The following is an 825,000-nucleotide window of genomic DNA, read 5'->3' as shown; positions in this document are numbered from 1 at the left end:
ATATTATACTATTGAGGTGAAAATCTGTGGGTTTAGTTCGCATTTTATTTATTTATTAATCAACTGATATATTATACTCTTGAGGTGAAAACCTTTGGGTTTAGTTCACATTTTATTTATTTATTCATCAACTTATCAACAAACTGTTGTTATATGACTTGCGAACAAACAGGGAATTAAATAACAATTACTGTTTTTACTTGGTCTTTATTCATTCACAATAATTCTGTTATTGTCAACAGAATAAAAGGATTATCAAAGTTATAGTTAAGTGTAGGTAAATGCGTACAATACAAAAACTAAGTTGAATGCATTTATTGTAACCATCACTCTTACAAAATAATTGTGGGTACAGTTAAGTGTTGAAATGGACATACAAAACAAACTAAAACTTTGGGTCACTGTTTCATCAAAGATTGTAATACAAAGTTAAACTTTCTTCTGATTTATTTTATTTTAAACTAAAGATTATTTTGACAAATGTGCTCCTAAATATAAACCATGAAATATATACCATTCACATAAAATAAATTACTAAACGTTACTTATCATATAAATTTACTTTTAAGCATTTATGCTTTTTATTGAAATTTGTATCATATGTTAATATGTTTTACGATGTTTAATGAAACAGACCTCAGATGCTAGTAAGTAGTACTTGGTAAAAGTTTACACAAATGTTTATCTACTAAATAATGTGTAAAAATCGTTGGCATCCATAAATTATCAAATGAATGAATAAAAAACGATTGATTTTCAACAATCTGAACAAAAGAGAATGAAAGTCCTTGTAAAACTATCACCACTTCCTACTACATTTTCTGAATCTCATTAGAATAATGGACCACGGAATAGTGTCAAGAGACAACACACAGTCCAGATTTGAAGAGCTGACCCAGCAAATGCAATTGGCAAAGGAGCATAAAAAATGTGATGCTCTTGAATTCGTCGAATTGCTCTTTCGTCATGAATCCTAACACGAGCTATTTCTTGGGTTTCCTCGACCTCCTCTTTCGTAAACTGATCACGTTTACTTAAAAAAATGGCGGTATGTTCAGTGTTGCAACCCGGGTTGAAACCTTATCACTCATCAAAAATCATTTTTCCGCCATAACTTGGTCTCCAGCTTCTAGCAGTGGTATAATTCCCGACTGTTTCTTTGTCGGAAATAGATCAAGCAAATAAAGAGGATACAAAGGTCACACTTCCCATAGGTGGGATTCCTATCAGTCCTTTAAAGGTATTCGTTCCTTTATAAAAAGAGTAAAACTCTGAGTTCAGTGACATGGATGAGTGTGTTTGGATTTTCATTTCGGTACAGTCAAATACAACTCTAGTTTTAGGGTACATGACTTTAACACATTCCGGCATGTGAATGTCAATTTGATCTCTTGGTGGCCAGATTGGTAGAGCACCAAGTTGACAGAACAACAAATCGGCCCAAGTGATGATTATCCTGCTCACTGTTGATTGAGACACACCAACACGAGCACCAAGATCATGCTGAAGTAATCATAACCGCAGTTTAACAAGGAACATACAAAACTGATCAACTAAAGGCATGGACTCCTTTCTTGATGTCATGTCTGTGTTAATCGAGGAGCCATGTCCACTGCGTTGCCTTTGAATCTGAGTCCATCTTGGCCTTTTTTTTTGGATAAAGGCTGCAGCAGATGGAAAACATGAATGAGAATTTGGTATGACATGAATCATGCATACAACTGGATAATTTTAAAGTCAGATGAGAACCGTTTCAATCCAAAAATCTCCACTGAAAGCTGACTTAATTTGTTCTTCAGAAACGCGATATGCTTCTCTGCCTTGGCCAACTTGCTTTGTTCCGACATTGGTTCAGGCTGGATTAAGTCATGAAACTCCAATGTAGGTGTCACAATTTCATCGGCTGATTGCAAGGAGTGAAAAGCATCTTGATCAGTTTCTCTGAAAATATACAAAAAATATAAACATTTCATTTTGACATTTTCATACAGGGTTTAAGCTCTTAAACATTATTTATTCAAGAGTAATGATTAAGAATAAATTAAAATAATGTCCACCAAGTCTTCGATTATAATATTATTTTTTATATAATTTGCGGATCAATATTACTCTGGGTTTGTCATTATTTGTTTTACCCTGATTCTGCTTTTTATGATTACTATATATTTGACAGAATAACGACCACTTTTCTTTCATTCCAAACAATGCGTATCCGAAAAAAAGCATTCGAAATTGTGTAACATAATTCAATTTTACATTAAACAAAGGTCCTTCATCCCGTTTGATCTTTATTAACAATTGTTTTTTTACGTTCTGTTCTGTTTTTTTACGATCTGGATCGTTTGGTATGCTATGAAAAGACAATGATTTGTCATATCTTGAGTCATTGTTGCAGAATGGAACACAACAGTGCTAAGCTGGTATTTTCCTTTGTTTGAGTTATGAGCCTCGTTTTGGAATCAATAAGGCCGACTCGTGATATACATCTATGGCTGTCAGACAGGCATTAACATGCAAATCTCAGTAAATTTCTCATTCACTTACTCTCTTAGAAATCATGCCATTAAGTGTCCTGTTAACTCTTTCAACTTGACCATTAGCCCGGGGGTTATACGTTGAAGTAGTAATTTTGCCTACAGAGTTGAACATACAAATGTAGACTATCATTTGATTGCAATTTTCTGTACAATTATCCGATCTTATCTGATATGGGAAGCTAAATCTAGGAATAATTTGATCTAGGAAAAGGTGTGCTACTATTTCTGCTTGCTTATTCTTGACTGGAAATGATTCTACCCATTTAGTTTTCTCGTCAACAAATGTGATAAGGTACCTATTTCCTGCTAAAGTTTCCTTATATGGCCTCGAAGTGTCCACAAATCAAGTTATACCGCTCGAATGAGATACTCTAGTTTCTTGAATTGGAATTATGTTATTGAATTTGGCTTGTTCCTTACAAGTAACGCATGAACGAATATACATGTATAAATCTGTGTACATACTAGGCCAAAAGTATTTTCTCCTGAACGTATCGTAGCACTTATCAATCCCCATGTGTGCCAAATTATTCTGATAGTGCTCAACTAAACTTGTTTGTAAACTGGAAGGGATAAAAAGTAGTAAAATTTGATCATCGTCTTTGTCACTAAGATAATATAATATCTGGTCAATAAGAATATACCTTGTAGAATTCCCTTCTCTCTCGCCCCTTTCCAGTTCTGCGATTCCTTTCTGGACCTGCAAGACTTCAGACTGTGCTTTCTTTATGTCGATTCTGTCATCGATGTACACTGGCGGCGTAATTTTCTGAGTTTCACCGTCTCCAATTACCTAAGAATCTTTACTTGGATCAATTAAATTTACATTTACAGCATTAACCTCAATTTTTTTGTCCTCGAAGTCCTTTAACTTGGTGTCCGGTTCGTTTGCAACATATGCATGTTTTCCAATATCAAAATGTTGAGGTAATTCTTACTCACTTACCTCGGGTATGTCCCATTATGTCTGCATCGTGATAACATGTCTGCAACCTTATTTTTACATTCAGAGATATATTTCATGTCTACGTTGTAGCCAGAACAGGCGAGTGCATATGAAAGTAACTTTTTATTTGTCAGATGTGCTGTCAATAGATACATTAACGGTCGGTGATCTACGAAACACGTGACAGATGCGTCTTGTACTTATATGTGTAACATGTCAAGAGAGTATTTTAGAGCAAACGCCTCCTTTTCTATAACTGAGTATATTTTGCATCGTAGCGCTTAATTTGTGTGATAAAAAGTGAATTGGTCATTCATTTGGTATTCCTGGAATAATGCTTTCTTCTTCGTTACATTCTTGGCATAAAACGGCCCCTATGCAATCATTTGATGCGTCCGTATAAAGTATGTAACCTTTCGTACGATCGGGAAAACCTAACAAAGGGAAGCTTGTCAAGCGTTCCTTTAACGTGTCAAATGCGCTTTGTCATTCAGGCGTTCAGTTAAAACGTGCATATTACTTTTTAAGAGCAATAAGTGGTGCCGCTATTTGAGAAACATTTGGTATTATTCGTCTATAAAATCCGCACATACCAACAAATGATCTGATGTCTTTAACTGATTGCGGTGGAGTAACAATTTGAATTGCTTTGACCTTCTCTGGGCCAGGTGTATACACATGTTTGTTTAATGTTAAGCCTAAATAAGTGGTCTCTTCTTCAAAAAAGCTACATTTCGAGAGTTTTTTTAGAGTATAAGTCTTAATCTATCAAATACAGTTTGAATGTGGGTCAGGTGACTATTGACGCCGATGCTAAACACGATCATATTGCAAAAGATTGACAGCCCCTCAAAACTGTGTCCATAAGTCTTTGAAATATTGATGATGATATTTTTGCCCCAAAAGGTGTTACGCAAAATTGACAAAGTCCTAGCCCTGCACAAGTAAAAGCTAATTTTTCGCGTGACTTCTCGTCAACAGGTATTTGCCAAAAAAACAACTGATTTCATATCTAGAATTGTGAAAAAAACTGCACCCTCCTAATAGTGGTAAGATTTCGTCTATACGAGGTAAAGGCCAGGCATCGTCTTTTATTATTTTATTTTATTGTCTAAAATCCACACAAAAACAAAGAATACCATCTGATTTCTTTACTAATACTACTGGAAACGACCACGGAGAATTTGATGGTTCAATAATTTCTGCTTCAAGCATTTTCTTAATTGTATTTCCTATTACTTCCTTATGTTTGATTGGTGTAGGGTAAGGCCTTAACCTAATAGGCTTATGATCGCCTGTATCTGATAGTCGCTTTAATAGTAGAAGTCGGAGTTAAATCGTTATCTGCCTGTGCAAACAAATCGGTATTCTTTTCCAATATCGGCTGAATTAAGTGCGTATATTTCGGATTGCAATTAAATTTAAACTGTTCATTATTTTCCTTAAACTGCCTATCGTTAGAAGATGTAACGGTGTTTACTTCAACGGATCTATCTAGTTTTCCAATAATATGATCTTTTTGTAACTTGATTGTTCGCCCTGAGTTGTTAACAACGTAAATCGGAATTTTATTGCTATTTATCACGGTCAACATCATATCCATTAATTGAAATCCTTGATCATTATCTATGCAGTCTGCCGTCGGTGTTAAACTATATTTTCCCTCTAGCATAGAGTTGTGGTTTTTATTAGTGTGAGCGTTAGCTCACACTAATGTTACAGACCATATTTTGCAAATCAGTATGTGCTAAGAAGCCTTAGGTACGGTATGAAAAGACAACCATTGCCTGTTGTAGCAGACGACAAATGTCATTCTTCGAGCGGAGTTGTCGTTCATGCCTCAACATACATAAGAATGTGATGAATCGCAGTGTAAGAGAGTGGACAAATGCTATGAACGTCTGCTAGGAAAGATAACCAGCACATTAGCCTATTTATAGTTCACCACTGGTACACTGCAGAGGGTTTATATGACTAATAATGTTTAACAGCTTGTAAGAGGAGATTAGCCAGTCTGGTGTTAATCATTGAAATCTGTACATATTGGCTGCTTTCATGGAAAACGGGGCTTAATGCTTGTCAAATAAGATTAGCATGTGCATACTGATTAGCCTGTGCTATGCGCACAAGCTAATCAAGGACGACATTTTACAACAGCGAACACCTACAGTGCCTTCAGCGCTTTGATTTGTGAGTGTTATTTGCAAATCAGTATGCCATAGCTACGCTAGGAACCGTAACCCGTGACTGCCTGTGTGGATAACTCCAGTAAAATTTAGCAGACTAAAGAATGCTAAAAGCGTCAACTCTAACCACCGCATCTGTCTGTTCTCACTAGTACAGTACAAAGTGTGTATTTAACAACTTGTAAGACAACGTTGGCCAGTCTAGTGTTTATCATTAAAATCTGTTCATATTGGCTGCTTTCAGGGAAAACGGGGCTTAATGCATGTCAAATAATATTAGCCTGTGCACACTGATTAGCTGTACCAATGATTTGAAAAATCCCCTCATGTTTTAAGACACACTCTTTATAAATTTGAATGCGTTGTGGTCATTTCAAACTTGCGATATAAAAAGCTATAATATTATTTTGAAAACTGAGTTGCGTCTAAGATTATACAACAGCGAACAAATTCAGTGCCTTCAGCGCTTTGATTATTCTTGCCGTTTGTGACAAGAGTTGTAAACGGCTGAACTGTTATTGACCTGCATGTACGAACTAACGACGCTATGTGTGTATAGCTTTCAATTGGAATCATTTCATTATTAATTCGAATTGTTTTTAACTCAAAATAAATTCGTGCGCTAAATCTGTTTTAAAAATCTCTTCCTATTATGCAGTTTCGATTAATTCTCTTTACAATAATGAAATCGTGTACAAGTTTCTGTTTTTCTATTGTAAATGAAAGTATTGATAAACCTAAAACTTTAAGACTGTCGCCGCTAACAGATTGAAGATTAAGTGAGTATTTACGCATATTTTTACGCGGAGAAATTAGTTTGAATATATTTTCATTTAAAATAGTTATATCATTACCTGTGTCAATTAATCCCCTAACTTTTACATTTCCTAATTTTATTAAGAACGAGGTATAATCTTCTGGTATGTTTAACTGTGTGACCCCTCATGTGTTCCCTTCGGTTAGCCTGCGTCGAAAGGACATTGCCTGTGTAAATGTCTCGATTTTAAGGTTTGCTTGTTAAAATGGTCGAATCACCTGTACTTGTCATTCGTTTTGGGCATTGCCTAATGAAATGGTTGGGTGAAAGACAATTGAAACATTTGTTATCATTAAACCGTAAGTCCCGCTGATAATTAACCGCCCTAACCGTCCTAACAATTCTTAGCGATGTGGTTTTTCTTACCACATTTAAAACATTTTCTAGATGGTCTCGTATGGTCAACTTCGATTGGCTGTGGATCATTATTAGAATTATTTAATTCATACCCATGACCTCTTCTCATGTTCACCCATTTTAAAATGCTCTGCTCTTTAAGAGCCATGCTGACTGATTCTGTTTAATTTACTGGATTGCTTCGTGTTAATTTAATTTTCACTGCATCATCGTTCAACCCATCGATAAATTGACCTATTAAAATGCGTTGCATGGGATCCCTCTCGTCGAGTTCACCTTCACATGCGTCCCTAGCTAACATTAATTATCGTTCTCCATAATGTGTGACATTTTCCCCTGCGCGCTGCTTAACATTCCTGTATAGTTTTAAAGCGTATTGCGGGTCTGTTATTTTCCCGTAACGCATTTTCAATTCAGCTTTTAAGTCATTATACCTAACGTCAGGGTTAGTAGTTAAGAAGCGTTTTAAGTATTCACAGACTGTTCTCGCAGCCGTCTAAAATACTATTTTAATTTTCCTGGCCTCATCGCAATTGTGAATTATAAAAAATATTTCTAATTCTATCGTCCAATCATGAAACTCCGACGATTTTCTCGAAATCGTGGTAACTGCGTTAAAGCGGTATTTGCATACAAAGCGTCTGGTAAATTAATTCAATTTTCCGCCAGTACGTGAAAAGGCCTTTGTTGTTATTCTGTGGCCATTTTTGCATTATTTTGTTAAAACCGTAACCTTATTGCTTAACCTAAAATGCTGGTGCTAAACAATTTAACCTTAAATGTGGGTATCTTAATTTAACCTAAAATTCGGGTACTAAGCAATTTGGCAACTAGGTCTAAGAACTGAGATATGAAAAAGGTTCTGACCGGACTCCGGCTTGCGTGAAAATGCCTACTTCAGCTGTGCTCTTTCGGTGAACGTCCTTGGTTTAAACATATTTATTTCTTATGGCAAGTAAATATATACAGATCTTACACAATATAAGCAGAAAAGGATTGAAACGAAAGAAGCAAGTTCTTATATAGTTTCTCTCCTTAGGATTCATATTTACACATGGAGGTGGCAGTGTTTAAAGACTACAAATTTCATGATATATGCCAGTAGTAACAAAACGGGATATAAACATTTTTAAAAAGTGAGGTAATCAATGTAGGATGAAGGATTTTGATTATGGGTCAAAGGCAAATAAATGCAACGTCGGTTCGGGATCGGATTGTTTTGAGAAACGCTTAGATTCGGTGATGTATTGTTGGACACAACGAAAGATAGTGGAGTTATCATCATCGTTTAAGGATGCATTGCCAAAGAGGAGCGTATCAAGGTCTACAGGACTAAGACATCGATCATTAACTGTGTACGTATTACGCTATAATATGAACATATGAAGAAGAAATGGAAGTAAGACTCCACAGCGACAGAGAGGAGAATCAATAATATTTTTTTGCGTCAAGGTGCTCATTAAGGGAACTGGATTTGGTCCTTAATCGCGTGCGAAAGACTTGAGAATGACGTTTACCTATGTAATAGTACGATGGTGTTATAACTTTATTTCTGTTAAGTTTAGATTTAAATGCATTCAACAATTCACTATTTTTAACATCATCTGGAAGATTATTCCATAATCGAGTAACTCCGGGTACGAATAAATTGTAGTAAAGGGTTGTTCTAGATTCGGAAGTACGTAAGTCATTAGCATTACGAAGATTATACCTAGCAACAGATCCAACATGTTTGGGTACAAGGTCGGTCAAATACTGTGGCGTAAGTGAATTTTGCATTTTGTAGAATAATGTTAATTTATGTTTGTCATGGCGGTCATGTAGCGGTTCCCAGTTAATTGCCTTACGCAGATGGTCAGTTAATGACACTAGTTTAGACGATCCACAAGCGATTCGCGCTGCTTCATTTTGAATTTTAACAATTTCTTTTTTTTTCCGCTTGGATGCAATGGTCCCATATCACATCTGAATATTCGATAAGAGGTCGAATAAACGATAGGTAAATTATTTCAAAAGATTTCCGATCAAGATTAAACCTTAGTTTTCGCATAATATTAATTTGATTCCATGCTTTTTCTGTTATGCATTTAATATGGATGTTCCATTTACAGTCTTTCGAGAGGAAAAGTGCATGGATTTGGATGTTGCTTTCTGGAGAATTTTAGGGATTCAGATAACAGGGGGGCCCTAATATGGAACCTTGGGGAACACCGGCTTCTAATGTTGCCCAGTTAGAGACGGCGCCTGGAAGTACTACGCGCTGACGTCTATTATGAAGATATTTGGTAAACCAGGATAGTAACTTTCCTCGATTTAGTTTATGGAAAAGACCTTTGTGCCAGACCTTATCAAAGGATTTACTGATATCAAAAAAGACAGCTTTCACCTCTAAACCATTGTCGAGGGCTTTACAAAACGTATCGTATATATATGTCAGCTGGTTAGTAGTTGAATCACCTGGCAAAAATCCAGACTGAAAAGGCGTAAGTAATTTGTTACTAATGAAGTGATTATATACGTGTTTGAAAACGATTTTTTCGAAAACCTTTTCCATTGTATTCAAAAGTGAAATTGGTCTATAGTTGCTAACTACTTTTGTGTCGCCTTTTTTGAAAACTGTACTAATGTTAGGTTCTTTCCAAAAACTCGGCATGATACATTTATTAAGTAAAACATTAAAGAAATGACAAAGAGGTGTGGACAGTTGATTTTGGCATTCTTTTAAAATTCGATTGTTTAATCCATCTGGCCCCGATGCTTTGTCCACGGGAAGTGACTTAAGAATGTCAAGAACATCAGTAGGTGTAATGTATGGAGACTGCAACGAGTTTGCTATCGGTAAATTAGTGAGTTCCGGCATGTCTTCATTAGCGATATCAATTTTGGACTGACTTTGAAAAAAAATGTTTAGGATATTTGCCTCTTCAAATTAATGGATTGTGGTAGTATTGTCAATGGAATTTAGGAGTGCTGTATTTAGGTTATAGCTAGGCTTATTAATAAATGACTTAAGTATTTTCCACCAGTCCTTATATGAATGGTTGTTTTGTTTGAGTTTATTGCTTAAACTTTCGTAATGCTGATCTTTCGCTTGCCTTAGCAATAAAATTGTCTTATTTCTAATATAACGAAATTTGGACCAATAATAATTTGAGCTTTTAGATTTCGCGTGATGATAGGCCCGTTTGCGTATTCTTATCATACGACGAATGTGCGTATTAAGCCATGGTGGGTCACGCGGTTTAATTTTTATAGACTTGTTTGGGATACAATATTTAGCATTAGAAACAATAGTATCGGTGATATTAACGCAATACGTGTTAACATCATCATTTGCAATAATATCCCAATCAAATGTAGAGAACCTTTCGCGAAGCAGGTCATAATTTCCATCTGCATATTTCCATATGTGACGCTCATATACCGTTGAATTTGGCTTATTATATTTAAATATACCACATATGGAACAATGATAACGGTTTAATTGGTCAAGAAAAGGATAACCAACACCTGATAAAGCCAAGCTATCATGATTACTTATTAATAATAGGTCAAGAATAGATGAAGACCGTACCGTAAAGTGCATAGGTTCGTCAATAAGTTGAGGGAGACCATATTCAGTACACCAATAATCAAGTTTTCGGGCTTGTGAGGGTTGATTGCTGTTTAGATTAAAGTCTCCGGTTATTATAATATCTGATATACCAGTTTCGATTGCAAATCCGATGGAGTCATCAATTAACTTAGTGTATGCTGTATCCGCGTTTGGCGGTCTATAAAATAACCAAAAAAGAACATTCCTTTTACTCTTTGAGTGTAGTTCAATCCCAATAGATTCTAATGCAGTAAGTTCGAGATCCAGTCTACGTTCGTAGTGTATAAAATCTTTTACATATAGCATTACCCCACCGTGGCTGTCCTGTGTTCGATCTTTACGTTCCGGTGTTTGGTAAGAGGGGATAAGAAGTTCGTCAGTTACGATTGAATTATTAAGCCAAGTCTCTGAAAAAGATAATAAATCAAAATACGAGAGCTCTGCTGTGAGAATATCCATCTTGTGTCGTATACTTTGTACATTATACTGAATAAACGAAAAGTTGTTTTGCAATGATAATATATCAGTAAAATTATTGGACTCCGTGGCAGAGGATTCAGAAGAAAAAGTTGATAACGGGTCCGGGTTTAATTCGATATCTCCAGAAAGCAACATTAATAGTGTCTGCCATGTGACTAGCATGACTATTAGAAATATATAAAATATTCTTTTTACGAAATAAGAATTGGCAATCAAGCGTTTTCCAACTATCATGCGCGTGTATGGTCGTTTTATGCACCGGGACAGTTGGGATTGACTTTTGATTATCTTAAGTGTCGATACAAGAGCAATTTCATTGTTGTAAAATGAGAGCAGAAAAAAAAACTGATTTAAAAATATGAAAACCAATCCGATCGCTTTGTATCTTGGTAAGATGTAATGGGTATCCATCTTTAAACAATTGAAAAATTAGGTACTGTACATTATATTTTCGAGTTATAATAGACCAGAAGACTGCAACGAATCCTTCATCCTTTACATAGTCAAAGAAAAGAAAAATGAATGTAAAAATAGAAATAGGGAACAATATCAAAATGTATGAATTCATTTTATGAGTAAAGGTCACTTCAATAATTTTTAAGTGCTTAAGACATTATAAATAATTGGTTATTTTGGTGATCGGTTTTCGTGGGTCTAAAACGAAGTAATGCATTCGACTGAAATAACAACCTATAATAAGTTACACATAAATTCTGACGCTCAGGAAAGTGATGTTCACAATTTAAGTTAGAACGTGAGAATTAGATTTGGCACGTTAAACTTGTAGTAGTGTGAAAGCAATTTACGAAGATGTTAACGTGTAAAAAAAGAGCGAGCTAGATATACTAACTCTGTAATGTGTAATACTGTCAAAAGTATTACTACCAAAACATAAAAAATAAAAATAAAATACATGTTAAGCATAAAGCTTAAACGTTAGATATATATGGGCATTTACATAATTAATACTTATTTAAGTACACAGTTGTTCAAGCAAACTAAAAAGCAGTAAAGTATAGCGAATTGGCTCAATCAATGTAAGTACATTGTGTACAATATACAATACGATTATATCTTATATCAAGTATTACGTTCACGTTTAGACTGCAAGCGTAAGAGAGAACGACTATCGATGTATAAGGATTCTGAAAATATAGTCAAAATACTACTGCACACATTAACAAATACATGTTAAGCATTAAGCTTAAACGTTAGACATATATGACATGCATATGATATATATATATATATATATATATATACATAATTAATACTTATTTAAGTACACAGCTGTTCACGTAAGAACGTGGGTATTAGATTTGACTTGTTAAGCTTGTTATTGTTTAAAAGAAATTACAGAAATGTTTACGTATAAAAAAGAGAGCTTGCTAGATATTAATTCAGAAATGGAGAATACTGTCAAAAGTATTATTATCAGAAATAAAAAAACATACATGATAAGCATTAAGCTTAAACGTTAGATATATATGAACATTTACACAAATAATACTTATTAAAGTCGACAGTTGTTCATGCGCACTAAAACAGAAAGGCATTAAAAATAGACTCAACCAATGTTAGTACATTGTTTACAATATGCAATATGATTGTGTCTTAAATATTGAGTATTAAGTACACGTTAAGACTGCACATTTAAGAGAGAACGACCATCGTTGATCAAGGATTTTGAAAATATGGTAAAAAATACTACTGCAAAATTAAAAAACAACAACATGTTAAGCATTAAGCTTAAGCGTTGGGTATGTATGAATATTTACATAATAAATACTTATATAAGTACACAAGGAAAGCATAACGAATTAACTCAGCCCAATGTAAGTACATTGTTTACAATATGCAAAATGATTATGTCTTAAATATTAAATATTTCTTTTAGACTGCATACTTTAGACGTTAGATTTATATGAATATTGTTATATTTAATATATATTTAAGTCCACAATTGTTCACGTGCACTAAAAACAGTAAAACATAACTTTTCGACTCGATCAAGTGTAAGTACATTGATTACAGTATGCAATATGATTATGTCTTAGATATTAAGAGTTACGTGCACGATTAGACTACACGTTATATTTAGATGGATATTTTCAACTTAATACCTATTTAGGTCCACAGTTTTTCACGTGCACTAACAGTAAAGCATAACAAATTGACTCCAATTACACGTATCCTACATAGGGGATATGTTGGGTCCGTCTACGGTGCCTTTTGTTATATCCCAAAGAAAGCAGCCCTTCAGAAATGAAATTGATGGTCCGCATTAGGATGATTTTAGGATAATGCGCTTTATTCGATAAACATATTGAATGGGTGCGCTTATCGTGCATATGACACAAGCATAGTTTGTTATATGTATAGTTATTATTATGTTATTGAGTAATTAGTAAATAGGAGTGCCAATTACTGAACAATGATCTATACTGAAGTTATCACCTCTTAAGACACACATGCTTGTGTTACTACAGTAAATCGGAATGTCAATTACTGTACAATTAACTATACGGTAGATATCACTAACAAAGACGCACATTATTGTGACGATCGCTCTGGTGTAAAATGTACCGTAGGGGACTGATAAGTAAATGAATAATAATTTGTACCATATACTAAATGGTTTTTGCAGCAAGGCTATAGTCGTTATTGGACTGTTAAGATAACTGTGAGACTAGTAATTAAGTTAAGTACAAAATGGACACAAAGTCTACTCAGATGTGTATTTAGGAACCACAGCTGGATTTACCGTTAAACAATACAGAGACAAAAATATGTACGAAATTAATTCACAATTACAAAGAGTATTAAACGTCTAAGCAATATAACATGACACATTACACATATACAGAGAAATAGTATTGGTTCATTTATTTTTTTATTTTTTTTTTGCGGAGGGGGGGGGGGATTAAATGAGAAAACGTTGTTTGTAAACCTAGTAATGATTAAATCGTGGGTATAATGTAGGATGAGATTAATTGCCTTTTACATGTATACACGGATTAGTAAGATAAAATTTCAGAGACAACATGATTTCCACGTTTAAACGAATCGATTAGGATCAGTTCACATCAACTTAGTTTATGTATACTGTTCAGCAAGAATAGTGTGGACAAGCGTTTTTATTTACTGCCATTTGTGACAGATGCGTATGACCGGTTGGCATTGGAACGGAGCTTGCAAATATGTTCAGCCGATTCAACTCGATGGATGACACGTTTAAGGTCTCGAACCAGGATGTTGCCGTCGTGGGTCCATGCGCTTTCCATAAGTTTATCGAGCACTAGTTTGCGAGCATCAAAAAACAATTCACTGCGAAGCTTTGTAAGCGACTCGTTCATAAATTTCCCTTTATAACGATCGGAATATTTGACTCGCGATCTCACACTGTAAAGTTTTTGCCGGGCTCTGTATGAAACAAACTTGACAATAATGTCCCTGGCCTTTTGACCGGAGTGTTTTGGCGGTCCTTCGCGGTGGCAGCGATCGACAGTTCGGCGCCAAGGTCTTTCGCCATCGTAACTATAATGTTATCTGTGTCCTCATCTCTGGCCTCCGGGATACCGGTCATGCGTTGGCAGTTGCGGCGACTGTATTGCTCCGCTCTGTCAGCTTCGCACATTACCCCAGCTAGCTGATTCTTGAGATGCGTATTTTCCTGTGTGAGGGATTCAATTATGTCATTGAGTGAGGCGTTAATTCCAGTTATGACCTGTGGTATGAAAGCCTGTACTACTGAACGTACCATGTCATCCAGATCAGATTTAAACAGTGCATGCATTTTTTTGGGAGATGCACTCCATGTCCGCCTCGATAGGTTGGATTTGGTTGATGATTTGACTATTCTGCATGATGTCAGAGTCAGAGATTTTATTTTTTTACTCTCTGTTTCAATGTCAATACAAGATGTGGATAGGTCACGCTTTTCAGGACGTTTTCCTTGTACAGGTGTTGAATGGTTATTCATGTCGGTACAAGAATATATCACAAGTAAAGAGCACGAGGTGTAACGACATGTAACGTTATATGCACTAACGGTAAGCGGATTGTAGCTGGATGTAGCTGAATAGCTAATAATCAGTTGACAACAATGACACACACTGACACCTTCTCGGAAACAGTCGAAAACTGGTTCATCGAAATTTAGGTCAACAAACAAGCAAATGGGCGAAAACAAATATGTGGATCTTTGCAGTACCTTAGCGTGATAGATGGTCAAATATATCCGTGTTCACATAGTCCTCGTCAAAACACCACCACATGTCACTAGCACTACTATTTACTCCTATAGCTTTTTCAGACCAATGAATCCCGAAGAGAGTCACATAATCGCTATTTTTCGACGAGCTATGAAAACACGTCAACACCCGCCATCACCGGAAGTTACTTTATGAACGTCCTTCTGGAGAGCTCCATCGATATTGCGTGACCTGTAATTATTAAACAATATTTAGATAATATAAAAACAATTATTTGTTTTACACGTAACAATTATTAATTTAATCTATATAATAATAAATACAGAAAAAAATAGTCTTCGCTGCTGTCTGCCGTCGTCGTGATTGTTTTCTACCGCTCCCGTCGCCACGTTCGTTGCTGATGCTGTTGTCGTTGCTGCTAAAAGAGTCTCGATGAATGTTTTTAAAATTGTGTCGATGTCGTCGCTGCTTCCCTAGCGTGTCGATGAAATAATGTTCTGTAAAAATTGAACGGTTGCTGTTTTTCGACGTAGCGTCTCACTTGTCGTTGGAATAATGTTTTGTCAAGTGATAAGTTACTGCTTTTCCGGCCCTTTTTCCGATGTCGTAGTTGCCTGCAAACTTTAAGTATCCTGGTCGTCACGGCTCCAAAAATAAATACACATGTGAGACTTCGTTGTTGTTTTATCCTTATTGTGTATTTAAAAGAGTTCTAGGTTCGTTTAAGTCGCGTTGTGTAATTTTTTGTTTTGACTTAAAGGTTCTAGATTCGTTTAATTACCCATAGGTTTGCGAAAAAAAGCAACAAATCCTTTTCTGTAATATATCAGTTTTTATTATTGGTTAAATGATCGTATAGTTATATTATTCAGTTTATTATTCTTATTAAAGAATTGAAACAAGATAGAAACAAGATACTCCAACACAATTATAGTCCGCCCAACAAGTAAATGTCCGTCTTGACGTCACTCCGCACACAAGCCCGTGGGACCAAATTGGGATATTAATCCAGTGTGATTCTCAAAAGAAATGTCTCTAACATGTGGCTCTCAGATTCATAAATACACCTTGTTTTATACGGATTGACCACCCTGGCAAAAACGTGATCAGCAGCCCACCTGTTTCAGTGAGTAAACAGCGCTATACATCACTTTGGCATAAAGTAATATAATACAATCAAGTGATGTGTTTGTGAAACACTATGTCCCCCCCCCCATATATTTTATCTTTGACCTGAAGAATGACCTTGACCTTTCACCACTCAAAATGTGCAGCTCCATGAGATACACATGCCAAATATCAAGTTGCTATCTTCAATATTGCAAAAGTTATGACCAAGGTTAATGTTTGGGGACAGACACACGCATACAATGACAGACACACACATACAATGACAGACAGACAGGCCAAAACAATATCTCCCCTCTTCTTTGAAGGGGTGGGGGGGGGGGGGCATAAAAATTGGTATATATTAATAATAAAGTTATCAATCGCTCTGTTGTCGTTGAATAAGTGAGTACATTTTGGGCTCCTAAACATGATCGCATATGCAGTTCGTGAACAATTAATGCCGGTCTTACCGCCAAATAAAGGTCGAATGAACGTCATTAATTGCCACAATATAGTTCACTTTGTCCCATTACCAGTAAATTAATGAATAAACAAAAAGTTTAACAGCTTCTGATCGCCCAATATCAGGGATTGTAAACGGGTTTCCAAAATGTCTATTAATAGCACTTACGCACAAAAAACCTAATAACGTCGGTATATAAATCCAAATGGCTATAAATGCCATATTCACTCATAGCTACAACGCTCTGCTCTAATAATAGTGTTATACTAAAGAGTTAATTGCAAGGGTTAATTATTAACTATTGATATCTGGCTAGTGTTACAAAACATGCGACTTATAAATGTGATTGAATTATTCTTTACTGCTTTAAATGTTCATGTGATGTAAGTTGCTCAGAGCGTTGAGTCTATTTACACGTTTTTGGTGATAACTTGATGACTTGGAAGTATTGTTGCATGTCTGACAACATTCAAGTGTTTCGGGTGATTGTTAGTAGCTACTGAATAAACGCTTTGTCACGTTAATAAATAAACGGATCTGTGCAACTTATTTGTGATAATGGATCAAACAGGCGTACAAGTTTTGACCAATGGCTTCGAACATTTGCCTCAAGAGGAACAAAATCTTCAGTTATATGATATGGTACGTTATATAGATCTAATACTCTGTTTGAGCTCTTACCTGGAAAACATTAATACATGTGTGTAAATTGTCACAGGCTAATCAGGGACGACCCTTTCCACTTAAACCAGATTTTCGCTAAAATAATTGCTTAAAACGAAAAGTACCATAAAACGGGGAGTGTCGCCATTGATAAGCCTGTGTTGCCTGCAAAGCCTAATATAGGGCGCCCTCGCACGAAGCCCGGTTTTCCAAGAGCGAGGCTCTTACAGGAATTTTTGTGTAAATATCCCTTTTTAACATTAAAGTACTCGAAATTTACTAGTTGTAAAACATAAATTGATTGTGACTTTATGTTCCTCAGCAGTTTGTTTCCGATAGTTTTAAGTAAAATGAATGGTTTGTGCAATCATGATGTATGCATTACCATAACTCGTCACCTTTATCCTCGATTAGTCAGTTCCAGCTGATCAAGAAAAAAGATATTCGACAGTTTACAATACATGAGACTCGCTCTGTGGAAACGAGACTTAAAGGAACCTTTTCACAGATTTTGGCAGATATTAAAGTTTGTCATTAAATGCTTTATATTGATAAATGTTAACATTGGATCTAAACAGCTCCAGTAAAAAAAAACAAGAAAAAATAAAGAAAGAAAAAAAAGTGACCCTTAACTGGGCTCGAACCACCTTAACCTGGAGTAATAGTTTATCGCTAAGATCACTCGGCCATCCGCACTCACACAATAAGATATGTATTTTATACTTTATAAGCAATCCTCGTACTGCTCGTAGTATCACAAATATAACGACAACTCTTCAAATTATTCAATCGTTTCGCGTTGCAACGCTTTATAATTTTCAGGTTTTTAAATCGTCAAAAGATGCATATAATGGATATTTTAAAGCATTGTCAATTTTCAGTATTACTGTTTCCTCATACCTGTGCGGACTTCACAGGCTAATCTGGTACAACTCTACGCACATGCACTGAGCCCGTTTTCCCAGAGCGAGACTCAGATGTTCCAATACCCCAATTCGTTCCTTATTCGAAGAGTTGTGTCACCAATAAGAGTGACAGTCCATATAGCGTTTGCAATATTTGCACACGCAGACAGAAACAATGAATGTACTCTGTGTTTGTTTAGATAAAATATACTTATTAATAAAAGATTTTTGAAAATCACGGTTGGTGTTACGCAGGTCATTTCGTATTTTTACATCAGTGCATTATGTCCAACTATTCAAAATCGGATTTTTTTCACTGGGACGATGACGAGTCAGATTTACACGAATGGTTATACATGTAGCAGTGATGATTCTGAGAATATTGAACCATGTAAGAAAGCAAAAGTGACAAAAGCAATCAAATCAGTGGGTGTTTACCAGTGTACTGAGTGCCCAAACACTTACAAGATACCCCTGCTAAAACGATAGTTGATATCTGTGGAGACCGCTAAACTACATTCTACCTTTTAAATGAATTCAGAACGTTTATTGATCATTTTAACAGGCTGGTGGAACTGCCTGATCGGGCTGAATTATGACACAAAGCAAAGGAACAACAAGAGGCGTTTGAATGGACTGGGTTTTTTTAATGCAAGAAGTGGGAGGCACATACCCAAGTTTATACCTAGAAAGCGATTGAATAAACACACGTGATGATAAAAGCTTATGGAAGGGTCTCATAGAGTAATATTCACACCAGGAGCATCCCTGTTCACACCTATCGCCAACCAATTTGACATTTGTTTGTACATATATTCAAATAAAAATGGCCAAAACTATCCGTTATTTTCAGTGCCAAAACATATTGGATCACTCATACAAACACAATCTTGCGAATTTACAACATCAAAGGTATAAAATGATAAACGCTGTAGGTGAATCCACCGTGAATAGATATGTTTGTTTACAAGGAAGTCTGGATAGCTGCCATACAGATGTTTGTTCAACCGGCACGTGCCAAATTTCATACAAACAAAGAAGAAAATCGCGATTTTCCTCCCTACGCATCTAAACTTCGGGCCGTGGGTTATACGGCAACAAACTATAACGTACACGAATTATTTCATAAATTTTAACTGACGCAAACATGTTCGCCAAACTGTTCCATTCATTACGTGATGATGAAAATAAAAACGCAGGAAATTGGTTACATTTCCGCTGCTGATTGCAAATGGAAGCGATGCCCGTATGTAAATTCCGGTCACTTGACTCAGTTTCGAATAGATATGTGCCGTACGGTCCCGTTTCTTATCCGTGTCATCTAGCTCCGTGATCTTAGCTAAAACCACTGACCCTTGGAGTTAAAGTCTCACGCTATAACTACTCAGCCATTCGCACGGATAAATTAATTGGTGAGGTATTTTAATCTTTATAAAAGCAATCCACGTAATGTTACAAGAAACATCCCTAACAGAAATCTCTAAATTATTCAATAGTTTCGCGTGTGTATGCTTAATAATTTTCAGTTTTTAAATTGTCAAAGATGTATACATGTATAATGGAAATTTAAGAGCATGGTAACTGTTCAATATTACTATTTCCTTGCAAACAACATAATTTAAAAAAAAATGCAAATCTGAAAAATAAAAATAATTTATTCAAACGTGAACAAGTCTTTTTATAAACTTCTTAAATAATCTAACCCAGGGCTTGTGCTTCATTTCTGTTACAACTTGGTAATCAAAGCGCTGAAGGCACTGAAATTTGTTCGCTATAGCATAATCTTAGACGCAACTCAGTTTTCAAAATTATGTTATAGCTGTTTATATCGCATGTTTGAAATGAACACAATCCTCTCAAACTTATAAAGAGTGTGTCTTAAAGCACAGGATGAGATGTGTGTGCACTGTTTATCTTCATATTTATGTTTTAGAGATAACTTAGACAAAATAACAACAATATGTCTTTTTTTCGCAATCGGTTGCTCCACTGGCAGCCATCTTTAGAATGTTGGTTGCATTGCTAAAGAATAAAAAGCCTAGAATCATATACATGTTGTATATATCCAATACAGACGCTGCGTATTTAGACTTACATTTAACTATTAATAATAATTTGATCGAAACTAGTTTATACGACAAACGGGACGATTTTAACTTTGAAATTGTGAATTTTCCATTCCTAGATGGCAACATCCCTAAAGGACCTTCCTATAGTATTTACATTTCGCAGTTGGTACGTTATGCCAGAGCATGTTCATGTATTAAAGATTTTAATGATCGTAATCTAATATTAACAAAAAAAATGCTAAAACAAGGCTTTTTGTATCATAACCTAAGAAGTAAATTTGCTAAATTTTACTCTAAGTATGGTGATTTAATTTCAAAATATAATGTTTCTTTAAAATGGCATTTAAATAATGGAATCTCCCATCCATCATTTTACGGAGATGTTTTGAAGCGTGTCCGCAAATTAAAATATGTTAAACCAAATGTTCTTATTAAACTTTTCGATTTAATTAACTTGTTTTTATCAAAAGGATACGATGCTTATGTACTTAAAAACACGTGTTTGATGGTTTTCGATTCACTATATCTTAAATTTGGAATCATAAGTGATATTATAGGCATTTTTCACTGTTAAACAAAATTGTGTCTTTGTGTCGTATGAACAAATCTGCATGAAAACTACATTTGGACTCAAATCGTACATCAAATCATTTCTGTCGTCAGTTGTCAAAACACCAATATACTGTTTTTTCCAATAATGTCGCTTTTATGGAATTACTATTTTTTATATATTTGATTCTTAATATTTAATCAACTAAACTTGTTTTATTAGTAGTACAATTTTGCAGTAGCCCCCCATTAATAGTTTTATTATTACTTTACAGTACTGCCCCTGGATTTTTTTCACGTCATTGTGTCTTCGCCTGTCAATTACGTCATAACTCTTTCTCTGTTCCTGGGTTTATGTATTTTTTGACGCCATACGATCAACTTTCCAGTTGTAAGCTACATGCATAGGTCATTGGGTTTATAACAGTTCAATTTTATTTAATTTTTTTCTATCTGATAGGCGTTTCTTTTTTTATTTAATTATTATTAATGTAATTTTTAGCAGTCACATACACAACCAAGCAATGTAATATGGAATGTTTATACCCATTATTGCTGCTTCTTCCTGTATTTGCGCGATGATTATCTGAAATATTAACTTAATGACGCTATATTCTTAAATATTTTACTATAAAGAAGGAATGTAGTTGACACTTGTTTGTAGTTTCATTTTATCGTTCGTCAAAAAGTTGTAACTCTGTTGCTCTGGTATCTTCAATACCATTGAGTAATTAAATTGTAATTAAATTGAATGCGTTTTAATTCCCTTTTATTATTGGTTGATTTGAGTTACAATGCTATGACGTTAAATTTTATTTACACTTAAATGTATTATGAATATTGCTGGGCCAAGTGTGAGGTTGAGCGCTCTATAACCGGTTTAAACCCCCAATGCTTTGCATTGACCGTTCCAAGGCGGTGACCCCAGCTTTATTCATATTTTGTGTTTATGTTGGTTTGTATTGTGCTGTATTGTGCTGTTTTGTACTGTTTGGGCAATCGGTCACTTGCCTTAAATAAAGGACCAACAAATTGTTTTAATGAGAATTCAATACTGCTCCAGCAGCTGGAGTTTTACTTCTTTATATTGTGTTATGTGTATCTAATACTTCATCTATTTTCTTTAAATTATTGAGCAACAAATTTGCCGACATGACAGACTGTTAATGCATCATGTCTTGTTGTGAGCCGGAATCGAATCATTTCCTAGGCATAATTGATCCACACTCGCCAATTTGTTTTCTATGTTTATTTGGATTGAGTTGTTCAAGCTTTGAAAAAGCTAGTTGCCCTGCTTTTTAGCCCAACTGTAACCAACTTTTGAAATTGTGTTTCCTGGGCTTAAATCTACTGGCCCCAGGCTAACAGGAAACCACTAAAACTCTAAGTTATTCATGATGTGAGATCTGACAGTGTATTGAACTCGTTCAATTTGCAAGTCTGAAGACATTAAAGGGACCTTTTCACGTTTTGGTAAATTGACAAAATTAAACGATTTAATAATTTGGAGAGTTCTGTTGTTGTCGCTATACTTTTTCATACTACGATGATTGCTTATACATATAAAGTATAAAAAAAACATCTATCATTGTATGATGAAAGATGGCCGAGTGGTCTAAACGATATACTTTTATTCCAGGGGTCAGTGGTTCGAGCTCAGTTGAGTGTAACTTTTTTGGTTTCTTCAATTTTCTTCTTGTTTTTTTTAATGGAGCTTTTAAGATCCAATGTTTACATTTATCAATATTAAGCATTTAATGACAAACTGTGAAAAGGTCCCTTTTAGATGTTTACTAAAAAATGCCACATGGTAACAATTTAGAACTCATTGGTTGTTTATTTGATTTAAAAGTGATTTTGTTTATTTGGCTTGTCAGAGAGGTAAATTTAAAGTTATTATCACTTTTAATTTAAAAAAACTCAAATCATTAATAAAAAAGATAATTTAAGCTTCATTTTGGGAAAATAGGGCTTAATGCAAATGCATCAATTGTCATCCCAGTACCAGAGACTCACTTAAAACGAAAAACACCATAAAAACAGAAAGTGTCGTCCTTGATTAGCTTGTGCGCATTGCACAGGCTAATCAGTGTGCACAGGCTAATCTTATTTGCCATGCATTAAGCCCCGTTTTCCATGAAAGCAGCAAATAAGTACAGATTTCAATGATAAACTGGTCAATGTCGTCGCACAAGCTGTTAAACACTAGACTGGCCAATGTCGTCGCACAATATGTTAAACACTATTGATTACATACACGCTGTCTGCAGTGTACCAGTGGTGAAGTACAAACAGGCAGATGCGGTGGTTATCGTTCCTAGCGTAGTTAAAAGCAGACTGACTTGCAAAACTCTCTCTACATTAGTTGCCCGCTATCGCGAACAACTAAAAACTACGGATTACATGTACTTATAGGGACCCTAATTCAGATTTTGGCATGTATTGAAGTTCGTCGTTACATGCTTTAAATTGATACATGCACACATCGCAACTAACGAGTTCCAGAAAAGCAAAATTAGAATTGAAGAAAGAAAATGTAATGAACCACTGATATTCGAGTTAAAAGTCTATCACTTAAACCACGTTTGTTTGACTGCGTAATGTTTGGTTATTTTGTTTGAGTTTTAATGAAAAGACGCGGATAGACATGTAATTTAGAATATATCAACAGTGTCAGATTACATTTTCATTGTGTTGTATCAACATGCGAAACTGATTTATCTGTATTACAAAATGCCATCAGTTGTGAATAAATTGAGGCACGTAAACATGGTCGTATTATATAAACGAGCAAAACGTATCCGATTCTTAAAGCCATTATTGTTTGTTCACGAAGGTATATAGTCGATCTATTTAAATCCTGAAATCGTCGAACAAAAGAAGTGATTCAACGCTTTTATAGTTCATGAAATAACATAATTATTTCGTACCTTATAAGCCGGAAGGGATAGTCACTATTTCACTATTTGTGCGCACGCGTTGCTTGCTTTGCATTTACTTAAGAATTTCCCTAATTCATATGATACTGATCATTTCGCTTACATTTCTAAATAATTATAATTTATATTAGTCTGCTCGTCATTTTAATGTATAATTTAGGGTTTTAATCAGCGTCGTTATAGGTTTTTTTTGACTGGGGTTTGATTTTTCTCTGATTGAGCTAAAGTCAATATCTGTGCACACGCATTGTTTGCATTGCAATCACTTAGGAATTTCCCTAATGCATATGATACTTACCATTTCGCTTATATTTCTAAATAATTAAATTAGTCTGCTCGTCATTTTAATGTGTAATTGAGGGATTTGATCAGCGTCGTAATAGATTGGTTTGATTGGGGTTTGTTTTTTCTCTGACTATCCGAAATAACGTGCTAGTAGACTGCCATCAATACCTTACTGTTTTAAATTGACAACCTTCGCACGTTAACGCATTCACGCACGCGCACACTCACGTAACATGTTTCTGCGTATTTTGTATCATTAGCATTCACAAAACGCTTATCAGACGCATCACGTGTCTTTGATATTGACAAAACAACTCAATTAGTACGCTGAATATCAACGTATGAGTCATGTTTATATGATATTGCATAGCATTCAAAGCGCATTTTACCAACGATCGATCCATTTGAAAACAACACATATCCACGTGACTGCAACTGGATGCCTCACAACTGGGCGCCTCATTTTTAATTGCTTAATACCTTTTGCTAGTTTAAAGCATGCAAATACTACTTTGATTGTCTGGAGAATGGTGATCTTTTAGAAAATCCTTATGTCAACATTAATTTTGCCTCAGGTGAAACAACGGATCCGTGATCAGTTCCAACCAAAGACTCTGTTCCAACAAACATGGTTAGAATCCATATCAAATATGCCTAAGTTATCTTACTACTGTAAATTTAAAAATACTGTTGAATATGAGGACTATTTATACTATTTATCACATGAAAACTAAAGAATATCCTTTACAAGACTACGTCTGAGCTCTCATTATCTAGAAATTGAAACGGGTAGATACAGAAATAAATATCGCAGTAATAGAGTGTGTAGATTATGTTCATTAAACACTATTGAATCTAAATACTATTTCTTGTTATGTTGTACTGCTTTTACTGACATTAGGACAACATACCAAGTAAGTACTTCCAGGCCGTCTATGAATATGTTTATTAATTGTCATCTAGGTCTAAACGAAAAATCAGAAGCGTTGCTTAATAGTGTCATAATACTATGATTTTACGTGATGCACTGCTTGCTGTGTGAACTCTGAATATACGTATTTGATATAAATATATATATATATTATAAAAATAGTCATATAATATGCGGGTTTATGTATGTATGACTGTGTGTATATATATTTGATACTTGTCTGTGTGTCTTGTTCATAATCGTTTTAATTTTTTTTAATGGCCCAAGGCAATGCTTTTGCCGTTTTTGCCAATAAACGAAACGAACTTTTAATTGCTTCCTCGCAGAAAAAGTACGCACTTTATCAAGCGACCGAATTGTGGACAGAACAACAACTTATTATTCCTGCTGCTCGTTTGTTTGACGCAATTCAAGCGCAAACGTGGAGCACTTTTCACAAGCACTTGATGCTCTTTTGTCTATTCCAGTTACAAAAGCTGAAAGGCGTGTGTGCTTTTTAATTGCCATCAGGAAGAACTTTCTAGGAATCTGCCAGAATTCTCAGAATGCCAAGGCACAAAAGTATTACGGATCTGATATTATGAAACATCTGAAGGGAGAAATAAGCAATGCACGAAACGAAAAAAAACCTGAAATTTAAAGCTAGGAGGTGCTTTGGTGTAAAACTTCAGGTTTCACTTTCTCGATGCCACTGGCAAATATTCTGTAATGTTCATGTTTTGTCAATAACTGTGTCAAAAGCTAAGATGTTTTAATTAGCCATGTTTGCTTTGTTGGGATTTGGTTCATTTCATGTTCTTGTATGATATCAATTTAAAAGGCCGGAAATGATGTTATGGAAAATGCTGAGCTTATTTTGTATTGTATTAACTGGAAATGTGTCATAATGAACTGTGACAGTGACACAATGTGGTTACTGTTACATATATAGTATGGTTATTGTTACATTATAACATTTTGTGAAATAATTAATAAAAGTCAGGGTATTAAATGAGTAACCATGAAAAGACGCTAACATTTGATTTTTTTTCTTACTTGCTTTTTGTCGTACCAAAAAAGATGTACTTCTTTTTTAAAGATAAAATAACGCTGGGTCTTACATTTTCTCGAAGAGTGTTTGTTATCTCAGCAGCAACCTTGAGGTAATGTGAACTAATACATAAATGGAAAGATGGTTTCGGTTGTATCGGTTTTAAAGTTAAAGCCAGTCAGGCAACACAACCATCATACGCGTTGATAACTTGTAAAAAAAGGCGAAGTGCCAATGCGCTTTACATCATGTTTTATCTTGACTCGTCTGTTCTTACAACTACATGTATTTACGGTATCGAATCATTAGTACAATGCCTTACTACATGTTATGTTACCCCAACTCGATTGATCCACATTAATTCCTTTAATTGACCAAATTCTCACGCTAGTTAATATACCGGAACTAACAATAACTGTAATAAATATCATTATGTTTTAGTTTACATCCCTGGATATAGAATATTTTATATTGTTTATCTATGTTTTAATGTTTTATTTAAAAAAAATACTGTTGTAATTGAAAGAGGAATGTATCGTGATTTGTTTATGCATGCAGTATTGCAACTATGACATTGCTTAAATGATTGCGTGCACTAAATCTATTATAAATAGTTGGTGAATAGAGAAACAAAATTAAATGAATTTAATTGTGTTTATAACATGAGGACTCTATTATAAATGTCACGTTTTGAAAGAAACGTTAAGTTTGTGACATGCTTGCCGTTCGCAAAATGCCTTTATTAAAATAAATGCATAATTTGCGCGTACATATATGTTAACGAAACCAGAAATGACACAAGCCCACGCCAATATCACACGACGATCTCGTTGCAAACACACTTCAAAAAGCAGACATCGAAAGAACACGTCACAAACACATTCCGCAATAATGCAGTTGCGCAAGGACACATGCACATATTCTAATGCAGACGTATGCACGCACACATGTTGCTCAAATACAATGGTACATACATAATGGGGCACATGCAGATACACTTACACACGACACAATATTCTACCAGCAGACGTGTATCATCCGCGTTGTCATATGTGCCGAGGCTGCAAGCGACAGAGTTTATTATATCTGTGTTATTAAGCTATAGTAAGATTGTTTCCAGCTGAAGTTGCCTTTTGTTTATATTTGTACGCTAGCAAGGGCGCATGCACGTACGACCACATGACTATCCGATCACACCTGCCCGTCAGCGCACGCACACGAAAACAAAATCCTTATATCCTAGTCCCTAGAGTAAACTCTGTTTTATATGGTGATTGTTATTGATCTTAACATTATGTATGTATACTTGCAGGAGGACAAAGTCTCACAAGGCAGCAAACAATATAAGAGGCGTTGTGTGAGTAATTATTTACTTTGGTCTTTCGAATCAGGTTACTAGTTTGGGAATTGAATGTGTGTTGTTATAAAATGCAATTGAAGTTCAAAACTATTTTTTACACGATTGTATCGATTGCCACGTATTAGTGCAAATATGGAGAGGTTTGTACCACCAAACTGGTCTCCGATCATAAACAAGGAGTTTTGCATATCAAAATGTTTGTTAGGTTCTGTAGATTGTGAAAATATTGATCATAAGGTTCAAAAGTGCTGGGGGCTGAGAAATCCAAGATGGCGTCCAAGATGGCCGCCAAAAAAGGACAGTCACTGATATAGCTATTTATATGAAAAAAATATTTCCTTTTCTTATTCTCCTTTCTAATTTGTGAAATAAATGATGCGTATACTTCCGACTTACTATTTAATATTTTTTTGGTTTGCAAAAAAGTTATAAGTTATATTTTTTTGACTAATTTGTTACTAAAATGAAGGGGTATGGTCAGTATTTATATTAATATCTGAAATAACAGTCACCGAAATTAAAGTATTTCCTCAAATGATACTTAAGACATTTGGGATTACACAAAAATTAAACTTCTCTATACATGTTTGGTAAGGTTATTATCCATTGTATAGTTTAACGAGTTTGGTTAATGTGAAATTTATCAATAGACCTTTGGTAAGTGTCTTATGTTTAATAAAACATTGTCTATATTCTCTTTTATCAGCATCAACACTTTCATACACAAAACAACAGCATTTAACTTTCACATTCATCTTAAATATTAAAATAACATTATTTTATTATTTTAAAAGCTTAATCAGTTATCTAACCCATAGCTGTTTTTCACAATTACTTTCCTTTGATATAAATATGTCATAAGTTTCCGTCTGCAGATTTTAAAGGTCATGTGTTTTTAAAGCCTTTTCTCTTTCTGTGTATCGATGTTTGGATGCAGAGCAACTATTTTGGTATGTATCATTCAATAATACAAGTGATTTATATTGTAATCATCACCTTTGTTGTATAATTTAGATTAAAACTCAAATTATTGTATTGATGTAAGTGCAATCCAATGCCATTTATGTTTAATGATGTCCCGGGGGTGGGGGGTAACTTCCTATATACGGGTATATAGGGGTGTGCCGATTTTATGGGGTGTGTTTTTCGACTAAAATTATAGATATGGGTATGGTTTTTAGCATCTAAGTATAGATATGGGTATTGAAATCAGAAATTTGCTTGTATATAAATGCATATAGATTTGAAAGTATCAGTATCAAAATGGGTATGATAAATGTCATTTTTGTATATAAATGGGAATCAAAAAGTAAATTTCAGTAGCGGGAAAGATATAATAGCAAATTCAATAAGTATACTGTATTGATATGAAAGAGATTAAAATTCTATTATGAAATGTGTCCACTTTATCAAATTCTAGTATTTAAATGGGTAAAGTTTTTCAAACTTCTTGTATTGAAATGGGTACACTTTCTCAATGGTATCGTGTACAAATGGGTATGCTTTTTCATAAATCTTGTATCAAAATGGATCTACTTTATCAGAGTTCCGGTATAAAAATGGGTCACATTTCGGAAGTCTCAGCGGGACACCCCTACCCTAAAAATTGGGAAGTTACCCCCCCCCCCCCCCGGGATGATGCATTAAACATGAGAACAAAAAAAGTCTTTAAAAGCAAAACAACTATTAATCAAGTCCCACATTGATTTTATTAGAAACTTGAGTAGAAGTCGGAAAGGCACTAGTTACCGGATACAATAATATGTCACTAAAATAGTCGTTATTCTTTTGAAGGTTCTGTTATATAGAAGCTGTTGATCGTTTTTAATAAAATATTTTCCTTACAGGCAATGACAAGGTGTGCATAAAGATATCATAAAGACTGCCATACATGTTTAACAACAAATGAAGAAACCAATGTGATGAGAGAAGTTTTGCTCACAGAATATATTATAATAGTGAGATATTACAATGACATCCACGCATATTAATGTACTGTTTGAATCGCTCTTTGTATAAGAACAGTTAGAATATACACATCAGAATCATTTAATAAAACAATAAAAAACAGGGACAAGCACAGTAATTATGTTAACAAAAGTATTTCTTGCTTAAAAATGTATTGCAATTAGGTTAGTTTTTCATCACTGTTATATATTAAATCATATTAATAATGTTTAATAAACAATCATATTAATGGTTTGTCTTTATTACTGGGCAATGTTGAAATGTATTAACTTTGTTTGTATAATTTATAAAATAAATATGTATTGGCAACATGTACAATTCAAGATAATTGCCATTTTAGAAAACGTATTGGTTGACGTGACGATGGAAAACCAGGCGAATATCGGTGCGACACCTTTGAAGACCAGATCAGCAAGGGGCAACTTTGACTGGAACACACAATGTTTTATTTGTGGGGAAACTGTAATCCGAATCGTGATAATTCATGAAGAGGTTATAGCCGAAGCTGGTCTTTAGTTGAAACTGTAGATTCAGTGGATCCGGCTAACTCTATCTATAACAAAGTGTTAGAAATTGCATTGCAAACGATTGATACAACTATAATCAATCGGTTGACCACAGTAGCAAACGGAAATCTGGTAGCGGTAAATGCACGGTATCACAGGAAAAAGGGTTGCCTTACAAAGTACTATAAACAAAATGTGTATGCCTATACTGGTTACACACCACCTTAAGTTGTGTCACATCTGCCAACCATGAATAAGAACTTATATGTTAGTTTAGCAGAGAAATTAAAAAACGAATTTGAGCACAAAATAATGGTACAAAACAAGGTATATTTTTGTCCACTTTAAGAGTCAGGTTCGTTCAATTAGCCCATGATGAAGGCTGCACAAGTGCACAATCTTACAAGAGTAGTTCGTTTAAGAAACTACTCAATTCAATCTGGCCTGAGATATCTTTCGTTCACCATCATGGTAAATCTGATCTTGTTTGTTTGTCACATAAGACCATCAGTGAAGCCATACGAGAAGCTAAGCAAATTGAACAAGAAATTCAAGACGACAATGACTGTTCTTATGAATTCATACCAGAAACAGAACCTGAAACAGATGAGTCAATCGTTCACAAAGCAGTAGGCATACTGCGTCGAACAATACAAGACAAGAGCTTAAAACTTGACAATGAATACTATTCTCCAGATGAAATAAGCCTATCTGCACAGAAATATTTGGTCGATCCACTACTGTATAGAGCAGTTTGTTGGTTTCTGATAAAAAGTGTTACAAGGAAGCATCTGAAAATGATAACAGGAAATGTTTGGCAATAGCGTGTGACATTTCAACCCTGGTGACCTCGAATCCATCACCAAAGCATCTTGGTCTCGGTGTTCATCTATATAATGAATTCAATAGCCGTCACCTGATAAAAGATATGCATGCTCTCGGCTATTCAATTTCCTATCCCGATCTTCGGTTGTTCCTAAGATCAGCTGCACAGCAAGCCATTTAAACACATAGAGTAACTGCATCTGGGGGCATCGTACAAGAAAACATTCTTCCGAAGGCTCAAGGTGGGACGCTTGTAGTTGCCGTCGCTGATAACTGGGACCACAACGAGAGAACAGTCGATGGGAAAAGGACAACGCATGCAATTACAAGCATACTTGTAACAAGCACTTCTGCAACCAAGACCACGATTCCACGCTTACCGAAAGCCATTAACAGAACGTTTAACATAAAGCAGTTACCAGGCGGTAGTCTTTGCAGTATCGTTCCATACAGAAAGCCCAGCAATAGGCCAACACCAGTTTTTGAACGTCCTGTAACAATAGACGAAATCAAACCTGAAGAGAGCATCTTTGTCAAGCTAGTAAGATAAAAGAAACTAATGTACTCATTTGGACTTGGTGCTGCATTTTGTGATGATTTATCTGAAGTTCACAACATACCAAACTGGAGTATATTTTCTTCCAAAACAATCGACAAGGGCAAACAGAACAGTGTATCAACAATAGCATACAACCCTATCGTTATGTCAAAGCCAACCGATTATAGTACGGTCTACACAACGCTTCTGCGAGCCAACGAAGTTGCGAACGCTCTAGGCCAGTCTCACATTACTGTGGTTTTTGATATTGGTCTTCTGTCTAAGGTCCTTGAAATCGTTTGGAGTCAGGACGACGATTTGAAAGGGGTCATTCCTATGGAAGGGGGCATGCATTTGCTAATGTCAGTTTTCGCTGAAATTGGGTTCCTGTACGGAGAAGCTGGTCTTCGACAGCTCCTGTCAGACTCTGGCCTATATGCTCCTGTTACTGCAACAAATATTCTCACAGGAAAAGACTTCGACAGAGGATTGATGGCGTTCAAGTTGATCGATGAAGCATTGCATAACCGACTTCTTAGAAACTTTGAAGCGTGGTGAGAAAGGAACATTACAGATATTCATTGTGAAGTGACAGAAATGCTGTCAACATTCAGAAGCATGAATGAAAATGAATATACAGATTCATCAATAAAACAATTCTGTGAAGTTATTTCAACGCACATAGTCCAACTGCTTGATGAATTCCGAGAGGAATGTCGCAAGATCTCACCAACTTTTCTTGTGTGGGATGAATATCTCACAAAGGTATCGACGCCCCTCAAATTACTTCATACTTCAACAAGATCTCCAAACTGGTCGGTGCATCAACATGCAAAGCTGCAACTTATGCCCTTGTTGTTTGCCTTGAATAGGACTTCATATGCACGGTTCAAATACTGCAAATGAATAGACTACCAAGGGAAGTTGAAAAAGCATTTTCGGAAGGCCTATTTACAGCCAAATTATCCGCCGGAATTTTCAACAGTGTTTGGTTAGATTATACCCTCGAAACAACACAAAACAAAGACCTCAAAGGATCAGGTGGAATAATTGGCCTTACCATGAGAGAAAATGCCCTTGCTCGTTGGTTCTTAGCACGTCCATTATCATCGCGGTACTCATCCGTTTTCCATGAAAGCATTGGTAGTGTGAGAGAGTTTGAGGAAAATAAGCACCACACTGATACCAGAAGTCAACGGGAACAGTTCAACAAAGCAGTTAATACATTGACAAACATCTTCGACACTAATTTCATCGACCCATTCGACGTTACGAAAGCTCCTGACAAACTTGTGAATTTTTCTACAGAAACCCACGCTACTGACGAAATGGAGATGTCGATGGTCAACTCTTTAAGTAAAGGTCAAGATATGTTTGAATCATTCGTAAGGGAGAGATTAGTTGAGAAGATTGATGGATCCGACCCAGCAGAAAAAAAGTTTCTTTAACCCATTGCGAAGGAGCAACATGAAGACAATGTCGAATCAAAACAAAACAAAAAAGCTACAGAGAAAAAATAAGAACTCATTAACGGATCAATAATGTTCCAACGGTTGTAAGCAATAAACACCTACAAAAAAAATTCCTCCGGATCGTGTTTATTCATTTGAAAACACCACCGTTCCACTCAGTATGTTTACTGATGAAGGTAAAATGATCAAAACCAAGAAGTCTGACTTCATGAAAAAGCTTGACGAATTATTGCCGGTGTCATCATTGATTGCAGAGGACGCTGACGTTGTGATATTTGATGGCATGGCGCTTGTACAAATATTGACAGTCAATAGTGAGCTAGCCACTTTTTGTGACATGGCATCTTGTTACCTATCGTACGTCTTGGGTAAGGCTCGATATATATCACACACAGTGAAGGCCATTCACATTATATTTGTCAAATATAATGCCGGCAGTCTTAAAGCAGAAAGCAGACACGAAAGAGGAGACACAAACAACAATGATACAAGTAATGTTCATGTTCGTGGTGAACTACGAGTTCCAAAAGATTGGAAGCTGTTCTTAAGAAGCGGTGCAAACAAAGAACGGCTTATTGAATACTATACTGGTTACTTGATAGAACACACTATCAATGAACTGAAAGGCAACGAAATTCTATATATAAACGGTGGTCGAAATGCAGCCTGTATTAAAGTTACAATAGATGGTTGTTTCGTTGTAACAGAACTCAAAACCAACCAGAAAGAAGATGACACCATGATGATCATGCATGCAAAGTACGAAGCAGATATGGGTACTACATCGTTGGTTATTCATTCTCCTGACACAGATGTACTTGTCCTGTTGCTCCACCATTACCAGGACATTGGTGCCCCATACATTTACATGTCAACTGGAAGAGTAACTGCCCACACTGAGTGTAGACGTTTTATACCAATTCACAATTTGAAAGAGAAAATCACCACGGAGCAGAGCAATATTCTCCTTGCCGTATACTGTATCACAAGGTGTGACACATAGTGGTTTTTATGGTAAGGGGAAACGAAAGGTGTTCAAGATGTTAATTGATAAAGCACACCAATATCAACCACTGCGTGATATGGGCGAGGAATTTGTGTTGACGGAGTAACAAAGGTCAACATGTACCAACTTTGTAATAAACCTGTATGGAGGCAAAAACAAACAGACTCTACATAAGTCAAGATGTACCAAGGCTAAGAGTTCTGTACATCCAAGACTCCTTCCACCGACTGAAGACAGTTTCACTCTACATCTACTTAGATGTGTGGTTCAGTTATGGATATGGCGACATGCAACCACCCCACAACACCACCGTCCTGTCTTGTCAGACTTTGGATATGAATGTGATGGAACTGAGGCAGGTCTTATGCCAAAGCTGATGAACCAGCCCGCTGCAGCACCAGAGTTGCTGAATGACTTAGTATGCGAGTGTTTGGTTTGTGATGAAACGTGTGTTTGTTCAGCAAATCATCAACCATGTACTGTAGCCTGTTGTTGCAGTGGTAACACACAGACAGATGATATTACATGTACACATATTTTAACATTTACATCCGAATTTATATTTAAAAAGTGACTACCAATATGTTCTACGCTGTTTTGTGCAAACATGCTTCTCATGTTTCGATAAAAATAATTTCATGTTTTCACTGTTTCAAATTGTGAGGTTGAGAAAGACATTATTTTATATTAATATATTATTCTAGAGTTAGGCAATGTTTGATGTTAAAGAGAATTATGTCACACAAATAGGATAGGAAAGCTTGTTTATATAATTGTATTTCCAGTGAAGACTTATCTCGTTTATAGTGTGAATATATTGTTGAGAATTTGTTTTTGTTTTTATCAGTATTAAAGGTATTTTTATAAGAATGTGTATATATAACTTTGTTAATGAATGTATAGTTTTACAAACTGTCTATGATGTAGTTTCATGTCATGATGATAATTTGATAAAACAACAATGGTTTATACACAATTCATCTTTATATTAAGCTACAAAATATGTAAACGTATGACTATGTTGTATACTTAACACAGTGTGAACTTAGTAATAATTGTATAACAAAGTATACCTATTTTCCATATGAATCAAATAAAATTGAATGGATGTTTATTAATGGGTTACAAACTGTTTCGTGTTTATACTAGTAATAAAATTATTTTTGTGTTTATATTGTATTGAATATATCTTTGGTTAACACTAAAACACACGTATGATAATTTGTCAGCAATCTTGACTACTCGTTTGGCTGCCATATTGAAATTGTAATCTTGTGCATATTTCAGATTGTTCAAATGTTCACACCATAATAATAAATATAACTTTATTTATAAAACATTGAGCAAACAAAACCCGGATATGATAAAGCGCTGCTAAGAACCTCAGGATATGGCTAACTGAAGTGCATATTCATTCGCCCCACCCACTGTATGGTGCTTCCAAAACAAATTAAACATATTGGAACATATTGTTTAAAGCTTTTGTGTTTATTTGTATTTAATTATTATATCTGACATTAAAAAGTAATGAAAACTTCATTTCACGTATTGAATTTGAACATATATGTTAAACAACTAACACACATTCACATATTTTTTTATTTTTAAATCTTAATTTTTATGAAAAAATACATATTCACTCTTAATTTACAACATATTTCCATGGAATCACAATGTGAATACTAAAACTAACATTTATGACAGTTTAAACAGATAAAAAACATGTACGAAAAAAGTCATTTTTTCATGTTTCTCTTTTTTTTTGCCGCCATCTTGGACGCCATCTTGGATTTCTCAGCCTCCCAGCACTTTTGAAAAAAAAAATCATTTCCCAATCTTCAGAACCTTACAGACATTTTGGTATGCGAAACTCTCTGTTTATGATCGGAGACCAGTTACCCCCCTAAATATGCGAGCTGTTTGAGACAGTTTGCTCTACTAACGGGTTGACATAAGGAACACTTAATCCGTATTATGGGAAGATCAACCGAATTGTTACCTAGTTTGATTGGCTTTCTTATATACAATATCATAATGGCAGAAAAAATAAATAAAAGTCTGTTCTTGAGATCAAAAGCACTTAATGAGAATTTGCACTGATATTATGTTATTTCCGGTGTAATTGATCTTACGTATCGATGTCTTTCCCGCACGTATGGTTTTAACTAAATAAAATGATGGTTTTAAGTTCCGACTTCTTGATTTGCTTCTTCTCTGACTGACCAATGAGCCTCGTTCTTAGAAAATTGGCTTAATGCATGTGCGTTTTTTTAATTCCGCTTCTACACAAAAAAATCCAGTTAAGGAGGAAAGTGTCGTCCCTGATTATCCTGTGCGGGTTGCACAGGCTAATCTGGAACGACAGTTTACGCAAATGCTTTAAGCCCAGATTTCACAGACCGAGACTCCAATCATTTATTTCAGTGTACACGTATCTCCAACCTCGTCAACGTGGCGTTGTTGATTTTCCTATGCGTCCCAAAAACTTTGGCAGGAGATATCAGTAAGAATTTATTAATTTTTCGGCGTAACTGTTTGACTGAAATTACTTTTTTTCCTATTTCTATATTTTGTTCAAAAGGAAAATTAAACTAATGGAAACGATGGAGTGTATGCTTACATTTATTGTTCATGTACGCATTTTTGGTGGGTGTGTGGTCCTCGCGGTCCAATGACCTAGCACTGTTTAAGCCGGGTTCTGACATATAAACGGACAGCAAAGCTTGATCCGAGACGACACCTTCCGCTTTAATTGGATTTTTGCTTTAAAACTTCTTTTAAACGAAAAATATCATAACATCAAAAAGTGTCGTCTTTGAATAGCCTATGCGGACTGCCCAGGATTATCTAGGACGACACTATGCGCACATTCGTAAATGTTTTTCGCTGTTTTTTTCCAGAACGCGGCTAATTCGTATTAGACTTTCGACAATGAACACTTTTTTTATTCTATGCTGTCCTGTGGCTTAAAGAGAAATATCAATGAATTAAAACTGATAATTCACTGTTTCAAACAGTGAAAAATAACAGTGAAAGTTGTCACTGTTTTACTGTGAAATGACGTCCTTTTTTTAACGAAATGACGTCATTATTTTAGCAAAATTCTTCAGTTTAACTCTTTAACAAAAATAAACGGTGACAAAAAGCATAAATTAAAAAGAAACTTGGTTGGATTCGGTGGAAAATTGATTTTAATTCACCAGTGATCATAGAAAATAATATTTTCACTAGTGAAATATAGTCTTAATGGTTATTTTATGTTACTGAATCTAGAACTCTTTCGTATTGGCAATGATCAATCGATCCTTGTAGACGTCATCAGTCAGGCTCATGTTCACATCGTGCAAATCTGTAAACCACCAAATGTTTGCGAGGTTTCATTTAACTTTTTAAACTTTATTTGTTAATATATTTGTTAAACCTCGTATTCCCTTTACCGATATCATCCTCATCCGATATCAGTCTGTTAACATAAGTAAGAAACCATGTATTCTCTATTTATCGAACCATTTTGTGTTGATAAGTGTTATAGATCGCAAATCAATAGTCAGTTAATTCAATAACGAAGCACTGACATATGACCCACGTCATGTTAAACGATGTCTTATGTTGCATGTCATTGCGAAATTAGGTTAGAAACTACGCTCTCCGCTTTCAAGTTACGCAAACTATCGTGAGCTCATTAGCCGAAAGGTTAGCTCTAGACCAGACTTTGCACGTATTGCATAAGACACATTTTTGTATAACGTGACTCATATAATCTTAAAAAACACTAAAGTAGATGCTGTTTGTAATATTTTATTGTTATTGTAAAACAATTCATATCAGTAAGTTGCCTCATTGTTGTAAAGCATTTAAATGTTCATGCATGTACAATTACGGGGTTAATAATTCTATTTTAGAATACAGCATCGACGTTAAAGGAAGTCCGTGTAAAGGAGTTAACTGCAGGAAGTGCAAATTGACTGTAAATGCCTCTGTTGGAGCATTAAAACATACTGAAGGTATGACAAACGATTTTCTGTTATAAATAATTTTGTTATAGAACATGGCGAACCTAAACATTTGTTATAAATATTTGCAAAATCGGCTCTATATTATTCCGATTGGACTAATAAACATGTCAATCGCAAAGTATATCATTTAGGATGAACATGGTAAACTTTAACTTGATATTGTGTACTGTAAACTTGTATTGTTATATTGTGTCCTGGATTTGAAAATTTTGAACAAACCAAAAAGTTATCATCCTACCAATGTCCGCGATGGATGCAATTAAAATATCATGTAAACACATTGTTGTGTCTAATAGATATCATTTTGGTAGAACCTAATACAACTTCCTTGTGCAATGTTCACTTGATGAACTTTGTCAAAAACATAAATAACTCACATCTATAAAATGATTGGTGGATCTAATTTAAAAATCAATTAAAGATGATAAGCAGCAAAAAAAAAGATATTGTTATATCTACCTTTTTTTATTTTACGTATTTTAGATGTTTTTTACGATAATAGATATATTTACTAAATTCATTATCGTTGTAAAGTCATCTAGATGGGTCAATTGGGTAAATCGGGTCAAACAATTGCTACAAAATGTATTTTAACTGATCCTGGTAGGGTAGATTGTCCTTTCTAACATGCCTTGCGATGTATACGAGAACGGTACAGTGATCATATTTAATTATTGCAGGTAATGATTGCCGACGCTATAAATTCCATACAGGTATGTTTGGCGTGATTATCTTTCGCTATGTAACATTAATGTGCTTCTTACGTTGTTTTGATTTAATAATCTTTGCGCTGAAATTATTGCACATAAATACAATAAATGATGCAATATAAAAGAAGGGTTAGCTCATGCATGAGGATTTAGATAAATTTAACAAAAAAATCTGTTTACCATTTTTATATCCGGGACAACATTTTACTCACAGTAAAAGCATCATTATTATCAGCATAATATAATGATTACAAATAATAATCAATATAGTTATCCTTATTATGATACATAAAATAACGGTGATAATAAGGTGTAAAATATGTTGTTTTGAATAAAATATTACTTAGTAGGTAATGTTGTTATTCTGTCATTACCATGCTTATATTTATGTTATTAGGTTATCACAACTGTACCGCTAATCCTAACTGGGGTTGCATCGGCAAGTGTATGAACTGCAGCGGCGCGTGTTGGAACTACAGCAGCATGGTTGAGAATCTGGGCAAACAATCGCCTTGCACAGAGGATATAGACACAATTAAGTGTAAGCCTCGCTGTTTGATTGCTGTTATGCAGTGTAAAGAGTTTCGTCGCTTTCGTTTCTTTAAATACGGATCTGCCGAAGATATCTACTAACGCTGAGATATTAGTACCTCAAACTACAGCCTATAGCCTCTTCCGGCGTTCCAAAGGCGATAGTTTTGAGTCGAATTCTGGGAAAATAGGACTTAATGCATGTGCTTAAAGTGTCGCAAAACAGTAGCCTGTTCAATCAGGGACATCACTTTCCACATAAACTGGATTTTGGCTTAGAGGGACTACTTTTAAACGAAAAATTCCTTAAAATCGGAAAGCGTCGTCCGACACAGGCTAATATGGGACGACACTTTACACACATTTCATGCACAATTCACGCACACTTCACGCACATTTTAAGCACATTCGTTAGGCACAGTTTTCCCTCAACGAGGCTCATTTTACAACTGGGATGCATTTTGTTCCTTTCCTTCAGGTTGCACGTTGCTGCATATGCGTCCGGAGAATCACTGTCGCAACCGCGGGAAATTATTTTGCGAAGATCATAGGCAAGAACCAAAATGCACGTGTCCGGTGGGATGGACCGGAGACACTTGTGAGACTCGAATGAATGAGACTGTAAGTTAAGGAAACCAGTCTGAATCTAGTGATGCTTGTGACAATACCATTTATGAGCATACCGATCTTAATGAATGTGCGTAAAATATTGTCCAAAATAGGCATTTGCAGTCCGCACAGGCTGATGAGGGTCAATACTTTCCGCGTTAACTTAATTTCGTTTAGAAGAACCCTTCTTTAAATGAAAAAAATGTCATAAAAGCGCAAAGTTTCGTCTCTGACTAGCCTGTGCGGACTACACAGGCTAATCTCTGACATAACTTTACGCACATGCATTAAGCCTGGTTTTCTCAAAGCGAGGCTTATTTTAATCGAGTGATTGAAAGCTTAGAACAACAAGTGTAATTATTGTCACTAGGTTTGTTTCGTAGATCTTGTTTGAATACAAAAATTGTCTTCTCTCTACTTATTGTCTGGGTATTGCCATACGTTCATGCCAGACAGTAACTTCATGCCAGACAGTAACATTTGATACGTTGATGTTAGTGTATGTTAGCCATTGCATGTAGGTTATTTTCGGGTAAATCGTCGGTTGTGCATACTATTTAAAACTATATATTTTTATATTGATATATATTTTTATGGTGACTGTTATTTTGTTAATCTGCATTTTCAAAATGGCGTGTCTATTATAAAATATATTGCTTAATTGACATTTAAAGGTCAACAGTACCTCATTTTATAAGGAAGACAAGCCCAAACCCAATTGACATTTACTACACAAAAAATAGAAACGGTTGTTTATGTTGCGCGGAAATGCGGGTTTCTTCAAATGAATGGTTTATCTTTTTTAAGAACACACACATTTGCTTTGGTACCATTGTATACTATGATCAGCTTTGCAATGAAAATGAAAATATGTCAAAACCATTGCTGTTCGTGTTATGAGAAGTGACATACCTCGTCTTTTGCCCCTCCCAGCGTTTAAGCATATATTAAGCTCTTTTTTTTTACTTTTCTTCAAACAGCATACGCGTGATGCGTGCATATAAACCAATAAACCTGTGTGTTTAAATTTGATCTGTGTAAATTGTAACATATATGTTTGACCTTTAAAGTGGTTCTGTGCGAATATGAGAAATTGATACAGAAACAGTCACATCTTTTTTGTTTTGGCAGATAGTTAAAACTAGTAACCATCCATTGTTAAGAAGACTAATATCCATCAGTCGATGAGGACACTCGTGAACTTTGCCATGGGCTGTCTTTTTTATTTCAAACACATTAACTATCCTTTATGTTTAATTGATAATCTAAATGCGAAAATGGTTATGTTGTTTTTTGCAGCCATCATAGCTCCATATCAACCTGCGTATCCGTCCACTTATGAGACCACAAAACATTGCGTGACTTCATAGCGGACAGCGTAGCTCCAGATCAACCTGCGTATCCGTCCACTTATGAGACCACAAAACCCTGCGTGACTTCATAGCGGACAGCGTAGCTCCAGATCAACCTGCGTATCCGTCCACTTTTGAGACCATAAAACCTTGCGTGACTTCATAGCGGACAGGGTAGCTCCAGATCAACCTGCGTATCCGTCCACTTATGAGACCATAAAACCTTGCGTGACTTCATTGAGGACAGGGAAGCTCCAGATCAACCTTCGTATCCGTCCACTTATGAGACCACAAAACCCTGCCTGACTTCATAGCGGACAGGGTAGCTCCTGATCAATCTGCCTATCCGTCCACTTATGAGACCATAAAACCTTGCGTGACTTCATAGCGGACAGCGTAGCTCCAGATCAACCTGCGTATCCGTCCACTTATGAGACCATAAAACCTTGCGTGACTTCATAGCGGACAGCGTAGCTCCAGATCAATCTGTGAATCCGTCCTCTTATGAGACCACAAAACCGTGCGTGACTTCATAGCGGACAGGGTAGCTCCAGATCAACCTGCGTATCCGTCCACTTATGAGACCACAAAACCTTGCGTGACTTCATCGCGGACAGGGTAGCTCCAGATCAACCTGCGTATCCGTCCACTTATGAGACCATAAAACCTTGCCTTACTTCATAGCGGACAGGGTTTCTCCAGATCAACCTACGTATCCGTCTACTTATGAGACCATAAAACCTTGCGTGACTTCATAGCGGACAGGTTAGCTCCAGATCAACCTGCGTATCCGTCCACTTATGAGACCACAAAACCCTGCCTAACTTCATAGCGGACAGGGTAGCTCCTGATCAACCTGCCTATCCGTCCACTTATGAGACCATAAAACCTTGCGTGACTTCATAGCGGACAGGGTAGCTCCAGATCAACCTGCGTATAGGTCCACTTATGAGACCACAAAACCTTGCGTGACTTCATAGCGGACAGGGTAGCTCCAGATCAACCTAGGTATCCGTCCACTTATGAGACCACAAAACCTTGCGTGACTTCATAGCGGACAGGGTAGCTCCTGATCAACCTGCCTATCCGTCCACTTATGAGACCATAAAACCTTGCGTGACTTCATAGCGGACAGGGTAGCTCCAGATCAACCTGTGTATCCGTCCACTTATCAGACCACAAAACGTGACTTCATAGCGGACATGGTAGCTCCAGATCAACCTACGTATCCGTCAACTTAAGAGACCACAAAACCCTGCGTGACTTCATAGCGGACAGCGTAGCTCCAGATCAACCTGCGTATCCGTCCACTTTTGAGACCATAAAACCTTGCGTGACTTCATAGCGGACAGGGTAGCTCCAGATCAACCTGCGTATCCGTCCACTTATGAGACCATAAAACCTTGCGTGACTTCATAGAGGACAGGGAAGCTCCAGATCAACCTTCGTATCCGTCCACTTATGAGACCACAAAAAAAACCTGCCTGACTTCATAGCGGACAGGGTAGCTCCTGATCAGCCTGCGTATCCGTCCACTTATGAGACCATAAAACCTTGCGTGACTTCATAGCGGACAGCGTAGCTCCAGATCAATCTGTGAATCCGTCCTCTTATGAGACCACAAAACCGTGCGTGACTTCATAGCGGACAGGGTAGCTCCAGATCAACCTGCGTATCCGTCCACTTATGAGACCACAAAACCTTGCGTGACTTCATCGCGGACAGGGTAGCTCCAGATCAACCTGCGTATCCGTCCACTTATGAGACCATAAAACCTTGCGTGACTTCATAGCGGACAGGGTTTCTCCAGATCAACCTACGTATCCGTCTACTTATGAGACCATAAAACCTTGCGTGACTTCATAGCGGACAGGTTAGCTCCAGATCAACCTGCGTATCCGTCCACTTATGAGACCACAAAACCCTGCCTAACTTCATAGCGGACAGGGTAGCTCCTGATCAACCTGCCTATCCGTCCACTTATGAGACCATAAAACCTTGCGTGACTTCATAGCGTACAGCGTAGCTCCAGATCAATCTGTGAATCCGTCCTCTTATGAGACCACAAAACCTTGCGTGACTTCATCGCGGACAGGGTAGCTCCAGATCAACCTGCGTATCCGTCCACTTATGAGACCATAAAACCTTGCGTGACTTCATAGCGGACAGGGTTTCTCCAGATCAACCTGCGTATCCGTCCACTTATGAGACCACAAAACCTTGCGTGACTTCATAGCGGACAAGGTTGCTCCAGATCAACCTGCGTATCCGTCCACTTATGAGACCATAAAACCTTGCGTGACTTCATAGAGGACAGGGAAGCTCCAGATCAACCTTCGTATCCGTCCACTTATGAGACCATAAAACCTTGCGTGACTTCATAGAGGACAGGGAAGCTCCAGATCAACCTGCGTATCCGTCCACTTATGAGACCATAAAACCTTGCGTGACTTCATAGAGGACAGGGTAGCTCCAGATCAACCTGCGTATCCGTCCACTTATGAGACCATAAAACCTTGCGTGACTTCATAGAGGACAGGGTCATGAACAGATTGTGCAATTGCGCGGGAAGGTCTGGATCTTCGCTGGCCGAATACGACATAACACCCATTTTCGCATGACGCTGGTCAATTGAATTAATGATACGTGACCAGGATGCGATTTTCAAATGCGATGATTTTAAGCTTTTGTAGAATAATTGTACCAATGTGTATACAAATATGTGGTTCAAAGCGTCTATACTCTTCGAAACCTTCAATATTACTACTTAATTAGATAATCTGCTGTTTTAGGTGACCTGTAAATGCTTCAAGACCGACATCACGTGGAACTCTTTTTGTGGCAAAAATGATATGTACAATTGTACCGACGACGACAGGCCGAAAAACTGGAAAAAGTGCCGACATAACATTGAGAGGGTGACGTTCAGTCGATGTGTTTGTAAAAAGTCTGAAGGTAATTTCTCGATTGGAAACCGCTTTACTTAAATATTTTAGGATGTGTTTGTAACTTTCTACATCATTAATTTACGTAAGTATGTATCAAGGTAGAGAGAGGGCTCAACACAAAACCGTCTGTATTTTCTAAAGATGTGTATGTTTTATATGTAAGATTTAAAGTTTACGTTGTATTTAATATATCCTTTTAGTACATCACTCTACGAAATTCTTACCGGAATGTTCGCAGGAGATTCTACAGCCATGGGTAACGTCTGCAACGTCTACAAATGGTAAACTGTTAATTCTTATAGTTTAACTCTCTTAAAATATTGAATTGAATATAACTGAACTGTATTTCCATACCTTTCACAAAAGGTTTATCACTATGCAGCATTTTAAAATCATTCAATGTGATACAAATCATTACGTTAGTTGTATTAAAGGAATATTATATCTTATCAACGTATTCATAACGTAAAGAAATTGCAATACATTCACATATTGCACTAAAGTGAACACATCTCCCTAAAAGTTGCTTAGTGAATCGCCGTCTACTATGTTAAATCAATTTTTAATTGCACTCTGACAAAATGGGGCCTTATGTGCGTGAAGTGTCTTCCCAGATTAGCCTGTGCAGTCCGCACATGCATTAAGCCCTCTTTATCAGACGGCGTCACAATTAAGTAAATATGTTGTCATTTTTACAGGAGCTGCAATGGTATAGATGACTACAGCCATCACATTCACCTTTCCATTAAAGGGGCCTTTTTACGTTTTGGTAAATTGACAAAAATTAAAAAAGTTGTTTCAGAGTCGCAAATTTTCGATTTAGGTATATTTGTGAGGAAACAGTAGTACTGAAAATTTTCCATGCTCTAATATAGCTATTATATGCATTTTTGACGATTTAAAAACCTGAAAATTGTAAAGCGTTGCAACACGAAACGATTGAATACATTGGAGAGTACTGTTGTTATATTTTGTGAAATTTCGAGGATGGATTATATATAGTATAAAAAAAACATCGATCATTGTGTAAGGAAGGTTGGTCGAGAGGTCTAAGTGGGAGATGTTTTATGCCAGGACGTCAGGGGTCAGTGGTTCGAGGCCTATTGATGGTTACTTTTTTTTCTTTTAAAAATTTTATTCTTGACTTTTTTCTTGATTTTTTAGAGCAAATGTTTACATTTTTCAATAGAAAGCACTTAATGACAAACTTCAAAACATGCTAAAATCTGTGAAAAGGCCACTTTAAAAAATTAATACTAATATACATTATAATGTTTCAAGCCAACCATTTAATCTTAAAACGGCATGATATCACAGAGGGCTGGAACGGTGTTGGGATAATATAATGTAGCGTGTTTAACCGAAAATGACTGAAATCAAAATTTATTATAATAATAGTCGCAAGGGTTCAAACTCAAAAATTTATATTGTCTGACAGCCATCAATCAGATTCCAGTTGCATTGCAGTAAAAAATACAATTCAACAACTTTAGCATGTACACGTAGCGAAAAATTGGCTCTATCGATAATCAATTAACACTTTTAGCACAATGCATTGTAAATCCTAATCTTAAGAACTTAACCCTTTGCATGCTGGGAAATTTGTCGTCTGCTAAAATGTCGTCTGCTGAATTTCTAAAATTAGCATTTTCTTCGATTTTTTTTTAAGAATACTATCAGAATAGCAAACAGTTTGGATCCAGATGAGACGCCACGTTCTGTGGCGTCTCATCTGGATCCAAATTGTTTGCAAAGGCCTTCACAACTCGGTTCCCGCACTGTAAGGGTTAAACACTCAAACATTGTCATTTTTGATAATTCGGTCGAGAAGTCGCAACACAGCGAACTCCAACCATCACACTATATTACCCAACACCGTAAGATTGTTAAAACAACTTGACAAAACGATGTCGCTCACCGCGTGAATTGAAAGCATTTAAGCGAACACGTTCTCCTTGTGATGTTGCGAAACGATATGAAGAAACATTGTGCTTTGCTCGACGTGATTATTTCAGCAGCATTTAAACATATCAAATTTCAATTGTGGCCAGCTTGTATGCTGCAGGCAGCATATACGATGGTCAAGTGGTCCATACTATAGTGACAGCGTTCTGCCTCTGGAGGAGCTGGTACTAGTGTTCGCATGGAATCCACGACACGCAACTGGCGTATATGGAAAACTCCATGTGCCATGTCATTGTTGTTGTAGACGGATTAAATAGTGTGTGCATATGTATGACCAGTTGCATGAACAGCTTAACCCTTTGCATGCTGGGTAATTTGTCGTCTGCTAAAATGTCGTCTGCTGAATTTCTAAAGTTAGCATTTTCTTCGATTTTTTTCAAAGAATACTATCAGATTAGCAAACAGTTTGGATCCTGATGAGACGCCACGTTCTGTGGCGTCTCATCTGGATCCAAACTGTTTGCAAAGGCCTTTAAAATTCAGCTCCAGCGCTTTAAGGGTTAAACGGACACTAAACAATGTTTATGTTCGGTGTTCGTGCGTTCATTTATAACTCGTGGTCAGTTATGTTCTGCCGTTGATGGGGTAAAATAGCTGTAGTCAACTAACGTAGCCTGTTACAATGAATATAGTCAACAAATAGATAAATTCCGATGACGTTCTGTTTGTGTTCATGTCAAAATTGATTTATGGTATTGAACGCGTTATGGCATTTATCGGTTAGCAATGCGGAAACATGATTTGCTGTAACATGACAAATATTCGTTGAAAATTCATTGAGCCTCGATATGAGGAAACTGTGCTAAATGCAAGTACCTAAAGTGTTTCCCAGATTAAGATCGGTTTGCCCGTAGAGTCTAGAATGGATCCGTTTTTTTGTAATATTTGATACGACTAAGGTTTTATTGCAAAGTGAGTTGTTATGGAAAGTCCAAATTGCTATAATACACTCCAACCCATTTTGCCATTTTGCAATTAAATTATTGCAAATCGGGTTTATTGCAAAACAGGTTGTTATAAAAAAAAAATGCACATTGCAATAAAACACTGCAACCCGTTTTGCAATAAAATTATGCACTTCTGGGTATTCTTCATTTAATGCATACATTCAGCCTTTTCTTATCATATTTACCTTAGAGACGACATTTGAAACTTCCTTTATACCGTTTCAATATGAAACAATTAGTATATGTATTGATTTTATTGCGAAACGGGTTGTTACACAAAATTCACATTGCAATAAGACATTTCAACCCGTTTTCCATAAATTAATATATTTTTGCGTTATATTAACTTTAGTACTAAATTGTTTGAAAACACATTCGACGGACACATTATGTGTTGTTTTATCGTATTAAATCTCAAAATTCACCACAATCCATGCTATTTAATTTTAAGTCTAAACTCACAGTTTTGTCTATTTTTTCTAATGGAAAACTGTCCCCATACGGCCCCATATTAAAACATTAAAAACACGGTTGTATATTATACTTGTAAGGTATTATTTATTCACTAGTGATATTGAATCACCCTGTCTAATGTTACAATTTGGATACTTCTTAACCTGCGAAAACATTTTTTCCGCAAATGCTTAACATGATTTCAGTTCCCATAGTAGTCCTGTCAGGCCCAGACACAATAATGGTGAAACCAAGCAATCAAGCGTTCTTGCATTGCGAGGTATACGGGAATCCCAAACCAAGCGTCTCATGGACCAAGAATGGTTCCCCTCTGCGATCGAGAAGCCGCTATAAGACATTCAGCAATGGCACACTTCTGGTACGCAGTGCCACTCCTGGGGACGCGGATAGTTACACGTGCCGCGCAGACAATGGGGTATCTTCTCCAGTTGAAAGAACAATTAAACTCTCACTTAGAGGTAATAATTGCAAGCTCAGTTACTGATGCATGTTGCAATGGTCTTTGATGAAAACATATTTTTCTTTTGGTGCGTGTGGTCATTTAAAATCGTTATTGTAATGTACACATACTATATAAGTAAATATAACCCCCTTTTTAAATGATTTTCCCCTGTCTCCATTATTATATATATTTTTTAAATACAAGCATATACAAATATTCTTTACCTTCCTACTAGTAATCACGCTTAATGTGTATGTTTTTATCAGAAATGCTGGTGGCAAGAATCGAGAATCTTAATGGAAAGGTGGTGGAGGGAGGTCAAATCCTCCTGACCTGCGTGGGCAAAGGTTACCCTGAGCCTGCCATCACCTGGGAGAAGGCTGGACGAGCCCTTGTTTCTGGTGGCAATGTGTTCATCAGCAGTAACGGTGGTTTGACAATACGAGATGCAACTTCAGGTGATACAGGAACATACACCTGCATCATCGCCAATACAGATGAGAAGATTGAGAAATCAACATCAGTACAAGTTGAACCAAAAGGTGAGTGAAACGTGGTAGTGTGTAGTATGTGTACTAAGGTGTGCACTGACTTTAGCTCACCTGAACACCTAGTGTATTTTTAACTTAATTAGTTACCACTCTAAAGGCTACAATTTTAATTGAATCTTGATGATGGAACTTTTCTACATCCATTTTATCCAAACCTCTAAATCAAATAGGACATTTTTCTGTTACTGAAAATAGTATGTATGCACGCAGTACTGGTCAACGAGAGTACCCATTAAAAGTGTGAGTGGTTTAAATATTATAAAATGACAACAAAATATTGTTGAAACCAGTTACAAATCCACACAAACAAACAAAACCATAATTAGATTGGTGAACCATTCTGCAAACAAATGTTTCTGCGGTGAGTCTTGATCTGTTTTCATTTATAAATGAGCCGGGCTCTGTGAAATACGGGTTTAATGCATGTGCGCAAAGTGTCGTCCCAGATTCGCCTAAGGAGTCAGCACAGGCTAATCAGGGAAGACACTTTCCCCTAAGCTTGATTTTTGCTAAGAAGAGACTTTCTTGAAACTTAATATATCATAAAAGCGGAAAGTGTCTGATTAGCCTGTGGGGACTGCACAGGTTAATGTGGGACAACTTTTTACACACATGCATTAAACCCGCCTGTCACAGAGCTTGGCTCATATGCTAAGTGTCCATTTCAATTATGCAAGATGGCAAATTAAGTTGCATGGTTTTATTTCAGTTAAATAGTGTGCAAGTCCCTTCAAGTAATGCCCGATGATAAATTTGCGATCTTTATCAATTTCCTATTTTGTGTCCCTTACATTAAAGCTTGACGACAAATTTGATTTCTTGATCCGTTACCTATGGTTTGTGTCCCTTTGTAGTTATGCCCCGTGACATATTTGATTTGTTAATCTGTTATATATGCTTTGTGCCCTTGATCCTTTCTTAATATACAGTTATGCCTGATGTGTTACCTATGTTTTGTGTCCTTGATCCGTTCTGTATGTACTGTTATGCCTGATGTGTTACCTATGTTTTGTGTCCTTGATCCGTTCTGTATGTACTGTTATGCCTGATGTGTTACCTATGTTTTGTGTATCTAGACAAATGTGAGGACAAGACCAGTCTAATTAAATGTCAAGAGATCGTCTCAGCTCGTCTCTGCGGCTACACCATGTACTACAATATCTGCTGCAACAGCTGTCGAAGATTCGTCAAAGGGGAATAGAGACAACATGTATTCTTATGAAACCAAAAACAAATGAAATATTGTTTATTCACAATTGTGTGAAGTTATATTTTTAAACTTGTATTACATAACTTTTGAATTTCTTGTAAATTACAATATGAAATCAGTTTGAGTGTGTTATCTAAGGGTTGCATCCAAGCATGTCTTTCGGTTTGAAACGCGATGCAAGTTTGGATGTTTGTACTATGCACTAGCAGTTATCGAAAACTGGTTTTGCGTAAAAAATGGGAACTTTGTGCTCAATACTCGACCCATGTGCTGAAATGTATGCTAAGTTTCATACATTATGTAATAACCTTTTATTAATTATTGTATTTAAAAACAAAAAAAGAAACGCTTGTGATGACCATTTTTTTAACAAGCCTGTTGCATAAACTATTAAGAAGGACGAGTATATGTTTTTACAGAATTGTTTGATAAAGCTGATGGTGTAAATTGGAAGTATTTTGCATTGTACTGTTTTATTGAAATATTCTTTTATTATTCAAGGTCAGTATGTTGTGGTTATATCTAGCCACTGGTGGAACTCCACACCTCATTTTGAGATTTTGCTGCGCTTGTTTTGTATAATACGCGATGTACGTCGGAATCATTAATGATTGCTCACATACAATTTGAATAAAAGGTTACCTTTTAAATATTTCTATTGGTATAAACACTATTGATTCATATGTTATCACTTTCTATTTGTGGTATTAAGAAATGATGTATTTTTTATAACACTGAAATCAAGCTACAAGTTTACTTTGTGCGTATGGTTGATTGCTTATTATCATAAATGTCAGTCGGTTTATTTATTCAATTATTAAGAATGTAAAACATATATTGAAACAACATAATACAATGCCGTAGTATATTCCATTACGTAAGAAGACCACTGACATAGGATTAATCAATATTGTTTCATGTATTAAAAGTGTTTTCTTAACTTGCCTGGTGCTAAAAGGAGAAATCTCCCAATTTATTAATATTCTTCAAAACAATTAAATGTATTGCTTAATGTTTTGATGGCATTGATGAAACTATAGGATTCCCAAAAGAATCAAACCTTTGATGTAATAATTATGTTTAGCATTATGTTAAGATTATGTTTATGAGATAAAAAATAATTGAAAATTTTAAGTTAATTGTCAAAGTGTTTTTTTCTCATATGTTCAAGTCATGAAACAAAGTTATGCTTTTGTGTTTCAATGTGTACTTATCTGTTTTTATGCATTTATTTGGTACTTATAGTATATGTATGTATAAGTAAGTAAGTAAGCAAGTAAATAGTTTATGATAGTGACATGTGCATTTCATATAATACAATCAATAATATATATTGATATATATATTAAGCATCCGGCCCATTGGACCTATAAGTCACCTCAGCTGTTAAGCTCATTCTACACGTAAAACATTTATATATATACCGTTCTATTCCATAACAAGTGATGTATGAATGGAAACGAGAAAACAGATATCATATATACAGCAAATATATACAGTTTCAAATGATCAAGATTATGTTGTCGATGTTAAATTATAACATGACCTACGCTCCAGGAGTGAAATAACGTAATGCTTAATTTTGTTTATAACACGGGTGTTATTACACTAGTTATATAACTGTAAAATGGCGTCATTTTTTGAAGAAATGACGTCAGTATTCCAGCGAATTCCTTCAGTTAAACTCTTTCACAATGTGATAAAACGGTGAAAAGAGCATAAAATAAAAAGAAAAATTGTTGGCCATGTTATAAATAGGATCTTAGATTCTTAGACAAGTCATCTAAATAAAGATAAAAACGAGGCTTGACGATTTAAATAAATTCAATACAAAACGACCACTCATGCAAGATCCTATATATATTACGGTATTTTACAAACGGCTTTTCATAGCAAAGCAGCATAAAACAATTGGATATACTGTAATGTCAACAAATAATGTTCTTGTATAAATAAAAGTGACAGCACTGACACAAATTCAAATTTACAGTGAATACATTACGGACTGCCTGTGCAAATATGCTTTAACAATGAACTATGCAGTCTTCCTGGGGTATAAATTCAATATATGACAAAACCTTTTATCTGGGTTAAGATGAATAAAGTCATGTTTTAAGAAGATATCACCAAACACGTCAGTCCTGATAATGTTTTATAAATCACATACAAGTAGAACATGTTTCTCATCCTCTACGGACGCTAGATCACAAAACCTACATGTTCGATTATCAACTGGTTCACCAACGTATCTTCCTGCCTCTATTCTCAATGGCAATATTCCCGTTCTAAACTGACATACTAAGTCTTTAGCTGGAAGGTCTTGTAGAAATTGGTATTATATTGTCACTGATATGTTTAATACAAATGGATTACAACAATACATAAATATCGAGTCGGCTTTACCGAAACATGCCTTATTTAATGGAATAATGAATGTTTTTATGTAAGACTGGTATCAATCTCTAAATAGTGTCACGGGTCCCTCCGGTCGAGGCAGAAATAAGTTGCGTACTTATCGCCTATTTAAGGACGATTTTAGTACGGAATCTTATTGTCAGCTTATAATGTCTCCGTATCAGCATGTTGCTAATCAGGTCATCTACGATCTGATCGGGGGGATACTCGATTTTCTAAACAATTTCTTAATTGCGTAATAGTGCTCGTATTTGAACTAAATATTTTAATTCAATTATTTTAACAATGTTTTAAAAATGGATTAGCAACAGCCTCTTAGGTTTATAATGTAATATAGAGGTGATGTGTACAGAATTGGAACTCTGGTAATTTTATACATGTATACATATGGGTTTTTATGATTAGAAATGCATAAGTCTCTGATATTTCTAATTTAGAAAGATTACATACAATTGTCTATTGTATATATATATATATATATATATATATATATATATATATATATATATATATATATATATATATATATATATATATATATATATATATATATATATATATATATATATATATATATATAATATATATATATATTTGAAATATTTTGACGTTGTAATATATTGTATTATGCCCTGATGAGCTATGCGAAACGCGTTGGCTAAATCAATATATATTTAAAATCCCAGACACGTGTTTTTACTTTTATTATATAATATTCACAATCTGGATTATTACATTTTACTTATATAACTATATAACTTATATAAATATATATATATAAATATGTGTACTGTTGTATTGTATATAATTGAGACTATAATAAAGAATAAATAAACAGTAATGAGCGTTCATGTTTTGAGAGGTTCATTGTCACGTAGTCTTCACACTTAAATTCCGTTTTGAATGTTGCGTATGTTCTCAGTTTGGGCATGTTTAACACGACGTGTGACCATTTGGCTATATAATGTTGGGTCATTAAAGATTTTGCTATATCCAGGTCGATACATGATTAAGCGTGAAACCGATCAATAATCCCTAACGTTGATAGTATCTGCTTAACGTCGCTTGACAAATTATTCACACATTTGGTATAATCAAAATTAAACACTTTTTTGGTGAGTCTATTGGCATCCATTTTAATAAGTCTATTCCAGAATCTGAGGACACAAACCCATCTTCCATACAAAGTCGGTGTCCAGCCAGAGTCTCCATAAAGCGCCAGTAGTGGGGTAAATCTATGCACGCCCATGAAATATCTTAATGCACGGTTGTTTACATTGTCAAGTGATTGATATGTCTTAGCGCCCCACACCGAGGCACTAATTGGTGTAATACATGCGGTGTATAATTTTTCATACGACCTGAACCGGAAGTGTTTAATGTTACGAACCTTGCTAATTAAGCTTCCAAGCGCCCGACCTGCACCCTTTGCCAACGCCTCGCAGTTCGGCCTGAAGTCGTTTTGTTCATCGAAAATTACTCCAAGGTATCGGTACTGCGCTACAGTTGTTCAATGTTCACCAACTCGGAATTCCTTATCTGTCCGTGATTTTCTTCCCCGCCGGAAGTGCACGGTTTTCGACTTGTTGGTGTTAATTATCACGCGCCAACGTTTGCACCAGTCGTGGAGGGTATTAAGCATTGTTTGTTACTTATCCTCGTTGTCTTATACTAGCACAATATTGTCCGCATACATAAGAATGGACACGTTTGCATCTCCCATTGAAATACCAAGGTCAATGTCATTGGTTTCTTTCACAAGGTAATTAGCAAAGATGGCAAACAAAGTCGGCGATAAACAACACCCCTATATATATATTATATAGTTTCAAATTGGGTAAAATGGTGGGTCTGGGTCAAACTGTAATTCTACCGCCGTATTGTTGGGTCTTTAGTCGATTGTCGGGTCCAAAGTCGATTATCGGGCGCTTGGACCCGACAGTTGAAGTCCACTTATAAAACGGCTGCTTAACATCCTCATCACTATTTTTAAATTCAAATTTGCATATGTAACTTTACTCGAATTGTCGGGCCTATATCTCTCATTAGCACACATTAGGTCAAACTCCTCGCAGCAATTACTTCCCTTGGGCATTCGCCAATCATTAATGTCTCTTTCTAGAATAAGGGAGGCCACTGCGTATGAGATTGACCAACCTCCGCGCAGTGATTTGACGGGAACCAGCATAGCAACGAACGACAACTCTGTAATAAAAATGGCCAATTTTCACGGTTAAACTTAAAGGTAGGTGGCGATAATCTTTATTAGGTTTATTTATATTTTTGGTTATTAAAATTATTCTGCAAATGACTGCATTTAAACTTAAACTGCATCCAATAATTAGGACACAGTTTCTGAAGTTTTGGGTGACAACGAAAAGATATTTCAAACATGTAAATCTGTGGCACGAATTTAGGTGACAAACTTGTTACCGCAAACAAACAAATGTAACCTATAATCTGACTTTAACGCAGATATAGTGACCTTCATGAAAGCAAGCATGATGGTAGCATTAGATCGTTTCCATGCGACACAATTTCATTATACATTTTAGGCTGACTGCAATGGTTAGACTGGGGTAATAAATTATAAAAGAACAGAATCTTTAACCACACAAGTTGGACTAGCCTTAGTGGTACAGTCAAGTTACTATTACCGGATCAGTAGCGTAATACAGTTGTTCTGGGGAAAAGCAATAAATGGTTTAAGACTTCTTTTACACCAGTTTGATAAGGTATCGGGACAATCGCTCCCACAAACAATCGCTCCTACGCTAAATTAGTTCTGGCTTCCATAACTTTAAAAGTCGCTTTTTATGATTTATGGACCAACCCCAGTAGGAAAGTCAACCAGGAATTCCGAAAAGTTGACAGTTAACAAAGACCGGTCCAAAACAGCTTGTAAAAGCAGTTATTGGTCCAAATCAGCTACTTGATTGGAAAGATTGACATTTTTCACATTTAACTGATATGATATTTCACAAAATACTATCTCAAACATTTAACATTTATCTTTTCTGCTCTAACATATCGAGAAAAACAGCGATGCGACACACATGATTGAAATGCGAATCTCCCGAGATTTCACGGTCATATGATGTTATTTCTATTTTTAGTAACATACCATGTGCTCAAGTGTTTACAAATTCAGAATTACATTTCCCGGTATTTTAAATTATTCTTGCTTGTTTTGTAAACAAATTGTAGTGTAAATACAAAATCAATGTACAAAATATTCAAAATTACCAAATTCACTTTGAAATCAGTGTTTAAATCCACCAGACGTAACTTGTTAATCACAAACAGAAAACGAAAGTAATGTTTACACTTCCAGCAAAAAATGTCAAGGTCGATCCGAAAGTATGACAAAGCGACAATGGCGTCAAAATTATGACTTTCAGGCTGATGAGAGTTATTTTCATCTATTGTAAGATGCATTTGAAACATTTGAACTTTAAAATATGCCCCGATGCAGTAATTAATATTCATTCACCAATATATGAAGAAATGTATCCAAGAAAATGGACTGTCTTTGATTTATAGCGTGACATAAATATGTCACGACTCTGGTTGACTTTCGATACAGGGTTGGCTTCAGCTAACGCTAAATTTTACAGGGCGGACATTCGCTCCTACGATGTTTTGACAGGGCGGACAGTAGCTCCTATATTATTTTGCCAACTCGGACAATCGCTCCTACATTATTTTGTCAACCCGGACAGTCGCTCCTACATTATTTTTTTTCCACGGCAAAACGTACTATATGCCGATCAAAGACTTACACCTATAATTAACCGACAATTCATTTTGCCAACTTGTTGACAGTTAGCCAATTCAAAGCATTACATTTCCTACATTACATTTATTGGAATAAGTGCCATTTTGCGAATGGGATAAACATAAAAACCGCAAATATGTTGTTCTTAATTTAATTTGTTTTTATGATATGACATTTATATGACATTTATAAACATATATAAACACAAAATACACAAACGAAAAAACATCCAAAAGAAAGGTCTGTAGTGTCTGTCAGTGGCTCACCGTCTTCTTTCTTACGCGTTTTACCACCGATTATATTTATATAATAGCAAAGAATTAAATTGTAATATATTGATAAAATGTTATCGGTATATCTTACAATAACACAAAATAGACCAGAAAAATTATACATTGAAGACGAAATTCATAAAATGCAACATGCAGGCAATTCGACTGTACAGACATTTTCGATTTACTGCATAACCATCATATGGTAGACTTAGACGTGTGCTTCTTTGAGTACGAGTGACCCTCTAAGCATAGCACAGACTGATCGCGTTTGTTTGTTAGAAGTTCCATGTTGGTAGTGAATTATTGGCGTAATATTGACATTACAATATATACATATTGTTTTCACAGATTGCTAAATTACATTTAAAGAATCGACCAACTGTAACATAGTTTCTTAATAAGTAAACTGATTAATTAAAATCACATTGATCGGCTCATGTTAAATTGGCTTTCTGTTAACAAGTTGGCAAATTTAATTGTCTGTTAATTATAGATGTTAGCCGGGTTGGCAAAATAATGTTGGAGCGACTGTCCGCCCTGTCAAAATATCATAGGAGTGACTGTCCGCCCTGTCAAAACATCGATGAAGGGATTGACGTGAAACACGATCACAATTTTATTCTCCGACTTAATTCTCGTGTTTGATAACGAAGAAATTTGTCGAAATTAATTGTCAATGGAAACAGTGTTTTTTCAAATAAAATATGTTAAAGTTCACCTGCCGCGGTTTTAAAAACCCGTAAAACACCTTTATTTATCGAATTTAGTGCATATCTAAACTATTTCGCACCTCACTTCATTTCAAATACGGTGTTATTAGCGAGAACGAATAGAACAAAGTCGCGATTTTTCACACATTCCGATGTTCTCGCCATTTTCATTCAAACCGGAAGTGACGTCACAGGCACTCAATAACGACTCAATTACGAGCCGGCATTATAAATGGCTTCGGATGTATTATATCTTGCAACTTTAGTTAAAAAATTGTTGAAAAATGGCAGATGATAGCGATTACGATGAGTTTTCCGTTCAACCGTATATGTATGAGCCAGAATTTAGTGACAGTCAATCAGATTTTTCTGATTCTGACTCGGGCAGCGAGGAAAATTTTACCGATGCCCAAGACGACCATCGTGTTGGGAATACGGATTGGTAAATATATAATTTTGTTACATGCAGGTGTCGGCAAAAAACAAAAAAATAATTATTATTTGATTGTTATTCTACAGTACAAGCTTGTTGAATATGACTAGGTTGTATGGTCTAATTATTATAAATTAGAACGGATACTTGAACCTGTTCTGATTAGGAAGGAATGTTTGTATTGCAATTCGACGTACATGTATTTCTTTTATTTTCAGGTGTGCATGTTCATGTTGCACACCATATCGTGTGCAGATTGAGTGCAAATGCTGCACAGAATACCCAGAGCTGATGGAAAGGATGGACGAGGCAGGGGTATAAGTGCATAACTGAGCATACTGGCTGCAAAGCTGTCTCCATCCAGATGTCATTGAAGTTTCGTTTTATGAGTTCCTTGATGTAAATGGTCCCATCGGTGATGAAGAACCAATACATGAGTAAGTTGTCATTAATTATTAAAAATGTTTATGAAACCAGGACAGATTGTTTGTAAAGAAAATACACTGTAGACATTAAATAACACAATGTTTTGTGTGAACTTGTCATTTGTATTTCATACTGTAAATATGTTTTGATACAAATAATAAAAATAACATAAAAAAGACAACAATTTTAATCAACATTAAAATACGCGTGTTTACAAGATGACTGGGTTATCTAATTGTAAAATGAAGTATCAATTTGCTACACAATGATTTTTGGTTACTTACAAATGCCAGTTCATTATTATTTTTCAACATTTGAAATAAAAATATAAATACAAGCTGTTTGATTTTTTCAAAAGTACACTACAATAACAACCTGCTACAACATGATGTGAAGTTGCTTACAAAATCTGATTTCTGACATATTTTCAGTAAAATATATATTATATAATATTATATTCAAGCTGAATAAGTTTGTTAAACTGTAAACTTAAGTAAGAATCTGCTACAGCATGGCTTGTGTAATTGTCAAGTTGAAAAGTACCTTTGTTTTACTAAACATACAAATATTTATCATAATGGTATCCTTATACATGTATAACTTCAGAGTATACAGATACATTGCATATAGAAGACTGGCTCGTTGGATTTGGCACCGTCTGAGCAAGAAGGACCGACGACCTCTTCCGTCATGCGCTGTGGCAGCCATTCGTCAGAGATTTCCGTCCCACTCATACATTGGATTTTGCTTCGTCAGGGATGGAAACTAACGTTTTACAGTTGGTTTCTTTAAAAGTAATAGATAACTATACAACAAAACGGGCAACCACTAATTTCCATCCCTCTTCGCTAATTAAATCGCGATGGTTCTGCACAGCCTCTGACTTTAGGATTCTGTTTGCAGATGAAGACAGGGGTGGCGGTGAAAACAGAATGTTGCCAGAGGCAGCCCTTGCATTGGCATCGCTCTTGTACTCCTCTTTAATCCTAAGCAGCTCTGCCATTAGTTCATCAACATAGTCTGAAAGTTATATTAAAATAAATTATAATTATTGATAAATTGTTCCTTCTTATTAGAAAATAATAAACAATGAATGTTTTTTGTATTGTTGTCTTCAACCATGTATTACAGAAATCTATTGCTTTAAGAAACCAAACATTTTGATAAAAGATTGCATGTAAACTCATGTATTTATTTTGATATTTTAGATAATTTCACTATCTGTTCAGAAAAAGAGACTTGTATCAAGATTATTCTAAAAACTCAACAAGTTCAACATGCAAATACATTTAATGTTGTTTTACATTCAGAATAATAACAAGATTTTAGAATCATAATTTCTAAATTTTGTTTCAACATATTGGACAAGTTCAGGTGATTTCTGTAAGCGGTAATGTATTTTTTTTATGTGCAAAAACAAAATTCTTCAACAAGATAATTCAATGTTGCTATCTGTGGTTATTAGTTATACAATAAAATTCATTATGAATACATTACCATAAGTGCAATTCTCTTTAACTGCTTTAACCACATGGTGTCCAGCCTTGTACTTAGGATAGGAGAGTCTGTATCTTTTTCCCCCCTGTCTGGTCTCAGCCTGCTTGCGGTTTGCATTTGCCACGGAATGCAAAGCAGCAAGATGTAGTCTGCAATTTAAAAGTAACATTATTTAAAAATTTGCAGCTCCGTAAGATACACGTGCATGCCAATTATCAAGTTGCTATCTTCAATATTGCTAAAGTTATGACCAATTTTAAAGTTTTCGGACGGACTAACAGACTGACAGACGGACGAACTGATGGACAGTTCAAAAACTATATGCAACCCTTTGGGAGCATAAAAAATAGAAAGTTTCCCCATGTATAGAAACAGAAAATAAAGAATAAAAACTATATCACAAGAATTGAGGATTTTTTTTTCAAGCCAATGTAAATATGTAACTCCTATCACATAAAAAACAGGCTGTTTGGAAATAATTAAACACACTTATTCATAATTGAAGTTTGGAGATTGTTAAACAAACTAATTATTAATTGACATTATTACGAACCTCAGATGTCTGTGATAACTGTGAATACACATTATCAAAATGTGATTCAGGATCACTGATCCGAACAGGCGACTGTTCAAAAGACATTTCTTCACAGACATCTGGCTCTTCCACACATGATGAATATGGGTCCTACAAATAATTGTCATGTTACTTTTTATAAATTCACACAGAATAATGACAGAATGACACAAATGTTTATATCACTTAATATAAGCCAAACTATGCTATTGAACTTTGAAATAATATGTGTCGCACTCTGAGAAACTGGGCATAATGCAGGTGCGTAAAGTGTTGTCTCAGATTGGCCTGTGCAGTCCGCACAGACTAATCAGGGACGACACTTTCCGCTGGAATGGTATTTTTTGTTTAAAGGAAGTCCCTTCTTACTGAAAATCTTGTTAAGACGGAAAGTGTTGTCCCTAATTAGCCTGTGCGGACTGCACAGGCTAATATGGGACGACACTTTACTCACAGGCATTATGCCTAGTTTTCTCAGAACGCGACAGATATATTGCAATCATTAGCCTTTTAGTGGTAGTGGGGATAGTCTGATCAGTTTCCTTTTCGGATTTTGAAATTGAAGGGTGCTAATTCTTAAAAGAGCTCTTCAGTGCACAAAGCCATATTATCTCATTTGCTTAATTTTAATATAAAAGCATGGGTTTCATTATAATTACTAAGTAAATATTTCTAATAACATGATTGTTAATTGAAAACACAATTTCTATTATAAATAAAACTAGTTTCAGTTTGAACATTTATATTAATTTATTGATAAATACAACTTCCTTTATAATCACATGATAAAATCCACACAAGAGCATGGTGTAGGGCATAGTGAGACCTTGGGTGGGACTTGGAACTGCACCCCTTGGTTAGCTAAGCTAGGGCACTGGTCTGATAGTAATACATTTTATGATTGTTTGTTGATTTAATTGGGCTAGGAATAATCTTTTATCTTGAAACCATACTGTGTTCTACCATAATCTTGTGATATATCCAAAGATAAGGCGCTATTCAACAACCAAATAGCCATAAACTCCATGACACTGATGGCAGTTCTGTATGGATTAATACACAACACTGGTAACTGGTGTCAATTTGACTGGTAACCATGGACATTCTTGAAACTTAAGAATCTAAGAAAGCAATCATGTGCTTTGTTATATTTAATTGAATCTAGAGAATATAATTTCAGAGAAATGCCAAGCTGTTCATTGTTTAAGAAATAATAAATTGTACAAATAATTACAGTCCATGCACAAAACCCTTCTCAATTTACATTTTTATCTGAATAATTCAATACAGCATGCTGAATGGTGTTAGTAAATACTATTAATATTTTTATTAATACTATTCTAATTTACTTTTACAATGTCTTTTTATCATCTGTGTAATAGACAGTACTTTTTTTTATTTTGTTCAATATATCAGTTTAAGAAAGTTTACATAATTATTGTTTTACCAGCACTTGGATTCTCTCATACTTTTTTATCTTATGGAAATGTAATTGAAATAAGCCCAATATTATTTTTATACTTTGAATATTTTTGGTGAGTTAGCTAGTCTTATTTATATATCAAATGGAATGTTTTTGTCAGTTTTAAAGCTGTTCCACTGATTAACCTATTTTTCCTTATTAATGAGAGAAGTCATAGTAAAAACACTCTTTTATTAATATTTCGCCCAAACGGGCTTTATCAAAGTTTACAAATACGAATTCACTACATAGTTATAACTGTTGTATACACCAATAAAGTAAATGTTTTACAACGTCAAATATGACAGGAAATGACGTCATGACGTCGTACTTTACCATGCGATATACAATTGCGCCAAAATACATAATATACATGACATTTCGTTGTATGGTTCTTATACTTGATCAGAAATTCATTCCTCATTGTAATTTTCCAAATTGAATTTGATAATAAAAAGTATTACAATAACATCATATTGTTATATCAATAATAATAACTATATTAATGATAACAATAATTACTATAATAATAATATAGATATTTACTGTACCAACCTAAAAATAATATTCACAAAATCAAAATTCCTATTTTGTAGTCAGCACTATTACTATAATATCTCAACACTAATTCTTATTGACTATATTTATCAACATTTAAACAAATTGAAATGATTAATAATTAATTATTTATAATAATTTTAATTCCAATCTTTTAAATGAAGTTAAATTCTAATGTATTGTGTTCATACATATGCACACATATATACGCATTCCTTCACACTTGTACATATTCACTCATATACTTGCACATATAATTACAGGTACACAAATAAACACCTACATGTGTACATACATACACATATACATATATATATACACACCCACACATATACTCATATATACACACATACATATCCACCCTCTCACATACTTACGCTCGCATGCACTATTGTTGGAGAATTATGCATTTTGAAAATAGTTATCGTTACTTAAACTGTCTACACGAATCTCGTATTGGCCTACACTATCGCCTATAATTCTGCCATACTAAATCGGAAGCTGCTTTTGTGTTAAGTCCATTTGGAACTTCTGTCTTTAACAATTGAATCCAGTTAAGTTCTTTTATCTTGCGGTAGTAATCCGAATTGTCTCTAATATTTTGTAAAACACATACTCCCATGTCTTCTACACTATGTTGTCCGGAGTTAAAATGCTCAGCAACAGGTTTGCTTCTGTGGTGCCTTGTATCTGCCTCATGCTCCTTTAATCGTTCTTTTAGTGAGCGTGATGTCTCCCCCACATAAACTATTTTGCCACACTGTATACAGTTTATTCCATAGATGACGTTACATGCTTCACAGGTCTGCCTTTTGCTAATGGTCACTCCACTCACCCCTCCACGGTTGTGCAACCCCCTTGTTAGCATGTCACACACTACACACTTTTTGGTGCATCTTTCTACTGGATTGACCTCCCTTGTCATAGTACGATTGGTTTTTTCATGCACTAATATATCTGCTATGTTCTTGTCTCGTCTGTATGCAACAATAGGCATTTCATTAAAAACTTCCTTCATTCTATTCGACTCGTGCAGTAGAGGTAGGTGCTTTTTCACAATATCGTGTATGCGTGGTAGTTTTTTCGAGTACGTAAGTACAAGTGGAACTCTTTTCATGTTTTTCTTCTTGATTTCACTTGGTTTCAAAAAAGTATCCCTATCCAGCTTGTCTGCTCGATCAAATTGCCTGTCAATGATCTTTCCGCTATAGCCACGTTTACGAAGATAGTGTTTTAATTTTTTCTTATGGACCTGATAATCTGTATCTTTAGAACAGATTCTTTTCAGTCTAATGGCTTGACTATATGGAATGGCTTCTTTTGTTTTACTTGGATGGCTTGATTTGTAGTTTAAATACATGTGCTTGTCTGAGGGTTTTGTGTATAAAGATGTTATTACTTTCCTATCTTCTATCTTCACGATAGTATCCAGAAATTCTATTTCTTTCCCACCAACTCTCATTTCTACTTGAATACTTTCATCAATCTGGTTTGCAAACATAAGGAACTCATTAAGCTTTTCCAGTCCATGTGTCCAAAATCCAAATCCATCGTCGATGTATCTTTTGTAAAAGATTGGTATGAACTCATTCTTCATTAGTTCTTCATCCCATTTACGCATATAGGCACATGCAAAATTCCTCCCCAACTTTGAGCCTATGGCAACTCCTTTTCTTTGTTTATACTCAGTTCCATTGAATGCTATAATATTGTTGTCAAGAACGGTGGTTATCATTTCTTCTATTGCTTTTGAAGGGATGGTTTTGTCTGTTCTAGTTTCAAGTGCTTCTCTACATGCCTCTAAGCCTTTTTGTTTAGGAATGGATGGATAAAGTTTGATAACATCAAAGCAGAAAAGCATTGTATTTTCTGGAATTTCATTGGGGATTTCTTGCAGTTTTGTCAGAAAATCTGTTGTATCTTTAATATAACTTGGTGTTGTTTCTACAAACTCATTGCAACTCTTTTTCTGCAACTTCTGCCATGTTTTCTGTGGCCGTCCTAATGCCATTCACTATTGTCCGGTATGGATTGTTATTTTTATGGATTTTTGGATTTCCTTTTAACTTTGCTTCTTGGGGGTGTTTTGGTATTAAGTAATCTTTCAGTTCCTGGTCAATAAGGCCGTCTCTATATAATTTATTTGCTACCTTTTTAACCGCCCTGCTTGCTTCATGTTTACACTTTCCGTTGTTTTTTTCATAAGAATCACATTCATTCATTTCCTTCTCCAGATTTTTGATATAGTCCTCGGTATTAACGACCACAACTCCTGATCCTTTGTCTGCGGGTCGAATGATTATACTTGAATCATTCAGCAAGCTTTGTAAGGCCTTTGATTCTTTGTCACTTATATTTGACTGAACTCTGTCTTTAAGTCCATATAGTATCTCTCGTTTTACCGCGTCAATATATGTATCAAGACTTTTTTATCTCCAAGGTGTTGGTGTAAATCTACTTTTTTTCTTCATCCATGGTTTGATATTATCTTTCTCCTGATCATTTTGTTTATCATGGAAATACTCTTTAAGACGCATGCGTCTTTCCCACTCACAGAGATCGCTTTGCAGTTTTGTGATGTCATATTTGTTAGTTGTAGGTATGAATTTTAAACCTTTTGATAGAATTTCTTTTTCATTAAATGTTAAATCCCTGGAAGATAAGTTTATGATTGTTGAAAACTGATCCTTTGTTACCAAGTCTCTGTCTGTATCTTTGTGTGGATTGTCTTTGTTTATAACCTTCTTTTTGTCCTTAAAACATGCATGTTCCACTTCAGATGGTTTCGGAATTCGTACCATTTCATCATGCGATACTGTTTTGACATGGGGCTTTTCGGGAAGTTGTTCCATATCGAACCAGTCAAACTGAGACGTATCTTCAATTCGGTCATGTGATACTTTTTGCTTACTTTTCACTCTTAATGAATCAAAATGTCCATGTTCCATTTTCAAGAAAAAATATCGCTTTATTTTTGTACTTTTTGTAACCGGTTCGAAATTCAGAATTTGAGTTACACCGTTCGTTACGTTGTAGATCTGTACAACAGCTGAATATACCGTAGCCGCTGCATAAATTTCTGCTTCTGTAGCCCATGAAGACATTCTGCCATCTTTATGACTCTGATTTGTTATATGGGACGACACTTTTTACAGATGTATTGCTTTAGACATTTATGGATCTGTGGAGAAACATGCATGTATACGAGATAAGATAGTTCACCATATGCACAAAAACACCAATCTGTATTCAGTATATATAGATGAGGACATCAACATTCATATAACAAATCAGAGTCATAAAGATGGCAGAATGTCTTCATGGGCTACAGAAGCAGAAATTTATGCAGCGGCTACGGTATATTCAGCTGTTGTACAGATCTACAACGTAACGAACGGTGTAACTCAATTTCTGAATTTCGAACCGGTTACAAAAAGTACAAAAATAAAGCGATATTTTTTCTTGAAAATGGAACATGGACATTTTGATTCATTAAGAGTGAAAAGTAAGCAAAAAGTATCACATGACCGAATTGAAGATACGTCTCAGTTTGACTGGTTCGATATGGAACAACTTCCCGAAAAGCCCCATGTCAAAACAGTATCGCATGATGAAATGGTACGAATTCCGAAACCATCTGAAGTGGAACATGCATGTTTTAAGGACAAAAAGAAGGTTATAAACAAAGACAATCCACACAAAGATACAGACAGAGACTTGGTAACAAAGGATCAGTTTTCAACAATCATAAACTTATCTTCCAGGGATTTAACATTTAATGAAAAAGAAATTCTATCAAAAGGTTTAAAATTCATACCTACAACTAACAAATATGACATCACAAAACTGCAAAGCGATCTCTGTGAGTGGGAAAGACGCATGCGTCTTAAAGAGTATTTCCATGATAAACAAAATGATCAGGAGAAAGATAATATCAAACCATGGATGAAGAAAAAAAGTAGATTTACACCAACACCTGGGAGAGAAAAAAGTCTTGATACATATATTGACGCGGTAAAACGAGAGATACTATATGGACTTAAAGACAGAGTTCAGTCAAATATAAGTGACAAAGAATCAAAGGCCTTACAAAGCTTGCTGAATGATTCAAGTATAATCATTCGACCCGCAGACAAAGGATCAGGAGTTGTGGTCGTTAATACCGAGGACTAAATCAAAAATCTGGAGAAGGAAATGAATGAATGTGATTCTTATGAAAACAACAACGGAAAGTGTAAACATGAAGCAAGCAGGGCGGTTAAAAAGGTAGCAAATAAATTATATAGAGACGGCCTTATTGACCAGGAACTGAAAGATTACTTAATACCAAAACACCCCCAAGAAGCAAAGTTAAAAGGAAATCCAAAAATCCATAAAAATAACAATCCATACCGGACAATAGTGAATGGCATTAGGACGGCCACAGAAAACATGGCAGAAGTTGCAGAGAAAGAGTTGAATGAGTTTGTAGAAACAACACCAAGTTATATTAAAGATACAACAGATTTTCTGACAAAACTGCAAGAAATCCCCAATGAAATTCCAGAAAATACAATGCTTTTCTGCTTTGATGTTATCAAACTTTATCCATCCATTCCTAAACAAAAAGGCTTAGAGGCATGTAGAGAAGCACTTGAAACTAGAACAGACAAAACCATCCCTTCAAAAGCAATAGAAGAAATGATAACCACCGTTCTTGACAACAATATTATAACATTCAATGGAACTGAGTATAAACAAAGAAAAGGAGTTGCCATAGGCTCAAAGTTGGGGAGGAATTTTGCATGTGCCTATATGCGTAAATGGGATGAAGAACTAATGAAGAATGAGTTCATACCAATCTTTTACAAAAGATACATCGACGATGGATTTGGATTTTGGACACATGGACTGGAAAAGCTTAATGAGTTCCTTATGTTTGCAAACCAGATTGATGAAAGTATTCAAGTAGAAATGAGAGTTGGTGGGAAAGAAATAGAATTTCTGGATACTATCGTGAAGATAGAAGATAGGAAAGTAATAACATCTTTATACACAAAACCCTCAGACAAGCACATGTATTTAAACTACAAATCAAGCCATCCAAGAAAAACAAAAGAAGCCATTCCATATAGTCAAACCATTAGACTGAAAAGAATCTGTTCTAAAGATACAGATTATCAGGTCCATAAGAAAAAATTAAAACACTATCTTCGTAAACGTGGCTATAGCGGAAAGATCATTGACAGGCAATTTGATCGAGCAGACAAGCTGGATAGGGATACTCTTTTGAAACCAAGTGAAGACAAGAAGAAAAACATGAAAAGAGTTCCACTTGTACTTACGTACTCGAAAAAACTACCACGCATACACGATATTGTGAAAAAGCACCTACCTCTACTGCACGAGTCGAATAGAATGAAGGAAGTTTTTAATGAAATGCCTATTGTTGCATACAGACGAGACAAGAACATAGCAGATATATTAGTGCATGAAAAAACCAATCGTACTATGACAAGGGAGGTCAATCCAGTAGAAAGATGCACCAAAAAGTGTGTAGTGTGTGACATGCTAACAAGGGGGTTGCACAACCGTGGAGGGGTGAGTGGAGTGACCATTAGCAAAAGGCAGACCTGTGAAGCATGTAACGTCATCTATGGAATAAACTGTATACAGTGTGGCAAAATAGTTTATGTGGGGGAGACATCACGCTCACTAAAAGAACGATTAAAGGAGCATGAGGCAGATACAAGGCACCACAGAAGCAAACCTGTTGCTGAGCATTTTAACTCCGGACAACATAGTGTAGAAGACATGGGAGTATGTGTTTTACAAAATATTAGAGACAATTCGGATTACTACCGCAAGATAAAAGAACTTAACTGGATTCAATTGTTAAAGACAGAAGTTCCAAATGGACTTAACACAAAAGCAGCTTCCGATTTAGTATGGCAGAATTATAGGCGATAGTGTAGGCCAATACGAGATTCGTGTAGACAGTTTAAGTAACGATAACTATTTTCAAAATGCATAATTCTCCAACAATAGTGCATGCGAGCGTAAGTATGTGAGAGGGTGGATATGTATGTGTGTATATATGAGTATATGTGTGGGTGTGTATATATATATGTATATGTGTATGTATGTACACATGTAGGTGTTTATTTGTGTACCTGTAATTATATGTGCAAGTATATGAGTGAATATGTACAAGTGTGAAGGAATGCGTATATATGTGTGCATATGTATGAACACAATACATTAGAATTTAACTTCATTTAAAAGATTGGAATTAAAATTATTATAAATAATTAATTATTAATCATTTCAATTTGTTTAAATGTTGATAAATATAGTCAATAAGAATTAGTGTTGAGATATTATAGTAATAGTGCTGACTACAAAATAGGAATTTTGATTTTGTGAATATTATTTTTAGGTTGGTACAGTAAATATCTATATTATTATTATAGTAATTATTGTTATCATTAATATAGTTATTATTATTGATATAACAATATGATGTTATTGTAATACTTTTTATTATCAAATTCAATTTGGAAAATTACAATGAGGAATGAATTTCTGATCAAGTATAAGAACCATACAACGAAATGTCATGTATATTATGTATTTTGGCGCAATTGTATATCGCATGGTAAAGTACGACGTCATGACGTCATTTCCTGTCATATTTGACGTTGTAAAACATTTACTTTATTGGTGTATACAACAGTTATAACTATGTAGTGAATTCGTATTTGTAAACTTTGATAAAGCCCGTTTGGGCGAAATATTAATAAAAGAGTGTTTTTACTATGAAATATGTATATCTTTATCCCTACTGGATATAAAACTGAGTATTGACATTACACTCCTAAAAGATTTATGAGTATGAAGAACTACATAACATCGCACCAGAGTAAATTGCTACGTTACAAATCACATGCGGATTTCTTAAATAAGTGCCTCACGGAAGGAATAGTGCCAAATGGATTTAAATTACAATGGGAACCACAAATAGATATGGATCTGGAAACTCGAGAAAAATGTGCCAAAGTCAAGAAGGATGCGTCATTGCGGTTGATTACACTTACTGAAAAGGCTATTACAAGTAAGATAATAGAATTACAAAGCAACAATGTTGATATTCATAATGAAAACTCAAATCATTTACAAAGGAGTCTATATGAACGGAAACAAAACAAATTGCAAAAGGCACGTATGCTTAATTTTGACATCAGAGACATTAATAACTCATTAGATGATTTCATTGTGAAAAATGTAGCAGGAGATGGGAATTGTTTTTACAGATGTATTGCTTTAGACATTTATGGATCTGTGGAGAAACATGCATGTATACGAGATAAGATAGTTCACCATATGCACAACAACACCAATCTGTATTCAGTATATATAGATGAGGACATCAACATTCATATAACAAATCAGAGTCATAAAGATGGCAGAATGTCTTCATGGGCTACAGAAGCAGAAATTTATGCAGCGGCTACGGTATATTCAGCTGTTGTACAGATCTACAACGTAACGAACGGTGTAACTCAAATTCTGAATTTCGAACCGGTTACAAAAAGTACAAAAATAAAGCGATATTTTTTCTTGAAAATGGAACATGGACATTTTGATTCATTAAGAGTGAAAAGTAAGCAAAAAGTATCACATGACCGAATTGAAGATACGTCTCAGTTTGACTGGTTCGATATGGAACAACTTCCCGAAAAGCCCCATGTCAAAACAGTATCGCATGATGAAATGGTACGAATTCCGAAACCATCTGAAGTGGAACATGCATGTTTTAAGGACAAAAAGAAGGTTATAAACAAAGACAATCCACACAAAGATACAGACAGAGACTTGGTAACAAAGGATCAGTTTTCAACAATCATAAACTTATCTTCCAGGGATTTAACATTTAATGAAAAAGAAATTCTATCAAAAGGTTTAAAATTCATACCTACAACTAACAAATATGACATCACAAAACTGCAAAGCGATCTCTGTGAGTGGGAAAGACGCATGCGTCTTAAAGAGTATTTCCATGATAAACAAAATGATCAGGAGAAAGATAATATCAAACCATGGATGAAGAAAAAAAGTAGATTTACACCAACACCTTGGAGATAAAAAAGTCTTGATACATATATTGACGCGGTAAAACGAGAGATACTATATGGACTTAAAGACAGAGTTCAGTCAAATATAAGTGACAAAGAATCAAAGGCCTTACAAAGCTTGCTGAATGATTCAAGTATAATCATTCGACCCGCAGACAAAGGATCAGGAGTTGTGGTCGTTAATACCGAGGACTATATCAAAAATCTGGAGAAGGAAATGAATGAATGTGATTCTTATGAAAAAAACAACGGAAAGTGTAAACATGAAGCAAGCAGGGCGGTTAAAAAGGTAGCAAATAAATTATATAGAGACGGCCTTATTGACCAGGAACTGAAAGATTACTTAATACCAAAACACCCCCAAGAAGCAAAGTTAAAAGGAAATCCAAAAATCCATAAAAATAACAATCCATACCGGACAATAGTGAATGGCATTAGGACGGCCACAGAAAACATGGCAGAAGTTGCAGAAAAAGAGTTGAATGAGTTTGTAGAAACAACACCAAGTTATATTAAAGATACAACAGATTTTCTGACAAAACTGCAAGAAATCCCCAATGAAATTCCAGAAAATACAATGCTTTTCTGCTTTGATGTTATCAAACTTTATCCATCCATTCCTAAACAAAAAGGCTTAGAGGCATGTAGAGAAGCACTTGAAACTAGAACAGACAAAACCATCCCTTCAAAAGCAATAGAAGAAATGATAACCACCGTTCTTGACAACAATATTATAGCATTCAATGGAACTGAGTATAAACAAAGAAAAGGAGTTGCCATAGGCTCAAAGTTGGGGAGGAATTTTGCATGTGCCTATATGCGTAAATGGGATGAAGAACTAATGAAGAATGAGTTCATACCAATCTTTTACAAAAGATACATCGACGATGGATTTGGATTTTGGACACATGGACTGGAAAAGCTTAATGAGTTCCTTATGTTTGCAAACCAGATTGATGAAAGTATTCAAGTAGAAATGAGAGTTGGTGGGAAAGAAATAGAATTTCTGGATACTATCGTGAAGATAGAAGATAGGAAAGTAATAACATCTTTATACACAAAACCCTCAGACAAGCACATGTATTTAAACTACAAATCAAGCCATCCAAGTAAAACAAAAGAAGCCATTCCATATAGTCAAGCCATTAGACTGAAAAGAATCTGTTCTAAAGATACAGATTATCAGGTCCATAAGAAAAAATTAAAACACTATCTTCGTAAACGTGGCTATAGCGGAAAGATCATTGACAGGCAATTTGATCGAGCAGACAAGCTGGATAGGGATACTTTTTTGAAACCAAGTGAAGACAAGAAGAAAAACATGAAAAGAGTTCCACTTGTACTTACGTACTCGAAAAAACTACCACGCATACACGATATTGTGAAAAAGCACCTACCTCTACTGCACGAGTAGAATAGAATGAAGGAAGTTTTTAATGAAATGCCTATTGTTGCATACAGACGAGACAAGAACATAGCAGATATATTAGTGCATGAAAAAACCAATCGTACTATGACAAGGGAGGTCAATCCAGTAGAAAGATGCACCAAAAAGTGTGTAGTGTGTGACATGCTAACAAGGGGGTTGCACAACCGTGGAGGGGTGAGTGGAGTGACCATTAGCAAAAGGCAGACCTGTGAAGCATGTAACGTCATCTATGGAATAAACTGTATACAGTGTGGCAAAATAGTTTATGTGGGGGAGACATCACGCTCACTAAAAGAACGATTAAAGGAGCATGAGGCAGATACAAGGCACCACAGAAGCAAACCTGTTGCTGAGCATTTTAACTCCGGACAACATAGTGTAGAAGACATGGGAGTATGTGTTTTACAAAATATTAGAGACAATTCGGATTACTACCGCAAGATAAAAGAACTTAACTGGATTCAATTGTTAAAGACAGAAGTTCCAAATGGACTTAACACAAAAGCAGCTTCCGATTTAGTATGGCAGAATTATAGGCGATAGTGTAGGCCAATACGAGATTCGTGTAGACAGTTTAAGTAACGATAACTATTTTCAAAATGCATAATTCTCCAACAATAGTGCATGCGAGCGTAAGTATGTGAGAGGGTGGATATGTATGTGTGTATATATGAGTATATGTGTGGGTGTGTATATATATATGTATATGTGTATGTATGTACACATGTAGGTGTTTATTTGTGTACCTGTAATTATATGTGCAAGTATATGAGTGAATATGTACAAGTGTGAAGGAATGCGTATATATGTGTGCATATGTATGAACACAATACATTAGAATTTAACTTCATTTAAAAGATTGGAATTAAAATTATTATAAATAATTAATTATTAATCATTTCAATTTGTTTAAATGTTGATAAATATAGTCAATAAGAATTAGTGTTGAGATATTATAGTAATAGTGCTGACTACAAAATAGGAATTTTGATTTTGTGAATATTATTTTTAGGTTGGTACAGTAAATATCTATATTATTATTATAGTAATTATTGTTATCATTAATATAGTTATTATTATTGATATAACAATATGATGTTATTGTAATACTTTTTATTATCAAATTCAATTTGGAAAATTACAATGAGGAATGAATTTCTGATCAAGTATAAGAACCATACAACGAAATGTCATGTATATTATGTATTTTGGCGCAATTGTATATCGCATGGTAAAGTACGACGTCATGACGTCATTTCCTGTCATATTTGACGTTGTAAAACATTTACTTTATTGGTGTATACAACAGTTATAACTATGTAGTGAATTCGTATTTGTAAACTTTGATAAAGCCCGTTTGGGCGAAATATTAATAAAAGAGTGTTTTTACTATGAAATATGTATATCTTTATCCCTACTGGATATAAAACTGAGTATTGACATTACACTCCTAAAAGATTTATGAGTATGAAGAACTACATAACATCGCACCAGAGTAAATTGCTACGTTACAAATCACATGCGGATTTCTTAAATAAGTGCCTCACGGAAGGAATAGTGCCAAATGGATTTAAATTACAATGGGAACCACAAATAGATATGGATCTGGAAACTCGAGAAAAATGTGCCAAAGTCAAGAAGGATGCGTCATTGCGGTTGATTACACTTACTGAAAAGGCTATTACAAGTAAGATAATAGAATTACAAAGCAACAATGTTGATATTCATAATGAAAACTCAAATCATTTACAAAGGAGTCTATATGAACGGAAACAAAACAAATTGCAAAAGGCACGTATGCTTCATTTTGACATCAGAGACATTAATAACTCATTAGATGATTTCATTGTGAAAAATGTAGCAGGAGATGGGAATTGTTTTTACAGATGTATTGCTTTAGACATTTATGGATCTGTGGAGAAACATGCATGTATACGAGATAAGATAGTTCACCATATGCACAACAACACCAATCTGTATTCAGTATATATAGATGAGGACATCAACATTCATATAACAAATCAGAGTCATAAAGATGGCAGAATGTCTTCATGGGCTACAGAAGCAGAAATTTATGCAGCGGCTACGGTATATTCAGCTGTTGTACAGATCTACAACGTAACGAACGGTGTAACTCAAATTCTGAATTTCGAACCGGTTACAAAAAGTACAAAAATAAAGCGATATTTTTTCTTGAAAATGGAACATGAACATTTTGATTCATTAATAGTGAAAAGTAAGCAAAAAGTATCACATGACCGAATTGAAGATACGTCTCAGTTTGACTGGTTCGATATGGAACAACTTCCCGAAAAGCCCCATGTCAAAACAGTATCGCATGATGAAATGGTACGAATTCCGAAACCATCTGAAGTGGAACATGCATGTTTTAAGGACAAAAAGAAGGTTATAAACAAAGACAATCCACACAAAGATACAGACAAAGACTTGGTAACAAAGGATCAGTTTTCAACAATCATAAACTTATCTTCCAGGGATTTAACATTTAATGAAAAAGAAATTCTATCAAAAGGTTTAAAATTCATACCTACAACTAACAAATATGACATCACAAAACTGCAAAGCGATCTCTGTGAGTGGGAAAGACGCATGCGTCTTAAAGAGTATTTCCATAATAAACAAAATGATCAGGAGAAAGATAATATCAAACCATGGATGAAGAAAAAAAGTAGATTTACACCAACACCTGGGAGAGAAAAAAGTCTTGATACATATATTGACGCGGTAAAACGAGAGATACTATATGGACTTAAAGACAGAGTTCAGTCAAATATAAGTGACAAAGAATCAAAGGCCTTACAAAGCTTGCTGAATGATTCAAGTATAATCATTCGACCCGCAGACAAAGGATCAGGAGTTGTGGTCGTTAATACCGAGGACTATATCAAAAATCTGGAGAAGGAAATGAATGAATGTGATTCTTATGAAAAAAACAACGGAAAGTGTAAACATGAAGCAAGCAGGGCGGTTAAAAAGGTAGCAAGTAAATTATATAGAGACGGCCTTATTGACCAGGAACTGAAAGATTACTTAATACCAAAACACCCCCAAGAAGCAAAGTTAAAAGGAAATCCAAAAATCCATAAAAATAACAATCCATACCGGACAATAGTGAATGGCATTAGGACGGCCACAGAAAACATGGCAGAAGTTGCAGAGAAAGAGTTGAATGAGTTTGTAGAAACAACACCAAGTTATATTAAAGATACAACAGATTTTCTGACAAAACTGCAAGAAATCCCCAATGAAATTCCAGAAAATACAATGCTTTTCTGCTTTGATGTTATCAAACTTTATCCATCCATTCCTAAACAAAAAGGCTTAGAGGCATGTAGAGAAGCACTTGAAACTAGAACAGACAAAACCATCCCTTCAAAAGCAATAGAAGAAATGATAACCACCGTTCTTGACAACAATATTATAACATTCAATGGAACTGAGTATAAACAAAGAAAAGGAGTTGCCATAGGCTCAAAGTTGGGGAGGAATTTTGCATGTGCCTATATGCGTAAATGGGATGAAGAACTAATGAAGAATGAGTTCATACCAATCTTTTACAAAAGATACATCGACGATGGATTTGGATTTTGGACACATGGACTGGAAAAGCTTAATGAGTTCCTTATGTTTGCAAACCAGATTGATGAAAGTATTCAAGTAGAAATGAGAGTTGGTGGGAAAGAAATAGAATTTCTGGATACTATCGTGAAGATAGAAGATAGGAAAGTAATAACATCTTTATACACAAAACCCTCAGACAAGCACATGTATTTAAACTACAAATCAAGCCATCCAAGAAAAACAAAAGAAGCCATTCCATATAGTCAAGCCATTAGACTGAAAAGAATCTGTTCTAAAGATACAGATTATCAGGTCCATAAGAAAAAATTAAAACACTATCTTCGTAAACGTGGCTATAGCGGAAAGATCATTGACAGGCAATTTGATCGAGCAGACAAGCTGGATAGGGATACTCTTTTGAAACCAAGTGAAGACAAGAAGAAAAACATGAAAAGAGTTCCACTTGTACTTACGTACTCGAAAAAACTACCACGCATACACGATATTGTGAAAAAGCACCTACCTCTACTGCACGAGTCGAATAGAATGAAGGAATTTTTTAATGAAATGCCTATTGTTGCATACAGACGAGACAAGAACATAGCAGATATATTAGTGCATGAAAAAACCAATCGTACTATGACAAGGGAGGTCAATCCAGTAGAAAGATGCACCAAAAAGTGTGTAGTGTGTGACATGCTAACAAGGGGGTTGCACAACCGTGGAGGGGTGAGTGGAGTGACCATTAGCAAAAGGCAGACCTGTGAAGCATGTAACGTCATCTATGGAATAAACTGTATACAGTGTGGCAAAATAGTTTATGTGGGGGAGACATCACGCTCACTAAAAGAACGATTAAAGGAGCATGAGGCAGATACAAGGCACCACAGAAGCAAACCTGTTGCTGAGCATTTTAACTCCGGACAACATAGTGTAGAAGACATGGGAGTATGTGTTTTACAAAATATTAGAGACAATTCGGATTACTACCGCAAGATAAAAGAACTTAACTGGATTCAATTGTTAAAGACAGAAGTTCCAAATGGACTTAACACAAAAGCAGCTTCCGATTTAGTATGGCAGAATTATAGGCGATAGTGTAGGCCAATACGAGATTCGTGTAGACAGTTTAAGTAACGATAACTATTTTCAAAATGCATAATTCTCCAACAATAGTGCATGCGAGCGTAAGTATGTGAGAGGGTGGATATGTATGTGTGTATATATGAGTATATGTGTGGGTGTGTATATATATATGTATATGTGTATGTATGTACACATGTAGGTGTTTATTTGTGTACCTGTAATTATATGTGCAAGTATATGAGTGAATATGTACAAGTGTGAAGGAATGCGTATATATGTGTGCATATGTATGAACACAATACATTAGAATTTAACTTCATTTAAAAGATTGGAATTAAAATTATTATAAATAATTAATTATTAATCATTTCAATTTGTTTAAATGTTGATAAATATAGTCAATAAGAATTAGTGTTAAGATATTATAGTAATAGTGCTGACTACAAAATAGGAATTTTGATTTTGTGAATATTATTTTTAGGTTGGTACAGTAAATATCTATATTATTATTATAGTAATTATTGTTATCATTAATATAGTTATTATTATTGATATAACAATATGATGTTATTGTAATACTTTTTATTATCAAATTCAATTTGGAAAATTACAATGAGGAATGAATTTCTGATCAAGTATAAGAACCATACAACGAAATGTCATGTATATTATGTATTTTGGCGCAATTGTATATCGCATGGTAAAGTACGACGTCATGACGTCATTTCCTGTCATATTTGACGTTGTAAAACATTTACTTTATTGGTGTATACAACAGTTATAACTATGTAGTGAATTCGTATTTGTAAACTTTGATAAAGCCCGTTTGGGCGAAATATTAATAAAAGAGTGTTTTTACTATGAAATATGTATATCTTTATCCCTACTGGATATAAAACTGAGTAATGAGAGAAGTGTTTTAATTAATTGTTTGTCACTAAGCCATTAATTCATACATGCATACAAAATATAAGAAATTTTAAAAAAATATATATTAAAAGGTAAAATAATTAGGCATATCCATACTGGGCATAAGGCTGTACATGATCGAACCCATGTGTGCCCCAGCATTCCTTATAAACTGACTAGACTTTAAAGTGTGGATGATATTGGAATTATCATATAAGCAGCATTTGCCAGCTACTTGGTACAGAAAGATTTCCATTTTTTTGCGGATGTGTTCTGAGTGGAAGGCTCATTATCCAGAAAAACCTAATCCATCCTGTATGTTGACCATCAACAGCTCTGACATTACTCAACAATATACAGGAAATGGCCTTGAGCTCAGGTCACCTAGCTGTGAAGGACACATATCAACCACTGCGCTCATAAGACCACCTTTATGTTATTGATAAAATATAATTTATTTAAATATAATGCATGGTTAATACTGTGAAGAAATACTTATAAGTTGTTTGCGGATTCAAATGTTTGACAAAACAATGTGTGAGAATACTATAGTCTATAGGTCAAACAATATTTCTACAGTACAGAACAGCTTCCTCTCCTTTGTATTAGCCTGACCAGTATTTGAAATAAACTTGCATCGGAGACTATTGTGCATTATTTTCTAACCAGATGTCAACGCATTTTTTAATACAAATGTCTTGAAATCATTTGTAATAATATGCTGACTAATCAGACTAAAATTATTTAGCACTGTGAATATCAAAATAAACAAGCATAGATAAGTCATTAGAAACATAATTACCGGTTTCTGGTTCCTTTTAGAATAGGCGCCATACTTCGCTCGGTTGTGCTTCCCTGGTCCAAGGTCGTTGGGATTTAGTGGAGCTTTCTTTGAAGCTTTGTATGCCTCTGTTTCCGGAAATATCGTTGGAATTGCACCAGCTTTGAGCTTGAGCTTTAACTCCATTCCAACACTAGCCATAACACTTGGAGGATAAAAAAAACAACTGTCGTCAAAATGGTTCAAGCACAATCTAGATGCCTTACTCGGTTTGAAATCAACCAGTCTCCCATCGATTACTCTCCTGGAATTGACTGCCTTTATCCATTTCTTACAAGTAACATCATCCTTCGGGAAACGGAAAAAAACCTTCTTTCCCTTTTCCTCACGTTCTTTGCACCCGAAAGCAACACACCGAACCATATCGAATAACGATTGTCATGCAAAAAATGCAGAAAAGCACACGATTTCAATAAAACTTGTGTAAAAGAATTGTATTATGCTCACGTGATAGATCTATTGAATATCAAATTTGACATTAACCGCGAAGTGTTCACGCTTCGATTCGTAACAACAATGGACGTGTTTCCGAGTCATGCGCGTTGAGTGCCTGTGACGTCACAACCAAAATAGGTCGCGGAAATACCCGGGCGGTTTACGGAAAACAAAAACATCGTTTTTTAGTATCGTAATATTTTTTGCCATAGCTTTTGATGATTCCACTCGTTTTAGAATATACATATTTATAAAAATGCATTTTTCGTTATAAAATCGACAGTTCACCTTTAAGAGTACCTTTACAGTGAGCGAGCAGATTGAGAGAGAAAGCAGAAGTGTCGTGTTTTTTGTTTTGTAGTTTTTTATTCTATGAGAGCCGTAATGTTCGTTTATATAGTATGTCAGTCCATTATAATGACATGAGAATTCATTAAAATGTTACTCAGTGATAATTCTAACCACACAAATATTGTTTTAAAACGGCAACCTATTTTCGCGCATTGTGGGACGATCGTCGTTTAATTAAAACGCGTTAGTTATAAGTGTTACTATTACTGTTAACTTCTGTGTCTACTTGAATCATTTAAAATAATTGATTGTTAATTGATTTGTTATGACAGATTAATATATAAGTTGAAAAGTTTACTTTTTTTAACTAAACATCTTCATGTAAGTCATGTTTTTATTTAAAAAATAAGCCAGAACTTCTAAAATGGATATTAAAACACGATTAATGATTTAAGAACTTATCACACAACACCAACATCGGCATTGGAATAGATTGTATTGTTATTTTTTTTTTTTTGGTAATAATTAGCGTAAATGATCGAATTATATTAAATGTTATCGATCTGATCATCACATAATAGTTCGTGTTTGTTGTTTTATTATATTTTTATCAGTTTTAAGGTTATTAATAGAAGCAAAGTTAATATGCATTATTTTAAGAGTAATACAAACTCAGTAGGTCTTGATTTCCATTATACCTGTTATTAGAATTTGACGAGTGATATATTATCTTAATGACGGTATCTACACATGTGCAGACATATGGTGACATCAATTAGCGCTTTTAATCCACACTTGGAGATCAAAAGATAAGTTAGCGGAATTGAATGTATACCATTTCCAACGCGGAAATGTGGTCTTGACAAGTGCGAGTGTAAGCTTCAATGTTTAGAATTACCGAAATCCCCCTTAAAGAACATTAATTTATTTCAGAACGTTTAATGACATATAAGCATTATTAAGTGTGAATTATTTCACGTGTATATGAACAACAATATGGAATGGTACCCACGTATTCTATAGGTCTTTGGTTTAACGTACCGAAATACCCGTTATAGATAGCTAATATTTTTTTAAACTAATAATTTCTGCATTTCCATTATACCTTCATGACACAATCCCCTTTAACCAGTGTTATAGGGGATTAAAAAGTCCATAAAAATCACCAGCAATATCGCGTAATCTGTAGGCAAAGAAGCCACTTTGATATTTCCTAACCGCTTATGCCTCACAGATAATCCGGTCACCGGCCGATGTGTCCGATCTACAGGCATCGGGAAGACTGGACACGTCGGAGCCGTCCGCCGTCCGATGATTGACAAAGTTTAAAACCTCAGTCACAAATAGACATCGATCACCGTCCGATCAGCGGCCGACGTTTTTTTCCGCTCATCGTGCTGGCGCCGGCCGATGATCGCACGCACATCGGGTCATTTTGTAGCACCGGGCGGCGTCCAGAATAATTGTTTATATCATAGTTTGTTTTACCCGACATCGGGCCCGGGAAGGAATCGAGTTGAGATCGAAAAAAGGTCGGACGATCAACGAACGGTTATCGCCCGGCGTGCGCCTGACATCGGATTCATTGTACGTGCATCATCACGAGCATCGTCCGGCGTCTGTCGGGCATCGTGAGGAGGCCCTCTGGCAATCAAGCGGTCGCCGGCCGATGTATATGCCTCTGGGAAATACCTTTACTTTTGCCGATACACGTTCAATGAATCCGATGTCGGGCAATACCCGTGCGTTGATCGTCCGATCTTGTTTCGATCTCAACTCGATTCCTACCCGGGCCCGACGTCGGGTAAAATTTTTAGTGAGACTTAAAATTAATCCGGACGCCGCCCGATGCTACAAATTGGGCCGGTTTCCGTGATATCATCGGCCGGTCGCCAGCCCGATTAGCGGAAAAATACGTCGGCCGCTGATCGGACGGTGATCGTTGTCTATCTGTGACTTAGGCATTAGCCACGTGATTAAGTGTCCAGGCGAGATGTCAATTGGATTTACATTCATGAATGATGTCATTTATTGCTAAATTGTTTAGTACATTAAAATTAACGGGACGTGTTACACCGTCATTTTGGTTTGATTTTTCATTTAGAAAACGCGCTGAAAACAAACGCATAAACGTGTGATTAGATCCAAAGCAGTATCAGTTAAATCTACGTACACATGCAGTTTGAATATACGCGTACATGTACTGGATATCGAAATCAGGATATATGAAGAACATCATTTTTAAAAAGATATTTCTTGCTATCATTACCGTCGTTTCATTAAAAATATAGTCTAATATTAAAATCTATTTAATGATTTAATAACTCGAGTACTTTGAATACACTAATACGAAATGATAAACTTTACTTTATACACTATGTAAGAGTCTTTATGGTATAAGATCAAGTAAATTAAATCATGTTTCTGCGGCAATTGCAACTGACTTCAATAAAATTATAGCGCGCTCGTTAAAAGGCAGACGATAAAACGCCGACCGTATAGATAATGTCGTGTATATATAGGTAGAAAAATTTAATTTGTATTTTCACTTTTTATAAAATGGCACGTTTGCCAGATCTTAACTTTATCTTCTTTAACGACATAATCATTATGTTTTGCGTTTAAAACATATGGGCGTTATTTTGTTACCAAATGTTCATAAATGAATCAATAGTCTGTTAATTTGCAAATCAATGATTAAATTTGTGTTGTGTAACAAATAATACACGCTAAACAAACACATTTGTTGCTAATATTAAAGTGAGCTAATATTTCCTTGGCACAGTGTGATTTCTATGCGTTTTATTAAATTGAATTAAATCATTAAATATTGATCAGTTGCCCTAAACTTGTAAATCTTATATTTCATAAACAATATAAGCATATTTTATCGATCTTGATAGTTTTGAGGAAAAACATTGAAAGCTGTTTACAAGTACGCGTTTAATAATGCTTCTTTTTTGTAGAAAAGAAGTATTAAATTTAGAAAAAAATCTGAAAATATGAGTGTCTCTCTCTCTGTCTTTATTTAAAATGGCACGTTTCTCAAATCTTATTTTATTGAATATAGCTTCTTTAAAGAAATATTCGCGTTTACAACATCTGGGCCTTGTTTAATAAGCGAACATTCAAAAATGAACCATTAATGTGTTCATTTGCAAATAAATAATTATATAAATTGCATTGTTACAAATAATAAATAGTACACGATAAATCAACACAATTATTTGCTAAAGTTCAAAGTTTAACATGAATGAGAGATATTTTGTCTTGCTAATTTCACGGCGCGGCGTTATTTGTTTGCTTTTCACTAAATGTAGTTAAGTCATTAATTATATAGAAGATATTTGATGGATTTGGTGGAATATCGATTTTAGTTCACGAGTGATCATAATATATAATTTTTTATATGATCACGAGTAAATTAAAATCGATATATCACCGAATCCAACAAATGTTATGTTTATTTTATGCTTACAATTGATTATTTTGGTATTTTCCCCCAAAATATATTTCCGGTAAAACAATTAAAATTATCAATTATTTTCACTGTTAATTGTACGGTTTTAAACGGTGAATTATCAGTTTTAATTCACTGATATTTTTCAATAAACCACCAGAAAGCATAAAACAACATTGATCAGTTCCCTTACACTTGTAGATCGGATTATATTACCAATATTAGCATATATTTTCGATCTTACCGATAGTTTTGAAAAAAAAAGATATTTAAACGGGTATTATTGCATAAACTCTATCTATAATGCCCTCTGGCGGGGTGCAGAAACTTGGCAAAAGGAGGGCTTGAACGGGAGAAATCGTGTATTAACAAGGCGATTCACGTGCCGTTCAAGCCCTGTTATGTGTTTTTCATATCCATAATCTTGTCCACGCGCAGTTACTTCCCTTCTCCAGCCTTCGACGACTTTCCAACCATAAATGGGGAACTGAATAAGCACCAGTTTCCTCATGCATGCAGGGATAATGACTATTTCAATCCACTTTTCAAATTATACCATATGCACTCTCTTGACAAGAGCTTTATTTTATTGGAAACGTCAATGAAGTTAAGGTTATTTACTTAACACTTTCAAAAGACTATGCTGTAAATGTAAGTGTTAATGTACCTTCAACGTTCCTGCTGTAAATTCCAAAACAATTCCTCATTTCTTACTTTGCGCGGCTGCATTTCAACTTTGCATTAATCCACTGTTTAAACACATTTTAAATCGAAAACTGCCTATCCGAAGGTAAAGCCTCGTCATTTCGGATGATGACCGAGTGAGGCATATGTAAAACACAACACTGAACTGTATTGAAATAATCGAATTATTTTGTCGATGTCGAATGAACAAAACATATTTTTGTCAATGTTATTTTAATTTATTTTGGTGTGTGTGATTTGTTTATGCAATAATAGCGAAAATACACATTTTCTCGGACATGATCATCTGCGGGCGCTCTCAAATCCGATCATGCCCTCGAAAACGTGTATTATCCCTATACAAGTTTACAAGTCCGTGCGTAATATTATACGGGTGCAATGATTCGTTGTTTTTGTCTGAGACCTCTATGCTTGTGTGGAAATGAGGTATATATTTTAAAATAGAAAATGTATTTCTTAGTGTTTATATAGATTTTTTCACGACGCTGTGTGATTTCTTTGCCTCAATAGTATTAATTTATTAAATACTAAATATTACAAATACTGCGATAATTGATGGCAATTAATAAACTAAAGTGTCTTTTTCCAGTACATCTGTTTTTATTGATTAACCCTGATAATGGTCGCTGCACTGTGACCACAGCAGGGTGTCAATAAACAGAGATATAATATAATACTTGTGACGTATCACAACTTTGTTGGGGGATTTTCGAACTGGGAAAATTCTCAAAGAGGAAACCGTTGGGCCCTTTTCGGTAATGTACTTATACGTGAATACATCCCCCAACAAAGTTGTGATACGTCTAAATTTAGAGGATAACTGCGATGCAAACAATGTTCTCGAACAAAACTTTTGGCCGCGCTTTGTGAAATGTGTCCCGTGGAAATCTAGAACTGAGCTCAAACGCTCACGCATGTGTACGGAAAACGACCCGGTTTGTAATACTAGACACTTCGACGAAGAAGATGCACAACGGATCAACGTCGAGGAAGACCGTTGTTTTGGCACGAATATAGCAACGGGGACACGTTTTCCATGAACAGATATGAACCGCTATCTACAGACATCGATTAACTCAATCATGGGAATCAATATAATGACGTGGAATGCTACTGGTATAATGTCCAGCTCCTCATACCTGTGTAACCTACTCCGCACACGTAAAATAGACATATGCGGAATTAATATCAGAGCATTGGCTTTCTGAATCTAATGTGCATTTTTTTTGACTCACTCTCAAACAATTATAGATGTCATGTGGTTTGTGACAGTAGCTTAGCAATAGGAAATCAGCGAAGAATGGGCAAGGGTGGTGTAGCGATCATGTGGCAAAATAAATGTGATTATTGTATCACACCTGTAGATATTGATGATGATCACATTGCAGGTATCCAGATGCAAATTTCTGCAAACGATTATATGTTTCAGGTCTATTTACCCTGCTCCAACCACTCTATAGATATTTTTGCTGACTATATCTGGAGATTATGCGATATATATAACAAGTACGCTGATAACGGTACTGTAGTATTTATGGGTGATTTCAATGCGGACATAAGTATATCAGCTAATAATCCCCGCACTCGGCTTTTGCGTAGGTTATTAATTGACTGTAATATGCTAGCGGTTAACACTTTGCCCGAGTGTCGCGGATCAAACTGCACCTTTGTCTCCTACGACAGTACTTGTAGAACTACAATAGACTATATTTGTTTGCCTGTTGAAACTGCTGACCTTGTGCTATTTTCCGAAATTATTGACGATGATTGTCTTAATGTTTCTCGTCATAGGCCTGTATTATTATGCTTTAATGTCTACTGGTTCTCGAGTTTGAGCGTACCGGAAGTGTGTCCACAAAAGATATACATTAACTGGAAAAGGGTAGCCAGAGAAGATGCCGAGCATTACCAGTCACTACTGTCATCCAGCCGTGTAATACAACGCCTGTGCTCGGACACACTCGACAGGCAGGAAATTGATCGGGCATATATTGACTTAACAAATACTCTTTACTCAGATGCAAATGAATCCTTGCCCCAAAAACGTTTCAAGTCATTTCTAAAACCGTTTTGGTGCCCGGCTCTGACTGAAGCGCAAAACAATTCTCGGCTTGCTCGAGACCAGTGGTGTCGCGCCGGACAGCCCCGAGACCGGAAATGCTTTGAATACACCAGCTACAAAGCGGCAAAGCGTAATTTTAGACGCCTCCATAGGGTGTGTGCAAACCGATTCATGGCGGACATGGACCAACAAATTGATACAGCGGCTGAGGTGGACCAAACTAAGTTCTGGAAGATGGTCAACTCAAGACGGAAAACGTCGGGGTCAAAAGTGAATGAAGGAATAATATTCCAAGGAACCGTTGTTCGTGACCTCGATGAGCAACTACAAAGATGGGGAAACTACTTTGAGAATTTGTATAAGCCATCAGCATCACGCGACTTTGACGAACAATTTTTGTTGAAAACGTCTACCGAAGTGGAACGTACCCTTCTCTCCACGACCACAGACCCCAACGCATCTGTGTTCCCTGAAATGATTGAAAATATCATCAATACACTACCGAGAGGAAAATCATCTGGCGAGGACAATATCGTTTATGAACATTTCATTTTCTCACGGACAGTTGTAGCCCCTGCACTAGCTAACCTTTTCACGTACATGCTAAGACTAGGTTATATCCCGAACTGTATGAAACGTGGTGTGATAATAACTATCCATAAAGGGGGTAGAAAAAGAAAGGATGACCCAAATAATTACCGTGCAATTACTCTTCTCTCGGCGGTTTTAAAATTGTATGAATCAGTTATTTTGTTGCGTTGTAAAGATACTATTTCCGAGACTTTAAGCATGCAACAAGGTGGCTTCCAAGAACAACTCGGCTCTATAATGACGTCATTCGTGTTACGAGAATGCATTCAGTTTTCACGCGAGCATTCATCCAAGATGTATGTCTGCTTCCTGGACGGGAAGCAGGCATTCGGCAACGTGTGGCATGCAGGGCTTCTGTACAAATTGTTGAAATGCAACATTGACCCCACAAGCCTCATTGCGATTAAAGAACTCTATATGAACGCCAAAAGCTATGTTCTTACCCATGGAAGACGTTCCCATGAGTTCCCGGTTTTGCAAGGTACCCGCCAGGGGAGTAAAAGCTCACCGCTCCTGTACCTAGTGTTCATCAATGGGCTTATCAAACAACTGGAGGATAGCGGGCTGGGTATGTGTATCTACAACATGAACATCTGTTCGCCGACCGTAGCAGACGATATGGTTTTAATATCGTACTCAAAAACGGGACTTGATAAAATGATGGATATATGCTACAAATACTCGAGAGTATGGCGCTATGAATATAACGCAAGTAAATGTGCCGTCATCGTTTTTAATGAGCGTACAAACACAGGAAACTCACGCGTGTTTAGAACTGGAAGTGAAACAGTTAAAGAATCCGAAAGTTATTCACATTTGGGGATAACTGCCGACGCGTGGCTTTCGTCGCAAATGCTTATAGCAGACGCCTGCAACAAGCTTCGAGGTACATACCTGAGCATATGCAGCAGCGGCTTTAATCCATCATCACTCAGTCCAATCACCTTAAGAACAATTTATCAATCCGTGGTTGTTCCGAAAGCATTATACGGCTGTGAACTGTGGACTGTTATCGGTGCCAGCGATATGTTACGCCTTGAGCGCTCTCATCGGTTTTGTATTAAATCTATGCAGCAATTTCATTCCTTAACGAATACGGACTTTGCATTAGCATCAATTAATGTAAACTCGATTGAGAATATCATTGACAGGAAAAAGCTAGTGTTTTTTGGTCAATTATGTCGTTTACCAAACCAATACCTTGCCAAACAAGTGTTCATTAACAGACTTGTACGATACCTGAATAACGACAAACAAACTAAAGGCTTCGTTCAGGAAATCTACAGACTGCTGTATAAATACCAACTGCAATCTTGTTTAGACGGGTATTTACAATCAGGTTTGTTCCCGTCTAAGCAAGCGTGGAAACAGATGCTCCAACGATCGGTATTCGCTCCGGAACATCACAGACAGTTGGAAAGTATCCGGGACGTGTGTCCCACATTGAACCTTGATGATGTTCTACACGTAGATAAGCCCTCGTCCCTCTGGAAAATATCCCGGATTTCGCCTAAGCTATCGCCCTTAATAGCCACCCTGATGGCACAACTGGGAGGATTCCTCTTTAGATCGTACCCAACAGTGTGCTCATTGTGTGGGAAACACACGGAAAACAAACTACTTCATTCAGTGTGTTTTTGTTCGAGAAGGGAACTGTTACGTGAATCACTTTGGGATGCTGTCATTTACCCACGGGGTTTCAGTGTTTTATAAAATTAATACGAAAGACACCATTAGAACAAATCGTAACGTTGTTTCAAATGACGCTATCAACTACAGATGACAATCGCCTGAATAATCAATTAGCAATCCTATTGCTGAGACTAGTTTGTTAGTTTGTGAGTGTCTAATTATAAAATCGTCTCTCTATTGTTGTTGATATGCATGTACATATATTAATATACACATATTATTATCTATTGTATACATTAATGATGTAAATACTTGTTGTTAATGTGTTAAGCTCTCCATGAATGGAGGAAATAAAGAATCTATCTATCTATCTATCTATCTATCTATCTATCTATCTCTGTAAAGGCCTACTTTACTTCATTTTCGGACCCAACGCGTGTGCTATACCCATGTTTATTGACACCCTGCTGTGGTCACAGTGCTGCCTGTAGCGCCGTTAAATGTCGCATCGACGTTATATGTCGCAGGCTACGAGATTTGTCGCAATGTTGACGATAAATGTCGCAAGGAACGATAAATGTCGCAAATCCTACTGACGATATATGTCGCAACTTTAACGATAAATGTCGCAAAAACTTTCAACTGCCGATATATGTCGCAACATTAAAGATAAATGTCGCACACCTTTGTAAGTCATGTTAAAAACGAAAACTTGAAGTAAAATGACTAAAACTTTAAGGTAAGATTTAGATTACCCGACGAGGTTCTTTGAGCCGACTTCCACTAGGATGGTCAGTTTTTAGTTAGTATTGTCCGAAATGGTCAATTGTGGTCAGTATTTTCCATAATTGTCAGTTGCGGTCAGTATTGTCCGAAATGGTCAGTTGTGGTCAATATTGACCCAATCAATTCTTATAATTCTTGGCTCGAGTAGCCAGTTGTTGATTTCCCTGTGCTAAATGGACTGCTGTTATCAAGATTGGCCAAATGTTGTAAGATATAATAAAACTGTAACATTATTACAGCAACACAAATTACGATAACATTGTATTGAATATTGTATGTCATCACCGCCAGCGCTCAGGTTATCACCGCCAGCGTTAAGGTCATCACCGCCAGCGCTCAGGTCATCACCGCCATCGCTCAGGTCATCACCGCCGACGTTCAGGTCATCATCGCTCGTAGGTGGATCAGTTTCCCACGTTACTTGTGCTGATGTGTCTACAATTCTTTCTAATACATGTCTATTATAACCAAGGGCAACGTAATGCTCCCCGGCGCCCTCTGGGTAATGTCCAAGTATTATTAGAGGGTAACGGCTTGACAGACATGAACTCCCATCCGGACTTATCAATAGAGTGGCACTATTCCTGGTCGACACTATTAAAATCTTCATATTATACAGCTGCGGCATCGCTTGCAATGTTATTTGGTCACCGTATTCATATTCTGTAGACATCCGCGACAAATAATTTCGTGGTTGCTCAAGTATTGAGTTCCACCAGTCCACAAATCCTATTACCAAGTACGGGTGTTTGCCTCAAAAAAGTTTCTACGTCGTGTCTAAGCGTTTTTTCCGACCTATGTATTCCATTCTGGCGTAGGTGATATGAAACAGCACCAAACTGACGGTTTCCGTTCCCAATAGGATCCATTACGACGGGCAATCTGAATTCCGATCTCAAGTTTTCAAGCAGAGACGATTTTGTTGTAGCTATGCAATACTGTTTTCGATGTAACCGTTTCTTGTTGGATGCACCAGTTGATGTACACGTATATTGTGCGAGGTTGCTTACGTGGTACCATTTTTCTTCCGAACGGGTAGATTGTCCTGCTCGAGGAGATTCGGGGACACGATATTTAATTTTTTGCATGTTTGTTTTCATAGATCGCTTCTGTATCACCCCATCTACTGCCCATATTCTCCTATTTAATAAACCTTTTTTCTTATAGCGTAACAGCACTGAGTCTCCAATATTATAAATCGGTGTTTTGTTTGCCTTCTCTTGAGCTCTGTCGTTTCGCCTATTACACTGTAGTGTTGCGACTTTTGCGGCATCTCTTAGTTTGTTTATTAGCAGTGTGCGATTTAGCTTTGAATTGTCATTATAAGGATCCCTTCCATTGTAAACTTCATGCGGTGACTTCCATGCTAGACATTTTTTTGGGTCATTGTTAAGTATACGTTGATACTTTGGTAGCTGTTTTGCCCAGTTTATACCAAAGCTATTCGCATGCGTCAAATCGTATGCAATCTTTTGCTTCAATGTTTTTATGCATCTTTTCAACTTTACCCTGACTTTGAGGACGATAAGGGCGACTTTTGATATTCTTTATATTGAGAACTTTCAACAACCGTTTTACTTCCCCATCGATTTCACGTCCTCTATCATGCTGAATTATTTTTGGTTTACCAAATTCTGCAAATATGCGACTCAAATGTTTAGTGATTTCATCGGCTGATTTGCTAGGTATAGCTCGTAACCGCACAAACCGACTAAATATTTCCATTACGCTTAGAATGAATTTACACTTTTCTTTATTGTATATAACTGCATGTCTCTGCATATCGACGAGTATATCGTGCACAGAACTGCTGCACACATGCTTTAGAGAGGCATTGTTCGAAAACTTTGCATTTCCCTTCTGATAATCCGGCAGTTAAGAAATAACTTGCTTTATCTTTGCCTCTGAAACTCCAGTATATCTTCGTTTTCACACCAATGCCTTTACTTTTATGGTAATTATGAGTTATAACTTTGCTGCATTTTGATTCACACAAAAGTTCTTTTCCCTTATAGTACAGTCGATTATTTTCAATCGAATAAAACTCTTTGTTTCTGTGAAATCTTCGCAGTGTAGATCGTTCTAAGGGTGTCCTTTCTGCAACCGGTACATGATAGGTCCCTTCCGAAACCGCTTCGAACATGATCCTATACTCTGTATCGGACATTAGCCCGCACGTCCTCCAGCCCTTTGCTAGCGCCATCATAATCTGCAACAGCAAACATATCAACCTGAAATAAAGCATTACTATTATGTTAGTTAACAGCAATAAACTAAAACTCTGTTAACGGTTCTATTATCTTATTGCTATAACTAATAATTATGTTTTATCAACGTTAAACTGTTGTAATATTTTTAGAATACTTTTTTTCGAAAAATCGCACAATACGGGAGTTTGAATCTTTATTATAAGACCTTGATCAACAAGCAATAGAGCTCACTGTTTACCAAACTTGACATAAAAGTACACTGCTGACATTATTCCAATTAAAACGTTATGGTTACGACGTCATTTCCCCTTACCTGCACCGGCCAATTATATGAGACCTTAATTGTGCGTTCCCTGATTCCATAGCAAGCGAAACGTATTTTCCCCATGCGATCGCACATGTAATAAGCATTTGGTAATACGATGGATGGACAAAGTGTCAAGTAAATTCGTCAAGTACTTTGATAATGATTGAAACACTCTAGATGCTTTGGGGCTGACCCTCGTACCCCCTTATCTCAACATTTTACAGTATTGTTTAAATTAATGTATCGCGAGACACGCGCACTGAGTTAAAGGGCGAATACTCTTATGATTTTGTCAGAGCAGAAGTCAAAATCTGCCTCCGGGGTGAATACTATCGATTGTTTCCATTGGCTTATTTAATACAGAGCGCGTGATAACGAATTGCGACGGCACGTGGGCCAATCTCCACGCAGAGTTGTCGTTCCTTGCTCTCACATACAACTCTGCGAAAGGCTCAGCCCTCCATTTTGTCTATAAAATAGATAAAACCGAACAAACGCATCCAACGTATATTTGATTGGATATTTAAGATCGCATGCATTACATTAAGAAATATGACTTTTAAATGTACGATAAATCGTGCAAAAACTTGCGAGTTTTAATGCAACTCTTTGGAACTAATTTATTGCCCATTTACGCAGATGGAATCATTCCACGCACTTCACAAATGTAAACAATTGAACATATTTTTTTTGAGTGACGTTAGGAATTGCTTCGACGTGTGTATGTATGTTGGTTTCTTAACATAAAAAAAAAACATATCAATTTTATAATAATGAATTAAGACTGATAAAAGATATCATGGTATGAGACGGTTTTCTTTAATGCAGTGAATGCAATGTAACCGTCGTGCAAGAGATTGTTTAGTATTCTGTAACCTCAATGATGAACGCTTGGAATGATCATAAATTAGCGAATGAAAAAACTCGAAGTATTCAAGCCGGTGGCAGCATTATACTTCTGCTCCGACAAATTCATTTAGAGTAGTTGCCCTTTAACGCTCGCGATACGTTAATTGGCGACGTCGACGGCTTTTGATTTGACGTCATAGATTTTGCAAAATTTCCGCTAGAAAACTGAATAATTACAATATATGCATTCATTAATTAAAATATATTTCGCCATAGAAAAGTAATATTTCACCGTGGAGAAGGCAAGCGATGCAAAGACGTTCCTTTTCTGAATTTAAGATTTCTAATTTTTGCATATAAATTTTATTAAAGTATGTTTAATCCAAATAGGAAATAGATAATAAAATCGGTCCTGGTCTCGATGCTTTAAAGAAAATACTAGTTGCGACAATAATACGTTTTTCTTATACATATACTTTTCATGTTAAATGCATTTTATAATAATAGTTAAACCATTTAGTAAATAAACAGTATTTATGTACCAATTTGAATATTTCGATAAAAGACTATTGGCAAAGTCTTTATGATACAAGAAAATGAACAACCAATAATATTGCGACCGTGTTCTACGTTTTGAAGGAATTTAATGTTCGCCTCCGACAACAACAAGTAATTGTAAGCGTCATGTTTTTTCATAATCGCCATTAAAAATTAAAATATCTTTTTTAACATTAAAAAAAGTCAAAATGCACCAACAAATTTCATGCAAATCACATTTACTTTATGTATATGACTTTGCAAAGCTTTTTATGAAATCAAGTTATATAAAGGTATGTTATAGTTACCATGGTTTAATCACACGAGCAATCGTGGTATATTCATGCCCAACTAAAATCAAACATAAACAATAATTACCTAAAAATCAGCATCGCTGTCTTCATGGTTCTTTCTCTAGTAAGCGTGCCAAAATGAAATCCCAGATAATTCAACTGTTGGATAAGAATACTTCATCCAATTAAATTTTATAATCGCGAATCGTGTTTGCATCTTGTAGAAACATGTCTAAACTAAATGTCAACCAGATGGACGATCTCATTTTGCTGCCATTTATTTAAGTTAATTGATTTGTCTGTTAAAATGATTGTTAGCAATAAGACTTTCGTACTGTGGCTGTCATCTGAACATCTGTAAATTTGTGATATCATTTTTGTGACATCAAAGCAGGTGCGGATCCAGGGTTTTCGAATACGGGGAGGGGCGTAGGTCAAGTTTTACACAGGGCCGGTACTTTAATGAAAAATTGTTAACCCTAAAACGTTTGCTAGTAGTTTGTGCTATCTAATTCCATCGCCGAAGGCATTTTTTTTTTGTTAAGCAACCTTTGGCATTCGATTTTAAGGCCCAAATATGCACATTTTAATTTTAAAAAATCTTGGCTGATTTGAGGGGGGGGGGGGGGCACGCCGCTTTCGCCCTTCTTGAACCGCCCTTGCAAAGATCCGAAAACGTTCAGCGGAGCACAAAAACGAAATATTTGTTTGACAACTATGAAGATTTGAATATAATCTGGTGAAATTAACAAATTCAATAAATGCCATAAATATATTCCGATTTCTATGAAGAATTGTCATTTGTATCTTATTTTTGTTAATGACAACAGTAATGTATGTGTCGTTAAAGAGACTTTTGTCATCTACTGAACTTATCTTATCGCCGTACAAAAATATTGAATTGACACAGACCTTAGTGCAAGCCTTTTTTCATATTTAGGTTGGAAAATCGTACAGCTTGTTCAGTTTACTGGTAATTACGACCGACACGGAGTCCTTGTCATTTGAGACTGATTACTGACATTGGGTGTAAAGCCGTTCACACAGTAAAGTTAGCTGTAATCGGCGATCTTCACCGCAGCTGACATTTATGGACAATACTGACCACAACTGACCAATTCGGACAATACTTACTAAAAACTGAGCATTCTGGTGGAAATCGACTTAAAGAACCCCGTCGGGTAATTTAGATATAACCTTTAAGTTTTAGTCATTTTTACTTCACCATTTCATTTTTAACATGACTTACAAAGGTGTGCGACATTTGTCGTTAATGTTGCGACATATATCGGCAGTTGAAATTTTTGCGACATTTATCGTTAAAGTTGCGACATATATCGTAAGTAGGATTTGCGACATATATCGGTCCTTGCGACATTTATCGTCAACGTTGCGACAAATCTCGTAGCCTGCGACATATAACGGCGATGCGACATTTAACGGCGCTACACTGCCACCAATATCAGGGGTGATCATTAAAAACAGATGCACTTAATAAATTAATAGTTTTGCTGTAATTTACGGAAGAGGATGGTGACCATACATTAATTTATATATAATATATGTATACCAACAATAAATGCATTTGTAAAATATGCAACTCAATCTTCGGGAATTGTTTATACATCAATATTCTGATTTAACTCTTCGTTTTCCTTCTTTGGCCATATTGTGTTTATTTTCCAAAGTTCTCTATATGGTCTGCGTTCTCGCATACGATATATTCATAGAAGAAAAACTCAGACGCAAAGAAATCACAGCGTCGTGAAATAAGCACGAAAATAATAACTCATATCAACTGTAGCAAATAGTTTTGTCTGTTTTACATGTATTATTTGTTAAACAACGAAAATAATTATTTATTTGCCATTTATTTGCAAACTAACATACTTATGATTCATTCATAAATATTTGCTAATTAAATAAGGTTCATATGTTTTAAACGCAAAATAAAGTATATTTTGTAAATAATACATATTTAAGATTTGACAAACGTGCAATTTTTATATAAACACTAAGAAATACACGCCATTTCCACACAAACACGAATCAATACACCCCTATAAGATTAGAACAGAATTGTAAACGTGTACCCGTTTTAAATAAAAAAAATCAAAACTCTCGATAGGATCGATTATACATGCTAATATTGTTACTAAAATATAAGATTTACACATGTGCGGCAACTGATTAATGTTAAATTAATGATTTAAATGCATCTAATGAAACGCAAAGAATAACACCGCGCCGTGAAATTAGCAAGCGAAATAATAACTCACATTAAGCAAATATTTTTTGCTTGTTTAACGTGTTTTAGTTGTAACACAGCAAATAAAATTATGTATTTGCAAATGAACAGACAAACGATTCACTTATGAATATTCACTTATTAAATTTAGCCCAGTTGTTGTAAATGCAACATAATGAATATTTCGTTAAAGCGTATATATTTAAGATTCCACAAACGTGCCATTTTATATTAAAAATGTTCTGAATTAGTTAAAGAACGCTATGCCGTACTATAGTTCACGCCAGGAAACCTTCCCGGACGGTTTCCTAAACTGTATCGGACGGTTTTTTATCCACTAAATAAATCACCCGGTACGGTTTACAGGCGCACGAGCGGTTCAAAATTATGTTACTGTCCAATACATTTTAGTTAACCGTCCCGTTACTAAAATCATCGTAATACAACATGTTTACAAGGTCAGCCTTTTAAAAAATATATAGAAAGATACAGGTTATCTATACTATACGAGTGATGATGATGATGATGATGATGATGATGATGATGATGATGATGATGATGATGATGATGATGATGATGATGATGATGATGATGATGATGATGATGATGATGATGAGATGATGATGATGATGAGGAGGAGGAGGAGGAGGAGGAGGAGGAGGAGGAGGAGGAGGAGGAGGAGGAGGAGGAGGAGGAGGAGGAGGAGGATGAGGATGAGGATGATGATGATGTCAAACATTTTTGTTATTTGATTTGATTAGTATCAGAAATATGCAAAAAATTGTCTGTTGTTCCTTCTATATTATAAAATGTATTTATTTAGGCGAAGAAAGTGATAAAAAAACACACACACGACTGCATGCATTTTTCAAGGTTCAAGGTTCAATATACAAGTGAAAGCATCATTATTCTTGCTCAATTACTAGACAAACATCCGCCACATGTTGGGAACTTGGGGGGCACTTTGGGTCACTTATGTTTATGACACCCGTTTGGGTTACTTTTAAAGGTTAACCAATGATAATCAAACGGTGTTAATTTGTTTTTACAAGTAGTAATTCACCTAAATATTGTTTGTGTATATTCATGTTTGACACATTGATTTCATAACTTCAAATGCTTTATAAGCAAATAGAAAAACAATCTTATGTTGTTTTTTTAAATCAATTTTTTATAAATAATACAATTGAGTTAAATGTATTGAAGATTTAAATGATTGTGGAAATTACAGTAATTTTCAACATAATTTGTATAGATCAGCGTTATGCCAACCACCTTTTGCCAACCAGTGGGCGGAGTCTGTCTGCAAAAAGCATGTGCTTTTGATTTTTATTTTCATATTCTTTTTTTAACCGTAAAAGGTACCTTCTCAATAAAAAAAAACTTTTTGCAATTTCAAACTGAATTATACGATATTCGCTCTTAATTTTCGTTTTTTACAAGAAACTTTCTTGTACATAAAGTAAAACAACAACATTTATTAGCATATAAGCATATGAACATTGATTTTGCTAAAACAGATAAACACATGTAACGCACAAACTAAAATACATGAATATAAGGACATGTCAATATCGAGTTGAAACAGTTATAATAGGGATTCTTCGCAGGAAACGGACTCGGGAATGGCTCAATAAGCCCCAGGCTTTCTATGCAATCAAGCTAAAAAATATCGATTGCAATTAATATAAATATTCGTTGTATAAAAACTATCCTGATTTAACAACTTGTACACAATCATGAATACAAATAAATCTATTAAGCTGTTTATTGTCTACTGTAATGTTTTACAACCTGTTATCATTTGCGCTTCTAGGGTCGTTAAGCACCGCGACGTATATTCACCCTAACTCTTCGTGAAAAACGCGTTCCTCGATATGACATATACCGACTCGGCAGTAATCATGTGTATTTGACGAGATTTGACAAACCGCTACGCCCCCAAATACGGCGACCCAATCAAAATATTGAAGTTCTTATGTTTTCGAATAATAGATTTAATAATAGATTTAAAGTTTTTTGGCTCTCTAAAGATTTATATAGGTTATATAAATACACTTTTACGAAATATTTAGGGCACTTAGGAGAAGGTTTCACAGAACTGTCATGTCAGTTTAAACCTAGTTATTCGATTGAATCGAAAGCCCAAGGATAATTTAAACGCTCTCAAGTCCGTTTACTGGATAGAACCAATACTTGGTGTCCATGAGGGAGATCTAAAGAACGCTCCCAAAGTAGGGATCAAACCCGTGACCTCCTGGTCGCTAGGCGGACACCATAGCCATTATGCAACGGCGACTGGCAGGTAGAAGCTACTGCTACGAAAAGTGTTCATATGCTGCAACAAAATTAAGGTTGTGCATTGCAAGCCAAGCATGCACCAACACTACATGTCCTGCTTTCAAAGAAATACATCTACATGTCGATCGGCGACCATTGCAGCACTCTTAACGTCCGACCTGAGCTCGACTGGCTTATCTACTGCACATAACCGTTCGTTGACCCAATGAGGACTTTTATAAAATAAGAACTCATGCGACGACCAAATTAATTAAGCGAACAATTATACACACGCAACTCAAGCACACGCGCACGCAGACACACACACGCACACACATAACACCACATAAAATCTTTAATTAAGAACGAAATATATGGAAAATGCAGTCGTTATTCAAAATTCGTCCCATCTTTCGTGCGCCTTGTAAGTACTTACATAGGAGTGCTTAGACTCACACCGGATCCACGCACAATATAGCCTCGCGCGGAGAGGCCTCATAAACGTTAACATACACACAGCCGTCGCACGAAACCCAAGTTTAAATCCGCCAAGATCCGCACGCAAACCCGACTGCCCAACCATCAACATAAATAACATCGAGAAACAATTCTTTATCGCTAATTGAATTGGTTAATAATACCATTCAAAGTCATTTTGCTTAACCCACGTATGCCTAGCGTCTTCAAAAAAGGCATTGACAAACAGCGTAGACCCAGATGAGACGCCGCGAGATGCGGCGTCTCATCAGGGTCTGCGCTGTTTGCGTCAAGGAATTTCTGTAAGAAATATTCAAAATATAGAAATAAATATAGTAGACACCCCTAATTCTGGACATAAATTGATCCAACTTAGCAGGATGGAAGAGTCCACTAGGCATAAATGGGTTAAGGATGTTAGAGAGCGGACTACCCTAATAAGTCAACTTTCAAGTGCTGCATGTTAGCGATTTATTTCAAATTTGACCTTGACCTCAAGTATCCCGAAGATTGTCGATGTATGAAGATCGTTAACAGGTATCTCGCCGAATCAAACGGTCGCGATGTGGGCGAAGTTTCGTTCAGATTACCTTATCTAACAAATGATTCATAAGCCAGATAAAAGCAAATATCCAGCGGATCTCTTTTGCTTTGGAAAACTCCAGTTAACATATCATGAAAGCGTCGTAAATGAATTGATTTTAAATTATGAGATTCAAATTTGAGCCCAAGTTAAGAATCCGTTTAATAAATGATGAGTAACGAAAAGAAAGTAATATATGATGATTAATCAATAATCAACTTATTTGACAATGCAAATGTACACAACAGTGGGCATATTTTCGCAAATAACAGTTTTTATTTTGTGGCAAGATATTAAAAATGATGCTGATGTCTTAAGAACACAACATGTTTTTAAATTAAAAAAAAATAGTGAATGGGATCATAAATTAATCCCCTTATAAAGTTTCTGGAGTTTCACAATTCCCATGTTAATATTCGTTTAAAACATGGCAGTATATACACATATTTTAGCACACGTACATATTGAACAGCATTTATAACAGAGGATGTCAACGTATCTATTATCTTACTAATTTACTATTTAATAAAGTCCTTAATTTATGTATTTATTTGTTCATGAAATAAAAAAATGGCCGCTGATGAAGACCGTGAGGTCGAAAGCTTCGGCATAAAATAAATACAGCGTTTTTTGTTTATTGAACACAAACGGAGGAATATATATATATATATATATATATATATATATATATATATATATATATATATTCCTCCGTTTGTGTTCAATTGCACGAGGCATAGTTTCGATTATTATGTTATCGATTTGTCACACTGCAGACGATATTTATTAGAGGAATCACAGTCAGGTATCTGCCAATAACTCACGTAGGGGGTTAGTAAACGTTCTTTTGATATCAAGCATCGATCGTTGCTGGTCTCGATATGTTATCATATCCATTTTGTACAACACTAGGTAACAATGCGATTTGTCTGCTACGCTATAACGGACACGTTTCGAATATTCACTTTCAAACACGAGAGTTTTGTAGTCAACTCATGTATTTAGAAAATGGCAAAACAGACAATGGGATGTAAAAACAATCATATAGTGAATAATTATGTTTAGAAACATTCTTTTATTTTTAAAGTCGACTTTTATCACAATTATTATGTATTCACAAACGATAAACACTCAATTATTTGCATAAGGATAATTGTGGCTTTTATGACGGACGAAGACATGTGATGGAATAGCTTTAAAAAAACAACAGCACATATGTACACATTTAAGAAGAATTCGTTCATTGGGTGTAATATTTGATGAATCACGAATATTGACAAATAGCACAATAAGTTATTAAAGAATAAACTATTGCGTATATAAATATCCGGATTTTTTATTTGTTATATTTTCATGTTTCAACAACGAACCGAATTCGGTCTGTATGCCGCGACATAAGGCAACGTTGAAGTTGTAACCATTTATCAATTAAACATCGTCGAAAGATCAATGATTTAGACTGGATTATCTATGAGTGAAGATGAAACATGGCATTTGAAAACGTAGTGAAACCAGTTAAAGAGGTATTTGTATATAATGTACTATATAGTACATATTTTATTGAATTGTATACATTTTACTGTTATTTGGAGATATTCTAGAATAACATTAGATTTGTCTGTATTGTATAGTATTAACTTTATGGCATATATATTTTTTAACGTCTAATTTTGTACGGATTTTACTATATTTTAAAGCTAATGTGTATCTAACAAATTAAAATCTAAAAGAAAGATTATACTATATTGTGTGTACTTTACTGTATTGTTTATTTGTGATTTGCATATATGTAATATGTATTTTATTTAATTGAAGCACTATTTTATTACTTACGAATATAGTTGATTGTTAAAAAAGCACATTTTATATTCAATTTGTATGAATTACTATAAGCATGATTAAGGCTTTTACGACCTGGTCGCGTTTCAAAATAGGACATGAATACTAAAATTAATATTAAATAATATTGTTTGGGCGAGGGTAGCAAAAACGCACATTGATTGGCATATACTATACTTATAAACAATGAACTGTGGAAACAGAAAAAAGCGATAATAAAGAGTTAGATCGTTTCTTATAAAGTCCAGTTATAAATACACACTTGATTAGTTTATATGTTCCAATAGAGAAACATACGCGTATAATATTTTCTCTTATACACGGTCATTGAAAGAAAGAATTAATGAAGAAAAAAACTTGCATTCTGTCAGAAGTACGCAGTTTTTTTGGGGGGTTTCGACACCAACGGGAGTCCGGTAGTCCGAGACTCGTGGAAATTAGACACGGACTCCTTGTTTTTGTGTCAAGGGAGTCCGTCGGACTCCTTAAAAATTATGTGTGAATTATAAAAAAATCCCTTCGTTTATTTATTCGTTTCGCAAAATCAGAATGTCTTCACAAAGAAAATGTTACCCAGAATAATCATTGTCGATCACTGTTTATACAAACTTTCAATTTCAACTGTTTATTGCCACATTTCAATTGTAATAATTTACTAATCAACCTCTGCATACCGCAGAAGGACGTTTTTAATACCAAGTCATGACCTGACACTTCAACCACTGTTTGAGAGCTGTACGAGTTCTTCTTAAGAAGGAAGATAATAGACAGCTGATCTATTGTTACTGAGAAGTGTTCAATCAAAACTAAGTGATGTCGGAAGCATATAGAAAACAAGAACAATACCATCATTTGCACTATGCACTTGAATAATTTTTTTTCCTATGAAAACCCCTTTCTGGTCAACAAGTTTGTTGTCAGAAGATGCATTTTGTATACTTATTATTGTATTATTATGAGGAAAATACTTTGTTTATTTTAGAGTGTATGTAAGCTAAAAAAAGCAACAGAAATTCCATTTAAGAGTTTTAATCAAACGACTTGGAACGCAAATGACCCCAGTCTATTAACAGATCCTTCAATAAGAACCATGTTCACAGTGCTCTGTCATAGCTTACACATATGTACCTAGCAAGAGTTCGTATTAAATCAAATGAGAACAACTTGCTTACAGTGAGCTTTTGTGATTACATTTGCCGATTGTTAATCATCGTTCATGCATTGTCCATTGTCAAAATGTACATTGTTAACACTCTAGAGAATATATTTATTTCAAATAATCACAAAACATTGTAAGAAATCGGTCTAAATGACAATTGGGTTAATTACAAAACTGCGTTCAAAAACTAGGTTGCTTTGTCAAATTGAATAAAAAAGTTTCTGAGCTTTTTAGAAGTAACATGTTTACCCAATCCTCACGAAACTTGATCAGAACGCTTTCTCTAATGGTATATCTGCTGAGTTTGAAAACGGTTAACATCTACTGAAAAATATGAGTGCAAGTGGGCTAAGACATTTTCCTTATGTGGGTGTTATGAAATTCTAAACAATCTAGAAATCAATATGTCTTGTTCTGAGAAAACTGGGCTTAATTCATGTGCGTAAAGTGTCGTCCCAGATAAGCCTGTGCAGTCCGCACAGGCTAATCAGGGACGACACTTTCCGCTTTTATGGTATTTTTAGTTTCAAGGAAGTCCCTCCTTACCGAAAATCAAGTTTAGGCGGAAAGTGTCGTCCCTGATTAGCCTGTGCGGACTGCACAGGCTAATCTGGGACGACACTTTACGCACATGTATTATGCCCAGTTTTCTCAGAACAAGACACAAATGTTTTGCCAAATCATAATGAAACTATCACAACAATATTTCAACTGAATTGGTCATTGCTTAAGTCCCTTCCAAAAGAGGACTTAAGGTGAAAGTAGTTTAGGAAGGGATTATATAGTAGATCTTGTTGATCGTTAGGCTCGTCCGAAGTTTTACACAGTTTTTAAAAATAATCCCCTGGGTTGAAAAGTGACCCCTCCCTGAGGGTTTCTTGCTTTATATGTTTGGAGCAAACACTTTAAAAATGTCTCCTCTTAAACCGCATGGCCAAGAGGTTTGGTTTTGGCATGTATCATTTTATTCTGGTCCTCTACAAAGTTTTTTTTAATACCGTCTCTTGGGTTTAAACTGGCCACGCCTATTGATGAAGAAATGTATGAAGACTTACATATTTTAAAAAAGTTTTCTCTCAAAACGTTAGGGCATGGAATTAGTTTTTGTTTAACATCGTACTCTGGTCCTGTAACAAGTATGTTAAAATAATCCCTCTTGGGTTATAATTGACCCCGCCCTATGCGTTACTTGTTTAGTTACATATAATTAGTGAAAACTTTGAAAGTCTTCTTCTCAGAAACAGCAGTGCCAAGAGGCTTGTTATTTCGCATGTTTAGTTTTATAGTAGTACTCTGTTACAGTTGTTCAAATCATGCCCCTTAGGTAAAAACTTGCCGCAGCCCGAGACTGGAATTTTTGACGAAGGCTTGTGTAGTTAATATCGATAACTTCAAAACTCTTCTTCTTTGAAACCGCAAAGATCAGGATTTTTATATTAGGTGTGTAACTTTAAATAGTCTTCCTCTTTTCTTCTAATAATGTGTCTGGGGTCTAAACTAACAACACGGAAGTCTGTTGGACGATTTGAATTATAAGAAAATCACGATTCGCGAGATCAGAATGTCTACACTTTTGAACATCCGAAAAATATGTCACTCATCATTCTGCTTTAACATTTTACAAAATTTATTTTTTAATTTGGTTTCTTGTCGCAGTGCTTGCGCGTAGTGATAGTGGAAACTCTCGAACTCAGATTTGGACAAGATAACACGACTATTTGAAATAATAAGACTATGTTTTGACAAGTCAACACCACATTTGGACAAGATAACTCGACGGTTTGACATAACAGGACTGTATTTTGACAAGTCAGCATCAAATTTAGACAGGATAATATGACGGTTTGACATAATAGGACTGCTTGACATAATAAGACTGTATTTTGACAAGTCAATACCACATATTCACAAAACATCACGCCGGTTTGACATATTAAGAAACATTCTAAAGAAGACAGAAAGAAATGTAACAACGTAAAACAGCTATGACGTTCCATATTTTACGGTCCAAATGCACTGAAGATGGGAACGACTGTGAATCAGTTGTGAGTAAATAACCCCATGCCAATTGCAATCGATAATGTCAGGGGCTTTGTTGCATTTTGTTAGCTTTGTTTTTGTAATGTTAAAAAGTAGGGGGGGGGGGGATGTATAAAGCAATTGACTGTAACGACCAATCCCGAAGATGAACAAGCAAGCATATATATAAATGCATTATACAAAATATTTTTTTTAACTTACAATAATTAACTTAAATATTAATGGCATTTGTTACATAATTTTGCAATCTAAAATAACAATTGACAACAAATATTGAATAGAAGTCACTTAGAACATAGATCTGAAACCAAACATGAAAGACGATTTATCAATTTATGGTTAATATGTGTTATTACCCCCCCCCCCCCAAAAAAAAAATACGTTATATAAAAAGTGTCATAATTTTTGGACTACATGAAAATGATCGGACTCCTTAATTTCAGAAGAAGGGAGTCCAAAGAACTCCTTACTCAGAATAGTTAGTGTTGAACACTGCTTGTTTGTTGTTGTTTTTTAAAAAAGAGAAAAAATATCTCATCGAGTCCCTGTAAGAACTTAATTGACGTTGGATCGTAAATGAACACTATTTTAACATATTAAAGACCTGCAACATTCAATACCTTAAAATATGGTATGTCTTTCGAAAAAAGAAAACTTTTGCGCGTTGTGGATATAATTATCTAACACTATCTGATTTCCAGATTTCCGCCTCGTTATTTTCTTCTCTTTTTTAAAATTGTTTTTCCTATTAATTGTTATTGATTTCAATATCCCTTTAAATTATGTTTAACTAGAAATGACGCGGCAGAGGCCGACGCGTATCCCCACGCCGCATGTTTGACCCAGGGGGCGCCCCAGGGTTGATAATGGGGCCATGCATAGTTGAGATTGACCGTATTTGTCATAAGATATGTTCAGTATCAATTTGAAGTAAATCGGCGTAGAAATGAAGAATTTATAGTAAAAGGCAATTTTGGGTAGGCGTGGTCTATGTGGGCGAGGGCGCCCCAGGGTTGGTAATGGCGCCATGCATAGCTGAGATTGACCGTATTGTCATAAGAGATGTTCTGTATCAATTTGAAGTAAATCGATGTAGAAATGAAGAAGTTATAGAAATGGCAATTTTTGGTGTGCTAGGTCTATGTGGGCGGGGGCGCCCCAGGGTTGGTAATGGGGCCATACATAGTTGAGATTGACCGTATTGTCATAAGAGATGTTCAGTATCAATTTGAAGTAAATCGGTGTATAAATGAAGAAGTTATAGTAAAAGGCAATTTTAGATGGGCGTGGTCTATGTGTGCGGGGCGCCCCAGGGTTGGAAATGGGGCCATGCATAGTTGAGATTGACCGTATTGTAATAAGAGGTGTTCAATATCAATTTGAAGTAAAATAACATAAAAAATGAGTGAAAATCTCTGACCTGGCCCCACCCCAGCCCCCATAACTTTTGAACCAGGGGTCAGATCAAAATTCCAAATAGTGCAGGGTCGCACATATGCTCATAGCTACCATGTGTGTAAGTTTCAAGGTTTTAGTGCTTATAGTGTAGGAGGAGAGAGTGGCCAGGACGGACCAACGGATGGACAGACGGACGGCGGAGATAATCACAAAATCCCCACGCTTTTTCAAAAGCGTTGGGATAATTATCAGTTTTACAATTGCATTCAGTACACTATATCTTTGTAACCTTGAAAATGATGCATTTTAGTCAACACAGCCATATTTTCTGTCTTACAGAATGGTGAGTGCTCTACTTCCGCCGGGCATGACGTATCGCTGGCGCCAAAAAGGGACAGAGAATGTCGGGATATTCTGTTTCTGATACTATTTGCAGCATTTATGGGAGGCATGGTAATGCAATTGACCAAATCACTAAACATAGTAGTTAAATCTTTATTAAATAGAAAGAAGCACAATCATGATCATGGTAATTATGTTGTAACTGATGGTTGTGATGGTGATGATGACGATGATAAGATAATATCCGGATGATAATGGTGATGATGATAATGATCATGAGATGCTGTTACTGCTGCTGCTTCTGCTGCTGCTGATGACGATGGCGATGACGACGATGATGATGATGATGATGATGATGATGATGATGATGATGATGATGTTGATGATGATGATGATGATGATGATGATGATGATGATGATGATGATGATGAGATGATGATGATGATGATGATGATGATGATGATGATGATGATGATGATGATGATGATGATGATGATGATGATGAAATCATTATCATCAAAATCATCAGCAGCATCATCATCAACAACAATAACAACAACATGATAACCACATTATATTAACTATAAAGGGCTATGTGACCCATCGCGCCGTTACCATGGGAAACCCACGTCGCCTAATTTACGGCATGGACAGTTGGGGTAACATATGTAACCAGGACAACAGGGTCATCAAGGACGTAAACCTATCAAGAACCGGCCTTGACCTCACAGGAAAACAGTCAGTATAGATTTTAATTTATGCGACTTGCTCAGAGAAAACGGGGCTTGATGTATGTGCGTTTACAAAGTTTCGTCCCAGATCAGCCTGTACAGTCCGCATAGGCTTATCAGGGACGACACTTTCCGCATAAACTGATATTTTTGTTCGAAAAGACTTCATGTGAACAAAAAATACATTTATTGCGGACAGTGGCGTCCCTTAACGGTCTGTTGGAACTGCACACGCTAGTCTTGGAAGAAACTTTACGTACATGCATAAAGGTCAGTAATCTCATTAATTTGAATGTAAGTCCCACACAAGACCGCTTTTTCCACAGCGTGGCTCAAATATATTATATGTTTGCATGAACAACCGAATGTTTATTGGTAGATTTTAAAATATGCCCAACGGACAAAGACAACAATCAGAATATGCTGTATTTGCAGATGAGTTTGCCTTTTCCAACCGTTAGATTTCTCACAGCAGTACTGAGTAGTCTCCCTTACGTTAAAGCAACCCATCGTAACTTACCTCATAGTTTAAACTTTTAAAGGGGCTTGTTCGCAATTCAGTAAAATGACGATTTCAAAAATAATTGTCAAAGATTCAAAGAATAAGTTATGAGTCATCTTTAAACAAGCGAAATAAAAATCCTGACTAAAAAGGCTTTACATACTGGTTTATAAACAAATGAACATCATTCGAAATCTGTAAAATAGAAAAGCGTTGGTAAACGCTTTTCCTCAATATTTTAGAAAATAGGTCGTGTAAATATACCGGTTATGTTCCTCTGTTGCACACGCAAGACCGCGGGGCGCAGTGGTAGCGCACTTGCCTTTTGCCTCCAGATGTCTCGGGTTAGAATCCCGGATAAGGCGATATTTGCCTCATTCAACTTTTTAATGCAATTATAGTAAGTTAAAACTATTCAAAACAATACATATTTGAAGGTAAAGAATTGTAATTATTTTCTTGTAAAAAAATGAGCAAAAGAAAATAAATTTGCCGGACCCGTTTTTTTACTTTACGGTTTATATTGTTGTTGTTTTTTGCTGAGGTTAATTTGGATGGTAGCAGACGTTTAAACTCTGTGTATGTATTATATAAAAAAAAATATATATATATACAGAATCGATTTATTTTCCGGACGCACGTTCATTAATTTTGATTTAAAAAATATAATATCATAGATAGTATGACTAGTTTACGTCCTTTTGCGTCTTTCCGACTAAAGTTTTCTGCATGGCGGGATGAAGATATTTGTTTTAGGTTCTAAAATCGTTCAAGTAGCACCATTACCTTCCTTAAGAATGGTTTTAATGAAGTTGTTTCCAGGTTAAGAAACCGTTTTCTCTTGTTAAAGTTAATTTATGTGCGCATCGTTTATAAGGATTTTTATTTTGATGTTTATTTCTTTTTAGCAACATTGAAATTAACATTTGTGTATTGCTTATTTGAAAAGGTTATTGATGAAAGCAATATGTGTGATCATAATATGACAAAAATGACATTCAAGTGGGCCGTGCTCTGTAAAAAGGGGGTTAAATGCATGTGCGTAAAGTGCCGTCCCAGATTAGCCTGTACAGTTCGCACAGCCTGATCAGGGACGACACTTTCCGCCTAAACTTAATATTTGCTAAGAAGAGACTTTCTTTAAACGAAATATATCATAAATGCGGAAAGTGTCGTCCCTGATTTGCCTGTGTGGACTGCACAGGCTAATCTGGGACGACACTTTACCAACATGCATTAAAGATCCTTTTCACAAAGCACGTCCCAAATGAAGTTCTTGCATTTTTAACTGTTATCATAAGAAACACTTATATGATGTTTGGCACAGACGATGGAAATATTATTCAATGCATGTCCAAGTAACATATTTTTAATGACCAAATATCTGCATGTTATATTATAATTTCAGGTACTTATACTACTTCAATGACAACGTTTTTACGTCGGTGATTGACACCGCAAGAGGTGCCATTGGTTCCATCAAAATCTGCGTCTCCAAATGTCCCAATGAGATAACGTCAGTGACGTCACTGAAGGCGTTTTCTGCGACGTCGAAGTCACAACTATGCGTCTATGGCGTCAATACTTCAGATTATTTTGACGGCAAAGTTGACGGTTTGTCCGACTGTCCACACTTACCGATTCAAGATCAGTAAGAAAGCGCGTTCTTATTTCATAATTTCATAACCTATGGAAAGTTTATCCGACTGGCTCGAAAAAGAAAATATAGGGTTCGCATCATCTTATTTTCATTGTTTAAGCTTTGCTTGATACACGCTCGACAGTGCTTTGCTTGATACACGCCTGACAGTGCTTTGCTTGATACACGCTCGACAGTGCTTTGCTTGATACACGCTCGACAGTGCTTTGCTTGATACACGCTCGAAAGTGCTTTGCTTGATACATGCTCGACAGTGCTTGGCTTGATACACGCTCGACAGTGCTTTGCTTTTGATACACGCTCGACAGTGCTTTGCTTGATACACGCTCGACAGTGCCTTACTTGATACACGCTCGACAGTGCTTTGCTTGATACACGCTCGACAGTGCTTTGCTTGATACACGCTAGACAGTGCTTTGCTTGATACACGCTCGACAGTGCTTTGCTTGATACACGCTCGACAGTGCTTTGCTTGATACACGCTCGACCGTGCTTTGCTTGATACACGCTCGACAGTGCTTGATACACGCTCGACAGTGCTTTGCTTGATACACGCTTGACAGTGCTTTGCTTGATACACGCTCGACAGTGCTTTGCTTGATACACGCTCGACAGTCTATTAGTCTTGTTTAAGCTTTGCTTGATACACGCTAGACAGTCTATTAGTCTAAGCTTTGCTTGATACACGCTCGACAGTCTATTAGTCTAAGCTTTGCTTGATACACGCTCGACAGTCTATAAGTCTTTGCTTGATACACGCTCGACAGTCTATTAGTCTAAGCTTTGCTTGATACACACTCGACAGTCTATTAGTCTTGTTTAAGCTTTGCTTGATACATGCTCGACAGTCTATTAGTCTTTACCTTCTTCTTTCAGAGTACTAGTTGCTTATCAAAATCACTAGCTCGAAGATCTTTACCTAGCCCGATGTTTATAGTTTCATTTTAATCGGTATCCTGTATTGTGTTGGTATGTAAATGTAATATATCTATATTGGTTATTTGCTGCGACAAATAATACTAGGTAGACTTGGATGTTATTTATCAAATGTTTATACATGGCTTACAAATTATAAATCCGATTACTTCATGATAATTTGCTGAAAAAAAAAATCCCACAACAACAATAGCTCTATCGGGATGGTGTCTCACAATTTGCCTCATTAAAAGCACTAGTCCCGGTCTTCAAGCTGGTGAGTTAGCGCGAACACTGTTATGTTTAAAAAATAAAAACATACGTACATGTTTAAACGTAGCTATAATTGTTTTTAAATTATGTTGTTGTTGTTGTTGTATTATAGTGAGCCTTTTCTGTTCCGCTGCGTCCCGAAAGTGATAGCTAAGAAGATCGACCACGTGTTCGACGCCGTGAAGAGTCTCCTAGATGTCATAGAAGACGGCATGATAGAGGTGCGTGCTGCCCACATTGCCAGTGTCTTATTAAATATCGTACGAAAAATTTAAGTTACGATAAGAATTTTGAAAAATCATAATCACTCAGCGCCAGCCTAAATTATGCGTTAATTTCGATAAATCTATAAATTTTCTTTCACGTTGTCTGTTACCCTTTTGTCAGGAAAAAATATATTTGTTTTTAGCTACAATATCGGTTTTTATATATATTTGTCGTCAGATCTTTGAGTACAGTGACGAATAGAGCTTTGTCCTAAGAAAACAGGGTTTGTTGCATGTGTTTTAATTGTCCTCCCAGATTAGCCTGTGCATTCCGCACATGCTTATCAGGGACGGTATTTTCCTCCTTAACTAGACTTTCGTTAAGCAGAGACATCCTAAAATCTAAAACTTTTATAAAAGCGGAAAGTGTCGTCCCTGATTAGCCTGTGCGGACTGCATATGCTTATCTAGAATGAGACATTACGCAGATGTATTCAGCCCTGTTTTTTTCTGAGCGATTCTAGATATATACAAAATGTATTCATTTTCCAATGCGCTTGTTTTGGTAATTGCCTCCGTAGCGAAAAGGGTTTTTGGCACAAGGGTGCATTGTTCATTTTGACTATGAATAAGACGTCGTTCTTGGACCAAAATTACATTCTTCTGTGCACATTAGAAAAAGAAAACAATCATAAGATAATTTTCCATTTTCACGTGTAAAATGTGAGCTATTGTGTTAGCGTACTAAATTAATTAAAAATAAACTGATCGTAAATTGGTCTGTGCCATCATTCACAAGTCAGCTTTGCTGTGTTACAGAAAGGGACCAACGACATCCAGAATTCTTGGTTTGAAATGTCGCTGCTCTGCGGACTAGCAGTTGGTATGCATTGGTGCCTCGCTCTGTGAAAACAGGGTTTGTTGCATTTGCGTAAACTGTCGTCAATTTTGCCTGGGCGGTCCGCGCAGGCTAATCATGGACGACACTTTCCGCTTTAAAGTTGTTTTTTTTTCATCACTTTTGACGCGAATTTCACAAACATGTGACGAATATTTTCTTTATTTATTCAATAGACACAGGGACAGTTCGCATAAATTATATAATCGAATATATGCATGAAAAACTAGCGAGATGTACGATACTAAATCTTGTATACTTTATAAACAGTGTATGCAATAAACTTGAAAAGGTATTTAAATAATTGATTGACGACAGATTAAAGATACAATCATGATGCACGTTAAGAGTGTTTTAGCTTTTCATAAAAGGCAATTAAAATGGGTTGTTTTTAAGCCTCTTGTAAGCAATTTACGCCTAACATCTTGCTAATAACACTTATTATTCTTTTAAAATAGTTTTGACCACAGATATACACAGCGACTTTCAATTTGATGCACTTTATGCTATGTGACTTCCGTATTTTATTTTTAATTTATTTTGCTCGTTAAAAGTGATTAAAAATGTCTTTGATCGGGTTTGTTTTGTAGCCGTTGCGTTGGTGTTGACGCTGCTCCTGCAGTTTATGGCGTCTATTATCATCTGGCTGATGGTTGTCGTCATGGTGATGGGCGGACTGGCGGCCACGGCCATGTGCTGGTAAGATAGGGACTTAACCCTTCCTCGGACAGATGCAACGTAAAACTGGCCATATGCAACCGGCATTAAACCAGAACAGCATGCGAAATACTCGCAGTCTGTCCAGGATTTATGCTGTTAGCTGCTCATCAGAATAGTATGGTTTGAAATGAAGGCTTTACAACTTACATCTTTTCAGAAAATCTATATTTTAATTTTGATTTTAGGGACAATAAAAGGGCCTGAAAGCGTATCTGAGTGGTAAAGGAATAGAGGCATAGTTTCAGGAAAATCTTATCACACCAGATCGTCTGCCACTCAGTGTTTTGGTTCAACACAAAATGTCTAATCACTTTATTACTATCTGCTGCCTTTTGCCTCAGCTGACTCGTGCCAACTTTGGTCTGCTGCAGTTTATTGTTTATCATCTACTAAGGATGGGGGTTCAAGTAACGAAGGATTTAGTTAGGACTTGACATTTGACCACTAGATTCTTGCTAACCAAGCGTTGGGCTGCTTTATAATGGGTTTACATTTCAGTGCCAAAAACGCATCCAACTCATATTATTGTTTTGCCGTTCTTTGCTTTTTATTGTCCTCTTCGTCATCATCGGAAGAATTCTCTTCGTTTACGTATATCAAAATCTATCGAGGGACAACTAAATCGATCTATAAAGATATTACTATTAAGCAAATAATTGTCTATAATTAACAAATGTTTTTTTCTAATTGAGATTAATGAAAATTATTGCGGTACAAACTGTTTCTAACCTAAATACATATCACCACTGAGGTAAACACGAAACGCAATAAGCATGTTATTAAATAGCACCATAAATGTCTATTCGAATCGTCTTTGACTATTTTATTAAGATTTAGTTTTAAAAGCACCTTTTCTCGTTTTGGTTAATTGACAAAATAAAAACAACAACATTGTTTTAGATTCGCAAAGTTTGCTGATATAAAGTATAAAATACATCATTCATTGTATGAGCACGGATGGCCGAATGGTCTAAGCGTTAGACATTTACTACATGGGTCAGTTGTTCGAGCCAAGTTGAGGGTTGCCTTTTTTTCTTTCTCTTTTTTTAATGGAGCCTTTTAGATCCAATGTGTACATTTATCAATATAAAGCATTTAATGACAAACTTTAATACATGCGCAAATCTGTGAAAAAGTCCCTTTAAGTATGCGCGTTTTCAGGTACCACTACCACAGCGCCAAAGTAGCACGGCATTTAACGGATCCCGTGGATCGAACCCCGGAGATCGATCGACGTGAGAGAGACTGGTTGATAGCTTCATGTGCAGTAACAGGAATAACGGTTAGTACTATGCCTGCTGTTTCATAATATATCACTTCAATATTGCAAAGATTGGAAGACGCGGGGGTTAATCAGCCCACGACCTTAACACTTAAGTACCCACCAGTATGTCCTATATAGATTAATGGAATGGCAAGGGTCTGTAGTTGTCGTCAAAAGTTTAGTTTTTCACCTTGATTGTTTATAACTTGTGTCAGTCAACCCTCAACGGTCATTTGAACTTCAACTTGATTGATTTAACCCATTTATGCCCAGTGGACTCTCCCATCCTTCTAAGTTGGATCAATTTATTTCCAAAATTAGGGATGTCTAGTATATTTATTTCTATATTTAGAATATTTCTAACAGAAATTTTTTTAAGCAAACAGCGCAGACCCAGATGAGACGCCGCATTATGCGGCGTCTCATCTGGGTCTACGCTGTTTGCAATGTCCTTTTTTCAGGACGCTAGGCATTAATGGGTTAAGAAGAACATTGATCAATGTATCAATACAGCAATTGTATATAAAACATCAATGTTTTTTGGAGTTCGACACACTGGGAAAAAATGCGACGCTTCTGCGTTTAGTTTTCAATAATTGACTTATGGCATGTAAGCGATCAGTTTTTTTGGTAAAACCAAAATGCATAGGCAGTGCTTTTTTTCATATGCGAAGCATCTGGAACGTCAATATTTAACTGTCATTAAATGTATAATGCTTGTTTTCAGGTTTTAGTTATACTCGTCCTGTTGGCCGTTCGTAAACATATTAAGCTCGTAAGTATTACAGCTGCACACTTTTCTTTGTCCTTTGGCTTCCGTACTTCGATATTTGTATTTCGAGCACATACATCGCTTCATATATGATCCACATTACGGTATGATACTTTTAAACTGTCATATGTCAATAGGAGATTAATAACACTTGTCATTTGTCTTGACTGGTTTACGTTGTCAGGTGGTGGAGCTCTTCCGACAGGCTGGTAAAGCCACACGATGTATGCCCAGTCTGCTGGTATTCCCATTCATCGTGAGTATCATTGCCTTCAGACAACACATGAGTCGTGCTCTGGGAAACTGGGCTTAAAGGGACCGTCAACCTCGAATGACGAGATTTTTTTCTTCTAAAATAGCTTTTTTTACAATTATTATTTTATATTGATTAAACTATCACGACTGGTATATTACATTACTTGAAAAATGTTTATATTTTCAGTATATTTTGTAATAAAATTTCGCGATGTGAAATCGAAAGTAGATTGATCACTTTAGATATAAAAATATACAATTCACTAGTATCACTACGCATGCACAATTTGCATTTCTGGGTTTACCACGTGACGATGAAGATCAATCTACTTGCGTTATTTATACTTAACTGGTAGTTACTTGGTACACATACCCAGTACAATTTAATTACCGAAAATATAAAATTTTATGAAAACGTATCTTTTTTTAAGTAATATATTTAACAAAAAATATTTTTTCGTCATTTTCGGTTGACGGTCCCTTTAATGCATATGCGGAAAGTATCGTCCCAGTAAGAGGCTAATCAGGGACGACGACACTTTCCGCATAAGCTGAATTTTTGCCAAGAAAATACTTTCTCTAAAAGAAAAATAGCATATTAGCGGAAGTGTTGTTCGTTATAAACCTGTGCGGACTGTACATGCTAATATAAGGCGACACTTTACGCAAAAGAATGAAGCCCCATTTTCCTACAGCAAGGCTCATTGATTTACATGTCACTTCAATCGATCGTGCTTATCTTTGGCGTCGGACATTTCAAACGATCGTGAGTACCTTTGGCTTCAGACGACCATTGGGCTTAACATGTCATTTCAATTAATATTTGCTATCCATGCCAGTTCAATCGATCGTGAGTATGATTGGCTTCAGAAAAACATTTTGCTTTGTTATTTTAATTGATTGTGTTATAGGCTTCAGCCATACACTGACTTTGCATTTCAATTCAATCCACAGTTAGTACAATTGGCTTCTGATAAACATTCTTTTTGACTAGTCATTTCAATCGATCGTGAATATCTTTTGCCTCAAACTAAAAGTTTGCTTTACATCGTGAATATCTTTGGCGTAATAAAAATATTTTGCTATCCATGCCAGTTCAATCGATCGATAGTATCATGTGCTTCAGAAAAAAAGCTTTACCAGTCATTTCATTTGAGCGTGATTATAATTATATTTAGACTAACATTTTGCCGTACATGTCATTTCAAACGTTCGTCAGAATCATGGGCTTCAGAAATGCATTTTGCTTGACACGTCATTTCAAACGTTTGTCAGTACCATAAGCTACACAAAAACTTTTTGCTTTACAAGTCATTTCAAACGTTTGTCAGTATCATAAACTTCAGACGAACATTTTGCTTTACACGTCAATTCAAACGTTTGTCAGTATCATAAACTTCAGACAAACATTTTGCTTTACACGTCAATTCAAACGTTTGTCAGTATCATAAACTTCAGACAAACATTTTGCTTTACACGTCAATTCAAACGTTTGTCAGTATCATAAACTTCAGACAATCATTTTGCTTAGGGGTCCCGCGACTTTTAAGGGACCAAAACGTTTTTTCCCCATATAAATGTGTTTTTCTAATGTAGTGTAATAAATAAAATGTCGCATTGACAATGCGGTTTTATGATGAAATTTTATATTTATAACAATTGTCACATATAATGTCTCGCCAGCCTTGGCACTAGTACGCTAATTTAAACGAGTGACATCGTCTGGACACTGGCGTTCTTGTAGACTGTGTGCCTCACGGTGCTTCTCCGGCACTGAACATGCTGCCTGTGCACAAAATGAATCAATCATGCGTACCATTTGTGTTCTGTCATTCAGAATTGTTAAGTACAGATCTCTGGTTCACAATTCTTTATCGAAGACATGTTGTTTTAAGAGTTACAAATCTTATAGAGATTTGCTTAACCAGAAAGTCGAAGCTGCTGTTTAATCGACATTTTACGTATGCATTTTGGGGTTTCATGTTAATTCTGGTGTATTATTTTTCAGACTTTGATATTCCTTGGAATCTTTTTTGGAGGATTGGTTTACATTTTTCTATGTATTGAAACATCCGGTGAGTTATCAATGATTATTCTGTTCTTACACCCATGCCGATTTCAATAATTTTCTACCGTCAATAATAAGTTGGGAATCAATTAATTATATGCAATTATTGACATTATTATAATGCGTTCTGACATGCATGGCGCTAATGAGTTAACAGTAAGGAATATTACCGCGCATGAATTAATGTTTGTCTTGCGTATGCATACTTCCCGCTCTAATATAGATTACCATTTTTACATGAAATATTATAAAAATATAGAAAAAAGCATGAGATGTTATATTTACCCGATGTTAGGTACACCAACCGTTGAGAACACTACCGGATTTGTTGACATGAAAGCAGACGAAATTCTTAAGGTGATTACATGGTATTCAAACTTAAAAAATTGTCAAGTTATTTATATTTGTTAAAAATTGACATATGATTTCACATTGAATATTTTTTAGTTTTTTTTTCTCAAGTTTGTGAAGTTTTTTTATTTGCTATTGCAAAAGTCACCGTGTTTACAGTATTTCTTGTATTTAATAACCCCACAACGGTTAATAAGTGGTTCTATGGTGTAAATGTCACCTGCGTTTCAAATTATTGATAATTATTCCTGAAAAAAAACGTGAAATAAACAGTATTACTTTGTGTAAATTTTCTCTTTGATCGATTTTCGCGTAACTCAAAATGCATGTTTTACAACACATGTACATATTCATCTTACAACACATGTACATATTCATCGTAATGTTTTAGGTTTTAAAGTGGTACCACATCTTCGGAATCGTCTGGGTGACTCAGTTCATAATTGCTTGTCATAATTTAACCATAGCCGGAGCTGTTTCAATCTGGTATTTTACGAGGTAAGACACGACAAACAGACAGACATATATTATTCAGACGTATACTCGAGGGCATTGCTCTGTGATAAAGGGGTTAAATTGGATGTGGTGAAAGTGTCGTCCCAGATAGGCTAATTAAGGACGACACATTCCGCTTTTATGACATTTTCTTTGTTTAACGAAAGTCTCTTCTTAGCAAAAATCCAGTTTAGGCGGAAAGTCTCTTCCCTGATGAGCCTGTGCGGACTGAACAAGCTAATCTGGAACGACACTTTACGCACATGCATTAACACCCCTTTTCACATAGCACGGCCCAAATGTACATCTTCAAAATGCTTAAATACACGAATTATTCTCTGTTACGTAACTAGGCATAACAAGATTAAATTATATAATATATAATAGCCATTACAGATCACAAATACAAATAAATAAAATCGATGGTAAACACACGTAGGTTCTATCAAGGCGGTACTGACGTTTATTGAACATACTATTAAGAATTGTTTTTCTGTTAACAAAAGCTTCTTTGATAAGTGTACACACATTATAAATTATTTTTTGTCACACGAAACTAGAAACTTAATGCATTTATATACAGATGGTCAGGACATGTATGATTGATTTACAACACTAATTTGACGTCTAAGAATACTGTATTTATTAATTCCTGAAATCTAACATATGATTGCATTTCTTAGGCATGGCTTCTTTTTATGGTATAATGATTGCAAATACATGTTTTAAAAAATCTGGAGGGGATGTAACCCTCCGGGATGCTTGACGACCCTGTAATTAGGTCGAAAGGTCAATGAGTGCATTTAGCTTTGAAAATTGAGGTAACTTTGCCAAAATGTGAAATATCAGATACTTTGACTGATTTTACTCCTGAACTGACTTATATTTGATACTTGAAGGGTTATCTCATTTTTTAACTGATTTTGGCTTTAATAAGAAGGCCACAGGTCTGCAAGTGCACTTTTATAACCCGTATGGAAGATAAATGGCAGTGTATGTTGAAACCAACCAAAGATCCATGTAGTGTATATTTGTAAGTAACTTTTCAATGTGAGATGAATACTTTGATGATGAAAAGAGTATTTCTCTGCTGTATCTTAAGTGAATTTTCCCAACTATGTAAATAACATCACCTAACTTAAAAGAAAACAATGTTTTGTTTTTAGACTTTTAATACTTATTGCGTTTTATAATATTACAATTTTTTATAATAAGAACCAAAATGATTTCTGCATTATCATATCGATACAATTACGAGACTATAAAAATGATATAAGTATAGTTATAAGTAAACATTTATGATCTACGTTACATTATATTATGCTAAATACTATTTTATATAAAGGATTTCAGCTAAAATAGTATACTCTAATGAAGTTCTTAATACTGTACGTTCTATAATGTCATATTCATCAAGATAAGTTATTTTTACTTCACCAAAGTAGTACTAATTGTAAAAGATATGAATATGAATAATGTAAAACATAAGTTATTTTACCAAAAACAGTGATCTATTTAGTAATATATTTCAAAATCTTGAAGTACCTTTTATAATATAAAACAAATGTTCACCTGACTTCAATGCACTATTATGAGTTACTGTATCATCATGCTGAAGATAATGTCGGTCTTGTGTGATAATTTATTTAACATACACGCACGTTACATAAATTCACAGTCTTGTTCCAAAACACGAATTACTATGGCAGTATATGTATCTCCTTATCTTTTATCGTTTACAATAAATATCTAGGGTTTAAACAGCCATTCGCTTCACATGCGCATTCAAACAAGCATCCTTGGTCAGATCGATAGCACTTACATCGTTCTGTACTCAACTTAGTTTGACAGCCACATGATACTTACTGGACACATGCTGCAGTGACCATTGGTCTCCTCATTCATACCGATTTCAATGAATTTTCTTCAAGTTTCCATGCGCCAGTATCAAGAGGATCATCAGGCTGAAAATCGTTATATGTGGCATTTAGCCTTATCTTTGCCTGATACTTTGCCCTTTTAATGTGAAGTGCAAGCGCATCATTTGTAGGGAGTAACAAATCCAAACTCTTCCTTGCTTTCAAAAATAACCGATACCTTCATGTGTCAATGTTTGGTGGGTGGTCGTGACAGCAGCCATACAGCACACATAGAAATTTAGAAACTGCTAGAGCATCACCATCTCTACCAACACTCTCCAACGTATCAGGTTGTGCTATAAACTTCACCCTGGCGGTTTTCTTACTTATTCCATTTAGAGCAGACGTGGTGTCGCATCCTGTAAATGCGTGAACTCCAAAATGTTCCTTCTGGCTGTACCTTTTGACTGTTTGCATAAGATTCAACAGTCTGCTCTTTCAGCCTTTTCTTTGCTAATAGAGTAGCAAATGAGACCCTTAACATGGGGCCAGTGTAGTTCATGAAAGCCAACACCAAGTTTTATATATCAAATGAATGTCTAAGTCTGAATTTTATTGTAATTGGTATTATTTTTTCCATAAGTGTTGGAAATGCCATGGAAACAAAATGGTGTCAAGGATGGCCGCCAAAACCAAAAACATACCTGAAGTTGAATAGTTGGCCATATTAAGCATTTGTTCATGACAATTTCTATATTTTATTCCATAAAACATATCATTATAAATTAAAATAGACGTTTTCAGTGAAAACAGTAGTACAATGCTTGTAATACATATTTGGTAACCATTTATTTGAAATAAAATGAATAAAAAACACTCATGTAGGTGCTGTTTTAATGAGATCTTTATAAATGATAACATATATTGATAAAAACACAGTTTAAATTATGATTGGTTCATAATTATGATTATGATTGGTTCAATTATTTATTATTATAATTCATTGAGTAAAGTTTTACCTCGACTTTAACAGTTTGATAAATATTCTGTGATATCATTAGTTGCAACGTCCTTAGATGCTATTGAGAAAAGTCTGTTCTCCTCTTCATGCACTCAGATTATGTCATATGAACCAAAGAGCTGCATCATTTTCTTGATGCACTCTTCCTCGGAAGAAACTCTCGAACGAGTTCAATCTGCTCTATTCTTGAATATTCTTATATATTCGTCATCATCATTTCAATTGAACAATGTCATGGTACTATTGGAAACCTCAGATCTTACTGACCACGTAAAACAAACCCTATCTCTTGCCTGGTCCTGTCTTGTTATTCCAATAATAACCCCTGTCGTTTTACACATTCTGTTTATCCACTCAGTAGCTTGGTCGACAGGTACTCCGTTGAATGCTTTTCCTTCAGCCTGACTACAAAGTGACCTTCAATAAACTCTTTGAACACTTCAGATGCTGCATATTCTAAGGCTTTTATGTCTGCTAGACATACAGAACCCAAACGGGCATAGGTTGTGTGGTCGCATACCATTAGCCACGGTAGCATCTCAGAAAAGGCTTCAGTATGCAACAGCCAATCGCCTATTCTTTGGGCTTTAATGAACTTTATAAGGATGTCAACCAAATGTAGGTAGGAATTCAAGATAGGAAAGCTCTTCACTTCACTTTTCTCTTTGTCGAATTTATCTAGTAATTTACCAGGGATTAGATCAGCAGTTTAAACAGGGTGAAGAATTTACACTTAATAACAATGTAATAAGATACTGAAATACACAAATGAGTCTCGTTTATATTTTTAAAATACTTTTTGAACATAATATTATATTCTGTTGATTTTCAATGCCAGTTGTCATGTTTATTTTGGCATAAAAGTGCACTAAATGACCTTTTGACCTATATAAGTGAACACTAGAATAGATAAAATTTTAATTAGATCCAAGCAGTTCTATTTTCAGACAATATTACTGCCTTAAACTTTTCAATTTTTGTAAAACATCACAATGAGATGTATTTCAACTCCTAAACAACTGAAAACTGTACCCATTGACCTTTGACCCAATCAAAAGGATGTCAAGCACCTGAGAAGGTGACATCCCCTCTACATTTTTAGCAGACGGTATGTAGATACCAAAAAACATAAAAAGAAGCCATGTTTAAAAAATGCCAACCAACTTCTTTTTCAGGCACATTTCTCAGATGTTTAGGTTAACTATACATCAAATTAAGTCGATATGACATACACATGCAAATTCGAATTAAATTTCTAAGAAACGTTCCATATTTTATAATGGTTTCATATTTTAGGAATAAAGACCAACTCGGTTTTCCAGTCTTGCGATCTATAGGAAACATCATACGGTATGTTATTCTTTTATCAGTCTTTATTATAACAATATGACCACTATGGCACAAGATCTCACGTCTGAGAAATGTTTTAAATATGGACTGAGAGAAGACATGTTTTAAACAGAACAAAACAAAATGGATTAGTTACGACTTAAGCATATACAGCTTTTCGTCAAAATAATAATATAGAGGATATTTGTTGGATTCGGTGGATTATCGATTTTAATTCACGAGTGATCATAGAAAAATATATTTTCTATGATCACGCGTGAATTGAAATCGATATTCCACCGAATCAAACAAACTTTCATTTTATTTTACGCTTTTGTCACAGTTAATATAGTAACATTGTTAAGGAGTTTAACTAAAAAATTTAGCTGGGATAATGACGATATTTCACAATAAACAGTGAAAGTTATCGATAATTTTCACTGATAATTTTCACTGTTTCAAACAATGAAAATATCAGTCTTACCTCACTGATATTTGTCTATAAACCACTGGATAGCATGAAATAAAAAGCAATAATACATACACATGCGTAAAAATAACAACAATTTTGTTTATGCATTTTACTAATGTAAGAGAAGGCTTTTTACTATTTCTTTCAAATAAAGTGAAGTGCATGTTCAAAATCCGTGATTGATTAAGAAAACCAAGTATGCAGTTTAAAGATATTTTGCTAACAAAGCCAATATGTATCATGCCACCCTGAATGCGACTTGTTTTTGCAATCGGAAACTGATTTGACCAACTCTTGTAGAGAACAATTATATAAAGATGGTAACACAAATATAACACTTCTGAGCCTTGCGGTTTCAGAGAATAAAGTATGTAAATGTTTTTTCTATAAAGTCTCCTACTGTATCGATCGAATCATGTATACACTTAAAAAGTTTTATGTATTTTGCTTCCAGGTATCATATTGGATCGCTAGCGTTCGGATCGTTGGTCATCACCTTTGTGGTTGTATTACGAATGGTGCTTTCGTTCATTGAAAATAGGTACTACGTTGAGCCCCCACCCCCTCCCCAGATAGTATTAGTAACACTTTTCCTTGAATTGGCGTGAGTTATGGAATGGGAAATTATCACCAGCAACTCGATAAAGATAACTAAACTTGAGAAAATATGAGACGTTTAAATATCTACCAAACTCTGAAAACTGCAATTATCAGGCTTGAAATGATTCTCTGATTTCTGATATTTATTAAACTTAAGATTTCATTAATTTCATGTCAACACATTATGTTTACCAAGCATCCAAATCTTAACTGAATCCCGCTTGGGCTATAAAAAGGAGGATTGATGAATGTGCGTAAAGATTCTTCCAAATTAGCCTGTCAGTCCGCACATGCCAATCAGGGAAGACACTCCGCTTTATAGTATTTTTCGTTTAAATGAAGTCTCTTGTTATCATATATACAGTTTACGCGGACAGTGTTGTCCCTGATAAGCCTGTGTGGAGTGCACAGGCTTATATAAGATTTTACTTTACGCACATGCATTAAGCCCCTTTATATCAGCACAGTTCAATTATTGTATTGAGCATTTATTTAACAGGTTACGATCGAAGACGCATCCGATCGCCCTGTTCCTGCTGAAGTGTCTGAAATGCTGTCTGTGGTGCTTTGAACAGTTTTTGAAATTCTTGAGTAACAACGCCTACATAGAAATAGGTAAAAACTTTCAGAGAGAGCTGCTGGTAGACTTTCAGAGAGAGTTGCTGGTAGACTTTCAGAGAGAGCTGCTGGTAGACTTTCAGAGAGAGCTGCTGGTAGACTTTCAGAGAGAGCTGCTGGTAGACTTTCAGAGAGAGCTGCTGGTAGACTTTCAGAGAGAGCTGCTGGAAGACTCTCAGAGAGAGCTGCTGGTAGACTTTCAGAGAGAGCTGCTGGTAGACTTTCAGAGAGAGCTGATGGTAGACTTTCAGAGAGAGCTGCTGGTAGACTTTATAAGACTATTAGCATCTGTCTAGATAAACTGGGCTAAATGCATGTTCGTTGAATGTCGTCCCATTTTAGTCTGTGCAGTCCGCGCTGGCTAACTACAGACGACACTTTCCGCTTCCAAAGAATTTTTTGTTAAAATGATGTCTCTTCTTAACGAAAATCTTAACGAAATTAGGCGGAAAGGGTCGTCCCGGCATTTGCCTGTGTGGACTGCACAGGCTTATCTGGGACGACACGTGACGCACATGCATATGCTTAATAGCCATGTTGTCCCAGAACGAGGCTAGGTGTAAATTATTTTGATAGAATTTGAAAAGTACAAATGACTTAACGTTTAAACAGTAAAAGGTCAGGTACGTACATCACTGGACATATATTAATACACCTCTCATACATATTTGAATACTGAAGCATAGTCACACACGATTTCCAACAGACTTGTCCTAAATTTTCATAAGTAGTATGCATTCGTATCTAAAACTTCAAAACAACTGAAACTTCAGCTATACCGGCAAGAGAGACACGAACCCATAGCACGTGGCCCATCATTTATGACAAGGGACCAATGACAAAACAGTCCGACACACGCCAAGGCAGTAGGTTCCAAAAAAAAACACTCATAACTAACGTGCACAAAAGCTGTTAAATGCCTATATAGAGAGCATTCATGTATAATGTATTTAATACTGAACTGCAGCTAATGTGTTTCGTTTCAGCCATCCACGGCTACGGTTTTTGCAAAGCGGCCCGTCAAGCGTTTCACGTGATTGTTGACAACGTTCTTCGAGTCGCCGCCATTAACTCCGTCGGGGTTTTTGTACTTTTTCTCGGCAAACTGGCAACAGTTGCCATTGTAACTGTTGCTGGTATTGAGTTTATATCGGTAAGTCTTTCTTACGCTTGCCGTTTTTTATTATTAAATTAACTTCGATTTACCGATGCATATGTGTCAATAAATAATGCCGTTGAATTCTGATGCGAAGGAATTTAACCACGAACGCGTTAGCCTTTGTGAGTAATTTCCACGCATGCGCACGACATAAACAGGGTTCATGATTAACGGGGTTTTCATGGGTTTACACACGGGCTGGACAGAATGTAAACACACCGTTACGAACTTTACTTGTACAAATAGCTTAAGTCATTGAAATACATTTGCAAAAATCTTTAGTGCATACAAGACAGTTTGTATTGCAGTTTTGCCGATATACTAAAAATGAAGAATAAATCCTGTAAAACGTCTGAAATCGGTGCCAAAATTTCACGTTGCGTGCTGCATGAGCGTGTAGAGGAATGTTGCACAATTATAAAATAAAGCAATTCTTATGTAAATCACATTCCCATAAGCAGGATAAAAACTGCCTTTAATACACAAGTTGAAATTCTTAAGAAAAAATAGTTTTAGAAAGTAATAGGAAAAAGCACCACTCACCTGCGTGTTTACATCAATTAAAGCTCAATTGTGAACCCCACGAAGTCACGTGCTCCTGAACCCGATACAGTTCTTTAGAGACCAATAAATAGAGATAATGCGAAATTATTTCACTTCTTACATGACTTAATTCATAGTTGTTCACTAATTAGGGACGCCACTTTCCGCTTTTATGATATTTTTCGTTTCAAGAAAGTCTCCTCTTAGTAAAAATCTTAGTAAATTGCACAGGCTAATCTGGAACGACCCTTTACGCACATGCATTAGGTAATTTTGTATTCCTTCGTTACAAATGTACTCTGGTCATTTCCAACTATTCTACTAAGGCAAAACATTTAAAAAAAGTGCCAATACATGTCAGATTAATGTATGTATGAATATTTTCACAGAACCTCAGTATGCAAATAGACAATTTTACTTACAGGTGCGGAAGAACATCAACTTTGTTTGGCTCCCTGTATTATTAACGGCGATATTCGCGTACTTCATCGCGAGCTGCTTCATGTCTGTATATGAGGTGAGGACCGTGAAATCTCACACCGTTCAATCGACTAACGCAACGTCTGTGGTTCGCTGTGTTTGTAATCAAAATATCTGATAGTTCTATCGAATATGGTCATGGAGTAATGTCCACATCTCATCATGACATTTTCCATTGCCTCAGCCGATGGCATGAGCATAATTTTATTTTCGTAGCCGTCGGCATGACCATCTAATAAGTAGCCACGGCCGATGTATTGAGCCGTTTTTCTAACCTCACTCGAATTAAAACGTTGATAAAAATGTTGTGTGTTCATGTGGGATGCTGTAATTTGGAATAACCAAAGACAAATTATTAAAGATTTCAATAAAATGTTGTTCATATTTATTTTTGGTCTAAATCCTGTGTAATTAGAGTTTGACTGAGAGAGTGGTGAATTTTGTTTGATTTGTGACCACATTCTCACGGATTTCTTTAAAAGTAAGCAGCTAGGAAGGTAGGGATTACGTTCACAACGTCCTTCTTACATAGGCTCTCAAAGAACACACTCAAACCTGCTCAATTCAATACGTAAAATATAAAGAATAGGGAGATACACTCCGCTTCTAACCGACATGTATCTAATAGCTCAGCCGATGGATGTACCACAGACGTTGCGTTAGTCGATTGAAGGGTGTGAATATTATGAAATATCGGACGACAGATTTAAATACGATGTATTTGTTAGCTCACGTCTTGTGAGCTATATTTTCTTGAAAGACCATTGGAAGGAAATGAACGAGCCTCGCTTTGGAAAAACGGGGTTTAACGCATGTGCGTAAAGTGTCATCCCAGATAAGCCTGTGCAGACTAATATGGGACGACACTTTACGCCTAAACTGGATTTTCTCTAAGAAGAGCCTACCTTTAAACGAAAAAATCAATTAAAGCGGAAAGTGTCGTTTATGATTAACTTTTGCGGACTGCATTCAGTCCCGTTTTCTTAGAGCGTAGCTCAAATGTAATTACAGAAATGCACTTGAGATAAAGGTAAGTTAGGTAATAAGATTATTATGTTGAACGGGTGTAATGGGATGCGGTCCCTGATATTCTTTAATCATATCAAACAATGATGCATATATGCATTGTTAGCGCTAAAATTTGAAGTGATTTTGAATAAGAGGATGTGGAAATAACCATAGGCGCTCGATGTCAATGTTTATATTTTTATTTATTTTTTTTATTATTATTATTTTGTTTTTAGTTACCGGTAGTTTATTATAATGCAAACACATACTAAATCAATAAAAATCTTCCGACAAAACGTCTGCTTAAAAAAGGTTCGACTATGCACATAGAAATTGACAAGGTAAATCACTCGCCATTTTCTGAAGCAACGGAAGTGCATCATTATGCATAATTAAATCGCTGTCACCCCGCTCGCTTATTGAAATCCGCGCGCAGGCCGGGAACCTCGATCTTTAAATATCAATAACAGTCAACAAACACTACGGGCGTCAGATTTGAATTTTGAATCGGTGATTTTTTTTTTGGAAACCACCATGGCAGACCAAATCCAGTTAAACAATGGGTAAGGAATGATTCATGTGTATGCAATTTACAACATATTTTGTTGATTACCCCATTAAGTGAGTGAAACAATAGTTACGGGAATTTATCACATCGTCTGTGGAGGTCTCTTAAGGCTATAGGCATACACGCATGTACATGACTGTTATTGATATTTAAAGATCGAGGTCCCCGGCCTGCGCGCGGATTTCAATAAGCGAGCGGGATGACAGCGATTTAATTATGCATACTGATGCACTTCCGTTGCTTCAGAAAATGGCGAGTGATTTACCTTGTCAATTTTTATGTACACAGTCAAACTTTTTTTAAGCAGACGTTTTGTCGGAAGATTTTTATTGATTTAGTATGTGTTTGCATTATAATAAACTACGGGTAACTAAAAACAAAATAATAATAATAAAAAAATAAAAAATAAATATAAACATTGACATCGAGCGCCTATGGAAATAACCACAAAACCAAATACTAGTAACCAAAAAATCCCCTTAACGAAATCAATAAAAAGTATATCACGTCCAGAAAAAAATACGCCTCTCAACCACAGTGTGTAGAAAACTGTTAAGACCCGGTGTCTTTCAAGTTCGTTGTTATGTATGTTACAGAATTATCATATCACTAAAACACCACAATATGGACACCATTTCATGTTTCAGATGACGATTGACACCATTTTTATTTGTTTCTGTGAAGACTCGCTGATGAACGACGGAGACACGCGTCCGTACTTTATGAGCATTGGACTCCAGGTATAGCTCACAGGCATAAGACTGCCTTAGATATGCATACACAGCATTACCGTATACAGGGTGTAGGATCAACGGGGTTCACAGGGGTTTACACACGGGCTGAACGGAATGTAAACACACCGTTAAGAACGAAATGTTTTGCAAATATCTCAATTAATTGAATTGCATTTGCAAAATTCTTTAGCGCAAAAACGACAGCTGTTATTGCAGTTTGTGCCGATATCTTAAGATTTAAGAATAAATCATTGAATACGTCTGAAATTGGTGCCGAAATTTCATGTTGCGTGCAGCATAACCGTGTATATGTTGCGTTACACATCGAATTTTTGGCCAAGAACACGGTCTTATGAAATAAAATTATTCTGATGTATTTCTCCATAAGCAGCATAAAACTGTCGTTCATGCGCTAGTCGAAATTCTAAAAAAAAAAGTTATTTAAAAAGCACCACATACCGGTGTGTTTACATCCATGACCGTTCAAATGTGAAAACCGCAACGTCACGTGATCATGCACCTAGTATTTGACTGAACGACAACATTGTCTTAAAGCCTTTTCACGTTTTGGTAAATTGACAAAATAAAAAAAATGTTTCAGATTCGCAAATTTTCGTTTTAGTTATGAAATTTTCGAGGAAACATTAATACTGAACATTTACCATGCTCTAAAATAGCAATTGTATGCATCTTTTGACGATTTAAAACCTGAAAATTATAAAGCGTTGCAACGCGTAACGATTGAATAATTTGTAGAGGTCTATTGTTGTCGTTATATTTTGTGAAGCTACGATGATTGCTTATATATGGTATAAAATACATCTTTATTTGTATGAGCACGGATGGCCGAGTGGTCTTAATGGTAGACTTTTTACTCCAGGAATTCAGGGGTCTGTGGTTCGAGCCATGTTGAGGGTTACTTTTTTTCTTTTTCTTTTAAATTTTAGTCTTGATTTTTTACTTGAGCTTTTTAGATCCCATGGTTACATTTATCAATATAAAGCATTCAATGACAAACTTCAATACATGCCAAAATCTGTGAAAAGGCCCCTTTAAATGAGTCACATTGTCAATAATGAGCGTTAATATCACACATATTGGCAATATTGACCGTTAATATCACACATATTGGAAATATTGATCGTTAATGTCCCACATATTTGAACGAACAGACGTATCGTTGTCAGTCGAATATAGTTTTCTAGAAGCATTAACATACATGTATATTAAATCGTAAATCATATAAACCAAATATATTATCATATCCTAAATCTTTTTGGCATATACGATTCGGACCGGATTAAAATCGCGCCTGTAATTGAACACATTTGAACACAACCTTAACTTTTCAATACCATTATTTGTAGTTTGTCAACCTCAAAATATACTTATACTCGAAGATCGCCGTGGTGAAGTGGATATGGTGTCCGCCTAGCGATCGGGAGAAAAAAAAAACTTTTAAATATACTTAACTCTTTCAGCGCTGGAACCGAATTTTAAAGGCCTTTGCAAACAGTTTGGATCCAAATGAGACGCCACAGAACGTGGCGTCTTATCAGGATCCAAACTGTTTGCTATTCCGATAGTATTCTTTGAAAAAAAAATGAAGAAAATGCAAATTTTAGACATTTAGCAGACGACATTTTAGCAGACGACAAATTTCCCAGCATGCAAAGGGTTAACACAGAGATCTACACGTGTCAAAGAATACACCGTCCACTGCAAGATTACATACAATGTAAAATTAAACTTATTGAGGTATTAGTGCATTAGCGGTTGTCCCAAAGGTCAGATTAAGGTAAACCTAACCATGTCCTTTATGCACAAGATTATCAGAAAACATGAGAGTGTCATTTTAAATCCGATTATTATTTTAGAAGCTTGTATTTTAAGCACAGAGGCTTAACGTTCGACCTGCACTGATTCAGAGGTTAAATGAAGTCTCATGATTTGAATGGTTGTAATTTATCGCTTAACCCTTAACCACTTAGATACGTATTTTGACGCAATCGTAGTCCATAGAAAGTTAAATTTAATCAAAGACTTGTCTTACAAGATTCAAGTTTTAAAGGCTTTTTTTAACCCTCAGATACTGATGAGCAGCAAACAGTATAAAACCGGAACAGTCTGCGAGTTACTCTCGGGCTTTTCTGGTTTTATGCTGTTTGCAAATAACTATTTTCGCTTTGGGAAATTAATTGAATGTTTGGTTAAAGTATCACGGACCTTCAAAAGTTATCCCGATCAAGTTGTATTTGTTAACATAAATTTATCTGCACTAATATAACACTCAAATTGAACATGATCCGGTGTAAATACTATTTTAATGGTTTGAAAATAAATCAATTTTAATCACTTTGCCCATCGAGTGTTTTTGTTATCAAACTTACAACGTGTATTAGTTAAGAGGCCTTGCATGTGCATGATTTGTGCTAGTTGTTTTGTTTTAATGTTATGGTCGTGTTGAAGTTTAAAGAGAATCATACACAGTAATATAAACCTCCTATATCCCCCTTCTACGGACCAAGTTCAATAAGTAATAAGCCAGGATTAATGTCTTAATCGGATTTAAGGCCAAACTAATACAATTTATTCGTTTAGTCTAAACACAGCATCCTTGATGAGCGCCGAATTTTGCTTTATGTAACAAATGTAACAAATACAACTATTACGGTATTTCTGGTCAATATGGTAATCACATCTTCCATCCGTCCGTCAAATAAAGAGTTAAATAACCATAAGTATGTCTTAATTATTTTGGAGTTCATGCCCATGTCATCTTTGGTGTGTGCAGAGGATAACTACATCTTACGTGCGTGCGTGTGTTCGCGCGCGCATTTGTGTTTATATGATATATCGTGATATAACATACTGAAAGAAAATCAATTAAGAAAAATAAAAGGATGTTTATGTATCGTTTCCTTTTTTTCAGAAATGCATTACGTCTAGACTGGAAACAAACAGACCAACACGTGTAGAAAAGATAAATATAAACGTTGAAAATGGCAAAAAGGAATAAGCAATGAAACCTTTCGGTGGCATAATTGGTTGACAAAGACTATAGTTTATAAGATAGGGACATGCTATAGCATTTTACGATAACTCTTTACGATAACTATAGTGGGGGACATATTGTTTTTGCCCTGTCTGTTGCTTTGTTTGTTTGTGTGTTTGTTTGTTTGTTTGCGTCAAACTGTAACATTTTGCCTTAAATATCCTTAAAGGAGCCGTCCAACAGATTTTGGCATGTATTGAAGCATGTTATTAAATGCTTTATATTGATAAATTTCAACATTTTACCTAAAAATATTAAGTAAAAAAAAACAAGAATACATTTTTTTTAAAGGAAAAAAAGTAACCCTCAACAGGGCTCGAACCGCTGACCTCTGGAGTCCTGGAGTAAAAAGTCTGCCGCCTGGACCGCTCGACCATCCATGCTCATACTTAGAGCGGATGTATTTTTTTCCTATACAAGCAATCCTCGTAGTTTACCAAAATATAACTACAACAACAGAGCTTTCCAAATTATTCAATCGTTTCGCGTCGCAAGACGCATTATAATTTTCAGGTTTTAAAATCGTCAAAAGATGCATATAATGGATATTTAAGAGCATGGTAAATGGCCAGTATTACCATTTCCTCAAAAATATCATAACAAAAACGAAAATTTGCGAATCTGAAACAATTTTTTTTTATTTTGTCATTTTACCAATCTGTTGGACGGCCCCTTTAAATGTGTGTCAATGACGTAAATCAATTTATTACGGCTTCTTTTATGTGTAACACGATACCATGAAATGTTGCATTCATTTAGGGTGTTGCGGCAGTTCATTTATCCGAGGATATATTTATAGCAACACCGATGATGCTATTATCACAACTCAATAGTTTTGTTATCAATATCATCAAAAATGACCGAGTTGGTTCAAAATATAATTGTCAATGGTTCGATCCCAGGTGGGGTCAACTTTTAAAATTACTTTTTTTACTTTCTTTTATTCCATTCTTGATTTATACTGGAGCTCTTAAGTCCTGTTGTTTACATTTATCAATTTAAAGCAATTAATCACAAACTTCAAAACATGCCGAAATCTGTGAAGTAGTTAGTACATGCAAGTTATTAATGATTAAGGTCGAGTTTGATACTGTATGGTATTATGTTTGTGATTAAATATTGTCGTTTACAAATGTCTTTTGGTTAGCTGCTGTGATCCCAGTTAAGATTGTAAACAATTTCTTATGTTTATGCATATTCCTAACAATCTATGTACCGTTTCTTGGGTTTTTCCTCTGTATTTTATGAAATTTGACGTTGACGGTAGGGATAGTTAAAACAAAAAATCTCTGTTAAAAGTGCGGTGACCCCCCTTTTTTGTTTGTGTTTTATGACGACCATACGTAGATGAACATATTTGAGCAGTTTCGCAGAATTCTATTAGACAGAAAAAAAAAATCCATTTATGTGGTTACAATAGTAAACAAATGACGTTTTTTTTGGGTGACATAAAAATTATAAAAAATAAATTTCTTAAAATTTAACTTGTGTACTCCATTTTATTGGTAGTGTGTGGTTTAATTAAATGGTATATGATGTATCTTAGCTGATATAATATCTACATGTTGACAATTGTATAGGTTATTAATTATTTTACGCATTTAGAGATTTTTCATTTTTATTAAAAAAGTACATGTTATATAATGGTGATTAAAATAAAAACAAGGCCGGTGACCCTATGCTTTTATTTCATTTTTCATATGGTATTTGTATATATATATCTTAAATATAAATTTTGGACAAAATCTATTAGATGGAAACAAAATCAGCAATACCCCTTAACGCATTCAGATGATGTTATCACGTGATAGTCAAGATGGCGACGTCCATGCCGAGACAGTTATTGTTCGCCGTTTTATACCCTTAGTAATACGACTGGTATATAACATTACTTGAAAAAATGTTGATATTATCAGTATATTCGGTAATAATATTTCGCGATGTGCAATCGAAAGTACATCGCGAAAATATGTGACAAAACGATATACACACTATAAATAACGCAAGTATATTGATCATTTTATAGATAAACTATATACGATTCAATACGTATGCACAATTTGCATTCGTGGGTTTACCGCGTGATGATTATGATCAATCTACTGGCGTTTAGTGGTAGTTAACTTGTACCGATACCTAGTAAAATTTATTACCAAATATACTGAAAATATGAAAACTTAACAACTTTTCTCAAGTAATGTAATTTAACAGTCGTGATATTTTAAGCAATACTATGATTACAGGTGCTACCTAATTTACGGGAAAAGCTTTTTAAGTTTATTGATAACCATGTATTTTTAATAAATATATAGACATTATTGTGTTCAAAATATTATAATTGTTTCAATAATAAAGTAATGCATAAAAATCAATATTTAAACAAGTAACATGCTTGAAGATCTAGCATCTTATAATTTTGTGTTTTCTACCCGCCGGAATTTAAAGCTGGTTCGGTGGCTGCGGTATAGTGGATAGGGCGTCTGCTTACTGGCTTAGTCACTTAGGGGTCTCTGTATTGATCCCTTAAGTGGGGGCATTCTTTAGATAACCCTAAAGACACTAAGTACTGGTCCTACCCAGGAAACAGTTTGTTTTATCAAACGTCTTAATTCAACACTGATTTAACATAATCAAAATCATGTGATGTGTCAAATCAATTTTAGTTGACAAATTTTACAGGATTTTTTTTTAATCCGATAAGTTTTAGACTGTCAGTTTACACACACTAAGTATTGAAAGCCATACCTGGAATTTCGTCCGTGTACTACGGACATCATCAGCAGAATGAATATCTATTGTTGGGAAACGTTAACACCGCTAATTGTCTTTTTCTTATTATCAATGTGTAATTATGTGTAACAGCATGACGGCATACTTGTTTTGCAATAAAAATATTTGATAAATACAGGTATCTTGCAGGGTTCTAATTTTCTTTCGCAAACTATTGTCGAATAGTTTAAATTTTGTCGCCACTAAAAAGCTAGCCATTTTGTAGCAATTCTTAAGTTACAGTCTAAAGTGCATACACTTAGTTTGTATCTCTGTAGTTACAATTTGAATGCAAATATTATAATGCGTAATGTTATATCATCCATATTTTTTTATTTCAACATTCAAATAACACAAACAATAAAACATAGATCATCAGTAATCATATGGGCTTATTTATGTCAGTCATATATATATTCAGTACATATATAAAAATGTATGTGGTATTGTGTGGAGATACAAAACACTTCACATCATTTATTTGTACATAAAATAATAGTTACACAATAAGAAATACTTAAACACTGTCATCAACCTACAGTAAAATAATATTTACGTATATTACAAAGTGATGTTATCTTTTGAAAAACTGTGGAATCAATGCAGTAACATTTTATTACCCTTTACAAAATTAACAATGCTGGTTTTGTACTAACGCATAAAACTTTTATCATGGAGCAACAAGTAACAACCAATTTATTAAATAGTAAATACACAATAGAAAGGAAATCATATTAATGGCATTATGCATTAACTAAACAAGCTTTTTGCTACTGTTTAGAATTACACTACTAGTATCTTACTAAAAATGATCGCAAAATGTACTTAGTGCTTTTTCATACTTGTGGTAAGTTTTGTATTACAAGTTTGACATATATTTGCAGACACTAGTCAATATACAGACTAAATTTGCATGGGAACCTTCATATTTCGTCAGCATAATTGCGTTCAAATTGTTCATTTAACAACCCTTTGACATAGTTCGCACATCTGATCTTATTATGCCATATCTGATTTTTGTTTATAGATAGACAGATACAGACTTTTGAAAGTTCTATAAATGTTTACACATGTTCCATCCAAGTAAACCAACAGAACCAATAAATAAGATCACCACAGATAATAACTGTGCATATAGCTTGGAAATTTTAATAGTTCAGGAATCCCTCCTTTGTTGATTTCAGGAAACCAAAACTGTCAGTTTGCTCGATAGAATGGCTTGTGTGATGCCCAGCTCTTGCCTTGGCATAACAGCTTCTAAAAACGGAAAACCAACAAATATCTTAAAATTTGATAAATGATACGAAAATCCAATGGTATTAGATTTTTGTGGTTTAAGGCCTAAACTTATTAAAGTGATATGAAACCTTTCGGGACATCAGTAAAGTGCGAGCAGACAAGGTGTAAATACGTTAAAAACTAAAGCTAAAAGACTAAAAAGTTAAATCGGAATATCTTAAAATTGTGTGAATAAATGTGTTTCTGATGAATAACAACGACAACTTACCAGAATATTGCTCATGATCACACGTAAAACTGCTTTCTGAGAGCGAATGGAAAATGCGTCACGTATTCTGACAAGTAAACAGTAGGGTGTCGTTATTGAAATACCGCGAGAATAGAGATGCCAACTATAATGTTGAAAACAAATAATTTTTGAACAAGCGTTTGTTATTTGTCAGGATAAAGATAACAATAAGATATCAAAAAGATCAAAGCAAATAAATTCGAAAGAAATCCGAGATTCGGGCAATATATTTAAGACGGGTTATGTTTACCCAGGTTGTGTTTGGTTAAGACTGTCACTATAGGTCACATAACCCCAAACCGGAACTCCTGTTTGAAGGGTTACATGCAGTCAACTTGATACTTAGCACACATTGTTCAGTGCATGCTGCCTAGGATTTCTAAAATAGATTGCAAATGGTACGTTTTGGTATCAATTTGAATGTATATTTGTAAGCAATAAGAAAAAGAGCCATTTTTGTGCTCTACTTTTTCTGTTGATGGTTCCCGGCTTTGAAAGTAGGTCATACTATTTGAGACCAAAATGGCCGCCTCCACATCTGTCAAAACTGGTATGCCTATTCTAAGGTAAATATTTTGAGTTACAACACATAGAATTTGATAACATGCATTGTTTTCAAAAGATTATGCATTTATCTTTCCAATGATGTCTGATGATATAGTGCTCAAACGCTTGGTCATGGTAAAAAATAAAAATTGATATCGAACTTCAACTATTTTATATGTAATATAGAAGGAAATTAATTGCGCCTGCGCAACCTTTAAGAACTGCCGACCAAGTTAGTCGTCTGCCAGAATTTCGACAATTGACCATCAAAAACTCTCTGTATTGCAAAACATAACTGCCAGATGTCATTTTGACCCAAATTAGGGCTGTTTGCAATTGGGCTCTTGCACTTGGGGTCATAAGGGGGTAAATACTGGAAAATCACACCGAAACATGTTCCGGAGACATATTCTAAAACTACTTAAACACTCGGTATTGTTTTTCGGTGAAATTTTGACATAAATTTGCATCAATCTCAATAGTAAACCTAATGCATGTCTTTATTTCATCTGTATTTATTAATATTGTTTACTTTTTGAGACTTTTACATTAAAAATGCCCGCCAATTTTGGACCGACACTGCTATCTGCCTTCGCCTTCAACCCCGTCAGGCAGATCTACTTAGAATAACATTACTTTGCCTTATTTTTCCTGTTTGGATGTCTTTCTGAGTTCAAGTAAAATCAAGTATTCAGCTGAAAACACAAACAATGATAGTAATATTATGCTTTCTTTCCTGGAAGAATGTTGTTGTGATAGACCAAGCGTGAAAAACACCAGAGAATCTGTTTTTAAGTGACCTCAATATTATGCGTAAACCTAAGTGTGCATTTGTAGGCGGTGTCGAAATGGGTCTATAGCTCTGCCTGAACTGTCGTCCAAGTCCGGCTGAAGTGACAGGCCATCAAAAACTGTACAGCATGACTGATTCGGAGACGGCCCTCAACACTCGCCCAATCGTGTCGAGAGGATCGGTGTCTTTGCTGGTTAGTACGCCGTTATTTTGAATTAAATATATTGTTAAATGATTTCTTTGATATCCTGGCACACTTTTGTCACCAAAAGTAGGAAAATTGGGTGTTGAACATTTACTGCAGCTCTGAAACCAAATTTTGTGGCGATAACTTTGCCAGTGTGCCCGACAAGGTAATGCCGGCGTGGTGACTTATCCATTTGCAGCAAATAAAGCAACACAGACTATTGAAAGCTTACTCTAATTGTATCTCACTTACATTTGTTGGCACCGTAATGGGTAAATGTGCACAAAAAACCTTTTTTGTTTTCTCAGATTACACGGAATTGAGCACCCGACCAGACTTACACTTTCCGGAGCCTGTCCGAGACGGAACTCGAGCCGAGGAATCATAGGTCCTTGTGTGACAAAAGACTTAAAGCTCATGTCTGACGATGACTTTTGTTGAGTCAGGAAGTCAAGTGTGTTGTTTTTTCCATGCAAGCAAGCCCTTTTGTTGGGTTAAATGACACCAGAAATGCTGCTTCAACATGGATTTTACCTAAAATGTGCAAACAAAAATTTAAAAAGTGTGTTCGAATCCTGTTCAAATCTGCTTTGATGCACAAATATTGCCATTGATGATTTTGTTTTCACTTATTAAGTCATATGTTACATCAGCTTTACCTATTACAATCGAGAGTGATGCGTTGTATGGAGTCTAAGTGCTGCATGTCAGATGTAACCAAGTTTTGCTTTTCTACCTTAATTCTTGACGCGAAACGCTGTTATGGCCCTATTCCACTACGAAAACAAGCCCACGATTCGCTACGACTTCTAACATTCATTGAATCGGGAAGACTCGTGAAAGTCTGCGATTCAGTTACGACAGTGGTACGATTGAGTTACGACGAATCGTGGGGTTCGGTTGAAGTCTTGCGAATAGGGTGGCGACTTCACTACGATGTGTAAGAATATATTGCGACTGTACTACGAACGATGCAGATCGGTCACGACTAAGCTAGGACCTCACCGAACGCACCCATAAATTCGGCGCCATTATCTACTGATATTGATTCTAACACGGCACGCGACTTGTTTTCTTTAGACAAAGAAGGAAATAAAGTGTGGGTATTCTGCAATAAATTATTGGCGGAGCTTAATGTTTCGAAAATAGTTCCGAATAAATAAAGACAATATTGCAGTATAATGCACGTGCTTAAATCCCGCTCTTAAAGGGATCTTTTCACGCTTTGGTAAATTGACAAAATTGAAAAAAGTTGTTTCAGATTCGCAAATTTTCGTTTTAGTTATGATATTTGTGAGGAAACAGTAATACTGAACATTTACCATGGTCTAATATAGCCATTATATGCATCTTTTGACGATTTTAAAACCTAAAAATTATAACGCGTTGCAACGCGAAACGATTGAATAATTTGGAGAGTTCTGTTTTTGTCGTTAAATTTTGTGAAACTACGAAGATTGCTTATATAAGGTATCAAATACTTCATGTATATGTACTCGGCGGAATAGCTCAGTAGGCTAAAGCGTTTTTACTTCAGGACTCTGGCAAGACTCCAGGGGTCACTGGTTCGAAACCTGGTCCGGGCAATGTTCTTTTCCTTTTTTTAATTTTATTCTTGATTTTTTACTGGAGCTTTTACGATCCAATGTTTACATTTATCGATATAAAGCATTTAATGAATAAGTTAAAAAATGCCAAAATCTGTGAAAAGGCCCCTTTAAAGAAATGTAAACAAATGTTGCACGTATATAAATGTAATGAAACAACAAATTGTATATTTGGTGATAAGTGGCATGACCACGCCTGCTAAGAATTTGTTTGTTAAGAAACGTAATTAAGAAAACATTTATAGGATGTCAGCTTTTCAGAAGAATTAACACATGTGACGTCATTTAGTTGCTATGAGTGTTATTCTCAATGAAAGTGACGTAATTTGCAAAATATTTATGAATGAAAACGACGTCAAATGTTTGTACAATTCAATGACGTCACTAAATAGTGAACTTTGTACTAAGAAGGGCGGTGTATTGAAAAATATAGTTCACGTCCAAAAGCTTGAAGCAAATCAATCAGAATCGTGTAAGAATAGAAATAATATTTTTCTATATTACAACTCAGAGATGTTGGTCCTTCTATATCTATATGACCGGTTTCAGTTTGTAAAATGCGATAGAGAAACCTAAGAGTATATGGACCGGTCACTATTTTTTGTATATGGACCGTTCGGGGTTACACACCACTAAATGTGCACTGTGTTGAAGCGTTTTATTGAACAGCATTGGCACTATTTCAGCTACAACAACAGTAAAAATCCAACAACTTAATTTAGAATAAACGACATGCTAACCTTAATGCCAACCTTAATCCATTGTTTATAACAATAAAGTCGAAACGATATTCACTTCCATTTTCTATTATTCCATCCCTTTATCGAAACTTATTTTAAATCACACTATTTTATTGTATTTGTATCGAAGTTTTCATTATGTATGATAAACACACAATCCGAAATATGTTTTGCATTCGTTCGATGCCTTAAACAAATAACTAACTGTTAAAAAACATGGGCCGTATTCACCAACAATTCTTTACTTGAGAATAAAGAATAAAGAAAATTCTTTATTCTTTACTTTTCTAAGAACGTTCTTAGGTCGATTCTTTATCGGTATTCACCAACGCTATTTTTAGCGTTCTTTACTAAGAATTATTTGTTATTGATGTAAGCGACCTTGGTACCCGGCATTTTCGTTAACGCATATAAAACTCGGAACCGTTTACGTGTCTTCTGTCACAACATACAAGATGGCGGACAACAACGCTAACGTTGCTACTAGTAGAAATCGTTGGTCCGAACAGGAGGAAACTGTAATAGCCCAGGAAATAATTAAAAACTATGATGTCCTGTTCGGCCCAATGACCGGTTGTGGCGCACTCAAAATTGGAGAGGTTCGAAGGAGAGGCTGGGAAGCCGTGGCAAATGTTCTAAACTGGTTTGTACTTTTGGTGTTATCAATTTTCCAAATTTTGGAAATTCTAGCAGAAGGAATATTTGTACAGTTAATTCATTATTTTGTTTTTTAATTATTGATTATAATAAAATTTTTAATTTGTGCAATGTTTAAAAACGAACAGAATGTTAAATAATATGTGACATAAATATAAAAAGCAGTAGATGATTTGAGCACAAAATATTTACCATAATATAAAGTTATAATGCTTCACTATGGTAAAAATATTGTGCTACCCGGTTTCAAATATTCCAAAATATTCAACTAAACCCATATTGTGTCATTTTTCATTAATGATGTATTTCTACTAATTCATTTGTTAATAATTCATCAACAAAATTGTTTGTGTCAAACACACATGAAATGTAGATTGCAATGTGGAAAAATGTTTTGAGGAATAAACAAATCATTTCTTAGACTCAATTTCTGATTTTAAAAAATGTACCTAATTGCATTCCATTTATTTCAGCCAATTTTCCACCTATAAGCGCGCAGGTTCAGAGGTGAAGAAAAAATACTATAACATGAAAGACAAAAGTAAGTGAAATTTAAGAGATGTACTCCTGTCTTATTTTTCTTGCTGCTTCTTATGTAATGAAGATAAAATGTTCCACATTTATTGTATTTCACATGAAAAGTGAAACATCATAGTTACTGTGTAAAAATTAGCTGAAATTTGTAATTGATTTTTTGTTATACATGTAGGTTCATGATTATATTGTAAGCCTATTATGTACATGTAATAATGTTGTTGAAAAATCAATAATTATATTATATATATTGAGGAATTTTATGAAATTTTAAACATTGTTATATTAATAACTATCTGGTACATTGCTATTATCACCGGTCCAGCATACTTAATGTACATACTGTGCAAATCAAGATACATGAAAATTGCTAAAAATAGCATTAAATCAAACATTGGTGTAACTTTTGCTCCTTTTTGCTCCTTATGTTTATTTTGGACTCTTAAATTACACAGTTTCTTCTCAATATAACTATAGCAAAGACAAAAAATGATGAGATGAGGAGGCCAGGCACTGGAGGAGGGCCCCGGGTGAAAGAGTTCACCATTCCGGAGGGGATTCTCCTTCAGCATTTTGGGGATTCCGCCTCTGTGGCAGGGGTCCCCAATGCAATTGACACTGATGGTTTGTACAGTTTATATAGAATATAATACCATTTGTCATTTTTTATTATTATAATATCATTTTTTTTTTGGCATTATGCTTTGGTATTCATTCTTCAATGAAGTTAATGTTTAACAAAGATACTATTAATTTATGACCAGAATGAAATACATATCATTTTTAAGTGCATTAGAAAAGTATGTTATTAAAGATTCATCATAACTCACCTTAGTCTGTTTGTTGGTATTGTTTTCAGTCCATGTTAAAAGTGATGTGTGATTGTTAATTATAAACTGTAAAATGTTTTAAAATTATATGTATGGCTTTATTTTCTTAGCTCCAGAGGGTGCTTCAATCAACATAATTGAACTGGGCAAGATGCCAATAGGTAAACAATTAATGTAGATTATGCTCTTCATCTTGGTTAATTACATGATGGTGAATGGAGAGAGCTTTTGTATTAAACATAGCATGTTAATAAATTTCTATCAATTCATTACTCACTTTGTAATATTGTTAAAATGGGGTGCCAAAGCTATGTGTAGTTGAGCAAAATATCTTTTATATGATAATATATACATTTTTTTAATATTGTTGTTAAATACTAGATCATTTTGCTTCGTTTATTACACAGATGGTAGCACTTGCATGACGTTCAAGATAGATGAAAGAGGTAAGTGACAGGGGCCTTATTTTTATGTTAAATTTTTGGTGAATGAAAAATAAATATGAAAAACTTATTAAAGTATGAACATTGCGTAAGTAAATTCATGACAAATAGGTAAATTGGTTGAAAAAGTCCATTTTAAATTAAACAAAAGTCACCAAGAATTTTAGCCTTTGAGTTAACTTAGTTTTATGATAAACTTTGTTAATAATACATGAAGGGGTGCATTACTTTTATTTTCATTATATTCATTAAAAACAAAAATTGTTTTATATTTGAAGGACTAGGAGCTCAGAAGACGTCAAGTGTATTCCAACGTGCAGTGGAAGATGAAGCTGGGCCATGCTCATCAGGGACCAGTGAGTATTATAAGAACATTATTTCACCAAATGCATACATATTCAATTCATCCCTATCATATGAAGCATTTAATATCACTGTGTTTTTTCCAAAAATAAAAAAATGAAACATTGAAATATAACTTTCCAATTGAATGCAACATCATTTATGTTATCCATGTAATTGTGTGGGGTCACAAGCTAGTTAGGTCGATTCCACACCAAAGTGCAGGTATGAAAGTGAGGTTTAATTTTTGCAAAATCTATTTCAATGCACTTTCAGGATTCCTATGATTGAATAATTGTTTTACAGAGACCAATACCAAATCAATGAAAATGGCCAACAAAAACCAGAGTAAAAGAGGTAAACAATTATTTATTATTCACATGTACATTTATATGTATTATAATATTCCATTTTTGCAAATCTTTCAATGCTAGCAACATATAGATAATTAACCTGTATATTATTCATGGAACTGAATCATGGAACACACACAAAAATGACAAATATTTATAAATGAGACATGGAACTGAAGCATGGAACACTACATACACATAAATTAGATTAACAACAATAACTAAACTTGTGTAAGTCAATGTTCAAGAAGCACTGCTTTTGATGCAGGTAATGAAATATGTAAATGTTATTATGTCAATATGACAAATGTGAACAAGCAATTACTTAATTTTAATTTAAACCTATTTATTTCAGCTCGATTGCTTCGAAAGCCTAAGGCTTATATAAACACTCTCGAGTCTGTTTCCTGGGACTAGAACCAGTACTTGGTGTCTATGGGGGAGATCTAAAGAAAGCTCCCACAGTTGGGATCTAACCCGTGACCTCCCGGTCGCTAGGCGGACACCATATCCATTACACCACGGCAACCTATAAAGCAATTAATTGATGTGCCATTTCTTCAAATGGTTTTCACTATACGTTTTATGAGATATGCATGAAATGGACATAATTAAGAAGGTTAAATCGATTTAGCAAATTTAACTTTTTTTTTATTCCATGATTTATGGTATTTTTTGCATTGATAACAAAAAACCTTATAAATTTTAATACAATGTTGTTATTTGTTTCAGCTAGGGCAAGTTTCAACAAATTGGCTGAGGACAACCTAATAGCAGAAAAGAAGAACATCCATCTGCAACAAGTAAATCTAAGATTGAAGAATCAATTGATACTGGCACAACTGAAAGTTGCCAGATTAACGGCACAAAAAATTGAAGAAGAAATTAAAATGTTAAAAGCAAGCAATGAATGTTAACCCTTTACCACTTAGTTACGCATTTTCACACATTTATAGTCCCTTAAAAAGTTATATTTAATTTAAGACCTTTATTACTAGATTCAAGTTGTTAAGGCTTCATATCCAAACCTTAGATACTGATGAGCAGCAAACAGCATAAAACCTGAACAGCCTGCGAGTTTCAGGCTGTTCTGGTTTTATGCTATTTGCCCATAGCCATTTTCACTTTGCTTCTAAGTGGGAAAGGGTTAAATCTACAATCTCAAATGATGCCATCCAAATTGTTATTATTGATATTTTTACACAAAGTTTTGAAGTTATTTTTGAGTAGATGGATGTTCTTCTTTTCATTATTTAACCCATTTATGCCTAGCGTCTAGAAAAAAGGCCTTGGCAAACAGCGTAGACTCAGATGGGACGCCACATCATGTGGCGTCTCATCTGGGTCTACGCTGTTTTCTTAATAGATTTTTTGTAAGAAATATTATAAATATAGAAATATATAGGCTCATATTCACAAACAGTTCTTATCCCCCGCCAGGGGCAGAGGGATATTGTTTAGGCGTTGTCCGTCCGGCCGGCTGTCCATCCGGCACTTTTGTGTCCGGAGCCATATCTTGGAAGTGCTTTGGCGGATTTCATTGAAACTCGGTATGAGTATATATATGGAAAAGAGGATGATGCTTGCCATTGAATGATAACTCAAGAACTCATACGCCTAGGATCATGAAACTTCATGGGTAGATTGATCATGACTTGCAGATCACCCCTATCGATTTTGAAGTCACTAGGTCAAAGGTCAATGTCACGGTGACCCGAAATAGTAAAATGGTTTTCGGATGATAACTCAAGAACGCATACGCCTAGGATCATGAAACTTCATAGGTAGATTGAACATGACTTGCAGATGACCCCTATTGATTTTGAGGTCAAAAGGTCAAGGTCACGGTGACCCGAAATAGTAAAATGATTTTCGCATGATAACTCAAGAACGCTTTTGCCTAGGATCATGACACTTCATAGGTAAATTGATAGTGACTCGCAGATGACCCCTATTGATTTTCAGGTCACTAGGTCAAAGTCACAGTGACAGAAATCGTATTCACACAATGGCTGCCACTACAATGGACAGCCCATATGGGGGGCATGCATGTTTTACAAACAGCCCTTGTTAATATAAATTTGTCATTTTACTTGAGAAGATGAATGTTATTCTTACTTAAATAGATGGATGTTATTCTTTTCATTATTTGTTTAAATTGTAAAAACCTGTTGACTAAGTGTTGTCTTACAATGTTACCAACATGGTATCCATATATGTCAACATTTTATACAGTAATATATGTCACTGCTGTTGCCAATATTCAAATAGCTTACTATCTATAAGTGTATTTGTTTGAATTATTGCTGGTATCAGCCATTCGTGTACCTTATTAGACAATTATGTTTGTAAACTACCATTTCTGTTGTTCTCTTGTTTAATTAAATATAACTATTTGCAGTAACAATAAATTGCTGTGGATATTTGTTAGTAAAAATATCTTGTTTGTACTGTAATTGCATTTTCTGTTAGTGATTATCTAGTACTACATATTTCACAGATTTTCTGGATGTTTTATTCATAATAAATTTCAGAATATCACAACTTAATTTAAGTTTTGTTATGATTTATCTCACAGACCGCTAGATTTATAACTAAAACATAGATAAGCATGCTTGTTTGCCGTAATTCTTGTAAGCTAATTATTTTATGGTAGACGTACCAAAGGATACTTTCATGAATATAAAAATACACATGCAAATTAATTTTTGTGTTTGAAAAGTCTTTTTGCTTAGCTCAAGGCAATATTGATAACAACAAGTGAGTGTCTGTAATATTATTACATTGATGTGTGTAATAATTTTAATAGTTTCAGACAAAAAACCTGGGTAGAACCAGTACTCATTATGAATGCATATTAATTGAATATAACAATAAATCAAGTAATTTTCCTGGGTATGGTTATTATAACCAGTAGTACCAATACTTACAAAGTATACATATTAATTTAACAACATATTTACAACATAATAAAGTCATGTTCCTGGGTAGAACCAGTACTTGACACAGAAATACATGAATTCAATGAGAACATAATCAAGTTTCCTGGGTAGGGTTAGTAGAACCGTACTTAGAAAGTATACATATTAATTTTACAACATAATAAAGTCACGTTCTTGGGTAGAATTAGAACTTGACACAGGAAAACATGTTACAGTTTAGAATTAGGCAATAAGAGGTTTCAATATTGCAAATTGCCGTTCTTAAACAGACAAATTCATAGCACAACAATTGAAAAGCTTAAATGAAAATTACCGAAAGAAAAGTACATTTACACACATTTCAAAAGTGTTGGAATAACATTGTTCATAAAATATTATAAACAAGCATAACAAGTTTGTAATAATGTGCATTACAATTTTGACATGAAAACCGCTCCATAGTAAAGACATACATGTTATTTTTAAAGTTAAATGTTATTCATCTTGTCTTATAACCAAAATTATTACATCATGTTGACTGAGAAAGTGTTTGTGTTAAACATAAAATGTTGATAAATAGTTGACTAGAACATTACATCAAGATAAAAAGTGCAGTGAAATGAAAGGGAGCTTACCCCTGAGTTAAAATTACAGAAACTGTAAGATGAACTACAGAGTTACCTCTCTTTAAAATAACAAAGTCTCCACTAAAATCTGGAAAACAGTGGAAACAGCTTTGTACAATCTTAAAAGTTATGAGACTAATTCACACATAGTACAGTACAGTTAAAGACTATTAAAAGTTAAACGCATCACACTTTTTAGAGAAGTTTAACTCATCACACTTTTTAGAGAAGTTTAACTCATCACACTTTTTAGAGAAGTTTAACTCATCACACTTTTTAGAGAAGTTTAACTCATCACACTTTTTAGAGAAGTTTAACTCATCACACTGTTTAGAGAAGTTTAACTCAGTACATTATTTTATTTAATTGAAAAATCTCTGAACTAGTTGTTGCCTTACAATGTTACCAACATGGTTTGCATTTATTTCAACATTTTCATGATAAACTTGTTCTTCAAAAACATCATCCAAATAATCCTCTTCAAGGATATCCCCATGTTCAATTCCAAAATTGTGCATAACTACACACGCAGTGATATAGGTCACTGCTGTCGCCAAGTCAGTCCTTTTCCCGTAATGGAGTATTGCGAATCTTCTTTTATAATACCAAAGGTCTGCTCCACAAGCACTCTTGTTTTGCACAGAGCAAGATTAAACTGCTCTTGATTCTGTGCTTCGGGGGTTCGGAAAGGAGTCATCAGGTAGGGTGTACATGGGTACCCAGAGTCTCCAAGAATGAAGCCATTATGAGCTCCTGTTCAGAAATAAAACATTCTTTTGTTAATAAAATTAGTCAACGTGTAAACGCTTAGCAATTTTGAGGTCAAAGGTAAATGACACAAGTGTTTATCCGTTTTAACCAGGTTTTCAGAAGGAAAAAAGTAGTTATCAGATTTCTGAATGTCGGCGGGCGGGCAGACTAAAGTATTTTAATTATTCATAAAACATATCATGTTAATTAAATCCTATTGTATTGTGTTAAATGTATTTAACCCTTTATGACACAAGTTGTATGTAATTTGCTTAGTCATAAGTTATGACTCATAACCATAGACATGTGTATCTGATATATAGCTACCTTGTTCGAACTGGTTCCGTAGATGACACTCTCTCCATATTCTCGCATCATGTGTGCTTCCTGGCCATTTAGCTGTTAAGCTCCTCACTTTTTTGCTGTGGTCACATACCATCTAAATATAAAATAATAATACATAATTTATTATACTATTAATTTTTAATTATACTGATATCATAGTGAATAATGTTAGTGCTATTGAAAATAGAATATTTAATATTAGTTATTGTCATACATCAGTGATAAAAAAAAACCATAATTATGAGTACTGAAAAACTTTGTTGTGACAAAAGCAAACAAGATAACATACTTGCACGTTCAAAGAATGGTAGCCTTTTCTATTTATGAAATCGGCTTCGTGGTTCTTTGGCCTTTGAATGCGAACATGAGTTCCATCAATCAGTCCGATTACATTTGGAAATCCTGAATAATCAATAAGATTATTATTTAACAATTATGTTCATTTATTTAGGACAGGTAAATGAAATTCAGCTGGCATGACTGAATCATTTCTTCAGCACAACATCTTAATTCCCGTAACATTGGAGTACCATTTGTAATAAAATCTGCAAAAAATGGTCTTATAGACATGGAGCGGAAATAAAATAGGTATTGAGGACCTACAGACTGATGGGAAGACTAACAGCGTTGTTAAAATCCCACACATCCTTTGAGGGGGGACTTTACAAAGACAGATACATATGCAGGTGTGGAGGATACCATGCTAAAACCAAGAGTGAATTGAGATTAAAAGAAGGGTACATAAATGTATAATTATTTAATCATAACACTGTTATATTCCATGGAGTGATATCAAAATGGCATTTACAGTAAAGAGTGAAGATATAATATTACAATAACTGCGAATTAGGAACATAATGAAACAAAGATTCAATTTGGACTAAACTCGGGTGACATCACCCTTATGTTTATATATGCTAGGCCTCTATCCCCTGTGAACTTGCCCTAGGCATAATTGCATAATGTACCAAGCTATACATAAAACTCTTAGAGAAACACACATAATAAATACTTATATTCTCATTTTGATCGATAACGCTTAACGGCAGATTAATAACCACAATGTCGTAATTATCAAAATGTCATTTTCAGTTAAGAATGAAGATATATAATATTACAATAACTGTGAATAAACGACATGAGAGAAGTATCCACTTTGGACTAAACTCCGGTGACATCGCCCTTCAATTAACGTATGCTTCACCTTTCTGTGAACTTGCATTTGGCATAATGCAGAATGTATCATACAAAACATGAAATGGATACAGTGATAAAAATTACTGAATAAAAATAGTGTATAAATCATTTGATTAAAAAAAATCACATAAAAAAATTGTTGGTCCTAACTGCGTATGTTGTTTATGCAATAACGACGACAATGCCCCCACAAAAATGAAGTGCAAGTGAATGATTTCCCTTGGATAAATGTTCTCAGTCAAGGTCATTTAGACAAACACAAATCTGGCACTCACCAGCAATGGACTGAAATCTGGATTTTAGAGTTTTGCACTCTTCCCTGTCAGGAAACCGTACGTAACGGCGAGCTAGTCGAGCTATTGCTCGTCCAACTCGTCGGCAGCATCTTGATACGGATGGCTGACTGACTCGAACAGTGTCTCCTACGACTAGTTGGAAGGATCCAGTCGCCATGGCACGAAGAAATATGCACAGCTGCTGGATCGGCAGGAGAGGAGAATTCCGCAGCGTTCCAAAGTCCAGAGAATCGGCGACCAAATTTAATAAGGTCAGTATAGTTGCCGGAATAAATCGGTATCTCCTATAAACCTCCATTTCCGACAAACCGTCTAGAGGATTTTCTCTGTCAAACAATCTTCTACGCGGGACATTTTCGACGTTTTCAAACAAGATATTGGCGTAACGCATAACGCGAACGGCCATCTTGGAAGCTTAAAGAATTATTCTAAGAATGCCCCGAAGCATTCTTAGAATTTTAAAGAAAATTCTTTATTCTTAAGAATTTTCTTTAACAAAATGAGTTCGTGAATAAGACTTAAGAATTTTTTCTTAGACTTAAGAATTTTCTTTATTTTCAAGTCTAAGAATTGCTAAAGAATTGTTGGTGAATACGGCCCCATGTCCGACATTTCCTTAACATCCAGAGAATTTAGCTCCAGCTGGAATTTTTTCGTCAGAGAAACTACGTCACACGATATACGTCATCGATTGCGCAGTTGCATGAAAATTAAAAGTACGGAAAGCCGATATAGCATTGTGAAAGGATAAAGGGACACTCTTCGGTGTAATATAAAAAATAGTAAACTCCACTTCGGTCCCAATGGCATTATAGTGACCAGCCAGGCATATGATGGCTTGTTGTCGAATAACCCACAGAAAGGAGTATAGATTCGTGTTATCAAAGCACTCGTGCTCCGCATTCGTGATTTAATTCCTACGCATCTATACTCCTAACTGTGGGTTATTCGACAACAAAACATGATGAAAAAATATTATTTCATTATCATTCTTTACAAAATCGTAACTGTTTCGTAACTAAATCGCGAGAATCTTAGCGTGCTCGCAACTCAATCGGGGTGAACTCTTGAGAGTCTTGACAAAGTCGTAAATGATTCGTAGACAGATCACGTGATCACCGATTCCCCGATTGAGTCACGAATTACCTAAGATTCCATTACGACGCCCAAGAACGCACTACGACACTGTTACGAGTCAACTTCGATTAAATTCAGTCTTGGAGGTCTTGGTCAAATTTTAAACACATTTAAAAACTGGCCGCGAGTTTTTGGGAGCTCACGACTCGCCCGCAACTAGCTACAAATGTGTTAGGACCTTCGCCGATTGAGTTACGAATGTCCCCGACCTCACACTATTTGAAATCGGGACAAATCGTGGGGAATCGGGTCGTAGTGTAATACCCCTATTACGCATGACGCTTTCAACGGTAACTTTTATGAATCAATTTGTGTGTCATTATACCGGAACTTTGTGATCTTTCTCAAAACAGATTATACCTGTGAGAAAAGTGCCTTTAATTCAAATTTGAAGGGGTTAGGTTCGTTTAAATGTAGTGAACCAGTCTATGGCTTTCCACTGAAGATGAGTATTCAGGGGAGATAATTGGGTAATCTTAATTCTGGGAAGGTCTATATGTAGCGGAGAAAAACAAAAATTCCAGAATATTTAGTGCGATTCGCTACACAATTATGAGTAATTTGCATCCTTTTTCCTGAGGTATGTTTTTACATGTGATTTAGCATATGTCAAAGTGTGTTTGATTTGTTCAAGGTCATAAATTGCATCGCGAAAATATATGTCGCGTGGCAAATTTGTTTGAGATGCATCCCTATATCTATTTTTATGTCTAAATTTCCATATGTATAAACAGTCATCGCCCGCTACGCGGGCTTTTGCCCTTACAAACTAATAATTGTAAAAAAATACGGTATTTTACAACTTTTCATTTCTTCGTCGTCGTGGTTGACGGTACCTTTAAATTCTTTTGGTAATTTTTTTTTAATAACGCTCCCTTTCCAGCCATATCAGTAAAATGTGATTAGCGTTTATTTCGTATTAAAATTCGCTTTATATCTCAACTTTACTCCCCGCAAATTTTTTAGTTGAGCTGTAATTAGGTCAATCGGCTAAGAAAGTTTGCAGCGACTAAGGTCGGGATATAGAGCGAATATTAATACGAAATAAACGCTAGTAACTATCTTGATGATATGACTAGAAAGTAAGCGGCATTTTAAAAATTAATACAAGTAATAAAGGGCGACCAATACTTGCCTCGGCATGGGCGTCGCCGTCTTGACTATCTCTTCTGATTTAGCAGACGCGTAAGAACGAAAGAAAATAGTTTTCAATATCTCAACACTTTCTGTTTAGAATACCGCTTCTAATGAAATCCGTCCAGAAGTATATTTTCGCCATAATATGTTAGTTATTAAATGTTGGCAGTATGTCTTTAATTAACTCATCCCTACAAAATTTAGTAACAAAAGTCTTTTTTTTCTCGCGCGCTCCTTTGTTTCAGGTTATATATGAGCCTCGTTTTAAAAAGCTCGGCTTATTGCATGTGCGTATTGTCGTCACAGATTAGCCTGTGCAGTCCGCACATGCTTTTTAATTAAGGCACTTTCCGCCTAAACTGGATTTTCGTTTAGAAAAGACTACCTTAAAACGAAACATTCCATAGAAACTGAGAGTGTCTTCACTTGAAAGCCTGTGCAACCTGCACCGGCTAATATGGACCGACACTTAACGCACATGCATAAAAACCTGTTTTCCCCGAACGAATCTCATATCGCCCATAGGGGCCAAATGTTTTGATCAGCTTATTTACACAGATCCTAAGTATATTTTAGTTTAAACCTATTTATTGTATTTTACCAAAATTCAATCGAATCCACTGGCTTCTATAGAAACGCTCGAACGTAGTTGGTCCAAATTTCATGATGTAAAAGGGAGCTTCCGGTGTGTGTCGCGCGCTTGTGAAATATGCACGTACATTTGTAACATTTAATTTTATAACGAATGTCGCTTTTGCTACGTATATCTTGTATTACCAAAAACGCGTAAATACTACGGTGAATAAAGTACATTTAATGTCATTCTCAACTGAAAAATACGGTGAAATAACAACGACATTACAATGAAAATTATGCGGATAAAAAACGATAATAACATAATGAGGAAAACCATTTTAATATCCTAACATCGTCAATCATATAACAATTTTCACTGTATCCTCTGTGTGTGTTTTCTTGAGTATTATTCCTTATATATTCCGTACACAGTTGCATTGCAGATCAAACTTTCATTTGAGAAAGAGAAGGACGCGTAGGTATCTGTCTTAGCGTCCCACTGGCAACGTGAACTACAAATTGCCGTCTGCTCCGACTTTTGACACAAGGTTATCACGCACACTATCTTATAGCGGTCATAGCCTAGCTTTTTAACCTGGTGCTTTATATCCTCGCTCATCGTTTTCGCCCAAAGAGCGCCTTTCTTAGGGTCGTACCTCGCACCGGTCAACTGCCTTTCAAGCGTCTCTTTGATCACGCGCTCAATGGGCGCATGCTTGAAGAGTCGCTTCGGCTCCATCCGGTAGGTTGGTTCCTTGTTTTGCAGATTTGTTTCTATCCGGTAGGTTGGTTCCCTAATCGACATGCGTTTCAGGTGCCTTCGCGTCAGTGTCATGCTCCCCGTGGCTATTGACTTCCGGAGCCTGCCGGGAAATGGCATCACTTCCGTCTCGTCGGTCTCTGACGTCGCCGCCGAAGTGGGCGGAAGTCCAGCAACTGAATCAAGGCGCTGTTTCAACATTGTTCGTTCGCTTGCGTCTCGCAGCTTTTTTTAAAACAAAGAAATACGATTTCAGTAAATAATTGTTTACATTCAGATTCCCGAACGATGTGTGCAACAACACTCGAGTCACTCATATATTATACACACGCGTTATTTATCATATTATAAACTACAGCAGTTACATTTGTACATAAGCATATAACTCGTTTTGTCCATGCAATAATATTTGTTCTTGGGTAAACTGTAATCAACTGAAGGTATTCTGGTTCAGACTAACTGTCATTAGCGACAAGAGTTTACCTCCAATATCCTTGAAGACCAAGGCTACAAGTAAGGCAATTATTAGTTTTCCACCAGTTCTAGCGTGTTGCCTAAAAGTAGCTTAATGTTGAAGTCGCTAATATCAAATCACCATACTTCATAATTATGGGCAAATAATCATTGGCGACAACAAATCGCTTAATCTTAACGAATCTGATGGATGTTTTTCAGATTTAATTTAAAAATATGCACATGACAGAGTGTATTTATATACCTTGAACTACCTTGATGTTGTAACGTTTGCTTCGCCCTATAAACGCATTACGTTAATACTAACTTTACCTCAAAATCATGGATAAAAGACTCGATTTTAATGCTTATTGATTCGGTTGTTGATTGTTTAATTGCTTACCTGAACTCTACCTGACGTTTGGTCTTTCTAATTCGTAATCCCGTTAGGCCACGCATAATGCGCATTCATATTGGTTTCCTGACCCTTAAGACACTTTTCTTGGCGACTTCAGCATCGATGCTACTTACACGAAGTTCTCTCTAACTATAATTGAGCCGTGTTTGGTGAAATTGGGTTAATGCATGTGCGTAAAGTGCCGTCCTATATTAGCCCTGTTTCGCACAGGCTAATCAGAGACGATGTTTTTCCGCCTAAACTGCATTTTGGCTAAGGAGAGACTTTCTTTGAACGAAACATATCATAAAAGCGGAAAGTGTCGTCTCTGATAAGCCTGTGCGGATTACACAGGCTTATCTGGAACCACACTTTACGCACGTGCATTAAACCCACTTTTCATAGAGAATGCCCAATGTTAGTTTCCCCAAAACTAAAAGGGTCCGTTAAAAGTGCCCATCTCCATGCAAACGCGGCTTTTTCCATAATGAACAAATCAACTCCAAACTGGTTTATGATAAAATAAAGAGTCTCTGTTAAAATGATATTAAAACGTATAAAATAAGAAACACTGTTATAAATTTATGTATTGAACATCATTCTACTTTTAACTGATTTATAAGTAGAGCACGTATAATTAACAATATTAAGTGAGCATATTTTACAAACGTCAACATAGAAAAAAACACAATTTGACCAATTACCAAAGAAATGAACGGCACTCGAAGCCTTAATAGTGCTACTTTACTTAAGGGAAAACAATACATAAAAGTTATTATCGTCATACTTAACAAAACCACCAAATACGTTCATGACTATGCCATCAAGGAGGTTACTGACCATGGCGCGGTCGTCACTACACGAAATACTATCACGTATTGTCTTAACCAAACGACAACAACAACATCAAACAAAGTGTTCCTTCATCTACACATGTCTTTCACATGTACTTAGGTGGCGAAGGTTGGCACGTGTGTCTTTGTTTTTATTGAACATCGAAGTCAAACTATATGAGCCTTGTTCTGAGAAAATTGGGCATAATGCATGTGCATAAAGGGTTGCCCCAGATTAGCCTGTGCGGACTGCACAGGCAAATCAGGGACGACACTTTCCGCTTTTATGACATTATTCGTGTAAATGAAGTCTCTTTTTAGCAAAAATCCAATTGTGGCGGAAAGTGTCGTCCCTGATTAGCCTGTGCGGACTGCACATGCTAATCTGGGACTACACTTTACGCACATCAATATGCGCAGTTTTCTCAAAACGCGATTCATATTAATTCGCTGTCACTGTTCCATTTTGTCCACGCATCAAGATGACACGGGGGCACATATCAACGCTATGCGAACTTACTTTTTTTTGCTATTTTATGCTTTTTTCGTTGCATTTCTGAATATTATTCGTTTTAGGGCTGTCGGATGATAAAACGCACAATTTGCATAAACGTCAAATGCAGATTGCAGCATTAACGTCAAAATATCAAATGAAAGTTTTACCCATTTAAGCCTAATGGACTCTCCCATCCTTCTAAATTTGATCAATTTATTTCCAAAATGAGGGATGTCTAGTAAATTTATTTCTATATAAGAATATTTTTTACAGAAATTTCTTTAAGCAAACAGCGCAGACCAAGATGCGACGCCGCATTACGCGCTCCTCATCTGGGTCAACGCTGTTTGCCGATGCATTTTTACTAGATGCTAGGCATAAATGGGATAAATCACTTGATTGCCAGTTTTCCACAAATGCATATTTAAAGTGATATTATGGGCATTTTCACTGTTGAATTGAGCTAAAAAGAATTAACAAGTCAAAAGAGTTAGTTAAAATGTGGTTACTGACCAATTATCTGCAACTCATCTTGCTACCAGTTGTTTATAAAAAATATATATTATATTCGATATTTAACATGACACACCTAGTCCTCTAAGCCTAAATGAACCGTAAAACAAAATAGTGTCGTATGAACGAATCTGCACTAAAACTTAATTAAGATTCACATCGTATACATCAAATCATTTCTGTCGTCAGTTGTCAAAACGAAAGTACGGTTGATATTCAAATGCACTATTCTTCTCTTTCCGGGATATCGTTTTAGTATGTTCATGCTGCATTAACAAATATTAGTGCATATGAAGTGAAAACACCAAAAATAAACAACGTTTGCGATAGACACATATAAACTTTTTTTTGTATTTGCATATTTATTTTAATTTTTTTATTCAATATAATACATACAATGTATACATGTATGTGATCATAAAACAAATTGATACCATGTAGCCACAATAATGTTCAAATGTTATACAAGATATGCTAATATATTCTTTAAAAAAAAGAAAATACAGACATACCCGTAGCAAGGGGGGTGTGTCGGACCGTATTTGGTACAAAAACGAATATGTACAAGTTTGTACCATATTCGGCCGAATATGGTACAACTGTCTAATTGTACCATATACGTATCTGCAGTTTTGGGGTAAAATGCCTGACCGAATATGGTACAAACTTGTACCATATTCGGATGAAAAATGTACCACATTCGTTCCGAATATGATACACACTCATCATCGTAATCATCATCATCATCATCATCGTTATCTCATCATCATCATCATCATCATCATCATCGTTATCTCATCATCATCATCATCATCATCATCATCATCATCATCATCATCACATCAATTATCAACACCCCAATGATCATCATCGTTGTTATCTTTACCAACACCACCATCATCATCACCATCAAAACCAACATCATCATATCCATTATCATGATCGTAATGGTGATCACAAAAGTTTTTTTTGTGATGATAATGACAGCGATGTTTTCGGTCGATAATGAGGATGTTGTGATGATGATGACGACGATGAGAATATCATCATCATCATCGGCCAATAAACATCGCCATCATCATCATCACAAATATTTTGTTATCATCATCATCATTATCATCATCGTCGGCCGATAAACATCGCCGTCATCATCATCTAAAAACTTATCATCATCATTATAACCATCATCATCGTCCGATAAACATTGCTGTCATCATCATCCCAAAACGTTTGTTATCATCATCATCATCATCATTATCATCATCATCATCATCATCACCACAATCATCAAACCCCAATCATCATAACCACTGTCATCATCATCACCACCACCATCATCATCACAATTTTTTTACCATCATCATCATCACAAATGTTTTGTCATCATCATCATCACATATTCATTTTACATTTTGTATTTTATAATTTGTTTCATTCAAGAGATTCAACAAACTTGTACTTTTTTCATTTATTGGTATACTGACAGGATTTTTCAAAGTAATATTGAAGAACATAGAACAGCATTTAAATTTTAATCCAACTGTAGCATTTTGACAAGACATAATATACATATATACATTCATTTTAGTAGCAGCCAAAATATCCCAAATGTGCTTCGTAAAAAGTTACCAGTAAATGAGCAAATGACAACACATTTCCGGTAGAAGAACATAATCATCAATCACAAAAATAACATAACAGGTTTCCAAACACCGATATACATGTATATTTCACCTGTAATGTCTGTACATGACATCTATGATATCATACCAACCGATTCCACTAACACGCAAACGCAGCCATGCGTTTGCCCATTTTGGCCCCTTGATGATTTCTTTTATTGCCGAAATAAGACCGCTGTTTCTGCCCGCTCTTGTTAATAGGAAACGAACGCTAACAGGATTTCTGTTACTAGTATCTAGTCCAATATCCGGCCGAATGTAAATTCTAGGTGTTTGCAAACTCATTGACCTTATTAAATCTCTAAAGGGTTTGCCGACCTTCGCCAACACAAACTGGATTGACGGGTTTGATTGTATGCAGAACTTAAAAATTTCAACTTGAATGTGAAGTGGTAACATCAGAAATGGAAAAGTCGTTCGCTTCTGTGCCCTCCTATTGTTTATCATATCTTGAAGCTCTTTCAGGGCTGAACACACAGAGACGTCACCGTTGTCGCCAGAGTCACCGTTGTCGCCGGAGTCACCGTTGTCGCCAGACGCAGCGTTGTCGCCGGAGTCACCGTTGTCGCCGGAGTCACCGTTGTCGCTGGAGTCACCGTTGTCGCCGGAGTCACCGTTGTCGCAAGAGTCACCGTTGTCGCCAGACGCAGCGTTGTCGCCAGATGCAGTGTTGTCGCCAGACGCAGCGTTGTCGCCGGAGTCACCGTTGTCGCCAGACGCAGCGTTGTCGCCGGAGTCACCGTTGTCGCCGGAGTCACCGTTGTCGCTGGAGTCACCGTTGTCGCCGGAGTCACCGTTGTCGCAAGAGTCACCGTTGTCGCCAGACGCAGCGTTGTCGCCAGATGCAGTGTTGTCGCCAGACGCAGCGGTGTCGCCGGAGTCACCGTTGTCGCCAGAGTCACCGTTGTCGCCAGACGCAGCGTTGTCGCCTGACGCAGCGTTGTCGCCAGACGCAGCGCTGTCGCCAGAGTCACCGTTGTCATACGACTGTTCTAAGCGTGATATTATGTCCTTGTACACGCGTTGATTGATACGGATACTAACGTAATGCATGCCAAATCCTTCTGGGAAATACCCCAATGCAATTGTTCCAACATCACCATCGAACTTTCCATCTGCTGACACAATTGATGAGTGTTCTAGTCCTCGGGTAGAAACTACCAGGCACTGCAAATTATATTCTCTCATAAGTGCAATGAGCGTGAGGTTGTCGCCGTATGTCCCATTCTTAGACATATTCTTAACGTATTCATCAAATGTTTCATCATAGACAAAAGTTTCATAGAAATATCTGTTTTCTACAATGTGATGGACTGCTTCCTTACGTAAAGCATCTACGTCTTTGTATATACCAATTTTACCAAGTTGATGCGATATAGCAGCAAATTGACAATTTCCATCCGGATTTGGGTCCATGGCAATATTCACCCCATCCAACAACTGCAGATTTTCATGGTGTGTTAACACATGATAGTACTTAGTTCTGTGATTTTGTTTCTCTGAGCGGTTCTGTTTTAATGAATGTTTTTTAATTTTTCGTTGTTTCTCTAACGCAACAGTTAGGCTAGTCATGTTTTCGACCCCAACCGATTTGCTTACGAATCCAAGTTCGGGTTTGTTCGGTACTTGAAATGACACGATATAAACACCATTTCGTTTTACTTTTTCTACCTTGCCTTCGATAACATATCTTTTGGTTGGCACCCTGGATTTTCGAAAGGGATAGCGAATTAATACTGTCTCTCCTACTTTGTACTTGCTTGGGGAAGTTGCGTTTTTCAACAGCGACCTGTAAGCCTTTTTATTTGCTCGCCGTATGGTTTTCTTTATTTCACGAGAACTATGACGTTCTTTGGTAAAAACATGACTTCTTCCGTAGTAGGCTTCAAAGGGCGTGAGACCCCCAAGAACTCGTTTGAAACTTGTGTTTATGGCATAGGCTAAATCTTGAAGCCCTTCGACCCAGTTAAATCCACGTTTACTTTTTGTTGCAAATAGAATCTTGGCCTTTATAACACTGTTTGACCTTTCACACTTGCCCTGTGATTGAGGATGATACGGCCTACTATTGATCATTTTGATGTTGTACTTGTTCAACAAAAGTTTCATACTAGGGCCTTTAAATTCCAGTCCGTTGTCACATTGGATGATGTCAGGGGCAAGGTTAACCATCAACACGTCCTCTAATGCCTTTGCAACTTCACGCGAACTCTTCGTTTTCAGGGGTTTTGGCATAACGTACCTAGAATAAACGTCCACGACTTGTAGAATATAACTGTATGTGGACCCCTTGTAGCTAACACTTTGATTTTTCATGTTAATTATGTCAATCTGCCATCTTTTGCCTGGTTCCTCTTCTGTAATTGTCTTTGGCTTTGGCTTGTTTGTAAATCTCGGATACTTCTCATGGTAATACTTGCTATTGTACAGTATTTCAAGGATAGCTTGTTCCGAGAACCCCGTGTAATTTACTTTCAGTTTGTTGTAAATAACCCTTGCTCCACATCCTTTGTTTTCCATGAACATCTTCTCAACAAATCTAGGAAGATCTTCTTTCACAAGGACTTGCTTTCCGCCACACAATAAAGAACCCCGGTCACCAAGCTCGAAGTCCTTACGTTTTCTAATCATGGCCAAACAATTATTCTCTTCAGGTGTCCGTTTCTTCACAGGGACATCGAACGATCCGTTTAAACATCTGACAATAATGTCGTACTTCGACCTGGGCAAGCACCCTAATTGCTTCCTTTTTCTCCTAATTGCTTCCTTCATCTGAAATAATATAATAAGTTATTATACATTTATACTTCATTAGTTAATAGAGCTTGTATTGAACACCGCGTGTCGAAAACGAATGTCTCACGACATGAGCTGAGCTAAAATCACTCGTCTGATAGCTCCGCTAAAATTTACAATCCGAACTTCCGGGCAATATGCGCAATGAAAGTAGCAAGTACTTCATGTAAAGTTTCATTGAAATCCAACCGAATTCAAATTCAGGGGAAAAATAGCGGGCAAACTTATGGCGGTCAACGGACAAACGGTCTGTAGAAACCAATGCTACGTGGATGGAAGGGATATAAAGAAGGGGCCCTGGGGGCCTAGGTCGCTCACCAGAAGTCACGACTAGGCAGGGTTCGAAGGTCAAAGACCTATAAACTCCATAAAATTTAAAATGTTCAAATCTACAGATTACAGGAGCTCGATCTGATTTTGGTGGAAAATACACTTTCGAAAAAATGACTGTAGCTTAAATATTTTAGCAGTTTAGGAGTTACGCACCCGGAAGGAATGCCACGGACAATTGGATAGACGGACGGACAACTGCAAATGCACTCTGAGGGGGGGGGGGTGGCATAAAACATAAAAATCAATGCATGTTAAAACATCAAGGCATATTAAGACAACTGAAAATTAAAATTATGTACAGTACTTACTGTCAAGAATTCTTTTGAAGTTTGAAGAAAGTTTGGATTTCAATTCTTTCTAGTCGAAAATCACAACTTTTCTTGCCGACCGCCAAGTCAAATATGGTTACTGACTTCTGAGTAAGACTCGTGTGCAAAATTCCCGCCTTTTTAAAGCGGCACGTTATCAAAGAAAAAATCGGAAACTTCAAAGCTTTGTCGGCTTCTCAGCAATATGACGTCGGAACGACAAATCAACTTTACAAAGTAATGTTTAGGAATACAGTCACACCTGTCTAAAGCAGCCAGTCAAACATCCTTATTTTTGGAGAGATATATTCATTTAAAAGAGCTCAAAATCTCTTAAATCGGATTTTGGTGAAAATACACTTTCGAAAAAAAAAGTTTTAAAAATTTGAAAATTGCTATTAATGATCTCCACGAAAGTATCTGGCCCGCCCGGGAATCGAACCCAGGCCGCCTGCGTGCCAATCTGACGCGCAACCGACTGAGCTAGCCGGCGAAACAGTTACACAACCAGCAAAATCCATGTAAAGTGTGGTTAGGTTAGCTGTTTCTGTTACTGCTAGTTACGACGACGACGACGACGACGACGACGACGACGATGATGATGATGATGATGATGATGATGATGATGATGATACTTTTGTCACTTCCAATATTAGGTTAATACAATGTATTTGAGTTTGAAAAAAAGTTTACACATCGGCAGACTATTTCATTTATTAAGAAATACATAATTTATGTACCATATACGTAGGCCATTTTCATTTTTATGAGTTTTTTTGGTATGTACCAAATACGTTTTGGCGAGCATAGAAAAACTTATTCCAACCGAATATGGTACAATGTTTGTACCATATTCGGTCGAAAATTGTACCATCTTCGGTCCGAGTATGGTACATTTGTACCATATTCGGCCGAATATGGTACAAATGTACCATATTCGTTTTTGTACCAAATACGGTCCGACAGGGGTGCGTTGGGTGCGTTCGCAACCAATCTTTTTGGACGAGTAAAACATTGTACTCTAAGTTGCACCCAGCTTTATTGGACGCAAAAACGGAAATTTATTTTTTCCAGGAACCCAGTGAGTCTTCGTATTTAAGCGTTAAAATAATGTTTTATTCAATATGCAAACGACAGGTCTCCATAAAATTAATTTTTCCAAGATAGGTGTGATTTTTATTTAAATGTTTTAACCATAGAATTCTTGAAATCATTAGAAGTTGTGAGAGCAAAATATGAGAAGATCTAAGAAGCCGGTCCGCGCAAAATGGAATTGGAATCTTTGTTACAAATAGATATTTGTTTTCTGTATAATGCAAAATTATTAACCTTGCACTCTAATCCGTATACACTCGATACTTATTCATACATATTTTATACTAAATGATTGTTTTGTAACTTTTGTAATCGTTATTAATGTCTGTTAAAGCTATAAATGTAATATATATCATAACAAAATTGTGAAGCCTACTTATTGTTGGTTGAAATCCAAGTCCAATAACCTTTTTGACAATTATCTAAAAGGGGTATTCAACTACGACCCGAATCCCCACGATTTGTCCCGATTTTTAATATTTTGAGATCGGGGACATTCTTAGCTCAATCGGCAAAGGTCCTAACTCATTCGTCACTAGTCGGCGACCGATTCCTGCAACTCGTGAGCTCCCGAAAAATCGTGGCCAGATTTTAAACGTGTTTAAAATTTCGCCAAGACCTCCAAGATTGAATTTAATCGCAGTTGACTCTTAACAGCGTCGTAGTGCGTTCTTGGGCGTCGTAATGGAATCGTAGGTAATTCGGGACTCACTCGGGAAGTCGGTGATCACGTGATCGAATCAGGTACGACTTTGTCAAGACTCTCACGAGTTCACCCCGAGTGAGTTGCGAGCCCGCTAAGATTCCCGCGATTTAGTTAAGAAACAGTGACGATTTTCGGAAAATGGGTGTGGCATATAAACAGAGCATCTCGGTTGTTTCAGTCATTCAGTTGTTAGGACTTTGTGTGAATAAAATGGCAAAAAAGACAAGGGGAGGGGGAAGAAATGAACACATACAATCAAAGAAGAAAACGCAGAAAGTCCTCCGAAAGGAGCAACACCGCCTTCTCAGGATTTTGAAGATCGAGATGTGGAACTCGATGTTTGAGATTCGGAGACCTGTGGTGCAACCGGTGAAGGCACGGTGACACTGACTGGAGATTCAGTGATCGATGCTTCTACTGATGAGTATCCGAATACTTCTTCGCGATCAAAGAGAGTGATTGAAGATTCGGATTCCGTTTTTGATGATGGTGCCGATAATGAACTGCAAGGTCCTTCACAACCCAACAACAAGAAGGTCAGGGTCGTAGCCAAGCTCACGGACGATGAACAAGTGAACGTGGCACTCTTCTTAGAAAGAAATGATTTTATCTACAACAAGAGGCGAAATGACCACACCTTTGTGTCGAAAAAGAATAAGGCGTGGGAAGAATTAGCTAAGGAAATGGAAGGGGATGTGAAGGTACTAACCACCTTTTTTGAGAGCATACGCACCCAGATTGGATAACTCAGGCGGAAGAAAAGTGGACATGCATCTGTTTTGATGACAGACCGCCAGCAGTGGATGTGGAGACGATTCCAGTTCCTTGTGCCTCACATCGGACAGGTCAACCGCCGCACAGTTCAGAGCTTCCGGAATGACTTTGCCACAAGCCAGTGAGAGGGTTCTCAGGACGATGATTCTCAGGCGGTGCCAGAGGGGCCTCAACTAAGTTCCGATGAGCCCCGATAAGTGTCAATGTCGAAAGAAGCCAAGGCGAAAGGGACCGAAATCCTGGACAAGGAACTTCAAAGCAGTAAAGTTCGTCAGGAAAAACTGTTGCAGTTATTGCAAACGCCTGCTGTGCCACAGGTTCCCCATCCCGAGAGATTAAAGTTCGCTGAATACCTTGGACATGCGTTTCAGAACCTCCCGATATTTATATACCGTGATGTTCAGAAGTCAATGTTCGAACTTATGTATAACGCTGAGAAACAGGCAGATATGGAATCAAGAATGTCTGTACCGGCACCATCTAACATTCCCCCGCAACAATATCAGCAGTGGCAACCAGATCCCTCGTAGTGGCCGTCTCAGCCTGTAGCTCCAGCTCGTTCGGTTTGGCACTCCCACGAACCAGCTTGGGTCGAAAAACAGTTCCCATGATACGCCTATTCTCCAAGTCAACAGGAACTGTCTCGTCAGATGTCTTTGCAGACCTTCACTTACGCCGGAATGGTGCCTTCTGTCGGTAGAAAGCAGCGCCAAAGATCTCTGGTGCCTCTGGGTCTCAGGAAGACGGTTCATTTAGCTTGTCTGCTTATATGATGAACAGTGATCCGACAGCAGATGACGTTCAGGCCACAGAGACGACTTCAAATGCTTCCGATTGACTTACACTGAGTTTCGTGTCAGACTGTACTCTTAAAGTTGTGTTGGAACTGTTATCTTTGACTGTTTGCTATGTTTGCTTTCATGTGTAAAGCTGATTGCTTCAAGTTATTTTTATGCTTGGTATAATAATTGAGAAAGATATTAACTAATTTAATATAAATCACCATAAACGTTCGATTGATTTGATTGGCAATTCTGTATTTTGTTCATATTTAATATAAAACAGAATAAAACGTTGTGCGTCATGCGGAAGTTGCCTTCACAATTCGTTAGAAATAAGAATATTTCCACATTAAGTAGGAAGGTAGGTAGGTAGGTAGGTAGGTACGTAGGTAGGTACGTAGGTCCATAGGTACGTAGGTAGGTAAGTAGGTAGGTAGGTAGGTACGTAGGTACGAAGCTAGGTACGTATGTTTGTAGGTAGGTACGCATGTACGTAGGTAGGTAGGTAGGTACGTACGCAGGTACGTAGATAGGTACGTAGATACGTATCTACGTAGGTACGCAGGTACATAGGTAGGTACGTAGGTATGTAGGTACGTAGGTACCTAGATAATGCGGGAGTGAAGGAGGGAGGCAGGCAGACAGAAAGGTAGGCGGGGCGGGCGGGAGGGAGGTGTAGGTACGTAGGTAAGTACGTACAGGTAGGTAGGCAGGCAGGCAGGCAAAATTGTATTTTTATACACACCACATTCTAATACGAAGCGACTATACCTCCATCTAGACAATCACATCGTCGATTTGGTACCAACAAATGCAAGACGAAGTACAGTGGTATCGACTGGTATTGACGAAATGGACACGATTAACACGCACGTAATAAGATCTAAACATTTATTGTTTGAAGCTTTTCCAGAGTTGAGACATTGTCAAATGCAGTTTGGGATATGCAAAAGATCAACAGTAAGAACACTCTATTTTTAACCATAGTGTGTCATGTTACCATCAAAATACAAGTATTATCATTTAGTTATCATTTACACCGGCAAGTCTCTCTTGCCACGGAACAGAACCTGCTTCGATGTTGAAATAGGCGTTAAGGTATTCCATCATCACTTTTCCTTCTCGATTGTCTTTGTTGCCCACGTGCGGCTGTGGTATCTCCTCCAACTCTAGACGTGTCCTCCAGGCACCAGAGATGATATTGTGGTTCTCATCCTCCCGGTCCGCGTCTGCAATGTCAATGGTAGGGAATCTGATTCTCAGAAAATTGTGAAGAACAACTCCTGTTTCAACAAGTAACTGCACCTTGTTCCATGGTACCCAGGAAGCACCTCCATCTGTTTGCCAGTATTCTAAAGCCATTCTCTACAACACGTCTGCCTCTGGACAATCTGTAGTTGGTCACCATCATGTCATTGTCCAGACCCCTCCGGCCATAAGGTTTCATTAGAAATGTCCTCAAGGGAAATGCATCGTCCCCAAGAATGAAATATGGTGTGTTGTTGTCATCATTTGGCAGGGGATCGCTGTCAGGGAAGTTGATGGTGCCGTCATCAATGCTCTCTTTCAGTTCTGATGCACCATAAAGTTATGCGTCGGATTGATGACCCTCTCCGCCAGTATCTATCCAAATAAATTTATAATTCGCATCCACTAGTGCCAAAAGCACAACAGAAAAGAAACCTTTGTAATTATAGAACACACTGCCCGATTTTGGCGGTTTCTTAATGGCAAAGAGTTTTCCATCCAATGCCCCAAGGGCATGGAGAACATTCCACCTTTCTTGAAACTGCTATGCAATGATCTTCCAGTCTTCCTTCGTCCTTGGAAGCGGCATGACCTCGCCTTTCAGCTCTTGTATTATTGCCTGACAAACGTCCTGCACACACCATACCACGGAAGAGTAGCCACATCTGCAATTGTACTGTAGAGTTTTATAACTATCTCCTGTTGCAAGATGTCTAATGGTCAACGCCAACCTGATTCCGGCCTCTAATGGTTTCCTAATATGTGTGGTCTTCCTCTGGATGTACGGAGTTATCCTGTTGAGTAGCTCATTAACTGGTCATAATGTCCATATTCTAGCCTTCTAGTCGGTGTAAGCCATGGTCTAACCCACCAACTAGGTGCCGCTCGCCTTCTGCTCCTTCATTTCGTTCCTCTTGCCATCAACACTTGGTGTTGATGTTCAAGCTCTAGTGCAAATACTACAGCTGCTCTTTGTCGAACTTCCATTTTTGATTTGGCGCCAAAAAAGGAACGGAGGCCTTCTTACACATGTACATGTACACAGAAGAATGTAGATCACACTGTAAAGAATGATCAATATCAATATATATTGGCGCCGAATTCATGGGTGCGTTCGGTGAGGTCCTAGCATAATCGTGACCGATCTGCATCGTTCGTAGTACAGTCGCAGTAGATTCTTACACATCGGAGTGAAGTCGCGACCCTATTCGCAAGACTTCAACCTAACTCCACGATTCGTCGTGACTCAATCGTAGCAGTGTCGTAACTGAATCGTAGACTGACACGAGTCTTCCTGATTTAAAAAATGTGATAAATCGCGGCGAAACGTGGGCTTGTTTTCGTAGTGGAATAGGGCCATAAATGGCTGGAAAAACAATTTGATTAACTTGAAAAAAAAAAAAATCTTATAAAAAAGAAAATATATTCTAGATGCTTATTAATGGAAATCAGCTTCCGACAATTACTAAAATCAAAGGAAATTCTTCGAGTATTGCCGAAGACTAATGAGTCACTGGTTAATAAATTTGCATGATACCACGATTTATAACAATAACACATCGTGTACAGCATTTTCGACGGACTGCGTTATCTTTTTGTTATATCCCCGTACAACCATTTTCGGATCCCCTAAAGGGGTTTTCCAGCAAAAAATATCAGCTATGCTCAAGTCATGATAATTTTTTTTTTGAAGAAGAAAACAAATCATTGTTACAAAGCAATGTACCTTTTTATTTCTAGCAATGTACCTTTTTATTTCTAGTTTACCAACACTTAATGGCATCTGTTCTGCTCCACATACAGAACTTTCCACACTGTTTTAATTATGTCAAACTTCACACTAAGAATGTCCTACTCTTAAACAGTTGTTTCATGAATTTAAAACGTTATAATAATATATCCGATTGACGTTAACGTTTAATTCATCAACTGTGACGGATCTGGAGCATATAATGGGCAAATAAGTATATCTTTATTTCTTCAACGTCTTGGTATACATTGTTAAGGACTTTGAGACCATAGGGCCAGTAGTTTGAGGTTATAGGGTCTTAATGAAGCCCAAAGTGCTCGTATGTTTCTGAAATTCGTTTAGAAAACGATAACTTATTTGTTAAAAATAGTTATAAAAAATAAATAAAGTAACCAGTTATACTATTTTGATTTCTTTTTTGTATTGATGCAATTTAGAGCAGACCCAGTTTTGTTAATCAGTGTTTATTGTACAATACACAATTAGCACGTTTTGCGCAATGCTAGGCCTTTGGTACTATCCATAGTAGCAGACAAATAATTGTTTTGAAAAAAAGTCAAATATTTCCATTTAATAATTTTATCAAGATTCCAATAAATAAGGATATTTTATACAGTTCTTATTGTTGATTTCACATTCTATAAATTTGTGTTGCATATGTAAACAAAGTGTGTGCGCGCATAGTAGTGTCGGGTTACACACCGTATAAAATGATTCCCATGACTGATCGAAAAAGGTGTTTATTGAAAAACGTGGTGTGGCATACATGTATGTTGTATCATATTCATGTCGATCATGCACTGAGTATGGTCAATGAAAGCGAAATTTCATATAAAAATGCTCTATAACTTAAGTCTCTAAATACAGTAAAAAAAGTGACCAGAATGCAGGAGTTTACGTTTCAACATCCCCTCCCGCACATACTCCCTTCGCCACTTCGTTGCTCAATAACAATCGTCAATGGCAAAAATTCGCACCCCCTTTTTAAAACCCTGGCTGCGGGCCTGAAAGAAAAGAAAAAAAGCAAAGACAGAAAAGAAAAGAAAAACAACAGAATAATTATGAATAAGGATGAGTTGTATGAAGTGGGTAGAAAGCATACTGGACTTGTTATGAAAAATTAATGTGTTTCCATTTTTGTTCAAATAAATAAAGTGTATCATTGTTTAGGAATTTTTTTTTTCAATTTGAATTTTCAGTTTTAAATATTTGATAAAACTGTTCATTGAAGGTGTTATTTTTCCGTATTTCATGCTGAATATGAAATATTTCATTAATATAATTATGTAATTCACAGCATTATTAACCTCTTGTATTTTGAAGGTATTTACACCTAAACTGATGTCGAAAAGAGCAAGTTTAACATTTAATTGCTGTTTCTCTAGAAAGGTTGTCAATTGATTCCATAGAGATTGAATATGTTAACACGCCCAGAAAAGGTGTTCTTTTGTTTCAATATGTTCACTACACATATCACATAGATTTGTATTGGATTGGTTGCACTTAAAAGGATATTTATTTTTAGATATGATTCTCTGGATGTATTTATATTGAAAATGTCTAAGTGTGCTATCAGTAGTTGATTTATATGGCATGACTAATATTTGTTTCCAATTTAATTCTTCTTCTTCAAGAAGGTTTTGCCATTTAGTTTGAGCTTTAGAGATTTCGGTAAGGTTTTTGCTTTGACGTGTGTAAAATATTTTGTTCGTGTTGTATTGTTTTGCAATTATGTTTTCTACGAAAGTTTTTTGAGTACATGGGGTGTGTTATTTGTATTGGTAACAGCTTTAATATGTATGGGCATACTTTCGATCAATGTGTAGTACATCAGGAAGTTACTTGTAGGTATTCCGAATATGTAGCATAAGTAATAAAAGAATAGAAGTCGTTTATTCTGTAGTCGTACAATTGATCTACATATTTTATGTTTCGTTGAAACCAATGTTTATAGAAAAATGTTTTATTGTTAGTTGTTATGTCTTTATTGTTCCATTTTACTGTTTATTGTGGTTTCTAAATTTTAAGTAACTTTACACCATGCCGATAGAACATTCGATAGAAAAATGTTTTTGGTTGAAATTTCATCTAAGATAGTATTGTTGATATAACATTCTAAGTGTAAGGAGTCACCATATGTTTTTAGAAATTTCTGGTAGAATAATTTCCATTTACTCGTATTGGTATTATCCAAATATCTTTTAACCCAACTGCATTTGGTTGCATTCAGGAATGAATCTATGTCTGTTAGTCTAATACCTTCTTATTATACTGATTGAATTAATTGAATTCGCTTAATTTTATCAGGTTTTCCGTCCCATATGAAATTAAATATTTCTGATTTTATATCGTCAATAATATCATTTGGTGGTTTTGGGGGAACTGTTAGTGTAAAAATTAATTTAGGGTGTGCAAACGTTTTCAACACCGTGTTTTTTCCTATAAGTGTAAGTTTACGCTGCTGCCATGATTTTAAACAATTTTTAAATTTTTGTAATTTTGCCAATATGTCTTTTAGAACTGTTTCATTTTCATTGTTTGTTAAGGTTATTCCTAACGTTGTTGCTTCATTTGATGTCCAGTTGAATTTCATTTCTTTTTTAAGATGAACATTACTTTGTGCATTTACTTTTGTTTAGTTTAAGAACCGATGCAATTCCAAAGAGGGTTAGCGATTCTATAAGATTATTGAATGAGACGCTGCTGTCCTTTAAAAAAAACTGTTAGTGTAAAAAAATTGTATCATCAGCAAATAGGGACTGTTTAATTTCTTCGTCAGGTCCTAGCGATATTCCTTTTATATGATTATTTAATTGGATATAGTGTGACAGATGCTGTTAATATTGGTATAGAATAGTTTAACCCGTTTAATTAGACTTTCACCGAAATTCATATTTTCTAAGCAAGAGAACATAAACGAATAGTCTAGTGAATCGAAAGCCTTTTTGAAGTCTTTAAAGAAAACGAGGCCAAAAAGGTTTGGTTGGTTGAAATAATTTATGCATTCTTGTATCAGACATACGTTTTCACCAATGTAACGTCCTTTAATGAAACCAGATTGAGATCTTGAAATGATTGATGGTAATATTTTTTAATTCTGTTGGATTTACTTTAAGTTGCAATTTTATAATCATTGTTTAGTGAACTTATCGGGCGCCAGTTTGATAAGGATTCTAAATTTTTTCCTGGTTTTGGAATGAGTGATATTATACCCTGTTTTTGTAGCGTAGTTAACTTTTCGTTGTTAAATGAATAGTTAAGTGAATTAATTATATATAATTTGATATCATTCCAGAATATTTTATAAAATTCGATAGTGATGCCATCAGATCCTGGACTTTTGTTATTTTGCATTTCTTTTAGTGCTAATCCACATTCATATTCATTAAGTAATCCGTCGCACAGTAGTTTTTCTTCTTGATTTAAAGCATGATGTGTATTTTTAAAAATGATGTTATTTTCAACATGTTTTCGTTTATAGAGGGTTTCGAAAAATAAACGTTGTTCTTCTAGTATTTGAGTCCTGTTTGTTATATCTTCGCCATTGATTACTAATTTGTGTACAGTTTTTTGTTTACTTCTACGTTTTTCGATGTTTGCGAAGTATTTTTTTCCACTGTGTGCAACATACTGTGCACGTGCTCGTAGTATTATGCCATTTTTTTATGTTATTTCATTTTCAATTGCTTTGGTATCGTTTGTGTTTGTTTCATGCAATTGTTTTTTCAAGTGTTTCAATGATTTTGATGGTTTCAGTTTTAGCACCATCACAGCACCCCAGTCTTATTACTATCAGGTCCTCCTACAGTTTTTTTAAGAACCACATAAAGTAGGCCACAGGCCTGACCCGTATCTTGCCAGTGGTATAGACCCTTTGGTGTGGATTTTAACCCCGCTCACTATCCAGCGTTTAAACTTCCGGGTTTACATTGAAACAGACTATTAATAGCTTATTACTATCTTAGTTAGAAGATGATTTTTCAAGCGGTTCCGTAGTGTAGTGGTTACACGCTCGCTTCACATGTGAGAGGCCCAAGGTTCGAGCCCCAGTAGAATCAAATTATTTTATTTGTGTTCTATGTTAACTTTTTGTTTTGATGTAGACATTTTAGTTTAAATAAATATGCTGTTTTATTGTTACCATTTTTTGTTTTTATTATGCCCATGAAATATATGTGTGAGAGGGTGTGGGGAGGGGGGTTCGTAAACACATTAAAACTTTTACGGTGTTTTCATATCAATGAACACTCAACCCCTATCGTAAATGAGCAACGTTAGAATAAGTTCAGAATTATCTCCCCTTGAATTTGAGAAAAATATAAAATTACGCTTACAAGATGAAGCAGAATTTTTAAAACCTACACAGTTCTGTTCCATTAATTAAAACTGCACACGGATGCCAGTAAAAAAAGAAAACAAATGAAAATAAAATGAACTATGAAATATTTGGGGGTTACAATACAAAATCATAGATAATGGTTATTTGGGGGTTATAACACAACACCATAGATAATGGTTATTTGGGGGTTATAACACAAAATCGTAGATAATGGTTATACCAGTATCTTTTTCTATTTTGTTAAAAATAATCGGCCAATGTATTAATATTTACAGTAGAAACGAAAATCGTTCCATTTAACTTCATTGAGTGCCTTTTACACTGAAATTCCCAACGTCCTTTGATGCTATGCATCAATACTTATCTTGTACAGTTTATCAAATTACTTATTTTGTTTGCATTTCATTTTATACGTACAATTTCATTGATTCACAAATCCATTATTTTCACTAATTGCACACTTTTCACATTTCAGATCGCACTGATTGCATATGTTTTTAGAAAAAACTAAGTTCTACATTTTGTTTTGCACTGTTTATACCGGAACCAATACATTTTCACACTGTACCGTAGCCACTTATTCTAACACTATTTTATTAAAGAAGAAAAGTCTCTGAATAATTTCTTAGTTCTAATTATTATTTTTCTTAAGTAGAGTACAATACAAAGTGATTCAAAACTATCAGTCTATCTGGGGTGCAGAATGAATGTCTTACAACAACCACACAGCATTTTATTCCCTGGTACGTAAACATAAAATTTAGATATTTCCTATCCCATTCTTGATTGGTTGACTGAATTTTTCCTTTGATCCACTAAACCCCACCCTTAAATAACTCGTGTTGATTGGATGGATGCTCATGCATCTATCACACGTCACAGCAGAAAAGTGCAAAACACAGTTATCACGTTTGATAAATATGTTCGTGATGAACATGTGCAGATAATAACCTTTTAGCACAGGGACCTAGTTTCATTAAGTTTTACAAGTTTTTACAAGTTTATTTGAACATTACATCCAGAAGGCCAAAAGCCCAAGTGGACGAATTAAGCGTACAGTGTTTACATAGTAAATAATCATGATTATACAAAGTAATAATACGTACAATTTCAACAATACATATATTAATAATATTTACATAAACTAGGTCTTAATATGAAATAATACTTCTTACTTAACCAAGTAACACAATTCATGCTTTGTACATGTTTGATAATTGTAGTACAATACACGTACATGTACGCTGTAATTCAACTCATTACAATCATTAAACTGCAATGCAAACATATTGTTGTATATATATATATATATCATTAGGCACGATAATGTTAGATAACTTTCAATGAAAAGATAATAATGACAATTGATCAAATACATTCAAAAACATTTTTTATAATAGATTTTACAGGTCCGTACATATGTATTATTAGCCCGTACTATAAATGATTTATATATGTAACAACATAATTTGTACAGCAACGTTTTATTTTCAGTTGTTAGTAATTCAATAAATTTGATTACGTTAGGTCGATTTCTGTAATACAAGAGGGCCATGATGGCCCTGAATCGCTCACCTGACTCATTAAGATCAGATGAAAACTATGACCTCTATTGTCTACACAATGTTTTTCTATGATTTGACCTAGTGACCTTGTTCCTGACTCTAGATGACCCAAATACAATCCCAATCCAGATTTCATCAAGATAAACATTCTGACCACAGTTCATAAATATTGGATGAAAACAGTGACCTCTATTGTCAACACAAGGTTTTTCTATTTATTTGACCTAGATTTTTACCCCAGATGACCCAAATACAATCCCACCCAGATTTCATCAAGAATTCTGACCAAATTTCATAAAGGTTGGATGAAAACTGTGATCTCTAATGTCTACACAAGGTTTTTCTATTATTTGACCTAGTGACCTAGTTTTTTACCCCCAGATGACCCAAATAAAATCCCAACCCAGATTTCATCAAGATAAACATTCTGACCAAATTTCATAAAGATTGGATGAAAACTGTGACCTCTATTGTCTACAGAAGGTTGTTCTATTATTTGACCTAGTGACCTTGTTTTTGACCCCAGATGACCCAAATAAAATCCCAAACCGGATTTCATCAAGATAAACATTTTGACCAAATTTCATCAAGATTGGATGCAAACTGTGACCTCTACTGTCTACACAAACAAATTGTTGACGGACGGACGCACGGACACACGCAGGCACGCACAACGGACGCCGGACATCACACGATCACATACGCTCACTGTGTCACTTCATGACAGGTGACCTAAAAATATGTGTCGGAGATAAACATGAACAGTTGTGGTTAAAATCCCATAGAAACAAGGGCTGTTTGTAAAACATGCATGCCCCCCTATATGGGCTATAAGTTGTAGTAGCAGCCATTGTGTGAATACGTTTTTTGTCACTGTGAATGGTGGTGGTGGTGGTGGTGGTGTAGTAGAAGTAGTAGTAGTAGTAGTAGTAGTAGTAGTAGTAGTAGTAGTAGTAGTAGTAGTAGTAGTAGTAGTAGTAATAGTAGTTGTAGTAGTAGTAGTAGTAGTAGTAGTAGTAGTAGTAGTAGTAGTAGTAGAAGTAGTAGTAGTAGTAGTAGTAGAAGTAGTAGTAGAAGTAGTAGTAGTAGTAGTAGTAGTAGTAGTAGTAGTGGTAGTAGTAGTAGTAGTAGTAGTAGTGGTAAAAGTAGTAGTAGTAGTGGCAGTAGTAGTAGAAGTAGTAATAGTAGACGTGGTGGTGGTGGTGGTGGTAGTAGTACTAGTAGTAGTAGTACTAGTAGTAGTAGTAGTAGTAGTAGTAGTAGTAGTAGTAGTAGTAGTAGTAGAAGTAGTAGTAGTAGTAGTAGTAGTAGTGGTAGTAGTAGTAGAAGTAGTAGTAGTAGTAGTAGTAGTAGAAGTAGTAGTAGTAGTAGTAGTAGTAGTAGTAGTAGTAGTAGTAGTAGTAGTAGTAGTAGTAGTAGCAGCAGTAACAGTAGCAGTAGCAGTAGCAGCATTACAAGACCAATACTTAAGAATGATCAAATGGGAAAAGGTAACATAGCACCAGCAGTAAATATGGGGCTCATTTACAGGTCAGATTTGGAATCTCTGCTGTAAAATGAGATTTTGAATGAATTAAAGGGAGGCAAATCTGTAATAAAAAGAACATGCATAAACCGTAGTTGTTTCCCTTGTTTGAACCATGCTAAATCCTTACAAGTTTGGAAAGAATTGGATGAAAAATTTGGACTTTATTGCATAAACACCATTTTCTCAATTCAAGGGGAGGTAATTCTGTACTGTATGGACCAATAATGCTCATTTTTTGTAGGGTTTGTGTCCTCATTGATATAAAGACACTGTGCAAATTTGGAAAGGATCGGACAAAAAATGTGGAAGATTTTTGAAAGTTTTCACAAAATAGGCAAAAACGAATAAACATGCAAAGTTCAACGAGCTCCTGCGGCCATGTTTTTTGACGAATCAAATTTCTTTGAACAACTTTTTCAGGGGAGCCCTCAAAGGTCATCCCTGTGAAATTTTTTGAAAATCTGATGAGCGGTTTCTGACAAGAAGATTTTTAAGGTTTTTACCATATATGGTCATGGCGGCCATCTTGGTTATGTGATCAAATTTTTTTTAACAATTCTTTTGTCCCATGATCTAGGGATGCTCCACATGAAATTTAGTTGAAATTGGCTCAATGGTTTAGTAGAAGAAGATGTTTACAAATTTGTATACGGACGGACGGACGGACGGACGGACGCCGGACGCTGAGTGATCACAATAGCTCACCTCGAGCTATCGCTCAGGTGAGCTAAAAATGGTATATACTGTGATCTAAATTCTGAATACATTATACACTCTAAAACAAAGTGAAATTCATCTTCTAATGTGTTACAAATATGACATATTCTTTCGCCTATAGGAACGAGAGATTTGGCCCATCTCCCACTTTCTACATGCAATCTATGTGAAGAGCACCTCAGTTTAGAAAAACAAATTCGAAATTGTTTAATTGTGCACAAATCTAGATAAGGCTGGAATTTAAAAATGGCAATGTTTTCATATAATTTCGCTCTGCTTGAGTTGTTCAGTCTCTTGTCACCGGCCTAGTCAGCCCTTCGTGGGTTTATTGACGAGCAACAAACTTGGTGGTTTCGTTGACTAGAGTCTATATTGTTTGCAGACTTTGATGATAATGTTATGCTCTGCTACAATGCACAAATCTTAATATAACGTGATAAACATAATAATATAAAACGGTAATAAAAGATCAGCCGTTAAACAATACAAACAATGCAAACGATGTGATATTCATTAATCATTTCAATACTAATAATACTAATAATACTAATACTTATAATAAAAAGAATAATAATAATAAGGAATATATAACTAATACTAGAGTTTACCTGCAGATATACATATGTATGTCTGCATTCAACGTCAGCACGAATAAAGGCGTCTGATCGTCAGTGTAAATCTGGTCTAGTGAAAGTGGCGGTAAGGATTAGATATCTCGTGCATAAACCGGTGTTAGTAGTATTTGTTAGTAAGGCTACACATAACCATTAATGACTGTATACTCACTATGAAGATAGACTATATAAACTACATATATGTGGTATCTTGACGATAACAGATTATTAAATTATTACCCTATGACATAATCCCCCCTATTTGTGAAATGTCGTCTCGACATTTAAAGGAGTTTAAATAAATCTTTTTAGGGATTTAATAGTGTTGGACTTGTAAAGATAAACAACAATGACAACACATACACGTTAAGTATGCCAATTTCATAATTTTATTTACAATGAAGTTATATATAAAACATATATTTAAGCATAATGAATCAACACCATTGATGTGTTACCTCTCTGTACATCGATCGTGTAACACATAAAACTTTAAAAAAATTTGATCATTCACACATGCAAGTTGATTTATGAATCAAATGTTAATTATGTGGAACACATCGATCACTGTCATTGCACATTAAAATAACACTAAAATCAGTCACTTCCGGTCCCTCACTCAACAAGTTCATTTCATGAACTAAAGAACTGTTTTGGTGGGCGACGGATTCGCGTTGATCGGCGCAATGCTGGTGTTGTGTCGGATCCTCCGTCGTCGTCGGCCAGGGAAACGTTCCGTCTCCTCTGTGGGATAACGTATTTCGGAGTAGTTCCGGTTGTTCTAGAATCTTTTTCCGGCAGATTTTCGTTCTGAATACCGAGAGGGAGTATGAGGTTTCGATGTAATCGACGGATTCGTGGCGCTCGTGGGTTATTTCTCTTGACGTTATAGACTGGGGTGTCAACATTGGGCTGACTAACCACAATATAAGGTTCATTTTCCCATCGATCGGCAATCTTCTGTTTCCCACGCAACGTGACATTTTGTACTAAAACTAAGTCGCCTGGGATTAGTTTTACTGCGCGTACCTTGAAATCATACTTCTGCTTGTTCATTTCGGCTGTTTTTGACGCCATTTCTTTGGCCTTCTGATATGAAGTTGTGAGACGTTTATGTAGCTTACGCGTATATTCATTTGCATATCTGGCATTAACATCTTCAAAATGGAGACCCAGAAGAGCGTCAATGGGGAGTCTTGGATGACGACCGAACATAAGATATTATGGCGAGTAGCCTGTACTGTCGTGTACTGTTGCGTTATACGCGTGTACCATCGGTCCCACATAATCTTTCCAATTACTCTTTTTGTCTTCTTCCAACGTCCCCAACATCTTCAACAGTGTCTGGTTAAACCGTTCAACCATACCATTTCCCATAGCATGGTATGGTGTGGTGCGTGACTGGTTTACTCCTCCAAGATGACACAGTTCCGAGATTAGGTTCGACATGAAATTCGCTCCCCTGTCGCTGTGAATGCGTTCCGGAAATCCGTAATGTACTACGAATTTTTCAAACAACACCCGCGCAGTTGTTTTTGCTGTTTGATTCGTAGTAGGGTATGCCTGTGCATATTTCGTGAAATGGTCCGTAATCACAAGAATGTGTTCAAATCCACCCTTTGAGCGTTCTAGACTGAGGTAGTCTAAACAGATCATTTCCATCGGAGCAGAAGTTGTTATATTTACTAGGGATGCTGATTGAGGAATTGCTTTACGCCTGATACATCTATCACAAGCTGCAACCTTGTCACGGATAAAGGTTTCCATTCCAGGCCAATAAAACCTCTGTTTAAACAGGGATGTTGTTTGGTCTCTACCCTGATGACCTAGATCGTCATGAAGTGCGCGAAACACTTCATCCCTTAGCGCTTCTGGTAGTATGAGCTGCTTGTACGACTGATTTCCGACCATGGCTTCTCGATACATTACCCCTTTATGCAGTTCCAGTTTGGTCCACTTTATGTTATACCTAGCAACAGCTGAACTAGTGCACGAGGCCCGCGAAACTGACGGCCTGGTGCCTTGCTGAATGCATTTTATAAGCTCAGAGATGACTGGATCAGTACGTTGAGCTTGATGCCAATCCTTGGAACTCAATACATATGATTGCATGACGTCATCTGGTATTGTGGTGGGACAGTCCACCTCTGACAAAGTTTCAGGGTTAACGGTACTGAAACAAAGCGGAGTATCTTCTACGCTTGCAGTCACACCAGAAGATAAGGCAGTGATGGTTTCATGGTCAACTGTAAGACGACTTAATCCGTCGGCATCGGCATTTTGACGTCCCGCTCGGTAGCGTGGAGTGAAATTGTAGTTTGCCAAGGCTGCCATCCACCTCTGTCCAGTGGCGTCCAATTTCGCTGTCGTCGTTACATTAGTTAGTGGATTGTTATCAGTCACAACCTCAAATGTAGCGCCATATAAATAGTCGTGAAATTTCTCCGTAACCAACCATTTCAATGCGAGAAATTCCAGTTTATGTGCTGGATAATTCTTTTCGGCCGGTTTAAGGGAACGACTAGCATATGCGACAACCCTGTCTTTTCCATCTTGATGTTGGTACAGTACGGCGCCTAAGCCCTGTGAAGAAGCGTCCGTGTGAAGAATAAAAGGAAGTTCATAATTTGCATAGGCGAGTACAGGCGGATTCACTAGCTGTTGTTTTAAGTTCGCAAAAGCTTTCTGCTGCTCCTCTCCCCACACGAATTTCGCCTTCTTAGCTGATGAAGCTTGTTTGCCGGTTTTGCTATTGGAATGGCCAATCAGCAGATCATTCAAACGTCTAGCGATGTTCGAAAACCCCTTTATAAATCGCCTATAATAGCCTACAAATCCGAGAAACTTCCTCACCTCTTTCACGTTAGTAGGTGTGGGCCAATTTCGGACGGCTTCTGTCTTTTCCGGGTCTGCACTTATACCATCTGCAGAAACAACATGACCGAGGTAAGTGGTTTTGGTCTTAAAGAATTCACATTTTGATGGCTTTATTTTCAAATTAAACGATGCTAACTTCGTAAACACTTGGTCCAGTCGTGAAATATGAGAATTTATATCATTTGAGAAAATAATGATGTCATCTAAGTATATCAAACAGTCTCTTAGATTCAAATCTCCCATGCATCGTTCCATTAGACGTTGAAAAGTGGCAGAGGCATTGCACAGTCCAAACGGAAGGCGGTTGCATTCATAAAAACCGAGACCACCGACCTGGAAAGCCGTCTTTTCTTTGTCCTCTTCCTCTAGTTCAACTTGCCAATAGCCAGCTTTTAGATCCAGTTTGGAGAAATATTTTGATCCAAAAAGTAAGTGTAATGTATCTTCAATCCTGGGTATGGCATAGCTATCCTTCTTGGTTCTCTCATTAAGCTTTCGAAAATCAATACAAAATCTGATTGAACCATCCTTCTTTCGAACTATGACACAGTTGGAGGACCATGGGCTATTTGATTCTCGTATCGCACCCAGATCAAGCATTTCTTTCCGATGTTCTCTGATCTCGTTATAAACGGCTGGTGGTATTCTCCTATATGGTTCTTTGAATGGTTCATTATTTGTAAGTTTGAGTGTATGTTTAATTTCAGACGTATGGCCAAGATCAAGTGGAGACTTCGGGAATATTGCGTTATGTTTTTCAAACAATTGGTATACACTGTTTTTCTGTTCTTCGGACAAATCCGTGTCTTTTATACTGGTTCTATTGAACTTGTTTTCGCTTTCATGTGCCTTTGTCTCCACAGAAGCTGATGCGTTTGTGACAGGTTCGAAAATGGGAGCCTCTCTCAGCACTGTAACTTCTTCGAGTTTACATAAAGTCTGCTTTACTCTAATTTTGATTGGTTTAGCAGTTACGTTACAAATCCGAACTGGTATTCTGAATGTTCTACCTGGATTTTCAATTTGTACAACCCTTGGACAAATAATAGCACTGTGGCTATGTATATCATCTACTGGTTCTGTCACCGCTGCCTTCACATTTCTTGGTTTTCTAAAGAACCCTGTTACTGTTCTACTCTCTCCGGGATGTAGAGTAATTGGTCTGGTAGCTGTCACTAGTCCAACTTCTGTGTCGATAGACATGAACCCTGCTTGCCAAGCATTATTCAATGTAGTGTTCTCAGCAACTGGTTTTAATTCTCGCAGAATGTTCTGTCCCAATAACACATGAGCTGTACCGTGGTATTCATCCACCGGTACGACAAGCAATATGGTAGACATAGCTTCTTTGGTAAACGCTGTTTCTATATTAGCAAATATGTAGCCCATATATGGAATTTCGCTGCCGTTTGCACTTTTCAACGGAATGTTGAATTCTTCCATAGAATTGATATCTGGTTTTGGAGACATTTTATTGTAAAACACTTCAGTTATGGTACTGACCTGTGATCCACTATCAATTAACGCTGTAGTTTCTTGTCCATTTATTCTAATTTCATCTAAGTTAGCATCTCCTATCATTTTCTGTAAAACATCTTCTATTGTGTATGGTTTGGGGTCGGGCTTAGTGCTGGTTCTTCTGCTCTCATCTAACCCCTCGATCAGAGCATCATCTAGTTTAAAGGAGTCTCAAATGTACCTTTCTGTTGTGTATATGTCTGAGTATTATCTCTCCTCGGTTCATATGAACGATTTCCGCGGTTAAATCTATCATTGCGTTGGTGGTATCCACCTCGACCTCTGAACATTGAGTTGTTTCGGTATCCCCTGTAGGACCGACCTCTATTGTCATATCTAAATGTATCTCTTCTCTCTGTGTCTATAGGTCTGTGTTGTTCTTCTGTCAACGAATTTAATTTCGCCTCCATCATCTTTATCTGTTCTTTAAGGTCATTCAAGAGTTTCTGATGAAAATTTATTTGTTGGGATGGTTCCTTAGAAACACTTATGTCCTGTTCCTCTCGTCTCATCTTCTTTCTCAATTCTTCAAATGGTATGTTCGATTCATAAAATATTCTCGTTGCATTCTTGAGTTCTTTGTTCCTGAGGTATTTCCAGAACCGTGTTCGTAGCATTTGCTCCCTTCTGTGCGTTTGTATTTCACCTCTATCTATAGCCTTCTGTACCAACTCTTCAAGGCGTATTCCCCATGCAGAAATGTCTTCCTCTTTCTCTTGTTTAGCTTTGTAATATTCTTCCATGATACATTCTCCGCTTTTGATATCACCATAATTACTTTCTAATGCCTCTAATATTTCTTCTGATGTGGCTGTAGGTTTCAATGTTGCCAATATCTGCCGGGGTTTTCCACCGATTGCATTTCTTATAGCTAGCCTCAGTATTTCTTTATGGTATATGTTGGAGCTAAGCATACTTTGAATTTCTATCTTCCATTCTGGAAAATTGCTTGGTTCTGTAAATTTCGGTATATTTGGTTTAATCATGAAAGCCTGTTTGCTTTCACTGATCTTACTGATCTGTGGTTTATTTCGCTCTTCACCATAAGCAAGTAATTCTTCAGCCAGTGAGCTCAGAACGCTCTGCTTTTCAAGTAAACTCTGTTCTAATTCATATTTCTCTTGTTTGAGTGTCCTCAATCTGTCTTTATTTTGCTTCCTTTGTTCTGCTTGTAGCTTTTCTTTTTGTTTTGTTTCTCTCAACTCTTCCTTTATCTGTATCTTTCTGACTGCTTCCCTCTCCTCGAGTTTCATTAACTCAATTTGCTTCTGCAAAGTTTCCATTTCCATTTTAAAGTCCATGTCCCTCTTGTTGCATTTGTGTATCAACTGGTAACCTTGTGTTCTATTTATCCCTCAATTTTAATTCTGTCCTCAGAATTTGCATGATGTTCTTCTTCAAGTTGAATTTCCTTTCTTCGCAACCACTGTAATCCTTTGTCTACAGTATCATTGCTTACGGTTGAGAACTGGTCAAAATATTTATAATGATTCTGGTCCTTAGGCATTGTCCTTTCACGGTCGACATATCCGTATTCATTGATTGATCTGTATATATGTCCTTTCGGTATATCTGCTGTTTTCTCCGAATTCCATTCTCTCGATATCCGAATCGATGTTAATATGCCCACATGCTCCTTTCAATTCATCGTCCTCATATTCTATATCAATCACGGTCTCCTTTAGTCTTTGACTCTCAATGTCTGAAATCCTACTTTGGGTCCTCAAAGGCTTATCTCTTAATTCTGTTCTCTGTTCTTCAACAACTCTATGTTGCTCATCCCTTTCTTGTCTTGCGTGTCTCCTTTTCTCTATCAGATCATTTCTTTGCCGTTGTAATTCTTGGAATTGCAACATTTCTATGTTTCTGTCCCTTTGTTTTATTTTGTCCAATCTGTTGTCATTTGTTCTCTCTTGTATCTCTCTTTCTTTCTGGGCAATATCTGCCTTAAGCTGCTCTCTCCGTCGTAGCCTTTGTTCTCTTTCAGTCAAGTGTACATCATCCATCTTTGTAATTTAATTTAATTCAATTAAGTCAATTAAATTTAATTGAATCTAACCCAATCCAATCTAATTCAATTCACTTCAACTTCACTTCAACTGCACTTCAACCTCACTTCAACTTCACTTCAACTTCACTTCAGCTTCACTTCAACTTCAATTATTTAATTTAATTCAATCTTATCTAATTTAATTTAACTTAAATCAATTTAATTTAGTTTAATTTAACTTAATTAAAATTAATTTTATTAAACTCAATTCAATTCAATTGGATTTAATTCAATTTGACGACCTAACACAATTTAATTCAATTTCGTTTTACGATTTGTTTTCCATTAATATCACATCATCTCATTCAGTGATTTAATTAAATAAATTAAAATTTATTCAATTTAGTTAACTAATCAAATTAAATTTCACTCAATTAAATTGTTTATTTAGTTAATTTCAGCCTAATAAAGTTTAATTTTGTTTTATTTAAATCAAGTTAATTTAAGTTAATTTAATTTAACTCATCTAATTAATTCAATGCAATTAAATTTAGTTTAAGTTTAATAATCCAATTATGTTATTTCATTGCAATTATAATTATTTATTAATTTTATTTCAAGTTATTTTCTTTGCAATTTTTATTGAATTAAAACAAATTATTTAATTTTTCTCTATATGGTTATAAATCTATATTATTTATTTTATTTTATATTTTTATATGCAAAATATTGTATTAACTTTCTCCTGTGTTAGGTTAATTTATTTAAACCTAATTTAATCTTCTTATTAAGCTTTATTACTGTCCGCTTTAAAGGAGTTAACAGTATTTATTTTCCCACATGCAGTGAAATTCCGTGTTAACCCGCAATGTCTGCACTACAACTTGTCAATGTTTTTCTAATCGCTAATTGCTGTATGCGATACACAGCGTCCGATTAACAACAGAACAGAACAGAACAGAACAGAATATTTTATTTTAGCTTAAGCACACAGCTCATCGCCATAAACATACATATGCAATAACAGCATGCGTGACAATTATATACAAAACATACATCCTTTTGAGGAAAGATCAATTTAAAAAGTAATGACATACAACATGTTTTAGTGAGAATGTCACATGGATGGGGTTAATACAAAGTGATCATGTAATGTTAACACGAAATTTAATAATTGTTACAAATATAACATTATTCTAAGCTTAATGTCTTTGTGGAAGATATATCATTTATACTACACATATAGCACATCTTCTCGTAACTTAAAGCATTTTAAACAAAAAATGGCAAGTTTTCTTAACACTATTTTGTTTGAACAATTAAGTAGTTCGATAAACTTGAACATACTAGGTCGTGATCTGTAATACTTTGGAATTAATGTATTCCTAATATCGGCATAATAAGGACATTTAATAACAAAGTGATATTCATCCTCGATATCATTAAGGTTGCATAAAACACATTTGCGTTGATCTCTGACAATTTTCTGGTGTCTACCCGTTTCAATTAATAATTTGTGAGACGACAAACGTAATTTAGCAATAATATTCCTATGTTTTTTATTTTCAACAATATCAAGATACGCAGATCTTTCGAATATTGGTTTCAATTCTTTATATAAAATCATTGAACTAGATGATGTGACACTTGTATTCCAGTTAGTGATATACTGGTCTCGTAATCTGGTTTTAAGTAGCGGTATTAATTGATTAGAGTTCACAGGTTCGGGGAATAGCCATACATCGTTAAAACCGGTTTGGTTTAGAATGTTCCGTACTTTCGATGACCAATTGTTTGTGTTATTTTTGCGTTCAATTTCTAATCTCTGTTATAATAAAATGTGTTTAAGAATACAATTAGCCTCTTTAACAGTATATAAAAAGTATTTCACGATCCTGACATATCTGTCTAAATACAAGGGGAATCGACCAACTTCGGCATATAGCGATAATGAGTTTGTTGACATCTTAACATTCAATATTCTTTTACAAAATTTACGATGGACGCGCTCAATGTTTTCCGCTTTCATAAATCCCCATACCTCACAGTTATAGTTTAAAATTGATGATACATATGCGTTAAGTAAATTTAACATGATATGTATAGGTACGTTCATGTCTTTTGTGAGAGTGAACAAAGAATGCATCGCTTTTAAAGCTTTGCCATACAATGTATTTGTTGCGGACGCAAAAGATCCACCGCTTGACATGACAATTCCAAGGTAATTAAAATTGTTAACAATTTCTATTTCTTGACCTTTATATGTCCATATTAATGTTTTACTAATTGTGCCACCTTTTCGGAATATTATGACCTTTGTTTTTTCAATGTTTACCGTTAAATTCCACTTATCGCAGTAGGTTTCTAAATTGTTTAATGATTCTTGAAGACCCTCCGGTGTTTCAGAAAATAAAGCCGCGTCGTCAGCGAATAATAATAGATATATCGATATTTGATCTAGTGTAATTCCGGCGTTTATTCCATTTTGCAAACCGAATTCGATGTCGTTAATAAAGAGGGAAAACAATATGGGCGAGGTTATCTCCCCCTGAAATAAGCCGACGTTACTATTAAATACGTCTGATAATTTACCCATGTGTTTAACCTGTAATTTCACTTCATCGTACATGGATCGAATAAGTGTTAATAGTTTACCGTCGATGCCCACATTAATCATCTTACTCCATAATTGGCCGCGATTGATGACGTCATATGCTTTCCGGTAGTCAATATAACAACAGTATAGCTTACCTTTATTCTGAAACTGTTTTTCTATAAGTGCATTAAGAATAAATATTGCATCGACCGTGCTACAGTTTGGTTTAAAGCCGAATTGTGCATCCGTTAGAATGTCATTCGTTTCTGCCCATTGTTTAAGCCGTTCATTTAATATGCTTGTAAACAATTTCGCAAAACAACTTATTAAAGTAATTCCCCGATAGTTATTTGGATCTGATATGTCCCCACGTTTATGAATTGGTATTATAATACCAGATGACCAGCTGCGCGGAAAACGCTTTTTATCAAGTATGTAGTTAAACAATATTTCTAACGGCCTGACGATTACATCGATTGTTTCAGTAAAATATTCATATATAATATTGTCATGCGCATGAGCTTTATTGTTTTTCAACCGTTTGGTTGCCCTTATAATTTCTTCTGTCGAAATAGGATTATCGAGTTCGGGGTAGGTTCTGTGTTTAACCTATTGTCAAATTCATGTAAAAAAGTATCGGAATCAAACGAGTTTATATTTAGGTCACCTTCGTCCGCTAATTTACTGAAATAATCTTGGAATTCGATTAACGGTATCGTATTTGAGTTTTGTGATGTAGTTTTACGTTTAAATAATTTCCAAAACAACCTTCGCGCATAATAATCAGCAGTGCGCAAACACTTTATTGTAAAATTTATTTGCAAATTTTACAATTCTTTACGCACATCGCACCCTGTTAACACTTGTATAGTATACACAGTATACTTTAACGGTTAAACGAAAATCCGCAATCTGTCACAATGTTTCCCGATAATTGCAACGTGAAATATGTTTAATAATCATTGAAACGGTATTAACTACCGAAATCAATGATTGCATGTGTTAAAGATGTATTCACAAGTAAATTGTTCTTGTCAACGAACAATTTTTTCAAATTTCAATCATTTTGATATGAATGAAAATTTCCCAAAATAAATATATCATCGAAATATATTTATCTTCAAAATACCACGTTTCTTTTGACTATTCAACAACTTTTGTACAGCTACCAAACCTGAACTACTGTATATACGGATTAGTGAACACAAGTTGATTGTGGGATGAGTAGTTAGTTTTCATGCAGGGGCACTTAATACCTTAATATTAGTGCAGTGACCTTGAAGGCTTTGCTTTGTTCAATTAAAAAAATATGTACAAAAATATATATTACAACATACTTGTATATACACAATGATACTTATATAAATTTTAGATAAATACCTTATTATGTACTAAACATGCACAATTTTATATTAAAAATGAATCAATAAAGTATGTAGCACATACAAGTGTCTTAATCACTCAATTTGCAACAATTATCAATGTCCGATCTTCTATCCAACGGCGAAATTACGGGATCCTCGGGACAAGAGCACTATAGCGTGGTAATCAAGTAAATGTTTATTGAGCTCATTTCATTTAAAGCATGCTATGTTTTCACAGTAATGAAACACACACCCGGGTAAATTATGTGTGTCCATGGACAGTTCTTTTATAATGGCCATGTAGAATACCTTTCCATAGGAGACTGTATTCTTTCTCCGTGCGTAGAAATCATCGACGTCTGGGAAGTCAAAACACGTTGGGCGCCATTGTCACCGGCCTAGTCAGCCCTTCGTGGGTTTATTGACAAGCAACAAACTTGGTGGTTTCGTTGACTAGAGTCTATATTGTTTGCAGACGACTTTGATGATAATGTTATGCTCTGCAACAATGCACAAATCTTAATATAACATGATAAACATAATAATATAAAACGGTAATAAAAGATCAGCCGTTAAACAATACAAACAATGCAAACGATGTGATATTCATTAATTGTATCATTTCAATACTAATAATACTAATACTTATAATAAAAAGAATAATAATAATAAGGAATATATAACTAATAATAGAGTTTACCTGCAGATATACATATGTATGCCTGCATTCAACGTCAGCACGAATAAAGTCGTCTGATCGTCAGTGTAAATCTGGTCTAGTGAAAGTGGCGGTAAGGATTAGATATCTCGTGCATAAACCGGTGTTAGTAGTATTGTTAGTAAGTCTACACATAACCATTAATGACTGTATACTCACTATGAAGATAGACTATATAAACTACATATATGTGGAATCTTGACGATAACAGATTATTAAATTATCACCCTATGACACTCTCATTCCAGTTTTGAATAAAATTATCATGTATTCTCTGTTTAACATTTGAGATGAACACCTTGTCTTTTCCAACATCCTGAAACAACCATGCCTCGTAAAATCCTAAGTTACCAAGCAAGTCTTTAAGTAGTGAACACCAGTTGATTTTATTAGGATGAACATTACAATCATTCACCAACATCAAGTAGACTTTTTTAGTAAACTTATTTTCTGATGTTCTAATTAACTTAATCCAGTTTTTAATAATATTAACATATCTAGCAGATTGACAATTAAGCATACTCGATCATATAAACAGATGTTCTCGATGGCCAAACCACATTGGTAATATGAAACCTGACACTTCTATAATCAATTATGCAAACCCCGATACACATTCAATCCGAACTTGTATCCGTTATATACCTTGGGAAATTGGAACAAATATATTCAATTATTTAAATTTCATCATATATCATATCTGAATTGGGACTTGTTATGTATTGGTTTGAAGTAATGTTGACCTACGAGCTAAATTGTTAATCAAGAACTAATAACAATTCTCTCTCTCTGTCTCTCTCTGTCTGTCTCTGTCTGCCTCTCTGTCTCTCTCTGTCTCTCTGTCTGTCTCTCTGTGTCTCTCTCTCTCTCTCTCTCTCTCTCTCTCTCTCTCTCTCTCTCTCTCTCTCTCTCTCTCTCTCTCTCTCTCTCTCTCTCTATATATATATATATATATATATATATATATTATATATATATATGTTACTAATAATATTCATTAAATTACATTACGATAAAGGATGTATTTCTAATTTCCCAAATTAGTTTATTTATAAAACAAAAACAACAACAACACAATAATGTTCAATGAGCTAAATTCTGTTTTTATTTATATATTATTATGTCCATTTATATATTACAATGTAAAATATTGTACATTACGTTACAACACATAAACTGTTAGATGCCCATAATATCACTATGAATTATATAGATCTAGTACAAGCCTCGATACAATTTTCGTAATAAATTCTTATGAGACTCTTTCTGTAACCAAGCAACTGTATTCCGATTGCATAGCAACTGCATTCAGAATGCATAGCAGCTTTATTTCGCTTGCATTAAAGTCAAATGCTGCTGTATATTTAAAGAATATAATTTGCGTCTCGTCAAACCCAATACATTTAAACAAAAAAACATAAACCCTACACAATCAACGAATATTTCGTAAAATATTTCGAAAAATAAAGTCAACACATAAAACAATCAATGTTCCTTATATCAATAGCCAAAATTTTCAACGCTAGATGTGGTCTTGTAACATAGAATTAACAATATACCAACTGCTCTTGTTTGTGTTTGGCAGGGCAATATATTCAACACATGTACATGTACCAAGTTAGTGTTCGTGTGTCGTGTGAATAGATATGGTTGCGGGAAATTGAAATGGAATATATTGTGCAACACAAAAATAATTAAAGCGCTGTAGGCACTGAAGGCCTGGGGCTAGGTTTAGTGTGACGTAAAATGCATTTATGATGTTTTGTCCGAATTTCTCCCTTTGTCCGAATTTATACGGATTGACCCTAGCGGTTGAGTGCAGAAGCTCAGAGACGGTAAGAAAATAAAATTGTGTGTATGTACTACAGTGTACATAGACGGTGGAGGACAACACGATACTGGTTGTGGGAACGATAACCTTTTGTTCAACTCTACAGATCTGGTAGAGGTTCGTCTACATAGGCGGTGAAGATATACAACAACAACAACATGGCCGCAAAAACTGTTATTGTTGGCGTCAAATAAATCACTTTCAATAGCCTAAAATAGCTTTCTATAACATAATTAACAGATCAAGAACACTCCTACTTCCTTTGTAATGTGTATACAAAAGAAAATCCGCTTAAGCCCATGTCTCACTTTTGCCGGTAGAGCCTCGTTCCATCCCGGTTTGCTAACGCCGGTCGACCGGCGAGGACCGGGATGATTCGTAGAATTTTTTTAACGAAGTCACACTATTTCCCGGTACCGCCCCTGTTGAAGCCGGTCAACAGCCCGGCAGAGTCTCGGTCAACCCGGACTGGCTACGGTTTATCCCGGTGAAGCCCCGGTTGTCGCCGGTAGTGTCCCGGTAAAAGCCGGCAGCGTCCCGGCATAACCCCGGTTGTCGCCGGTAGTGCCCCGGTGAAAGCCGGCAGAGCCCCGGTATACCGTAACACCGCCGGCACTAACCATGTCTATAACGTCATCAGACCCCGGGAGAGCTACAGTAACGCCCCGGTTTTACCCCGGTCGTCGCCGGTAATGCCCCGGTAGCGTTCCGGCAGAGCGCCTGTTTTCTTATATACCGTAGCTATACCGGGACTCGAACGGCATTTACCGTAGCCGTAGCTCTGCCGGAGTCTGTATGGGCCCCGGTGGAGATACGGTGCCGTCCCGGTTGTTCCCGGTGCCGTTCCAGTTGTTCCCGGTGCCGCGCCGGTCGTTGCCGGTCCTTCCCAGTGACTCCCTCATTCCGGAGGTATTAAACATTTTGACTTTCCCGGTGGAGCCCCGGTTTTCCCCGGTTCATCCCGGTTGTCCCCGGTTCATCCCGGTAGAGCTCCGGTTCATCCCGGTAGATCCCGGATCACGCAAAGGAGCTCCGCCCGCATCTTAGTGAGACTGGGCCTTTACCCTGATAAAGAACGGTGTTCCCTGTATCACTGTTTATCCGAATACTCTGAATGTCCGAAATATGTACACTTTAGAATGCCTAACCCATTTAAAGTGATATGGGCATTTTTCACTGTTGAATTGAGCTGAAAAGAATTTACAGGTCAAAAGAGTTAGTTTAAATGTGGTAAATGACCAATTATCTGCAACTCATCTTGCGTCCAGTTGTTTATAACAATACGATATTTTACGTGACTCACCCAGTCATCTAAGCCGAAATGATCCGTAAAACAAAATAGTGTCTTTGTGTCGTATGAACGAATCTGCACTAAAACTAGATAAAGATTCACATCGTTAATCAAATCATTTCTGTCGTCAGTTGTCAAAACAATAAGATGCCCATAATATCACTTAAACTTTAATAATCCTAATGTTCCTTGTTGTTATCTAGTTTAACAACCCTTATCAAATGTTTGTTAAATCCAGTTATGCTTTCTCCATTATTGGAACTCGATGTTTTTATCAACAAAGCTTTTTGGTACAGCGTATATGTTTCATCAATAAAAGTGATATTATGGGCATCTACAGCTTATAGGTGTCTATCGCAACAGTTGTTAATGTTTGGTGTTTTCACTTCATATACACTTATATTTGTTAATGCAGCTTCAACATACTAAAACAATATCCCGGAATAAGAAAAATAATGCATTTGAATATCAACCGTACTTTCGTTTGAAAACTAATTAAGTTTTAGTGCAGATTCGTTCATACGACACAAAGACACACTTTTGTTTTACGAGGACTGGATGAGTCACGTAAGAATATCGAATATAAAATATATTTTTATAAACAACTGGTAGCAAGATGAGTTGCATATAATTGGTCAGTAACCACATTTCAACTAACTCTTTAGACCTGTTTATTCTCTTCAGCTCAATTCAACAGTGAAAAATGCCCATAATATCACTTTAATGGTATTACATATAATATGATATATTTGTCTGTGAAATGTTGGAGTCAGGAAATTAGAATGTCCCTAAACCGATGCATATGTTCTTAAAGACAGGCATAGTTGTGGAAAAAAATATATGGTCTTTTAAGTTAATTATATCACATAGTCTTTTTTTTGCAAAAATATCTGATTCGAAAACATATTTCACTCGTTGAATAACGATATTGCAAGGAATCGAAAAAACGGCCCAGCGAATATATGAATCAATTATGACAAGGTCGTATATAACAATTAATTCTCCAATGATAAAAGTAATTGCACACAACTTAAAATTGTAATTTTTGTGTGATCTTATAGCAATCTTTAAACTCTAGATGTGCTTTGGTCATAGATTTAAAGAGATACAAAATACTCGTTTTTATTTTGTGTGTGGCACAATACATTCCATTTTAATTTCCCGGAACGATATCTATGCATACGACACACGAACACTTACTAGGTAAATGCACATGTGTTGAATATATTTTCCCGCAAAAAAAGAGCATTTTTGCATCTTGTTAAATGTTACCAGACCACTAGTTGCAATAATCCAACTCACAGCTAGTCCCGGCTGTACGTACGCATTCATAAAAGCTTAGAGCATTCAAGAAAAACTAACCAGACCACATCCAGCGTTGAAACTTTGGCTATTTTTATAAGGAACATTTATTTTATTTGTTAACTTTTTTTTCGAAATATTGTACAAAAAAGTCGTTGATTTTTTTAGGATTTATGGGCTTTTAAATTGTCCTTACTAAAATAAATGATAACGCAAGAAACAATCCGTAAGTATATTTCACGAAAAAAAATTAACATCCTACATTATTATAATAATGACCGTTGTTCCCGACCGATGTTCTACTATAGTCAGGATGCAGGATAACGTGACTTTGTTGGGTTCCCAATTAAATGTAAATGGAAGTAATCGCACCGTTTAGTTCTGCTTTTTTCCAAATAACTTTTTAAAACAAATTTTCTTAAGAATTTTAACTATTGCATAAAAGACAGATTTCAGCCTGCTTTTGGCAGCGTGAAATACACCAGAGTTACTTTATTTCATTAGAATGTGTTCTTGTTCAAAAATTTTATGTAAACTGCATGATTATGCTTCACGCAACGTGAACCTCTGTCACCGATTTCAGACGCATTCAATGATTTTTTCTTAAACTTTAAGATATCGCCACAAACTGCAAGAAAAACTGTCTTTTACGCACTAAAGATTTTTGCAAATGTATTTTAATAACTTGAGATATTTGCAAAAATTAAGTTCTCAACTGTGTCTTCACATTCTGTTTAGCCCGTGTGTAAATCCCTGAAAACCTCGTTGATTCTGCACCAAGTATATCGCAAACTTTATTTGGGCGAGTACACAGCGGACATGAACAATACTTTCGGAGTGTACTGGATCTATAGAGCGTCGGACCGTCTAAAACAAATTAAAATGGAAAAACGCGCGTCAATAATGTTAACATAAAAAGTTAATAAGGCCAAGATTGGGTGATGAATGTTATAAAAGCAAACTATGTTTTAAACTAACCGGCAGTCTTGTGCAACTTTTTTTTTATTGTAAACATTATATTCATAGACGTTTTGACCTTGAGCAAATCTTGGTACGTGGGTGCACATATTGTTTGACCAAGTTCTTAAATGTGTATTTTAGGTACATAAAATGTACATTTTGAATATTTACAATTAAATTTATTAATGTATTTACCATTTTGTAAACTTTAAGATGATATTTTATATGTACATACTTATCTGTAACTCTTGTACGCATAATCTGCAGTTATTAGTTTTGCTCAGTCGGAAGGAGCTTCGTAAGAATGACCATTGTCCGTTTTTTCTACACAAGTAGGATTCAGTTTACGTGTAGAAGACGATGCGGTCATGTTGTAAACGTTTTTATGATCTAAACATTCATTTTGCAGATCTACAGAAGAAATTTTTTCATTATTCATCACGTCCACATTCTCCGCTGACGCCATTCGAGACACGGTAAAAGATTGGTCCCGGTGTTCTATTTCAACATGAGAATAACCAAATGAGTCGCGTTAAGAGAAAACTTGTCTTAATGCATGTACGTAAAGTGTCGTTCCACATTAGCTTGTGCAGTCTGCACAGGCCAATCAGGGACGACACTTTCCGCGTTAACTCGATGTTCGTGAAGAAGAGACTTCCTTTAAAAGAAAAATAACATACAAGCGGAAAGTGTCGTGCCTGGTAAGCCTGTGCGGACTGCACAGGCTAATCTGGATGACACTTTACGCACATGCAATAAACCCCGTTTTCTCGGAACGCGTCTCAAATGTTAACTAGATGAGCCTCGCTTAGGGGAATCGGGTCTTAATGCATGTGTGAAAAGTGTCATCTCATATTATCCTTTGTGGACTGCGGATTAACTTAACTGCATGCAAATATTAATACGATATTACGCGCAACGGCTCAGGTACAACTTGAAAGAACCCCGAGTCTTAGTATACAACAATGCACTTAGACAAATTCGCTGAAAGGCACATGACAATACTCCGGGGTACTTTTTAGTATATTTTCCGTACCTCGGGTAATTTGATGTACATGTATACTTAAGAGTACCCGGGGTACATTTAAGTTGTACTTAAGCCGACAATTCCCAATCGAGCGTTAGTGTGTCACATTGGAATATATAAGTATTCCTGTCCAAAACTGACACACGTACATTATTGGTCTAGTTGTAAAACGTGGACGCATTATAACAACAGTCAAGTTTTCTATTTCAATTTAATGGAAGCTTTAAACAGAAACTATAAGACCCATGGGTATCTCTTTTATAAAGGACTGCACCTCGTTGTGCAACTGACATGTTTTCTGGTTGCTCTAAAAAAATGTACTTAACACATTGTACGTAATTGTGTATGTTAGCAGGGGTTCCACTGGCCCAAAAAAAGTTGTCGCCACTTTTTCGCGGCGTGAATACTGTCGGTTATTCCACCTTATTAATAAGAACAATCATTTCAAGAAACCTTACTACATTAATGTCATTGACTATATTATCACTTTAAAAAGTATGTTATTTCATAAAAAAAAACAATAAGTACCTTCATAAGTCATACCTTCATAAGTCTTAATAAGCTTTATTTGTATATAAATAACATTTTTTTCAACTTGATAAACAACACAGATAACCAAAATAATATAATAATGTTAACATCAATGTATTAAACAGTATGCTGCATAAATGTTTCGAAATTAATTATTTAAACATAAAATCACACCAATGTTCATGATTTGAAAGGGAATCAGAAAATAAAGCATCTCACTTCAAAGTGTTTAACAGTTATATTTGGTCATTTGGACATGATATAGTCATATATCAGCTTCTGTTGTTAACAAGTTTTCTGTTAGTGGTGGATGATTTCCAGGTTCAATTAAATGACTGTTGTTCACGCCTTTTTCCTGACAGAAAGGCCCAGATAATTGCCACCATCCATTCTAGTTACCTGAAATAAAATAAAACATATTTTTACAAACTATCAACATCAAACCAACACATAAATGTCCCTATCTTTAAATGTCCGAATTTAACATATCCGAAATATAGTACATCGAGTGAATGTTTTATATTTAATTCAGAAATTGTTGTTATCTTAATCAATTTATATCCTTCCCAGAACATTACAATAATGAATCTATTAAACAGAAATGCTCACAAATACCTGTTGAAAAAAGTTTTTATTTGTTGATGTGGAGAAATTAAATGCTTTTGTCAGCCCCATGGTTTTGATTTTAACAAAGAAATAGCGGCCCTAATAATCATTATAATTATTGATCGTCGTGACAGTTTGTCCCCGTGTTACTTAACTTATTGCTCAATATCATAAAGGAGCCGTTAATCCGATAATAACCCCCATAAAACTTGACAATAGCAGTAAAAACACCGTTTGTAACACTTACACGCTTCGGTGATTTCTAATGCACTCTGCACTGTAGGTCGCTTACATCGTCGTAAATCAATATTTACAACTGACAGACGCTGGCCGCTAATGCTCGGTCGCGTGCTTTCGACTCGCAGTACATTTTCGGATAGGATTTTACCGATTTTTTGAAATTCGCCACTTTTAAAAAATTGGAGCCACATTAAAAAATTTTGCGCCATTTGGCGCCAATGGCGATCGACAGCGGAACCCCTGGTTAGTGTATGACATATAGCTACATAATCATCAAGTCCATTGGTCAACCGAATGGTTCCAATGTTCGCAATGTATCTTATATGGTCAGTCCATTCCTGACGGCAGGCAAACGCGAGATGTTGGCGGACTACGCACTTCCGGCTGCCGTGCTGATCATGTAATTTTTTGGTTCATACGTTTTCAGGAACGTGAAATTAAGATAAATCTTTTATGACGATTGATTTAATGATGACTTTTCTTTTGATGATGATGTTGGTGGTGGTGATAATGATTATGATCATCATCATGGTAGTGGTGGGGATGATGATGATGTTGATGATGGTTATAATTATTATTATCATTATTATTATGGTGATGATGATGGTAGATACGTCTATGGTTCTTTTAATATCATTGCTGCTTCTGGTTGTCCTTTTCCTAATATCGATCATAACGATAACAAATTTACTAAATACAAAATTTCGTCTGGACTGCTACTCTTGCATCTGTATACAAAATGTCTCTGACAATAATCCACCTCCTCCTCTTTCAGTGCAGTCCTTCAATTACGACGTCACCACGCACCTGTTCCGCCCTGCGCCGCTAGGGTCGCTCCCCTGGCCGGCGGTTCTCGCAGCAGCTGGTCTCGGATTTAGTCTCTCTCTGCTCTTTTTCATGGACCAGAACATCTCCAGTGCTCTCGTTAATACGCCGTCAAACAAGTAAGATCGCAAACAAGGTATTTCCTTTCAGTATACTGTACAATGTATATAAATGGTCACCGTTGAAAGTACTCAAATATGAGCCTCGTTTAGTGAAAACTTGACTCTGATTTGCCTGATTCTGCAGTCCGTACAAGCTAATAAGGAAAACACTTTCCACATACACTGGATTTTTATATACAAGAATCGTCATCGAATACAAAATTCAATTAAAGCGCAAAGTGTCGCCCCTGATCTGGGATGACACTTAACGCACGTGCATTTAACCCAGTTTTCCCAGAACGAGAGTAATAAAGGTATTGTTCGTTGATTCATCGACATCAAATTTATTATGGTCAGAGAACGGTGTTCACGTCATCAGTATTATCAGTAGCATGATGTCATCAATATTATTAGTAGCATGACGTCATCAGTATTATCAGTAGCATGACGGCATTTGTATTATCAGTAGCATTACGTCATCAGTATTATGAATTATTCAGTGTTACCAGTAAAATGACGTCATCAGTATTATCAGTAGCATGACGCCATCAGTATAATCAGTAGCATGACGTTCTCAACATAATCGCAATTAACTGCAACCTCGAATACCCGTGGATGATTATCCTGATTTTTGTTCCATTATTAAAATCTCGATTTGAACCACTTTGTAAAAAAAAGGACTAAATGCATGCGCGTAAACTGTCGTCCCAGAATTTCCTATTCAGTACGCAAAGGCTAATCAGAGACGATAATATACGCTATGACGGAAGTTTTCCTTTCAATGAAGTCTAATCTTAACGAAAATTCAGTTTTGGCGGAACGTTCCACACCTGACCTGATTTTCCTTTGCGCAAATCTGGGACGACAGTTTACGCACATGCATTAAGTTCCTTCTTCCCTGAGCGCGACTCAAATACATAAACCGACCATCGTAATGACTTCTTTATTTCGCAGACTGAAGAAGGGCCCGGCTTACCACTGGGATTTGTTTTTGGTCGCCGTAATCAATGCAGTGCTATCCGTGTTCACGTAACCATGGGTACACGCGGCGCTCCCCCACTCGCCGCTGCACATGAAAGCGCTCGCCGACATTGATGACCGCATCGACCAAGGTCACGTATATCAGGTGTAAGTAACACTCTATGCCACTCTGAAAATATTTCATATAAACGTAAATTTGTCGGTTAATGTTCAATACGTGGAGTTTAGTCTCTTATTGAATTAGTTGTCTTATTTTGTCTCGAATGTATGACCCAGTGAACAGTGGTGGTATGTTAAACGTGTTTGCGCGAAGAAAAGATGAACAGTATAATGGTCACCCGTATGCTCGCGGTACTTAATGTTCAAATAAAAAATTAGGTTAAAAAATACTTACTTGATAAATAATGAACACATTTGCGAAGATAAACGACTTTTCCGTTGATATTCATCTACATATATATAATGTTTACATTTCTTGTAAAGCAGTTAAAGTGATATTATGGGAATCTAACAGTTTATAGTTGTTTATCGCAACCGTTGTTTATTTTTGGTGTTTTCACTTCATATACACTTATATTTGCTAATGCAGCATCAACATACTAAAACAATATCCCGGAAAGAGAAAAATAATGCATTTGAATATCAACCGTACTTTCGTTTCGACAACTGACGACAGAAATGATTCGATTTACGATGTGTATCTTAATTTAGTGTAAATGCAGATTCGTTCATACGACACAAAGACACTATTTTGTTTTACGGATCATTTCGACTTAGAGGACTCACCAGTCATGTAAAATAATGAATATATATTTATATTTTTTATGAACAACTGGTAGCAAGATGAGTTGCAGATAATTGGTCAGTAACCACATTTTAACTAACTCTTTTGACCTGTTAATTCTTTTCAGCTCAATTCAACAGTGAAAAATGCCCATAATATCACTTTAAAGCCCCATTAATACTACTCAAAATCAACGAACATTTTTACAATATCTCGTAAAATAAAGTTAACCAATTAAAATTCAGTGTTCTTTATGGCAATTGCCGTAATTACGTCGCCAGATGTTGTCTGGTAAAATAGATCTTTGTAGATACAAAATGCTCGTTTTTATTATTAGCTCGACTATTATATATGAAATATATATAGTGGAGCTATCCTACTCACCCCGGCGTCGGCGTTCCCGTTCCCGCTCCCGTGAGCTTTGGAATGTTAAAGTTTGCGTACCTACTCAAATATTTTCTTTTGACTTTTGACATATTGCTTTTATATTTTTCATACTTCTTTATCAATATGACCCCAACTTATAAACAAGAGCAGAAAACTGTATCAAGCATTTTGTAAGAATGATGGCCCTTTTTCACATAGAATATGCATATTATTGATAAATTTATGTTAAAGTCTGCGTACCACCTTAAAAATGTTATATGTCCCTTGACATATTGTTTTCATATTATGCATACTTCTTTACCAACATGACCCCAATCTATAAACAGGATCTGACACTGTAACAAGCATTTTGTTAGAATTATGGCCCTTTTTCCACTTAGAATATGCATATTATTGATAAATCTATGTTACAGTTTGCGTACCACCTCAAATATTTTCTATGTACCTTGTCATATTGCCTTTTTATTTTGCATACTTCATACTACAAGAGCAGACAACTGTATCAAGCATTTTGTTAGAATTATGTTCCCTTTTTATAATTAGAAAATCGAAAATTTTGTTAAGTTTTGTGTTAAGGTTCACTTTATTCCTAAAGTATCAAAGCTATTGCTTTCATACTTGCAACACTTACTAACTATTGTAAGGGGACTGTACAGGGCAAGTTGCATAACTCTGGTTTGCATTTTAATGGAATTATGGCCCTTTTTTGTCTTGGTAACTTTGAATATTTTGTTAAATTATGTGTTTAGATCCACTTTACGTCTAAAGTATCAACGCTATTGCTTTCAAACTTCAATTCAAATACTTTCTTACTATCATGAGGGTACTGTACCTGGAAAGTTAAATTTGACCTTGACCTTTGAATGACCTTGACTGTCAAGGTCAAATTACTAGTAATACATTTTAATTGAATTGCCATAACTTCTATATTTATTATCAGATTTGATTCATACTTTGACATAACAACACTTACCTGACATACCACAATGGGCTCTAGCTTTTTTAACTAACAATGGTTAAATGAAAAAAGCTCTTTATTACTATTGTAAAATTTAATTCATATTTCTGGACATTTACTAATCATCCCAGTCACCATTACTGTCATCAGATTCACAGCCAATTAGTTCAGCATCTAATAGTTTATCTGATCGTCCATCTACCTTGCACATTTTGCGTGACACTTCTAGATTGAAACGTAACTGAATTAAAACAAACTTTTACAACAACAAAAACTTTGCATTAACACAAAAAACACAAGCAATCAGGAACAAAAACTCACCATGTGATGAAAAGAACGTTAAAATATTTTACTGCTTTTTTACAGATTCAAATTTGCGCCTTTCATAGTTGTTGTTTTAATGCGTTAAGGGAGATAATCAAGCGACGTCTTTGCTTAATAGCAAAACGGAGCAAAATTACCGAAAGACACGCAAATTTCGAAAAGTCACTTGTGATTTACAACCGGCCAAAATCTGATTTCAAACGGTCGATTTGGCCGGCGGCCGGCTCTTATTGAGAACCCTGCTCTACCCGAACCGTCCCCCACCCTCCACCCCAGAATCCTATCCCTCCAAAAAAAAATGTTTTTCCTTTTTTATTTTTGAAAAATCATCTTATAAATGACCACACACCCATTGGCATTTGTATAAACTTTGTATTTTTAACAATGTTTCGTACCAAGTAGGGATAAAAGTATTGACACAAAAACATGTTTCTAAGATATTTCTTAAAAGGCCTTTTGACGTCAACAAACAAGTATGTTTGATTAACATAAAAATTTAGCTAGTCATTTCAAAAAAACGTTGAAAAAGCCTATTTATGCAAAATTTACCAGGAAAGAGTGAATACTTTTCTGTTTGAATTTCGTTATTGTGACGTCATAGTCATGACATCACAACTTTCACTGCGTTGCCCGAGTGCGGGAGACCAGGGGCCGTATCCACAAAGATCCTTAGGCATTTTCTTAGTTATTTACTTAAGTTCGAAAAATCACCTAAGGCAAGATTTTCCCTTAAATATTCTTCTTAAAAATTCCTTAGGAAAAAGATTAGGTAAGTTTTTGTCTCGTGCATTTTTTTCCCTCAGTGAAACATAATTCGCCTAAGGAGTGACTTAAGTTTGTTGTCAGGGACATCCCCGGGTTCCCTGTCATAAAAATAGCATCACGATGACGTCGTCATTATAACATACCACGAGATTTCTCGGCACACAAAAATGGCGGTTGTCTCTGTCTAAAGAGAATCGGTTGAATTTTATTACGTGTTTTAATTTCCGAAGCGTGCCACAAGGAGTTTTTATGGAAAACATAAAGGGAGTGACTTTTATTACATGCATACAATGCTTGTGAATTTAAGCAGCATTAAATGCCATGTTTTATTTGTGATTCCCACTGTCGGCGTTTGGGTTTTTTGTGGATCTTAAAATAGCACTGAAGCGATACCGGATGTTTATAGCAGACGGCGTTTTGTCAAAACTGTCAAAATGGAAGAAAAAAGAAAACGCAATCCCAACTTTTCGCTGCAAGATTCCTTGCTTCTTACCCAAATAATGGGAGAGACGCATTCCCGACTTCCATGATATGGACATGTCTTTCCACAAGGTTGATAAGGCTAGATTCAGCAATCGTACGTATCAAAATATTGGTATCAAGCTTTAGACACCAACCAGAGAATCATTTGCATAACACTCAGTCTTCAAAATTAGCTTTGAAAAGTTAATTGCCAGACTGGCCAGCTACTGAAGAATTCACTACATGCCTTTTAATATTTTTATGTTCAATAATAATGTTTTGACACGTATTCCTACAACACTTATTTAAGCTCTTGATTTGTTGGAAATTAAGTCAGTGTTTCAACACAGTATTAGGTATGAATAATAATCTCTGCAATTAAGAAGGATCAGTTTCCACTTGTAATTTTTTTTGTCATCTTAAACAATAACCATTTCATGATTATTCAACGTGAAATTTATTATTGGCCCAACAGTTTTTTTTATATGCTACGGGCATTTTTACATGTGTTAATTTTTATGACTGTGAAATGTCTGTGAGCAGAATGGTAATAATATGCGAATATAGCCATTGCATTATGACAAAAACTTTAAATGAACAATGCGATAAAAAGAACAAAAAATAAAAAATAAACGTTTGATTAAAATAAGTGCATATTATTGAATATTGATCTATTTAACATCATGAGTTGCTAAATGTTACAATGAGTAATATGAATAAAACCATTGTTAATAAATATATTTCATAAACTACATTAACTTGAGCATTATTCATTTTATGTACCTGTAAGTAAAAAAAGAATATATGTATGATATCAGGAATCAGCAAAGCAACAAAGAATGCACTGTGGGTGGCAGTTACTGAAAATTTCAATGCCAGAGCCCAGTTTAGAAGGGAGCAATCCATTTTGGAGAAAAAATGGGAAAATCTACAAAGGGATCACAGAAATCTGTACATGGATTTCCAAAGAGAAATTTCATTGACAGGTACCTTAGATATTAAACTAATTGTTTACCATTTCAAACATTTGTCGGAATGAACTTTGTTTTTGAATGTAAAAGGATAATTATGAAAATTGACATTTTTACATGTAACAGGAATAAATTGCAATTTACTCATGTAAGAAATAGTTTTAAGCTATTTTAATTGTTCAAATGCACATATAGACTGATGTAATTATTTTAATCTCAAAGACCTGTTAATAACATGAAATTATTTCGTTTCACCTGATAGAGGTTTTTTATGTCCCCAGCCACTATAGTGGGGGACGTATTGTTTTTGCCCTGTCTGTTGGTTGGTCTGTTTGTTGGTTTGCGCAAATTTTAACATTTGCAATAACTTTTGCAATATTGAAGATAGCAACTTGATATTTGGCATGCATATGTATCTCATGGAGCTGCACATTTTGAGTGGTGAAAGGTCAAGGTCATCCTTCAAGGTCAAAGGTAAAATATATAGCTTCAAAGCAGCGCAAAAGGGGACATAGTGTTTCTGGCAAACACATATCTTGTTTATATATATAAAAGAATGCATTAAGGAATAAAATAGGTGTTTGTTTCCATCAACATCGCCAAAAAAATAGGTAGGTAGGTCGCCATAACTTTTATAAATTTCATCTTTACATGTTATTTTACACTTTAAAAGGATTATTTCAATGACCAAAGTCTTCCAAATGTATAAACAACATTATTTCAACATAATTATGAGATGGAACAACCTTTATTTTGATAAAACAATGCATTTTTAAAAAATTAATAATAACAATGAATTTTTAATGTAAACTTTACTACAAATCGCAAAAAAAGTTGAGTCGGCAGGGGTTAGTAGAAACAGTGACCTTTTTTAGGCCTAATGTATAACTAAATATGCTGAAATGTATTAAACAGGGCGAGGTCCAATTGGCAGAACATTGTCTGTCCTCACAGAGGCAGTAATTGATGTTATTGGAAAGCAGAGTGCGGCAGTTGTTGGGGCAGCAGGAGCAGCATATGACTCAACATTGGCCTCACTTATGCTGTAAGATTCACAAACAAGTATAATTAAAAATATGTTACTTCCTTAACTTCATATACACAATATATGGATCAATATGGAATAGGAAAAAATGCTGAAGATACCGGAAAGCATTAAATAAAAAATTTAAATTCTGCAAATTAAATGCAGAACAAGCCATTGATATCCCCCTTTTAAACTGATATTGTCTGATTACTTGTTTTTCTTGTGTTTTTAATTTTTCAGTCCTCAACAGTTTGACCTATGTGACAGTGAAGAAAGGTGATTATTTCTTCTTCTGTTTGTGTAATATATATGTTTCAGATGTAATCATTATAAGGCATGACAATCCATACTCATTCGGGGTAGTGGGAACAAACAGCTTTTCTATTTTAGTCATGTTTACTTAAAACACATATTTCACATCCAATACATGCAAATCACATAAAAAACATGTTACAAACCTCCAATTAAATAGCTAAGCATAACCCAAACAGAAGTTGTTCCTTTATTTGCTATTAAATATTTGATTTACTTCCCATGTTAATTAAGTATGAATTAGTTACCAACAATTTAAAAGAAAAAAGAAACTAATGCTGCAAAATTTTCACGTCAGTGCATATTTTTCATATCAATACAAATTCCCATGGCATCTACCATTCAATGTATATTTAATTTGATTTTTGCTACAGATCATCAGTATCGGATGGTCCAATCTTCAATGTAATGGATCTTGTTCCAGTAAAACCTTCCCAAAGGTATGATATAATTGTATAATAAAAGAATGTAAAACATATTGTACAAAGCTGATCTGGTCAGTGTTTTAAAGAAGGTAAATGACATATAAACAGTTAATCAATGCATTAAAACTATCATTACAGTTTGCATCAGTGATACGTGTACATAATGGTATCAAAGCTCACTGTTTTTTTTTATTTTAAGTAATCTCATTATAAAATGAAACGTTTACACAGTTATTTTTACAATTTACAACATATTGTGTAACTATGGCATTTTGTGGCAAAATCTATGTACAGAACTTTTATTTTAGAGTCCAATCATGTTCAACAACAACCAGTACATTGCCAAGGTATTATTATAACATTAATAACAAATTTATGTTTTCAAGCTATAAGCAATGATCACTAGTTATTAAATTATTTATTAAATTATTATAATTATGTAACTTCTGTCACTTTCATTTGAATGCTGCTGCATTCTGATTGTATAATCTGTGCACATGACCGTTTTTTTTTCATTTTTAATTTGTTTTAAAGACATTAAACAATACACTTTACATGACACATTCCTGTCAGTAAATGTATGACAAAATATTGTAACTCAACCAGAAAATTCCATGACTTTGTGTAAACAAACAACGTTAATTGAAAATGAAAACTTTAAATTGAAATGTTCTGACATTTAAAGCATTGCATGAATAAGGTATACATGAAATTTTTTCAGCCCAAATCAAGCGCACTGTTGCTGTTGTAGTGACTCTGAAATGAGAGCCTTAAAGAAGAGAAAACTAGAGTTGCAGATAAAGTTTTATGAGAGACAACTTAAATTGTAAAATGACCTATTAGTTAGTGTTTCTTTGTTAGTTTTTCAATAATCTTTTTTGCAACAGTTTTTATATCATATCAGCTATGTCCCCCGGCCCCCAAACCAATAACATCAGCGATGGCCTCCGACCCCCAAACTGATATTATCAGCTATGTTTTCTGGCTCCAAAACCTATAACATCAGCTATGTTCCCTTGCCCTGAAACCTATAATATCAGCTATGTTCCCCAGCCACCAATCCTATATTAATCAGCTATGTCTCATTCAGCACACATTTTATATACTTGTTTTGTCTTTATCAGATGTAAATGAACACACATTTTTAAGACTTGTTTTGTGTTTATCAGATGTAAATGAACACACATTTTTAAGACTTGTTTTGTCTTTATTAGATGTAAATGAACACACATTTTTAAGACTTGTTTTGTCTTTATCAGATGTAAATGAACACACATTTTTAAGACTTGTTTTGTCTTTATCAGATGTAAATGAACACACATTTTTAAGACTTGTTTTGTCTTTATCAGATGTAAATGAACACACATTTTTAAGACTTGTTTTGTCTTTATTAGATGTAAATGAACACACATTTTTAAGACTTGTTTTGTCTATATCCCCCGTAATTTACAATCTAAAATACTGTTCGCATATAATATCACGGAAGCGAAGTCCATCTTCTGGACCAACATGAATCCCGTCATTGCGCACAGGATCTTCCGGCAGATCATCAACATCTGGCACACCATGCAGCTTGCAGATGTTGTGCAAAACTGCACATGCAATGATCACCCTGTCAATACACATTGTTTGTTGTTTTGCAATATATACCACTTTCACAGTAAAAAGATATTTTTATTGATACAATGTTGATTTTCTTGCAATATATAATGGTTTCATAGTAAAAATGTATTTTTATGTCCCCCCACCACTGTAGTGGGGGACATATTGTTTTTGCCGTGTCTGTTGGTTGGTCTGTTGGTCTGTCTGTTTGTGTCAACTTTAACATTTTGCAATAACTTTTCCTATATTGAAGATAGCAACTTCATATTTGGCATGCATGTATATCTCATGGAGCTGCACATTTTGAATGGTGAAAGGTCAAGGTCATCCTTCAAGGTCAAAGATCAAAAATACTAAGTCAAAGCGGTGTACAAGTGGACATAGCGTTTCTGACAAACATATTTCTTGTTATTTATAATGTTAACAGACAAAATCCTATTTAAAGGCATTCTTTGCAACAAACAATCATTTTAATTTGTATTAATTAAAATGTACATTAATTTTAATGTATATCTTTTTTGAAAACAATGCATAACTCAATATTTGATTAAATGATGAGATTTTACATTTATTACATCCAAGTTACCGACACTTTTATAAAATTTCATAATGGTGTCTGAAAAAAATATATTTACTTGCACGTTTTTTCTGGAGCAAGTCTAACTTCTCCATGCAGAATTCCCCATCTGCGTTTCAGCTGTCCTATGCCCCGTTCAACCTTGCTCCTTGTCAACTTGTGTGCCCTGTGTTTAAAAAAAGTTAAAATAACATTTTTTATGTTATCGCTTTATGATTCCATTATAAATACCAGATTTAAAAAAGGGCTGTTTGTCAAACATGCATGCCCCCCATATGGGCTCTCCGTTGTAGTGACAGCCATTGTGTGAATATGTTTTGTCACTGTGACCTTGACCTTTGACCTAGTGACTTGAAAATCAATAGGGGTCATCTGCGAGTCATGATCAATCTACCTATCAAGTTTCATGATCCTAGGCCTAAGCGTTCTTGAGTTATCATCCGGAAACCATTTTACCATTTTGGGTCACCGTGAACTTGACCTTTGACCTAGTGACCTCAAAATCAATAGGGGTCATCTGCGAGTCATGATCAATCTACCTATCAAGTTTCATGATCCTAGGCCTAAGCGTTCTTGAGTTATCATCCGGAAACCATTTTACTATTTTGGGTCACCGTGACCTTGACCTTTGACCTAGTGACCTCAAAATCAATAGGGGTCATCTGCGAGTCATGATCAATGTACCTATGAAGTTTCATGATCCTAGGCCCAAGCGTTCTTGAGTTATCATCCGGAAACCACCTGGTGGACGGACCGACCGACGGACCGACCGACAGACTGACATGTGCAAAGCAATATACCCCCTCTTCTTCGAAGGGGGGCTTAAAAATTGGTATGTTAAAAACATTATTTAAACATGCTTATGGCGATGAGCTGCATGTTTAAGTCAAAATAAAATATGATCTGTTCCATTTATCTTTTTACACTGACCTGTTATACGCTTCCTGAGCGTTATTAGCTGGTCTCACATAAGGCGTCAACAGCCAGCGTTTGCAGGGATACCCACTATCGCCCAGAAGAAAGTGGTCATTCTGTGGAAGCAGGTTTCTATCGAAAACTTGCCACAGCCCACTTCCTCTAAGGATCCTGCTATCGTGGGTACTTCCTGGCCATCTGGCGACAACGTCCATTATCATGTCATGAATGAGACAGAGTTTTGGAGGGACAAAATCAATTAAGGGGACAAAACTCATGAAAATCCAAACTTCAATTACTGTGAAACAGCTCTTAAAATTTTTGGACGGACACTGCCAAATAACATCCATCCATTTCAGATGGGTGTTAATAAGGTTGTTAATGACTTATAAGTATCGCACTTGACACAAGCAGCTATAATGTAGACAAGAGCACTGCAAAACGGGTGCCACGCTTGGGTGCAAAAAAACTTTTTTTTTGTTTTTTAAGAGGTCACAGAGACCTTGACCTTTGACCTTGTGACCCAAAATGAGTGTGGTGTGTAGAACTCATCGAGGTGCATCTACATATGAAGTTTCAAAGTTGTAGGTGGATTTTAGAGCCAATGTTAAGGTTTTAGCACGACGCCTAGGGTGGACGACGGACGCCGAGCTGGCTATGACAATAGCTCGGGTTTTCTCGGAAAACAGCCTTGCTAATAAAATCAACAATACTTCAATTAAATGACACTGTGTGCATTAAGAAAGTCAAACAATAAAAGGGTTAAAATCAACAATAATACAATTAAATGGCAGTGTGTGCAAAAAGAAAGTCAAACAATAAAAGAGTTTTATCACAAAGCACAATGTCTTTTCATATGGGGAATACACAATCTGTTAAAAACACAATGGTTTACAACATACGATTCACTTTGTGACATATTTTACAATTTTAAGAAACATTACCTGTGTGTTGATGGAATGGTAACCCATTCTGTTCACGTACATGGGTTCATCAATAGATGGTGCCTGGATCTGTACATGAGTCCCATCTATGACACCGATCACATTTGGGAATCTAATTAAAACAACATGCAGAAAATGCAGTTGTTAATAAATTGAACAAATACCTGTTGCAAGGGCACAATTTAACACAATTATATGATATTCCTATTATATAATAGGATTAATCAAGTATTTTCATTATCAGAAATTGGAACAACAAATATCTTATGAAGTGAAGTACCTAGCAATATGAAAAAATCCTTGTTTATTCCTGTTAAATGACTCAATGGTTGTTGGGAATCTAATGTGTCTCCTCACAACATTTTGGGAGCTCAGTTCATCAAGTGTTTGAGATACTGCTCTCGAAACACTTGATTGAGCTACAGAGTGCAGATCACCGGTGTTGAGCTGTATCACACCGGTAGCCAGGTACCTCAGTGTGATCAAGACCTTGTAGCCAGTAGAAAGGCTGTGGCTCCTGTCAGTATTGGGGGCTAAGGCAGCATCCAGCTGGGCAATTATATATGCCAATGTGGCATGGTTCACACGATACCTCTTGTACAGATCATCATTGGTCAACTGTGCAATGTCAATTCGCTCACGATACTCCCGAACTGCCATTTTGCTGCAAGCTGTATAACCAAAATGTTGAAAATATCACAATGTACTGTATGAATTGCTATATGGTAGAAAAGTAACTTACCATCAAATATATCCTGCCATTTATGGATTGATTTTCATTATCTTGCAAGGCAAAGTACATACAAATACTGGAACAGTGTTCGTCCCGATATAGTATAGATTAAGCCCAGCAAGATTTGTAACTTTTATTTCATACAGTATCATCTTGGTGACCGGATATTCCGAAACGACAATGTTGTTTTTTCATCTCCAAATTCAATACAATGGGGGGATTGGGCGTCTGTCATTTTGTAACATAACGTTAAAAATGGCAATTGAATTGATAATAGAAAACACAATCAGTTTTAATTACTGGTTACAAAAATAACCGATTTGGTTACAAAATGATCGATTAATGATTACGAAATAACTGAAAATGCTTAGCTACGAGTACGAAACGGCTATGCTACGAAATGACCGTAAACCCAATTCAACATTTCCGGATTTTCCTCGTTACTGACTCAAACAAACAAGTATGATTCTTTCATAAACACAAAAACACTTCACATCAACTGCTTTTAAATCAGTGTTTACATTTGTATAACAAAATAACAGCTTGAAACCAACGTGCGAAAACTTCCTCGATCAATTCCTTATTTTTTTACATACGGAAGTAAACATTGCAACTTCCTGTCTCGCTAACAAATATAAACGGGTAGAAACAATTACTATTTAAATCAACTGCACTATCGATAAATTTATCAAAAGAAATAAGATACACCCACCGATTGTGATGATTTTCTAACTTCTCTCCTTGAAAACAGGATTCCGCGTTAAAATGGACGCTACGTTAGTTTTTTCCTTAATATTTAAGGGTCCTCCGGAGGTTCCTTAAAAGTTAAGGCGAAAATGCCGACTTAAGGCAAAACATAAGGGCATTTTGTTTTGTGGATAATACTTGAGGAATATCTTAAAAATTAAGGGAAAATAGCGAAAATTAAGGGGAAAGTATGTAAACTTAGGCAAAAATCTCCCTCAGGATCTTTGTGGATACGGCCCCAGACTTACTGGCATCATCTCGCACGTGATGATCGGGCTTTCCTTGCTTCTTCTACCGTACCCGCTTTCCTACATATATTTGACAGTATATTCCTGTACGTGGCGCTCACTGCGTTGTACTGGAACCAGCTGTTCGACCGGATATTGTTATTCTTCACGGAGCAGGTATTTAAAAATAATGCTTTTATACATAGTAAGTTTATCGGTACTCTATGTGTGGACAGAAATTGTCGTTTGATCAACATAGCTTGATTTGATTTCTAATAAATAATGTTAAACGTACATGACCTTGCTTTAACTCCAACATTTTCTGAAGTACCGAGAATGAGAATGACACTATTTTTAACATATCCATTTGTTGTTTTTATGAAACGGTCAAGTAATCGGTTTGCGCATATGAAACCTCCAGAGAAAGTGCTACGCTTCTTGTCTCAGGTAGTGTCTAACCTCAAAATTTCTTTCCGCCTACCCACCGAATCACTACATCCGCCGATTACCCCAACGTCAGATCCACACTTTTACATTGCTTCAACTGCTACAGCTGCTCGTGCTTTGCGTGTTCGGGTTTTCGCCCATTCCCTATATGAAGATGGTGTTGCCAATCTTGATCATGGCCCTGATGCCAATCAGGTAATAGGTAACGGTTTGGTGACCGTGAGAGTGTGTGACCTTAGCAATAGAACAAAACAGTTCCAATCACATAACGCATTTCCTTCGCTAACAATAAGAACTAACAGAGGTCAAGGGAAACCAGAGGATGATTTGTATTAATATTATGATTGTCTGTGGGCCATAACTCCTCGCAGTGCTATCTCCCCATGCAGGTTTAAAGAAGAAAGTACATTCACAATTATAACCTTGCATATTTTTATGGATTTTTAGTGTGTAACTGTATTTTTTATTTCATCCAAATTATTGTTATTTTCGACGTCGGTGAACGTTTTTTATTAAAAAGGTTCATAGTCAAAATGTAAAGAAAAAAATACTTTTAAACATAAAATAACAATAATATTTGAATCAACAATGATCACGTGGTATGTTATTTCGGTATAGATACCATTTGATTATCTGGTTCGTTTAAATGTAAATACACATACCAATAAGGATCAATAAAATTTATAACAAACTAAAATAATCCACACATTGCTTTAAATACACGAACGTAATTCAGAAGTCATACTTTATAAAGCATTTTCAACTAAATTGCAAAAACAAATACTCATTTAAAATCGCTGAAATTATGTTATGTCAATGAAACTACTAGTGTTAATTTAAAATGTTTCTGCTCACAATATTGTTATACAAGTGAAATGTATATTTCTTTCAGGCGGAAGCTTATTCCTCGGTTTATCTCAGCGCGCCATCTAGCGGCACTTGATGGTCACTAATATTATACACGTCCAATGTGGATTAGTTTTTAACAAAGGTGTACAATGTTATGTCCATCCGTGTGTGTGTGTATTTCGAGGTTTATGAGGTTAATCCGCGCCTGAGGATGCATTATGTGTGAATCCGGAGTCTGTACCTGCTATTCTACCTAATTAACTTACAAGACTCACGAACATTCGGGCGATTTTTTCAATTATAGCCGCCAATTAAAACTTTTTAGTTGTTACTGAAAGATTTTCAATATTGGTGTGGTCTTTTGTGCGGTTGGGGAAGACAGTGTACCCCGGAAGAACCCCGCCTGTCCGGTATGATGACCACCAACCAATCACATGCTTCCGATAACTGTGACCGAAACACGGGTCGCCTATGTGAGAAGCGCGTGAACTAACCAATGCGCTAATCGGTCAGACGTTATGTATGTTAGAACTTGGTATCATAACGTATGTTAGAACTTGGTATCACCAATGTCCTACCATACATTTGTAATTATTATAGCCCATGCCTTCCAAACGCTGTGAGTTGTTGACAAATATGGCTAGCAAAATGATGGGAGTAATTGACACCTATTTCCTGACAATGTTGGTAGTTTTGTCCTACAAACGGTTTGGAGTTATTTTAACCTTCGCCAAACTCTCTGCGTTTTTGTAGCCTATTCATCACATTAACGTGTTATCAATTAGCTGCCTTCGAGCTTTGGTTCAGGTCACAATATACTAAATAATTTCCCTGTATAATTAAATCTAAAAGCGACAACTTTAAGCGAAAGTAAATGCATCATTTTGCACAAAGATACCCACATAACCATACCTATTCAGAAAGGTCATTCTAAGCTGAATCGCTTTAAGGAATACAAAATATATGTCATGTTCAACCCGAGAAAGAACTTGACACAAATCAAAAATCGTCTGTTTTTGCACATTAATTGTTTCGGCCATTTTCTTGTGGAATGTAACCTTTTTCAGAGCAAATTTGTACGTTAGTCTCTTACTTTATCATATGTCAGAGATTTAGTAGTGAACACCTATCCTTTCCCTTTCAATATCTCCAAAGATGAAGCCAGAACACCAGTCTAAAGTGTATAACATGGCTTGGAGTAAAATATGATGTGTTTTTTTTTAGAGAATACAGCTCCTGACTCGCTTATTTAGTATAATGTAACCTTAACACTGTTGTTCAAGGATGTCTTCCAATTAATTATAAACAATTAGGCATACAGTATAATATACTTATGTCCAGGTTATACTTTTTATATTTTTACGGCGCAGTATATAACAAGTATAAACGAGTTCGTCGTCTGTCACTCTATGCAAAAGAAAGCATTATTTTGTTGAGCTGCTCGCAGTCTGTTCAGGTTGTAAGCTGTTAGCTGCTCATCGGTATCTTAGGGTTGGAAATGAAGCCTTTAAAACTTGAAATTAGTAATAAAGGTATTTATTAAATTTAACTTTCTTTTGGACCTAATGCGTCAAAATACGTATCGAAGTGGTAAATGGTTAAAATATACATATTTATATCAAACAGTCATCTGTTGTTATTCGTTCCACTTGACCTTCCAATATTTTACCGTTGTGGACAAGCGTTCGTCCAATATATTCCACATCAAACGGTCCGTTTTTCAATCATTTCCAAGTCACTTTCACGCACTATATATATGTTGTATTTGGAGTCATATATTGCTGGCATATTCCAATTGGATTCGTCAAAACTGCGTGAGCTATATATATATGTACTCGTCCGAATATATCACCGTATTGTTCACAACGCTGTTAAAGGGATTTGTTCGCAGAGTGTCAAAATAACAGTTTTTCAACTTGTGTCACATAATCAAAACATCGTTTAAAAATGTATGTCAGTGAGCGAATTAATAGTCCGTGGAATTACACTGAAAATATAGCTTCTTGTATGAATAATCACAATTTGAATTTGAGAAATTTAAAAATCGTTACAAACGCGAACAAATTTTTGTATCTTCATTCAGTTTTGTTAAACTATCAAATGCGTTTTATAACAAACCCGATAGCGGCTTGTCGATGGTTTTTAATTTCTGATTTAAGAAAATAAGTTTGAGTACAAATGGTGACCCAATTTCTTTCTTTCTTTCTCTTCTTTCATTTTTGTGTTATTATAATGGAGCTCTACAGTTCCGATCATTAAATAAAACAATTAAAGACATTTACTGACAAACTTTAAAAAATGCCTTGATCTGTGAACAAGTCAATGGAGCTAACTTATTGATATTTTACGATAAAAGTGTGTGTTTTTATTTCTGGCAAGTAATATGGTATGCAGTAAAAACCTATTAAAAACAGATACCGCCACGTTAAGGACAAGATTTTAAAGGTACATTAGATTGCCATTGGCCCTTCGTGTCCAATATAGTTTAATTTACTTAACATATAAGAAACTTTTAAGAGTGCACGACTTAGTATTATATCTCATTCAGAGTAATTTATTTCGCAGTTTATATGCAGACGCGCGGTTATTATTTAATACAAGTTTCACGTCCGAAAAAGCTGTATTGTCGTTTTGGATATGTGCATTTCAGTTTTGGTTGCTTTACATAGTGTAATGCTTTCATCTTGTTATAAAAATTCTCTTTCGATTTACTCTACAATAACACATATATGCGCTATTGTGCTATTTGAATTGTATTTCATGTCTTAGTTTGTTACGCCGGCGTTGCTGTTTAAGTCATCTTTTCAGCTCAAATGACTTTTTATAACTCCAGCAGAACCGAATGAATACATTCGAATATTTCATTGTCTGATTCAAGAGAAATCTCCCAGAAGTTTGCCCGTATCACTGCGTCGGTTTACAGCGTAAAGTATGCAACACTGTTCAGTGTAAGAATTCCATACTACTCTCTGCATTTCATACGACTAAAAGACACTAATTTTGCCCGTTATAAGTACGCGTTAAAATCAATCTGGCAAAATGTTAGGGTCTATACTCGGTCACTTAATCGTCAGCAAATACATAATTGACCAGCGATATGCGTTGATAAAACAGTATTGCTTTAACGACGAGATAACAAACACTACCGAAATAGTATAGTGTCATGACAACAAGGTAATCGTTTAATTATCTAACCACAAATGTTTGCACAGAGGGGGTAATCACGTGACAATCAAAATGGCGATGTCCGTGACGAGACAGGTATTTTTTCGCCTTGTATTTTGTTGTTGTTTTTTAATGCTCTCACTTTCCAGCCATATCAGTAAGAAAGTGCTTAGCGTTTAATTCGTATTAAAATCCGTTTTATATCTCGGCTTTCCTCGTTACGAATGATTTAGCGGGAGCTGTAATTTTGTGATCCCGCTAAGAAATTTCGTACCAAGAAAAGTCGAGATGTAGAACGAATATAAACAGTAAATAAACACTTTCCTGTTAAAATGGCTGGAACGAAAGCGACATTTTTTTATAAAAAAGTAATAAAGGGTACAAAACGGCGAAAAATACCTGTCTCGGCATGTACGTCGCCATCTTGAATTCCTTCAAATTATCACGTGATTGCCACCTCTGGGTTGTCGTACTCGGTCAGTCCGTCTGGAAATCTTTCCTGAAAACCCGAATAGGCTGCCGAAATGTTCTACTTTGATATAAATAAACAGTTTGACGTCAATAATCTATCGTAAAGTATTTTGCTTAGATGTTCAATTTACAAGACGCGATGAGCGTTTTAAAAACCCGCGTCATGCGTAAACGGATCTTATGCCATATGCGACCAGCGCAGCTATAACCCAGCCTGAACATCTTGCAGTCTGGTAGGGCTATACATAATAAGACCATAAAGCATTGTGTGGTTTTATGGCGGACAGCTCTTGACCAGACCATAAAGCCATAAGATCCCCTTCGCATAACGCGTCTGTGAAAGTGTGATTTGAATGTTTCGAACAAAAACTTCGTTTCAATCAAATATTAACATACCACAAATTTTAATGGTAAAGAAACAAACACTTAATAAGCCTTGTGAAGACACATATGATCGTATCTCCTGTAGATTTTTCATTATCTTCGAACACTTTTTTTGTTTTAATATACGTGCTGTAAATAACACACATTTTATGCGGTGGATATGCGACTAACAAGGGTAAAAACAACAATAATAAAACATTGGTTTCAATAAATTTGTAAAAAAAAACGTACATTTTCTAATGCTATTTTTAAGTCAGGAACAACGCTGAATATCTTTGTTATAAAGATATTTCTTGTTTAATTTAATAAAATCCATGTATCCGATGTGCATCGATGTAATTTACCAGGCTTATTCGAGTCTTGTATTTTTAATTAATACATAAGCGAGTGTACACTTGTTGCTGATTGCTTCTTATCCAGTTTTGCTCAGTTGCCTTATCAGGTGAGCTATTATTTTAACCCATTTATGCCTAGTGGATTCTCCCATCCTTCTAAATTGGATCAATTTATATCCAAAATTAGGGATGTCGAGTATATTTATTTCTATATTTACAATATTTTTTATAGAAATTCCTTTAAGCAAACAGCGCAGACCCTGATGAGACGCCGCATCATGCGGCGTCTCATCTGGGTCTACGCTGTTTGCCAAGGCCTTTTTTCTAGACGCTAGGCATAAATGGGTTAAAGGGATGCAAATCTCATAAATGAGATATTAGCATCCGCGCAGATATATGACTTGTTTGAAGCCATAAACTTGCACATGATTATTGGCATTTTCAAATACTGCATTCATACATGTACACGTTTAACTGCCTACATGTTGTGTCGATGGTAAATTACAAGTGAGTGCTTCCCGAAATACTTTGCTTTTCCCCAAATGGTTGATCGAGATAGTGAATAAATGCGGATCTTCACGACCTGCGTCCGGTTCGATCTTTACTTGTTATTAAATCGCAACGAACGCAGTTTCAAAGCAATAACACCATATATGGATGTGTATGACCATTTATGGTTAAAAAATCGCAACCGGATCAGACCTATTGACATCCGGGAAATGACACACCACTACGTAGCTCGAGCGGACGTATATTATAATGAAATACCACTTTGCGGTTCGCTTTCGCGTAGGGACTCGTTTTTGATAGGTCGTGTTTACGTGCTCTGAAAGAAAAACAACTCAAAATGGATGATAGCGATGTTCAAGCTTTGGTAGTTGACAATGGTTCCGGTATGTGCAAGGCCGGGTTTGCCGGCGACGACGCTCCCCGTGCCGTCTTCCCCTCCATTGTTGGCAGGCCCCGTCATCAGGTTAGTTGATTTAATGTGGTATTGTAAATAACTTTAATTAAATAAATATAATTACTTAAATATCATTTGGAATTGAAAATCGGTCAGTCAACGTAAAAGGTTATATAGCGAAAAATATTGTGACTGAACGCAAGAGCATCACATTTAACATTTGATTCTGTCGCCATGTTTGCGGATTGACAAAGAATTAAGCTTGGCTAATTATAAATGTTGTTCGTTCAACAGGGTGTGATGGTCGGTATGGGGCAGAAAGACAGCTACGTGGGGGACGAGGCCCAGAGCAAGAGAGGTATCCTCACCCTCAAGTACCCCATCGAGCACGGTATCGTCACTAACTGGGACGATATGGAGAAGATCTGGCATCACACCTTCTACAATGAGCTCCGTGTGGCGCCGGAAGAACACCCAGTCCTATTGACCGAGGCTCCACTCAATCCCAAGGCAAACAGAGAAAAGATGACCCAGATCATGTTCGAGACCTTCAACTGCCCAGCTATGTACGTCGCTATACAGGCTGTGTTGTCCCTGTACGCCTCCGGTCGTACCACAGGTATTGTCATGGACTCTGGTGATGGTGTGTCCCATACTGTTCCCATTTATGAAGGTTACGCCCTACCTCACGCCATTCTGAGGTTGGATCTTGCCGGGAGAGATCTAACAGATTACATGATGAAAATCCTCACCGAGCGTGGCTATTCCTTTACTACAACTGCTGAGCGTGAAATCGTCAGAGACATCAAGGAGAAGCTCTGCTACGTTGCGCTCGACTTCGAACAGGAAATGCAAATTGCCTCGACATCAAGTTCTCTGGAGAAGAGCTACGAACTCCCTGACGGTCAGGTCATCACCATTGGCAACGAGCGTTTCCGTTGTCCAGAGGCCATGTTCCAGCCATCTTTCTTGGGCATGGAATCTGCCGGTATCCATGAAACCACGTACAACAGCATCATGAAGTGCGATGTCGACATCCGTAAGGACCTCTACGCTAATGTTGTTCTTTCGGGAGGTACCACGATGTTCTCTGGAATCGCCGACCGGATGCAGAAGGAAATCACCGCCCTGGCACCACCAACCATGAAGATCAAGATCATCGCTCCACCAGAGCGCAAATACTCTGTCTGGATCGGCGGCTCCATCCTGGCCTCCCTTTCCACATTCCAGCAGATGTGGATCAGCAAGCAGGAGTACGACGAAGCTGGTCCATCCATCGTCCACCGGAAGTGCTTCTAAATGCCAGCAATATACTGTGTGTATAACTGCACACCAGTTATAAGCAGCTAGGAAACTTACGAACTAAGAAAACACTTTGTTCAACATATACAATTTAAGTTTGTTTTGTAATGATGTTGCGTTGTTTTCTTACACAAACAACCTTGTTCCATGGTAGCCTGTTTGCATGTGTGTTATTGCTGTTTTCAACCCTACTCTTGCGACACGTTAAGACACGACGCCTTGCCGTTTAGTATTAACTGGCTGTCGATTTTTTATTGTTATCAAATTATACCTATGTTATTACTAATTCGTACTAATAAAAATTGTTAATGGGGTGTCTTTGTGACTTCGTGACGAGCCATTGGTAATGTCGGCTCCGGTACTACTAAAAAGAACCCGGATGCTCTTGAGTATACTACAATGTTCCAGGGGTACAAAAATATACTTAAAAAGTACCCCGGGATATAGCCGAGTACCTTTAAAGGTATTTTCCGTTGTTGGGGTACCTTTACGTTTTACCTGAACCGCCAAGGAACACTTGGGCCATAGTGACTCTGTTGATGCGACAATCTACTGATGTAGTTACGTTATGATCGATACTATTGAAGTGCTTGTCATAAATTTCCGGTACATAGTAAGCGCAAGTTAAGTTTTCTTAAAACTATTCGGAAAATAAGGATTTCCGTTAACGACATTTCCGTCAACAAGTGGCCATTTACCATGCGTTTAACAATACGCGTCCGAGTATGTCTTCCGAGACAACTCAACATTGTCAATATGAGCCTTGCTCTTGAAAAACGGGGTTCAATGCATGTACATGAAGTGTCATACCAGATTAGCTTGTGCAGTCCGCACAGACTAATCATTGACGACATTTTACGTTACGCCTAAACTGGATTTTCGTTAAAAAGACTCTCAAACGAAAATACACAAAGCGGAAGGCACTTTCATTAAACCCCATTTTCCAGAGCGAGGCCACGCCAGGTAAGCCAACTAATGAAACCCCAATAGGGATACGCTTAAAATCATAAGTCGTACTTCCGGAAATACATAAATTGACAGTAAAACTGTCAAAATGGAGCCAAGAGAGGTGAATCCTTGTTTAATTTGTCAAATATATGCTCTACTTGGAGACCTTTCTCTCCCAAAAAGCTATCGCAATGCTATTCGACCGCACACACATTAGTTATGGTAAATTTGAACTTAACATAGATTATTAAGATTTAGCCTTTGTAGTCTTCACATGCAAATCAGGGACGACACTTTCCCTCTTTTTGGAATGTATCGTTTAAAGGAAGATTCTTCTGATGAAAATCAGGATTAGGCGGAAAGTGCGGACTGAATACACTAATCTCCGGCGACACTTTACGCGCATGACTATGTGTGGGGATGTAGCTCAGTGGTATAGAGAGCGCTCGCTTTGCATGTGATCGGATCCGGGTCCATCCCCGGCATCTCCACTACATTTTTTACAGAACAGAACAGAACATACTTTTATTACACATAAACTTTACAGTTTCTAGTGTTAAACAAAAACAATAATACAAAATACATGAATATAGTAAGTGGATTTAGCAGAAATGTTATAAAATAGTTATGGATGAACTTTAACTTGAACAAAACTCGTTTTCAATCACATGTTAACAGTGTATATTGCTACATATGGGTGCTTTTTACTACTTTTATAAGCATTAAGGAAAAAATAATAATTGTAATCTGAAGGAGCATAGAATATAACAGTGCGCATCCAAAACAACTAAAATTTAAGTAGCAACGTCACAATTACAAATTAAAGTTGAATTTGTATAATACATCAGCATACTTTCGAAGGAGCACACATTATACATTCGAGTCACAATCACAAAATCAGGTATCGAAACAGTACCGGATAATACATATAATTAATATGAATGCAACATCTATATCATCATATACTAAAAACAATACATGTTCAAATACAGCATATCACATGATGTCTTATTGTATTCAATATGCATTTTAAACTATGAAACAATTACATTGTATAAATTATACATTATTATTGGTATAACGATTGCGAATCTTGAGTGCTTCTGAACTGAACTTTTTGATTTCGTCCTTCACCATCTTGAGTTCCTAGCTTTTAATGCACGGACAAACACTGCTGTTAAAATAAATTATAAAAATAGAATTAAATCTTTAGTTAAGATGAATCATTTAAAGGTTCCTCCCTTGAAACAGAAACAATAAACATTACATTGAAAAGCATTTTATTTTCATCAATATTTTAACCCAAAATGTGTGTTTTATTACAAAGCTGCTACGTGCTGTTACCTGACTAAAATACAATTGTAATTGCAAGGGTTTATCTATAGGTAATTATTCTATTAATCCTTTCCCACTTAGGAGCAAAGTGAAAATGGCATTGTGCAAACAGCATATGCTGTTTTCTTCTTATCAGTATCTAAGGGTAGAAAAACAGCCTTTAAAATTTAAATCAAGTAAGAAAGGCCTTTAATTAAAATTAACTTTCTAAGGGGCTTCAGATGTGTCAAATTAGGTATGTATGAGGTAAAGGGGTAAGCTGTTGCTAATCGTTTGTTCAGCATATCATCAGCGTCACTGAGCAAATGAATGCTCTACATGAAAATAATTGTATTGCAACTAATATGGACCTTAACTACCAAACAATAGGACTTCATTATTGAGATGTGCAAAAAAAAAACATAAACCCTTTAGGCAGCATGTACAATTAGTCTAAAAAAAGCAGTCTGAAATTAGCTTTAAATGTATGTATGCCACCCAAAGTTTGTTTTTTCGAATTGTTTTTTTCGCTATCACCGTAATTCTAACACACTTCTGCCAGTTACTGACAACTTCCCTACTTGATTCACAGGTTACTTACTGCAAACACGTCTGCTAGTTACTGACAACTTCCCTACTTGATTCACAGGTTACTTACTGCACACACTTCTCCATTTACAAACAACTTACCTACTTAATTCACACGTTACTTACTGCTCACACTTCTGACCGTAACTGACAACTTCCCTCCTTAATTCACAAGATACTTACTGCACACACTTCTGCCAGTTACTGACAACTAACCTACTGGATTCACAAGTTACTTACTGCACACACTTCTGCCTGTTACTGACAACTACCCTACTCGATTCACTACCCTACTTGATTCACAAGCTACTTACTGCGCACACATCTGCTATTTACTGACATCTACCCTACTGGATTCACCAGTTATTTACTGCACACACTTCTGCCAGTTACTGACAACTTCCCTACTTGATTCACAAGTTACTTTCTGCAAACACTTCTGCTAATTGCTGGCAACTTCTCTACTGAATTCTCCAGTTATTTACTGCGCACACTTCTGCCAGTTACTGACAACTACCCTACTTGATTCAAAAATTACTTACTGCACGCACTTCTGCCAGTTACTGACAAATTCCCTACTTGATTCACAAGCTACTGACTGCACACACTTCTGTCGGTTTCTGACAACCACCGTACTTGATTCACAAGCTACTTACTGCACACACCTCTGCAAGTTACTGACAACTACCCTTCTGATTCACAAGTTATTTACTAAACACACTTCTGCCAGTAACTGACAACTTTCCTACTTAATTCACAAGCTACTTACTGTACACACTTCTGCCGGTTACTAACAACGTCACTTATTTATTCACAAGCTACTTACTACAAACACTTCTGCCAGTTACTGACAACTACCTTCTTAATTCTCAAGTTTCTTACTGCACACACTTCTGCCAGTTACTGACAACTACCCTACTTGATGCACACGCTACTTACTGCACAAACTTCCGCCAATAACTGAAAACTTCCCTACTTGATTCACAAGCTACTTACTGCACACACTTCTGTCAGTTACTAACAACTTTCCTACTTGATTCACAAGATACTTACTACACACACGTTTGCCAGTAACTGACAACTACCCTACTCGATTCACAAGTTATTTACTGCACACACTTCTGCCAGTTACTGAGAACTTCCCTACTTGATTTACAAGTTACTAACTGCACACACTTCTGCTAGTTACTGACAACTACCCTACTTGGTTCACAAGTTATTAACTGCACACACTTCTCCATTTACTAACAACTACCGTACTCAATTCACAAGTTACTTACTGCTCACACTTCTGCCAGTAACTGACAACTTCCCTCCTTGATTCACAAGTTACTTACTGCACACACTTCTGTCAGTAACTGACAACTACCATACTCAATTCACAAGTCACTTACTGCACACACTTTTGCCAGTTATTGACAACTTCCCTCCTTGATTCACAAATTACTTACTGCAAGCACTTCTGCCAGTTTCTGACAACTACCTACTGGATTCACAAGTTGCTTACTGCACACACTTCTGCAAGTTACTGACAACTTCCCTAATTGATTGAAAAGTTACTTTCTGCCAACACTTTTGCCAGTTGCTGACAAAATCCCTACTGGATTCTCCAGTGTTTTACTCAACACACTTCTGCCAGGTACTGACAACTACCCTAATTGATATAAAAGTTACTAACTGAACACACTTCTGCCAGTTACTGACAACTTCTCTTCTTGATTCACAAGTTACTTTTTGCCAACACTTCTGCCAATTGCTGACAACTTCCCTACTGGATACTCCAGTTATTTACTGCACTGACTTCTGCCAGTTACTGACAACTACCCTACTTGATTCAAAAGTTACTTACTGCACACACTTCTGTCAGTTACTGACAACTTCCCTTCTTGATTCACAAGTTACTTACTGGATACACATCTGCCAGTTACTACCCTTCTTAATTTGCAAATATTTACTGCACACACTTCTGTCGGTATCTGTCAGTTACTGACAACTTCCCTTCTTGATTCACAAGCTACTTACTGGATACACATCTGCCAGTTACTACCCTTCTTAATTCGCAAATATTTTCTGCACACACTTCTATCGGTTTCTGACAACTACCCTACTTGATTCACAAGCTACTTACTGCACACACTTCTGCAAGTTAATGATAACTACCCTGTCTGATCCACAAGTTATTTACTACACACACTTCTGCCAGTAACTGACAACTATCCTACTTAATTCACAAGCTATTTACTGCACACACTTCTGCCAGTTACTGACAACGTCCCTTCTTGATTCACTAGCTACTAACTACACACACTTGTGCCAGTTACTGACAGCTAGTCATTCTATAGACCATAACCACCACTAAGGAACAAATTATCTCTATTCACTTACAATCTCTAGAACATAACCACCCCTAGGGAACTAAATATCTCTATTCACTTACAATATATTGACCATAACCACCCCTAAGGAACTTATTATCTATATTCACTTACAATCTCTAGAACATAACCACCCCTAGGGAACTAAATATCTCTATTCACTTACAATATATTGACCATAGCCACCCCTAAGGAACTAATTATCTCTATTCACTTACAATCTCTAGAACATAACCTACCCTAGGGAACTAAATATCTCTATTCACTTACAATATATTGACCATAACCACCCCTAAGGAACTTATTATCTCTATTCACTTACAATCTCTATACCAGAACTATCCTTATGAGCAAATGATCTCTATTCACTTTTAATCTCTAGACCATAACCGCTTTTTAAGGAACTAATTATCTCTTTTCATGGTATTTTGTGTTTTAAGGAAGAGTTTTCTAAACAACCCAGTTTTGCCAGCTCATGCATATCTTATGCGACACTCTAAGAAGTATGCATGTACTAACTAGTATGAGACGTGTCTCCTCCCCTTTCAGTTTGCGTATCTTGTGTTGGTCCGTCTCCACCTTGAGTTTCTCCCTTACAATGCGCAACTCCTCCCTAAGGCGCTCCTCTTCTGCTTTCTCCGTGTACTGAGGAAGAAAACATAAACATTGAATGAGGATTTGCTTTCAACAGCTGATTTGTGTGTAAACATTTTGTTTAGATTAAACCTATGAGCTTTTGTCTGGGAAAGCAGAGCTTAATGCATGTGCGTAAAGTATCATCCCTGATTGTGTGCAGTCAGCACAGGGTAATCAGGGACGAGTAAAGTATCATCCCTGATTGTGTGCAGTCCACACAGGGTAATCAGGATTATCATCCCTGATTGTGTGCAGTCCACACAGGGTAATCAGGATTATCATCCCTGATTGTGTGCAGTCCGCACAGGGTAATCAGGGAAGACACTTTCTGCTGTTATGGTATTTTAAAGTTAAAGGAGGTTGCTTCTTAATGAAAATCCATTGCATGCAAAATAAGATGGCTTTGTACTAACAAAGCATCTCGGGTGGCACCATATATATATTTCATGACCAAATCAAATAAACAAACAATAAAAAAATATCCAGATATAATTAAATCTTTAATTAAGATGAATCATTTAAAAGTTCCTCTCTTGAAACAGAAACAATAAACATTACATTGTAAAGCATTTTATTTTCATCAATATTTTAACCCAAAATGTGTGTTTTATTACAAAGCTGCTACGTGCTGTTACCTGACTAAAATACAATTGTAATTGCAAGGGCTTATCTTTAGGTAATTATTCTATTAATCCTTTCCCACTTAGAAGCAAAGTGAAAATGGCATTGTGCGAACAGCATATGCTGTTTTCTCCTTATCAGTATCTAAGGGTAGAAATACAGCCTGTCAAATTTAAATCTAGTAAGAAAGGCCTTTAATTAAAATTTACTTTCTAAGGGGCTTCAAATGTGTAAAAATAGGTATGTATAAGGTAAATGGGTAAGCTGTTGCTAATTGTTTGTACAGCATATCATCAGCGTCACTGAGCAAATGCAAATCTAATATGGACCTTAACTACCAAACAATAGGACTTCATTATTGAGATGTGCGAAAAAAACCAACATAAACCCTTTAGGCAGTATGTACAATTTTTCTAAAAAAGCAGTCTGAAATTAGCTTTAAATGTATGTATGCCACCCAAAGTTAGTTTTTTCGAATAGTTTTTTTCGCTATCACCGTAATTTATTGTAATGTACGGTTTTATATTTTGAAGTTCTATCACTACTTTGAATATAACCTCTTCACTCTCTATATAAGTATACATTCCTCATGTATTGAATATATATTGCTGAAACAAAAATGAAGTTTCCACCTTCTCACTTTTATTAACTATTTTCTATTGGAAATATAAGCGAGTTTAAATTGATGTTTGGCACAATGCTCAACAAAAAATGACCTCAATTGTCAAACAGAAACAACATAAAACATGGCAAATGCAATGCTTAGAAGAATAATAGATACAATTTGAAAATTTATATAAAAAGCTCTATCAGGGGAGACATAAAAAAAATCCGTTAGTGTTTTTTATTATTATTTTTCATTGTATTTCATTGCATTTCCCAATGGTAGTTAAGTTAATTATCTGGCATTCAGTTAACCATTTTACACTTTTGCTTGGATAAAGCTGCTTTACCAGTACTAACTACACACACTTCTGCCAGTTACTGGCAACTACCGTGCTCGATTCACAAGTTACTTACTGCACACACCTCTGCTAGTTACTGACAACTTTCCCTGCTTGATTCACAAGTTACTTACTGCACACACGTCTGCCAGTTACTGACAACTACCCTAGTCGATTCAAAAGTTATTTACTGCATACACGTCTGCTAGTTACTGACAACTACCCTACTTGATTCACAAGTTATTTACTGCACACACTTCTCCATTTACAAACAACTACCCTACTCAATTCACACGTTACTTACTGCTCACACTTCTGACCGTAACTGACAACTTCCCTTCTTGATTTACAAGTTATTTACTGCACACACTTCTGCCAGTTACTTAAAACTACCATACACAATTAACAAGTTACTTACTGCACACACTTCTGCAAGTTATTGACAACTTCTCTCCTTGTTTCACAAGTTACTTACTGCACAAACTTCTGCCAGTTACTGACAACTACCCAACTGGATTTACATGTTACTTAGTGCACACACTTGTGCCTGTTTCTGACAACTACCCTACTCGATTCACAAGTTACTTACTGCACACACTTCTGCCAGTTACTGACAACTACCCTATTTGATTCACAAGCTTCTTACTGCACACACTTCTGCTATTTACTGACATCTACCCTACTGGATTCACCAGTTATTTACTGCACAAACTGCTGCCAGTTACTGACAACCTCCCTACTTGATTCACATGTTACTTTCTACCAACACTTCTGCCAGTTGCTGACAACTTCTATACTGGATTTTCAGTTATTTACTGCGCACACTTCTGCCAGTTACTGACAAATACCCTACTTGATTCAAAAATTACTATCTGCACACACTTCTGCCAGTTACTGACAACTACCCTACTTGATTTACATGTTACTTAATGCACACACTGCTTCAAGTTACTGACAACTACCCTACTTGATTCACGCGTTATTTACTGCACACACTTCTGCCAGTTATTGACAACTACCCTACTTGATTCACATGTTACTAAATGCACACATTCTGCCCGTTACTGACAATTACCCTACTTGATTCACAATTACTTACTGCACACACTTCTGCCAGTAACTGACAACTACCCTACTTGATTCACAAGTTACTTACTGCACACACTTCTGCCAGTTACCGACAACAACCCTACGTGATATACAAGTTACTTACTGAATTCGAGTGTATGTGTATTATTTCTTGTCTGTCTACTTGCCCCAATCCTGAGAGGGTGGACAGGGTTTGTTGAATGGTTGTGTCTGGATTAAAGGTTATTGTCATCTCATTCTTTGTTGTCATGGCTTTTAAAAATGCTTCTGTCTTGAGTGACTGGTCACAGCATTTTCTGTACTTGATAAAAGTCAATACCTCACTTTTGTCTTTTCTGCGTAGCCAATCGTCTTTTAAGCATGTTATATTTTCAATAGACCTTGTGCAGTTTTCAATGTCAGTCTGAATAGATGTTTTCATGGTGGCCAGCAATGCATCCAATGCCTGCTTAGTATTCCTCTCAAGTTGATCCAAAGAATCATTAATTTTCTTTCGTAAAGCATTGATTTCTTCAAGAATTTTATTGTAAGATTTCTCAAGAGACTTCATATTTTCCTCAAAGTCATCTTTTTTTTGTATCAACTGCTGATGTTGTGTATCAACAGTTTCTGACAACTGCTTGAAGTCTCTTTTTTGATGAAGGTCTTTTATTTTGTCAACTATGAGCACAACATGACTGCATTTCCTGAATAAACAAATCAACGTTATATCATATTGGTGTTTTTCTAAGAATTTGTAATATGCTTAGGTATTTAATTTATGTTGAATGATATTATTTTGTCACATGAACTATCTTCTTTTCTTATTAGGCTATATTTTCAAACTGAAATACGTGAATCGACCTTCCAAAATAAATATTAAATATTTAAAATACTTATTAAGACCAGAAGGGCAAATATTACTTAATGTTTTATTTTCTACACGACCATTTTGTAGACAATTATTTTTGGTTTTGGTAGATTATTTATTTGAAAACACAAGTGGTCACCGAGATAAATATTTAAAATACTTTGAAGAAGAAGCAGGGGTATATTGACAGTCTGTTGGTAAGATGGTATTAAGGTTGGTTGGTCCACCAAAGACCCTTAGTTTCTGTGTGATACCTAATGAATGCTTTCACCTACAAACATGTTATGAAGGTCACTTGAGAGGAAAGTAAGACACATATGAATTTTAAGGTCAATATCACTGGGGCTTCTTACAATGAATGTGTATCCGCACAATATATTGAGAATGTTTTGATAAAGTGGTTACCTTGGTGAAAGGGATGAAGCCTGTTGATTTTCAGATAACAAGGTCCCTGGTCAAGGTCACCACAGTTTGGAACTGACAATTTATTTCAGCTCTATATTTTGAGAATACTCTGATATACCATCATGCGAATTGGTATTGTGGTTAAATCGGTGAAAAGGGAGACGCATTTTGATTTTGGTGTTACCAAGTGAAGGGTATACTTGTGAGGGAAGACAAAAGCTTTTTAGTTAGTGATTGGTCAAGGTCACTACCATAGCAGATGTTTATGATGCTTTTTTGATAGCTAAGTATAGGGAGCTTATTTGTTTTACAATTATATTTTTTATGATTTTGTCAATAAATGTACTTTAAAGTATATGCTTATATGACAATGTGCGGCTATAATTAAATTGTTACGCTTAACTATGGTGCATCATTTTGTGGCGAGGGACGCGGGCTTTTTAATCGCACTGGTTTTGTAAACTTTTTATTTGAATTCTAGGAAGATGGCACGTTACAAGTAGCATTTAAAATTAAATTTAAGAAGAAAAAAAACAGGTGAGCATACTTGGTCTCATAGGACCCTCTTGTGTTATTTGTTAAACATTGGAAGAAATATAAAGGTCGGTCAAAATGTGTTTAGACATGTGTAAAACAGATATAGATAAAGAGTGCATCTATACTTACTTATGATTGCGGACATGGCAGACTTGACATATCAACTGTCTGTGGTCCTCACAGAATATTGTCAGTTTTTCTTTCTTGTGCTCCTGACATTGCTCTTGTTCATCCACAGTAATCCGAGGCCATTTGCTGATTTGTTTCTTGCCCAAAATGGCATGCTTCTTGTAAAGCAAGTTATGATGCTCCACACATTTGTTACAGTACAATTTAGAACATTCCTCACAGTAAACATCAGCCTCAGTGTTTCTGTCATTTTCCTGACACGGGAAACAAGCAAAGTCAAAGAACAAGTCTGATCCTCTATTAATTGAACTCTCCAAATTTGACGCCATTTGTATCACTGTGAATAAGTTCTTTCGTTGTTACTACAAACATTGAAATTCAATCTAAGTAACCTGTGAGATCCGGTCTTGTGACTGTTAATCGAGTCTTCGTGTAGTTGTTTAAAGTTTAAATATCATATTACAAATATCAGTGGTTTAAATAGCAGACACGTTAAACTATTGGGAGTATGATACGGTTAACAAGTTAAAACTCTGTTTATGCTGTTTACTTTTTTAAGTCTGATAAATAATCAATTCATCTACAGAAATACCATATATAGTTTTGATTTATGGTAAGAGTTAAATTTCAGGGAGCTAAATAAATGTTTGTATGTAAAATGTAAATGCAGATTGCAAACAAACTTTAGTGCAATAATCAGACACACTGAAATTTAGGACTTTAAAAATAGTCAGAAACTTGTTCAACAATGTAAAAATTGAGTAAAATATACACACAATCTTAATTAAATGTGATCTGAAACTTTTAAGAGGGTAACGTCCAACGATAATAATCAAGCTATCAGCTCACCTAAGCACACAGTTCTCCTGCGTAGCTATTTTGATATTACTGTGGGGAGGTCACTAAAACGCATACGGAAAAATGCAGTTTTAATAGCGGGTCGTTTCTATAGTCAATTTACCATTAAGATTTGGGTTATGAAGCAATAATATGTCTGATCCATCATTAATGTGTACGAAATAATTGGCTGTAGTATGCCGATCATTTGCGCATCTTCTGTATTGCATCGTGGTTGATTTAGCTCAAAAAGTACACATACAGCCACACGCCACGCTGTTTAGTCACGTGATCATTATATTCGAAACACAGTACACAATATGGTATTGTCTGTAAATTTTGTGAAACCTGCAAACTGCTTTTATCTTAAAATGTGTGCGAACAAACTTTAAAATATTTTTCTTTGAATTGATGAATTTAGTATAATAAAATATAGTCTTTAAACGATTTGTGAACGTGTCATACAGCACAAGACCACGTCAAAGACGTAACAGCAAAATTTAATAAAATCATATAAGGCTAATTATAATGAACCTCTTAAAGCGTCGTTCGACGCGAATCGATATTTTGGGAAACTACGAGGATTGCTTATATAGCTAAAAAATACCTCCGCATTTGACGTGAGCGTATATGGTCGAGTGGTAAAGTCGGGAGACGTTTTACTCCAAGCCTCCATGACTCAAGGGGTCAGTGGTTCGAGCCCTGTGGAGGTTAACGTTTTTTCTTCTTTAAAAAAAATTGTATTCTTATTTTTTAAAGGAGATTTTTAGTTCAATTGTATAAATTTAACAATAGAAAACATTTAAAGCAGTTAATGACAAGCTTTAATGCATGCAAAAATCTGTTGGACGGGCCCGTTAAACTACAACGAGAGACATGTTTACTTTATGTAATAGTAAACACAAAAACACAATTAATTTGTCATACACAGCGCAGCTTTGCAGTTGTATGAATTAGAAAATAACGAAATCCAGTAAATATACGTTATGTTCTATGTAACCAACAGTTTCATAGCTTAAGATACTTTGCACCATTGCCATGACAGAATACACACATCTTTGCATCGATGCAAAAAATACCTCATTGATGATAAAGAGTTTTAAAGACAGAACAAGAAGTATACACACGTAATGATAATGAAACTTGAAGCATTTCTAACCGCTTTTAGCACATGTCTAATACGAAAGTTTAAATACGTTCAGTCCTGATTGTTTGAATAGACTTATAATATGTTTATAACTAAACAATGCGGATTTGACTTGGTAATTTCTTGAACATTACGAAATACTATGCTACAGTCTTCACAATCAAAATGTAAAGTGGGCCATACAATTGCAGAGCGGTGAGCTGATCAATGTTTTGACAACGACCTTCATCAACAAAGACCGTGCTGGCAAATACCTCAATGTTATTTCAATATATTCATTCAGAGGACAAAACTTGTATGTCAATACGCATTTGAAAATAAATTTTCCAATTCGTGCGACATCTATAACTGTCATTTATAATGCATGTTAAAACCAGATTGGAAGTCAGACAGAACTGTTATGTTTTATACTTTTGTCACTTCGTCAGACGACTATTGTTAATGGTTCAAATTTCAAGATATTGGACAACAGAATTGATCAGATTTGAACGCATCAAATTAAAATATCTGTAGTTATAAATCCATAAAGATATCCAATTTAGCCATTAACGTCATCATAAACATCGTTACATGAATGGGACTCCTTTATAGCATTTGAACGGATATGTTTACAAGGTCATAAATAACTGAATATTTAATAAAATAAGCATAATACAGTATTGCATGTAGAACATCTTCTAGCCGAATAATGATATTGACAATTTCAACATCGTTAAGTGGGTGTTTAAAAATTGAGCAACGTATTCATTTGCCAATAATAAATACATTGACTTTGGCAAATACCGCCGCGTTTATACACGATTAATGTTATATAGTAAGAACGCAAACAGGGGAGTAACTGACATTAACTGGCTTTTCATTCATTTCTCTGATACCTTCCTTCTGAAAATAATGACGTTAAATTGTTCGTGTTCTTTTTTAATTTGCTAATTATACACGTATACACGTATACTTTTTCTCGAACGTCTTGCGACATTGATCGCAGTAATATTTTAGTTTAAGTGCCCGAAAACATTTACGTCAATAGTATATACAGTACTGGTGGTTAAAGTTTCGATTGAATTTTATTGAACATCAAACATGTCTGGACATGCGTCTTTACCGGTAATGTACCACGTTATATGGGATTGTTTTTGTAGTTGTTAAAATTGACCAATTTATTAAAATAATCTGGTTTTAAACAACAACGTGTATTGAAAGCATCTGTACCCCGTAAATAATTCACCAAATCCTTGTAATTTTCAGCAATGAAAATGAAGTCGATTTGATTGAATTTTATTTCCTTCGTAAGATACACCTGGCTTTAATAAGAGTAGTTTTCAAATACAATGTTAAGTTTCAACAATAAAAGTACTAATAACAATTATTTATATGTATACCTTAACCAACACTTCCCTTTACTGAACAGACAATTAGTTGCATTATATTTATTTCGATCAAGGGGATTTTCCAAAAAGAAATAATCGAGTGTACACGACATCGAGTGTGCTTTTTTACTTCCGTCATTTTAATCATTTAAACAGCATTTATTACATTCATATATACCCTGCTTTAATTTCTATCTATCGACGAAAGTAGTTGCTATTTAAACGTGTACTGTTCTTGATAAATATTATCGAAAATCGATGTTGTTTTAAAATGATTTTTTTATTCAAAAGGCCTTAGAAATTCAATATTCCATACGGTATAAGATTTACGTATACGTATGGATTTCGATTGGTTTGATGGGTCGCTCGCGTGTTTCGTGGCAATATTTACACTGAATGAATAAACATCATGGTGTAAATAAAAGGACCAACTTGCCAGGTATTCTCTGTAGACAAATGTCACGGCAAAACGTCATTAATTGGGCGTAGCCATTATTGAAACGCACGGTATATATTTCTTTGTCACGACATTATAAACGTGAGTGAACTGGCTAAAAATCGTCTTCATAAAGGTACAATATGGATGACCCAAATACTATTATAACCTGTTAAATCGCCCTTCTGTTTTAAATACTCCTCGAACCAAGTGTTAACAGCAACGACCATTTTAAAGGGGAGCGGTTAACCAGACAACCCAAACATCGCCTCCATGTTTTGATAACGGGTCGTTTCAATACTTAAATTTCCATTAAGATTTGGGGACTGAAGCAATTATATCTCAGTGTTGGTATTCCAGAAGCGTCTTAAGTTATATTTTATTTTTATCCTTAATTTGGGAATTTTTCTTAAGTGTTTCATTTCATACTGCAATAGTTAGGCATCGAAAATTACACCGAAATAACATCATTATGTCAATATTATTTGAGGAATACAAACAAAAAACATGAATGATTTTATTTAGTAAAGAAATAACAAACATTGTAATTTTTAACTTAAGTGAAAATATTTAAGAAATAACTTAAGATGTTTCTAGAATACGACCCCTGATCCATCGTTAATGAGTACGAAATAAATGGCTGTTATAGGTCGATCCTTTGCACATCTTCCGTATTGCATCGGGATTGATTTGGCTAAAAAAGTACAAATGTAGTCTCAAACCACGTTCTTTAGCCAAGTGATCATCATATTCGAAACACAGTACACAATATGGAATTGTCGGTAAAATTTTGTTAAACCAGCAAACTGCTTTTATCTTAAAAAGTGTGCGAACAAACTTTTATATATTTTTCTTTGAATTGATGAATTTAATATAATAAAATATATTCTATAAACGATTTGTGAACGTGTGATACAGCACACGTCCACGTCAAAGAGGTTACAACGAAATTTCATAAATCATATAAGGCTCATTATAATTAACCTACTAAACTACAGCTAGCGATATGTTTACTTTATCTAATAGTAAACACCAAAACACAATTTTATTTGTCATACACAACGCAGCTTTGCAGTTGTATGAATTAGAAAATAACGAAATCCAGTAAATGTACTTTATGTTCTATGTAACCAACAGTTTCATTGCTTAAGATACTTTGCACCATTGCCATGACAGAATACACACATCTTTGCATCGATGCAAAAAAATACCTCATTGATGATGAAGAGTTTTAATGACAGAACAAGAAGTATACACACGTAATTATGATGAAACTTGAAGCATTTCTAACCGCTTTAAGCACATGTCTAATACGAAAGTTAAAATACGTTCAATCCTGGCATTGTTTGAATAGACTTAAAGCGATCTTTTCACGTTTTGGTAAATTGACAAAATTGGAAAAAGTTGTTTCAGATTCGCAAATTTTCGTTTTAGTTAGGATATTTGTGAGAAAACTGTAATACTGAACATTTACCATGGTCTAATATAGCCATTATAAGCATCTTTTGACGATTTAAAAACCTGAAAATTATAAAGCGTTGCAATGAGATACGATTGAATAATTTGGAGAGTTCTGTTGTTGTCGTTAAATTTGTGTGAAACTACGAAGATAGCGTATATAAAGTATAAAATACGTCTATCTTATATACTTGGCAGGATGGCCGAGCGGTCTATTTGGTTTTTACTCAAGTACTCCGGGGGTCACTGGTTCGAGCCCTGATCCGGGCTGCATTTTTTCCTTTTTTTAATTTAATTTTTGATATTTTACTTGAGCTTTTTAGATCCAGTGTTTACATTTATAAATATAAAGCATTTAATGACAAACTTCAAAACATGCCAAAATATGTGAAAAGGCCCCTTTAAAATATGTTTACAACTAAACAGTGCGGATTTGAGTTGGTATTACCTTGTACACTACGAAATACGATACTACAGTCTTCACAATCAAAATTTACAGTAGTCTATACATTTGCAGAGCGATGGGCTGATAACTGTTTGGACAACGACCTTCATCTACAAAGACCGCGCTGGCAAATACCTCTGTGTTAATTTAGAAGACACAACTTGTATGTCAATACGTATTTGAATATAACTTTTCCAATACGTGCGACATTTATAACTGTGATTTATAATGCATGTTAAAACCCGATTTGGAAGTCAAACAGGACTGTTATGTTTTATTCTTTCGTCACTTCGTCACACGACTATTGTTCATGGTTCAAATTTCTAGATATTGGACAACAAATGTAAGCACATTTAAACGCATCAACTTTATATATCTTTATTTATTAATCCATAAAAATATCCAATTGAGCCCTAAACGTCATCATAAACATCGGTACAAGAATGAGACTCCATTTTAGTATTACAACGGATATGTTTACATGGTCATAAATAACTACACATTTTATAAAATAAGCATGATACAGTATTATATTTCGAACATATAAAAATACTTCAACACTGATTAACACAAATAATAATAGTTATCTTTTGATCTTTATGGACGGTTACGTACTGGTAAAAACACATCTCGATAAAAAGTAGTAAGTGCTCGACGCCTTACAAAAAAGTAGTCTCGCGCACTTCCGCCTCTCTAATCTCGCGCCATACTTTGAGAGCTGGGTTTTGCGGGAAACATTTCCATGTTTTCCTGATTCAGGGCACAGAAGCCGCAGATAATTATCGTGAGGCAGTCGTTGGTTCGATCCCCTCGAATTCCCTTCATCTCTCGAATCTTCCCGCGAGATTTTGCCCAGAGGATCCAGTTATAGATCGGTACGAATGCGGCCAGCGCTGTTGGAATAGAAATTTACTTAATGTATTACTATGAAGGTTAAACTTAACAAAACCAACTCGATAGTTAAATGTATGACTTGGAGTATGAAAAAATGAAATACTATTTTTATATCTATAAGTCATACGATGTCAAGGGAAAAACGTTCACCGAACGACATTTCGACATAAAATATCGGGTAACGTAAATATTGCTCTGCTGAAGTAAAACCAGAAAAAATACTAATAAATGTTTTCAGATCTTGTAATGCATGAAGATTATTTTAGCAAGAATTGTAAAAACTGAATATTTCTGGTTGAAAAAAAAGAAAATGAATTATTAAAACATAAATGCCCATCTCATAAACAGACTATCGTGTACTCACCACCTACGACACAATGACACTCTCCCGAAGCCTCCACGTCCGTACGTTACGCATGGCACGATAAACGTTTGAAGGCATGTGTTGATGTTGTTGAAACATCCGCACAGGTGGTTGGACCATTCTTTACCGTCCTGTAAGATAACCCATTCATGTAGATATAAAGACAGATGTATTTCGACATAGAAAGAAATTCAAATACTTATAGATTTGAATAAAGCTATTTAAATGAGTTTGAATAAGTCTATGTAAATAATCATCATATACCAATTCTCACTAGAACACTCAACGTGTAAAAAATAAACAATATGCAATGATGGATAATGAGTCGGATATGGCGATGAGGCTGTTTTCGCTCATCTAAGCACAAAGTGCTCAATGTGAGCTATTGTGATCACCATACGTCCGGCGTCCGTGTTATCTGGACAATACCCATGCCATTTTAAAATCTTGATCACGTGCATCGAAATACTAGGTCATCAGGTCAACTAAAAGACATTGTTACCACTCAAAAGACCATATAATGACTCAATAAATATGACATGACTAAAACTTGATGAAACAGGGTAAGAATATTTATCTTGACAATATCTAGGCTAAGGCTGACTCTGGGTTATCTGCGTTTGAAAACTAGGTCATCATGTCAGAATTTTGCATGTTTTGCATTTTTATCTTGATATTGTCTAGGCTAAGTTTAAATTTGGGTAACGTGCGTCCAAATACTAGATCACCTGGTCAAATCTTTGCGAAAAACACAATATAGGAACCATGGTATGACTAATACTCTATGACTCAATTTGGATGACAATTTGCCATAATGTTTATCTTGACAATGTTTAGGCTGAGTTTGACTCTGGGTTATGAGAGGTAGAAAACAAGGTCACCAGGTCAAAAGTTGCATTTAATACCGACATGTACGTAACAAGGCCAAATCTAACACAAAACTTGTTCATCTTTAGAGGCAACATTTATGACTCAAACTCTGTGAAAATTGGTTATGGGTGTCAATCATGACAATATGAAGGCCATGTTTGAATCTGGGTCAAGTGTGGTCATCTCCTCGATTACAAGGTAAAGTATTCAACATTTGGTGTGCGTGAATTCATGCGAGCGCTTAAGGGCCATCCATGTCGTCATCTATGTTTTTCTTTTTGAGCAAATGTCCGAGTTGTTTCATCTAAAAGCATATTTGCGGTTAATAACTATTATACGTGAACAATACATAGTAAGACACAATCATTTTGTTATAGAAAACTCAACATTTGCTTCAAATGTATATTCTCATCTCCCATCTTTCATAGCGCATAGTTTCAACGCAATTAGAAGCACGTGTATCATATTCTATGGCGTACACAAAGGTCGCTTAAATTTATAATGATTCCTTTTTAAAACGAATAGGTTAAGCTACGCACAAGATGAAATCATTGTCCTTTCACGACCGGGATAAAGCTCTTTTCAATCCATTATATTAACTTAAATTGGAAAATAAGTGGGTGACAATAAATACTACCAATTAAATATTTAACTATACTGTTACTTCATCAATACCAATTTAATATTTTATTTTCAAATTCTGCAGGCCTTGACAATTGCTGAGTACGTTTTTCTACAGTCTTCAAAATCAATATTTACAGTGGACCATACACTCGCAGTGTGATCGATGAGCTAAAATGTTTTAACACGACCTTTAGCTACCTAATAGGCTTCTTAAATATAAAAAATCCCGCAAAACAGAACTCAAGTTAGAGAGATATACTATAGTTTCCAGCCATTGAAGGATCCATTTCATATATGTTTGTGGATATTGGCTATAAAACAGTTTGTAAAGATTGGCAAAGATTGGTTATACACATATTTTCATGTTTTGAACGCAGGTACCATGAATTCTTAATAACATAATATACAGATATATTTTTTATGTCCCCCAGTCTATACGGTGGGACATACTGTTTTATGCCCTGTCTGTTTGTTGGTTTGTTTGCGTCAAACTTTAACATTGACCATAACTTTTGCAATATTGAAGAAAGCAACTTGATATTTGGAATGCATGTGTATCTCATGGAGCTGAACATTTTGAGTGGTGAAAGGTCAAGGTCATCCTTCAAGGTCAAAGGTCAAATATATGGGGGGACATAGTGTTTCACAAACACATTGTGTTTAATTTAAAGTCGCCATGATTGCTCTTAACACTCTCAAGAACCTACAGGTAGTCAATTTGAGAAAATTGTTCCACTGCATCGCAGTCACTTAAAATAAGCATATAAATAACATGATGCCGTTTCAAATACGGCGTTTATCTCGTCAAATTAAAAATACACATGTTTGATGATTGGCCTCGAAAACTAAAATATTCATAAGCAAAGTAAATATTATCAGTGTCGCCAATATAATCGATATCAGTGTATTGGATTTCAGCAATTACTGCTATTGAAGTTCATCGTCAAACGTTGGAATGCAATTTACCTTTATTGATTCGTATTGACATTTTTTCAAGTTATGCTAATGTTTTGAGACATGTCAGGGCAAAACCAATAATTAAGTTTTGAATGAGAAAACGTTAACAAACGCACAGACATTGCGCATTATCCCAATTATAAATGCATGGATTGAATTCATGATAAATCCGTAGGTGTTATTATTATAGGCAAAAAACAAAAGAATCGAGGTATAGCAATAGAAGCACGTTTTTGAAGCTTAGTGTAAAATAAACCAACAAAAAACACCACTCACGCCTTAATGATATTTCTTTTTATAAAAGCAAAAAATATGTAAAGTACTTGTAAAGAGAGAAGAAAATTATTGCTAAGCTCAAAACCGATCATAAGTAAGAAAAGATTAATTAGCAGTTAAAAATATTCTTTCTTTATATACAATATGAACGTAAAGTGTTTAATTAAAGCAACTATATATGTGACACAAGTGCATGTTTCCCATGTATACATACATTCCTTATGTTGTTTAAACACTTGTTGTTATAACGCAAGTAGTCTCCGTTTTTTCTAAATCTTAATAGTGTAATGTATACGATTAAAATGAATAAATTGTATGTCATGTTGTCCACCTGGAAATATTTATGTTCGATTCAAGTATTATTTTTTATTTACTAAGCATGACAATATAAATTACACAATGCTGGTTACCGGTATGTACGTAGATAACGTTGAAAAAAAAGAAAATATTTTAACGGGTTTATGTTTAATGTCCGCGTGTAATATTTTACGGATGTAATGCTTCGTGTTTTTTGGGGGAAAAGACATTAACGATATAAAAAATATATATGTATTCTGTGTCTTATAAACAATGACACGTTTGTCAAATCTAAAAAATATCATATTACCTAAATTTTCATAAATGAGTCATATGTCTGATAATTTGCAAATAAATACTTATATTTTTGTCGTGTTTAAATAAACCACATTAAAGAAATATAAATATGTGCTAACATTAATATGAGTTATTATTTCCTTGCTAATTTCACGGCGCTGATTGACTGTTTTTCTTCTATTTACATATCGTATGCAAGAAAACGCATACCATATAGATAACGTTGAAAATGGCATACGATATGAACACAGAAGCAAACTGCAGACGGGATACTTGCTTCATAACATGGATTTAAATCATTAATGAAACATTGTATATATATTGATCTTACCGATGGCTAGAATATGCTAAATAATCCGTTTAATATATATATATATATATAATTTAATAGTTTAATATAATATGATTCCACTGTATTTAAGAAGTAACGCACAATTTCCATTCTCTAAGAAATAACACAAAACATCTAGCTTTATGATTGATATCCGGTCACACGTGTCATATGGCTTCAACAAGTGTCAAAATTTCTGGTCTCGAAAAGGCCCCAATCGCCCCTCCCCCCTCCGCTGCGCGAAACCATAGAAGAAAAGTAAAAATTTCAAAGTACAATGTGTTCCACTTTTGGTTGGTATAATACAATGTAGATACACGTCATGTCAGATTCATGGCTATGACACATCATGTAACAGAAAATGCTAAATGTGTTTGTTACTTTTATGGAGAATTTAATATTGTGCACATTTTTACCGATAGTTTGGAAAAAAAAATAAAACGAAAGAAATTTTAAAAGTCCGTTTAATGTTATATGGGTGTAATGCTTCGTTGTATATGTGGAAATGACGTATTAGATTTGCAAATAAATACTTATATTTGTGGTGTGTTACAATTAAAACACGCTTAACAATTTAAAATATTTGTTATTATTATTTTGAATTATTATTTCCTTTCTAATTTCAGTGCGCTGTTTGATTTATATGCGTCTGCGTTTTTCTTCTTTCGTCTGCAAGAAAACACTGACAATATATTTAACGTTGAAAAATGCATACGATATGAACAACATTCAGACGGGATACCGGTTTCATTACAACGATTAAAATCATTGATAAAAGGTTTATAATTTGACCTACGCTTGCTAATCATATATTTTATTAAATATTAGCATATAGTATCGATTCTTCCTTTTGTTTAGAAAAAAGAGAAATTGTAAAGTCCGCGTGTAATTTTATACGGGTGTAATGCTAAGTTGAATGTGTGGAAATGACGTATTAAATTAGCAAATAAATACTTATATTGTTGTTGTGCTACAAATAAAAGTCCTGAAACAAATATAAATATGTGCTACAAGTATAATTTTCTTGCTTATTTTACGGCGCTGATTGATTATTGTATTCGTCTGCGTTTTTCTTCTATTTACATATCGTATGCAAGAAAATGCATACCATTTAAAAAAGTCGAAAAGTTGAAAAAGCATGTACGATCTGAACAAAGAAGAAACTGCAGACGGGATACCGGTTTCATAACATGGATTTGAATCATTAATAAAATATTGATATATCTTTTTCCGGTCACCAATAAAACATTAAACAAACGTAGAATGCTTGTTGAGAAACGCGTACGAATAATTAAGTACTGTTTGTGTTATCTTCCCGAATGCGTTTACAAAATGAATCAATGCGACCGATGTCTTGCTTGGTATCATAGGTCGTGTATGAAAATACCATTGGATGTGCCAATGAATGATAGATTTTGTGCAGTATGTGCAAATTTGTTTAGAGCTACGTTACTGACGCCTCAGGTGACATATCGACCGCCTCCAATTAATATAACACCGACTACACAATGTTAGCACCTAACATACAACTGCATAGCGCATGAAAACAACTTAGTTAAATAAATCGCACGTTATACCGACTAAATCATTTTCACCATATACAATAATAACACCATTTATAAAACTACCACAACAGTCTAGCGCCAGCAAAACAAAGATATCAAAAATCGCGAAATATATCTACTTATTCAAAATATAAATGCAATACTATCACAGAGCATGATCTTGGTGACCTGTTGCCTTTGGTGTATGCACCGACTCTCCGACGTCCTGCACCATCTCTGCAGGCTAGTTTACATAACGTGTGAATAATAATTTAATATGTGTGCAATATGAATGTTAATACATGCCCCTACTAACCCACGTGTATATACATCCATTTGTCGCACATAATTAAATATCTAGAGTAAGGAGTACCAGCGGGGCGGATAGCGCGTACATGGTGATTCTTTATGCCGTCCGTGGGTTTTGGTCATGCTGGTCATAATGAAATGACCAACCTAAGAATATGCTACAGCGATACCGAAACTAGTGGGGTTACTGCACTAAGTTATAGTTTTGCACCGTGGATACGTACTTACATTAACTAACCTGTCTTCCGCGAGATACGTCGGGGCGTCACCTGTATCCCGCTCGAACCCCCACTAACACATCTCTTGGGGCGGAGAGCACATAATCAATATACATTATACCAACCAGTAAAACGCATTTTTTTATATATATTTTAATCGCATAGTATTCCTATAACCATTACATAATTACTGGTACATCCCTAAACATTACATAACAACTGAACATTTACAGCAAAAAAAATATGGGGCCAATACACTAAAACATCATCAGGTGAAATGCATACCACGTAATTCCTCATATCTTATTAACAGTAATTCCATAGTCGGCATCCAAGTATAAAAATTGTAAGGCTATCTCGGTATAATATAATAATTCATGACTCCTTTACCTCACGCCGGGTATGCGGATACATTGATAACAGATGGCACTTCGATACCAGATAACAACAAAAGCCACGCGCGAGAGGTGAGTTCTTCAGCTTTTTTACATTTATGCTCTGTTCATTTGGTTTTCAGGCACGTAACATTGTTTGGCCTATTAATGGAATAGTACTTCGTAATGCGGAGCAAGAAATTCGTGAAAAAAACAGTGGATTATAATAAAAAAAGATAAAATTCCATAGATAATCATCATGAAATCGATGATCAGTACGTATTTCAACAAAATAAAAATACTTGGAAAAAAATCAAGAACGTGCCAACTTATCGAAATAAAAGATCAATATGTCCATTTATGTTGCAACATGTTAAATTTTAGTTAACTAACGTATTTGAGGAAATTCAAATGTTTTAAGAGTCGGATGCCAAATTTTCATGGACACTTCTTCTACCGATCATCTCAAAGACAATGGCACTTCGATTCCAGATTACTTGTCACGTAATCGTTCATAGTTCATGGACGACACATAGTTACTAGCAATGTTCATTACTCTTAATTTACTGGTGTGTAGCCTATCATTCAATATTTCGTCATGCGCGTATTGCCATGATGACGAGATTTGCATTAACTACCATTTTCCCGTGTCGCGCATGGGACAAGTCCGTTCCTCTCTATTAATGTTAATTTCTCTGCATAATATGGGATAAAATATTCAACAATACCATATATCAGTTTCTAGTCCAATTTAATGTCCGGCAAAACTAATATTTTCAATTATACAAATACTTTGTGATTGCTACATGATTGTGTCTTTTTCCATCTGTTCACCTCTAGATCTAAATGCCAACTCCCCTATTTTCCTCTAACAATTGCCCCGTAAAACTCAATTATGAATCCCATTGGTCAGTGTTCTATGCGTGCTTGTTGCTGGTTGGCTAGATTACTACAGATACTGAATCAATGAAGCCCTAGGAACGGAATAAACAAACCACCCAAATATTTACAAGCTTTATCTGTATAAACACTTTTGATTGACCAATACAAACATACCCGGCCTAGTGTCAACTATACTATTCTTTAGTCTCTCCCTCATCGATAAGCTTATTTGTACATATGTGCACTTTGTGACTGTCATGTTTCAATAAAGTAATCCCAAAATATTCCACCTACAATTTCCTACCATAACGTGACATACTCGACACTTTTTACCAGATATAACGCGCTCTATTTCGTGGATCAGAAATGCCGAATTCGCTGTGGAATACCGTTAAAGTAAGCAGGCAATAAATAAAAATGTACGTACTGACGTTAATTAAAAACGAATTACCGAACATGTTCTTATCCCTTTGGAATATGATAATGATGTTGTATAAATGTGAAAGACACACGTGAAACTAATTTGATATGTCTGATGAGTACAGTCTACATGACCATAAATTTTCCAGTTTTCGAATCACCCAACAGCTGGATCTTCGCATAGAACACGAGCTTAAAAAATTGTATATTACATTTAAAATGTAACTCATCAGATATATCGAAGATGGTAATTAAAAATTGTTTAACCTCGTGTACTTTGTAATTTTAAATTACATTCTTTGTAGCGAAACGGCTGATCTAAAGCATGTATATTTATGTCCTAATGAAGGTACTAAGGCCATTTACTTATATACTAGATAGCGTGTCATGAAACATCACTCTGCTAAAACTGCACTTTAGAGCTAAATTTTAGCAGCGATGCAGGAGGCCGTTTTATCAACATATCTTAGCGTGATCTTACGTAAAATTTGTAGAATTTTGTCGTACGCTTATCGTTAGTACTGCGAACCGTTTTATCAAAGAAATTGCAGCTAAGATGTCGTAAGATTTGTGCTTAAAGCTACGACTGGGTAAGACCACTCTTAGCATTCGTAAACCTTCGTTAACATGGCGGCCGCACGCGCTTTAGACGTTGGTCAACCAAGAGAGTTGAGAATGTTTCGAGAAGGAAAGGATTTTGCGATCTCCGTGATGGTGAAATATTGATACTATTGGACGTATTGTAGTGCCAGTGACATCCGGTGCCACGCCCCCCCCCCTGCAGAGTGGTACCCGGCTTGCGTCGTTCATGTGACGGGACCATGCTGCATGATGTGGAGCCAATGGGATGGACGCAGATGCCTGATGGGATGACCATGCTCTCTTGCTACCCGGTCCGCGGACGTGTGCAGACGTGTTCCCTAAGGTAAGTATTGCCAGGAGGATACATGCCCTGATGTAAGTATTTCCAGGAGGATATATAAGTGTATTAGCCTGTGACGTAAGTATTAGCCTGTGACTTAGTGTCTTGCCCTGGAGGTTTAGCCTGTGCGTGGGGTAGGTATTCCCAGGAGGATCGGTGGTGTGCAGCCGACGACGACAGCAGACGAGTATTTCCCTCGAAGTGTGTACTGCCGAGGACGACGTCTGCCATCCTGACAAGGTTTACAGTCGATGCTCATTTGAGTGTATTAGATAAGTGTCGGTGTTATTAGTTGCTGAAATTGCAGGCAAAACCCTCTGAAGAGCTAACCGAAATAAACACCACAGTATTTATGTTTGATAACGTTAAATATATTCGTTTTATCATTATCTGCATTAAAATTAAACGTCCAAGGGAAATGAAATTTGTTATGTTGGGATAAATAATTCGTTAAATAGGTAAGTATTTAGTCATATTTGTTCAATTTTTATCAAAACAAATGTTTTATGGTTTCTTTTTAAGTAAAACAGTTCATTTGTCATTATATCTAGAATTTTAAATGTTGAATTATAATTCGGATATTGCAATATTTCGGACGTTGCTATACAAGTTAGTTATAGACGCAATTTACTGATATACCTTTTTCGCATAAAGTTTTGAAGTTTTCGTCTATCTTATAATTTAACTTTGTATAAAACACTTAACATGTCACATGGATTTGAATCTTATCTAGATCTCATTGTGTCGAGAGATCTCAGAGTTGTATTTACGAAATTACGTATATGTTCCCATAACTTGAGAATACACACTGGTAGATACGAAAAATTAGATAGACATTTACGTATTTGTCAAATCTGCTCTACCAATGAGATCGAGGACGAATTTCATTTGATGTTTAAATGTACAGCATATGCTCATTTAAGACCAATTTATTTAAAACATTATTATAGAAATAGACCTAGTATGTTTAAGTTGATACAACTGTTTAATACAAACAACAAATCAGAATTGTTTATGTTAAGTAAATATATATCTGAAGCTTTTAAAATTCGCAACGTAGCATTGACGGATTTATAACACTGGTCATTGTATACAAGACTCAAGACTATTTATTGAAAGAATACATTACAATATCAGCTAGTTATTTGATTATAAGCTATTTTCGTTCCAACAATACATATTTATTACCATATGAAATTAATCATTGTACCAAATAAGCATGAATATTGTTGTATATAAGTTCATCCTGTTAAATAGATTTGTTAAATAATGACCCATACTTCACTGTATAATCTTGTTGTATTAATTATTATATGTATGCATATATATATAACACAAAAAACTGTAAAGTTTACGTGAATAAAATATGTTCTGTTCTGTTCTGTTCTATAATGCACTGTATGGTGACTGCAATATCTGGCCCACCGATTGTAAGTAGTAAATTTTGCAAACCCAAAATTACCAATGTTCTGTCAAAAATGGATTTATGAATTTTACAGTCAATATACATATGAGCAGCTGAGCAACATCAATCTCACACTGCACGGTTAGATACATGGTAGCAAAGTTATATTCTGATCGAGTTGCCCTCTCCCAATGTTATTTTAATGACACTGAATCACACTGTACAATATCAGTCAAGAGTCAGAAGTGGCTTAACTAATAGTGTAACATCATAAAACATTTGAATAAAATAGATGTCCTAATCATTCAACAAATTTAATTGAATTGCATTTTCACATATTAAAGTGTAGTTTATTTGCAGGTTCATTGACATTGTGTCAAAATGGCCTATGTCAACACACATGACGCCTCTGTCTTTGACAGCTTTGGTTTGAACTTTGAAGGTATGACAATAAATAATGTGCATTTATGGACTATGACTAGTATTGTGAAAAAGTGAAATACTACTTAATGATTATGGAAATATTTTAGTTTTTACATCAATGCATTGCACATTACTTAAATATAATGTGTTAAATGCACATACGTAATTAAACATTTTAATTTCTTTTAACAAACAGAGAAGATTAAATTATATTAGTTTATATCTGTAAAATTAATTGTATCTACACATAAAGATGCAAATCAATGTTGAATCTATAATTGAAATTAATTTAAGATTGCGTTAAGCTTATTAGCATCCTATAGCTACCTTAATAAACCTTTTAACTGATGATTGTTCCAACTTAAACCTAGCTTTTTGAATTTTTCATTAGACCTTTCTTGGAAGAAAACCACCTGGGATACCTACTTGGCGACTCTGGCTATTCGTTAAAAAAATATGTATAAACGCCCTTGCTTAGGCCAACAACAGATGCAGTGGTGAGGTTCAACAATGCCCAGTCAAGTTGTTGGATTGTGGTTGAGAGGGCTTTTGGACTGCTGATAGTAGATTAAGGTATTTACATTTACAACATCTATGTTTATTTTGGTCATATTATAACAGTTAAAAACATTCAGTTATTTTAATCAACATATGGCACCATTTACCATATAATTAACCCACAAAATATATGGATTGACAAGTGCAATGCTTAATATGTTTCTCTTTAGAGCAACATTGAAATCATCACATCTACATCACAATCATAACAATTTAGTGAATGTAAAAAGAGGGAAGCCTTAAGCATTAAAATACACCGGAATGTCCACTCTTGTCTGTCCGTATATCAGTGGGTAGGTTTTACATAAATGAATGACCTAAAAAAGGAATTGTAACTGTAAAAGTAATGTGTAATTATTTTTTTTAAGTTTTGATAGTATTTACGTATGTTGTTTGTTCTGAAGACTCTTGTCTCTTTTAATGACTGATGGACTTGTTTGTGTATCTCTACCTGAAGTGGGGGCATCAGTGAGGAGACACATCTAGTAAAAAAACACATTTGAAACAGATTTTAAAGTTGCTTTTATATATGCACGTGCATATGTTGATAAATATGGATGCCGTAGATTATTGCAAATTTTGTTTCATTTATTTATTTATATACCCATATTAGTCTTAAATTCAATTAATAACTGAAGATATCAATTAAATAAAATGCATAATAAACATCATTGATAATAAATTTGATATTGTAATTTAATCTCAAAGGTAATATTTTTTGTTTTTCTCTATCGACAGGTGTCTACATAAAACTGAGGGCGTTTATTCTTGAGACTCGATGATTGCTGTCAAGCAGTGGATGCATGAATGCGCCTACACAACTTATGCATAGATCAGCAGGTACCACTGCCTGAACAACTTATTGAGGCACAGGAAGTTGATTATGTTGTGCACGGTGCCCCGCAATAGGATAAAATGCAGCACTTATAGACATGATTAACTTATTTATGTAGGTGTTGTGTCATGCTCACTTATGCATGAAGTGCTATAGGTCAGCCATTGTGGTCTGTCTATGCCCGGCTTCATGCATTATCCACATTTGATGCTATGTTGATGAAAGTTGGTCATAATGTTTTTGTTAATAATATCTAGGCTATCCTCAAGTGTGGTCAAAATCTTTGTAAGAGTGTTAATATTGACAAGTTCTATGTCATTATTTTTTGTTGATTTTTAGCTCGACTCTTATATATGAAATATATATAGTGGAGCTATCCTACTCACCCCGGCGTCTGCATTAGCGTTGGAATGTTAAAGTTTGCGTACCACCTCAAATATTTCCTATGTCCCTTGTTATATTGCTTTAATATTTTGCTTACTTCTTAACCAACATGACCCCAACCTATAAACAAGAGCGACAACTGTAGCAAGCATTTTATAAGAATTATTGCCCTTTTTTCACTTAGAATATGCATATTATTGATATATCTATGCTAAGTTTGCGTACCACCTTCAATATTTTCAATGTCCCTTGACATATTGCTTTCATATTTTGCATACTTCTTTACCAACATGACCCCAATCTATAAACAAGAGCAGACAACTGTAACAAGCATTTTTTAAGAATTATGTCCCTCTTTCCACTTAGAATATGCATATTATTGATAAATCTATGTTAAAGTTTGCGTACCACCTCAAATATTTATTATGTACCTTGTCATATTTCTTTTATATTTTGCATACTTCTTTACCAACATGACCCCAATCTGTTAACAAGAGCAGACAACTGTATCAAGGATTTTGTAAGAATTATGTTCCCTTTTTATACTTTGAATATTTTTTTTTGGAAGTTTTGTATTTAGGTTCACTTTATTCCTAAAGTCTTTATTCCTAAAGTATCAAAGCTATTGCTTTTATACTTGCAACAATTACTAACTATCATAAGGACAATCAAAGTTATTTGACTCTGACTGGCATTTTGACAGATTTATGGCTCCTTTTTATACTTAGATAATTTAAGATTTGGTTAAGTTTTGTGTTTTGGTCCATTTTCCCTGTAAAGTATCATAGCTATTGCTTTCAGACTTGGAAAACTTACCTTTAAACTTACCTGACATACCACAATGGACTCCACCCAAACCATCCCCAACGCCCCACCCCAGAATCCCCCCCCCCCCCCGAAATTTTATTTTTTTATTTTTTTTCTTGTTTTTATTTTTGAAAGATTAACTAATAAATGACCACACCCCCACATTATACCCCCCACCGCCAAACCCAAAAAGTTTTTTTCTTTGAAATATGGTAAAAAAACAAACACATATTTATTTATTTAATTTTTGAAGGTCGGTCCAACCATCCCACCCAAGCTATTGCTATCAAACTTGAAATAAAATCTTATTTCTTTGTTTTATGTCTTTACAAATGTTCAATAGATTGTGGAAAATATACCTGAACTCAGAATCGTCTATATTAAATGTACAACTTCTTTAAAACATTAGCGATCAATATGTTTCAATTATGTTCCTCTTCCACTTAGAATGTGACTGTATTACCTTGACCTAATTGAATATGAATAATATTCCCATAATGGCTTACGTTATACTTTCAAGCACTCGAATAGTCGAGCACGCTGTCCTCTGACAGCTCTTGTTTTTATTAACAACACAATTTTTACACTCAGTCATGCCTTGCTTATGATGATTACATGTTTCCTTTATATTGTAACAAAGTGAAAATAAATTTTATTTTTATTTTTGTAACATAACAATACATGTACATTATTTGTCCAACAACTTAACAGCAAACAACCAATGAAGTGGAACACTATTTGAAAATGAAATACATTTTATGTTAAAAAGAGTTTGTAATGCAAAGTGCAGCTAAATAATAGTAACATTCTAACAATAAGAGATTTATATACACTAACTTTTTATTTTTTATGCCCCCCTTCAAAGAAGAGGGGGTATATTGTTTTGCACATGTCGGTCCGTCCGTCCGTATGTCCGTCCACCAGATGGTTTCCGGATGATAACTCAAGAACGCTTAGGCCTAGGATCATGAAACTTCATAGGTACATTGATCATGACTCGCAGATGACCCCTATTGATTCTGAGGTCACTAGGTCAAGGTCACGGTGACCGGAAATAGTAAAATGGTTTCCGGATGATAACTCAAGAACTCTTATGCCTAGGATCATGAAACTTCATAGGTGCATTGAAAATGACTTGTAGATGACCCCTATTGATTTTCAGGTCACTAGGTCAAAGGTCAAGGTGACCCGAAATAGTAAAATGGTTTCCGGATGATAACTCAAGAACGCTTATGCCTAGGATCATGAAACTTCATAGGTACATTGATCATGACTCGCAGATGACCCCTATTTACTTTCAGGTCACTAGGTCAAAGGTCACGGTGACTTGACACAGTAAAATGGTTTCCGGATGATAACTCGAGAAAGCTTACGCCTAGGATCATGAAACTTCATAGGTACATTGATCATGACTCGCAGATAACCCCTATTGATTTTCAGGTCACTAGGTCAAGGTCACAGTGCCAAAAAACGTATTCACACAAGGCTGCCACTACAACTGACAGCCCATATGGGGGGCATGCATGTTTTACAAACAGCGCTTGTTTTTAACATGTTTAACATACATTTGTGTAAATATAAAAGGGATACAAATTAGCATTAGACCACGAGCCCTTGGCCAGTAAAATGTATTCTGAGGTCATTATTTCTAATATGTTGTAAAATTTATGTTAAGATAAAAATTATTTGCATAAAATCTATTTTTATACAATATTACAAATTCATGATCAAGCAACTTAATTATTTAATCTATATTTTTTATGGAACTTACATCTTTTTTGTCTTCACTGGCTTTTCTGAAAAAAAGAAAAGAATATCCAGTTGATTTGTACAATTGGTATTGTGAAATTTGATGAATATTTTTTAACCCATTTATGCCTAGTGGACTTTCCCATCCTTCTAAATTGGATCAATTTATTTCCACAATTAGGGGTGTCTAGTATATTTATTTCTATATTTAATATATTTATTACATAAATTCTTTTAAGCAAACAGCGCAGACCCTGATGAGACGCTGCATTATGCGGCATCTCATCTGGGTCTACGCTGTTTGACAAGGCCTTTTTTCTAGACACTAGGCAAAAATGGGTTAAATAACATATATTAATTAATACATCACCATAATAACTTTATGTATGTAAGTGTAATGTATGTAAATGACAAGACATTTTGATAGAATGCATTTATTAAAACTGTGAAATGTTTCTGTCACCAAGTAACTTTAAAAATAACGAGCTTTATGTCACATAATTAATTTATGATTATGATACACATTGTTTTATGTTTTTTGTAACATTGACACACCTACAAAAATAAATGTGCTAACTTTATACTGTGTACTTGATTAATTATCTTACCAATTCATGTTCAACTGATGTGATGGATGAGCTCTCATTATTCACACATGCTTGTTGCTGTGCGCCTGAAAAGGAAGTACATAGTGCTCAAATTCCAAAGATGAAGAAATAAGTGATGAATAGATACCAAATACATGAATATAAGTAATTATATATATATATATATATATATATATACATATACATACATGAACTGGACTGAAATGTGCCAAAACCACCATCTATCCCAACCAGTACCTCCGCTTGTAGAATGGCTACTATCTTCAATAGAAAACAGCAAACAAACAATAAACGACAACGATTATTCGGTGCAAATTCGATAGTTTAATAACATTAAGTTTTAATGTATAATTCAAAGTACAAATTTAACCTTTTGCTTCCAGACTGACTTTCATTTTTAAATCTTACATGTGACTGACATCATGAATTTTTCTATGATATTGTTAAGAGTAATGTAAGAGTCATGAGATTTAATTAGTTTATATACCTTAATGAATAATGTCCGTCCATTTCTTGATAGCTTTGTATATCTTGCGGCTACGCACGCCAATGAAGTTCACTCTGAAATTAAGAGATTGTTTTCAGATTCATGTTTACAGTTAAAAATTTATTCTAACGCTATTTACACTGGGTAATAAAGTAAATTTTATGCCGAAAAGAAATACACAGTACTCATCCTTATATACTCAGAATAGATAAATATATAAGGAAAGAAGTGGAAATTCATAAGATGAAAATATAACTTGAAAAGGGAGATACATTTACTGAACAAAAACTAAATTATGAAAATAAAATCTTTTCTTCAAATCTAAGGCATATGAATAATGTATTGATTAAAAAAACTCGAATGTACTAGAATATTCTTCTACTACAAAAATAAAACATTATGATATAAACACACACTAAAGATTTGTCAATTAAAAGGCTAACACTGACAGTGCCATACGCGCGAAAATATGATTTCGTTATAACAAGAAAATAAATGCATGAATGCATACAAATATGTTTATTCTTTGGTGTAAATTAACACTATGAATTTAAATAAAAAATCAGTATCAATTACGAGACAAATTGACAGACACAAACGCTAAAATATTTGAAGACATGAGTGGATATATTTACTACTATCATAAGTAAATCATCACTATCATTTGCTACTTGCCTCCGTCCGTTTGCTTTGTCGGCCTTCTTGCTTTTTTGACTTAAACGCGGGAAATCGTGTGATATAAGATGAAGTTTTTCGACTGGTTCGCGATATTCCAGATCGTACGCTTAGCTAAAATCTTAGCTGCTACTCGATACTTACGACAGCGTTCATAAAACGAGTATTAGCGGATCGTAAAGGAAATCGTAAGTGAAGGATTTAAGATAAGATCCGCTAAGATAAGATATGTTGATAAAACGGCTTTCAGGTCCGACATTCTATTGGAACTTTTTGGTTCAATGCCAGTAAATTAAACGAGAGCGCCGATGGCGTTGAACGTCTATTTGCAAGCTACAGGGAAGTTTCTGCTGAAGTAAATGTTAAAGAATTAGTTGTCTGACTGAAAATGTAAAAGGCTAACACAAAGATTTCACTTTAAATATATTTCTTCAGAAATAAACATTTGAATCTTATATTTAACATGTGTATGTCTTACGTTATGCATAGATTCCCAAATGTGTCGCGCTTGACAATGAAAATTGATTCGTACTTTAAAATGTTTTGTAAGAATAGCCATAATATACATAAATCCATTTCAGGTAGAAGATAATAATCGGTTATCAGAGTGCCCAATTTGTTGAAAGTCTCTGTTATCCGAAGTGCCCTATATCGGGAATCAAAGTATCCCCAACTTCATGAATACCACCTATTAAAACATGCTCTATCTTCGTTTATATTTCATTGAATACTATCAAAATTTCAGTATTTGAAGCACATTGATTACTCTTCATGTTGGAACATCAAACAATTTCTTGCAATATTTCTAAGTAGTTTTATTTTGTTGAAATGTTTACTATTCATCCAGTTTATGCTGTTTTCCGACTGAATTTTCTATTTTGGGGGGAAAAACCTACCAATCTTTCGTGATCTTTTTCTTAACAATAGAAAAAGATACACCATTCATAAACTCGACCATGTGCCTTGTCTAGAAAAGTGATCTTAATGATATAACTTAAAATAAAATCGATGAACTGACCTCTCGCGCGTGGCTTTTGTTGTTATCTGGTATCGAAGTGCCATCTGTTATCAACGTATCCGCATACCCAGCGTGTACCTTTCGACATTTAAATGACTAATTTGATGAGCCACAGATGATCTACCAGAGAACAGTCTCATTCGCCACGTGCACTGGTATATTGGGATCACAATTATATATTTGGCGAATACCCGGGTAGACGGTAAATGACCCTCTTTGGGTCAAAATCATTTGTTCTCCTGAAAGGTAACAAGGACAGGTCCACCCTATAGTTGCACTCTAAGAAGCGGCTGATGAACCCGAAAATAAACTGCAAAATACCAAGTTGTGTTACACCGAACAAACACGGAAACAATGGCTAAGATTTAAAAAAGCACGCACTAACTGTAGTGATTGTAAAGCAGATGCGGTCAGTGTGTGTGTTTTAAACTGTACAATAAGTGTAGCAAATTATGTTATCATGCTAGACAACGAACATTTAAATCGGTTATCAATTTCATAATTAATAAGGACACGTCGGGTATAGAACTTCATTCTCAGAAAAAATGTAAAATCGTGTAAAACAGCCAATAATGAACTCCCGCGAAAAAACGATCACAAGTTAATCCACTATGCAAACTTTATGAATTGAAACACACTTTCGTCAGATCCATTATATGTATTTGTACATAATAGGGATGTTCTAAGTTATGTCAAAATTGTTTCAGCACATTATAATAATTACATGTATCATGACATAAAAGTAATATTGAAGTTGTAATTCTGCGAAAATTTCTAGTTCTGTAAAGTTTTTTTGAATGTTGGGTTTTTCCTCAGTAACTAAGGCATACTATTATAGGAGAAATACAAGCTTGTTTAAATACTTTTATTTGTATGACTTTGGTACTCGCGCGTTTTTAATATGTTTTGCAGTCAGACCCATGTCTTGCTGGCGTGCCATTCCAGGGGTTTCTCGACATTTCGCCAAATAACAAGAATGCGGCAGCACGAAGAGAATACCCGAACTACGTGCTCATTATCTCATAAGACAATAACATGATTTTATCAATTGTGTTCACATATTTATATTCGAACTGTTATTGTTATTGTTGATTTTTGCTTCTTAACGATTGTTAGTTGCATATATTAAACTTTATGTTTGTTCCGACCGTATACTTTAATCAGAATAATGCTTAAATCCTATAAACTGTTGCTTGTTTTTTTTCCAGCTTATTATAAAGTAATCTTTATCGTCGATAATCAGCATTTGTTAACAAATTTTTTCCAAGTCACTATTTTAAATTTATACGGAAAATACGTTCGCTTCAGTGTAATTCTTCTAATCTTTGATTGTACTCGCGTTCGTATTGTTAACTGACAAATGGTCGATAAAGCGAAGTAAGAACCACAAAAGAAGACAGTATTTTTTTCAACTGCAAGTACGGTGCTATAGTTCCTCTTTCAGTTACAAGTAACAAATGGCGGCATTTTGCAGCAGCATGTTACTATAACACCGTGCTTGCAGTTGAAAAAAATACTCCCACATCGGTTAGCTTGTACACAAGCTGTTCAATATGTTTATTATACGGAATCCGGATAGGGCCAAGTTGAGTGTCGCGCGTCGACCTTCGAGGTCGACACACGACATTCAAGCGACATTCTCTCGACGCGCGACAAATCAGTCGACAGTCAATATTTGAGTGTCGCATATCGCGCTGGGTTTTAGAAAAAAAAATCGAAGAAAATCTTGACTGTCGACTGATTTGTCGCGCGTCGTATTGAGCGTCGCGAGAATGTCGTGTGTCGATCTCGACATTCTCGCGACATTCTCTCGACGCACGACAAATCAGTCGAAAATAAATATGATCTATTGCGAGAATGTCGCCTGTCGACCTAAAATCGATAGGTCGACACACGACATTCTCTCGACGCGCGACAAATCAGTCGACAGTCAAGATTGACTGTCGACTGATTTGTCGCGCGTCGATAGAATGTCGCTTCAATGTCGTGTGTCGACGGGTGTGGGAGTATTTTTTTCATCTGTAAGCAAGGTGTTATAGTCACTTTTTCAGCTTAAGTAAAAATAGCGGCCTCTAGTAGCAGCAATAACAGCAGCAGCAGCAGTAGCAGCGTAGTAGCAGCAGTTGCAGCAGTAGCAGTAGAAACAGTATTAGTGGTTGTTGTAGAAGTAGTAGAAGCTGCAGTAAAAGCAATAGCAGCAGCAGCAGTAGCAGCAGCAGTAGTAGTTGTAGTAGTATTAGCTGCAGTAGAAGCAGTAGCAGCATTAGAAGCAGCATCAGTATCAGCAGCAGGAGTAGCAGCAGCAGCAGAACCAGCAGTAGCAGTAGCAGCAGAAGCAGGAGTAGCAGTAGTTACAGTATTAGTAGTTGTAGTAGTAGTAGCTGCATTAGAAGCAGTAACAGCAGCATTAGTAGAAACAGTAGCATCAGTAGCAGAGAAGTAGCAGCAGCAGCAGAAGTATCAGTAGCAGCAGTAGCAGGAGTAGCATTAGTAGCAGTAGTAGCAAAAGTAGCAGCAGTAGTAGTAGTAGAAACAGTACTAGTAGTAGCAGTAGTAGTAGTAGTAGCAGTAGTAGTAGTAGCGGTAGTGGTAGTGAGACTGGTAATAGTGGTAGTGGGACTGGTGGTAGTGGTAGTAGTAGTTGTAGTAGTAGCAGGATCAGGAGTAGTACTAGTAGCAGTAGCAGTGTAGTAGCAGTTGCAGCACTACCAACAGTGGCAGTAGTTGTAGTAATAATAGTTGTAGCTGCAGTAGAAACAGCAGCAGTAGCGGCAGCAGAAGCAGCAGCAGCCAATTTCAACGTTCTCTTTTTTGACGTCATTTCCGTTTTCATGCAGCGAAAACAACAACAAAATAAACGCTGATACCGATGTTACGTTCATCATCCGGGTAAGTGTTTTCCCTGTCATTCTTGTTTAAACTTAACAATTAGCAAATCTTATACTATGTAAAAGTGCATGGAATAACAAATGCAAACATGTATTTATTTATAATCAATACTTGAAATTAACGCGCACAGCAGAATTTAAAAAAATTACAAACAGAAAAAGTGACGTAAATTGTGGGTTTCATAGCACCGTTTCTCCATTATATTTTATTAATAATTAAATTTCATTACTACTGCTACTGCTGCTACTACTGCTGCAGCTGCTGCTACTACTGCTATTACGCTGCTACTGCTGCTGCTGCTACTGTGGCTGCAGCTGTTGTTGCTGCTACTAGATGCCGCTATTTTTACTTAAGCTGAAAAAGTTACTATAACACCTTGCTTGCAGATGAAAAAATTGCTCCCATACCGGTCGACACACGACATTCTCTCGACGGGCGACAAATCAGTAGACAGTCAATTTTGACTGTCGACTGATTTGTCGCGTCGTATTGAGCGTCGAGAGAATGTCGTATGTCGACCTAGTGATTTTAGTTCGACAGGCGACATTCTTGCGATATATCATATTGACTGTCGACTGATTTGTCGTGCGTCGAGAGAATGTCGCGAGAATGTCGAGTGTCGCGCTCGAAGGTCGACACACGACATTCTCGCGACGCTCAATACGACGCGCGACAAATCAGTCGACAGTCAAGATTTTCTGCGATTTTTTTTCTAAAACCCAGCGCGATATGCGACACTCAAATATTGACTGTCGACTGATTTGTCGCGCGTCGAGAGAATGTCGCTTGAATGTCGTGTGTCGACCGGGAAGGTCGACACGCTACACTGAACATGGCCCTATCCTGATTCCGTATTATTATAATATACCTATTACATTTTTTTTCTGGTAAATTGCAGTATTTAAATAAATTATAAATTACAACGTCAAGTCAAAGAATGAGCGGGAGCGTTCACGTCATTGTTTGACTTTGTTTGACGATAGCTACAAATAATCTTACTTCACAGATGATGACCACCATCGCGCAGAGATTTGAATGGAACCAGCATAACTGGATCAAATCTCTGCCTTAATAACCAATTTACTTTATGTCAAACCGATCAATACATTTTTGATTATTTATTCATAAATAACGAATTATATTTCAAAGCGATTTACTAATCTTTGAACAAATACTTAAATCTGGTTAAATCAATGTTCACTAATCTGGTTGAAATATTATAAATATTAGTTTACATTTTAAAAACATAAATAAGGTCTATATAACACGCATAAAATCAAAATGCAGCTCATAAAAAATGCTTTCTTTTGCACAAAGACGACAAAGTATAACCTGGACATATTATATGCCTAATTGTTAATAATTATTCGGCAAACAACCTGTCACAACAGTATTTTTTCCAAAGCATGAAGGCATCTTATTGATAACGCGAAAATGTGATAAATGCGTTATAAAACGCAGAGAGATTGGCAAAGGTTGAAATAACTTCAAAGCTTTTGTAGGACAAAACTACCAAAGTTTGTCAGGAAATAGGTCTCAATTACTCCCTCCGCAATTTGGCTAGACATATTTGTAAACAACTCACTGCGTGTGGCTAGGCATGGGCTATAATAACGGCGTATGTATGACAGGACATTGGCGATACCAATTTTTAACCTACATAATGGCTGTCCGATTAGCGCATTGGTTGGTACACGCGCTTCTAATCTAGGCGACCAGGTTTCAATTTCCGTTCTAGGAAGCATGTGATTGCTTGGTGGGAATCTCACAGGACAGGTTGGTTTCTTCAGGGTACACTGCCCCCTCCCCACAACACACACTTACGCACAAGACCACACCAAAATTGAAAATCTTTCAGTAACAACTAAAAAGCTTTAATTGGCGGCTATAATACAAAAAATTCGTCCCAATGTACGTGAGTCTTGTAAGCAAATTAGGCAGGATAGTAGGTACAGACTCCGGGTCCTCACATAATGCAGTCTCGGGCGCGGATGGACATCATTAACCTCGAAATACACACACACGGATGGACATAAAATTGTACACCTTTGGACGTGTATAATATTAGTGACCATCAAGTGCCGCTAGATGGCGCGCTGAGATAAACCGAGGAATAAGCTTCCGCCTGAAAAAAAATAAATTTCACTTGTATAACAATATTGTGAGCAGAAACATTTTAATACTAGTAGTGTCATTGACATAACATTATAACAGAGATTAATATTTGTTTTTGCAATTTAGTTGAAAATGCTTGATAAAGAATGACTTCTGAATAACAGAACCGAACAGAATAGTTTATTTTTTACTTAAGCATGTGAAGCTCATCATCATTACATACATGTAAATAAATAACAGCATGCGTTGAAGTACACACAAAAACACAAATCATTTTAAAGAACAAATAATCTAAATAAACACGAAATAAACATATTTCGTGAACATATTTCGTGAGAATGGTACATGGATGGGTTTAATACCCATGGTCACACAATGTTATGCATATAGGTTTACAAATATAGCTATACTTACATAATTCTGATCTTATTTTTTGTAAAATGTATTTCTATTTAACACTACATATATATGACATTTTCTCGTATTTTAAAGCATTTTAAACTATACATGGCTAGCTTTCTTAATACAGTTTTGTTTGAACTATTAAATAACGTTCGTGTATTTAAAGCAATGTGTGGATTGTGTTTATTTGTGATAAATTTTATTGATCCTTATAGGTATGTGTATATATTTAAATCAACCAGAAGATAATCAAATGGTATCTATACCAAAATAACATACTACGTGATCATTGTTTATTCAAATATTATTGTTATTTTATGATTAAAAGTATTTTTACTTTAGATTTTGACTATGAACCTTTTAAGTAACAAATGTTCATCGACATCGAATACAACACGGATTTGGATGAAAAAAAGTTACACACTAAAAATCCAAAAAAATATGTAAAGTTGTAATTCTGAATGTATTTTTCATTTTTTAAACCCCCTGGGGGGGGGGGGGAACACTGCGAGGAGTTATGGCCCAATGACAATCATATGGGCTGTGTTCTATGAACAGGAGGCTAACTATTTGTGTGTTAAGTGTCATCCCAGATTAGCCTGTGCAGTACGCACAGGCTAATAAGGGACGATACTTTCCGCTTTAATGGTATTTTTCGTTTACATATCGTCTCTTCTTTGAAAAATACAGTTAAGGCGGAAAGTGTCGTCAATGATTAGCCTGTGCGGACTGCACAGGCGAATCTGGGACGACACTTTACGCACATGCATTAAACCCCTTTTTCACAGAACAAGGCTCATATATTATTACAAATTATCCTCTGGTTTTCCCTTGGCCACTGTTAGTACTTATTTTTGTGTGCAAAGGAAATGCATTATGTGATCGGAACAATTTCTTTCTATTGCTAAGGGCACGCAATCTAACGGTCACCCAAACGTTACCCATTACCTGATAGGCATCAGGACCATGATCAAGATTGGGAACACCATCTTCATGTAGGGAATGGGCGAAAACCCGAACACGCAAAGCACGAGCAGCTGTAGGAGTTGAAGCAAGGTGAAAGTGTGAATCTGACGTTGGGGTACTCGGCGGATATAGTGATTCGGTGGGTAGGCGGACTGAAAATTCGAGGTTAGACACTTCCTTAGACAAGGAGCGAGCACTTTCTGTTGAGGTTGCATATGCGCAAACCGATGACCTCACCGTTTGATAATGACAACAAATGGATATGTTAAAAATAGTGGCATTCTCATTATCGGTTCTTCAGAAAATGTTTAAGGTAAAGCAAGGGCATTTACTTTTAACATTTATATATTAGAAATCAAATCAAGCTCTTTTGATCAAACGACAATTTCTGTCCACACATAGGGTTCCGATAAACTTCCTATGTATAAAAGCATTACTTATAAATACCTGCTCCGTGAAGAATAACAATATCCGGTCGAACAGCTGGTTCCCGTACAACGCAGTGAGTGCGACGTACAAGAATAGACCGTCTAATATCGGAGCCGGTATGCAGGAAAGCGGGTAGGGTAGAAGAAGCATGGAGAGCCCGATCATCACGTGCGAGATGATGCCAGTAAGTCTGGTCTCCCGCACTCGGGCAACGCTGTGAAATATTTGATGTCATGATTATGACGTCACAATAACGAAATACAAACAGGAATGTTTTCACTCTTTCCTGGTTAATTTTGACTTAAAATAGACTTTGCAAAATTGTTTTTAATGACTACAATTTTATGTTACTCAACCATACACGTGTTTGTTGACGTCAAAAGCCTATTTAGAAATATCTTAAAAAAGAGTAAACATGTTTCTTTTTCAATCAACTTGTATCCCTTCTCGGTATGAAACTTTGTAAGAAATATATAGTTGATACAAATGTCATTCGGCTGTGTTTGGGTTGTTTTCGGTACTCATTTGTATAGTCGGCACCGTAATCTCGCGGCATCCCCCTACGTGTTGTTTTCCTGTCAGATTTGGTGACCCAATTTATTTCGCCGTTAGAAAAAAGTATGGTCAGTGATCATTAGCAAAATGTTGGTAAGTTGTGATTGTTATCCATCAGAAATACGTTTACCCACCAAATTACACAATATTCGTATTTAATTTTTCAGCATTTTTGCTTATTTTCAATTTGTTTACACATTGTCTGCTCGCACTTCTCGATCTCATTAATATGTTAATTTTACAAAGTCCGCCCATATAACTTAGGTAACACATCACTTTTAAAGATTATGCCTTAAACCACTTAATTTAATACTGTTGGATGAGCCTGAATGATCATAAGGGTTGGGTCTTAAAGAGAGACGATCAATTGATTTATTTGCAGAAAGTATGAAGTGGTTAGAAGCCATACGACATGGAAAACTTGAAGACAGCTTTACAAGCATCTCTGTCAGGAATGTCAGTTTATAGGGCAAGCATGTTGAATGGGGTTCCAAAATCCACACTCAAGGATAGAACCAGGGATAATGTCACTCTCGACTGTAAGTCAGGCCCTGTCCGTCTCTTCAATGATAAAGAAGAAAACCTGCTTGCTGACCATATGATACCCATGACCAAATTGGATAAGGCTACACAATAAGCAACATACAATATATGGCTGCTGATTATGCTCGATCACTTGGGAAATCGGTGAAAGCGAGGGAAGGTCTGAGTCAGAACTGGTTCTATGCCTTTTTGGGAAGATGGGAACAACTAAAAGTTGTGGCTCCACAAAAGCTTGGATTGGTCCGTGCCAAAGCGGCATCCATAGAAAACATAAGCAATTACTTTCAATAATTTGAAATAGTTCTGAATGAAAATAGTTTTATAAATGCACCTGAACGAATTTTTAATGTCGACGAGTCGGGCTTTTTTGTTTGTGCTAAACACAGTCGCACAAACTATCATATCTCCGAGTACAAAGAATGTTACTATCATTGGGAAAGCAAATGCCGTGGGAAACCATGCACCACCAATCTACATCTTTCCAGGAAAAAGGTGATCAGATGATCTTTTGGATGGTGCGGCACCGGCAGGGTCTTCCGGTGGCATGTCAGGGTCTTCCGGTGGCATGTCAGAGAGTAGTTTGATTAATATAGTTTTTTAGCGTTATCTGTCTGCGCATTTTTCAAAACATGTGAAGCTTGACAAAAATGGCCCTCCTACTCTTATATGCAGGCACACATCGCCATTGTCTTTAACCCTTACATAATGAGCAAAAAAGAATAGGGTTGTTTTGTTTGTTCTACCACCTGATTCAAGCCATTTGACACAGCCCCTTGACGTTGGTATTGTTGGACCACTTAAAAAATACTACTCTAATTAATACCACTCATATATGCATAGCAACCCAGGCGTCAGTATTACAAGATATGAAGTTGCCAAACGCACCTCTCGACCTTACGCAAATCATTTCCCACGGATAACTTTACAAATTAGCTTTTCGAAAATCGGGCATCTGTCCATTTGACAGGAAATTATTTCTGAAACACAGACTGCTCCCTCGGCTATTTACTTGGATGAAGAAAGAGAAGTCACAGATGTCACAGTCAACCAAGAAAGTTGAAACTTCAAATACAGAAATTACACCTACCGCTGCAAAAAGCTTCCTCGAAAACAGAACGATAACGCATGTTGTTCAGAGACATACAAAGCAATTCGCACCACCTTTTAAAGTTATTCGCAATCTTATGCCTGACAAAAACACTGACATTCTGAAAAGTCTGCAGGTCAAGCAACTCAAAGGCTATGGCCAATACACATAAATTGGTTTAACTGACTACCGTTTCCAATCGAACGTCACATAACCAAAGCCATCTACATCAACCTTTCATGAAGCAAGCCCAACGCAAAATATTTCATCACCTGAAGAATCCGTCTATGAGGATTGATGTTGCTCATGTAGACAAAGTTTTCCGCCACAACTCGTAGACTTTCCTGATGTGAAGTTAATCAAATTGGGACAATGCTCTGTTTGTAAACATCGGGTACATTTGACACACTGCACACGTGTTAAAAGTGCTCAGAATAGGAAGCCCCTTAAGGAGCATCCATTGTCCGGAGGATAAGCATTATTTTCTGCGATGCAGTTCAAACCATTGTTAACCTGTTCATGTTCATGTTAAACTCAAGTTAAATGTTAGTTACTCATAAAAGTTAAGCTTCTTAGCAGATATCATATGTTGATTGTGATTTAGTGAAATAAAGTGTGTTGACCTACTATCGCACAAACATGATTATGGCGTCTCGTACGCATCAGTGAACAGTATGGTGTATTAACTGCTTGACACGAAATGTAAACATTATATATATGAATACAATGTTGGTGAATACCAAAGGAAAAGTCGTTTATTTTCGAAACGGAGTTCATAATTTATCAAGTATTTGTTTGAACTTAACATTTTATTTGAACATTTAGTACCGCGAGCATACGGGTGACCATTATACTGTTCATCTTTTCTTCGCGTAAACATGTTTAACATACGACTGTTCACTTGGTCATACATTCGAGATAAAATAAGACAATTCATTCAATTAGACATTAAAATCCCCTTATTGAACATTAATCGACAATTTAAATTTACGTTAATATGAAATATTTTGAGAGTGCCATAATGTATCACTTACACCTGATATACGTGACCTTGGTCGATGTGGTCTTCAATGTCGGCGAGCGCTTTCACGTGCAGCGGCGAGTGGGGGAGCGCCGCGTGTACCCACGGTAACGTGAACACGGATAGCACGGCGTTGATTACGGCGACTAAAAACAAATCCCAGTGGTAAGCCGGGCCCTTCTTCAGTCTGTGAAATAAAGAAGTCATTACGATGGTCGGTTAATGTATTTGAGTCGCGCTCTGGGAAGAGGGGGCTTAATGCATGTGCGTAAATTGTCGTCCTAGATTTGCGCTTGCAGTCCGCAAAGGAAAATCAGGTCAGGTGTGAAACTTTCCGCCTAAACTGAATTTTCGTTTAGATTAGACTTCCTTGAAATGCAAACTTCCGTCAAAGCGTATACTATCGTCCCTGATTAGCCTATGCGTACTGAATAGGAAATTCTGGGACGACAGTTTACGCGCATGCATTTAGTCCATTATTTTTACAAAGTGGTCCAAATCGAGATTTTAATAATGAAACAAAAATCAGGATAATCATCCACGGGTATTCGCGGTTGCAGTTAATTGCGATTATGTTGAGAACGCCATGCTACTGATAATACTGATGACGTCATGCTACTGATAATACTGATGACGTCATTCTACTGATAATACGGATCACGTCATTCTACTGATAATACTAATGACGTCATATTACCGATGACGTCATGCTACTGATAATACTGATTACATCATGCTCCTGATAATACTGATAACGTCAAAACCGTTTTATGACAATAATACATAATAAAAAATTTGATGTCGATAAAGCAATGAAAAATACCCTTATAACACTCGTTGTGGGAAAACTGGGTTAAATGCACGTGCGAAAAGTGCCATTCCAGGTCAGGGACGACACTTTTGTGATTTAATGGAATTTTGTATGCGAAGAAGTCTCTTCTAGACAAAAATCCAGTGTATGCGGAAAGTGTTTTTTTGCTTGTACGGACTGCATAATCAGGCAAATCAGGGTCAAGTTTTCACTGAACGTTGCTTTTATTTGGGTACTTTTAACAGTCACCATTTGTATACATTGTACAGTATACTAAAAGAAAACACCCTGCTTGCGATCTTACTTGTTTGACGGCGTGTTAACAAGAGCGCTGGAGATGTTCTGGTCCATGAAAAAGAGTAGAGAGAGACTAAATCCGAGACCAGCCGCTGCGAGGACCGCCGGCCAGGGGAGCGACCCTAGCGGCGCAGGACGGAAAAGCTGTGTGGTGGCGTCGTACTTGAAGGACTGCACTGAAAGAGATCATCATCATTAGCATGATCATCATCATGATCAATATCATGATCATCATCATCATTAAAATCAATCCTAATAGAGATTTATCTTACATTTCACGTTCCTGAATACGTAGGAACCGAACAATGACATGATCAGCACGGCAGCCGGAAGTGCGTAGTCCGCCAACATCTCGCGCTTACCCGCCGTCAGGAATGGACTGAAATAACTCAACCATTCAGTTGACCAATGGACTTGGTGTGTATGAAGCTATAAGCCATACGCTTACATTCACAATTACATTTTATAGAGTTTATGTTTAAAGCTTCCAAAATACGAGTTGGTAATTAAGTTTTTTGAGAGGAGAATTGAGAAAGTGATTGTTCAACTAGACCAATAATGTGCGTAGGGTCGTACATGTGTCAGCTCTGACCTAGAAAGCTTATATGAGCCGTGTTCTGAAAAAACTGGGCATAATGCTTGTGCGTAAAGTGTCGCCCCAGATTAGCCTATGCGGTCCGCACAGGCTAATCAGGGACGACACTATCCGCTTTCATGACATTTTTCGTTTAAATGAAGTCTTTTTAGCAAAAATCCAATCCGGACTGCAAAGGCTAATCTCGGACGACACTTTACGCACATGCATTATGACCAGTTTTCCCAGAACGAAACTCATATATTCCAATGTGGCCCAGTAACGCTGGATTGGTAATTGTCGGTTCAGGTACAACTTAAAAGTTGTACTCTTAAGTATACTTCAAATTACCCGAGTTACGGAAAATATACTAAGACTTGGGGTACTTTTAGGTAGTTCCTCAGCCGCGGTAACTAATCGAGCCAACTTGCGTGCTGTAACTTAACCTACGTTTTCGTGAAGTTGAACAGGGTCAGCCCGATCCAGACGGTCCCCAGCATTAGCAGTAGGAACAACACACTGCGCTCTCTTTGGCAGGGAACAAAGGCAGTTTGATTCCCGAAAAATGTAACGTTCGACAAATTTGCGCTTGTGTCTGACCTAAGACATGCCGGGTTGAAGTAGTTGTCGTTAAAATCTAAAAAAAAGGTTTTGAAAATGAAATATTTAAATGAATAAAATAAAATAAATCGTACAAACACGTCACTTTTGTTTATTAAAATGTCTTCATCAGTAATACATCAATAGTAGTACACCGGTACGCTACACCTAACACCTAGCCCCGGCTAGATTGCACTTTACCGGTACGCAGTTGTTTACCACTGTCGACAAAGCGGGGGTTTGGGGCGGTAGCCCCCGATACTAAGGAAATATATAGGATAAAAAAGATTATTAGGTGTTGTGTTAGGTGTTAAGTATAAGGTGTTAGGGGTTAGGTGTTAGGTGTAGCGTACCGGTAAAGTGCAATTGCCCCAAAAATATATATAGGAAGTGACGTCAACGTCATACAATAACGTAATGTCGTTTGGCGGAAAAAATATATATAGTATATAATATTACATAATAGAAAGATGGATCAGTGATGATAAAACAGCCTATGAGTAATAATATAATTGATAAAAAAACATTTTTTAAAATAAATGAATAAAATAGAAATTCGCATTTTAAATTGTTTAGCGTTGTATCGTAAACATGTTTGCATCTTAAACTTGCGCGTTTATTAGCATGCAGTTAAGTTAACCCATAGTCCGCGAAGGAAAATCTGGGACGACTCTTTTCGCACGTGCACTAAACCCAATTCCCCAGGGCGAGGTTAATATATTTAACATTCGTTCGTGCCCATGTTGAAGCAGAACACTGTGACCAACCTTTTACCGTGTCTCGAATGGCGTCAGCGGAGAATGCGAACGTGATGAATAATGAAAAGATTTCTTCTGTAGATCTGCAAAATGAATGTTTAGATCATAAAAAACGTCTACAACATGACCGCATCGTCTTCTACAAGTTTACTGAATCCTACTTGTGTTGAATAATGGACAATGGCCATTCGTATGAAGTCCCATCAGAGTGAGCGCAATTATAACTGCATTATATGTGTATACATGTGTGCACATATTACGTTTCAGATAAGTATGCACATACGAAATATCATCTCAAAGTTGGCAAAATGGCAAATAAATTAATAAATTCAAATGAAAATATATTGTTTGCTTTTGTTACATTCATCACCCAATCATTTGTCTTCTGAGCTTTTTATATTTTCACGCTATTGACGCGCGTTTTTCCATTTTATTTTGTATTCTAACACTACTGTCACGTAATCGTTCATCATTCATGGTTGACACACAGTTACTAATAACGTTCATTTCTCTTAAATTACTAGTATGTAGCCTATCATTCGATTTCTCGTCATGCGCATATTGTCATGATGACGGGATTTGCATAAACTAACATTTTGCTGTATCGCGCATGGGACAAGTCCGTCCCTTTCTATTAATGTTAATTTCTCTGCATAATGTGGGATGAAATATTTAACATCACCATATATCAGTTTCTAGTCCAATTTAATGTCTAACATACTTAATATTTTCAGTTATACAAATACAGTCTGATAGCTACATGATCGTATCTTTCTCGATCAGTACGCCTCCAAGTCTAAACGCTGTCTAATCGTCGTTTCCACACCAAACATCTCGTTCTATCGAAATACACATAAACATAAAATAATAAAATTTCTATAATATATTTGATTGGTCGATTCTATGCGCGCTTATTGCTGGTTGGTTGAATTGCATCATGGGACTGGATAGATTAAATTGTTCAAGTATTTACATGCAGTGTGTTTCCCGGTGCACGCTTCGTATGATCAATGCAACTTTGTGTGCCCAAGGCAAACACACACCACCGCTCAAATCCTGTCAACAGCTTCGACCCCCTTTTGTTGTTAAACATACACCATATCTAAATATTTAAGCTCTCACTTTGTGACTGTCATGTATACTCGCCATTGATAAAATTTTCAATATTTCTTACATAAAGTAAACCCAAATATTTTACCTTATCTCCTATCATTATGTTACACTACATGCGACTTGTTTTCTATAGACAACGAAGAGTCACATCTAGCGTTGAAATTTTGGCTATTGCTATAAGGAACTTTGATATTTTTAATGATTTTTAAGATTTCAGTCTTAAAGACTGCATGATCATTGTCAACTGGGTCATGCGAGTTGTGTATCGTGTTATTTCTTAAAAGTTGATCCAGGATTTGTAAAAATGTTGCAAGACATATACATTTCCAGAAAGGAAATTCATTTCTGCATCTAGCGTTGAAATTGTGGCAATTGCTATAAGGAACACTGATTGTAAAGGTGTTAACTTTATTTTATGAAATACTTTACGAAATTTTCGTTGATTTTGAGCGTTATAGAGACTTTAAAGTGACATTATGCGCATCTAACAGTATATGATATGTTTATTGGTGTCTATCGCAACCGTTGTTTATTTTTGGTGTTTTCACTTCATATACACTTATATTTGTTCATGCAGCATCAACATACCAAAACAATATCCCGGAAAGAGAAAAATAATATCAACCGTACTTTCGTTTGACAAATGATCATGCATGTACGATGTTAATCCATTTTTTTCTAAAGTTTTAGTTCAGATTCGTTCACACGACACAATTTTGTTTTACGGATCATTTTAATTTCCTGCAAGTACTAGTATATCTATTCATACGACACACGAACACTAACTCCGATCGGCTTAGAGGACTGGGACAGACATGTAAAATATCGACTATAATATATATATTTTTTAAACAACTGGTAGCAAGATGATTTGCAGATAATTGGTCAGTTACCACATTTTAACAAACTCTTTTGACCTGTTAATTCTTTTCAGCTCAAATCAACAGTTGTTAGATGCGCATAATGTCACTTTAAACTAGAATTTAAAAAGGTTAAATTAGTAGAACCGTTACACGCGGAATATGATTTACGCACAATAAGGTTAAATAGTCGGAACGTTACACGCGGTATATGATTTAAACAAAATATTGTTTAATAGATGAATTGTAGCGTTGTACGAATTGTGACAGCGTATTGTGCGACACAAAAATATATATGATAATTGCAGAAACATACTAACCTGGTGGAAAACTTCATTAGATTGCTAAGATTAGTGACGGAGTAGACCACTAGAAAGAGTGCGTTCCATAAGCCGACACAGGCAAACATTGCATCGAAGTTCAGGCCAAAGTCTTGTGAAACGCTGTATATAACTGGAAAGCAGAAGACGCACTTATGCTCGTACACACATTAATGTCATACGTAAAAATGTGCAATGATTCGCTACAAACTCCACTTTTATCACACAAAAAATACACTCATAAGTTGTTAGAAACTACTTATATCATTGACGAATCAATTGTTACATACGACCGTGTCATAATTGATTTATAATTATATTGGTTGAGCCTCTATTTCGATTCATTTGCGAGATGGTTATTTAACAAGTGAAACATGTTTTCGAATGACATTTTCCCAAAACAAAGACTATGTGGTATATTTAACTTAAAAGGCTATATTTTTTCCCACAATTATGCCAGTCTTAAAGAACATAAATTATGCATCGGTTAAGGGCCATTCTAATTTCCTGACTCCGACATTACCCAGCCAAATATATCATATTATATGTTATACCATTAATTGATGAAACATACACGATGTTCCAAAAAGTTTTGTTGATAAATACATCGTGCTTACTTTTCGTGAAGAGTGCAAGAGGGGCCGTGGTAAGGAGTATAATAAGGGGCTGGCCACCTAGAAAGGCAAACACCACCCCACCGGCGCACTGCGAGAAGAGAATCTTCTTGACGCCTGCAATGAAACAAAGTTCAATTTTTGAGGCCTGCGATAATATACACACGTCCATTCTTGACGCCTGAAATAACACAAACTATTATTTTAACGTCTGCAATTATATAAACTTAAATTCGTGAACCCTGTAATAATTCAAATTCCAATTCTTTATATATAAATTATTGAAATTCAATGACTGAATCTTGCAAAAATAAAATATTTAATTCTTGACGTTAGCAAAAATATAAGCTTCAATTATTGACGTTTGCAATAATGCAAACTTCAATGTTGACGCTTGCAATAATGTGACCTTAAATTATTGATCCCTGCAATGATACAAACTTAAATTCTTAAAACCCTGCAATATTGCAAACTTAAATTCTTGAAGTCTGCAAAAATTGAAACGCAGTTCTTGAAGCATGCAATAATTAAAACTCTAATTCTTGACGCTTGCAATAATACAAAATTTAATTTTGACACCTGCACTAACACACAATTTAATTCTTACGCATGCAATAACACAACTTCAATTCATTATGCTTTCAATAATACAAATGTCAAGTCTTGACGCTTGAAATAACACAAACTTTAATTTTTGATGCTTGCAATAACGCCCGCAACAATACAAACTCTAATTCTTGGCGCTTTAAATAATACACATTTAATCATTGCCGACTGAAATAACACAAGTTTCAAATCTTGACGCCATGAATAATACAAACTTCTATTCCTTATGCAAGGAACTATACAAACTTAAATTCTTCACTCATGCAATAAAACAAACTTCAATTTTTGACACCTGCAACGATACATACACATTTATTTCAATTCTCGTCGTCTGTCACGATGCAAACTTATTAAAGCGGCCCATCCACACACACACACTATGATTGTCAATTTTATTTACTCAATAATATTGACAGAACATTTTTTTGCCCTCAAATGTACACAAATATTATCAATATTTTGTTCATTTGCACTTCGGTCATCATTCAAACAAGAAAGAAAATTGACAATGCGTCAATAAAGATATTTGAGATCTCTGATTTTCATCAATACATTAACGGTGTCTTCAATATCATCCATTCACTGTCAATTTTATTGTCAATCTTCATTATTGACAATAAAATTGACAATGATATTGTGTGTGGATGGGACGCTTTTAAATTATTGACGCCTTCAATAAATCAACATTCAATTCTTGGCGCCTTCAATATCACAAAGCTCAATTATTGACGCGCCGGCAACAATACAAACTTCAATTATTTACGTCTGCAATAATGCACACGTTAAGTGATTTTTTTTGAATACATTAAACATGTGTCAAGTATTCTCATTAAAATAAAATTAAAAATAAACACAACATTCCCCATCGACCAGTCACGCACAAAATGAATTTACTAAAATTTATTATTTGTCTACATATTATTATAAATATTATTTACAAAGTAAAATATGTCTACGGTAAATTAATATACATAGCAAACGTCATTTTTATTTGCGGGCGTTAGCTCACAAATAATGCAGACCGAATTTTGCAAATCAGTATGCCTTAGCTACGCTAGGAACCGTAACCCGTGACTGCCTGTGTGGATAACTCCAGTAAAATTTAGCAGACGACAGAATGCTAAAAGCGTCTGCTTTAACCACCGCATCTGCCTGTTCTCACTAGTACAGTACATAGTGTGTATTTAACAGCTTGTAAGACAACGTTGGCCAGTCTAGTGTTTATCATTGAAATCTGTACATATTGGCTGCTTCAGGGAAAATGGGGCTTAATGCATGTCAAATAAGATTAGCTTGTGCACAATGATTAGCTGAATCAATGATTTGAAAAAAGGACACACTCTTTATAAATTTGGATGGGATGTGGTCATTTCAAACTTGCGATATAATAAGCTATAACATAAATTTGAAAACTAAGTTGCGTGTAAGATTATACAACAGCGAACAAATTCAGTGCCTTCAGCGCTGTGATAAACATAATTAAAGCCGTGTAAAACATTTAAAATAACAAATATTTTGTTTTCAATAAAGTACATTACTTCAAGGCTTGTTTTTGGACAATATGTACATTTTTTCAAATATTTTGCAACGCTGTGCACCGCGGTATACAATGACTAAAATAATTTGAAAATTAATACCCATAATATACAAGTACTATTGAGAACATTCCATAAAAGTTCAATGTAAAGAGCCCATGTTACTTCCGCCACCATCTGTTAAGCTTACCACGACGTAAACATCGGTAGGGGGCGATAGCCGGACAAATGCATCCCTTTGTGTGTAGCATAGGCGGCAATATGTCACACCTAACCGACGTCACACCGGGCATTCGCTTACCCGATATCCGATTATTTTCAATTCCAAACAATGCCAGTATTATATGAGCCCGTTCTGGGAAAACTGGGCTTAATGCATGAGTGAAAATATTAATCAGGAAAGATACTTCCTGATAATATCGAATTTCACGTTTATAGGAAGTCTTTCTTCTAAAATACATCTTAAGCGGAAAATGTCTTCCCGAATAAGCCTGTGCATACTGTACAGGCTGATCTAGGACGACACTTTGCGCGCATGTATTACCCAGAACGTGGATGACATTGTCACATTTCATACACAGTTTCATATGCCCTACCAATAGACCCGTTTGTGTTATTGTCGTTCAGCATCCCAAAGGCGATATTTGGAAGCACACACGCAAAATACAGGAACAAAATAGTGGAAGTGACTTTTTGTGGTGTCCTGGGTCCGAGCACCCCATCCCGGAAGTCCGACCAATAGAACTGGAGGCGGCGCTTGAGATCCTGCACAATCCCGCGTCCAAAGAAGCATTTTGATTGCTGCAAAAAATGTATGCCACATGTATAATGTGGTCGTTCCGCTATATGCCATCATTTATATGGACCGTGCTCTGTGAAAAGGGGGTTTAATGCATGTGCGTAGAATGTCACCCCAGACTAGCCTGTGCAGTCCGCACAGACTTATCAGGGACGAAACTTTCCGCTTCTATGATATCTCTCGTTTAAAGAAAGTCTCTGCTTTACAAAAATCAAGTTTGGACGAAAAGTGTCGTCCCATATTAGCCTGTGCGGACTGCACATGCTAATATGGGGCGACACTTTACGCACATGCATTAAACCCCTTTTTCACAGAGCACGGCCTATATAAAAGAAATCAACAACTGAACACTCCTTATTCTTCGTGGAACATTATTTATAATTTGATCACTCGGGTTGACCGATATACGAATTTAACAACAACAACAACTACAACAACAAAAACATCGGTAACTGATCGACATCAAATTCTCTTTTTTCTCCAAAACAGTCATGTTTTGAAAAACTAAATTCCCAGCCGACGAATATGAATTTATTTACATTATTAGGAAAAAAGTATAACCAACACATAATTATAGGGATGGGGGGTGTAATGCGAAACTCAAAATGCATCTTTCGTTAGTAACATATAGCAAGTTGGTTCCTTAAGCGATTTTCTGGTATAATACGCGTTTAAATGTGAACTTCGCGGCCCAGATTAAAAGTATCAGTAGCTTGCCAGGTAACGTTTGGTGCGAGTAGGGACATATTTCTATGTCTACCAACAACATCTAGAGATTGGTGTTCAGATTAATAAGTTTGTACAATATTCTAGTAATCAGCTATCTATGAATACTTAATGAAACACTAACTAACACAAATATATCTTTCTTTCCACATTATTTAAACTGATATTGCAAAATATCATTTAGCGTTTCATAAACATACCTACGACTTTAGCTTGATAAAAAAGATTTATTTAACGCCCATCTTTTGTCTAAAATAATAAACTATTATGGAAAGCTATATTTATATCACCTCATGTTCACTTTCTTCAAACACACTGGGCGGAAGCTGCAATTGAGACTTCCGATTCTCGGGACGACCGTGGTCCTTTATGAGGTCTTGGGTTCGATTGCGAATCAAAGTCCGGAATTCTTCTTCAGTTTTCGCCTCGTGAAGCGCCAACCGAAATTCGACGTCGGATAAAATAGTGCAGAATGTAGATGCGGTTTCCACAGCGGTTTTTGTGCTTTTCTGTAGCATTAGAATAAAAACGGCCAACTTTTAAAGTGTTAAAACGGCTGATTTGTCTATGGAAGCATTTTACATTTACCTCCTTTTCGATCCTTCAAAAAGTGAAAATGATTTTTACGCATTTATAACTTTTTTAGAAAACATTTTTTTTGTTTCCCTAGTAATAAAGAAATTAATTGTAAATAAACCAACAAAATACAATATTCAACGTAATAATGTTTTGTATTACATCACATATGAAATTCTTATCTTCATTTTTGCCAGTGTACCTCTTGAATCCAATTGCTAAAAAATTACATCTCTTGTTAGCGTTACTCGTACCAGTATTTAAGTGAGTAGGTCTATTTAGAAATATCGATAAAATGAAAAAAATCGAATGGTGATCAGCTTCTCGTTCGTCATATGTACATGTACTAAAATTCAGAAACATGCATAGTCAGGGTGAAGGATCACGTGACTTTGTGGGGTTCCCAATTAAATGATAATGGATGTAAACACACCGGTAAGCGGTGCTTTTTCAAATTACCTTAAAAACTATTTTTCTTAAGAATTTCAACTAGTGCATAGTAGACAGTTTTTTAAGCTGCTTATGACAATGTAAAATACATAATAATTTTTTATTTAATACGCCTGTGTTCTTGTTAAAAAATCCTTGTGCATTGCACGGTTATGCTTCACGCAACGTGAAATATTGTCACCGATTTCAGACGTTTTCAAGGATTTATTCTTATACCGTAAGATATCGGCACAAACTACAAGAACGGTCTTTTAGCCTATATAACGCTCAAAATCAACAAAAATTTCGTAAAGTATTTCGTGAAATAAAGTTAACACCTAAACAGTCAGTGTTCCTCATAGTAAAGCCACAATTCTAACGCTAGATGTGGTATGATTACATAGATTTTTGTAGATAAAAAATGCTCGTTTTGTTTATTTGTTGCACAATTAATTCGATTTTAATTTCCCGCGAATATATCTATTTAAACGACACACGAACACCATGTTAGTGTTCATGTGTCGTGTGATTAGATATCGTTGCGGGAAATTAAAAAGGAATTAAAGTAACATTACTTCTTAAAATCAACGCACATTTCGTACAATTTTTCGTAAAATAAACTTCACCAATTAAAAATCAGTGTTCCTTATTTCAATTGCCGAAATTTCAACGCCAGATGTGGTCTGGTAAAATAGATGTTTCAGATACAAAATGCTCGTTTTTATTATTGTTTAGCATATTTAATTCCATTTTAATTTCCCGCAACGAATTCTATTCATACGACACATGAACACTAACATGGTGTTCGTGTGTCGCATGAATAAATATATTCGCGGGAAATGGAATTGTGTCACAAATAAATAGAAACGAGCATTTTGTATCTACACAAATCTATGTTATTATACCATATCTAGCGTTGAAATTGTGGCTATTTCTATAAGGAACACTGCTTGTTTAGGTGTAAACTTTATTTTAAGAAATACTTTACGAAAATTTCGTTGATTTTGAGCGTTATAGAGGCTTTAAATATGCAAATCGTTGATCTTTAGTAGTAATGTTACTAAGATTTTTGCAAATGTATTTCAATAATTTGAGATATTTGAAAAAACGTTCTAAACGGTACATTTTGTCTAGCCCGTGTGTAATTCCCTGAAAACCCCGTTAATTTTGCACCCTGATAGTATTGCGTATTACTTGTTCCAGTACAATCTGTATGCTATTTTTCGTTTACAGGAAGTCTCTTTTTAGCGGAATTCTAGTTTAGGCGGACTGCAAAGGCAAGTTAGCGACGACACTTTACGCACACTTTTATTGCGTATACACCTTTTTGACAACGCACCTCTTTAGTCGATGCTACCACTAGGATCACAATCTGCACGTCCTCGCACGTAACACCCAGGTAGGCTGGTCGCGGGAGGCGCCCTATGACCACGTGGCGGCGAGTGATACTCGGCAACTCACACCTGTCGATTTTTACCATCATCATCATCATCAGCAGCCGAAGCAGCAGCAATATCCTCATCACCACAATCATCATCATCATCATCATCATTATCATCTTCATCGCAAAAATCAACAAGATTTGCACTATCGTCTAAGCATATATAGCAATAAAATTTTAATAAAAATCATCATTACAATCACTTGCATTGAAATCATGAAATGTACAATGATAACTTTATCAACCTCATCATCATCCTAATCATCATCTTCCGCCTCCTCATCTACATCATTATCTTTACCACCACCTCCTACACCAACATCGAAAACAGAATCAAAACCGGATTGTTATAATTGTCATCATCACAGTCGTTGCACTATAAAATTTTCTTTTATACCACAAACAATCCTCGCACCGTTTTTTCATCGGTAATATCGTCATGATCATTCTTACCGGCAACCTCTGTTTTCTGTCTCACAAAACGTCTATTACTTACAGCGCACATAACCAGGTCTGATCGAACTCCAAGCCCGAGTCAACGTTGGTTACACCGTGTACAGTTTTGGCAAGGATTCCAACTGTGTGAAAAAACAAGGTTAATTCTTTGAGTTCGCTCATGTAACCATGCAGTTCAATAATATAAAACGAAACATTGCGATTATTTATGAATAAAGCATATAAAGCTCATCGTCAAATACATAAATGAAATAGGACAAACATAAATACGCAATCATGAATACGCATGTGTCAGAATAACTAATAAAGAAAATAGCATAGTTTAACCCAAGCAAAAGAAATAGCATAGTTTAACCCAAGCAAAAGAAATAGCATAGTTTAACCCAAGCAAAAGAAATAGCATAGTTTAACCCAAGCAAAAGAGTACGATTAAGCATCAACTTCCGGTCAACGATTTATGTAACGCTTATTTAATATCGTTAATTGTAAAAGTAAGTCTGACTTATCGATCTGTCCGATTAACTGTTCTGTTGTTTGATGCATTAACCTATTTGTGTAGTCTTATTTGCAACCTTAGTTGATCTCATTTAGCCATTATTTCGATACCCGACTTATGTCCATATAATGCATCCATCGCTTCTTCGATGTCTATGACGTCTTCTTCCAGACCATGTTTGACCTTTTCCAGCATTTCTCTTAGAATCTGGTAAAGGCTCGTGTGCGAGAGGTTCAGAATGACCAGCATCCGGTCGAGATAGTTCTCCACGTCCTTAAGCGCGCGGACGTCGGCGCCAAAATCCTTCAAGCGCAGTTTCTATGGTCATAAGATTATATTGCAATAAATTTGAGCCTGTGATAACTTGCCTTGATGCATGAGCGTAATGTGTGGTCATGGGTTAATCAAGGAACACACATTCCATTTGTATTTTATTTTCATTTAAAGGTACTCTCTTCTGATGTTTATGTGGAAAGTGTCGTCTCGATAAAGACTGCACAATTCTCTTTTAATGGAAGGAACGGTTCCTTTAGTACGAAAAGTTTAACACATTTATGCCTAGCGTCCAGAAAAAAGGCAATGGCAAACAGCGTAGACCCTGATGAGACGCCGACATTCCTAATTTTGGAAATAAATTGATCCAATTAAGAAGGATGGCAGAGTCCAATAGGCATAAATGGGTTTAACATAGCGTTATAATGTCGATGTTTAAACTTACGTCGTTAGGCGCGATGTGTTGCAAACTATCCGCTTATTGTCCCCTACCGGTTTTACCGGAGGGGACTTATGGTTTGCGCCCTGTGTGTCTGTCTGTTTGTCTGTGAATTTGTCTGTCACACTTTTCTGGATCCTGCGATAACTTTTAAAGTTCTTAATATTTTTTCATGAAACTTGAAACATGGATAGATGGCAATATGGACATTATGCACGTCATTTCATTTTGTTCCTACGTCAAAAATTCTGGTTGCTATGGCAACAAATAGACTAGAAATACTGCTGAAAATGGTGGTTTTCTGGATCCTGCTATAACTTTTAAAGTTCTTAATATTTTTTCATGAAACTTGCAACATGGATAGATGGCAATATGGACATTATGCACGTCATTTTATTTTGTTCCTACGTCAAAAATTGTGGTTGCTATGGCAACCAAAAAATAACAATCTGAAAATGGTGGAATTTCTGACAAATTTTGGAGCCGGTAGGGGACCATATTGCTTGACAATAGCCTTGTTGCTTTATTTACATTCCTTCTTATGCGAAGAATTGCTATTTGCTATGGTATGAAAATTATATAAGAAATGATCCTTTAGGGGTCTGTTGTCCGAGTTGCCGAGACATGCAGCACCGATCGCAATTTAACATGTTGAATTCAAGAGAATATATTTGCGAACTATGATGTCGTTTGAAATAAAATCTACCCATGACAAATTGACAGTTAAAAGAATGACAACATATTACAAATTTTAAACGAATAAGGGTAAACATTGACCCGCGTCATGCGAGAATGGATCTTATGTCATATGCGATAAGGGAATGTCCAGAACAGCATAGTCGCGGAGTGCGGTCAGGAGGTACACCTCTTCGATATGACGTCATGTAATGTTAATAAACAGACATGGTAATCTGACAAGACTGCGCGATTGCTAAAACGTACTTAACATGTTATTTCTTTCGTAACTCAATAATGTACTTAACTGAAGGACTTGTTTATCCTTATCTAGATAAATGGTATATTATTGAGAAAGTTCATTAAAATTGTTATTCAATTGATAAAGTAAACAGTCTACCTCGTATCTCGCATGAATAAATATGCCCTTTTCTCCATCTGCAACACAAAGATATATGTGTGCTACAACGTTTGTAAAAGGTGAATTTCCACTTGCTATGCAATGAAACAATTACACGAAATCCCAGATTGATCCAATCTCGTGCGCTCGATTTGCGAGACGATCCTTAATGTTTCTTTCAAAGCGGTAAAATAATCGAAAAATCTGAGCTCGTTTCTCTCAATTATCCAAATTTAGTGCATGTATGATGTGCAATATAGTTTTTGAAATTAGGTCGCACGATCTCAAACACAACAAGCGATGGTTTACATGACCAACATATAAGCCGCGTTCTGAGAAATCTGGGCACAATGCTTGTGCGTAAAGTGTCGTCCCAGATTAGCCTGTGCAGTCCGCACAGGCTAATCAGGGACGACACTTTCCGCCTAACTTTGATCTTTGCTAAGAAGAGACTTCATTTAAACGAAAAATGTCATAAAAGCGGAAAGTGTCGTCCCTGATAAGCCTGTGCGGACTGCACAGGCTAATCTGGGACGACACTTTACGCAGAAGCATTATGACCAGTTTTCTCAGAACGCAACTCATATTAATTCGTATAATCTTTTAAAAAACATAATTAAAAAACACAATTTACTAAGATGGTCATCTTATCTGATCTCTTTTTTGTTATATGGTCTCTTCTAATCTACTCAAAAGAAAGTAACTTATCATTGCATACCTTCTAGATCTTCCAAAGTCACCTCAGCATCGGGACTGTCGATCCGACCTCGTGCCAAAAGAGGAAAATTGCCGCCTTTGGTCTCCGCGTGCAAATCTCCTAGTTCCGGACTATCCATAATTGGTGGACACTAGAGTGGTTATCTTCGCTTTTGTGCGTCAGTTTGTCCTCACCGATTCCCTATACAGGTATGCACACGTTTGGAGTGAGACGAGACCTGTTTGTTGAGTGTTTGGTGCAGTGCTGGGGCTTAAAATGTAATAACGTAATGTAAACAGATGCAAATGTTACTTTTAAACATCAATATCATATGTTGATAATATTACTTGGCTTTACTTCTGCTCCTTGTAAAACCCTGGTTGTGATTTAAAAATAGGTCAACGTAACAATAAGGAAAACCTAAAAAAACAAATATCTTGTTGAGTTTCAACTGTAGAATAACAGTTAAGCAGGCATTTACATGAACCTATTTTTTAATATCTCATAAAGCATAAGCATTATCTCTGCATAAACATACACAAGTGTAAGCAAGAGCAGCTTCACCCCTAAAAACAGAAAACATATTCTGGACCGTGCTCTGTGAAAAGGGGGTTTAATTCATGTGCGCAAAGTGCCGTCCCAGATTAACATGTGAAGTCCGTTTTTATGATATTATTCATTTCAAGAAAGTCTCTTCTTGGAAAAATCAAGTTTTTGCGGAAAGTGTCGTCCCTGATTAGCCTGTACGGAATGGGACGATACTTTACGCACATGCATTAAACCCATTTTTCACCGAGCATGGCTCAAATACACCCATCTGCTCATTATTTATGCATGTACTTGCAAATCTCGTGTAAAAATAACGAGAATTTTTTGCTTGGCTTTACTTGAGCTAAAATAAACTGCATCTAGCTTTGCATTATACACATGAAACAGCATTTATTACCACGAGCTTTTCAACTTATCTTAACGTGTAATTATTAATAATTTAATCATAATTTAATCCTTATATGAAAGGAGACATGTAGAAATGCTTAATCTTATATTTTAGGTAGTTGATACCAGCATAAATTGGGTTACCGATATGTATTAATAAATGTGAACAATATCTTACTTGTGCAGCTCGTATTTACCCGCTCATATCTCGACACAATTTGACAGTTTACGTTGCCACTGTTTGCATTGGCAGATATGAAACATGACCTTATTTTCGCCTCGCACTTAATCATTGAAGCTGATACTATAAGGCCTTTGTAAACATTCAACTTAAATATTTAAAAGATTAGCCTTTGCAGTCCGCACAGACTTATCAGGGACGACACTTTCCGCCTAAACTGGATTTTTGCTAAGAAGAGACTTTGTGTAAATGATAAATACCACAAAAGCGGAAAGTATCGTCCTTGATTAGCCTGTGCGGACTGCACAGGCTAATATGGGACGACACTTAACGCACATGCATTAAACCCCTTTTTCATAGAGACAGGCCCATGTGTTTTCTTAAAGTAACATTACTGCTCAAAATCAAAAAAACATTTCATACAATTGTTCGTAAAATAAACTTAACCAATTAAAAATCAGTGTTCCTTATGGCAATTGCCGAAATTTCAACGCCAGATATGGACTGGTAAAATAGATGTTTGTAGATACAAAATGCTCGTTTTCATTATTGTTTTGCATATCTATTCATACGACACATGGACACTGAAATGGTAATCGTGTGTCATATGAATAGATATATTCGCGGGAATTCTTTGTGGCCACAAATAAATAAACACGAGCATTTGGTATCTACAAAAATCTATGTAATCATACCAAATCTAGCGTTGAAATTTTGGATATTGCTATAAGGAACACTGATTGTTAAGGTGTTAACTTTATTTAACGAAATACTTAACGAAATATTCGTTGATTTTGAGCGTTATAGAGACTTTAAAGTGATATCATGGACATTTTTCACTGTTGAATTGAGCTGAAAAGAAGTAACTGACCAATAATCTGCAACTCATCTTGCTAGCAGTTGTTCCTATAAAATATATATTATATATATATATATGATATTTTACATGACTGTACAGTCCTCTAAGCCGAGCGGAACTGTCTGTTAATTAGCATTGGAGTTAGTGTTCGTGTGTCGTATGAACGAATCTGACCTAAAACTAAATTTAGATTCACATCGTTCATCGAATAATTACTGTCGTCAGTTGTCAAAACGAAAGAACGGTTGTCTATCGCAACCGTTGTTTATTTTTTGTGTTTTCACTTCATATACACTTACATTTGTTAACACTAAAGCGATATATGCGACGGCATTACCGGAAACAACAACGACTTTGACAAGCGCCTTTCTAGTGTTGAACAAGAAATCAGCCGGCTGCATTGTGCGCGCGATGAAATAACGACAAAACATCAACACACAGAAGAACGTGTAACGGACGTGCAATGGCGCGGCATGCGCGAAAACCTCTTGTTCTGTGGAATACAAGAAGCAACAAACTACTCCACAGAAGGAGAAAACTGTGAACAGAAAATTCAAAACTTCATCAAAAAAGAACTTGCCATTAACTGCCCAATATCAATAGATCGGGCACACAGACTAGGAAGATTCAGGATAGACCACATCCGACCTCGACCAATAGTTGTTAAGTTCACCTATTATAAAGAGAAAGAAATGATTAAACAAGCAGGACATGAAAAACTCCCCAACTCGGATTACTAGGTCAAAGACCAATACCCAAAAGAAATTGAAGACAAGAGACGCCCTCTCTACCAAATCGCTGACGAACTCAGAAAAAACAAAGACAACAAAGTTGTTCTTGTCAGAGATAGACTCTTTGTAAACGGACAAGTATATTCACAACAGCAATCAGATAACGTTACAAGAGGCGACAAAAACACCAGGAAAAGCACAGGCAACCAAAATAGAAGCAACGGGAACCAAACAAGCAACAGTAGACAGCGAATGAATATCCAAGCAGTCGATGAAAGCCATTGGAGCAGGACATTCTACCGCCGACAAAGCAAACATAAACTTATAGAAAATACAGGCATTACAATCCACAATAAGTTCAATGAACTAAGCACACCCACTATCGGAGAGACCTCAACACGCTTCTCGAAACACGCGGGAAAGAAGAAGGCAACATCGCCACTCGATAGCGAGAACCAATTTGATTATGCATTGTGCACAGCCAGTGTTTTAAAGGATATAATAAATTTTGCAATCCTAGACTTTTGTAATCTGTACTCAGATGCTCACTCACCAATAAAACTTGAAATTAAAACAAAAACTTCTCATATAAGTCACTCCAATAACACGCAACATATAAACACCATACCAAAAACCAAACTATGGGACAACTCTTAAGCAGATACATTTAATGAAAACTTTGATATTACAACCGCAATCCAAATAGAAAACAAAATAGACCAGCTTATCGAGAACAACCAAATAGATCAAATTAACATAAATATTATCGTAAACGATATAACCCAACTATTCATTAAATGTTCACACGAATCGTTTGGCACAATAAAACATAAATACAAAAATAACCAGACTTATAAGCAAAACACACTTAAAAACCCTTGGTTCAACATCACGTGTCTTAATATAAGAAATAAATACCACTTTGCCAGAAAAATGTATAACAAACATAAAACACCCCATTTTAAAAGCAACCTCAGCAAAATCAGCAAAGAATACAAAAGCACACTGAAATCATCATTTAACAAATACAACACTTCAAAAATTTCAAAATTAAGAACATTAAAACATGAAAATCCCAAATTATATTGGAGAACAATAAATAACTCAACACAAAGCAAAAATAATCAAACAGAGGCAACATTGAATGATTTCTATAACTTCTTTCTAAAAAAATAATTCGGAAAACATAGATGACCAAGATACACCTGAGCAACAAATAAATCCCGAAAATGTATCTACACAACAAAACAACAATTATGAAATAAATGTACCGATTACTGTTGAAGAAATAATCAAAGCCATAAAACAGCTAAAAAACAACAAATCACCAGGGGCTGACAATATAGTAAACGAACATATAAAATCATCTATTACCACCATGTTGCCAATATAATGTTAAATCATTCAATGCAATATTTGATAATGGAATTATCCCAGAAACTGGACAATTGGCCAAATAAAACCTATCTATGAAAACAAAGGGAACCCCAATCTCCCAGAAAACTACAGACCAATCTCACTGTTAAGCTGCTTCGGCAAGTTCTTCACACGCATCCTTAGCAATAGATTAAACAAATTTTCAGAAAAGCATAATCTAATCAACGAATCCCAGGCAGGCTTCGCAAAAAACTATCTACTACAGATAACATATTCATACTCAAAACACTAATTGATGTAACACATGCAAACAAAAAGAAACTTTACTGTTGCTTTATCAACTTCAAACAAGCGTTCGACTCTGTCTGGAGACAAGGCCTCTGGCAGAAATGTTTTAAAATAATAACAAACATGTGTAATAATATAAAATCACAAGAAATAACAAGCCAAGGGCAAACTGCCTTCTTTGATTGTCTAGTCCGAGTACGACAGGGCGAAAACTTAAGCCCTTTCCTGTTTCATATATTTTTAATGATCTACACCAATACCTAAATTCACGCGGGATAAATGAACTCGATCACGAAATATCTGTTAACGGTCTACAAATATACCTAAAAATGTTTTTACTTCTCTATGCGGACGATACAGTGATATTCAGTGATGATCCCTCAGATCTACAAAACGCACTAAATAATTTTAAAACATACTGTGATAACTGGAAGCTTAACATTAATTTAAATAAGACCCAAGTAATGATCATTGGAAAAGGCAACACAAGGTGAAATATCACACATAGATTCAAAATTGGAAATGCAGATATTGAAACTATAAATGAATACAAATATCTGGGCATATATTTCACAAAAACCGGTTCATTTGTCAATACCAAAAAATATATTGCTGAACAAGCCACTAAGGCCATGTTTGCCCTACTCCGCAAGATAAAAGCACTATCATAACCATATGACCTGCAAATAGATCTCTTTGAACCCCCCCCCCCCCCCCCCATAAAACCAATAATCCTTTATGCCAATGAAATTTGGGGAATGGGAAATGCTGATCTTATCGAAAGAGTGCAGCTCCGCTTCCTCAAATATATATTTAGCCTAAAAAGCTCCACACCCTCATATATGATATATGGGGAAACTTGCATCACACCTATAAGACTAGATATGCAAAAGAAATCTATTGCATTCTGGACTCGCCTAATAGATAACACGGAATCATCCAAAACATTAAAACTTTCTTCCAAGATCTATCACTTACTCTTAGACCTACACTCGAAAACTTCATTAAATTCGCCTTCGATAGAAAACATAAAAACAATATTATGTAACCATGGTTACTCAGGAATCTGGTACAGCCAATCATTCATGAATGGCAAATGGCTTAACAAATCACTGACAATAAAACTGAAAGATATTTATATCCAGAGCTGGAAAGCAGATCTTGACAGAAATTCAGACACGAATACTTACAAAATTATCAAACAAACTTTCACGCAAGGTTCGTACCTTAAGGTATTATCTCAGATACTTACCCAAAACCTGATCGCCTTCTTCACTAGAAACCTACACTACCTATTGGAACTGGAAGATGGAAAAATATACAGGTACTTGAGAAAAAATGCCCATTCTGTGATGACATAGGTGATGAATTTCACTACTTATTCAAATGCCCAATATTTATAACAGAAAGAGAAAAATATCTAAATATAAAGTACTATACAAATCCAAATACAATCAAATTCTACTCGCTGGCATCAAGCGATAATTACAAATGCCTAAAAAATCTCAGCTTATTCTGCAATAAAATAACAAAATACTTTAGGCGTAGACGCTAGAATTACACGCATATGACACTCCTATGTTTTGTTTCGATTGACCTTATCGCGATGACGTCACAAAAAGGGCAGTCCCTTAGCGACGGTGAAAACAATGCCCTAGATACGGTCGATTTACTACGCTGATTGAGCACCTCTGCTGATATTTCGTCAATTGCATTCCTATTGGGAAGTCGATAGGTAATTAAATGTCCTGTAATTGGTGTTCATAATGTCTTTTGAATATTAGGAAGGGTTAGATTGCACTTCGAAAGCCCGATATGATCAGAAAATAAAACTAATTGGACTTAATGAATGTCCGTACAAATTGCAAGCTGGATGTTGGAAAAATGACCCGACCAAGTGGCCGATGATCGAGTACGGCGACATTCGTGATTAACTTTCTCACTGAGACACCGGGTAAATTCGTTTATTCTGTAATAATGGGAGTATTCTTGTAGATGTTGATGTAATGAGTATTGTCGTTCTTTTCAGGGTTCATTCATCTTCGAACATTATAATTATATTTCTACTACTAGTATGTCAATTTATCATGCTAATGTGAAGCTGTAAAATACGTAGGGACATCTGGTACATGACTTACTGAAAGCCTTAGTTGTGTTCTTTGTAATGAGTACGAGTGACAAATATTAAAATTAACACACATTTATCTGTATAAATATTTGTTTTTCAAACATTATTTACCCCCGTTGCTGTCAAACGTAATTTCTTTTTTATGATGTCGATCTTTTATTGTCGTAACATTAAATCTTAATACGGAATGACGTCTTTTTAATCAACTGATACACGCTAAATACGTTACTTGTTTTTTTACGTAATTTTTATAATTATTAAATACTTTAATAAATTAATCGGGCTAGTATGTTTACGGTGGAAATTTCTGATAATCTAATTTGGACATGACTTTATATTTGACCATATGTCACATATCTAATTTAAGCAACTGTTAAGTACATCGGCGTTAATTATTCATCCAAATGACTGCTTAATACTACCAGAAAGAGGAGACATGGTGGCATCTATCGTGTTAAATGACACTGTCTGGACCACCCAGTGTGGTTTATGACACCTTTTTGTCAGTTAAGTTTGGACAATATTTGATCAAAACGAGATAATCGGATTATGCAAAACAAAGGGGCAATTAAACACCAGAATACAAAAGCTTACACGATTTTAAGACTGATGCAAACAATCAAATGAAAAATATTGCATTTAATTTAATTAAATGTTTATTTAAGGTGTCAACGTGTTTTATAAAGCAACTGTATATTCAATTATTTCGGCATTAAAAATTTGGCTTAAATGACTGCTCAGTATGATAAGAGATGACATAGAGGTATCATAAATTGTGTTTAATGACCACATTTGGTTTATGCAGAGCCCCTAGTATAGGTCCCCAGCTGGCTTTATGACACCGTGTTTTCTTTGTCTGGACAGTATCCGATCATAACGAGATAATCGGTTTGTGATGAAGAAAGGGGAATTCAAATACCTAACATGCGGAAACAAAAAGTGTCGAAATTGGTGTGAATTAAATAAAAACAATAACATTTATCATGAGAATTTATTTAATACGTAACCAGGTAATAAGGTAACAAATATAGAGGTTCAAATCAGCTACTATATGTTGCATATATTTAAAATTTATTGGTTGTTTGTTTTCATCCTTATTTGTGTTCGGTCATTAAATTAAATTTATTATGAAAGAATTTCTATTTCTGGGTATTTTTATTCTAAAAAATGGTCGCGAAGATGTGCCTTAACTTAATAAAATTGCGAGCAGTGTTAAATATTTCAATGCAAATAAAATGGCGACAGCGCTTTTGTTTTCACCGTCGTCAAGGGGCATGTAACTCTAACTGACGCAAGTGCCCGGATGTTGCGATAAGGTCAATAGGGGATTTCAAATAAATATGCAAATGTGTAAAAACAAATTGAGGCTTTCCCCATGTGCAGTCTTACAGTATGCTTAGACAATACAGTGGGATACTTAACCCAATACTAAATAAATTTAAGGAAAAACAAAAGAAGAAAAATGTAACAAACCCAATCCCATCCAGCCTAAAACTCCAACCTCCTGTCAAAGTGTAAGATTCTGTTGATTTGACCAACCTTGCTATCCCCAGTCCAGAGTGATTACTTTTGCTGGGCTGGTGAATAGTAAAGTTTATCAGCAAATCTGATATCCTGAAAATTAAATAAAACTAATCTTTATTAAATGGAATAAAATCAAACCATCATACAGCATAATTGCAAATAACCCGACACTTGAAATTTGAAACTTGTAAGTTATGTATAAATCAATATGCACCCATGTAAATAATTATAAATTTGTTTATATGAAAAATTATGCTGTTGTTTTTTCTGGATTTATGTTAATGGGTACATATGCTCTTTCTACTCTATGTTAATGCAGAAATTATGCATTGAAACTGAAAAATTGGCATTATGTTCCTCTTTGCTTGATTATTGATTGTCTGGATATTCTTTGTTCATTGATCAGCCTTAAACAAAATAATAGCCATAATACCTTTCCCTGAATCACGAACTCATTAAGCAAAATCACTGTACTCAATCGTCAATTATGCCCTAAAGGTTACAAAATACGTGAATTAAATGATCAAATCCCCGATTTTTAAAACCGTTACACACGTGTACCGATACAACAACACGTACATAACGCACTCTGGATCAGCAGACGATTTATTTCATAAATCAATCTCTGGGTTAATAGTCGCCATCTTTCGAACTACTTTCAAAAGTACAACAACAACAATAACAGTAGAAGACAATTTTTATTGCGAAAAGTTTAAAAATTGAGTACATGTGTCACGGTTGTTGAGTGGAATAGTGTTATTTTCAACTGTGTACGAAGCATGTGAACTGGTAGTGGAATAACCGAATTGTTGGTGGAAATGGAATTTAGAAATATCTAATAATTCATCATTTTTCATGTCACGATCGTGTAGAATTATCATCAGCATCATTTCTGTGGAACATTGCAATATTCAATATACAAGTGTTTCATAGCTATGGTGCTTTTGACATCGTTCACTAACCATCGAGACTGAAATGATTCATGCACACAGGTAAAGTAAATAATTGAATTTGTGCAGAATGTTTATTTTTTACAAATTATTATTTAATTTAACCAATTTATTTTAGATAGATTGCACTGAAACTCAAAGTCTAAAGCTTAGTAAGACACCAAATCCAGTTTTCTGAGAAGAAACAATACTTGTTCAGAGTATAGCAGGCTAATGCGGCCTCTGGTTTATTTATTTGGCCTCGGCCTTTAACCTGGATCGCTTTGATTTCAGGTGTTTAGCCCTCATATCAACAAGGCTTTCTCGACCCTATATGTACTTATTCATATTGCTTAAAGATTTTGAGATCCCTCGCTCAGTGCCAGTGGGGATAAAACAGGGACCTTCTTATAGCTAGATGAATGCATCAAATATGCCAGCAACACTTTATAATCAATAACTTTATAATCGATGATTCTGTTCTTTTAACTACATTACTAATTTACCAAAACAATATGAAACACATTTTTATGCTCCCAAAGGAGGGCATATAGTGATCGCACTGTCCGTCTGTCTATCCATCACACTTTGCATTAAGGTTTCGAAAAAACGCTCATAACTTCTATGTCGCTTCAGATGTAACATTCATATTTGGTATGCATGTGTATATGGACAAGGCCTTCCCATACACACACAAATTTTGACCCCTTTGACCTTGAACTTAGGGTCGGCGTTTAGGTTTGGAAAAATGCTCATAACTAATATCAAAGCGTTTATCGGGGGCGTATGTCATCCTACGGAGACAGCTCTTGTTTTTGCTACTGTCCTCTGCACAAACCATGATATATCTGCATATATGCATCCAACCAAATCAGTAAAACTATTTGTCACTTAATTACAGTAAACTTATTGCATGTTAACTTTTCAACAATATATATATATATATATATATATATATATATATATATATATATATATAACAGATCTTGAAAAAAACACACATCAAACTTCAAATTGTTTTAGTAAATTATAGGCTTTAATTGGTATTGTGACATTGACAACACTCATGCATGCGACTATACAATTATACAACTATGGAACACATTATTTATGAGAAATTCCAATACATCAACATAACGTCTCAGATTTAAGGCAGATAATCTAGTGCTTTTTTGCTGCCATTTTTACTATTACACATTTTTTTATTTTATGTTATGATGCATTGATCTTGTTTCTAAATTAACCAAGCAATCATGTTAAACTTTTGAAGAAAGATGTTGTCTGATAAATATTGATAATTTGAAAATATAATCACTTCAACGTGAACAAAATTCAGTTGAATACTGTGACCAACGAAGATTTGCCAAAGAGCAATTCAGATCATGATTTAAATTAAATACAAGTAATATGAAAGTCTGCCTATTGGATCCCAGTTATGACTTATTTGTCAAATCTGCACATTAATTTGCCCTTGGCCATGTACAATTGGGGACTAAATACCATCAAGTCATGTAAAAAGGAGCAGGGTATAGCACGCTGCTATTGATCTCTTGAGCTTTCACATGAATTTTACGGGTAATTTTCATACAACAAATGATATTATATAGTGTAATGATAAAGCATTGTGAGCACAAATTATATCTCTTACTAGTGGTGCAAAAATCAATTAAGTGTCACATTTCAAAGAAAATTTATATAAAAAGGTATTATTAATTGTTAAAACGTTATAAAAGTTATTTCTATTCACTAAAGCATTTAATTACAAGAACAAGTGCATTTTATGTCCATTACAATACATGTAACAGTATTGGCATTGTATTTATCTGCATTTGATGTGCATTTAATACACTTAAAAATGCAGACCAGACACACTTCTAACAGAAACAAATGTATTTTTTTCTGCATTTTTCCAGCATTAATACTCTTCAAGTGTATTTTTTATCATCCCAAATACACTTTACCAGGAAAAAGGTATGTTAAAATACATTTTTAGTTTGTTTTAAGTATATTTTCAAATGCATTAAGACACTCTTTTGCAAAATATGTTGAACAAAAACTTAAAAATATTTAATATACTAAAGTGAAGTAATAATTAAAGCTTTGTATGAGCATCAAAAACAGTGTCAAATTCATACCAGTGCCTATTTAGTAGCAGTAGGCCTTATATGGTCTACTTGTGGTAGAAATAATTCATTTTGTATAATACAACATACATAAATTAAAAAATATAGCTGCCCATACAGTTCAATACAATGTTCAATTAACTACACTATGCAAAGTTGAAATATGACATCAAGCTTGGAATAATCTTTTCAATAATGTATAATATGCTGTTTTAATTTATAAGTGAAATAGACACTTGCATATAAAAACTGATTTTAAATCAAAACTAAATGTTTAATTTGATTTTTAGCTCCACTGGCCAAAGGTCCTGTGTCCATCGTGCGTCCGTGCATTAACTATTCCTTTAAACATCTTCTCCTAAACTACTGGTCCAATTCTGATGAAATTTCTTAGGAATGTTCCTGGGGTGATCCTCTTTCAAATTTGTTCAACTAATGCCCCTGGGATCAAATTTGACTCTGCCCCGGGGGTCACAAAATTGAACATTTGCTAATATAAGGCCTATTTTGTGAAAACTTTCAAAATCTCCCGTCCATAACCGTTGGGCCTAGGGCTATCAAATTTGGTATGTAGAGACATCTAATACTCCTCTACCAAATTTGTTCAAATTATGCCCCTGGGGTCAAGTTTGACCCTGCCCCGAGGGTCACAAAATTGAACATATGCTTATATAAGGCCTATTTTGTGAAAACTTCAAAAAATTTCTTGTCCATAACAATCCGGCCTAGGGCTATCAAATTTGGTATATAGTGACATCTAACAGTCCTCTACCAAATTTGTTCAAATTTTGCCATTTGGGTCAAATTTGATCCTGACCCGCATGTCACAAAATTGAACATTATATACGCTTATATCTTGCTCATTTTGTGAAAACTTTAAAAATATTCTTGTCCTTAACTCTAGGACCTAGGGCTACCACATTTTGTATGAAGTGAGATATAGTAGTCCTCTACAAAGTTTGCTCAAATTATGCCCCTGGGGTTAAATTTGACCCAGCCCAGAAGGTCACAAAAGTGTACATGTGCTTAAATAGGGCCTATATTTAAGTATTTGCACATGCAGAGAAATTTGTTTCAGCCTTTTTTTCAGCAGTGGAGCGATACAGGGTCATCATGGCCCTCCTGTTTAAATACTCAAAAAATGAAACCGTGTTCATGCTTGCATGAACACAGTTTATAAAAGCTGTCAGAATAATAAAATATGCAATTACTATAAATACAAATGCCAGGGAAAAGTGCTTTTTGTACTAAAAAATTCGAATGAATATTACAATAATACATTCTGAATACTTTGGTATGTAATTAACAGTTTTGTCTGAGGAAATCACTACATTTTATATATTTATTCAAATTCACATAAATCATATTTCAAAAACACATAATTACTTCAAATCCTTTCACACAATACTGAAAAAATGCACAGTTTCTGATTGTTATTGATTCTTTATTAATTTATACATGTACCATTTTTTAATCTTGATGCATCCTCAATTGTATTATGCACATCTTAATCTGTTTTAACAATTATAATATAAAGATTAAGGCTGACTCAGTAAAATAATAATCCATGATTTCTGCAGTACTTGCAGACAAACTAGGAATACTGCTGTGATATTATCTATCTATCTAATGGGATATTAATTTGGCTTCAATAGAAAAAAATCAAAGCATACACATGTATATAATGTGTATGTATATATATATATATATATATATATATATATATATATATATATATATATATATATATATATATATTAGTTAAACTTAAATTGATTGACCATCGATAAAAAGATATAATAATATATGTATATATATATATATATATATATATATATATATATACTTGTAAAACTAAAAATTAAATATGTATGTTTCTATTACATCATTTAGGACTTTTATTTTCAGACAAAGTAGAGTGAAACTTAAAACAGTATCCAATTGTAACAGTCAATTTTGGGAAAATCAACCTTAAAATTATTTTCTGTGTTGGTCAATGTCATAATTGGTATAAAATGTATATTGAACTGTAAGTTTTCTTTATTTTAAATGATAACATTTGCTTGGTCAGCCATAATTGTCACAATCAAGTGGTCTTTTTACACTGTAGTTTTCTCACTGACTATGGGTTTGTTCTGAGAATGAGCCACACAAAGTATCGTTGGGGAGATGAGTTGTCAATTTTACGTTTATCAGTCTTTCATAATCCAGTATACCTGTAAAAAGTGAATTTGTAACTAATAATCACACAATATACACAATTAAAATTGTATGCATTTCGATTTATTTAGTACTGCACATTAATCATTTTCCAAAAATATGTAGCAACATTATATTATATAATGCTGCAAAACTATAGTAATTTACTTATTAAAGGTCGCTGATGTGTAATGGATGTGGTGTCCACCTAATGATCTGGAGGTCACTGGTTTGATCCCCAGTGTGGGAGCATTCTTAAGAAATCTCCAGAGACACCCAAGTACTAGGCCCAGGAAACGAACTCAAGAGCATTTCACATACATGTATGTAGTTAGTACTTTAAATTTAATCGAACTAAAAATTGGATAAAAATTAAAATCTTAAACCCTTATTAATACATTTTATTTTGAATCAAGCAAATGTGGAAATTCATTATAAATAATGAGACAAATTTAAAAATTCTACTTTAAAGTAATCATGATAATTTAGATTATTTTCAGAATATTTAATGATGATAATGATACAATTATATATTACCTAAATGATAAAAATAAAACATGTAATGTTAATTTATGAAAATACCGTTTTAATTTTATCAATATCATGGTAATTACAACTAGATACAGGCAATTAGATCAGAAACGTGCATTAATTATATTAATGATCAACCCAGACATTTGCAGTGATTTATGGTCATTATTTTGATTAACGTTCTATACATGACCTGTCATAAAAGGTATTTTTTAGCCAGTACTACAATCAGCAATGATAGTCTGTATTGCATACATATTCCACCGTCTATTATCGATTCGCTTCCTCAAACTGAACAAATATTTAATGTTTACATCGCGAAACGTAATGCATCAAGTTTCACTTTCGGTTTGGTTGGTTTTGTAAACACCGTAATTTCATCTTAAAAATTGGATGATAGGGTGATTAAATAATAATGGAAAAGTAAATCACTTGGATAATAGGTCAAAATGCAACACAAATGAACGTTAATAGTGCTATTAATATCAAAGTTTCGGTAAAAAGTTTGGCGCTAGTTCAACGCGCATCGTATACAGCCTCATAACAATAGACTGACAACCTTTTGGGTAGTAAAGTAGTAATACAAGGCAATATGGCGACCGTTAGCCACGAGGCCTATCTTACGGAGGAATCCGAGATAGCCGATGTATCACGATTGGTACATAACGGTATCGCCTTATTGAGAGCAACGGTTAAAATACACTACAGTCGTAAATCAATGAAAAAATGTTACATTATACTATACAAACAAACACTCGGGTACCGGACCCCTCAGAAACCGAGTTAAAATAAATTAATTATGAAATCCTACAAGCAAACATCAATCATAAACTTGGTCCAATTGGCTCCTATAAATAACAAACTTTAACCGATATTTCACCCTGCATGTCTTATGTTCTCACACCCCCTATAGATGTAATTTATTGTTGTTTCCTGTAAGTGACGTGACTCTGTTATTATGTTGTATAAACTGTATTTGCTCATTCTATTCACATGTTGTGAAAATGTGCATATTGAATATAAACGAACGAAACGAAAAAAAATAAATTAATGCAGCATCAACATACTAGAACAATATCACGGAAAGAAAAAAAATGCATTTGAATATCAACCATACTGTACTTTCGTTTGAAAACTTATCATGCATGTACGATGTGAACCTAAATTTACTTTTATTGCAGATTCGTTCATACGACACAAATACACAATTTTGTTTTACGGATCATTTAGGCTTACAGGACTCACCAGTCACGTAAAATATCGAATATAAAAAATAGTTTTATAAACAACTGGTAGCAAGATGAGTTGCAGATAATTGGTCAGTAACCACATTTTAACTAGCTCTTTTGACCTGTTAATTCTTTTCAGCTCAATTCAACAGTGAATCAAAGTACTGACAGTACTGGTGTGACGATGCTTTTGAAGAGAATGGATATTAAAGCATCAATTTAAGTTGTTCTACATCATCACAATTGTGAATGTGGGTACGAAAAAAAAGTTTGGTACGAAAAAAAAATTGGGTACGAAAAAAAATGGGTACAAACAAAATTTGGGCACGAAAAAAATTTGGGAACGAAAAAAAAATGGGTACGAAAAAAAATGTGTACGAACAATTTTTGGTACGGAAAAAAAATTTGGGGTACGGGGACGTAGTTCCCCTGGGAAACTTGACCCACAATCGCACATTCTTGGCCCTTTTCGTCAAACATCGGATAAGTACCTCGAAGGCAATAGTATGAATACACATTTATGGCGTACCATTTGTGTCGAAAGTCAACAAGACCTAGTAGGTAAAAAGAGAAATGTACTTCGACGTACAAAATTGTTATTCGACGTTCAGTCTTTAATGACCCTTGAGTGTTAGCCAATCAGAAGACGCCTTACATCTGTTGCTTTTAGAGATATTTGACATTGGACATTATTATTATTTATACCAAATTATGCGACTATCGACCGCTAACTAATAGATATTGAGCGTATTTATTGAACATTATTATTATTATTTATACCAAAATTATGCGACTATCGACCGCTAACTCATAGATATTGTGCGTTTTTATTGACCTGGCGTGGCGGAATTAACCTTTGACTTATGCAAATAATGGTTAACACAAAATACAACCAAACCAGGGAGGTTATAATACATTTTAAATCCCGAATTGTTTCGTAACTGTTTGGTTACCGTTGGGAATTTCCTACACAGTAATGCGCGTGACCGTGATATTCCGCCTCGCATGGTCAATAAATACTCACAATATGCTTGATAATTTTATTTTTAAAAAAGGTAACCTTGAATCTTTATCAAATGGGTATATAATGTATTTCAATGCATTAAATACTCGAAACTTCTTTGTAATTTTTTTTTCATTTTTGATATTTTTATTTATTTTGTCCTCAATTAAAAAAGAGATTTTAAACATTTATTATGGATAAATCTGAAGGAAAATCGGCTCATGAGACAAGTGTTTTGAACGGCTGTTAAGAAAATGTGTACGTCGAAGTACAAACATGTACGTCGAAGTACAAATTGTATTTCGACGTACAAATTTATACAGCGAAGTGTATTTCATTTTGTACGTCGAAGTACAATTTTTGTACTTCAACATACATATTGTACGTCAAAGTACATTTCTCTTGTCACCTAGCAGACCTTGTTGACTTTCGACCCAAATGGTACGCCATACACATTTCGTAAGCGGTAATGCGGTCCTACCTATGCACGGCAAATGTAAGCGAAATATGTAAACAAAGTGGTAGCCTGTCATGCATGTTTGAATTAATGAAGAAAATCGTGTATTGATGTAAGTTTATTGAAGAAATGTACAGAAAATATGTTAAATAAGCAATAGCGATATTTTTCTAAGCCACATAATTGTTGATAGTTTGATATCACAAAATGAAAGTGAAAGTAGAACTGTCAACAATGACAACCTGTCAATGTGTTGTTTTTGCTGGCACGAGAGGGCGATTACACTCAATGTGTTCACACTTTTTACCATAAGCTTTGCCAATGAGCTTTATAGTATGGGTGGCTTTGTTATTATTTATTGCTATCATGTAACTGCATGATTGTTTATATGTTTACCATACACAAAGCATAAATAATGCTATAAATATACCGATTGAGCTTATAATAATCTTATAACTATACCAAGATCAATTAAGTACATAAACTTAATTGTTTAGTCCTGATTTCATGAAGACTTGAGATATTTTTGCACATAGATATGGGTTGATCCACAAATGAAAAGTATTTTTGATCTGTGTTCGGTGCAGGCTTTTTTCGAGGACTGTGAAAGTTAAATTTTCATGTGAAAAGGATGTCAATATTTTTCTGAAGTATTTCATTCAACAATTGAATAAAATGAACTGTTCTGCAAATAATTTGCCATTTTGATAGGTGTTTGTTAGGTGATCAAAAGGAGATGACCAGGGTGCCAGAGAAAAGGGATAAACATTTGAGATCTGGTCAGGGCTTCATATAAAAGTGGTTAAATGGTATACATTTTATATCTGGCCAGTGCTCAAAAGAAAATGTGTACATTTCAGAAATTTTACCATTTAAAAATGTTTAAATACCGCTTGACTAAGGCTCTTAATTCATCTAGCATGAACACTTGTACTATATCTTTTTAACACTAAAAATTAATATTTAATGTACAAATTTAATCTATCTACCAATGTGTACAGATACTACTTACCATATATTTGACTGTATTAAATGTAGGAACTAGCTAAACTATCCATTAGAAAAAAAGATCAGAAGGTGAAATATTAATTGCCTGAAGCTCTGACGCTGGAGCTTTGTTTATATATCTTAAAACACACTGATTAAAAAGTAAAACAGTACAATGATACAACAGAGAAAAAACATCCCCTCTAAACAACATGATACATAATTATGTATCATATTTTTGTATCTGGATCTGGATTGGTACACAGCAGGATCTTTAGGTATGCGCGCTGCGGGACAGAGATGGGAGTGACTAATATTTTGGATTTAATTTAATCACTGAAATTCATCACTGATGTGACAGTATGATCTCATTTGATATAGATGAACATGACTGTATCAAGCAACATAATTAAATAATTATCAGTATAAAGTACTGTCATGATTTCAGTATCATTTAAATGATTTCAGTCAAGTTTATCAATCATATACATTAATTTTGTAAATATTATCAATATGAGTAAACTAGATGCAAACGTATTTGAAATTATACTGTTTGATATACTGTATATAATGTAACTACACATCCAAGCTGTCCATCAAACCATTGTAACAGAGCCACCTGGTGTGCCAACGCACCAGCAGACAAGTCAAATGCCTTCTGACTTAGTGCATTTTACTATTTATAACATCTACATTAGTTACAGATACATGTTTACATGTGTATGTGTTTGAAAAAAGTATAATCTTTAATGACATCATCTGACCATGCATGTCTTAGATTTCAAAATCAAGGCCCTGGTCTGACACATTGGTAACATTAACGTTAAACTGTTCCCAATCTTCTGAAATAAATTTTTATTGAACTATGTAATGAATTCTAAATCGGGCACTGATTTTTCTTGTTTTAAAACAATAGATCAGTTGTGGCCTCTCGGTAATGACCCATTTTTGCTTACTTGTCACAACCTTAAAACTTTCGACACTTCTATAATAGCAAATCTGAATTAAGGTGATCTTCAATGGTACATTTAAACTTTAGCTCTGTCACAAGAGTGCTGGTAAAGTCAAGGCACATATTTAAATCTAGGCCATGTCAAACTCAAAGTGTCAAAGACAAATGAAAGATGCGTTCATTAATTATTGTTCCATTGTTTACTACTGCTGTGAGTTTTTATATAATATAACTGATGACCATCATGTGAGAGAAAATTCACATTATCGTAGTATATCAGGTTAAGCAGCCTTTTAGATAACAAAGTTGGCTAGTTTTCAATGTCGCTTCTGGGGATTAAACCCGCAGCACAACCTCCTGCAATCAAAGACGACAGAGCAACCAAACCAAACATTAAGTCAAATATTGCCGACTCGGTATTATTGAGTCATGAGAGATAATGGAAGATGCAACATCTCTCACGCCCCCTAGCATCGCCTTAAGCAGTATTCAATTATCAACACGAAAGTGCTTGAGTCATTGATCCCGAGGGACCAGAAAAAACACTTGATTAATGTTCAAAATAAACTCATTTGATTAATGGCAATACTATTATTTGAGCCAGGTCACAGGGAAAGGGCAGTCTAATCAGTATCCAATTAAACTATTTGTTATTGTCAGAAAACCGCTTTTAAGCAAACAGCTTTCAAGCGACTACAGGCTGATCTGGATCTAAACTGGCCACAATCGCCTTAATGTCTCGTTTACTGTGACACAGTTCATTTGACTTTAAGATGATATCAAATACTAAAATAGAAAGAAGAAATTATACAAACCAGTAATTTGAGTAAAGACTTTGTAATCAATGTTTTCAGGACAGCTTGGTGATCTGCAAATCCCATGTGATATGTTGATATCGGATATCATAGTCATTCAATAAGTCGCAAAATGCTCGAATACAATTTACAAAGCAAAATGTGACTTAAATTGATAATTAAAAATACCAGTTTTGCCGTGTCAAGCTGTCAATATCCAGAAAGTCCAGCATTCACATCGAATATATCCTTCAAATTCAATCTATTGTTGAAATTAGCGGAGATTTAGTTAATAAACAAGGGCTGTTTGTAAAACATGCATGCCCCCCCCATATGGGCTGTCAGTTGTAGTGGCAGCCATTGTGTAAATATGTTTTTTGTTACTGTGACTTTGACCTAGTGACCTAAAAATCAATAGGGGTCATCTGCCAGTCATGATCAATATACCTATGAAGTTTCATGATCCTAGGCCTATTTATTCTTGAGTTATCATCAGGAAACCATTTTACTGTTTCGAGTCACTGCGACCTTGACCTTTGACCTAGTGACCTGAAAATTAATAGGGGTCATCTGCCAGTCATGATCATTGAACCTATGAAGTTTCATGATCCTATTTGTAAGCATTCTTGAGTTATCATACCGAAACCATTTTACTATTTCGAGTCACTGTTACCTTGACCTTTGACCTAGTGACCTGAAAATCAATAGGGGTCATTTGCCAGTCATGATCAATGAACCTATGAAGTTTCATGATCCTAGGCGTAAGCATTCTTGAGTTATCATCAGGAAACCATTTTACTGTGTCGAGTCACTGTGACCTTGACCTTTGACCTGAAAATCAATAGGGGTCATCTGCCAGTCATGATTAATGTTCCTATGAAGTGTAATGATCCTAGGCGTAAGCATTCTTGAGTTATCATCCGAAAAACCATTTTCTCTCGATAGAAGAGATAGATCGCTCCCACAGGTTAGGTCCCCGATCGCAATCCAGTGCAAAGCCTAGGGTAATGATTGTCAAGTTTGTCTCTTACAGAGCCCGGCAAAAACTGTTCAATGTGAGATCTCGGGCTAAACACAGTAAATTATAAAAGGAATTTCATCAACGAGGCCCTAACGAAGCATCGCAGCGAGCTGTTCTTTGACGCACGTAAACTCGTTAGTGAAAAACTTGTAGAAAGTGCATGGACCCACGATGGAACTATTTTGGTGCGTGACCTTAAACGCGTGATCCATCGTGTAGAAACACCCGACCAGTTGGCCAAGATCCATTAGATCGTACGCATCGGTCTCAAGAGTGGAGTGTCCATGACAGTACATTGCCCACACTTTCTTTGCTGTACAATATACAGATGTTTACTTTTATGACTTGATCACACAGTTGAACGTGGTACTACTGTTTATACTCAATTTATAAAATTAACCCCTTCACATAAAATAACTGCCAGTCAGTGATGTTCAAGCGCAATCACGATCGAAAATTTATAATCCGCTTTGATAGTGACTCTGAATGGATTAAATGCAATTTATATGCCTCATTGCCTACAGTAAAATAAACATTATTGTTGTACTGTCATCCTTTTAAAACCGTTATATCTTTATGATAGTCAGAAATTTGATTACAAACAGTTTTATTCAATTCGTTTGGATACGCTAAATTAACGCTAAATTAAAATCATATGAGCATTCGAATATACCAATTCTTATAGATTGCACACCGTCCTTCAACGCTTTAACACAATACCTCATATTTCGTAACTTGTGTATTTATCCAAATTGATTTCACGATTAAAACCCGATTCGAACCGCTTGTAAGCATTTAATGTATTTCTGTCTTTCAGTTGTATTAATGACAAAGTGGCTCTTCACTGATACAATTATGCTAACCGTAGTATTCTCTTGTAGTTGTTTGTAGCTGTGTAACAAGTTGACTAGCGAATTCATATTACTTCGTTATAATGCATTTTGTCATGTAAGTTCACATCGGTGATTGAGTAAGTCTATCTTCCTCTTGATTATAGTGCTGTTGTTGTTGTTTCCTTAACTTGTATTACTGTATAATAGTGCTAGATGTCTAGACTTCTTGTTAAGTAAGATAACTAATTATATATAAATATATACACATCCTTTATGGAAATTTAAATCTACACATGTATAGCTTTATAAAAAATCATGTATATATGTATATATGCGTATTCATGCGTCTGTGGACGTGTGCGTACATTATCTGAGAACGGTGCGTATGTATGGTTATGGTTCTATATTATTAGCTCATTGACAAAATTATGCTTATTATAGTGCTCTCTTGTCTTAAAGGTGTATAACCGTTTGACTGGCTTGTTTTTTTCCTTTAAGTATTATTAGTTATGAATAACTGTTAATTAAATCAACCAATTATATACATAATATAAAAAACATGACAGTTTGAACGGTTTGTTTTTCCTTAAAGTATTATTAGTTTTAAATAACTGTTTATTAAATCAACCAATTATATACATACTTTAATATAATAAACAAAAGCATGAACAATTTCAAATAAATTAAACAAGCTTCATAAATGTGTATGCTTATGTGTTTGTAACTGAATTAAGGTTCAACTTGCTTATTAATACTCCATTCTGTACTTCTAGTTCACCGACATAATTATGATAATTATGGTGTTCTTTTGTATTGTAGGCTGTTCAATTGGCTTATGAATACCACACTCTGTACTACTAGTTCACCGACATAATTATGCTATTTATAGTGTTCATTTCTCTTGTAGGTGAACAACCGTTTAACCGTTTTTGTTGTTTTCTTGCTATTGTTGTTTAAAAAAAATACTATTAATTGCAAATAACTGCTTACTAAATTAACCAATTATATACATAATATATAATATAAAAAAACAAAAAAACATGAACAATTTCAAATAAATTAAAAATGTTATTACTTCGATATAATGCATTTAGTTATGTAAGTTCACATCTTTGATTGAGTGAGTCTATCTTCCTTTTGATTATAGTGCTGTTGTTGTTGTTAACTTAACCTGTATTACTGTATAATAGTGCTAGTTGTCTAGACTTCTTGTTAAGTAAGCTAACTAATTATATATAGATATATACCCATCCTTTATGGAAATTTAAATCTACACATGTATAGCTTGATAAAAATCATGTATATATGTATATATGCGTGTGCATGCGTCTGTGGGCGTGTGCGTACATTATCTGAGAACGGGTGCGTATGTATGGTTATGGTTCTATATTATTAGCTCATTGACAAAATTATGCTAACTAAGTATAGTGCTCTATTGTCATAAAGGTGTATAACCGTTTGACTGCCTTGTTTTTTTCCTTTAAGTATTATTAGTTATGAATAACTGTTTATTAAATCAACCAATTATATACATACTATATAATATAAAAAACATGACAGTTTGACCGGTTTGTTTTTTCCTCAAGTATTATTTGTTGTATATAACTGTTTATTAAATCAACCAATTATATACATACTTTAATATAATAAACAAAAGCATGAACAATTTCAAATAAATTTAACAAGCTTCATAAATGTGTATGCTTATGTGTTTGTAACTGAATTAAGGTTCAACTTGCTTATTAATACTCCATTCTGTACAACTAGTTCACCGACATTATTATGCTAATTATGGTGTTCTTTGTATTGTAGGCTGTTCAATTGGCTTATTAATACCACACTCTGTACTACTAGTTCACCGACATAATTATGCTATTTATAGTGTTCATTTCTATTGTAGGTTAACAACCGTTTAATCGTTTTTGTTGTTTTCTTGCTATTGTTGTTAAAAAAAATACTATTAATTGCAAATAACTGCTTACTAAATTAACAAATTATATACACAATAAATAATATATATAAAAAACACGAACAACTTCAAATAAATTAAGTTTTTCATAAACTGGTATGCTAATGTATCTGTTACTGAATTAATGTTTGATTGGCTTATTCATACTACATTGTTTTAACTGTAATACTGTTTGATTGGTTTACTAATACTACATTGCTTCAATGCACGTTGCAAGAAATCTAAATTCTGTATGCTTGAGTTATTATGTCTTGTGTCTCTATATATGATTCTGCTAATGCGTTTTGTATGTTTTGCTTTTGTAAATATGTGCTTTCACTGTTCCTCATAAGTGTTAAATACCTTTAAAGTATACTTATTATTTTTTTTATGTCCTCATCGAAGTAGAGCACTTTAAACCGTCCAACTAAGTAAGACACCTATATTTTTAGCTAACCAGCTCATTCACAAAAATGACCCCTTACCAACTCACTTACATCTTTATAACCTTTTTTATTTGCTTTTCTTTCTTAATCAGTTTTGTATCCAGTAGGGATAAATATAAATTTACACAGAACAAGTTCCACTTTTTTCTGATTTATTTCGCCTAAATAGGCTTTTTCAAAGTTTGTTTTAACAAATTAACTACATTTTCTTTCTATTTCTCAACACAAACAAGTATATAATGACGTCAAAAAACAAATAAACAGGAAATGACGTCATGACGTTAAAACGGCAGTGACGCTATTAAGCGCCAGAAACACATGCATGTAAAATTCACTGTAACAGTAATAATGATAATGAAAATATAAATATTCCTATACTGAGATAATTAATTATACACTAATTATTAAAACATAAATAATAATAATAATGACCAACAATAATAATAATACAAATAATAAATATAAATAATAAAAATGTGATCAATAATTGTATTAAAAATGTCATTAATATAGTATAATGACAAGTATCATTATTATAAAAACACATATATTTTACTATTTGCAAAAAAAATAACAAATGATTAAAGTAATTAAATTAATAAAAACGGAATTTATTTTAATAATAAATCAATTATCAAAATAATAATTATACTACTGCTTAAAATGATAATACATGTGTGTGTTATAATACTTATTATAATAACTATTTTATTAATAATAATTATAATAAAAATAATAATATACTAGTAATAATAACAGTATTACCAGAACGTCATTATCATTAAACTTATCATCATCATCATCATCATCATCATCATCATCATCATCATCATCATCAACACCATCATCATCATCATCACTATCATCATCATCGTAATCTAACTATATTATCACAAAAATTATAATTATTAAGACCCTAAAATAGCTATCATCATATTATTGACAATTGAATTATTTTTATTCAATAGATTTATTTTATAGATCTATAGTCAATGGAATTGGAACACCAACGGAATATATGGCAGAAAAGGAACTGAATGAATTTGTTGAAAGTACACCTAGTTACATCAGAGACACAACAGATTTTCTAAATAAGCTACAAGAAATTCCAAATACGATACCACAAGGAGCGCTACTATTTTGTTTTGATGTCGTCAAACTTTACCCGTCCATTCCTAGACAAAAAGGGTTCGAAGCTTTCAGAGAGGCATTGAATGCAAGAACAGATAAGACAATCCCGTCAAAAGCGGTGAAAGACATGATTACAACTGTAATTAACAACAATATTATAATGTTCAATGGTACGTAATATAAACAGATATAGGGTGTTGCCTTAGGATCAAAGCTAGGAAGAAATAATACATGCAGCTACATGCGTAAATGGGATGAACAGCTGATGGAATATGAATGTCTACCAATCTTTTATAAGAGGTTTATTGATGATGGGTTTGGGCTTTGGACTCATGGAAGGAATCAGCTTGATACATTCCTAGAACATGCCAATAAGATCGACGAAAGCATACAGGTAGAAATGAGAGTGAATGCAAAACAGAATTTTAGAATACAATTGTTGAACTCGAAGATGCAAAGTTGACTACTTCATTATATACAAAACCCACCGACAAACACATGTATCTGAATCAAAAGTCAAGCCATCCTACAAAAACGAAAGAATCCATTCCATACGACTCAAAAGAATATGCTCCAATGAAGGTGATTATCAACACCAGAAACTAAAACTCAGACACCATCTTAGAAAGCGTGGATATAGTGGTCAGTTACTTGATAGACAGTTTCAACGTGCTGATAAATTAAGCAGGGAAAATCTCTTAAACCAAGCAAAAATAATAAGGAAGACAACAAAAGAGTACCTCTTGTTTTGACATATTCAAGAAAACTACCGAATATCCACGGTATTGTACAAAAACACCTACCCTTGCTACATCAGTCGGAAAAGATGAAAGAGGTGTTCACTACAACACCGCTTATCGCATATAGAAGGGATAGAAATATCTCTGATGTTCTCGTCCATGAGAAAACAAATCGTGTTGTCAGTAGCGGGTTAAACCTAGATACATGATGTACAGGTAAATGTGCTGTTTGTGACATATTAGGAAGAGGTCTACACAATAATGGCGGCATAGAAGGAGTTTCCTTATCAAAAAGGCAAAGTTGTGAGACATGGAACATTATTTATGGCATTAACTGCCTCAAACGTCAAAGGATTGTTTATGTGGGTGAAACCAAGAGGTCATTAAAACAAAGACTGAAAGAACACGAAGCGGATGTCAGACTCCAAAGGGAAAAACCAGTTGCCGAACATTTCAACTCCCTCAAACATGGTATGGACGACATGGGTGTCAGCATACTCCAGTGTATTCGGGATGATTCGGGATCGTATCGAAAACTAAAAGAATTGTCATGGATCCAAAACTCAAAACAGAGGTTCCCAATGGACTGAATACGAAATCAACCTCCGAAATATTATGGCAACAATATAGACAGTGAAATTAAATGTCACATTGATGTATATATTGTTAAAATATTAAACTTTGTTGCCATTTTAATTTTGTATTCAGTAAACATGTTTGTATGAGATGACTTTAACGCTACTTACCTGTTTACTTTATTTGCTGAACTAAACATTATCCAATTCATCTGAGTGTCCACATCTTCATAATTATGTTGATAGTAACAACTCACAAATACATGTTTACCTCATGGGCATATTGTATAATGAATCATTTAGACAAAATGTACAGTGAATTGTGTTAAGTTTTCCAATAATTTTGTCGTTTCATGTTTTATATACTTGTTGTTTGAAAAAGATTCTTCCTGTGTATAAATATACAACACTACCGCTTAAGTTTTTCATAAAACTAATAATTTATATAAAAATAAATTCTCAGTGTTTATTGTTAAGCTCTGTATTTTACTCTTTTAAATCAAATTTTATTGTCAGAAGGTTAATTGTTGCAAACATGTGTTACAACATTTTGTCTTGAATGCTGGGACGTATTATATTATATATATTCTACTATATTTGTGTTTGTACTATTATAACTTGTGGAGAAAAAGTGAAAAGATCGTTCTCTATTATGAATTCGGTAGGTTTAACTGTCAAATATTGATTGTTTAAAGTAACATTACTACTCAAAATCAACGAAATTTTCGTGCATAATTTCGTACATTTTTTCGTAAAATATACTTAACCAATTAAAAACCAGTGTTCCTAATAGCAATTGCCGAAATTTCAACGCCATATGTGGTCTGGTAAAATAGATGCATGTAGATACAAAATGCTCGTTTTTATTTTTGTTTTGCATATTTAATTCCATTTTAATTTACCGCAACGACATCTATTCATACGACACATGAACACTAACATGGTGTTCGTGTGTCGTATGAATAGATATATTCGCGGGAAATTAAAATGGAACTAATTGTGTCACAAATAAATTAAAACGAGCATTTTGTATCTACACAAATCTATGTAATCATACCACATCTAGCGTTGAAATTGTGGCTATTGCTATATGGAACACTGATTGTTGAGGTGTTCACTTTATTTTACGAAATACTTTACACAATATTCGTTGATTTTTAGCGTTATAGAGGCTTTAAGTAATTTTGATAGATTTTTATCGATTTCCAATATGGCGACTGTACTTGCCCGCTTTCTCCCGGTATCCATGTAGCGCGTTCCATAAATGGGTTATTTTTGGGACCGAGCGTTCTTTTTGTTGGTCATTATTTGAACGTTTTTTTAGGATGGGGCAAAACGTCTGTGGGAATATCGGATGCTGGAAATTGTCTGTTTGCGAGTTGGAGATCGAACCATATAAGGGTGCCACTTTTTGGGATGCCCTTTAACTAGTGTATGAGGCGGTCGGTTGTCTGGTAGACACTGGCCGAAGGGAGTGGATAGTGGAATGCGCACGCTAGGGGTTAGACTGGAATAGATCCTGTGGTTAATGTTGGTCAATAGTTAAATAGAAGTAGGGTCAAACACTAGACTGAGTGTTAGGATCCAGTAAGATGGTCTATGCTTTAAGGAAAGGTATTGAATGTATGCCAGGATATAGTCAACTTACACAGGAAGTATAGAGAAAGCGAAAGTGTGGTATATGCTGCAGGAATGGGTTTGGTCAAAAATTAAAAGCGTGTCCGAATTTGTTAAAATCTATAAGAGATTGTGTGGTTTTTGTTCGAGTAGGAACTTAAAGGTCAAATGATGTCATGCATTAAAACAACTAGGTCCGGTATGTAAGTATAAGATCATGTTTGGTGGTCACGGAACGTGGTGTAAGAGGATGGTAGACTGTCCTGGCGGGGTGAAGAGACGGGCTAAGCCTATAAAATTGGGAGGAATGTGGCTAACTTGACCGGAATGTCAATTGACCGTTCCAACCGTTTTGCTCCATTAACTCTGCGTCGCTACTGACGATGGAATCAAGTCCAAGCAACTAACTGAGGTAAGTTAATTATTGTGTTTATCCATAAGCACTATAATAATATTTTAATCTCCATTAAATAACACCTGCTGCACCCGATTGTATAAACAGTTTAACCATTGGTAACCACATAGCTGCGGTTAAAAGTCGGTAACTTTTTTGTAAATTGTCGGTAAGCGTTTATATAAAATTTGCTAAGTTATACCGGTCGGTTAAAATCCGGTTTAAACATACCCTTCTGCACCCGATTGTATAAACAGTTAAACCGGCGGTTAACCACATACCAGCGGTTAAAAGTCGGTAACATGTTGGTTACTGGTCGGTGAGCGTTTGTATAAAATTTGGTTAGTTATACCGATCGGTTAAAACCCAGTTAAAACATACCCTGCTTCCCTAGGTGGGTAAGTTCAAGTAACCGAGAGGTAACTTACACAAAATGGCCGCGACGCGCGACATTATCGACGCTGACCATCGACGACTTAGACAATTTCGACGTGTTAACAGATAATTGACAGATTTCGACGACGATGACCTACGGAGACGGTACAGATTTTCGACGGCAAGCATCGACAAACTAGAAGACACGATAGGACATAGACTACAACGACGTACCGGACGCAACCAACCCTTGACACCGCGGCAACAGATAATGATAGCTCTTAGGTTTTACGCATCGGGGAACTTCCTTCAATTGAAAAGGGATTCTTTTGGAGTAGATGTTGCCACGGTGTCAAGGGTTGTGACGGCAGTGACTAACGCTTTATTCGACCTTAAAGACAGGGCAATAAGATTTCCGACCTCGACGGACGAACTTAAGGAAGCGCAAAACGGTTTCTATGCTCTACGTGGTATGCCGTGTTTGATCGGGTGCATCGACGGCACCCATGTCAAAATCCTTTCTCCGGGTGGAGAATCTGAACACACATATGTGAACAGAAAACGGCAGCATAGCATAAATGTTCAAGCAACATGTGACCACAAAGGTACTGTAACTAGCTCATTCTTAATATTTAGGCATTCACTTGTCAAAAGACCGAATTGAATAAACAACTGCGCTGCATCAGTCGATTGAAAATCTTATCGAAAGTAATCATTATTGTATAAATTAGTATTTTCACCTCAAAAGTACACAAAAAACAATCGAAATAGTATCTTACATTTCATTATGCTATAAAATCCATAAATAATCCATTAAAAATCACTGACGATTTTGCATTCAGGGTCTCTATTAATTATTTAAGCATAGTTAAATACAGACCCTAATGCCATCCTATCACAGCTCCAAGAAATATTCAAATGTGTAAACTTATGAACATGATTAACTTTCCACTACGTCACACTCCCACGTCATGTGCATCACTGCTGTGAGTGGCCTTTGGGTGGTTGAGATGGTGAGGCACCTTGCAGGATAACTGCCTATCTGTAATTCACTCAGCTAGTTTAAGGTCGCCGTGGTGTAATGGATATGGTGTCCGCCTTGCGACCGGGAGGTCACGGGTTCGATCCCCACCGTGGGAGCGTTCTTTAGATCTCCCCAAAGACACCAAGTACTGGTTCTAGGCCCAGGAAACGGACTCGAGAGCGTTTATATAAGCCTAAGGCTTTCGACGCAATCGAGCTAAAATAAATAGGTTTAAACTCAGTTAGTTTTCTTCCAAAGTATCAAAAAAGTAAATTTTCTGTAGCTCGCATTTATTGTTTGACCATGACATGGTATTCAAATTGTTTTTTTTTCATATTTATATAATCAAAATGTAAAGTATATCACAATGTATTGAACCCCTAATTACATTTTTCAATTTAAAAAAAGCAATGAAAAAATGATTGGAATTAAGAATTTATTACATATATATGCATCAGTGGTGTCTTTCACACGTAGTTAAGTTTTAATTTTGTTTTATCAACATTCATTCAATATGGACACCATGCTTGATTATAATTTCAATTGCGAAAATTATACGTTAAGTAATTCTCTACAAACAACATAAACAAACAGTATTTTTAGGACGATTCACCAGCATTAACGCCGCCTGGCCCGGCTCTTGTCATGACGCTCATGTGTTCAGGGTGTCCGAGCTTTGTCGGCACATGGAAGCCAACCATCAAGGTAATTTTTAATGATGTCAATTTTAATCATCATTTATTTAAAAGCCGTGTCCGGCTACCTAATCTAATCGTCACAGCGCTTAACTTTTCATGATTCTAAATTTCTCATTAATATCTAAACAAAAACACGTTATTTCCTGCTTTATGTGTACTTAATGCTCTCAAAGCTACTATTTTGATATCCCTGCATAAACATGGTTTGTCATCCTAATTTGATAGAAATAACAGGATAGACGTAGACATTTGTATTGTAGCTGCTGTTTTATGGTTTTCAATTTAAATGCAGATTTTCAACGAGGTGTCCTACTCGGAGACTCGGGTTACCCGTGCAGACCTTTCCTTATGACACCATACGCAAATCCAGGTTAATTTATTATAAATCAAACATACTGATACTGTTGTACCGGTCTTGCTAATTATGCGAATCAATTATACATGTTTTGTAAGATAAATTATTGTTTTACGCAAGTAATTCTCTAAGAAAATCGTTTATGACGTATCGAAACTATTGAAATTATACGTCAATGTCTAAGGGGTTTATTTAGTGAATGTACGTGTACGTGTATATAAGTTTCAATAATATTAAATCATAACATGTCAATTGAATTTTTAAAATGAATTTGTAACAAATGCAAACAATTGTGCTACTTAAAATGCAGGCAATGAAGCGGAAGAAAAGTTCAATCGGTCCCACATGGGTACTCGAAACCTCATTGAAAGAGTGTTCGGTATGTGGAAGCGGAAGTTTCACATACTTCACTCAGAGGTAAGCATATGTTCAATCAAGTAAACAGTTGTTTGTATAAAACATTTCCTAGTCATTTATGAAATATCGGTACATAAATGCGCTCTATAAATCAAATTATATTTATTGTTTAAGCACACAAAATAATGACACATGTTTAATGTTAATTTTATGATTAGAATTCAACTGTGAATCTCTCAACACATTAACAATAATATGCATTCAACACATGTCAACTAACAGCATTACCGTTGCATGTAAGCATATTTGTATTTATTTAATGAGCAGATCAGAATGAAGCCCGAGAAATGTTCGAGGATCATTGTTGTTTGTGCCATATTGCACAACCTATCTCTTCTGTGGAAGGAGCCAGATGTACCCGATGCCGTTCTCGACGAGCAGCCACCGCCTGAACAGTTTCATGGACAGATGGACGGATGCGGCGTGAGAGCGCATATCACACGCACATACTTTATATGAGGTAAGTAGCTATGAGTTAGAACAAACATAAAAACAATCAGATTGTATGTATTTAAATAGTGTACAACATTTTAACCTTGGCAAATTTAACAACAACAAAACACGTCTTAGTCCCCCAAGCATCTAAGCCATCTTCTGCAGCATTACCTCTGCCAGACGAGAACACTGTGTCCAACAATCAAGTTGTGCCTCTTGCACCTCTATGCATTTTCGGTAATACCGCATCTGTAATTCTTTTAAAGTTGTTGGTCTGCAATAATATAATTACCTATGTTGTACATTGTGGTTTTGATATTATTTAGTCACAACGACCAACGGATACATAAACCGCACACAATACCGTATGTTGGGTTACAAGGTCAAAGGTCAATGCCACTGTGAAAATTCTGAAAAACTTTCATTAATTCAAAAATGCACCCGCAGCCGAGTGTTGGCACCCGTTATGCGGTGCCCGTGTTATTTATCATTTCTGCACCCAAAGATTTCTTCGCAATCAATTCAGAAGTCAGTAATACAGTATAGATACATAATCAAACGTATGATTCTGGATAGTTTTAAGTTACGTCCTATAAATATAATACCAATTATTAATAACGAATGAAGTCTATAAAAGAAATATACGTTTCTTTTGATATGTTTCCAGGTCGAAACTTCTTCCGCTCCGGTTCAGGTGCTGGAACGTCAACTCCGGACCCATAACCTGCATTGCAGTTTTCTGCAGCTGGAGCTTCGTCTGAAATTGTTTTGCAGATAATAAATAGGTGGCTTTATATGTAATGACTGCTGTGTGTTGCTCATGCAGTTACAAGCAGTTTACATTACATCATACTCTGGGAATGTTCATTTTATTCATTAACTTGAAACACAGTTAGCAATTTTAACATTGAATCATTACTTGTTAATTACAACAATTATTCCATTTGTGTTTGCTTGTAAATATGGCGATTATAATGATGCATATCTACCTGAAATCTTCACAACGGGAGTTTGTGGCAAACCTGTAAATTATAAATATGAACAAATATTTAATTAGTCATTGTAGTGTTTTGATACGTTATAACAGTATTTGTTGTCGTTGTAGTTGAAGATGGTCAAGTATAAGCAGGGGTGGCGAAATCAAATGTCCGAGTTGCCCGAGTCGTACATTTGCTTGTCTGGGCAACTGATTTTTTTAAATTAAGTTGTCCGTGGACAACAAGTTTTTTAAAAGTCGGGTCCAGGTATACAAAAAAATACATTGTATTAAAGCCGTAATTAAGTTTTACAAAACCGGATGGTGACATGCGATTACATTGTCAAAGTAAGATAATCAAAACACGGTCTACCTTGTTATTTAAGACGACTTTAATGGTAAAAATGGAACATTTAGTTTTTTTAACTTTTCAACAACGGAGCAGAAACCCGAAGCTTTGAGCAGTCCACCTCCGAAAAAAAACTAAGAAAGATTATGATAAAAAATATGATCTAAGTAAACGCACCAGCACTTTTCAAGAAACTTGGCTCACAGATTTTCAATGGTTACCAGTTGATGATAATCAAATTGCTACCAGTAGCGGCGCAGAGCCTCAGTTTGATGAGGTCGACATATTGGACTAGTTTAATTTGTTAAGATTACGATGTACTTATGTTCAACACATGTTTTAACACTAGCTTTGCAAGATTAAAAGTTTTAGAAAGTCTTTATATTGCTTAAAATATACTACTATAATGAATGTACTATTGAAATACAACTATAAACAAAACTAGCAAATCATACTCATTTTGGTATATTCCACATTGTTTTACATTAATCAATAAATGCGTTTATAATTTATATAAACATTAACGGACAAGTGTAGTTCAGCAACTGACAAGTTTAATTTCCTAAATGGTTGTCCGTGGACTAGTAAAGTTTTTTGAGATTTCGCCAACCCTGATAAGTAATAACATTAGTGGTAAAAATAGTGGTAGTAGAAGAAGTAGTTGTAGTTGTTGTAGTAGTTGTTGTAGTAGTTGTATTTGAAGTAGTAGTAGAAGTTGTAGTAGTAGTAGTAGTAGCCACTAGTAGTAGTAGTAGTAGTAGTAGTAGTAGTAGTAGTAGTAGTAGTAGTAGTAGAAATAGCAGTAACAGTAGAAGAAGTAATATAAGTAGTTGGAGTAGTCGTAACATAAGAAGTAGCAGTACTTAGAAGAATAGGCAACAGCAGGTGTAATATGCAGCAATATATATTTGTATTTTTATCATAAAGAGTGCTTTCATTTAATATTGCGTTAATGAACAGACAAATGAATATACATGTGTTGTTGTTGTTTTTATGATGTTTTAGATTACACAATAGCAATTGCAATACCTCCTTTATGGACAGCAGTAGCTGTTTTACTCGGAGTACCTGTAAGAAACGAGTGTTAATTAAAAGTTGTGAAATAAATAAATTAATTTCCCTGTGACGTACCCCAACCAGTTTTCTACACTTTTGGATTAGTCCATATCATATTGTGTAGGTGTTTTTTTTAATTCTGAATTCAAGTATGTCTATATAAACAAGACAACGACATCCATTTAAAACTTTCGTATAATCTTTTGATCATATTAAATAAAGACTTGTTAATAAGTATCGCTACGCTCATTCGAAAGATGAAAAAAACGTCTGTTTATAGTTTTTTGCTTATCCGTAATTACCCGTGTAATGTTATGAGACGTTCCAATGCTGATATTGTGCGACTTCACTTCAGTTATTGCTATGTGTGTACGGTCAGTGACATGTATCTACGGACGTTTTACAATTCATCAAATTATACACTCACGGATTTAAAGTGCATCGTAGATATGGTTAAGTGCATATTATAGAGATTAAGAGTAAATGTATTCGGCATAAAGTGGATTTAAAAAAAACTTTTACGTGGACATTAGTGATAAAAACTGAACAGCAATCGACAGCTCAAAATGTATTTCGGATATGAGGTACAAATCAGGAAATAGGAAATAAATGAAATTGCAAACGGATATTATGAATAGAAAAACAAACCTTCCCACAAAATGATCTGCACATGGCTGTCTTCTACTGCAACTGAAGTTGAAGTTGGAGCTGCAAGGGCATTAACCCATTGTGTTCATCTTATCAAAGCTTTTGTTTGTGTAGAAAATGTGTAAATGTATTTTTTCAAAATAACAAACATGTAATGCAGTATATGCACAACTGCGAAAGAATATATCTATTGGCAGAATAAGAGATGTCAAAATATCATAAAAGAAGCTAAATAAAGTCTTGTATTATCACAAAATGGGAACAGACATGTACAATTTAGTTAAGGAAACCAAAGTAAATGAAAACATTTCTGTAAACACTATGATAATGTGTTATTGTGGGATACATATCGACAAAGTCAGTCACATTTGTGCCAAACAAAAAAACTTATTATTACAAACAAAGAAAGTGAATGTACGGAAACAACATACCATTTTAAATATCAAAGACAATGTAAACATTAAAAAGCTAATTTTTACCAGAAATGCAGCTTTCACAATTTGAAGCCCCAGGTATTCCACTAAAGGAGGCTAGGCCAGACATCATGTCCACTATCCCCTGGCTTGTTTCAGACATTTCTGTAAGAGGTGGACCATCCCCTGTCTGGGTCAAGCTTTTTTTTTCATCGGTGAACTCACGTTTGGCCTTTTTCACCTTTAGTATACATTTATTTATATAAATTGTCATATTTCGTAATTTCATTATTATGTATGTTATGTTTATTTATATAGTTAATTTAGTTATTCAAGGGACAGTGCAGCAACAGGACACGTTTAAATAAACTTGCATCAATTTAAACAAATATTAAATTAATAATTTCATTATATTTTGTACAACATGACCATTTTTAACTGTATACAGTTCATTATCAATTATTCTAATAAATATATTGTTTTTAAATATGTTTTTTGGTGTTTTACAATTTGATCCATACACTTTTAATTATCCATAAATATTATAATAATCAAAAAAATATATCCATTAATGCATCGATAATCCTAAATAGAATATTAAACATAGTAAAAGCATTTGTCAAAACAATCAGGGGTGGAGAGGTAGAGGTCCCTGGTTCGAGCCATTGTTTCAGTTGTCCATTTTCACTGTTATTATAAATATTTGAAAATATTTAAAATATTAAATATTTGTTAATTAATCCATTTAATGACATAAGTTACTCATCTGTTAACAAGTCCCTTTAAGTTGCATTTTTGATTAGTATTTTAAGTAGGTTGATTGGATAATGAACAATGTTGTTAAATTTCATATAGACGAACAATACTATTTGGATATGTAGTTACATTTCATACCATGTTCGTCCACCTCTGTTTAATTTGATCAATCGTTCGCGGCCCATTGCCCACTGCATTAACGCGGTCCCTGATCTTCGCCCACACTTTATCCTGAATTGCCTTGGTGTTAGGATTACTTCCACCGCTGGCATGTTTAGCGGTGAGTCGCTTGAAATGAGTTTCCATGCACTCTTGCAGGACTTCGTTCTCTCGATAAGAAAACTGCCTCGACAGCTTAATTTTACCGGTACTATCGCTACAGTCACTGTCAGCCATTTTGTTTGTTTACGAAATCGCCGTCTGACACATCGCGCGGAAAATACGTCATTAGAAAATGCATCATGGGATTGTTTTCGGTAACTTTAACCAGCGGTTAAAGTCCACATTTTTCGGTTTGGTAACTTTGCGGTATATTGTGGATATACAATCAACTTGACGGTTACTAAACCTGAATAACCGCTAACTTACCAAGGTTTAAAAGTTACCGAGCGGTAACTTTAACCAGCGTTTATACAATTGGGTGCTGCTGTATGTGGATAAGTCAAGTAACTGACAGGTAACTTACATACAATGGCAAGTCAAGTAACCGACAGGTAACTTACACACAATGGCCGAGTCGCGCGACATTATTTAGACAGAACGGCCGATATAACAGACGCAAACCACCGACGACCCAAACAATTTCGACGAGTTGACAGACTGTGAGACAATCGACGGCTTTCGACGACGAATAATTACGGAGACGATACAGATTTCGACGACGATCATCGACAAACTAGTGGACTTGTTCGGACATAGGCTTCAACGACGTACGAGACGAAACACACCCTTGACACTGCGGCAACAAATAATAATAGCGCTTAGATTTTATTCTTTGGGGAACGTCCTTTAAGTAATCGGGGATACGTTTGGGGTAGATGTTGCCACGGCGTCAAGGATTGTTGCCACGGCGTCAAGGATTGTGGCGGCAGTTACTGACGTCTTATTTGAGCTTAGAGACCGGATTATACTATTTCCTACCTCGAAGGACGAACTAAAGGACGCCCGGGCAGTGTTTTTTTTCACGATATGCCATGCGTAATCGGTTATTTAGACGGAACGCATGTACAAATCCTTTCCCCGGGTGGTGAACAAGAACGCAGCTAAGTCAACAGAAAGCACCAACATACCATCAATGTCCAAGCAACATGCGATCATAAAGGTAATATAACTAGGTCATTACTAAATTTCAGCCATTCACTTGTCAAAAGATCAAATTGAATGAACAACTGCTTCAGTAGATTGAAAATCGTATCGAAAGTAATAAAAAAAAATTAAACAAAAGTACACAACACATTCGAAATAATATCTTAACTTAATTTATTCTCTTAAATCCATAAATAATCCATGTAACAAAATAGCTGACGATTTTGCATCCGGGGCCTGCAATAATGGTTAAAAAAAACACTAAATACAGACCCTGAAGCCATTCTATCAACACTACAAGCAATATTCAAATGTGTTTAGGCCTATGCACTTGATAAACTATAACTACGTCACACGTCATGTACTCGACATGACTGACACGGGTGGTTGAGATGGTGAGGCACCTTGCAGGGTGATTGCATTTCGTTTAGGCTCTATTGTAATTTGTAATGCACTCAACAGATTTTGTATACGTCTCAAAAAAGTAACTTTTCTGTAGATTAAATTGAGGTAGCTTTGATTGTATGACCATAACATGCTATTAATTACTTATATTATTAAATGTTATTTATATCACTAGGTATTAAATTACTTATGTTCACGTTGTCCAATTAAAGCGATGCCAATAATTAAAATACATAATTAATTATATATTATTGTTGTCTTTAAATATGTCGTTTTGTTTTATCAAAGTTCATTTAATAAGAACACGATGCTTGTTTATTATGAAAATTAAACGCTGTTTATTTTTCTACAAACAACATCAAGATAACGTATTTTTTAGGACGATTCACCAGCATTAACGCCGCCTGACCGGGCTCTTGCCATGACGCCCATGTGTGTCGGAGTTTTGTCGGCACATGAAAGGAAAACTATCAAGGTAGTTGTTAATGATGTATTTTTTGCTAATCACCAATTATGTAATAGCTGTGCCCGCTACCGATACTAATTATTACAGCGCTGAACTTTTCATGATTCGGAATTTCCCAAAAGACACTAATAATTGTGAACTTACATTCTTAAAATGCCAAAATAGAAGAGCTGTCTCTATTAGCGTTGTCATTAATTTTACATGCATGATAACGTTTACAACTTATCCAGATTACCAGCGAGTAGTATTGCTCGGTGACTCCGGGTATCCATGCAGTCCTTTCCTTATGACCCCATACTTAAATCCAGGTGAGTTAGATTGATAATGAATTTACCGTTACTACGGAGGGTGCTATAATACCACTATTATTTGCGTGGAAACCAAGCTGGCATTTGTTTTTCAAAATCACATACAATACCAAGCGTTATCAATTCAATTGAAGTTCTCAAGATGAGCTATCGTGATCTCCCTCCGTTCGGCGCCCGTAGACGTCCGATGTGCGTTTTGCGTGGTCAAATTTTAGCTGTTTATAACTCTATAGGCCACATGTTTTCACAAAGCTTTTGGAAACTTGGTCAGCATGGTTAAATTGGCAATACATGTATCGTTTTTCCGGAAAATATGTTAAAAGACCGCAATTGTAGTCTCCAGTCTATTTATTCCATACTATAAAGTAGTGATACGCCGACATTTACTTTATGTTAACAGAACGACAGTCCTGTTAAATATTTTTTTTTATCTTAAAACATGTAGTAACTGCCACAGAAGTAAGGTTCAACACGGCCAAAACAGGAACTCGCAACCTCATCGAACGGGTTGTGGAAAAGGAAGTTTCATGTACTGCATTCCGAGGTTTGCGACGTAGATCACTATTCATTGTTAATGTAGCTACTTACAGCCATTATCGGTTTTATTGTAATAATATATGTGCATTTTATAACATAATGTTTTTTTTTAAATATTGTTAAATTAAAGGAAACTACGTAACCTTCAAATCAGCCTAAAATACAGAAGCCCTAGTCGACATTGAAAACGAAGTAAAAATGTTTTATAGGAACATGTTATGTATTTAATTTTGTACAATCTCGCCTTGCTCTGGAAGGAGCCTGACGTAGACGACGTCTTTGTTGACGAACAGTCAGCAGCCGATAGCCGGTACCTTTTCTTCTAAGGCCAGTATAACCTGTGGTGTACCCCAAGGCTCAATCCTTGGACCCCTTCTTTTTCTAATTTACGTGAATGATATGTCAGCTGTGGTTAAAAATAAATTGTTATTATATGCTGATGATTCTGGAATCCTTGTTTCTGGTAAAAGTGTACTTGATGTTGAAAAGGCACTAACAGATGATATGAACTTGGTTAGCCAATGGTTGATCGACAATAAGTTGTCATTGCACTTAGGTAAAACTGAGTCAATTGTGTTTGGGTCCAAGCAAAAACTTAGGTCACAATCTAGCATTGATATATCTTGTAATGGTTCACCCATTGCTTCTACATCATCCGTAAAGTATCTTGGAATTACCCTTGACCCAAACCTTTCTTTCTGCTCAATGGCTGAGTCTCTTTTGAAAAAGGCAAATTCTAGGTTAAAATTCCTTTATCGTAAGACAGATTTCCTTACTTTGCATACGAAGAAACTTCATGTAATGGCACTGATTCAGTGTCATTATTATTATGCTTGTTCTGTTTGGTATAATAGTATAACTCAGTCTTTAAGAAATAAGTTACAAACCTGTCAAAATAAGTTAATTAGGTTTGTTTTTGACCTTGATTCTAGAGTTCATATTGACCAATCTCACTTTAAGTCCCTCAACTGGTTACCAGTTCACATGAGAGTAAATCAAATAATGTTATGTCATGTCTTCACAATAAGAAATGGCCTTTTTCCAGATTACTTGAGTGAACACTTTGTTTCCCAAGATTCTATGCATAATTACAGCACTAGGCTTAGTAAAAAGGGTGGGTATTGTTTACCCAAGGTCAAATGTCATGGGTCCAAATCCTTTTCTTTTAACAGCATTAAACTCTGGAACTCTTTACCTGAGTCACTCACAGAGGTCAAAAGGTTAGAAGGCTTTAAGGTTGCCATTAAGTCATTTAATGAATAATATTTAATTTTTTATATATGTGTATCTTTTCACTTTTAATAAGCAGATATTAACTTCGTCTTAGGTTTTTATTTTTAATAATTATTAGTTCATACTTCATAACATACATTTTAGCAATATATTTAATTTAGATAATTTATGATACCTCATATCATCAAATTACAACTGTCAAAATATCTATGTGTTGCAATAATTGATAACATTTTCAATTGATTTTAGTTTCCAGCTCCTGTCATATTTTCTGAGCACTACTGTGATAATTAGTTTGATCTCTTTTGAACGGTGATATATATTTTTTATTTCATTAAATAATTATTTTACTATGAACATAGTTATGTTTAAGGTCAACATAGTTATGTTTAAGGTCTGCCTCTTTTTGTCATGCCACCAATAATAAGGATCACAATGGAAATAAGGGCTTGCTCTTTTTTGTGTTATCCTTGGTTTGGTGAGCATGTCATAGTTTATTGTACATGATATAGTTTTTTATAATTGCTTATTATTTTATTCTATGTTATGTTGTGAACTGTGTATATGCTTCCTATGCCGAAATAAATCTATCTATCTATCTATATATCTATAAAACGGACAAATGAACGGACGAGGTGTTAGGGCGCACATTGCAAGCGCATACTTCTCTTAAATGACAATAAAAAGGTCGCCGTGGTGTAATGGATATGGTGTCCGCCTAGCGACCAGGAGGTCACGGGTTCGATCCCCACCGTGGGAGCGTTCTTTAGATCTCCCCCAAAGACACCTAGTACTGGTTCTAGGCCCTGGAAACGGACTCGAGAGCGTTTATATAAGCCTAAGGCTTTCGATGCAATCGAGCTAAAATAAATAGGTTTAAACTAAACTAAACTAATGACAATATATTTTTATTTAACCAACATAGAAGATATCTGTGTACTTATTTTTATCATTCCTAATAACTAAAGATGAAATTTAATAAATGTTGATTTGGATCTACATGTACACATCTCGACCGAATTTTCAGATAAACCTAAGAATAAATACTTGTACATGTAATAGTAGTAGTTTAATAATAGTGCTTAATAATGGAATACCCGTGTGGCACCTCCATAGTTCAACTGAACCGGAAATGCTTGTCTAATATTAGCCGCTGGTAAAATCGGTTACAGTTTAAAAATTTAAACATAACAACATATGTTAAAACTTGGGTAATGGGTTCTTATGCATCGTTTTTTATGCATGGCTTATTCTTATTATGAAAGAAAATAATTAAATATAATTAATAAATCAACAAAGAATAGCAAACATTTTATTACACAGCGGATAAATCAGAGGACAATACCCGTGTTCGAAATGGGACATTCCAAGAAGGTGTTTGTTTGCCATATACAATACACATTTCAAAGTTCATTATGTTGTCCCAATTAGCTTGAACAAGATAGCTAGACGGAATATGAGCTGCAATTGCAAGAGATGCTTAGAAGACCCGCTGACATCTGCATGCAAGGGATGGAACGTTCATGATCTGAAAACTCATACAAAACCGCCTACAGGTAGTTTCTATCCCTACCTGCCAGGGATAATCACTCAAAAGAGAAGTTAATTCATACACATTAATTGGCTTTGAAAACAATTTAATCATAATACCATCATGTACAATATATAAATTAATATTCACTGGCATTAGTGAACAAATCTTTTTTAAGTGAAAATTTCTTCATAGTTTTTACCTTCAACCGGGAATTTTCAAATATTGCAGAATCATGGGTGGAACCCGGCCACCGAGCAACAACATCCAGGAATCTGTTAAATTGCGAAAACAATAATAACGAGAGCTACATGTACCATGAATTTATATATTCAATGAACAAATGGTTTTCAAATGTTCATGCTAGAAGGCAAAATATAATTGTAATCAAGCAAAATCAGATATTACTGACCGTAAATTAACTGACATTGGTAATTACACAGTCAATATGATTGTGATTTTTCATGTTTAACACACCGAAATGAAACGAAGTGACATGTGTCAGAAAATGTCCGGTAACCATATTTATTTTATGCTTTCCAGTGATTTATAGAGAAATATCAGTGAAATAAAAGTGATATGACACTGTTTCAAACCACAGGTGGTTAGCGTGTGGCTATGATATTAATTAGTGAAAACATCATTTTGAATGATAAATAATCATATTATAACGAAAAAATAACTTTTCTGAAGAAAAAAAAATTCACTATCAAATATATATATAACAAGGTATGCAACTCAAAATCACCCCAAAACGGGGTGCATCGCTTTGAACAGCCATATCTTCATAAATTTTGCAGCGATTTTCACGATCTCGGTCTTATTACACGCAGAAATGAATTTCCTTTCTGGAAATGTATATGTCTTGCAATATTTTAACAAATGCTGGGTCAACTTTTAAGAAATAACACGATACACAACACGCATGACCCAGTTGACAGTGATCATGCTGTCTTTAAGACTGAAATCTTCACGGAGTAAAGGGCAACTTCCCTACAAAGTTCATGTAGTTCGATACCATAATTCAATAAAACGTATGAAAAAACATTATTACCGTTCTTGTCGTTACATTCTGCATCAAGACTAACTGTCCAGCGCCGTTTGAAACCTTTGTTTACATACATTTCAACTAACTGACATTTTAAACATACGAGTGATTTCATTGGTCCAATGCGGAGGTGTGTCTTTACAACTGGAGATTTCATTCATAAAGAATACATGATCACTGTCAACTGGGTCATGCGTGTTGTGTATCGTGTTATTTCTTAAAAGTTGACCCAGCATTTGTAAAAATATTGCAAGACATATACATTTCCAGAAAGGAAATTCATTTTTGCGTTGAATAAGACCGAGATCGTGAAAATCGCTGCACAATTGATGAAGATATGGCTGTTCAAAGCGATGCACCCCGTTTTGGGGTGATTTTGAGTTGCATACCTTGTTATATATATATTTGATAGTGAAATTTTTTTTCTTCAGAAAAGTTAATTTTTCGTTATAATATGATTATTTATCATTCAAAATGATGTTTTCACTAATTAATATCATAGCCACACGCTAACCACCTGTGTTTCAAACAGTGAAAAATAACAATGAAAAATATCGATACCGAGTACCGCTTTTATTTATATTTAGCAACTGAATATTATAAAATGGTATGAAGGCGGGGACATCTAATGCCTCTGAAATATTTAAGGGATATAAACTTGCATTGATTAAATAGTTATTTTAACTTGATAACCTTGTCAATTCATTTGAAATTAGGATTTTCAATGCCCTTGTCCATTTAAGAAAATGAAACCTTACAAAATATCTTACTTCAGGTCTGGTGAGGAGACCGCCTGACAATTAAGGGCATGAAACCCTTTTCTGCACACGTACACCTCTTCATTCTCTGTTGGTGCCACTATTGGTACCAAAGTGCCATCAATAGCACCCACAATATTCGGCAGTGAGCACTTTATGTAAAATTCGCGTTTCGTCTGCAGCAAACTCTGAGGCTGGGTGGGAAATCTGGAATCATGTAAAATGTTAAGACTTGTTTAATACAATTAAAATACATATTTAAAAATAAAAAGTAATAAAAATAAATTTTTGAAAATTAAAATTTATTCAATGCAATTATATAATTGTCTTTAATAACAATGTGGCAATATCAAGCATAAGTTTCCTGCAAAATTATATGGTGATCATAGAAAATTATATTCCTCCGAAACCAACTAATTTTTATTTTTATTTTATGCTTTTTGTCACCGTTTATATACATTGTTAAAGAGTTTAACTAAAGAATTTCGCTGGGATCATGACGTCATTTCGTAAAAATATGATGTCATTTCACTGTTAACATTGAAAATTATCGATAATTTTCACTGATAATTTTCATTGTTTGAAACAGTGAAATTATCAGTTTTAATTCACTGATATTTCTCTATAAACCACCAGACAGCATAAAATAAATTGTATTATAACATTGCTGAAAAATGACAAAGACAATTATTAACAGTGATGTCAGATGTGCTACCTTATACATTGAATTTAATGCCATTTTAGCAGTGATTTACCCCGTAGTAAAGGAGCTTTAGAAAAAAGTAATTAAAAGTAACATCGCGTAATATCCTCATCTAACTACCACATGCAATTATTACACTAATTTACAGTCTAGCTTACATGTAGCTCACTTAATACTTACTAAGTACAACTATTAACAATATTATTATAATATTATAGTATAAGATTTACATACAGAACATATACTATCAATTATTTTGAATTAAATTAACTGTAATCAACATAAAAACGAAGTTTGTCAGACTTCCAATGAGGTGCAAGATTTGACAAGCATTTTCACAATCTCACAGAAATTATCAAGGCACACTGTAATTTGTATTTATTTTCACATTCCTTGTCATCCATTGTCTGAAAGCGGCAAAATTCATGCCATACATATGTTGTCAAAGCGGCAAAATGCATGCCATACATATGTTGTCAGAGTTATAAAACGTATATAGGGCAATCAGACATAGATTGATGTACATGTTGTAGTTAATTAAACAATCAAACAAGTATAATGTAAATCACCAAATAGCAATTAAAGTCTATTTCTTACCTTATATTGTCAATATTTGCATTTATACTATTGACAACTCTGCCAATTACTCTGCACACTGTGCTTCTGCTTACACCATGGGTGTCTGCGACTTCACTATAAAAGGCCCCTTTTGCTAAGTATCTCAGACTCAACAGCAGCTGAAATTGTAAACAATATTGCCAAAGACACATCATAAAGACAATTAAAAAAACAACAACAAAAGAATGAGTCATCATGTAGAATTAGTAAGTACTGATAGAATGCACAGTGTCGAAACCAATATATGTGTTTCTGGGAAAAACATGTCAGGTTTTTTTTGGTACTGAACAGTTTTCGTCGACCAACAGTTTTATATACTTAAGTTATTTCAATTTGATGATTTTCGGTCGAAACTATAATATTCAATAACAACTAAAACCATTGCCAACTCTACACCGAAAGTTGTTACCGGATGTTCATACATGTACAACATACGAAATTTGGGTCAGGTTATTCACTACTATAAAAGGAAACAGATTGATTCATAAATTTCCGAGCAAAAACTTGCCTGTGTGTCAGGAGGTATGGAGTGTCCTCCCTGAGTCCCGCGGGATAAATCCTGCCCAACTATTTCAATCAATTCTTGGGCCGTAGCGCGGTCAACCCGATACCTTGACACAAAATCCATGTCTCGAACATTCACGAATTGAATGCGAGGACGGAATTGTCTTAAATTTCGCCGATTCCGTCGCTGTAAGCGTACATAAGCTTCAATTTCGGCCATTTTACTACCGTCTGCAACACCTCACTGGCAGTTGCAAACGCGCTATACAAATTTGCAACCAGCAGGTGCACGTTGCAACTGCAACTTTTTAATGAAACGGACACAAGGTTGCAAGTTGCAATTATTAGCAAATTTGCAACTGCAACTGCGCTGCAACCGTTAATGAAACGGCCCCCAGGATGTCAAAATCTAGCGCGTGTAGTTATTCCAAACTGACAATCCAAGAACTTAGACTATGCAACGATACTTTAAAAAGGCATACTTTCGCTTTCGTTGTGGCACGGAAAGCTTCTCACAGAAACAATTTGAAACTGTCAATGTCAACGTTCGCTTTATATGCATTTTTATAAGTGTCGTATATCAGCGCCACAGACCATTCCTTCAAGTGATAATATGGTCATGTTTTCACTGTTGAAATGAGCTGAAAAGAATCAAAATGTCAAAAGAGTAAGTTAAAATGTGGTTACTGACCAATTATCTGCAACTCATCTTGCTCCCAGTTGTTTATAAAAATATATTTAATATTCGATATTCTTACGTGACCCACCCAGTCATCTAAGCCGAAATGATCCGTAAAACAAAATTGTGTCTTTGTGTCGTATGAACGAATCTGCACTAAAACTAAATTTAGGTTCACATCGTACATGCATGATCAGTTGTCAAACGAAAGTACGGTTGATATTCAAATGCATTATTTTTCTCTTTCCGGGATATTGTTTTAGTATGGTGATGCTGCATTAACAAATATAAGTGTATATGAAGTGACACCAAAAATAAACAACGGTTGCGATAGACGCCTAAAAACTGTTAGATGCCCATAATATCACTTTCAGCTGCTCATGTACAAGACACAGCGATACAATATTGCGAGCCATAGTGACAAAACACGCGTGTGAAAATGTTGACCGAGTTGACAGTTAAATCGACACATTTAGCGAATCGAACAGAAATGATAACAAGTACGGACGGGAAAAGCTTTCTTGGTAGCGACAAGACACCAGATTCAATAACGCAGCGACGACCAAATATTTTGAAAATAAGTTTCATAGTGTTTGGATGGTGTTTTTTTTGAAATTCTTTTTGTACAGTTTTATGGAATATTAGTCTTTTACAAATCTTACGGTTGGTATTCATGAGTGTAAGCAACCAATTTACGGCCTACAGTGTTTTTTTTCAGTTTTGGGGGAAGGGGGTCGGGTCCCCTGAGAGGGTGAAAATTCGCGCGTAAAAGGGGAAAAGGGGTAAATTTCTATGCTTAGCTAGTAACAGTACAAAATCAAGTTTTAACACTATAATTCACCATCCAGAGGGAGAAAAACATAATCCAAACTCTTTTATTCATTTACATGGTATGTTCATGTTCAAAGTTCAACATTTCTGAGCTTTTCAGCGAATTTATCAATTATTCTGGTGACCTCCTCTTCACCAAGTCTCTCCGTGTGCAGACAAAGTCTGATCAGGGACTTCAGTATAGCTTCCCCAAGCCTGTTTCTCTGTGGCGTGCAAAGCAGGTTGAGCAAACTAAACAGTCTTTCAACACTCTCTTGACCGGACGTTTCTGGCGTTTCACTGCCGGCATTTGAAGAAGACTGACTTTTAAGTTGTACTTGTTTGAAAAGAATATCAATTTATTTTTAAGTTAAAACAGATTTGTCAATTTTTTTACGATAGCTTTTGTTTTTTGTGGGACATGTTGGAATACGTATGGTTTGCGGTAGATGTAGTAAAGCGAAAGTCTTGATAGTGAACAACGTACGGTTTGTGGTAAAGGCTAAAATAAAGTAAACACGCGGATGCAGTTCAGGAAAATTGTAGTAAATGAGACATTCATTAAAATGAATAACACTTCCGAGAGGGGAATTTTAAAAATATTTGGGGGAAAAGTATATACTGTAAAGATGGGGGAATGGGGCCGAATAACGCCGAATATTTCATCCAAAAAAAAACCCTGGCCTAGTATCACGAACATACTTAATTCGATATTTTGACTCAACTTTTGAGATTACGGTAAAAACCTTGCTCAAGTTGGTATTTACGAAACGTTTCTTAGTACTGAGTCGGACTGATCTTTGAGTTAGAGGAAAAAGATTAGTTTAAACCTATTTATTTTTAGCTCGATTGCATCAAAAGCCTTTGGCTTTTATAAACACTCTCGAGTCCTTTTCCTGGGCCTAGAACCAGTACTTGGTGTCTTTGGTGGAGATCTAAAGAACGCTCCTACGGTGGGGATCGAACCCGTGACCTCCCGGTCGCTAGGCGGACACCATATCCATTACACCACGGCGACCTTGTTCAACCTTTCTCAAGTTATAAAGCAGTACTCAACCATGGCCGCTTTCGTTGATCGCATTAATCGTTTAAGAAGGCGTCAGCTGATTTAACGCGTTTTTGCGGACCGAAGCAACCCGCTAGAAGTCTTATCGGGTGAAGAGGTCAGAGATAAGGAACATATTTCGCCCGGAAAAGATTTATTTATTCAATGACTTGGACACACCAACTCGTCGGTCATTGCCGGTGCCACCTTTGTTCTCAGTGTTGACAGCTCTCCAATTCTTCGCGTCGGGCTATCTCCTTTTGACAGCTACCCACGGCGTGTGTGGGGCGAGTCATCAATCGGGTGACAGATGCTGTGTTTTCCTTCTTCTGAAAACGACAAAGATGGACTAAAACGAGTTTTACAGCATCGCGGGTAATTTTCTTATTTTATTAAAGCGGGTATATACGATTTTGTATGTGTTTAATTGTAATATATTGATAAAATATGTTAGAATAACACAAAATAGGCAAGGAAAAATATACATTAAAGCGGAATTGCATAAAATGCAGCTAAGACATATTAGCGCCCGAGCCGATAGTGACGTACATATTTTCCTACAATAACCGAAGCATTCGTCTTTGTATTAGGATCGGAGATAGTGTTCGTGTGTCGTATGAATAGATATCGTTGCAGAATTTCAAATAAACCGTTAAACTAAGTTTAGATGCACATCGTACATGTATGGTATACATGCTGGCGAATTCGGCTGCACAGCAGTTTTCAATTTCAGAATTAAATATCTGGCTTATTTCGCATTTTTCGACACATGTTCTTTTTAACTTTTATTTTAATTTATATTAAAATATATATACAATAAGTTTTTTTACACAGTTTATATAAATTCATAAATATTCGACTAAATTGTATATACCCGCTTTAAGCTTTACCTCTGTTAAGTACCCTAATAGCGTAATTTAATCAGCCGTTAACTTCATGTTGCTTCATGTTGCTCAACAAGTTTTAACGCTAGCGTTAGTTAAGGCAGCGTTAAGACTTTAACGTCCATGTTAAATCCCACGATCCATTCCAAATTTCCACTACCTGTTCCTGTTATCCAATTCCAAAATGGCATCAACAGCAGACACATCTTCACCTGAATTAAAAAAAAGAAAAGAAACGTTAACTTCAACAGTTCAGAAATATTAAAACTGGAAGAGCTTGTAAAGGATGAGAACACTTTTCTAATACTAACAAATAAATTTTCCAACACTTTGAACAATAAAATGAAAAAAGATATGTGGGCAAAAATAGCAGAAGAGATCTCTGCTCAAGGAGTAGCATTAAGATCTGCAGAAGAATGCAGCAATACGTGGCAAAACTTGAAGCGAGAAAGTAAGGCTGCCGTCACGAGTGTAAAATTAGAAAGGCGTTAAACTGGCGGAGGGATCCTGACAGCTGTGGCCGATGACCAGAAAGTTCGCATTGCCGAACTGTATAAAGATTTGGCATCTTTTAATGGGATTCCTGGAGGAATGGACAGCGATGAAGCTGGTTTGTTTTTAAAATAATTAGTTTTTCATTTAAACCAACAAATAATAGCAAGTAATATTTCTGTAAACCATGAACTGTCAACAGCCGTCTGCTTTGATAAACAGCTATTTATAGTAACAGGGATTTTCCCAATTGTCATACATTATTTAATCCAATAATCATTCTATGTTTATCCACTTGACATCTCAAAATGCATAAGAAAATTAAGGAATCATAATCAAACAATAACACTCACCAATTCATATGGAATCATGTCCATAAGTATCCAATTTATCACATTAAACATTTCCGCCATTTATGGGTACAGTATTTTCTTAGTCTCTTCTGTTGTGGGCTATATAGGTTACACACAATACTGATGTTGTTTGTTTACAGATGGTCGTCACTTTCTCCAATAGCCAGTTGCGTCGGCTGAGGGATCCCCAAAATCAACAAAAATCAACGGAGCATTTAAGGTATATGAAATAATGTTTCTAAGATAAAATATTAGTAACACAAGTACAACTATCAATGGAGCAAAGTATATATATATTAAATTTATATATTTATATATAGAGCTACTACCTCCAAAACGTCTACTACAATAAATCAATATATATTTCTTCTACTATTAATTGTAATTTGTACCAATAAAAATACTATTAGTAGTTACAGTTAATTCTAGCATTTACTTATACTAATATAATTGACTACTACTAGTAGTTTTGACTAAACTCTTATAGTTAATGCTACTAAAAGAAGTAACTAATATAATGGCAAGTTACTGGAGTAGTCATCGTCGCTGCAACACCAACCACACCAATACTACTATCAATAATACTTTTTTTTATTTGTGATAATTATATTATGCTCTATATAATGATCAAATGCTGTTAAGAAAACTGTATTTAAAATATATGTTACTACATATACTTCATCATACAAGTTGATAGTGTTTATTGCATATATAATTGTTTTTACTTCAGTGAGTGTTGTAATAAAGAGCCTTTTAAGAAACAAAAGAAGTTTCCAACCAAGTCAGATGAACTATATTACTGGCAAATACAATATTTCAAGGGGGAGGTGGAAACACAGGAACGAGAGTTAAGAATGTGATAACAATGTGACTTTATGTATTCTATATTAGTATTCACATATCATACTTACATAAATAAAATAAATTCATCAACACTAATTATTTGTATAAACAAAGGTATTTATTTATGACAATTTATTGACTCAGATGTCAAATGACACAATAAGCAGAATACAAAGGTCAAAACTGGCAATAAATGATCTTGTCTGGACCATAATTATGTCATTCATTGTGAGATTTTAAAATGACTCTGTACATTAATTTTGTTCACAGTCATTGGACAGCGTTTCATGTGAAAGAATTCACATTCAACATCCATAATCCTAGAGGTTACGGTCAAGGTCACACATTGAAGTCAAAGGTCACAAATGTGATGAATTATTCATTATTTAGTCATTCCTTTACTATGAATCAAGTGATTCTGTAATAACTGTCCACAGATGTTTTCAGTTATCTAGCTGAAAGTCAAATTTAAGATCCATGTTGGTAGGGTCATGGTCAAAGTCACACACAATGGTCAGAATCACACATTTTGATAAAATAAATATGCCTTATTTGGTAAGGATTATACCATACCCCCCCTCCGCTTAAGGCGGAGGGATATAGAATTGGCGTTGTTTGTCAGTCACGTCTGTTACAATTTTGAAATAGGTGGGGGATATGAATTCTACTAATTTGCTTGTTGTAATTATTCCAAATATTATGATTGGATTTATAGTGTGTGTGCGTGCGTGCTGTGTGTGCGTGTGTCTGAGTGCGTTTGTACGTAAGTGTACACGCATGTATGTATTATTATTATTATCATTTTGTGTATTATTTTAAAAATTTAAGTGTTTAAAAATAAAAAGAAATGAAAGTTATTTAAATGCAATAACAAGAAAATATACAAATGCATAGTGTTATTGTTAGATGGCAAATGTACATACCGGTATTCACTGTATGATAATTTTGTTGAAAAGTGAATGTTAAACCCACTTTGTTTCATTAAAAAATACCTCAGAGTGGAGCTCAGCAAATCTACGCTTCAGTCTCCCAACGCTTCTTTCAATGATGGTTCGTGTCCGGGCGTGGGCTTGCTGGTATCTTTCCTTGGCCACGGAATCCGTCGCCAGGAAAGGACTCATCATGTACACTTTGCATTGGTAACTGTTGGATATGAAATTCATTTAAAATTGTAAATTGTATTAACATATTTAATGATCTGCTGTTTGTAAATAAAATTGGCAACTATGAGAGACGCTTTTTTATATTGGTACAAGTCGTGGGTCAGAGGCAGCCATCCGGTTAGCTCAGTATATATAGCGCCGTAGTATCAAGGTTTCGAGATCTACATGTTGACTATAATGAAGTCTTATGTTAGAAAAAACTGGACGTCTGCGTCTTAAGTTTTAAGACAGGAGGAGAAATTGTGCGAAAAATGCCTCAGTTGATACAGTAAGTGTCCCGCAGCCCAACACCGCACGAGATGCAATTTTATTTTAGCGATTACTTAATAATATTCAAGCCTCTTTTCCATTCACATTAATATAGAACACGTTGTATTTAGCTAAACAATTTTAACATACCCACTATCTCCTAAGAGCACACCATCAGCAAAGTTCTGATTTTCCCTCTCCAGTTTTGCACTGAGACCCGATGTCCTGAATATGTGGGTATCATTGCATGACCCTGGCAAACTGGAATTGACACTTGTAAATTTCCCTGTATAACAAAAAACACCCAATTTATGAATGTATACAAAATGTGTAAAAACTTATTATACATATATTTCAATATAAAGTAAAATAAAAGTTAAGAAGAGCATGTGTCGAAAAATGCGAAATAAGGCAGATATTTAATTCTGTAATAGAAAAAGGCTGTACAGTCAAATACGCCAGCATGTATATAATGCATGCACGATGTGAATCACAATTTAGTTTTAGTGCAGATTCGTTCAAACGACACACAGACACAATTTTGTTTTACGGATCTTTTTAACGAATATCTTCGTCAAAATCGGCTCGGGGCGCTAATTTGTCTTTGGTGCATTTTATGAAACTCGTCTTCAATGTATAATTGTTCTTGCCTTTTTTGTTTTTTGTAACATATGTTTTTCAATATATTACAATTTAACACATATACAAATCGTATAATCTCGCTATAAATTGTATTTATCGAATTATTGTGTCGATGTCAAATGAACAAGACATATTGTTTTCAATGTTATTTTAATTTATTTTGGTATGTGTGATTTGTTTATGCAATTATAGCGAATAAACATATTTTATCGGTTATGGTTATCTGCGGAAGCTCTAAAAATCCGTTCATTAATCATCCTATGATTGCGTCGCGGGAAACGTTACACAATTTTATACTGTTGCACTGAGGGTCCTAATGCAGAATAGTGACCAGCCATGCAGTCCCAAATACACGGTAATAGGGCGATTACCACAACTTATCCGTTCACCGTCGAAATTTTATACTTCTGACTCAAGCACCGTATCCTTCTGTCAAAACATGGCCGCAAACTTTTTGGCGAGTGCAGACATCAATGAAAAAAACGAGAAAAGAAGGTAAGTTGGTAATATAATGATATTCTAACGAACGAAGTATATATTTTACTTCTAATTGCCGTTTACCCCATCAAAATCGAGTCGCTATTAACTTCAAAATAGTGAAAACAGTTTGAGCATGTCGTGAAAGAAGTGACTTTCATGACGCGAAAAATCGTATTTTGCAGATTTTAAACCCTTTAAATGAATTTTTTTTTTGTTAAACGGTATTTTATGGTAGAAGAATCAATTTACAACACATAACGGCATGCTTTATTGAATATAACTGTGATTTTTACATTTACACGTGTTAGCAAGTATGCACCGCTCAACACTGACATTATAGAAATATGAACACCGCTCAACAATGTCCGTAAAAGCACCGCATCTTTATGATTTCGTTGCACCGCTTTATTCTGATCTTTTTTCTTTTAGAAGGAAAAGACGTTCAAATTTATTATTAAACAATCCGAAGACCAAGAAAAGGAGACTTTTTCCTCCCGGTGCTGCAGATGAGATCAGCGCATCTCCAGGCGACCGTAAACCGGCATGTACCAGTTCGACGTCTGTCATAGAGACACCAAATGATCAGTGCCGCTCAACCTTTCATGACAATCTTGAACATGCTCCTAAGAAACGGAAAACCAAAAAAGCAAGCTCATCAAGAAAGCAATTATTTGAAAATAGCAGTTTAGATAACATGACTGAAAAATTGACACAGCTATTTCCAGGTTTTCTTCAAAAATTACACTCGGCAAATTTATGCTATGACTTTTGTAACTTTATCAATTTGGTATGTAACAACACGTTTCCGCTGACAAATATTGCTCTGCTATTGTTTCTGGTAATGTCTCATCTATGGAGACATGCACTTACAAGCTTCTATAGACAGTCTCAAAATATTTTGTTTATAATTGTAACCCCTTTGTTTCAGATATAAGTAGTCGAGATCATCTTTGGTATATACCTTTGGTTTTGGCCACAAATACCAAATTCATATTTCAGTAAATTTAACCAATGCAACATCACTTTGTACACTCTAAACATAACTAAATTTATTATTTCCTTCGGTTAGTTTTACACCAACATTTTCTTATACTTTTCCATAATCGTAGCTGGACATCATCTTATGAATCTGAAATCAATAAATAATAATTATCAATAATGATTGTATTTTACCACAACAATATATGAATTGAAACATGAGACTTAAACATGTGCCCTCCACGTACTGGAAAGCAAGACAATCGATCCCTGTCAACCTTTTCGGTGCCAGCATGCCATCATTTTCAAGATCAATTCTGGGACATGTAACTTTGATAAATGGAAGAATATCGTAAAGAAATTCAGCTCGCGATGGCTCGTTCTAGCACATCATTTAAAACCATGTGCAGAAGTTAGCGGTGCCACGAATTTCAGTTACACGGAATATAAATACGGTGCTCATAATCAGTGTTGCGCGGTGGATCAATGTTTATGTACGTGATGCATATATATATATATATATATATATATAAATATATATATATATATATATATATATATATATATATATATATACACTGATTTAAGTCTGTCACATCAGCTCTGACACATCGACAATCATCTGATTATTACATTTCTCTCACAAGTACGAACGGTGTCGAGCGCGACACGACTTTTTGTAAACACTATTTCAAAGTCATGCTTAATATTTCACGACTGGTAAACTTTAAAATAGACGACATATTGGTTCAGAAAGTCGGTGGAGTGCTTTGCGAGTGGCAATCACTTTGCATTGTCTTATAATAAAATATTTTGTCACCCGGTTACCTGATATTGCTTCGTCCGCCATGTTTTTTTTCGTCAGAAACTGTGAAATGTAAATACCATAGGAAGGACCTTTAGGGATGTTGCCATCTAGGAACGGAATATTCACAATTTCAAAGTTAAAGTCGTCCCGTATGTCGTATAAACTAGTTTTAATAATATTATTATTAATAGTAAGATTTAGGTCTAAATACGCAGCGTCTGTATTGGATTGAGACGATCTATTTATGACTAGTTCGTTAGGGTAGATTATGTGAATATATTGTTCAAATAATGGATTATCTAAATTAAGTATGTCATCAATGTATCTACTAGTAAGGTTAAAACATTGAATCAAATCTACTTGTTTAGTTTTAGATAATTCTAACATCAATTCGCTTTTATAACAATATAAAAAGATCAGCTATAAGTGGGGCACAATTAGTACCCATAGGAACACCAATAATTTGTTTAAATATTTTACCATTAAATTCAACAAACAAGTTATCCAGAAGAAAAGTAAGTGCTGTACAAAAGTCAAGACCAGTCCAAATGATGTAATTATCTAATATCTGATTCGTAAAAAAAAAGCTGTTTTAGTGTTTAAAGCTAGATATGAACAATTCTCTCTAGCAAAAGTTTTTTTTATTTTTTTTATTCAATATCATACATACAATGTAAACATGTATATGATCATACAACATAGTGATTGCACAAAGCAATAAAGTTCAGGCATGTTATACAAGATATGCTATTATATATATTTTTTTAGAGAGAAAAGAAAAGAACAACAGAGGAATAGTTATGAAAAATGATGAGTTGTATAAAGTCGGAAGAAAGCATACTGGACTTGTGTGTTTTGTTGTATAATCACAATGATCTTGTCAGATTGAAATATAAAAATGAAAAAAAAATAAACAAAACTATTTTAGAGAGATAAACTAACTGTTGTGTTACGTATATTTCCTTTAATTACTTCCCATAAGGTGTTTGGGTTTGTATCTTTATTATTTTGAACTGTATTTAATATTTCCTGTTTTATTTGTGTTTGATATTGTGTATCTAATAAGATGCTGTTGTTAATTTTAAAGTAGCATGGGCCTCTTTCAGGTTGTATATTGTGCAGTTTAAGTTCAACTAGAGAGTGGTCAGTCATAAATCCTGGTTTTATGTTACACGTGTCAATAATGTTGCAAAGAGATTCAGATATTAAAAAATAGTCTAATCTACAAAATATTGTTGGTTTTGTGTTTGAGTGCCAGGTGAATTTGCTTTCGTTTGGGTATACTGTACGCCAGATATCTATCATATTGTAGTTTTCAATTATGTTATTTAAAATGTTTCTATTTTTAGTATGAGTATAAAGGTTTCCATTCTTTTTATCTAATAATGGGTTCAGGACAGTATTGAAATCACCACCGATTATAATATTTTTATCTTGGTTATTAATTATAAAGGATTGTAATGTTTCGTAAAATGTGGAATCGTCTATGTTAGGGCCGTAGACGTTGATTAATGTTATTTGTGTTTCGTGTATTTTGGTATCTATACTTGCTTGTCTGCCAATTATTATTTCCTCAAAGTTATCGACTGTGACCCCTATATTATTTTGTTATCAGAAAGGCAATGCCTTGTTTATTAGTATGTTCTCCACTGAGATAGATTTCTCCGTCCCATTCATCTTTTAAGGTTTGTGCTAAAGTAGGTGTGAAATGACATTCTTGTAAAAGGCATATACTATTTTTTTTTTCGTCTAACCATTTGAAAAGATTTTTATTCGTTTGTCTTTATTGTTTAATCCTTTAACATTTTAAGTACATAATTTAATCATTTAAGTAGGTGGAGGGTGATGTGAATGATAATTTGTATGTGCTTGTCCAGTAAGTTTTTATATTTTAAAATATGTCCAGTTGCTTTCTATAATAAGACATAAGGAGTTCATACAAACAAATAAAAATAGGAAACAAAAATAAGGGATACAAAAGAATGAATATTCCATATAAATGAATAAAAAAAAGAAATAATCACAAAAGTGAGAAAAAAAAACACAACAATAAACGACTTGTCAGCAATAAAGACAAAAAAGCGCACTTCCGTACACTGGAAATACGCAAATTAATTAAGATTGTGATCTGAGAGACAAAAATGTATATGTATAACACCGAAGATTGTTGTTTTAATTTAATACTAATAAAACAATAAAAACTATTACATTGTGAGTGAGGGGTCTTTCGGTGCGTGTGTTTTCGTGTTTGTGCTTGCGGGTGTGTGCGCGCGTTATGACACGCGTGAAATGCGCGTGTGTTGTGCATGTACGTGTAAAGGGGTGTGCGCTCGGGTTCGTGTGCACGTGAGTGTGTGTGTCTACGTGTGTGTGCGTGTGTGTGTATGAACGTGTGTGCTTGTAGTGTGTGTTTGTGTTCGGTGTGTGTGTGTATGTGTGTGTGTGTGTGTGTGTGTGTGTGTGTGTGTGTGTGTGTGCGTGTGCGTGTGCGTGTGTGTGTGTGTGTGTGCAAGTCATACATAAGTGAACAACGCAAAAGCTTAACAGTTACAAAATATACACATTTAACAACAAAAAGGGAACACATATTGACACGTAAAAGAAAACGTTCTAAGTACTCATGCATATTTTTTTTTATAAAGCATATACCCATCAAAATTACACCTTCAAGTTTCATAAGGAAAAACTACAATTCTTGAAATATACGGAAGATGTAATAACAGGCAAAGCCATCGATAGCATTTTAAGCATTATTGAGCATTTAAACCTAAAAACGAAAGCGAAATTAGTTTAAGCGCTCTATGCTTTTATATGCAAAAAAACTCTCCAAATAAAGAAGGGAAAAATAAAGCAAAAAGTTAGTTTCCAAGCATAATGGCATATAGTTACACTATTTTTTTAATCTAGTTGAAAATATCCCATTTAGAAAGAGTATTTGTTAAAAAAATGTGTTTGATACAATGTTAGTAGAGTTGAATATTTATAAATGTGTATGCGTGTGTATGCTTGTGTGTATGCGTATGTGTATGCGTGCGTATGCTTGTATGTATGCGTGTGTGTATGTGTGCGTGTGCTTGTGTGTGTAAGCGCGCTCATGCATGCGTGCGTGTGTATGTGTGCGCGCGCGTGTGTGTGCGTGCATGTATGCGTACGTGTGTGCGTGTTTGTGTTCGGTTTGTGTGTGTGCAAGCCATACATAATTGAAAAAAAGCAAAACAACAAACAGTTACAAAATATACACATTTAAACAGCAAAAAGGGGACAAAAGGGACGCGCAAAAGGAAACGTTTTAAAGACTCATGCATATTATTTCCTAACTCTTTAAAAAAACGTATACCCTTCAAAAGTACATGTTGTAAATATCCTATTTAGAAAGAATATTTGTTAACAAGAAATGTGTTAGATACAATGTTAGCAGAGTTGAATATTTATAAATGTGTATGCGTGTGTATGCGGGTGTGTGTGTGTGTGTGTGTGTGTGTGTGTGTGTGCGTGCGTGCGTGCGTGCGTGTGTGCGTGCGTGTGTGCGTTTTTCAATCAAAGAAACAAGTTTGGATTTTATTAAAGCGTGATGAAGCGTTGTATATAGTGTAGAAAAGTGTAGAAGTACTTACCTGTGACACCTTTTAATTTTTATTTTCAATTTTATCAATAACTTATAAGGGGTTTTTATTGACCAAAATAGGTTAATATTACTATTTTCATAAATTTTATTACCATATTTAGCTATATGATATCTAATAGCACTCAATGCAGATATAAGATACACTGATAATTGCTTGGTGGTACAAGACACTGAATTAGCGATAAAGCGACTTTTATATGGGGTTTTATGTAATTTAGGAAACCAGTTAAGTGATGGCAATTTCTTATCAGTAATATTGACCATTACATTTATTTTTTTGCATTCGGCAATATGGCCGGCAATTATTTCATTAGGTTGCTTATTGTAATCACAATATGATGTAGTTTGTCAAAGTTCTTGTGAAATAGTTTTAACATAAAACACTCGTCACTGCAACTACTTTAAGCTAGGTTGAAATATCGATTATATTAAAATACGACACAATTACACAAATTGGTAACAGTTTGTAAAACGATAATGGTGTCTAATTAATTTCCTTTAATCAATCATAAATCAAAAGTATTATTAAACAAACGAACAAAAAACTAATTAATATTAAAATATCAACCAAGTACTGATCATTAACACATTTATTCACTTTTTATCAAGAGGAAATGCCACCAAACGGACCGTCAATCTATAACCGCTGTAATCAGTTAAGTTTTAACGAAAAAGGTGTAATAAAATATAGGGGCGAATAAGCCTGGTCGATTTTGGGCCGAATAAGCTTGGGGCTGAATCAGCCTGAAATTTCGGACTGGGCCGAAAAAGCTTGGGGCCGAAACAGCCTGCTACCCACAAAACACTATACGTTCAGTAAATCTGTGTTTCAGAAGTTCATGGTTGCTCAATCCGCAATCTTTCGCCATCACATTGCAAAGTATTAAGCAGTCTACAACCGAAAATATCTGCTCTCGTTCTGTTTTTACAACTACTTGACGCCATTTTCACAGTTGTCGTCTGTTAAAATCCCAAGTAAAATGTTCTTTTTTTAGAAACGGGAATTCCTATTCGTGACGAAGGTGAATGGTTATAAAATGATATAATAATGAAATAAATATAGAATCACATTATTCCAAACATACCATTATGCAACCATCCGTTTTCTTTTCAGACTTGACACCTTTATTGCTTTCGATTGAATAGTGTTTAGACACGTAACATTCTAACTATATGAGATAGAATGATGGAAATTTTGTTTATGTTGAATCTGTGACAAATGAGAAAGGTTTGGGAATAACTTTTGATAATAAGCTCAATTTTGATCAATATATTTCTAATATCAGATGTAAAGCTCAAATAATTCTAGGATTGATACACCGAACATTCAAATATCTTGACAAGGACATGTTTAATCATTTATACAAATCACTTGTTTGACCCACATTGGAATATGGATCTAGTGTATGGTATCCACATTTGAAGAAAATTGAAGATATTCAACGAAGAGCTACCAAAATTGTGCCAAACTTGTTTCACCTTCCTTACACTAAGAGATTGAAGGAACTAGGTCTTGTCGCCTTGGAGTAGAGACGTGATAGAGCTGATGATCCAATTGTTCAAATCCATGCACAATATTAAGAGTCTGAAATGGGACAAACTTTTCTCTCTGTCACAAAATGATTTGCCTGGACATTCCTTGAAACTCCAAACACCAAAGTGCAAGAAGAACATCAAATTAAATTCATTCTCAATAAGAGCTATTTCATTTTGGAACAGTCTGAGTGAAGAAAAAAAAATCTTCAAATAATGTGAACCTTTTCAAAACCCGACTGAACAAGGAAAATTGGAACGTTTATAAATTTGTATCATCATGGTATGCGCACATTGAAATTATTTAGTTATATATCAATTGTGAGAAACCTACAAGAAGACCTTCATAAGACGGGCCAAGATAGCTTAAACTCTAAAATTATGGCCCTACGATCCAGGTATAACAATCGTTCCACATTCGCGCGAATATAATTCGATGCACATTATAACTGTTACTCTACTCTGAACGTTTGAGTGATTTCATTATTATCGGCGTTTACACAAAGCAGATAGAATTACGTCCTATATACAATTAAAATAATGTGTTTGAAGCCTTAAAACACATTACACGCGCGTATTTGAATAACACACATTGTTCATCGAAGATGCCATATTGTTTTGCTTCGCAGTAGTAAACGAGCATGCGCGCAACTGCAAAAAGCGCTTATATGTCTGTCGATAATACAATTTTTTTACGAACGAAAATAGTTTTATTTCCTAAGAACGTTGTTTATCAAAGAATGATCTTAGAAAAATTCTGAGATGAAAATCTTAAAAAAAACTTTGTAAGTGAAAAAAATTAAGAACTAGAGAATTCCATGTAAAATATCTAAGAAATGTTCAGAATACCGTCCCAGCTCAATTCAACTGTGAGAATGCCCATAATATCACTTTAACTTCATAGAATCATTAAAACAATCACAATAAATAAATAACTCCTTTTCAATAAATAAAATGCATTAATTTCATGTTTAACTATCCACATTGAAGAATTAATATAATACAAAGTGACAAATGGATAATATATTCAGTATATACAACATTTCGATAACAACAATACTTATGGTAGCTAATTGTGTTTTTAAGTAAACCATTGTTAAATACATGCTTCATCAAAATCAAATGTGAGTATTCACTGGCTTTGGCGGGAAAAGTGGTGGCCTTCGCATTTGTTGCCGGTAGGGATGATACACTCGACCACGTGAACTTTGATTACACCTAGCAGTAGACGGCTGGTAATGGCACCTTTCAGAGAATTTTGGCCTTCGAGCAATGACTGGTTCATTCTCCTTTCCATTTTGAGTGGGAGGAATAACCGTAGCTGGAACAACAGTATTTTTCTCTGCTTTTAACTCACGGAGTTCCTCAACTAATTGGCCCAGCGCTAAGCTAATTGTATGAACCGCTGATATCAGTTCAAGAATCTCAGACACGAGATCATTTATAAAGTGTCACAAGTTGACGAAGATAAAAAAGACGAAGATAATGACACGAAAGATACACTCCTAGGAGATTCTGTGGGACACAATCTATTATTAGAAGAATATTATGGTGAATCTGGCAAGTAAAAAGGTGATGAATCGCGTTCACACAACATCTCATGCAAAATATCAACAGTTGGAGTACTGTGAATGGAATTCGTCTTTGAACCCGACGATTCCATTGCACATTTCAAAATGTCCGAAAACTTGCAACGACGGTTCAAAATTAAAAATTAATCTTTTACAATGTCCAAGGAAGATGACACATATGGAGCGACGTTTTTAATTAATGAAGCGTTTTCATTGACGCTTTCATCATTTGCCAACATGGCATTTACAGTTGCTTCATGTTGAGCAAAGTAACATTTTGTAATATGTCGATACAAATCGACGTCAGAAGCACACATACATTGTCATATGGCATAATAAAATGGAACTTGGTAAAAAAAAAATGTCTTTTTGTAGAAATGGTCAAACACTTTGGATTTTTCGCCTTGATATTTCGAAAGGCAACGTTGGCATTCAAATATTCTGCCTCGAGTATTTATGTAAAACATTTTGAACATTACATTTCATTCATTAAATGTTAAGTTCCGGAATCTGGCAAGTTTATTTCTAGAGGCAGCACACAGTTGTTGGGCTTTTAATTTTTGCGATATGAATGACACATTCTATTAATGTGCTGAGGTCCATATACTATTTGGGGCTGCCTTGCTGGTCACTGTTTTGCAATTGGGCCTGAAGTGAGGTTTTCGTATATAATACCGAACATTTTTGTGCAGATAAATGTCAATATAAATAAAAATAAATAACACAATATAAATTCCTTCAATATTTATTAGTTACTAATAATAATATGTACCGGTGTAAAACAAGAATACACAGTGTACATTTATAAACTAATTGAGCAGTTAAAGCACATTACCTTGAGGTAATGACGAAACGTTGACACCGCATAGTTTGTCGCTTGTTTGGTTTTTAAAGAATCTTTATCGGAGACGATCAATTCTTTTTCTTCCTCTGTTAATCTCTATCGGAGACGACTAATTCTTTTTCTTCATCTGATAACTATGTTATTTTAAGCAAACATTGTTTTTTTTCAACCATAGCTGTAAAGAGGTCCGCGTAAGAAAATAGTACCAGGATATTGCAAAAAAACAATACGATAAACACAATTAAAATAATAATTCTTATTATTACTTCTGAAAAGAAAATTTTGCAAGGGGGAGCTCCGTTAACTGATATTTCAATGTCTTCAGTCTCATTCTCATCCCTCAAATTTCGTGCCAGTAAAACTATTCTACATGTGTAACTTTTATACGGTCGCCAAAAGCTGTACTATTTCGATTACTATCGGACTTTCCACTACATTGATCAGTACGATGTGCTGATGCATGCTTTAATTGTGCATAAGGATTTTCTATATAAACATGAGAGTATGTGGCAGGCATTGAGTAAGAGTGGCCATAAAAAGGAGACGCTTCGGACCTGGTCGAGTGTGTAGCGGTTTCGGAGACATTTTTTTCCGTTTTACTCAAATTACTGTTAATGTTTGTCTTATTTGAGTTTTCAGTGGATTGCGTGGAATTTTGATAATAAACGAGACGGTACAATACTTTGAAATGATCATTTTCCAGCAGCATAGACATTTTATTTGTATGCCCCCATTCGAAGAAGAGGGGTATATTGTTATGCACATGTCTGTCGGTCGGTCCGTCCACCAGATGGTTTCCGGATGATAAATCAAGAACGCTTAGGCCTAGGATCATGAAACTTCATAGGTACATTGATCATGACTGGAAGATGACCCCTATTGGTTTTCAGGTCACAAGGTCAAAGGTCAAGGTCACAGTGACTCGAAATAGTAAAATGGTTTCCGGATGATAACTCAAGAACGCTTAGGCCTAGGATCATGAAACTTCATATGTACATTGATCATAACTGGCAGATGACCCCTATTGATTTTCAGGTCACTAGGTCAAAGGTCAAGGTCACAGTGACTCGAAACATTAAAATGGTTTCCGAATGATAACTCAAGAATGCTTACAACTAGGATCATGAAACTTCATAGGTACATTGATCATGACTGGCAGATGATCCCTATTGGTTTTCAAGTCACTAGGTCAAAGTCACAGTTACTCGAAACAGTAAAATACTTTCCGGATGATAACTCAAGAATGCTTATGCCTGGGATCATGAAACTTCAAAGGAACATTGACCATGACTGGCAGATGAACCATATTGATTTTCAGGTCACTAGGTCAAAGGTCAAGGTCCCAGTGACTTGAAACAGTAAAATGGTTTCAGGATGATAACTCAAGAATGCTTACGCCTAGGATCATGAAACTTCATAGCTACATTGATAAGAACTGGCAGATGACCCCTATTGATTTTCAGGTCACTAGGTCAAAGGTCAAGGTTACAGTGACACGAAACAGTAAAATGGTTTCCGGACGATAACTCAATAATTCTTACGCCTAGGATCATAAAACTTCATAGGTACATTGATCATGACTGGCAAATGACCCCTATTAATTTTCAGGTCAAAGGTCAAGGTCACAGTGACTTGAAACAGTAAAATGGTTTCCTGATGATAAATCAAGAATAATTAGGCCTAGGATCCTGAAACTTCATAGGTACATTCACCATGATTAGCAGATGACCCCTATTGATTTTCAAGGCCAATAGGTCAAAGGTCAAGGTCACAGTGACAAAAACGTATTCACTCAATGGCTGCCACTACAACTGACAACCGATATGGGGGCATGCATGTTTTACCAACAGCCATTGTTTCATTTAAATTTGTTGGATATGTAACTAATGTGTGTGTTGGCCGTTTTGATTTCCGCCCTTTACATATACCATGATTTAACACTTTAGTAATAAAGAGGTTGTCTCAACCTCAGACGCATGTGCCCATCAGTTACCATCCAGCATAGCGGTTTTGTATATATCAAATGACATGGCATGGATGGTATGATCATGATACATTTATGCTTATTCTGCCAATAGTCCCAAGCATTGACAATTATTTTGAAGATCAGATTTCGAAACGTTTGAGACTTATCAAAATTTCTTGCCACTGCATGAACAAAACAGTTGCCATCTGTTGGTGCATCTTGTACGAAATAGAGCACATTGTCTAATCTTTCAAATTTAGGAAGTGATATTTTCTGTCAAATAAAATATTGTCTTTTTGTTGACTGTCAAACTATTTAAAAATTTCAACGATCGGATTTGTTAATTGAATGAAACGCAGATTGTATCAGATTAAACAGGCAGTTTAAGCTTCAATTGCAATGCAAAATTGTTGTTATCAAATAAAATTGATCTAATTTCTTTTACCTATGTCCGCCTAGCGACCGGGAAATCACGGGTTGGATCCCCACTGTGGGAGCGTTCTTTAGATCTTCCCCAAAGACACCAAGTACTGGTTTATCGGCCCAGGAAACGGACTCGAGAACGTTTCAAATAAGTAGTAAGAAATTTCTATGCAATCGAGATTAAATAAATAGGTTTAAACTAAACTAAATCTTAAAGAATTAAGAATGACACTACAATGTTGGTACTGACAGACAAACGACAGAATGACGTAACAGCCCGACATACATAGCCTCGATACAGTCCCCCCACAAGTTCATTTACTTTTTTTGAGTTTATAAAATAAATTGACATACTTCAGACCGTTGCATAAAACCCTGTCTGGACTTATTCTGCCTTGATGGTCGGCTACCTCCGTAAGGTGTCGTCTGTAGTTTTTAAATGGCCGACCACAATTGTCTTGTCGCTGCATCTGAAGCTGCTTAGACTTCAACTGAATGGCACCCGGCCACACGGTGCTTAAGGATGTGGCTCATTAGTCGCCCCTTCCGATCTTCTTTGCCGCAATGTTTGCATCGCAAGGACTTCCTTTTGTTTGTCTGCCTTTTAATCACCTGCCCCTTGAAAATATCAGTTTCACCTAACCATCAGCAGGTGTCATGTCAACTGTGTCAGTGTACTTTGAATTGCCTGTCACTCCCTGCTTGTAATAGCTCAACCGTCCTGTCAGTGAATTTCATGCAAAATTATATTCTGTGATATTCATTGTCTGTGACATTTGAATGGTATACACAATTCACTGTCCATGATATTAATCAACTGTGATATTAATAATTCACTGTGATATTCACTATATGTGATACTATTGTGATTTAAATAGCTCACTGTCTTATTTAAGTTTTAGAAAAATAAACAAGTTATTATTAAATTGCATACTATTTAAATATTTGTAAAACAATTTGATTCTACAAAACAATTGACACTGGCATACGTTTATGCTCTTTTTTTTCTTTGAGATTTTATTTTACTTTTAGCACACTATCTATCCACTTGGGTTTTTCCCGTCCACGATACCTCTTGAGTTTTTCATGGTGAACCAGTCTTACTTGGCCTTCTCCATTTAATTGAACAATGGAATGTATATTCGAACGTTTCTCCACTATGACAAATGACCCGTCATAGGTTTTTTCAAGCTTAGAATTTAATCCTACTTACCACCTCATCCGTGCTTGAAGCTCCTGCACATATTCATTATATTGGTTGGTGTTGTCTATTTAACCCGGTGTTGCCTTTGCATGTGTGGACACTATGTCTGTCGGCAACCTCACATCTCTTCCAAAAGCGATCAAATTTGGAGAAAGTTTGATACCCTAATGTTTGGACGACCTGTAAGCTCCGTCTAAAAATTGCAGATGTAGATCCCAATCGTCTTGTTCTTCGCAGAAGTAGGCTCTTATCATGGCAAGTACTGTGCTATTGAACCGCCGTTCTACATGACCATTACCTGATGGGTGTTGAGCACTTGTTGTTGTTTCCTTAATATGCAGCAGCTCACAGAGTTGCTTTAATAATGTACTCTCGAATGCTTTTCCTTGATCACTCTGGATGGAACAGGTTGTGCCCACAATTTTATTCACTATAAATGAGGCACAACTTCAGCTGTCTGACTCGACACCGGTACGATTTCAATATACTTTGAGAAAACATCAGGTAACACCAATATATACAAGTTACACCTGGGCGTTAATGGGAAAGGACCTATGAAATGTACAGCGAGTACATTGCATGGTGATCCTGCTTGAATTGTTCCTAAAGGGGCCTTTGGTTTCCTTTAAGGTCTCTTGTCTGCATCACAAATGTCTACATCGCTGCAGCAACAGTCACGCGGGGACTGACACCGATAAAGGGCATCACAGTGGGGTTGTTTGCTTCCTTTACGATACTCTATCTTGAAGTCGTAATCTCCTAGGATCTCTTTCCAGCGTGCAACTTTGCCATTGGTTCTTTAAAGCTCAAGACAGACGGCGAAATCCGATATCGTCGACTTTACTGGCTTGCGGTAAATGTTCGGTTGTTTTTTCGAAAGTTTGTAACCTCTTTGCAGTTTTTACAAATAAATGATTTCGCAGTTACCGGTTTTGGCGTGTCCGGATTCGTTGATAAGCACGTCGTTTAGGTCAACAATTGCGACTTTGAGACGATCAGCTTATAAAATATACATCGTAAAATACGCGAATCATTCGTAAATATTCGACTGTTACAAAAAAAAACAATCATGAGTTTCTTTGACAAACGGAAATATGTAAAGGGGCAATGCCAAACAAACAAAAACTCCGCCAGATAGATTCCATTCGGATAACTCAACCGCCCAAATTCCGAAATACGAACGGAAATGGTGTGAAGAGCGTCCATGGCTTTAATTAAACGCTGAAAATGAGACCATGACATGCACTATATGCATTGAGTACTGGGTAAACCAAACAAGAGGGCCATGATGGCCCTGTATCGCTCCGCTGTTTTATATGCGAAAAAAGCGTGCGATGCGCATGGGTTGAAATGTACTCAAACATGCAACTTTCTCTTCTATCCCTCGTCCCACTGGGCGCTTAAAGTTCAGGGGCGTAGCTGCTATTAGGCAAAGCAGACCCGGACCTACATTTTTTTTTAAACATGACACAAATAAAAAATGCTTTAACTTCGAAAAACGCATTAAAATATTAACTCTTAGGGGGTTAGGTGTTAGAAATCTGCATTTCATATTGAAATAATCCTCATACAATGGATTCTGGTCGTGTTCAAAGGACATATCGTCCAATTATCAACTCTACTGCTTTCTATGTGCATAAATTCTAGCTCGCTTCTTTTCACGTGACTTGCTGTTACAAGTTTACATAGATCTACATGTAGATCTACTTGTCTCCCTTTCAACACTACAGTAAGTTGTAAACGATTATCGTTGGATGTTTAAGAAACATTCCGAATGATGTTTATGACCGCGGAAATTTAAAATGGCGCACTTGCCCCCGTATCCCGATCCATTGACTGAATCCGGGTCGGTTCGGCCCCTTGATGCCGAACAAAATTGTTCGTTGTTGTCAGTGGCACGGGATGACTCGCATTTGTATAAATTTCCATCCAGGTAAGTTGTTTAATGACGTCATAATCTTCATCATCATGACGCAGTCAGAGCAGTCATTCTATAGTACTGACAATGTAGATTTGTCATCTTGCTATTTTGTCAATAAACATATATTATATATTTAGCTAAAATGAGTAGATTTATGTAGCTAGATCTAACTTCAATTGCCTTAAACCTCAGATGGCCAAATTTAATCGATATAATCTTCTAAACTATTCTATAAATAGATTTACCGCACTCTACTTATTTATGAACAATGTACATCTTTACACAAATGCCTTGATGGCTCAGTGGTATTAGGCGTTGGGCTATGTTTACTAATCTGACGGGCTCGGGTTCGAATCCCACAAGGGTCTATGTTTTCTTAATTTTTGTGTTGGGGTCGGGGGCGGCATGATTTCCAACGTATGCATATTTTTGCCCTTTTATTGTCATTTTGAGACAGTCTTCAACTTGGATAAACCTTTTTGTCATAAACCTGTGATAAATTCCTTTTAAACAAGATTTAAAAAAAATCACATAGGCCTACTCTAGATCTGACGATTCTTAGTTTTATCTTTAAATCGGCCAGAATATGTCTTTTTTCAGCGTATGAATAGTCCCTTTTTAGCGTTCCATGTATTATGAATACCGGATCGGACATCCGAACCACAATAAGCCAACCCCAAACTCCCCTCCCCGCCCACAGTGCTAACATTCCTTGTTTATTATGTTTTATAGACTGATTGGTGACAAGATAAAAATATTCAACGCTAATTGGCTAAAAGACTATCCGTGGTTGAAGTACTCAGTGTCTACGAATGCAGTAATATGTGCCCCGTGTCTCCTGTTCGACAATAAGAAGGCAAACGCTTTAGCTTCACTTCCGTTTCATGACTAGAAAAACTTGTCTACAGTCGTAAAGAGGCATCTCGGTGATAGCCATAATGCCAGTGTCGCCATGTCGGAGAATTTCGTGGACGTTATGGAAGGAACAAAATATTCAATCGTTTGTAAACTTTCTTATTCAGCTAAAGAGACTGTTGAAAGAAATAGGCACATATTAGGCCAAATAATCAAAGTAATTATTTTGTTGAGCAAGCAAAGTAAAGCCCTCAGAGATCACATAGAAGAGAAAAGTAATTTCATGGCTGTTCTGAATTTAAATGCAGAATCCGACCCTGTTCTGGATAACCACCTGAAACATGGCAAAGAAAATGCAAATTATACAAGTCCAGGCATCCAAAATTAATTGATTGGATTATGTGATTATATAATAACGTGCGTCAGAGAATCATTTCTCGTTGCAAAAATGATGAATATTTTGCAATAATGGCCGATGAATGCACCGACTGTTCAACAAAGGAACAACTATCAATATGCCTACGTTTTCTGGAACTAACAGAGGGAAAATATTACCTACATGAGGAATTCTTGGGATTTGTAACGTGCATTTCAATTAGAGGAGTGGTTCTTGCGAATATCATATTGCAACATCTGCAGGACTGTGGTCTTTACATTATGAAACTTCCAGGCCAATGCTATGATGGCGCAAGCAATATGTCCGGCAGGTACAATGGCGTACAAGCATTATTTCGAGAACGTGTTCCTCTTGCAACGTATGTTCATTGCAAGTCGCATTATCTAAACCTAGCTTTAGTCCATACATGTAAACTCCAGTGTGTACGGAAAATGATCCAAACATTTCAGGATATCGGATTTTCCTTCTCCTACTCCGCAAAACGATTAGAAGCGTTCACCTCCGAGCTGTAAGAAGATCAAGTGACACGTGAACAAATGGAAGTTCGTAAGAAGCTGAAGACGCTCTGTGAAACACGTTGGATGAGCCGGGCAGAAGAAATGACGACGTTCGTAAAGGCTTTCAGTGTTGTTGTCCATGCCCTTGAACATCTTTAGAATGATGGTGACGTGAAAGCTGGGGAACATGTACGGTCTATACTGAGATTCGAGTTCATCCTCACTCTTGTCACTTGTGACCACGTACTCAGCTCTCTCGTTGGACTGACAGCAATACTGCAAGAGGTTAGTTTCTAGCTAAAGTGTTCGAAATATTGTTTAGCATTCTCCTTTGAGGCCTACTCGACCCCGTCGTCGCGTTGTACAATATAAATCTTTTTGATATATTTGGTTTCAAACTTGAAATTCTTCTTCGTCGTCATAAACGTGATCACTTACAAAGCCCTGGTTACACAGTCAATCAGAGTTTCACTTTTATTATAATCTATGTAATTCTTTTCGTATCTAATGTAGAAATTCAAATATAAGTATTCGTTTACAGTGGAAATATACGTGTATAAACTAATTGAAATTAGTTTGATAGGAATTTATTGACTGATACAATTTCTACATTGATTGATTAGCATTCAATAAAAAGAATATATCATTGTTCCGCCATAAGACAACAATTTGATATTCAATTTCAGGTCGACATGGACTTGATAGAGGCTGTGCGAGAAGCTGAAGTTGTAACAATCATTCTTCGTGCTGAACGACAAGATGATGCGGTGTTTGATGCGCTCTTCGAAAAAGCTGTCAATATAGCGGGCGAATTCGATGTAAGTTTCCAAAATACTAAATGCTTATATTCTTCCACAGCAAGTGAAGGGGCGGCTGCTGATAGTAGTCTTCTGGAAACGTCACTATTTGATACACCCAAGGAACCTAAACAAAACAAAAAATCTTATAAAAAAAAGAAGACTGACAAAGTAACATCTGGCCAAAAAATTATGACAGAATTCGTGACAACCAAACACAATGAATCCCAACCAAGCCGTGCAGAACCATCATCTATTGAGAAGCGACTGGATGAAATAAGCACCAAACTTTCAAACGTTTAAAAAAAGGCGATATGGGCATAACAAGAAACATTATAAAAGAAACACTTGCATAACTCAAAGAGAAATTATTAGCATCAGTCTTGAAACAATTAGAAATAATAGAAAGCAATATGTTTGATCAAGCGAAAGAATTGGCGTCGCTCAAAGAGAAGATGAATGAGCAAAATAAGTAAATAGACATTCTCAAAAAATGCAACGAGTCCTCAAAACAAACCTACGAGGCCAGTATAAATGATCTTGAGCAGTACGGACGCCGAAACAGTGTCCGTATATCTGGCCTTCCAAATGACGCCGAAAATCAATCGTCCATTGAAGTAACTGATCAAACGGTAAAAATTATGATGAACCAACATTTATGCATTCATCTTGAATGCAGGGACATAGATGTTTCTCACAGGCTCGGCAAGTACACGCCGAATAAGAATCGACCAGTTATAGTCAAATGTTTGCGACGGCACACGAAAATTGACATCATGAAGAGAGCCAGAAATCTAAAGGGCAACGGAATATTCATTAATGAAGACTTAACGATAACAAACGCGGAGGTACTAGCAACTCTGTACCTAAAAGAGCCGGGCCGTGTCGAAAAGGCTTGGTCGTTTGAGGGCAAGCTGGTCGTGAGGTTTAGGGGCAGTGAGCGTAACGAACATGTACACTTTAATCAATACCAGGGCTGGCTGAGTAAACCGTGGCCAATCAAAGAAACCATATACGCTCAAAAAGTATCGTCTTCTGGTGCGAGCAGCCGACCAACAAAACACAAGTAAAAAGAACTACATAAAACTTAGACAACCTTGATGTGTTTTTCCTCATAAGTTGACAGCAATCTTATAAGCATTTAAGTACCATATCGTTGTGAAGTTCCAATTTATAAACGAATGCATACTCTCTATATTAGTGATAACTTACTCTTAAAATTTGATTATAAGAGTTATTTACGTAAAAAGTATTTCATTTTTACGATCACCTTTTTTTAAATATAGACTTCACACTGTATAAGTTATTTGATGACATGTGTGTCCTCATTATTTGTCCATGTACCTAACTCCCTGTGTAGTGTTTTAACCTACCCTTGCTTATACTTACGTACCTACCTGTGCTTATACTTACGTACATACCTTTGCTTATACTTACGTACCTACCTTTGCTTATACTTACGTACCTACCTTTGCTTATACTTACGTACCTAGCTTCCGGCTCATTTCTACTACTCTTTCCATTTACATAACACTCTGTGTGTTTTTTTTAACATACCTTTGCTTTTACCTACGAACCTACCTTTGCTCATACTTACGTACTTACTTTTGCTTATACTTACGTACCAGCCTCCGGCTCCTTCCTTCTACTTGCTCCACTCTTGCCTATATCCATACTAACCTGCCAGCGTATCTATATTCGAAACGCAGCTACTTAAAAATATACCTGGCATTGTACTAACTTCCCTTTTCAAATCACCTACCTACACAAATGTTTTTGCTGCGTACGTACGGTCAAATAACCCACCATCTTGTTTACTTACCTTGATACCAGACTGTCTTAACTCCGTTTTACCTATCATGTTTTCCTATGTTAACATATACACACGCTTTTTTGAACCTCTATTTTTATATGTTATACCTTATCTGTCTCTGTACTAACCGTCTCCACGGTATTTATATGTTTATACCATGCTGTTTGCATACATATAAATGTTGATACCACTTTGGCTACTGTCCAATATGCATGCATTTTAATACAAATATTGTGTGAATTAATTATTTTTGTAATCCTTGCCCTGCACAAAGTTCTTCGCTATTTACCTTGTATGCATATGGTTTTTATTACAAAATAATAGAGTATGTACAAATAATATTTTTTGTCTCGCTAAGGAAGTACTGATAAAAAATAAATATAAATAAATAAAAGAGCCTAAATCTCACCGATATAAATCTCGCACTGTTCTTATTGAATGAATCTAGTCATTTACCGTTACAAAGAGGACATTACTTCTGTATGCGATGGTAATCAACGGATACCTTTCTCGCGAATTATACTGCTATTGCCACATAAAAATCGTGCATCACGTGCACGAAAAAAACTGACTGTAAATAACGATAAATTTATGATATAAAGATCAAAATGCAAATGGAGTTCAAGGATGTCGGAAGAATGCTATAGAGCTGTACAAAACAATTGTTAGTCTGTACCATTTTTTCAGTCTCTCTTCATAATTTGTTTTTATACTGTGTATTGTCAAATGACATGTGCATGTCTTTTTGTATTGTCTTGATGTTTTTTTTTCATTCGAAGAACATGAGCATATATTCTTGTATTGTTTTTGATGAGTTTGTTTTTTGTCTCACATAACATATAGTTTATAGAGCATGAATAATGTTATTTTATATAGGCATTACATATTAATCTGGCACTAAGCTTAAGGTTCATGGGGGATAAAATTCATTAAAAATTCGCTTTGGTTTTTCTTCATGTAATGTGTTACAATATGGTCAAACTCTATATCATTTTAAAGCTAAAGACGGATAGAATAACATAAACACATTTTTGACATTCAATATTTGTGTGCTTTATTCATATTTTGGTTTAAAACCAATACTTTTTTACACTAATTTACAAAATCTCAATCTAAAGTTAGGAAGGATATGTACTACCTTAAGTTGAATAAATACAAAGCTATATATATATATATATATATACAAGGTCAAGTTAGCAACATTTCACAGAAAATTATTGTCATAAAACAACAAATGAGTTTTTATTCAACTGCCTTTTTTTGGATAAATATCCTAAACATAGTTCTAAAAATAACTAAAACGTAACTACTTTTTAAAAATCCAGGTATGGTGGATAATAAGAGTCACAATTCTATTTCAAAGGCTTAACAATTTTGTTATTTACCTCTCAACCAAATTGCAAATTTTAAACCATCTCAAATTGAAATAGATTGCAGACGACATATACAATTGTAAAGGAATATAAAGAAATTGGCAAAACGATTGATTTTATATTTCGATTCCTTGTACCCATTTGAAAGCGTGGCCATTGCTGTGATCCGTAGAAAAACGTGCAAAACAAATCGGTCGAAACCACGTGCAGTGGTGACAAAAACCGGGTATGTGTATACACATACCTGAGATAACACATACTTATTTTGACAGTTTGGTGGCAACTAGTAAAACAACTATTAACATTAATCAGCAAGAGATCGCACTAAATAACAGAAATGGCCACGTAGAGATATCATCACTTACCCTATTTCAAATATTTCCCAGCTGAAAATTGTCCCCCACACGTCTTTTTTAGTTAATTTGTATTGTTTTTCTGGAGCCGAAGCGATCTCACAGAATATCCATCCAACTTCCGTTGTTTTCACTTTCGTTATTAAAAACTCCGTTTAAAAGAATTATTTCTACTTTTAGATTGTTAAAGCGATGGATTATTATATATTATCAATATAATAGTATACCGCGATGAATTGAATGGAGTAACGTATCGATCTTTCCGTCAGTCTGTAAGCGTACTATTTTATGCGCAATAATAAAGTACATGTGATTCGACAACGATTGTAAACATCGGTGAAATGCTTCCTACATAGTTATTCTTTTGAGTGTTTATGAGGTCTGATCGTGCAGTTTGCAAACATCAACGGAAAGATTACAATCCAAATCATTTGTCATCGTCAACCGTTTGGAATGTCAATTAGGCGATGAGTGAGTTTTTAGCATGTTTCTTTCTATTTTATTAATTTAAAAATGGCTGCCCCCATGGTGATGAAATGACATGTGTTCGAGTTTTGATATTTCTAGATATGCAAACTTTTTTTACTATTTAAGCGTAACTTGCCCTCGTCAATGTCGATATTATTCACTAGTTAGATAATTTTCCACCGAAATACGTGGAATAAACATGATTCAGATTTTTGAAAATAATGTATATTTTAGTGTTAAAATCGCTTTGTATTTTGATTGATTTTGTGGATGTTAAGATACGTTGATGTACAAAATTGGTAGCAGTTTGAAGGAAAAACATCCATTAAAGCATATATGTATACATTATCAATGTGGCACTCTTCCTTTAGTCAAATTTGAGTTCAATGCTAGGGGTCCCATGTTTTTCAAAATGAAGCCTCTACATGAACCTTAACCAATGAACATATAATCAGTACCTTAACGCTCAAGACATTTGCGAATTATGAACAATTGTAATCATCATACCCTACTAAGTATTAGGTTATCGCCACAGAATTCTCGTGCAAAACGTGCAAAAATAAAATTGAATGCGAATAAAAGGTGTCATTTATGCGTTAAATGCTAATCTAGCTCACGGGTGCCAGGTCAATGGTACTGAGCATACATAACAGGTTTTCATGGTGCGTTGTGTTTGTTTGTTTTTTGTTCTTCTATTTCTCATATTGTTTAGGTTGTTATATTGTTCGAAATATATAACTGTCCTATACATGACAACGATTATATCTTGTTTCGTCTTTTTTTTTGGTGACATATTCTGTCTCACTGTACAGACCTTTTTCATTTACATTACAACGATTTTATTTTGTATCGTTTTTTTTGGGTGACCTATTCTGTCTCATGTACATTACAACGATTATATTCTGTATCGTTGTTTGGTGACCTATTCTGTCTCACTGTACATATATTTTCTTATACTTGTAAACTGTTATATTATTTTGCATTGAAAACTACAGTTTCTTTATTCCTATAGATCTATCATGTCTTACTTTATATTATTTATCCTTTATTGTTTTCTTCTCATTGTTGTGATTATTTCTTTTTATTTCTCCATCTCTATGGAATATTCATCTTTTTGTATCCATACTTTTGTTTCCTTTTTTTGTTTGTTTGTATGGATATTTTATGTCTTAAAATAGAAACCACCTCGACAATTTTTGAAATACGGATCAACTGGACAAGCGCAAACAAATTATCATTTACATCACCCTTCACCTCTTTCAAACGTTACAATATGTTCTTTAAATGCAAAAGGGCTCAAAAATAAAGACACACGCATACAAATCTTCAAATGGTTAGACGAAAAAAAAAAGTATGCCTATTACAAGAAAGTCACTTGACACACACTTTAGCACAAACCTTAAAAGATGAATGGGACGGGGACATCTACCTCAGTGGACAACATAATAATAAACAAGGCATTGCCTTTCTGATAAAAAGTAACAGGGATCACAGTTGATAACTTTAACGAAATAAATACATGTCATCAAACAAACACAAATGATACCACCGAAAGTGAAATTTCAACAATTCAAACAATCCTGGTCTAATATTCTTTGCAGACTTTGAAAAGGCATTTGATTCGCTTGATCATTCATTAATGTTCTCTTGCTTAGAAAATATGAACTTTGGTGAAAGTCTCATTCAATGGGTCAAACTTTTCTATACCGATATTAACAGTATAATCATTAACAATGGCTTCTTTTCAAACAGTTTTAACATCGAACGAGGGGTTCGACAAGGATGTCCACTCTCATCATCGCTATTTATTATTGGCATCGAGTATCTATCACATCCTATCCAGATAGGTCACTCTATTAGGTTATAGAAAGAATCGTAATTGTCGTTTAAAAAATAAGTTGCATCGTCAGCAAATAGGGACTGTTTGATTTGTCGTGGTGAAGAAATTGTTTATTGTACAAAGAAGATATTTGCCTGAGGAAACATAAAGTAACGAGGTTTTCAGGTTCATGAGGTGCCGAAAGGCAGTAGGAATGATAACAATGTAGACGTTGTTTGTTAAACAAAGTAAATGTTTGAGACAAAAAATTGAACTATAATTCATCAAGATGTTGCGATCCTGGCAACACTACTTGCATATGGTGTGAAGTTTAAAGAGATATCATGACAAGCAATTAGCTTGACCTAACTTTCCTTTACCTTTTCCATCTGACGTTCCAGTAGACCATAACTCCTTTTGAAGAGTTTGTTTTTGTTTTGATAACAGGACTTCCGGTTTCAAAAAGGAAAAATTACTCATGTTGAGCAATTTTTCCTTTTATCACAATGATTTCTACCCTACCCAGCCAATTTATAAATAGTCCTTTACAATATTATTTCTCGTCTGCAATCTCTTCAATTTGGGGCAGTCAAAAATGTGTCGTTTTGTAAAGGGTTAACATTTATGGATAGTTAACATGTTGGTCTACCTTTCACGCTCGACATGTATGCATTAATCTCTTATAATTTAAAAGTTATTTCAAGTGTGTTTTATTAAACTTTTAGTTTGAGAAGAAAAAAGTGTATTCATCCCATAATGAATAAATAGCAAAAACGCATAAACATGCAAAGTTCAACGACTTCCTGTGGCCATGTTTTTTGTCGAATCAATTTTTCTTGAACAACTTTTTAATGGGAGCCTTCAAGGGATAAATTGGGCCACAGGGGCATAATTTGAACAAATTTGGTAGAGAACTATTAAATGTCACTACATACCAAATTTGGTAGCCCTAGGCACAATGGTTACGGACAGAAAGATTGTTAAAGTTTTCACAAAAGAGGCTTTATATAAGCATATGGTCAGTTTTGTGACCCCCGCGGCAGGGTCATATTTGAGCCCAGGGGAATAATTTGAACAAATTTGGTAGAGGACTATTAGATATCACTACATACCAAATTTAGTAGCCCTAGGCTATATAATTATGAACAAGATTTTTTAAGTTTGCACAAAATAGGCCTTATTTAAACATATGTTCATTTTTGTGACCCCCCGGGCAGGGTCAAATTTGACCCCAGTGGCATAATTTGAAAAAAAAATGGTAGAGAACTTTAAGATTTTAATACATACCAAATTTGATAGAAATAAGCCCAATGGTTATGGACAAGTAGATTTTTAAAGTTTGCACTAAATATGCCCAATATATATTTACAGCATATGTTCAATTTTGTGACCCCTGGGGAACGGTCAAATTTGATCCCAGGGGCTTAATTTGAACAAACTTGGTAGAGAAATAAGAATTTCAACCAGTGCATTACAGACAGATTTTTACGCTGCTTACGGAAATGTGAAATACATCAGAATTACTGTATTGCATAAAAATGTGTTATTGTTAAAAAATGCTATGTGTACTGCATTCATTTATAAGGTAATGATTCACGCAACGTGAAATTTTTTCATCGATTTCAGACGTATTCAATTATTTATTCTTATACCTCAAGATATCGGCACACACTGCAAGAAAAACTGTCTTTTATGCACTAACAATGTTTGCAAATGAATTTCAATAACTTGACATATTTTCGAAAAGAAAGTTCGTAACGGTGTTATAACATTCTGTCCAGCCCGTGTGTAAACTCCGGAAAACCCCGTTGACCCTGCTACAGTAAAACGACATTGACAAATGCGAGCCAAGAATTCGGATTATTCGAAAACATAAATATTTAAAAATGTAAACTTAAAAGGTGATTTTGTCCTTGATTTGATGTTTTTATACATTGTGTGTTTAATTTCCTTGTGTTTACTTTCCAACATAGTTGAGTAGTTAAGTACAGCCTGAATGTTTTATGTCCGCTGATTTTCATTATGTCAGTGGGCGCCATTTCACTCTAAGTTTTGACACATGTGTTTTTCGGGTTGCATGGTTTGTCAGTAGTTTATTGTTGTCGAGGCCAGCTTCTTAACACATGGTTTTCATTATTTGTCCAAGTTTTTTCTTCCCGACTGGATTTCGTGTAAACCACTGGTCTTCTCCCGATGTAATGGCACATGTTCTAGGGACTATGTAGAAGGGATGTTCTGGCTCTGAAAATGTTGGTGGTCGGTGCTTTTTGAAGAGTTTGTACATCTCCACGGGGCACCTTTCTTTGTTGGTTCTTTCTTTCTTTGTGGTTGCAATATTAGTCAGTAATTTCAATTACAAAATATAAGTGAATATCATGGAAAAACATATAATTTATATTCATATGCATTTTTGATTAACATGTGCATTGTTATTATATTGTAAAGTAATTTCTGTAGTTCAATGAAGAACACTATTCTTGTTCATGATATTGAGATCCGAGTTCAATATAAAGAAGTGAAACTCCAGCTGAGTCTCGGCAGAAAAAATGCATTTGATAACTTTTAACAAATTGAGAACATGCCTTGTAGCCCTTGGCGGGATAATGATATCAGAATCATATCATCCGCAACGGTCGGTGCACAAATGTTCATACTTTACATACAGAACCCGTATCCACTATCCGTCAGTTATTTAATAAGGTCGTTGACGCAGTTCAGATACAGAAGTTTTGCTTTCCTGACTGGTTTTCTGTTTAATTTTTAAAGGCTTCCGAGATAAGACCTTTCAGTCTTTGATGGCATTCTGAACATCTTCCGGAAGAACAGTTACAACGCTGTTGGCTTCGAATGTCGACAATATTTCCAATAGTTATCAAATATAGGGTTAGTTCCAATTTGGACAGCGTGGTGTCGCAGGAGACTTCCCGCAGTCCGACAGTTGTAAACTTTACAAACCGTAGATCCGGACCCGTATTCACCAACCACCTAAGTATTGAGGATAAATTTCCTTAATTATCACACCTAAGGTAAGATTTATCCTAAAATACGTTAAATATAATTCTATAACTTGATTCGTCAAGCCAAACATATTACTATATTTAGAACATGACGTTGAAAAGTGCTCGCAAAATGGCGGAAGGTTATTAGCGGGTAAATGTGATGATAACAAAAATCTTAATATTACGTGTAGATGATGATTAATTCATATAAAAAGTGCATAATGTAAGAGACGCTTGCGGCATCTGTCGAAACAGCTGTCACAGACTATCTGTATCGATTTTATGCTGTTGTCGTCGATCTCTTAATCAACAACAAACATGTACACACATTTGGAAAAAAACACGGAAGCGAATGCAGACGATAGATAAAAAATGGCGAAACAACGAGCGCCCAACTTCACCTTGCAAGAGAATACCCTCCTCGCGCATTTGATGGGTGAAGAATATTTGAGCTTCGGTATGTCCAGGCATAAGCTGGACAGACATTGGTTTACCAGCCGTGTTTTTATTAAACATATAATGTTTTTCGTATATGCATAGCACGAACAAGTGTCGTGTGTGAATGCAATATTAATAACAATTGCTGTCTGAAAATTTCGCAAAAGGTAGGCAAATGCGATCAATTTTGTTTCCGTAAAGGTGCATTATCTGCAAGTTAACAACTAAATTGAGCACTTAAACTCAACGTACAAGCCAAAATGAATGTACAGTTGAATCAATATTTGAGTTGATTTTTGCTTTTGGTACCAAGCAATTAAAAAACCCTATCATTCCCAATTGGAAGAATTTTTTGCGCTAATGCTTCCCATTGAATTGGTATGGTTCAGGTACTTTTTCCAATTAGGAAAGAAAAATCACTGTATTGACATTTATATTTGTATTAACTGTTAAGACATTGATTTTATTGAATTTATGAAAGTTCATTTAGATGATCAATGCATTTAATACAATTGTTGTAATATCATTTAGTGCACAAAAACTAAATGTTTTGCTTGTAATGCGTTTCACAGAATAAAGTATATTACCTTGTATCTAATTTGATTGTTATGCCCCCGGATCGAATGATCGGGGGTATATTGTTTTTGGCCTGTCTGTCTGTCATTCTGGCGGTCTTTCATTCTGTCCCCAAACTTTAACCTTGGTCATAACTTTTGCAATATTGGAGATAGCAACTTGATATTTTGCATGCATGTGTATCTCACAGATCTTCACATTTTGAGTGGTGAAAGGTCCATATCATCCTTGGAGGTCAAAGGTAAAAAATATGGCTTCAAAGCGGCGCAGTGGGGGGCACTGTTATTCACAAACACGGCTCTTGTTTTTTTATTGTGTTGACACAATATGTTATTATGTATCCCATTTTAAAGGCAATGCTTAAATTAATTTAAAATAATCTTTTGATATTATTGATTTGGATAAGTATGTTATCAAAATGGATATAATATTAAAAAAAGATGAAACATATCCTCAAATTATATATTAAAATATCACATTAGAGTGTACATTAACATAACATTGAAATCAGAGAGAGTGACTTAGAGATAAAATGGGAGAACTTAACATCTACCCAAAGAGGGATCTACCAGGATCATCAGCGCATGCTGATATTGACTGGTATGAAACTTTAACTAGGGCTTTTTAAGCCCCCGGATCGAAAGATCGGGGGTATATTGTTTTTGGCATGTCTGTCCTTGCATGTGTCTATGTGTGTGTGTCCCAAAACGTTAACCACAACTTTAACCTTCTTCATAACTTTTGCAATATTGAACATGGCAACTTGATATTTGGCATGCATGTGTTTCTAATGGAGCTGCACATTTTGAGTGGTGAAAAGTCAAGGTCAAGGTCATCCTTCAAGGTCAAATATGTGTTCCAAAACTTTAACCTTCTTCATAACTTTTGCAATATTGAACCTGACAACTTGATATTTGGCATGCATGTGTATCTCATGGGGCTGCACATTTTGAATGGTGAAAGGTCAAGATCATCCTTCAAAGTCAAAGGTCAATAAAAAATTTCAAAACTTTAACCTTCTTCATAACTTTTGCAATATTGAACGTAGCAACTTGATATGTGGCATGCATGTGTTTCTCATGGAGATGCATATTTTGAGTGGTGAAAGGTTAAGGTCATCCTTGAAGGTCAAGGTCAATACAAAAATGCAAAACTTTTACCAAAATTTTAACCTTCTTCATAACTTTTGCAATATTGAACGTAGCAACTTGATAATTATTTGGCATGCATGTGTATCTCACGGAGCTGCACATTTTGAGTGGTGAAAGGTCAAGGTCATCCTTTAAGGTCAAAGATCCTTGTATTATTCTTTCCTTAAACTGTTCCCTTCAATAAACATTGGTCATAACTTTTTCAATATTGAATATAGCAACTTGATATTTGGAATGCATGTGTATCTCATGAAGCTGCGCATTTTGAGTGGTGAAAGGTCAAGATCATCGTCAAGGTCAAAAGTCAAAACTACAATCCAATGGAAGTGAAAAGCTTTAAAAGGGATATATCTTCTAAACCTGCCAAATGATTTTTTGGCCTTTTATTTCAAAGCGGCGCAATATGGGGCATTGTGTTTCTGACAAACACATCTCTTGTTTCTTTTACCTTGTACAATGTATCACCCTTTTTCATTTTACGATGTCTCACCTATTTTAATTTTTGTTAAATACATGAATCACCCAAAATGGAAAGGAGAGTATAAAAGGAACAACTTTGTTTTTTTGTTGTGGAAGTTGATGTATTTGTTAAATAATTTATATAAAACAACATTACAAGCATAACATGGAAACTATACAACATGCAAGGACCATATTAATTTGTCAGAATCTTTCAGCGATGTTCAAAGTAATATTATTCAACATAAACTTGTTTAATCAGAAAAAATCATAAACTGTATGCATTTATATAAATGATTAAACCTTAAAAAAACATTGAACACCGATTCACAAAGTCGAAGAATTAAATAAATTATATTGCTATGTTTACACTAGTTTGAAAATAACAACATTACCTGCGTGTTTATGGAATGGTATCCAATCTGGTTCACATAAGCCGGTTCATCCACATGTGGGGCTTGAATTTGGACATGTGTGTCATCGATTACCCCAATTACATTAGGGAATCTTGCAATGTTGTAAAAGTCCTTCTTTATTTGGCGTATTTCTCCAGGAGCGGTCGGTAGACTAATGAACTGTCTAACAATTTTAGGCTCAGTCAATGCTTCTGTAACCCCCGTGTTATAACCCGTGAAACTGTGGGTTGTGAACCCTCATGGACATCTCCATCATTTAGTTGAATGGTAGATGTAGCAAATTATCTTTGTTTGTCGGTGCAATTAAAGAAGTAAGTATATCGTTAGGAAAAATAAAATCCCATGTCTGTCCAAACGGTAGCGTTCAATCAGTTCTGAAATTTGTAGACTGTCAAGTATATCTACCCTATAAATAAAACGTCTGGCCATCCTGAAAAAGCAAATAAAAAAAATAGCAGAAAAATAGTTTGCACTTACTTCATAATTCCGAGTTGATACACACACTCGTACATTGCAAAATGGAAAGATAAACACAATCTGACATGCGATACAGTATAACCACAATGTCAAATATGTAAACACATCCCAGGCACAAGTACATAAAGCCTGCTAGTGTCATATATTTCCATTTCTTCAAATATAGAAAGATTGAACGATTTTATTTACATCATTTCCAGAAGGCCAATGACCCATGTGGACACATTTTAGTATAAACAATATAATATTTACAGTAATAAACATATGTACACAATTAATTCAAGCACATGAAATTATAATAATTACATAAGTAGTGTCAATAAGTATTTTACAGCAAGAAATACATATTGACCGTTATAATAATGTTTAAGAGGAGTACTCATACTTATCAATACATATTGCATTAATGTTATCGTCCAAGTACTCTACATAACAAAACCTAAAGAGAGTAAAACAAGAACTCACGCAAAATACTGAGTATACAGCCAAGGCACATAGTTGGCAGCATACATAGCTAGATGACAAACATGAAATACGTTTAATTTAAGAGGAGTTCTCATACTAATCAGTACATAATGCATTATTTGTAACACACATTGACTCGACAAACAAAACTAATAAGGCATCAACAACAACTCACAAAAACACTCATTATACATTCATATACAAAAACAGGACCAGCAGCAATTTACATATTTCAACTAGTTTTTGGGCAAAATACATCAAAAGGGCACATACATGTTCGCAACTAAAAATGCGGCATGGACAAAAGCAGTCAGTTTTCTTAATACAGATTCATTATCGGAAGACATCAATTCTATAAATTTTTGCATATTTGGTCGGTTTCTGTAATATGAAGGTATATATTTAACTCTTAAATCTGTATATAAGTTGCATTCAATCACAAAATGGTATTCGTCTTCTAGACGATTACAAACAATACATGACCTTTGCTCAACAGGTGTTGGGTTGGGCTTAGACCATCTGCCACTTTCTATTCTCAATCTATGAGAGGATACTCGTAACCTAGTAAGGTTGAATCTGTATTTTGTCATATTTCATAATTCTAAATAAGGTTGAAGTTGAAAGGATGCTATATTCCTATAAAAAAGAGCTCTACTCGAGTTAACCTATCGGCCGTTCCAATTTAGGATAAAATTATCTGTAAGTCGCTGTTTAATAGCTCCAAGAAATATAGTATCATGACCGACATCCTGAAAATACCAGGCATCGTAAAAACCAATTGTGCTTAGCAAATCACGTAGTAGGGAACACCAGCTTTTTTATTAGGGTATCTTTCGCAGTCACTCAACAATGTAAGGTAAACTTTTTTTTTGAATTTATTACTATAAGTATGTTATATTTTAACCCAATATTTTATAGTATTATAATATCTACTTGTTTGACAGTGAAGACGCCCAAGTTCGCCGTATATAAAATCGTTTTGAGTACTTGTTTTAACATCCAGAAGACTTTTACAGAATTGCATATGAATACGTTCTATAGCATCGCCCTTCACAAAACCCCAAACTTCACTGTCGTAATTAAGAATAGGTGATATAAGTTTATCAAACAAGTATAATCTGTGTTTCACAGTAATGTCAGTATATTTGTAAAGGTATTTGTTCATCGTAAAAATGGCCTTCAAGGATTGGCCAGCTAGTGTTCTTTGTGCGTCAAAGAACGAGCCACCAGTCGTGAATACGACACCAAGGTAATAAAACTTAGAAACAATCTCAATTGCAATATCATTGTAGTGGTACGAAATATTGTTTGGCAACCGTCCCCCTTTTCTGAATATCATGACTTTAGTTTTAACGACGTTCACTACTAACTTCCAGCGTTTACAATATTCATGAAACACATTTAGATTGTGTTGCAATTCCTCAGCGTTATTTGCAAAAATAATGATACCATCTGCATACAGCACAAGAAATAGTTTGAAATTATCTTCATCTATACCATTTATGCCACTTTCAGCGAACACTGATTCTAAATCATTTAAAAACATAGAAAACAGAAACGGCGATAAGCATTCTCCTTGTGGGACCCCTAGCATACATTCGAAATCTTCACTTAATTGATTACACTATTTAACTCTAGATTTAACAGACGAGTATATCGATTTTACAATATTAAAATTTTTGCCTCGTAACCCTAGTTAAATGAGATTGCTCCAAAGGTTTTCTCGGACTACATAATCAAATGCTTTACTAAAATCCACAAATACACAATAAAGCTGTTTTCCTTTAATAAGTAAGTGTGTCAGAAGACCATGCAGTACAAAAATATTATCAAGCGTTCTCATATTTTGTCTAAAACCCGCCTGTGCTTCAACGTATACATAATAATGTTCCGCCCAATGTGAGAGTCTAATGTTTAAAATGCGAGAAAACAGTTTTCCTAACGTACTCAATAATGTTATACTTCTATAGTTATTTTCGTCATTTATGCTACCCTTCTTATGCAGAAGAACAACAAAACCCTTAGACCATGAAGTTGGAAAATATATAATGCATACAAAGAAATGACGTTAAATGATACAAAAATCTAATTATTATTGTAATCATGTAATTCGCGTTAGATGACAACAATTTAACTTCCGGTATACTGTTTAAAAACCTGCCTTTGAAAGTCACTGGAATGCAAATCGGTCTGTGTTGAGAACGGCGGTACATTTCAAAGAAAAACATACCTTTGGGATGGAGTTTGGTCCAAAAATGACGAAAACCACTAAAACTCGTCTGCTACGACGCAATTTTTAAGGTGATTTCGTTGGGCTTAAGGGAGGTGTATGTGTCCCTTAATTTTTTGGGAAAAAACGGTCAACCTAAGAAATCATAGTATTCACTTTAAACATAAATGGCCGCTGTCTATGTGCACATCCACGTTTATTTAACTCCGTTGCCTTTCCTATAAAAATGCGACTGTATCTGCGACATAACGTGTGAAAACTGGCTAAATCCACTCAGTTTTCTCTGAATGCATATACAAAAATATGTACTACACAGTTCGTGTACATTGTAATTTTGGACATAGATGTTCCCTTTGGGTAGCAACCACCACATATTGTTAATTTTACAATAATAAATTGCAAATTATACATTTTCTTGGATTATTAATGAATACTAATCAGAAAATGTACACTTTGTACCCTATAAGTAAAAGACTAAATGTTTAAATAAAGAATAAAAAATTGCAAAATTCAGAGGAGGTAATAAATGGATATACATTTTTGAAAGAAAATCTAACCCCACATTAAAAAGTACTATATATTTGTTTATATTACAGAATTAAATATTGTTTAAAATTATTTTACATATATCAAACATTTCACACAAAGAAGGAAATCCGGTTGGCTGCAACAGTGCTGTATACGAGTTCTTTACATCTTACACCTTCTGGATTGCACGCTGTAATGAATTGAAATGCACATTTTTTATGATAATAATGCAAAATATTGTGTCTATTTTTGCAAAAGAATAACCTCATTAAGATAGATATTATATTAAAATATAATAATTTAAAGTGCATAATTGTGTTATGAGTATTTAATTAATTATACCTCCACATTGTAATTTCATGACATGAAAGTTCATGGATGTGACATTTTATGACAAACCTATTTTTCATATAAATGGTTATATATGTACAATAAATAGCACATGCTAATCAGGGAAGACACTTTCCGCTTTTATTGTATTTTTCGTTTAAGGATGTCTCTCCTTAGCAAAAATACAGATTTGGTAGAAAGTGTCGTGCGTGACGAGCCTGTGCGGACTCCACAGGCTAATCTGGGAGGACACTTTATGTACATGCATTAAAGCCCATTTTCCCATAGTGACGCTCATGTAAATTTATCGTTTAGAATGATTTCAATGTGTAGTTAATTCATAAATTGGGACTGTGAAGATACTTATCTAAATAATAATAATAAATAATAAAAATGAATAGCATTTACAATTTGCTTCCTTTAGCAATCTTCAATAGTTTTGCCATGTTAATGCACAAGGCAAAATTATACATTTTTCAAAATAAAAATCGAATGCGATGATTGTTTTGTTTAAAATCATCTAACATTCGAATTTATTCCTCTGTGTACAATGTGTACACAGTAGAAGATTCATATTGCGCAAATAATTTCACAACCTTTATACACTACATGTATCAACTATTATCTTCAAATCGCCAGCTTTATAATCTTCCTTTAAATTAAACGCATATATGGCACTGTCATTTTCATATTTAACATTATACCACTCATTGAAGCCTGGTACAACTGATATAACAATACCTCTATATTTTAAACCATCTGAAAAGAAATGTTCAATATGTTTATCAACCAACAAAGAGACATTTGTACTTAATTTCTCATGTGTTGGTTCAGCAAGCGTCTTGTATGTATCATTTTTGTGATACCGTTTTAATTCTGGCTTTAAAGCTGATCCGTTTGCCTTGCCATTTAACAAAAATCTTTCAAATGTTTTCATGGTGTTTTCACAAACATCAGCTATTCCTACCAAAAGATGTAATCCACATTTTTTTTATTCATATGCGAAACTTTAGCCCGTTCTTCTTCACACAAATCTGTCCATCCTGAAATAACTGTTGGTAAAATGTCATTTCTATAATTTTCCAACAATTTATTAAAGTTTTATTCTGTGGAAGCTCTGTCAGACATGGTATCTCTAATATTTGCAAGTAACTTATTACCAACATTGAACTCATTATTTTTTATTTTTTTTCATGACAGTAATTTGATATGTCATTTAGATTTTTTTTGAAAGTGTCAAGTGTGCTTTGGTCACTTTTATCTACCATTTCCCTAAACCTATAAGATAAGAATTGTCTTCATTAGCAGTTACGAGATATGTCTGTATACATTTACCAATTTGTTTTGTCTCATCTGTATAAAGTGTTGTTTCCATTTCATTTGTTAGCTTTGAATCAATGTGTTTATGAGCCAGGGCCATTTTATTGTCCACAATACGATTTACAGTTGATGGTGCTGGTACTCTAGATACACTTTTTTCCCACATAATAATGCTACAGTTCTTATATCTTCACCTACTTTTTCAAACGGCACTTTAAAGTCGGTCAAATTCATCACACACTCAACCGTTGCCATACTGTAAGTTTGAGAAATGGTGTCATATAGTTCAATTTTTGTAGAGTCACTCTGCAGAGACTTAATAACTGGCCTTTGCTTCTTTTAATTCTTTTTCATTGTTTTTAGCTTTCATTATAATTTCATTATTTGCACACAGCTGAACTTTCAAACGTTTTATTTAATTATCTTTCACTTTCAATTTCCATTCATAATGCTTTTCTATGACTTTCAACTCCTTTAATCTTGATTGTATCTCATTAGATTTAAATTTGTATTTTATTAATGAAGCTTTTAACAGCTTACTATTTCTTTTAATATGTTTGATTTCATGTTCATTGTCCTTTATTTTTTTCTCTGCATTTTCAAGCTTTGTATGCTTTACACTTAATTTTATATGTCCTTTCAAGTTTCCTTTTTATCTGTTTAGAGCTTTCTCTTACTTTAATGACAGCTTGTCTACGCTCATTTAATTAATCTCTGGTAGATTGTAACTGATTGAATGTTTCTTCTAATTTTAAATGTTCTGCACTGGCATTGTTTTCAATAAAAGAATTATCAACAATTGTATTTGTTGGAATCACAAAAATGTTACTTAAATATTCGCCTTTAGAAATACTACTCATTCGTTTAATCTTTAATGACTGAATTATTTTGCATATTTTACTTAAAGTTGCATTCTCATTTATTTGTTCTAATGATTGTCCTGATAATTGAGAAAGCCATTTACATACATTAATTTTAACAGTGACATTATTTTTTCAATGCAAAGTTATATAAATCTAAAGCTAGACCAATACACACATTTCCAGAATCTAATTTTATTAAAGGCACATTTGATATTAAGTCATCTGACCTGATGTTATTTTTCTCAAGGCAATTCATTTTTCAAAAACTGGTACTTGAATGAAAGTCTGTGTAGATTTTTCACACTTACAAGACTCAACAAGGTTATGGATGTAAAGATGTCCACTGTTCAATTGTATTGGCCCAGTTGAAGTGGTCTGTGTAGCAGCATCCACAATGGAAGTATTTTTTGAAATTTTTGTCTTGGGTTGATAAGCTTCAAGTGCTTCAGACCCTAATTGAAGGCTGCTACCAGTGCTTCTGTACCTAACTGGAGACTGTGAGATTCATTGATCACATATGTATAAAACTCCTCAAGGCTTATCTGAATTCCTGTGTCTTGTGATGAAAACGTTAAGCTTAAACTGTTTTCAAGATTTAAACCATCAGCATGACTTACATAGCTTGATGTAGACTGCAGGCATTCTGCAACTTTGCTGTTTTCTTCAATTGATGACTCTTCTTTGGAGTCCGATGTGGCCAGCGTAGCAGAGGAACAATCAATCTATATCAATATTTTTGTTAAATTGTTGATGTATTCCAATCATACTGTATATGAATATTGCTTTATTTATTTATATATTTATATAATATATAAAATTAGTGTGCTTTTCATAATAAACATGTATTGACTTTATAGAATTTAATGTAAACAAGGGCTGTTTGTAAAACATGCATGCCCCCCATATGGGCTGTCAGTTGTAGTGGCAGCCATTGTGTGAATATGTTTTTTGCACTGTGACCTTGATCTTTGACCTAGTGACCTGAAAATCAATAGGGGTCATCTGCCAGTCATGACCTATGTACCTATGAATTTTCATGATCCTAGGCCTAAGCGTTCTTGAGTTATCATTCGGAAACCATCTGTTGGACGGACGTACGGACGGACATGCGGAAAACAATTTTCCCCTAACTTCTTCGAAGGGGGCATAAAAAGCACCACGATGATCACCTATATGTTAAATACATATAAGTGTGTTGTGTGAGGCATAAACATGATTAAACCACAACGTCAGGCTGTTAATGGTTTAGTTTTTAGCCTCAGAATATATACTTATATGAATTTCACACTTAATGTTAAAATATGGGTGTCATTAGGAATGGTCGACACGGATATCCGCTCATTGGTTAAGCTTAGTGCCAGATTAATATCCAATGCCTATATAAAATAACATTATTCATGCTTTATAAACTATATGTTAAGTGAGACACAAAAAAAAACTCATCAAAAACAATACAAGAATATATGTTCATCGAATGGAAAAAAAACACTTCAAGACAATACAAAAATACATGCACATGTCATTTGACAATACACAGTATAGAAACAAATTATGAAGAGAGACTGAAAAAATGGTACAGACTAACAATTGTTTTGTACAGCTCTAAAGCATTCTTCCGACATCCTTGAACTCCATTTGCATTTTGATATTTTCATCATAAATGCTATCGTTATTCATAGTCAGTTTATTTTCGTGCACGTGATGCACGATTTTTATGTGGCAATAGCAGTATAATTCGCGAGAAAAGTATCCATTTATTACCATCGCATACAGAAGTAATGTCCTCGTTGTAACGGTAAATGACTAGATTCATTCAATAAGAACAGTGCGAGATTTATATCGGTGAGATTTAGGCTGTTTTATTTATTTGTATCAGTACTTCCTTAGCGAGACAAAAATATTATTTGTACATACTCTATTATTTTGTAATAAAAACCATATGCATACAAGGTTAATAGCGAAGAACTTAGTGCCTGGCAAGGATTTCAAAAGTAATTAATTCACACAATATTTGTATTAAAATGCATGCATATTGGACAGTAGCCAAAGTGGTATCAACATTTATATGTATGCAAACAGCATGGTATAAACATATAAATACCGTGGAGACGGTTAGTACAGAGAAAGATAAGGTATAAAATATAAAAATAGAGGTTCAAAAAAGCGTGTGCATATGTTACATAGGAAAACATGATAGGTAAAATGGAGTTAAGACAGTCTGGTATCAAGGTAAGTAAACAAGAAGGTGGGTTATTTGACCGTACGTACGCAGCAAAAACATTTGTGTAGGTAGGTGATTTGAAAAAGGCAGGTAAGTACACTGCCAGGTATATTTTTAAGTAGCTGCGTATCGAATATAGATACGCTGGCAGGTAATTATTCCTATAAGCAAGAGTGGAGCAAGTAGAAGGAAGGAGCCGGAGGCTGGTACGTAAGTATAAGCAAAAGTAAGTACGTAAGTATGGGCAAAGGTAGGTACGTAAGTATAAGCAAAGGTATGTTTAAAAAACACACCGGGTGTTATGTACATGGAAAGAGTAGTAGAAATGAGCCGGAAGCTAGGTACGTAAGTATAAGCAAAGTTAGGTACGTAAGTATAAGCAAAGGTAGGTACGTAAGTATAAGCAAAGGTAAGTACGTAAGTATAATCACAGGTAGGTATGTAAGTATAAGCAAGGGTAGGTTCAAAAACTACACAGGGAGTTAGGTACATGGACAAATAATGAGGACACAAATGTCATCAGATTACTTATACAGTGTGAAGTCTATATTAAAAAGGAGTGATCGTAAAAATGAAATATTTTTTACGTAAATAACTCTTATAATCAAATTTTTAGATTTAGTTATCACTAATATATAGAGTATGCATTCGTTTATAATTTGGAACTTCACAACGATATGGTACTTAAATGCTTATAAGATTGCTGTCACCTTATGAGGAAAAACACATCAAGGTTGTTTTATGTAGTTCTTTTTACTTGTGTTTTGGTGGTCGGCTGCTCGCACCAGAAGACGATACTTTTTGAGCGTATGTGGTTTCTTTGATTGGCCACAGTTTACTCAGCCAGCCCTGGTATTGATTAAAGTGTACATGTTCGTTACGCTTACTGCCCCTATACCTCACGAACAGCTTGCCCTTGAACGACCAAGCCTTTTTGACACGGCCCGGCTCTTTTAGGCGCAGAGATGCTAGTACCTCCGCGTTTGTTTGTGTTAAGTCTTCATTATTGAATGTTCCGGTGCCCTTTTGATTTCTGGCTCTCTTCATGATGTCAATTTTCGTTTGCCGTCGCACAAATTTGACTATAACTGGTCGATTCTTATTCGGCGTGTACTTGCCGAGCCTGTGAGAAACATCAATGTCTCTGCATTTAAGATGAATGCCTAAATGTTGGTTCATCATTCAGGGGTTTTTCAGCACTGTCTGCGCCTCCAGGAAACGGAGGCATTCCCAAAGCAAACGGACCCGTTCCCAATCGAATTTTGATTGCATTGTTCCCAATTCCAAATAATAAAATCTTCCAAAATCGTAAAAAGTAAACATAATTTATATCGAAAGAGTGACTTCCCTTCATTCGCGACGTAATAAAGCCTTTAGTGACACAGATTTTTTGGTGTATTTGCCGGATGCATTTACTCTCAGCGATGACGTTCGAACTGTTTCGCATTATACAAGAGTATATAGAGCCGCACAATACACATTCTATATCATATCTGTAGACGCTTATTTTCAATCATGGCTTCGCACAATAGTAAATATAACATTAAAAAAAACACAAAAAATAGACGCTAAAGGATGTTTAACGATATCATCGATGTTTTCGAAACGCTCAGAATCTTCCGAAATTACTGCCGCGAGTAACCCTGAACAGACAGACTCAGACGATACGCAACAAAATGTAACAGCAACAGAAGTAATGCCAGGACCGTCAATCACAAAAACGGCAACTGAATGCTCAGAGCCTTGTAAGAAAGTTGTAGTTCAATCGTCATTTAATACATTAATGTATGAAATGAAATACCCATGGCTCTATTTAAGCTCGGCCAAAAATGTCGCTGTAACTTGTGTTTGAGCAGTTTTTGTTTTGCATGTGTTTATATAAAGGAAATTATAAGCTCAGTTGAATTATCCGAAGGGATATTAAAAAATTATAACTCTCTGATTATACTCCTTTAATTGACGTTTCGGCATAATGCCTTTATCATGTACAACGTCATTTGACGTTTAAAAACATTTTTCTTTGTTATTTAAATTGTGCAGTCAAAAGACGTAAAAATGTAGTTAACATATAATTTCCAATGTTTTGATAAAGGCATTATGCCGAAACGTCAATTAAAGGAGTATAATCAGAGAGTTATAAAGGAAATTGTTAAACCACAGACTTATTTAAGCATGATTAATTCAATTTTTTTTCCCAAAATGAGTCGTTTCACGAAACAAAATTTCCCAAAATGGGCAATTTTGTCGATAAAAAATTCCCAATTTGGTCAGACTCCTTTTCCCAAAGTAGGCAGAAACAACCCTGTCATTTTTACCGTTTGATCAGTTACTTCAATGGACGATTGATTATCGGCGTCATTTGGAAGGCCAGATATACGGACACTGTTCCGGCGTACGTACTGCTCAAGATCATTTATACTGGCCTCGTAGGTTTGTTTTGAGGACTCGTTGCATTTTTTGAGAATTTCTATTTCCTTATTTTGCTCATTCATCTTCTCTTTGAGCGACGCTAATTCTTTCGCTTGATCAAACATATTGCTTTCTATTATTTCTAATTGTTTCACGACTGATGCTAATAATTTCTCTTTGAGTTCGTCAAGTGTTTCTTTTATAATATTTCCTATTATGTCCATATCGCCTTTTTTTAAAACGTTTGAAAGTTTGGTGCTTATTTCATCCAGTCGCTTCTCAATAGATGATGGTTCTGCACGGCTTGGTTGGGATTCATTGTGTTTGGTTGTCACGAATTCTGTCATAATTTTTCGGCCAGATGTTACTATGTCAGTCTTCTTTTTTTATAAGATTTTTTGTTTTGTTTAGGTTCCTTGGGTGTATTGAATAGTGACGTTTCCAGAAATCTACTGTCAGTAGCCGCCCCTTCACTTGCTGTGGAAGAATATAAGCATTTAGTATTTTGGAAACTTACATCGAATTCGCCCGCTATATTGACAGCTTTCTCGAAGAGCGCATCAAACACCGACCGCATCATCTTGTCGTTCAGCACGACGAATGCTTGTTACAACTCCAGCTTCTCGCACAGTCTCTATCAAGTCCATGTCGACCTGAAATCGAATATCAAATTGTTGTCTTATGGCGGAAAAATGATATTTTCTTTTTATAAATGCTAATCAATCAATATAGAAATTTAATCAGTCAATAAATTCCTATAAAACTAATTTCAATTAGTTTATACACGTATATTTTCACTGCATGTAAACGAATACTTATATATGCGAATTTCTACATTTGATGCGAAAAGAATTACATAAATTATAATAAAAGTGAAACTCTGATTGACTGTGTAACCAGGTCTTTGTAAGTAATCACGTTTATGACGACGAAGAAGAATTTCAAGTTTAAAACCAAATATATCAAAAAGATTTATATTGTACAACGCGACGACGGGGTCGAGTAGGCCTCAAAGGAGAAGGCAATATTTCGAACACTTGAGCTAGAAACTAACCTCTTGTAGTATTGCTGTCAGTCCAACGAGAGAGCTGAGTTCGTGGTCACAATTGACAAGAGTGAGGATGAACTCGAATCTCAGTATAGACCGTACATGTTCCCCAGCTTTCACGTCACCATCATTCTAAAGATGTTCGAGGGCATGGACAACAACACTAAAAGCCTTTACGAACGTCGTCAGTGCTCCTTCCAGGCTCATCCAACGTGTTTCACAGCGCGTCTTCAGTTTCTGACGACCTTCCATTTGTTCACGTGTCACTTGATCTTCTTACAGCTCGGAGGTGAATGCTTCTAATCGTTTTGAGGAGTAGGAGAAGGCAAATTCGATATCCTGAACGGTTTGCATCATGGTCCGTACACACTGGAGTTTACATATATTGACTAAAGCTAGGTTCATACAATGCGACTTGCAATGAACATACGTTGCAAGAGGAACACGTTCTCGAAATAATGCTTGTACGCCATTGTACCTACCGGACATATTGCTTGCGCCATCATTGCATTGGCCTGGAAGTTTCATAATGTCAAGACCACAGGCCTGCAGATGTTGCAATATGATATTCGCAAGAACCACTCCTCTAATTGAACTGCACGTTACAAATTCCAATAATTCCTCATGTAGGTCATATGTTCCCTCTTTTAGTTCCAGAAAACGTAGGTATATTGATAGTTGTTTCTTTGTTGAACAGTCGGTGCATTCATCGGCCATTATTGCAAAATATTCATCATTTTTGCAACGAGAAATGATTCTCTGACGTACGTTTTCATATAATCACATAATCCAATCAATTCATTTTGGATGCCTGGACTTGTATATTTTGCATTTTCTTTGCCATGTTTCAGGTGGTTATCCAGAACAGGGTCGGATTCGGCATTCAAATTCAGAACAGCCATGAAATTACTTTTCTCTTCTATGTGACCCCTGAGGGCTATACTTTGCTTGCTCAACAAAAGAATTACTTTGATTATTTGGCCTAATATGTGCCTATTTCTTTCAACAGTCTCTTTAGCTGAATAAGAAAGTTTACAAACGATTGAATCTTTTGTTCCTTCCATAACGTCCACGAAATTCTCCGACATGGCAACACTGGCATTATGGCTATCACCGAGATCCCTCTTTACGACTGTAGACAAGTTTTTCCAGTCATGAAACGGAAGTGAAGCTAAAGCATTTGCCTTCTTATTGTCGAACAGGAGACACGGGGCACATATTACTGCATCCTTAGACACTGAGTACTTCAACCACGGATAGTCTTTTAGCCAATTAGCGTTGAATCTTCTTATTTTGTCACCAATCAGTCTATAAAACATAATAAACAAGGAACGTTAGCACTGTGGGCGGGGAGGGGAGCATGGGGTTGGCTTATTGTGGTGGAACGCTAAAAAAGGACTATTTATACGCTGAAAAGAGACATATTCTGGCCAATGTAAAGATAAAACTAAGAATCGTCAGATCTAGAGTAGGCCTATGGGAATTTTTTTTTAAATCTTGTGTAATAGGAATTTATCACAGATTTATGACAAAAAGGTTTATCCAAGTTGAAGACTGTCTCAAAATGACAATAAAAGGGCAAAAATATGCATACGATGCCGCCCCCGCCCCCCCCCCCAACAAAAAAAATAAAAATATTTAGACCCTTATGGGATTCGAACCCGCGCACGTCAGATTAGTAAACATAGTCCAACGCCTAATACCACTGAGCCATTAAGGCATTTGTGTAAAGATGTACATTGTTCATAAATAAAGTAGAGTGCGCTAAATCTATTTAGAAAATTATATCGATTAAATTCGGCCATCTGAGGTTTAAGGCAATTGAAGTTAGATCTAGCTACATAAATCTACTTATTTTAGCTAAATATATAATATATGTTTATTGACAAAATAGCCAGATGACAAATCTACATTGTCAGTACTACTTAAAAATCCAACGATAATCGATTACAACTTACTGTAGTGTTGAAAGGGAGACAAGTAGATATAAATGTAGATCTATGTTAACTTGTAACAGCAAGTCACGTGAAAAGAAGCGAGCTAGAATTTATGCACATAGAAAGAAGTAGAGTTGATAATTGGACGATATGTCCTTTGAACACGACCAGAATCCATTGTATGAGGATTATTTCAATATGAAATGCAGATTTCTAACACCTCACCCCCTCAGAGTCAATATTTTAATGCGTTTTTCGAAGTTAAGGCATTTTTTATTTTTGTCATGTTAAAAAAAAAGTGTAGGCCCGGGCCTGCTGTGCCTAATAGCAGCTACGCCCCTGAACTTTAAGCGCCCAGTGGGACGAGGAAAAGAAAGAGAAAGTCACATGCTTGAGTACATTTCAACCCATGCGCATCGCACGCTTTTTTCGCATATAAAAACAGCGGAGATTTGCACAAAATGGACTGCGTTACCGGGATCAAATTGCTAATACATACTTTTAGATGATATAAGAAGTTACAGTTTTTTGGTAACAACTCTACAGCAGCAAATAATAACATAATGGTAACACCTTCAACAGCTTATTTTTTATGCTATATTCAAGGGGCCTATCGTCGGTATTTATCTTTATAGTTAAGTATTTAAATAGTTCATTTTTTTATGATTGTGAGGAACAATACTTGCTTGGTGAAATTATTAAGAAAAATATAGCTAAAGCCTAAAATATTGTTTCCAACATGGACCCATGGGTCCAAACTTAGAACTCACAAGCTTGGGTGAGTTTTTTCTACACCGAAGTAATGTTAAATGTCTATAATTGTCACTAAGCATGCGCATTTCTTAATACTTATGTACATTTTATCATAACTTAAATATTCAACTATTACGGTTTTCCAGCAAGTGCGAAAAGTGTCCGGGGAAAACCGGTTATAATTATTAAAATACATATCGATAATATTTGTCATTACCGACTCAGTGTTCTAAGAAATAAGTTTTTTATGTAACAATTTATTTCTGATTATGAAATGCTGTTGTGGCCATTGATATGCCCCTTTAAATATCAAAAAGTTCATAACAAAGTTAATAAATGAGCCACAAGTTCAACTTCATTCCTCATGCTTTAGCTGCTTCTTTAGAAGTTTTATTTGGAGGATTAATATTTCTACTTTGAGTTTTTGAACTCGAGTGTGGCAACCGCAACTGCAGCAGACAGTTTCTATTGTAGAATTACTGTAATAAAAATCATAACAAGTGACTGAGGGATTTCATAACATTTTAACCAGGAGAACAATTGCACAATGTTTTAAAATATTGGGGACAAAACTAAAATATCGATGGCAAAGTTATAGTGTCTAAGTGCATGATTAATGTTTTGGAATAGTTTGTTATGCATAATGTGTACAAGATAAGTACCGTGTGGCATCATTCGCAAAGGTAGCCGATGCACTACCAGTAACTGGCGAAGGACGATTAAAACTGTTTAGTGCTGCAGTCGTCAGATGGACTACAGAAGCTGTTTGCGTTCGTTGTGACGCCCCAGGACTGTGCTCGAACAATTAAAAAAATATTATAATTAACTGCTTTGTCAACATATTGCATATAAGCTTATGATGTTGAAAATAACTTTGATGTTGAAAATAACTTTGTCAATTTTACCAAACCGGAGAAGTTAAATTTTGTGCTCTCCAACACTGATTTATTCAATATTACTGCCAAAACCTGTTATTTAATTTTGAAATCTAGGAATAATTTGTTGTACAGATAACTATGTGTATATAGCTCTGTAAGGATATGTCAAGGCTGCATAATAAAACTTATCATTTAGTTAGCATTTACAATATAGATATATAGTACACTGTATTATAAAGTTCCGGGTTAATACTTCTATAATTGCATTCATAACATTTATTATTTCTTACATGATAATATATCATGTGCAGCAATGAAGTTTCCTATATTTTTAGATCAAAATCTATCGCTAAACTTGTTATAAAGGGAGATTAATCTACAGTGCTTGTTGACAGCAAACTGTATCAAGATCTGTGGAGTTAATCCCTTTGCAAAAAAAGTAGCTAATATTGTCAGGGTGATATCTAAGTATTTTTTACTTGAGTATTTTGGTCAATATTTATAATTCAGGTTATTGATTAGACATGATGAATATTACTGCACTGCAGTCTGCTTCTTGTCTTAAAAGAAATACATTTCTGCTTCTTGTCTTAAAAGAAATATATTTTATCACTGTCAATAATGTCAAGTTTCTTACAGTACCTGAACATATATTTTAACTTTAATACAGAAGGTCATTGCCAACCAGTCCACTTAGGATCTAATTCTAGCTGGTATTTGCTCTTTTAAAATATTTTTCAATATGCGCATTAGTGCCTTGATCTACAATATTCAGTCTTTTGTGAATGTGTATTATTTTATTGCAGTTGTTTAATCAAAGGATGGCAATGGCAATCTGGTTTTTATGATGTATCATTAATAAAATCAACACGTATGATAAGAATAGTTATTTGTTAATTTGTTACATATTTAAAAAACTGTCTATTGGTATAACAAATCTGTAAAGATTGGCCATGCATGTTTGTCATATTGTTTTGTATCTGTATATATTTTACATGTCATGGATAAGATAATACACGTGTAAAACATGTGAAGAAACAGGCCTTTTTTACCTTTTAGGGGGAAAAAGAACATAGGTGTATTACGGATTGTTTGTGTTAGTCAATTTGTATTGTATACTAGGATATGATAGAGACTGAAGAATCGTTTTGTTTACTACTTTTCTGCTATTTTTCTATAATTGGTGTTTTTTTTACAAATTGGAAAAATTGGTAATGGGTCAGATATTCTAACAAGCAGGAACTGTACGAAAAGGTCAGACAAAATGAAATTTTATAACTAACCCCCCCCCCCGCCCTTCATTTTTTTTTTTAAATTAAATTACCTATCGCCAAATGCATCCAGTTGAAGGAACCCGCTGTCAAATGTGTGTTCGCCAATTTCAACAATGTTGGATGAACCTCTGCCCACAACGTCCATGATTGCCTCTTTTACAGGCCCTAGGACAGTGTTGACAGCTCCCCCGTCTGCATTATAGTATTTCTTGTGTGTATAATGAGTGATTAATTGAGGGTTTTATGGCATATTTTATATATGTTTAATATTTTTGAACAAATATTTGATATGTTATCAATTACTCTAAAACAAAAAAATGTTGAATAATTAAATATAATGATGACTTGATAAAAAACTATTGAATTATTGCTCATAAGACAGATTTTTTATGTATACAATAAGGTCCAAACAGTTTTACTGTTAGCATTAGTTTGATACTTCCGATATATAATTGAATAAGGCTTTATTTTTGGCTCAGAAAGTAATTCATTTCATATCATAAACATGTCTTTTACAAGTCTAACTGACCATAATTACTGCATTGAGCATGCAAATATTGAAAATATCTCGAGTTCAACATCAGCAGCAAATTTACAGTAAACTCCAGAAAACGTACTTACGCCGAAGTAACCTTAAGCATTTTAAATACTGCTAATATCAATAATACACACAATAATATTTGTGTTTCACACGACAATTCCTATTATAATCCGATAGATCAAACTCCGGTTCACTTCAACACTACTTCCATACAAGAAGACCATTATTTAAATGTCACAAGTACTGAACTTTAAAACTGCATGCAACCATACATTACAAATAGCTGGAGATCAAAAGAAACGGGTTCAAATACAAAAATTTCAAAAAACCTACTTACGCTTAAGCAACTCGAGTGATTACATGTCATTTCAAAGCAAAAACTACGAAAATGGACAAATGTGTTTCACTTCACCAGTCAAATGCTAGTCAAACAGGAATTGTAAATAGCTGTGTAACAAATACCAGTAAGCAAGTTATAGTAACAAACGTGACTGGGAAAAACATGCATTTGAACCAAACACCCACACATATGAAAATAAATAAATCAACAGTTGCCAATGATGCAATATCTTTAAATAATAATCTCACTAAAAGATGGCCAAACAACAGAGATACTAGTGTCACATGTAATATTTCAAGCAAAAATATAAACCCCACACATTCTCCGGTTCAACTGTACAATTTAGATTCCTTGCAAATGCCAGCAAATTCATTGTTTATAGAAGGTAATGTTTTCAACAACTTTAATGTGCCGGGGGAGTGAAATTGTTTCTTTAGATGTCTTAGTTTAGCATTACATGGTAATACATCAATGAGCACTTATTATAGAAACATGATTTGCACACATGTACTTGAAAACTTGATTTCATGGCAGCAGTCAGCCATTTGTGGGCATGAATTAGTAAATCAATCAATGGAAGAATACCGCTTAAAAATGATTACAAGATGTGGTTGGGCAACGATAAGTGAAATTAAGGCAGCACGTGATATATTACCAATAAACATAGAAATATGGTTAAAATGCAGCATATGTAATTCTGAAACACGACAAACATCAGTTGTATACACAAGACATTAACTGACTCTTCTGCTGTGGAACAGTCACTTTACACTACTTTCAGAGAGGAAGAACACTTTAAACACATGCAACAACAGACAGTTGAATGAAAATACTATTTTCTCACATAATAAACCCTCACACACAAACACACAAACAAATCCTCCATCAACAATTACAATAGTGGACACAAATACAACACAACAGAACAAAACAATTAAAAAATCCAACAAAAGTGATTTAGCGTCAAAAGTTGTTACAAAGCAGTCAACCACTAAGGTAAACCAAAAATTAAAGAGCCCACAGAAAAACACAAATTCAACAAAAGTATTTAAACAAGCACATGAACAAATTTGCACAGATTTTATTAATCCTTATGAATTGGACAAATTTCATGTAGGAAATTGGGTATAAAATTTGTTCATCCTATTCAAAATGAAGATAAACTACAAAGAACAAGACGGATTAAAACAAAATGCCTATGCCTTGTCTGCAGCAGTAAAAAACCTGTCATTATATGTTAATGAAATACCACCTGCACCACCAATGTCTCTAAGTGTGCAGCATAATATTACAATGGATACCATACGTGCATTTGAGTTAAAGCAAATGCCTTACATGTTTAAGAATTGTACCACATGTAACGTATGTAGAATTGAAATGAAAATGTAGAGTAATACAATTTGTCATCGTTGTCACATGACAAATCTGACATTAAAATGTTCTCTAAAGAAAACAATATGAACCCTGGACATGTCCCTTCTGAGCGTTCGCATTTATCTTTAGTTGAACAGCAACTTATAAGCCGAATATCACCACTGATGTACATTCATATGCTTAAGCATGGGGGAATTGCGGCAAATGGCCATTGTGTTACATTTCCAAAAAATATTAGTGAACCATGTCAAATTTTACCGAAACTTCCAACAGATATTCAGATAATTTGTGTCCGTAAAACTTGAAATAAGGAAAAAACCAAGATTTTAAAGTTAGGCGTTATGTGGTTCAATCTGCACTTTATTGGCTAAAATCCAACAATGTTGCTTACTCCGATATAACGATAAGTCAACATAGGCTAAACCTTCTTCCTGAAAAGGGGAAAATTTATCTTTAAACAATCGAGAGTAATTTTGATACCATAACTGATCAAGTATCACCTGATGAAATTAATGGCGATTCTGTTTCAGCTGTTCAACTCCTAGACGAATCAGTGAATATCAGATATAAAATTGAATGTATCTTACAAGAAATTGCAGATTCTAAAAGTGAAGAAAAATGTTCAAGAAAAAAATCTATAACTATTCCATGGCCAACACGAGAGAATAGTACAGTTTCAGAGTTTACAACTCAATATTTTTTCACTCTTGCATTTCCATGTTTGTTTCCCAATTGTGTTGGTGACTTTCACATAAATCGGCCAAGAACTTGCTTTTCAATGAGTGAATGGGCAGAACATTTGATATGGTACACAGATGGTCGTTTTGCACAACATAAGTACTTCAAGTTCATAGTTCATAACATTATTTCACGTAAAAGAGCTCTAGAACAGAGCACACACATCATAAAACAACAGATCGGTGATGAGCACATGTCCATCACGGACCTTAAGCAAATAATTCAAAATGGTGATAGTTCTATTGCACAAAAAAATCTTGTACTTCGAGGTACTTCATAATACTGGTCCAGAAGAGCACAAGAATTAAGAGCACTTATTCAGTACCAAATTAATGCTGGCAAAGGCCTCCCTTCATTTTTCAGCACTGCTAGCTGTGCTGAATTTTACTTTGCACCAGTAAGGAGACTTCTAACTCAATACCATTTACAAACAACTGGTGAAAACGTTGATCTTAACGACAAAAACGTTCTATATTCTATTTTGCAAAATAACAGTCACATTGTCTCACATTACTTTAACCTTCGGACACAACAATACTTTGAAACTGTTATGAAAACTGCATTTAAGGTTGAGACTTTCTGGTACAGGTATGAGTTTGCAAAATCCAGAGGCATGATTCACTTTCATGGACTATGTAGGAGATCTGACAGAGAACCAAACAATCTTCCTCATGAGGCTTTAAAAAACGGTCTGGATGAAGATGTCTGTGCCAGTAAGCTCTCTGAGTGGGCAAAGCAACATTTTTCCATGACTACAATGCATCCTGCTGGTTCTGATTCCTCTAGTAATCCAAACAAGGATCTGTGGCCTCCTACCGAGGGAAATGCACCTGCACCACCTGAAGCAAAACATCCCCTTCATAAATTGTTCATGGACATAAGTCAGAATGAATGTTCTATACTAGAAGACCATTTACTTCTTATAAACAAAATTTACTTGCACCGTTGTTTATCGTACTGCCTCGTTTCAAAAAAGGGGATGAAACACAAAGTCTGTTAGCATATGAACTAACAGGTTTACCTTTGTTTCACTGCAGTCACCAGTTTCAGTTAGTAAGCATGTCTGGGTCCAGGGTACTTGAAAAAACTGGCAACACATGCACAAAAAGTACACCACTGGACAAATATTTGTCACGGCTTGAGAAAGAAAAATGCTCATGGTATGAATTTATATGCAACAAAGGCAAAGTTCCTGTGATAGCTGGTAACAATACAAAAGCAGTATGGCCATTCAGATTAGAATACTCAAGAACCATACTGCTTTTGTATTGGCCAGACTGGAGGAAGTTAGATGATATAACAGGAACAAACACTTGGACTGAAGTCATGAACAACTTTGTAGAGTCCGAAGCATGTCCAAACTTTATCAAAGCTGCTATTGACAGAGCGAAACGAAATCAGTCTGATGAGTTTGTTCCTGAACAAAAATGTGAGCCAGAACAAATCATAGTAGAACAGCCAGAAAGGGTGGAGAAATTAAGACCAAATAACGAATTTGTGTCAAATGATGATGAATATACTTTTGATGATGGTAGTCTAAACTATGATTGGGGACAATGTTCATAAAACTATCCAGATGGTTTAGGCATACACTTCTTGGAGTCTTAAAAAAATGAAGACTGGCCTAACAACAGTGAATATGAAAATGTAGATTTATCTAATATGAACTCAAAACAAAAATTTGCATTTAGTATTATTATGACAACACTTCAAAACTGTAAAAACAAGTTACCCTTTACACCTCTCCGACTAGTGGTCAGTGGAACTGCTTGCTCTGGCAAGTCGTTCCTCATTAAATGTCTTGTACAGGCAATTAGACACTTGTTCCATTCTCATGATTCTGTCCAAGTCCTTTGTCCCACAGGTAACAGTGCCAATCTTATTGGTGGACAAACAATACCCAGTTTTTTAAAAATACCTACAGGAAAACTGTTACTACGCGTGAGACTCATTTTGCTCCTCAATAAGGAAATATTGTGTTACCCTTTGTTTGAAAGTGGTGAGAGTGAGAGATTGTCGAATACTTAGCGGTATGTTGTTTCATATTTCCATACCAGAGTAAGAAAACGACAGTAAGTAAACGACTTTTTTAAAGCGAGATTATACGATTTTTAATATGTGTTAAATTATAATAAATTGATAAAATATGTAATATTAACACAAAATAGGTAAGAAAAAAGTATACATTGAAGACGAATTTCATAAAATGCAGCAAAGACAAAATAGCGCCCCGAGCCGATTGTGACGAAGATATTTCGTACATATTTTCCTATAATAACCGTCGCATTCGTCTTTTGAGTTAGTGTTCGTGTGCCGTATGAATTGAGAGCGTTGCAGGAATTTAAAATGAACCTTTAAACTAAATTTAGATTCACATCGTGCATGCATGATTTACATGATGGCGAATTCGACTGTACAGACATTTTCGATTTCAGAATTTAATACCTGGCTTATTTTGCATTTTTCGACACATGTTCTTCTTAACTTTTATTTTAATTTAGATCTATATTGAAATATAGAGGATTTTATGTTTTATAAGTTTTTTACACATTTTATATAAATTAATAAATATGTGACAAACACGTATAATATCGCTGTAAAAGTGTTTTATGCGTCAAATCATTGTTTGATATCGATCTTAAATGGTAAATAGTGTGTTTGGCCAGTTTTATTAGGTCGTCGATATATGTGGGCGTTTTATTATGAAGAGATTTGAAAATAATTATACTTGTGACATATTTACATCTGTTTTTAAAAGAAAGCCATTGATTGTTTTGTGATAAATCATAATCATTTATATTTTAATCATAACGTAATATTACTCTTAAAAACCTTTTTTGCAGTTTTGATATCTGTTGATGTCTCTAGTATTTGGATTTTGCCATGTGACACATCCATAATCAATAATTGGTGTTACGTACGCATTATTTAATATAATTGTCATCTCAGGTGTTAGAAACTATTGTACACGCATGGACAGTGATAATTTCGAAACAAGTTTTGAACAGGTTTAATCAACATCGGCCTTCCAATTTCAATGTTTATCAATATGGATACCTAGAAGTTTTTGGGTTTCAACAGGTTTTATTTTTTGAGTTATTTACAAACACATTTAGATCTTTTGAATGTTTAAGTTTTCGGCGCTATCCTAAAGTCATGTAAGTAGTTTTATCTGGGTTGATTGCAATATTATTTATCATACACCAATTTTGAGACCCTAGTAAGTCGTCTTGAAGCCTGCAATTTATTATCGTTATATTATTCCCTTTACAGTGGATTGCAATATCATCAGCATACATGTCATATTATGTTGTTAGTTTTAAGGATAGACAGGGCTTTTTTTCCTGACTTTGAGAAGCGGCCCTGGCTTCTCACTTTGTGGAAAAATGAGTCGCGAACATGTCAAAATTGTGAAAAATTGAGTCGCGAACTTCTTAAAATTGTGAAAAAACGAGTCGCAAACTGCTTAAAATTGTGAAATTCAAAGTTCAATGGATTAGTTTAGTTAAAGCATGTTAAACACTTGAATCATATCAAAATTTCATTTCTTTAAGTAATGCAATCAAGGCATATTTTCCTTCTATGAATACTGTATTTGATACCATAACAACACATATACATATATCTGATTTGCAAAACATGCATGTAACAAATGCAACTAAAATACCTGGTCCCAACACTTCTTTACCACAGGAAAAACATTTATAAACATAGAGCATTTCAAGGGCACATAACTCAGACATGTTCTGGACTTTACAGCTTTAAAACTCTGTTCATTTTACTCTTGAAAATGTCAATAATTCTCTCAATATCTGAAGAGGAAAATTCCTTCTTCGTGATATTTTTCATGTTCTGTGAGCCTGACCCTCGCCAGTGCATGATGATCTCCCTGGGAATTTGTCATTTGATCTGAAACATTAGGTTTACATTGAACAACGGTAATTTTGTAAGAAATGTAAACGAATTATTTTATTTTTCACATTTTTTTCACAAAGCATAAATAGACTATATACAAAGTTTGAATCATGAATATGCGTCATGAATATGCATTTAAATTAAAAATATACATATATATGAAGGGACCACATTATTACTTTAACCAAGATTTACAATCGTAAACAAATACGAATAACAAGTCACGGTCATCAATACTAGAGGACGTTTAGACTAGCTTCCAAGTTCCATCAATACATAGCCGCGGCAGATGCTTTCACTTTTATCAAATGACTTCTTATAATGTTATCAATGTGCATGTTTCAAAACTTACCCTTCTATAAAAAGCTTTTGTATCTTCACTGTTATCCCAAATTTCAATAAATCGGGATTATTTTGCGGTTTTTTAAGTTTTCTTCGTGTAGTAACGAGCGTTCCGCGTCGCCATTTTTTTATAGTGACGTTGCTAGGCAGAGCTTTTACTATTTACGCCGGTTTCACCGGTTACACAACACTTTAAAATCGATTAAAACAAGCAAACATCGGTAACGCGAGTCGACAATTTTTCGCGAATTCGGAATTACAAACGAGGTTTTGAAACCTTTATTTCTGTTCCGTTTTGACAGTTTTGAGCACGAAAAGTCCGTTTTTCACGATTTAAAACGGCCGTTTTTGTAAATATTCACGGACATGTCAGGTTTGTGAATTGGCCGTGTCAAAATTGTGAAATGTCCGTCCACGGCCAATCGCAAAGAAGGAAACAAAGCCATGGTAGATCATTCACGTTAAATAAAAATAACAAATGTCCTTAAATGAAGCCTTGCGGTACACCGGAACTTATCATGCAGGTGTCTGATGTTACTGTTTCTGCCCGAATTAGTTGCGAACGGTTTTGTTGATGTAACCTCCTGTCACGCGGGGTATTTCTAATAACTTGTACTCGTAACAAGCAAGTTACAATATACTTTATACCCTGATTACAATCAATATTCATATAGCTTAAGCCTTGTTTATAGGAAGTCAGTAAGAGAAGATGAAAGTGGAAATTTGGAATGGATTGTGGGATTTAACATGGACGTTAAAGTCTTAACGCTGCGTTAACTAACGCTAGCGTTAAAACTTGTTGAGTAACTTTAAGTTAACGGCTGATTAAATTACGCTGCGTAAGGGTACTTAACAGAGGTAAAGCTTAACGGTAATGTTATCTTAACGATGCTTTGAGCAACCGGGCCCAGCATTTTTCTAGAATTATGTATACATCTTTGTACTTAGAAATTACAGGTTATATATTATGTGCTCCAACAAGGGAGAGCATTATAATCGCTGACTTGTCTGTCCTTCCTTCTGTCATAATTTTATCTGTTTTGGCGTTGTCCATCCGTCCTTTTTATCTGAATGAGATTGTTTTGGCGTTGTTAATCCGTCTGTCACACTTTTTAAATTGACAGGGGATATCATTTCAACGAATTTGCTTGTTATTAATAGTATTTCATTATTAATAACAAATACATTATGGCATTTTTCAGATTAGAATGAAGCCTGCAAAGGTAACGAGGATAGTGTTGGCGTGCGCTGTACTTCACAACATAGGACGGATGTGGGGGGAACCGAACGCGGATATTCAAGACGGCCTTGACGAACAATCGGACGTACAGAACTTTGACGGACCAATGGACGGACGTGGTGTTAGAAAAAGATTGATTGATTAGTATTTTGTATTATGTTAAAGTGTTTCAATTATTCTGTTTTTTTTTGTTATTAGAAGTTCAATTTTAAAATATCACATGCATTTGCTATTCTTGTTTACATGTAAATGCCATTATTTCCTCTGTGTTAGTTAATTTTATAAAGAAATAGTGCAATTTATGTGCACTACAAGCTTTGAATTGTTTCTAAACATAAACAACTTTGTAAAGGAACATGAATTATTTATTTCAATTAAAATTGTGAAAATACATGAACATATGTAGTAAAATAAATAATATTGTATTAACCGTTGTTATTAACAAATCAATGGATCAAAGAAAAAGAGTTAACAATAAAATAACATTAACAAGAATAATGTTTTTAATGTTTTTCTAATTTGGCTATAAGTAAGTCTGCAAGCCGGGCCACTTCTGAAGCATTCTGCCCCGCCCTGTTCATCTCTGCCTGGCTTCCCAAGTGCCTCTAATTGGGCATCTTTGAGAGTCCTTAAAGAAAAATGTTCAAAAAGTATGTCCCAAAGAACAAGTAATTGATCTTGCATTTTAATGTACATTTTTTTTATGAAATTGAAGGTTAAACAAAAATACATAATGATATCAAGCATTAACATTTCATGAACTTGCCAATAAAAAAAAAATAATCCCACAAAAAGAATAGTCATGATTTATAAATAATTATAGTACTCAAGTTTACATATTCCAATGTATACCTCTTTCTGATTCTGTCACTGGACATTTCTGATGATGCTGATGGAACAGATGTTGCTAGAATTGAACAACAGATATTCGAATATATTCTAATGTTAAGTTATTTAACTGAATCAAGAGGAAAAAAGAAGAAAATGTGGTGGTGGTAGTGGTGGTAGTGGTGGTAGTTGTAGTAGAAGTAGTAAAAGTAGTAGTTTCATACGTATGAGTAGTAGCAGAAGAAGTAGTATTAGTACTTAGCACTAGAAGTAGCAGTGGTTGTAGAAATAGTAGCACTAGAAGTAGCAGTAGCATAGTACTTGTAGTGGTAGCACTCGTAATGTTAGTGGTACTGCTAGAAGTATTTGTAATAGTAGCATTTCATTTCATGATGTATACAATTCATTTCAATAAATAATATAGGCACTGTTAAAATTTACAAATAAAAAATAATATTTCGTACAAGTACCTTTATAGACTTTTAATAATTTTGATGAAAGAACTTACCGGTAGTTTTTTCCTTGGTTTTCGACGTATCTGGAAATTAAATTAAACAAATCTGTATCTATTATGAATAATAAAGGATATAGTTTCCCCTCATTGGCCCCCTACACATTGCACCAACACGGTGTCTTTTTTTAATCGCATATTAATAACACGGGTAAATTTTGCGAAGAAAAAACTACACATATTAATATGAATAGCATGGAAAATCAAAAACCGCATTTTCAAACATATGTGTGCATCAAACGTATAAGTGGCGAATATTTGTGCACCTTTGATAATTATAACCAAGGAAAAACTTTTTTATTTACACAAAGCACATGTCAAAAGCATAAAAATTGAGTTCACCCAAACATTTTTTGAAACAGTCGCTGTGTAAAGTCAACGTCATTCCGTCTGTGGATGTTGAACTGGACAGTCGCATTTCGGTGCTTAAACGTGAAAGGATGGAGTTTTAAGTGTATGTACTTACTGTCATCAACGATTTCCGCCACACCGAAGGGATCTGGGATGTCCATGGCGGTAATAATATCAATCATGGGCAGCCCCAGGAAACTCGGCGATGGAGGAGTAACCGGTGTAGCTGATTTTGTTTCTAAAATGATTGAAAGGATCTTATGTATCAATGACAATAATCAATGGATAATTAAAATCACAAGGTAAGAAACGAAATCGTTTAAATTATACGATTATTTTTCATATTGGTATTGATTATATTTGGGTATGTTAAACATATTGATTTATGAAGATGAAATATCGGGAATATGTTTCATGTATATTACTTTAATCTTAAAACAATATTGAACAAACCGATGACGGTATCTGCGTCGTCCACGATGCCGTGAAACGAGGCCGAGGTGGCGAAAAGACTCGCCACCGCCTGCGAGGTTTGTGACAGCTCTGGCAGTGGCGGTCCTCCCCCCGTAGCGGCAGCATGGTTTCGCTTTCTTGAAACCTCGGATTTCGCGTTTTTTGTCTAAGTAAATATAACACAGATGGATACATTTCATTTCGCCTATTAAAATTATTTTATATTCTTGCATTTATAGGTGAATTGTAGATCTATGAATTGCAAAAAAACAACAACGTGTTTTTACTACGGCAGTCGAGGGTTCGAGCAACTCTTGGGCAAAATATATATCCCTTAGTGCTTAATTTTGTCAGAAGTTAAATCTCTTTCACTCGTTTAATGGAAATTCGTCTTTTTTATGTAAATTTATAAAAAAATACATACTTATTTTATATTTACCATGTTTCTCCATTTTCTTTTACTTTTCGGAGAGTCCTGGGCCGTTGCCGCAAGCATTTACCCCCGTTAGAAGTTCACTCCAGATTTCTCTTACTCGTGCAACCATGCCCGGACCGCCCGAGCCATGGTTCGCTCTAAGCTTGTGAATGTTTGTTTTCATGAAATATGTAATCACGTCAACTTCTCTGTCGCTAAAAGCTTTAGTGAAGCGATGTAAAACGTACAACCTTTCCAATGTCAACCGTCATTAACTACTACAATTCAGAATTGGTGACGTAAGCAATGTACCAGGTTTAACAACTAGTGCTATAAGCTTTACACTGATTCTAATGTGTATTGTGATATTAATGAAATAAACATAGAAAATACAAATTTAATGTAACTCATTTATTTTGACATTACGTAACAGCTTAAACATTGAACTATGAAAAACATATTTGGTTTTGAACACCAACGGACATATAACAAAATACAGAAGCATAGAGTACACACCACTATTTGTTTATTTATGTACCAAGTAATGTACGCGATTTTGGTATAGTTGCATCACAATTATCAACAAACAACACATGATTGCTGATGCCACTGGCAATTTTTGTTCAAATCACAAAGCATGCATCGTGTGACATATTTAATCAGTATTTAAGACACTTCAGACGAAGACAACTTCGAAAATCTATTCACCATAGCGGCATGATATTTGGACAATCGCTGTATAGTTATTTTTATAAAATTAATGTCTTAAATAAATCATAGTTCTATAACATTTTGCATTGTGTTGTTTTAAAGTATTTTAATGAAAGAGCCTAAATAAGTATAATGTGATAAACCAAAACACATTGCTTAAAAGGAATTCATTTGCCAAGATTGTTGACTTGAAATATGCATGTCACATGTATTGAGCATTACCACAATTTAACCTATTAGTTTATATAACCTAATGTGCTACCCGACTATTGTCTAACCGTTATGTTGTATGTAATTTATTTTAAAAATATGCAGTGCTCTTAATTGAACATTTTTTATTCAAATTAATAGGTATTACTTTTATATCACATATTGTGTATCATAACATTTACAAAAAATGTAATGGAAACAGCAAACATAACATAATTTTATATTCAAAGAGTAAACAAATTTAGTCCTATGACTTTTGTGCAACTATGGGAACATAATTTACAGTAAAAAAACATGAAACACAAAAATTACAAGATGCATTGTCATTAACAATACATATCTGAGCTGTATCGAACATTACAGAAACATACCAAAATGTATTATCAAACAAGTGTATGTCGTAATTATGCGTCTCTTTCGTTAAATATTGTTATATGACTGAACTGAATTAAGTATATGTGTTAATACTTATACTGACAATATAACAAGTGTTTTCAACGATCATAAAAGTATCGAACATTACATTGGAAATACAATTTCTATGAAACACAATACTTTATTGTTTTCATTGTCTCATTGATTTAAATTCTTGCTTCAAACAATTTTGAGCATCGCTCAATATCACTGTCAGAAAACGTGAACAGTTTGGGCTTGTTTGTTTTCTGTGGAGAATTCACAGTACAAAGTACATTGGCATTTAAAACCCATATCCGATCTTCACGTTTTGGCCATTGATATGCGTTATTTTTCGTTTCCATAAACTTAATTTCTACTTCTCCTTCTATTGCATCGACTTTTACAATCTTTCCGACGTACCACTGGTTTTCATACACCGCAGCCACATACTCGCCAATGTTTGTTTCCGTGCCAATTAGGGGTTCCCGTTCCGGTTGACCCTCTTCAATCGAACCGATAGAAGCAGACGGTGTCGGCGCTTCTAAATCACCATCGGCAATGACACTTTCAGAAGCAATCTGTACTGATACTTCAATTTCATTTTGAATATCAGCATGAACTGTAACGGCAGCTGAAGGTGTCGGCTTTCTTGTTTGTTCTGTTCTCCAGTCGTCACATCGCACCCCTGAAAGACACCCAACACAGTAACAGCTTGTATCTCTTACGAATATTTTGGAGTTACCCTGGCCAACTACTGCATGTAGCTGCATGGTTACTTTTACTCGACGCAGGTTTGCAGCATCTTTTGCAATTACTATCGTTTTGTCCGATATTTCTTTGTCAGTCACAAACTTAAATTCAACGTTATGAAAGATTGACGTTTTTTTTTTGCCCAACTGTAAAAGCCAGAAGCATCCTGAATTATAACTTTTCCTGTTTTGATGGCATTGTCAGCAAGACGCTTGACAGTTCTCCCTAAACCGTCACATTGTCCCTTCCCATGACCCGCTTCGAAATAGTTCCAGACCGCCTGGCACCCGAAAATAGTATCGTAATTAGCAATCACGTCGAAGATTAGCTTGTTTCTATACTGGGATGTAGGGCTGTCAGTCCAAAAACGACACACTTCTATGTCCGGAATTATTTGCTTAACTTCCTTATGAATGGTATCCAGGATGGTGACAACAGTGTGGGCGTTGTGTGCTAATGTGTCTGATACTATGACAATACAAAACAAAAAACAATCAGTGATTTGATTCTGATTATTGTGAAATGAGAAATAATTATTATTCCAGCCCAAAAAGTACACACCATATACTTAACATTATTGATTTGGTAAACAATAATTCGAGAACTTAACAAATATCATGCGAAAACTATAAAATAATGGAACATTTTACATTTTATATCGTTTATATATGTGTATATCGAATTAGTGTGCAGAGTGAATGTTTTAAGATTTTTGGTACAAAAAAGGTGTGTTATTTTAAAGATTTGCACTAATCTAAATAGATTAAATTCAAATCAATTCAATAAACAATGACACATTCAATAGTGATACTTCTGGATACTTCTGGATAACACTTTACTCGGCTTAGCAAATCGACTAGGTTAAAATATGATTCTTTTCTGAAAATACACGGTAATATTTAACCCAACAATACAGTCACGTATAACCTTTTCCAGACGCGGCATGTCTACGGTACATAGTTTACGGTGACACTGTGTATATGATCAAAATGCACTAATTTAACGAAGTACCTGCGCAGGCGTGAAAATAATTACACCAAACATATACCACGATGGAGACACTATATTATATTATATTAGAGTAGAGTAGAGTACAGTAGAGCAGAGCAGAGCATAGTATATATAAAATTGTGCGTACAATTAATTTTGGTTTTTCGATTTTGATGGCCTATCTGACAGCATATTCACAGAAAAAAAGACGATAAAACCTACGTGATATGAAATCATACTCATTGTCTACTTTACGAAAATTATAATATAATAGATATACAATGTACCACAATTGTATCGTATCGTAACGAAGAGCTTTGATCTTGGTGATCGTGTTGATCGTTGAATTTAAATGACCGCATTGACATGTGTTCGTGTGTGGTTGCAAAACAGCGAGGACATAGAAAAAGCATATTTAAAAACCCATTTTTCTCAATTGGAACGCTCTTAACGGACCGATGTAATCGTAAACGGGTGACGCATGGACTTTTGTATCGGGAATAGATCACAAACGGGCGCAAAGCAATTTATCTTCACGGATTGACTGACATCGCATCGTGCCTAAGTCTAAACAATCAAATAAAGTCCACGATCAGTAATGTGTTGTTCGTAAAAGAAATTACGACAGTAGAAACATAGCACTTTAGAGAGACCACAATCTGGTTCATTTTATCAATCGTTGCGTCCTTGGCGGACAAAATATTTTGAAAAACAACAAAGCATAAAACAAGAAAACACAAAGTTCTTCAAAGGCGTGTTTCAATCTCAAATACACATTATCGACAGTAGTTCCAGTCAAGGACAATATTTCAGTCAGCACACTAGAGATCAAAATTGAGGATATTAATTTTTATTCAGGGATGTCAATTGTTTACAATCTGGAAAATAAAATCGTGAGTCTGAGAAAGTAGGTTCCTTACAGGGATGAAAGGGAGATCAGCCGCCCGAGCCGTGGCTAATTGTTTTATAGTAGTCTTCTAGTTGCTATTCCTGGTGAGTACATGCGGAATTTTATGCATGTGCATATGTCATTCTATAAAAAATTGACAATGTAATTAACAACGTCAAAAATAAATTAAATCGTCGAACCATATCGTATCGGACAATGAATGTCCGAAAACATATTGAGATACGTCTTTGCACAAACAATGAAATATGCATGTCGTTTGACTTCAGAAAATTAAAACCAGTCACCAGTAATCTAGCAAATGAGCAATATATATATATATATATATATATATATATATATATATATATATAATATGGTAAACATAGCGTTTACAATGCGATACTGCAGTGATTAAATGTGCTAATCGATCTTTTTACTTTTCAAGATGGCGGATATTTGCAATTTTTGAAAAGTAGCGAAGAGGTTTCGTCAGTTAATGTTCATGTCCGTGACGGCAGCTAATTTATCAGAAATCAATAATAAAAGACCGAGAAAATCGGTGTCAACATCATTTCTTCTCAAATGATCGCGCACTCGAACGAATTTGTCACTACGCCCCATTCCCCTTTAACATTTACATTGATCTCAAAATCGATCCTTGACGGCTCAAATACGATTTCCGGAATAATTTCGACTATTGACACCTCTTAATTATAAAAATGATCTTTCGAATAAAAAAAGACACGCTATATTGTAACCAAAGACTTACAGTTTAAAATAGTTAAACGTTGTCATTTTATAAAATAATTAAGTCTTATTCGTGATTTCAGCGACTGACATCGGGAGCGGCCGGTCGTAGACAAATACACTTTACCGCTACCGTGTACATGTATATATATACTGCGCTTGGCCGCTAAACAATGTGGATTGCATCAAATTAAATGTCAATTTTCGATTTTATTACAAAAATAAACACTGCTATTTTATAAATATGTCAAGCACGTACACGTAACAAAAAATTCGATATATCTTTATGTAATGTAGAAAAGTAAAGCGCTTTATATATAACAATGTTTTATAATGTCTCTCTGGTTGAGTAAAAAAAACTAAACAAAACCATGTAGAACATATAATATGTTTTCATAATTAAATTTTTTTTTAATGATGCACGTGATGTTTTATAATTGTTATAAGTTCACAAGTCATTGAACGAGTTAAGGGAGAGATGCGAATTAAATTACACATAATTAAAAACTGATACTTTACTGTCAGCTTGATTTATAAATTGTGTTCCATCGCGCCAATATATTCATTGTTCCATGAAATTGTGTATAAAAGCAAAACGATTGAAATTATGTCAGAAATCCTGCTTTTCACATGAAATGATCTTTAACACTTTATTTATTCCAATCAGGTAAATAACAAATATAGGGGAAGTCTATACTGTGTATTAGCAACCTGTTGTGGTGATCCCTATCTTATCCGCTCAATACACATCCACCTGGCTACTGTACAGAAAAAAATAGATTTACTTCCAAAATAACTGATTTCATTAATTGCTAACTTGTTGTCTACATTTTAAATTAACAACGATAATGGATAAACATCACCGTTGCACAATTATTAAGTTCACAGTAATCTGTACTTTAAATAGAGATAGACTAATTAAAGACGGTGCTAATAAAGAACAAAGCGTGAATGTGGATATTAAGAAATAAGATCCTTTTTTGCATGACACTGGCAGTATATCATTTTATCTTATATAAATAAGCCACATTTAAGACATGGATAAAATTAAAATAAGACACATTTGCATCTTTCATTTCTTGAAAAAAAATAAGCACGCAGTCACATATAAATAAGATACATTGAAGACACAGAAAAAAAAAAGACACATTTGCATCTTTCACTAAATTTTCTTAAAAAAACATGTGAAACTGAAGAAAAACATTTATTACTGACACATTATTCTGAAAGTCGACTGACAACTTAAGTTCAAAGAGGGATTTACAATTAAATAAGATCCATTTTCGCATGATGCTGGTTGTAGAGCAAGCAATACATATCTTACTGACACATTATTCTAAGTCGACAGGCAACATACATTCAAAGAGGGAACCACAATTAAATCAATTTTCGCATGATACTGGTTGTATAGCATTAGTTGCAATAATTTTGTAAAGTGCGCGTGCCACTGAACGTTGCGTTAAGCGAGAGTGTTGTCATTTTGTTAGTTTTATATTTTGGTATTATGTATGGTTATTGCTTGTTTTGAATTTGAAATAAACGTTTTCTGGCAAATAAGCATCGTCTTAATTTAAATACAAATAATGAACCTTTGACATACAAAATGTCCAATAACATACCGGCAATAACATTATATATATGTTAATTTCTTTGCATGTTTATACTATTCAATAACAATATATTGTATATATGTTTGGAATACTGAAACAGGAGGATTTTTTAATTGCTATATTATTATGCTTGGTTATTTGTTTTTATTTATTCATATTTTGTATTTTAGTGTTTGTTTGGTTTCAGAATTTCGTTCTTTGTTTTGTTTGGTTTATATCGGGAGAGGACCAGACCAAGCCAGATTTCCATCAATCTTCTTGTTGTAAGTATCAACTTTTATTTTTGTATTATTTCAGAAATCATGGATTTAAAAAAAAAAGAGTGATATAATTGAAAAACTGAAAGGGTTTGGATATCTTGAAACAGCTAAATATGTCAAAGAAACATGCAGCAGTTCCAGTTCATTGGAAACAATAATTAAAAACCTAGAACGATTGCACCAACAATTTAAACATCTAAATAAAAGTAAAACAAGAGTGAAAGGGAAAGACAATTTAGACAGATTTTTAACGAGCAAGTATGAATGCCCCCATAATAAATGTGGCAATGTAGCTTGTCATAAAGCTGGTGCTCCTTTTGTAAAATCAGACAGCATGAGTTTAGAAGAAAGTACATATGAAAATATTGCTAAAGATTTATCAGTGGAACTTAATATCAAAACAAAAGAACATGAACATCTGATTTCCAATTTTCAAAATACATTAACAGAAAAAGACATGCTTCATATGAAAGTAAGTAGACAAGAGCTTGTTTTGGGCAGTCAACGGAAACAGTTAAAGCGCACAGGTAATAGAGAGATGTATTGGCGTGAAAAGGTGAGAAAAATGCAGGGTCAAGGCAAACAGGATGAAACACAGATGAATACACTTATAGAGAAAGTGAATAACTTGAAGCGAATAAACAGTGACAACAAGACATTAATTGATTCATTGATGAATGAAAATAATGAGCTTAAGGAACGTTTAGAAGAAATAAAGGTATCGGAAAATGTTAACTTTTATGATAAAAGTAAAAATGCGTATGACTTAAACTTAGATTTATGTGTGCATAAGTTACTTGACCATCATGTAGCATACAGCAATATTAGCCCAGTTATCCAATGTGTCCTAAAGTTGATAAATAAAAAAACAGATAGATGACCAAGTCCCAGGACTATTGAGAACTGGTCCTTAGAAAGAGGTTTACTAGCAAAAAAGCACTTGTCCGTTCAAGCTGTTCAAAGTGAGAATACTACATTGTACAGTGATGAGGTAAGTCAGTTTGGATGTAAGTGGGGTGCATTTGCAACTAGTGATACTTCCGGAAATTATTTATTACTGGGATTGCGAGATATGGCAACTAAGTCTAGCCAAGACACGCTTAATACTTTTAAAGAAATATTGAGTGATATTGACGATGCTTGCGACAGTGAAAATTCACCTGGACACAAAATACTTTAAAACTTAAAAAATACCATGAGTGATCGCGCTGCCACTGAAAAAAAATTAACGAACTACTGTGTGAATATAGGAAAGAAATATTACATTCAATCTGATCAATATGCCAATTATTTAAAGCAAAAGTATTAAGTATGTACAAATAACATAATATGAAAGCAATCCAATTGGATTAAAATTCATGTTTAAAGATTCAGTTTATCAATTTACTGTTAACACTCAAATTAATTGTGTAATGTCCGGTAAATAAATAAAAAAGATATGCACATGTGCACTTAATTTGTTTTTACTGATTTCAGGTCTGTGGATTTCTCTCTTGGTCCTGACACAGACTGCCGGTCAATCTATTTGGTTCCTCGTCCGAGACACACGACTATCTACGTTTGATATTTGGCTAGTCCACTGTTCATGAAATAGCCATGTGTCAGTCCACTGTACATGTAATAGTCATGTGTTGGTCCAATTTTCATTAAATAGCTATTTTTGAAATTCCTATAAACAATTATTGTAATTAAATTTCAATATTTTATAATGTATCGTAACAGCGACATTTTCGAGTTTTATATGTTCTATGGAAAAGTCTGTGGTTTAAGTTATCTGCCATTGAAGATAGTGGTATTGAATCTTTAGATTGTTTCTTTTTTTATGCTCCCTTCTTCGAAGAATATCGAAAAGGTATATTGTTTTTGGCCTGTCTGTTATGGTATGTTTAATTGAATATTCATATATAATTTCAGCATTTGTCCCTTTGGTACAACATGGGCATTTGTTTCAATACCACCTCGTTCAATTTGAGCTTTCCTTTGCTTCCCAGAGTCATCGCCTGCTAATTACACAAATCTAAGCATTGAAACAAATGCTGAAATCTTGAACACTTCATAATTTGTGACCTGTCTAGTAATTGAAATACCATACTGTATATACCATATTGTATGTACATACGTTGCTAAACATGTTGCGTAAATCAAAAGAATGTATTCTCCAGAATTTTAACCTTAAAATCGTTATACTTGTATGTATTTCACATTATGGAAAATTGCTTTTCTTTATGACGTTCCATAGTATGTGTATGGTTTGCATAAGTGTTTCCAATCGGTATTTTTAAAAGTGCTGCGCGTTACGGCTTACAATTGTTAGACAACTAAAACTGTTTATAATCATATTACAATTGCAAGTTGGAGTTGGTATTGTAGACTACATTTTATGTGAATGAAGAGTTGTTGTTATTTGCAGTTTAAGAAACATGCATCAGTATGTATGTGTAATGTGCTTTTTAGTGGATATAATTTGCTCAATTCATTATAATAAATTGAAGTACATGAATGGCTTGATGATGTTTTCTTTTTCTTCCTTTATATTCATTCACATTATTGTTAATGTGTTTGTTTTTTTATCACATTAATTTGTTTTTACCAAACGGTGCTGTAATTTATTTCTTTTTAATAGATGTCCACCTATTTTTAAGACATATTTGCAATTCGGGAATGCTGGCAGACAAAAATTCATTTTTTTAAATTTCAAAGGGCCATAACTCGGTCAAAAATGTTCCGATTTTTGTTTTGTTTGCATATATGTATTTCTCATGAAAAGATCTTTCATGTGATATATGACATGATAAGCTTTGCTGAAAAAAAAATTTGGTGTGTAGTAGCTACTTAGCATTTTTACCAATTAGCCCAACACATTTTAGGAGCCTTGGCTACTGGACTCTTGTAAATTTATATCGCTGTTATTGTTTGAATCGGTTATTCAGGTGATGTTACAGCTTACCAGCAAAGGCTGATGGACTTACAAGAGCAGCAGCTCGAACTAAAGCGAATGAAAATAGAGGAAATGCAGAAGATGCGAAAGGTTGAAGAGCAGAAGTTGGCGGAATTGAAGAAGATCCATACTTCTGTGGATGCCATTTTGTCATGTGTTATGCTAAATCAGCATGAATGCCTGCTGGCCAGGAAGCTGCCACGATGCCCACGTGTTCAGAATGTCAAACATTGCCAGATATTTAGAAGCAAATCATCAAGGTACATTTATAAAAATTGTATCACCTATTATAATATTGAACATTATTTTTTTTATTTTCCAAGAGCTTCAGTGGTATGTTGATGTTGTGACTTTCATAGACTCCTTGTCTGTTATAATAAAGTAAAGATAGACTGTGATGTACTTAATCCTGAAATACATCATATCTTAAACTAATACTATTTTACTATATAATTTATAATCAAATAAATTATTTGATAAATAGGTATTTGTTTTGATATTTGTGATTTGCTATATATATATATATATATATAATGTTACTTGCAGATCCTGGACGTGGTTGGTTGTTAGGCGACAGCCGATATCCGTGTCGACCATTCCTAATGACACCCATATTGCATCCAAGTAAGATCAGTTGTGATTTTATAAATCATAATTTGTTAAAACCAGTTTATTAAAAAAAATCCTTTCTAATTTTGGTATAATTTGCAAAATAATCTAGGTAAAATGATTTTTATTATATCAGTAATATGATTTATTTATTAAATACTCATAAAATTATAACCTGTAATAATTATTAGATAATAAATTGCTAAATAAAATAAAAACTACATAAATACTAATATGCTGTTAAAAAAATAAGGTTAAATTAAAAAAAGAGTAATTATTATGAGCATGATATAATAATCATTATTGTCACCATTATCACAGGAAATGAAGCCGAGGTGCGGTATAACCAGGAACACACGAGCGCGAGAAATATTGAGAGGTGCATTGGGGTTTGGAAGCGAACCTTCCATATACTGCATGTGGATGTAAATTTAATATTTGATTAGATAATAATAAATTTAATAATTGAATGAATAGCATATGTGTTCAATACAAAAGCAGTAAACAAATCAAGATTCATTAATATTTTATCCAGGAAGATTTAAAAGCAACGTTAATGAAGGTTGATATTAAATAATTGGTACTTCATTTCATATTTAACATCCTTGTTTATACTAATATTCTCAATTTAATTTTCATGAATGCATACTTAAATCTTAATGCCAAGATTGCCAATATGAAAATAATTACTAACATATTATGTGAATAATGCAGTAAGAATTTTTGTTTTTAAATTAATTATTATAGTCCGCCATAGGTGAATGGATATTGTTTGGGTGTTGACCGTCCGTTCCTCCGTCCGTTAGGCACACTATTGCCGGAGCCATATCTTGGAAGAGCTTTGGGGGATTTCATTAAAACTTGGTATTAGTATATATGGATAAGGCACGCCTAATGGCATTGTACACCATCTGTTAATAACGGAGTTAAGGCTCTTTGTATCTTGAAAAAAAATGCTTTTTAATAGCAGCTTAGCTTTATCCCCATTAACACATGAGCCAGAGCCATGATACTACTTTATTATTTAGCAATTATTGTTCTAGGCATCAATTGATTCTGTGATAACCTTCCATAATTCTTCCCCCTCTTCTTCCTTGCTCAGGGTTTTCATTAGGATTCTTTGTAGCAGGCTTTTTAGTTATTTGAGGAGGCCAACCTGCTAGGGGGGTCCGGGGGCATGCCCCCCCCCCCCTTTGAAATAAAGGTGCCAAATCGTTGCTTCTGAGCGGTTTTTGGCACATATTTTACATGATTTTCCTCAGTTAAAATAGAGGATATAAATGTGAATTATTAAGTCCTCAGGTTACATCAACTCTCAGGGGTGTCAATTGTCCCAAATTTGAAATCCTGAAAATAAAATCTGGGTGCCGATAGGGCCCACTGCGGGTTCAGGGCACACCCTGGACAGCGGTCCAGAGGCCCCCGGAAGCACCTGCAATTTGGCTTCTTTGAAACAAAGAAATCGCTTCTCCTGAGCTTTAAGACACCTGTATTTTTAAGAGATTCAAAACAGAAAAAAAAATACTTTGGCTAGCAAATATCACAATCTATTTCTTTAAATTTTCATGTAGATGCGTGGGTCTGAGGTGGAATGTCCCCGTCGGGGGCGAAGGGCCCGGGCCCTAGCTTAATGTATAATTTATGTGCAGTACATAACATGTATTCTTTACAGTATTAATGAAAATCTGAATTAAAACAAACACTGGAAATTTTAACATTTTAATAAGTTGTAACTTCCAATAATGGCAATGACATTTCAAAATATATAACTAAAGCAATTTAAATGACTAGTCAACAAGTAGTTATTCATTGCAAATAAGAAGAAACAGTACAAACTGTAAACATCTTTAACATCTGTCAAACAATAACATTCAATATAATTAACCTCTACTTAACACTATCCCATTTTACCAAGAGAATGTGACTAGCAATTCAAATAATATTACCAAAGGAGTAAGTTACCTTAAGAAAAATAAAGTCTGATAAACATCACAATAATTAAAACAATTATACTGAAGCATTTTATGAGCAAATACCTAAACATTTATAAGTAATACTGTGTTAAGAGTACATAATGACTGTCTTTTTCTGAAATAATTGACTAATTAGTTTATAAAGATTGTGTGCCTGTTGACATGAGAATAATTGTTTTTATTTGATTAACTTAGGCATTTTTTTGGAAAAAAAATCGGGCATACGTTGCCCCAGCTGATGCAATCTTAGGATTTAAATATTTTGCTGAGGAAGCTTCTTGGGGCCATTTTTTTCAAATACAAATTTCGACGTAGCTTAACATTGCAGTGCCAATTCAATATATTTAGCATTTAAGGCAACCAAGTCCGACCTTAATCATGAAAAAATCAGGAGAGTTTGGGGCTCCAGAGTTTCATTTATCCTAATGAAAGACTCACCCTCCTGTAAAATGTGGTAACAAATAAATCCACTTACCGCTTTGAGGATCAAAACTCCGCGGAGAAACCAAACATCAACGAAATCTGTCGAAAATCGAATAAAAAACGAAATGTAAGTGTAGCAGGAAAGTGCATTTATCCGGAGGTGCCGGTAAATGATAAACGTTAACAAAACTGGAACAAGATAACTTCAACAGCGAACTATCGTTCTAACTCGAAACACAAACGAAAAAGTCGTTTATTTTTCTTCTTTTTTGACATATCCAATTGTTGACTTTGTCACAGTTTGTGACCTTGAATCAAAGTCGTACAGTCTCGTTACCCGCTCCGCGATTGGACAATTATATCGATACGACCAATGAGAAAGCAGTTAACATATATCGGTTAAGGTTGTTTACTTCCGTTTCAGACAGTTAGTATATTAACGAATACTAAATATCTCGTCATTGTCGTGAAAATTTGCAGATGTTTTTTTTTCTTTCCGAATTTGAGCCGGCCTGAATACCATTTGAGGCGGTCAAATCGGCCGCCGGCCGCCTCCTGATGAAAACCCTGATTACTTGCTGTGTGTCAGATTCATGTCTCGGGGTAAGGTCAAGGTTCATGTCTAGGGTTATGGTCAACCTCACAAAATATACTTCATGTAAGGTCATACCATTCTCATCAAGGGTCAAGGTTACACAAATGCTTCATGCAATGTTGTACGCTAAACTTCTAAAGTGACCAGCATTTTTCTAGAATTATGTATACATCTTTGTACTTAGAAATTACAGGTTATAGATTTTGTGCTCCAACAAGGGAGAGCATTATAGTCTCTGACTTGTCTGTTCTTCCTTCTGTCATAATTGTATCTGTTTTGGCGTTGTCCATCCGTCCTTTTTATCTGAATGAGATTGTTTTGGCGTTGTTCATCCGTCTGTCACACTTTTTAAATTGACAGGGGATATCATTTCAACGATTTTGCTTGTTATTATTAGTATTTAATTATTAATTACAAATACATTATGGCATTTTTAGATTAGAATGAAGCCTGCAAAGGTAACGAGGATAGTGTTGGCGTGCGCTGTACTTCACAACACGAGACAGATGTGGGGGAACCGAACCCGGATATTCAAGACGACCTTGACGAACAACCGGATGTACAGAACTTTGACGGACTAATGGACGGACGTGGTGTTAGAAATAAATTGATTGATCAGTATTTTGTATGATGTTAAAGTGTTTCAATTATGTTTTATTTTGTTATTATAAGTTCAATTTTAAAATATCACATGCATTTGCTATTCTTGTTTACATGTAAATGCCATTATTGCCTCTGTGTTAGTTAATTTTATAAAGAAATAGTGCAATTTATGTGCACTACAAGCTTTGAATTGTTTCTAAACAGTAACAACTTTGTAAAGGAAAATGAATTATTTATTGCAATTAACATTGTGAAAATACATGAACATATGTAGTAAAATAAATAATATTGTATTAACTGTTGTTGTTATTAACAAATCAATGGATGAAAGAAAAAGAGTTTACAATAAAATAACATTAACAAGAATAATGTTTTTAATGTTTTTCTAATTTGGCTATAAGTAAGTCTGCAAGCCGGGCCACTTTTCTGAAGCATTCTGCCCCCACCTTGCTCATCTCTGCCTGGCTTTCCAGTGCCTCTAATTGGGTATCTTTGAGAGTCCTTAAAGAAAAATGTTCAAAAAGTATGTCACAAAGAACAATGTTCAAAAAGTATGTCCCAGAGAAAAAGTCAGTGATCTTACATTTTAATGTATATTTTTTTATGAAATTGAAGGTAAAACAAAAATACATTATGATTTCAAGCATTAAAGCGGGTATATACGATTTTTTATATGTGTTTATTTGTAATATATTGATAAAATATGTTACAATTACACAAAATATACAAGAAAAATTATACATTAAAGCCGAATTTCATAAAATGCAGCAAAGACAAATTAGCGGCCCGAGCCGATTGTGACGAATATATTTTCCTACAATAACCGAAGCATTCGTCTTTGTATTAGGATTGGAGTTAGTGTTCGTGTGTCGTATGAATGGATATCGTTGCAGAAATTCAAATAAACCGTTAAACTAAGTTTAGATTCACATTGTACATGTATGATATACATGCTGGCAAATTCGGCTGTACAGCCGTTTTCAATTTGAGAATTGAATATCTGGCTTATTTCGCATTTTTCGACACATGTTCTTCTTAACTTTAATTTATATCGAAATATATATATAATTAGTTTTTTACACATTTTATATAAATTCATAAATATTTGACAAAATCGTATATACCCGCTTTAACATTTCATGAACTAGCCAATTAAAAATTAAAAAAAATAATCCCACAAAAAGAATAGTCATGATTTATCAAAAATTATAGTACTCAAGTTTACATATTCCAATGTATACCTCTTTCTGCTTCTGTCACTGGACAGTTATGATGATGCTGATGGAACAGATGTTGCTAGAATTGAACAACAAATATTCGAATATATTTTAATTTTAAGTTATTTAACTGAAAAAAAGAGGAAAAAAGAAGAAAATGTGGTGGTGGTAGTGGTGGTAGTTGTAGTAGAAGTAGTACAAGTAGTAGTTGCATAAGTATGAGTAGTATCAGTAGAGTAGTATTAGTACTTAGCACTAGAAGTAGCAATGGTAGTAGAAATAGTAGCACTAGAAGTAGCAGTAGCATAGTACTTGTAGTGGTAGTGGTAGCACTTGTAATGTTAGTGGTACTGCTAAAAGTATTTGTAATAGTAGCATTACATTTCATGATGTATACAATTCATTTCAATAAATGGGTGAATATTTGATTAGGTTCCATTTACTGTCCATATTCAACAATTATCTAAATGGTAGACATTAACAAAGATCAGTTTCATAATTCCAATGTTAAATAATATGTAAACAATATTAGATAAGAGTTCTTAGCAGATCACACGCTTAAAGCAGTTTTATGCTTTGTCGAAGCAACTAACCCCCATGTATTTTAGCAACGGTGTGTTGTCCGAATTATTAAAGGGTAATTTTTTTATTGTTTTATAAAAGAATGTCAAACAAAAATAACAAACCCAACCATATGGAGCTAAATATATTTAAACTTAACTTAATAACAGTTACATTTAGTAGCTTTATATGCAGAATATTTAAAAATGGTCAGTTATGGCTCTGTCCGTAAGTTTTCAAGTCGACACCGTTACGAAGAAAATTTCATCTACCGCACGGGAATGATACGGGGATACAAAAGTAAACATTTTTTCAACCTTTAACGTCATAATTAAGCAATGAAAAGAGCGCGAAAAATTTGAAAATCATCAAAAAGTAAGTAAAATATTGAACGTACTTTTATTCAGTGTCAACACCGTTCTTCCATTTTCTTTGCTATTTCCACTTCCTGTTCCTTTATGATTTTCAAATATTATGTATTCTTAGATGTCACAGAATACTGTGTGCGTAATGTGTTTTTGAGACAAGTAGCATGCTGTTTGTGGATGATCAAATGCCGGAATGTCATTACCGTTACAGTCCACACCGCTACGCTGAATGAGTAACAGTGATGACAACATCGAAACGGTGTGCACAAATATATACACACATTATGGTGTGAATAAACTTCGTTTTCATATCGCCGATTGTTTTTCAAACAACATCGCAAATTTTACATGGAATTTATCAGACAAAAATGGAGAATTAATATAATTGGAATAAGTTCTGTCAGAATTCCCGAATGTCATCACCGTTACGTTCCACATCGTTACGCTGAATGAGAAACGGTGTTGACAACATCGTAACGGTGTGGAGAAATTTATACAAACAATATGATGCGAATAAAGTTCGTATTCATATCGCCGATTGTCTTTCAAACAACATCACCAATTTTACACGGAATTTATCTGACATACTTTCTAGTTAAAAACACGATGCGAATAAACAAGAATATGAAAGTATAAGATAATCTGTCCACACCGTTACAAATGTGACGCCGCATAAAAAAGAAGACTTTTATATACATTAAGATTCAATAAAAACTGCAAACGTGTTTTAACATTATAAAGTCTTCAAAAAGGTGTCCAATGAAAGAAGAATTTAGTATATTAACATGTACCCAAACATTTTATAGAAATTCTTAAAGTTGTAAAACGTAATTAAAATGTGTATTTACACCGTTACGCACTTAGTGTTCTGATAAAGTCACTGACGATTTGGAATTGATGTAATAGGCACTCATGATCACTTTATACAATGAAACAACGCCAAAAAATCCATTTAAATTAAGTTGAAATAAAATAAAATTATCAAACAAGTATTTATGTCCGTTACGGGGTTCTCTTAACAGCTTTTGACGTGCGTCAAATAAGGCTTCATAATCGCGATCTGGGTCACATGAGGTCGTGCCCAGCTTAGGTTGACGTCCGTCTAACATGTACCTAACTGATAAACGGTCTGTTGACACAGCTGTACTAATTGTGTTTTTGAATAAAAAAAAATTATTAAAAATGCAACCTAATCAAATATGCACACAAATAATATAGGCACTGTTAAAATTTACAAATAAAAAATATACTTTCGTACATGTTCCTTTATAGACTTTTAATAATTTTGATGACATAACTTACCGGTAGTTTTTTCCTTGGTTTTTGGAAATTAAATTAAACAAATCTGTATCTATTATGAAAAATAAAGGCAATAGTTTCCCCTCATTGGTCCCCTACACATTGCACCAACACGGTGTCTTTTTGGAATCGCTCATCAATAACACGGGTAAATTTTGCGAAGAAAAAAACTACACATATTAATATGAATCGCATGGAACTTATCAAAACCGCATTTTCAAACATATGTGTGCATCAATCGTATAAGTGGCGAATATTGGTGCACCTTTGATATAATTATAACCAAGGAATTTTTTTATTTATTTAAACAAAGCACATGTCAAAAGCATAAAAATTGAGTTCACCCAAACAGTTTTGGACCAGTCGCTGTGTAAAGTCAACGTCATACAGTCTGTGGATGTTGAACTGGACAGTCGCATTTCGGTGATTAAACGTTAAAGGATGGAGTTTTAAGTGTATGTACTTACTGTCTTCAACGGTTTCCGCCACACCGAATGGATCTGGGATGTCCATGGCGGTAATAATATCAATCATGGGCAGCCCCAGGAAACTCGACGATGGAGGAGTAACCGCTACAACGATTTGGATTTAATTTAAATTAATGCGTGAATGTGTAACGAGTGTAACTGATTTTGTTTCTAAAATGATTGAAAGGATCTAATGTATCAATGACAATCATCGATGGATAATTAATAGCACGAGGTAAGAAACGAAATCGTTTAAAGGGGCCTTTTCACAGATTTTGGCATGGTTTGAAGTTTGTCATTAAATGCTTAATATTGATAAATGTAAACATTGGTTCTAAAAAGCTTCAGTAAAAAATCAATAATAAAATTTAAAAAAAGAAAAAACAGGTAACCCTCAGCAGGACTCGAACCACTGACCCCTGGTGTTCTGGAGTAAAAAGTCTGCGCATTAGACCTCTCGGCCATCCTTCCGTATACTATTATAAGTGTATTTTATGCTTCATATAACCGATCCTCGTAGTTTCACAAAATATGACGACAACAACAGAACTCTCCAAATTATAAATTCGTTTCGCGTTGCAACGCTTTATAATTTTCAGGTTTTTAAATCGTCAAAAGATGCATATAAAGGCTATTTTAGAGCATGGTAAATGTTCAGTATTACGGTTTCCTCACAAATATCATAACTAAAACGAAAATTTGCGAACATGAAACAACTTTTTTCAATTTTGTCAATTTACCAAAACGTGAAAAGGCCCCTTTAAAGTATCCGATTATTTTTCATACTGGTATTGATAATATTTTGGGTATGTTTAACATATTGATTTATGAAGATTAAATATCGGGAATATGTTTCATGTATATTACTTTAATCTTAAAACAACATTGAACAAACCGATGACGGCATCTGAAGGTTTAAACATCTTTTTGTGTTTGTTCGGAAATAGCACTGTAATTGAGTATTGACTGAACGTTTAAATTGTGTCATGTTTTTTTACATGATTTCGGTGGATGCGATATTGGAATCCCTTAATTTTTTAACGAAGTGTTTTCTAGCAGAATGATTACTTATATTTTTGGTTTTGTCAAAACCAGACTCGATTGTCATAGTTTTCAACATCTAGGCAAGTTTGTTTTCACAAAGATTTTGCCGCAAGTACCACTTATCAGAACTGTCAGTTAAGGGCACGGTTCTTGTTGCCAGGTAGAATGGGCTATCATCAGTTCTGAAGCCGGATGGCCTTTTACCACTATACTGTTTGTAAATGTAAATATGAAGAGTTTTTCTATCTCTTCGTCAGATAATGCTGCAGCCGCTCTAGGCTTGTTTCCTAAAAAAATCTTGTACACATAATTGAAACTGTTTAAGATTTATATTTTACCGGTAATAACACTAATATGAATCATTATCAGAAATTGATGCTTTCATCTTTTCAAAAATAGTACGTAAAAAACATTTAAAATCGAAATGAAATCACGATAAAACGTAGATAAATGTAATATGTTTTAATTCAATAATGCTGTATTCTTCACACATTTTATTCCATTTTTATTGTAAAAACAGTGATTAAATTTTCCTTTTCTTTGTTTTTTTAATAGATTGTTCTGCTTTGCTTTCAGGCAGTCACATGTTAGGGAAAATTCTGGAACACTGCTCCGAGTATGGGTTCTTTGCTCTTTGAAGTTTCCGCTCAATGCTACCCACTATGCTACGCAATGTGACAGGCTCGTATTCATCACCATCATTCTTGCAGATGACGAGCAGAAATTGGACAAGACATTCATTTAGATGGTCGACTGATAAATTGTGGATTGCCTTCGTTTTTTTCTTTTTTCGCAAGTAATTTTTGAAATCGATTGACATCTGCCAGTGTTTTCCGGATAGTGTTTTTGTTATCCTCGGCTTCAATGATTTTTTTACTTCTTCGGTTTGTTATTTTTACGGCGTGGTCTGATAAGATTTTCAATTACGTTAAATTAAATCAACATTTACTTTCGTGCTTTCATCAAGTGGCTCATTAAACACACTCGATTTTATTCCACACCGATTGGGAAATATTGACATAACAACTTCGTCGATTCAAAGTGATATTTTGGGCATTTTTCATTATTGTATTGAGCTGTCAAAGAATTAACAGGTCAAAAGAGTTAGTTAAAATGTGGTTACTGACCAATTATCTGCAACTAATCTTGCTACCAGTTGTTTATTAAAAATATATATTTTATATTCGATATTTTACATAACTCACCAAGTCCTCCAAGCCGAAATGATCCGTAAAACAAAAGTGTGTCTTTGTGTCGTATGAACGAATCTGCACTAAAACTAAATTTAGGTTCAAATCGTACATGCATGATCAGTTGTCAAACGAAAGTACGGTTTATATTCAAATGGATTATTTTTCCCTTTCCGTGATATTGTCATAGTATGTTGATGCTGCATTAGCAAATATAAGTATATGAAGTGAAAACACCAAAAATAAACAACGGTTGCGATGGACACCTATATACTAATAATTCCCATAATATCACTTTAAGTCACATTACTACTGAAAATCAACGAAAATTTCGTACAATATTACGTAAAAAAAGCTTAACAATTAAAAATCATTTTCCTTATTGCAAATGCCGAGATTTCAACGCCAGATGTGGTCTGGTAAAATAAATGTTTGTGCTCGTTTTTATTATTGTATTTAATTTCCTGCAACGATGTCTTTTCATACGTCACAAAAAAACATGGTATCGCGGTAAATAATCATGGAATTAATTGTGTCACTAATAAATAGAATAGCGCATTTCGTATCTAAATAAATCGATGTATTCATACCACATCTAGCGTTGAAATTGTGGCTATTGCTGTATGAAATACTGATGGGCATTTTATCACTGTCGAATTGAGCTGAAAAGAATTTACATGACAAAAGAGTAAGTTAAAATGTGGTGACTGACCAATTATCTGCAACTCATCTTGCTACCAGTTGTTTATACAAATATATTTTATATTCGATATCTTACGTGACCCACCCAGTCCTCTAAGCCGAAATGATCTGTAAAACAAAATTGTGTCGTATGAACGTATCTGTACTAAAACTAAATGTAGGTTCACATTGTACATGCATCATCAGTTGTCAAACGAAAGAACGGTTGATATTTAAATGCATTATTTTTCTCTTTCCGGGATATTGTTTTAGTATATGCTGCATTAACAAATATAAGTGTATATGAAGTGAAAACACCAATAATAAACAACGGTTGCGATAGACGCCTATAAACTGTTAGATGCCCATAATATCACTTTAAGGTGTTAACTTTATTTCACGAAATTGTGGTGTGGTGGAATAACCGAATTGTGTTGGGACCGTTCCGACCTCTGGCCAAGTAGGGCGTAAATAAAGCCGGGATCCAGTGTGCTATCCGGAATCATAACAGAAGAAGTCGCGTTTAATTGTTCTTGTTAACTTAATCTGTTTGTATCCTGTGATTTCACCATTCCTGATGTCATCCACATCTGCCGATGTGGATAGGTAATATTCATTTACTAATATGTCACAACAAATGGCGCTGCGAGCACCGAACTAATTGAATGTTTGACTTTAAAAAATTCAGAAATTTTGATTCGAAAAATTTCGAGTCGGCCTTCTTGAACATTTTCAAGAACACTTGTCTTTAATTGTTTTCATATTAAGGATGTTCGATCGTTTCCACTTTACGGTAATTAATTCTCTATATCGTGAAAATTAAAAACCTTTTTTTATATTTTCACGGTTTCAAAAGATTATGTTAGAATAAACGAGTGAAAATTCTAGTTTTACTGTTTTGATTATGCGCCTATAAATTTTCGGCATTTACATATTTTCGAGATTTACTTTGACGTCACTTCGTGATCGACTTCGATGAAACGCTTGCTTACGCTGTAGATGTTATTTTCTGTGCAAATACAAGCGTCTAATGATAACGAAACGATAATTTGTCAACAATGAGAATCAGATACTTGGCTTAATAATTTTCATTTAAAATGTCTAATTTGGATATAACTCGGAATACAAAACGAAACTTAAGAGTTTTTTTTTAAACGTTCCAAAGAACAATATGGATTTAAATAGAAATACTATTTCCACCGACAATCAAGATTTCCGAAATGACCACTGTTAATTTGACGATTTTTCTATCGGATCGTCGGTAAGCGTGACCACATGTGACAACAGAGATGCAAGTTGGACAATAAGTAGACGTGTCGTTGAAATCGACACATTAGCCGAATCGCTTTCAGCATGCAGTTCTTGCCAAGTGCCCAAGAATTTGCTTTACACAGTAGGAAGCAGGGATTTCGGACAGGCATGTGTACACAGTGTAGCAATCGTGGTGCAATAAATAATGTGGCTTCTGGACGGAAACATGACAGAGTTTATGACATGAACAGAAAGCTTGCATTGGGTAAAACTGTTTTTGTCTTTTTGGTACATTGGTGCATTATATCATGATTGATTGTCTAAATTACTGATACTTTTGAATACATTCAGATAGTTATCTCAAAGTACATGTAATTCCTGTGTAGTCTACATGCATACATTTTTTTATATTGTACTTGCTATATTTTTCCCCTATATTTTGTCTGATTAATCATTTACTGCCAGTAAACACAATTGCAGTAGAATGTGAATGGTTTATTGGTTGTCCTTAGTTAAACATGTATATTTTAAAGTGACATAAGTTTATTTACTTCCTGGAGCCCTATTTATTAATACCGGTAATAGAAAAGTAATTTTGCAAGTTTACAAAACATAAATATTCTCAATTCGTCAAATACGTATTGGTTTTGAAAATAAAGGGCTTAAATTAATTATTATTTGTGTGTATGTAGATCTCTAGGTCTTATAAAATTATGTAACTTTTGTAAATTATTGACATTATTTCATAATATTTTATTCCGCATAAGCATATTCTAGCATTATGGATTGTTAATTGTTCTGTCATTTACTGCAATCTTTTTCAGGTAAATCATAAACTGGGTGTTTCACCTGGGACTTTCACATCGAAACTGGCCCTTCCCCGTGACCTTCAGCACAAAAAAGAAAGGCTATAGCTATTGCTCGTGCAGAAAAACAGGGACGCATAAGACTCAAAAATGGAACGGTATTTTTCGTTATGGGCATTATATTTTTAAAACAGTATTCTTCATGTGTATGCCCCAAATTGGCGACTTAGTTTTCACACTGTCCGTGGGTCGGTCGGTCAGTCCGTCATACTGTTCGTGCCTGCTCTCTAATTCAAGTAGTTTTCATCCGATCTCTACCAAACTTGGTCAGAAGCTGTGTCTAGACCAAGTTTATTCATGGTTGTGCTAGCTGCGGTCGATAATATGACCGATATTGTTCGAAGTTGTACTTGATGCGGTCGGTTTGATGGCCGTTGGTTGTGCTAGCTGCGGTCGATTATATGGCCGATATTGTTCGAGGTTGTAGTAGATGCGGTCGGTTTGATGGCCGTTGGTTGTGCTAGCTGCGGTCGATTATATGGCCGATATTGTTCGAGGTTGTAGTAGATGCGGTCGGTTTGATGGCCGTTGGTTGTGCTAGCTGCGGTCGATTATATGGCCGATATTGTTCGAGGTGGTACTAGATGTGGTCGGTTGTGCGACTGATATTCCCTGAGGTTGTGGGATCAATTTTATGGCCGATCTTGTTCAAGGTTAAGCTAGATGCGGTGAGTAGTAGGGCCGTTACGGATCTAGGTTTGGCACGCATAGGGATCCTGTGTTTTTTTTTCGGTCATTAATATGATTAAGGAGTAAGGTCAAACCATGGAGCAGGTGACAGGATCCCTCCTTGTGGTCTGTGCTGTATGGGGAAGTGTGGACGGGTTAAATATGAGCCAAAATCTAGTAAAATGATTCTAGTTGGGTCTATGCGGTAATAAGTGGTCTGGTCAATCAATGTAATGCGTGCAGGGATTTTTTAGGAAGATAAATGGGAGTCTGACTGACCCATGCTTAATTATGAGAAACAGGTTAAAGAGGGCTAGGTCATGAACAAGTGTAATGGGTGGGCATGGGGTCACACAGCCTTTTCAATTAGAAAAGGGGGGCTATAAAATGGGGAGGAATGTGGTGGAATAACCGAATTGTGTTGGGACCGTTCCGACCTCTGGCCAAGTAGGGCGTAAATAAAGCCGGGATCCAGTGTGCGATCCGGAATCATAACAGAAGAAGTCGCGTTTAATTGTTCTTGTTAACTTAATCTGTTTGTATCCTGTGATTTCACCATTCCTGATGTCATCCACATCTGCCGATGTGGATAGGTAATATTCATTTACCACTATATCACAACAGTGGTGAATATTTATATTTTTTGTCGACTGTGTATTTTTCACAACATTGGAGAAACTTATTTATTTCCGAATAAGAAACAAGTCTTTTTAATAGTTTAGTTAGTTTATTATTTTTTAATATTCCGTTAACAAACTTTATACAATAACTTCACTGTTCTTCACTGGTTCTTAACTTGACCCAATCTGTACTCAGTAAGTCCTATATATAGTAACTCCGACGGCTCTGGCGGCTTTAGCGGCTCTGACGGCACATGTTATCCGTTAAACAGCACCGCCTTATCGACGGATATATTGTCCACATACATATATATAGCGGAGTTTACTCGCGTACTTCGCGACACTCCCGACCAAGGAGACACAAAAGACATCTTATAAATCAAAACAAGAATAACATCTAATTCCCAATTATTAATATATATCATTATCAACTGAATAACCTATGGCCACAATAAATGGTGATAATAATCTCATATCAAATAACAAGAAATGCCTATTCAAGAAATAATTAAATATTTACTTAATATTTAATGACTTAGTTATGTCTGTTATATTAATTCCACGTGTTCGCGTACTCCTCGAACATATTTAGCATGTGTGCAAATACAAATCTTGGATTTTTGCACTAAGGATCAAATCTATCAGTGTTGGTGAAGGAGGTTTTTTTTCAACATTTATTACTTGATTGTCTTGAAATGTAGTCTTAATTTTGAACGTAATGTTAATCTATTCCACAACAGTCTCCTCATTTCCGCTAAACTGCGATATGTCATTATCGCCTGTTGCTTCTTCTGGTTCAATCATGTAAAAAGGCACTAAATCAAAGCACGGTTCACATGATGTATGTGCTTCCGCCTGTTGATAGACCTCGTACAAGGTCGGCTCGTGAAACAAAAGACCCACTTATCTGCATGCCATGACGAAGATGGTGATGGCGACGCTAAAATGCCCTGTGGTTGCATATGCATGCATTATTTCTCACGCCTCGTTGTTTTAAATGAATAGGACGCGAGCTATCGATTAAGGGGCAAAAACTAAAAAATATTGTTTGAAAGTCTGCCGAAGATTTATTCGGGTTGACAAACGGACAGGAAATATTGCTTGGTTATCGACCGACTGTGAGTTAACGGCTGGACAGATTTTTTTTAAGTAAACTTTTTTTTAAAGGTTGTCCAACTGCCAATATGAGGATCAATGGATGCTTTGGATTAAAGCTATTTTTGAAAATTTTGCGGCCCGCGAAGACAGGTCTATGATAAATTTTCAGTTAATGACCTTGTTATGATTCCAATATCAGAGGGTGGGGATTTTTTTTTCATGGCTCTTTGTCAATTTGTTTTCTCATTAAACATGATTTTATATATTTATTTCAATATATTGGACTCCTAAAAAAAATTGTCTCCTGCGTACGTTACTTCCACCTGTGGCGTATATCAGTTCATGGTATTAAACATCCAGTAAGTGCTGCTTTGTATCAATTAAAGTCTCTTTAACGCTAAAATCAACGTAAATTTCGTAAAAATAAAGTTAACACCGACACAATCAGTGTTCCATATAGCAAGAGCCACAATTTCAACGCTGGATGTGGTATGATTACATAGATTTGTGTAGATACAAAATGCTCGTTTTTTTTATTTGTGACAATAAATTCAATTTTAATTTTTAATTTCGCGAATATATCAATTCATACGGCACACGAACACTAAAATGGTACCAATACAAAACAATAATAAAAACGAGCATTTTAAATCTACAAACATCTATTTTACCAAACCACATCTGGCGTTGAAATTTCGGCAATTGCCATCAGGAACAATGATTTTTTTTTAAATGTTTAGCTTTATTTAAGGAAAGATTGTACGAAAATTGTCGTTGATTTTGAGTAATGTTACTTTAATTGATTGTTCAGGTACATCAATCAATATGGATGCAGCTAATAAACCAAGCCATCAGTACTAAAATAGCAGTCAGTGAATGTAGCCGCCAAGTATTTGCTAGAAATCGGTTGTAAAGCGTCTTTTAACACAATGCACAAAGATTTGTCGAGAATGTATAAAAAAATCCCAGCATTTTATCAAAAGTAAACATCGGGTAAAGGGGAAGAAAAATCTTGATAAATTTCTAAATGACCTTAAAGCGGGTATATACGATTTTTTATATGTGTTTATTTGTAATATATTGATAAAATATGTTACAATTACACAAAATAGACAAGAAAAATTATACATTAAAGCCGAATTTCATAAAATGCAGCAAAGACAAATTAGCGGCCCAAGCCGATTGTGACGAACATATTTTCCTACAATAACCGAAGCATTCGTCTTTGTATTAGTATTGGAGTTAGTGTTCGTGTGTCGTATGAATTTATATCGTTGCAGAAATTCAAATAAACCGTTAAACTAAGTTTAGATTCACATTGTACATGTATGATATACATGCGGGCGAATTCGGCTGTACAGCCGTTTTCAATTTGAGAATTAAATATCTGGCTTATTTCGCATTTTTCGACACTTGTTCTTCTTAACCTTTATTTTAATTTATAATGAAATATATATATAATTAGTTTTTTACACATTTTATATAAATTCATAAATATTTGACAAAATCGTATATACCCGCTTTAACCAGTTCCCAGACACAACTACTGATATGATTGATGACTGTCCAACAACCATATCAATTTGCTTCTACCAGTGAAGCCGTAGTATACAAATCTGTCAGTGAAAAACTGGCATTAGAAGTGTCCATTTTGAAAGAAAAAAAATAACGAATTAAAAGATCTTGATGAAGTAATTTTTCAGAAAGATGTTCTTAATGAAAATATTTCCATAATTGATGCTAAGTTGGAAAGTAATAATGTGCTGGCGTGAAAAAACAAAAAAGCTAGGTGACAATAGAAATGTTGAAAATTTAAATCACGATTTAAAAGCTGAAGAGTGTAACCTTAAAGTGATATTATAGGCATTTTTCACTGTTGAATTGAGCTGAAAAGATTTAACAGGTCAAAAAGAGTTAGTTAAAATGTGGTTACTGACCAATTATCTGCAACTCATCTTGCTACCAGTTGTGTATTTTATATTCGATATCTTATCGTTTTGACATCTGACGAAATGATTTAATTTACGATGTTAAAGTAACATTACTATTCAAAATCAACGAAAATTTCGTACAATTGTTCGTAAAATAAACTTTACCAAATAGAAATCAGTGCTCCTTATGGCACTTGCCGAAATTCCAACGCCAGATGTGGTCTGGTAAAATAGATGCTTGTAGATACAAAATGCTCGTTTTCATTATTGTTTTGCATATCTATTCATACGACACATGAGCACTAACATGGTGTTCATGTGTCATATATAATTCGCGGGGAATTAAATGTGGCCACAAATAAATCAAAACGAGCATTTTGTATCTACAAAAATCTATGTAATCATACCTCATCTAGCGTTGAAATTGTGGCTATTGCTGATTGTAAAGGTGTAAACTGCTGATTGTAAAGGTGTAAACTTTATTTTTTTAAATTTACGAAATTTTCGTTGATTTTGAGCGTTCTAGAGACTTTAATCAAAATCTAGTTTTAGTGCAGATTCGTTCTTACGGCACAAGTACGTTATTTTGTTTTACGGATCATTTCGACTTACAGAACTGTATGAGTCATGTAATATATCGAATATAATATATAACTAATTCTTGACCTGTTAATTCTTTTCAGCTCAATTCAACAGTGCCGATAATAGTTTTATTTTTTTATTCAATATAAAACATACAATGTATATTATCATAAAACAAAGTGATACCATGTAGGAGCAATAATGTTATACACGATATGCTAATATACACTTGTTTGATCTTGTGGTTTCCTTTTGATTAAAAGAGGTTAATATGTATGGTTGTTTGTGATAGGTGTCTTTTAAGAAAGAAAAACAACAGAATAATACAGGGTCAGTTGTATAAAATGGGTAGAAAGCATACTGGACTTGTTATGAAAGTTTAATGTGTTTCCATTTGTGTTCTAACATATGAAGTGTATCATTGTTTAGAGCTATTTCTTTTTCAATTTGAATTTTCAGTTTAAAATAATTTATTAAACAGTTCATTGTTGGTATTTGTTTTCTGTATTTCATGCTGAATATAAAATATATCATTAATATAATTATGAAATTCACAGCGTTATTAACTTCTTGTATTTTGAAAATATTTACCCCTAAACTGATGTCATAGAGAGATAGTTTAACTTGAAATTGTTGTTTCTCTAGAACGGTTGTCAATTGATTCCGTAGAGATTGAATATGTTTACACTCCCAGAAAAGGTGTTCTATTGTTTCAATACGTTCACTACAAATATCACATAGATTTGTGTTGGATAGGTTGCACTTAAAAAGATATTTATTTGTAGCTATGATTCTCTGGATGTATTTGTAGTGTAGTGTGCTTTTCTCCGAGAAGGTTTTTCCATTTAGTTTGAGCTTTCGAGATTTCAGTAGGGTTTTTAATTTGAAGGGTGTAAAATATTTTGTTCATTCTGTTTTATTTGTAATTATGTTTTCTATGAATTTGTATTGAGTACGTGGTGTGTTATTTGTATTGGTAGCAGTTTTAATATGTATGGGTATACTTTTGATCAATGTGTTTGCGAAGTATGTTGTATTGTTTTCATTATGATCAATATGCTGTGCACGTGCTCGTAGTATTATTCCATTGAGATGTGTATGATAAATTCCTTCTAATACTTGTTTTTTAACGTTAGGACACTCTAAATTGATTTGTTGGTCTACGGATTTTAGTGAAAAAAAGTTGAAGAGGCGACGGAACAAAAATAAAAATTAATTTATTTTTTTTTGAAAACAGGAAAATTTTCGAGCGAGCGAAGAATAAAAAAAATAAATCACATTTCAATAAAAAAAATATTGCATTAACAAGAGATAAAGATTTAAACAGCTATAGTTTACATTTTACATTCAAATCAATTCTAAAAAAAATCTTTGTACAAACGAGCAATAATATATCTATGAGTTACATACTTTTCAAATAAAAATGCACTAAAATTAGGTTTCAGCACTTAAACTTTAAATGTAGAACACAAGTCTAAAGCTAGTGATTTCATTTTAAACATCTTCTAATCCAATTAGTAAAATAATGTTTTTATTTTTTATATTGAAAACTCTTCCATGAAGATTCTGCGCTGTTATATTAATTTGCAGCCGTTAAAGCTTCCGATATGATTTCATGTCGGAACGATGCTACAGCAAATTGACGTTAAACGATATGAGATCGATGTATATCGACCTCATATTTATAGGAGTAAGTTGTATATGACCTTTGACCACGAAATATAATCATATCATTGAAGTGAGGGACACGTCTACTTACTGCTGCTTATATTTGTTCGAAGTTTTCAATAGTTAAAGCTGTGAAAAGGTAAACCATGTGGCAAGCTGTGAAAAGGTATACCATGTTGCAATAGCACTTGAAGAGGGACAATCATCAAAATGATAATGACAGACAGTCGGACAAAGGCCATGCATATAATCCATTGTCGATACCTTATTTTAAAAGGGCCATATCGATGGCTAGTACGGTATTGTATTTTACACATCACTAAAACAAAAAGAAACACACAAACTTGAAATAGTCGAATTCATCAGCATGTAAATCATGCATGTACGATGTGAATCTAAACTTAGTTTGACGGTTCATTTTAAATTCCTGCAATGATATCTATTCATACGACACACGAACACTTACTAAAAAGACGAATGCTTCGGTTATTGTAGGACATTTTGTACGACATATCTTCGTCACAATCGGCTCGGGCGCTAATTTGTCTTGTCTGCAATTTATGAAATTCGTCTTCAATGTATAATTTTGATTTTGCAGAAAATGCTCTTTTTGCAACGCTAGATGTGGTGTGATGATGTAACAAGATACAAAATTTCTTTTGTCTTGAACAATATATTCAACACATATACCAATTTAGTGTTCGTGTGTCGTATGAATAGCTATCGTTGTGGGAAATTAAATTTGAATATATTGTGCCACAAAAAATAATAACGAGCATTTTGTATCTCGTTTAATCTTTTCTAGAGTTTCGAAATTCCGTTTTGACAAGAGTTCTCGTTCGTGCGGGACGGTATACCTACTTCCGTTGCCAATGAAAACAATGGGATGATACTACTGCTCCATCATTAAAGCGGGTATATACGATTTTGTCAAATATTTATGAATTAATATAAAATGTGTAAAAAACTAATTATATATATATTTCATTATAAATTAAAATAAAAGTTAAGAAGAACAAGTGTCGAAAAATGCGAAATAAGCCAGATATTTAATTCTCAAATTGAAAACGGCTGTACAGCCGAATTCGCCCGCATGTATACCATACATGTACAGTGTGAATCTAAACTTAGTTTAACGGTTTATTTGAATTTCTGCAACGATATAAATTCATACGACACACGAACACTAACTCCAATCCTAATACAAAGACGAATGCTTCGGTTATTGTAGGAAAATATGTTCGTCACAATCGGCTTGGGCCGCTAATTTGTCTTTGCTGCATTTTATGAAATTCGGCTTTAATGTATAATTTTTCTTGTCTATTTTGTGTAATTGTAACATATTTTATCAATATATTACAAATAAACACATATAAAAAATCGTATATACCCGCTTTAAATGTCCTCATTTCAGCGGTAGAGTCGACACATTTTCGAAAAAAAGGAACAGTACATAAATTGCCAAAGAACCGATGTACAAGAAAAGCTTTGATGATAGCAATTAGCCGAAAGAATTGGTTTCCAACGTCGTATACACGCGTCTGGTCCGACCACTTTCGAGACGGAATCGGTCCAAACCGTCTGGACTGTATTGGTAATTGACAGTTTATATGGAAATGATTTTGATAATTGTCAAACTTGTTTGCATATTTGATGCACCATTAGCACAAAATTTAACTAGTTTGTTTCTCACAGACTCGTCTACCACGGTGCCTAAACCTCGTGACTTTTTAAGATCTGTCTTAAGAGAAAAAAGCGTGACCCAGTTAACAGTTTATAGGTGTCTATCGAAACCGTTGTTTATTTTTTTATTTTTTTCACTGCATATACAATTTTATTTGTTAATGCAGCATCCACATACTAAAACAATATCCCGGGAAGAGAAAATAATGCATTTGAATATCAACCGTACTTTCGTTTGACAACTGATCATGCATGTAAGATGTGAACCTAAATTTAGTTTAAGTGCAGATTTGTTCATACGACACAAAGTCATAATTTTGTTTTACGGATCATTTCGGCTTAAAGGACTGGGTGCGTCATGTAAAATATCGAATATAAAATATATTTTTAAAAACAACTGGTAGCAAGATCAGTTGCAGATAATTGGTCAGTTACCACATTTTAACTAACTCTTTTGACATGATCATTTAACTAACTCTTTTGACATGTTCATTCTTTTCAGCTCAATTCAGCAGTGAAAAATGCTCATACTATCACTTTAACTTTGTAACTCCTTTTTAAATATTTCACCATTTTTAATGGAATAAAGTGGATAGCCCGCTCATTCGAAAGAGTTTTCTATAGGTATCTTTTTAAACAAATAAGTATGTTTTCAGAAAAGTGCAACCGCGCGTTTGTAATATGAAGTCCTCACACTGATCCGACATTTTTTTAAACGTTCAAGCGCACGGTTGCACTCCTCGAACGAGAGGACTTATGGTTTGCGCTCTGTCAGTTTGTCAGTCCGTCCCTTTTTTCTGGATCCTGCGATGACTTTAAAACGTCAACTTGCAACATGGATAGATGGCAATATGGAGATTGTGCACGTCATTTCGTTCTGTTGCTTCGTCAAGAATTCCGGTTGATATGGCAACAAATATATATATTTTTTTTAATCTGTCAAAGGTGGAGTTTCACCGGTAGGTGACCATATTGCTTGGCAATCTCTTTGTTTTATCATCTTCCTTTTTAATTGGTATTGGCGTTGCGCCCGAAAAATAACGCAAAAGAGACTACTGACAAGTTCTCCACCCAGTTATTACGGTTGCTAGACAACTATGTTAAAGCATCTGGCGAGATTGATCTACAACACTGTTCTCTAAGCGTTAATCAAAGAGTGCTCAAGCGAGCTCAATCTATACAGTTATGAATACGCGTTTAGTTTTTGCTATTTCGGACATGTTGCTTCGTTCGGAAACGCAAAAAGGCACTCAAATGATCGGGCTACCGGCGTAAAATTTTCACTCGACCGACGCAAAAATCACTCAACTAGGTCGAATGGGTTACGTCCAACACTGCACCCATTTTCCCCTGAATTTGGGTATAATCACCTTTTTCATCTAATATAATGCGCATTTGTAAAAATGGGGGCTAAAAAAATTTAATTATGTTTTGGGTAGGACAGGGTAATACCTTTTTTTTTCCACAAATTTTTCATTGCTCTTATCGCCCCTATATACTTTATAAAATGTATTGTCAGATTGTACATTTCACTCAATCATCAACGGAAAGAAAGGTTCCATTTTTAAATATATCACCTATACAGTGAATTCCAGCGTCAAACCGTGACTTAAAGAAAAAAAAACGTTTATTTCCTATCAATATATTTGGATTATAAAGAAAGTGGATGATGCAACATTTCTTCTGCTTTAACTTCTAATGTACTACAATAAAGTAGGAAGCTTGTTAACACATTTATCCAAAAGGGGTTTGACATTCTGTAAGATATATTCAAAGCAAAATGATAACTGCAATTAAAAAAATATTAGTATAAAAGTACATTTGAGTGATATATATCCTATTTCCTCTAAAGGATTCAATTTCTTGCAACCAGGAGCCGTATTCACCAATATCCGTATGTCTATTTGTGCGACTTCCGCTAAGTTTCAGACTCAGATATGTTAAAAAAAGTTAATTCACGAAACTAAAATCATCCCAGTTTTAGACTCCGACACATGAGCCTGAATCTAAAATTTTTAGGCTACTATTTGTAGATTTACGTACGTGTAGTCACGACCTAACGTTCTAAGCACGTAGCTAAACCAAAATGGCCGCTGTCCATAGACATCTACGTCGATGTCAAAATATTCGGCGCTTAGGAGTGGAGAGAGTATGTTAAGATCGCACAAATCCGCTTGAGATATACAGGGATCTAGAGCTTTACAACCGGTTTCGTTTTACAAGAGACATCCTCCAATTTATTTGTGGAATGTGTTTGGAAGTACAGCGACACACCAATCGAAGTTTGCCGGTCCCCATTGCACTATCGGTGTGCACCTACATGCTAGCGGGGACCTGCAGCTCACCGTGGCTGACTGTACCAGAGACCGTTTCAATAAAATTTTAGTATCGTAATGCTCCTATATCGTAACTCGGGTACATACGATCGATCTTACAATCCTCGTAAACCGTTTCAATAACACCCTCGTAAAAAACCTCATTACGAGCTCTCGCAATCAACGATGTCTTTACTTTCTTTATTGTTTCTTTGAGTTGAAATGCAAAATTGTCAACATCCAGTATTTTTTGCAACGAAAAGATGACAGACAGTTCGAAAGTTGCACATCGGGCCAAAAACTGGCCCGACGATGAGAAAGAGGTGTTTTCATAGAAATCAAACGCTACTACAACGAGCTGTCTGGCAGCTAAAGACAAAAACATCGTGTGTCATCAGATCGTCGAGAGGTAAGTTTCGTTATGTACTGAGTTGACTGTCAAATCGATGAATTGTTTAATAGTAGGTATGATACGGTCAGATCAGTCTGTTTTGCGTTAAAACGATAAATTAACGTGTAATTTAATATATTTATGCATATATATATCATTTCATCAGAGTTAACGCTGTTAAAAATAAGGACCGATATGAAGGTAAAATGTTTACAAGTAACAAATAGAATTGTGTTTTATCATCAGTGCTGCTTTGAAGAGGCATGTAATGCTATAACAATAAATTAATACAATCCAAGAATGCATTGTGATGTAATTGTGTGTGTGCGTTTTTTTACAATTTATAACACCAAAACAGTTACGTTTATCGGGTGGTCTTAGACCAGAGTAGGACTTGCACCAACACAAAAAGTTGCATGGATTCCTAAAATTATTATGGGAACATATTGAGCAGATATTTTTTTCTTTCAATGGTCATCAAAAATGTTTGTATTCATTTAGAAAAAATAAGTAAGCTACAATGTTTAGTACGAAGTGTAAAATTATGCTATAAGTAGACATGAACTTGATTAGGGACAAGGGTTTCTAAGTAAGTACCCATCACCCTGGTGATTTGGGTCACCCTACTGTATGTCCTATTACTCTAGGCAATGATTGTTTCTCTACCATACTAAAACTTTGTACTTTTAAGTTAGTTGGTATTATTACTTAATATACTTTATATTTATTACCTGCAGTAATTACAAAAGCAGACATACTGTTAGAGCGATTACTTGTGTGGCACCAAATGCAACAAATATCCTCTATTTATTATATGCTTTCCGGTGGTTTATAGGGAAAAATCAGTGAAATCAAATTGATAGTTCACAGTTTCAAACTGTGAAAAATAACAGTGTAACATATCGTTATTTTTCTGTGTTTTACTGTGATATGATATTTTGACGAAATCAAGTCATTATTCCTGTGAAATTCCCAAGTAAAACTATTTTACAATGTAAATAAACGGTGAAAAAAAGCATAGAAAAAAAAGAAAATTTGTTGGATTCGCTGGAATATCGATTTTAATTCACGAGCGATCATAGAAAATATTACTTTTACGAGTTGCGCACCCACGAGTGAAAATACATGTTTTCTATCATCACGAGTATCCAACAAATATCCTTCACTTATTCTAGCTAGCCTATTATTTTGCCGTTATTTATTGCACAAAAAGTATATACATGCTTTCATATTAAAAAATAAAATCTATTAGCCGGATTTTTTTTCGAAAAATAAATCCGGCTAATTACACAATTGAGCAAAGGTATATATTACAAAGTTGCTGTCTCTAAGTAAATTGACATACAGGTACATGTATTCAGCTACTGGTTAATTAACACCACATTAATAACTTATCATTGCAAAATAACTTCAAGTATTTATGCATGTTCTTCCTTCAGCAGGCAGCTGGATTGATGAGCCAGTGCTCATCCTTGATATGCTCATACAGAAAAGGAAGTTAGAGGTGACAGCAGCCCCAGATGATTAAACAAATTTGCTGAGAATCGCCAAAATTGACGATCCAATCCCTCTAGTCATAATAGGGAACAAAAAGGCTGCTGCTGCTGCAAAACAAGTCATCAAAGAAGGCTCCTGTGTTTTAATTGACTGGGCAAAATACGCTGACAAGTGGCCTCAGGTTGCCAAAGTCACCTGCAGAAGTTGAAAAACATTGGTACACGGGCGCAAAAAAAAAACAGCCTGGACTCCTGCAAGTAGGAGAATGCAAGGCTGCAAAGGGGGTAAGACTGAACCCTTTGTTGAAACTGTAACCACCAATGTCATCTCGTGCAGAGGTTAAAGTCTTATCCCTTCTGGGCACTTGCCCAAACATATAAAGGATCAGGTAGATATTTATTTTGATTAGAACATCAAAAAACGTAATCACACTTCTAATGCAAAACATAGAAACATTTTTTGAGGCAATTGGTCATTTGCCTAAAATAAGAGAAGCACCTGATGATATGGATTTCTGTTTTGATAATGATATTGTAAGGTTCATACTATACTTGTATGTCTTAACACAAAATCTGAGAAGTATAACATATGTGCCTACACTCCTTCGAATCTCGATATTCGAACAAATCAAATGTGTACACAAAATAAGTTTTAAATAAGTAATATTTTTTCAGAGTAATAACATTAGAAAAGCCAGGAAACAACTGACATTATTCATTTTGATGTTACACAAACCGAAAGTATAATCTTGAAGGCATTAAATAAAAACTATCTGCTTCTGACTACATACATATGTCAGTAACAGTAAGATTTCTTCAGATGTGACTTAATACAATCCCACACTCAGTTTAAATCCGATGACTTCATACTTTTGTTAACTTAATGCACATTTAAGCTGCATCTTAATCGAACCCAAGTATCTTTCATGTACGAACAAGACATGTAAACTATTGGGGAATACCCGTTATCATATGTAGAGTCCGTAGAACGACACAAAGACACAATTTCTGTACCAAGTAATTTAGTTTGTACCAGCGATAATTAATTACATCGAAGTAACAATATTTTATTAATAGCACTATATAAGGATCGTTTCTCATTTATTTAATATTTGATAAAGATTGGGAGAATCTAAAACTAAGGACATACCGACCATATGGTATTAACGTGCAGGAAAAAACGTTCACGAAAGGGCGCGAAAACGACGTTGACGCCGGAAATGCACGACGTCATAACCGTACATAATAAAACATCTTGACGTAAAAAATGGCCGCTGATGAAGACTGTGAGGTCGAAAGCTTCGGCATAAACAAAAAATACAGCGTTTTTGTTTAAATAATACAAGTCTTATAGAGACTTTGTTTATTATATGTATATGTATATACTTCAATACATAATACAATAAATATTTCTTCTTCTATTTATTTTTATGTGTACCAATAAAATTACTATAAGTACTTACTGCCAATTCTAGTATTTATTTATACTAATACAATTTACTACTAGTAGTAGTTTTGACTTTGCTACTAAAAGTAGTTATTTATATAATGGCTAGTTACTTAAGTAGTCGTTGCTGCCTTACCAACCACACTTCTACTACCATCAATAATACTATTATTATTTGTGATAATTATATTATGTACTATATAATGATCAAATGCTGTTAAGAATGCTATATTTAAAATTTATGTAACTACATATACTTCATCATACAATTTGCAAGTGTTAATTGTATGAATAATTGTTTAACTTCAGTGAGTGTTGTAATAAAGCGCCATAAAGAAACAAAAGAAGTCCTCAACAAAGTCAGAAGAACTTCAGTACTAGCAGATACAATATGTCAAGAGGAGGTGGAAAAACAAGAACGGGAGGTAAGAATGTTATAACAATGTGACATTATGTTTTCCATATTATTATTCAAATATCATACTTACAAATAAATGAATCAAAAATAATTATTTGTATATACAAATGTATGTATTTATGACAATTAATTGAAGAAGATATGAAATGACACGAGCAGCAAAATAAAACTTATTTAAAATGATATATACTTGTAACTAATTAAACACTTGAATTAAAAGATAATTTAAGAAAACAAACATAAATTATATTAAGTACAAACATGCTATAGCATTTGTTGTTTTTAAACATAAATACGATAATTAAAAAAAAATAAACATTAAAAAAATGTGTTCATATTATTAAGTAACCTTCTAAAGTTCTTTGCGCAAATAACAGTTCTGGAAATCTGTCATCAAAAAGTGTGATGTATGAATATTGTATTTATTTTGTTAAATATAAATTATATTCAGAATTCAGTGTTTCTATATCTCTATTGAAAATCACAAATTCTTACTCTTGTTAGTTTTGTACTTATCATCTACTTATATTACTGTACTGTTAAGGCATAAAAATCAAAATTATATATTCAGTTTCAGTTTTAAATACTTATTAAGAATCAATCTTTAAGTATTAAATATTATCATTCAGAAACAACTATTTGATATAAAAATACGGATGCTGCTGGCTGATGAAAAGATACGTGACCAGAAAGTTGTTGATGATTTAATCGATGGGGCATATTTCGAGGACTAATTGGTGCTTTCGCCAATGTATAAACTAAGGACAGATTGATTGTGTACAATAGGACTGCTGGAGCAACTTGAGTTTCACTTATTTATGACTGGTCTATAATTACTAGCTTGGTACTTTTCACCTATTAAAAAAATAGGAGCTACAAAAGCCATTGACCAGTCAGAAGGGACAGAACCAGAAATAAGTGATTTGTTAAAAAGAATTGTAAAAATAGGTGCAATTTCATTTGCACATTTCCGTAAGATTCTGGGTTTGATTTGGTCTGGCCCTGCGGCCTTGTAAGGATTCAGTTTGAGTAGGAGTTTCTTAACACCATTTACCGTAATATTAATTGATGGCATGTTTTTATACGGGCTATTACCAAGATCTGGATATGAGCTGTTTGGGTCATTAGTAAAAACAGAAGAAAATTGTTTATTTAAGACTTTAGCTTTTTCCTTGAGGTTAGATTTTAAGACCCCATCATCCCTCAAAGGTGCTACACCACAGGAGTCATTTTTTAAGCTTTTTATGAAACCCCAAAAACGTTTAGTTGTCCCATGTTTATGTTCTGTTTCATCGCATATTATGTTGTTCATGTAGTCCCAGTAAGAGTTACGAATTTTCTTTTGTATGGATGATCTGATCTTCTTAATTTTTGGAAGTAAAGTGCAATTTTTAGTGTTTTTATTTACCTTGTATTTAGTGCATTATATGTTGTTTGTTGTGAGAATAATCCAACATAACCAGGGGCGGCTCCAGGAGTTCTGGTAACTGAAAACTGAAATTCCTGCACTGTCAAAATCGTTGCAGCAATGTATATTGATGACGACATACTTAGGAATATGGTGGAGTGTTATTGCATGCATTTGACTTTCGAATAGGCTGTAAAATTCTAATATTCACTCATTTACTTGCATAAAAAGATTATTGTTATTATAACTTGCCAACTGTTTATTCATATTTATTTCTAAAACAATAGTTTGAAGGGAATCATTTGAGACGCTGACTGCGTAAGAATTACTAAAGTTTGTATGCGGTAGCATTTAATATTATATTGTTATACATGGATATGTAAAGCTATTTATTGTTTCAATTCATCAAGCTTATTTCCTTCTGTGATTAAGAAATGATATTTATGATGATTGTTGATTTGTTATAATTAAAATTGTATTATTGTTTACATTCAGCCGCATTACTTCCATATATGCTGCAGGATGCTGTTCGATTATGATTGGCTGCAGCAAAATCTATAGGGTATATAAGAAGGTTATCCGATCAGTTTTTGAAACAGTTGCTAACAACAAATAACTTTGTTCGTCAATTCAAAAAGCCTTCAAACAGTAAGAAACAAACATTATTACTTCATAGAAATAACTCTTTTTACACGAAATAAAGTATTGAACAGCATTTTTGTTACATGAACTACTAACTCAACTGGTATTGTAAGTAAAACGGCTGTTAGAGTATTTTATAGAATATAAGCACTATTTTATGATATCGACAATTTAAAGCATGGCAACTGTTCCGCCAAACGTAGTAAATTTATTAGTCAATATCTGAGCAGAATAAATAGAGCTATTATTGTATTATAGAATAGTTTATGCTTGTAAAAATAAAGAGGCACTATTTAAAATTGTAAACGGTCTCCGTCATGCTTAGAGTTTGTTGCTTGACTCAAAATCGAATCAGCATATTCTTTAGAATAATCGAATTGACTTTTTATTAACGAAGAATCACAATGTCTTAAAGCGAGACTATACGAGTTTTACATGTGTTAAATTGTTATATATTGATCAAAATATGTTACAATACCACAGAATAGGCACGAAAAATGATTCATTGAAGACGAATTTCATAAAATGCAGCAAAGACAAATTAGCGCCTCGCGCCTTGAGACGAAGATATTTTCCGACAATAACCGAAGCATTCGTCCTTTATTAGGATCGGAGTTAGTGTTCGTGTGTCGTATGAATAGATATCGTTGCAGGAATTTGAAATGAACCGTTAAATTTAATGTATTTTCACATCGTACATTCATGATATACATGCTGGCAAATTCGACTGTAGACATTTTCGATTTCAGAATTAAATATCTGGCGTATTTCGCATTTTTCGACACATGTTCTTCTTAACTGTTATTGTCCCCTACCGGTGAAACCGGAGGGGACTTATGGTTTGCCTGTCACAGTCTGTCTGTCTGTCAGTCAGTCCGTCACACCTTTCTGGATCCTGCGATAACTTTAAAGGTTCTTCATATTGTTTTCATGAAACTTGAAACATGGATAGATGGCAATATGAAGATTATGCACGTCATTTCATTTTGTTCCTGCGTCAAAAATTCTCGTTGCTATGGCAACAAATATATTTAATTTTTTTACTGACAATGATGGAGTTTCACCGGTAGGTTTATTTCTGCTTTGCATGTTTGCATGAAGTGGTTTTATGGCAATTCAATTGAAACATATTCTCGTTCATTGCTTATTGGATTTGAATCGTGTAGCTATTTTGTTAGTTGATATTTATATTGAAACGGTATGTGAATAATTCAGGGTCAACTACAACATTTGTGGCTCCTTAAAACCGCTTTAAACATCGAATTATTTGCATAGACCTCTTTGTTTGTGGTCCGATACTTATTTATATTTGAGTTTGTTGTCTATTTTTTATCATCCGATAATGTCTTTTACATGTGTTGTGTGTCATACTATTTTGACGAAAATTGAGTTTTAATTAACATTAAGGACCACAAACTGTTATCAGTTTTCCCTAATGCAGGTGCAGTTCGGGTTTAAAATAGTGTATATTAAATGAGGACTGTATCAACACATTTAACTTTGAGAGTTTTCTTTAATAAAGATAAAGTGTTTAGTTTGAGATTCCACGTAAATGGATTAAAATATTGCAACAAATATTCTGACCAAGTTTCGTACAGAGCGGGTGACACATGTTGCCTCTAGGAACGCAAATAAATTGTAATGGTTGCCGACAGACGACCCAAAATCAGTAATAACAGCAATAGTTTTTAACAAATTAAAAGACATGTGGCCACTTCGTCAAGATGTTTTTCTTGTTTTATTTTAGGAACATATCATTGTTTTCATACACAAAGTGATACACAAAATTGTTCAGGTAATTGTACTATTCACAGGTTTTGTGGAATGTAGAAAATAACCGTAACGAAAGGCGTCGTAAACCGCTATCTCGACAATTGGTCATCTTCAATAATATTATGTATATTGTAAGTAAGACACCTTATAAAATTACCACCACACACCAAATCAATACAAAATATCTCGACCAAAACTTAACTAATATTAATAAACGCCTTGTTACCCCACTGGCTAACGAAAAACTTCCCAATATGGTCTAAATTGAACATATGCAGGATTTATTATCCATTGTGATGTCGGTTCATTCCGTTTAAAAACCGTGTCTGATCAATATCATTTCCTTTTGATGATTACGGAAAATAGTATTATCAGATATAGATTAATTCGTTTTAAGTTGTTCAAAGCACAGAACTCCTGGTTTCGGTTTTTCCTCCAATAAGCATCCCAGGTTGCTTACCGGCCTGGCCACACAACTTGCGTGGTAATGGTTCATAAAATGATTTATTCTGCCATTTACATCTCTTACTCGGAGTAAAATATTGCAGCTGTCAGTAACTAGCATACGTACATACATGCAATTAGTACTACTTAGTAAACCAGTTATGCAGTTAACACAGAAAAAGTGTTAGTAGGTTAACTGACCGCCATGATATGATTGAAACCCAAAAAGTCATATTTAGGTTGTCTGTTAAACAGCTTATTTTACTGAATTAATATAAAGAAGTGAAACTCCAGCTGCTGGAGCAGTATTGAATTTTCATTAAAAACAATTAGTTGGTCCTTTATTTAAGGCATTAAGTCACATAATTTTGTAAATAATTATCTTTATGATTCTTCAGGGTGAGGAGCATACAACAAGCATGTCCACAGAGTCAGATGTCGAGGTGGTGGAGCTACCTGTCCAGGATGCAGTCGTTCTTCCAGGAAATCATGAGGCAGATGCTGATGATAACAACAACACTCAGAAGCTCTCTGGTGTAGAGAAACAAAAAAGCCTCGGAAAAAAAATCTGCACTGACAAAACTGTTTGGTGACATCTTTTCTGAGCGTTGTGCGAGTGTATCTGATTCCAATAAAGTTTCAACTGAACTAATTGGTTACCGTGCTGAACCAAGTGTCAGGTTGGACGAAAATCCACTTTCAACAAGAAAAAGTACCCACAATTAGCTCACATTGCCAATTAATATTTAGTTACGCAAGCAACTTCAGTTGCAAGTGAGCGCGTGTTCTCCACAGCTGGTGAACTTGCGGATCCTGCTTGAAAAGTGAAAATGTGAAAACTTTGACTTGACTTGTATTTGACTTGTATAGAATTGTTTACGTTGAAGTTTAGTTATAATTGTTAAAAAAAGTGTTTACTTTCCCCAGTTTTCTAGACTCTAGTCATGTTCCATGCTATCAAGACGTCTTAATTCAGTCTTGATATGGTGATATTAGATGTTGTTTACAGTTTGATACATGTTGTTAACATTTTTTTCAAAATTATTGTAACCAAACTTATGAAAAATTTGTTCTTAAGCAGACCATATTGTGCATTTTAGCCTTTTGATGTGGGTGCCTAATTTAAAGAAAATAATATGTTAACTTCGGTTATTACCTGTCGAAATAAGATAGACTTCAATTCACATGAATCTGATATTCTCTATCTGCTCTATTCATTTTTTTTGCCAATAGTATTTGAGGTTTTATCAAGCACAGTTTTTAATAAATTCATTTATTACTGTCAAGTATGTGGTAATTCTACAAAAATAATACTTTTTGTGTGCAGTAATTTAGTCTTATGTTACACCGGTTATTTTTTAATGTATCTGACATGTTCAACTTTAAAGAAAATAATGTTTTATTGTAGTTTACATGTTTTTTTATAAAGCTGTTTAATACCCGACCGAAATTACCCGTACATTGAAATTTTGACCCGCTGACCCGACCCGAAGACATTTTTAGACCCGTGGGAGCACTATCATTTAGACTCACATCGTACATCGAATCATTTCTGTCGTCAGTTGTCAAAACGAAAGAACGGTTAATATTCAAATGCATTATTTTTTATTTCCGGGATATTGTTTTAGTATGTTGCTTTTGCATTAACACATATTAGTGTATATGAAGTGAAAACACCAAAAATAAACAAGGGTTGCGATAGACACCAATACACATAGCATATACTGTTAGATGCCTATAATATCACTTTAATTCAACCATTTATGGTATGTCTCTTCTTTAATATCTTATTTTATGATATTGAATCAAAAAACTTTATTTAAATTTACCTCATTTTCGCGTCAACGACAGCCTGCTCATTAAAGGCATGGAATACTTTCCTGCACACATAGGCCTCTTCAGACTCAGCAGGTTTGAAAATGGGAACAAAGGTCCCGTCAACTGCTCCAACTCCATTCGGCAGCTGACATTTCCTGAAAAAATCCTGCTTGACATGCAGAACAGCTGGTCCTTGTGGAAATCTAGAAATATAAATTTATGATTTTAAAAAAACAACACATCTCAACCTGCGCTTTATGACACCCTCTTTATAAATTTGAATGGGGTGTGTTCATTTCAAACTTGCGATATAAAAAGCTGTGACATAATTTTGAAAACTGAGTTTCGTCTAAGATTATACAACAGGGAACACATTTAGCGCTTTGATAATATCCTGCAACGATGTCTATTCATAAGACACACGAACACTAACTTCGATGCTAATTAAACGACGAATGCTTCGGAAATCTACTGTTCACATGCTGACAACACGGTGCAAGGACAGACAATGATCATCAAAGGTTAACCATGCTTATGTTTTTCTCGACAGCAAAATCATCAACATGATAATTATTTAAATCTCATAACAAAAAACTATGTCTCAGTTGCTTAAAAAATAGTAAAATATAAGTATAATTTTGTAATGAAGGAAATAAATCATACTTCATTCGAGAATCGCAAACAGCTTGAACATTGAGGGCCTGAAACCCCTTTCTACAAATATATGCCTCTTTATTTTCGAAAGGGCCTAGAATTGGAACCAAAGTCCCATCAACAGCACCAAGAACGTATGGAATTCTACAACGCCTGTAGAAGTCTTGTTTCGAGAGTGCCATTGCGCAATTTTCAATCGGGAATCTAAAATGATTTAGCTGCTAAACATAAAGTGTGTTTCTTTTCAAAAGTGTGTGTGTATATATATATATATATATATATATATATATATTATATGTGTATTTATATTAAAGTGAATACATTACTTTTTCTTAAACTTCAATAATTTTAAGTTGTATGATTAGCTTACATGAATTGCAGGACATCCATTTTCTATTGATATAATAAGTTGCCTCAATGAAACAAACAAAAAAACAAAATTAACAAGGGTTGCGATATACACCTATAAACATAGCATATACTGTTAGATTCCAATAATATCACTTTAATTCAACCATTTATGGTATGTCTCTTCTTCAATATCTTAGTTTATGATAATGAATCATAATACTATATTTACATTTACTTCATGTTGGCATCAACGACAGCCTGCACATTAATGGCATGGAATCCTTTCCTGCACATAGGCCTCCTCAGACTCAGCAGGTTTTATAATGGGATTAAGGTCAACTGCTCCAACTACATTCGGCAGCTGACATTTCCTGAAAAATTCCTGCTTGACAAGCAGAACAGCTGGTCCTTGTGGAAATCTAAAAATATAAATTTTTAATGATTTGAAAAAAAACACATCTCAACCTGCGCTTAAAGATACACTCTTTATAAATTTGAATGGGATGTGTTCATTTCAAACTTGCGATACAAAAAGCTGTTACATAATTTTGAAAACAGGTGCGTCTAAGATTATACAACAGGGAACAACTTCAGTCTCTTCAGCGCTTTGATAATATCCTGCAACGATGTATATTCATATGACACACGAATACTAACTTCGATGCTAATTAAAAGACGAATGCTTCGGAAATCTACTACTACTCCTGAATTATTGTATGTCATTATGAAAATTTTAAATGATATCTCATGTTTCATTTACTGAGTAGAAATCACACAACACGGTCGCAATTACGATATATTTTATACGGGTAAGAAATGTGGAGTTTGCGAAATATACATAAATCAAAGTGACTTCCCTTTTTGTTAGGCAGTTGTGAACAAAGCTGACCGAAATCAGCAGTTTACACGAAAATTTGTACATACCTTTACCAAGGCGCCTTTTCTTGTATAAGATATGGATCTCTTCTGGAGTAAATGGATTATATCGTATGGCTTTGTTGCCCAGTCCCTTTTCTTTCGCGTTTTTGGCCTTGGCCCGCAGAACATTCCTGGAATGCTTGAATCGCTGATCAGACCTGATGTCTATGTCACTTAAGTATCTTGGGTATAATTATTTGAATACCCTTTAAAGTGCTTGGCTCAAGGTCTTTACTCGTTTATTTTCATTATTACACAAAACAAATACCCTTTAAAGTGCCTGGCTCAAGGTCGTTGTTCATTTGGCATTTTTTAGACTGAAAAAAGATCTTGCCATGCCCATATCAAAGGCTGCCGTCTCCATGTGTTCGAAATCTATAGGTTCGCCTTCGACCGTTAGCCGTTCGCGGAATTGTACATCAGATTGCGTTTTTCTTCTAGTGTTCTCTTTTTTTCTGGTTGCACCAAAGTCATATGTATCCTTATTAGTTATCTTCTGTCTCTCTATGTTCTCACTATTCTGTATTTTTGCGTCATATTCTATTTAACGATTTGCTAAAGATACTAGCGTTTTTTTCTGACGCCGCCATCTTTTTTAGAGATTAACTCGTCAGTCATCGTCGTTAACGTCGCGCTATCCGAGTCTTTTCCGATATCAAAAATCGCCCCGGCTAAGCGGGCCGATATAATTCAGATTGGCCCGCCATATTATATGGCGAACGGCCCGCTCGCGACGCCATTTTGTTACTATTTATAGTAAGGATATGTAATATTGAAAGAATAACACACGGCAGAGCTAGGCCGGACGTTTATAGTCGGCTCGCGTCCGACATAACGGCCCAATGGCCATAACGTGGCTAAGGCCGATTATATACGTCCTGCCCAACTTTGCCACGTGTTATCGTTTATATTACTTATACTATTGTGTGCCTTCCCTAACATTTATTACAGAACAAGCTTACTGTACTTGTATTTTCATTCAATTAGTTAAGCAATAAATGACGCATCTCATGGGACGTTATTCCTATGTTTCACACCAGTTTTAGCTAGACTCTCTGGATTTTAGGGATAACAATGCGGACGTGGATTGGTTTTATTTTAATAGTTCACTTTTTTTCAGAATCGGACGAATCTTAAACGTATTTTTTAGTTGTGTTTATCAAGCATAATTTGAAGCTTTGATAGAAATACAACTATTGTGAAACCATTTCATAACTTTAAAATTGCATAATGTACAATATCTGTTTTATTGTGTCTTACAGAATTACTTTTGATTTTTCTATGTTAAGTCTATATATTCATTTACGTTCAAAATGTATCCTTTGATCTTTTGAAATCATCTCTTCGCAACTCGTACAGTTCTTTGTCATGAGCAATCTTTTGCTCTAGCAGAACAATTTCCAGCAACATACGTTTTTTATCGAGACTGTACGGGTCTTCTTCCACAGCTTCCCTTGCTCTCTTAGACACTGAAATGTAATTTATACATTAAAAATCATAAGTACATTAGTAAAATATTATGTTATTTGTTTAAAACATTAACCATTCAATTTAGCATTGGGTACTCACACCTACATAAAGCACAGTTAAAATTTCTACAGCATATGAAAATAGAAAATAAAAGCATGTACATATACCATTATAAATGTGTCAGTGTAGAAATTAGACTAAAAAGAAGCTACATGTTTAAATAATGTATGGTTTTTTATATAATAGTTTTATGTGTGAACATTGACCAACAGTAATAATTTATGAGTATCTACAAATAATATAGTTTGTATCGCTAAAGAATAATACAATTATATTGGTGTGTACTATCACCAATATCTCTAATCTACAGCTATAGATAACTTAGTTTTATAGCTGATTGTCTATTTAGAAGAGTATATCATTTTTTGAGAAATAGAAACAAAATAAACACACAATTTATTTTTATATTACTTTTCAGTTACATTAAATTTAAGTAGTGTAATGCATACATTTATTACTATTACATAATTAACTAGTAGTTCGGATAAAAAATATATAATTAACCTTTGTTCTTTTCCTTCATTTTAGAGCTGCCCACATCAGTAGACAATGGTGCCTTTGACTGGACAACAGACGGTGTCGGGGAATCTGTATTAAAATTTCATTGTTGTGTTAGTTCAAATGCTATTATGTGCAGGCTTCCGGAAAAGTCCCAAATAATGCCTGTCAACGGGAAAGGCTGCTGGAGAAGTTAGCCTGTCCGGACAAAAATTCACCTGACCGAACAGCTTGAGTTTATAACTGAAGAATTAAGTAAAGTGTAACTCATATTTATCACAAAGAATGCGCAGCCTGTGTTTGAGTACACTTGATAAAGTAAAACAAAACACTTTCTAATCAGCCTCAAAACAAAACGACATAACACGATTGGTGTTGCATTCTTCATCGTGAAAGTCAAGACCATCATCAGAATCACAATCAGAGTCTTCGTCAAACAGTTTTGCAATGTCATTGTCCAGGGTAAAATGAGGCTGCTGCATGATTGGCTTTGCATTCTCAGGCACAGACTCGACAATACTTGGTCCTGATTCGATGACCACAGAAGCTGACGATGTGGATTGGGCATCTGTACATTTAAAACAATTCCGTGAACATAATCAATACATGTTATTATATATATATATATATATATATATATTTAGAGAGAGAGAGAGAGAGAGAAGAGAGAGAGAGAGAGCTACATATAAGCTTTTTGGGGTAATTAGGTAATACCTTTTAAAATAAGAATGAATTGGGTAAAGAAACACGTGATTGGCCCGCTCATATAAAAAATAATTGGGTATTTGTACCAAAACAAACAAGTAAATTGGGTAATTGCAATAAAACACGAATTAAGCTTCTCAAAACCGTACCTACATAAAAGTCACTGTTATGTATTTAATTGCAGTAAAGGCTGTTTCATCTTGCTACCAAAATCAACAATGGAATTTCTCAACCCACTCATCCACTCATCGAATGCCTTTCTACTTCTTTTTGTTCCAATATGGGCCAGTACTTTCGTTTTGGAAACACAACACACCCCACCATAGGGGGCTGGAACGGTGGTTGGATAGTCTAATATAGTGTATTTAGACCGAAAATACCCAAAACCAAAATTGAATATAATTATAACAACACGGGTTTCAACTAAATATTTTTATTTCTTGACAGTCATCAGAGTCCGGTTGCGTTGCCAAAAAAAGAATACAAATAAACCACTTTGGCATTTAGACGTAGCTAAGACATAGCTCTATCAATAAACAATAACATCTTTCAGCACAAGGCACTGAAGATCTTATTTTGGAGAGCTTAAACATATCTGATTGATGGCTGTCAGAAAATATTTTTTTTAGTTAAAACACTTGTAACTATTATTTTATTAAAAATTATTTTTGGCATTTTCGGTCTAAACACACTTTATTATACTATCACAACACCGTTCCAGCCCTCTGTGCACCCCATCAACAAGTTCATCTAAAATATTACCGCAGATGTCCACGGAACAACACATGGAGTTAATAATGTCATTAACTATGCCCTTTGCAATTGTTTTAGATTTAGATTTATTTACCACGACAAAGAAATCTATATGTTTTGTAATTTTTGCGGAACTTTTCGTCTGCCTTGAGACGCCATTATGTTTGACTCGCATGTGTTATCATCTAAACGATTGATAAATACGTTACCAGATAAAACAAGCGCTTGTCGATTAAGACTCGAGTCAAAACGGCCAAAACAAAACGGGATTTTTCATTACGCACAGAAGGCGGCTAGAATTGGGTATTGGCGATTTGTTTTGCGTACCGGTACGCACAGATTTCGAAAAATTGCGTATCCACCTATTTTTGATTGCGTATTTACGCAAATACGCAGCTTATCTGTAGCTCTGTAATATATATATATATATATATATATATATATATATATATATATATATATATATATATATATTTCACTCCAAATGCATTACAAGTTTCAATTTTAGAAATGATTTTGTTATACAGCTATGCATTTACTTAACCATATAGTATGTACAGAAATGAAATAACTTTTTAAGATATTTTCTCTCTGTATATGTCCTGTGGTTAAGTTAGTAATTTGTGACCCGGTCTGTATCAGCCTTTAAAGACTCATTCCCAGTAAACGTAGACTATCAGCATAAAAATGTTTGTTTTTTTTATCTCAATAAAATGTCATGGAAGTTACCTAATTTTGTCAAGTAAGGTGTTAATAACCAGCATTTGAAATTTTACCACTTACGTATTTATATTTTTTTTAATAGGGCACTTCATGTTGAGTACAGTTAATTAAATACGACTATGTATTCAATTAAGGGTGTAGAAGCAAATGCACGAAGTCAGGGGATGTATATGAAGTAACAGTCATACCAAATTGGTGTAAAACTTACAGTAAGACCTATAAGACATAGAATTAAATGGTATTGTCACCACAGGCGTACGATATATATATATGACGAACAAGTCAATACGACTGAAAGAAAACTATTTATTTATTTTTTTCAAATGCGGTCATTTCCGTTTTAAATAAAACAATGAACACACAATTTTTACAAGTGCAACACCTTAGCATTTTTATATAAACGTTATTGAGAAACATTGGCACGAAATTCAAATCGGTAACTACAGGATTACACAAGTTGGTTCATAAAATTCAGATGTCCCGTAAATGACATGTGTTCGTCCCGTTGGTTACAACAGTGTAAATGTGTGATTACTTGCTATCTATAACCACATCAGTATTAACATTTGCAATTAAACATCGTAAACCATATGTTACCATTTCGAAACAACAATTACGTATATATTTTTTTTCTTTAAAATATATTTATCGAAATTTATTTCTATATATGTTCCGCATGGCGATTAAACAAATTGGAAAAATATAAATCATTAATATTTCCTACCTGGAAATGTAATACAAAATGAAAGTTTTTAATGGAAAATGCTAATCAATATTAAAGTTTTGTAGACTTGGTAGACTGTCCTTCGTATGTTGTGATAGATCCTAAAAATACAAAAAGAAAGTTCTGTCCCGTAAGTTATCCCGCTTAATGTTCAATATACAACTTGCTGCAACGGAAGCACAGTCGCCAACATTAATTGAAAGCATCTGAAGAATGTCTTGCTCAAAGGTAAACATTCGCCCAGTTTTACTTGTTGGTATAGGGTTATGGATCAATCGAACGACATCACCTTTTTTCAACCATACTTTGTCTTCAACTATAGGCCATTTGTATTTTCCTTTGCTCTTGCCACTCTCACTCATGAAAGTAATGTTGACCGTATTGTCTTTATCGCAGACTTCAATTACCTTTCCAATATAACACATGTCATCATATTTTGCAACAACAAGTTTATTCACTTCGATATCAAAATCGTTTTGTCTGTTTTGGCCATCTATTTCTGCTGCCATATCAAACGGTGCCCTTTCGCTTGTCATGTCATTATGCTTTGAAGGTATATCCTCTTGACTTTTACTAGAGTTTACACTCACTTCAATGTTCTCATTAATTACTTCGTGTACTATTTGTACGCTGTCCACTGTTGCTGGCTTACACGACTGATTGGGCTTCTCATTAGAATCTGTCAAATTTATGCCTTTACCTGCTTGCCCTTTTAATTTAATTCTATTCTCTTCCCACGTACAAGGTTATTTTATATTGAATGACCCATCGAAGCAGTTACTACAAGCACACGAGGTATTTCTGACTGCTATTGTTCCATCGTTTGTCCCAACAACTGCATGAATTTTCATACATCCCTTTACTGGTTTTATTTTGCTGTTTCTTTCGTCGACGTTTATCTTAGTCAAGTTGTAATCTTCTTCTGTTACAAACTCGTAGCGAATACCTTGTTCATTCTGAGTTGCCCAGGCATAAAAATCGGAAGCATCTTGTATGAGAACTTTACCCTGTTTCACTGCATTGTCTGCATTTCGTTTTGTAGTGCTCGCCTGACGGAATCCCGCGCTTTGTCCTTCGGAGCGGATCTTCCAAGAACCTCTCAAATTCGTCTGTCAGCCCTATGAACGGCGTCGCATCCAGAATGGGCGTACTCGCTGACGAGCCGTGGCTCGTTTGCATCGGGTCATTTTGCGTAAGCACTTGCAACGGCTGAAAGGCAGACTTCAAGGGCGCGTTAGCCGGACTCGTCAGTACCGGATACGACAGCTGGTAGCCTTGAAGAGCCGGAACTATTGGGAAAGTAGTTGCACCACTATATGTCCACTGTCTCTGTTTGCCACATCTGGTCACCTCGGAAGCCCTTTAGCCTCTTAAATCGTGGCCCCCTGATCTTCAAACGGATCCTCCGTATCTGAGTCGTTTGAGCAGGGTATAAAGTTAACTTTCGTAACAATAATCGATTTTTCCGACTTCCGGAGAATTGCTCCGTAGTTGACACGGCCCAACTTTCTCTCCTCCGCAACGTGCCTCGTCACGTGCTGGGTGAGAGTCGCCCTATCTTGGCACCTAAATGCACAAAAATTACAGTGATACGTTACCCTGTCTAACGGAATGTGTTCCTTTATCACATGCCCTCTGATTCTACCCTTGTTACCCATCTTCTGGCAATGAGGGCACCGGTAAGGCTTGGCCTCTTTCGAATATTTACAGCTCTGAAAATAGAATGATAACGTTTAGTCCGAGATGCAATGCCTCTCGAAACAGCTTTGAAAACTCGTTAATTGTCTGCTCTTCGCGTAAAAACGTTGCTTTAGTTGGCAATCCATGACCTTGGGCTCTGAGCTAATACCAATGCTGTTCTCCGTTGCCTTCGGCACCATCAACTCAGCCCTTCGTCGGCATGTTCGACATGGTCCGCACTGCAGTGATTCAGTCATATCGACGTCCTTAGGTATCATCTAAGGTAAGATTTATCCTTAAATACTTGAAATATATAATCTATAACTTGATTTGTCAAGCCAAAAATATTATTATATTGAGAGCATGACGTTGAAAAGTGCTCGCAAAATGGCGGAAGGTTAGTAGCGGGTAAATGTGTTGATAAGAAAATTCTTAATATTACTTGAAGATGATGATTAATTCATATAAAAAGTACATAATGTAAGAGACGCTTCCGGCATCTGTCGAAACAGCTGTCACAGAATATCTGTATCGATTTTATGCTGTTGTCGTCGATCTCTTAATCAACAACATACATGTACACACATTTGGAAAAAGCACGGAAGTGAATGCAGACGATATATAAAAAATGGCGAAACAACGAGCGCCCAACTTCACCTTGCAAGAGAATACCCTCCTCGCTCATTTGATGGGTGAAGAATATTTGAGCTTCGGTATGTCCAGGCATAAACTGGACAGACATAGGTTTACCAGCCGTGTTTTAATTAAACATATATATATATATATATATATATATATATATATATATATATATATATATATATATATATATATATAATGTTTTTCGTATATGCATAAAACGAAAAAGTGATGTGTGTGAATGCAATATTAATTACAATTGCTGTCTGAAAATTTCCCAAAAGGAAGGCAAATTCTGTCAATTTTGTTCCGTAAAAGTGCATTATCTGCAAGTTAACAACAACATTGAGCACTTAAACTGAACATATCAAGCCAAAATGAATTTACAGTTGCATTAATATTTGAGTTGATTTTTGGTACCAAGCAATCCAAAAACCCTATCATTCCGAATTGGAAGAATTTTTCGCGCTTATGTTTCCTATTGAATTGGTATGGTTCAGGTCCTTTTCCAATTAGGGAAGAAAAATCACTGTATTGACATTTATATTTGTATTAACTATTAAGCCATTGATTTTATTCATTTTATGAAAGTTCATTGAGACGATCAATGCATTTAATACAATTGTTGTAATATTCTTTAGTGCACAGTAACTAAAAATAAAATGTTTTGCTTGTAATGCGTTTCACAGAATAAAGTATATTACCTTGTATCTAATTTGATTTTTATGCCCCCGGATCGAATGATCGGGGGTATATTGTTTTTGGCCTGTCTGTCCGTCATTTTGGCTGTCTGTAATTCTGTCCCAAAACTTTAACCTTGGTCATAACTTTTGCAATATTGAAGATAGCAACTTGATATTTGGCATGCATGTGTATCTCACAGAGCTGCACATTTTGAGTGGTGAAAGGTCCATATGATCCTTCGAAGTCAAAGGTAAAAAATATGGCTTCAAAGCGGCGCATTTGGGGGCATTGTTATTCACAAACACGGCTCTTGTTTTTTATTGTGTTGACACAATATGTTATTATGTATCCCATATAAAAGGGAATGCTTACATTAATTTAAAATAATTTTTTTGATATTATTGATTTGGATAAGCATGTAATCAAAATGGATATAATATTAAAAAAGGATGAAACATATCCCCAAATTATACATAAAAATCACATTAGAGTGTTCATTAACATGACATTGAAATCAGAGAAAGCCCACCACAATGTATATATGTTTAGTTCTGTGTTGTCTGTTATTCAGAAATGTCTAGCTCTGTGTAAAAAGAAATGTGGCTAAATGTGGAGACTGCATTTAATGCAAATAGCTCAGGTCCCAACAGAAAAGGGAGTGACTTGGAGATAAAATGGGAGAACTTAACATCTACCCAAAGTTGGATTTACCAGGATCATCAGCGCATGCTGATATTGACTGATATGAAACTTTAACTAGGGCTTTTTATGCCCCCGGATCGAAAGATCGGGGGTATATTGTTTTTGGCAGTTAACCAAAACTTTAACCTTCGTCATAACTTTTGCAATATTGAACATAGCAACTTGATATTTGGCATGCATGTGTATCTCATGAAGCTGCACATTTTGAGTAGTGAAAGGTCAATGTCATCCTTCAAGGTCAAAGGTCAATAAAAAAATTCAAAACTTTAACCAAAACTTTAACCTTCTTCATAACTTTTGCAATATTGAACGTAGCAACTTGATATGTGGCATGCATGTGTATATCATGGAGATGCATACTTTGAGTGGTGAAAGGTTAAGGTCATCCTTCAAGGTCAAAGGTCAATACAAAAATTCAAAACTTTAACCAAAGTTTCTTCATAACTTTTGCAATATTGAACGTAGCAACTTGATATTTGGCATGCATGTGTATCTCACGGAGCTGCACATTTTGAATGGTGAAAGGTCAAGGTCAAAGATCCTTGTATTATTCTTTCCTAAAACTTTACCCTTCGTTAAACATTGTTCATAACTTTTTCACTATTGAATATAGCAACTTGATATTTGGCATGCATGTGTATCTCATGAAGCTGCACATTTTGAGTGGTGAAAGGTCAAGGTCAAAGGCAAAAACTACAATCCAATGGCAGTAAAAAGCTTTAACAGGGAGATATCTTCTAAACTTGCCAAATGATTTTTTTGACATTTTATTTCAAAGCGGCGCAATATGGGACATTGTGTTTCTGACAAACACATCTCTTGTGTCTTTTACCTTGTGCAATGTCTCACCCTTTTTCATTGTACAATGTCTCACCTATTTTAATTTTTGTTAAATACATGAATCCCCCAAAATGGAAAGGCAAGTCCTGTCCTCAAGTATAAAAGAAACAACTTTGTTTATTGTTGTGGAAGTTGATGTATTTGTTAAATAATTTATATAAAACAACATTACAAGCATAACATGGAAACTATACAACATGCAAGGACCATATTAATTTGTCAGAATCTTTCAGCAATGTTCAAAGTAATATTATTCAACATAAACTTTTTTAATTATTTCACTATTAACGTCTATAAACATGATTTGTTAATGCAGTTTGTCAAAACAATATTTTTAATAAAACGGCAATGAATAATATATAGGCATTTCTTTGTGACCATAATTGCAAAAATCTAACTAGAACTGTTAAATTTTAACAATGGTGACAATGAACTTATTGTGTTGTTCATTTTTGTGCTTGTTATGTATGTTTGCATCTATTATAGTACAATTTTTATGTTTCACAGACAATTGTTTTCTTCCAATACACAAAGAATCACATTCTGTATTAAAAGTTCTCTCCTGATGGTGCACCTGTCAAAGTATGACTTTGTAGTGTTTAATTTTTGCTTTTTATTACGTTTCGTTGAGTACATATTATTGTATAATACTAAAAATATTACAGGCAGCCCTCACTTTAATTCGAAATGCACCATCCTCACTGAGGCTGTTATGAACGTGATAGGAACAGAGGGAGTGGACATAATGGGCATTGGACTCAGCAGCCTAGATTCGTTTATTTTGCAATTGACTGATATGCGGTAATTGGTTAAAAGTAACATTAAATGCATACAAAAAGTAGAACATTTACTCTTAAAATAAGTTCTTTCAGTGACGTATTGACATATTGTCAATTAAGCATACCATAATTGAATTGCTTAGATGTTAGCCTTAAAATAATGCTATATTTGTTAATACAGTATATAAATGATATTTGCTTAATATAATTGCAAGTGTTAATAACAAAATTAGTACTGTTGTCTTGTGTTTGAACAATAAATTTGTTTTATTCTTAAATTCATTAAAATAAACAAATTACGACAGTGACTCATTCATCATATATGCATAACCACATGTGATTTAATTACTTAATAAATTGAACAATTAAGACAACCAATACACTTCAATTTATAATTAAGAGTTTCTCTCATCTAAACATGTCAACAGGTAAAGTAATGAACGTGCATGTTTAACACAATATTTTGACAATTGATATACAAATCACAATTGAATACATAAACACTTACAATTTAACAACACATTTGAGTTATTGAAACAAATATGTTGAAAACAAACATATTGTCAATATACTTACAGCGATGATGTTCAGCAAGATGCTGAAAACAACATGACCACGTGTACCTCAAGGCAATCATACAAATACACAATTGATGATAGCTTGAACTTATAACACTATTTAAAACAAGGGCTGTTTGTAAAACATGCATGCCCCCCATATGGGCTCCCCGTTGTAGTGACAGCCATTGTGTGAATATGTTTTTATCAATGTGACCTTGACCTTTTACCTAGTGACCTGAAAATCAATAGGGGTCATCTGCGAGTCATGATCAATCTACCTATTAAGTTTCATGATCCTAGGAATAAGCGATGTTCAGTTATCATCCGGAAACCATTTTACTATTTCGGGTCACCTTGACCTTTGACCTAGTGACCTCAAAATCGATAGAGGTCATCTGCGAGTCATGACCAATGTACCTATGAAGTTTCATGATCCTAGGCATAAGCGTTCTTGAGTTATCATCCGGAAACCATTTTACTATTTCGGGTCACCATGACCTTGACCTTTGACCTCAAAATCAATAGGGATCATCTGCAAGTCATGATCAATTTACCTATTAATTTTTATGATCGTACCCATGAGCGTTCTTGAGTTATCATCCGGAAACCATTTAACTATTTCAGGTCACTGTGACCTTGACCTTTGACCTAGTGACCTGAAAATCAATAGGGGTCAAATGCGAGTCATGATCAATGTACCTATCAAGTTTCATGATCCTAGGCATAAGCGATCTTGAGTTATCATCCGGAAACCATTTTACTATTTCTGGTCACCGTGACCTTGTGACCTGAAAATCAATAGGGGTCATCTGCGAGTCATGATCACTGTACCTATGAAGTTTCATGATCCTAGGCATTAACGTTCTTGAGTTATTATCCGGAAACCGTTTTTCTATCTCGGGTCACTGTGACCTTGACCTTTAACCTAGTGACCTGAAAATCAATAGGGGTCATCTGCGAGTCATGGTCAATCTACCTATCAAGTTTCATGATCCTAGGCCTAAGCGTTCTTGAGTTATCATCCGGAAACCATTTTACTATTTCGGGTCACCTTGACCTTTGACCTAGTGACCTGAAAAGCATTAGGGGTCATCTGCGAGTCATGATCAATATACCTATCAAGTTTCATGATCCTAGGCCTAAGCGTTCTTGAGTTATCATCCGGAAACCATTTTTCTATTTCGGGTCACCTTGACCTTTGACCTCAAAATCAATAGGGGTCATCTGCGAGTCATGATCAATGTACCTTTGAAGTTTCATGATCCTAGGCCCAAGCGTTCTTGAGTCATCATCCGGAAACCACTTGGTGGACGGACCGACAGACCGACCGACCGACATGTGCAAAGCAATATACCCCGTCTTCTTCGAAGGGGGCATACAAATGAAATAATGCACAAATGATTTTGTACATGTTTAAAAGTGAAATTACATTTTAAATCGGTCTATAATTGATATTTAATTTTAGTGCTGCGATGTCAAAATCAGTTTCCTTTAATCAGAAAAGAAGGTGAGGAATGAATTATAAAAACATTATTATTGCAATTAACATACATGCAATTTCATACACAGAAATTGTATATATAAACATGCATATAATTTGAAAAAAAAAATCACTATCAGACGAATTTGGTAGATGTGTTGTTGTCTTTGCTGTTCTCTACAGGTATCGTTACTACTGAAATATACCTTAACCAAAATGAAGACTGCGTGTACAAGTAATAATCATCATCATCATGTTCACTATTCTATATTGGAAGAACACATGAACAACAAATAATAAGTTATATTTAAATGTCATTCGAAATTTATGCATTTCAGTATAGATAGAGAATATAAGAAAGAATAATGTTTAATTGGCTCCCAATTAATTATTGGAATTTTTATGGAATTTTAAATCAAATATGCATGTTTATTGTGCGTATTACAAAAGGTTATCAGAATAAATCATAAACTGTATGCATTTATATAAATGATTAAACCTTAAAAAAACTTTGGAAACCGATTCACAAAGTCGAATAACTAAATAAATTATATTGCTATGTTTACAATAGAAAATAACAACATTACCTGCGTGTTTATGGAATGGTGTCCAATCTGGTTCACATAAGCCGGTTCATCCACATGTGGGGCTTGAATTTGGACATGTGTGCCATCGATTACCCCAATTACATTTGGGAATCTTGCAATGTTGTAAAAGTCCTCCTTTTCTCGGCGGATTTCTCCAGGAGCAGTCGGTAGACATATGAACTGTCTAACAATTTCAGGCTCAGTCAATGCTTCTGTAACCCCCGTGTTATAACCCGTGAAACTGTGGGTTGTGAAACCTCGTGGACATCTCCATCATTTAGTTGAATGGTAGATGTAGCAAAATATCTTTGTTTGTCGGTGCAATTAAAGGAGTAAGTTTATCGTTAAGAAAAAAAAAATCCCATGTCTCTCCAAACGGACCGTTCAATCAGTTCTGAATTTTGTAGACTGTCAAGTATATCTACCCTATAAATAAAACGTCTGGCCATCATGAAAAAGCAAATAAAAAAATTAACAGAAAAATAGTTTGCACTTACTTCATAATTACGAGTTGATACACACATTCGTACATTGCAAGAGGGAAAGATAAACACAATCTGACATGCGATACAGTATAACCACAATGTCAAATATGTAAACACATCCCAGGCACAAGTACATAAAGCCTGCTAGTGTCATATCATTTCCATTTCTTCAAATATTTGATGCATACAAAGAAATGACGTTAAATGATACAAAAATCTAATTATTATTGTTATCATGAAATTCGCGTTAGATGACAACAATTTAACTTCCGGTATACTGTTTCAAAACCGGACTTTGAAAGTCACTGGAATGCATATCGGTCTGTGTTGAGAACGGCGGTACAATTCAAAGAAAAACATACCTTTGGGATGGAGTTTGGTCAAAAATGACGAAAACCACTGAAACTCGTCTACTACGACGCAATTTTTAAGGTGATTTCGTTGGACTTAAGGGAGGTGTATGTGTCCCTTAATTTTTTGGGGAAAAACGGTAAACCTAAAGCGTATTTCTAAGGTTAGGAGTTTAGTGAATATGACTTGAGGCATTTCCTCAAATTTAAAGTGATATTATTGGCATTTTTCACTGTTAAATTGAGCTGAAAAGAATGAACTCACATCGTACATCGAATCATTTCTGTCGTCAGTTGTCAAATCGAAAGTACGGTTGATATTCAAATGGAATATTTTTTCTCTTTCCGGGATATTGTTTTAGTATGTTGATGCCTCATTAACAAATATAAGTGTATATGGAGTGAAAACATAAAAAATAAACAACGGTTACGATCGACACCTATGTACTGTTAGATGCCCATAATATGACTTTAAGGGGAAAAAAACTAAGGCAAAATTAAAACCTTAGGTTATTTTTTTTTCCTTAGGTGGTTTTGAATACGGGCCCAGGTTAATTAGAATATATTGCGGGCGGTTTTAATTGAGTTACTTAAACTGGAATTTGCTAGCCTATTTTCTGAACGGATTTACGCGATTTGAAAAAAATGGCCTCGGCGGCGATCCAAACACCGGAATTCCGGTTTAACCCGGAAAACTTTCACCTTTTAAAATTAAATTGCAACTTGCAAAATTATATCCGTTATATTAAAAAAGTTTCAGTTGAGACGTGCACTGTTGATCGCTAATGTGCGTTTACAACTTTCTGCAGCCAATTGTATAAACAAGTTAACCACACGGTAACCGCAAGATCGCGGGCACCGCTGTGGTTACCACGTCTCGGCGGTTTGTATATAAACGACGTTGACATTAACCGCCATATTACCGCGGTGATTTCTAACCCACCTCTGCGAGCTGGGTTAGATGCTGGTTACCACATGGACTACTGACCAACATGGCGGTCGTACTTTATTTTAGACACAGACGAAGCGACGATTTCGAAGAATTGACTTAAAAACGAATTGACTTGATGACGACGAACTGCGCCGAAGGTATAGGTTTTCTGCCCAGAGCCTTGACAGACCTTCGACCTCTTGAACCCTATTTTACGACGATAGACGCGACGAAACAGGTCTCTGTCAACACTGCAGCAGTTACTTATAACTCTTCGATTCTTTGCTACTGGGAATTTTCTACGGGTTATCGGCGACACCTTCGGCGTTGACATAGCTACTGTTTCTCGGGTTATTACCGCTGTCGTTGACGCTATTTTAAGGACCGTTTCATTAAATTTTCAACCAGCGACGAAGACCGACGCCGAGCGACTTATGACTTCTTCCGGGTTCGGGGATTCCCTTCCGGCATTGGTTGTATAGACGGATCCCACATCCGTCTTCTATCACCCGGGCAGCCCGACGAAGCAGTGTACGTCAACAGGAAACACTATCAGTAATCACTCGATCAACGTACCGGCAACTTGTGGTAGAGACGGTAAGCCTATTTGTATTATTGATCTTCAGGAAAAACTGCATTAATTTTTAAATCCATGGAATCTTATCGCGTAGTTCATATTTCATTATTTTAATGATGTTCACAATGTAAGAATTTCGTCTTACTATATTAAACAATACATCATAAAACGTAATGATCGCATCATTTGTCAATAATAAATCATAGTATTCCCTTTAAACTAGGGATGCAAGAGGTTACAAAAATCAGTAACCGGTTAACCTTTTGCCGTAACCGGTTATTAACCGGTTAACCGAAACGCGTTATGTAGTTTCAATGTTAGAGTACATAAAAATGTCATTCTGCTCGAACCGCTCTATAGAAACGAAAGTAATTTCTAATTTGAGATCGCTTGCGTCATTGTTTTATTTTTGATTGGGCCGCTTATATTACGTTCGCGTTATATCGCTCACACAATGGTGTGTTTCTTTGTTAATTTTATTTCATTTTTTAAGCTCAAATTGACCTAATATAAACATCTTTTTTCCTTTCAGGTTGACGCAAAGAGGGTCATGTGTTTCAACGAATCCGCATCTCTCTTTATTGGATAATTGCATATTTTCAATTATTTTGTTATTTGCATTTCAGCGTCCGTGGTCGAATTATTATCGTTTAATGTTCATTTTATATTTAAAAATGTGGGTAAAATAAAGCACTCACATTCAGATTCTGAGTTAATTTTTTATTCACAGCTCCTAGTTCTGTCTGCAAAATAAATCAGTGATACACTACACACAGTGAAAATCAATCGGACAGGAGATCCCTGTCACGCTTCCCGGTTATGCGTGGGTTGAGTAGGATGTCAGTAACAACACGACGCTGCTTCACAACGCGTTGCAACATCATCTGCGACGAATTCCAGCGCGTCGGAACATCCTGAATTAGGTCATGGTCAAGAAGTTGCATGACAACTCGTCGCGATCGCAGCTCTGCTGTCATGGTTGTGAAATGCTGAAAGTGGCCGACGATCTTTTGTGCTCTCGACATCACGTCTGCTACTGACGGAATGTCCATGACCGGCTTCACGCACAACTGAAGGGTGTGCGCGAAACACGGGAGGTCCTGCCAGTCCGAACACAGCCGGCCGGCTAAGTCCATATTTCTGGCATTGTCGTGAACACATGCTACAACACGTCCCTTCAGACCAAACTCATCCACACAGTCCTTAAGGCGAATAGCAAGGTTTTCGCCGGTGTGTCGCTCTGGCATGGCGCGGGTCATTAGTATGCGCGACTCCATTGACGAGTCTTCTTTGATGTAGTGTACGGTTACTGTGAGGTATGCCTCTGTGGCATTGGATGTCCAGGAGTCAGTTGTGAGGGCGACTAACGTGCTTCCCTGAAGACTGGACAGCAGAGACTTCTTTGCGTCATCATACTGCTGGTCAATGCGCGCCCTGACGGTTGTTCTAGAAGGCACCTCGTACTGCGGATTCAGAAGTTGCATCAGATGACGAAAACTCTCGTGTTCCACGATTTTCATGGGCACGTATGCCTGGACCACGAAATTTGCAAGGGCCTGATTGATCGCCTCTCTCGACGAAGGACGGGGGCCAAAAACCTGGTGTAACGTCTGTTGCTTTGCCACATCCGGACTGGCCTTGTTGTTATCAACGGACGGATGCTTAAATTTTATATGATTTCGCAGATTTCAGGTGCCGCCATGCAGTTTAATTGTTGTATTGCATAACAGACAAGATGCAGTGCTCTTGTCTGCCAATTTTCTGAAAAGTTTCCATACCTCGGACGGTAATGGTGGCATCGTTGGTGACGTAAATTACAATAATGGTAATACTTTCTCAAAAACAAAAACGACGTTAACTCGACAAGATTTTAACTACGAATGCATTCCTGAAAAAAATGTTACTTATAAAACACGGTATTTTCGCGAGCAATCAGTGTTGGATATTGGTTAACAAAACATCAAAAAGCCGTGCATTGTCTAAACTGTTTTTTTATCGCGAGCTCGATAAACGTGTCAATTACGTCTTCGCTAATAGCCCCCACTCCCCGCAGTTCGCTAGTTAAATTTTCGAGTCAAACAAAACAATAGTGCAAATTATCAAAACTAACCCCTATTTGTTATCATAAAGGTATTGATTTATTGCTTTATTGCTGTGTTTGTTGACACGTTATTTATTACCGTCGACTGTGCGGAATGTTGTTTTAACTAGTCGCCAGCGCAATTTGGCAGTATGTCACGCGAAAAAAGTAAAAACGTACAAGTTATTCGATGAAAAAAAAAACACAATCAATTTTTTCCCAGGTTAACCTTTTGCCGAAAATGTAACCGGTTAACTGGTCGTTCGGTAGGTTAACCGGTTAACCGGTTAACCTCTTGCATCCCTACTTTAAACATAAATGACTGCTGTCCATGTGCACATCCACGTTTATTTAACTCCGTTTCCTTTCCTATAAAAATGCGACTGTATCTGCGACTTAACGTGTGAAAACTGGCTAAACCACTCAGTTTTCTCTGAATGCATATACAAAAATATGTACTACACAGTTCGTGTACATTGTAATTTTGGACATTGAGGTTCCCTATGGGGTACCTACTGAAAAAGCTTTTACTTACCCATATGTAAAATGTTAAAATATTGAAAGCTAGTTTGATAGTTTGATTGTTTATTATCAGTGGTGGTAGATATTGCAATATGTTTATATTGCAAATGAGTATTAACTAAGGCAATTTCTATTAAAGAATTGAATTATAATTCATTTATGATGTATGCAAAATATGATATTTAAATTTGGACACAAATCTTCATTGAACATTGTCATAACTTTTTATGTCTCTGAACATGACATAAAATTAAATTTTCCCAAGATAAGGTAATAACACATTTTATAAGTGTTATCTCTGAAAATTCTTAGCACATTATACATCTAATTTGTTTTATCTAATTTGTTAATGAGAAATATTACATAAGATTATTATTGGTCGCATACAAGTGCATGTAAAGCACTATAATCATTGAGTTGTGTATGTTTTTAGAACACAAATAATTAATTTTATATGTCTATGTTGATTTGTTTTCTAAAAGAATTCTAACAGTTAAGACTACTGCAAAGCTGCTTCGCATTTAAAACAACATTATTTTCTCTTATTTAACTCAAGATAAATCTCTAAAAATAGTTCATCTATTGTAATTCAGAACTGATTCAGTAATAGTAAGGACATCCATTAAATTTAACAATAGATTTTAATGTTAAAAAATCTTAAGTTACATATTTACAAATTGCAAATCAAATAAATTTTACATGTAATCATTATTCATTATTAAAATATTGTCAATTTTGTTATCTGTTAACAGAATCTATCACAGGACATTGTTATATTTAATCTACTTATAACGACTTAAGCTAAAATTAAAATTCACATTAAATTTTTAGCATAATTATACAAAATAACAACCCTGAGATTTCTATGTAAATTAATTATGATACACCGAATAAAATGTTTAGCTCATGTTTTAAATCCATTCTCTATAGGGAATTTTACAAGCATGAATGCCTGCTGGCAAGGAAACTGCCACGTATTCAGAATGTCAAACATTGCCAGACATTTAGAAGCAAATCATCAAGGTACATTTATGAAAATTGTATCATCTATTATAATATTGAACATTGTTATTTTCCAAGAGCTTCGTGGTATGTTGATGTTGTGACTTTCATAGACTTCTTGTCTGTTATAATAAAGTAAAGACAGACTGTGATGTACATAATCCTGAAATACATCATATCTTATAGTAATACTATTTTAGTATATAATTTATAATCAAATAAATTATTTAAATTATTTGATAAACAGATATTTGTTTTGATATTTGTGATTTGCTATATAGATACATATGTTACTTGCAGATCCTGGACGTGGTTGGTTGTTAGGCGACAGCGGATATCCGTGTCGACCATTCCTAATGACACCCATATTGCATCCAAGTAAGATCAGTTGTGATTTTAAAAATCATAATTTGTTGAAACCAGTTTATTTTTAAAAAATCCTTTCTAATTTTGGTATAATTTGCAAAATAATCTAGGTACAAATGATTTTTATTATATCAATAATATTATTTATTTATTAAATACTCATTAAGATATAACCTGTAATAATTATTAGATAATAAATTGCTAAATAAAATGAAAACTACATAAATACTAATATGCTGTTAAAAAAATAAGGCTAAATTAAAAAAGAGTAATTATTATGAGCATGATATAATAATCATTATTGTCAACATTATCACAGGAAATGAAGCCGAGGTGTGGTATAACCAGGCACACACGAGCACGAGAAATATTATTGAGGGGTGCTTTGGGGTTTGGAAGCGAACCCTTCATATACTGCATGTGGAGGTAAATTTAATATTTGATTAGATAATAATAATTTTTTTCGAATATTTGTTGTTCAATTCTAGCAACATCTGTTCCATCAGCATCATCAGAAATGTCCAGTGACAGAAGCAGAAAGAGGTATGCATTGGAATATGTAAACTTGAATACTATAATGTATATCAGACACAGGAGTAAGTTAAGCTCCTCATTGTATTATTTGTATTACATTTATTAACTCTGTATGTACATTAAAACGGAATTGTTTATGTATATATACACACAAATATACGTTTTTTTTATAATACACGTGTTTCATTTTTTTTAACAGTCGTGGTATGCATTGCCGACGGGGGCGCAGTGGGTGGAGTGGGCGAAGGCAGAGGGGATTCGTCCGAACCCTCAGGGAGTGTACATCGTAAGTCAATTGTCTGATTTAAATACTTGTATGATACTTCTTAAATGGTTTCAATATTGACAAAGCATTGTTGCTCAGACGACATGACGGCATATAGATTTTAATAACAATATATACAAAGGTAAATATTCATATATAGATAAAAAAAAATCATTAAATGATATTGAATATACACGTAATTTATTTTTCTTCAACAGTGGAGCGAGACCGAAGACGACGACGTGTTTATCGACGACGAACCCGCATTAAGGTTGTCGACCTCATCCGAGTCCTCTGGGTCAAGGTCATCCAGATCGTCCAGGGTGACACACGTGTCCTCTTCGTCCAGGTTGTCGTCCAGGTCGTCTTTACCCGCGTCCTCTTCGTCCAGGTCGTCTTCACCCGCGTCCTCCGCGTCCAGGTCGTCGAGATCCCCACCAGCCGCCTCCAGGTCGTCACCCGCGTCTCACCCTGATTCGAGGTCATTGTTCAGCTCAAGCTCAGTATCATCTTCGGTAAGCTCTGCCACGTCGGGCTCCTCGGACTATTTTCCCTTTGAATCTCAGTCATCGTCGGACTCTGAAGTGCCGCAGCCGGTCCCTTTGGTGGCTGTCCCTCAGTCATCGTCGGACTCTGAAGTGCCGCAGCCGGTCCCTTTGGTGGCTGTCCAACACGTAGGGAAAGAGTCACACATGCGGAGGAGCTCGCCAACATGGCCTATGCCGACGAAATTGTTGAGTCCGCCCTTTCGGGAAAAAAAATTGAGTTTTGAACAAGTGAGGGCAAAAGTCTGCAACATTGCCCGGGCGAGAGCAGCTCGCCTAGCGAACGCTCCGTAGTGTATTAGTGTATTTTTTGTTATGTGTTTTTTTATATGTTTCATTTTTCTTGTTTGATTATGTATAAGTATACCATGATATTATGATTTTGTTAACTTTTTTTCAATCTACATTGTTTATTAGTTTGCTTTTTATTTTCTGTTTAAGATTCTTTGTATTTTAATGTTTAAGTATACATTTGTTTCAAGTTTGTTTAAATTAATATGTATTAGTATACATTGTAAGTACTGGTTGTACCCAGGAAAATACTTGATTACTTGTTAATGTTTTTATTATATGCTTTTATGTCTTTGTTTTAATGAATATGTATTAGTATACATTGTAAGTACTGGTTCAACCCAGGAAAATGCTTGATTATTTGTTTCCTTTTTAAACATGATCATTGATTAGTACTGGTTATATTTACTACCAGGATTTTTGTCTGAAAATAAAATATGATTACATAGTTTTTAATAATATAACAGACAGTAACTTATTGTTGTATATTGCCTTGAGCTAAGCGAAAACACTTTTGAAACACAAACGTGCCTTGAGCTAAGCGAAAAAAATGTTCAAACACAAAAGTGCCTAGAGCTAAGCAAATATCTTTTATTATTAAGTAACAGCATTACAATGAGCGCATTTTGTTTCAGACAAAGCGAAAGCCTGTGCACAAGCCAAGGCAGTGCCCGATCTGCCTGTTAAAAGGCATTGGTACCGTGTTCAAGCGGCCGGGAGCTCATGTCAAAAAAATGCATGGCACAGCGGCAGAGGATGCTCGGACCATGATGTCCGAGCAGAGAGCCTTGGAAGGAAGAAACAGCCCAGGAGAACGACACTACTATAGATGTGGGCTGTGCCAGAAGTGCGTTATTGACCGGCAGCAGCCCCTGCGCCAAGAACATGCCATCAAGGATGTCAGGGCATATGAGTACGTCATGGGAATGAATAAGTTCACCAGGGTAAGTGTTACATTGTCTTGATGTGTATTTTGGTTAAACATTACAAACACTTTGATGCAATTATTTATAACACCGTATGGTAAAGGCCATAATAAACTGTTCAGACATGCATGCCATGTAACACATACCTACCAGGGCAATAAGCTGTTGTATACCTAATCAATGTAATGACATGTTATTATACTCTTTTCAGGTCAAGAAGCGGAATCACCTTGAAACTGCAGAGAAGATATTGAGAGCCGCCTCTGCCACCCCTGCCCCCACTGCCTCGGGTAGTTCAGGGTCAGCGCACACACCCAACGAGCGGACAGAGACGTCAACGGCATCCTCGGGCACCGCAATGCCGCCGACACAGTTTCCCGAGGGAAGTGACGAGGAAGACACGACCGGCCTCCCCTATCTAACCAGGGATTACTTCCTGAGACTGGCGCCTCGTGCCCGAGTAATGCAAGGCCGGCAAAACTGAAAGTAAAGACCATAAAAGATTTTATAGAAATATTTATATACTATGTATTTGTGATACTTACGAACTATATTCATGAGTTGTAACTAAGTTTGTAGAGAATCTAAAGCTGAAGCATAGAATATCTTTCAATAAAATTCCTTTCAGTTAGCATAGTTTCGCTCTACGTAGATCACTTAGGCAGCCGGATCGGCGGTGATGCCGGCAAGGCCAAGAGGCAGGAGACGGCCATGCAGATTAACCGATTCCTGGCCTTGGCAGGATACGTCGAGGGCCAGCCGATCGATTCAGTTCTGAGCTAGAAAGAACATATCAAGGTTCACGACGATTATTTCCTCAGCGCGGGCCACAGTCCTGGAACGCTAAGGTCGGCACTGCTAGCCATCCGCCCGTTCCTAAGATGGTTAAAGGATGCGGGCCACGCCTCGCATCATTTGGCAGACGCGGTAAGCTTTAACGTAGCATTTTATTGCATTATGAGTATGATGTATTTACATACGCTATGCATTATTTGCATGTACATTTAATAATATTTAAGGGGTCAATATTGTTGAGAGTGGAAACTCAAATATGACGACAGTGAAAACTCAAACAAGCATTATTAAATTTAACATGATCAAAATCACTTACCTTGTATTGACTTGAGTTGAAACTCTGTTGTTGAGTCTTTTATACTTACTTCTATGGGTTTGCAGTGGCTGAACCACAAGAATTATGTAGTCGTTTCTTAATAATCACGAAACAACATACTTAATGCATATGTTTGCCAGTTATATTTAGGTTTGCCTGTTGTATTTCCACTATCATATAACTTTAAGCTATGTAATGGATCTTTGTATCCATGCATTTTTTCTTGAACTATGTTACGCTCGATTCCAAACTCATGGACGATTTTGTTGTAAAATGTTAGTGTTTTTCAACACAATGTATACTTATCTACGTAACAGCGCAGTAGGGTTCATTTTAAATGCTTTGTGATGATGTAATTTGTTAATATTGTCTTAGCGTTCTTTCCAACATTTTCGTGGCAGCCATCTTGTTTTAACTGTCAGAATCGGCTTAGTAGCGAAAGTATGTTTTTCTCCCGAAAACGAGTTGAGGTTCGTCTTCAAAACGCTAAATTAACGTATCATGTGTAATTTGAACCCATTTATTATGTAAACATGTTGTTTTTTACGAGAAAATAATACATTGGCGTTTGAAATGCTATTGTAAACGACGCGCACCTAGCTGCCACATTAGTATCGATTTGCTTCGTCATGCCACAGGAGCTGTGGCGTTCCACAAAAATTGTGGCGCAACACAATGTGGTGCCACATTGGGGTGTGTGGCATGTGGCATGCCACAATGTGGCACCGTGACGAGTATAAATAGCCCGAGCGCGTTCATTCGGGACTCCCAACATTTCTAAAAGAGCCTGAACTCCATCTCGGTTTTTTTTTTAAACTAGAACTTCTAAATTAAAACTTAGCAAAAAGGTGCGCGTATTTCAAACTTATTATTTAATTAGTAACTTATAGATAGTAATATAAACAATATTAAGTAAATAATATATTATAATATACTTTAATGAATTGAATGTATTGGATCATAATTTTTGTAACGCACTTTGAGCCAGTTAGTATCTTTTCGATAATAGTACGTTTCGATAGGCTACACTTCACTAAACTGTGTAAACGTTTTATTATACTATTATCGCCATATCTTAACGAGTTTTCTTCAATAAAAATCTTAACTGTTTTCAAACTCTTTGTCGTCTTTATCCCTTTAAGTTGGAGTCATTAACAACAGCAATCGCTCACTCGCTCATAATTACACAAAAAAAAACAATTCACAATCACCAAAAAGTACTAACGGATGACGAAGGCCAGTCACCCCTATAGGCGAAGGCCAAGTCTGACAAAGACCAGTCACCCCTGAAGGCGAAGGTCAAGGCCGACTCGCAACAAAATATCGCAAAACTAGCAGCGGATTACGGTTTAGGGACACACAATAACATACATGGGGCTATGGTATGTTTTTTTTTCGACACATAACAGTTTATAGTTGTATTTATTGCTTTTTCAGGCCGAACGCATGATCCCGGGCTGTGATATAGCGACCAGAAATCAGGTACGAAAGCGCGAAGTAATGCTTTGCGTTGAGGAAGGCACCAATATCCCGCTCGACCCGGAACTGCCACAACATTTCTATGAAAGCCCGTGGGTACAGCAGACCATAAAGGAGTTTGAGGCGTGCCCCGCCGCGGCCTACAAAGACATCCGAGGACTACTGATAGCGATGATAAAAAAATACTCTATTATGTAAAGGCTATCGTAGACTATTTCATGTATCGACAAAGGTATGGACGCATAAGCATTTTTCATTGCAGATGAAGCATGTGCACAAGGCCGTCCCGTTCGGGAACAACATGAACATGTCCATCCGCCTGGAGGTCCACAAAACAGCACTGTCCGGCACGTTCGCATACCTCCACATGTCGAAGAAGGTATATGACATGCTGTTAGGATACTGCAAGGTGGTGATCAAGGACCAGAGAGACGGTGACCAGTACGTGTTTGGCGAAGGAGACCCCTACGCCAGGAACAATGCCGTCAACCGATGGCTGCAAAAGGCCTGGGCGAAGTAAGTTTCTGACTTATGTGCATCATTCGTCTGCCTCATTGTTTCTCATGCGCTTAAATATGATAACTAGGTTGTTTAAATGATTTACGTTTGCTTCATTTAATGCACTTATTTTTCAGTGCCGGAATGCAACAGATGTACCCCGGATTTATCATGAGCTTGACCAACAACAGCAAGCGTCTCACGGGACTTGTTTGAACCGAAGACCCCAGCAAGGCGGCACCGATGGCCGCCTACATGAAGAATAGGGAGTCAACTGCTGACCGATTATATGCGGTCCACGAGCAGCTGTAAGTTGTTGTAATCTTAGCTGACAATTGTGCTACAAATCACTTCAGATTCGCCAATGCTTAGCTTGTGATGTTCATTTTTGGTCAACTTCACACTTATTAAAAGGCGTTTTACATTTGTTTCTTTTCAGCAAACAGTCGGAGAAGATGTACCTCTTTGTGGACCAGGTTCAGTCCAAGAAAAACAGATCTCCAGCCTTCCCATCCGCCGCGGCTGCCCCCCTCGTGCCGGAATATTATTCGAATATATTTTAATTTTAAATTATTTAACTGAATAAAAGAGGAAAAAAGAAGAAAATGTGGTGGTGGTAGTGGTGGTAGTTAAAGTAGAAGTAGTAAAAGTAGAAGTTTCATAAGTATGAGTAGTAGCAGTAGAAGTAGTATTAGTACTTAGCACTAGAAGTAGCAGTGGTAGTAGAAAGCACTAGAAGTAGCAGTAGCATAGTACTTGTAGTGGTAGTAGTAGCACTTGTAATGTTAGTGGTACTGCTAGAAGTATTTGTCATTTCAATAAATAATATAGGCAATGTTAAAATTTACAAATGAAAAATATTATTTTGTACATGTTCCTTTATAGACTTTTAATAATTTTGATGAAAGAACTTACCTGTAGTTTTTTCCTTGCAACTTATTCCTACAATCGTGACGTCATTCACGCGCGCGATTGTCAGACGAACTAAAAATAACAAGGCGTCTCGCAGTTCAAATTGGGCTAAAGAGGAAACTGAAATTCTTGTCGACGGCTATGTTGAAAACAGAGAGGTGTTATTCGGAAAGTGTTCGTGCAAAATTACAAATGAAGAGAAAGAAAAAACGTTTGGTGCCATTTTAGAATCATAAGTATTGTTTTATGCGAGTTTGTTCAGTTGACAGCTGTCAACTGGTTTAGTTGACAGCTGTCAACTGGCCACTCGGTGATTCTGTATTTAAAGTTTGTTATTTGTTCAGGGGATGTGTGCAGCTTGGGTTGCATCGGGTACCGTAAATAGCAACTGATTGTACTTTTATCTAGTTTTGGATAATAAATGTTACCTTTTAAGTAATTACAAAAACTAAATCTAGAGTTTGTAATTGAAGGAATTCTTTTGAATGTGATCCACTTTTGTTTTTACGTTTGTACCGACAGTTAATATTTAATGAGCTATGTTTTAAAAACTGTAAATTTTACTCAGTTGATCGGAATAACTTGTCTGAGTAAAACATTGATATAATGGATTTATATGAGCTGTCATGAATTATTGTTTTGTTCATCTAATATTAATGCTGTGGGAGGCAATTGGAGGTCTATCCCTCCCCAATGGGTAATGCTTTTTTTTTTTTGCACAATGCCTTATTGTGAGGTGTTAGATGTTGTTTAAATACAAGAAAATATAATGATAATTGTAATGCGGATATAAAGTTCTGAATACAACATTTTACTTTGTTGGGGTACTGAACCTTGTGTACAGTATCAAATTCCCTTGAATACTGTGTGCCAAACACAAATGTACTTGTGTATCACTAAACAATTACCCAAGTTATGAACTATTGTTTTATTAAACATTACTATTCAACATATGCTCACATATATGATCCACACTGCATATTCTTCGAGATATGAATGAATACAGTCGACTTTCGGTCAAGACTATTAAATTCAACAATACTTGAATCCATCGCCATCTCTACACCGGAGGTTTTTACCGGATGTTCATACATGTACAACATACAAAAATTTGGGTCAGGTTATTCACTACTATAAAAGGAAACAGATTGATTAATAAATTTCCGAGTAAAAACCTGCCTGTGTGTCAGGATGTATGGAGTGTCCTCCCTGAGCCCTGCGTTATTTTGCATATTTTATTGGTATTGTAAGTAACAGAGGACTTTACAAAATGGTAAAACATTAAATCACATGCTAGTAATCATATACACACATTTCTGGTCAATAAATCCATCCAAATTGAATATGTTTACCGGATAATCATTTATGTATTTCCAGTTACTGTAACCTTGACCTTATTTGTTCTAAATGCTTTCACAAGCTTGCTATGCGTGTAATGTATAGTAACAAAAAAAGTTAATTATTAAACCTTTATTCAATCTAAAAGTTATTTAGAATGTGCGAAGTGTATATAAACACAAGGTTAAAATTTTCTCACATCTTTATAATTGTGTTATTACCTGAAAGGTAATTCTTTATGCTGTGATTGTCTGTTGTGCCAAACAGATACAACCAGTGCTTCTTTTGATTAAAGGTTTTGGTACACGTCACAAATAACGTACCTGTTAAACATATCATCATGTGAAGCTTTTACCTCGCAATGAGATAAAATGAGATGAAGAAAATACAAGTTGAACACGTACAAAAAATCCCAACACGTCAATTAAATGATGAAGAACTTTAAGTGATATTATAGGCATATAACGGTATATAGGTGTCTATCGCAACCATTGTTTATTTTTGGTGCTTTCACATCATATACACTTATATGTTGTATTAAGGCAGCATCAATATACTAAAACAATATCCCGGAAAGAGAAAAATAATCCATTTGAATATCGACCGTGCTTTCGTTTTGACAACTGACGACAGAAATGATTCGATGTACGATGCGAGTCTTAAAGCCACACACCTTGAATTGAAGTACATGTTAATCAATACATATAGATGCAATTTGAAAGTGTGCAAAATTGTCATTAAATATATAGCCTAGTAAGCAAGTAATTTATAAAAAATAAAATAAAACCGAAAGTAGGATTTCCATACATATACGTATATTTTGACAAACGCGAGTATTTTTAAGTTTAAGCGCAAAAAACACCAAATTTAAACTTGTAACCACCAGATATATTCTAATTGAAATAGATAAAATTAAATGTATAGCATAGAAAGGAAGTAATTTAATTTTTTTTCAAACGTTTCCGCATTTAAAACCGAAAGTAGGATTTCTAGACGTATACGTCCATTTCGACAAACGCGATTATTTTTAAGTTTTAAAGCGCAAAACAGACGGATTTCTACCTTGTAACCACCAGATATATTCTAATTGGCATAGATAAAATATGTTTCTTATTTATACTTAAATTTACTATGCCATGTATTGCATTTCAAGGTGTGTGCCTTTAATGTAGTTTTCATGCAGATTCGTTCATACGACACAAAGACACAATTTTGTTTTACGGATCATTTTGGCTTAGAGGACTGGGTGTAGTCATGTAAATTATTGAAAATAATATGTATTTTTATAGCAAGATGAGTTGTAGATAATTGGTCAGTTAGCACATTTTAACGAACTATTTTGACGTGTTAATTCTTTTCAGCGCAATTCAACAGTGAAAATGCCCATAATATCACTTTAATTAAAAACAAACACAGATCGCACTATTGTGGGATATAAACAAAGTCATTTATGTATTGGAAACAAAATATAAGTAATTTTGATTCTACAGAATTCGGATTGGAAAGAGACATCAATCCAAATAGTATTATTATTATATAATTATAAATTAATTTTATTTTTGTATTATTGCTACTCACCAGCCAACTTCAATGGACTCTTAAAATACTGAAAAATGTCTGCATTTCAATTATGATTAAAAGTAATTTTTACATTGCTACAAAAGAAACGAATTACTTTGAATATATATATTGTTTAAAGTTAAAAAAGAGAGGTCGTCCTGTTATCTGGCGGAAAAGAAAGTCAGATGAGGAGGTTTCCCACCCCAAAAAAAAAGAGTAAGTTATATGATTCATTTTTATCGTTGATATTAATATTAGATCACCATCATGCACTTTGCAACAGAATGGACTTTTTAAACTTTAAAAAAAACATTGCATAAAGATTAATTGTTTACTTACTAACCAGAGTGGATAATTTAAACTGCAATCAATATAAACTACTAGTATTCCTGATTTAAAATACTATGCAATATAATTTGTTAACAATGTCAAGAAGAATGAGCATGTAAATGTGCCTTTTTTAACATATGATGTTCATTACATATAGTAAAGACAACACTTATATCAATAGCAGACTTGTGCGCGTATATATGCTGCTCGGCAATGTGCTAAGTGGAATTATCAGAAGAAACTATCGAAAGCCAGAGTTGACTTCGTCACACTTGCACCTAATGGGAAAAGTCAATGGATATAAGAGTGGATGAGTACCCATACCAGGTACTGTTGATTACCATATTAAGTTTGTATTTATATGTGATGACATATTTTGAATAATATACATTTGCTGCAATAGGCAATTATCTTTCAATATGAAATACAGGATATTTCATAATTCCATTATTTCATTGTACAGTAATCTTTTCATAAATTGCCATTTGGTTAAAATTTTGAATGATTGGCTTTAAATGATTGTTGAAATAAAATCAGAAAAAAAAAATGCAATTGATATAATTACTGTCTATGTATTTACCTCTTAATCACAGAAAACAAACATTGGCTTCGCCACTTACAAGCAGCGTTCTTAAGTACTTACTTATTCTGTATGATAAATAATTCTTATGTTTTTTTATTTTCTGTATGATGTTTTTGAGCCTTTTATGGTTTGCATTTTCAGCTGCTGTTGAGTTCGAGGCACTTGGCTAAAGGCGCGTTCTATAGTGAAATTCCACCGACAACACATGATCAAAACCAATTGCCAAAAACAACATTCAGGAAAATCATTCATGTAATGACGGTTGAGAAGACCCGTTGATATCAGAAGCTGAGAAATATCCAACAACAATACAATCGGCAAGTAAATTATGCATTTTGAGGAAGAAGAAAACTCAGCAAGAAAATTATTTTCCAACGACCGAAGTTATGATAAAACGAAAACTGTAACTGTGTATCCCCGTACACATCTTAAATTTTGTTATATGTTCAGCCTTCAGAGGCTGGTAGCGGTATTGTTATTATTTTTTTTAAAAACATTGTTTAAAACATTTCTGGTACTTAGATTCTTCTACATTCTCTGTATTTATAATGTAATCTTGTAATAGTATGTCCATCAATTGAGATTTCTGCAGGTTATACCGAATTTTTACAGACCATTATATGACAAGCTGCCTTTTACACTTTTATGTATGTTGAATTGGCAATGCGGATAAATGTTAGTACAAGATTGGTGGTTTCGCCAAATTATAATACTATGAACAAATTGATAACAAAAAAACTAAAGTTGTGCTCTCCCCATTGAGAATTCCGATTGCACGCAGTATTCATTTGCCGTTTAATTACAGACAATTACTTTTTTTCTAAGCCTACAATCACAATTAGTATACTTCGAGCATCTTGTGTTGGAGATACTGTACAACAAGGTTCTAATTCGCATCGTAATCAAGCTCCGTGTAATCGGTATCCTACAATAAAAAAGTGCAACTCCAGGAAGTGTTAATGTTGCAAGTGTGTTGATAGGCCCTCTTTTATTCTTTCATCTGTTTATAACCGCAAATTTTCAGTAAACATTAAATCCGATGTCTAATGAAATTCTATGCATGTACTGTAGTGTATGTCATTACTTGAAATGTACCCCGTTGTGTTTATACGACAAACGAGACGAGATTAACGTTCAAATTGTGATTTTTCCGTTCCTAGATGGTAACATCCCTAAAAGTCCATCCTATGGTATTTACATTTCGCTTTTGGTACGTTACGCCAGAGCATGTTCATGTATTAAAGATTTTAATGATCGTAATCGTATATTAACTAAGAAATTGCTAAAACATTTTTTCGTATCATAACCTAAGAAGTAAATTCGCTAAATTTCACTCAAAGTATGGTGATTTTATTTCAAAATGTATTGTTCCTTTAAAATGGCATTAAACTAATGGAATATCCCACCCATCATTTTATGGAGAGGTTTTGAAGCGTGTTCGCAAATTAAAATATCTAAAAGAAAATGTTTATTTAAACTTTTCAATTTAATCGACTTATTGTTATCAAAAGGATATGATGTAAACGTACTTAAAAACACATGCTTGTTGGTTTTCGATTCACTATATCTTTCTTCTCTTAAAATTTGGAATTATTAATAGAATTACCATTTTATATGTTTGATTCATAAATATTCAATCACCAAAGCTGTTTTTATTGGTAATTCGATTTTACAGAATGCGTATGTTCATCAATTGTGATTTCTGCAAGTAATGCGAAATATTTAGAGAACATTTAATGACAAGCTGCCTTCTTCCCTTATATGTAACATGTAACGTCAATGTATATTAATGTAAGTGCAAGATTGGTGGTTTCGAGGACCACGAACGTGTGTAGAACAGGAATGCAATACTGCTGGCGGAACTCGGCAACTGGAGTTTCTCTTCTTTATATTTTATTACACAACAGTTCGATGATTGCTGCGTGGATGCAGTAACTTGTTTCCCCGTACATATCTTCAATGTTGTTATATTTCAGCCTTCAGAGGCTGGTAGCGGTATTGTTATTTTTATCATTTTTTAAACCTTGTTTACGACCTTTCCTGTACTTAGATGCTTGTACATTCTCTGTATGTATAATGCTTACTTGTATTGTAATGCGGGATATTAACGGACCATTACATGAAAAGCTGCCTATTACCGTTATATGTAAAATGTAACGACTATGTATATGAACGTGCAAGATTGGTGCTTTCGCCAATGTATTAAATATGGACAGATTGATTGTGTATACTATGATTGCAATACTGCTGGAGCAACTTGAGTTTCACTTATTTATATTGAATTCCACAAAAGTTCGACTTTTGTTGCTAGGATGATGTAACTTGTAATCTCGTACATACCTTCAATTTTGTTTTATTTTCAGCCTTCAAAGGCGGTAATGTTATTTTAATTATTTGTGGAAACCTTGTTTAAGACCTTTCTTGTACTTAGATTCTTGTACATGTTTTGTTTTTATTATGCTAACTTGTATTTTCATCAATTGTGGGTTATGCAAGTAATGCGGAAAATTTACAGACCATTAAATGACAAACTGCTTTTTACCCTTACATGTAAAATGTAACGGCTATGTATATCAATGTAACTGCATGATTGAGGGTTTCGCCAATGTATAAAATATGGACAGATTGTTTGTGTATAATAGGGTTGCAATACTGCTGGATAAAATGTGATATGCGTGTTGCTGGCCAATAGCATTTGCTTAATATGTTTGTTTTTTGTATGTTATAGTTTGTTTTGATATAACCGATTACGATGAAATTGCCACTACTTTCAGATTCTCTTTTTTAACTTAACTGGACAAATTTGTATTGGCCATTCACGGCGACGGAGTCTAAAGTTAGTTCATGACACTCACAGTGAAACCCGGTTCCGTAACAGACGAATTAAGGTCAATTTAATAGTAAAAAACGAATTCGCAAGGTCAATGCCTTTCACATATTAGCAAGGTCAATAAATCAGACGAAATAGCAAATTTGAAATAGGAAGCAGAGACGTAATCGCAATTTTTGACAAACATTTCATTATTCCTATCAGACTAGGTGATGCCAGTCGTTTATTCGATTGCTATTTGTCATTTCAATAATCTTTATGTCCTCTTCACAACGGCGCCATTTGCAAACAAATCAGCTCAGCGCATTTTAAGAAAACGATTTTAATTGGAAGATTGAGAAACGACAACCAACTATATCGCTCGTTTTTAAAATGAAAAATGTCCGCGGAATCGGTTGTAGCCCCTTTTCCCAACATTTTTTAAAACGAATTAACGCGAATCCCAGAAGTGACCTCCGGGACAACCCGATCCGCGGAAAAATCACACCCCTGTAAATTCACACCCAATACACCTGAAACAGAATTTCTGTTTCAGGTCTATTGGGTGTGAAACATGTGTGTTATGTATCAGAATTGCATCATAGTGTTGCAATTATATCAAACATATGCACATTAGTCGAGCATACACATGTGTTTACAATTATTGCTCATATTAAAGGACTTACAATTAAGTCACATAAATAACTTGATCCAAATATAAACGACTGTAAGCTAAATTGGCCATTAAAGAAGTTTTGCAATACGGCCCCTAGACAGAAATTTCAAGAATTTTAAAATAAGATTTGTAGGAAAACCTACACTTGGGCAGCCATGTTTTGTAAGGACCGCAATCGTATTTGCAATCAAATGATAAAACAATGATGTAATATTCTGAGCAAGTTTATGATGAATGGGAAAAACGTGTACCTTTTAAAGTGTTCGAATAGTGTTTAATTAAGCCATGATAAAATTACAAAATATGCTTCTAGAGACATGTAAGGTCAACTGTTCAGCTCTCATAATCATTTTTTAGGCTTCATCAGTCTCCAAACTCATGAGAACAAATGTTTCGATGAAGTGTCATGATATTTCATGATGCTTGCGAAAATATTGTGACAGCGAGTTTTTCACAAGTTTTCGTGACAACCATATAAAAAACTGACCTGGGCCCGTATTCGCCAACAATTGTTAGCAATACTTAGACTAGAGAATAAAGAATATTATTAGTCTGCGATAACATTCTTCCATTGACATTAGACGCATCCAAAAGTATATGCTATATTTATAGGTGTCTATCGCAACCGTTGTTTAATTTTGGTGTTTTCACTTCATATACACTAAAAAAATTTAATGCAGCATCAACATACTAAAACAATACCCCGGAAAGAGAAAACTAATGCATTTGAATATAAACCGTACTTTCGTTGGACAACTTACGACATTAATGATTCGTTTTCCGGGAACGATATATATTCATACGACACACGAACACAAACAGATCTATCCTTATTAAAATACAGTTCCGATCGGCTTAGAGGACTGGGACTGTCATGTAAAATATGCTCCGGATACTTTCTTACGGATTCAACGATGGCAGTTCGAGCAGTGCGTTATAATGATATATTGCATGAAAAAGTTGAAAATATACCTATGAAAAGATTGTTCGTTCGAGAAAAACCTTTAGACGGTTTATCCGAAATGGATTTTATACAAGTAGGAAACCATTTTTTCCGGCAATTTGTATAAATCAACCCGAATACTTTTCGAACATGGCAAAGATATAATAAGATACAATTTTACGACAAAGACTAATAAAAAATGGATACAAAAATGTTACTTAAATATATTGTGACGATCACAGAGTGTCAAATTATGCATATGTGTATGTTTTTGCAATTTTTACATACTACATCATATTCGCTATAAATCTAACATAAAATTATTAACTTTAAAACGAGGTAATTTATGTCTACATTATAAAGTTAATTAGTTTTATTTGCAAAACACATACGATATTTTTAATACAACATGCCGGTTAAATCGTTGCTTAATTAAAACAAATCCCCGAGCGAAAGTCTACCGTCTGTTTTCTCCCTTAACACTAGCCTGCAAAACTGTATGGTTAAAGGACCTGGTGTATACTTAACATATATTGAAGAAACGCCTAGCGTGAATCATAAACATGTTATTTAAATATATTTGCGTTAAAAAGTTTGACGTCATAGACATCGGATGTCAAGTAAAAGGCGGGAATGTATTGCGTCATGACCGGATCGATTTTTGTATTACGTCATGACCAGATTAATTTTTGTATTACGTCATGGTCCGGATTTATTTAATTCTGAATCATGCAATCGATCATCAAGTTTGCAAAAAAGTCTGTTTTAAATGCTGCTCCCGACATTACTCTCGTTTTTCTCATTATTAAATTGTACGTTTCTTAGAGATTATTTAATTTATTTATTTTTCATATAACAATTTAGGATGTTCTATTTATATAGCTGAATATAAAATCACACAACCAAGTTATGTTTAACCTTGTTAGAATCATTATTGCTGCTTCTGTCTGCAAACCAAGACGATGATCTAAATAGTTCAGTACTAGTATATATTTCATGTGGCTACAGCTGTTTAATTAAATATGGGATAGAGCTACGGTTGATAATTTGATTGTGCATCAGAAAGTTGCCATGCAATTTTTCTCTCTGCTTTGTATATTAACATTATGTAGTTTCATGGCAATTAAGGGGTGTTGCTGCAGTTTTGATTATTTTTTTCATCTAATAGATTTTGTCCAAAGTTTATATTTAAGATATATATATACAAATACTAAATGAAATAAAAACATTGGGTCACCGGCCTTGTTTTGATTTTATTCACCATTATATAACATGTACTTTTTTAATAAAACTGAACAATCTCTAATTCCGTAAAAATCATTAATAATCTATGAAATTGGCAAAATGTAGATATCATATAAGCTAAGATACATCATTTACCATATAATTAAACCACACACTACCAATAAAATGGAGTACACAAGTTAAATTTTAAGAAATTTATTTTTTATAATTTTATGTCACCCCAAAAAAACGTCAGTTTCTTACTTTTTAACCACATAAATGGAATTTAAAAAAAAATTGTCGAACAAAATTGTGCGAACTGCTCAAATATGTTCATCTACATAAAACACAACACTTCTTACCGAGATTTTTTGTTTTAACAATCCCTACAGTACCGTCTACGTAAAATTTCATAAAATACAGCAATTAGGCACAATCCAGTACCGGTACATAGATTGTTAGAAATATGCATAAACATTAGAAATTGGGATCACAACAGCTTATCAAAAGACATTAATAAAAAAACAATATTTAATCACAAACATAAGACCATACAGTATCAAACTCGACCTTAATCATTAATAGCTTACATGTACTTTTTCACAGATTTCGGCATGTTTTAAAGTTTGTGATTAAATGCTTTACATTGATAAATGTAAACAACATGACTAAAGAGCTCTAGTATAAAACAAGAAGTACATTAAAGCGAGACTTTACGATTTTGTCAAATATTTATTAATTTATATAAAATGTGTAAAAAAATATATATTAATATAAATTAAAGTAAACATTCAGAAGAATATGTGTCGAAAAATGCGAAATAAGCCAGATATTTAATTCTGAAATCGAAAAAGGCTGTACAGTCCGAGTCGAATTCGCCAGCATGTAAATCATGCTATACGATGTGAATCGAAATTTAGTTTAACGGTTCATTTTAAATTCCTGCAACGATATCTATTCATACGACACACGAACACTAACTAAAAAGGAATTATAGGAAAATATGTACGAAATGTCTTCGTTACAATCGGCTCGGGGCGCTAATTAGTCTTTGCTGCATTTTATGAAATTCGTCTTCAATGTATAATTTTTCTTGCCTATTTTGTGTTATTGTAACATATTTTATTAATATATTACGATTTTACACATACAAAAAATCGTATAATCTCACTTTAAATAAAATAAAAGTTAAAAAATACTTAACCCCACCTCGGATCGAACTACTCACAATTGTATTATAAACCAACTCGGTCATTTCTGATGATACTGATAACAAAAATATTGAGTTATGATAATAGCATGCCGCAACAACCCTTAACGTGATATTAGACGCATTTTTCAGTGTTGAATTGAGCTGAAAAGAATTCACATGTTAAAAGAGTTAGTTAGAATGTGGTTACTGACCTATTATCTGCAACTCGTCTTGCTTCCAGTTGTTTATTAAAAATATATTTTATATTCGATACTTTACATGAAACACAAACAGTCCACTAAGCCGAAATGATCCGTAAAACATAATTGTGTCTTCGTGTCGTACGAACGAATCTGCACTAAAACTTAATTTAGTTTCTGATCGTACATGCATGATCAGTTATCAAACGAAAGTACGGTTGAAATTCAAATGCATCATTTTTGTCTTTCCGGAATATTGTTTTAATATGTTGATGCTGCATTAACATATATAAGTGTATATGAGGTGAAAACACAAAAAGTAAACAACGGTTGCGATAGACACCTATTAACATAGCAGATGCGTCTAATATCACTTTAAATTGAAATATATTCTCATTCATTGCTATTGAATCGTGAACTTGAAGCTATTAGTTAGTTGATATTTAGATTGAAATGTTATGTAAATAATTCAGGGTCAGAATTCTGCTAAATATAAAAACGTCATAGCAAGAACAGCAGAAGACTGACAGAATCACCAATGACTTGTTCAATGAAAAAAAAACCTTTCACTGTGTAGATCTATCAACAATACACATATAATAATAATACATGAATTACCTGCCCAATTGCTATTTTCAATGAGAATAATACTTTAAAGCAATAAAACGAATACAGTTGAAAAGTTGACAGCAGATTATTTATCTCGTCAACAGTGACGTCCATGGTTCAAACAGAAATCTCAAACCTAATTTCAAGCACTTTTCAAGGACTTTTTAAGGCCAAATTTTCATTTTCAAGGCCGATTAACACAGTATATATCATTTACTTGCTTGAACACATTAAACTTATTTCACAATAACTCATACATGTTATTTATAGTCATTACATACAAATACACGTTATCCATCCTTAACTCAATGAGTCTCACATATGTATTTACTTTTTAAAGTTATTATAAACAAACACATTGTCTCTTTCTATGCTCACATCAAACAGACTAGTTCATTTTATTTAAACATAAGTCAGTTACTATTACATTTTGTATTTCACAGGGCTGTTGTTGTTTATGACTGTTTTAGATTCAACAGTTTTAACAATAGTACCTTCCTGTTTCACCAAAAAACACATTGCAGGAACCCTGTTTGCTTCTCAATTTCATGTTTTCTTTGTGGGTTTCCTCTTTATAGTGGCTTTTCAAAGCGCTTTCCCCCATTCCCCCGACACCAATGGTCTTCATATAGACCAAACATTGTGCTTTTCGAACGTCATTTGTTTTCTGTACCCAGGAATATTCATAAGTTTCGCGCAAAACATAACGATAAACGTCATTTTGACAACTTGTTTATGACCAGAAAATAGCGCCATGAATATTCATATTTAAAGAATGTTGACGTTTCGTATAAGTGGTAATTATTTAAGCATTTTTCTGCATTTCATCAGTGTTTATGACCAGAAAGTAGCGCCATGAATATTCAGTTAACCACTCTGCTTTGAAACGACACTACCCCATCGCTGCATTTTGACTCGCGAAAATAAATCACAACGGAGAACCTCTGACCTAGTACACATAATCTGTGACGTGTACACTTAACGTTTAATACCCAATAGTGTACGAAACTTATATTTCGTACTCAACTTTTTGCGCAAAGGAATTTATGATAAATTTTCGTAATATTTTCCTTAAGAACGATTAAAATTCATGGCAATGATAAAAGTAATTTTGAACAGAAATAAACATTTTCAAGGCTTTTTTACGTGAAATAAGCACTTTTCAAGCACTTTTTCAAGGCCAACCATAGTTCAAGGGCTTTTCAAGCCTAGGACTCGTTTTCAAGCACTTTTCAAGCCCTGTGCGAACCCTGACGTCATTCTCAGTAATAACGACACCTAGGGTTCAATAACACTAAGTTAACATGTGTACGATAACTTTACAAATATCTGGATTTAAACTCAAACATCATTGGAAACATAGGTTCAATATCAAACAGTAAATAAAAATTACCCCACCCACTAAGGTTTACATGTGTTACATTACCCTCTTCTTAAAGTTATTTGTGTCCTCACAAAACTATTAACTTCATAGAATCATTAAAACAATCACAATAAATAAATAACTCATTTTCAATAAATAAAATGCATTAATTTAATATATTCCTATCAACATTGAGCAATTATTACAATATAAAGTGACAAATGGATAATATATTCAGCATATTCAACATTTCGATAACAACAATACTTATGGTAGCTAATTGTGTTTTTCAGTAAACCAGCGTAAAATACATGCTTCATCAAAATCTAATGTGAGTATTCACTGGCTTTGGCGGGAATAGTTGTGGCCTCCTCATTTGTTGCCGGTAAGGACCTCGACCACGTGAACTTTGATTACAAGTTGCAGTAGACGGCTAGTAATGGCACCGTTCAGTAAATTTTGGCCTTCGAGCAATGACTGGTTCATTCTCATTTCCATTTTGGGCGGGAGGAACAACCGTTTTTATGCTCCCCCACAATTTATTTTTTTTTTTGGGGGGGGGGAGCATATTGTCGCCGCTATATGTCCGTCCGTCCGTGCACAATTTTTGTCCGGGCTATTTCTCAGCAATTAATGACCGGAATTCAATTAAACTTTATGGAAAGCATCATTACCAAGAGGAGATGTGCATATTATCAGCCGGTTCTGGTCGGATGATTTTTCACACAGTTAATGCCCTTTGAAATTTTCCATTAACTGTACATATAGTGCAATTCTTGTCCCCCCAACTACTGACTGGAATTCAATGAAGCTTTATGGGAAGCTACCTTGAGGAGATGCGCATGTTTTTTGTGGGTTCTGGTTAGATGATTTATTAAGAGAGTTATGGCTCTTTGATATTTTTAAGTTGCTAAACCATCCATCGTATTATTTTGTCCAAAGTTATGCCCCTCAAGACGTTTCCTTCTATCTGAATATATAGTGCAATATTGTGACAAAAAAAACACTTTGGGGAGCATCACCCGTCTCCGACGGTTTCTTGTTTTGCTCTGCTTTGAACTCGCACCCAGCGCTATGCCCATTGTATGAATCGCTGATTTCAGTTCAAGAATCTCAGACTTGAGATCATAAATACATAGTGTCACATGTTGATGAAGATGAAGAAGACGAAGATAATGACATGGAAGATACACTCCGTGGAGATTTTGTGGGACACAATCTATTATTAGAAGAAAAATGGTGACTCTGGCAAGTCAAATGGTGATAAATAGTGTTCACCCAACATCTCAGGCAAAATGTCAACAGTAGGAATACCGTGAATGGAATATGTCTTTAAACCCGACGATTCTATTGCACATTTTAAAATGTCCGAAGACTTGCAACGACCGTTACAATTAAACTTAAATCTTTTTTTGAAAGGCGTACAATGTCCAAGGAAGGTTGCACATATGGGGCGACGTTTTTGATAAATGAAGCTTTTTCATTGACGCTTTCATCAGTCTTCCAACATGGCATTTACAGTTGCTTCATTTGGAGCAAAGTTACGTTTTTTTAATATGTCGAATCAAATCGACTTCAGAAGCACACACAAATTTGCATATGACACAATACAATGGAACTTGGTCCAAAGCGACCTGTTTTTTGTAGAAATGATCAAACACTTTGGATTTTTCGCCTTGATTTTCGAAAGGCAAGGTTGGCATTCAAATATTCTGCCTCAAGTATTGATCAAAGACATTCTGAAAATTACATTTCATGCACTAAATGTCACGTTTTTGGAATCTGAAAAGTTTATTTCTAAAGGCAGCACATAATTGTTGGGCCTTTAACACGCCCAGTCAATTTTTGCTATGTGAAAGACCCATTATATTAATGTGCTGAGGTCCATATACTATTTGGGGCTACCTGGCTGGTCACTATTCTGCAATTGGGCCTGAAGTGATGTTTTCTATTTTTTATATTATACCGAACATTTTTGTGCAGATAAATGTAAATAAAAAAATTACACAATATAAATTCCATCAATATATATGAACATGGGCCTGAAGTGAGGTTTTCTATGTCTTATTTAATACCGAACATTTGTGTGCAGATACATGTCAATAGAAATAAAAAACATCATATAAAGTCCATCCATATTTATCAGTTACTATTAATAATATGTACCGGTGTAGAACAAGAATACACAATGTACATTTAAAAACAAATTGAACAGTTAAAGCACTTTACCTTGAGGTACTGACGAAACGCTGACACCGCATATTGTGTCGCTTGTTTGGATTTTAAAGAATCTTTATCGGAGACGATAAATTCTTTATCTTCCTCTGTTAATCTTTATCGGAGACGATAAATTCATTTTAGTCCCCTACCGGTTTCACCGGAGGGGACTTATGGTTTTCGCTCTGTTCGTCTGGCTGTCACACTTTTCTGGATCCTGCGATAACTTTAAAAGTTCTTAATATTTTATCATGAAACTTGAAACATGGATAGATGGCAATATAGACATTATGCACGTCATTTCATTTTGTTCCTACGTCAAACATTCTGGTTGCCATGGCAGCAAATATATATTAAAAAAATCTGACAATGGTGGAATTTCTTACAATGGTGGAGTCAGTAGGGGACATTTATTGCTTGGCAATCGTCTTGCTCTTCCTCTGTTAAATTTGTTATTTTAAGCAATCATTGTTTTACGACCTTAGCTGTAAAGAGGTCCGCGTACGAAAATAGTACCAGAATATTTCAAACAAAAATAATACGATAAACACAATTAAAATAATAATTCTTATTATTATTTCTGAAAAGCAAATGTTGCAAGAAGGAGCTCAGTTAACTTTTTTTTTCAGTGTCTTCAGTTTATAGTGATATTATGGGCATCTAACAGTTTATAGGTGTCTATCGCAACCGTTGTTTATTTTTTGGTGTTTTCACTTCATATACAATTATTTGTTAATGCAGCATCAACATACAAAAACAATATCCCGGAAAGAGAAAAATAATGCATTTGAATATCAACCGTACTTTCGTTTGACAACTGATCACGCATGTACAATGTGAACCTAAATTTAGTTTTAGTGCAGATTCGTTTATACGACACAAAAACACCTTTTTGTTTTACGGATCATTTCGGCTAACAGGACTGGGTGGGTCACGTAAAATATATAATATCAAATATATTTTTATAAACAACTGGTAGCAAGATGAGTTGCAGCTAATTGGTCACTAAGCACATTTTAACTTACTCGTTTGACCTGTTAATTCTTTTTAGCTCAATTCAATAGTGAAAAATGACCATAATATCACTTTAAATCTCATCTTTCAAATTTCGTGCTAGTAAAACTGTTCCCCATTTCGACAGATGTTTTTTATCACAGAGGATTCCATCCAGGGGCCTTCCCCTGTATGTTAAGTTACAAGTAAAATTATTATTATTATAAAAGGGTGCCTAATTATGTGAATAAAGGCGGTCACATTAGTAAGTCTTCGTAAATCAATGCTCACAAAGATAAATTAAAAGTTGTATTGTAATATCTTCGGAAGATATATATTTCTTAGTTCGAAAAGGGAAATAATTGATTTATTATTCTTTCAATGAACCAAACACCGGGTTATAAAGAAGGTGGGAGAAATGGCACCCAACCACAGGCAGCAGTGATGCAGTGCAACTCACAATGTAGGAAGAGGTGATTGAATCCACGATGAATGGCCACCCTGTTGTGAAGGGTATAACAGGGGGAGTGGATTACAATGGTTACCATTTATGACTTTAAATGTCTTTAATGAATACACGTACACCGTAATTATTTAAGTGGTTTCCGCCATTTTATGCTACAAACGCTGATTTTGTAACCATTGAGGTATTTTTAAGAAGAGTCTTTGTTTCTTTTTATGTAAAAGTATAAATATTTTCTTTATATAAATTTCCAAAGCCTTCAACAAGTAGATTCTATATATTTTATATATTACAATACCTGTATGTATGACTGTATTAAAATGACTTAGATTAGGCTAACATAATTTATCATGTAACAATATCTTTTGAGAATGTGTGATGTAGTCAGTAAAATATAACATATACACTGAAGTGGCTTATATTTATAGTGACGTTTTAAAACAAGTAATCCACTTGTTTGCAACAAAATGCATTAAACGCCACGCCCAAAGTAACAACGCAAATGAACATCAGTTTCAACTGATAACATACTTCCATTGATCATATAATTTGTTTCATCACATTTTAACATCTTGTCATGTCAATGGCAAACACAAGCATTGCGGATTACATATTTACATCTTTAAATAACCATGTACCTAACGAATACATGCATATCACATTAATTATATTGCATACTACACTTTTATTAAAGTGTGTGCATTGACTAATAACATACACAAACTGTGATAAAATGACGTTATAATTGTTTGTGTTATGTATTGCAAGTACTTGAAATCTAAATGAAAAAACAACACAACTTTCATGCAATAAAAACCATCTTGTTCAAATTATAAATTACGGTAATAAACAGCAAATAACATACTATGTTACAATAAATGATATCTAATAATAATCTTCATCAACAAATAATAACATCACACATTTTTCCATTTTCAATAAACTTAGAATTATAATATGTTACTGATCAAATCTGGGTACCCAAACAGGTTTGCCTAACCGAGGAAAATAAGAACCAATCCACATGTGCTTCTACTACAGGTAGTCACTTGAAACTTTCCAGATGTGACCAAGTGCTATAACTTTGAATTATCCTTCAAAATATACCCTTATTATGTAATCTCTCATTGCCCTCCCATCTATGTTATCATCATCGATTGCATTGATTGTTGTAAACATGCAATACATGATTTTCTTCTGGAATATCATTCAGTTCATTGTAAATTATTGCAATGTTGTGTAGCACATTGCATGAACATATGATTTTTATAGCCCTTTGCGGATGTGCTCTTATTTTCCTCAGTATGCCAAACCTTTTCTTTAAAATTCCAAATGTTTGTTCGATCATAACACGTGTTCTGCAAGGTGGACGATTAAATCGCTCATGAGCTGCATTTGCTGGTCTAAGGTATGGGGTCAAGAGATGCCGCGAGCAGCCGTACCCACTGTCACCGATTAAAAATCCAGCGTGTTGACCTGTACATTTTTATAATATAAAGTTCATTTATTTTATTGCACTGAATCCTAATTGGAAATTTAAATGTATTTAAAGATTAATATCACATTACAGTTAAAATTATTTCCACTTGTTTATCAGAGATTAAGTGTTGAATGTAATTTAATACATTGGTGCACATACAACCTTTACCTTTATTGTAACTATAAACTGTGTTCACTTGTATTTGTGAAATGTCAAACAACCTACCATTCTCAAACTGATTTTGAGTTCGCAGTTTCGCCAAATCCTGTCATCATGCGTCCGCCCTGGCCAACTTGCATTGAAGCTAGTTATTGTGTAGCTGGCATCACACACAGCCTGTAAACATGAAACGTGCATAGCATTGTTTGAACATGTTATATTAAACTAACAAAATAATACATATTTTTGTGTGTTTTTTTCTATGTTATTTGATATAATGCTGACGATTTGTTTCTTATTTTGTGAATGACAAACTGTTAAAATTAACATGTAATTGTTTCATAAATTATTTGTGTTAAGAATAAAGTTGTATCATAGAAAAGCGAATACATTTCGCATTGCACATAAATAATTGCTAAGCCATACCTGAACATTGATGGTGGGAACGCCCTTTCGCCCTATGTAGTCTTCTACGTGGTCAACTGGCTTCTTGATATGCACATGCGTGCAATCGATGCACCCCAAAGTACTTGGACAACCTGAAAGTTTATCATTTAAAATTGACCAATTATTTGAAAAACTTACAGTATTAATAAGTATATAGATATTGGTTTAAATGGGTTGTTATCGGTGTATTTGTGTGCATTATATTGAATGAAAGTTCTTCCTTATGTCAGAAGTTATGCAATATGCTGATGTGTCTCAACTTGATAATCAAATTTAATGTCATCATTTTACTATTGTTTGAAAATGCAATAATACGTGCATGTGAGAATAAAATATTAGTTCTGTTGTTGAGTGTTTTTATTAATTTACGAATAAAGTGCATTACAACCATGCACTTGCCATCAACAAATGCATATTCTACAGCATTTGTCGCAAAAATACATTTTGTATTGCAACTCAATTACAACATAGACAGACAGACGTACATATGCACATATGTATTCAGGTGTAGGGTAACTCGCCCTTGAGTCGGACGGGTTAATAGTTTATGGCGTTGCTCCTTCGCACTGCGTCAGAAGCCGGGACCCGGCTTTTTACACTTTATACATAGTTACTTTGGGATCCTATTTATATATACATTACTCGGTTTACGGCTTATTTGCGAAAATATTGTGTTATTTAATGATACTACCAATTTAGCCCTTAAGTCGGACATATTCGCCCTTTGAGACGAACACTTTTTCCCGTTGGCCTACCCATGTAAATTAAGTTTGAAAAAAACAACATTAGACCCCTGATTACGTCATATATTTATGCCCCCCTTCGAAGAAGAGGGGGTATATTGCTTTGCTCATGTCGGTCGGTCCGTCCACCAGGTGGTTGTCAGACGAGAACTCAAGAACGCTTGGGCCTAGGATCATGAAACTTCATAGGTACATTGATCATGACTCGCAGATGACCCCTATTGATTTTGAGGTCACTAGGTCAAAGGTAAAGGTCACGGTGACCAGAAATAGTAAAATGGTTTTTGAATGATAACTCAAGAACGCATACGCCTAGGATCATGAAACTTCATGGGTAGATTGATCATGACTTGCAGATGACCCCTATTGATTTTGAGGTCACTAGGTCAAAGGTCACGGTGACCCGAAATAGTAAAATGGTTTCCGGATGATAACTCAAGAACGCATACGCCTAGGATCATGAAACTTCATGGGTAGATTGATCATGACTCGCAGATGACCCCTATTGATTTTGAGGTCACTAGGTCAAAGGTCAAGGTCACGGTGACCCGAAATAGTAAAATGGTTTTCGGATGATAACTCAAGAACGCATACGCCTAGGATCATGAAACTTCATAGGTAGATTGATCATGACTTGCAGATTACCCCTATTGATTGTGAGGTCACAAGGTCAAGGTCACGGTGACCCGAAATAGTAAAATGATTTTCGGATGATAACTCAAGAACGCTTTTGCCTAGGATTATGACACTTCATAGGTACATTGATCGTGATCCGCAGATGACCCCTATTGATTTTCAGGTCACTAGGTCAACGGTCAAGGTCACAGTGACAAAAATCGTATTCACACAATGGCTGCCACTACAACGGACAGCCCATATGGGGGGCATGCATGTTTTACAAACAGCCCTTGTTAGTTGTTTTCTTGAAGATTATATGTTATGTATAATTAAATGAGCCACGTTCTGTGCTTAGTGTCTGCAGTTTAAGTGTAAGGAATGAAGAGCCTAACAAGTGACAACCTTAACGCATATATAAACAGTAAGCCAATTTTATTCAGAACCAGGCTCATATAGCCGTCTCTTTGTCCTTTAAAATGTGTTTAATTTGATCTTATTTAACATTTAGTTGGTATTCGTATGGCTTTTTTTCTTGCCGCTGCCTCTTCCTTGATTTTTGTCTTGTTCAATCTTTCAATTTGTTCGCTTTTCCATGTTTGCGGCTTTATTTACTTTTTCCTGTTGTTTACGTATTTTCTCATGGTATGCCTCTTCAGATGTTAAAGCATAGTATCCTCGTTTTGCGGATGATGAAATTGTTGCTTGTGGCTGCTCTTTGTATTTCCTTCATGTAGTGTACATGGAATCGCCTACAGGGTGTTCCCCTGATTCAAAATGTTTAAGGTATGATTTGAGCGTTGACGCCGGCAAGGCACTTTCAACAACTGAAAGCGGAGTTAAAACTAGTTCAGGAGATATTTCAACTTCTGGACGACTCGTGACTGTAAACGAAAGACGTTTTTGTAAAGCGCATTCAAATTAGGTTAAACATTTTTAAAGTAAGATTAAATCCAGCTTAATAATTAACAACGTAGTTGCGGAAGTTTTATAAATCAAAATGTTTTGATGAAATAATAATTTGTAAGTCTATTAAATAATTGTATATGCCTACCAACGTGTTCCTGAACAATTTGAAACCCCCCGTACTCATCCATGCTAATTTGGATCACCATTTCTCTTACGGAATCATTATTTGCTGCGTTAATCTGATTGCTCATTGGATCAGCAGCAACTGCTTCAGTGAACCCAATGCTCGTGATGTCGCAAACTTCATTTGATGTGGTTATGGGCGTCTGTTCTGCCTGCGCTTCTTCGGAAGGCAGGTAAGCAACGTCGGGAATCGACCCTACATTTAAAATAAATAAGTTAGAACATGCTTTTACATAAATACTCGACCGTCAAATTCCACAAAATATGTATTTAAAAAGCACTTGTATGAAGGCCTTAAGGCAATATCTTTCTTCATACACTCGCTTTATATTTAAATTTATCGATTTATAAATATATCATTAATTTTAAAAATGTACATTCTTGTCTGCTTACTTTCTACCTGGATTGTACGGGCAAATACCCGTCGCTTCAAAGCCGGACACGAGGTTTCCAGGTGTCATTGCCATGGCCCATACTGTTTGCAACAACCTAAAGAACTGTTGGTGTCCAACAGGCACACCTGTTTTGGCGGTGAACTCGTGCATCTCTTTGCTCCAGGAATTTCGAGCGACTTAAACACGGACCTTACAGAAAATACATTATTATGAAGTTCAATTTAGATTTAAATAAAAAAAAAAAAACATTAAAAAAACTGTTACAATATGGTGTCGGTAAGTGTGATATAGATGTATATTAAGACCTACTTTGATTAAAAAAGACTTTATCGTGTTATTTCTTAAAAGTTGACCCAGTATTTGTAAAAATATTGCAAGACATATACATTTCCAGAAAGGAAATTCATTTCTGCGTTGAATAAGACCAAGATCGTGAAAGTCGCTGCACAATTGATGAAGATATGGCTGTTCAAAGCGATGCACCCCGTTTTGGGGTGATTTTGAGTTGCATACCTTGTTATATATATATTTGATAGTGAATTTTTATTTTTCATAAAATTTAATTTTTCATTAAAATATGATTATTTATCATTCAAAATGATGTTTTCACTAATTAATATCATAGCCACACGCTAACCACCTGTGGTTTTTATTATTGTTTTGCATATCTATTCATACGACACATGAACACTAACATTGTGTTCGTATGTCGTATGAATATATATATTCGCGGAAAATTAAATGGAATTAATTGTGGCCACAAATAAATAAAAACGAGCATTTTGTATCTACAAAAAACTATGTAATCATACCACATCTAGCGTTGAAATTGTGGCAATTGCTATAAAGAACACTGATTGTAAAGGTGTTAACTTTATTTTATGAAATACTTTACGAAATTTTCGTTGATTTTGAGCGTTATAGAGACTTTAAGCAATTTACGATGTTAATTATAATTTATTCTTCTTGTTTAAATAACGTTTTTTTGTGCATTGATCTTAAATGGATGTTTAATTTGTTTATTCCAGGTAAGTTACATAAGTAATTTAACTAATTTGATATCGCGAAAAAATGCGTACCAAAAATACATGTATGACTTCATATATCGCTATTTGTATACATGTCCCGGAAAATCGGTCAATGTCCCGGAAAATTTAGCACAATGTCCCGGAATCGGTCTGAAAATTTATGGCATGTATGCTTGAACATGAATGATTATATTGTGAGCTTGCATAGAATGCAGTCAAATGATCGTATGTAAAGTTTTAAATCAATATCTTTACTCATAACAGATACGTTCACGTTTGAAAAATTCCTTATTGAAGATTGATACATTATGAGGAAACAATTAGGTACCTGAATGAGTGATTTGCGTACAAAAAAATGTGTAAGTAATTTTCAGGTCCTGTCTGTACTCTCAGACTGCATCACAATGGGTATTACTGGGTGCGTTGACAAATTCCTCACAATAGGTAAAATTTTAAATTGTTCGAATGATCAGGGGGTATATTGTTTTTTACCTGTCAGTCTGTGATTGACTCATTTTAAGTGTGTGTCTGTCCCAAAACGTTAACCTTGCTCATAAAATGAAAACTTTTGGGTCTATGTTCTTTAAACTTCACATGTGCGTGCATCTCATTGAGATCTACAATCAGACATGGTTTCAGGTCACTAGGTCAAAGTCACTGTTACCTTTACATTCAAAATTATTACCTTGTGTCTTAAATAGCTGCCATGCAGCTTCAAAGCGCAGTAGGGGGCATTGTGTTTCACAAACACAGCTCTTGTTTTTTTTTAATTCAACAGCAACATTCGAAAATAGTACAATGCTTTTTTTATAAATAAAATATATTGATCTAAATGTCTTACTTCTTTAATTTTAATTCATAAATCGATATTAAAATAATTACATAACAAGTGAAGGTTGTAGTTTTCTTCATTGATAAATCAATTGATATTAGTAAATACCTAACACAGCCTAATGCATCAATTTTTTCTTTGCAAACTTATATCAAAATGCTCATCAAAAGTTAAGAATTTTAGGAATTATTTATCAACTGAATGTAAGAAAACACAAAAATAAACACACTTTTCATTTAAAGTTTGTATTAGTCAACGATTATAATTCCAGCTATTGCAAATTATTGACACAAAGCTACCATAATAAAATAAAATACCACATAGGTGATTTAAGTAACAGCTTGTCCTGAAATGGGAAAATGATTTGCTGTTATTGTCTTGACTAACACTTTTAATTTCTCACAAACATACATACAACTAAAAATATACAAAAAAAATTGTTTACAAACATTGCGGGAACCAACTATGGAAAACATATAGCTATGTTTGAATTAACATTATGGAAAAATAATACATGATAGATACAAAACATTCATGTGGTATTATGTTAACACATTTTCAGCATTAAACAATGTCAATAATCTTTTAAGACACATTAACATTACAATAACATGCTGTGTAGTAGTGTCTATAATATTATCACTAGTTTTACAAACTCTCTCTCTCCCTCCCTCCCTCTCTCCCTCCCTCCCTCCCTCCCTCTCTCTCTCTGTCTCTCTCTCTCTCTCTCTCTCTCTCTCTCTCTCTCTCTCTCTCTCTCTCTCTCTCTGTCTCTCTCTCTCTCTCTATATATATATATATACATATATATATATATATATATATATATATATATAAAGAAGACTCACTGCCTTGAACAAGCTCATTAAAAGTTATTAATTTAAGAAAAAAAAATACTTTTGTTGTGTTATATTGTTTTATCTTCAAATAAAAAAACAATTCACATACAAAACACACCTGTTTTATGGTCATATGTGTGTTTGTACATGTTTTTTTGTTTCTTTAGATAAACCTGGAGGTTTCTTCGACGATTCAGACAGTGAATCCTGTTCACCAATCTCGGAAGGTTAGAATTTATGCATTATTATGGCACAAAAATACTTAAATAATGTATCGATCACTGATCAATCAATGTTAATATTGACAATGATCAATTTCTTCATAACAATCGCTGATCAATTAATGTTAATATTGACAAACAATGATGCATTTCTTCAATCTATTTGTTGTCTATTTAGATTATTTTAACTAAATTTATTGAAACTATTTTTTAAGCCTTCTATGAATGAATTGCATTTTGCTAAAACGTTGCTTTCTATGAATGAATTGCATTTTGCTAAAACATCGCTTAAAGATATATATATATATATATATAGTTATATTCCAAAATTTATGTATACATTTGTATAGCTTTTCGAAAACTAAATTGCTTTTTTATTTCCAGAAAAAAGCACAGACACCGTAATGAAAAGGGTCAACAAGAAAAGGAAATGTATGTATAATTTTTTATTAAAAAACCCAACAAGATATACTCATAACTTTATTGTCATGATGTTTGTTTATTAATAACTAAAATAACTTCCAATAATTTTCAACTTGCATACTTGAATCATAGTATATTAAATTGATATTTTGGAAAATAACAACATTACAGGTATTGCATATCATCAGATAATGTGCGGAAATGGCATTAGGAGTAATTTCATGATAATTTCAATACCAATGTGGCTGTGCTGGGGACGCACACATGATAATTGCCTTTGAAGTCCAGGGCTCTGCCAAATGGAGCTTTGCGATCATACATTTTAATAATGATGACAGTGTCTATGAATTATTACATACACATGTCCTTGCATGTGTAAAAATTGGCTATACAAATATTGTTTGTGCTCTCCGATGGTTTATAGAGAAATATTAGTGAATTAAAACTGATTATTTCACTCAGGCCTCGACACTAACGGTGGTCCGGGAATCCGAGGCCCCCAGATTTTGGCGAGGACCACCAGTTCTTTCAAGCTGGCTGGTCCTACGGGCACCCTAAATGTATAGAACCACTTTGTATTGATTGATCATTACAATCGGCGTAATTACCTTTTATTTCTTATAAGTTAATAAGACGACCGTCCGAAAAGGTAAGTAGTGCCAGTTATTATATGCGCGAAGTATTCCGATTACGCGAAGGCTAACAACTGCGTACCGGTAAAGTGCAATCTGGCCCGAGAAGGGAAGTAACTCGTGGTCGTTAACTAATCCGTTTTCGCGACACAACAACAAAAAAGAAACTTACTTTTAACTTTGATAATTTCAACAACAAAAAATGTGGAGATTCCTTGATGGTGTAAAGGAGCCGGCGCCCAAAAAGCAAAAAACTAATACGGAGATTTTGGAAACTCGTCGATGTTATGAGAAGGAGAAAAGGAATCGTAATTTTTAAGAAGACTGGAAAAAAATTTGGCCATGGTTATCACATGAGATAGAAAAAAATACAATGGTTTGCACGATCTGTCAAAAATACGACACTGAGGGGCCATTCGCAACAGAGGGTAGTGACAACTTTTAAAAAAACAGCGGTCATGAAACACGCGGAGTCCGAGGGGCATACAAAATGCTTTGCGTTTCGAGGCAGAAACTGCCCCTACAAATAGTACAGGTAGCAAAACCATTAGAATGCTCAATAAGGCGGCCATCAATAAACTGCGCATACTGTTTAAAAATGCCCATTATGTTGCCAAGTTAGGCAGGCCCTACACAGACTATGTACAATTGTGCAGGCTAGATAAAAGTAAAGATAATCATATTGAAGTTGGCAATACCTACTTAACGGACAAATATTGTCAGAAATTTATCAAATCTATAGCTGACACACATAGTTGACCAGGATGAATTCCTGAAGGAGTCACCGTTCATCGCCATCATAAGTGATGGGTCCACTGATACAGCATCAAATGAAGCCGAGATAGTTTTCGTACGGGCGGCTGCCAAGGGAGAGGTAATTATAATTATAATTCCTAATATTCTTAACTTTAGACACATATTGTCTCTACATTCTTTTATATGTAGATAAAATTAAAAGGGATAATATGTTCCCAGCACCTATCCTTCTGTTAATATCATACTTTAGTTTAATCCCATTAGTTTTAAATTTATTTTTCAATATAAATAAACATGTACTATAATTTTTATATAGATGATACAGTCACTGAGTCAGACAATATAATACAATGAACATATAATGAGCGGATTGGACAACAAGTAACAATAACAATTACACATCAAGTCATTTTATCATATAAAGTATAAAATATATTTTTTTTAAACACGTACCATTAAGCAGATATTTTACGCTTATCACAATCTAAGGTCATTATAAAAGTAAATATATTAAACCACTCAAAGTTTAAGCTATGTTGTAACCTGTTTTGAATGCTATTCTAGTGAAATGAAAGTTTCAACTTAAGTCACGTATCAGATGGTTTTATCATCTTTACTAACAGGTTACAACATACTTTATGGGTTTGCGAAATGTCCCGAAGGCAGACAGAGAAAATATAACAAATGCCATTGTGTTCATTACAGCCTGTATTTAACAGTGTGGGATATACCTGTCACGTGCCCTGTCACGTGCACGGACTACTTTTTACTTTACCACTGAATGATTTTTCATAATTAATAAAGTCGAGAAAACTTTTGCTTCAAAATTATACGACCTTCAACCTTTTAATCTAGTCATATGACATAATTTTTTGCCATCCGTATAATAAATCAGCTGATTGATGGCGTCATCAAATGACACTTATTGCGTCATTTTTCCCCAAAAAATGGACGATTTATTATAAACGCGACTTATTTCACATGTACATGTACTGTATATCGACATACGGTATTTGAATTGTCAATTAATCACATTTTCCTTATTTCGTGTAATGTGCATTGGTTTATAATCCATGCATATACTTTTGACATTTCAGAATGTACAACAAGCCATACAAATCGCACAATTCATAAATAATCTGCAATATTTGCTATCCGATTTAATTCACGTTAAGCATAGAACCGTGTTAAGTATAAGATGGTAAAAATAGCACCACACTGGAATTCGGAACGTCCCATTTTGTACACGGGTAAATCAACTGATTTATCTGTTGTGTAATGAAATGTTTTCCATTCTTTGTATATTTATATAATAAATTATTTTCTTGTACACAATAAGGGCATTTATCATAGACAATAACATTATGCAAGTTTAAACATAATTATGTTTGTATGCAGAAATCTGCAAATTCTTCCGAGTTTACCAACGGCTATTATTTGATAAACTGCTCCGGTTCATTTTAACAGCAGTAATGTTCATAGAGTACATGACGTAGCGTGTGACGAATAAGAAAGTTTAACGAATTCATTTGAAAATAGTGATAGGATGGCATAAGGGTCTTTATTTAACTATGCTAAAATAATTATTAAAGACCATAGATGCAAAATCGCCAATTATTGAGTTAAATTGATTATAAGATGGATTTTTAAGGATAATTCAAGGTAAGATCTATACTAGTTCGAACGCGTTTTGGTTTTTGTTTGTACTTTTGTCGTTCCCCGTTTTCGGGGAAATGATTTTAACACTGGTGCCATTGATGCATTGGATCACACACGGCATACCCATAACACTATATTAAAAAAACGTTCTGCGCGTCCTTTAATTCGTCGTCCGAAGTCGGAAAACGTATTGCCCTGCATATTAAGTCAAATTAAGTGTCAGTCGCTGCAATTGTCTGTTTACTCGTCGATAGTGTACATGTAGAATCTATGTTGACATCGACATCATTTTGTCATGAGCAATCGCCGCCATATTGGATTTTGATCATTTTCTTTCGAAAATAAAATGAATTATATTCAAGTAAAATCTTCTTTTCGCGGTAGTTATGTGTTACAATTCGCATGCTGCGTAAATTTGAATCGAGGCATATGGTGATATTTTTACTAGTTTTACAGTTTGTGTGTGAATTTTTTTAAAGACTATTTTGCGTACCAGAACAAATACATTTATATCACTACGCATGGTTACATTCGTTAGATTTTAAACGATTTTTAAGAATTAATTAAAATAATTGTTAGGCTAAGGTTATTAGATCTAGTTATGTTAAATGTCACGTTGAAAAAAAATCAAATGGGATAGATAGAACACTAGGATTAGCGTTGAATACAGAGAGGTTTATGTTGCTCGGCTCGAACACCGAAAGAGCTCGCCAAGGCTCGCGCTCCCGGCGTTCTAAGCCTCGCAACATAAACTTCTCTGTATTCAACGCTAACCTAGTATTCTCTATATATTACTCTTAAAAACCTGTTTTGCAGTTTTGATATTCTGTTGATGTCTCTTGTATTTGGATTTTGCCATGTGACACATCCATAATCAAAAATTGATGTTACGTACGCATTATTGAATATAACTATCATCTCAGGCGTTACAAAATGTTGTACACGCATGAACAGTGATAATTCCGAAACAAGTTTTGAACAGGTTTTATCAACATCGGCCTTCCAATTTCAATGTTTATCAATATGGATACCTAGAAGTTTTTGGGTTTCAACAGGTTTTATTTTTTTAGTTATTTACAAACACATTTAGATCTTCTGAATGTTTAAGTTTTCGGCGCGATCCTAAAGTCATGTAAGTAGTTTTATCTGGGTTGATGGCAATATTATTTATCATCATCAATTTTGAGACCCTAGTAAGGCGTCTTGAAGTCTGCAATTTATTATCGTTATATTATTCCCTTTACAGTGGATTGTTAAATCATCAGCATACATGCCATATTATGTTGTTAGTTTTAAGAGTAGATCATTCACGTTAAATAAAAATAACAAATGTCCTAAAATGGAGCCTTGCGGTACACCGGAACTTATCATGCAGGCGTCTGATGTTACTGTTTCCGCCTGAATTAGTTGCGAACGGTTTTGTTGATATGATTTTAAAATCTTCAAACACGAATCCGAAAAATGATATAGTTTCAACTTGTGTAGAATAATGGTGCTATGTTGGCGGAATATGCGTTGTGTTGAGAAATATAAGGAGCAAAATCCAGGTTCAACCTTTTATTTGCATCTCATTAAAAAACTAATCTAACGGGCGTGACGTCATGACGGCAAAGCGTGCATGAACGTAACGTTACAAATGGCGCGTTATATGCAACAACGTTACGAAATTCCATCAATTTCACGAAGGTATAATGGTGTACGTTGAGTTGAGATGCAAATCACGACTGTTTAGGTTCTATCCTTTAAGTCAACTGAGCGTCAACAACAATACACATATATATGACGTGAAATAATAATAATAACGTGCTAATTCGCGGCAATTGTTAACGTGATATTTTGGTCATTTTTCACTGTTGAATAGAGTTGAAAAGAATTTTAACAGGTCAAAAGAATTAGTTAATATGTGGTAACTGACCAATTATCAGTATCTACAACTCATCTTGCTACCAGTTGTTTATAAAAAATATATTTTATATTCGATATTTTACATGACTCACCCAGTCCTCCAAGCCGAAATGATCCGTAAAACGAAAGTGTGTCTTTGTGTCGTATGAACGAATCTGCACTAAAACTAATTTAGGTTCTCATTGTACATGCATGATCAGTTGTCAAACGAAAGTACGGTTGATATTCAAATGGATTATTTTTCTCTTTCCGGGATATTGTTTTAGTATGTTGATGCTGCATTAACAAATATAAGTATATGAAGTGAAAACACCAAAAATAAACAACGGATAATCAAGTTAAAAAGAGGACGTTAACTTAAAAATGGAAAATAATCAATATTTCGGTCATAAATAAAGTAAATTAAAAAAAAATAGTGTGGAAGAAAGTTTTAAAAATTCTCTACATTTACATGTTAAAACTATTTTCGTAAGTGATTGTTGACGGCAAAAAATGGACAACGAAGATTCAGTGGTCGCGCAAGATCAACCGGAAGTTCATGCAAAAATCAAATTATTTGACATTAAAGGGGCCTTTTCACAGTTTTTGGCATTTTTTAAACTTATTCATTAAATGCTTTATATTGATAAATGTAAACATTGGATCGTAAAAGCTCCAGTAAAAAATCAAGAAAAAAAATAAAAAAAGGAAAAGAACATTGCCCGGAGCAGGTTTCGAACCAGTGACCCCTGGAGTCCTGGCAGAGTCCTGGAGTAAAAACGCTTTAGCCTACTGAGCTATTCCGCCGAGTACACATTCGTGACGTATTTTATACCTTATATAAGCAATCTTCGTAGTTTCACAAAATTTAACGACAAAAACAGAACTCTCCAAATTATTCAATCGTTTCGCGTTGCAACGCTTTATAATTTTTAGGTTTTAAAATCGTCAAAAGATGCATATAATGGCTATATTAGAGCATGGTTAATGTTCAGTATTACTGTTTCCTCACAAATATCATAACTAAAACGAAAACTTACGAATCTGAAACAACTTTTTTCAATTTTGTCAATTTACCAAAGCGTGAAAAGATCCCTTTAATGAAGCTCGCCTGTTGCGAAAAAAACTAAAACTGGAAGAGAAAGAAAGGAAAATTAATAATTATGAACTTACGCCATTGACAATCAATTCTGGCGAGGGCGAACAATATGTGGAAGTGAGAAATTACAGTCTGAATGAAAATGTAAATATGAAGAAGAAATAAAGATCTACTGAAAAGGAACCGTGAGAAATTAAACAAACACACGGAGTAACAAAACTTGTACTAAACACAGGTACTTATGAACTGTTAAAATTTGCTAGCAAAAGTATGTAAACCAGCAAATGACAGAAAATCAAATAAAGTGGAGCTTAGTTATAAAGTCGCGGATGAGAAGAACCACTTGTACACGTTTAACATGTACCACACGACTTCATCATGCTTGATAAATGGTAGAAACGTGGCTCACTTCTTTGACACAGACCTTCCAAAAATTCTCCAAATAATGAAAACTGACATTCAGTCAAATAATAAATCAATAGGTGAATTAAATGAATACATGAAACAGCAAATACTATCATACTTGGAGCGTAGAAATCCCGAGCGCCCAACACCGAAAATGTCTGTAACGTATGGAGTTTCTAGAGTATTTGTGAACAGGACCCCCGAAAAGAGGAGAATGACTCCCAAGTAGTTGATAATGCCCCCTCCCCCCCGTGTAGAAGAGAATGCCCCACTAGTAGTAGAGCAGGACTCCCGAACAGTAGAGAATGCCTCCCGAGTAGTGCATAATGACTCCCAAATAGTGGAGAATGAATCAGTCCCAGTAATCGAGATAGCGACAGAAGCTGGGGATGATTTGACTGAAGATACAGAGACTGATTTAGAAGCAGAATGTGTGGCTAGTTTTGATATTAATTGTGCCACCCAAACAGACTCGGTAGGAAATAGCCATTCTAAAGGAAATGAAGATGATGAATGAACTGCTGTTACGATTTGACAATTTCCAACAGGAGACTAGATTGCAACTTTCACAGTTAAGAGATGAAATTGCAAGTGTTGAAATAAAAACAATCTCGTTAGCTAACCAGCAATCAACAGATAAAGTACAAACACTTAGTCAGAGTACGGATAAACTCAGTAAAGATATGAAACAAGCCAACGACGCACTTCACAGAAAATTACAATCAGTGCATGATACTATAAAGAAAATAACCCCATCGACAGCAAATACGGTGGAACGGTTGGTACAGAATGAACGCAGTTTACGCGAAAGAGCTATGACGGAAACACCTCAATCAGAAAAAAGTAATAATAATGGAAGCGGGCATGAAAGAAAAGAGAGAGAACAGTCTCCAACGGAACAAAAACTCGATGAAAATACTGATACTGTGGACACGACAGATATATTAGATAAAACTCTAATAATAGGTGACTCAATTCTAAGTGGAATTAACAGGCATGGGTTGAATAAAAATACACACATTAAAACTCTACCAGGGCGAAAAATTAAAGACATTCGTTTAACACTGGATTCATGTGACATGAAAAAATACAAAAATGTGATAATATATATTGGTGGGAATGACATGGCGGAAGGAAGAGACCCAAGAAAAGCATACCGTGAAATAAAGCAACTGCTAAATGAACTTAATGGACATAACTGCACTGTATACTTGTGCACAGTTGCCCCAAGACGAGATGCAGATGTAGTTCCACTGAATGATATAATTAAACAAAAATGCGAAGAAACAGATGTGCAATCTATTGAACTGTATACATCCTTTATTTATGGAAATGGTAACATGGCGCAACATTTTTATGACAGAGATGGGATACATCTGCACGCTAGAGGCTGCAGTACGCTAGTGGCTAACATAAACAAAGCCGTAAACATCATAAAACAGAAGACGAGCGGACTACAAGATCGACAAGCTAATCGTAGCGTAACCCCTCACTCTACTCAATCCGGAAGTAATGGTTACGTTAATTATGCTCCTGACCGATGCAGTTCGAGAAACGGCAATTCACGTGACTATCAGTTGCAAAACGGAAGTTACGCACCAGGACGAGACTCGAGAAATGGATATTCACGTGACGGAAGAGGCAGTTTTCGGACGCATACCGGCAGTTACGGCTACGGAGATCATTCACCAGGTCATGACTTGAGGAATGGCGACTCACGTGACGGGCGAGATGACTATCAGACGCAAACAGGAAGTAACGGTTTCCGAAATTACGCATCGAATAAAGGCTCAAGGAATGGCGATTCACGTGACGGTAGGGATGGCAAGAAGAATAATCTACATTCATATAAGAATAGTAGCAATTATGGGCAACAACAAAGACATTTTGAGTACTGTAATTACAATAATCACTACACTAGTGAATGCAGACGATTGAGTTCGGCTCAGTAGGAACGCGTAGACAGACACAAACATGTACTGATACACAACAAATTTTAAAGTACTTAACAAGGTTTGTGAAAATTGTAATTTTAAGATTTGTATATGTAATGAATCCAAAATAGTGCTTAAATATGGTGATATAGACCGTGTCTTTGATGCCAGTATTAAAGTTTCTGATTACTCAAAACAATGTAATATGTCATGCAATAATAATGATTTTTCATTCTCAAACCCTATTGCAAATGAAAGATTTAATTTTTGCGAGGATAAAGATGATTCAACAGGGTCTACCTTAAAATTTTCTAAAAAGGGACTTCATATCGTACGTTTAAATATCCAACACTTTTTGACAAAACTTGATAAAATTAAGTACGTTTTGTTGCATCAAAAATGTAATGTAGATGTTATTGGTTTTTGTGAAACATTTTTAAACGAAAATTTGTCTGATGTTAATTTAAATATTCCGAATTTTACATACATTCGTAAAGACAGAAGTAAAAAAAGGGTGGCGGAATCTTGCTTTATATAGATAACCATGTACCATTTAAACATAGACCAGACTTAGAGCCTGATGAGATTGAAGCTGTATGTATTGAGATATGCTTTAAAAACACAAAATCTTTTCTATTAAATTTTATCTATAGTCCACCTAATGAGACGCAGAAATGGATAGACAAATTTGATGCATTACTTGCTAAGTTTGAGGGTTTAAACTTTGAGTATCACATATTAGGTGATTTCAATTTTAAATACATTGCTGACAGCAAGTTTTATGTATGCAAAATGTGGTCAAAACTGTATTAAAGCATGGCCTCGTGCAACTGGTTAACACAAACCAGTCACAGATAAATCGTCTTCAGTAATTGATTATATATATACTAATCGAACAGACAGAGTAAGTACTACTTATGTCCCACAAATAACTATAAGCGATCACTATCCCGTATGCATGACAAGGAAAATTAATTTTAAAATCTCGAAACAAGGCAATCACTCTAATATTAGATACAGATGCTTTAAAAAGTTTGTAATATCTGATTTCCGATTTGATCTATCGATTTCGCAACTTGATTTAATTGAAACTGTTTACGATCCAAATATGTCCCTTCAATCTTTATATAGTATTGTGAATAGCGTTTTAAAAAAGCACGCCCCTTACAAGCAAAAGAGAATAAAAAGCACGCATATGCCAAAATGGATAAACCAAGAAGATATTAAAAGTCAGGGCTCAACATTTACGGTTGTCCGATTGCCCCTGGCAAGTAAAAGTTGGGTCCGGGCAAGTTATTTTATAATCTAGTTGTCCGCCCGGGCAAGTGCAAAAAAGAACAAAGAAAAACGTGTGTTTCTGTGGTTAAATAGTACAAATAATAACAAACGATTTGCCTAATGCACGAATTTACCTCGGCGATTGTTGTTTGCGGAAGTCCGAACTAACTAAGCATGTTGCGCTTGTATTTCCAAACTTATTTTTAGAAACACCGTAAATGGCTTGGGATTCCAAACATCGGCTTTCAAATGCTATTGTGTTTATCTTTTTCATTACTATTCAGTTACAAGTAATATCGTTGGTTTTTTCAGTAACGAAGAAAACGACTATAATTATAACTATATAAAAACAACAACAAATAGCTTTGGTATATACGTATTTCATATTTTGCGACATACATTCTCAACAATCTTGTACTTTACGTCAATTGACATTTTTGTTATGGTTCACATGTTCAATGTTGTTTACAGTACTGTTAGCAGACGAGAAATGTCTAGTTTATTTAGCTTCGGCTTTACAAGTAACTTTTAAGTCTGCAAAATCCAATGAAAAATGCACAGAAAAATCATCCGAAAGTGCCAAAAAGTGCGAATTGAAACGAAAACGCAACGTTTTACGATAATGGAAAAGTGAGTTTGAATGGCTGAGATATGATGAATCGTTAGGAACAATGTTTAATAATCAAATATTGGCACAAATCTATATTTAGACTTTAATTTGACTTTTATTACTGTTATAATTTTGTTTAATGTGCAAAAATAAAAAAGGTTTTGTGATGTATCATTTTGATCTTTATTAAAACATATGGGGTTTACAGTTAATGTGATATTTCATGTTTGGGCAAGTGGCTTTACGTTCAGGGCAAGTAGATTTTCTAAGTACTTGCCCGGCAGGGCAAGTTGGTTTTTAGGTTAATGTTGAGCCCTGTATTCGAAAGACATCTATCACATGAATTAAAAGAATTCTTTCGTGTAACAAATGTGTTAAATAAACATCAGTCAGGGTTAAGAGAATATCATTCTTGTCAAACAGCACTGATTCGACTCATTGATGCGTGACTAAAAGATATAGATAATGGTAATTGTATTGTTTCTGTTTTTATTGACATGAAAAAAGCTTTTGATTTAGTAGATCATGGAATTCTGTTGTACAAACTAAAACTCCATCACTTTTCAGATGGTACCTTGTCCTTTTTTCGGTCTTATCTTAGTCAACGACAACAATGCGTTAAACTAGGGACTAGTTTTTCTACCCCTCTAACTATTAAGAGTGATGTCCCTCAAGGATCTATTTTGGGCCCTCTCTTGTTTCTAATTTATATAAATGATATAGGGTTATTACTAAACAAATCAGACATAGACTTGTACGCTGATGACTCGACACTATATGCTACAGGGGCCAATCCTTCCGAAATTCAGACTAACTTACAAAATGATATTTATTCCATACAAAAATGGTGCACCCTCAATAACATGATGATAAACCCTAATAAATCAAAATGTATGCCTATTGGCTCAAAACAAAAAATTAAGAATATCGACCTTAATCTAAAAGTAGATAATAATGCTATTGAGAATGTCACTAGCCATAATATTTTAGGACTTTATATCGACAAACATCTGCAATGGAAAGTACACATTGATAAAACATGCTCTAAATTAAGCAGAAAAATATCTCTGCTAAAAATATATCAAATTATCTCACTTTTGATATGAAGAAATTATTTCATAATTCATATATTCATATTAACCAATTTCGATTATTGTTGTACGATCTGGGGCAACGCTAATAAAACCAATTTAACAAAAGTGAATGTTTTACAAAAACGCGCAGCGAAAGTAATTCTACAAAAGCCAAAAAGAACACCATCCAAAGATGTGTTTTTACAACTCAATTGGCTTTCGTTTAATAATAGATGTATATACCACACGTCAATCTTAATATATAAATGCGTCAACAATCAGACTCCAGAATATATAAATGATATTATAACTTTTTCTCAAAATCTCAATTATAACTTAAGATCTGCCACCCATAACGATATTGTTAATACCAAAGCAAAAACAGATTATAAGAAACGAGCTTTTTCATACCATAGCATGAATATCTGGAACAGTATACCAATTGGAATAATAATGTCATGCTCTATCTCTGCTTTTAAAAGGCAATATAAAGCACATTTTTTGATTATCAATGATATGTCATGTTATTTTCTAATCGATGCTATTTCATAAGTGTCTAAAAGACAAAATGTGTGTTATGTATAGGTGTACGAAAATATTGTTTGAATGTTTTACTTGTTATAGACCTATGTGTGTATGTTTTTTTAAGAAGGCCACGTTGTAAAAAAGTATTGCTTTATCTGCATAATATGTATAATGTGTCATTGTCTTAATGTGTAACCTTCTGTAAATAAAGCTTTTATTATTATTATTATTATAGACACATATATACTGATAGATGCCCATAATATCACTTTAAGTAACAATTCTACTGAAAATCAACGAAAATTTCGTACAATATTTCGTAAAATAAAGCTTAACTTATTGCAATTGCCAAAATTTCAACGCCAGATGTGGTCTGGTAAAATAGATGTTTGTGCTCGTTTTTATTATTGTTTTGCATATATAATTTCCCGCAACGATATCTATTCATACGTCACATGAACACTAACATGGTACCATGTTCGTGTGTCGTTTAAATAGATATATTCGCGGTAAATTATCATGGAATTAATTGTGTCACTAATAAATATAAAAGAGCATTTTGTATCTGAATAAATCTATGTATTCATACCACATCTAGCGCTGAAATTGTGGCTATTGCTGTATGAAATACTGATTGTTAAAGTGATATTATGGGCATTTTATCACTGTTGAATTGAGCTGAAAAGAATTAACATGTCAAAAGAGTAAGTTAAAATGTGGTTACTGACCAATTATCTGCAACTCATCTTGCTACCAGTTGTTTATAAAAATATATTATATTCGATATCGTACGTGACCCACCCAGTCCTGTAAGCCAAAATGTTCTGTAAAACAAAATTGTGTCTTTGTGTCGTATGAACGTATCTGTACTAAAACTAAATTTAGGTTCACATTGTACATGCATCATCAGTTGTCAAACGACAGAACGTTTGATATTCAAATGCATTATTTTTCTCTCTCCGGAATATTGTTTTAGTATATGCTGCATTAACAAAAAATAAGTGTATATGAAGTGAAAACACCAAAAATAAACAACGGTTGCGATAGACGCCTATAAACTGTTAGATGCCCATATTATCACTTTAAGGTGTTAACTTTATTTAACGAAAATGTGGTGAATATTTCTATTTTTTGTCGACTGTATATTTTTCACCACATTGGAGAAACTTATTTGTTTCCGAATAAGAAACAAGTCATTTTAATATTTTAGTTAGTTTAATATGTTTTAATATTCCGTTAACAGACTTAATACAATAACTTCACTGTTCTTCACTGGTTCTTAACTTGACCCAATCCGTACTCAGTAAGTCCTTTATATAGTAACTCCGACGGCTCTGGCGGCTCCGACGGTTTTAGCGGCTCTGGCGGCTCCGACGGCTCATATTATCCGTTAAACAGCACCGCCTTATCGACGGGATTATTGTTCATATATAATATATATATATATATATATATATAAATATATATATATAGCAGAGTTTTCTCGCGTACTGCGCGACACTCTTGACCAAGGAGACACAAAAGACATCTTATAAATCAAAATAAGACAACATCTAATTCCCAATTATTAATATATATCATTATCAACTGAATAACCTATGGCCACAATAAATGGTGATATTAATCTCATATCAAATGATCAAATAACAAGAAATGCCTATTCAAGAAATAATTAAATATTTACTAAATATTTAATTATTAAGTTATGTATGTTATATTAATTCCACTCGGTCGCGTACTCCTCGAACATATTTTGCATGTGTGCAAATACGTCTCTTGGATTTGTGCATTAAGGATCGAATATATCAGTGTAGATGAAAAAGGCTGTTTTTTCGACATTTATTACTTGATTGTCTTGAAATGTAGTCTTAATTTTGAACGTAACGTTAATCAATTCCACAACAGTCTCCTCATTTCCGCTAAACTGCGGTATGTCATTATCGCCTGTTGCTTCTTCTGGTTCAATCATGTTAAAAGGCACTAAATCAAGGCGAGGTCCACATGATGTATGATAGACCTCGTACAAGGTCGGCTCGTAAAACAAAAGACCAACATCTGCATGCCATGACGAAGATGGTGATGGCGACGCTGAAATGCACTGTACCTCACCAAGCGAGGCCGTGGACGATGTGCTACTCATGCCGACGACATGAGGCACGGGGGGTTCCCCAACGATAACACTGTCAAACCAATTACCAAAATCAATTTCATCATCTGCATGCAATGACGAAGACGGTGATGGCGACCCTGAAATTCCCTGTTCCTCACCAAGCGACGCCTTTGACGATGTGCTACTCATGCCGACGACATGCGGCCCGGGGGAGTCCCCAACGATAACACTGTCCATCCAATTACCAAAATCGATTTCGTCATCCGAAATATCCGAATATAAACAGCTCTCCGTGAGAGGAATGCGATGTTGAGTAACCTCTTCCTCCTCAACCGCAATGGTTACCTGATGACTTTCCTCTGGTGTGTGATGTCTCTCAACATGTTCCGTCTCGGCGTTGATGATAAGTTCTTTTACACTTTCATTTGCTAATTTCTTATCAAATCCATGTTTGTGAATTAAATGTTAAGTAACATAACTTCGTCGAATAAATTTCGATGTACATTTTTCAACAGAACGTTTAAAGTATAATAACTTGTCGCCATGCTTTTCTTTGATATGTCTAGAAAGATTCCTTTTACTTGAATAATGTTTGCCACATGTATCGCATTGAACATCGCCCATGATTTGCATTTATAAAGTGCGTGCAAACAGTATAAGAGAACGTTTTAAAACTGACCGAGACTATACCTCCACTTTGCACGAGAAAAACGAGCACGTGCTGACTATATCTCCGTTCGCCTTTTTATGTATAACTCCTTCAAGATTGTGTTGTTTTAAGGTTGCACGTGGAAACTCCGCCACAAATAATTATACAAATAAGATATGTACTTAAAGTAACATTACTGCTCAAAATCAACGAAAATTTCTTACAATTGTTCGTATAATAAACTTAACCAATTGGAAATCAATGCTCTTTGTGGCAATTGCCGAAATTTCAACGCCAGATGTGGTCTGATAAAATATATGCTTGTAGATACAAAATGCTCGTTTTATTATTGTTTTGCATATCTATTAATACGACACATGAACATTAACATGGTGTTCGGTGTCGTATAAATAGATAATTCGCGGGAAATTAAATGGAAAAAATTGTGGCCACAGATAAATAAAAAACAGCATTTTGTATCTACAAAAATCAATGTAATCATACCACATCTAGCGTTGAAATTGTGGCTATTGCTATAAGGAACACTGATTGTAAAGGTGTTAACTTTATTTTATGAAATACTTTACGAAATTTTCGTTGCTTTTGAGCGTTATAGAGACTTTAATTTCACCTAGTTTTTGTTTATCGGTTGCAGGGTATGAGTTCGATCCCTGTTCAGTCACTAATTTTTTTATCTCGTTTTTAACTCACATGTTGTAATCGTTTACCTTTAACCAGTGGCCTTTCATTTAAATGTATAATATAACAAAAATATATATTTATTGTTTTAAATGAATAAATTGACGCTCAAGTATTTTATTGCTTTCTTAGCTTTTCTGCCGCTTGTCGTTTTGGTCTAGAAAGCTGACTTGTCGATTTTACGTCGAGAGTCGGCTTTTCATGGTCGACATTTTGTGAGGTTTCGATTGGAAAAAGTAAATTCAGGGGCCGATTTATAACACGCCCGCTAGACAAACGCACCTTTGCTGACCGAATATGCCTATCACAACTTGTGTTTAGATCAATAATTTGACCAAGTCTCCAACATCCACGTGGCATTTCGTCTTAAACCAAAACAAAATTTCCTACCAAAACGGTATGTGGAGATTGTATTCGGTTCTGTTTTAGATGTGTCTGCCTTCGCTCCCTAAGGCTTAATAAATATTCATCGCGCCAAAGTAACCAAAACTTGTTCAACAATGTTTGGCCTTTCTTCCAGATGTCAAGCAATTTTTGCGAACTACTCCTTCTTGGTAAATATTCTTCATCGTCACCGTCCGAATAGGTATCAGGTATACCTTCTTTCTGATTGAGTGACAGAAAATGTGCCGTGGTTAGTGATATTGAAGAGTTTATGTCGTCTCCTACATAGACCTACATGGACGCGAGTTCACTACTGACTCTACTTCTTTAACGAGGGTTTGCATTTGAATTTCTGTAAGAAGATTTCGACCGACTGACTTTCTCAGAGACCGTTTAACAAGACCCACTAACCGTTCATAAAACCCTCCCATCCACGGGGTAAGCTCTACGATGAATTTCCAATTGATTCTTTTTCCGGAAGTATAGTTTTGAATTTCCTCATATTTGAGTATTTTACGCCAGTTTATATCAAACATGTCATTTGCCAGTTTAAACTGAGGTGCATTGTCACTAATGATTACATCGGGTTTCCCTTCTTGTTGATATAAAACGTCAAAACGCCATAAGAAAGTCTTTGGTAGACAATGTGTGAACCATTTCGAGATGTATCGCTCTGGTAACCATGCATGTAAACAAAGAGATCCAAATTTTGTTTGTTTCATCGGTCGTCTTTACATACAATGGGCCAAAGTAATCAAGCCCAACGTGTGAAAACGGAGTAGACTCCGGTACACGGAATTTCGGCAGCGGAGCTATTTCAGGCATTTTACAAGCACCGCCTTCACAAGGCAATTTCGTAGTACTTGTTTCACAATTGCACGCCCACTTGGTATCCAAAATCTATGTCGAAGATAACTCAACGTCTGTGATACTCCACTGTGAAAAATCCCTCTGTGCATTTTATCAATCATTAACCGTGTAAAATAACTTTGTTTTGGCAACAACATAGGCTGTCGCATAGCCTCATTTAATTCAGCATTGCACATTCTTCCTTTGCATCGCAAAAGTCCATCCTTGTCTATAATTAGCCCAAGTTGTTTTTGTATACTGTTGCTTTTATTTATTTTTATTGAGTCGATTGTGTCACCATAAATGCTCACGTTGAATGTATCGTATCCATGTGGTTTCCGCAACAGTTAATTCTTCGCTGTTCAGTGAAGCACTAGAGAATCTGTGTGCTCTTAATTGTTTTAGAAACCTAAGTGCAAAAGCAGTAACTCGTATAAGCCTAGAGACCGAAGAGTACTTCTCGATGTCGATTTCAAATGGTGGCTTTTGTACTGCATTCACCTGGTTTACATCGATTTCACCTGAATTTATAGCCGTCATCAAGCTTTCGCTGGTTGGTATGTGTTCGTTTTCATTGTTTGTTGTCCACTTTTTACTTGGCTTTTCCAACCATTTTGGTCCATGCCACCATATAGACTCTTGTTGTTTAACACTTGCTCCTCTGGTAGCTAAATCAGCGGGGTTTTCACTACTCGACACATTTAAATCCAACATGTTCAGCTTCCATGATCTCCTTGACTCGATTTCCAACGAAAACAGGAGATGTACATTTTGATTTTATCCACTTTAAAACGCATTGAGAGTCGCTCCACACTTAACTGTGTTGAATTGGTATGTGTAACTGTGTTTTCACAAATGTAGCACACCTAACAGCAATAACAACAGCCATTAATTCCAGTCTTGGTATTGTTGTTTGTTTAATTGGTGCGATTCTTGACTTTGCGAAAACCAAATCAGCCTTTGCATGATTTTCCATTTCTTGGTGCAGATAAATTGCTGTTGCATATGCTTTTGCCGATGCATCACAAAAACATGTTAGATTGTATGTTATATAACGTTCTGTTTTCATTGCAATACATCTTGGTAATAAAACATCCGTAATATCCGCCAGTGATACCTTAATGTGCAGCCACCTTTCAATCTCGTTTGCATCCAACTAATCGTCCCAATGTTGTCCTTTGCTCCATAATTCTTGTAGGAGCACCCTTGCCCTCAAAAGTACGGGAAACACAAAGCCTAGCGGATCAAACACTGAGGCTAAGTCTATAAGGATTGCTCATTTGCTTACCAAACTGTTCATAAGAGACGGTTCTTTCAATGACAAAGTGTCTTGATTCGTGTTCCAGTAATGACCCAGTACTCTGATTGTAGACATCGACGATTTGTCCTCACTTTGAATTATGTTATTCACAAAGATTGAATGTGTTGACCATTCCTTAAGGTTCATGCCTGCTTCTTTAAACATGACCTTTGCCTTGGTTTACATGTTAACAACTTCGCTCTCTGTATCTGCTCCGTGATTAGGTTGTCAACATATATGTTGTTCTTAAGTTTGTCTGCAAGATTTGTATTTTATGTTTCTAAATGGTGATCAATCGTGGTACCAAGGATGAAAGGACTAGATATTACACCAAAAGGTACGCGACAAAATCTGTACTCTTGTATGTTGTCATCGTTTGTGTTATTGTTTTCATAATCCTTCAGCCATATAAATCGAGTAGCATCTCTTTGATCCCTTTGCAATCCAACTTGATGAAAGGCTTTTTCAATGTCAGCAACAACTCCGACGTTTTAAGTACGAAATCGCAGTAAAATACCACAAACTTTGTGTAACAACACAGGTCCTCTTAGTAGACATTCATTCAAACATGTTTATTGATGCAACTAATATAATTTATAAGTTTATTGAAATCATGAGACAAATCCTTGTAATTCCTTCTATTTCTATATTTGCTGCAATTTTCACACGCCCCCGAAGGTCTTTGATAGGCGAAAAATAAACGAATTCATCTGCTTGGAGTAAATGTTTTAGTTAGAATGTGTTCATACATAACTGACATACAAATAAAGCACTAGGTTTAGTTCGTAGTATTTTTCATTTGTGAAATAACATATGGGGTAAGATTTTCATGCGAAAATAAAAACGGCAGATTTTATATAGCCTTTTTTTCAACTCCTTTTTCGTCGATTTTTATTGCTTTCTGTGTATATTGTAAGCTACCTTACATGTAAGATACAATTGCTCATCTCTATGCGCTCAATTGTAGTTTGAGTTTGAGTCCAGCAACAAACTCTTAGAAGGAAGACGGAGACCGTTTAACGTTTTACATAATGCATCTTTATTCAGACAAGCATTAAACATTATATAATACAATACTATCTCTAGACTGTTAGAGTTGACTTTAAAAGGATGGACGTTTGGTGAACAGTTGCTCTGCTTTAAGGTTGTCAATATCATAAATAGTATTGATATTTTATGAAATACTAAAAACGTTCGTTTTACTTAAATACCAGTAGTTAGTAGTTACTGTAACAAACAAATTCTGATTATTACTTCTAATTCGTGAAATGAAAATGTTTTATGAAGTATTACTGTTTGTTTCTTACTTTTTGGAAGGGTTTTCAATCGATCGAACAGTGCTGTTTGTTGTTAGCAACTGTTGCCAAAACTGTGCGGAGAACCTTTTTATATACCCTTCGGATGCTGCAGATTTGGCTGCAGTCAAAGATTCAGCTGCAGCCAATCACAATCCTGCAGCATCCTTCACCATGTATGGAAGTAATGCGGTTACATGTAAACAAGAATATACTTCTAATTATAATAAATCGACAATCATCATAAATATCACATCTTAATCAAAGAAGGCAATAAGTTTGATGATTTGAAACAATAGACACCTTTAATTATGCATGTATAACAATACAATATTAAATGCTGCAGCATGAAAACCTAAGAAATTCTTACGCATTCAGCGCCTCAAATAGTTCCCTGCAAACTATTATGTGTTAACAGTTAATATAAATGAAGAGTTTGCAAGTTATAATAAATATCATCTTTTTATACAAATAGAGGAGTGAATATTATAATTGTACAGCCTATTTTAAAGTCAAATGCATGCAATAACACTCCACCATATTCCTACGTATGACGTCATCCATATACATTGCTGCAACGATTTTGACAGTGCAGGAATTTCGAATATGTTGGATTATTCTCACAACAAACAACATATAATGGACTCAACACAAGGTAAATACAAATATATTAATATATTAGATCTTGGAGAACATTATCTTGCTAAATGCAGTGCACTGTATAGACAAAATGTGAACAACAAAAATAATGTGCACCGATATTTGGATTAGGAATGAATTCGGATGATATTAACATGTTATACATGAAATATACATTACATTTCCCCCACCGTAAAAGAATAAAATCCTCCTGAATTTTAAATTTTTACTACAATAACAAATTTAAAGGACAACAATAACAATAATGTTAATGAAATATGTTAACTTATGACAATACTTAACATTGAAAAAGGTTTACCACTGTACATGTAAAAAAAATATACTTAATTCTTCTTGTTTCTTCAGACGAAGTGGCACATCCTTCAGGCGGGCAAGGAGATCATCAAGAGAGGAGTCACGGGGAAGGGCATCAAAGGCGGACAGGACTGACATCTGGTGTAGTTGGATCTTCATCGAGGGCAATCAGTCGAACAAGATTGAAGTTTTGTTTCATTGTTGCTGCAAGGGCGTCGTTTTGAAGATCAAGGCTTCCAGGGTGTGCAAGAAAATTGTATCTAGCCTTCAAGAGAGATTTTGGAAGCGGCGTAGTGTGGGCATGGAGTGTCATTGCGACAAACTCGTAATAAAGCGTCTTCTGATCCGGAGCCCAGCAAGTCCATTCAGCAGGTGGCCAGGAGATAATTGGAGTTATCTGGATACTGTTGACAGAAACATCAGTCCATTCTCGGCGAGCTGGTGGAAGAAGTGGAAGTCGGCCTTCGAGAAGAAGCGAATGGGCCTTCGTCTTGAGGACTTCTTTGACCGAGGAATGGCGTGGTGTGGGGATGTAGACAGGAGGAATTCTGAAAGCTGATTTGTTCTTGGAGGACTGTGTTTGTGTTGGTACTTCTGCAGGCTCATAGTTTGGCGTTGATGATGTGTTTACATGAGAAACTGGTGTAGGTGAAACGGGGTTGTAGAATGGGGAGCTGGAGTTTGACGGTAATACTGCTGATGATCACTGGTCTCTAGGTCTTCGGTGCGTTGCGGGGAGGATATTGAGACTGGTGTGGGACTGCGTAGGTCATTGTAGTCAAAATCAAGTTGAGTTGGATGTTCATCAATGATCAAATGTTTTGGAACTGGCGTAGACTCCGGTGTTTAAACAGTATGCACGTCAGATGTTGATTTGGGAAAGAGGACATCAGTTGTAGGTGAAGTTGCTGCATCGGGTATGAAAGACAATGTGGAAACGGCAGCAGGAGTGACGGAAGGCAAAACGACTGGAACAAAGGCTTGAGTAGGGAGTGATGGACTTGAATATGAAGATGCTGTGGCGGCAAGATCAGGAGATTTTCTTGACGTGAAGGTGGGAAGATGGAGGACTACCACCGATTCAATCTTGTTGGGTTGAAGTCCAAGTAATGATGTAAAAGAAGTATGATGGGATGGATTTCCTAGTTCCCAACGGCCTGATGGAATAAATACTTCCTTAGGCAGTGCATTCATACGTCGTACCAAACGGCTTACCAGACGAGCATCAGTCAATGCGGAGAGTGGGACTTTGGCTTTGATGTAAGTAGTGTTGGAACAGCAAATGATGGTGCATCGAGTGCTATCCATAGTCACGGATTTCAGGATAAGCACTGGGTTTTTGATTGGTGGAGTTGACACGGATGATGTTGAAGAAGATGAAGTCAATGAATTCCAGCCTTCGATCCATCGGGTGATCCCAGGAACGCGTCCTGCAGCCCATTTAGTAACCAGTCGTCTGGCTTTAATGGCCTCTGGAAGCGAAGGATTTGGAGTGGGATTGGTCAGGAGATGAACTGTGGGATTTGTTGAGAAGTAGAAAGAGTTTTCTGAAGATAGCAGTCGTGGAAAAAACATTTGCTATGGTTACAGGACACAAAAATTAGTGCGAGCGGTATTTTTTGTTTCAATTTGGAAAAATAGGTGTGGCAAATCCGACGATCAACATATCAATTTGGAGTGGCCGTACTACTAAAGTATCAAGGCTAATGCTTTCAAACTTCAAATACTTTCTTTCAAATGTTCAATAGAAAATATACCTGAACTCAGAATCGTTTATAAAGTACAACTTCTTTAAAACATAAGCGATCAGTATGTTTCCATTATGGTCCTCTTCCACTTAGACTATGATATTTTACCTTGAACTTACTAAATATGAACAATTTCCCCACGATGGCTTACGTTATACTGTCAAGCACTCGAATAGTCGAGTGAGCCGTCTTCTGACAGCTCTTGTTAAGATTCAGATTAAAGGCTATATAATGCAGCCGAACATTTCAGTAATTTACATGTATGTTCAAGGAAAGCTTATCCACATGTTATAAACATTTATGGTATAGAAGTTGCCATGGTTAAATTGGGATCACAAGGGGGCCAAAAATAGCTTTGGTGAAACAATGAAAATTATCGTTTTAATTCACTGATATTTCTCTATAAAACAACAGAAAGTAAAAAATGTAAATCAACATAAATTGTTATTTTCAGATGCCTCCATGAATCAGCTGGTTGTCTACCATTCACCCCAGAAAAGTCTGCTGAAGTGGTCATGGCGTGCATGCGGCTGCACAATTTGTGTGCCACACGAAATGTTCCACTGCGAGAGGCCATAGAAATTGAGGCGGGTGATCATGACTTGCCAGTACAAAAAGCCGAAAAAAGAGATGGTCAAAACAGAAGGCGAGAATTAATAAGACTGTTTGAATAATTGCAAACTTGAATATATTAGAAATCATGTGTGTCATTGTGCAACAAATTTGATGACATTAAAAGCAACTGCTTACACAATTATTTGCTCAATTTTAAGCATATTTTCAAATAAACTCTAAATTAAAGTTTAAATTCATATTCTATTTTCCGCCATTCGTACTTGCATGCCATGTTCACCAGCTTCAACTTCATATTCTTTCCCCATTCAAACAAATTCAGGGAATTTACTGCTCTGTTAAAAGTTTGTTTTCGCTCAACATTTTAAGTTTGTTCAGTGTAACCAGTGATTCTAATTTATTGCTAGTGTCCAAGAGAATTGTATTTCTAGCCTTCTCCACCTCTAGCGTTTCTCTCTCAATAATGAGTAGTTCCATCTTGTATTATTCATCAGAACCTGTAAATAGTACACGTGTTTTGTTACTTGCAAATTAGTTAGCAATAATTTATTTTATATTTGTTACATATGGTTCACAGTATAACTATTTAATCTCGAAATAGTTGTGGTATGTCAGATTGTTTTATTGACATAAATGAATGCTGACATGTATTTTTTAATAAATTCATTTACATGTTACTAATTTATGTTATCTATGATTTCGAAATTGAATAATTAATTTTTATTTTTAAGTAAATGTACAAAACACTTGCTTTCATATTTCCTTTCGTGTCCCTGATTACCGGTAATGGGCTTTTCAACAGAACTATATCCAGTCGAGACTTCTACCGCTTCATTTTTGTCTTTGGTGCCTTGTAAAAAATATCGATACAGTATATGTCTTACTAGTTTAATTGATGAGAAAACCGCAATTGTTTTATATGAAGGTATGTTTTTGTTGATGTCCTTCATTTTTTTGTAATACAAATATACATATTGCAAAGTACATTTTATATTATATTTTAAGATTGAAATAATTGATTGTTTATGTAAACATTCAAACATTGTTCAGCATCCTCTGTTGCATCGTTTGAATTTGACTCTTCAAATGGCAAAGCTGGAAAAGTAAATGTATGTTAATCTCGCATAAAAAAGAAAAAAATGCAAATAAAAGGTATTTTTTCAAGTGAACGCATGCTATGTTATCATGTTAGTTTGTTCAAAACATATGTACTTGCAAACTAATACCATACATAAATGTAAACCATGAGTATAAACTGTGCTATATATCTATTATGTCCAAGTACTGCAATTTCAGTTACTTATTGTTTTAACTTGTACATACCATGATCTCGTAAATATTGAATAAGATACTGTTATGTGAATTGTAAATAAATGGCTTATGGCAGAAAAGTAATAACTTCATACCAATCGAGTTCATAAGAAATACGTCTCCGTGGTCATTCACACCAGACATCGAACAGCTTGGGATAACTGTCAGTGTCTGAATTTGAATTAAACGAAAGGTAGTCTATGAATATACATGATATAATCATATTATTCACGCTGAAACAATGTTCTTACTCTGCCAATACTTTCCTTGTTCACTACAGATCTCATTTTGAAAAACAATGGGCTGTTTTTATATTTAAATGCAATTTGCTATACTATGGTGTATCTTCTGACTTAAGTGTATATATAGTGTATATATTGATCAATACATAAAACAAATACATGCATATAGTATATTATTTTTTAAATAATTTGTACATATAACCTCTCATGAAAACAGTTTAATACTCATGCAACCAAATATGCATATGACTATTAACTTACTTTTGATTTTACCTTTTCTTCCCAAGAATTTAGTTTGGATGGTGCTGGTCCCCCACCAGTGGCACGTCTTTATTTTGCCATGTCTTGTATTTTTCTTTGTCAAACTCTACAACCCAATAGAACTTATTTAATAAGCTTCACAAAATTGATATATTTTGCTTTAAAAATATAATTTAGGGATTTCCGTTGTTCTGTTTCCCCTATGTATGCAGCGATTTTTTCCCTTCTTTATATAAAAATACAAATGTATCCGTAAAAGGTATTGTAATGCCGGTCCGTCTGATGGCCTCCAGACGGTGCCAACATCACAAATTATCCTACTGAGTAAAGTAAATAAAAGACTGCATAAATTAAATAACGTTTTTATTTACATAAAAATCATTTCTCAAGTTTCATATATGATGTCATTCATTATCTAATCCTAAAAGATAAATCTAGTCATCTAACTTCGTTATCCATTTCTTTCCACTATGAGTGCCAAAACGGAACTGAAGCCAAACGACAATTTGGCCCTATTTAAAATCGTAGTAAGGTTACGTCATACGCATGTTTCAATGAATGACGTCACATGACTAAGCAAATCTTCATCGAATCAATGAATGACGTCATATAATAATAAACATACAATATGGCGAAAAAGAGGAAATACCGCGAAATACTTTGGTGCTAAAATGTTATTTATGACAAAGGTAATCATTATAATATGATGAATTAATGAATAATATGCATATAACTTTTTTTTGTGTTTTTTTTGTGTTTTTTTTTTATTCAATATCATACATACAATGTAAACATGTATATGATCATACTGCATAGTGATTGTACAAAGCAATAAAGTTCAGACATGTTATACAAGATATGCTAATATATATTTTTTAGAGAGAAAAGAAAAGAACAACAGAGGAATAGTTATGAAAAAAAAGATGAATTGTATAAAGTCGGAAGAAAGCATACTGGACTTGTGTGTTTTGTTGTATATGCACAATGATCTTGTCAGATTGAAAAAAAAATATAAAAAAATAAACAAAATTTTTTTAGAGAGATAAACTAACATTAGAATGAAATGTATATAAGTGGACAAAAACATTATGATAGGGTGTTCAGTCACGTGACGTCAATAGTGAGACAAAAATAGTATTGAATCGAGAGCGAGTCGATGACGCGCGATTCAGTGCTTTTTCGGGAGGATACCCTTGCTAATAAGTGCTTTCCGCGGAGATTCCGTTTTTGATTGGTTGATATTATCCAATCAAAATATTCGTTACAAAATTATCTATATGATGGTGGTCGGCCGAATTTTCTGCGTTCTGCGGCTGCAGAGATGTAACATAAACAAAAACAATGTCGAGAATTTAGACTAGAAAACATGTAAATTTCTTTTTCGGCCAGGTATCATTAGAAAGGTAAACTTTTCAGGAATCGATTGCAATAGTTATTATTCCAATTGCGCTTGAAATGATCAGCGGAAGCATGGCGAAATGACACCACTGTATGAAAATTTTCCCACCCGGCGTAATGTCATGGCGGACGTATGTCGTCAGCGCTATTTCAGTATTGACAATGCAACTTTATTTTCGATTTAACTGGGCCGAATCGTAACGATTTTAAATACATTTAATGCGCATACAAGTTGTAAATATCATGTCCCAAAATTTATAACTTGCCTTATTTCGACGAATATTCTCGGATTAAAAAAAAAATCCATTATGTAGTTTGTTTACAAACTAATAAAGTAACTGTCAATTCTTCGAGACGAATAAAAAGGGTATGACAGATTATTGTCACCGTCAGATACTGTTCCGGATGTATGCCAGTGTGGATAAAGTGTTTTTTATTGTTGCTTGTGTGTTGATAATGTCGGTGCTACCTAATTTACTGGCAAAAAGCTTATTTTATAACCATGTAATGTAATAGAAATTTGGACATACTGAAAGTGAAAGTAGAGCTGACATGATTGCGGATAGTGTTTAAGTATAGCATAATATCAACAATCAATCTGTATTTTGACTTGCTTATATGCTGTATATTTTGCCATGCTTTCAATGTTCATTTTTCAAGAATAAAAATGTTTCTTTGCATTAATCTTTCCGTTTTTACACATGTTTCACGTCGTTTTTTCCACGTTGAATTCGGTTTGATTTTAAACTCGAGAGCTGCAAGAAGGATACACAGAATTCATACCCGGTAGGTTTGTGTTTGTTGTGTTTGTATTTTGTTCTGTTTTTTTACCTTAAATTGTTTAATAAATTAATAATCGTGAATGAAAATATTCTCATTTTTGCTGGGAAACATTTAACGTTTAAAATCTAATAAATTGATTCATGTATTATGCGGCCAGTTAACTCAGTTGGTTAGAGTGTCGTATTAATAATGCGGAGACGTGGGTTCGACCCCCACACTGGCCAATATTACTATTCTTCACGAATGTTACATAGCGAAAATCAGGATTTTTTCTTAATTTAAATCTAAAATGAAATTTGTTTTCACTCTTGTTACTTGTACCAACAATTATGTAAATACAATTTAAGAAAATCAAAAGATGCATTGTAGTAATTACAGTATCATCATAAAGACACTTGATTCTTTCCCCTAAAAAATAATGAAGTAACCGATTTTTTTGTTCTGTTTAATTTTAATTATCGCATGAAAGTTTTACAGATGAACATTTATCAATTTTAGATTAGCCATGGCAGAAGCACAACCATGCTTCGAGGAACCTCAAAATGATAAAAATTTGACGATACAAAAACTAATGCAGTTGAGAGCGAATTGTAAAAGCGATATGGAATGTTCAAATATTCTCATAGAAAAATATAACTTCAACGCAAATAATAGGGATAGCCTAAGGAGAAAAATTTCAAAATGCTGTGAAAAAGTTAAATTACTAAAGAAGAACAAAAGTAAAAAACTGAGTCTAGGTGACTACCTATCATCTGAATTTGTGTTGACTGATAAATCAGAATCCATTGCAGGGTCATTTGAAAATGAACGACAACAAGAATTAGCTAAAAAAATCTTAAACCAAACAAAAAGTGTTGTTGAAGAAAATAGGCAAATGAAAAGAAGCTATGCAGAGCTTGAGCTTGAACATGAAAATCTTGAACATAAAGTAGATGATCTTACAATCAAATTAAATCTGGCAATTTCAGCTTTAACAAAAGCAAGTGAAGACTATCAAATTAGAGTTAATGACAATGAAGAATCAAATAAAACAATTAAAGAAAGTGAGTTGAAGTTTCAAAATCAATCAGAGACTGTAAAAAAACTAAGTGAAAAATTAATAGAAACCCAGATAAAATTATCAAAGAGCAATTTACGAAATGTTAACAAAAAACTGAAAAGAAGGGATGAAACGGTAGATTTATTGAAAAGTAAAGTTTCTGAAATTCAATCAGAGAACAAAAAATTGAGATCTGATTTAAGTGAAAAAGAGGAGGCATTGCGTTTAGAAAATGAGACAAAATCTGAAATGAAGACTCAGAAACATCAACTGCAAAAGAGTATATCCAAATTAAGAAAACAAGTGGATCATTTGAAAGCTAGTGTAAAAGACATGAAGCAAGAACACGAAGAAAAGACTTGTAAATTTGAAAATGAAATTGATCAAAAATCTAAAGAAATAGAACAACTAAAAAATGTCTTTGATATTTTAGAGTCTGAATCAGTTCAAACTTTTTGTGAGGGCAAATATACTAATGAAGTTAGGGAATGTTGTATGTCTTTACTTACGGAATGTAATGTAAGCATGAACAAGCTGTCAGATATAATTAAAACTGTTTTGTTTACCTTTACAGGGAAAGTCCCTGAAAGACTTCCAAGTAAAGCGCTGTTAAGTTGGATGATGGCTGAAGCTAAAATGGTTGCATCGCGACAGGTAGCACAGGCCATGTTGGAGGAGTTCGATCCTTTATCAAAGTCGGGCAATGTTTTACATCAAGATGCAACCACCAAGTTTCATGACCATTATGAAGGTGCCCAAGTGATATTAAAAAATGGTAAGTCATTGACCATCGGCCTTAGACAAGTAGCTGGTGGGGATGGCTTGTCATATAGTAATGTTTTTCAAGAAATGGTTTCTGACTTGTCTGAGTCCCTTGGTAAAGGTACGGAAGAAAATAGGGCTAAATTGATTTGTTCTATAAAAAGTTTTATGAGCGATCAATGCGCCACAAATAATGTGTTCAACGAAAATATTGAAACTTTGAGGAACACCCTTATTCCGGCATTTGTGCAAAATTACGACAAATTATCTGAAGATGAAAAGAAATCAATATCTGAAATGGGCCATTTTTCATGCAGGTTGCATTTGTTGGCAAATTTTGGCACGGAAGCAGACAAAGCACTGTCTAGTTTTGAACACATTGTTTGTGATGGCAAAAATCCTCATTCATTCAATAGTAATGAAAGCGGGTCTATTCGTTTAGCACGCACCGCGGCTAAAGCCTTTACCAAGAGAGGGTCAGACAAGGCAGGTGTCCATAGTTATTTTGAAACCTACATGAAGGGAAAAGATGAACGTAATCAATTAGTGACGTTTCATGGTCATAGGATTAATGTTGTATTTCATGATTGTGCTGCCGTCTACCACCATAGCAAAGATATTGAATCATTTTTAAATGATTGGCCAGACAAAAATGGTCTTTTAAAATCAGTTCATTTTGATGTTAAGGAGCCTGCATACCTTGCTGGGTGCAGAGCTATGGGCATTCTTGACAAATTAGTAACAGGCCCTTTTTGGCGCATTCTCGAACAAACTGGGTCAATACTATCACTCAATGATGACCTATTACAACTAAAACTGACTTTGACAAATTGGGCCCAGGATGGTAAAATACCATTGTCAGGTGAATCTATGTTCGATGAAAATAATGTTCCTATTATAAAGGATGAAGTATATCATTCACTTTTTAAGGAAACAAATGATCCATCTCTTGATGCCCTGACTGTTCTAGCCTTAGAACTGCTGTGTGCTCAATTGCTCATTTTGCTTGAAAGGCAGGCCAAGACCCAACTACCTGAAGGAAAGTATCATAATCCAAATGAGGATCTAATTGAAATGGCTTCCAATGTCCCCAAAACAAATGCAATCTCTGAAAGAGATATGGCTGTCCTGGACAACTTACTTAGAGCCAAACCAGCATCATCAACTTTAACATTGGAAGCAATAGTTATGTGCACAAAAAACAAACCTTTTTCATGGCTTAGATCACTGGATGAACCAACCCGAAATGAAATTCTAAATGATGCAAGAGAAATGGCGGTATCAGTTAAGAAAACATTTCGCGAAAGAAAGGAAAAGCTCGAACAGGACATGAAATCAAAATTAAGGGCAAAACAATTGAAAGTTGAAGCTAAAGAAAATAAGGAAAAACATTCAAAAATCGAATTGAGTAGAGAGATTTCAAAATATGGAGGACCTTGGGGGTTAAAAGAGTTGGAAAATGCTCAAAACACATTGGAAAAAACTGAATTCAGAAAAGCAATTTTAATCCAAATAAAATTCCACAAGTCAGTTCTAAGGTCAAAAGGTCGAAAAGAATTATTTCAGGAGACATGTCAGAAACGTAAATATTCAGATGCAGAAATTGTAAATAATTTGAAAGAAATTTTAGAACAAAACGATATAAACAACATTGATACCGAAGAAATAAAGCCCGGTTTGTTTTACAAAGACCTAGATGAATCAAGATTGCAAATTAATGTAAAGAAGAACGAACTTACTGAAACACTGTTTAAAGCTAGAGAAAAAAGGAAACTTGATCAACAGAAAAAAACACTGCCAGAGTATATAGAAAATCCAAATAAACTAGTTGGGAAAAATATTCAACACAAATGTGTTGAAAATGGATCTGAAATGTGGTTCAATGCAAAAGTATTATCTGTGAAACAGGTGAACAAAGACACAATTAAAACAGAGTACAATGTCCAATATGAAGAGGACAAGGACAGTATCTGGTTCTTCCCTCTGTTGATAGATCTGAAAAAAGGGGACCTGATGATTATTTAGAACTATTGTGAAATGGCGAGGAGTACATGTTTCTATAGAATTTTACATCATTTCAAATGATGTAGAATTCTATAGAAACATGTACTTCCTGCATTACATATTGCATTCATTTTATTGATCCTTTGCCTTTTGTATGTACATGTCAAAATGATCCATGAAGCAATATATTATTACACTACATAGCCTGGCCTTTCAGAAAATTTAATCATTTATATAGTTTTGTTCAAATTCTAATTTTATGTATTATCCAGCGGCCATTTTGTTGATTTTTATGTTTCCTCATGTCAAAATGATCAAAGAAGTCACATCTTATTACTCTCCATAAGATGACCTTTACAAACATGTATACATTTATATAGGTATAAACTTCTTTGATCAAATTCAAATTTTATATACGAATAATGTGGCGGCGGCCATCTTGGCGGCCATTTTGTCCGCCATTTTGTTTCCAGATGTCAAAATGAGCGATTTAAGTATTTTTTCATAATCCTCCTAGCATGACGTTTCGAAAAATGTATACAGGTTTAGTTTAAAGTGCCTGGTTCTCATCCTAATTGTTGTGTCAGTATTATTTTGCGGCCATCTTGGCAGCCATTTTGGCGGCCATTTTGTTGTCACGTGCCAAAATTAACTTAAAAGTAATTTATTAAAATGCGAAATGTCACAACCTTTCCAAAAATGTATACATTTACATAGTTTTAAAACACTACCAGGTGCCTATTTTGAGAAATGAATTAAATTTATGACATTTTATTAAAAAATGGTGCCATGTACTATATATGCTTATATAAGAGAATTTGTCACACATTTTGTATAAACCCGCAGACTTTAAAGTTGCATATCTTTTGAACCGGTTATCCGATTTCAATGAAATAAAAAGTATTTTGATCTGTTATCCCTGTTGTTTCATTATCTAAAACAAAATATGTATTCCATTCGCTTTAAAAAAAGTGACTGAACACCCTAAAATTTATGAGAATTTAATCCGATTCCATTTTTGTTCAAAGATTTGTAATGTGTCATTACTGAGGGCTATTTCTTTCTCAATCTGGATTTTTAGTTTAAGACTATGGACAAAACAATTAAAATTTGGTACTTGTTTTTTGTACTTCATGTTTAAGATAAAATATTTCATCAATATAACCATAAAATTCACAATATTATTACAGTCTATTGATTTCAATGAGTTAATTCCGAAACTTACACTTAAGAAAGAAAGTTTAACGTTTAGTTGATGTTGTTCAAGAAAAGATATTAATTGATTCCAAATAGACTGTATGTGTTTGCACTCCCAAAAAAGATGTTCTATAGTTTCAATGTTTTCACTGCAGAAGTCACACAGATTTGAGTTAGATAATTTGCATTTAAAGAGATATTTATTTGTAGCTATAATTCTATGGATGTATTTATGTTGAAAATTTCTCAGTATGCTTTCAATGGTTGCTTTATATGGCATGGTAAATATGTGTTTCCAATTAAGTTCCTTTTCTCCAAAAAGGACTTGCCATTTATTTTGGATTTTGGAGTTTTCTGTAGGGTTTTTTATTTGTAGTGTGTAAAATATTTTATTTGTTTTGTTTTTTCTTCCAAGTATGTTTTCTACAAATGTTGTTTGAGTACATGGAGTATTATTTGTATTGATTTCAGATTTAATATGTATGGGTATGCTTTTGATTAGTGTGTAGTACTTCAGAAAATTATTTGAAGGTATTCCGTATATGTAGCATATATTATCAAAAAAGTAGAAATCCTTAATTCTGTAGTCAAATAATTGGTCGACATATTTAATGCTTCGTTCAAACCAGTCTTTATAGAAAAACGTCCTATCGTTTGAAGTTATGTCTTTATTGTTCCATAAAATTGTTTTACTGCTGGTTTGGGTTTCTAAGTTATGAGTGACATCACTCCACGCTGATAGAACATCAGACAGAAATATGTTTTCGTTTGCAATTTCATGTAAGATAGTATTGCTGATGTTACATTCAAAGAGTAAGGAGTCACCATATTTTTTTAGGATTTTCTGGTAGAATAATTTCCATTTACTCGTATTGGTATTATCTAGGTATCTTTTAACCCAGCTGCATTTGATTGCATTCAAGAATGAGTCAATGTTCGTTAATTGGATACCTCCATTTTCTACAGATTGAATTAACTGAGTTCTTTTTATTTTATCAGGCTTACCGTCCCATATGAAATTAAATATTGCTGATTTTATATCGTTAATAACATCATTTGGTGGATTTGGGAGAACTGTTAATACATATATTAATTTAGGGAGTGCAAACGTTTTCAATACTGTGTTTTTTCCGATTAGTGTAAGTTTACGATGATGCCATGATTTTAAGCAGTTTTTAAAATTCTGTAATTTAGGTAGTATGTTTTTAAGAACTGTGTCCTTTTCATTATTTGTGAAAGTAATTCCTAATGTTGCGGCTTCATCGGATGTCCAATTAAATTTCATTTCTTTTTTATATTGAACATTACTTTGTTTTAATTTACCTACTCGTAGCACAGTACATTTACTTTTGTTTAGTTTAAGACCCGATGTCATTCCGTAAAGGGTTAGCGCCTCTATTAGGTTATGGAAAGAATCGTAATTGTCGTTTAAAAAATAAGTGGCATCGTCAGCAAATAGGGATTGTTTGATTTCTTCGTCAGGTTCTAGTGATATGCCTTTTATGTGTTTATATGATTGGATGTGATGTGATAGATACTCGATGCAAATAATAAATAGCGATGATGAGAGTGGACATCCTTGTCGAACCCCTCGTTCGATGTTAAAACTGTTTGAAAAGAAGCCATTGTTAATGATTATACTGTTAATATCGGTATAGAATAGTTTGACCCATTGAATGAGACTTTCACCAAAGTTCATATTTTCTAAGCAAGAGAACATAAATGAATGATCAAGCGAATCGAATGCCTTTTCAAAGTCTGCAAAGAATATTAGACCAGGATTATTTGAATTGTTGAAATAGTTTATGCATTCTTGGATAAGACGAACGTTTTCACCAATGTAACGTCCTTTTATGAAACCAGATTGAGATTTTGAAATGATTGATGGTAAGATTTTTTTTATTCTGTTTGCTATACTTTTAGTTGCAATTTTATAATCATTGTTTAGTAAACTAATCGGGCGCCAGTTTGATAAGGATTCTAAGTTTTTTCCAGGTTTTGGAATAAGTGATATAATACCTTGTTTTTGTAGCGTAGTTAAGTTTTCGTTGTTAAATGAATAGTTTAGTGAATTAATTAGATGTGTTTTTATATCATTCCAGAATATTTTATAAAATTCGATTGTGATGCCATCAGATCCTGGGCTTTTGTTATTTTGCATTTCTTTTAGGGCTAATCCACATTCATATTCATTAAGCAATCCGTCGCACAGTTGTTTTTCCTCCTGGTTTAAAGCGTGATGTGTATTTTTAAAAAGGGTGTTATTTTCAACATTTTTTCGTTTATAGAGGGTTTCGAAAAATAAACGTTGTTCTTCTAGTATTTGAGTTCTGTTTGTTATATCTTTGCCATTGACTACTAATTTGTGTACAGTTTTTTGTTCACTTCTACGTTTTTCAATGTTTGCGAAATATTTTGTATTTTTTTCATTGTGTTCAACATGCTGTGCACGCGCTCTTAGTATTATTCCATTTAGATGTGTATGATAGATTCCATCTAATATTTGTTTTTTTATTGTTATTTCATTTTCAATGTCGGTGGTATCATTTGTGTTTGTTTGATGCAATTGTTTTTCAAGTGTTTCAATGTTTTTGATGGTTTCAGTTTCAAGTTTGTGTGTTTCTTTTTGTGTAAATGATGTGTATCTAATTGTTGTGTTACGTATATTTCCTTTAATTACTTCCCATAAGGTGTTTGGGTTTGCATCTTTATTATTTTGAACTGTATTTAATATTTCCTGTTTTTTTGTGTTTGATATTGTGTATCTAATAAGATGCTGTTATTAATTTTAAAGTATCCTGGGCCTCTTTCAGGTTGTATATTGTGCAGTTTAAGTTCAACTAGAGAGTGGTCAGTCATAAATCCTGGTTTTATGTTACACGTGTCGATAATGTTGCAAAGAGATTCAGGTATTAAAAAATAGTCTAATCTACAACATATTGTTGGTTTTGTGTTTGAGTGCCAGGTGAATTTGCTTTCGTTTGGATATATTGTACGCCAGATGTCTATCATATTGTAGTTTTCAATTATGTCATTTAAAATGTTTCTATTTTTAGTATGGGTATAAAGGTTTCCATTATTTTTATCTAATAATTGGTTCAGGACATTATTGAAATCACCACCGATTATAATAATATTTTTATCTTGGTTATTAATTATAAAGGATTGTAATGTTTCGTAAAATGTGGAATCGTCTATGTTAGGGCCGTAGACGTTGATTAATGTTATTTGTGTTTCGTGTATTTTTATATCTATACTTGCTTGTCTTCCAATTATTATTTCGTTAAAGTTATCGACTGTGATCCCTATATTATTTTTTATCAGAAAGACAATGCCATGTTTATTAGTATGTTGTCCACTGAGATAGATGTCTCCGTCCCATTCGTCCTTTAAGGTTTGTGCTAAAGTATGTGTCAAGTGACTTTCTTGTAATAGGCATATACTATAATTATTTTCGTCTAACCATTTGAAGATTTTAATTCGTTTATCTTTATTATTTAGCCCTTTTACATTCAAAGTACATAATTTAATCATTTAAAGAGGTGAAGGGAAATGTAAGTGATAATTTGTGTGTGCTTGTCCAGTTAGTTCTATTTCAAAACATGTCCAGTTGGTTTCTATTTTAAGATATATGCATATAACTTATCAATATATTAATATATTTATTATGGTAGTATGAAATTTAATAATTATAGAATAAACAATGATTTATTCATGACATTGACATTCGTACTCAGTGTACATCGTAACCGACTATTTAAAAGTAATAATAGGCTTTGACATAAGTCAAAGCATTGCCCCCTTCTATAGAAATTGGTCCCCAATTAGAAAAGTACTATTTGTATGGTAGTATGTAACCGAACCTTTTCTTTATTTTTCCATCTTAGAGTTAATAACTATACTTTCAGTTCCGTTTCCGGCATTTCCGTTTTACAAATTTAAAGAAAATGGCGACAGCATTTTAAGCTGCAACTTATCCATTAAAATCCGGCTTTTTGAAGATGTTTTTTTTTTATCAATCACCATCAACTACGAATAGTAAGTGAGCAATATATTATATGACTGCTTTTTGTATGCAATATAACCAATAATGGACACATTTCTTTGTTTGAAACAACCTTTATCATAAATTCATAATCAAACACAATCACACATATAGACTCATCATGCATTCACAATTATCTAATAAATTAAAAGGTAACTCATTTATAGCGTTTTCACTTATTTCTACAACGAATTTTTATTGGTATGCATTATATAGTTTGAAATAACGTATAGTGTAATGCATGTACTTTTTTGCTTTAGTATAACGGTTATTAAGTTAAGACAAATATTGTTAAGTACCCTTCCCACTAATATATGCTGAAAACAATTCATGGACAGAGAGATTAACTTAGTGTTAGGAATGAATGTATGTCAATATATAAATAAAAGGTTTGACCAGCAATTGTCTAGGGCTAATACCTTAAATAATCATTTAACTACCAATACAAAAAATCGTACTTGCGATACGTTCTTAAATATATAATATAGGTTAATATTTTTAATACAATGTTTTATATTTTAAAACGTTGGTGAGCAGCAAACTCGAATCAATCTGGAGTACTGATAATTATGGATTCATGTATGTGAGCAACAACATATGCTATACAATATTGAACATTAAAATAATATAAAAAGAATTAAGTACTACACATGAGGGCAGGATACATTACCCATAAAAAGTTTTAAAGCATCAAATTACATGCACTTGTTTATAGACATTCTTAATTTTGATATTCATTTTATTTAGTGTATGCTTAACTAAAATAATCAGCACAAAGCGATGTCAACTACTTACTAACATGAAAGCTTCATAATAAATTGCAGTAACAAAAATATATATGATGATATATAACATAAGGCAATTACTAAGGCAATACTCCCATAATGGCAAACTAGCACAAACTACACAAAATCTACACTAAAACATGAATATGGTAAACGAGTTGTAAACATGTGAAACTAATCCTGTAAGGCGAATGCTCAACATATATTTAAAAATGCAAATCATAAAAGTTCAGTCTATAACTATTTAAACTGCTAAATCGCTAAAATAAAAATTAAATTTGACATCAATTAGTTATGCAACATAATTATCTCCACATCAAATAACCAAGATCAGCAAACCGATAGCCAGGAGCAGAACCACATGCATGGGTTAATCAAAACAACAAAGCACTAGTAGTTAATGGATACTTTAACGACAAAACATTTAACAAAGAAACGGGGTTCATTGATGGTATGGTGTCACGTCTTTCTTTCTCAATGCAACAGCAGGTAACGATTCTGAAGTAAATAATTGTATATTTCTATCTTAAATTCATTTTCGCCCTCCCATATAACCGTTGAAACCAACTTTTTTGTAGAAAAAGAAGAACCTTTCAGACCAATAAAAGAATTTAAGCTCTTAAGACATTAAACTATGTTCAATACAACTGAGGCTTTTTCTGCAGTATGGACAAATACCTTTATACAGAAATTAGAAAAGTTTGCACACATAAAATTGTCATAATTATCTAATTTAACTGCTAAAATAAACACCCATACATTCAGTGATTTACATATGTCCATACATACACATTCGCTTAAAATTTGGATTTTAATTATACAAAAATAACTTGTTTCGCATGGATCACATATTTAATAAGGATAGTCTTTTAATGTGGACGCAAATCAATGTTAGCTTGATTAGCCACAAAGTGCAATGCATGGCTCAAAGCAAATGAAAATGTTTGACCCAACTCCTCTACTTCAATTTCCAAACCTCCGAGGCGAACCATAGATATAGCTGTTATCCGTGTTTCGTTTGAATTATTCATAAACACAAAATTTTCCAACAATCGCGTTAGACAAACCACAGACCCGCTGTCTCCTTCGACTGCAAACGTTTCATCTGACCCAGGTAAGCTTTCTATCAAAACATAGCAGCATTCAGGTGGTTGTGGGGGTCCAGGTAATGCTGGCGCTGGCAATTCCATATCCACAGACGCAATTATTCCAAATTTCAAATCTGAATCACCGCGGCCATATTTAACAAGAGTGCCAAACTGTCACAAGATACGCCCGTTTTAAGGCTTTGGACAACTTGATAACTTTACCATGACCCATATTTTAACTTGACCTTCATAATCATCTAGACACCACTTCTGACCAAAGTTGGTGAAGATTTGATGAAAACTACTAAAATTAGAAAGCGGACATCATGCTTAATGCTTGAAATGCACTAAGTGACCTCGTGACCTAGTTTTTAACCTGGCATGACCCATATTTGAACTTGACCTACATGTAGATATTGTCTAGACACAACTTCTGACCAAATTTGGTGAAGATCGGATGAAAACTATTTGAATTAGAGAGCGGAAACTGCTGTGGACACCGCCCACCTGCCCGCCCGCTGCCAAGGTGAAACTATAATACGTCCCGTTTTTTTAAAACGGGCGTATAAAAATTGATTTTAGGTTGATGACAATGATAAACAGTTGCCTTTCTATAGTACCCATGCACAGTGAAAAACTCATGTACCTGTGGAAATCATGATTAGATTGAAGGAAAAATGAAACTTACCAATAAACATGTTGTTAAAAATAACTCGTTTCAAAAATCGCGAAAAAAATAAACCCGATGAAAATATCGCAAAATAAAACTGGATAAAAATATTGCATAAAAATATTGCATGTGTTAATCGGTTGCATGTCTCCAATCAGACCTGACTGATATATTATCTATATACTACCTCTGACCAAGTTTGGTGAATTCAACTTGAACTAGAGCTTTGTCACTGAATGTGACTTATACCCCCATACCACTTTGACGCAGGATAAAAAGTTGTTTAAAAGTTTCGGATGAATACAATTTGAATTAGAGTCCGGACAAAGTGGCGCCGTTGAAAATGCACTAATTGACCCTATGACCTAGTTCTTGACCCGACATGACCCATATTCGAACTTGACCTAGATATCAACTAGATGCAACTACTGACCAAGTTTGGTAAAGATCGGATGAATACAATTTGAATAAGAGTCCGGACAAAGTGGCGCTGTTGAAAATGGACTAATTGACCCTATGACCTAGTTTTTTACCTGGCATGACCCATATTCGAACTTGGCCTAGATATCAACTAGATGCAACTACTGACCAAGTTTGGTGAAGATAAGATTTATACAATTTGAATTAGAGTCCGGACAAAGTAAAATGCACTAATTGACCCTTTGACCTAGTTTTTGACCCAGCATGACCCATATTCGGACTTGACCTAGATATCAACTAGATGCAACTACTGACCAAGTTTGGTGAAGATCGAATGAATACAATTTGAATTAGAGTCCGGACAAAGTGGCGCCGTTGAAAATGCACTAATTGACCCTATGACCTAGTTTTTGACCCGGCATGACCCATATTCGAACTTGGCCTATATATCAACTAGATGCAACTGCTGACCAAGTTTGGTGAAGATCGGATGAATACAATTTGAAATAGAGTCCGGACAAAGTGGCCCCTTTGAAAATGCACTTATTGACCCTATGACCTAGTTTTTGACCCGGCATGACCCATATTCGAACTTGGCCTAGATATCAACTAGATGCAACTGCTGACCAAGTTTGGTGAAGATCGGATGAATACAATTTGAATTAGAGTCCGGACAAAGTGATGCCTTCCGCCCGCCGCCCGCCCGCCGCCCGCCCGCCCGCCAAGGGGTTTCACATAATACGTCTTTTTTGACCCAGCATGACCCATATTCGGACTTGACCTAGATATCAACTAGATGCAACTACTGACCAAGTTTGGTGAAGATCGGATGAATACAATTTGAATTAGAGTCCGGACAAAGTGGCGCCGTTGAAAATGCACTAATTGACCCTATGACCTAGTTTTTGACCCGGCATGACCCATATTCGAACTTGGCCTATATATCAACTAGATGCAACTGCTGACCAAGTTTGGTGAAGATCGGATGAATACAATTTGAAATAGAGTCCGGACAAAGTGGCCCCTTTGAAAATGCACTTATTGACCCTATGACCTAGTTTTTGACCCGGCATGACCCATATTCGAACTTGGCCTAGATATCAACTAGATGCAACTGCTGACCAAGTTTGGTGAAGATCGGATGAATACAATTTGAATTAGATTCCGGACAAAGTGATGCCTTCCGCCCGCCGCCCGCCCGCCGCCCGCCCGCCCGCCAAGGGGTTTCACATAATACGTCCCGTATTTTATACGGGCGTATAAAAACGTTCATAAATACAATATTCGTTCCTTGTGCATTCCAGACCTCCCAACGTCTCTTTGACCCGTCCTCATCTCTCATAGCTATCTCGCACAAACTTTGAACATCATCATTGATTTTCAATGCTGCAAAGTCAATTATATATGAACGAACGGTCAGATCAGGAACACTTTTCGCAAACAAGTTCATATTGCCATCGCTTCCTCTGATATACACATTTTGCTCATCTTCTGAGTTATCGAGCAAATGAGCACATGTAAGACCGTATTTTCTGTCATGATGATCCTTCACAAACGCCCCGACTATGCCTTCGCTATGCGATTGAATGATATTGCCGTTTTCGTACTGAATGTTGGCAAAGGGGGTTGGACGTTTTGTCACTTTCTTTACGAACCACGGAAAGTTGCAAGCATTGCGGCGCATTACTTCATTTATTTCTGAGCGAACATTTTTCTCTTGTTCATCCTCACTATCTGGTTCCAGATATACTGTAAATTGGTTGAAGACTGTTCCAATGCAATAAACCCCTTTAGTCCTGAAAATAAACGAACAAAACTGAACGAGACAAAATCAGCAATCAAGGCTTAAGTCATATAATAGTATCTTTATTACTGTCAATGGTCTTGATGACACTAACGTTTGGAACACCAGTTAACTAAATCTGAAGCAACATTTATTTGTGTGATACGTCTGGATAGTCCATATATCCGCGTCTCATGGTAGATGATCCGATGACAGATGCGTTAGCAAGCGTTCCTTATCTAGCGTATAGGGAGCTGGTGAGAAACGGGTGAGTATGTAAGTTGTAATTGGATTTACCAGGTAACTATTTCCATTCGTATACGTTTGAACTTGAGGTATAGTGCACAATCGAGTGAAACTAAGGTCTGACATATGCTCGGGTCATAGAGTCAAACAGCAGTACCGGTACGTTGAAAGTGTAAACGCACACAAAAGGATTAAGTGTCTTTCAAAACCCCTAAAACATTTTTTAGCAAAACCGACAGTTCATCTATGTGCATACATGACCGTCATAGTTACCTTAAAATTTCTTGACGAACTGTTGGTGAAATGACCGGGCTCTCTTTTAGCTCATGTATCTTTTCTCCGAAACTTGACTGTTTCAAGTAGCTGTTTATCTCAAACGACATCTTCGTACAAATTGATGCCCTCCTGGCATATTCTTTTTCTAGGTTTTGACGAAGAGACAATATGTCTTTTATGACTGATCTCAATAAGTTGTTTATTTTCTGTTTAAGAACCTGTTTGAGATCCTGTTTGAGATCCTTGTGTATTTTCTGAGTGTGTTCCAATGTCTTAATTTCCTCTTCTATTCTCTTGATTTCTAAAAGTAAATCTATGCTAGAAGGTGTTATTTGTTTTGTGAATTCTTCTTCAAAATTTGCCTCAACAAGGAGAGCCTGCGTGACGTATGATGGTATGGAGAGTTTTTCATAAGTCGTAAAAAGAACAAGACATTTTATAATTCTTGCTAGACTCAACAAACCCTCGCGTCCAATGTTCTCTTTACTGCCGTGAGTGAAGCGTGCAGGCAAAGTTTCTTTTTCCATGGCACGTATGCCTGCCCCGATTCGGCCAATGGTTTTGTGTGTAGAATTGAATTTCTTATCATCAAAATTTGTAGTTTTCATATTGCCCCATTGTTCACTTTGAATAAACAATTTCAAGCATTCAGCCACCACTGAAAATGCTTCATACAACAGTTTCTCAAAATAATCTGAAATTGCAAGTGGAATTATGGTGGTGCCATCCACTTCGAATAACGCCGATGCTGACATATCCCACCTAGGTGGACGGCATTTCAGCCGTTTATCAACATCGTATTAAAGCTGTGAACGTTGTTCAGGTGAAGGGTTCTCGGACAGATTGAAGGCAACGAACAAAAAACATTCTTCAAAAGCGGGAATGCTGTTAAAAGCTTCAAGACTATCGTGCAGACTCTGCAATGTTTCAAAAGGATGCAATAAGGATAAATACCGTGTATGACAATAAATAAAGAAAATATGCTATTATCAAGTTCCTCTCCTGTTGGTGCAGCTGCAATTTTGCTTTGTGATTACCATATTAGGACAGTCTCTGGAATTCTCGATTCATAACCATTAGTCAAACGATAAAACAAAAAAATTAAACAGAAATTTATTTGAACTCTTGTAATTGATACGACTTCTTCAAATTGGTAATATATCTTCCAAAAACAAAAACGGACAATGTTTATGCATTCATTAATACTTACTGCATTACAAATTAACATTCGAACGTTATTTCAGTTTAACTGACGTTATTTAATACCTCAGTGAAGTGTGGTTCACGAACATATCCCCCTATATAACACAGGCAAACGCGCGTCTTGGAACCTTTCTTGTCACGACATTTATCTGTTGACTCCGGTAGCGAGGTTTGGTCGACAATAAAACGTTTTGTTGGGAGTACGGAGTTTGCAATTATTTGATCTTCAATGTCAGCTTCAAACAGATTGTATATTGCTTGAAGATGGTCTCGTATCTTCCATTGCACCGATCCTGAATAAATGGCATTGTTTATATGCTAATTGATACATGCACAGATTTAATTCACTTACTAATTGCTTGATGGTTTAGGTCACAGTAAGCATTCATCATACATTAAAGCTCACATAATATCATAATACAAAAAGTCATTTCACCATTTTAATGGATATACTTTGTATATATTTTGTCATACATATGTGCATTATCTATGCAATTATGATAGTAAATGAGTTGTTGCAAGTGAAAAACAGAAAACGAAGGCACACGTATGTTATATATCCCTCACATAACCAGAAAACACCAATCTCTAGTCATTTAAAAATAGTGTTTCCAAAATTCATGGCAGACTGGAAAGACAAACATTGAGCATAAACATTTTCTATGATGTATCCTAAATCGAAAACCGACAAATAGTTAAGTTTTACTGCACAAGGAGAATTTTAGAAGTTGCATAAACTTATGAAACATATAAAACGTATTTATAACTATCATAAACTGAATTATCAATAAAACGTAGTACATGTTTTGTAAACGAAAGCACTAAGGCCCGAGATAGTTCTTATTGCTCAGTTCATATTGCTCACCCAATCGTTGATATTTAGAATAACATAGTTTTCATATAGAATAATTCATTTGTCAAAACGTATGTCCAAGTATCTGAAATGATAGCTAGTTCATAATAAACTCGTATCGTAACAAACAAATGTTTATAGGGTACCTCCACAGATCAGGAAGAAAAAGCTCAAGGAATAGTCGAAATTTTAATACGATTTCTTTATATTTAAAACAGGGGAACTTTTCATATGGCGGATAAATGGACTTGTTCACATTTTTGTTAGTTGTTTTATGTCATTTAATGTATTTATTAAAAACACTGTAATATTTGGATGGGCTAAAATAATGATAGTAGAAAAAAACGTTGATTAAAAACGTTTGTCTTACGCGGAAAGCGAAACCTCTTTAAGTAATCCTCAGGGCGGAGTAAAATGTAACCCCATGGCGAATTATTGAAGCAAATTTTATAGAGGACCACCATACGATGTCACATACCAAATATTAAACACCGACAATAGCAGTTTTATAGAAGAAGATTTTTAGAAGTTATTTACTTTCTATTGTCTATATAAATCTTGGATACCTTGGGCATGGCCAGTTTGAATAACCAGGGGATTATTTGACCAAAATCATCAGCGGACTACAAGACGATGTTAAACGCCAATACAATCCCCTGACCCTTGTGGTTTGACGTTTTTGAAGTTCTCGTTTTTTAACCTAGTTTTAGCTATGGTGGCCAACATATGCAAAGGACTGGAATGAGTCGAACAACTTTGAAAGAGTCATCCAATGGTCATTCCATTCCTGTGAAGTTTCGTGAAATCCGCCAGGCGGTAAAGGAGGAGCAGTCGTTATAATATCAAGTAAGCTCACGCACGCAGGGGCAAATGTATGGACTGACGGAAGACGGACATGACGGTATCTTGAAAGCTCCCCATTAGCACTATGTGCCCAGGTAGGCTAAAACAGATGCATTTTTGCAAATAAGCACTCTGTCTCATATGGGAAGAATATGTTTTAGAAAACAAAAATATACATGAAACAGTGATCCTTACTTACCAGCTATTCTTTCAAATCGTGGTTGCAGGCTCAAAAATCGATTCCGGAAGAGCTGAACCCTGGGGTAAACACACCATGTTGGATACACAGTCCAAGTTTTAACTTCTGCCATTGTAGGCTCGTGTTAAAATGTATCAGAGAGGCGTCAGCATTTTCAAATGTTTCAATGGATATGCATAATTCTGAAATACATTTTTGGAGTAAAGAATATATTAAAATAAAAAATATACATTGTGAATGCATACATTATTGTGAAGTATGTGAGAAAATTTTAATAGTATTTACAACTGATTAATTTTAAGCTTAAATGAAGTTTAACGAAAAAAAACACAACAAATTCAGTCATTAATTAAATATGTATATATGTGAAGTTTGCATATTTATAATATAAACACCTTTTACGATTATTACCCTTTAAACAACATCAATTATGTAACATTTATTAATATGTATTTTGAGGAATATAAAGCACGTGCACTTATATTTCGTTCTGATGCAGATGTGTAATTTTTGCATACATCGTGTTCAAAATAGCATAATTATGGTAACAAGTGTGATATGTGTTAACAATATAAATTTATGTCAAGCAAACAAAATTTACTAAAGATGACCTAATTGCAATTTTAAGGTTCACTGCAGGTCCCTTTTTTAAATAAATACGCGAAGATATCGATATGTGAAATTCACTTTAAAGATCAAAATCAAACTCACCTTTTCTTGTTTAAGTAGTATCTGCTTTTTTATAAATATAACTGACGTAAACTAATAAAATATGATCAGCTACTTTTTATTTCGAGATGGAATTCCCAAATATTAAATATAGATATGCAATCGCAATCTCCACGCAGAGTTGTTTAATTGTACGATAAATCGTGCAAAAACTTGCGAGTTTTAATGCAACTCGTTAAAACTATTTTATTGCCCATTAACGCAGATGGAATCATTCCACGCACTTTACAAATGTAAACAATTGAACATAATGTTTATTGAGTGACGTTAGGAATTGCTTCGACGTGTGTATGTATGTTGGTTTCTTAACATCAAAAAAACATATCAATTTTATAATAATGAATTAAGACTGATATAAGATATCATGGTATGAGATGGTTTTCTTTAATGCAGTGAATGCAATGTAACCGTCGTGCAAGAGATTGTTTAGTATACTTTAACCTCAATGATGAACGCTTGGTATGATCATAACATGAATGAGACGCTTTCATAACAATAGTCCGTTCTGAGCCCAACACAGAGGTGAATGTAATGTGATCGTCGTGATGCAATCGTGATACATCGACTATCAACGGAACCTCCGTACGATAGATGCATGTAATAAATCGTCTGTTGATCCAGAGCGACGCTTCGATGTCAAGTGAAATATGAGCCTATTTACCAATTGTGTACATGGATTGCAGGTTGTCTACACTGGATTATGATAACGTTTCCATGTCTCAAGAATATAAATATCTCATAGTCAACGTTTACCTTACATTTCCGGAAGAAGACTTCGCACAGCTTAGGGGGCAGGGGATATATTTTTGACCAAATTTCGAGTTCCGAAAGGCCGCAAACAGTCAAATCCATTGCATCAAAACAGAAAGTGACACAAGAAAGCCTTTTTTTGTAAGTGTCATAGCATAGGCAATATACATTGAAAATACAACCAAAGACAAGGCTGGCTTCTTCACTTGTGAAACTATGACCCTTGATCTTTCCCCCCACCCACCTCATTTTTAATGAAAAATTGAGAAATTTGACCCATTTCATGGCATGCACAGAACATTCAAACAGAATGCAATCCTAGTTTTGGCTTCATTACTCATTAATTTCATCCCTGTGCTTTGTTTATTTGCCTAGAAAAGTGTCTCCCATACGTTTAGATTTTTCACAATTTACCTTCAAAGTTTTGTTCTGTTTCTGCAGCGTGAAATATTGACTTCCGACAAAAGTGAAAACCTCCTTTTTGAAGATTCAAAATTTCCTTGCTAGGGAGCTGTAGCTAGTTGTAATGTTTTTTTCCAAAATTTTGAGACATTCTTTCTACAACCTAACACAAGAAATACATCTTATAAATACCTAATTGATTTTTAAAGACCATAGATAACACCTACCCTAAAGATATGTAACTTTCATGGACCCCCCTTTCACTGATATATCCCCTGCCACCTTATGTATATACACTTATAGCATCTACTCCCGACCGAGTTGTACACCATTTAGATTTAACACGTATAGGGGTACGACTAAAGTGCGTATATGACTAATATCCGCGGATTTGACTTTACAGAGCGAATATGAACAGATAACGGCTTTTTTACGGTTTTCCTTCAAATGTTTTAAATGCAACTCGTTCTATGATAAAAATTACACTTAATACATGAATATTGTTACGATCGACTGAATTTTTAGCCGAGCTTTGATCTGGTTTCCCCGTAACTCTTAGTATTCGCATGGGAACCATCCTTGTTTTTAGTACTCAGTTCCAGTCCTTCATTGTTATAGAATGGTCGATATTTATTAAAGGCCCTATAAAATGGACATCTCCAATTATTATGCATATAAACTGGTCTAATTTTTACCGGATTTTAGTTACTTGTGCATAAAAAATGCTAATTACACAGCTTAGACGAAACGTTGACAAGAATTATGGAAGATATACCCATTTAATTGGAAGAAATGTTAACAACTTTGCAAATGTAGCCTCAAAGCGGTGACGTATGCTAAAAATAGCCGAAAGAAAATTTAAAAAACTTTTTACCAGCAGAAAGTAGCTTATTAGATCTATACAAAAGTTTTAACCATTTAGAAGAGACCTGCTTTGTGAGTGATACCGGAAAACGTTGAAAATCAACGATATATTTTTGGTGACCTGAGTCACTTTCACTTTCCCGAGTACACAGCGATGTAAATAAACTGATTGTTTGTAAACACAATTGACTTGGAGGACACTGTATTTGAGCTCAAAACCAGTTGTATTACAGTGGTGTACGGGTAAAGTATGTCAAATTATTTCACAGTATTGTACACAACCGTGTAACATAAATTTATTATATACTTAACTCTTTTTTTTTAATTATTCGCGGCATTGAGCAAGTTATTTTGAGCATATCCCTGACTCGTTTTAAACATCCAACGACAAGACCCGCGCCACTTCATTTTTGGGGAAACCATAATGTTCACACAATCTGCTCTACGTTCCGCTTCGTCCGAGATCGAGGGCAGAACATAGATTTTTAATAACAACCGGATATATATATATTCGTTTTGATCACAAAGCATTTCTTCCGGCCCATTCAGGGATATGCTCAAAATAACTTGCTCAATACCGCGAATAATTAAAAAAAAGAGTTAAGTATATAATAAATTTATGTTACACGGTTGTGTACAATACTGTGAAATAATTTGACATACTTTACCCGTACACCACTGTTATACTCGCATTGGCTTCGCACATACTCATAATGGGCTCGCCAAATACTTGTTCAAGTACTATACATCACCGTATTGTACACAACGTCATTATATAAGAGTATATTATCATATTCAATCAGTCACGTTTGGCTATGATTAATCAAAGAACTAATGTTCAATTACAATTTTCATTTGTGTATGTACAGAATATATCACGCAAAGTAAAACACTAATCATCTATTGATATACCGGATACGTGCTATTTTTAGCACAATAATGATTCAACGGTCAATCGGTTTATAAACTAATATTGCCTATAACAATATTAATACCATCACAGGAGCTCATAAATTTCAATTCACAGCAAGTTGTGATTGTTGAACGCTTTTATCACAAAAACACGCTCCGAATTTCTGCTTACTCAGACATTGGGCATGTCAAACGAACATTTGATTTTAACGATAGTAGCTTAAGTCCAGTCGCAAGCATGAAAGAAACACTCTGGGCTGAGGAATGTCCATCCACCGTCATTTCGCCAGCTTGGATCATCGACATGGCGAATAAATCTGATCGGTGTTCCTTCTTTATCACGCTTGTATTGTCAACAGGCTTCTCAAAACAAACTATAGATCCGCTGTCACCTCTGTCCGAAAAAGGCCCATTCCTTACATCAGAGGGAGACTCGATCATGATCAGGTAGCTATCTGGCGGTTGTAAAGCCCCTGGTAAGTCGGGCATAGGAAGCTCTAAATCGGCGCTTGCAATACATCCGCGAGTACATCCGGTTTTAGCTCCGTATTTAAAAACACGTTGGCCAGGAACAACGGTTTGCTTGCCTTCGCATACCCTCCACGCCATGTGCACGCCTTCTTCGTCTTTTATTTTTCGATTACAATTCGTATGTGCATCCTTTTCCACGTTTACTGCTGCGATGTCAACAAGAGGGAAAGACTGGTGTTCAGCGAAGGAAAATGTCATTTCGGGAGAACTTGTTGCAAAACGTCGAATTTGTTCTCCCTCGTTTATAAAAACTGCATGGTTAGGATAAGCACTGCCTACTACATGCGCACATGTCAACCCGAATAAATTCCCAAAATCATCTTTAACAAAACAACCAAGAGTTCCGAATCGGTATTTCTGAGGAGCATCTAGCATTTTTATACCACCGTCCATAGAACCACAGGCAGAGCCATCTGTGCAATCACCAATCTGCAAATCAGGCCAAGGCGAACAAATTGTCTTTCCATTTTCAACTGCCATCTGAGCAGTCAATTCAATTCTTACAACTTCAAGAGCATACGGAAAATGACATCCATGCTGCTTCATAATTTGTTTTATTTTTTGTTCCACAGTTTCATCGCCTACGTTGTCAGATTTTTGCCCCTTTTTATCATCCTCAACTTCCATAAACTCTATTGTATCCCCATTTCCTACTTTGTTTTCTGGTTTTAAATAAATTGTGAATTCATTGTAAACTGTTCCAATACAAAACACTCCATCAACACTGAAAAAAAGCGCATACATTAGTTCATCTGGAATCGGAAAGAAATAACAACCAATACTGATCTATTTAAATAACAAATTTAACATTGATTTTAAATTGTAAAAATGCATATGTTCTAATAAGATATGTAATTAAACTGAGTGGGTAATACCATATAATGCTGTAATTGTCTTTGTGAAGATTATTATAAAGAAAATTATATTTCAAATTAAAATTGAAAAGGTTCATAGTTTACCTCAACAGTTCTTTCCTCAATTGCGATGGTACAACGGGTGGTTTCCATATCCAGTTCATATCAGTGCCAAACGAGGTCTGTTCAAGGTAGGCGTTGACTTCAAATGACATCTTTTTCATAATAGCAACTGTTTTCTTAGTGGTTTCACATGCACGATCCAAGTCTTGAATAACACTGCTTATCCATGAACCCAAGGACAAACATGGACAGTCTGATTTATTGTGTTTAGATTGCGCAACCAGTAATATATTTCCGTTATCTTTAAAAATTAGTTCGGTGAATCGGATTTCGTATTCTAATTTTTCCAGAATAAGATTAGCGATTTTCGCTGGAATTGAGAACTTTTGCTCACAATACTTAAGAAAAACATTACATCTTAACATCCTGCTTAAACATGTCCCGTAAAAACTCGTGTCTGCAATGGACTTCTGTACTGTGTGTTTCTTCCCTACATCGTGAGCCTCTCCGGTATCCATTTTCTCAGCAATGGCTTCCAATTCCATTTCCGTTTCACCTGCATTCCCTTTATCAATAGTAGCAAACTCGCGAACATAGGCAAACATATCGCGGTGAAACTGCCCTGAGCGAACATACTCATCAACATTAAGATATTTTCCGTTTGAAAGATTCTGTTTAATACCAACTGACAACAAACACTGCCTTATCAGGCAAAATACGTCCGCTAATTGCTCTTCTATATAATCGGATACGGTTGTAGCCATTTCGAGTTGTTCCAACCCAAATATGACATCGCTCTCTTTTTTCGACTTGATGTAATTTTTGACAAAGTCTTGTTCCGACGTCGGTGGTTTATTTGTCAGGTCCACAATGCAAAACAGTGGCTTTTTGACATTGAAGTTGGAGTCGAGATAATTCAAAGTATGGTCCAATGTCTGAAAAAGTATAACAAATGCTTCTGTCTCCGTGCCTTTCAACAGTTTCAAGTTATGCCGTGAATGCATACACATATGAAAATGCATTTATGATCCATTGCCAATACAGGAAATTATTAACGAAAAAAAGTATCCCAAGTTAGTAAATTCGCGCAATTTGATGTTTAATCCAATTTCCCACTGCATAATTATCATTAGGAATCTATGTCAAAAGTGATACAAGTCAGCTGAGCCAAAAGTAATTCGTCCGTACCTGTATAAAATAAGCATCAAGAGTGTGTGCGTGTAAAAACACCCGTGACCCCACTGCATTGTGAGAGGGCTGTGGGTCTGCATTGATGTCGACAAAGGCGATTTTGTCCGGAAGGACAGCATTTCCGACGCAGACCATTTCCAAATCATTTGTAAACCAGTTGAAAGCATCATCAATTTCCGACATGAAATCAAAGTTGATGTTGAATGGAAGAGAACCTGATAATAAACACGTATGCATTTCTCAGCTGCTGTGACACATGTTTAATTGTTTCATTTTTAAAACCATGTACAAATTTATATAAAATAAAAGACTTGTATAATGTTGCATGCATCGCAAAACGTTTTAGTGAACAAAAATGCATGTTACGTTTAATGTGTTGGATTTTAAACACTCCAATATGTGTGATTGTGTATGAATTTTTACAATGAATGAACATAAATATTATGATGACATTTGTATAAACTGTATACGTAAAATCCATAAATTCTTACCAATCACTCGTTTGAATCGAGGATACAAATCCAAGAATCGTTTCCGGAAGTAGTGTACCCTTGGATACACCCTCCAGGACTCAAAGCTGGTTGTGCATTGGATAGTCATGGGTGAAAATCCAAGAACAACACACCTTCATGGACCACTAGTAATTTAAAGAAACAAAAAGCAAAATTATATACGTAGTCATATTGAAAATTCATTTATCAAAGCTTTTTGCATCGATGTTATGCACACATGTCCATGTGTTCCGAGTTCTGCTTATTTTGTATTACGTTTCACCAGTTTCAAGTAGGTGTGCTTATTTATGAAAGTCATACAACAATGATACCATTTCAACAAGAGGTCGCCTTCCCGGGTTTAAGGTATAAAGGCGTGTCGCAATAGTTCACTAACCTTTAATTTAACTTGCGGTAGAGGCTTTGTTTTAACCACACATGACCAATTTAAAATAAAGCCTTTATTTTATTAAAACTAGCATTCTTTATTAGTTTAAAGAAAGAAAGGTTAATGATATGACTTCACATATGACCGTTACAGATATGACCACAAGAAGCTTTTTTTCACAAAATATAACAGCTATTGGTCATTTAATTCACTTAGAGCTGTCAATACGCTTGGTAAAAGATGTTAATCATTTACAAAATGAAACGTGATAAAACAATATTGTACACAAACAGGTTAACTTCAGAAAAAAATCATGCATTCAAAAAAATGCATTTGCCCATATCATGATCGATAAATGTCTACACTGCACTTAAAAATGTTCAATACCAGGGTGCAGGATCACGTGACTGTGTTGGGTTCATATTCCAACGTTAATGAATGTAAGCACACCGGTAAGGTAGTTTAGTTTTTCTTCAAATAACTCTTTAAAACAGTTTTTCTTAAGAGTTTCAACTAGTGCACAAAAGACATTTTTGTTATGCTGTCTATGATGACATAAAAAAAACGTCAGAATTACTTTATTTAAAAGTCTGTGTTCTTCGGCAAAAATAAAGTACAGCATTCATGTACACGGTTATTGTCTCAACATTTTGTCACCAATTTCAGACGTATTCAATTATTTATTTTTTAATCTTAAGATATCGGCACAAACTGCAAGGAAAACTCTTTTATGCACTACATATTTTTGCAAAGTACTTCAAAAACTTGAGATATTTGCAAACACAAAAAAGTTCTTATCGTTGTGTTTACATTCTGTCAAGCCCGTGTGTAAACCGCTGAAAACCCCGTTGATCCTGCACGCTGAATACGGTACGGCCCAGACTTCATTCCCTTGTTTTCATTTTGAACAAGCTTCTTATATCAAACTCAGTTGCGTCACAGGCCTATGCCCTGCCATTGTCCGACACTACACTAATTTAAGGATTTTATACTCTTAATAAACATGTATTTATAGTTTGTTGATTAGATATATTTAAGGTTCATGTACAGTCTTCATTTTGAAAAATGTGGGACCCCTAGCATTGAACTCAAATTTGACTAAAGGAAGAGTGCCACATTGAAAATGTATACATATTTGCTTTAAAGGATGTTTTTCCTTCAAATTGCTACCAATTTTGTACATCAACGTATCATACCATCCACAAAATCAATCAAAATACAAAGCGATTTTAACACTAAAATATACATTATTTTCAAAAATCTGAATCATGTTTTTTTCCACGTATTTCGGCGGAAAATTATATAACTAGTGAATAATATCGACATTGACGAGGGCAAATTACGCTTAAATAGTAAAAACAAGTTTACATATCTAGAAATATCAAAACTCGAACACATGTCATCACCATGGGGGCAGCCATTTTTAAATTAATAAAATAGAAAGAAACATGCTAAAAACTCACTCATCGCCTAATTGACATTCCAAACGGTTGACGATGACAAATGCATTGGATTGTAATCTTTCCATTAATGTTTGCAAACTGCACGATCAGACCTCATAAACACTCAAGAGAATAACTATGTAAGAAGCATTTCACCAATGTTTACAATTGTTGTCGAATAACATGTATTATATTATTGCGCATAAAATAGTACGCTTACAGACTGACAGAAAGATCGATAAGTAACTCCGTTCAATTCATCACGGTATACTATTCTATTGATAATATATAATAATACATCGCTTTAACAATCTAAAAGTAGAAATAATTCTTTTAAACGTAGTTTTTAATAACGAAAGTGAAATACACATAAACTAAAAAAGACGTGTGGGGGACAATTTTCAGCAGAAATATTTGAAATAGGGTAAGCGATGATATCTCTACGTGGTCATTTCTGTTATTTAGTGCGATCTCTTGCTGATTAATGTTAATAGTTGTTTTACTAGTTGCCACCAAACTGTCAAAATAAGTATGTGTTTTCTCAGGTATGTGTATACACATACCCTGTTTTCTCACTACTGCACGTGGTTTCGACCGATTTGTTTTGCACGTTTTTCTACGGAGCACAGCGAGGGCCACGTTTTCAAAATGGGTAGAAGGAATCGAAATAGAAAATTAATCGGTTTGCCAATTTCTTTATATTCCTTTACAATTTTATATGTCGTCTGCAATCTATTTCAATTTGAGATGGTTTAAAATTTGCAATTTGGTTGAGAGGTAAATAACAAAATTGTTAAGCCTTTGAAATAGAATTGTGACACTTATAATCCACCATACCTGGATTTTTAAAAAGTAGTTACGTTTTAGTTATTTTTAGAACTTTGTTTAGGAAATTTATCCAAAAAAGGCAGTTGAATAAAAACTCATTTGTTGTTTTATGACAATAATTTTCTGTGAAATGTTGTTAACTTGACCTTGTATATGTATATAGCTTTGTATTTATTCAACTTAAGGTAGTGCATATCCTTCCTAACTTTAGATTGATATTTTGTAAATTAGTGTAAACATGTATTGGTTTTAAACCAAAATATGAATAAAGCACAAATATTGAATGTCAAAAATGTGTATGTTATTCTATCCGTCTTTAGCTTTAATATGATATAGTTTGACCATACTGTACCACATTGAATGAAGAAAAACCAAAGCGAAGTTTTTTATCCCCCCCCCCTTTTATCAGTAAAACATATTAATACAACGATACTTTATGTTTCTTAGTATTGTAATTTTAACAAAATGTTTACTTACAAATCTCTGGTTTTTGTTTTGGTAGGATTTTCCAATGCTAAAAATAGACACATTGTCGAGGTTAACTTCCACTTACAGTTTAGTGTCGGTACTAAAACTGGTTCCCGTTCTAAAAAAACGTATCGAACCTTCAACAGTATGTCTAAATGTCTAAATGGATGTGGTTGCATAATATCTTTGTAATGTTTTATAAAAATTGGCGAATTGAACTAAAATGCGAGGAAAGAAACACAGATTTATGAAAAATGTTTTTACATCAGCAATCTTCACTAACACTTAACATATAAAATAGTGAATGTCACGTTAACTTGTTGCTCGGAGTGCGTACCATAATACCGTAATTGTATTTTTCTTCTCGCGAAAATTATTCATATTTTGCCTTCAATGGCATTTGGGCCGACATCAACAATGTATATGTATGCAAAAATATAAACTTAATCGATAACGTTTAATATCAAGTATAAAACATGCGAAAATCAAAAAAGGCTCTGGGTAAGATTTATATATTTGAATAATTTTAACTTTTGATGTTTTAATTATGATGTTCTTTGGACAACAACTACAACAAAATGAACTATTAAATTAGCTGACATTTTTATAACCGTGAAAGATGTTGGTTATGTATATGACCGCAAATAGCAAAAAGATATTAAACTTTATGTCGTGTTTATCTGTTTAAAATGTAGCGGCTCACAATCAGAAACACATTTTAATAGTTACTTGTATGGAAGAAAAAAAAATATGTACAGAAACATTGTGTGTATTTTTATTTTACAAACATCATTAAGGTCATTAAACAAATATTCAAACAACAATGATGGTTTTCTGGGCAAAACAGACTGAGCCCCAGCTGTTTTAAAGTTGTCTGTCTGGTAGCTACAGTGGGATGCTTTCCATGGGACAAAACCGTCTATACGTGTCATTCAATAAGTAAATTTACCAATTTATATTTTAATTGTAAATATTAGCAAGTGGTTGACTTACTTCACCCCCCCCCCCCCCTCAAATAATGATTGAACAGTGAAAAGGGTGACGGGTTCGTCTTCCGGTCTACAGGTCATCATTAATTGACCCGCGCTCTGGGAAAACCGATATCAATGCATGGGCGTATGGTGTCGTCTCAGATTAGCGTGTGAAATCCGCACAGGCAGGGACAACAGTTTCCGCTTTTAGGGAATTTTTCTTGTAAAGAAAGTCTCTTCTTAATGAAATCTAGTCTGCATTGATCCCCGTTTTCGCACAGCGCGGCTTGTAATCTTAAAACTTACAGATACTCTGCACATGCGGAAGAAAGACTTGTATCCGCCTTCCACATATAACGTTGGACACATAGAAAAGCGGAACGGTTGCTCTGCATGAAACTTTATGCTTGATAACGATGAAACTTGCATATACCTTGAACATATGGATGAAACCTTGTATCCGCCCTGGAGCAGGTACATATCGGGGAAAAAAGAAGGGAAACGGTAATTGTGGAGCTCGCGGTCCTGCCCTCTCGAAAAATACGATACCTAGACAAGTAAAGTTAAGCTGTATTATAGTGACACTCCTCGCGAATGAGGACCAAACAGTTTTGTACTACTTTTATGACTCAACTTCAATGGAAAACATATGCCTTCACTATGAATATCCTATTTACTCAAGTCAGTTGTGAATTATGACACAGCTTTACTTGATGAGCATCTGTATTCACAATCTCTATCATGTTTGCCAGAAGCTTGACAACAACACAATCGGTAATTAAAAAGTAAATGATGAGTAGCCAAGCGACGGCATAAGTTCACAGAACAAGTCCGGTGCGGAGCTCGAACTTTCGACATATAGTTCCATTTGCGAATGCCCTAACCACCATTACACGAAACGGTACATTTATCATTTATCATAGTGTAGCCACATGAGGAGACAATCGACTATATAATATATGTAATTGTTAGCCTATAGAAAACGTACTTGCATGGGTTTAGAGCTTTGCTGCATATGGTATAGCAACTTTTTTTTGTTCACATTATACCAGAAGTAGTTATCATGAGTATCATAACTTTAATTAGTTACAGCGTATCCACATGTTCCTTGCGATGTGTTTTTTAATTGTATTTTTTAACTACTTGATGAATTTTATCAAACATGAAAACTTAAAACACGCGGAACTTTGGTACAGTTCTCATTTCAGACTAAAAAAATGGTTTCTTTAGCATCGCATACTCATATTTATATATGTGTAGATAGTTTGCAATGCGAATAAAACGCATGAAAAATCGAGTATTTGACGCAACAAAACACATTAGCAATTGATGAAGATGGTTCTTTTGTTCTATAAAAAAAACTTGCTAGCCGACAGAAAAGACGCTTATATTTTCGGACCCTTTTTTGACGAGACAGTGAAAGCGAAGAACGTGACGTTTGTCTTCCTTAATAGGTTTCCAAAAAGAGCAATGACGTCATCTTTTGTGAAGAGATTAACAGCCCAGCGGATGTAGCCGCCTTCAAACTGGTATGGGTAGCGTCGGTCAACAATCGTGACGTCATCAAATATAGCATTGTAGACTCCGTTGACGACATCGGGCATGACTTGCGGTGAAATCTCAATCGGGAACCCTCGGACAATTCCGCCATAACGGCGATCGTCTGTTGTGTAGCCCAATGTCCGAAGCGTTCAGATTGGTGAAATTTGTGACCCATTTTCAGCCATTTCCCGTGATTCGAGCGTTTCGACGGTTTTGTATATAAGCTTCTCCGAGTGGTGATCATATATGCTGGAAGGGGAAGAAGAATCGCGAATATCTTTCGCTTTCTTTACCGCCTGGATCGGTGAAGCGATCAAGTCAGCTTCTGCAGATCACTTGTCCGAAAACAAGCTTCTTTTGACGCCATCGGTTGATCGCTGTCTTGGCATACTCATGCACATAAATTTTATCTGACATATTGTGAGTGCGCATGCGTAAAGCATGTTTAGAAAAACAATAGATTATTACGAATCATGCGTTCCTAACATCTTCTTCTTTATCTTAAGGTTTAACTAACCGATTAGCACGGACATAAACATAGACAGTTTGGAAGTACATGTATTAGTATAAGTGCGTATAATTGGCCGTTATAGACATACAGTCGAACATTAAGGCAAAATGTGAACACTGGATTTTGTTACAAACATAAACATAGGATTCACTGGAAAAATTTGCCAATGAAGTTGCAAAACTGTTCAATGTTGTGTTATTGTTTGTCATGGATCTGACACAAATCCAAAGTGTACCATTATAAATTGGGTATATTTGTAAAAAATTAACACTGAAATCTGAACAAAAGTGGTTCGTTAGTATCTGAAGGCAATGTTTATAAATTTAAAGTTTAAAGTAGTGTTGTTGGTCCTTAGTGGCAAAACTTAAGGATTTTTGTAATCTTTATATCGACAGTTAATTATCAGGGATACATAAGCGCTCAAACGTGTCCATTAAGTGATATACAATTTCGTCAAGTTTTACGCACCAAGTATTATAGCATACAAAAGAATTTAGATAAAGTGAAGCATCTTGAAATATGTATATGTTTGCCAGAAAAAAATTGTAACAACAAACGATCTTTTAAGCAAAACAACTTTTATCAACACACGTTCTACATTCACACTCCGTGACCAGACGAATAGAAGGTGCGTGCACGCTTACATAATGCACACAAACTGTAATACGCAAAGTTAATTCAAATGTTTGTGTACATTAGTGGCAGAAGACAGACAAAGCAAACAGTTCCGAAATGCCTATCCACCTGAATGCGTTTGCAATTGATGTATTCAGTAGCTAGCATTTCAAGATTGAAATATTACCAAAAAAAATCATGCTTTTTATTTACAATACACTGTACTTCAAATGGAGTATCTTCATTATACAGGGCTATTAAAAAGTATAAATAATTTAACCGCAATAATCGTGATATATATGTTTTGTAAACTGTATTCACTTAATTCAGCTTAAGCAACATTTTTTAAAATCGTTCGATACACCTGGTTTATTAAATATAATGTTAAAGGTATTTTTTTCAAAAGTTGAGCTGTTGATCAATTCAAAGCAAATTGTGGTCCTGGGCCTGTATTAACAAATAATCCTTAGTCTTAAGTCCAAAATAAACACTATTCACTATTCTTAAAACTGTCCTTACAGTACATGAAACTTAAGTCTTCCATGGCAGTTAACAAGTCAAAAACATTATTCTTCGTTTAGAACAGCTTGTTAATGACACATTCATCAAATTGTTAGCCTTTTTATACTTAAACGCTTAAGTACGTTAACTAAGGTCTAAGTCGATTATGTATTCTTAAGTCTAAGGATGAATTGGTGAATACGGTCTAAGATAACCTAACATACGTATAAATTCACGGACCAACCAACGCCCACTGAACGAACGAACAGAGTCAGCCAGTCAAACAATCGATAAAATGTATACCGGTATACTATATAGTTAAGTGAACGAAAAACAATCTCTTTAAGCTAATTCATTTTACCTAAGGTACATTTTTTTATCCGAGATTCTGGCATTAGATTTTTTGTCTGGATTTTGATTTTTAATGTGCATTTATTTGCGTTCATGCACTCGATTTTTATTTATGCACTCAACTTCGTAATAACTTATATATATCTTGATCCATGGCTCTAACCAAAGGATATTATTGATTCAAATTATCGAGAAGTCCAATAATTCCTGAGACGTAAATGTATGGTCAACGAACCACATTAATTCGCATTCAATGATGAAAGTGAAACAATTGTGATCAATTATTTTTAAGTCACAGAAGTAATTGAGATATACCGTGAACCGATTACCGGTAGCTTTGCGACCACTTTCGCAAAGTATGTGCCTGTAACATTTATTTGTATACTTTTTTTCTTGGCATATAACATCATACATAGTTCCAATATTTGCCTGAAATATTCCGGTTAATCTCGGCCTTTTTATTCAATATGGGAAATGTGGTAAAACTATGATATACATAAGACAAAGGTATGTTTTAGAAAAAAAAATGCATAGCTAAAAAATCAAATTCAGTGGAACTGTAATATAAGCCTTTTTTCCAGTCTCTGTAAGAAAGCAGACCTCAAATCTAGTCCATATAAACGGACTCCATCACATAACCCGACGTGCAAAATATTGGTGTACTGCGACGAAGTCAATAAAAAGCAATTATTTCTTGCTTTAATGGTGCCATTTGGGTGAGTTTGTGGTTTAGACAGGTAAACTTCGATAAGTTCTTGCAGTTTCAGTGTTTCTTAACCCTTGCATTGTTGATTAAATTTTGCACCCATGGACAAGAGACAGCGCATTGCAACTCTCAGCAACCCTGTGGGTTGTAAAGCTGAGAGTTGAATTATTGCAACTAACCTCAAATCATATGCAAGCAATCTACATGTATCGATACGTCTGAAAACAATTGAGAAAATAACCGTACAAAAATTGCGCTTCTAACTTTATTTAAAGTTAACAAAGAGTCCCGATAAGCGGTTGTACGTGTAAATCATACAATTTATATTCAAACAACTATAAAAAAAGCGTTTGTTAATAATGTTATTAAAACATAAAATGTTAACTTACAAGTTTTTGTAACTTATGAATGAAAGCAAAACAAAGGCACATATACTATTAGACCAATTCAGCTCAGTTTTCACTAAAGAAGATAAAGATGGGGTGTTACCCAACCTTAACAAAGATGGGCTGTTACCCAACCTTAACAAAGATGGGGTGTTACCCAACCTTAACAAAGATGGGGTGTTACCCAACCTTAACAAGAAAACAAGATCAATACCCGCACTACACATAACAGAGGAAGGCGTAAAGAAATTACTTGCTGATTTGAACATTTCCAAAGCTAGAGGCCCAGACAGTATTCCAACCATTGTTCTCAAGAACTGTGCAGCTGAACTAGCCCCAGCCGTGCAATATATCTTCCAGAAATCACTGGACCAAGGAACGCTATCAAGTGACTGGCGGAATGCAAACATCGCCCCTGTCTTCAAGAAAGGAGATGTCCACCTGGCAGAGAATTATAGACCTGTATCTTTAACATCAATATCATGTACACTTCTCGAACACATAATCTGCAAACATATACTTAACCACCTAGAACAGAACAAAATACTTACTTCACTCAACCACGGCTTTAGATCTGGCTAATCCTGCGACCTTCTAACTAACTACGACAAGGGAAGCCAAATTGACATGGTCAATGTTGGTGCCACTACGGCAAGTTGAAGCGAATGTTATTGCCACTAGGGCAAGTTGAAGTAAAGAATAGTGTCGCGATGTTAAGGTGACGTAATTGTTAGTTCCACTTTGGCAATTTGGAACAAACACGTTTTCATTAAAGTATTGAACATTTAAAAAATCGCGACACAAAGTTTATGATCATATAAACATTATTAATTTATGCATTTCAAAACACAAGCAAACGTGAGTTTGAAAAGGTTTAAGTGAAGATTACTCTAAACATATTGTAAAATAAATCTATGTGTATTTACACATATTTTATGTCAATCAGACAATCATAATAAACGTTATCTGGATAGTTTGTTACCACATGCAGTAAGACAGATGTTTGATGGGTTTCTTGAGCGGGAACCAGTTTTAGAACCAACGCTTAACTGTAAGTGGTATGTAACGGTAAATGAAGACTATTTTTAGATCTGGAAATTCCGACCAAACAATCTGAATCTGAATCTGAATGGATAAGTTGCAGGGCCTTGTAAGGCGTAGGTCGCAACGGGAGAGAGACTAGTCCAACTGTGGATTAAGCAGCGCAGTCCTGAAACAGCTGACGGAAGCCGCGCACACAACAATGTCACTAAGTTTGTTCCAGACTAATACAGTTCTGGGAAAGAAGGAGTTTTTAAATTGCCCAGTTTTACACACAAAGGTTTTAAAGCACTTTGTATTATTTGTCACTTGGTTTTCTAGAATGTTTGTAGCTTGATAGTCATTAAATGGTTTAGGTTTAACGTTTCGTTTATTTCTTGCTGGTGTTAATATGTCATGACAAGGTAAGGCTGGCACCTTTCCCCCGACAACTTTGTACAGGAAGGTAAGTCGATTGGTCTTTCGTCTGTCCTGTAGGCTTTGAAGTTCCAGTGTTTTCAACATTGACGATACACAGCCTTCGTCCCGCGAGCGGCAATCCCCTGTGATGAATCTAGCTGCTTGTCTATGGATGCGCTCGATCTTGTCAATATGCTTGGCTAGATGTGGATCCCATACCACAGAGCTGTACTCAAGTGTTGATCTGACTAACGCTAAGTAAGCTGTTTTTCTACAGGTGATCGGGCAGTGTTTGAGGTTTCTACATATGAATCCTAGGGTACAGTTAGCTTTCTTGACTATTTTATTGATGTGGGTGTCCCAGTTTAAGTTGGGGGATATGGTGACGCCTAGGTATGGATTTTCTTCGACCTGTTGAAGGATGTGTTTATCTAATTCATAGAAGTGAGATGATCGGCTGTTAATGCTCAGAATGTAACATTTTTTTGGCATTGAAACGCATTCCTCATGAAGATGCCCAGATTTCCAACGCTTTCAGGTTGTCTTGAAGGGCTATGTGGTCTTGTATGGATCGTATGGGCCTGTACAAGAAGCAATCGTCTGCGAACAGTCGTACTTGTGACTTAACTGTGTCAGGAAGGTCATATATGTGGCACAAAAACAAAAGTGGGCCGAGGACGGTTCCTTGAGGTACTCCTGAGTCAACATGGGCGGTTGTGGATTTCTCTCCGTCTGGGACAACTTGCATGTTGCGATTGGTGAGGAAGTCTCTTAGCCATGTATTCTAACCTTTACTTCAACTTGCTACAGTGGCACAAACCATCACTTCAACTTGCCTAAGGGAACTAACCTTCACTTTAACTTGCCATGGTGGCACTAACCTTCACTTGAACTTGCAATAGCGGCAATAACCTGTACTGCAACTTGTCATAGCAGACCAACATTCACTTCAACTTGCAATAGCGGCAATAACATTCACTTTAACTTGCAATAGCGGCACTAACTTGTCATAGTAGCACTTACATTCACTTCAACTTGTCCTAGAGGCACTAACCTTCACTTCAACTTGCCCGAGTGGTACTAACATTCACTCTAACTTGCTATAGCGGCACCTACCGTTACTTGATATTGTCATAGTGGCACTTACATTCACTTCAACTTGCCATAGTGGCAGTAACCTTTACTTCAACTTGCCCAAGGGGTACTAACCTTTACTTCAAATTGTCATAGTGGTACCAACCTTAACTTCACATATCCATAGTAGTACAAACCTTTACTTCAACTTGATATATCGGCACTAACCTTTACTTCAACTTGTCATAGTGGCACTAACCTTCACTTGAATTTGCCGTAGTCGCACTTACCTTTACTTAACCTTGATATATCGGCATTAATCTTCACTTCAGCTTGCTGAAGCGGCACTAACCTTTACTTCAATTTGCCGTAGTGGCACTTACCTTTGCTTCACCTTGCTGTGGTGACACCAACCTTTACTTTAAATTGCCGTAGTAGCTTAGTTTTAACCCAACATGACCAAGTATACAATTCAGCCTATATGTTAATAAAACGTATATACTGCTCTAGTCTCAGGGCAATAAGGTCAATAATACGACTTATAATATGACCGTCGTGGATATGTCTACCAGAATCATTTTCCCACAAAAATCAAAGCGCCGTCGGTGTTGAAAGTCTATTGGCAAGATACAAAGAATTTTCTGCTGAAATAAATGTTAAAGGAACGGTTGACTGAATAAAATCTAAAAGGCTATAAAAAGAGTGTGTGTTTTTTAAGAATAAGTACAAATAAATGAAACAAGAAGTGATGAAATATTGCAAAATATCATATAACAATCGGAAAATCAGAAACACGTATCAAGGGCGCTTGGTATTTTGCGAGCAAGTTATTGCCAGATGTAAATGTTATTTCACATTGGCTGGATGTTTATTTATGCCCTTGTTTTAATTTGGAGAAAAATAGTTCCCTACAGATACGTCCGTTGTTTTTTACTGAAAAGACGAAGTAAATATTTTTCATAACTATTACAGACTCCTTTGAGATAGTTGTACTAGGTGGTATTAACGTTATCATTGCATTATTATTATTTACGAGACTGAACGACTTTTTCATTCGGAGCTAAGGTCAAAGTTATGCCTTTGTTTTTCTTGTTTTGTTTGTTACTTCTCATTAAACTGTTACGATCGTTTCATTTTCATTCAAGCAGAAAGGAACACTTCGTTGATGTTGATGTTTTGTTGTTGTTATATTAACCGACCACGTTTCTTACGCAAAATATTACATGCACGCTGTTTTTTGAGAACAGGTTCTGAAGTTTTTCCTCCATATTCAAAGCATTCAATTTCAAATAAAATGCAACATCATTTGCAGATTCATAGCAAAATACTTTAATTTGACCCAATCTCTTGCCGCTCCGAATCGCAAGGTACACAGTTTAACGATATTACAGCCCTAAAAAACTCGCCAGACTTCTGCAAGAAACAAGACAATTATTTATCCGTTAAAACACGTTAAAGTAACATACCCCATTTAAAATTACATTAACAAAGTATGGTATCACAACATCAAATACGACGAGATTCACATTGTTAAAAACACATTACTAAGTATGGAAACATTTTGCTATAATTTAAGAAACATATCGTACGGTTGCCTCATACCGACCGTCTCCAGGTATCGATCATTTAATTACACTAAGAACGAGGCTCTCGTGTCGACCTCACAGGCATGCGCTCCGAGTATTTTGCTTCACTAACATTACTCCCCTTGAAAAGAAATACAAACACAACCAATGTGATGAAAACAAATATATAATGATCCAAATGTATCCATATCTCATACATGTTATTGGTCCTCTTCATTAAATGTCCACATAAAATGCAAAGTGTAGCAGACGACCGTGCGGTTGGGTATTGGAACTATCGGCTTTGCGTGATAAAACACGCTGTAACTACACATTTTTGACATGGATTTAACGGGAATTTAATAAATCTTTGAAGGTAAATCGTTTATTGTTGCATTGTTTGCATTTATTCAGAATGTGTATAACTCGCTTCCTTAACCGTTCGATACGCGGTAACAGGAGGATATTTATTGGAATGATGGCATATATGAAACAAGTTATGGAACTACGAGAATTGAATCAAAATCTCGTTCCCATCCACGTTTTTATGGTAATTGTTCCCAGATTTTGGCATTTTTAGCTCATCTATTTTTTGAAAAAAATTATGAGCTATTGTCTTCACCTTGGCGTCGGCGTTGGCGTCCGGTTAAGTTTTGCGTTGAGGTCCACTTTTCTCAGAAAGTATCAATGCTATTGCATTCAAACTTGGTACACTTACTTTCTATCATGAGGGGACTGGGCAGGCAAAGTTAGATAACTCTGGCGTGCATTTTGACAGAATTATGTGCCCTTTTTATACTTAGAAAATTGAAAATTTTGGTTAAGTTTTGTGTTTAGGTCCATTTTATTCCTTAAGTATCAAAGCTATTGCTTTCATACTTGCAACACTTACTAACTATCATAAGGGGACTGTGCAGGCAAAGTTATGTAACTCTGACTGGCATTTTGACAGAATTATGTGCCCTTTTTATACTTAGAAAATTGAAAATTTGGTTAAGTTTTGTGTTTAGGTCCACTTTATTCCTACAGTATCATAGATATTGCTTTCATACTTGGAACACTCGCAAACTATCATAAGGGGACAGTAAAAGGACAAGTTGCATAACTCTGGTTGTCATATTTACGGAATTATGGCCCTTTTTGACTTAGTAACTTTGAATATATGGTTAAATTTTGTGTTTCGATCCACTTTACTTCTTAAGTATCAAGGCTATTGCTTTCAAACTTCAAATACTCTCATGCTATCATGAGGTTACTGTACCTGGCAAGTTGAATTTTACCTTGACCTTTGAATGACCTTGACTCTCAAGGTAAAATTATTAAATTTTGCTAAAATTGCCATAACTTCTTTATTTATGATTAGATTTGATTGATACTTTGACAAAATTACTCTTACCTGACACAACACAATAGACTCCACCCAAACCATCCCCCGTGCCCTCCCCCCCTCCCCCGAATCGCCCCCCCCCCCCTAAACATTTTTTTTAAGATCATCTCACAAATGAGCACCACACCCTCACACTATACCCCCCCCACACACACACCCCAACCCCCCCCCCCCCAAAAAAAAACAAAATAAGATAATTTTTTTGGAAACGGTTAAAAAACACAAATATTTATTTGTATTATTTTATGTTTGAAATACCGTCCAACAATCGCACCCAAGAATCAGCCCCCCCCCCCCCGATTTTTTTTTTCATTTTTTCCGCATTTTTGGAAGATAATGTAATAAATGTCCACACCCCCACACTATACACCCCTCTTCACTCCACCTCGCCCTCCTTTGTGATTTAAATTTAGAGTCCCTTCACCTTTAAAAAAAAATAGATGAGCGGTCTGCACCCGCAAGGCGGTGCTCTTGTTTTTCAAATGTCATAAACATGATATTTACAAATTTAATCGTATTAATAGTCTTGACTAATTTTATAGTAAGAAAGAACAGCTGATGTCGCCTGGATTAGAACCCGTGCCCTGTAAGACCGTAAGCGAACGCGCTACCACTGCGCGAAAAAACTTTAAAGAAAGGGCGCGAAACATAACACCTATAGTAAACGTCATCTATATCGTCTGCCAATATCCGGGCATTTTTCCGACCGCACAAACACGCACCTGACTGCGTGGCGTGTTTCTGATTTTCAAATCGCAATCCAAAGAAGAACTACATTTTTAAAGAGATTGTCAGTGTTGAATGCTTTTAGAAGATCTACGAGTCCCTGGGCTTGTTTGCTGCATAACAATAAAAAAATCGTATTATGCTGTAAGAGTCTACGGAATGCTCGTTCCAAAATCATTAATAAAACAATGCAGGCCAATGTCAATTGAACGTTGTCCAATATGAAGAAGTGAAACTCTAGAAGCTGCAAAACGTAAATCCTATTTTGCTGTTGAAACTTCCATATTAAAATTTAAAGGGATCTTTTCACGCTTTGGTAAATTGACAAAATTGAAAAAAGTTGTTTCAGATTCGCAAATTTTCGTGTTAGTTATGATATTTGTGAGGAAACAGTAATACTGAACATTGACCATGCTTTAATATAGCCATTATATGCATCTTTTGACGATTATAAAACCTAAAAATTTTAAAGCGTTGCAACGCGAAACGATTGAATAATTTGGAGAGTTCTGTTTTTGTCGTTAAATTTTGTATAACTACGAAGATTGCTTATATAAGGTATAAAATACGTGCAGTATGTGTACTCGGCGGAATAGCTCAGTAGGCTAAAGCGTTTTTACTTCAGGACTCTGGCAGGACTCCAGGGGTTACTGGTTCGAAACCTGCTCCGGGCAATGTTCTTTTCCTTTTTTTAATTGTATTCTTGATTTTTTACTGGAGCTTTTACGATCCAATGTTTACATTTATCAATATAAAGCATTTAATGAATAAGTTAAAAATGCCAAAATCTGTGAAAAGGCCCCTTTAAAACAACTAATATTGTGGAATGTGCATATATTTTGTGTGTTAATGGAAACTGTTGTAAAACACCAATACTTATGCCTATTTTCCAAACAATAACTGCCTGCTTTATGATTCGGCATGTTATTGTTTAATTAGACTGACAATCTTAAATAACTGAGTAAATTGACGGTCATGAACGTCTTGCCAATCTACATAGCACAGACACACTCGCGTTTTTAAACCCTTTGGTCACAGCTTTCTCCTGTTGTGATGTACGGTAAACAATAAACCCGTCTGTTGGTAATTCAATAATTGCAGTGCCTTGAACTTCAAAGTCAGCTGCAAACAAATTATAAATTGCCTCTAGATGATCTTGTATCCTTCACTGAACCAACCCTGGAGTAATAACCATGTCGTATATGTTAATTGTTTGGTGTAATTGCTTAAATGAACTTCTTTCTTGATAATTTTAAGTCCAAATAAGAAATTACCATACATTTATTCTTACTGAATAACACCATAAAAGAAAACATAAAGTATTAGAAGACATTAAAAAAAACTTACCCTAAATTGATTAATACATGTGACATATTGGTCTCAGCATAACAAACAATGCAGATAAAATAGTAAGCGATTTAGTAGATACTCCTTTAATTTACTATCCTGAAATACTTGTATCCCTTTTAAAGGAGCATCATTTAATGAATGGTACATCAATCTATGTACACTATATAATAGTTCATTTCACAGCGACATTTACAGATCTTTATAAAAGGGAAAGGTTTGGGTGAACAGTGCGGAACGGTATTTTCCAAAATCACAACCTAGTTATGCTTATAAATGGCAAATATCTGTTAGTACTGCATATGTTTTAAATTAGATGATTCACTGTTTGTCCATATTTATAGTACCTACATGGGAGAATTAGACTGTGACTTTAAAAAAAATAAAGAATACACATAAAATGACATGATTTTTTTCAAGTTAAAACTTTTGTGAAAAATTATTTGTTATTGCTATGTTGACCAATTTAGGTTGGTTATTTACACCTGTGTCAGAAATTGTTGATACTAGTCCATTACTTTTGTTGGAAATAAAATAACATAATTGACTAATAAAGAATATTTAAGGAAGGGGAGGCTTTATTTTACACTTTCAATAGATATTTTTGTTCGCAACAATAGAAACTGGCAGTCTATTCTTTTATTATTACATATTAGTATTTCTAGAAGCATACGATTAGTTTTGTTAAAAATGTGATACTGTAAATTTCGGCTAACCGTGGTACACATCTTGAGAGATTATATTATGAAAGCGAATCAGTAAATTTTAATTAACCACATTAATCACGAACAATTAAGTTTAGTCCTATTCAAATAACTTTACAGGCTGAAATTTTTATTTGTAACTATTAAACTTCTTAAAAAATACACATAGCCTTTAAAACCAGTACTTTATCGGTCACACCGCAAAAAAATAAACGCATTTACATAAAATGATATTCATTGGACTGCAATATAGCAATTAAGCCGTTTGAAACCAATTAATATGTGAAAATCATTAGTTTTACTTATTTATTTACGCTTGATTGCACCACCTGCCTTTAGCTTACTTGCATTGAGTAACTTGAGATCTTGGGAATATCCCAGAAAGGGGATCAAACCTAGGACCTATTGGTTACTTTGCGGACACCATATCCACTATGCAACCGTGATCTCTCAGTTCATCTTTGCCATTAATAAAATGTGTACTGCGTCATGATGTATGTATATCTTACGATCTTAACATATACGTGTAGGCAACTAATTGACAAGTATTCAAGAAGTACAAAAACAAGTGTGTTTTGTCTTAGCTCATTTACATATGAATGCATATTTCAAATCAATGTGCAGGATAAGAATAATAGTCGCAAGTTAACAATGCAACACAGCGTTTCAATAAAAAAATAATTAACTGAATGCAAAATAAATCACAAAACAACACATCACTTGATTGCTTCATTCAGTTCTAGGACGCGAGTGTCTGGGCATTTGAAACGCAGTTGAATTAAACTGTAACGTTTGTGTGTGTGTTTTGTATTTATTGTAATAATAAAATGTGAATACAAGTGTTAGAATATATGGCTCTAATGAAACCGATGAGAATGCAGTTTAAATTTCTTTAATGATGTAGAATGAACTTGAATAAGGACAATTTTATACATTAATTGTTTTGTGGACGGTTTGAGCACAGTGTCAGTAACCTTAACGAATGTTACATCACATGATATTCGTGCATTTTGTGTTTGCTTTTAAAAGAAAACTGACGTAAATTTAACAGGATAACAGTTTTTTTATGAATAAGTCGTTCCTTTGTTAGTAAATCTAACCCGGTATTTTTGCGGGTCGGCTATTCTAGCGGTATTTCATAAGCGTCCCTGGCTTTTGCTTACAAACACACCTGCGGGATCTACTCGTCAAAACATCCCTCGCTGCGACTATGCATAGATTCTTTTCTAGTAAATATTCGAAAACATCATTTGAGGCCAAAACCTGTTAAACATCTATACTGAAATGAAATTTCACGTTCAATTTCTTTACGTTTTGAGTTCGTCTGGTTGCAGATGCTTAGGTCAGACACTATAATATTATGAATTGTTGGGGTGTTAAACACCCTGTGGTCTTGGACGCCAGAAAAAAACAACAGTTGTGCATCGACCTTAAAGAAATTTACCTGATCAGCCAAGATCGTTGGTAATCACAACACCGAGATATATGTTGCTTCACTTCGCCAACAACAAGCACAAAGATACTCCAAAGTTCAAATAGTGGTTGAAAAACCTACGGCCACACCGAAACTTTATGCGAAACAGCAGTCAAAACAACCGTTGACATCTGGAATGTCAGCAAATGAAGTGCAGCCACTAACAATTGGTGATTCAATGTCAGAGTCAACACTTAGATGTGACACGGATAGAGATGACCTTTGCTGTATTTGCAAGAAAATCAGTCCGCCTAAGTTGATGAAGGAAGTTTAAGTTGTGTTTCTAAAACGAGGTGAATGTAGCGTATGTTCACGTAGGGTTTATCTTGGATACTGTACTAATGTTCTCATTATTAGGCGACATACCTTTTTCAGGTCTCCCCATCGCGCAGATGAATGAATGAAATTTGAACATGATACTCCGTGTGCATTCTGACAGTTAAAAGCATACAGTGCTTGGAAATATATGTGATATTTATTTAACATGTATCTTAAATTATCTTTTTAACGTTTATAAAAGCTATTTAATGTTGCTTTTTTAGAAATGTCCGATCTTGGTTTATTTGTGTTTGATCTTATATGAATGCTATCTAACCTAATTGCCGCGGAAATACCAAATAGGCGTTGTTTTGGTTGTTACGTCGGTTAAAATGGAAGGATTTCCGTTATAAAAAAGGTAGTTATGAAATAAGGTAAGGTCAAATATGATTGTCTATTAAAAAAATATCTGATATATAAACATGGTGTTTAGACGAAAATGATTCCTTTAGTACCGCGAGAATACCGGGTTTCAAACTAGATCGAAGAGTCTATCCACAAAGAATCACCTGAATAACTGTTTTAAAATGGTAAAGGAGTATGGTCATGAACAAATAAAAAAAGGTATGTCGTGTGCAGGTTTTCAACTCATCATGGAAGTAAAAAAACGTGACAAAAATATACATTATGATGTAAATAAATTCAAAAACTTTGGAGAGTAGGACAAGCGTCAGCGGAGTTTTGACGTGTATATACCAGTTAGCAAAACGTGTGTCAAACGAGCTTCGTTTTTATATTTTTAAAAAGAATGGCTTATAGACTAAAATTAACAATCTAAGAACAGTTTGTTTCAGTTTCTCAGAAAAACGTGTAAAGTTTATGTTTATTTACTGATACTATTTTTCGGCGGGACTATATTATACGACATATTTAAACTGACCCTAATCAATTTAAGAACACAATTAAGAAAAACGACGAGGACAGCATGAATACATGTGATTCCGTCTAAGCGATTAACAGGTGTTTTTAGAAACCTCGCAGTGCAATGGCATAATCCTTATAGTGGATCAGCATATGTTGCGTAGACCTAAAGTGATGGATTCGATTCGTCTTTTCTATTATATTTTTGTTTTTAGAAAACGTAATAATTTTTTTATGAAATATATTTAAATCGTAAATGTATTATTGTTTTACTTTATTATAATTCTTATCTAATATGCATGCGAAAGCAATACATGTTACACACTTACTGTTCCGCATTTTAATTCATTTATGATCACAGTGGTGCAACTCTGGCAAGTAGTATCGGTATACGAACATTCATCAAATGATGCAGAGTTGGTGTCTTCGTACACATACATCTGCCCAAAATATACACTCCGTTTACAAATAAATTTATATTGAACAGGAACACAATAATATATATTAAAAAACTCGAGCCGCGAACCAGACAACCATGTGATTTTGGCTTTGCATTTCTACCACAAGGCTATCGAGTTAATGAGTTATGACCGCAGTATACGAGCATATGTACAGGTCTCGCCAATCATCCGTTTCAATCATGATCAACAAACGAAATATTCACGAGAGCCAGGTTAAATCTGTCTTATAATAAAAGACACGACACACATATAATATGAAACAAACACATATGCATAAATGGAACTGGGTCACCGCCTTAAAAGGTCGATGGAAGAATCGGGGCCGGGGTAAAAACTTGTTTAAAGCAGCACCAATCCTCACACTAGGACCAGAACTATTCAGAAAATATTTAGGTGTAAATAAAAATTAACTATATAATATCACAATTCAAATCAAATATTAAGAACGTTAAAGACATTTCATGTTAATTACCATTTGACTACTGAATGGCTGGTTAAAACTAAAGCAAGAACCCGTAAAAAAGACGTCAAAACTGATAAATCGATGTACTAGTAATTGAAACAACATGACACTCGAACATGATTTTATTTTTTGCATAATGCCTGATTCTACACACACCTCATTTTTCCTCATTTTTTTGCAAACAATTATGTACCACAAGCATTTAAAATGAGGACATCCCTAGTAGAAAAACATATTCATAATGCAATACGAAGCTAACACAACTTTCTTAGACTATGGTGTGTATTACATGTTTACCTTACATTATATTGCAACGATCAATGGTGGCATGCAATGCCACGATTAGTGTCTGACTTATGTATGACACGTGCATATTAAGGATTCAATAATGCCAGTGCATGTTAACAATATGGAACACGTATATTATATGATTATATCATTATAACAATCAACAAGTACAACCTCCGCGCAAATATTCAACTGGTGCCGAGAATAGTTCGCATTTGTTTTCAATTATACTTTTATTGAGTGATAAAAAACAAACCATCTGTGGAATATTGAAGATTAAATTATTTGTAAGAATTATTTGCTAATTTCTGAATAGGTTAAATTAAAAGTAAGTTAATAGAAGAGCATAAAAAGCATATCACCTATGACTGACATGAACATCACTCCTATCATTTGAATTAACTTGGTATATAATTAAACTGCGTTTTCAGTCAATAGTAATTATTCAATGGCCTGAAAAACAGTATATATGTCTCAACATAAGTCAATAAGTGCATAGTCGAATGAATGTAACATTATAAGATAATAATCATACTAAAAACATAGCAATATACACATCTAGAAGCAACATTCAAAAACTAACATCAAGTATAACATAGTTTTTAATCAGGGCTTGTGTTAGTGAACCAGTTCTTGGGATAAAGGGTCATCTTACAGCAGCGTTTCAATATTTCCAGGGTACCAAAGTTCCTTTTTTTGCCACCAACGAATTGATCTTTCATATTTTCAGCATGAAAATTCACAAGGGTAATAAATGTGGTATTATGAGAGCAGGAGTTGCGATTCGTATGCGCTTCACTTGTCATCATTGAGATAAATCTACTTATAAAAAAAGTCAAGTTGATTTCTAATATAGTCCCTCACAGGCAGACTCTAAATGTAATAAATTAACAAAGGGTTATACCTCTAAAACATTGAAGCAAGAGTTATGGTTCTCTTGAATTAAATTTTAATAATTAAAAATGCTCGAGATAAAATGTAAGTATATAAAGAAACAAACGATATGATTTTATTGAATGTCTAAATTGAAAAAAGGGGCTCAACTTTTGTACTTTTTAACGTAGGATAAAACACTTCGTATAATTAGACACCAATGCCTGCAAGTTTGAATGTTGTTCGTCGAAAAGTGTAGGGGAACGCCTCCAAACATGTGTTGGCCTTCGGGGTGACACACACACAGACATCCAAGGCTATTCCTGTATACCATAGTTGACTACGAGCCGGGTAATAGAATTAATTCATTATCATATACACATGCAATTCATTTGATATCAGTTAAGTTGTGAGATCATTGCAAGAAGTCCCGTGAAAAAGACAATAAATGATGATGGGCAATGATTCAGCCATTAAAACGACCATTGAAGAGTTTGCAGAGATTTTTATAACAATAAAACATATTTGTCAAAAAGTTAAGTACATTTCAATGTCAACATACAAATTGTCTTAACATATTTAGTGCACACAGACAATGCTGTTATCTGAATAATTCTCAATTTAATTTAAAAAAAGCACATTATAGATATGAAAAATGTACAACCATTCAAATATGTACATATGTAACGATATAAGTAATTAAGTACACTGTCACAATCCACGTGTATAACTTACTACATATACAAAACATATCGGCCAAAAGGGCAAGCAGGTCAGCTATTCAAGTTTGTTTTATAAACAAGGTTGTATTTCTGAAAAATTTAATCGATCTTCATACCTCGAAAAATATTGAATATATTTACTGTCTTCACACTTAAAACGTATGGTTCTGCATTTATAAATTGTAAGTTGTGTAATGCTAAAACAAACGTAAAATTCATAATAAGCTAAAACAAACGTATGTGATCACAAATTGATATCATGTATACATAGATATACAATTATGTAAAAATAAACAAGTTATTTTCTGCAAAGATTTTAATTTAAATGTAATAAAAACTTCTCTCACTAATTGTTATTAAACACATGTTAGGCATTTCCTAAATATTGGATTAAAATGATATCAAACATTACACACAAGCTCACAAATGCATGTATGCATTTTGGTACATCGTTCAGCTGTACAATTCAGATTCTTGAATTCTTCTATGTAGGCCCAAATTGCACACCAGACTTATCCGTCAACAACCGCAATCCAGGCTTTAACTTAAATGATAATGTTTGGTCCGAACCTTGCCCTCCAATTCTCAATTTTAATTCACCACAGTGTATCATTGATATGGCGGTTGTGCGTGCTTCATCGCCATGGTTCAACAAACGCACATTATCTACCAAACGAGTTTTGCAAACAATTGAACCGCTATCACCCGGATATGCAAACGGTCCGGTATTCCCATCTGACCCAGGCAATTCATCTATCATTATCAGGTAGCTATCAAGGGCTGGCAGTTGTTCAGCGGCAGCAAGTAGGGCAGGTGGTGGTAACTCAATGTCCGCTGATACAATTATTCCACGAGTCAGTCGTGATCTTCCGCCATATTTGTAGACATTGTTATACAATATGTTGTTATCGCTTTCGTCCAAATCATGTTCATCCCAAATATTCCAAGGTCTATGTAATCCGCTCTCATCTTTCAAACGTGGTTCGTACTGTTGTTCAACATCAGGTTTTATTGCCAGTGCTGCAATGTCAATGAGGCTATATGGCGTTTCACCAAAACAGACTGTTAGATCCGGAGAACTGTTTGCAAACAATCTGAAGTCAACACCTCTTTCTCTGACGAAAACATCGAGGTCATTGTCTGGATGACTCACAACATGGGCGCAAGTTATCGCGTAGATATTGTCATCAGAACCCTTGACAAACGACCCGAGTGTACCATATCGAAAGTCTGCTGCGGATCCTGGTGACCTTATGACGTCTCCGTTTTCAAACTGTTGATTCGCCAGTGCAACAGGTGGTTTCATTACCTTCTCAATCGAATACTCGAAGTGAGAGTTATGCCTTTTCTTTATTGAATCTATTTCACTGTGAACATGTTCCTCACTCTCTTTGTCGGCTTCTTGGTGCAAATAAACAGTGAACTCGTTGTACACTGTTCCAATACAATACACGTCCTTAACACTGAAATAAAAGACAAAGCGTGACAAAGACAAAGCATGACACAAAAAAGATGAATCATCATCATCATCATCATCGTCGTCGTCGTCGCCGCCGTCGTCGTTAACCCCGTCGTCGTCACCATCATCATCATTCTTCTCCGTCTTATTATTATTAGTATTAGTATTAAAACATTTAATGATTGATTATTGACTGCATTGACTTCATTAAATAAGTATCTCGTAATCCTCAGATTGCAAAAATATTTGGGGGCTGATTAATTTAATTGCCCCAGCATCTGCGATGAATAAGCTCTAATACCATTTAGAGAAAATAAATTGGACCAGAAATATCTAAGCGTACCGTAATATTTCATTTCGTATATGTTGAGGTACCACTGGAGCCTTCAACTGCCAGTCAGTCTTCTTTTCAAAAGTGGATTCCTCAATGTAGTGTTCAACCTCAAACGACATTTTTTTGCAAATTGTTGATATTTTGGAATATTCGTTCTCCAGCTTTTGAACGAGAGGCCATACGTCTTGAATAATTGATTTCACTAAGTCTGAATATGTCTTTTTATCATTGTCACTGAATTTCAACTTCTTCAACTTTTTCGTAGTTTTCTTCATGTCTAACAGTCTACTTGTAGAAGAAGGTTTTATTTGTTGTGCGAATTCTTCTTCGAACTGAGCCCTGACAAGAATTTCTTGTAAAACGTCTGACGATATAGAGTGTTTTTCATAATACGGAAAAAGAACTAGGCGTTTTATCATCCTAGCCAGACTCAACAGACTGTCTGGTCGAATTTTCTTATCACTCCCTTCAGAGATGTTTAAAGACGAAGTCGTAGTTTCCATGGCACTTATGTAGGTCGCGATTGAGTCCATGATGCTGTCTGAACACGCATACCTCTCAAAATCTAAATGTGTTGTCTTTTTGTCCCACGTTGCACCTGGTCTGAACAATTTCAGACATCCGGCTATTTCTGGAAACACTTCAAGCAATAGTTTCTCAAAATAATCTGAAACGGCTATTGGAAGTACCGTGTGGTCTTTTTCGAACACCACTGATAATGACTTATCCCATCCTTGTGGACGCCATTTCAAGCGGTTATTCAGATCGTCTTGAAGTTGTGTACGTTCTTCCGTTAAAGGGTAATTGGCCAGATGCAAGGCAAAGAACACATGACAACCTTCAAAGGGGGGTTCTTTGTTTAATTCGTCTAGAATATCTGTCATACTCTTAAAAGTGGTAGATAAATAATATTAGAGAAACACAAATTTTATAGTAAGAATTCAGTTAAATGAATTAACTGTTATTAAGAGGGTTATTAAATTTATAAAGCGAAACGAACTTATTCAAATAAACATTATACTAACTGGACGCGTTTTCATTTACACTCAAGAATATGCGATTAACAGTTTAAGTACCGACAGATGCAAGCAATGTTTCACCAATTGATATAAAGAAGCATCAATGCGCACGTAAATTGCAACTTATTATGTTTGTATCGAAAAGCAAATTGCCATAAGCATTTTTCATATACCAACATGCAATTATCATTAAGCATTATGCAATTGTAGTTCAGCAACATGAATGGACAGACGGTCATTCCTTTCCGTATATTGACGGCAAGTAGTCAATAACATAACAGATTGTCACTGAACATTTGCAATTATCTTCATTTCAAGGTCAGCGTGAACCAAATTGTATATTGCTTGTAGATCACAAGTTTTGATCAACTTTACCGATCCTAAAATAAGATAATACTTAACACGTAGTTTGGGGTGCTTGAATAAAGCTAACTAATTAAGACAAAGAGAATGGATAAAAGAAGAGAAGAAAGGAGAAGAAGAACAACAACAAACAATAAATTAATACAGCAATACTGATTTTTGGCATAAGCGAAAGTTCCCATCCAACCTCAGCAAAAGGAATATTGTGACGTAATAACACATTATTGTTCGTGGATAACACACAGGAACAAAACAAAGTTTGTTTCTCTTTTCATCGTGATTTATTTCTATTGAATATTGTCTAATACAACGCTTGCTAATGTTCGTGAAATACAATCTAACAGCGCGGCAGCCCAATATGGCCGCCACGACACGAAAGCGTGACCGCTCTATTCGATTATCAAATCTAACCGCAGAATATTTTATTCTGACCAAACATCTACATTTTGTCTGCAGGTTAATTTGCACAAAATTCCCTTATAATTTTGATTGGTCATTAGTGTCCGTTTCTGCACGTGCTTGTTGTTAATTGGTTGAATTCTAAATGTACTGAATCACTGACACCCTGGGAACGGAGAAACAAAACTATTCAAGTATTTACACGCTTATCGAACATGGTGATATAAAGTTTTAATGTACAAATACTTTTAATGACCGACGCAAACAAAGCACCACCGCCCAAATCCCTATGTCAAAAGCGTCGACCACTCCATCAAATAAATGCCTTGTTAAACATACAGACTCTATATTTTTCTATTAAAATATACTACATGTATCTTTGATCTTTCAATTTGTTGACTTATTCTACTGTACACTGAGTGCAGGGATATGCCATGTTCACTTGCAGAGGCGTATCCAGAAAATTTTCAGAGGGGGGGCTCAACAGGGGAGTGTGCGGGAGGGGTGTCCCCTTCCGTCAACGATTTTTTTTGTGTAATGGCACCTTGAAATGATGCGATTTCCTGCTATCTAATCAGCATTTTGCATGATAACAGTGCATGTAAAACAAATAAGAACTTGAGTTCACACATCAAGTGTGACAGACACACGGACAGACAGACACACAGGGGTAAATCAAATGTCTCTCAAACCACTAAAGTGGTGGGAAACATTATCTTTATCCATAACTTTTTTAACAGAGTTAGATGGGTGGACCTCCTATTTAACCTTGTTTGATATCCTACTAGGTCAACTTAGGTACAACATTAAAATGTTTATGTCCATGTCCCTACGAATGGAAAGCAGGCACACAGCGGACAACCTGTCCTGACCCATTGATGATCTTAGTTTTGTCTTAACAAGTCCTTGGGCACTGATACTCCTTTCACACTCGCATGATGTAACAGGGAACACACATGATATGGACAAAACAGTGTAAATGATGGGATACAGCTGGGAATCACAATGTGCAACAGAGCCCTGAAGGGTAGTAGGTGGGTTGGGTACACCTTTCCACCTAGCCTGCCATATAAAGTGCAACTCAGCAGGGAGGGACTGAAGGGAAGGGAGATCATCAATGAACCATTCAAGGTCACTAGCACTGACAGGAAAGACGCACATTTGTTCAGGTATAAACTTCAATCCCATGGCTTCCTTAGTCTGCAAATCACTGAATCGGGTGTCCATTTCGTTCACAAAAGTGTTAACAAAGGGAGTCCTTAGGTTTCTGTGTAGTTTAATTCGGGTGTTGCGGCCTCGATGTTGTCACGCTTTAAGAAAATGATTTAGTTTCATATAGCAAAGTAATTCTTCATTTTTGAGTCTTTTTTAATTTTAAAAAGCATGGATGAACATCAAAGCAGTTAGCCCGATTTGTAAAAAATAAATAAAAAAAATAATTGCCATTCATTAAGTGTGCACTTGAAATTCACTGGCAATAACTTGTAACTCAAAAGGATTATCACTCTAAAGAGCTAATACCAATTAAATTCATCAAAGAAATTACCGAAAAAATAATTATGATTGTCCATTGCGTTCGTCTAAACTCTTTAATTGCTACAAATTGAAATATTGTTTTTCACAAGTCTCATGCGGCAGCAATTTGTAAACATTTATCTATAGCTAAATTTGTGGATGAATTTCATTAGTTGAATGTTTCTTCTTCGGCCAATCAAATAGCGCAGTTTATTACTTACAGTCAATGAAGCGTGCACTTAACTGTAGCTGACGAAGGTTAGATCGTCTGTACACATGCCTGGGGGGCTAATCACACAAGTCGACAGCTGTTTATGGCTTAATCAGGGACATATGACAGGAAATACACAAGTGGATTGAAACTGTAAGGGGCTCATTTTTATTACAAATCGTGTCTAGCCAGCCAACTGGGGGGGGGGCTTTAGCCCCCTAGCCCCCCACCTAAATACGCGTCTGACTTGCTATTGATAAACTTTCCCATATTTTGAACCAGTTTCTACATGCAAGAAATCAACCCAAATATTATGAACACTTATGATGACCAAATCCACCTACAAATTCCTATCATATTATTAAAGGGGCCTTTTCACAGATTTTGGCATTTTTTTAACTTATTCATAAAATGCTTTATATTGATAAATGTAAACATTGGATCGTAAAAGCTCCAGTAAAAAATTAAGAAATAAATTTAAAAAGGAAAAGAACATTGCCCGGAGCAGGTTTCGAACCAGTGACCCCTGGAGTCCTGCCAGAGTCCTGAAGTAAAAACGCTTTAGCCTACTGAGCTATTCCGCGAATACACATTCTTGGCGTATTTTATACATTATATACGCAATCTTCGTAGTTTCACAAATTTTAACGACAAAAACAGAACTCTCCAAAGTATTCAATCGTTTCGCGTTGCAACGCTTTATAATTTTTAGGTTTTAAAATCGTCAAAAGATGCATATAATGGCTATATTAGAGCATGGTTAATGTTCAGTATTACGGTTTCCTCACAAATATCATAACTAAAACGAAAACTTACGAATCTGAAACAACTTTTTTCAATTTTGTCAATTTACCAAAGCGTGAAAAGATCCCTTTAATGTCTATCTGTAATTAATTTCTATCATTTGTTATATTATATAACATAATGTTTATGTCACAAGAATAAACAATATGCATATGCTGTTACGTTACAATGTGTTAAAAATGTCCAAGTGAAACATTTTCATATTTGGTGCATTCCTGTTTTCATTTGATAATGTTCAAGTAGGCACAAACATCTGGATATGCCACAAAAGGCATAAGGTTAACGAGAATGCTTGTGTTTTTAATAAGTTAAATTTTGCAGCAGTTGTGTATTTTAGTTCAACGTGCTGCATGTTAACACAAATCGTTTTTCATCATAAATACAACGACTTGCCCTTAAATAGTGTATGATAAAACCCTGACAAGAAAATATATAAATGTGACGACTTTCCAACTTGAAGAAAAGTCGTAACTTACCAACTGTTCTTTCAAATCGTGGATACAGACACAGAAAGCGGTTCCGGAAGTGTTGAACCCAGGGGTACACACGCCATGATGGATACTCTGTCCGACTTAGAATTTGTGTCATTGTAGATACGGTGTGTATTTGGCATCAGAATATTGAAATCATCTAAGGATGTGCGAAGTTCTATAATAACAAGTTTGCTGAATAAAAAAATACATGTATCCATTCTTATAAAGCATTTATCTATGTTTGAAGATATGTTAAACACAGGTTGAAATACTTTATAACACTAACTGATTGGTTTTAGTTCTAAATTTACAAAATACAATAATGAAAATAAGTTTTAATTGTGTTGAAGTATACAGTTTATAGGTTCGGGAAATTGGCCGCTTTCCAGGTCATAACGTATGTTATGAACTATTTAAAGCGGGTATATATGATTTTTTTATATGGGTTTAATTGTAATATATTGATAAAATAGGTTACAATAACACAAAATAGGCAAGAAAAATTATACATTAAAGCCGAATTTCATAAAATGCAGCAAAGGCAAATTAGCGCCCCGAGCCGATAATTACGTACATATTTTCCTACAATAACCGAAGCATTCGTCTTTGTATTAGGATCGGAGATAGTGTTCGTGTGTCGTATGAATAGATGTCGTTGCAGGAATTCAAATAAACCGTTAAACTAAGTTTAGATGCACATCGTACATGTATGGTATACATGCTGGCGAATTCGGCTGTACAGCCGTTTTCAATTTCAGAATTAAATATCTGGCTTATTTCGCATTTTTCAACACATGTTCTTCTTAACTTTTATTTTAATTTATATTGAAATATATATATATAAAGTTTTTTGCACAGTTTATATAAATTCATAAATATTTGACAAAATCGTATATAGATCTACCCGCTTTAAATTTGATTAACAATAATCGCTATCAATTGTATTCGTTTACGTACAACCATATATCTATAACGTTCTTTTAAAGCAGGGTGAACTATATATATACGTGTACTGAGTTTACTTTGTAACATATTTATGTCAAGCTGACCGTATCGAGTTAAGATGACCCTGTTAAATTTCCATGTTTGCACCTCACATCCTAAATGAATTCATGTTTATTACACTGAGACGCGATTCCACATAAAATAACATTAATCAAATTTACCTTTACGAGTCCACACATAACTGCATTCCTTTTTGTATTTCCTTAAAGTTTAACCAGACGTATAAGTTTTCTGTAACTACTTTCCAATTCGAGTTGGATTGTCCAAAGTTAAAAATAAACGCTGAGATGGGTTCCCAATGACTCATGATTTGCTGGTTACCCAAAATAAATTACGAAATACTGTCAGTTTACTTCCCGTCGATTTACTTGAGATATGAATTCCAAATATTGAATATGAAACAAATTGAATATATCTCATATACATTAGTAAATGACCGCAGTATAGTACCAACTTTACCTGTGACGTGTGAACACCAATCAAAAGTGGAAACGTGAAACTGTAGACTACATTTATCGATATATCCTACTTGTGTACGGCATACCGTTAGTGCAATCGTGGTTACACATTAAAATCCAGAGGGCGACAATGCGATAGTGCGAAGTACATAATAATAATATTTGAGGATTAAATATCATTTTAAATACGATCGTTAAAATTAATTTTCACTTCTTGTAGGTTTTTAATAGGTTAATTCAAGATACAATAGACATACAGCCCATGGGTATACATGTTCAAAACATAATAATATATATAAAAGCATGAACATGTGATCAGTATTGAATTTCATAAGTTGTTAATTAAAGTATCAATACATGAAAATGGTCTAGGACAATTAGATTACAGCATTTAAAATCTATTAAACAATGTTATAATTATAACAACAACAAAAAATCTAGATAGCTAGAAGTCAAGTTTAAGTAATACATTATACACAATTAATCATAATAATAGTTATACAGGTTTCTTTGACTAAATGCTTTATGTACAACATAGCTAAGTTTCTGTTGGTACTTATAATATCAGTTTGCATTAATTTAATAAACTTTATCATGTTTGGTCTTTCCAGTAATATTTATTTATATACAATTTGTTCATATCCTGTGTCCCGTAATCGTTCATAGTTCATGGATGACACATAGTTACTAACAATGTTCATTACTCTTAAATTACCGGCGTGTAGCCTATCGAATATGACGAGATTTGCTTTAACTACCATTTTCTCGTGCCGCGCATGGGACAAGTCGGTCCCTTTCTATTATGTTGGTTTCTCTGCATAATATAGGATAAAATATTCAACAACACCATATATCAGTTTCTAGTCCAATTTAATGTCTAACATACTTAATATTTTTGGTTATACAAATACAGTCTGATAGCTACATGATCGTATCTTTCTCGATCCGTACGCCTCCAAGTCTAAACGCTAATTCTCTTGTTTCCCTCTAACATCTGCCCCGTGAAACTCAGTTTGGAATCCCATTGGTCAGTGTTCTATACGTGCTTGTTGCTGATTGGTTGAATTACAACCTAGGACTGGGTATGTACACGCTAATCAGCATTGTGATACAAATAAATAATGCAAATACAGCCTAAGGCTTGTGTCAACAGCATCGTTCCCCCTTTATTGTTAAACATACACCAGATCCAAATATTTAATCTTTTGACCGTCATGCATACTCGCCACTGATATACTTGTCAATATTTCGTACATAAAGAAAACCCAAATATTTCACCCAATTTCTCATCATTATTTGACACATCATATAAGGAACATTATAATAAAAATTATATTCATCCTCAAGAACATTGCAATGTTGACATTTTCTCTCTTGAAAAGGTATATTCAGGCTTATGCCATCTGCCTGATTCAATTGCTAATCTATGAGATGAAACTTTTAATCTACAAAGATCAAATCTAAACTTATTTATACTAATTTTTTTTAAGTAAGATTGAAATTCAAATCTACAAAACTGACTGTAACTAATTGCTCTTGAAGAATTATTAAGTTCACGCAACGAATGTGTCATTTAATCTAGACTTAACCAATGATAAAAACACTTTTCATCACGAGCACCTTGGTTTAGCCATGCATAAAGTACCCCTAAGCACTGCAACATATTACAAACAGATTTTGCCCAAGAATGTGTATTTGGTTATTTATTAAATTCGCACACATGTGGCTATAAATACACTTGACATACTTGTTATCTTCCAACTGAATATTTTTCAACCAATGCCGTATTAGATTAATGGCTCTTTTAGTATTCGAAGATGTTCTTCCAAGTTTCCCATATACAACATTATTATGTGTTTGAATTTTCACACCTAGTAGTTTTTTGCAAAAATTTAAGTGGACTCTTTCAATTCCCATTGACTCAGTTAAGGCCCATATTTCTGACCCATAATTTAAAGTTGGTAAAACAAGCTGATCAAACAACTCTAATTTGGTATGTATTGAAATTGTTGGGAAATTTACTAAACATGAATTAAGCTTAAAAAACAGCCTTTGAGGCAAAAGTATTTGCAAAATATCCTCCTGTAGTGAATTCAATTCCCAAATATGTACATGATTTATCAATTTCTAATGCTTGGTCTTTGTACAAAAATGATATACCGCTCCTAAATTGTTCCCACCCCTTTTTAAAAACCATAACCTTTGTTGTATTTGTGTTGACACATAATTTCCACCTATCACAATATTCCCTTACAAAGACAAACATTTAATTAGTTCTTCCTCTGTTTCTGCCATAATTACAATGTCATCTGCATATAACAACAAAAAATGTTCAGCATACCATTATCAATTCATTGAAAACCATTTAACATAAAGTGTTCTTTAAATAAATAGAAAATAGGAATGGTGATAATGAAAACCCATGTCTTACTCCTAAAAAAAAAACAGAAATAAAAACTTCATTACCTATTGTGTTACCTAATTTTATTCTTGATTTTTTATTTGTATACATAGATTTGATAGTATTATGCATTTTACCTCTAACGCCGAGCTTCAACAGTTTATACCAATTGATATCCCTCACCACATAATCAAACGCTTTGGTGAAATCAACAAATATGGCAAACAATCTGTTTTGTTCGCTTAATAAATAATTTATGACACCATGTTGCACACAAATGTTATCCACAGTTCCCATATTTTGCCTGAATCCTACCTGTGCCTCTAGCTATATACGCCGTACCATTTGGGCCAAATGTACAAATACGCCAACAGCTAAAAATAGATATCACCGCGGTGACAAAATTGTTACCACTGTGACAATTTTGTTACTGCGGTAACAATTTTGTCACCGCAGTATTATCTTTTTTGTCACTGCGGTAACAATTTTGTCACAGCAGTGACTAATTATGACTGTTGGTATATTTTTATACCTGCTGTTACATTTATTTCTTTGGGTCAGTTTTCAATCATTTTCCCCGTTACAAACCAAGATTTTTTCAAGAAAATAATTAGATATTTAACAATAGTTTAAAATAAAATCAATACGGATGAATAAGTATAGTTGATAAGTTTATTCATATGTTTTTTCAATAAGAAAATTACGGGTTTAATAGAGTCAGTTCGTACTTTGGCATATTTAACTGTCGTTATTTTGTTTTTCAATTATAACAGCACCTTACATGTTCAGAAGAGTTTTTATTAACAACGCCTTTTTGCAACTGAACTTTTCACAGCATTACATAACATAAATATGTTAATTAAAAATTACAGCACATATCAATATACTAAGTATTGATAGTGCATTCATGTTCATCAACTACAAACATTAAAATAAGCAGGGCTTGTTCTTTTAAGTGTACAGTTATGAAGTTCTTATTCCAATTGTAGGTTATGTAACTCATAAGCATTTGTTTGAAAAATTGAAACTTCCACGAATTCAGTTTCGGAAGTATTTTCGCAAACGTTCAACACCGAAACTTTAGGTTAATGCAGGTCCTGTTTTATCTAACCCATACTATAAAGGGCAGAACTAGAATCAATGTATAAAATATTTATGAATTTGTAGGAAAAAAAAATAAAAATAAAGTAAATCAGGCATCATGTTCAAATTGACTTTATTCTAACACAATACATAAATCTTGCAATAATACAAATATTACAAAATATATAAAAACGAACTTCATAATAATTAACATGATACTGTGATATTGCACAAGTGAATTTGAATGAACAAAAGCACATCATATGAATGACCAAAGTACATGATTACATTTGTATTATGCTCTCTTACGTCATAAAATGTACAAGACAGTACTCGATTTCCAAAGTTTAAATGCTTGGAAGCATTTATCACACATTAGATCATGGGGTTTTCGTTAATCACACAATTTATAAACATTTGCACATTTTAATGCAATAACCTGGGAAGTTAGTGAAAAGAATGAATTTGTGATATTACCCAGGATCATAAAATAAAGTAAGAATTAATAGCTAGAATTACAGTTTGTCAGATAAAAGTTAACAATTATATCACAATACATAATATCGCTTACGAATTAGCTCTTCACAAAAATATGAAAAACAAAACAGAACAAGCTGACACACCTACATAACTAATGTTAAACACTGCTATACTGATAAATACATGTATACGGGATACATATACAATTAGTAAATATCACCATCACATTGCTTAAAAGCACCAAAAACCCTCAAAATCAAAGAACATTTCGTAAAATATTTTGAAAAATAAAATTAACACATAAACAAGAGGGCCATGATGACCCTGTATCGCTCCACTGTTTTTTATGCGAAAAAAAGCGTGCAATGCGCATGGTTTGAAATGTACTCAAGCATGTGACTCTCTTTCTATCCCTCGTCCCACTGGGCGCTTAAAGTTGGAAGGGCGAGCATTTTTATATATAAATTTGGCCCCAGGGACATAATTTGAACAAACATGGTAGAAAACTATAAGATGTCACTACATACCAAATTTGGTAGTCATAGGCCCAATGGTTATGGATAGGAAGATTTTTAAAGTTTGCACAAAAGAGGCTTTATATCAGCATATGTTCAGTTTTGTGACCCCCGTTGCAGGGTCAAATTTGAGCCCAGGGGAATAATTTGAACAAATTTGGTAGAGGACTATTAGATGTCACTACATACCAAATTTAGTAGCCCTAGGCTCTATAATTATGAACAAGAAGATTTTTAAAGTTTGCACAAAATAGGCCTTATTTAAGCGTATGTTCATATTTGTGACCCCCGGGGCAGGGTCAAATTTGACCCCAAGGGCATAATTTGAAAAAACTTGGTAGAGAACTTTAAGATTTTAATACATACCAAATTTGGCAGAAATAGACCCAATGGTTATGGACATGAAGATTTTTAAAGTTTGCACAAAATAGGCCAAATATAAGAATATGTTCATTTTTGTGACCCTCTGGGCAGGGTCAAATTTGATCCCAGGGGCATAATTTGAACAAATTTGGTAGAGGACTATAAGATGTCACTACATACCAAATTTGGTAACCCTATGCCATACGGTTATGAACAAAAAGATTTTTAAAGTTTGCACAAAATAGGCCCAATATAAGCATATGTTCATTTTTGTGACCCCCGGGGCAGGGTCAAATTTGACCCCAGGGCATAATTTAAACAAATTTGGTAGAGGACCATTTGATGTCACTACATACCAAATTTGGTAGCCCTATGTCCTACGGTTATGGACTGAAAGATTTTTAAAGTTTGCACAAAATAGGCCTTATTTAAGCGTATGTTCATTTTTGTGACCCCCGGGGCAGGGTAAAATTTGACCCCAGGGGCATAATTTGAACAAACTAAGTAGAGAACTATTAGATGTCACTACATACCGAATTGGGTAGCCCTAGGCCCTACGGTTATGGACAAGCAGATTTGTAAAGTTTGCATATAAAAGGCTTTATATAATCATATGTTCATATTTGTGACCCCCGGGGCAGGGTCAAATTTGACCCCAGGGGCATAATTTGAACAAATTTGGTAGAGGACTATTATATATCACTACATACCAAATGTGGTAGCACTAGGCCCAATTGTTATGGACTGAAAGATTTTTCAAGTTTGCACAAAATAGGCTTTATGTAAGCATATGTTCAATTTATTGACCCCCGGGGCGGGGTCAAATTTGACCCCAGGGGCATAATTTGAACAAATTTGAAAGAGGTTCACCCCAGGAACATTTGTGAGAAGTTTTATCAGAATTGGACTTGTAGTTTAGGAGTAGAAGATGTTTTTAAAAAAAGTTAACGCACGGACGCACGACGGACACAGGACCATGACATAGCTAAAAATCAGTGTGCCTTATAGCAATAGCCGAAATTTCTACATTAGTTGTCAGGTAACATAGATTTACCGAGATACAAAATTCTCGTTTTTATTTTTTGTGACAATAACCATGTGAATGATATCCGATAATTAACAAGCAAACACATGCCAATCTCGCACTTGCTCGTAAATGTTCGGATATTGTCGCTTGAAATTCACATGGAATATATTGTTACACAAAAAATACAAAAGGAGCATTTTGTATCTTGTTGAATCTATGTTATTATACCACATTTAGCGTTAAAAGTTCATCTATTGCTATAGGGAACATTGAGTTGTATGTGTTAACTTTATTTTTCGAAATATTTTACGAAATATTCGTAGATTTTGATTGTTTATGGGCTTTTATGGGTTAACTTTAGGAAATACTTTACGAAAGATTCGTTGATTTTGAGAACTTATGTTGCTTTAAATATTATTTTCTTAACACGCATATTAATTATAATTGAAAATGCAACTTTCTGTATTACTCTTTGTTTCAATGAGATGAAACCATATTATGTATTCTACTAACAATACAAGTGTATGTCAGTTAACTGTAATTTTCCATATTTAACACGATTTGAAACAATGACAGAACACTTTTTGGATTAATTAATGGTTTTGTCCGATTAATGGAAACTAAGCAATCTTTTGGAATGCAGATATTCAATGATAATGTCCGAATTGGACCAATGTTTTTTCATTTGGGTGTTTCTTAACATAGCAACATACATTAACCACAGGTATTGGGCGCATGGCCAAGTCACTTTAACACTATCAATATGTCATAAAAAACATTTTTCATCATTTTGACAAAAAAAATCTGATATAATAAAAAAATTGTCAAAATGATGAAAAGTGTTGTTTTATGACATATTGATAGTGTTAAAGTGACTTGGCCACGCGCCCAATACCTGTGACATTAACGACCACATACAACTGGTTAAATGTACATTCAAACACAAATGTTTACCCTGTGACTACTTCGAGGGGTAGTACGTAAAACTAAACCTTGTAACAACCAGAAAATGTTGACTAGAAAAAATGGAGCACTCATTTGAGTATTAAATTCATATTTAAGCGAGATTATACGATTTTGTAAAATATTTATTAATTTATATAAAATGTGTAAAAAACTTATTAAACATGTGTTTCAATATAAATTAAAATAAAAGTCCAGAAGAACATGTGTCGAAAAAATGCGAAATAAGCCAGATATTTAATTCTGAAATCGAAAAAGGCTGTACAGTCGAATTCGCCAGCATGTAAATCATGCATGTACGATGTGAATCTAAATTTAGTTTTACGGTTCATTTTAAATTCCTGCAACGATATCTAATTATGTGACACACGAAGGCCTACTAAAAAGACGAATGCTTCGGTTATTGTAGGAAAATATGTACGAAATATGTTCGTCACAATCGGCTGGGGGCGCTAATTTGTCTTTGCTGCATTTAATGAAATTCGTCTTCAATGTATAATTTTTCTTGCCTATTTCGTGTTATTGCTCCATATTTTATCAATATATCACAATTTAACACGTATAAAAAATCGTATAATCTTGCTTTAAACAATAAACTACTGGTCTTTTTAATTGTATAACAACCTTGTCAAGAAACAAATCAATTAACAAATATGAACAACACTGAACATAATGACATCACTAACCAAAATACATAAACACTTTAATTAAAGAATTTGTATTGTTTTCTTAAAATTGTCGATCACGTTACCATTGCAAACGTGGAATAAAATGACCGTGGTTTTGTGCAAAACTGAAGATACAAAAATGAAAATGTATCTTAATGGTGGGTGAAAATTCAAGAGAATTGTGCAATAACAAATTGCAAATTACTGGAATGAACATGGAAACACTTGGACTGAGAAAACACAATTAAAATGGTTTACAGACAGAAAGACCAACCATGATTTAAACCAGCTTGTCATACGACATTTGTAAACCAACAAACATCTACATCCAGGATAAAGGGAACAATCGACGCAATGCGAACCATGAACATAAGCACAAGGCGCCGTGCATATGGGCAGTTTCCACTTATCAGACAATACAATATCAACGCATTTGAAGTCCCTAAGAAAGTTAAATTTAATTAAAGACCTTTCTTACCATAATTTCAACACTAGATGTGGTATGGTAACGTGGATTTATCGAGATACAAATTGCTCGTTTTTTGTGCGACACAATATATTTCCTTTTAATTTCCTGCAACTATATCTATTCGTGCGACACATGAACACTTACTTGGTACATGAACATGTGTATAATATATTGTCCCGCAAAAGAAGCGTTGACATTTTGGCTATTACTATAAAGAACATTGCTTTTTATGTGTTCTTTTTATTTTTTCGAAATATTGTACCAAATTTCCGTTGATTTTGAGGGTTAACATGTGTGTGCTTTTAAGACAAAAAACATAATAATTTATCAATAAAAAATGATGATATCAAAGTTTTTTCCTCAAAGAAAGTAATTTTTTGAACGACATTCGGCCCCAGGTTTCATATTCAGCAAATAGCTTCATTTAAGAAGACAAAAACAAAGCTGGACAGTATTTGTTTGTTTGTTGTAAAGTCTGAAAGACTTCACGTTATCCACTACCAAATTTAAAATAATAAGAATAGCAAGACAACAAGGGTCAAGGTTCAAAAAGTGTACAGTCTTGAGACAGAAATTCCCCCCCCCCCCCCCATTCCATACCAAAAACACAAAAGAAAATATCGAAAAAAGAGAACATTTTGATCCAAAGTTTCTATGTTGGTATGGTATTGAAGGCTCAAACACAAACTTAACAAAGATCTGTTTAGTTTAGTCAGTCAGGACTATTATTTTCTGGAGCTCCGCACTTGAAAGCCAGTATAAACTATAACTTAAGCCTTAGAAAATCTTAACAAAAATCTGAGAAAGACCATTTTTTTATCAAAAGTTGCACAAAGTCTCAAGCCAGGGATCGCAAGCCCAAAAGAATCTTAACTGAGATCTGAAGCAGTTTTGTCAGTCTCAGTGCTCTCTGCTTTCTCCAGTAAGATATCATCATCCTTGTCTTTATCATCCTCCCGCTCAGGTTTATCACAGGCCGTCACCGGGAAATCCTTACCCTGTATACTGTGTATGGTATCCTCCCAGGCTTTTAAACACTGCAAACAAAGTTTTCAAAAATACATGAACCTCGCTCAGGGAAAATGTGGCTTTGTTAATGTTTGTAAAGTATCGTCCCAAATTAGCTTGCTCAGTTAAAACATGCATTTCAGGGACACCACTTTCTGCATGGACTGGATTTTCATTTAGAAGAGACTTCCTATAAAAATTGTAGCCCATGAAAGCAGAAAGTGCCTTATCTGATTAGCCTATATCCCTTTGCATGCTGGGAAATTTATCTTCTGCTAAAATGTCGTCTGCTGAATTTCTAAAATTAGCATTTTCTTCAATTTTTTTCAAAGAATATTATCAGAATAGCAAACAGTTTGGATCCTGATGAGACGCCACGTTCTGTGGCGTCTCATCTGGATCCATACTGTTTGCAAAGGCCTTCAAAATTCGGTTCCAGCACTGAAAGATATATAGTATGCACATGTTTTTTTGGTACAACTCTTCACGCACATGCATTTAGCCCTGCTTTGAATAGCAAGACTCATTTTCATAATGACTTTATATTAAATATATCAGATGAATTCTTGATTTTACTTTTTTTTTTTAATATATAAAACTTTTAATTTACTTTTGATTATATAAGCTTTGTTATACAACAAAAGAGCATAATACATGTGCTTAGCCCTTTCAGTGCTGGAACCAAATTTTAAAGGCCTTTGCAAGCAGTTTGAATCCAGATGAGACGCCACAGAACGCTTTTACCGTTTCATAGTATCGGACATTTCTGTCTGCAGCCTCCATGAACAGTTCCTTCATGTCCCGGTGCTTGTTCTTTTGCCATCGCTCCATGTCGGCCCGCAGGTCCGTGTCACACACTGCAGACTTGTCGTTCAAAACCTCCATCTGGGTGGTTAGCTGAACACAGAGCAGGGAACAAGATTATACATCATGAGGCATCATTGACCCAGATTATTAAACAAAAAGCAGGGGCCCAGATAATAAAACAAAAAGCAGGGAGCCATATATAAAAAAAAAGCAGAGACCCAGATTATTAAACAACAAGAGATGTGTTTGTCAGAAACACAATGCCCCCTATTGCGCCACTTAGAAGCCATATATTTGACCTTTGACCTTGAAGGATGACCTTGACTTTGACCTTTCACCACTCAAAGTGTGCAACTCCATGAGATACACATGCATGCCAAATATCAAGTTGCTATCTTCAATAATGCAAAAGTTATTACAAAACTTTAACCTTAAAGTTTTTGGACACACACAATGAATGACAGACAGACAGGCCAAAAACAATATGCCCCCAATCTTTCGATCTTGGGGCATAAAAAGCAGGGAATCAGACTATTAAACAAAAAGCAGGGACCCAGAAAACTGAACAAAAAGATGGTAACAAGTTTATAAAACACAAAGCAGGTACCCAGATTATAAAACACAAAGCAGGGACCCACAGAGCAATGGTGGTAAGCTGAACACGAAGCAGGGACCCTGATGATAAAAAAGGCACAACCCAGTTTATTAAAACAAAAAGTAGAGTACCAGACTATTAAACAACAAGTCAGAACCCAAATTAAAACAATAGGGCCTAAAAAAAACAAAGTCGCTCACCTGAGATACAAAGGAACTGACCTGTTCTGTGCAGCCCAAGATATCATTAGAGCAAATCTTCTGACCAAGTGAACTATAAATGTAACGTTTAGAGTGCTAACAAGGTTTTCATACAGCCATATAAGGATAAATTCCCCGCCACCTGGCGGCCATGTTTTTCCACAGACCCAAACCATTTTTGAACTCATCTAAGATATCATTTAAACTAATGTTCTGAACAAGTTTCATGAAGATTGGGCAATCAATGGGACTTTCAGAGTGTTAACAAGTTTTTACTAAAGCCATATTATAAGGAAAAACACCCCGCCCCTTTTCGGCCATGTTTTTCAAACAACCAGAACCATTTTCTAACACATCCAAGATATAATTAAAACAAATGTTCTGAATAGTTTCATCAAGATTGGACAATAAATGTGATTTTTACAGTGTAAACAATGTTTTTCTATAGACATTTAAGGAAAAATGCCTGCCCCCTGGCGTCCATGTTTTTTAACCAACCAGTACCATTTTTTAACAAGTCCAAGATATCATTGGTTCAAGTTTCATAAAGATCTTACAATAAATGTGGCCTTTTGAGTGTTAACAAGGTTTTACTATAGCCATTTAAGTAAAAATGCCCCACCCACTGGCAGTCATGTTTTTTAACCAACCCCAACCATTTTCCAACTCATCCAAGATATTATGGGCACAAATCTTATGACCAAATTTCATGAAGAAAGGACAATAAATGAGGCCTCTAGAGTGTTAACAAGGCAAATGTTGACAATGCACAGCGCATGACGGACATACATGTAAGGCAATCACAAAAGCTCACTATGAGCACATTGTGCTCATGTTAGCTAAAAACAGGGACCCAGCTAATGAAACAAAAAGCCGGGAGCCAGATTATAAAACAAAAAACAGTGACCCAGATTATACAACAATCTTAAAAAAAATGATTCCAATAAAATGTAAGGAGTACTATATAATTCTTTTAATATTTGAATGTATTTGACCGTGTAATATATGTAGTTTTATTAAATGCTGCACACTTACAGTTTCTTTAGAACTGTTTTAAACATTAATAAAAGAAAGGACTTGCTTCTCACAGATAAAATAAGAGTGAATTTACATTAAATTTTATTTGCATCAAAAAGTAGAACAATTTCTGAAGATATAATAAAGGTGGAAAAACACTGAAAATATATGAGCCACGCTCTGATAAAACATTTGCTTTTAGTGTCGTCCCAGATAAGACTTTGCAGTCCTTAACCCTTTCAGTGCGGGAACCAAATTTTGAAGGCCTTTGCAAACAGTTTGGATCCAGATGAGACGCACAGAACGTGGCGTCTCATCAGGATCCAAACTGTTGGCTATTATGATAGTATTCTTTGAACAAAATCGAAGAAAATGCTAATTTTAGAAATTCAACAGACGACATTTTAGCAGAAGACAAATTTCCCAGCATTCAAAGGGTTAAACTGAATTTTTATCACGACACTTCCTTTAAACTGAAAATACCATCACAGCCGAAAGTGTCGTCCCTGATAAGCCTGTCCTGACTGCACAGGTTAATCTGAGACAACACTTTACGCACATGCACGAGGCCCTGTTTTCCCAAAACAAGGTTTATATGCCTGATAAAGAAATGTTACAATGTAGACTTTTGAATAACAACATAAAATAACTTACTTCTTTGACCTGTTGCTCAAGTTTATCTTGTTTATTTTGTTTCACTTCATCAGGGTCTTTACCAAGGAAAGCTCCTAGCGAATAGGTTTGGTCTGATATCTTCAGCTATGAACGTGAAATAGGGAGAATACACAAGAGATTCATAAATGGAGAGAAGACAATAGGTTTATATAAGTATGGTTTTTTTAACTATTTTTTAAGATTGAAGCTTTAGGCTATTTGAAATTCTATCTCTTGTGTGGGTGAAAACAGTACTAAGTGTCTTTAGTAGAGATCTAGAGTAAAGAATGTTCCCACAGCGGGGAACAAACAATTTGGTAGGTGAACATCATATCCACTATGCCTCGCAACCAGATATTTTGCTATTTTAATTAAATGCATTTAAGCACAAAACATGCACAATGCTTTCTTCATATAGCAGTTAATACATAATTATGTATCTCTGTTCAGAAAGATAATTGTCTAATGATTTTGTTACATTTGAAAATAATTGTCTAGATATCAGAAACTCTAAATTATAACAAGAGCTGTCAGAGGACAGCGCGCTCGACTATTCTAGTGCTTGACAGTGTAACAAGCCATCATGGGGAAATTGTTCATATTCAATAATTTATTAGACGATCTTTCAAAAATAAAAAAATAAATTTTGGAAGGGGGGGGGGTCGAGAGGGGGTATAATGTGGGGTGGGGTCATTTATTAGACGATCTTTCAAAAATAAAAAAAGGGGAAAAAAAAATTTGGGGTGGGGGGGGGGTAGGGGGGGGATTGAGAGGGGGGTATAATGTGGGGTGTGGTAATTTATTAGATGATGTTAAAAAAAACAAGATGTGTTTGTGAAACACAATGTCCCCCTATATGACGTTTGACCTTGACCTTGACCCTTCACCACTCAAAATGTGCAGCTCCATGAGATACACATGCATTTCAAATATAAAATTGCTAGCTTCAATATTGCAGAAGTGACATTACATGAGCAATTTTGACCCATATATTTGACCTTGAAGGATCACCTTGACCTTTCACCACTCAAAATGTGCAGCTCCATGAGATACACATGCATGCCAAATATCAAGTTGCTATCTTCAATATTGCAAAAGTATTCATAAAATAAGCGATTTAGGCCACATATATTTGACCTCTGACCTTGAAGGATAACCTTGACCTTGACCTTTCACCTCTCAAAATGTGCAGCTCCATGAGATACACATGCATGACAAATATCAAGTTGCTATCTTCAATATTGCAAAAGTACTCATAAAATGAGCGATTTTGTCCACATAATTTTGACCTCTGACCTAAAAGGATGACCTTGACCTTGACCTTTCAGCACTCAAAATGTGCAGCTCCATGAGATACACATGCATGCCAAATATCAAGTTGCTATCTTGAATATTGAACTACTGCAAAAGTGTACATTAAATGAGCGATTTTGACCCATATATTTGACATTTGACCTTGAAGGATGACCTTGACCTTAACCTTTCACCACTCAAAATGTGCAGCTCCATGAGATACATATGCATGCCAAATATCAAGTTGCTATCTTCAATATTGCAAAAGTTATTGCAAATGTTAAAGTTGGCGCAAACCAACCGACAAACCAACCAACCAACCAACAGACAGGGCAAAAACAATATGTCCCCCACTACTATAGTGGGGGACATAAAAAATCAGGGGGGGGGGGGGGTTGGGGGGGGGAGGTTGGGGGAGGGGAAGGGATTCTGGGTAGGGGCCTGGGGTATTGTTTGGGTGGAATCCATAGTGGTTTTCAGGTAAGTGTTGTTTTGTCAAAGTTATAATAAAATGTGATCATAAATAAAGAAGTTATGGCAATTTAAGCAAAATGTTCAATTATCTCAGTGTAAAAGGGGCCATAATTATGTCAAAATGCTTGATACAGTGGTCTGCTCTTGTTAACAGGTTGGGGTCATGTTGGTAAACAAGTATGCAACATATAAAAGCAATATGTCAAAGGATATAGGAATTATTTGGGGTAGTATGCAAACTTTAACATAGATTTATCAATAATATGCATATTCTAAGTATAAAAGGGGCAATAAGTATGACAAAATGCTTGATAGAGTTGTCTGCTTTTGTTTATAGGTTGGGGTGATGTTGGTAAACAAGTATGCAAAATATGAACGCAATATGTCAAGGGACAATGAAAATAAATGGGGTAGTACGCATACTTTAACATTTGCTGCATATTCTAAGTGGAAAAGAGGCCATAATTATGACAAATTGCTTGATAGAGTTGTCTGCTATTGTTTATAGTTTGGGGTCATGTTGGTAAACAAGTATGCAAAATATGAAAGCAATATGTCAAGGGACAAAGAAAATATTTGGGGTAGTACGAAAACTTTAACATTTGCAGGCTAACGCAGACGCTTACGCTGAGTGGGATAGCTCCACTATATATATATATATTTCATATATAATAGTCGAGCTAAAAATAATTAAAGTTTAATAAAAATGCTGATTTTAATGAACTTTCTATAAATAACAGACGAGCTAGAAATAGGTGCAATGTATATAAATTAACATTATAGCATGCACTATATAAAGGTTAAACAAATAAATTTAAATGTAATAAAATAAATGAAACAAACATCAACAGCCATGTGAAACCATTCCTCCAACAACAAGGGCTCAAGAAGTAAATTAAAAAATACAAAAAACAGTGACCACAGCTCTATTCTTCAATGTGTTTATGTTGTTTCGTTTTGTGCTGTTTCATACTGTTTTGGCAATTGGTCACTTGCCTTAAATAAAGGACCAACTACGGTAATTGTTTATAATGAGAATGCAATACTTCTCCAGCAGGTGGAGTTTCACTTATTTATATTAAGTTATCTGTTAAAAATAGTTTTTGCTTAAACATAAAAAATAATGTTTTACAATGTAAAAATAAGTTTAACCCTTTAAGCGCTGGAACCGAATTTTGAAGGCCTTTGCAAACAGTTTGGATCCAGATGAGACGCCACAGAATGTGGCGTCTCATCTGGATCCAAACTGTTTGCTATTCTGATAGTATTCTTTGAAAAAAAAACGAAGTAAATGCTAATTTTAGAAAGTCAGCAGACGACATTTTAGCAGAAGACAAATTACCCAGCATGCAAAGGGTTAAATCATTCAACATTCTGAATCGAAATATCTTGATGTTGTGCTTACTACAAAACAATGGATGAGCCCTCATCAACCCTTTCCCACATAAGAAGCAAAGTGAAAATGGCTTTTGAAACCAGCTTATAAAACCAGAACAGCCTGGGAGTAACTCGCAGTCTGTTCTGGTTTTATGCTGTTTGCTGCTCATCAGTATCTAAGATTTGGAGATCAACCTTTTAAAACTTTACCCTTGTAAGAAAGGTCTGAAATTAAATGTAACTTTCTAAGCGACTACACGTGTGTGAAAATAGGTATTCAAGTAGTAAAGGGTAAATAAGCAAAATTGACAAAAATGTGAAAAGCACATGAATAAAAATATTTTATGTAGGTAAGACCTGGCTACTTATAAATTGATTAAAACACACAAATGAGGTGGAACAAGAAAAAACAACAACATAACTTTAATACCTTTTCCCACTTAAACATGACCTATCTAAGACTAGGTAACTAATGAAATGAATAAAACACAAATGGGGTGTAACACGAAAAAAATGGCAGAACTTAACCATAACATTTCCTGCTTAAAAATATAATATCTAAGACTAGGTTGCTAATAAAATTAATATAACACACAAATGGGGTATTACAAGAGAAAAATGAAGGAACTTCACAATAACTTCTCCTGTTAAAAAAAAAACACGACCGAAACTACACAACAACTTCTCCCGCCTTGTCATTGGTTTCTGGCACACACATGGCCCTGATGCTTACGTTCACTACCTGGTCCCGTTCTTCCTTGCGTTTGTTCAGCTCGTCGAGAGTCTGTTCATACTGAGCCTGAATGGCGTCCCTTCTACGGAGGACTGTCTAAAATGAAAGGTTTCATTGTCAGCAGGGATTTCAATAGATTGAGAAAACCATGAGTCAAATGAACCTGTGCTTGATAATGTCAGGGGTCACATTACAGTGCTTTCCACAGGATTTTTTACATGTCTTGGCGCCATTAGTGGTGGGTTAGAGAAGGCAGCCCCTTCCGTACGTTTATAATTCTTCAAGAAAAACACAGCTATAAAGTAATTGGTAATCACACTTTTAAATTGTTTTAACCCTTTCACGCATAGATACACATAATCCCGACTCAATCGATTCCCCAATACATCTACCCTACTATATCAATTACTGCATACTTACTTCTTTTCCCGTTGCTTATCCGATAACCTGATAATCAAGTATAGTCCATTTTAAAGCTCATTCTGGTTAATATTCATGATAAAATTTGCATTGGGGTCAGAAAGACCATAGTTATTTGCTGTGTACATACTCGTGAAATTGTATGTACATTTTTCTTTTTACACATTTTCTTAAATATGTAAAAGCAAATTTACTCAATGTGTATTATATAGAACATTTATTCTTGTATTGATTTGGCTTTGCTGTAACATTTGCATAAGAACGATGCAAGGCAGATAATTTGCAGGAGTCCAAAGAAAGAAAATTGCAAAATGCTTGCATCAAAGAAGAATTCCTCTTTAATTGAAAACCATGTTCAATATTGGGAGACTATAGACAGCACCACAGGGATGATGAAAAGCAACACTCTGCAGTTATTTCAGATTAATCTTTCTTCTAACATTAACCCTTTCAGCGCTGGAACCGAATTTTAAAGGCCTTTGCAAACAGTTTGGATCCAGATGAGACGCCACAAAACGTGGCGTCTCATCAGGATCCAAACTGTTTGCTATTCTGATAGTATTCTTTGAAAAAAAATCGAAGAAAATGCTAATTTTAGAAATTCAGCAGACGACAAATTTCCCAGCATGCAAAGGGTTCCAATTGAGTACCTGATAGGCAAAGGGTTGTGCCAACCTACCTTAATGCACTCTGTATACAGGATGTACTCTCTCAAGGGCTGGTTGAAATGATCCTCTGTTGCATCAATCTGTCAACCAATCAGAAGATGGTACAATTATCAGACATCAGATAAGTTCCAATGAGCCGTGCTCTGAGAAAATGCATGACAGCCAAAAGGGGCATGATGTATGAAAATAGTGGATAATCTTTTCACGGGAAAATGTTTGAAAATAACGCAAACTCAATAACATAAAAAAAAATCACAATTCGGATAAAAACTATATACTACTGCAGCTATGTTGAAAGACAGATGATGTTGTTGGTTTAATGTCTCGTTACCTTCTAACCATATGACCAGCAGTTTGCTAAAATGGATCTTATGCCATATACGGCAACTGTAGCTCCAGACCAACAGTCTGCACATTCTCACAGTCTGGACTAGAGCTGATCTCACAGTCAGGACTAGAGCTGATCTCACAGTCAGGACTAGAGCTGATCTCACAGTCTGGACTAGAGCTGATCTCACAGTCTGGACTAGAGCTGATCTCACAGTCTGGACTAGAGCTGATCTCACAGTCAGGACTAGAGCTGATCTCACAGTCTGGACTAGAGCTGATCTCACAGTCAGGACTAGAGCTGATCTCACAGTCAGGACTAGAGCTGATCTCACCGTCAGGACTAGAGCTGATCTCACAGTCAGGACTAGAGCTGATCTCACAGTCAGGACTAGAGCTGATCTCACAGTCAGGACTAGAGCTGATCTCACAGTCAGGACTAGAGCTGATCTCACAGTCAGGACTAGAGCTGATCTCACAGTCAGGACTAGAGCTGATCTCACAGTCAGGACTAGAGCTGATCTCACAGTCAGGACTAGAGCTGATCTCACAGTTAGGACTAGAGCTGATCTCACAGTCTGGACTTGAGCTGATCTCACAGTCAGGACTAGAGCTGATCTCACAGTCAGGACTAGAGCTGATCTCACAGTCAGGACTAGAGCTGATCTCACAGTCAGGACTAGAGCTGATCTTACAGTCAGGACTAGAGCTGGTCTCACAGTCAGGACTAGAGCTTTGCTGTCCGTTATACTGCACATTCTCACAGTCTGGACTAGAGCTTTGCTGTCCGTTATAAAGTCATGCTAGATTTCTTGTGCACATTCTCACAGTCTGGACTAGAGCTTTGCTGTCCGTTTTATAGTCATGCAAATTTCTTGTGCACATTCTCACAGTCTGGACTAGAGCTTTGCTGTCTGTTATAAAGTCATGCAAGATTTCTTGTGCACATTCTTACAGTCTGGACTAGAGCTTTGCTGTCTGTTATAAAGTCATGCAAGATTTCTTGTGCACATTCTTACAGTCTGGACTAGAGCTTTGCTGTCTGTTATAAAGTCATGCAAGATTTCTTGGTCTCATTAGTGGACAGGGTAGCTCCTGACTAGACCGCGCAAATGCTCAGGCTCAGCTGGAGCTATGCTGGCCACATATGGCATAAGATCCATTTTCGTCTTTATGTGAAGGCTTACATAAACAAGAAATGTGTTTGTCAGAAACACTATGTCCCCTTCTGCGCCGCTTTGAATTTTTTATTAATTTTATTTATTTTTTTACCTTTGACCTTGAAGGATAACCTTGACCTTTCGCCACATAAAATGTGCGGCTCCGTGAGATACACATGCATGCCAAATATCAAGTTGCTATGTTCAATATTGCAAAAGAAATCATAAAATGAGCGATTTTGGCCACATATATTTGACCTATGACCTTGAAGGATGACCTTGACCCTGACCTTTCACCACTCAAAATGTGCAACTCCATGAGATACACATGCATACCAAATATCAAGTTGCTATCTTGAATATTGAAAAAGTTATTGCAAATGTTAAAGTTGGAGCAAACAGACCAACAGACAGACAGGGCAAAAACAATATGTCCCCCACTATAGTGGATGGGGGACATAAAAATCAAGAGGGCAATGGTGACCCTGATCTCTCAATTGAGTAGCATTAACGTCAAGCAAGGGCTGTTAATGTTTGTTTTTTTAAAGATAGGTTTTGTTGTTTCAGCAGATATATAAATATATGTGTCATAAGAAGTTGCATGTGTGTATATATTTTTTAAATAGAGATTTGTAACCCATTGCGAAAAAAAACTATATTTTTGGTTCTCATGTGACCCATTATCGCATTCAACCTTCTGACCCAGTTTCCTGAAAATCAGACAATAAATGTGGCCTCTAGAGTGTTAACATGGCAAATGTTGACAATGGACAAAGCACAATGCACAACCGACGACAAACAAAAGGTAATCTCAAAAGCTCACTGAGGGCAGGTTGTGCTCAAGTGAGATAATACCTTGTTCAATTTTTAAGGGTGAATGTAATCTTATGAGGAGATTAATTGGCAAGACAAGTTTGTGTTATCACATTCTTTTTGCACAAATTCACAAAGTTTTAATACGAAAATGCCCATATTTCTATAGCTTTCAGGCACACAAGCAAAGAAAATGATCAATCCATTTCATCAACACATTACCAGTTCTTTCAATGAAGCACTGGAAGTTTCAACAGCTTTGGTCATGGAATGCAATGAACTAACAAGCTGGTCTTCTGAGTTTGACCACAGCGTGTAGATTGGTCCCCATTCTAATAAATCTGTGTGGAAATCTGGAAACACCAAAAGCTTAGTCATAGTGGTAATCAACCCTTTACAAAGGGAGAAATCACAAGACAAACATGATGGTGATGCCCATTCAGTGACAGGTATTTTTCGCCATTTAATACCCATCATTTCTTTTACAAATGTTTAAAATGAAGCTCATTTTCCGCCCATATCAGCAAGTCATTTGAATTTATTTGGTATTTATATTCGCTCTATATCTCGACTTTACTCGCTATGAAATTTCAAAGCTGGATGACCAAATTACAGCTCCAACGCCATCTTTTTTGTCAAGTGATTACCCCCTCTGCTTTACCTCTCTAAAGCAAATGAAAATGGCTACATGCAACCAGCATAAAATCAGGACAGCCTGCAAATAGCAAAGTTCAGGTATTATGCCGTTTGCTGCTCATCAGTATCTCAGGATTGGAAATGTTGCCTTTAAAACTTTAATCTAGTGAGAAAAGTATTAAATTAAATTTGATTTGCTGAGAGAAAACGAACCCATCAAAGTGCATAACTAAGTGGTAAAGGGTTTACTTTGAGTTATTTTTTTTGTAAAAAATAGTAAATGGTTCAATTGCTTTCAGATCAGGCTTTTTCTAATGGAATGTTCTCACTTCTTTAAAGACCAAAAATGATCTGACATAAAACAGAAAAATAAATGTACATGCACTTCCAACCAGCATTATATGATTAACTTTTTTTCAGATTTTTAAGAAAAAAGATTGAAAACAAGAGGGCCATGAGGGCCTGAATCGCTCTACTGCTATAAACACTGTGCAAGTTTGGAAAGAATAAGATGGAAACTGTGTACAGTACTTAATCGCACAAACAAGGAGAATTTTCTCAAATTCAAGGGGAGATTATTGTGTACTCCGATACTGCTCATATTCAATAGGGTTCAAGTCCTCATTGATATAAAGATACTGTGCAAATTTGGAAATAATTGGATGAAAACTGTGGAATTAATTGCGTAAACAAGCGGGATTTCAAAATTTTCTCATATGCAAGGGGAAGTCATTCTGGACTTATTGCTTCGATATTGCTCTTTTTAAACAAGGGCTGTTTGTAAAACATGCCCCATATGGGCTGTCAGTTGTAGTGGCAGCATTGTGTGAATACGTTTATTGTCACTGTGACCTTGACCTTTGACCTAGTGACCTGCCAATCAATAGTGGTCATCTGCCAGTCATGATCAATGTACCTATAAAGTTTCATGATCATAGGCCTTAGTATTCTTGAGTTATCATCCGGAAACCATTTTACTGTTTTGAGTCACTGTGACCTTGACCTTTGACCTGAAAATTAATAGGGGTCATATGCCAGTCATGATCAATGTACCTATGAAGTTTCATGATCCTAGGCGTAAGCATTCTTGAGTTATCATCTGGAAACCATTTTGCTGTTTCTAGTTACTGTGACCTTTACCTTTGACTTAGTAACCTGAAAATCAATAGGGGTCATCTGCCAGTCATGATCAATGTAACTATGAAGTTTCATGATCCTAGGCCTATGCATTCTTGAGTTATCCTCCAGAAACCATTTTACTATTTCGAGTCACTGTGACCTTTACCTTTGACCCAGTGACCTGAAAATCAATAGGGTTCGAGTCCTCATTAATATGAAGACACTGAACAAGTTTGAAAAGAATCGGATGAAAACTGTGGACTTTATCGGATAAACAAGGAAAAGGAACTATTTTACTATTTCGAGTCACTGTGACCTTGACCATTGACCTAGTGACCCAAAAATCAATAGGGGTCATCAGCCAGTCATGATCAATGTAGCTATGAATTTTCATGATCCTAGGCCTAAGCATTCTTTAGTTAACATCTGGTAAACCATTTTACTATTTTGAGTCACTGTGACCTTGACCTTTGACCCAGTGACCTGAAAATCAATAGGGTTTGAGTCCTCATTAATATAAAGACACTGAACAAGTTTGAAAAGAATCGGATGAAAACTGTGGACTTTATCGGATAAACAAGAAAAAGTAACCATTTTACTATTTCGAGTCACTGAGACCTTTAACTTTGACCTAGTGACCTGAAAATCAATAGGGGTCATCAACCAGTCATGATCAATGTACCTATGTAGTTTCATGATCCTAGGCCTAAGCATTCTTGAGTTATCCGGAAACCATTTAACTATTTTGAGTCACTGTGACCTTGACCTTTGACCCAGTGACCTGAAAATCAATAGGGTTTGAGTCCTCATTATTATAAAGACACTGACCAAGTTTGAAAAGAATTGGATGAAAACTGTGGACTTTATCGGATAAACAAGAAAAGTCTAACGCACGCACATACACACACACACACACACACACACACACACAGACACCATGCCATCCCATAAGCTCTTCTGCCTTTGGCAGTAGAGCTAAAAACTAAGCCAATACATGATTAAGCAAGATTTGTATTTTGATATGCGTTTTACTCTCCGTGTTATCTTGAAACATTTGAAAATTTTACTGTTGACTCTTCTAGAGGGGGTAATCAAGTGACAAACAAGATGGCGACGTCCATGCCGATGCAAGTATTTTTCATCTTTTTATACCCGGTATTACTTGTATTAGTATTTTTTATTCTGCTCACTTTCCAGCCATATGAGGAAGAAAGTTACTGCCTTTTATTTCATAGTTATACTTGCTCTTTATCTTGACTTTACTCAGTGCGAAATTTCTTAGCGGGATGACCTAATTGGGGATCCACTAAGAAAATTTGCGGGCAGTAAAGTCGAGATATAAAGGGAATTTAAATACAAAATAAACCCTATTCACCTTTTTACTGATATGGCTGGAAAGTGAGCGTCATCTAACAAATAAACAGAAATAATAAAGGGTATAAAACGGCGAAAAATTACTGTCTCGGTATGGACGTGGCCATCTTGACTATCACGTGATTACCCCCTCTGTCTTCCATGTATGTTCTTTAAGGGACATAGCTGCATGATCTCCATTAATGCTTTATCAGTAATAATATTGTCAAGCACATAAAATTCTTGCCTATCATCTATTTATTCCATTTACATGTATCAATAATCACTTTTTGCGATTTTGAGGCAGAGCTCTATTTTATTACTAAATATGAATATGTCTAAAGAAATTATGTCAAACATATACAATTAAATCATAGTATCATATTCTTATGAACATCCGCTTGTTAATTGTTATTTTCTTGTGTCTGACATATGTTCCACTCTGACAGACTTTCACATTCTGTGCAACAGCAGACTTGCCAGCTCTTTTGTGGCCAAATTTACCGTTGACCTTGACCTTCAAAGTACGGAGATTGTTGTTGTATGTGAGGAGATTGTTGTTGTATGTGATTGCATGGTAGGGAGATTGTTGTTGTATGTGATTGCATGGTAGGGAGATTGTTGTTGTATGTGATTGCATGGTAGGGAGATTGTTGTTGTATGTGATTGCATGGTAGGGAGATTGTTGTTGTATGTGATTGCATGGTAGGGAGATTGTTGTTGTATGTGATTGTTGTTGTATGTGATTGTTGTTGTATGTGATTGTTGTTGTATGTGATTGTTGTTGTATGTGATTGTTGTTGTATGTGATTGTTGTTGTATGTGATTGTTGTTGTAAGTGATTGCATGCACAAATGGTTAAAATATGACTGTGACAGAAATTTTATGATTTTTTTTAAGCCCATATTTAACATCTGACCTCTGAGTATGACCTTGACCTTTGAGGTAGGGAGACAGGTGTTACAGAGACTTGTCCTCTCATGATAAGGGACATTTGCCTAAAGTTATTTCAAATTCCATCAACATATGGCAATGTTTTGGTTGAGATGGGATATTTCGCACAAATCTACTGAAGACCTACAATGCAACTGCTATATGCCACCCTCTTCAAAGGAGGGCAAAAAATATTTACCTGTTTGTTCTTTCACGATTCTCTGCGTAATTCGTTCAATGTTAGCCAGTTTCTCGCCAAATGCCAGTATGTAGTCCTGAATGGCGGCAAACTCAGGTTTTCTGTACTTGAGCATGTAAGAACTGCCCATGTTATATAGGGAATCACTAACACGACCTAGGAGGCCTGTAGACTGCTTCTTGTGCGACTGGAACTCCTGAATTTTGAAGAAACCAGCCTTATATTTTACAGATTTTTCAGTAAAAAAAACAGTCTATGTATTTAACTGATTTTTTTAACTGGACTATTTACCACTTATATACCCATTTTGACACATTTGTAGTTCTCTAGAAAGTTAAATTAATTTCAGGGCGTTTTTTAACATATACAAGTTTTAAAGGGTTCATACTTTAGCCTTTAGATACTGATGGGCATCAAACAGCATAAAACCTGAACAGCCTTAGAATTACTCACAGGCTAATCTGGTCTCATGCCGGTTGCACATAGCAATTTTCACTTTGCTTCCAAGCAGAATTTTTTTTAAACATGTTGAAAGGACAATAAGCAGGGGCCCACATTCCAAAGAACACTGAAAATTCAGTGAAAGCCCTGATATTGTCTCAGACAATTTATAAATCCTCTATACAAGAAATTTAAAAAGAGCAAAAATTATTCTTGACAAGTCTTAAGAATTTTATGGTGAACACAACGAAAGGGAAAGTTGGCATGTTTAAAGTAAAATTGACGAACATTAATATATTGCGTATATTGAATGTAAGTTTTGATCATAAAGATGATATCAATAACATTAGATATTTGACATATTACGGAAAAGCTATGTTGAAAAGTCATCAAAGTGGCATGTATGCACGATTGTTCCACCACCCTCGTCATCATTCCATCTTCGATAGAGTTTGTGATAAGTGTTTGGACCTGCGGAATACTGTGAACCTGTAGCTGGATATATGCTTCAACTCATGGACCCCCTCATTTTATGCACAAATGTGTTTACGGGTTTTAATTTTAGATTTTCGTATCTGTTGTGTGAATTACGATCATCCATTTTTCATGTTTATAACAGAGAGGCAGCCGAGAATGAACAGAGAGGCAGCATTTTTACAGAGAGGCCACCGATATGCATCTACACCGTGATGTTGTTTTTTTTTTTAAATATCTAGTATTCAAATTACCTCAACAAACATACACAGAAAAAATATTGCTACATGTATTTCCCAAATCCCCTCATTCCACATAGACCAGAATAAATAACACATTGACATTCTCAAAAGACGTAACTACAATTAATATAACTTCATAACAATAATTTTTACCCAAGCTTTGGCGGTGAGAAAAATATGGAAGTTTTTATCGAAAGACTGGACTGGATGGTCTGCCACCCTGTTGACAAATTTTTGGAGAGCTAAAGCCCGAATTCGCAGAAACTCTGGACTGAATCTGTCAAGACGTCTCAAGCTGTGCTTTTCTGGCATAGGCTGCAAGGAAAAAACATGATTTCAAAGTGACCGTAGGCGTTTTATAATTAAACATTACATTTAGCAATCATACCATTCATGGTATCCCAATTTATCCCAATTAATTCTAATCATGCAATTGCTACAAAATAACTGATTGAAGCGACTAACTTAAATCACTATGCTATCAAAGTAAACACATCCAATTTGCACTAGTTTAATTTAACAATTCATTCCTGAATTTGAAAATGACACCAGCTTCAGAGTTTTTGGCTACTGGTTTTCTGACCAAGATTAATAAGAGGGGAATAAAATTATCAAAACCATAAAACAGTTACAGAATCACCTTCCATCTTCTACATGAGTCCTTTCTGTAGAAAAAGTACCCTATGAGTTGACTAAATAAAATTACTAATTTGAAATTAACGTTCTGATACACTTATTGAATCTGTTTTCCCAGGATATGCTGTTCTATTAATATTTACTTTAATCAACACGAACGACAACTCTGCTAGGAGAATGTTATCAATGAAAATCAACGAGCAATCTCCTACGCAGTGGCGAATGCCAAGGGAAGTAACTGAAAAATCGAGTTATCTCAATCCGACTGGCTCGGTCTTTTACATAGGTCGCCATTGTGAAGATTTTTTTTACTGGTTATCAAACATTGGACGATGCTGTTCCAGCATCGTCAAAAAGTCTAATCAATATTGAGTGAAATGAGGCAAAAGTTGTTTAAGCTCCATATAACTTTATATAATATGTGACATAATCAAATTTTTGCTACATTTTAATTCAATTATTGTCCCCAACATGCCATTAACACATTTTATACTGCGTCTTTACCTATTAAAATACTGTGCTTTTATGTGTACATAAAATTAACAAGAAATGTGTTTGTCAGAAACACTATGTCCCTTTCTGCGCCTCTTTGACTTTCTTTTTTTTTTACCTTTGACCTTGAAGGATGACCTTGACCTTCCACCACTCAAAATGTGCAGCTCCATGAGATACACATGCATGCCAAATATGAAGTTGCTATCTTCAATATTGCAAAAGTAATGGCAAATGTTTAAGTTTGACCAAACTAACAGACCAACGTACAGAATACACTATAGTGGTGGGGGACATAAAAATTATTTAAAATGTGTGTGCGTAAAGTGTCCTCACCGACGCATCAGGGACAACACTTTCTGACTAAACTTGATTTTTGCTAAGAGTATTTCTTGAAACAAAAAATATCATATAACGGAAAGTGTGGTCCATGATTACGCTGTGCAGACTGCAGAGGTTTGTCTGAGACAACACTTTAAGCACACGCATTAAACCTCTTTTTCACAAAGCACAGCTCAAAATTAATGTTTGATACAGTTCCCAGTAAACTCCACTTTAATGAGGAAAAAAGAAAATTGCCTTTTAATAAAATCCTATTAACTGCAATTAATGTGATTCAATAACATTTGGATAGTAACAAAATGTTCATGAGACAAGGTTAAATATGGTGCATTTCAATAAATGATACTTTGTGCCAATTTTGTCTTTTGTGCACTCAAATAAATAATAATGTGTGCCATTGTCTTAACCCTTTGCATGCTGGGTAATTTGTCTTCTGCTAAAATGTCGTCTGCTGAATTTCTAAAATAAGCATTTTCTTCATTTTTTTTCAAAGAATACTATCAGAATAGCAAACAGTTTGGATCCTGATGAGACGCCACGTTCTGTGGCGTCTCATCTGGATCCAAACTGTTTGCAAAGGCCTTTAAAATTCAGCTCCAGCGCTTTAAGGGTTAACCATTAAAATATGGCCCATAATCCATTCCGATAATTACTAATCTGTGTCATTTTTTTTGTTAACCAATGAAATATGGTGCCTTCCGACAAATGATACACTCTTGCATTTTTTTCAAAATAATAATGAAATATGGCGCCTCCACATAATAATTATCTGAGACATTTTTTACTTCACCAATAACAAGAGCTTTCACCATAGGATGACTTATGCCCCCTATAAACGCTTGATAGAAGTTATGAGTTTTTTCGAAACCTAAACACAGATTTCGAAACCTAAACGCGGACCTTAAGTTCAAGGTCAAGGTCACAGGGGTCTTAATTTGTGAATGTATAGGCCTTGTCCGTATACACATGCATACCAAATATGAAGGTTATATCTCAAGGGACATAGAAGTTATGAGCATTTTTCAAAACCTAAACGCAGATTTCGAAACCTAAACGCTGACCCTAACTTCAAGGTCAAGGTCACAGGGGTCAAAATTTATGTGCGTATGGAAAGGCCTTGTCCATATACACATGCATACCAAATATGAAGGTTATATATCCAGGGACATAGAAGTTATGAGCATTTTTCGAAACCAAAACGCAGATTTCGAAACCTAAACGCGGACCCTAAGTTCAAGGTCAAGGTTACAGGGGTGAACATTTTTGTAGGTATGGAAAGGCCTCGTCCATATACACATGCATACTAAATATGAAGGTTAAATCTCAAGGGACATAGAAGTTATGAGCATTTTTCGAAAGTTAAACGCACATTTTGAAACCTAAACGCGGACCCTAAGTTTAAGGTCAAGGTCACAGGGGTGAAATTTTTGTGCGTATGGAAAGGCCTCGTTCTTATACACATGCACACCAAATATGAAGGTTATATCTCAAGGGACATAGAAGTTATGAGCATTTTTCGAAACTTAACAGATTTCGAAACCTAAACGCAGACCCTAAGTTCAAGGTCACAGGGGTGAAAATTGTTGTGCGTATGAAAAGGCCTCGTCTATATACACATGCATACCAAATATGAAGGTTATATCTCAAGGGACATAGAAGTTATTAGCATTTTTCGAAACCTAAACGCAAAGTGTGACATAAAGACAGACAGATGGACAGACAGACGGACGGTCCGATCACTATATGCCCCCTTTTCTTCGAAAGGGGGCATAAAAATATGCTTCACTCTCATAAATTATATTCTATGCTATTTTTATGTCCCCCACCACTAAAGTGGGGGACATATTGTTTTTGCCCTGTCTGTCTGTTGGTCTGTCTGTTGGTTTGTTTGCTCCAACTTTAACATTTTGCCATAACTTTTGCAATATTAAAGATAGCAACTTCATATTTGGCATGCAAGTGTATCTCATGGAGCTGCACATTTTAAGTGGTGTAAGGTCATCCTTCAAGGTCAAAAATCAAAAAAAATCAAAGCGGCACAGAAGTGGACAAACACATTTCTTGTTTTCCTAAAAAAATGATTTCCCTTATTAAAATATGGTGATTTGGGCTAAATAAAACTAAGGGTCAGTTTTCTACCACAAAATACTGTGTAATATGTTTTAAAAAAAACTCTGTGATTTTTCCCTTAACAAATGAGGGAACACAATAAACAATGGCATATGCAATTAAATAAAATTTGGGGGCCTTTTTTCCTTAACAAACGAGGAAGTTCTGCCACTGCACTTACTGGAACTACATGTGTTGGATAGGTCTCCTCAAGTTTCTGCCGCAGCCACAGGAAATCGTTGTACCTCCTGCGCACCTCGTATTCTGGACAAACAAACTCAGTCCTTGTGGTCTGCAAAGAGTATAGATCACATGAGCCATGCACTGAGAAAACTGGGCTTAATACATGTGCCTACAGCGCTGTCCCAGATGAGCCTGTATAGTCAGCACAGGCTAATCTGGGACTGCACTTTCCTCCTAAGCTGGATTTTTGCTAAGAAGAAACTAACTTTCAATCAAAATACCATTAAAACTGGAAGTGTCGTGACTCGTCCCTGATAAACCGGTTCAGGCTAATCTAGGACAATTTAAGAACATGCGTTAAGCCCAGTTTTTCCAGAATTGTCAAAGAATTTTTACAGAATTTACTTATAGCTAGAACTGGGTAGCCAGACATAATACCGCCACCATTATTTTGTATGGATAAACTTAAAGATAAATTTTTGTAAAGCTAGTTTGCATTATGATTTCGCGTACAGTATGAAACTATTATACAATATAATTTCTGCTGTATTTACAGCATGATTTCGGGTGTGCTGAAAGACATATTAAATGATTTTGCCTCCTCTGATTTAGTTGTGCTTATTATTAATGAATTATGGACCATTTCATAGCATAAAAAGAAAATTTTAACTAATTAACTTTTACATGTACATCTTCAAAAATGTTTCTTACTATCAGGAAATTAAATACTCGTGCATTATTACGATTTTGAAGCAATTAAATGATTTCCCAAACTGTAGACAACAGCCAGTGTGAAAAGCCTGTTAGAGGACTGCCCACTGACCTTGAGAGTGATTCTGAAGGTCACATATGAATCCATGGTGCCGCTGTGTTTTTCTGGGTCATCCACTGTGATGGACATGTCATGGGTCTCTGCATCATTGTCATCATAACCAGACAGGTTGACATTGAGACTGGAGCTCCTGGACATGCTCGCATCAGACTTGCAAGAGGCATCGAGGTCTAAGCTCTCCAGCTAGTGAAATACAAGAATGTAGGATTAGTGATGGAAAAAAGGACCCTTTTATTTTCAGATGCTCTCTCTTAATTCCTGTTTTCAGACTGTATAAATCAACAGAAATATCGACATGAATACACAGATAACACCCTTACCTGGAAGGTTGAACTTTGAAGGGGATAATGACATTCACCTTGGTTAGGTTGATTATCATTTATCCACATGGCTAATCTCTTAATTGGTCACGCTTTACACTGCGACCAGACTTTTTTGTACATTTAGATTACTCTGCCATTTACGTTATAAATGTATCAGTGATGCAGGCTGCGTAATGACCTACATGTTACTATTGTCAACGTAATTGAAGAATTATCTTGATTGACTTCGCCACGTTTTCATTTAAAATGTGTTTGTTCCAATCTGCTTTTATTGTGTCTTTTTTCTCTATTTTGTAGAAAAGGTGTGTGTGAAATTAATGAAAAACATTACCGTTAATAATTTGATGCCATGGCAATTCAATTCCAATACATGTATTTTTCATCATGTCCATTCATAAAACTGATTAAAACCTTTTTCTTACAACCCAGTGATATTATTTGCTGCTGCAAGTCCCTTTGTACGCATCTACAGTTTCACCACTAACTATACATGTAAGCCATGTAAAATCCGTATTTTAATAAGAGTGCGAAAGTGAGATGTCAAGTTCCACACGTGAAAAGCGTGCATGACAGTGTTGCAAAAGACCATGTGCTGTAACTTAATAAAGAGTTAAGACATGCAACTAAGTGCAACTTAATTGCCATCTGATGATGATAAATTTATGCCAATTCAGCCCATTTTATTTTAGATTGTTTAGAAATAAAAAATCATGGGGATTTCTCAAATAATGGGTATTAGCAATTGTATCATGTAAGTGAGTAAGTATGCTCATGGTAATTGATTTGGGGCCCGATTGATTTGTGATTTGGTAATTGTATCGTTTAGGCATAGGCATGGATAACCCATATTCGTGCATGAATTTGAAACAGTATCCGTCAGTTCATTATATATGCGTGGCTCTTCAAAACAGGTTGCCAATTTAAAAAAAACACGCAAATTCTGACAGTAAAATATGCATGACTACGAATCTTTCGATGTTTGCATCTTGGACAAACATGATAACCACACCTCCCCATCCGCATCATCGGTCTCTTCCCCCACGATATTCATTAAGGGATCCTTGAATTTCTGCTTCTCCCCTTTGTTCATTACTTTTCCGCGCCGTGGCTCCGTCTGTCCGTCTTCTTGCAAGTCATCCGACATTGCAATCGATATATTTTTTATACTGAATTGCGAAAATTTATTCAAACGGAAGTACATAAGATGTCAATAGTAATGGTTTCCTTAGTTTTATTGTCTATTTGGTAATGCTGTACGACAAGCCGGGCAAAAGCTTCAATTTAACCGCAAGGAGAAATCAATGACATCTCTTGAGGTTAAAAACCACTACTTATTTGTAGTTAATGGTTACAAACAGAGTATTACACTATACCACCGTAACAACTTAATAGCAGGTAATTAAAACCACATTTCGAAAACCGTGCTAATGTTCGCGAGACAAGTGCGTTTATTAGGAATGAGTGCTGCGGCACAATCTGGTCCGCAAACGATGTTGTCTCAGGCAGGAGTCAGTGCCAGATATGCTCGATTTATCATTGTCGAGTAAATTGTAGCAACCTTAAAAATACCCGTGGTACTTTTAAGAAGTATCCGAGCCGACAATAACCAATCGAGCGCCAGGTTTACATGATCTCTGAGCATGTCATAGAAATGGCACTTATACTTTTTGCGGAAGATGAATAACAAATGCTCTTTAACTTAGTATCAATCCAATAATTCAATCACTGGTACCATTTTACATCATTGACGCTGACTACATAGATAGCAACGATGAAGTGGATTAAAGAAAGTAGACTTTTACGACATCGCTTAAGCCAATATCCTCAGCATACTATTCGAGTGCTTGACAGATAACGTAAGCCATCATAGACAAATTGTTCATATTCAATAATTTATTAGACGATTTTTCAAAAATAAAGAAAAGGAAACAAAATAAAAATAAAATTGGGGGTGTAGGGGGGGGGGGTTAAGAGGGGGGTATATTGTCGGGTGTGGTCATTTATAAGACGATCTGTCAAAAATAAAAAAAAATGAAAAATAAAAATTGAGAGGGGGGATAGGGGAGGGGAGGTTGAGAGGGGGGTATAATGTGGGGTGTGGTCATTTATTAGATGATCTTTAAAAAATAAAAAAGGGAAAGGGAAAAAAAGTGAAAGGAAAAAAAAAAGTTTTTTTTCGGGGGGGGGGGGCAGGGATTCTGGGTTTGGGCGTGGGGTATTGTTTGGATGGAATCCATTGTGGTGTTCAGGTAAGTGTTGTTTTGTCAAAGTATTAATAAAATCTTATCATAAATAAAGAAGTTGTGGCAATGTAAGCAAAATGTTCAATTATCTAAGTACAAAAGGGGCAATAATTCTGTCAAAATGCTTGATACAGTTGTCTGCTCTTGTTAATAGGTTGGGGTCATGATGGTAAACAAGTATGCAAAATATGGAAGCAATATGTCAAGGGACACAGGAAATATTTGGGGTAGTACGCAAGCTATAACATTTGATATATTTTAAGTATAAAAGGGGCAATAATTCTGTCAAAATGCTTGATACAGTTGTCTGCTCTTGTTTATAGGTTGGGGTCATGTTGGTAAACTAGTTTGCAAAATATGAAAGCAATTATGTCAAGGGAAACAGAAAAACATATATAATAGTCGAGCTAAAAATGCTTCTGCCCAAAACAAAAACAGGCAACTAAAAAATTATTGTGTGACTCAAATAAATAAGAATACAAAAACTATATTCCATACCTACAGCTACACAGTTACACGAATAGCTTAATGGTGTGTCTATGTTTATTACATATTACTATTCGATGTGCTGTGCAGCGGGTTGTGATTTGAACGGCTGGTAATTGTTAAATATTCCGCTACCCCGTCACACTATTCCTGTATCCGCGTCTAGTGAGTCATTTCCGGTGAACACTCATGTTTATATCCTTAATTGTATAAAATTGGCTACATTATAGATATACACGGCATACTACTCTTGCCTTCATATAAACATTTTAGCTCGAATAGTATTTGACACTTTCCGCCTAAAATGGATTTTTGCTGAGAAGAGATTTTCTTTAAACGAAAAATATCATACAAGCGGAAAGTGTCATCCCTGATTTGCCTGTGCGGACTGGGATGACACTTTACGCACGTGCATTAAACCCCTTTTTCACAGAGCACGGCTCAAATGTATACTACTCAATGGTTATATACAGACCAGAGCATCAGAGCCGTAGCTTTCTGAAGGGTTTCCAGTCAACTCGTACCTAAGTCAACTCGTACCCTAGTCAACTCGTACCCGATTTGGTCAACTCGTACTTTAGTCAATTTTCAGATTGGTCAACTCGTACCTTTTTAATATTTGTTCTTTATGGAAACAAATTGTGATGAGTGTTTGCATGCATTAGATGTTTTTTTATGTTAATTGCAGGTACGAGTTGACCAAAAAAAGTTAATATAACTTTTATGTTTTTTTTACCAGGGTACGATATGACTTATTAAAGTAATAACCTAAGTATATATATATATATATATATATATATATATATATATATATATATATATATATATATATATATATATATATATATATATATATATATATATATATATATATATATATATATATATAATAAGAGAAAAAAACATGTAATACTTTTTTTGATTTTTATGGTTATTTTAATTGGCAAAAATATTGTGCATGCGTTTGGAACATACATTTTATTCACACAAAAACGTAACACGCCGATATTTGTCAAATGAATCAAGATATAACAGATGATACGATAATGCACAAAACAGTTGGTATTTGCGAATGGTTATGTTTACGCAAAAATATCCGTTATATATTCATGGAGCAATTTAATAACTAAATACATTTCGGAAAGCGGGTTAAAAGACGAACAATAATAAGTTCAACCAATTAGATGTCATAAATGGATTCATGTTATTAGAAGGCATCACAATTAATCGCAGAACACAATTGCTTCTTCCGATTTACCGCAAATACAGTGCCAACATGCCAGTGCTTGATATATGGCCATTAGAATCGCACGGGGGCTAATAAAATTCGACTGAGGTAACAGCGCTAATGAATTCTACCGCCATTTAAAAGCAATACACATCAAATAGCATTCTTTCCTTCTTTCCAAAATAATGCCTTGTTGTACAGTGCTTATTCAAACGATAAAACTAAATCATGAAGAAAAGAATTGTTATTGTTTTGCTTCTATTTCTAGTTAAAACAAAACAAAACAAAACATAAAAATACATATTTTAAATGCTTCTTTATAATGATGCTGAAAAATGTATGTTTAAACCCCCTCTTAAATTGAGAAAAAGTTTGGTTAAATATGTGAATGGAATTTACTATATATCAATAGTATGTTGAAATGTATTTTTTTTTTAATTCTTGATGGGAATCAATGTTTTGAACATGTTTGTTAAAATCGTATCACTTTAATTATGATTATGATGGTAAATATTATTGTAACGATTATGTACTTTTTGTCATCGCGATCAATATAATTATTATAGTTGATGTTGCTATTTTTACTATTATTATTTTTCAACTTCATATACTTTTCATTTACATGGTATGTAAAATGTGAATATGTTTTAATATGTTTGAAGGCCATATAAAAATAAGAAATGTGTTTGTCGTTATAAAGCAAACGATGAAATTTTAGAAACTATATCAGGAGAGCAATTTTGTTTATCCACTTTAGGTATAACAGAACATCGATTATAAACATACAGTAAACCATGCAATCATCAAAACGCGAATCACCGCCTTGAAACGGTCATTGCAAAGCATAAAGGGTTGTTACCGGATTAAGGGCTAACCGAACCTAATACTTAAAAAATTATACCATCGGACCACTAAGGACATACGAAGTGTGTTTTTTTTATATTTACATTTTTCATAAATATTAATTTATAAAATAAAGAATAATCTTGTTTAAACAAATGTTGTTGAAAAAATGTTGAAAATGGACTAACTTTTGAATGTTTTAACATATGATGAAACCAAAGACACGTATGCAACTTCATATTAAAAGGACACGAGTTTGCATAATTAGAGTTTAAACGCGAAGGAATCTTTTTTATGAAATCAGTAAACAGACAAACAGAGAGTCAGAGAGGAGGCCGAAAAGGACGTGATAATTGAAGTACATGTACATGTATACACTCGTCTACTTAATGGCGGGTGAATTATATATTGGGCTGATATTGGAATACATTAAATACAAACTTAAATATTAGGAAAATAATCATTTTTGTTTTCTGCCGTTAACACACCAGTGTACAACTGAAAAGTACACATTTTGTGAGTTTGTTGCCCTTTTATACTGCTTCCCTGGTGTTATCATTGAAATCTGTCCATATTGGCTGCTTTCAGGGAAAACGGGGCTTAATGCATGTCAAATAAGATTAGCCTGTTCACACTGATTAGCCTGTTCAATTCGCACAAGCTAATCAAGGACGACATTTCTGATTTTATAATGTTTTTCGTTTAAAGAGAGTCTCTGGTATTGGGATGACAATTAATGCATATGCATTAAGCCCTGTTTTCCCACAATGAATCTTAAATTGTATTTTTTATTAATGATTTTAACTGGACCAGTGCTTTAAGACACATTCTTTATAAATTTGAATGGGTTCTGTTCATTTAAAACTTACAATATAAAAAGCTACAACATAATTTTTTAAACTGAGTTGCGTCTAAACTTACAACAGAGAACACCTACAGTGCCTTCAGCACTTTGATTATTTTATGGTGTGACAATATATTCAATGTGAATTTTCGGTAACGATATCCGAACATAATGAGGCTTTTAATAATACATATACGCTTAAGATAAAACAAGTCGACGTACAAATAGACCTAATTAATTATGAAATTTCATACATATCGTGCTGAAGTAATCAAGTAAATCCGCCATTATATTACTTTGCTCGCTTAGAGAATGGACAGCCTTTTAACAGGCTGGTATAATTGAGATGCAAAACAGTCGCTTACTTGTTAGCAGTCTGAAAGTTTCGGAAATGATAAACGCTAGTAGTCGAAACATCGAGTGTAATTTTACTTGATTGTTCAGTATGCGCTTGATCATAGACCACGCACGCTTGATATTTCACTACGGGAGTACCAGTTTTCAGAAAACTGTCAACACTTACGCCAGTAGGATGAAAGGTCGATTTTGACTAGTTTCCTGGGTACTGAAGAGTCGTAGTTACGATTTATGTACTTATAGTACGCTTTTATGTATTGTTCCTAAAATGCGAGTCATATAGGTCCGATTGAAACTAGTATGGCATGAAGTAAACAACCAACATAGTATTGAGATTGAAAAAGGGCATTTATTACAAATGCCATTAAAGTGAGGGCATTTAAAACTGGATGCCCTAGAACAATGAATGTAATACAAACACAATAGTGAATAAAATATGTAGATTCATATAAAAACAAAACATATTGGTAAATGTAAACATACAAGTTATGTACAGAATGCCATAATGGGCGATAGAGAACCGCCACAAGGGTAAACAATGATTACCCACCGAAGGGTAACAATGATTTCCCAACGCCCATTGAATACGCTTATATGCATGAAGAAACGGGTTTTCGAAAGCAAAACCAAATTCAAATAATTGTTATTATTTGAATATTCGTTGCAATCCATAGGAACAATTAATCGCAAAAGTAATACTGTATTTAGTAAATATTTTTAGTGAATATGATCGAAGTTTGCAAAAAAGTATAAAACCAGTTGAGCTTAGCTTCGACCAAAAATTATGTGGCCGGGTAAGGTGAACACATAGCAAATATATAAGTGCATGTTACAACATTTGATGGCGCAGCTAAGATTAATATATTCATTTGTATTTCACTTTTCACGAAGGGTTTGAAGTCATATATTTCAATCTTCTTTACTTGATGGTATATAAAATGTATCGACCTACATTAATACATTTACGCGTTTAACTGCCTACATGTTGTGTCGATGGTAAATTACAAGTGAGTGGTTCCCGAAATACTTTGCTTTTCCCCAAATGGTCGATCGAGAAAATGAATAAATCCGGATCTTCTCGACAGGTGTCCGGTTCGATCTTTACGTGTTCTTAAATCGCATCGAACTCAGTTTCAAAACAATAACACCATATATGGATGTGTATGACCATTTATGGTAAAATATCGCAACCGGATCAGACTTATTGACATCCGGGAAATGACACACCACTACGTAGCTCAAACAAACGTATATTATAATGAAATACCCCTTTGCGGTTCGCATTCGCGTAGGGACTCGTTTTTGATAGGTCGTGTTTACGTGCTCTGAAAGAAAAACAACTCAAAATGGATGATAGCGATGTTCAAGCTTTGGTAGTTGACAATGGATCCGGTATGTGCAAGGCCGGGTTTGCCGGCGACGACGCGCCCCGTGCCGTCTTCCCCTCCATTGTCGGCAGGCCCCGTCATCAGGTTAGTTGATTTAAAGTGATATTGTAAATAATTTTAATTAAATGATTATTATTACTCAAATATCATTTGATATTGTTAATCGGTCAGTCAACGTAAAAGGTTATCTCTTTCAGTGCGGGAACCGAATTTTGAAGGCCTGTGAAAACAGTTTGGATCCAGATGAGACGCCACAGAACGTGGCGTCTCATCAGGATCCAAACTGTTTGCTATTCTGATAGTATTCTTTGAAAAAAATAGAAGAAAATGCTAATTTTAGAAATTTAGCCGACGACATTTTAGCAGACGACAAATTTCCCAGCATGCAAAGAGTTAAATAGCAAACAAATATTGTGACTGAACGGATGAGCATCGCAATTAACCCATCTATGCCCAGTGGACTCTCCCATCCTTCTAAATTGGATCAATTTATTTCCAAAATTAGGGATGTCTAGTATATTTATTTCTATATTTTGAATATTTCTTACAGAAATTTCTTTAAGCAAACAGCGCAGACCCTGATGAGACGCCGCATTATGCGGCGTCTCAGCTGTGTCTACGCTGTTTGCAATGTCCTTTTTTCAGGACACAAGGCATAAATGGGTTAACGTTTGATTCTGTCGCCATGTTTGCAGATTGACAACGAATTAAGCTTGGCTAATAATAAATGTCGTTCGTTCAACAGGGTGTGATGGTCGGTATGGGACAGAAGGACAGCTACGTGGGGGACGAGGCCCAGAGCAAGAGAGGTATCCTCACCCTCAAGTACCCCATCGAGCACGGTATCGTCACCAACTGGGACGATATGGAGAAGATCTGGCATCACACCTTCTACAATGAGCTCCGTGTGGCGCCGGAGGAACACCCAGTCCTGTTGACCGAGGCCCCACTCAATCCCAAGGCCAACAGAGAAAAGATGACCCAGATCATGTTCGAGACCTTCAACTGCCCAGCTATGTACGTCGCTATACAGGCTGTGTTGTCCCTGTACGCCTCCGGTCGTACCACAGGTATTGTCATGGACTCTGGTGATGGTGTGTCTCATACTGTTCCCATTTATGAAGGTTACGCCCTACCTCACGCCATTCTGAGGTTGGATCTTGCCGGGAGAGATCTAACAGATTACATGATGAAAATCCTCACCGAGCGTGGCTATTCCTTTACTACAACTGCTGAGCGTGAAATCGTCAGAGACATCAAGGAGAAGCTCTGCTACGTTGCGCTCGACTTCGATCAGGAAATGCAAATTGCCTCGACATCAAGTTCTCTGGAGAAGAGCTACGAACTCCCTGACGGTCAGGTCATCACCATTGGCAACGAGCGTTTCCGTTGTCCAGAGGCCATGTTCCAGCCATCTTTCTTAGGCATGGAATCTGCCGGTATCCATGAAACCACGTACAACAGCATCATGAAGTGCGACGTCGACATCCGTAAGGATCTCTACGCCAATACCGTTTTGTCTGGCGGCTCAACTATGTTCCCTGGCATTGCCGACCGGATGCAGAAGGAAATCACCGCCCTGGCACCACCAACCATGAAGATCAAGATCATCGCTCCACCAGAGCGAAAATACTCTGTCTGGATTGGTGGCTCCATCCTGGCCTCCCTGTCCACATTCCAGGCGATGTGGATCAGCAAGCAAGAGTACGACGAAGCTGGCCCATCCATTGTCCACCGGAAGTGCTTCTAAATGCCGCCAACACTGTGTTTAAAAATGCACGCTAGTTATACTGTGTAAACAGCGCGGAACCTACGCACTAATTATTAAGTGAACACTTAATTAAACATTAACAATTTAAGTTTGTTTTGTAATGATGTTGTGTTTTTTCATTACCGAGCAACCTTGTTTCATGGTAGCCTGTTTGAATATTTGTAATTGCGGTTTTCATCTGTAATATTGAGACGCGTTAGGACACGACGCCTTTGCCGTTTAGTATTATCTGGTTGCCTTTCATATTTTATATTGTTATCAAATTATACTTGTGTTATTACTTATTCGTACTAATAAAAAATGTTTTTAATTGGGTGTCTTTGTGACTTATTGACGATTGATTGGTAATGTCGGCCCCCGTACTACTAAAAAGAACCCGGGTGCTCTTGAGTATACTACAATGTTCCAGGGGTACAAACAGTATACTAAAAAGTACCCCGGGGTATAGCCGGGTACCTTTAAAGATAATTTCCGTTTACGGGGTACCGTTACGTTGTACCTGAACTGTGCCATCGTGACTCTGTTGATGCGGCTATTTACGGATGTATTTCTAGCTGAAATATGTTCGTTCTGCAATGTGTCCGAATAGCGAGAAAATACTGTTAAATCATTGTGTCAAAGTTTTATAATAAACATATTTATTGGTATATTAATAATCACTTGAAACCGATAGAATAAAATTAAGCGCCTTTAGAACATGTATATAGAAATAAAAATGGATGAATAGTTAAGGAATTAGCCTTTAGCCTTTTCATTGAAAAATCAAGGTTCGAATTCCCGTGATTTACGTTTTTTTTTCTTTCTTTTTCTTTTCTCTCGTTTTTGTGCACGAGATATTTCAACATCTTTCAAACTTTAACCTTAAATAGCATACTTCAAACAAACTAACAAACATCTATGTACATATACGTTATGATTGATACTATTGAAGTATTCGACATAAATTTCCTGTACTTAGTAAGCCCAAGTTAAGCTTTCTTATGAACATTCGGAAAACTAGGATTTCCGTTAACGACATTTCCGTCAACAAGTGGCCATTTGTCATGCGTTTAACAATACGCGTCCGAGTATGTCTTCCGAGACAACTCAACATTGTCAACATGAACCTTGCTCTTGAAAACGGGGTTCAATGCATGTGCTGGAAGTGTCATCCCAGATAAGCCTGTGCAGTCCGCACGGGTTTCAATGTATGTGCATGGAGTGTCATCCCAGATAAGCCTGTGCAGTCCAGGCTAATCAGGGATGACACTTTGCGCATAAACTGGATTTGCTTTAAAAAGATATTTAACAGAAAAATACACTAAGCGGAAAGCAATTGCATTAAGCTCCATTTTCCCAGAGCGAGGCCACGCCAGGTAAGCCAACTAAAGAATCCCCAATAGGGATACGCTTAAAATTATAAGTTGTACTTCCGGTAATACATACATTGACAGGAAAACTGTCTAAAATGAGCCTATAGACGTGAATACTTATTTAATTTTTCACATATTTGCTGTACTTGGAAACATTTTTTCCCTAAAAACTCAATACTATTCGACCGCACATACATAATTTATGGTAAATTTGAACTTAACATAGACTATTCTTAATTATCTGTCCCGTAATCGTTTTTCACGTGCTGACCTACATAGACAATATGGGTAGCATTTTACATTTTCATCGACATTCTTACTCGTAACAGTCGGATATTTTATCCAATTTGTCATATTTTAATATTCCACCTTTGCATCTACATCGCAATCTTCTCCTTTGTTGCAAATCGTTTTAGAACAGCCAAACAATTCATCAAAACCTAACCGCGATAAATAAATGGTATTGGGATACATACGTTGTATTCATAGTCAGCATATCTCTCGTTCGTGTGAATTAATTTAGGGGTCGAGTTATATTACAGTGCAGCAAGATATGACGGATATTAGGTCTACTAATATATTCTAGTACTATCAGTGATCACCATCATTATTACTGCTGGAATTATGTTTTGATGGTTTGCTATGTCATTCTTTGTTTTTAACACGGATTGACAAAAAATGAACTTCATCAGACGCACGGCTCCGGAGTAGGTAGTCCGAAAAAAGCCAGTTAATTTTTCTGAATGTAAATCAGTACAGCGATTTCTGGACGGATTCAAACGAATAATCTATATTAACCCATTTATACCTAGTGGACTCTCCCATTCTTCTAAATTGGATTAATTTGTTTTCAAAATTAGGAATGTCTAGTATATTTATTTCTATATTTAGAATATTTCTTACCGAAATTTATTTAAGCAAACAGCGCAGACCCTGATGAGACGCCACATCATGCGGCGTCTCATCTGGGTCTATGCTGTTTGCCAAGGCATTTTTTTATAGACGCTAGGCATAAGTGGGTTAATGTGCGGTCGAACATCATTGAGCTTTTAGTGAGCTTTCCAATTTGAGCATATATATCTTGAAAATCAAAACGACACACCTCTTTAGGCTCCACTTTGACAGTTTTCCTGTCAATTTATGTATCTCGGAAGTAAAAGTTTAAGCGCATACCTATTGGGGATTGATAAGTTAGTTTACCTTGCTTTCAGGCTCATACTTCATGGCACAAGTTTGCGACAAATCTGACAATATCAAGGGCATATATATAGCAAAGCAGTTGTCTCCCTTCAGGGTCTTGATACTATTTGAACCTCGGTCTGGGAAAGCTGGGCTTGATGCACGTGTGTGAAGTGTCATCCCAGATTTGTTATTATAATCATCACAGGTCAATCAGGAACGACACTTTCCCTTTTTTTTGACTTTTTCGTTTTAAGGAAGAACCTTCTTATGAAAGTCAGGATAATGCGGAGCGTGCGGACTGAATACACTAATCTGCCGTGACACTTTCCACACATGTATATGTGTGGGGATGTAGCTCAGTGGTAGAACGCGCGCTTTGCACGTGATAGGCCCCGGGCTCAATCCCCCGAATCGCTAGTACCTTTTTTACGTAATAGACCCACGACCTTTGTAAAACAGCCTGTATTGAGTGGTCTATATTGCTGTTCATGCATTTCACACAATCATACACGTTTTTCTTAATATGAAGATAGCACGTGTTAGAACATGTGAAGAACATTATCTGTTTCATTCATTTTATTCTTGTAAATGTGCGTCTTATCGAACTATTCTTAATTGTGAAGGAATTTAGTAGTTTGAACACGTTCAATCGATCATGCTTAGTAGAGAAGCAATCACAGTATATGTATAAGCATTCCTAGGTTCCGTGTTGAACCATTTATGGACCTTTATCTCTAATGATAACGTGCAAACGTGTGTATTATATTGATATGAGGACTTGTATTCTTGAACAGTTTCGTGTCTGTCATACAATAAAGAATTCGCGATGTTGAGATGTTCCAACGTTTATGTGACATCGATATGGGGATGTAGGTCAGTGGTAGAGCGCTCGCATCGCAAGTGAGATGCCCCGGGTTCAATCACCGGCAACACCAGTACTTTTCTTACCAGTTTCTGCCAAGATATACACACAAAGCCCTCTTCACCAAAATATAAAAATAATAAAATAAGTGCATAAATAAAGAAAGAAGTAAAAAATGCAAAAGTTAATACAGACGTGTAACAGTAGCAACACCGACAGGTGTACTGATTAAAACAATTTACGTACCCAGCCGTATCCACCAAAAATACAAACACAACTGTACATAATACATTAGTAAATAAAGGCGTGTACCAGTGGCAAGACCGGCAGAGATCTTAACTAAAATAAAACAACAAACGAACTGTGTCACGTTAATTACTATATTTATCATGCGGAGTTTTCTTGGTCAACACCCTCACGATCATTATCATACATACAGCCACAATAAACGCTATCGAGAACCACCTATTATAGAAGATTCTACGCAGATCTACGGCAACTCGTTGTGATGTACCGCATATAATTAAATATTGTTTATTTATAGACCATACATAACAATAATATTCCATATTAGTTCATTTGTAAGTTGCGTGGATTTGAAGGAATTGACCAATCAACTTTATTTTCTACGTCTTTATATAGACATTTTCTAACAACACCAACAACATGTATTCAACAGTGAAGCTTATGCTAGCTATAGCCTACATTATGTATGCATTATACAATATCTAAGTTATGGTAGAAGATCAGAGTTGGATGATAGTGTTATAAACTTGTTAAGATTGTAAGTTATGAAGGGAATAAATAATTGCATCTATTATTGCACACTAAATATCTACTAATTTACTTACAAGAGATACGGTTTGCAAAATTTGATGTACGGGAAAAACATAGTGATACTGATTTTTCAAAACGAAATTTATTTAAGGGAAATATTTAAATCATTGATTTAAAATACATTATTTATTTGGAACTTAATGTTAGATTGTATATACGCGTGGGCTTATAGCTCAGCGATGGAGCCGCAGATGTAGGTCAGCCCATACAGGCAGTAGTGAAGACACATCGGGACCTGTACTAAGACTCTCATTATTTCCACACCACACTATGTGGTAGAGCCGCAGATTTAGGTCCGCGCGTACATGAAGTAGTGAAGACGCATAGGATTCTGTACTTAGACTCTGACTTAGTGATAGAGTCGCATATGAAGGTCAACCCATACAGGCATTAGTGAAGACGCATAGGGTCCTGTACTTAGACTCTGACTTAGTGATAGAGTCGCATATGTATTTCCACCCATACAGGCAGTAGTGAAGACGCATAGGGTCCTGTACTTAGACTCTGACTTAGTGGTAGAGACGCATATGTAGGTCCACCCATACAGGCAGTAGTGAAGACGCATAGGGTCCTGTACTTAGACTCTGACTTAGTGGTAGAGACGCATTTGTAGGTCAGCCCATATAGGCAAAAGTGAAGACGCATCGGGTCCTGTACTTAGATTATGACTTCCACACTACACTATGTGGTAAAGTGCTCGCTTTGCACTTGAAAAGCCCCGGTTTCTCTTCCCGCCATCTCCAATATATCTATTTTACACAGATTTTAAACTTTATAGGACCAAGGCCCAACATTACTACATTTAATGTATTTCAGGTGAGGGTATGTGGGAATATATCTCAGTGGCAGAGCGCTCGCTTTGCATGTGATAGGCCCCGGGTTCAACTCCCGGCATCTCCAGTATCATTTTAGCAAAAATAGACCCACGAACGAAGTTACACAGTCTTCATGATGTGGTCTATATTGCTTGTCATATATTTCACACCATCATAAACGTTTGTCTCAATACGAAGATAGCACGTGTTCGAATATATGAATAATGTTACTCTTTTCATTCATTTACTTTTGTTAAATATGCGACTTATCGGAATACTCTTACTTTAAGAAGGTATCTAGTAGCTTGTACATCATCGATCGATAATGCTTAGTAAATAAGCAATCACAGTGTATGTAAGCAATCCTAGGTCCGTGTATAACAGTCGGGTATTAATGGACATTTATCTGTTATGATAGCGTGCAAACGTGTGTTTTATATTGATATGAAGAATTGTTTTCTTCAAAATTATCTTTTCTGTCAAACAATAAAAATTCTCAATTGTTAGATGTTTCAACGATTATGCGACACCACTGAGGGGATGTTGCTCAGTGGTAGAGCGCTCGCATCGCAAGTGAGAGGCCCCGGGTTCAATCCCCGGCATCTCCAGTACTTTTCTTACCAGTTTCTGCCAAAATATACACATCCAGCCACCTTCTCCAAAAAATAAAGGTAATACAATAAGTTCATCAATTAGAAAAAAAGTAAATAACACAAAAGTAAATATATACTTGTACCAGTAGCAACACCCACAGATGTACTAATTAAAACACTTTACTAACTTATGTCCTGTAATTTCATATTGCTAATACGGAGTTACATTGGTTAACCCTTTCACATTCATTATCAATACTAACGCCACAGTAAACGCTATCCATAACTTCAGGTATTTGTAGATTCAACGTAGATCAACGACAACTCATTATCATATATCTTAGATAATTCAATAATTGTATATTATTTCGTAGATCATATATAATGATGTTCCGTATGTGTTTATTTGTCAGTTGCGTGGATTTGATGGAATTGACCGGTCAATTTCTAAAATAGCTATATAAACATGTAACAATATTTGTAAATATGGGGATGTAGCTCAGTGGTAGAGCGCTCGCTTTGCATGTGATAGGCCCCGGGGTCAATCCCCGGCATCTCCAGTAGCTTTTTCACAGAAAAAGGTCCCCAGGTCATTTGACAAAATTCGATGGTCAGCAGCTTCACGTATATTTCACAAAACTATTTTCATGTTATACTTTTTTGAACTAATTGAAACTACTATTCGAAATTGTGTACAATATAAACAAATTGCCTGATTTGGTTAATCATTTTCGTAAAATATGCGTCGTTTCTCAATTGATTGACTCTGTCGAAATCTTCTACGTCTGAACCCTTTTTATGGACCATGCTTAGTAAAACGCAATCACAATGTATTTTAGAAAATCCTTAGTTCCGTGTTGAACAATGTATGCACCGGTATCGCCTAATTCCATATCGATAACATGCATATTATTTTAATATGGCATTGTTGTTGTTGTGCATGGTATACGGGTATTAACATTCTTATTAGATGGTCAGCTGCTTTGCTTGTATTCAACAAAACCATACGCATGTTATACTTGTTTTAAACTAATTATAACTAGTGTACGAAAATGTGTGCTATATGAACTAATTGCCAGATTTGTTTAATCACTTTTGTTAAATATGCGTCGTTTCTCAATTGATTGATTCTGTCGAAATCTACTACGTTTGAACTCTTTCTATGGACCATGCTTGGTAAAACGCAATCACAATATATGTTAGAAATCCTAGAATCCGTGTTGAACAATGTATGGACTGGTATTATATTGATATGAAGTCTTTTATTGTAAAAATATCGCTTCTAACATAGAATACAGATTTCGCGATGTTGACCTTTTCCATCGCTTCTACAACAACAAAATGGGGATGTAGCTCAGTGGTAGAGCGCTCGCATCGCAAGTGAGAGGCCCCGGGTTCAATCCCCGGCATCTCCAGTACTTTTTACCACCTTCTGCCACCATAAACGTACCCATACTTAGATAACTATAAATAATAAATTAATAAATGAGGACGTGTCCTAGTGGCAAGACATGCACAGGTACTAACTAAAACACAATACTGTAGCTCAGTGCTAGCATCGCAAGTGAGGGTTCAATCCACGGCATCGCCTGTACTTTTCTTACCATTTTCTGCCAATATAAACACACCCAGCCCCCTTCGCCAAAACATAAAGAAAGAAGTAAATGATACAAACATTAATATAGGCGTGTACCAGTAGCAACACCAACAGATGTACTAATTTAAACAATATACTAACTTATGTCCTGCAATTTCATATTGATACTTTGTAATTAAATTGGTTAACCCTTTCACATTCATTTTCAATACTAACACCACAATAAACGCTATCCACAGCTTCAGATTGTAGTAGATTCAACGTAGACCTACAACATCGCATTATGTATCTCATGGATCTCACATATTTGTTTAATTGTATATTTGTAGATCATAGATACTGATGTCCCATATGTGTTTATTTGTCAGTTGCGTGGATTAGATGGAATTGACCTGCCAATTGTATTTCTACAAACCTTATATTAACATGTAACAAGACAAAACATGTGGGGATGTAGCTCAGTGGTAGAGCGCACGCTTTGCATGTGATAGGCCCCGGGTTAAATCCCCGGCATCTCCAGTAGCTTTTTCACAGAAAAAGATTCCCGGGTCATTTAAACAACATTCTGTATAAGATGGTCAGCTGCTTTACGTATACTATTTCGTATTTTCAACAAAACCATACAAATGTGTTACTTTTTATGAACTAATTATTATTATATAAAAATATAAATATAATTATAATAACAAATAAATTAATAAAAGTGTTCGAAAATGTGGACAAAATGAACACATTGCCAGATTTGTTTAATCACTTTTGTTAAATATGCGTTGTTTCTCATTTGATAAATTCTGTCGAAATCTACAACGTTTGAACCCTTTCTAGAAATCCTAGAATCCGTGTTGAACAATGTATGGACTGGTATTATATTGATATGAAGTCTTTTATTGTAAAAATATCGCTTCCAATATAGAATACAGATTTCGCGATGTTGACATTTTCCATCGCTTCTACAACAACAAAATGGGGATGTAGCTCAGTGGTAGAGCGCTCGCATCGCAAGTGAGAGGCCCCGGGTTCAATCCCCGGCATCTCCAGTACTTTTTACCACCTTCTGCCACCATAAACGTACCCATACTTAGATAACTATAAATAATAAATTAATAAATGAGGACCTGAACTAGCGGCGAGACATGCACAGGTACTAACTAAAACACAATACTGTAGCTCAGTGCTAGCATCGCAAGTGAGGGTTCAATCCACGGCATCGCCTGTACTTTTCTTACCATTTTCTGACAATATATACACACCCAGCCCCCTTCGCCAAAACATAAAGAAAGAAGTAAATGAAACAAACATTAATATAGGCGTGTACCAGTAGCAACACTGACAGGTGTACTAATAAAAACAATATACTAACTTATGTCCTGCAATTTCATATTGATACTTTGTAATTAAATTGGTTAACCCTTTCACATTCATTTTCAACACTAACACCACAATAAACGCTATCCACAGCTTCAGAGTGTAGTAGATTCAACGTAGACCTACAACATCGCATTATGTATCTCATGGATCTCACATATTTGTTTAATTGTATATTTGTAGATTATAGATACTGATGTCCCATATGTGTTTATTTGTAAGTTGCGTGGATTAGATGGAATTGACCTGCCAATTGTATTTCTACAAACCTGATATTAACATGTAACAAGACAATACATGTGGGGATGTAGCTCAGTGGTAGAGCGCTCGCTTTGCATGTGATAGGCCCCGGGTTCAATCCCCGGCATCTCCAGTAGCTTTTTCACAGAAAAAGATTCCCGGGTCATTTAAACAACATTCTGTATTAGATGGTCAGCTGCTTTACGTATACTATTTCGTATATTCCACAAAACCATACAAATGTGTTACTTTTTATGAACTAATTATAATTATATAAAAATATAAATATAATTATAATAACAAATAAATTAATAAAAGTGTTCGAAAATGTGGACAAAATGAACACATTGCCAGATTTGTTTAATCACTTTTGTTAAATATGCGTTGTTTCTCATTTGATAAATTTTGTCGGAATCTACTACGTTTGAACCCTTTCTAGAAATCCTAGAATCCGTGTTGAACAATGTATGGACTGGTATTATATTGATATGAAGTCTTTTATTGTAAAAATATCGCTTCCAATATAGAATACAGATTTCGCGATGTTGACATTTTCCATCGCTTCTACAACAACAAAATGGGGATGTAGCTCAGTGGTAGAGCGCTCGCATCGCAAGTGAGAGGCCTCGGGTTCAATCCCCGGCATCTCCAGTACTTTTTACCACATTCTGCCACCATAAACGTACCCATACTTAGATAACTATAAATAATTAATTAATAAATGAGGACGTGAACTAGTGGCGAGACATGCACAGGTACTAACTAAAACACAATACTGTAGCTCAGTGCTAGCATCGCTAGTGAGGGTTCAATCCACGGCATCGCCTGTACTTTTCTTACCATTTTCTGCCAATATATACACACCCAGCCCCCTTCGCCAAAACATAAAGAAAGAAGTAAATGATACAAACATTAATATAGGCGTGTACCAGTAGCAACACTGACAGATGTACTAATTAAAACAATATACTAACTTATGTCCTGCAATTTCATATTGATACTTTGTAATTAAATTGGTTAACCCTTTCACATTCATTTTCAATACTAACACCACAATAAACGCTATCCACAGCTTCAGATTGTAGTAGATTCAACGTAGACCTACAACATCGCATTATGTATCTCATGGATCTCACATATTTGTTTAATTGTATATTTGTAGATCATAGATACTGATGTCCCATATGTGTTTATTTGTCAGTTGCGTGGATTAGATGGAATTGACCTGCCAATTGTATTTCTACAAAGCTTATATTAACATGTAACAATACAATACATGTGGGGATGTAGCTCAGTGGTAGAGCGCTCGCTTTGCATGTGATAGGCCCCGGGTTCAATCCCCGGCATCTCCAGTAGCTTTTTCACAGAAAAAGATTCCCAGGTCATTTAAACAACATTCTGTATTAGATTGTCAGCTGCTTTACGTATGCTATTTCGTATATTCCACAAAACCATACAAATGTGTTACTTTTTATGAACTAATTATAATTATATAAAAATATAATTATAATAAAAAATAAATTAATAAAAGTGTTCGAAAATGTGAACAAAATGAACACATTGCCAGATTTGTTTAATCACTTTTGTTAAATATGCGTTGTTTCTCATTTGATAAATTCTGTCGAAATCTACTACGTTTGAACCCTTTCTAGAAATCCTAGAATCCGTGTTGAACAATGTATGGACTGGTATTATATTGATATGAAGTCTTTTATTGTACAAATATCGCTTCTAACATAGAATACAGATTTCGCGATGTTGACATTTTCCATCGCTTCTACAACAACAAAATGGGGATGTAGCTCAGTGGTAGAGCGCTCGCATCGCAAGTGAGAGGCCCCGGGTTCAATCCCCGGCATCTCCAGTACTTTTTACCACATTCTGCCACCATAAACGTACCCATACTTAGATAACTATAAATAATAAATTAGTAAATGAGGACGTGAACTAGTGGCGAGACATGCACAGGTACTAACTAAAACACAATACTGAACAGTGACACGTTATTTCCATATTGATCATGCGGAATTACCTTTGGTTAACATCTTCACTTTCATTATCCTTACTACAACCACAATTAACGCTATCGAGAACCTAATATTATTATAGATTCTAGGTAGATCTAAGACAATTCTGTGATGTATCTCATATCATTTATAGATTGTTATTTATAGATCATACATAGCAATAATATTCCATATTAGTTCGTGTATAAGTTGAAGGAATTGACTAGTAAACTTTATCTCCTTGGACTTTATATGGACATGATGTTACAACAACAGCAACAACAACAACACCAAGAACATTAATTCAGCAGTAATGCTTATACAAGCTCATAGCAAACGTTATATATGCATTATACAATATATAAGTTATCGTTGAAGATAGGAGTTGGACGATAGTGTTGTGAACTGGTTAAAATGGTAAGTTATGAAGGAAATAAATAATTGCATCTTATATTGTAAATGCACTTCTAATTTCTACTAACTTACTAACAAGACACGCGATTTGAAGAATTTGCAGTACGGGGAGGAACAAATTGATACTGATTTTTCAAAACAAAATTTATTTAATTGAAATATTTAAATAATTGATTTTAAATACATTATATATTTGAAACTTATTGTGAGATTGCACATAAGCGCGGGCTTGTAGCTCAGCGATGGAGCCGCAGATGCAAGTCCGCGCAGACAGGCAGTAGTGAAGACACATCCGAACCTGTACTTAGACTCTGACTTCCAAGCCAAACAGGCAGTAGTAAAGACGTTTCGGAACCTTTACTAAGACTCTGACTTAGTGAAAGAGCCGCAGATGAAGGTCCGCCCATAAAGGCAGTAGTGAAGACGCATCGGGACCTGTACTTAGACGCTGACTTTCACATCATGCTCAGTGGTAGAGACGCAGATGTAGGTCCGCACATAAAAGCAGTACGAAAGACGCATCGGGACCTGTACTTAGACTCTCACTTAAGCCTATAGCCGCAGATACAGGTCCGCACATACAGGCAATAGTTGAGACGCATCGTGACCTGTACCAAGACTCTGACTTAGTGGTAGAGCCGTAGATGTAGGTCCGCACATACAAGCAGTAGTGAAGACGCATCGGGACCTAAACTTAAACTCTCACTTCCACACAACACTCAGTGGTAGAGCCGCAGATGTAGGTCCGCGCATACAGGCAGTAGTGAAGACGCTTCGGTACCTGTACTTAGACTCTGACTTCCACACCACACTTAGTGGTAGAGCCGCAAATGTAGGTCCGCGCATACAGGCAGTAGTGAAGACGCTTCGGTACCTGTACTTAGACTCTGACTTCCACACCACACTCAGTGGTAGAGCCGCAGATGCAGGTCCGCGCATACAGGCAGTAGTGAAGACAAATCGGGACCTGTACTTAGACTCTGACTTCAACACTACACTCAGTGGTAGAGCCGCAGATGCCGGTCCGCGCATACAGGCAGTAGTGAAGACAAATCGGGACCTGTACTTAGACTCTGACTTCAACACTACACTCAGTGGTAGAGCCGCAGATGCAGGTCCGCGCATACAGGCAGTAGTGAAGACGCTTCGGTACCTGTACTTAGACTCTGACTTCAACACCACACTTAGTGGTAGAGCCGCAGATGCAGGTCCACGCATACAGGCAGTAGTGAAGACACATCGGGACCTGTACTTAGACTCTGACTTCCACACCACACTTAGTGGTAGAGCCGCAGATGCAGGTCCGTGCGTACAGGCAGTAGTGAAGACACATCGGGACCTGTACTTAGACTCTGACTTCCACACCACACTTTTTGGTAGAGTCGCAGATGCAGGTCCGCGCATACAGGCAGTAGTGAAGACGCTTCGGTACCTGTACTTAGAATCTGACTTCCACACCACACTTAGTGGTAGAGTCGCAGATGCAGGTCCGCGCATACAGGCAGTAGTGAAGACACATCGGGACCTGTACTTAGACTCTGACTTCCACACCACACTTAGTGGTAGAGCCGCAGATGCAGGTCCGTGCGTACAGGCAGTAGTGAAGACAAATCGGGACCTGTACTTAGACTCTGTCTTCCACACCACACTTAGTGGTAGAGTCGCAGATGCAGGTCCGCGCATACAGGCAGTAGTGAAGACGCTTCGGTACCTGTACTTAGACTCTGACTTCCACACCACACTCAGTGGTAGAGCCGCAGATGTAGGTCCGTGCGTACAGGCAGTAGTGAAGACACATCGGGAAATGTACTAAGACTCTGACTTCCACACCACACTTAGTGGTAGAGTCGCAGATGCAGGTCCGCGCATACAGGCAGTAGTGAAGGACCTGTACTTACTCTCATTTGCACACCACACTTCGTGGTTTAGCGCTCGCTTTGCTTGTGAAAAGCCCAGGTTTCATTTCCCGGCATCTCCTAGATAATTATTTTACACCGTTTTCTAAAAACTTAATTGAACCAAAGCCGTAATACATTCTACATTCATTTGTCTATACGATAGGCCCCGGGTTCAATCCCCGGCATCACTAGTATCGTTTTAGCAAAATCAGATACACGAACGAAGTTAAACAGTCTCAATTATGTGGTCTATATGGCTTGTCATATATTTCACACCATCATAAACGTTTGGCTTAATATGAAGATAACACGTGTTTGAACATGTGAACGATATGAAGAACACTACCCGTTTCATTCATTCATTTTTGTTAAATATACGTCTTATCGGAATACTCCTAATTGTGAAGGTATCTAGTAGTTTGAACACATTCAATCGATCATGCTTAGTAGAGAAGCAATCAAATCGTATGTAAGCAATCCTAATTCCGCGTAGAACAATTTCTGGACCTTTATCTCTTATGATAACGTGTCAACATGTGTACTATATTGATATGAAGAGTTATATTTTTTTTAATTTTCGTTTATGTCATACAATAATGTATTCAATCCCCGGCATCTCCAGTACTTTTCTTACCAGGTTTCTGCCAAAATATGCACATCCAGCCACCTTCACCAAATATAAAATGATGAAATTAGTGCATGTACTGATTTAAACAATTTACTAACCTGTGACCTGTAATTTCATATTGCTAACTAAATGTGGAATTTAATTCATTGCCCTTTTACATTAATTATCAATACTAATGCCACGATAAACGCTATCCACAACTTCAGATATTAGTAGATTCAACGTAAATCTACGACAACTCATGATCATTTATCTCACATAATTCAATAATTGTATATTTGTAGATCACAGATATTGGTGTTCCGTATGTGTTTATTTGTCAGGTGTGTGGATTTGATGGAAAAGACCGGTCACTTGTATTTCTAAAATCCCTTGATAAACATGTAATAAAATACAGACGTGTAACTGAAGCAACACCGACAGGTTCGCTAATTATGACAATTAACTAACCCATGTCCTGTAATTTCATATTGCTAATCTGAAATTAAATTGGTTAACCTTTTCACATTCATTATCAATACTAACGCAATTATAAACGCTATCCAAAACTTAGATTGTAGTAGATTGAACGTGGATCTAAGACAACTGATTATCATGTTTCTCACATAATTGTATATGTGTAGTGTATCTCACAGGATTCTATAATTGTATATTTGTAGATCATACATAATGATGTTTCATATGTGTGTATTTGTCAGTTGCGTGGATTTGATGGAATTGACCGGTCAATTTCTAAAATATCTATATAAACATGTAACAAAATTTGTAAATATGGGGATGTAGCTCAGTGGTAGAGCGCTCGCTTTGCATGTGATAGGCCCCGGGTTCAATATCCGGCATCTCCATTTGCCTTTTCACAGAAAAAGATACACAGGACTGCAGGTCATTTAACAACATTCGACGGTCAGCTGCTTTACGTATATTCCACAAAACCTAAATGTGTACAATATGAACAAATTGTCAGATTTGTTAATTAACTTTTGTTAAATATGCGTCGTATCTCCATTGATTGATTTTGTCGATATCTACTAGGTGTGAACAATTGCTATCGACCATGCTTAGTAAAACGCAATCATGTTAGAAATCCTGGGTTCCGTGTTGAGCAATGTATGGTCCAATATCTTTAACCCATTTATGCCCAGTGGACTCTCCCATCCTTCTAAATTGGATCAATTTATTTCCAAAATTAGGGATGTCTGGTATATTTATCTCTATTTTTAGAATATTTCTTACTGAAATTCCTTTAAGCAAACAGCGCAGACCCAGATGAGACTCCACATTATGCGGCGTCTCATCTGGATCTACGCTGTTTGCAATGTCCTTTTTTCAGGACGCTAGGCGTAAATGGGTTAACTTGTAAAAATATCGCTTCTAACACATAATACAGATGTCGCGATTGTGAGATGTTCCAACGTTTCTACTACATCAATATGGGGATGTAGCTCAGTAGTAGAGCGCTCGCATCGCAAGTGAGAGGCCCCGGGTTCAATCACCGGCATCTCCAGTATCTTTTTACCACCTTCTGCCACCAGAAACGTACCCAGCAGCATCCAAAATATACATACATAACTATAAATAATAAATTTGTCAATGATGACATGCACCAGTGGAAACATGTACTAACTAAAACAAAATACTGACCTGTGTCCCGTTATATCCATATTGATCATGCGGAATTACCTTGGTTAACATCGTCACGATCACTATCCTAACTACAGCCACAATTAACGCTATCGAGAACCTTAATAGGATTCTACATAGATCTACGACACCTCGTTGTGATGTAGCTCATACAATTAATAATATTGTTTATGTATAAATCATACACAACCATAATATTCCATATAATTGTACGTACTGGTAAGATGCATTCATTTGAAGTATTTGACCAGTAAACTGTAATTCCTACGTGTTTATATTGTCGTATTTTATCGGCTATATATCAGTTGTAGAGCCGCAGATGCGGGTCGGCACGTACAGGCAGTAGTGAAGACGCATCGGGACCTGTACTTAGAGTCTCACTTCCACACCGCACTCAGTGGTACAGCCGCAGATGCAGGTCCGCCCATACAGGCAGTAGTGAAAACGGATCGCGACCTGTACTTAGACTCTGAATTCCACACCACACTATGTGGTAATGCGCTCGCTTTGCAGTTGAAAAGCCCCGGTTTCATTTCCCGGCATCTGCAATATATTTATTTTCCACCTTTTTAAAAACTTTATAGGACCGAGGCAATACATTATAAATTCATTGGTCTACACTGGATTTAATGCATTTCAGGTGATGGAACGTGGTGATGTAGCTCAGTGGTAGAGCGCTCGCTTTGCATGTGATAGGCCCCGGGTTCAATCCCCGGCATCTCCAGTAGCTTTTTCACACAAACAACAACATTCATTATCCAATTGTCAACTGCTTTTCATATATTCTACAAAACCATATTCATGTTATATTTTTATGCGCTAATTATAACTAGTGTTCCAAAATGTGTACTGTATGAACAAATTTCCAGATTTGTTAATTCACATTTGTTAATTATGTGTCGTACCTATAACTTCCGGTAATACATACATTGACAGGAAAACTGTCTAAAATGAGCCTATAGACGTGAATACTTATTTAATTGTTCACATATATGCTGTACTTGGAAACATTTTCTCCAAAAAAGCTCAGTACTATTCGACCGCACATACATAATTTATGGTAAATTTGAACGTAACATAGATTATTCTTAATTATCTGTCCCGTAATCGTTTTTCACGTGCTGACCTACATAGACAATATGGGTAGCATTTTACATTTTTATCGACATTCTTACTCGTAACAGTCGGATATTTTATCCAATTTGTCATATTTTAATATTCCACCTTTGCATCTACATCGCAATCGTCTCCTTTGTTGCAAATCGTTTTAGTCTTCATTGGTCTTTACTACATTTAATGTATTTCAGGTGAGGGTATGTGGGAATATATCTCAGTGGCAGAGCGCTCGCTTTGCATGTGATAGGCCCCGGGTTCAACTCCCGGCATCTCCAGTATCATTTTAGCAAAAATAGACCCACGAACGAAGTTACACAGTCTTCATGATGTGGTCTATATTGCTTGTCATATATTTCACACCATCATAAACGTTTGTCTCAATATGAAGATAGCACGTGTTCGAATATATGAATAATGTTACTCTTTTCATTCATTTACTTTTGTAAAATATGCGTCTTATCGGAATACTCTTACTTTAAGAAGGTATCTAGTAGCTTGTACATCATCGATCGATAATGCTTAGTAAATAAGCAATCACAGTGTATGTAAGCAATCCTAGGTCCGTGTATAACAGTCGGGTATTAATGGACATTTATCTGTTATGATAGCGCACAAACGTGTGTTTTATATTGATATGAAGAATTGTTTTCTTTAAAATTATCTTTTCTGTCAAACAATAAAAATTCTCAATTGTGAGATGTTTCAACGATTATGCGACACCACTGAGGGGATGTTGCTTAGTGGTAGAGCGCTCGCATCGCAAGTGAGAGGCCCCGGGTTCAATCCCCGGCATCTCTAGTACTTTTCTTACCAGTTTCTGCCAAAATATACACATCCAGCCACTTTCTCCAAAATATAAAAGTAATACAATAAGTTCATCAATTAGAAAAAAAAGTAAATAACACAAAAGTAAATATATACTTGTACCAGTAGCAACACCCACAGATGTACTAATTAAAACACTTTACTAACATATGTCCTGTAATTTCATATTGCTAATACGGAGTAACATTGGTTAACCCTTTCACATTCATTATCAATACTAACGCCACAGTAAACGCTATCCATAACTTCAGGTATTTGTAGATTCAACGTAGATCAACGACAACTCATTATCATATATCTTAGATAATTCAATAATTGTATATTATTTCGTAGATCATATGCTGTATAATGATATTCCGTATGTGTTTATTTGTCAGTTGCGTGGATTTGATGGAATTGACCGGTCAATTTCTAAAATAGCTACATAAACATGTAAAAATAAATGTTACTGTGGGGATGTAGCTCAGTGGTAGAGCGCTCGCTTTGCATGTGATAGGCCCCGGGTTCAATCCCCGGCATCTCCAGTTAGCTTTTTCACAGAAAAAGATCCCCAGGTCATTCAACAACATTCCATGGTCAGCAGCTTTACGTATATTTCACAAAACCATTTTCATGTAATACTTTTTTGAACTAATTATAACTACTTTTCAAAAATGTGTACAATATAAACAAATTGCTTGATTTGTTTAATCATTTTTGTTAAATATGCGTCGTTTCTCAATTGATTGACTCTGTCGAAATCTACTACGTTCAATCCCCGGCATCTCCAGTACTTTTTACCACCTTCTGCCACCATAAACGTTCCCATACTTACATAACTATTAATAACAAATTAATAAATAAGGACGTGTCCTAGTGGCAAGACATGCACAGGTACTTACTAAAATACAATACTGTAGCTCAGTGCTAGCATCGCAAGTGAGGGTTCAATCCACGGCATCGCCTGTACTTTTCTTACCATTTTCTGCCAATATATACATACCCTGCCCCCTTCGCCAAAACATAAAGAAAGAAGTAAATGATACAAACATTTATATAGGCGTGTACCAGTAGCAACACCGACAGATGTACTAATTAAAACAATATACGAACTTATGTCCTGCAATTTCATATTGATACTTTGTAATTAAATTGGTTAACCCTTTCACATTCATTTTCAATACTAACACCACAATTAACGCTATCCACAGCTTCAGACTGTAGAAGATTCAACGTAGACCTACAACATCGCATTATGTATCTCATGGATCTCACATATTTGTTTAATTGTATATTTGTAGATCATAGATACTGATGTTCCATATGTGTTTATTTGTCAGTTGCGTGGATTAGATGGAATTGACCTGCCAATTGTATTTCTACAAACCTTATATTAACATGTAACAAGACAATACATGTGGGGATGTAGCTCAGTGGTAGAGCGCTCGCTTTGCATGTGATAGGCCCCGGGTTCAATCCCCGGCATCTCCAGTAGCTTTTTCACAGAAAAAGATTCCCGGGTCATTTAAACAACATTCTGTATTAGATGGTCAGCTGCTTTACGTATACTATTTCGTATATTCCACAAAACAATCCAAATGTGTTACTTTTTATGAACTAATTATAATTATATAAAAATATAAATTTAATTATAATAACAAATAAATTAATAAAAGTGTTCGAAAATGTGGACAAAATGAACACATTGCCAGATTTGTTTAATCCCTTTTGTTAAATATGCGTTGTTTCTCATTTGATAAATTCTGTCGAAATCTACTACGTTTGAACCCTTTCTAGAAATCCTAGAATCCGTGTTGAACAATGTATGGACTGGTATTATATTGATATGAAGTCTTTTATTGTAAAAATATCGCTTCCAATATAGAATACAGATTTCGCGATGTTGACATTTTCCATCGCTTCTACAACAACAAATGGGGATGTAGCTCAGTGGTAGAGCGCTCGCATCGCAAGTGAGAGGCCCCGGGTTCAATCCCGGCATATCCAGTTCTTTTTACCACCTTCTACCACCATAAACGTACCCATACTTAGATAACTATAAATAATAAATTAATAAATGAGGACGTGAACTAGTGGCGAGACATGCAAAGGTACTAACTAAAACACAATACTGTAGCTCAGTGCTAGCATCGCAAGTGAGGGTTCAATCCACGGCATCGTCTGTATTTTTCTTACCATTTTCTGACAATATATACACACCCAGCCCCCTTCGCCAAAACATAAAGAAAGAAGTAAATGATACAAACATTAATATAGGCGTGTACCAGTAGCAACACTGACAGGTGTACTAATAAAAACAATATACTAACTTATGTCCTGCAATTTCATATTGATACTTTGTAATTAAATTGGTTAACCCTTTCACATTCATTTTAAATACTAACACCACAATAAACGCTATCCACAGCTTCAGATTGTAGTAGATTCAACGTAGACCTACAACATCGCATTATGAATCTCATGGATCTCACATATTTGTTTAATTGTATATTTGTAGATCATAGATACTGATGTCCCATATGTGTTTATTTGTCAGTTGCGTGGATTAGATGGAACTGACCTGCCAATTGTATTTCTACAAACCTGATATTAACATGTAACAAGACAATACATGTGGGGATGTAGCTCAGTGGTAGAGCGCTCGCATCGCAAGTGAGAGGCCCCGGGTTCAATCCCCGGCATCTCCAGTACTTTTTACCACCTTCTGCCACCATAAACGTACCCATACTTAGATAACTATAAATAATAAATTAGTTAATGAGGACGTGAACTAGTGGCGAGACATGCACAGGTACTAACTAAAACACAATACTGAACAGTGACACGTTATTTCCATATTGATCATGCGGAATTACCTTTGGTTAACATCTTCACTTTCATTATCCTTACTACAACCACAATTAACGCTATCGAGAACCTAATATTATTATAGATTCTAGTTAGATCTAAGACAATTCTGTGATGTATCTCATATCATTTATAGATTGTTATTTATAGATCATACATAGCAATAATATTCCATATTAGTTCGTGTATAAGTTGCGTCCATTTGAAGGAATTGACTAGTAAACTTTATCTCCTTGGACTTTATATGGACATGATGTTACAACAACAGCAACAACAACAACACCAAGAACATTAATTCAGCAGTAATGCTTATACAAGCTCATAGCAAACGTTATATATGCATTATACAATATATAAGTTATCGTTGAAGATAGGAGTTGGACGATAGTGTTGTGAACTGGTTAAAATGGTAAGTTATGAAGGAAATAAATAATTGCATCTTATATTGTAAATGCACTTCTAATTTCTACTAACTTACTAACAAGACACGCGATTTGAAGAATTTGCAGTACGGGGAGGAACAAATTGATACTGATTTTTCAAAACAAAATTTATTTAATTGAAATATTTAAATAATTGATTTTAAATACATTATATATTTGAAACGTATTGTGAGATTGCATATAAGCGTGGGCTTGAAGCTCAGCGATGGAGCCGCAGATGCAAGTCTTCGCATACAGGCAGTAGTGAAGACACATCCGAACCTGTACTTAGACTCTGACTTCCAAGCCAAACAGGCAGTAGTAAAGACGTTTCGAAACCTTTACTAAGACTCTGACTTAGTGGTAGAGCCGCAGATGAAGGTCCGCCCATAAAGGCAGTAGTGAAGACGCATCGGGACCTGTACTTAGACGCTGATTTTCACATCATGCTCAGTGGTAGAGACGCAGATGTAGGTCCGCACATAAAGGCAGTAGTAAAGACGCATCGGGACCTGTACTTAGACTCTCACTTAAGCCTATAGCCGCAGATACAGGTCCGCACATACAGGCAACAGTTGAGACGCATCGTGACCTGTACCAAGACTCTGACTTAGTGGTAGAGCCGTAGATGTAGGTCCGCACATACAAGCAGTAGTGAAGACGCATCGGGACCTAAACTTAAACTCTCACTTCCACACCACACTCAGTGGTAGAGCCGCAGATGTAGGTCCGCGCATACAGGCAGTAGTGAAGACGCGTCGGTACCTGTACTTAGACTCTGACTTCAACACTACACTCAGTGGTAGAGCCGCAGATGTAAGTCCGCGCATACAGGCAGTAGTGAAGACACATCGGGACCTGTACAGAGACTCTGACTTCCACACCACACTTTGTGGTAGAGTCGCAGATGTAGGTCTGCACATACAGGCAGTAGTGAAGACGCTTCGGTACCTGTACTTAGACTCTGACTTCCACAACACACTCAGTGGTAGAGCCGCAAATGTAGGTCCGTGCGTACAGGCAGTAGTGAAGACGCTTCGGTTCCTGTACTTAGACTCTGACTTCCACACCACACTCAGTGGTAGAGCCGCAGATGTAGGTCCGCGCATACAGGCAGTAGTGAAGACGCTTCGGTACCTGTACTTAGACTCTGACTTCCACACCACACTCAGTGGTAGAGTCGCAGATGCAGGTCCGCGCATACAGGCAGTAGTGAAGACACATCGCGACCTGTACTTAGACTCTGACTTCCACACCACACTCAGTGGTAGAGTCGCAGATGTAGGTCTGCACATACAGGCAGTAGTGAAGACGCTTCGGTACCTGTACTTAGACTCTGACTTCCACACCACACTCAGTGGTAGAGCCGCAAATGTAGGTCTGTGCGTACAGGCAGTAGTGAAGACGCTTCGGTACCTGTACTTAGACTCTGACTTCCACACCACACTTAGTGGTAGAGCCGCAGATGCAGGTCCGCGCGTAAAGGCAGTAGTGAAGACACATCGGGACCTGTACTTAGACTCTGACTTCCACACCACACTTATTGGTAGAGCCGCAGATGCAGGTCCGCGCGTACAGGCAGCAGTGAAGACCCATCGGGACCTTTACAGAGACTCTGACTTCCACACCACACTTAGTGGTAGAGTCGCAGATGCAGGTCCGCGCATACAGGCAGTAGTGAAGACACATCGGGACCTGTACTTAGACTCTGTCTTCCACACCACACTTAGTGGTAGAGTTGCAGATGCAGGTCCGCGCATGCAGGCAGTAGTGAAGACGCTTCGGGACCTGTACTTAGACTCTGACTTCAACACTACACTCAGTGATAGAGCCGCAGATGCAGGTCCGCGCATACAGGCAGTAGTGAAGACACATCGGGACCTGTACTTAGACTCTGACTTCTACACCACACTCAGTGGTAGAGCCGCAGATGCAGGTCCGTGCGTACAGGTAGTAGTGAAGACACATCGGGACCTGTACTTAGACTCTGACTTCCACACCACACTTAGCGGTAGAGCCGCAGATGCAGGTCCGTGCGTACAGGCAGTAGTGAAGACACATCGGGACCTTTACTTAGACTCTGACTTCCACACCACACACAGTGGTAGAGTCGCAGATGCAGGTCCGCGCATACAGGCAGTAGTGAAGACGCTTCGGTACCTGTACTTAGAATCTGACTTCCACACCACACTTAGTCGTAGAGTCGCAGATGCAGGTCCGCGCATACAGGCAGTAGTGAAGACACATCGGGACCTGTACTTAGACTCTGACTTCCACACCACACTTAGTGGTAGAGTCGCAGATGCAGGTCCGCGCATACAGGCAGTAGTGAAGACACATCGGGACCTGTACTTAGACTCTGACTTTCACACCACACTTAGTGGTAGAGTCGCAGATGCAGGTCCGCGCATACAGGCAGTAGTGAAGACACATCGGGACCTGTACTTAGACTCTGACTTCCACACCACACTTAGTGGTAGAGTCGCAGATGCAGGTCCGCGCATACAGGCAGTAGTGAAGGACCTGTACTTACTCTCATTTGCACACCACACTTTGTGGTTTAGCGCTCGCTTTGCTTGTGAAAAGCCCAGGTTTCATTTCCCGGCATCTCCTAGATAATTATTTTAGACCTTTTTCTAAAAACTTAATTGGACCAAAGCCGTAATACATTCTACATTCATTTGTCTATACGATAGGCACCGGGTTCAATCCCCGGCATCTCTAGTATCGTTTTAGCAAAATTAGATACAGTTTAACAGTTTATTCATACACTCAGCACATTACATATGTGATAAGAGGTACTAATAAGTGTATACAAACTACTGAATGACCAGGCTGTATAGGTCAATGTAGTGAATTATATATAATAATTACTATGCTAAGTATGCTAAAGCTATGGATAATTTTCTGACTCTGATAATTAGTATGGTTAAAAATAAGTTAAATTGCTATTATAAAAAAGGAAACAAGGGAGGAACAACTAATTAAGAATTGCCAGGTGGGTGATTATTATTGAATGATTTTAGAACTTTTTTTATATATTTACAAATACTAACAAGCTTGTCTATGTCTTTCTCACACATAATGCTCTTAAAAGTATGTATATTACAGGAGTTAAAATTTACAAATGATAATAGACTATTCCTATCTCTATCAAAATAAGTACACTTAAGCATATAATGATATTCGTCTCCAACATCATTCATGTTACAAAGATGACATTTTCTTTCATTTCTAAATAAACCAAGCCAACGACCCTTTTCAATTGGTAAATACACGAACAAAGTTAAACAGTCTCAATTATGTGGTCTATATGGCTTGTCATATATTTCACACCATCATAAACGTTTGGCTTAATATGGAGATAACACGTGTTTGAACATGTGAACGATATGAAGAACACTACCCGTTTCATTCATTCATTTTTGTTAAATATACGTCTTATCGGAATACTCCTAATTGTGAAGGAATTTAGTAGTTTGAACACATTCAATCGATCATGCTTAGTAGAGAAGCAATCAAATCGTATGTAAGCAAACCTAATTCCGCGTAGAACAATTTCTGGACCTTTATCTCTTATGATAACGTGTCAACATGTGTACTATATTGATATGAAGAGTTATATATTTTTTTAATTTTCGTTTATGTCATACAATAATGTATTCAATCCCCGGCATCTCCAGTACTTTTCTTACCAGGTTTCAGCCAAAATATGCACATCCAGCCACCTTCACCAAATATAAAATGATGAAATTAGTGCATGTACTGATTTAAACAATTTACTAACCTGTGACCTGTAATTTCATATTGCTAACTAAATGTGGAATTTAATTCATTGCCCTTTTACATTAATTATCAATACTAATGCCACGATAAACGCTATCCACAACTTCAGATATTAGTAGATTCAACGTAAATCTACGACAACTCATGATCATTTATCTCACATAATTCAATAATTGTATATTTGTAGATCACAGATATTGGTGTTCCGTATGTGTTTATTTGTCAGGTGTGTGGATTTGATGGAAAAGACCGGTCACTTGTATTTCTAAAATCCCTTGATAAACATGTAATAAAATACAGACGTGTAACTGTAGCAACACCGACAGGTTCGCTAATTATGACAATTAACTAACCCATGTCCTGTAATTTCATATTGCTAATCTGAAATTAAATTGGTTAACCTTTTCACATGCATTATCAATACTAACGCAATTATAAACGCTATCCAAAACTTAGATTGTAGTAGATTGAACGTGGATCTAAGACAACTGATTATCATGTTTCTCACATAATTGTATATGTGTAGTGTATCTCACAGGATTCTATAATTGTATATTTGTAGATCATACATAATGATGGTTCATATGTGTGTATTTGTCAGTTGCGTGGATTTGATGGAATTGACCGGTCAATTTCTAAAATATCTATATAAACATGTAACAAAATTTGTAAATATGGGGATGTAGCTCAGTGGTAGAGCGCTCGCTTTGCATGTGATAGGCCCCGGGTTCAATATCCGGCATCTCCATTTGCCTTTTCACAGAAAAAGATACACAGGACTGCAGGTCATTTAACAACATTCGACGGTCAGCTGCTTTACGTATATTCCACAAAAGCTTAATGTGTACAATATGAACAAATTGTCAGATTTGTTAATTAACTTTTGTTAAATATGCGTCGTATCTCCATTGATTGATTTTGTCGATATCTACTAGGTGTGAACCATTGCTATCGACCATGCTTAGTAAAACGCAATAATGTTAGAAATCCTGGGTTCCGTGTTGAGCAATGTATGGTCCAATATCTTTAACCCATTTATGCCCAGTGGACTCTCCCATCCTTCTAAATTGGATCAATTTATTTCCAAAATTAGGGATGTCTGGTATATTTATTTCTATTTTTAGAATATTTCTTACAGAAATTCCTTTAAGCAAACAGCGCAGACCCAGATGAGACGCCACATTGTGCGGCGTCTCATCTGGATCTACGCTGTTTGCAATGTCCTTTTTTCAGGACGCTAGGCGTAAATGGGTTAACTTGTAACAAGAAATATCTTTAAAAAAGATATACGGCGTAAATAGTTTAATGAATGAGATCAAGGATAGCGAATGTCTTTTTCTGTGCAGTTCTTAGCTGCATCACACGCAGTACGGGATGTTACGGGGAGTTTTCGCGGCTTATTTTACATTATAACATATTGCTGGTCATAAACCTATAGATACAAAACAGAAAACCAAAAGAAGAATGGAAGTGAAATTTAAACATATGAGTCAACCGGCCACACGAGAAGTATCCGTATTTATAGGCGCGTTCTTCGAACAAACCTGTTTTAGTGGTTTGTCGGGCATTGCTATTTGATTCGATTATTAACAGTATCAATTATCATCGTGCTAATGCTTAAAGTAATATTATGGGCATTTTGCACTGTTGAATTGAGCTGAAAAGAATTAACAGGTTAAAATAGTTAGTTAAAATGTGGTTACTGATTAATTATCTGCAACTCACCTTGCTACCAGTTGTTTATAAAAATATATTTTATATTCGATATTCTTACGTGACCCACCCAGTCCTGTAAGCTGAAATGATCCGTAAAACAATTTCGTGTCTTTGTGTCGTATGAACAAATCTGCACTAAAACTAAATTTAGGTTCAACTCGTAAACGCATGATCAGTTGTCAAACGAAAGTACGGTTGATATTCAAATGCATTATTTTTCTCTTTCTGGTATATTGTTTTAGTATGATGATGCTGCTTTTATTAATATAAGTGTATATGAAGTAGAAACATCAAAAATAATCAACGGTTGCGATAGACACCTATAAACTGTTACATGCTCATAATATCACTTTAGTACATTAGGCAATATGGACGAATAATTATTGTTAAATTTATCAACAATAATATTTATCATTGTATTGTTGAAAACACATTAAGAATCTATTATTTACATACCATAATTATATTGCTGAATATCTTCATTTAACATATTTCTGGTCTAAAGAAAATTCCAGGTCACCTAGTTCACGGATAGCGTCTGTATTATATAACGATTATTTTACTGGCCGCCAACTCCGGTGATGACCTGTATATAAACTCTGAATGTCCGCGAATTGACCCGATATACCTCGCGGGTTGAAATGCAATGCTTTAAAGTGAGGCCTCGCTTCCATTGCTATTTATACTTTTACATGTTAACATGTTGACAGGAATAAGGAAGTAAGTACTACATATGAGAACATAGCCTTTTAAGTATAAACGCTCTTGCGCTGGTAATACTCTGAAAATAAAAGGTGTACGCACAAACTGTATTGATGTCGAGAATTGAGTGTAAAACTGTTCTATCTATTAAGCCTTTTCATTCGAGATAAAATTGTTTCATACAGTAAAACAGTGTTACAAAGACGCGGATATGTTTCCAATGTTCTGGTGGTATACTCAAATCAGCCAATGGAATAAATGAAGTGTATTCATTCGTACCTAGCCGCGGGAAATTTTATTGGAATTTTATTGGACACTTACAAAGGTCAGGCTAAGGTGAAAAGCTGGCTTATGCAGCTTACGCCGAAAAATATCGCTTCTAACACATAATACAGATGTCGCGATTGTGAGATGTTCCAACGTTTCTACTACATCAATATGGGGATGTAGCTCAGTAGTAGAGCGCTCTCATCGCAAGTAAGAGGCCCCGGGTTCAATCACCGGCATCTCCAGTATCTTTTTACCACCTTCTGCCACCAGAAACGTACCCAGCCACATCCAAAAATACATACATAACTATAAATAATAAATTAGTCAATGGTGACATGCACCAGTGGAAACATGTACTAACTAAAACAAAATACTGACCTGTGTCCCGTTATATCCATATTGATCATGCGGAATTACCTTGGTTAACATCGTCACGATCACTATCCAAACTACAGCCACAATAAACGCTATCGAGAACCTTAATAGAATTCTACATAGATCTACGACACCTCGTTGTGATGTAGCTCATACAATTAATATATTGTTTATTTATAAATCATACACAACATTAATGTTTCATATTATTGTACGTACTGGTAAGATGCATTCATTTGAAGTATTTGACCAGTAAAGTGTAATTCCTACGTGTTTATATTGTCGTATTTTATCGGCTATATATCAGTGGTAGAGCCGCAGATGCGGGTCGGCACATACAGGCAGTAGTGAAGACGCATCGGGACCTGTACTTAGAGTCTCACTTCCACACCGCACTCAGTGGTACAGCCGCAGATGCAGGTCCGCCCATACAGGCAGTAGTGAAAATGGATCGCGACCTGTACTTAGACTCTGAATTCCACACCACACTATGTGGTAATGCGCTCGCTTTGCATTTGAAAAGCCCCGGTTTCATTTCCCGGCATCTGCAATATATTTATTTTACACCTTTTTCAAACCTTTATCGGACCGAGGCCGCAATACATTATAAATTCATTGGTCTATACTACATTTAATGCATTTTAGGTGCAGAATGTGGGGATGTAGCTCAGTGGTAGAGCGCTCGCTTTGCATGTGATAGGCCCCGGGTTCAATCCCTCGCATCTCCAGTAGCTTTTTCACACAAACAACAACATTCATTATCCAATGGTCAACTGCTTTTCATATATTCTACAAAACCATATTCATGTTATATTTGTATGAGCTAATTATAACTAGTGTTCCAAAATGTGTACTATATGAACAAATTGCCAGATTTGTTAATTCACATTTGTTAATTATGTGTCGTACCTCAATAGACTGATTCTGTCCAAATCTATTAGGTTTGAACCCTTTCTATGGACCTTGCTTAGTAAAACGCAATCACAATGTACATGTATGTTAGAAGCCTTAGTTCCGTGTTGAACAATCTATGCACCGGTAAAACCGTATCGCCTAATTTCATATGACTCATACTAGTAAAAATATCGTTTCTAACATAGAATACAGATGTCGCGATGTTGAGATTTTCCAACGTTTCTGCGACATCAATATGGGGATGTAGGAACTTATTTATATAGCACTTTTCTACCCAGTTTCAGCCAAAATATACACATCAAGCCATCTTTGCATGTACTAATTAAAACAATTTACTAATCTGTGTCGTGTAGATCTAATATTATATTGCTCATGTGGAATTTAATTGATTACCCTTTCACGTTCATTATCGATGCTAACGCTACAATAAACGCTATCCACAACTTCAGATATTAGTAGATTCAACGAAGATCTACGACAACTCATGATCACTTATCTCACATAATTTAATAATTGTATATGTGTAGATCATAGATAATGATATTCCGTATGTGTTTATTTTTCAGTCGCGTGGATTGATGGAAATGACCGGTCAATTGTATTTCTAAACTCGATATATAAACATGTAACAAAACTTGAACTATAGGGATGTAGCTCAGTGGTAGAGCGCTCGCTTTGCATGTGATAGGCTCGGGTTCAATCCCCGGAATCTCCAGTAGCTTTTTCACACACAAAAACACAACAACATTCTTTATCCAATGGTCAAATGCTTTACATATATTCTACAAAACCATACTCATGCTATACTTATTATGAGCTAATTATTACTAGTGTTCCAAAACGAGTACTATTTGAACAAACTACCATATGTATTTATTCACATTTGTTTAGGACGTAAGCGGCAGTTTTAATGCAAATTTTGCTCCACTTAGAATTTGATAGTTGTTGGTATTTAGGCAGAACCATCTGTTGTTGATAGAAGAATAAAATAAAAATCATGGGTCACCAGTGTTGTTCATTTTTTATTCGCACTTGAACAACAAGCATATTTCAGCACAATAACAATTCACCAATAAGGTAATAACATAAAAACTAGAGTAAATTAATGAGAAAAGTGTTGAAAACAACCTCTATATTCCTCACAAAATATGTAATACTGATTTAATTTGACTGCAAATTAATGTTTTTTTAACATGAATCCATTGATTCATGTTTTTTTTATCAATTTTTAAACATTAACAAAAACAACAGAATTTCACATTTGAAAATAAATAAAATGCATCAAAGTCAGTTTTATTTTAACATGACTTCCTCCACCTAGATTTTTTCCAAATTTACCTAAATGTTTAATGAGTAATGACTTAATACAAATATAAAAAGAAAACAATAGGTCACCAGGGTCGTTTGTTCACAAATGCAGTTTAACTGCATGTATTAAAATACAATTTAAAAACACAGTGAAAACCATGTACATGGTGCATGTCAAAACACATTACTAGTGCATGTATTGCTGTATGCCAATGAAAAAGTAGATTTAAATGTAAATGAAAACACAAATTATGTATAGCAATAAGAGTAAAAGAAGAATAAAACAGTAAATAACTGAAAACAAGATGTATACAATATATTAAAAAGGCCGTCCAACAGATTTAGGCATGTAGTGAAGCTTGTCATTAAATACTTAAAATGCTTTATATTGGTAAATTTAAACATTTGAACTAAAAATCTTAAGTAAAATGAACCACAAGAATACAATTAAAAAAAAAGGAAAACAAAGTTACCGTTAACAGGGCTCCAACCACTGACCCCTGGATTCCTGGAGTAAAAAGCCTCCCGCCTAGACCACTCGACCATCCATGCTCATGTATAGATCGTATGTATTTTTTCGGCGTAGCTGTATTAAGCCAGCTTTTCACCTTACCTGACCTTTGTAAGTGTCCAATAAAACTCAAATAAAATTTCCCGCGGCTAGGTACGAATGAATACACTTCATTTATTCCATTGGCTGATTTGAGTATACCACCAGAACATTGGAAACATATCCGCGTCTTTGTAACACTGTTTTACTGCATGAAACAATTTTATCTCTTATGAAAAGGCTTAATAGATAGAACAGTTTTACACTCAATTCTCGACATCAATACAGTTTGTGCGTGCTCCTTTTATTTTCAGAGAATTACCAGCGCAAAAGCGTTTATACTTAAAGGCTATGTTCTCATATTTAGTACTTACTTCCATATTCCTGTCAACATGTTAACATGTAAAAGTATAAAGAGAAGTGGAAGCGAGGCCTCACTTTAATGCATTGCATTTCAACCCGCGAGGTATCGGGTCAATTGACCAGTCGCCAACTCCGCCCACATTTTGTCGATCAGCCAATCAGATATCGATTTTTCACACACCCCTCAGCAACGCTTATCTGGCCGCCATTTTGTCCGACAAACAAAGCGTGTTGTACATATGGAATGGACGTTATTTTTAAGAGTTTGCACAGATTTTATATCAAATGCATGATCATTACTGTTCGATCATTATTCAAAATTGTAGGTGCTATACATACTTTATAAAAGGTTATTATTTTATCTTTATTTCTTGAACATATGAACGAGTAATGAGAAAACAAACACAATAAATAGTCTAACCACACCAGGTGTGTGTTCTATAAAACGTGTTATACCGTTTGATGCACAATATTCTCGGTCAGCTGCTGGAGCGTGCGCGTCGCGACCGAGGCGAGAGTCGCCCGCAGAAGATTTTCTCACCTGTACATATTTCCTTATAGAGGGGAACTTCTGCGGGTGGCTCTGCTAATCCAGCAGAGTCCGTCACCCTCGAGCCGGACGTCTTCTACACTGCTGGGATTGCTGTCTTCTCCAAGATGCAGCGGACTTGTCACCCGCTGTTTATCGTCGAGAGTTCGCCGGCCCGGACCTGCCAGAGGTCCCGTCTGAAGAGGGCCGGGGACGGCGGGACAGCAAGACCACCAGTGTGGGGGACATACGGGACGGACCTGGGTCTTGCGCTTGCGAGGAGGGAACCCAAGAACATCGAGGGGGTGGCTTTAAAGAGGGACCCCGGGGCGGCGGTACCTAGTGCGCTCAACGCGCTGGGGAAACCGTCTCGGGGATGAAGACGACGGCTGATGACAACAAGTGGGCCATAAAGGCGGAGCTGTGTGCTGCAGCGGTGCTGCGTTCAGACATGAATTTGTCTTTTGAGATTGTCTAACTACCAGTGCACATTAAGGTATCATTGGCCACCGTGCACTGGTCTATTTGGATCTAAATTATTTCTTTGGCGAATACCCGGGAAGCCGGGGTAAATTTGACCTACTTTGGCTCTAAATTAATCTTTCTCCCCTGAAAGGTCACAGGGGCAGGTCGGGCTACTATAACCTCGTGAAGAGGCCAGTAGGACCTGTAAATAAACTCTGAAATACACACAAGATGCACAATATTATTAAGCAGTTTGGGCAACATGATAATTGCCACACGTGCTTATTAATCTCAGCGTAATTGTCGATGATTAATAAATAACAGTATGTTGCGTGGATCTCAGAATGAAGGAACATTAAGGCATTGTTAGGTACTGTACACAAGAAAAGAAAACTATTTAATTACTTAAATGATTTCCAATTATATATTTATTTTCTGTGGATCATAAACAAGGGAAATCATTATAAATTGTTAACTTAAATATTGTTTTAACTAAAGTAAACAACAAAAAGGTGATTTCAACGCGGCTTAGCCAGCTTAAAGCGACTTCAAGTGTAAAATGAACGGCTTATGATACAACAACAACATTTCTAATACAACATATATTGGTACGGGGAGAAATGTAAAAATTGCAATTAACATATAAGGGCCATCTTGTTATAAATAAGCAAATGCATAATATGCTAAATGTATTCAATTCGAATGTTCGTGAACAGCACCGTAATACCAACATTTCATTTTTTGATAGTGAAATGTAACAGGTTCGCATTAGACATAAATGAATTAAAATGCATATTAGACTATCTGTTAATGAAACCATGAAATTAGGCCTGTATTAAATTATGGTTACAATAAAAATTTAATTTATATATAAATAAAAAAAATCGGTGTCTTTTTAAAAATAACACAATAAAACAAAGATCTAAACATTTTTAATAAACAAAAAACCCATCATGATATGGATATGTCATTTGCATTTAATAAAACTATTTTCAAAATTGTATATGAATAGCCACCGGGTTCACTGTCAGACGGTTGAATACAAGTTCAAAATCAATATGAAATAAATGCTCATTTTTACAACGGATTTTTCATCAACTCCCTATATAATATGTATAAGAAACGTTTCTGATAGTCAGTCTGCCGTTAACTCATTTATTTTGATTACGCCATTTCTCTCTAAAGTTTTTGTGATTGTATTAACGTTTTACAAAGCAGTTTAGTTTAGTGTGCGGCTTTAATAATTTATATTATAGAAAAGAGCATAATACATCATTACAAATATAGAAATTCCCTCACGTAATCCGTTATAATTGCGATCTGCTTGTCGGAGTTTTCTTATCACTAGACCACGTGACTATGTGGGCGGAGCGATCGATAATTTGGCGACTGGTCAATTCGCGGATAGTGTGTGAATGTCAGAGTTTATATACACGTCATCACCGGAGTTCGCGGCCAGTAAAATAATCGTTATATAATAAAGACGCTATCCGTGAACTAGGTGACCTGGAATTTTCTTTAGATCAGAAATATGTTAAATGAAGATATTCAGCAATATAATTATGGTATGTCAATAATAGATTCTTAATGGGTTTTCAGCAATACAATGATAAATATTATTTTTGATTAATTTAAAAATAATTATTCCACCATATTGACTAATGTATAAAGCATGAGCGCGATGATTCACGATACTGTTAATAATCGAATCAAATAGCAATGCCCGACAAACCACTAAAACAGGTTTGTTCAAAGAACGCGCCTATAAATACGGATACTTCGCGTGTGGCCGGTTGACTCATATGTTTTAATTTCACTTCCATTCTTCTTTTGGTTTTCTGTTTTGTATCTATAGGTTTTTGACCAGCAATATGTAATCATGTAAAATAAGCCGCGAAAAATCCGCGTAACATCCCGTATTGCGTGTGATGCAGCTAAGAACTGCACAGAAAAAGACATTCGCTATCCTTGATCTCATTCATTGAACTATCAACGCCGTATATCTTTTTTTAAAGATATTTCTTGTTAGCTATAAAAGCAATCCTCGTAGTTTCCCAAAATATCGTTTCGCGTCGATACGACGCTGTATCTGTTGGACGACCCCTTTAAAGGGTCATATCAAAGGTATTTAATTTTCATGGACAAAAACTGTCCATTTTTTTACCTTGCGTTCATTTTAAGCATGTTTTGTTGTTCTTTCGTTCTAACATTGTTCACATTCTTTTTTTTCAGAATATCCGAAATATATTGCACTTATTTCGCAACCGGTGTTTCAGTAAAAAAATATTTGCGTGAAACTAAACTGCCGCGTACGTCCTTAACTATGTGTCGTACCTCAATTGACTGATTCTGTCCAACTCTACTAGGTTTCAACCCTTTATATGGACCGCGCTTTGTAAACCCAATCACAATGTATATTAGAAATCCTTAGTTTCGTGTTGAACAATGTATGCACCGATATCGCCTTTTTTCATATTAATGATGTGCATATTATATTGATATGACGACTTTTACTTGCAAAAATATCGTTTCTTACATAGAATACAGATGTCGCGATGTTGAGATTTTACAACGTTTCTGCGACATCAATATGGGGATGTAGCTCAGTGGTAGAGCGCTCGCATCGCAAGTGAGAGGCCCCGGGTTCAATCCCCGGCACCTCCAATACTTTGTACCACTTTCTGCCACCATGTACCAAACCGCCTCCACAAAAATACATACATAACAAGGAATAATTACTAAGTTAATGAGGACGTTACCAGTGGCAATACCGATGCAGGTACTAAATAAAACAACATACTGAACAGTGTCCCGTTATTTCCATATTGATCATGCGGAATTACCTTGGTCAACATCTTCACTTTCATTATCCTTACTACAGCCACAATTAACGCTATCGAGAACCGTATATTATAATGGATTGTAAGTAGATGTACGGCAACTCGTTGTGATGTACTTCATAAAATTATAATATCGTTTATTTATAGATTATACATAATAGTAATATCCCATATTGGTTTGTTTGTTAGTTGCGTGCATTTGAAGGATTTGACCAGTAAACGTTATTTCCATCCACTTTCTAAGGATATGTTCTAACAAAAGCAACAACAACAACAACATTTATTCAGCAGTAAAGCGTATAAAGCTCATAGCAAACATTATATACGCATTATACACTTTATAATGGTAGAAGATAGCAGTTAGACGGTAGTGTTATGGACTGGTTAACATGGTAAGTTAGGATGGGAATAAATAATTGCATCTTATATTGCAACTGCACATCTTACTTACAAGACATACGATTTGAAGAATTTGCAGTAGGGGACGGAACATATTTACACTAATTTTTCAAAACGAAATTTATTAACGTGAAATAATTGATTTAAAGTACATTTTTGGAACTCCATTTTAGATTGTATCTACAAGTTTGGTTGTGGCTCAGCGGTAGAGCCGCAGATGTAGGTCCTCATATACAGGCAGTACTGAAGACGCATCGGGACTTGTACTTAGACTCTGACTTCCACACCACACTATGTGGTAGAGCCGCAGATGTAGGTCCTCATATACAGGCAGTAGTGAAGACGCATCGGGACCTGTACTTAGACTCTCACTTCCACACCACACTATGTGGTAGAGCCGCAGATGTAGGTCCTCATATACAGGCAGTAGTGAAGACGCATCGGGACTTGTACTTAGACTCTGACTTCCACACCACACTATGTGATAGAGCCGCAGATGTAGGTCCGCCCATACAGGCAGTAGTGAAGACGCATCGGGATTTGTACTTAGACTCTCACTTCCACACCACACTATGTGATAGAGCCGAAGATGTAGGTCCGCCCATACAGGCAGTAGTGAAGACGCATCGGGACTTGTACTAAGACTCTGACTTCCACACCACACTCTGTGGTAGAGCCGCAGATGTAGGTCCGCCCATACCGTCAGTAATGAAGACGCATAGGGATCTATACTTAGACTCCCACTTCAACACCACACTCTGTGGTAGAGCCGCAGATGTAGGTCCGCACGTACAGGCAGTAGTGAAGACGCATCGGGACTTGTACTTAGACTCACTTCCACACCACACTCTGTGATAGAGCCGCAGATGTCGGTCAGCCCATACAGGCAGTATTGAAGACGCATCGGGACTCGTACTTAGACTTACTTCCACACCACACTCTGTGGTAGAGCCGCAGATGTAGGTCCGTCCATACAGGCAGCAGTGAAGACGCATCGAGATTTGTACTTAGTCTCTGTCTTAGTGGTAGAGCCGCAAATGTAGGTTCGCACATACAGGCAGCGGTGAAGACGCTTCGGGACCTGTATTTCGACTCTGACTTCCACACCACACTCTGTGCTAGAGCCGCAGATGTAGGTCCGCACATACAGGCAGTAGTGAAGACGCTTCGGGACCTGCATTTAGACTCTGACTTCCACACCACACTCAGTGGTAGATTCGCAGATGGATGTCCGCACATACAGGCAGTAGTGAAGACGCATCGGGACCTGTACTTAGACTCTGACTTCCACACCACACTCTGTGGTAGAGCCGCAGATGGATGTCCGCACGTACAGGCAGTAGTGAAGACGCTTCGGGACCTGTACTTACACTCTCACTTCCGCATCACACTTTGTGGTAAAGCACTCGCTTTGCATGTGAAAAGCCCCGGTTTCATTTCCCGGCATCTCCGATGATATCTAGATATTTATTTTACACCTTTTTAAACTTCATAGGACCAAGGCCGCAAAACATTCTAAATGCATTGGTCTTTATTAGGTTTCATAGATTTCAGGTGAGGTTATGTGGGGATGTAGCTCAGTGGTAGAACGCTCGCTTTGCATGTGATAGGCCCGGGGTTTAATCCACTGCATCTCCAGTTCTTTTTTAAACAAAATAGACCCACGACCTTTGAAAAACAGCCTGCATTCAGTGGTCTATATTGCTTTTCATGGATTTCACACAATCATACACGTTTTTGTTAATATAAAGATTGCACGTGTTCAAACATATGAATAACATTACCCGTTTCATTCATGCACTTTTGTTTAAGATCTGTCTTATCGGAGTACTCCTAATTGTGAAGGAATCTAGTAGTTTTAACACCTTCGATCGATCATGCTTAGTAGAGAAGCAATCAAATCGTATGTAAGCAATCATAGGTTCCGTGTAGATCTACCGGGTATTATTGGACTTTTATCTCTTATAATAACGTGCAAACGTGTGTATTATATTGATATGAGGACTTGTATTCTTTAAAATTATCGTATCTGTCATACAAGAGAGAATTCTCAATTGTGAGATGTTCCAACGATTATGTGACACCACTAAGTGGATGTAGGTCAGTGGTAGAGCGCTCGCTTCGCAAGTGAGAGGCCCCGGGTTCAATCCCCTTTTCTTACCAGTTTCTGCCAGAATATGCACATCCAGCCATATTCATCAAATATAAAAATGATAAAATTAGTGCATGTACTTATTAAAACAATTTACTAACCTGTGACCTGTAATTTGATATTGCTAATGTGGAACTAAATTGATTTCCCTTTCACATTCATTATCAATACTAACGCTACAATAAACGCTATCCACAACTTTAAATATTAGTAGATTCAACATAGATCTCCGACAACTCATTATAATTGATCTGACATAATTCCATAATTGTATATTTGTAGATCATATATATTGATGTTCCATATGTGTTTATTTGTCAATCGCGTGGATTTAATGGAAATGACCGGTCAATTTCTAAAATCGTTATATTAACATGTATACAAAACATTTAAATATGGGGATGTAGCTCAGTGGTAGAGCGCTCGCTTTGCATGTGATAGGCCCCGGTTCAATCCCCGGCATCTCCAGTAGCTTTGTCCACAAAAAAGACCCCAAGCTAGTCGTTAAACAACATTCTTTTTCCAATCGTCAACTGCTTTACATATATATCATAAAACCATACTCGTGTTATACTTATTATGAGCTTATTATAACTAGTGTTCCAAAATGTGTACGAATTGCCAGATTTGTTAATTAATTTTTTGTTAAATATGTGTCGTACCTCAATTGACTGATTCAGTCCAAATCTATTAGGTTTGAATCCTTTCTATGGACCGTGCTTAGTAAAACCCAATCACAATGTATGCTAGAAATCCTTCTTTCTGTATTGAACAATGTATGAACCGATATCGCCTCATTTCATATTAATAATGTGCATATTATGTTGATATGACGACTTTTACTTGTAAAAATATCGGTTCTAACATAGAAGACAGATGTCGCGATGTTGAGATGTTCCAACGTTTATGTGACATCAATATGGGGATGTAGCTCAGTGGTAGAGCGCTCGCATCGCAAGTGAGAGGCCCCGGGTTCAATCCCCGGCATCTCCAGTACTTTTTACCACTTTCTGCCACCATACACCAAACCACCTCCACAAAAATACATACATAATAATACATAATTAATAAGTAAATGAGGACGTGTACCAGTGGCAATACCGATGCAGACTAAATAAAACAACGTACTGAACTGTGTCCCGTTATTTCTATATTGATCATGCGGAATCGCCTTGGTCAACATCTTCACTTTCATTATTCTTACTACAGCCACAATTAACGCTATCGAGATCCTAATATTATAATGGATTGTAAGTAGATGTACGGCAACACGTTGTGATGTACTTCATGAAATTATTATATCGTTTATCTATAGATTATACATAACAGTAATATCCCATATTGGTTTGTTTGTAAGTTACTTGCATTTGCAAGAATTGACCAGTAAACGTTATTTCCATCGACTTTCTAAGGATATGTTCTAACAAAAACAACATTTATTCAGCAGTATAGCGTTTAAAGCTCATAGCAAACATTATATACGCATAATACAATTTATAATGGTAGACGATAGAAGTTAGACGATAGATTTATGAACTGCTTCACATGGTAAGTTAGGAAGGAAATAAATAATTGCATCTTATATTGCAACTGCACATCTTACTTACAAGCATACGATTTGAAGAATGTGCAGAAGGGGGCGGAACATATTTATACTGAATTTTCAAAACGAAATTTATTAACGTGAAAAATTTAAATAATTGATTTAAAGTACTTTTTGGGGGGAACTCCGTTTGAGATTGTATCTACGAGTTTGGTTGCGGCTCAGTGGTACAGCCGCAGATGCAGGTCCGCCCATACAGGCAGTAGTGAAGACGCATCGGGACCTGTACTAAGACTCTGACTTAGTGATAGAGTCGCATATGTAGGTCCACCCATACAGGCAGTGGTGAGGACGCATAGGGACCTGTACTAAGACTCTAACTAAGTGGTAGAGTCGCAGATGTAGGTCCGCCCAAACAAGCAGTGGTGAGGACGCATCGAGACCTGTACTAAGACTTTCATTTCGAAACCACACTATGTGGTAGAGCCGCAGATGCAGGTCCGCAAATACAGGCAGTAGCGAAGACGCATCGGGACTTGTACTTAGACTCTCACTACCACACCACACTCTGTTGTAGAGCGCTCGATTTCCATGTGATAAGCCCCGTTTTCGATTCCCGGAATCTCAAAGATATATATTTTTCTTTTTTTTAACTAAATAGGACCAAGGCGATTATACAATTTTCTACATTAAATGATCTTTATTGCTTTTCACAGATTTCACGTGTTCGAACGGATGAACATATGCGGGGATGTAGCTCAGTGGTAGAGCGCTCGCTTTGCATGTGATAGGCCCGGGGTTCAATCCCCCGCATCTCCAGTACTTTTTAACCAAACAGGACCCTCGCTGTTATATTATAAGACAGTTATTATATTACATGCATGACATTTTACCCTTCTTTATACATTTTCCTCGTCTCATAAAGCCAAACTGTTAGCAATTCGTATATTTCCAATAATAACACGGCACCGACCTGTACGCATTTATATATTAAAATACCGACACAAAGAACAAAGAACTAGAAGCGATTTCAATCAATTCAATCTTACCTCTTTAAGTATACTGTTGGTGTCTTATTTAATTCGTGCAAAACGTGCAAAAATAAAAACGAATGCTTATAAAGCAAACAATCGAAATGTGTAAACGTGCTAATGCAGTTTATGAGTCTCAGGGTCAATATTGTCTGTCTATAAGTACGTCCAAGAGAACTTGACTTGGACACGAAGGAAATGATTTGTTTTATTTTATTGTCACGTCTTTATACGCATACTTTTTACCAACAACTGGAATTGTGTGGGCATATAGCTTAGTGTTTGATCGATCGCTTTGCTTTTAATCGGCCCCGGTTCAATCACCGGCATCTCCAATATAGCTTGTTTCTCATACACTAGGCCACATCTCTTTATATCAGTCGACATTTAAATAGTTATGTTGCTTTTAGAAATCGTTTTCCCAAAGATAGACTTACACCACTTGTACTGTAACTATTGGGGTGTCACGGCGTGCGAACTTGGATCCTATCTTATATCGTACAATATGCGAAGCAACTTCACAGTTAAAATAAAATAAGCATGGGAAATAAACTTGATTTTCTCTTACATAATTGGTGTGTGCACGCATAATTTAAAGGGTCATATCAGCTTGAAATATATATAATCATACACATGTACTAAAACAAACCCCTTAACCCCATTTTAAGCACATATTAATTAACCAATATACTCATAATTCATTTAAAGTGTGGCATGGTCTTGTGCCGTTGAAGGAAGCCGGAGTTCACAGAGAAAACCCAACATGTCCGGCATGATTGTTACCAACCAAGCTCACATGCGCCAGTGTCGAGTAATAAACCCGGGCCGCTTATATGATAAGCGCGTGTACTTCCCACTGCTCTTACTGGACAGCAAAAAACTGTCCATAACAAAAATTGTCTAAAGGACATCAATTTGAATCCGGACTCTTTTTTTATTTGTTTCATTACAAGCGTTAGAAATTTAAACAGTAAGCGACGTCCAATCTTCAGATTATGCGACCTTGCATGACCTAATTGTTATTGAAGAGCGCATGCTGGTGGACACTCAGTAATGCGCTCGCATGCACACGATGTTGCGTTGTTTAATGAAATATTGAATGAATCTTCTTGTAAATATAAAATTACTGAACACTTCTTTTAACCTAATTATTTCCAGAATATTTAAAATGTACGGTTTTCTCCGATCAGGAATCGATTAATATATGTCATAAGACAGCTGGCCGTAGCAAATGCACGAGAAGTATACTTTATATACGCCGTTGGATCTTTCCTCTGCACAATGTTTAACGGAATGTACAACATGCTCAATTAACGCATATATAGATCGCACAGACCAACAGTGATTTAATTCTTAAAATAAAAATAATTTCTTCACGTGAAAGGCTGATACAATGCGGTATGCACCAAAGTAACATAATGATCCCATAACTGCCTAAACAATTTTAATTGACCACTAATCACGTGACACCCCTTTCCAAGTGACTAATCAGCCGAAAACTACATTTACGAGTTATGTGCAAGAAAAACATGAATAAATAGTTCATTAATTGTATATGAGATAGATCTAATTTTTATAGTTATTTTTATAGTTTGTACCGTTGCCTACTGTCGTACATAGTAACCTTCAAACTAAACGCAGAGTTGTCTTTTCATGCTGTCACATACACTCTCTGCCATCACAAGTAAATTCTACATTCTAAGATTCGGTAGGAATTTTATTTGTTTGTTACGTAATACGTATTATTTTATGAAAACTAGTATCATTTTTATTTATATTTTGAAAATAGCGTATAAGTTTTTGTTCAACATAAAAAAATACTAAATAAAAATAAAATAAAAATAACAACGGTAAAATTATTGTACCAAGTGGTTGGTTATGAAGGCAGGGATTTGTTTAAGCTATCCTGGTTCCAGTCAAATCTCTGCACAGAGGTTGAGTAACCTTTTGCACAACCCTAATAGACCAGTTTGAGTGTAACCGGAAAAATGGGTGACATCATAAACACTGACATGTATAAATAGTGACCAGCACTTGATTGTGTAAAAATATATACATATATATGTAAAGCAACGAAATAAATCAACAAATACACTAAACTTATGCTGGTTAGTAGGTTATATATTGCATGAAATTATTTAGTTTTTCAATGTGTGCGCATTCGTTATAATAACAAAACACTTTGTCTCCTACAATGGCGAAAACTGATGGCACATGGATATAATATACACTTTGTTAATGATTTATTAATATACGGATGTAAAGTCATTCAAACTAAGTTTACTTAATTACTGAGTTAAAAGGAAATTACGAAACGTCGTTTATTGATGGATATTTCTAAGGCCACCGTGTTCACCTCACAAGGCAAATATTGTAAAATCATATATTTGGGCCTTGCTCTGTGAAAGGGGATTTAATGCATTTACGTAAAGTGTCGTCCCAGATTATGCTATGCAGTCCGCATAGGCTAATCTGGCACGAGACTTTCCGCCTTAAGTTTTTTTTTTGCTTAGAAGAGACTTTCTTTAAACGAAAAATATCATAAAAGCGGAAAGTGTCGTCCCTGATTAGCCTGTGCAGACTGCAGAGGCTAATCTGGGAAGGCACTTTACGCACATGCATTAAACCCCCTTTACACAGAGCACGACCAAAATTAATGTGTTTAACCTGATCTTTTCTCGATCGTTTTTATTTTAACGACAAACGATACCTATCAGAACCGAATTTATTTCAGATATAAAACATGACAATTAGTCATCTTTCTAAATGTAACGCAAGCCAGATTAGCGATTGATCTCATGGTCCGATTCACAATGTATCAGCAGACGATTTACGCCTATCTTACGGAGGAGACTTTTACATTCCTATTAAGATAATGTATCAGCCGTGTAGGGCCTATCGCCTCAATATTTGCCCACTATGTGAATCTCGTATCAACCGGGTACTCGAAGATAACACAATTCGTCAAGTACCTTCACAGATTGTTGTTTGGGAGTTCAATTGATTGAGCATGTTTTATGATATAATATCCGATGACGAGTCATCACCCTTATATAGAATTTTCGTATAGTTAAAATACTTTTTATGTAATACTTTTATCTGCACAGATTGTTGTTTTGGCGTCCAGTTGATTCAGAGTTTTGTTATGCTATAATATCCGATGACAAGTAAACACCCTTCTAAAGGTACTTGTTATAGTTAAAATACTTTTTTCTGTGCGCTTGTTTATAGACCAAAAGCCACCGATGAGTGGCTTATAGCCTTCGACTTAGACGACAAAAACTATATAAACAATGATAATGCACAACTTATTAAGATTTGAACTATCAATATGTTACAAATATTGTTGTAATTGAAATGGGGATCTACATTATACTTGACTGTTACAATTATTGTTAAAACACCCGCAAGCGATACTTTATTTAAAATCAATTTAACAAACTGACAAAAAAAGCTGCACAATTTATAAAAATCGATGAATTTAACCTAAAGACTTATTGACTTTTTGTGTTAAACTGTCGTACAAAACATTATTAAAATTCGAACGCAGTTTAGGTATGAACTCATATTTCATCATTTACTATAAATAAAGTATTTTCGGTACAGCTAAAATAATTCAAGTCCGGTCTTAACACATGTATATAGAGTACAAATGTTTGTCAAAGATAATCAAGTGATATAACACAATATACTCGAATGTGATAGATGGTTCGGCAAGTCCCAGACAGGTTCGGCTTTATTGTTGTTATCAAGAACAAGATTACAGCTACATGGCGATTGTAGTCCGAGTCATCCAGGAGCAACACATACTTTTGATATATCATTGCAACGTGATACCCATAAATGGCGAAAACCGCTTCAGTTAGTTACCATATATGGTATTGGTCTAATTTGTTATTGATAATGTTCGTGATAAGGAGAATATTATTTAACGATATGAAATCAAAGTGAAATTAGTAGGTGTCTCTCGCTCAGTGTTGAAGGAGTTCGTATAAGGTGCTTTACTAAATTCAATTAGTTCTCAACATGGCTGATGAAAGTGATGTTGCCGCATTGGTAGTTGACAATGGTTCCGGTATGTGCAAGGCCGGGTTCGCCGGCGACGACGCTCCCCGTGCCGTTTTCCCCTCCATAGTCGGCAGGCCCCGTCATCAGGTTCGAAAACAATTTTATTGTACACATTAAATTAAATAGTGTTGTTTATTTTATATAGTACGAAACTAAAATGAAACATTTAATTCCTTCCGACATGACAACATTATTTGAATATATTAATTTTCGAATTCTGTTCAGTTGCTTAATAAACGTTTTTGTCCTTAAATGCAAACGCAAGCAGTAACTTTCATGTTTTCTTCAAGACGTTTACCACAACATATAATGTATGTGGTTATGAGGCGTCAAAATGACTAAAATAATCGAACGTGAAAGAATCGAGAACTATATTTTAAAATATTCAATGAGACATATACTATGTATCTTTATTTTGTCGGAACTTTAATTGGACAGTCATTATTTATACCTCATTAAACACGTCAACTTATATATTTAGAAAGCCTACTCCATTATTATAATAACGAAATTATTTACTGACTATTGCTTTATTATCTTTAATTGAACAGCTATGATAACATGACTGATTATATATACAGTATTTTATATCTATACTGTCAATTAAAATGTTATTGATTTGTTAACCTATGTTCACACATTTACAACTAAAAATACATTTTTCAGGGAGTAATGGTGGGTATGGGTCAGAAGGACAGCTACGTGGGGGACGAGGCCCAAAGCAAGAGAGGTATCCTCACCCTCAAGTACCCCATCGAGCACGGTATCGTCACCAACTGGGACGATATGGAGAAGATCTGGCATCACACCTTCTACAATGAGCTCCGTGTGGCGCCAGAGGAACACCCAGTCCTGTTGACCGAGGCCCCACTCAATCCCAAGGCAAACAGAGAAAAGATGACCCAGATCATGTTCGAGACCTTCAACTGCCCAGCTATGTACGTTGCCATCCAGGCCGTATTGTCCCTCTACGCCTCTGGTCGTACAACCGGTATTGTGCTAGACTCTGGTGATGGTGTGTCCCACACAGTCCCCATTTACGAAGGTTACGCTCTTCCTCACGCCATCATGCGCATCGATCTTGCTGGAAGAGATCTTACAGACTATCTAATGAAGATCCTCACAGAACGTGGTTATTCCTTCACAACCACAGCAGAACGTGAAATCGTCAGAGACATCAAGGAGAAGCTTTGCTACGTTGCGTTGGACTTTGAACAGGAAATGGACACAGCGTCATCATCCAGTTCGCTGGAAAAGAGCTACGAACTCCCTGACGGCCAGGTCATCACCATTGGCAACGAGCGTTTCCGATGCCCAGAGGCACTCTTCCAGCCATCGTTCCTTGGTATGGAAAACGCTGGTATCCACGAGACAACCTACAACAGCATCATGAAGTGCGATGTCGACATCCGTAAGGACCTCTATGCCAACACCGTCCTGTCTGGCGGCACCACAATGTACCCAGGTATTGCCGACAGAATGCAGAAGGAAATTACTTCATTAGCCCCACCAACCATGAAAATCAAGGTCATTGCTCCACCAGAGCGCAAATACTCCGTCTGGATCGGTGGCTCCATCCTGGCCTCCCTGTCAACCTTCCAGCAGATGTGGATCAGCAAGCAGGAGTACGACGAGTCTGGACCTTCCATCGTCCACAGGAAGTGCTTCTAAACTTTACATAAACTCTTTGAACATTATGTCAAAAATAACTTATTGTACACATTATACAGTTACTAACCATCTCGATAAAGTCTCTTTTTGTGCAATATTTATTAATTTTGTGTTCATCGTTTTATGAAGAACGTTTGCATGAAGAAAAGATATGTATTCGTTCTGTTCTGGAAACATGTTTGGTTTGATTTGTTACTAAACAATATGTACTGACATTTTAATTACATAATCTTGGGTAAGTTTTTGTCAGTCTGTGATAGTTTGAATTATTTTGAAAGGGTGTTTTTAGGCATGTAGAAAAAAAAAGTTTGTAGTGAGAATTAACAAAAAGTGGAAAAAAATAAACGAAATGTTATTGCAATTTTTCGTTAAACTTACTTTTTTCGAAACGCAGATCTGTTTCAAAAACATACTAACAGTTTCAATTCATTATCTTTGAGGTCACCCAAATCATCACCCAAAACGCGCAATAACAATAACGTTTTGCTCGCTATATAGCGTGTCGATCACACGTTCTTAAAGCTTTCTTCTTTTTAATGGGTGAGGCCAATACATTCTTCACTGGTAGATCGCATAAAAGCATTTCTCAATGGGTATGATTTTTTAAAAATGTTTAATACCCAATACTCTGAAGGCTCGCTATCACGAAAGCCCGATATCCGAAGGTCCGTTATTCCGAGGGTCCGTTTTTCCGAAAATCTTGATTTTTCATTTTATTTGTAATACAACTATGTGTTCGTATGATAATCCCGTAATAATCGTTTGTTAAAGGCGATACCATAATATATGATTAAGAATAAAATCGAAACGGAGCATATGTATAAAAAAATAACCACCGAAGGGTATGCATCGCTAATGTTTAAAAGGTGTTTTTCACATTTAAGCCCATTTATGCCTGGTGGACTTTCCCATCCTTCAAGAAAACATCGCAGACCCTGATGAGTCTACGCTGTTTGCCAAGGCCTTTATCTAGCCGCTAGGCATAAATGGGTTAACAACTGTTATAGTAATAAGACGGTAAAAAAACGCTAACCGTTTTTTTTCCCACCATAGAAAGCTTTATTCAAATAATAGCAGTTTATACCGTGTTAGAGTTTGAAAGAATTTAAAATAAATCAGCTTTATTTGTGCCCATATTTAATTGGGTTTTCCCCAAATCCAAATCATCCATACATTAGTAGACTTCCTTCTTTGGAAATCACTAACACTGACAATGCGTTGTTATCAAACAGGAATGTTTACACTCCTAAGTCGGCCAATAACCATAAACTCAATCTTGCTTGCTATAAATCGATTGATGAGAAATGTTAACAAGTTAATATATAAAACGGCGTACATTGGTCTTTACATGTAATATTAAGGTATATGACATGTTTACGAATTTTTATTTGTTTAATAAATATTTTAATAATTTACTATGTTAAAGAAGCGTATTAATACGTTTTTATTCTTTTAAGTTTTCTGACACTTGGTTAATGAGTGCGAGTGTGTGTACTCGTTGTTGTTATCGCAAGTCTAGTAGTTAACAGAGAGCGTTAATGTACAGATAGCGCTGAATATAGTTGATATCGCCTCTTACCCTTGTATGGCTCATAAGGCATCAGATTTAAATATCAATTATTTATATTACATACGTTTGCAAGTACTGGTAAGTTTAGTTTATACGCATATGTAAGATGTTAACTAGCACAGCTTTCAATAAAAATATTTTAATACAATAATGAGATGGATTAATTATTTATCCGTCTCAATAACTGAACTATACTGTAAGATAATTGACATTCACTTTGACGAATTAACGCGGTATTTAATGTATTGTAGAATTTTGCAATCGACAGCCATTACATTGTTATAAATTGAAACGATTACACAAAATCCATGCTCTTAAATGTGTGTTTATATAAGGCTCTCTAAACACCATGTGTAGAACTGTACCCGTTGTTAATCGTGTCTGATATGAAAACCGTTTCTGAATAAATAAGTGACATAACCACACAATATTAGTGACATAACCACACAATATTAATGTCAGTGTACAAGTACAACCTAACTTGTTCTTAGATTTTCTCATTTTTTTAAGTGCAACTTAATTTTACTAATGCTTTGGAATATTAAAACATAAGTATACACTGTAATAGCTAAACATAAGTATACACTGTAATAGCTAAACATAAGTATACACTGTAATAGCTAAACATAAGTATACACTGTAATAGCTAAACATAAGTATACACTGTAATAGCAAAACATAAGTATACACTGTAATAGCTAAACATAAGTATACACTGTAATAGCTAAACATAAGTATACACTGTAATAGCTAAACATAAGTATACACTGTAATAGCTAAACATAAGTATACACTGTAATAGCTAAACATAAGTATACACTGTAATAGCTAAACATAAGTATACACTGTAATAGCTAAACATAAGTATACACTGTAATAGCTAAACATAAGTATACACTGTAATAGCTAAACATAAGTATACACTGTAATAGCTAAACATAAGTATACACTGTAATAGCTAAACATAAGTATACACTGTAATAGCTAAACATAAGTATACACTGTAATAGCTAAACATAAGTATACACTGTAATAGCTAAACATAAGTATACACTGTAATAGCTAAACATAAGTATACACTGTAATAGCTAAACATAAGTATACACTGTAATAGCTAAACATAAGTATACACTGTAATAGCTAAACATAAGTATACACTGTAATAGCTAAACATAAGTATACACTGTAATAGCTAAACATAAGTACACTGTAATAGCTAAACATAAGTATACACTGTAATAGCTAAACATAAGTATACACTGTAATAGCTAAACATAAGTATACACTGTAATAGCTAAACATAAGTATACACTGTAATAGCTAAACATAAGTATACACTGTAATAGCTAAACATAAGTATACACTGTAATAGCTATACATAAGTATACACTGTAATAGCTAAACACAAACATCGAAATGAATTGAAACCGGGATATTTCATATTAAATCGATTAAGCTACCACACATACGCTGCGGCAATTGAGGGTATTTTAATCGTTATAGAAGTACTGATGCATTCTGAAATGTATCGATAAAAGCAATATAAACGCTTCATTATATAATGACTTTGGAAACGCGTTCAAAGCCATCTTTTTGTATTGGGCATCTTCTGTAAGAAATATGTGGACATTACTTGCAAAATAAATGAAGGAAATTTAGCGACTTCTCATCTATCCCGACACTTTTCATACCGTAGTGAAACGAAAGGACCCCATGCTCTCATGTCATTGTTATCCATTGGTAGTGTTTCATTATGGGCATCATTATGTTAAACAGTCAACACGCATCAAAGAACCACGTTTTAAATGGTCGGAGACCTTTTATGAAATTAGTCAGGATGTGTTAAAGTTGCTGAGCCAATGCCATGAAAAATTTGACTAATAATGTGATTTCTAAAATGTTCACAATGTGTCACTTTAGCCATATAATGTAAATCGTCTTGTTCCCCAGCGGCCATGTTTTTCAGTGGACCAAAACCTTTTGCAGAACTAGTACAGATATCATAAGAACTATCAATCAAAGCAAGTTTCAAGAATTTTTTTGGCAAAATGTGAACCCTACAATGTTACTAAGTTTTCCTTTACTTGACATAGAAACCTCATTGTTCATCTGTAGACTTCGACAGTTTTTTTTCATGGCAACTGACACTGCATGGCAAGTAGGTCTGACAATTTACTTTCCATGTCGTTCAATCCGATTGACCTTCGTTTTTTAGAGCGATAACGCTTAACGCTTAGATGTAGTCATCGGAATAATGAAATTATTTCTTGTCAATAACAATTTGTTGCATTTTTTCATTTGAATAAAATGTCATGTGTTGACGTGATAAAAATAACGTTGTTTGCACTTTAAAACCACGAACAGCCTTTTATACATGCATGTACGTTGAATGCGGGTTTTAGATTTAGACAATAACATACGGCATACGTCCGGCCCAGCTTTGTCGTATGCTATTGTTTAAATTTCAAATCATCATGTTTTGCTCATACACTTAACATTGTAGATGCACTGTGGCTTGTTGAAGAGATCATATGTTTCCATTGTTGCTCGGTGATTTGTAAAATAGTTGTCGACAGTTTTGGCTGTTGAACATTTGGCACGGTTTGTTTCGAGCGAGCTTGGTCTCATGGAACTTAATCTGGACTCCCAGAGTTTCAAAAAGTCTTTGAGCCACCGACTGCTTAATGCCTTATTGTGGGGACGCTTTTGTAGTTGAAAGGCAAGGTCGCCTGCAACTTTTTTATCTTTGAGCTTGTGACGCCGTAGCTAAGCTGGGCAAATGTCTCAAGATATTCCACAATGCCGAGCTCTTCTTCTTTGGAAAAAAGAGTTTCCTCATTTTTTTTTAAATCGTCAGCCTGTACACGTCTGGCTACCATGTCCAGAAGGGGGACATATGGAACACCAAAAAGCACTGATGGCTTCCTAACATAAGTTCCTTTTCCGGTTACTTCTTCATAGTTTTGTAGGTTTGAACTGAAATTCAAAAGCATTGTTTGAGTCCAGATATATGAAGAATATCGTCGTTGTTCATTGAATTAAAGGATATACGACTATTTCGCTAAACAAGGACAATGTTTAAAATTGTAGATACCCAAAAGCAACCCAAAGCAACAGGTAACTTCCCAAATTTAAGGACAGGGGTGTCCCACTGAGACTAACGAAATGTGACCCATTTTAATACCGGACCTCAGATAAAGTAGACCCATTTGGATACAAGATTTTTGAAAAAGCAGACCCATTTATATACGATACCATTGATAAAGTGGACCCGTTTCAATACAATAATTTTGATAAACTGGACCCATTTCAATACTAGAATTTGATAAAGTGGACACATTTCATACTATAATTTTAATCTCTATTTTTTGATACCAATTTATATACAAGAATGAAATTTACTATAGCAATTTTGATACTAATACTTTCAAATCTATATGCATTTATATACAAGCAAATTTCTGATTTCAATACCCATATCTATACTTAGATGCTAAAAAACATACCCATATATATAATTTTAGACGAAAAGCACACCCCATATTTTTGGCACACCTCTATATACCCGTATATAGGAAGTTACCCCCCTCCCTCCCGGGAAAGCATACATCAACTTGTTAAAAAAACGCAATAAAAATATAACTAAAAAGTATGAGTTGTTATTCGTTCTTAATCAAGTGGTGGAAAACAGAGACAATGGCGCTGCAATAAAGAGCTTAAATTTAACAATAAACAACGTCTTAATTGGACGTCTATTATCTTAAAATGTAAGTTCTAATTTATGAATGCCCCCTTTTGAGCCCCAGGAAAACAAAGCGCTTATTAACGGAGACTTTTCTTACCTCCCCTGAATACTGCAGCGTCCCCGGCAATGTAGAAAAGAGTATTTTGATGGATGTTTTATTAATTTAATGGTGATTTAAAGAATATAAGCACGATAAATGCATGAAAAATAAGGTAATTGACATAATGTATGTTTTGTTATTCATAAATACCTGTTTAAACCGCATTTTTACGAGAGGTTGATGGAGATACGACTTCTGTTATGAGTTTTCGCAGGAAGGCTGGCGCGTGATGCGAGTGCTGGTATTCGAAAATACGTCATAAAAAACGGATCGAACTTAGGCACCTGATCAAAATTAGGCACACAGACGATAATAAATATTTTAATTTTTCCAATACATGCTACGTTTATTAGTATTATTTTCATTATATTTTTTATTGGTCTGTGGCTATGTTATATTGATCACTTTTAGCTCAAACTGAGCGTTAACACCATTTCGTTCAGTTGACGTCGCGCGATCAGGTTCTTTTCTGGTAAGGGAAATCGGCAAATATGATCATATTTATTTGCCGTTGGGTACGAGTAACGGAATGCTCGTTTCTTCAAGTCGTTACTGTTTATAGAAACAATATGTATTATTATTTTTCTCGTTCGGGCATTTGATGACGCTTTCTAATGGTTTTACAAGTTTTGGCATTGGATCATTTTTTGTAGAATACAGCGATAAAGTTTGGTACTTGATAAGTGCGTATATAAAGCTGTGATTTGAATACTTTCAGAAATTCAAAGCTGTATACCTCGATTTATATATCGATTGTATAAGTTATCGTCAAAAGTGACGCTTTTAATGAAACATATAATGGGCAGAAGAGATCTAAATATCATCTTTCCTTGTAATTAAATTGGCCATAAATCCTACGAATCGCTTACGCGCTAGAAATGTCATAAATATTGATCTACGTATATGCCCAGGTATTATCGGAAATCTTGCTCGTGCAGTATTGTGAAATTCTCACAGTTAATAGATCAATGATGTTTACGACCAGCGCGGAGATACAGACCAATTGGCTTAATTTGCTTTTGAAATACGCAATCTTTTTTATACTTGTTGCAAAATATATGCAAACGGAATATATAATACATGGTGTTTGTTTGTTTCTTCAAATGTGTGTACATCTCGACTTTCATGTGATACTACTGGAGTATAATGGTACTAAATTTTAGAAGTCGACTTGTATAGTGGATACATTCACTTCTTGAAGGTACCTTCTTTGCTTGTACCGTACTTACTCTAAGTTTTCGGACTCTTTATATGTTCGGACATCCTCTTTTTAGCCAAAATAATAACTTTTCGTTACTCTACATTTTCGGATATTTATTGTCCATAATAAATCGCTCCATAATTGCCGACAGCTAAATTTTAGATCTCTTTTTTATCAGAGTTCTGCCTGGTTTTCGCTTATCTTGTGACCATTAGATCATGGGGTCTTATTACCGGTTTAAGGACAAAAACCCATGTATAAAAACCCATATGAATGCCTGATGGCGATGGACCATTACATTTGCGTTAATGGGTAAATTACCATGTATACCGGTAATAAACAATGATCTCACCCAACAGCATTTGAAATGGTATCGTATATAGGAAGCAGTAAGTTTTTTTTTTAAATTCCCTTTCATGTAAGAGATTGCAAAGATTTGACTCTATTTCAAAGCAGAAACATAAGAGAACAACACAATACAGTTATTGCATTTTTTTAAATTTCAATACTATAATTAACAGAAAAACATAACATACCTGTCTCTAAAAATTTTGGGCATTTGTATTTTTGAATATTTTTTTCATATTTTTATTTTCGGACACGAACAAAATTAATTATGTTTAAATGTCTGAAAACTTAAGAGTAATTACGGTATATTGTAAGCAGCTTAACGTTGTAAATTATCTTTAGAAATCATTGGGATACCTATTTTAATTTCGGAGACATGTAATAAACTTTTATATAACTTTTATATAACCTGTATAGACCAGCGTGTGCCGTGTTTGATATCAAACTATTGACATTTCTCACCAATCGATTTATAGCAAGCAAGACTGAGTTTATGGTTATTGGCCGACTTAGGAGTGTAAACATTCCTGTTTGATAACAACGCATTGTCAGTGTTAATGATTTCCAAACAAGGAAGTCTTCTTAAGTACGGATGACATCATATTGATCGTGTTTTTGTTATCAACATTTTGGCCGTGTTCTATGAGAAAGGGGTTTAATGCATGTGCGTAAAGTGTCACAGATTAGCCTGTGCAGTCCGCACAGGCTAATTAGGGACGACACTTCGTCGCTTAATTGCTATAGTGCTCTATCTCCATTTTTTCAAAAATGAGTTTTTTATATCGCTGTGTTCGTGAGAATGAGATCTTTAATATGACTTAATCGGGTAAATACCTTACTGCACCATCTCCGGGACTTAGAGCAAAGTAGAATTCACACTCAGATTAGCCTATCAATTGCCAGAATTTACACCACGTGACCGAGTTTCATTTCAGAACTGTAATGATCCATCTCCATGACGTTCAATGAATAAATGTCCAGATCCGCCACAATTTTTGTCCGGGCTATTGCTCAGCAACTAATGACCGGAATTCAATGAAACTTTATGGGAAGCTTCACTACCAAGAGATGTGCATATTATCAGCGGGTTCTGGTCGGATGATTTTTCACAGAGTTATGGCCCTTTGAAATTTTATATAAAAAATTATTTCCCCCCCCCCCCCCCCCCCCATACTACTGTGCCCTCAAGACGTTTCCTTTCATCTGCATATATAGTGCAATATTGTGACAAAAAAAACTTAGGGGAGCATCACCCGTCTCCGACGGTTTCTTGTTTATTTATTTTTACCAGAATGCTCTCCATACATGAAATTGCAAATAACATTAACATATAATTTACTAAAGTTAATATTTAATTATATTCATATTCTCCGTTTGCTGATAAACATTCCGGTATATTTTTGTCCGCATACTTGCATAAATAAGTGAGAAAATAAAGGTTAAACCTTTACATGCGTGTTTCTCCAAAAAATTAAAATGGTAGTTAGAGCACTATAGCAATCAAGCGACGACTTTCCGCTTTTATGGTATTTTTTGTTTAAAGAAAGTCTCTACATAGAAAAAATCAAGTTCAGGCGGAAAGTGTCGTCATTGATTAGCCTGTGCGGACTGCACAGGCTTATCTGGAATCACACGTAACGCAGTCGCATTAAACTCCCTTTTCACAGTGCGCGGCTCATTGATTGTGCAAATCGATTGTTACAGTAATAGCCTCAATACGGGTAGAAATAAAGTGTTTATATTGCCATGAAAACGGGATACAGAACACAACTATTGCGAGCGCTTATATAATAAGGTTATAATGGAAACGTGATTTCAAGGCTAATCACAATTGTGCGATTTCAAGATCCATTTACAAAACCTCTGCATTTACTGCGCGATTCCTTTATAAATTTACTGCGCGATTCCATTATAGTTAAAGGTACTTGTTCACCGCTTGGTTACACCACGATTTTCAAAATAAAGGTCATATATTTTAAAAAAATACATGCATTATGTTAAACAAACCAAATAACTCTTTGGACTAAGAAAAAATATTTGAATTATTGAAATATTGTTTCATATATGGATGACTATCATTCGAAATCGGTAGAATAATCAAGCGTGTGTATATCATATCCTCGATAATTCTGAAAATACGTCGAGTATTATTATAACGGTTATGTTGTGTTTTGACCAGACACCACGTTTGGCTGTGTGGCGCAGTGGTAGAGCTTTTGCTTCCATAGGACCCGGGTTCGAATCCTGTGGATGGATATATGAGTCGCGTTCTGAGAAAACTGGGCTTAATGCTTCTGCGCAAAGTGTCGTCCCAAATTAGTCTATGCAGTCCGCACAGGCTAATCAGGGACGACACTTTCCGCCTAAATTGGAAATTGCTAAAGAGACTTCATTTAAACGCAAAATGTCATAAAAGCGGAAAGTGTCGTCCCTGATAAGCCTGTGCGGACTGCACAGACTAATCTGGGACGACACTTTGCGCACAAGCATTAAGCCCAGTTTTCTCAGAACGCGACTCATATATATATTATATTATATTTGGTTAAGGCTATAGAAATCGTTATGAATTTGTTAGTAAACATATTAAATGACATTTTTGAAAAATACCAAAATATATTAACAAATCCGTTTAAGTGCGATTTCATTACACGTTTACGAGCGATTCGATTGTACATTACATGCGCTATTCCATTATACATTCAATGCGCTATTCCATTATACATTCAATGCGCTATTCCATTATACATTCAATGCGCTATTCCATTATACATTCAATGCGCTATTCCATTATACATTCAATGCGCTATTCCATTATACATTCAATGCGCTATTCCATTATACATTCAATGCGCTATTCCATTATACATTCAATGCGCTATTCCATTATACATTCAATGCGCTATTCCATTATACATTCAATGCGCTATTCCATTATACATTCAATGCGCTATTCCATTATACATTCAATGCGCTATTCCATTATACATTCAATGCGCTATTCCATTATACATTCAATGCGCTATTCCATTATACATTCAATGCGCTATTCCATTATACATTCAATGCGCTATTCCATTATACATTCAATGCGCTATTCCGTTTTATATCTAATGCAAAATTGCATTATACACCTCTCCTTAAATGACTTGTACAAAAATCTATGTATCTGTTTGTTCTGATATTTTAATGCTACAGTGATTTGATTATCGGACCAACTTTTGCCAAATATGTATTTATGAGAAATTATAGCAGTGTGTCTATTTTTGTGATAAATGCTTTGCCCTGCCCTTTGTTGTATATTGAATTGGTCACTTTCCTTGAAGAAATAAAAAACTAACGTATTGTGGTAAAAGTACGAATCTCTACATAATATATATTGAGTCTGCTATTCCCATGTAAAGTTAAGTAATAAATGCAAAACACGAATACAACAATATCGCAATTATGGAAATTAATAAGAAGCAGTTCACGTTTGTCTAAAACATAAACTGAATTTTCATTTATTTTAAAAACTTCAAATGAAAGTAAACGTGTCAGTGTTTGATGCCAATTACTGTCTTTTGCATTGCAGGAAACATTTGTGGAAAAGACTGGATAAACAAAATGCGACGTAGATGTATATTACCTAACCGGTCAAGGACACGTGCTCAAACAAATAATTTATACGTGTAATACCAGCATAAGAAGAATTGTTTTCATAGAACGAGCTTTATTGAGTATATTCACGGAAATTTTTCATTGAATGTATACACGGATGCACTTTATTGAATACATGTATATACACGGATACACTTCATTGAATATATACAAGGATACAACAGACATACAGCCAAGGTTATTTGATTTTGAAAAATGTATTTCGTCGCACATATATGTGTGCGTTTACTGCGAGGGTGATTCGTTACTATAACTTCTAGAGGACACCGTCGAACATTAGCCCTCCATTAATGATGTGTAAGTTCTCACATTTCGACGTCGAGAATCGGTCCAAACTGAGTAAACTTTTGATAATTGTTTTCGTCATTTCAATATTCCTGCATGGAACTGCAATGGTTGGTTCGGCAACATGGATGCTGATAGTAAATGTAATAACTTCTTGCCGTTTTCTACGGCCTTATTATGCAGCCATTATATTATACTTGCTTGCAGGAATTGTTGCAGTTTTTAGTGTATGCGTAAGTTTCTTTTGCGTTTGCCTACTAGGTCATTCCTTCCTGAAAATATTTCTCGGTTGTCTTGCGACGTTGCTCATATTTGAAGTATCTAGTGCTATTTGTGCGACAACGTTTCGGAATAAATTATATAATGACTTACCAGCGACATTGACGAATATTTATGTTGATGCTTTAAAAGCTGAAACCAACTTCGGCAATCAACATGCCCTACCAGACGCGAACAAATGCTTGTTTAAATTACAGTCATCGAAAACATGTTGTGTTGAATTACAATCTGAATGGTGTCAGTTTAGTAATTACACACAATGTTCTAATGGAACCAAAAGTGATTCCTCGTCGTTATGTTATTGTCCTGACATATGCGCGTCTATGAACAAAAAAATTATGACTGGCCCGCCATGCTATAAGGTTATTTTGGAAACCTTCGACAAAGCTTATGACATCATCGTAGGAGTAACGATGACTTTTGCAGTTGTTCAGGTTGTTACATACGCTGTTCTAGCATCAATTGTACCAAAATTAAATGCGCACTCGGTTGTGGGCATATATAAATCAAAGCCGACAGCATGCGATGACAGTACAGGTCACATCTAATGTGTGTGTTTGGATATTTCATGCCGTCCATTTTTCGACTGACACATCACAACAGAATTAACAACGACAGAAATGACGGAGTACTCTCTTCAAAATTGAAACAATAAGTGTAGCTGTTTAAGATTTACATCTGGAACAGTTTTATTACCGTGACCAAATGTCATGTCTAGAAAATAAAAGTGTAGTGTTGAACTGTTTGAGACCTGTTTTCTGATTGGTTGTTTCTAGGTATCGGAACCAATCAAATTATTTTCGCGGGCAATATGTAGGTTATTTAAACTAGCTTAATAGGATTTTAAAAGCTGAGTTTGGCCCTTATGTAATTGTATGCATGATTTGTAGAATATTTTTTGTATAATGTTCCAGTTTCGAAAATAAATAATTAAAGATTTAAATATAAACATATATTAATATAACATATTTTCATGTATTTGGTTAATTCAATACCTATACTGTATATTTATTACTCTTTGTATATGTGCGTGCAAAGCTTACATTTAAAAGAAATTTGTTAACGTTGAAGATTGACGAAAATATTGCATTTTCGCTATTTAAGCCTAAACAGACATGACATGAACATCGACATCAATACAAAAAAGTACCATTTGTTGTTAAAACGAATATTGAATCCATTTCGGTGTCTAAATTGAGTTGTCTTTGTTGTATTCACCATGATACTTATAATGGACTAAATGTCACATGCTCTTCTATTTAAGATTTGAATATTTTAGTGTTTCCATTTTTCGCAATAGTTTTTCTCTATAACATATTTTTTAATAAACGTAATTTTTACGTAACAAAAACGAGTTTTCGGTCGTATGGTTGACAAACCAAAACGTATAATCCCAAATATTACCGGTGGATCATATCATACCTACAAAGTATGCTTAAGCTACATATATGAAGGTCATAAATACAATGCGTTTCGACAGAAGTTTGTTTTACCACACGCTTTTACAACACGCCTTTACCATACGCTTTTACCATACGCTTAAAAGCTAAACGGACATGCTAACAACGATTGTTAGATGAAAATAATTTAATAAGGTTGTTGTAAATAAGTTTTAAGCCCCGTTCCTCTATGAGCTGTACTGAAAAACATACTAGTAGCTTGCTTAAAGACAAAGCAATAAATAACAAAAAACGTTAAGAGAAGAGAGAACAATACAAGACAAAAGTTAATTTGTAAATGAAGGTAACCAGCCCAAAATACAGGATGCAACAATACAAGGCACAAACAACACGTTGAGATATGTCTAATAAATTGTGACCAGTATCTTTCTTCTCGCCTCGGAAATTTGCTGATTTCGGAAGTTTTGTAATCTATGTTCACCATCATATCATGTATATATATACAGTGCACTAAAAATATCTTTAATTACGAGTTCCCCAAAAACATTTATTAACGTCGACCAGTTTTTAAGGCTCGTTTAAGACTAAAACAAAAAAATAAATAAATTGACTCCAAAATAGAAAGGCATGAGAATAGATAAATATTTATCTGGTTTTAACCTAGATTTAACATGTTTGTAGGTATCCCATTTTGGAGATTGTCTTATAGCTTCCGGCAAGTTTTGTGTTTTACATTCAATAATGAGTTTTTCAACACATTTACATTTTCTATTTCCTGACTGAGCCAAACGAGCCAAAATCCATAGCTGTAGAAAATACTTTTAAAGTTATCATTCCGATACCATCTTTTCGTTTTAGCAATTTGTAGCTATTTCTATGATAACGATCTTCTGTAATACAACTTAATTTGCACAAATATATATATGCCTTTTTTACATGATGATCTATAGCTAGATGTAGTTTACCACATTTTCCCATTACAACACTGTCATTAAGTGGGTTATTTACACTCAAGAAATATTTGCAAGTTGAATTCAAACTTGTTCAAGAATATATAAAGCTTCTTAACAGTCTATTTATAATCTATAAGTCAGAAAAGGTTTGACTATAAAATCAAATAATTTAAAATACTCAATATATGAACAATATACAATAATTATCCGATAGGATTTAATAGCAAACATAGATGTTTTTTCCACAAACAAATTCTTTAGCTTTCTTCATTAAAAATGTTTGTGCAAAATCTAATATGTAATTATATTTAGACGAGACATTTATGTTATTATTATTACAAAGCAAAAGCTCGTATGATCGAAGCTTACCTCTGTTTTTAATACAATAATTTCGGACTTTTTGTGTTTAAGATCCATAAACACTCAAAATTAACGACTTCTTCATAAAATAAAGTAAACAAATAAAAGAAAATAGTGTTCCTTATAGCAATAACATAACAAATTCAACGTTAGATGTGGTTTGGTAACATTGCTTTAACCAGATACAAAATCCTTGTTTTGATTTTTTTTTCGGACAATATATTACATTTGAATTTCTCGCGACGATATCCGAACATTTATGAACGATCGCGACATTGGCTTCGGGCAGCGTCGGAAGCATGACGTAGTTATCATGAATAATGGTTATGTTATTAATCATCGAAGATCAAGCGAGGACACCCTGCTATAAGCGATTAAGGAAACAAAGAAAAGAAATCGTGCAAAAATGAAAGTGTATATGGGGCAATAAATCACTGAGTGGAACTGCGTCAAGGGAAGAATGGGGTTTTCCCATGAAGTTGTCCGCTATCTATTATAATAGAAGACCACCCGATCCTGTTTTATTAGCTACTACTAGTAGAAACTTATTAGACATTTAAGCCTACTACTACTACTAATAAAAGATGCCTTTCCTACCGCGGTAAAATTTATTAGCTACTGCCAACACTAATAAAAGATCACGGATGGCCTGAATTATTTCGACCAATCAATGAAAAGCACTCTTTACGGCATCAAAGATGGATGCATCCAGTTCTGTTGCAGTACCGACGGTAGGCTACGTTCTAAATTTCTATCTTATCATTACGATTAAGTGTTGGCGTATCTGCATGTTTATTAGTAGACTATTTAGCGACTGAAGACAATAACGATTGCTTTCACTGAAATATTGTTTCAAGGAATCTGATTGTGCTATATTTTGGATTTAAACTAAAGCGTTATTATTTTCGACTGACCTACTTTGGCTAGGTCGATCTACCTTTTACTCAAACCAAACTGAAATGAAAACTGCTGGTGTACCCTAGTGTGGTTAGCAACGGTTGTACTTTAAAGACCGGGATTTTTTTACCAGAGTATCGTATCGATATATTCATTTGTCAATGTTTCTCTTGTTTCATGTTTCGTCCTTTAGCCTTTCGTCCTTTGTTTTTTAAGAAAAGCATTTTAACAAATTTCATCGAACTTCTAATTTGCCAAATCTTAAGATATTTCTCCATACTCCACCCACTATTTTAATGTTTCGTTTTTACCTTCTCTACTGTAAACACAATAAAATCAAAATAAAGCATAAGCACAAACAAATTTAATCAAAGAAACTAGGCTATTAACAAATCACAAAAAATCCTACCATTTAAGTTATGCTGGGGCGAGTAGTTATATATGTGGGGCGAATCCTTATAAAATAAGGGGCGAGTTTATATGGGGCGAGTCGTTCCCTATCTGGCTACAGTAGGCTGCTTGACCCATTTACCGGTGGTCTTAATATTAATCGATTACAAAAGGTTATTGAAATTATATTGCAACTGCTTACCTGCACTTTATTTGTATATTATCAATCGACAATCATCGTCTATAATTCAAATATTGAAGAAAAATGCAATAAATGCATGTAAAACGGCTCCATTTACACGTCTGCAAAAGTGAAGTTGAAAGGTCACTTGTACGAGTAACCGGTGCATTTATAAAAATCGCCCTGGGAGCTTGATCTCTTGTAAACACTGTCTTTAAAGGGTAACTGTTTGTTTATACATGTTTAAAGTCGTTATTATGAACTAAAATTGTTTGCTTTTTACAACAAAATAATAAGTTTGTGTTATTCCTCTGAAGATATAGAAATTATTTGGCACTAATCTATTGTTAGAAAATGATAATTGAACAATTAATCAACTTAAAGTAAACTAATCCAACTAAAAATGTCCTAAAGCTGAACAACTGAAGTTGATAAACTTAGATTGTTGTTTCTGGATCACAATGCGGACAAAGAAAAGCAGACTCACGCCTTACAACTCTTATTTTTGTACAGTATTTGAGATGAGTCCAATGAGAGCATTTATCACACTGTGCCCATTGTGCAAACTCCACAACAAAAGCCAGGTTTACAGAAGGTGGCATTCTCTTGTCACAAATGCAGCAAAATTCCTCCTCCTCATCTTCATATGTAGATAAATCACTTATGCTGGGACTTATAGGTAAGGCGTTCTCTTTTGAACAACTTGAACGTGGCAACTGTTGATTGAAGAGGGATTTCTTTGATTTGACTTGTTTAGCTGCTATGATTTTTGCATTTTTAGCAGAAGATAGATTTCCTATTATGGCAGATGGTAAATTTTTTATTTTCTTTGAGGCGGCAGCTTTAACAGCCACTATCTTTTTACTTTCAAAGAACTGTTCAGCACTTGTTTCATTAGGACTTGTTCCAGTATTTCCAGTTTCTTGCATAGTTTTTTTCAATGGCTGCATAAATTACAGAGGGCATCACTTTCATTTCACTAATTTCTTTCCGACAAAGGGGGAAAATGCCTGTTTTTCTGAATGCGCTTATCAGATTGTTGGGGGAGAAAGCTTTTAGGTATGCTTTGGAAGATAATTCACCAACAATATATCGGTTTATGGTCCATCCAGGATGTTCTCTCATAAATGTTTGGCATTCATGATTGTAGCTTGACTTCATTGGTCCAAAGCAAGCTACATCTAAAGGCAGTGACACATGTGAAGTATGAGGTGGCAGAATGTAAAATACAATTCCATGTTCTTTTCCCCAATTTGTTAGTGATAATGAGACATGTGACTTGTGTCCATCAAAAATAACTAGGTGATTCTGGCCTTCAGCAGTGTTTACAAACTTGAGGAAATGGTTATCTTAATAATTTTGGAAAGTTATCGAATTAGACCAGCCAGTCTCGCTCATTTCTCCTCCTGCTCCAGGACATGTGTCCTTCAAAAGGTCATCACACCACCTCTTACCAGGAAATATGTAGTAAGGTGGGATGAAAGAGCCAGCTGCATTTCCACAACCTATTATGGTAACATTTTTACCTCTAGGAGAGGTGACTGCTTGTGGAGTATTCCCCTTTTGGCACAATACTCTGGGTGGAGAATGCTCCATCAATATACCGGACTCATCAATGTTCCACATCCTTTCTGGGTGATCCTTGAGTCCGTTTTCAGTATAAGTTTTTTCTAGTTCTGTGAAATGCTTGTCCATTGCTTCCATTGATGTGGCCTTTGCCCTTACCAACCCAAGGCGCTCTGGCTTAGCAAGATGGATAGTAGGCCACCTTTTTTTGAAGCCATCATACCATGACCCCTTGAAAGTTGGATCGTCTGCACTTTTCTTTCCTAGAATGACAGCAAACTCATTTGCCATATCCAACAAGCAAATTCGTAGAATTGATATCCCCCGCAACATATGCTTTGTTTGAGGATGGGTGCAAATCGGACGGATGAACATACTGACAGATGGACGGACGGAGGAGGCGGGGGATATATACTCATACCAAGTTTCAATGAAATCCGCCAAAGCACTTCCAAGATATGGCTCCGGACACAAAAGTGCCTATAGTAAAAAGCATTTTTTCAAGATACAAAGGGCCATAACTCTGTTTTTAACAGATGGTATACAATGCAATTTGGCGTGCATCATCCTCTTATGCATATATATACTCATAGCAAGTTTCAATGAAATCCGCCAAAGCAGTTCCAAGATATGGCTCCGGACACAAAAGTGCCTATAGTAAAAAGCATTTTTTCAAGATACAAAGGGTCGTAACTCTGTTTTTAACAGATGGTGTACAATGCCATTTGGCGTGCATCATCCTATTATGCATATATATACTCATACCAAGTTTCAATGAAATCCGCCAAAGCACTTCCAAGATATGGCTCCGGACACAAAAGTGCCTATAGTAAAAAAGCATTTTTTCAAGATACAAAGGGCCATAACTCTGTTTTTAACAGATGGTATACAATGCAATTTGGCGTGCATCAACCTCTTATGCATATATATACTCATAGCAAGTTTCAATGAAATCCGCCAAAGCACTTCCAAGATATGGCTCCGGACACAAAAGTGCCTATAGTTAAAAAGCATTTTTTCAAGATACGAAGGGTCATAATTCTGTTTTTAACAGATGGTGTACAATGCCATTTGGCGTGCATCATCCTCTTATGCATATATATACTCATTCCAAGTTTTAATGAAATCCACCAAAGCATTTCCAAGATATGGCTCCGGACACAAAAGTGCCTATAGTAAAAAGCATTTTTTCAAGATACAAAGGGCCATAACTCTGTTTTAAACAGATGGTGTATAATGACATTTGGCGTGCATCATCCTCTTATGCATATATATACTCATACGAAGTTTCAATGAAATCCGCCAAAGCAGTTCCAAGGTATGGCTCCGGACACAAAAGTGCCGGACGGACGGACAGCTGGACGGACTGACGGACCGACAACGCCAAAACAATATCCCTCCGCCTCTGGCGGGGGATAAAAAAGCCTGCCTCGAATACCCATACCCAATATTCAACATGTATGACAGATGGTTGACTAACAAGTTTTCTTCGTCTCTGCTGAAAATTGGTTTCGGTCCATGACTAGGGAGTTGGTCAACAGGTTGGATACCTAAATGCCTGTCTCTTAGGGTACTCTCGGGCAGGGTTGGCATATTGACCGGTCAATTGAGTATTGACCGGGCCGGCGGTCAATACCTGGTTAAAACCGGTCAATACTGGTCATTATTGGTCAATACTGGTCGATTGAAAATTGTAGAATTTAAACATCACAAAGGAAGACTTTAAGCTATTCTATATTAAATCAATCATTATTCTGTAATTGATAAACTTTTTTTGATTTTTTTATTGTAAAAAAATCTTTAAAGCTGTAAAAAAATTTCTTCTTTATCATTTATGGAAACGGCTTAGAATACATAAGGACTAAGGCAATATCTTTATCTCAGTGTATCACATCTGTTACTAAAGTATTATTACTATTGTAGTAACCATAGTATTTCACTGATCTATTGATAGATCTATTTGATAAGCAGATGGACATACAGAACTGTTGTGTTTTCTAGGGTCACAAATCTGGCCCCTAAGCCTTAATTGGTAATAAAATGCATGCAGTGTTATGTCTCTGATATTGACAATGAAGCAAATCTTCCCTTAGGCTATTTCATTTCACTCACACAAAAGGAGATAACTTGCCATTAATTTAATAGTTACTTCTAACTTGTCTCCTTTCTGTATTAAGAGGGGTTTTTTCCTTCCATATTTAAAGTTCAATTGGTCTTCAAATGAATAAGCAATCAAAGTTCTTGATTTTGCCAACAAATAATGTTTTCCAAATGTGGGTCTACTTTAGACTCTCCTTTTCAATTATTTTCTTTTAATAATTATTTCTTATGTTTTTTTTTTATTTTTATACTAATTGAAAATAAAACATTTTTTCACTATTTTGTTTTAAAAGTACAATGTACTTAAAGAAATCTGAGTAAAAATACATGACAGGTAAGGTTCGTGTCAAAATGGTGCCATTTAAAGCCCTTTTATCAGTTTTGGGTGCCCCAACCTGTATAGGTGAGAAGACTGTGGGGACTGTGAGGAACAACTAATACACAGTAATTTACAGGTTCTTGTTGAATCAAGCACAAAATTATGTGAACATTCATAATTCATTAGAATTGAAAACAAGAGGGCTTGAAAGGCCCAAAGTCGCTCATCTGAGATTACAAGATATTATTGGGACAAATCTCCTGACCAAGTTTCATGATGATCGGAAAATAAATGTGGCCTCTAGAGTGTTAACAAGGTTTTACTATAGCCATATAAGGAAAAATGCCCCGCCCCCTGGTGGCCATGTTTTTATACCAACCAGCATCATTTTCGAACTCATCCAAGATTTTATTTGGATGAATCTTCTGACCAAGTTTCATGAAGATCGGACGATAAATGTGGCCTCTAGAGAGTTAACAAGATTTTACTATAGCCATATATAGCCATAAGGAAAGATGCCCCGCCCCTTGGCATCCATGTTTTTCAAGCAAACGTTACCATTTTTGAACTCATCCAAGATATCATTGAAATTCAATCTTTTGACCAAATTTCATGAAGATTGGACAATAAATGTGGCCTCTAGAGTGTAAACAAGGCTTTACTATAGCCATATAAGGAAAAATGCCCCGCCCCCTGGTGGCCATGTTTTTCAACCAACCGGCATCATTTTAGAACTCGTACAAGATATTATTGAGATAAATCTTCTGACCAAGTTTCATAAAAGTCGGACAATAAATGTGGCCTCTAGAGAGTTAACAAGATTTTACTTTAGCCATATATAGCCATATAAGGAAAAATGCTCCACCGGCATCACTTTGGAACTCGTCCAAGATATCATTGGGATGAATCTTCTGACCAAGTTTCATGAAGATCGGACAATAAATGTGGTCTCTAGAGAGTTAACAAGATTTTACTATGGCCATATATAGCCATATAAGGAAAAATGCCCCGCCCCTTGGCAGCCATGTTTTTCTAGCAAACGTTACCATTTTCGAACTCATCCAAGATATCATTGAGACCAATCTCCTGACCAAATTTCATGAAGATTAGACAATAAATTCCGGCGTCTAGAGAGTGAACAAGATTTTACTATAGCCATATATAGCCATATAAGGAAAAATGCCCCGCCCCTTTGCAGCCATGTTTTTCAAGCAAACGTTACTATTTTCGAACTCATCCAAGATATCATTGAGACCAATCTTCTGACCAAATTTCATTAAGATTGGAAATAAATGTGGCCTCTACGGAGTGAACAAGGCAAATGTTGACGTCGCACAACGCACAACGGACAACGCACAACGGACAAAGGCGATCACAAAAGCTCTCTATGAGCACGTTGTGCTCAGGTGAGCTAAAAAGTTCAATCAACTAGAACAATCCAATTGACCAACTTAGACTAATTTGCAAAATTTTGAGAAATTGGCCTACAACTTGCATGAACAGGTATAAACTAGTGGGTATTAATAGCTTAAGACATTATTGACAACATGTCTGTTAAATTTATATTATCAATATTGTTTAATTAAGCATGGAATATTCATAAAAATTGGGGGTAAAGTTCAATCGACCAGTATTGACCAGTTATGACCACTTCGGGAGTATTGACCGGGGCGGTTTTAACCGGTAAAAACCGCCGGTTAAAACCGGGGGTGGTCGATTGGTGCCAACCCTGCTCTCGGGAACCCCAAACACCCTGGCAGCCTTGTAGATTGACATCCCACTTTCCATTACTTCTTTGTAGGCCAGCACAATCTGGTCAGGATCGTAATTGCGTCTCCTCTTCATTTGAACACTTGATGGAAACTAAAAAATAAATACAACAAGAGGTGTGTTTGTCAGAAACACAATGCCCCCTATTGCGCCACTTTGGATTGTATTTTTTGACTTTTGACCTTGAAAGATGACCTTGACCTTTCACCATTCAAAATGTGCAGCTTCATGAGATACACATGCATGCCAAATATCAAGTTGCTATGTTCAATGTTGCAAAAGTTATTGCAAAACTTTACTGTAAGGTTAAAGTTTGTGGGACGGACAGACAGACAGACAGACAGACACTGAGACAGACAGACAGACAGAGAGTCCAAAAACAATATGCCCCTGATCATTCGATCCGGGGGCATAACAATATAAAGAAATAGGAATTGTAAGACCTGAAATAATTTTGAAATAAACTTTCCATGGGACTAATTACACGGGGGACTTTTAGCTTGACACCTGTATCTACCAATCTCTTGCACGACGGTTACATTACATTCACCTCTGTGTTGGGCTCAGAACGGACTATTGTTATGAAAGCGTCTCATTCATGTCATAATCATTCCAAGCGTTCATCATTGAGGTTACAGTATACTAAACAATCTCTTGCACGACGGTTACATTGCATTCACTGCATTAAAGAAAACCATCTCATATCATGATATCTTATATCAGTCTTAATTCATTATTATAAATTTGATGTTAAGAAACCAACATGCATACACACGTCGAAGCAATTCCTAACGTCACTCAATAAAAATTATGTTCAATTGTTTACATTTGTGAAGTTCGTGGAATGATTCCATCTGCGTAAATGGGCAAGAAAATAGTTCCAAAGAGTTGCATTAAAACTCGCAAGTTTTTGCACGATTTATCGTGCATTTAAAAGTCATATTTCTTAATTTAATGCATGCGATCTTAAATATCCAATCAAATATACATTGAATGCGTTTGTTCGGTTTTTCCTGCAAAATGGCAAGCTGAGCATTTCGCAGAGTTGTATGTGAGAGCAAGGAACGACAACTCTGCGTGGAGAATGCTGTATCTACGGACGCCAGCAGACAGACTTCTGCATAGGATTTTTAGTTATTAAAAACTACATTCATGGATGTAAGTGTCATGGGTATGGATTTTTTGTTGCAAAAACAGGTACTGAATTAAAAAAATGTAAACTTACCTTGTAAAAGCTCATTCTTGATCAAAAAGTAGACTTTGACAGCTTGAGGGAAGTTTTGACAGCGCACTGACATACATTTCCGGTATGCAAATCAACTGACGTCATCGATATTCGGATATCACGGATTGCAACGGTTACTCGTTTACACCGGAAATAGGGTCAAACAGCTACTAGTTCTTTTTGAATGCTCTGAGCTTTTATGGGTGCATTATAACGGAGGGTCAATAGCTGTGAGTAACTATTTCACAACTGTGTTAATATTGTTTCTAAAATTTCACATTTTCGATTAAATGACCCGCAGCCTTTTCACAAAATGACCAGGCTTGGGCATCTTCACAAATTTTGGTGAAAAACCCATGCAGTCCCATAATACACTGATTTTTATATCCCCCGCCGACAGGGATATGTGAATCGCGACCATCCGTCCGTTCCAATTGTATCCGGAGCATGACTTCATCATTTATCAAGCCAGTTTTATTAAACTTGCTACAAATGTTCCCCATCATTAGATTATGTTTCACCCTAAATTACCAGGTCCCAGGCCACATCCAAGGTCAAGGTAACACTAATAGGTCCAATATCTATGCGGTCAAATGTTTCCATCCAGTTCATGTCCATAGCATAACTTCATTTATTAATATGTAGCCAATTCATTAAACTTGCTGCGAATGTTTCCCATTGTTAGCTGGTGTATCGCAGTAAACAACCAGACACTACCTCCAAGGTGAAGGTCACACTTAGGTAAAGCGTCTTTATATGGTACAATGTTTCCATCCTGTTCGTGTCCAGAACATGATGTTGTCATTTATTAGGTGAATTTCATTTAACTTGGCACAAACGTTCCGCACCATTATTCAATGTGTCTTGCTTAAAGGGTTTCCTGCCTCCAAGGTAAAGGTCACACTTATAGGTCAAATGTCCATAATGTTCTACACTGATTTATGTCTAGAGCATAATTTTGTAATGTTTAGCTTTTGTCCATCGTGCGTCGTCCGTCGTCAGCATTTTGCCTTGTGAACACTCAAGAGGACACATTTATTGTTTGATCTTCATGAAATTTGGTCAGAACATTTGTCCCATTGATACCTCGACTGAGTTCGAAACTGGGTCTTGCTGGGTCAAAAACTAGGTCACTAGGACAAAAAAAGAAATACCTTGTGAACACTGTAGAAGTCACATTTGATGCCCAATCATCATGTAACTTTGTCAAAATGTTTTACTAAATGATATGTTGGTTGAGTTCAAAAATGGTTCCGGTCCGTTTAAAAACATGGCCGCCAGGGGGCAGGGCAGTATTTCTTATAGGGCTATAGAGAAAACTTGTGAACACTTTAGAAGTCACAATTTTTGCCCGATCATCATGAAACTTGATCAAAACATTGTTTTCATTGATATCTCGGACGAGTTCGAAAATGGTCCAGATCGGTGAAAAAACATGGCCGCCAGGGGGCGGGGCAGTTTTCCTTATATGGCTATGTTAAAACCTTGTTAACACTCTAGAGGCCACATTTATTGTCCAATCTTCATGAAATTTGGTCAGAAGATTGGTCTGTATGATATCTTGGATGAGTTTGAAAATGGTTACGTTTGCTTGAAAAACATGGCTGCCAAAGGGCGGGGCATTTTTCCTTATATGGCTATATATGGCTTTAGTAAAACCTTGTTAACACTCTAGAAGCCACATTTATTGTCCAAACTTCATGAAATTTGGTCAGAAGATTGGTCGCAATGATATCTTGGATGCGTTTGAAAATGGTTACGTTGGCTTGAAAAACATGGTTGCCAAAGGGCGGGGCATTTTCCTTATATGGCTATATACATGTATGGCTATAGTAAAATCTTGTTAACACTCTAGAGGCCACATTTATTGTCCGATCTTCATGAAACTTGGTCAGAAGATTTATCCCAATAATATCTTGGACGAGTTCAAAAATGATGCCGATTGGTTATAAAACATGGCCGCAAGGGGGGCGGGGCATTTGTCCTTATTTGGCTATAGTAAAACCTTGTTAACACTCTAGAGGCCACATTACATTTCCGATCGTCATGAAACTTGGTCAGAAGATGTGTCCTAATGATTTCTTGGATGAGTTCGAAAATAGTTTGGGTTGCTTAAAAAATATGGCCACCAGAGGCGGGGCATTTTTCTTAATATGGCTATATATCATGCTTTAGTAAAACCTTGTAAACACGCGAGAGGCCACATTTATTGTCCGATCATCATGAAACTTGGTCAAATGATTTGTCCCAATGATATCTTGGATGAGTTCGAAAATGGTTCCAGTTGGTGGAAAAACATGGCCGCCAAGGGGGCGTGGCATTTTTATGTCCCCCACTATAGTAGTGGGGGACATATTGTTTTTGCCCTGCCTGTCTGTTGGTCTGTTGGTCTGTTGGTCTGTCTGTCTGTTTGCGCCAACTTTAACATTTTGCAATAACTTTTGCTATATTGAAGATAGCAACCTCATATTTGGCATGCATGTGAATCTCATGAAGCTGCACATTTTGAGTGGTGAAAGGTCAAGGTCAAGGTCATCCTTCAAGGTCAGAGGTCAAATATATGTGGCCAAAATCGCTCATTTTATGAATACTTTTGCAATATTGAAGATAGCAACTTGATATTTGGCATGCATGTGCATCTCATGGAGCTGCTCAATTTGAGTGGTGAAAGGTCAAAGTCAAGGTCATCCTTCAAGGTCAGAGGTCAAATATATGTGGCCCAAATCGCTTATTTTATGAATACTTTTGCAATATTGAAGATAGCAACTTGATATTTGGCATGCATGTGTATCTCATGGAGCTGCACATTTTGAGTGGTGAAAGGTCAAGGTCAAGGTCATCCTTCACAAGGTCAAGGTCATCCTACAATGTCAAAGGTCATCCTACAATGTCAAACATCATATAGGGGGACATTGTGTTTCACAAACACATCTTGTTTCTTATATAGCTATAGTTAAACATTGTTAACACTCTAGAAGCCATATTTATTGTACGATCATCATGAAACTTTGTCAGAAGTTTTGTCCCAATGATATTTTGAACAAGTTCGACAATGGTTCCAGTTACTTGAAAAACATGGCAACCAGTGGGCGGGTCATTTAACCTTATATGGACTTATAATTCTTCATAAAATTTTGTCAGTATATTTGTTTAAATGATATCTTGGATGTGTATGAAAATGGTTCTGGTCTGTTGAAAAACGTGGCTGCCAGGGTGTTCAATAGTCATGAAAGTTGGTAAGAACATTTTGTTCTAATGACATCTTGGGCTGCACAGAACAGGTCAGTTCCTTTGAATCTCAGGTGAGCGACTTTGGGCCTTTCAGGCCCTCTTGTTTAAGCAAATTTAATTAAACTTGGTACAAATTTTTCCCATCATTAGAGGATGTGTCGCGATATAAAGCCAGGTCCCTACCTCCAAGGTCAACGTCACATTATCATGTGTGTTTTTAACATTAAATATGAGTTTTAGATCCGATTCCAACACTTTTTATTATGACGTGCACTGAATTGTAATGACATGTATTGGGTTGTTTTGACCTGAATTAAATTATTCGATGCCAAGGCCCTGTTGGCGGGGAATATGTCTGCAACTGTGAAGTTCTTGTTTTATTTTCAAAACAACATGTGGCTCTCAAAAGGAAACATTTTAGCTGATAATCAGCAGAAAAGATATTAATAAGGTATAGATCAATATGAATTTAATTTATATTGTGAACCATCATATATTCGCATCCAAAAGCTGATTGAATAAAGCTTTTGTGATTATAAAAAAATAGGTATTTGGAATGAATTTAATGAAAACGTCTCAATGCTAGGGGAGAAATCTGTTTTAGGAAACTTGTATTTTGCTAGGGGAAACAGCCTGTGTTCGGCTGTACAAAATTGGGGGAAAATCCACTGATACAAAATTAAGAAACTCCCAAAACATTATCAGGAGATAACACCTTATTATCAACAAAAAATCCCTTATTTAAGGCAAATGACCATTTGCCTAACAGAAAAATAAAAAACAACATTAAAATATAAAACACAAAATATGACTAAGCTGGCAATGATTTTTTTTGCTTTTATTATACCCCCAAAAACGAAGTTTAGGGGGGTATATAGGAGTGAGCTTGTCGGTTGGTCGGTCTGTCTGTCTGTCGGTCGGTCCGAATTTAGTGTCCGCTCTCTAATTCAAGTTGTTTTCATCCGATTTTCACCAAACTTGGTCAGATGTTGTATCAAGATGATGTCTAGGTCAAGTTCGAATATGGGTCATGCCGGGTCAAAAACTAGGTCATGGGGTCACTTAGTGCGTTTTAAACATTGAGCGTGGAGTCAACTCTCTAATTCAAGTAGTTTTCATCCGAGCTTCACCAAACTTGGTCAGAATTTGTATCTAGATGATATTATGGCCATGTTCAAACATGGGCCATGCCAGATAAAAAAAACTAGGTCATGGGAATATCGGTGGTAATTTTTTTAGCAAAAAATCACAGTCTGGGAACACTGTCTGACCTTGGAAAGGTCAATATAAAGCACTGGGAGGTTAAACAGATTTGAGAGATCCCAACCTTGGTCCAGCAATATACATGTACTAATTAGATATAAGAAAAGACACAAAACAAGACAACATTGAAAACTCAATGTTTTTAGAAGCTTGGGTCACCGCCTTGGAACTGTCAAAGGATCATGTATACGCACTGCCGGTTTAAACCAGTTTAAACCGGTTTACAGGGATACCTTACCTCAGACTTGGTCCACAATTGACCATCGTACAAACATGTGTAAATAAACATTGACTTCATAGCATTCCTGTTCAAACAAGCAAATTCGTTGAATTCATATCCACCGCCAATCTGCTTAAGGATACAAAAGTGTTTTATTTGACACTACAAAAGCATTTTTTAAGATACAAAGGACCATAACTCCGTAATAAACAGTTGTTGTACAATGCCATTTAGCGTGTATCATCCTCTTATCCATATATATACTCATACCAAGTTTCAAGGAAATCTGCCAAAGCACTTCCAAGATATGGCTCCGGACACAAAAGTGACGGACGGTTGGAAAGACAAACGGACCGAAAGATGGAAGGATGGACGGACGGACAATGCAAAACAATATCCCTCCGCCTATAGCGGGGGATAATTAAACAGAAATACGAGAGAATAATAATTTTATTGATTTAATTACACAATGGTTTCATGTTAAGCACCAGAACTGCAACTATTTGAGAAATGATGATTTGAAGTAAATACGAGTATGTACATAATTTAAGGCCAAGCCCAAGGCAGAATAGTCGTCCAATTGTAAGGTTGTCCAACTAGAGCTGTGTTTGGTTCATTCACTTCTCAGTTATTGACACTGTTTGAGTACTCTCCCGGCTACAGGTAGTTAGGGTGTAGGTTACGATACAGCTTTTTTTTAGCTCACCTGAGCACAATGTGCTCATGGTGAGCTTTTGTGATCGCCTTTTGTCTGTAGTGCGTCGTCCGTTGTGCGGCGTCAGCATTTGCCTTGTTAACACTCTAGAGGCCACATTTATTGTCCAATCTTCATGACACTTGGTCAGAAGATTGGTCTCAATAATATCTTGGATGAGTTCGAAAATGGTTACATTTGCTTAAAAAACATGGCTGCCAAGGGGCGGGGCATTTTTCCTTATATGGCTATATATGGCTATAGTAAAATCTTGTTTACACTCTAGAGGCCACATTTTATAAAGTCAGAAGTCTGAACTTGGTCAGAAGATTCAGCCCGATAATATCTTAGAAGAATTACAAAAATGATGCCGGTTGGTTGAAAAACATAGCTGCCAGGGGGCGGGGCATTTTTCCTTATATGGCTATAGTAAAACCTTGATAACACTCTAGAGGCCACATTTATTTTCTGATCTTCATTAAACTTGGTCAGAAGATTTGTCCCAATTATATCTTGTTATTTCAGGTGAGCGACGTTGGGCCTTTCAGGCACTCTTGTTTAAAAACATTGCATGTTCTGTGCATTTCCAAAAAGGAAAACCATTTTGTCATTTAATAAGACCCAGTTCATTCACTGCACAATTTATGAAGTTATGACTTCTTAAAGGGGGTCTTAAAGGGGCAACATAAAAACAGCACCCTCCTATTTTGCTCTTGATCTTTCTTTACCTCAGATGTGGAAGGACCTCATAAACTATTTTGAAAGTTTGCGTTTCCTTAAACCTCACTCTATTGTTCACCATTTAAAAATTCAAGAAAACATAATAAACTTAAAACAATGTTTGCCCACATGTTGGTCTCGCCCCGCAACAGTCCATATTCTTTCTCTCATACTGCTACCAATGTTCTGCCAAGAGTGCATTTATGTATAATCATTTGATAGTTAACTATCTTAACACAAAATTTAAAACTCGTAATTATCTTCATGCAGGTAGGACTGCCTAAGCATTGATCAAACAATAGTGGAGGTGCATTTTGCGGCATACCCGGGGACTCTCAATTACTCCCATGGCAGGGCAGAACTCCCCCCCCCCTGGCCCCCAGTCAATGTCGACTTGTTCTTTTCTGCAATGAAGACTTGTAAGTATTCCATATTGTGAAAACTGGTTCATGGGTTTGTTTATGGAGTTAAAATTATTGTTTGTGAAATTGTGAAGTAGCCTGCAATCAGCCTCTGTTTTATAAGGTGAAAAAGCCCTTAATCTATGAACACTTTCAACACTCCTAAATCAACTGACCATATTTGTATCTTTAAAATGACCTACTTTTGGACTTTAATTAAGAATTATCAAATTCAGTCCGCACAGGTTTATCAGGGACGACACTTTCCACTTAAATTGGATTTTTGCTAAAAAGAGACTTCATTTAAACGAAAAATGTCATAAAAGCGGTAAGTTTGGTCCCTGATTAGCCTGTGCGGACTGCACAGGCTAATCTTGGACAACACATTACGCACATGCATTAAGCCCAGTTTTCTCAGAACACGACACATATATACACATACTTCAAGAACAATCCCTAGGGGCTATACTGAGACTATATATCAATGTCTTGATATGTATAAATATGATTAACAATGAAGACAGAGAAATATAATAAAGTTTGATGCTTTACATTTCAAATACCGGTAAAAAAACAATTGTATGATTATGTTTTGAATATTATTTAATTGTACTATATCTATACAAGCAGATTGTTGCTACGTGTAGTTGGACACGTAGATTGTTATAACTACTACTTTACCTTAAGTATTGCTGCTCATGCGAGTCAACGTTCCTGCATTACAGGTTTAGGGACGTCTTGGGATCTAAGTGCAGAATTTGAAGCAAATGTGACTTCAACCCTCTAGATCGATGAGAGAAACAACACTGAACTTAAATTTCGGATATAACCCTGAACAATTGTCATCAATCACATGACATGCTGCTCACCACCAGAGGATTTAAGTACTGCAGAATGTCTGATTTTCCTTAAACAATATTTTTTAATCGTCATTTACGCTGAACTGATGGTATTTAAGCTAACAATATACAATAATACCAAGAACGAAATATGATACAGGACACAATTATACAGTGTATTTAGAGCGGAAAGCACGCTTATCTACATCTAGTATTATGTTTATCATAAACTGCAATTATTAAACTAGTTTACATGGGTAAACCTTTATGAACAATCACATGTATATTGGCACTCGCTTCTTAGACGTAATTCAGTGTCAAATGGTATGCCTATTGTTAAACAACACAGTACAAGTTCAGTATTGTATCACCGTCTCGATCAGTGAAACCTAATACATATGGCAGGTTATACAATACCATGTATATATAATAGTGAAACACCCCCTTGCGGTTTACATTCTGCGTTGGAACTTATACTTGGTAGGTCGTGTTTGCGTTATCTGAAAGATCAAAACGACACAAAATGGATGATGGTATAGCTTGTTGTGTCGTGGACAATGGTTCCGGTATGTGCAAGGCCGGATTCGCCGGCGACAACGCTCCCCGTTCCGTCTTCCCCTCCGCTGTCGGCAGACCCCATCATCAGGTAATTTGATTTAATGTGATCTTGTAAATGTGTTTTTATTAAATGAATATTATTATATAAAGCTTTATCTCTATCCACTGCCAGTCGCGACCTCAGGTCGTTTCAGGGGGTTTCCCTGTTCTGTTGCCTCGATTGAGATTTACTAGTGGAATTTTACTACGAAATGTGTACATTTCCATTCATAAATGCTTGTCACGTGATCTGCAACGTCATTTCATCTAAAAATATTAGCCAATAAGTGGTTATATGCTGAACAAAATCCAACACAAAGAGAAGGAAAGTCAACAGTCAAAATGGCGAACCGTCGAATGAACCTTGATGATGTTCTCAATCTATTGTGGACAGAAAGCGATAGTGAGGACGAATTGTTGGATAATATTGATGAAGATGATGTTTTAAAAGATGTTTAAAAAAAATTATTGAGTGCTAGTGTTGTTAATGAAATTATTCTGGAACAATCTGTGCGTGACAAGGATTTTTTAATTGACACAGAAAATGGCTGGTCGAATGTTGACACTCCACCTGTTGTGATGGAATTTGATAGCCATGTAGGTTTGAATGCCGAAGATATCCCCAATGATATAACACCTTTGAGTATGTTCAATGTGTTGTTTGATGAAAGCATGTGGCAAAATATGGCGACACAAACAAATAAATATGCACAGTCAAGAATTCAAAGTGCACACAGTCTCAAGCCACACAGCAGACTGACCAGGTGGGTGGATACAACTGTTGATGAAATGAAAGTGTTCATGTCGCTCGTGCTTCTCATGGGAATTGTTAGGAAACCATCATTAGAAGATTATTGGACCACACAAGAAAACATTGAAACACCATTCTTTAACAAAACCATGTCAAAAAACAGGTTTCTTCTTATACTGTCAAATTTCCATGTTGTTGACAATGATAGTGATGACAAATCTGACAGACTTTATAAAATCCGACCCTTCCTCCAAATGATCATAGACAATTTTCAGAAGTATGCGCCAGAGCGAGATTTGAGCTTTGATGAGGGTACATGTCCATTCAAAGGAAGGGTTCAATTCAGGGTATATAATCCACAGAAACCAAATAAATTTGGAATGAAACTTTTCGAACTATGTGAGGCATCATCTGGGTATTGTGTCGGTATTGACATCTACCACGGAAATACGGACTGTGCTACATATGGCGAAACATTGGAGGATAAAACTGAAGATGGTCATGCCACTTCCCACTACATTGACATAACGCAAACGTCCAAAATCGTTCTTGGAATGATGGCACGCACGGGAACACTGACCAAAGGGCACCATGTGTACATGGACAATTATTATACGTCTCCGGAATTGTATGATGTGCTGTCATCATATGATACTTATGCATGTGTAACAGTGCGCATTCACAGAAAGGAAGTGCCTAAGGCTTTCGGCTCAGTGAAGCTAAAGCAGGACGAAACCATCTTCAGGCGACGTGAAAATCTCCTCGCATTGAAGTACCATGACAAGCGAGACGTTCACATGTTGTCAACAATACATGAGGCCAAGTCGGTGATGACAAATAAAGTTAATCGCAAGACAAATGAGCCCATCATGAAGCCATCTGCAATTGTGGACTACATACAAAAAATGGGAGGCGTTGATCTTTCAGATCAAATTGTTCAATACCATTATGTGCTCCGCAAATGTGTCAAGTGGTGGAAAAAATTGTACTTTCACCTCTGCAATATGCTTGTGGTCAACGCTTACATACTGCACATGAAGTACAGCCAGCAGCAAAAGAAGCGTTCCCACATGGACTTCCGAAATACATTGGTAACGGAACTGATCGAGTCTGCCCCAAACGCTCTGAAACCACAACGGAAGGGACGGAAGTCTGAACACTTGGCCCGACTGACCGAACGCCATTGTATTGGGCACTGCAAGCCCAAGCCAGGTGCGAAGGAACAGAAGGTCACCAGAGACTGTATTGTTTGCAATGAAAGTTCAAAAAATAGGGAAGGGTTCAAGAGAAAACAAACGGCATATGAATGCATTCAGTGTGAGAAGCCAATGTGTAATCCGGAGTGTTTCATGCGCTACCATACACTCAAATACTACAAGCCTGAAAGCAATCAAGAAAGCGACAGCGAATAAATTTATTATAATATGTACATACGTGATACTTCAAACTATAAAATCAAATAATCAAAATCAGTCAAATCATTGTGCACAATTTTGTAGAAAATTTCAAAACCACACTGGACATCCATGTCAAAAATTCTTTACTGCTGTTTAATTTCAGCTTAGACTCTTCTCGAAAGATCTTATTCAGTGTGTTTCTAAAACATAGAAAATATTTGCAGAACATAATTATTTTCAAAAATAAACTTATTGATATATTGTTGTTCATAATAAAACATGATTTTGTAAACAAACATCTTATTTTAGTACATTTTTACTACTTTACTGGTCAAAATTATACAAATTATGCCATGTTCTTTGAGTCATGTTAATCTTTAATGATAAATTATGTAAACATACGTTTGTACTTTGTAAATAAATTATACCAATGTGAAGCTTATTTATTTATCTGCAACTTTGCTTCTTAGTGTTATTAGATAAAATCTAAGGTTAATGCACAAAACCTGTTAAATCAATGCCACTGATACTATCTTGTTTACAGATGCCATATGGTAAAAGTTTAGTGGCAGTGGAGAGGCTAATAAGCCATTAGGTTTATGGCAGGATAAGGGTTAAATATATATCCGGCAACCCGTCCGTCAACATATAAGGTTATATAGCGAAATATATAGTGACTGACCGCACGATCATCGAATATAACATTTATTCTGTCTCAATGTTAGCAATTTTAAAACAAATTGAACTTGGCTATTAATAAATGTCATTCTTTGATCAGGGTGTGATGCGGGGTATTTGTCAACACAACAGCTATGTGGGGGACGAGGCCCGGAGATTGAGAGGTTTCCTCACCGTCAAGTACCCCATCGAGCACGGCATTGTCACCAACTGGGACGATATGGAGGAGATCTGGCATCACATCTTCTACAATGAGCTCCGTGTGGCGCCGGAAGACCACCCAGTCCTGTTGACCGAGGCTCCACTCAATCCAAAGGCCAACAGAGAAAAGATGACCCGGATCATGTTCGAGACCTTCAACTGCCCAGCTATATACGTCGCTGTGCAGGCTGTGTTGTCCCTGTTCGCCCTCAATCGTAACACCGGTATTGTCATGGACTCTGGTGATGGTGTGTCCCACACTGTACCCATTTATGAAGGTCACGCCCTACCTCACGCCATTCTAAGGTTGGATCTTGCCGGGAGAGATCTAACAGATTACTTGATAAATGTCCTCAGCGAGCGTGGCTATTACTTCAATTCAACGGCCGAGCGTGAAATCGTCAACGATATCAAGGAGAAGCTCTGCTACGTCGCGCTCGACTTCGAACAGGAAATGCGAACAGCAGCATCATCCAGCTCACTCGAGAAGAGCTACGAACTTCCTGACGGTCAGGTAATCACAATTGGCGACGAGCGTTTCCGTTGTCCAGAGGCCATGTTCCAGCCATCGTTCTTAGGCATGGAATCAGCCGGTATCCACGAAACCACATACAACAGCATCATGAAGTGCGACGTCGACATCCGTAAGGTCCTCTACGCAAACATTTTTATTTCGGGAGGTTCCACGATGTTTCCTGGAATTGCCGACCGGATGCTGAAGGAAATCACCTCCCTGGCACCGCCCACCATAAAGACCAAGATCATCGCTCCACCAGAGCGTAAAAACTCCGTCTGGTTCGGTGGCTCCGTCCTGGCCTCCATGTCCACATTTCAGGAGATGTGGATCAGCAAGCAGGAGTACGACGAAGCCGGCCCATCCATAGTCCACCGGAAGTGCTTCTAAATGCCGTGAATACACTGTGCTTAAACCTGCACACCATTTATAAACAACATAGAACTTACGCACTACTTATTAAGTAAACACTTTGTTAAACATATACAATTTAAGTTTGTTTTGTATTGATGTTGTGTTGTTCTTTCTTACACGAACCACCTATTTCCATGGTAGCCTGTATGCATGTGTGTTATTGCTGTTTTCAACCGTACTCTTACGACGCGTTAGGACGCGACACATTGTTGTTTGTATTTATTGGTTGCCTTGCAGACTTTTATTGTTATCAAATAATACTTGTTTTATTTCTTATTCATACTTTTAAAAATTGTTTCAATGAGATGTCTTTGTTAATTATTGACGATTATTGCATAAACTCTATCTATAATTCCCTCTGGTGGGGTGCAGAAACTTGACAAAATGAGGGCTTGAACGGAAAAAAATCGTGCAATAACAAGGCGATTCACGTGCCGTTCAAGCCCTGTTATGTTTTTCATATCCATAATCTGGTCCACACGCAGTTACTTCCCTTCTCCAGCCTTCGACGACGGCGTTCGACGACTTTCCAAGCATAAATGGGGTACTGAATAAGCACCAGTTTCCTCATGCATGCAGGGATAATGGCAATGACTATTTCAATCCACTTTTCAACTTATACCATCTGCACTTTCTTGACAACAGCTTTATTGTATTGGCAACGTCAATGAAGTTAAGGTTATTTACTCAACACTTTCAAAAGACTATGCTGTAAATTTAAGTGATTATGTACCTTTAACGATCCTGCTGTAAATTCCAAAATAATTCCTCATTTCTTAATTTGCGCGGCTACATTTCAACTTTGCATTAATCCGCTGTTTAAACACATTTTAAATCGTAAACTGCCTATCCGAAGGTTAAGCCTCGTCATTTCGGATGATGACCGAGTGAGGCATATGTAAAACACAACCTTGAACTGTATTGAAATAATCGAATTATTTTGTCGATGTCGAATGAACAAAACATTGTTCTCAATGATATTTTAATTTATTTTGGTATGTGTGATTTGTTTATGCAATAATAGAGAAAATACACATTTTTTCGGACATGATCATCTGCGGGCGCTCGTAAAATCCGTTCCTGCCATGCCCTCGAAAACGTGTATTATCCCTATATTGATTGGTAATGTCGGCTCCGGTACTACTAAAAAGAACCCGGGTGCTCTTGAGTATACTACAAAGTACCCGGGGTACAAAACATATCCTAAAAACTACCCCGGGTACCTTTAAAGGTATTTTCCGTAGCCGGGGTATCTTTAAGTTGTACCTGAACACGCCAAGGAACACTTGAGCCATAGTGACTCGGTTGACGGAGCAATCTACTGATGTAGTTCTAGCACACCTTAACGGAAATATGTTCGTTATTCAATGAGTCCGAAGAGCGAGAAAATACTATTAAAATATTGTAGTCAACGTTTCATTACATACATACTAATTGCTATATTCGTATATCAGCCAAAAATATTGCCATTTTCTTCAATGCCTATTTCAACGGGCGAATGATTTCTGAAATGGTAGGCAAGTGTGTTAATTTCAAAATGCGTATAGTGAGACCAATTGTTCATTGTTTTTTTACACTGAGTAAAAAGAAAAAGAGACGTCTACATTTGAAAATATTGCACGCTGTTGAATGCACAAGTTGCCTTCACATAATTGTCTTCCCGCCATTAGGCCAATCGGCTGTTAAATTGATTGCTTGATGCAAAACTATTTTTACTCTGAAATAATGCATAGCATAACTTGAAGCTGGTAATGAACATTGAACATGAATATTATAAACCATCTATAAAACGGAATAAAGTGATATTATGCGCATCTAACAGTATATGCTATGTTTATAGGTGTCTATCGCAACCGTTGTTTATTTTTGGTGTTTTCACTTAATATTCACTTATATTTGTTAATGCCTCATCAACATACTAAAACAATATCCCGGAAAGAGTAAAATAATGCATTTAAATATTAACCGTATTTTCGTTTTGAAAACTGAAGACAGCAATGATTCGATGTACAATGTCAATCTTAATTTAGTTTTTGTGCAGATTCGTTCATACGACACACGAACACTTACACCGATCCTAATAAAAAGACAGTTCCGCTCGGCTTAGAGGACTGTACAGTCATGTAAAATATCGAATATAATATTTTTATTTTTTTAAACAACTGGTAGCAAAATTAGTTGCAGATAATTGGTCAGTAAGCACATTTTAACTAACTCTTTTGACCTGTTAATTCTTTTCAGCTCAATTCAACAGTGAAAAATGCCCATAATATCACTTTAATAGGTCTACGTAACTGAAGCGTAATAAATCGATCACATCGATCGATATTTCATAATCAATATACTGCAACGACATGATGTATGGTATAGCTCGACCAAGCGTAATATTCACTTCACGCGTTTCAAATTATACGGGCAAAAGCCCTCTAAGCGGGCATTGACCGTTCATACATATGGAAATTTAGACATAAAATTACATAAGAATACCACATAGGGATGCGTATCAAAAAAATTTGCAACTCGACATATGTTTTCGCGATGCTATTTATGACCATGAACAAATCAAAAACACTTTGACATATGTTAAATCACATGTAAATACATACCTCAGGAAAAATCATATCAATGACATCATAATTGTGTAGCGAATCGCACTAAATATTCTCGCATTATTTGTTTTTCTTCGCAACCGTTCCAGAATTAAGTCATCAATCAATTATCTCCCCAGATTACTCATCTTCAGTGGGTATAAGCCGCAGACTGATTCACTACATATAGTGACAGTCTTTACCAAACACAATTTACGTGAACATAACCCGTCTTAAATATATTGCCGAATCTCAGATTTCTTTCGAATTTATTTGCCTTGATCTTTTCGATATCTTTTTGTTATTATTATCCTGACAAATCACAAACGCTTGTTATTAAAAGGGGCCTTTTCACGTTTTGGTAAATTGTCAAAATTAAAAACAAATTATTTCAGATTTGCAAATTTTCTTTGTAGTTTTGATATTTGTGAGGAAACAGTAATACTGAACATTAACCATGCCCTTAAATATCCATTATATGCATCTTTTAACGATTTAAAAACCTGAAAATTATATGTTTCCTATGTATTTTTTAAACTTAATCAAAATAAACAAGCAAATTGTATCATTAACAATAATATCTGGACCATTGCTCCAACGGATAATCGCTCCTACGCTAATATTTACAAGGCGGACGTTCGTTCCTACATTATTTTGACAAGGCGGACGTTCGCTCTAACATTATCTTGACATCCCGGACAGTCGCTCCTGCATTATTTTGTCAAACCGGACAGTCGCTCCTGCATTATTTTTAACAAACCGGCCAGTCGCTCATACAAAATTTTGAAAACTCGGGAACTATCTCTAAAGGCAATGATTATACATTTTCGAACTCGTCCATTACTTTATGTAATCTAAACGATTTAGAAGACGAATACCGTATCACGTTACACTTAAATGTTTGTTTTATTTAGAAAAAAGATTTTAATACATATAATATTACAAATAAATTGCTTTAGTTTTATAGGGGCGGTCAACCAGATTCCGGTTTATCACGAAAAAAGAAAAGTTCTTAAATACCGTATTTTTTACAATTATTAGTTTATATTGTTTAAAATACATTACTTGAATAACGTTGTTAAGTTTTCCTTTTTTCAGTATATTCGGTTATTAAATTTTACTGAGTATGTCTACCAGTAAATTTGGGGAGTTCTGATGTTGTCTTTATATTTTGTTAAACTACGAGGATTGCTTATATAAAGTATAAAATACAACGCTAATTGCATGATCATGGATGGCCGAGTGGTCTAAAAGGAAGAATTTTTACTCTTTTTACTCCAGGAATCCAGGGATCAGTGGTTCGAGCCCTGAATCAGTGGTTCAGGGTTACTTTTTTTCTTCTTTTTTCCATTTTATTCTTGATTTTTTACTGGAGATTTTAAGATCCAATGTTTAAATTTATCAATATAAAGCATTTAATGACGGTATTTTAGAACTTATCTTTTTTCGCCAATCTGGTTGACTTCAAACTTTTAAGTAATACAATTACAAAAATGGACTTATCTGGAATATTGATTCGTTACTTTGACATACTGTTTTAACTTAATTATTGTATCAATAACTTCATAGCAAATATTTTAAAACTAAAGTAATTGAATCCGGGCCATCATAGTCCGATCCATGTAGGCAACATTATAAAACATTTGGGGTTAAAAATGTTTGCATATTTTCAAAATAAGCTTTTTATTTCCGTTTAATCTACTGAGTATCAAGTTAAAATATTTACAAACACACTTTAAATTGAAAAATATATGTGGACAAGTCCCTTTTTTATAGATGACATTACTTACTTTAACAGAGCTCGCAATTCCGGAACGTTGCTTTCGTAATCAGCAAACGCAAAACCTCTATTTTCGAGAACGTATTTCTGAAAGAATGGCTGCTTTCTGGCGTTGAAATGCACATTTTCGAAAGCCATTTCCAAGACGCTTAACGTCCGCAACACTACGAATCGTTTCCCTAGCAAGTTAAAGTGGAACGTACGTCCGTAACGTTTTCCGATTGACGTCAACGTCTTGTGTAAGACGTTAAACGGCATGAGTTGTAGGAATATTCCCAAGAACGGGTAACCTTTTGGCCCGGGTCTAGTAGGACCTCGGGCACGTCTTGATAAACACAAGACGAACGATATGGGGATAATCACGCTAAGAGGTCCGAGAATCACAAACGTAAGGTATGAAGTCAACATGTTAGATAACTTAAATAAATCTTTACTCAGAAGATTTCTTGTCATAATTTGAGGTCGATCTTAGGATCACTTATGAGAAATCTTTTTTAAATAATGAGCACATTTTTTAAAAATTCAACTTTTATAATAACACCAAAAGAAGTCAGTAGATTGTAGCTGCCAATATTCACAGTTCCTTTATTTATTAAAAATTACATTATTGCCTCCTTGCAACACCAACTTTCTGATGCAGTTTGTCGTATTTCAATTATGATTATACGCGCTGCAAACTGTTCACTTAAAGATACGTTTACAAAACAAAGACGGATTTTATGAACGGATTTTGCAACGTTTTATCGCGTAATTTCCAGTGGATTGTTTAAGCACGTAATTTTACGTCAGTTTCTCAGAATTTTTTTTTTTTGCTACCTGACCATTTAGATGAAATAAATAACATTTAGATTATTTACAACGTGGCATAAGTCTATTTTATGCCTTGATAACATTCGCTCTACAGATTTATTTCAGTAGAATATGGACGGTTAAACATCCATTGTCATATAAACATCATAGGCACTTTTGGAATAATATCGATATTCAAGAGCATTAACATCACACGTAATTACTCAACTTCGTAGAAGTAATATTAAATGCAATTATGACAACATCAACTACAGACGTACGGAAGTTTATATAAAATCAGACACACTCTCGCTCACGTGTATACAATCGTGAGACACCTTTCTTGAACTGAAATAAAGGTAGCATAAACCAGCTTGTTTGAATAGCAGATGATACACTGTTACAAAAACATCACGTATACAATGTTCGAACAAAATGTAATCGTGTTAAAATCGCGTTTAAATGTCTAATTGGTTCCACAAAGGCTCAATAAATTAAGAGATTAAGTTGTTAGAAATTTGTTTATTGTGCATTTTTATGCCCCCAGATCGAATGATCGGGGGTACATTGTTTTAAGCCTGTCGGTCTGTCTGTCATTGTATGTGTGTGTCTGTCTGTCCCAAAACGTTAACCTTGCTCATAAAATGAAAACTATTGGGTTTGTGTTCTTCAAACTTCACATGTTCATGCATCTCATTGAGATCTACACTTAAACATGGTTTGCGGTCACTAGGTCAAAGGTCAAAGTCACGGTGACCTTAACATTCAAAATATAACCTGATTTTTTTTAATGTCTGCCGTGCGGCTTCAAAGCGCAGTATCCTGTGCATATCGTATGAAATCTTACGGTTGCGAATGATTGACATTATTAAGCTTTTTAGTTAAAAGAGGCTCACTAAGTTACGAGGTTCGGAGTTTAGACAAGCGCAGTAGGGGTCATTGTGTTTCACAAACACAGCTCTTGTTTTTATTTTAAATAAATGGTTTCATCCTGTGCATATCGTATGAAATCTTACGGTTGCGAATGATTGGCATTATTAAGCTTTGTTGTTAAAAGAGGCTCACTAAGTTACGAGGTTCGGAGTTTAGACAATAGTTAAGATTTGTACATTTATTGTAAACAATAACATATTAAACACTCGACAAATTCAAAGACGTTCAGTTCGCCTGAAAGGGTATCTCATATATTTACGTGATACTCGGCGATTGGCGCATTTCGCCTTGACGTTTTGGCATCTCAAATATACGTGAAAATTATGACTAGGCGCAGTTAGCTAAAATGCACGCGCATCTTATATATACAATTTCCGTAGTACTTGTCACAGGAGCATGTTTCAGTTCGCCGGGACGTAAGGATATGTCATATATTCATGGTACTCAGGGCTTAGCGCACCTCATATACACGTGGTATACACTCGGGGCTTGGTGACATTCGCCGTAACGCAAAGGTTCGAGCCCTGCTGCGTGCTACTTTTTTCCCTATTTTTAATTTTATTTTTGATGTTTTGCTGGAACTTTTTAGATCCAATGTTTACATTTATCAATATAAAGCATTTAATGACAAACTTCAAAACATGCCAAAATCTGTGAAATGACCCCTTTAAAAGCATTGTACCTTTTAGTCGGCTGTTGTTCAGTGTAAAATTGAGAGTTAATTGTTACATTCGAAACCATAGAGTAATATAATTCGTCTTCGCCGGTATTTGTCCGGTAATCGCACACAGATGCTTTGGAAGTCACAGGGGTAGACGATCGAACAAGCAAGTGAAATAAGCTGATATATGTATGGCCTTTTCTAGTCACATAGTGCGTTTTAACAAACTAAGTTATCAGCCAGGTTGCCATTTCCAACCTTTCAATAATGTATGAAACTGACATTGATTTAAAACCTTTTTTCGCACCTGCAACAGTCTTTTAACTGTAATGTAAAATAATTAATAAAGAAATCTTCCGTGAAACAAAATCACTCATTGTTTTTATTTTAAGCAGAATATGCTAATTGAAACATATATTATTTTACGATGGAATATCAAAAAAAATTACCACCACAATCACTTCTTTAACCTGTTTTAAAAAAGCAACGATCAGATTTATTCAAGCGCTATATTGTCTGTTTCGATGTATGATCAAGTAATCTTTTAAAGATGTGTATACACAAGTTTCAGTCGCACGTTTGAATAATTTTTTTTAATGTTCTTTCTTTGCGGTATATATCACATTTTTAAATATCCATTTTGCAACTCAGATAACTGTTCTTTCCAAAGAGACTTGCTTAAATAACATTTTGGCATAAATAAACTTTTTGCCACAATTTCAAAAAGGAAAAAAACACATAATAAGCGAGCAAACATCCAAAACTGCCCGATAATGATGTACCTAGAAAAAAATAAACATGTGATACTCGCTAATATATCTGTTTATTTTCGTAAAAATGTGCGTCTTTAATTTATGAATTAAATACGCATGATGTACAAATTGGCGGGCAACTAAAAACATCATAGATTTTAAAGCTACGCCAGTTGGATCCATACCACACCAGTTCCAATTAAACATTAACAAAAAAGTTGAGTTTAATACTATCTGCATGTATCTGCTATTTTGATCTCTTTATATCCATTAAATCTACAGAGTAAAGGCATTTGATAACAAACATTAAACATGCAAAATAATGCGGAACAATCCCTTTACTATGGCGGTTTTAACTTACTTAAACAGAGCTCGCAATTCCGGGACGTAGCTTTTGTAATCAGCAAACGCAAAGCCGCTGTTGTTGAGGATATACTTCTGGAGGAACGGTTGCTTTCGGTCGTCGAAATGCACATTTTCGAATGCCGTGTGAACGATGCTTGCCGTTCGCAACACTACGACTCGCTTTCCAAGTTGTTTAAACTGGAACGTACGTCCATAACGTTTTCCGATTGACGTCAACGTCTTGTGTAAGACGTTAAACGGATTGAGTTGTAAGAATATCCCTAAGAATGGGTAACCTTTCGGACCGGGTCTCTTACGATCTCGAGCACGTCGAGATGAAACGAAGACGAAATATACAATTATAATCACACAAAGAAGTCCGAAGATCGCGAACGTAAGGTATGAAGTCAACATGCTGCACATTTAAAATAAATCTTTTACTAAAAAGATTTCTTATCATCATATAAGGTCGATCTGTTGTGAAATTTACTTTCGTTGGAGAAATCTTTCTTTAATAAGGAAAGAATTATTAAATAGTTTTTAATACCGATTTTACTCTATTACTTAAATAAGTCGGTAGATTGTAGGTGTATATATTCATAGCTGATATATTTATTTAAATGTAAATTATTTAATTTATCCAATACTATTTAACATCAACCCTACGAGCCGCGTTCTGACAAAACAGGGCTTAATGCATGTGCGTAAAGTGTCGTTCCAGATTAGCCTGTGCAGTCCGCACAGGCTAATCAGGGGTGGCACTTTCCGCTTTTATGGTATTTTTCGTTTAAAGTGATATTATGGTCATTTTTCATTGCTGAATTGAGATGAAAAGAGTTAACAGGTCAAAAGAGTTAATTAAAATGTGGTGACTGACCAATTATCTGCAACTCATCTTGCTACCAGTTGTTTATAAAAATATACTTTATATTCGATATTTTATATGACTCACCCAGTCCTCTAAGCCGAAATGATCCGTAAAACAAAATTGTGTCTTTGTGTCGTATGAACGAATCTGCACTAAAACTAAATTTAGGTTCACTTCGTACATGCATGATTAGTTGTCAAACGAAAGTACGGTTGATATTCAAATGCATTATTATTCTCTTTCCTGGATATTTTTTTAGTATGTTGATGCTGCATTAACACATATAAGTGTATATAAAGTGAAAGCACCAAAAAAAAAACAAACGGTTGCGATAGACACCTATTAACTTTTAGATGCCAATAATATCACTTTAAATGAAGTCTCTTTTTCACGAAATCCAAATTAGGCTGAAAGTGTAGTCCCTGATTAGCCTGTGCGGACTGCACAGGCTAATCTGGGATGACACTTTACGCACATGCATTAAGCCCAGTTTTCTCAGAACGCGACTCCTATAATCCAATAGCCCGTATTAACCATTTGATTATACGCTATGTAAATATTCTGTGCACTTAAAGCTTTCACTAAAAACGATTGCTAGTCAACACGAAGAGTCGGAAATAAAATTAAACGTAAGTATAGAGCACTTATAACATCTTTGTAAAATTAATAATTATATAAAATAATAAGACGCTAACAAATCCCAAAAATGTGAATTGCAGAAAAAATAGAAAGATAATAATTTGCGTCTATAAAGCAAGCAATTCTAAGCATCAGTGGTTTATTTCATGCGCTCTCAGCTTCAAATCGCCGATTGTCAGACGATTAACAACTTGAAATAATTTTCCCGATATAATAAACTTCTCTTGTTACTGACTAACGCGCTTTTCATAGCTGTAACAAAAATAGACGGATTTGATGAAACGATTTCGCAACGTTTTACGTTATTTCCACTGGATTGTTCATCTACGTAATTGTAAGTCAGTGTCTCATGAAATGATTATTTTTGTTTAACTGCACGTTTCAGATGGAATTAACAAAAATATACACAACCGGACGCAAGTAATTTTAATTAAATTCACATAAAAGATTGATTTAAATAGACTAACGACATGCTTAATTATATAGCCATTATGATCACTCATTGAATAAAAGCGATATTCCGAAACCTAAACGTAAAATATCAGCTAATTACTTGCTAAATTAATTTTAAAGGCGATTGTTTAAACATCAGCAACATAAGTACCCAAGTCTATTTAATGTCCCGCATAATTTAACTCATGCGTGTATAGTCGTAAGACCATTATGTTAAACTAATATAAATACAGTACATACCAGATGTCATACTTGAATAATAAATAATTGTACAAAACATCACTTATGCAATTTTGAACCATGAATGGTTTTATGATGTCGAAATTGCATTTGAATGCTTAATTGGTTACAAAAGTGCCCATTAGATTAAGCGATTACGATTTTAAAAGGGTGTATTAAAGCATTTTCGAATATATATGTATTCATCATGCTTATAAAGTGTGAAATCTAACTGTTGCGAAAGGGTTAAAATTACAGTTAAATGCCTTGTGTTGGTCTATAAGTGTTCAATAGATATTGGATTTAGACGAAGGAAACCAGTTCAGATCTGTAAATTATTGCAAATTATAACATATTTAAACCCTGAAAATTACAGGTATGTTAATCGTGCGCTGACGCATGGTCACCTTATAAACACGTGGTGCATAAAGCTTGGCGCTGGTACACGGGGCTTGGTTCAGTTCGACCTGACGAAAGTGCACCTCATATATACGTGGTACTCAGGGCTTGATGCAGTTCTAAATGACGTAATATCACCACATATATACGTGGTACTCAGGGCTTGATGCAGATCGAACTGACGTAATATCACCTCATATATACGTGGTACTCAGGGCTTGATGCAGATCGAACTGACGTAAGGGCATCACATATATACGTGGTACTCAGGGCTTGGCGCAGTTCGACCTCACGTAAGGGCACCTCATATATACGTGGTACTATCACAACAGTGCTCGTTTACAAACGCACATTTGTTCTGCATCTTTGTGCTCATCGTTTTGTAATATAAATTGTGTAATGTATTAAAAACTTTTCTTATCGCACGCTGTACCATTATTATGCAGTGCAGCAGCTCTAAAACGGGGCTTAAATACTATAAAGTTTCCTTATTTTAAATTGAAACAAGGAATACGAGACAAAGATTAAGATCACTGTCTCTTATTTTACAGCTATCCGATTTTCCTAAAAGTTATAAACATAAAGAATTACTTTAAACCTAGTCCATTTCATTTGTTTCGGATTTCCCAGAGACTTATTCGGAATCATATTTTTGGGGCGAACATTTTCGGATATTTAATATGCAGAACTTGTTTGTGTTATTAAAGCTGATTTATTCAATATGGACGGGTCACATTTCAATTGTACATTTCATTTAACAAGAAACACTTAAAAGATGCTAAGATGAAGACAATAAACATAATAATAATAATAATAGCTGCAAACATGATACGGGTTCATGCGTAGATATAACTGATATAATAACATTCGGTCTTATGTAACTCATTTATGCCTAGTGGACTCTCCCATCCTTGTAAATTGGATCAATTTATTTCCAAAATTAGGGATGTCTAGTATATTTATTTCTTTATTTATAATATTTCTTACAGAAATTCCTTTAAGCAAACAGCGCAGACCCTGATGAGACGCCGCATCACGCGGCGTCTCAACTGGGTCTGCGCTGTTTGCCAAGGCTTTTTCCTGGACGCTATGCATATGCTTCGCGTCGTATGACAAATCACGACCTGAAATCTCCACGCTAGATATACTTGGGGTGATACGCTGAATGGTACGCCAAAAGGTAACATTTAGTTCATTAAGTTCAATTATCAGGTTATAAAGAGGGGCGTTACCAACTTATCCCTTCACCGATTGAACGTTCGAGCTTGCGTCGAACTTTTGAGTATGCAATACCAAACATATATTCTGACGTATACATGCTATTAACACATGCACATCTCCATGAATTCTCATCGATTTCCAATTGCTTTTATTTAACTTGTGTCTTCTACGCAACAATAAGCGCACCTGTTTTCATATACACACTAAGAAACATGAACATGTTAATGCTCAATGATGCATAGCGGAGGTGGTTAGCGTGTGGCTATAATATTGATAAGTAAACACATCTTTTAGAATAAAAATATTCAAATTATAACGAAAAATCAACTTTTCTGAAAAAGAAATTCACTATCGATATTAGTACTTAAAAAAATATAATAATAGTTGTTTTTTGTGGCATACCATATTCCATTTAATTTTCTCGCAACGATATCTATTCAAACGACATTCGAACACTTACTAGGTAAATGAACATATCTTGAGTATATTGTCCCGAAAATAAAGAAGATTGATTTTGTATGTGTTAGCTTTGTTTTATCGAAATACTGTACGAAATGTTCGTTGATTATTAGGGTAAACGGTCTTTTAATCAGCGTTTTGTCACAATTTCAAAAACGAGCGAAAGGACCAGCATAAGTAAGTTAGTAAAACTTATGTTTTATATTCCATTACATTTTATGACAAACATAAATTATTTATCATCTAACCATTTAGAATAAAAACAAACACATTTGTTTAGGTGTCATGACAAGCAGGGTATTTTATTTCTTGAAACACACGCACGGAGTGGGTGTTTGTATCTGACAGGGCTTTCTATGTGTTCAATGAGCAACAGATATCGACCCCAATGGCACCGCTCAGTTGAAGAGTCTCGAGACGTCAGTAAACGTTGCGACATCCTTCTCATATATTTAAGAACTGAAACGATACTAAATCCATTCTGTAGAACACGTTGTTATACGTATCATTAAACATGCTCATGCGTTACATGTGAATAATTGAATGTTATTAATACCCATCAGACGTCAAGCCTAAACTCAAAATCATACAGTTGCACAATTTAACTACACAATTCAAAATCACAAGCCCAACCAAGGACGCCACGGCCCTAACAACCGCCCGTCCGCCGCCGATGCCCAAAACGCACCGAGGACGCCCCCTATGCCCATCCACAACGCCTATTTGCGAAAAGTATATAAAGTTAAGCATCAGTTTTGATAAAAGCAGCTGCGATAATTACAAGATTTATTCATTACCATCAATTAAGAGAAGTGCACATGACTTCACGTACACCCCAAACAATAATTGGTGGTAACGAACGATTCAGGTGTAACCGCGAGCGGGATACGCAACCCTACTGCTCATTTTTCATTTTTCTTTTAATGGCAGGGGGACGTATGAGGACCCATGGCTCAAGACCGGTGTGTAGGCGCCTTCATCACCTCCTGAAACCTCTAATTTTAGAGAAATCAACAAATAATCAGCTGTTACTATATCGTGAACGTTAAGTATTCTTTTTAGAAAACTTTGTAAATCCCATGGTAAAATTTTCGGAACCAATGCCCCTTTCTATCTCAAGTCAGTCATCTATCTGCTCTCATAAAACTCACTGAAACACATAAAACATAATATTAACATCAACACACAAACAGAGCATAAATAAATAAAACGATTTAAATCAAGTCTTCGCTCTACCCTGCTTGCCTGTCGAATGACTAAACCTACAAATCTGTGCACGAGGAAATCTTGATTTCCGCACCATTGGACATGTATCACCTTCAAAAACCTGTATAACCAGTTTATTCATTCACACAACGATAATAAATACATATATTAAATACATTACATTTAAAAAACTATAAAACATTTAAAAAATGAAAACGATGGAGTAGTCTTTAATATTTCTGTTATTTTCGTTTAAATCTATGTCTATTATTAATCAAGTTAATACGCATTATTAAAAACATTGCGGGTTATCCCATATGTTTGAGCTTCAGCAATTTAATCCGAACCACCACAGTTCACTTCCCGGAGAAACATCACAACATTGTTTGGGTTAAAAGTATCAACCTTTCGCTATATTGCCCTCCTTATTTCGGCTAACTGTTAAAAGTTAAGACATTTAATTACAAACGGTAAAGATGCAAAACATGAGAACACGTCACTTTAATATCACTTTAAAAAAATATTTGTTTTAAACATTATAGTTGGCATCTCTATTCTTGCAGTATTCTCGCGGTATTTCAATAACGACACCCTACTGTTTATTTGTCAGACTTCGTGACGCATTTTCCATTCGCTCTCAGAAAGAAGTTTTACGTGTGATCATGAGCAATAATCTGGTAAGTTGTCGTTGTTATCCATCAGAAACACATTTATTGACAAAATTTAAAGATATTCCGATCTAACTTTTTAGTCTTTTAGCTTTATTTTTTTACGTATTTACACCTCGTCTGCTCGCACTATACCGATATCCCGAAAGGTTACATATCACTATAATAAGTTTAGGCCTAAAACCCGATACCGTTGGATTTTCGTACCACAATCTTACGTAAAAAACCTTCCAGATTCCAAATCAACAAAAAACAAGACATTTATAAATTGTCTGCATTATTGATCAAATTTTAAGATATTTGTTTGTTTTCCGTTTTTAGAAGCTGTTCTGCCAAGGCAAGAGCTGGGCATCACACAAGCCATTCTATCCAGCAAAACTGACAGTTTGGGTTTACAGAAATCAACAAAGGAGGGATTCCTGAACTATCACAATTTCCAAGCTATACACACAGTTATTATCTGTGGTGATCTTTATTCAGGGCTCCCCCTGGCCCAAACATTTATGTAGCCAACATTTTAGCCAAATGGATTTTTGTGTAGCCAAATTTGAGAAACTGTATCTGGCGAACTGCAGCGGGAGCCCTGTTTATTGGTTCTGTTGGTTTACTTGGATGGAACATGTGTGAACTTTTATAGAACTTTGAAAAGTCTATATCTGTCTATCTATAATCAAAAAATCAGCTATGGTATAATAAGATCAGATGTGCAAACAATGTCAAAGGGTTGTTAAATTAACAATTTGAAGGCAATTATGCTGAAAATATATGAAAGTTCCCATGCAAATTTAGTCTGTATATCAACAAGTGTCTGCCAATAAATGTCAAACTAGTAATACAAAACTTACCACAAGTATGTAAAAGCACTAAGTACATGTTGTGATCATTTTTAGTAAGATAGTGTAATTCTAAACTGTAGCAAATAGCTTGTTTAGTAAATGCATAATGCAATTAATATGATTTCATTTCTATTGTGTTATTAATAAATTGGTTGTTACTTGTTAATCCATGATAAATGTTTTATGGCTAGTACAAAACCAGCATTGTTAATTTTGTAAAAGGTAATAAAATAACACCACTTTGTAATTTAATTTACGTAAATATTCTTGCACTGTAGGTTGATGACAGTGTTTTAGTATTACTTATTTTGTAACTATTATTTTATGTGCAAATAAATGATGTGAAGTGTTTTGTATCTCCACACAATACCACATACCTTTTTATATGTGTACTGTGTTATGTGTTATTTGAATGTTTAAATAAAAAAATATGGATGATATAACATGATGCATTCTTATATTTGCATTCAAATTGTAACTATAGAGCTAAGTGTATGCAGTTTAGAATGTGATTTCAGAATTGCTACAAAATGGCTAGTTTTTTAGTGGCGACACAATTTAAACTATTCAACAATAGTTTGCGAAAGAATATTAGAAACCTGCAAGATACCTGTATTTATTAAATATTTTAATTGCGAAACAAGTATGTTGTTATGCTGTTACACATAATTATACATTGATAATAAATAAGAAGACAATTAGCGGTGTTAACGTTTCCCAACAGTAGAAATCATTCTTCTGATGAAGTCAGTGGTATACAGACGAAAGCTCCAGGTATGGCTTTCAATACGTAGTGTGTGTTATTTGACAGTCTAAAACTTATTGGATTAAAAAAATCCTGTCAAATGTGTCAATCAAAATTGATTTGACACATCACATGATTTTGATTATGTTAAATCAGTGTACTGTATGCTAAATGCAACTGCTTTAGCAAGCTGTCAAGTTGAATTGAGACATTTGATGAAACAAACTGTTTCCTGGGTAGGATGGATTAGGGACCATACGGCCCAGATTCTCGGACCATACGGCCCAGATTTCCGGACCATACAGCCCAGATTTTCGAAGCATACGTATACCGGTAGGACCAGTACTTAGTGTCTATATGACGTACCATGACGTCGAAAGTCTACAAGATCTACTAGGTAGAACGAGAAATGTACTTCGACGTACAATTTTCACCGCCCCTTGAGTGTTAGCCAATCAGAAGACACCTTACATCTGTTGCTTTTAGAGATATTTGACATTGAACATTATTATTATTATTATTATTTATACCAAATTATGCGACTATCGACCGCTTACTCATAGAAAAAATAATGGCCTAGTATCACGAACGTTCTCAGGTTTTAAACTCAACTCAGCAGATGAGATTTGAGTTTCCACTCAGCTGAGAATTGAGTATGACGGGGATCTCACCAACGAACTCAAAGCTCATCTCAGATGAGACCGACTCAACTTTCCGACTCAATTCAAATATTTATTATTTCTTAAAGATGTAAGCGACGTTCTTCAAAAGGAGATTGATTTATAACATTTTTACGGGAATTAGTGTCAGTTTTCTTTTCGTCTACGATAGTGAATGCCTTGGTGAGATATTTTTTTCTGAAAGCGAAAGGCTCTTTCTTTCTGAAAAAATAATAAACCAATACGATGAGCTGTACGGTCAACTAAACGGGCTCAAACGGCAATACGATGCGAGCTGAAACATGGAAATCTATGCTGACAAATTTGCGAAGGTAATGAGCTAGTGTGTGTGCAAATTATTTTTTCAAGTAAATCATTTAATGTGTTTAACATGTGATATACATCTAGAGATAACAATGTACGGAAACTACAAAATAGCCTGTTCAATTTTGTAATGAGCTATATGACTGAACGAGTCAGAAGTAAATAGGAAATGTGTGGTTTGTAGCCTATGTTTCTTTGGCGTTACATTTTAGTCATGTTCTAGTGAATGCTGGGTTTTGTAATGACTTGTGTTGTACACATTTAAATATCAAGATCACTTAACTCATTTTTTTTTCATCATTTTGATAGGTAACTTACATACTTCACTTGTTTTATTTTAGCAACTGGAAGCTTCAAGGCGACAGAACTGTTCAAGAAATTATAAAAATGTTTGGGAATACAAAAACAAGAGGTATACTTTTCTATAGTGAATAGTGAGTGCGCACAATGAAACAGTTTTTAATTAAATTATTAGCTCGGTTGTTTTCTGAGAAAACCCGAGGTATTGTCATAGCCAGCTCTTCGTGTCTTCCGCCGTCCGGCGTCCACCGTGCTAAAACCTTAACATATGCTCTTAAATCAAAGTGCTTCCACCAATAACTTTGAAACTTCATATGTACATTCAACTTGATGAGTTCTACACACCACACCCATTTTTGGGTCACTGGGTTAAAGGTCAAGACCACTGTGACCTCTAAATATATATATATATAAATCTAACAATCTTTTATTTATTTAATACTGCACCCGCAGCCGAGCTTTGGCACCCGTTATGTGGTGCTCTTGTTTTTAAAGCACTAGTCTGTTTAGGCTAGTTGCCTTGCAAAATTACTATCAATCGGCACGTTTAACAGGCACATGTCTTGTTAAACACATAAAGCACATTTAAAATGCTAGAAACTGTACAGAACTTTGGTTTTTTATGATAAAATAGCACTATGTTTATATATATGCTTAGTCTATGACTATTAATTAGTATGTCTGGTATATAAAATTGTGGGTTTTGTGGATATCTGTAATATGGGGATACATTATTGCTGCTTTGTTGTTTAAACATAAATAATCAATTATCCAGGGTGTAAACTTGTGTGTCTGTGTTTGTTTTAAATTCTTTTTCAGCATTTATATACTTAATGACGTTATTGGAATGTAGGGCATGAGAGTCACATGAACATGTTTGGTTTAATTTCGTAAGGCTAGTTAAATTTTATGATACAAAAACTTTTAGAACCAAAACCAGCTCATGAAGCATTGAAGTCTTATTGTCCCCTACCGGTTTCACCGGAGGGGACTTATGGTTTGCACTCCGTCTGTCAGTCTGTCTGTCTGTCAGTCCGTCACACTTTTCTGGATCCTGCGATAACTTTAAAAGTTCTTAATATTTTTTCATGAAACTTGCAACATGGATAGATGGCAATATGGACATCATGCACGTCATTTCATTTTGTTCTTACGTCAAAAATTGTGGTTGCTATGGCAACCAAAAAAAATAATCTGAAAATGGTTGAATTTCTGACAATGGTGGAGCCGGTAGGGGATCATATTGCTTGGCAATAGCCTTGTTATTAATGGTTTGTGTTATTTTCAACAACCACACATGCATGATACATGAAATATCTGTATGTTTTGTCTAATACATATCTTTTTGGAATAAATACAATTTAAACTGTTAAATTATTTACTTGCAGTGACATGTCAAGCATGAAGACGCAGCTTCACATAAACCCAGAACAAATGCTTAATGAGTCCAGAACCAGAAATGACATTCATCGGGACATAAACAAAAATTTGGACGAAGAACTCGTGCCCAACTCGTGTCTTTAAAAAAAAGAAATAATTCAACGTTCAATTATTTCCAGAAATCTTAATCTGTATTTACTGATATGACATGATGTGAATATTGTACTCTCTAAATATTATAAATAACTCTTAATAAATATGAATGTTCTGTATGTTTTATTCATTGAATACACATGCAATTGCAACTGTTATAAAACAAGAGATATGTTTGTCAGAAACACAATGCCCCCTTTTGCGCCACTTTGAAATAAAATGTCAATATATAATTTGGCAGGTTTAGAAATTATCTCCCTTTTAAAGCTTATTACTTCCCTTGGATTTTTTTTTTACTTTTGACCTTGAATATTTGACCTTTCACCGCTCAAAATGTGCAGCTTTATGATGTACATATGCATGCCAAATATCAAGCTGCTATTTTCAATATTCAAAAAGTTATGACCAAACTTTTACGACGGTTAAAGTTTCAGGAAAGAAAATACAATGATTTTTTACCTTTGACCTTGAAGGATGACCTTGACCGTGACTTTTTACCACTCAAAATGTGCAACTTCATGAGATACACATGTATGCCAAATATGAAGTTGCTATCTTCAATATTGCAAAAGTTATAAAACTTTAATCAAGGTTAAAGTTTTGGGACAGAATGACAGACAGGCCAAAAACAATATACCCCCGATCATTCGATCAGGGGGCATAAAAACAAGTAAATGTTATAATCATAAATATGTTTATAAAATTACTAAACAAATTGCACCGGTAACTAACAGTTTTAACATAAATAATAGTTTTTAGGTAACTAAAGACTTGATTCTTTAACAAAGCATCATATCAAGGATGTCCTTCAGTATGGCAAGCGGTTCGGCGCATAATCCCAAGAAACTAGGTTTCTTATGAGAACCTAGGTTCTCAGAATGAGAACCTAGGTTTTCAAATGAGAACCTAGGTTTTCATGAGAACCAAGGTTCTCATTTGAAAACCTAGGTTCTCATGAGAAACCTAGTTTCTTGCGGTTCAACGCATAATCCCAAGAAACAAGGTTTCTCATGAGAACCTAGGTTCTCAGAATGAGAACCTAGGTTCTCGCTTGAAGATTGCACATTGCTTCAAGAACCCAAGTTTTCAAATGAGAACCTAGGTTTGATTAACCAATCGCATTTTGTTATTTTGCTGAAATGACATTGCAACGTCAAATGATGTCACGAAATGTAAACAACATTCGGGATTTATCATTATGTTTGCGTAAATGTTTATTTAATTTGCTCATGTAAAAGCATGTGATAAAAAAATCTGACACTCGTCATTTCATAAAAGGCGAGCTTACTAACAAAATTCCTGGACGAGTTTAATAAAATATGGTATGATATGACAACTCGTGCCAGGTCCTATATATAACTATCACTTTACGACATTTTCAATCAGCTGCTGCCTCTTATTGACTGCTGCTCTCTTTACTAGTGCGTTATTTGTAACCGCAGGATCCATCATGTCCAAAACTTCTACCTCTATCAGCGGAATGAATAATTCCAAGCACAGGCTGTGCAGGCGCATGCAAATTTTTGCTGTTTCACAGCACTCATTTGACTTGGAAAGGCAGGCATCCACCAGTGCGATGCAGGCATCTAAAAAAAGTCTTTTTTTAACATAGCACCAGAAGTCTTAAAAATTGCCCTCCTGAAAAAATCAAAAAACAATTTTCTATATTTTAATTGACAAAATTGTGCTGTTTCCCGAAGTATCATAAATATGTAGTACTAGGCCATCTTGACACAGCATCAATGAACCATAAAGAAGAGTTAATGTGTTACTTAAGACAATTTTTCAAGATATAACTGATAGCTGCATTTGCTTAAGCATAAAAGAATAGAAGCTTGATTACACAGTGCTCATGGTGTCAGTTTGTGGTAGTTAATGTTATTTGTGCATGTACATACAATAAATTAATTATTATTTTTATGTAAAAGATGATAAGCATTACGCTTAGTTCAATCAGTTATGGTATTTCTCAGCTTTATTATCAAATTTTATTATAAGGTGATGAATCATAACACTGCATTTACATTTACCTCATGTTGGCATCAATGACAGCTGCCCAGTAATGTTAAAGGGATCTTTTCACGCTTTGGTAAATTGACAAAATTGAAAAAAGTTGTTTCAGATTCGTAAGTTTTCGTTTTAGTTATGATATTTGTGAGGAAACAGTAATACTGAACATTAACCATGCTCTAATATAGCCATTATATGCATCTTTTGACGATTTTAAAACCTAAAAATTATAAAGCGTTGCAACGCGAAACGATTGAATAATTTGGAGAGTTCTGTTTTTGTCGTTAAATTTTGTGAAACTACGAAGATTGCTTATATAAGGTATAAAATACGTCCAAAATGTGTACTCGGCGGAATAGCTCAGTAGGCTAAAGCGTTTTTACTTCAGGACTCTGGCAGGACTCCAGGGGTCACTGGTTCGAAACCTGCTCCGGGCAATGTTCTTTTCCTTTTTTAATCTTTTTTCTTGATTTTTTACTGGAGCTTTTACGATCCAATGTTTACATTTATCAATATAAAGCATTTAATGAATAAGTTAAAAAAAATGCCAAAATCTGTGAAAAGGCCCCTTTAATAAACCCTTTCCTGCACACATCAGCTTCTTCAGATTCAGCTGGTTTTATAATTAGATTTACAGTCCCGTCTACTGCTCCACCTATATTTGGCAGCCAACATTTCCAGAAAAATTCCAGCTTCAAAAGCAGAAAAGCTGGTTCTTGTGGAAATCTGAAAATATCAATACATTTTTAATCAACTGAGTATAACAATTGGAAATACAATAAATACATGTATAATATAATGGACATTAACCCAATTTTGTTTTTACAACAAAAGATTATTCTAAATATTAAAGCTCTAACACGGAAGTCTATTCTAAATCTTGTAGTATTAGCCTAGGTAAAGATCTAAATGAGGATCTATTCAAAATTGGTCATTGTCGACTCAGGTACTACTTACAATACATGTAACCAAGGTACATTTAAGTATACTTAAATGTACCCAGGGTACAGAAAATATACTGAAACAGTCCGCACAGGCTACTCAGTGACGACTTAACGCCTTAACTGGATTTAAGTTAAAAAGACTCGTAAACGCAAAATACGCAATGCGGAAAGCAGTTGCAATAAACCCCTTTTTCCCAGAGCAAAGCCACGCCAGGTAAACCAACTAATGAATCCTCAATAGGGATACGCTTAAAATCATAAGTTGTACTTCCGGAGATGAATAAATTGAAAGGAAAACTGTCAAAATGGAGACTTAGAAGGTGAGTCGTTTTGATTTTTCAAATAATATATATTAAATTTTCAATGAATAATGTTTGTGATGTCGGATAGCAGTGGGCTTTTTGGGAGAACAGGTTTCCAAGTAGAGCATATATGTTAAATATCAAAACGACTCACCTATTTAGGCTCTATTTTGTTAGTTTGCCTGTGATTGTATGAATCCCCGGAAGTAAAAGTTATGGTTTTAAGCGCATCCCTAGTGGGGATTCATAAGTTGGTTTACCTGGCTTGGAGGCTCATATTTCATGACACAGGTGTACGATAAATCTGACAATATCAAGGGCAAATATAAAGCAAAGCAGTTGTCTCCCTTCAGGGTCTTGATACTATTTGAACCTCGTGCTTGAAAAACCTGGACTTGATACACGTGCGCTAAGTGTTATCCCAGAGCCTTTAAAGTCCTCACAGGCTAATCAGGGACGACACTTTCTGTTTTTTTTGTAGTTTATCGTTTAAAGGAAGACTCTTCTTAAAAAAATCAGGTTAAGCCGGATAGTGCGGACTGAATACACAAATCTGGGGCGACACTTTACGCAAATGATTATGTGTGGGGATGTAGCTCAGTGGTAGAGCGCTCGCTTTGCATGTGATAGGCCCGGGGTTCAATCCCCGGCATCTCCAGTAGCTTTTTCAAAAATAGACCCACGACGTTTGTAAAACAGCCTGTATTGAGTGGTTTTTCATGCATTTCACACACTCATACACGTTTTTCTGATTATGAAGAGAACACGTGTTCGAACGTGTGAAAAACATTACCCGTGTCGTACATTTTCTTCTTGTTAATGTGCGTCTTATCGAAATACTTTCGATTGTCAAAGTATCTAGTAGTTTAAACACCTTCGATCGATCATGCTTTGTAGAAAAGCAATCACAGAGTATGTAAGCAATCATAGGTTATGTAAAGAACAAGTTATGGACCTTTATCGCTTATGATTACGTGTATACTAAATTGATCTGAAGACTTGTGTTCTTTAAAATTATCGTTTCTGTCATACAATACAGTTTTCTCGAGTGTGAGTTGTTCCAATGTTTATTTGACATCAGTATGGGGATGTTGCTCAGTGGTAGAGCGCTCGCATCGCAAGTGAGAGGCCCGGGTTCAATTCCCCGTATCTCCATTACTTTTCTTACCAGTTTCTGCCAAGATATACATACCCAGACCCCCTTCAACAAAATATATAAATAATAAAATAAGTGCATAAATAATGAAAGAAGTAAATAATACAAACGTTAATATAGATGTGTACCAGTAGCAACACCACCAGATGTACTAATTAAAACAATTTACTTACCCATGTCCTGTAATTAGCTCGGCTGTTTTTGGAGAAAATCCGAGGTACTGTCATAGCCTCCTCGTCGTTCGCCGTCCGGGCGTCGTGCTAAAACCTTTACATTGGCTCTAAAATTAAAGTGCTTCCACCTATAACTTTGAAACTTCATATGTACATGCACCTTGATGAGTTCTACATGCCACACCCATTTTTTGGTCACTAGGTCAAAGGTCAGTCAAGGTCACTGTGACCTCTAATATAAAACTTTAACTTTGCCTCTAACATCATAGTGCTTCCACCTACAACTTTGAAACTTCATATGTACATGCACCTTGATGACTTTTACATGCCGCCACACCCATTTTTGGGTCACTAGGTCAAAGGTCAATGTCACTGTGACCTCTAATATAAAACTTTCACTTTGCCTCTAACATCACAGTACTTCCACCTACAACTTTGAAACTATATATATGCATGCACATTGATGAGTTCTACACGCCACACCCATTTTTGGGTCACTAGGTCAAAGGTCAGGGTCACTGTGACCTCTTATATAAAACTTTACATTTGCCTCTAACATCATAGTGCTTCCACCTACAACTTTGAAACTTCAAATGTACATGCACCTTGATGACTTCTACACGACACACCCATTTTTGGGTCACTAGGTCAAAGGTCAAGGTAACTGTGACCTCTAAAAAAATTCTGACAAGCTTTTGCAGCCGAGCGTGGCATCCGTTATGCGGTGCTCTTGTTTTACATTTCTTATTAATACTAACGCCACGATATAACCTTCCCACAACTTCAACATGTACATTGTATAGTAGATATACGACAATTCATTATCGTGTTTTTCATATAATGTTTTTATTGTATATGTGTTTCTGATATATAATGATATATTATGATGTTTACGTGTTGATTTGTCAGTTGCGTGGATTTGACGGAATTGACCGGGCAATTTTATTGTTAAAATTGTTATATTAACATATATACAAAACATGTAAATATGGAGATGTAGCTCAGTGGTAGAGCGCTCGCTTTGCATGTGATAGGCCCCGGGTTCAACACCCGGCACAAAAGGTTAAAGGGTAAAGGTGCGGTTTATAGTCTGCTTCGATATGCAACTTCAGCCGACTTCGACATTAACCCCCCGATCACTGGAATTTAAGTCGTCCGTTTACATATGGCGCACAAGGCAGCCACGGCTCATTGACTTATTTTTCTCACAGGTACCCATTTAAACACCTGGGTGGAAAGGAGCAAGCGTGGGATTAAATTTTTGCTCAGAAAAATCCAGTGCCCTGGGTTGGATACGAACCAGGGACCTTCCGATCACTAGACCAGCATCCTACCACTAAACCACTGTCCCCATAATGATTATGTGTGGGCATCTCCAGTTGCTTTTGCACATAAAGATCCCCAGGTCGTTAATCAACATTATGTATTCGATTCATGTCAGCTGTGGCAGACCGGCACGGGTACTAAACCGTTAACGCTACTGAGGAACTTCTTTTGAGCTGTATCCAGCTGCCTTTGCGTATGACTTAATTCTACCGTCTGCTTGTATTTCAGCTTTGACATTGATTTTCTGCGCTTAGAGCCTGTATCTGTGGACGTTGACGCGACATTGTGGTTACCTGCAGAACTGGCGGGTGTTTGTAAACATTCAGCACTAATTTCTGTTGATCGCTTTCTTGAAATGTTATGACGTTGCTCCCATTTCTTTCTTTGTAACCGCTTTCCACGCTCGCTTAAGTGACCTATCAATTTCTACTTGAAAACAGCAAGATATAAAGTATAAGTATAAAGGTAAAGTAGAGAGGTGTATAGATCACGTAAGGATCAATAGTAGTGTAAAGGTCATGTAACGATCAATAGCTATGTAAAGGTCAAACATCGATCAATAGATATGTAAAAATCTTTCAAGAATCAATGGAGGTTTAAAGGTCATGTAAGGATCAATGGAGGTGTAAAGATCATGTAAAGATCAATTGAGGTGTAAAGATCATGTAAGGATCAATAGAAATGTAATGGTCATGTAACGATCAATAATCTAGGTGTAAAGGTCAAGCAACTATCAATAGAGGTGTAAATGTCTATAAACAGGCTAAGGTTATGTAAAAGGTTAAAATTATTTGCCTCGGGACCAACGAATCATTACCAATAACTGACTTTTGACAAACAGACTTGTCTAGATCTATACTTGATTATATTTCATGTATGTACATTTCAATGCATAAATTAATGTATCTCATAGTCATATTATCATATAGCTAATAGCAGCATATTGGTCACTGATCAGAGCCTCGAGATATGGCAAAATTATTTATGCAATCTTTATAAAACAGAGGAGATGTTGCAATATCCAAAAGTTCATTTTTGAAAAATAACTAAAACTTTCTTATCTCTTAATGAAATATTTAAGTGAGACCACTCATTTTCTTAGTTAGATCATTGTCCATGCATTGAACACGAAAATATATATGACTTATATGTGTAAGTCTTGTTATACATGTACACAAATAAAACCTTTTGCAGATAATTATAGTATGGAAATAACTCCCAATAAGGATATATATTGCAATAAAAGGTCACATTAGAAAGAAACACATACATCTTTCCCCGTACAATGCAATTTGGCTACCCCGCCAAATTAAAAATCAATTTTATATGTTATAGAACCACGTCGAAATAAAGTTTCTTTTTTAAAAGTACTGAAAATGCATGGTTTATCTTTGTATAAACCAACACTTTTGATTTCCATGATTTTATTACACAAATTTATTCTTAAAAATGCAGGAAAAGAAAACATACATTTTTTTGAAAATGACATGTAAATGTGGATAATAACAGTAACAAACATGTTGCTAGTTAAGCAGAATGGTGAAATACGATGCTTCCTGTCTTGTACAAATTGAAGTACTTGGTAATCCCATTCCAAAAACCCGATAAATATACGTAAGCAAGTTATATATGGTAAACATGTAAGATATGATATGCGGTATTTTCACAAACACGTGTATGAGGTCTAGTATATTTAATGTTTGTTTTTAGTCGGATACAGGTGTTCAGTAGCAGAGAAAGCGATTTGCTTTTTCATTAGTACATGATGACATATTAAATTATGTCACATTTTACATGTAGTATCTTATTGACACATCAATTGTCTAATAATTTAAATTCTGTACCATTTTTATACAGCCGATAGAAATAATGCAGGTTTGTGTGTATTTGTAAAAGTGGCAGTTCGGAGATTAATCGAGTTTACTGTTCCGTCATTAATGTCTAGTTTATTGGCACTGTAAAACGAAGGGAAGAGAAAAACTTATTTTTGTAATTCTATCTTAGACCGAACTAATAAAATTACTCATATCACTTGTTATCATGCTCATATATCGTTTTAATTAATTGTGTTATATATACTTGTTTTGTATGCGACGTGTTTGGTCAAAAATACTGACTTACTTTAAAAGGGCTTTAACGGCGCTGATGGATTGTTTGAATTTAGGGTATCCGTCACTGTGTAGCCTGCATAGAACATTGTTCAATCATGCAAAACACTGCACAATAAACAGAACAGAACAGAACAGAATATTTATTTTGACTTAAGCATAACAAGGTTATCGCCGTATACAAATGCATGTTAAATTTACAGACATGCGTGCTGAATATAAATAATTACAATGTTCAAATTGCATACATCAATTAATAAATCACTTATCACTGGAGAGTGAGAGTGTTCTAAATTACAAGTAATAATGTGACATGGAATACATATATAGGTATCAATACATGTGATACATCCATGGTTAACAAACAACATGCAACAAGCATACTCAATTGTTAGTATAAGTTATAGTTCTTCTTAACATATCATGTGATAATAAACAAATTGTTATCTCTTTTTTGAAACATGTTATACAATATATGGCTAATTTTCTAAGTGTCGTGTTCTTACTACTATTTAGGAGTTTAATAAATTTGAACATACTAGGTCGCTTGTAATAGAATTTTGGAATATATTTGATTCTTTCTTCTATGTATTGCGGACATATTAGTATGAAATAGTACTCATCTTCGATATCGTTACAGTTACACATGGGGCATATTCTTTCGTTCCTGTCAATATTATGATGTCTGCCTGTTTCAATGAACAAGTTATGGGATGAGAGACGCATTTTGGCAATAATCCTATTATGTTTTTTATTTTCAATTATATCTAAATACGGCGAACTTTCGAATGCAGGTTTTGATTCTTTATACATATTTAACGACGATGAAGAATCAATTTTAGTCCTCAATTCAGCTACATACTGATCTCGCAATCTTATTTTTAATAAAGGGATGAATTTGTCGATGTTTATAGATTCAGTGAATAACCATACATCTCCAAATCCTGAGTGGTTAAGTATATCGCGCACTTTTGATGACCAATTCACTGTATTATGTCTATTAGCAATTTCTGATCTTTGCATATTTATAACAGTGTGTAGAATACAGTTAATTTGCTTTGTTTGATATAGTTTTAGAAAATATTTGACAATTCTTAAATAACGTCCAATGATTAAAGGGAAACGACCAACTTCCGCATACAATGACAATGAATTAGTTGACATCTTTACACTTAATAATCTTTTACAAAATTTCCTGTGAACACGTTCAATATTATTGGCAGTTATAAACCCACATACTTCACAATTATAATTCAAAATTGACACAACATATGAATCGAATAACTTGAACATGATATTTATTAGGACTTCCATCTCTTTTGTTATAGAGAACAATCTATTCATTGCTCTTGTCGCTTTACCATACAAGGTGTTTGTAGCTGGTAAGTATGATGCGCCACTAGATAGGACGATACCTAAATAATTAAAGTTACTGACTATTTCAATTTCATTGCCTTTGAATGTCCATTTATAATTTTTGTTCGAGACACCACCCTTTCGAAAAACCATTATCTTTGTTTTAGCAACATTGACAGTTAAGTTCCACTTATTACAATATATTTCTAGGTTGACTAAAGATTCCTGTAAGCCTTCTTTGGTTTCGGAGAAAATAACTGCATCGTCCGCAAATAGGAGTAAATAAACCGATAATTGATCAAATTTTATACCAGCGTTTAATCCGTTTTGAAGACTGAATTCTATATCATTCACGAAAAGTGAGAACATGATCGGCGATGTTATTTCTCCTTGCAAAAGGCCAACGTTGCTACTAAATAAGTCAGAAAGGGAACTCATGTGTTTAACTTGGAGTTTCACCTCATTGTACGTCGAACGAATAATAGACATTAACTTGCCATCAACTCCTAATCGAATCATTTTATACCAGAGCTGACCCATATTTATGACGTCATATGCTTTCCGGTAATCGATGTAACAACAGAAGAGATTATTTTTATTCTGTAGCTGTTTCTCGATTAAAGCATTGAGAATAAAAATTGCGTCGACTGTGCTACAATTCGGTTTAAAACCAAATTGTGCATCCGTTATAATATCATATAATTCTGCCCAAGATTTTAGACGTTTATTTGTAATCCAGGTAAAGAGTTTAGCAAAGCAGCTTATCAGTGTGATGCCGCTGTAATTGTTAGGGTCGGAAACAACTCTGCGTTTATAAATTGGTAGAATCACTCCGAACGACCAGCTTTTTGGGAATATTTTAATATCTAAAATGTTATTAAATAATATTTCTAAAGGTCTGGCTATAAAATCGATTGTTTCTTTGAAATATTCGTAGATAATATAATAAAGTGTGTATGTTTGTTTTGACCTGTGACCTATTTTACTATGCTAATTATGCAATTCTAAGACTAACGAACACACAAGACCATGTGCAATAACAAAATGAATAATTCATGCGACAAATATTGTTTGACCAAAAAGTGGGGTATATTGCAATACTTAAATCTATGTACCCTATAAATTATGCATGAAATTGAAAAAATCATTTTTAAAAACACACTTGTCAAGTCTATTAAATTGTAATCATCACTATGTAATTGCAGTTTGATTACTTCATGGAAAGTATTGCTATTGTGATTTTTTTTAAATATTTAATTCATTCAGTAGAATATTGATTCATGAGTCTGACACTTTAATGTGAGTATACATATTTCCAAAATAATTAACTTCAGTAACTTAATAAACATGCATGCATATTCAAAATTGCTCCCAATGCTAATTGAATGCAATACGTTCATTATATCCAATTGAAACAGGATATGTTTGTCTTGTCTACAAAGACTTTTATCTTATTTACCATACCACATAATTATTGTGTTGAAATTTTGGTTATTGCTATAATGAATACTGATTTTTTATGCGTTAACTTCATTTTACGAAAAAAGTTTGCAAAATATTTGTTAATTTCGAGTTTTATTTTACTTTTTAAAAGTTTCCGCTTAAAAACTTGAGTTAGGATTTCAACTCATATTAATAATGGTGTATAATAATCGGGTTAAAAATAAAATGTAATAAACAGAAAAATGCTATATGTACATAGTCAACAAACTGACACAGGTATTGCTTGAACAGTGCTCAAATACTTTTCTAGCACAATATTAAATCTTTGAATTTTTCAAATTTCTTTCATCAGTTGCTGTATAATTGTCTGGCTAAAATAATATTAAGGGGTGTTGCGGAAGTTTATTTTACCGAGGGTATATTTATAGGAAGACCGATGATGCTGTTATTACAACTCAATATTTTTGTTATCAGTATCATCAAAATGACCGAGTTGGTTCAGAATACAATTGTCAGTGGTTCGATCCCAGGTGGGGTTAACTTTGTTTTTTAACTTTTTTTTCTTTCTTTCATTTTATTCTTATTTTAAACTGGAGCTCTTTAGTCCTGTTGTTTACATTTATCAATTTAAAGCATTTAATCACAAACTTCAAAACATGCCGAAATCTGTGAACAAGTACATGTAAGTTATTAATGATTAAGGTCAAATTTGATACTGTATGGTCTTATGTTTGTGATTAAATATTATTTTTTATTAATGCTTTTGGTAAGCTGTTGTGATCCAAGTTAAGATTGTAAAAAATTTCTAATGTTTATGCATATTTCTAACAATCTATGTACTGGTACTTTGGTTTTGCCTAATTGCTGTATTTGATGAAATTTGTCGTAGACGGTAGGGATTGTTAAAACAAAAAATCTCTGTTAAAAGTGCGGTGACCCCCTTTTTTATTTATGTTTTATGATGGCAATACGTAGATGAACTTATTTGAGCAGTGTTGCAGAATTCTATTAGACAGAAAAAAATTAAATTCTATTTATGTGGTTACAATAGTAAAAAATGAAGTTTTTTGGGGTGACATAAAAATTATAAAAAATAAATTTCTTAAAATTTATCTTGTGAACTCCATTGTATTGGTTGTTTGTGGTTTAATTAAACGGTATATGATGTATATTTGGCTTATATAATATCTACATGTTGCCAATTTCATAGGTTATTAATTACTTTTACGCAATTAGATATTTTTCAGTTTTATTGAAAAAGTACATGTTATATAATGGTGAATAAAATAAAAAAAAGACCGGTGACCCTATGTTTTTATTTCATTTTTCATATAGTATTTGTATATTCATCTTAAATATAAATTTTAGACAAAATCTATTAGATGGAAAAAATCAGCAAAACTGCAACAACACCCCTTAATTGAAATAAGTTGTGCAAACCAGGTGCTTCAAATAATATGGTAAGCGTTTTTTTTTTGTACTTTGAGGTCTGTTATTACAAAGTCCGTTATAAAAGCATATCGCATGACTAGGTTAAGTTATTCCAATTGTGTCTTATCATGTTACCGTTGCTTTAAGTATGTAATTTGATGAAGCACATTTCCTCCATTTTATACGATTTGCATTTTAATACCATATTCGTGTAAATTTGTTGTAATATCATTCAGTTTTGGTTGTTTATATATAATCAAGTTAATAGAGTAACTTTTTTTATTTTAATTTGAAAAAAAAAAATTACCCGCATATAGCATTTTTGTTTATACAGTGCTATTATCAATTTCAACAACACACTATTTGTATTATTCATTTAAAAACAAACCTGCCAATACAGACACATTTATCCTTCAACAACTGTGCGCTTTCAAGAATGACAATCACGAAATACCAATGTGACAATATACCTATAGATGGTCTTCTGTTTAATGAAATAAAAAACACACACTTTTGTTGGCATTATAATGTTACTGTTGAGACGTTTAAAGTATTGCCTAATATCTGATTTTCCTTAAACAATATTTTTTAAATCGTCATTTACGCTCAACTGGTGGTATTTAAGCTTACAAAATACAATTATACCAAGAACTAAATATGATACAGGACAAATTATATTACAGTGTATTTAGAGCGGAAAGCACGCTTATCTTCAGTTAGTATTATGTGTATTGCACATTGCAATTATTAAGCTAGTTTACATGGGTTAACCTTTATAAACAGTAGCAATGATATTGGCATAAGCTTGTAAGACGTAATCAGCGTGAAATGTTATGCCAATTAGTAAACAACATAGTACAAGTACACTGTCTCTTTCTGAGTAACCTTATACATATGGCAGGTTATACAAGACCATGTGCAATCAACAAAAAACAATAACTCATCCGACACTTTTTTGACAAACAAAGTGGGGGCATAATTGCAATAATTTAATTATATGTACCTTATGGAGTTGTATGACGATATATATAGTTTAAAAAAATAGAAACTGGATCACACACATTGGCATCCGGGAAATGACACACCACTACGTAGCTCGAGCGGACGTATATAGTAATAAAATACCCCTTAGCGGTGCGCTCTCTACGTTGGAACTCGTACTTGATAGGTCGCGTTTACGTGCTCTGAAAGAACAAAAAACAACACAAAATGGATGATAGTGATTTTCCACCTATAGTCTTGGACAATGGTTCCGGTATGTGCAAGGCAGGATTCGCCGGTGACGACGCTCCCCGTGCCGTCTTCCCCTCTATCGTCGGCAGACCGCGTCATCAGGTTAGTTGATTTAATGTGATCGTGTAAATGTGGGTTCAATTAAATGAATACCATTATTTGAATATCACATATAAACGGACATCCGTCAGTCAACATATAAGGTAATATGGCGAAAGATATTGTGACTGAATGTATTAGCATCGCAATTAAAATTTGATTCTGTCGCCATGTTAGCAATTTAAAACAATTGAACTTGCCTATTAGTAAATGTCATTCTTTCAACAGGGTGTGATGGTGGGTATGGGTCTGAAGGACTGCTACGTGGGGGATGAGGCCCAAAGCAAGAGAGGTATCCTCACCCTCAAGTACCCCATCGAGCACGGTATCGTCTCTAACTGGGACGATATGGAGAAGATCTGGCATCACACCTTCTACAATGAGCTCCGTGTGGCGCCGGAGGAGCACACAGTCCTGTTGACCGAGGCCCCGCTCAATCCCAAGGCAAACAGAGAAAAGATGACCCAGATCATGTTCGAGACCTTCAACTGCCCAGCTATGTACGTCGCTATACAGGCTGTGTTGTCCCTGTACGCCTCCGGTCGTACCACCGGTATTGTCACGGACTCTGGTGATGGTGTGTCCCACACTGTACCCATTTATGAAGGTTACGCCCTACTTCACGCCATTCTGAGGTTGGATCTTGCTGGGAGAGATCTTACAGATTACATGATGAAAATCCTCACCGAGCGTGGCTATTCTTTTACTACAACGGCCGAGCGTGAAATCGTCAGAGATATCAAGGAGAAGCTCTGCTATGTCGCGCTCGACTTCGAACAGGAAATGCGAACTGCAGCATCGTCCAGCTCACTCGAGAAGAGCTACGAACTTCCTGACGGTCAGGTAATCACAATTGGCAACGAGCGTTTCCGTTGTCCAGAGGCCATGTTCCAGCCATCTTTCTTAGGCATGGAATCTGCCGGTATCCACGAGACCACGTACCACAGTATCATGAAGTGCGACGTCGACATCCGTAAGGACCTCTACGCCAACATTGTTATTTCGGGAGGTTCCACGATGTTTCCCGGAATCGCCGACCGGATGCAGAAGGAAATCACCGCCCTGGCACCACCAACCATGAAGATCAAGATCATCGCTCCACCAGAGCGTAAATACTCTGTCTGGATTGGTGGCTCCATCCTGGCCTCCCTGTCCTCATTCCAGCAGATGTGGATCAGCAAGCAGGAGTACGACGAAGCTGGCCCATCCATCGTCCACCGGAAGTGCTTCTAAATGCCGTCAATACACTGTGTTAAAAACTGCACATATTTAAAACAGCACGGAACTTACGCACTACTTATTAAGTAAACACTTTGTTAAACATATACAATTTAAGTTTGTTTTGTAATGATGCTGGGTCTTTTTTTCTTACACGAACAGCCTTGTTCCATCTGAGCCTTTATTCATATTTGTTATCGCCGTTTTCAACCGTACTCTTGCGACTCGTTAGGGCAAGAAACATTTGCCGTTTAGTATTAACTGCTTACCTTGCAGATTGTTCATTGTTATCAAATAATGCTTGTGTTATTACTAATTCATACTAATAAAAATTGTTTTAATGGAGTGTCTTTATGACTAAGTGACGATCGATTGGTAATGTCGGCTCAGGAACTGTTAAACAGAACCCGGGTGCTCTGTAATATACAACAAAGTACCCGGGGTACAAAAATTATACTAAAATGTACCCGGAGTATATCCGGGTACCTTAAAAGGTATTTTCCGTAGCCGGGGTATCTTTAACTTGTACCTGAACACAACAAGGAACACTTGAGCCATAGTAACTCTGTTGTTGCGGCAATCTACTGATGTAGTTCTAGCACACCTTAACGGAAATATGTTCGTTATTCAATGAGTCCGAAAAGCGAGAAAATACTATTTGTAATCAAAGTTTCATTACATACATGTTAATTGCTATATTCCTATATCCACCAAAAATACTGCCATTTTCTGCAATGCCTATTGCAACGGGCGAATGATTTCTGAAAAAGTAGGTATGTGTGTTAATTACAAAATGTGTATAGGGATACCAATCGCTCAGTGTATTTTTAGAGTGCGTAAAAATAAAAGTATACATTTTAAAATAGTGCACGTTGTTGAATGCACCATTTGCTTTCCCATAAGTGTCCACCCGCCATTAGGTAAGTGGATATAACATGATAAACTATGTTTACTCTGAAATAATGCATAGCATAACTTTAAACTGGTACTGACAATTGACAATGCATATTATAAACCACCTTTAAACCGAATTAATAAGTTTCCGTAATGGAAGCGAGTTAAATCGATCAAAGCATTTCAAAATAAATATACTGCAATGACATCATTTACCACGTGAATCCCCTGCAAGGACAGAATCGAATATAAGTATCGGACATGATATATGGTAAAGCGTAATTTATCCCATTTTCAACCCGACATTGACGATATAACACCTTATGGAATATACTAACCTGTATTCAACACTGTGGGATATACCTGTCACGTGCACGGACTACTTTTTACTTTACCACTGAATGATTTTTCATAATTAATAAAGTCGAGAAAACTTTAGCTTCAAAATTATACGACCATCAACCTTTAAATCTAGTCATATGACATAATTGTTCGCCATCCGTATAATGAATCAGCTGATTGATGGCGTCATGAAATGACACTTATTGCGTCATTTTCCCAAAAACATTTGACGATTTATTATAAACGCGACTTATTTCACATGTACATGTACTGTATATCGACATACGGTATTTGAATTGTCAATTTATCACATTTTCCTTATTTCGTGTAATGTGTATTGTTTATAATCCATGCATATACTTTTGACATTTAAGAATGTACAACAAGCCATACAATTATCGCACAATCTGCAATATTTGCTATCTAATTTAATTCACGTTAAGCATAGAGCTGTGTAAAGTATAAGATGGTAAAAATAGCACCACACTGGAATTCGGAACGTCCCATTTTGTACACGGGTATTATCCACTGATTTATCTGTTGTGTAATGGAATGTTTTCCATTCTTTGTGTATTTATATATTAAATTATTTTCTTGTACAATAAGGGCATTTACCATAGACAAATAACATTGTGCAAGTTTAAACATAATTATGTTTGTATGCAGAAATCTGCAAATGCATCCGAGTTTACCAACGGCTATTATTTGATAAACTGCTCCGGCTCATTTTAACAGCAGTAATGTACAAAGAGTACATAACGTAGCGTGTGACGAAGAAGAAAGTTTATCGAGTTCATAAATTCATTTGAAAAAAGTGATAGGATGGCATAAGGGTCTTTATTTAACTATGCTAAAATAATTATTAAAGACCCTAGATGCAAAATCGCCAATTATTGAGTTAAATGGATTATTAGATGGGTTTTAAAGGATAATTAAAGGTAAGATACAAGTTCGAACGTGTTTTGGTTTTGGTTTGTACTTTTATCGTTCCCTGTTCTCGGGGAAATGATTTAACATGGGGGCCATTGATGCATTGGATCACACACGGCATACCCATAACATTATATAAAAAACACGTTCTGCGCGTCCTTAAATTCGTCGTCCGAAGTCGGAAAACGTATTGCCCTGCATATTAAGTCAAATAAAGTGTCAGTCGCTGCAATTGTCTGTTTACTATTCGATAGTGTAAATGTAGAATCTATGTTGACATCGACATCATTTTGTCAGGAGCAACCGCCGCCATATTGGATTTTGATCATTTTCTTTCGAAAATAAAATGAATTATAGTAAAGTAAAATCTTTTCGCGGTCGTAATGTGTTACAATTCGCATGCTGCGTAAAATTGAATCGAGGCATATGGTGATATTTTTACTTGTTTAACAGTTTGTGTGTGAACTTTTTAAAGACTATTTTGCGTACCAGAACAAATACATTTATATCACTACGCATGGTTACATTCGTTAGATTTTAAGCGATTTTTAAGAATGAATTAAAATAATTGTTAGGCTAAGGTTATTAGATCTAGTTATGTTAAATGTCACGTTGAAAAAAAATCAAATGGGATAAATAGAATACTAGGATTAGCAAGGCTCGCGCTTCCGGCGTTCTAAGCCTCGCAACATAAACTTCTCTGTATTCAACGCTAACCTAGTATTCTCTATATTCATTTCACGCGTTTCAAATTATAGCGTGAAATGTTTGTCTTACGCGTACTAACAAGTTTAGGTAGAAGTTTTAGCGATTCCTATAGTTAAGTTTTCTCAAGAGGAAATTGTGATAAAGTTTTAAGTTGTGTATAGTCATTCTTCCAAACGTTCTCACTTCGTAAACATCGATTCTGATATAAAAGAATTATTTGTATGTAGGTTTTTTTCATAAAAGAACAATTGTCTGTTAATGTTTAAACATACTAAAATGAACTTTAAAAAACCAAGATAAATACTTTATTGAATGAGGCCCAACATTCAGTTTGTGATCTGACACCTGACAAATGGGCACATGTTTCAAGCGTTCACCGTCTCTGTTTTTTTACCCGTTCGGTCAGTTCATATCAATAATTGTGAATTCATGTTTGCCATACATTTTATGTATTTAGCTTACGGTTGTCATTCTGTGGATTCTTGCAATATGTGTGCTGCACAACGCAAAAATAAAGCACTCATCTGGAATTGCTAGGACATTGTATACAGGTATTAAGCACAGACAATTTGGTATTTCTCGCCCAACATTGATCTTAAACTTACGAACTCGAATAGAAGGAATTTTACGCATTGAAGTTTTCTTGAATTTGCATTCGGTTTACTTCGTTTTATGACACTAAAGAAGTATTCTTAGCAAGGGAAGGTCAAAATGATCAAACTTTCCTGTACGGAAAAAAAAGAATTATTCAAAACAGTGATTTCATATATTAAGGTATTAAGGTCAGGGCCATGTTAATATCTTCGAGAAATACTTAAATTTAACCAGCGTTATGTTAATGTTTGCAACCTTTCCATGTTTTGTTTATAAACGAACACGATTGTGTTGATGTATACATGCATGGTGAACATATGCGGCGATTTTGTTAAAGTTTTGTGTAAATTTAAATGGTTAAACATATTCTTTGAAGTGTATATATATTAAATGTAAGGGAATATCATGTTTCAAAATTAGATAATGTTAAAAATAAGCTTCGAATTATGGCCGTTTTTTCCATTTAATGACCAGTTCACATATGCACGATTGACATTTTGTGTTACTTACTTAAAATGTAAATATATAGTATGTAAAAACAGGAGTAAGCAAAAGCTACACATATAAGCATTATAGTGAAGTATAGGGTATACATGTATATATAAATACAAATGGTTGAGTAGTTAAGGAATTAGCCGATAGCCTTTTGATTGAAAAGTCAATGTTCGAATACCGGGGATTCTTGTTTTTTTGTTGTTATTATCCATTCTCTTGTTATTGTGCATTTCAATTCGATGTTTAGATATTTCAAACTTTGAATTTAATAGCATACTTCAAACGGAATAATAAACACCTGTGAACATATGAACATTCTAAACCGTATATTTCTGATCTAAAAGTCAGATTAGGTTTGACCAATCCATAAAATTGAACAATTTAAAATACTCAGTATATGAACACTATACAACAATTATCTTATAGGATTTAATAGCAAACATAGATGTTTGGCAAACTCTTTTTTCTTTTCCTTAAAAAATGATTGTCTAAAAACTAATATGTATTTATATTTAGATGAGGCATTTGTGGTATTATTTTCACGAAGCAAAAGCTCGTACGATCGAAGCTTACCTCCGTTTTTGAATACAATAATTTTGGTCTTTTTCGTGTTTAAGATCCATGAACACTCAAAATTTACGATAACTTCGTTAAATAAAGTTAACAAATTGAAAAAAAAATCAGTATAGCAATAGCCAATATTTCAATGCTAGATTTGGTTTAGTAACATTACAAAACCCTTCTTTTATATTTTTGTGTGGGCCAATATATTCCATTTGAATTTCCCTCCACGATATCCGAACATTTTCCAGCGAACGCGAGATTGGCTTCTGCGGAATCGGAGGCATGTTGTAGTTCTCATGAAAATTGTTATGTTATTAATTAGTGAAGATCAGGAGAGGACGCCTTACTGTTAGCGATTTAGGAAGAAAAAGGTGTATGTGGAGCGATACATAGGTCAAGGAAGGAATGGGGTTTTCCCATGATTTTGAAGTTGTCCGTTATTTGTCATAACAGAGCGCGGACCTGATAGAAAGCACATGCAAGTGCGCTCCAAATTATGAAAATTAACATCAACGGAATGATTCCGATCCTGACTCGAGATCATCCGTAAAACGAACAATATGACACCGTGAAAGGATTTTAAGATGCTAAAAAGTTGCAGAATGTTTGTTTTTGTGACGTTTTAACGTTGTTTTTTTGGTGCAAATTTCAGAGAGAGTTCAATTGCGACTGACACTCAATAGCAGTTTCGGCTTAGTTGACGACGTCGTCGTCAAGACATTACACATCTGCTATACCAGCGTTGATACAAATACCCTTATGATCTGAATCTTAGGAAGGGGGAACAACTGGTGTATTCACAGGTTTAAGATAAATATGACGTTACCCATGTTGCAATTAAAGATTCATTTAACGTGATTATCACAAACTCGCATTCATAAAGTTAAATTTGACTTCAAAGCTTTTAAAGCTTGAAATAGTTTTCTTCTAACACTATTTTAAACATTGTTGTAAATAGTTGAACTTGAATAAGACCTCCAAAGGCTGTTTGAAAGTCTCTGTATAAAAGATAACATCTTTCGACGGGTCTACCTACATAATTTTTGTACCACTCTTCGAAGTAAAGACACACAGTCAATCAGGGAATACCCGGTATCCGTTTCGAAATCCAGATAAGAATTCTTAATTAAGCTCATTCATTCATACCTTTTGCATATTTGTTTCTAAACACATTAGCTAATATGTTTACATAACATTAACTAATTATATACCGATGTTGTAATCAGAAATGCTATTCCTGCATTTAAACTGCGTTTTATAATTAACATGTTTATTGGTTGCTAAGTTTTTATACTTTTTATTGAATTTTCATTTTCTTGGTCGAGATTCACTTATTGAATCGCACTAAATATATCTGAACATTCATAACGTTTTTGTTTATTGGTTGCTAAGTTTTTATACTTACTTATTGATTTATCATTTTCTTGGTCGAGATTCACTTATGGAATCGCACTAAATATATCTGAACATTCATTACGTTTTTATTTCAAATACTTGCGGAACAGTTTGTTAGTGTGTATCGTCCGATTGTATTGTTCTTATTTTACCTTCTTGTTTTTCATTCTAATTGATCGCAAATCTAAGTGCCATTGTCGGCATTTTATTTAGTTTTTCCCCTAAAAACTAATTTTGAACACACCTGGTAATGATCAGATTGGTCACGCCAATCAAAATACAATAATATGTTACATTTAAAAAAGTATTTGTATATAACATGTTAATGTTAGTATAACATTACACAAAGAAAAGAAATTGCAACAAAATGGCTGGAAATTAGGTTTTTTGTCACGAAAAAGAATTATAAAGTTGCTGCTCACATTAGGTTTCCTGGTCTTCTCCAGATGGTATCCATGTTATCCAAACATGGTCATTAAAAACGCAAATTTCTCCACAAGAAATAGTTTTCTGGAGAAACCTTGCCGAGAGTTTTTGGCAGACATGAGTAAGTTTGTATAAATCCTTTAATTATTGTAGTGGCTTGAAAATTAAAGCAGTTTTCTCCCCTAAATGCCTGAACATGGCCCATTTTGCCCGATCTTCTACATCAGAGAGCCACGTTTCGCTCATTTTTTAAGAAAATTTATAAGGCTTTGTTCTACATGAAGGCCAATACCTTTGTTATTAATGTAAATACACAGTTGTTTCAAATTCGACTTAGAATTGTTTTAATTTTTCCAATTTACTTACCCTATGTAAGTTCATGCTCAAATACACAACGCTGCTCAATTGGTATTACGCTGCTCACAAGGTATCGGGTTTCATGGGGTGCGAATGCTGCCATTGAACAATTTTTTCGGAATCTCGATGTTTCTCGTACACGTAGTTTCCTCCCTCATCATTTCGCCCCCCCCCCCCATCCAATGCCAACGTGAATTATTTTTTTTAATTACTTTGCTTTGACTTGTTATCGATTAACAAAATCTACCCATGTCAAGGACAATATCACAGTTGGAGGTCAAAAGGAAAAATATAGCCGATAGCCGGCATGTAGCATTAAAATGTCAATGTTGCATTTAAAAGGCCAAAGTTGAAAAATGGCAGAAGTGCAGATTCACTTTTTATCATGATTGTTTGAATTAAGATCACATACATGTTTTACTATAGTGTTCCCTGTGTCATTATATTATTTATAGATAAAGGCACATCAGGTAAAGTAAACCATGTTCCTGATACCATTTTTTCATTGCTTTTTAATATACAATCATAATCAAAGATGTATTTTGCACATTCATTTTGGTTGGCATACTCTTTGTATGTGTTTCAACATATGTCATGGATGAATCCGTGTCTATGACACCTCAACTGAATATAGTATTTAAAATCATACAAATATTTGGGATTGATATTTAAACAATAATAGACGTGTTACAAATAATGTATTTGCACTTATATTTTCGAAATAATTTTAATATGGGTACACCTTGGTACATGTATGAGAGAATTGCAAAGTATTGCGGGTCAAATCCCAAGAAAGCGTGGTACACTCAACTGTCATACAGGTGCAGTTGACTACAGTGCGCGTTTAAAACAATGTGTATTCAAATCCTATTTACATTACGCGCTTCAATAACAATTATGTCCAGGTGTCTTTGTTGACATGTAAATGTGGGTAATATCAGTAACAAACATGTTACTTGTCAAGCAGATTTGGTGAAAATACGATGCTTGCAGTGTAGTGTGAATTGAAGTAACGGGTAATCGCATTCCAAAAAGCCGATACACATACGTAAGCAAGTTATATACGGTGAGCATGTACAAGATATGATATGTGGTATTTTACCAAACTCTTTTATGAGGTATAGTATATTTCATATTTGTTTTTAGTCAAACTAATGTGTTAAGGAGCCAGGAAAGCGCCTTGCTTGTCATTTGAAACATGGTGACATATTAAATTATGTCGCATTTTATATATAATACCTAATTGGCTCATCAATTGTATAATTATATAATTACTGTACCATTTTATACAGCTGATAGGAATGACGCGTGTTGGTGTGTATTTGTGAAAAAAGTATTTCTGAAATTGATCATATTTACTGCTTAGTAATTAATATCTAGTCTGTTTGTAAGAAACACTGTCGGCAAGAATAGGAATCATACTTTTGGTATGCCGTTTGATACCGAACAAATGAATTACTCAAATTATTTAATATCATACTTAATATTTTAATTAATAATATTGTATATACTTTTTTTTGTATGCCAGGCGCTTGTTCCAAAAAACTGACTAACATCAAAAGGGCTTTAGTCTTGGCGCTGATGGATTGTTTGAATTTGGGGTATCCGTCTTAAGTTCTGTGTAGCCTGCATAGTAGATTGTTCAAACATCCAAAACACTGCAAAAGAAAAGTGGTATGCTTATATTGACGTGGGATCCGTTTTACAATGCTGCTTATGAATTATAAGACATACAGACACACACGATCATGTGCAATCAACAAAAACAATAATTAATCCGACACATATGTTTTGGCAAAAAATGTGGGGGCATATTTGCAATAAGTCAATTCTATGTACTCTATACATATATAAACTGCATATTACATGTGTTTTGTAGGATGTTGTCATTGTCTATCCAATAATTCGGTTCCATGTGGGTCTATTAAATAAAGCTTCCTTTAAGAAACGATTGTGACTTTTAATTGTGTTCATAGAATTATGAAGCTTGCATGCAGACATAACATGGGATTGGACGTAGGACCGATCAGGTAAATGTCTAGGTTACTGATATTGAAAAAGTTTTCACAAAGTAGCTTGAGTTAGAATTTCAATTTCGAATCGATCTTTTGTTATAAAATTTAATGTGTAGGTAGATATTAATAATTGTTTATAATAATCGGGTTTATAATTAAACGTTTTGTAAAGAAAATGGCTTTATGTCCATAGTCAACAAAGTGATACAGTTTATGCTTAAATGGTGCTCTAAGATTTGTCTTGCAAAATATTAAAGCTTTGATACCATTCTATCTATCTATCTATCTATCTATCTATCTATCTATCTATCTATCTATCTATCTATCTATCGAGCGAGCGAGCGAGCGAGCGAGCGAGCGAGCGAGCGAGCGAGCGAGCGAGCGAGCGAGCGAGCGAGCGAGCGAGCGAGCGAGCGAGGAGGAGCGAGCGAGCGAGCGAGCGAGGAGCGAGCGAGCAGCGAGGAGCGAGCGAGCGAGCGAGCGAGAGCGAGCAGCGAGCGAGCGAGCGAGCGAGCGAGCGAGCGAGCGAGCGAGCGAGCGAGCGAGCTATCTATCTATCTATCTATCTATCTATCTATCTATCTATCTATCTATCTATCTATCTATCTATCTATCTATCTATCTATCTATCTATCTATCTATCTATCTATCTATCTATCTATCTATCTATCTATCTATCTATCTATCTATCTATCTATCTATCTATCTATCTATCTATCTATCTATCTATCTATCTATCTATCTATCTATCTATCTATCTATCTATCTATCTATCTATCTATCTATCTATCTATCTATCTATCTATCTATCTATCTATCTATCTATCTATCTATCTATCTATCTATCTATCTATCTATCTATCTATCTATCTATCTATCTATCTATCTATCTATCTATCTATCTATCTATCTATCTATCTATCTATCTATCTATCTATCTATCTATCTATCTATCTATCTATCTATCTATCTATCTATCTATCTATCTATCTATCTATCTATCTATCTATCTATCTATCTATCTATCTATCTATCTATCTATCTATCTATCTATCTATCTATCTATCTATCTATCTATCTATCTATCTATCTATCTATCTATCTATCTATCTATCTATCTATCTATCTATCTATCTATCTATCTATCTATCTATCTATCTATCTATCTATCTATCTATCTATCTATCTATCTATCTATCTATCTATCTATCTATCTATCTACCTATATATTTATATGCATCTATTTATCTACCTATATCTATCCATCTATCAATCATTGATCTATCAATCTATCTATCTATCTACCTATTTATATATATCTATCTACCTCTATCTATTTATCTATGCACACCAGTTATAAACAGCACGGAACTTACGCACTACTTATTAAGTAAACATTTTATTTAGCATATACAATGTATGTTTGTTTTGTAATGATGTTGCGTTTTGTTCTTACACCAATCACCTTTTTCCATGGTAGCCTGTATGCATTTTTGTTATTGCTGTTTTCAACCGCACTCTTGCGACGCGTTATGACACGACACATTGTTGTTTGTATTTACTGGTTGCCTTGCAGATTTTTATTGTTATCAAATAATACTTATGTTATTACTTATTCATACTAATAAAAAATGTTTTAATGGGGTGTCTTTGTGACTTTGCATCGATCGATTTGTAATGTCGGCTCTGGAACTACTAAAAAGAACCCGGGTGATCTTAAGAATACTACAAAGTACCCGGGGTACAAAAATATACTAAACAGTACCCGGTTTGAAGGTATTTTCCGTAGCCGGGGTATCTTTAAGTTGTACCTGAACACGCCAAGGAACACTTGAGCCATAGTGACTCGGTTGACGTAGCAATTTAAAGAAGAAGTTCCAGCACACCTTAACGGAAATATGTTCGTTATTCAATGAATCCGAAAAGCGAGAAAATACTATTAAAACATTGTAGTCAAAGTTTCATTACATACACACTAATTGCTATATTCGTATATCAGCCAAAAATATTGCCATTTTCTTCAATGCCTATTTCAACGGGCGAATGATTTCTGAAATGGTAGGCATGTGTGTTAATTTCAAAAAGCGTATAGTGAGACCAATCGCTCATTGTATTGTTTAGAGGGCGTTCACATACAAAGAAACGTATACATTTGAAAGTATTTCGCGCTGTTGAATGCACTATTTGTCTTCATATTATTGTCCGCCCGTCATTAGGCCAATCGGCTGTAACATTGATTGCTTGTTTACTCTAATATAATGCATAGCACAACATTAAGCTGGTACTGGCCATTGGCCACGAATATTATAAACCATCTTTAAACAGAATTAATAAGTTTCCGTAGTTAAAGCGAGGTAAATCGATGAAAGCATTTCATAATAAATATACTGCACCAACAGAATCGAATATAAGTAAAGGACATGATAAATAATATTGCTCCACCAAGCGTAATATTCATTTCATGCGTTTCAAATTAAAGTGCGAAATGTTTGTCTTACGCGTAATAATACGCTTACAGTAGAAATATAAGCGATTCCCATTGGCAAGTTTTTGCACGAGGAAATTGTGATTAAGTGACCCATACTTCATTGTATAATCTTGTTGTATTAATTATTATATGTATGCATATATATATAACACAAAAAACTGTAAAGTTTACGTGAATAAAATATGTTCTGTTCTGTTCTGTTCTGATTAAATTATAGGTTGTGTATAGTCATTCTACCAGACGTTCTCACGTCGTAAACATCGATTTCGCTATAAAAGAATTATTCTGTATATATGTTTTTTTCATAAAAGAACAAGTGTTCGTTAATGTTTAAATATGCCAAAAATGTACGTTAAAGACCAGATTACAGTTCTACTTTATTGAATGAGGCCCAACATTCAGTTTGTGATCTGACACCTGACAAATGGGCACATGATTCAAGCGTTCACCGTCTCTGTTTTTTCCTGTTCGGTGAGTTCACATTAAGCATTGTATATGCCATACATTTTATGTATTAAGCTAACTCTTTTCACTCTGTTGGGTTCTTGCATAGGTGTTTTTGTTGCACTTCGCAATAATAAAGCACTCATCTGGCATTGCAAGGACATTGTGTACGGGTATTAAGCACAGACTATATGGTAAAGGTCGCCCATCATTGATCTTGAACTTACAAACTCGAATAGCAGAAATTTTACGCATTGATTTTTTCTTGAATTTTCATTCGGTTTAGTTCGTTTTATGAGACTATTGCGAGGGACGTTTAAAATGATTATAAGTACTGAGTCTCTTCGAAATGTAGCTGTTATATATTAATGCATAAAGGTCAGTGCTTGTCAGTGCTATGTTAACAGCTTCGACATATACTAAAATTTAACCAGCGTAATGTTAATGTTTGCAACCTTTCAATGTTTAGTTTATAAACGAACACGGTTGCGTTGATGTATACATGCATGGTGAATATGTTGCGATTTTGTTAAAGTTTTGTATAAATTTAAATGGTTAGACATACTCTTTGAAGTGTATATATATTCAATTTATGATCATGGTTCAAAGCTAGATAATGTTTCAAATAAGCTTCGAATTATGGCCGTTATGTTTTCCATTTAATGATCAGTTACTTAAAATGTAAACATATAGTTTGTAAAAACAGGAGTAAGCAAAAGCTACGCATATAAGCATTCGCATTATGTTTCGCGTTTTTTTTGGTTGATAATCAATTGAAACCGATATAATAAAATTGAGCGCCTTTAGAACTCAATATTGAATAATAGGGTATGCATGTACATAGAAATAAAAAATGGTTGAGTATTTAAGGAATTAGGCTTTAGCCTTTTGATTGAAAAGACAAGTTTCGAATACCGGTGATTAACGTTTTATTGTTATTTATTTATAATCTCGTTATTGTGCATGATATATTTCAATTCGATGTTTACATCTTTCAAACGTGGACATTTAATAGCATACTTCAAACATAATAACAACCATCTGTGAACATATAAAAAAGTCTTAACCCTTTAATTCTCATTTGGTCAAAATAGGTTTGACCATAAAATCGAACAATTTAAAACACTCAGTATATGAACAATATTTAAAAATTATCTGATAGGATTTAATAGCAAACAGAGATTTTCTGCTATCACATTTTCTTTAGCTTTCTTTAGCTTAATAAATATTTGTATAACAAATAATATGTTTTTTTATTTAGTTGAGACATTTGGTATTATTATCACAAAGCAAAAGCTCGTGTGATCGAATACAATAATTTCGGTTGTTTTTGTGTTAAAGATCCACTAACACTCAAAATTAACGATAACTTCGTAAAATAAAGTTAACAAATAAAAAAAACAGTGTTCCTTATAGCAATAGCCAACACTTCAATGTTAGATGTTGTTTTGTTACATTACACAATTTTTCGTTGTTATTTTTGTGCCTGCCAATATATTTCCTTGAAACTTGAAACTTGAGCATTTGATTGAACGCCTATTTCTACGTTTAAAACATATTCAATGGCGTTGTACAATCGAAATAAAAAAATCTAAACACAAATTAAAAACATACACAGGTACATCACGTATTATCTTAAAAATATGCAAAAAGTCACCGAACAAGTTTGTCTTAAGTTATTTTTTTGAAAGTGTTTATTGAAGTACATTGTCTTAAACTCAAAGGTAGGCTGTTCCATAATTTTGGACCTACAGTGCTGAAGCTTCTATCACTGAATGATCTTTTGTTGTTGAAAGGTTCATTGAAACAGCCTATTGATGATGCTGATGATCTAAGATTGCGTTTAGAAATCGGCGTGGATAGAAGTTCGGTCAAATAGGCAGGGGCATTACCAACTGAACAGTTAAACATGTATGTAAGAATTTTGAATTCGATTCTAGCTTTGATTGGCAGCCATGAAGTGATTGTTTTGAACTGTCACTTTTTCTACGACTCAAAACCAATTTTGCGCACATATTTTGAATACGCTGTAATTTTGCCAATTCACTCTGGGAGATGCCGTACAAAATAACGTTGCAATAGTCCAAATGGGAAATGACTTAAAAGGGAAATAGTGTTTCTGTGGCGTCTTGTGTTAAGCATTTACGAATGCTTTTTATTTTGTCATAATTCAACATTGCAGATCTACACTTTCTCTTAACGTGTTCCTTTAAGTTCAGGGTTTCGTCCAAGAATGCGCCCAAATATCTTATGCTACTTTGTCGTTTGATCTTGTCACCACATACATCAATGTCCTGAGTGTTACACTGATTTAATTGAGGGCGACTTCCAAACAGTATGTATTCAGTTTTTGAAGCGTTCATTTTGAGCTTGTTACTGTTCATCCATTTGTTTATTTCTTGTGCACATTCTTGGAGTTCGTTGATGACTTCAGTTTCTTCCGATAGAATCGGCTTGAAACGTTTGCTGGCAGTATGGTCGTCTGCGAAGCCATAGACAGAGATGGCAGGGGGTACTATGTCAAAAATTGTTCCTGCATAGGTGAGGTAGAGCCAAGGACCGAAACAACTTCCTTGTGGGACACTGCATTTCAACTCACGTTGCTTTGACATGCATCCTATGAATTTCCCGTCACAATATCCGAACATTTACCAGCGAACGCGAGATTGCGTCGGAAGCATGTCGAAGTTCTCATGAATAATTGTTATGTTATTAATAAGCGAAGATCAGGAGAGGACGGCCTTCTCTTAGCAATTAAAGAAGAAAAACAAATAAAATAGATCGTGCAAAAAAATGTATGTGGGGAAATACATAACTGAGTGGAACTGCGACAAGGAATGAATGAGGTTTTTCCATGATTTTGAAGTTGGACGTTATATATAATAACAAAGCGCGGATCTGATAGAAAGCACCTGCGCTACAAATTATGAAAATTAACGTTAACCGAATTAGTCAAATCCTGACTCCTGACTCGAGATCATCCGTAAAACGAAAAATAATGAAATCGTGAAATGATTAAGATGCTAAAAAGTTGCAGACTGTTTGTTTTTTTAACGTTTTAACACCAATGTTACGTGTTTTAGGATCTTCCTATTGTAATTAACCTTCATATGGCACGTTTTGTTGGTGGAAGGCTTTATCTGGCATAGTATTGAGGAGTGTTTATGGATCTTAGTAATAGTAATACCCATATTTTTTTTAATTTCAGAGAAAAAGTTCAGTTGCGACTGACACTAATAGCAGTATCGGCTTAGCTTACGACGTCGTCGGCAAGACATATTATACATCTGCAATCAGCGGCCATAAGAATAACATTATGACATGGATCTTAGGAACGGAGACAACTGGTTTATTCACAGGTTTAAGATAAATGTGATGGTAAGTCCCGTTGCACTGTGCCGATGTTGCAATTAAAGTTTAATGTAACGTTATTCAATCAGTGAATACCCGGTATCCGTTTCGAAATCCAGATTGGAATTCTTAATTCAGCTCATTGATGCATTCCATTTGCATAATATGTTATAAACAACATTGTATGAAATGTTTACATAACATAAACAACCTATATATCGATGTTGTCATCAGAATGGTAATTATCGCATTTAAACTGCGTTTTATAATTTACCTTTTTATTGGTTTTTATACTTACTTATTTTTTATCAACTTCTTGGTTGAGATTCACTTATGCAATCTCACTAAATATATCTGAACATTCAGCGTGAGTTTTTATGTCAAATACTTGCAGAACAGTTTGTTAGTGTGTATCGTCCTATTGTAGTTTTCTATTTTTACCATTTTTCATTCTAATTGTTCGCAAATATAAGTGCCACTGTCAGCATTTTTCAAATTTAGTTTTTTCCTCTATAAACAATTTTGAACATACCTGAAAATGATCAGATTGGTCACGCAAATCAACATAAAACTATGTTACATTTGAAAACAAGTATGTGGATATAACATGAGTTAGTCAAAAACACTGACATCGTTGTTTGTACAGTATGTCTCCTTTCCTAGCTCATCGTCTGAAATAAGCATACTTAAAATATGCATTTCATGAGTAATATTCTGTAGGCGATAGAACGTATCCGAGTAATAGTCAACTTCCAATTATTTATATGTTTGTCGAACGACCGCGAAGGCTGTAATTGACATAAATTTTCGAAATCTCGATGTTTCTCGCACACATAATTACTTCCCTTATTAAATCATCCCCCCCACCCCCACCTTCATATCTTAACGTGAATTTTTTTGTTAAATTACTTTTTCATCGATTACGTAACACATTATCAACACATGTCAAGGGTAATATCACAGTTAAAGGTCAAATGGTTAAATATAGCCACGAGTCGGCATGTAGCATTAACAAGTCAATTTGGCATTTAAAAGGCCAAAGTTGAAATTTGGCAAAATTGCAGATTCACTATTTATCATGAATGTTTGAATTAAGATGACATACATGATTGCTAAAGTGTCCACTGTGTTCATATTATATGTTAGGTAAAGATACAATGGCATCATGTAAAATTAAACGATGTGTCTGATACAGTTTGGTCATTCCTTTCAAATATATAAACATAATCAAAATATGTTAATGCACTTTCGGTTTTGTTGGCATACTCTGTGTGTGTGTCCCAACATCTGTCATGGATGCATCGGTGTCAATGATACGTATATTGTATATAATATTTAAAACCATACGACATATTGTTTAAACTAGAATGGGGAATTTTATTGATCTTTATTAGTTAAACAATAAAAACACTAATAGACCTGTAAAAACAAATAATGTATTTGCAGTTATATTTTCGAAATAATTTTAATTTGAGAATACCTTGGTATACACACTCAACAGTCATACAGGTGCAGTCGACAGCATTGAGCGTTTTAAAAAATTTGTAAGCACATCCTATTCAGATTACGTGCATCAATAGCAGCCATGTCCAGATGTCTTTGTTGATATGTAAATTTGGGTAATATCAGTGACAAACATTATGCTTGTTAAGAAGAATTGGTAAATACGATGCTTCCTTAGTATAAATTAAAGTACCTGGTAATCCAAGTCCAAAAAGTCGATAAGCATACTTAAGCAAGTTGTATATGGTTAACTTGTAAAATGTATGAGAGGCAGTTTTTTCCCAAACACTTTTATGAGGGATAGTATATTTCATGTTTGTGTTTAGTCGAACACAGGTGTAAAGTAGCCAAGAAAGCGCCTTGTTTGTCCTTTAGTACAGGATGACATATGAAATTATGTCACATTTTACATGTAGTATCGTATTGGCACATCACTTGTCTAATAATCTACTTTTCATTTTGTTGTGTTATATATACTTGTTTTTTATGCGAGGTGCTTGGTCCAAATACTGACTTAGTTTAAAAGGTCTTTAATGGCGCTGATGGATTGTTTGAATTTGGGGTATCTTCTGTGTAGCCTGCATAGCGGTTGTTAAGTCATCCAAAACACTGTACAAGAAAGCTAGTATGTTTATAATCACCTAGGACCCGTTTTACTATGCAATTTTTAGACTTACGGACCCACAAGACTATGTGCAATCAACAAAAAGAATAATTCATGGGACACATATTTTTTTGCAAAAATAAGTGCGGCATAATTGCAATAAATTAATTGTATTTATTCTATAAACTATGCATCAAAATTAAAAAAAAATGAAATTTTAAAAACACACTTAAAAAAATCTAGTCAACTTAATTGTAATCACTATGTAATCGATTACCTTATGTAAAGTTTTGCTATCGTGAAAATCATATATTATATTTAATTAATTTAGTAGAATATATAATTGTTTCTGACACTGAAATGTGCGTAAACATAGTTCCAAAAATAGTTATATTCATAAATATAATTAACATGCACGCATATTCGAAATTGCCCCAAATGTCCATTGAATGCAATACGTTCCTTATATCCAATTGAAACAGGAGCTGTTTGCCCTTTCTACAAAGCCTTTTATCATACATATCACTACATTCTGTACATTGTATGTGCTTTGTAGACTGTTGCCAATGTCTATCAAATAACTCGCTTTTATGTGGGTTTATAAAAGTAAGATTCTTTGAATAAATGGTTGTGATTTTAAACTAATTGTGTTCGTAGGTACATGTAGCTTACATGCAAACATTACATGTGATTGCACTTAGAGCCATTCTTTACTTAGGATCAATCATGTCAATGTCAAGGTTACTGATATTCAAACAGTTTCCCACTTATTCACTTAAGTTAGAATTTCAAATTTATAATTTAATTAAATGTAATGTACAGAAAATTGCTATATGTGGATAGTCAACAAACTGACACAGGTATTGCTTGAACGATGCTAACTTTTTTTTTCTAGCAAAATCTTAAAGCTTTGATTTGATTTTTCAAAGTGTTTTTCGTCACTTGCTGTATATTTGTTTGGTGAAAATAATATTAACTGGATTAAGTTGTGCAAACATCCTGGGGCGACAAATAACGTGGTACGCGGTTTTTGTACTTTATTAAAGCATATCAAATGACTAGGTTTGATTATTCCAATTCTGCCTTCAACATTTTAACAATCCTTTTAGACTGTAATTTGATGAAGCACATTTCCTCCATTTTGTATGATTTGCATTTTGATGACATGTTCGTGTATTTTTGCTGTTACGTCATTCAGTTTTGTAGTACAACTTGTTGAAAATGGGCGAACATGTTTTATATGATTTGTTTAACAATCCAATGCAGTTTATTGTAGTCAGTCTTTTGTTTTAATTGTTTACATACTGTCTTATTTAATATAATATTGTTGTTAAATACTGAAAACGTATTTGGTTGTTTTTATTTACATTTAGTGAATAGAGTAATTGTTTGTCAAATGATTTTACTTTTTATTTATTTCCCGCAGATAACATATTGGTTTTTACAGTGAAAATGTATATTTAAACAAAAAACTGTTTGTATTATTCATATAAAAAAAACAATCTGCCAATACAGATTTTTTTCTACAACAACTGTGCGCTTAAGAGAATGACAGTAACGAATTACTCACGTTACCATATACCTATAGATGATCATTTGTTTAATTAATTATTAACAAATAACTTTTATTGTCAGTATAGTGTTACTGTCGAGACGTTTTTCAGTATAGAGTTAAATATGATTTTCCTTTACAATTCATTGATTTGTTGAATACTTTCAATACGCTTAACTGGGGGATATTTAAGCTAGCAAAATACAATAATACCAAGAACGAAAAATAAAACGGGGCAAATTTATATACAGTGTATTAAGAGCGAAATGCACACTTATCTCATGTTGCTATGCATTAAATATTCGACAGGTTTTCAAATCAAAATGAACAGCTGTTCACCAGGTCTTCGTCGGGTATCCAAATGAAAATTAGTTTATGCCGCCAACTTGAGCCGGGCTGTCAAACATCATAATTCATAGCTAAGCACTAGGTGTTCGAAACATTTCAAATTACAATGAAGAGCTGTTAACCACAAGTGTTCACCAGGTGTTCAAATAAAAAATGGTAAATACAGCCGTATTGAGAAGTGTTTTCAAGTAGCGTAACGCATAGCTGGGCACTGGGTGTTTGATAAAGTATTCAAATAAGACAATGGTGATTACCGCAGTATTGAGCAGTGCTTTCAAGTAGCATAATGCATAGCTGTGCACTGGGTGTTCGATAGGGTTTCAAATTACATTGAACAGCTCTTAACCAGATATTCGCCAGGTATTCGAATGATACAATGTTGTTTGCGGCCGTAAAAAAACAGGACTTTCAAGCATCACAATGCATAGCTATACACTAAGTGTTCGATACGTTCTCAAATAACAATGAAGAGCTGTTCACCAGGTTTTCGCCAGGTATTCAAATAAGAAAATGGTGATAACCGCCGTTTTGAGCAGTGCTTTTAAGTAGCGTAATGCATAGCTGTGCACCTGATGTTTGACAGGGTTTAAAATTAAAATGAAGAGCTCTGTTACAATCCGTTGTGCAATAAACCTGTTTTGCAATAAATTTATTGCAAAACGGGTTGGAGTGTCTTATTGCAATTTGATTTTTTACAACAACCCGTTTTGCAATAAACCCGTTTTGCAATAAAATCATCGCACATTTATTTGCAATAATTTTATTGCAAAACGGGTTGGAGTGTCCTATTGCAATGTGAAAATTGTATAGGAACCCGTTTTGCAATAAACCCTTTTTACAATAAAATCTTCACTATTGTATTATTTAATTCAAATGGATTGGAAGAGAGTTTCAAGTGTTGTATTTAAATAAAAGTGTTTTAAAAAATAGGCAAAACTGTGAGTTTAGACTTGCAATTAAAATGCATGGAAAATGCATGGAAGGTGGTGAATTTCGAGATTTAATACGATAAAAAACAAAGAATGCGTATCGAAAGTGATTTCAAACAATTTAGTACTAAAGTTAAGATAACGCAAAAATGCAATAATTTATGGAAAAACGTGTTGAAATGTCTTATTGTTCTGTAAATTTTGTGTAACAATATACTAATTGTTTCATATTGATTTGAAACGGTATAAAGGAAGTTTCAAATGTCGTCTCTAAGGTAAATATGATAAAGCAAGGCTGAATGTATATATGAAGTGATGTTCATCAATATGGGAATTAAGTGAAGAATACCCAGAATTGCATAATTTTATTGCAAAACGGGTTGCAGTGTTTTGTCGCAATGTGCATTTTTTTAATAACAACCCGTTTTGCACTAAACTCGTTTGCAATAAACTCATTACACATAAACTTATTTATTCAAATTGAATTGAAACGCTGAAAAGAAATATTCAAATGTCGTATTTAGGGAGTTTGTTTATAATAAGACAGAGGTGAAAGATTCGACCAAAAATTAACAGACATTGATAGTTACAAATTTCATGAGTAAATGTGATAAACAAACACAGAATGTTTATAAACAATGATCTTAACACTTTCATTATTAAGCGAATTAAATCCAGAAATCCAATAATGTTATTGCAAAACGGGTTGCAGTGTCTTATTGCCATGTTAAAAAAGAAATAACAGCCCGTTTCGCAATAAACTCGTTTTGCACTTATTCATCACACATGTACTAATTGATACCAATTGATTGGAAACTTTTCGAAGAAAGTCTCAAATGTTGTTTATAAGGATTTTTTTTTCAAAATAAGACAGAGGTGTAAGATTCGACCAACAAATAAAAGGCAGTTAAAGTGATCAATTTTATGAGTATATGTGATACAACAACACAGAATTGGTATAGAAAGTGATTTCAACCAATGTAATACTTAAAGGGGCCGTCCAACAGATTGGTTAATTTACAAAATTAAAAAAAGTTGTTTCAGAATCGCAAATTTTCGTTTTTGTTATGATATTTTTGAGGAAAAATTAATACTGAACTTTTACCATGCTCTTAAATATCCAGTATATGCATATTTTGACGATTTGAAAACCTGAAAATTATAAAGCGTCGTGCGACGCGAAACGATTATATAATTTGGAAAGTTCTGTTGTTGTAGCTATACTTTGGGAAATTACGAGGATTGCTTATATAGGTAAAACATACATCCGCACTAAGCATGAGCATGGGTAGTCGAGTGGTTTAGGCGGGAGACATTTTACTCCAGGACCCCAGGGGTCAGTGGTTCTAGCCCTGTCGAGGATTACTTTTTTCCTTTTTTTTAAAATTGTATTCTTGTTTTTTTTATTGAAGATATTGAGGTCAAATGTTTAATTTTATCAATATAAAGCATTTAATGACATGCTTCAATACATGCCAAAATTTGTTGGACAGCCCCTTTAATTGAAGAAAAAACAGAAATGCAATTATTTTATTGCAAAACGGGTTAGAGTGTCTTATTGCAATTTGATATTTTTATAATATATTGATAATAAATCCGTTTTGCAAGAAAATAATTACACATGTATACATTTATTCAAATGGATTGGAAACGTTAAAAAAAGGAAATTTGAAATCTCGAATTGAAATAATAGTATTTCCAAATATAGACAAAACAATTTATTTCTACTAAAAAATAAAAAGCATCGAAGGCGACGCATTTCGAGATTTGATACGATAAAATAACACATAATGTTTATAGAAATTGATATCAACCAATTTGGAACTTAAGTAAAGATTGTGTGTAACAAACCGTTTCGCAATAAAATCATCACATATGTACTAATTGTTTCAAATTGATTTGAAACGGTATAAAGGAAGTTTCAAATGTCGTCTACAAAGAAAATATGATAAAACAACAAATGATGTATATATGAAGTGATTTTAACCAATTTGGAAATTAAGTTAAGAAAACCCAGAAGTTCAAAATTTTATTGCAAAACGGGATACAGTGTTTTATCGCAATGTGCATTTTTTAACAACCCGTTTTGCACTAATCTTATTTTGCAATAAGCTTATTACAAATGTACTGGTTGATTCGAATTGATTTGAAACGCCGAAAAGAAAGATTCAAATGTCGTATTTAGGGAGTTTGTATACATATAATAAGACAGAGGTGTAAGATTCGACCAAAAATTAGCAGACATTTAAAGTGACCAACTTCATGAGTAAATGTGATAAACAAACACAGAATGTATTTCTAAAGTGATCTTAACAATTTCATATTTAAGCGAATTAAACCCATAAATGAAATAATTTAGTGAAAAACGGGATGCAGTGTCTTATTGCAATGTAAAATAATTAACAACCCGTTTTGCAATAACGCATCACACATGTACTAAATGATTCCAATAGATGGGACAATTTGAAAAGAAATACTCAAATGTCGTTTATAAGGATTTTTTTTTCAAACAAAGACAGAGGTGTAAGATTCGACCTACAAATTAAAGACATAGAAAGTGATATATTGCATGCGTGAATGTTGTACAACATCACATTAATGGTATAGAAAGTGATTTCAACCAATTTAATACTTAATTGAAGAAGACCCAAAAATGCAATAATTTAATTGCAAAACGGGTTGGAGTTTCTTATTGCAATTCGAAATGTGTATAACAAACCGTTTTGAAATAAACACGTTTGCAATAAAATCATCACAAATGTATTATTTAATTCAAATGGATTGGACACATTAAAGGGGCCTTTTCACGTTTTGGTAAATTGACAAAATTGAAAAAAAATGTTTCAGATTCGCAAATTTTCGTTGTAGTTATGATATTTGTGTGGAAATAGTAATACTGAACATTAATCAATTATATTTACTGTTTTCGTTAGATTATTTTAATATAGTATTATTTCTAGTTTAATAAATTAAACATCGGAATATGTTTTTGTTATGAATTCTTTCACAGAGTGGATATACCGTCGATATGCCCTTTTAAACTGCGAACTATGTATACTTCTGTGTTTATTAAAAAACAACCGATTAGTAAGGTGTCCTGTTTCAAGCAAAAGTAATAATCGTTCTGTATTGATAATTATACAATAGTAGTATTATATACTTCAATAAAATCTGGTTGAAGATGTAAAGGACGTTATGCAAGTTATTGGTAATGCAATGGGCAACACACCTAACCCACCATAGCAGTATCTCAAGCGGACATTTTATGAAAACATATTATCATCAAGCAAATTCCTCAGATAAACATCACTCGTTTATTATTTATTGTGCACAAGATTGAAATTTACTTAGAACTGTCAATCAGACGAAAACTCACGTGCACACCCTTGGACTATTAATTAAAGGCCTATATCTCTAAAATGTCCGAGACATGCTAGAAAAAAAAACTAGAATACAAATCACAGAAGAACGGTACTAAACATTTATCGTAATGTTAATGAAATTCCTTACAACAGCTTCATACATAGATAATTACTCATATTCAATCAATTAAGGGGCCATAACTCTAGAGTTGACCCCCTACGCAAGTTGGAAGCCTACTATGGTAAACATGTAGTTAAAATTTGATGAAACGTAAACAAAATACTGAGAAAATCTTGGGATGGGCATATTCCTCAATTTCAATCAAATAAGCGGCCATAACTCTGGAATTGCCTAGCCGGACCCGTCGACACTTCTTCTTGAACTACTGCTGTAAGATAATACACCTTCATAAGTTACATGAAAATAAAGGCGATACTGAAAACTGGTTCGGACAATATTCCATAATTAAAACAATTATTGGGGCATAACTCTGGAGTTACAAAGTCGATCCCGACATAATTTACGCGTTCACATCCTACAACATGTATCTTGTATACATGTGTTGGCTGTTTATTGGTTCAATTAAGTACTTTGTGGACGGGCTCACAAGCGGCATGTAGTTTGTGAATAGAAATTAACATTAATAGTAAGAACTTATACGATTTACATGAGGTATCCTAATTGTCCGGAATCCGATTATTTATATGGTCGGCCTTACTTGAAACTCTCGTTTACGTCTTTAATATTGTTATATTTTCAGCCTTCAGAGTCTGGTATCGGTATTGTAAATTTTTATTAAGAATATAATACTGCCGGAGCATCTGGAGTTTCACTTCTTTATATTGTCTGCGTTGTTTGTAACGTTAGTTATCACTGTGCGATGTAATCGCTTTCATAATACCTGCTATTGAACTGTCTGATGCAATATATAAGTGACTTTAAGCATTATCTACAATAATATGCGTGGTAAACATTGTCACATGGGTCCGCGCCGTTAAAAAATGTCAAATGTTAAACATCATTTGAAGTAGAGTAGCCAATTTGTCTTTATTTTCAATTTTACCCTGTGTGAAAAACCATGTGAAAAGCAAATCAGTATTCGAAGTTTGTGTCGATGATTATTTGTTCATTTTGTAGTGTATGAGTTATTTTGTAGTGTCTTCGCGGCGAACTGTCGTGTCGGTTGTATCATGTCGGGCGGGCGGGCGGGCGGGCGGGCGGGTAGGGGGTCTTATTGGGGCAAGTTTGCGACCAGTATTTGAAATTCTGACACCTATTGTAAGCATGTGACACTGGGGAGATATATGGTATACAAATATACTAAATAAACGAAGCATTAAACCCGTCTTACATTACTATTGGCCGTTCAAAATGTAACCCATTTTAAATTCATCATTTTAATAAAACAATATCTAAGGATACGATTAATAATATGTGGTATTAGTGTTCAATACCAAATACGATTAACAGGTTTTTGACAACTTATCAATGTTTAAACACTATTTAACATCTATTTTATGAAACCCGTATACGGTGTGCAATTGTCTATTCTATTTAAATCGCATGCGCTTTGCTTCTTTATCTTTAGCATATGCGATTCTCCTATCTGTTTAAGTCCGCGCCCTAAAACCACAAACAACCCGTATTGAGCCGGTGTGTACAGAATAGCCATACATTTGTAACTCAAGGAAAATCTCCGTAAAATTCATATTATCATAATTCAATACTTCATCGGACCGTAACGTCACGCAAAGTCGAACGAACAAGTAAGTATTATTATTTATTAGGACTTTAATTGTAGTATGAAATGTGTGTTTAGAAATGCTTTATGCTTTGCTGAAATAGGAATTTTAATATAAGTAGTTACACTTCCATGTGCGTTATATTACATTTGAACATGTTTACGGTTAGATATAAACTTTGACTTATAAAAATAAAAAATGAATGCATGCAATGTTATATAATAATAGCATTACTTAAGGGGTGCTGTTCCGTTTTTTGATAAATTGTATTCCAATAATATATATTTCTTACAATTCGTCTATATATAATTATAATTCACGGGCCTCACCTTTTGTGATATACAATTCGGGCATATTATTTTCTAAAACGATAGCCGTTTATAGACATATTAAAGTATGTAATCTATAAGCGGTTTACCTTTTGTATTGGGTGGTACACTTATAATGTGTGCAATATATAAATCAGACGACCACTTGTTTTAGCTAGTCCTTAACCACGGGCCACAATTTAAATAGTGTTAGTAGAGAATAAGTATACGGTGTTTTATAGGCTTGTTCACTGATGTTCGTTGTTGTTTTTTAAATATCAGTAAAACATTATACGTAAAACACTGTTTGGAAGAGTTTTAGATAATTATAATACAAAGGGAAACGAGAAAATAAAAACAATGCCTGTCCTGTCGATCGAACCCGGTGCCTACGCAAAACTAATTGACGATGCTGTTTCAGCATCGTCTAAGGTATGATACCATCAAAATATTCTTCACAATGGCGACCTATGTAAAAGACCGAGCCAGTCCGATTGAGATAACTCAGTTTTTCTAATCGAAATACCTCGACCTCGTTGATTTTTATTGATAACATTCTCCTAGCAGAGTTGTCGTTCGTGTTTCAACATTCAACAATGGCCGCCCCCATGAGAGTCTCGTGTCAAAACTTTCTTACAGCATAAATTGGCTTGTTTCGCTATTTAGAAGCTGTCATTTATGATATATGAATAATTTATTCACTAAATCTCCGCTAATGACAACAATGGATGGAATTCAAATGATATATTCGATGTGAATGAATAACTTTCTACAACAATGGCTTCGCCCATGAGAGACTTGATAACACTCGTGTCAAAACTTTCTTACAGCTTAAATCGGCTTGTTTCGCTATTTAGTAATGCAACAATAAATGGAATTCGAAGGATATATTCGATGTGAATGAAGCACTTTCTGGATCTCGACAGCTTGACAAGGCAAAACTGGCATACTGATGATATACTGGTATTTTTAGTTATCAATTTAAGTCACATTTTGCTTTATTGACCAGTTGAATGTTATTGTTTACATTCGGGATTTTCCGCGCATGCGCACTGACTGGTTGGCAAAAAAAACTGGTAACAGTAACGTAAAACATGTATAAATGTCTTTTGTTTAGTCAATACAACGATACAAAAATCCGAAATAAACATTAAAACTCTTAAATAATAGCGCAAAAATATAATATTTAGTACAAATTAATGTTTATTCATAAATATAATTTCCTCTGTATAAAAATACGAATTAGTTATTAACATCAGAGTAAACGTGGTCGGAAGACTAAAAACTGGCAGTCCCACAAAACAAAACAATAAATATTCTTTCGTATTCATTGTGTAAGATTTTGATAAATTATATTTCAAAGATAATAACACATACATTAATTTGATTATAATTATAAGTGGTGTAGATATTGTTAGTGTTCATAAGCGAACGAAAGTGTAAGAGGTGCATTTAATCAATTATAAAACGAAGCCCTAAAAGCGGAATACATTACAATTTCTAAACAATGTAGTAATTTTATTTTCCATTGAATGAATTATCGTTTCGTTTCCATCGAATGACAATATCATAAAGTTAAGCATACATATGAAACACAAGAACTGCATATTATGCAAATTGAACTGTCTTTGCGTGCACTCTCTTTACTGGTGATAAGGAGTGATAACAATCTAGCATTTTATGATAAATAAATCTATATATTAATTTATTTTACGCAAGTATTTTTTACCCTTTTGTTGTTTGCTTGTTTTCATGATGTCGTTTCGTTTTTTCAAAAAGCGTGGGGATAACAACCTTAAATCTTAACATTGAATACATGTAAATAGAAACATAATAAATGAGCGTTATCGCACTATCCATGGATTTTAAAGTGTTTTTTTTTCCTTTTCAACTTACTGAACATTGTTATCCCCACGCTTTTTTAAAAGCGGGGGGATATTGTGGTTATCTCCGCCGTCTGTCCGGTTGTCCGTCTGTCTGTCCGTCCGTCCTGGCCACTATCTCCTCCTACACTATGAGCACTAGAACCTTGAAACTTACACACATGGTAGCTATGAGCATATGAGCGACCCTGCACTATTTGGAATATTGATCTGACCCCTGGGTAAAAAATATGGGGGTTGGGGTGGGGCCGGGTCAGAGATTTTTACTCATTTTTTAGGTTATTTTACTATAATTTCTTCATTTCTACACCGATTGTCTTCAAATTGATACTTAACCTCTCTTATGACAATACGGTCAATCTCAACTATGCATGGCCCCATTTCCAACCCTGGGACGCCCCGCCCACATAGGCCACGCCCACCCAAAATTGCATTTTACTATAATTTCTTCATTTCTACAACGATTCACTTCAAATTGATACCGAACTTCTCTTATGACAATATGGTCAATTTCAGCTATGCATGGCCCCATTACCAACCCTGGGGCGCCCCACCCACATAGGCCACGCCCACCTAAAATTGCCTTTTAATATAATTTCTTCATTTCTACACCGATTCACTTCAAATTGATACTGAACCTCTCTTAGGACAATATGGTCAATCTCAACTATGCATGGCCCCATTACCAACCCTGTGGCGCCCCTGGGTCAAACATGCGGCGTGGGGATACGCGTCGGCCTCTGCCGCGCCATTTCTAGTTCAAGTTGTTCTTTATCTGATTTTTTTGACGTTCTTACATAAATCATGTCACATTAACAGAAACATTACTTACTGCATGTGTTGTCATTATTGTGAGTGTCCATGTATTTATATAATGAACACAATTATTAACAAATTGGATTTGGGTATATAATGTGTAAAGATAAAGGCGTTTAAATGCTAGCCCATTGTTTTCTGATATTTGTAAGTGCACTTGAACACAATTTATGATGTGCCCTATACAAGAGTGTCTTTGCAACTGGAAGTGTAGTACAGTTACATGATAGAGGGCAACAAACAGTGCACATAAGCCTGATATTTGTAAGTGCACTCAGACCAGGACTAAATTTATAATGTGAACTAAACAAGTGTTTCTTTGCAACTTGAAGTGCAGTAAAGTCACAAGCTGAAGGGCAACAAACAGTGCATGTGAGCCTTTTTCTGGAAAAACAGGGCTTAATGCATGTGCAAAAAGTGCCATCCCAGATATGCCTGCACATTTTGCACAAGCTAATCAGGGATAAGTTACTTTTTGCATAAACTGGACCCCATCCCACTCCATCCATCATGAAACCAGAAAAGCCTGGGAGCAACTCGAAGGCTGTTCAGGTTTTATGCCGTTTGCTGCTCATCAGTAACCTTTCTAAACTTGAATCTTAGAAGTATTAAAAAGGTCTTTAATTTAAATTGCTTTTTTCTATGGGACTATAAACGCATACAAGTGTGCTTCTGAGAAGAAAAGGGTTAACCTACTCACACTTTCTCCAGATTATGCTGGTTTACCACTGCAATGAGTGCACACACTTGTCACAATCACTGACAAGTGACATGGGAATCATTCTGGAAGGGGAAGAATGGCTGTACAAGTAATTTGTTGCTGCCAGTCAAGTTTATTAATAGTAAAAAAAATTGTTATCAACAAAATATTTGCTGTAATTTGTTACAATAGGGCCAAATTATGATCCTGAAATCCCTGGAGGACGCACTAAAGTTTTGTTCATATTTTTTCCAAGTGGAGTTCAATTCCATATCTAAATTTTAGGTCACAATATAGCCCATGAATGCAAATGAAATCACTACATAGTCAAATTTTTCGACCGCTTATTTACCTTGTTAAAATTGATGTGTCTCGTATTACAGCGGGCAAGCTTTTGAGTTTAAGTTGATTTGTCAACCAATTATTCGGTTTAATGGAAGTAAATATTTGAGTATGATTTTTCACATGAAATTTAATTACTTGGACAATGGAGAAAACGCTGCCACCACTTGACACCATAAATTTCGTGCCACCAGGTACTAGTCAAGTGTTTGCACCCGTTTCATCAGCGTTTTTCGCGCCTCACCTTAAACTGCAAAAAAAACTTAACTAAATATGACAACCAGTAAATGAGAGACACGCCATTTGCTTCAAGCTTGTTTCGTTTTTGTTGTTGTTTTTTGGTCTGTTTCTTATTTGTAATGTTGTTTTGGAAAAAAGAGGGCAATCATATTGCTTTATAAGGTCTCAATTTCATTCTTTTTCAAATTCATGAAAAGTATTGAATAAGTTAATGAGAGGTTTATGACCTTTGCATGAATCAACATGTAACTAGTAAGCTCTGGTCTACTTGAATGAACGATTAGTAAGGATTCCTGAGCTAACACTACATTAAGGAACAACCAATTCATGAACAGTTCAAGAACAGTTATTAACTAGTTCTTAAACAATTCATGAACACTGTGTTAATCACCAGTTCAAACTCATGTTCACCAACATTGAACTGTCTGCATACATGTAGTTGTCATTAAATTCGGTTTATGACTTGTATGTTAACTTAAAGTCCAAACTTTCATAGGTACTGTTGCAAATGCCCCATAGATTTCTACATCTACAAAATAAATGCAGCAAACCAAATATTGTTAGCTACATTAAACTTTCACTCAAAGCGCAACTCAATACCTTACTAGAACAAGCTTAACTGATGAACAAAATGATTGTAACATTTCGATTTCCCCCACAAAATAGCTGATATATTTCTTATTTTAAGAGATCTCCAAATTATAAGGAGAATTATTTTTCCATACCATAATGATTTCAATTCAACTAAGCTCTTAAATTTTTATGTCAAAATTTGATCTTTGGTTGACCAAACACCATAATTCAATTACGGACAACAAAACTATTTGCTAAATAAACTCAATCAAGAGACAAATGGACTGAACCCTTCACTTTTTGAGAGCACTAATTCAAGTAATGGATTTATAAGTGAAAAGTTTAGATATCTCCCAAGCGAAAGTGTTAAATTTATCTTTGAAATTATGTAGGAATTCACCAGGTCATAAATCAGCCGTTTGACAACACAACAAAACACTGATGTCAGAGCTAGATTTAAGTACACATACATTTTGGATTGTTTTTAACATTCAATTATTGAACACTTATTAATCAATATTTAATTCTTATCTTTCAAAATATATGGGCCGTGCTCTGTGAAAAGGGGATTTAATGCATGTGCGTAAAGTGTCGTCCCAGATTAGCCCGTGCAGTTCGCACAGGCTAATCAGGGACGACACTTTCTTCAGAAACTGGATTTTTGCTAAAAAGAGACTTTCTGTAAACGAAAATTATCATAAAAGCGGAAAGTGTTGTCCCTGATAAGACTGTGTGGACTGCACAGGCTAATCTGGGACGGCACTTTATGCACATGCATTAAACCCCTTTTTCACAGAGCATGACCTATAATGAAACAAGAGGGCCAAGATGGCCCTAGTTCGCTCACCTGAGAGGAGTCGGTTCATTCAATCTTTACCGAACGTCAAAATTGACCTAGATATTGTTCAGACAAACATCCTGGTCAAGTTTCATTATTATTGAACCAAAACTCTGCAATATGGAGTGTTTTTGTTTTTGTAAGAATTGACCTGGTGACCTATATTTTGAGTTGACCGCCCTTACCAAACATCAAACTTTGCTTACAAAAATAAATATTATGACCAATATTCATAAAATCTGAAACAAAATTGTGACCTTTAGAGTGTTTACAAGGATTTTGTATAATATAATGAAAATTTGGACAATCTAAGGGCAATAATTATGGCATTAATTATGTGATATATATAAAACGAATCTTTTCACCAAGTTTCATGATGATTGGGCAAAAATGTGACTTCTAGAGTGTTCACAAGCTTTTTTTACTATGCATAATAATATAAGAAAATGCCCCCCCCCCAGCAGCCATGTTATTCAACTGACCGGAACCATTTTTTAACTCAACTCTCATATCAAGTAAACAAATATTCTGACCAAATTTCATGAAAATTGGGCCAAAAATGTAACTTCTAGAGTGTACACATGTTTTCACAATATACATATAGAGAAAAATGCCCCGCCCACTGGCGGCCATGTTTTTTCACCGATCTAGACCATTTTCGAACTCGTCCGAGATATCAATAAAACCAATGTTTTGACAAACTTTCATGATGATTGGGCAAAAAATGTGACTTCTAGAGTGTTTACAAGGTTTCTCTATAGCCAAATAAGGAAAACTGCCCCTCCCCCCGGCAGCCATCTTATTCAAATGACTGGAACCATTTTCGAACTAAACTCTCATATCAAAGAAACAAATGTTCTGACCAAATTTCATGAAAATTGGGCCAAAAATGTGACTTCAAGAGTGTTCACATGTTTTCACCATATACATATAGAGAAAAATGCCCCACCCACTGGCGGCCATGTTTTTTCACCGATCTAGACCATTTTCGAACTCTTCCAAGAAATCAATAAAACCAATGTTTTGACCAATTTTCATGATGATTGGGCAAAAATTGTGACTTCTAGAGTGTTGACAAGGTTTCTCTATAGCCAAATAAGGAAAACTGCCCCCCCCCCCGGCAGCCATGTTATTCAACTGACCGGAACCATTTTCGAACTCAACTCTCATATCAAGGAAACAAATGTTCTGACCAAATTTCATGAAAATTGGGCACAAATGTGACTTCAAGAGTGTTCACATGTTTTCACCATATACATATAGAGAAAAATGCCCCACCCACTGGCGGCCATGTTTTTTCACCGATCTGGACCATTTTCGAACTCTTCCAAGAAATCAATAAAACCAATGTTTTGACCAATTTTCATGATGATTGGGCAAAAATTGTGACTTCTAGAGTGTTTACAAGGTTTCTCAATAGCCAAATTAGGAAAACTGCCGCGCCCACTGGCGGCCATATTTTTCAACGGACCGGAACCACTTTTGAACTCAACCAACATATCATTAAGACAAACATTTTGACAAAGTTGCATGAAGATTGGGCATGAAATGTGACTTCTACAGTGTTTAGAAGTTTTTTCTTTTTTTTTTGACCTAGTGACGTAGTTTTTGACCCGGCACGACCCAGTTTCGAACTCGACCGAGATTTCATTGGGACGAAGCTTCTGACCAAGTTTCATGAAGATCGGACAATAAATGTGGTCTCTATAGTGAAAACGAACAAATGTGGACGGACGGACGGATGGACAGACAGACGACGGACAAAGACCTGTCACAAAAGCTCACCTGAGCAATCAGGTGAGCTAAAAATTGTGTAACACTTTAAAACACTACTAATTTCTGTACTGATACTAGGTCACATATGCATTTCTGTTTAAAGAAAGAATAAAAATCTACTCAAATAGCAAATATAACTGTGAAGATTAATCAAGCAATTTACATTTTCTATGAAGAAAGACTGAAACTTGAACTTAACATTATATGTTCAAACCTTTAATCTATATCTAGAATTAAAAACACACATAATATAATTCAATTTAAGAAAGAATATTTTATTTTCCACTCTGTTATTTCGCAAGCATTAATAATTTAAAACAAACTCTAAAACACATAAACCCCCACTATTTATCCTGATATTTATTTTAATATTATTAAAAAGGTGAGGTTTTTTTTAATTAACACCTAATTAATACCTCTACTGCAATAGAAATCGGGTAACAACAAAACTTGTAAAAGTAAAGTGTGCAATATTAATGTTTCAACAATTTTGTTTACCATAGAACTAATGGGAATCGAATCTTTCAATTTCCTCTTGTCAAAACTGGATCCTCAAAGACAAATATTTGTTTTTTATTTTCACCAGAAATAAAGTGAAATCAACAATCTTTTATATTTTATACCCTAACCCAAAGAGCTCTATTTTTGAAACTACAACATTAAAAAAGCTTTATATAGTATTCAATATAATTTTCCCATTCTCCCATGCTTCAGATATTTACAATTTATAATCGATGAAATTAATAAATTTGATGTATGAATTTTAAATCAAGTTAATCGGCCTAAAGAATCGACATAAAGTCTATCATTTTCATTTAAATATGTAGCAATTTCTCACAATGTCTTTTTTAATTTAGTAGTTATACGGAGCGTTTAATGATATCAAATGTTTCGAGGACCATAAACCAGATCATATCACACCATTTTAATATTGTATAGACCCTTAAATCGTAATATCCAAAGCTTAGAATGGAAACCTGAACCCCAAACCTGAATGTGCAGTTTACATCGGTGAAACAGATTATGCAAATGTGACTCATAGGACGTTCACGTGACAACTTCATGAAATCCACAGGTTCTGCCACTTAATTAGAAGTCTGCCCATTATATAACTTAGTTTTGTCAAACAGAACAAACACTATTGGCCTGAATATGCACTAATTTGTTGACCGAACATCTTTGCAGGTCAATTAAGCTTGATTTTGTTTAACAAACATGTCATTCATAAATCAAGACACTATTTTTCTAAATGTATAAATAAATTATATTGTTTTATTTTTATGAGTTTTAAGTCAGTCAAGCAGTCATATGGTTGTGTAAAAAAGCGAATATGCAGCACACGTTTTGGTTTCACATAGTGCATTAGTAACAAGTTTAATCTTTATTTAAATATCTTACTTTGTCCAACTGCAATACATTATCATGTTCTAAGCTAAATATTGTTCAAACATGTTGTTTTCAGTGTGAAAACAGTACATCAAGTTTTAGAGAGAAAAAAAACAACAACAAAAAAAGCATTCACGATTCTTTTCATGTAAGAAACAACCATGAAACTTCAAGGAATGATCTTCATTTTTGCACTTCCACGGAAATGCAGCCAGCCGCTACCAAGATTATATAATTCAAAAAGCTTATGCAACAAGATAACAAGAAGCTCTGGTTCTTGTCACAAAATGACAGAGAGTCCGGGCGTTTCAAATCGCAACATGGTTTTTACTGTGTTTAAAAATATATCAGTGTATGCTGCAAAGTTTATAAACACTTTTATCTAGATTCTATGAGTGATAAGATCAAAACTATATACAACAGCACTACTTAATGTTTGGGAGACATACTGCATGAAAACATTGAAATATTTTATTACAAAATCATAAAACAAACGCAGATTTAAATGTTTAACAAATATTCCTTTAGAAACAAGTCTAGTGGTTTAATGTGTAACTGCCAGAATGAAGTGTTTGCATAAAAAAATGACATTTTCCTCAAAAACAAACTTTTGCATTTTTGAAAGAATAAAAACAGCAAAAAATAGGTAGCAGTACGTAAATTTGTAACAAAAATGAAAGAGGCCCCTTTGGATATGAAGAAATGATAACACGCATCAGCCTTCATTTAGAATTTTCTCCGTTGTCAATAAAGGCATTGCTGATCAAGAATACGGTTGATTGTGAACCGATTAGGAAATTTAGTTGTCCGATTAACAACTAAGCTATGTGCGTTTACTATTAATGGTCCACACAGGATATTTATAAGCCTGCTGCTAATAACTTGTCCCGCGGTTTCAGAGCAATAAATTTTAACTGTCTAGTTCAAGATATGGTTTCATAGATTAATAAACCTTTAACATAATATTCATTTAGACCTTACGATAACATTTGTTGTATTAATAACCCACTGAAAAATGTCATAGAGGCACTTACACACATGCATTAAACCCCCTTTTCACAGAAAATGGCTCATTTAATTGTACTTAATGATGGGGAAAGTATTGGACATCATGCATGATCAATGTTACAATCCCATGATGTCATTACTGCATTTTTATTACAGCACATTGCTGTGCGTTTACATCGTTGACTTCCTGCATATCTGGACACTTTATATTAAGAAAAGCTGTAAGATCACCAAAGATTACAGATTTTAGCAACAGGGTAGAAACATGGGGTAGAAATACAAAAAATGCCTGTTTGAGATTAAAATAAGATATGCTAGAGTCATCAAAGCAACACACAGAAATGTCACATAGCCGTGTAGAAAGCTGTTGTAATTTATATTCAGCGATTTTATTGCTTCACTGAGAAAAGTACCAGTACAGTACCAATTGGGAAATATTAGTGAGAAAACTCCTATAAAATTGCACAACCCAAATCAATCATATTCATTAACATGCATTTTGACTTCAATGTTAAGTTTAAGTGCTCTTTTTATTTGTTCACTTGCAGATAATGCGCTTTCTGAACATAATTGACGAAATAGGCTTTCCTTTTTGGAATTTGTCAGACCACAATTTGGAATAAAAATTGTAGTTTTTCCTCAATTGTGAGATTGCCTTTTACGGGAACTTCAGAAAGAAGGGAAAAAACGCTGATATTGTATTTCAGAAATCTATTTTTTGCAAGGAACTTCTTGTGTTTACACCATCAATAATGTCATTAACAAGGTCATTCTCTGTGATGTACTGTCAAGATATAGCATTTAAAATAATCCCTGCTCTGTAAAAACGGGGCTTCATGCATGGGAGAAGTGTAGTCCCAGAGTACCCTGTGCAGTCTGCACAGGCTAATTATGCAGGGAAAACACTTTCCGCCTCAACTAGATTTTTTTAGAAACTTTTTTTAAAGCAAAAAATTCCATAAAAGCAAAAAAAGCCAGCACAGACTGCACAGGCTTATCTTGGGCAACACTTCAAGCACACTAATACCCAGTATTACAGCGTTATTTAATCCCAGTATTCAGTTGGTTACAATTTTTAACCCATTTATGCTTAGAAAAAAGGCCTTGGCAAACAGCGTAGACCCAGATGAGACGCCGCATGATGAGGCGTATCATCAGGGTCTGCGCTGTTTGCTTAAAGGAATTTCTTGAAGAAATATTTAAAATATAGACATAAATATACTAGACATTCCTAATTTTGGAAATAAATTGATCCAATTTATAAGGATAGGTGAGTCCACTAGGCATAAAAGGGTTATTAGCTCAAAGAACACTGAAGGTTCTGTGTGTCATCATTGGATACCAGGTGTGCTGCATAAACCTTGTCCCTGAGAAGTACAACTTGGAAAACAGACTTTAGAATGGAGTCTCAGCGCATAAGCGCATATAAGGACAGGTTATCCAAAAGACAACAAAACGACATGTGTCCAAATGTGCAGGATGAAATAAGAGGGCTGTAGTTATAAATCATGCACAGTTTGAAGAGCATTTACAGCATAACGTTTCCTGCGTACACCAAAGCGGCACTGTTCAACAAAATGTCAAAAACACATCCAAAAGAAATCATCCAGTTTAATATGCCACTTATTAAATGCGCCAAAAGATAACAAATGACAGTCTGAGACATGTCATACCAGCCGCTTTGATGCATACCCCGGTCTAGGTACACAGCATTTTGAATTATGACTCAATAAATAATCCCCATACCTTCTGATAAGGCATGTGCTACAAACAAAATAAAGTGCGTTTGTTAAGAAAATACAATTTGGTTATGGATTATTAACTTTTATTAAATGACATCTTCAGGTCAGAAAGACTGAACATTTCCACCAGCAAAAAGTATAATAATAAGCCTAGTATTGCATTGTATAAGTTAATTTACCTTTCCTTATAACCAGCTTGTTTTGTTGGTCATCTGATTTCAAACCTTTTTGCTGCCTTATTCAATTAAGTAAAATCACGAGGGAATAATTAAAGAACCTTAATAATTTTATGTCAAATTATAATTACTTTAAAACTTGAATCCAGTAAGACATGTCTTTTATTAGATTTAACTTTCTAAGGGACCACAAATGCGTCAAAATATGTATCTAAGTGCTTAAGGGTGCATTTTTATGGGTCTGCAATGCAATGCCCTATGGAAACTGTTGTAACCATGAAGTATTTGTTTCTCCACAGTAAACATCCTAGTCATAAATACATAAAATAACACAACTTAAGCCTACTACAAAAACAACCTATCTTGTTATAGAATATAAAGCAAGTAGCATTGTTTTGCTGTTGCCTCAATCTGTACGCTTAACTCTCACACTATATATTATCCCATTCAAATTACTTGACAGCTGATATAGCATGTCGACTAAACAAACATGGACAAGTAATTTCACTTACTGAAATCAAACATGGTACAATGCCGAATATTTGTACTTCAAGAGATCCCAATTTTCGCCTTCATAAAGTATGGGTGTTGAATTTGAGGGTGGCTCTGGGAAACTGGGGCTTAATGCATGTGTGTAAAGTGTAGTCCCACTCACTCAGATTGGCCTGTGCTCATGAGGAACAACACTTTCTGCTGCTTTTATGGAATTTTTCGTTTAACCTTTCCCTCTCAGAAACAATGGCTTAATAATGTGCAATGCGAATAACTCGCAGTCTGTTCAAGTTTTATGTCGTTTGTTGCTCATCAGTATCTAAGGGTTGGAAATATAACCTTTTAACATGAATTTAGTAAGAAAGGTCTTTAATTAAATCTAACTTTCTATGGGACTGCAAATGCCTCAAAATACTTATATAAGTGGTAAAGGGTTAAATAAAGTCTATCCATATTGAAAGAGAGTTAAGGAGGAATTGTTGCCCCTTTGCGGACTGCACAGGCTGACTCAATGACAATTTTTTCAAGCACATGCATTAAAACCTGTTTTTCATGAGCGAGGCTCATGAATCAGCAAGAGCAGCCGTTGGCCATCAATATTGAGGAACAAATTATTTCTAATTATATCCAGGCCTATAATTTGGACATTACAATTTAGCTACATTCAACATGTAATATAAACAATTTAACATGATTACAATTCGTGTCTGATTCAGGGAAATAAAAAGCATACCTGAAGGCATTACCGGTATGTCATTCCAATAGACACTTTTTTGCTTGTAATAACTGTTTGATGATGTATTTAAATAGACATTTTACATTATATAATACTGCAGGGCAAATGGATTGTCAGGCTGTCTTGACCTGCTTGGTGAGCGGATTTGGAAAACTTGAACTTCAAAGCCTAATGATCTAAAGGTGACCTTTAACTTTTATGTATGGCAGTTGTGGTAACTTATATTAAAAGAAGCACAACTAATAATCAAGATACAGTCTAGATTTTAAGCTCATTCAGACAAACTCACACACATACACTCCATTATTGTGACTGCTACATCAAGCTTTATGCATTTGCCAACTCAACAAAAATCGTGCTATTATAGAGATACGTAAAGATGGTGTGTTTTTTTTCGTAGTTTCTTGCTCAAAGCAGTAACCTAGAAATACTTTATCCTTATTCTTAGCTTTTCTACAAATCACTAGTGTACTTTTTACCAAGCTCTGTTTCCATTTTTATGGCCTCATTCTTCAGCTTTTAAGATGGCATGTGGAAAAACATTTAGTAATGTTCAACTTAAGGAAAGCATATGCCCCTTGGAGAATGATAAAACTTGAAATGGAGTAAAGAACTTTTCTTCCATAAATATGTATGTGTGCAGTGCACCATTTGCTACAGAATTATTTTGAAACTTTGCTTGAACAATCATTGTTTACTGGAAAATAAACAACTGATTCAGATGTGTGGCCATTCAACAGCCCAATCATTAATAAATCTACGCCTGAGAGAATGGTTTTAATGCCTATACAAAAGGACTCCAACTCGGCCCATACACTATGATAAATGTTATCAAGACCTTTGAACTATTGATTTGAAAATCATTAGCGGTCATCCTTTTCAATAATAACCAGCATATTAACTCATGCAAACTCATTATACCAATTATAATTATCCTAGGTTATAGCATTCTCAATATTTATTGTTTCATGCATAAACAAAGTTACTGTTGCAAGCCCCTGAGGTCTTGAAAGCAACTGTGACCTTTACCTTTGACCTGTTGGCATGAAAATCAGTTTCTTCCTTTCCTACAAAGTAACCATCATAGTAATTTGCAGGTGAATGTTGGTAAAAGCATTGTCTAGCAATCACACCAAAACAAATGGTCTACCATCATCAGGGTGCAGGATCACGTGACTTTTTGGGGTTCCACCTTTTAACTTTAACGGATTTAAACGACGGTAAGTGGTACTTCATTTCAAATAACTTTTTAAAACAAGTTTTTTAAGAATATCAACTAGTGCATACAAGACAGATTTTTATGCTGCTTATGGCAATGTTAAAATACATCAGAATTACTTTATTTAAAAAGGATGTGTTCTTGTTCAAAAATTCAATTTTCACTGCATTTATGTGACACGCAACGTGACATTTTGTCACCGATTTCAGACGTATTCAAGGATTTATTCTTATAACTTAAGATATCGGCACAAACTGCAAGAAAACCTGTCTTTAAGTTCTTAAATGGAGTGATTACATTCTGTCAAGCCCGTGTGTATAAACCCCTGAAAACCCCGTTGATTCGCCCCCTGATCATATTGACCTACCCACTGACAGATCTACTGACCGATTGACGGACTCGTGCAAAGCACAGCAATTTTTTTCCTTATTTATAAATTACCAGAAAACCGCACTTTCCCAATAAGAAAAAAAAAACTACACATTTTCCAACTGCTGCCAAAAATAATCCATTTGAAGGCTTCCATATATATATATATAAATATTTATCAATAAAATGCAACATTTAGTTAGTTTCCATATATGCAGCTTTATTACTTTAACCTCAGTAAATATAATGTTGACAACTTGACAACACTAAGTTATTTTTGTTATTTATTATTTTAAGTATTTGGGAGCAAAAAATCAAGTACACCAATTTCCCAATATGAAGATTTCAAGAAGCTAATGTTCCCAATTATAGAGTTTTTTCGCGCACATTTTTTCCAATTGGGCTGGTACCGCTCTTTTCCCCATTTGGGAAAAAAATCGCTGAAGCAGCATTATATGTAACCCTCCCTTCTCCAAATCGGGGGGGGGGTATATAAAAAAATTCATGCTTTAACCACACAATAAATATTTTACATGTAAATCATTTAAAAATTTACTAATGACATATGAATAAGTAGGCATTTCCAAATGAAGAAGTAGTACACTTCCTCTGTACAATCTAAAATTATAACATTCTGTTTGTGTTAAAATACAGTTGTATTCCAATTTTCTTCTTGTTACATAAATATTAAAATAAGAAAGGTTTTGACTTAAATCCTCTAATACTTGCCATAACAAAACATTTAAATGCTAATTTATTAGAACAGTCTATAGCTACTTCATTTTTAAGCAAGTATTTAGATTGCAACGTCAACAGCTCAACATTACGCAATCTGAAACCAACATATGACAATGAACGAGGTATGCTATATAAAATTAATTAACAATCTACATGTATATACAGCACTTTATAATAATAAATGTTGTTCACTTCAATCAAATTTGTAACCAACAAGTTGACTGAGAATCCACATGTTTACTCATCTTTGTTGCAGAACCAGAATGCGTGTCTTTGTGTCGAAAGAACAAAACTGCACAGAGTTATATGTTTCTTAAAAATGTTAATTTATCGTTTTTATGAAGGAGTAAAATTCTGCTGTACATGAAAACACTATTGCAATTAACTTAAACTCTACCTTTGTTTATTTTCTGATAATGCTTTATCTAAACTAAGCTTTTTATGTCCCCCACCACTATAGTGGGGGACATATTGTTTTGCCCTGTCTGTTGGTTGGTCTGTTGGTTGGTTTGCGCCAACTTTAACATTTGCAATAACTTTTGCAATATTGAAGATAGCAACTTGATATTTGGCATGCATATGTATCTCACGGAGCTGCACATTTGGAGTGGTGAAATGTCAAGGTCAAGGCCATCCTTCAAGGTCAAAGGTCAACAAAAAAAGTTCAAAGCGGTGCAGAACGGGACATAGTGTTTCCGATAAACACATTTCTTGTTGTATGTGCTTTCAAGAATGCCATTACAATGTACATGCATTTACCTGAAATCTTGAGAAATTAAAAGGGCTCAATGATGACATTTGTATTAAAGGGAGATTATACAATTTTGTCAAATATTTATTAATTTATATAAAATGTGTAAAAAACTTATTATACATATTTTTCAATATGAATTAAAATAAAAGTTAACAAGAACATGTGTCGAAAAATGCGAAATAAGCCAGATATTTAATCTGAAACCGAAAATGTATATACAGTCGAATTCGCCAGCAGCAACACTAACTCCGATCCTAATAAAAAGACGAATGCTTCGGTTATTGTAGGAAAATATGTACGAATCGTCTTTACTGCATTTTTATGAAATTCGTCTTCAATGTATAATTTCTCTTGCCTTTTTTTGTTATTGTTATATATTTTTATCAATATATTACAATTTGACACATATAAACATTGTATAATCTACCTTTAAGACAAGGAAAACAAATTTTGCCGTTGTTGTTGGGTTGTGCACCTCATACTTCTTAATTCAAAGGACAATAACCCATCATCTTTGCAATTCTATACTTCTAAATTCAAAGAATAATAACCATCATCTTTGCAATTCTAATGTCTAAGTGTGTTGATGTATTTTGTTTATAAGAACTTTAACCACCACCACCACAATAACATCAATCATTAATTAACTATAAAGGTTACAAAGCCTTGAATGACCCAATATTACCCGATAGCTCCACCCATTCTTACGTTTAATTCAACAACGTCATCTCATGTGTAAGCGAACTCAATGTTGATTGGCCAGCTACCATGTGAGCTTCAATAAGGTCAACCGATGTCTCATATTCTGGAGCAGACCGTGTTTCGTTTATTGTTCAAATTGCGAACACTTTCATTGAAAGAAAGACAACAAGAGCTGTCAGAGGACAGCGCGCTCGACTATTCGAGTGCTTGACACTATAACGTAAGCCATCATGGAGAGGGGGTATAATGTGGGTGTGTGGTCATTTAATCGATGATCTTTAAAATAAAGAAAACAAAGATTCTTTTTTTTTTTTTTTTTTTGGGGGGGGGGGGGAAGGGGCGGGGGATTCTGGGGTGGGGCGTGGAGGATAGTTTGGGTGGAGTCCATTGTGGTATGTCAGGTAAGTGTTGTTTTGTCAAAGTGTGTTTTGTCAAAGTATGAATCAAATCTGATGTTTAATGAAAGAAGTTATGGCAATTTAAGCAAAATTTATTAATTTGACCTTGAGAGTCAATGTCATTCAAAGGTCAAGGTCAAATTCAACTTGCAAGGTACAGTAACATCATGATTATAAGTATTTGATGTTGGAAAGCAATAGCCTTGATACTTTAGAAGTAAAGTGGATCTAAACACAAAATTAACAAAATATTCAAAGTTACAAAGACAAAAAAATGCCATAATTTCTACAAAATGCTTGATACAGTTGTCTGCTCTTGTTTATGGGTTTAGGTCATGTTGGTAAAGAAGTATGCAAAATATAAAAGCAATATGTCAAGGGACATTGAAAATATTAGAGGTGGTACGCAAAATTTAACATAGAGTTAATAATATGCATATTCTAAGTGGAAAAAGGGCCATAATTCTTACACAATGCTTAATACAGTTGTCTGCTCTTGTTTATAGGTTGGGGTCATGTTGTTAAGAAGTATGCAAAATATGAAAGCAATATATCAAGGGACATATTTGGAGACTAGTACACAAACTTTAACATTTGCACGCTCACGCTCACGATCACGCTAACGCCGGGGTGAGTAGGATAGCTCCACTATATATATATTTCATAAATAATAGTCGAGCTAAAAATATGGAAAACCAGTCCGGATTAAAATGGCGGATGTTCTCAATGAAATTTTAACATTTTCGCAAATCAGATTTTTCTTGAGCCAAATTCTCAATATTTTCGCAAATGGCTCAAATGGCGAAGGACAGCACGAGCCATGATTTTAAATTTTATAAAGTATCAACTACTATTACTTATTAACATTTCTTGCAATATCACTGAACTGGGCATGAACAAACTGATAAGTTTTCTCTTAACAATTTGTACAATATACCGGTACATAAAAAATCCAAGTATTAAAATACTGTTAGTTTTGTTTGCTGAACTGAAATCAATTTTGGAATAACTGAAAGGTAAATGCAATAACATGTACAACACAAGAAATGGCGCGGCAGAGGCCGACGCGTATCCCCACGCCGCATGTTTGACCCAGGGGCGCCCCATGGTTGGTAATGGGTCCATGCATAGTTGAGATTGACCGTATTGTCATAAGAAAAGTTCAGTATTGTTGAGAGTGGAAACTCAAATATGACGACAGTGAAAACTCAAACAAGCATTATTGGGTTTAACATGATCAAAATCACTTACCTTGTATTGACTTGAGTTGACACTCTGTTGTTGAGTCTTTTATACTTACTTCTTTTGGTTTGCACTGGCTGAACCACAAGAATTATGTAGTCGTTTCTAAATAATCACGAAACAACATACGTAATGCATATGTTTTCCAGTTATATTTAGGTTTGCCTGTTGTATTTCCACTATCATATAACTTTAAGCTATGTAATGGATTAGTCCAAATTTTTGACGCTCTTAAATATTAAGCGACTTTTTATATGGGTAATATTTGGAGCGTACACAGGGGGAAAGACCAAATTAATGGTGGGAATTTTTCGTTCTTTGTCTATATTGTTGCGCAAGGATTTTGTGCGCAACATTCAAGCCCCGATATAAGACACTTAATATCAACGGATTGCAATAATATTTACATACCTGTGTAGATAATTCATTTCTCGATAATGTTCCGTAAAAATTATGTAATGACACTTTGAATTTTGCACGCCTGAGCAATTTAAATCCAACCACTATTCAATTTTTCAATATTTCTCGATTCGCTCGCTGTGTAGATATAAATCGATAACACGACCTCGATGTAAAGCATCTGGTTTAAAGTGGAAGAAGAAACAGCGAAAAATACAGTTTGCGTTCGTCTGTTGTGGTGCAGCGCGTTACATAGTAAACCGATGTTATACTTTTCTGGATTAGTTTAGCATTGTTTTTTTTCTAAATTGACAATTAAAAAGTTCTGAAATAAATTACATCTTTTATTTTTATACTGTACATAAATAATATTGATACAGATCGTACAGTATACCGTCCTATTTAACGTAGAATGGAAGTACATCAAACAACACAGACAGAGGTGCGAAAAAGACATGCATAAACACTTGCTAAAACTTAGAACAGTGAATAGAAACTGCACCATATCTGTTTTGAACATATGCTTATTAAATCGACAAAGATTAGCATACAAGATCTAGTTAGGTAAAAGTCGGTGTTAAAAGCTCATGTTAAATGAAATTACGCGTACACGTTACACCGCAATGCCTTATTCTGATTGGTTCATATTTAAATCAGTTTCATGACATGGCTACAGGTCAGTGATTGTTTTGCGATTTAAGCAGAAGTTTAACTGAAGAATTTATGCCTTTCTTACTTCGAATCGACGATATTTGATGTAAAAATGGACTTCTGAATTAAAACTGAATGAGTTGGTAATGTTATTTTGCAATTTTACGCAACTTGATGAAAATTTAAACTTTATGGTTTCCACCACAAAAAAGGTCCGTCAACGATGAGACGTTCCAAAGAATTTAGCCCATATAAAAAGTATCTCTAAATTCTTTGCGCGTCTTATAAATGAGACTATGTAATGGATCTTCGTATCCATGCATTTTTTCTTGAACTATGTTACGCTCGATTCCAAACTCATGGACGATTTTGTTGTAAAATGTTAGTGTTTTTCAACACAATGTATATTTATCTACATAACAGCGCAGTAGGGTTCATTTTAAATACTTTGTGATGATGTAATTTGTTAATATTGTCTTAGAGTTCTTTCCAACATTTTCGTGGCAGCCATCTTGTTTTAACCGTCAGTATCGGCTAAGTAGCGAAAGTATGTTTTTCTCCCGAAAACGAGTTGAGGTTCGTCTTCAAAACGATCAATTAACTCATCATGTGTAATTTGAACCCATTTGTTTGTAAACATGTTGTTTTTACGATAAAATAATACATTGGCCTTTGAAATGCTATTGTAAACGACGCGCACCTAGCTGCCACATTAGTATCGTTTTGCTTCGTCATGCCACAGGAGCTGTGGCGTTCCACAAAAATTGTGGCGCGACACAATGTGGTGCCACATTGTGGTGTGTGGCATGTGGCATGCCACAATGTGGCACCGTGACGAGTATAAATAGCCACAGCGCGTTCATTTGGGACTCCAACATTTCTAAAAGAGCCTGAACTCCATCTCGGTTTTTTTAAAACTAGACTTCAGTCTAAATTAAAACTTAGCAAAAAGGTGCGCGTATTTCAAACTTATTTTTTAATTAGTAACTTATAGAAAGTAATATAAACAATATTAAGTAAATAATATATTATAATATACTTTAATGAATTGAATATATTTGATCATAATTTTTGTAACGCACTTTGAGCCAGTTAGTCTCTTTTCGATAATAGTACGTTTTGATAGGCTACACTTCACTAAACTGTGTAAACGTTTAATTATACTATTATCGCCATATCGTAACGAGTTTTCTTCAATAAAAATCTTAACTGTTTTCAAACACGTTGTCGTCTTTAATCCTTTAAGTTGGAGTCATTAACAACAGCAATCACTCACTCGCTCATAATTACACAAAAAACAATTCACAATCACCAAAAAGTACTAACGGATGACGTAGGCCAGTCATCCCTGAAGGCGAAGGCGAAGCCTGACAAAGACCAGTCACCCCTGACGGCGAAGGTCAAGGCCGACTCGCAACAGTATCAATTAGAAGTGAATCGGTGTAGAAATGAAGAAATTATAGTAAAAGAAAATTTTCGGTGGGTGTGGCCTATTATGGGCGGGGCGCCCCAGGGTTGGTAAAGGTGCCATACATAGTTGAGATTGACCGCATTGTCATAAGAGATGTTCAGTATCAATTTGAAGTAAATCGGTGTAGAAATAAAGAAATTATAGTACAAGGCAATTTTGGGTGGGCGTGGCCTATGTGGGCGGGGCGCCACAGGGTTGGTAATGGGGCCATGCATAGATGAGATTAACTGTATTGTCATTAGAGAGGTTCAGTATCAATTTGAAGTGAATCGGTGTACAAATGAAGAAATTTTAGTAAAAGGCAATTTTGGGTGGGCGTGGTCTATGTGGGTGTGGCCTACTATGGGCGGGGCGCCCCAGGGTTGGTTATGGGGCCATACATAGTTGAGATTGATCGTATTGTCATAAGAGAAGTTCAGTATCAATTAGAAGTGAATCGGTGTAGAAATGAAGAAATAATAGTAAAAGACAATTTTGGGTGGGTGTGGCCTATTATGGGCGGGGCGCCCCAGGGTTGGTAATGGGGCCTTACATAGTTGAGATTGACCGTATTGTCGTAAGAGATGTTCAGTATCAATTTGAAGTAAATCGGTGCAGAAAGGAAGAAATTGTTGTAAAATGCAATTTTGGGTGGGCGTGGCCTATGTGGGCGGTGCGCCCCCGGGTTGGTTATGGCGCCATGCATAGTTGAGATTGACCGTATTGTCATAAATAAGGTTCAGTATCAATTTGAAGTGAATCGGTGTAGAAATGAAGAAATTATAGTAAAAGGCAATTTTGGGTGGGCGTGGCCTATGTGGGCGGGGCGCCCCAGGGTTGGTAATGGGGCCATGCATAGTTGAGATTAACTGTATTGTCATAAGAGAGGTTCAGTATGAATTTGAAGTGAATCGGTGTAGAAATGAAGAAATTATAGTAAAAGGCAATTTTGGGTGGGTGTGGCCTATGTGGGCGTGGCGCCCCAGGGTTGGTAATGGGGCCATGCATAGCTGAGATTGACCGTATTGTCATAAGAGAGGTTCAGTATCAATTTAAAGTGAATCGGTGTAGAAATGAAGAAAATATAGTAAATGGCAATTTTGGGTTGGCGTGGCCTATGTGGGCGGGATGCCCTAGGGTGGGTAATGGGGCCATGCATGGCTGAGATTGACCGTATTGTCATAAGAGAGGTTCAGTAACAATTTGAAGTGAATCGGTGTAGAAATGAACACATTATAGTAAATGGCAATTTTGGGTGGGCGTGGCCTATGTGGGCGGGATGCCCCAGGGTTGGTAATGGGGCCATGCATAGTTGAGATTGATCTTATTGTCATAAGAGAGGCAATAAGAAGTGAATCGGTGCAGAAATGAAGAAGTTAATGTAAAATAACATTAAAAATAGTGAAAATCTCTGACCCGGCCCCGCCCCGACCCCTATAACTTTTGACCCAGGGGTCAGATAAAAATTCCGTCACTATCACCGTCGCGCATATGCTCATAGCTACCATGTATGTAAGTTTCAAGGTTCTAGTGTTCTCCGAAAAACGTTGGGATAACAACACAACTCTCCAAATTATTCAATCGTTTCGCGTTGCAACGCTTTATAATTTTTAAATCGTTAAAAGATGCATATAATGGCTATATTAGACCATGGTAAATGTTCAGTAATACTGTTTCCTCACAAATAACATAACTCAAACGAAAATTTGCGAATCCGATACAACTTTTTTCAATTTTGTCAATTAACTAAAACGTGAAAAGATCCCTTTAAAGTTAAATGAACTGTATCACAGTAAAAGAGACATTAAGGCGATTGTGGCCAGTAACGATCCAGATCAACCTGCAGTTGCTTGAAAGCTGTTTGCTTAAGAGCGGTTTTCTTACAATGACAAATAGTTTACCTGGCTAATTAAATTCAGAAGCCTGGTAACAGTTTAACGTTAATGTTACCAATGTGTCAAACCAGGGCCTGGATTTTGAAATCTAGGACATGCATGGTCAGAAGATGTCATTTAAGATTATACATTTTTTCAAACACATACAAGTATCTGTAGCTGATGTAGATGTTATAAATAGTAAAATGCACTAAGTCAGAAGGCATTTGATAATTGATGTAAAATGCTTGCAGGAATAATATTTTAAGTTTAAGAAGGCATTTTCTTTTTGTTTTAAAGGATTTCTTTGAAAATTATATGTTTTATGAATTTTTTCGCAACAAGGGGAAACGCATTTAAAAAATATGTAATTAATTTTCTGACAAAATACTGGTACCATGAGTAGCATGAAACAATAATTTTTTTAAACATATGTAATTGATGAAGAATGATTGCAAAAATAATATCTAGGGTCCAATAAAGCATTTTTAGCTCGACTTTTATATATGAAATATATATAGTAGAGCTATCCTACTCACCCCGGCGTCGGCGTCTGCGTATGCGTGCAAATGTTAAAGTTTTCGTACTACCCCAAATATTTTCTTTGTCCCTTGACATATTGCTTTCATATTTTGCATACTTGTTAACCAACATGACCCCAACCTATAAACAAGAGCAGACAACTCTATCAAGCATTTTGTCATAATTATGGCCCCTTTCCACTAAGAATATGCAGCAAATGTTAAAGTTTTCGTACTACCCCATTTATTTTCATTGTCCATTGACATATTGCTTTTATATTTTGCATACTTGTTTACCAACATCACCCCAACCTATAAACAAGAGCAGACAACTATATCAAGCATTTTGTCATAATTATTGCCCCTTTTATACTTAGACTATGCATATTATTGATAAATCTATGTTAAAGTTTTCGTACTACCCCAAATATTTCATATATCCTTTGACATATTGCTTTTATATGTTGCATACTTGTTAACCAATATGACCCCAACCTATGAACAAGAGCAGACCACTGTATCAAGCATTTTGACATAAGTATGGCCCCTTTTACACTTAGAAAATTGAACATTTTGCTTAAATTGCCACAACTTCTTTATTTATGATCAGATTTTATTATTACTTTGACAAAACAACACTTACCTGAATACCACAATGGATTCCACCCAAACAATACCCCACGCCCCTACCAGAATCCCTCCCCCCAAACCTCACCCCCCAATTTTTTTTTTATATATCATCTAATAAATTACCCCACCCCACATTATACCCCCTCTCATCCCCACCCCCCCCTATCCCCCACCCCCTCAATTTATTTTTAACATCATCTAATAAATTACCCCACCCCACATTATACCCCCCTCTCACCCCCTACCCCCTCTACCCCCCCCCATTTTTTTTTCTCTTTTTTTTTGAAAGATCGTCTAATTAATTATTGAATATGAACAATTTCCCCATGATGGCTTACGTTATACTGTCAAGCACTCTAATAGTCCGAGCGCGCTGTCCTCTGACAGCTCTTGTTTATTTTAATAGGTTACTCTGAAAATTCAATTCACAATTTTAATCAGAAAATTCATATATAATGATGTTTACTTTTATTTTCAAGAAGCATAATGCCTCTTTTTATTTGTATTCAGCCACAAGTTCTTGCCGGCCACTTAAGGGTTATATGTTGCCTTTCTTTTACTAAATGAAAAATAATTCTACACTTTTAGACATTTCATAAAATATTTTATGTCGTTACAACACCCAAAGGCTAATAAATTTAGATATCAAGTACTTCCATACTAACAGGACTATTCTATGCGGGCAACCTAGCAACCTTGATTTGTTCATAACTTTCTATCAATCTGTTATATGTGTTATGAATCATTTGTTCGGAGAAAATTTAATGTTTGTTATAACTTTTAAATAATTCAATGTTCAAAGTGATATTGTTATTGACCGATAAACCAACATACTGATTAAAAGGGAATATTTTATTAATTATTTGCATTTTATCTTACATGAGTAATATTTGCCTAAATGTTTTTCAAACTATAGAGAAATCTATGTACAACGACGTTTATTAAAAAAAAACATTTATGAAATGGAAATTTAAAGATAAAAATAAATTATGTAAGTTTTATCAGATAATTTTGTAATAATTTCCAATATAATTTAGTGACTGAACATGTGGATGAATGAATATATTGGATGGAACGAACACTTGACTACACTTGAATTATGATTTTTTTTTCAATATTTTATGCAATTTAGTCTAGCCTTAATGCGTATTTATAAGCATTTATAGACAGTTCCCTCCCGAAAATCAAGGAATTATTACTTGTTATTCATTTGTGTAATGGTATACAATAATTTTGTGGTAGAATATTTGAGAAAAACATTAGAAACGAAACTTGTCAGTGATGAAATTTTCCATACGGTTACGGAAATTACCGATCGTTGGTTTCCGAAAAACAATTGTCGCGGTTTCCAAAAATATGATGGTTGTGCCGAAAAATTTTGGTGTTAATGAACATTACTGGTTTATATTTTAATTATTTAGATTCTCATTTGATTAATAGGTGATTTCTAGGCTGATAAACTTGAAATATGCAAGCTATTGTTTCGTTTTGAATATGTCTGTCGATACATCTGTACAATCGGTAATTTTCGTAATCACTCGTTAAATTGTAGCAGACACAAGTTTAAATAAAAATTCTTATGTTTTTCACAAATATTCTACCTCTTTCTTGCTAAAAACTAATACATGAATGATTTAAAAGTAATATTGCATCGTTTTCAGCCAGGAACATTGTCTATGACCGCAGAAAAAAAATTTTTATTTACGCTATTTGCTTTCTAAATAGCTTGCATGCGGCATGGCATTGCATGTTCCGCAAGATAAATATCTCGACATTATTCATTGGATGATTTCGGACTGTTTCATCCAATCAGAAAATAGCTTTTAAACGTAATTTAGACCCATGTTAGGAGAGATAATTAAATACCACTTGTTATACACTGCCAAATTGTGACATAACGAGTTGCCTCCCTTGTTTGTTCATGCTACTGTATTATTATGCCCCCCTTCGAAGAAGAGGGGGTATATTGTTTTGCACATGTCGGTCCGTATGTCCGTCCACCAGATGGTTTCCGGATGATAACTCAAGAATGCTTAGGTCTAGGATCATGAAACTTTATAGGTACATTGATCATGACTCGCAGATGACCCCTATTGATTTTGAGATCACTAGGCCAAAGGTCAAGGTCACAGTGACCCGAAATAGTAAAATGGTTTCCGGATGATAACTCAAGAACGCTTATGCCTAGGATCATGAAACTTCATAAGTACATTGATCATGACTCGCAGATGACCCCTATTGATGTTCAGGTCACTAGGTCAAAGGTCAAGGTCACAGTGACTTGACACAGTAATATGGTTTCCGGATGATAACACAAGAAAGCTTACGCCTAGGATCATGAAACTTCATAGGTACATTGATCATGACTCGCAGATGAACCCTATTGATTTTCAGGTCACTAGGTCAAAGGTAAAGGTCACAGTGCCAAAAAACGTATTCACACAATGGCTGCCACTACAACTGACAGCCCATATGAGGGGCATGCATGTTTTACAAACAGCCCTTGTTTCAAAAATGTTTTTATGTAGTAAACTTATATCGATATTTACAAAATTGATGCATATGAATGATAGACTTTACTGAAATCATTTAAATGATACTGAAGTCATGAAAGTGAATAAATACTGATAATTATTCAATATATTTTGCTTGATAAAATCATGTACATCTATATCAAATGAGATCATACTGTAACTTCAGTGATAAATTTCAGTGAATTAAATTAAATCCAAAATATAAGTAACTCCTATATCTCTCCCGCAGCGCGCACACATAAACATCCTGCTGTGAATCTATCCAGATCCAGATAAAAAAATATGATACATAATTATGTATCATATTGTTAAGAGGAGATGATTTTACCTCTGTTGTATCAATGTATTGTTTAACTTCTTTAATCAGTGTGTTTAAAGATATATAAATATAGCTCCAGGGTCAGTGCTTCAGGCAATGAATAGTTCATATCCTGATTTCTTTTTCTAATGGATATTTTAACTTGTTCCTACATTCAATACATTCAAATATATGTTAAGTAGTATCTATACACATTGGAAGATTAAATTTGTACATCAAATATTATTTTTAGTGTTAAAAAGATATAGTTCAAATATTCATACTAGATTAATTTAGAACCTTAGTCTTGTCACGGAGATCTAGAGTCCGTGGTCATGTGGTAATTAAACATTTTTAAATATAACCACTTTTATATGGAGTCCTGACCAGATCTCAAATGCATATCCCTTTTCTCTGTCACCCTGGTCATCTCCTATCAAAATGGCAAATTATATGCAGAACAGCAGCCAATTGAATAAATATCGATAACTCTTATCCAGCGGATAACTTTTGGTTATCTTCAATTTTAGGATATCTTTTTTGGTTAGCGATTGTATAAAGAATAGTTATCCAAAACGGTTCACGTTCCGGTTAAGTTTTGGATAAGATTTAGCCAAGATATTTGACGTCGGTTCTCTTTATCCAAATGAAGAACGCGCTGACAAAATGGCTGACATTGACATACCGAACGCTAGACGACCAAGACAATTTCGACGAATTGACAGATTTACGGAAACTGACGACCCTGAAGAAATACGACGACGATTTAGATTTACACCTGACAGCATCGACCGCATAGAACGACTGATCGGACAAAGACTTGAGAGACCAACTGGACGGAATCAACCCTTGACACCGAGGCAGCAAATATTGATAACACTGAGATTTTTTGCTTCCGGAATTTTTTTGCAATTAATAGGGGATACTATTGGGGTGGACATTGCCACGGTTTCAAGGGTAGTGCCCAGAGTAACTGACGAACTGTGTGACCTGAAATACCAAACAATTAAATTCCCGACGACGGACAGACATAAATCAATTATTATTTTTAGATATCACGTGACGAGTCGAATCTCAAAACGAGGTGGAACGTGACAACTTTCTTTTCCTATGTTATGCGAATGGTGGAGAATATCGAGCAGTTGACTTTATGTTTCACATTCGGGACGGTTATAACATTATTACAGTATGTGTTAAGTCAATAAATTGATAAATACTTCTTAAATAAACATTATAACAACCATAATAATAATTCAACTACATACTATCTAGTACAAGCAGAAAATATTTTTAAATTTTATCTCATCTTTATACAAATACGTATAACCCATTAACACATCAGAGTAAAGGTGGTCTGAAGACCTAACATCGATAATTGCTCAAAACAAAGATATATATATATAAGCCGCATAATAAAAAGTATTATATGATTATAATTCTCAAACGTATGGGTGTGTTGGTGTGCGCTATTTTTCATGAACTGTCGAACTTGTAAGCGGTGAATCAACCATAAAACAAAGCACTATAAACGTGAAGTACTTGACACTATTTAAATTGTATGTTAATTTTCTTTTACATTAAATAAAATTTATTTAACAGTGTATGACAATATTGAAGAATCATTATATACAAGTGAAGCACACGGACGTGGTGGAAATTGAACTGTCCAAATATGTATACTGTCAGATAACAGAGTGAGACTAGCGGCTGCTCGATTGATGTTACGTAATATTGATCTCGTTTTCGTTGCGCTAATACTAATTCAGTATTGGCCAAACTGTAAACGATGAAAAGAGACAATATGGTATACCACTTAATTTAAGTAATGGTGATATCAATCTCATGAAACATGTGCACGAACACAACCGTGTATGAACAAAGAAAACAATGGCAATTAGTAATGTATGCTTTGAGAATATGATCAGGTTCGTGTTGTTTCATAAATATCCTTTGGAAATGCAGCGCGGCAAATTTTTATTTATTAGTGCATACATTATTAGATAAACACATGTCCATTTATGAATTGTTTGATGTATGTTTATCATGATATGTTTTTAGCTTATTATTTGTTTACCAACACAATACACAGATGGTATATACCATTATGTTTTTTTCGCAAAGTGTTTCATATTCGAGGCGTACAATATCAGATCGGTGTCAGACGACAATATTATATATTCGTAGCATTCAATAAAAACATCACCTGTTTCAAGTAATTGTTTCCAATGATGAGCAGACACGCATGTGCTACAATGCTCTTATGTTACATAGGACATTTTTAGATTTCTATATGATATATCATATAACTGTTATGCAACATATGTGTATAGATTATTGGGATGTCGCATTATATCAAATATCACCAACAAATTGTCTATATATGATTGAATGTTTGTATTGTATTGTATGTAATTGAGACTAAAATAAAGAATAAATCTTCATGTCTTACTCTTCACTACGATGGTTATTCACAAAAAGCCTCTTCGATTCCTTTCTTAGGCACACCATCATAATTATAAGTTTAATAAAGAACAACATATCAACTTCTTATGCGGTCCCAATTGTTTTATTCCGTTCAGTTTTGTATCACTTATTCTAGTAAATGTACATAAGGAACGAATGTAATGGTAATTTTTACAAAATCTTATACATCTAATATAGCAACAATTAAGTATTTGACTTTTAATAACTCTAAGAAATGACAATGCAATACCACTACCACGAGAAGACACGATGGTATCATAAATTATGTGGAAATGACCAGACATCCGCAACATTTGGTTTATGACCCCTTGTTGTTATTTAGTATGTGTCGGCACAGTATCTGATTATAACGAGATAATGGGTTTGTGCTGAACACAGGGACAATTAAACAACAGATATACGAATAAACAAGATTATTGATAGATCTTTGATTAAACACCGCGATAAAAAGGCTCAAACTAACAGTGTCAAAATTTGTGCAAACATGTGAATAAAAACAAGTACTTTAATCAAGAAAATGTTTACAATGTATTGACACCTAAAATGGGAAGTAGATATTTACTGACGATGTCATCTTGTGTTGACAATATCGTAACGTCAAAAGTGTGATGGTTTGAAATTAGATGCGGCATTGCGTGGTATAATAAACGGCATCACGTTCCGCCCCGTTCTGGAATTCTGCGAGTCACGTGACTTCGCGCTCTTATCGATTTTGGCTTATTGTGAAAAGGGTCTATTATGACATTTTTCTGATAAAACTTAAGTTAGTAATGCTTATTTAAAAAACATACAACATAGATGTTGTATTTTGGTTAAAAACATGTGAATTTTAGATTTTGTTAGAGAAAAAACAATACTTTTGAAAATATTCACTTTTAAACAGTGTTTTTGTGTTTATTAGTCTATATGATATATTTTTCAATGATTATATCAAAATTACTTCAAAAGATTTATGTTTTCCTATAAAAATGTTGACTAAACAGATTGATAGGAAAGATACAGACAAATTAGTGGTTGCTAGGGTGTTCGTTGTAAATTATTTTGCCATACTTTTGTTGGAAAGATATAAAATGTCTAAATAAATATCTCACTTGTGGTGAAATTATTTTCATTCAGTAGAAAAAGTCAATTTCACTCTTAAGTGGATGAATATACAGTAAAAGAGGCTACAAAGAATTATTTTCTTGCTACATTTTAATAATAAGATGTATCATACTATTTGAATGATTTACTGCACCGGAACATCTATAGTTAAATAGCATACATTATATTCTATGTAATCATATTTCAGGTGTATTCACCAGCATAAATGCCACATGGCCTGGACGTACTCATGATGCTCATGTTTTCAGAACCTCAGTACTGTCTGATTATTTGGAAGCCCATCATCATGGTAAGCGCATATTCTAAAATGGATTTTTTTTTGTAATGCGATTTCATTTATTGTTGTGCATGTTCCTGTTTCTCATTTATAAATGTATACTTATAAAAGGTTATTCGCCGTGGCGTAATGGATATGGTGTCCGCCTAGCGAACTGGATGTCATGGGTTCGAACCCCACTGGGAACGTTCCTTTGATCTTCCCCAAAGACACCAAGTACTGGTTATAGTCCCAGGAAACGGACTCGAGAGCGTTTATATAAGCCTACAGCTTTCGATGCAATCGAGCTAAAATAAATAGGTTTAAACTAAAGGTTATTGTAACAAAATGGATGTGAAAATAAATTATATACATTTAGAAGAGGATCATTCTGTAATTGTTGTTTAATTGTTCTGTTCAAAGGTTTGGAGGATGGAATTGTGTTGGGGGACAGTGCCTACCCATGCAGAAAGTTTCTCATGACACCTTACCTGCATCCTGGTGAGTGCTTCTCTGTTGAACACCTTATCCATTTACCGGTCTTTACAAAATACATTGTACTGAATCTTTTCTTATAACACATGTCTAAGTTCATTTTGATGTTATATGTTTGAAATTAATATTGTAACTATAGCATATTTACACCAGGATCCCCACAGCAACAGATGTTCAATGACGCACATGCAAAGACAAGAAATGTTATCGAAAGAGCATTCGGTGTACTGAAGCGGAGGTTTCATGTCCTTCATGGAGAGGTATTTATTAAGTATAAATGTGTTAATAAGCACTATAACATTTATGTTTAATATTATGAAATATCTAAAAATATGCACTAAATTAACTTATTTTAATTTAAAAATGTTTAATAATGTTCTTTAAACATTTAGGTACGAATGAAGCCGGGCAAGGTAACAAAAATAATTCTGGAATGTGTAGTATTGCACAATCTCGCTAAGGCATGGGGTGAGAGGGAGGCATTACCAGAGGAAGAAGACCCTCAACCTCCACCACTTGTCCAGCTTGAGGGTAACCCTGACGGGCAGGCTGTCAGGGATGCAATAACTGCAAACTATTTCAGGTTTGAAAATAATTCATTCAATGCAAAGAATACATTAAACAAATATTATGACTATGTGCAATAAATTTGTTAAAAATATTTTACTAAACAAGTAAAAGGCTGTTTAAATCTAGCTTTACAATGAACAATAGCATTACATTAATAAGCAATGGACAATAATTATAATATTAATAATAATATTGAATATTAAAAAACCAATTATAACATAAATAAATAATAATATTTATAACAATATTAATAACAAAAATAATGAGTAATAACACTAATCATCAATAAATAACATTAATTGCAGATGAAGACGGACGGACATTGCAAGGCACCATGGGTGACTTGATCTATGTATGGCGTAATAGTATTCAGAATGATGTACGGCCATAGACAAAACAAGTCTTAAAAATGTGTGTTCATTTACATCTGATAAAGACAAAACAAGTCTATAAAATGTGTGTTCATTTACATCTGATAAAGACAAAACAAGTCTTAAAAATGTGTGTTCATATATATATAGTTTAATAAGTTTGATTATTTTCCCTGTGCATAATTATAGAGATCCATTATGTTTACATTTAACTGGCAACTAGGTCAGCCATCAGCTGATTGAACAGATGTATTTAAATATAGGTCAGGAATTTTCTCACGCACCTTGTAAACACTGTCTACTACTGAGTGTCTACTCTGGTGGAGAGTGTACTGCAGTAATTTAAATTTGCTGGTATAGGCAAAGGTGTAAATTAGTAAGAATAACTTACTTTATTTACATTTTTGTGTTTACTGTGAGATGATTTCATGGTCATCCATATAATTTTAAATAATTACTAAATGTTAAGTCACTTGTTTGTAAAACCTTGCAAGAGTTAGATGTTGTAGTTGGCTATTTTTAATTGCCACTTTCTACACTAAGTCTTGGTCACTGACCAGCATTCACATATATTAAAAACTTGGAACTTTGAATTCATATTATAAATCGATAGGGAATTAAATTGCTGTATAATGAACTCAATAAAACATTTATTGAGTTTATTAGAGAAGTTTGGCATCTGTTTGGGGAAATTTTGGTCAGATTATAGGGAAAAAAGTTACTTTTTGCCGTTAAGAAACAACCTTTTTTTAACTTTTTGCATTTGGGAAACAGTCTGTAAGAGGCTGTAATTTTGGGCAAACAAAATCACTGATTTCAAAATGTTAAATTTTGTTTTGTATAAATGTGTAAGTACATTATTACTATTGTTAAAGCCATGTTTTGATGCATGTACACCTATAAATAAATAATACTTGATTTATTGAGTGATAAATTGTTATGTAATGTCATTTGTGTGTTTTTCTTAATGCTCCATATTAATTGCTTATCATTGTTGGATGCAAGTGGACATTAATGACAAGCTATCTAGCTTTCCTTGACATGTTGCTATTACAAAGTCATGTATTTAAAAATAGTAAACGTAACAATATAACTTTCCATTTACTGTTTTATCATCTTCGAATGGACGAATATCGTCAGCAAAGTTGAGGTAGTCTAATTTGTAAATACATGAACATCATTGAAATATATAAAAAAAAAGATTTATAAATATATTTAAATATTATAAAAAGTAACAATATTATGTTTACCCCTTAAGTAGCCTCATTTGCCTTGGCAAACTGACCTTTATACACAATAAACTTTATACACAATGGTTGAATAAAGTACTTCAGAAAGAAATTGACATCCTTTTCACATGGAAACACTTTGACAGTCATGGAAAAAGAGCCTGCACAAAACAGATCAAAAATACTTTTTATTTGTGGATCATCCCATATCTTGAAACTCTATGTGCATAAATATCTCAAGTCTTCATGAAATCAGGACAAAAAAATGTTTTTTAAGTCCTAAATTGACCTGGCTATAGTAATCAGATTATTATAAGCTCAATAAGTCTATTTATATCATATGCTTTGTGTATTGTAAACATACACACAATATTGCAGGTACATGATAGCAATAAATAATAACAAAGCCATCAATACTATAAAGGTCAATGGCAAAGCCTGTGAGAAAAATTTGAACACGTTGAGTGTAATCGCACACCGTGCTCATGGTGAGCTTTTGTGATCGCTTTATGGCCGTCGTGAGCCGTCAACATTTGCCTTGTTAACTCTGTGGATGCCACGTTTATATTCCAGTCTTCATAAAATTTGGCCAGAATATAAGTCTCAATGATATCTTGGATCAGTTCGAAAATGGTTACAATTGATTCAAAATAGAGCTGTAACGATTCGGTTCGATGAATCGAAAAACCGGTTCAACGCCGCCGATTCGATTTCGATACCAATACGGCAAATTTCGATTCGATTAACTGCAATCCCGATTGATCCGCATTTTAAACCTTACTTTCCAAAACCGTCGTCTTAACGCTCTTGTCATTTGTAATACGTATTGTGATTGGTCAATAGCCAATATGGATCCAATGAATGAATGAATGAATAACATGCTGAGCATTACAGCATCCGGTAAAATGGCTTCTTCAACCATACCGAAAGACGCAATGTCAAAATTAAAATTAAAAGTATTTCGAACATTTCGGGTTTTCGTTTTTTTTTTACTAAACTGTGTGCATTCTGTTAAGAAGTCAACTGGATGTTGTTTATATACTTACATTTTTGTTTGTTGTTGTTTTCTGTTAAATGCATGTGCATTTTATATTATTTAAGAATAAATCAACAGGATGTTGTGTTCAATAAATGTGTTTCTCATAAAACAATGTTGACCCCTATTGATGTTCAGTTTGTCAAAAACTAGGTCAAATGGTCAAATTAAAGAAAACTTCCTTTACCTTTCTACAGGTCACATTATCTTCCTGATTTTCACGAAAATTGCTTACAATGTCCATCTTAATCAAATCAAAAGCTGAATTTGCAAGTTGGTCATGTGCAGGCTAAAGCTAGGTTACAACTTAGTCAAATCATACACAAGTTTTTGACACTATAGAAGGCGTTTTGGGTGAGCGATACAAGGCCATCTTGTTTTAGAACAGCCTGTAGTAAGAAAGGGAAGGTATTGTATTAGTTTCAAAAGTAACATTGTATTGTTATTGGAAGTTACTTAGAAATAACATGATGTCATAGTTTTGGTTATTTTGCTCACTTGTTATGATGTGACAAGGTGAGCTTTTGTTATCACTCTTTGTCTGTTGTATTTATGCCCCCGTTAGGGTGGCATATAGCAGTTGAACTGTCCGTCAGTCAGTATGTCAGTATGTGTGTATGTGTGTATGTCAGTCTGTCCGTCAGTCCGAAAAAAAACTTTAACATTGGCCATAACTTTTTCACTATTGAAGATAGCAACTTGATATTTGGCATGCATGTGTTTCTCAATGAGTTGAACATTTTGAGTGGTGAAAGGTGAAGGTCAAGGTAAAATGTCAAATATATGGCGTCTGTCCGTCCGAAAACATTGGCCATAACTTTTTGAATATTGAAGGTAGCAACTTCATATTTGGCATGCATGTGTATCTCATGAAGCTGCACATTTTGAGTGGTACAAGTTCAAGGTCAAGGTCATCCTTCAAGGTCAAAGGTCAAAAAAAATATATAAAAAATCAAAGCCGCGTTCTCATGAAGCTGCACATTTTGAGTGGTGGAAGTTCAAGGTCAATGTCATCCTTCAAGGTCAAGGTCATCCTTCAAGGTCAAAGGTAAAAAAAATAAAAATTTCAAAGCGGAGTTCTCATGAAGCTGCACATTTTGAGTGGTGGAAGTTCAAGGCCAAGGTCATCCTTCAAGGGTAAGGTCATCCTTCAAGGTCAAAGGTAAAAAAAAATTGGCGTTATCATGAAGCTGCACGTTTTGAGTGGTGGAAGTTCACGGTCAAGGTCATCCTTCAAGGTCAAGGTCATTCTTCAAGGTCAAAGGTAAAAAATAATAATTCAAAGCGGCTTTCTCATGAAGCTGCACATTTTGAGTGGTGGAAGTTCAAGGTCAAGGTCATCCTAAGGTCAAAGGTAAAAAAATAATAATTTCAAAGCGGCGCAATAGGGGGCATTGTGTTTCTGACGAAAACATCTCCTATTGTTTATCCAAAGTTTATTGTGAACACATAAGATATCATTTTGCAATGTTTAAATTTGGGTGTGACCTCTTTGACAGTTTCTTATGAAACGTAGTCACCTCTATGCAATTTTGGGTTTCATATTCTGTCAAAAATTAGGGCACTAGGTCAAATATAAGAAAAGGTCTGTTAAGACTTTAGTGGACACATTCTCTCTCTCTTATCCACTTCTAAATTGGTAAGAACATTATTTTAAATAATTTCAAAGTCAAGCTTGAAAGTAGCATATTCAAAATTTAGGTCACAAGGTCTAGTCTCAGTGATTAACAGGTCAAGTTCCAAAGTGGGTCATGTGCTTCCATGCATTTGATCAATAACTAAAATTATTAAAATCTATGTTAACACTTACATTTTATACCTGATCTTCATGGCAGTTGATCAGAATGTTCAAATAAATAAAAGTAGGAACTCGGTAACAAGGCTCATCTAGATCGGATAGACGCAAATAGTTTGTTCATACTCACAATGCCATATTTTTTTCTAGATCTTAATGAAAAATTACTTAACCTCACTAGGAAACAATCATTTTCAGGTGAGCCACATTGTGCTGTTAAAGCTATAAATGTATAGTATAGATTGTTACAAAACCTTGTTTATCAATAAAAATTAATGAAAAAAAATGGATTTCTAAAAGTTGTAGTCTTGGATGATATATTCTCCACCTGATAATCTACGACAATCTTTTGAGAAGAAAAACAAAATTTGACTATTATTATACCCCAACATACTGTGATTGGGGGCTAGCACAGGAATTCTCAATTATGTTCCTCAAAAACAAATATGGGTTAGCATATTGTTGCCGTCTTATCCATTGGTTGTCTGGACCATTACTCCCAAAAGAATTGTAAGTTCAAATATGAGACTTTTAGGTAAATAAATCTCATTGAAGGGGAGTGCAGTGTCCAAGAACGAAAACTATTGCACCACAACCATAAAATATTGACCTGCGGATAAATGACAAGCAATAAAATTGTTTACACAAATTACACAATTGCAGTGATGTAGATTAACTTAAATGGATGCTTATTTATTTTATGCTTTCCGGTGATTTATACAGAAATATCAGTGAAATAAAATGGTATTTCACTGTTTTAAACAGTGAAAAATAACAGTGAAAATATCGATATTTTTCGCTGTTTTTCTGGGAAAAATCGATATTACACCGAATCCAACAAATATCCTCTATATATCCATCCTTTCCAAAAGCATCGTCACACCAGTACGTTCAGTACTTTGATTTTCTTTTGCTGCCATTACACCAGGCAGTCTTTCAACATGTGCAGTTTACATAAAACCCGATGTCGGTCATACACAGTTTAGCTTAATTATCGATGAAAAGCGTTGCAAACACTTGATATATTTTAAAATTTCGTTTGACGATTGTAAATAAACGAATATGCTCTTGCTTGTTCGACTACATTATATACATAGTTCTTTTGATCTGATGAGTTTCTTTAAATTGTAATTGTGCAACGACTTGTCCTTCTATTAATCAAAGCCCATTAAGCACCACATAAGCTCTGTTTTTCTGAAGCTGCAACAAACATTCACAAAGCTTTTACATTAAGAACGATATGTAGTTCATACTTGTATTTGTTTGATTTATTTGCGCCTTCGGAAGATACATTTATGATGCGCTGTTTATCCTCCGATTAAGAAATTGCATTTTAGTTAAATTTTCACGCACAGTTTTTGATCTCGAAACGCTCTTTTCTGTATGCTAATTGCCGAATAATAGCTTATTTAATTTAATGCGAGTATATACGATCTCTTTTAACAAATTAAACATTAATTATAAGAAAACATAATACATGTTCAGAAGAATAAGAGTTGTTTTACATTGTAAATAATTTTCTAGTATACAGTCGAACATGTATTCATGTGCACGCTGTTGGAAAATCCCAAATTGATGGCGCATTTTACCTCAGACGACAAATAACACAATTATTTGTTCAATAAAACATGCGAGAAAACGTGTCGTTAACTTGGGCAAATCTTATCCGATTTAAATTACGTTGAAGTATTTACCATTTGATCAATGATAGAGATATATGAAACTTCATTATATGTTGTTACATTCCTCGCCTAATGTCATAAAGGCATTGGTTAACGATTGATAAAGTAAGATCCGGATAAGTATACTCGTATTTACAATTTTTAAATCATGTTTAATGGTGTGTTATTGTTTGTATGTGTCTGATTATGTGTTAATTCTCGAAAAAAAAACCAGTGATGTTATGATTGACGAATGTAAAGACATGCCTCTAAGATTAATTATGAATGGCAGTAGATCATCAAACCGCGAATGGAGAGGAAACGTCCCTGTCGTTAACGCTGAAAGGGGCGTGTCTCGTTTCGCCCAGACAGAGGTAAATATAATATAATTTTTACGTCTCAGTTGACTTTCGTATGTGGGTATAACGAAAATAACAATAGCAGTTCATTATAATAGACAGTAATTGACTAACTGATTGACTGACTCACTGACTGGATCGATCATCATCATCATCATCATCATCATCATATCATCATCATCATCATCATCATCATCATCATCATCATCATCATCATCATCATCATCATCATCATTATCATTATCATCATCATCATGATCATCATCATCATCATCATCATCATGATCATCATCATCATCATCACCATCATCATCATCAACATCGTCGTTGTCGTCGTCGTCGTCGTCGTCGTCGTCGTGGTCTTCGTCGTCATCGTCATCATCATCAACAGCAGCATCATTATCATAATCATCATCTTCATCAAAATCATCATCATCAACATAATCATCAGCAGCAGCATCGTTATCATCATCAGCTGCAGCATCGTAATCATTATCATTATTATCACAATCAATAAGACACGTGTGTTTAACCAAAAAAGAATAACCCATGGATGCATGCTGTGTTTGTTTATGGGAAAATAGCCTCATATTGTGTAAAAAAATAGTAAATATACACAGTATTTAACTGGTGGGAGACGTTTTTTATTTCTGACTGTACATTGGTAAGATCATTTTATGACACACATTTTTCTAAGTATCACCTCAAAAATATGTTTGCTTAACCATTTCAGTTGTGGATGAAAAACACATTAATTTGATACATAGTTTACAATATACAACCATTCACATTATTTATAAATGGAATTTTTCGAATAAATAACGAACAATGCAATAAATCAATGGTTTCAGTAAACACGTGCAGTATTGAGACACTTTTGGAACACTCTAAAAACCTTAAAAATATTTCCCTAAGACAATAGCAACTTCAATAAACCAGGCCTCAAAGCTCTCACACTAAGAACAAGCAGGCCACGGTGCAAATAAACATAATATATTAAGCAATATTTACAGAAACGTATTTAAAGAGGTTAGTTAAACGTGTTGCCCCGTTTTGATGTTTACATATTCGACTTCAATATAAAGTATTGCCTCTTTAAGTACTTTTAAATGGTAGAGAACATACATATTAAATCTTTCAGTACGAAAGAGCAGTTTTATGACTGAGTCCTGGAATATCCTGCTCGCGACACTTCAGAAGTTGACAAATTATGCAAAAACTCGTTGTATTTAAGGAGGAGTTGAAATCGGCCCATTGGTGCAAAATGTAACTATAAGTCTTCTTATTTCATTGTCACATGGTACCTTTTTGCACCAAGGGGGCGAAATTCAAAGCTTCATACGACTATATAATATATAATGCACACTGGAACACTTAACCATAATTTATCAACTATACTGAGCCTCACGGGACGTCCCCGTTTAATTCATATCAACTTTCTTACGAGATTTCAAGGTGATACATACGAACGGCGATATATACGAACGAAGAGGTATGTATTTTTATAAATATTGCTCTTATGTTTTTTTGGCGGAAATATGTGTTATAATATAATAAATTATATCAGCAAGTAAGTGACAGAATGTACGTTTTAGTTGTAAATATCGTCAATAGATTTGGAATCAAACATGTAAATCCCCGTTAAATCTATCTATATCTATAACCTGACGCTCTTGATTTTAGAAGTAAAAATGTTTCACGGAGATAATACAACGATTTGTATTGGTATATTAACTAATAATTATACATGTACCATTACTTTACTTCACTGTAACATCAGAGGCCAGCACATGTTTGTACCAGCTGTTCTCGTACAGTCGTATCCGGTACTCTAGCGCGTCCGGTACTATTGCACACTTTGCTGATTGTAACATCTGATTTTGAAGGCAATACGTCTTATTTACTCAAACTATCAAACGCTTTTTTAATTACACTTAATCGCGATACTTACAAAAATGCAAATAAGCTTTCTAAAACATTTAATTTACCGATTGTTTAACTAAGATCGACGAATTACTCGTATTTTTTACTACAATTTCTTAATGTTTATTTCTAAATGTTTTCACTCGTGTGAAGATTAAGTTAAAACATACATGTTTGAATAAATAGCGTTAAAGTATGTATTCACAACTTGCGCTAAAACAGTGATCGTCAACGTAATAAGTTGACTATGTTTACCAAGTGTCTAAGTTTATTTATGTGACAATGTTCGGCTCAGCACTATTTTTATCTTGCATATTGAGGTGTCCCAATTATATAAAATCGCAATAAGTAATGCCATAAACTTACAGTGGGTGATTTCGATCCGATGTATATCAGTCTATAACGTTTTGAGAGCGAAAATTTACCGGACAACATCGTATATTATTAGCTGTATTTTAACCACACATCCTTAACAAACATTCACATCAATGGCTCTGATGGCGATAACGATCCGTTGGAATAATATGTTGGTTGAAAGCGCATACAAAACAAATTACATAACGATCATTTTCGTACATCTTTGAGTTCTATGTTTTTACTTAATAACTGGACATGCACAACCTTTTAAAACAGGACGAAATAGTTAAATAGTTTAAAACAGGTCAAGTTTTATCTTCAAGTTGTTTTCTTATTTATGCGACTAATATTTTTAAAGAATATCGGTTGAATGGATTTAAAATATCGGAATTCCATTTGTTAATTGGAACTCATTCAATAAATAATAAATATTATTATAGTAACTGAATTTGGAAGTTTGAAAGTTGCGGTTCTATCAATGATTTCACCAAGCTCCGTCTTACTTCTCATTCTATAAAAGTTTGTATTCTTTTTAAATATATAATTAATGAAAATGAAATCAATTAAAAAATACCTAAATATCTCTGCGTTCTAAAACACAAATGTTAAAAATAACTAACATTCTAGCGGGCACTATTACGTGCGCGCGCATCTTTACAGGGCACTATTCAAAATAGCGCCCGCTGACTATGCGCGCGCATCTTAACAGGGCACTATTCAAAATTACGGACCTATGAAGTTTATATACGCAAGAAGAAACAAAATGATGTGAGGTATAATAAACATAGAGTATATAACTTTTTTCCATTGTTTATCAGTTCATCAACAACCATTGATTGTAATAGCCTTACATACAGAAGATAGGATTGATTATTCATAGATACATACATGATGGAATCTGGAAATAATTAAATCTGGCAAAATGGTTAAAATTGGGAGCCTTTAAATATTAATGTATACATAGTTTTGTTTCAAGAAAATATAGTATTATGCGTTGTGTTCAGTATGTTATGAATTTGGTTTTTCTTCTGGTTTAAAATATATTAATAAATCGCATGAAGAAATGAAAAGCTAGTTATAAATTTCTGATTTATAAATTGAATTACGCAGCGAAACATTGCTACAACAATGTAAAGTGAACAAGTTATTAAAATACATTTGTAAACGTTTAGTTGAACCCTGTAAAAATAACGTTCAGTATTTAAAAACGACAAATTATTAATAATCTCTTGTAACTTCATCATGAATCAAAAGTAAAAGAGCATTAAGACAGCTAAAATCTAAATAGGGGAGCTTTGCTCTGGGAAAACAGGGCTTAATGTATTTGTGTTACTTGTTTTGAATTTCCAGATTACTTGTGCAGTCCGCACTTATCACGAGGACACTGTCCGTTTGTATTCTATTTTTCGCTTTAAGGAATCCCTTCTCAGCGAAAATCTAGTTAAGACGAAAAGTGTCTCCCCTGATAAGCTTGTGCGAACTACACAGCCAGCCTAATCTGGGACAACACTATGTACATGCATTAAACCTCCTTTTCAGAGAGCGAGGCTTAATTTTTTATTAAATGTTTGATTTACTCTTCTCAATTCAAATCTTATTCAGAAACACTCAATAAAACATGTTTATTTGATAACATTTGCAGGAAAATCAGAAGTGCTTAAAGAAAAATATTAATGAAATGTACTTGAAACTCCACGCTTAACTTAACGGCACTGTAGAGGAGTATATAAATATAATTGCAGTTTGCGATGGTTAATACATACTTTATTATGTTTTACAGAAAAAAAACACATCCAATATTGCATATAGGGTAATATTGTGGAACAAGTTTGAATATGCATTGCTAAAAGAAAAGTTAATTTTCTGTTAACATTTTTTACATGCGTGTTTGGTCAATTGGTAAGTCAATTGACGTGTAATGTGTTTATTGCAAAACGCATTTATTCCAAAACGGGTTTATTGCAAATAGGGTAGTAATTAAAAATATCAAATTGCAATAAGACACTGCAACCCGTTTTCAAAGTTTCCATTGAATTGGCATCAATAAGTGAATGTGTGATGAGTTTATTGTAAAACGGGTTGTTGAATGAACATCACAATAAAACACTGCAACCCGTTTTGCAATAAAATTACATTATGTATTAAATATATGTTTTTTTTTCAAGTAACTCCCCAATTGGTTAAAAGTCCTTTATATGTGTATACTATGATGTAATATCATATTTACCTTATAGACAACATTCGAATCTTCTTTTATACCGTTTCAAATTAATTTGAAACAATAAGTAATTATGTGATGATTTTATTTCAAAACGGACTATTACACAAAGATCATATTGCAACAAGAAACTTCAACACGTTTTTTTCAATAAATTATTGCATTTTGGTACTTAGGTACTAAACTGGTTGAAATCACTTTCTATTTACATTCTGTGCTGTTTTGTCGAATTAAATCTCGAAATTTTTCACCTTCAATGCTTCTTAATTTTTAGTCGGAACTCAAAGTTTTCTCTTCATTAGTAAATTGCACAATTTGTTTTTAATATTTCCAATCCAATGGAATTAATTAATATTTGTGTGATGATTTTATTGCGAAATAAATTTATTAGACAGTTGCCAAATTGCATAAGACACTCCAACTCATTTTGCAATAAAATTATTAAAAAACGGATTGTTATAAAAGTATCAAATTGCAATAAAACACCCCAACCCGTTTTGAAATATAAAAATTGTATTTCTGGGTTTTCATCACTTTCGCATCAAATTGGTTGAAATCACTTTCTATACAATTATTTCTTGCTGTATCACATTTACTCGTTAAATTTATCACTTTCAATGTCTTTTATGTTTTGGTCAAATCTTACACCTCTTTTTTATTTTGAAAAAAATAACTTTTAAACGACATTTGAGACTTTCTTTTCAAAGTTTCCAATCACTTTGAATCAATTAGTACATTGGTGATGAGTTATTCCAAACAAGTTTATTGCAAAACGGTTTGTTTAAAAAAATACATTGCAATAAGACACTGCAACCCGTTTTGCAATAAAATTATAGCATTTCCGGGTTTTCTTCAGTAGTTCCTAAAGTGGTGATAATCAGTTTATATAAACATTCTGTGTTGTTTTATCAAATTTTTCTTGTAGACGTCATTTCAAACTTCCTTTATACCGTTTCAAATTTTAATGTTTCAAATAAATTTGAAACAATTAGTGTATATGTGATGGTTTTATTGCGAAACGGTTGTTACACAACATTCACATTCAATAAGACACTTTAACAAGTTTATCAATACATTATTGCATTTCTTCGTTATATCAAATTAAGTACTAAATTGGTGGAATCACTTTTAATATATATTCTGTGTTGTTTAATCGTATTCAGTCTCGTAATTTCAACACCTTCCATGCCTTTAAATTTGTAGTCAAAACTCACAGTTTTGTCTATTTTGTGATAAAATATTATTTAAATACGACATATGAAACTTTATTTTAATGTTTCCGATCCTTTTGAATTTATTCAAACGTGTGTAATGATTTTATTGCAAAACGGGTTTTTGCAAACCGGGTTATTATAAAAATATCAAATTGCAATAAGACACCGCAACCCGTTTTGCAATAAAATTAGTGCACTTCTTGGTTTTTCACTTCAGCACGAACTTGGTTGAAATCACTTTCCATACACTTGTTGTAATGTTTGATCATATTTATCATGAAATCGATCACTTTCAATGTCGTTTTTATTGTCTGCACTTATACTTAACATGTGTTATTTTGCAAAGAAGATCCATAAATATGACAGTTTTTTTAGACTTATATTTATATTTTCACAGTTTTCTATCAATGTGAATCATTTAGAATATGTGTGATGCGTTTATTGCAAAACGGGTTTATTCCAAAACGGGTTAATATAAAAAATACAAATTGCAATAATATACTCTAACCCGTTTTGCATTAAAATTATTGCAAAACGGGGTTTTTGAAAAACGGGTTGTTAGAAAAATTCAAATTGCAATAAGACACTCCAACCCGTTTTGCAATAAATTTATTGCAAAACGGGTTGTTATTGTTTTTTACATTGCAATAAAACACTGCATCCCGTTTTGCAATAAAATTATTTCATGCCTGGGTTTAATTCGCTTAAATATGAAATTGTTAAGATCACTTTATAATTACATTCTGTGTTTGTTTATCACATTTACTCATGAACTTGGTCACTTTCAATATCTGTTCATTTTTGGTCGAATCTTACACCTCTGTCTTATTATATGTATACAAACTCCCTAAATACGACATTTGAATCTTTCTTTTCGGCGTTTCAATTTAATTCGAATCAATAAGTACATGTGTAATAAGATTATTGCAAAACGGGTAGTTAAAAAATGCACAGTGCAATACAACACTGTAGCCCGTTTTGCAATAAAATTTTGTGCTTCTGGGTTTTCTTAACTTAATTTCCAAAATTGTGAAAATCACTTAATTTTTACATTTTTTGTTGTTTTATCATATTTTCCTTGAAGACGACGTTTGAAACTTCCTTTATACCGTTTCAAATCAATTTGAAACAATTAGTATATATGTGACGATTTTATTGCGAAACGGTTTGTTGCACACAAACTTTACTTAAGTTCCAAATTGGTCGATATCATTTTCTATTTACATTATGTGTTGTTTTATCGTATTAAATCTCGAAATGCATCGCCTTCAATGCTTTTTAATTTTGAGTTGAAATTAACAGTTTTGTCTACATTTGGAAATTCTATTATTTCAATACGAGACTTAACATTTCCTTTTTTATGTTTCCAATCCATTTGAATTAACTAATACATGTGTAATTATTGTATTGCAAAACGGGTTTATTGCAAAGCGGGTTGTTATAAAAATGTCAAATTGCAATAAGACACTCTAACCCGTTTTGCAATAACATTATTGCATTACGAGGTTTTCCTCAATTAAATATTACAATGGTTGAAATCACTTTCTATAAAAAATCTGTGTTGTTGTATCACATTTACTCAGGAAATTGGTGAACATCACTTCATATATACATTCAGCCTTGTTTTATCATGTTTACCTTAGAGACGACATTTGAAACTCCCTCTATACCGTTTCAAATCAATATAAAACAATTAGTATATATGTGATGACATTTTTGCTAAACGGGTTGTTACACACAAAAAAATTCCATAAATTATTGCATTTTTGCGTTATCTTACCTTTAGCACTGAATTGTTCGAAATCACTTTCGATACACACTCTATGTTGTTTTATCGTATTAAACCTCGAAAATCACCACCTTCCATGCATAATGCATTATAAAGCATAGCTATGCACCAGGTGTTCGATACGTTTTGAATTTACAATCAAGAGCTGTTAACGAGTTGTTCACCATGTATTCATTGATAAAATGATGATTACCGCCGTATTGAGCAGTGCTTTCAAGTAGCGTAACGCATAGCTGTGCACTGGGTATTCGATAGGGTTTTAAAAATAAAATAAAGAGCTCTTCACCAGGTGTTCGCGTTTTACATCTGCCGGCGTTCTGGCAGTGCACTTGTGCGTTTTGTTTAAATAAGATAATTCAGACATCGCAGGGTATCAAGGTTATTGCGCGGTCACACAGTCTAGATATTGTCCTTGAAATCGCATTTGTTTTAGCTAAATAAGAACTATCTTTAAAAGTAAGTATTGAATCGTGACTCGGTGTATGCAATAATTGTCATTCACAGAATGCAAGTAAATTAAGATATATGCATGGCTATTGAAACCAATATACGTAATACATTTGAAAACATGCGCACATAATACTGTAAGTTCTAATTACACGTTCATGCATCGAACAAACCAATATATTCATTTACAGTAGGATTTATTAAGGTATTGAGGGTTTTGTAATCATTTACAATCCAAATATTGTTTTCGCCTTTAACGCATGGTGATATACAACCCACGCGACATACCAACCCGCGCAATTAAGATGCGAAAACGTAATCATTTGACGATCTTATTTAATTGTACGGTTTGGCGACATTTAATTAAATCGAAAAGTCTAATTCATTTTGACAATATTTGTGATCAAGTCATCATGGCAAATATATTATAGAAACATGATCTTCACAACTTACATGTATACTCAATAATTATCAGGGACTTATTGTTCATTTTGTGTATCTGTCACAAAGGATTTTATTATAGTAAGTATAACCTAAACTGGACCCCATTGGAAATAAGCTTTCGGGCTTTCATGGGCAATCCTAGGTTTTTACACTTTATTATCCAAGCCATTTCATTTTACATATTAAGTTTCCCAAAGTTGTGAACTTGTTTCTATACTATATCTAATTACCAGTCTATGCTGAAAGTCTGGGATAGTAAATAAATGTGACATACATGTATAACTGTGATATTTAAGTAATATATTAAATACCATTTGAGTAACATTAAATCATATTTTAAGTGTGAGGTAGTGATCTGTTCACTTCAAATATAATTTGAGGTGATACGCTTTCTTAAGACTTTTTTTATTTTGTCGCACTTTTGTGTTCCTTTTCATTGTCAAATCTTATTTCATATTATTTTATGGCAGTTTTTAAACCATAGGTTATGATCAGCAGCAATCTCACAAATACTTTTAAGTAATAATTGCTATGTAGATTTGATGATAACTTGTATATAACGTGTTTAAAACCTGAATAAAAATCAATCAATCAATCAAGGTACTGTATAAAATGCCCATTCATAAAGTGTGGTTTGTTTATTCAAATTATATATAATATTTAAGTGTTGTATTGTGCAAAACGTCTTATTTAATTAACTAAAGATCTTAAGTGAAATATTTTACCATTTCACAATCAATAACGATTTGGAGTCAAAACTGGAAGTAGCAATGCAACAGGTATTCAAAAGTAAGGCGGAGTAATAGTATCTAGGAGAAATTTGACGACGAATGGTCTCCAACCAGACTGTTAATGAGTCAGTGAAAGTATATTATTAACTGCTTGTCACTTTAAATACTGTCTGAGAGTCGTAAAATATCCAGAGACTATGCTCTGGAACAAGCCTGACTGACTGGTTTATTATGGATAATCACGGGTGCTTGCGAGGTACTAAGATAAGGCGAAGAACTAGCAAAACTGTATGTAAGCCTTTGGAAATCAGAAGGCTAAATAAAGATAACCAGACTCTATGGGAAGCTTAAGGATTCGATCCGGAAACGCAATACGAATAAAAGTTGTGTGGGTTGGACTACGGACAGGTGAGACTGTATGTGAGTCGTAAAAATTCACTAGGCTGCGACCACGCACAAGCCAAAATGGTGTTTTGGAATCTTTTGGTGTACCTAGGCTACGACTTTTCACTACTATCCAGTCTGTTTTGGAAGTCTATGGGATTAAACAGGCTACGAATATTTATTAGCCGGGCTGTCTTAGAGCCTTTGTGTTTTAATAGGCTACGTCCAGAAGCTAGCCAAATCGTACAGGGTATTTCAGAGCAACCAGTATATGCATAAGACCTACCAAATATGTATTTAAATCTTTGGGAAGCACAATACTTATTCCAAGAGCTAGCCATACTGTCTTATAGTCATACGGATTCGACACGAACTGGAAATACGCAGACTTTCTGACTACGACTATGGATACATGACTGTCTGGGATTATTTTTGAGATTGCTACAAATATGTACTAGCAAGAGATTCGCAGTCATTAGACTGCGACCATGGGCGAGCTTGTGTATTTAGAAGTAAGAATGCTACGATCAGGCACATGTTATACTCTCTGGGATTGTTTTGGAGTTACAAGGTTTCGAAACATGTATAGGTTATCATTCAACATACTGTAGTTCACAATTCATAGTGTAAAAATTAATTAAGAATAACATAATTGGGACTTCAAATGAAGATACATGTGGTTTTTATGCCACAATTTATTTTCTCTTAAATGCAAATGTTAATGCATGTGTTTCTAGTCTTATTACGAAACTAGACTCATCTTCAATCGACTTTGACATTTTTCCCCCCGATCACTGTGATATAAGTCGACCGTTTATATTCGGCGCAGTATGCAGACACAGCACATTGGCTTTTTGTCCCTCACAGGTACCCTTTTATACTCCGGGGATGGAGAAGAGTAAGCGTGAAACTAATATTTTGCTCGGGAAAATTCCGTGGTCTGAGCGGGATTTGGACAAGTGACCTCCCGGTTCCTAGACCAGCATCCTATCACTAGACCACTGTCCCACTAAACACATTTGGCGCACATGACTGAGTTTCGACGAAATTTGTTTTGAGTTATAAATTATGCACACTTGTTTTTAGGCTTTCGTGGTATAAGTAACTTAGGCTGTTGTTCTCGGTGTGACAAATAAATATTGAAGTGTAAATTGTTTAGAGGTAGGATAAAACTAGAGCTGAAACAGACGTGACGAATACCCCCACCGCCGCATTGACACAGAATATTTTGCATGTTGTGTTCACAAAAAACAGCGGACACCATGCACAATGTTTAAAACGCACTAAGTGACCCCGTGACCTAGTTTTTGATCTGCCATGAAACATGTTCGAACCTGGCCTAGACATCATCTAGATACAACTTCTGACCAAGTTTGGTGAAGATCGGATAAAAACTACGTCAATTATTGAGCTTACACTTAATACGGACCGACCGACAGACCGACCGACCGGCAGACCGACCGACAGACTGACCGACAGGCAAGTGTTCACTCCTATATACCCCCCTCCCTAAACTTCGTTTGTGGGGGTATAAATAGTCATCTCAAACGAGGTATGTTTGCAGCCCTAAACCTTCGACTAAAAATGCTTTGGTGAGCATTCAATTAAGATTAGGAATTCGTCACTTCATTGAACTCTATGTGAAATTATTATTTCACATTTAAATCAAAATAAATAAATTTAATAAATTTAATCGCTTAAATGTATAATCTATTTTCACTTATATCAATCAGCATACAATTTAACTGGAAAAAACAAACACACTTAAACAATCAGTTATTTCATATACATCTGCATTTTCCTCATATATTACAAAATCATGTTTGAATTAAAGAGATTTGTTCACAGTTTAGCAAATGACACATTTCATAACAAAATACCACTGGTTTAAAAAAAGATTACTTTAAATGTTAATTTGTATCCATTTAGCCCATACTACAAATTTAGTGATAATTCAATAAAGACATATGTATTTGCAAAATGTTATCTTTTTTTAGCTCGACTGACAATCTTCACACGGCGAAATAATCGTGGATCTTTTTCAATACCCTCCCCGGAATTCAATTCTCTGAAATTTCACAATACAAACAAAAAATGCGCAACATACGTCACAAACACGAGCACAAGACTTTTGTTGCTTTGTGTTTTCTTAAGTATTTCAGGAATGAAAAACTATGGAAAACTAATAATTGCATTAAATAAAATACAAAATGGGCATATAATGCAATACGATAATACTTATTAAATATTAAAGCGATGAATGTGAAGCCTCAACAATGTCATCAGTTTTGTTTTTTTAAATATTGACTTCTAAGTTTTTAGCAGTTAATACTTTTTAAATGTATCTGAGTTTCGACTTATCAGAAAAGAGCACACAGCGCACAGTAAAAAGATATTGGTATCAAATAAATTGAAACGTTTATTAAATTATTAACACTTATATCAATGAGCTGGCCCAGTATTAGTCATTAAATTGTGTTTAAATCTGCTAATGACATGAGCCGATGTGAAGGCTCTACTGTCAAGAAATGAATTACAATACTAAAAGAAGATGAAATGACCCAGTTCCATCATTTTGTGAGCTAAAGTAATAGTTGGAAAAATTGCTAATAACTTAAGCCAACCAATCACAGCCAGTTTCTAAATCATGCCCATTCAAAAAAATACTGTTTGCTCCATAACACCAATCTAATTTTCCACAGGTTAACTTAGAGCAAAAAGCTAAACAACGACAAGAAAAAATATTTTAAGAAAACTCATTAGTCCAAGGCCCGTAACTTCGTCAAAAATCAATGCACCAGAACGAAACTCAAACTTTATCTGTTAGTCATGTTGGTAGACTCACACACCAAAAACATTTCAATATCTGCATCCGATTAGGAAAAAGTCAGAAAAACTTTTATTCCAGAGAAAATATATTAAGTACAATCGTTGTAACTTTGCTTAAAATCAATGGACCGGAACGAAACTTTAACTTGATCTGTAAATCATACAGGTAGACTCTCACACCAAAATGAAGGTCGCTATCTTAAAACATTTAGGAAAAATGGCCGGAAAAGTGTCATTCTAGAAAAAAAATAAGCCCAAATCCCGTTACTTCGCCAAAATTCAACCGACCGGATTAAAAAACAATTTGATCTGAAAGTCATGCATGTAGACACGCATACCAAAAAATCAGGTAAATATCTGAAAGCCTGTGGGAAAAACAAACTCCGGAAACGGAATACAGGACGGAAGGACGGACAGACGGACTGAAAGACTAACGGACTTACGGACTTTCCGACTGCTCTATGCCATCCTACCAGGTAAATAAAAAAAAACTATAAAATATTAAATGTGTACTAATTTCGCAACAAATGTTAAATGATCAGGAACGTTATTTAATAAATATGGTGTAATATCGTTTGTGCGAGTATTTTCAATGATTTCTTATTTTGTGGTAATAACGGTTAAGAGCGGCTTTAAATGTTGAACATGAGTCAGTTTCATATTTTGTAACGATAATTATCAGTAATTGAATGTGGTAAATCACTTAGCTTTACGGAATGTTATGTGTTTTCGGTAAAGGTGGGTTGGTGACGAGAGAAAATTTAATTATATGTTTGATTATGTTTTTATACAGTTCAACAGTTTTTAATCTCAATGCGTCATGCATGTCAATAAATTTAAGATACCATCTTAAAATGTCATGTTTATAAAAAAAAATACTAATCACTTTTGTACAACTCTTATTTTAAAGCTACTAGAAAGGGTCCATGATTGGTTAAATGAATTAATTTTGAAATGTAGCGTTCTTTTTCAGTGTATGTTTTAATTTTGATGATTTCAAATAAACCAAGTTGTGGGGTAGAAAAGGCAGACGAATATTTTGGAAATTCGTTTTGCAAATGTGAAAATTAAAAAAAAAAATATTGCTTTGTTAACAGCACAGTTAACAGTTTTAGCAAATCTCTTGTCTGTAAATGCAAATGCCCGTATGACCTGATATGTGTCCGCACTGTATAAGGAAAATGTTTGAATAACTTGACACCGATGATTAACATGTGGAGACAACTTGTCACACAAATTACCCATCTCACTAGCTCTTAAGGTTAAGGTCGTGATAAAGGTCAAAGCAAATGTAAAAACTACACATTCCCACTATTGGACGACCGTGCAAACGGACTTGTTTGTATGTATGCTTCTGTTCTGAGCGTGGGAGAGTAAATTACTGTGTGTGAATGAGCTGGTAAAACGAATGAGAGTAAATTACTGTGTGTGAATGAGCTCAGCTGGTAAAACGAATGAGAGTAAATTACTGTGTGTGAATGAGCTCAGCTGGTAAAACGAATGAGAGTAAATTACTGTGTGTGAATGAGCTGGTAAAACGAATGAGAGTAAATTACTGTGTGTGAATGAGCTCAGCTGGTAAAACGAATGAGAGTAAATTACTGTGTGTGAATGAGCTCAGCTGGTAAAACGAATGAGAGTAAATTACTGTGTGTGAATGAGCTGGTAAAACGAATGAGAGTAAATTACTGTGTGTGAATGAGCTGGTAAAACGAATGAGAGTAAATTACTGTGTGTGAATGAGCTGGTAAAACGAATGAGAGTAAATTACTGTGTGTGAATGAGCTCAGCTGGTAAAACGAATGAGAGTAAATTACTGTGTGTGAATGAGCTCAGCTGGTAAAACGAATGAGAGTAAATTACTGTGTGTGAATGAGCTGGTAAAACGAATGAGAGTAAATTACTGTGTGTGAATGAGCTGGTAAAACGAATGAGAGTAAATTACTGTGTGTGAATGAGCTGGTAAAACGAATGAGAGTAAATTACTGTGTGTGAATGAGCTCAGCTGGGAAAACGAATGAGAGTAAATTACTGTGTGTGAATGAGCTGGTAAAACGAATGAGAGTAAATTACTGTGTGTGAATGAGCTCAGCTGGGAAAACGAATGAGAGTAAATTACTGTGTGTGAATGAGCTCAGCTGGTAAAACGAATGAGAGTAAATTACTGTGTGTGAATGAGCTCAGCTGGTAAAACGAATGAGAGTAAATTACTGTGTGTGAATGAGCTCAGCTGGTAAAACGAATGAGAGTAAATTACTGTGTGTGAATGAGCTGGTAAAACGAATGAGAGTAAATTACTGTGTGTGAATGAGCTCAGCTGGGAAAACGAATGAGAGTAAATTACTGTGTGTGAATGAGCTGGTAAAACGAATGAGAGTAAATTACTGTGTGTGAATGAGCTCAGCTGGTAAAACGAATGAGAGTAAATTACTGTGTGTGAATGAGCTCAGCTGGTAAAACGAATGAGAGTAAATTACTGTGTGTGAATGAGCTCAGCTGGTAAAACGAATGAGAGTAAATTACTGTGTGTGAATGAGCTCAGCTGGGAAAACGAATGAGAGTAAATTACTGTGTGTGAATGAGCTCAGCTGGTAAAACGAATGAGAGTAAATTACTGTGTGTGAATGAGCTCAGCTGGTAAAACGAATGAGAGTAAATTACTGTGTGTGAATGAGCTCAGCTGGGAAAACGAATGAGAGTAAATTACTGTGTGTGAATGAGCTGGTAAAACGAATGAGAGTAAATTACTGTGTGTGAATGAGCTGGTAAAACGAATGAGAGTAAATTACTGTGTGTGAATGAGCTCAGCTGGTAAAACGAATGAGAGTAAATTACTGTGTGTGAATGAGCTGGTAAAACGAATGAGAGTAAATTACTGTGTGTGAATGAGCTGGTAAAACGAATGAGAGTAAATTACTGTGTGTGAATGAGCTGGTAAAACGAATGAGAGTAAATTACTGTGTGTGAATGAGCTGGTAAAACGAATGAGAGTAAATTACTGTGTGTGAATGAGCTGGTAAAACGAATGAGAGTAAATTACTGTGTGTGAATGAGCTGGTAAAACGAATGAGCTATCGTATTTGATTGTGAATGTTTGTGTACAGGCTATTTGACTTGGTTGTGGAATTTGTATTTTCAAAAGCTGGAAAAAGTCTTTAGATATAAATTGGGTTTAGGTGAACGTTGTCTTGTTCTGTTGATTGAGTTTTAATAACCAAGTCTATCACGACTTACATAAAAATGTTATCTTTGAACCAAGATACAAGATACAGGATATAAGAATCTTTATTTTACGTGGGATATGAATAACAGTAAACATTATCTCATTAGCTATTTCCCGACAAACAAATGTATATAGTATAACAAGTATAAATGAGCTACAAAGATTAAGCATATATTATAAGCATTTAAAGTATAAAGACATAGTTAAAGCACATAACACACACATTAATTGCAAATGTACATTAAAAGCAGACAGTTTTGCATGTAACAAACACATACATATAAAACAAAGTTTAAGATACCTAAAACAATATTAAAGTTATCTTGCATTTTTCAATATAAACGCATATATTATACACATTTAAACTCTTAAGACAAAGCATAGAATACCTATTATAAATTTAAGATATTTAAGCAAGTAAATTTCATGTTTAAAAGCATATTTAAGTTTATGAATAACAACTACGTAGTACATATATACATGTTTAAAACATTTTAAAACACACAAGAAACGAAACATTTAAGCATATAGATATGACTGATTTAAAACATAAGGAACGTAAGACGAACAGTGCAATAAAAAACAACAAGGCAGGCATTTGCATACATACATGTTAAAAGCATATTAAAGCATATGCATAACAACTACATAGCACATATATACATGTTTAGAACATTTTAAAGCACACAAGAAACGAAACATTTAAGCATAAAGATATGACTTATTTAAAGCATAATAAGGAACATAAGACAATTGTGCAAAACACAAACAAACAACAAAGCGGCATTGGCAGTGAGCTGAGCACTAGGTTCTTACTGACGTTGGAATGTCTAAATCTGTCCAAAAAGGTGAACACGTTCAATTTTACAAAAAGGTGAACACGCCCAATTTTACAACATATTTGCTTTTCTAGTACTTGCTGGTACTAAAACAAAGCATAAGTGTCCTAGTGCCCGCTACTACTCAACGAAAAAAATATAAGCAGGCGGCACCAAAGAAAAAGCTAACAAACAATATATAAAAGGGAAAGAGTAACCAAGGAGAACAAGCAAAACAAGGGGTTAGGCCAGCACTTTTTATTATTTGTTTTACGGGAGCGCCCGACCCTATTTTTCGACAAATACAAATACAAATAAAAGTCACTTTCGTTTTTTTTATTTACATTTCACCCGCCGACCTGGTATTTTATCCAAAACTAGAAAAAAATGCGCAGATTGCCGAAAGTGTTGTTCAAATTTTGTTTATAATACGGGTTGTTTCGTTGTGCCAAGTCGACTTGTAAAGCGTCAGCGATTTTCATTGGCTATTGCAGCCAATACCACACGCTATTAGCCAATCGGTGAGTATTTAACAAATGATTTTCATATTGCATTTCCGAAATTGCGGACATTAACAACAACGAGACAAATGTAGCATATTTTAAAATCAAATTAATTAAAAACAGAGCAGAAACAATTTCAATCAGAAAAGTTAATCTTCAGTTCACCATTGTTGACATCATTCCCATATTATGTTATACGAAATTAAAAGTAATTAGAGTTTTTGCAGATGATGCAGAGTTGTAACCATCGATAACTTTCGATGTGTTAAAGTAGGTTTAATAAATATGCGTATTTATTAAAATGTAAATCCTGTAATATTTTTATAGATAAAAATCAACATCCCGAAAATGTCCAAGAAGTACTACTTTACGTTTCTTAATAATGAACATGAGGACTGAACCACAGGTATTTGCATCAATAATCCCATTCCCCACCCACCCATATATATTCTTTATTTAGAAAAAAAGTATGCAACACAGCTTCTGAAGAAAATAACAATGGGTCCGGAAGTTCGTATGTCCCTCAAAGTCACAAGAAAGTTTTAATTATTTTTCTTGACACAGTAGAAAATAACATGCTTATTATTCTTCATTAACGTAAAACAAAACATTTTTTCCATATATTAAACTGTATAACTAGTTATATATCAACATTTTAACCATTTGTTCGGTACCTTTTGACCATTTTTGGCTATATTGAGACCAAACAAAGTACCTGTTAATGGGGCTCGATTGGTCATTGTCGGCTCAGGTACTAATTACATGTACCCCGGTTACTCTTAAGTATACTTACATGTACCCCGGGTATGGTAAATATACTTAATCGTACCCGGTCGATATAAGACTGAATTCGAGTTGTATTCCCGCCTAAAGTCCGATGTCGTGAAACACGCTACCGATTATCTTAAACAAACTTCTATTTAAAAAACAACAACAGCATCATGCTTTTTAAGTACTAGTTTCGATAATATAGAGACCATTTTACAGAAAATTGTCATAAATGTGAATATAATTTATTATAAAAATATAGCCGACAATGACCGATTTAGCGTTTAAATTCCCGGTACGGTACAGTATATTTACCGTACCCGATGTACTGTTGTATCTTATATTGAGTTCCTTGTAAGTAATTGTGTTTTTATTGTTTTGTTAATTTAGGACATAGTGAAAATTAATATGTATGTTGTTTAAGCCATCATTACATTGATAGTTTTCTTGCTCATGGATATGAATGGATATGAACATTATATATTGTGTGTTCACTTTACATAACTCTCGGTTTCTTAAATGAAATATTCACATTTTTTGTACTAGAACTTTCACTACACAAAATTTGGATCAAGATCAAGTCAAGCGCAGTCTGATCAGCATCCTGATCAGACAGCTCTTTTGGAGCCAAAATGGTCGCAATCGCCCTATGGTCCATTTTCCTGTTACGTGGCTAATTTTTTTCTCATGATTGATACAAATTACATGTATCATGATATAAAGCAAGTCTGTTGTATATTAAGGAGTATTTTTTAGTGTGCATATTCCACCCATGAATGAAAGTTACAAAGTTGGTTGTTAAGGCTATTAAACAATGTAAAAAGTGTTCAAGTCTTTTTTATTTAAGTCAAATGCATGCTATATTTGTTATAAACATACATATGATATACACTCAACAAAAGTTTAATGATCACTATAATACACTACACACCTGGCTTGTTTAATAGTTTCTATTAAAGCAATATAGTGCAATACATGCGAAAGGTGCTTTTACCTATATATATATATATAAATATGTTTACTATTATTATAAAAAGCTTCTACAACAGTGTAATGAGATATATGAAACACTTAAAGATTAATGCAAGTATACATAAGGTTAAATTGGTTGAATTTAACATTTTCAAAAAAAATATATAATCGGTTTGGAAAGTTTTATTTTTATTTTTTTGGTCGACTGCTCACTTTTCATGCTTTTATTTTAATTTTTATTTATCCCCCCCCCCGATTCAATGTTTTTGAAAAAATTCCCGTAAAACAAATAATAGAAAAGTGCTGGCCTTAACTGAACAAAATATATAAGTGAATATATATATATATAAGCAGGACAACAAGAACAAGCAAAAACGTGAGAAGCAGATTACTCACACATGGCGCATTTGCATTTTGGGCCTGTCGGACGAAATCGTTATATTTGTCGACTGTGCGTAAATCCTTTGGGAGGCTGTTCCACACCCGGACAGCTTCAAAACGAACGGAATTTTTGCCATACCTTGTTGTCCTTACTTGTGGTGTCTCTAGGATGTTTGAATACCTGAAATTTTAAGTAGAGGATTTAACTTTAACCAAGAATTGTAGATAGTCTGGGGAAAGATTGTGGATACATTTAGATGTTTCTGAGGCAATGAGGCGTAACCTGTTTAAGTGAAGAGTAGTAAGGTTAACCTTTTTAGTAGTGTATCATAAGTGGATTCATAATCATTAAAAACAATTCTAAGGGCTCTGAACTGCATCTTTTCTAGTTTCTCTGTGTTGGATTTACTATAAAAATGCCAGATAAGGGGACAATAGTTAAAGTTCGACCGGATAAATGATTTAAAGATGACTAACAGAGTGCTTACATTTAGGAATTTGCTTAGTTTTTGTATCATGGAGATCAAAGTTTAGCTGGTAATCAAGTTCCACACCTAAGAGTTTTACTTCTTGTTCACATAAACTTTCATTTTGACCTATAGTAAATGATTTTACTTCTTTATTAGTCTTATTACCTACACATATTGCCTGGAACTTATCGGGGTTCGCTTGCATTTGGTTAATATTGAACCAGTTTATCAGGGATTTACTCTCTGATTCAATAGTTTCCATAAAAGTATTTAAGTTTTTTGTGACTGAAGGAGAGGGTATTGTCATCTGCATAGTTATACAGGGTTGACTTATCTATAAAATAAAAAAATATCATTTATAAAGATGTTGACGACCAGGGGACCAAGTATAGAGCCTTGGGGCACTCCCTTAATAATTTCCTGCCATTCACTTGTACAATTGTTTATTTTAACCCTTAGAGACCTGTTTGAAAGATAATTTAGCATTAGTTGACGTGCATGCTCAGTTAACCCATAGGCCTTAAGTTTAAGTACAATAAGATTGTGAGGTAGACAATCGAACGCTTTATACATGTCCATTAAAACAGCACCTACATGCTTGTTTTCATCTAGGGCCTATTTGCAATCTTCTACTAGTTTCAATAAAGTTGACTGACAACCATAAGTTGACCTGAATGCTGATAGATAAGGGTGGAAAACATTATTATTAAAGCGTTCAGTGAGTTGGTTGTTAATGATTCTTTCATATGTCTTTGACATTGTGGGCAGGATACTGACTGGTCTGTAATTACTCTCAATGAATGTATCTTCTTTCTTGTAGATTGGGGTAACTTGTGCTTGATTTAGTTTAGCGAGAAATTGACCTTTATCTATAATAGTGTTTGCTAGATTTGTGGTTGGGATTTTAAGGCTATTTTGACCTGCTATGATAATTTAAGGAGGGATTGCGTCAACACCCATGGCCTTTTTAGGATTTAGATATTTTATACATTTACTAACACACTTTTCAGTAACCTTTTTAAAGTCGAAAGTCTCGGCCTTAAATTGAACTGTGTATTTCGTAAATGCTAGGGTGTTCATAATTTACTTGCACTTTGTTTTTTTATACCTATATTCTAAGCAATGTTGATGTAAAATGTGTTTAAATGTTCTGCTACCTGGTGTTGATCAGAAATCAGTGTATGGTGTTCAGTGATTTTAAGGATAATTTGACTGTCTGATTTCTGTGTTGACTTTTAAGATAAGAAGAGTTTTATGGTGAACCAGAAGTCTTTGGATTTGGGCCCCCCCCCCATAACATCTTTCATTGAAATAGACTGAGATTGACTCTCGTTTTGACCTGGTTTTATGATTTCTAAGTTAAATGTACTGTAACCAATTTTCACTTGACTTATGTTTCTGATACTTATTTTTGGCTTTCCGAGTCTTGTATATAATCGTTCAATATTGGGAGTTCATGTATGGCGAGGGGTGTTTCTTGGGGACCTTTGCTTTAACCCAATAACCTGTTTAAGCATGTGTTCATGCGTCCAGTAAATATCATCTATATCATCAAAGATGTGGGCAATATGAAATGAGACATTTGAAAGGTCTTCATTAGATTTGGTTTCATCAAAAAATTTATAACTTCTGAACTTAACCCTTATTTTTGATACTGCCTGATATTATTCTCATAAGGATGTTGCAATAAAATTATCAAAGTCACTTAGACCACCATTAAAATTTACTTTGTTACAGAATCAAATTTGGCATTAGTTAAAAAACGTCTATAAGGGTGGGTCTTGATTGTTCATCATACAAGTGGGGCCTTTTACCAGATTTTCCAAATTAAAATTATTACAGATGTTTAAAAGAGTTTTACATTTGTCTTTGTTCAACAAGTCAACGATTAAATCTCCAATACATAACAGGTGGTCGAACGAAATAGACATTTTATCAAGACATGTTGTTCAAAAACTGAGTTTTGCATAGATGGTGGTTTGGAAAGACCTCATATTCCCCACTTTCTTTTGTTCATTGATAGTTCAAATCACATGCACTCAAGGTCATTGCTTTCTAAGTCTTTCCGCCGTTTAAATGGTAAATCAGATCTAACGAAAAACATAAGCCCTCCCCCGCGGGCTTTTCTATCTCTACGTTCCATTTTGTAGCCGTCTACTGCGAAAAGATTAAACTTAAAACTCTCATCTATTTTTGTTTCAGACACTATTAATAAATCTGTAAGACTGTCATCCAAAATTTGTTTTAAGTAATCAAATTCGTATCTTTCACTTTTTATGATTAAGTGACTAAAAATTGATCTTTTTTTTTCATTTCTTAATTTCCTTAATTCACCGAAGATATCATATTTGTCATTTTCTGATGATTCCATTATAAACGAATTTTCAGTAGTGTTACATTGCTGGTCTTCTGTAGATAGTGTTTCAGGTTCTATCAACCAGTCTTCTCCCGGGTCAGATTCTGGAATGTAACTATCATTTAGGTCTTTGTAATGTTCACATGTAGGATCTGCTTCTGGATTGAAGTCATTATTTAATATGATAATTTCATTAGACGAATTTGTTTTTTCTGAATTTAATAGGACTATTGGTGTTCTATTGCTGGTTTCGTCGTAGACAGTTTTGGTGGAAAGACAGCCCGGGCAATACCATGGGTCATCGGACTGTCCTAGTTTGAGGTATTCTTCCGGTGTGATTTTTAGGCACTGAGATCTAATATGGGACCATACGTCACAAGAGTCACATTGAAGGGCTTTTTGGTCATGGCCACATGTTTTTCATATATTCCACACGGGAATTAATTGGGCCAGGATTCTTTTCTACATCTCCACAAATCAGGAGAAAGCACTGAAAAAGTATTTTCGTGGTTCGTGTAGAGTATGTTTTGGTTCGATGTGTATATTTTGCATGGAAGTATAAAATATACCTGGTGTCCACGCTAAAACTATCTTCGATGCACACAGAGAAAGGGTTTGTCGGTAGAAAATGATCAGCAATTGTGTGATGAAGTTTTTAACAATGATTAAATGCAGCATCTTCTGGTTCGATGGTGCTTACATGCACAAAGTCTGTATGAAGTACAGTAACTACAAACACTATTGTTCTTATGATGTAAGCGGCCATTGTTTTCATCCGTCAATGTCATGTAGGCACATCCAATATATACTAAAGCGCCTGGTGAACCTGATCAGCGAGAAATTTTCCCAAAAATTGTCAGTTCGGGGTCTCAAACGTTAACTTTTGCTTGGCAAATGTTCAATCCGGTATAAAAGATGATAACAGTGGATAAGATCGTTCAACCTAACGTTTTGCTTTCGGATTAAGTTGTCACTTTGTAAAACTGTACCACACTTACCATAAACAATTCTGGCTTAAACTTCCACGATTGTTAATCCGATTATTACCTATAACACTATTTCACTTACAATAGATTGTGTAACGGAAGCACGTCTAGTGAAGCATGGACATACATATTTCGCATACTAATATCGTTAAAAACATTAATCTGAAAGGTTACACAACACCTACACAGTCGCAAAATACAAAAATAATTACAATCACAAAAGTTACAAAACCAAGGTTGTATAAACATTATATACGTTGTTATATATATATGTGTGTTAAATAACGTAAGCTTTCTCAATAGGAATATACATTTCTCATCTTAAAAAATATTATTATTGTTTTAACACTGATTCAGGCACCTAGATTTTATAAACATTTGTCTGTATTTACTCATCTTTTGAGTGTTTTCATATTTTCATATTTATAACATATATCTTTAAAATGTATTCTTTCGAAAATTTACATTTAAATATATCAATATATAATTCCATGTCATTACGCTATTATTTACATTTTTCTCCAAAAGAATCAAATCTCTGGGCTGAGACAGATAGGGGTTAGTTTTTTTCCTCCCATTCCTTAAAACGTGTTTTATAATAAAACAAAATGTTGCTGTATCTTTAATTTACCACAGGTATGTACAGATACCTAACATGAAGTAGCATTCCTCACCATAAACCAGTTATATATTTCTTTGTAATTTGTATATGTGTCATGATGTGCATATTTCCCTTTTTCCTGAATAAAGCAACTATGTACAATGAAATAATATTGTGGTAGCAAAGTTAACAATTGTGATGCTTGAACGTCCGGCTTTATACGGCCCGCAAACAACATTTCATTATTCGAATACCTGGCGAAGATCTGGTGAAGAGCTCTTAATTTTAATTAAAAACCCTGTAGAATTTGATTACCTGGCGAACACCTAGTGAAGATCTCTTTTAATTAAAAACCCTATCGAACACCAAGTGCACAGCTATGCGTTACGCTACTTGAAAGCATGCTCAATACGGCGGAAATCACCATTTTCTTATTTGAGTACCTGGCGAACACCTGGTGAACAGCTCTTCATTGCAATTTTAAAACGTATCGAACACCTAGTGCATAGCTATGCAGTGTGATGCTTGAAAGTCCGGTTTTATACTTCCGCAAACAACATTTCATTATTCGAATACCTGGCGAAGATCTTTTGAAGAACTTTTCATTTCAATTTTAAACCATGTCGAACACCCACAGTACAGCTATGTGTTAAGCTACTTTAAAGCACTGCTTAGTATGGTGGTAATCATCATTTTCTTATTTGAATACCAGGCTAAGACCTGGTGAAGAGCTGTTCCTTTTTATTTCAAACCCTGCCGAACACAGTGCACATATGCATTAAGCTACTTAAAAGCACTGCTCAATACGGCGGTAATCACAATTTTCTTATTTGAATACTTGGCGAACACTTGGTGAAGAGCTCTTCATTTTAATTTTAAACCTTGTCGAACACCCAGTGCACAGCTATGCATTAGGCTACTTAAAAAAATGCTACACACGGCGGTAATCATCATTTTCTTATTTGAATACCTGGCGAACACCTTGTGAACAGCTCTTCATTTTAATTTGAAAAAGGTATCGAACACGTAGTGTATAGCTATGCATTGGGATGCTTGAAAGTCCGGTTTTTACTGCTCAGTACGGCGGAAATCACCATTTTCTTAGTTGAATACCTAACGAAGATCTGGCGAATAGCTTTTCATTGTAATTTGAAACCATATCGAACACTTAGTGCACAGCTTTACATTATGATGTTTGACAGCCCGGCTAAAGTTTGCGGCATACACATTTTAATACCTAACGAAGACCTGGTGAACAGCTGTTCATTTTGATTTGAAAACCTTTCTAATACCCAATGCATAGCTATTCGTAATGTTATGAAACGCTAGTGAAGAACTGGAGCATTGCTGTGTTTTGCTTTTTAACATCTGACGAACACCCAATGTATAGCTATGCATTTCTCTTGTAAACAGCTGATGAAGAGCTAACATCTAACAGCCAACTTCGCATTCCTCGTCTATATGATTTTTACAAAACTGTTTATTTTGTAACATGTAAATTCTATTTGCTAGGTCAATGTTTCTTTTTTATACACGGGACTATAAGTATGTATCAACAAACAACTAGTATATTACAAATCCAGGCTTACTTATGCTTTGAATTCACAAAGCTATCCGTCATTTTTGTTATTTCTTTTGATATATTAAAAATTTTAGGTTTGTTAAGATAAATTGTAAAACAAAAAAACTAACAAGTATGTTTAATATCAATTTTCTCTATATTTATGCAAAATTTTAAATTAAAATTGACCAATATTATGGGCATATTATATTAAAACCACAACTTTCAATTATTCTAACAAGGTTTTTGTATGATTAAAATTCAGTATTGAATCTCTTTCTTTGCGGAATACAAATGATGATTATTATGGTGGCAAATTATGTACGCGACACTATTGTTCAATATCTATTAGCGTACAACATTTATAAATACGTTATGTAACCTATATATAAACAAGAGCGCCGCAAAGCGGGTGCCAACACTCGGCTGTGGATGAAGTTTTGAATAAATGAAAGATTGTTAGAAGAATATTAGAGGTCACAGTGACCTTGACCTTTGACCTAGTGACCCAATAATTTGCGTGGCGTGTAGAACTCATTAAGCACAGCTACATACATTGTATGAAGTTTCAATGTTATAGATGGAAGCACTTTGATTTTAGAGCCAATGTTAAGGTTTTAGCACGACGCGACGGCAGACGCCGGGCGGCGGACGACGAGTGGCTATGACCATACCTTGAGTTTTCTCCGAAAACAGCCGAGCTGAAATGAAACAGGCGATTCTAAACATGCGATTATATTATGCATTATTTTATTGCTGTATTGGCACCGTTATATGACAATCGGGTGCAAAGAACAAAGTCAATTCTACAACAGAGGAAATGGTCAGATATCTCAACAATTAAAGTTTGTATTCTGACCTTATATAGAGAGAGGAGGTTGGAAGACTCAAACCTATAGATGGAGTTAATATGCAGATGCTAGAGGAAATGCTTAACGCGATCAAATATAGTAATACACACACAAGTGTCTTTATTTACTTTTTTTATAAGTTAACAATCTTACAATTGCTCTCTTAACACAAAACAATGTTAGCATATGGGGCAGTTTCGTAATGATATCAAGTGAAATGTAGTAAAATTACGAGTTATGTATTGATATCCTTCTCCTTATCTTACCTGTTGAGTTGACCATTTGCACGTATTTATTTATATTGTTGCTTGTAGCAGCACTTGCTCATTTAGAAGCATTGTCTGTGAAAGATGGACTATCCAGACACGTGGTACTCCTGTTTGCTGATCCACATCTACCGGGAGGTGGACAAGGGAGGCGAGGATTGAGCCGCCAATCCGGGCAGAGTACTTCCGCTCTATATTTAACTGGTGTAATTCGTGATTTTGATATCATTCTAGGTATCAAGATAAATAAAATAGTTATACATATTAATATAATATGCATAATTATATAAGTAGTATTATACGTGTTTCTGTTTGAAATCATTTGTTAAATACTGATGGAAATCATTTGTCACGCTGACCATATATTTGTTGTAAACTGTTGGAAATCGTTTAATACGCTGACCAAATATTTGTTGTAATCTGATTGAAATCATTTGTTGGAAATCATTTGGCACGCTAACTAAATATTTGCTGTATACTGTTGGAAATCATTTGTCACGCTGACCAAATATTTACTGTATGCTGATAGAAATCATTTGTTACGATGACCATATATTTGTTGTATGCTGTAGAAAATCACTTGTCACCTTGACAAAATATTTGTTGTATACCGTTGGAAATCATTTGTTATGCTGACCAAATCTTTGTTGTATACTGTTGGAAATCATTTGTCACGCTGACCAAATATGTGTTGTATACTGTTGTAAATCATTTGTTACGCTGACCAAATATATGTTGTATACTGTTGGACATCATTTGTTACGCTGACTAAATATTTGTTGTATACTATTGGAAATCATTTGTTACGCTGACCAAATTTTTGTTGTTTACTATTGGAAATCTATTTGCAATTCTTTTGTGATCATGACAGCCCTTTTCGGTAAATTTGAAAATTAATAGTTGTACACGTTATTTAACGTCAACGCATTAATATTATTTTTTGGTTGAAGAGTGTAAATGACACGCACAAACGTTATATAACCAATTTTACATACTGGAAATAAAACAGATCATGCAATGAAATACAAAATATAAATGATATTTTATAACGTGAGTATTTCGTTGATTAAATATAAATGGCCATTTAAGTAACCAACGTTGAACTATAGAATGAAATCTTTCAAGCTCGATGACATGTCCAAATCCTTCTGGAAATACATTTGTAATCATGTAATATAAACAATAGCAAACATATGGCCCTACCAACAACCCACATTTGTAAATAAACGTTGGATTATTTTAATATCAAGGAAACATCATGATTCTGAAGTTGTCGTTGAGAAGACAATAACGTCCCAAACAAAAGCAACGTACTTTAAAAAAAGACGTACATTTTCATCCGAAAATATTCCTGTGGCTCAGGTACAAAGTGCACTAAAATTCTAAGAGCATAGTAATGTGCACAGAGCAAAGTAACATTCAAAGAGGAAATCATGGACGTGCATTAGATGATCTACATATCTACAGTCTATTGTGATTTAAACACTATCGTAATGACCAATACATACACTATATTGATGGTATCGAACATGTAATCATCAACATGAAAATAGAACCATGACTTCTTCGAGACAATCTAAAGTAATGTACGTCGCAGTCTATTAATGACATGATTTTCAAAATTATAATGACCAGGTTATTATTTTTATTTCTTTAAAGTTAATTAAAGAAACGTTAACAGATGTACAAACAAGAATCCGCACGCACGGACGGAATAAACATGAATCATACACTCATGTTGTTTTTATACATACACACAGGCTTTACAAATAAATTTCGACGAATTTAGGTGTTCATTTACGCTTTCGTGTAACAGTTACACTATAATTACACAGAATAACTTATTATGGATACTTCTGCTTAAAATAAAAATAAAAAATAAACATACATGGAATATGATTTTGAAGGATCATGCACTTGTAATCAATTAAACGTTTACGTCCCTGCAACTTCACAAACGATTGATGCGCCTTATTAACACTTAACAGAAAATGCAAAAAATAAAATATGATACGTGAAAATACCATGCGTGTTCATTTCATTTTGCCTCAATAATGCATATTAATCGTGATATTTCAAGACGTTTTATTATTATTATTATTGAAACTAGGCTACATAAACATAACCCAATCCAATACAAATGTGTGTAGCAATAATTAGTGGCGACATATTTGGTTCACAAGAACGTTCCCTTTTCTTGTGATATCTTAACAAATGAATTAGCAGACAGAAATTTTGTACCGTCATCTGTGCCCTTTAAATCTTTTGTGTCGGAGTCTTCTTTAATGTATAGGTAGGCAAACATATCGACGGTTGATCGAAATTATATTTGGTAACAGCCACATGAAATAGATTGGTGTGTGTGTTTGAAGTATGTTATCGTAGATATATGTGATATTACTTAAGAGAAATAACGAAAACAAAAATATGTGAGTCTTGTTAAAAGATGTACATTTCCCAATCAACATTGTTTTAATCAATCGGAACATTATTGAGTGTTATCCGAGCATACGGTTCGGTTTCAAGTAACTGTCTGTTTGTGCTTGTATTGGATGTCAGACTTCTTTGAATAAGAAGATATTGTTAGCCGATAGCATTTTCCTTATAGTACTGAACTATTTAAATCGACATTATATATATACAATTGTCGTTGTGCAAGGAGTACCAGCGCACGTATTACTTCATACTCGATGGCAGCAATTGTGATTTACAATGGCCCCAGTATGTGCAAGGCTGGGTTCGCTGGTGATGATGCTCCAAGAGACGTCTTTCCGTCACTTGTAGGCAGGCCGAAACACAAACTCGTGGTGAGTAGAAAACTAAACATTTTCAATGAGATTTAAAAATTAACGTTTTGACTAGTTCAATCGGAGTCGTTTTTATATTATTAGTTGTTTTTCATTTTCCACACGCCTGGTGTATGAAAAGAACGCGTCACAAAATATGAACTTATATCATTTAATCATATTGCCGCTTAATACAATTATATATGTATACCCTAACTGCAGTTACGATTGTTTTGATTTCGTTTCATAGAAATTTAAATATGTTTAAGTTTCATTGAAATATAGACACTAAAATATGCAATGCCATTTCAACGTCTGGCATCAAAACACAATGTTTAAAATATAATATCAAATTAATTTTCGTTATCTTAAAACGTTAACCGGAAATGGTAATTAACATGTTTGGTAAAGTTTTGTTGTTTTATTTGACTGAACACCAGCTGATCGATAAACAGTAACACTATTTTATACTTCTGTATAGGGCAAAAAAAAATATTTACAGACCAGACATACACTCATTTGAACAGTTATAAGTATTTGCCTTTATCCTCGTAAATATAGCACATGCAGCTTGTGAAGATTCTTTAACTCATACATCAATCTAAAAATCTTAACACTTGTGATTAACGCATAACAAATACATTCTTTGAAGTATCATGTCCGAAAGTTTTAATCAGGTGCACACTTTAAGGTATATTTAAAAAGAAAGATCAGTTTCGTTACCAATTAAACCGGCCTCATCTTACTTAACATTTAACTGAAGTAAGTATGTGTCATGTTAGTTTATGCGTGGAATGCCTAGGAATCGCTTACCATGTATTTACCTGCAATAACTTATGAATACTAAATACAGTTAACATTCGATTATACATGACATAATAATTATTTGTAAAAACAAAGCGTTTCGGCAAAAGTACACACACACACATGTTTTCTAAGAAAAAGTGTTGTTTAGTAGCAATTGCACTCGACCAAATATCATTTAACTTGACTACGATTAAAAACAATTCTGTAGAGAAAGGTACAGTCATGTATAAATTCAATTGCTCGTATTGTCTTGTTCGTTGCAAAGTGAAATGCAAGACACAGGTAGATATTTATTTACTAAATATTACAATGCGAAATAAGTTTTATTGACTTTTGTAGAATTTTGGAATGATGGGTACAACTGACAGCTATGTGGGTGAGGAAGCCCAGAGCACGAGAGGTGTGCTCAAACTAAATCACCCCATCGAGCATGGTATCATCACCAACTGGGACGATATGGAGAAGATCTGGCATCACACCTTCTACAATAAGCTCCGTGTGGCGCCGGAGGACCACCCTGTTCTTATGACAGAGTCCCCATTGGTATCCGAGCAAAATAAAACAAATAAAGAAAAGATGGTCAAGATAATGTTTGAAAAATTCAAGACACCAGCTTGTTACGTAGCCAATGAGGCTGTATTGTCCCTTTTTAACTCCAAACGTACAACTGGTTGTGTCTCGGTGGTGGGTGACAGTGTATCGCACGCTGTTCCCATTTATGAAGGTCACGCCCTTCCACACTGCACTTTAAGCATTGATCTGGCCGGGAGAAATCTTACCGATTATTTAATCAGACTACTCTCAGAGCGTGGTTATTTATTCACCACTGCCGCCGAGCGTGAAATTGTAAACGACATCAAGGAGAAACTATGTTTTGTTGCCCTCGACTTCAAACAAGAATTAAAAACCTCTGAATCATCAAGCTCGCTGGAAAAGAGCTATGAACTTCCTGACGGTCGGGTTATCAAAATTGGCAACGAGCGTTTCCGTTGTACAGAGGCCATGTTCCAGCCATCTTTATTAAGCATGAAATCCGCCGGTATCCACGAGATCACCTACAACAGCATCATGAAGTGCGACGTCGACATCCATAAGGATTTGCTCGCTAACACCGTATTGTCTGGTGGATCAACTATGTTTCCTGGCATGATTGACAGGATGCAGAAAGAAATCAACGCCATAGCACAAACCACTATGAAGATCAAAATAATTGCTCCACCAGAACGGCATCATTCTGCTTGGCTCGGCGGCTCAATTTTGGCCTCCCTGTCTACCTTTCAGGGGATGTGGATCAGGAAACAGGAGTATGACGAGGTTGGGCCTCGTATAGTTCATTTGAAGTGTTTCTAAAACGAACATGTCTTTATTTGAGTACAAATATAACTGACTTCAGTGTTGATGAATTGAACGTAATTTGAACTGTGGATATGTGATATGAATGAAGTGCTTTGAAAATGGACTATTTATTTCAGTGTCCCTGAGATAATCACTGAATAGGCTATTGTTTAGCATGTTATGTTTTAAAATTTATTCATGCAAGCGAGCTATTTTCATTTTATTCTTTTTGAGATTTTCACTTAAAAATAAAGTCTTTTAGTCTTTATATGGTTAGCAAATAGGTAAGAGTCTGTCTGTCTCTAAGTCTATGTATGGTCAGCACATAGGTTAGAGTCTTCCTGTGTCCTATCTATAAGTCAATATTTGGTCAGCACGTAGGATAGAGCCTATCAGTATCCTGTCTCTAAGTCTATATTTGGTCAGCACGTAGGTAAGAGTCTGCCTGTACCCTGTCTCTAGATCTATATATGGTCTGCACATAGGTTAGAGTCTGCCTGTATCCTGTCTATAGATCTTTTTATGGTCAGCACATAGGTTAGAGTCTGCTGTATCCTGTCTTATTGTCTACATATGGTCAGCACTAGATTAGAGTCTGCCTGTATCCTGTCTCTAAGTCTATATATGGTCAGCATGTAGGTTAGAGTCTACCTGTACCCTGTCTCTAAGTATATATATGGTCAGCACGTAGGTTAGAGTCTGTCTGTATCCTGTCTCTAAGTCTATATTTAGTCAGCACGTAGGTTAGAGTGTGCCTGTATCCCATCTTTATGTATATATATGGTCAGCACGTAGGTTAGAGTCTGCCTGTATCCTGTCTCTTAGTCTATATATGGTCAGCTCTTAGGTTAAAGTCGGCCTGCATCCTGTCTCTAGATCTATATATGGGTTGCACTTAAGTAAGAGTCTGCCTGTATCATGTCTCTAAGTCTTTATACGGTCAGCACGTAGGTTAGAGTCTATCTGTATCCCGTATCTAAGTCTATAAATAGTCAGCACGTAGGTTAGAGTCTTCCTGTATCCGGCCTCTAAGTCTATATATGATCAGCACGTAAGTTAGAGTCATCCTGAATCTTGTCTCTAAGTCTGTATATGGCCAGCACATAGGTTAGAGTCTGCCTGTATCCAGTGTCTAGATCTATATATGGTCAGCACGTAGGTTAGAGTCTTCCTGTATCCTGTCTCTAACTCTATATATGGTCAGCACATAGGTTAGAGTCTGCCTGTTTCCTCTTTCTAAGTATATATTTGGTCAGCACGTAGGATAGAGTCTTCCTGTATCCTGTCTTTAAGTCTATATATGGTCAGCACGTAGGTTATAGTCTACCTGTATCTGTCTCTAGATCTAAATATAGCCGCACGTAGGTGAGAGTCTGCCTGTATCATGTCTTTATGTCTATATATGGTCAGCACATATGTTAGAGAATGCCTGTAACCTGTCTCTAACTCTATATACGGTCAGCACTTAGATAAGGGTTTGCTTGTCCTTACTATATGTCCATATATAGTCAGCTCATAGTTTACGTCTGTCTGTCTTCTCTATCTTAATGTCAATATATCGAGGGCTGAACGGAAAACTGTCGTATCTCCTTATTTATTGAATATGAGTTAGAACAGTCTTCCGTTCACCCCTCGATATGGTCAGAGTTTTCTCTTTCTATGTTCGTATATGGTCAGCGCATTTGGTTATTGTTTGCTTGTCTAATCCCTCTATGCCAAATTGCCAATATAAAGTCAGCACATAGGTTAGAGTATGCCTGTCTCATCTCAATATGCCTATATATGGTATGCAAATATGCTATTGTCTGCCTGTCTCCTCTCTGTTGGTCATATATGTTCAGCACATAGGTTATAGTCTGCATGTCAACTACTTCTATGTCCAAATATGTTCAGCAAATAGGTAAGAGTCTGCATTTTTTCTGTGTTTATGTCCATATTTTTTCATCACGTAGATTATGGTCTTCCTGTCTACTCTCTGTATATACGTATACAGTCAGAACAAAGGTCATACACTTAGATTTCCCCTCTCTATCCCACGGTATGGTACGCACAAAGGTTAGCGTCTGCCTGTCTTCTTTATGCCCATGCATGTTCAATATACAAGTTTGAGTCTGTCTGTCTCCCATCTTTTTGTACATAGAAGGTCAGCATATAGGTTAGAGTATGTCTGTCTCCTCTATTGCATAGAAGGTCAGCATATAGGTAAGAGAATGTCTGTCTCCTCTCTCTATGTCCAGATGTGGTCAGCTTATAGGATATAGTATGCCTGTCTTCTCTATCTTTGTCCATATATGGGCAGCACATTGGTTAGAGTCAGCCTGTCTCCATTGTATGTCCATATATGTTCAGCACGTAGAATGGGATCTGCATGTCGCCTCTCTCTATGTCCATTTATGGTCACATAAGGTAAAATATTCTTGACTACCCTCTATATGCCCATATATGGTCAGAACATGGCTAACAGTCTGGATATCTAATCTCTAAATGCAAATAAATGATCCGCATACAAAAGTTATTTTTAAGATGTCCTAGTTTCTGACGTTTTTCCTTTTTGTAATAATTACTTTTTATTGTACCTTGGCAAACGGCCATCAACTATAAATAACACTATAATCCATGTTTTTATGTTTAGATCATGTTAACGTACATTAGTTTCACGCATATAATGTGCCATTTTTTAAATGCAAAACGAGATTGATAACTGATAATTAATGATAAAAAATCGTTATTAGAGTAATTGCCTATTGTGTTTATAATACTTTCAAAATATAGAACCAAAAAATAACGCTTTACGTTAAATCCTCTTATAAATATAATAATACAATACTTCACTGGAAACCAATCTGTATAAGGACAACTGTACGAGTTAACCATAATGTATGTGGGGAATGGTGTTTGCACGTTAAGGTGTCTTGATTACATTGACAATTTTGTTGTTGAGATACATAATAATTAAACAACAAAAATAAATTATAAATATAAATTATAAATACATTCATTTGAGACGTTTAACAAGCCACAAGAATTATTATGTAACAAATAAAAAAAAATAATTAAAAGCATGTATATACAGTCAGACTCAACTATTGTCCAGACACCCGATACAACAATCACACGATCGAACGCTGCTTCAGTTATTGGTAATGTTTTATCCTCGATTAAATTCCCTTATACCCGTTGAATGATTTTTTCAAGTGTTAAAGGCATAAAAACGATATGCCAGAGGCATAAGTAAGTCAAGTATGTTCAATGTGAAGGTCGTTCTTCAACATCTTAGGTTTGAGCATCTATTCTAATGATGATTCGAGTGTGTAATATCCTTTGAGTAATTGTCATAAAACTTGTCACAAATTTTAAGTTAGTTGCGAAAGTGTACAGAAGGAATGAGAAAGTCGCCATCGCTCAAGACCATACATCAAGGAAACAGTTACAACCTCTATTTTCGTGAGCGTTCCATATATATTTTAACCATACAAAAGTTTGCATGAAGCATCCCTTAATGTTTAAATTCATATAGACGGTGTTCATACGGCATTTGTCAATAACGCTGACATGAGATAAATATTATGCTTGAATGTAAAATATGGGAGCCTTTATTGGCGTGTCCGCTCATTAGCTTTAATATCTTTGGAAATGTTTTCATAAAACATGAATAACATGTTAAGGGCGTTGATGCGATGTTGAGAAGGCAATAGTAGTCAAAAGTGAATTACACACATCAATAGTAAAATAGTTTAGCGGGGTTTTTTTGGTATATGATTAGTATCTCCTTTACCATATGAAGGATTTTTATGAAAAAGTTAATTTTATACAAAAGGATGATCCGAAGTCAGAATTTAATCGTTGATGGATAACTAATATAAAGGTAAACGGTATTTTTATACATGCATTTGGTAAAACAGTCTTTAAAAGAAGGATTGGACATATAACCATTTATTTTTTAAACCCATTGCACACTACGTGATGTTTGTTAGTGTATATATTTTGGTTATTTTATATGATATTGCAGTCTTTACTTTTCATTGTATGAACAGGTTCTTGTCATTAAACTATATATAAAATAGTCAATGAATAAGAACATAATCCAAAATATGCATAAAATAAGAACAAGTAACAAGTTATCACTTTGATTTTTACAACTTGTTGGATATTCATGAAAGTTTAAGAAAACTTCTTTTCAAACAACAATCAAAACAGTTTTCGAGAAAGTATATTGCTGCTCTCAGTGATTTTCTGGTATAATCATATACATGAACTCAATTAAATAAAAATGAATGAGTATGACAAATGATGCCTGATCAAAATAGATCGTGTGGTAATACCTGCACACATCAGCAAAAGGCAAAATACCGCAATGCTATTTTTTAATTTATGGATTTGAAAGAGAACGTAGAAAGAACTACTTCGACTAGCATGGTTTTCCTTGATAGTTACAATAGATTTTGTAACAAACATAGTAACCAAAAGCCAAGAACGCAAACTGATACGCGACGGACCAGCAGACTATCAAAAGCTTTTCGAGACTGATTAATTTATTGCAATCAATATTGGTATTAATGCATTGGTATTCAAATTGTTTTGACCGACTAACCTACAATATATATATGTACATGTAATATATCGACACTTCAGAGTTACAACTGAAGAACATATAAACTTAATAAACGTGCATAACATCAGCAACAACAGCATTAACAGCTTGGTAATAATAATAATAATAATAATAATTATAATCATAATAGTGATAATATAACTGTCTAAATGTATTATGAATTTATTGACCACGCTTTCATAAAGCCATAGCACTAAGTGGACACAAGTCCTTCATTTATGCCCCGTTGTTTTCATCTACCAGGTGAGTTGAAGTGTGTTTATATATAAATTGAACAATTGTCAAACATTATATTGTGACATGTGTGTTAATTTAAAGTGGCATTCTAATAATTTCGTATCTCATAATATTACATGTTTGGTTCTGTTTGTAAAATGGTTCTGGATAAGTCTTTCCGTCATCGTACTATATTGGTCGACGTGTATAAATGGATATTAAACATAAATGGACTTTGTATACCATGTGCCCACCCCACCCCACCACCACCTCCTCAAACCCAGACCCACTACAGTTATAAAAGAAATTGAAAAATCATCATTTTCTGAAAGCCGCGTTTTGACTCTGTTTTTGCACGTTGGTTTCAAATTTGGAGATGTTTATGTAATCGATTACGTAATTGTATTGTAAGGCACCATCTAACTATACAAGACGTCCCCATAAAGCTTCAGCAATCGGTCGAGTAAATAATGTGAAAATAAATTCATTTGAATGACAAGAAGTGTTCGGAAAATGAACAAATGAACAAATAAGATTATTCAGTTTACGTTTGACCTAAAGGTACATATGTTCACTTAACAAAACAATCAAAGCCATTTATCATTCCAATATCAAATATTTGGATTTACACTCAACATATTAGTAAATGCTAAACAATATGATACATATATGGCCGATGCAGAACCGTGAGTTTGTTAGGCATCGAAAAATGATAAAACATAATATATAATAATTCAACATATAATCACATGAACGCTGTAATAATAGCATAAATACTTATCATAATACTAAAACCAAAATTATTTAAATTTCAATTGTGGCCGACTTGATCAATAACCTTACAGAACAGCTGAAAGCAATACATACATATAAAACAATAAAAGATATGACAAATCATGTACAATGACATTGCAAAACATTGATCACATCAAGTACATGTACCTTACCGATTTAGGGAATCGACCACCTCTTTCACTCACTCAAAAACTCATCTACATTTGCGGCTGCTGCAAATTAATATACATGCAAATATTTTTAACTGCCATTTAGTATAACTTGACTTATAATAAAGGTAAGATAAACGTACCATTTAGTCACTATTTCTTCAATCGCGAAATGTGATTTGACATCGAAAAACGTTAAATCATTCCAGAAATACAAATCAATATCAATGCAGTTCACTTCACCAACATCAATCCACAAAGACTATACGTTAAGACCAATGCAACTAATATAAAGCAAATGTCAAATGATGGAATACAGTCTTCCAACTTTCAAACTTTTCTGACCATCTGAACATGTCACGTGACTCGACGAAAGTTTTATAAAAATTAGCGAAAGATTACAGATCTCAGTTAAAAATCCTTAAAATAGCGACGTAGCAACAGTTGTCTAAGAAATCATGTCAACTGATAAGCGATATATTGCATTAGTCTGCAGTCCCAAAATAGATGTTCTATAGTTTCGATATTTTAAACGCTGATGTTAAAGTCCCCGATATGGTCATAGAAATAAATAAATAAATAAATAAATAAATAAATAAATAAATAAATAAATTCATTAATAAATTAATACATTTGATTCTTTTCGCTAATTTCTTACTTAAACAAACAAAGGGGAAGGGTAAGTTTTTATGTTAATATCTATTTTGGTAAAAATTACTTTTACCAAAATAAAAGAAATATTTTTTCACAATATGTTACTTAAGACACTTTGGATTAAAACACTTGTCTATACAACTTTGGTTCAGATATTAGAAACTTCAACATTGTATTGAGTTGGGTTAAAGTGAAGTAAATAAATTGACCAATGGTAAGTTGCGTAGAATTTCATAAAACATTCTTCTTAATTCTTTTTTATCGGTACTGTTCTACCAAATTACAACACTTTGATATAAATATGCCATCACCGTCCGATTGCAGACTTTAAAGGTCTAGTATTTTTACAGGCTGTACACATCTGTTTATCGATGTTCAGATACAGAGCAAATATGTTCGTGTATATCGTTCAATTACACAACTGAGATGTATTGTCATTACATCTACCTTTGTTTTATAACTTAGATTAAAATATAAATTTATCCATTGAATTAAGCTAAGTGCAAATTCCATTTATGGTTGATGAGGTATAAAACATGAGGATAACGGTAAGGCAGATGATTGTCTTTAAACAAACATATCTTTAAAAGCAACATGTATTTTAGTTGATAAAAAATAACAAAAAAGCAAACTATTCATCAAGTTTTTCATCGATATTATGCGAAAACTTGAGAAGTATTCGGAAATGTCTTTGTTACTTGATACAATCCTCGGAAGTGGCTGAGAAAGAAAGTTGAAGATCGTTTTTATACAATATTTTTTCCTTACAGATAATGATGATGTGTTTAAGATTAAATAAACTGATGTACTCATTTCGACGTAGCGCTACCATGTGTGATGATGTCTTTACAGATTATTTATGTTCTATCCAACGCTTCTTCGAGCCAAAGAAGTGGGGAAAACTCTTTGGCATTCTCACATTCCTGTGGTATTTGAGATGGAACGTCTGTTGAAGGCCATTGGAATTGTTTTATGGTCAGGACGACAATGTGAAAGGTGTAATTCCTGCGGAAGGAGGCATGTAATTGTTAATGTCGATGTTCGCTGGAATTGGGTATCTGTACTTGGTCTCTGACAGCTCCTGTCAGACTCTGATGTGTATGCTTCTTCTATTCTCAAAGGAAAATATTTCGACAGAGGATTAATTGCGTTCAATCAGATCGATGAAGCGTCGTGTTATCGACCTCTCAGGAACTTTGAAGCATGATGTGAGAGGTACAATAAGGATATTAATTGCGACGTGACAGAAATGATGTCAACGTTCCGCAGCACTGAACTGGAAACGAATATACAGAATCATCAACTTTAAATGTCCGTGGAGTCGTTCAGACGTGTAAACTTTGCTTCAGGAACCCATGCTACAGGTGACGTGAAGTCGATGGTCAAGTCTGTAACTTAAGGTCAATATATGTTTGAATCGTTCGTTAGTGAAATATTAGTAGAGAAGATTAATGGATCCGACAAGACAGACACAAATTTCTTTAGCTCAAAAAGAGATCAAGATGTAGAATGAAAGCTAAACAAAGCTACAGAGGAAAACGAAAAAGTCATACATGGTCAATAATGTTTCAAAGGTTGTAAGCAATTAAGGCCTCCAAAAAAGTTCCTTCTGATTATGTATTTTATTGAACACGAGTTTGTTAACTGACTAAGGAAACATGATCACAGCAAAAAATCTAGACTTCATGATTAATCTGGAAGAGTTGTTGTTAGTACATCATTGACGACATACGACATTGATGTTATGATAGTTGATGGCATGGCGCGTGAGCAAATATGGACAGTTAACATTGAGCTAGATACTTTAAGTGGCATGGCATCTCGGTACCGTTCGTATGTCCTTGGTAAGGCTCGTGATATATCACGTACAGTGAAGGCCATTCACATTGTAAATGACACATATAATGCTTACAGTCGAAAAGCAGAAACCAGACACGAAAGCTGAGACAAAAACAATTACGATACCAGTAATTTACACTTGCGTGATGCACTGCGAGTTCCACTAGATTTTAAGCTGTCTTATATAGCGGTGCAAACAAAAAAGTAGAATATTACACTGGTTACTTGATGAAACACGCTTACAATGCACTGAAATTCAACGAAACTCTAAATCAATCGTGGCAGAAATGCAAAATGTTCTCAAGTTTAAATACATGGTTGTATCGTTGTTGAAGAGCTGAAAACATACATAGAAAAGCTGATACCATGATGACAATGCATGACCATGTATTGCAAAGCATGAAGCAGAAAGGATTTCTACATCGTTAGTTATTCATTGTATTTACACGCATGTACTGGTCATGTTGTATCACCAAGGCCAGGATATAATTGCCCCATTCATTTACATGTCAACTGAAAGAGTAACGGTCCATACTGATTAAAGACGCTGTAAACCAATTCACAAGGTATCATAAATGCGACACAACTAACGGTTTTAAGGAAAGAGAAACGAAATTCCACCGACTGCAGACAGTTTCACTCTTCATCTTCTAAGATGTGCTGTTCAGTTATGGATTTGGGGATATGCAACTACGCCTCAACACCATCGTCCTTCCTTGTCAGACTTTGAATATGAATATGACGAAACTGAAGCAGATCTAAGGCCAAAGTTCATGAGCTGCAGCATCATAAACGCTGATTTGATGCTACGGTTGATGATATTGCATAATTATTCTGATATATCTGAAATAACAAAGTGGACTAACCTGGAAAATACTATTGTTTTGGGGTTTGAATGCCATGCAAACTTGCTGTTTGATGAGTTGAATGTACGGCACATATCTAACAGGTTAAACTTTGTTATTATACGTGTCAAGTTGGTTATTGGCCAATCAATTCTGAAAGGAAATACACTTGCAATCAAACCAACCCTGAAAAATCGTCTTCTCTGTTCATTGCATACACAGGTTTGTTTAAAGCGTTGTATATGCGATTTTTTCTACCCCAAATAAATTATGAGTACTTTTATGTTAAACTCTAAAATTAAGTGGTGGTAAATTGAATTTACATGAAGACCGACTTCCAGGCATTTTGTTAACCATTTACTGCTTAGAAACGCATTTCGGCCTGTTGTAGTACCTTCCGAAAATCAAAATATATTAAAGATCTTTCTGTAAAGATTAAAGTTTTAAAGCCTTTGTTTCAAACCATTAGATATTATAGAGAAGAAAATAGAATAAAACCTGAACAGACTATAAGTTCAAAAAAAATATATTTTTCTACCACATACATGGACACTCGCTTTTTTAATCAATACGAAAATTATAGTTTAGCCTCTCTCTGGAAAAACGGGACTCGACGCATGTGCGAAAAGTGTTTTCACAGATTATTCTTTGCTGTCCGCACTGGCTAATCAGGGATAACAATTTCCGCTTTTATGGATTTTGTGTTTGAAAGGAACTCTATTCTCAACGAAAATCCATTCAATGCCTAAAAGATTTTTGCTGATGAGCCCGTGCGGCATTCACAGGCTAATCTGGGAAGACACTATTCTCACATGCATTATGCCCCGTTTTCCCAGACACAGCTTATTTTAAACATGCTGGTATTCAGATGAGACTGGTCTAGACCTCAATGATGAAATAATACATACAAAAGCCTTATATATTTTTTATAGAATGTCTGCAGGTATATAAAAAATATATTATATAATGGTTGCTATGATAACTTCTAACAGTTGCAGTAACCACGGTGATCTTGACCCGTGCACAACAGATCGTCTCTGTCCTTGTAAACACGGAAATCAGCAACATACAATGTTCAAAAACATACGGAAGGCCTGTTCCTTGATAATGAAACACCTTCCGAATACTCTGACGATCAGAATATCACGGGTAAATGCATATATAACATTTATAATAACCGAACTAGCAGCGTTCTTACGTTTACGCAAACGGCATTAGCTCAGAACAAGAGTATTCAATGCAATGCCTCATACGGTCATTCGCCTGTTTCTTCAGACAAACTTAAACTGAACATGTTGGGTATGTTTTAGCGATTCTTTCCTTCTTTATAAAGTGCATGTGAAAAGTACTTTCCAAATTGAGGAAAAATTACAGAATTCTCTACGGCTGTCTGAAAAAAAATCCTAAAGGGAATGAAAATTTTGTTAATTTCATTCCCAAAGTGCATTATCTGCAAGATACAAAATATGCACTGAAACTGATCATTTCAAGCTAAAATGCACGTAAATGAATATTTGATTTAGTTTTTGCAATTAATGCCAAGCATTTAAATAACCATAATTCCAAATCCAAAGTATTTCACGACGCAAATTTTCCAAATTTCAGGGTTTTCGCGCAAATAATTCCCAAATGGTACGGTTCAGGTACTTTTCCCAATTGGGCAAAAAATCGCTGGTTTTGTTATTCAGAAATGATAACATTGTTGTTTTCTTCAAATCAAAATCTTCGCAGAATAGCGAACATAAACTATCAAATGTCTATATTCATAAAAGGTCCTACTGGAAAAATCAAAGGGAAATACATATTTAATTAATATGGATAGGGCTGGTTCATGTAATTTTTTTTTGTTCAAGTAAAGAAAAGTTAACATTGCAGACATAAAAAGTACTTCAATGTTTTCTAGTAATAAAACATTATCGTATTCGTTCAACTTGTGCTGTTTTTCAGTTCCGCTAGAAATTGTAATAATTTAAATTGCTGTCATATTCATTCTATTTGATTTCATTATTTTCTATCAGTTCCCCAAGAAAGGCCTCCTACATGAAATACACATGGTCATTCAAGGCACCAACGTCTACATGACGCGCACTGCTACGAGCAATCTCTTACCCGCATATATCTTGAACCCGAATCTTCAGGGCCCAACCTCAACTTTGTTTGTATCAAACGTGTCTCCACTACAGAGCGGAAAGTATGAATGCACCGCAGAAAACATCATTGCCACCAATACAAATACAGGGGTTATTATTGGGCAAAATGTGTCAAGCTTCCAGTTGGAAGTTCTAGGTAAATGTTCACTTAAATACATCACATATATAGAATAAATATTTTTGTAATAGTAAATCATAATGAAAATAAATGTATTGTTTAATGCAATTAATTATATTTTAAGTATTAATAACCGCTCCCCCAAAAATACTTGTAACGCATCTTTTTATTGTTTTAAGGAACAGGAACATTTTGTTCAGGATTATAATTGAAATGGTGATACGTCATGGCGACAATTTTGACTTCTTTGGTGACCTAATGACTAAATACCAGTTAAAGTTGAAATATTAAACATATTCATTGTGTTAATTCTAATTGAAACTAATTTATTGTGTTAAATATCTTTAAGCAAACTTATCAATCTTTCAAATGCTAAAAAACTTTTTTACACCTTTTTAATGGGCCAAACAATGATGAATTTTAAATTTATTATAAATAATGACTTAAACTATTGGAAAAGTGAAAACAACTTATAAAGATTTCAAAATAACAATTGTTTAAAAAATGGAAGAGAAAATTATATATACACAATTAATTGTCGTTTGAAAGTCCACGTATAAAACATCGTCCATCGGATCTGCCGACATATTCTTGTACCACGCTTTGAAGAGTAAAAAATATCAATCGTTGAATATCCGTTGAATATCCGTTACTAAATCCGGGTGTGAATTCTTCAATTAGCCAATTCAAAAAATCTTTTATAGGCAATATTATTAAATAAACTATACATTGAATTATCTAAACATATACTTCGCTAGTTAGATGTGTCGTCTTTTGACTTATGTACTGGAGCAATTAAAGTCTATCACCAAATACCTGGGCCAGTTTTTAAAATCTTAGTAAATAAGTCACAGAGTTTCGGTTTGATATGCATGCATAGTGTTTGTATAAAATTCGGCTTCAAAGCCGAAAGTTTTTTTAAACTTACCACTGTACGTTTTGAAATATTTTGTGTAATTTTATCATTGGTTATGTCTGAGTTCACAATGTGGTCTTGTTCGTCGTCGTTTTAGTTCAACTCTATGTGGACATCGCTCTGTTCATTATCCTTGACAGGAAGGCTTTTAAAGTAATCATTACACACAACTGCATGTGCAGAATAAGTATATCTAGTTTACGTGAAATGAATGCCTTTTATGATTCTCAACATAATTATGAATTATTTAGCGTTGAAATTAATTAGTTTCTTGCTTAGGTTTGACACGGTTGTTTTAAAGCCGAGGACACTGTTTTATAACCTCAGTGGTGCATTACACAGAAATGATATAGTGATAATTTATGAAGACATTGGGCACTAGAAACTCGTCTGTTCAGATAAGTTACTTATCTCGTGAAACCACGGTGTTGTATAACAATTGCAATAACTATATTTAGACTGTGTTTTGTAATTTACTTTCATATCGGTTGCTCATTGTTTATACAAACATGCAATTTACTAACTACTTCGTCAATAACCGCATGTGCGATCGCACTAAATATGTCTGAATGTCCAATATAATATTTATTTCAAATAACTGCATACAATGCTCATGTTTTTTTCATTTATATTTATAAGTTTTACCAAAAATTTACATTATTTTTGTTCAAAAATATGATTGCCATTTTCAGCATCAATATTAAGATTTTCCCATAATTACAATTTAGAAAAACAAACAGGAGAGTGATCAGATTCGACACGCAAATCAATAAAAAAAAATGTTACATGCCAAAAGTGTATGCAGATAAAATATGATAAGCAACAACACACAATTATTGACAGAGCATACACGTGTTCTTAGTACATTAACAGAAATACGCCAACTTGACATATGCATATAATGTGTACAACAAAGCTCAATAAGTGTTTACCCAAAGGTTCCGTATTATTCCGTAGTTTATTGAGCGGATCCGAGTTACAATCGACCTCCATGTCAAACAAATATACTTCATAGTATAATACAGTTTCGGTGCGTGCGTCCAATCAAGCTAAGTTTATGCATGCGTCAGGGTTAATTACTCCTGAAAAAGGAAAAGTACTTATTCCGTTGTTCTCGAACTATCTCTAATATAATGGGGACCCTTTTTGGGAAACGTAACCTGTCTACTATATTTTATCTATCAAAGACCGAACTTAGTTAATACAAAATATGCATTCTTGATGATGTTTACATATACAATTTAAGTTTTCTTATCGTTTAACTGATTTTCTTTTAACTGACACTCAGCTTTGGTACCGCCGCTATTACGCTGCGCGTTGCTAAATTGTGCTCATATGTAATCAAAACAAGACAAATAATTTAACAAATCGCTACATTTATTACAAAGTTCCTTCCTTATCTATTAAATACCTATCATGTCGAAAGATTGTGAATAAATGATAATGTCACTGTTATTAACAAGTTTTCTTAATCAACATACATTCCCAGTAATGATACTAATGGCGACATTTAAGAATTGAATAGCATTTTTCTGCATTTCATTGGTGTATGAACTGTCGGGAAAATTACACCAAATTTGGTGTATTTTCCCGACAGTTCATACACCGATGAAATGCAGAAAAATGCTATTCAATTCTTATAATTACAACACAATGATCTTAAAGCTGAAATTCAATCGTGGTAAGGGTCATAAAATTCCTTTCTTATCTAGCGTATGAATCTATTTTCAGTTTCGGTTTCATCTCTGTCAAACGGGTATATCGTTGAAGTTCGCGCAAAATATATATAACGTCATTTCGCTATTGACCAATAAAAAACAACGACATAAAGTTTCGCGCAAAACATAACGTCATTTTGGCAACTTGTTTACGACTAGAAAGTAGCACCATGAATATTCAAGTTTAAATTTGCATATGAAGTGGGTTCATCGTAAAATGAAAAACCGGTCACGTGAACAAATTATCCAATCAGAATGCAGCATTCATATGAATGTGACAGAAGTTGTAATTATTTGGATTTTAACCTCTACCCTATTCTAACATGAAAAGAACAGAACAGAACATACAGTTTATTAACACTTATGCATAAGTATGCTTATATAACGTAAACAAGTCATAGCCTTACGGGCTTTCCAACCAAAGTTCTTGATTTAAGGTGAAGCTACCAATATTATTAAAACAGTTCCGATAAAATCAGTGCCGAGATCATTTAATTTTCGACGATTTCTATATGTTGGCCATTATATGCCTTTTGACTCATGTCCTAGTCCATCACGACTGTTTCCTTATTTCGCTTTCATTCAGGTCTAATTCGCTTTGTTCTAATAACAGTAATACTTCCTTACAATATAATGGATATTGTTCATGCGTAGGTATTTGAAACTATGGGTATTTCAAATGATTTCCGCCGAGAAGTCGTCTTTCTTGTAGACATTTCTGTGATAGACTTATTTTTACTTTTAAAACAATTTATGAAAACTTTAAAAACATACGGCCCAACTAACTCACGGATGCGGCATTATTTGTGCATTTTCGTCTTTGTTTAAGGACTTTATTTACTTGACATATTTCAAATTTAACCATCTTAAATATGTCTCGTTACAAAAATAAAATTATGAAAACAATGTTACAATTTGATATGGAATTAAAATTCTTCGGTAGGTACTAACATGTTCTGTATTCGCTTATTACGAAGGATATTAATATCAAGGTTTCTAACACATTGTGTGATTGGAAATGTTTCATCATTTAGTTTTAAATAACTTGCTATGACAATGCTTCTATAAAATGTAAACATCAACTAAATTTTGCTAGCAATTGCGTCGCTATTTTATGTGACTGCAAAATTTTAAACTACAAACTTGTTATATTTAGAAATGATTATTATAGCACGAACTAAAATCGTAAACGTGCGTATTGAAATAATAATCAGTTTATTTCAAAATTTATTGAAGAATCGGTATACATGCATTAACATTTTGCCATTGACAAATTGTTTTATTTCATTTACATAAAGCCAAGACACAAGCATTCATACAATTGCATACACGTTAAACAAGTGTAATTTGTTATCTTGATTAACACAATAAAATTTATATTTATATTGATCATGATGAAAACATATACTTATGATTGAATATGCAGGATCATTATAATACACGAGTATTGTATTTTTTTCTGTTTGTAATCATTTGTATAAGGTGAAATTGGTCGATCTGAAAGACATATCCAAACCCTTCGGGGAAACCCTTTGCAAACAATTTCATATCGATACTGTGATCATTTTTATGTTTCAAAATTGGACTTAACATTTTAACATTTTAATCCAACTGCGAAATACTGAATTAACTGAGGAATACGTTTTACAGAATTTTCGTGCGTGAATGCATGCGTTCTTCCGTCTCTCATTTATTACTATTTTATTATATTGTAGTAAAGTCTAACCTGTCAGTAAAGACCACTTAAGGGATTTGGTCGGTGTGGTCTTTGTTCACATGTGGTCTTTATTCGCAGGGTCGATTGAAACTTGGCAAAATATGCTAGTAGGATTTTAACAGGTACCTTATCTATGTATGTGCTCTATTGCTTAAATGGTTGAATACTTATGCATGTATAATGTCATAAAGGATTGAAAACACAGTTTAGATTTTATATTTATCATTTCAATTACCTCATATCATGTATAAATAACTATTGACATATATGAATATGTACTAGAACTGACAAATTCCGTATCGCTCATCTTTGCACGTCTTATCACGGAGAAATTTAAAAAAGGAATGACTATCAAAATGTATGTTTGTAATTATCCCCAAGCCTTTTGTAAATCATGGAGATATTGTGGTTATCTCTGCTGTCCGTCTATCTGTCCGCTTGAAATTTACACACATGGTAGCTATGAGCATATGTGCGACCCTGCACTATTTTGAATTTTGATCTGACCCCTGGGTCAAAAGTTATGGGGGTTGGAGCGAGGCCGGGTCAGAAATTTTCACTCATTTTTTATGTTATTTTAAATCATTAACTTCTTCATTTCTGCACCGATTTACCTCAAATTGATACTGAACCTCTCATATGACAATACGGTCAATCTCAACTATGCATGGCCCTATTACCAACCCTGGGGCGCACCGCCCACATAGACCACACCCACCCAAAATTGCCTTTACTATAATTTCTTCATTTCTACACCGATTCACTTCAAATGATACTGAACTTCTCAACTATGCATGACAATACGGTCAATCTCAACTATGCATGGTCCCATTACCAACCCTGAGGCGCCCCATCTACATAGGCCACACCCACCCAAAATTGCAATTTTACCATAACTTCATCATTTCTGCACCGATTCACTTCTAATTGATACTGAACTTCTCTTATGACAATACGGTCAATCATTACTATGCATGGCCCAATTACCAACCCTGGGGCGCCCCGCCCAATAAGGCCACACCCACACCAACCCTGGGGTGCCCCTGGGTCAAACATGCGACGTGGGGATACGCGTCAACCTCTGCCGCGCCATTTCTAGTTGGCATTGTAATTGTAACGAAACCGTAAATATCCTTAATGAGTTGATGAAAGCCCCAAACTTTTGTTTATTTTTTTGGGCAATAAGTACATTAATCACGAGTCACTAGAATACAAAGGCAACTTCTTGCACTTTCGACAAACTGATAAATGCATAAAAGAAGCAGGCGGTTACCAATGAGCAATGTGTGTTAAGTAAACAAACAACTGCTATCGAGTGCAGTAAACTTTCAATTGCCAATATCTCCATAGCGACCGACGAGTCTACTGGTTAGGTGTTTATCTCGTTACTATCACAGCGTCATGGTGGCCATTTTTATTCCTGAAAGTTGCGAAATCGTTGATTGTTATGATTGAAGTGGTCTTTGTTAGGTATCAAAATGGACATTTGGGAATGTAAAATGGCGGTCCTTGGTCTTTGTTCGCAGGTGGGCTTTATTCGCAGGTACAATATATAGTGAAATCGTTCGGGAGGAAATCGTTGTGGTCTTTATGGACAGGTGGTCTCTTTTAAAAGGTGGTCACTGGGACAGGTTGGACTGTATATCAATACAATGGCTTCAGAATTTGTTAAATATCAAGGCTACAATTCTCAAGATTTCAAAAATGCGCTCGATAAACATTTAGGTCTCAAACAAAATCAACATTATTTAAACATTTAACGTGGTTTTTATTCCGAAAATACTTTTTCACTCACATACAAGTGTGAAGCTTAAATGCTTTGAGCAAGACACTGTTTGAAGAGAAAAAGTAACATGCACAAGAGGAAAATAGGGACGTACATTATATGATGTTTTTATTGACCGTCTATTGTTATTTTAACAGTATCGTTATGACCTATACATGTACTAGATTGACCGTTGTACATATTTTTGAATTTTTTTTTTAGTATTAGTATTGTGACCGTTTTTTGTGAACGCTGATGCAAATATTCATTCGTATATATTACCATCGATATATATGACCAATAATCTTTTCGTTCATGCATAAGTCTTGCTTGGTATGGGATTTGACATAACCATGATATTATCAAACATGTGACCATAAACGTGTGAATACAAGAATTCACACTTAGAGCTAAAAGACAATTCATATACGTTTAAGCCTATTTTTCACGTTATTTTGTAAATGATCATTACCAAGTTTTTCATTTATTCAGATTTAATCAATAAAATTGTTACCAGGTGGTGAACTTTTAGTGTAGTGTAACTTGAATTGTACCGAAAGTATGTACAGTTGTAAGAATAGCATTTTTCGGCGGAAGTTGGTTGGCTTGTAGAGGTCATAATATACTAAATAGTTTCCCTATATAATTCAATGTAAAAGCGACAATTTTAAGCGAAAATAAATGCAACATTTTGCACATAGAGACGCCCATAACCATACCTTTTCTTAAAGGCCATTCTAAGCGGAATCGATTTATGCAATAAAAAGATATGTCATGTTCAATGCAAGAAAGAACTTGACACTTATCAAAATCGACTGTTTTTGCATCTTTCTTTTGCCGTTTCATAGTAGAATGTAACTTTTTTCAGTGCAATGCTTAACTATAGTTTTCAAGTGTATCATGTTTCAGGGATTCAGTAGTGAACACCTATTCATGCCCTACCATTATCTCCGAAAGATAAAACACGAACAATATTTTATAGTGTAAAACATGCCTTCCTGTCAACTATGCTATTTTGTTAGAGAGAGTACAGCCCTACATGAAAAGATTATTTAGTATACTGTAACCTAGAGAAGAATGTGGTCTTTTCGTTTTAGAATTTCATCTTTAAATATACGTGTCATCCATTGAAATATAACTTGTCTTTACTTTGCATTATGAACATGGATATCTAAGGTATGTTGTCAGATTATTAGTTGTGTTGCTAATGTTGGAAACTCGGGTGAATTTACTATTTGATTTTATGCCGGTATTGACTTGAAACCAAGCGCCATTTTTAAATCTTAGAATATTTATGTAAAACAGACTGTCACAATACTAATAATGGTATACAGTTTTCACATGCTAACAACATCATATTGTTACAGCAGTCACTGCACATAACACGGAAAGAAAGGTTGGAAGGAGTGCGAACGAGTCAAGAGTACCACATACTCGGTAAGTAATCTACTGTCATTTTCCGGTCCATACAATCACCGAAAAGCACCGAATAGCACCGAAAAGCACTCAATTTCTCTCTATATATATGCAATATATCGTTTCTAGTGTGTGTTAACGGGTTTAATTAGTTATTAATGGTTATATGATTGTATGTCTATACTTCATTTTGCCCAAAATGGTAAATATCGGCAATATACCGACCGAAAAGCACTTCATGTGAAGACCGAAAAGCACTCAATTTCTCTCTATATATATGAAAATTTGCGTTTCTATTGTGTGTAAACGGATTAAATTAGTTATAAATGGTTATATTTCATGCATATTTATACTACCTTTTGTTTATTCTGAGGTATTAATGC

General features: G+C 35.1%; 20 protein-coding genes, 7 long non-coding RNA genes and 24 other non-coding genes across 68 annotated transcripts; 38 read left to right on the top strand and 13 right to left on the bottom strand.

The window, feature by feature from the left end:
* The first annotated feature begins 16,923 nt into the window (after positions 1-16,923).
* On the top strand, positions 16,924-52,361 carry LOC127874886 (uncharacterized). The gene is made up of 12 exons (XM_052419553.1): positions 16,924-17,347; positions 27,389-27,433; positions 36,176-36,254; positions 37,654-37,755; positions 38,448-38,480; positions 38,875-39,018; positions 39,487-39,629; positions 43,762-43,924; positions 44,118-44,198; positions 47,489-47,761; positions 48,012-48,287; positions 49,373-52,361. Exons 1-12 carry the CDS (start codon positions 17,264-17,266, stop codon positions 49,495-49,497), a joined length of 1,548 nt encoding a protein of 515 aa, XP_052275513.1. The 5' UTR covers positions 16,924-17,263; the 3' UTR covers positions 49,498-52,361.
* Positions 50,852-59,209, bottom strand: LOC127872189 (uncharacterized). Its single transcript, XM_052415519.1, has 3 exons — positions 59,041-59,209; positions 58,428-58,563; positions 50,852-50,873 (listed from the first exon to the last, which is right to left on the bottom strand). Exons 1-3 carry the CDS (start codon positions 59,207-59,209, stop codon positions 50,852-50,854), a joined length of 327 nt encoding a protein of 108 aa, XP_052271479.1.
* Positions 59,210-66,065: 6,856 nt separating this feature from the next.
* Positions 66,066-72,401, top strand: LOC127873997 (uncharacterized). Of its 2 annotated transcripts, none has more exons than XM_052418098.1 (2): positions 66,066-67,858; positions 72,190-72,401. In XM_052418098.1, the coding sequence occupies exon 1, from the start codon at positions 66,066-66,068 to the stop codon at positions 67,581-67,583; it is 1,518 nt and encodes a 505-aa protein (XP_052274058.1). In that variant the 3' UTR covers positions 67,584-67,858; positions 72,190-72,401. The 2 variants fall into 2 exon arrangements, 1 of the variants encoding a protein (XP_052274058.1); XR_008046484.1 differs by lacking the exon at positions 66,066-67,858 and adding an exon at positions 71,168-71,995.
* Positions 67,850-76,538, top strand: LOC127873996 (uncharacterized). Its single transcript, XM_052418097.1, has 2 exons — positions 67,850-69,747; positions 73,885-76,538. The coding sequence occupies exons 1-2, from the start codon at positions 68,502-68,504 to the stop codon at positions 75,855-75,857; spliced, it is 3,219 nt and encodes a 1,072-aa protein (XP_052274057.1). The 5' UTR covers positions 67,850-68,501; the 3' UTR covers positions 75,858-76,538.
* A 21,700-nt stretch (positions 76,539-98,238) lies between these two features.
* Positions 98,239-131,580, top strand: LOC127873995 (choline transporter-like protein 1). The gene is made up of 20 exons (XM_052418096.1): positions 98,239-98,864; positions 104,117-104,230; positions 104,709-104,857; positions 106,761-107,003; positions 108,313-108,421; positions 109,226-109,289; positions 109,895-110,003; positions 111,186-111,306; positions 112,016-112,063; positions 112,245-112,316; positions 114,324-114,390; positions 114,679-114,740; positions 115,126-115,232; positions 119,406-119,459; positions 120,365-120,451; positions 121,010-121,125; positions 122,115-122,281; positions 123,255-123,347; positions 125,534-125,626; positions 128,553-131,580. The coding sequence occupies exons 1-20, from the start codon at positions 98,829-98,831 to the stop codon at positions 128,637-128,639; spliced, it is 1,998 nt and encodes a 665-aa protein (XP_052274056.1). The 5' UTR covers positions 98,239-98,828; the 3' UTR covers positions 128,640-131,580.
* Positions 131,581-137,087: 5,507 nt separating this feature from the next.
* LOC127873993 (uncharacterized) lies at positions 137,088-146,732 on the top strand. Of its 2 annotated transcripts, XM_052418095.1 has the most exons (9): positions 137,088-137,488; positions 137,976-138,043; positions 138,514-138,660; positions 138,977-139,027; positions 139,274-139,312; positions 139,588-139,665; positions 139,958-140,008; positions 140,737-140,807; positions 146,170-146,732. In XM_052418095.1, exons 1-9 carry the CDS (start codon positions 137,301-137,303, stop codon positions 146,248-146,250), a joined length of 774 nt encoding a protein of 257 aa, XP_052274055.1. In that variant the 5' UTR covers positions 137,088-137,300; the 3' UTR covers positions 146,251-146,732. The 2 variants fall into 2 exon arrangements, with proteins under 2 accessions (XP_052274055.1, XP_052274054.1); XM_052418094.1 differs by lacking the exon at positions 146,170-146,732 and having other exon boundaries at positions 137,091-137,488; positions 140,737-142,553.
* LOC127873994 (uncharacterized) lies at positions 144,167-146,046 on the bottom strand. Of its 2 annotated transcripts, none has more exons than XR_008046481.1 (4): positions 145,994-146,046; positions 144,936-145,048; positions 144,629-144,740; positions 144,167-144,304 (listed from the first exon to the last, which is right to left on the bottom strand). It is a non-coding gene; the product is annotated as an uncharacterized LOC127873994 (long non-coding RNA). The 2 variants fall into 2 exon arrangements; XR_008046482.1 differs by lacking the exon at positions 145,994-146,046 and adding an exon at positions 145,765-145,982.
* Positions 146,733-149,395: 2,663 nt separating the features above from the next.
* On the bottom strand, positions 149,396-149,950 carry LOC127872188 (dynein light chain Tctex-type protein 2B-like). The gene has a single exon (XM_052415518.1). It carries the CDS (start codon positions 149,948-149,950, stop codon positions 149,396-149,398), a length of 555 nt encoding a protein of 184 aa, XP_052271478.1.
* Positions 149,951-196,536: 46,586 nt separating this feature from the next.
* On the top strand, positions 196,537-201,501 carry LOC127873988 (uncharacterized). 2 transcript variants are annotated; one of them, XM_052418089.1, is made up of 7 exons: positions 196,537-197,231; positions 197,935-198,102; positions 199,003-199,132; positions 199,355-199,390; positions 199,801-199,866; positions 200,160-200,198; positions 200,573-201,501. In XM_052418089.1, the coding sequence occupies exons 1-7, from the start codon at positions 197,186-197,188 to the stop codon at positions 200,679-200,681; spliced, it is 594 nt and encodes a 197-aa protein (XP_052274049.1). In that variant the 5' UTR covers positions 196,537-197,185; the 3' UTR covers positions 200,682-201,501. The 2 variants fall into 2 exon arrangements, with proteins under 2 accessions (XP_052274049.1, XP_052274050.1); XM_052418090.1 differs by lacking the exon at positions 199,355-199,390.
* LOC127873987 (putative nuclease HARBI1) lies at positions 200,739-205,577 on the bottom strand. Of its 2 annotated transcripts, XR_008046474.1 has the most exons (5): positions 204,362-205,577; positions 203,890-204,001; positions 202,961-203,143; positions 202,089-202,196; positions 200,739-201,463 (listed from the first exon to the last, which is right to left on the bottom strand). XR_008046474.1 is itself a non-coding variant. In XM_052418088.1 (3 exons), exons 1-3 carry the CDS (start codon positions 203,164-203,166, stop codon positions 201,298-201,300), a joined length of 480 nt encoding a protein of 159 aa, XP_052274048.1. In that variant the 5' UTR covers positions 203,167-203,180; the 3' UTR covers positions 200,739-201,297. The 2 variants fall into 2 exon arrangements, 1 of the variants encoding a protein (XP_052274048.1); XM_052418088.1 differs by lacking the exons at positions 203,890-204,001; positions 204,362-205,577 and having other exon boundaries at positions 202,961-203,180.
* A 6,432-nt stretch (positions 205,578-212,009) lies between these two features.
* Positions 212,010-599,035, top strand: LOC127873977 (actin, cytoplasmic-like). Of its 3 annotated transcripts, XM_052418084.1 has the most exons (3): positions 212,018-212,220; positions 212,446-213,060; positions 598,313-599,035. In XM_052418084.1, the coding sequence occupies exons 1-3, from the start codon at positions 212,095-212,097 to the stop codon at positions 598,700-598,702; spliced, it is 1,131 nt and encodes a 376-aa protein (XP_052274044.1). In that variant the 5' UTR covers positions 212,018-212,094; the 3' UTR covers positions 598,703-599,035. The 3 variants fall into 3 exon arrangements, with proteins under 3 accessions (XP_052274045.1, XP_052274044.1, XP_052274043.1); XM_052418085.1 differs by lacking the exon at positions 212,446-213,060 and having other exon boundaries at positions 212,010-212,220; positions 597,698-599,035; XM_052418083.1 differs by lacking the exons at positions 212,018-212,220; positions 212,446-213,060 and adding an exon at positions 596,770-597,036 and having other exon boundaries at positions 597,698-599,035.
* On the bottom strand, positions 214,975-224,352 carry LOC127873978 (E3 ubiquitin-protein ligase TRIM33-like). The gene is made up of 4 exons (XM_052418086.1): positions 223,890-224,352; positions 222,093-222,654; positions 219,198-219,323; positions 214,975-215,575 (listed from the first exon to the last, which is right to left on the bottom strand). Exons 1-4 carry the CDS (start codon positions 224,216-224,218, stop codon positions 215,555-215,557), a joined length of 1,038 nt encoding a protein of 345 aa, XP_052274046.1. The 5' UTR covers positions 224,219-224,352; the 3' UTR covers positions 214,975-215,554.
* LOC127873981 (uncharacterized) lies at positions 239,103-243,650 on the top strand. The gene is made up of 4 exons (XR_008046467.1): positions 239,103-239,616; positions 240,924-241,005; positions 241,378-241,559; positions 242,283-243,650. It is a non-coding gene; the product is annotated as an uncharacterized LOC127873981 (long non-coding RNA).
* Positions 244,429-246,002, bottom strand: LOC127873986 (uncharacterized). The gene is made up of 2 exons (XR_008046473.1): positions 245,928-246,002; positions 244,429-245,366 (listed from the first exon to the last, which is right to left on the bottom strand). It is a non-coding gene; the product is annotated as an uncharacterized LOC127873986 (long non-coding RNA).
* On the bottom strand, positions 252,100-274,837 carry LOC127873970 (solute carrier family 4 member 11-like). The gene is made up of 18 exons (XM_052418069.1): positions 274,724-274,837; positions 273,631-273,879; positions 272,913-272,950; positions 271,236-271,443; positions 270,670-270,751; positions 270,072-270,195; positions 268,018-268,236; positions 266,799-267,003; positions 264,065-264,178; positions 263,448-263,580; positions 261,164-261,237; positions 260,247-260,433; positions 259,495-259,601; positions 259,230-259,398; positions 258,128-258,301; positions 254,927-255,122; positions 254,462-254,631; positions 252,100-253,121 (listed from the first exon to the last, which is right to left on the bottom strand). The coding sequence occupies exons 2-18, from the start codon at positions 273,746-273,748 to the stop codon at positions 253,061-253,063; spliced, it is 2,379 nt and encodes a 792-aa protein (XP_052274029.1). The 5' UTR covers positions 273,749-273,879; positions 274,724-274,837; the 3' UTR covers positions 252,100-253,060.
* On the bottom strand, positions 304,653-309,664 carry LOC127873979 (uncharacterized). Its single transcript, XM_052418087.1, has 7 exons — positions 309,183-309,664; positions 308,355-308,529; positions 307,876-307,935; positions 307,201-307,239; positions 305,836-305,868; positions 305,492-305,603; positions 304,653-305,120 (listed from the first exon to the last, which is right to left on the bottom strand). The coding sequence occupies exons 1-7, from the start codon at positions 309,438-309,440 to the stop codon at positions 304,994-304,996; spliced, it is 804 nt and encodes a 267-aa protein (XP_052274047.1). The 5' UTR covers positions 309,441-309,664; the 3' UTR covers positions 304,653-304,993.
* Positions 321,178-322,806, bottom strand: LOC127873985 (uncharacterized). Its single transcript, XR_008046472.1, has 3 exons — positions 322,724-322,806; positions 322,039-322,090; positions 321,178-321,323 (listed from the first exon to the last, which is right to left on the bottom strand). It is a non-coding gene; the product is annotated as an uncharacterized LOC127873985 (long non-coding RNA).
* Positions 419,535-426,113, top strand: LOC127873983 (uncharacterized). The gene is made up of 2 exons (XR_008046469.1): positions 419,535-420,138; positions 424,797-426,113. It is a non-coding gene; the product is annotated as an uncharacterized LOC127873983 (long non-coding RNA).
* LOC127873984 (uncharacterized) lies at positions 502,161-503,595 on the bottom strand. The gene is made up of 3 exons (XR_008046470.1): positions 503,349-503,595; positions 502,902-503,007; positions 502,161-502,569 (listed from the first exon to the last, which is right to left on the bottom strand). It is a non-coding gene; the product is annotated as an uncharacterized LOC127873984 (long non-coding RNA).
* On the top strand, positions 505,234-505,306 carry Trnai-aau (transfer RNA isoleucine (anticodon AAU)). Its single transcript has one exon. It is a non-coding gene; the product is annotated as a tRNA-Ile (tRNA).
* LOC127873971 (uncharacterized) lies at positions 526,078-532,487 on the bottom strand. 2 transcript variants are annotated; one of them, XM_052418070.1, is made up of 5 exons: positions 532,418-532,487; positions 529,283-529,428; positions 528,789-529,006; positions 527,643-528,535; positions 526,078-527,407 (listed from the first exon to the last, which is right to left on the bottom strand). In XM_052418070.1, exons 2-5 carry the CDS (start codon positions 529,389-529,391, stop codon positions 526,321-526,323), a joined length of 2,307 nt encoding a protein of 768 aa, XP_052274030.1. In that variant the 5' UTR covers positions 529,392-529,428; positions 532,418-532,487; the 3' UTR covers positions 526,078-526,320. The 2 variants fall into 2 exon arrangements, with proteins under 2 accessions (XP_052274030.1, XP_052274031.1); XM_052418071.1 differs by lacking the exon at positions 532,418-532,487 and adding an exon at positions 532,293-532,400.
* LOC127873972 (uncharacterized) lies at positions 549,921-559,839 on the bottom strand. 5 transcript variants are annotated; one of them, XM_052418074.1, is made up of 5 exons: positions 559,438-559,531; positions 558,275-558,463; positions 556,428-556,578; positions 553,497-554,374; positions 549,921-553,157 (listed from the first exon to the last, which is right to left on the bottom strand). In XM_052418074.1, exons 4-5 carry the CDS (start codon positions 554,369-554,371, stop codon positions 552,179-552,181), a joined length of 1,854 nt encoding a protein of 617 aa, XP_052274034.1. In that variant the 5' UTR covers positions 554,372-554,374; positions 556,428-556,578; positions 558,275-558,463; positions 559,438-559,531; the 3' UTR covers positions 549,921-552,178. The 5 variants fall into 5 exon arrangements, with proteins under 5 accessions (XP_052274034.1, XP_052274035.1, XP_052274036.1 ...); XM_052418075.1 differs by lacking the exons at positions 556,428-556,578; positions 559,438-559,531 and adding an exon at positions 559,736-559,839 and having other exon boundaries at positions 558,275-558,446; XM_052418076.1 differs by lacking the exons at positions 556,428-556,578; positions 559,438-559,531 and adding an exon at positions 559,736-559,832.
* LOC127873974 (sorting nexin-30-like) lies at positions 563,335-590,776 on the bottom strand. Of its 4 annotated transcripts, none has more exons than XM_052418078.1 (11): positions 590,573-590,776; positions 589,232-589,423; positions 588,407-588,517; positions 584,800-584,961; positions 583,490-583,685; positions 579,472-579,602; positions 576,961-577,029; positions 575,862-575,957; positions 571,985-572,089; positions 569,456-569,608; positions 563,335-568,740 (listed from the first exon to the last, which is right to left on the bottom strand). In XM_052418078.1, the coding sequence occupies exons 1-11, from the start codon at positions 590,762-590,764 to the stop codon at positions 568,573-568,575; spliced, it is 1,575 nt and encodes a 524-aa protein (XP_052274038.1). In that variant the 5' UTR covers positions 590,765-590,776; the 3' UTR covers positions 563,335-568,572. The 4 variants fall into 4 exon arrangements, with proteins under 4 accessions (XP_052274038.1, XP_052274039.1, XP_052274041.1 ...); XM_052418079.1 differs by having other exon boundaries at positions 575,871-575,957; XM_052418081.1 differs by having other exon boundaries at positions 590,657-590,761.
* A 5,272-nt stretch (positions 599,036-604,307) lies between the features above and the next one.
* Positions 604,308-604,379, top strand: Trnaa-cgc (transfer RNA alanine (anticodon CGC)). Its single transcript has one exon. It is a non-coding gene; the product is annotated as a tRNA-Ala (tRNA).
* A 473-nt stretch (positions 604,380-604,852) lies between these two features.
* Positions 604,853-604,924, top strand: Trnaa-ugc (transfer RNA alanine (anticodon UGC)). Its single transcript has one exon. It is a non-coding gene; the product is annotated as a tRNA-Ala (tRNA).
* Positions 604,925-605,707: 783 nt separating this feature from the next.
* Trnaa-cgc (transfer RNA alanine (anticodon CGC)) lies at positions 605,708-605,779 on the top strand. Its single transcript has one exon. It is a non-coding gene; the product is annotated as a tRNA-Ala (tRNA).
* Positions 605,780-606,408: 629 nt separating this feature from the next.
* Positions 606,409-606,480, top strand: Trnaa-ugc (transfer RNA alanine (anticodon UGC)). The gene has a single exon. It is a non-coding gene; the product is annotated as a tRNA-Ala (tRNA).
* Positions 606,481-606,926: 446 nt separating this feature from the next.
* Trnaa-cgc (transfer RNA alanine (anticodon CGC)) lies at positions 606,927-606,998 on the top strand. Its single transcript has one exon. It is a non-coding gene; the product is annotated as a tRNA-Ala (tRNA).
* A 629-nt stretch (positions 606,999-607,627) lies between these two features.
* On the top strand, positions 607,628-607,699 carry Trnaa-ugc (transfer RNA alanine (anticodon UGC)). The gene has a single exon. It is a non-coding gene; the product is annotated as a tRNA-Ala (tRNA).
* Positions 607,700-608,145: 446 nt separating this feature from the next.
* Positions 608,146-608,217, top strand: Trnaa-cgc (transfer RNA alanine (anticodon CGC)). Its single transcript has one exon. It is a non-coding gene; the product is annotated as a tRNA-Ala (tRNA).
* A 629-nt stretch (positions 608,218-608,846) lies between these two features.
* Trnaa-ugc (transfer RNA alanine (anticodon UGC)) lies at positions 608,847-608,918 on the top strand. The gene has a single exon. It is a non-coding gene; the product is annotated as a tRNA-Ala (tRNA).
* Positions 608,919-609,358: 440 nt separating this feature from the next.
* Positions 609,359-609,430, top strand: Trnaa-cgc (transfer RNA alanine (anticodon CGC)). The gene has a single exon. It is a non-coding gene; the product is annotated as a tRNA-Ala (tRNA).
* A 3,855-nt stretch (positions 609,431-613,285) lies between these two features.
* Trnaa-ugc (transfer RNA alanine (anticodon UGC)) lies at positions 613,286-613,357 on the top strand. The gene has a single exon. It is a non-coding gene; the product is annotated as a tRNA-Ala (tRNA).
* A 587-nt stretch (positions 613,358-613,944) lies between these two features.
* Positions 613,945-614,016, top strand: Trnaa-cgc (transfer RNA alanine (anticodon CGC)). The gene has a single exon. It is a non-coding gene; the product is annotated as a tRNA-Ala (tRNA).
* Positions 614,017-614,805: 789 nt separating this feature from the next.
* Trnaa-ugc (transfer RNA alanine (anticodon UGC)) lies at positions 614,806-614,877 on the top strand. Its single transcript has one exon. It is a non-coding gene; the product is annotated as a tRNA-Ala (tRNA).
* A 1,118-nt stretch (positions 614,878-615,995) lies between these two features.
* On the top strand, positions 615,996-616,067 carry Trnaa-cgc (transfer RNA alanine (anticodon CGC)). The gene has a single exon. It is a non-coding gene; the product is annotated as a tRNA-Ala (tRNA).
* A 479-nt stretch (positions 616,068-616,546) lies between these two features.
* On the top strand, positions 616,547-616,618 carry Trnaa-ugc (transfer RNA alanine (anticodon UGC)). Its single transcript has one exon. It is a non-coding gene; the product is annotated as a tRNA-Ala (tRNA).
* Positions 616,619-617,492: 874 nt separating this feature from the next.
* On the top strand, positions 617,493-617,564 carry Trnaa-ugc (transfer RNA alanine (anticodon UGC)). The gene has a single exon. It is a non-coding gene; the product is annotated as a tRNA-Ala (tRNA).
* A 445-nt stretch (positions 617,565-618,009) lies between these two features.
* Positions 618,010-618,080, top strand: Trnaa-cgc (transfer RNA alanine (anticodon CGC)). The gene has a single exon. It is a non-coding gene; the product is annotated as a tRNA-Ala (tRNA).
* A 629-nt stretch (positions 618,081-618,709) lies between these two features.
* On the top strand, positions 618,710-618,781 carry Trnaa-cgc (transfer RNA alanine (anticodon CGC)). Its single transcript has one exon. It is a non-coding gene; the product is annotated as a tRNA-Ala (tRNA).
* Positions 618,782-623,825: 5,044 nt separating this feature from the next.
* On the top strand, positions 623,826-623,897 carry Trnaa-ugc (transfer RNA alanine (anticodon UGC)). The gene has a single exon. It is a non-coding gene; the product is annotated as a tRNA-Ala (tRNA).
* A 9,037-nt stretch (positions 623,898-632,934) lies between these two features.
* On the top strand, positions 632,935-633,006 carry Trnaa-cgc (transfer RNA alanine (anticodon CGC)). The gene has a single exon. It is a non-coding gene; the product is annotated as a tRNA-Ala (tRNA).
* Positions 633,007-636,130: 3,124 nt separating this feature from the next.
* Positions 636,131-636,201, top strand: Trnaa-ugc (transfer RNA alanine (anticodon UGC)). Its single transcript has one exon. It is a non-coding gene; the product is annotated as a tRNA-Ala (tRNA).
* Positions 636,202-636,654: 453 nt separating this feature from the next.
* On the top strand, positions 636,655-636,726 carry Trnaa-cgc (transfer RNA alanine (anticodon CGC)). The gene has a single exon. It is a non-coding gene; the product is annotated as a tRNA-Ala (tRNA).
* Positions 636,727-638,023: 1,297 nt separating this feature from the next.
* On the top strand, positions 638,024-638,095 carry Trnaa-ugc (transfer RNA alanine (anticodon UGC)). The gene has a single exon. It is a non-coding gene; the product is annotated as a tRNA-Ala (tRNA).
* Positions 638,096-642,248: 4,153 nt separating this feature from the next.
* LOC127873976 (actin, cytoplasmic-like) lies at positions 642,249-644,407 on the top strand. The gene is made up of 2 exons (XM_052418082.1): positions 642,249-642,462; positions 643,042-644,407. The coding sequence occupies exons 1-2, from the start codon at positions 642,334-642,336 to the stop codon at positions 644,044-644,046; spliced, it is 1,134 nt and encodes a 377-aa protein (XP_052274042.1). The 5' UTR covers positions 642,249-642,333; the 3' UTR covers positions 644,047-644,407.
* A 5,979-nt stretch (positions 644,408-650,386) lies between these two features.
* Positions 650,387-655,976, top strand: LOC127873982 (uncharacterized). Its single transcript, XR_008046468.1, has 2 exons — positions 650,387-650,662; positions 654,582-655,976. It is a non-coding gene; the product is annotated as an uncharacterized LOC127873982 (long non-coding RNA).
* An 18,260-nt stretch (positions 655,977-674,236) lies between these two features.
* LOC127873973 (actin-3-like) lies at positions 674,237-711,507 on the top strand. The gene is made up of 3 exons (XM_052418077.1): positions 674,237-674,406; positions 677,284-678,028; positions 710,767-711,507. The coding sequence occupies exons 1-3, from the start codon at positions 674,284-674,286 to the stop codon at positions 711,501-711,503; spliced, it is 1,605 nt and encodes a 534-aa protein (XP_052274037.1). The 5' UTR covers positions 674,237-674,283; the 3' UTR covers positions 711,504-711,507.
* Trnaa-ugc (transfer RNA alanine (anticodon UGC)) lies at positions 700,532-700,603 on the top strand. The gene has a single exon. It is a non-coding gene; the product is annotated as a tRNA-Ala (tRNA).
* A 24,888-nt stretch (positions 711,508-736,395) lies between the features above and the next one.
* LOC127874885 (uncharacterized) lies at positions 736,396-769,557 on the top strand. Of its 3 annotated transcripts, none has more exons than XM_052419550.1 (6): positions 736,396-736,556; positions 767,103-767,204; positions 767,595-767,672; positions 767,820-767,926; positions 768,059-768,249; positions 768,542-769,557. In XM_052419550.1, exons 3-6 carry the CDS (start codon positions 767,651-767,653, stop codon positions 768,543-768,545), a joined length of 324 nt encoding a protein of 107 aa, XP_052275510.1. In that variant the 5' UTR covers positions 736,396-736,556; positions 767,103-767,204; positions 767,595-767,650; the 3' UTR covers positions 768,546-769,557. The 3 variants fall into 3 exon arrangements, with proteins under 3 accessions (XP_052275510.1, XP_052275511.1, XP_052275512.1); XM_052419551.1 differs by lacking the exon at positions 736,396-736,556 and adding an exon at positions 737,448-737,803; XM_052419552.1 differs by lacking the exons at positions 736,396-736,556; positions 767,103-767,204 and adding an exon at positions 767,344-767,408.
* A 33,912-nt stretch (positions 769,558-803,469) lies between these two features.
* LOC127873969 (actin, cytoplasmic-like) lies at positions 803,470-805,722 on the top strand. Its single transcript, XM_052418068.1, has 3 exons — positions 803,470-803,586; positions 804,712-804,915; positions 804,979-805,722. Exons 1-3 carry the CDS (start codon positions 803,470-803,472, stop codon positions 805,720-805,722), a joined length of 1,065 nt encoding a protein of 354 aa, XP_052274028.1.
* Positions 805,723-825,000: the final 19,278 nt, after the last annotated feature.

The sequence above is a fragment of the Dreissena polymorpha genome, chromosome 3 (genome assembly GCF_020536995.1).
Source record: "Dreissena polymorpha isolate Duluth1 chromosome 3, UMN_Dpol_1.0, whole genome shotgun sequence".
Taxonomy (NCBI): domain Eukaryota; kingdom Metazoa; phylum Mollusca; class Bivalvia; order Myida; family Dreissenidae; genus Dreissena; species Dreissena polymorpha.
The sequence above is the reverse complement of the archived record's forward strand: the minus strand, read 5'-3'. Positions and strand labels throughout refer to the sequence as shown.

What these genes read in the sequence shown, in the direction of transcription:
- LOC127874886 (XM_052419553.1), top strand. Translation starts at nt 17,264, where the DNA reads ATGGATCAAACAGGCGTACAAGTTTTGACCAATGGCTTCGAACATTTG. An exon ending in AACTTTGGCAGGAGATATCA is followed by an intron (nt 36,255 to 37,653) that starts GTAAGAATTTAT and finishes ATTCTATTTTAG; the next exon opens with AATACAGCATCGACGTTAAA. An exon ending in GGATATAGACACAATTAAGT is followed by an intron (nt 39,019 to 39,486) that starts GTAAGCCTCGCT and finishes CCTTTCCTTCAG; the next exon opens with GTTGCACGTTGCTGCATATG.
- LOC127872189 (XM_052415519.1), bottom strand. Translation starts at nt 59,209, where the DNA reads ATGTTACTTTTAAATTGCAGACTACATCTTGCTGCTTTGCATTCCGTG. An exon ending in TAAAGAGAATTGCACTTATG is followed by an intron (nt 58,564 to 59,040) that starts GTAATGTATTCA and finishes TATAACTTTCAG; the next exon opens with ACTATGTTGATGAACTAATG. An exon ending in TCTGCAAACAGAATCCTAAA is followed by an intron (nt 50,874 to 58,427) that starts GTCAGAGGCTGT and finishes GGTGACTTATAG; the next exon opens with GTCCAATGGGCCGGATGCTT.
- LOC127873997 (XM_052418098.1), top strand. Translation starts at nt 66,066, where the DNA reads ATGGCAGAAGTTGCAGAGAAAGAGTTGAATGAGTTTGTAGAAACAACA.
- LOC127873996 (XM_052418097.1), top strand. Translation starts at nt 68,502, where the DNA reads ATGAGTATGAAGAACTACATAACATCGCACCAGAGTAAATTGCTACGT. An exon ending in AAGTAGATTTACACCAACAC is followed by an intron (nt 69,748 to 73,884) that starts CTTGGAGATAAA and finishes TTACACCAACAC; the next exon opens with CTGGGAGAGAAAAAAGTCTT.
- LOC127873995 (XM_052418096.1), top strand. Translation starts at nt 98,829, where the DNA reads ATGGCATTTGAAAACGTAGTGAAACCAGTTAAAGAG. An exon ending in TGCTGGTATTCCCATTCATC is followed by an intron (nt 112,317 to 114,323) that starts GTGAGTATCATT and finishes ATTATTTTTCAG; the next exon opens with ACTTTGATATTCCTTGGAAT. An exon ending in TCTATAGGAAACATCATACG is followed by an intron (nt 119,460 to 120,364) that starts GTATGTTATTCT and finishes TTTTGCTTCCAG; the next exon opens with GTATCATATTGGATCGCTAG.
- LOC127873993 (XM_052418094.1), top strand. Translation starts at nt 137,301, where the DNA reads ATGGCGGACAACAACGCTAACGTTGCTACTAGTAGAAATCGTTGGTCC. An exon ending in GTGGCAAATGTTCTAAACTG is followed by an intron (nt 137,489 to 137,975) that starts GTTTGTACTTTT and finishes CATTTATTTCAG; the next exon opens with CCAATTTTCCACCTATAAGC. An exon ending in CTATAACATGAAAGACAAAA is followed by an intron (nt 138,044 to 138,513) that starts GTAAGTGAAATT and finishes ATATAACTATAG; the next exon opens with CAAAGACAAAAAATGATGAG.
- LOC127872188 (XM_052415518.1), bottom strand. Translation starts at nt 149,950, where the DNA reads ATGTTGAAACAGCGCCTTGATTCAGTTGCTGGACTTCCGCCCACTTCG.
- LOC127873988 (XM_052418089.1), top strand. Translation starts at nt 197,186, where the DNA reads ATGGACATGTCTTTCCACAAGGTTGATAAGGCTAGATTCAGCAATC. An exon ending in ACATTGGCCTCACTTATGCT is followed by an intron (nt 199,133 to 199,354) that starts GTAAGATTCACA and finishes TTAATTTTTCAG; the next exon opens with TCCTCAACAGTTTGACCTAT. An exon ending in ACAACCAGTACATTGCCAAG is followed by an intron (nt 200,199 to 200,572) that starts GTATTATTATAA and finishes AAATTTTTTCAG; the next exon opens with CCCAAATCAAGCGCACTGTT.
- LOC127873987 (XM_052418088.1), bottom strand. Translation starts at nt 203,166, where the DNA reads ATGATAATGGACGTTGTCGCCAGATGGCCAGGAAGTACCCACGATAGC. An exon ending in GCTCAGGAAGCGTATAACAG is followed by an intron (nt 202,197 to 202,960) that starts GTCAGTGTAAAA and finishes TTTTAAACACAG; the next exon opens with GGCACACAAGTTGACAAGGA. An exon ending in GCTCCAGAAAAAACGTGCAA is followed by an intron (nt 201,464 to 202,088) that starts GTAAATATATTT and finishes GTGTATTGACAG; the next exon opens with GGTGATCATTGCATGTGCAG.
- LOC127873977 (XM_052418085.1), top strand. Translation starts at nt 212,095, where the DNA reads ATGGATGATAGCGATGTTCAAGCTTTGGTAGTTGACAATGGTTCCGGT. An exon ending in TTGGCAGGCCCCGTCATCAG is followed by an intron (nt 212,221 to 597,697) that starts GTTAGTTGATTT and finishes TTCGTTCAACAG; the next exon opens with GGTGTGATGGTCGGTATGGG.
- LOC127873978 (XM_052418086.1), bottom strand. Translation starts at nt 224,218, where the DNA reads ATGGCGTCAAATTTGGAGAGTTCAATTAATAGAGGATCAGACTTGTTC. An exon ending in TACACATACACTCGAATTCA is followed by an intron (nt 219,324 to 222,092) that starts GTAAGTAACTTG and finishes TTTCTTCCTCAG; the next exon opens with TACACGGAGAAAGCAGAAGA. An exon ending in AGGAGACACGTCTCATACTA is followed by an intron (nt 215,576 to 219,197) that starts GTTAGTACATGC and finishes TTATTTTAACAG; the next exon opens with CAGTGTTTGTCCGTGCATTA.
- LOC127873970 (XM_052418069.1), bottom strand. Translation starts at nt 273,748, where the DNA reads ATGGATAGTCCGGAACTAGGAGATTTGCACGCGGAGACCAAAGGCGGC. An exon ending in GACTTTGGAAGATCTAGAAG is followed by an intron (nt 272,951 to 273,630) that starts GTATGCAATGAT and finishes TTTGTGTTGCAG; the next exon opens with ATGGAGAAAAGGGCATATTT. An exon ending in TTGAAGAAAGTGAACATGAG is followed by an intron (nt 267,004 to 268,017) that starts GTGATATAAATA and finishes CATTTTTTGCAG; the next exon opens with CAATCAAAATGCTTCTTTGG.
- LOC127873979 (XM_052418087.1), bottom strand. Translation starts at nt 309,440, where the DNA reads ATGGCTGACAGTGACTGTAGCGATAGTACCGGTAAAATTAAGCTGTCG. An exon ending in AACAGAGGTGGACGAACATG is followed by an intron (nt 308,530 to 309,182) that starts GTATGAAATGTA and finishes TGTATACTAAAG; the next exon opens with GTGAAAAAGGCCAAACGTGA. An exon ending in GGAAACATATCAAAAGAAAC is followed by an intron (nt 305,121 to 305,491) that starts GTATATTTCTTT and finishes ATATTATTGCAG; the next exon opens with ACCAACAACTTTAAAAGAAT.
- LOC127873971 (XM_052418070.1), bottom strand. Translation starts at nt 529,391, where the DNA reads ATGACTATCCAATGCACAACCAGCTTTGAGTCCTGGAGGGTGTATCCA. An exon ending in TCGATTCAAACGAGTGATTG is followed by an intron (nt 529,007 to 529,282) that starts GTAAGAATTTAT and finishes GTTTATTATCAG; the next exon opens with GTTCTCTTCCATTCAACATC. An exon ending in TTGATGCTTATTTTATACAG is followed by an intron (nt 528,536 to 528,788) that starts GTACGGACGAAT and finishes ATACTTTTTCAG; the next exon opens with ACATTGGACCATACTTTGAA.
- LOC127873972 (XM_052418075.1), bottom strand. Translation starts at nt 554,371, where the DNA reads ATGACAGATATTCTAGACGAATTAAACAAAGAACCCCCCTTTGAAGGT. An exon ending in ATACGAAATGAAATATTACG is followed by an intron (nt 553,158 to 553,496) that starts GTACGCTTAGAT and finishes CTTTTATTTCAG; the next exon opens with TGTTAAGGACGTGTATTGTA.
- LOC127873974 (XM_052418078.1), bottom strand. Translation starts at nt 590,764, where the DNA reads ATGTACTTCCGTTTGAATAAATTTTCGCAATTCAGTATAAAAAATATA. An exon ending in AACGGGACCAGGTAGTGAAC is followed by an intron (nt 572,090 to 575,861) that starts GTAAGCATCAGG and finishes TCACGTTCATAG; the next exon opens with CTGAAGATATCAGACCAAAC. An exon ending in ATGTCCGATACTATGAAACG is followed by an intron (nt 568,741 to 569,455) that starts GTAAAAGCGTTC and finishes CTTTGTTTGCAG; the next exon opens with TGTTTAAAAGCCTGGGAGGA.
- LOC127873976 (XM_052418082.1), top strand. Translation starts at nt 642,334, where the DNA reads ATGGCTGATGAAAGTGATGTTGCCGCATTGGTAGTTGACAATGGTTCC. An exon ending in TCGGCAGGCCCCGTCATCAG is followed by an intron (nt 642,463 to 643,041) that starts GTTCGAAAACAA and finishes TACATTTTTCAG; the next exon opens with GGAGTAATGGTGGGTATGGG.
- LOC127873973 (XM_052418077.1), top strand. Translation starts at nt 674,284, where the DNA reads ATGGATGATGGTATAGCTTGTTGTGTCGTGGACAATGGTTCCGGTATG. An exon ending in TCGGCAGACCCCATCATCAG is followed by an intron (nt 674,407 to 677,283) that starts GTAATTTGATTT and finishes TTCTTTGATCAG; the next exon opens with GGTGTGATGCGGGGTATTTG. An exon ending in GAAGTGCGACGTCGACATCC is followed by an intron (nt 678,029 to 710,766) that starts GTAAGGTCCTCT and finishes TCAACTGCCCAG; the next exon opens with CTATGTACGTCGCTATACAG.
- LOC127874885 (XM_052419550.1), top strand. Translation starts at nt 767,651, where the DNA reads ATGACACCTTACCTGCATCCTG. An exon ending in GACACCTTACCTGCATCCTG is followed by an intron (nt 767,673 to 767,819) that starts GTGAGTGCTTCT and finishes TATTTACACCAG; the next exon opens with GATCCCCACAGCAACAGATG. An exon ending in TTCATGTCCTTCATGGAGAG is followed by an intron (nt 767,927 to 768,058) that starts GTATTTATTAAG and finishes TTAAACATTTAG; the next exon opens with GTACGAATGAAGCCGGGCAA.
- LOC127873969 (XM_052418068.1), top strand. Translation starts at nt 803,470, where the DNA reads ATGGCAGCAATTGTGATTTACAATGGCCCCAGTATGTGCAAGGCTGGG. An exon ending in GGCCGAAACACAAACTCGTG is followed by an intron (nt 803,587 to 804,711) that starts GTGAGTAGAAAA and finishes TGACTTTTGTAG; the next exon opens with AATTTTGGAATGATGGGTAC. An exon ending in TTATGACAGAGTCCCCATTG is followed by an intron (nt 804,916 to 804,978) that starts GTATCCGAGCAA and finishes GAAAAATTCAAG; the next exon opens with ACACCAGCTTGTTACGTAGC.